The sequence below is a fragment of the Colletes gigas genome, unplaced genomic scaffold (assembly GCF_013123115.1).
Source record: "Colletes gigas isolate AHSC1104 unplaced genomic scaffold, ASM1312311v1 Colletes_gigas_Sc00011, whole genome shotgun sequence".
Classification (NCBI taxonomy): domain Eukaryota; kingdom Metazoa; phylum Arthropoda; class Insecta; order Hymenoptera; family Colletidae; genus Colletes; species Colletes gigas.
Window position 1 is genome coordinate 5,527,463 of NW_025106640.1, and position 814,570 is coordinate 6,342,032.

The window sequence follows — 814,570 nt, forward strand, 5'->3', positions numbered from 1 at the left end:
TCGAATCACAAAGGAAAAGTTTACTGAAGAGTTGTCTGATGAACAGACCAATAAAAACTAACAAAATCGCGATACATGTGAGACAGTCCACCACATGTTTTCTGGAAACGAAATACGAATGAATGTGCAACACCACGTACGAAACCGGGCTATTAAAATAGCAATATGCATCTTGATATTAATTGTTCCAAATCAAATGGATGCATTGTATGTCGATAGTGCCTCACAAGACACTGAGGAACGAAGTAGGAAAGTGCAACTGCACGTATGAACCTTGCTTAGTAGAATACCAATGTGCACCTTAATAGTAATTGTTCCTACTTAAACGTACGTTTCGATTTCTGTAGTACTTATTACGACACCGGAATAGTCGCATATTTATCTTACAATCTATATACATTTGTACTTAATTCTAACGCAACGCAATCTGCAAAAAACATAAAGTACGAGAAGATATTTTCTTCATGGCATCTTCGTTAATCCCACGATGTTTTGCTAAAACAAACTCATATACAATAGATAGAAATCACATAAAATAAAGAAATACGAGATGATATTTTCTGTTTCCTGTTTTTGTTAATCCCACGTTGTTTTCCTGAAGCATAAAACCAGATAATAAATAACTATACTAAATAGTTGCTTCCCTAAGAACGATCAAGCTTGAATCCCATATCTTGTAGTAACTTTGACCATTATTTCAAATTCCATTCATCTATACTTCAATACTCTGAAACAGAACTTACTCAAAGCATTAGTAAGCTGAAATAAAAATGTATTAGTGGATAAAAAAAAAATAATTATGTACTAGTACAATTGATATTATAAAATTAATATTTGAATAAGATTTTCCACGAACATAAATTGATGTTACAAAATTTGGAAATATAAATATTACGTAATCGAAATTTAATGAAAAGTTAAGTTTATCTCAGTGTTAAGATAAATACCGAATAAATTTCATTCCTGATATAATAAAACGTATGTATTGCAATAATTATATTTCACTGTATCGAAACCTAAATTAGATTCATAAAAAAGAATCAACAACAAACACAGATGTCGATTCTACGCGAAAATTATCTCTCAATATGAAATATCGAATTGCAATTTGCATGCTCTTTTGATGCAAGCATTTTATTTTACATCGATTGAAACAATGATCGCGGACAAACTTTAATTCATGCAAAGAATTCCGAATATTTATAAAAAAATCCACTATTTATAAATAAATATTACGATGAATTAAATTAAATCTACGATCAATTTAATCATAATATATCATTTTTACATGCATCACAAATCTGTGACAAAAATGTATTCGTAAAAATTACAGATTTTACGCGTTATCAAAAATGAAACATTTCGTCTATATACAACAATCCTATCAAGCAGTATTTCCATTGTCAAATATAAAAAAAAAAGATATATTCTACATAATTAGAGTAAACGTCCACTGATAAATGTAAAAAACAACCCGTAAGTGGACCATTGTTTCTTTCGCAACTCTAATTTATAAAATAAAAAAGTATACGCGAGTGGTGCTTATTGTTCGAAAAATGAACCACGCGGGGTTGCATTATTAATTATATCGCGTGCACCCATGTTCAATAATACGCAACACTAATTTAGATAATAACGTTGAGCCTTCTGAGGCTTTGTAGAATAGCAGCTTCTTCGTGATGATCTTGAGGCAGTGGCCAGCATCAAATTTTGGGCAATGAATCGCAACTCTAATTAATAAAAACGCGATAAATCAAGATCGCAACGCTAATTTATAATAGAAAAATTCCAAACGCGATTTATAAGAGTAAAAGCAACCGCGAATGGAGATTATTCGCAACACTACCCTGAAAAGCAAGCGCGAAAAATAGTAATTCGCGACGCTAAGAGCAAACCGATCAGTGCATTCGCAACACTATTCTTAAATAACAATAAAAGCAATCGCGTATTGTATTCGCGACACTACCCTGAAAAGGAAACGCGAAAAATAAGAATTCGCAACTCTACGAACAAACGCGATTATTGTGTATTCGCAACTCTAATAAAAATCGCGTTTTGCCCAAAACTGCTGGGCCTAGTGCTGGTGTCTTCCGTGTAGATGCAAATACATATGCATAAAATAGACTAACTACTGCAAACTACTATTAACTACAGTGGCATGTGCTGGGATGAAGTTAGATGTTTTAAATATCGCAACACTACGGGGAAAGCAACGCGATAAATCGACAATCACAACGCTAATTTATAATAGAAAAATTCCAAACGCGATTTGCAACAATAAAAACAATCGCGAATCGTAATTATTCGCAACACTACCCTGAAAAGCAAACGCGAAAAATAGTAATACGCAACTCTAATAGCAATCGCGTTTACTAACAATTCGCAACGCTATTTTAAAGCAAACTCCCGATTCCTAAGTTTGCATAAAAGAAACGCGAATCGTGTTTATAAGCAACACTAACATATCAACGCGATAAATATTTATTCGCGACTCTACGAGCAAACGCGAGCATTGTACGTTACTCGCAACTCTAACTTTAATCAGGGGTTAATGGTACATGTGAATTCACATGTACTGGCCACAAAATATACTAACTACTTTTAGTACTACAATTGGGGATGAATTTTGGCATTGAAAGAATCGCAACGCTAAGTAAAATATCGCACGGTGAATCAGTATCGCAACGCTAATATATAATATGAAAATTGCAAACGCGGTTGATGTCCATTATATATGCAAAAGAGTAAAAAAGCAACGCGAATGGTGGATTTTCGCAACGCTACCCTGAAAAGCAAACGCGAAAAACAGTAATTCGCAACTCTACGAGCATTCGCGTTTATTAATAATTCGCAACACTATTTTTAAAGCAAACATTCAGTAAATTTGCATAAAACCAATCGCGTATCGTGTCAAGTCGCAACACTACCCTGAAAATGAAACGCGAAAAAGAGTAATTCGCAACTCTACAAGCAAACGCGATTATTGGATATTCGCAACTCTATATACATCATAACAGCGAGTTGCCCTGATGGCTGGCATGTATGGTGCAATCATGTACCATCAGATACATGCATACGTGAGCCAGCCAACAGAATACAGGGGAGGGATGGCTGGCATGTATGGTGCAATCATGTACCAAGTACATGCATACGTGAGCCAGCCAAAAATACAAACTAACTACAAAACTACTGACGAGTTAAAGTGACAAAGTAGTAACAATAATGACTTTCCATTCTCATCAGAAGATGAAAATGAAAAGCCATTCGTTGTAGCCCACTCTTGAAACAGTTTGTCAGGGCCTCTTCAACTCACATAGAGTCTTTTCTTTCTTCGGCGGTCCTGCCGATGCCTGAAACTTACTTAAGACTTGGCTCGAGATTTTGTGCAATACGTAGTCTTCCAACAATATACGAATTGTTGAAAGAGCATACGTGGTGAATCTCGAGGGGGGCGAGCGTTTCGTAAGGGACCTAATCACGACCGCGAACCCGAGAGAGCGACTTTAAGAGTCGCGCGATTCGAGAAGTCGAAAATAAAGCTAAAACAAACAGCATACACCGTTTGAATCAGCAAGATTTCTACTCTCGAAATCGTAACTACAGGAACAGAACTGCCACGCGAAAACGCGCCTACCCGAATTACTAATGTGGACAGTCCTGCCCTGACCCTACCTACTTAGATTAAGCACACACACACCAGACAGAAAGTTACCTACCTACCTAACCCTATATTTAAAAAATTGCAAAACTCAATCAAACAAACAAACACTCCACGGTTCTCATTCTCAATGTCCGGGCGCGACCTAAACTAGAGAGGACTCCCCGGGGTTCCTCCGACACCCGGACATAACACTTCAATCACTCTCTAAGGTTACATACCAGTTCCTGAAATCGACTGACAAAGACTAGTGACCATTGCGTATTTCTATTATATGTATACTTAAACATTTGTATAGAACGTCTCAATCTGTGTAATATAGTCTTCAATAAAATATATTGTATACACGTATGATTATATAAAATTGTAAAGCTAATTTATTAAGCACTTTATAATATTTCTGTCGTGAGTGCAACATCAACAATTGTCGAATAAATAGTAAATGGCGATTTAATATTATTATTATAACTAATAAAAATTGAATGTTATAAAATTCTGTATGTAAATTGTAATTCTAAAAACTTCTGAAACGGCGCACTTCCCACAGCCTAACCACACACACATATGTGGAAAGTACACCGTGCACGATACACCAGCCAATGTCAGTCGCCAATACATTATTAGAAATGGTTATAAACTAAGTCATCGTGTCCGTTGCCTTCGCTCATGCAAATAGCACCTGGGCATGTGCATGAACTTGGACAACGAACACGGAAAGATTAATCTGAAAATCCTAACTAGAAAAAGTGGTTAATTAAATGTGGCTAAACGGTATTTATTATTTAATTTTTAACTAAAGTGACTCGACTTGTTATATAAAATATATCAAGAATAAAATATTTTAATATTGAAAAAAATTATTATATTTGTACTTTAATTATGTTAAACAAAAGACTTTATTCAAGATTTTATGATAATTTACTTTAAAGATTGAATTAATTTATTTGAAAATTGAAATATATTATTGAAAAAAATTTAATAAATCATTCTATAAAAAATTCAACAATCCATAATCGATTCTGTCGTCAAAGTAAATTTTTAAAAAGTTGAAACTAGTATACAATAGATGTTACTTTGACTCGAAAATCGATCAGTCGCGAAATGTCTTCTTGCACATAAAATACATTAAATACGATCAATATTTAAGAATTATATTAATTTTATCAAAATTACTATATAATGCTATAGTAATTAATATTTATATTCTACTCTATCATATGATCAATATAATATTTTCATATTATATAAATTTATATTCTATTCAATCTATAATTCATGTAAAGTTAATAAAAATATTTCATATATTTAATAAAAATTGTTCTAAATATTTGTATAAAAATTTTATAATCAAATTATGTAATATTTATTTGTAACATTAAAAAACGCGAGTGCAAGAAGATCCTAGCCTGCGCTAAAAAAATATAACAATTTGTGTTACTACTCACGGGTATTGAAAATACCCGTGGTCACTTGACTCGTCAAAAATAGCAAGTATACAACTGGTCACCCGTGTTGATTCGGATCTTTCATCCTACAACATGGTTGGGGACCAGAGGAACATAAATGACATGCGACTCACTCAATCGTAGAATGTAAATGCTCGGATGACGATGTTGACCAGTTGAAGTCATCGACGAAGTCAGCATGGTCCAGCAGGTTTCCAGGATGAGACTGTAAGAAAAATGCAAGAAAACAATTAGAATCTGTTGTTAAAATTATAGAGATTTTTAATTAAAAATTTAGAAGTATAAATTTATACTTACGTTGTTCGTTCGTGGTCCATCGCCCGATACCCCCCCGGGTACTGCAGCTGGATACCAGAATCAGGTTCAGAGACTGTAAAAAAACTGTAAGAAAACAATTAGAATCTATTGTTAAAACTACAGAGATTTTTAATTAAAAATTGCAAAGTATAAATTTATCCTTACATTGTTTGCTCGTGGAGCACCGCCTAATATGTACTCCTCTTCAGTGTTTGACTCTAATACCGCAAACGAATTTTAATTTCAAATGAAAAAAATTATCATGTTTATTGCAAGGTATTAAATTAATTTACCGCGACCGAAGATTGAAAACGGCGAACAAATGAATCTATTCTCGCGATTCAGAAAACAAAGAGAGCCACGATGCTCTGGAAATACTTAGAAATTGTCGTAAGAAACACTGCTTCTACTATCGCGTTTGCCTAACACGTAAACGACCAGGGTCACTTTGCCCTGGAAAACAAACTGTTGCTACGCAGTAAACACTGATTCTACCAGCCGCCTTGCGCGCGGCCAACTTTGCTGAAAGAAAATGCTGAAAAGAAAGGTAGGATAGGATACAAGAAATACAATAAGCACACGTGTGCCTTTCCTATGAGTTTTTTTTTCTTCTTCCTTATTCGATGTCTATCAACAGAAATACTGCTTTATTTGGAATTGCGTATACAGTTTGTCGTATTAACATATAAAATATTATTCAAGAAAATAATCACTTTCAAGTAATTATTCAATTTATAAATGTAATGTCACTAACTTTCACAGTTAGAATTGTAAGAATGATTATATTTGTTTCATCGAATGTTTGAATACCTCGTAATTTTTATATGTATATTCCGAAATTTGCAAAAATTAAAGTTTGATGGCTATTTATGCTTAAATAGCATATTCGAAGTACGTAATTTTTACATTTTCGTAAAACCTGCATCGAAATATGTATGTAAATTGCAATTAACAACAATTCATAAAGACAGAATTGTATACAATCAATTAAATAAATAATACTCGCGATCAGAATACAGTTAAATATAAACCATTCCAATTTACCGTCAATATAAAAAATAGATAAAAATATATAAATATTAATTCCCGTTTAATTTGCTACTTAATCGAAATCGATTATAGAGCAAATTAAAAATGATTTTATTGTTTAATCTGAACACTGATATATCATTCTTCCAAAAAATAATTACTCGATAAAATGTTAAAAATGTGTAAAGAATGTGTAAATGTATATTAAATTTTACCAATCCTTAAACCATTTGAAATTGTAATGTTGTCGATTGTGTGCCGGTAACTTGCCTTCCATTGGAATTCGAATCAGAGTCTACAACAGAAATAAAATACAAATGAAAACCAAATGAATTACAGGAAACATATCTAATCATAATTAAACAACAATTGAACTCGAAATAATATGTACAAGATACGTAATTTAGTTGAGAGAGATATAATAAATCGACGCCGGTTTGATATCGAAGAAAACGTATGAAATACGATTCAGGTTTTGTCACAATTCAGACTCAATTTAGTAGAAACGTATTAATTCTAAACGAAAGCACCGTAAATATGATTAGTAATAATGATGAAGTATCTACAAGCTTAAAATCGGTACCCCGTTAGTCGAGACAAGCAGAGACAGGTTCGAACAGGTTCCGACACGTCTTGCTGGGTCGAGTTCGCAATGCAAATGGCGGCCCCTCGCTGTGATCGGTAACGCTCGTGAATTGGATGGCGGGGTGGGGAGCCTCCGATGTTTCGCGAAGCGCTCGCGCTCGTTTACGAAACTTTGTTAACTCTCGAAGCTAAGGCTACCTCATATAGAAACCGCGGATACGAAAAAAAGAGTGAAGATACCAGGCCTATGTACTCAACAACGTACATATCTTGACTTTTACAAAGAAAATTGATGGCTAACGTTATAACATATAAATGAAATATAACTCACATTTTCACAGTCGATTCTTGAATTTGTTAACGCTATTCACTTCGAAACTTGTATAACTATTAGACTACAGATATTAAGCAAATGTAGATAACTAAAAATATTCACAAATTCAAGCAAGAACAAGGGACTACGACGCTGCACTTTTCTGCAGAAATCCCGCCAGTACTACTGACCGCTCCACTTTCCCACGCGAATAGTTCCATATTTCGCCACTCGACCAATGTAATTCGTTTATTTTTAAAAGAACCAATTAGAAATTAGAAATAACATATAACCAATGAGAATTTTAGCTTTTCTTTGGCAAATTTATCCCTCCAATTCATTAAAACATAAAGAAAATCCCGCCAAAAGTCAACTAATTAATTAATTATACGTTAATTATGACACGAAGTGAATTATCTCACAATAAGCATTAAGCGAGGCGACAATATGAATTTCAAAGAGAGTGTAACATTTGTAACTCACATTTTTGTCGATTCTTGAATTTGTTAACGCTATTCACTTCAAATCTTACGTAATTATTGGCCTACAGATATTAAGCAAATGTAGATAATTAAAATATTCACAAATTCTAGCAAGAACAAGGAATCACGATACTGCACTATCCCGCGCGAATTCCTGCATATTTCGTCACTCGGCCAATGTAATTCGGATATTTCTAAAAGAGCCAATTAGAAATTAGTAATAATACATAACCAATGAGAATTTTAGCTTTTCTTTCGCAAATTTATCCCGCCATTTCATTAAAACATAAAGAAAATCCCGCCAAAAGTCAACTAATCAATTAATTATACGTTAATTATGACACGAAGTGTATTATCTCGCAATGAGTGTTACGCGACGCGACAATGTGAATTTCAAATCGAGTGTAAGATTTCTGATTGCGATACAGAATTTCGAAATACGGCGCATATGACGAAACAGGGGCAGCACGATCTTGTACAGCTGCGTCTACCTGTTTTCCTAACCTCAGAATAACGCATGAACGGTGTGCGCACGATAAAAATTCGACTAACAAAATTTCACGTTGATAAAAGGAAATGAGCGATGCCGAACTTCAGGAAGAGGAAAGAGAAGTACTTCTTTCAATATACGATGGAGATCCAGCTTTTAAACAGCTGACACCCACTACCTTCCAATATAAGGTCTGTCCATTAAAACGATACCAAAAACTTTACCGAAACGTTTCGATTAAATATTGAATTTATTATTAATTGACTCGTATACGACTATGATTCGAGTTCGCCCAAATCGTAAAATATAACGATGAATACTTTCAACGTGATTTGATCGTGTTTAAATCTTATATTTCTTCGGATTCTATGACATTTAGATTGGAATTTATGCATATGTGTATAACACTTATTTTACGTACAGTTTGGAGAAGATAATGATATAAAATCGTTTCTGTTGGAAATATCATGGGGTGCGACATATCCATCCGAGAGGCCTATTATTAATATGAACACATTTTACAACAAGGATATGTAAGTCCAGCTATGCTGTCCTTTGACTATTCTTGCATTCTGTTGCTTTCATTAAAGGTGAATGATTGGAATACAGTGTGCAAGAAGTAAAAGAAAATGTGGTCAAACTTGTGGAAGCAGAGGCAGATCAATGGCTAGGAAGTGCTATGACTTACACGTTATTTCAGTGTGTCCAAGAACATTATGTAGAACTAACTTCTACACAACCAGATTCTGTTGTTGAAATGAATTCCCAAACTAGCCAGCTTAAACTAACCGAAGAGAAGCAACAGGTAAGAAGTAACTGTACGAGACATTAAGTTTATTCAAAGTACATGAAACTGATCTATTTTGTTATGTACAGTTGGAGGAAACGGTAAAGAAACCCAAGAAAGAACAACTGAGCAAAGCCCAGAAGCGTAAACAATGGAACAAAGCAGATGGAAAAGGTGAAAGACCACGAGGATGGGACTGGGTGGATATAGTAAAACATTTATCACAGACTGGCCCTAAACAAGAACAAGAGTCTTAGTTCAACTTCTCTGAAAAATTTTGTACAGGTTAAAGGCGTGTTATATTTTTATAAATTATTGGAAATAAACTGGTTTCCATATAAGTTTCACTATGCTATAATTACCTGTGATAAAAATTTGTAAAAAAATATTTATAGATAATTTTCTCATTGCCAACAAATAGTTCGAAGATACAGAGATAGAATTACTTAAATGATCAATAATTATAAAATTTTATCGAGGTAAATAATATCAAGAAAAAAAGCAAGAATATTTTACTGTTTAATCTTCGTGCTTTGTTTTTACCATTTTATGATTTTTATAAAAATCTCCAAGCTGCTACTGGCAACAGATTAATTTCTGTAATCCATCCTAGAAAAAATATCTGTACAAATAAAAAAAAAACAAAATTATTATCTTGTAAAAGTAAAATTACTTACCTTTACTTTCAAGGCCACTAATAAATGCTTTGTATTCGTTAGAAATCAATAAATTAGTAGCATAAATGCTTTCTACGGCTTTTGACGACTGCACGCCATTATTCGAAGTGGAGTACTTCTTATTAAGTACGTAAAGACGCATTAACGGGTACGATAAATCGTTTACTTCGGGTTTTAAAAAAAGATCCTGGAAAAAATACAATGTCCTTAGAATAAACACAAATACAAATCGATTTATTTTACTTACAAGTGGCACTTTCAAAGACATACAAATAAACAATCCACAAAGACAAGCATGAAAATATGCTTCTAAGACGTCGTATGGCTGTGCATCTTTTTTGAGGCATACAAAAATAGTTCTATTCTGTACATCGATAGAAATCAAATACTTTCTATCTAAAAAAAGTTTTAACGATAATTCCGTGTAACTTGTTGGTATTATATCTTTTTGTATAAGATTAGCCAAGGAGACTCCCATTTTTACATTAAACCCACATATACTCCTTGCTAAAAGAGAGAAATGATTTGTATGACCGCGATTTATATTTATCTACTTAAAACGAAATTGAAATCAATGATCTTACTAGGTTTTGTGAACAACAACACCGATTCATTTCTGTTAACCTCCGCGGGTTCGGGAATGATTTCGTTCGTAAAGTAACTTTTTACTATTAAAGCGAAACGATCTTCGTTTAATGAATTTAAACATAATGCTTTCACAGCCGAATAATTTGCGTATAGATGTATTACCACCAGAAAGAGATAGAGTTCCATTACGTATCTACATACAGATTATATATACTATTGGAACATCGATATTATTACCACATTTAGTGCATAATTATGTGCTGATATTATACTGATGGTAACAAATATACGTAATTGAATATCTACCTGCCACTATGAACAGTAGAAAGTATTAAAATTCCTACAAAAGATGCTATTAAATTTATACATGTCTCTTGACTTCCATCTTTGACTGAAACGTCTGCTAAATTATTCTGTAATGCCTATAGTGAAAATAAATATTCTGTATAATAAAAAAGTATTTCATTAGTAAAAAATAAATTTATTTTCAGGCTTCTGTGTACCAGATGCTGTACAAGTGCCGCCCTTGTTGCTCCACCAGCAACACCAACAATTGATTTCATTGCTGTCGAAATGCACAATATTACAAGCGAATAGGAGGAAAAATAAGGTAAGAGCAATTCTACTCCCATTGCTAAATCGTTAAGAATGTCAGCAAAAAATCTCCATTTTTTACACTGTCCATCTAAATCTGTCCTAATAAATTGAAAAGAACCTTTGTGTTTATATAAAATTATATCAAACTATGGGAGTCTGACATGACTTCATTTACCCATTCCACCATGCAAATACAATGCGACCGATCATTCCAGTCCCATCTTTCAGTATCCATGTTACAGCTGCTGCTAATGGTGTTGCCTCAGCCTCGCCAACACCTACCCCTTGCATAATGGAATGTGTTGTTAGAGTTCCCATTATGGTACTTGCAAATGCCTTAAACACAAAACAAGATAATGCAATGATGGCTCCACGTGTAAACAATAATTTCATTCATCATATTGCAACCAGCTTCATCCAAAGCCTATGTAAACTAACCTGAACTGTATCCCATACTTGATAGAGAGTATAATCGGGATGAACACTGTCGGGATATCCTTGAGGTAAAAATACCTCTTTCACAATCGATACGAAACCAGAATAAAAAGACTTGGTCCTTGTCGTGTCTGACAATACTTCGGTTATCGATTGCTCGTCTACAGAACAAAATAAACAATAGGTTAGATGCACCAGTGACGTTTAATACGTCAGATTGCTGTTACCTTTTGATTTGACAAAAAATCTGTCTTTCTCGCTCCCATAAGTCTCGGTGAACATTAATCGCTCATGCATCTTGAGAGTACACTTCGATTATTTTTATTTAATTCGATTGCAACGTGAGTGCACATACATGCACTATTATTAACGACCATAGTCTCTGTTACATTCACGCGAGATTACACCTACACTATTCATGTAACGAAATTCCCTACTATATTTTAGTCAATATTATAGTCCCACAAATCGATTTTATTAACAAAAAAATTAAAGAATTTCATAAAAGTTGTAGAAAATATTAAGAACAATTCAGTTCTTTTTTCAGTCAATGAATCGTGTATGTTAATTCAATCGTGTTATTAAAATCACAAAATTTTGTTTTTTAATCATTATAGTGCATGTCGTAAAAATGTTTTTATTCTATTCTTTTGAGATGTTGGGTTAGGTCTGGATTGGTTTGGGTTCTGTATCCGGGAATATTAAGGAAACATCTTCGATTATCCCATTTAATTCAGATATACAAGCATCCAATCTTTTTTTTACATTCTTCGCGTCGAATTTTACGTTCTTATATAAATTAATTTTACACATTTTATTATTAAAGTCCGAAATTAAGCGATTCCCGCGCAATTCTGCGCCACCGCCCATACGTCGTGCTTCCAAACTCTCAAAAGTTTCATGTTCGTTTTCTGTATCTTTTTCCAGAATTGCTTTATTCTTAACCAACTCTGCTTTAAAAATATTATTTCCTTGCAACTTCTTAAACTGGTTTAACGTTTCTTTCCTCGTTTTGGGTTCGATTTTAACCGACTGAAACGTCCAATCAAGTGTTTTATTTAACTTATCTTCGCCGTTTTCATAATTTTCTCGTTTTATATTTTTAAACATATTTTCGTCATTTATTCTATTACTTGATGATTCATTTTCTTCTGTCCGAAGATCGAAGGTTACGTGAATGTTGTTTTTCGGTGAGCTTTTAACTTTCTTATTTTGTTGAAATAACTTATATTCCCTAATCTGCGACTCTGTCTTAAAACAATTAAAAAAATTTCGTTTTCGTTTACGTTCCATCGCTGAATAACATTGAGTGCCTCTAGAAACTTTCTTTTTTCTTATTTTTGGCGGGATTTCGTAAACACGATTACAGTATGTATTATTTTTCACTCGATTTTGGCATATTTCGTTTGTGGTCAAATTGTTTGTTTCTACTATATTGTTCAAGGTTTCTTTATTGATTAGATCGCGTTCGATTCTTCGAAAAGATTTAGATTCTTCCGGAATCGTAAGTTGATCAAGTTTTACATTACGTCTAAAGATGTCAGATTGTCTTTCACGATTGCTTGCAGACAATCGTTCACGTGTGCTCTTCAATTTTTCAGAGAATTTATTCTCACCATTAGCGTCGACATTTTTAAACGCATTAACCTCGTTTCGCAATAGCAGAGTTTTATGATTTAAAGTGGTTATAATTTTCGCGATGTCATTTAGATTCACTCCTTCATCATGGACTCGACAATAACAACGGTTTGGTTTTGCCTGTTTCGCAGATGTTAACATTTTTATCGGTACTTTTATTCAACAACATTGTATATACTCAAAACAAATGTTTACGGTAATGGAGTATTAAGATTTACGGATTTCAATGAATAATTTTGTTTACGTTACATTGAACGTCCCCATTATTTCTTCCGCTGAAATGTAGGTTATGTCGTAAGCCCGGTTACGAAGTAACTTCAATTTCATACGTGGCTCATCTGTTCTTAAATTATTCAATGGGTATAAATCGCTCAAAACACTGCAGTGTACAAATTTTTTGATCCAAATAAGCATGCGACGTGTTTTGTGAAACATAACATGTCTGAAAAATACGTGAAAGACATTCTGCAGAAGCTCGAGGAAATCGAGAATTTACACGCGAAGCTTCGCAGTTTGGTGCCCCGGGTGAAAAATCAAGAATCAGAAAATACTTGGAACATTGCTGACAGATATTCGGAAAATTTGGAGAATAAAGAGTCCATCGCGATAGAAACGAAAGAAAACCAAAGAAATTCTTCAGAAACATTAAAAAACAGTAGTGCTTCGAACATGTGGTTCACGAAACGTTTAAGAAAACTTAAGAATCCATTGATCATCGACAAATATCGAAAATTAAGAAACAATTCTGTAAATTTCGTTACTGAACAGTGGCACGACAAGAAGGATAAACTAACAAATTTGCTGTCGACCATAAACGAACGCAACATTATATTGGGTAAAAATGGTTAAGACATTCAAAATCGACGAAATAGTCGATCGAACATGGTTATGAGTGCTATGACAATTTTTAGTGAACAGAGGTGCACAAACGTCGGATCGCGAAGAATCGGAAGGAACTTCAAGAAAACGATCCGTAACAGGAAGTGAGGAAATACAGTTTTCGTCGAGAGAGAATCCCGTAAAAAGGAAACGCGCGATGCAAGAGTTGTTAGAACGATTATTAGAGCATTTTAATTACTCTCGTGATTCTGGCATCGGAATTGAGAGCAGAGTATCGATACACGATCACGCTTTAGGTAATAACGAACCACACCGAGTGCAGAAAGCGTTTTTATTACTGGACGGTGAAGCCGAGACATCGAGAATCATTTCGTCCGCCGAAAGAGTTTCAGTCGATGCCAATGGGCGAAAGTTCTTCGAACGGTAAGCATTTTTCAATGATTTTCAGAATTATGTTAATTTATAAATCTGTCATATACGTTCGAGACTTATTCGTAAAAACTAGGAGTGTATAAAATATAAAAGAAGGGACGTGAGGAAACACGCGTAAGATTGTACGTGATGATTATTTTGTCAGTACGAATATGATATTTAGCTGGCGCTGCATTGTACTGCCATCTGAACCAAGTTTTAGAAAGATAATGCTGCACTCGACGAGATGCCCCCAACGGGAAGGAACTGTTTTAAAGAAACCTTAGAGCGCATGGCGCGTGGGTCGCTCGATGGGGGCACAGGAAAGGCAGGTTCTACCGGAAGTCACGCAGCTCAAACGTAACATTACGATCACGAGTAAATCCATCGATCGTGCATCGTTTAATATCTGATTTCCCGACGAATGTATCTCGTTTATAACAAGAACAAAAACACGTAGTCTCTGATCCTGCCTGTTTGCTTGGATTTTTTTTAGGTTAGGATTTTCTTCCTCGTTTAATGGACCGTTCTCGTTCTTGGCTATTCTTAACGTAATCTCAACTTTTTATCGGTCTTCCCCGCTCTCTATCGCTCTCGCGGAATCAAACTGAAAGACACGCGAACAACTGTTTCCTACTTTGAAGAAGAAAGCTCCCGTTGTTTCGAATACAAACGGACACGATGCAATTTTTCCTGCTATTTCCTTTTCACCTGATCGAGGTAAGAAAGACCGTGACTAATCTATTCGAATGATATTCAGTATTTTATCGTGTTACTCGAGAATGCGCGCGTATTGACGGCTGTTAAAGACCGATAGAAAAAAAACAAAGCCCGTAACGCGATTTTCTACGGTGCAAAAAGTGGAACTCCGTACTTGCACGTATCGTATCTTTATCCATGGCGATGGCCATAGAGTACAGGCAACGCGTTTAACGGTCCGGCGATTTTTCTGGGAAAAGAGGCGCGTTTAAAGCAAACGCGCATGCATTGTGATCGATTAACATCGTTCTAGAAAAGAAGTTACACGCCATGCAGAGGTTTCAAGAACCGCTCTTCCGTGCTCTTTGTTACGCGACATCCAAGTAAGACCAAGGTTACGACCGTACCAAACTCTTTCTGATATTTGAAGTCTAGTTACAGTGGATAAGTAACTGGTAGATATGTTGCAATATAAAATATAATTATCGTTTAGATTGCTGTTCGCCGTGAGAGCGGCCCGGAATCGAAACTTCCGGTAGTGCAAAGTATAACAAACAGAGGGTGTCGAAGATTCGTTCCTCGAAACAAGAAGTGGCCGATAAACAAACTGGCCGCACTTAAGAGCGGAACCGGGTAAAAGTGCGAATAAACGAGCGTACCCTGCCGCCATCCCCCCTACTCTGCCTAGCCCTCCTGCTCGTTTTCCAGTCAACGACTTCGTCGGATGGTGTTGCACTCTTGCGCATGGGAAATATGGCGTACGGCATACACGCACGTGGGACGCAGAGGTGGGGCTGCGCTGCACAAGCTATTCCTGTACACCGTCGAGTCGCAAGTAGCATAACAACGCGGCCCTATTCGATGGTGTGCGTCTCCCGTGAGCAGCGAAGTCCAGAGATAGGGTGGCGGGTTGATAACGCCATGGCGACGTCGTTGAATTCCATGCTCGCCTATCTGCTCCGCCTCGCTCGATTCCTTAGACCGCAAGATCTTCTGCGACGAGCTATAAAGAAAGGCACCGAGCGACGCGAGGGAAATCCATCTTTCCGCCCGTAAAATGCTATTTCGCGATAGTAATAGTATTAGTCGTTAATTTATGCGATACCAAATGCTGACTAATGGTGATGTAATGCATGCATTTACGCGTATCTATGCCCGATATTCCCTGCAAATATTTGCAGGTCCCGTCTCCCTTTGTACACGCAAATATCCAATCGCCTAAAAACGCGACATCATTCAGGCTCGACGAATCCTTAGTCACTCCAAGTTCCGCATTTTGCGCCTAATGCAAACTAACGTTAGTCTTTACGATCGAATCCAGTCGAGGGCCATTTTCTCAAGCTCTCCGGGCACACATTCCCGAGTGGCCGTCTCGAAGCCACTGTCACAGTTTTTCGCTGCTCGTTGAAGGCTCTTAACGGTGGGAGACGGATTCGTCGAGTAGCTTAACTTAGTTAACCTCGAGTTGCTCGTTTCGACGCTAATCAAGTGTCTTGCCTACCTGAAGCGGCGATTCTACGAATTACCGTCGCTGTTTCGTTGACCGTTTATGGCGTGAACGGGAGGTAGAACGAGGAGTTTATTTGGCCGTTATTTGGTTATTTCGAGGGTGTACTCGCCGTTATAGGTCGGCACATTCCTGGATTAGATTGACCCCTTGTACGTGTACTATTTTCCCTAGTAAATTTGGGGCCCATTCTCTTGTATGACCCGACTATTCGTACAAAGGTTCTCAGAGTTGTTATAAAATTCCATAGAGGAGCAAATCTCGAGGTTAGAGCGAAACAGTGTCGATTGAAGACCGTGTTGCAAAGGGGATACTTGTATTGGCTCAGAGAATACCAAAACAGACCTTGTCCAAATAGGGACGGTGGTATCTAGGGGGCCAAGGTGTGGCGAATTTATCGTGGAATATTAATTTAGTTAGGACGGGGCACGCGACTGCTCGAGTCGCACGGCATTCTTTCTTCCTGGGCCTCTTCCCTTCATTCCCATTGCCTTCCGTGGCTCCCCACCGTTCCACGGTTTTGTAATGCCTCTCTGTCTCTGGCACTTCCTGTGTTCCGCCACGTTCACCTGTCTACCGGCACCTGCCTTCATAACTATCTAGGTGTACACAGTGTATAGAGCCAACCGTGTATCCTATGGGACTTCAGTTTCCCCGCTCGTTTCGCCAGCCACGGTGTGTTGCGCCTACTGCACCTTCCACCTGGAAACACGTCGAGTGCGCTACGCAGTCGATGTTACGCTGTCGCTCACCACGGCTGGACTATCGAGGTGTTTCCCTCCCGCTGATAACGACCTGACTTTGCACAAGCGATTCCCGTGCCAGATTAGTGTATCCTCCGACCGCCTCGTGGCCAGTACCGCTCGACATTCTCGCCCTTCGTTGGATCCAAAGGTTTCGAGGCTCGTGCCGATCCTTGAAGTCACTTTTACCCCGTTCTATTCGCGTCGGGGACTCTTCCAACGGGAGAGACACGCGGTATTAAAGCTACTACGATCCAACGAAAGCCATTGTCCACGCTTCCGTGGAAGGGATTGTCGTTGGAGGGTCTCCGTCGCGGGCAGCTTTCGTATAAATATTGTTTCCGTCGCGGGTACGCGTTGACGATGTCGTCTAACGGGTGACGTATTTATTTTTCATGCAGAACGTGAAACGTTCCGACGAGGATGGACGTAGAGGGACGAAATTCCTGGCTCCACGCGGGATAGAGCGCGGCCGGGACGGATCGTTTTCTTCCGTTTTGCGATCCCGGGACTCTCGGCTCGCGAGTTCTGCACAGTGCTCGAAGGACTATTTAGTGTAACGTCGCATCGCCGGAGTGAATCTCGCGCGAAGTGGCGTTCGTGTTTCATCCTGGGCACCCGTACCCAAGGAATTCAGTGCCTTTAGAATGACATTTGGATTTCGTGGCCGGTGAGTAAACGATTTTAATTGCAAATAGAACGCTCTACGGATCCTCGTAGTAAAATGGCGATTCAGGTGCACTAGCCTCGTTGTTTTCTTTTCCCAGTCAGCGAACAGGGAAACCAAAAACGCGTCGGAGCCTCGAGGTATCGTTAGAAAACGACATTAAATATTCACGATCGACGGTGGCGGCTGTCCACGGAAATACCAGGGTCGCGATTTGAAATACAAATCTCGGACATTGCTAGTCGCGGCAGGTAGGAAAGTCCATTCAGACAATGGCTCGCTTCTCCTCGCGGGTGACCGTAATGGCGTCCCTTTGGCATCAATTCACACGTGTTCCAGGCTCCAGTAAATTCGATATCTTTTCGAGTAATAAAAATATTCCACGAACTCGTAGCCCTAGCTTTTGGTGTGCATTCTAGCCAAACTATTGCACTATGATTCGTAGGTGTCGATACTCTTTAACAACACATTGCTTTACATTATGAATAGTCAGATATGGGAAGATGACGATACCGTAAACTTAATATTGTAATTGTTTAGAATACGTATAGGGTGTGCATCCTCGACTATAGAGGCTTTTTCTTTCCAATACTGCTTACGTTAGCGATCGTTTGGAAGCCAGAGAGTGCTGTTAGGATAGTTTATTAGTACAACAACGATCTTTTCGAAAAAGTATGGTAGATACCGGTGGATTCACGGGGTCACATCAAGATGAACTCGTCGAGATGTGCACCAGCGATCGCAGCCGCGTTTCCTTCACGCTCGGAATACCTCATTTATAAATTCCTCGCTATTCGCAAGGACTTCCAGCGATGTTTCGCCACTATCCTCTTACGATAATCCTGCGATATCTCGTCTCGTTTTATACTATACGTTCTCGGAAATCTGAACAAATTCTTTCTATACGCGCATCATCCTCAATCTCAATGTTGTGCAATGAACGCGTTAACAGAAAGTTTTTACGCTGGCAGAATTATTTGTTACCAAAAAAGAAAATACGAGTACCGTGCGACCATCATTTTCGATTCTTTTGGAACGATCGTATCAATTTGTGGAACCGCGTGTCAGCTGTTCCTTTATCGCCCCGCGATGCTAAAATTTGCCAGATGCGCGACGCGTAATTACGTCGAATTGTTTGCAAAAACCTTGAAATGTAATTGACATCGACACAAAAGATTCTAAAAACGAAGGAATATATTTTTAATTAGGTATTTCTAAAAAATGTTTCGTCAATGTAATTTGTACGATTCTCCCCGTCGAGTGTGAACCGCGCGAAAGGACGAACGAACGATTGTAAACGCGAAAAGATGATTTATTCTATCCGCGACGAAGATTTATTACGATTGTAACTCATTCTCGTCGAAAAGTTCCGTTTCCCCTTCGAGTTGCAGCTGGAATTCGATCCTACGAGGTTCCACGTCCCCAATTAAAACTCGTCGAATCGCGCTTGGGCTCATATTCGATTACGTTAATTACGGACTAACGAATATTAAATTACGTCGGTCGTTGATGTTGCTCGGTGCAGTCGTGTGAATTATTAACTCGAAACAATCCGATTGACAAGGGAGAATAATGGGGTCACATGCATCGGCCATTCTCCAGACTATTTACCTATTATCGCATGCAGCTGCGACCACGTGCACCCGTGAGCTTCTACCTTCGTTTCTCGCCTACTCCCCTGTCTAACGTTTCGTTTCGTTGGAAAATATGCAAATAAGAAACGGCTAACCCAATCGTTGCAAACGAGACTCTGAGTCACCGCGACTCTTCCTTCCAGCTTTTCCGTCGTTCCACTAAATCGGGGAATATTTCATTTGATCCAGAAAAATGGATACATTTGGGAATCACGGAAGAGATCGACGAGTCTATCATTTCGTAAACCCGAAGCTTCGTTTTCGAAATACGAGAAGTCGAAGCTCGCTAATGAGACACCCAACACGTGCTGTGTATGTTACGATCAGCTGATCGCGCTACACGTGCACGCGTAAGACATTCGTATATTTATAAACTTGGACTTGTCGTGTATCTCGAACACGAAGCTGAAAATTATAAAATTGAAAAAACTACGACGGAGAAGCAAAGAAATTGAGAAAATAATTCTTTCTTAACCCTTAAGTGGACTAGTGGGGCCGCAAGTTTAAACTATTAATTGTTTAGCTTTTAAATGCTTTGAAGGAAAGTGGATTTCCATTTAGCAATGAATGATTCAGTTGAGATTGAGAGCTCACTTAAGGGTTAAAGTGGTGGACATAATTTATTTTGCATATCGAACGTTGTAAACTAAAGACTGTGGGCCAAAGTATTGTCCACAGATAAAAAATGGTAGCAACATTGACTGAGGAGATGGCAAGACATTCGTTGACATTATCCCCGCGGTACGATCACGCCTACTTTATCGCTTGTGTGGATACGTGCCACGAACACTTGGTTATTTTCTCGAAGTCAACCTCGAGGCCAGGATCCCCGACTTTCTCTCATCTCCGCGCATCCATCTTGGGTGTGCAGTTGCATATGCACGGAATGCTGCCGCTGACCGATAAACAACCGTAACGCTCAAACGATCGAGACCGAACGATTAGCGATGCCCGTTTTTACGGGACACCTTGTATATACCTCTCTAGACATCCTCTCGAAATTTTAGAATTTTTATCCAAGTACAAATTTAATTTTTTAACTCGTTCCCAATAATTTCCAATACGTGGATACGGTTCCCTCAAACCAGAGTTATCTAATAAAAGAAATCACTGTTTCTTAAAAAGCGAGGAATTTACGAATGTCGTATTCCCAAATTGTAAAAGACTCCTGTTTAATGCTTAGCTTGTTTGGTACTTCCGTTTTACTGTTCGCACGAAACGAGAAATTGGGTTAATTTTTCGTGGCCTTTGGAGAAGTTCAAACTTTCAAGCGAATTTACGGGAAATTGGAAATCACCGTGAATGACTTAGAATCGCGTTATTCCCATCGCTAGCCTCGATGCACCGACGTTGCAGCTGCCGTGCAGTGACAGCTGCAGCTTTTTACTCGCTGCACTGGTTACTCTGGTTTCCATGTGCGGAAGACGTCGAGACGCGTTATGATCGTGCTGGTCGCACGCCATGGGCCGATAAGAAGCTCCTGGAAAAAAGGACAGGGATCGACGCAAGCTCGGTTAAATATCCTATTATGCTGATAAACAACGGTGAAATTAATTGAGACGATTCCACGATCTCGCGATACTGAATTACCTGATTCGTATGCAAGGAAATTGGTCCAGAAAATTTACAAATTTAATAACGCGACAATTCGATCAGAAATGATCCTTTCATAATTGGTATTTCACAATCCACCATTTTACGAACAGACATTAAATCCGTAATTCGTACAACTTTCTATTTCTCAATGCAATTTTACTCATTCGTTTCTTCTCTGTTTCTCCTTAGATTCGAATCATAAATAAATCCTATTTGCGAGCTTCTTTCGGGGATAAATCGTTGGAGAATTGGTTCTAAATGGAGGTTTACCGTATCCGTTTGGAGCAGCCAGAAATATTCGCCGGAGTTTTAAGGCTGGTGTGGGGCACATCTGGCCGGTGATCGGCGAGGATGCAGCCACGATGCAGGTGCATCTTTCGCGCGTCTGCCAAACGCATCGTGATTTTGGCACGTCGCTATTTCGAACTCCACGACTCAGTCACAGTTCCAAACGTTCCTTTTTTTTCTTTTTCGAAACGATTCGACTTCGAGGCAAACAGATGTTCCACACTCCGTCAAGATGTTCGCCACGCGTTCTGTGCTAATTATTATTCCGCGTGACGTTGCATAATGCTCTTCTTTTCCTTATGGAAAATTGCGTTATTTACATTTGCAAATATCTGGAGTCTCGCGGAGAAAGTAAATACTGAAAATTGATATGCTACTAGTCTTCTGTGAATATTCTCGACGTTTCGAAAATTCGGTGCATCCAGTCTGCATAGATTTACGGGCGTGGATTTTATTATAAAACGCGACTGCATCGTTTGTCAGCGAAACGAACGCGCGTTGAATTAACTGTTGTTTTATGCGAATAGCTGACGCACTTGCAGCACGAAAGGATATATTCGAGAAGGCTGCTCGGAGGTTGAGACACAAGATGAACTCGTGCCTATCCTTTCACTTGGCCGTTTTGTGATACGAACCTCCCTGCTTGCGAATGTACTTACACAAATGTGTGTATCCGTTTATCCGTAAGGCCGATTACACAACCACGCGAATACAGGGTGTCCCATTTACGCGGAATTCTAACGACTACGAAACGAGTGTCGCGTACTCTGAGCTTGGAACGAATAAGGCAGTCAATTTCAACCGAAAACGGAACGCTTAATTATCTTTCCCTTACCACGATTTAATGCGGTATTTAATCGTAGGTCACTGGAAGATCTATCGAGACAAAATTAAAATTTTATAGATTCATTAACAGGTTCACTGGACTGGTTCATAGAACTGGACAGTGAACGCGTTAACTTTGATCATCGAAATTCGATTTGTACGATTGGAATCATGTTTCATTCCAAGCAACGATAAAATAAGTTCGAACGACGGTTGGAAAACAATTTGTTGAGAATCCAACCGCGAACGGTCCCCGGTTTCGTGTTAATCGCGCGGCTCGAGCGGAATGCATAGATTCCACGACAAACTTGAACCTTCCCCGTAGAGGCGGTCGTCGAGGAGATTTATCGGCGGGACGAACGTGGGAGAGAGAGATCGAAGAATTTCGCGAACGGGTCTCTTGTAAAACGCGCGACGGAAAAGGTCGAGTTTCGTAACGATGGCTCCGCGATGCAATTGCGCCCGGATAGCTGCGCCGTCTCTGCGAACCGGTCGTAATAGTTCCGACTTCCGGTACCCCGGCGCGTTCTTTTGTCGCGGACGATCGAAACGACGGGTTAATTGAAAACGTGCGCCGTGACGTCGCCTTAATAATCTTAACATCCTCTCCGGGGCCGGTGCATCGCTAACGATATAACGAGCACATTAACGTAATCGGGATTTAGTTTTTCTGTGCCCGTACAAATCGAGTCGAGAATCAATATTATCAATTATATTGGCTTTTGGAGAAACGTAAAACGATGATCGAGGTTCGCGTTCTTTCGAAAATTAACTCTTACCCGGTGCTCGTTACCGTTATCTTTGATTTTAGATTGCATACAGTTAGTTTAACACTCTAATTGTGTACGCGCGAAGGGAGATCTCTCCGATCGCTTGGCAATGCGTCAGAATTAAAGAGCCCGTTCTACAAAACATGCAACGTCTGTCCGCTTTCTTGGTACTTTCCCCGAGTATCTACTAACGAGACAAAGAGTATCAACAACCGCGACTTTCATTTTTTCGATCTGTCGTCTACGAAAATTAAATTAGATAACATTGTTCGATCGTTTAAGGAGGCGAGAGGAATGTTGCTCTTTTGCCTTTGTACAGTGATTCGATAAGAAGCAAAAGAAATGTAGTTTTTCTGGCGAAGGAAGCCTTAAAGACGTCCCTGGCTACTCGTCTCGTTTTCAACGAGGAAAACTAGTCGACGTCGACTTCTAATGCATGGATTGCAAATTAGGGTTATCTGTTAACGCTCGTTACATTCTGCTTGGTAATTGTTCAGCACGCGCGGACACTTTTACGACAGGAATAATAATTTCATTAGCGTCGATGTCAAAATTGTGATAATGGGACGTAATACTTTCCGAAGGTGTCAAGCATCTTATTCGTCGCTGAAGATTTATCGAAACACAGTTTCACGGAACGTATCGAACAGTGCAATTTAATCGCGTTGGAATCATTGGGCCATTGTTGCTTGCCCTCCTGACCGCGCGATTAACCTTTGCCACCGCTAAACAAAGTACTTAAGTTCATTAAGGCCGCTTGATGGGAAAATTCAATCGAGTTAATTGACGTAGAACGAAGACGGTTCCGGGCTGGTATTGGTAAATTCGTGTATGAAAAGGACCGAATTGACTCTAAACGAGCTCGTCGTTCGAGGGAAACGCAAACACAGGAAACACGATCTAAATACGTCGCGGTTACGGGGAATTGAAATTCCTGTACGAGGGGGGAAACATTGAGAGCCACGATTAACCTTTCCAGTATTGTAGTACGAGTTCTCGAAGACTATTCTATTCTCGAGTATTGATTTGCAATAATCGAGAATCTACATACTCATTTTTATTAAAACTTTCCTTAATCATGTATGTACTAAAAATGTGATAAGTGCTTCCGTAATTGATATATTTTATTGAAATTTTCAGGAGTTATATGTGGATAATATTGGAGTAAAACGAGAATATATGGAATTGATATTGGAATGATACCACGTACCTTAGGGAGCTTCTACAAAATTTGAGAACCACTGTTCGATGCAATACTTTCGCGCCACCGAAGAATGCGTTTCCATTTACTTTTTGGTATCGAAATCCCGTCAGACTTTCTGGATACGAACGATACGTGGTCACGCGTATCCAGGACCACGAGATTACCCCCACCCGTGAGAGGAGCAGATGTGCACGTGGCACAGGAAGTTTAGTTTTACACGAGGAGCAGCTGACCGACGTGAGCATTCCACCTTGAGGAGAGGATGGTCTCGGTGGTTGGCTTCGAAAGGGGGATGATTGCTTGGCTCCGAGCTAGCTCGGTTCAGCCTAGATACACCCACATGTTCCTCGGCCTACGGAAACGATGGGGCCCCCCTTTGAAGAACAGACCATTAACGTGCTGAGGGCACATTCATTTCCTCCCTCCACCGTTTCATTTCACGTTTCGAAGGATATTTATCAAGCAACGCTCGGTGTTCTATCCCCGCGAATAATGCTACGCTCGAACGTATCATTTTTAATAATCGCGCTCGGGCGATCGTTGCATTACAGATTTCCGCTGCTCGAGTTTTTCTTATCGCGCTGAATCGTACGTGTCGGTTCACCGTGGAAACTCCATTTCTCTTCTAGCCTCTAGCCTAGCGACGCTTCGTTGATTTTTCTCATTTTCTCGTCTCGTCTCGGGACCAAGAGAACTTTGATTTTAAATGATCGTAATCACGAACGTTTCAGCTCGAGAATCGATTGTTTTGCATAGTGAAAAATGCTATTGTCCCTGCGTGGGTGACGCAGTAGTCACACCGTGGAATCGTGAAAGGGGTTGGAGAGGGGCCAGTGAATTCGTGCAGATTGTTGCGAACATTTTCGAGCCGGTGGAACGTGAAACAGAAGTTGGCCCATGAGAACGAGGTGATGGCGTACGAGGAGAAGGTGGCAGAGGAGGAGAGGGAGGAGGCAGAAAAGCTGCCGGTCAGATTGTGAGCCAAGGGAGGAGGGTTGCAGCTGCTGTGACAGCTGCAGGCTTCCCAATATTATTCCCCGGCCGCTCCTATCCTCCGAATGGTGGTCCCTCCCGTCGTCTTTCCAGGTGCTCCTCGCACCGGCGCCTCGAAAATCCTTCTTTGTTCCCTCTGGAGCTCGCCGAACTGCCCGAGTATCGATCCAGGGTTCAACTTTGTCGATTTCGTCGAGCGTTTGTTTAGAAATCGACAAAATTTGTGCTCAGGAACGAGGAGCTAAACTATACTCCCCCCCAAAAATTTGGATTCTCCTCGACTTTGGTCCAGTCGCGCCACACTAGCCTATTCTCGTTCTCGGTGCACAGTCTTGCACCGTAAAAAGCGCAATTATTGCGTAACCGTCAACTTATTTAGGTCAGTCGCTCGACCTTTCCCCAGTATCTACCTGTGCCGGATGCAAAACTGGACTGAACGTCAGGAGAGCCGCGTGCCAGGCTTACGCCAGGAGAACGTAATTGCGATTGCATGACGGAAAACACGGTGGATTTCGGGGAACTCGATGGAGGAGCCGGAAATCCTCGGTGGAAATCTCGAAATCCCGTCGACTGATCATGGAATCTTTAATATTTCAGTGAATTTATCTTTTGGCCACTGCACGATCCTCATTAATATCGCTGACGCTGATACCAACGATGACACCGACGAGGGGGCGGTTTCCAGGCGGCTCCGTTTCCATCTGACAAGTTTCGTGACGATGGGGCATACGGTAGAGACCAGCCGTGACTAAGGGACGTGTTTGGAAATCGGAGAGACTGGTTATTACGGATATCGGATCCCTTGACACGAGAATCGAGAAACGTTACGCACCAATTACAGTAGCGTGTGCGATACTCTATCGCAAAAGTGGCCTGAATCGTGCCCGTAGAAAACGAGTACGCGACGAGTAAGACAAACAAGCCCGAAGAGATGAATTTCTTATTTTTTTCGATACTTATTTGCTTTCGTGCCTCGCGTGTCGGAAAGTAAAAATGGAGAGGCGCCCCGAAATCCGTGAAGGGGGATTTCGAAGCAAAGAGATGCACGCTGCAACCAGCCTGGCCCCTGAGGGGAGAAGATTTTGATCTAGAGTGCGAGGAGGGGAGAGACACCTGCCTGTCGTATAAAAAGATTCGAAAAGGTGTGCGATCGTGAATAACAGGCCTGCAAAATTGCAGTACGTCTTCGGAGAAATTAATACGACCTGACCTGGCGCACCTGTTGCTATGTTTGAATAAAAAAAGGCACCGGAACGCGTTCGCCAATTTCGATCGATCTGTCGTTGCAGATGCGTCCACGGGCGTTGTCTCCGTCGACGAAACTTGAACGTTAACGAACCGTAGCGTTTCGCGATAATTGTGTATTATTAACCGTCCTGGGACGAACAATGCGATTTATAGCGCTAAACGGTCGACGGTTTTAAGTGGGAATCGCTGGCACTGCAGCGGGACTTAGGTAGCCCCGACATAACGCATAATAACACCAATCATCCTAACAACCGTTACGGTCATTCGGCAGATTTCATTGTGCCTCGAGTGCACAGCAATTTCTCCGTGTCGGGGGCTCGACGTGACACGAACCCCGAATATTCGCGGAACATATGTCAATCCAATTAGCGCTCGAGGGGGAACTGTGGCACGAATTCGACACGATCCGCCCCGAAACAGCAACGAAATTTAGAACACACCCTCTGGAGAAACATGACGAACAATGATCGGCTTATCTGACGGCGAAGAAACGTTTCCAGAGTCGGCGGATGAAAGAGACGAACCCGGGAAACGGGAGCAGATGGTGTAAACTTGGAACCATGCGGGCACGGCGAATTAAAAATTCAAATTGTCCCATGGAGGCCGTGGAACAGCAAACGCTGGAATAGAAATAGAAACGGGAACAGAAAACAGTACATTTTAAAACTTCATCGCTATCAGAGACTGGTCTCTCGACCGGTAGGGTGGATCGTTGCGTAATTAACGAAGATTTATTGAACCCTCTGTGATAAAAAAAACTAGCTGAAATATCAACGCGAACAAGTTCAACATCAGATTACGGATACCGGTCCACAAAGTTGCAGGTGAGCGCCTACAAACAATCAGACCCGGCACGTTCAAAGACCGGTGCCTTTCATTTTACCCCCACTCGTCCAAAATGAGCTTAAAATAGCCCTAGAAACTTCTAGAAATTCTTTTTCGTATAACGACCTCAAGGTCAGGTTCGCAACATAACTGTACCCCGCCTTCGCACGCCACTTGCAATTAGGCTACAGTTATCCTGTCTTGCACCTACTTAATCGACAACAGTTATCCTGTATTTTCGTTTAGAGGAAGGCGTGACTGCCATTATCGTTTTTGCCGAACGATAAGCTATCGGGACGGCCAATTTTCGACCGTTCTGTATCTCGTGGAGATCGAAGGCGGAGGTTTCGCGGATGTTCCTTGGTAGAACGCCGATACCGGTTGGTATAGCTGGTCAGAAGGCTCGATTCTGGGCTGGTGGGGGGAAGGTCGAAGAAGGCCGCAGCTGGCTAGATCCTGTCCGCGTACATACAACTGAACGCGGCTGAATGTAAGGAACATGCCTTGCCAGTCGGGCCTTACAATGTCGTTTTCCTCCCCTCCATCGTCACGGACCTGCAGTTGGCAACACGAGTGTCTTTGCCGATCGGTCGTCGTAGCGAGCGGTCAAATTCTTTGTCTTCGAAAGGGTGCCAGTAAAAGTACTGCTTTGACACACACACCCGCTTCGACTACCTACATCGAACAGTCCGCAAATAATTCCGATTAGTCGTTAGACTGCCTATTGTACTGCTAGCGCAGGTACATTTCGATCCACGTTTACTTGACATTCTTCTACGTGCCCTAGACATTCCTAATGACAAGAAAGTCACTTAATAAACTACATTTAGGAAGGAATCTGTAATGCAACCCGTAGAATATTTATAGCTGATCGAATCATTCGTGATGTATACTTTCAAGAACTGTAATTTTCATTACTCTATACCGTTATAAAATTTGATGCATCGTAATTTCTAACTCGTCCAATATTCTAACGTAAAAGTGATTTTTTATCGGCCGTTTCGTCAAATCGATTCGACCGTTATTAATGGAACTCGAAGCAATTTCTAAACCGCGATCCACGAAGTCAGGAGTCGACCGTACTTGTGCCACATATCCGATAATCTCTTTCACACGTTCCTTCATTCACTGTCTCTCCCTAGTCGCTGTCCTCGTCTCTCCGATGCCTTGCAAGTTTTCATTCTGTTCCTTCTCTTCGTTCACTCGAAGGCAGAGAGTCAAGGAGCAACAAGGCGATTCTTTTGCAAAGAGGAGATCTTTCTGAAAATTATATCGCCGTCGCGGTTCATCGCACGGTACCCTCGCTCGCTCCGTCTCGTTCCCTCCCGTTACGCGAACCACCCTGTTGGCCATTTTCCGTGCGTCTGTCCTTGTCGGGTGCACGTAGCCTGTCGCTTTCTATCGGATCCGCCAATCAGCGCGCTTGGTCCAGCGGGCATGACGCGACCGCTCCGCAGAGAGAACGACCGAGTGGACTGCGAACAGTCTGTCAGTAAACTTCGTAGCGTGCGTTTGGCTGGCGCGCGTACAGTCCGAGTGTTTCCATGCGTGTCGCGATACGAATACATGCCAGCCGATCTCTCAAACGCTTATTAATATTTATAAGCGACCGGTTAACGTTCTAAAGTGAATTCGAATTCGAGAACGGAAGATTTGGCAGAGGATTCGCGCGAAACAAATGCTGACGTTGTTCTGTATCGGTCTCGTTAAATAACCGCGAGTGTTGAGCACCGATTGCAGAGCATCCCTCCCCGTTGACAAGCGGGTACAAATATATTACGTATTGTCGATGCGATTTTATGAAGAAAAGATGGTGCGTGGTCTGTCGCAGTGGACGAAAACGTTGAGCTTTCCTGCGAGGGTGTCCCCCCAGAGGCCTGCCAAGGAGTCAAAGGGGTTTCATGTGAGTCCCAGTGCTAGCCCCACGTCGCCACCCAGCCCGATCAACGACAACATGGACAAGTCGCCGATTATTACCGACGAGGTTAGACAATCTTTTTTTTCTGTTTCCACTTTGTGGACTTTGTTTACTCGCTTCGAATCGAATCGAATGGAATTGGTTTTTCGCGATGCATCGTAGTTGATCGTACTACGTGACTCAGCGGCGTCTAAATTTTACTTTTAATTCGCGAAAAATAATTATCCACGTGTCCCGTTTAATTCGCAAACAATTCTCATTCAGCGTGCTAACATGCAGAGGCAGGTCATTCCTCGAATATATTGGAGTAGAGTTTCGAGTTTATCGTCGTACGTGTTTCAGATAACGGTCTGTTGCTATACGCTTCAAGCAGCTACGGTTAATCGCTGGTTATGCATTTCGGGTTCTTCGCATCTGTGTACCGTACGCGTCCCCACATGATTGTTTACTTTCACATCGTCGATTGTTGTGCATCGGTATAGACAAGCATGTGGGAACGGAACGTGTACAATGAATCTTAATTAATTGGAAACAGATGAACGCTTGCTTTCGACTGGAAAATGAAACAATCCTTGGTTTTAAACATTACCACATTTGTCCGTTTATTATGTGCAACTTCATAACCGCTTCTCACACGCGCGTAACATAATCTTTATGCGAATAAAGAGAAACCACAAATGGGGGAAATCTATTATTGGACAAAACGGAAACGGAGGGTTACGTTTCGATATCGTTTACAACAAGACCATTCATGATTCTACCGTACCGTACCGTTGTTGGCACGGATTTTATCCTACGAGAGCGCCCCTCTCGAGTACCCGTTGCATATTGGCTCTTATCGATATAAATACGTGCGTGTGCGGCTATCGAACCGTGAATGCTCCTGTGACTGACAGCACAAAACATTCTATAAATCTTGAACGCCGAAAGAGGGTTTCTCTGTCGCTTCTCAGAAACGTTCGTACAATGTATTCCATACCTAAACGATTTCTTTGTTTGCCTTGTCTGTCGCCCATCTTTTGTTCCATTACGTTGCATACAGTTTCTAAATATCTGTTCGCCAAGCTCTTGGCTCTTAATTACCATTCGATCATGATTTGCTACATAAACAAAAATTAATCCCAGCGTTGACTAACTTTTTATTCATTTCGGTCTTGCAAATCATAGACATTAACTTGATTTATGTGTTTGTATTAAAAAATTGATTATGCGACTACAGTGTTTATGCAAATACCGGCTTTTTGCCGTGTCGTTCTTGCGTGAAAAGAGTAACGCGACAGAAAAAGTCCCACGTCGTCGCGGTTACGTGACACGATACGACACGCAGATGTTCCTAAAAGCCCATGGACAAAACCAAACCGTTCTCTTGTTTGCCCGCCGCGTGTTTTCCAAAGAAAGAGTTTCTAATCGCGGCGACGGTATGCGTGATTTATGCCACGACAGCCCCATTGCGGCTCTTTAGAACTCTGCTTTACTCGCAGGGTTATCCATCCCTTTATTATCGATCGTGTACCGTGACGATTACCAACCGACACGTGCAACGATCGACCATTGTCTCTCGTGTTTCATATAATCGTACTCGAGTGTTTTTCGATCGAATTCACAGTTTTCCAGAATCAACCATATGGTCATCGCGTTTATTTGTACATACATTCTCCATTAACGATATTTGTACATCGTTTTAGTCGCGTGCTGTTGCATTATCGAAAGTAAATCGAATATATTCATGGGTTAATGGAGGGGTTGGAAGTCTCTCAATACTGTCACCGCAGTCCCCCTGTGGTATCAGCCGTGTATGTACTCGGGGAATCGAGTTCATCTGTTTTTGCGGTCGATTTCGTTCGTTGCGGGTCCCCTTGACGTCGCGTTGCCAACACACGTGTGCCGCGTTTACGATTCCCTTTGTGCGGAACACGCTTAAAAACGGGGAGCAGACAGCGACTGGTGGTCAGGAGTGCCAAGTTTCTGCGGGGTCGTCCGGGGGGGTGGTTCGTTTGTGTAAACACAGCCTCTGGAAAGATGACAATGGCGCGACTGCAGACGGTCGGCGGCACGTGCCCAGACATGAAAGCAACATCTCCCACTGCAAACGAATTCGAGCTACCGGCGTGTTGCACCGTGTCGAACGACTGGTTTTTGAAACAGTAATTAAAGCCCGCGTCAGTGATCTTCACGGAGCTTTAGTCGTAGCAGGAAGTCCATAACTAGGGGTCATATTTCGAGCGAAATGCTTATGGTGTTAAATTAGAAAGAAGATCGTATCTGTATAGTTGACGAAGGGATACAGGGAACTCCACGAGATATACCTAAATGGGATGATGAAATTTGAAACTCTTGTTTCGGTTCTCGAACACGGTAGTCGATGCCGACTGACATAGAAAAAAAGGAAGACATAACCTCGTTCCTTTCAACGTTCTGTTCGCTCATATTTTGTCTGCCTACTATGCGTGATTTTTTTACCGACATAAAAACGCATATGGACCAATTTCGAACGTTAGGAACGGTTGACGAGCAAACCGGAGAAAGCGAGGTTAAGTTTACCGACCGTTCGTATCGGTAAACTTGCATTTCGATATAAATTATATAGTTTATTCGAATTCTTCGGAAACATGTAGAGCATTAAAGTAGTACACAAGGTAACAGCGGCAGTCGCGAGACACTTGTTCTCGTTACGGCGTCGTGAACGAAGCGGGACCGAAAGATGACTACTTTGGCCGGCCCGATTTTCACGAGACGACGAGCCGTAACTTTTACTTAACACGTCGGGGTCCCTGGCTGGTCGAAATAGCCGGGGCGCAGAGAATCCTGTCGGTGATCGGCAAAAGTTTAACCCTCCCGTAACAGAAACGCCGGTCTCGCGGTTAAAGATGTCGAGGTGTTCTCCGGGTATATAAAATAAACCGTCGACGAGAGCCGGCGATGTCGGACGGCGAAGGTGGGGGCAAGAAAAGGACGCGACGAGGACTGGTCCAAAGGCGGGGAAAGGCGACGGCGGAAGCGTGGGAACCGAGCGTAACAGATGGCCTCGGCTGCTTCCGAACACGCTCGGCCTCCTTCGTGCACCGCCGTGGCACCGACTCCGCTTTCCGTTCTCGCGACCTATGTGTCGATGCAACTCGATTCTCGCGAAAAATAGATTCGTTAACCCTTGCTGTCCTGCGTTCGATCGCTCCTCGCAACTCTAACCTATCAAATTTCAACCGCTATTTAAAAACGAAATTTTTCGACCTGCATTCGTACCAGTCGTTTTTCTACCGAAAGTATTTTAAAGCGAACGAAACGAAAGTGTGCAGTAATATCCTGTAATGGTGAAAATGACGCGAAAATTTAATGACGATTACTCGTGCATTTTGCAATCGTAGAAACTGGTCTGAACGGAAGAGGCGAATAGACCAAGTTATAACGTTTTTACTATCTCGTGTACAAGAAATGGAAGCGTTAAGTGATACAGATACATAGAGTTGTGTAATTGACTTACAGAGCATACCGTTCGATCGAGACCGGGGAATAGGTTAAGAGGGTAACGATGCAATACAAAAAGTGCAATAGGAAATGCACGCGTGTCGATGCACACGTGCTCTAGCCAGCAACCTCAGCACTTAACCCGGCGGTGCACCGATAAGGTCTCAGGAATCGTTCAAGCACACTTCACCACATTTTAGGGGCACTCGTAAAACTGTGTTAGTAGTTACATCGAACGAATATATGTATGTTCCAATAGATGAAACGTTGTTTCGTTTGCAATATTATTTATGGATAGGGCAATGCTTAGGGTATGTAGTGGGTTCAAAATAGACAATTCAAGCTTCAGAGATTCTCTCAATTTAAATAACAATGTGTTAAACGCTGAAAGATTCTATTTAAAATGTTACAGTACTGTAAAAATATTTCTTCGATGTGCATGCGGTCGCCGGCATCCCAGAAAATTTAAGCAGACAATCGCAAATGTTCCGCGAAATGGAAGATGACAATGTAACAGGAAATCGTCGCCAGGAAGTGTCGCGGCGTCTCGCGGACGCATATGTATAATCTTCAGGAAATGGCACGCATACTCGGGAACCGTTGTCATTGGTTCAGTTATCTGCTCTCGACGCAGAGGTTCTCTCTCTCTCCACACGAATTCGATTATCCTAAAATTTGTTTATTAATTATAATAATTGCCTTACAATAAACACAGACAAATAATATTTTATATGTGTCGTAGGTCCTAATTGCCAACGTAGCAATGTCGTATTTGTCTGGTTCACGTTACTTGGAATTGATACCAGATTTGTTTTTTGTCGAAGTGCACGCAAAACGTGATTATAACACAACGTACAATCTCGCGAAATTATTGATTTATGAAATCGTTCTGTGTTCGTTCGACGGTTCCGACGCTCGGTTTAACGGAAAAGCAAACATTATTTTTGTTCTTTGACTTGCACATCAAACTGTAAATGTCGGGAACGAGAGGATTTTCTTATCGAAGGATGCTTGGCCTGTTTGCTCCGTTTACGAATAAATAAATAAATTACCATCCATTGCTTCGAGGCACAACACACAAACGCGTATCGCAATTTGTGAGTGCGGGCTCCCACTCTGCACTTTCTGGTTATGTTTGGTCATGTGCTGCGCGTTACGGTTGCGTGGAGACTGCAGTCCGCTGCAGTCGGTCGGACTTAACCGCGATTAATAATTCCATAATTATTTGCATTGTGCGATGCGTTTATGGAATTAAAGATTTGATTTATTACACGTACATCAATTACGCGCATCCGTTTCGCGTAGCACGTATCGAATAGTCGGATAACGTAGGAGGGAAAGCTTGAATCCACGAATTTTTTTCATGTTTATCGTATGTACGTGCCTTAACAGCGATCGACAGCAATTTAATTATACTTATCTTAATGACATCCTTAATCGCATAAGAATTACAAGGTATTATAACAATTGTGTCAATAATTTTATAACGTATCATCTGTCACGTACGGTTTTACAAAAATGAAAGTCTGACTAACAAGTCTTTGAAGTATTTTCGATCGTGTAACGTGTTAAATAATCCAGATATTTTAATCTTCCTCGGAAGTGTCCCACGACTTATTGACCTCGGTGGTTTCCTCAAACCATCTTCAAATTAGTTGCTGATGAGTTAAGAGCCGCTACGTTTTGGTCGGTTCTTATTAAGCTAGGCGCGTTAGTCACTTCTGACCCCGGTTAAGGAATGCAAGATAACGCGGATGGCTGCGAGCCGTTGGTAATTACGGCGTGTTAATTTAAAAGCGGGACCCGCCCCTTCCCATGGCGGCCACCGCCTTCGCCGCGGACCGGAAGTCCTGCGGTGTTTGTTATTCCTACGTGCATTGTTCCGAGCGCATTCCGTCGTAATGAACTTCTCGTTCTGCCTGCCTTCGGAAATAGGTGGCGCGACAGTAATCGCGATAGAAATTTACGTTCAACAGGGCTCGGCAAATACGAGTCTCGAGCGCAGTTGAGCGTTCGTTTCCGGGTAGTTCGAGGATACTCGACGATTCAAATAACTCGATACCACAGAAGATTTCCGCGATGTTACGCTCGTAACTCTTTCAATTGGCAAAAGTACACTCTTCCTCTGAGAACCGTGACTAGCCAGGCCAGAGATGGGCAAAATTCTTTAACTGTTTATTAATCTGATATTTCGCTAATGTCCATTTCTCTTACTCTCCACTGTACTTCCCTAGAATTAAGATAACATTGTTTATTTGCTTGGAGGACTCGGGAACAGTCAGGTTTTTGAAACTATGTAGAATGTTTACATTGTCCAGAGGTTCGAATCAGCTGGTAAACATTGGTAATGGAAAATCTAAGTTTAGATAAACGACGGTAGTCGGTATGTTACTAACTGGTATCTCGTTTGCTTATTTACGTAACGATTGGAAGAGTCTTTGATATCTGTAACTTGGCCGCATTACCGCGAGGAATATATCATTTGTTTTCGTGTCCGAGATTACGCATAAGACAATAGTTACGAATGTCCTCGGGGTGAAATTACAGATGAGATGACCGAGATACGGAAGATCTGAATTTTGAAGTTCGTAGATTTCTTCTTGCGCGATAAGATAGGACGAAAAGGCGCGGGCGAGATAAAAGGCTATCGGAACTGTTTTTACTTGGAAATCTATCCTGTGAAGTTTCTTTTTAAACAGTCGAGACACGTTGCACTCTGTGAATAAAATAAGTTTGTTATTGCATTTAATTGTTTATCAAAATAATATTTCTTCCTGAGGATCGAACGTACCGCTCGAAATTAAAAAACGACGAGTGACATTCTAGTTCCTTCGTCGTGAACTCTGAAACCTTCGAGTCCCACGCCTGTAACCTTTACCTTCGGTGGAATGAAAAAGAATGTCCCTAAGTTTCCCAACAACGTCCTCTGAAAAGGTAAAAAATGATTCCTTTCAACCTTCTACCGCCATTGTTACCCAGCGCTATTTTTGAACGATTAATAATAAAAAATGTTTCCACGTTAAGGGGGGACAAGTTGTCGCTGTAATGCCACCGTTTTTACATAATTTTATTTCGATTTTACGCGAATTACGATCGACGAAAAGAATGTGGTTTCGTGTGAAATTCACGGGTCACGGGTGGATTACCTGGAAATCGCTCAATGGCGTCCCACGACGAGTAATTTATGGGATTCGAAGTCTTCCCGTTCTCCGAGCGAACCCCGTCCGCAAGGACTATGCGCGCGTGTAACCGACAGGAAGAGTTTTCCTTTCGCACGCGATCATCCTGCCTTTCTCGACGCGGATCGCGATCAACCTCTGAACAACGTAACTGCAACGGAAAAACTTGGAGATCGACGAAAGAAACCGTAATTTCTGATCGTTCTTGTACGTTCCGCAGTCACGAAGGAGATAATACCTCGTAATCAAAAGGTGTGCATATATTTAAAGTTGCAACGAACGTCGACGAAAAAAGAAAATGGACGATTTAGTTTCTTCCTCCCGCCATTTTCTTTTGTTTCCCTGAAGTTAAATTTAGCGCGCAAGTTCGGCCTCCCGCTTGAGAAATTTCTTTGCGAGAACGTTTGGAGGTACGATGTATGGTAATTGTTGACCATCGACTGGTCAAGGTTGCGCGGTTCTAATTTGAACGACAAAAATTCGTCCGTTGGAGATTCGAGCGTGTAACCGTCACGTTCGTGCATCGCTAATGTCGGCGGAGAATTTTTCGAATATTTGATTCGCCCGTCAAACTGCTTTCCGTTTCATTAAAATACTGTGAATTCCCGGCTGATCGTTCCCTCGACATTTTTTCGAACGAACAATGTGCCTCCACAACGGGTGGTCGAATACGTTGGAAAAGATGGTCTCAAATAACGAAATAAAAAAGACGAACGGGATGTGTATTATTTAAATATTTCATGCGACGAATTCCTATATCGCAGGAGGTATAGAAGTTCGAGTTAAGCCACGTTGTTGCACGCAGCTTACGAAAAATGTGATGTTAATAAAGCATCAAAATGCTAATCGACGTCATGTTTGTTACAAACGTCCGTAACCTCGAAAGTCTCGGGTCGAAGTTATTTTGTTTCATTGTTTCTGGTCGAGCACTCGCTCGGACTGGTTTAGAATCACTGTTCCCATTTCCTTTCGAGTTTTCGTGCGACAGCCTAGGTTTCGAGATTTCAAGTGACACCGCATAGCGCGGAGATCATCATCGTCCTCGAGCATAAGTGGAACGTACGCAAAGATCGTGTCCGTTATTTTGCCGTGACGTCACGGCGACTTGTAACCGCTGTAACAGCACCGGAGAGCCAACGTGTGTGATGTCAGCCTCTTCGCGATGCTCGATGTCGGTATTCTAATTCGGCGAACCCAGCCAAGTACTTACACACAGCTGCCTCAGAAAAAGGATACCGTGAAATATGATCGCTCGTGTCACGCTCGTTCGCGAACCTACGTTATTTCGTATTGCCCGAAACGCTATGGGAATAATAATAATAAAACGTTTACAATTAATGTGTTTCGTTTCCCTTATGAAAATTCAAGTTTCGAATCGCATAACGGAGAGAATGTAGAGTTCGTTTCATACGTTTCCACGATAAAAGGTAACCAGTAGTTCGTAAACGCGAAATCGAACTATTGCACCGATCTTTGATCTCTCGACGAGCATCGTCGAACTTTCGAACTTACGTAACCATGCTTTCGGTAATATGATTTTCCGTTGGTTATAGCAGTTCTAGCCTCCAGAGAGAGAAAGCACAGTCTCGTTTCGACGGTATTACGGAACTTGCGCAAGACGGGATCGTTGCCCCGACCGGCTTAATTGGACGCTCTTTGTTTTAATTAATTCGTGGCCCGTGTGTTTCTTTCAATTGTCCCGGGCGTCCGTTTGAACTCACGGCACATGCTTCGCGGATTCATGGATGCGCGCAACGCTATCGTTATTACGCTAATTATACGTTATCCGCGAAGTTCATTGCTAAGTAATTAAGAGAGCGAACAATTTATATCATCTTTCATCTCGCAACGACGAATAGAAGAATGGCGTCGGACTGTTCCTCCGCCTTGAAAGTAAGATTTTCTCTCACGAAACGACAAGGGTGCGACAACGCTTGCAACTTTGTTTTTAAGAGGTTAGAACAGTGGTGCTCAACGGTTTAGAAGGTGTCGTTTTCCTCTTGGTAGATTTAGCGTGGACTTATGAAATCCGTGCAACGCCTCGATATCGAAACACGATGTAAGTGTCACGCTTCCGCGCGCGTCTTCATTTTCGCAGAAAAAGTCGATGAAACGAGGAACTCGGGAGAGTCAAGTGGGATCGTGGCTCGATTGCGGCCAGTGCAAGTGTATTTTTTATTCCCGTGCGTCGTGGCGCGGCCGGTGTTCTTATTTTTCTCTTGTTTTTTTGTCCTCCTCTTCTTCTTCGCAATCTCGAAACTGAAGAGGTAGGTCTGTCTCTTCCATTCCCGGCGGTGTTTATATCTCGCCGGCAGCGGCTGGTTGCGTTAGGTTCCTCGACCTTGCCGGTCGTGCAGGTTTCAACTCGCACCACCAGACGTCTCCGTGTATACCGGGTGAACCTGCGCGAAAGGAACAATCGACACAAAGTGGAGACTCGTTTGCACGCCTCGCGACCGCGCGGCGCTTTGAACTTTTTTTTTTCAACGTTCCACGACTATTTATATTTATTTTTAGGCGAAGTTGGTCGGATTACATACGACAGTTTATTATTTTTATTATCATGTAACTGTCTTGCTTCCATTTTTTGTAGTAAATTCAACTTCGTCGCGACTATCTTAACGATTGAATGTTGTTAAAAAGCGTAGAGAAAGAATCAATATTTTTATCTGATATTACCTACTGTCTCTTTTCCTCGTCCTCGATCCTACGAGCACGCTAAGAACTTGCTCTTCTCGGACCAATTATTCGACCTAACTAGAAATCGTTGCAGACATTCCAGCAGAGAAAATGACGAAAGATCTATCAGAATTTGGTGGACAATCGTCATTGTTGGTCTGATAACTAGAATTTCTCAGCCAGTTTGGCCGAATGTGCAGTTCCGCGCAGTTACCATAATCAATCAGTTAGGGGGGTTTGAAGTGGTCGTTTGACCACGCCCTATCATTCGAGGGTTAATGGAGCGATATTTCTACCGAGTATTTAGTTGTACACGCTGTTCACAATAGAGGCTCGCCTACTCGAATGACTCTATCGCCAGAAGCGAAAATAATTCCACGGATAATACCTTAACCCTATCCACTACGATTTATTTACAAAAGATTGTGCCCATTCGTAGCGTTTAACTTCGCTTCGGTTGCATATCACGCCACTGTAACGTTATTTACACTTTCATTTTTTGTAATTGAAACGCCCCAGTGCCTTGCACTTCCTGACACAGTACTTTGAGGATTTCTCATTTTTAGAGGAGCAATTTATTTATCATTCGGAGGCAATTTATTGTTATTATTCCGCCCGAGTAGCAATATACTGATCTGTCACAGGCGCATTAATAGCAGCAATAATGATTTCCAAGCACGACGTGACGCGTTAAATTTATTCCCGTTTTCGCCTCCCGCATGGTTTCTCAGTACGGGGCACCTCCTGCATCGGGGTTATTATTGAACTCGCTATTTCCGAAAACCGTCACGACTCCGTGGCCGTCACGCGTTCTTCCTGGAAACAGCAACGCGGCATGAAAATTCTAAAAGGATCGGAATGTCCGACGAGGTCTTCATGCAAGCCTCCCCCTCCCCTCCTCGGGAAAAGTCTTCCACAAGACAGATTTAGATTTATTAGAGAACACTCACCCACCGCGCCTTTCATCGTTCAGTTCTATATTTGTTTTTCAGCCATTTTATTACCCCGTTGCATTCGTCATCGTTCGTGTTATCGTTTGGACCGTACGATTACCTTAAATTCAATTAGCAATTGAACATTAACGCGGTACAAACTATGGGAACGCTTATCAGATTCTATCTTCCATTCAATTTAAATAAGCGTTGAAAGCATATTACTGTGCGAATTGCTGCAGGAAAAATGAATCTTCAGCCGGCAACGAACGATTACGCAACCGATTGCATTGTTCCAAAATCATTTCGAATTCTCGATCCGTTTGTATGCAGGCACCGTATCCGGAGAAAGTTCGATTCGTGCGAACTAGACCTAGTGAACTTTATCCGTCGACCAGTTTATAATTACTGTCGCGTTGTACTGTAAAATTAAAAACTAACATTAGTATAGCTGATCTCGTTGAATTTAAAAAGAAGCAACGATGTTTCTTTTCGCGAGGAACCACCCGGTATACGTTCGTGCCATACTCGCCAGATATACGGGCATTACAGAAAATTAATTATCATATATTACATCGCGATGCCTTGGAATGCCAAACGAATTGTTTGTTGGACCGTCCCGGAGTTCTGTCGCGGGCGTACCTCCGTAATAACGACTACCTGTTACCCAATTAATCGCTGCCCACGTTCTAAGAGGTCCAGTTCTAGCCGGTTGGCGGGTAAACGATTCGTTTGTGCGCGAGAAACCTGGCGACAATCGTTCGTCGACTCCTCGTTAGCCGCGAAATTTTGTTGGCTCTCTGTTGATCGCCGTCTTTCCGATCGATTACTATAGTGGTATAATACCGGTATTTAAGTCCTTGCACGATACACGATATAAATCATCGACGTCTCTTCGATGAGTCTATCGCGTTAGGAATGCGTGCTTTGCGCCTTTTGTCTGGGAAAAGACAGTCGATAAGATCTTCGTCTTCTTTGTGTGTTCCAGAATTTCCAGGACTTTGAAGCAGAAAAGGCAATAATGGGTTCCATTGTGTATTGCATACATCAAAAGGACGGCTGCAAGTGGTCGGACGAACTTAGAAAGCTGAAGGTGAATATCGTGATTCCAGCCCGTAAACATTAAATAATTTTTACCGTAAATGATGCCTACGATAATTAATTAATCCGCTGAACGTAGTCGAAGAAATTATCGCTAACATTCTGTGGAGAATGTTCTATTTAAATCCATAAAGAAGGCTAGAAAGTGCGCTAAATTTATACATTTTTTTTTTTTATAAGATAATAATCTTTTGGACTTAATTAAAGAGCCTTGGTTGTCCATCGATCCACGTATTTACTGGAAATAGGGAAACACGTGTACTCTGTTGCATTGCGATAATTGCACCGTTCTGTTTAGGCTCACCTGAATACCTGCAAGCACGATGCAGTGCCCTGCAGCAATAAATGCGGTGCAATGATTCCGCGCGTACTCATGGAGGACCATTTGAAGTACACTTGCGGTCAGCGACGAGCTCGCTGCGACTTCTGTGCCAAAGAATTCACCGGTCACACGCTCGAGGTAACTGCTCTTGCATTAATTAGAGAACCACGATCGAGTGCCAGCTATTAACTGTACAACTGGGAACGGAACGAGGCAGAACTGTGTAGATGAAAGGAAATTTCTGTCATTTTTTAAATGCCGAATTGTTGCAATCGTTTCTTGTGGATTTTCCCATCAAACACAGGCACACTTCGAGTAGTCACATTATCAGTATATTGAAACATGTGATTAGCATAATTCTGTGTAAAAGTTGCCTTGAAACCTGTGGTCTAAAAGCAATTTTTAATATTTCTGTTTATTTCCTTGCAGAAACACACAGGTACATGTGGTTACGAGCCACTCTATTGCGAGAACAAATGCGGCATGAAGGTGCAGAGAAGGCACCTTAGCCAGCACAAGTTGGGCGAGTGCGCGAAAAGATTGGTGGCCTGCCGTTACTGCAACAAAGAGTTCGTTTTCGATACACTGGGTGCCCATCACGCCAAGTGTGGTCGTTATCCAGTCGCTTGTCCTCATCGCTGTGAAACTGCCGTCTTACCGCGAGAAGATCTGGAGGTACACTTGAAGGATCACTGCACGACACACCTTTTGTCCTGTTCTTTTAAGGACGCTGGCTGTCGTTTCAAGGTGCGTTGAGAAATGATCTTTAACTCTGTTGTACCGGTTCATTTCTCTGTGTGTCGGTATACTCTTCATTCCACATTGCTACAACGCAATATTGTTTCCTGTTACAGGGTAACAGATTCTCTTTGGACAAACACCTAGAGGAATCTGCAAAGATGCACTTGAGTCTAATGTGCAGTGTGGTAACGAAACAGCAGCATCAGATAACCAGTCTAAAATCCGCCATCAGTAAACTGTCCTTAAATTATACGGGCACGCTAATATGGAAGATCACGGACTACAGTGCCAAAATGTCCGAGGCGAAAGCCAAGGAAGGCATGGAGTTGGTGAGCCCCCCCTTCTACACTAGTCAATATGGTTACAAGCTACAGGTATGCTGTCATTTATATTTTATACACATGAAAGTTCTTTTTAAGTATATTTAATTTAATTTTATTGGTAATTTTAGGCATCGGTTTTCTTAAATGGAAATGGCACCGGCGAAGGAAGTCACATTTCGATATATATAAAAATTCTTCCCGGGGAATACGATGCTCTGTTGCGATGGCCATTCTCTCATAGCGTATCCTTTACCATATTCGATCAAACAGTGGTCGCAGAGAAGGCGTGCAATATCGTCGAAAGCTTTATACCGGATCCAACATGGAAGAACTTCCAAAGACCCAGTCGCGAGCCTGATTCCCTTGGCTTCGGCTTTCCCAGATTCGTTTCCCACGAAATGGTGAAAAAACGGCATTTCGTCAAAGACAATACCATGTTTATCCGGGTAAAAGTCGATCCTAGTAAAATTGTGGCCGTTTGAACAATCGATCGTTAACCGTTCTACAACTTTGTACCATATTCGACTCGACTATTATCGTTCCACGTAATACAGTTAATATCGTTACGTCATACGTAAACTTTGATGTGGTTGTTACGCATTTCTTATGTTACACGTAATGTCAGTCCAGTAAATAATTAACGATAACCGTATTTATTAACGTCGGCCGTGTACTTGGTGTGATAGTGCAAAGTATCTACTCTACATACAGGACAACATTGTACTTACGTCGTTGCACTGGCAGTATACCATAGTAAAATTGATTCAGGGTATCTCTGAAAATTCTAGAAGGTAATAGTCATTTCCTAGGAGGCGATCCTTGAACGGAAACTGTATAAAAATGTTTGCATCGTGCCTCGGAATTTGTATAAATTTGTCAAACTGATATTTTTATTACGGTTTCCAACGTTTCTCACCTATTTGCTTCGCAATATACAGTTTTCCATTCCTTACAGCGTACAGTGAACGTTTCGATGCGCAGACTTAACGATATGTTCAAATCGTTTGAAATTCATAAACGAACGATCGATTCTGTGTTCAATATTGCGATATTAAAATTTCACGAGCTCATCGATCGAACAACGTTAAGTTTGTCGAAGCGATATACCTTTAAGGATTCAAATCAAAGATTATTAAAGGACTGTGTATTATAAGCTTAGGAAATGTAAATATTGCGAAAAAAAGGAGCGAGTAATTAGTCCAAGAGACAATCTACCAATGTAAATACGCATTTACTATTTGTTAGTGATAATGAGAAATTGTGATTGAGATGCTAGTGACTGTATGTAATGATTTAGGAATAAGAAATAATAAAACTATTATATCATGTTCGTATATTGCATACTGTTGTTGTTGCAGGAATTTTTTTTTTTATCCATCACCTTTATTTCTATTTACAAGATTGTTCTATAATTTATATACATATATATTTACACTGTAAAAAAAAGATAACAATTTATCTAAAAACAATGTTGGAATATATCAGTTTTGAGTGCCCTCCAGACTTTGAGACTGTACCATCCTTCCTGCCTATAAAGATCAAATTTATGCAATAAATGAAAAGAAAAATTTCCCTTATTTTATATAAATTACACATACAGTTTGAAGCCTATACATTTGATCCAAGGCATGTGGCAGTAATGGCCGTACACTGTTTATTTCCATGGCAGTTAAATGGTCCAATTTTGCATGCAAACCTTCACTTTTTAAAAACGCATTTATCGATGTACGAAGCTTAGACATCCTTATGTCCCATATATCCTGCAGTTTAAAACAAAGGGTACTTCAGTATTAACAAAATATAACACTGGAGATCTGTTATACCTTCACTGCTGTTCTTATTCTATCTGCATCGGGTATATCATCACTCGCAACTGTCAGTAAAAGTTGTGCTTCGTCCATAAAATGATTGCTCGGCATCTTTGTGAACAATCTAAAAAAAAAGAAATATACATTTCACGTCGCACCGAGAAACTTCCGACGAGAACGAACACGAGGAAGATTCCACGTACTTTGACAATTTTTCTTCCTCTTTCGCTTCGTTCAAATCATCGGTGTTCATCCATTCTTGATTAATAATTCGGCATTTCTGTTGCTGTTTCAGATTCACTGCCAACCAAATCGGAACTTTGACAGGTAGACCGGCACGAAAAGGGCCTATCGATCCCGATATCAAATGAATCGTATCGAAGCTGAAATTTGGTACAATGGTGACCGATTCCTTTTCACCAAAAAACTCCACTTCGCTCGGATCCATCGTCTAATAGTCAATTTTTATTTCAGATTACTTTCACACGAAGAAATTGAACATCTTCGGAACGATCACTTTCTGATTCCACCTTCATCGCCACTGATCACTTCACACACTACTTTTGGCGGGAAGTCTACCAGGCAGCCATATTTGGCGGGAAACGCTACCTGTTGCTGAATATGCCAACTTCAAGTAAGTTCAAATCAGTTTGTGTCGATATTTCAATGAAAGAACGTATATTAGGTAATTATTTAAGAGAAAAATAACATTGCACGCGAGGAAACAGTGTTCACGTTTAGGAAGACGAAGAAAATACTGTTTTCGTTCTGCCTCCAATTTCATCATCACCAACAGTCAAGTGTAGTAATTTAGGGTCAGATTTCATCAAATTGGTATTGTATTTGTTAAACTAATTACAAGTAACCTAATTCGTGTGGTGTTTGAACTCGTTTTAATCGCAAGAATCCCAGTAATGCGTCGGTGTCATTTTCAGAAAGGTAAGATGATCTCTGTGTTTATTTCGTGTGTTTCTTTTCTTTTTGTTTAATTGATTCTCTTTTGTTCGCTGCTCTGGGTCACACTACTATATGTCTAATTCGATGTTAATTATGTATGTACTTGTTTCGAGATGTAATTTGTTTCCTAAATAATTTCAGGTTAGGGATAATAATATCTCAGCCAAATGATGAGTAACCATTTTTATGACATTTATTTCATTTGATGTTTAATATACAGATTACGGAATGAACGCTAACATACAAACAACCTTTTAGCAATTTTTCAGTAATTTTTGCTTATTTTGAATATCGATCCACCTATTTACATCAATTTTTAAAATAGACAATTAGCAAAAGGGTCTGTAACTTAATTCGAGAATCGTTTCGTCCATTAATGAATACGACGTTAAGAATCAGTTTTTAATAATAGAAATTAATCGTAATACACATTTGTAGTCTACGTGCGATATGTGTAACTCCGAAATCATATTATTCATTGTTGGTAAAAAAGAACATTAACTTTTCTGATAACTCTAACAGGATTAATGTAACATTTTTATTTAACGTTGTACATGTGATATGTAACTCTGAACATTAGCAACAAAGAGTAATATGTAATCTCAAACTACGTATGTTCAGTCAGGTATTTGCAGTCTCAATAATAGGACCAAGTCGTCCAATTTGTTAGTACAGTAATTACTGAAACTAAATTTATTCATCGTCGCGTGGTTAAGAATTCTACACATCGGTACTTCTAAAACAAGACGCTACGAGGTGTAATAAAATTACATACAATAATTCATTCGCTCGCAATGTGTGAGTATTAACAGTAGGATTCGAATTATACATCGAATTACGATACTAACATCAATAATACATCCGCTTTTTTGAAAATTTATTAGCGTCTGTTTCGTTCATGCATAATTTATCATCGGCTATGAAAGCAACATCGATCGACTGTTCTGTTAAATCAGATCGAAGTGTGATCGAATTCAGGTTCGTTAGAATCTAAAAAAGTCATCAACCCTTGTCCTTGCTTTCTACCGATTCCTCGTTCACTTTTTCCCGAACAGAATCGACATGATTTACGTCCACCTCGATCACGAATATCGACGCCGGTGGCGTCTCTTCGACGTGATCAATTTCGGCGGGAAGAAGTGGCGCCAATGGCTTATAAGTCTGAAGTTCCATCAAGGACACGCGAGAGGGTGCTCTCGACAGACACGAATCGATTCTGTTGTTCGAGCAGTTATCGCTTTCGTAGTCACGATTTTCGTTGCTGTTTTGGCTCGCGTTCTCATTGGGAAGACCATCGACGTCCTGCTTGTCGCTATGCGATGAGTTCGATTCGTGAATGTTATCCATTTCTTTTTCACGAATCGAAACGTTACGGGGCGCGAAGGAACATCTTTTCATTCTGACGTCCGTTACCTGCTTGTAAAATGTACATTATTATTTCATTGAAGTATCCCGTCGATAAAACAAGACATATTTCCAATAAGTAGTGGGAACTTTGCGATAAAATCCCGATCTTGTTTATCAGGACTATGGCATATGAACGGCCAAAGTCAATAAGAGTACCGATAAGAACTGGATTGTCAGGGATGGATTACTCGAAGTTAATGTCTATGTATTTAACCTCAAAATACCAACAATACTCTTGCGTTATGAGTTTTATAACGAAACCGTGCCGCTGTTTTTTTATTTTGCAGTTGGCAACAATTATTTACCGATACAATTTTACCCATATCTGTGTCGAGTATTACCTGACGCAATAAACTCGATCGTTGGTCCTGTGCCGAAGCAAGACCAGCCAATTGTCTCTGAAATTGTCTCTGAGACCCGACCAGCGAGCCTCGATCGTGTATTACACTGACCGCACTCGATTTTACGTCACTGTGCGGAAAAAGGAGCCTCCACATGAAGCTCTTCAGGGCAGCGCGAAAGTCCTTCAGATGATAAGCGTAGAGCAACGGATTGCCAACCGAGTTCAGATGCGAGAGGATGATGCAGAAGTTCATGAGGAACTCGTTCACTTTGCATCGCGGGCAGAACGCCATCACGCAATTAATGGTGTACAGGGGAAACCAACAGATGATGAAGAAGATCACGATGCGCGAAAGATTTTGCGTGGCCTTCACTTCGCGTTTTCTGGCCGCCCCGAGTAAACGCAGCATCGTCCCCGTCGTTTGATTCCCAGAAAGACGTCCAGGATACATCGTCACGATTTGCTGTAACTGCCATTATGTTGCGATTATTAATTCTTCGAGAAATCACTAATCAATACAATTTTTGTTGCGCGGTGTGTCACAACCGAAATCGTGCATCGCACAAAACATATTTTACTTAATCTTGCGAGGAAGTTTTGGAACGATTCGCAGGGATGGTAAGTGGCAACGTGTTTATGCAAAATATTAATTAGTGCGATGCGACGTCAGGAGTTATACGATCGATTAAAGAAGGTAAATTTCGAGGGGCGCAAACACGAGGCGATCTTCATTAATTCGTTGTCATGTTTACAGATCGCACACGTATACGCCCGTTACCGTTACATTTACGGCGAAAGTATCTGACCTGTTTTACGACCACTCGGTATATATGGGCGTAGAAGGCTGCAATTAATAGCGCGGGGAAGATAATTGTGGCGAAGTACAGGAACACCAAGTAATCGTAATCCATCACCTCGGTGAAGATGCATTTCTCGTTGGACTTCTTGCCCGCGTGCCACCCCAAAAGTGGCAGGAAACCGACGAGGGTTCCGGCGATCCAGCACACGCAAATTATACCTGGAATAAATTATAATCGCCATTGCTCTTCGACTGTTCAAGAACGGTTCAAGGTCAATTTTATGTTTCAGTTATAATTTGAATATATTTGTTTTTTTCATTTGCATAATAAGACCAGTCTTTATGTATAGGGTGTAAGGAAATTATAATTAACGATCGTTATAATGGGATTGTACACCTTTGGATGGGGATCTTTTGGAAATAGCTGACCTTGATTTTTTTTTTTTAGGTCAAGGTCAATTCTGCTGTAACTTTTGTTAACAGATCTCCACCGTTCCGAGGGTGTAGAATCCCGTTGTAGTGGGTGGTACCTATCTCCCCAGAGAACATATTTCAAGTCCTGTTCCTGAAGCCTATGTCCTAGCGCAGGGATCAATAAAATTGATCTCTATACCAAATACGGTAGATTTAGATAGAAGTAGTGCAAACGTAACTATTTCGATTAAATGCTAGTAGTTGACAGAGGTGTATCTACCCTATCAGTTGGCAATGTATTAAGAGTTAGTATCGATCAGCTGTTTTTTTCCCCCAGGAGAAAGAATATTGCTAGAAACATATACTATTTTTAGTTTATTCGAGGAATTAATTTGCATAATTAAGTGGTTGAAAGTGGTTTATGTCATAGTTTTATCCGTCGTAGCTTACACAAATTTTATGTTTAACTACCAAGGAGGGGCAAAACCAATTGGTCGAAACACTCTAAAGGCAAAAACAAAATGCTTGGTGGGGCATTGGTAACTAAGAGAGTTTTCTTGTCGGACTGTCGACTAGCGTGCGCGTGTTTTGGAGGAAAGACCGGAAAGTCGGTCAAAGGTGTCGATGATAGAGGTACACGTGAACATTATCGATTGCCGAGCAGGATAATAAACGTGCCTTTTTCGCTCGCCGGAGAGACGGTATCACTCAACGGGGTTGTAATTAAAATCAGTCGTGCCATAAACAGGCGAAATGCTTGAATTAATCATGGCTAGCTAGCCTGCGAAACGAGGAACGTCTCGCTTGGCCATCAATTTTTTGCCAGCTGCTTTCGACTCGTGATGGGGGATTCACGCTCGATGATGTAAATTGCGCGCCATTTCTCAATTTCTGCGCGAAAAAGAACAAACATTTAATAACGCCGCGCTTGCAGCATCGTCGTAAATCTTTTATGCCCGATCGTCGAAGTTTACAATGTTTGCGTAAAATTTCCTACTGTTTGCGTTAAATTTCTTTCGTGAAAAATTTAACGCATGGCAGGCATCCTTTTCGGGAACTCGCGAATCCTGGATCGACTCGGGACAGGATTTTTTCATTTTACGTTCTCCAGTTCTGAGATACGTAACAGGATGGCACAAAGCTACGATTTCCATCAATTTCGCGGGACGTAGTAACGTAAGAAAGTCCTTTGGGAAATCGAACGGATGGGAATAGTTCGATGTGGCTAGCCTCGCGCGAGGTTGATATCATCTCGATCTTTGCAACGCGGGAGGGTGAAATTTTTTAAATTCTATTGTTAATTACTCAGACTGCCCTGTAGCAATTCATTAGACCGAATCGATACTGCTACCTGCACGAATAACGTACTGTAAAATTTACTTTTACCTTTTTAAAAATGACTAATGTTACTTTCGGACAAACCTCTCAGCATCGTTTCTAACGAGAAGAATACTTATGAGAAAATACTTATTCCGACAGAAGCTCGATAATTAATTAACGATTGCGTAAGAATATTGTGTAACCGAGTATTTCAGAAAAAGGAGACGTAAGAAATCTAGTTCCCCGAGAGAATTAGCGTCCCCTGATTCATAATTAATTTTACTTTACGCGTCTTTTGCACCGGGAGCACAAACACCTGTTGCCACGCGAAAGTGCATTCTGCACCTCTGCCACGACTCGGTCTTATGGGAAATTATAATCTCGTTGGGTGGAATTAAAAAGTAGGAGAACCGACGCGAACATCCCTCTTCGGAATGTTATCCAAACTGTTTTGAAAATTGCGAATCGAAGAGCGATCCACGACTAGAAAAGTTTGGGACTCTTTCAGAATGTTAAATGATCGCGTATGCGCATTCTCTATAACGTTGCCATTGAATAGCGACTAGCATCCGCAACAATGCCACTTAGGAGTATTATATCTGCACAATGTTGACTAATCAGTTCTGACACGGCTCGATGTCCTGTATTCTAATTCATACGTGGAACGCGATCGCACTTAGGCGAGAGTTTACGTTCCTCGACGATCTCGAGTACAGTTTTATTACGTTCGAAACATAGCAGGGATCTATACGCGTGCCCTAAAATTTTACAGACACGATCGTCCTGCATATTTCAATATTTGTTCTGCGCGTTTCAATATTTGCGATCGAGTTGTTATTTCTACGTCTTTCTCATGTTCTGCGCTCGTTATTTGCATGCAACGGGACGCATAACACTCGATTTCGATGGGGAAACACCGGCGGAAGTTTAGTCGCGTATGTAACAGGTGCCCCGCGTGCAAACAATTCCGTAAATTATAATCGAGCGGCTTCGCGTCGATATTGTTTTACGGCTGCTTAATTAAACGGTCCCGTGGCGTAGTGCAAAACATTTCTGGGAAGAAGCAATTTTAATTGGACATTTCGATCGCGTAACGCGCGATACGACGATTAACCAATTTCCCAAGTTCGATTCCTCGAACCTTTCAGTCGAGGTCCGCTCGATCATTGACTTCTACTACTTGCGATTTCGCGTGGTCGTCGCACGGTTATTCGATCTCCGTTAGAATGCAAACTTGGTTCGCAATTCTTGGAAATTATCGCGGGGGATATAATATTAGATATGCTAAGATAATTACCATGGAGCAAAATTTTAATGGGAGATTCTGGAGGCCAAAACAAGACGAAAATGAAGAATACCAATTTGTCGATCGAGGCTTCGTTAAAAAGTTATTAACGTTTAAAGTTTCGCCTGTGGAACGGCGCGTATGGATTGCCATTTTACAGGCGAAACTTTAAACGTTAATAACTTTTTAACGAAGCCTCGATCGACAAATTGGTATTCTTCATTTTCGTCTTACTTTGGTCTCCAGAATCTCCCATTAAAATTTTTCCCTACGATTCCGAACACCCTGCATATCTATAATTCGATTAAATACGATACTAGTTGCAGAGGATAAATCTAACGTCTGGTTACTCGATTTTCAGTCTCTCCGCCGTCAGCAGTCGTTCCTTACCTATGGCAGTCTTAGTGCGTACGGTGCGCGAGTATCCCAGGGGATGTAGTATCGCCCAGTAACGATCCACGGACACCGCCACCAGGCAGAAGATGCTGATCGTGCAGAGGACGATCAGGACGGAGACGGTGAAGAGGCAGGCGTGCAGGTTCGTCGGGAGACCGATGCTGGCCAGGATCGCGAACGGTATGGCGAACAGGCCTACCAGCAGATCGGCCGTGGCCAACGATATGATATAATAGTTGGTGCGTCGACGTAGCTTCTTCTCTTTGCTGAAGACGGTGATCACCAAACCGTTGCCAAACACAGCGCACACCGCCACCAGGATCTCGCACACCGTGTACGGTAGATTAAGTTCCGATCGCGTCGACGCGTTCACCGCTGTTACGGTTAAGTTATCGGCCAGCTCGGTGGCATTTGACAGAAATTCCATCGCCATGGACGCTCTGATACCCTGAACGCTTTCCAACCGCCTCGTTAATTTCGATAGCATCGAGATTCCTTGGGACCGATCGGTCTATCAACGGGTTCGCGTCGGTGTCTCTGTGCACCATTCGACAGAGACGCGTCAGAAGCTTGCAACACGGCGATCGCCATTGTCAGGCACGCACGATCAGTCTTTGGTAATCGACGTTCATTAATCTCGGTGCCGGCTGATCGGAAAACACCGTTGATCGCGTGACCAGCGCTTTCCTCGTCGTTTTTTTAAATACGAAACGTCCAGATGGATCGTCACGCGAGCTCGACGCCGCGTCTTTAAATAGAGCCTCGACAGACTTCCTCTCCAGACGACGAAGAACCGAATCGCGTGTCAACGCGACAGGAGGAAACGGTCGTTTGACTCATCGCGTCTGTCCCTGTCCTATCCTTAAAACCTGGGATGGCGACCTCTGTGCGACGTCTAATGATCATGTCACGCTCGAAGGACGATCGATTTCGATTTAACGTCGGCGATGGTGTTACGGGACAGGACCGGAAGAAGGATGAGTCGGTTATTTGCATGTACGATCCGGTGGCGAGTTCATCACCGATATTTGTTCCAGTTTCAGCGCGACAGGGCTTGTCCCGACGCCGTTCGACGCTACGCATTGATCCACCGCTATGGCAACGTTAGATACCACTTCAGGTACGCGTCAAATCGTTCCAAGTATCTTCAAAAGTAAGATGTTGCGTGCAACTCCAGGCAACTCAAAGTTTCTATACTCTCATGACGTTTGTACATTGTATTTCATGGACAGGGTCGACGTCTGGCAACACCTGCGGCCCACATAAATTCTCAGCCCGCGGTCAACGATCTCTCAAAGTCTCTATCGTCGCCCAAAGGAATGGAACTCGTGCCAACTATCGTTCGTACCATTAATCTACGTCCCACGATTTTTTTTCTCTCAAAAACAACATCAAGGACAAATTTTGTTAACCCTCTGACAGACACCGGCCAAACAGTCTTCAGCTACTAAGGGACCTCTCGTGGACTCCGTTCTACGGCGGAGAAACGGATCGTCCATCGCGAAACGTTGTGACTGAAAATGAGACACGAGTCGCGGCGTTCATTCTGTCGGCGTTTCGAGTCCGGCCGCGTTTTGGCCGCGCAGTTGCGAGCCTTATTACGAGCTTCCTCGACCTTCCAGCGCATGTTCATCGGAGGGTGCTTCCACGTAACCGACACGCGTGCCGCAGGCCACGTTTGAAAGGTATTAGGGTCACGGCGCGGTCCTCTGTCATAACCAGAAAAATGGTGTTAACGCTTGCGTACTCGGAAGACCAAAATAAATAAGAAGTTGCTGGGTCCAAGCATGTTATTACCAGGGATTCTAACCGCACCCTAATCCTAATCGTAACCTGGTGAACGCGTTCAGCACCCCGTTGTTTCACTTGAAATTTTCATTGTGAAACAAATTTTTATAAGTAGTAAAGCCATGTAACCGCGTCGAATCAAAAATAGCAATCTTCCATTTAAGAAGATCTAGAAGAGAAAAGCTCTGAAGCATTTAATCAACTCTGGCGGCAATGTTTATTATAAATAATACGCTTGTACTAACCAACTTCTTATTCATTTTCTTCTACCATAAGTTTCAGAGGCGTTATTCTTCCCCGCTTCGAGATCGAAGAACTCAAATCGCTCTGCTTATCGAATATTCAATTATCCCCATTCTTTTAAAGTCCACGGATCTTCTTATTTTCACTCGCGGCGGAAATCACGCGGAAATAATGGATACGATAGTTAGAGTAATTTAATCGACGAGTTTCGTCGCCTGCACGTAGAAACTTCTTCGAAACTTTGCGTTACTTTATCCGTACGGAGTTAAATTCCTTTTCACCTTTTTTTTTCAGATCCGATTTCCGTCGAACTCTGAAACAATTAATATTGCGAAGTGTAAAGATAATTTGCAATGTCTTTATTTGTTTTGTTGTTTCAGAGCGGAAGATCCCCTCAAGGATGATACACTGTCGCTGGAGGTGAGATTGCTGTTATGGTGAGCTCTGTGATCTTTTCGATTCGCCATGATTTAATTCGCTGCGCATTGAAATTCATGAGTTTTCGCGATAAATCGTAGAAAGCAATCTTCAGTTTTTTCGTGTCTGTTCGGAGCTCGTCCGCGGAATATTATTACGCGGCTCGTCACACAATCGCGCGATAACAAAAAAGTTGCACCAACTCCGGCGAAAGAAACAGATTAAAGTTTTAATTTCACGAGGGACGCGTCGCGAACCGGCAAAGTTCCGTACTCGAACGCTAACGAAGGGAGGATCAACGTCGATCGTCTCGATCGCGGTTACGTCGCAACGCAATTTCAAAGTTGTGGTCGTCTCGCGACAGAATACGAAGCAGCTGACAGGAAGATTAGCGAAGCAGCTCGCGATGTCGCAAGCTGTTGAAGTTTCGATCGCAAACTTTTCTCCGTTAACCATTCCCAACGACCGAAAGTTCGGTTTCCATTGTCCTACATTAAATGAAATTTTATTTCCGCCAGCCTGTTTCGCCTCTAAACAAACTTTTAAATGAGAAAAAGATCGAAGATTAAAACGTTAGATACGAGCTTGCAATACGAAGCAAATGGGCATTAAAGTCGTCGTAAATAATAGTGTTTTAACATCATCAGACACTCATGATACTCTATTCTAAGCTTTTACGTCCATCTTTATTTATAGAGGCTTAGTATAACACAACTTCGAAACATGATTCCAACATTCGCGATGGCTCTACTCAGACTTTACTCGTTACAGACTTTTTAAACCTCGATTTACAAAAATTATGTTTTTTTTACTAACGTTCAAATAAATTCGAAATAAAGGATCGATAAACATCGCGATATTCGCTAATTCCCTTGTCGAGGAAATTGACTCGACTTTTTTCGATAACCAATCAGCGTGTCGCGAGTCCGAACCAATCAACGTCAATCAGCAACGACCGCGCGCCAGTTTACGGTACAGTTGCAGATCGATCGGGGATCGACGTTGATCGTCTGTCACTTTAATGTCCGAAAGTCTGTGAATTATTAAAGAAATGTTCGTCACTCGTGGACAAAACGCGTCCGACTTCTCAACCCCGTGGCGCGTAACTGAGTTCCTCCTCGTGACACACGGGGACACCGCGACGGTGGAGGTGGAACGAAGGCGGTTATAGGTTATGGCGGTAGTGGTAGACGCAGGAAGAAAATCGACGGTGCTGTATAGCGGTGACGCGATCCTGTTTCAGTGGATTTGCACAGAAGATGAACGGAAGGCTTCGGTGAATAAAGTAATTTCATTTTACGCTTTATCTAAACGCAATTATGCAGCGTACTATTTATCTCAATCGATACTACGAAGGGATCTCCTAACATGCCATTTGAATTTTACCCAATCGTCGACGATACGTTAATTTAGGTACTTGCGTAATTCACACCTACCCTAACCATGGAAACTTGATTTTTGTCCCAATTAAAAAATATTTCGTGACACGGATACGATCGAGGAATCGTTGTTAATATTACGCATTATTTCGAAGAAGAATAAACTGCATAAGTGCCCAAATTCATATCGTGGATAAAGGAATTGGTAGTTGGACAGTGAAATAATGTATTTCATATACGCGACTGATACGATACAATGATATACTCGTCGGTTATTAGGCTCATTCTTTCGAAACAGCGAGGGAACACAATGCGCGATTAAACGTATGCATCCGACAAGTAGCGCCATTATCCGAGTCTGCAACGATTCCTATAACACTCTACCAGATTCGTAATTGGATAAACGTACTGCGAGCAAGGATTCAATACCACGGCTAGTTGACAGAAATTCTCCGCGTACAAGACGCGGCACGTGCACGTGCATGAAATAGTTGACCACGAAATATGTCTTGAACTATTCGAAAAGTTTAACCCTTTAGATTCCAATGGCGCCATTGTGACAACGTACGTAACATACACTACGCTCGGTTAAAGTTTTGTTTAAGCTAAAGTAAACTGAGTCAACGAAAGAAAATACAATTTAAGCAAGTTATAAATTTTTGTAGAGAAAAGAATACTTTTAATTTTTGGTATATAAAAGTATTTAAACTCTGTTCCAATACGGAACGATTTCACAAAAAGATTCCGGCCCTAGTACATACGAAGTTCGCTCTTTACGGTAGTAAGTAGTTCAAATTAGGTTAGAATCCTCCTGTCATAGCGGAATTAATTCTTTTCTGAAGATACAACTTTTTCTGACGTTTGAAACACCAAGTTTATTCGTCGATCTCTAGACCGTGACAAAACTTTATCAACTTCTTTTCCCTTTTACTAGCTCGATCAACTTCGAGTTTTACGAACGGTCAGTCTAATAAATGTCTCTTTCATATAGGCACCTCTGTATTTATTTTAATGGAAAGTACACGTTAAAAAGTCGTTTTTTATGGAAACGTTTTATCTGCGTCAAGTGGAGGGAATCCCTGGACTTCACCTACGTTGTCTATAATAATAATTATCTTTGAAAAACGACATTTAATTATCTTTGTAAAACAAGCGTTTTATCAGTAATTGTATTTCCGTGCACTATGAAAGATATAATATTAACAAAAACGACATACCGTATAATAGACTTTTCTGGTTAACGAATGGGAGGAGCTCGAGCCCCTTTAGCCCCCCCCTCCTAGTATCCGCAACTACTTGTATATGCATATGTGCATCATGTTTATCGTGACTTACATCTTTTTCAACTTACGCTGAAACCAATTAATACATAAGTCCGGTGTGTGACTGTACTATTCCAACTAAAATGAGTCTCGCATTCTTGCTTTTTGTAGTCAGCATAGAATAGAAACTTAAATACATTAAAGTAGAACTTATGATGTAGCTACGAAAATCAATACAAAGAACACGTGTAGAAGGTAGTGACTCTTATTTCACGAGGAACGGATATACGGGTAGATAACAGTAGCTTTTATTTCGCGTGTTATAATCGGACAGAAACGAATCGTTTTCTTTCTTTTAACGTTGTCGTAATTCTCTGTTATCTTTTTAAATTAAAACGCGACCAGCATTGTGACAGTGACAGCTCCCGATCAAGGAAATCATAGAAATAGACTGTCTATTTATACAGTGGTCTACCAATCAAGTTAGATCGTCTCGCAAACAAGCAGGTACATATTTGTTATTCCGTTCTACATTAGACAGGATCGGATTACTGCCAAGGTTAACCAGACAAATGGGTCTGCGCATTTTTTTGTTCTCTCTTTCACGGAAGGTGGTGATATTCAATGTGGGCGTTCAGCTTAGATATATTCCGTGTGAAAAATCGGATTTCCCGGGGACGCTATTTTTCTCGATGCTCGTTTCTCACGGAAATCGTTACATTTTAGTATCTTCTCATTTTTCTGCGTTACTCCTTACTAGTTCAAATAACAGAAAACAAATTTATTAAATAAAAACTTTCTTGCATATCTGGTTTCAAGTATCCCTCGTACGTATCAGACATTGAATAAACGCCGCGAAAATTACACGATGCAATAAACTTAACACTATACTTTAATTGCTGGTGCGGCCTTAAGCGTGTCTTCGACCTTTGCCTGTTATTACATTGTTCTAATAGCTGGCAATTACGGAATTAGTCCGATACGCAGTGAGAGCCGCCGGCTTCCATGAATTTCACGGCTGCACCGTTAAGAAAGCTAAAAGAAGAACCTTTAATAGAATCGTACAATTCGATCGACGGTTACGAAATTTATCTGGCTACTTAAAAAAATATCCGCGCAAAATGTAATCCCTGAGAGAAATTTTAATGGGAGATTCTAGAGAGAAAGAGAATTAAATTAAAAAATTTCAAATTATCCTCCATCAACAAAATTCGTATTCTTAAAATTTTTCCCAGAGGTGGCCGAACACCCTGAATAGAGAACATTTCAATGTCATTCGCATTATTTTTTTTAATCTGATTTTTAAGCACGAGACGATATCTGCGTTTCCGGTTTCATGGTGATAATCAAACACTGTTGTTTCGCACGGGATTCGTCTCAAGATTCTCTTGCCAAGAAATACAACCCACAGACGACGCGGAAAAAAAAAAACGATCCTATAACCGTATTAAGTTACCGCGAAAGTTTTGTCCCCATAGTAAACATAAGGCGTTCAGCGTTTAACCTTTGGAGGTCCGTTGTAAATACGTTATAACGCGCGCGTACTTCAAAATTATCTTTTAATCTAAAATAACAGACGTCGTATAATTATACATTGTCTATAAATATCATTGTAATTTTTTAGTTGTATTTATCGAAGGCCAAAGCAACTTCGAAGAATCGAAGAATATGTTTTTTATGTCAAGGAAAACATCGAGGATCGCGAAGGTCAAATGCATTTTCGTGCAATTACGATACGCGTGCGGTACCATGTCGATGGACAAAATTTATGCAACGGCTAAATACGTGTGCACGTAAACACACTTGAGGCTGTGTCTCGTACTTCAGTTTCGTAGCTATTTGATACTTAGTCACTTGTGGTTACCTCGTTAGACAAATGATTTATGGAGCTGAGCATCTTGCACAAATTGATAATAACGCGTACCCGTACAGTTTATTTTCGAAATTCGAGGCAAGGAAGAAGTTTTCACTCGATGAAAATAACGTTATTCGGTTATGGGAAACAAAAAGTTTGCCACAGTGACATAGAATTCGAATCGTTTTACAAGGAATGTGCTTCGCGGCAATAGAGGCACGCCTAATAGCCATTGATTTTAACAGACACGTGTTCTTTGACTTAAAGACGCCTCCTTACAGAGGCGGTCTTAACGAATAGAGAACGAGTCCATTCGAGGTAATTCGAACGTGCTTATTGTTCGTAACAGGCGCATAACAGGTCGTTTGACGATGGATAAAAGGATGCATAATCGCGTCGCGAAGCTGAATGACTCGTAAAGTCGAGCCTCTCGTCCAGAATATCGGTTGCATGAATCTAAACCGAAAACGGGTCATGTTCGAGCTGCATAGGATGAGTAAACACACCCATCGTACTAAATATCTGATGGCTTAATACGACTAATGCGATTGGGAGCTAGTGGCGGGCTCGAAAGTAATGGCGCGATCACGAATTGTCTTGTTGTTGGTACAGGTAAAAAGTTAGCTAACGTTAACATTAAAGGAGTGCAATAATTTAAATTCTGTTGGGGAATTGCATATTGCACTTTACTCGTTCAATGAGAGAAAATTGTAATCTATACCTTGCCATTTCTTTTGCCAATTCCTTCCACATGGAATGTCGCCACTGCAGGCTAATATCATTTTCCTGTCTCTCAATGCCGACCTTAACGAACCACCATACTTACGCGACACCGGTATACGTATGCACAGTACGAAATTCACAGAAATGATCGGTTACTCGTATGTAATACGCATTGATTAAATAATTACTACTCTAGCGATATTCATAGCGTGGATTTCAAAAGCGTATTACATCTTTTGCGATACAGGTTAAAGTAGCTTTCCATCAATGAAATCGAACTTTATTTTAACATTTTCTTTATTAAATAATGTTTTCCCATATTTTCAATGGATTGTTACATTTTTTTTTTTTTAATTATTTCATACATAATCATATTCGCTTGAAAAATTACAATATTTATACAAATTCTGTACACTAGTACGCGTAAGTCCTTAAATAGTACCGCATCGTCCTTTAATTCACAGAAAATGTTGCGTTGGTCCTAAATCGGCTGATGGTCCATCTGGTCTAGTGTTCGAATATCGCGCGTATTATTATGTATAGGAACCATATGCAAAAAATGAGTCCGAGAAACGCAAAGGCACCGTAACTGTAAAGAGAGATCGACATTAGCTCCGTAATGAAAATTTCTGTTGCCAATATAAGGGTCGAGATCGAGACGTACTTCATAAACCAGGCGATGAACATTCCTAAACACACAGTCAGAAGTAAACTATGATTAGCCAACGGTCGTAAACTCAGTCGAGGCGGGATACGTTCTTCGTACCCGCTGGAGAACCCATCCTGTGTTCGTTTTGGTAGCTTCACAACTTTGGTGGGTGGTTGTAAGATCTGTCGGCAAACGCTGCCGAGGAAACCACGCTGATGGTACATGTTAGCTATCTTGTGTTGGTACTGTTCACAGAATACAAATTTAGAACATCTTTATCCCACTTTTCATTACTAAAAATATTCAAAACGAATGTTAACCTTTGCGTTTACATAGGCGCAGAGTTTATAGAAATGTCTAACGAGGAAAGCGCACTCGTTGCTTCTCACTGGCTGTAATTCTGGATCTCCCATATATTCGATGTATTGGCACGATTGTCTGTCTTTCTGTATCGGTACAAAGACACCTGGCTTACTTGTATCCAAGCTTGAATCTATCTAGAAAACTAATATGTTTAATACTATTCGAACAAAATCAAATTATTAGAGAACCGATGAATTTATTACTTGCGATTGATGGCAAAAGGATGTTGATAGGATACTCTCGTGATACTCTTGGTCGGCTTCGATAGCTAACTGAGGAATGTCTTCGACACTGATCTGTAGATATCATATTTAAGAAATAAAACTACTTCGTTATTATATTAATATTTACCCCGAAAATTTCGATTAGTTGTTGTTGCGCGTTTGCCAGATATAGAGGAACTCGACGTCGTTCTTCTATGCTAATGTCATCCGAGAAATAGTCTTCGCCGTTGAAGAATTCCCATATTGCTATCAAATATCGTCTATTTTTTCGCTTATTTTCCAATGCATCGATCAAACTAGTCGCGGTTAAATGTCCTTGCTTGATCGTGCTCAATAAACATACGACCTAACATAAAAATTCCAAGATAGTTAAATAATAAAAATGGAGCTATAGATTTTACATTACCTGAGAAGCGGTAGACGTTGCAAACATTGGAATATATTGGTACGTCGGTCCCTCGAGTTCTAGAATTTGTTGTCGTACAATCGAGGCCCATTGATTTGAAGATACTCGACTCCTACTTAATCCTACATCGTCCATGTGGCGCTCTACTTCGCATATCATTCTCGATAAATAAGGCTGCGAGAATACCTATAAAATTTACTATTCAAATCAGACTGTACTTTGATCATTTCAATAACGTAATACACGTACTTTGGTAACCCTGAACAACATCAATGCATTTTTGGGAGCCACGAGATCCGTTCTCATAAAACGCGGGAGCAATTGTTGAAATATTGCTGTATAAGCTAACAAATTATTCACAACAAAAGGCATCCATCTGCATATGTCGTATATCTTTCCCCGTTCTTCTTCCTCTGATTTTCCTTCCTTAGTATACGATATACCAGGGAAATATCTCCACGGTTGAATAAAGCTTAACCATGCTTCAAGTATTAATCTAAATGAACTGTCTAGAGGCCAATGATATATAGCTTTCCGAAGGAATGTGTAAATTTTGCCTTGGACAGAAGGCAGAATTATTCTGCGAATTAGATATATTTAGAAAATTTCGATAATTTTTATGCGTTTGTCTTAATATTTGTAACTACCGTTTTAGTTCGTCCATTGCACTTTTATCACCTAGTGCGCTATTTGCAAATTCGTGTAAAGTCTTTATGAATGCTCGTACGAGACGTATGTGTTCTCCGGAATGAATACTATGCTGTAATTAAAATCATACGTGAATTTATGAACAGTATAAAAACAAAATTTCACGAAAAACTTACTCGACGAGGAACCGACGCAACGTACGTTGAACCTAATCGTGAATTTAACTGATCCTCTTCTATATACTCTAGCCAGAAGTCGAGAAAAACTTGAACCACGGTCTCGCTTCTCCAGACTTGCGGTAAACATTGCTGTTGCGGTACAGTAGACGGAGAATTTGGTGATCCTGGCGATAATATCGATGTTCTCAACAATCGCGGAGTTTGCAATCTGTAATAATCTCTGATTAAAATTTATAACTTATTATTGAGCCTCCAAATGGTGCAATCTTGTTGATGTTAGTATACCTTTTAGATTCAGGTGATTGTACTAATTTTCGTTGAGGGGTTTTCCAAATATATGGACCAATAATTGGCAAAACAGGGGAATTATCTCTAGGTAAAAAATGATATAAATAACAATGTGCTAATTGTACATAAACTGTTTCCCAGTTGACCCAGACATTATCCTGTTGCTGAACTTGCAACCATGGGTTTGTTAAATGATAAGCAAAGTGAAAGATATAATATTCAAAGGGATCTGTGTTGATGTTAAGGATGTAGTCTACACAAATTTTCGTTAAGTTCTCTATTAGACTTTTAAAACTGGAATAACAAAAAAGGATACTCATATTTAAACCCGACACAACACGTGTATTCTGATCATCTCTAATTTTATCAAGATAGAACGGTGGTATTACATCTTCCTCCAGCATCGAACGTATTTTGACCTGCATTGGGGGGAAAAAATCAACATGAAAATTAATGTGTTTTGCCACTATATTTACAGCAACATAAAGTTCTGACATACCGGCAAATATGGCACTGGGAAATTATATTTCAAATAACAATCTGGTAGTAACTTATAACATAGAGAGAAAACTGGACCCTGAGGGTTAAGGAAATTACACAGTGTTTCATGTTCCTGTGGATTTTTCTTAAAAGTGATACTGTGTAAACCCCAACCAATATTATCTGTTGTTCCAAAAAGTGAATCTATTAATATTGGAAATACATGTTGTAACTCTGTTGTGCTGGATTCCTCTATTAACGTTGCTATTTCCTTGCACCTTTGTACCAATGGCATGTTCAAGTACCTCTGTACTCTGATCTGCATATGCAATACACAAAAACAATTTGTAAGTACACGATAACAAACGATCTTACACAAAATTCACAAACAGCTTGTTGATAATATACATACAACAAGAATTAAAATACATTCTACAGAAAACAAATGACATATCAAGTATACTTCAACACAAGAAAGTATAATACATTCAATAAAATAATAAGTATTACGAACAGTAGATCATATAATTCTAATAAAAAGGTTACTTTCCTGTCGCATTTTAAATAAGCCGGTTAGTATGTTTTAGGTTAAGTATATTTTAGGTTATGTTTTCATAACAATTCGTAAGTCGATCGTGTTAATAAACAGAAACAGTATACGTATGCAGTACCGTAGCAATATCTGTGGATGTAGCCATAATTGTATTTATTCGTGTGTACGCAATTTGTTAGAAATAATATTTATACGTTTGCTCGTCAACAACGGTTATTTCGCGCCACATGACAATTCAATCAAGTATCGAACACGGTACTGTCCTCTACGTAAGAAGATATTTTTAAATCTACGTCACAAAGTACTTTGTTGCTATAGCTTTTTAGAACGATATCATTAATTTTGAGCTACGTGCGTGCAGATGATACGAAATAAATCCAATTGGTCTTTATATAAAAACTGTTTTATTCTCATTTTCGATCAAATTAAATACATATCCACTTGTCGCTCGCACGCTGGTTCATCAAACGTTCATACCATCACAAGTTTCTTAACAGTATCGATAAGTATAAAACTAAAATTGTATTTATCGTTTCTTCTGGCCGCAGGAATAGATTCCTGGCTTGTAAGTGGGTAAAAATGGCACGTAATACGTCCACTTCCATCTGTAAAAAAGATAATCGGTAGAATGTTCGAAATACATATACCAAATGTAAACAAACAAGACCTCGGTGACCTTGAGTGACCGGTTGAGTTTGATTCTACTATAGAGGGCTAATTCACGATGTAGATTCGTTTACCTTCTCAAGGCGTCCATTCCAAATGGAAAATCGAATGTGTTGGGCACGTATTCTTCTTGGTCTTCTTTATCGTCTGTTACGGTATTCAATTCCATCTCTTTCGACCAAGCTATGAGTCCACGTTCCTCGGCGGTGCCTTGATTTCCAGAAAAAGATTAAATATATTATCATTGAAAATATACAAATAACTATTGAAATATATCGAAGAAGATTGTACCTGGTATGATGTTATCCAACAAACATCCCAACACACCACCAACCAAGATGGTTGTGCTAAGTAATACGGTGAGCACACCATCGGCTATATCATTTCCGGTCTGTATCACGCCCGAGTTTTTGATCATCCACTTCGACAAAACCTGAAGGAATTTATAAAGGAATTTATACAGAATCGAGATTCGAACATTGCAGTTACGTTGTAGTATCGTAATGATCTTACCAACGGAAAGAAAATGGAGAATCCGAGGATGTAAAGGTTCCTCGCTGAATTTAGATTTACGTATTGCAACGCCGAGAGACCTGGAAAACGGTGGTATTGTCAAAGATGCCATTTAGAGTAATTGTTTAAAAATTAGAGCGTCTCGTTATCGCACCGAATGCACAGATCATTCCGAACATCACACAGAATATTCCACCGACTATGGGCTCTGGAATGATGATGAAAATGGCGCCGAATTTGCTGATTAGTCCTTGCAGTATCATAAGCGCGCACGCCCACTGAATAACTCTACGACTACCAACTTTCGTAACACCTGCAACGTCAAAAGCCATGAGTACGATGTTATATTTTTTATAAAAATCTATTATTTACCTATGGTTCCAACATTTTCTCCAAACGTATTTGTACCGTTCCCACTGCCCCAGAGGCCGGCCAACATGGTGCCCAAACCCTCCATACCGATACCTCGGTTAATGGCGTGAACCGGTGGTGGAGGAGCGCCTGAAAATTATATTACGTATATACATAGTCAGGGTTAGTCTTCTGAGTAATTTTCAATAGGTTTTTAATTAATCAGCAATTGCTGGTATTACGTACCGCACATTCTAGACGTAGTCGGATAGTAGCTGATGGATTCTACTGTACATGCCAATACCCCAGCCAGCATACCCAATACACCGGAGAGGGTTACGGTCGGCGTGCCCCACTGGCCAGGATAGGGCACACGGAACCACGGAGATTGGCTGATAATTTTTATCTTACTGTCCGACCTTGCTGGATGACCGACTGGCAGAACATCGGTCACGGTTAGGATCGTACAGATTATCCACATGACTACTATTGTTAGTAGCACCTGTAGTTAATCAGCCAGTCACGAATTACTATTAATATCACAGTTCCCTGTTTTTTTAGCTTGATGGTTAACAGTGCTTAGAAATATAATAAAAATATAGTATCTGGTTTAAGCGGGGGCTGCATCCTTTAAAATGGGACCAAGTTACAGTAAGTTATAGACGAGCGTAGATTTGTGGATTTGTTAATATCTTTACCGGGAATAGTTTGAACAGCTCGAACCACACGACTCGTATCCCTTCGCCTTTGCGGTACATGAGGATCGGGAACGGCACGTTGACGAGTATCTGGGAGTACAGCGTTAACATCAGTATCGTTCTGGAAAGTCGATAGATATAGAATTACATTTTTTTTTCGAGTATGTCGGATAATCGGAATTTTATTGTTTCAGAATCCTACCCAGCTGCGATGCCCCAATGTTGCGACGCCGCGTCAGCTGCATTTTCGAAAAGGGATAATCCGACCAGCGATACTGTCGGTACGATCGTGAGTGGAGTTATGAATTTCAATAAGTAGCCGATAATACCTGTGCAAAAAAAGATACGCGACGCAGGTGTGAAAGTTTAGCAAGGATTCTAACGAATTACAAAATTTTTGGACCGATTCGAATGAGTTTCTCGTACCTCCGAAACCGAGGACCACTTGAAACAAAGCGGACACTGCGATCGCCCCCGAGAGTTCTCTCATTCGGACTTGCCATAATTCGGTACGATCCTCGGGGGACATTTCGTTCAAAATTTTTGGCGCTGGACACTTCCATTGTGGTAGATTCAATAGAGCCAGAGTTGGGACCAGAAACGATATGGTCCCTCCTTGTACCAGTGGCAATCTGAAATGGAAAGCATTAATTACCATTGGGGGACCTTCCTTTGTCAGTGTTTCTTATTAAACACTACATAATTCTTTTGCAAATATTCATCATCTCGAACGACAATCATCCCGTAATTTGTGAAATTGCAAAAATTCTGCTCGCTTCGTATCGTAAAATGTAAAATAAAGATCGACAACTCATTCCCGGAACTTGTCAGGGATCGCTAACAAGCCATAAATCTTGCCAAACGAGAGTACAATGCTATTTTCGCGCAATAAACTTGCAATACCGTCGACATAAGTTGTAGATGCGACTTATGAGTATCCGGCAAACTGTTTGTAATGTATCTATTGTTCGCCATGAATATCAAATTCATGTAAATTCGAATAACACGTCGACTCGTTACTTTGTTAGAAAAATCACTTATCGCGAGTGTAAATATAATTATTCGGAATTACTTGTACGCTGCAGCCCGTAAGCCGACGTGTAATTTGCTCGTCTGGGTTGTAAAATGCAAATTAAGGTACAGATATAATTATCTGAGACGATACCATCTTCCATTGGCACATTTTATACGTTTTAAGTTACTGTTAATTTTATTAACGCACGTATAAAAATAAACCGATTTGCGAGTGCACGCTGTTTTCATACTTTTGTCGCAGACATGAGCAAAGGGAATGAAGTTAGATAATTGATTAAGTACTTCATCGTACCGAGTAATTAATACGTAGTAATTGATTGATTGGAATCTTATTTTCAATGATCGTTGAATTAAACAATCGTAATTAAATTCGATGAGCGCCAGCGAGATAAGTGACATGTGCTTTTTCATCATATTTGCGCTAACAGATTGCGAGCCATAATCGTCACGCAACCATAAAGACGGCGCACGGACAAACAGCTTCAATTAAGCGTCGATTGCCGAGTTGATGGATTAAAACGATTCGTTCTCTCTTTCGCAGCGAATCAAAATTGGTACAGAGGAAAACCAACTGGCCCCATAAATCAAGGAAAATACATAATGATATTGACGATGTCTACAGCGTGAATGATTTTATCGGACTCGTTACCTGCATCCTACGACGGTCTGGCAAAATGTCACCAATCCTGTAACGAAGATCATCGTGGAGATAATGTAACTTCTGGATGGATCATCCTCGGCCATGCACAAAGCTGGCGTCAAGATGAAAGGAATGGAGACGATCGCTCCTATCATGGTCAAATAGTGCTGAAAAAATATGTAGATTTTACATGTACATTTTAATTAGAAGATAAAAAGCAAACGATTAAAATCGCGGAGAAAGGAAGTGGAATTTGAACGCTAGGTACATAGAATGATTATGATAATCTCGACCGCTGAAACTGTAACAAACATAGTTGAATATCTTATCAATATAAACAGTGAAATCTTTCGGATTACGAGTCTGCCAGATTTTAACAGAGATTTGCAATTCGTTTGAAGAGCTTTCGAAGCGTAATACCTGGAGAGCCATAAACAGGCACAGGTACCATGGTGGAACGTCGTCGATCCCGTACGTAAGATTCGTGCTTCTGTTACCGCTACTGGCGATCTTTACATCTTGTTGCTCGAGCGATGAACTGAGGGATGAATTTATATTCTGAAACAACCGTAAAGCATACGCTAAGTGATTCCAGGCGCAAGCAGTGGACCAGAATCGTTTCGAATCCGTAGAGTGGCGACAAATTCGAAGCAAACTGGGTCTTTTACCCTATCTAAGGCCGCCACGTTGCTCCCGGGAAATGTTTAAATTTTTCTCCTACGGTGTTGGCGATTTTTTAATGACGTCGTAATTTTTAGACGCTGTTTGCAAGGTCTCGAATTCGAGCCGTGGCAACGAGAACGCGCACCGACGTGGTAACCACCCAGGAAAACAAGAATAGATGCCAAGCTAGACAGCATCTCACGCGGCGTGCAGAAAATATTTGTTATTATAATAAGAAACCGGGTTACGTAATTACGTAGGAGAACGAAATTGCCGGGAATAATTGTATCGCCATGCTCGTTATCACGGTAAAACTGCGCCGCGGCATTAACATTCAGTAAAAAGACATAATTAAAGGAAGCCGTATTAGGTAACCGACAATCGCATTTTTATGTAAATCATTTTATCAGCCTGATAGATTTACAAATCGCAACGCTTTTCTTCGTTTCGTGATTATCGACGAATATCGTGTAACTTTATGTCGATCGCGGCACCGATTGTTATCGTTTCTCATTAAGGATTCGTAATTAATGATCTTAATTTTTCAATGTACGGAAACAAGTAAAGATCACACGAGGCAAGGTCTGGCGAATACAATAGTAAAATACTCGAACCGAGCTTTTAGTTTATCCGCTTACGAACAGTGTGTTTCGCTATTAATCGTCTGGTTTACAATAAAACGTTAAACTGTCGCAGTTGACGCGAACGCACTTACTGCACAAGGTAATAAAAATTGTTTGATCTACGAAGCACGTGTTAATGGCGCGCGATCGATATTTCCACGGCGTCGAAGACGAATTGTATCTCTTAATCTTGAATGTTTAAATGTGCTTGGTTAATTGTATACGCGTCACCGGCGATACTCGTGCTCTTAATGTTCTTGTTTCGATCTAAATATACTGTTGTCCTTCTCAAGATCACGATCGTTCAAGTTCACGATCGAGTTTGCGTCGCAAGTCACTGTGCTTCGAGCTCCTCTGGTTAGAAGATCAGTTACACGGAATAAACGATCCAGATACGCCTAGATCGTTACTTATAAAGACACAATGAAATTTGAATATTCGTATCGTTTCTAGTAACGAGTTTTGATCGTTCGATTCGCGATTCAGGACGTCGGTGACTGCGATGCTATTGATCCTATGATATAAATATTGCTTCGAATATAGAAATTGTACTCTCGAGTTTGTTTTTACGATCGTATCGTGACTCAAATTAATATTCGTACGTTGTTGCTTTGTTTAGTATAAACAAAATGTTAATTTAGCCTTCTTTTCCAATACTTAAAATGAGCCATGATACTTATAATCATTTAAATAATGTTAATGGTATTAGGAACGCTATAGATTGAAAAGTATACCACCATGAATTGGAGTAATTGCCGAGGACGATTCTAAACGCTTGGAAAACAGGCGTGGCTGTCAACGTGTTGATAAATTATTTACTGTTTAATAAGTTAAAGCACTTACTCCGAGCGGCAGAAACAAAGTGGTAATCGTTAATCATTTTCTGCGGTCTCTTTTGTTTTCATGTAACTTTTTACGGAGCTACTATACCCTTGCATACCTTTTTTTCAACGCTCAGAAAATCGTGACTGAAAGTGAAATTTTTTTGTTCTTGTAAGGAAATATTCTAAGCAACTTTACAACGCATACAGTTGTATCGCTATTAAAATGCTAAGCTCACCAATTGCTCTTAATAGTCTAGCGCATTGCTCTGTAGCGTAAAGAAAAATCTTACCGAAATAGACGCTTCTGGCGAACGAATACAAAAACTTTCCGTCGCGTCGACGCTCGAGTTTTCTGAATCACTTACCACCTCGGTCATCTCGGTCATCCCGTTCTCGTACATTTTGTAATTCACGTTTTCCGCACCCTCGCGATTAGAACTGTTCAAAATGCCGATCGAATCTGACGGTTCACTGGCACGAAAAGTGTCCACGATCCACGGGGACCCGTCGAAAATTTCGCGGGAGTTTTCTGCGGTGGAGACCTGACGGACATCGATCGACGATCCACGTTAAAACGATGTTGGCGACGAACTGTGTCAATAGACGCGATCGCTCCTTAATTTATCACTAACTGCCCGTTCGAAGACGTAGACGCGTTCGCTCGATAAAATTCACGTCGACTTTAGTAACGTCCAGTAAACGGAAAGATCGAGCCTCGAAGTTGAAGCACCTACATCTAACTGATGATAATAGATATTGATAATACGATGCTTCCGCGCTCTGTTGATCTTCGGGGCGACATTCCATTAACTCTTTGTAGCCCTGTGTCGAGTAGTACTCGACATCGAATTTTGTTTCCACGTTCCAACGTTCAGATCGAAAATTGAGGGACTTTTCATACTGAAAGCCAATATCATTTGAGTCAACCTGTGCGTTTGTATCAAGATAGATTTCAAACTGGTATTTGCCCCTTATTACGTAACTTCTACGTGAATTAACTTAGCGTCCAACTACATAATAATAAACAAACCACAGAGTGGCCTTCTACTAACAACAATACTACAACATAGGGAAATAAAAATGATTCTGTCCGAATAAATTCCATTTGTACGATGCAAGACAATTTGAAGAGAGATTTAAATTATTTAAAAACTAAAAATTACAATTAACCTTCTAACTATGTTATCTTCTTTTACGAAATCATTCTAATCGACCACAATCTATGTATACTGTGAGTCATTATATCGAAACTTACGAAAGAATTTTGTAAACTTGACCAGTATACTAATGTACGGGTATGTAGATTGTATTCGATTAGGATAGTGTTGTCTATATAGATAAAACAGTTAGCTCGCAAAATGAATTCAATAAAAATAAGATATTTTCATGGGCTAATTGATTATCTCTGTTATTATGTCTACACTTCATGGAACACCTTATACTATAATTGTTTAGAGTTTTTGTTCGATGAATCATAGATACTGTACAAGTAATTGCAATACACATAAAATCTAATGGTAGGAAATAATGCGATCCTTCGAGGAAACGATACGGTTGTTAATTTCAGAATACTGAAAAATGTAATTTATGTCATCCTAGTCGTTATTTAAATCTTTTAGTTTATGAATTACGTCTGATTAGATTTAAATCTGTTCGAAGTATGTCAGTTGCCAAAAATCTCAACTGTATACACGCTTCATTGATAAAAATAATATTATCTATATGTAATTCGTTGTGGGATCTCGTTGAAAGATAATGATAGGGCTTCAGTTACAGTTAACCCTATTTTATAAGGGAAAGAAGAGAACCAGTATGGTCGTATTTATGCAAATTAAAATGGAATTTATGCCAATATACATCGTTTTGTAAACCACTATGGATGTGTGTCGATACCAAAATAAAAGCATTTGCAGAAAAATTTGATAAAAAATATCAAACAACTTGAATTTCCCGCATAACGCGGTGAAGGCGATCGTGCATTGGTAAATAATACGTAGAGCTAGATTCAGAATACGTAACTTTGGTATTTATATAGTCAAAGCTATACTCCATAACCTATCGTGTTGTTTCTTCTGCATTTTGTTGCATAAATAGTAATCCCACAACCGGTATTTCATGTTTTCATCATTGTATTTTATAACATTGTGAGAAAGCAAAAGTTGAGGTTTGGAAAAAATGGAAGACTTAGTCGAAAGTATGGACGTGGAAATGATTCCCGTGGCGGATGACAGCAAAGCTGTTGATTCGGACCAAGCGAGCGTGAAAACGTTTAATTTGAACAATGTGCACATACCAGAGGTAAAGAAACATTATCGTTGATCGCTATTTGCAATCGATTTTCAAATTTGATCGAGTTTACTTCTTAACCTTTGATTCCTAACTTTTGCTACATTGTGTTATAAATATCCTAATTATTTTATCACCCTTTAACCGTATAAACAGTTACATGTACGTAGAGTTATGGCAGCAACGATTAATGCTGTGTATTTATTTTCTGCAAATAGAAAGAATCTGATAGTCGGTATGAAAATCGTGGTGGTACATTTATGACAGGCATAGACATATTTAGTAGAGAGGAGAAACTGAAAATGGAAGAGAGAGCCAAACGTTTTGGGTTAACAGACAAGATAAAAAGCAATGTGTCAAACCAGGAACAAGATTTATATTCCAGGTGAACATTTTGATAAATGGAGGATTATGGCACGGCAATTGGATAACCGTGGTATAGTGTATTATCTTGATTTTTAGTATGGGCATTATGGAAGACAATGAAAATACAAAAAATATCAGATTAAATGTGATACATATGAGAGGTACGGAAGAAATGAGCACCAAAGATGTCTTTAAATATTTTGAGGACTATGCTCCAGCATCTATCGAATGGATCAATGATGTGTCATGTAAGAATAGTTTATAAATTTGAAACTGTCAGAGCCATAATCTGGATTCAGGATTAATGCTTACCGTGAACCAGACCTTTAAGGAATTCTAATTCTCAACTTATAATACACTAAATATTCAACCAAGAATATGTTGCTAATATTTAATGTATTATAGGTAATGTGGTATGGTTAGAAAATTTATCTGCAGCCAGAGCAATGTTAGGACTATCGAAAAAAATTATTGGCTTGGAGAAGTCGGCTCAAAAAAGCATAAAGATGCGCGACAGTAGTCCCGACGAAGAAAATAATGTAGCCGTCGAAGACGGTGCTATAGAAATGGAGGACGACAATGAAAGTACAAACACGACAAAAGATACATCACAAGGCAACTATATAAGTATCAAGGATATTGATTGTCCATTGCCTCCTGGCTTATGGAGAAAAGGTATAGATAATCCAAAATCTAAAGCAATATTTCTTAGGTTTGCTACCAGAGCTGATAAGAAACAACCAAATGCGGAAAAAATGAGCGACTATTATAAGAAATATGGAAACCCTAATTTTGGAGGTAAATGTCGCACGTTTTGAAGATCATTTATCGATAAATCTCTCGTTGAACTTTAGTAGTTTACATGGATCATCTTTTTGTAGGAATTAAGGGAATTTTGACCGAATCTCGTAAACGAGTATACAAACAAATTAGGCAAACTAAAAGACGGATTAAAGAAGAGACGGGAGACGATATTACCACAAAGGATAAAAAACGTGTAAAAAATCCGTGGGGTGAATTGTCGGAAAGCTGGGGTCTCGATGATTTCGTAGAAGATGGTTTCGGCACGAGAACCGAACACAAAGATCAAGGGCGTAGCGTAAAAGAAAGACTGGGTGCTAAGTATCCTCCGAAAGAACCGGCGCTCGTGGAAGAACAAGAAAGTAGTTCGAGCAGCAGCGACAGCGAGGACGAATGGCGTAAACGGAGTAAAGTGTTACGAATGCGAATGCATGCAGACGATGAGGAAGAAAAAATTCATAAACGTCGGGCGAAACTTCGGCAACAAGTTGGTAAATTGTTGATCGAAAATTCTACGTATAGGGAGGATTTATCTAAACATTATCATTCATCCGTAGACGATGTTATGCAACGTAAGCGGTGGCAATGATTTACGAGCAAGGCTTGGGAGATCAAGACCAGGAACACAGTTCCGCGATGCTATCCAAGTAGTCGTAACAAATACTAACGCAACGAAGTTGAATTCGTTAAAACATAATGATTCGGAGGTAACCGTTATTGTCTCAAAAATTATCTTTTGAATTAGAAATAGCGGAATTGGAATACGAATCGTATTTTTTCATTATGAAGGAGGAAGATGGGGAGATCGTAGAAGATGATGAGAGCCAAGAAAAAGAAGAGGGCGAATGGCAAGGAACCGATGAGGATGAACAAGAAGAAAAAGATGAAGACGAAGACTATAGCGACGAGGATAGTGACAAACCGGCGAAAGAAGTTCAAGGGCCTAAAGGCAGCGTAATTAAAGTAGTTCAGCACAAACCTCGCGTAGCCTCTACAGTGTGGGCAAGACTGAACCACGTAAAAAGCGAAGTTATCGACAACTCTGTCAAAGATAGGTAAGAATTGTGAGCAATTGATATACCGTTTATACGAATGTAATTTTGACTCGTGTAACACCGTTTTAAAGGCAATCGAAGGTACGAGATCTAAGGAGTACTTTGAAGAGCGGTGATCTTCGATCTCGCATCGGTGCTCACACGAGAGGGCGCTCTCCATTAAGGATAGAAGTGAAAAATGACAAATACACGGAAGAAGGAAGTGAAACGGAATAATTGTTGACTAGATGAACGAATTTGTTAGATGTATAAGATAAGGTCGGTGACGTTATGTTTCAGTGAAGAGTACAGCGTTGTGCAAATCTTTATAATTGGTGTATAGAAACATAGAAACTGCACTCATTACTCCGAATCTGTTACGTTTATGTTACCGTTATTTTTATCGAAGTATATTAATCTTCGCTCAAAATATATACAATTTTTAACTATAAGTTTCAGTTTCGTTTGACCACCTGAGAAGCCCAATAATCTTACACTGTCTGTAGAATACTATCAGAAATAGATAAAAATTTTATGTAGCAGGCTTCAGCTACAAATTTTTCCGAAGAATTAAAATATATATATATATGTTTATATATATAGAATATTTTCGCGTTTCTTATTCTTACGGTGCAATTCGCACATCACCGTCAATGTTAATAATTTTTATATATTGATGCTTTATACTAAACATCATCTTCCCACTTTTAAACAGTATAAAATATTAACAAACGGGTAATGAGTGCTTCCTAAAATGTATGTAAATACTATCTAATATAGATACTAAAAAAAAACAGACTTTCGTTCACGCATTGGGTACAGGGAAATATAATATATTTTTAAATATTCGTTTGCATTATTGAACATCGAGCATTTTCAGTAATAATATTATATTAACATTCGTTGTTTGAGAAAATACATATATCGTCCATATTTTCGAATATATCATAATTGATGGAAAAAATTTATTCTCGTAGGAAGAAAGTATGCAAACGAATATTTAATTCATGGTGCATCGAAGTGACGTAGTGATTTTAGATGTTATTTTTCTTTCGAAAAATTTCAGTGGTAAAACCGGTAGAAAAAAGTGAAAGAGAAAACTTCAAAATACTCAATACAGCTGTAAATAAAAATAAACTTGTACGCGATTAATACGAAACATGCAGAGCATTTAGAGTATATTTTCTTTATGTATTTTGCAAATAATGAAATACTTCGAGGTCTGTGATTTCTTAGAATTGTACTTTAAAAAAAAATGAAAAAAAAGAGAAGATACAATTTGATAACGCTAGTTCACCGGTCCTCTAACGTTAATCGCGAAACGAACTTTTTATTACACGACAAACGAAGGGTCATGTGTAATTGTGTTACACATCCTGTATGGTATGAAATGAACAAAGAACATAATTAAATCGTCGATCCATCGAAATCGAGAAAATAGGGAGAAGAATAATTGTGACATCAATTCCGAATAATTGACCAATAAAGCCGCTTTTATATTAGCACAATAATACTTTGAATAGTCATTTAAAATACAATAATTGATAATTACGATTTCAATACATATATATGTATAATATGTATCTTCATCATTTACACGAATAACAATTATTCGGAGAAATGGCTGAAGTTAATTTAAAAAAAGAAAGATTTCCCATCGAAGAACACAGTGGATTATCGGAATATTATTCTTTAGCCGCATTCATAGAATTCTACATTGTTACTATGAGTCTTCATTTTATTAGTAATTAACCTCATCTTTGCAATGTTCGTAATCCTGAACAAAAATGCTTTGCAATGTCTCTTTGCTTCAAAATGCATAAAAATGCTTACTGGCTACAATTATTTCAATTCAAAGATCAGTATTAAGTTTTATGAATGCAGCTGGAGGCACGAGGTAATTCAATGCATTAACAAACGAGATGCGATATTTTTGATACTATTAAGCGTTCGAACATTCCTATTATATTATGTGCTTTATTAAAAACCATCTAACTACGTTCGCTAACTGTGAGTCAACTTTCTAACGTGTGTATATTTTCGTATAGTTTATTATTTGCAACAGTCTACCCGATCGTGAATTAGTCTTAATTATTCACCGACTACTTATTTATTTTTGTCGCAGAATCAAAAATATCAATCTCGTTTGCTAAAAGGCAATCGTGCAAGATATCAAGGATCTCTTTCTTCTATCTTACATAAAAACTGTTAATATGTTTTTTAATTACTGTTTTCGTTTTCCTTTGTCGAAGTGACACGTTTCACTGTTGGTTTTCTCACTCTCTCTTCTATTTCATTTTTGTGTTTTCTTTTTTTTGTTCTTTCTGTTTTATCATAAATGACGTATAACATTGAAAATCCATAGACGAAATATTTTTCAATATTCGAATATATAAGATATGAAACGGCAACAACAACAAATACACGCAACGTTAAGTATATTAGGCCTGATGATATTGATAAGATTTCTATCAATGTATATTAAACACTACGATCTATCGTTGCTCGCATTCGACTTGCATCCTGTGCCTCTTTCTTCGCGATAATGGTGTTCCAATGTTACTAGTTTCCCTCCCTTTTTTTCTTTTTCTTCATAATTAAATTAGCGACACCATCAATGGTTTCACAATCATTTGAAAAATTCAGAATTTTAGCTGGACAATTCTTAATAATAGAAATAATACTTCCATGTGATTTGTACAATTCACACATGGTGTGGTGTTTGATATATCATGATCACAGTGGTTTTACAATATTTCTTGGGTTCAATGTTCACACTTTGCTTCAAGTTATGGTTCAGGAACACAAAAATCTATATTAAATATCGTGTCTGTAGAAGTTTGTATTTGATATCCAGAAGAGAAGACAATTTTATGGAATTTAAACAGCATTACGACATTGCAACAAATTCATAATAAAAATAGAGATTTAGAGTTATCGATTCGTCAATTACTAGATTGATCGGTTACGCGATGTATTTGAAGAAAGAAAAACCAATAAGTCAATATACGATTTATGAATTTACATTGTAGGACTTGTAAATTTATTAATTATTCAAGTATACTTGTTCCAACGTGAAAGGCGATTTGGAACACCGATATCGTGAGTCAGTCGACCGGTCCAATAATTTTTCCTCGGTTTCTCGAGGCAGCTCGTGAAAATTATTCGGCAAACATGTCGCAGTGCTAATTGTTCGACGGTCTTGTTTTTAATACTACGAGACTTTGCATTAACTTTAGATGCATGTGTATACATATACATATATACACACATGTATCTAAATATATTATATACGTATATGTATATTTACGAAAGTCTGACACATAGTCACTGTACACGCAGAAAGATTTGGATATTTGAACGTCTGATACGACAAAAATCAGTCAAGTTCACTTAACATTCAAGATTATTTAAACTTTGAAGACAACATTTTGGAAGGATACGAGGAAGAAAGAATTGTCATTTATCATGATTTTTCTGTAGACTTTCCTTGAGGGTATAAATTATTGCTTTTACATAAAAATGAAAATTCTGGTAAATCATATTATTTTATTACACCTACACTGATCAAAGAATTGATTGTAATTTTAACTTCGTAAGCATTTTACGTTTACCCGTATAATTGAAAATATTTGGTAGAAGAATCTCTTGGTGTGAAAGTTTATTGCACAGTTATATTTCATTGAAGGAAAATATTGGGTAAAGATGTTAACAACAATTATAGCTAATATTTTCCTCTCGGTTGCACGTCGAGTTTGTGGAACTTTCTTCCTGTATTCTTTCTTAAATGTAATTCGTGCTCGAGATGCGCGGATGTACTGAAAATTTTGCCAATCGTTTCTATCTCTAACTATCGTCTAAAAATTTCAGACTAGATCACGATCAAGATCTAGAATAAATACCTGAGTTTCGATTCATTTTACAGTTTTAACGACGCGAACAAAAGATCGGAAATTATTAAGAGAAAAATGAAATGGTTTCGAAGCTTTGTACCGTGGCACAAATTTTCAGTATCATCAAGCGTATGGCAAATACGAATCAAAACATTTCACACATCAAGAATTCATTTAGATGGCACATATGTTTCAAAGAGTAAGTGTCCTCTTCGATTACTCGCATAAAGTGCGAGTTTACAGGGAGTTTTTTTTAATGGAAATTAATGCCTCGTTCCACGTAATCGGTTGATTACTAATTTCCATGGGTGAAATCACCGTTTAAAAATCCGGTCGACGTCACAACGGTACAGTTATAGTTACAAGGACACGAAGTATAAAAAGACACGAGTTTGATCCTTGCCGCTGCTGGGACGCATACAGTGTGTATCTGTGCTTTTCTGAAAAGTAAACTCCAATGAATTCTTCTAAATGACTATTCCTACGAAAACTATACAAGGGAAAAGTAGAAATAGAAAAACATTAAAAACTCCCTGTTACATCTCCCGATCGTTACTCTTGATTATTAAACAAAAACTGTGTTTTATAGAAATGACAAATATTGATTTCTCATAGAATTTCAAGATTCAGACATTTGTTTAACTTTCTTGAATTCGTCGAATGACCGAAACTTTTTTTTCGGATATCCGCGTGCAATTTCAAAATTTTATACATAGAAATGAATACACCAATCACAGGATGACATTAAATTTCGTCTCAATGTTTCGTAGATTCATTAAATTTCTGAAACTTCTCTTGATTACTTTAATGAATTATTAACATCGTTCGCGGAGTTCCAGATACAAAGCAGTAACAAGGCTGAATCAATAATCCAATACCCTCCAAGGCTCTGTAAAACAAAATACGCTGAGATTGAAGAGGACACCGGCGTGGAAAATACAATATTCTCTGGAATATTTCCGTTAAATCGCAAAAAGGATGCCATTCGAATCGGAGGCAACGAAGCGCTGTATGTGAGTTGCACAAATAACTGATTATCGACGTCTCGAGTAAAATACGAATACACACCATCGACGTGTTATTAAGAACATTTTATTAGATGCATCGAAGAACGTGAGATCTGATAGTTGAAGGAGGCAAAGTGTTTGACACTGTATCTTTCATATTTCATTTTTCTCTGCGCTCCTGTTACTCTATCACTTTACATCATTCTCGCTTGCATTCTCTCTTTCTCTCTATCTCTCTGCTCTCACTATTAACAAGATTCTACTTCAGCCCTGACCCTTTCATCAATCTACAATCGTTTACCTTCGCGCGATACATCGAGACTTTGATTTCGGAGACAAGAATAATTTCTCTTTCCTTTTTTTCGTTCCAAGCGTGTCCTCGTCATCCGATTGTCATTGATATTTCAAGATTTCACGATGAAACTACACTATAATCTTGTCGGAATTAAAGTTTTTTTTTTTTTATTATTATTATTATTATTCTTTTCAATTAGTTTTGCGCAGTATTTAAACTCTATTCAAGGCAAATGGAAATTAAATTAATCGCCCGTTTAGATACAATTCCACGATTCACTCGTGCCTTGATATCACCAGAAATTCGTATATTTGTTATCACAATCGGACAAGGTTGTCTTTTCATCGTCGACGACACGTTCGTGTACATAAAGTGTAATTTGTCTTTCTCCCTACGTCGCATTTCTTCGCGATGCCGCCATTAATTAGGAGCGTATCGAACATTAAACAAGAATCGTTCGAATATACACGTACACTTAGAGCGAAAAAACACGAATCGGAACAAGAACGTTTACGTACATCTAACTCACATGGTGAGTGTTTGAATCCCGAAAACCGCATTCATTAGAGGTAAATGTGGCTCTAAAATGATGCTGTTTTTTGTTTTTTAAATAAACGTAGAAAAGAATATACTACAACGTTTGCTAATTGTTCAAACAATGACATAGAAGTTCCCTGAAATCATTAATAAAATAGAAACAGAAAGTGATACGTATTCTACGTACAAAAAGATCGGAAATGTAAAAGTATAGAAAAATACACAAATACATTCAAACAAACACCATGCGCTTCGCACAAGAATGGCAGTATCAGTGTAATAATACCAGTAGATTGTGAAACAAGACGCAATTAAATAGTTCAGAAGAACTGGAAGCTGCATCGAATGCAATTAACTACGGATAAACGTTTCTTGTTGCGTCTCTCACTCGCTCTTTCTCACGCGCACGCGCTCTCATTCTCTCTTTCCTTCTTCCATTTCCTCTCCTCTACAAGCTAAGTCCGATAAAAGGCAGAAAAGAATTTCTGCAAGGTACGCGCTACCATAATAAGAATGATGACACTGAGTTACATAACACAAGGAAACTATCTGCAAATACTTCGGTGTGACTTCTTCAATGGCTGTTGTTTCGCAGTACCCAGGGATGGGCACGTTCGAATGATTTTCATAATTGAAATACATCTAAAATACTGAATTTTATTCAGTGCTTAAAACAAATAATCTGGCATCTTGTATTTTCTACCGATCAAACATCGACGTTCGCTTGTATTTTCTATTCATTCGTGTCGTCGAACAATACTTCAATAACGCATTCGACGATGCTTGGTATACCGAATACACTATTTTATTTATTTGGTATCCGATTAGTAAAAAATACTAATATTCAATTTCATTTACGAATGTTCGTGTGTACATGGCATTAGTGTCGTGATGCTCTCCACATTTATTATAAATAAATTTAAAATAATATAAATTTATATATAAGTTTTTATTCAATTCTATTTTCAAACATGTCCAGTGCATTCTAAAAGCTCGTTAATCTTTTTAGATAACTAAATCGATACACGTATAAGAGTAAACAAATTTTCAATAATTTCCTACAAATAAATTATAAATAAGTAAATTTGTAAAATATTTATATTATTTGAAAGTTATTTATTTATATAACATTTTCAGGGCAAACATTACACTAATACTATATACACACACGACCACGACACACATTAAATTGTTCCAATAAAAATTTATTCGTGGCCCACATATTCGTTACCTAGATTAAAATCTACCGAATATCGAAACCGAATAGAAGTACTCTTTAGTTGCATAGCTACCGAATACGAGGTATGAATACTTTCAAGTATTCGATCACAAACCGAATACAAAATTAATAAGATATTCGACATTCGATTATTTGTTGAATACATTTTGCCCATCCCTGACACAGAGACATTGTATACTCGGTTTACGGATAAGCATACTTTTTTTATGAGTACTACTCTTCGCGCGCATTCATTTTCTCATCGGTCGCCGTGCTAAGTGGCTCAGAATTATCTCGTACATGAACACCGACCGCGTTCACTCACTCAGCAATTAAATCACAGACAATGTATGACGGTGATTAACAATATAATCGTCAACTAGCGTTACCTATATAATTCGGGATAAATAAAAGTTATTGTACAAATTAATATTATGCATTCAATGTAACAAAAAAACACTGTATTTTGTTTTTCAGTAGAGACATGCGAATGTACAAGTGTGTATGCACAGACACTGCGGTTACTTGGCTACCTCCTTCACCGCTTCTTTCGCCCGTTAATCGCTGAACCGATTTCGATCCTTTTCGATCCAATGTCTTCGTAAAACTTTTTCGATTTTTCTCCTATTTTCGTAGACAGTAGACAACTTTAAAGGAAATACAGTTGTGTTACTCTGACGTCACATGTTCGCCTCCTTTTTAGTCGTCCTGTACACTCGTCACAGCTGAAAATATTACGAATTACTTTGAGTGCTAATTATCAAAGGATAGTTAAGTTAACGTAGATAAACGGAGACGATACCAGTAGACTACATAGCGTTTTCCTGATTATTCTTCTGGAACAGCAGAGTTTCTTCGAAGATGTATTGCTTTAAAACTTCTTTTGGAAGATCATCTAACTCCATATCAAACTTGAATGGTTCTTCCGCGACCGGCTGAAATAGTTTCGATTTTTACATATTAGGAACTTGCATCCGCGTTTGTTTATTGCTGTCTGATGTTGAAATTTATTAAGAAGATGCGTACTTCGTCGGCGGGATCGTAATATTGTTCTAAGTAAGGATGCGCGAGCGCATCTTCCACGACGATTCGTTTGTTAGGATTAAACGTCAACATTTTATCTAACAGATCCAAAGCTCGTGGATCGGCGTTTGGAAAGAGACTCGTCCATGGGACCTTCGGTTTGTACGGTAATGATTGAAGATAATTTCGTGCCTGAAATAAACAATATTTTTAAATGAAAAAAAAAGCAAATTTACAAACGCAACGATAAATGCAGGCGGATAATTTATACTTTTTCGTTTATAATGCACTCAAGATCCTCGGAAGACGGCGATCCAAGGACTCCCAATATATGGTTCAGTTGGTCTAAGTAATGTTTGCCAGGGAATATTGCTCGTCTTGAAAGCATTTCTGCAAGAATGCAACCAACTGACCAGATGTCTATAGATTTCGTATAGCCCTGTGAAAAGGGACAATGAGATATAATACTTTGTTGCGTACTTTTCAAGCTGAAATTCAACGTTTAACTTATTATTTACCTTTGAGTTGAGCATTATCTCTGGTGCTCTGTACCATCTGGTTGCTACATATTCAGTAAGGAAGCCAGCATGATTATGCTCTGGATCAGCAACTCTGGCTAAACCAAAATCACAGATTTTAAGGTCACATGTGGTATTCAAGAGCAAGTTGCTTGGTTTCAAATCTCTGTGCAATACATTTGCTGAATGAATGTACTTTAATCCTCGTAGTATTTGGTAAAGAAAATAGCATATATGATCATTACTAATAGCCTGGAATTCAAAGAGGAGGATTTAAATCTATTGTAATCTCCTGATTATTTTAATCTACCACATTATAATGCCAACCTGTGTTTTAAGAAGTTTATAGAGATCAGTTTCCATCAGACATTGAACAATATATACATCTTTCATTTGTTCTATAGTAGGTGCCCTTAATATATCCCTTATATCTATTATCTGGAACAGAAACACAATGTCAATACGACTTGATACCTTATCAGTCACAAGCTGATAAGAGAGCACTCACATTTTCGTGCTTAAACCTGGTCAGTATTTTTATTTCCCTTAAAGTTCTCTGACTGTAAGTCTGATGTTCAAAAGGTGAAATTTTTTTAATAGCTACCTTTGTTTTTGTTACATTATCATATGCAGATCTGTAAAAAGAAAATTCTAAAATATCTAAAACAAAAGTATTTAACTCTATAGAACATAAAAATTATATACAGTTTCCTGGTTTAAATCTAATGTTGCAGATTCTTCTAAAGTTATATATGAGTAAACAAAAATAAACCACAGATAAGCTTCTATCAATTAAACCAATTTGTTTTACAAACAAGGAAATCTTGTGAAATTTTAGAACTCAAGGGAATGACATCAATAGAGAATGATATGATACTATAAAATATGTGTGTGATATTTGTGTCCCTTAATCTGTAACCACAATACAGGAAGTGGTGTTTGAATATTATAGAATATGCCCAGTAAATTAAATATAAAGTACTTTTAAAAGTGATTCCGAATTTTACATAAACTCTACGTATTCGCGAGAAATGCGTTGTAAAATTAAAGAATCATGCAGTTCCGATGACGTATTAAAAAGGAGGAAGGCCTACAATGTTATACTGTCAAAAAAAAAAAAAAAAAAACAATCTACTTCTCGTCGAACAATTTGAGTTCGCATATTTCGTGGAAGGTTCGTAAATTCAACGCAAAGAAATTCATCACCTCGGCAAAGTATTTGTGGAAGTAATCGCGATCTCGTTAACGGTACGATGATAAGGCTGATAAGCGAGAGATAAGCGACAAGGAACGAGGAACGAGGAAGTCGTGACGCTGCACGCAAGTGGATAGGGGGTTCGAAAGGGTGTGACAATCGCGTTTAAAACTGGCGCCAAAAGGCGACAATACATAACGATGAGTAGCGCTTAATAGCGGCTGCACACGATGTCAAGTCACGAGCAAAATCTTAGATACGCGCTTAGGAACGATAATCTGACCGTAGAACGGGCAATTGGTTTGACAACTGCATTTCTGATTGTTTATCTTTCGGCCTGTCAGCCAGTCGATATATAGTCGAAAATTCTTGGTAGTAACGGGGTGAATTGACTCGAAGACACTTACACGACCATCCCGTAGGCACCCTCACCCATGTACGACAAATTCGTGTACCGCGGGCCGACCTCGAACGTTTGTCCACGAACGACCTCGCAATTCGGATTCACACTTGCAGAACCTTCGCCCGCCATTTTGACAACTATTTTGCGGCTCCGGCGAAGTCGGAGCGAACCTTACTTCTTTGCCGACTCGCCACGAACAACGCTTTAATTAGATGGACTTACGATTACTTGTTACGTTGCTTGTCAATTACGAAGTATCAAACGCGACGATAATTTCCTGGTCTCGCCGCTAGATAGCAACAGACAGCAGCCAATTCTCACAAGTATGTGTACAATGTTATACAGTACTCCCACCATAAATGTGCGAAAGTATACTGTGTCAAACCTGAAAAAATTATCCCCACTACTAGAGGTATCTATAATAATCTGTATATACTGCAAAATATGACACATTTAAATCGATTCACTCGAATATTTTCGAAACTGTTGACGATGTAAAGTGATTTCAAGTATTCATGTCATTGTATTTGAAAAATAAAGTAACTAAGTTATGTTGGTACATGGGGAGAGAATAATGAAATCCCCCATTAGTCTCTCAATCCAACCGTTGCAGGAATCGGAATACCGGATATGCTTTGCGCGGTTCTCTGCTACGCATAGTAAAGTGTTGCAAACTGATCGCGACAGTGATACTTAATTACAGGCAAACTTTTATTGTACAAATCGAATAAAATATCACCAGTAATTACAAACTGGACGAAGAAACTAAATTCATACGCGTACACTTATTCAATAGCGCAGTTATTCATTGCAAATACAGGTTTTCAAGCATGGACAAAGAATCAAGAAACAAAGACCGACGCAACACTGACGAGTACTGGTGGCTAGAGTTAATCCTGGTTTGTAATTATTTGATGAGACTCTATTATACAGTATAAATATAATAATATTTATAATAAATATTATAAATAATCTAAATGTATAAATATTTATGATAACTTGTGTAACGATTATTTAAAAACTATCGACAAGAACTTCTCAATAGTATAGTGGTCAGTATCTCAAATTACACATACAAACACCACTGTTTAAATTTAAGTAGCTCTAAATCGACCTTAACTATTCCATAGTTACAACCAAACTATATAACAACTATACTGACACAGACAGTATCTACTGTCCCATTTATTTATTTATTTATAATAACCATGGCTTTCTCTGTAGTAGAGTGGTCAGTATACCAGAACGTGACAATGGCAACTGGAGCACAGTCCCAGCAAAGAGGAAGACCGTACAAACCAGCGCTTTGGGAAACAAAGGGAAGAGGATCGCCACCCCTTCGACCAGCCAGCAGGGACAACCCGTTGCAAATACCCAGCCGACATTACCAAAGAAGAAGTCAAGGTTCACGGATGAGGTAACGGTACCCTTGACTTCAAATATCAAAATATAATAGATAATATCAAGAGATAATAGCAACCGTTACAAAAGATTTCTATATAAAAAAAATCAACAATTCAAAACATACAGTACACATAAACGTAATAGAAAACTTCAAAACCGAAACAGGAAAGATATCTAACCATTCTATTAAAAAACCTGGAAGGAGACTACGACCCAGAAGTAGTACTCGCCGAATTAAAAAAGCACAATATTAATAACGTAAACTTCGCGGCCGTAAATAAATTCAAAACGCAGGAATCAATTAGGGAAGGCAAAAATCTTCCAATTTATATTGTCCAATTAGCACCGAACAGCAAATTCGAAAACCTTCAACAAATTAAAGTTTTACTTCACTCATTCATTTCATGGGAAAAATTAATTAAAAAAGACCGCATCCAATGCAAGAGATGCCAGCGCATAAAACACGTTCGCTTAACTGCAATCTGAACTACAGATGCGTTAAGTGCAACATTAGTGTGCTCTTTTCCGATAGCATGCAGTAACGCAGAAGATGACGCGGAAACGCGTCCCTTCTGCGTGAACTGCAAAAATTTCGGCGTCCCAGTATCCCACTGACACAGTCAGTATCAACTATCCCATTTATTTATTTATAACAATCGTAGCGTCCTCGGTAGTATAGTGGTCAGTATCCCCGCCTGTCACGCGGGAGACCGGGGTTCGATTCCCCGCCGGGGAGTGTATTATTTTTGATTTTTTATTGTTTGTACTTAGTTAAAGTTCTATTTTATTATAATAACATGTAACTAACATCATCCCCATTATTTTTCATTCACCACATATGTATAGTTTTTCCCTCGTGCCGCTTTCTATACATACTCTGTGCCCTTAACCTGTACCTTGACCCTCAGAAGTTGTCGCTTCTGATACGCAGAACTGAATTCTGCGGAGACTAACTATTGACGAGGTTTCTCTGTTCAAATTAATCCCCCTTTCCCATAGGGAAACCTCAGTTTCCCCCACCAAGGTGACAACGACGAACATTGCCTACCGGAGGGAGGATTGGTCAAGCCAATCCTCATCATCATCGCCTTGGCAGGGCGGTTCCTAACAATTTGCAACATTCCCGCCCTCCCTGCCGTCCAGTGTCCAGGTAGACCATGCAGGAGTGAGCGAGAACGCTGCATTATTGTTAACTTTTGGAAAATGCCCAACGACCGCGAGACCCCGGTGGTTCGCAGCTGTGCGCCAACGCGAGTTTACGATACGTCAATCGCTTTTGAGGCAAGGAAGAGCTCCAAGGATTCCAAGTCCCGTGTGGAGTTTGGAGGTGTAGCATTAAGTGCAGTAATTATAGTTTTAGTGTTAAGACTACGCGTGCTCTGCGCTGAGCCATTAGAATAAGTATATATTGTTTTAATGTAACCATTTGTACGTTTAGGTTTTTTTGTACCATTGTATATATATTTATAATTGTTCTGGCACAATAAACGTATGTTTAAAAAAAAAAAAAGAAAAAAAAAAGTGGTCAGTATCCCCGCCTGTCACGCGGGAGACCGAGGTTTGATTGTATTTTGTATTTTATTATTATATTTTGCCCTATTACTAATATTTGTATAATTTTTTCATTGTACTGAGGGGGCTGGGGGTTCAAATGACAAACACACGATCTACTCCAACAATTATTTAATCGTTTATTTATGCGGGTGTGGGGGTGCAGCCACACGTAGGTTAATATTGCTAACGAACTGTCTTTACAAACGCGACGACGTCTTTACTGACTGGGGCCTTTCTTTTAACGTCCCTTGAATACACTTGCTTACCCTAATAGCAAAGGTAGAGAAAAAGAGATAGGACAGAAAGACGGAAAAACGAAACTGGAGAATACATAGCGTAGGAAAAGCTTAGCTACAGTGAAAGCGAGTAATAAAAGTCAAGAGGCTCGCCGGGCCCGGATGGGGGTGGTCCGAGGCCCAGGCGAAACCTTGAAGGAAAACAGACGCCTCGCACGTGACCCTGGGAAAATGGAAAAATAGAAAGCTTAAAACTATCCTTACATTCCATTCCCATTCATACTCTGGCAAGGGCGTAGTGGCTATACAATGGCCGCTACAGTACCATTTTTCTACACAAACATGTAATTTATTTCATAATGTAAGGAATGCACGCTAATCATGTACTTGATATTTTGTATATTTTATTATGAACGCTTTGTATAAACGTAGATATAACATAAGAGACAGGATTATATAGCTTTCAAATTTGAATATCATTCGGCATATGAATTAATTTAGTACGCGTGGTAATTCATGCTCTGACGAAGAGTCATACAGTCAACCTCGTCGATCTTCAGCGTATTCATTTTAATATTGATATCTTCTTCGATTTGAATTTGCGTTTTCAGTAGATAACGGAACGACGCTTGTGCCTATACAATTTATTCAGATATTAATAACATTAAAGAAAAAATAAATCGATTAATGATTTCATAATGCAAACCTCGAACATAGCTGCTTGCAAATTGGACACGACTTCTCGTAGTTCATATACCTCTTTGACCAGTTGTATCTCCACCAAATCTCGTGTGAGTTCTAGACCAGGTCGTTGGCAACGATTACCGAGCCTGGTGTGCGCCAAAGCTAAATAGCATTCCTTTTCCGCGATTGATTTCTCTATACGCGTGATGTTGTCTTTCATTTCATTTGCCTGTCGCATTATCTGCAAATAAGACATCTCATATTAACAGTAATTTTTTTAATCGAGCTGCAAAGAATCGCGCACCTCGGAGTGCTGTAATTCTAATTTCATTTTGACTTCTTTCGTTTCTTCGATGCGTCGTCTGAAAGCTTCGTCGGTGGCATTCTTCTGATCTCTCAAATCGTCGATCGCTTGTTGTATTATCTTGTCGATGTAACAACGCAACGGTCTCGCGCTGTTTACTTCTTTCGATGCTGCAACGATGTTGTTGTTCGTTTGCATTTCCCATTCGTTCAGTTCTATGGATCTTAAGGCATAAAAATAATTATTAACCGTACGGTTCTTTTTATAACTATGATAATAAGTGTGGTGCGTACGAAGGATCGAGCCGCGAAGTGCCATGGTAAATGCTCAAGTTCATGCTGGTCTCTTTCAGAGTCAAATTATGTCTGTCTATACGCAAGTTGTTCTCTTTAGCTTCCAGGTCGTTATCCATGTAATAGAGCGTCGATTTTAGTCGGCGTATTTGTTCCTGAGTTTGTTCAAGAGTTCGCGTTAATAGATTTTCGGCGCCCTTGATCACCTCGCATTCTTGTAACAATTCTCTGTCGACATTGTCGCGAACTAGATCGATCCCCAGTCTATGCTCTCTATAATGCAATATCAATAACAATTAATATTATCTACCGCATCGATCCTTCGTGTCAGTTATTAAATTCCTAATTAAATACTGAATTTCCAATTAAATTAAGATCGTCAAAGTACATAATAGAAACTAGTCAATTCTGACCTAAGTATTAGACATTTCTCGCAAATAACTAGAGCATTCCTCCTCACGGATGACAAAGCATCCATAATGCGTTCTTTATATGTTAATAAGGCATCTTTTTCGAGAAGTACTTCTTTCCTTATGCGTAATAATTCTTTTTTACAGAACTCGATATCCTCCAATTTTTCGTTAAGTCTGTAATCTGTCTCTTCCTTGTTGCCTCGTGCTTCCTCGGTGCTCAATTCGCATACTCGCCGCGTTTCGGCTAGTAGCCGATCTGCTAACTCTTGCTGTGCTTTGGAACATCGATACCTGATTTAATCGATATTGATTTATTATCAATATATCTCATAAAACAAAAGAAAACTACCAAAATGATCCAGCATTGTTTAAAAATTTATAAACAATGGGGTACATTCGTTTCATATATGTGAAAGGAAAGTTGTAAGTTCGAAGCAAGTTCGAAGCAACGTGTTAATTTATTCTACGGTATACGTACCTATAACGATTATTAAGATGCCAGTCGTTTAAGGTGAATTTCAAAGGTGGCGGTGGAACCAAAACAAGAGCGTGATTGTTTATCATTTTAATTTTGTTTCAAACTGAAAAAATGCTCTGATCAGTGCGGAGAAATAGTGTTCTTTCGAACCACCGGGTTTACAGGTTTGATCTATATGTGCGGTTGACTTTACACGAAATAGGTTCCTATGGAAACGCGAGCATTAATTTCGAATTTAACCTATTACAAGTCACTTCCTCTTGAAATGTTCACGATGAATTAACGCGCCAAATATTGTGTAGATATATCACATACCAAAAAACGCAATTATTTAAATGATTTTCATGTTACGAGAAATCTTTTACAAATGAAAAGAAGTGATTTAAGTCTAAACTCTGCGCTATATACATATTAACTTGTAGGGTGCCCATATGCCCATATATAATTGAATTATATTGTTTCGCCAATCGATATCGTAACGAATTACGATATCCAATCTGCGATAGATGAACTTCCAATTTACTAAAAAGTTTTGACGCTGTCGACAAACTTGCGAGAATCGGTTTCCATTGGAGCCGTCTAGTGGCGAATACGAGATGCATCGCCACCATTAGTGATTCCAAGAGAACGAGACCTACGTTTCACATCTATGTCGATTCTGCATCCATGGTGAACGTCGATGTTTTCACCTTATTTTTTGATTTGCCGCGTATGCAACGCCGTGACACAATGGCGGCTTCCGCTGTGGGCACGTACTTTTTGTCGATCGTCTTTATTAAAATGTAAAGATCTGTCGAAAGTGAGTTCTTTTCGACAGGTTTTTGGCATTTAAAAATGACATAGCAATATAGAAACTCCAAGATATTTGCGGGAGAGGAACGCTGGAGGTATTAACACACGGTACGAGGTACGAACTTCTTTTTGATCAATAACAAAATTTTCTGGACACTTACGAAGTACAATTTATCATGTTCTTTTCATTTCGTTGGTTTCAGAAAGGATTACGCTTACCACAAAATGTCAAAGCGACCTGCAGATAGCGGGGATTCGGGATCCCAGCCCCCCATTAAAAAAGTTCAATTCGAACCTACTTTAATCGGGCCTATATCGACCCTCGAAGAAATGGACATGAAAGTTCTACAATTTCAAAATAAAAAGTTGGCCCAGGTAATGCTTTTTATTTAGCACAAGATAGAGTAATGTTGGAAATCGAAAGTTATGTACAACATTTTTGGTATCTACATATCATTTTGTTTACATTCATCGCAATATTTATTGTTTATTTTTTTCATAATTATAAATAATAGGAGTTCATTTGCAATTGTTATCGTTTAACAATTTAAAGTTAATAATTATGTATCACAAAAAATCTTTCTTAATCAATTGAAAAACTAAGAATTTGTTATGTAAGAATAATTAATTAATATTAACTCAGATCAAAATCTTATTGTAAACATACATTGTATGTTATAAGCACAGATGATTATACCATAGAAGAGTTAAATTAAAACAAAAATAATATATAATTTCTCTTAATGTTTGACATTATTTTTTAGTAATTCTACCAAATATGATAAATACTCAGAGAATTCAGTATTTTTTTAAAATTATTTTGTTTGCTTGGTTACTTAGTTCTTTTGTTAATCTTTTTAGCGATTAGAACAGCGTCATAGAATAGAGGCAGAGTTAAGGCAAAGAATAGAACAATTAGAAAAACGACAAATGCAGGATGATGCAGTGCTCAATGTTGTTAATCGTTATTGGAATCAGTTAAATGAAGATATACGTGTATTACTTCAGAGATTTGATGCAGAAACAGCCGATGAATCAGAAAATAAAAGTAAGAAGTACTTGTTAAATCACTTGCTATACCAATAAGTGCATATAGTTTACATATTTTTGTTACTAATTGACAGATGAAAGTGAAGCTACAACATCATTTCTCATGCAACTTTCATCTTGGGATAAAGAGGAATTAGATGATAAACTGGCAAATCGCGTCCAAGTATCCAAACGCGCAGTTTCTAAAGTTGTGCAAGCGTTTGATCGTCTTTCTCAAAGAAACGAGAAAATTACCCTCGCGCTTAAAGGAGAGTTTGATGGAGGTAATTTAATCTCATGTGTTCATAAATGTAACAAGTTGAATTGCACGTTAACGGTATTACTATTTTTCAGAAGATGCACCCAATATCGATGAAGTCGTACGTAGAGCAAATTCTGAAATACAAATGGAAAATAGAAATCTTCAAGCAATAAACATACAGCTTCATGAGAAATATCATACCATCTCATTGAAGGTAACTTCGATTTATTTATTGTAATACGTTATGTTTTTATAATTATGTATTTTTCAACAAATATGTTACTCTGCAGATGTCAGAATTGCAAGATACTATAACAGGGAAAGATACTCTTGCTGCAGAACTTCGTAATCAAGTGGATGATCTTCAGTACGAATTGAATAAAGTGCGCGCGCGTAATGATAAATTGGAGCATCATCTTGGAGAAGCTATCGAAAAGCTAAAGGCGTTTCAACAAATACATGGTACAGATGAAAAGGGTAGCAATAAACCAAATACCCTAGTTGCATCTAGTGTTTCACAAACGAAGGTATGTCACAACTTTCTCATTAGTTTCTTAATTATTATTAATACGTTTAATTTTTGTCTTGCGCGCAGGTCGAAGATTTGCAGAGAGAATTAGAAGAGACGAGGGAGCTAGCCAATAACAGACTGCAAGAATTGGATAAACTGCATCAACAACATCGCGACGCATTGAAAGAAGTAGAAAAATTAAAAATGGATGTGAGTTCTCTGGTTTTTGTACATATAATCTTCACGATGCACGGTACAGAATGTAAATTGATATCATGTGCAATAAATACTCATGTTTAACTTGCTTTTGCTTGTTTCTTGTGTTCACTTCTTTACATTTAAATAAAGTAGACAAAGTACACGTAAAAATTGGGTCAATGGCCGTCTTAACATCGTATTAAATATTTCATTCAATTTTATTTTCAAATATATTTTGTATTTACAGATACGGCAACTTCCGGAATCAGTTATTGTTGAGACAACGGAATACAAATGTTTACAGTCACAATTTTCTGTATTGTACAATGAATCGATGCAACTGAAAACTCAATTAGACGATGCCCGCCAACAGTTACAATCCAGTAAAAACGCCCATTTACGACATATCGAAATGATGGAGGTGAGTGTATTCTTTTGATACAAATTTTATAAGGATTTATCTAAACTTATTGTTGACGTCTTAGAGCGAAGAGTTAATGGCCCAAAAGAAATTGCGCGGGGAATGTATACAACTGGAAGATGTGTTAGCGCAATTACGAAAGGAATACGAAATGTTAAGAATCGAATTTGAACAAAATTTAGCGGCGAACGAGCAAACAGGACCAATTAATAGAGAAATGAGGCACTTGATAACGTCCCTTCAAAATCATAATCAGCAACTTAAAGGCGAAGTTCATCGTTACAAACGGAAATACAAAGAAGCTTCTTCAGAAATACCAAGGGTATGTGTTACTAAAACATTTAAAGGAAATATTGAAATTAACAAAATAAAAGTATTTTTATAGCCAACACCTATGATTTATTATAGCTAAAGAAAGAAATCGAGGAATTAACAACTAAATTAGGTCAACAAACATCTCAGGAAAATAAGGAGGGTAATAACTCAGATGGTAGTGGAAAGGAGGAAGACGCTTCTAATTCTCTTCCAGGTTCTACGCAGGTATAAAATAATATACCGTTTAAATTAATCTGTGCTTTCGAATAATTTTATAAAAACAGTTTCTAGAATAATGGATTTATATGTTTCTACTGACGTAGATTAAAGAAGAAAGCGGTGTTTCTATAAAACGAGAATGTGGAGAGGAAGACGTTGAAACTATTGAAGTTGGGGAAGGGGAAGGAAACAAAGGTACTCCAGACTCTCTGACTTTAACTTCTCCAACTCTAAAGAAAGAAAAAGATATTAAACGCGAGAAGGACATTAAGAAAGAAACTGTTAAAACCGAACACCGTGATCCCGCCCATCGCGCTAAAGAATCGAAAGTTGCGGAATCAGAACTTGTCAGAGATCTGAAAGCACAACTGAAGTACGTTCACGTATTGTATTTTTTGTGAGAAATTTTTGTTCTTGCACGTTTCGTATTCATTTATCGTTCTGTTTCGTTATAATTACAGAAAGGCTGTGAACGAAATGAAAGAAATGAAGCTACTGTTAGACATGTACAAAGGTGTTGGAAAAGAGCAAAGAGATAAAGTGCAACTGATGGCTGCTGAACGAAAAACAAGAGCGGAATTAGAGGAATTACGCCAACAAATAAAGAAAATCCAAGTACGTGTTTGTTCCGTAACGCCTTGCTTTACAATTTTCTTTATTATTTTCTGACATAAAAAATGTTCAATGTGTCTTTAGGAAAGTAAACGCGAAGAGCGAAAAAAGTTAGCGGACGAGGATGCACAGATAAAAATTAAAAAGCTAGAGGAGCAAGCGTACACGCTACAGCGCCAAGTTGCTTCACAGAAACAGGTAAGTTCCCGTATCGACGATTCGCAATCAGCTAACATAAGAAACAGTATATTCGCCAATTGGAGAAACTGTTTGAATTACAAATCTTGCTTAAAACCATGAACTGAGAATAATGCTGAACAGAGTTGTGTGTGGCTGCAGGAAGAAGAGGCTCTTTTAAACGAAATGGAAGTAACTGGGCAAGCGTTTGAGGACATGCAGGAGCAGAACTCCAGATTGATACAACAGCTACGCGAAAAAGATGACGCGAACTTCAAACTCATGACAGAGAGAATTAAGAGCAATCAGCTGCACAAATTGGCAAGAGAAGAGAAAGATGTTTTAAAGGAGCAAGTGTCTACATTAACAACGCAAGTCGAAGCTGCTAATGTGGTTGTTCGGAAATTAGAAGAAAAAGAGCGCCTTTTGCAGAACTCCCTTGCTACTGTCGAGAAAGAATTGGCCTTGAGGCAGCAAGCGATGGAGATGCATAAACGGAAAGCTATCGAAAGCGCTCAATCCGCAGCTGATTTAAAACTTCATCTTGGTAAGGGACTCATTTATAAATACTTAATTTAGTTTAACGTATACGTATTATATTTTCTTTTCTTTTTTTTCTTTTTAGAAAAATATCATTCTCAGATGAAAGAGGCGCAACAAGTTGTGGCTGAAAAAACCAGTTCCTTAGAAGCAGAAGCGTATAAAACAAAAAGACTACAGGTGAGTTTAAAAAAAGATAGTCGATCCTATTCTTCTAATCCGTGATGTGATAAAAATATAAATTATTTTTATTGCGTTTATTTGCAGGAGGAGATAGCTCAATTGAGACGTAAAGTCGAAAGGATGAAAAAGATTGAGCTTGCTGAAACATTGGACGAAGTGATGGCGGAGGAATTGAGAGAATATAAAGAGACTCTTACGTGCCCTTCCTGCAAAGTAAAGCGCAAAGATGCAGTTTTAACAAAGTGTTTTCACGTATTCTGTTGGGATTGTTTGCGTACGAGATACGAAACGCGGCAACGAAAGTGTCCAAAATGTAATTGTGCTTTTGGAGCTAACGATTATCATCGTCTGTACCTTTCCACCTGAAGGAGAAAACTCTAAATTATTGAAATTCGTGTGATGTCTTTTAATTCGACTGCGTGAATCTTTTTTTTAAGATTACGATGTGCATTTTTCTTATATTCCCTATTTATTGTCCTGATCATTGGTAAAGGTGAGTAATGCAGTTACATATGTTTTACGAAAAGAAAAGAAAAAAAGAAAATGTACAAATAAAGATTGTAAAATGTTGCTATTATTTCGTCAAATGTAATACAGAAAAATACTGCATTTTTAAAACATTTTGTAATCAGTTCGCCATATGGGCGTTGCGTGAATGCTACACCACCGTTTTCGTACGTTTTGATCTCGCGAGAAGACAGAAGTTGAGTCTTATCAAAGGAGCGACTAACGATAGCACGGAATAATGAAACGATCGGTTGTATAATAATTTTATTTAGGCTTAAAATTCGGCTCGAACGTAACTTGGATCATGAAAGTCAGTGGAATCTGAACTTTAAAGTAGCTCGAATTTTAAGAATGATTCACAGTAGATATATTGTAATATATTATAAATATGAATTTAAAAAAAAAAAACTACTACCTATCTATACAATTAGGACCTCTTGCAAAAATATTATTTGATGATTATTAAATTGCATTATAAAATGTCTTCATCCGGAGGTCCTGGAAAAGTTTTAGTTTTATAAGCGTCGTTTCGCATTTCCCCGAGTGACTGAAATGTTAAGAAACATATTAGGAACAAAGTTACAACTAGAGATGTAATTAATTTATTGTATCGAAATTGTACGGAACACATAAGGTAGGAAAACAATTGATTTAGAAATCTTTACTTCTCTGATTGAAATGTTCTTTTTATATTTTGTTTAGTGTAATTTCAACCCTTTTCTACTTTTGTTAATAAACATTTCAGTTCTTTTATCAAATAAAGATACGTGGAAATGTTTCTAGTGTATACTACTCAATATAATAGAGATTAATATCGATTTGAAGCAAGATTAGATGTAAAAAATTAGAATGATAATTCAAGGATGTAATTTTCGATATTTTGTAACGGAGGTCGAGAGGTGTATAAATAGTTACAACCATAAATAGAGGAGGATTTTTAAATCACATTTTTTTATGATTTATAATTATTGATTGTACCATATTTAAAAAAAAAAAAGAAATTAACTAATGTATGTCAAAGATATAATAGTAAAGGGAGCTTCCCAACTTCACAGGTCTGTTGTCTTGATTTCCTACGCATAAGTTTAACAAAATATTAATAGAAATAAATAATGAAATCTTGTTAATATCCATTTTCTGTAATATATATCTTAGATGTAAAATTTTTAAAATATTTGATATTGTGTAGTTTCGTAATTTTAGATCGAACAAGATTTTATTATATTATATGTAAAAGAAATAAAATTATACTGCAATATATATTTCTGTATATTATTGTAATAAACAGAAGTTATATATGTAATATGTATATAGCACTATGCTTATAAAGAAATGTCATAAATAAATTTTATATAAAAAATACAAATGTATTTTCAGAAAATTTAAAATGCTTTGAACGGCATGTTTCATTGTAGGAATAGTAAAATAAATTTCTTTTTCTTCGATAATTAATTAATACATGATCAATATGTATGCTGTAAAGCATGTCTGTTCTTTCTCCTGAATGTTTCGCAATGGAAATGGCTGTTAATTATGCTTATCTGGACCACACCAAGTCTTACTCAATATGCACAGTGTCACTCAGCTTATAAAAATTCCGAAAATTAATAAAAAATCATAGTACACATTTTCCTTCTTTTTTATTTAAACTGTCCTCTACCTTTCCCATTAATTCCTTAATTTGTATAAATTCTAAAGTTTTATAATCCCTTAAAACTGCTCTAAATATTATTCGAATTAAGTTCAACAACCATTTCTCTATACATTAATTAATTTAATTAATAATACGTTATAAACGAATACTGGAAGCGATCCTTATTCCAATATAGCGCTAAAAAGTGCCGTAAAACAGTGTCGCCATCTAATATCAGGGTTTCGAAGTCAAAAAATCGTCCCAGGATCACAGAATGTTAGTGGAGGTATCCGGAGTACAGGTTCCCCCACCCCTGCTACTCCTGATACGCAGTACCTTGATTATTCATTAATAACTCCTTTTCTGGGATTAAAATATGAACTTTTAGAATTGAAGAATGTAGTATACAGTATTGTCTCTATAGAAGCGACGCTCTCGGGGCTCAACGCTCGGCTATATCGTGGACGAGAAACGATTCTTGATACTTTGTTGACGCCTACTGGAGGCGGCGAGTATAGAAAAGAACAGCGAGCATATGACAAAGAGGGACTGAGCGGCCGAGCATCGCCGAATTTGCTATCGCTTCCTTCGCTTCGGGTCGGCTGTAACGAAACACAGGCGATGTTTATGCGAGCCTATACGAAATCGGTGTTCTAATTCTGACTTCTACCTCTCTTGGTAGAGGTCGCAGAATGAAATACTGATTCTGTATAGGCTCGCGTAAACATCGCCTGTGTTTCGATACAGCCGACGTGGAGTCACTTGAGCCGATGCATGCCTTTGATTTCTTATTGCGTTAGTAAATAGGACCTAAATTGTATATCGTATTTGGTGTCATTTTAATCAGAAAAGTGTCACGAATATGTTGATGAAGTTTGAAAAAAGGAAGAACAAAAATAAAGATGAATTTCGTTGTTGATTTAATATTGTATATGTACTAGTTAAATCGTGTCATAACTTCAGTACATATATGTATGTATCGATCGTTTACTGCAATAGTGATATAACCCGAAAAGATATACATAACTTGCGAATTTAAACTGTTTAACCAACTTATTTTACTCTGAGTTGTCTCACGATTTCGGCAAATAAATGATAGGTCAATTAAATTACAATTCCTTTTTTCAGATGAGGATACACTTTAAAGAAAGGTCAAATGTATATTATAATTTATGAAAAACAATAATAAAAATTATGTTGTACTTGATCTTAGTTAAATCAGAAAACTGTCACAGACATGTTAAAAGTTTCAAAACAAGAAAAGGAAAAATAAAAAATTTGTATTATTGCACTAGTGTTGCCTTAGTAATTTGAGCCCGTATCGTATGACAATGTTCGACGACCGACTGTCAAACGCGCCGCTATCTTGGGGAACCGCCCATAGGAAGGCATACTCGCCGATACAGCGAGTGCTTAGTTCTAACGGTACGCAGTGGGGATAAGTAGAGGGGATATGATATTTGCCTATATCGTGGACGAGTTCCGAGCTTATATAGAGAAAATACTGTAGACCCTTGGCTACATTCAAGGATACTTTTTAGAACCATTCCGCCAGTAATTAACAAGTTATTAACGAATATCGGAAGTCGGAACATCTACGGCTGTATCACTGCCTGCTTTAATCGATTAATTATCCATTTTTCAACAATAACAGACATATTTTGGCTATTACAGGACAAAGTAGACATCCCTGGCAACATTCAAGGACCAATTTTGCAAGGCTCCATGCTCTAATTAATCAGTTATTAGCGATTGTTCCCTAAGGTGTCGCGTTAAAAGGTTAGAAACAGTGTGCCGACTTCCGATAATCGTTAATAACTGTTTTATGAGGCATGGCATGGTTATAAAAAGTATCCCTGAATCTTGCCAAGGGTTTATACTATATTCTTAAACTCTAAAAGTTCACAATTTATTCCCAGGAAAGGCGTAATTAGTAAATTAAGGAGCACTAGTTCATTAAAACCGTTGAATTATTGATTTTTGACATGTGGCGCCAACTAGTGGCGGAAATGGTGTACTATGTATTTCTTCGTATTTAATGAATTACTGCTCCTTAATTTACTAATTACGCCTTTCCTGGGAATAAATTGTGAACTTTTAGAGTTTAAGAATATAGTATGAACCCTTGGCAAGAGTCAAGGATACTTTTTATAACCACGCCATGAGTTATTAAATAGTTATTAACGAATATCGGAAGTCGGCACACTCTTCCTAACCTTTTAACACGACATCTTGGGGATCAATCGCTAATAACTAATTAATTAGAGCATGGAGCCTTACAAAATCGGTCCTTGAGTGTTACCAGGGATGTCTCCTTTGTTCTCTAATAGCCAAAATATGTCTGCTATTGTTGAAAAATGGATAATTAATCGATTAAAGCAGACAGTGATACAGCCGTACATGTTCCGACTTCCGATATTCGTTAATATCTTGTTAATTACTGGCGGAATGGTTCTAAAAAGCATCCTTGAATGTAGTCAAGGGTCTATACTATATTCTTAAATTCTAAAAGTTCATATTTTAATCCCAGAAAAGGAGTTATTAATGATTAATCAAGGTACTGCGTATCAGGAGTAGCAGGGGTGGGGGAACCTGTGCTCCGGATACCTCCACTAACATTCTGTGATCCTGGGACGATTTTTGCAGTACGAATCCCTGATATTAGATGGCGATACTGTTTTACTGCACGTTTTTGCCGGATTGCGTATGATATAGCGTAATATGATTGCGTGTGTAGATTGTCTTGTATGTGTAGGTAGTCTTGAACACCCACACCTTCAGCAGCAATAAACAATCCCTGAATTCTGTCCCCTTAATTTTTAATGCAATAAATAAAATCGTTATCGCTTTCAGTAATCATTTATAACTTATTAATTACATGAAAAAATGTATAGAGAACTGGTTGAAGAACTTAATTAGATATTAATTAGATTCGAGTAATATTTGAAGCAGGTACAAAGGATTATAAGACTTTAAAATTTATAAAAATTGGGGAATTAATTGGGAAGAGGTAGGGGGGTAAATAAGAAGCATAGAAAATATTTATATACTGTAATTTTGATGTTTTATTAATATAAACATAAAAACGTCTGTACAGTCGAGATTCGAAGAGGTTTAATTTGTATCTAGAGCCAAGAGGCAAGGCTCAGATTTCTCTATCTCAAAGAAAAGGACGAGTGTTAGTCTTTCTCGATACTTCGAATTCTACAAGCTCGCATACTTGTTTACGATACTCGAGTGAACGCAGTTCCCGGTCTAGTACAATACTCTAACCTCAATTTATGATACGCCACGGAAAGAATTGTTTAACAAATGATGCCTGATATATATAATCAAAAGTTATTTTACAACACTGTGTTATCGCAGACATTCTCCCCGGATGGAAATTATTTAGTGGCTGGAAATATTTATGGGGATGTCTCAGTTTTTGAGTAAGTAAAAACATTTCGTTCATGATAGTAAACAAGCTGTAAAGGTGGATTGTATAATTAAACAAAATCAGTCTTATGTAATTAGTATCGAGTAGAGGTTGAAAACAGTTATAATAACGCATTAATAAAGGATCTACAATATATTTCGTTTATTTCTATAGATTATCAAAGGCTTTAGGGCCGCACAAAGTGGAAGAGAATGAGTTACAAGGCCCCAATTATCATTTCACTGCCCACCAGAATCAGCAGGTGGAGAGTATGGCATCCACGGATAGTTTTCTAATAACAGGAACGTCTGGTGAAATATCTGGATGGTCTTGGAAAACAGTTACCTCCAGCAAAGCTCAAAAGAATAAAGCTTCTTGGACCGTACAAATCCCAGTTAACAAGTATGGCTATATACTTACTACGATTGTAAACAGATAATATTAACACAGACAGTATTAACATCGCTCAATTTCTAGGGACAACTATGAAAAGCCAGATATAAATTATCTGATATATTCTAAATCAAGTCATGTTTTGTATGCTGGCTGTGGCGATAATAACATTTATGTAATTAGTCTAGAAGATGGTAAAATTCTCAGACATTTGCAAGGACATACGGATTATATTCATGGGCTCTCCCTAATGTATGTATCATGTAACAATTACCGAATATTTTAATAAGTTTTGCGTAACAAATGTCACCGTGCTTTTCAGGGGCAACCAGCTAGCTTCTTGCAGCGAAGATGGAACAGTAAGGTTATGGGATTTACGAAAGAAAGAAAATACCAATATATTAACGCCTCATTTAATAGACAAGGTTGCACGACCATGGCTAGGAAAATGGATCGGTGCTATAGATTTCACGGACGATTGGTTGGTGCGTATACTATATTGCTTTTCATTTGATCTGGTTTTCGAGCACCTTCTTTCGTGCCCCAACAATATGTAGTTACTTACCTTTATAGCTGGTGGCATTTTCGAATCATAGCTAATCAGACGTCAATATTTAATAAAGAACAATAATAATTTAGCGATACGATAATTTTTTTAGTTATGCGGCGGTGGTCCAAGTTTGTCCTTATGGCACATGCGCACGATGGAAGCAGCTACCGTGTTCGATCTTCCCGACGAGGGGATCCACGTTGCAAATATTTTCGAGGAACGCGTGATAGCCGCCGGAACAGCTCCCCACGTCTATCATTTGACGTATCAAGGAGAAACGTTGGCCAAAGTGCCCACATCCAGTAACACAGTGTACAGTATTGTTTATCAAGTGACTCCGCAAAAGGTGCTCAGTGTAGCCGGTTCCTCGAACAATCTCGACGTGTGTACGAACTTCAATTACCGCGAATTAATGTTAAAGTTTGCGTAGCGCGAACAACCAAAGTGTCAAACGAATGATCTTACGGAATAGAACGGACTCGTTACATATATTCTTTAATAAATATATTAATACAATGTGCATTTTATAAAACATGACATAAAAACTTTTTACAAAATATACATGTTGTTCGTCGATTACGCGCAACGACAATCTCCGTTTCTAGCGGAAACGCTTACTCGCGAGAGTCTGTAAGATATAGCGGTGTACAATAGGTGACGTAACCGTCATAGGAAACCGTGACCCGCGATCACGGCAGGTATGAAGCCCTCTCTGCCGTCCCGCGAACGAACCCAGAACCAATCACTGACGTGATCGCTGAGGAGAGCGACAACGTCACCTTTGGAGACGCTCAGGGCGTTCCCGCCTCGAGCCTCGTAATCACTGCGTATGACGAGCAAGGTGTGACGCGATCCTTTGGTTCTAGCATTCGCTGCAGCCCTGAGATACAGCCTGTCCACGCTGCGTTCACCGCAGGCGGAAACCGCGTCTCTGGAACCTCGCCTTACCCTCGTGTTTCTGCCACGCGCTCCACACTCCGATCGAGTATCCCTCAGCTTCTCCGTGTCCGTCATATTCCCTGGAAGAAGAACTTTAATCAGTGGAGCTACTCTTGCAATCAAGATCTTCTCGACCCGAGTATTTATAAAACTATTTCTACCTAGGGGACGAGGAAACACGTCCGTGGAATCCTCCCAGCAAGGACCTCTCGTTGGTTGAGGCAATATTCCTAACGGTAGACACGCTGCGTACCCGACATATCCTTCTTGGCCGTGTGGAGTCTGAACGTACAACCAGCTTTGGTTCTTGAAGACTGCGTTCACGACTGTCCCAAGCGGAAGAGCCATCTCGTCCTGAGTTCCTCCCTGAGTCTGGTACAAAACCGATGGAAAGGATAGGACCACTGGGATGTTTGCTGGCTTCTCGATGGAGGCCTGAAAGTTTTCCATATTTCAACAATATTTCCCGACAGTTTGACAAACGCTTCGAGTACCTTCGTGAGAAACGCGTCGAGGTCGGCGATTTCGTAGCCAAATCTGCTGGGGGGTCTGGGCTTGTGGGACCGTTTGGTTCTTCTGTGTCTGTGTTTCTCCCGACCACTCGGCGTGGACGTCGACTCGCGAGACACGAGAGATGGTTCGGACACGGCCCTTTTAACTTTATCCTTCTCCTTGGTATCCTTCAGCCCCGAAAATTCCTTCTCAGAGTGTTTATCCAGGGGACTGTCCAGCGGCCTTTCGTTGACGAGTACCTCTTTGTTGATACCCTGCAAGAAATAACAGTTAAGTATAAATATAAATATCTTCATATTTTAGTTTGTAAAACGAACCTTTTCTTGAACTTCCAGCTTCTCCGTCCTCTCGATTTTCTCGATTCTGTGCAGCATCTTCTTTTCACGTTTCTCAGTGTCGAGGTTCTCCTTGCGGCCATCCTTCTCCTTCACGCTTTTCACGCTCCTCCTCGAAGACCTTTCCTTGCTGTCTCGCGACAAGCTTTCTCGATCGCCGTTCGTGCCTTTGCAAAGGGAACACCGGTGTTCTTACATTCGAATTGCAATGCAAATATACTTCATGGTGTATCAAGATTGTTATTTTACTCGGTTTTAGTCGGACCTGTGTTCCCAGTAGCAGCCGAATGATGGTTATTGGAGGCAGCTTGTTGCTGCCCGCGTAGGACCCAGGTCAAAGAGATCTTGGGGCGCAAGAGGGTGCTTGGACGTTGCCCCATGCTCCTCGGCGGTGCGAGGGGCGTCGGGGGCGTCGCGGTTCTGGGCGGTGACGGCGACCTCGAGGACGGTGTCACCACCTGCAACGGACAGTCCGCCACCAGGTCCACCGTCTGCACCGAACAGCCATGTTCCTGCAAACCAGAAATAAGAAACCTTTAATTACTATTTCTGAAGTCTTGAACAAAGTTTTTTAAGTTCATCCTTTCCTATTGTCTTACAAATACACATTAAACTGACAAAGTTTTCTATTCCAGGTGCTGATGGACTGTACAACTTCTTTTAGCCATGGATAACTTGACTCTGAAGCTCCAGGTTGAAGCTCATAGTTTAATGTGATAACATTGATGAATGGTATTCATATAATAAGATAGATAGCAAGAAATTACTCTTATATAAAGTTTTTTAAGTTCATCTTTTCCTATTGTCTCACAAATACACTGGAGGACTGTCCAACTTCTTTTTGCCATTGATAACTTGACTCTGAAGCTCCAGGTTGAAGCTCATAGTTTATATAAAGCTCTTATATGAAGTTTTTTAAGTTCATCTTTTCCTATCGTCTCACAAATACACTGGTGGACTGTCCAACGTCTTTTTGCCATTGATAACTTGACTCTGAAGTTCCAGGTTGAAGCTCATAGTTTATATAAAGCTCTTATATAAAGTTTTTTAAGTTCATCTTTCCCTATCATCTCATAAATACACGTTAAACTAACAAAGTTTTCTATTTCAGGTGCTGGTGGACTATCCAACTTCTTTTTGTCATTGATAACTTGATTCTGAAGCTCCAGGTTGAAGCTCATAGTTTAATGTGATAACATTGATGAATGGTATTCATATAATAAGATAGATAGCAAAAAATTACTCTTATATAAAGTTTGTTAAGTCCATCTTTTCTTATCGTCTCACAAATACACGTTAATCTAACAAAGTTTTCTATTTCAGGTGCTGGTGGACTGTCCAACTTCGTCTTGCCATGAATAACTTGACTTTAAAGCTCCAGGTTGAAGCTCATAGTTCAATACAATAACGTTAATGAATGATATTCATATAATAAAATAGATAGCAAAAAATAACTCTTATATAAAGCTTTTTAAGTTCATCTTTTCCTATCCTCTCACAAATACACGTTAAACTAACAAAGTTTTCTATTTCAGGTGCTGATGGACTGTCCACCTTTTTTTTGGATAACTTGATGGATATCTTGACTTTGATAACATTAAGATGTATTCATATAATAAGGTGGAAAAAAATTACTCTTATGTAAAACCATTCCCTGCTGAATCTACGATGGGGATACCCTTGTACCACAGAGGCCCCCTACTTCCGGAGTTGATTGTTTCCAATGAAAATGGAAGAGCAAGACGCCGAGGGAGAGGTGGACACGGGTGGCAGGCTGGCCGGAAATTTTACGAGGCGGTCGGCGATCATTCGTAAATTTCACGGTGGCCAGGGCCTCCGCTATTTATGCGAGGCGACATCCGTAAATTTCCGCGGCGCGGTAAAGCACCGGGGCACGACCGACGCGCAGACGAATAATTCATTTCCACGACTCGACTCTGGGTTAATTGAACGCCTATGAAACGAATTAATAATCCACTTTGTAGAAAGAGAGGGAGATTTACCGCGATAGGCTACCACGAGACCATGCACGGTCACGGAAGCGGTATATACTGGGTGACACCAGAGACTGGGACGTTGTTAATTTCAAAATTAACCCTTTGCACTCGGCTGTCTCCTCTGAAGGGTCATCCAGCAAAGAATTTGAATGTACACTCCAAGGAAACACAACAATATAAATTGTTTTAAAGTGATTATATAAAAAGAAATGTGTTTACTTGGATATTTACTGTATATTTCGTAAGAAAGTGTGCGTTGAGTTAGTAGTAGGTGGTCGAAGAAAAATCTCCGAGTGCAAAGGGTTAATCCCTTGCGTAAAAATAAAAAAAGATAATTGCATCGTCGAAAGATGGTTTCCAAAAAGATTCAACCTTTTCTAGAGTGTGTCTTGGTTTGAGTTAGGCCTGGGTTAGGTTCTGGTTTCTAGAATCACCCCGTAGAAGGATTTTTCTCGACGGGCGGAAGTATTCCATTTCGAGACGTTACTAACGCGTTCGTCGTTTCATAAATTCGCGAGGGAGATGCGGGCGAAGCGGAAAGAATCCCGGGACGCTTAACGCGTTAAATGCGCCGCGGCGTCTAGGCGATAAGAGCGGAACGAATGCGAAGCGAGATTTCATGAATATACAGTCGCGTATGCACTCCTTCGTGCTTGGGCGTGTCACGCGATAGCATTAAACATATCCTCTAACATTTTTTTTTCTTTTCCCACGTATTTTCAATTAAACGGCAGATATTATTATGTTCACGGGGGGACCAAGAGGGGGCGGGAGAACGTTGGCTGGCGTCGGTTCCTGAGTCGGGTTACAGCGTTAATGTAAACACAGCCGAACGATGGCTCCCTATGGCGATGTCTGTGCACCGCCTGATTTAGTAGTTGTGCATTAAAAATGAGCAAACGTCCGCGAAACAACACGCGTTCACCGATATATGACGTTTTCTCTTCGCCACGCTCGCTCGCAGGCGTCACGAAGGCGTCCCCAGCGTTTCGTCCCGCATTCCTCTCAGAGTTTTTCACTTGTAAACCTTACAATACCTCCTACGAGCACGATGCAAAGATAAAATCCTAAATTTATCATTAGATCGTACGCTATTTTTTGTAAACCGTTTTCGATTATTCCAATAGTAGAGGAATTTATTTTGCATCGCGTACATTATGTTCAGAAGTGGTAACACCTCTTTAATAACGTTTTTATTTTGAAGCAGAGTGTTTCCTTCTCCCACGGGTACGGTTTGTATTTTCACTCGTTACTCGACGCCCGGACCATCCGCAAGAATCTCTCAACCGGCGTTTCGTCTTCCCCCCCCGGTGGACGGATCTCCCGAAGACATTACGCGTGGTCCGGGGCGCAAACGCGTCCCTATGAATTATTGCACCATTAACGTGAGTAATCGCGCCGGCGGGAAAATTATACAGTAATTTGTTCGCGGCTGATCGAATACGTCGAGGAATTTTATTCTTCTTTTGCGCGGGTAACGAGGCGGGCTAGCCCGAAGGAAAACGCCGCGACCTCGGGACTCTAGCGGCCGTGAAAAATGAAGACGTTTCACCCGACCGCTTTCGATTTTACGCGCTGAATGGCTGGTTAAGTAACCACTCTCCAACGAGCTCGGTGTTATAATTTACACTGTCTCTTTTGTTATATGGGGTAATTCTTCCCAAGTGACTGATACGACTCGTTTCAACTCCGAAGGCGTACTAATAGAGTTCAGGTCAAAGAGAACACGGAATAGATCGGTGGTTCTTAACCTCCCTCCTTCGCGGACCTTTTTTGGTAGCCTAATGGACCTAGTTTCTTACGTTACATTTCTAAATACTAGTTAAATTTTCTGGAAGATGAGGATTCGGATCTAGCGATAATTCGTCCAGAAAAAATCGTACGTCAATTTTCGAGAGGTCGTTGCAAAGAGGAGGCTTTGTTCTCTAAACTCTTTGCTTGAACGAGCCACGAATAAAATTTATTAATCTCTATACAATCGTTTGAATTTGGACAATTTTTGATCGAGTGTAAACGCGTCGGTGTACAACTATCAGTGTCGAGATTAGCGATTAAGTTTGCGTGGCGTGTAAATTTGAATAAGGGAGGGCGAACAACGTTTCCCGGGGGGGTAGAGTGAAATAATTAGGAATCTAAGAGCGAGCGACTAATCGAGTCGGTGGGGCCTTTGGAAAAGAAATGATCGTCCAGGGTCCAGGGAGGGAGGAGGGGCCCGGCTTAAGTGACAGAAAGGCTGGTCCGTGGCGCGAAGGAACACGCGAGGTAGCCCCAGGTGACAAGTTAAAGAGGGGAGGGAAAGAGGTGGCGGCGCGAGCCGAGCCTCCCGGATCATGCTAATGAAATTCTCAAGATATCTATCTCGCGCGCCACTGTGCACGAGGCATTAGTTTAGCTTCTCGCTCGCGGCCAGCTCGATCTTATCTGTCCGGCGCTTCGGACGCGTAGTATCAATTTCCGTGGAACGTGAAACGTAGGGTTAAGGGTCCATCGGGTTCGTCACCGATTTCAGCTAACGATCCCGCTACCGGTTGCTCCCCACCCCGAACGGTTATCGTGGGATCCTCCTCCTCCAGGAATTCTGATAATTGGAAAGCGCCGGGCATTCGACTTTTCTGGCGGTAGAGACAACTGCTTTGACTTCGGGTCGCGGTGTTGGATGTTCCACGTAAAAATAAATCGAGAAGAACGAGTGGGATTCTTTCGTTTCCGAGATAATTGAATTTGAAAATTTCTCGGATACGCGCGCGATTGAATGCGACGTGGCTGGCGCGTCTGACCATTAATCACTTCTTCTATTTGTGCTGATGTCCAAGCCCTCGTACTCCTCGGCGAATAAACGTTATTCTTTCGTTGTAGAATCACTCTGTACATATGCAATATTAGACTTCCGACGTAGTATCTATTTTTCCGGGGGTTATAAGAATTTTGGAATCACAACGATCTATAAATCACGAAATCCAAAGTTGCAAGATGCGTCGTTCTGGATTTTATTCCGATTATCAGGCGTTCGTCATCTTTTCTCGGCTAATGGTCTTCGAAGCAACGCGTGTCGCACATGTTCTCACAATAATGATCCTGAAAATACGCAAAATGGTAATCGACGAGTCACGGGGTCTGGAGAATCGTATGAAGACGTCGCCACTGACTCATGAACTTCCTAGGCCATTGTGGTATCCTTTGATGCCGCCGAAGGGATCCGAGGAATCCCGGCAGAAAGGTCATTAACGAGCTTTTAATTACCGCGGCGTTTCCTCTGCTAACCATCTTGCCCGTACGCACGCTGGAAAGTGGTTTCTCCGCGCTCATCTCGTAAGCACCTTCGCGACTATTGTTCCGCCGCGTTGTTCGCGAGAATAATATGGTACTGTTACTCCGGCCATTACGATCCATTAGGTGAAAAGTATCCTGTTAGAATTCATGGGAACGAGTCGCGAGCGACTGACTTTTAATTCAACGTATCGGGTCGATTCGTAGGAATTTGTGAAATTTTAATCACCCGTCTGTCCATTGCTCGACGTTTCTACTTGCGTCGGGGTTCTCAACGTTGATCGAGGAATGCCATTACCCGTTTTCCGTCGATGTTATCGTCTTCTAATTGGCTGGAACCGTGCCAACATCGATGCTCGCACAAGTAGAATCAACGAGTAATGGGCAGACGCATTAGACCAGTATTTCTCATGCTTCATATTTCCGCGGACTTAATAAAGGAAAATTGTCGGTCGTCTAAAGTAGAATTAAATTATTACTCTCTTGGTATATTTGACTTCCTTCGAACAATTTCCACTTTTTCGTCGTTTCTACTCGTCTTACTAGCGTCGGTGCATCGAGGGAAGATCGAGGTCGAAATCTTCGGTCGAGCCTCGATCGACTTAAAGGTCAGAAGAGGGAGTTCGATCGAGCAAATTACCAGTTACTGGACGGTGGAATAAAGAAATAGGACGATTCGTACGAGAGTTCGTATCGTGAACTTCGTCCGTGGACGTTGAGGCGGCGTGAGAATGAACTCTCTCGCGCGGCCAAACCGGTGATTGATTTAAAGGTCACGCGTTTTCGCGTTTTTACTCGCGTGTTCGCGGGTCGTCGGTTCCCTTCCCGGAATATTTAACCCCGGCTGACCCCTTCCGGGAGTTTCTCCCGTACCCTCGTTCTCTCCCCGTGGCCGAAACGTCCGAGAGACCCTCGTACGTCCTTCTCCGCTCCCCTTTCCATCGTCCCGTTCCCTTTCGGTGCGTCCGCCTTTCTCTCCCGGCTCTGGCGAAGTTAATTACAACCTCTTAGCTTGAATTACCGTGCACGCCACCACTTTTGCCATTTGCGGCTCTGGTCTTCCCGCGTTTTCGCGATCCTGCGAGTCGTTTGAAGGATCAGTGTCCGTCATCTTGGATAAAAAATTACCGAACTAATTTGTCCAAGATTTGTAAATTAAGAAAATTGTAGCCATTTCGGTGGTCGCCGAACGCAAGCGTTTCGAGGAGAAACGAAACGACGTTAAGAGAGTTCTTTCATCGATGTCCCCTTATAAATAATTGTATCCTTTTGCTGCCTTCCATTAAAACCATTGCTCTCTTTTCGATCCTTCGGACGTAACGGTGTAATGACCGGTGCCGGCATGGCTGGAAAATGGTCTTTAAAATACTTTTTATCGCGGCGGAATAATTGTACGTCCGTCGACCGTGACATGGTAGCGAAGTGTAAATTGATCACCGAGCAAAAATGAGCTTGACATGCTTTAACAGTTCCCCGGCCATCTTCCGCGACATCGAAACCGTTCGCGGGAACGTTCAGAACGCCGCGGTTGACCATCATTTCTAGAACTTTCTTGTCCTGTTCGGTATCGGGGGTCCCCCGCGTTAACGGTACCCAATAACGTCCCGATAAGAGCGACGTTATCTCTTTTTGTTGCTCGACATACCAAAGTTGTTTGTTCGATACGTAGCCGATGCACGCCCGGAAATCGCTCGTTCGCATCCTCGTAAAGCGTAATTACGACGTCTAGTTTGCTCCGCGGACGGCCGCTCGCTGATCAGGCCTGTCCCCTGGGTGGTTATTAGCCGTTTATACCTTCGTTTATTTACAGAATGCCACAATCTACGACATCGCCTAAGGATTTCTTTTCCACGGCACGATCGCGTGAGATTCGCGAATCGTACAATTTCGACGTCAATAAAACGCGTGGCTTTAATGCAACGGACCCTGTAATTTGTGCTCGCGATCGCACGATGCCATTAACTGTAATAATATTGTAATCCGTTTTATGGTAACCGCGATCACTGTGCTCGAAGAAGGAGACGGTAATTAATGTGCCACGGCTCGATGCGAGCTGTAACGATATCAATTGCGTTTCGTCTCGAGAGCTTGTTATTTCGATGAGACGAGGGATTATTTTTTTTAAAATATATTTACCGTTTAAGCGGACGGTTTGTACGGTTTCATCCCCCGACAGAAACGGCGAGGTTTTATTTACCTTCGACGCGAGGGGAAGCTAGGAGGCTCGTAAAGCTCGTGGGCAAAGAACGCGCTTTATTCCCTTCAGAATCCCTCCGTCGGGATTATTATCAGCCATTTACACGTTTATGCTCTTTGCCGTGCCACGCAGATGGCCTGCCCTCCCGTACGCGAGTAACGGTACCGTGTCTGATTTTCCGGTGCAATAAAATCCCTTTAGAGGACGGCGCGTAGTCTAGCAATTAACGATCACGAGGACCTCCTCTCGGTTTGATTTAACGCCCGACGCGCGATCCGTCCTGTAATTCCCGAGTCCATACTGCTGGAAAGGACTCGTAGGTATCGCGAAATCGCGACCCAGTATATCCGTTTCTTGCGTCGTATTTCTGTCGGAGCAGTCGTTCGTTTCTCACGACGTTCGCCTTTTGGCAAACACGGTAATAACGCTCGAGCCGGCTCGTTTCGTTTCTATCCTGCATATTCGCGAGACGTTCGCGGGAGAACCGTCTGTGTTCCCAAGCACACGTCCGCCTGTAAATCACGCGTGCCTCGAAATTAGTCTTCGAACAACTCTCGTTGAGTCGAGCACGGAATTCGAAGCGCTTAATTGAGAATGGTTCGACGTTTCTGTCGCAATCCTTTCCAACGACCCTCGCATTCTCGTGTAAGGCAAAACTTACGCAAATTACCGTCACTTCTTTCCACATATTCTGCAACAATCGCTACTGCGCGACCGTCGATCTTGCATAGAAAGCATTACGTTTGGCCTTTCGAGTCGTAAAAAAATGGGTTCAGAAACGTGTCTGGTGAACCAATTCCGTCGACCACGGTCGTGAAACGAGGGTGACGGTCGTCTTTGTTCCCACGACCCCGTCAGCATTAATTCGATCCTTTTTAAAAAGCGCACCCTTACATCTCCGAGCCTCGTTACCGAACCATAGAAGCTATCGAAGCTTCCAGACGCTTAAGCGTCCCGGGCGGCAAAAAAGCATCGCCAATAACGCGACCGCGTCTCACGCGAACCTTCCGCGCCGCAAGAAGCATCGCAACGCCTGAAATATACGATTTCCTGCCGCGGTGCAAAAAAGCAGCATAGGCGACCGGTAAGCAGCGCGCGCGACCATCCGAGGCCTGAAAACCGCAGTCCACAAGGCAATCGGTCAATCGGCAATCAATCCTCCCACAGGAGCGTGCAGGGTTCCGAGAAACTGGCGGGCCGCCGACAAACAAACCATCAGGACGTCCCATAAGTAATGCGCGTATTCCGAGAAATCCATAATAAAGATAGGCATATACAATCTGGGATTCTGAGTGTATCGAGATACGTAGCTTATCGCGAAAGCAAGGAATAACCCCCTGCACCACGGCCATTTTATAAAATGATAGCTTGAGAAGCTCTTGACCCTCGCCCTACGGATTCTTGGTCCGTTCGGTACCGTGGAAATTATTTATTTCGGAGTCGTACAGAAAATAAGTCGGGGAAAAGGAATGATATTTTTCCGTTTGTAGTTTCGTTTACGGGAAAATCGATTACTAAGTTTCAAACGTGCTAGCTGTGGGCATTATGGATTTTTAAGAGAAAAAAGAGTCGAATAATAGCAACGATTACCGGCGGAATACTTTTTCAAGCGTATTTTTCCGTGCATTCCGATGCATAAATCGTTTCGTGCGAGATATCCGTCGGTTTTCTCGGAAGCCATCGCGGCGGTCTCCGGGTGAGCGCAACCCCTGCCGAAAAAAGGAAGAAGAAGAGGAACGGAGCCACCGCGGCGTAGAAAATCGCGTCGAGGAACGCGAGGATGCCCCGGCGTCGATATTTTCAGACGGCGTAACGAGCGAGAAACGGTCGCCGTTTATGTCGGTCGTTCCTCTTCTCGGTTTCTTGGTCGCGCGCCTAACCGCCCCGGTCTTTCCGCCAGAAGCCGTGGAAGCGCGCGACGCCTTCGTTGTTCCTCCCTGGAAAGCGTCGTAAAGGATCCTGGATGCGAGGCGTACGGGCAAAAACCGTACCGACTCTGGCTCCGCCACCCCGTGCCGTCTGTGTCTTTATTTGGATCGGAATTTTTCGGCGTGTCGGGGTGGCTTCTTCGCGCGCCTCGCGAGAATTCCAACGCCGCCGCGTTACGCTTTTTTTCCAGGTCGCCGCGACGGCGGATCGTACGTCTTTTTCACGGCACGATCCCCATGCTGGTCGCGTGTGACGGCCATTAAATATTCCGATGCCCTGGCACGGGAATGGAATTAAAGAAAAAGTACAACGACCTCTCTAAACTACAATTTTCTCTTTTTTAAATTCGTATAATAACTTTATAGTTAAGTTAAGTTGATCTCGCAGTATTTTACGAACGAAAGATACCGAAAGTCTATTGTTCCTGCGCGGAAGGTTTGAAACAGTCCCCGGGTCGGTATGCGCGAGGATTTCAGTGGGGTTTCGACGAAGTTAAAGAAAAGAAATCGTAAGGGTTTCGAGCAAAAACCGGCCTCGAGTCGCGGTGCATGCACTTTTCCCATGAAAATTGTGGGAACGAAAGCGGCCCACGGAGCGAGCCCAGGGCGTTTAACCAAAATTACGTTTTATATGCGCGAGGGGATCATTGCACGAGACGGCCCATGCGTAACGGCCGTGGTGCAACGGTGTATTTCCTTTTACTACTGCAGCCAGACAACGGAGACCGTAAAACCCGAGCGCCGTGCTTTAACGACAACTGCAACTGCAGAAATCGTGGCGTTGCAACGCGAGGAGCACCAGAGACAATGCATCATCCCTCCTGCATCGACGGATCTTCCCGAACGGTGGTGTTACGATGCCTCTTTCCTTCTCGTGACGACAACCACCCAACTATATTTCTTATGCCCGCGATAAACTATGAAACGGTTTTTACGATTATAGTGCGTTTCTCGGAAGCTACTTTGTTTCGAGAGAACCACTCTCTGTTAAAGAAACGTTCGCTCAGTTTGTCCTTCGAGCAACCCTCGATCGATGCATTCGAATACGATTTTCCCAATACCGAGTTAATTTATTATTCCCCGTGCAGGCAGTATCGATTACGCGCGGCCCCCCGTGTGCGGGTTTGCAATAATTAAATCCGGGTACCGAATGATCGCTAATTCGATCCACGTTTCGATCCATATAAATGCAAATAACCGGTGTTCCCGTTTCAATCGACCGATTTCCGTGTATCGTGTACGAACGCCGCGAGTAAGTTTACGGGGGTAATTCCATTTGAAGCGAGTACAGGCCTCCGGGGCATTTAATTACTCGTGGAAACGGGACCCGCGGAGTCGTGATTTCGTCGAACAAAGGAGACATTGTTTTCCCTAGCCGGTCGCGGAATTAAGGCGTCCGGAACGGAACGGAGCGCGCACGTGTACGGTTTTCATGGATTTCGTTCGCGGAAAGATCGCTCGGTACCTTATACGAGATTCTGTCCTCTTCGTCCGAGGACGGGGCGGCGGGATCTTCACCCGAGGTCGCTACAGCTTCCGTTTCCGCTGGCTGGTAGTCGATCTCGCTGCTCCAAGAGTGCCGCCTCTTCAGGTCCCCTGAAACCAAACAGTTTCGTGCAACAGCTGCTCGATGCGGAACTGCGCCACTCTAATCTCGGAATCCCAAGACCTCCCCGAGTCGTACCATCCAAGGAATTCTGAGATCCTCCGAAGTTACGGGGTTCTCAGAACTCGATACTTTGAAGTTTCAGAAATTGTAAGTACCGGAACCCTGAGATCAAAGTTTTTACGGGTACTTTGATAGTAATAGAATATCAATTACAGTTCAAAAGCCTGAAATGGGGAACTGGATTCGTCCAGATATTAAAATAAAAAGAAAATGCCATTCAAAAAAATTGGGAGACACTGGTTGTCGTAGATCCGATTTACATAGAAATCGGTGACCCCGAAGGCGTTGCGTTCCGCTCGTGCGACTTCCGGCGAGGAAGTAGATCGTTGGTCAAAATACCGCGAAAGGATAAGTGAAAAGGGACATCGAGCGGCGCGTGCCAGGAGGCCGCCGGGTAATTAATACGAACCGACTCAATCGGGGCCCGCTTAATTAGAATTGTCACTATCGTTCATCTCGGCGGCAGCTGTTTAACGTCAACTCGCCAATCGAAGCGTGGCTGACAAAACTTGCCGCTACCACTTTTTGCCCTTGGTTCGCCGGGACACGGCGTATAATCCGTACACCGTGTTCACGACGATACGTCTCCTGTTACGGACTTTGGATTTCCCGTCCGGGTACCGAGATCGCGATGGAATCTCGCTCGATCGGGGACGGTTATTAATTTCCAGCCGGCTCTGGAACGAACGAAATCGTATCGCGGCACGGTCGGTTATGGCCAGCCAGTTTCAAGTTCGACGCCGTTTTTTCGAACCGCTCGAGTTCCCCATTCAAAGCCGCTCCGGATCGGTCGTTGAGCTAGAAAATCGTTTACCGTATCACGGACTGAAATCCGGTAACGTTTTTTATTTTTTTTAACGTTCCCCGCGCACTTTTGAAACGACCGCCGTTTAACCATCGACGGGTTACCGGTTTCGTACGGGAACTCTTTATGTTTTAATCGTTTCGTCGCTGCGGGAGCCAGATCCCCAGCGCTTTCGAGTAACGTTATTTGAAATATTACATCGAGCAACGTGTCATCCTACTTCACGGTTATTTTATTACCGTGATACAGTTACGTTATCTCAATCGATGGACTGCCTTTGGAAATAATCATTCTCGGGCTCGATATACTTTGGAAAATGTGTTTCACCCCCATCCCCCAAATTCCCCCGATTTGTCTGATTACAAAAATTATTTCCAACGAAAGTATTCAACTTCGAGGATGGTCGAAATGGTTTTGCGGATTATCAGCGGCGCCCCGCGAAACATTTAAGGTCGACGCACACCGGTTGAAACGAGGATAATGATCGAAGATAAGCTCGCGGGTTAAACACTGTGTTCGAGACGTGACTTATGGGATTCGAACGGGTATGAGAGGCGCGGATTCTACCTACAAATTTACTCGTTTACTCGCTTCGTGGAATGCCACGGGGTCCCACGGGATGAGCGAACACGGAGCGCGGAAAGAGGAGTGCGTTACCGACGATCACGAAGAGGAAATTTATCGGTTCGACGGTCGAAGTGTGAATTACGTCGATTCTCGCGTGAGCAGCAATAAAATATTCCCCAAAGCTTCGTTGCATTGTGCCGCGTACCTGCTTATTTGCATCGGCCGTATCTCACGCGTTTCACGCGCGATTTTATTTTAAACGCAACCTCGACGCGACTCGGTTTATTGACGATAACCCTTCGCGTCTTCGAACTTGGGAGTTGGCAACTTGATAGATGAAAAACGAAATTTATCCGGTCGGAGAATGTCCGATACTTTTAAAATAACCAATATCAACGATTACGGAGCTTTTACTTTTCGAACTTTCCGATATCAAGTAACTTAATACCGCGGTAATTTATAGTTTTGTATAACCGGTCCTTCTTCTTGTTCCACTCTCACCGTATTGTTTTTTCGACTATAAATTTTACCGAAGGGGGTCCAAATTGGGACTGAAACGTTTAAATATGTCATTATTTATACCATGCTCTGGTGTAGCTACCCCGTCGACCATTGTACTCCTATCGACTCTCAGTATGGCAACCAGCTTCTCTATGAATGATTCAAATGTACTGTGTTCTAAGCAACGCAACCTACCGTATTGTGGTCTCACGACAACGTTTATATGTTTGCTTTTTCACTTCGAGCTTCTCTGTGCGTGCCTGCAGTTACTTTAAACAACCTATAGCGCGTATAAACGATTTCACACTTTCCCATATACACCCAGTTTAACGAATATGGTCTCCATATCGAAATAAACGTATCTAAATCGTAAATGTCGTTGAAGTTAACGAATGTAGACGTATCTAAGAAACACGACGGGGTCTTAAGTGCTCGAAAAATCCTAGAAAAAGGTACACCGAACAATGTCTCGTTTTACGGGTTATTATCTCGCGTACAGCGTCGATCTTGTCCCCCCCCGTGAACAATGCAAATTTTCCATAGCAGCTCTTAACGCGACGCAACGCTTCGGACGCCTCCGCGTTTCGCGCCACCATAAAACATAATGGACGCCAATTTGACACGGATTCCGCGAGAGTTACGAGCGCGAACTCCTCAAACTTCCTGTCGTTTCGTTGGGTGGCGGTCCGCCATGCTCAGCATACGCACGTGCATTACGGGGGTACACGCTGACGGCCGTGAATTTACAAGCACGTGCACGTGGCTTCCGGGCCCTCTTCCACGAGACGCGAGCAATCTTTATCTTTTTCCGTTGTTCCCTACAATCTATGGTCGTCAACCTAGCCCCTCCCGGTGGAATTCTCGCGAACTGGAAAAAATGGAACTCGAAACAGTTTCTTAATTGTCGTGTCGTAATTACCAAACTTCTAAGTAGCTAGAAAATTTTGGGAAAGAATAGGTGTCTAATTTCAATAGTTTTAATCGTCGTTAAATACGTATGCTTTTATTTTTGTCGAAAGCTCGAGAAGACAATTTTTAAAAATTGTTTTTCTGTTCTAAGAACGCGGTTAAACAACAAGGTGTTTACGAGGAGTTCTTTCCGCGTACGATGATTGATACTTCCTGGAATTTGCGTACCGAGACATAGAATTCTAATTGCAAAGAAGCGGGTCGGGAGAGAGAGCCGGTCGGATGATAAATATCCCGACGCGGACAGCAGCGGATGGAAAATCGTTTCTTGTTGGTGCTCGCCGAGGGAATCCCATCGGGCATCGTCCCGAGCGAAATAGTTAATGCGACTGTAACTCATCTCCCACGACTTCTTACGCGTCTGACGGACGACGTCTCAATCGACATAGGAGACGAAAAGAACGTTACCTGTTCTAGTTCTTTCGATCGATGATCGACGATCCGTACGCGCCGGTGACGAACTCGCGGAAACTCATTAACATTTAACCGGTAATCAGCGTGTGATTAACGAGGCGGTGCCCTGGGGCCGGGTCGGGCTGGCCCGCGGCTCGATAACAGCTCTAAATCGGATCTTATCATCGGGATCTCAGGATCGTACGTCGTTAACAGTCGCCGGGGATCCGTGAACGCGGATCGTCACGATCCGGTGACGGTGATCCATGCCGCGGTCCGTGTCATCGTTTCTTGTACCGTCCAGCCAAGCATCCGTGCTCCTTTACATTTCCAACTTTATTTATGGTTATCGGGCATAACTAGCGTGCCGTCTGGCAGTCATCGATGATTTTCTCTATCGTGCCCAGCCCCGGTTCACTGTCCCTTGTTCCCCGTCCGATGTGATCGCGTCTCGCCGGTCACCGAGCGACGTTCTCCACCCATGAACATGGTATCACGAGGCACACAGTCACGGTCGTAGATACTTTTCCTCGATCGTTATTAAAACCTTGAACCCCCGATACGTAGACGGTCCGACGACTACCACGACGCGATCGACGAGCCTGTTATTGTTCATCGGACGTTCGTATCGCGCACTCGATCACCCCCGAGGTTCCTTGACGTTGTCTCGAGCACCGCGCTCCTCATGTTCACTGACACGTGCGATCACGGATACGTTCGACGAGATATTACCGCGGGATTTCCTCCCTCGCGAGGAGCCTCGCCGATACGGACGCTGGTCGCGGAACGATCGTCGGCAATTTGCACGGAGGATAGCCTCGCGGATCGCTCGGTCGTTCCCCGTCGACGAGCATCGGATAGATTTCGGGTCGCAGGTGCGCCTACAGGTTCACTCACAGGTGCAGCTCCGAGACTAGACTAAAGGCGGGAGCGTGCTCGTTGCCGGCAAGTACTCTAGGAGAAGAGAGAAAGAGGAGGCATACCGGTGCTTCGATTGGTCCATGCTTCCCGCGAAAACGACCCAGCCAATCACCGTGACTGCGCCACGTAATTGCCGGGTATCACGATTCACAAAAACGGGGGAGGGATACCCTTTCGAAATTCCCCGAGGTGAGGTTCCTCCCCCCCTTTCTTTTTTATTACGCCGAGCCCCGGTCACTTTCTGCCCCGACGGATTTTTGAAGTCTATATCGATCCCCGCATTCTACGCCGCAACCTCCGAGAAGCCCTTGTCTCTAACCCCCTACGATACGAATATTCTCGAGACAAATTACCTTCATTAGAACACGCTTTAATTAGCCGTATTCTACCCTAAACACAATCTTTTTCCCCCATCTAAAAATATTTAAAATCAACCAGAAACCATTCCGTTCGGTATGAACGTGTCTACGACCTGGGTACTAAGATCAGAATGATCGAAAAATAGAATTTTCACATCGATTTGAAAATTTTTGCACGAAAGACGCGAAAGGTACAGATATCAGGATAAAGAGACGTCGATTTTGAAGCGTCGTCGATCGGGGATGTTTTAATTTCCGCGAGTGCAGAACGTTCTCGCCCAAAATCTTGTTAAGTCGAAACGCGCGAACAAATAAATAACATTTCGAGAGAAAGGCAAGAGACTCGCACGATTGGGCGGACGTTCGTGAGTAGTGGTGGCGAGTCGAAGCACGGGAGGGGGTTCGGGGAGCAAAGGAATAAGGCAGAGGAGGGCCCCGCGACCTCTGACCCTCCTGGGAACCACGAGGGGCTCGAGGGCCTCTTCGAGAAAGAAGCTCGGGAATCCGGCGGACCCACCCGGGCCGAAATACTTCCACGAGAGTGCCTGCTGCCCCGACCGGCGACCTCGATCGCCACGAATCGCATGCCGGGTAATACGGTATCGATTGCGAATTAATTTGTCCTCGAATTCGCTCCGGTTAATATTCCACGCGGAGCCGAGCACGCTCGGATGATACAAATTACTCGATAAGGAAACGGCGCTCCGATCGCTTTCGTTAAATGCTTCGTGACTCTACGGGATAACTTTTCCCGCGCCGATCGCGTGTCTTGCTCGTTTTTACCAAGAATTCCATAATAAATGCCGTGCAAAGCATAAAATTAAATTAAGGAATAATTTAGCGCGACGCGGCTGCTCGCCGAAAGTAACGTTCGCTCGAGAACCATGATTGTACGATGAAACTCGTGCGATGTGTCTCGTGGTTAAACCAGAGTCGTATAAAAAGTACAAATTACGTACGATCGATAGATTACCGGTAAAGAAAGAATGGCCGAGTCTCCCGTCGACTTGTCAGTTGCACACGCGATGCTCGCGGTCTTCGAGTGTCGAGGACGGGTACGTTAACCGGCGTAGGAGAAGAATAAATGGTCGGCGAGCGACCATTGCTTCTCACGATCGCGAAGGGAGCAAATTAGCCGTCGTATCTCGATAGTACGAATAAGAAAAAAAAATATGAAAAGCTCCAATTAACCGATGTCGGTCTGTTATTTTCAACCCTCCCTTTGTTTCTAGCGGCGGCGATCAGGCTCCCAGGACGAAAACATTGTCGTTAACGACCGTGGGCTGTATCGGAGCCTCCCTCCTTCGCCAGCCACCCTTTCTGCTTTGCATCATTACGGAAGATTGATGTAGTAACGGTATACGGTTGTTCATCTCGCGGTTAAAGTGTCTCGTCTTTTTTCGCGGCCGATATTCCTCGAAAGCCAGCCGGTCGAGCGGGGCCTAATGGCCAGCAGACGACTACAAAGAGAAATTTTTCGATAACGCCGTCGGCCGTGCCTGGGCTGGCTGAAATTTGTATCGTCGCCGGCCAATCTGCCACGGCGAGGTTCGAAGGACCGCGTCGCTATTTCCACGCCGATGTATGGGGCTTCTTAACACCGGTCGGCGACAACGCGTAAACCTCCCGGCCGCAGGATAAATCCTCCTTACCGTGAAACTTTCCACCCAGCCATCATTTAGGCGGGATCACGCGGCCCTTCTTCCGCGTCGTAATTTCGTTGCGCCGAACCACGCGTGCAAATGCGCCGTTGGATTCCGTCCGTGGTTCGCCATCCTCCTTCCAAACCCACCGACCGCGTCCATAGACATTTTTTCGCGATCCTTCTTCGCCTGGGAACCGGCGTCGATCTCGCAAACCAACGGGAAAACTTTATATCTGTCAATTGAATTCGGTGACTTCGACGCGTGGTAAGTAGTATCGTCGTCCCAAACGAACCGAAAACGTCTTCCGCGGAACGCTGGGTCGCGTCCATTCTTCGGCGTTTCCGTTTCGAGAAAGTCGTGAAAAGCCGAGCGGATGAAAAACACCGGATCTGACGACTCACGGCGTTTGATTCTCACGCACAAAGGGCAGCCACGTGGTTGGCTAAGCGTCGCCTCCATCGTCGCCGTCGATATTTTTGTCGGCGCAGGCCAGGATTTAAGGAGCAAGCAGGCGCAGAAAGCGCGCGAGCGTGTAATGGTGATTGAATGCGGCTAATGGTCGTCCCGTACGGGACTCACGGCCCTCCGAGATATACGTTATGACTCGGGCATAACATTTACCGGGTGGTAAACAGCCGTGCATAAACTCCAATGGTCCGGGAACGAGCCCTTCGCTAAAGAAAACTGCGCGAATCCTACGGTTGCTGATCCGATTCTCCTTTTGCCTGCACTTTTACGCTCGCGACCGTCAATGCCGGACGAATCCGGCACGTCGGAGCGATTTTTGCCCCCGTCGAAACACGACTTCCCTTCGCTGCCAACGAGACTACCACGAGTTTTACGTGTCACGATTCGCTGAACAACGATCTCAAATTGTTGGATTTCTTTGATGCATTTTTATACCTTCGCTCTGCCGTGTGTATCCGATTGGACACGCGTCTACGTGACTTCGGAGTGCCCCGCGTATGTATATCAATCGAACCAAAGTACGCGTTTCTTGTTTGGTTTTTGCGCGTGTCGAAGACCAACGAATAGTTCTCTGAAGAAAAGTTTATACCAGTTTTCAAACGAAAAGGAAGACGTTAAAGTCCTGCAATTTGCCTCCGGTGGTCTTTTCGAGGTCTCTGGTTGCAGCAGGCGCGTGTTCGGTACGCTTTTAAATCGTCGAAGAGTGTCGCGGGGCCCAGAACGACAAACTTCTCCGGACAACGCCGCCATGACAAATCGTTCTAAGCAGCGTGACGCAGTAAATCAAAGGCCCGTCATCTCGAAACGGTTCTGCGGTCCCGTGAGGAAAGATTCGGAATGAGAGCGAGATACTGCGCAAGCCAGAAGGGAAAAAGATGGACAGAGAGGACGAAGGGATGGCCCTTCAACCCCGAGGCACAACTAAACCACGATTAAATCGTAGTCGATAAAGCGTTGGTCGGGCATTAATAATAATTAGGCACGGCGCGGTTCGAAATTAGCGGTCAGCGCCGGGTACCTAGATAATAAACTTGCCAATGAGCTTGAGATTGCCAACTCCAATAAATTAAAGAATAGAGTAAGCACACGAGAATCCAGGAATTATCGCCGGATTAATTGGGGAGCGTCGTAAACTCGGTTACAACGGAAAGAATGGTAATTGAATGCGGCTCGTTCCGGAAAAGAACGTTTTACGAGGCGGTTAAGTGCTTCGAGGATGTTCCAAGCCTTGGTTTGCAGGTTCGTCTCATCGTATTCCGTGCGATTAGCTGACGAAGGCAGAAAATAGAATCCGAGGAGAACCAGGGATGATTGAACCGAGCCAACGATAACCAGCGTCCAATTTAAATACGATATATTAAGCATTAGCTAATTATTGGCGAAATTAATTTATAGGCCGTTCGTCCGGTCGTATCGACGTTATTACAATATAAGCAAAAAGGTATGAGTTATTCATAAAGAGGCGTGGTTACCAAATGTTTTTTCTCGAACTTGTTGAAACCACGTCCCACCGTGACGACTCGTAAGGAAGTTCTATCGTTCCAAGCGGAAAACTAAAAAGTTTGGTCCGTAAAACGATCCGGGAATCGTTTTCGGTGAGCGTAAAATAATTATGCCGCTCGTGGATCGCATAATCGTATGCGCGCGCGGCTCGCGTGGGTGGATTCGGTAAATTTCAATCTGCGTGGTTGCCGGAACGCGCGTCATTCGAATCGTCATGGCGTGACGGGCCCGTGACGTCGCGACGCGTGTGGTCCCTTTCGGTTTATTAAGTCCACCCTCCTCCGTGGGGGCCCCCGGGCGCCAGGATCGCCGGTATAAAGAACGTTGAGAGGCTCGGTGAAACGGGATTAATATATTTAAAAAATTACCGTGCCGCATCCCCGATGTTCCGCCGCGCGCGGTTTCGTATCGCCCGCCATCCCCGGCGTCGCCGTAAATCATCGCGCGGCGTTTTGTTGTTCCTCGCGAGTCGTTGTTGTTAATTCGGAACGGGGCCCACGAATCCGCGGGACGCGCGTTCCCTCGTAACTCCGACGAACCGTTAACGCTAATGCGCGAATTTATCGTTTATTTCGCCGTTGGGAGGAACCGTGGTCGGAGGCCGACGAGATTTTTGTTTGGACAATGGTAAAAATCGACTGGCACTGGACCCGGCTGGCAAAAGTCATCGCTAAAGTGTAAATTTTCTGAACGATAACCAAAGTTTAGCCGATCACGGCTATTACCTCCGTCACGGTTGCTAGATACGCGTTACAAGAGGTTGTATTTCATTATCAGGATAATAATAACGGATAGCGGTCCGATGGTAACGACAAATTTCCGTGTAAAGACGAACACCGCAGGAGATTTTCCAGCGTTGAAGGAGCCTTTAACGCGGCAGCAAGAACGATGACAGGTGCACGGCGATCGATTAAGTACGGTGCAAAAGAAGCTCCAACGGAACTGAGGCAGTCGCTATGATCGTTAAGCTAACCGGCGGGACTAAACACGCAAATCCTGCTAACTCATGCTATCGTATCGCTGTCTCCCGCCCGTACGCCTTAATGAAAACGACGTTGACGCGTTTGTATCGCAACGGGAAAACAGACGTCGAACGGAGCGTGCCCCAAAATTAGTCATTTTTAAATAACCTCAAAAACATCGACAAAAATTTAATCACCTTGACGAATTCTGAATGGTGTTCCGGTTCGAGGGAAGAAAATCCCGAAATTACAAGTTCCGTTCGGTTGGAGGAGTTTGTCCGGGGCCAAAAGGACCAAGGGAAACGAATCACCGGGGGATCGATTCGTCGGTAGATTTTCGAAGATAGCGCGCGATGGGGGCGCGTATAAGAGGGTCAAGGGAGCGAAGATTGACCCGTGACCCGAGAGTTATGACGCGAGTCTGATTCCTGAAATGCTTGCGCACACCCTGTAATCACGTGGCTGAGTCCGGGGCCCCCGCCCGTGCACGCCACGCTGGATATCTATAATTTAAATCTCGCTCGGCCGTAAGTGGCAGGAAATCATTGTAATTAATATGGCGTACATCCACGTGCGACCGTGTAGGTGAGCGAGAGCCGTGCAACGGGGCCCCGCGACCCCGTCGTCTCGCCCGGGTGTCTCGATCCTCGGACAGTTGCTCGTTGTTGCGTTAAGAGGATGTAAGCCGAGCGGCCGCGGATACGGAAGCTTAGCGGTTTTGCCACGGGGAATCGGTTTACCGCCGTCTGGTGGTTACAGTTACCGGCGACGATCGGCTGATTTTCTGCCATTCGCGGCCGGGATGTTTAAGAAGAATGTCCGGCGATCGCGAAACCGGTCGGGGGAATCCAGATTAATGCTCCACCGGTCGCGAGACAGAATTTTACGCGTTCGTATCCATGTCTCCGACCGTGGTCCTGGTCTACCCGCGCGATACTCCAATATTCCTGCGACTCGAATGTCTAGACGCTGTCTTGGTCGACCGATGACTAAGAAGGGAAGAATCGAGCGATCGGGTGCACGATTAAGGCAAGAATCAGATATTTTCTTCGTAGCGGGGTTCTATCAGCGATTCTTTGTTCTCAAACTCCGCGCCATAGTACCACCTGTGCCCAGGGCGTTTTTAGACCGACATGTCGACGAGTCCCCGGCTCGCATGGTCCGTGTAACGGCAACATGACTCGAAGAAATGTTTCAATCATCCGGACAAATGTCACTCGAGGCTGCCGATCTTGATAAGCGATCCCGTCCGGCGGCGATATTTTGCTCGGGACAAGAAATTGTTACTAGGTTGCGCGAACCAACCACGTGGCAGCGGCTCGCGTCAACGGGCGACAGCTCCCCATGAATTATTCACGAGGAATTTGCAGCGCGCCGTCAATGTGGCTGTCATTTCTCCGTTCGTATCAATTTCTGGCCGTCTCGGCGCCGCGGCGTCGTTACACCGTACACGCGTCGTCCCGTTGCGTGGCATCGGAATAACTTCGCCGATAAGAAGACACTGTTTGAAAGCAGCCTCGTTGCGCGCGACTTGTCGTATCCGGTTGGCGATCGTACGTCGCGTGTGACGGCGCCGTGTCAAAACGATCCTATCGGTAAAGAGGTCGCAGGATCAGCTGGACGGACATTACGGAAGCGATCGACTTCGCGTTGACCTTGTGGGTGGTCGTATTCCGATATTCGACTCGAGAAGACGGAACGTATCGATCCTCTGAACATCTGGAAGGATCTGTACATGTCATGGATCTTCAAACGTTGTGTCTTATGAGGGATTTTAGAACTAACAGGGGTCACGTAGCAACCTCGATCTTTCGCGAATAAAGACGTTGACGCCCAATTTAATGCAGCTTGAAGGACAGAGGCTCGCGAAGCCTCGTAAAATTAGTCAGCGCGAAAGAACGCCTCGAATTCGTGCCGTTTCCTTCGCGCATAAAGTGCACGATAACGCTTCTCTTAAACGACGATTTACCTCTCGCGTCGTTGGTTCTTTCCGCCAACGAATTCCCTCGCGCCTATTCCCGGACTATAAATAAACGATAGGTTTGTTCCCCTACAGTATTCATTAAATAATATCTTTATTTCGTAACAAAACAATAAATAAATGTTATCTAACAGGCGCGTAATAGCCTTTCCGCCATTTGTAATTGGAAGGTTAATAACTGTTGCTGGTCTTCGTCCATTTTTAATCACGCGCGCAGAAACGTTTCTGATTGAGAAATTAAACAACCTTACGGAGGCCTCGGATGTCTTGAATAATAATTCGTACAAATATCCTTGACGCGACTGCTTGAGCGATAACTGTAGAGTGCCACAATGTTGCACAACCTGTCGTACGACGTGTTGAATGGCTGTACGGCACTTCCACGGGACTATCATTGCGATTCGAAGTACAGTGAGAGTAAAAAGTATCCGTACAGCGAGTAATTTCAGGAAAAAAAACTCTATATTATTCGGTTTTTCAATAAACTTTTTTTCTTGAACGTCTAAAATAAATTTGACGGTGGAAAGGCTTGAAACATTTTGCGTCAAACGATTCTGTATCGATTTCGACGTGTTCCCGTTAGCATCGAAGCGATTTCTCGCGCTTCAATTTACTTTTGGTCCAGCACTTTCGTCGAGCTTTCAACGCTTGGCCATTTTAGCCCACGCGGTTCGAAACGACTCTTGACCCGTTTGCAACATTGTCGTTGGGATCACTGTTGCGGCGGACGTTAGACGAAAATGCAAGACGAAACAACAAACGATAAAACCTCGAGGCCCGTTATTATCGTTCGTTACCGTGACGTTTATTATTTGCATTTCGGTTTGGCGCGATACGGGGCCAGGCGCGAGCAGAAACGAACGATCTCTCGTTCCGAGCACACGTTTTGCCTCCGCGAGGCGACCCAAAAATATCTCGCGGCTTTTCGACCGCTCGTCGGGCTCGTTTGCCCTTTCGATGCCGCGTACGACCGTGCACTTCCCGCCAAATTACAAGAATATCGTAAAATGTCACGGGTAGTCTCCGAGCGAGCAATTACAATTTCTCTCCGGACGAGCGTGCGCTGTTGCGTAAAACTCGTTTTTCTTTCGTCGACCACGGGGCCCCGAACATCGCGTCGGCCGAGAGTCCGTGTACTTCGAAATTCTTGGTAAATTGTGACCCTCTGTTCCAACGTTTAATCGTTTTAATACGCGCGGTACGTGAGCCGCATTTTCGACGTTTAAATTAGTCGCAGGATTACTGGAATGAACGACCGTCCCACGAAACTTTAAAGCCGCCGGATGGAGCTGTATTCGCGACGCGGGGCAATAAAAAGAAACGCGAAGCGTCCGAGACTTTCTACTTCGTAACGGATAATAATAACAATAATGATACGTCTTTATTGTGCCGAGCTTGCATACATTAAGAAATCAGAATCCGGCGGAAAGAGGATAAAAAAAAAAAAACAAAGAAATGAAAACGAACGTGTAGAATTAAAAATAAGTATACGGTAGGTGCACTTATATTCTGTTATTAACCGAGCCTTAAGAGCCGGCGAAAAGAAAGCAACAACGAATATAAAAAAAAACTGATCGTAGCGCGGCTTACATTTTCATTCGACGAATGGGAATGGGAATGGAAAATTTGTTGATACGAGAAAAATGGCGGAACGGAGGGTACCAGGACTGGTAAACAAATTAGGTGGATCGTGGCTAGAGACGATGGTAAATCATGCTTCGACGTTAAGAGGCTGGTTCGTCGTTATTGGACGGCGCATCGGTTGCGTGAGAGAATTGCCTCGGGCTGCATTCTCGAAACGAAAATGCGTTTCGCCATGGGAGCTCGCGGAGTTCCCATAACGAACCTTCGGGGCTTTCGTGGGCCAATCTGGACCGCCGTGGATCCACGATCATTTGGGAATTACACGCAAAGAGTGTCGGGTATTGCGAAATGTGCTTTGGGAGTTAAACGATCCCGCGAAATCGTGTCTCACCGCTCGTTCTTCGACTTTAGAAACATCACGAAGGTATTGCACCGATCGGAACTCGAACAACGAATGATGTAATGGAAGTTCGCCATGGAATTAGAATACAGTACAGTACAGAAAAAAAAAATTTCGAACGGTTCTAAAAAAATTATTTTTAGTTGCAGGGGTCAATTACAATCATTTTTGGTGAATAGACATAACCCCGAAATCCTACTCACTTTCGAGAAAAAAAATTCCTCACCGAAAATCTAATGTGAGGTCAGAAATGTGTTCCCGCGTATCTTTAAAACGTCATAACTTTTAAACGGATTGGAGGATTTTAATGTTTCAAACGGCAAACAACGCGTATTTCAGTGCAGAATATGTAGAAATTCTAACAATATACGAAAAGTTGTTCCTTGACCCCGTAAAGTGAGAAGAAACCCCATAAATCGAACTGCACCTTTTTCTCGCCAAACTAATTGATTTATTCGAAATTTGTGCCGTGAAACATCAACAATTGATGTTAAGATAAATTACTACTTCTCTTCTTTGTAAGCTAACACGTGTAATTGTCAGATTGTTCGCGTTTGGAACTTCAGCTCGCGCGACTGGATTCCGAGGTGTTAACAGGTCAGGAAACAGGCGAAAAGAATTAGGTCGTCGGATGATCGTGTAACCGGGACAAGACGCGCAGGACCCGATGCGTGCGGTGCACCGCGAGGTGCATTTCGCGTCGTGGAAATACGAAACAATTTTTCTGCGGGGCTCGGTGCCTCGAGAGGCTGCTTTACGAGCGACATAAATCACAGGCTGTGCACGTGAGTGTGAGTGGGCGGAACCGCACGGTACCCACAACCGTACACCATAAATTTGATACATGTTCATTGTGGTGGCTGGGTCGCTGAACAGCCCGGGTATTCCTTGCGATCGGTGGCCCGCGAGAAGACTTTCTACCTACCGATGAAAGTCGCGAAAATTCCAGATCGCCTGGAAACGCTGTGCCCAATTATTTTTTAATCGATCCCCGCTTGGAATCTCGTCGTTCACCTCCGAGAGGAACGTCTTTATCTCCGTGAAAGCTGTTTCCCGGTAACTGAATCCCCTACTAACGAACCAAGATTTAGAGACTTTCTAGATGCTGTGCTTGTAATCTGAACTTTCATCGTGATCCGTACGTACCGATTGTAAAGAATTCTAAGTCGAGTGTTTCTTTCTTTATGGAACTCTCGGGAATTCATATGTATTTGAAATGTGGGGAGGAATGACCTAGGATAGAATCCAGATTTTATAAGGTATTTCAATGAACGAAAATAGGAATCATTTCAGTAGCCAGAAGGCGATTATTCCTAAAAAAAAGTCGATAGAAAATGTTTGTTTACGAGGTTTCGTTTCCCGAGGAAACGAGTTTGGGAATTAGTCGGAAACGCGCCCGATTAAATATGACACGGCTGACGCGTCTGTCCATTACTCATTACTTCTACTTGTTCGTGTATCTCTAACCATCGATGGTGGTACAGCGTTATCTGTTTTACATCGATTTTACCATCTTCTAACTAATTAAAACCAGTTCAACCAGATAACAGCGTACCACCTACTGAGCCTGCACACGCATGTCGAACACGCGGCCCGCGTGATCGGTTTATCATTTTTTTGCCGACGTACAATGTATACTTTACAGTCTAGAAAATAACATATAAGTCTTTTTGTCTTCTTTTTGATCCTAAAAACCTTTTCATTCAAGCTCAGTTTGGAAGCACCGAAATAAGTAGAAACAGCCAGCGATGGACAGACTCCGTACATCGTAGACCCCAACACAAGTAGAACTAGTGAATAATGGACGGACAGGTCAGACCGATCGCACGCGTACCTCGAGAATTGTTAATATCAATTTTCCTGGACACGAAGAGTCCCACAGAATAAATCGTATTGCACGCTTTTCATTTTTTAATAGTAAAACATTTCCCAGGGCATTTTGTATACGTACACCATAAATCTCGACACAAGTAGCAACGGTGATTAATGGACAGACGCGTCCACCGTGTCGCGCTCGACTGCAGGCGTATCCCAACAATGTTGAAAATTGATTTCCTCGAAAACGAAGCTTCGTACGGAGAAATTTTACGAAAGTATCCGCTATACTTCGTAGTCGAGAGTTTGCAACTTGTTTATGGAGGACTTCTCTTTGAGGTAGAGTGGCCAGGAACGAATGCAACAAGGGTCCGAAAAACTCTACGCTGTATCGCATATTTTCGAGAGAACGGGTCAGATTGGCTTCGTGCCTGAAAAGTAATTGCGAGATCCGAGATAGCAGCGTCCGCTACGCAATTTGGCCCTACACCTGGCCTCGTTGCTTCGTGGCTCGAGTCACAGCCTCCGTGATCCATTTCGCGAGCGAACGCGGCGTCCGCCGTGCCGGGGGGGAAAAAAATTAAATTGTTTACATCGTTGTCAAGATTACACGTGCACTGTAAATTACAGACGAGAGAGGGACCACGGGGTCCCGGCGGCGTTCGCATGCCAATTAAATCGTATAAACAAAATTACTCGCGAATAATTGGGCCGCGTTGCATTAAATGGAAATCGAAAACGTAAGCCGGAAATTATGTAGAAAAATACGCTTGTTAGCCTGATTCGTATTGCTACGATTACGAGGAGGGTTGTTCCAGCGAGCTGCTATTACTGTGAAATATATCTTCGGTGGAAACGACGCTCGCACGGTCACGGTACGTAAGTCCGTCGGACCATTTGCTAACCATTGGATATTTAGATTCGCGTACGAATGACCCCGGAAGCACGGAAACATTTCTCCGCCTTTGGACGATTTAATCATCGGCGCCCTTGCGAGTTACGAGCTTCCAGTTGGGGATTCATTGCCTCGATCGTTTCGCGACAAAATCCAATTAACGAAGTTAGTGTTCCACTTGTTAATAATAGTGCGAAGGAAACCGACGGGCACGATAGAAGCGGAACGGAAATTAACAGTATTATTGCTTCGGTGCATTCCTAACATAATGGAGAATTCTTCGACAACAGATTAGTCTCTAACGGATCGACGATACGGTAAATTCTTCCGGGACGCTAATAACGCGTATCATCTGCGAATCTGAAACCCGTGAAATCTAGTTTTATTTTCCCCCCGTGTCCATCCACCGATGCTCTTCCTGGAAGTTAATTTGTCAGGGGGTAAACGCACGCGCGGAAGATCGCGAAGAGGAATGCGTCAACGTCGACGTACTCGTAAAACCCGGTATTAGCGGAATGGGACCAGCGATTAAAATTTATGTGGCCGTGCAGAGGGGCCCCCGAGTGCGTCTTGCAAGACCCGTCGATAGAGTTTGTTTGTTTGTTACGTGATCGTTGGATCGCGCGGTGGCCTGCGCGCCCGGCCATGGACTTTCCCCGTAATCTTGGGCTCGCACACAGCCAACGGGGATCCGCAAGAGGTGTCCAATTATGCAATAGATCACGCAGGGGCGTTCTCCGGGTTGCAAATCGTTCTTGCCACGATCGACGACCCGTTCCTCCGCCGGAATTCGCGAATAAATCCTTACCGCTGACCTTGGATCGCGAGCCGCTCGTAAATTTCACGGCGAGGGAATGTCTCGGAGGGGCCCCTGCGTAGCGTAAATTAATCGATCGCAGATAAACCGGGACAGTGCCTGGTTGCTCTACATTCAGAAATTTTCGACGCGCCGCTAATTTATCAATCGCCGCCGCGGCGTGCACGCGAAAGATATACCAGAAGGCGGGGGAGTAGAGGGGGGGTTAGGGGATAGGGGGGAAAAAAGAAGGGAGAAGGAAACTGTAATCCATGCTTCACTCGCGCGCACGATATTTCTCCGTCAGGGTACAAGGTAACACGGTTCCTTTGATCGCAACACAAATACGCGCGCTGTAGTTATTACGATACAAATCGAACGTTGTTATACAAACGAGGGACCGACCGATTTATTTATCATGCTTTACGCGTTCGTTTCTCTCGCGGGGGATGGCTTGCGTTTGCGAGCGCGCGTCGAAAACGGACGCACGTCAAATTACGAGTTTAATGGCCGGGCCCACGGTTATCGTTCGTCTTGGTGGGTGGCGAAGACAGAGAGGGAGTCGTGGCGGGGGCCCCCATATACAGAAACGGTCCGGTTCGCGAGCACCGACGCCGCGATACGATCCCGTTCGCGTTACGACGATCGTCTGTGTGCGATCGCTAATCACCCGGTCGTGGGGCTCGTTACAGAAACACAGATCCCCAACGACCGGGGGTCGACGCGATCCTTAATGATCATAATTTCGCGCGAGTCGCTAATGCCCGTGCCTCGTGAACAGGGTCAATCAGCAGCCGAACAACGGAAACGTAACGACAACCTCCTTTTGATACACCGTCCATAAATTCGATCGTGCCCCGTGGATCAGTAGACCGCGCGTACACCGAACCCGACCCGTAAACTTTACTTTCTATCCGTGTTCACGGACGTTCGTTAGATAAAAGAAAGTCGTGAATTTCTAGGGCCCTGTCGAACGTTCGTGCTACGCTACAGGATGTGGACCCAGGACACGTACGTTTATTTAGACCAGCGTGTCTGGAACTTTTCCGAGCGTTGCACGCGCGGACAAAGCGTGTAACTCACCGGGTCCACTTAAGTCTCTCCCATAAACCCCCTTCGCCGATAGGTTATACTTTATCGCCCGGAGGCGAGTCGCGCGTTTTACACCGGGAGATTTCCAAACGTTGGTCCCCCTGGTATTCGAGTAACAAACGTAAAGCAGGAACGGACTACTGTCGATTGTTATTTACGACGAAACGTGGCTACGAGTCGAGGATTATCGGAGGTTTTCTAGCCTGGCGATCCATTAAACCCAAATGCAGCGGACGGAGGTTCTTACGCGCGCCTTGACCATGTTCAGTAAAACGCGAGTTCCGAGACCGCGGTTCGAGCAGGGCAGGTCTACGCACTTGTCGCGATTCGAGATAAAATATACGCTAGGAAGCGTTGCACGTCGACTCTCATTGAACGGCAATCGTCCAACAAGGCGGTTCAATTATAGCGGATAAGGCGTACAGATTATGGCGCGGCGCGTACACGGTACGCACCCGTGCTCGCGTACCGACATGAGAAATTGTTTCATCGGTCATTGTTTATGTACCCAATTATTGTACCATTCGTTCACCGAGGGTGGCGTATCACTTACAACAAATCAATTTGAAGCACACCTTACCCCGGGCTTCCCATCTCCTTAAACATCGTGTCCCGCTGGGCGGACAATGTTTTGTCTCGCCCGGTGCAAGGCGACCCGCGGAGCCCGAACCCGACGTCCACCGGGGATTTCCTTTTCCACGCCGGTGTAACCGGGGGTTCGTGACCCCGGGCTTTGTCGCCAGGACACGCGACAACGCCGCGACACGATAGGACAAACGCCATTGTCGTTTATTTTCGCGACGGTCACGCGCCTCGTCGGAAAATATCAACGATCTCGCTATGCAAAGACGCGCGGCGGATCCTCGATTCGATAGACGCTCGAACTCTAGGAACACCGAAGACACGAACAGGCGAGTCAAAGATCAAGGTGAAGCGATCCTCCTCGAGCCCACCCACATTTTCCACATTTCTTTCTCCGCGATTCGAGCACAAGCACACGAGGAACAATGGTAGTTTCGTGCGTCAGGAAACGAACAGTACAAATATGACTTCATTCAACATTTTTTTTTTTATAAAAAAAAAGCGACGAAAGGAATATACGTAAAAAGCAGAAGGGTACAATGTAGCAACACGACGGTCGAGACACCAAGCAGGATCAATAGCGAAGATTCTCGTTAAAAGATTGCATTGTAAGAAGAGTTGAATCAAGCGAGATACTAAGGGAAGATAAATTACGTTGAGGGGAGGAAGACAACCAACACGGTGGATTTGGAAGGATATAATTGCAACTCGCGTGAGTTGCGCCAACGAGAAACCATGCGAAGGTTATCTTCTATCTCGCGTTTAACAGACTCAGCGCAATGAGGATACCGAATCTAGAAGAACGAGGAAGGTGAGTTACGTTGAAGGGAGGAAGACAACCAACACGGAGGATTTTCAAAAATATAATAGCAACCCCTGTGAGTTGCACCGTCGTAAAAGCATCGAGCGTTATCAACGTGCACGTACACCTGCAAGTTACCAACGTGAATTGTTCGCGTAAATGCTAAGTAGAAGAGGGCCAAGAAGATTGCGTAGAAATCGATCGAATGGTTGAAAGGCATGATCGAGCACGGCTTGTTGAGATCGTTGGGAAAAATATGATCGAAGAAAAGTCGAAGAGATACCAACGTTGAACAACTTGGCAATCAACAGATTGCGATCGATTGGGTGAAAGGCTTTTGTCGATCGCAGCTAACTAACGCGTGCAACATCGTGCGAGTCAAAAGCTCGAGAACGATTGGAAATATTTCTCTACGGCGTAAAAAGTGTCCCCTAGACCATAAAGCGTTAATTATTCACAGCCGGGTAATTCGAATTCTACGCTTGCTGTTACACCGTCGAATGCTAGTTACTTTTACTGCGGAGAGCTCGAGCCTCTAATACGTGGCTCGTTAAGCGAGATATACTGGATACATTAAACGCACAAAATACTTAGATCCTGTTGGACGTCTTAACCCGCATAATGGCGACGTAGGCTCGCGGGACAATAATTAATAGCGCGGGACGATTCAATCTAGCAGTGCTCGCTAGTATAGTTCTTCTTTGCTCGAACTTTTAAATATCAATGAAACGAGTGAAAATTAATACTTTCCACTATTTAATTTTATTCCTGATTACGTTTGATTCTTGAGAAAAGAGAGATAATTATCCCTTTTTTATCCCAAATAACGTGAAACTAGACGTTTCCACGATCGTCCGGGGAGCCAAACAGGAAACGCTCAGCCCCGATCGACGAAGAACGAAGTCAACCGGGCACTCGAGAAGATACAGACGTCGCTTTTCATTACGATAACATCGCCGGTAATCGACCATACGTACATCTGAAAGTAATTAAACCGTCCTACGGAATCCAATCGACACGAAAGTTTTTGGGCCCGGCTAGTAGGAGAGGAGAGATATGGCGCGCCGCTTAATCGTCGGCAATTAAATTTCATTAGTCGGGTACATTCCACGGGCCAATCAACGCCACTTTCCACGCTGGAATAATCACGAAGCAGATAGGGACCGTGAAATGGACGAGACGCTATTCCCGCGTCGATCGTAAAGCAACCCTTATCCGAGGCGACCGTTCGTAGACCGAACGTACTGCATCACCGTCTTCTTGCGCGTAAGGATTCTAGCTGATCGGGACAACGGTATTCGGTAAACGACTTAAGGCCCATTAACGAGCTGCGAGCAGGGCCCGATAATGAGCCAACGCCTGCATGAGAACCACCGATTGACTCGGTGATCGATGGTTTGGTTCCAAGCAATAATTTCTATTTAAAATTAATAGAAGACTGGGCAGAGTGAGTGAAAGCAGAAAAATATTCTTAAAAAATGTCGAAACTCTTGGCGTCGCGGGTTTTTGGGGAGGGCTGTAGCGAAGAGGAAAGAAGATCCTGCAGGAGCGTCGACAACCCTCGTAAAGATGGAAAGTCACGACGTGTCCTTGTGCACGCACGATCATTAAGGCCATTAAGCCTTATCTCGGCGAGGGAGACGCCATTTAAATACAGGCTTTAACGCCGCGTGGCGCGAAGCAAACGGAAACGCGTCCCCGTGGTACACGTGGCTTCGTCGAGCGGCCAAGAACTATAACGTCACCGCGAAACGGGACGTGTCCAGCAGGGAAAAAAGTCCGCTCGATCGGAGATACTAAATTCCTATTAACGGTCCTGTTAATTGCGGCCGCCGCGCTTGCAAACGACGCGATACAAACGACAAAAATTCTGGCGCATTTCCGCGAAGCACGCCTGTACGCGTTTACAGAGAATTAGGGGACGAGGGGACGCTTAATAGGGAGATCGTACGCCGTTAGACGGCTACGGAAATGCGTCGAACAGCTAACGGACTACCGATATGGTCGTGGATCTCGTGTCAAGGGGGTACGTACGAGCAGAATAACGTAATTAGAATTTTCAATACGTACGATCTTTGAAAGAAACTGATCGAAGGACGTTCGATCGAGGGAACCCCGCTCGCGCCACGGGGTAAACGCCCCGGAATATAAATCGTCTACCGGTTCACGGACGAAGACTGTTTATTATGTCTCAGCCCGGGGCACCGACAATAAAATAATTAACGAGGATCACGCTGTGAGGTTTCGCGAATCGATCACGAAACGCACGCTCGAAGGTGACCCGTGTTTTTCGTCGTTCACGCCGAGGGGTTCGCTACGACTAATTAGCATGATAATTAAGCGGCGCCGACGTCTTTAAGGGTCGACAGAGTCCCTCGCTCGCCTCTCTCGGTGAGGTCAACCTCTCTTGTTGCCTTCTTAGGGTACTACACGATCCCCGTACGGTTTAAAACGCACGATCGATGTCGAGCCATTTTCCAGTACCCCCACGACCAAAATATTCAAAGATTTAATATAGAAATTCTGTCGCGTCTATCGAAGATTTATATTATGACCCTCCCCGTTTATAGAAAATTTCTCGATCACCGTTAAAAGTGGTAAACGTAGGTTGCCTGGTACGTTCGAACGCGGTTCGTAAAAGGTTAATGGCGTCGCTGTCGCGAACGAGCGTTTTACGGTCGAAAAGACGGATTTCTCTCGGCGCAACATCAGTCACGCCGGGCACTGGTTATAGTTCCGCGTGTAGTATTTGCGTAAAATACGGGATACGGTGAGAAAAAATTTGTTCGCTCGTTGCGCAGCACACGCGCGAAAGGAGAAGAAATGGTACTGCTGTGCATAATTATGGTAAGAACCGTAGGAAAGATATTTATTAAAGGTCTATTCTGCCTTTATCTCGTGGCTGGAATCCGAGGCACTCCGCATTTATCGCGTCGCGTTCTGCAAAAACGAAGTGTCCGCGATACATTTCACGGCATTAAACGGATAAGCGATTCCGCGAAAGCTAAAACGTGGGTTTATCCCGCGAACGGGGCACAACGCGCGGCCATATATTAAGCGATTAATTTATTTTCACCGCGGTTGCTCGGCTGCTCCCGCGGACAGGCTCAATTGTGTTTCTTTGTCCATAAACGTCCAACCAGCCACTTCCACCTTTATAATGCCGTGGCAGAAACCGTGGAACAACGTCATAATTTCCGGTTGCCGGGGCTGCCTACACGATGAAGCCATTAATTGGTACATTAATTCCGAATTGCGGAACGCGGGGTTACCTCTCTCTCTCTTCCTCTTATTCTCTTGGACGTTCAAATTAAGTGTCAGCCGGTCGCGAGTTCCTATCCGCGCGATTAAAGGGACAATGTCTCTCTTAACGAACCTCGTTAATTAAAAATATCCGCTGTCGTCTCCTTCGGTAACCGTGTTTTTGCGATTTGTCGCCATCAACTTCCTCTACCCTCCGTTTAGCGGCCCGCACACGGATCGAGCCGATCTCGCAATAATATTCCTTTCAGGAATTCTGCTTAAATTATAGTAAATTAAAGTAGACGTTAGAAAAATTAATCGAGTTGCGTAACGACCCCCTCGTGGAACGAGCCATTAAAGCTACACGAATGATTACAGAGGCACCGGAGCCTCTACAATACCATTATAGCCAGTTGAAACGGAGGAAACAACTTCCAATCACTATGTCTGTAGAAAATTCCTGCTAAAGAATCTTCCACCACCGGGGATCCTTAACCATCAACGTCCTCGTTCCTCGACAAACAAGGGTCATCGAAGCAGATGATCCCTCCAGCGATTAGAATGGAACAAGATATATTCAAATAATAACGATACGTTCGACAGCAGTAGACAAGCTCGCGGATACTTTCGCCAGCAATTCGAGAGAGACTGTAAAAGATTGGGGGCCCGAAACCGCACGTAACGGGTGACCGAAAAAGTCTCGTTACGGGAAACTGTAACCGGAGGAGAGCTCTCAGAATTCGAAACCCCGCCAATTTGCGCGTCGAAGCTCTTTCCGCGGCGAGAAACAAAAAGGAGTTAATTCGAGGCTTTAAAATCTCAGGGACGTTCTCGTTCCCACGCCTCCTGGCTGGACCACGACCTCGGCACGCGACCCCCCGAAACCCATAAAATCGTAATTGCTTCCTCATATCGGTAGGCCCCGTCGAAGCTCGAAAGACGGCCATCCATCATCAATTTTAATTTGCGTATTAGACGAATAGGCAAACGAGCGAATCGCGAGATGCTGAAAAATTAGCGGCGAAAGTGATTTAAATCGGTGATTTTGCAACCGCAAGGAACACAGACTTTATCGAGAAAATAAAAAAACGTATGGGCATACGCGGCGTTATTATGCGAGTTCGTCAAATGAAAATGCAATAGGAAGCGAAAGTTGGGTGCAGGTGGCATTAAGCAGAGGCTGCAGACACATTGATGTATTTTACACGTAATAAATCGTCTCTATACGGTGAAGTCTTGTTAATAATAAAGCCGATTTATGAGGATCCGACCTCATGATTTATTAGAGATGTTTGGGACCCAACGCGCGGAATAATAACGAGTATTTACCATTCTCTAACGCGTACTTTTACCTCGAAACATTTGTACCACGGGCGATAATTCAAATTGCAACATTTCTGATTCTTTGTACGTTCGTTAAAGGATTTAAAAATTAAAAACAGACGCGAGATACTTAAATCTTGGTACTTGATAATAAAGACTCCAACGAGACGAGTTTGCCCTTTGCGTTGGAGTACCATTACTCCCGAAGTAGTTAAAAATTTGGTGCTCCCTTTCGATTTGCATGCTGTGGGAATCGAAGATCCGCTGTCAAGGTCCTTTTCGATGCTCGGGTAGGCGCGCGTAGACCGGTTTAACCGATCTGACGTATAAATTAGCACGATCGACGCGAAGACAATCGCCAAGCACGGGTAGACGTCGTGAAAATGATGAAGAACCGGTGGGAAATCGCCGCGGCAAGAAGTGAATGTCTTTCCTTTCACTTCTTTATATTCCGGCGCGATCTTTGGTAGAGCGTCTAGTTATGAAATAAAACACCGCGGTGTTACACGCGGGGTACCCGTATACATCGGTACGAGCTGGCGCAATATAACTCGAGGGGAGGGGGACTTTTACGCCGGGGCCCTTGATTTACAGCGCCTCCGCGACCTGCCTTAATAGAAGAACTGCCAACCTACAAGAACGCGCGACCACCTTCTTAACAGCCCGTGAATCTCTTCTTGCGACGACAGGATTCTCGGCGATTGCTTTCCGCGAATATTCCCGATTCGTGTTCAAGCGGCACCGCGTGTCGATGATCCCGCGCTTCCGACGGAATCCGGGCAAGAAACCGAACCGTTGCTTTATTAACAGACCAAGCGATCTGCTTTTCAGTTTTGAGATACACTTTCGAACTTAATAGAAAAGAATCTTGGTCCCGCGGAGGAGACGCTTTAGACAATACTCATCAGGAGCGTTCCTCGTAAAACTTAATTCCCCGATGCTCGGGTTTAATGAATCTCGATGGATCAAGAACGGGATATGTGTAGAATTACGATCGACGGTACCGTTTCGAGTACTCAACAGGAGCAACGTCTTGGAGTGTTGCCGTCGGAATGGAAAACTGGCCCCCGTTATCCTTCGCCGTTTGTACTAATAGCCGAGGCAACGACCGAGGCAATTCCTAGCCGATCCTGGTTCCATTAACAAAGTCATTTCACTCGGGGGATACGCCGTGGCTATTTAATGCTCACGGTCCCGGACTATCGAGGCTTCGGCGTTTCGTAGGAATGCCACTTTTCTCTTGCTTCCTGTCTTCGTTCGTCCCGGCCCCTTGGTCTTTCTCTGCTTCATCTATCGGCGTAATAACTCCATTACGGCCCGTCAAGGCCCGAGGTTTTAATGTCTCATTTCCATCCACGCACCGGCCGCTCGCGGGGGCTACCGTTTCTGCCTCCTGGACACGATGGCGCCCACGAAAGTGTCCCCGCTTATCGCCACTTTGCGTGATCGCTTCGAGGAACCCCCGCACGAGAGAGTCGCCGAACCGTTCGTTCGATAATCCCGAGTGTCCCGGAGCGACTTCGATAAAAATTAATACGGAAAGGTGTAATCGAGGAGTCCCCGGAAGAAGGAGGAAGAACGGTCGAGCGCGGAGTTTCACGAGGATGGCGCGTCTTTGGATACCTTATGCAGATTCCTCCTTCGTTCGTATTAATAACCGGCGAGAGTCTGGCCAGACCGCAAAGCCAAGGTCGCCGGGGTTAAGGCGTGTTCAACAAGCTGTTCGTGGCTACTACCCAAAGGGCCTTTCCGCGCAACCCGGAAGCACGAAGCCTTGTAACTCAAGATCGTCCGCGCTAACCGGTGGACGGTCTGTCTCCGGAATTCCTGATCCATCGTCGTCGACCTTCGAGCGAAAAACTCTGGGGTACGATCCGCGGACGCGAAACGAGGACGCGATTCGGAAAAAGCGGACACCGTCCGCGGATGGCGATGAACCGGGCTGGCCATTTAGGGAAGTCGTCATTTCAACGGAGGGAATCGTCATCGTACGACCACCGCCGTAAACGGACACCACGTACACGTTTCTATTTATTATAAGTCGGGAAAGTCAACAATCGGGAGCCGGAGTCCGGCCGTAAATCACGACGGATCGTCTCCCGGCGCGCCTTAACGTTAAGGACCGGTATATGTAACCTATAAGAGGGATGCGCAGGCGGCAGTGATATATCGTACAAGTCCCCCATTGTCTCTGACTAAGTTCACAGCGACGGGCCACCGAGCAACGAGTCTCTTCCTCGTATTAATTACAACGTCCCCGGCGGTTGGGTTGGGTTTGGACACATCTTGCATTTATTTTCGTTTACATACAGAGTGCAAACCGGTAATTTCGTTGTTCTATTTTGACGCGCCATTAAACGACAGCCGAACCCTATCTGTACAGAGTTCAAGGTAAGGTAAAAAACTCACCGTTCGGAGCCTGTCTGCAGAGTCTGGCGAACATCTTCTAATTCGTCGATGAACGTCTACCTGCAACCGATAGTTCCGGTAAAATCAATTGATCGAACGTTAACGTGGAAAGAGGAACAAACACAGAACTCGTTAGTACGACGTGATACGGCTAAGTATCTCGCTGATATTCCCTATAAATTACAATTACCCGCTCCGCGGTTAATTACGAGGTGGATATCAAAATTTACAACGACCGACGAGTGATTGAACTTCTCGAAGCGTAACCCATAACGCTCGAGGCGTAACGCGGCGAGTGTCAGATGGGATATTTCCGTAACACTAATGGCTACCAGTCGCCTGCTAATAATTACGCGCTCTTCTTGACTAATAGGTAACGACAGGTGATTTTCCTACCGGAGCGACCGTGTCCCAACCTACTGCCACCCAGCAGTGACTTTATACCAGCCACCCTCGGGGCTTGTCAGCGATATGATCGTCAATTCTAAATTGCACGGCAAACAACGTCAAATCATAAACCTTAAATTCTAAGTGACTCGCTTTACGACCGTTTTATAGCACAATAAGAAACGCGACCGTGGAAAATAGATTCCAACGGATCGTAAATCGAACCACGATACCAACGACAAGCCAGTTTAATGTACTAATAATTTCACACGTAACTGTTTCTAATTCTGTTTATCCCAAAAAAAATCTCTTAAATCTTGTCCTACCCTAACTTTATCGGTGTGGTACATTTAGGCGCGGAGAGGATTATAAAACAGCAAACAGCCTGATAAGAGTCGTTAGCGTTTCAATAATGCGGTTTGTAACTAACAAGTGCGTAAACTTGTACAAGAGACTTTTGCCACTCGTCGTGTTTGTTCGAAACACTCGATGCAACATCTCGGATAAGATAGTGTTCGATCTTCGTATCGTTGCCAGCCCGTATCGTTGCCAGTATATCTTACCATCAACATTCTAAATCACTCAGTCACTGAATCACTGTCTGCGCGTTGCGCCACAATCTCTGTACACCGAGTTATCGCGTACCGCGAAAATAAAAATCAACCGAGATTCCGATCCGTTACGACGACCGAGAAACGAAAAGTTTAGGCCGGAATAAATTTTCGTTCGACCTCGTCATCTGAAATTCTGATGGGACGGAGTCCCTCTGGACGCGTCCGTTCGACTCGGAGGGAGTCTTCCGTGCCTCCCAGCGCGTTTCCCGGGATGAAAATCGCGCGAGGAATGCTTTCGCTTCGACGTTCTAAGGCGCGTGTCCGGTACGCGTTGCCATAAGGAGATAAGAATCTCGCGGAATACTCACTCGCCTCGGCTGTTTGAAATTTCAGACGCATCGAAAACGTTTAGTTTCGATTCAATTTGAAATCCTCCGCGCATTCAGTCGCGGTTTCCGCGTTCGAATCATTCCGCGCCAAATCGATCTCCTCCGGGGTCAGGAATCTTTGCGACATCGAAACATCTACGCGTGGAATTAGAAATTATGTGAATATCGTTTGATATAATTGCTCTGTGTCGCCGAGACCGTTGTCCCCGAGGAGGAAGAATGATCGATACGACGTGGGATGTCCCGTTAGGGTCGCGGGCGTCTCGGAGGTCCGGTCATTGACGAGGACGATCACGGATTCTACTCCGAAGAAGATACGACGCGTACGGTAGGGGGAAAAAAGTCTGGTAATTTCGTGTCAGTAGACACTACGGTATTACCATTTACAATGACCATTACCATACGACAAGGCACGGGATAGAGAGCGAGAGAGGGATGAGAAAGTTGTCGGGACTGTACATAATTGCACAACGCACCGGAGTACGCGCATGTACGGACGAAAGGAAAACACAGGCTGTACTGTGTACCATTTGTTCCACGTGCTGTTGCGCATAAATGCACAAAAATGATTTACATCGTTCCCGATACACGCTTGTAATGGTGTTTCTATGGTTCGAGCTGTAAAGAGAGCGTGGAAAAGACCGCTATCGCGGTCGACTATTCGGTAGGCTGGTAGATTCTTGTAAATTTCTTGCCGCAGGAGATAAAATGTTGTGTTTAATTAAGCTCCGTGACCAAGAATTCGCGAGAATCCACCGCGGCGGGGAGTTCGTTGGGAATTCCATCCCCATTTTACACGGCGAACGAAAAGGAAAAACGAACTAGATTCGTCCAAGATTGTTTATTTTTCGCGCGGAGAAAGAAGTTCGCGCCCGCGTGATTCAAAACGCTAAGGATGCGAGGGTTGTATCGGTATTCAACCCACGCGCAACGGATCCGAGACCACTGGGCCAGCCGTGTTTTGTTCAGCATAATTACCTCCGATACAGCCATTAATTAGTATCGCTAATTATGTGGAACAGCGGCAGCAAATACGGCAACGGTTCGAGAACTCCGTAGCCACTCGGTTTATCCTATTTGTCGCGCATAAATAACAGATTAATGCCGCGATATGGTAGCTTATGCAAATGCGGGTTCAAAGTTTATAGCATCTAATTAACAATATTACCGGGAGGAGGGTGGGCTAGAACTTAATAAGCCCGGATCGACCGGTTACCCGCGATTTAATCGAGCCCTGGATCGCCGAAAAAGTTGCTCGAATTCCATAGAATTCCAAGCTCGATCGGACTTTCTTTATTCCCCGCCAGTCCGCGGCAATTATGCCTTTTCTTAGCCACGCCGTAATAACGTATCGTAACGTATTACCAGCACGACGGTCAAGGTGTAATAAATTATTCAGCACGCTCGAGCAATAAGCACGTTGGTCGTTTCGCCATTCATCGGCTCGCTATCGAACCGAGGCGCTCGAATCCTATAGAACGGTCGACTTTGCCTCTATCTCTCTACAGCCATTATAGAGCACGATCACGCCTCTCAAAGTACTAGAAACAACGTCGAAAATTTCATTCTGATAGGCGTATCCAAAAGCATGGTGCTGTGACCCTTAACCGGTTCGTGGACAGTGAACGCGTTGACCTCATTATTAGACTCTTGGAAAGAATGCAATAAATGGAAAATTTCTGATTTGGCATACGCAAATCCGCGATCGAGGGATCGACGTCGAGGAAAAAAGGAGGGGGGGGTGGAGGGTCTGGACGGTGGGACACCGGAGACGTAATGCGACGCCTTGATGGACGGCTCGATCGCGAAGCCGGAAGTGGCCAGTGAAAAAACTGGCATTTAGAGGCGAGCAGGGCACCCTGCCAAGTCCGAACGTCCATCGTGGATGGGAGGGCTGAAAGCAGGTTAGGCCAACACACCGGTCGGCTGTTTGACATAACCAGTTCGGAGCTGCGGGCAAGGACGCCGCCGCCGCCGCCTCTTTCCCGTCCTCCTGCGCTCTCCTTTTCTCCTGGCTCTCTCTCCTGGGACACAATCGCCCGTTCCTGACCACCGCAATGTATCACGATCGATCGCTGCCACTCAGAAATCGACGCTCGACTCGGGGGCCCCCGTGTGAACCGCCCCGGATACCCCTTACGTCGCTTCGATTTCGTGGTCGGTTAGGCGAATCCGAGGAAACGCGCAATATAACAATTCGATATTTCCCGATGAAAACCTAGAATGGGTAATAATGGCACGCGACATCGAGCGAAGGATTCATTCACAAACGCGAGATCTCTGTTATTACATTTTGATGTCCCCGCGTACCAATAAGGAAGGCTTCCTGGAACACTCGCTCGTTTATCTTCATTTTAACTGAAAAGGATACCGCTGTGTCTTTATAATAAATCTCTCAGGATAGTTTCAGGGGGCGCCGACTCGACGAATATTTCTAGCTTGGGAACAAAAATTACTTACGCCCTGCCTTAATAACGTTGCTAGTAAAGTTAATTCCACGCGACGAGGATAACAATTAAAGATCATTTCATTACGCGTCAACGTCAGAACCTGTGATTCTTAGCAAGACTAATGGCAACGACTTAATAACCTGCCGCTCACGCGCCGACTTCAAAGGATTCCAGGATCATTCTCAACAAGCAAAATTGAAGCTTTCTCTTCCGTGTCCAACGATGCACTCCCTAGGCACACCCATCATAACACTTAGATTCTAATGAGCCATAAAACACTCGTCTCTGCTTTACGCGTAATAACCAATAACAAGATAGTGTACAGTTATAGTTCGGGAGGAAACTCGAGCGTAAATCGGTACACGTTTAACGCCAACGAGAACATGGTTGAACGTTAACAAAATAAATTAATCTCCTATCGATCGAGGATTACATGCACCGCGTCGTACTTAGTAGTTAAATCGATCGCGGGATAGCGATGGTTTCTCGAATGTAAACGAACTCTAAACGATTTAAAACTTTAATGCAACTTTTCGATTTACTTCGTCCACTTTGTACGAGTAACGAGGGGTCTACGATTTTCCAGAAAGAAAAACGTGAATGGTCGCGCAATTTTTCCAGACGTCGATCCGGGGTCGCCACCAATTATTCCGAACAAAATTAAAATAAAGCTAATAAGATAGGCTGGAAACCATTTACAGACAAGCGTTTTTGCCGGCTGTCAGATCTACCTGAGCGATCGGCCTGCTGGGCCGGTGGTTGCGAGCGGAAAGGAAAACGCATCGCCGGGGTACCGCGTTTTTCCTTTCGCATGTATACGCGCGGAAGATCGACTCGCGTGTACGCGGAGATACCATGCTCGATCGTTAAACCGTGATGGAGGTAAGTTCCACGAAAAACTGGATCCGTAACGTAACAGGGTCCCTGCGGTTGATTGTTGTTCGCGAGGCGAGTCGAACGCTCAATGAGAAAACAACCGTTTACGATACGCGCGTGTAAGTTCTTCGTCGGCCAGCTTTTTGCGACCAAATCGTTCGACGAACTTTCCCGGGTCTCGCTGGAAAAATTACAACCCTTTTGGCACGGAGGCGTTCGACAACGTCTTGGCCTCGAAATAGAATCCGAAAGAACCGCTTTCAACAATGGGCTACGCAAACTAATTGGCTATTCCTTGAGAATCCGAACTGTTTTATTTTGTACTACCAAAGATCGAACCTGTATAATGATATATAAGGGTTCGTATACGCGTACACGATTCTCCGTTTCTTTTTTACGTGGAATTTTTGCTCTTCCCGAGCCGAAAGGTTTGCCGACACCTGATCTATGGTCTCCTGCCATCGTTCTGAAAGCAATGGTATTCCTCCGCAGTACCATGCTGATTCTTTGGATGCAAGAAACTTCGCTCATCCAACGTTTGACGTCGTCATTATTTTGTTAAATTACCTCCTGCTGAAAAACTGCGCCATCGACTTACAACGCTAATATTATATACATTGCTGCGAGACACCGACGTGTAAACTGTATTTCGATAAACGATTTAAAAAGGTAACAGCCCAAATAACAAACACGGACGAGTGGAAAACGTGCAACGCGGTTTCGATCGGATACTTCCGTGCACTAATTATCGTGCGTTCTGCCATTTACATGCAATCACTGTTCGGCAAAACAGATTAACAGCGATAATTAAATTATACGATCTAGCGATCGATAATTTCAGCCGTAATACGCGTACACGAAATGCCCGCCGTAAACCTGTTATCTGCATTTAAAGAGCTTCCGCGATGTGTTCTAAGTACCAACACCAATCCCATTGTCGAATAAACGGTGTTTGAAACCGGTACAGGGTTTAATATTACCGCGGTACACAGAGTATCGCGATGTAAATAGATTCGAGTTTGATCCTATCGATCATCGCGGCGTGAATTCCAATTGCCGCGTTTAATTCGCGTGAACCAACATGGCGGACTAGTGGGACCAACAAGATGCGCTCGATGTTCTTCATCACACCCACTGGTAATAATAATATTTTTTTTAAATTGCAAACGATCTTTCTTTTAGCAGAACCGCGCACTTTTGAGCTTCGAGGTAAGAAACGAAACTGTACTCGCGAAATACAGTATCGGGAAGAATAAGCACGATTATCGGTCAGAGACTGCTGGACCGTGGAATAATGGCAGTCATAATGCGGTCGGGCGGTATCGTTTCTGATTGTTTCGCGTTAAATCGTCCTCCTCTCTTGCCAGTCGAGGGGCAGTGCGGTCGCAACAACGGGGCCTCCGGTTGTGCGTCTATCTTTTGCTCTTGCAATCTTGGCCGCAGCATCGCGAATCCGTCGGTCATGCATCTCAACGCCCGGTGTCCGTCCGATGCGCCAGAAACAATTTTAACGCGGGTAAATCGTTTTAATTAAGCAACATCGAGGCCCCACGCCCGTCCCGAGGCATTAGCTGCAATGGAGTTTTTGCGTGTCGGCGAAAAAGACCGTTAAACGCGTAGTTGCGACGTGTAGTTTTAATCTATTAATCGAAGAATCGCTGGAAAATCTGTCTGAAATGTATTTGGAATTATTAACAAAGAACGTCTCGACAGCCTTGTTCTCAGCCTTGGGCTTTCTATCTCGTAAAATGGCAGACGATCTTTAGACCTAGTACGAACTTAAGGAACGTTGGATGCCGTGACCTCGAAGTCGAAGGTCGGTCGGAGCACCCGCCGCGAAGAAGCACGACGCGATGTCTACTTTTGGGATGGTCTTCTTGAGCGTCGATGACCTTGAAGAACCTTGGTTAATGACTCGCTGAACTAGTCTTAGGGGAAAAAGTTGCTCAGGTTGACCTTGGCAACACCCCTGTGTGTTCGATCTATCGATGCAGCGTCCTGGCGTTCAGTTTTTCGAAACTTTGATTCGTCATTACGTAGTCTCGCGGTGACTCACGAACGGGAATATAGATCGAAGAAAGGGCGGGGTCAAGTTTCAAGAGTTAATCCCCGCGATTACCACTGTCATCGTTATAAATGGAACGATGCAAGTACATTCTCCGAGAAGCTTAAAATCCGCGAGTAACATTTGTGCAAGGAATTGGACAATAAGTTCGTGTCGTTTGAAACGCAATAAATTTCAGTAACGGACAGCTTCAATTGTTCACCGCGGGATGAGGCTAGAAGGCGACTATAATGAGGCGAGCAAGGATTTATTACGAAACATTAAAACTGTTCTTCTAACGGTACACCCGGACGAATGAGAACTGGCCAAGGGTAGTCGAAACGTCCCGCGACGTTCTTGATGGCGCGAGATTGAAATCTAAATACTTCTCGCGGAAGGTGAAAAAGAAAAAAAAAAACCACGGTTACGTGAAAATCAACGATCCGAAACGCGGACGAGGTCCCGTCAGGACGGAGAGTTTCGTTGACCTTCGAACAGCGACTGGAATGCTCGTGGCTTCGTACCCGATGAGGGAACAAACGCGTTGCGTGACGAGAAGAAACACGGACACGACCGTGCCGTGTAACTAAATCGTTTTAATTGAGTAATATTAGCGATACCGATGCGCGAGGTTATTCAATTAAATTGGTTCGCCGGTAAAAATGGAATCGCGCCCGGTCGCGTGATACTTCCGCATTGGTAATGATAATTAATAGGTCGACGTTATAATTTATTGGGCAACGTCATCTTCGCTCATTATGCCACGGTACTTACGCCGGACTCGCGTATAACTCAATGGCAGAATTTATTGCGTCGTTAAGGTAATGCATGCGATACACCGCGATGTAGATAACATAATCATTTTATGCGTAGACTACGTTTTATCGAATGATGCGCGCCGTGCATACGCGTACCGGACCGATGATACTTGGAGAAAGGACCGTGTTCTGATAAGATCTACATGGAAATGTAAACTTTGAAATCGGTCCAGAGAAACTGTCCACGATTTTTCAATCTAATATCCCGTAACGCTGAAGCCCGTCGCTTCGAAGCGTGTTCCTTTAAATACAGGGTGGGACAATATTGCTCTCATCCACCCCAATCGTTACGTTGACTGTCAGGATGATAAGAGTCCTCAAAGAAGCGTCGAGCTTTCAGCGCGATCGTTTCCTGAACCGTCTCCCGCCAGAAAACGATACCTCGGTACACGCAAGATCGGGGCACCGAGCATGTTACACGACAAAGAAGAGGCGCAACAGCTGACCACCCTCCGTGTTCGGACGGTAAACGGATACGGGCATGTCTGGACACCGGATATCGCGGTTCGTTAGCCGCGCATCTCGCGGACCGGAAATCATTCTTTGCTCCCCGGGTAAACGTGCTCCGCGAACTTTCTACCGGCTGACACCGTTAATGATCCACGGGACCAACTTAGAAGGCCATCCCTTGGCTATTTCTCTTCCCATCGACCGTCCCCCAGGGACAGAAATCCCCTTATTTATGCGACGCTCGGTGAAAAACTAGCCGGGAGGTTCAGTGGTCCATTTCCTATTCGCTGCTCGTACGTTCTCGGAAGCTTTCGAGATTTCACTGTCCCTGTCCAAGTGCCTGAAATCCCGCTACTTTTGAGATATGTCTCACGGCCGGGTGCATCCAAATAAGGCCTCGTGGTTTTAGGCTGTTGCAGCGTGAGTCACGGTCCAGTGTTTGGTCTTCTCAAACTGAACGGTTGCTTTTACGGTAAAAGAGCGTCGCGAAGACTGATTGCATTTGAAAATGATTGACGCGTTGTTGCTCACGATGATTTCTTGCTTAACGTTAACCTGAATATTTTTCCATGAACCGGAGGTGAAGGTATGTCTCGAGGAAAGAAAAGTTTCTACTTCTGTCTACTATGTACATTGGGATTCTTAGAACTCGATCTGCGACGACTAATTACTCTGAGAATCCCGAGTTGTGACTGGTGCAGGTTCTCTGACACTAATTATCTACATAAATGTACTATTATCCGAATGCTATCACACTTAACTGGTATACCCTTTAATTAAACTAGTAATATCTTTCTTTAACTTCGCTTCACGATTCAGAACTTGCCAATGAGCCTAATGAACTCACAACTCTTGAAACCAGGATAAAAAGAGTATCCAGGTTGCAAGAGTGAAACAAGAACGAAGTTCACGTTGAAGGGGAAGCCAGCAAAGTGGAGAGGCGAGCACCCACTCGTAAAGAACAAAAATCCTCGAAATCCGGCGAAGGTTCAACGTCAACTCGGCGTCCCGTAGCAATAAGGAATCGCTCCTAACACTGGCGCCGCCTTATTAAATTAAGAAAGGAACAGACGTATTCAGGGGGCATTATTTTGCGACGAGAACCAGAAAGGGACGTTTAAAAGTGCACGGGTGTCCGGGAGCAGCGTTAATTAAGCCCGATAGCTCCGATCGCTATCGCGGCTATATTAGACGTCCTAATTAAGGAGGCGAGTGCGATATGCGAGGAACACCGTAACCGCCTCGTCGGGACTTTTTCCCTCTCGCGGGGCGTCGCGCGACCACCGGCCAAAAGAAACGCAAAAAACGGCGTCGGGACTGTCGCGCTAAAATCTGAACGCTCGGCAGGTGTCGTAAATCTCACGGTTGACGCCTTTCGGGAGGGAAACGACGCCGGCCAATTTACGATCGCTCGAACGGGACGTGGGAAGAGCGGAGGTGTTCCAAGAGGAAACGTCCTCGGCCCTGACAAACGGTATCGGAGCCATTCGAGGCAGGCAAGAAGTTTAGAACTTCTAAAAATCAATTTTTTTACTCCCCCTTCGTTTCGAATGTCTATAAACGGTTGACGTTGGCGCGTTTACGATTTCGTTCTCTTCCCACCGAACTACGAATTTTATCTTCAACAAGTGGAAAAAGTGGAAAGGAAGGTTGGTTCCTCCACTTTGTAGCTCGTTTGGCACAGAGAATAGCCGACCGCGACGCGTACTTAGAACTGTCGACGGTATCGGATACGGAGCCTCGATAGTCGACGTCCACCGCGTCCTTGTTAACCGCCGGTTGACCGTTTTCAATCTGCTGCACGTCAACGAGTGTCGCGAAAGGTGCGAAGACACGTCCTCGAAAAAGATCCGAGGTCCTGATCGGCCTACGAGACTCTTCTCCGGCAGTCCCTTTGATTGCCAACCGCCTTCGGCGGCGACCGATTCTCGATAAATGCTCGTCGCGGCTAAACGAAGGAACGCATAACCCGTGCCCGTGGCGTACGCTATTACGAGAATTCTCAATCAACTTCGATAAGTTTCATTGCCCCTGCTGAAACTCTCTTTTTTTAACGAGCCTCTTTAGAGGCTGTTAGAGGCTGATCGTAGGCGCCACGTACCATTATTTTCCTTCGTTTGTCCGCGGTTTCAATTCGCGATCGAGGGAGACGGATATGGCATTACTGACACGGTCGTAAAAGCACGCATAACCCGGTGATCATGCATCGTTCCGCGATAATAATAGAACGCGTGTCTACAATGTCGTGGACGGTTCGAATTGGTCTACGGTTTCTCATCGATCGTCGCGGTTCTACGTTATCGTCAGCGTTTAACTGTACAGCTACTCGAGAATTCCGCGTAGTTCACCTCGCGTTACGTATCGAGCGAACGGATTTGTGCGTCGGGACGCTTGTACGCGGGCGGCAGAATTCGTACGTTCGCGGAAGAAACGTGAACGAGTCGACGGTGTACGTATAATTGTGACGTCGTAATGATCGCGCGTCGATAGGTAAGAAAACAAGTACGACAAACCCGTGAATGTTCCTCGATAAATCACCATTAGTCTCTTAAGAACACGTAGCATCTAGTCATTCGCGTCAGAGCCACCTTCCACTCCGTGTTCGTAGTCCTGGCTGACAGGCACTTAACTACGACGGGTCTACGATGATCTGTAATTCCCCTGCGAGCCATTGAGATATTTCTAATCAAACACGAATAACCGACCGTCCCGACAACGGAGATATCGTTATCGCCGGCGTCGCGGACATCGAATAAATTTCCGGCCGCGTCGCCGCGCTCCCGACGCCAACGTCCCTTCATTAATAACCGCCTAACGGCCCGACGTCCCCGCACTTTTACGTTGGAATCATGACGGATTGCTCGCGCTGCTCCGCGGTCAGCGTCGTTCCCTTCGACCATCGTCGACGATCGCGCGAGATCTCGAAAAAAATCGAGTCGAGATAATCTCGCTTTTCGAACCTGGACGAGGTATCGATTTATATTCGAGATTCCGATCGACCAGCCTCGCCTCGATTATCGAAATTTCGATTCGAATCGAGGCTCCCCTCGAGGCGACGATCCTCTTCCGTGAGCGCTAACTTATACCGCGCTTACGTGGCCCGATTTACGAGCATGCGAACGTATTCACGCGACGCGAAAACCTGGGTGCCTCACGTAGGCTCGAGACACGCGTTGCTCGGTTTAACGATTGACCTTTATGTTCAACGTGACGCGGTGCCATACGCGCGTAAATCGCGACCTGGAGACACCGTGTCACAGGTTGCACTCACAGGTTCCTCGCGATTGCACTTGTCACGCCTTCCGAAAATCGAAGAGACGGACCTCTTGTCCAAGGGAGAAACGATGGAAAATATTTATTAGGTCGTTTCGAAGAAGGTGGAACGTTTATTTTATTGCAAGCACGTAGGATGATTCCCTGTACATTGATCGATGCACCTAATGTACGAAGACGCATCGCCCTAGGATGGAAATGCATAGTCAACCCGTAAGTGGTCGCACACGGAGTTTTCCTCTAGGCGCCGCACATATCATTAACTAATAAGAGAATGGCGTCATTGGAGCGATCTCTACCTTCTATCTATTTACGCGCGATTAAACATTAAAATGGCAATCAACGAGTGTATTTCGCAAGACCTTCGTGATCGTGACGCTTTGTAATACTTGGAAACGTCCATTCTAATATCCAGAAACGTCTAGAAGTATAGATAAATTATTCAGGAGAAAACATATAAGACGTTTCGACGCGTGTCTGGCTTCCAACCGAGACTCTACTTCGAACGTCCACCGCGAAATCGTACGATAACTCGAAGCGACTGTATCTTCGAAACAAAAGGTTTCTAATTTTCTAAACAACTTCGTAGTCCATCTAGGTGCAAGTTCAATGCACTACGAATCGAGAACGTCGAAGGTCAGACGACCAAATTCGAGCTTGCGCTAATAGCCTCCGTGCATGTTCGAATGCATCGGACATATTGCATTCGGGATCGTACTTGTCGTGTTTACTACCTAATCTGCGTAGGCTCGTAAATGCTATCACGCGTATCCTCTGCAACCATGTGTGTTTCTCTGAATGGTGGGCAAACAATTTGGTAGCCAAGTACGAGGGCCACTAAATTGAGTTTCGACACAAATTTTACCGAGAAGATCGAGCATTGTTGGGGTCGGTTTTGGGTCTCGAATCTCAAAGTTTTCCCACGGAACCTCGCCTGTTCGAGGAGGGTATCGTAGAGTCGAGTCATAGGAGCGTTTAATCCGCGAGAACAATCACGGATGGCTCATTAACGCCCTTGACGAAGGCCAGGTGGAATCCCTCGCGTGCGTGTCCATTGAATATCTCGCAATAGCGATATTGCGGCGGGTCAGTACACCTTGTAAACACGGAACGCGCTCACCGAGGCCCCCTCTAAGCTCGCAAGAAGTGAGTGGCAGGATGAATGCGGCTGATTACATTCAAGAGGCTTTTTCAACCGGGCGTGCAGCACGCCGGTATAATAACGCGGCGAGTCTCGGCCATGGTCCAGCGGACGTTGCGTATCCTTGCCATTGTGCGGCCTTTATTCCTTCGCGTTTTCATGCGGCTCGCGACGCGTGGACGGGATCTAAGTACCGGTGTTATATGATCGGTCCTTTGCCTCGAGATATGGCGGCCGTAAAGCGCAGTACCGAGACCACGTTGCGTTCCACTGCCGCATTATAAATCGCGTCCAGGCACTAATTGCAGCTCCTATCCGCGGTACCTGTCTTCCCATTGTCCTTAATTCCAAATTGATCACCTTGAATTTCGACGATACCGCGATCCAACGTTCGGTGACACCGCCATCCACGCGCAAACTTGGTTCGCGAACTCTTAAAATTAACCCGGATTTGGATTTCTCCACCCTCTCGATCGCGCGACCAAGAGAAGATATTGCAACTTCTAGTGCCCTCGGTGCGTCGAAGCGCAGCTTTGTTCAGTGAAACGTTAAATAAAAATCGTCATGACAAGTATGTGGGTCGGCTAACAGTACGCGATAAGGATAATACGTGACGAGGATCTGAAAAAAGTCTGATCGATAAACTAAGTGGACAGTCGCGACATTCACCTCAGGGAGACAAATTGTACAGGTTATTGCGGAAGCTCGTCTAAGCGTTATCCAGTAGTGAATTATTAATACCCGATCGGAGCTTCTCAAGGCATGTGTATAGAATCGTTAGGAAACTCTGATGAAGAACGATACCGCGAAGTCGTCGTTGAATGGACGGAATAACGTATCATTGGGTGAATGGGATAGATTATAATTGCAAATCACTTTCTACAATAATGTTTGACACTTTTACTCTCCTGGAACAGTCTCGCGATTATTCAAATACGTTCTCGTATTATTATCGCCGCGCGAGGTAGCGGTCGTCGTTCATTATTCAACGCCTAAGTCCGACGGGGGCATTGTCGACGGCGTCGATCAGAGTCGCCATCAATCATCGCATCAGCGATCGGAAGATCGTCATTACAGATTAACGACGTCGATGAGTGTACAGGTGAACAGATTGTAATATTGTCCGGGGATGCCCTTTTTCCCCGGTTAATTGGCTTTTAGTTGTGGCGAAATTTTCAAGCGCCGCCTTGTATGCGTCTTATTAAGCGTTCGAATCGTTAAAAATGAAATAGCGTCCCTCCCGATATTTCTGCCCGGTCATCCTGACATTAGGTGTCGAGGGGTGCCTTTTATTCCGTTTGCCACGTCGGGAACGAAGGAGTCTTGTCATCGCGCCTAATGGCAACTTTGTAACGCCGGTACGATCGCCAGGGACAACGGCGTTATACCGATTATTTGCGTAACGCCGTGGCTCGGGGACGCGAATCGGAATCGGTGACCATTAATCCCGGCCATTGTACCGAACACGCTATTACCGGAGTCGCGTACGAAGAGGACTTTGCCACGAACGGGGAAGTTTCACTGACGACTACGACGTTGACACGCTCGCTCGTAGCTTTATCTTCGCGACAAACAGGTTTCGTACGAACATCCCGATATTATCCATCGACGTCAGTAACGAGTTATTGCTCGTAAAAACCAGATAAAATGTTAATTTCGTTAAGATCTAATAGCCGCGAAAGTTTTAAAACACTTACCGGAGAACGATCCCGAGGATACCGATACTACCGTTTAACGTTTAACACTCTTGGACGTAACAGAAGCTTCTGACAAGTCATCGCACGCAGATTAGCAGAGACGGAATTAAAACTTCTCTTACATTTTGTAAGAAATATTTAATCGACCTCGCCCGAGTATTTATGGGCTCTTAAACCGGGTAAAAAGAAACCCTCGTCGATGGAGACCTGAACTTCTTTCTTGACATATTTCTTACGGGACTGGATTTACCAGACGACGAGATTACAAATTTTTGGAATGCTAATCCTCGTGTAATTAGCGAACCGGGGCATTAAGATAGATTTTCTTCGAATGTGCGTATAGGAATGTTATGCGATCGATTTCTAAGACCGGTCTTTCAACCGATGGGGTACACGATCGGCGCGAGTTATAGTACTTTTTAATGAGTAATTTACTCGTGGTCTCGGATGATGTACCGTATCGAGAGAGAGAAGAGAGATTATGCATGTGATTTCAGCGTGATGAGGTTTCGCCACATTTTTCAATTAATACGAGGCAACATTCAAATCGATCCATCGACGAGAGATGGATCGAGCGGGACGATCCGACGGAATGGCTTTCTCTCGATCGCCCGACTCGAATCCCTCGGATTTCTTTTTGCGGTGGGACACTTGGACTCCCCTCATCAACGATAACTAATGCGACGGGCTTACGACATCGAACAGAAAATGCATATTCTATAAAACAGGACACGGAAGGTTCTAGCTATTTGAAAAATATAAGTACATTATTATTTATGCTGCAATGGAAAATGAAAAGAAAATTAAGGAACGTCTCGAGACCGCTGGTAGCCTCGTCGGCAAGGAATTCTAATAGATCCTGTTTTAAACGTCGAGTTGTCAGGCAACATCCGATAATGACTAGTAGATGCCTCGCGAGCCTTTTGCCAATCTCGATGTCTATTAGAAATCGTGAAAAAAATAAAACTCTTGACATCGCCGGGATTAATTTCATTAGTACCAATACCGATTAAAAGTTTATTACTTCTCTCGATGAGGTTCCATAATATTTCCAAGCCTTATCTTTTATTGCCACATCGATCTTAACATTATCTGCACGAAAACAAGCGACGCGAATATATCGGGGATTCGACGTTCGATCGGGTTGTTGTTATTACATCAAAATTCAACGTAGCATGTGCCAATCGATGGCGATAGAACGTCTAATAACAGGGATGCGAGATATGCCGTGAACTTTCAGCGTTGCACGGAGGTCCGCAATTATATCGCGATTGCTCGCGGCGGATATCATCGTTATCCGACCGAACAAAATAAACACTGAATGGGTCGTAAGAAAAAGTGTTTATTCGTCGACGGTGTACCGTTAGAAAACCGTAATTTTATTCAGTTTGCAAAACGTATCGCGAGCCAAGGAACGGCATCAGTAGCAGACGTGTGATTACGAGTTGGCCGCGCATTGTAGAAAGATACCTGGCGGAAAAGCTGGGGAACCGTAATCAAGCTAGTCCGGCTTATCACTGGCCAACGGTACATCGTTATCTCATCAACGAACGATATTGCAGGAAATCGTTACGATTCTTTCGAACGCGCTCGTCCACAGTCCCTGCACGACTACTTAAGGGTTATTATTAAGATAGCAGAAAACATATCCGCGATGTAATTAACCCTCGACCGGTATCGACCAAGAGCAATTATCTTTACCCGCGTCTACTTCTATCCTCGACAGGTTTTCTCAACGTCGCGTCGTTCAAAGCAAATATACCCACGGAACAATCGGACGAGTTCCCGTGTCGCGTGTCGTTAATTATTTTAATCGAAATAAATTAACGTCAGGAATCTTTTCGCGACTTGCACGTACACCAAGTGGATACTTTAATGCAACGAGCAGTAATTCGCCGAACGCTACCCTTTCACCTTACTTTCTCCACTTATGTACGTAAATTTGTATAGTTTCTCCGGCGTTCCAGCGAATTAAATAAATAAAAATACGTATCGATCGCCGGTTCGTTTCACTCGGTCAACATACGATGCCGTTCGAAAATAGTTTGAAAGTTTAGTGTACGGTAATTTTCGTCGTGAAATATACATGGATTCTATAGCCTCCGTATGGATTTCTTTGTCCAGGCCGTACCAACGGACCGAAAATGGCGATTAGCGTTAAAAATGGCTCGGCGGATCGACCGTTAGCGATCTAGGAAGATGACTCTCGCGTTACCGCGGGTAAATATTAACTTAACGACACGATAGAATTGAGTTAAGAAATTTCTTGCGTCCTCGAGACGTACGTAATCCGTGTCAGAAGAGAAGATGAGTTTTCTAATGTGCAAATGTGCCCTTAATGGCGGTTATTAAGGCGAATGCGTGTCATAATGAACGGAGCGTCCGGCGAAGTTAAATGGTACCTAGGTAGGCCGGTGTGGATTAGCGTTCGATACGTTCCGTCAGGGACACCCGGTAAGCGTGCCGCGACGCTGTCAGTGTCGGCCTTCATTTTTCAGGACGTTAATTCGCCGGTGATTATACAGGCTGAACCACTTCGGAATGGCCCACATCAGCCTGGCCACGCGAGCCGCGTGCTGAGTAAAGCGTATGCATAAAAAGAACGGTCTTTTACGTACGGTACGGCAATCTACGATCGTGTTATTTCCATAAAAATGCGACTGACCGGAGAGAGAACGAGAGAGGAAGCTTAGCCGAAGAGAAAACTCGCTACGATAATCAACCCGTGGAATCTTTGAGATTACCCGCCGGTGGCTCGTTTCTCGATCCATCGCGATCTCGCGTTCGGTCGGAACGAGCCGATTTCAAATCGTCTACGAAAGTTCGCCGAGATCTACGCCAATCGATACCGTCTTAAATTCCAACATTCATTTGGTTATTTAACCGGAACACGCCCCGCGATGCAATTACCTACCGTTTCAGAAAATTAGCCGCTCAAATTTTACTTTTACAAATAAAATACAAGTTACCTGAAGCAGACCAACTTAAAATATGGACCGTTTATTTTGAAAGTGGTGCAAGTCCATTTCCTTTTGATTCGAGAAACTTAAAGGTTAGCATATCTCTCAATTAAAAAATGTATTAAAAGCTGCAAATGGACTTGCACCACTTTCAAAATAAACGGTTCACATATAATTTAATCGAAATGCCGCTTCGATAAGAACAGGAAATCGTTCCCCGACGCTATCGCGGCTGTTTCACGGTAAAAACATGGACTCGTCCGTAATTGTTGCAACGTTGTCCTCGGTTTTCTATCAGCTGACAGCGAATGGGGCAGCGCGACAACCGTTACGGCGCTCATACGTGACCGATTTGTACGACGCGTTTTCTATTTCCAGCGTCGCACTTAATCACGATTGTCGATGCCCGACAAACTTTTTGCTGGACACCAGGAAACGATACCGCGTCCCGAAAGAAACCTGTACAAGGCGTCTCGATTTAACGGATCCGCGATACTCGAAACATCGAGGATAGATATGTTCAGGGAGACGTCGTTAACTTTTACGAAGATCGGATGATTTATTCGTCGGGAGACTTTTTCCAGCCCGGTATTCGATACGTCTCAGTGGTGTTATTCTTGAATAAATCGCTGATTAACGAGCTGGAAACGTTCGGATACGTCCGCGCCTCGAGTCACGGGTGCATTCGACGCAGATAAATTGATCGAACCGCGCACTCGTGCCCCGGGAGTCGATAAAAACGAGACGCAGAAGTCCTAGAAGAAGTTTCGACCTGCTGGTTCTTGCGCTTCCATTGCACCGTGCCCCGGCGCGACAATTAGCGTCGACTCCGAACCCGATCTTTTCTCTCTGCAAATATATTCGAAACCGTTAACGCGCGAAGCAGCGCTTCGAGCGCTAACGACGCGCAAAAACTAGTTGAAAAGCGAGAGTTAGACCCGGGGACTCCACCTGGATCGGTTACTCGTCGTTTAGCGTCAATTAATATCAATCTTGAGAGCCTCTCACGCCTCTTTGGACACCGATGTCCAAATATATCATAGAGCACAATAAACGGTACACTGACTTTCTCGGCCGGATTCCAGCCGAGATACACAGCCGATACGCGGTGTCGACGTGTGGCCCACGGACACGGATCGACGAGGAGGAAACGAAGTCGAAACTCGGGAGAGTCTGGCAACGGTGAAGATTCTATCGGGCGTTCCTCCGGCCCCGTGATACGTGCCTTCTCCGAGACACGTCCCGAGGGCCGTGGAGTGGGCCCAGGCGGCATTATATTCTAGAATCGGTGAGCGTTTCGGAGTCAACGCACGGTCGCGTGGCACGTGTGTGCATATGGTATTAAGGGGAATACGTAGTTCGGTCGGTCGTGTGCAAGGACCCCGGGACAGCATCCGGTCGCCAGGGGACAACAATCCCGCTAATTGTCGGCCAAGATTTTCAGCATCGAGCCTCGCATCTCATTAGGACCACCAACCTGGGAGAGGTAACAGGGTGGGGAGGGGGAGAGAGGGGGGCATTGAGTCAATCAATCCAAGCCCTCGGCCTCATCGCGTAACAAAGAACCGGATTCACGCGCCGAAGAAAAGGAGGAGTTTCTCCTCCCTCGCGGTCGGGCCCACATTTGCATGCGAAAAAGCGTCGCTTCGAAGGACTGATTCGTCCCTCGGCGACTCCCTGGATCGTCGATACCTCGCTCAACCAGCGAGCATTCTCAACGTTCGAACCTCTTCCACTTTACGGAACTTTTCTCGTAATAACTTCGAAATCGGAAGAGGAAGAATTGAAATTCGAAGTCAATTTAAACGATATTAGATGTCTCATCTTTCGGAAGTAGTACAATGAAACGTGCTATCGATAATCGCAGGAAATTGGGACTGAATATTCCCACGCCTCCGAGCTGCGATTTCGTGCAATAAACGAGGTTGTACTGTGCAAGACTTTTATCAACCAGTATTTTAAATCTTATTTGGATTAGAACAGTCTGAGATTCGATTCGGTGGATTTAGTCAGGCTAAACGGTGAGCAAAGGTGAAGGATCCCGAAGCTGAGGATCGCGGGACGTGACAATGGACCGAGCGCGACGCGGTGCGTGCATTCGAGCTTTCTCGTTTCGAAAAGAACGGAGAAAGAGAGAAGGAGGAAGCGAGTCACGCTCACGTCATCACGAATGCTGCCTGCATTCACGACCCCCGTCACCTCGCCCTTCGTCCACCCCGCGTTTAACCACGACGTTGTTGCTTCCAGTCACCTTCCTCCTTTTCACTGACCGTCGAACTCCACGGCTACGGCCGGTACACGTGCTAAACGCGGACCAACCACGAAGCAGCGACACAGAATGCTGACTACGATCGAGTTCCATCAACACCTCGAAGAAAGCCCCGGAAATTAGGGGTGTTGTCGATTTCAGAAACAATCTCAGAAACTTGTTATAAACATATCAGTTAGTGAAAATTTAATAACAATAATTTTTAACGTACGATATGATACGTTCTTTAATTTTGATGTAGAGATATTAATAATAGAGCGTAAGGTGGACTCCATTATGGTCGTGCCAGTTACATACGTTAGCACGCATAAATATTATAGAAGTTCTATGCCACTTGATGGTTTCAAGAGTTTGTTCAAGTACGAAAGTAAGAACAAAACCGAGGCAAAAGAACTGCATAAATATCGCTACTGTGTTATACTTCTCAACGAATTTCAATATCAATGTAATAACAAATCGATCATCGTAAACTCGATTCTGACTGGTTGACAACTGTAACACCGGAGGATGAATATTCCATCAGATAGAAGAGGGTAAAAACGACCAAAGGAAATATCACTGAACGTACAGTGTCATCCGAACGTCTTGAAGCATCTATCTGGCCAGAAGTCAAAGATAAGCAGCAAAGTAAGTTCCTGATGATAATGGTAGCTACTTAAGCGTTGGCACATCGGATATATCCTATTAAATGCTGGAGTCAGATGAAGAAGAAGAGTCGGTTCCCATCAGCCCAGGGAAAACGAATGCACGTGCAAATATCACTGAACAGTCTTCCAAACGACTTCGAGTACCTGCCTATCCAGGAGTCAATTACAACCAGCAAAGTCGTTTCGTGTTTCTGCATAATTGTAACGCTACTCGATCATTAGCAGGCAAGTAATAGTAAGAAGAACCGACAGAAAATGACAAATCGCGTATGCAAATACGCTCGAAGAGTTTTTCAACGTGTATTCAGTCATTTGACAATTGTAATATCAATCACGTTCGTTCGCGTATCAATGATAACTACTAGAACCGGGTCTCCCAAGAAACTTTCATTATCCAAAGTCAGTGTGAGCCCCCAAGTCGCTTCCTGGCCCGGTAATCGTAAAACATCAGCGGTACCAAGGACGAGACTTCCTCCCCGGAGGATGGGGCTAGGAACAAAGAGCCAGGGGCACGCGTGAGTCAGGCAATGGGATCACGTTCTGAAAGGAACGATACGGAAGAAGAGGCGCCAGTCAAGATCTGGCAACGTCCGGGGCACAGAGCTCGCGACGAAACGAAGCGGATCCCCGCGGATGATTCCTCGTAGGTTAGCCGGACCGCAGCTCCGGTCGATCTCCCTCATTAACATTCGACTCTTTGTCTCTGTCGTTGTCGCGGTCGTCCTACTCCGTAAGGTCGTCCCGGTCGTACTCGAGATCCCCGAGTTCTTCTCCTCGCTTCCTCCATCGTGTTCTTCTTATTTCCCCAACCGGTCGACTTTTAGTAGCCCTCTGCTCCTCCTCCTCCTCCTCCTCCTCCATCCTTCTGCCCCGTTTCGCCGTCCCCCTTTCTCCGTATCTCTCCTCTTCGCCGCGAGTTCGGGCCGACTTTTTTCCACGCGCGATGGGAAGAGAAGAAACCGAGGATGGCGCGAGCAAAGAGGTACGAGCATTCCTCGCCAATTTCGATGTAACGCGTACTCCGCGATCCACGAACGCATCCCCCTTTTCCTCTAAGCTGACGAGGACCGCGAGGGAACGATCGCTAGGCGATCTTCGTATTCTTTCCCCCGTCTTTACGATTCGATTTTTATGGTTTCATTCAACCGGCCCGGCGATTCTCCCCCGTCGGTTGTTTCGCAGTTTCTTTGAAGGTCGATTTACATATATAGTTGCTTTTACCGCGCGGCGAGATGGCATCGTGGAAGGATTCAAAAGGTAGCGTCGAACGGGAGCAAAAAGAGCAAACGGCGGGAGGCATCGCGGCGGAGTGCGAGCTTTTTGATTTTACGAGGGACGTTTATCTTATGATTATGTTGATAACTTCTCGGTAAGAGCTCGTAACGTAAATTGAACCTACCGACAAGTATTTCGTGAGTGACTCAAACCCCGTGGATCGGCGGAGAAACCGTCCAAAAAGACTGCCGGCGACTGCGAACGCTCGAAAATCGACGGTATCAAAGCCCAGTCGATGGGTGGGCCATGGGTCGAAGCTTTCGTCTATCCGTATGCCAGGCTAAAAACGAAAGAGAAACGCGCATCACGGAATTGTCTTTCTCTCATCCTACACCGGTCGTCCGCGAGATTCTCCTTCGCTCGCCGCGGTTGTGTATAACTTGATAAACAAGTTTACTTGGAGAAGCCAGTACCTTATATATATAAATATATACATATACATATATATATATGTATATAAACGTATGTACACCGGCTTACACTGGGTGTCTCGAGCGGACTGAATACTAATTGCTGAACGTGCCGTGCGAAACAAAGCGTCTAAACCGTCGCCCATTGCGATCGTGCTGATCCTCTCCTGGTGAAACGAACGACACTCTGTTCGAGCATAATTTAAACCCTTCCACGGCGCTCGCGTACTCGCGTTCCTCCGCGCTGGATCCGCTTACCGACCTTTCAGGAGCTGGCTATTTACGGGTGTATAAATTCACCGATTGCCACGTGTTATAATACTATTAAATCCGAGGGGTGGGGTTCTTCTCCGCTCTTGGCCTTCGGGGATGCACACGGAGGTCAAGGTGGACTGCTTCCCGGATCACCCGGTACATTTTCTGACGTAGATTCTTCTTCGTCGCCGTCCCGGTGCACTCCTTAAACGCTTTCCAAATATTTGCACGCTGCGTTGTCCGATTGGCTGTTCCTCTTTTCCTCTTCGAATGTTTTACATGGTTTTTTGAATGGCAATTTTTACGTTCCCAACGAGCTTTCGAAAAGTAAACTAAAAATTTGTCCTAACAGGACTCGAACCTTGGGCAAAACCGGGTACCATTCGATTTGGTAGTTTAATATCTATCATCGAGCGAAACCTCGTCAAAAAGTCAGGCCTAGGGACCTTCCATTTGACTATGGCGAACTTTTGCGTGGACGAGTCGACTGTCCTTGGCTTTCGAAATCTGAAGTCGTGGCGAGAGACCCAGGCAAGAGAATAACGCCGAGTATGCAGGCACGAGGGAAGGCAGATGAGATAGCTGAACGAGTAGCTCGGACGTGCGGACTGGTCGACTCGCCCAAGTAGTTCTATATCGAGAATTAGGCTCCTTTCAAACTCGTGCTTCCGTGCCTGGAGGATCTACCTAATACCCCGGTCACGAAACCTTTGGTTCTCTGCTGCTACGTCTCACTTCCAGGATCCCCTTTTACCGCAACTTCTTTGCATACAGTGTCTTCCGTACACGTTACTCGATCGAAACAACCGTCGATATGTGCCTATCATCGTGTTTTATCTTCACTCGTTTGAAAAATCAGGGAACGTAATTTATTTTTGATGCCTCGATCTCTTCTTTTTGCCGTTCCGCGTAGCTAAAAGCGGCATCCCTTGACGCGACCCCCTTATAAACCTTAATGTCCCAATGGGGTCCGTGTTTCTAAAAAGTTGCCCCGACTCCCGCCGACCTTGCGGCATTTACGAGTGACGAGGCAACTTCCAGCGCGAAAGCTCATCCTCGCGTCTCCCCGCGAAAGAACTGTTGACTCTTGAGAGCAACAGTCCCCCCCCAGTGGATACCAGGCCTGGGGATTAAACGGTACCAAATTACATCAAGCTATTGTCCTCGTCGTCCAGACTGATCCTTGCAGCTGGATCAGTGATCTTACTGATTCATAGCGATTGCAAAGAGTTTTGTCTCCTTGGACGTTGTACAGTCTATCACAGAGAGGGGCCTTGATCTCACACGCATTGTCGTTATTGGCTGAGTCGTTCACAACTACAATTCCATCGCGTGACAAAGGACAAGACCAAGAGACATTGGCGTAACCGTGAATAGAACAAAAATGTATCTCTTTTTGGCCTTGCTCCGTTTGGATGCTTAGCCAACAAGTCATCAACGACACCTGGAATTAGCGATGCGACATCGATCCTAAAAATTTCACCGGTGATGGTTCCTTGCGATGACACTTTCGCCGTTCCGTGTTATGGGGGGCCAGGACACGGCCGGGTCGGGTCTTCATTCATGGGTTTTTACCGGCGTGGACGGTCGGTCCCGGGGACTAGTAAATAAAGCGACGGACGCGGGAATTAAGTAGCGAGATAGCGCGACGTTTCCCTCGCCAGGAAATAGTATCTAGATAGGAGTAGAATCGAACCGTAGAGCCGGGGAGTAATTTCGCTAATGTCTTGGTCACGACTCGCTTCTGAATCCTTAAAACGGGTTTCCAATCTGATCCCCTGGATCCTGCTACGGCCGTCCCAGATTCGCCCCGAACGAAACGGCCGCTATTACATTAACAACGTCTTACTCGGTCGCGATGAAAAACCAGATATGATCTTGTCGCGCTACGGTGAAGTTTCGTTTGGACGAGCACGCGATCGCGACCGTTCCGTGAACCCGTGAACCTGAAATCCTCTACCGTGGGTCCACGGCAACCGGTGAAAGTTCGTGCCCCGTATCGCGGCGATCAGCGAAACACCGGTAATACCTCGCCCATAAATCCTGTTTCAGCTGATGACTTACTGCCTTTATCTGGCAAACCATCCGCCCACGCCGGCAACCGAGTTTTAAACAATATCTCACTCCGCGCACCTTGTACGACTAGCCCGCGTAAATGTCCGGTTGTAAGTACACGCGACGGGGGGAATTTAAGGGTATGTAAAGCGACCGGTGGCCGCTTCTTGAAAATGTTTCGCCCCGTGCACGGCTCCGACCACCGGCCTGATGAATTCCCCTCGATTTCAAGGATACCGTACCCGCCAGCTTGCGATCCGCTTAACCTTTTCGCCGTTGAATTAATCGCCCGGGCTCTGAATAACTTTAACAGTTTGCTTTTTAACTAGCTCGCCGAGATCTCGAGTCTTGACAACATTTGTATCGGTAAGAAAGATAGAATAATTCAAAGATCGCTGTCGTTGCCAGGTAGGTTCCCAAATTTCTGCCATTGTCCTTTCCCAGGATCACAGAGATGAGATCATGAAGATCCATCGGTTCTTTCGATGGTGAATTTTTCGTGAAAACATTATGCGTTCGCGCAAGGAGATTTACGTAATTCGATGCTCAAACGAGCAATCGAATAAGTGGCAATGGCGTCGTGTTCACCTATCTTTAATCGTGCACTTCATCTCGTCCTGACACGACGCAGAGATGTATGCAGCGTTATCGCATGACTCCTTCCTTGCGGTGGCCGACTTCTTGCCGCTCCTCGGGCTCTTCTCGCGTTTTCTCGTGTTGTTGCTCCCGTCGAGCCACCTACGTTGCTCTCGGGTACATCCCAAACGTCCTGACATTATTTTATGAAACGAAACTGTTCGCCAATTCTATCCAAAGTCCAATGCTCGAGAGTGATCGACGCAAACGCGACGAACTCTGTGCCTGGGAAAGATCTATCGATCCAATTACCAATCCCTGGGTCTTTGTACATAATAGCACCCAACGTTGGAACTTGGAAAACCTCTTCTCTTCGCTAGAAAAGGAAGAACAGGCTGAACTTCGATGCGACCAGGCACTAAAGAACACCCGTTGGAAACAATAGCTAAAACCCTGGCAACGCTATCAAGCTCGTTACAACGCCTACGTTGTTCGCGGATCGTCGATCTAGTACATCTTTAGCGCTTGCAGAGCTGACGGGGTCTTATCGTCTTATTTATACCCGGTGCTGCGGCTTTCTCGTAACGCGTGCACCGGCTATCCTCCTTTTTTTTTTACCTTCCTTTTCCCGCCTTAATCTCGTCTATTACGGTATACGCAGGCTTAAACAAGCACCTTTATTATCGGTCGTGTTTAACAGACTCCCCTCGACTTCGCGCGCTGATTTCAATATCAGCGTGTAACCCAGACGGAAAAAGATCTCACCGAGTTTGTTGCTATCTGGACCGTGTATCACCGTGTCCGCGAGATCTCGTGGCCCGTTCGCTTCGTAACGAACGAGACAACGGGGCCCCGCGTGGAATTAGTTCTCTTTCCCGTGCCGGTCGATCCACGCCCAAATCGATCATTTTCCCACCCAGTGTCAGGAACTTTGTTCGAGCTGAAATACGTTGTAGTTCGCCTGGGCGATAGCCGGAGTTTATTTACGAAAAAAAAATTTGCCAGACGAACTGCATATATTTCAATTAAAATCCCTGACACCCGGACCGATCTATCATTACTTCCAGATAAGATCCGTGGTATAAAGGTTATCGAGGGTTTCTACTTAATGGACCACCAGTATGTATCTCAAGGCGGTGGTTTCGCGAAGGGCGTAAGCCTGTCGGCAATTTTCTGCGCATTATACCTCTCGTTACACCTACGTAGTTCACAGATCACCGATTCCACTCGCGCCTCTCTAGCTCGCGACGTGACTCCGCATTATCGCTTCTGTTACGTTCAGCCTGGTATCTTTTCGCGAGGGCTGAATCGCCTTCCGCTCCCTTTTGTCTCGGTCCCTGTCCTGCACGTGCGGGTACGAATTGTGTGTAAATGATTAGCTCTCGATCGCATTCAATTTCATCAATTACGAACGCCTCGAACCACTGCAGAAGTCGAGGAGAGGCGAGCCAACCGATAGGAAACGAGAACAAGTTGCCTTATACCAAGAACAATGAGCCGAATCGGTTTTCAGGCGCGAAAAGCAAAGTTTCGAGAACGACGGAAAGAGAGATAATAACGCTAGCTATTTTTCCAAGAGAGAATCAACAAATTGGGGGAATATCCTCGAAAGAGAACACGGAACAATAATCACCGGGACGACAAGGAACACGCAAGATTTATGCGTGTCTCTCCGTTGATGGAGCAATCATTTATTCCGCGTATTAATTGATTATTCAGTCCCGATCGCGTACGCGATGATATATGACTCTATAGAGTACTCCGTTACGAACAGGAATCTACTAGTGGCGCGTGCATAAATTACCACGTTGATAACGAAACCCACGCATTTTCTCCGCGATCGTGTTTTCTTTTTCTGCTCAATGTCATGTATCCCTGCCGATGTTCGAACGGCTAAATAAATCTAGCGGGGAAACGTTCTTTCACACTTAGCCCGGTTAAAAGATGTCGCATCGTGATAAATCTAATAACCAGTTAAAATTATATTCATGAATAATTCGACGTATTTCCGTTCCATGGGATCGTGTGGATCGTTGCAAATTGCTATCGGGGTTAAATATCTGTATTTAACGAGCAAAGACAGCGAATAATTCTCAAACATCGGTCTTTACCGAACGTGCTGTTTAGTCAGCATCTACCAATGATTTATTACGATTATAAGAAAAAGTTGTTGGAGCCTCGTCTAAAAATCGTATTCGATTTAACACGTTCACTGTCCATGACCCGTATGTGGGTCATAGCGCCACGCTTTTGGATACGCCGCTGAGGAACCGGACAGTGAACGCGTTGAAAAATTTTATTAAGATTTCTTCCCCTCCCAAAAAAGGTAAAAAATTTCTGTTCCGGAGAGGGGAGGGGGATAACTTCGAAAGACCACGTGGTGAGGAATATCCAGAAACGACGGTGAAAGAATGCGGCTGCACCGCGTGCAGATCGCACCGTTGCATCCAACGACGTGGAATTAGATGAAGATAGAGAAGCATGATGCATGATCGCGATTAGACCAATAGGCGGAGGCCATTACAGATAAAGCTTTATGAGGACGAGGAGGAGTGGGAACTGCCGACGCAGATAACAAGTGCATTATGTGCATTCGGCGGTCGATTCGCGGGGCCCTATTTCAGATTGATCTCCGATCGCAATTAAGCGCACGAAAGCGTTTCACGCCGAACAGGCCGGCTCGAATATCGGGCGAAACAGGCTTCGTTACACTTCCAGGCTCGTTAATCTTCCCCTAAAACGTATAATTGGAAACGTTAATTGGGTTACACGGACGCGGCGCGCGGCCGCTCAAGATAAGCACTTTGTTACGTGCATCGAAGCGACAATGACCCGTTAGTTGGGGAGAAAAATGTTAATTAGACGCCTGACATCGAGGGTCGAAGAACAGCGTCCGTCTATGGACCAACAACGAGTACGTAGAAGAGGCGGGATTTTCGAACCTCCATTTTTTTCGTTACGACGCTTCCTAACCTCAACTGGGAGCACTTTATCGAAGAACACAAGTTTGAATTCGTTTGTTAACTAACTTCTCGTCGTGTTTCGTTCGATCGATTTTAAACCGACATCGAAACAGCAGGCGAAAGTTGGTTTACGAATAAATCTGAAATCCTTATTCGTCATTCATGAATAAAACTCGTTGCCAAACTCGTCGGTTCTGTATGAAAAACCTTCGGTCTACCGTGAGATCAGTTCTTTGATTCTTCGTTATCATAATAACGATCGCAGAATCTATCTAGATCCGATATATTATAAGCTGTAAAGTGATTATAATCACTGTTGTGTAGAAGTTGCTTAATTATTACAACAGTGCAACGAACGTAATGTCTGTATACGGTTAGTGTCGCGACAAGTTGCGTGTACGTGGTTACATAACCTCCTACCACGATTGCCACTGTTTGTTTACTTTTTGTCGAACGCGTCGTCGGAATGGTCGAAAAGGTTAATTCGATTTAACGAATGTGGCGCTAGATTCAAAAGTTTATATTTAGAGGATTCTACACCATTCAGAACATCACATTAGTGTACATCTTTATCTTGTCTACTACAAGCAGTTGAACGCTGGCTGCATCTACGTTCGAAAAGTAGCAGCGCAGATGTCGCGTTTTCGTTTCTTTTTAATCATGCATAAATACAAAGGAAACGATGTTTCTCGATCGGGAAAAGATCGTTGCAAAAAAATTTAAAGCGTAATAGAGAATATGAACACTTACTTGCGAACCACCCGTTACATCCGAGAACGTTGATGTTCATAGCGTACCGAATGTACGTGGAAACGTGTAATTTCGCGAACACACCGCTCCTCAAAGACTCTCGGTCTATACACCGTACGCGATAACTCGAAACAACACTTTTACCGATCTAACCGTACCGCGTGTCCCGCGATAAACCGTGCACGATTTTCGGAAGAACGTGTTCACCGCGTCGCGTTTCTGGTTTCGTCCCGGTGTCGGCGGTCAGCTGGAGCGAGACGAACGTGGAATCGGTCAGGGTTCGTCGAGAACAGAGTGGTCACAGTGTAGCTCGTGCCCCGGCAACATCGGCTTCGCCACTATTCCCTGGTTGCACATGTTCCTCGCTATTAAGCAGTCTTCACACTGACTGCGTCCCCGTTCACGTTGGAGATTGGGACTGGATCCAAATATAATACGGTCGATTCGATGCAGCGACCTTCGACAAACAGTTGACAGGAATCAAGTACACGATGTATAGAGGAGCAATTAACGCCGATTGGCTGGCGGTGACCTCTACTGATTTTTAACGAAAGTGGCCATCAAGCTTGTTTGCATGGAGATACCAAAGCGACACGATTTTTTTCCCCCCCCCAACCGAATCTGTCACGATACGACGTTTTTATACTCGTCGGTGTTCGAATCTTATTAAAGTTCGTGACAAGAATTGAGTTTATACCAACGTCTTTCGATAGTTTTGACGAATAATTTTTTTCCCGCGTAAATGTTCGAGAAAAATCGCATCGACTATCCCGCCCTCTTCCTATTTCCGACTATCCGTCGTCCACCATTTTGGAGGGAAAAAATTAGACGCCTCGTGCTGGCGTTAGAATTTTCTGAACTTTAAAACGATGAAATACTTGCATTGTAACCTACATTCTCGTTTAAATTCGATCGTAAAATCTTGTGTCTGAACCTTAAACAATTCGAGCTATGAATTTTTGAAGTTGTGGAACCGTTCGTAAGATACTTAAAGTCGTCCTACTCTTTACGATGTGGTACAGCCGATTGTCCGACGTAGAATTAGTTGAAGCCAAGCACGCCTGTTCCGGGCGATCAAAATATACGATGAATTCGTGACACGCGGTAATCGTGACAGCTCGGTATGCGTGGACGCGAATTCTTGGCGCGCGACAAACAACGTAATGACCGTCGATGTTAACGCCAACGTGATTCTACTACCAAGAAAACGAAACTAATCGTCAACGTGGACGATAGGGACGTCCGTTCTTCTACATTTATCACACCGAATTCACGCACCCGCGTTCCGTCTCGCACCTCCTAAGTGAAGTTAGGCATTCCAGGTCAAGTGAATTTCTCGAATTTTGATTCGTCAAATTAACGCCCGAGGGAGCAACGTCACTGTTTTGACTGGTGCGTCACGGCGAAACGTTTTCGCCCAATCCAGGAACGTTAACGATTTCATTCTTTCTAGATCCATTGAAACGTTACATGCAGCAAAATTTTCAGACGAGAACAAACGAATGCATCGACGTTAACGTTCGCGGGACGAGCAAGACAAAACGGGGAAATTAGATCCTTGCGCGAACGTACGTGCACGCAACGAGAAACGAATATCGAAGAAATGTATCTCCGTGCAAGCACACGCTTTATCGACCCGACAAATCGAATAAAGAAACGTTCTAAAGTTACCTCTGACCGAGCAGCAGATCCTCGCCGGCCAATCGAACTGGAGGGATCCTCGCCGCCTCCCCGCTCGATTCGCTAATTTATTCCGAGATCGATTTCGTCGCTTCGAAAAGAACGAGCCGCCGCGGGATGCAGCGAGCACGCGTGACCAATACAGAGACGCGTAACCCTTCGCGAGACGTACGAGACTCGTGGCGTAGAACGTGCACCGGTTCGAGGTGCGTCCGATTCGCGTAGGCCAACACGCGATTGTTATTCGCGACGTTTGCCCGGCCTAAGAAGAGTACTTAGTTCGCGTAGTTGAGTGCGGGCGTAATAAGACTGCCTGCTGACGGCGGTAGCGCGGTTCGTGCCCGCGAGCGGCAGCAGCCATGGAAGCCCCTCTACCATGGCACTCTCCTGCAACTCCTCCGAGCAACCCAGCCAGCCATCCGTGCCGACTCGCCTGCCTACCAGGCCTCAGAGTGGGCCCCGGCACCGGAGTTCCATCCTGAATCGAAATGGTCGCTTTGCTTTCCGTCCTTTGCGCGAATCACGCGAGGCCTCGGGCCACGCTTCGCTTCGGGGGACCGAAAGGGGTCCCCACGTGCTGGATTTTGCCCGCGGCTCCACGGTCGATAAAGAAGTTTAAAATCCCATATCTGTTCCGCGTAACGACGTGACTGACTCGAGGCCCCCGGGACGAGCACGGGGCTACGGTGTCGCGCGGCCGGCCGTTTATTGAAACTCGAACGAAGATAATCTCGACGCTCGCTTTACGATGGAAATTACGCGACGATGTAGGCGCGATGGTTCCTCGCGTGGCGTGATTACGAGTAGCATAAAGTAATATGATTTAACCGTTGTTCGCTTTTCTTCCCGCGTTCGAACTCTCGCCTCCCTATTAGCCAGAGTTGGGCAAACTTTCGACAATAATTTTCGATCCGTAAACTAGCCTTTGCTCGCGACCTCGCTCGCCTGGACGACTGTTAATGGATTTCGATAAACGGAAATTAATTTACGAACGATATAAATTTTCAAACCTAACCTAACCCCGTGGATAAAATTTTCTCAACTCTGTTAATAGCTTTCACAATTTGCATTCTATCCTTTCATTGTATCACGAGCTCGGGATCGAATGGATAATTAAGCGTAATTATACATATACAAAGAATTCGAGGGGGAGATATTATTAAAATTTGAAGGTCACTTACTTTGAAAATATGGGCTGAAATGGGTTGTGTTTTATTGGGAAAATGGCGGGCCAAGTTTCTTCAGGTTTTTCAGAATAGCCGGTTTCGTGACTAAGGCTTTCACGATGGACTCGATCAACACCTGTTTCTGATTGTACGGCGGAAACGGCATTCCCTCCAAGTTGTGAACATACACGTCACCTTCTATGTTTCCCGTCACTACCTGGTTACCATCTGAAGTGAAGTCGAGCGTGACCAGTCTTGCGTTGGTGGGTGATGTAGTCACGGATGACGGGATGTAGGTCTTTCTTTTAATGTCCCAAATGCAAATCTCGTTGTTGACGATATTCGCGATGATCGTGGAATGCGTGGGCGACCATACCGCGTACCGAACACAGGCCATAGTCGTGGACAGGGTGATCAACGGTTCCGTGAGCCCTTCGGCCCAGATTCGCGTGCACCAATCGGCGCCGCAGGTCAAAAAGATTTTCGGACAGAACGGAGAGAATAGCATCGAGTAGATCGGCCCATCGTGCGCTAGAAAGCTCTCTATATGCTGGTACAGATAATTCGTCGAGCATTTGTAGATGCAACCCTCGTCAGAGCCGACGAAATAGATGGTACTCAAAGTGGGATGTCTACGGAGCACCAACGTACCAGGACTTCGGTTGATCGACGTGTCGTAAACGTTACAATGGGAAGTTCTGCTAACTCCCGGTAACGTACCCTCTATCCTGAACACCCTCATCATCGTCGTCGACATAAAATCCTCGACGTATCGATAGCAGAATATGTGACCGTCCTGGTCGCAGGTGTAAATCTGTTCCTGGTAGGCGAACTGCTCGTCACCGGCCCACCATTGAACCTGCCACTGTGGCGAACTGGAGGGAGACGTGGTCCTCTCGCTCTGTCGTATCACGTTTACGTAATTAATGCTCACGTCGATCACCTTGATCTGACCATCGTAGAAGCCAATAGCGAGCAAATTTGGTCGATCGCGGCTCCAATCAAGGTCCGACACCGGAACGTCGAAGGGGTACGCACGACCCGGTACATCAGGATTCTTTGCGTTCCATATCAACACCAGTCCGTCTTTCGTTTCTGAATTCGCCCGTGCCCCGTATCCCACAGCCAGAATATTCTTATTGATGTAACTCCAACGAAAGGAGGACACTGGTCTGCCGCTGCACGTTTCGAAGGTATAGGTCCAGAGTAGATCCAAACTGTACGTGAACTCTAAATCGAGGCTGCAGGGGTCCTGCTTGATCAGGCCGATGAAACGTTTTTGCGCGTGAATGAAAATATTGTTCGATATTATACGCTCCATTATGTGCACGGCATTCAGGAAATTCACATGGTTGAATATGTACGCTAACTCTTCTTCCGGAGTTATGGGTTTCTTCTGCGTATCCACCTGTGGCAGTTTGGATTTTACTTCCTACGAGTTAAAAATTATATCAGTATGAGACCACGTATGCCTGTAAAAGAATAGAAAGAATTGTAATAGTGTAACAGTGCAAACCTCTGCCTGCCACATTTGCTCCATAGATTCCTTCGTGTGTACAATAAGCAGACCACCCCTTTCGGTCATCATTTCAGGTGCAGCGAAAGTGTCGTGGAAGACCCAATTATTCATGAGCATACCCCGATTTCTACGCATTCTTCTGCCGAGATACGTGCCCCGCGATTTTGTGAGAACTTGTATGCACTGGGTTTCGGCATCTACTAATTTTCTGTTCGATCCGGGCCCGACCGTTTTGTATTCGTAATTCTCGTTTTCTTCCTTAATCGCCGTACCCTCTGGCGTCCGTAAGTCGCCCGTGCGTGGCTGCATCTCGAAAATGAAAAACGTTTCCGTCTCCTTCAGGATCAATGTCACGGTTTCCGGTCGAGTGAGAAAAATGTTTGGATCTATACTGAATAGATAGAATAACAAAAATATGTATGATTAATATACAGAGTGTTCAGTCACCCCTGGGAAAAATTTTAATGAAAGATTCTAGAGGCCAGAATAAGACGAAAATCAAGAATACCAATTTGTTGATGGAGGCTTCGTTAAAAAGTTATTAACGTTCAAAGATCCGCACGTATTGAATTTTTTTTCTCGAAAATGGGCAGGATTTCGGGTGTATGTGTATTCACCAAAAATGATTCTAATTGACTCCTGCAACTAAAAATAATTTTTTTAGAACAATTTGAAATTTTTTAATTTTGTCGAAAAATTTCACACCTTCTCGAATTTTTTTCTAGAAAATGGGTAGGATTTCGGGGGTATATCTATTCACCAAAAATGATTGTAATTGACTCCTGCAACTAAAAATAATTTTTTTAGAACGATTTGAAATTTTTTAATTTTGTCGAAAAATTTCACACCTTCTCGAATTTTTTTCTAGAAAATGGGTAGGATTTCGGGGGTATATGTATTCACCAAAAATGATTGTAATTGACTCCTACAACTAAAAATAATTTTTTTAGAACAATTTGAAATTTTTTAATTTCTTAATTTTTGGCCTCTAGAATCTTCCATTAAAATTTTTCCCAAGGTTGGGTTAGGTTAGGTTATATACGAATTAATAACGTTTATTTGTATTATTAATTATTTCGATACTATGGTCTCGTTGTTACGCTCGAGGTAGCATAAATTAGCCTATCAAGGTTACTTCCCCCACTTTCACATCTCTTTGTCAGATGCATATCACAGCTGATGGATAATTATTTAGATTTTCAAATTACCTAGGCAAATAAAATTGGGGGGGAGCTTTGTCTACGTCGTCATCGGGTAAATCTTCCACTTGAGTGGCCCAGAAACTTTCAAATTGCGAGTCATCCGCTATTATCACGCTAAGAGGCATCGATGACGTTCTGATAACCATGGATGAGCTTCTTTTCAGACTGCCCAAAGCGGACATGGAAGACATTAATTGCCCCACGCTGCCTGTTTGAGACAAACCGATCGCCTCGAATGCAGTCACCTGATGTTCGTCGATCGAACTGAACATAGGGTGGGTCAGTAATTTTGGCGTGACGTCAACGTCATTGTCCGTTACACGGATTTCTTGGCGTTGCTGCAGAAGAATTGAGGTTACGTTCTTGCCAGCAGTCTTGCGCGATCGTCCTATCGAACTGAGCTTTAATTTCGAGGAGCTAGGACTTTCGAACTTATTCGAGGGAGTCAATTCAAGGAGACCTATTTCGTCCGCTTTCATGCTGAAAAGAAATTCTTACATGTCGTGTGCTTTTCTTTATAAAATAGATTGAGGTTTAAGATAGATAGATAGTGTTATTAATACCTGGGATTAAGTGTTTCTGACGATAAATTACTATCGACGTATCAAATCGATATAAATAATACTGTATATAACGTGTGTGATACGCAATTTCACTTATCCATTTTACTTTCCATATATTCTGAACATTTTTACTTTATCTCAAACGTTTCAGCCCGTGTCAAAAACGAACGTATCAAACAGTACTGTTGTCTTTAACTCCATGGTGATGTAGCAATCAATTTTAGTATAACCGCAATTTCGTCGACATCTCGCAGTACTTTCGATGGATATACAATGAAATTGACTGTTTATGCTCAATACGGATACAATCGAATGATTACTATGGACAGAATGAATCAAAATTATGTTACCCGACTAAATTTACAGAATTCAAACGCATACAAAATGCATTGCACTGCACCGATAGTGTACTCTGTCGAAACGACGGAGAAGTTGCTCGAATCGTGTCCCGCGACCAGTCGATAAAAGACAAAACCGTCTACAGCTACGGTACAGCGTTAATCAAGTGATGGTTTTAAGTAATTGTGTTAAAATCGCGACTCGGCAACTGTAACGGTAGTCGAGGACACGTCTGATAAAAAAATAAAACGTGCAAGCATGTAAAGTTCGTACAAACGATTGTTAACGATAACATTACGGTAGATAAGCTCTGACACTTCGTCGTCGAATCTCTTACGTGTTATTCCGAACATCCGTTTCGCAAAAAATCATGAAAATCGTTTGACGGCACTTACGCAATTGCGATAGTGGTGTGCGTGATACGTCCGATCACTTTTGAAACGAATACCGAGTTTGTGGAAGGATTGCACCGATAAGGGGGGCCCCGCAGTCAAAAGACTAAAGTAAGTGACACGAATTATGTCAGCAATGGCAGACACTGCTCGATTCGTATTTTGATGGGGGCTCGCGATCTTTGCCTGCCGAACATTACTCGATGAACTTCGATCGTTGCTCAATTTTTGGCTAATATTTTGATAAAGTGGCTGCCCCGTACGTGACAGATCGTCAGTTGCATCGATACCTTCGAAGGAAATGTACGAAACATATCGATATTACTTTTACTTCTACTACCTACCTAGTTGTTACTTCTACGCTTTTTGTCGTGAACATACGACTTCCGATATTGCTTGTAGACACATAATGCGTCAGAAAATGGAAATGAATTCGAACTATACGATATCAAATGATCGTGAACAGAAATTGTATATTTTCCTTTGAATATATACAATCTTAACCTTTAGCGGGATTTGACATTTACGTTTACGACTGTCGTTCGCACAGATTGTCATATTGTTTTCCGAAAGTTGTTTTTTCAATCGCGATAATGTCGTCACTGTCAAGTGATAAAAAACCAATTTATCGTACAAACTTTTATCCCGTTATCATTACTCTATGCAATAATAAAAATTAAGTAATACTTTTACTTTTATATTCGGAAATTTCTGTATTCTTTTTTTTTCATGATTAATATACCGTACGTTCTTTGAATAGTGCTTTTACATACAGAAATTTCTTTATTTCATTTTATAATTTATATTGCATATGTTTGCATCGGAGAATCACAATATTTGATCTATTTTATCGAAAAGTTTTTCATCATGAGCACTATGAAGGAAGAGGCAGGTCCTTCAAAACCATTGGATTCTGCGACAGAGGATAATGAAAAGGATAATCGAATATTTGAGTGCAACATTTGTCTTGATACCGCAAAAGATGCGGTTATCAGCATGTGTGGGCACTTATATTGGTAAGACACTATTTGGTATAAGATGAGTTTGTATCATTATTCAAATTAATATAATGTTAATCAAAAATTATACATGCAGTTGGCCTTGCTTGTACCAGTGGCTACAGACCCGTCCAATAAGACAAAAGTGTCCTGTATGTAAAGCTGCAATCAGTAAAAGTAAGGTCATTCCCTTGTATGGACGTGGAGCTACAAAGCATGAAGATCCGAGGTACATTTTGTTATATAAATATATTACATTTCAGGAATATAGGTATCCCTCGAGTTACGCGGAAAAAAATTGCGGCAATGCTCGAGTTACGCGAGTACTTATGTTACGCGGTTTTGCAGCAATTTTATTTAAACACAGAGTATATATGTAATTATAGATGAATGTTTTTAAATAAAAAAGATAATAGGTATTTCACAATAGTTTGTATATATTTCAGAGACTAATTCTGAGTCTCGATTTACGCGGAACCAATTGACCGCGTGACTCGAGGGATACCTGTATAATAATACACCATAGATTATGTTATATGTTATTTTAGGAATAATGTTCCACCGCGTCCTGCTGGGCAAAGGACAGAATCTGAAAACAATATTGGATTTTTTAATTTAGGGTTTGGAGATGGTTCTTATATGTCATTTGGTATTGGAACATTTCCATTTGCATTTTTCACATCAACTTTCAATTTTGGGGAAACACGACCTGGTGCAGGTAAAACACCCTACATGGCCGGATATTTATTTAAAATTGCTTGAGAACTGCTAGAATTTAATTATTCTTCTTTGTATAGCTCCTAGGGGAACACCTCAGTATGTGGAAGAGCAATTCCTTTCAAAGGTGTTTCTGTTGGTGGCATTCGTATTCATGTGTTGGCTTCTGATGGCATAATATTTTTGTTCGACCATTCTTCTTGCTCCATATTTTGTAATCCTATCTATTTGTTAGATCGACTCATTACATTTTTATTAATACATCAATCTTTCCCCGTTTGTGCAATCGTTGTTACTCGATGTAGTAACTACACCTGCTTGAATAAACAAACGGGATTTAATTGTTGTAGCTATAACATCTTTACATGTACATACATTTTATTTTTAATCTTTTGTGATCATAAGAAGAGAAGAATAAATTTTATATCTAAACACAACACTATTAATGTCCTTATTGGCAATGTAAAACAGACGTAGGTTGTCTCCTTATTATTATACTTTTGCTAAACATACGTATTCAAGCAGGTCGTTTTTATGATTTCTGAAAATCTGAAACCTACTCTTATATTTATGTATATACATATATGTATAAATATATCATGTTTAGATATGTAAGATATTACCTATACAACAAAGAACATACATAACAGGTTTTTTGCAAAAACCTAACAAACATAGTTTTATTATATTAACATGGACCTATGCAGGTTTAACAAACTGCTAATATAAACAGTGTATATAATCTGCATATATAAGTCAAATTGATACTAGATGCAAATGAAAGAAAGGTTAATAACATAAACATAGTTTTTAATTTTTTTCGTTTTTATTTACATTATGGTTCTGAAAATAAAAAAAAAAGGTAATTACAAAATAATAAATTATGTTCTATAATTGAAAAAGGTAACTACAATAATTTACATTTTAATCCGATATTAAATAAGTTATTAAAATGGAGGTAAATTGACATTCCACGTATAGTTCTTACAAGTATATGAACGTTATTAAATCTTGTAAAGAAATATTTCGTATTAAAACTATATTGCTAATGTTATTTAATAAATACGATTTGTAATTCCTTTGAAAGTCAGACATTGTAAATTGCCTTACAAGTTTATTTAATATATAATTGCTAGAATAAACTTCAAATAAAATTATGAATATTGTTTATTTCATACAATTTTTTACCCCTCTATATCTATATTCGTAAAAACCTGTTTAATCTTACAAAGAAAAATAACATCAATGTCAAAGAAATAAAATTGTGCAAATATTAAATCAAATTATTTATTAAAGATCATAAGCACATATATTAAATAACACAATTTGATCGAAGTATTTTGTAACAATATTTAAACATAGACAAATATATTACAGAAATTTAAATCATAGGTGTTTCAGAAATCTGTTCTTGATCGTTACTATTCTTATTACATAACCTTCTCCGTTTTTTCTATTTTTCGCGTAATGTTTACAAAAATAAATGTTTGTTACAATAAAAGAGAATAATACTGTGCAGATCACAAACAATATGCATAAGTAAATGATACTTTTCTACATAAGTTTCAATTGTATTAGAAGCTACCGTAAGATTAAATTATTTTACTTTTATTTACAGTAAGCTAAAAGTTACACCACATCAATGATTATATCTATATTTTTTATTAAAATGTTGGAACATCTAAAATCAGTGAAATTTTAAAGCAAAATAGCACTTGCTTAATTTGTTAATAGATGAAATTTATTTTGCAGCTAGATCTGATCAAAATCTAAACTTGGTACTTTGATCTATTCTACTATTTCCATTATATTATTTACTAAAATTTGAAATTGCTGTAACTCAGAAATACACTATTTATCCGATTAATATTAATTAATTTATTAGGATAAAATGTAATTTCAAAAATAAAATCTGTACATCCAAAAGCAGACAGATCAAAAAATATTATGCATTACAGTAAAATATGATTTTATATGTAAACCTTTAAAATTTGGAGACAGTTGATTTGCCAATTCCAGTTTCATTAACAAAACAGAATAAATCAGTTTATAATGGAGACATAATTAGCAACATACCTCATCCTTTAATAAACATTGTAAAGTGATTTCCCAAAATTACAAATATTTATTTGCTCTGACACCGAATGTATCTATGATAGATTTTATTTTTTACATCTCATCCTTTATTGCCTTTTTTGTAAAACCCTTAGTTATTAATAAATTATTGCACTCCTCTCTAGTTAATCTTGATAAGGGTAATCTTTCCACTTCCTGAAAAATATGAGATTATTTTGTAATATGTAATGCATGTTGAACAATTATACCATACCTCATTATGTCTATCAAAGAGAACAAGTTCTGGCTCTGCTCCTCGAATATGTTTAAATTCAACTTTATTGCTACAATATACTGTAAGGATTTATGTCAATAAAATTTTATATTATGGTATATTCAATGTTAGTCACTTGAGTAACATGTGTTTCTTATGGGACTCTCATTATTTTGTTATTATGGAACATCTTATTATAGCCTGCATATATGGATTTTCAGGTATAATTACAGAATGAAGGTTTCAGAAATCAAGTACACGTATAGTGTATGATTATGAATCTTATATAAGAATAATTGACTTGTCCTGTATGGCAAATAAACAAATCATATAAATTTGAAATAAAAGAGTAAATATTTCACCAACAATATGCATTTGCTAAACAATTATATGAATTACGAGAATATGTATGATATTTAAATAATTTCTAATTAAGGATACTAATTAGGCAAGTCCTCGAAGATGAAGTTTTTCACGTCTGGAAGCCAATTCAGTCTACATCCACTGCAGCTCTGGAAATATTTTTTAATACTTTGAACTACTGTAATTTAACATAAAAGTATGACGTATCGATGTATTAAAGTTTACGATAATAAAAACATATAAATTAAGTACCTCGACTATCGCAGATGTATAATAATCATTCGACGAGTTGACGTTTGAAATTGCAAAAATAAGCACAAGAAAATAGATGCAACCAACTGAAGGAGCCATGTTTACTTCACTAAAACGGAAGTCGCACATGTATCATCATTTTTTCGATAATGCTGTTTTTTTTGTGAAAAATTACTAGGAATTTTTAATACTTTCGATACAAGTACATTGAAAGTATGGTTCCCTTAAAGGAATATATAAAAGGATATTTTTCATAAATATTTATTTCTTATTAAAATAATTTTATGGATATTACACCCATTTTATAAATTATGTTTATAAAATGTATCATTTAAACACTTTTCAATATTTACAATCTAACTTATAGGTTTAAATTTTCAATTGTTCGAAACGTACTATGCGTACTTATTTAAATTTATACTGAAATTTATAGTAGTTAATCGACTCAAACAGACTCAAACACCATGCGCAGTGATCACGTATCCTATGTCTGAAAATGGCGCTTTCTTGTGCGAGTAAGTTTTTCGTTTTTCTATCAGTGGTTCTTAATTAAAAGTATAGATATTTGTACGAAATCTCTATCAGTAATCTTAGATAATAAGATGCAATTTAAACTATTAGTTTTCGTGACAAAAGTTATGATTCGTACCGGCACTTACTAAACATAACCCAACATGTTTCGCATTGCCGCCAATCTCTTAGACAAATAAATATATTTTCAGTTTCTAATGAAGTTCCGGAACACCCGGTCGTATCTCCTGTATCAGGCTCTATATTTGAAAGACGTTTAATTGAAAAGTATGTAACAGAGAATGGGGTGGATCCTATTACTGGAAAGGAGTTGGCTATTGATCAACTTATCGACATTAAAAGTATGTTACTCTATGGTTTTTTTTTAGTTCAGCATTACTCAACTTTGTGTAACATTTGTTTTCATTTCTTTACAGCCACTCCAATAGTTAAGCCTAAACCACCAAGTGCCACATCCATTCCAGCTATTTTAAAGATTCTACAAGACGAATGGGATGCTGTAATGTTACACTCATTTACCCTTAGGCAACAACTTCAGACAGCCCGACAAGAATTATCTCATGCTCTATACCAACATGATGCAGCATGCCGTGTAATTGCTAGATTGACAAAAGAAGTAACAGCTGCCAGAGAAGCTTTGGCTACTTTGAAACCACAGGCTGGAATTGTCCAAGCTACTACTATTCCACAACCTGTATGAAAAATATATACTAATCTTATAAATGTGTTATTTCCAGTGCATAAAATAACAAATTATTTTACTGCAGGCTGTTGCTGTTGAAGCTGGTGGCACTGCTGCTCAGCCCATGGAACAAGCTGGTATTACCGATGATGTGATACAAAAGCTTCAAGAAAGAGCTACAGTGCTCACTCAGGAACGAAAACGTCGCGGACGTTCAGTTCCTGAAGATTTGCTTCCACAAGATAGTATTCGCGCGTTTCAGACGCTTGCATCTCATCCTGTAATATTGCTTTTCATAGTCCTTAACCCTCCAGCCGCGGGCGATTCTCTTCTAAGACTGTGGCTCTGACAATGTCTTCGACGTCAGTTGAGACTCGACGATCGCGGCGAAAGTATCGGAAGAATTTAAAATAAATTCAACGTAGAAATAGAGAAACGTTCCCCTCGGTTGGAGAGTTAATAGTTGCCTAACAAAATGTTGAGCACATTGTTTCAATCGTTAATTGTTCAAGGGTCTCCATTCTGCTAGTGTGCCTGGAATACTTGCACTAGATATACACAGTGCAGATACTAGCAAGATTTTAACAGGTGGTGCTGATAAAAGTGCTACAGTATTTAACAAAGATACAGAACAAGTTGTTGCAATACTGAAAGGACACACCAAAAAAGTATAAATTGTTTATATTATTTTGCATATGTGCGAACTCCTTTCATCTCTATAAATTCCGTTTTAATCTTATTCAGGTTACTCGTGTAATTTATCATCCAGAAGAAGATATAGTAATGACCGCATCGCCTGATACCACAATACGAGTATGGAATGTCGGAACTAGTCAGACAACATTGTTGTTGAAAGCTCACGATGCTCCTGTAACTGGACTATCTTTACATCCAACAGGCGATTATTTATTAAGCTCGTCGTTAGATCAGCATTGGGCGTTTTCGGACATACGTACTGGCAGATTATTAACTAAGGTGTCTACAATTTACCATAGATGTATCTCGTGTTAAATAGTCAGCGAGCATGTTTTACACTTTATCCCTGTAATAGGTTGCTGGCCAAGTTAGCCAACCCCTTACTACAGCGCAGTTCCATCCTGACGGATTGATTTTCGGTACTGGTACTGCAGATTCTCAAGTGAAGATTTGGGATTTGAAAGAGCAGTCGAATGTAGCTAATTTCCCGGGTCATTCGGGACCAATTACGGCGATTAGTTTCTCCGAGAATGGTTATTACTTAGCTACAGCCGCTGAGGATTCGTGCGTAAAACTTTGGGATTTGCGTAAATTGAAGAATTTTAAAACACTTCAATTAGAAGAATCGTATGAAGTCAAAGATATTTGCTTTGATCAAAGTGGAACATATCTAGCAGTAGCTGGCACAGACGTGAGGTAAGAATCGTACTTAAAAACGCGTAGTAATTTTTTTATTTATTTATTTTCATTTAATTCGTTTTCAGGGTATACTTGTGCAAACAGTGGCAAGAACTGAAAGTTCTTAATGATCACACAGCCGCTGCAACCGGTGTTCGTTTTGGAAAACATGCACAGTACATAGCTTCTACTAGTATGGACAGAACATTAAAACTTTATGGACTACCTTGAATGCATAGTAACAAAAGCACAATAATTTAAGAACAATTTAAATTAGAACCTGTACTATAAGTTTATTACAAGTGACTATGACAAATGCTTTTATCAAGAAAATTATTTGATTCAGATTTAATATTTTCACTCGCGAATTCTTTAAAAGAATTCTAGACAAAAATGATGATGAGCAAGTAACATTGCAGCGAATGAATTTGTGCGTGTCTTTTGTAGATATTTGTTAAGATTGTCATAAGTCTTAGAAATTAAAATATCCTCGCGGATACTAATACTGTTTTTAGGCTATCTATTTTGGTCGAAGAATTAAATTTAATCGCTTGTTAATATCTTACACCAAAATGAGTGGCTGAAAGATATTGATAACCAAAGTGTTACACTCATTTTCGAGATTTCTTAGTCCGATCTTAAGATTAGACTTCAAATTCCTAGCACAACGATAATGTTTTATAAATTTTTTTTTAACCTTAAACGTCTTGAAATCCTACAGAAAGCAACCAAATAGACATTACATTTATTCCGTGCATGAAAAGATTTAAGAAGTCTAAGCGTATGGATGTCGTTAATCGTTAATGATTTCGTTCCCGATATCTTGTAAAACAAAGTACAAATGTCAAATAGCAGTACATGGTATTATAAAATTAACACTATATAAGCAATTATTTTTATGAAAAAAAAAAAAAAAAAAAAAATGTATAACAAAGTTTCTTGAGCGTCGTATAACTCTACTTAGACTACATACCTTTCAAAACTGAAATACAATTTGTTCCGAGTAGAAAAATGAAGCTGATTTTATTCCACTGTCTCATAATCTACGTACGTTTGATGAAATTCTAAATTCGTTGATATCGAACAGAAAAAGTAAAGCACACCATAAGAATCGAATTCGATAATTTACTTCGTTGATCTTATGGCGCCACTAGTCACGTGCTTTTTAACCTAACCTAATATCCTTTGTCCTCAATATCCAGCCTCGAATCAAATTAATAACAATGGCCGTCGTAGTTGGCTGTCATTCGGTGGTATACGCGGATTATGTGACAGTGAGAAACGCGTGGCGAGTGGCAATCGCTGCCGATCGGTTAGAGTGATTATTCCTCGAATGAAATCAACGTGACATACACCACTGTAAAGGATGATTTTCTAGTGGGTGGTTGTATCACGGTATCAACTAGTAACCACGGATGACCAGCTGACAATGTTTTGCCATTAGCATAATTTAGTGCTTAGCGGGCACTCGCGGTAAATCCAGGATGTTTAAAGCCGAGGAGTCGTCAAAAGACAGCTTCCTTCAACAAACGAAGGCCGCTAGAGAGGAAAGAGCTCATGAGAAAGATAGAGAAGCTGCTGTCACCTTAATTCAAGCTTATGTTAGAGGATGGTTGACCCGTAAAAGAATATTGTGAGTTTTCCTGTTATTGAATCACGTTTATGACCCTGTTCCTCTCTTACGATACTTACATATACATATATAACGCATCAATTATTTATTGTTTATTGTAAACAGAGCAGTTTTATCGTTAATCGATTGCCGATAATTATTTATTTACACGCTCGTCAATTTTGTATCGGACTGCCGAAATACTTGGAACTTGTGTTGTTTTGTTGCAAAGTGTTTTAGTTACTATAAATTTAATATACTTAAACGAGGTATATTATTTTCAGAGAAGAATTTGATACAAATTTTCTCAATGATGGCGGTACAGAAATTAATATAGAACTGAAACCTGCTTTGCACATGTACAAGATTATTTCTAAATTTTTGTATGTATATAAAAAAGAAAGGGATCAAGAAAGAATAGAAAAATTATGTAGGTATGTACATACAAGAGTGCATAGTGGAGTTTCTTACGTATACGAACAAAATAATCATAAAGCATAAAAAGCAACGAAAACATTTACAGAAAATAATGTTTTAGATATTTAGTATGGACTCTTGATTCAGAGTCCCCAGAGACATCGTATGTGGGACTTGTACTGAACAAAGATCACTACAAATCATGGATAATGCAAATGAAAACATTATTACTTTATTGTCTAACTGGTTTAGAGAATCTTAAGCCGGAAAGAGTATGCGATCATATATCCATCCATTTGAGGTTGCACATGTTAGTTAGTTTTACATCATCAAGAACATGGGCGATTTTGAAAGTGGGGGGTATGGAGAAACTAAGGGTTGGCATGAATCGGCTCTGTGCAAATATAATGGGCCACCTAGTCAATAATGGGTTCTATCCCATTATGCAGGTGATTATATTTTTAATAACGGTTCTTCCAAGAGAATGCTGCTCTTTTCATCAAGAAATAAGTTGCATTTTTTTTTAATAGAAGAAATATAGTTGATGTTTTATTTCCTAATTTATCCTTTTTGTTTTAGGCTTTTTTATTGAAGGGATTGGGTAGGGTGGAAATTGCTTTGAAACCAATCGCACTTTCAGCAGTAGTTACATTGGCATTGGGGCCCCTAATTTCTTCTCAAATGTCAGACAAATTGGTATCTCTATTTTTAATTAACATTTTTAGTGTACCTGCTTTGGTCTATCATCTAAATAGTATATCATCTGTGGTACGTTGAAAGGAACATTTTAATTAAAATTTCATCTTACATTGCATATTGATTTTTATAATATATTTCTAGTGTAGTTCATCCTTTATTACTTGCAATTTGTTCGCGCGAAGTTTGGAGTTGTTAAATTTGGAGCAAAATTTGAGAATAGTTTTTAACGCTTTAGAAGGTAGCTATGCATTGTGTTTACTAGCCAATTTAATACAATTGGCCAATATTGAAAGAGAGGAAGTACTGAGAGAGCTATATTTTCCTTCTTTTACGGTACAGATTTATTATCGAGAACGTAATTTTTATGTAGTTTATAAAATCAATTGTAACTTTTTATAAAATGTTGTAGTTTGTTGTAACAAAAATGTTGGAGGCGTGTCAACAATACGTAGTCGCAAAACAAAGTAATTTAACACATTGGCACCCTATCTTGGGGTGGCTTGCCCTAAAGGTTGACACAACTTTGCAAGAACCTATTCCATATGTAAAAACACAATTAGCATGTTTATGGACGGGAAGAATAGTTGCACAATTAATTGGTAAAATTAAATACTTTGATCTTCTAAAGATGTCTGTTTTGGTGTTAAAATAAATCGGTAATTTTTTATCAGGTCAACCGTTAACAGAACTTATAGAGAAAGAGATACCTCCGTCGTTAGAGCAACAGGGCACATCTGTTGGTACTAACATTTTTCGAAGGGCGTTTCTGGAAGCACGTACAAATAGAAATAATAATACTAAAAATTACAGGAAATTGGGAAGCCCAGAAACTACTAGAATATCCTTAATTTGTTCTCTTTATCAAATTGCTTTGCATACACTTACACAGATGAAGATGGAGATACTAACTGGTATGTACATACTACATACGTATATAAATAATTTTTAGAACATATTGGTATCTACGTATATTTGGTTGTAACAGGTTTATGCTATCAAGATAAAATTTTATACCACATGTATTTATTCTTGGGAACATTGGGTCCACATTGTGGTTTGAAGGCATTTTTAGACCATTTAGCTGCAAATACAAAATGTACAGCACCTGAATTTCAAATGTTGATATTATTTTCCGATTGTATGACGCACTACGTTACGTGAGTTCATAAAACCATATTTGAACAAGTATCCAGCCAGTGTCAGTCATATTATTACCATCGTTTATTTTTTAGAATTTTAGATGATATGGAAATGTACGAACAGCAAGAACCGTTCAAGCTTAGCGATTTTGTAACGATATCGTATTTTTTAAATCAGTTTTTGTACAAGGCAGTTTTGAATAACTTGTTTGGTGCGTATTTCAACCTTTCCGTTATATTTATTTGCATCGCATTTAAAATTGTTTCTTGTTTCTGCATACATTTACGAATGATAAACGGTTTAGCTATGTACTGAAGTTTTAGATGTTCCAGACCTGAAATCGGTTCCTAATAATCCTTTGTTCACCTCTCTTCACACACTTTTAATGGCAATCTATCGACGGGATTGTAGACGGATGTTTTGTCCGGACGGACATTGGTTGGCGAAGTTAAGTACTTTGACCTAAATACTTTACAGTCTGTGCGACACGATTTTAAAATTGAAACGCTCGCACAACAGGAAGTTCGAGTGTCGGGTTTTCTTGCAGACTTGGAGAAGGGTAGACGCGGTGCGGCTCTTCTTCTTTCCAAAATGCCACATGTTATCCCTCACTCGGAACGCGTGGTACTGTTTCGTAAGCACGTGGCTAACGAGAAAGCAGTACTGGGTTTGACCGAAAGTGCTTGCAATAGTACACCGACAACGCTTATCGTTGTTCATAGGTACTTTCACTAATTTTTACTTTCGTTGGAAACGTTATGTAAAAATCAGGATGTAAATATTTTGTAGGACACGCATAGTAGAGGACGGATATCGTCAACTTGCCATGTTACCTTCCCAAGCGCTTAAAGGTGTGATCAGAGTTCGTTTCGTGAACGAGCAAGGTCTAGCCGAAGCTGGTATCGATCAAGATGGAGTATTTAAAGAATTCTTAGAGGAGACAATAAAGAAAGTTTTCGATCCATCTTTAAATTTATTTAAAGCTACTAGTGAAAATCGACTTTATCCATCTCCCACATCCTCTATGCAAGATAATCACTTGCAGCTATTTGAGTTTGTTGGTCGTATGTTGGGTAAAGCGGTATACGAAGTGAGTGATCAAAATATCGATTGTTCGATGATTCGATCACTCGATATTACACGTTACATGTGTTTTAGGGTATCGTTGTAGATGTACCTTTCGCATCCTTCTTTGTTTCCCAATTTTCTGGGCAAACCGGAGGAGCATTGTACAGCTGGCTGGACGAATTGGCGTCTTTAGATCGGGACTTATACCGAAGTCTCACTCTTGTAAAGCATTATAAGGGCGATGTCAGACAGTTAGAATTAACTTTCTCCCTTGACGAAGACGTTTTAGGTAAATTAGTCACACACGAGTTGGTTCCTGGAGGACGAGCGGTGCCGGTCACCAACGAGAATAAAATTAATTATATACACCTAATGGCCCACTTCAGAATGCATATGCAAATAAAAGATCAGACGACTGCTTTCATTAGGGGGTTCCGTTCTATCATTAATCTTGAGTGGTTGGCGTTGTTTTCAACCCCAGAAGTAAGACGAGAGTTCGTTTGAACTATAATGTTACGTAAAAGAATATTGTCTAAAATATTTTTTCTTTTCAGTTGCAAAGATTAATTTCGGGCGATAACGTTCCGTTGGATTTACGGGATTTACGGAAACACACGCAATATTACGGTGGTTTCCACGACAGTCATCGTGTTGTATGCTGGTTGTGGGATATTTTGGAGAAAGATTTTTCAGAAGAGGAAAGGGGCTTATTCCTAAAGGTATGCTATTCCTAAAGCAATATTACCATCGAATAATCATCAGTATTGCCTTTATGCTTTATATTCCTCCATAGTTTGTTACAAGCTGCTCAAAATCACCACTGTTGGGTTTTGCACACTTAGAGCCACCGTTCTCGATTCGTTGCGTAGAGGTCGGCGACGACGAAGACACGGGCGATACAATCGGTATGAAAGTGTACATGTTATTTAAATAATCACATATTCTCTGTCTATTATATTGATTTATATGTGCGCGAATTGTTTTCTTTTTATATCAGGTAGTGTTATAAGGGGGTTCTTTACGATTCGTAAAAAGGATCCGCAGAATCGTTTGCCCACATCGTCCACGTGTTTCAATCTCCTTAAATTACCAAATTACCAAAAGAAAAGTACATTGCGTGAGAAGCTGCGTTACGCTGTCACTAGTAACACAGGCTTCGAGCTTTCTTAATTTATAACCGATTTAACGGTACGCCGGAATGGTGTCGTCGCTCAATAATACCTAACGAAAATTTATACAAAGTGATTCAGTGGTGTCCGGCAAAGGTGTTTTCAGTGATACCGCAGACTTTGAACTGAACGAATTGATAATTCGTATATATTATCTGTACAAAAATTTAAAAAAAAGAACTGCTGCGAATCAAGTCGAAGATTCGCACAAGTTTTATCAGATATTATACGTACGAAGTGGCAAAGTTATCGCTTTCGTTGCCTTCTCTAGAGATTGTTGATATACTCACGAATAAGTTTGGTTCAACTAAATTTTAATTTACGGTTATCGCAAAAGACGAACCAACATTTTGTACTTGTTGATATTTTGATAAGATTTCGTTTTTCCCATGCACAATTACGGGTGTACGTGTCCGTTAATTCAAACCTATTCGTCTCGCTCCGTTTTCAATTTTGATTTTAATACACTCTCTCGCCAAATGGATAGATTACTTATGGTGTAAAGCACACTATACCTCATGAGCTTAATATTACTAATACTTGCGCGCTTGTTAGTTCATAGTACCATGGGTTAATGTTAGACAATTAAAAACAACAGTAAACAGAAGAAGTGAACGTTAAATGACCGTGCTCATTGGTGCCCAGTGAACAATCAAAAAAAAAAACAAGATTCACAAATTTCTAAAGATGTTCGAATTACTGGAAAGTCGAGGCTCCATTTTAAGGAGAGCTATTTTCTCAAAATTTTGTACAAATTTATGAAAGGATGTGTAAAAGAGAACTATGATCTGTGTGGAAATATATGCGTATATAGTGTATCATTGGACGCTCGTATGTTTAAGCCCCCCCTGTCGTGAAAACTTTAATGTCAGTTTATTCGGATCGAACGAGTTGTGATGATTGTTCTCCTACATGAGTGTTTCAAGCTGAATTTCTTGTAATTTTATCGTGTCTGTGGTCTTTATATGAATCCAGTGGATACGAACGACAAAAGGGAGCACAAGGACTGTGTTATCTGCAATAGAGCGAGGAATAACGAATACTAGAGTGGAATTTATTTTTCACGCAGTCCACGCGTAATTTCGGCAGACGGCTGGAGAATATTGTCGAAGGGAATTCGGTCAGACCAAAGATAGAAGCCTATTTAATCTGAGAAGAGATGATTTGAGATGTAAACCTTTTCATATTTTCCTACACGATCGTATTGTAAGTTTTCAGGCCTGTATTCACAGATTGTATCTATATCGAATAAGAGTAATAAACGGGCGTTTCTAGACGGATAGAAATAAATTGTAAGAAAGAAATAGGTTTAATCGCGTACCAACTAGTTCGTTAACGTGCACAATGTGATTGTTAGAAAGAAAGAAAAATTATTTTTCATTATGTACAGAAAACAAAAGGTACGAACACAATAATTTTGGCCTTTGTTGCTTTCGATCGGAAGTTTATCGGATTTACTACACTCGTAATGTTAATTGTGAATACATGCCTCGCAAATATGTGTACGATTGAACGAGAAAAAAAAAAAAACAGATAATACTCTCCTTTATGGGTATACTTATCACCGAAACGATACATGTATATGATAAATGTGGATATTGATACAAACATGGATATATGCAATAAAATGTCAAATAAAACTGTTACGGTTGTAAGATAAGACCGACGAGTTTTCTTCCGAGACCTGTTTTTATTAGCGTATCCCACTATTTTCATTTGGTACATAAATTCAATCGTACGTAAATATAACAAACGCAATCGATTTTTTCTTACAATCGTACCAACGATAAAAGCCACGTATATGGCTAATTTGTATTATTCGTAGCATTTTTTATGAGTGTGTATGTGTCGCGATGCAATAGAGAAGAGCGATGAATTTTTTAATTTAATACGTTCGATGACGATCTACAATAATCATGTAAATATACACGTTCGACTGTACGAAGCTCTTCTAAACGTTTACTTTATTACCCTCAACGAATCAGCTGATTTCACGATCAAAGGAGACCAAGTTAAAAAACTCAAATAAGTTCTGATCTCAGAAATTGCTGAGAATGGCTTGGTAAGTTTTTAAATCTTTTCATGGTATGTTATCGATGCAACACTTACAGTTATAATAGTTGCTTTTACCTCGTTCGTTCACAGAATCTACTCTTTATTGAAACTAAATAAGAAATTAATAAACACAAAAGAATAATCGTTGGATAGCATTTCTACTCATATTTGCGAAGAGGACGCATGAATCGCTGGTTTGGCTGCGCATTGAGTCACCACGCAGGTCACGTGACCCTCTTTGTGAGCAGCTGGCGCTGTCGACGGCGTTCACCTTCCCCCTCGGCTAGTGGCCAGCAAGCCTTGGCTGCGATAAGACGTGTGTTTGGTTCGTACCGCGACGATCCCTCCATCGCGGCTACGCGAGAGACTCCTTTTTTCTCTTTCCCTCCCTCTCTCGCTTGTGTGTGCGCGCGCGCGTGTTTTCGTGTTTGTGTGTGCGTGCTTGATCTGTACGAAGTGGCAGTGACTGGCTCGGCCGCAGGACCCGGACAGTGAGAGAAATTTATCGGTCGTTTGCGAACCGTCGAATAATTTGGTTCCTAAGCCGGAATCGCTGTGGCCATCGAGGACTCGACCGAGCCTTTCAGTGTTCTCTCGTTCCTTTCTCTGTTTCGTGCTACTGTGTTTCTTATGGACAAGCACCGCCCCCTTTCCACCTCCGTCCCTCCGAACGCAACGTTATGAGGCCAGCTGAGCGTAACTGACGGGAAGAGGGAGAACGGATAGCGTGCGTGTGTCAAACATAACCTAAGCGTCGTCACCCGTGGATCCAGTGACTACGCGAAAAAAAACGTGGCGCGTATTTTCAACGCACCTGCGCCCGTGGCTCGTGACACTCGCGCATCGAGGACACCTTTTGTCTCGATAAGAGTATCGAGCACTAAACGATTCAAGGAACCGACGACCGTGCTCGTCCCTTTCTCGACGCTTCCGAAGAGAAACGTCTGACACGCAACGTCCAGTCTACCATCAACGGTACCGAGAAAACGTGCACGAGGACATCGACTCTTTCTCGAGTGTTAACCTCCGTGCATTATCGCTTTCGTCGTAGTCGCGATAAAGGACGCGACCGCAGTCGCTGCTGTGTTCGAGCGTGGTGTCACGAAACCCCCTCGTCCCACTATTTCCCGCCGTTCTCGAAAAGCGCGCGTCATTCGAAACGCAAAGTTCGCGTCGAACGAGTAACCACGAAACGCGATTAATTATTCCCACGGAACTCGGTCGCTCCGAATTTTAATCGACACTCTACGCTCCAATCGCTCCAAGACGCAACGGATACACCTTGTGCTCTCGAACCTCACCATGGAATCAACTACGACATTCGCATCATTCGACCTGTGAACGACCACACTTTCCGTATAATACGGTGCGACGAATTTACAAGGCCTGTTAGCAGCGATTGCGGGGAAAGCCACGGTACGACGATCATCGATAAACGTCGATGATCATAAAGCTCGCTCGTCCTGGACAAATGTTCTCGTCGATCGAGCGGTGAAGAAGAAAGGAGGGAACGACCTCGGCGAAGTTTTGTGTCAGTGTCACGTGCGTGTACCGCCACGGGTGACGATAACGAGATCGAAGTGAAGCCCGCGAAAGGTGAAAGAGTGATCGAAAAAAATAGAAACGGAAAGCAGCAGCGGGAAGAGGAGGCGTGTCCCGGGTTCCCTGAAGCAGCGGGGGCCTTGGCGGTGGCGGTGGCGGTGAACCGGGAAAGGGTTGAGGAGGGTGGCCCGTAGGGAGAGAGGAGAGCTTTGATGGCAGTAGTTGGGCCCAGCCGGCACTCGCGGGTGTCCATGAGCGTGTCTATGTCCCTGATGCAGGGGGGTGGGGCGGGGGCGACAGGCGGCGGCGGGACAACGGGGGCCCACCCGGGGCAAGCGGTCCTCGCTGCGGCGGCCGCGGCTGCGGCTGCGGCCCAGGCACCCCCCACCTACTACCATCCCGCCGCTCCTGCGCCCCCGCCACCGCCGCCAGCCCAGGATCCCGTTCAGCCCGACAGACCCATCGGATACGGTGCCTTCGGCGTCGTCTGGTGAGTAATTGCATGCTCGACGGTATCGTTTGTTTACCCCCAGTCACATCTACGACCGGACAACTCCGGGAAAAAATTGGCGCAATAAAAAGCGACGTGTCAGGTGTCACCTACGGATGCCACCAACAATTATCTATCATCCATCGATACATCGATAATGCCGTCAAGATACGAGAAATCACTCGGATCTATTCTTCATTGTAGAAAGTACGTAATCAGCTCTCTCTTGGAAAATAATTTTTCGATACATCAAATCACTGATAATCTTTGCGGGAAGCACATGTTTATCCGTCGAATAACCTTGTAGTTCGAAACACGCGAGCCCGAGAAATTTTCTAAACAATTTTATCCCTGGAAAGGACGCCCGACCAATTAACGAAACTTTCCACGTTCGCTGCGCGTTAAACGAGAGCTCGTACGGATTCGCTAGAGAGTAAACGCACTTTCCTTCTTGGCGTGAGCATAAATCGTTGCCTTTTTCTCGGACCGAGTAATTTGTGAGTTCGATAAGCAGTGGTATAAATCTTTGTCCCCCACCTCCACACCCTTAGCTACACCACCCTAACTCTTTTTGCCGTGTGCATACACGCTATAGTTTCTTGCACAGTGCTGCGAATAGGATGACGTATTGTCGCGCGAAGTTGTTTCCTTGATTTATGTACCATTAAGTAGCACGCTGTGCACCATTAAGTTTTATTTCTAGATACGTTTAATTCCCGTTTGAAACAGGCAGGTCCCTATTTACACAAAAGTTTCGAGAAATTAATAAGTATATCAATTGTAGAATGTTATAGAGTAAATGTTAGTTTTAGTGCTTTTTCGTGTTTCGCGGTTCGAGATGATTTCGGAACGGTATCGATAATTCCGACTCTCGGTATTCGACAAATTACCTTCGTATTCGATTCCGAAGAATTCCGCAGCGTCACCGCAGAATTATGGGCACTCGTTCCGCCTCATTAGTTCCCGACTGGTTTGCGATACGCGAAAAATTCCATTTACGTACACTGCAATTATAGAAACATGAGATTTTTCATCGTCCGTTACGTCGATATTTTACGGTATATAAGCTGTAATAATTTGGCAATTACCACACCGAGCACGTTGAAACAAGATTTAATCTATTTTTAAGTAGCTAAAATCCATCCAAGTACCTGCGAAAAAACATTGTTTCGTTACGACCACATCCAGAGTCATTAAAAGGAAATAATTCGTTACATTAACGGGTTAACGCGTACCCGCTTCATATCGAGCACTACTTTTCCTTATTTTATTTAAATCTCTGCACGGTCAGCCCGCGTTTGGGTAAACACGGTCTCGCGTTTTGCCGAGGTTAATTCTTTCGCAAATACCGCTGGCACTGGAGTTTCTGTTTACGCGCGAAGAGTTTGCTTCCCGTTGTCAAGGGCACCCACCACTAATACAGTGTTTTAAACGCTGGTCCGCCTCGTTTTTTTTTTTTCCCGACCACGGAAGAGTCCGGTGGTTCTCGGCCCAACGAATGGATACTAAAATTACACGTCCCCCTATTGCCGTTAATCAAACGAGCTCCTTAAACCAATTCAATTGCCACATCTTTCCGAGCACAGCTTGCTCGTAACTCGCCTCGAGTCTCGCAAATGGTTATATTTCTAAATAAGCGAGCTTGGAATCAGCGTACGCTTCTGACAAAAATGTTCCCTCGGGACCGCTGCAAGGAAAGGTTCAAGATTTACGTTAGATAGAAAAATACCGTCGCGAAGAGCTCAAATTCTTAAGTACAAAGTTCAGACTGAAATGTCCTTTTACGTTTCCAGCGAATAAGACATACGATCGAAATTCATAACCTCAAAAAATTGTATCAGTAATGAACGTGCTGATATTCATTGCTTTCGACAATTTGTTCTCGGTTCCGTTCAAAAAGAATTTATCCAGCGTTCGTAGACTTTCCTTGTTGGAACGAAAACAGTCGATTCTGTCGTCAAGGACATGGTCCGATGGTTGGGAAAAAAATATCTACGTTCGCGTCGAGACGCGTTCGTTACTTACCTCGATAGGTCATCGCGTCCTCTTTCGAATTCAGCGGGAAAGAAATAAAGCTTGTCGGGGATACGACGGTCGGTAGGGGGAATTTCTTTGTTTACCGGATAAGGTCAAACGAGAAACACGCTATGTGTCAGAGGTTCGTGGGTCTTGCGTGTCACACGGTGTACTGTTTAATCTCCGACTGATTCTCGCAATCGCAGTAACGCAGCACCGAAAGCCGACCGCTAAAATAGAGAAGTCGAGGAAAATTACGAGTCGACCGGAACACGCTATAAATTGCCCGCGCACGTAAACAGAATAAAGTTAACTAGAATCGTAAGATAACCCCGGATTACGCGAGTGAAATATATCGCCGAGAGTCGAAAACGTCACCGGGTCAATTTACATACGCGGATTTCAGCGTGACACCACTGATTTTCCCGAATCGTTGCGACCGTTGGTTCGTTCGAACGTAGATCGGTTCGGAAATTCCCTAGATCCGAGCGTGTTTTTAAAGCGTCGCGTTCGCAAGATATTTTCCGCGTCGCCTTTGTCGAGCGGGAAAAATGCACCAGAGGATTAGACACAATGGAAACTGTCCGGTTCCTTTTGTTTTCGCTTCCACGGATCTACCTGACCTGCGGAGGGACAAGGTTTCACTGGATTTTTGTAGAATATGGGGCACGATATAAAATGACGGTGATTTAAGGACGAGGCGATAATTCCGGCCTGACCCACGGTTGGTATAATTACCGTTAGCTTGCCTGAACTGGACGAACGTCGGATTCCGTTCCTACGTTCAGTTCATTGTCAATTTGGGGACATTTGCGTTCGCCTTTATGGAATAGTAATATTTTTCGTTTTATGGTTGTGTGTTTAACGATGCCACCAATGGTTATAAGCCGCGTTTAATGGCTGTGTCAGTGTGATTGTTGCTCGACGAAATAATGATTTGTGCTTAAACAAACGACGAAAGTACTTTCTATCGCGATAACTCTCGATGACACTGCGATAACTACGAAGTTCTGCTCGGCGTACACGAATACGGATCGAAGGAACAAGTTGGACGTTTCCTGAGTCTCGCTAGCTTTCCGAGGACCGTGTGGAAATGAATACTTCCTCGTGTTACGTTGATTCTCGGACGGTGTATAGGTTATGTACGTATCTATCATTTTTATGTATTCATTCTCTGAATTTACTTCGTTACTCTTAACTTATTATTCAAATCTATTATCATAATGAAATATGTTCTTCGAATAAATACTGAATACAAAATATTTTTGTATTTATCGATCAAGGTTCGCCGACCGATCGTTTCTTTTTCAGCAGTTCGAACGAATTTTAAACGCGTAGTGTAAAGCATTGTTCGTCAAATTTGCTCGCTTTTTTTTTTTATCGTATAAATGCCACTCGGCGGTGAATTCGATTTTTAAGACCAATAATGTTCTATTTACTCGTTCGTCTGCGTCGTACGACGCGATAAAAACATAGATTCGTATCCGCTGATATTGATTTGTTTTCTCAGCAAACAAAGCGTTTAATTCCTCGTTAAACGCAGCACGTGTCGATTCCATGCTCAAACATTGTTCAACAATTTCACGTTCGACGAGTGCCTCAAAATACTCGAAATCGTCTGACACGCTCTCAGTGTCACTATCCATCTACGCGTTTGCCAAATTTTTCATCCAATTCTCGCCTCTTTTCCTAAATCCTCGCGGTACGTAGTACACGCTCTATAATCCCCTAACCTCAAACCGTCGGTCGGGACCGTTCGATCGAATTTCACGAAAATGTTCAGTGTCCCCGTCTGATTTTCGCGATTGTTTCGGAGGAGTCGTTCCATAATTGTCAGAAGCCATAGAAATTACGTATAGAAAAGCGCGGGAAATGTATACGACTCGTCAGCGGTTTTCAGAGGGTTGGAAGTATAGGGATGCAATGGCGTCGGAGTAGGAGGGTTGCCACGACGACCGTGGCATTTCGAGATAAAGAGGAATCGTGACCAGATTGCAGATAGCTCGTTCCGCGTCGGATGGAAGAAAATTTCGAATTTTTCTCAAACTCGAATATATTAAAGACTTTAGCGGTATTTAAACGTACACGAAGTTTTTAAAACTCCCAACTACAATTCGATCGCTCTTATTCTTCCACGAGTTTCGTTTACATCGCGGTAAAACGATAGTCCGAGTTCCGAGTATTAAAAATGCTCACGCGTGTTTGTGTACGTAGGAGCTTCCGCGTTTAAACGAAGGATGCGTAAGTAGTACCTGTCCCACGGTGCTTGCATAATATATTTGGCTTCAAATGACGCGTGTACGTCATTTATGACGTATCAAGTATCGAAATCGGCGTCTCGTTTCGACGAGGCTTTAACGACTCAACCCAGATTTATAAACGCGCGGCGTAGTATCGTTGCAATAATGTACGTGTACTTGTACCAAGAATATCTCGATTTGTTATAAGCTCCAGCCCCGATTATACTCTACTCTCTGTTACATAGACGCTGATATACTGACTCTCAATTATCCATACATGTAATTGGAGATTACCGTGCTTGAGATATGGAAATAGTTCTGTTCAAATAATATCCAAGTGGATGCACTGTTTCCGATTTAGCCTCCTCGAGCTTCCTCGTCATTTAATAATTTCTACATAACTTGGTACAATCGCGAATATTTTACTCCTCCATAGTAAATAATATTTGTCTTACTGCAAGTATTTTGTGCTCAGTTTTCTATTCATTATTGTCCAATTTGAAGAAACAGATTTCTTATTGCACGAGGGTTGAAAGTGTACGCAAAATCAATTTTAGAAACAAAGCTTTCAGACTCGTGTAAGAAAAAAGCTACCAGAGAACGAACGGAAGAGTAACAGAAGCTCGAACGAGAATTTATGGATTCGGGATTAATTCGGAAAACGATGTCAAAACAAAAATTTATTATCCGGTAGGATCTTTGTTTCATTTGTTTCCGTTTGCAGCTCGCATAGATCGTTGTTTTAGCGAAACAGTATCTTCTGTTTTCATTTACGAGCGCGTTTCGGAGAAAATTGCCAGCTTTTTGCACTTTTTCGATTCCGCTCCTCGTCGATTGAAGTTTCTCCCGCGATAGATAACAAAAAACAGAGGAACGTGTTCGTTTTGCGTGTCTTTGAATTTTGGGCGATCGACGGGACGATTCTGGACGCGTAAGCGGCGACAATAACGCGGGAACGGAAACCCCGACATCGAGTAACCGCATTTAAATGACAAAAAGGCGGTGTTTATTCGGAAAGGGGGCATTAATAACGAACGAGAGGGGGCGTAGAAACGCGAGGGGACCACCCACGAGCGCTCGGGGACACGAGGAAAAATGTGAAAGCCACATTTTCACCTATTGTTACGCGACCGCCTTTTAGTCTCGCGCGTGCACCCGTGAAGACACTCCATATACAGGGTGGGACCGTGTAAATTGTTACAAACTGGTTTTTCAGGGACCATTAGTAACATAGACACAGTGTTTTTACTATTAGAGTCGACGGACCGTTCCTAAAAATTTTACTTTAATTCATAAATAAAACCTTGTTAATCATAACATACAATGTTTAGAATTTTAAACAACGCTTTTAATACCGAATAATATTTACCCGAATATTTTGTTCACGTTCTTGTGAATGCAAAAGCTGTACGTAGCATATAAAAATGTAAATTTCACGTGCAAAATGTATTTTGTAAGTGGTCGTTATCGCGTAAAAATGATCCATCGTTATCGAGGGACCGGCTTGCGGTATTTTACGCGGTTCACCCTGTACGTATCGTTGCTCTGGGATTTTATACGCGTACGTATTGTTTGTTGCAAGTTTGTGGTCGTCGATTGAAAACGGTGTAGATTTTTCAGGGTCGCGCGCGAACGATTATTTCTGAACGTTTTGTCATCGGGAGAATGAAACGTGCAACAGAATTCAGCCACGGAACGTTTGACGGGGAGAAAAAGCCCTGCCCGCTTTGTACACCCCCGGAGGTCGATTGTACTGAAATATTCATTTATGAAAAGCAATATTAATATTTTTCTGGAATTATTGCTCCTTCGCTACGGATTAACCCTTTGCAGTCGAGTGCCACTCTGGCATGCAGCGAAGCTTTTCAGATAAAGTGGTATTGGTAGCTTTGAATAAACAAATAGAGATAATAATGGGCAGACAAATGCTGAGAAATGCTTCCCTCTTAGGTTGTTGCAAATTGGTACATAACATTTTTATATAGTATATAATTAAACTCGGGGAAACGGAGGGCAAAAGTTGAAATTGAACAAACGAATAGAAAAGTATTTGTTTCGCTGATGATGGGAACAAAGCAGAAGGGTATTGGTTGCCAGTCTTTTTCTCTCGTGTCAAAGAACCCGTTTCGTTCGTTTCAACGCGTGTAGTCGTCTCTGCTGGATTGTTACGCCAGTGGAAATCAGTTTAAGCGGATTATATCGCGAAGCAGGCATTCGCGTTAGTTTAACACCGACCAGAGACTACGAATCCAAAGAATAACATATAATGTATTTTTTAAAGGAAGGAAAGCAATTTTGACTCGCAACTAAAACAATCACGTACAGACATTTTCATTTATTTGTAAAATATCGTAATAAGCTCGACACTTTTGACGCGCCATTGATACGGAATCAGCAGTTTTCGTTTATTAAAATTGGATCACAATGAGTGCTCTCATTATCCATCGAAGTGTGTCAAGAGTAATAAAATCAATAAATAGAATCAACTGATAACACACATGCTTGACGCATGAAAATATTCGTAGTACGATTCGCAAGTCCTCCATAATATAATTGTAAAAATATATATTTTACATAAATTTCACCGTGTCGAGTTCGTTTCGAGGAGAGACAAAATCTGCTGTCGAGTAAACCTTGTAGAAGGTAATCGAGGGGGGAGACGGCCGAGCTCGATAAATATTGGACGCGTCGTGTTAATTTCATTTGAATTTGTAATCGAGACAAGACGTTTGAAGCAGAATCTGAATAATCTGCTTTCACCGGGTGTCCATTTCCTCGTCTCAGCTCGTCGTCGGTTCGTCCAGCCGGGAACAGAGACTAATTGTAAAGAAAATTCATTCGATTCACGGCGAAAAGTGTTAAGTAGAGTTGCATTCGTAGACAATTCGTCGGATCGTCGGGGACAGCTGTCTCTGGCCGTAAGGGGATGAAAAGCGTCGACGTTTGAAGAAAGAACGCCTTATCGGGAGACTTTTGTCGCCGTGTCGTAACGCGCATTGTTGCTGTCTCTTGTTTTTCGTCCGACGATTCCATTGTCCTCGAACTCTGAAGCGAGGCGTCGGAGATTTTCTTCCTCCTTTGATGGAAGTTAATTTCAAGGTTTTCAACGTCCTGTTACCTTCGACGATAATTTAGCTTCGATTAAAAACACAAAATAAAACCAACCAAAGCAGTACGTAGACTGTTCTCCCTGTTCGGTATATTTTTAGAAAAGCTTTGGGTTAGATCACTCGTATTCGCTATAAATTAAATAGATATGAGTTCGTTCTTTCATACATCGATGTATTTAACGATATTGATTAGAAAAAAAATTTGTCAAGGGTCGTGTCACGTTGGAAACATTGTTCCTCGTCCGGTCATTTGAGGCAGCATCATTGGGTCGCGTGCAGTACAGGATGGGTGACCGCTTGGGGAAATAAACACGTATTAATGGCAATTATAGTCGGGTTTTATAATTAGGCATTACTTGATCGATTAATATTAGGAGAAAAAAAACTGCTAAATATAAGTAACGCAGTTTTAATAAACAAGATTTGGTAATTCTTCTCGAAATAGAAGATAGGGAAAAATACATAAGCACACCTGTTCTCTTTATGTCTTTAGGGTCTGTATTACTATAATGTACGTTGAAAAACATAGTCGATACTCGTTCATAATAGTAGTCTCCGCGATAGATCGATGGGGGACCGCAGAATTCGAGTACCATCGTCGGTTCTGCGTTTCGTGCGATACGCCCCTGAACAAAAAGCGTCCCGGCGCTTGGTCGTCTGCTCTTATCCCGGCGTTGACGACTCCCTCCGCGTTTCGCGTGGGGAAAAGGCATCTGCGTCGCTGACATCAAGGGGATAACTTATGTTCGTGAAACCAGCGGGGGGGTTAGACGGGGGCCGCCTGTGCAACCACCCCCCAAAGGCCTCCCCTGGTGCTCTGAATCGCTAATAGAAACGAGATCTTCGCGGAGAAGCGACGCGGGCTTCCAGTCGTTCAATTTTCACGATGGACTTTCTCGGGAGAGCGATTCGAAGAAACGAAATAGGGGTTGGGGAGCGGAGGGGTGTGTTTTGCTTTCCGCGATCGTTTCTCCGAGAATTGGGAAATCCTTGGGAACGATGCTCGTGGGCGGCCTTGTATCGTTTCTAGTTTCGATGTTCGTGGAGAACAATTTTTCCAAAATTTCCAAACTATTTTTAGAAACATTTCTCCAGCGTTGTTTTCGATTCCAACGATTCTTTCCATCTCCCTCGACGGAAGAACGATCTAGCGTGCCAAAACGAGTCGTTTCCCAACCGATGACGCACGCATATTTCTTTGCACGTGCGCTCGATGCGTCGTTTCCGCGTATTACAGCGAAACGTGCCACGTGTACTTGCTCCGCAATTTATCGCGTACGGTTTTGCGCGATCGAACGTTTCGAGTAAATTGCAGTCGTGAGAGCCTCGCTATATATACGGTGACGCTTAGTACGCCGGCTGGACAGTCGGTGACGCAATGTTCGTGAATAATAGAACCAAGAACGATTTGATTTATTATTTTCGTGGATCTGTTTCATCGAAAAATTCGAAACGAAGAAGTTTCCTGTTAAAAAAAAAAATGTAAAAGACGGCCGTGTGCGAGTTATTTAGGATCAAAAGGAGCGAAAAACACAAGCTAGGTGAAAAGCAGCATGCGATTTCGCGTTTCGTACGGATCGTTTGCATGCAACAACCAAATCCAGGTCTCCGCGTGCACAGTTTGCAGGCTTTCCAATATAAATTACATACCCAGAATACTTTTATGTCATACTTTGCAGCCTCTGACGCTACGTATTGAGTAAATCTTGCGTGACCTCGATGGGAGGAAAGCTGTATACGGTTAGGTCGACGAGGATGCCAGAAGAAATTATTTCTCGGTTATTTATACGGTGGTAAAGCAAATCTCGTACGACCTCTTACCGTTTAGGTGATTCATAGGAATTAATAACGCGTTTCGAGCAGCTCGAGTCCAGATGTCCGTATCGATAAAAACATCTTTAACATCCCCATGAGCGGTTCGAAGTGGAAAGAGGCAGAAACGCGACGCTACATTAGTATCGATATCGTTGGTACAAATAAAGCAGCTCGTATGCATAGAATATTGGTCCGTAACCACGACGGCTGCACTTTCGCGACATCGACGAGTTTAATAAATTGTTAATGGTACTCCGGACTACCGCGTTTAACGCACGGAGTACCCTTTGATGTTCCCGAGAAGCTCTCCGGAGACACGATCGAAGCAATCGGTGTTTCCATTTGATTCGAACGGGCGGTTAGGGTATCCAACGGGCCATTAGTCCGCGCAACTAACATTCTAACGTGGACTTACAACGGTTTAACGATCGCTGTTTCGAGAAAAGGAATGATCAGAAGGGAAGCACGCGATTACGGGACAGCCGCAGCTGACGTTATGGGACTTACGATGCCCATCGACTCGTTCGATCTGGACATCTTGATCCATTCGATGCAAAGCCACGCAGGATACTTGCTGGCAAAAATATTCTATTAGGTCTTCAAATTTAAATTTGGACTCGTTCGAAGCTTTCCCGTTTAAGACTAATTTTAGTTCTCTTCTGGTGCTTTACTCTCCCCTTTTTATCGATCTCATATTCTCTTGAATTCCTGGGTTCTGTCTTTTGGTATCTCAAATTTAAATTTGAACTCGTTTGAATCTAATTTCTGTCTCCGATCGAGTCCCCCTATTTAAGACCAATTTCAGTTCTCTATTTTCTCGTTCTTTACTTTCTTTTCTATCTGTCCTCTCGAGTTCCTAGATTGGCAGTGCACTCGTCTTGTGTCTCCCTTCTCCGCACACGCGTCCGTCAGCTCATAATATGTACGTACATGCATGCACGGCGCAGAGTGCAAGGTCCTAGCATTGACTCCGGACACGCTATTGGAGTAAATTGCACAAGCGACTCTCGTTCACCGACTCCGCTTCTGGCGCGCTAACACGCGCGGATCCGTTCTCGTTTCGATCTGTGCCCACGCGTATCGCGCCGTATTCTGCGGACGATTAATCGCGCTCGCGACATTGAAGTTTCGGACGTGCATCGAGCGACAAAACTCTGGGGGATTCGACGCGATCGTCTCTGACAATCCGGAACGCGTTTGCGTTCCATGGTTACGCCTCGAACATTGTGGTATCAATATCTGCAAAATCCCATTGCTCGATGCGGTTAGAAAATGTTTCAGTATAGAGTATATATGTAGCAACCCTTAAAGATCCAGATAACAAGGTCTACTTTTCGTACGAAGAGACATTTTACGCATAGAAAGTGGACAAATTTTTCGGCGAAATTAAAAAATTTTAAATCACTCTGAAAAAATTATTTTTAGTTGCGAGGGTCGATTACAATCATTTTGGGTCAATAGACATACCCCCGAATTCCTACGCACTTTCCAGAAAAAAATTCCTTACTGAGAAGATAATGTCTGATCATGAATGAACGATTTCCCTGAAATTTCATGTGTTTCAAATCGTTTTGAAAAAATTACTTTCAGTTGCGGGGGTCAATTACAATCATTTTTTGTGAATACACATACCCTCGAAATCCTACGCACTTTCGAGAAAAAAATTCCTTACCGAAAATCTAATGTGTGGCCAGAGATCTGTGATTATATTCCTCGTCTTTATCACTTCGTATGTAGATACAGTCCAATTATCCGGCATATCAATTTTAATAGGAGATTTTACTGGTCAAAATATGACGAAAATCAAAAATGTTGATTTTCATCTTATTTTGGTCTATATCATAAACAAGTGAGTCGTCTTTCGGCCTAATTCGCATTTGATCTTAGCCTAAACACTTCCATCATCGACACCAACGATAACATTAATATGCATTTCTTCCACTAAATAAATGTGCCCCGTTGAGGAGTAATATTTTCTGTCCTATGAGTTTCCAATAAAAATGCATCTTTCTAAAGTAAGGAAGGATAGTTTGGCCCGTGTCTGGCGGGACACCGAGTGTGTGGCAGGAAGTGCACGTTGCGTGTCGATGCACCGATGGCGCGCTCGCGTTCTACGTCGAAGAATGGTCCCCGCGCGATCGAGCATCGCCGGGAATGATTTACGAGAATGCTCCTCTCCGCGATCTTGCAATTTATTCGCGTCGGAATATCGTCGGTGTCAAGTGGGTAAACCGTATCTCTGGATTCCGTTTGAATCGAGGTTGTCGCGCATCGACCGACGAGGCGTTGGCAAACGACGTAGAAGCATCTTCATCGAGCGCCTTCCTTTGAGAGGCCCGTAACAGCCAGAAACCCGCCGAGAAACGCGCGCTTTCCGCGTTCGGATGGCGCGAGTTAATTCACCGGCTCGCGTTGTTAACCCCTTCCCTCCCCCACCGATAACGAGCCGAAGAAACAATGGTTCTCGCTTGTTGCGCCAGCCGGGGCAAGCATTCACGACCGCGTCGATTGGCTGCATTAATTACCTCGTTCCACGTTTCCCGTACGTGGAATTCAACGGATGTGGCTGAAACCGCCTTGTGTATCGCGAAAGATCGCTCCTGGAACGAGTTGCCAGTTGCCAACGTACGCTTTGTAGTTAGCCTTTGCGAAACTCGCGACCGAGAAGACCATCGTTGGCGTTGATCTACGTTCGAGATACTCGAGAAAGAATAAGTCGAAAACGCGGAACGAAGTTTGTCTGCCCGATGCTCGCTGTTTCTACTTACGAATCTCTGTTATAACCCATGTAAAGCATCGTTTATCTCAACGAAATTTCCAAGGAACGTCGAGTTTGTATAATAAAGAAATAAACACTCGTAGAGACCGAATATGTGGATCGTAACCTTGGTAAAAGCATAGCCACTCGAAGCTTTGGAGTATCCTTTTCGCGTACGCAAACGTATCGTGTCTGAAACGGATAGAACCGTTTTCGAGCAGGTAATCCGACGAGACGAGGCAATCGGAAATCCACAGGTTAATTAATAAACCAGACGCAACGAGGGGCCGTGTACTCGAGACGGGGTCGTCTCTTTCTATCGCGCGACTCGTTAAACGACGATACTCTCGATTCGATCGCGATAGTCCGGCGATACCAGCGAGCCGAGGACGCGTCGGTCGATCGAACGAAGAACCGAATCGATTCTCGTCGCGTACAGGCGCGACGCGCGTAAACGTTTTCGCCCGGCTCCGAAGCACGGAATGGTAAGCGATATTTGGATTCTCCGGGCAAAATCAACGATCGTCCGTGTCCCTTTTGTTACTCGGGCTCGGAGGGGTTGAAAATTCACCGTTCGACCTCGCGATCTCGCCGCCAGATACGCAAAATTTCTCCGTCTCTCGGCCTTTTCAGCCGAGGTAACCATTCCCGCGAACGGTTGAATATTAGTAGTTCTTTCAGGGAGTTGAATGGCCATGGAAATGTGCTCATTGTCAGTCGCGGGGGAAAATCGCAACCCCTAATATTTCACCGTCTTTTCCGGCTTGTAAATTCAACGCCGCCCTCCCGTTATCTCGCGAATTTCTCGATCTTCGATGCGCTTTACCGATCTCGTATCGCGAAAAATATTTTCATCGAATCTCGTCGCGTTTCGATTAGAATATATCTTAATAAAATTGAGTAAACTGTGATTTCAGACGATCGTAAACTACCGTTATTCAGAATTTATTTTATCCTCCGCTCGTTAAACACAAATAAAAACCGTTCGCGAGTGGTATTCGTTGTAAGGAAATTCAGCTAGTCCCTGAATTAGAGGCATTTGTCAGACACCTGCCAGCCGTATTTCCATTTTGAAGAGAGAAGCTGTGGTTCCTGGAACCCTAATGGCTACTGTCCACGCGGTGTCAGTGGGAGACCGAATGAAATCGGACGAGTGGAATCGAAACAGCCGTGTTCGACTGCACACGCGAACCGATCTCCCGACCGCCTCCGGCGACATATGCGTTCAAGTTTGCGCTATTCGTGCTCTCGCGAGAACGGTTCCCCCGACACGACGATTTCGTGGACCGGCTGTCTCCCGAGCATAAATAAACCAGCTGTTCAGGGACGAAGACACGCGCCTACGCGGCCTGTGGTCGTTCGCTCGAGCGAAACCAGCAGCTGAATTTTTCTCGTGGAATAACAGTCATTAGGACCATCGGTGGAAACGATATCGAAACGAATCCCAAGTGTCTTCCTTTATTATTGTTCTCAAGAAAGACTAAATTCACTTTGTTCGCCCTGTAGAAATTTCTAACAAACTATGTCGCGAATTTGCTTCGATAGCTAGTTAATCGTGTCTCAATTAGAATTCTCCATCGTTAAAGATAAAGTTACTCTCAATTTTCTCTCGAAGATCGGTAAAATAAAGTCTTGGGGCAATTTCTACATTTTCGTCGGAACGAAATGGAAAATCTGCGACCATCTGCGCGGTTTGTCGCGCGCTGGTGAACGCCAGGCAGGGTCGAGTCTCCTGACTCTTCGATTTCGCGACTGCCGAGTCGTCGAAACGCGCCGTCTGGCTGAATTCGGCTGTAAGGTTGAACGGGTAGAAGCCGCGGGCGAACCAGCTGCCAGGCAGGTGATGGTGCAGCTGCCTGCGAGAGCACGTCCTCCTCTTCGGTAGCCATCCCTCATCGGCGATCCCCTCTCGTTTCTGGACCAGCCGGGCTGGGATCGATGCTCCGGTCCTCTCGAAAATCGACTCGCGGCGCGAACCGTGGCTGGTCGATGCTCGACAGGTTCCCAGGGACTTCCAATCGTCAGAATAAACCGAGATACTTTGCGGTTGCGGCCACGATCCATGGGAAGAAAGCTTTCCCGGTACGGTTCTTCCGTCAGCCTAAAAGGATATACTCCGAGCTGGAAGGATACGGTCTAAAGTAGACCATCTCGGTACTGCATCCGCTAATAATGTCTGGGATACGTACGTGTTTCGGCTAAGAGGATATAGTTTAAATTAGGCTGTACTCCAGGTCACGAGGATGGAGTTTAGAGTAGGATGCAATTCGAAGCAGTTGTACTCTGTGCTGGAGACGTTTAGGCTGACGGTGTACTTGAGGCTAAGTTGTTTATTAGTATGGGTTCAGTTTACTAGAAGAATGTATTTTGGAGTCTCAGTAAATGTAGTCTGAATTGGGAGGATATAGTTGAAACTGGGAGGGTGTACTTGAGGGCTACTGTACTATGAGTAGATGTAGTCTGCACAGAGAGGATATGGTCCATATCAGGTGGTCGTATTTCAGACTAGTAATACACAGTCTAAACTAGGAGAACGTAGGATGATCATCCATGTTAGATGATTATGCTCTAAGCCAAGAAGATGCAGTCTGGATTAAGAGGATATAGTCTCAAATGGGCGGTTGTGCTATAGAGAGGATGTAGATCAGGCCAGATGCCCCTGGGCCTGGGAGATTCAAAGCTCTGTTACAGTTTTGGTCGACCTCTTTCTTTTCGATGAACTAGGGTGTCTCTGGTCAAAGGGAATATAGCAGCGTGCAGGAATATTGTGGCGAATAATGGTACAACCGGAGGGGTCAAAGTTTAAGAACAGAGTCGTAACCGAACGCCGTGTTTCGGAATTCACGAGACCTCGCGTGTTATTTAAAGAGCATCTCCGTTGTGTTCCTATAGTTTTTAATTTAAATGCCACTCGAAAATGGTACCAAATTTCCACGATTAGTTTACTATTCACGGAACGATTCGGTTTAATCGGGACATTTGTTGGATCGGTACTTGACGATCCCACGACGAGATTCCGTAATTAATTCGAGGAATTTCAGGGCTCGTTGTTGACAAATAGAACGTCGCGAATCACGCAGCCGGGGGATCGAATATCGGTAATCGATAACCCGGACGATCCACGGCGGAACGGAATACCTAGAGGTAGAAAGGTGTATCAGGAAGCGAATCCTCGCTCGTTGCGCCGTTCTCCAAGTTTCTATATTTGCCGGAAAATGCGCCGTGGAAATGGCTTTTAATTCGCGAGAAAGTTTGCCAGATGGCCAGGTGATATCGCAGCTGCCGTCACCGGTGCACGCGACCGCTTATCTCGATGCAATAACTTCTGAAAAATGGTTTTCAGATCGAGGAGGGATGCCTCTTCTTGGCTCCAACGCCGTTCGATCGTAGGTGATATCGTTTAGCGTTAATTTAAATTCCTTCGTCTACAATCTGGGGTTTCGTATTTGGTTAATCGACTCGAATCATTATTATTTGGTGAAACTAAAAAGGTTCGTTCCGATAGGCAAACGCGTAGAAAACCGGGCGTCTTTTGCATACGCAATCTGGAAACTTGTCACGCTCCAGATACGCGTGCGCCTTCATCCTACTAAACTGGATATTCCAACTGGATGAAAGCAATATTGTGGGTCGTCTGCTCGACCGAAACTGGAAACTGGTTCGCATGACCAGTTGGATTCGACTGAAACTGCAGTCGATCGTTGGTTTCGCGCTCGCGGAGGCCCCAATAATCTCAAATTCGACCGTAAGTTCCGTACGTACAAAGCAGGGTTTCACACATTGTATATTCTATTTACACACACCAGCCAATCGAAAATTAGCCTCTTCTTTGTCTCACTTTTGGACAAGTGTCTTACACATTCATTTTTCGATGACAGGGGATGAAAATCGGGTAAATTTTCAAGATTCGCCCCGTCTGCGGAATTATTGAAACGCGAGGAACCCGAGTATCTTTGAGAGTGGTTTATTGGACGGGGCCGTCTCGAGAGGAGAGATCGATACAGTAAAGACGGCTCTCGATACCGCGACGGAATTAATCCCCTGGGCGTGTTTTTTTCTTTTTTCTTTTTTTGTTGCCCCGTTCGGGGTCGTGTTTGCGCGAAACGAATCGAGCCACGAGTTTCCTGCGGCAACTTGGCCGCGCTCAGGCTGGAAATTATATTTTATCGTCACCCCGGGTCCGGAGTTAAACCACCTACATGACAGGAAGCTGGCGGAGCATGTGTTGCGGGTATTTCCGGTGCGACGTCTCTCCCCCTGCTTGCGCCCCGCCGCCAACCCTCGTGACTTTTGACTCGGCGTGTTCGCTCGCAGCTGCAGCTGCTCCGAGAAAAATGTTGCCAGACTGTGTGTGCTTCCCTCCCCCTCTCCCCCTCTCTCTCTTTTTCTCTCTTTCAGTCTCTCCGTCGAACCGTCTGCTAAATAATAATTGGTCCGATCGCACGCGCTGGCACTAAAACGAGACGAGACGCGTCCGACGCCGACTAATTATCCCTCGCGCGATTAACAGGGTAATGATTTTTCTCTCTCCCCACCCAAAAGTAAGCTCCTTTTTTGAGGGAATTTATTTCCAGAAAATTATACGCCAGATTAACTCGTCTTTAGGAGGATAATTTCTCTATAAAAGAAATTGAAGGGAAATTGAATATTTTTATTTCGACACTGTCAGTGCATTTCCATATTTTGGGCTCTCGACGCGTTACAGATAGTTTGCAATGTTTAATTCCGTTCGAGGCCCCGTTTTCCTTCCTTTTTCTGCGTCGAAAATTTTATTCCCACCGTTCGCGCATTTTTAATATAATGTTCGTCGAATATTTCGCCCCATAGCCGAAGCGTTCGCGGGATTCTCAGAGTTGGCCGCGATTTTCGTTAAATTTATACGCGAGGCATAAAACATAATATCGCAGGAAACACTGCGGCAACAAACGGAAACGACGACCTAATCGCTTCGAAATAAAAATAGACGTTCCAAGCGCGCGCTTTATGCCGCAGCGGCGGGTTTAATTTTATTCGGTGCTCGAGGACTTCGAACGTGTTTGCAAAACCTTTTGATAATGTATTCGATTATAGAACGCGTTTAAAAAGTTTCTATACCATCGAGCCTGCGAGTTGATCGAAATGTTAAAGACTAAAATAATAGCGTGTAATGATTTAAACGGCAAACGTTGGAAGGATCATCGGAATTAAATATCGCGTGTCGCGGTTATCGATGTAAAAGACAAATATTGCCCTTTGCACACTTTCATTCCGACCGAGGGAAGCGACGGGAACGAAGCTACCTTCGTTTTACACGGAAATACAATTTCGACAAATTCCCCTCGCTCCCACCGTTCCGCGCCTTCGTCCCTCTGTCGTCCATTGTGCACACAACTCGTTGAAAAAACTGAAAAACTGTCGCTTGGGTCCCGCGCGAGTACCTCTATTAAACCAACGATTTAACCGTGTTCGATGAGAAGAAAAAAGGCGGTTGTGAAATTGCGTTTTCCCGATCATGAGAGATTAAAACACCGCCGTTCCGCCACCATGTTGTTCGCCCATCGAGAAGCAAAGTGAATCCTGTGCGCGATACGAAACCACTCTTTGACGCTTTGCTTCGTTTCGACCCCTTTGTGCACGCACTGCATGTTATAAATATATTTTTAAATATTCATGAATCTGTTTTGTGGCATAACGCGTGCATCCAGCGCAGAGGTGACAGGCAAAACGGTCTAAGAAAGCAGATGGCGTTCAACAATTTGTTGCGCAAAGAAAAAGCGAGAGTAATGCTACAAGTTGTATGATTAATGTCGACAGAGAGTGTTTACGTGTTTACATATAAAAATACAATACTGGATGAAAGAGGAAAGAGCAGTCGAAGGCATCGTTGCGCTTAGACGTAAATCTTTCCCGCGAGAACAGACAGCGTTTGAGATTCGAGTTTAAATTAACGCGAGCCTGCGAGTGGGGGTGAATGCAGTTGTTTGTATTATCATACTTGAGAAGAACTTACGGATGGTAACCGATTGTTAAGCACAGTCGTTCCTGTGTTCGTTCTCCAAACCGTGAAAAAAAAAACAATTTACTCTTTTGGACTGTTGTAAGACACATGGATTCTTCGATTCTTTACAAAACTCTGCACGTTGTTAAAATTCGTTTTAATTTGTAGCAATATATAGAACTTCGTGAATCCTAAATCGAGAGTAAATTTGCCTGGTAGTAATGGTGTGGAATTGAGGGTTGGTGCTTTTTCGTTTCCTAAAATGGAGCCCAATTACTCTGGGTTAACAACTGCTCGTCTGTTTGCCTCTATTTCGGAGCGAAATAAGCTAGTCGAAGGTTAAACGCGTTGTGTACGCGATTATTGACGCTGGCGTCCAAAACAGTAGGCACAGACGGAAATACACCCCCGCCCCGGTTCAGGATATCGTGGGTTTCGCGGAACGTGGGGCGGGTCGATGCATTCGGAGGTTTGGTCGAAGGGGGCTGAAATCGGCTTTAGAGACGGTGTGTAGTGTTTGCACGGGTTACCGACTGCATCCCTCTGCATACAACTCCCACCCCCCCGCCCAGTCGGCTCGGCGCACCGAAAGGTGAGGGTCGTGAGAGTGCTTCGGCGTGTGTCTCGTTCGAATAAATTTCCACGCTGGTCGATATCGCTCAGATCGCTGGCCGAAACACATGCACGCTAATTTTCATCCTTCTCACGGACTCGAAGGAACGAACGTTCCTCCGATCGAATTTAGGCGCGAGACATCGCGTTTAACCTTCTTTAGAAAAACATTAGAGAAACCATGAGACCCAATACGGTTATCAAAATATATTTCTGGTCGTCGGAATTCGTCAAATTAGTAATTAACTCGTTGCCAGTTTCGTGCGTCATATGGGTGACGCACGGATGTCAAGCGTGACAGTTTTGACGCACGTTTCTTCATCCGGACAGCTGTACAGCCAGAAACGTTCAGCAATTAAAGATACATATTAAATCGATATCCGTTGTGATCGGAGTAATTTTCTGGTCCACGGATCGAACGGTGCAAAGATCGCGAATAATTGGCCCGTTATTTATCGGGCAAAGAGTGTGTCTAGTTATCGCGATGCCCTTGGCGCCGATTTTTCGGAGCCGCTTTCTATTTTAAGCCGCGACTCGGGGAGGCGGGTTCCGTGCCACCGAAATTTGCATCTTTTTTGCGGCTGCTTCTTAAATCACCTCTTATCCCTCGGATCTGCCGGCCGACGGAGCCTTGACCGGCTCGGGATTCCAAGAAAATCGAGCCAACCTGAGTGAAAATACCCCACGGTTCACTTTTACCGCGCCGCCCGTTGTTCCATTATCGTTTCCGCGATAGCGAACCTGTCCTGGCCGATGAAAATCTCCGTTCAACGGTAGAAAGTGAAAGAGACGAGTCGATAACTGATGCAGAATTCAGACTCGATGTAAACCAAAGCTACCTTTGTTTATGATCGTCGTAACGTCAGAACCTTTGCATAGAAATCTGAAACAGTTCTTCGTCTGTAATTATACTGTGAAACGTATCCTCCTGTAATCTACCCCGAAAGCCCGATTAAATCAACACGTCCAGTCGAAACGCGAGGTTTAAAGCTTGAAGAGAGAAAAGGTAGAAAAAAATCGGTAGGCAGAGAGAAGGATTGCGCTCGTCGAGGTTGAAATCGACGGAAAGAAGGCGAAACGGTCGCGGTGGCAGCCTTCTAACGCCTAGTCCCGACGTTCAATTGACTCTTACCCGGCGACCTACCTGTCGGGACAACCTTGACGCATTTCAATGGGCAAGCCGCGGCAACCAGTTTCTGCGATAATGCTCGACGGACTCCATAATCTTGCCGTAAAAGGAACAAAGCAATGGTGTCAAGTCTGTCGGCGACACATCGCGCGTCTGGCAGGTGCACATCGCGACGCTTGTGCCAGGAGACGCCAGTTGGCACGAGTGTCCTTTTCGTTCGTGAGCCCGCGACCGGGTTGCGTGCGGCTGCAGGTGCAACGCAGATGCACCGCACGACGGGTCGCCGGTGCAATTTTCTCCCCCTGAAATCCCCATCTTTCGACGAAGCTGCGAAAAGACCGGAATAGTCCTTTTCTTTGCGCTCTCGAAAATAGAGAGCTGCTCCGACCCTTTAAATATTTTCAATTCACCTGCCGCGTATCCTACAGAGACGCATTTTAAATTACTAATACTACTGTACTCTACGCTGAGTAAGGTGCAGAATATAGTGTTTTATACAGGATGTTCTGAATAATTATAATAGAAGGTGCCTGAATTTTTCGGAGAAATTAAAAAATTTCAAATCGTTATATAAAAATTATTTTCAGCTAGGGGGGTCAATTACGATCATTTTTGGTGAACAGACATACCCTCGAAATCCTAACCAGTTTCGAGGAAAAAATTCTTTACTGGAAATATAATGTGTGGACAGAGATCTCTGATTATGTTCCTCGTTTTTATTACTTATGTAGATATAGTCCAATTATCCGGCATATAAAATGTACCAGATGTTGCTAAATACACTGTATTATATTTTTTTTCTTAATGATGTACTGTACTTTCTCACTAACTCGAATTTTTCATTTCTGTTTCAGGTAAGTCACGAACAATATAGACGAAACCAATGCTAATCCACAAGTCTCTTATCAAAGGTATTTAACACACTGTATATGAACGTGTTTGATAGAGGAAGAAATCAAACAAGAATACCATATAATATACATCAATTTATTCAAGATATAATTTTATAATCGACTGGTGATTTTTGCTTAACCAAACAGTTGACGGTCGTGTAGTTTTTGTTGGGCTAAGAACGTGCCCCGTTTCTGCGTGTTCCCGCGCTTTCGCGATTGTCGCCGAAATTACCGCATCGGTTTTCGCGCGAGTTTGGAAACTAAGGAAACTCGCGAACCCGCCGCGCACCGAGCTGAATATTTATTTCGTGGGATTCGAAGGTAACTTTCGGGAGCTGGAGTTGGTAGTTACCGGTGCACGCGAGTGTTCAGCAATCTCCGGAGGCCGCAGTCCGGCGCAGACGGTTCGCGAAAGTAATTAAAATCGCATAGGGACACCGGGGTTTACTTCTCGCGGCAAACAACGTTAAATGGTCGAAGTCTGGCTCGGTAAATCACCGTCCCGAGAGAAATCCCTCCTCGATTCCAGTCAAAACCTTCGACTTTCTTCCGTAAAGTTTCGCAAGGTATGCTGATTTTGGGACAATATTGTCGTAATACCGGGCGGCTCGGTAACTCCGTGCACCTCAAACATCTTAACCGTTTTAAATAATGGAAAGGGGTCGACGGTGTTTAATAGTCACTCGACCTTTTCTGTACTTTTCTTCGGGAAACAAATACATCGATCGTCGCTCACGCTGTCTTCGTTTTATTCGTTTCGTGGAATTTTTCTTGAGATTTCAAATCTTTGGAGACGGTCACGACCCTCCGTTTCGACACTGTTTTATCAGACCACCGTGTACGGTAAATTTTAATACGACGAGATTCAGCGTCTCCGAGCACGGTCGAACAAATGTAAACAAACGCGACGGGCTGGACAAACCAGCGGAGCTTCTTAAATTTTTGAAAGTCTCTCGAGAGACCTGTCTCTGAGCGTAATTTCTGTCCACTGTGATTCTCGTTTCATGCAAACGCAAGCGGTCTCGCGCGGTTGATCGAATCTTTTAACGTAATCTAAAATTAACCAAGGCTGAGAGCACTTTCGTTTAAAGGACACCAAAGGAGATGCTCGCGACTAGCTTTGGTTGCTTCTTGCTGCAAATATCTCGTGAATATTATAATAAGTGATCATCGTCGCCAGTGACCACCCTGACAAAGTCAAGATTGATCGTTTATATTAATCTCCGCAAGCTTTATTAAAATTCCTTCGACCGTGTAATTTCGATCCTTTTTGGCAATTTTCGTAATAAGCATCAACGTGAAACGTGTTTTCCGCCACGGAAGTTCAATTATAATTTAATCTGTAATGTTTGAATTAAAAAAAGCAAAAAAAAAAATACGCCGTATTTCTGTTTTATGTTTCTCTTATAATTTGTACACAATTACGTTGTACATTATTATTCGAATTACCGAGGAGGACCGAAATTATATGGTCGACGGCGTTTTAATAAAGCTATAATAAGGTTTGCAGGAATTATTATAAAGAATTTTAACGTTCATCAAGCGAGGCGATTGCGATTTTAGTTTCGACGTTGCGTTCGTTAAGAAGAATTTCCATCGCGTTGTTTCTTTCTAGTATAATTATCGACGATGATTATTTACAGTCATGCGAGCTTCCTCGAAAGAGAACGAGACGAGTACGGCTCAATTACGTTCTAAATTTTCTATAAGTCTATGTTTACATTTTCTCTTGTTCGTGTTTCTTTATTTTACGGTAGCTTTTCCTCCAAGGTTTGGACTCATAGGGGTCATCGGTGACCCCCACAAAATTTCTTGTCGTCGACGTGTTAATTGGTTGCAATCGTTCGTACGATACGGTTATTTGGCCATAAAGATTTCTACGCCCGGAGGGAAGGGGGGAATAGCGTAACGGGTCGAACGGGTGAAATAAGAGGGTAGTTGGGGGATAAAAGGGCAGGGTGAAAAATTGTAGACCCTCTGAAAGTTCGTTGGCTCGTATCGCGGAACGACTTACGGTCTCGAACGAGGCTGGGTCGGATTCAGCCTCCTCGCCGGGGCGCAATAAAGGCGAACAGCTTCCAGGCTCGCGATCGCGGAGGTTATTTGCGGACAGCGAGAGCACAACAGAGCCGACAAGCGAGCGGGAGACTGCATCCGAGCGCATCGTTGCACACAGGGTGCGACGAAAATCGAGCCTCGGCCCAGGTCGCCGCGCCGACTGGTTCCCCCGTGGCAAAAATAAGTCGAAATTACAGACCAGTCGAGAGGCGACCGGTTGCAGACTGGTTCCTCCATGGACGAAATTCGCCCGTGTTAATGTATCATTTCGTATCACGCAGGCGTCTCTAAATTACCGAGCTTTTCAATTACCGGCAATTCGGTGAAACTTTCAATTCGATACCGGTTCGTCGAGTCGGTCGAAATTCACCCGGGGAGAAATTTTTTTTTCGACATCGAGAATCACATTTTCTCCAAAAATTTCATCGTACGCAATGCGGTTATTTTCGCGCGAACGTTGAAGGTTTTCGTTCTCGCGTTTAAACAAATGAATACATCGAGTACCTGTGTTTACGTTCGCGAAACGGTCAAACGTCAAACATTGTTTCTCCGGTGAGCAAAAAAATCTCAGTCTCGTCGGGGATCGAGGATCGAAAAACATGCGAATTCAATTAACTGATTTTACGACCTACGCTTATCGCGCGGCTTAAATATCCGTGTACGCGTGTACGCTTTTATTAAGAACAGGGATTTTTAATTCCTCGATTCTCGTTACAGGAGTACCGTAACACGACCCCATTATTTCGTTAATAATTTGTTTACTCAACTCCTTGGTCCTAAGTTTCTAGTTTTCCACCTATAAATTGGGGGAAGAATTCTTCGGTACAAACAATACTAACTACACGACGTCACGGAGAGAGTAAAATTAATATTTTTAAGTCTCTAGCTTCCGTGAGATCTAGACCGATTTGGTGATATTTTAAAATCATTTTTTACCGCGGTATGGGAAAAGGGACCTCTTGGGTTATCGAGACGCTTAGGCTAGGATATTTCTTTTTTTTCCGTGGGACTCGGTCCCTTTTCCGTATTTTCACCTACCCTGTATGCACACGGGCTATGCACGGAGAGAAAACCTGCGTTGGAAGCAGAACCGTGACGGCCAGTGGCCTTCTCCGCCGTTCTTTATTCTTCCTCAACAACTTGCGTCTTCCCGATCTCTTTTACCCTTCTTGTCCCTCCTCTTGCCTCTTCTCTTTTTTTTTTCTGCCTCTCTTTTTCTCTCTGTTTCTCGCTCCTCTCGTTCAATCGCCTCTTTTTCTTGGTGCCTTTGCTCCCTTCTGTTATAAACATCCGAGGGTTCTATGGGTCAGTTACTCCTCGTGGCTGTTCATCGCGCGGCTATCGCCCGGGATCTCGCGTCCACGGGCTTGTATTTTATTTCCTCGTGGCGGAAAAGGGAGGATTAGCTTCCACGAGTCTATTCGAGAGAGCTTTATCAAGGGTACACGCTGTATCGAACGCCTAAAAATCGCTCGAACCACTTATTTTTTTATCGTCGCAAAGATTACAAGCAAATTCCCCGATTAAATATCTTTCATCCGTGATTGGAAGGCGTGGGAAGGCTGCTCGTTCTAAGGCTGTACTCCTGATCTTGCCAGAAATCTTCTTGTACGAATAAAAATTCGAATGTCGTAATAGTAACTGAAAAAAATTCCTAATGCGATTCGTGGTTGATTATATGTGTTAATATTAAAAGAAAATAGCTCGATAATCGATTTCGTTAGGTAGGAAAAACTGTTCGAATAATTATCGAGTCTAAAGAATTAATTAATCGCGATCTTTGACACGTCGTTATAAATAATTGCTTTCGATCTTTGTATTTTCCAAACCGATTCAAGATTGTGCATAATAACACGAGTAATATCATTGTTGTTCCAAGATACGAATTGTTACATCATTTCGTTTCGCGTTGAAATTATGAACGACCTGGCGCAATTGATATAGCTATAATTTTGACCAGCTCGCAAAGAGAAACTATAAATTTCGAGCGACATTGAACACATTATTGTTCTTGTCTCTCGCACACGTTCCGATTCCGGTTGTTCTATGCGTGGCGGTTAAATTTTTTGCGAGTTAGCGCGTATCGGATTCTCGGTTAAAAATATTGTAACCTCGACACGATTCAATTGTATGCAATTCGGTGCAAATTATAACTGTTTCGTAATTTTCACACGCGCGTTAAAAATACCGCGCGCGACGTTTCGCGGTATTTATTTTTGTAGAACGAATATACAAAAGTTTGCTTTGAATTATAGACACGATGAATTTGTTTTCTAAGGAAAAAAGGCTTTCAACTATTTCTTGGTAAATTATATTTTGTTTTTTAATATACTGTACCGTCGAATGGTAGTTATCGTACATCGATTTAAAGCTTGAAACTTGAAGCTGCGAACGACACAATGGATGTTTCGTCAATCGTTTTAACAGAAAGTGACGGATTGCGAAACAAAGCGAACAATAGATCAAAGCCAGATTCGTGCACGTTTTTACCGCGAATTAAATCGGTTTGCAACATACGGGGCGTCTGTTCCGTAATATTAATACAACAAAATGTGGATAGGACGAAAATAGTAGGATCTATAGAGAAATCACACACAGATTTTGAACTTCAGGCTTTGAAACATCTTAATATCGACTTTTTAGGAAGTGAAAAAATGGCCAACCGAGTCAAAGAGCTCGAGGTTTAATTTTCATATTTTTTTTTTTATTTCGACGCCGCGAATATCTACGCCATGGCGTCCCGACGAATGGAAAAGAAGGTCGACGCGATTGCGAGCCACCGGTGGCTTTCTCTTTCTCTCCTCACCTGCTTGCCCGTCCTCTTCCGTCGCATTTTCTCTCCGCGATTTTCTCCATTCCTCCAAGGATCCTCTATTTTGCACGCGCCTCGACTCTAACCTCCGATCCGTGAGAAACGACGGCGAGAGTATCGCGGTATCGAACGTTTTCGCGTCCTTCTCGCTCCCGAGGATTTCCATCTCGCTGGGGATCATCGAGGATGGTTCATTTGGGTCCATCGATAGAACAGATACTATATTTTAACGCAATAATGAGTAGAAGTTCATCGCCACAGTGTCCGCGTATAAGACAAGAAGTTTGTCCGCTTTTGTGATCGCGATCTTATCCCCACCCTGATCTATGGATCGAGCCAGGTTTCGACAAGTAGAAATAAATTAATAAACTTGTGGTGACCAACAATCCCTTTTGCAGGGCTGCAAGAAACAAATGACAAAGGCGTATTGCAAAACGAATTCTTCAGTGTCGTTAACGTTTTTCGAGCTATTCGGTTTTTTCGCGAGTCAAAGTCTCGACGATAATGGTGGTGTATACATTGTCAGGGACCTTATCTCTTGATAAAAATAGATCCGTGCCGATTACTCGTCAGACGACTGATTGAATTGTCGTTGGTATTCGCCGCTCAAAGGCAGATAAGGCGACGCCACTTTCAACGGATTGAAAATCGCTTCGAATCGAAGCGTCGTTTCTCTGCTCTGTCTCTCGCGGCGGGGAAAAAGTAGGACGATATCGTTCGATTACGCTAATTACGGGAACTCCGCGTCGACGATCGAAACGCACGAGCCTGGATCGCAGTTTTCTTTTTTGGTTTTTTTTTTTTTTTTTTTTTTGAAATACCGCTGCATTCAGTGGAATTGGTCCGTGTTTGCGCAGATGTATCCTTTGTTCGACAGTTTGCAAGTTCCATTCGACTTTTGGCATTTTTGAGGGATCGATTGGATCGTCGCGCGATCGTTGGGAAATAGAATATTCCGACAGTTTTGTATTTTAAATTAAAAACAAAAGGAATACCTTATAATTAAAGTTTAGCGAAAATAGGGAATTACAAAGGTACGAAGGCGAGGCACATCTACTGTTATTAACCTAATCCCGAGTAGAGTATCAAGAAGAGTGAAACGGCAGAGGCGAACAAAGCTATTTTACCACCTAACCCAAATTCCCGAGATTCTAAATGTCTACCTAACATCAGGAAGAACATACGTGCATGCCCTCTACGTTATATCAGAACTATAAAAACAATTCATAGCCATTGTTCTTTCCTTCGATATTAATAATCGTTTAATCGCGATTTATCATGTCTGGTGACTATCGTCGTCTTTGCGCAGGACAAACGTTCGAAGAATTTTAATTTAAAAGTTCGAACTCCCGGGATGTTTTCCAATTTCGACGAGTTTAAGAACCCCCAGACCAGTTGTCGATCGTAATAATCGCGTACAGAGTCCATCGATCGCGGAGAATTTCATCGGTCGGGACGTTACTCGCGAAATTCCTGTTCGATTCGCCGGTTCAAGGACCGCGAGCGATGCTCACCACCAAAATACTCCGACCGAGACGCCCACCTTTCAACGTGACTGGCTGCTCGGTCGCATTTTATCTAACGCCAATAAAAACATTCGAACTTGACGATTCAATACCGCGGTATCTACGTGTCGCCAGCCAACATCTATCAGCCGTTCGACGCGACGCGATTTTTCTCCTGATCGCGGAATTGATTTCCACCGCTCGACGTCGAGTGTCATTGCCTCGGAACATTAACTTCGAGAGCGATCGATTCCCACGAACGTAATCGCGAGACCGCGAACCGGACAAAGATAATTCCTCGACGGTTGTTACTTCGAGGTTTTTATTGAAAAACAATCGCTTGGAACTCAAAGTTCCAGGGGACTGGTACGACTCAATTTTCATATTTAATAATTCGAGACTAAGATTCTACTAGGTTCGTCAGTCGAGAATAGTTTTGTGGATCATTTAGTGTTTGGATATTGGTTTTCACAATTTCACAACAGTTTATTACTCTCATTTCTGAAGATCTCTCATCTGCAATTATTAGAATTCGAGACTAAGATTCTACTAGGTTCGTCAGTCGAGAATAGTTTTGTGGATCATTTAGTGTTTGGATATTGGTTTTCACAATTTCACAACAGTTTATTACTGTCATTTCTGAAGATCTCTCATCTGCAATTATTAGAATTCGAGACTAAGATTCTGCTAGGTTCGTGGCTCGAGAATAGTTTTGTGGATCATTTAGTGTTTGGATATTGGTTTTCACAATTTCACAACAGTTTATTACTGTCATTTCTGAAGATCTCTCATCTGCAATTATTAGAACGATTTATCGTTGGTCACCACGGGAGTGGAGGGATCGAATGATCGTCGAGGACGATTTTCCAAGCGATGGTCGTCCGTGTGGCACGACGAGGGGTCTAGAGGGGATCAAGATGGAGAGGAAGAGAAGAGACGAACGAGTAGCGGGGAACTCGTGACGAGAGAAGCGTGCACCGCGTACTTTTGAGAAGTCAATGGCCCTGATTACGAAGTACCCGCGCAGGTACTTAGGTCGCTTACAGTCGTTGTTACTCGCAACAGTGAATTCTCGAGGTTGTTTCGTTTGGTTACCGGGGAATCCGTCGTTTCCTCGGTTTTCGTGTCGCGGCGGGGCGTGTTTCCCCCCCGAGTTCGGAGCGTGTCGAGAATAGTAGAGGTTTTCGTTTATGCTGCGAGCGTATTTCCTTATTTTTAATTTCATCAGCCCCGGGGAGGTTCGTGACTCTACGCGAGAAACGCTCTCGCCAAAGCACCCGGAGAGTTCTGCTCGGAATTATTGTTGGGCTTTGCAGCGTGCAAAGTTCGACGGTGTCGGATAAAAAAATCTCAACGAGAAGATGCTGACTGAAAAATGTTGATGACTCGAAAGATGATTTTCTCTTATCGATCGTTACGGGACCGTCGAATTAGGATCGTATCTGGAAAATCAGCAATCTCGCGAACGCGGGTCCGCGGTATCATCTTCGATAGCGGATATTCAAAACGAACGGAGGCACGCCTCGCTGCAAATAGCGCGCAATTAACTTCCCATTAACATAAACTGAATTATGGCGGTCGATAACGGGCCGCGGATACCTTTCGCCGTAAACCGATTAAATCGTGTTTGCATTCATCGGCAGCCTTCTTGGTACCGTGAATTGATTAGGGTTTAAATACGATCGCGATTGTATTAATTACAATTATAACGCGTCGTTCTAAGCTTAAAATCGTAAATCGACCGGGCTGGATTTCATCCGGATCCCGCTATGAATTAAGCTCGTGTTTACATACCATTCAACTCTGTCTATCGCGCTCTTATCGAATTGCATTAACAGCTACGAGTTTCAACAAACGGGGAACTGTAGAATTTTCTATAATTCATGAATCTTCACGGAATAATATGTTAGCTCGAATATAAAACTCTTGGGCGCCTTGCTGAATGCAAAATGGCCACCACAGATATTATCGATGCTCGATTGGAAGAGCAAAAAAGAAGGACGTTGATAAACGCGCGCGTCGTAAGATAACTGGCAGGACTGACGGATAGCGGTCACTTAATTCGACAGTCGTGCCCGAAACGTCAACATGACAACTTGCCAGTGGCCGCAATAAGGTGTATCCGCGGGCGCATTAATTAACCCCCGGGTTCCTCCGTCGATATTACGAATTTCGGTTGGTCCGCCGGGGTCTCGACGCCGCGAAGTCGACGATCGATAGGAAACCCTCGACGGAGAAAACGAAAGCGACCCGGGGCCAGCATTCTCTGGGCCCCTCGATGGACCACTCGCCTGGCGACCAAATGTTCCAGACACGTTTGCCAGACGGATCCCTTTCGAATAATCACCCTCGAACGTAGCCAAAGGTTCGTTAACACGCTTCGTAACTCTTACGCATTTATTCGATGCTTGTTACCCTTGTACGAGTCATATTAAAAGTTGAAACAGTATACAGACGCATACAGTTGCTCGTATTCGTGCACTGTAATAGGGATGATTCGCTGTAAATGAAAAAAGGGTTGTTCCTTGTGAATTGAGACTTGTTTTTTCAACTGGTACCATTATTTTAAGGGTTTAAACTTGTGGGAGGTTGGAAGCATCCTGTTCGAAATTGTAGGGTAACAAAGTTTCGACTACGCCCTTGCACGGAGGGCTCGCGTGCCGCGGCGGAAACGTCATCGCTCGAGATCTAATTTCGGGTTTCCTCGTGGATCCCCACGGCGCGTATTCGCGATTTTTCGGCCGAGTTATTAGCGGGCGTGGAGCGGCCGTTAACGAGCCGATAAAATATCGCGGCCGGACCGTTAACAATGACGTTTATCGCGGCGACGATTATCGGGCGATAATTTATTGCGGGTCGATACGGTGCAACCGCGCCTCGTCGTCGTCGCGTTTTATTTTTCCTTAGCCGGAGATTGCGATCGAGTTGAAAAACGCTGCTGGTCGAAGCGGAGAACAGATGTGGGTGAGGTGGTAGACAACGGAGAAAGATGGAGCGAAAAACAGCGGAGTGAAAAAGGAGGGGGTGGGTCCCCCCTAACGCGATGAATTCCAATCGTCGAGGGTTGCGCTCGATGGTCAGGGGAGGGGGTAGGAAACGAGTTAAATCAACCGGAGCCCGAACCGGTAGAGGATGCACCGATTGTTACGGTAATCCAGCTTCTGGTGTACGCATTATGCGGGTAACAGTGTAACGCAATACTGTTACAGCGACGTTTCCAATTTGCAATTCATCGCCGGACCGCTCGGCGCGCAACAATGCGAGCGCGAGCGCGTAAGCATCGGCGACGCCTTTTCAGCCGATCGTCCAGCCTCTTATTCGTGCTCGTTCTGTTGTCCGATCGGCTATCATCCCCCTCCCTCCCTTCGGAGAGAATTCTCCCCCCTTTTTCCTAACCGTCGGTTTTCGTACAACCTCGGCTCGTGGGAATCTGGCTCTCGACTCAAGGGGCCAGTCTCGCGCGAGACCTCGATGAAATCAATTTTAAGTATATATATTTAAGAGTGTGCTGGTCAATTTTGAGAGATAAATGTCCAATATCGTGGACCGTACAGCTCAGATATTACTGTCTCGAGAGGACATCTGCTATTTTTAAAAGTCGAAATTCTTATGCAATTTTCTGATATTAATATTAAATTTGGAAAGATTGTTGATCGTTAACGCGACACTACGTTACGGTACGAGATTTCATCCGATCGTCGGGTATTTTGGCCATCGAATAGCTCCCTCCTTTGCAGCGACTATGTTTCTCGTCTCTCGCAGACCTGTGGGCACACACGTCCGTCTCTGAAAGACGAAGGCGATACCGTAGAGAGTATGATGGAAACTGGAACCACCGTGTGGGAATACCGTAAGGCTGCCGTGTTCCACTTACTGTAAGGCGCGACGCAAAAACCCATTAATCCTTTCCACTCGGAATGCCAATGCTGCCGACGCTGGTGTAGAAATCTATAAAACGTGAAATTTTTAAAGCGATCGAGTCGATGTCGTAAATCGAAACTTGTTCGATCGTCGAGGCGTCCAAAATCGGAATTAGAAAAACGTAGACATTTCTCAGCGAGATTTTCATCGCGTACAGTCCTCGTATCAAAGACCAGCGTTCAGAGATGCTTGGAATCGAGACATTTCTGTATGATAAACATCGAAACCCGAGCATCGAGCGTTCCATTATAGAAATTACGAGTTCCTTTCGACGTAACAACGCCTTGGTCGTCATTGTGGACCGCGAAAAGTGTTAATTAGAAATAATACGGCACTCTTGGAGTTTCTGGAAATGAATGAACGTTGTTAGGAATGTTTGCGTAGGCAGCTCGGGCAGGATGAACGCAACTTTGAATGGGAGGGCGTACTCGAGCGTCTTAGAAAATAAATAAGGTTGGCTCGCGTTCCTAGAGGATCCCGTTGAATGTTAAATGTTTTTGAGAACAGAACCTATTATGCCAGTCTGCTGATTTCCGCGGCAAAGAGATTTTTGGAGGTGTCCCGAAGAACCTCCAAAGAAGCATATTTTAAGTTTTACTATCAACATTCACGAATTCTTTAATCTTTAATCTTCCTGAAATATCTAGACGGGTATACTAATACTTGTCAATAATCTTTAACAACGATTAGGATCGAACGAACGTCTAATCCTCTAAGAAATACCCTTACAACCTTTCGTCGAAGAGTCGAGTATAAGTAGCGGTAGTTTGGAATATTAAACATAGAAGGAAGAAATCTGCCGACAAGCTGAATAGCCTTGGTCGAGATTAGGCCAGTCTATCCTGGCAGGCGAAGGGCTCAGCTTTCTGCTTCAACCTCCACTTTGTGCGGTTGATCCCCTTATTATCTGCAATGCTCACAAGCGGTATTCGTTTCATGTCTTTAAATTTCTTCTACCTCCTTTGGTATGTATTTCTCTCTGGGCATAATTCCGGCTCCGATTTTACTTTCCATATTTTCACTTTTATTTTTCTTTCTCCTGCGAATGTGGCAGACCTCATTTATCCCTACAAAATTTTCTAAACGAACCAAGGGGACTCAGGAAGTTCTCGATTGTATGAATTTTACAATTAAATTTCGAAGTGCCCACATTTTTCGACGAAAATAAAAAATTTCAAATCATCCTGAAAAAATTATTTTTAGCTGCGGGAGTCAATTACAGTCATTTTTAGTGAATAGACATACCCCCAAAATCCTATCCAGTTTCGAGAAAAAAATTCTGGAAGGTGGACTTTCTGGGCGAAATTAAAAAATTTGAAATCGTTCTAAAAAAAATATTTCTTGTTGCGGGAGTGGGTTACAATCATTTTCGGTGAATAGACATACCCCCGAATTCCTATGCATTTTCGAGAAAAAAATTCGAGAAGGTGTGAAATTTTCCGACCAAATTACAAAATTTCAAATCGTTCTAAAAAAAATATTTCTTGTTGCGGGAGCGGGTTACAATCACTTTCGGTGAATAGACATACCCCCGAATTCCTACGCACTTTCGAGAAAAAAATTCGAGAAGGTGTGAAATTTTCGACGAAATTACAAAATTTCAAATCGTTCTAAAAAAAATATTTCTTGTTGTGGGAGTCGATTACAATCATTTTCGGTGAACAGACATATCCCCGAATTCCTACGCACTTTCGAGAAAAAAATTCGAGAAGGTGTGAAATTTTCGACGAAATTACAAAATTTCAAATCGTTCTAAAAAAAATATTTCTTGTTGCGGGAGAGGGTTACAATCATTTTTGGTGAACAGACATACCCCCGAAATCCTACGCACTTTGGAGAAAAAAATTCCTTCACCGAAAATACAATGTCTGACCAGAACTGAAATGATTCCCCTGAAATTTCATGCGTTTGTTTAGAACATCATAACTCATGAACGCATTGGAGGATTTTAATGTTTCAAAATGCAATACGTATTAAAAGAAACAACAGAATTTTGATGTAACCGTCAAGAAAACGGGTTTCAATAAAAAATAGTAGAAACGATGGTCGTAAATCTAGGATTAATATCGTCGATAATGTTAGCGACTAGGAGTGGTGGGATCTTCGATCTCGGTATTACCGTACCGAGTCCATTACGACGGGAACAGATGCTGCAATAACAGGCAAGTTCCCGAGGAAATAGCCCGGGCATATAGGTTGTGGAAGTTAGCGTCTGGTCGTAGCACGAGGCGAGTCGCGTCGGGGTGCCGCGGCTCCAGTGACGTCACTGGAACGTTCGCGGAAGGGGCGGGGCCCCTCGAATCGATGAGCGTCGCGACGCCGGGGGCGGCGACGTCGACGAGGAGTGTAACGAGCCGCCGCTCCCGACGCCGACGTCGACGTCGAGGGACGGGGATTTCAGGCCCGGATCCGCGTCGTCGTCGTCGCGGCGGAAGCGGAGCTCCGCGGAACCCCGGAGGCTCTAAATGCGAAATTCGATTTACGTTTCGTCGACGAGGCGCATTCACCGGGCTCTCCTCTCGTTGCCTACGAAATTCTCTCTCTCTCCCTCGCTCACTCTCTCTCTCTCTTGCTCGTATTATTATTAGCGCAGGCAGCGAGTTTCGTTTCGTCGTGATTCCGCTGTTACGTTCGAATATTTTTTTCCTTTTGTCGTCAGTTTGTACCGGGATTGGAAAAATTTTTATTCGAGCAAACCAATAAAGTCAACGGCAATTTATTCGATCGAAATTTTTTTATCCGTTCGCAAAAACGAATTTTTAATCTGTTCTTTTTATGGCGAGAGTGTCTTTCTCGAATTATCGACGAATATATTTAATTCAGTTTCCCTCGCCATGGGAATAACGATCGTCCCCTGAAACGTGTCGTTGTTAACAGACAAAAATATTTTGCCACTCGAGAGTTTCGTGTTGTTGTCGAGGGAAAACGAAAGGGGGGGTTGAAGAAGGGTCGGCTCTCGATTTATTAACAAACGTGTTGTTACGCGTCGGTCATTAGAGGCGGACGACTAGCCCGGAACGCGTTTCCGCGACGAGATGACGTTAAAACGCGATAAAACGAAATTAAAGGTTCCCCCTTGAAAGGCCGGTTAATTGAACGATGGATATAATTGATCGCGATTACTCGATATTTAATGACAGACATCGGTGTTTTCGAACCGGACAAATTACTGGACGAACGTTTACGGTTCGAACCTAGACGAGAGAGGCCAGTCTCGTCCGACAGTCTCGTTAACCTATCCAATCAGACGATAACCTATCGCGCTTGCAGCAAGAAATACCGCAGAAATAAACAATAATTGCAATAACATCAACGATTCTTTTTTGCTCTGTCTGGTATCGCGGATAACGCCGAAGAGATTATTATTATTGGACTTCCAGAGCATCCGAAACGTCGTAAATCGAACCAGATAAAGTGCTCTGCCGCGTTATAAATTTCCTCTTACGTTACAACTTGTACGTGCTTCGAATCTCGTGCTCTTAATGCCTCGGAAAATTTAATAATAATTTGTTTGAGTCACAGCATGGATATTATATGTTTCCTCTATCGTCGTCCCGTTTCTTCGACTCCATAATTAATTTTCGTCCGTTCGAAATCACTCTGCGAACGAAACCAGGCGTCTAAAGTACAACTTCGTGTAACTAAACATTTACCAGGCTCGTTAATTATCGCGGGACGACGATCAGCGAACGTTACTACGAACGACACTCTATTCGATGTTTGTTACCGTGTTACAAGACTATTTCCTTCCATCGAGCGTGCACAGAGCCACCGGATCTGGTAGTCCGATAATCGCAGGTGCATAATACACCTAATTGGTAATTAAAGGTCTCGTCAATAGCATATACGCCACGCTGGTGCACGCTACTCTGGGTGAATCGTGAACCACCGTGCCGAGCAAACCTAATATCGACGATATTACGCGTTGTTCTGTGTGTCGGACAACCCCAAAAACAATTAATTCTCCACGCGATAAAGCGTAGTTGATTTTTATTAAATCGTTTGGTACACGTGTAAGTTGATCGATCGATTGCAAATTGATAACGATATAGTTGCTCTGGCGACAAAGGGTTCGCCGATTATGGTCGGTACGATTCTAAAGTGCAACGAGCGTCGGGGATCGTACGCGTTGTTCTCGCCGTTCAATGCCAATCGTGCAGCGATTTCGAGTCGATCTAATCGCGGAACATGGGCGAGTCTTGTCGACGAACCGATGTGACTGGCGACGGTCCAAAAATCGCCGATACACGCGTGGTAAGCAAGTTGGGGTCGTGGTACAGGGGTGTCGTTGGCTCGTTTGCGACGAGCATAAATTTCCAGCGGCGTTCGCTCGATGCAGCTTCGCTGTTCGCACGGCCTCCGGATTAATTTCAAACATCGACAGCATCGAATATTGTCCGAGCTGTTATTGTAACGAATGGCACGAAACCATGGACCATTCTAATACGCGTGATTCGTCATAATTCCGCTTTACAATTATCATTAACGGGAATGATAATCGCGTAAACGAATCTCTATCGAACGGTCACTGGTGCTCGCAATTTTCCCTTCTAAATTATTCGATATTTCCGTTTCACGACAGCAACGGTAAATCCTCGATTTTGAATTTTTTTGTCCTTAAAATCCACGGTCCACGGTCGATAAATTTTAGTAATTCCATCGATGCACCATAATATAAACAGCAGTCGTGCATTCTCTATCATTAATGTTTTAAACGCGACTTGAAAACAACGGATCGAATATGCTAATAAAGCACGAACGGTAGGAGAATAAATATATTATTTTAAACGCTCTTATCTGCAACGCCTCTTCGACGATCTGTCGCGTAGCATTAATGTCAAACTAATTCCGTGATGTTTTTTTCAACGTACGCCGCTAATTGCCACGAGGAACGTTTAAATAGATATCAACCCGCGACGTTTAATATTAAAAACAATGTATCGCTCGGCATTGAAAAATAAGTTTAAAGTCAGCGTTGGGGCCTTCGAACGTGTGCAACTAATCTTAATATACCCAGATCTGTTTAATATCGGGCAACAGTTGCTCGTGCATTTATTTTTTTCTCGCGACCCGTTCGGATTTCTCGCGAATTTAACAGTCGGACGCGTTAATCGCTGTTTCCAAGCGCAAACGGGATTTTATGCTTTCGGCGCTCATTGGAATGACGCGAGCTACGTCGACGCGCGTTTTTCCGCTTGTTTTCGAGAAAAAGCGGAACCTAATTAAGACCGTTTTACTAGCTTTTACACGGACCCGGTCGGTATAATGGTTTTTCCGCCTCGTCACGGAAGGGTTGATCTTTTATTATCCGGGGAAAACAACTCCTTCTACCCTCGGGACCAGTTTCCACTCGTCTTCGACCGATTAGACCTTTTCTTCTAAAACTAGATCTTAAATATGAGATTTCTATTTTTTATGCTTGCTATAAAACCCTGTTTTTGGGGATCAATCTCATCCCTTTTCACACTCATGGCTCCAGCTCTCGATAAAAACGAAACATGCGTTCAGTACGAATCTCTATTAATTTTCCAACCAAGAAACTCTTTGTCCCGGACGTTCGAGCGAGTTTCGGCCATTTTTGTTCACCCCCTCGAAACTCGACGCCACGCAATGGCCCCTCGAGGAGGCCAAATAAAAAGAAACCCGATAGGTCAAGATGCGAAACATAAGGCGAACGTGACAGGAACACCCCAGCGAAATTTTTACGTGGGCGATCGTTGTCCTCAAAAAGAAACAAAGCGAAAAAGTTGGAAACAGCCCCGATCAACGAAACTGTCCGTCTCGATGGCCGACACCGTTCGATCGGTGGCTTCCCTTTTGCCCTTTTCCGCGTTTTCGGTTCCCCCAAAATTCGCTGGCCTCGCCTCGTTTGCCCGCGATTCGCTATTAACAGGCGAGCGGTCGTTAATTTCGGTCCCCGGGGAATGTTTAATATCGTGTCCGAAGGTAATCCGGCGAGGTTATTAAAATAAAAAGCAACAGCCGGGCAGAGCCGGGGCAGCAAAAATTCTGGCGTTAAAGAGGCGCGCGCGTGGGCGGCGTCCTGCCCCTTTGAAATAAAAGCCCGACGGAGTAAGCGTTCATTTGCATGTACGTGCGGGCGAATAAACACGCGAGTACCGACGTTCTCGCGTATTTCGAGACGTCGTCGGGGCGCACGTGGATCAGCCACTGGGAGAAAACCTCTCCCGGGTACGAGGCCGCCCCCTTTTCCTAGGCCAAGCCAAAGTCGAAATCAATTTCGTCGACGGCGTCTCTCCTTCTGGAGTCGTATTTCGTTTCTAAAGCGGTGGGTGGGCCGAGGGGACAAAATATCGATCGCCACCCCTCGCTAAATTTCATCCCCGATGCTCGGGACCAGCTGTCCGAGGGACTTTGCGATGGGCGAATTCACGAAATCATCCACGCTACGTTCGTAGTCGCTTATATCGAGCGTAAATTGATCGAACTCGTAACAATTAGATGATTCTTGGCTGGATATTGTTGCTGAAACCACAGGTTCCCTCAAAACTGCCGTATCGAATTTACAGGCTCGTTGGAAGTTCTTCCATTATGACTCGTATAGCTACGAGAGGTGGTTATAAATCCACCCTGTAATCTTCGGATCAAGGGGGTTGTAAGCTAAGAAGCAAACGCTAAATTTAACTTTTGCTGGTATCTCTTAGAACGTTGGGGAACAATTGCTTTGAGACTATAGGCGACAAGAATGCATGTATAGAGACTCTATTAAGTTGTCGTTGGGAGACTAAGGACCGGGAAAGAATTATTGTGACGCTATGGTCGCATAGAAAGTGTCGTTCTATTAAGGATGCTACGAAAGTTTCATAGATACGCTAAGAATGCCGTGAAAGTATTGTGACACTATGGTCGTACTGAAACTATTATTGCGATACTACCCCGTGCGAAGGTATCGTTTAAATACCAAGGACACCATTTAAAATTGTCGTGATTCTATGGTTACACTATGGTTCCCGTGGAAATGTTATCGAGCGAGGGTACCCAATATCCCCGATGAAACCCACCCTTATCGAAACGGTGATCCGTTTTCGGTACGGTTCCTTGGTCTACGGGTCGCGGAGTTTACCGAAGTTGTATGTTTTCGGAGCGCCCTGTACGCGATTGCACACGAGGTTTGCAATAACAACGCGGGTCACGATGCGGCAGTCCAGTCTGGATGGTAATGCGTGTATAAATCAGAGCGATATCAGAGCGCCGGCTTGTTTCACGTGCTCCAAGCGAGATGCATTGCACCCATGGCGGGCAGCGGAGGGATGCCGGGGGTTGCGGCTGCGGCTGTTTATGGTCGCTGAAGCGAGGAAACCGTGGGCCTGGTCAAGCCTCGGCCCTGACATCGACCACCGAGCAGCGTTCAGGCTTAATTGAAACCTACGTTCAATTAGAGCCGTCTTAACGACCGTGGCCGCGCGCACTCGTCGACACCCTGCTCGATTTTAACCCCTTTGGCAAACCCCTCTAACGCCCCACGACCACTCGATGCGTTAAAAAGTCTGCTTTCTTACTTCGTGCAATAGCAGTTTTTAAACACCCACTCCCGAGAATATACTATCGAACCTCTGAAGAGACCTGGAGGCCTTTGGTGTCTTCTCAAGGTTTTCGAACTTTAACATTTTCGTTAATATATCTTATTACTGGGACAATTAGTTTACTTCGTTTCGAGACTTTCAATCTTGGTCAGGTTTTCCAGAACCTTGCACAGAAACGTTGAAAAATTGTTTCTGGGACCATTAACTTAAAGCTTTGGAACTCTAACATTTTCGATTCGTAATCTCGATCTCATAACTGGGAAAATTTGTTGACTCTCAATCTTGGTCTCCCAGCTCCCCCAGAGCAGCCTAAAATCTTGCATAGAATCGTCCAAGAATTGTTTCTGGGACCATTAGATTTTTCTGCAATTTAAATAATTCAAGACACGATAGTCCGAGGCACAGAAAAGACTTTAAAATCGCTCCCTGATCCACCCTAACGAGAGACACCGAATCGCCGCGCGTAGCATCTTGTCAGCCCTGATACGTTGACCAATGTTGAACGTCTGCGACCACTGTCGAGCCCTAATTGAAGCGTGCATTCAATTAGACGCGCCTTAACGATCGCCGACACACCTGTGGAGCATGGCATTCCCCGGCGCGGTCGTTATCAATCATGATAGCGATCGGGGATCGTTTTTGCAATTCCTAGAACACACACGGATGACCATGATTATCGCGCATCATACTCTTCTCGCGATTTTTCCTGCCTCCTTAATGGGAATTCCGGATCCCCGAGCTCCTACGGTGTCGGTCGATGGAACCCGATGATGTGCATTATTCTAATGTGCATCCACTGTTTCGTTCAACTTTTACGCCGGGCTTCCCACCTCGCGCCACGATCGTTGGAAAAGTTTCGTTGGCCCACTTCTCGGCCCCGACGACTACTTGAAGCGGATAGTTGCGAAACAGTTAGGCTACCAGGCTTCAAACCATCGGAAATCACAATTAGAACGCCCCGGAATCCGTTCCTAACCCAATACCAGAACACAACAGTTACCCATAAAATACACTTTCCTAACAATACTTCCGAAAAGGGACTCTTATTACTAGCCCGTTAATATTAAAAAAGAAACCAAAAAAATTCATAAGAAATAAATTTCTTTTCATGTGTAGTGAATCACCGAAATACGAGGGGGAGTAACTATACATACATGGTAAGCAAACTTGTTTCAAGGCAATAGATGGCAATTATTAATTTCAAGATCCATTACTCTACCACTCTGACGGACAGAATTGCATTCGACAATTACCTGTAACTTTGGCTAAAAGAAGCTTCTCGGCAACTTTTCTATCAGTGCTCGTTTATTGATATCGACACGCACGCCACCCGGTAATTGCACGTTTCCTCGCGTTCGCGATTAAAGGACACTCCCCCCGCGGGGGGTGGCGTGAAATTTGTATAATTATTTCGAGCGGAACGGATCGGTACGTACCGGCGGGCTGCAGATGCCCAACCGCAATAACCAACAGTGAAGGTAATAATCACCGTCATAAAATTTCCATCGAGAAGCAACGGATCACGCGGCACGACAATGCCGATGGCGGAACAATGATGATCGCGTGTGTGGCGCCGCGCATGAAAGAACGAGCCGGGACGTGTGTCGCGTTATTAGTGCTTCTTCGCATTTGCATAAACGCACGTTACCGCGGAACAGGTTTTACACTAATTCGCGCTAAGGATACGTTATTGGGATCGATACGATTGGCGGTCGCCGCGTGCAACCAAAGCCGAGGAGATCTCCGCAGTTTACGGCAAACAAATCTGTCCGGTTCAATTAATTTAATCGACCACGCGAAACGCCCAGACGGAACGCGATCGTTGGAACAGAATTCCGTTTCACGCTCGAGGGTAGGCTGCTCTTTTATTTGATAAAACTTCGCTAGAAAATACGGGGGGAATATGTTTGTTTGACTCTTGGAGTACGCGAAAGTGTCTCGAGACCCAATTTCGCGTACGAAAATAAGCTCGGTGTCTTTCGTTTATTCGGAGTTTCCTGTTGGGGAAAGTTCGAGTTTCGAAAGAAAGAATAATATTGCTTTTAATGGGTTACGGGAGTGTTGCAGCCACGTGGGGAGTTTCTCGTGAAGTTTCACGTTCCGCGAGTCCATCCGTGTTTGAACGATTGTTACTCGCCGTACCGAAGTTACGCAGAGTCTTCAGGGTCCTCGAATTTAACGAGAAGCGACGAAAATGTCGAAGATCAAACATCTCGATGTTTCTTTTATTTGGAAGCGATAGATTAGAAAAGAATTTCTTTGAGACGAACGCCGTTCCCACGCGACATTCTGTCTTTGAGTCGCGATAACGTCATCGCGATTCAAAGAGGATTCCTAACGGAGCGGAGCTGAAAATCTGGCTCGTACCGTGTCCCGTTTTTACGCTACTCTAATGCCGTTCCACAAAAACGGGACCCGGAAAGCCGTGGGGCAGATACACACTGCTAGGAACTATAAAGAATTCCCCTGAGTGATGTTCGCGACGCGAGAGAAATTCTTTTGGATCGTAAATTGCTATTTTTACGACGCCGGGTGCCGTTGGTCGTCGGGAAACTGCTTTCTACGATAGAAAAAAAAAAAACGGTTTTCGTAATAATCTCTTCGCGAGATCGTCAAGAAACTTTGAATTCTTCGAAGAACTTGCTCGATGCCATTTTGTTCCGTGCAGCTCGTCCGCGCCAAGACCGCGCGTGCATCGGGACAAAACGAGCAGAAGGGAGGGTGAACAGGAAGAGGTGGGAGACGCTTTCTTCGAGAGACGCTCGTCGCGGTTGTACTTCCGGCTGTTGACCCGGTTCTCGGGGTTTCAGGATCGGCCAGTTCTTTCAGGGCCCCTTATCTCTCGCCTTATTATTATTTGCATCCTGTCGTGGCTCGCGAAACGCGGGCATCCTCGTTCGGTTCACCGAAAGACTCGTTTACAACGGAAACGTAAAATGGCCAGTCTCGGGAACCCTCTTCCCTCCGAATCTTTTACGCTAAACCGACTTCCGTAGTCAATTCCGGAGACAACAGTTATTTACAAAAAAATGCTGGCTAGTAATCGTGCGGACATTCTGTATACAAATTTTAATTTACTTTCAATCGAATGAACAATTTATAATCCATAGGAATTACTAAAACTTCTTTGGGTATATAGCGTCGAAGTAAATTTTAAAATAAACATAGAAGATAGCAAAAATTATAGTAGATGATATGATCATTAGGTAGAGGATGAAATGCCCTTTAAAATGAGCGTTTGTACGAGTCGATGGCTTTATTAGTTCCGGAGATATAGCGATTTTAATTTCAAGTCGACGCGGTGGCTAGTTTCGGAGATACGAGGGTCCGAAGCGTTTGTTTACGTTTCATTGGGATCAATGAACTCGCGCGCGCGAACGTAGTAAGCAGTGCGTAGTAAATTCTTGGAAATACTACGCTTCCTGGTCACGTGACTGTCGCGACTCACGTGCGAGTGCGAGGCCCGGCGCGACGCGTCAGACGGAGACAGCGATAGTCAAATTAAGAAAAATACCCTTTTACATAAATTGCGATATCTCCGAAACGGAAAGTCGGATCGACAAAAACCAAAAGCCATTTTAAAGAGGAAGGTTTACCGCTGCTAACAGTGCCTTAATAATTAATAAAACACTAGTAGTTTCGGAACTGCAAGCAATTAAAGTTTTACTAATTTCAATACGCGTTAGTAGTCCGTTTTAACGCGGTAAAGGCCATAGCGGAGTTTGAATAAAATTACCCATTTACATAAATTACGATATCTCCGAAACGGAAAGTCGGATCGACAAAAACCAAAAATCATTTTAAAGGGGAAGGTTTACCGCTAAAAACAGTTCCTTAATAATTAATAAAACACGGGTAGTTTCGGAACTGCACGCGTCTAAAGTTTTACTATTTTTAATACGCGTTCGTAGACTGTTCTAGGACAGTGGAGGGCTAGTTTCGAGGATCATTGTCAAGTAGATTTGTTTAAATGTTTAATGGAAGTTTAACGATGTCCAGATTTTGTCAATAAGATTTTAGTGAATTAGGAATTTAACAAACGCGTGATTTATACAATCTTTTAGCTGTAATTTAATATTGATTTTTCATCTCTGTTGCAAGTACGTATATTCTAATTCATTTATCTGTTACACATAATCGATAACAATTTGATTCAATTCAACGATACCAGTGGATGGAAAGGCAGTATTTAAATATTTATAGGATATTAAATTTGAACTATATCGGGTGAAATTTTATTTTAGAACTTTCCCCTGCCATCAAAGTGTTTGAGATCGCGTCGATTCTTGGAATCAGAACGGATCCCATGCAAACCACAATTCATGGGGCTAAATTATGCTTCTCCCTCTCTCTGTTGTGAGATCATTCGTGTATTAGATGCAATCGCTTACAGATTATTCGTCCCTTTATCGCCTTCGACATCAAGGATCCGTCGAAAAGCCCCCGCTCGAGGTTCAAATCCTCTCTCTCTCTCTCTTTCTGTCAGACGTAGGAAAGTTCGACGCACAAAAGTCTGAACTATTCAAAACGTCGGCTTATCTTCCACCCCCCTCGGTGACCTCGGGAGCATTTTATTAAAGTCACCGAATAAATTTTCGGAGGGCAAACGCGGATCAAACTGGGGCGAGCCAGCACCCGGAATCGGTTACGAGTTTCTTCCATTTCGAGAACGTTTCGTCGAGATCTTAAGTAACAAATTTGCCAAGCGTTTCCACGCGCGGGAAAACGAATTTTATTTAACAGTCGCGAGCGAGTAAATCTTGCGTAGACCGGTTACGATCCTCGACGTTGCCGTTCGATCCTGTCTTGGAAGACTGCTTAGAAAGTTCCCTTCATAATATTCATCTTCAATTGACCGTGGTCGCGGAAGCTGCGTTAATTTCGTTCCAATCGTCTCGAGCGCCGGAGAGGTCGGATCGTTTGGCATTGAAAATTGATCGTAAGTCACGAGGCAGCTACTTTAGTTTTTAACCCCTTGATCTACGATTTAATCATTCTTCAAACGTATTTTGTTTAAATTTGCTCGCACTGAAAAAGAATAAATTTGTTTTACCAATACCTCGTGAATGTACAAATGCGTTGATTTTAAAAAACTTGACATTGTACGACAAGAGGTTAACTACGATATACTTGACACTAAATATAATTTTAGAAGAAACGCGTTCAAAGTTTCGTGCAAAAATTAACAACTAAATTCTCGAGGGCTCCAAAAATTTACCAGTGCACTTTCAAATATACGCAACTTTGGAAAAGTGAAAAGAATCTTTTTTGAAGGTGTCGTGTAGGGAACGAGTGAACTATGAAGCTTAAAAGCAAAGCGCGAATGGCGTTCGGCGGCGGTGGTCTCGTCGCAGAGGGCAGGGCTGGGTTTTTCGTCGTCGGTCGGCTCTCGAAAATTACCCCCTCGGATCTGGTCCGCACAAAAGCCACGCATGGACCAGACTGCGCCGTCGAATATCCCGATCTCCGCCAACGGGAAGCTCTTTTGTGTACACGGGTCGGGCTCTGGCTGCACACAGGCGCGTATTTACGCGCGAGAATAAGGGAGAGAAGCAGACACGGTTCTCTCTTAGGAGGTGAATTATGGCGGCAGAGCCGCGGGAGCTCGATTCAGGGGTGTGCAACCTCCACGAGAGAGGCCGACCGTGCTCCCGTTGTCTGTTTCGCGATGGTTCCGCGACTGTTGCCACGAAAGCACTTAATTCGGCCATTCTCTAAGAATCCCCATTGCGGGGAACACCAGCCATACGAAATTTAAACTCCACTCCGTAGAATCTTCTCCTATATCCCCTAAACTGCAATCTTTATTTTCAACCTCGATCAACGTAACAAATTCTGCTCATCCTCGGAGCAGCTATTTATGTCTGTGAATAATAATTGACATCGTTTTGATACACAATCAGTTCTATAAGTATTCGTACCCTCGTTGCTTGCAAGAGAAGTTGAAATCGAAGTAAAGTTTATTTATATCAAATTACAACAAAAATATTATTTTAAATAACACGTTATTTTATAATATTATTTGAAATTGCTTTATCTCAAATACCTCGACATTATTCCTACCTTTAAATAAAGATACTGAAAATAGAGATCTAAAATAAATTATTTTAAATAGTTATTTCTTATTTTTATTTCAAATGAAATTTGCCCAGGTCTGGGTACAAATACATATGGGGATTAATTGTAGATGCTTATTGAAAAAATGCTACGAAACTGCATCTATATTGTTGCTGTCCAATTCGGAATAAGAAAGTATTTTATCGCGCCCGAGTGGTTCGATCGATATCCGTCAGTCACTGTTACTGTCGTTGTCGATGGAAATCGACGATCAAATCTGGCGTCGACGTCGGTGAAAACAGCGTCGGAGGAAATCCGTGTCGGTTTTATCAATGGGACGGTCGCACGAATCGTCATTACTGGCCAAGTAGATCGAGTCCACGGGCGCGCGACGAAGGCTGCGAATGAAAAAAACGAGGATCGAAAGGTCCGTGGATTTTCGAATTAACTTGGCGTTCCTGCGGGTGTCGTTTCCCGCAGGTAAAACCGCGATCGACGAAAACGATAGTCGGGCGTACAATGTCGGGAGGTCCCTCGATTATCGAGGAAACGGTGAAAGCTGTTTATCGCTGTCAACGCGAATACTGGAAAGCGTTTCTCGGGGCCGGTTCATCGAACGAAAACATTTTCGCGCGACACCGAATCGACAACGTCCCCCGTTCCTCCGTTCCCCGTTTTATCCTCCCTCCCCTCGAAACGATAAATCTAACCGCCCGTGGGAAAATCCCTCGTCTCTCCTCGATAGTTATCTCGCGGCGGAACACCTTTCGCGACGCTGGAAATCTATCGGGACGACGAAAGTGTCCCCGCCGGTTCATCGACGAGAGTAAAACCACCCGGAGCCACTAAAATTCTCATCGAGACTCTCTTTCGTTTCCTATCGTCATAAAAATATTCGTATTATTTACTAAAAGAATCACGACGGTATCTAATTCCGTTGTACCTCTCGCGAACGATTCGAAAACTAATTGCGCTAGCTTCAGGCATAATTAGGTCGCTTTGCTTTCGCTCGGTGCACACTCTGGCTTCGAATAGCAGAGTTTTAGTCTCTCGCGGACGACTCGATGGAGACGCAGAAAATACGACGCGAATCTTCCTTCTCGAAACGCTGGACTAAATCTTGCTCGATGATCTGGGTCAGAGTTTGTTGCAAGAATCTCTGCATTGTTTACTCCAGCGACAGGGCCTGGAAAAGTTCAAGAATTTCCAGCGCGAATCGTGAAACCACGAATAAAACTATTATTCGGAGACACTCCTGAGAAAAATAGAAGCTTTGAAAAAATTTGAAAACAAACACACGACATTTGCATATTTAAAATAGAGTGGACTGATTTTATTTGATTTCTTTTGCGTTTTTCGGGAGATAAAAACGATGGCGCGTGGTATAAAAGGGGAAGATTTTCCCTTTCGTCGCCCTTGTTCCCTCTCTTTTCTTTTCTCTCCCAGCGACAGCCACTCGAGTCGTACTAATAGGAGCCCTCTTAATAAGCGAGGGCACTTGCTCGCGATTCGATGTAATTTCTTGCAAAGTCCGCGGCGAGAAATTGACGGAAAGGGCCGACAAACGAGAGAGGGCCCCCGCCAAGAAAGCGGAGAGGGTGCGAATTCCGGTAAATAATAATCCCGACGGCACTCTAATTGCCACTCGAATCGTTGCGTCCGAATTTTCTCTCTTGGCGTTTCTCCTCGGCCGGAGGAGAGTCTCATTAAGATTCGTTCCGGATTTCGCGAAAAATTGCCAAGACTCCTTTCTGATGTTTCGCATCGATAACTAATTTTCTTGCAATTATCTTTGGTTAGTCGACCAGGCTGCAAACTCCCCTTGGATTCCAAATAAAATAGTAAAAATTATCGGTAGTTTTTCACATTTTCTCACCGCCTGGGGGAAAATAAATATTAGAATCAATCTGTGTCTTGGATGGTTCGTTTTTTAAATATTCCCCAATTCGAAAAATACGACTGAAATATGTGCACGCGTGTGTCCCGTTGCAAGAATAAATAGATCTCCGTCTCGGTGGCCCAGGAAAGTCAACTGTAAAACGCAGTTTGCACACGCGGCGGTTGCGTGACTCTGCACATGTTGGGCCACGGTTCATTAACACTGTGACGAAATCTGAAGAGTCGCTTCGTTAGAGCAACGATCGCCTCTCTTCCTCGTGCAGCGCTTAACGCACCGATTCCATGCAAATTCTGCTGACGAAACCTGCCCCCCCTCGAATCAACATTATTTAACACCGTCACGAATAACATCCCTAATTGCCATATTTATCAACGTGGCTCTTTGGTTAGTTTCCAAATAAAGCGAAGATCAACCAGGATAAAATCTAAATCTTCCTACGATCTAATAAATGAATAACGAGCAATTACTGTTGATAGATATCGAGACTCGCGAATATTTTATCGCATTTTTTTCTCCTCGCGTCACGGCGACGAGCAGACGTAGCAGCTTTTTTTTTGCGGGAGAACGAGCGGCTTATTATTACCGCGTAAGAAGCAATTGTTCTCACGTAATAAGAGAGCCGCTGTTTCTTGCGCCATCCAGCTCTTTGTTACGTGTTATAAAATGCTGTAAACGGCGTTACGGATCGGCCGGCGACGCCGACGCTTTTCCACCAGGCGAACTCCGTGTTCATCGATCCCCCCCCCCAAACAAAGCCTCTCGACGATCCGAGGCGCGCCCGGATCGCTCCCATTTACGAATCTTGACGCGAGAACTACCCGGAAGTGGTCAGAAAATCCGTAAAAAATTCGATTGGATCTCTGTCCTATCGTTTTAATTGTGATACAAACAAATACACCGTAAACCACCACCACAATACGTGGATCTCGATCTTTAACTAAAACCACCCGTGTAAATTAATTTACCAACTTTCACGAGCGATAATATTTTCCCTTTGGATAAATATTCCAAGTTCCAGCGGGCCTGGCAAAGCTATCTTTCCCAGCCTGATTCTGGCCACTTTTCTACTTCCGGTAAGTTGATAAGACACCCGAGAGAGATACCGGGGCCCGAAAAAACAAACAAGGCCTCCGTGGAGCTAACGGTAGCTAGTTCGAGGCCGTGTTGCTCGAGAATCCGAGATCGGGCGTTCTCTTCTCCATCGTAAAAATTCGCTGCTCGGAACCCGGCGCGCCGCAACCTTGGCACGTTTACGCAAGCCGTGGCTCTCGTTGGCAGATCCGTTAATTGTCAATCGCGGGGCACTGGCAGCTCGAGCTGCTAACGGCTCGTCGAGCCCACGGCGTCGAATTAGCGCCGCGTTACCTGCCTTTCCAGTCGTTATCCTCGCGGGATCTACGTCGACCTGCTTCCTCCGCGGCGTTCTCCAGATGCTACGACCGCGACGATCCCCCCGCTTCAGAATTCCTCCCTTTGTGCCTTTCAAAGGACTAGCAGTCCTCTCTTACTCAAGGGGCCAAACCACAATAACGTTTGAAAACAAAGTCAATTTTCGAGAATTTTTTTACCGTAACCATGGAACTTTTTCTCGTAAATGTTCAATGCTTTCGAAAGTACGTTTCTCGAACTACTTCTTGTAAAAATTTTGTATAAAAATATTAGTTATTATAGCCGTAACAGGCACCAGCGTGTTGGGAGGCCTCCAAAAATTTGTTGGGCAAAAAACAGGAAACCATGCAATTTTGTTGAACTATAAGACAGTAGACGGATTTTTAAAAATAATTATTTGTTATAAAATGGCGGAAGTTTGAAGATAAAATCTCAAAGAACTGTGGGAAAATCAATATTTCTTTTAACACCTCGTCGAAACTAATTATTCGAAGGGAATTGTATTAGGAACCACATTACAATTGAACCTAATAGTCGCTCTGAATCTTTTAAAGTACCAAACGTTGAGTTTTGAAATTTAAATACCGTTTCAAGCAAATAATTTTTACGAAGATTTGCCCACGGGAAAGAGCGGCGTACAAGTGGACGTGCACGTACGATAAATCGACCGTGGCTTCCGCGAAACAATGTTACAATATTTTCCGTCGAGGCAACGAGAGTTGCTCGCGCGAGCTCCGGGCGGTTTTATTACGCGTAAGCTCGCCCGTAATTGCGGAACAGGTGGATTCAAAGACGGAGCCTCCTTTCGGCTTAATTAAGGCTGCCGGGACGTTGATGTTGTCCCTGATGGTCTCGCGAACGACGCGTGAAAATCGCGCGCGGTTTCTTCCTGAAAAGACGCGGCGACGTTTCAGCTGGAAATTTAAAGGTCGTTATTCGAAGAGGGGACGGTGATTTAACTGGAATTAGACGTCGTTGATCTATGGAAGTGCCCTGGGCGATCATGGATCGATCATGGATCGAGTTCCAAACGTTTTGGGATCGATGCATCCCCAATTTTCACTCGTAAAATTAAATTTTTGTGTTTCGTTTGGACCGTAGCAACTCCACCATCGTCGAGATAAAAATCATGTTAAATGCTCGAGAGATCATTTATACTTTATACGCGCATCACGAGGTATTAATTTTAAGGAAATTGTACTCCCGAAGGAGATCGAGATCGCGCACGGGCAACGGCGTTGCTTCTGCTCTAATTGGCAGAAAAATAAAGAACATTCCTGTCGGTATCGAAGAGCCAGGCGAGTGTATATAATTATTTTTTATTATTTTTAATCTACGAGTCGGCGAAAAGTTCGACTTGTGGGGCCTCTCGCTAATCGCCTTGTTCGTGATTACTCTTCGATAGCACTCGGCGAAAGTAGCGAGGGACTCGAGCACGTCGCGTGCACCTCGTTTGTACAATTTCTACCAAAGCTAAAAGGCATAATCTCTTCCATAAACTCACAATTATTCTCTCTGCGACTTCATATATTAATTACCAAGACGAAACATTAAAATCTAGGCCTCCTGAATTGGATTATAAAAATAATTACTGTGACTTGGATCAACCCTTTAACTACTAAATGTCTCAACTTGTGATTGCATCAAAATTAAGTAGATTCCGATGATCTAAAATGAAACGACGAGCTCGTGGATACGTTTTGGTCCTCCTGGTCTCGCGTTTCAGACTCGAACACCGGATGCCAAGGAATTATTTTCGCCGTATGGTTTCTTTATTTTCGAAAACTTGAGCCACCGTTCTGCCCCGGCTAACAGCTTCCACGTTCGTTTGATCTTCCGCGTACGACGCGATGCTCAGGAGAAAGGGAACCAGGTCGACTCGATTTCGATTCCTGTGTCCTCGCCATTCCCAGCGAGCCCCGTTCATCTTGGAGTCTTTGTGGATTCATTCCAACCGCGTTTCCCTCCCTCGCTGTACATCGTCGGCGGTCCGCCACTACGTCGACCAGAAACGGAAACTGGAATTGCCCTGTCACGTCGTCCGTGAGCCCCTCAAACGCGGAAACCCCGTGGACCATGGTCGTTCCTTTCAACCGCGATCATAACTCGATTCTTACGAAATCCCTCGATCGAAAAGGAAACGTCTCAAGCTGGCCAGTTTGACCATTTAAGACCGTGTGTTTTTTTTTAAATTATATAATTGTCTTTCCACGCCCGTAAATTATTCTTCACGACGATATTTAATTGTTCTCGACGGGAGTTTACTCCAAAGAAAATTATTAACAACCGTAGGAATCCATATCGTCTGACGCAACGATTTCCATTTCTAACAAGTTTGCCAGTAGTTTACGAGACCATTATCGATTTATATATCTGGTGTAATCCCTGTGATTACATCAAATTCCAACAACCGCGTATTTCTTTATCGTTTTACGGAGCCGTAGATTAGAAATCTGAAATCTATAGAAATAACCAACCAAGTATTTCTGTCTGTTCCTCGTATTTCTGGAGCCAATTCGTTTGGAGAATCGGGTTTTTCCGATCACTTGTTCGACGCGAGGATGGATTTCCTTTGGAGGATGGTTCGTTGGACAATGAAGGCGCAAGGTAGGCCCCGGGGGCTCGAATCCACGAAGTGACGGGGGCACCAGCTGGCCGTCGTCGGCTGTAAGGTTCTGTTTTCACCAGCTGTTCATCCTCGGTGGACGGCACAAAGGGTACGCGATCGAAAGGAAGAAGTTTCCGTGGACGGTCGAACGTGGGAGGGCTCCGAGGACGACAAAAGGCCAGGTTGCTACCTGTGCACGTATGCCAGGTGCTCCTCTCTCCCTCCCCCCCCCTTCCGTTTGCCCCCCTTTTTCTCCTCTTACCCAGGACCAGTTTCGTGGTAACGTTCAGGTAAAACGCAGACGCGTCCTCGTGTAACCTGCGCCTCTCGGAGCCCGCAGCCTCGTCGAACAGTATGCCTCGTAATTCGACCCTACGCGATTCGTGTTTCGCTCGATTCGAGTTCCGTTTAAACCGCTCGCAGCCCTCGTTTCGACCTCCATGCCTTATCGGTCATTTTCCGAAACAGACGTCCGCTGTTCTCGAGCCTCGAACCTCCACAAATTAACAGACTCGCGCGCGTCATCGAGCTTCGACCCTTTGCACTCCGAATTGTATTTCAATTTTATTACCAGCAGCTTCCAAGTGTTTTATTTGAAATTTACGGTAACTAAAAGATGGGGCGATTTAACCCTCAAATGCATGATTCTTTAATTTTTATCGAAAAGAGTCTATTATATAGATTTATACAAAAATATTCATTCGGAATATAATAGATTTTTTAAACAGATGAATCAAGTTAAAAATCAGTACAACGTATTTTACTCAAATAATTAAAAATTAATTTTAAACACATTTACTATTCTCGAACTGCGGACGGGCTTTGGCGAGTTTTTCATGGGATTTGCCAATAAATGAAAATCGCTATATACTGGTTGGGAAACAAGTAAAAAAAAAATACATAGATGGCATGCATTTCGAGTGGATAAAAGAGAAAACACGATGTTGCCAAGTGGTTTTCACAGTTCGTGCGATATTTCATCCGACTCGTTTCGTAGAAAAGCTGTAACGGTTGTATCGAATCAGGTTTCTTTATTCGATGCATCGATCGAACGTTGCGTAATTAATTGTGTTTGAGTTGCGAGCAGTTTGGGAAAATTTGTGTCGAGATCCGAGGCTGGTCGATGAGTTTTTTTTTTTTAAATAGAGCAACGATAAGATACGAGCCTGAAACGAGTCCCGGAGGGCTTCGTTCAAGGTTGATTGATAATCGATCGAATTTTAGAAGGTCGGCCAAGACGCGATCGTAACAAACTGTACGTAATCCGCCTCGTGATTTCGAGCACGTTCCGTAAATATGTCGAAACACAATTTCAATGTAGCCCGGGGAACAAATTGCGCCGGGGGGATGAAAATCAGGTTTTCGGGTTTGATCGATGACTCCCGAACGGGTGAATAAATTTTAATGTCTGGAGGAAAAAGGCAGCGCGAAGTATGTTCCGTGGAAATTTGAATAATTCAGGGCGAACAGGACACGGGGATAATAAATCGATCAATTTTCGAATACACGATATTTCCAGCGCGGGAACGGTTTTTTTCACCGCGTTATCAATTTCGTTGATTCCGATGGCAAAAGAAATTAGTCGAGTAGATCGATTAATGTTATTTTTTACGCGAATAAACTTGTGAAAGTTTTATTTTATTCACGGGATTAAATACCCATTAATACAGAAAAAGGCACAAGTTTGCATTTAACAAGATTAAGGTATAATTTATTAGATTTTCACCACCCTTTTGATCTTGTAGGATGATTAACAAAATTTACAGAAATGAAAGGCTTCAGATATGTCGTTAACGAAACTCAAAAGCCAAGCAAGTTCGAAATATTATCGTCGTGTTAAACAGTCGTTTTGGCGTTGAAATAACATCGACGATTATTGAACTGGCTTGGAAAGGGGGATGATTTTTCGAAAGTCTACAGAATTTGCAATTCGACGAATGGCCTGCGCCCAGAAACGCGTCCAGATAGGATTAATTTGACTCGTTAGCGCGGCAAGAAGTACAGAGCCTTGAGGATCTTGGGGCGGCCCTGTGCCCACCCTTAGGGCGCATAAACGTACATTGAAACCCTCGGTCCACCCCTTTCTATGGTCCACGACGCGCTGTACATTACAGTATGGAAATGAACCTCGTCGCGCGCCGCGGCAACCCCTGGAAAATGGCGATGCCAGACCCTCCTTTTGCGTCGCGACGCCTCCTGCGGCATCGACCCCGGCCAGACTTCCTTCAAATTAGTTATCGACGTGGTTCCTTCGCGTTAACATTTTTACTTGCCGCTTGCAGATCGAGAACGAGCCTGAAACGATCGAAGATTTATCTTCCTACAAAATTACAATTCGAATCTTTCAAAATGCGAAGAGCAAAAACAATTAAAATTTAAAAATTAGAAATTCGTGTCGAGAGACGCGTAGATCGTAATATTTTGGATTTTGTACCCAGCTTAAATGAAACGTATCGTTTTGGGTGGACAGCGCTACAACTATGCGCATAATTCTATATTCCTGGATGAGATTTCCAAGTCCGCGAGGCTAAAATCGCCCTGGTTTACGGAGGCGGGCTTAAGACACGTCGGAGTTCCTATCGCGCACGAGTTATGGCAGATTTCGGGTATTTCGTAGGTATCCTAAACTCGGCTTACCAATTCGGTTGTTAAATTCGGCTTAAAGCGACGGAGGAATTATTTTAAGTGAATTTTAGTTACCTCGTAGGTTACACCAACAGTCGGTTACACACTTTGACTAGGATTTTCTAGTCGTAGATCATGGTAGACGAGCGTCTCGTGCTAAATATAGGTGAGCTAGGAACGGGTTATGTTAAACGTAGATGTCGGTAAATTGCAATGGATCTAGAATATATACTAGACCCTAGAGTATATTGGTTTCGAGACTGCGCGTAGATCCATACTCCGCTTAATCCTAATTTACGCGAAGATTCTCTCAAAGGGGTCGATCGAAGTTATTACCGCGCATTGAGGGTAATTGCACCCTCATCAACCCCCTCCATTTCCATAACAAACCACAAACAAAACATTACTTGTTTACAAATATTTCAGAGCACAACAAACCCCATGTTTTCTAATCTAAACATTTCCAGGAGTCATTTTCCATATCCCATCGAGGGAAAATAACCCTCGAAACGAATGTACGAAATAAAATTCGGTCCAAGTCTCGGATTTATGGCGTCTCGATCCAATTCCCCAGTTAGTCGAGCTCCCTCAGTGCTATCTCCGCGACTTTTCGGCCATCTTGCCAGACAGATTTCGGTTTCGGTCGCCTTTACACGGATTTCCAAAGGAATTCCGGGGGCCCTTATCTCTCCGTCTCAGGACAACGCATCGAAAGGCCGTTTATCTTCCCCGGTCGTGTTCGAGCCTTATCAGTGATACGGTTAAGCCTCTCGCCACGTGTGTCCTCGCGTCGATGACTCAGATCGCTTCCACCCTTACGAACGACAGTCGCCTTTCGTCGACCCCGTTTAAGATCTTTTTTTTCGTCGCGAACTGGTATGAGCTTCGATCGATGTCACGTCGCGAGCAGCGAACGCGCACCCTTTCGCGAAACGCATTTTCATTTAGAGAGCGTTGGAAGCACGCCGCGGTAAGCCAAGATAATTATACGGCCCTGGGATCCGCTGTGCGTAGACGGTGTTACACGTAGATTACACTGGATTTCCACGTAGAATTTGCAAACGTGCACCGAGTTGCGCCGGGTACAGGATTACGTAAATATTGGTTACATTAAACACAGGTTACACTGGATAATAGATAGCAGATTACACTAAGAATATCCTGTTTCGCGCGTAAGATTCGCCAAACTCGCGTTAAACCCCCAAAGACGAGCCCTGATCTAAGCACGTTGTTACATATCAGAATTTATTAATTCTTCGATGTTCGACCATATTTCACAGGCTATTTCAGGCGTAGGGTTTTCTAAGCACACGTTACACTAAATATAGGATTCGACGTGCATTGATTACACGAGCCACAAAGTATTCTGTACGGTGGATCTTCTATTAATATGTCGAGCCACGTGTAGAAGCTGTTAAACGTAGACCACGCGAGGTGTAAATCGTCCTAAGTACACTTGCACACAAACTTCGGATCCCAGATTATACCGTACTAACAAAATACTTGCGTCGATGGACTCTTGGTCCGGTTTAACTATAATTACGAAACTGAATACTATTGAATCAGCTAGTTAAAGATCCAGTATCATTCTTTGCGTGCTTCTTCGGCTTCAAACACTTCTTGTGAACGACATTTTGCTCGTAATAGTACTGTGCGTCGCGGTGAACTAAAATCCTCCTTAAAAAATGCAAAATTGGAATCTGAACACAAAAAAATTAATTTAATTATGAAATAAACATAGTTTAAATAATTATTATTACGAAGTATGGTACTGTTATGCACAAAATATCGTTCGATTTTTTTCGTTCGACTACCGTCATTGATATATGGAATAACATTTATTATTTCATCGAAAGTGGATAAAACGTAACGAAAAAACAGAGATTAGTATCTTGAAATGTTAAAGAATGTACGTGAAAAGTTTTATGGAACCCTTACGGTGTAAAAAATTGTTAAATATCGCTTCTCGTTTTACCATTTTACACGAGTCTCCCTGCTTAGAGGCGCGATTAATTCGCGCGAGAACTCGTCGGTTCGATTTGAATCGCGGCAGTCGCAACTAATCACGGACGTAGCAGGTGTGTAGTTAGCAAGATTGTAACGGTACGAGGTTCAGGGTCAATTACTGGACAATGTTCGCGTGAGCTACACTTACCGGGACGCGGAATCACGGTGTGGATAACGTCCGCCAGGACGAACCTCATTCACCGTGCCGATATTAGTCCTGGGTGGAGCGTAGGAGTAATCCTCCTTGATATCCCTGTCTCGCCAAGACGGTCTTCTCCTTAATGATCGCGCTAATCACTGCGCCTAATGATACCGTAGCTGAAATCACGGTCGCGAGCTGCGTCCAAACGTTTATTCAACTTGATCCTGTTGACCGGAACCTCCTCGACTTTGATCTCTCTTTCCAAATCATTGGTTATGTTTCCACATACACACACAGAAGTTTTAACATTTGTTTTTTTCATTAGAAACACAAACGTAGGTGAGAATCGAATTTTAGAAAATTCAATCCTAGGATAATTCAAAGTTGAGATACAAAATTTTAATGGGAGATTCCAGAGGTCAAAATAAGACGAAAGTCAAGGATACTAATGTGTTGATTGAGGCTTCGTTAAAAAGTTATTAAAAAATTAAATTAAAAAATTTCAAATCATTCACGGAAAAAATTATTTTCGGTTGCGGGGGGCAATTACTATTATTTTTCGTGAATAGACATACCCTCGAAATCCTACGCATTTTCGAGAAAAAAATTCCTAATCGAATATAATGTCTGATCATGAATGAATGATTCCCCTGAAATTTCATGTGTTTCAAATCGTTCTAAAAAAATTATTTTCGGTTACGGGGGTCAATTATAATCATTTTTGGTGGATAGATACACACCCGCAATCCTACGCACTTTCGAGAAAAAAATTCGAGTAGAGCAAATTTATCGTCAAAATTAAAAAATTTCAAATCGTTCTAAAAAAATTATTTTCGGTTACGGGGGTCAATTACAATCATTTTTGGTGGATAGACACACACCCAAAATCCTACGCACTTTCGAGAAAAAAATTCTTTACCGAAAATATACTATGTGGCCTGAAATGTTTCTATAACTTTTTAACGAAGCCTCAATCAACAAATTAGTATCCTTGATTTTCGTCTTAGAATTCGATACTATTTCCACACATTCACAGAAGATTGTGATATTTGTTTTTTTGTTAGAAACATAAACACAGTGGACGCTCGAATTTAAAAAATCAAAGATCAGATGCAGTTCTTGCAATATCGTCATTATTATCAAACGTCCTGGTGCTTGGAGAATGTTTTTCCCCAATTTTGCAGAGGCGTTTTCTGAGAGAACCGATAACTGCGGTGTATCATATTAACAAATGTATTTTTCGCGTACCACGGACCTCACGCCGTGCGATTTCTAGCCGCGGGGAATGGGCAAAAGAACGTGTTTATGCTACGAAGTCACGCGATGCGCAAGATCCCCGACAGAAAATTGCAAATGTGATTGCAACAATACCGGAAGAAATGCGCCTCGGGCCGCTGGGGAATCGCGTCGAGCAAATTCCAAGAACGCGTTCGCAACGATGGCGAACCGGTGGAGATTCTCTGAAAACGAAACACCCCTTTCAACACAACATGTTTTCAATGGTTTCAAAGTTTTTTTTTTATAGATTTTCATTAGCTTTCACTGGAACCACCCTCCAACCAAGTAACTGAGTCAATTTTTTAAACAAATACTAGTTTAAACTCTAATTTCCCCTCTAACTTAACTTTCCAACACTTTATTATTCCCATTCGATTGTGATCTTCATTGCAATCGATCGATTTCGCAACGAACAAGATAAGGAAAACGGAAAGGTTGTTAAAAGTTAATTAAAAGTCGAGGAATGCGCGCACTGTGGCGTCCTGCGTGCGCTTCCTCGTGTTTTCCACGGTTTCGATATCTTCCACGATCCGTAACCGATCGACACGGTATCTAATCGCGAGGTTAAATCCTTATAGATCGCGGGGCAAAAATCGCATACTCGAGCCCGCGGGAACGCGGCTGATCTGGTCTATCGGTGAATAGCATCGACCTGGCGAGATTGAAACGCGAAAGGATTCAGTATCCTACGAAGAGACGTCGAAGATACGGGGAATTTCGAACGGTTCGCTTAATCCGCGACGAGCTGACTTTTCCGCGCCTCGAATCGAATTTGATGGAACGGTTCTCCCCCCAGTAATATCATCGTTAATTTCTTCGCTAGGGATTGAATTTTTGGAACGGAATTGCAGTGCCTTCGATCGATAATTACAAACCTAAAGGTTGCTTGCAAATTGTTTAAAAATTCATAAATGCTTGGTTCCTCCACGGTCGAATCGTCGAAGCGTTAAATTATCTAATTTACTCCGCGTTAATTTTGAGAAAAGTTCACCGAACCTTGGCCACGTGTTCTATTGTCTCAATTTCTTCGAGCACGAACACGAAAAGAGAAATTGCAACATCGTTCTCAGAAATTTCTCCGTGAATCTTTCGCAACGCCGTCTCTAATTACCGGCTGGCAGCTCGGCGATCGCCTTCGTCGGCGATTTCACTGCGACATTTTTCAACCATGACGAGATAACGACGAATCGACGGGGGATCGTCGTCGATATTACAGGCCAGCTTTGTTTAAGCGCGGTCGGAGTAATTCGGAAAAATGACAGACAGAATTTTCGTTCGTAATCCGCGCGGACGGTCGCTTCTAATCCGTGCGTTGAACGCGGCGATTCCCATTTTTGGTTCGTCTGGTTTTCCGGATTCTTTGCTACCGTGGAAAAAAATTTGAATATAACGGCCTATCGACAAAAAATCCGACGATAGTCGGGAATATTCATGGACGTTCTTTCACTCGCGGTGCTTCCGTGCTAAAATTTTGGAGCGTTTCGATGGTTCACGGTAAGCCAGAATTTAACGCGTGTTTTAGCTATTATCGGGGGAAAAAATAATTTGTCAGAAATTGAAGCTTCAGATATTGGCTTGAATATAAGTACGGTACGATTTTTATACAAAATAGAATTTTTAATTAATTTTGTCTCATCAGAATAAGTGTTCTGACTTTCCTCTATTATTTGAAGTAATGGAGTAGTAAACACCACTGAGTTGTTGCAAAAGGTGTTTGGAATGTTAAACAGTGTGGTTTTGTTCTTTTAGTTTTCACTCGACGAAAGCCTAGCATGGAGAATTATTTTTTTAAAGTGTGTCGAGATCTAAAATTTTAACGTTGCATTTTCGAACCAGTCACTGGAAGAAATTCCAGAGGAACTATCGGTACGATAAACTGAAATTGTTATTCGATCGAAGGATATACGTGGCCGGGAGTCGTGCGACGAAAATTCAAGGAAGAACGTGGACGTTCGATCGGAAAACAGGTCCTGGAAGGCGTGACACCCTCGCAACAATGGCTCGTCTACCCCGGTGTTCTCTTTCCTAGGTAACGACGAACGTTCCTGAAACCCTGGCGAGTCCAGACGGGTCGATGAGGCGGCGTCCTCTCGAAATGAAACCGAAACTCGTCAGCTTCTCGAGCGTTTTGCCGGGAAAAGGGGCCCGTTCTCCCGTTTACTTTCTCGATTCCGTCTTCTCCTCGATCGTGCGCGACCCTCTCCACGAATCGACCGAATCCACACCCCCGACGAGACCACCTTTCTTATCCCCATCGATCCACACTGTCACGTACGCAACGTAACCACCTCCCAATTCCAACGAAATTCCCAATACACAAAACAGCCCTCTCAAAAAAGAATCCCTCAATTTATACGGTAAATTCCATATATAAAAACCACAGGGGGTGGAAAAACAACAACCACAAGTCGATTAATATTAAATTTGTATTCTAGACACGCGATTTTTTGTTATTTCTTCAAAAAGTACACAGTATTTTTTGCATCTAAATATGTTAAAAATTCTACGAGTTCCCGATTCTAAAAACATATAAATTACAAGCTCGTTTCTCTTCATCGATCGAATTAAATTAAGGAAAAAGACTTTATTGTCTTTGTCCCCGGTGGAATTTGGACCAAACAAAGGGATCGTAAAGTTTGACGCTTCTTTCAAACGTAATGAAACAACGTCGAAAAAGCCCCCCGTACGAGAATGTTATTGTTTCGAGCGACGCTCGGGCGCAGTTTCATTAAGAGCGGCAGCGAACAAAGTTTGTCGAAGTGGCCCCGACACGCGAAAGTACGCGCGTCACCGCGATTCGAGACAATCGATCCCACCTGTATCGCGGGCGTCCACGCGGCGTCGAAACGCGCCGCGTCCATTCCGCCGGCTCGAATTTTCGAAGTTTGTTCGCGGCAATTGGGGCGGAAATTCCGATAGGAACGGGAAACTCTCGTCGTAATGCGTTCGCAATTTTTGTTCGAGGTCTTCTGTACTTTTTTTCTCTCTCTTTTTTTTTTTTTGCGTTTTTACGAGGGGTCGCGTGCTCGAACTTCAACGCGCCTCTGATCGATCGATCGCGTGTTGTTCGCGCGTTTCGTTTGCTCTCGCGTCGGACGAATTTACCGGATTAATGTCTTCTCTAACACTAAAACGAAAAGTAGCCGGTAATAAAACGGCTCGCGCGGCCGTTCAACTCCCACGTGCAAATTTCAACGGGGGAAAGAGACGGATAAAAATGATGCAACGTGTTCTTAGAGGCCAACGATCGCGCGTGGAATCGTTTCATTAACGTGAAATTAGTATCGAATGAACAGTTCCCTGCCTTTATAGTTGAATGAAAGACGCATGCTGTATGGGAATTGCAAATAAATCGGTAACAACGTCCAAGCCAAGTGTTTTATTTAACGTGCACCATTAATTTTAGTTTTAAACCTTTTAAATAACCCCGGAGAGGATTATTGGATTTCTTTTCCGGTGGTTGCCTCTTGAAATAGGTTTCCTCGGTTTAGTATGGCAAAGTACGGCGCTTAATTTGTCCAGCGACGACTCGAGTCACGTTCCTGGTCGAATGGAAGTTTTCCTCGAACTAATAACACCCGTTGCGGTATCGGAGCCCATCTTTCTTCGCGCGAGCTCCCTTTTTCACCGCGAACAGCATCAGTCTCTTTCGTCGGGGGCGAACAACCATAAATATTCAGCCGGCCTTGGACGAACTTTAGTCGAGATGCTGCTCTCTGCCAGTCTCTCCGCGTGCATATAAATCGATGTCGACGTATACGTCGACCTTCTTCCCGAACACCACCGGTTCTCCTGTCTTTCAACGACGGAAATGGGTTATCAATTCCACGAACGGGAACCAACTGCTTCGTTTCCCGCCTCTCTGCATTCGTGGCTTCTTTTCCGGACGGTCTGGAATCAGAAATTTTACGCAATTAGGGCTGGACCTCGTTAAAACGTCGCTGTTGTCTTCTTTGCCTTCCACCATCGATTAACACGTATATTCGTTCAGTTTGAATCACCTGACCACTTGTGGATCTGGTTGAACCTCGTTAAAACGTCGTGATCGTCCCTCGATGTAACATATTCGTCGAAAATAGAATCGACGACGATTTTTTAATTACACGTGAAATATTTAATAATTTAAAATTGGAATTAAAACGTGAAACGTATCCCACGTTTTACAATCTCTAAACGTTTGAATCCGTTCGAGTAATATTACGGGGCATTAGCGCTGCATCCAATCACGAGGCAAAAGCAGAACCTCTGACGTTTCCCGTGCAACTTTTTGCAATTCAAGCCCGAAGTTGAACCGCAGTAATCCGCCCCGGTACATTTTATAATTTCCCCACTCGTTCGAAAACGCACCGCGGCGATATTACGATGCACTAATACCGTGTATTTTCGTACTGCAAAAGTGAAATCATTATTGACATGCCCGGCGGTCTTTCATAATTCAGGATCGCGCGCCGTGTAACGTTCGGTCGGTTTTCAGAATTTTTTAAAATGTTTTAAAACCTATGGCAGCTCCGGCGCTCTCTCCTTTCGTCGAATAAAAGTGAAACCTTTGACGGGGAATTCCATAATTCCGAAAGATTTCGCAGAAACGAACGTTGAATCGATTCTTCTGTGATCGTTGTACTTCCTGAAAATCTATCTCGTCTGCCCGGATTATTAATTTCCTCCGTATTTACAGGTTTAATTTTACAACCGGTTCAACGTAAATGAATCACGGGTGTCCAGTTTCGGACAGTTCGCGGAATCGTTTCTAATTTCCGTGATGCTGGCGCGGGGGACAAATTTTACAGAAATCGCGGTACAATTTAATACCTTCTAATTTTTCAAACGACGAAAAATTCGGTCGCGTTACGGCCCCGAAGGAATGCAACTTTAATAGCGCGAGCCGGTGACGTTGCAGCGATAAAGGTTAATGGACAGCGAAATATTTCAACTCGGTTGCATAACGATCGCACGTTGCGTGATTTCCTACGAAGGTCGCGTTTCCTTCGACTGTAGTTTTTTTCTTCTTATTTATCAACGCGTTAAAGTTGAATAATCGTTGAGCTTACGTAACGTTCCGAGCGAACGTCTGGCTCGAAACCTCGGTAACATCAATATCCTGGTAAACTCGAGAAAAATGAACAGTACTCGTAACAATTTCCCCCCAAAAATCTTTCAAAACAGTTTCACGCAACAGTTTCAAAGGCATATGTTCCGGGAACTTTCGGTGTCATTAGGAAAATTGATTTCTTTCACTAGATAATCCCGAGCCAGGATGTTCGAGTGATGTTCGCGGCATAGAAACGCGCGCTTCGTCGGAAATTAATAGAGCGAACGTTTCAGACCCGGGGTAAAAATCTATCCTGCTTCGCGATTTTCCCGTACGCTTTTAAAGGCCGGGAAAATTCGCGAGAAAGCGGTCGAGGCGCGCAAATGCGCTCGAAGAAAATACAGTGGGAGCAGACGTGCGGTGAAGTTGCTTCTGTTCGCGGAGTTTTTAAGTTTTTCCCGTGGAAAGAGTCCCGGGGAAATTGCTTTTCCTCGTTGCTGGCATTAAATCTTGCGCGGCATTGCATTTTTCCCCCGGGAAAAACATTCCGCGTCTAAACGCGGGATAATAATATTGTATCGCGACTTTACGACGCGAATATTTAATTCCAACGAGAAGGGGATTACGAATTAAACATTTCTCAGGATCCTACGACGCGTCGACATCGTCGTCGAAACAATATCGAGATCCTTTACGTAATAGAGACAATGAGAAATCGGCGGGGGGGAAAAAATAGAAAACAGAGTTCGACGCTGATAAATCGTGCGAAACGGAATCTCTCGAAACGCCTTTCCTCGATGCTCGTCTCGTAAACGTGCCTCAAAAATAATTATGCAAGCTCCTCCACCAATTGTTTACATCCATAGAACGCGCAAACATTTCGTCGAGACAACGACTGCCGCGTTCTTTTACCGCATTCCATTACGATGGCATTAATTTCGCGATCGTAAAGTTGCGATAATATTCAAGAAATGATACACTTTCCACGGAATGGAAAGCGAAAGGACAATAGATCGATTCGTCTTCGAGGCGCTTTTTACCCATCTGGCCATCCATCTTCCACCTTTCAAACGCGAATATTTTCTGGATCCATTGTCTCTGCTTCGATGGGATATCTACATTACGATTGGGGGAAAATTACTCGTTACATATTTGATAGTAAATCCACCCATTTGGCTCTCGTATCATTTCTGGGTTTCGTTTCAAAATCGATACAAAATTTTGTACTGTGTACGATTAAAATTCATTCATGTGTACCATCAAGATATTTAAGAAATCATTTTCTATATTTTTAAAGAATTTCAGAATTGTGTAAATAGAATTAGTCATGAAAATTTTGTACATGCTAAAACTGATGTAATTGAACGATCATTAGAAAGTTTAAAATTATCCTTAATTTATTTTGTTAAAATTTTATAAGCGATAATGTTCGACTATGTAAAATGTATTACATCTTTTGCACTAAAGGGTTTATTCCCGTTAATAAATGAATAATAATAATACCATAAGCTGTGAAAGACGAACGTATTAAAGAAACACGAGAAAAAAATCCCCAATCGAGGCACACGCGTCTAATTGTCGATCGTCAATAGATCCAACTGATTACGAGTCGCGTTGCGTTCGATTCAGATCGGGAAACGCGTTCGATAATCGACCATGGAGCTATGTAATTGCGAGAACTCCAAGGGGTCGTAAGCGCGTTTCTCGAGCTGGCCGCGTTTTAATGCCCGGTTTACGTTCACCCAGTCTCTGCGGATGTTTTACGATCTCTGGTTTTCTTTGTTTCAGGTAAGCATCGCGTTCTGAGTGAACAACCTCTGATTCACGGGGGCTCTCCTCGAGGTAACGTAGACCCCGACCATGATGCTCGTCGCCTGTAAAAACGCTTCACGTTAATTGGAAACGCTAACGTTGCACCGGCGATCGGGGCTAAAAACTCGATGTTTCTCGCCGATCCGGGAATATCTGGCAAACAATCGAGCAACCGGTGAAAATAAGTACTCGAATACGGGCAATAATGCGCGAACAAACACCGGGAACTCGTTTCGAAACGATGGAATCGACGATTCTCGAAACGCGCATTTTATTTGGATTTAATTAAAGAAGCTTGAAAATATTTTAAAAATATTGTTTCTGTTTGGGGGCCAAAAATGGCGATTGTGGGCGTAGTATCGTAATTTTTTTCGCGAGACTTTCCACCCGCGGTGCTTCCGCTTTATCAACTACCGAATCGATCTCCACTTCTGCGAGTATTTCTTTTTTTCCGGGGTTGCAGGCGCAGAAGTGCGCCCCCGGTATCTATACACCGATCGATCACTCGATACACGGCTCTTTACGCGATAGAATCGGTCGGACGTTATATTTTTATCGAGCCCGAAGATCTCTCGTCGGCAATCTCCGCGCCGAGCATCGTCGAGGGATCGATTTTCCGACACCTCGAAATGTTTTCCGCGTCCGGACCGAGGAAATTCCGGCGCGACCATCCTCGATTTTATTAAGGGGTTATCCCCGCTACGACGATAAAAGAAATCGATTTTCCTCTCTCGACCCTTTGGACAGATTAAAAATATATATCCCAAAGAAATATTTTTCAACTTTTTCATCGATCTTCCCTTGCCATTTATACGAAAACAACAATAAGCCTCCACTTCCAATTTTTCTGTTTTTAATTCATCCCTTTCAGGCGCCACAGCCTGTTAGAATTTTTCTCGTGTCCTTCTAACCCTCAAGTGGATTATTGGGGCAAGTTTAAATTAATTATTTAATACATATCAATTGTAATTATTTGAATATCTTTGTGATCCTCCATTAGTTCATTATTTAAAAAATTTTTCAAAGTTAAAATCAACATTAAGTAAAGTAATTCAGTTGAGATTGAGAGTCCACACGAGGGTTGAATTACACCGCTAATTTCGAGTGCAGAGATCTTCTGTTCCCTTGAATAGTTGTACAGCCTCTCTGCCCCCGTAAACAATAAACCGCCAAGAAGAAAAGTTGATTTTTCGGGCGGAGACACGAAACCTCCCTTAATTCTCCGGCGGGCAATTTCCTCGAGTCGATCGCGGGAAAAGAATCGAGATATCGAGGGGTTGACGCGATCGAACCGAGGGGTTCTTTCAGGCGCGCATGTCGTCTCTGCCTAAACGGGGTGTCCTTGTCGTCATGGCAACCTTTATGCAGAGGGAGAGGGTGCGATGACTGGGGCTAAAAGAGCAAGAAACCGAGGGAGAGAGAGAATAGAATGGCAGAGCCCGCGTATGGATGGACCATCCCGGGTTGTGTCGTCATCATCATTTGTCATCGGTCGGGAAACGACGAAATTCGGCTCCGAGCGACCGCGCGGCGTGTCTGGCATTTTGCACGCGACATTTTTCATTACACACCGCCATTCTTTTCGCGTTTGTTTTTCCCCATGGCAATTCTTCGCGACGAACGGTTCTTTTATCTTGCGGGCGATTCGTTTTGCTCGAAACGGGGAATTTCAGGCTCGAGGTTTTACCCCCCCACTTTGGTAAGTCCGAGAACTCCTGTACCTTTGACGACACTCGTTAAAAGGGCCACCCTTGCGCTACAGCTTCGTTTGAATTCTCCCTTTGTCGCGGTTCTGCTCGCTATTAGTATTTCCCGGCGTTTAATTTCTTGGACCGTCGGGCTAAAACACCCGGACTTGAAACTAGCCAAGAACCACCCCTTTCTGGGGGAGAAAATATAATTGTAGGATCGTTAACAATATTTTAAGGGCCCTATCCAACCAACCTACGATCCGCAAGGGCAACAGTAATCATTTACGAGAAGGCCATTTTTTTTTAAAGGTATTATTAGTACAGTCGATGGACTGGAGTTATTTCCTTAATAGTAAAGTATGAACGATGATCCAGTATCTTTTGCTTCCTAATAAAATCGCCGTTCAACGGGTAAATTGCTTTAACTCGCGTTTCGATAACCCGACTGTTTATTTTACGGAAACCCAAAACATCGACGTTTCAAATTAAACTTTCGACTCCCCCTTTTGTTGTTTCTTCCCGCGTGGCTCGACGGATCCGGGAACAAATATCAGCGAGTAATTAGCGTCCACGTTGTAAACAAAGTTTTCATTTCCGGTCGGTGGCAGTCGAGGCCCCGGAATTTGGTCGAAACGCGTGCTCGTTTTTCCTCGATCCCTCTTCCAGGTCCGTTTCTTTGTCTCCCCTTCGTCCTTTCGTCTCTATCGATCGCGCGAAAATATCCTTGCATTTTGTCGCGCAACAGGTGCAAAAATTCGGGGAAGCCAGGTATTCGATCGACTCTTTGATCGAAATTTTCGAGAGATTTCAATTTTTGCAAACGTTCATTCCACCGTAGTCTTTTGATTTTTATTCTATCGTTGTATCGCCAAAGTTAGAACATTGCTAATTATTTGAATAATAATCAATATTTACATATTATAGTGTGTCTGTCGCCCAAAATACTCTTAAATTATTTCTGATAAATTTCTTGAACCGTATCCGTGCGCGATATCTGTAGGATATCGACCTACGGGCAACGTCGAGATATCTCGAGCCCGTCTGGCGTTCGCTCCGCACTCTGGACAATCGATAACCGAAGCCAGCGTTAATCTTGCTCGATAATTAGGTGCCGCGACGTTTCTCGGATATTGACTCGCAGACGCCTCGGTAGCAACGGCATTTAAATGAACCGCAGTTTCGATAAATTTTGTATCAAGGATACTGGCGCGTACGTGTTAATTGAGCGCGCAAATAACCCGATAAATAATTCCTTTCTCGAGAAGTAAAACGTAATTCCGATACTCCACTGTTTTCCCAGCTAAACGAGCAAAGTTACTAAATATTTCGAACATTTCCTCCGATCGTAATGTTTCGTAAAATAATAAAATGGTCATTCGAGGGCTGACCAAGGAATCCAAACGGCCCATTTGCTCTCTCGCCCCCGCAATATCGATTCCCAGCCAACGATACACACCTGCACAGCTCTCTCAACGTCGAAGGAGCAGCCAGGGCGCGTTTTCCGGAAGAAAATAGTAAAAGTCGAGGGAACGGCCTCGTCTACGATTCGTTCGTGCTCGCCTCCGCCATCTTCCACCGCCTCATCGTCCCTTCGTGCCCTCGCTGGACCGACAAAGGCACACTTCGATCCTCACCTGGTAATTAGTCGACCCACTTTACAACACGGAATCGCCTCTCTCTTTTCCTTGGAGCCCCTTCGTCCTACGGGTTTGCTCCCCCCCTCCCGATTTATCGACTTGGAACCGTCGACTTCGCGCCCTTTTGCTCGCCTAGCCTCGTTCTCTCGACGCGCCGGCTAATGGAATTACACTCGAGCTCTCCTATCCGTGGCCGCGAAAGGTAAATCCTCCTCGACGAGGACATGGGACCATATTTCGAACGATGGGACCGATCAACGTCCTGTAAATAAATCGTGGATGATTTTTGGTGTTAATCGGAGTCGTCTGTAGTGGAAAATCGAACGAAAATCCTCCCCTTTGATTTTAATCCTTCGTAAAATATTGCCATTCGACGATTTAAGTAATACGAATAATCAAAGTTACGTGTGTACTATCTGATACTATATAGATCAACCCCCTATCATAGACGAAGCTGTAAACGCGCCCTTCGACGTTAAGAGAGCTGTGCAGGGTGTGTATCGTTACTTGGGAATCGATATCGCACAAGAGAGCCCTTGAACGACAATTTTTTTATTTCACGAAACATTAAAATTGCAGAGAATTCTCGAAATAACTTGCAACTGTTCCGACTGCTCTTTTCGCTGGAAATGTCAGATGAGAGAGATTTCTTAAACTGATTTTGTAAGAAAATACTCGTTGTAAAGTTTTGCCCATCTCTGGACAGGGGGGACGCGTCATCGCGCCCACGTGCGTATCAGTCGTCTTGTAATTAGCATATTCTGCGTCGCGTGCGCTACATAATGTACGAGTCGCGAGGAAGGACGAGGGGAACGGAAAATTCACGCAGGAAAACGACTGCGCCAGATGCACCGTTTTTGTTTCGATTCCCGTGCGAGGAGGAAAGGGTGTTGGACGTGCCCCCTAATGAAAATCGAAGGAAAAGTACCGGCGAAGTTGAAAAACACAATGAACCAAGGGGTTGCTAATTATTGGGTGAAGCGAAGAAATTGCCGGGCGAAACGTTCGGTTGGAAATTTCCAGTGTTCGTTGCGAGGTTGGATGGGACGTAAAATAAAAAATTAAGGGCGCGGTGGCAACGGAAAATGAATTATTCGCGAGGTACGTCTGGGGGGGTTCTCGATCGAAACACGGAGACGGCCGATGTCACGCGTGCGTGATCTCGCGAGTCCAGTCGACGCGTCACCGGTGACGCATACACAGGGCGAGGCACTCGAATATCTGGAAAACAAAGCATTCAAAGAGAAACGAACTTTTTTAATTTTATGAACGATATTAAAGATATTTCAACGATCAACTTCGTTAATGCGTTAAATATCAGTTCCAAGAATGATTTCTGCTCCGAAATTTGTTCAAACGTTGTTCGCTTCGATCGACTACGTAGCTCGAATTAATTAGAAATACTTCCGGCAGGAATGAGTTAAGGAGAAACTTCTTTTTTTTTTTAATTTTTCCACCGCGTCCGCGACGTTTTCCATCGAAAGTATTTCTCGTTTCGTACGCGTTTTCGTGACTTTTGCCGGCGTCGGCGTACCGTAACTGATTTATACGCTGTAACACAATTTCCCCGGGCGTATCGCGGTTTTTATTCACTTTTAGCGGCGCTGAAACGGAACACCGAACGATCTTGTTGGTTTACCCGCCGTTGTTGCTGCATAGTCGGCCGCTTCGTTAACAATATTCGCTCCTCCGTTCCCATACGTTCGACCGTGAACGAGCTTTCGACGTGGATCGCGCTACGCGTTCATCGTTCTCCAATGTTTCGAACGCGAATCGATAGAAACGGGACATTCGTATTCTAGTCGAGCGTAAAACTTAATATCGATTTGCAAAAAAAGTAACACAATAAATAAACGAAGTCAGCCACGCTGTAATGGATTCGTGCATTCTTGGGCTCCGCTTACAGAGTATCTTCTTCGATTATCATTCCTCGGGTTACTTAGTATGCCGAACAGCCACGTGCTCGCTCGTACGCTTCGATTATGCACACGTAGAAGCCAAGTTGCTTCGAGTATCGCACTTCGATCGGACAATATGGGCCGTTCAAGGTCGATTCACGCCTACCCCCACTTCTAGATTTTATATACAGTCGTGCATATTAAAATTAAACTCGAATTCTCTTTAAAAAAAAATACACTTCGATACGTGGAAACCAGTTGCTTTCGATCAGACAAAATTTTATAAGTGATAATGTTTGACTATGTAAAATCTACATTAGTAGTTCCTTAGATATTACATCTTTTCTATTAAAGGGTTTATTCCCGTTAATAAATGAAAAATAATAATTATATGTTTTTAGCGCGAAAGTTCAAATACAAATTTGGGAAAAAATTGTTTCCCTTTGAAATTTGAAAAATTATGTTGTCGTCGAGTAGTCGAGAGCTTCGAAGTCGAAGAAGCGTAACGATTTCATCGACGAGACGAGTCCTCGGGCGAATCGAGGCGCAAGGATTCGAAGGAAATGGAGAAAAAGCCGACGGGGCCCCGTTGCATGCCGAGGGAATCGCATAACCGCATTAATCTCCGTTCCCAGAGGGCTTCGGATTTGCGTCCACGTCACCGTCGATGCTCCGGTTACGTCCAGTCGCCGTGACAAACGCGACTTTAAGGGGCTGTTCTCGTTCCGCGAATCAAACAATCTGCCCGCGGTAAAAAAATATTTCCATCGAAATTTATGCAAACAGAGATCGATAACGCGACCCTGGGCGAGCTGAAACGTTTCCCGCCGATCCCAAGTTCCGCTTGAAAATTCCGCTCGGTCGTTCGCCGCGTCGCTGGACAAATGTTCCCGCGAGCTTATTAGTTTATGATTCCATCCGCAGCAAAGTGGAAAGGAGCCGCGCGTTGCATGCAGCAATTTCGTGCCAGGCGAATTTACGAACATAGTGGACGTGTTAATTGTTTTTGTCGCGGTCTATTAACTTACTATACTCGGCTGAAAGTGGCTTCCAACCACGGCACCGCGATTCGGGAGACCAGTGTTTTTATCCTTATTTTTTTTACTTTCTCTGAAATCGATTTAGGATATTTTGAGTACGATCGGGAAGTTGTTTCGCAGCCAGCCGTATTTTTGCGATCGAGGTCGCTCGAGTGCCAGACAAGAATATAATCACCCGTGACGGCAGATTATGGCTCGTTAAAATGGAATGGACTAATTAAGAGAGATACGAGATGCGGGCGGGACGCAACAATGTTGTACTAATTATTTATAACGGCCTAGATATCGTCGGCCGTTTCTGGAACAGTTTCCATACCGTTTGTCCAGTCTACCCTTAATTGCACGCGTTTCCAATGGCTCGTGTCGCGTATTTTTGCGTCGAGGATCCAACAAAATTAGGGAACAAATCGCGAACTCCGGGCGAAGGGTTTCCGTTTTTTAAATTTCGTTTTGTTCTCAACGAACGAAAGCTCCTTGCGCCGTAAAGCATTTTCCAGATTGCGAATTTCTCCGCGATTTCGAAACCGTCTGGGCGACGGTTTGCCAAGAGGCCCGATAAAAGTGGAGCGAACGAAACCATTCGAGTTTCCAGCGCGATAAAACGCATCTACTTTCCTTTGTTCACGTGCCACGAGCGAGCCGCGATTAACTTAAGAATTTAGTCCGTTCCCTGACGCTGATAGCGTATTAACCTATTTGATTTAAACCCTTATTTAATTCGATTCACGCGCCGGACCTTTGTTTATCAGCCAACGCTCAATTCCAATTTAAAAACTCGATATTAAATTCTCTCGGCCACCTTGCGATTGAAATACAATATCATTGACGATTCTTTTTTATTTTATTTTTATTTTACTGTTTTACGAAAATTATATTTTCCACTAAAATTACCAAATTATTAAAACAGTCAAAATGACCCATTCGTAATTTCTAATAAAACTTGTAAAAAATTTACTCGACCGAATTTTTGAAAATTTATCGTAATTTTCTATAAGAGAATATGTAAACGCTTATTTCACAACACTTTGGTACAAATAAACACACTATAATTGTCGGTAAATAATTAATAATTCAAGATAAATTTATAAAATTTCGCCTAGAATTTTACGGTAGAATTGCGACCAGTTTGAATTTTCGTGAAGATCGTCGCGAAGGTTCGTCGTCGTTCGATTTTCCGCGGAAGAAGCCTGGAAAAGTCGATCGTTCCGACAGGGTACGAAATTTTCCGGTATGTGGGTTAATTGGTTTTTGCGTCGTCCGTGCGTCTGCTGCAATTTACGTCGCTTGGGCCCGATCGATCGAAATTCTATTCGACTCTGTCGCCCAGCGTTCAATCAGCGAGCTGATTCGACGTTTCTTCGGCCCTTCGATCCTCCCCCCGCGACGATACTCGAAGAATTTCTAATTGGGAGCGTCTTTCGAGAAGATATACACGGGAGGAAACTGACTTCGCTGTAAGGGTTCGATCAAATCAACCCGAGAAATGATCTTCACGAATTTTTCAAAAGGTAAACATTTCCTCATTTTACGATACTACGAATGGAAAATATAAATAACTCATAGCATTTAGTTTCTAGTAATTATTATCGACGATGGTGCAGCTGTTTTTATTAAATAAAATGCTAGAAATCGCTGCAAAAGGGGGAAAAAAATCAATGTCCATGCACAAATTAGCAAAGGCAGTGATACGATTAAGAGGATCACGTGTGCCGTAATTCAATTTACGAGCTACGAGAGCGAAATATCGGTCTTTATTTTTATACTACGGCTGGAAATAATTAGAACCCGATGGGACGATTGTTTCGCTTAATAGGGTATCCAGATACTGTGTTGACCGTAATTTCCTTAAATACATAGCGCTATTCGGAGCACGCGTATCCACGCGACTCTGAAATCACAAAAATTAATTCCCAAGTAGGCGTGAGCTTAAATTTCGTTTGGAAACAGCGTTCGATGGGATACGGGTTTCCGGTTATTTGTGGGGAAATTTTTTTCCGCGCAGCAGATGGTCGAACGGGCGAAAAAAAGTCCGGAGGGAGGGTTTCGTGGCATCGATTCCGGCGCGAAACGGATAAAACGATCGTCCCGATGATCTCGTAAATCAGACAGGGTCGAATCGAGATTGGTAATAATGTCGGTCCTAACCGAATTACCAGCACCAACACTGCTCGCGTCGATATCGTAATTAATGCTGGACCCACGGAGAAAGGAATTACTTTCGATAAAACAAAACACCGCTCTGAACAATAATTCTCCGTCAATAAATGAGTGGAATTTTTCAATCTCTGCCTACCTTCGGTAGACGAGATAATTATAATTTCCAGTCGACATCTTCTCAGCTTTGCACAGTAGAATCAACTCGATATTAGGCAAACGCGTTTATCGAAAATTAATTATTCTCGAGAATAAAGCTGAAAAAAAATTTCATTTTCCCATTTATCGTGCAGTCGTTCCACGAGCTACCGGACGTCCGGTGTACGCGACGCAACGTGCAACAGCGAATCACTGTACGCGATAACCACGAGAAACGTTAAAAGTTAAGGTCAAAGTAATCGCAACGAAATTCGTTTTATTATAGAATTAAACACAGAAAAATGCTTTTCGACAGTTTCGCTTTCCTTTCGCAATTTTTCCAGTCTAATGATCGCGGCCGGGAAAGCGTGCAAAAGGGAATCGATAACGGAATTAAAAGGTTTTCCCGAAACGAGCCGCGCGATTTATTTTCGATTCAGCGAATCGTTTTCCGCGGTTTTTCGGAAAATCGACGCGCGGCCCGATAGCGTCGGGGGTTATTAATAGGAACATGGTTCCCGAACGGCCATCCATCGACGTTACGACCATACGCGGTCGTACGTCAAACGATAATGGCCAGGAAGCGTGCGATTCGCGGGTCAAAGTCTCGCATCGTCGTCGTTCCTATCGAAATTTTCCCCCACCACCTCCAGAGACTAGAGACTTTTTTTTTTTTTTTTTTGGCAAATTGTTATCGCGACGCGGCGAACACGGGAATCTCCCTTTTTTTATTTTTCGATCGTCGATGAACTTCGAAATTGCCGCTTTGCGGACGGGCCGGGAAATTGTTGGGAAATTTTTGGCTCGAGCCGGGGATCGAAATTTAATCGGGATTTGCTGAAAATCGAATTTGAAATACTGTCCGTTCCCCGACGAGGCGCGATGTAGTTTTTTTTCCTGGTATTTCCAACAGCGTGGACATGTTTTTCATGGCTAATCACTTTCGCTTTCCAATACATATTACCGATTTTTTCCCCTATTTTTATCGGTTACCTACATTCGAGTACTACTTTGGTTACACTTCGATTTATCATTCACACTATAATCATTGCAGTACGATATATCGCGTTACAGAATTTCTTGTATTCATTTATTGTACGATTAAGAATAAAAGCAAAGAATTGCGACATGATTGGTTCACCTTTCCTTTGCCTAGAGTGTTTCGATGTAACTTATCGCAATATGCATAGATAATACTTTTATTTTTGTATGTTTTATACGTCATTAATTTCTTCAAACCATTACAATAACAATCAATGGTATTATTAAAAAACCTATCAATATCGATATTTACTCTAATTATGTATTTTTATTATTTCTCGTGTCGTCGTTACGTGTTACTATTATCACTAGGAACAAAAATAAATCAAAAACGCAAGAATTCACCCCAAAGGGACCCACCCCCGGCAGCCTGGATCGATCGTTCCGTGAACTTATTACGAATTGGCAAAGTTTCAGCCCTGGACGGCCCTTTGTTCGGCCACCCTTAGCCCAATATCGAGCGTGTCCCTTTTCCCAGGGATTCGCTTGACCACATAAACACCCACGGTGTAATCGGGACTCTCGAGTGTCGTGGAGAGCACGCGTTTACGAGCCCTTCTGCCAAGACCCTTCGCCAGCTTTTCTCCGGGAACCCTACCAAGACTGCCCTATCCCTCGATTAAATATACTTAACGCGTTGCCCTCGCTGAAACGTGTACCACGCCATGAATTTCGCGCCCAATATTCTTTCTAGACGCAGACGGGATGGATTATTTCACCATCCTAAATTGATTCTATCACGATGATAGATCAATATTCTACAGCATCCCTTATGGTCTACACAGTGGATTTTCATGCAGATTCATGTTTCTATTGATAGAACTCATCAGTAAGACATTAGTACATTGTCGATGTCAGTGAGCACTTGCGAGAGAGTCTAGAGCGTAGTAGCCCTCTGGTGACGACACAATAGAATTAACGAAATGTGAGCTTAGTAGAGTGTTGTCTCAACCCCTAAATAAAATGATAATCAAGTGCATTCTGTAGCTTGTTGAGAAATCAAATTTTCCACAAATGCAACAGTTATTTAACCCCTTAACGTTCATATTTTTCGGGCTAACCAACAATGATCAGTTTTATTTATTGGATTTGTTTCTAAAAATACGGTTTTTGTTAATTACAATGTTGTATCTAACGTATAATTTGAATGAAAACAAATATTATCATCCCTTAAACCGTTGGATTAAACAAATATTGTTTTCAAAGCAGGCAGACTCGGGCATGAACGTTTAGGGGGTTAAGTTCGAAGACCACCAATGATAGTCAAAGTGTTTAATTTAATTGGGGAATAGTAATAGCAGAATTCGCCACGGAGTGAAATTAATTTTAGTTTCACGGGTCGCGTCCTTGGCCGAGGCCGTAAATTTATAATTTGCAAATGGCGGTTTCGCGCGTTGGAGGTCGCGAAACGTGGAAGTCGTTGAAGAGGATCGATGGCGTCCCTGGTGCAGCCGTAATAGGATTTTAGCGATCAAACGCATCGAGACGCGTCCAGTCTGGCTCGAGCATCTTGTCACGACTGTCCACCCCCGAACGATCCGTAGTCGAATGTTATCGACAGCTCCAAGGGACCGGCATACTTGACTGTTAGATGGCTCCCAGTCTCCGACCTGTCGGATTCCTCCTAACTACGATCCTCGATAAGATATCCCTTGATCCTGCGCCGATCTCCCATACGATCGTTCGAAACGTATCTATTCTCATTCGCTTTCAGTGAATTACATTTCATCACATATTCACAATTTCTATCAAAGCCTAAATTCTTTTCAAAAGGAATTCATTCGCTCCAAAACTGCTTATAATGCATTTCAAACGATCGAAATAACATAGGTATATAGCACGATATAATTTCGAAGGTTGAGACAACATATTCACCAAACTATCGAAACTTCCTGCAAATAGAAATCGATCATCCTGTCGATACTATCGTCGATAGAATAAATCATATTCCACGGTGATTACGATTACGATTACGATCGAGCAAGAGTCTTAGTATGAGTTTCGAACAAAAAATTTGATATTAGCGAGGTACCGGTCGACTTGACCGAAACGGAAGGGTCGATTCGATCGAGCGCAAATACCCGCGATATATTTGTGCGTGCACAGAGGGGGGTTGGGATTGATCGTCGGGGCAGATGCTGGCGGCGCAACGAAACCGTTTCGCAGCCATCGATCCCGACGTATCCGTGACTCCGATCGACGCGCGCAAACACGCGGTGCGCGCATATTCTATGCCCGCCGCGCGCGTGCATAACGTCGTGTCACGTTTTTGTTCCGCCGCATCGTTGCATATTCGACGAATCGAGTCCTCGTAAATTTACTCCCCCCGATTCACCCCCTCAGAGAAAATTCGGTTTTTCGAAAACGCGCGTTTACGAGCCACCGATAGGCGCTTCCGGATCAATCCTCGTCGATCGACGATTTAACGAGAGAATTACTTTTTTCTTTTTCTTCTGAAGCTTTAAAGCTGCTTCTTAGTTGTCGTGAACCGTTTGGAGATTGAAAAGGCGGCCCCAATTAGGCGGGATTTAATTGCTGGAAACGATGAAGGACCAGGGGCGAACGATTGGACCTGGACGAAGTTTCAAGCCTCGATCGGTGTAAACAATTGTTCCGTTTTTCCTCCCCGTCTTGATAATTGCAAATCGATTCGGCGAGCGATTCCACTCTATCGGATACGGTTACGTAACGATTATTTTACACGAGTCGTTCGACAGCAAGTGCACAAATCTCCGATGAGATCGTATCACCTGTGACGGTATCGCGATATGGATCCGTTGATCAGCTCGTGGTTTATGTTGAAAGAGAAACATGCACGGAGCGGCTCGAAAAATGGTCAGACTTTGGTGTCCTGTTCTACTTTCCCCGTGGACGAAGAAAAAGAAACGGTAAAGAATTATTCAGTATTTCGCCTAATAAGATTTTTGATCCGTTCGGTTGACGGATTATTTATAGTCGATGCTTGAATCGGTGGCCCATTGATTGCTTACTGGTATATACGGCGGGTGGCAGAAGCATAAATTTAATTAATTAACTCGGGCCAAAATAGCAATATAAATGCTAATACTAATGCCAATAATGATAGCGAAGCGCGCTGATATTAATAGTATTCGTAATAATAGCTGCGATAACATAAGAATAACAAGAATAGAGTGGAAACGAGCTTGCACGATATGTATCCACCGCGTTATACGAGTGTCGCATAATGCTGTGCGTCTGCCGTACGCGTCGTTGTTCTGTTTCCAAATCCGTTTATCGGGCAACGTAAACGAATGCATTGATTCTCACGCTAGACAGCGCAACGACAAGTATTCGTTTGTGGTTTTGTGTTAAACATTTGCACGATTCTGTTACGAATAATCCCCACACTTGGGAAGAACAGGAACGTTCAACTTACGAGTCGGTACAAATTTTTAAGAAAAATCGACAGAATTTTTTTTGGTGAAATTGAAAAATTTCAAATCGTTCTGGAAAAAATATTATCAGTTGCGGGGGTCAATTACAATCATTTTTGGTGGTTACACATACCCCCGAAATCCTACGCACTTTCGTGAAAAAAATTCATTAACGAAAATTACAGGTCTGACCATACCGTTGATATGTTTCACTGAATTTTCATGCGAATCTTTAAAACGTCATAACTTCTGAACGGATTGAACGATTTTGATTTTTAAAAATGCAAACAACGCGTATTTTAGTGGAGAATATGTAGAAATTGTAACAATATTGGAAAAGTTGTTCCTTGACCCCGTAAAGTGAGGAAAACCCCCATAAACCTAGTCTAATTTTCAAACAGCCATAACTCCTACAATAGTGAATATATTTCAATGAAATTTTTTTCCTAAGTAGAGCCCATGGATACCTACAAAAAAGTACTAGATAACTTTTCTGTGAAGTGTCAAACAAATTAATTAAAAATAAAAAACGGAATTTTAAGTAATATCGACAGGGGGTAGGTGACTGAATTTTTCGGCGAAAATAAAAAATTTCAAATCATCCTGAAAAAATTATTTTTAGCTGCGGGAGTCAATTACAGTCATTTTTAGTGAATAGACATACCCCCGAAATCTTATGCACTTTTGAGAAAAAAATTCTGGAAGGTGGACTTTCTGGGCGAAATTAAAAAATTTCAAATCGTTCTGAAAAAATTATTTCTAGTTGCAGGGGTCGATTACAATCATTTTTGGTGAATACACATACCCTCGAAATCCTATCCAGTTCCGAGAAAAAAATTCAATAAGTGGACAAATTTTTCGACAAAATTAAAGAATTTCTAATCGTTTTGAAAAAATTATTTCTAGTTGCAAGGGTCGATTACAATCATTTTTGGTGAATACACATACCCTCGAAATCCTATCCAGTTTCGAGAAAAAAATTCACCAGGTAGATACATTTTTCGTCAAAATTAAAAAATTTCGAATCGTTCTGAAAAAATTATTTTTAGTTTCAAGGGTCGATTGCAATCAGTTTTGGTGAATACATATACCCTCGAAATCCTATCCAGTTTCGAGAAAAAAATTCACCAGGTAGATACATTTTTCGTCAAAATTAAAAAATTTCGAATCGTTCTGAAAAAATTATTTTTAGTTTCAAGGGTCGATTGCAATCAGTTTTGGTGAATACATATACCCTCGAAATCCTATCCAGTTTCGAGAAAAAAATTCACCAGGTAGATACATTTTTCGTCAAAATTAAAAAATTTCGAATCGTTCTGAAAAAATTATTTTTAGTTTCAAGGGTCGATTGCAATTAGTTTTGGTGAATACATATACCTTCGAAATCCTAACCAGTTTCGAGAAAAAAATTCAACAAGTAGATACATTTTTCGTCAAAATTAAAAAATTTCGAATCGTTCTGAAAAAATTATTTTTAGTTTCAAGGGTCGATTGCAATCAGTTTTGGTGAATACATATACCTTCGAAATCCTAACCAGTTTCGAGAAAAAAATTCAACAAGTAGATACATTTTTCGTCAAAATTAAAAAATTTCGAATCGTTCTGAAAAAATTATTTTTAGTTTCAAGGGTCGATTGCAATTAGTTTTGGTGAATACATATACCTTCGAAATCCTAACCAGTTTCGAGAAAAAAATTCAACAAGTAGATACATTTTTCGTCAAAATTAAAAAATTTCGAATCGTTCTGAAAAAATTATTTTTAGTTTCAAGGGTCGATTACAATCATTTTTGGTGAATACTCATACCCCCAAATTCCTATGCATTTTCGAGAAAAAAATTCTTGACCAAAAATACAATGTCTGACCAGAAGAGATGGATCCCCTGAAATGCCATGTTTAAAAAATTATAACTAATGAACGGATTGGTGGATTTTAATGTTCCAAATTGCAAACAACGCGTATTTCAGTGGAGAATATGTAGAATTTCCAAGAGTATTCGGAAAGTTGTTTCTTAACCCCGTAAAGTTAGATTAGATTTTAATATTTTGGCACTGTGCCCCAGTTCATTAATTAATTCACACAGTGTGTAATATGTACGGGGGGGGGGCGGAATCCGTGGGCAGTTTCGTACTTCCCGCGGAGATTTGGTCGTTCGTCGGGAAAGCTGAAGGATCCATTCACGTGGAAGCCTCGGTCATAAATCATCGTCAGATTTGTCGAGCCGACAGGTTTGTACAGACCTTATACCATACGCCGCGACCGTTGTTTATCGTCTGTGTATGCCCAGCGCAAACTCGCCCCCTTTGGACGCTCGCAACCCCCCTTTCGTCGTACATATTCACCGGGAACCGACGACCCTCTGGCCGTCGTTACGCCGCCTAATGGCGACGCCGATGTTCTCGTTGTTGTAATGTCGGCGTATCGCGTGTGTGACCGTTAATTGGAACCTTTGCAGGCACTGATACGCGATCCTGTCTCCTCTCTGTGGACGACCGTCGTTTATGATCCACCGATTATTGCCGCGTTTGGGCCGAGTTAATTGGGAGGGTGGCGCGAACACGAAAGGGTGCATCGTTCGATCGGTGATTCGACCTTTGTGCGAACCTACAGGATTTTTTCACGCTGCCACAGACGCGCGTAATTTCGAAGATTCAAACGGGAAATTAATTTCTCGTCAAAGGACTCGCGATCAGGGTTCACCATGATTTTCAACATTCTCGATGCTTTTAATCGGATCAATTACATCCCCCTTTCGTGTACTTAAATTCACAGGTAAAACGTCAACCTTACGAATTAAACACAGTTGTAGTCAAATGCCTCAGAGATACTTGAAACAAGGAGAATAAATTTTGAATAAAAAAGAAATTGAACACAAAACGGTTGCAAGTTAATTAAAAAAAAAGACAGTTTTAGAAGACAATAAGGGGGACAGTTACGTTCCAGACGGTTGCGTTCTCTTGCACGGAGAGAACGTGCTCCAGTTTTCAGCGAGCGGTGTTTCTCGTCGCCATCGCGCTGGAATAACGTTTCCTCTGGATGAGCCTTGGCTGTTCGTCCTCACGGAGGATCATTGTGCGGAGATATCTCGTCGTCGGAACACACGGAGACCTGTTCCACCGGGGAACCGGGAGACCTTCGTTCCTCTCGACTGGTGCCAGTTTCTGCTCGAAACGAGGCAGTCCGGTGGTCGCGAGGATCGAGCAGAAATTCCTCTCGAAGGGACGGGCCTCTCCGGTGCGATACCAGTATTCCTTTTTTTTCCACCGTTCCAGCTGATCCCCGGCGACGTTTCTCTCCGATTATAGAATGTTGCTCGCATACGTGGGACGCGGACAGAAAAGTTTCGTACTCCAGGCACACGCTTTGTCACGGAACCAAAACTTGGACGATAAAACGTTTTAATTTTCCCAGAATTTATTTGATAGTTTCCAAGAATTCTGGAATTAATTCGCGTATCTGACACCTGGTTTGTTTATTCCACGATTTTGATATCGTCGAAACAACGGTGCAGCCATGCACGGAATAAAGGTCTGCTCAAGCTAATCCAGTCTGGCTAGTTCGAGGTCGAGATTCCCCTTTGGAAGCTTACAGTTTCGAGTCTTAGAAAATGGTAGGCGAGTCGAGACAAAGGTCGCCGGAACGGAGACTGTGCGGACCTGTTCCGCCAGCTAACCGGGAGGCCTTCGTTCTTCCAGACCGCTGCCAGTTCTGGTCCAGGACGGGTATTATGCGGCTGGGTCGCCTCGAGACGAAAGGAGCCGTGAAGACACCGGTGAAACGACGTGTAAAGGGAAGGCCTGGAGGTGGTAGCCGGGTTATTTAACACCCGAGGTAACCAGGACCCCGGTATCTCGGGGCTGAGACCTCTGCGCCAATGCTGGGACGATAAACACGTACCCTACTTCTCTCAAGATTGCTTTGCAACGCCAAATAGAAGCGTAACTTGGTCACAAGTAATACTTGGTTAACCCTTAACTGGCTTATTGGAGCCCTTCGCAAGTTTAAACTAATATTGTAATCTTCCATTATTTTTTAAATGCTTTAAGGGAAAGTTGATTTCCATTTAGCAATTTGGTAACAATAATTAAAATAATTTTAACTAAAAATAAAATCATTCAGTTGAAATTCAGAGTTCGCTTAAGGATTAATAGCTGTGAATTGGTACGAGAGACATTGAACATGAATTAGTATTTATTAGCAGACAATCTTGGGTAATCCTTGCTCTGTAAAATAAAGGTAAACAACTGAAAGAAGACACAGGGGTAGTTGTGTCAGAAATATTTTGTAAAATGGTGCATCCACTATTGGTGATGTAGAATTAATAAAATGGGAGCTTCGTAGAGCTTTCAACCCCTAAATATGATAACTCGTATCTTACTTTAAGTATTTTTTATATCTCTGCATATTAAGTGCACTCTGTAGTGTTTCGAGAATCAAAATTTCGCATAAATCTTGTCATGGTCGACGAATTTAAAGCTTCCTTGCAAATCTAGAATAGCTACCCCTATTGAGTCGGTCTTTGAAAGGAGAGAAAAGTGTTTTCCGGGTAAAAAAAGGATCGGGACACGCTGTTTCTGGCGCGTGGGTGGGGGAACACATGCGTGGAGAAGACACAGACGCGTCGTCGCGGTTCTCCGCTAAACAGAACGACCTGTTGCGTGGATTTTTAGTGCCCTCGAACGAGCCTCTGGAGTTCCCCGTGGCTCCAGGCCACGGTTTTTCTATCCGCCGCGAGGATCATCGGTTTCCTCGTCCTCGCGAAAAACTGCTCGACGGAACAACTTGGCGAAACGAAATTCCTGTGTGAAATTTTTTATATCGATCGTCGTGAAATTCTTCTTTAAAGAGCAACCGATATGTTTTAGCTGCGACGGAAGGGACGTTGAACGAAGATCGAGCTTGCCAGAAAGTTTTGGGCGTTTGAACTTACGAGTCTTTGTCGTTTCCAGGGAACGTCCCTTTCCCCCTGTTCGACGAACGTAAAATTGTAAAACAACCCGGCGCTATCTCCGTGAATATAAGATGAAAGTTGTACGGTTCGTTGCTCCAGTTTCCAGTAGTCCTGAGATACCGGGGACATCGTCCTTTCGCGAAAAGGAATAAAGAAAACGAAAATCCGCGAGAGTACAATGGGAAAAATTGTGCTTTATCCCGGGGTTCTTCGTTATCTTCCAAGCGTATTATGCGATTTCTGTATTTGGTACACTTTCATCCCTCTAACGAGCAATTAATTCTATGCAAAGCGTTCCTTAAACATTCAGGCTAGATTTATCAACAGCGATTTTCAATAAAATATTTGGCTCGTTAATGGAAACGTTAGACATCTCTTTACCAGGGTTTATCGTGAAATCACGAGCTTCTGGGGTTAGAGTTCAATTAGTGTAAAAAAAAACCAGGGATTTCCACGGTATTCCTTTGATCGTTGATACATCCGACGAGAAGCTACTCGATGTTCCTTGTACTTCGGGACAAGTTTCGGGGTCCACTTTGATCGTTCGAGGGCTGCGATGCACTCGAAAACTTCCCTCTCACCCTCTCGTTATTTCTGCATCGTTTCAACGACTTCCTGCGCCGCGTGCCCTCATCCAGTTGAAAAAGAACGCCGCTCGAGCAAAGACGGCCGTAGTCGCGATCTAATTAAGACAACCCTCGCGATTTCGAGATCGCTCGTTAATTCTCGCTTTTTTCAGACTCCCTGCGCGGGGTACGAGACGCTTTGACACACCCGTAAACGTCGCTGTTTTTAAAAATTAGCTATGTTTAACGCTCGCGAGCATTTTGAGAAATATTCTGATCTTCGAGTTTGAATTTCTGAATTCCATCCAGGGGGTAATTTAATATTGTGTACACGGCGATTGTAGTTGGAGAAACCCTGGACGGTAGAAACAGGCGTTATAATCCTGACAGTAGTCGCGAGAAAAAAAAAAAGATATACGAAGGGCGAGTATCCGGCACGGTCGATACGCGCGCAAAGAGGATTTTCCGCGGCGCGCGAGCGGATAATTGCGAAAATATAATGAAAGTGGATTAACGATGGGGGCCGGGACGATGCACCCCGCTGCATACGACAATTGCAGCTGTTCCAGCGCAGATGGCCCGTGTGGTCTCTCTGTGTTGTCCCCCCGTTGCATCGCGTGCACGTTACAACCGGCCAGAGATGGTCAGAAATTTATTCAAATAATACAAGGGATCGGCGAACTATTATTCCGCAATACCCGCGATAACAACGATTTTTAAATATTCAAGTGGTCCGTTCTACCCCGGAGGGTGGCGAGGAAATTTTTAAGGGGGGCACGAATCAACCCTTTGTACTCTGGAGACTTTTTAAATGTCTCTAACTCTATTCTTCGTTTCTGTTTCAGGTAAGTCGCAGAGATTTAACGTGGCTGAATTCGCGGCTGGGTTCGAAAGAAATTCCTGGCCACAGGTACTTATCATAATTATTCATCGTTAGGGTCACGCATTTTTCTCTTCGTAGACCTTCGAATAATTATAGAATTTAAATACACTTCGTCGAAATATAATTTCGATTAAAATTACTGAGTGAACGTGGTGATAGTCTCGGTTTAACGTCGAGAAATAAGAACGAAGACACCCGCGCGTCGTTTAAAAATAAAACTATCGTCAGCGGGAACCGCGTCGCGTAAATCCCAGGCGCGTAAGGGTGAAAAATCGCGGTTATTTATCGCGGTGTCTCCGGTCGGGCGTAAAACCGACGAACGAAAATTTTAATTTATAGGTAATTTCTATTTACATCGCGCGAATTTCCATTCTGTCGCGGCTCCGGTCACCCCTTCTGCCCCCCCGGCGTTGTTTATCGTACCCCGGGGCTCGCGTGTCCGTCGTGCCGGTTATAAAATATATAAAGCTGGACACGTCCGGTACTAGGGCCACGAGCCACAACGGTTGGGAACTTAGCACGCAATATGGTACGCGTACGCACAATGACTGCGGGGTAACACGCACGCTGCGTATCGTACGATATTATGGCTCTACCGAACCACGGGAACCCATAATAAAACCCACTCAGAAGACGGACATGGACGTTCTGCAATTTTTACAAACCCTACAAACGACTGCATACGAGTGTTATTCGCGTTGGAAGGGTTGGAGACTACCCCCTCAAAGTCGCACGTCTCGATCACAATTTTCTTAATTCGATCCTCCATTCTAAGCCTCGAAAATTGATTAAACAATGAACAATCAGGTACTCGATAAAGAGGTGAACAGTGATTATTGTGATTGCTAATAACGATAGAACGAAATATGATTAGGGAGTGAACGGTGTTGGACACCGTTCGAAACGGTTTGGTAGCCATTGTGCGGGGAGAAAAACGCGGATAAGTGTATTATAACGGGGACACGGGCCTGTCCACGGCCTTATGTACGTCGCGTATATCGTGCATGTGGATCGACAAAAGGGAAGACGCGGTTCTTGGCCAGACAAAAGCGTCTAGACGACCGGCGGAATTAAAGCTGCGGAGTCTCGTCGCTCTCCGCGCGGAGAAAAAGGTACAGCGAACTCAAACAATTCTTCCACGCAACGAACCTTTCCCCACCCCAACCGCCCGGTTTGGTCACGTGCTGCGCGGCGTGGATGCGCGACGGAATCCGATGCGTCGGATCGAACCGCGGCTTCGAGTCGCCCACGGTCGCGAACTATCCGTACTTTTCTATCGAAACGAAATTTTCCAAAGGTCTCTAGGAATCCAAGTTCTATCGAGGAATATATACGTTCGAGTGTTCTTGTTCTGTAAAATAATTTCTAACGAGATTCCCCTGTAATACTGGGTACACAATACTTGTTACCAAGGGATGCTCCAACTTATTCAGAGTAATCGAAACGTATTAAATATAATGCAGAGTAATTCCGGTAACTGGGTCAGATCTCAGTGCCAGGATACAGAAGATGGAAATAAATCGTAGAGAGTTTTGTGTGGTTAATGGCCATTATTATCACGACTTGTTCCCTCAAACGGTCGCTCAGGTCGCCAACCAACCCCCAACGCTGAACAGGGTGAACGCTGAAACGCAGACTGCGTATCAAAGACAGGGTAAACAATGCCTCCGTCGTCTGCAGGGCAAAGGTTAACGAATGAACGAAATCGATACTATTCTTTCGCGATTTTCAATCGAATCGAGTATCATCGAGTCACCTAATCGTACCAGACTCGACACCAAGTAACAATGTTCGATTGTTCCCCGTGAAATATGGATTTGGTCGATAGGAGAGCTCCGGAAGTTCGTTGACCCTGAGCCACACGTGTAGCACGATCGCGATCGACGTTCCTACGCCTCGGCGACGCTCGAGAGGAGGGTGTGGGAGGGGAAGGGGCTCGATTAGCAAAGGTTATCAGGTCGACCTCGAATCGTATCGATTGGCTCGCTTTAAAACGTCCTCCGCCCTAGCCTCAGCAACAGGCGTCCTTCTTTTTCGGCGACGCTGCCGCGTCACGCATCCTCCCTTCCACCCATCCAGGGGGTGGAGGATCGCGACGGACGTTCGAGGGCGAGGAGATGTTGACCCTTCGACGAGAGGACCCCCGTAGACGCTCTTATTACTCGGTGTAACGGGTATTCATCCCTCACAGGGGGTGGCGAACGAACCCAAACGGAGCAAAAAGTGTCCTGGGGACTCTAAAAATGGCCGATCCGCCTCCGTTTCGCCGGCAATAACGCTAGATTGTGTTTGGGCCATGCTGATACCGTGTCAGAAAGTGTGCAATGAAATCAGAAATTGTTGAGAAAATTTTGGTATCAGAATTATTATTTAAACTTCTCGTTTGTTCCCTTCGAGCAGCCTGCATTGCGATTATTAAGATATATTATATAATGTTATTGTATCGAGGAAGTCTTCGATGTATTAAAAATTAGAAAAAGGGGAAGTTTAAAGGTGGCTAACGCGGAAACACCGATTTCCTAGTTCTACAATCCCTTTATCAATTTTATTGCAGCACTTCGAGTTTCGCTTATCTGATTGGGAACAAGGTTTGTTATCGACATTGCTGCTAACGCTTTCGCGCCTCGCCATTTACGCTTGCAATCCAGAACAAGACTGCTTTCAATTTACAAAAGCCTGGGCAACATTGCTGAACTTTCCCGGTATTAGTTCGGAATCGAATTTTCAGTGATGGGAACTTCTAATTGGAAATTTTAAGATCCCGGAAACAACGATGAAAAGTTCCCTTTCTATTTATCAAAATCTGTATTCTGAAAGTAACTTTTCGATATTTGAATACGCCTTGACAGATTTTTCGAAATTTTAAAAGACATTAGGGTCCCTCCTGCGACTCAGATCTCGTTAAGAGCTCCGATATGTCGAAATTTGGCGCGACACCTTAATTTTTCGTCGAATGAGCATTCTGGCAATTAAAAGTTCCGGCAGATACCGTGCTGCCACGGAACCTGAAATTCCCATCAAATTCAAGCACCTAGCAGTCCTCGTCGAATCTCTTGGTCTCAAGGCAAAGTTCGCCTCGAGGGACTGAAAATTCTTGGAAAGAAGACAGAGATGAAAAGAAAAAAGGGCGGAAAAACGATACCGCGAATATTCGTCACGGCGTTTCCGTGCCAGAGTTTCCCTCCTCCGCTCGTTCCCCTCCCTCCCCCTTCGCCTCCTTTCGCGTCGAGTTCTCCTCTACTTGTTAGGTTGACGACGCTGCACCGGAGTTTATTTAAGATCTCGTCGGGGTTTCTGCGCGCGCGGTCCAACGGTTCGCGGAGTCGCGAAAGCGGATTTTCGCGGGCGAGTTTGCGGAGGCAGCGAACCGGAACCCGGTTAAAAGTCACGGCAGCGCCGCGACGCCTTATTAAAAAGTTTACCTCGGATCGCTGCCGCCTCGATTCGCTGGAAACTTTAACGAAGGTCCGAGCGAAGAAAAGGGGCAGGCGACCCACGGGTGCTCCGAAAATAAATAAAAATGGTCAAATCGAAAGAAATCGCGAAAGTACGCAAATATTTTTAGTATAATTAATCACTGAAATCGTTTTAAAACGCGAGCTAATAACGGAACAGAGGTTCGTATCGTGGCCAACAGAGGGCCACGCTCTCATCTCTCTCACAAGTGTTCGATCCACCATCGAATGGCGGTCCAAAGCGCCACAGACTCACACCAAGTTTTCTATAATACCACTCTGGGACTATTTATGATACTTAGCTCTCTCTAGTAGTGTGAACCGCCTAGGGTTGATCAGTATTCAATTAAATAATCCCAATCGACCAAAAAGGGAACCGAGTCTAGCTCAGATCTATTGCAAAATGTACTTAAAATAATCTAGCCATAATTTACTGGCCCAGACCTTTGGCAGAGTCTACTTTCAGGAAGTTCTACATTTAAAACACACTTGTACCAGTCTATATTCGGGTGCAATACTGTATAAGCCAGACCATCATAGTCCAGACTCCACGTTTTAGATTCGATATGATCCCGAGTGTAACAGAGTCCAGGTTCAGCACCGATTGTATCTAGCAATCTACAGTCTGGAATCATTCTAAGTTTAGGATGCCTCGAGGTTCAGAATTGTCTAGATCTAAATTAAACTCAGTCAAGGTGCAACCCAAATCTAGCATACACCGTCCACTACAGGATTGATTTACGATGGATTCTACTATAATCTATTCCTAGCCATATCTAGACACAACATAATTCACGTCCAACAGAGTATAGAACTTCGTTGTAATCCACGTTCTACAGTTTTGGTTCAACGTGCCTGGAACAATCTGGAATACCTATCATACCGGTATAATGGCGTCGAACATAATTAGTGCTCAGAACTTTGCCGGTGTTCGACATTCGCGAAGTTCTTCCTTTATGGGTTCGGAATAGCTCCGTGGCCCACGTGATCTACGAGAAATATTTACTTCGTGGGTAGACGCTGTTCAGTCTTTTGGATTCGGAATAGTTTACGATCTCGTGCAGTTTTTGGCCCGCCGCGGACGAGTCTAACATAAAGAGGGGTTAACGGGGCTTTGGGAAATGTAGAACTCGCGGGGGTTGCGACTTGTTTGCACGATCGATCGAACGCTGGAGTCTGGGTCTGGGTCGTGTGGGTGTTCCTTCTGCGTTGTTGCTCGCGGACCACCACGTTTGGCTTTTATTTTCCGGACTTTTCTCACCACGCTCTGTTTACGTTTAAGGGCGTGTACGCGTACAAAATACGCCATCGCAATTTTTACTGTTAACAAACCGAGCATTTCGTTAACCCCGTTCATCCTCGAAGATGTAAACATTTTCATCCGAGACATTATTCGCGAAGTTTACCTGTGCAACGAGGTTAAAACCGATTTTATTTAAATCTAGATCCTTTCTGTCGGTTTTAGTCTCTCGTGGACGTCTCGTTGAAATCTCCTTTATCTTAATACCACTGTATCTTGCTCAGCGCGGCAGAGGGTTGATTGTGATGTTCATCTCCTTTGCAGTATTAATCTCGATTACGAGTTACTCGGTAGGTTGTAATATAGTCAAGAGCCGGGAACGTGTTTTAGAATACCAAGTCGGATCAAACTTAGTTGGCTGCTTCAGGTCACGTCTCCCGCCGTGAACCCCACCCTCCACTTTTACTATCGCGCTGGATTCTCACGCCATCTTGTGTCTTCGTCCGGGAGACTGAAACTTCCCGGCACTGCCATAAATAGCAAATCTCACGATTGATACCTTTCGTAACGTTCACCCTGTAGCCACCGTGTTTGCAAACATTCTCGCGAGCTTTTATACATCCGTCAATATTTTATCAAAACCATCTCTCAGTTTTTTACAACGCTTTTCGAAGGTTTCACTGTTACACGTAAACGATCGATATCAATTTAAACGGTCGTTTCTAGATAACTAAAACTAATTTTAATCGCCAGTTTTTCTGGTTAATATCATTGTTCGCTTTTCTGTCCACGTTTTTCCCCTTAATTTCTACGCCGCGCCGCGGTTCGAGTCAATTTAATAATTGTCGCCGAGATACATGGTCGCGCGGAAATTTATTTACTAGGGGGATGAAAAAGAGGGACGACAATCGCGTTGCCGCCCACGCACGGCCAAATTTTTCGAGTCTAGACGGACGCGGACGTTACGAAACGCGTGTTTATGAAAGTTTAAAATTTATTGCGTTTTTTGGATGCTAGAAAAATAGAAATGCCCAGGTATATGTGATTATAACTGCACGCTGGTGTATAATTTTGACGTTATATTTTGTGTTTACTTTTTTTGGTGCTTCAACCCCCTTGTTTGTTCTGTTAATAATTCCTGTTTATATTCTCCCAATTACTAGGGGTTGAAACACTTGTGCACTATTTTGATAAATATCGAGAAAGAAATATGAAACTTTGAAATTGTTTGCGTTTTCTGGGACCAAGAAAAATAGAAATACCCAAGTATATGTGGTTAGAAGTGAATAATTTCAATGTTTATGTTTTGTGTTTCCTTTTTTTGGTGCTTCAACCCCCCTGTTTGTTCTGTTAATAATTCCTGTTTATATTCTCCCAATTACTAGGGGTTGAAACACTTGTGCACTATTTTGATAAATATCGAGAAAGAAATATGAAACTTTGAAATTGTTTGCGTTTTCTGGGACCAAGAAAAATAGAAATACCCAAGTATATGTGGTTAGAAGTGAATAATTTCAATGTTTATGTTTTGTGTTTCCTTTTTTTGGTGCTTCAACCCCCCTGTTTGTTCTGTTAATAATTCCTGTTTATATTCTCCCAATTACTAGGGGTTGAAACACTTGTGCACTATTTTGATAAATATCGAGAAAGAAATATGAAAGTTTAAAATTGTTTGCGTTTTCTGGGACAAAAAAAAATAGAAATACCCAAGTATATGTGGTTATAAGTGAATAATTTCAATGTTTATGTTTTGTGTTTCCTTTTTTTGGTGCTTCAACCCCCTTGTTTGTTCTGTTAATAATTCCTGTTTATATTCTTCTAATTACTGGGGGTTGAAACACTTGTGCACTATTTTGATAAATATCGAGATAGAAATATGAAACTTTAAAATTGTTTGCGTTTTCTGGGACAAAAAAAAATAGAAATACCCAAGTATATGTGGTTATAAGTGAATAATTTCAATGTTTATGTTTTGTGTTTCCTTTTTTTGGTGCTTCAACCCCCCTGTTTGTTCTGTTAATAATTCCTGTTTATATTCTCCTAATTACTGGGGGTTGAAACACTTGTGCACTATTTTGATAAATATCGAGAAAGAAATATGAAACTTTAAAATTGTTTGCGTTTTCTGGGACAAAAAAAAATAGAAATACCCAAGTATATGTGGTTATAAGTGAATAATTTCAATGTTTATGTTTTGTGTTTCCTTTTTTTGGTGCTTCAACCCCCTTGTTTGTTCTGTTAATAATTCCTGTTTATATTCTTCTAATTACTGGGGGTTGAAACACTTGTGCACTATTTTGATAAATATCGAGAAAGAAATATGAAAGTTTAAAATTGTTTGCGTTTTCTGGGACCAAGAAAAATAGAAATACCCAAGTATATGTGGTTATAAGTGAATAATTTCAATGTTTATGTTTTGTGTTTCCTTTTTTTGGTGCTTCAACCCCCTTGTTTGTTCTGTTAATAATTCCTGTTTATATTCTTCTAATTACTGGGGGTTGAAACACTTGTGCACTATTTTGATAAATATCGAGATAGAAATATGAAACTTTAAAATTGTTTGCGTTTTCTGGGACAAAAAAAAATAGAAATACCCAAGTATATGTGGTTATAAGTGAATAATTTCAATGTTTATGTTTTGTGTTTCCTTTTTTTGGTGCTTCAACCCCCCTGTTTGTTCTGTTAATAATTCCTGTTTATATTCTCCTAATTACTGGGGGTTGAAACACTTGTGCACTATTTTGATAAATATCGAGATAGAAATATGAAACTTTAAAATTGTTTGCGTTTTCTGGGACAAAAAAAAATAGAAATACCCAAGTATATGTGGTTATAAGTGAATAATTTCAATGTTTATGTTTTGTGTTTCCTTTTTTTGGTGCTTCAACCCCCCTGTTTGTTCTGTTAATAATTCCTGTTTATATTCTCCTAATTACTGGGGGTTGAAACACTTGTGCACTATTTTGATAAATATCGAGAAAGAAATATGAAAGTTTAAAATTGTTTGCGTTTTCTGGGACCAAGAAAAATAGAAACACCCAGGTATATGTGATCATAACTGTACAGTAGTGTATAATTTCTGGTGTTTCCTTTTTCTGGTTTTTTCTGTCAATCAAAGAGTCATAACCAGTGCTTCTAGTTCCCAATTTATATTTTTCTAATTACTAGGGGTTGAAACACACGGAACGAATGAATTAAACGCTTCTAAGCTTGGAACGAACCTCTCGAAAGCGATATTTTGTTAATTATCGTGAAAGAAGCACGACTGACCGAAGTTTGTATGAATTATCGTCGAACGTCGGTGCACGCGGTGTGTCCGCTTTGAAACGCGCGCTATTTCCTGGCGGACGCGCGTCGTCGTGGCATCGATCGCCGGAATTAGCATCGGTGTAAGTGCCTGGCGTATTTACACGAATAAGCTCGGGCTTAACTTTCGTCTAACTAGTTTAAACTTAACGCGGAGAAACTGCGGTTTGAGCAGAACTGGCTGGGCATACACTCCGTCGCGTCTAACGCGGACGAGGAGGGGGAGTTCTCGAACAGTTACGCGATAATAGAGCGGTAAGCGAGCCGAAGAAGAGAAAGTAAGATTATATGAATGTCTTCCAACGGGGGAAGAGAAAAACCACTGATGGTTAATAATACACAGACCGTGATAGTTCGCATCATGACCATCCATCGAATAGAAACTCTCCTGGTCGAATAATCAATTTTTTCGTCCGTGAAACCAAACAGTTTTGGGGGAACGGTTTCACGGGGTTAAAAATATTTTTTTTTTTGCCGTATCCATTACTAATTTCAAGAGGAAGGTAGTTACCATGAATAGAGAATTTTTGAAAAATTAATATACATTTGTTTCTGTTTTTAATCTTGAGGAAGGTGTGGCTTGTCCAGCTCGCGTGTAACGTTCTGTATATCGTAAAATTTCGCGTTATTAATACCCGTAACGCGAGAGTTATAGAAGTTTAAGTTCAGCTCGGGGTGCCACCTTAAATCAGCATGATAGAACGTGCAAAGTCCTTGATTGATGAGCCAACGTGCTTACGGGCATAATTCGTGCTTTGGTGAGCGGCTCGTGTGCTCTTGTGTGCTCGTTGCGTCCGCCATCGACAAACTAATGGCGTTCAGAAATAATTGAACTCGAATTCGGTGGTCAGAATTTTCGGTAACAGCCATTTCACTGCTTGCTCGATGCTCCTTATAACGTAATCTAGCGATTGGGTAGCATTACTACGAAGAGATCAATCTTCATAGAAATATAAATTTCGAATAATAACGTTCTTGGATCGTTTAAAAATTACAGTTTCTATTAACGATAAATTCCAATAGACTGTTTACACTGGTCGATTAAATGCAATTTAGACTCTATTTCACAGCGATCTACAGCCCCGCAAATGTAATAAGATGTAAAAGGGGAGGGTCAGACTCGCTACTTGTATCAATTCGAGGCAATCAGAAGTTGACAGGGATCGACAAACTCGTAACTGTTCGTCCCCTCGAGATCGTCTCGCGAATCGCTACTTTTTAACCTCCCGATCCTACAAAGTATCACATTTTGCACGGACCTATCCCGAGCAAATTGAAAAGGACAAAGCTTGATCGTCTTTAAATTAATTCACCGTGACTTGGTACGAGACTTGTGTACTCCCGATCGTTCGTCTCTCGCGTGGAAATGATTCTTCCGGTTCGCGGGGCATAAATTTACGAACCAGAAGAATCGTACGTCCACGAAAGGGTTTTATAGTTCGTGACAAATTTACGTCCTTGGTCGTAAGGATTCGCGATAGAAAGTTGTTGAACCCTACAAAATTCCAAACCACAGGTTTCTAGATAAATATAATAAAGATAGAACCATGTTTTATTTACGAGAATTGTTAAACCTTAAAAAATTCCGAATGCATATACGCCATGTTTCTGAATAAATATAATAGACATAGAACAATGTTTTAATGGGAGATTCTGGAAGCCAAAATAAAACGAAAATCAAGAATATCAATTTTTTGACCGAGGTTTCGTTAAAATGTTATTAAAAAATTTCAAATCATTCTGAAAAAATTATTTTTAGCTGCGGGGGTCAATTACAATTATTTTTAGTGAATAGACATACCCCCAAAATCCTATGCATTTTTGAGAAAAAAATTCTGGATGGTTGACTTTCTGGGCGAAATTAAAAAATTTCAAATCGTTCTGAAGAAATTATTTCTAGTTGCAAGGGTCGATTAGAATCATTTTTGGTGAATACACATACCATCGAAATCCTATCCAGTTTCGAGAAAAAAATTCAATAAGTGGACAAATTTTTCGACAAAATTGAAAAATTTCAAATCGTTCTGAAAAAATTAATTTAATGGCAAGGGTCGATTCCAATCATTTTTGGTGAATACACATACCATCGAAATCCTATCCAGTTTCGAGAAAAAAATTCAATAAGTGGACAAATTTTTCGACAAAATTAAAAAATTTCAAATCATCCTGAAAAAATTATTTTTAGCTGCGGGGGTCGATTACAATCATTTTTGGTGAATACACATACCATCGAAATCCTATCCAGTTTCGAGAAAAAAAAAAAACAAAGCCCTGTTGTATCTTCGACAATTTTGCATTTTATAAGGAGGACTTTGATTACCAAAAATTTATTTTAGTAAGATAAATTGTCCAGTATCACTTCTCTGGTTTGTTGATAATTAAAATTTCCCATAAATGCGTAAACATTCGCGATCCAACGATGACCCACGACCCCAGGAGAGACGTTTCGTTCCTTTTTCGTAAGAGACTGCGTCCAGTTTAGGCGAACGCACGTCTCCAGGAGTGGAGTTCCGGTTCGGGATGTTTCGGGAATAATTCCAAGGATGGAGGTTCCAGGAAGCAGCGATTCCTCGTCCTCTCGAGCGGCCCGTTAAGTTCGCCATAAGAGCTCGCGGTATTCCGCGAAACGAGCGAGTCCTTGTTGCGTAGCCAGGAACGGGAGTCGTTAAGGGAAAGAGCAGCTGACAGGAGGGCCTCCCGATGCCTGTAAATCAAACTAACGAGCCGTAATCGATCGCGTGTTCCTCGGCGGCGCGGGCTCGGAGCGCGCGTGTCCGTCCAGTCAATTATAAATTATCGCCTACTACGCATAATCGACGGTATTAATTACGCGGGCCCCGGTTTGTCCTCAGTCGCTCGTTCGACCGAGATTTATCGGCGATCGGCCGGAGCCAGATCGTCTTCCTTCGAGATACGTCCAGTTTACGAGAACCCATCGAGATCCAAAGCCACGTTCGCACCTGGGGATCATCCGAACCGCCGAATGCCTTCCATGGAGATCGTGATACGATCAAGAGAGATACCAAACACCGTAAAATGTGTGGGGATGATCTTACAAGTATTTAATAGAGAGTATACAGCTTATAGAAGCTAGTGTACTGGCCATAGTTACGTACAAATGTGGTACACCTTGTGAAACCTCGTATAAAGCCACAAAAATACCCGATAAAAGTGTACAACTCCATATATACACCTGACAGAGAATATAAAGTGTCACAAGAACCTAATAGAGAGTGTAAAACTGTACAAAGCCATTATACCATAGTCATACGAACCTAACGAACTAAAGCATTTCTAAAACTTTAAAGAGCCTCGAAACAAGCCTTATACACCTGGTGACAACTTCGTCGAGGTATCCGTATCTTTGAAACACGTTCTACATACGTCAGCTTCCTCCTAATCGTAACTCGAGTAAGACATTCCCGGTAATATCGCGTTTAGCCTTTAATCGCGATCACGTTCGGTCCTCGTCCGCGTCCAGTTGGCTCGTTTAGGGTGATTTAACAATTTCACGGGGCAGTCTACGCGTGTAGCTTTCCCTGTGTTTCCATGTTCGCGACCGGACTCGCCTTTCCCGGCGATTCTCCGAGCGAGAACTCAATCGCGTCGCGGCCGTCGATCGACTTTCGAACGGTTCCCGCGAAAATTCGCGCAATTCCACCGACGAAGGACCCTCGAAAACGCGACGCACGAGCGTCCACGATGTTCCCTCGCGGTGTAAATATTTAGCCGCAACGGCCATCAACGTGACACATTTATTTTCATACTTTAAACGCGAAATACGGCCGACATGCTCCCCCCGGTGGCTTTTTGCGCGATGCGGTTGATTAATTCGCGTTGGAGTTTCCGCCGTACCCCCGGATATAAATTCGATGGTCGGTGACTCGGTTCGATTATAAATTATATCGGCGATACGTTATTAATCACGCGATCCCTCCCCCCGTTTTCTAATCGTGGAAACGCGGTTGATTAATGCGGCCATTGTGCGGGAAAAAGGGTCAAATTTGGACGTTGGAAGCGATGGAAAATTTATATGTGTACTGTGCACGGATCGAAAGTTGTCAAGTGTCGTTAACCTCGCCTGACACTATTTAGAAACCCCTACCATTGATTCTCAATCGTCTTCTACTGGCGGATCGACAACTTACGGACCTCTGCACAGTACATTCGATGGAAATTCCCTTGACCCAAGCAACAAAGCGAATATTTTCTATCAGAAGGTGAAACAGAAAAGCAGAGTTGCATTTCGTTGCACGAAATATTTATTATTTCGCGCTCGAAGTACAATTTACTATCGTCTCCGGGTGTCGTTGCAACGTTTCAAGAGTCTTTCCTACGCGGTTACCCGTCATGAATGGAACACGGATGTGTAATTAATCGTCCATTAGAGGAATTATGGTAATAGAAAGCTTCAATTACCGTAATTGCTGTAATGGCAAATTAAATACGCATCCACGTTCCAATTACTTATAATAGAGCAAAAAGCCATTAACAGTTTGCATTATGAATTTGCTTGGGTGTAACGCGCGACCTCGGACTATAACTCGATATCTCGGAGACCGAGACACCCGGGATTCTCGCGCGAAAAGAAACCGAATCTACCCGGATAATTGCAACTCTTAATCGTTCCTTTTCGTTCCGCGTAACAATGGGAGGGCTGCCGAAGATGGCGATGCACCGTCACGCTCGGTAACAGACAACAAGTTCCTTGAACTTTCCACCGCCTGACGCTGTCCTCTCGAGATACCGGTTATTGCTATTCAATTTCCGGTTCCTTGCAGGGTCCTTGACGTATCTACGATAGACTGCGCCCCGCACAATAACGCATCTATGTCAGTTCTCCGCACACAGGGCGAACCACGTAACCTATCCACCCCCTTGCTACCCTCCACGCGGATCGATCAAAATTTGCTTATCACGGTGGCAGGGTTCAACGTTATCTTCGACCCACCTACCTACGCCCCTGCAGTTGTTTCCAACAATATACACCACCGTCTCTCCATTAATAAATTGGTAAACGATTGTCGAAACGCTAGGATTTAACAAGAAAAAGATTGGAGACTTCGAGAGCCTTTGATCACAGTTTGACTGTTAAAGAAGATATTATTTATTATATTTTACGTCGTTGGAGTTGCTTCTTGCTGACTCGAACGTGTTACACCCTTTGTTGCACAATAACGAGTTTCATCATAAGTTCTTGACGTGAAGTTTCACAATCGTGAGTCCACTCGCTGATTATCAAGTCTCTTATACAGGGTGTTCGGCCACCCTTGGTAAAAATTTTAATGGCGGATTCTAGAAGCCAAAATAAGACAAAAATCAAGAATACCAATTTGTTGATGGAAGCTTCGTTAAAAAGTTATTAACAATTAAATTAAAAATTTCAAATCGTTCTGGAAAAATTATTTTCGGTTGCGGGGGTCAACTACAATCATTTTTGGTGAGTACACATACCTCCGAAATTCTATCTACTTTCGAGAAAAAAAATCGAGTAGGTGCTGAAATTTTTCGGCGAAAAAAAATTTTTCAAATCGTTCTAAAAAAATTATTTTCGGTTGCGGGAATCAATTACAATCATTTTTTATCATTACACATACCTCCGAAATCGTACGCACTTTCGAGAAAAAAATTCCTTACTGAAAATCCAATTAGGTGTCTTTTTTCAACGGAGAAAAAAAATTGCAAATCGTTGTGGAAAAATTATTTTTGGTTGCGGGGGTCAATTACAATCAGTTTTTGTCATTAGACATACCCACGAAATCCTGCCCACTTTCGAGAAAAAAAATAGAGAAGGTGTGAAATTATTCGAGAAAATTAAAAAATTGCAAATCGTTGTGGAAAAATTATTTTCGGTTGTAGGGTTCAATTACAGTCATTTTTGGTGAATAGACATACCCCCGAAATCTTGCGCATTTTCGAGAAAAAAATTCAGTAAGGGCGGCACTTTAAACGTTAATAACTTTTTAACGAAGCTTCCATCAACAAATTGGTATTCTTGATTTTCGTCTTATTTTGGCCTCTACTATCGCTCATTAAAATTGTTGCTAGAGGTGGCCGAACACCCTGTATATTAAAATCAACATATTTTTCCATTCACGAGGCATTCGTAAAACAAATCTATCCTTTTTCGTGACCATTTCGTACACGAACAAATTGAAACAAAATTAAATAATACACGTTTAAAATATTATTTGAAACATTAAATTTGACCAGAAAAAGATTACCACAAAACCCCTGATCACAAATTAAATTTCACGTCACCGAGAGACGTAAAAATCAAACGTGCAAATGAAAAATAATTTCAAGTTTTACTCCGAGCATCGAAGGGGTAGTTCCCACCCCCTGACATCGACTGAATTAGTGTCCCTTGCCGGAGAACCGGATCGATTTCAGGACTTTGTTACGCTGGCCGTTATCGCCGCCTCTAATTGCGGTCATAATTAATCCGTGGCATTTTTCTGGCCGGACCCGTCGGAGGATCGGTAATTAAATTGAGAGCTCGTCGTCGATCCTATCTGCCGTGCGTATAATGTCGCGGAACACACATCCTACTTGGTCGACTCGAGGCGGGGGGGAAGCGTTTGTTTAACGAGAAAGAAAGGGGTTTTTTTCTTTTTGGTCCGCGGGACACGGTCTCCCTTTGCCTCCGTCGCTTCGTTCGCTCGGGATCGGGCCCGATTAATTATGGATTTCATCGATCGATTCGCGCGATCGTTCTTCCACGCCCGTAATTGGAAGCTCGACGGATTTTGAGACGGATGAGTTCGTCGACCGTTATTCGCTTGACGCCGTGATTAGTGGTAATTTATATCCATAACGTCGGTAAAGTTATTACAGCAACTGAGCGGGGAATTGGCGAAGTTAATCGAATATGTGACGGGAATACAGTTAATAGAGGTAGCAGACTGAGCGGGACAAGTTAATAGAGCAGAGAATAGACTTCGTCAACGTTCGGGTTAGAGGATCCTTGTATCTTGGAACAATAACCGCGTCTACTCTTTACGTGTATTTCATTTACTATGTGGATCTTGCTCTTTGAGTCTAATCGTGTTCTACGACGAAGAATCGAATTGATTCTGGTCGATGATTCTCTCGACGAGTTTGTCTGGCAGAACGAAACTATGGAAGAGACCTGTGTTCGTAGAGCAGAGTGAATGAGTAGAATCAATAGAGTTGTGGAACGTTAATAGAGCACATGAATAGAATGAGTAGATCAGACACAGTGAGGAAAGATTAATCTAGTACGTAGATCCAGTAGAATTAATAGATCTGCACTGTAGGGGAAGTTGGAGCAAACAGAATTAATCGAGATAGTTAGAGTAAGTGTCTATACAGCTGACAGAGTGAGGAAGAAGGTTAATAGAGTACACAAGTAGAATGAGTAGATCAGACACAGTGAGGAAAGTTCATTTAGTATCTAGAGCAAGTAGAGTTAGTAAACTAGCCAGCACAGTAAGGGAAACTGCTAGAATCAGTAGTCTGTAGAGCCAGCATAGTAAGAAAAGTGAATAGAGCGTGTGAAGTTAACATCGTAGATCGACTAGAACGACCAGAACCAGCAAAGCAAAGAAAGCTAATAGAGTAGGCCCAAGTAGAACGTGAAAAATGAAATTGACAGTGTCTATGGTGTAAGTAGAATCGTCAGAGCGAAGAAAGTTGACGAAACTTGGCGGTCCAACGCGAGCAAAGGGGACGAAATTGACAACATCGCGTGTAAGCTCCCCGAGTTAATATTGTTATAGCCTGTTTGCCTTCCGGTTAATAAAACATTCCGTAAGTGCGTTCGCGTACCCGCGTCCTCGATTTCCACTTCGCTTTGAGGAAAAAGGCCAAACACACGAGGCGAGCGAAGTGTTCGGTAAACAGCTCCGCAAAAATCGTGTTATCGATGATTCAGTCGGCGGTTCTACTCCGCGCTCCTGATTACGTAAACTGCTCAAGGCTCCCAGACGGACAAAAGTAGTAAAAATACACGCGAGAACAGCGGGGATAACGGTTGCTTAAATGCAGACTGATTGCAAGATAACGTCAGCGAAACTCGTAGAACCGTTCTACCATTCGCGAACAAAAAAAGCTGTTACGCGAGCGTTGGATCTCATTTTTCTACCGAAATTCGAACGTTAAGCTGAATTAGAACAGCTCCCCGTGGACGTCGTATGTTCCTGGAATTATTGAGAATTTCTCCGTATTATTTTGCAATTAAAATTAAATTAATAATCAATTTGGCAACGATCGATCGGTAAATTTTTGAAAAGTCGATCGTTTTCGATTCCTGGTGCTCGATTCGCGAGGCAGGCTGGCCAGGATTGGCCGAACCGGTCGAAACCCCTGCGACGAACGGCCTCCCACCATTCCGCGGCAATGCGGAAGTCGTATCCTCGCCGTCAAGGTCACTGGTGCACCTCAAGGTCAGGGAGGTTTTTGCTCGCGCGCCAATCCGTCCCCGATCCTTGCCAATTTCCGCGCTGCGACACCCGATTGCGTCAGCCTATCATTTTTTTTTCTTCTCCCGATCTTTAAATAATCGTCAGCAAAACGTGTACCTGATCTCGATGCAAAGATCGAGCTCGAATCGCGGAAAGAGTTCAGGGTCGGTGGTTTCGAAATACGGCGTACGCGTGGCAAGGCTGTTCGAACGCTGATGTCACCCGTTTCCGTGTAATTAGTTCTTGCCTGGTTCTTGTAATTGCATTTGCCGCGGCGTTATCGGCCGACGCAGCTGAATGATAGCCGCGGTCGCAGCTGGCAGCTTGCAGGTGATCTTGTCGCAGCTGTCACCGGAGCAACGGAGAAATACTGCTACAAGTATCGTCACGGATACGATCAGTTTTTGGGGGGGGGCAGAACGACCGGGGAGATATAAATTTCGAAACGCTCGGGGATCCTTTGGATTCGACTTTCGCCATTTTTCCACCTGGAAATCGTGTTCTTAGTTGGCTTTGCTTTCGTACTAAACAGATTTACGTTACGATTATTGCTCGTGATTTGGAGAGAAGCTTTAGAAACGATTGGGTTACAGATATAAAATGTTGGTACGAACCATCCGATTTAAGTTCGTTTCGACGATTGAATATGTATAAAGCACCGGTCGACATACGGTTAAGACCGATAGAACTATGTTTATGCATGTCCTATGGGTCAAAAGTTCGCACAGTTGATACGAAGTCTTGCGAAAATTAATTAAACGTCGACGTTAATACGCGTTTCTACATGGAAATTGTTTAGGTACTGAAATTCACGAGTCCAGACGAAAAGTGTGTAAAATTAATAATTACCAGTAACAATAGATAGAATCAACGGAGGAACACCTCTCTAGAAACTTAGTCCTTAAATCACTAACCATGCATACACTTTAGTCTTTTTAATAAATTTCAACAGTCCAGTTTACGGTGAAATACGAACAAAATCGACGTCTGAGGGTTCTAACCAACGAACGTACTATGTTACAATATTTTTTTTCTCGGTTTCCAACACAGTGGAACGCCCCTGGTGTACAACCAGGTCTTCTTGCCTTCTTTCTGGACGTCTGGTCAGAGACCTGGTCGCGTGTAGACAGTGACTGGCATGCGTGCGAGAGATCGATAACTTTTTCCCTCCCCCTCCCTCGTTCCATTCTGGCCAGCTAAACACGCGCCAGTTTTCCGAGTTTCCGCGCCTTCCTCGAATAATAATCTTCGACGGTTAGTGGGCGGCTTAAAGAGCAAATCTCGCGAAAAAACGCGTTTCAAACGTGCGTCTGCATTACTCCTCAAGCTTAACATGAAACAAATATGGCAGAAATAACAAAAAAAACGCTCGAGATCGACTCACTGGTTGCTAATTACTCGAAACACGATTTATTCGAGCGGACAACGCCTGTTTGTAGATCTCCTGCGTGACGAAAGCGATTCTGGGCGGGGCTACGAGACGAGTAGAGTGGGGGTGGTCAAGTCGGTGACCTTGAGCGGCCAGAACTTTCTTCCCAGACGCCCCCAATTGTGTTTCTCGATATTAATTGCGTGTATTCAAACTATCGTCGTCCAAAGAAAGGTTATGAATTAATTCCCCAGCGTCAAATTGTCTCCATAAATTGAAAATTGGCGCTGAAAAACACGACTCGACGGGGTAGGTAGTAGATCATTGCCATTGGCGTTAACGATTCATCGTGTCTAGACAAGGGAGGAGACAATGCCCACGTGGCTAGAAATTCGATAATATCTCCCCCTTCTCTCTCAGCGACATCGTACGATCGTCTTGCTCCATTGTCCGATACAAAGACACGAATTTCTCGCCTCTCGTGCGTCGGAAAATTATAATTTATCAAATAGAAATCTACGTTTCGATCGACCTTATAATGAAATATCGTGAAAAGTGTACGGAGGCCGGATTCGACGTGGATTTAACGCTTTATCGGGCCAAATCGGGTCCATTATTGATGGAATTTGTTTAAACCTGTAGCAGGACGTCGGTCGTTTAAAAATGCACGAGGTTTCCCCGAGCGAAACCGACGCTTTTCATTTTCGATGATATCGCTTATTCATTGGCGTCGATCCCATTGAATACAATACCGGTTTTAGTTATTCACGAGCGTGTCGATTGCGCGTGCATCATTTATTTAACGGGCAGCGCCTTTTGGTACGCGAAGGAAGCAAGAAGACAGGGGACACGACGATTAGAAATAATTGGTTCGACGGAATATCAAGTTAGGTCTTTCGGTACGTCAGATTCTGACGATCGTTACGCTGCATTTGCGTACGCGTTGGTAAACAGATAAGGCGTACCGACGTTGGCTGCGACGCGAGCAAGTCGTCGCGTGCAAATTAATATCGCGCGAACCGTTTAATTAAACGCTGATTAAGCCGAACGTGTCGCGATAACGCCGCACGATCCACCCTCGCGTCGCGAATGGAGCTCGTTCGGGCAGCCATTTTCTCGCGGAAGGATGGCGGTGATTTTTATGCCATGGGAGTCGAATCAGGGTCGCCCGGATTATTTAATTGAATGCTGATTAAGGTTAATAAGGTAATGGTATTTGCCGTTTGAACGCCGTATGAGAACGTTTGCTGATTCATTCTCGTACCGAGCGTTGCAAACGAGCCTTGTTCTCTCTCTCTTGACAGTCTTTTTTATTTTTCCGCGCGATAGGAGACAGAATCCAAGACCACGTGATTGTGATATGATTTCAGAAAATTCTCTTTTTGGAAAACTGCTCCGATGGAATTTTAATATATCCGTCTCCTGTGGGTCAGAATCGATTTTTTTTTTACCTCACTGCCATTAGAAAAGGACAATGTGATGACATCTTGACGCAGTCGATGAAACCTTTGTTCGATACATTTTTCAAGAGTCTTTGGAATTTATTTATTTATGCATTCAGAATTAATTTTAACCGTTATAAAAGAGCATTTCAATAGGAGGAAGCATACTTTATAAGGCCACGCTATATTCGGATAGTAGAACGTTCCAATAATAGAGTGATCCAATCTAACGGAGCTTTCTACAAACAAGGTTCTACTATACCACGTTGATACTATACCAAACCGTGAAACCCAGAACCAGACTTCTCATGGTTGAAAATATAATTTAATCATCATCAACTATCGGTAGCATAAAAGAAGAAAAATAATTCTAGAGTCAACAATCTAACCACAAGTTGAATAAACTCTCGAACAACAGCGATAGTTTAATCGTTCGTTTAATTGTAATCAAGGAATAATCTGAAAATGATATTTTGGAGACCGCGAAACGTCTCAGATTAAAATATCTTGCTCTTGCCAAGAAAAGAAAAAGATTAAACATTGAACAATCTTTCGTTCGAGTGTTTATACAAACCGAACTCGTTTATTAATATCGAAATATTACAGCGAGCGTGTTCTCCACTTTATTTCCGAGAGAATTGTACTTTGACAGATACACAATGGCGTGCGAAAGTTTCTGGACTTTGTTTCCCGTTGCACCCTTTACAACTTCACTTTAAAGAGGGGAAATAAAAATGAGTTTCGAATGGCATGGAATTAAAGTATAATGAGACGAAAGAGGTATGTAGCTGAAACATTATTTTATTTAGAGGGGATGCCTCTTTCTTTGCGGAATGACTAGCAAAACAATTCTTTCGCGTGTCGCCGGAATTGTATCGTTACTGCTACTTTTCAACTTTGAGGAAACCTTCGTGTCAGAGCCAACTGTATAATTCTGAAACTTTAAACAGTATTAAGAAGCATTTAAATTTTCAATTTGAAACAATGCAAACCTCGATACCAATATTCTTAAACGTAAATGTTATTAAATGTTAAATCTAATAAAGTTAGAAGCAAGAAACGAAAGTTCGTTCAATCGTTCGTTTCTATCAGGTTTTTCGAGTAGCTCGTATTAACGAGAAGTTTCGACGCCGGCGTGCAATAACGCGTTATTTTCTGGTATTGTTTGGGTAACCATGTTCGATTTAATTTTACATCCGAGTGGCTCGGAATTAAAGTGAGCGCCGCGCAAACCGGGATTCTACTTTGAACGAGCGATAAACAAGCTGTGCAGAAAGCGATCATTGTCCGTCGCAGTAACGGGTAATGGGCATTGTTAGGCATTAAACGCGGAATTGAACGATCTTTATAAATAGCCTCGATTCAATTTTCAACTTTATATCGATGGACAATCGACAAGCTTTGCCAGAAACTGTTGAGATTCTTCCTCGAAACAAACATGCATTCATCGTTACTTAAAAATTAATTTCCACGAATATTGGTCTTCACAGTCGTTAGAAAACACTCGTAGCCTTTTGAGGGGGGCAGTGATACCCCATTGAGCTAATTTCAAAGGTGTAAGAATATTTTTCAAATTAGAAATTCACTCCCACTGGGGGCTCAGAAATTTAATTAAAATCGAATCGTATGCTTAAAAATTAATATCCAAGGATATTGGTCTTCAGAGTCGTTAGAAAACACTCGTAGCCTTTTGAGGGGGGCAGTGGTACCCCATTGAGCTAATTTCAAAGGTGCAAAAATATTTTTCAAATTAGAAAATCACTCCCACTGGGGGCTCAGAGATTTAATTAAAATCGAATCGTATACTTAAAAATTAATATCCATGGATATTGGTCTTCACAATCGCCATTAGAAAACACTTATAGCCTTTTGGGGGGCAGTGGTACCCCATTGAACCAAAATTTCAAAGGTGCAAAAATACTTTTCAAACCTGAGAATCACTCTCACGAGAGCTCAGAAATTTAATTAAAATCGAATCGTAAAAATCGAGAAAATAAAGATAAGTAACCTCTGTTAATTTTTTTTCACACACGGGGGGAACCGCAGTGGGCGGAGTGGGAGGTCGCGTAATTTTCCAGAAAATTGTGGCCGCGTAGGTAAATCTCGCGTCCTTTATTTGCTCGGTACTGCAACGAGGGGTTTTTTTCCCCCCTCCCCTTGGCGTCGCGGTGGAATTTATGCGCGCCAGCGTCGTTGATAACAATGTTGCAGTATAATACGCGAGTCGTCCTCTCGCGTGGCGTGGGAAAACCAGTTCGAGTCGATTCCACGGACACCGGCACGCACATCCCCGTCGATCTAAGACGAATTTAACTCGATCAAATTACCCCCTCCACTCGTCGAGCAGTCGAAATTGCTAATTACCGATCGAATTACACAGAGAGAAAAGGAATTCCGGAGGCGTCCGGTACTTGTTGCTTCGATTTGCTTTTTCGTCGAACCGGAGTTTCCAGGCTCCGTTGGAACACGTCTGTAAAGCTTGTTTCGGCGGAGAGAGACTCTCCAGGCTGCTTTTTCTCTTTTCGAGAACTTAGTTCGCCTCTCACCGACGAAGACTCTTCGACGATTCGAGTTTGGGGGTGTTATCGGGATCGAAGATCCTTTTTTCACTTAAATTTCAAGCTCAACTTCCCTCGCGCGATGCAGATTACGAAAAGAAAAATTCTACCAGCGATCGTTCGCCCAGAGTCTCTGGCAAACTCGTTCCGCGAAGCGAAACTCTCCCCAAGGTTGTTTTCTCCTATTTTGGAGAACTCTTTGCGCTCTTCCAGAAGTCAGGGTACGGTTGTTTTCTTCAAAATCTGCGCGAATTACGTAGTTCTAACGGGAAAACTGTCCGCAGCGTTGCATAAGGATAAATTCTCACGTTGATTCCATAAGTTTTACGGGGATCGAGGATTGATCGCGTGATGGCGTGTCTCGTCGATCGTGGTTGCTTCTTTGCGTAAATGATAGTTTTAACTTAATACGAGCTGGTCTGCTGGCTGTTGGTGATTTCAAATTAGGTAGAGTGAAGTTTCATCCCGATGTTAGTTTCATTTGGATTCCCCTTTAATGGCACAGGATGCTTCCCAGATTTTTACCCCTGTTCCAAGGCAATGTTTAGACTTTTATCCAGATTGAAAATCCATCCGTTCCCCCATAGCGTTTTCCCAACAATTAATACCATAGTCAGAGTTTGAAACGAGAGTTCTCATATTTTAGAAACGATTCCAAAGTTTACAATTAATAACGATCGAAAAATGACGATATTCTGCTAATCAGGTCGATGTCGTTAGCTTCGTTATCGGACACTAAACCGATTCATTTGCAGGCGTGTACGGTGATCCTGTTGGCGCAGCTGCCGCTGTTTGCTCGTCCCTGTGAAATTAAAAGCAGACAATCCCACGATAAAGCGACGGAAATAAATTTTAAACATCCCTGTACCAAAGAATGGTCCGGTGGATATTCAATTAATAGGATTTCGCGTTGCTTTATTAGCGGATTTCGGTCTTTTCAACGACGTTATCGGAGATCGATAGCACTCCAGTACTTTGGGATCAATATAATTATATTAATCGATGTTTATAACATTTTCTTCACGCTCTACAAAAGGCTACCCCTCGAAATTCATTATATTTAACCTTTTGCACTATTTTGTCGAGTTCGAAATTTTTCCAAGCCCAAACCAAAGAGATACAACAACACTGTAAATAAAACAGATATTTAATTGAATCTGCTCGTTTAAATTGCCCAATATTTTAGTCAACATAATTTTCCTGCTGGTAACAAAATTTAAATATAATTCGGAGTGCAAGGGGTTAAAATCTTTTCCCTCGTAGCGTGCAATATTTATTCTTAAGATCTCCGGAGCGAGCCTTTGACTTTAAAATTATTTGAAAGTTACGAGACGAATAATTTCGGGGAATATTGTGACTCGAATGGAAACGAGGGGGGAACGGGCTGTCGAAGTTTCGTTTATCGCGTCGAAATTCGGAGGCGTTAATTATCTTATCGGCGACCCCGGGGTTCCAGGAGGGTCCATCGCGGCTGGAGATTAAGCTCGGTTCACGGAGGCGAGCCACGGCCGAGGAAAGGTACGACGACCTTCGAAAAAGGTTCAACGGACTCCCCGGCTGGCGAGCATAACGGAAGCCAGGCCACGGATTTCGAGTAGAACGACCCTGAACGCGCGCATGCGACATGCACCGCGGACTTGCTTCGACTAATTTCTGTTTTTGACGATTCCCCTCCAGACTATTAACCAACTTATTGCTTCCTGTTCGCCGCGCCATTTCCTCCCCGCAGAGTTCTCCTAAAGAAATAAAACCTCTTTCGTATCCTGTTTCCACAGACCATCGTTCGTTTTTAACCCTGAATTTTTTATGCAACGTTCGGTGTACCACTCTCAGATTAAACGCGAATTTTCAGTGTGAAATACATTACGTAATATACTTTTGTTAGTGTCAGTACTGTAATTGGGTTGAATTTTTCAAATAGTAAACCTAAGTCTGTTAGAAAAAATTTAGTCCTCCAATCGAGAGCTCTGAATATTCTTCTGAAAGATTGCAAACTGATAGTAAGTGTGTTTTTATTATACGAACTGTTTCACCCCCGTTGAGTTGGCGAGAAAATGCATCGTGGAATGATCTCTACCAGTGTGGGGGAGGGGGGTAAAAAATGTCGAAATTGTCAACTATCACGGACGCAGAATTTATTAAACTGAGTCCTCCAATCGAGATCTCCGATTATTCTTCTAAAAGATTGCAAACTGATAGTAAGTGTGTTTTTTATTATACGAACTGTGCCCCCCCCCCATTTCACTGGCGTTGAGTTGGCGAGAAAATACAACGTGGAATGATCTCTACCAGTGGGGGAGAGGGGGGTAAAAAATGTCGAAATTACTTTATCGCCCTGTCGAACGTCGTCGATCGTCGAGCGAGGGTGGTCTGTGGGGGGTGGAACGGACGTAGACGAGATTGACTGGCGAATGAAAACGTGGGATTGGAATCGTCGGTTTGCGGTATAACCGGTTGACAATGAAATCGAACCACCGTAAACGGACTAATTGCAGGCACAATAATTATTCCGCGTACGAGGGCCTCGCGAGGGAGGGGGGTTGGCGTGGCCGTATCGTCTGTCCGCGTTCACGGATTACGAATCGATCGGCTCCTGGTTCCGTTATTAACCCCCGCGACTGCAGGAGACCCCGACGTGTTTACGGATCGACAGATAACGTCGAAAATTTATAGTCGCGCGTGCAACGCACCGCAGACTCTTCGGGGACCGTCGCGGCGGGGGCGGATCGAAATTTTCGAACGTTTCGGGCGCGATGGATTTCGCGGAATTGGAGTTTCGATCGCCGTGAGAGTTCGTTGAACCTGATGGAAACGATGAAATTATGGGCGCTCGACACCAGTCGCGAATAAAATGTTGTAACGAGAGTTGTAATTTTTATTTCGTTATATCTTTTAGAGAGTATTATCGATGAATTGCTGGGGTTCCCCCGGTGAAAATGAGTCCAAACACGACCCCCTTCAGAACACTTTTAAATATTGTATAGTTTGTACATTTAAAAAATGACCCGAATTTTGGGTGACCAGGATGTGTCGGAATTAGGTCGTGTTTGGACTCATTTTCATCGGGGAAATCTCGCCGTTCCATTTATGATACTCGAAATCAAGATAATTTGTCTCTCGATCATAAGTACTGTTCGATCGACGAATGACGATGTTTTTCTGATTTATAGGGCGGTCACGGATCCAAGGGACGGTAGGAGAGTGGCTTTGAAGAAACTGCCAAACGTCTTTCAGAGTCTCGTGAGCAGCAAACGAGTCTTCAGGGAGCTGAAGATGCTCTGCTTCTTCAAACACGAAAACGTGAGTGCACATCCGCCTGAGAACAATTTCTAACAGTATTTGCTGGCGTTGTACGTACTAATTAACGAAACAGATCCGCTTTAAATATTCGATATTACGTTTTGGCCAGCTTAATATACGAGAGGAGGCGAATATAAAGATGTCTGGAGGAATTTCGTCGCGTCCCCCGATTTTCCATAACTCGCTTATCTACGCCAAAAGGAAAATATAGCGTTTTGTTTTACGAGTGGCTGTTCCATTCGTACATTATAACGCCATCGAATTTTTCGCTCGACTGTAAATTTCGTTACGTACGCGATAATACGCGCGAAACTGGTCCAACAACGAATATTAAAACGCATCGATTAACGGGCACAAAAATATAATTTTTCCGATAATTAGATATTTTACCCGTAAAATGAAAATTCACGGTTGTTTGGCAACTATCGGAGACCGTTGGACAACTCGGAAACAAAGGGAAACGATATCGAAAGGATTGTTTCTTCGAAATTATTGCTCAAAATACACCGAGTTTATACCAGACGAAGAAAAATGAAAATGATCTTTCTAACAGCGATGATCCCTGTTTCTCAGGTCCTCTCGGCCTTGGACATCCTGCAGCCACCGCACCTGGACTTCTTCCAAGAAATGTATCCTTTTCTAACACGCACCAGCGACGAACTCCGAAAAGGTTTGTCGTTAAAGGAGAAAATCTGAAAACGCTGATTCTTTTACGGCTCGAATTTCCAGGGCGCAAGGGGGCGTAAAACCGCCGGGGTAAAGAGTTTTACTTCGTTTCGGTGGAAAAGAGGGAACGAATTTGGGGAACCATCGTTCCTCAGCATGGACGCTTCGAAAAAATAATTTTTCACCAGATTAACAGCGTTGGAAATGATAAAATAGCTCGAACAACGAAATTAACTAACACGTGTTCTTAGAAGAATTATTCTCCGTTTGTCAAAGTCAACGATCTTGGCGCGTTCACGTGGTCGTTGGTTGTTTCCGGCGCGCCCCCACTTCCTCTTTTATTTCCCCATTCACGCGGAAGCCGGCTCACGCAATGCTCGTTGGCCATCTCAAACGACGCGGAAACTTTTAATCGGGCCAGCTTCGTTGCAGCCAGCAATTAAACCGTGGAAGGGAGGAGACGCGATCGAGAACCGACCCAGGACTCCATTGAACCTCCGCCCTCGGCGTAAAAAAAAAAAACCCATCCCCGGTGAACGATTGCCATTCGGTAAACCGACGTTTTCCGTTTTCTCCTCCGACCCTGTTGTTCCCTTTCTATTTTTTCTCTCTTCCGGAGGAAGACGTCTCCTTCCTTCCGCCTTTTACACCAGATAGGAACGATAATAATCGCGGTCTTTATCGGGGAAAGAATGATTCTGGTCGGTTCGAGGACCGCGAAGACTATTACGGGGTGTCTGGTTACGATTTTGTTCAAACAACGATGAGAAGAGCACTAAGTTTCTTTAAATATCCATCTATTCGTCACCGATCTTTTAATCCTTAACTGGACTCTCGTTCTCTACTGAATTATATTACTTAACACTAGATTTACGGAAGCCGTCAATTTGACGGATGTCTGATTCAAATATTATTTTTTAACAATTTATGTTGAATTTGATTGATGCACTGTCATGAATACATATTCTAATTAAAAGAAAAATCGTATTGTAAGGTAATCGTCAACATGAAAGGTATCAATAAATATACGTGTGATCAATGCCCGTAAATCTAGTGTTAATGTTGATTTTTACCAAATTGGTAAATGGAAATCAATTTTAAAGCATTTAACAAATAATGAGCTAATGATTACATTGACATATATCAAGCTGTTATTAGTTTAAACTTGCCCCAATAATCTACTTAAGCTTCAAGAGAGACTAAGGCTAGTTTCTAGTGTCTGGGGCTAACGAAATTGCTCTCGAACAAATACCGAATCGACGATAAATCCGTCCCCGGAAAAGTTGGAAAATTTCTGACAGGGCCAGTCCAGGCTGCCAGTGGCCGGGAAGGTCCCGTCGTCCCTTCTCGAAATGAAATTAAAGCCTGAAGTTCGGTCTGGACACGTGTGCTAGAAGCTAACCTAATAAATCTCGAGGCACCGTTCTCGCGTTACGAACGCCGGAAGATCAATAACGCCCGAGTGAAACCTCCATCGTGTTCCGCGTTGGGGAAAAACCGCCGTGGAAAATCGGGCCTTAATTTAGAGCCAAACTACCCTCGGTGTCCACCATTCTCTGAACGAACTCTCGCGGGAATCGATCCACAGAAATATACCGTCCTATCCAAGTACAGTTTTCTCCAGAAAGTAATAAAAAAAAAAATTCTTTTCGGGAAGATCGTCGAGGCCACACGTTGGACTTTTTAAATACCAGGTGGTGTCTCTGATAGTTCTTATCAGAGTCGATTATTTTTGGCGTTCACAAATCGAGTTCACGCTCGTGACCTCCGCGATTTCGTAACGATCGCGTAACGAAAACACACCAGTGGCATCGTCGGGAACAAACAGCGGTTCCACGTAACCGGCTCGACTCGGGTTTACGTAAGACCCCCGGCTCGCGAGAGGAAGTCTCTCCTTTCTCAGCTTCACGGGACTTAAGGGAGACACGGACGAGATTTTGGAACCGTTCCTGTATCTCCATCCTACGGATCTCGTCCAAAGAGGATCTGCAGACCGTGCAACGAAACGCGTACGACTACTTTTTAGCCATCGAGCGCGGAGTCAACGTTCCCGGAATCTTTTGGGAGCTTGGAAAAATTTCAGAAAATATTTCGAAATCCCCCCCCCCCATCAAAAAGGAAGCGTTAAAACAGACTGGAACATTACAAAAACTGTTTTTATTCGTGTATTTTTTATTCAGATCTTTGGTGACCCGTGTTGCCCATTTATTTGTCCCAACTTTTCACGGGTGTTCCTCGACATCTTTGATTTCTTCTTAATCTGTGGGATTCTGGACGCCACGGAGGAAGAACAGTGGCCGCGCGTCGCGTAGGTAGGCGCCGTCCAAAGTGGCCGAATGATCGATCGATCGATCAACGAGAAACCGATGGTCGATCCTCCTTGAGCGAACGGGATCCAGTGGACCAGCAACGAGAGTTAATCTCGATGAAGGCAGCTCGATAAATCAGCTCTCTCTCCATTCTCTTCCCCTTGTCCTCTACCGTTTCTTACCTTCTTGCCAATGTTTTCCGAACAAATAGAAATTATCCTGCTCTTTTCTTCCGTTACGCTTAATTCATCTACAAGGATAACCTTTTAACTTCCTCTTCCTTTCTAGGCCATCGTTTCTTCTATTCTCTCATTTTTTATTCCGGGTCGAACCTCGCGTGGAAAATGTAGAATATTTCTCATTTCGAAAACTTTTAAGATACTCTTGGAATAGACGTCCGCCCAATACTCGTTACTTCTACTTGCAAGCATTTAAATAATTATAATATCACATTTAATCTAATTAGAAGACACTAGAATACAAAACTAAATTCAAAGTTCTAGTTCTAAAATTCTAGTTCAATTCACTCGTCTGTCCATAACTCACCAAATCCCCTTCTTTCCAATATTCGTTGTTTCTACTTGCAAGCCCTAAAAACAATTGTAATATCCTCTGTTTTAATCGTTTACCTCTAATTAGAAGACACTAAAATACAATCCTAAATCGAAAGGGTACAAATTTCCTTGAAAGAAGTTTTATTCTCTTCCAATTTAATTCACTCGTCTGTCCATAACACACCGATTCTACTTACCATTTCCAGCTACCCACAAGCCTTACAGTCTCTTTCAACTATTTTTAATCAAACAATAGATAATGAACCGCACAGAGAATACATATTGCCGTCAGTATTTAAAAAGCAAGTAGAAACAGTCGATATTGGTCAGACTCGTGCCCCAAGAGTTTTCCAGGCCGATTTCCTCGGGAACGAGGACCGTTGTCGGGGAATGTTACAGCACGTTTTCGATTCCCTTTTGCCCAAGGTGCACGATCGCGCCACCAATCTTCGTCCAGCCCTGTACAGAGCTCGCAACTATGTAAATCATTGTCAGCGGCGGCGACTATCACGGGGCTCGCGGGTGTCTGCGTTCGTTTTCTTCTTTCCTCTCTGTCCCATGGCGCCTGTTCGTCCTCGTCCTCGTCCTCGTCCCTTTACCAGTTTCCCCGTCCCCCGTGGACGTCTCGTCATCGTTCTCGTCGACGTCCCTGAGATTATGTCGTGTACACGAGCCGTCCAGTGGCGCATGCACCGCCGCGACGCTGATGAGACACGACGCGATAGCTCGATTTACGGTTACCAGTTTCTTCTTAGTCTGGACCACCTGTTTCACGGTACGCGCACCTGATCGATTCGGGAGCTACGTTTACCTCGTCCACGTCCATCGTGCTGCACCGACGACTGCAATCGTTTCTTTTTATTAATCCCACCTGCGAGTCTTATATCACAGTCGAGACATTTTATTCTCCACGAGTATCGTACACGCGTGAAACTTTAAACAAAATTGAATCGTTTGTTCGAAAGAGGTTCCATATTTTTGGCGATTCATTTCCAAACGCTGGAACACGCTTTTTCTCGTCAAAATGTTCGTCGAATCCCTCGGTGATCTTCCGGTTCACCTTCGAACCGCGAGTAAACAAAGAATCCGGCAGCATCGTCGAAAGCTTCGACGCAATTAATTCTATTACCCGTCCGAGGGGCTCTGTTTGCGTACGGATCGATTCTAATTTCATCTCCATGGAAAATTCACCGTCCTTCGTCATTCAAGAAACTTCAGACGGGGAAGTTGAACTTCGCTGAAAGCGACTACCTAATTTCTAATTAAAGAGCTCGACTAACCACCGTCTCGTAGACGATACGTTAACGAGATTACCCGTTGATATAGTGGCGTTAAATCTTTCATTATTCGAAGCATGAAAGAGAGACCCCTTACCCGTGATTTTTTCCTGTTAATGTATGTATCAATTTTAGGAATCGAGCTTAGCGTAAAATTGACAAAAATACGAACGATCGAATAAAGTTTATAAAGTTCATCGAACTTCCGCACACGGTTGATCGTTCGAGATGCTTAGCAAAAGATTGAAACGGGTCGAAACTTAGTTTCTGGATCGCAGAACCGATTTACTTGCAGGGTAGTGGAGTTCGATCGGGTCCTATCGGATCCTCGCCACGGGGCTCTCGATCTCATCTGCATAAATGGAAAATCCGATGGCGCGTCTGGCTCCCTCGCCGGGAATCCCCGAGCTGCGGGTCCTCCGCGAAGACGGCTCCGAATTTCTGATTAAGGGCTGGCTTGATTGGATGAATACATATCGAGGGGAACCGTCGTTTGCGGAAGACAAATATGAATTAGTGATTTCACGCTCGCGGGGCTGCAGCTGATTTAACCGGAGGTAACGATGTTTATGTTAAGCTACTCTGCGCGTCCTGATGGATAGTTACCAGGGATATTCGATACCAATTCCTCCCACCGCCGAGCTAAGAATTCTCTTCGGGGAGTATTTCATTTTTTACGAAATTACGCGTGATTTTGCATCCTTTTTCCAATATAGGCTAGCTCAAACAGTGTGGTAATTAAATAAACTTAATATTATATAATATTTTACTTCATTTATACGTTCCTAGTCAATAGGAATTGCTAAAATTTCTTTAGGAATACAGTGTCAAAGTAAATGTGAAAAGAAACATGGAAGACAGCATAAATTGTAATAACGAGTATAGTTGTTGGATAGAGGATGAAATGCCCTTTAAAATGAGAGTTCGAACAAGTCGATAGCTCAATTAGTTCCGGAGATATAAGGGTTCGAAGCTTTTGTTTACGTTACATCGGTTGCATCCGAGAGGTCAATGAACTTTCACTACGGCCTTGCCAAGGCCGTTGACCGCACGTGCTCGTAGTAACTAGGTCACGACTCACGTGCGAGCGAGAGGTCCAACGCGAACGCGTCAGACGGGGACAGAGATAGTCGAATTAAAAAAAATTAGCTTTCACATAAATTGCGATATCTCGAAAACGAAAAGTCCGATCGACAAAAACCCAAAAGCCACTTTAAAGGGGAAGGTTCACCGCTGCCAACAGTGGCGTAATAATTAATAAAACACCAGTACTTTCGGAACTGCACGCGTCTAAACTTTAACTACTTTTAATACGTATTTAATAGACTGAAAAAAATTAGCTTTTACATAAATTGCGATATCTCGAAAACGGAAAGTCGGATCAACAAAAACCCAAAAGCCACTTTACAGAGGAAGGTTTACCGCTTCCAACGGTTCCTCGATTATTAATAAAACCCTAGTAGTTTCGAAACTACACGCTTCTAAAGTTTAAGTATTTTTAATACGAGTTTTTAGACTTCTGAGGCAGTAAAGATTTTTCTTTCGTAACATACAGGGCCTCCCTTCGTTTTTTACGATTCTCGAGTCTTTGTTCTAAAAAGACCCTTCAATTTCTCCCTTTTTCTCGAAGGGCCACGATTAGCAAAGCTATACGATTCGAAAGATGGAACGAAACGCCAGTTTTGCGGGAGACTGTAATACCCAGAGAAGTGGAATTCCTAACTACGTACGTAATTATTAACCGTTCCGATCGCGGTTAATGTTGAAGAGTTTATTTTTAATTCGTCGAATATATTTCGAGGCGACGTTATTCCAAGCATTTCATCCGGTGCTAAAATAATTGACCGCTGTTACGAATAGCGACCGAGAATTAAATTCGAGTAACCGGTTCGACCGCTGAAACAAACCTCGTCAGCAATAAATAATTAATGTATATCCATTGTTAAAAGATAAATGGCTGTAAGGGTATTTAAACTGGAAATGTAACGTTAATCCGCGATTCTTTTCGAAGCAGATAATGCCTTTTGGTTCGCGAGTCGATCGGTAAATAACAAACTGTCATTTATACATTATGAGAAACATCTAAAATAGTTTCTCTTCGTGACCTAAATGAGATCGATCCGCAAAAATACTTGGAAATAAAATCTAAACGAAATTCACAGCTAATATAGGCCGAATTAACGAAATGAATTCCTAATCGTTGCAAAGTTTTCACCAAGAATCCAAATTCCGAACGATTCCCAGATTGTCTCCGGAGAGATCAGCTCGAAATTGGAGTTTCCCTTGTTAACGGGAGCGATCCTCGTTCGCGACGATCTCTTTTCGTATCACCCTGACCGCCCATTCTACGTCTCCAATCCACTTTCCGGTTAGCCTGGGCTATAACGACGTCTTAGTCCGGCGGTATCGTCCCCAGGAACGGACAGTCGTCGCGCCGGCAATCGTGGCGTTTCCATTCCGCTATAAACCGCCGTCTAATTCCTAATTAAGGATCCTCCTCGATTAGCTCCCTTTCATCGGATGGGGATGACGCTCCGGCCCAGCCAGACGTTCCGGGGTCCCTCGGCCAGCATGAATACACCATGGCGGTCGGGACACACGGAGTTGCTCGATGGCAATCATGGATTATTAATGCGCACGCCACAGCGCTATTGATAGGTCGATAGCGTGCCATTACCACCCTTTGCCCACCCTACGCGACCACCCTACTGTCCAGCAGGGTGGCAGGTTTGCTCGAGTCCGTTTACACTGTTGCGCCGCTGATAATATATAACTTCCTCCTGAGCTACGATCGATCCCTCGATCGATAGCCGGAGAATTCAATGGGGTGCATCGCGGAATCGGAGGGTGAAGTTGACGTATGCGCTCAGAATTCAGGGTCGATTCCACCAAGACTGTCCTAGGTCCACTTCTGCGTTCTCTCCAGTCTCAGGCGGCAAAGAAAACGCTATTATTTGTATCGTGTCTATTATTGACCGCTGAAGGGTCCAACCATGTTAAATGATGAGAGTTTTATATCGTTTACGGATGGTCGAGGAGAAGATTTTTAATTTCTCATTGAATCTATCGTCGTTATTTTTACGAATCGTAACCAATTCCTTGACAGTGCTCAATCTTGCAGAGATGATGCAATTGTTCGTATCGTGTCTATTATAGGGCGTTGGGAGGGGCCAATCGAATTAAATAAAGGGAGCTTTAGATGTGTAATCTATTTGAGATACTGTTTAGAGATGGTCGAGAAGACATTTAACCATTGCCATCTCCAATCTATCGTCTATTGCTTTACAGTGAAAACTACTCGATTTTAATTAACAAAGTTCATCACTGTCCCCTGGACTTAATCTAGAATTTTTATACTTACTTAGCGTCGTATTAACTTCAACCGGTGGCGTATAGAGCGAGGCGTGTGGACAGAATCTAGCGAAACACAGTCGACGAGCGCGGTTAATCCTGAGTGAGTATTTTAGTCCCAATCCCGATAAACAACCCTCCTCGAGCATAAGTTCGGAGCACCGGAGATCTCGAAACCGCCACCCCCCGCGGGTCGTTTCGATGACAGGGATCCTCGAGGCGGGCAACGCTTGGGAATCCTCGTCGTCGGCTCAACCCCGAATTCCCCGCGAAATAATAACGGATTTCGACCGCCATTGGTCGCGCTGTGGGTGGCTTGTGTCGCGAAAGTAGTTTTCGCGCGGAGGTGGTTCGAGGGGCAGGAATTCAGAGCGCACCGGAAACTTTGAGAGCGCGTCGACGCTGCGAGCGAAAGAAACGCTATAAATAAGCCCGGGATCGATGATGATAGAGGCAGGGGGGTGCGGAGGCAAGGACCGAGAGGGTGACATCGAGAACGGAGAAACACGAGCCTGAGATTTTCACTTTACAGCTTCGTTTAGAACTCTCGCGAGAACGGATATTAGAATTTCAACACGGAGAAGTGCTACGTGTCTGCTTAGAAATTACTGTTGAACGTCGTTGGTACACCACTGCGCTGTGTATGGGCACTTTTGAGCAACGTAAACGTAGTAATACGGTCCTTTTGTTAGTCACGGATGAATTTAGTAGATATGGTAGAAAGGTTGCTTAAAAGTTGATGTTGAGTGCTACGTCTTTCTTGTGAGCTCTAGTCAAACATCATTAATATACTCCTTTCGTAACTAACATTAGAGCATCGAAGGCTAAAATGAGGGTCTATATCAACGATCAAAGTTGACAATGTTGAAGAACGTAGTACTACGACTTTCTCATAAGCCAGAGTCGAGAATCATAGACGTGATCATTCTAGACACAGCACGAAGCCCTTTGTGCAAGTTATTAATCGAGTCTCGTTGACGTAAAACTACGTACAATTTTTTAAATCACAGTCGAGCATCCGTCACGTGGTACTACGCCTTTTTCATAAGTAACAGTTGAATATCTCGTTAATTCTGAACATCGTTGATATTTTTCACGAGGACATAGCAGACGTAGTATTGCGGTCCTTTTAAAAAGTTTCACTCGATTAGAGGAAAGTCTATGTTTTGGTGGTTCTTTAAATGTCCCCATGGCCGGTGTCCGCGAGGTATTTTGGCGCTTTGAGGGCAAAGGGGCGCCGCCGGGCAGCGTTCGAGCGGAATTCGTCGGATTCGATGGAAACGCGCCCGTGGACGGTTTCCCGCGTGTTCCGCGCCACGGAATTCTGTTCGACGCGGCGGATTTTCCGGAGATCGAGCGTGAATCGCGTCGCCGCTCTGTAATTTTAGGCGCGTCTGCTGCCATTTTATCGCCGCCCCATTGCGCCCTGCTCTTGTAAATAGGGATTTAGGTTGCCACGAACCGTTTTTCCTTTCAGATCTCACGATCGTAGACTAATTTTTTGATAACACTACTGTTGCAATTGGTTTCCTAAAAAGATACTTAGTCTACAGTTACGCAACTTAAATATACAAAACTATTCGAAATTTTACGGACACTGTAATACTGTAAAAAGTCAACGTTCCATAATGTCTAAAAATTCCTCCTCCTATCTGTCAACTGTGAATCATCAACGAACGTAGTATTTTTCCAAAAAGATTTAAAATAACGCTAATAGGCGTAGTCGTCGACTTTAAAAGTATTCTACGTTATATTGACCCTTTCTATCAGTTTCTAAAAGTACGTAGTACTACGTGATCCTCGATTTCCATGTCGCGTTACGTGCTGGCGAACGATTAGGCTCGAGAGAGGTCTGTTGCCTCCTTTCCTCCGGTTGTTCTTAGCCTTTGTCCACGGTTTCTTTCCCATATTCCACGGTCCCTGTCGACTTCCCAGGATTGCGTTACGTCGCGTTGCATCACGTCGCGTCATCGGCTACCTCCCACACGCCCGATGGATCGAGCATATCCGCGGAGAAAAATCCCGACGAGTACGAGCGGCCCGTTGTGGGCAGAAGGAAGATAAAAACGCGGTTTCGACCTAGAAACGTTCCTGGCGTGGAAAAGGAGTTCCCCGGCTCACCGCCTACCCGCGTCGTCGTTTCCGTTTCCTTTCGTTCGTCGCGTCGAATACGTCATCGATGGTATTTCGTTCGTCTCCATTTTCTATTACGAGCAATGGAATACTTTTATCCAGCAAGGAATCCTCCAGAAAATTCGGTAAATAAATATTATAATTAGACTGCGGATCTTTGTGCAAATTCATATTTTTATCAATAGAATCAATGAAATGGGAGCTTCGTATATGATTGTCTCAACCCTTAAATATAATAATTCGTATCTTTAAGTATTTTTTATATTTTTGCATATTAAGTGCATTCTGTAGTTTCTTGAGAATTAAAATTCCCCATAAATGCATAAACGTGTCCGCAGTCTAATTATAGTAATATGTTAACATTCGAACCGATAGTTTCAAATTAAACAGAACCTCCGAATTACTAAAATCGAGCAAAATTACTTGATATATATTACGAAAACTGTAATAAGCCAGCGTATAAATATTTCTGCATTCAGTTATCGATACTGAAATAATAATTCGCGGTGTTTCGTCTCCTTTGTATGAAATTTAAATAGAATCGATACACATAACGCTGCAGTAGGTTTTGTGTCGTTAATTAATGTCAATAATTAATATTACCGTTAATTATTGATATTGCGTCTGAGGTGTTGCTTTAAACACATCGAACTCTCCTGACCGTATTCAATTTTAATTGATATCAGTTCTCGCGCGATCGCGCCGCGACCGTTCATCCGTTTACCTCGAAATAAAATATTTGGATTACTCGACCAATTAATATTTAATTGGAGCACCCAGATCGATCTGTATGGGAACCGCGATTATCCGGAATTAGATTTCGGATCTTACGTAAGCGTTTAGAATTAAATTTGATCGATTATAAACAGGAAAAGCGTCGCAAGACTCGAATGAAGAATTACCCAGCGAATAAACGAGCCCATAAATTAAACGAAACATTTAAATCGTCAAAAGATCGCGGTCAATTGGGAATAATCAGAATGATGGATAACGCGATCAAGATCGACTATTATCTTTATCGAATAATTCTACGCGTATGCAGGAAGCGATTCGCTCGTAATAACGCCGGGACGGAGGATTTTTTGCACCCGAAAGAATTAACATGCCGTTTCGAACGAATGTAATTGCCGACCATAGATCAACGCGATGGAAATTACGTCGTGATTATAGTTGTAATTTAATAAATTAGAATTTGAAATGATCAGGTTGGTGAAATTACCGACCATTAAATCGCGTGTTCGTGCAAAAAGTGAAGAAAATTTTCAGTGTCTCGTTTGACTTAAAAACTGGAACGATTCCTTGTTTTAAATATCGATTTCAAAGTGGACAAATGTGTTTGCAAGTAGCATGAGAATTTATTTGTCTCTTCGGAGAAAAATCGAATGGGGGTGGGTACGGGCTGAAAATCGAAACGAGTACGTGACAGAGGGAGGAAAAAAGATGGCTGCGGGTTACGTAGGTGGGCATTCGCGTTCCCACGCGTCGGTTAAAACCGGTACTTAGGAAAGACGAGACGACCGAGCATGGCGATCGACGGGTCTCGCGTAAGTGCACGCGCAGGTGGCCGCGTTAAATGCATCGTCGGGCCGTTTCCGTCCAGAACCGTGGCCAAGCTGGGTTTCACGGTTGCCTGCGCTTCGATTTCGCAGGGAACACCTCGAACCACCCCGGTCGACCACCCTCCGTTATTTTCCCCGCGATATCTTCTTTTGTTTCGACGACGATCGAACCCCCGGTTTCCATTTCCACGCGGAAATTTATCCCCCTTTGTTACGAACAACTGTGGGTCTCCTTGGACCCACATTTCTCTCAATCTTCTTTCATTCTTGTTCTCAACACACGATGTTGGAGATAAATCAGAAACAAACGTGACAGTTAAATTAGATCGATCCAATTTGAACGAACCGATTCGAGCGACCGTCACGGAGTTTTTGTCACGTCGAATGGGCGAGCAAAAGGTCTGCCAACTGTGTCGTTTCGCCACTCGAAAGACTCAATCCTCCGCTTTTTGCTCCCGAGGCGTTGAGATAAACCTAGCGGGGCTCTGCTAGACTGAAAATTCGAACTATCGGGAGTCATCGTGATCCCTTTTTCAGCGGAACGCCTGGAAGGTTTTAAATTGAACGGCGAGGAGCGGTCAGGTCCTACGAGACCCGAAGATTCCCAAATTTGTCTCGCTCCCGCGAACCACCGGGACGCGAGAACAGGTTCTTCCCCGTCAGAGGCGAGGAACGCGACCTCCGATGACGCAACCCGTCCCCCGTGGTATTTGAAGAATCGCGCTCGCGCCTGATTTTCGAAGCCGCGTTTCGCGTCACGGGGAATATTCCTCGTCGACGCACCGTCTGGGTCCTTGAGACTAACCCCCACGGGCTGTCTCTTAATCAACACCTCGTCAAGACACTTTGCTACCATCGAGCAGCTCGGCGAGCTCATTCCCGCAGATTTGTTCCGTCGTAAACCGGATTGAGTGTCAAATCATCGCCCATCGCGCTCAATCACCATCGCGTTCGCAGCCGAGCGTTCCGGCCGCTGCATCTTTCACTGTCAAGGGGGGGCTTCGTGAGATAAAACCCGCCGGCACTAGAAGCGTAACCAGACTGCGTTGACCCTTACTCGTTAAGGGAGGGGGGGAATTCCCATCGGGACCGTTACAAAAATCGATGCCTTTTTTATCGGTTACACCGAAAGTGTCCTGGGGAGACGGACAGATTGCTCATGGACGCAGCTCTGATTCAACGATCGCGAGTTTCGGAAAGGATTGTTATTCTGGGCGAGGTTTCGTATCTTATGGACAGTACTATTTTAAAAAGGGAATTTTATGGACACGAACAACTGTTATCGTGAGCATTAGTTTGGATGTTGTTCATAGATCCCGTAAAGTAAGTGTCCAATGGGGAACAAAGTGTAGAAATTTTCGGCGAAATTGAGACATTTCAAATCGTTTAAAAAAAATCATTTTTAGTTGCAGGGGTGATTTAGAAGCATTTTTGGTGAATAGACGTACCCTCGAAATCCTATCCACTTTCGAGAAAAAAATTCAGCAGGTCAACAAATTTTTCGACAAAATTAAAAAATTTCAAATCCTTCTGAAAAAATTATTATCAGTTCCGGGAGTCAATTACGATCATTTTTGGTGAATAGACGTATCCTCGAATTCCTATCCACTTTCGAGAAAAAAATTCAGGAAGGTGGATAAATTTTTCGACGAAATTGAAAAATTTCAAATCATTCCGAAAAAATTATTTTTGGTTCCGGGGGTCGATTACAATCATTTTTGGTGAATACACATATTCTCGAATTCCTATCCACTTTCGAGAAAAAAATTCAAGAAGGTGCAGACATTTTTCGACGAAATTGAAAAATTTCAAATCCTTCTGAAAAAATTATTATCGATTCCGGGGGTCAATTACGATCATTTTCGGTGAATACACATATCCTCGAAATCCTATCCACTTTCGAGAAAAAAATTCAAGAAGGTGCAGACATTTTTCGACGAAATTGAAAAATTTCAAATCATTCCGAAAAAATTATTTTTGGTTCCGGGGGTCGATTACAATCATTTTTGGTGAATACACATATTCTCGAAATCCTGCGCACTTTCGAGAAAAAAATTCCTAACCGAAAGCATATTGTCTGACCATGAATGAACGATTCCCCTAAAATTTCGGTGAAATTGAAGAGTTTCAAATCGTTCTGAAAAAATTATTTCCAGTTGCAGGGGGCAATTACAATCATTCTTGGTCAATACACATACCTTTAAAATCCTATGTTTTGAGAAAAAAATTCAAGAATGTTGACAAATTTTTCGACAAAATTAAAAAATTTCAAATCCTTCTGAAAAAATTATTCTCGGTTCCAGGGATCAATTACAATCATTTTTGGTGAATACACATACCCCCGAAATCCCACGCACTTTCCAGAAAAAAATTCCTAACTAAAAATATTTGTAAAATTGAATTGTATCGGTAATCTCTGGCGTTCCTTGCTTTTTTGTGCAACCAATCGCACGAAAGACAACTATATACATTGCATTTTATTCTCAGACAATATATTTCAAAATTCCTCCCCTCGATGCTAGCCGCCAGTTTGGAGAACGTTCGAAGCAACTTTGAGAAAACTCCGAGTTAGCGAACGTTCCCGTAAATAATTCTGGTAATGGTCGTGGTGGACCCATAAAATTGATCGAACCGTGTCCGGGAACATCCGCCCGTGGGTGGATAAAACGAAACCCGAGACTGGCGACGGTCGTCGATCGTAAATCGGTTCGTCCAGCATCCTTTGGTCCCCGAGTAAGGTATTCAAATTCGCGCGAGTACGGTCGCGTGAGCTCGCGCGATTACACGGAAGAGAGTTCGCCAGGGCGCCGCGTAAACGATCCACGGGGAGGTACGGTAATATCCGGGATCCGTCGGTAAATTCGCGATAACCGTAACCGGTCTATTAATTGATCGGCCGACATCGTCAATACGTACCAGACGCGTTCATTAGAGCACTCATTAAGCGGAGGAGCATCGTGTCCGTTCTCCCTGGACCGTACTCTCCGCGGCTTATTATGGGATTATCGATAGGCGTGCATACGCAGTGATACGCATACTCGCGTGTTGCGGCCTCCTAACGAGCACAACCCCCTCGCGTTTCACCTTCGCGTTTCGTTACGGCGACGATCTTGATGCCACCGCCGCGGAAACCGTGTTACAACAGATCGCCAGCCACGATTCTGTTCTATGACCGCGTCGTTTTCGGGATCTATCGCCAACGGGTTAACGATCTCGTAGCCCCCAACCAGCTACCATGGTTTAGACTCTCCAAGTTTGGATCTGATAAGCTTCGTGTCAAAGATAAATATATCCAACATCGGAAATTATGATTATTCCCCTTTAAAATGAGCGCAACTTTGTTTAAAAAGCTCGTTTTTTATGAAATTACAGGTATTTTAAGGGAGGTCTGGGCTAGGTCGAAAATGTAGAATAAAATTTTTCTCTATGTCTGCCATTTCTGCTTACGATTCTCTCGAAAACGAAACCGCCTACAAATTTTCAAAAATCTTGAAACATTGAAATTTGTAAATTCCAAATTGGGTCGTTTAATCGGGAAGCAGCCTGATGCGTCTTTGCGAGTTGCATGCACTACATATTTCTCGTAAATTACATCTAATCGTTGTTGTAATACCGTGAGCTGCTTCTGCTCGAAGCTCGTAAAGTTTGAACGCCGTCGTTACGTGTTTCGGGTTTACCGAAAGTTGAATTTGTTGACACACCCGATACCGCCGTCTTCTCGCGGTTTAAATCCAGCAGCTGTTGTACACGTTGTATCTTCCAAAGCCGAAACCGAAAGTTTTCGACGTATCGCGGCTCTGTTATTCTCTCGCTTTTTACGAATTCTTCGACTCGAAGCGTACGGAGCTTCCAAGACCCGCTATTTTCGACTCGTTTCACTCTCGGTTGTAAATCTCTGGCATTATGGAAACGGTATGTTTCGCTAGGAAATTTCGTACGACGATGTTTGAAATCGATAGATCGGATAGATTTCTTTTAAATTGATAAAGGAAGCTTAAATTTGTGGTTCTAGCGCAGACTTAGACCCTTAAACGCGAGTCTTCGGGCAGCTTACATGGTAGTTTTGATCCAATTACTTCCAGACTGCGCATGGAAACTTGTAATCTGTTCTCCGGAGACATTCAGTGCCGCTGCTTTCACGAGTATCGCTGCAAACCGCATTACACTCGATTCAACGGGGCTGGGAATAATATAAGCTTGCACGAATCTTTGGCGCTGTTTAGAAAAAGCCTGTCGAAACAACACGAATTTGTTTCAAGTTGATACAGATTTCAATTAATTTTCAATTAAATAAACAATTTATAATCTAGTTTTATCGCATATCAATTGAGTAATCAATAGGGATTACTAAAACTTCTTTGGATATGTAATGTCAAAGTAAATGTCAAAATAAACATAGAAGACAACATAAATAATAATAGTTGATATGGTCATAGGATAGGGGATGAAATGCCCTTTAAAATGAGCGTTTGTGGGAGTCGATAGCTTTATTAGTTCCGGAGATATGAGGATTTTAATTTCAAGTTGATGCGGTGGCTAGTTACGGAGATAGAGTTTGTTTACATTTCATTCTTTACGCGCGCGAGGTGAATGAACTCTCGCTACGGCCTTGCCAAGGTCGTTGACCGCACGTGCTCGTAGTAACTAGGTCACGATGCACGTGCGAGCGAGAGGTCCAACGCGACGCGTCAGACGGAGACAGCAATAGTCGAATTAAGAAAAATTAGCTTTCACATAAATTGCGATATCTCGAAAACGGAAAGTCCGATCGTCAAAAACCAAAAACCATTTTAAAGAGGAAGCTTTGCCACCGCTAACAGTGGTTCAATAATTAATAAAACACTAGTACTTTCGGAACTACACGCGTCTAAAGTTTTGGTACAGAAATTGCCGAATTAAAAAAAATTACCTTTTACATAAATTGCGATATCTCGAAAACGGAAAGTCCGATCGTCAAAAACCAAAAACCATTTTAAAGAGGAAGCTTTGCCACCGCTAACAGTGGTTCAATAATTAATAAAACACTAGTACTTTCGGAACTACACGCGTCTAAAGTTTTGGTACAGAAATTGCCGAATTAAAAAAAATTACCTTTTACATAAATTGCGATATCTCGAAAACGGAAAGTCCGATCGTCAAAAACCAAAAACCATTTTAAAGAGGAAGCTTTGCCACCGCTAACAGTGGTTCAATAATTAATAAAACACTAGTACTTTCGGAACTACATGCATCTAAAGTTTAACTACTTTTAATACGTATTTAATAGACTGTTCTAAGTAAGACTCTGTGGGATATGTCGATAATGTAAAATCGTGCGTGTGTCGTTTCCCCAAAGATTCGTGCAACGATCCCCACGAGCCCTCCACCCCTCGATGAAGTCGAAACAATCGAATGATCAGAACGAATCGCGTTTCGAATCAACGCGGGCCGTATCGATGGTCGAGCCGACCCAACGGACGGAAGTTTCGCTCGGAAAATTAATTTATAGCCGCTGATGAATTTCTATTACGCCGTTAGTGCCCTGATTTCACCGGAGAAATTCGATTTTGTGACGCAGGATCGACGCGCGACCCACGCCCGCGGGAATGCGTGCGACTAATTCGGGGAAATTCTCGCGGAATTGGCTCCGGGCGAAGAAAATTCCGTGAAAATTCGTGACAGGAAAAGGAATTCTTTTCTTGATGAATTTAAGGTTCATTTTTCAAGCATTTTTATTTCACAACTTACAGAGATTTAAATATATTTAATATAATTTTTGTTTATTTAATACACATAGATCGTATGATACAATAATATTATTATTCTATAGTAACTGGTAAATGAGTTCTCGGTGCAGGCGCTAATCGTGTTACAATTAACGATATTACAACCGAGTGTTTCTTGTACACGCGGAAAGTTTGTATTTCAATTTGCGACTCGTGACACAGATAATGTCCAACGCGTGAATTTTAATCGTAATCTTCGACGTATGAAGCTGAAAAGTGTACGATCGTTTCACGCCCCTGTTATAATTTGTATGCAATTATGCGAATTATCGAAGTGAATTGAAATTATACGGTCGAGAGCGTTTTAATAAAGGTACATTAAAGCTTGCAGACGTTAATATAATAATAAATGGTAATGGTATTACGATACATTTGATCATGCTGTCTGCTGATAACAAAAATATTATTCTCGACAACAGTCGTCGGCGATACGTTCAGTGCCACTCGAAGTGCGTTAATTATCTCAGAAAAGAAATTCGATAACAATATTCGTACGGAAAAAGCCAGTCTGTCGGTTGTGTTCTTTTTATCGAGCTCTTCTGTAATTCGAAGAACACGATAAGAAGCTCGAGAAAAACCCGGGGTACGTCGATTATTGTTTGAAATTAAATTTGGTTCACGTTTGGGTGAACAAAGCGGGGGTTGCTCATTTTTCGTAGCGCGCGGAGGTCCCCAGGTACGAAACGTTCTATCGTCGAGCGGAGGAGGCCCCTGGTCTCCGAAAGAAACTTCAAACAGACCGTGGTAAAAAGGTAGACACGGTCCGGAGGGGGATCGATTGGGTTTTTATTAGCCGTATGCGTGCTGGAACGAATATTTGATCGTCGAACGAGGTGTTTTGTCGCGTGTGCATCGACGGTTCGTCGATCGCGCTCGGAACCGCGGAACCTTTATTCGGCGAAATTTCAATTCGCCCGATGGAGGTCATTTTTCGCGGAACGTTGATTTTTCGTCGCGCTACGCGTCCTACCAAATTGCTCGAACGATCTCTTTTTTTCTCTCTGTTACCTATTTTTTTTTCCGCGTCGCTGTTCTCACAAAAGGAGAAATAAAACTCGCGTAAATAAACTTGGCCGCCATCCGTGTTTCTTTCCCCGGGTGGCCGTAATCTATGATAAACCCCGGCGTTGTTTGGACGTTTTCGCCGATGTTTCGCACGTCGAGCGAAATTCACGACCGGCCAAACGATTCGCGAACGTGTCCTGTTTGCGGTCTCGAAATATACACTGTCGCGGTCGAGCGGAAGGAAATCGATGTCTCTGCATCGAACTCGTGTTTATCGAGCTAAATGACGTACAGGCCTGTACAGAAATAGCGGCACGGATCGTCCAGAAACGATTTATACGCGATTCGTTGTTTCGATTCTCGATCGACGCTCACCAACGACAATAACAATTTTTCCTATTACATACGAGTATTTTATCTTTGCGCTCCGCGTTCCAGAAATACCTACGACGACTGTAAACATGTTTTCGAAAATAATCTCTGGCCTCTCGCGCGATGTTTATGCATTCTTTTGCCCTCAGCCTCCAGATAAACAATGCGAGTCGTTACACTGTCCTCTCGCGATTCTGATTCTCTCGCCTTTGGCTAGTGTGTTCATTTTGCGCGCGCGTTACGTTCCCGAAAATATTGTTTTAATCATAAAATGGACGCCGGGGGCATTAAACTCCGCCGTTCATCGATTAAAATCCTCGTTAAACTCCGCGCTTCGCCGAAATTTTGCAACAATCGTCGGTTCAAAATTGACAGAGCACCGGCGTTGCACGAGTGCAGAAAAAAGTGTGATACTTGCGATGAATTTTACAACCGCTAACGACGTTGTTGCACGCTCGTAACAGAAAGAAACGTTCGTCGAAAAAGTCCAAATTCGACACATAAAAATGAACGACGTGGTTTTTAAATTATCAAGCCTTTTCTTCTTTTACCAGAGAAAATCATTGTTTATAAAATCATTCGAAATACTAACAGTTGGATGTTTAAATTTTAGAGCAATAATAGCGATTATATTCTTTCTACTTGAACCTTTCCACGGTTGGAAAATAAAATATCGCGACGAGACATTATTTCCACCGGAGCGTTTCGTAATTTCTCACGTTTCCCGTTTTAAAGTGGCTGCTTAAAAAATTGTGTTCCACTAATGACAGCCCCGCGAGGTCCTTCCATTATATTTAGCCCTGTGATCGACGTCCTTCAGCTCGTACGGAAACGGGAAGTTTAACGACGCGTGCCTTAAATTATTTTTAATTTTATTTCCATCGAACGGAATTACGTATCTCGGAGTTTCTTATTTGATTTTCAGTTTGTACGATTAACTTTTGTCGGGCATCGTATTAATTACGATCCACCCCTTTATTCCGATCGGGGGGAAAAACGGTCCTCTGGACGGTGTACGTGCCTCGAACCGGAAGCATTGATTGCAACTTCCTCTCCCGGCAGCTTCTCCGCAATGTATCGAGTATCGTGACCGTGTATCGATCGCTCGAACAGTTTTTGAGCCGAGGAGAATCCTTTGTTTCTCCCCTGCCCCCTCCTTCGTACCTCCGCCACTCGTTCTACTTGATTCCTGCCTCGATTTGTCTAGAGTTGTTTAAAAAGAGATTGCACACGTGCAACGGGAACGACATTTTGCTTTAACGCTAGATTTACGGAACCCATCAATTAGACGGATGTCTGGTTCCATACTTAAAATTGCGGAACTTGTAAATATTATTTTTTAACAACTTATGATAAATTTGATCGATGCAATGACATGAGTACATATTCTAATTAAAAGAAAAATCGTCAATGTGAAAGGTATCAATAAATACACAATCTAGTGTTAATTTTACTCCTTGCTTCATTGTATCGTCGAAGGAAAAGAAGCATTATTATCATTATTGTAGAAGAGTTGAAACTATTAAATTTACACGAGTTTCGTTGCAATAGCTGGAATATCGAACGATTCATCTTCTGCTGCTTCTAGTTACGGTTTTCTTGGGGGTCGATTCAGCTCGAGAAGGGTCGTCCGGGGACAAATTTCGAAAATTTCAGACGACGGGGAATCGGGCAACGAAGAATTCTAAGACTTGGTGGGTTCTCGAAGTTGTTTGCGAGCCGCGTTCGAACTCGGTTGACCGGTCGGACGAGCCGGATTGGCCTTGCCCGAACACCTCGGGACTCTAAGCCTTCATCATCGTCCTTAACTTCTTTGTTATGCTGCAACGGGCAACAAAGAAATCCTCCGAATCGAACGTATCGACGAAATAATTTAACCCTTCGCTTATTTTGGCCTGAGACCCTTAGAGACTTATTAATATCTTTTGCTCGAATCTGCGACTCTGTACCTTGGAGCAAACGTTGCAAGCTCCGTTGGAAAATGTTCCAGGAGAATTTGAAACTTGCAATTCAGTTTCCTCGGGGATGGTCCGAAATTCTTTTCGGGAGGGAAAAAGGAAAAGAAATTCCACGAGAGTCCTGCGGAAGAGGCAGAGTCGAAGAGGCTCGGACCGGTATCAAGCCAGCCGTGGAAGAGGACGGAGGAGCGAGAGGGAGAGGACAGGAGAAACGGCAGGATACTCGATTCCCTTCGCGCTGGAAGACGCTAGGGGCAAGTCGCTTTGTCCAGGAACCGGTCGACGTGCCTACCAGGAGGCAGAGACGAGCATCGATCCGCCAATCGTGGCGTCCCGTGCACGCGGGCCACCGTCTCCCATTCGACGAAAGATTTCCTTCGTCCGCGAGTGGGAAACCGAGGAACATCCAAATGGAAATCGGTGATCGAGGACCATCGTCTACGCGGGTCTCGCGAAGTCGTCGAACTTCGAGATACCAATCGAGCGCAGACTTTCGAGCTTCAACCACCCCTCAACGACCCACGTTATATTTCTACGGAGACGTAAAAACCACGTCTCTTATTTAAGTTTAAATTCTAGCAGTTTTGAAATTTTATCATTTTCTTAAATCACCAAGTTTCCAACCGATTCGATGAGTGGTTTAGGAGACTGTTTAGGGGTAGATCAGCGTAGACTTTCGAGTGTCAACCCCTCAGGATCCACGTTATATTTCTACAGAGACGTAAAAATCTCTTATTTAAGTATAAATTCTAGCAGTTTTGAAATTTTATCATTTTCTTAAATCACTAAGTTTCCAACCGATTCGATGAGTGGTTTAGGAGACTGTTTAGGGGTAGATCAGCGTAGACTTTCGAGTGTCAACCCCTCAGGATCCACGTTATATTTCTACAAAGACGTAAAAACCACATCTCTTATTTAAGTATAAATTCTAGCAGTTTTGAAATTTTATCATTTTCTTAAATCACTTCCAAGTTTCCAACCGATTCGATGAGTGGTTTAGGAGACTGTTTAGGGGTAGATCAGCGTAGAGTTTCGAGTGTCAACCCCTCAGGATCCACGTTATATTTCTACAAAGACATAAAAACCACATCTCTTATTTAAGTATAAATTCTAGCAGTTTTGAAATTTTATCATTTTCTTAAATCACTAATTTCCAACCGATTCGATGAGTGTTTAGGGGTAGACGATCGCAGACATTCGAGCTTCAACTACCCCTCAATGACCCACATTACATTTCTACAGAGACGTAAAAAGCACGTCTCTAATTTAAGTATAAATTCTAGCAGTTTTGAAATTTTATCATTTTCTTAAATCACTAAGTTTCCAACCGATTCGAAGAGTGGTTTGTGAGTCTCTCTAGGGGTAGATCGCGTTTTACGTAATTATCGTGATTTTCATTTCGATTTTGGTTGCCCGAGAGAGAAAATTCTGGTTAGAGAGGAAGTAAATCGCGCGAAACGGTTCCGATTCGAGTGCATTTCCGAGTCGAGGGATCTTGGCCCCGCGTCGGGTTTGAAAAGGTCAGCTCGTCAAAGGGGTTACGTTGGGACCTTAAACCGGTGGTCTCAAAGCGGTCCGTCTCCTCGTTAAACGTCTCGTTAAACCCGTGGACTTTGAGAACCTTTGAAAACATTCTTCCACCCTCTGTTCCCGATTAATATTCCGAGCACCCTGCGCCGCGTGAATCGATTCTATCATCGAAATTTGTAAAAGTTTCGGGCACGAGCAAATTCGAATTTCGTTTGTAAATAAACTGCTGAGAAAATGGTGATTCTGAACAGAGAAATTGCTGTTAGATATAGAAAATAGTTGAATTAGCGACGGATAGATATTAATAAATATTCGGTTTTAGACGACGGCCGGGTAAAAAATTGATGAAACGAAATGGGATCGCGAACGTTTGCCCGTTGAACCTTTCCATCGGGAAATGGAGAAATATTACGGTTTCGATAAGGGAGCCTTTATTTGTTCGAGGGGTTAAAAATTAAAGCGCGGCTGCAGGTATTGGGCAAAGTGGGGAGGGGGGGCGAATCGATCGTGGAGGTTACAGGTTCGAAAAAGAATCGGGACACCCAGGAATACGTGGCCATTCCTGCAAAGTCATCGAATGACGATGAAATTCGAACAGAAAGAGAATATTGTTATATTATTGCAACAAATTTCAACGATAATTAAAAAGCTAAAATTAAGCGTAAGTACGACGCGATAAATAGCGGGTTGCTTTATTTGGCCCGCGGTTTCCATTGGACCACGTTGATAAATAGTTGAAATTAATACATTAACGTCATTACGCGTGGTTCACTTTCATGTTCGCCGGCGAAACAGTTAATTTACTATGGAATAAAATCTAATTTGGAGGAGTTTCATGTCACCGTTAAACCCGTGCAGCTGGTACGTCCAAAAGATAATTTTATAATATTACACATAAAAACTTAACCCTTAATCCTTCGAGGGTCGATCCATTTTTTATAAAATTACTTCTACATTAAAGACCACGTCCAAAACAACTGATATCGATAAAAATCGAAACTCCAGTGGTATTCTAAGTACGATAGAAAAATTTTCGATCGAACCTCCTGCTTTTCCCCTGGCTAAATTCTCTGGTTTTCCTGAGGGAGGGGCGTTCGATCGTAAAACGCTGTTAAATCACGGCGCGTGTTCCCGCGTGGCGGTCCGCGTTATTGTGTTAGATAATTGTGCATATCTTGCGGCTGGATCTCCAGATAACGCAAATATTTGTCCTGGCGGGTAATATTGATAATTTACGCTAATTGGACGGGCCAGGTAGCCGCGTTAGGTTCGCGCGCCGCGGTCGTCCAAGTAAATCGATCAACTGGGCGTACCTTGTTATTAGAATAACATGGATGACCGTCCTTAAGCGACTATTGATATTCAGTCGGCGGTGGCTACGCCTTCCCGCTCGCGACGCTGACGCTGACGTTCCATTGAAACGTAATCGCGCGTATCGTGTACACCCCGGTCATACGACGCTGGCACTCCGAGAATTTCGCCAACAATTCGCGTTCGCAGCGAACGAACTTGGTGTCGGGCTCTCTCGGTTCAGTCAGCTCGGATACTTGTCAACGAATACTCCGCCACCGGAGGAATTACTTGTTTCTTGAGGGACAGAACGGTCCAAACGAAAGTCCAGTTGTATCAAGGTAATGGAGAACGTTTCATTCGTATAAATATTATTGGATATTATGGAATATACGACATTCGTATAACGATAAACATTTATTAATAATCATGCCTCGCTGTAGCTGTTATTAGGACGCTGTCTTTGGTTTTTAAACATATACGTATACATCCACAGGTACAATAGCACCTATGTAACATCATTTTTGTATTCATTCATTCATTTTATTCAATTTCATTCAGTTTTGTATTGTATTTATAGGATTTCCAACAAATATCGAACGAGTTTAATTCCTGTGATGAAGATTTTGGCCCAAGCATGAATAACACGAACCAGACTCGCGAACAGAAAGTCGTCCCAAACGTAAACATCGCGAGCCAGGCTAGCGGACAGTAAATAACGATCGTGATTCTTATAACCTCTGTTGCAAAGCAGTTTCGTATCAGTCTGCTCTGTTTACCACGCGTTGACGCCTATAGTTTGGGCCCGGATTTCGTCTAATAAAATATCCACTTCGCGTTGTCTGGATAGAAATTCTGACGTAGCAGAAAACGGTAATATACATCGCAAGCGTTCGTTATTTTCTGCTCAAGATCCTTATCCGGAGCATAGCGAAAGTCACCGTCCATTATCTCGAATGAAATCGTGGAATTTTTCTGTTACGAGAAACGAGCGTGTGTGTGTGTGTGTGTTTTTTGAAACGAAACTCGCAAACACGAGTCAGTCCTTTCGACGAGAGGATCCCCCTACTCGGAGAGCATTGTAATCGAGCGATCGAGGCGATCGATCATTGTTAGACCTTCCCGTTATTGCAATTTATCGCGGCGATTCGCGTAGGCGCTTCTCCCGGCGGTGATTACGCGGCGATCGCTTTATTAAGTCGCGTTAAGCGAATTCGATCCAAGAACGCGATAAGCGAGTCGCCTCGTCGATGATGACACGTTAATTTCCCGTCGCGATTAGCCGCGATAATCACCGACACTCGACTTTGGATCTTAGAAATTCAATGACTGCGATCCCAGACAGTTTTTTCATACTCTTGCTACATAAATTTTCTAAATAAAACGAATGTTTCCCGAGTTATTCTATCCTCCAAATTAAAACAGATTATTAGAAGAGCTCAGTGGTCTCGGTTTGTATGTTTTTCCAGTCTCCCCCCGTGACCGTTTTCACGCGTTTTTCGCGTTTATTGAGAGGCTGGCGGAGTATCGGGGCTCGACGAGCCGCCGGGAAGAAAAACGACAGGTGTTTTTCCGGGGATGATTCGCGGGAGGATTGATGGCGTCGCGTTTAAAAGTGTACCGACGGCACTCGATCGACGCGACGCGGTGAAAAGCGAGCGGGGGAATCGCGGCGGAGCCGCAAACGCGATTAAAGCACCGTTCCGCGCGCGGCGGATTCTAAATAACGCGGTGAAAGCTTCGAACGGTCCTTCGAACGATCGATGAACGCTGTGGTCGGCCAGGATTCGGTTGCCCGCGATACTTTTTATCCACCCGTTCGACCAGTCGTCGCAAAATCTCGCGAAAAGTCGCCAATGTCCTGCCTCCGGCCACAAAACGTTCGTTTCGAACTATCGTTGCTCCAAGTATCATTTTTTCGCGACGTAAAAGAATTTTTATCCGTACAGAAAATATAAGAATCGCTTTTAGCGTTGCAAGGATTATAACCTGTTTGTAAAAATCCGAAAAAAATTCTTTTGGGTGGAAAATTAGGTTATTCGGGGGATGGGCGTTTCGTGACTGGCATCGTAATGAGCTGTTAAGAACTTTCAACGTTTGGTGTGCCGTGCACGTCATTAACGCGTGGACAACTGTAGTTTAAATACAGAGATATGGAGGTAAAAAAAATAATTACATCGTCATAGAAAAGGGAAGAGTATTGCACGAATTTTTAAATACGTACGAGAGTTGCTTTGGAACAGTACTAATGAGTATCGCGTGTGTAGCTTTTGAAGGAAATTAATGAACCTCCGCAGCAAGTTGTCGCCATTCAGGTCCCTTATTACGTCGAACATTTTATTTACGACTACGAGGCGACCGTTAATTGTTCACGCTTTTGTGGAACATTGAATCGCGAAAAGAAATTTACTCTCATCGAATTCCTGAACCCGGAAAAATTAGGGTGGAAATCTCTGTTCTTCGCCTGTCCTCGCGTCTATCTCGGTTCCGTTTAATCCGTCTCTATCCGTCCCTGTCGTCCTGAGTGATTCTCTCTTTGGGGTTGGAGTATTTCCGTACGTCCATAAATCCATAGACGACAATAATATTTAAGTAGGTGCCCCCCCGTTTGAATCTCTCACCTCGAGCGTGTACAGTAATTTATGTCTTTTCGTAATCGTATATTCCTATTCTTCCTATTATTCCGCGTCAACGTCTCCATAAAGTGTCGCACGGTAGCCTAATGAAACCGGAAGGCAATATCGAGTTCGTGCATGCTCGAACGTACGTGGATAGAAACGAGCACGGATAATCGTCTTCGTATTGTCTCTTCGCTAATTCCCATTAAACTTCACTCCGATGAGACCTTGTATAATCGTTTCTTAGATCAAGGAATATTTGCGCTTAAACCACCCCTTTTATCAACCCCTTGCCACACAATCACGTGTTTGATTCGTTATCAAGCCTTAGAAATTAAAATCAACACATATTTACATTCATTAGATGTTCGTAAAATCTATTCTTTTTCGTTTGAAAAATTATTTGGTATTAAATCGTAAGTCAAGGGGTTAATGTAGTACTCGTAGGTCGTAAGTTGCGTGCTAAATGTGGAGGAGAATTTTTTCTGTGAAAGTTATTAATATTAGAGCTACCAAAGCAGTCAAAATGACCCATTCGTAATTTCTAATGAAACTTGTAAAAAATTTACTCGACTGAATTTTCGAAAATTTGTCGTAATTTTCTATAAGAGAATATATAACACTTATTTCCATTGCATTATATATTTCTTCAAGTATCTATCGTTGCAATTTCTTTGGTACAAATAAACACACTGTAATTATCGTTAGTTCTAGTGTTAAGTCTGCAATTTTCCAAGGTTGGTCCAGTAAAGGATTCTGTAAAATTTCTAAATCACCTAAATCGATGAATCTCACCCCCTGTCGACAATCAGACGGTGAACTCTGGTTACTTGACCACGAAAAAAAAATAATAAATGATCTATTACACGAGTTCTGGCAAACTCTGCTCTAAATCCTCGTCGCGGTGAAATCTCCAATATGATTCGTGTCTGTTCGGAGTGTTTGGTTCGAATCGAGGGGGGAGGAAGATTTCCACCGGGAAGCCAAGGAGGTCCTCCGCCTCACGTGAGATTTCACCGCGCGATTCGGCGTCCCGTCGACGCGAGGTCGTCCTTCGAATTTCATTTTTCCACGAACGTGAACGAGAGAGAAGCGAGGAGAGGCAAAAGGTTCGAGGAGAATGAAATAGTATAATGGCGGAATGAGGTCGACTGGTAGGTTGGAATGCAGGTAGAGGCTGCCTGCGAACCTGGCGTGGTATGCAAGTCGACTGGTCCGGCTGGCTACGGCGCTGAAACGCCTAAGCGCAGCCTTTACCGTCGTTGCTTTCGAACTATCTCTTTTGAAATACGATCGATGAGGGCTATTCGCTCGCCCGGGTAGGGACCCGGGAACCGACGATATTTCCAACTACGAAACGCGTCCCGGAGGCTGCTTTGGCCCACGAACCGGAGGGTGGGCCAACCGGATATTTTCGCCGAGATTCGAGGCTCCTCGCGGACGACGCGATCGATCGACTCCTCGACTCGACTCTCGAACGATATCTCGAACCTGGGAGACGTTTCGCGAATAGTTGGCCACCAATTCGCGACTGACTTAGTCCAAGTCTCGCTAAACTGCGCCTTGTTTGGCTAAATTATTTATTTATTACACCCTTTGATACAACACGGTTGCATAATATGCGTGAAAGTCTCGTTAAATGCGTATCTTGTGAAATACAGTGCATGTACACAACACTAGTTACATGCTTTTTAACGCATTTAATATGTGTTTCACTAAGGAGCTAAAGAAAATAATATTTTTAATGTGTTAGAATTCTTGAAATGTGTTGAGATTCTTTTAATCAACTATTCTGCACTCTTATATGCATCAGATAGAATTTATATTAGAATCGCGGATAGAAGGAGTCCGCTCTTCTTTGCACCCACTCACAGGATCGCGAATGGGAAGATTTATTTTGTATCGATATTTTTATTCCACGCTGCACGATCGCTGGGTAAGACCCAAAGCTTGTTAAGGGAGAACGAGAATCAGGTCCGTGGCCAATAGCTCGAAAGAAATAAACTGCCCACGAAAACCCTCCCCTTTATTCCCGTCCCGAACGTTCTATCGGTCGAAACCGCGTAAAAACTTTTCGAGTGGTTTTTTATCGCGAAACTTCCGGCCCCCCCCCTCCGCCATCCATCGTTTCTTCGCGAAGCTCTCGTCGATCGCGCGGTTCCCTCGAAATTACCGCGAGCCGATAACTTTCTCGACCGAGGGGGTGGCGATTATCGTGACTTCCGTAATTGCCAAACTTCGCTGAGCAACGCTCGCGTTTGTTTTGTCCAGATTCCCTGGCTGTGACTTCTCCCTCGATATTAATTGACGCTTCTCCTTCCAAGAAATATTTTCTAATTTTTCAGAAATCACCATGGTATCGAAAAGGGTTAATTTGATTACGTTTCGTCCACGAGTGGGACGGTGATCGATCTAACAAGCGATTCGCGGGACATTTTTCGTCCCTCGCCCCTCCTAAATCGTCGAAAACCGGGCTCCATTCTCGACGGAAGCGAACAAAACGCCATTGTTCGTCCCCGTCTCGACTTAACTTCCGAAGAAGTTTCGCTGTAAATTACCCTCCTCGGTTTATTAAGGCCAGCTACTTTCGTCGCGGTACGACATCGGCCGATCCGTCTTCCGCGTCCCTTTTGCTTCCTCCCTTCATTTCGACGGATTAACTCGTTCGAGGGCCGACCAGGGGAACCCATTAGACCGACAAAACGGCGACCAGTGCACCCTGATTGCCAAGGTTCCCGCTGGACGCCTCGATCGATCGCCAGAAACGAACGACCATTTCGATTGACATTATCGCGATTTTATTTCGCCGCGATTACCTCCTCGTCCGTAAATGCGCCATTACAGTCCTCGCGGGGGGATAGCTTCGCGGGTTTTACGAGTTTCGACACACTTTTTCTCCCCCCAACCTTTCCACGTTGCGTAGACGCGCGATTTCACGATCCTTCTTCGATTCTTCCAAGGATCCTCTGTAGAAATTTCAACTTTCGTGGGTGTTTTTATATCTATTTTCTAACGAACACCGTCAGAAAAAATTTCAAAGCGCAAAGAAAAGGAAAAGAGCTCTCTGGATCATCCATAAGTGAAAATGTCCCCGTGCATCGATAATTCGTTCGTGTAAATCGAAACTGATTCAAGATCATTGTACGCTGATCGTATAAAATATCGAAGAGGCGATCAATGTAATCGACTATCGGTAAGAGTAAATCGAGGTAATGGTGTTCTAAGCCGACGATCGTTTCCTCGATCGCGATCGACGAGCGTTCTCTTAATTGCTTTCAAAGAAGGATGTAAAAACGAAGGGACACTCCCCAGGAACCAGTAATTCTGGTTCGAATTGATACGTCTATTTCCCGCGCACGTGTACCCGGGGAGGGTACAATTAACTCGAGTGACTCGGTCCATTTCGCCGGTTAATGGACGTTAATATTCGTTAGTTCCGTTTATCGCGGGGCTATCGACACGCGTGTAAACGCCGGCCGTAAGAGAATCAGCCACCCGGTAATTGCGAGTCTCGGAGAAACGCTTCTCGATCCGTCTATCGCGTTTAATAACAATCCATAAATTCCTTAACGAGCCGTTCCATAGATACGTGATCACCGAGCTGCTACAGAGCGATCTACACAAGATCATCGTCAGTCCACAGCATCTCAGCCCTGACCACATCAAGGTCTTCCTGTACCAGATACTTCGAGGTGAGTGAAAACAGTCTTTGTATTTTATCGAGGCTCAACGTTCGACGAGAAACGTTCAGCCACCAAGAATGATGCGCGTTTTTCATCGTGTTACGCCCATTGTTTGCACGCACAGTGTCACATTGTTTCACACAGGAACTCTCGTTTATCCAGACATTCACTACAGGTAGTTTTTTAATCATTCACGGAGAAGATTATTGCTAGTTTCTCAAAATTCACCATTGAAATCTTTGGTACAGAATTAAAGTATCATTCTGTGATTTTGTTGAATATGTGTGATAGAAAATATATTTACATAATCTTTTGTTCCGTTTCGAATACGATAGAATTTCGATCGTATATTAAAAAAGGAGATTCGGCAACCTGTTGTCGAGTAATCCCCGCTAAACCGTAGAAATTTGTGTCGGGGCGGAAAAAAAAATGTTGAAAAGGCGAGTGAAACGATAAGCTCCGGTTATAGGGGGATCGAACGAAAGTGAATTTTCGGGGATTCGTTTTCCGTAACAATTGCGCCTTTGAAACGCGATAGGCGATCGTTTAACGCGGCGATCCGTCTGTCGGGAGAAAAATCGACTCGAATCAATCAGCGATCCTGCTATCGGGAGCGAAATGACCCGTGTCGAACGTATTAATTTGCTCCGCAGCACCGGGTTTTTGTTTTTCAATTTTTTCCTTTTTTTTATCCTACCCCTACCCATTCGCGTTCGGAACTACCGTTATAGAAGCGTCGATTCGATCGGCGGAACGAAACGAGATCGGAGAATAGAGACTGCGGGAACAAATCGCGGAACAGATTGCTTCCTCGGGCGTCGAAGAAACGGAAATTTTGTAACAAACGTTTCTCAGACTTGTTGCGTAACGCGACCGATTGGAAACCGCGAAAAGATCCCTGCAAACGGAGGAAATTTTTACTTATATTCGAATTAAAAGCAACACTCAGATATTAAAACGTTTACAACTATCAGAATATGCAAGTAATTTTTTACCCCTTGTAATTAAAGAAGTGGAATAATTTGTCTCGAGTAATTCCTCGAGACCCCTTAAAGTAAATTCTTCGACGAAGACAAGGGAAGAGGGTGAGTATTGTGGAGATTCAGAGAATTGGGAACCGAAAGAAAAACTCGACTGTTACAAAAATCCACCGAGGTAGCATATTGCCAGGGGCGTCGAAGCAGGGTTGGGGTAGGGTAAACAATTTCTATTCACCCCACGGGATCATCCTCGTATCTCGACAGTGGCTCCACTGTTCTTGCTCTGTCTGGCTTGTCGAATTACCTGAGCTGTCGTTCGTTGGCCCTGAACAAACCCCTTTCTTCGCCCCGGCTCGATCTCGCCGTCTTTCGCTAATAAGACGTTGATTTTTCAGCCGTTCTCCGCGAACCGCTTTCGAGCCACTCCAGCTAATTCGACGTCCCGACCGACAAATTGATGCTCTTTTTCTACCGGCGACCACTTCGTTAAGACAGTCGTTTGGCTCGTTCCTCGCCCTTTCACCGCGAATTTACTCTCTCGGGGTCGCCATTGTGTCGAGGACGGTGTTATTCCGCGACGCGTCTGAATTCGATGCTTTGTTTCTCATCAAAATAAATGCATCGTTTGAAATCGAAAGCTACACTTTTTATTAACGAAGAAATACGAGCAACGTTGCTGTTAGAAAATAGCAATAATAGTTTAATCGTTCAGGAAGCACGATCGGGGCCCGTAAAAAGTTGGCGTTTCGTGAAACGATGGGGAAAGTTTCCCGAGCGTGGTTGGAATTTTATAGTTGACTCGTCCTCGTCTGTTATTGGCAATAAAGAAGCCCCTGTCGAGTTAGCGGGAACATAGTTCCCCTCTGTGTGGATCACGCTGTCTATAATCGCGATTTTCCGCTCGATCGTGGAACGCGTTTTCCTATTATACGATCGCGTCGATTATTCGATGACTCAGGATCGATCGAGGCGGAAAATCGCCCGTGCGATCCGCAAGTCGAGTGTAAACTTCATTTCCGCTCGAAGATCGACGATCGACGAACGCGACACGAGAGAGAAACGATTCGAATTTGTCCTGTTTCGTTCCTTTTTAATTCCGCGCCAACTTGTACCCTTTCGCTTCGATGGATATCTTCCACCCGGTAGTTTCACGGGCGAGAAACTTCCGTCGTCGGAAGTATTTTTAAAAACTTGCACAACGGATACTTCAGAACTTGGATTACGAAAAGTTTCGAAGGCTGCCGCTGTGATTTTCTACCAACGTTCGTCCGGGACTGTTTTGAATCCGTTGTCGAATACCAAACGATCCTTCTCGAGCATCTCCGACGCGATCGAACTAAATTTTCGGCATAATACGAGCCCGGGCCATTGTCTAAGAACTATAGCGTTCGTTTTCTGCTCGCGAGAAATTGCCTTTCGAGGCTCCGTTTAGCCGATGGAGAAGTAATTAAACACGGATTCGCGAATACGTTTCCGTCGGGGAACTTCCACTCGCAGATATTTCGAGAAACCGAAGCCACCCCCATCCGGGGCGTCCCTTTGAAATTAAATTCCACGAGGGGCGGGGGAAAGACTCCCGCGGAAAGCGAGTAACGACACTCGTGTCGGTCCTCCAACGGCAACCCTTTTCATCCTGGAAATCAAAGTCGCGTCCCGGCGAGATCAAAACCAGAAAATCCCTGCCCTTCGATACGTTTTGCATCCCGTCTTTTTCGCCCCTTAAGCACTCGGCGTCGCCCCCTCGCTTCTTTTACCGCGGTGAAATTCACGAGCACCGTCGATTCTCCGCCGTCATCGACTTTCTTCCTCGTCGATGTTCCGTCGCGTCTTCTGTGCTTATAAATTTCAGACGTAACAAGAGGGAACAAGAGCATAACCGATATTATGGTAATAACACGGATACCACCTCGCGTTCCATCAACGTTAACGTCTCTGACATCGATTTAACAAATTAGGTCTCTCGCGAACGTTTCATTGCGAGTTTAACAAAATGGACTTCACGTACCATAATTAATCCAACGCGTAACATCTTAATTTTCTATTTGAGAATACAGAAACAACTGTCTTGTATCCTACTAAGACCGTTCAAATGACTAGTAATTATACGAACACCCTGTATACAAATTTCAACTTATTTTCAATTGAATGAACAATTTATAATCCAGTACTATCGCACACCTGTCGTATAATGTTTGATTATGTAAATCCACATCTGTAGTTCCTTATATATTACTACATATTGTACTAAAGGGTTTAATACCCGTTAATAAATGAATGAATAATCCATAGGAATTGCTAAAACATCTTTGGGTATGTAGCGTGAAAGTAAATGTGAAAATAAACATAGAAGACAGCATAAATTATAGTAGTGAGTATGGTCATAGTATAGAGGATGAAATGCCCTTTAAAATGAGCGTTTGTACGAGTGGATAGCTTTATTAGTTCCGGAGATACGAGGATTTTAATTTCAAGTCGATGCGGTGGCTAGTTTCGGAGATACGACAGTCCGAAGCGTTTGTTTACGTTTCATTGAGATGAATGAACTCGCGCGCGCGTAAGTAGTAGCGCGTAGTAAATTCTTGGAAACACTACGCGGAACTAGGTCACGAGAGTCACGTACGTAGGGTAGGTCAGCGCCACGCACGTGCGAGCGAGAGGTCCGACGCGCTAGACGAAGACAGAGATAGCCGAATTCGAAAAAATTACCTATTACATAAATTGCGATATCTCGAAAACCGGAAGTCCGATCGTTAAAAACCAAAAACCACTTTAAAGGGGAAGGTTCACCGCTGCCAAAAGTGATTCAATAATTAATAAAACACTAGTACTTTCGGAACTACACGCGTCTAAAGTTTTGGTAAAAAGATAGCCGAATTAAAAAATATTACCTTTTACATAAATTGCGATATCTCGAAAACCGGAAGTCCGATCGACAAAAACGAAAAGCCACTTTAAAGGGGAAGCATTGCCGCCGCTAACAATACCTTAATAATTAATAAAACACTAGTACTTTCGGAACTACACGCGTCTAAAGTTTTGCTTCAGAAATTGCCGAATTAAAAAAAATTACCTTTCACAGAAATTGCGATATCTCGAAAACCGGAAGTCCGATCGACAAAAACGAAAAGCCACTTTAAAGGGGAAGCCTTACCGCTTCTAACGGCGGTTCGATTATTGATATAGCACTAGTAGTTTCGGAACTACACGGGTCTAAATTTTAACTGTTTTTAATACGCGTTGTTAGACTGTTGTAAGACAGTGAGAGCTGAAGATTCTCACTCACAGTTTCAGTTCTATTTCGTAGAATATAAAATAAATGTAATACAGTAATTATTATTACTATTATTAATTTATTAACGGGTATTAAACATTATAGTCAAACATTATCGCTTAGTGAATGTAACAAAATAAATTTTAGACTTTCTAATGATTGTTCAATGAAATCTGTTTTAGTGTGTACAAAAATTGCATTACTAATCATTCTATTTACACAGTTATATGTATGATTCAAAGAAGCCACGGTACTGTTAAAAGAAAACTGAAGATGGGGCTTGAAAATTTAGGAAATATTGCATATAAAAAATGATATTTAGATTCTAAACTACCAACAATAATACAGGTGGAGTTTCTCTACGATAAAGCGTTGCATACACGGTTTACAATAATAAGACAGTGCATACTTTGCTCTTCGATGAAAAGAGACGCTAAAATTGTATCCCCGAATCGTTAATACACCCCTTTGGCAGGCACCGCGGCGTCTCGAATCGAAGGAGGATTCTCTCGAGCAGACTGTCGCATAATTATTTCGAAAAACTCCCCCGCAGTCTGGCGGTCTCGCGAGTCCCTCGACCCCGCGGTTGCTCGAAGAGTCCCGGAGTTAATTAAACCACCGTCCGCCCTTTTTCCAAAGCGCTCGAAAGCATTACTCGAAAATCTTACTTTAAAGCGGTCGCGACTCTTTGTCCCCCTCGCCCCTCGTTACCCTTTTCTCCGTCCGTTTTCGCCACGGCGCTGTATATGCAAATAACGGCGAACACGCGTCGCGACGCCGGAATCCCGCCGTTGTTCGCCGAAGGAACGCAGCCGCGGTATAATAATTATCGACCCCGAGCCTCCGGGACGACCTGGGCTCGGTCGCGACAAATATTTACGTCGCTCAGAAGGGGACGCTGGATTCGCGCGTGGTTCCCATTAGAATATTTAACTCGAATTACTCGAATACTCTGTTTCACATTTAAGGCAATCTGGTCAGGCTGGATCGCTGTTACGATTCCACGTTCTCTCGTTGCAAGCACTTTCGACAAACAAGACTCTTAGAAAACATATTACATGAATGTTGCTGTATGATATTCTCATACTCACATTATAAAACAAGTAAAAATAAATTCATGTATCGCTCTTGGTTACATTCGTAACGAAAGAATTTTAAGAAAGTTATCTTTCGAGTCCTTTTACGGAATATTGAATAATTAACTTATTTATGCCAAAGAATATTATTTGCACGTGATCATAGCGTCAATTCGTCAAGGGAAACGGGGAAACAGCGGCGGCGGAAAAGTATGGAAGTCGACGCGTTAATACATCATCCAGTGTCTGTAGTTTTGCTCGTGTTTCCGGGGGCGGTGGTTTTCGAGGGTAATTTGTCACGGCTGCATCCGTCGTGTCCGAGGACGCAGACAGGATGCTCGAGGAATCAGGATACAAACGCACCCGGAAGAAGGCTGCGGCTCGACGAGCTCGCGGAATCGTTATGCACGCTCCGGCGAAGATGCTCCTCCGAATAATAATCTCTTCATTTTTTCGCCCTCTGTCTCCGCGTGTTTCCTTTTTTCCAGCTCTCTTCCCCTCCCGGAAATGAAAGAACCCGGAGACCGCGCGACTTTCGACCGTTTTTCCGCGGTTTCAATTCCGCGGGAGAATCGCCGCGTCGTTCGGTTCGCTGAGCGCGAAACGACTCTTGTTTTTTCCCCGTCCGCGACTGGAGAAGGGATGTATTGCACGTGGAAGAAAAAAAATCTCGAAATTTTATTCGACGAGCACCAGATTCCATAATCAAAGCCTCTAGAACTCGTAAATATTATGTTACGCAATAACATATAACGGAGGACTTGGTTAAAAAAGATATATCGATAGAAATCAGGAGTCAGATTAATTCTCAAGGCGTTTCTCAGCCCGATCATCGGGAAGAGATTAAATCCACGTCGTCCAATTGTACGCTGCGGTCTTATCGGTATTGTTTACACGGACGCTTCTTTATCTTGGATTTTCTTGCAAACGCAGGTGCGCTGGATGCTGGTGTCGCATACGAATGGATACCCCGGGGCTCTGAGGATCGCCGGGTCCGCGCGTACAGCTTAATGCCGAGCACGGGGAAAAAGGAAAAGAATAAACGTCGACTTGGGGGGATGAAACGGGGCAGAAGTAGATCGCGACGATAATAAAGGTGAAATACCGGAGAACTGTGAACAGGACGCCTCTCGCGTACTAACTACGCTCTTAGAAGATTTGCATTAATTTTCACTTATAATGCGATCCTGTCGCTGCGCCGTGCTGCGGATATCCGAGGCTTCGCGGGAGCTGTTTACTCGCGGAAAAGAACGGTTCGAGTTACTAATTCTTGGGTAAAGAGAAAGGGGGAGGGGACGGGGGAGGAGGATGGATCGAGTCGCTGGTGATTTGTTGCGTTCTCGGCTTCTCGATCATCCGTCGATCGCGACCCCATTATTCTCGCTATTTTTATCCGCGTCGCGAAGCAACGCTCGCGAACAGTTCACCGCCTCTTTTCGAACGTCGTTATATTCTGGCGAATTGTTATTAAAATAGTAAGTTACTTTTCAGTCTTCTTCTACAGCTTTAACGCGTGTTTGTCAACGATCTTTCGTAGTTTCATCGAAAATGCAGACTCGCGAGCGTCGTAATCCGCCCCCAATGGGCGTCTTTAACTACCCCCCTATACTCGAGCGATAGCTTCACGATCAAATGGCTGTCGAAGCAAAGGAAACACCCGATGCTCCATTCTTTCTGCGTCGAAGATTCGGGAAAGTTTCGTCTCGTTCGAGTTTCGTGAGGCGAAAGATTGGGTAAAGAATTAACATTTTCCTGCGCTTTATGTTATCTAAATGGGAAGAAGAAAATGTGAGTTTTTCGATTGAAAAGGAGCTTTCGAAGGAATCCTTGGAAAACGACACCCGAAGGTTCCAACAGCGACAACAGGTAGAATCCCGTGAGTAGAAAGGACGATGATCCCTCTCGAGAGGATTCCTCTCTGCGATATCCAATCTTCTCACGGGCCGTGTTTCGGGCCGTTCGAACTTTCCCACCCGGTATAACGTGGCACGTAAAGCCCGGACAGATAGAGCAGAGCTCCTCTTCTTCTCTTGACTGGTCCGAAACCAGTCCTGCCACCGCCCATCCGTGACCCCAGACCCCGTCATCCGGTCGGCTGTTCGACGCCGTAGCTACTCCTCTCCTCTGACTCGCTTAACCTCGCTCTTCCTCCACGCCTGCTTCCACGTTTCTTTCCTATCCTCCTCCGTGATGTTTTAATTAACCTGATCCCCATTCGATACAACGCCTATCGCTGCTCGCCTCTACGCGCTCCTCTTCCTTCTTTTGCAGGAACCACTTCCGCCCTATTCCCAACACGCTTCTCTATCGCGTACAAACACTCCACCAGCGTTCGTACGATTGCAAATAATCAAACGTTAACTCGATACATTGCTTACTCAAGACTCTTACACATGGATATTTATCACGATTTTTTTACAGCATCAATAAAATGTTTGAAATATTTCATCCAAAGTCGATAAAACCGTAACGAAAGAAATATATTTGTATCTCGAAATGTTGAAGAATATATATGGAAAAGGGTAAAAAGTTTCATGGACCCCTTATGCAGTAAAAAAATTGTCAAATATCGCTTCTCATTTTTTGCAATAAAATATTCCAAGATCTCTTCGAACCTCCTTTTCTCGTTAGCCTTTAATCTTCCGCGCTGTTTCGTGTTTTCATTAAGTTCGTTCCCCGGAGTTCGATGGGATTCCTATCCCCCCCCCCGTTACTATTTAATCGTCGTTTTTTTTATCAAGAGGAAATGACTCGAACAACGAAACTTTTATTTGCTTGCTCGAGCCGGTTTCCCCGGGCCTCCGTTTGATTCCGTTCGGGCGAAAGGAGCACTCGAGGATTTCCTTTTGCGTGGACGTAATTTGGCGTTGAAGGACTTGCGAAAGTTCCGTTCGTTTCGAGGATATTCCAAGTTTTTGAAGTTTTCGACGGGCGAAACCCCTCCCCACTTTTGCATCCTCGCTGATACTCCGACGTCTATCTCAGGGACCGTGTTTAATCAAGACAATCCCGATTATATACGTCAGTCGTTAGCAGCTTAGCCCTCTTTGTTCTGTTTATTGGCGGGAAGTGATCTCGACAAACTTTTCAGTTACCTCGAAGTCGTTTCGAGACTAAAGTATACCCAGTTTTTTACAGTTTTCAATTCTTATATAATCGTTGATTTATCGATCATTTAAAAGCACAAAGTGGACTGAAAATCGAGACCGATTCGTTCGTTCGATCAAACGCAACAAGTGAAGAATACATCTGTGATCGTGTAAGATCCCCAGACTTTTGATCGTTCCCGCGCCTAACAGCTCAATTTTTTCCAAACTTTCAGCTTCCAAGCGACACGGAAGGGCGAGCATCTCCCTCTCCTCTCACACTCTCGTCCGTGTTTTCGTCCCTTTTCTGGTCGTTTCAATTAAGCCAGGCTTAATTTTTTTTTTTTTTTTTTTTTAACCGAGATCACGATATTCTCCCTTGAGCAAGAAGCTGGAAACGGGATTAACGCTTCGTGCGTTTACCTTTGAGGGTTCCCGGAGCTTTTAGTTTTCTGGGCTACGGCAAAAGAACTCCGCTCGTCCCGCGCTAACGAAATTTGTAACAGCAACGTAACTTGCTTTACAACGCGCGATACATCGCGTAACAACTTGTTGATTATAAGAACAGGATAATTTGTTTACTGCAAATTAAAAGAGAACGGCAGTAAATTACTTCCTCTTTGGCGACCGAGCGAATCGAACTAAAACGAGCTTTTATTTTTAATAATCTCAAAGTTTCGTTGCTAGAAATGTTACGGTTTATGGATTCTCCGAGCGAAGTTTTTTTAAATATTTTCAAGCCCTTCGATGTTTTAATTGAAGCAGAGTCACGAAGAAAATCGAGTTTCTCTGCCAGGAGCAATTTTCACGCCGGTGGAAATCGACACGTTCGTCTGTCTGATTAGCGCTGCTCGTACTACTTGCAAGTGGTTCGACCGGACGAAGCACCAACGAAATCGAGGCACATCGAATTTCCTCCATCTCGCCTCGAACGATTCGAGTGTTTCAAACTGCTACGCGAAAAATAGATTCCCGGAACCGATTTAGAAATTTAGTAATTTCATTTCAGAGAGAAAACCTTTACTTTTCAATAAACTACCTTTCAGAAGACTGAGAGTTCTTTATACGAAATTACAATACCGTAAATATTGAAAACGTTCCGTCCAAGAGCCTCCAGTACTCATGTAATTACAGCCAAGGTTAATTACCTGGGAAATTATTTGCAACGAAATATCGAGCCGCCATGAACGACGGTAACTTGGTAAGTTGCGTTAATTTTCATCGGTGCTCGAGTTTTTCATTAAACTGCGCGATACCCGCGATTCTATCTGTTCGTTAATGTTTCGAATAACGATTCCCCCGGTTAAACGTAGCAAAACAAGCGTTCCAAAGTTTTCTGTATCGCTCTCGACGGAACATCGTTTCGCAATAAAATTCCGGATGCGCCGCGGTATCAGCTCGATGAGAATGGGCAGAATGTCAAAGGATTAATTAAAACCGCGTGCACCATTTCCCCCGTGGATTCGCTTGCAAGGCTCGATCGGCGTTTTCGGTTTTAAAAACACCCGATCTTTCGCACGATCGCCGATTAAAATGTTCTCTGTTCCTGAAACGATGGCTCCCAATCGGGGGAAAAGGTTAAACGAACTCTTACATTCGGTGATGTTATTAAAAAATATTAACACGTTCACTGCCACCACTAGCTTTCTATATATATATAGGAATATTTGATCATTTATTAGCGTACTTGTGTTTTATTTACCACCAGATATTAAATGAATAATTCGATCTTAATAGACACGAATATTAAAGATGTAAATACAATCTCCACTTTCCATAGACAATTGATAGAAATTGACGGTTCTAAAAGGTATGAGAAATAATCGCAAATAAGATTGTAATGTTTATATAAGAGGTGAGCGCAATTTAGTGAACAATGTTGCACACGTGTCGCGAGCAAGCACTAGGGATGCTCTAAAATTGAATTATTCCGAACCCGGTTCACGTGTCGCGATCGACTTTTATAGATCGACCCAATTCCGCTCGTCTGTTTTCAATATTTTTTCCTCCCCTCTGTCCGTGTTTCGTCGATGTACGTTTGCTGCTCTTTATTGGACTCTGGCTTCGCTACGCAAGCAAAGCAATATTTTGCCCGCGCGAAACGCGTTAGAATCAGCTGTCGTCCATTCCTGTGCCTTTTGAACCCGCGATTATTTTCCCACGATTGCAAAAAAAAGTATTAACGACCGTCGGCTGGGCGAGAAACAAACGGCGAAAATGGCCGGACCAAGGCAACGCGTTCCCAAGATAAGCGCCGGATGAAATATCGCTGTTGGTACGGGGAAATTTTATTCTGTCTTTTTTAACCCCAAAGCGTAGAATTCGATGAGATAAAAGGCAATATTTTTTACTGTTTATGGAAGACCTGTGTCAAGGTCCGCGTAACTTTCCAGAAAATGGAAAGAATCTGACGGAATTCTCAGTTATGGAATAATCAGTGCCTAAACGAGTTATTTTTGTGGTTTGGATAATTTTTAAAAAATTCTTCGAAAAGTATAGAATCGAATTTCTAAGAAAATATCAAATGCAACGTATTTGGAACACTGGGTTTGAGACAACAAAGAAATGTTTCTATCATCTGTATGATTACTATGAGTTTAATAACAATTTTCTGTGGACCGTACGATCGCTATCCCCGACTCGAGCAACGATCTTTTTCACGGGCCATATTCATAGGCGAGTTTACTTATGGTCCCTGCTTCGAACTAGGTCTCTTAAAACATCTTTCTCGGCCGTAGAAACGTGTCCCGACGTGTGCTTTTGTATTCGAAATATCATGCTCGGCGGTGCATCGACAGTTCTGGGATGGGAGTCTATTTACGGTTGTGGCCTACATCCAGCGTCCCTTAATGTCCTAATAATGATCCGCGTTACGTCAAAGCGAATCTCGCGCGCGTCGCGTTCGATTAAATATCGTCCAGCTCCCGGGGGCTGTCCAACAGGAGCACAATTAGCTCGCTGGAAAGGAAACCGAAGCGTGTCCCGTTCGTCGGGGGAAGCCTTTTAAACGGCCACGTCCAGCTAACGAGCTTACGAGCCCAAGACAATCGTCATTTTCCACCAGCGACTCCTTCGAGCGACGATCTTTCGTTTAAAAAAACTGATTCGCAAATTAACGGAATGTTTTTATGAAGATTGCATATAATACTTTCAAAGGAAACCTTCTCTCGTACGCCTAAAATGTCGAATAATAGTCTAGGAGTGAATGATGTCCAGTTTAGTTTGAATCGCGTGTGAGTGTGGGGGGTTGCAAGCGGGACACGAGTTACGTGGTTATAAGACGAAGGAACGATCAGTGTTTTTGTTATTAATCATGTTTGTGACGTGTTCATTTTCCTCCAATCCATTGCAATCCTTTACAAACGCGAGAATTCGATCGAGAAACCTAGTATTGCAAAATAATGGAATTAACCCTTTGCACTCTACTGGCGTCGCTATGGCGACAAACATAATACGTACGATGGAAGTTTCATTTACGACGACACAAATTGAATTTAGAAAATGTATGAATAAAATTTAAATTATAGGTGTACATGTTTGTGGAAAGAATATTTTTTTATTTTTAGAAATCAAACAATTTAATTTATTAGAGAGTATTACTAAACGCTCTCGGAGTGCAAAGGGTTAAAATTGGAATAAAAATGGATCCACAGGGTTAGCATTTGTTACGCAACGCGACGGTTCCAAGTGTCTGGGATGGACGTCGATAGCAGGTGGGATATTCGCTGAATCGAGGCGCGAGTAGGTGGAACGATCGAAGGTCGACCTTGGAAGCGAGTATCCGAGGCGATCGGTCCTTCGTCCTTGACTTTCGTTCCCCCGTGGAAGTCCCAGGCGCCCGTCGACCCGATCGACCGTCCCTGGAGAGAAGAAATGAGGAATCGAGTGGCTGGAGTGGCACGCATACCCGGGTTCGGGTGCGATGAACCCGATAAACGCCGGGCCCAGTCCACGTAAAATCGCCCTTCCGTGACGTACGAGTTTCTCCTACGAACCTTGCCTCCATTCCAACCATAGAACATCCTTTGAAGGGACACACGATGTCAGCTTGAAAAACTGTGCAATTTCTCATAAGTAGAAAACATTTCAGGCAATTGGTAAACTATACAAATTAAAATTTCTCTTAGTTATTATTCTCGTAACCGCGTTAAAATTCGTGAATCCTATTCAGCTTGAGATTCAATCGTTTTAGTTGCAATGTAAAGTCTCATCACTAGACTGCGGATCTTTACGCAAATTCACATTTTTATTAATAGAATTAATGAAACGGAAGCTTCGCAGAGGGCTGTCTCAACCCCTAAATATAATAATTCGTATCTTACTTTAAGTATTTCTTATATTTTTGCATATTAAATGCATTCTGTAAACATCCGCAGTCTACTCATCACCCATCATCATATACAGGGTGTTCGGCCACCCCTGGGAAAAATTTTAATGGGGGATTCTAGAGGCCAAAATACGACGAAAATCAAGAATACATATTTTGTTGATGGAGGCTTCGTTAAAAAGTTATTAACATTTGAAGTACCGTCTGTACTGAATTTTTTTCTCGAAAATGCGCAGGTTTTCGGGGGTATGTGTAATGACAAAAAATGATTGTAATTGACCCCCACAACCGAACATAATTTTTCCAGAATGATTTGATATTTTTCTTTTTCGTCGAAAAATTTAGGCATCTTCTCGAATTTTTTTCTTGAAAATGTCTAGGATTTTCGGGGCAAGTGTAATAGCCAAAAATGATTGCAATCATGCCCTGCAACCGAAAATAATTTTTTTAGAATGATTTGAAAAATTTCGTTTTCGCCAAAAAATTTCAGCACCTACCTGAATTTTTTTCTCGAAAGCGGGTAGGAATTCGAGGGTATGTGTAATGACCAAAAATGATTGTAATTGACCCCCACAATCGAAAATAATTTTTTCAGAACGATTTGAAATTTTTTAACTCAATTTTTTAATAACTTACTAACTTATTAACGAAGCCTCAGTCAAGAAATTGATATTCTTGATTTTCGTCTTATTTTGGTCTCCAGAATCTCCCATTACAATTTTTCCCAGGGGTGGCCGAACACCCTGTATAACAATCGAAGATCAAAAGGAAAACTTCTGATCTACAAAAACTGAGAGAAACAATGAAACTGAGGGGAAAAATGTATAAATATTCCAGGATCACATCGATAAGAATCGCCGCGAATCCTCAGCAACCGGTCCAGCTGCTTCGCGACGAAGATTAAATGAGACGATGTGTCGAAATTGATAAATGAAAGTAGTCGTCGACCTTCCCCCGTGGAATCGAGCGACTCTCTCTTCTCGAAACTTGCGCTTGGAAAGCTTCCATGTTTTCCCCACCGACGACCCGCGTAAATCACATTTTCAATCTCTTGATCGTCCACCAGATTTTCCTAGACGAACTAATTCTAATAGATCGTTCGAACGTGTTTGATCGAAACTATTTCTAGCTACGAAAAGAATAACTCTGTTTAAAAATACCATCCTGATTTTACTCTTGGCACACTTCTCCTTTGTGTACCCTGTTCTTGTTCTGTTTATCAAACAAAGTAAATAACTTGAAAGCTCTGTTTGACAAGCCTCTACCTACGCGGACGGGAAACAAAGCAAAAACTGGTTGGGAATTTCGCGCCAACGCCTTTCAGGATTTTCGCGTTCGCCAAAGACAAATAATTAAGAAAAATAACGCGAAATATTCGATCGAACGTAGTGGGTGAATATTACAACAGCTGTGTAATAAGTAGAATGATTCTCGTCTAAAATCAACGTTCGTAGGAGCTTACAGCGGCGTGGTTTGATCGGATAGTTCGGAAATTTTCTCGCGCCCATTAGAACTGGCTCGATACTCAGTCCGTCCAACCAGTTTTCGAAGTTCTCCCCGGTAAAACGCTTTAATCCAGCGGCCAGCACGTGCTCGCGCCCGATCGTCATTCGCGCGATTAATCACTCTATTACATTAATCCGTTGGCGCAATTTATCTCGCGGGACGTGGCGGCCACACGCATTATGGCTGAAATCCTGCGGCTCCTGGTAGCCTTCCTATCGCCACCAGGACGATGCCCACGCTCGAATGTGACCGTCGTCGAACATTCTGCCGGCGATAATTAAACCTAACCGATTCCCCGCGACCAGCCATTACGAGCACCTGCTTGAAACACAGAGGGAAAAATTTTATTCGTACGCAAACTAAATTTGACCACCGGTTTCTGCAGGGGGGCAGAATAAAAATTGTTCCGTGATAGCTGGAGGTCTTCGACGACGTTGAGAGGCTCGTAAATATCGTTTTGTCCTCGACACCCACGCTCGATGATCCGTCTGACCGTGGCCCGTACGATTATAGTTCTCGAAATTTCAAGATCATCGATGTTTTTTTTTAACGGAGCCACCACAGCTATATCGAACGGCGAGACGAGTTCAGCGGGTTCAATGATATCGCCGATCGCGTGCAGGGGATATTTTTAGGCGACCATGTCAGATTCCTCGTTCTATATTACAGTGACACGTTTTTCTCGGAAGCTAAACGCGTACTCGAAGTCAGAACACTTGATTTAAAAAAAAATAACAGAGACGTGCATTATGGAATTCATTGTTGTACGGATCCCGGATGCGTTGAAAATCAATTAATCTATGTATAGGCCAGTTCTGTTTTATGAATAGTTTTCAACTGTACACAGATTCCTACGCAAGATCTCTTGCTCCAATTTATTTATACAGATTCTGTTGTAATTTTTTAAAACTCCAGCGTTTCGAGAGTGGTGTTTCGTTCGATATAAATTCATAGAATTTTTGACGCGAAAAAATGGAATTGGAAATCCAAGACCGGAAAGAATAATGACGTGCAGAACGGTGGAGGAACCCTACGTAGATGCCGTGACCCGATAGAAGGAAATTGGTCACGATGACGTGTATGACGCCGGAGGTCACGACCTTGAATAACCTTCTACCCATAGGTCTTCGAACTCACCCCCAAAAACGAGTTCATCTGACTCACGGTGTACAAAAATTCTTCCTGTAAAAATAAACGTTAATCTCGAGGTTTCTACCAGAAATGTCCTCGGAGACTTTGGTGATAATAATACGACCACGTAACGAGTAATCGCCGTGTGTGTATTTATAGAAACAGTCACGTTTTATTTTTGTATCCCTTCGAAAAGGGTAAGGAATGTGGTCGTGGACGAAGATAGCGAACGTTACATAATGCAGAAAACAATTTGTATTATATACGAGGATTTGCGCGCGACGTTGACGAATGTTTCTTCGTTCCTCGCGGCGTGGGTTAATTTCAGAATTTTAATTTATCATGATATTGTGCTCGTGTCTCCGTTCCTCTGGCAAAGAAATTCTGTACTTCGAGACGCTCCACGATGCATCAATTTATACAAACAATTTTAATGGGAGATACAAACAATATAATCACAGATCTCTGGCCACACATTATATTTGCGGTAAAGAATTTTTTTCTCAAAAGTGCGTAGGATTTTGGGGGTATGTGTATTCACCAAGAATGATTGTAATTGACCCCCGCAAACGAGAATAATTTTTTCAGAATGATTCGAAAGGCATGAAAATTCAGGAGAATCATTCCATTCCTGGTCAGACGTATTCTCGATAAAGAATTTTTTTTCTCGAAAATGCGTAAGATGTCGGGGGCATGTCTGTTCACCAAAAATGATTGTAATCGACCCCTGCAACCGATAGTAATTTTTTCAGAGTGATTTGAAATTTTTTAATTTCGTCGAAAAACTTGCCCACCTTTCTGAATTTTTTCCTCGAAACTGCGTAGGATTTCGGGGGTATGTCTATTCACCAAAAATGATTGTAATTGGCCCCTGCAACCGACAATAATTTTTTCAATACAATTTGAAATTTTTTTTTTTGGACGAAAAATTTAGGCACATTCCTGAATTTTTTTCTCGAAACTGCGTAGGATTTCGTGGGTATGTCTATTCACCAAAAATGATTGTAATTGGCCCCTGCAACCGATAGTATTTTTTTCAATACGATATGAAATTTTTTAATTTCGTCGAAAAACTTGCCCACCTTTCTGAATTTTTTCCTCGAAACAGCGTAGGATTTCGGGGGCATGTCTGTTCACCAAAAATTATTGTAATCAACCCCTGCAACCGATAGTAATTTTTTCAATACGATTTGAAAATTTTTTTTTTTGACGAAAAATTTAGGCACCTATCCCTGTCGATTTTTCTTAAGAATTCGTTTCTCATTTCTAATAATTTTGTTTGACGCCCTACAGAAAAGTTGTCTAATACTTTTTTGTAGGTACCCACGAGCTCTACTTCAGAAAAAAGTTTCATTGAAATATATTCACTATTGTAGGAGTTCTGGACGTTTGAAAATTGGACCATTTTTATGGGGGTTTTTCTTATTTTACGAAGTCAAGGAACAACTTTTTGAATAGTTTTGCAACTTCTACATATTCTCCACTAAAATACGCGTAGTTAGCACTTTGAAACATTAAAATCGTCCAATCCGTTCAGGAGTTATGACGTTTTAAAGATTCGCATGACATTTCGGGGTAACATTTCTGGCCAGAAATTATATTTTCGTTAAGGAATTTTTTTCTCGAAACTGCGTAGGATTTCGGGGGTATGTCTGTTCACCAAAAATGATTGTAATCGACCCGTGCAACCGATAATAATTTTTTCAGAATGATTGGAAATTTTTTAATTTCGTCGAAATTTGTCCACCTTCCTGAATTTTTTTCTCGAAAGTGGATAGGAATTCGAGAATAGGTCTATTCACCAAAAATGATTGTAATCGATCCCTGCAGCCGATAATAATTTTTTCAATACGATTTAAAATTTTTTAATTTCGTCGAAAAACTTGCCCACCTTCCTGAATTTTTTTCTCGAAACTGCGTAGGATTTCGGGGGTATGTCTATCCACCAAAAATGATTGTAATCAACCCCTGCAACCGATAGTAATTTTTTCAATACGATTTGAAATTTTTTAATTTCGTCGAAAAACTTGCCCACCTCCTATTATAGTTATTCACATTTCTAAACGTGAAAATGTAAAATTTCTTTGGCCTAGCTTGTTATCAAATCACGAGACGATCGCGATCCCTAAGAAATTGTCTCGAGGTCGATTTCTGGATTTGAAAAACATTCGGAAAGTCGATTTCCGTGGAGAAGCGCGATCAAGGATCCTCCGGTCGAAGCTGCGGTCGTTGGAGCGATCGATCGATGACCGATCGACCTCGTTTCGACGCCTCGTGGCGAGCCTCGATTGATTTTTCCTGGTGTTCGGCTGCTATCGCGTTCGAGTATCGGAATTCCACCTTTCCCCCCACTTCTGTTCGTCGCTGGCTCTTTAATTGCAACACCTTGCGCCGGACGATTAATTAATGCGACTCGAATCGACCTCGATCGACCGTAACGGTGGACGATTCCCCGCGAGTAATCTTAACGACGCGATAGCGGCCACGCGAAGAAGCTTATCTGAATAAGCGATAATTGAGCGTCCATTTTTCCTCGTTTTTTTTCTCGCCGCGTCGACGAAGGAAACGCCGTGGCGGTGGCAGAAGGAAATTCGACGCGTTGCAATTAATTTTCGCGCGTCCGCGTCCGGTTATGCGCGCTTTATCCGCTTTGTTGGCACTCCTGCCGCGGCTTATCGACGAGAAATGCACCGTGCGAGCTTAATTACCATGAGAAATTAGACCGGTAACCCGTTGGACAGCTGGCGTAGTCGGTTTCTTCGAACGTTTCGGTGCCTCTTCGTTTGTTCGGCTTTAACAGTATCCATTACCGACGTTGGAAACTTGTATATTTTTACGGCACGCGAAAGAAAACTCCCCGAGTCGAAACGCGTAATGTCGAACATTACGCTCGTCCAAGACTGTGAATCAAGTCGTCCGCGATACCGAGGATCGTTTTAGCGTATCGTACAAACGTACAATCTTTTCCTCGTTATTCACGAATTCCGTTATACAAAGTATAAGCTCGCGGCCAGCGTACGATCGGTCTTCCATCAGCTTCCGGATAATTACAGTAAGCGTGTAATAATGAAGTTCCATCATATACTGGAATTACGTCATACGGCGAACCGGAGTTGCGAGATTCCGTAAGTAATGAGTTTGATGCGGTATGGTACGGAAGAAGGTGATTACAGCCAACCGGGCAAGAATCTCGAGGAACGAGACAAAGGGGAAACGATCAAACTTCCAGCCACTTTTAATCAATTTAAAAACAAATTCGAAGCTTGTCCTTCCCGAGAATCTGCATCGAAATCGAGACTCGGCTTGTCCGTCTTTCACTGACCGTTTCTACTCGCGTCCGTGCTTCTAATTCTCGATCGTATTTGCCTCTCGTCCATTCGTATTATTCCCCGAGCGATTCTATCCCACCAAAACAGTTAACAAACAACGCGTAATGCCTGCTGAGATTGAAGATTAAATCAAAACAAGCGTGGCGATTACAAACGCGATTTAACTTCATCGTCCATTGAACGTTTCGACTCCTCGGTACGCGAGTTTGGCTCAATTAACGAAATAATTACCAAACCGGATGCTGTATTTAACGCGAGCATTAATTACTCGCGACTAGGTGGGCTCGTACTAACGCGGAGCATTTTTACTTCTTTGCGTGTAACGTGAAATGATAAATTACAGACTACTTGGAGATATCACTGTGCCTCCGCTGAAAACTACCCCGAAAAAAAAAAAATCATTACACGTTCTCTGTTCCCTCCGCCGCGATTCTCGATCGAAGTGTCGCTCGGTTTTAGAAAACTGAATAAATGGCGAAGAAATATTTATTTTCGCGTCGCGAGGGTAGTTTCGAGAGACGCTGCGAGCCCCCGTATAGGGCGAGACGGAGAGACTTTAATTACCGGCGGGTGAATTCGCAACCGGACGCACCCACGGGGCAGATTACCCCGGTAATATTACCGAGTTTTATTGCGGGGAGAGAAAAGTCGAGGTCTGAATGCGGCATGACTCACGGCATACTCATCTGGCACCGATGTTTCTGCTCTTATTGCAGCCGCTGATACCCCCGTCCCTCCGCCACCCTCCTGTCATTCCTGTTTCTCTTCCAGCGACTACCCCCGACCCTTCAACGTCCATCCCTCTCTGTCCCGAGCCACCCTCGATCCTCCTCCGCGTTCCTTTCCACCCCTCGCTCGGTTTCCCCTTGGTCCTTCTGTTCTCCACCCCTCCCAGCATATCTCCTCTCGCGTCTCCTTCGTCACCGTTCGCGTCTCCGCCCTTGGACCGCTCTTTTTCATCCCGCAGCCCTCATCAGCCGCGAAAACGTAAGGAAAGTAACGTGAAAAGCCGCGCGACGCTCGATCGCTCGAAGGGCGCTCTGTTTTTGGAAATTAAAAGCGTCCGTAATCTCTATTTTATTCGCTGTAATAAATTCTCCGATGCAGCGTTTTGGATCCAGCTTGACAGGGTCAGCAGTGATCCAGGGATCGAACGGGGGATTAATATCATAAATAAACTTGATCGTCGAAGCAATATCGAGGCACCGTGCGAAAAAGGGGGTCGTAGTTATCAGAAATAAAATCACCGGAGCCCCGCGTGTCCGTCCAGAGGGGATTATGCGAGCGTTTAGCACCGCCATCCCTTTCGTTGGCACCGAATTGCACTTAGACGAGAAGGGGTGGCCCTACCCCTCGTAATCTGTCCTCTATTCAACTTGCACCCCCTCTTCGAGCTCCCTCCTCGACGTTGCATTCAACGGTTCATTCGAGGAAGCCTCCGCAAATAAAAATTACTCGCCAACTTCGGAATTTTTTTTATCGTTCGAAAACAATTTTTTCAACCCAGATCGAACTGTATACGTCTCTGTATATGTCTGAGTAATTTTTTGTTACGAAACAGAGTGTTCACCGTCGACTCTTCTTGAATATACTCGTTGCCAATTTGTTCCAGAATTTATCTAAACGAACAAAAATTTCCGGGACGCGTCGAATGGAACGACAGCTGTGACTTTTTTCCCCCCGGGTTTCAAATAAGGAGAGGTTCGTTGGGCCGTCGCAGGTTCCATTTAAAACAGGTTTCGTCGTAAGCGTGGCCTTATTATTGCCATCAGCGAGTAGCGTTCGCGATTCGATGCAATTTGTCGCCGATGACGAACACCGCGTCCAGGCGCGGTTTAACGTCCCGGCTCGTTCCCTTTAATAAAATGTTAATGGCGCACCAGTCACCGTCCCCTCGGAAGTATACCCGGCGTCGCGTCGTTGCATTACCGCTGCTTAATTGACGAATTAAAACGATCTGGCCGAGGCGAACCGTTGCGTCGCTGCGCGCAAAGTTACGCGAACATCAACGGAACATCCTCTTACGAAGTTTAGAACGTAAAGAATATTCTTCCGATATTAGAGAAATATTTCAATTTGTTTATCGAGGCTCCGCGAGAACCGCGAGTCGTTTTGTTGGACAAGCATTGTTCCAATATTTACGAGGGCTGTCGAAACGGGGCGAGCTTACTCTAAATAATGTCACGTTCGAATCGATGCGGCCCCGAAATTGACGCGTCGGTGCCGGCGTCGCGACGCCCGGTGACGTTCTGGCGCGAACTAAACGCCGGATAATCTCTCGTGAATGCGCGTGAATCCGTCGAGCGGAGCGAAGGGGCTCTAACGACGCGGGAATTTCGTCGAAATTCAGGTCGCGTAGTTCGCGATGAAAACGCGTCATTCGGGTCTTGCTACGTTTCTTCGCCGTTAATGGTTCTTCGCCAAAGTCTAACCCGTGGCGCCAGAACCACCTGATACGCGCACACTTTCACGGAACTCTGACCCAAATGTTCGTTGGGCCCAGGATGTTAATTTGGCGTCACTTTTTATATTTGTTCTACTGATAGTGAATTCGAGTGATTCATAAGGGATTTCTGTTTTGTTTTCCAGGTCTCAAGTACCTTCACTCGGCCAGAATCCTACACAGGGACATCAAGCCGGGTAATTTACTCGTGAATAGCAACTGCGTGCTGAAGGTGAGTACGAGGACCCTTCGAAGCAGAGATTAGGCAAGATTTTTAAATATTCCAAGGTATGGAAGGTGTTCTCGACTTCCTAAATTTGTATCTAGCTCAGAATTTTTGCCATCTCTGCTTTGGGGCAGCGATTAATTATGGAAAGAGTTGTGCTCGATCTCAAAGCACATCACAGGATGAATAGAGAAAAATTAGACACCAGAAATGCATCATTCTGTAGTTTGCCTCTGTGGTACAGTGGCCTAGTAATTCTCCGTGTAGTTATCAGGGGTGGGGGGATAAATAGAGATTAGGAAAGGAATTGATAAGTCTGAGGAGGCGAGCATCTCGAGAAGAGGATTGTACGTTTTCTCTGCGAACAGATCTGCGACTTCGGACTGGCCCGAGTGGAGGAGCCCGACCAGAACAAGCACATGACCCAGGAAGTGGTGACGCAGTATTATCGTGCACCGGAAATCCTGATGGGAGCGCGGCACTACACGGCCGCGGTGGACGTCTGGAGCGTCGGATGCATTTTCGGCGAACTTCTGCGTCGGCGGATCCTCTTCCAGGCGCAGAGTCCTGTGCAACAGGTCAGCCCCTCCGCCATTAAATCATTAACACCCCCCTGCGATCCCATTGCCCCCGGAAACCACCCCAAAACCATCGTCGAACCGTCGAGCAAGTGACAAAAATTCAAACGCAAATGAAACATTCGATCTCCAGAGTATCTCTCTTGTCTCTGGAACGAGGCATTGGCAAACATTGGAAACGATGCATTAATATGCAAATTATAAAAATGTTCTACCGGGGGAAAGGAAAAGGCTCGAAACTTTCGCGCATATACATTGTTATGAATATGCATCCTGAATTTATTTGTGGTATACGATATCAAAGTGTCCTGCAATTTCGCTAGTTTATGTTTCCTTCTTGTTCTGGCACGTTGAAATCCTTCATATTTGAGTTGACACTGGATTTAAAACCTTCAAGCTGTCTCGCTAATAAAAAAAATATATGTAAGAAGGGTCGACGAGGCAAACTCGTAAGGAGAAATGAAAAATTCTGGCGTCTCGGTTGACCACGAATCTCGTATGGAAAGTGGTCCCGTGCAGAGGGGTTTCCGGGCGGGCGATTTATTTCCCGGCGGCGTCCGTCGCCGGGTTCCTTTGGCGGACGTCTCCTTTGTCGAAAAAGGGCAGCGTTGTAAAATCGAGCACGTACTTGCAGCTGGAGCTGATCACGGAATTGCTGGGCACACCGACCCTCGAGGACATGAAGTACGCGTGCGAGGGTGCGAGATCCCACATGCTGAGGCGCGCACTGAAGCCACCCTCGCTGACGGCCCTCTACACCCTCAGCAGCCAGGCGACGCACGAGGCCGTCCATTTGCTCTGCCAGATGCTAGTCTTCGATCCCGTAAGTTTTTCAACGCCCCCCCCTAACCGAAGGGAGATCTGCCCTACGTTCGCGGTACAATGAACCGGTGTTCCGTTCGAATTCAACGGGCCAGTCATTTTCCCCCCATAAATCGATACCTCGACGAATCCTATCCAACGTTTTCGGCGAAACGACTGGATCTTTCAGCGTGGAGCACGCTTCTCTAATCATTCAGACGTCTTCCAACCCTTTAACAGTGGAATTTATTTCGCACGATTTCTCAATTTTACTTTGTTTACATTGTTTAGATAGTTGCTATGTTATGAATTATAATCAGAGTGACATAAATTGATTAGAGTTCGATGGGTGCGATATAAAGTTTTCTTCGTGCTAGAGTTTAGTTTATCTAACGCGTCTGACCATTGTTCGGTTTTTCTACTTGCATTTGGGCCACTTGCAAGGATCGAACTGTATTATTTGGTCCGACTGGTTCCAGCTAATTACGAAACGGTGAGATCGATGGAAAACCGATATTCCGGAACACCAACGCAAGTAGAAATAACTAGTAATGGACAGACACGTGTGGAAATTACGCGCGCAAAAATTTTCAAAATCAATTTACTCGGAAACCGAGCGTCGTACGAGCAATTGTTATTCTTCGTTTTCGAGTCGCTTTTTCGCGTAGAATCATCATTTACCGGACATCCTGTATATATATGAATATATATGAGTCAAACGATGAGTTACGATGCAACGAAGATTAATTAACGCAGAACTCGGTCTAGAATAGTATTCCGGAGCTTTCTTAATTGAAAAAAATTTCGTACAAATTGAATTTAATTTTTTAAGGGTAAAATCTGATAAATTTTCCCATTAGTCGTTCTGTATGGGGCGAAGAGAACTTTCCCCTGATAATTTCAAAAGTACAGTTCGAAACCGGATGAAAAATAATGACTGAAAAAAGCACGATGGAAGAGAAGGGAAATGTTTTATGCAGTGATAAAGTTGAAACTGTTGATACACAATGGCTCGTAGCTCTCGGACTCCACTGTTAAAGGGTTAATACCCTCCGTGATCCTCTGGATCCGCCTTCAAACATTCCATGAACCGTGCAAAGTGCTACTGATTTTCGTAACCATTTATACTTTAACTTTTCCCAACCTCACGATAGTACACTTGATATATTTATTAAACTAAATATTTTGCATAAAACAAGAGGTGTTCCTACAATAATTCCACGTTAATGTTCTGATAAATTTAAAGTCAGGTCAACGAAGAAAGTAAATAAAAAAGGTAAAGATTTCACTCGAAAATGAATCTCCGAGAGTTCAGTCGTGCTGGTACCTAAAGGGTTAATATCGAAACGACCGAAAAGAGGACCACTAGGGTCGGTACACGGTGTTTAAAGTTTCATAAAAAGAAAAAAACTATATTCGTGGATGGGGCCATAAGCATTCCATGGGGCCTTCGGCACTTCGTAAAGAATATTTCGAACGGGGGTTCGCGACGTCGTAAAGTCCACGCGAGAGGTATTCGTAACAAAAGTTGCAATAAAATCTTTACTGCCCAAGTTAAAACGACAAGTACAGAGGGGAAAAAACTTGTCGAAGACGCACGAAATAAATGCAGGGCAAAAGAGTCGTTGTTTCTCGCCTCAAAACAAATTGTTTAATAACGAAATAGAAGTTACAGCTGATAGTTTTGCATAGTCGGTGGATATTTGAATTTAAAAATAATTCGAGTGAATTATACGGATCCGTACAGAAGCAGCTTTGAATTTTTTTGGGAACGAGTATGAATGCTTGTTCGAATAAGATTTTGCCCATCTCTGGCGGTATCTTTGTAGGTTACTAAGCACTCATTATAGTGCAGGGACACGCCAACGCTTTACAACCTACTTTCCTAAATCTCGCGCTCGAATGTTTCGATGTTTAAACGACAGAGCCGGACCATGTAAAACTTCCACGATCGTTTAACGGGAGGACGTTAAACGGGACCTTCGAGCCATATACAGAGTGTCCCGCGACGAGAGGCTCGACCTAGAAACATCTGCGTTCAAAAATAAATCGAAAAAAATTGAATTCTGAAAAGATTAATTTAAGAAAAAAAAGAGGTCTCAACTTCGAGGAACTCTCGATTCTATTCTACCGAGTTTATACTATATTATCTAATTTTTATATTTTCCCACGAGCATCAAACTCAGCGAACCGAATTTCGCTAAAGCAGGCGTGCCGCGACCGTTCCAAAATTAATTTTCTCGCGAATAAAACCCCGTATGGGATAAAATTATTCTACATTTTCGATTTATTCATGCATACAGTCGCGTTTTTGATCGCCGGCCACTCGTTACAGGACACCCTGTACGTTCGAACAAAAGCCACCGAAGTAACTGTTTCGAATATTAAACATGGCCGACTAGCTAATTTAATTAAACTTTCGGTGCGTCGAAAGATCGTCGGTTATTTATTCTGAGCCTCCAATTTCGATTCTAACGCTGACCGAAAGGGATAAAAAATAATTAAATATTCCTCGATCGGTGGAAAATTAATTTATTACAGTCTTGATCGTTACTAGACTCTTCGACGAGGGGTTCTTGATGCTCTGATAAATTTCGAAAAATTCAAGATTAGAAAATTAGAAATCCCTAAAATTGGATAAAATTCGACACGCCCAGTCGAATGAATTCGTCCGTGCCCTCCGCGGATAAATAACGATCGTTGAGCAGCCTGGTGGATAGCGCAAAGGGCAAAGGGCACGGGTCGGTTTTCGACCGGGGTTTTTTTTATCGTTCGTTGACCTCGATTCACGAACTTCCCACAGGACAAGAGGATCACCGTGGTAGATGCTCTGGCGCATCCTTATCTCGACGAGGGAAGACTCAGATATCACTCGTGCATGTGCACGTGCTGCTACACGACCAGCGCGGGCTTGAGACAGTACACAGGGGACTTCGAGCCAGCCACGTCTCATCCTTTCGACGATCTCTGGGAGCGGAAACTCACCACCGTGCAGCAGGTGAAAGGTAAGGAACCTTCGACGGGACGGGTATCCCGGAAAACGAGCATCCCGGATGCGTTTTCGTGCGGGTAATTGCGACGTTCGGTCCGAGAAATCGACGATACGATCGGGAAGGACTTCCTTCCTTCCCGGGGCAGACTTTTGTTCACCGACTTCGAGCACGAGTCGTTGATTGTCGGTGAGGAAGATAATTCTTAGGTTAACACATACGTTAAGTTTTAGTCTGGATCGGGAATCGAGTGCATCGAGATATTTTTAAGAGCTGTTAAAGTGGGAGTGCAAATATGCTTCGTTCAAGTTCTTGATAGTCTAAATTGAACAGTACATAAAGTTTCTAACGAATCATCTCTCGCAGAGTTACGACGTATTAAAGGAAAGACCACATTTCCATTTCACTGTGCCAGTCGGGGGTTGATAGCGTTGGGAATGTTAAAGGGACTAGGAGCTGGTGAAATGGTGTAAAGTTTGATCGAGGCATACGGTGCCCTAGCCAAGTATTTGATAGTTTACGTTAAGTCTGACTCGTCGCAAGTTCTTGATATCAAGTTGTATAATCATGAGACTGCTCTCATTTGTCATCGAGTCTTATCAACACATATTTGCACTCACGAGACATTCGTAAATCTATTCTTACTTGTAGCGATTCCTTGTACGAACAAACTTAAACAGAATTAAATAGTATACGTGTTTAACACTAAAACTACCGACAATTATAGTGTGTTTATTTGTATCAAGGAAATTGAAGAAATGTATAATGCAATAGAAATAAGTGTTTATTAATTCTCTTATAGAAAATTACGATAAATTTCCAAAAATTCAGTCGAGTAAATTTTTTACAGGTTTATTAGAAATTACGAATGGGTCATTTTGACTGGTTTGGTAGTTCTAGTGTTAGTATATAGTTCAATTTTTGATTAAACGTTTAAAAAGCCTGATACAGGTAATTTTCGTTCCATTCTACCAGTTTTGAGTTAGTATTCCGTGCCCGTGAACGAATCACGGAGCGGCTAATAGTTTCGCCCCTTCGACTTTCGAAGTTATAATTCGATTCGCAGACTCCATTCGAGTTTCTCGCCTCGAATTACTTCTGAAACCACCCCGTCGATCGAAGGGGTGCCCCGACACCGAGAAATTCAGCGGCACCGATTGATCGACGCCGTACGAAGATCGCTAATAAAGCGTTACGACGCGAGCTCGTGAATTTTCCACGGTGCGGCGATTTTAGGGCAGTAGATAATCCCCTCCTGGAGGGCCCGAGTCGGTCGAGTTAGCTTCGTTGCCGCCTCGTAAATCGAACCGTATTCGTGGTCCAATAAAATTGTCGCGATCCAAATACACCGTAGATCCTAGATAATTTTTATGTTATAGCAACGAGTATGGAATTCTTCTACCGCAATAATTTCATTTAATTAAATATTCTTTTTCGGAGCTACTCCTATACTGGAGAATATTCGCGTTATCGAGTATCATAATTGCATTTTTAATTAAAATTTCTATCACGGTTAAAAGGCTTCCAATCTATTTTCTATTTTCGAATATCATATTTCCCTTAGATAAATAATTACGTTTGATAATTACAAGCAAATTGCATTATGCAACCCCCTTATTTTCCAGGTGGTCACCGTGCAATTTTTATTAAATTTTCCAATCTGTTCTATTTTAAACGTTTTTAATTTACACTCGTTCGAATGGAGTCACGAAGATTTTGCTTTGGAGTGGTTCGAGGGGGCAAAAGTCCCCCGAACGAGAGCGAGGAGAATTATAGGCGAACGGGCGGCGTTTACCAACGGGGAGATTAACTAGCGCGGGTTTCCGCGGTGAGAAAAATCGCGTCTCTCGTCGTGAGTCACGCGCATTATTAATAGTTTAAACGTCTTAGGCACGTGGCTGACCGCAGCGAGAACAATGATGCGATAGACTCTCGCGTGTGCTCGGAACAGAGGCGAACGCTCGGTCGCGATAAATCATAGTTTATCACCACCGTGGCCAGGGGACCGTGAAGTTATCGCGTATGACTTTCTTCCTCGTAATCGCCTCGAAACTGGGTCTAATATCGCGTTTGATAATTGCACGACACGCGGGACTCGTTGCGCCGAGGGTTAAGAATCGAAAGAAATATTTGTCCGTTCACAGTCTAACAAATACGCATAGAAATCATTAGAAACAACGATGATAAACAGTAAATTATTTTTATATCAAAGTCACTCACTGATCTATAAAACAATCAAAGAGTAAAAGATAAAATGGGGCTGAAATTTGCAAGGGTGGATTTTCCATTAAAAAACAAACCAAAATTATTTAATAAAATTTATTTGTACCGGGTAACGTTCCCTGGAAAAACGATTTCGAAGACTGTGCATAGCACTCGGTAAAACTTGGCATTTCGGACCATTACCGGGGTATTTCTACTCGCGTTTGTATTTGTAAACATTGATAGCGATATGGTACCATCAATTTTCCACCGAGCTCCCTATCTTTTAACCAAATGAAACCAGTTTAAACAGATAATACCGCGCCATCAATGTTTCTAACCGCCCGGCGCAAGTAGAAGCAACGACCGATGGTCAGACGCGAGCCAAATCGTTCTAGATCTCGATTTCCTCGTAAACGAATCGTCGTTGAAAAAATTTCGTTTCGCAACTTTCGTTCATTTTTACATTCTCCTTCGTTCACCCTACGAATTAAAAAAAAAACTTTACGTTTTATTAAATTGCTTTATTTAGAGATATCGATGTAAATCTCCAGATCAGATTCCAACCATGAATATTCGTGTTCCCCTTCTATTTTAGTTCTGTACTTCTCCCGCTTGTAAATACACGATCGCGCGAAGAATTTTCAAAGGCAATTAACCGCGAACGCGCGGCCGTCGCTCGAGCCCGTGTTTTTTCGAATAATTTCCGCGGGATATTTGCGGGAGCAATTAAAGCTCGCAATCTTCCCCTTCTCGCGCGGCTATTTGTCCGTTTAACGAACGTTATTCGGTCGGTTCTTGCGCGTTGAACAAACGCATCAAAAAATAAAATGTAAAACTTTAAACGAACCGCGCGTTTAATTCATTCGCGGGACGAAACATTCGACCTGACAATTTCTAACTGTTCCGGTAATTACTGTGCCACGAAATTAATTTTATTTCATTGTGACGCGATTTGGAGCAAATTCGCGAGCTTCAGGCCATTTTCTGCATCCCCGATTCAGCAAAGTTTTGAGCAAATGCTCGGCTATATATAGATCAGTTTCTTTTCGCGGAAGCGTGCGTTGTCTGAACATGTAAATGGAACAGCTCGGGTGCACCGCGGAGCGAATGATTCACGTTGAATCACGAGTACGGGGAATATCGAAGAAGCAAATACGCGCTTTTGGGCTCGAAAATGTGCAGAGACTTTCGAATAAAGAGAACAACGGGCATTTGAAGTTTCGACGAAGACTCGAAAGTAGGCTCTTGGATCTATTAACTCTGTCATCCAAACTTTAGAACAGATTTTTATTTATTTATTTATTTATTCATTTGTTAACGGGTATTAAACCCTTTAGTACAAAGATGTAATATGCAAGGAACTACAGATGTGGATTTACGTAGTCAAACATTCTCGCTTAGTGAATGTAACAGAATAAATTAATTTACAATATGTTGCAAGGATAATCTTAGACTTTCTAATGATTGTTTTAGTGTGTACAAAATTTGCATTACTAATCATTCTATTTACACAATTCTGAGATCCAAAACGTAGTGCGGTAACTTTCAGAGTAAAATAAAAAGTGATTTCGAAATATGACCTTTGATTAGCTTACTTACAAACATGATATCTGCAATTCTTCTTGAGCAATGTTTGAAGATGCAGTGTTTGGAGGTTAGTACTAATAAGTAAGTTATCATAATTATGAGACTCGAGAGGCATGGGTCTCCCACTATGTCTAGCAACGATACGAAGATATTTATGTACATTTTGTGATAAGGAGACCAAATTATACAGCCATATTCTAGAATAGGTCTCGTAAAAGCACAATATAATTTTTATCGAGCTCTCGAAAATAGTCTGTGAGCCTAATTTAAGAAATTTAGAAGTTTACCAAATGATTTGTATCGTTTTGTTCTGCGTAAAGGCGCGTCTAACCCGACGATTCCGCTTGTCTGTTTCAGAGGAAATGCACAAATTTATAGCAGAACAGCTGAACACGTCGCGCGTGCCGCTCTGCATAAATCCGCAGTCCGCGGCGTTCAAGAGCTTCGCAAGGTAAGCCGCAGGTGGCGGATCGTCCAGGTTATAAACGATCGATGATTACTCGAGGCAAATAAAACAAAACAAAAAAAAGAAAGAAAGAAAGAACGTCGGCTAGGATAAAGTGAGAAGCGGCCAGCGAGGGCTGCTAGGGGCGAATCTGTGATCGGGGAAACCGGTGCCGCGGGATCGAAGCCCTCCCTTCACGGATCTAGCCCCTTCAATACCCCCCCAATCACCCTCCCTCGAAGACCAACCCCGTCGAATTTTCGCGCGTAAAATCGAAACGATCGAACGCGATGGGGGATGAAATGGTTCGCAAGACACAGCAGATACTTGTCTTTGCGTGTGTGTAATTTTTTTTTTTTTCTTTTTGTTTTCGTATTCGTCGGAAGTAGAGTCGAAGAAATCCACGGACTCAACCGTTCCGTAGAAACGATTAATTTTTTTTATCGCGGATGAGAGTTTCGTTCGAAATTTTTATTTTATCTCTCGACTCGCGGAGCGAACCGTTCGGTCCGTGGCTTCTGTAAGGACGAGTCGGATTAAAGAGACGCGGGGAAAGATGAGAGAGAGAGAGAGAGAGAGAGAGAGAGAGAGAGAGAGAGAGAGAGAAAGAGTGTCCGTGGTACGGAAATTAAAGAACCGTGGAGGTCGAGAGGGGAGAAAGAGTGCGAATGGGAGGAGTGACGGAGGGCCAGAACGATCGAAAACGAGCCAGAAGAAGCGATCTTTTGTCCCCCCCCACGAGCCTCTCTCGACTAACATCCTTTGGCCGTTCGGATCGAGAACCCGAGCCGAGGCTCCGGGTTGCTTCCGGACCGTTCCATGGGAAACGATTAAGTATTAACCGTGTCTACGAGCCGCGTGCGTGACGTAAGTATACGTGTATGTGTCTGTAAAAATATCGATGGAACGATTCGAGCACGAGATTCGCACCCTTTCACCCGATATACTTGCGCGAAGAGATCCGTAATCGTGGAATCGTGTAATTTTAAACGGGGTGAAATTGGAATCGAAACGAGGACACGCGTGTTTTGGGTATTCGTGATCGCGCTGGGTATTTTGAAAGACACGTTTTCGAGAAAGGGAGCTTCGATTGCTTCGAGCAAGCCACACTGTGGACGTGTGTGTTCAATGTAGTCGAGACGAAATTGGTTCAAGGCCGCTTGCTCTATCGCGAATCACGCTAGATTTCTATTTTTACGCCATTTTAGATTGCATCTCCGTTTAACACTTTCACTGTCCGTGATGGAAGGATAGATGCTACTCGGACGATAAATATTGCACGCGTTCTTTGTACATACGAGCGTAGAATAGACTTTTTTAGACGAGTCGAAACCGTGAATCGATAGACAGTGAACGTATATAGTAATTGTGATTATATCAATAGGTATCACACAGTGGGTGGGAGTAACTCCTCCCAGCGGGGCGGAGATAGCTTCTTTCAGTGGAGGAGGGACAGTCCTCCCAGTGGCCTTGGCTATCAATTCATTTTGCACCCGAGCATAGATCACCAAGTGGATAGCGTATATCCAGTCTTTCTCATTTTAAATCTACTTCGTATGCGTACGATAGCTTTGCAAAAACACTTACATTTGCCTTGTTCTTCCCAGAGACTCGATTTGCATTAACTCAGTATAATATAGCGACTCTAACGTTACTTGGCACAAGAAAATTCCTAACATACGATACTATGTTATTTAATCTATCATATTATCATCGATAACGTCGTCTTTCTGTACACCCTGCACGATCACAAATCTTCGAACGAACGCCCCTATAATCTTCCAAATTACCCAGAAAATAGTTCACCGACATTTACTCCAATAGTCACCCCGTAACCGGTTTAACAGCCCCAAATAATCGAAAGAGATCCCAATTTAAGGAAACTAAGCAAAGATAGTGCCAGTAGGAAGCGACAGTTGACGATCCAAAGTGATCGGAAGCGAATAGAAACAGTTCGATTCCCCTGGCCCCGTGAAATATAAATCTATATATTGAAAAATAAAGGAAAAAAAAAAAACAACTCATTCTGTTTCATATGATTTTCAAAATATGTAACATTTCTCGTGTTGCTTATTGCCGTCAAGTTAGAGCAAGCCGATCGCCGACCCAGCGCCCTGCGCCGCGTATACGTACACGTTACTACTACTACCAGTACCGAATCAACTATCTACCACTGTCAGCTACTATCGACTACTACCGCTATCGTCTACCACTACTACTACTACTACCGCTACTACCGCTACTACTACTACCAATCGTGTTACGTCTCCTCCTGAACGAACCGAACGAACCGAGAGTCAGCTCTAGTCGGCGCGACCTCGCTCGCAGAGGTACTTGAACAAACCATTTTACCACCTTACGTTTTGTGTTTACATTCTTTTTGTACTTATTTTCTATATACATACATATATATATATATATATATATTAAGTACATATATGTATATACCACAAATATACATAACTCTAGTTTCGTTGCCATCTCTTTATCATATGTCTCGTCGTGTATAGTTGCCACCTTGCTTCTTACATTCTGTTTAGAGATACTCTTGTATGGCTGATACTGTATATAATCAAACACACACATACATGTACACGTTCCATGCAATTGTCCCGATGAGTTTGTAGATCGTGTGTATATGTGTGTGCGTGTACGTGTATACTAGATTATTCGTGACACGCACGCCAAGCGGGGATGACACGATTCAAGGGCGAGGGAAATTTGTCGATCTGCTCCTCGAAGGTCCCGTGATTTTTTAAATTTTTCGAATAAACCTAGATGGTAGCTCCGGTGCAATTTTTCAGCGTAAATTTCGACGCTTTGCTTCGCGTTCCTCGACGCCAAACGCTTCCAGATGGTTTTCGGGGCGTCCGTGGCCATGGTTTTTTCGGAAGGTTGAACGCACTCGTGGCAGCTGGGTGCACAGCAAGCGATAAAGATAAAGAGGCGTGGACGACTCCCCCAGGGAGTCGAACCCACCGGGCTCTCGTCGAGTCTCATCGACGCTCGCGCCGTGAAAGACAACCGCCGGCGCTAATTAGCGCCCGTTTCGCGTACACGTAATTAACAGAATCTTCGACCGGCCTCGAACTCCGCGAAACGCGGAATAATCGTCCTGTAATTTTCGTAAACAATTCATTGCGAACGAGACCGATTCTGGAAGCGTGGACCGCGAAACTGGAGCAAAGATTAAATCTAATAAGTCTTGCAATTTCTTACGAGGACTCAGAATGATAAATGGAAAAATATTGACGATCGAAAAGAAATTTAGTCTGCGTTAAAGAAGCTATTAATACTGCTTGGATTTCGTTCCGGTCACCAACAGTTTCATTTAGTTTTCTGTTATTCGGCGCACACAACGCATCCCTGTCCCGTGAAGTCTGAATTTGGCTCGGAACCATCTGGAGTCCAGATATTAGATTGTGTCTTTCTACGGCAGAATACTGATAGGAGGAACTGGTGCAGAAAATTCGAGGAATCGTCCCTCGTTAAAGTAACTTCTCGATTTTTTATTTACAAGAATATCACTCGAACAGAAAACAGTTCTCCATTAGATCCTAAATTATTTATTTGCTTGCCATTGTTTTTAGATAAACATTCTCTACCGTTTTCCAGTCATCCACGTACGCAGAGAGAAAAATATATATTTTCTTATTGCTTTTCACAATTTGCGGATGACCAAGCGGTGGAGAACGTTTGCGAAACAGGGATCTGGGGGCCCTCGAGGAGCCTCAAAAAAATATGTCGCGGAAGAAATCGAGGAACGTTGAAAAGAGCTGTGTCATCCCTGTTAATACTTGGGTCTCGTCGCCGGTGTGCGTGCGTCGATCACGAGCCCCTGTGAAAGTGGTACCTTGTAAATAACGCTGAAAGAACGCTTGAAAAGAGCGCTTTGGTCGACACGACGAGTGTAAGAAGGCCTGATCAACCATGCAGCCTTCAGTTCAAAGAAACGTGTTCGAGAGCAAAAGAGAACAAACAGACGACCGCGTCGCGATTAATTGAAAGACAACGATCACGAAACGAGATAGACAAAAGGAAGGGGGTCAGAAAAAAATGTGTGCACTCTCTTTTAACGTCCACCCTTCGATCATGGTCGAACGAACGTCACGCGTTCGGACTCCCCTATCCATCGACGAATCCATCCTCTACGGTTTCCCGTATCGTTTTCTTCGATTGTTTTATTTTTAATCGCCGTCCACCGGAACTCCCGACGCGATCTGGCTGTTGGCACAATGACCGTAATCTCGAGAAATCGGCCATCGAGGAGATTGTAACCAAGAACATTGAATTTTCCATTACTTTCAACGCGTTGACTGACACGACTTTGAATTTGCAACATTTGAATATTAAAATTCGGTGAAAATAGCTGACCTTAGTAGACGGATTCTAGCGCTTCCGAGCTTTCAAATATCATCACTGCCATTATTACGTAATTATCGAATCGATGCGTGGCAGTCAACGCGTTGAGGAACCAACAGGTCTCTTCGAGAGAATCGTTTTTGTCAATTTTCTTTTGCAAAGGTCGATATTACGACGAGATTGTTGCTTCCTCCGGAGCGAGGCGCGAAAAGTGGAAGTCATTACTGTCATTTCGCCAAGTCCGGGACGCGACACGAGTTTCGGTGGGGATTCCCCGCGATTTGCTTTGCCAAGCGCGAACAGTTCGCAGCCGCTACGCGCGAAAACTCCGAATCCGCTCGAAACTTTGATCGTTTGGGCAGGAGGGGGTAGAATATAAATGTCAGGCAAGTTTCACTTCCGGGCTCGTTCCTGGTTCTCAAACGTTTAATATTTTTAGCATTTCAATGATAATCTCTTGTTATAATTACTTGTCACTTGTAACTGGATTAAATTTTGTTCGACCTCCGAAAGAATCGTTAGAAACGAAAGAGCAGGCGTTCTGATAAATCGTTCCGCTCTTAGGACCTGGAAACGGGGTTAAAATATCATACTCAAGATAGAAATTGCATCTGGGCCACTCGGCGAATCGAACGTAAAGAATGAGAAGATGCATCGATAGAACTTGAGAAATATTTAAAATTTCACGATGCATTAAGTATCAGTGAACAAGCAACGTTTCGATCATCGATTCTCCGTTTAATTTCGTGGCTGTGTCGAAACTGCTTTATGGAACAGGCTCGAGCAGTGGAATAAGACTCGCCTGACGTTTGTACAGACCCAGGGAAATTTCGAGTCTTTTTGGCCGCGTTATTTTTTGACGTCGACGCGTGTCCTTTCGCCGGGAAGCAAGAGAATCTCTCGAAGAAATATTCGCGTTGGAATTAACCAGGGGTAACGACACGTTCCGGCGCGGCGCTTTTGTCTCGCGTTCCTCGGGGCGAAGGAGCGGAAAAGAGCGGTTTCTCGCGACGGGGCCGCTTTTTCAAAGTCCAGAAATAATTTCGACGGTTCGCGGATGGGAGGGGGAGGGAGGGTTGACGTCGAGACACCCGAGGACAGAGGGTTCGAGGACGAGACGCTCTTTTTTCAGTCGGTTTGTCGCTGACGCGCTGTTCTCGCGGCTGACTTTTCCCGCGAACTTGGCAAAGCAAACGCGAAGGCCGCGGAAAATACACAGGGTGCATCGTAACGCGCGAAAAGACAATTTGAAAAGTTTCTCATTGGCTGTCCTTGCTTGACTGATTACGATGCAGCCTGTGCACCGTCGAGGGGGAGGATAGAAACGAGGGAAGCGAGAGAGTGAGACGTCGCAAGGATGTGACGAGAGAAAGCAGGGAAAAAGAGAGATATCGTGCCGAAAACACCTCCGAAAGATCGAACTACAGAATCGAGGGAATAGAAAAAAAAGAGACACGCGGGCGAACGACAATCAAGACGAACGGCCGGCTGTCACGCATGCTGACAGCTGCATGGAAATCAGATGAAGCGTTTTTGTTGTTTTGTTAACATCCAGACCTGTCGGTCAAAAAACCCTTCCGTTGTCGTTTTTCCCGGCAACGTGGAATTTGAAGAGTCGAGTTCGACGTCACCGCGAACCCGTTCCGAGCTGAATGTTTATAGTCGCCGCGAAGAAAGAATCGACTTATGGGACCACCCACCACTCCTTCCCGATAGAGAAGCATACCCCCTACTCCGTTGGGGAAAACTAGCAACGGGTTCGAGCGTCTCGCGAGCAGCGAAATTCGAACAATATTTATTCGATTTTTATTTCGTGGATGGTGTTCCAAAGTAGGAGGGTGGGATCTGCCGGTGAAGCTCCTCCCACTCGAGTCGATTTTCTTCTGACCGGACTATATAGCTCGAGCCACGTAGTCGAGGGTTGTTCGCGCGACTCTTCGAATCGCTCGTCACGAGAACGCAGAGCGTTTCCTTCGTCGAGAATCGAGACGGTTCGTGTAAACGCTAGTAGCTTGGTGATAGCCAAATAGTGAACTCATCCATCTGTTTGCAGTCGTTTCATCGCGCAATTATAGTCGCTTCGGGATCGGTTGGCCGCTCAAAGCGTTTATCGAACCTTTGTCGTAGAAATTTAAAAACATTCCATTGTGTTATATCTTAAGAAACCTATGAATTTCTGTACGATACGATTCAAATGCACTTAGGTATTTTTAATAGAGAAGTGGGCGTGGCCTTGAGCGACCATTCGATTTGCTTCCGACTGTAGTAAAACGTCAGTGAAACACGCAGTAGACTAGGCAACGATCGACGCACGACAATCGATCGTTGCCACAGCTTTGTCAACCCCGTAGAACTTTCCTTGCCGATCTCACGAACAGCCATTAAAAAAACAATTCGCCTGGTCCCAGTTTGTTTGGGCAATACGTGGGAATGTATTTTGCGTTCGATTTAAGGTTGAAACCAGGGACTTGCACCGAACAAAATACAAATTAATAGAATATTACAGTATTTAACATACCGATATTTTTAGTTTGCACCTGGAAAACCATTACAGAAACGGAGGTACGATATTACTTGTAAATATTCTCATCGCAAAGTTTCTTACACCTAGCAAGCAATTATAACGTAACATGTATATCGCGTGTACAACACAACGTAACCTTTTGCACTGTGACCGTGACTCCAACTTATTTTTGCTCTCTGCAGCGCGTGTTAATCGAAGAATTTTAAATATGTGATCATAGAGACCTTCCCCGCGAGGCAGAGGAAAATCAATAGCAGTGATAGATCGATGGCTGTATCGCGAACGTTGTATGCCCACATTTAGTGTTCCTATTCAAATAATAATTGTAATCTTCAGAAATGATTCCTAGAAAGTATACGATACAAAAATATTTGTCAGAATAAACGCGTACGGTAAATTGAACAAAAGTCGAGGATCTACGCAAAGATCGAATCGGTCGAAGGGGAGCCCGAAAGATACCGGTATTCCACAGATTCCTCGTTTAATCGAAGAGAAAATGACCGACATCGGGATAATTTCGGTTTCAAGTCCCTGGTTACCATCGATCTCCAGATTTTTGTTCGTTGCCTTCCTCCCATCGATTGTACTCGACACTCTCGAGACGCACTGCTGCCACTCGTTGACGATGCTACCACCACCCTTCCTCTACCCAGATCGTTAGCCGACGAAACTCCAAGTGCGAGACGGAAACGCTTATCACGACGATTGCCCGCGTGAACAGAAAAAAAAACCTTAACCGATAGCGAGGAGCACTTTGCACTTTCGTCGTGTACAGTTCTTAGAGTTCGAATCTCTGAATAACACCCCAGGTGTCGTCGAGCCAGCATAATCGACTCGACACGTTGACTGCCCGCTCTTGAAGATCATTTGAATTAATTCTCTCCAACGAGTCGCCTCGGGAATTCGGTTTTTTTTAGGTCCCCAGGCAGCCAACGTGTCGGAGAAGCAATTCGAGTCCTCGTCGATCTTGGCTCGAGGACGCCGGGACCGAGGGGCTCGCCGAGCCCCGGCCGGAAGTCGCGATTAACGAGGCGAAACGCGTTCCCCGGAAGCTTCGCCGTGCCCCTCGGTTCCCTCCCCCTCCGTCAGCGTGTGTTCGTCAGGAACACGGCCAAGCACCGGAGATTCGAACAGTAACTCACGCCTCTGTTTCTCCCCGCAAGTCACACACTGAAAACTACACCCCCGAGTTAAGACCAAAAAAAAAAAAATTAAAAAAAAAACTGAAAAGAAAAGAAAAAAAAAAAAAAAAATACCAGATCTTTTCTCTGTGAATGACAAGCCTCTAATGATCTCTTCGTACGACTTGCAGCTCCACGGTGGCTCATCCCTCGGAATTGCCACCCTCTCCTCACCAATGGGAATAAAAATCCTTCTCTCGACAAATCGCGAACTCGATGGATTATGCGACACACACACACACACACTCGCCCGGGCCCGATGGGAATGATCGAACCGGGCGGTAGAGCAATGGAGACGGGAGAAAGAGAGAGAAGTGAGAGAGAAGTGAAAGATAAAAAAAGAAAACAGAGAGATTTTTTTAAGAGGTGGCGAGATAACGCGAGAGCCCCGGAAGTACAGGACGACGACGCCTGGAAAAGAAAGGATCCACGAGGAAACCGGGGGAATGAGGGGTGGGCAAGGACGAGAAGAAAGGAATCACGGAGAAGAGCCAAGAGAGACAATAGACTGCCGAGCACTGTAGCCTCAAATTTTTTCGACTAGCCGATATATATATATATACATAGACGTGTATGTATATAGAGTATCTCTATACATATATATATATTATTATACATACGAGGGAGAGAGAGAGAGACAGAGGGAGCCTAGGAGGAAAAGGACACACGAGTAGCCAATTATCGGACGGGGAGCGACCGATCGCAAGGAGGGATGCAGGCGATCGGTTTCGTGGGGGTTCGAGTTCACGGCTGAACACGAGACGGTTGCTCGAACGAACCAGAAACCGGGGAGACGAAAGCGAGAAGAGCGTGTTTAGTCTGTAAGGGAGCACCGAGCAGACGGGCCAGTCTTACTTTTTTTTTTTTCTTTCTTCATTTTTCTTTTTAGATTTTTCACGCGCGGGAGGAAGGCGGCCGCCGAAGCGTTCCTCTTTAGGCCACACGCTAGGACCATACGACTTTCCGTCGCACGAATCACGCTAGAAACAAACGCTATCGAGCTACGGACCACGCTAAATTTTATTCGAGCTTGGTTCGATGTTGTTAAATTAATTACTACGGCGGGAGCTTCTGTCGCAGCACAGTTTCGTTTTATAGACTCGATTTATTCCAGCGATTTTACATTTCTTTGGATAATATTTGTCGACAACGGAATTCGCCGAACTATAATTTGACTGACGTCTCGGTTTTAGCCTTGTAGTACTCTGTGTAAATACAGAAGGTCGCGCCTCCAGGCACTGGTAGCTGTAAGCCGTCTTTCGTGCAAACGCCCCTAAGCGTTGCTGATTTCTGGAATTGTTCTAACGATAATCCAGTTAGTCCTGTTTTTCGAATTCTAACAAATTTCAGGGACCAACCCGGCCCCGATAGAGATACATTTTCTGACTTGCTTTCGCTACGAGTTTGGTAGATTGAATTCGACTCAGCCTCGCTGAAATGGTAGTTTCAACAATTTCGAAGCAATAGTCGGTAATTAATCCAGAAACGATAATATGTATTCTCCGGATCCATCGAATCGTTGCTCGACATTCCAAAGTACATACGTTATTTGATGTATGCATTTCACCGAGTACACTCTGCTCCTTGAGCATTGATCTTACTATTCAGATTGTAATTGTTATCGAACACACAACGAGTCGAAAGTTACTTATCTGATCGTGAATTTTTCCTATACGTGCCCAAAATAAACTGAACGAAAATTATTAAAGTATTCCACCATGGACAACCGACAAATGCTCGAATAAAGGTCACGAATTGTTTGAATAAAATTTCGCCCGTCTCTGTAAAATGGAACTCTTTGCAAGGAAACGTCGATAGTCTGAGTTTAGCTTTATGCGTCGTTCCTACCAGCGCTCGAAAGACGTTAAATTCTTTTCAGATCGCGAACAAACATGTATTCGTCTTATTCCCGAATGAATCGTGCAACGGAAGGATCACGCGAGGAAGCGAACGAAAAATGGCGGTCGAGATCGCGGGTACGCCTTTCTTCCCGCGACAGGTAGATTTTATTATCGGGTCGCGAGCGTTCAGCAATCCCCAGCGCTTCGTCGGAGAGCTCCGGAGGTGGAGGAGAGAACACGGACAAGCGAGGAGAGCTCCCAAGCCTCGAAGACGCGAGTCCTGCCGCCAGGATCCCGAAGCAGACCGTGAATTCTCGATCGAATCTTCGTCTCGACGATCGAGGGTAGTTGCAAGGACGTCGGACCTGGAGGAAGGCTAAACGAATCCCATCGATCCGGGGCTGAACCCCCACCTTCGCGGACGTAGCGATTTCTACCGCTGTAATCGCTGCAACCGTCGTTCGAACGACGATCGTTGCGTCCGTGGATCGATCAACGAACGTCTCGTTACGTTTCTGAACGACTTCTGCCCGGAGTTACGAGCAACGGAGAACGTTCGCGACTCCGTAGGATAAAAAGGACTCGATCCACGTTGTAGACAGAGGGATTCGACCGCGAGTCGTCTTTGCGTAGATAGCCGCTGTACATTTTAGTTCCGCGCGTGCGCATGCGATTCCGTGCGAGATCTCGCCTTGGTTTCGCGGTTCCCAGGCCCGCGAAATATCGAATTCGCGCCGTGACAGAACCGATTCTTTTTAAAAACTCGATCGTTTCCAGCAGCGTCGAAGACAATTGTAATTTCGTGTCCGGGCCCCGAGGCCAGACGAAGGACGCACAGTACCCAATTAGTTACGTTCTTGAGTGTGATTTTAATTTAAGGAACTTAGGTAGCCAGTAGCGAAGCGAGAATCACCAATGTAGGTCTCTTAGGTAGCGATTTAGCTGTAGCGAAACACGGACATTCGGTTTTCGTTTGTTTCCGATTGGGACGAGAAAGCAACGTGCACACACACCCACATACACATACATACATACATACACCCCCACACACACACACACACACATGTGTTCTCTTTTTTACGCAGACTCAACTGATTTCTACTAAGTGATCCTGTGCGCGAGGATCGTAATGTAACGATGTATCGTTTAAGTACTATTTAGCGTACCCGTGTCGAGACGGAGGGGAAAAGACAGGAGAATCGATCGGCTCAGGTGGCAGAGGAGAGTGATTCGCGAGTAATCGAAAATACGCCGCGACTTTTTGCAATTGAAACGCGGTTCGATTCGGGGACCTCGAACGTAGACGCCGCTGACAACATTAAAATATTTACGAAAGTCTCATCGAGGACAGACGAGTATTTTTTAATTAAGTAGCCACTTCGTTGATCTTTTCATGCTCGGTGTATGAATTATCTTATCAAATTCAAACAGTGGAACTTTTCGCACATTTATCTTTAGATTGTTGGATTGTCTCGGACTCGTCAAGTTATTCGAAGAAAGTACTTCGGCCAAATAGCTAATATCGAGCGTGTACCTATCGAGATTAGGTAACAAAAGTCCACGCTGAATATTAGTCTCGCGACGGTGGAAAAATGTCAGCGGCGGGTTTCTTCGTCCCGGGGTCTTCATTTTGTAATTAACGACGCACCGGTCGGTCTCGAGCGAACGAGCGCTTCTCTCAATCATTTGTAAATAGGTCATCGCGCGTTCACCGTGTACATAAACTTTTAGTAGCTCATGAATCGAATCACCGTAACCGCGAGAGCGCGATAATTCTCGTCGCGTCCGATCGCGACCAATTCCGAGCACGATATTTAATAGAGAGTATACTTTTTCGTACCACGGGGGATTCCATTTGTTCATTTTCCGTGATTTGTCGAGCACGAATCGAACAAGGTCGCCCGGCGTCGGACGCGACGATAGTTTAACACTAAACCTACCGACGCTTCGTGTATACCCATTCCTACCATGACCGGTCAAACGACCAGTCTTTCTTTTTCTGTTTCACGAGGCAACGTACTTCTAATTTTTCCATTACGTATATAGAAAGTTGTGTTATATATCCTACTCTTTTAAGTCGCATATTTTTTCTTCAAGCATTGAATTCTAAGAACCTGTACATTTACTCTAAATTAGTACTTTAATAGTATTAGTAAATTAGTCATTTTCATCGGATAGAAGATAAAACGTTCTTGAAAACAAATTTTCTTTCAAGTGGATACCATAGTTAATTTCAGAGAAAACAATTATTTACGAAAAAATGGCACAGTAATTACGCAAACACCCTGTCTACAGATTTCAATTCATTTTCAATTAAATAAACAATTTATAGTCCAGTTTTATCCCACATCAGTCGTCACGGCTTAATTTTCTATTTGAGAATACAGAAACAATTGTCTTGTATCCTACTAAGATCAGTCGAATGACCAGTAATTATACGAACACCCTGTATACAAATTTCAATTCATTTTCAATGAAATGAACAATTTATAATCCATAGGAATTGCTAAAACATCTTTGGGTATGTAGCGTCAAAGTAAATGTGAAAATAAACATAGAAGACAGCATAAATTATAGTAGTGAGTATGGGCATAGGATAGAGGATGAAATGCCCTTTAAAATGAGCGTTCGTGCGAGTCGATAGCTTTATTAGTTTCGGAGATATAGCGATTTTAATTTCAAGTCGATCGGGCGAGTCCGAAGGGTCCGTTCGCGTTTGTTTACATCGCGCTATCAATGAAGTCACGTGACCGTAGTAAATAGTAAACATTACGTCACTCGGTCACTCGATCAGTGGGTCAACGTGCGACAAAGAGGTCCGGCGCGACGCGTCAGACGGAGACAGCGATAGTCGAATTAAGAAAAATTACCTTTTACATAAATTGCGATATCTCCGAAACGGTACGTCCGATCGACAAAATTCAAAAAGCGTTTTAAAGGGGAAGGTTCACCGCCGCCTACAATGCCTCAATAATTAATAAAACACTAGTAGTTTCGGAACTGCACGCGTCTAAACTTTTAGTATTTTTAACACGCGTGAATAGGCTTTCGTACGATAGCGGAAATTTAAAAATTACGATATCTCGAAAACGAGAAGTCGGATCGACAAAAACCCAAAAGCCATTTTAAAGAGGAAGGTTTACCGTTTCCAACGGTGCCTCAATTATTAACAAAACCCTAGTAGTTTCGGAACTACACGCATCTAAAGTTTTAGTCTTTTTAATACACGTTGTTAGACTGTTCTAAGACAGTGGAAACTGTGTATTCTCTTCTTTAAATTTTGTCCAGTTTTATACAATAAAATAAAAATCATTCAACCGGTCAGATGACCGGTCGTGGTAGGCAAGACAGACTACATATTTTCTGAGAAAACAAACAAGAATAGAAGTGAATATTATAGAAATCATTGCACGTATACTGTAAGAAAAGTCGTCGAGTTAAATGACGCTAAAATAAGTGTGTTAGAAATTCTAAACATGATTTAAAAAACGGTTATTTGACGCGGTAGGTTTAGTGTTAACGAAGGTATTCCACTGCGGACCGCCCCGGAAACTTCGCCGGATGGAAACGCGCCTTCGGGACTCTTTTTCTCGTAGCTTCGCCATAGAGCGTACGAAATTAGTTTGGCGGAAGGAAAACATTCGGGAGGAGTATAGCAAATTCTGTTTTTTTGTAAAGCGTTTCGTATCCGATCGGTCCATAAGTTCGCGAAACGAGGAAACGAAAGGACGTTGAACAGTTTTATTGGTTAGCGATAAAATACTGCAAAGGTTTCGTACAATGTAGAAACCTTTAACCGATCGTACCGATACGTAGGGTACTTGCAACCATAGCCACGTAATGGATAGTGAAATTAATAAAAAGAAACGTAAAGGTCTCTAGCTTCTAACCCATTAAGTACCAAATTAATTCTGTTTAAAAATTCGTAGTTATTTTCTAAATATCGTATTCGAAAATATATCGTTGAACAGGATGCTTGTCTGTATTTTTGTGACGTTTCATGTAAATATTAACACCTAAAAGTACTCTTAGTGTCTACAAGAGATAGAATTAGTTTTATTGACTAGGAATATCTCAGATTTATTCATAATATATTGCAAGAACAATTACACTCGACTTCGTGTCCCGATGATCACTGGTATTTAAAGGGTTAATCTAAAATTTATCTAGAACTTTATTCGTTAAAATGGTTCTCAAACAACTTTAAGAGCACACTGGCTAATATAAACAGTAGCACAAACGAGTACAAACTTATGGACCCGACGTTTAGCCCCGTTTTAAACAATCCCCTTTCGCGTCGAGACTCGTCGCGTCTTATCGTGGACTCCGTTTTTACGTCTCGATCTCGACGTTTTTAATCGTTCACCAGCCTTTCGCGAGCCCCCCGAATTTATAGGAAAATGCCCCTTCGGAAGTCGACGAGTCCTCGGAAGGGGCGATTCCGCGGAAGTTTCGCGACGGTCCGATTCGCAGTTTAATTAATCCCCGGAGGAAGCGTGGAGATGAAAAGAAAGAAGGGAGAGATCGTGGAGATCGAGAGTGAATGCGTGAGAATGAAAGGAAGAATACGAGTGCGTGAGATTAATGTTTCCTATTAAACTAAAAAAAAATAAAATAAAATAACACGTAGATAATTACTTAACGGCAAGATTTGTAAATACGTAGCTCACTGTAGCTGGTCAGTTGGGCATTTAACGAAACGCGCCTCGTGTGAGAGAAAGACAGACGGAGAGAAAGAGGCAAAAGAAAAAAAGTGGTAAAAAGAAAAAAAACGAAAAGTCAAACAAGGCTTACACGATATACACACACACACACGCGCGCGTACACGTAAATATATACACCCACACACGCGGTGTACACGCGTTTTGTTCGTAACATTACTTGGGCACCTCGCGTGTGTCTTCGGTTCTCTCGCATCGAGAACCCTCCCCCGAACAAACGAAATAATACCGGAGGCTAGGTGATAATGCATAAGTTGTAAGGTACCTACGTTATAGATAATGACTAATTAAGCGACAAGATACAAAAAAAAAAAATAATAAAAAAATCTCCACGTATACTCCACACTAGCGAATATGCCTTCATTATGGAAAGTGGCTGGCACGAGATGCACCAAACAATAAAGTTGCTACGGATCAAAAAAAAAAAAAATATGACAAAAACCAAAAAACAAAAAAATAAACAAAAAAAAAAAATGAGAAGAAACACGAAAACGACTGCAAACGGTGGTTCTCTTGTCTCCAGATTTGGCACATCGTTTACCGTCAACCCTCGTTCTTTCCCCTCGATTTTTTTTTTTTTTAACTTTTCTTCAATTTTCCTTTGTTTTCCGTTCCTGCGAACTTCTTTCAGGTTTGATTTTTGTTTCGTTCGATTAAACGCGTACGCCTCTCCAAATTTCTCGTTCTGCCAGGTGAGTCTGAAAAGGGGTCACGATCGTCATCTCGAAACCAAGAGAAATGTCCCAATAAATATGATCGAACGATTTAGTTTTGATACAGAGCGGTTTCCAGTTCGAGCACAAGAGTATACATAAGTCTTTCATAATATTTCTGTGTAACTTTCAGGGTGCATTTGATACATAAAAACAAATATTTCTAACTATTATTTGACCTGAAATTAAATCTATAATAGAGTTTCTAACATGGTTTACTTCGATTCCCATATTTTCCATTCGCACAAAATATTGTACATAACGCTTCGACGTAAACTGGCTGTATTTAAAAAACAAACGATCTACGATCACACGTTTATTAGGATTTTCTCTCAGTTTTGAGTGAAGGAACGTGGCCCTGAATTTTGGCGACCCTTCGGTTTTGATTCTGCATGATTTCTCGATCGGCCAAGCGACGAGGCAAGAGGAGCGCGAGTTGTTCTCGCCATTCGTCGACTTTTAATCCGGCTGAGCTGCTCCAGGAGCCAATCTTTCGACTATCGCGTATACAGTTGGGACCGATACGATCGTGGAATAGCCGCAGCGGACGACAGAGACGAACCGCGACAGTTAGGTTCGGGCGGCGCGTTTGTGGCGGTCGAAAATTGACGAGAAAAGAGAATCAGAAAACGGTGACGACCTGTCGTTAGTAACTAAGAGGCCTTAATATATATTGCGTTTACGATACACACGTCGGTTCAACTTAAGCATAACACTTAGCATAGAAACTATACACAGGATGTAACCGGTTAAGTGCAAGTAATCGATAGCACGGGCACGATTCATGAGATCAGATCTATTTATCGGCTCCGGGACCCCACGACTCGACGACTACCGAGATTCAAACGCTTCGTCGATGAAAGTCGACTTATCTAGAAATATTACAACATTTGAAACGCTTCGACGATCGACGTATGTAGGTTCTGCTAACCGATAATGTTTTCTTTTAAGTAATTTCTCGCGTGACGCGTTATTGTCCCATTGGGAAACGTCGCTATTCTCTAACGACAACTTGAGCAATTCCTGAGCAAATATCATAAGTGAAACGCGTATCTGCATGCATACTTCGTTCGTAAACTATTTTTAACATCTCGAGAAACGTAAACTGTCACGTACGATATGCAATTTCTATTTTATATCGTATTTTACGAGCCAGAACGCGTCTGAAAGTAAGTTGCCACTAAAGTGTATGCAATTTGCAGTCGCGTAAAGTGTAATGTAAAAAAAGTAAAGCGTGTAAATATCATTTTATGGAGATGTCTGCTTTTAGTGTGATTTAATTTTCATTTCGACGATCGAGGAGTCTCGGATCGATACTTAAACGCAGCGCTTCGTTACGATTACGCGTCGATCCCAATCTAGGATAAAACATAAATAAAGGAGTTGTTCGTTCGACAAAACTAAAAATTTCTGTTCTACCAAAAAAAAAATTTTTTTTAAATTATTTAAGATACGAGTTTGAAACTTTGCACCACTATTCGTGCGTATCTTGCCTAGCTGCGTGAATTTTTTCAAACAAATTGACACGATAGTTTCGAAGATATAGCGTGCAGGACGATTGTAAACAAACTACCCCTAATTTCACCGTTCCGTTTGTTGTATTTGTTATTTGTACCGGTAAAATTCTGGTTTCTGGGCTTAAAGGAGTCCACCGGTTGCGCAAATGTCGCGAAGTCGTCGCGTTTATGGGCGTGAACGCGAATGAAAACGAAATACGCGGGGCGCGTGGGTGTCGCAATCGTTTCGTAATCGCGGGAAAGGTCGCGATTTGTTCGCGACTTTGACGAGCGTAAAAAGAAACGAAGCTGCAGGCAATAAAAACCGCGGTGCTTCTGCGCCGATCCAAGGCCTGAACGCCGCGAACGACTCCGTGCCATTTTCCCTGGGAAAACATCGTCGTCGCGATCGGCGAGCAATAACGTCGGTAGCCTTTGACGAGGCAGCTTTAGGAACCATTCAAATTTCCAATTCAAAATCGATCGACCGGCGCGCAATCGCACCGAGGCGCCGTTTCTTTTCGTTTCTGTAGAGAAACATCAATTTTTCAGACGCGTAGGTCCCGGCGATTTCGTGTAGTAGCGTAAGTGGGGATAAAGAAGGTTAATGTCATTCGCACATGCCACGATATACAGCGTATCTCATTCTAAAGAAGACTCTACCGATCGTAGTTCTTCCCTGGGCAAACGGTTTGCATCAGCACTGCCAGTTTATCATTGTTGACGAAGAGATCGCCATTCGACCACCATCGCTTTTTTCGCGTTCTATTCAGGTCCCGGTTAGATCCCCGACGACGAAACGGACGTTCCCCGAAAGGTGATCTTTACTCTTGCCCCCCTGATTCTAGTTTCTGGAACGTCACGGTTCGAGAAATGTCGATTCCTTGGACCACGCTTTTCGGGTACCCCGTTTCGCGTCTTTAGTTTTCGAGTATAGTCGGATCGAACGCGATCGGTCGCTCGTGGGTGGAGTTTGCCCCCTCCACCTCGTACGGAGAGCATAGACCTATAGGGTTTCGAGAGGCGGGACGATGGCTCCTCCCCGTTGACCTCGAGCGACCGATCGAGCTCGTTCCTGTCGTGTAAAAATCTGACAGGGAATGAAACTTACGATTAAAGAGAGCGAACGATTCGAATAATACACTAGTTCGTCGCGTGCGTGTAAAATTCTGTATAAAGGGAGACCGTTGGAGCGGAGTGGGTCATGCGGAGGCATGCTCGGCGGCAAGCACATTGTAAAGACTCGCGAGCGTGTAAATATTAGCGTGTAACCTCGAGAATTCGCGTACCTTGAAAGTAGCCCGAAGCCTTTTCACAATTAGCGGATAAAGTTAAACGGAGAAGATGGAACGGCGAGTGGAGAACGGAGAGATTAGTCGAGCTGTCGACGGGACGGTGGCGTGCAAAGATCGAGAGACGATGGTAGACTAACCCCAGGCACAAAGAAAAAAGAGACATAGATCCTCGACGACCGTTGTTGTACATAGTTAGACTAGGTTACCTCGATTATGGCGATTAAGGTTCTAAGGTTTTAGTCGCGTAGGTATCGTACTTAAGCTCGAACTCGAAGTTCCGAGGAGGGCGCGTATTTTTTAGGGTAGAAAATCGCGAGACGAAGCCTCGAGCTGGGAAGTTTTACCCGTTCTGTGAGCATTATGTGGGATCTAGGTTTCCCCCTCGCTGATCTTCCATTCTCGAGCTACGTTTTAAGCAAAAACTTACACGTACACAGACACACACACGCCCCCCCACGTACACACTGTGACGAACCCTTGCGCGTAAGAGCTCGCCCGCCACGATGTTTCCTTTTCGTCGGTCGTTCTCCTCGCGTCGGGCGAGGCTCGTTTTTACCGTCGTATGGAATAAACAAACGTAAAAAAAAAAGTACATTGAATTAGGTGGTAACTCTTAGGAACTTAGGCTCGACGATCCGGCACTTTTCGACGCGGAGGACCGATTAGCCTCTTCGGTCGCGAGGATATATTTTTTTTAACGTATCGATGGCATGGATTTACTCGCAGAACTCGCTGTTGAGAAACTCGCGTTCGTCGATTGACGAGCCACCCGGTATAATCTCTCTTATCCCCCGGTTCGGCAGATATAAAATAAAAAAGAATACAACCCTTTTCGGATCTCACTGAACATTTCCCGAAACACCGACCGACGATCTGTTTCGATAGGGCCCGCGGTCGTATCGACGACGAATTCACGAAAAGTGCGAGTGCTCGATCGTTGATCAAAATCTTGATCGTCTATTTAATATTCTGCGTGCCCCTTGTTCTTGGTGTCTTGTAATTTGTAAATATGCTCGTAGCGATCTAGCCTGGCGGAGTCCCCCCCCCCCCCCCGCGCGTTCCACGCGACAACAGCCACGAAATTCCTCTGTGATAATATTTTCCATTGAAAGAATTCAGACTTGGAACTTTGAACAAAAAACGAACCACGAAATCTGACGCTCAACCACGCGAATGGGTAACAAAAGATTAACGATCAACTGGTGCATCAAGGAGGGGCTTGAACGGTGGGCGTGGCCAGACCGGTACGGTGGGGATAGCCCCGCCCAATGGCCTCGAGCGACCAGTTGGTTCCAACGCGAACAGTATCAGAGAAAACGGCACAGGGACTCCGACAAGCCCGGTTCGGAACCACCGTTTCCGAGAACCGTGCTTAAAAAGGCGGAATCTTTACCTCTTCGTGGACTCGTGCGTTTAATTAACCGATCAACGCCGACGATTAGCGCGGCGTCTGTACATAAAGCGAACTTTTCGTCTGGCGATACATGTACGTAAAGCGATAATCGTGTGGGCTCTTTTAGAACTTTACATATTATACGTATAAACATATTCTACGAACACGGTACGGTGTGAAACGAGTATCGTTTCTATTAGTGGACGTACGTAAATTTCGTAGACGTACGGTCGTCGAGATCGTCCGTACGTGCTCGAACCACTCTAAATTCACGGCCAAAATAACGTTTAGGGATGCTCGTATGCCTTCTACGCACGAACACACACACACACACACACACACGCATATAAGTAACCGTACGTTACGCACGCGGTGTGAAGATAATGGGAATTCGCGGTCACGGACGTAAATTCTTTATGAAATTCTCACGGAAGACATTCCTGATATATTCGTGTCCTTTTGTAGCCGGAGATCGACGATCGGATCAACGAAACCCCACCCCGTGCGTGACGCGTTAATGTTTCTCTTCCTCTTCCTAGCAACTTCGACTTTGTAACCGATCGCGCGTGGAGATCGTTCCACGATCCACAGAGGATGCCTGTCGCGAGATCGCCGCTGCTTCCGGTTGTGTGTATTTATTAAACCACCGAGACGTGGCAGAAGGGTGGATCCGTGTAATATACTAACGTGTCGCGACCATAGGTGGCGAGAGTTAATACTTGTAGATGAAATAGGGAAACGAAGTAGAGAGGCTGATCTCCGCCGTGTAATTTTTATAAATAACTTAAATGATTAATTGTAAACAGTACAAGTTCGTCGTAACACAGCGTTATTATTAAAAAAAAAAAAAAAAATGGTAGTGGACAGCGATACGTGAACGCTCCTTTGTAATATAAATAAGAGTGGGCCACCGACGAGAAGTAACCCGAACGGCAACGACGATCTAGCGGCCGGGCTTCGATCCGAACGGAAGACAAAGAAGCGCGATATTTTTAAAAATTTTTCTCCGTGAATATTTTACACGAGGTTTCCACGTACGGGATTAACGCTCGAACCGATGGAACAAACGAACCGGGAGGATCGATTCCACGCGCGTCGTCGACAAACCTCCGAGAGTTGCATCTTTTTATTTCGATACGGTTCTAGAAAACACGTGATAAGATATTGCAGGAGGCGGTGTACTCGATGTAAATAGGAGAGCTGTAAAGGGGACAAGATGAAGAAAAAAAAAAAAAATTATTACGTGTCGATGCCTATATCTGTTTAATCTACGTAACGAGAAGGAAGCAATTATTGCTGATCACTATTAACTAATAACTAAACGCAGTTTATTCTATCTGTGTGTGTCGGTTTCGATTGGACATAGATTTTGTATCACCCTTTTTCTCTGTGTATGGTGTGTAGCCGGGGGCTCGATTTCGGGAGGCAATGGAACGAACGAAACATTCAAAAATTTTCATCGTTAACTCTTTGCTTCAGACTCGACCGTAGAATCAGTTCTTTGAGAGTCTCTCGATGCTGTATCAAGTTTTACGGTTTTTCAGCCGTATTTTCGAGACCAATCGAATATATTTCAATCATAGAAATCTACAAAAATGATTTATTAAGATAGTCACGTAGGATGGACGTTAACGCGAATTTTATTTATTAATTTTGTTCGCTACGCGTACATTTTTTAAAGTAGATTTTAAAATATAAATCTCGTTCTCCCGTTCCCATCGAAATCGATCCCTTAATATGTAGATTCAATCGTGTCTTTCACAACTAAGTACGTAGTCCTTGTAAATCGATTTGCGATAGACGGAATTCGCGTTTTCTCGAAACTTAGCCACGTAACTTTTAACGTACAAGCACAGGAGCGATCGTGTTCCTTGCGAGAGAATGAGGAATTTAAAAAAACAGACTATTCGATGTACGCTTTCGATCAACGCGCGGATCTTGATCGCAGTCGATATTTAAAGATTATATCGTGCACATGTCGTAGATGTGTCTACGCACCGGGTGCTGGAGACCAGTTTTGAAACCAATTGGAAAATTACGCGGTAACGAAAAAATATATATACAAACACACACGCGCGCGCGTGTTTTCAATAAAGAGAGAATCAATTCTGTCTCAAGCTTAGATCGTGTCATCATGTTTTTGATACTTATCCGAGATGTCATTAAGCGCGTCACGAATTTACCACTCTCGAACACGCGATTGACCCTCGGTTGTCGTTCGTCTTGTTCCGGATTGGGGCCCATTTTGCACCGAAAATAGCAAACTAGTACAAAAAAAAAAATCGTAACATTTCGAAAGAATAATTCTGCAGTGAAACTTTCGCGATTGGTTTTGAATTTATCCCAGGAATATGTCGACAACCGAGAGTCAACGACAGTCGAAAGATCGTTTTGGTAATCGTGGTAATCGAGAACGAGTAGAACATTGAAACGCGGACGAAATTGGTCTTAAGCCCTTTACATTCTCTGGTACTAGCTGTATAAAAATAAAAAAAAAAAAACACTTCGTGGATTTATAATTAAGACCGCGTCGACGATCTACGGCGAGGAATCGCGCGGGAGGGGGGAGGGAACACGTTCGTCCCGGCCACGCGGATTCCTCGTCGCGGGCCAAACGATCGACGCTTCATCGATATAATGCACACTTGTCGTCGTAGAGTCGAACTTCACGGAAAATCGTAGTCGATTCCAGCCTAATCTCAAGCGGCGCGATGATCGTGCCACCCGACAACCTTATTCTCGAATAATAATCAAATCGAACTTCGAATCAAAAAAAAAAAAAAAACAAAGATACTAGCACGAAAAAACACGGGTGAGAGAAACGAGTATTAAAATACATACGCGCATGTATGCTTTAAACATAACAAAAAGAAAAAAATGAAAAAAAAGTATATAAAACGAATAACGAGACAAAAGTAAGGCATGACGATTAAACTTTCCCGACGAGGATCGGTCTCGATCGCTGATTTTGCAACGGTTCTTCGCGATAAAAGAAAATAAAAATTGAAAAAAAAAACAGGAATCGGTTATGTAAATTAAGTTTGTAAGATTCTCCGACCGTAGCCACGTAAGAAACGATCGCTGGCAACGAAGAGTACGCGGGGTCCAGAGATCTATGGGGGAACTCCTTCTTCCTGGTTTCGTTCGTCGATCACCGAAATTTCATTCCCGAGACTCGTCGTTTCTTCGTTGCACGCGGCTCGAAACGATTCCGGTTTTGTACGCGTGACGATTTGGCGATCATTTTTGCATCGTGTCCGGAAAGTTTAATCGGCCCGGGCTTCGGTCGACGGACAGAGCGTGCGCGAATGGGCGACGAGAGAAGCGAACGACGAAATAATAAGGACAAAACCAGAACATTGAAGACTGGCAATCAAAACTAACGTAGGCAGATTATAAACGCAGATTTATTCCGACGTCTAGGACGATCGTGCGCGCCGGTTAGAACAGTATTTTCGAAACGAGGGGGAGTTTGTTTAAAAAGAAAACTATCGAGGAATAAAAAGGGAAATTAAATATCAAGGCGATCGAGGTCGGGAGTCGACGGAATTTTGTAGGATTTTAAAGGTCGAGTGGGTCCCTGGCGACGATCGTGCTAGACAGGCATAACATCGACGGCGAAACTAACGCAATTCTACGCAACTCTCCTTCGAAAGAAATAGATCGTACAGTTTTGCGAGTAAAATGCACGTCTAATGTAACGCTAGTGAGTAGATAGGTAGGTACCTGCATTTTATGAAATTTAACATGCTTGAATAGCTCCTCAATAAATCGTTATACATGTTTTGATAAACCTGTGTTTGTTTATTGACCCTGACACGAACTCGATGGACCTCGTGAACGAATATCCTCCGGGCTTAAATAACGAACGATCGTTGTCGATCCCTGCGTTTCTAACGTTTCGTAAAGAAAAAAAAAAAATAATAAAGCACGAGCGTGGGTCGATCGAGGCTCCACCGTGATTCCTCAAACCCGAATGGATTAAGGGCATTGCTTCGTCGGAAGATTGTCGATCCTTCGATCGTCGAAAATCTGTGTTATTTTTCCAGGCACGTGCAAAATACTCTGGTGATTTTCTGTTTCGTAGAGCCACGTTTCAGAGCCAGGAAAACCACGCGATCGACGATGGAACGCTAGTCTCGGGTTCGAGGGGGGTTGAGGAGCAATCGGGCAGCACGTCTCCGATTGGCAGCCGGGACATTGACGATAAATGGCAGCCGCCGCGCGGAGAAATTGCAGCCGGGGCGATTCTAATCAGCCTGTCGGACGCCATAAGTTACGCTGTTAAGGAGTCACAGATAACGCCCGAGAAAATAATCAGGCCTAATGAAACTGTTTGCAATGCTGATTAATGATAAAGGGAAGCGAGTCTTAGATTACACGTGGGCCGGCCTTTTCGTCCCTCTCCTTTCTCTCTTTGCAGCTAATGTTATTAATAAGGACACGGCAACGTGTTTCCTCTCGATTCCTATTACCGGACGATTTCACAACCGATCCTTCAGATTTATCGACGACGTCGTATCTTACGCGACTCCACCCCGATCTTTCATCGTCGTCGCCGCGAGGATCCACTGGTCACGAACTTCCGGTGAGTAAAGTAATACGTCCCAGGAATACGCTCGCGGCAATCTTTATCACGGTCTTTAGAATTCAAATTCATGGTTATTAATTGGATTAATTTATAGAGTACAAAGTTAATTTTCATATAGATTAGAGTTAATAGTAATCATATTTTCTTGCATCAGTCTGCACTTATGCATTTTCCTGTCGTCTGACGTAATTGTTATTATTATTATTATCTTATCTGCTCGTGCCTGTGCTACCTTGACGCTAAACTTTTTTGAGTTATTTTCCAGGAATGTTCTCAACCTCGGTTTTCAAACACTGCCTGACGGGATTCGAGCACCAAGGCCCTCCCCCCGGAACACACGAGAAATCGTTTAAGGGTGGACTCGTGTTCACTGCCAAGCGACAGTCCTTCGAAAATATCTTGGCTTTAGCTTCTTAAAACGTTTATTCTTAGTTACGAAAATATTTTCCGTTACTCTACGATCAACGAGTAGTGCATTATAATACTGTATCATTGTCTATGTGGAACGTATTATTCCAGACCAAGTGCCAACGATGAAAGTACGATCGGTCGTAGGGAAATGTTTTTATATTAATTTACTCGATTTTACTTTTCCGATATATGTATACTTGTAAAAAATTTTTTTAAATACTTCGTATAAATCTTGGAGAAAATCAAACACTAGATAGGAAAGTTAGATAAACGTTTTCTCTATCTACTCTGATAAAGGAGACATTAGAGTCTTGTATACTTAAGGCACATTAATAACGTACGCTATAAATGTTTGGATAATTATATTTATGAAGATATAATTTCGTTTAAATGATCATTATCTTCGGTAGAATAGCGAAGTGATTTGAAAGTACGGCGACGTATTTTATTAATTTTAAGGTGGCCTGAAATCGAGGGTCGATAATGTTAAGAAATAGTAATAAAAATCTTGTCTGTACCGAATGCTGATATTATCTGTACGCAGCTATTTTAATAGTTCCCTATTAACACAACTGATACTAATATTTTAAACATTGCACTTAAATAAGCTTTTCTATTTATTTTACGTATCAACTTGCGAGTCGTTGGATCGCCACACGATATTATACATATTTACTAAATAAGACAAAATAGAGAGCATGGGCAATAATAACATACACGTTAATTTATACGATATAGAATAGAGAAAAATGAAAAAAGTGAAATTAACTAAGATACTGTACAAATAAAGCAATAGGTGTGCGATAATATGTAAAATGTGAGTCGAGGAACATTACGATCGAACCCAAAACAATGTTCCCCTTTTTCATAAATTTATTCTCGGATTCTAAATCGCTAAGGACAGCTACATTACACTTCATTCTGTTGATTGATCGTTCCTCCGTTAGAATGTAAGATATCGTAGTGTGGCCCGAGAATAGATAGGACAATTTACAGTTAAGTGCTGGAGTAGCCATAACTGGGATATTCTTAATTTTATGTCGACGCGTTGATTCGATAATGATCTCAGAGCTACGGTTCCGGATAGTCCAACGAATCATTGTTTCTCGTTCGCGTTCGGTGCAAAGTATTCGTGAAATAATAAGAAACGAGCATAAGCAGGGATCCTGAAAATTCGTCGGTTTCCCAAAGTCTCGTCGTTTCGAAATCGCCGGGCAATTTTCCGCGAGTAATCGACGCTGCTCGCGTGCCTACGGCAACGATGACGTAAGCAATGTTTACAGGCGACTGGCGATAAGAAACGACGCGACGATCGCGAAAAACAAGGCCCTCGGAGCCTGCTTTCTTCAGTCTTCCGCCGGCTCTCTTTCGATTAGGTGCGCGGTGATTCTTAATCTCGCGCTTCCACGATCCTTGGGATATTAAACGCCGGACAGTTCACAGTGGAAAAACGATTCCGTACTTCTGGACGCGTGTTTGGACGAAAAATCGACGATCAGAGTTCCAGAAAAAGTGTCTTTCCCCAAACTACAGTATATTTTACGAGTACCAAGTGCTTCTTCGAGTCCTCTGTTTCTCGAACGTGGTGGACAGCATTTTTAAGAAACGATACTGATCGATCCGTGGCAAAAACTGTGTACCTTTGCTCGGTAAGTGGAGCTGAAGTGGAACGGTTTAACGATAAAGATGTGGAGCGTGCAGAGTCGCATTATCGCGGTGTGTTCGACGAGGTGTCGTTGAAAACGATGAGCATCGAAAGAAAGAAAAACTTGTCACTGCAGTCGGGAATGCTTCGGAGAAGTCGTCATCGGCTCGCGAATTCAAATGCACTCCGCCAAAGAGAAGTCGGAACGTGTGTGCACATTTATTATAACGCGGACGACCTCGAAGCCATCGATAAAATAGGAGCTTCAATATTAGTTAAAACGTAGGAAAAACTTGCAGAAGATTTGCTACAAGATTTGTCTAATTTCTATCAAATTTTCGGTTCCAAGATCAACACCCCAACTAGACATCATCGAATTTATATTAGACAACATATTTATTCTTGCGTATTTTACTGTTCAACTGATTGTGAGCAATTGAGTGCTAATATGTGAGAACAGCATATTGTAACCATTTGAAGCTGTAGATGCAAACATATTGCTAAAACATACCATGTAAACATTGTTTTCACAAGCTGGTGCAAAGCCTAGTCAATTCTTTTTTTCATTGCCAAACGAGAAGACAGGTAACTCGAACTGCGACAAAGATTCTAGAGGTAAAAATAAGACGAAAATCAAGAATATCAATTTGTTGATTGAGGCTTCGTTAAAAAATTAAATTAAAAAATTTCAAATCATTCTGGAAAAATTATTTCTGGTTGCAGGGGTCCATTGCAATCATTTTTGGTGAATAGACATATCCTCGAAATCTTACGCAGTTTCAAGAAAAAAATTCCTTACCGAAAATATTATGTCTGACCATGAATGAATGATTCCCCTGAAATTTCATGTGTTTCAAATCGTTCTGAAAAAATTATTGTCGTTTCCGGGGGTCAATTAGAATCATTTTTGGTGAATACACATACCCCCGAAATCCTACGTACTTTCGAGAAAAAAATTCTTTACCGAAAATATACTGTGTAGCTGGAAAAGTTTCTATAACTTTTTAACGAAGCCTCAATCAACAAATTAGTATCCTTGATTTTCGTCGTATTTTGGCCTCTAGAGGTAGCCAAACACACTGTATATTAGACCTGACTCGTAGATACAATTTTAATGTCGTCGAGATCGAAAGAGACGGACTTATGGGAATGTTTACAAACAGTCGAACCACCTCAACACACCTCGTTGCCAAGCTAGTCGTGGGAGAAGGATAGTGGAGATTTGGTTGTTCTATTTCGGGACAGTTTCGAAAATACGCTCGCAACTCGTGGCGGGTTTCAGCTGCGTTTTATCGTTTCATTGACAAAACGAGTTACCGCGCGACGAAAGCTGACGCAAGCGAGTGTTTACGATCAACACGTGCCGCGCGAGAATGAACTGCACCCGGCCTCTCTCAGTAACGTTTCGAGCGCTTCGCGATTCCGGTCGTCCTCGCGTTCTCCGCGGCTCTGGCCGCCGAACGGCGCCGAATCGCGATTTTTTGGACCAGTTTTCCAACGGTACACACAGTGAACGAAATCCACCAATCGTCCAAAGGGGTCAGCGCGTGTCCACGACGTCGAAAACGCGGTAGAAAAACGATTGGAACTCGTACGCGGTTTATCAGGCTACCTGTCGTCATTGCAGAATGTCTTCGATGCTATTCTCGCTGTATGAATCGATCCTGCGATTCGAACGTCGCGAGCGTGAGATTCAGCCATGGAAAACTTCGTTCGTAAGAAGAATTAAGTTTCTTTCCAATGTTGAAAGTACGATTATCAGTGAATCGATCGTGAGTTTTTAATCACGAGGGTCGAAGAAGAAGTGCAAAGTGTCGATTTTTAGAACGAGGAAAAAGTTCGTTTCTTTTTTTATCGCTGCACGAATCTGTGTTACAAGCGTGGCAGAAGAGCAAAGTCCCATTGCATTTTTACGATGATGCAACGCGACGTTATCTTCTTTAAATATGTAATTCTTTCGTTGCCTCCGGTGTATCCTTGATTCTCAAAGTCGCGTGTCATGCCTAGTCTGAATAATAAAGGAATAAAATATAATTTCTGATTAATATTCGAGGTCGAGAGAAATAGCAAACGTCCAACTTTGGAAAATTCATCGATCGTACACGCGACGATGAAAAACGACGTTCCCGTCCGTCGCGATAGACAGAGAAATACTTGTGATTTCTACATCGACACGGTTCCCTATTCTCGCTGCATGAATCAATTCTGTGTTCCAAATTTTGCGACAACGGGGTCGAATCGGTGACTTTTGCCATCCTCGTGAATAAAATTAGTAGCAAATTGCGGCAGAGACGAAGACTATTGTTATTTTTATAATCAAGGAACAATCGTCTCATGACCTTCCAATGAAATAACTCCTACGATCTTCTCGTTCTCGTCATGATTCTATTCAAATCTATGTGCAACAAATTACGCTGGAATATTTATAATCTGCTCGTGCACGTAGCCTCTCGATGACCAAACTCGCGCGAGGTGGATCTCGTTAGAGGATTAGCGGTCAATTATCGCGAAGGGGGACGATAATCAAAGGAATTTGCCGCTCGATGGCGAAAGAAACGGTCGATGAAATAGGAGGTGGGCCAGGTTGGAGCAGTCGCGTGCCGCCGCGAAGCTCGATTGCCGTTTTAATCGTTGTTTTGATGCGGCTCGATAAACTACGCGCGCTATCGCGGCGGGAGGCGGCGAAACGCTGACGACAATGATGTAACGGTGGAAAATAAAGCGGTGACTCGTATGGATATTGGTACCGTGTGCTGGCGCACGCGTAAACACGTGCTAGCCACCGTGCTGTCCGACCAGGAAATTTTCCTCGAATTTTCGGAGCCAGTTTTTCGAAAACTGCCGACCCAATCGCCTCCGCGCGCCGATTCCAATAATTCTCGAACGCGAGTTTGGATCTCCACGAAAAATCTCCAGGAAAATCTCTACGAACGTTCGATAGAACCGTTTTCCGGTCGGTTGCGAATTCGTTTTAGCTCCAGTGAGATTTTCCAGCCGTTTCCAAGGCTTTCCTATTATTCGAGCCCCGCGTATCAACGAGGGAAAAGGAGATCCGCTCCGTTTCGCGCGGCACGTCAGATTCTATTTTCAACTCGACGACCTCTTGACACTCATTAGCGTTTTCAAGTTCCCGCGTCGGGAGGTCGAAACCGGGGCCTTATCACGCGCGCGGTGGACGCTAACGATCGTTTCTTGCTCTCCGTGCGCGCCGATGACGTACGAAGTAACGCCGGTAAAGAGGAAACGAAAAAAGAAATAAAGGGGCTGAAACTGCACAGGCCACGATCAACGATTCGGAACGATTTCCAGCGGAATTCCTCGAGGATCGTCGCTCGCGGAGGAGAAATCATCGCGCGGGTGAACGAACTCCGACGCCATCGATCGAAGACTTCGGGACGTGATCCCCGGGATGTTGGACGACGAAACTTTATATTTCCACGCGATGCTGAGGGACGGTAATCCATATTATCGGGGCATTACTGTCAACTCGTCCGTTCCTCTCAGCTGCTAGGGCTTCTTCGGTTTCCTACGGTTATCTCCATCCCTTGTACACTTTCCGTCCCAGTTATCGAGTCGTTCATCCGTACACGCGATCGGAAAAATCGGTAACCAGCAACACCCCGGAGGAATACTTAGAAAACTCTGTCAGTGTCAAATCGTAGCGGAATATTTCTGAATTCTCAAAACTGTCGATTCCGTGCTCCATGTATCGCGAGGAAGTTTCAGGAGATACGAAATAATTAGAATAGATCCGTTTCCATAACACCGATCTTCGAGTGAAAATTCTTTCGAATGTGGGATTTCTTTTCTCTGAGCGAGATCGAATGATTTTGATCTCTTTTCGGTGGTTTTCGCGCGATCGGAGGTGACTGAACTCTCGGTGGACCGAGTGGCTTAAGTACCGCGATAATAAACGGCAACTTTCTCGGAGCAGGTTTCGGCGCGACGATGACGAACGGAAGAGTCGATCGCGCGGCGAAAATTCAGAAAGCCAGCGTCGGGGTGTTGCCAGCGCGCGGACGTGGTGCACGTGTTTGAGGACGCGATCGAGGACTTCCGGTAATCATGGGGAACGCATCGTCCTGCTGTCCGCATCGCAAGAAGGTAAGCCGCCTCTTACAATCGTAGAATCAAAGTACCAACGGGGCCAAATAGCGAATAAGAATTTTTTAATTCCTTGAAAATCAAAATAATTGCTACTCGAACCAGAGAATCATTCGTATCGATCAGAGCAATAGTGTGGATCACAATTTCTCTTCTGGAGATTAACCCCTTGACGTACGATTTAATAATTTCTCAAATATATATTATTTAATTTTATTTAAATTTGTTCGTAAAAAAATGTGTCGATTTTAATATGTAAGACTTAATGAGTGAGTAGCCTCATGATTATGAAACTTGACATCAAGAAATTGTATGGCAAGGGGTTAATGAGACCATGCACAGAAATTAACAAGTTAGCATTCATTGAATATTCTACAATTATTGACCCAGATTTGCCAAATCTTGGAACTTGGCAACTTCCACTCTACGAATCGTTGTATTCGGTTGTTTGTACGCTGTTTGGAATTCCACGTATTTACGAATACCGCGAGTCGTTCTATGCAATGACGCGAGAAGCTATTAAAAAACGAGTGGTGTAAAAATTATGTCAATGATACGCGTTGATAAGAAAGCGAGAGATCCAGGCTCGTGGTGAGAGATCACCCTGCGAGATGGCAGCACGCTTCGATTATCATTGTCCCGCGCTATTGTGTCACGTGATGGAGGTAATAGATCAATGACCTCAAATATAAACATTCCTTCGTTCGATAAAAATCAATACATCTATAACAATATTTCTATTAGAATTAGACTAGCTTATTTTCTATTAATTCTGACGACTGACAATACGATCCAATACTCTGGTTAAAGTTACTTCTTATATAGATTATTTTTTTGGTCGTTGGCAGAAGAGTATAGACATAATTATTAAATTGTTTTTGACGACTAGTGCCCACCGTGCGCCGCGACTCGATCGATTAATAATTTTAGAGAGGGTTAAGAAGATAAGACGCGGTAAGAAAGAACGGTTTATCGCGCGTTGATCGCGATCGATCGGTTCGCGCGAGCAACGAGCGCGTTATTTACAGCCACGTGTGCACCCGTAGTTTTTTGCCCGTACCTTGTACGGTCACGGCGATTTGTACGTATCCTTTCCTCGTTTTTAATAACAGACCGGCCGGGAGGAATCTGCCGGCGTAGAAACCTGTTACCGATCGATTGCGCAAGCGCTATCGGCATCGTTAGATCTAACGAAGCGCGATTGCGAAAAAAAAAAGAAAAAATATCCAAGCGGCGGGCACGCCGGGCTGCAAAGCAACGATATCCATGGGAAAATGGACGTAGCAGGGGGTGGACGAGGAACAAACGAGCGGCTACCCCGACCCGATGGATATCGTACGGATTCGCAATTGTGCAATTGTGCCACCGCGGAACGGGCACGCGGCCTTCGAGTCGAGAATAACTCGGCTCCGGAGTTATTTTCTGTAACCAATCCCGGCGTTGATATACGAGTGAAAAAAAGATTACGATCTTAGTGGATGCCTTCTGCTAGAACCGTCGCTATCCGTAAGTTTCGGTCGGTGGTCTGCAAGGAACATCGCAGCCGACAGCATCGACGTCCACCGTCCAACGCGCGAGCCAATAAAGATCGTACCTGAGCGGGAGAGATCCGTCTTATACGCGCGATACGAAATATCGACAAATTGTCTTTCTTAAAATCCCCAAATTTCCATCCAAATAATACGTAGAACTGGAATATTATTCATCGATACAAGACAAAAACGAATGTGATATTGGTTAGACAATGGTCCCCTTTCGCTTGGTCTGGAAATTAATATTTATCGCGTTCGACGAAACAGCCTTGACATTATGCAAGTCGCGTGATAAGCCACCCCATTATCGCAGAAATCCAAGAAAAACGCGAGCTCGTAACACGAACGTGCGAATTGCGAAATTTTCTCCGATCCCCCCCGCGTTTCGATCGAAATGTTTTTTTTTCTTTCGCGTCTAATATCTTCCACCTTTGTTATTCGAATGTCGCGGCGAGCTTCGGGCCTGTTTCTAGAATTTTTCTGAAAAAAATGCGACCAAGGCTGACGTATCGGGCAATCTCTCGAAGATAGAATTCGCTTCGCAATTACGCCGCGGATTCCTGGCGCAAACGACCGTCCCTACCGGCGTACCTAATAATCGCTAGGCTTTTACGAGCGAGACGCGCACTTTCATAGTTCACGCGACGGAAACCGAGAAAAAGATCGTTTTATCGTGCATGATATATCAATGTTTCCGCGCTTATCCCCGCAATTAACCCGACCTGTTGTTTCGTCGATTCCTCTGGCGTCCCGGACTGAGAACTTTACGCGCTTAATAAATTTAGCGTCGCCTATCCGATAAAAGGACGTCTTTACGACCGCCGGAGTATCGTAAATCGCGAATCTCCACCTAGTTGCCTGGACTTTCCATGATAATTACGTCCTTGGCTTCGTTTTTCGACGTTTCTCGTTACCAACTAACTCAAATCCTACGACTATGATTATTTTTTAAAAAATCCTCTTTGTGTTAAAGGAAATATTGATTTTGTAACAGTCTTTCGAGATTTTCCCTTCAAAGTTCCACCATTTTGTAATAAATAACACTGTCTCATACTTTAAGAAAATTGCACAATTTTCTAACAAATTTTTTGGAGGTCTCTCACGCTGGCTCCTATCATGGCTCTAATAATTAATATTTTTATACGAAATTTTGACAGAAAGTAGTCCAAGAAACATACTTTCGAATATATTAAACATTTATCAGAAAAGTTTCATAGCTACACTCGAAAAAATTCTCGAAAATTGCGTTTATTCTCACAGTGATTTCACAGTGGTTTCCCCCCTTAATTCGGTTCTTGACGGATAAAACTCGGTAGATACGCGATCTGAGAAAGGAATTCGATTCGAAGAAGGTTGCAAACCAGGCCGGAATAATGGAAATCTCCGCGGCGATGATAATCGAGCGGTTCGTTAGTTCGGTAACGCGAGAACAGATGAAAAAGGCCGCCCGGGTATGAGAAACAGTGGCGCGTTGTAGTAACCCAATTAGGGATGGCGGCAATTATGGCGTATCAGGTGTTACAGAAACGTCACGTTGCAACGTAACCGTTCCGGTCCCGGCCTTATCTGCCGTCAGAAGTTTGCTTTCTCGGTTCCTTTGTTGACCTCCGGTCGCTGAACCCTGATCGACTTTCGTTTCGCAACGTCGATAATTTCTCGTCTTAATCGAAGGGTGGCCGAAAAAGGAAGCGGCGCCGTTCCTGGGCTAAACTTGGATCGGGAACCGCGGACAAACGAAAGCTGCTTTTTCAAGAAATCGAAACGACGCGAATGGAATTTTAATTACACGATCGAACAAGCACTCGAGCTATTAATACATTACCCGGATTCCGTTAACGTCCATCGGTCGTGCAAAATTGATTTCGATGATGGACATTGGTAATAGGGTGATTAGCATCTTAAGATCGTTACGATCTTCGACGTACACATAGATTGTAATGTTTTGTAAGTGTCAACGCTTAGTACTGACGCAAATACTTTTTCTACCCGTTCAACGTTAAGTAACGATAACTCGTCGTCTCGTGAATCTCGTAAAAATTATCTGCTCGTCCGGAAAATAGATTTCAGTGGATTTTCCTAGAATAGTATTTCGCGACTGAGAATGAAAAACGGTACGCGGTTTTTCTTTGCTCGAAGGAACGAAACGATCGACGACAATGTAACGTGTGGGTAACGAACGTGACGAGCAGCAAGGTCGACGATGGCAGAAACAATCCTCGAACGCGATTGTTTTCTCACGACGTCGTAAAAACGGATAATCTATATTATTCACCTTCGCCTCCTGACACGCGGTATTTGCGTTTACTCTTGCTTAACGGCTCGCATTAGCGCGTGGAAACGAGAATCCTCTAACCGTGACACCGGTGTACAGGCGTCGCGGGAATTACGAGCTCGTAAAAGGATATCTCTGGCGCCGGTTTCGTCGTGTCGCGCTTCAAACGTCCGATTCGACGACTATAATCGCGTAACTTCCGGGTGCGGTCGTCGTTGGAATAATAGATAATAAACAAAACAGACGCGTAGTAATTTGTCCGCGACTCGAATATTAATCCGTTCGCCTTCGTATCTCGAGACTTCGGAGAAGCGGAAAAATCGAGCATCGATTTGCCAAAGTTAGAAAATTCTCAGTTCCGTCCGCGTGAAAGGAAAACATTTTATCGGGATAGATTTCTCTCGGTGAGTATTTTAAAGCGAGACATCAGGTGCGAAGGACGAGCTTGATCGAGTTAACCGCGATAATTAAGTAGCTTCGCCAGAGGCGATGGGTTCGTGGAACGGTACGTTTCTTTTATTCGTTTTTTTAATCCGCAAAGGTCTTCGCTGTCGGTGACCAGCAGGATTCAGGGTTGGCTAATCAAAGGACTGTTTCGATAAGTGGGACGCCTCGAAGTGACCCGCGGATCTGCTACGCAGGATGTAATTATCATATATTGCGAGATTCGAGAAAAAATCCCCGGCGAGATAGCGGCTGTTAATTCCTCCGACTCGTTGTCAAAATTGACAACTCCATTAATCAAACGCGCCACTACGCCGATAAATAGCTTTCTGATAACGCGCTCGTTGCATTTATTACGCCGTAATTGCCGCTTGATTTTAGGAAGATATTCCCGTACGATCGAATTTTAGAATTGAATCGGACATTCTCCAGATCCTTGTTAATTTATTTCTATTATGGAAGTTCACCAAAGCGATCCAACATTCTCCAGTTCTTTCACCCGCGTTCAGCGAATTCTTGACCGATTGCTATAATTAACGTTCAAAGTACGAGTAACAGTTAACTCTAATATATCACTCGAACATCTTCATTACGCGCGTTTAACGGTGTATAATCTCCTAGCGAACCTACTCTATGCAATCACGATCCTTTTTTTTTTTTACTCCCTCTCCGTTCTTTCGCCTCTTCAATGCCAGAGTGAAAGAAGCCCAAGAAAGGACACAGAACAGGTTCGGAGGCAGATGTAAATGGAAACTGCCAGCCGCTTCTAAACAATTTTTCCCCACGTAAAGACGATCATTAATCGACCGGGTGAACATTCGACGATCGATACAAACGACTGGACGAACCGATAAGCGAGTATGTAGATTGCGAACTGGCCGGTTACCCAATAATCGACGACGAAATTACGTGGCGCGCGTTATCGCGGGTTACTATTATTATTTCTCCAGGAACGCGTGTTACGAAAGCTTATCGTTCCTGGAGATTTATTTTTAGCCTATCTTTTCCCCGATCGACGCGACCAGTTGCATAAACGCAAAGATGACGATCGACGATTGGAAAAAATTTTTCAATTTCTCGGTGAATTTAAATATTCGATCGAAGTTTATAAAATCCTTGTTAATTTCCCGAAGGAACTCGATCAGCGAATTTTCGTTTCGATCAGAAACGCTGAGCGAGTCGCGTCGCGTCGATCACGATCGAGATAGCCGTGGTGATTTACAACGCGCGTTTCGGTGGGTTACGCACACGCTCGCGCGCACGGAATCGCGTCGCGAGGTAGCGTCGGTGTCGCGATCTCGGGTTTCGATTGCGATCGAGACGCCTGGATCGTGATTAACGAGACCACGTGCGCCTGTATCGCGATAACTTTGTCGACCGTGATCTCGGGAGTCAATACAATGTTTTACGAGGGTACCGGACGGCTGCCAGTACATTTCCCAAATGGACGTCAGGCGGGTAAGTAAGCCGTGGCTCGATGTTAATTAGCAGCGACCAGCTCGTTGTCGTTGTTAATTTATCTTGTATCTTCGCGGAAACGTTCTGCACGCGAGCGTACCGCGATCGGATAAATGTAACGCGACTCGTGTATCGACGGCTTTTTTTTCTCGTTCCACTGTTTCGCGATTTATTAACGGACGAGACAGTTGAAGAGATTCGCGGATTTGTTAATTAATTTACCAATTTAAACCCTGGGCCTTCTAAATTAATATTATTACCCGTGGGAAAAATTTTAACGAGAGATTCTCGACACCAAAATAAGACGAAAATGAAGAATACCAATTTGTTCATTGAGGCTTTGTTAAGAAGTTATTAACGTTTAAAGTTCCGCCCTTACTGAATTTTTTTCTCGAAAATGCGCAGGATTTCAGGGGTATGTGTATTGACCAAAAATGATTGTAATTGACCCCCGCAACTAAAAATAATTTTTCCAGAACGATTCAAAATTGTTTTTTTTCGCGATAAATTGATATATAATATGTAACATAATATAATTTTTAACTCCCAAGACTTTCGAAACTCGTAATTTAAGGTATAAACCAGAATTTCAGTCGATTAAACGTGACTTTCTTGCGCAGTTAACGGATCGGTATTAAAGCATCGTTGAACAGAAGCGCGAGTGGAAGACTAATTAACAGCGGAGTCGCCATAAACATGGAACGGACGTTCGAGCGCGAGAGCACCTCTCCCGACTTCCATTTACATATATATTACGGCCGCCGTTTATGCTATTTTATTACACCCGCAAGCATTGCCCTTCGATGCTTCGTCGCCTTCGTATCGCGAACGTTCGACCGCGAGCGCCGATACATTTCAGTCCCGATTTAACCGGCAATCTGGGAGAAGCATCGACGTCTGTAGCTAATTTATAGTCGCTGGAACATGTTCCTCGATCGACATTTTCTCGGTAGGCCGGCAACACATCAGCGCGAGAGGCGGTTTAGGTCAAGGTATTCGTCGAGCCACATTGTTCTTCACCGCGGCGAAAGTACGCATACGATTAACGTTTATTTATCCCCGGTGCTCTCTCGCTTCTTACACTGACAATCCTTTCTCGGTAAAACCCTCGTCAAACGTCTTTTCGTACCCAACATTTTTGTTTAAACCCATCCATGGATGCCTCGCTTTATTCAAACGAATCAAATTCCACTCAGACCAATCAATATACAGTCTGTTTCACGTAAGATAAGTCCTATAAGGAATGTAGTGCAAGGTTCACGGAAGAAAAGCTCGCTCTTAGTGGGACTATTTTTTCCCAAAAGTCTCTGCTCGCGAAGGAATCGAATCTACAGGGATCCGAGCTCCCGCGTCGCGTGAGGCCCCGAAAGGTCCCGATAAAACGCATTAAAACGGACAGATCATTTTCGAGGTCGATGCACGTTTAGCGTGCACGGCGGAATGCACCCGGGAATGCATCGCATCAAACGCACCGGAGAATTTAAAGTTGAACGACTTCCTTAGTGTTCGAATTGCTGGTGGAATCGCCGGGTATAGCATCGCCGTGGAAAGCAACTCGGTAACAATGACTATCTTAATGTTTGCGTTCCGTGATCGTAACCGCCGGAGGCTTGCCGCTCGCTGGCTTTACGATTATGTACTAGGAACGGTCGCTTTACTTCTACGCAAAGCTGTAAATGCTGCGTGATAAAGTTGCAACCGGCGAGGCCATTATCGAGCCCCCCCGTGCGTTTAAATAGCAATCGAACGAGAGATACAACGTGGGAGTGAATTTTGGAGAGGCGGTTCTTATGAATTTTAGAAACGGTGAACGATCCGTGCAGAAAAAGAACACGCTGACTTTAATCCTAACGGAATCTGACTGTGGATCGCATACCAAGATTGAGTTACCGTTGGAACTGTTTAGCAAATGTATACGTTGACGACATCTTATCTGCTGTTAAACTATAAAATACACTTGTTGTTAGGATTAAAAATACGCGAATAAAATGTTATTACTGCGTAAATTCACAGAGATCATCTTGGATTCTACGCGCTATAATCGAAGACACGGTAACCAGATTTACCGATTATTAAACCTCTGCCTGGAATTTAATCGTTTAAAAATCGACGCATCCATCAAACGGGGCAACTCCGACGCGACAGAGAAACTTCAGAACCGGTTGGGGAACCGAAGGAAATGACACTGAAAATTACGTTTGGACCAAGAGGCGCAACAAATCACGAAGGATGATTGAATCGATTACGCGTCTATAGGTATACAGGGGGAGGCGATAGCGGCGTAACAAGGCAAGGAGAACAACGATATAAATCGTCGTACGTCAGGCACGGTGCGCGGGAACGCGTTCACAAATCAAATTGAGAGATCTAATTTGTTAGGAAATAAGTGCACGGATACGCGGCATGGGAACGCACAGGGGGGAATAAAGTTCTTACGCGGTTTAGCCTCCGTTATCGCATCCAGTGAACCTGAGAACCCGACGATCTCTCCGCGAGGACGGTTAATCCTCAACTTAAGTGCATACCTTTCGCTGTCCGTTAAGTAACAGCAGTTAAAGTTGCATTAAACCGAGACAAAGCGACGCGTAGCTTCGGGTAAATATGGAATTCAAGGATCGCGAAGCGTATAATTGCCTCGCGGATGACTTTGTTGCGAATCGGGCATAGGATATTACCGTGTACGTGGACCACACGCGACGCATAGCCATCTGGGAAAATATCCGATGAGAGAATTATTTCGCCCGGGGGGGCCACGGATACGCGTAACGTCTTTTAACTCTGTCATTACGCCCGCGGAGGGAATTGTTTACACATCCAACACCGCGATCGAACGTGAAATTACGCGGCCGATCTATTCGTAACCGGTGATTTCAAAGAAATATGCATAATATTCTCCTTAAAATGTGAATGTTTTATTCCGATCGTAATGTATCTATTAACGTGTGGCAACTTCCCTCGATCGATCGCGATCGAAGTTTTCAGCGGGAACATTTTACGTTTCGTAGTTTTGTAAACGACACGTCGGTTTATTAACATGTTACGAGCAATAAATTGATATATTGATGTGACAAAACATTGACAAATGTCATCGGTAAGCAACGCTATGCGACTATCGTTCTAGTCGTGAGAGAACTGTTATACGGGGTGCGGCTGCTAACAGCGTCGCTTACAAAGTGTCGAGGGAATACATATTGCATATGACATTTCCAAGGTCACGCGTTGGACATCTGACCGTCGATGTTCGACCATTTTATATTTATGAAACCTCCCGGTTAAAGTTACAACCGAGAAATTGGATCGTAATGGTAGTCGCCTGGTGACGAATATCGAGCCATTATGCTAACTTACGCAAATAAGATACAGAGATCTACATTTGTATGCCCATCATGAATAATGCAAAGTAAATCGCGATAAAATTCTGATCTGCTTAATCCCTAACTGCTGCGCCTAAAGAAATCTATACTTTAAGGTGTCTTTCCGCTTCAGGGGTTCAAGAAATGCATCATCTTTGAGAATTTTTGCTTAAAAAAGTACAGAACCGTTCCTCCCTCACATTCTCATACTCAAGGTTTCAGAATTTGTATAGCTAGAAAACGAATGTATAGTGTAGTTAGTAATCAAAGAATATAAATTCTCTATTCAGCTTAATATTATTATTAATAAATATTAAGCAGTCAGCAAGAGCTGTTTTATCTTAACACTTGATCCATTATGGCAGCATCAAGTTTGGTTATAAAGTTGATTTGTAGCTAACAATGTAGCAACCCAATTTCAACAGATACAATATTGCAATATTTACCTTAGGATTCAAATAACATAGAAAATTAATAGAATTTCAATGCTGCCATACCATTTGGAACCTTTTAGTTAATCAGCCATTACATAGTTTCACTTTACCAGCAACTAACAGTTTTACTGTTGTTGCCATAGAGGTTAGGCCCATGCTCTGACATAACCACAAAAATTGATCTGAATACCATATTAGAGCACTCTGCACTTCACACTCTGTACAGAACTCATGATAATTACAGTGAATCGATTCCAATTACCTTATGGAGAGTTGTAGCTCGTTGGCAGGGATGCGTTGGCAGCGGTCAAGCGTTTCTTGAAAAATAGTCACTGCCCGCCATTAAACACGCGGTAGCTCTGCAAATGCACTGAACGACCGCAGGGTGCCGCGTTTACCGTTTCCGATCCTGGTGCGATCGGTCGCATTGAATTTCTGCGCGGCTTCTACGAGAGCTGGAAAAAAATGCTGTATGAAGCATCGGCATTTCCTGTACACTCCTTGGAGTATGCTAATGTCGGGGTTCCAAATACACGCTTCCCGCGTCCACACACGACCGTACACCCGTGTTAAGTACGCGATCGCGTAGGCGTGCTCGATGTAACAGAATACAACGTCGATCACCGTCTAACGAAAATAAAGCCATTCGCGTGCCGGTTGCGAACGTAAAATCTAGCGGCGTCTCTTGTGGATATTAATGATCCGTTTCTCAGAAAGGTTCGCTAACGACCGAATTGGCCGTGTAATTGTGATTCGACGTGAATCAATGCTACAGAAATACGATAATGTTGAACTCGATATAGCACGCTTAGACGGTCAAATTATTCACGTTCTACCTATGGCGCCATTACTACTACGATTTGGCGGGAAACGATGAAGAGAGGGGTTAACCAGACAATCGATTTCGCAAAGCTGGGTAGGAAAGTCGATGTATCTAACATAATTTCGCACTTTACCTGGATAGATCCTGCAAATTCCGCGTAGAAACGTATTGCCATGGTTATCGTTCGTTTCGTAATTCACTCGTGGCACGTTCGTTCGAAAGTTTCGTAACGAGATGGCGCCATCGTAGCCTGCGCCAACGTTCCTGCAACGCATACGCGAATTCTCTCGCTCCTCGTCGTTCAAATCAACGTCGTAAGGTTATCGTACGTGCGTCGTATCGCTGTAATTCGAATCTGACTAGAGATCTAATTCGGATGGATGGCTCCTTCTCGTCTACGTGGACGTCGAAAGATCTTTGTCCATCGCGTGGATCCTGTCGCGACACGTTCGTGGCTTTTTGTACATCGTCGGACGCCATGCCAGATTTCGCGAACGTTCGTGCGACATTTTCCCGCGACATTAACAGCGACTCCATTGGCCACAAGATTACAAGAAAGTAAGAGTACAACCGTGGGCGCGTGTATTTGAAAACGCTCGAGACGCTTGAAGAGATCGAAGAGTCCGGGAACGGACAGTACGACAACTTGTGACGCAGCTACGGCACGTTCGTCGACAGTCTCTCGTGCCTCGAGTGTCTGTCGTCAGTTATCGTAGTACATTTTCCCGGATGGTGTGCGGTAACAATGGTTTTTCTATCTCCCGAAAAGGACGTCGATAATAGTGAAACGCACAGCAAACTTGCTAAACCTTTTTATCCGGCGTCGGAAGACTACGTTAACAATTGCTCGTGCCCCGGGACGGTATGCATTCCTTGCCCACGTTTGTACGCTTCTTTCGAAGAGCTTCCAAAATATTCGATATCGCGACGATTATCGCACGCGGGTGAATTACGGTGAACGTCTCGATTCGACCAGTGACCTTTTAATCATGGTGAAAGACTCGATCTCGTAATCTGTAACGATCGTGCGCGCGCATTTCTTCTTGAGGATTTTTGGCGGGACGAGTCTGCCGGAACCGTAACGCGTGAAGTACGGTCATTCTCCCGAAGTATGGTCAGTTGAGAATCCGATATCGTCGCTACGTATGCACGCGATGACCTTGCCGCGATGGGAGCGTCCGTAAAAAGAAACGTTTATCGCGAAAGATTGTGTACGAACAGTGCCGCGTCCACCGTGAATTTCGCGATGAGTTAACGACGAGGGAAGCAAAGTGAGGTTAAGTGGGAAATGTGGACGACGGCGCCGCCGCGAGGTGTCAAGCATCTTCGTCGAAACGCGGGGCACGCAACTTCCTCGGATTACGGGAATCGTCTGGTATGTTAGCTTTATCGAATTATTTATTGACGCATGATTCAAGTTGATTTATTGCCACGTATGCCGTTGGTATTCAAATCCCGTGAAAGGAGAATTGATTCTCCGCGATACACGCGGAATGTATCGTTTTCGATAGTACGTGCGACAGATCATGAGAGTAATCTGCCTTTGTCGATCGCAAGGCTTGGCTAACAATTAGCTTTCATGACGCCATTAACGCGCAATGTCTTCGTCTATCAGCTTGCCTGTGGTTTTTGACGAATGGCGGTGATTAATATCGAGAAAAGCCGAAGACAGTCGGAGACAATCGAACACGTCGGTTATTGCAGAAAAACGATTAATTCTGCAGACATATTTACACCTCGCTTAGTTGAAATTGCTGAAAACGTCACGGAGTAGTTAGCTCGCGGTAACAAGCCAGTAAAAGTGGAATTCAAGCATACTAGAAAATAACATTTGCCTGCCATGTTTCGATTTCTCCATTGGCTAGGTATTCCGTTGATCCTCGTTGCTAATTTTTACCGCTGGGCAATTACGTTATCGCGAATGGATTGGACGTTGGCATCGCGCGGATACCTTTTGCAACGAACGAGCGTTTTTCCTCTACGAAGCAGGAAAACGCTTCCTTCGCGGTTCAAAACGAATTCAAACCGGTTTCATTCCATATAAGCTTAAATCCAGTTTCCTTTCACCTTTGCACGAGAACTGTCGGTGTCATTCGCGTCGCAAGTCGTATCGTGTCGCGGCTTATCGGGGCGTTTCGCATTTGTGACCAGGGTATAATGCCCACGAGAGGTCTCCCGTTGTATTTCAGCCGCGTAATCGAACTTTCGTGTGGTCTTTATCGAGATCGAGATTCCATTAACGAAACGATCCCGACGACAGCTTGGGAGCGTCGATTCTCTGGCGCGATCGATAAAACCAATACGTAACGACAAAAGATTTCGTTTCTATAATTGAAATTTTTATTTAGATAAGAAATTCGTCCACCTCGGTATATCGTGGGGTATACTAATATTTATCTCGTATACGTTTCCAGACCGTAATCTCGACAGTTTATTTGTATGCATCGGCACAATGCTTTAAGATCGTCCCGGAGATAACGTCGAGGCTCGAACATATCGAGTTACGTTCACGCTTCGACTCTAGATCTCAATGTCCGACGTTTCTTCGCTGGTCGTGGACACCCGTAATTCGATGTTATTTCTTGTTGTTTTTGTTAATACGCTTTTTCTTTTTATGAGACGATCGTCTCGTCAACGCGTTCTCGATAAGTGGCTGAGTAGTTGCATTAAAAGTAATTGCATCGAGTCTGCTTTCTGGTTGCTAAAGTTCTTGAAATTATCAATATTGTAATGGACACAAACATTACGGTACAGTGTTTTCCAAAACAGAGGGCAGCTTTAATATACTTATACGTATACGCTAGAATCTCTGTTTTTAAATTGTAGTCCATTTTTGTTTAATTGCACGTCACATTCGTAGAAACTCGTTAGGTGTAAGTTAGGTGATTTCATTTAATGAAACGCACGAGTCCTTGAAACGTTCTTGGAATATCCTTGACGCCTTCGCTTAACCCTCGTTTATTCAAGTTTTCCAAATCGACTTGCGTCAGAATAATTCATGGACGTTCCATAATCGTTTCTGTTATTGTTTGGTGTTAGATACACCAACCTTGTAGTAATTTTTACGACCAGGTTCTGAATAGAGGTTTCGAGACTCGCGGGATCCTTCTCAAGGAGTCGGTTGTCCCGCGATCGTTTGAATTAATTACGCCACCGTTTCTGCGGGGGAATAATAAAAATTCTGTCGCCGTTTGCGTGCATGGGAGACACATTTCAGTCGGTCGACGAGCATTCGAAGTTTATCTACGCGCATTGGTGTTGAGGAGCGCGGCAAGTGGAGAATGCCTGACTATAATCAGACGAAGCGTCGAGCGGAGGATGTGTGCGCGTATCGTCGTAATTACGCCTCGATGAAACCGCGATCTGTTGACTCGGAATCGTCGGTATTATGCAAATAGAATTAGCCAACGGTCTGCGTGTCATTAAAATGATCGACTTTGCGCTTTTTCCATCCACGCAGCCATGTGGTTCGCCCACACCTGAGAACCACAGCCCTGACCTACCGGCATGAAAATCAGTTCGAGTCGCGTAATATCCTCTCTGAATCCATTTTCAACGCGCAGTTGGTATTTTATTTCAGTTGATGGACTTGGAGAAAAAACAAATAGATTAACCGTTCCATCGTCTCATCGCGCGGAGAAAATATAAGTAGCAAAACTTCCGTGAGGTTTTCAACTTATGGAATATTTATTTATTTATTTGTTAGACGGGTAAACACTAATAGCGCTAATAACTAAGCAGTCAAAGACCCTGACAATGATAAATTAAATATAAATCACAAATCTTGCTAATCGGTAGGATCGAAATTTCAAGTGTAATGTAATACACAAAACAAAGGAAAGTGGGGTACAGCGGTTCTCGAGCGGGAGAACAAAGGGACCGCGAGAAAAAATCGACGATTCCCGGGCACGACAATAGCGCCCATTAGTTACGATCAGCCCATTTGACGAGGTTCAGCCATTTGGCGTCGCAATTTTCCACGCTGCATTGTTGAGTAACAGTCTCCGTTGCTATCACGACGACGATGCACGCTGAATCGAACCACACGTGCATTTCGTACGTGCACCGAGACGAATCGGGTAGAGTGATCGACGGGGCACGAATATCTAGTCTCGGTCGGAACGTTCGTCATTAGTTATGGAACTTTCTCTTCCGTTATCATAAAAATATCGAGCAAGAGACCCGCGCCGTACAAAGGGCAGTTGTCCCTGCAGATTTACGCCTGGGACTGGTTGTAAATACCGTCGGAGCTTCTTTTACACGCGGCAATTTGCATGTTTGGCTACCTTTATGCATGCTTAGCGCACCTGTGCAATATTTTCTACGCGTTTTCAAGCACCGTACCCCGTTCTGATCAGCTGAGAGATATCGACGAAATAAAATTCGGAGAAATTCCGTAGCAGCGATTCGAAAATCACAACAGTCGGGCGTAGAGAGATCGGGTGCTGGTTCCGTGCATCCGCCCACGCGTGCACACGAGCCGCAGCCTTGGCCGACTGACGACTGGACTGTTTTTATTTTCCACGACGCGGCACGTCTTCTTTTTCACCTTAAACTATAAAAGATCCGCTCGCGCGCGACGTCGGCGTTGAATTATTTATAAGGATCGAGGCTGGGCTCGCTACCTCCGACAGGGTTATCGCATAATATCCGCGCGCATTAAACGCTAATAATAGCGTCTCCTATTTCCATCGTGACGTGCCTTCCGATCGCTACCAAGCGCGATCCCGGGTGCCGCGTAATAACCCCTCGATGCACCCACATTCCGCTGCTTTTCATCGCGAAGTCCCCCCCTCCTCGTATGGCCTGTCGATTTCACGTCGATGGCATCTTTTTCTCGACGATACGATCTTTAGGCAATAATTCACGCGATTTTCGTGCGATGCAATCCCGTTAAAAGCACAGTCTTCGATGCATTACGGCGTTTGCATCGTTGGATACTTATTACGTATGGTCTGTAACGCAAGACCTCGGATTGCTTACGAAAACGATTTCATCAATTTGATTATTTGATGAAAATTAATTTTTTTTCTGGCTTAAAATCATAAACACGTGTGATGACATTTTTTTCAAATCTCAGGGGGATCGAACTCGAGACCTCGGGAGTCGAAGACAGGCGTTCAAGCCACGGAGCCACGGAGGGCTCGATTAAAGAACATAGTGAACTTAGTTATAGTTTTTTATTTATGCTCAGTCACTTTGCATTGAGTACATTCAGACCACTTATTCGGTTTTACATTCATCTTACATTACATTACATAATATAACATAACATATATCTTTAATATTTTCTATTTTTACGGGTCTTGTACCCTTTATGTTTAGAGGCCGCTGTCCCGGACGATCAGCAACAAAGTTCGCGCCTCTGCCCCTCTTCTCGAGGTGTTTCGTTTCATTTGTTATCGTAGCGAGCCGTAACGAGAAGCAAGGAGCAAGCGAGTCGTGGCGATACGAGGCCCAGAGTCTAATTACGGTCGCGCATTGTTATTCCACGGGGCACGGATCTCGCATTCCTCGGTGATCAGTGCACATATCGGTGCCCAATGAACCGCTCGTGGCGCACTTTGTACCGATCGTATCGAAATTTATTGCGAACGGTATCGCCGCGGCATTAATCGTAAGCAGCTTAGGCGTTTCATTGATGGCCGAGCCCGATCGAAAGAAAGCCGATTACCGGGCTCCGTCCAACCTACGACCTCCTCCACGGATTACTCGCGATCCACACTCGTCGAACTATAACCGATCTGCAGATTTTAATCTGCTGTTGCAAGACGGCGGATTAAACGTTCTCGTTGTTGCCTGTCCAGCATCGGGTTTGATAACTTGATAATTGTCGAGATACAAGCAATTAAAATTACACACCTGAACACTATTTTCCGAGCTGTGATATATATCACAGGGACTTGGGAATTGGAACGGTCCCAACGATTCTTGTTGGTAGCACTTAACGATTATTATTGTTCCAATTTCCTTGTGCAACGTCGGGACAAAATATAATCTGATTAATGATTTACGATCGTATTAGTGTAATTATCATGCAATCGTAATCATAAATCATCGAGTCGTGTTATTGCCGTGTAATACTATGTAATTTCCTTGTACTTGCCCCGTAATAATAATCGTGAATCATCGAACGGATTACGTTTCATCGAACCGCCATACGTACAGAAAATATGGACCACAACGCGACTCGTCTTTCTCGAGTCTCGAGATTTTTGATAAATCTCAGATCGAGAGTTTGCGCGCGTTCGCGAATAAAATTTGCAAAACACGCAAAACGCGGGCTGGGAGCGACCGGAAAAAAGAGAGAACGAGTTTCTTTGGAGGATGTTATGCAACGTAGCTGCTCGATCGTCGAACAAACAGGGAAAAACTCATCAAAGGCGAGCCGCCGCCTCTCGCACACATCGAGCCGTGATAATATCTATCACGGTTGATAAGGAGCAATGTACGAGCATCGTAAACAGACCTCCGAAAGACTTTATCGGGTGACCTTTCCTGTCTCGTTCGCGACAACGTTTGCCCGTCGTTGTAATTGCTGGCTTACGCTGGTTTTCTGTAACCGCGGTATTTCGCGCATCTCTTTGAACGAGTCGCGGAACACAACGATAAGAATAATTGCAACAGTGTTGCGCGAGTATCACCGACCGTCCGGTTCTACCGAACTTATCGTTAATTAATCTCAGGAAGACGGAAATATTTGTCGTCAACCAGCGATTGCGTTCGCCAATTCTCGTCTTTCCTTTTCTGTCTTTTTTTTAACGATTTTCGGGACTCGTCTCGCGAGAAAACAATTTGCAGTTATCGAGGCTCGAACAAACATTTGTTTACTTTGATTTATTTATAAACGGCGCTATCTAGCGTCGAGAACGAGACCCATTTGAGATTATTTATAAACAAAAGAAATCACTATTGGTATCGTCCACGTATCGATTGGAAGCACAAACGAGGTAGACCTTACACCTTATGGACTTTCATGGCTCTAGAGCCCCATAAGAATGGGTCGAAAAAATCCATTGGATGTAAGGTCTACTTGTGTACCTTGTCTGTGATAGAAGATTAGATTTGAGTCTACAAATATTATTGCACCTAGTAGTGGTCAAAATAATTAGACCTCGGGGAGATCATGCAATCGGAGTTTGATGAGCAAATCGAACCGTAGTAAATAAAATAAATATTGTGGATTCAGATCTGGACGTTTCTCGGGAATTATTTTTCCCCCCCAATTCGTGTTTTCGAATGTATTTTTATAAAACTATCACCCCTAATATCGTAATATTCTTCGTTGAATATTAAATTCTTTGTCTCCGGAAGAGCGTTCAAGAATTCACTCCTGCATAAATGCTCGATCGCGTACGCGATTCTTTAATTAGTTCGAGGAGTATATTAGAGGCGACGTGTTCCATCCATCTTATCCTTAACGACACCTTGGCAGACGTAATTGCCCGTCGAACGCGTAGAAATTACCGCCGATAGACAAAAGGACATCGTTTTTAAACTGTTAACGACATTCTCCGTGGCACCGCGATCAAAGTTAATTGCGTATCGATGGATTCTTTACGACCTTTCGCTCGAACGTAACTCGAGTGCATCAATTTCATTCCGGATTCCGTGTCGCAATAGAGCGTTTTCATCGTTGGTTCCATCGTCCTCGGTTAGAAAACCATTAGTCGCATTAGCAATGCAAATCGCGGATCGTCTGTCAGGAAATTAATTGGAGAGAAATTGGACATCTGTTTGAAGTGCACGATCGAAGGTAATAAGAGTCGTTTAATAAATGTCTCCGAGATAAAGGACGATAGGCAAACGATTGCGAAACCAGCCGGCGAAGACCAATCCGTTCCTAAACATTTTTCCTTGTCGAATAACCGAGTCGTGAGTCACGCAAATTGCTGTTTCACGGAATCTTGGAAATCTTTTTCGAATCTTCGCGATCGTAAAGTGTTATAAAATAGTATGGAAGCGTAGTCTTTTGACAAACGCTCGGCGTATCTGTTAAGAATAATAACAATCGACTCGATAATGGGAAGATTCGTTTCTCGGTAACGTTTTGCACGGGGAAAATCAGGAGAAACTGTAATGCAACAGAAATTATAAAATCCCGCGTAAAGATCGCCGACTATGACGCAAACGAGACGAAAGAAGGATCTCGTAGCCGCGTTACGAACAGTCGTTTCGTTGTTTCTGCGATTCCACTCGAGGCGTAATCGCGATCGATGGAAAAACATACCTTCCGCGAAGTGTTCCACCGAGTGTTACGACTTCATTTCCCGCCATAACAATCGCGTAACACCGGCTACTACGATCTTCGCGTCGTCGAGAAGCTTTGCCAGTTGTTACATCACTGTAATCTGGCCAGCTGTCGATACAGTCTGATTTATCGTTCGCTAAATAACTCTCTTCTTTTAACGAACTCGGGGAAACACGTTCGCGTATCTTCCACGGGCTGGTTTCACAATCAGGAAATACCTAACATTCCACGGTTCGATCGTATCGTGTCGGATGCAGTGGCGTAGAAACCGCACCGCCACGCTCCGCGGAACGTGTTCGACCAGCTGTTATTCAGCCTCGATAAAAATTAATTCGTTTGTTTACCTTTGGTCGTGACGGTCCCAAAATTCTGGAAGCTAAAAATGCAAATGTTATCAACCCCCCAATTTCTCCAATTTTCAATATCCCTGTTGATAGAAACAAATTCTTCCAAGAGTTCATCACGATAGACAGCTTTGGTATTTTGGAGAAAAATGAACGACACACGCAGGTTATTTTCAGTTACGTAACATTCTTTCAAAGCATTAGTTTTCACACCTGAGACGGTTACGCAACCCGTGTTATTTCAGGAAAGAGGAACTACGCGTTTAGCAAACCAAAGCCACCGTACAGAAAATCACTCTGTTTGTTGTATTTTCGATTAAAGCTACCGTACGCCAGGCGTGTTTCGATAATTATAAGTTAAATTAACAATTTCATGCGTCCGTGTGTTGGTCTGAAAATTATCAAGATCCTCGAGCGTATAATTTCCTTAGGTAATTCCACCTCTGCGGATAATTATCTGTACCATCCTATAGGAGTGTTGCAGCCTTAATTCGCTAACAGGTAAACCGATAAAAGAAAAAATTCAATAAAATTTCCTCTGCTGAAACGACAGAATGTTTCCTTCGCACGTGTGGACTGACGAAATTGCTTCGAGTTTTACGCAACCCGTCGAAAGTCATCCGAGTTCAACAACACTCCCCACACGCTTTGCACCGACTTTTGGGTCGCGATCCATCGACGAAAAGTATCGATGCTTATCGCGTCGATTCGAGATCGACCGGTTGCTTTTGGCGCGTCGTAAAAATTAATCGTACGTCGTTTCGAGCGCTCCGAACGGCCAGCGATTTTAAAATCGTCGCGTGAAACGCTCTTTGCACGGGGGTTTATGGGTGAAAAGTTTTGAAACCCGTTCGCGACAGGTTCCCGAGGGCAACTCGAGGAGAGAAAGGCGGACCGGTATTATTGAAGGTTCGTGGCTGAGTCGATCGTTGAATGAAATTTAAGTGGGTCGCGCATGAATGAAATTGTGCGCCGTTCTCTTGCTTGTCTCTTTCTCTCTCTGGTTTCCAGTCGGTCGTGCAATCGCCTCGGTCGCGCGCTTGCTTCGCGAGCGCGAGTCGCGTGGGCGACCGGACGCGATTTAAACGATCGCGCGAATCTCTCGTCTCGATCTCTCGGATTTCCCGCTCGACCACGCGACTCCTCTTTCTCGACCGTGTTAAAAGTACGCGAAGCAAAAAGGAAAACGAAAAGTGAAATTTCAAAATATCAAAATATATTATTGTTGTAACGGAGCGTAACAATTTTCGAGGCGTGTTTTATTCCCCCGGACGCTAGAGATTCGAGAATGCTTGGACGATAAATCGGCTAATAGCGGCCGATTCCTCGCCCGGGGAGCTCGGTTCGCCTCGGCTTACGTGCCAGCGCGGAGATAAGCAAGCAGAAATGGCTTAATATCGTGCAACGTGCGCCGCGTCTTGTTACCAAACAACCGGTTGCTGATAGTGCAACAATATTCTAGAATAGAGAGCAAGCAGATAGCCAGTGTAGTTTATCGTCGGAGCGGCAACGCGACCGATACGTTCCGAGTAACTCTCGAGTTCTCGTTTCGAGGAGGAAAAGTTCACGATATTATTTTTTTTTAAAGGTACAGTTCTAAATTCTGTCGAAGAGTAATCGATCGTTTCTGCAACGAGTCAAAGTTTGACCATTATTCACCGTAGCATAAATTGCAATTATCGTTGTTTCGATTAAAATCCCCTGCGCCACGGGTAGAGGTATGCGACCGTTTCAGAAAGTAGGCTGCATTCTGCGGCCGCGATAACCGCGCATAAATGCAGATTAGGGGCGAGACCGATCTCCGTGTCCTGTCCCGATACAATCTGCATTGTAATTAAATGCCAGCCGTGTCGTTCGTCTATCATTTTTCGAACATTCTAACCGGTTTCGTCGCGTTTTCCTTCTTTCAAACGCGAGGGGGAGAGGTTCACTGCGCCTTTGTACCGACGCGTATGGTAATAACCAGCGCTAGTTTACTCGAATCGCGCGTGTTCAGCAACCCGAGCGGAGTTTAATAACTTACCACGTGTAAGTCTCGCGTTTCCACTCGAGCCACAATGTTCGAACGGTGTCGTATGAGTTTGATATCAGTCGACGCGAGACAGTGTTCAGCAGACAAGAGCGTTCTCGAAAATATCTCCATCGAGATCTGTATGGTTCGAGTTAATTTCCTCTTGTAATATAATCAGGATCGTCGCTTCGTATTCGTCTTCGTACCGCGAGATGAAAGATGATCTCGCGAACGGAAGCCGTCGTCGATGTTTCGATCGCGCGGTGACGCTAATTAACGCCAGATATTCCCGCGAGAGGAAGACTGAAGAGAAGCTGCAACATCCTTGAAAACCCGACCGCGATCGGGTTTATTATGTCGGACGAGACTGGAGGATGGAGTCGGGTAAAGCGGTACGTTGTCACGCACACGCACGCGATGTTTACGGGCACCTGCACGCGCCTTTGAACCGGACATAAAGTCGATTTGAATAATTGTTATCGGCCGCGGCGCTACGTGGGCGAATCCGGCCGATTTATTCGACCGGGCGATTAAAAATCGCGCGATCGTTCGAGATTAAAAAGGAGCGTGTTTCAGGGGGAAACCGCGGATACGATATTAACAGGTTTCGCTATCGTGACTCGCGTCTCATTCTAATTTATGTTACGAGCACATTCAGAATGGAGGACCAAATTAGATTTGGTCTGTTTTGGAAGCAAGTCTGACATTTCTTATAGATCTCGTAGGATGTTAATGCATTTATGGGAAATCTTAATTCTCAAGAAACTGCAGAATGTACTTGATGTGCAAATATATAAGAATTATTGTATTTTGGGGTAGAAACAACCGTCTATGAAGCTTTTATTTCATTCATTCTATGGCGTCGCCTCCCGTGGGCGATTTTTCGACAAAAAAAATTTCAAATCATTCTGGAAAAATTATTTCTGATTGCAGGGGTTGATTACAATTATTTTTGGTGGATAGAGATACCCCCGAAATCCTACGCATTTTCGAGAAAAAAATTCAGGAAGGTGGACAAATTTTTCGACAAAATTGAAAAATTTCAGATCGTTCTAAAAAAATTATTTTTAGTTGCAGTGGTCGATTGCAATCATTTTTGGTCAATACACATACCCCTCAAATCCCACGCATTTTCGAGAAAAAAATTCAGGAAGTTAGGCAAATTTTTCTGCAAAACTGAAAAATTTCAGATCGTTCTAAAAAAATTATTTTTAGTCGTGGCGGTTAATTACAATCATTTTTGGTGAATAGACATACCTCCGAAATCCTACGCATTTTCGAGAAAAAAATTCAGGAAGGTGGGCAGATTTTTCGTAAAAAAAAGAATTTCAAATCCTATTGAAAAAATTATTGTCGGTTGCAGGGGTCGATTACAATCATTTTTGGTGAATAGACTTATCTACGAAATCCTACGCAGTTTCGAGAAAAAAATTAGGAAGCTAGGCAAATTTTTCTGCAAAATTGAAAAATGTCAGATCGTTCTAAAAAAATTATTTTTGATTACAGGGGTCAATTACAGTCATTTTTGGTGAATAGACATACCTCCGAAATCCTACGCATTTTCGAGAAAAAAATTCAGGAAGGTGGGCAAATTTTCGACAAAATTAAAAAATTTCAAATCATTCTGGAAAAATTATTTTTAGTCGCAAGGATCGATTGCAATCATTTTTGGTGAATAGACTTACCTACGAAATTCTACGCATTTTCGAGAAAAAAATTCAGGAAGATGAACAAAATTCGACAAAATTTAAAAATTTCAAATCATTCTGGAAAAATTATATTTAGTTGCAGGGGTCGATTGCAATCATTTTTGGTGAATCGACATACCTCCGAAATTCTACGCACTTTCGAGAAAAAAATTCATTACCGAAAATATAACGTCTGACCATGAACGATGATTCCCCTGAAATTTCATGCGTTTGTTTAAAACATCATAACTTCCGAACGGATTGGACGATTTTAATGTTTCAAAATGCGAACAACGCGTATTTTTTACAGTACATCTCTACATCATCCTAGGTTTTCTCACGTATAGAAATGGAAATATGAAACTTAGTGAAACACGAATTTCTGAAAGATCGCACTCGTCCAGCGAGAAAACCTGAAACGACGCGGAAATCCACAACGTCCGGCTCTATCAATTCCACTTTGCAGCGGAGTATGGGCATCTGCGGGGTCCCTGGTCAGACGTACCTTCCTCCTTTCGCAATAACCGTCCGTCTGGCATTGTCCGTGCACGGGATTCTTCATTGTCTGGCGTTCGGTAGACGCCGTTCCACGTGACCACGACTGCGTAACCAGGCCGCGACAGAGGGAGTCGAGTTTGTTACCGGCCACCTACACCAAACAAAGGGACATGAGTCACGGATTTTATTTCGAGACTCGGGGTTGTCCTGAAATAGACGTCGTCCCACGACGGGGAAAAGGCGGCCTGTCTATTTAAAGGACGTCTTAGCGACCGGCCTCTCTTTCGACTCGCAATTGCGACACGCGCCGGGTACATTTCGCACGTGGGCCGCGCGACGGGACTTCCGGTTCGATTCGTCCCTTCCTGAGCCCTACAAGGCCCGAGCCACGAAATAGAAAGAATAACAAGCTCCTTCTTTCGCCCGGGAAGATACTCAAATAGAACCCAAAGGAAGATGGATCGTTGGTCGGTAACTTTGTTTACGCGAAAAGTAAAACAAAACGAACGCACACTTTGAAGATTCGAGTGCCAAGCTTCGCGAAGAAGATAAAACAAATCCGTTTCTGGGTTAGTGGGTCCAGGAGTCTCCGATTTGATCGCGATCGTTGAAGTTTCTCGGAGATCTCTCGAGCAACGATTCCCGGTAATTCGAGGGTTCGAGAGGGTTTCACGGACGATTTTATCTGAACGACGGCCCCTTTGAACCAGCGCCGGTCGCGGAATGTTAAAAGATTTTCCGCCGGCGCGCCGCTACTTCCGGTATGTTTTTGCCGCCGGGAGAGGCATGTTTACCGACCGCTTCGGAGAGGAAGTACCGTTCAACCCGCTGCCAGAGTCCAAATAATCAAGGAATGCTTCTGGCGCGGTTACAAATGTGTTTCGCTCGCGATGGCGGGAATCGAGGCCACGCGTTGACGAACCCCGGGACCAGAGAAAAACAATTTCGATCGGCCAAGAATCGTCCCGAAAATGGACAAAAAGTCCCCCGAAGATCGTCTCGAAAAGATAAGGAACGATTTCGTACGGCCTCGCGAACGACGTCCGTAAAAGCGATCGAGTGAAAAACGATCGTCGGTTCGCGACTGTTCCCACGATCTACGAAGCACCGAAGACGGACGTTCCATTGAAATTTCATTAACCTCGCGCGGCTAACAACCGTATAATTAAATACCGCCGCGGATAACATCGCTGAATAGCGAAAAGCTGCGCGCATAAGCGCCCCGCGGACGCGGATTATAAATTGCTGACCGATTTTTCCACCGATCGGGCTACCGCGGCGTCGATCGGGCGCCTCCTCGCCGCGGAAACTTTCCGCGTGAGAAAACCCCAGCTGCGGAAACCAGTCGATGGCATTTGAACGGTCGCACGTGCAAGAATGCGCAACCGCGAGCCACTTACGATCGAGGAATCGATACTTTCTACGACTCGCGAGAACAATCGGCTACCGAGCGGGTCTCTCTCGTTTGTCGCGCCAACCGGTTTCGCTTTTTCAAACCTTCGTTCGACACGGACAGAGAAAGAAGCCGTTTCGTCCCAATAAAATTCCGTTTTATTAGTTTACGAGCGCAGGAGTAACCTTTCGCGGCTGACGTAATATCGGATGGAATTAGAGAATTATTTCGTCCTCTTTCTCGCTCGAGTGTATCGCATATGTTGGGGGAAAAATAACAGGAGAGGATAACGGTTTAATTTAAACCTGAATGTTTATTGTAAACACGGGAAATTACACGTGGACTGTTGATCAAAAGCATGTGGACACCACCTCCGAATCTCTTGCTATCTAAAAGAAATTATGCTGATTCGAACAGTATTAAAGAACGCATTTAAACAAAAATTCATCAAATAACTCACCAAAACAATAATAAAAAATAATTACATCTTCTCATCAATATATCCGCTGTTGTAATTGCACTTACAAGTCGTGGCATTCTGATTGTTAGTTTTTTCATTATTCCACTTCGATTGTAAAATTTTCCATAAATGTTTTTTCTGATTTTCGACTGACCTTTAGTCTTAATCTACACTGGCATTCCAACGGTATATTTTTGTCGATAACGATCCCAAAATATTTATATCGTCGAAAATATTTATTCCCCCACCGTCTTCCATCGTTGAAAACGCGCGCGAAATTTATTGCTCGTTGCATAGATACCGGGATCACAGGTCGACGGGGTTTAACGTTCGGGATCGTCTCTAACGAAGACCGCAGTAGAGAAGGCTCGTGTGTTATCAGACGTAATCTCGACAACATTACGAGCGAGGGATAGGTGTTCGCAACAATGCAGGTAATCGCGTTTCCACGGTGAGAACGCGCGCCGGAGACGCGAATTATAGTCGCGCGAGGAACGTCTGTCAGATATCCATCTACCCCGAAATTATCCCGCTGTAAAATCCGCTGCGTACGGTCTCGAGGGACCTTGAAGCTTACACGGACCCGAGAAACTGCGATCTTCTAACCGGCGAGCGGCCAGAGGATCGCCGCGGTGCAGGCGATCGCGCGAACTTGCGCTTTTCGAACTTTCTGGAAGCCGTCCAACTAAAAAAAGACGAAGTTCGAGGCACGCGGAAGGTTCTGAACCGAAAATATTGGTGCAAAGCTAGCGGGGATTATTTGTTCAGCGGAGTTTCGCGATGATCTCGTGCGGCGACTTGGACAGATTTGTAATTCTAGATTTCGGGAATAACAAGATGGGAGCAGGTGTTTGCAATCTCTGAAGCATCTCGTAGTCAACACCTCAGTTTGTTATATTAAATAGTTACTGCAAAAAGTGTAGTTTACAATGTTGACAATACTAGTTACGAACCAAACGATGCAAGGGGAATCATCCACCCAATAGTAGCCAAGAATCTAACAAGTGTAGAGGATTAGGTACCACTATCTCGCGTCTCCCAACAGTACGATCGATCATGAAGGTGTAAGTGGAATTGCAAATATGTTTATTTCGAGTCTAAGAGGCAAACGGTATTCATCCCTGGAGCGAAACCCCCCGAGCATCGTCGAGCAAGAAACTTTGGACACTGGCTCTACTTTGGAAGTTGGGTACATTTGGTCGTCCGGGTATCTTGGACGTGATCGTTAAAACGCGAGTCGATGCAAATAAAGCGAGGGAATTTTTCGCGATGCCAGAGGGCGGCAGAGTCTCGATTCTAAAATCTGACTTGCTAATCCCCCGGGCCCTGCTGCACACGCACCACTTCCACTGACGTTACGACTGCTCGCGGACATGCTGGTACTTTGCAAGTCTAATTCGGAAGCGTGCACCACCTTCGTTTCCAGCTATTAATTGCGATCCTGTCGTTGCTCCCTCGATCCTCCCTCTCCGTTCTTTCTTAGCTTCGAACGAAAATAAAAATCTACCGTATCGTTTCTTGCACGGTTTGATTTCAATTTTAACTTGTCGAAGTATCGTGCACGTTTCTAACAAATCGTTCCGGAAACCTTGTACGTGACCGTGATCGCCGGTTACCCTTGGCCCTGAGCCTCCCCCCCCCCGACACCCTTCGATGTTCGTTTTGGCGCCTCGAGCACGACTTCTCTCTTCCCTGTATTTTGTCCTCCGCGCGTCGACAGGCAGCGATCGTAAAAATGGTTTATTCGTGCAACGACCACGTGTCGCTTTTACGTGGCTCTTTGTAGTCGTGAAATTCGAGCCACGGCTACCGTTGGTTGCCCAACCGGGCTCGATCCAGCCATAAATTCCGCGTTTCGATACGCCGCTGCATTAACTGCCGCGTTATTTGTCGTTCCGTCGACCCGAGAAAGCGCCTGTCTACGTCGCGTGGAATTTTTTTTCGAAATCGCACGGTTTTATCGTCGATCGATTTGCTTGAAACTCGACGTTCATTTTCAGTCAGAGAACACCGCTTGACTATTCAATTATTAAAGGGTCAACGTATTGAGACGATTGGAAATTATATAATCTGTTGTGATTTTGGGAATCAATTAATTAATTTGAACTAAAAACGTAGTTTCCGGGGGGAGAAAGGCTGACAGCCATCGGTCAGTCGGCGGTTCAATTGGTTCGGGTCGATTTGGAGTTAATAAGGCGTCGCTGCATCGGGGACGCGAAAGCAGACCGACGTTCGAGTCAATTACGCGGGAATACGCGACAAAAATGTTCAATTCGGGGCCTCGAAAATTGCTCAAAGGCCGCGAAGATCACACGCGCCGCCGGGAAAAAAATGTTAATTCGCGACGATGAAGATGGACACTAGCCGCGATCGCGGTGGAGCTACGCCCGCGATTATTTTGGCCTCTTTCTTCGTCCCGTTGAAATTACGCAACGAGCCTGAACGACGATCGAGTTACGCGCAATTGTACGGATATAGAAACGAAAATACATTTTACGATCTTTTTACGTACCCTTTTTTCTCTCCGCAGTCGCGTTCGATGCGTTTCGTCACGCGGCGGGATCCACGACAATTACGCAGAAATTATCGCGTTCGAGCATCATCGCGTAAATTACGTAAACACGTCGCTCGTTTAAGATATGGAAATAGACGCGACATCGAGGGCCTCGTCGTGGCTTCGATATATTCTCGCGGGCAGCTATCGCGGATAATTATCGCGTCGCGATAATTGCTTGCTACCGTGAAGGTATGCGCTTTGTTTACCACTTCTGGATATACATCCTCCACTCGATTACGCCTTTTTCGCGCGATAACTCCGCGAACGAGCCAAGAAAGTTGAATCGCGTGCCGGAGTACGGTTTTAAGCTTTCCTCCCGATGTATCGGGTAATCGCGTGCAGCGTCTCCGGTGTGGTTTAACAACGATTACAGTCGAATCTGTTAGCGGCCACGGAGCCATTCTTCCTGCTGTAAAGTTCATCGGACGAGATTTCTACTTCGCGACAACGTTGCTCGTTTGATGGACAGAGGGGGCGGGCGCTTGCATATTGACGAGAAGGGAGGGGCGACAGAGGCGTGGGCGTATCTGGACGATACGGAGGTAGTCGAAGTGGTGGGGATAGGTACTCGGTGGCCTTGAACGGTTGATGGATTTTAATCGCTCGTTAACCCGCTCAAGACGGACGTCGTACGCTTGACACGGGGGTGAAAAATGGCGCCATTCCTAAATTATTCAAACCTCGGGAAGTGATTCTGTTACCTGAGAACTTCCGACGAACCTCTCGAACTGGAATTGCATTTGATATTTTGGACTTTAACGAGCACAGCGACTGGGATACTCCAAACGCACTGTTACGATCGTTATCGTCAAAAGTATCGTGTCTGGATCGATTTCGTGGATGTTTCGAATCGCGAGACGATCCGCACCTGCGCGAAGATCGATTCGATCGGCTCGCCAGGATCGTCGCCGTGCAATATCTGGAATTTTCGTTCGATCGACGGCGAAACGGTCGTAGTAGCATCGTTTCGTAGACAATGCAGAGAGGCACGTCGGCGCATTCTCTCTGCCCACGTCCTCGGATACCGTATTACGTGCGTAATATCTAATGGACGTTCACGACGTTCAAAGGTGGCGCAAAGTGGGCTAATACGAGGTGCCATTTAGTCAGTTAAAGGTCTTTGAAGCCACGTCGTATCGGTGCTCCCGCTTATGCAATAAATACACAATTTTATAGTTATATTAAGTGGTTGTGACTTGGACATCGGTATTTCTCGACGGTGTTTGTCGTTAGTTTGCATCTCCACTCGCCGTCGTCGCAGGAAAGTATCGTTTTAAAGACTCATAGTTGATCCCAGAACGCTTACGAAATTATACTTTGCCATATAATAAATTTCGTATGGGTCCAGAACAGTTGTGCAGTATAATAGTGTTATTTACAAGAACGAACGATAGAAAGTAAACGTCGAGGAGAAAGATGAGAGTACGCAGGGCGATAGTCGTTATCAAAATCGCGTAGATACGTGGAACGTTTCGCGGAGAGGCTAATAACGAGTTGCAACCAAAGCTACAGCGACTAATTACCTCCAGCGTGGCTGATTGACAGAGGAGGACGTGACGAGATTTTCTTGTTCGCGCGTCGGTGCATAAAAGCGACGATTTTTCTCGTTTCCTGACCCCATTCCAGAGACGCTCTCGCCACGGTGGAAGAATCGCACGTGCAGATCCGACGACGGAATGCGCCGAAGAACAAAGGGCGCAGCTGCCGCGAACTGGTGCTAACTCGATTGCCAGCGAATCAAATAGATTAATAGAATCACCGGGAGGGTACATCGGCACGCGCTGCCACGCTTTTATCGCGGCTACGTCTCCTCGATACCGATCCTTCCGCTCCAAAACTTTCACCGATCGCTTCGAGCTCTCCATCTGGATACTCGTTAATTTTTATATCATCATCAAAATTCCTGGAACATCTTCGTCTTTCTATTTTTAATCTGCTATATTCTGTGATCTATACAGATAGATTTTTGGTCCTTTTTGGCGACGACACAAGACCACTCCAAATCAACAAGATCGAAAACAATGAAAAATTATAGAGTATCCATCAAAGACGACGAAGTGATCTCGAATAGCCAATATAGCGCCATGTCCACCAGTCTTTTTACATTACGCCGTTCCTGTGATTCCATTCATTACGATCGCGATTCAGAGAATAAATAATTTATTAGCGCGTCGGACCCGTGACAGAAACTTTGAAAAAAAAAACATAAACCAGACGCATAAGTCGCGCGAACATCGAGCATAAAATCTTCTCGCCGAGGCCTGTTCAGCATTACAATGCGGGATCGTTTCATTCGTCCGATCGGTGGAACACGGCGAACAATGCCGTGCAAATTAGTTATAAATTACGCGTCCCGTGCGCGAATCGGACAAAAGAGCCGGGGCAGGGTCCGCGGGACAGACCGGAAACGGTCGTCTGAACTTCGCTGTCCGCCTTTTGTTCTGCTGGCGCGCTAATGAGCGTCGGTGCAAAGCGTAACATCGGCGCTTCGAGGCTCGACCTTGACGCGCCGACGTTATGCAATCCGCGAGCGCATAAAACGCAGAAGATCGACCGGGGATCTAAATCGGAACGGCCCCCCCTCGGTATTCTTGGATCGAAGCTACGAACCCCATGGCTAAGGATAATAACGCGGAACACTCGCGATTATTTACATTCCGCGATCGAGGCCTCGCGGAGAAACGAACCGCAGCGTTTGACCCTCGGTTACCGTGACAAAAAACAGTCGTCGCGATTGCTCGATTATTCTTATAGAATGGACCAGTGAGTCTTTAGTCAACTCTGAATCGCCTTTCGAGTCTTTGACGGTGAACAAAAGCGAAAGATCTACGCAAGACTGTCTTTTGATTTTGCCGTGTGAATTAGTGTTGTGTCACTTTGTGAGATTAATGTTACTAATAAACACCGTACGCGTAGGACGTGGCTATTTCAGGCAATTTGCTCGTAGACGCGTCAACCTTGAAACGACGATCGTCAGAAAATTGAAAGCGGACGATCGACGTGTCTTTGACAGTTCGAAGATTGATGCGAGTACAGTAATAACAAAGGTCTCGTATCAGCGACTGATATAATTAGGTCGTCGATGGTGGGTGTATGAAAGCTCGTGATTGAGGTTAATACCGTTAAATCCCGCTTGTTTACTTTTATCTCTTTTTGGCACATCTTCGCTGATTCACGCCCACAAGGTCGCCGTACAATTAACGAAATATGTCGACCGTGAGTCGAGTCGCGGGGGTAGGTCGAACATACTAGGTCGTCGTCGACTCGCGTGATTCCAAAGTTCTCTTTATGGATCTCTGCCCCGTTAAATCCCGTGTCTCGCGTCCACGGTTTACATAATGATATATTATTTGCAATATCGCGATAACGTCGTCGCCGAGAGTCGTTGACAATAACGCCTCGTTACGATTCTACGTTGCAGGCTTGAGAATCTTTTTCATTTGCTTTGACTTAGATAAACAGAACGGCTGGGATCATGAAAGCCATTAGAACACTTTACTGCCACTAATTTTGACTATTTCTCGTTGTAAAAATTTGTCAGTATTACTGAAAGAATAATAACGTCGATGCAAGAACTTGCATGGTTTCTTAGAACATAAACAACCGCGTTTTACAGTAGAAGAACCCTTTAAGTACAGAAAGTTGCCAGTCGAAAGCCAGTGAAGATGAGAGTTTTATTTTATTATTTTTTTAATCGAATGTCGATGAAAGGGAACGTGGACTGTTTGGTTGTGGATCCGTTGTCAGTGGCTCGTCCCCGTAATTAGGCGAGTCGGTGGGTGGCTGAAAGCTCGTGATTAAGGTTAGCGAATCCCGGTATGCTACTTTCTTCTTTGGCACGGGTCGCGTGGTGCAAGGACACGCGCCGACTGGCCATTGTTGCTGCAACAATGAACCGCTCGTTGCGGTTTACCGTTGCTGGTGCCTGCACACCTACGAACCAGCATCTGCCAGCAAGGTCATAAATAATGTTTCGCAATCCTGAGAGGAGCGAACGTAGCCGTGGAACTTTGTCATCCACGGTCGCACGCTTTTCCAGGAATCCAACGCTCCTTCGTCCTCCCGTTAACCCAAATCTTTTGTTTCCCCCCCGAGAAATCAATGATGCAATAATGCACCTTCAACGCGATGCTCCGTTCGGTTTATTCTACAAGAAGGGTCAGACGATTTTTTATTTTGAAAATGGAGGATCTCAGAACTCGTTTTCGGTGTTCAATTAGATCGCGTTTAGAAGATATCAATGAACAGAGACTCAAGGATATTTTCCTCGCGCAGTCGTCTCGTGTGTTTGTCTTGCAATTAGAACGCGTTCTGCGAACACGAAATTGATGGCTGGCCTCGATCTGGACGAACGTAAACTTGCTGAAATTGGCCGCAACGCTGCCATAATTTATGATCTCGCTCAATTGTTGCGTATTGCGCAACGCCGTTGTCGATAAAAAGCTTCTGCGGCGCGAAAATCACGCGATTCGTCTCCCCCGGAAACTCTGAGAGACGAAAGGAGTTCCCGTCGCCTCCAGCGATCGTCGCGTTGGACGATTGCGCCCTTTTCATTTCTGCTGTTTAAATAAAAATGATCTTTGATCTTCGCTGAACCACAGCGCGGAAAAAGTTGGGAAACGCTGGCCTGGCCGGTTGTTTTATGGCGTTTACACCATAAATAAGGCGCGTCGCACGGTCGTCGAAGTAACAAGACGTGCCGCTATTAATAATAGTCCGATTTCCCGGCCACGGTTAGATTTACGAAGCCGACATGATTTATTTTCTGAATATCTCGCTGCCACTTACCGAGTCCCGTGGCCTGTGTTTTCTTTCCGTACATTTGTCGGTGGTCTTCCCCGGGCGTAGGAGTAGTTAGCTACTTTGTCGATGGCGCGCCAGCCCTCCGAGCGTATAGGAAGACATAAATATCTTCCTTCCAGGAAAAATACGCGGATTTTATTCCAACTTCGCGTGTTCGATTTGCTTCTTCGAAGGGACAACGCGACCTTCTGGAACTTGTAAATCGTTCCAGACACTTTGCAGAGGTTAAAAGATAGAGAAAACCGAGGGTTGTTTGGACGGTGGCCTCCTTTGCGAGAAAATAAATGAACCACTCGCGTGTCTGTCCATCGATCGCAATTTCTACTCGTATAAACCTACGTTTGGAAATACCGACGTAAGTAGAAACAGCGAGCAATGAGCGGACGCGTTCGACGGTGCCCCGCGAGTTTTCGAAATCGTTTCTCTCGAGAACAGAGCCCCGTATGGAAAAAATTCATTCCGTATTTTCGATCCATTTTTTCACGTAGATTAACAGTATTGCCCCTTTTCCCGAAAAAAGATCGTAGTCAGGCAGCGGCGATTGAAAACAAAGTCGACGCCGTGGACGGTTCGAGCGCTCATTAAAAGTCCAACCTTCGTCGCGCTTACGGCTTGTTTGTAACAATTAAGACGCGTTCGCGCATAAATATCAGCCGCTTCCGTCAGCCGAAACACCGACGTTTACGACAGGAATGTTTATGCGGGATATAAAGCCTGTACCGTTGCGCGTTTCTCTCTCCTCCTTGGACGTTAACGATCGTCGAAACCCTCGCTTTCCAGAAAAATTACCGTCCCCGTGAGTTACGATTATCCGTAAAAAAGCTCGATTCCACCGTGCTCGAGATTTCGGCGGACGAAACTCGGAAGAAACGAGGTCGCGTTCGGGTTAATCTGATCGTGACTCCGCTTTCTCGCGACGACGAAAAGTATCCTGGGAGTTTAAATCTCGACTAATTAAGCACCGAATTATTTTATCCGCGTCGGGTCAGAGGTCCCCATACGGTTAACGAACAGGATCTCGTGATTTATCTTTTTGTAGAATTATACGTAACCATGAAAATTTTAAAATGTTATGGCGAGAATCTTACGTTCAGTCGAGAGATCATCAGCGAGGATCTTTTTAATTTTCATTTTTTTCAAGACGTGGCATAAGTGTCTTATTATATGGTGATCGGTAAATCATTTATTAACGGGTTGGACTTGCTAGCGCATCTCGAGCGTATTACCATTGAAATGCTAATAAATTCACCGTGCCACGCCTCTGTACGTATCATCTTGCGAAAACGTCCAACGGTGTTCCGACTCGTGGGAACCAGGAAAGTCCTCCCCGTGACCCAGAAAGTCCAAGAAACTTACTTTTCTTCACGATCGTTCCGAGATCGTGCGAATTTTAATCTCGTTGCAAAATTAATAACAGAACTATTCCCAAAATAGAGTCATCGTAACAAATTAATTCTCAAGATTGGATGTTAAAGAGGTTATAGAAATAAGTTCTGTGGCAAATTGTGGGTATGATAGTTTCCAAAACAAAGTTCGATCTGGCAAACAAAGCGTTAAGATGACAGAGAGACGACTATGCTGCACCCTGACCTTACGAACACATCTTGCTTGGCCGATCGCGATCGGTATCCATTCGTACAACGTTCGAACTGTCGCATGCCACGTTGAAACAGCAGTAGGTGCTTGGTATGCGTCTCCTACGCGTCAATGAAAATTGATATATCCGACGATTACGCTCAAATACCCTTCTTCCTCCCTGGAAGACGGAAATCACCTCGGATGACCGCCTAATTCGGTTCCCTCGATACTTGAAAGACCTTGCAATTCTTCATATTAACATCCATAAGATAAATACCGTTAAAAGAGCTAGGTAGAGGCAAATTTTGTTTAATTTTTTATAAAATTCAACGCTACCCACGCGTCTACTGTATTTATAAACCCTGCGAGATTACGATTGGCAGAGTCTCGGGTTCGTGGCTGGACCGTCCGTCTCGATCGAATATTCATGAGCGCGAAATACAGCGCGAGGATGACAAATAGGCGACTAATTTCGAGACGCATACCGAAAACCCACACGGGGCACTTGCATTACTCTTTTCACGGTTTATCGACGCCCGGAGAAGAATCGATAGCCTTAAGTATCGTCGCGCCGTAGGTGTTGCGTCGATCGTTTATTTTCGTCCAGGCGCGTGCTGGCGTTTCCACGGCGCGACGTTTAACGATCGTTACGAATAAAAGGGTGGACGACCACGGGTAGATCATCATGATTCATAACTAATATTTAAGCCTGTCTTTGCCAAGTGTTCGGGATCGGCGTCGGCTGTTTGACCAGCCGCGCTCGGCGTCGCGTCTACCGAGCCACGATCCACCGTCTTTCCTACGATCTCTTTTCTCTTTCACTAAAAGTGAAATGAAATTATTGGAGGAGGAATCAAAGTTACTTCGCGATGCAAATCGTGCAGTTTTCTTCTCTAAATCTCAACACAGTACAATTAAAAATATCGTATAGATTATAAAAAATGACCTCTCTAACGAAGATCGACTGAAACCGCGAAACGATCCTCGCTGAAGATGTATTTTAAGACGCGAGGATCGTTGTCGGTAATCAATTTGCGCGCGATCGAAGACGAAGCGAGATAATTATTCGAGCGTCTCGCACGAGGATCGCTATTAATTAAGCTTGCCCCCCTCCTCCGTTCGATTTCGTAAGTGATTTACATGATTCGAACATTAGCGAGCCGTAGTCGCGAATCGTTGGCGACAAACGACTCGATGAAGACGCGAGCGTTAGGGACAATTAATTTCAGTCGCCGTGAACGGTACGTCTACCTGGAAGACAAATTACTTCCGGACACCATTACTGCCTCGTACGTTGTGGATGCAGGCAAGAATAAACCGCATGATCTCGAGTAAGATTGATCGCGACGAGGACGACGGGGACCGGCAACAATAGGAGACGAGAGAATTAACGTTTACACGATACGTCTAAAAATAGAATTTGGAGTGACGCTCGCGGAGACGCTTCGTTGGTCGCGAACAATATTTTTTAAACGGGATTTCAAATACATTTGTCCATGATGGTATCTCGAAATGTAAATCGATGTATCAGACTTTGGCTCGAGCGTCGGTTTAGTAAATTCTTAGGTAATCGAGCACGGTGGCAACGAGGATGATTAATCACGTGCGACAGGGTAGAAAAACTCGTCCGTGGAACAAAGTTTGAACGTTCGGTTTCGTACCGGCCGCTCGTGGCGCGAAGGACTTAAAACTGTAGTTTATCACTGACCGTAACAGCGGACTGTAGGCACCACTTCCGAACACCTGATCCGTATTCATCATCCTTTTGTTTAGGGGCGGTCGATCCCCCCACGTGGATTTAACTCACGAATTAATCAAGCCGCGAAGCGACGTTCCGGTTTCCCAGCGTCACTCGTAATTCTTCTTACGGGCCCAGATAAATTACAACGGTTAATTACAGGGGGGAAGGGACACCGTGGCAAAGGCACGATTCGAGGACAACGAAACGCTCGTGTAATTTCATTTTACGAACCTGAACGTTGCTCGTATCGTTTGTCTTCGATTCTTTAACAAACGCGAGTGAAAATGGGATCTTGCATTATTATTCGTTATATATAACAGTAACTATTGGGATTGCAGGGCTGTGTGAATGTTTAGTCTTTATTGCAAACTCGAAGATACATCTTGGAGATCTTGTATTTGTATAATAAACACCATGAGTTTGCAGAACCCAAAACAGGAAAGAAACTCTAGCCATGTACACGTTGCTGGAGATGATTTTGTTGAACAGTTGTTTCTGCACAGAGATACGATAGATTGAACGTTAACTATGAGTCTTAGTTCCGAAGTTGGCTGAAATACAGAGTCGTTACTAAAAGTTCTAGAAGAGATACAGTGCACTTAGAGGCAGAGATAAGTATACAGCTACAAAGTTGCTATTACCGTGTAGACACTGACAGGACCAAACTGACGGGCTGTAATCACTTTATCCCCGACGGGGAACAAACTGGATCTCTCTCTGGTATTTAATAAAACGTGTCACAGCGCGCGTATTAATCTCCTCGGCTTAACTCGTCGCGAACCTGCAGCCAACCCCGATCAAAAACCACCGTTAAATAAAAAATTCCATCATTTAGCAATTTATTCAAAGTCACATGATTCAGAATGCTTCTAAAGGTTTAGAATGTATCCTTTCCCAGTTTCGTTCGCCCTCTGCTTAGTTTAACGCTGGTCACGGTAAAGCAGACGACGCGATTCTGACCCCAGCCAATCCAGACAAGGGTCAATCGACGAAATCAATTTGTATCTGTTGGGAACCGTCGAACGGTGTCGCGAATTTTCTGGAGATCGCGGACAGACGGTGAAAAGTGGGTCGACGATGAGACGGGCCGCGTCGCGCGAGTCGCGATTCCTCGAAATCCGTCGGCGTATCTGCGACGAAGCGCCCTAGAAAACACAACGACGATGCCCGCGAGCCGTGTCTCGCAGCTTCTTGCTAATAATTACCGGCCTCCGTAACACGCCGCGATTAAAAACACGATCCAGCGTGGCTCGCTTATCTTCCCTTTTGTAACGAGCCACCGGCGTCGCTCGGTCGCCGCGCGTGGGCTGCGATCCCGAGGTGATTCAAACGTAATTACGATCGCGCGATGAAAACGGACCAGCAAAAAGAAAACTCTCGATCGTCCCGCGTTACGCGAGGAACGGCCATTTCCCGACGATATTCCCTCGATCGTTCGAAAAAAAAGAAGCGCGAGCACCATAATTCGTCGCGATAAACGTTTCGATTCATTCGATAAAATTGTAGGATCTAGGTGGGGAGAAAAAAATAGAGAATGAGTTTGATTAATTTGTATTTATTTACATATACATTTACATATTTTGTTACGTGGATTTTCTTAATTCTTCCTGTTTTGTTTTTCGAGCGATTATTGCGAGGTTGTTCGGTGTGCTGTTTGAGCGACGTAAGAATAGGTTAATGGCGGTTCTTGAGCAGCAAGTTGTCCTGCCACGAACGAAACGCATTAATAATCGTGGTACGACGCTCGTCCGCAGGGAGGGCCTAATCGAAAGCGCGTATGACTCACTCGTCGCGATTATCGTGCGATGCACGCGTGACACGATTTGCTGTACTTACTCGGAGAAACGAGGAAAGTCCCAGCTTCGGTTACTTGGAATCCCCCGGCTGGTTCTGGCGGAAAGAAAATGGCCTCCTCGGTCCGGAGGTGCGGTTCGAAAGATAAAAATGCGTTCAGCGTTTTTCATAACACATCGAGCGCCATCTCTGATCTCGCGTGCGGTCTCACAGCGCTAGAAATCCAAAACAGAGTCCAACAAACGCGTAACGAGCTAATTAAAAAATTAAATGATCCATCGGGGGTTCAGAATTCCTGTAAAATTCACGCAGGACGTTGCTTACTGTTTAACACTAGATTTACGGAAGCCGTCAATTTTACGGGTGTCTGATTCCATATTTAAAATTGCAGAACGCGTAAATATTATTTTGTAACAACTTATGTTGAATTTGATTGATGCACTGGCGTGAATACATATTCTAATTAAAAGAAAAATTGTATCGTAAGGTAATCGTCAACATGAAAGGTATCGATTAACGTATGAAACTATTAAGAGACTAACAACGAATTTCAATCGCATAAACGTTTTTAGAGCCTTGTTTAGTCAGTTTGTTTAGTTAGAATATACAATTGTCAGTGAAATCTTTCAAGGATCTTGAAAGTTCGAGAGGCTGGCCAAGACGCGACGTTCTCACAGGTGTTTTAACAGGTCCGCTTTCGTAGTTCTCGGAACCGAGCTTGTTCCACTTACGATCCTTGCTCCGTTGCCAGGAAAACCTGGTAAATCGTCGACGCTTAAGCGTTTAAATATTTTACAACAGTGTTAATGGGGTCGTTTCCCGCATAGTCGTCGCGAGACGCCGGAGATCGACAGAATTGGGTGGACCAGCCGGTCGGAATTCGAGAATCGGATCAAAAGGTATCGTGCCAGTCGGTTCTCAGTGATTTGACAACTGCTCGTCGCTCCGTGCCGCGTTACGTCTCGCCAGCGCTTGTTTTTCTCCCTTTCGTCGCGTCGACGAGGGAAAATAGATCGAAGATCGAAAACCGAAAGCTCGAAATAACGCTCGTCCCGGTTTCCCTGAAGCGCGAAATTGTCGTTAAATTCCTCGAACGTTCATTGAGACAGAATAACACGAAAATGAAAATGGTATGGTTGCATTAACGGCGAAATAAAAATAACGTCGCGATAGCGTGGCGGTTTCTATTCTCGCGCGAATTATTCGAAGAAACGATATCCAAAGCGAGCGACGTTTTCCAGAAACTCGTAGCGAAGATATACGCGCATACTCCTTCCAGCGCTATGAAATAACAGCGTTAATAATGAATCACGCCACGATTCCGCTAAGTTTTACGATCCCGTATAGCCGGTGGGCGGTCGGCGAAGGTCCGCCAGTGCCGGCTCGGTGTCGCGAAATCGATTCGCGGCGATTTTTTCCGTCGCGAATAGAATTAATGCCCTCGTCGGTTCCAGGAACGTGACATTAATTGCAACTGGCCGACCAAGTGACACCGCGACGCGCCTGGAATCGGTGCAAAATCGTGATCGACGTTCCCCTCGTCGACTCGCTCGTTCGATTAAACACGCTTTTCGAACGATTTAAATTCCACTTCTGATCGGCTCAAACTAAACGCCGTTCAGGTTATCGAATAGACGCTTCTATCCTTCTTGGAATTTCGTCTTCATAACTTCCTAAGTTCAATATCTAGTTCGGGAAGCCTGTATTATCTCTAAACTAGGAAGATTCCGGTCCAGAGCGTGTCGATCCTCCGGCATCGTGAGATGCAATTAACGAACATCCACGAGCGTGGATTGCAAAAAGGCACTCTGGATCAGCGGTGCCATCAGGGTGCCCGGCGGTGGCTGGAAACGGGGTTGGCCACGGTGGGAAGAAAGAGAAAAAAAAAAGCGAAACCAGAAGTGGCGAACGCGTTACGCAAGAAAACGTGCTTTCACGAGCCGCGATAAGCGTCACTTTAGCGGCCTGTGTCCTTTTGTCCAGCCGACGGCGGAATTGCTGGCCGTCCTGCGACCGTAGTTTCTCGGCCGTCTTAATGACCGATGCAAATACGCGTCATTAGGCCTCGTTGGGCTCGTTTCGCCACTATTTGTCTTTATAGCTCCGGCATCGGCGCGGCTCGCGTCCTCTTTGCGACCAGCCGACGCGTATCCGGGCCTGGTACCGTTTCTCTTTTTATTTATTTACTTCTTAAACACCCTTTACGAAAAAGCGAAGAAACGAAGCACAATTGCATGTAACTTACTACGAAGTTACAGTTAAAATTATCAGAGGATAAATTTAAAAAATTAAAGTCGCCAAGTGGGTTGAGTAAATTACATATTCTGCTAAACGTCATGGACGGTGAACGTGTTAATATTCGCTAACGAAGATCGACACTGATCAGCCACCCCCGCTCGCGATCGTTGAAACAAAATGGAAGGCCGGTTCAGGGGTCAACGTCGGGGTTAACGATGGTTCTTGGCGCGGGATAATTAGGGTGTCGCCTAGACCGTTTGTTTTCGAGCGCGTTTGACGTTCGAGGTGACTGGCGGAATCGTGGAAAACGATAGACATAATCTGACGAGTCGCTGATTGCTGTTTATGGGCGCGGGCGAATTCAACGGTGTCTCGCGTGAGAGGGAAATTCCGCGAAGTAATTAAGGTCGATGCGCGTAACCGCGTCTTTTCGCGATGAGATAATTACCTTGTCGCGACAACGATCTTGTTTTCGACGCGACGACAGGGATGAGGGAGAGAGAGAGGAATTCCTTTGTGGAACGGCCGTAAACTGATTGGCGAGCGTGATTATTTCGTTGAACCTTCGCCGACGGTGAGTCGAGTGGAGATTGAAACTGTTAACCCCTTTGTGCTACCCGGTGTTTCGCACGCCTCGTTCCAGTAGTAAATTTTATTACGAAACAACGGACACGAATTTCAGCGCTCGACGTTTCGCTCGGAGTCAAAATGGAACAGCAGGTGGATGGCCACGTGTACAAACACCGATTTTGTAATCGAAATGCTGACTAATACGAACTCGGAATTTGCAAGAACGCGAAACATACGTACTTCTGGGTTCAAACGAGTTCGTACCAATTGCTTATCGCGACGAAATTCGACGTTACAACATCGAAAATTCGCTTCCTACTTTCGTAAGCGAGTCGAACCCCTTTTTACGAGCTTGTTGGAATGAGAACATTACTAGCCATTGATGGTTCGGCTAGAAATTCGAAATTTTACACGTTACGCTTCTTAACTATTTTTAATTTTATTTATTTATCATATTAAGGCGTATTTGAATATTTAGTTGTAACTTCGTAGTCCCCTTTGCGTATTTAGATGACAAATGTACGTTATAAATAACGTTGCATCGAGCGTAAAAATATTTGCGGTTAATTTCTAGGCTCGATCTCGTTATCCGCTACGCGGGATAAAATTACGAAACCGTCAGTCGCGATACGTCCCATCCGGTCTAACGTTCGTTCCCTTCCGCGAACAACGCCGCCCAAACAGGATTTCGTACTTGCTGGGAAACCCGGTTTATTTCTGAACGAGAAATGAATAACTCTTCCCGTCGATCGACCCACTTGAATCATCGCGTCGCGATTCACACGATCGACGCCTGCATATCGCTCGATCCTCGATCCTCCGTCTACGTGGGAAGCGTTCGCGGTGACTTCTAGGCAAAGTTACAGAGGGGGGAAAAAAATATGCTCGACATCGTCAACGCTCTGTGAGTGATTCACACGATTCGCGAACAACTTTTCGGGGGTTGTTTTGTTTTTTCGCTGTTCTGGAAACATCACAGAGCCCTCCGCGGTCGTTTTGGAAACGTTTTCGAGCTATTCTCGGATTTTTCCGCGCGGTTTCGAACCGCTTTATCCCGGTGAAATCGCTCGGGCGAATGGGGAAATAGTTTCGTCACAGTTTTGGATTTGGATCGACTATAAAACTATGCTTTATTAATAAAGAATACACTTGTCTTGGATCCTCTGGATCTATTTCAAGACTACTTGGGATATCGACTAGAAAATGCATTTATTAGAATAGGAGAAACCCGGATCTTCCGTTCAGCACTCGACTGCTCTAGCCATTGAGCTATCCGGGCCCACACGACTCTTTATCCCCATACGCCCCATGGCAGACAATATGACAGCCGCAGGATATGTCTGCCTACATAAGGAATACTTAAAAACGTATATCGAACAACAATCGATATATGCACCGTACGCCTCTCACAACTATCGAAAAGAAACTTCCGTTTTGCATCAACGGAGTTCCTTTCGATACTATGAAATACAATCTACACGCACCAAGAACATTTCACGTCTTACTAGTCCTGAATTTGCGGTTTCCCCTCGCGAGTTTAGGCTGGCTAGACTCTTGTAACATGATGTTTGCCCGACGATCTCGAACGGACCAATTATCGCGGCTAGACACGAATTAGGGTCGTAAGGCTAAACGGGGGAGGATCGTCTAAGCGACGACAAACTGGAATCGTCGGCGACGCTATCGTCGGCCTCGATCTCTCCGCGTTTCGCTCCTCAGGTTCGCAGGATATGAGAAACACACGACCTCTCCTTTACGCGCGCTGGACCGCGAGACCCGGAGATATATCTCGCGCCATTAAGCTCTGCCGCCGTCGTTTGCATTCGTCGTCGGCGATGGAAATACGCCCGGAGGACCATCTCTCGCGACGAAGGCGAACGACGACCCACATTCCTGAAATTCGTCCAAATTGAAGACCCAATGCATTTACGTGACGTAAATATTTAAAATCGATATGGAAACTCTGTTATTTTAACAATAACCAAACGAACGAGACTTCACAACGATCCTGAAACTAGCACCGAACGATGTTCACGATAACGTGCGTCTCGAAGAGGTTACGATTTCCAAAATGGCGAGATCGCGAAAGAAGGAGCAACAGAGGGCCCTCCAGATCCCGGTGGAGACAGACGAAGAGTGGACGGAGCTGTTGGAACGAAAGGGTTTGATCCTGGCGGACGTGTACTCCGAGTGGTGCGGTCCCTGCATCGCCATGGTGAGCACCCTGAGGAAAATCAAGATGGAGATCGGCGGCGAGGCGATCGACTACGCGATCGTCAAGAACGACCGTATTGCCGATCTCGAGAGGTTTCGAGGGAGCAGTGAGCCCGTGTGGATGTTCATCCAGGACGGGAAAATGGTGAACCTGATGTTCGGGGCGAACTATCCCAATTTGAGGAAGCTGCTGTTGAAGGAGATCCGAAGAGTGCAGCAGGATGGGGAGCCAGAAATGAGCCTGAGCCCGAGCACTCGTACCCCGGAAGAGGAAGTTCTGTGGCAGCAGGAGGAGGCCATCAGGTACATTCTGTCGTAATCGTGGACTTCGAGAGGAGTTCGATTATATACAGGATGTTCGACCACCCTTGGGAACAATTATGTAGGAATTATTTGCAGTAAATCCCTCGTGGATGTCGAAACACGAATGAATTTCTCTCACCAAAAAAAATCGACAGGTGCCTAAATTTTTTGCCCTATGATGTCGAACACCCAGTATATAGAAGAATGATACTCTCGACGCTGATTGCAAAATTGCGAAACAAGGAAAGCGATCGAGGAGAGGAAGCTGGCCCAGGAGGAGGCAGAGAAGAAAGAGAAGTACGAGAGATTCCTGGCGCAGATGATGTTCGAGCTCTCCGAGGAGACTGCCCTCGTTTTCTATCCCTGGATCTTCACGGACGAGGAGGGCAGATACAGGGACAAGTACCAGAGCCCTCCGTACATCGACCTGACGACCGTCCTCTTCAAACAGAACTTCGACGTCCTCGAGGAGCAGCGGCTCTACTTGACGGAAGAGATAATCCAAGATATGTTCGTCGAGAGCAACGTCGACATCACGAAAGAACTGCTCGCAGGTCCGTTCGATCTTTCAACCCCCTTGCCCTTTTCTGTCGATTGTCACCCTGTTTAACCCTTAAGTGGATTATTGGCTCCCTCCACAAGTTTAATTATTTATGTAATCCTCCATTAGTTCACTAATTTTTAAATGCTTTAAAGTTGATCTCCATTTACCAATTTGGTAGAAATCAACATCAAGTAAAATAATTTAGAGTCCACCGAAGGATTAAACCTCGGTTGTCCTCTCTTAGGATTAACTGCTGGTAGAACGTTAGCGATGAGGTTGAAGGGCAGACGACCTCACCCTGATTGGCCGGTGCCCTACCCGGTGGAGTGCCCTAAAGGGGCCAAGTGTCCCACCAGGTCGATCAACGACGTCGAGAACTATCTGATACATCTGATTACCAGCAGGAGCCCGTTGCTCCACGAGACTCCCATCACCTATGGCAACGAGGAGTCGTACATGGAGAAACACGTGCGCGTTTACGAACCAGATCCCGAGGACGAGGAAGACTTTCCCCGCGTCGATCCCGCCATTTGGGTTCCTCCTCAGGTATTGCATCGACGGTGCGGAATATTGCAACGCTGGAATATCTTTCCAGGAGTCGCAATGCCAGCGTTTCAAGCATTGCGAAACAACGTGATGCAACGCTTCCGACGCAGGCTTTTCGCGATGGCACGCTGATTATTGGGGGAGAAATATCGATCGGGAACGTTCAATTTTTTAAACTCAATTTTCCGGAATTTATTAAGCCTCGAAATACTTTTCGTTAGAAGCATAGATTGTTGGATCGTTGCATGGAAAATTTGTGTTATTTTTGGAGCTCAGGCGAGAAGCAAGGTGCACGTGTACCAGACCCTTTTCTTCCACTATATGGAAATGGTGCACCCTTACGAGGAGCCTGTCCCACCCCCGCCATACTGCGCCTTCAAATTCTATTACTCGAGATTCGCCGACGTCCGCGACGCCTGCGCCCAGTTCCCCGACGCCATCGAGTATTTTGGAGCGTTCGAGTTCGACAAACCACCCTTCGCCAGACGAATCGTCTCCAGTCCGGAGGATTTCGAGAAAAAGGTCCTTCACCCTCTATCGTATCAATTTTATTACAAAAATTTGACGTTCAAAGATCGCAAAGATTCCTACAGAGAGATATACTTTCTGTGGAATAATTAAAAGCTTGTATAAAATGTTATCGATCAAAATTTGCCCCTTCATCCAACATTTTTGTTGCTACCAAGGAAAGTACACCTTCTCGTAGAACGTTTTCTCTTGTCCTTGCAATGAATTATTCCGTGGATATCGGAGGATAAATGGTAACTGTTGGCGAAGGTTCGGTATAAAACTGGCGGCGAGATATTCGTGGTGATCCTTCGAAGGATCAGCGAGGAAGTTTTCCTGACGTTCGCGAGCATCCAGCCCTATTTTGTCACCGAGGTCGACGAAGAGGCTCAAGCGATGATCGAGGAGTACTTCCCCGAGGACGCGGAGGACACGTTCCTGGAGCTTTTGGACGACGACAGGGATTACCAAGTGGAGGCTGAGGAGGAAGAGGAAGGCGAGGAGGAGGAGGAAGAGGAAGTGGACGTGGACGTGGACGTGGACATGGCGGACACGTTCGCAGGGATGTATAGCTTGGCGTGAAAGGATTTCTAGGACCAACTCTAGGAATTACAAATTAATTATTTGTTACTCTTCTCGTTGTACAGAATGAGTTAATCGTTTCCTGTTGTATTCGCGTTTTCCGCTCGTCGAGATTCCATTTTTCGCGCGGTTTGGCAGTGCCCGATCATACTTGAATATTCGCCGACGCGTTTGCGTAACTTTGGCGACACTCCAGCCGGCGGGTTCTAGAGGTTGTATCACGCACCTGCCCGGTTGCCAATTATTTTATCGCGATCGGCCAGTTCGGGAACACGCTTGCCAAAAGCTCGAAACACAAAGCGTGCTCGTCGATCGGTGTGCACGATTCCGCTGTCCTCGGCGGGAGACGAGGCTTCTCGAGGCGCTTCCGGTCTCACGGGCACATCAATCTTGCTGCCCGCGGATCGTTGGTCGAGATTCAAACGTTTCTCGGGACGCGTACCAATGGCGAAGACGTCGCGCCATATTGGCTCGAAGGTGAACGATTTGTTCGTATGGCAGCCGCGATTGCGGGGAGTCGGTGTGCCGAGATTAGGAGAAAACCAGCCGCGACCGAAGCAAACCAATTGAATCGTTCATCGAATTAACGAGGTAATTTGTCACGCGACCGACGCGAGAAGTTCGCGCCTGGAAACGGCACGCGATCTCTCCTTCGAGAGGAACGGAGAGAACCGATCCTCCGTCGTCGCGGTGACTAAATTTCGCCAAGTGGTCCGAACAATTGAATCATTAACGGGGGACGTTAGTCACCCGACCGGGCTAAATCTTCCCTCCGGATCGGCCATTTCGATTTATATTTCGGGTGCGACCCGGACACCGTGGAGCTTGGAAAAGAAACTTGGAGAAACAGGACCGGCTGAGCGCGTAATTAATACCCAACACATGCTTATTATCTCAGAATGATTTTTCCAAACACGCTTCGCATCCAGAGACAATTACAAATAATTTAACGGCGACCAACGAAGCGGTTGCTAAATATTTATTGTTTATCTACGCATCTCGGAGTCCAATTAAAGTCGCTTAAGTGGTCGAAACGTTCCTTCTTTTTTTTTTTTTCAGTAGCGCCGGAGGCGGTCAATTGCTTAAACATCGGTAATTATTGCACAAGCATTATGAAAGTAAACAGTCGATAGAGGCGAGGAGGGACAGGGGGAGTAGAAAAAAGGCGCAAATTACAGTTACGCCGGGGCAATTCACGTCCGTCGCCATTACGAGCCATTAACGATCGTTTCGTCTTCTTTCCGCTTTGTTCCCGCCATTTCCGTCGACGCAACGATCAAGATCGTTTTTCTCCGACGCGCGAAAATGATCGATAATCGAGGATCGCTCTGCAGCGCGCAATTTTCCGGCGGCGTTGAAAAATCGAGTAAATAATTGTCGCGAATTTCTGAACGTTCGTCGAACAACGTTGGAGTCGGAAAGTTCGTTTACCGAAGAAAGGCGCGTGCAGTTCGTAGAGATAAATTTACACGCGACTCCGCGTCGCCGATGCCTGTTCGCGTACCCTCGTTTCTTTTCCTTTCTACGATTCCGCCTCTCCTAAGCGGTCGTTTTCTTTTCGCGTAGTCGCAAATAGGAACCCGAGGCTCCATCATCGTGCTCCCGGCGAAATTAATGGCGTCGGGACGCGGCTGAACGCGATGCTGCCCCTGACGCCGCGACGCCTGCCGCTGATTTACAGAGTCAAAGTTCGCCCTCGTTTGCGAGGGTGATCGTAAACAAAATAAATGAAAACAACTTTTCTAATTCGTCGCTAACCTATTCGATCCTTCGCGAACGTTCGAAATAGAAATCAAAAAAATATTTTGGTTATCGTGGGTGTATTCTAATTCCGTTTTAATGATATTTCCCATAACGGCTCGAAAGCGCCGTTTCGAAGGTGCGACAAACGCCCGCGAGCAATAGAATTTTTCTTTGCAAATAGAAAACGGTTCCCATAATAGGGCCGTTTTAGGTCTCGGAGACGTTCGTTTGCATACCGTTGCCACGGAAAATTACACGCCTGGTCGTGGAAGTTGCGGTTAATCATCGAGAACCAACGGCCAGAATCGCTGTTGGCAAGGTGACGGATCTACTCCGCGACTCGCTGTTTCCATTACGCGATTCGTAACGAGATGGAAATATTCATGGGCGAAACCGTCGTTTTCATGTAAATTTTTCTAATTGCACCCTGAAGCTTTCGAGCGACAAACCGTGCGTTTTTTCCTGCGCACGATCGCAGCTTCCTGGATTTGGACCGCACCGGAATATCGTCGTTGATTCGTCGCGTAGCCATCGACGGTCCTTTTGATAGAAACTGAATAGCAAATCAGGTTTATTTTAGCTCTGTTCAAAAAGAAGCACCTTACAATTAAATGGTAGATCGTTTCAAAAGTTGCTTTTCGTTTAGTTCCACGCACGAGACGCTGCATCTCTTAAATAGACGTGTTCCAGATCGTGCTACTTCTATGAACTATTATCTTTCACGCGAAATTTGGCGATTGTGGAATTAGACCGACGAAGACTTCCCGAGAACGAACGTTACTTTTTGCTCGTACATTTCAGACTGACGTAACGCGATTAAATAATTACAGAGAGGCGAATAAAATGTAATACAAATGTTGATGCTGACACGTACGGCATATTTATACGCCGCTCGGTAACGCGGCGGAATTTACGCGTCCGGCTCTTAAAATGTGCCAAAAAGACCCACGCTTATGCTACTTGCAAGGTGTTAAAAATCAACTATTGAAACGTTTTAGGATTCGGTTTACATGGATTTTTCCAACGAGCGACGGGAGACGCGGTTTCAGGCAAATTAGCACGTCTTTTAAAAGGAAGAGAAACCAAGGACGAACAAAATCTTTTAGACAAACAATAGATGGAATCGTTTTTATTCGTTACTCGTACAAATACAAATTAGAATTTCCATGGCCTGTCAGCATCGTAGGTCAGGAATGGTAACGCCAAGAAGAATCACTGACAATTTGAAATGTTTGGTATAGGGGGAGTCGTCCATGGCGCCCAGTGGTCGATCGAACTTGTCGTTCGCGTACATCCAGCCTCCGGTGCCCTACCACCGTGCATTTCGCTTCGTTTCGATTCGACAATCTCCAATGATCGACACTCTATCCCTTCTCGCGATCGCGCTAGACACAGCCCTCCAAGTTCGAAGGTCACGGCGACACTGACGTGCCAGCGGCCGCGCCACCACTTTTCGTATCTACGCGCCGAGCCGCCGCGCGAACTGCCCGCTCGCTGATTGGTCACCGCGCCTCGTGGTGGGGAGGGTATATATCTGGACGCGCCGCGCGCCGCCGTCAGTGTTCGCGCGTACCTTCGATCGGTTGTTGTGTTCTCGTTTGTAGTTTATTGGTCGCAAAACGAGCCTCTCTATTATCATACGTTTTTTTAAAGTGGATTCCCCCTCGAGTCCAGTAGCTGTGCACGTAATCGATCAGTGTCGAGCAAAGGATTTCGTCCGGACGATTCGATACGAAGTACAGTGACACTCTCGTTTCTTTTCCCCCCCTCCCCGAGAAATGTGAAAGCGTGAACAGTCGCGGGTTGGGAGTCGCGCGTGCACGCCAGGGAAGAAAACAGTGGAGCTAAAGTTGTCGAGTTACGCGGACTGTTCGAATGTGCGAGGCACCGTCGACGCTGGCACGGAGCGAAGGGTTGCGTGCCGATTGAACAGAGAGATTAACAGAGAAACCGATCGAACGGGGGAGTGAGCTTCGGTGCTGCCATGACAATGGTCGTCAACAAAATCAACATGTCGTCGTACTCTGCGCCCCGGCGTACTTTCTTCTCGGGCCTTCACAATAAGGTAAACAATCGAGCCAAAAATTACGAAACACGTTTTCTTTACCGACAAAACCACTGCTATGAATTCAAACTATAAATACATCTAATTTTCATAGGTAGCATCGATACTGAAGATCCCATATTCTTTATATACCGAGTAACGAATATTTCACTTGTATGAAATCTCGATTTAATTTAAGACTGCTAGAATGCAGGTGTCCAAGCAATTGCATAACACGAAGTGTTAGCTGGCGGTGCACAGTGTTGCTAGATTTAGCGTACTGTGATTCAATAGAGTATCAACAAAGTGTCAGCATACGAAGAAACGTGCACCATTGTATTGTAGTCCACTTTTGAGAAATTTGTTTGAATATTGCAATTCACTGTCTGGTCTCATTCAAAAACATGGTGCTATGACCCGTATACGGATCATGGACAGTGAATGTGTTAAACTTTCAAGCAAGTTAAGGGTTGAAAGGACAAAGATGAAGGCTTCTGTGAAATGTAGTAGTTGATTTCGCGTTGAAATAGATTGTAGGGCGCGAACGAAGATGGATTGCCTCGTGGCGCGCGTAAATGATCCAGAAATGGCGATCGAGCATGACCAGTCGTTTCTACGGTATTTTCCCGATTCAGCAATAAGCACGCCGTATCCCTGATCCTCGTTCTGGCTCGGAGGCATTTCTGTCCGTCGAATTAACGGTTCTCCGTCGTCCTTCGTCGCAAAGAATGCCATCGGGGCCTCCGCGTATCTGCTCAGCTCGTGGCTCCTATCGAAATTTATTCACCCTCCGCCGCGACGTTTCGACTTTGTTGGTCAGCAAGTCCACGCACGTTTTCCCGCGAACCGCCAACGACCTGCACAGTGTAAAAGTCTCGCTTATGCAACGGTACGTTTTCGAAACGACGGAGCCTCGCCCGCCGCGACGCGCCATTTTATTTATACGGCTCTTAAAAATGCCTTAGGTCCACGATTTTATAGAAAATATTGAAATTTGCAAATTTTCTCTTCGTCGTGTTTACATTAAGAGTCTTCCGGATTCGGTTTCTGGAAAATATCGAAAACTCTCAGCCTCGAATTTCGAACAGAACCGCGTCTCAAGACTGTCGAACTTAGCTTTCACGTGCACGTAGTACTACGTCAATGGCCTCCCCGATTTAGTTCAGAAAATCACGTCAGACTACGTCAGAGCCGCTGCTACGTCAGAGATCCCCTAATTTTACTTTGTAAAAAGACACTATATCGGTAGACCGCAACTTGCGAAATGCATACTGTATAATATAACAGACCTAGTAGTATCCATTCCGTTTGACCGTAGTTTAATAAATAAATTTCAGGAATACGTGTATATTCTGGTTGGGAAAAAATGTCGAGCAAAAACGAAGCCCACGAAAGAGCTGCATCTCGCTCGAAATCCGTGGCGAGCTTTCCTGGCCTCGTGACAATTTATGAATCCCACATGTCCGGTTTCGTGCGCACGGCCGTGAACGTGACCGTCCTGCGAACGTCGACGGATCGTCGAAACGACGGAACGCGTCGACGACGGCGAAAACAATCGGTACTTTGACTTCGATATATTCTTTTACCCCCGGTTCGCTGGCGCGTCGCCAAGTTATTTCGACTCGCCGCGTCTGGTAATCTTCTACGGGCGATGCGCGGACCCCCGATGATGGCTTACGTAACTCGAAACCAGCTCAAGTTTGTTAAACTCGTTCCCAATCTCTTTGTCTAAAAAAAGGTTTCTCCCCCTCGTATCAAAACCCCGCGCGAGCAACGCACGATCTTTCCAATAAAATCCCATCTTTCTCGAATTTATCGCGATCGTGGTCGAAGGGACCATCAAAAGTGTTTTCGAGTCGGTGACGATTCGTCTTATCGAGGCTTACACTGTTAGAAGTCCGTATAAATTCCAGACGACGGAGACGAGCCGTGTTTCTGCGCAGTTTCGTGTTATCTTCTGTTTATTTTTTAAGTTATCGAGGTTTCACGACCGAAAATGGATAAAGTGTGTAAAAATGAAATTTTAGTGGCTTGTTTCGTCAGCGATTTCGTATCTTAAATAATACGTGTAGTGTCGTTTTTCCTCGTACAATAACATCTCAATACCTATCGAATCGTTGAAAGAAGAAATGCACGTACACCGATCGTCTGTAAAAGTTACGTAACCCCTTCAAATTGTCCACGCAAAACGAGTCTTTGTTTTCAGACAACTGGAAACTATACATAATTTCTAATTGAACTTATTATTAGGGGCTCGTTAAAATTAAAGAGTTCAATCTAGATTTGTTTTTTCTGATCTTGAGAATTGTTTTAGCTGCTTGGTAAAAAGAGTTGTGTCACCCATGTATGAGTGAGGTGGCAGTCAATGTGTTAAAGGGAATAAACGGTGGAAAATAGACGAAGAAAAAACAAACACGCGTCGCGGTACAGTCGCGGGGAACGCCGCAGCTCCGTCCAATTTTTCTGACGTCGGTCAGAAAACCTGGCCCGTTGCATTCGTCGCTGTCTCGTTTCGAACGAGTCGAATTTAGGTCTGGTTAAATTTAGAACGCGCGACGGGGAATCGCGTGTACGTCCCAGCCCGCGAAATTCTCCGCGACCCCTCATTAGTCTCTCCTTTGCGATTCATTATTTTTCCCCTAGGCTTTTTATCGCGATCGTCGAACAGATCGTTCTCAGCTTCGCGCGCGATAACTCGTCTTCGCCAAGATGGCCGACGACTGGCTAATTGAACCCCTTAATTCGGTGGTCCTCCCATCGTATCGTTCGATAATCGTTCTTTAAAACGGTCGGAAAATGGCAGAAAAGATCCTCGTTTTATACTACAATTTTTATAATACAACGCCTTTGTCGCGTTCTCGAATGCTTTTCAGGTCCAGTAATTTTAGCTCGAGACCCTTTTTTATTCCCGACGAGACGTGGATCGAGTACAGGGTTCGTGAGCGACACGATCGAAAACCGACGCATTAAATTGAATAACAGGGTGACTCCGTGGCACGCGACGATCGCTTTCGTTAAACGGATGTTTCGTGATCGTTAAAGCAGCATTAATATCAATGTTCCCTCCCGAGGAGGATGACCGCTTCGTCCACAACGTCTCTCGTGTTTTGCTCGCCGAGACAAGCCCCCAGGAATTTTGGTTCGATCGAACCCACGTGTTCGAGTTTTCTCAAATTTAATATAGCAAATACACTCATGGTATTTTAATCCTCGAGTGGACTCTCAATCTCGACCCAATAGTCCACTTAAATAATTTGACAATGGCAAAGTAGAGCTTGTCGCTGAAATTTAACCGATTTTTCTGTCGAAATTAAATGGACATCCAATCGAAGGGTGGACCAAGGATCATCCCTCGGCTGGCACACGCTGGTCGATCGTTCCAGCTTGAAAAAGAAGCGGAGAGGCCCCGAGTTGCTTTGGACGCAGTAAAAGCGAGCACGCCGGGCATAAAAGATTCATTTTGCCAGAGAGGTGACCCTGTCGACCCAGCATCCGCTCTCTGTGGGCGGGTCTCCTCCTCTCCCGCGCGGCGTTCCGCGCAAAGCGTCTCTTTCTTTCGCGCGACTCCCCCGGCCCGTTTTCTTTTTCCATTCCGCTTGGCCCTCTTTTCGAGGTGAGCGCGGAAAAAGGGCGACGGGGGGGACCCCGGGCGCCTCGTTGAGACAATCAAGCGACAGCGTTGCTCGTTAAATGTAACTGGTACTAAATTGCCGAGAGTTGGGAGACGGGCGCCCCCCCGACGAACACACTCGGTGTCCTCCTCCTCCCGGAGCCGCTGGATTTTTCGGTAGATCGATCGAATTACGCGCATTACTTCCCTCGTTTGCCGCGTTGAAGTCTCCCTTCGTCTCGTCGATGCAATCCAGGCTTTAATGCATTGCAAAGACTTTACAGCTTCCAATTTTTATAAGAAATTGGGAGAATATTGTAATTTCTTAAAGTATCACCATTTTATAGAATTCTATTTTATTTGCTCTGGTACATCATTTGTGTGGCTAGTAAAAGCACCTGTGGAACACCTGATATCTATTGCAGGGCGTCACAAAAATTCAAGTACTCTTGGAAAACAATGTATCTACAAAAAAAACCCACAATAATTAAAATAGAATTGTAGTAATCAGCTTCCTCCCTCTCGTGAGGTCACATTCGGTACCAACGCGTCGGAGAGGATTCTTCCAGTTTCCGGAATAATTCGACTAGACCGGAGACAATTCCTAGAAAGGGAGCGTGTACGAAAACCGTGTACGCGCGACACTTTTACAAAAGCCGCGCGTCAACGTCGAACCGGATGCGTTTAATCTGCCGCTGTAAATGCACCACGCTGAGACGCTTCTCGAGAGAAAGAGACGTAAGCACAATAGTAATTACCGTCGAGATGAGGAACTCGTACAGCTTGCGGATGAATGAACCAGCGAGAACGAAAGAATTATTTACGCGGCTGGTGATCCCATTAATCGGTGCTCTCCCCCGTGGCGTGGAACCAACATGGCCGCCACGCGGTTACTCTCGATCCTCCGACGTGGCTGGACCACCGTTTTCCAAAATAAACAACTCTCTTTCTTTTAGTATACTTCCTCGTCGAGCGTTACGATATTTTCTTAGACAAATTTTTTATAGATTAACTCTTTCATAGCTGAATTTCACACACGTTATTTAGCTTTTAACCCTTCGAAGGGACATCCAGCAAAGAATTTGGATGAAAACACAATGATATTATTGTTTTAAAATGATTATATAGGGCATCTTTTCAAATTAGCCATAGCTCGATACTCGTTACATTTATAGTACTTCTAACGGAATCACTCGATTCCGATTTATGCTCGAACGTCGTCGAGGAACGATTACGCAAACACCTGGCGAGGAGCGTCATTGTTTCGCGAGGGTAAAAAGAGTTCTCGAATCTTTATCGCGGTTGGCTTTTGTCGGGACCTATTGCGTATTCCAAACAGCGTTCAGAGCCAAGCTGCTCCGAAGAATACGGTGTTTTCTCGCGATAGAGCTCCCCCCGGTGCGTTATTAACCTCTCGCGACGAGCGCGGATTTTTGCGTGGAAAATCGTTTGGTCGGTCGGGAGTAATCGGTACCCCGTCTCTCTTGGACTGGTCTCGTGTTCCCCTCGAATCGCGTTTCTGTTGCCGGAGAAACGTCACGCGTGGTCGAGTAAGCAGAAGCGAAAATGTCACGGCGTCGAGGCATCATCAGCGATCAGACGATGGAAATCGCGGTAAGATTACACGCTCGCGGGACAATGGTTGCACGCGCGCTAGATTACGGTATTCGAGACGTGCACGTGCGCCGCTCGCGAGATGATACGTTTGGTAGGCGGTAATGCGCGAGATACGATTTGCTTTAGGTGCAGGGTGAAAAGGTCGCCGTTTTTGCTCGGAACGGACGCGATTGCGGACGATCTTTTCAGCTTCGACGTTGACCAAAGCGCTCGACAACTTTCCTTCGAACTTCGTCGAGCTCCTGAAACGATCTTCGACCCCTCGAAGGGCGGCCATTTTGGAGAACAAACTCGAACTCGTGTGATAGATATTAAAAAGAAAGAATCACGAGTAAAGTATCTACATTGCTAAAAATAATGGCAATTTTGAAGAATTTTTTGAACGTACTTCTTGCAAAAGATTCCGTACAAAAATATCAATTATTATAGCTATAATAGGAACCAGAGGCCTCCAAAAATTAGTTGTAAACTGACGGATATGTTTCACTGGAAGTTGCAAAACAAGAAATCATTTCCCCCCTCGAGTAAACAGATGGTAATCGCCCCGACGCACTTAACCGACAAAAAACACGAATCGAGCGTTCTTTTATCGTCTACCGGGCATTACCAAGTTTGATTTGTTATTTGCGACAGAGTTGCCGGCTTGGACCAATAGCTTTCATACGCGTTTCAGCGATAAAAAGGCACGATAAACGAGTGCAGCGAGAATTATAAATGTCTAAAGAATTTCTTTGCCGGCTAATGGTCGCTAAATATTCATGCGTACCGATCGTTTACGCCAGCGCGTTCCGCGAAATTGTCCTAGATGAGTGTAATTAATACGGAAAGGTATCTAATAGCTTCGTCCTTGGCAGACGGAAAAATCGTTTATCAAAGCAGTTACATCTTGGTTTAGTAACGACTGGAACGGTCCCGTATCCGCTCGTTAGGCGTTTAATTAATATCTCGCCGTGGCTCATCCGACTAATTGTGTTTCGCCGTTTGAACCTCGATCTGTCCGCGTTTCACTGTTCGCGATACTATCTTCGTATTTATGACATTTCTTGGCCGGAAGTCGCGCGATTCGCGCTTTATGTAACACTCTCCGGGCTCGTTGCGTTCGATCTTCGTTTTAGAATTCGTTATTCCGCCTTTTTCTTTCCTTTTTGTATACTCTATCGCAATTATACATCAGGAACTCGTTAACAGCGTGTCTTTGACCCTCGGTTACGTATCATTTATCTTCTAAATTTAAACCCCGGTACCAATGAAAAAGCATCGCGTATTTACAGCTTTGGAAATTACTTTTCCCCGGCAAAGAAATCTCTCGCGAGAACAGGAAGCCGTGTTTAAACGGTCAGCAACAATAACGTTATTTACTTAGGAGTAAAACGAGCGTTTTTCTGCGGTCCGCGAGCCGGAACAATCGGGCGCGCGGTTTCGTAACGGTTTTACGAGCCCGTTCAATTAGAGATTTCCTCTATAAATTCCCACCACAACGGCGGAGAAACGTTTGCTCGAAAAGGCGCCGACGGGACGCGTTTAAAAAAAGACTCCGCGTGTCCTTTCCCGCCGATCGATCCCAGCTTTGTTGGATTCTATTTCTGCGCGCAATTACGCGCCGTCGAGTACGTAACTTGCGTTAATTGAGTTCTCTCGGTGCTTTCTTGCCGCGGTTTTTGCCATCGTTACGCGTTTTCAGGATACCGTCCCCGAGGCGCGTCGATCCACATCGCAACGGAAACGCGAGAACCGTAAAACCATCTGCATCTTCCATAACGGTAATCGTCAATTGCAAGTTCCAAAAAAACTTCAACTACCGTCATCCGTTTATTTTATAATCGGTAACTCGTTTGATAGAGCCGTAGTTCGCCAAATGAATGTTGGAAGAAAGTTTCTTCGAGTTCCAACCGGAAGTCCTCCAGTCTTGGGGACTTATTTTTAACAGACAAGAGTAAATTTATTTTCTAAAATCGGGGGAAGGTTGTACGGAGCTGAGAAAAGAAAAAAATTTCAACTACGTCGTCTATATATTTTATAATCGGTTCACTGTGGCTCGTTTTGCTCTTGTTTCTTCGAGCCTCGCCGGAAGTCCTCCAGTTTTGGGGGTTTATTTTTACCAGACAAGAGTAAATTTATTTTCTAAAATCGGGGGAAGGTTGTACGGAGCTGAGAAAAGAAAAAAATTTCAACTACGTCTGTATATTTTATAATCGGTTCACTGTGGCTCGTTTTGCTCTCGTTTCTTCGAGCCTCGCCGGAAGTGCTCCAGTTTTGGGGGCTTATTTTTAACAAATACGAGTGAATGTATTTTCTAAAATCGGTGGAGGGCTCGCAGAGGAGTTTTCTGACACCAGACAGAGCAAATTGGCCGAGCAATTTTCCAGCCGCTCGTATCGCGTTACAGGCGTCTCTTCCGCGCGAGTAAAGGCACTCTCACACCGACTTCTGACGTAATCGAGCACGACCGCGGTCATTTACATCGTAGTTTACAGATCTCGTTCCTTCGTCTCGTCTTCGTACGGTCCCCCTTCCCTCCCCTTCCGCGAACGTACACGTCGACTGGCCTCGAGACTCGCAGGTTGATAATCCACTCGAATGGCGCCGTTGCTGATTAGCGACACCCACGCGCACCCTTTTTTGTCCTCTCCTCTTTATCCCCCTACCCCTCCCCTCGTCTTCCACCGTAACGTCACGACGTTTCATCCTTCGATTCGCGTCGACGCTTCGAGGAAACCCGGAATTGTGTTAGACATCTCGAGGGACGCGTCGCGAGCTGTTTATTCGACGATCCTCCGCGATTATTTGGTCGATTTGTTGCTTCAGCGCTTCGATTCGCGAAACCCGTGCACAGTTTCGACAACTTTTCCACGAAGTTTGACGACCCTCTTTCTTCCTCGGTATTTTGGCCCCGCGCCACGTTTCAACGAGAAGCCTTCGAATCTTCGACGAAATTTCGCTTTCCGCGTTTTCCTCGGAAAGTTAGTCTCTCGACTTAAATTTTCCAGTGAAAATCGTTGCTCCAAGGATGGTGTGATTTGGATCGAAAGGAGCTTCGAAAATCGCGATCGCTGAATCTAAATTCCCAGGGGGAGAGGCGGGGCTCTCTAGCTCGCATGTATATTTGTAACGATCGACCAGAGGGCCGTGTTTCGTCTATTCTCGTCTACGAAGGTCGATGGGAAACGCGAAAAGGAAAACGCGGATTCTCGATCGGGTTCGGAGCGCGACATATGAGTCACTAAGAGGATCGCGAGCTTCGTGAAAGTTGAATGCTCGTCCCGTGGCGATCGCAGGTACAACGTGATCGATGTACCGTTACAACGGATAGACAACGCGTGGTATGTTATGCTCTAATGATCTTGGGCTACCGAAAAATTCACTGTAAACTCAGATTTTATTAAAAATATGGCGCGGTAGAGACTTGGTAGTCAGAAACAGTCCTTAGTTTGTTGAAGCTTCACTATTTTGTATATTCTTTGGCCTATCGTTATGCAAATTTATCCATGATCCATATCATGGACAGTGGATGTGTTAATAGAACAAATAAAACGAGAGCTTTGTAGAGGGTGATTTCAACCCCTAAATATATTTCTCATATTTTTGCACATCGAGTGCAGATTCGATAGCTTTTCGAGAATTAAAATTTCTCATGAATGCATGAACCTTGGTCAGTCTAGTATTAAATTGAGATTTGAGTTTTCTATTTTTCGTGGTATGAAACATTCGAGATCGACTTGTTTTGGCGGGTAAATGTAGCCGTAACGTTTCCCGTGCAACGTCTACTGACCCAGAGGTGAGAAAAAGGGGGGGCTGGTGACCGTGTGCACGTCTGGAATTCCTCCGTGACTCATCAGGCATTCGCCAAGGGGCCGGTCCCCAGGTATGGGAACTCTCCCGGTATCCCGTCCCCGTCTTTGCGTTTCCATGCACGACGCGGCGTGACTCAACCGAATTTCTTGCTGCTCTCGGTGCCCTCACGAATTCCCGATTCAGATCGACCCGGGGGACACGCGAGTCACAAACTCCGTTTCCACGATGGAATGCAGGTGATTTTTTTTTCTTTTTATCGAGAAAGTACCACGAGGCTCGCGAGAATAGAATTTAACATTCTCGTTTTCTGTTAAAACATTAGTGATCTTGCGGTGGACAAGTAATAGTTTAGCTTTTTATTTTGCTATGTAAGAAGTGTGTGTGTGTGTTTGGACTGTGGGACCGTTGACGTCGACCATGTTTAGTCTAAGGTGGAGTAGGTATCGAGTGAGGTGTTTAGGTTTAAGCTGAAATACGTTCGGGGGAACGTGCGTTTTGTTTAGATCATTGTGAAGATAGGGATAAGGAAGGTTCGACTTTGACTGCACTTTGTATCGAACGTTAGTCGAGAGTAGTCACAGTTTTACGTTTACTCTTTATGTTAAATAGTTTTAGCAAATATTAAATAATATAGTTTATATAGTATACGCCTCTGACCATCCTCGACAATCCTTACAGCTACGAAAATTAAAATTGAACGAACAAGAAGAACCCCGTTCCTTGAATTGCATCGTCGAGTACGAAAATAAAAACACAGACTCGTTGTTCCTTTGATTTCTGTTCGCGCTACGTGCAAGTAGGTGAACGGAAGACACGAAGCGCATTCCGGACTCCCGATTGGTAGAATGTGCGTCACCAAGCTTATTCTCCAAGTAGGAAGCTTCGTACCTTCTTGTACATCCCTGATAATACGAATATAATTATTTTAAATAAACCATCGCTACGCGTAGATAACCTACCATAGAAATCCTAAATTTATTTATTCAAAAGAGATTCTTCTTTTAGTTAACACCTTGTTGTACTTAATTCTCGATAAATGCTGCGAGGAATTGAAAATTCCCGGGTTCGAGGATCGTGTGCACCAAAATGGCGTCGCGGGGGGAGCTCCACAGCATAGGAAATGTCGAGCAACGCGTAATGCGTCGACGATAACGTACAATGCGATATAGGAGCACGTGGCTCGGTATCGTAACGTACGACCTTGAACTTCCTCCTCGAATGATTCACGGCTCGTCCATTCATCCGGCGGTTCGTTCATCCACGGAGCGCGCGTGCACGCTTATGCGGAAATGTTGTCAGAAAATGTGCAAAAACATTCGGTTCGTTTGCAGAACGCTCAGACTTTTTCCAACGATTTTGTACAAATTTAACTTCGGCATTTTCCCTTGCAATTCTATCGATTAAAATTCATCGCGTTTAAATTCGAACGTTGATATTATTCTTTCGACCGCACCTCGTTTTCCTCTATCCTCTCGTAATATTTATTTTAATACTGCAAACTTCATACAGTGGGGAACGTTAAATAAAAACGCAAGAATTATTATTAACAAACGAAGACTGAATTTTTTTTTTAAATATATAATTTCAAGCCTGCTGTAAAAGTTTGGGGCAAGGTAAATATATCAAGATTTATTAGTTTCTTTGCATAAAAGAAAGATGATCGAGGGGTCTATTTTTAAATGTCTGTCGTTCAAAAACAAGCAGATTTATTGGCTAAGAGCTCGCGATCCTTTCGTTCGAGCGTTGCTGTAAGCAATCGCTGGTGACTAACAGTCGTTAATTTCTTCTGCCTATGTAATCGTCGTTTCGTGTCGTTCGTGGTGCGCGACCAGGCACGGCGCGATCTGAAATGAATTTCCATAGTCGAAGATAAGCGACAGCGTGCCAGGAGAAGATGAATCACCGATCTTCCACGGAGCTGTCCCTTCCTTTTGCTTTTCCCTCCGCTCGAAACGCGTCTCGCGTGCCACGTGACTCATCGATCCGGACTCTCGATCCCGATGATGATCACCTGCGTGCTCGATTCGAGAGGCCTCGCGATCCGATAGTACTCTTCGTCGATCGCAATCGTCCATATGGTCTACCTTTCAGTTAATTCAAGAGAGAAATTTTCTATAAAAACCTGTCAACCGTGTTCCAAATCGTATAATTAGTTAAATATTCAAAGTGTACAAATTATAAATTATTCTTCTTGTCAAAAGAATGACAAATCATTTCGTTTTTCAATCTTAATCCTGTGCTTCCGAGAACCGAGTGTAAAAAATAGAAGCCGATGAAACGTCGAACGATAAACTCGTGACGAAAGCGTCGAGATTGAATGAACGAGGGAACCCGTCCCGGCATTATTTCTGGCAGTTGCGTCACTTCGTTACGTTCCGACGATCATTGAGGAAGTCCAGTGGAAGACGAACAATATCTTCCCGCGTAAGATGCCATAAATACTCGGACGATAAAAGGCTCTGGCTCGTTTTCGTGCACGGTTTCGCGACGGTTCTTATCGTGCTCCGGAGAAAACCACGTGCCTTGGAGTGGCTCGATAACGCGGCGTGAATCATCCTCGAGATCCGTTCGCCTCCGTGAGAAAAAGTTTCTGGGGGACACGTATGTGCCCCGGGGACTGGGTTTCACCAAAACGAAGCGTGTCGCGAATAGCAACGCGTCTAAACAACGTTACTGTCGATCGAAGTGGCGCTTGAAGCGAATATTTGTCACGAATCGTCAACGAAATAAAAATAAATTTACTCAGAATTGGAACTCTTTTTTCAATAACTTCTACAACTTTTAAAAAGTCTAATGTTCCACGAATCGAGATTAGTCGAGAAAGTTTCAATCGAGATTCCAGTTCCCAGATCGCGGATCGATTCGACGATATCAGGATCGAACTATGTGTCGTCGATAGTTCCGTTAGGCTCGTCACGCGTCTCGTAAAAGTGCGTTATCGTTCTTCCTGTTTCGTGAAACCGCGATGCGTCACGGCTTTCTAATTCCCTGCAACTTCCTCGCGCCTTGTCGTCGATCTTTATTCGGGCGTAGCTTTCTAAACACGTTTTCGGGGGGGCAAGAAATTCGTTTCGTGATATTTTTCCAGAGCGACTCGTCACATTACAGCTCGATGATTTCGTCTTAATGTCTATCGAACGGTAAACAAAGCGATCAGAGGGTCCTGCATAAAATAATGCAGTCTTTCCCAGATAGAATTCAAAAACAAAAGAAAGGAAGCAAACATCTCGTTGCACGGATTCCCGTTTCCGGGGTAGATCGAAGCGTAAAAAGAGAACGTCGAACGGGGAAGAAAGGATCCCGCCAGGAAAATAATTTCCTCGTCGGTTTCCGTAATTAAGTGGAACTCAATTAGCTCTCGAGATAAATAGCCCCGTCGCGGTGTTGGCTCCGTTAAGTTCGTTAATTCGTGTTCGAGCGCGGTTGCATGGGGCTTCATCGACCGTTCGATTGAAGTGCATCTCGATTTAGATGCGGCCGAGGGCAACGTGCACCTAGGAAGTAGATTTTCGAGCCGACGATGACGCGCGATGGTTAATTTGATCTTTTGAGAGCCGTTCGATCGCGCGCCCGTGTTTACTGCGTTTTATTGGCCCACCCGTTGCGTTCCCCGAATCATTTTCGAGGGGGGCTGAAACTCCTCTCTTTCAAAATATTAGTAAAATTATACGTCGATCAAGAAATCGTTGTAAATATTCTGAAATTTGATCTTTTGCTCTGTTTTTTAAATTGCTTTCTCCCCGATCGGTGGGTGGCTGTTTTTGAGTGTATCGTATCCTACGCGGAATTTTAAAGGAACGAATGTATAGTTCCCCGGAGCACGAAGCTAGATAAGCAGGTAAAGAGACGGCGTATCCTCTTATAGAGCGTTCCCAAGTTATGCCTGGCATCCTAATAGAGGAACCGCGCGATCTTTGGATCGGCTCGCAAGGTTCGACGCACCAGCCGCTATGCGAAACATTCGACCCAATCGAACCCGAGCATATTCTAATCTTAAGCCTTTTAATCTTCACTCACTCTCGTGCGTTATTTACGACGCCATTAGGCCCCGTCGAGATTGACCGAGGCATCGATTTAACGCCGAGAATTTCATTATCGTAATATTTCGAGAGGGGAATGATCTCTATGCAGATCCGTTGGCAAGGGAAATCGTCCCAACGACAGGTGAATCTATCGTTCGTGACGCAATCGGACGTTCCAGGTTGGAAAAAATACGCCAAAGTTAGGGGACTGTTTCTCTGTACGCCAAAGTGAGCAAACTATAAGTTTAGAGCCACTATAGTGGCGCATAGAGGTTAATAAGTGATGTTACGTCTCTTCGAATCCTCCAGTTATTTTGCAAATAGAACTAATGGTCCCATCTTGCACCTTTCTTTCCAAAATTGTTTCAGACGTTATTCTGTGAAACCTGAGGAATCTCAATGGTAGTTAAATTAATTCTGCGGTCTCCGAGCGATAAAATTCTGCGAATTAATTCGGTTCTGGTAAGCAACGGGTCGGTCGATGACGAAACTCGTTCGATGGACCACGATCCAGCATCCGCGAATACAGGCGGAGTTCCGGTGCGAGTCGCGACATCCTTGACTCGAAAGTGAGTCACTCGAGCGTGTTGCGTCACTGGTGACACCTAATCGTCCTTCTCGAGTCCAAGTTCAGGGTTCCTTCGATCCCCTCGAAAGATCGATCCAAGTGGGCCAGACTCGTACACCTGTGCAGTCTCCTCTCGCGGGATTAACCTATCCAAACAATCCAACGTGAGACATCTTTTCACAGCTCTTGATCTCATCTTTAACATCGTTATTTAAAATAAAAACGAAAACGTGAGGAGTGAATGTAAAATTATTTTTATATTGTACGAGTCAAGCTGTGTCTCTCCAGAATAGGTACTTACAGTAACCAGAGCGTATAAAAATTGAAAATGAAGGTTTCTTTATAGCGTATGTATGATTATGGTAGACGTGGAAGAGGAAAAACTTTAGTTCGTTATTGTTGACCGTCTTCTGGATGACGACAGTGTTGCAAAAATACGCAAACGAGTTCCCAGCAAAGTGAGCAACGGCTCAATTCGCGAAACTCGTTTAGGTCTCGCGACGATTGAATAAAAGGGAGAGTCGAGTGCTCCCGAGGTGGCTCTTATAAATAAATTTGACCCTCGTGGTCCGCGGTAAGGATGTCAATTAGATTCCTCGACGCGTACGTTGCACATTGTGCATCCCTCGGTGCACTCGACCCGCACGATTCATGCTCATAGTACGCTCCGCGATTACGTCACTGCCCAATGAATGGGGGACTCGTCCCCCCCGGATCGGACCAGTTAGCCTGTGAATGGCGCTCAACGGGCCTTTAAACGGTAACGATCGATGGCTGACGATATCTCGATCGATCGAGGCTCCTCTTCCACCGCGTATAGAATCACAGTCGAGCCATAGTCGTCACTGCATCCTCGAAGATCGATGCAAACAGAATAATAATGAAAAGTAAATAGAAGCCTGAAACTTTGGTCCAACAGAATTCTATAATTTTGTTTAGAATTTGGTCGGTAACCCAAGAAAGTAGTACCAAGAAACGTACGTTGGTTTATTTCGAGCAAACAAACGATTAATGTATGTACATACCAAAAGCCTTTCTTTCCTCAACTTCTTAGTCATACGGTTTACACTCGACAAGTGTATTTCACAAACGCATAGTTATTCATTCCTGTCAAATACGTAAATATTCTTACGACACTGGAAACGTGTAAAACTATGCTATGGACGTTGCTCTAAAGTTTAGATCGTGCTATTAATACCGATGGTATCTTCTACTCCTTTAAAACGAAACTCTAGGCGTTACTAACGTATTTCGCGAACGTTTTTTCTTGTCGCGCGACGCTATCGTTCAAAAAAACAAGGCTAAAGATAACCGTAGATGCTAATTCGAGTGCAACGCACGTTTAGAAATGTTCGTGCTGTATCGTAACGTGGTCTTCGACGCGAATTTCGTGCGTCGTAATAAAATGTTTACTATTTCTAAACACGCTCGCGATTAAAACGTTACGCAACGCGATAGAATTCGTCTATTCCTCGTAAACGATTTATCTCCGCGAGGGTCATCGATAACTCCGTGGCATAGAAACGCCTCGAGCTAACTGGGACGGAGAAAATTTACAACAAGAAAGGGCAAACGGTTTATTGTTATCTCGAACAGGATAAGACGCTTTGATCCAGCCCCGATGATTGCTCCCGATAAACAAATGCGCTGTCGTGTTGATTCAAACCGATCGCAATGCTGGAAAATCAACCTTTGGTTTCATAGATTAGGAATTCTTTGTCGACACTTACGTCGTGAGATCTATGATAACGCATCCGACAATGACACGTTTAATAAAAATCGTAGTACATTTTCCCAGTGTGTTCATCTCTCGATATTGTACAAAATATTTTCATTATTATACGTAATTAATTTATATTACAACGTGAATTATAATTATTATGCGAATTGGAGGATATTTTGCCTGATATTTCTATTTAAAAAAAATCTTAAAAATTCTAAGTTTCAATACCGTAGATCTTCAATGTTCCATCCACCGTTTTAATTTGGTATTTTGGACTCTGGAATCGTAAATGGCGGGCCTGGAAATCCCCAAAGTGACGAGAATCGAAAGGTAAACAACGGTGAGCGGGGAAAAGATCGTCGATCGGCGCTCGTGGACGCCCACGCGTCGGATCGGTCAGGGCGCGGTTAGGTTCGGGAAGCTTCTCGGAAGAAGCATCCTCCTCCGTTGTTGACACTGTGTACACCTTTCCAGAGAACAGAGTCGGTGTTCCCTCCACTCGATCGATCCCCCACCATCGACGGAATGATTCATCGGTTCCTCGGAAGTCGCTGCCTCTGTTACCTGGTCGCGCCGACGATTAGGCGACCCCCCTCCACCTGTTTAACCTCCTCCCGCCCCCGGTCGAGTCGCCAGCTGATCAACAGCCATCTCCTACGCTCGGTGCACGCGCCGGTTCCCCCTGATAGCGCGAACAGTCGTGATAACGGGTATTTGTACCGAGCTGGGATCGAACGTGTCGGTAGTCTTCCGTCGGTGCTCGCGGCGCGCGATCCAAGTTATTCTCGAACCGTCTCTTGTGATCTTTACGCAGTGGGTAGATCTCTGATCCCGGTGAACGCTCCCCAGTCCGATTTATCTCACGCGGTGAACGGTGTCTAACCGGTCGATCAACCGCGATAATAGAATTTTGTACGAATAATTGGAATTCAAATTCTTATCTCGCCGTAGCGAACAGAAATTTCGATGCGGATAAGGAATTTCGTCTCCGATCGGTGAATGATCGAGGCGTTACGTGACTCGTGGTTGCACGATCGACGTCGATCGCCGTGTGACTCAGTCGATCTACTCGCGCGGAGCGATTAGATGAAATTCCCCCGGGTGAGGATATCTGCGATCGAGAGGCGATATTGACCTCGACGAATGCGTTGCACCTTGCTCTCGTTTGTTTTCGTTGGACGTGGTTTTGGAGGGATCGTTCTTTCGCTGCCACGATTGGAATTTTTGGCGAAATTTAAACGGGTACCAAGGTTCACTTCTGACAGATTTTTTAAAAGGAATACTCTGTATATAGATAAGGGAATCACGTCTAATCGTGTAAATCATCGTGAATACAGAAGACGATGACTTTTGGCATTCGTTTGAAGAATCGAAAGGTGAACATTCACTTTCTGTTAAATATCGAGTAACAGTATCGACGAGCCCTCGAGTATCTGGGGATTTTCCATTCGGAGGAGAAAGTCTTGTTTGATATTTTATTGATATTGACATCGTTGGGAGAGCGTGAGATTTAAATGGCAGATATATCACTGGTCTCGAGCGATTATTTTTATTATATAATTGAATCGATCTCTGCATTGATACCATCTAGAAAAACTGAGATCTCAGTAACATCATCGAGTTCTATTTTTGTTTCGATACTAGCAAAATTGAGCACCTTGAAACAAATGAAATTTCTATGTGGTACTCGACCAAGAATCAAGAATCAAAGTGGCTTTAAGTGAATTAAAAGTCGTAATAAAAACATGCATTATACGAGTGAAATGTTGGCGGGCTCCTTGAACTCGATCGTGATCGTCGGACGTTCGAAAGTGGGATCACGCAGGCGCATCGTAAACATTCGTTGCATTAGGTTTTCGGTCTCGGTGGTTGTGTAACAGGCACGCGTTCGAAATTAACAGGCGTCTGGCACTTCCGCGTGGCCGACTGCATAGAAATGCAACGCGTGAGACGCGCGTCTCGAAGCCGGCTAGATCGACGCGCGCATTCCACGCCGCGCGTGTTCCGCGCGTGACTTCCCGCCGGAAACGGACGTTTCGATCCCCTCGGCGGACGTCGATGCACGTCGCCCGCTGCCAAAATCGGACGCTCCTATCGGCAATAACCCGACAACCTTATCTACGGGTGTCTCTTTCGACGAATATTATCGGCTGATAACGTCCTCGGAGATAAAACATTTCGAAGCGTCTCCCGTCTCACGCGATCCGCGCAATTTACATTTTTCACGGAATTTTCGCAGAAAATTTATCTTCGATATTCAAGACACTCCATTCGTTTTTAAATATCGTCTTTTTTAAGGAAATCACTGTTAAAATAAAGGCTATTTTCCAGAATTTTTTTAAAGTACATTTCTTGAACTACTTTGTGTAAAAATATTAATTATAGTTGTAATAGGAACCAGCCTGAGGGGCCTCCAAAAATTGTGTAATTTTTCACTGCAAGTTATGAAACAAGAAATCATGCAATTATCTTAGACTATATAGCTTAGATTGCACGTACGGATATTTTTAAAAATATTTATTATAAGATGATGGAACTTTGAGAAACCTGTGACAAAATCAATATTTCTTTTAACACTACGTTTTAAAATTATTGTTAAGGGTTCGTAACGAGCCCAGACTCCTCAAGAAATTCGTACGGTTTCTCTTTCGAAAATAAACTTCGTTTCACGTTGCTTAAAAAATTGTTTACGTTGGGAGATTATTCTCGTGCATCGTAGGAATTTCATCCCCTTGTGTTTGAACAGCTGTCGCGCGCGAGGGGTAGTTTCGTCGCTGGGAAGCGCAGATATCGGTTCGACGAATGCAGTCTGTCGATCGGTATCGACGGAGGCCCGTGAAATTCTTATCTTTGCGTAATTTCCACTCGTCGAGTCTATATCCACTTCTGATCCACTCTTTCGATACGAGACCCCTCGACCGTATTTTTCCTCCATTCGCAAAAAAACTCTCGCGATCCACCGATAACGAAGTTTATTTTAAACTCTGGAACGTTTCCAGTCCCGTGCAGCGAAAGAACGATCGATCCAAATGTAAACAAAATTAATTTCGATCTACATCGATCGCGTCAGAGTTCTAATATCATTTTTTATCGCGCTTTTAGAGAGTGATCGGAGAAAGACACGATTAAACGATCTTAAAATCGTGGAAGAAGCGTTAAAATTGTCTCGTCGCGGTGTTCGAGCTATAGTAGCTTTTATGAATGAGTGTCGATCGGGGATTGAACATGCTGCACAAGCATGGAAGCAGATCGCAGAAAAGCTTGCTATACAAGGGCAGAGGAGGAGCCTTCCTGAAGTCTGTAAGTAATTTTCTCGAACCAGAGACTCATCCATAAATAAACAATTATAAAATAATGATAGAAACGAAAGTTGTGCCAATTTTCCGGCAAGCAGCATTTAAAAACTATTCGTTTCGTATTCGTACGTGTGTTCGCGTTAACGAAGTTCTGACAGAATGATTGGTAACTTCCGTGCCGGAAGTTGGAGGTTCCTGGAAACCCCCGAAAGGACGCAACTTCGTGCAAAGACCTTTCGAACGATACCTAATTTGTCCACTTTGAGGCACGTGCCTGAGGCAATAGATGTCACCATGTTTTCCATTTTTCTTTCTAAACAAACAAGCAAATGATTCTTGATTTATATTACTTCAGACTACGATCCCGCCGTAAGAGAAATTAAATTAAATCCTTGACTCGTCTCGCTCGAAAGTTGCTACGCGATTTCACCTTGATGGAAATGCATTATTAAATCAGGAACTCGATAAAACTAATTCGTATTTGTTTGATAGACGGTTAAGTAATAGTTGTAACATTGCTACGACGCAGTTAGGGGACTCGTAAACACACTCCGCGAGACTCGTTCGTTCGGGCGAGAATTATTCGCGAACAATCAGACAAGATCGGAACATCTTGTTATCAGGATCATAAAATGCGACGCGTTTGCACGTTCGCGTAATTACGCATATTTTCGCGATGACTGTTCCAACCGAACACACAAAGTGACATCATAGCACGTTCGAGTGGGTGTGTTCGAGGAAATTTGAAATTTTATGCGTTAACCTGCCGAGGGGTTAATTTTGTAAATTAATCGTCCACCGTGTTTAGCGATTAAAAGTTCCCCCCCGAGAAGTATTTCCATTTTTTATATTCGAAACTCAGAATATCCAGAAGTTAAAATTTAGGCGCCAGTCGTGCATGAATAATGTATGTGGCCGTAAAAATCAGAATGTAAATTAGCAAATGAAACAACGTGTGGCAACCGGTCGTGTTAAATTATCGATGTCAGGCTTGACAACAGCATTCCAGCTGCTTCTGCTCTTTGTACCTAAACTCTCGCAACAAACAAGCATAATTTCGTTGGAAATCCCACCCACATTCTTGAACCGCCATTACGATCCTCGAGGCAGAAGGTCTCGATACAAACCATTGAGCATATAACTTTCGAGAAAAAACATTCCTTATCGGGAATACAATGTCTGGCCAAATTTCATGTGTTTCACATTCGTCTGAAAAGAATCTTCTCGGTTGCAGGGGTCAATTATAATCATTTTTGGTGGATACATATAACCCTGAAATCCTACGCATTTTCGAGATAAAAATTCAAGATAAAGGACAAATTTTTCGGCAAAATTAAGACTTCAAACCGTTCCAAAAAAATTATATTTAGTTGCGGGGGTCAATTACAATAATTTTTAGTCATTAGTCATAACCTCGAATTCCTGCCTACTTTCGAGAAAAAAATTCGAGTAGGATTAATTTTTCGACAAAATTAAAAAATTTCAAATCGTTCTAGAAAAATTATTTTTAGTTGCAGGGGTCAATTGCAATCATTTTTGGTGAATAGACATACCCCCGAAATCCTACGCATTTTCGAGAAAAAAATTCAAGAAAAAGGACAAATTTTCAGCAAAATTAAAAAATTTCAAATCGTTCCAAAAAAATTATTGTTAGTTACGGAGGTTAATTACAATTATTTTTGGTCATTAGTCATACCCTCGAAATCCTGCCCACTTTCCAGAAAAAAATTCGAGTAGGATTAATTTTTCGACAAAATTAAAAAATTTCAAATCGTTCTAGAAAAATTATTTTTAGTTGCAGGGGTCAATTGCAATCATTTTTGGTGAATAGACATACCCCCGAAATTTTACGCATTTTCGAGAAAAAAATTCAAGAAAAAGGACAAATTTTCAGCAAAATTAAAAAATTTCAAATCGTTCCAAAAAAATTATTGTTAGTTGCGGGGGTTAATTACAATTATTTTTGGTGAATACACATACCCCCGAAATCCTACGCATTTTCAAGAAAAAAATTCTTTACTGCAAATATAATGTCTGACCAGAGATCTGTAATTTTATCCTCGTTTTTATCACTTCGTATGTAGATATAGTCCAATTATCCAGCATATAAAATTGTAATGGGATATTTTAGAGTCCAAAACAAGACAAAAATCAAGAATACTTAAAACACCATAAGCGTCGATAGTTTCAGCTAATTAAAGCCACCATGCCCCGTTTCTAATCGTGCAACCGTAGTTTGCGGGCTCGTTTCGCGTCGTACGTCGCTTATCGGGGCGGGTTATCGTCGAGATTCCAGCGAAATTGAAATAATGGAAAGAATTACACGGAGAAAAGAGTGTTAACAATAGGTATTTTATCGAACGAGATCGCGGTTATGATAAGATAAAGGTACTACTCGTAAGCGATGCTGGTATGAGAACCGCTGCGGGAGGCCAAGAGCGCGGCTCGCGGTCTAATCACAACGTCACGTGCGCGTTTTATGCGTCACCGTTTCGGTCACAAACGAGATTCCCCCGGTTTACAAGTGTCCTATCGGACAATCAAAGCGTCGCGCGCGTCACTATCCGTTACAACGACGGTGACATCATCGCGCTAAAACTACGCGCGATGTCACACACGTGAGAGCGCGAGCGCGAGCCACGCGACGTATCCGTCGTTGGCTCCCTGGGAATCAATGTCACACGTGAGACCGTGTGTGTGTGTGTGTGCGTGCATCCGTGCACATATGCAACCCGGAGAGGTCAGGTTTTCCAACTTCGTCGTATGACTAATCGTTTGTGTGTTTACTGTTGTGATGACTGCTGGTTTGCTCGGGCATGCGCCCCCGATTTGTGATCGGAATAGCGAAATTCGCCTGTGGGAGGGGGGTTTCGCGTTATTCGGATTACGGGGACTCGCGAGAGCCATTCGAACGCTCGGTGTTGAAACCTTAACCCCTTAACGCCTCGCGTACAAACGATCGACGAGAGATCCATGGAATTTACAGCTTCCAGGAGTTTGACACAACGCGTTCTTTGGGAATGTTTTCCAGCGACTGTTGCAATCGCGTTCCCAACGTTCCATCGGTGATGTCGCAAATGTAATTGCATATCGTTAGAGGCGGAAAGATGAATGAAATCGCGTTCGTCATCCCGTTGAATTAAACGCACCGATTGTAGTCAGGAGTTACGAGGGTTACGTAATTTGGTGTCGCGGATATAGCGTTGTAGTGTTTGCACGAGTGGTGATTCAGTGTTTAGAGATCTACGAATTGATTTAAACGAGGATTTGTTGATGGGTTTCATTTGGCCGGTGCTCTGCTGTCCAGCGGTGCTATTTACTCCGCGGTTTGTCCTGAAAAATTAAGAAATCGCTGTCGCGGGACCTGGTCCTTGAAAATAACATCTGAGGACGGAATAGTAATCGCGTTCTCCGGGTGCTCGATGAGTCAACGGCACCGCCCGCCATCTTTCGTAACCTTGAATGACCTTGTAAAGTACAGCTCGTTGAAATCGTGGCCACTGTCATAGCAAAGACGAAAAAAGTAGAAAAGAAAACAAAGCTGTCCTCGAGATCTCCTCCTTGGCATAAGGTGCGTTTATCTTGCCAGTCGTCCGAGCTGTCTTGTTATTCGACAGATTAGGATAAGTGGAATTCCACCGTGCTGCGCTCGAGACGTTCACATACGCTGTCAGTCACGCGGATGTTGATCTAATGGACGATCAAAAGACCACCGTTCGAAGACACTCGTCGCTCAGGACAAAGTCCAGGTGCTATTTTCTCGTCCCTGTCGCCTCTCTCGAAAAGTACGCTGAACCTCGGTGACCTGCTTTCACCGTCCATAGTAATAGAATTATTAACGATTAGAAAAAAACCTTACTTCCGTCTTGAAATGGCGCAGAGATTGATGGACTTCGAGCACGGTCGACGACTAGAAAAATAAAAAACTTGAAGCGTTGCTGTTTACCGAATCACCTATGCTCGGACAAAGTATTTCGCGCCTCTATTCCGACACTGTTAACGAACGGTTAACAAACCGTTTCTCGGTAACGATTCGTCTCGTGCCGCTTCTTTGGCTACCGTGTCGGTCCTTCTCGGAATCGTCGATTCGCCTCGCGTGTGCTCGACATACCATCGAATTCGTGATCGTACGAACGAACACACTTCGACTCGTCCTCTCTGGCGCTCTTACGCAACCTAGACTCTTGATTGGACGGTGTAGCGACGATCGAGGGAACCCACAAGCCTGGTCCACCTGGGGGAAAAAGTGCTCCTGCGCTCGCGTTTTGAAAAACAACTCGATCCAATTGACCACGCGAAGTATAATTAGCTGCTCGACAACAGGTGCCAGGTTTCAGTCGATTTTCTCGAGTACTTGGATTTAATTTGAACGAAATTTAATTCCCTCCGATATGGTTTGGTATTCACGAGGTAGCCAACATCAATATGCATTTAAATATCCAGGTCATCGGAGATGAAGTCGAAGATACTTCGCGCGACTTTATAGCAGTGTTCAATCCCGTATCTATCGGCTTAGAAAATTAAGTACGTAGTATAAAATTATGATAATAATAACCTGGCCTTATCGCGCACAGAAGAGAGTACAATGGAATATACTGCGTCCGTCCGTTTAGAAAATTAAACACGTAACCTGGAATTATAATTTATCGCGTGAAAATTTACATCGATCGTACGATGCGTCTAGAAACAGATCGGACGCTTTTAAGTCCGGATCGATATCGAGTCTTTTTAATCTTTTCTTTCTCCTCGTTTTTGTCCGAGTAAAAGAGTACCTGTGCCAATCACCTGCGATCCAAAAATAAATGATCGCGCGTCACGATCGAAGGCCGCGATCGATTAAAATTCATTAGCCGGCGACGACCTTGCAGCAGCAATTCATTCGGCTAATTAATTTAGGTAGCCCCCCCCCCGATCCCCTTCGATCGGCACCGGGTTGCCAAACAACCGGCGTCGATTTGCAACGCGTCGCCTAATGAGACTTAATCGCTGCATTCCTCTTACCGTTCCCTTACATAAGCCGTGAACGTATCAACGGACCGAATTGCACTGGCCGTACGCCATAAACTCGATATAAACGAGCACCGAGTACGACCAGCCCGACTATTTTTTCTCTTTTTTTTTTTTATTTTTACGCAACGTTTCGATGTCTCAATCGAGCCGCTTTTTTCACGATTCGAAGCAGAAGCTTTCGAAAAAGTCCATTCGATGCGTGGAACGTAATAATTCGATCTATCAACCTCTTTGTTTACTAATATATCCCGGTTACATCACACGCGTATTTTTATTCCTTCGCGGCTCCGGCAAACGTTATCGGGCGCGATAACCGTTCCGACTTTCGAGATTAGGCGCGGCGCGGATTATCGATTGTTCCGCGAAAGCGATCTCATCGCGTCGTTATCGATCCTTCCGTAAATCGACGATCGGGATCGGAACGAACGTTCCACGAAACCGAATCGTTTCGAGAAAGTTACGACTTTCTCCTACTCTTGCTTCTCCTTGTAAATCATTACGTTCGCGGGCGTTTAATTGTAAATTTTTCAGCCGGAACTCGTTCCGGGAAGCCGCGTAAAAGTTCGTTTTCCAAGGCGGACTCGGCAACCAATCCGCAGGGGAGTTCCGTTATCGGTGGACGTTCGGTTCGCGGAGCGTGTGCTCTCTCGGCGATTCGCTTTTCGCGCCGTGTGGAATTCCTCCGTTCGCTTATCTCGCGTTTCAATGCCACGACGAGTCGTCAAGGAATTCTCCTCGCGGTGTCTCGACCTAGGCAAGAAAGAGATAGAGATAGACAGATATAGAGAGAGAGAGAGAGAGAACGAGTGAGAGGGAGGGGCAAAACTCCTTTATGCGTGCGTAGAACCGGAGGAACGTGTTTCGTTCGGGGCTCGCGAGAGAGGAGTCCTTTGTTCGAGCGGATACGAGCGTGTCGCGGCGCGCACACCTACTTGCAGCTAATTGCAAATAGCCACTAAAACTCCAATTCGCGAATTTCCACCAAAAATATTCGCTACATCCTTCATCGAATCAAAACACTGGGTCCCGTAATTAATTTATCCATCTAAAAAGGAAATGCATCCAGAGATAAACAAAGCATTGTACTTGTACAACGAACGAGAGATGCATGCTTAACCCCTTAACGTTCATGCACGGGCCTGACTGCTTTGAAAAACAATATTTGTTTAATCCAACGGTTTAAGGGACGATAATATTTGTTTTCCTTCAAATTATACGTTAGATACAACATTGTAATTAAAAAAAAACCATATTGTGGCGGCCAAGGCGCCACATACGCCTTAGCCGTTCGAAGCCGCTACAATGTATGGTTGCACACGAGACGATGGTTGCACACGAGACGATGGTTGCACACGAGACGATGGTTGCACACGAGACGACCAGAGCCGCGTGAGCCGAAAAGCCGTTGTCGTCGTCTCTGACCGTCTTTTGTTTTTGAAGGCCTCTTGGTACGGTGGCGATGATCGTACCAGAGAGTCGAGCGTAACCCGCACCACGAGTCACGTCGTTGTACGACAGCAACAATAAAATTGTGCGGAACGGAACAGAGCGGAGTCATTATCTTCCCGATCCCACATTGGTGACCCCGACGTGATCTCGCCGCGCAAGTAAAGTTTTTTTTAAGAAAATTTGGACATTTTTTGTATACGGACAATATTAGTTAGTGTAGAGAAATAAGTGTATAGTGTTAAGGACATAAGAAAAGGACACGGTCTGACAAATAGTAAGCGCGGTGTGTGTGTGCGGTGAAACTATTTTTTTTTGTGACTAAGACTGGTAAAATGACTGACCCTAACGTTAACGCAGGGACATCCGCGGGTGTGCCGTTGGCAGTTGATCGCGTCGCTGTACGAATACCCGAGTTTTGTCCGGGAGACCCGGAGATGTGGTTTTCGATGGTAGAGAGAAGTTTTGAGGTATCCAATGTAACGTCGGAGACCACGAAATTCGGGTACATTCTCGGCGCGTTAAGTGCGCGACACGCCGCGGAAGTAAGAGACATTACCATGAATCCTCCGGCCACGGATCCGTACACGACGCTCAAAAATGAGTTTATTCGCCGGCTTAGTGCTTCGCAGGAACAGAAAACGCGACGGTTATTGGAACACGAGGAAATCGGGGACAGAAAACCGTCCCAATTTCTTCGTCACCTGCGCGGATTGGCCGGTACGGCTTTTTCGGACGGTGTATTGCGGACGCTTTGGATGGGCCGACTACCTGCTAATATGCAGGTGATTTTAGCCACGCAGCGGGACACCCCGCTGGATAAGGTGGCAGAGTTGGCAGACGCTGTTGCGGATACGATGACACCGCGGGTACACGTCACGGAGGCCGCGATTACGGGCGTATCTACATCCTGCCAAATACCCCCGCCGGGCCCGAGCATCGAGGCCATGTTAAACATTAAGATGTCACAATTGGCTCTTTCCTTGAGGCAGGAAATTTCTGCCATCCGTGAATCCTTGGTGGACCAGGGGCAATCTTCCCGTCGCAGGTGGACCCACCGAAATCATCCAAACTCGCGCTACCGCAGACGATCTCTATCGCGATCGCGAGAGCGGCCCGCGGGAGGACAAATGGACCATCAAGGGAAATGCTGGTACCATTGGCGGTTCGGTCCGGCCGCGCAGAGGTGCGTTGCACCGTGCAATTGGAACGCCACGGATCAGGGAAACGACCTGGGGAGTCGTTGATGGCGGCCAGCGACACAAATCCAGCATCACGCCGCCTCTTCATCTTAGACAACAGCTCGAAGACGGAATTTTTAGTGGATACCGGGGCCGATTTGTGCGTTTTTCCGCGCCGCCTGCTAGGCGGATTGCGAGAAAGATCGGAGTACCAGCTGGCGGCGGCGAATGGGAGTGTAATTAACACCTACGGGACAGTGTCGTTAAACCTGCACCTCGGCCTACGACGGGATTTCGTGTGGCGATTCGTGGTTGCGGATGTTACAAAACCCATAATCGGGGTAGACTTTCTCGATCACTTCGATCTTATGGTGGACATCCGCAATCGTCGCCTCGTCGATCGGACCACGTCGTTAACGGTCCGCGGAACACGAGCCGAGGATGAAACGCCGTCGGTGAAGACAGTAGCAGGGACTACCGTTTACCACCAGCTCCTGATGCAGATGCCGGAACTTACACGGCCTAGCGGCACCCCGATGAGGACTACGCACCAAACGGTGCATTACATCGAGACAACCCCTGGACCACCCGTTTCCAGCAAGCCGCGGCGGCTTGCACCGGACCGGCTCAGGGCTGCCCAGAAGGAGTTCGACGCGATGGTGAAGATGGGCATCGCTTGTCCTTCGAAGAGCGCGTGGTCAGCACCCCTTCATATGGTTCCGAAGAAGGGCGAAGAAGCTTGGAGGCCTTGCGGTGACTATAGAGCGTTAAACGCACGGACAATTCCCGACCGATACCCCGTGCGTCACATTGAGGATTTTGCGCAACAACTGAGTGGCAAAAAGGTATTTTCCACAATAGATCTCGTCCGAGCTTATAATCAGATTCCGGTTGCGTCGGAAGACGTCGGAAAAACGGCCATTACAACGCCGTTCGGGCTTTTTGAATTCCCGTACATGTCGTTCGGGTTACGAAATGCCGCGCAAACATTTCAGCGCTTTATCGACGAAATTTTACGCGGTTTCGATTTTTGTTACGCGTATATAGACGACATTTTGGTCGCCTCAGAATCCCAAGCCGATCACCTGCGCCATTTAGAATTATTATTTAAACGATTAAAAGATTATGGCATTGTTGTTAATCCGAATAAATGCACGTTCGGACAGGAAGAAGTTAAATTTCTAGGCTATCGGGTAAATGAAAGCGGCACTCAACCTTTGCCCGGCAAGGTACAAGCCATAAAGTCATTTCCCCTTCCGAAAAACGCGAAGGATTTGAGGCAGTACTTGGGAATGCTTAATTTTTACCGCCGTTTTATCCCAGATGCCGCTCGCTTTCAAGCACCCTTGAACGACCTTCTAGCCGGCAATTTAAAGGGCAAGACCCTGATAGCCTGGACTTCGGAAGCGCGTCAGGCTTTCGAAAATACCAAAAATAGTTTAGCAAACGCAACCCTGCTTTCTCATCCTGCGGTCAACGCTCCATTGTCGGTTACCTGCGATGCTTCTGATTACACCGTAGGAGCTGTTTTACATCAGTGCGTCGGCAACGAACGACAACCATTAGCATTCTTTTCTAAGAAATTAGGATCTGCCGAAAAGAAGTATTCAGCTTACGACCGGGAACTACTTTCTATCTATTTAGCAATAAAACATTTCAAACATATGCTCGAAGGCAGACATTTCACGATTTTTACAGACCATAAACCCATAACTTTCGCTTTCAAACAGAAATTAGATAAATGCTCTCCTCGACAATTCCGATACCTAGATTACATTGCGCAATTCTCTACAGATATTCAACATATTTCCGGTAAAGACAACGTCGTTGCCGATGCACTGTCCAGAGTGGAAACGGTTAACCACTCGATTAATTTCGAAGAATTGGCAAAATCGCAAGCCCAGGATGAGGAGTTGCAGCGGTTGTTGAATAGCGAATCTAGCCTGCAATTACGCAAAGTCTCGTTGCCTGGCACGTCTTCCGAAATTTTTTGCGATATTTCGACTAAGAATGTAAGACCTTATGTCACCCCTCCTTTCCGACGTGCAGTTTTTAATATGTTACATGTATTATCACATCCAGGTATTAACGCGACGATCAAGCTCATAACGCAACGTTATGTTTGGCCGTCGATTAAAAGAGATGTTCGCACGTGGACACGTTGCTGTATACCGTGCCAAAGATCAAAAATTTCCCGTCATGTGACTGCACCATTGGCTACATTTGTTAAACCTTCTGCGCGATTCGAACACATTCATTTAGACATAGTAATTTTACCGGTGTCCGAAGGTTTCAGGTATTGTCTGACCTGTGTAGACAGATATACGCGGTGGCCGGAAGCCTTCCCCATGGTCGATCAGGAGGCCCAAACCGTAGCTCGAACCTTTTATGACGGTTGGGTAGCGCGGTTTGGTGCTCCCGTACGGATTACCACCGATCAGGGTAGGCAGTTCGAATCCAAATTATTTTTTGCGCTGAACAATTTAATTGGATCCACACGCCTTCGCACAACGGCGTATCACCCAGCGGCCAATGGGATGGTAGAGCGTTTTCACCGACAGCTCAAGTCGGCTATAAGGTGCCACGGATCCGACAGGTGGACAGAAATACTTCCGACGGTTCTACTCGGTATTCGTTCCGCCTGGAAAGAAGACCTCGGCGCTACCTCAGCGGAATTAGTTTATGGCGAGCCATTAAGATTACCGGGAGAGTTCTTGTCTTCGCATTCAGCGGAAGGCACAGAAAATGCTTCCGATTTTACTAATAGACTACGCAACCATTTTTCTAAATTGAGTCCCTCTAATGCTTCACGCCATTCCGTTAATCGTACATTCGTTTTCAAAGATCTTAGCAGTTCAACACATGTTTTCATCCGAACAGATTCAGCCAAAACTATTTTACAACCCGCTTATGAAGGTCCATACGCCGTAGTGCGCCGAGGCGAAAAAACATTTACAATAAACATTAGAGGTAAGGAAATAAATATATCAATTGAAAGGCTAAAGCCTGCTTATATGCTAGCAGAAAACAGACCGGATCCCGTGAGCATAGAAAATCAGCCGGTCACACAAACAAACGTACCTGACAATGCGCCGGTTATACAGCAACGTGTTACGCGTTCAGGTAGACGCGTACGTTTTCCCGATCGATTTCAAATTACGCGGTAGTACTTAAGGCTTGCGCATTATTATAATAAGTATCATATACCATTTATTTTTATCCATCACTTTTATGTACTTTCATGTATTTTTAGGTATTACGTATTATATATTAAACTCCATGTAAATTCCTTTTTTTTTCAACTCTGTTCAAATACTGTAATGTAAATCTTAGTTAGGATAACGTATTTTATATAATAGAGTAAATGGTAGTGGTAATGTAGTCGGTCAATTTTTCGTAATTGTGCCAATTACTGGCAGGGGGGGTAGTGTGGCGGCCAAGGCGCCACATACGCCTTAGCCGTTCGAAGCCGCTACAATGTATGGTTGCACACGAGACGATGGTTGCACACGAGACGATGGTTGCACACGAGACGATGGTTGCACACGAGACGACCAGAGCCGCGTGAGCCGAAAAGCCGTTGTCGTCGTCTCTGACCGTCTTTTGTTTTTGAAGGCCTCTTGGTACGGTGGCGATGATCGTACCAGAGAGTCGAGCGTAACCCGCACCACGAGTCACGTCGTTGTACGACAGCAACAATAAAATTGTGCGGAACGGAACAGAGCGGAGTCATTATCTTCCCGATCCCACAATATTTTTAGAAACAAATCCAATAAAGAAAACTGATCATTGTTGGTTAACCCAAAAAAATATGAGCGTTAAGGGGTTAAATGCAGCGTGTAACGGGGCTGCAAAAGATGAATAGAGAAGCTCGGTGTTTGGTTCGTAGGTTACCGGAAGTAATTGGTTCAGTGAATTATTCGCTTCAGTGAGTGATTACCGTCCGTATAATTCGGGCCGGGCAACCCTAATCGATTCTTTGTGCCGTCCGAAATCCTGCTTTAGCGCCGAGCGTCTTCGTCAAGGCTTACGAGCACGGTTTCGTACGCACGTATACAGGGGGGACTTTATACAACGACAGTGTCACGAGGAGACGTCTCCGAATCGCCTCTTTGTGTCTGGCGAGAGCCAAGACGCCTACAGCTGTCTGCCAATGCTCTCCGCGATAGAGTCTCTTGCTCGCTCGAAGACAAACGGAAGGATAAGGAAATTATTTCCAGAGACGGAACCCACTCCCGGGTGCTGCTCCTTCGCAGAAAGCATCCTTTATCGTTCAACTTAACGTTCTGTACGTTATTTGGTCCACGGCGAATTTATCGACTAGCACGTTGAACCGATTCTGAAATAGGAAAAGGTTCTTTGTATGCACCCATTCATTGGACGTTTGAAATAGAATTATTCGTCTAAATTTAGACGCTTTAAAATCTACGGTTTGTTTATTCCCACCATGGCAGTCATGGGAGTCGATACACAGTTTATCGATATATATCGAGTTATCTGTAAGATGTCGATATTATCGATACGTCGAATGATCGATAAAATATCGATAAGCTTATCGATAGCGGCGCTGCTGGGCTCTAGCGAAGCAAGGCCTACGTGATCGATAGTCGATAGGTAAACGATGTTTTCCCATCGATATATCGATCGTTTCGCGATATATAATTCGAGGGAAAATCAATCCACGGTATATCGTAGGCATTAAGGAAACTGTAACGGCGCGTTTACGGCGCCGTTTACGACACGATAAATCAAGTGGCGCCAAAGAGCGTCGGTCGCTGCACGACCCACCAACGAACGCAACCATGCTGGAAAGAAGGCACGATAGGGATATTATTTGGTCGCTGACCTATCAAGGCGGCCAGCCGCACCTACTTTATCTATTGCTCTTTTTCGAACGCCCCTCTTTATCGAGTCGAAGTCCTTCCTTCCCTCGCTCTCAGTTTCCTTTTCTTTTTGCTTCGCTCCTCCGTTTTATACCTCTCCGTCTGTTCGCGTTTCAACGTCTGGAAACTTCTCATTTTTCCGCTCGTCGGCCAGCACGTGCACCAAAGGCGTCGAGGACACCCGGTACACTTTCGCCAAAATTCCTGCCCGACGTTTCGACGCGCTTCTCGAATTTTCTTCGACCGCCTCTTTAGACCGCATTCCAGCCTTTGTGTCCCTCTTTTCCGTCCACCAGATGCTCGCTTCCGTAGTGATCGAGGATGATTTAACGGGTCCAAGGGTCTCCACTCTTACAGAAGCAATATTATTTGGATCGAGGAAAAAAAAATCTATTTCAAAATCCATATTAAATTTTCTTTGAACGATTATGTGTTATACAAATCGAATCACCCTAAATTGTTACAAACTGTTTTCTTGGGATACTGACATCGCCTCATTTTTAGTATCGTAAAGGTCGATGGACCCTTTTATGTTGTATATGGAACTGGGGCCCACCATGGGGCACGCCCACATTCCATTTTTTAATAGAACTACACATAAATTTCTCCAATTTTTTATAGGGTTTTCAATAACAATTTTCTCAAAAAATTAACCATATTCCGTATAAACTTCAGTACTGGAAAAAAATAATTTTGTTCCTCGAGAGGGTTTTCCACTGCTTCAAGTCTATGGTGATAATGGCTGACGTTCGTTCAGTACCGCATATAACATGGCGATAGCCAAAAGTCCTGGCCTGAATTCTTGGACGTGCTTCACGTTACGCCCTCGACCATAGATAAAGAAGAACCTGCATTCTTTCGAAGCATAAATCAGTCAAGGACTGCCATGTGTTGCCTGTAGTCACAAACCTTCTATAGAGTTTTACTGTTATAGCGGCTGTAAAATCGTCGTCCAATATTTACAAGGGACATTTTTACGTATTCCTAAAAACTCCCAGGGCTTCGCGTTCGAATACGATCGAAAACTTCTCCATTCGTTTCATAAAGAAAAGATGTCTTCCCTTATTTCGTGTATACGATAAATTTTATTTTTAATACGTACTCCGTAGTTAATATTTACTACGGTCGTAAAATCATTTTTACCGGCATCGACGACCTTAACCTATTAACGTGAAACACGAGTTAAATGAAATTATATTTGGGCAGTTACATGACTTTTGAGTTCCGCTTGGTAACTATAGAGTGATTAACAAATCACGAGGTTTATAATTACAAATGTACCACGGGTAACTATATCATGTGCTTTTTATTTCCAACTAATGATTATATCTTTCGATGTTTCTTCACTTCGTTTGTTTATTTGAAGATCTCTGTCTTCAATTGCATCATTGCATACGTATGTATCAGAAATATATTACGTAGACTTTGCATACGAGTGGGCAAGCAACCTAACCTAACCCGGACAAGTTACCTTGTCTTTCCTGATTGCACATAGGGGGCGTTTCTAATCGAGAGAGACCCAGTTATCATGTTTATAAACGCGTAATACTTCACGTTTTGCTAATCTTGCACAATGATGAGTTTGTCCCGTTTAAGACGTAAATTGATTATTGTTAGAAAGCAAAGCGATCGCGCGACGGTTTATCGATAAGTTCTTGTTTCAATTAACATCGCGATTCTGAGAAGTCGGCCCGTAAAATCGATCAATTTTTCGATCCCATTAAGTGCCCGCAGTCCTCCCCCGCACTCTTCAAGGGGAACGTACATAAACTGGGACAACGATAACTCGATTCTCGGAACGACAGCGGTAAAAACGCGGTATTTTTTGTCTTCCAATAGTCGAGCCGCGAGTAAAAACACTTTCCTTCGTTGGAGCCTCGCAGACATCTTTTTTTCGCGCGCAAAAGTTGACAGACGGGGCCATTACAATCCACGATTCGCTCTCGTTTTTCCCACGTAACGTTTCATTCATGAAACGGAGCTACGATTTAGCATGAAAATGAAATCTGAATAAATGTAAATTAGTTCATTATGTTTTCGTGCGTAGTTCGTGGCAAGAAATAGCACCGAGAGTTTTTCGCGAGTTTTTGAGGTTATCGAGGAGTCCGTCCAGATGGCTCCTGTCACGAGGCGCGATAGAAGCGAGAGTTCCTTCTTCCCTTTCTATCTGTTCGTTAAAGAGACAATCGCAGTGGCCAGAGGTCTGCATGGTGAGTTACCTTCGCAAAAAAAGAAGCAACCTACGGAGATAAATGTCAAAGGTCATCGCGTTCATCCGATCGGGCCGCGTGCCGCGGCACGATTAAGCGACTTCGTTAATCGGCCGGTTTCGTGTTGGTCTTTTCCTAGAATCCCGTCGAACGACCTGGTTTTCGTTCTTAATTCGAGGCTTCTCTCACGTGCGCGCGAGCTATGCGGAATGCGTTAGTTGGCGGGGTCGCCGCGCGGAGTCGGAGGCGCTGGGGTCGCGGCACTCGTGCCACCTCCGCGCCGCAGCCGGTTAGTTCGACTCCGACCGTCACGCGATGTTTATCGTTTGACCAGTTGGTCAGTACGCACGCGTTCTGCGTTCTTTGTGCCAGCCGGTAGAGGTTAATCGTACTAACCGTTCGCCGAACGTCGACCGTCTCCGTTAATTTTCGAAACCGCGGTCAGCTGTCCTTGCATTTCTCTCGTCGTGAAAAAAAACACAGCGGCCGATTACGCCGTTTGACGGCTCGCGGATATCGGGATGGACGCGCGCTCGCGTGCGCGACTCAAGCCAACGACTAACGATGACACGTGAAAATCGACTGTGTTTTGCTCGACCAGTGTCCGGCCAGATACGGGAATCGCAACGCGATGCTTCGAGAGGGCGACGGTGCAAGAGTTCGGTCGAGGTTCTTGAGAAGATAAGGACTATGGTGGGGTGTTGTAGAACGTCAGATAAAGAGTAGGCTGGAAGAGGAAGTGTGCCCTCGGTGAACTGTCAAATGGTCAGTGTCTCGGCTCGCTTCACGGTACCTCTTTCGAACGCCGTGCTCCCAGCATCGGTAAGAAACGAGCGTGTTTTTGTATACGTTCGCGCGGGGTGCAAAGGTTGAAACAGGGACGAACAGAAAACGTGCACTTTCGACGCGTGCATTCTGTGTTTACATTTCCAGAACAGTTCTTTTTCCACTCCTCTGTCGAGCGCACGAGGAACGCTCGTGTTGACACACAATAAGCGTACGTGGAAGTGTTTCCCTTCGTACCGTTGACCACATTTACGTAACAGACGTGTGGCGAGACCGTCGCGTATCGTGCACATCTTTTTTTTTCTTCCCAGAACTTACTGGCGCGCGTGCAATACGTACGTGGAACGAAGAGCCTCGCGAAGCCTCCGGATGACATTTTGATTATTTATCTTTCTTTCTCGGCCGCGACGGTCCGTGGTTCAATCGTTCGCGTTTAAACGGGCACGCGTACGTTGCCATACTTTTCGTTCCCTGCCCACGATAGTTTTTTCCTCCCGTTCGGAACGCGAGCCAATTAACCGTGAAGCACGAAAGGTCGACTGCTTTCGAACGAATTTTCAAGATCCGGGATCAGCTGGTAGGATCGACTTCGGGCAATTATTAACACCGCACGTGGGTGTAGCGGTTTTGCGTACACGCCTGATTTCGTGCACCAACGAGTTTCGCTGGTTCGATTCGTTTGCTCTCGGTTTACCGTATGGCGAACGGCAGTGCCAATATGTGACGACAAATTACTGTTACGTACATCAAATGTTTTACAAAGTGGAGAACTCGAACGTTTCTTTATATTGGTACGTTGTCCATTAAAATTGTGTCAGTATAAATCTACCACTATATAGGGTGCAACAAATATTTTTTTTGGTGGGAGGTGTGGGGGGCATTAAAGTTTCGAAATTTGACCAGCGAATTTCATTCTGGGATTAGACGGCAAATAAAAATTCCGTGTAGCGATTCATTTGCAATGTTTATTTCATTTGAACAATTAAATCTGAATTTTTTCATAGTTCTCGACAATCTTTAATATCTTGGCATTCAACGAAACAATGGGAACAATATATCTCTATAAATGAAAATAACACATATCCTCATAAATATTTTCTTTTATTGCTCTGTTGTTTTGCTGAATCTTAAGATACTAAAGATTGCATATCAGGCAAGGAATGCACAAAAAATCGAAGTTTTACTCCAACATGGGAATTGATTTTTAATTGTTTTTAATCGGCTATATCCTTTTCGCCGTTTCTATCTGGCACTGTTTTTGAAGCACTCGGAATAAATTATTGGTATTACTAAGCAGACATGACTAGGTGTAGATTTAAATGATTTACGATCTGACATGTTATAGTCTGTGGTTATCAAACACCACCATTCACTTGTACCTTATATTCATTCACGCAGCGTGTTCGAAAGATTCTAAATTTCAATATAGAAATTCACAAATTTAAAAAAAACTGATGGAAATTAAATAGTAAAGTTTGTAAGTCCGTAATAATGTTATAAAATTTATTCGTTGGTCCTCGTGTCGTTACCTGCGTGAAAATATACTGAATAATTAAATCGAAGCATTCTGTACTTATGCAACTATCGAATATGAAATGCTAATATATTCGACATTCACTGACCAGGTATTTACAAATCACGTATCTGTGTATACTGTATTCGGCGATAAGGCCGAATCAAAATATTACATGGTTGCACAACTACCAAATATAATATACGAATACCATTAAGGATTTAAATACGAACGAAACATAAATTATTCTTATCTTGTTAATTGTAGAGTTATCTCATTAATCAGTACATATAATACAAGATTACATGTAACCGTGATAATACAAGTTATAATGCCTGGAATATTAGAGACCAGTTTTGAAAATTAATGTACTCAGTTTCGTTAAGAATTTCGTCGGTTTTGTTATTGCAGATGTCGGAGTTCCCAGCGGAGGGAGGGGAAAACGGTGACATGCACACTGTCATGGAGAATTTTCAAAAGAAGAACAATTTGGCGACTGGCAGAAGCCACGTCAGCCATCATCCGCAGGTCACCACGTCGTCGCAGGTGAATTTAACGATAATCTTTATCTCGGATGAGAAACAACGATCGTTTGCTAACAATTTCATTGATACATCAACGCCGACCAAAACAAAGTAAGACGATATATTTACACTCATCTAAAAGCCAAATGGAGTTACGGCAAATTGAATCAGCAAACACCAAAGCGTTAAACACACTTTCTTACTTCTCCGTTTCATCGATATTATCTTTTCTCCGTGTACAGGGTGTGTCGTTATGACCACGATAATCGTATAATTTGTAAACAAGATATTACTTTCAAGGTCATATTTTCGATGCTTGTTTCCCCAAGTTGCATCGTATCAAGTTCGAGAATATTTAATGATCATTTTTGAAAATTATTTTTCCTCGACAGAGGTTGACAAAATTCTCCTCGAGCAGACATTGTGCGGTTGTATTCGAATTTTCTATTTAAAGATCCCGCGAAATGATCTTTATTCCGCGGTAAGTAATGCGTCACGTTACTAGAACCGGAGCGTCGCGACGTCTCGCCCACACCGTGTTCGAATCTCCTGATCACGGGAACTTGGAAATTATTCACCCCCTTCGCGATTCCGCAACCGTACTGAGAGAATGTCCAAAATTAATTCGCGATCATCGTCACTCGTGTCTCCACGTGGCGCGGTCATCGTCGAAATTATTTGGACGATGACTTGGACGTCAATTGGAACAATTTTCTCCCAACCAGGCCTACAAAACACCAAGTAACGACGTAATTTATATTTTAATTTGTTAATTAAATTCTCAACGCACATGATATCGTCAAAATTTGCGTACAAAATTATTATTTTTTATCGTTATTTAAATCAGCTTTGTTTAATTAATAGAATCATAGCGTACGAAGTTCATCGTCGAAATTATTTGCTTGGACGTCAATTGGAACAATTTTCTTCCAACCAGGCCTACAAAAAGCCAAACAATCACGTAATTTATATTTCAATTTGTTAATTAAATTCTCAACGCACATGATATCGTCAAAATTTGCGTACAAAATTATTTTTTTTTATCGTTATTTAAATCAGCTTTGTTTAGTTAATAGAACCATAGCGTACGAACTTATTAAATATTGTGGAGTCGCGGAGGATTTTAACTGGTGGAATTTGGGCTGAAAATTGAGGAAATCCCACTTTAGGCCGATCTCTTTCGGCCGGAGGAGCTTGGATCGCGATCTATCGCCGGAGCCAACCTATTATGCAATGATATAGAGTCCACGTGTTTCAGTGCCGCCCACTGATACCCTTATCATTGTAACATTCTCTGTTAATTACGCCTCGGGTCGTCTTCCATGGATTTGCAAGTCACTCGATTCCCGGTCTCGTGAAAGCGTAGATTCATTCAGCTCCGGCTCTTTCACTCGTCGTTTCCTACTTTGCAGAGCCGCGAGAGAACAATGCCAGTGATTTATGACATTCTTCGGACTGGTGAACGTTCTTGTATTTGACGCCAAATCTCAGGTGTCCCGCGTATCTTCCTCCCATTTTGTTTCACATTTCGCCACGTGTCCTCTTTGAGGCTTGAGGCCATTCAAGAATTGAGAATTCATCAAAATAAGGAAACATAAATAGTTTCCATTCGACGCGTATTACAAGATGTTTCTAGTGTCCTCTTTGGATGTCGGTTTCTCTTGTCGAGAAATAAGGGAAAACCTGACATTCTCGAGCGTGCGTTAACCTCAATGACGAACCGTGGCATGCATCGAAACAGGCGGAAGACTCTCTGGGAACACCTGTCGAACGAATTCAATTTTTTAATTATTAAAACTCTCATCACAAAGGAATCCTGGTACTTGGAAATTTTCGTATCTCTGCACATTACTCGCGTAATGATTTAAAGAAACGTTGACTCGACGCGTTAAAGTAGGAACCGTGAATTAATTTGTAGACTCGATCTTCTCGAAGCAACCAGCCACTTCGTCAACGCGTCGATGGTTGCTGTCTCGTCTGAAATAATTGAATAATCAAAGACCGGCGTACCCGGGCGTTTTACGTAACGAAACGCCCACGTGAATAGTTTTTTCCGCTCGGTTGGCCGGATCGAACTTCCAGGTCCGGGAACCTTGAGGCCAGATTTCTTAAGGCTCTCCGTCGTCGAGACCATCGCCACTCTTCGATTTCGTACGGTGTTTGGCGCTATCGGTCGCCTCCTCCTCGGATATTTACCAGACAACCGCCCCGTTATCCGCGTTCCTTCACGGTTAATCGAACGGGCCGGGCCAGATGGTGAGTAAACGATTCTTTCCGCGGATATTTTTGGAAAATCGTGTTTGCCTTTCCACGGGTTTCCCCCTCCTCCCCACGCGAAAGCCTTTCCGATCGACGAACCTCGCCAAGAAACATTGTTGCTTTCCCCGACGTCCAGTTGGACCCCTGTCAACGAGTTTATTTTCGCACGATCCCCAACGGAGTCGTCGCAATTTTCTTGCTGATCGTAAGAAACTTCGTAATAACACATTCATTATCCTTTGGACTTTTATGGTCGGTCAGCTCGAGAAACTAGAATGTATTGCTCTGGAAATTCCGGAGAACAATAAATCTTAACGCGTTCGCTGTCCGGTTTCTCAGAGGCGTATACAATAGCGCGACGATATGACCCATATACGGATCATGGACAGCGAACACGGTTGACTGGTTGGTGGAGTCGGGGTCCATTTTAACCCATGCAAAGTTTATTTCGATCGACACCGAATTAATAAAGAAAAGACGTAGAAGGTCGATTACGAGATCAAAGTCCCCCGAAAGCGTGGAAAGATCGCGGAAAAAGGATTATTCGCGGTAAAATGGCGGGCAGGGTTGGGAGGGAATAGTATAGAGCGCGAAGACAGAGTATAGGCGAGATGGTGAGTCATGCCACGTGGATTTTAAATAGAACGTAAACGGCTTTTGACTCTGCAGATGCTGACGACGAACCAGAGCCAGAGCAGCAGCAGCTCGAGCAGGGTGGCCAAATCCTCGCAGAGGATTCTTACCTCGTCCTCGTCGAGTGAGATGAAAGCCAGCTCTATGAAAAGCGACTTGAGGGAACTTCAGCGCGGCATCTCTGAGATGAAGAACAACATATCGACCAATTTCTCGCAACGATTGCGCAGCAGCATGGAGAATCTCGTGGACAGGTGGGTAGAAAAGTGTCGAGGATCGCGAACGGGTAAGGTGAAACGGTGCGCCGCGGTTATTATTTTCGTGGGTGGAATTTAATGCAAAATAGATATTTCTAAAGTCTGAACTTCGTGCTCGCGGATTATTCGAAGAAAATGTAGCCAACCGTGGTAGTCGGAGTGGCTCAGTGACGAGTTATCGTCCGAGTCACGTCCAAGATTTATTTATAAACGCGTATTCCAATCTTAGCAGCATCAACCGTGATTATTTTCGAAGCTCTTCGCGCGTCGCGTAAACGCCGGTAGCGAGAATCGAGCTTCACTTTGTGGTTTCATTGAATCGAACCCGGTGTTTTACTTAGGGATGGAAACGGAACCGAGGAGGGCGACCTGACGGAGCCGTTGGTGACGTTCCCCGATCCCGACACGCCGCCCCCCGTAACGGGGACGGCCACGTTGACCGGTGGATCCCCCTCGCAGCTGAGTTCCTTGAACTCGTTGAACAATCTTCACAGCATGAGCCCGCCGATCAATATGTCGAACATTTCGAACATGACGAACTTGCCTGCTGGCCAGGAGACGATGAAGTTCGAGCAGAAGAAGATGACCAGCGCCTCGAAGACCAAGGTGACCTTTACCTTTGACCTTCGCTTTAATCACCCCCAATTTTCCACGGTTTTTTATTCATGAAACAATATTCTTTCCTTACACACAAATTGCAAAGACCGCACAAAAGTTGACCATTTATCGAGTGCAATTTTAGATATGCCATACTCGCCAAAGAACGATATCTATAATTGTTCGTGTTCGTCTACTGTTACTTCACGTGTGTCATCGAGTATTATTTCATCCACTTGGCCGAGCAGTAAAGAAATACTTGCAGTACCTGAAGATCAGAATCTAGCAAAGTATCAGAAATCGTGGCACCAAGGAATTTCTATTTCGTATTTTCTGTTTCGAAGAATCGTACACAAGAAGCTTCACACTTTTACCCAAATTTAGAACTTTATTTAAACACAAATTTCGTGCAAGACATCCCCTGTGGATATAATTCTTTGGAAAGGGGCTAGAATCTAAGTATCGGTGATTTATGGGTCCGAATTTGATCTTGGACCCGAAACGTTGAAATCTCTTGATTCACGATACGAATTACGGCATCCTCTTCCCAGAGAGGGACAGTTTTAGACCGAAACTGGCTTCCTGCTCGATATTGCGTGCAGAATAATCGATGTCGCGTGGACTTTGCGAGGCTGCGCAATGTTTGGCCGGAGGTGCGGTTTCCTCTGGCCAGTCTAGGTCAAGGACTCCGAACTCTCTAGACGACTCTGGCCAAACTGACAGCGACTCGTCCACGAAGCTCCTTTGTGGAGCTCCTCCCTTATCTCAAACATCATCTTCTTGCTCCATAGTCCTCGTCGTTTCGCGTAAACACCGAGACGATCGTTCGTCTTCTTTGTTTTACGTAATCGGGCCCGCGAATCATTCAAACAAACGATTCTCACGCGTCCAGAAAACTTCAATCCCGATGGTTATTTTTGCCGTTTGAATGTCACACGGCCTGCTGTCGACAGCTGATCTCTTTCCGCTCGGTTTCTATCTTTAACTTCACTTCCGTCGCGGCCAACGTTCAAACTTTTCACCGCGTCATCCTTCGTCGACGGCCAAGGCCGTCGTTTCCATTACCTCGTGAATTTTAAACATTCGACGCGTTCCGATGGGTCGACTTATGGCCCAAGAAACCAGGAGAAGCTTGGTCGCCTCCCAGCGCTGCTCTCTGCAGCCGCCATATTGGTCTCACAGTCTCTGGTTACCGTTTTAACATTCTTGTATCTCGAGTTTGATTAGAGATAGAGTAAAACTATAGAGGGAATAATTGAACGATATGGTAAGGTCTATTTTTCTACGCCTTCACTTTTTTTTAATGATAAAATTTCTTGTGCAAAAATAATTCCATCTGCCGCCATATTGGTTCACAGTCTCTGATCATCGTTTTAACATTCTTGTATCTCGAATTTGATTAGAGATAGACTAAAAATGTAGAGGGAATAATTGAACGATATCGTAAGGTCTATTTTTCTACGCCTTCACTTTTTTTTAATGATAAAATTTCTTGGGCAAAAATAATTCCATCTGCCGCCATATTGGTTCACAGTCTCTGATTACCGTTTTAACATTCTTGTATCTCGAATTTGATTAGAGATAGAGTAAAAATATAGAGGGAATAATCGAACGATATGGTAAGGTCTACTTTTCTACGCCTTCACTTTTTTTTTTAATGATAAAATTTCTTGAGCAAAAATATTCCGAAAGAACACCTACCAGAGCATTTTATAAACAAAACAATATTGTCTGCTTTATCGTACGTCGATCGATAAAGTGTTCCTCCATAATCTAATAAAATATTGTACAGAGAATAATGGAGCATTGTTTGCTCTATTGTATATCTATTGTTAATGTAAAAAAAATATTTCACAAAAAGATAAGCATTGTTTGCTCTTATATATATAGATCGATAAGGTGTTCCTTCGTCATTTCGTTAGACCTTCCCAGAGCCTTTGCAAATAAATAATTTAAGTTTTAAGTAATTTAAGTTTCTTTCAGTGTTGCTTCGCAAGCTGGACGTTTTGTGTCAGCCTTTATCGTTTGTGTAACATTTCAGGTGGTCACGGATGGCTTCAGCGCCGAGAAGGCGATCGCGAACAGCGCCGAGATGAGAGCGTTGCAAGCTGGCGACGTTTCTTACAAGGAACAGAGCGCCGCGACGGCGGCCAGGGCGCGCGTCGAGCTCGATGGCGTGTCCGCGGAGAAAAGGGTCGCTGCGGCAAGGGTGAGTCCGCCACGAGCGCTTTTCTCGACACTTTATCGACCCTTTGCACCAGGGAACTTATGTTTTAGACCCACCACACCGTTGTACCCACGAGCTATAAAATGTGACGCTCACGATACAAGAAAAATCTATCTTTTTCCCCCGTAAAATACATTTTAAGAGCTTGTGGGTGCCAGTGGAGTCGAAAGAAACGATTTCTTTTACATAGATCGATGGTCGACTTTCCTTACGGATCATACGAAAGATAATATTTCCACGTTTTAAAATTCCATAGCGATCGTCTGAGTGCAAAGGGTGCAAGAAACAGTCCTGAAAATTGCGATATCAGAATCCCCCATGCGCGTCGAGTATCGATACATGTTAGGAAAAGGGGATGACTCGTCCAACCCCCTTTCTTGTTTATGCGACAAAAGGATCTAAAGGAACACTCGACTCGCGTGGAATAGTTTGGCACGGAGCTCCGCTAGCGTAGTATCCTCCGAGGTCGTTGACGCCATGGCTTCTCGCTGGTGACGAACTTTCGCGGTCGAAAGTTTGGGGCTGACGTCCTCGATCTGGGATAAACGTTTGAACCTCTAGTTCAAGGAGACGCCTGGCCGCGCGACGATTTTCGCGTCTGTTGGAATAGGATCAAGCGGCCAATGCTGAGGACGCTGCGTGTTTGCATTGGCCCAGGTTAGGGCCAATACTTGAGAACAGATGTATTCCATACAAATTTCACTGTCCAACCCAACCACGTTTGCTCAACAAAATTTCATACAGATTAGAGACAATTAATGAGATAGGGGAATCACAAACACAGATTTGGATCTGATATTAATGATTTGAGTCTGTTCTGATCGTAGAGATTTAGATTCCAGGAAGGATCGGAATAGATAAATCCCCGGGTGTCCTTCCGGATAATCTGTTAAACCTTCCGGGCTGATTCGCGAGAAACATTCGTAGGTGGCTCGTCGACGATAACTTCGCCTCGCTTTGACGTTTAGATCCGAGCCGTAAATTCGTCGTTCGGGAAGTGGGTTCCAAGAATCATCGCGAAACCGGGTTATTCGCCCTGTGGAAATCATCGAACTCGCGAAACACGATTACAGGGATCCCCGTTGTTGATTACGCGGACAACGGTTCACTTTTCGAAGGCCTACGCGCCTATTTACGCGACGCGCGCTCGCTAAACTTAGACCTTTTTAACCGCGCTACGTAGCTTTTGAGTCACCGGGTGGAATTTTTGAACCGGAGCCAATGACTCTACGTCGCATGTTGTTCTCTGTTCCTCGACCTGCCAATGATCAGAGCAGCCTCTTTTGTAACTTCAAACCAGGGATTGGCAGAATTCTTCGACGGGTAAAAGCTTCGAACAAAGGACTCGTTAAACAAAAAGTCCAATTAGGTTCTTCGATGAAAGTTTAGAATATCTAGTTTCTCAATTGATTTCCCATTTTTGTCTTTTTTGTCAGCTACTAAGATAGTTAAATACGTGAAAGGTTTATACTTTCAAGCAGCTGTTCAATTCTCCAGTAGTGTAACGACAGACGAGTGGAATAGATTAAGATCATTTTTCCTTTAATCCCCTAATTGATCAGCTCGGTTTTGCCCACAGCGATGCGTTTTACGGTTCGACACGATGATCGTGACCGCTGGGAATTTCTCGCGAACGGAGTACTGGCGAAACGTTCGCGCAGGCAACGAATTTCTAACGCGCAGAAGGCTCTCGTCTAATGGATAATTCGCGTGCATGCCCTTCGTTTCTAAAGCCACGCGAAAGGCCAATGGGTTTCCCTGGTTTCCGTGAAACGTTCTCGCGCGAAATCGCGTGTTATAATCGCCCGGAAACCCTGACCCGTGCGAAGGCTTGGTTGTTTTTTCTCTCTCTATATCGCGAATCCGTTCTCACGACATCTATTTCTGCCATCGTTTACCTGCCACCTTTCTAAACACTATTCATATTCGGCTTTCTCCGCGGAGGAAATCACGGTTTACGCGAACATTTTTACACCTTCGAAGAGAGGTTCCTCGAAGTTTCGAATTTCGCGTAGCCTCGTTCCTTTGTTACGAAGACGCTGTGTCGAAACGCTTCTTGGTACTTTGTTTACCAAAGAATCTAGATCCTCGAAGTGAGTTACGCAACTTCTTGCAATTGGATTATTCGGGCTATTCGATCTAGGAAGGCTTAATCATCGATCAGACGGCGAACGCTGCCAAAAATCATGCTCACGGTTATCGCGGGCATTGGCAAGCTCGTTCGAGAATCGTTTTATACTGTGATTTCGATGACTCAGAACGTTACACGTGCCTGTACGTCCAACACAGTTTTTATGGAACTGTAATTATACCAATCGTTTTCCTCGTATTCCTGAGGTTTCTTAGCGTAGAAAAATAACGAGAAGAAAGATCGAAAAGCATAAGAATTTTATCGCAAAAAGGCAACTCAAATTGTTATTGAGTTATGAACAAAATTATATCACATCGATGTATAGATCGTTCGAATATTGGGAAATATCTGATCGCATAGAGTTCTTCAAATTTGAAAAGTCAAAGAACGCACTCGACAATTTCGCGAAACATGCTTTCAATGTCCATTACGTAGAATCAATAAAAGATAAGAGCAAAGATACCGAGAAATTATCGCTCACGGTCGCTATCGATCTCGAAAGCCCCAACGTGACCTTCTATAATACTTCCTCGAAGTTCTGGAACAGTTTCGATAAATGCACTTTTAATATTTCACGCAACCAACAGTTCCACTTCGCGAAAGAAAGTAACCAAACTTGAGAAATTATTCTTATTCATTTTTCAGTTTTCATTCGTTAAAAAAACGTGTATACAATTTTTAATCGATGAATTATTTTACGGAGTTACCAATGGCGGTCATTCGAAAATGGAGTCGTGTTTTAAATATTTTGGACACTCTGTACGAAACGAAAATCTAGATCAGAGGAGCGTGGAGCGTCCAGAGTCCACCCACGCGAAATACGGTCTGCACTCGTGGGGTGGTAGAATCACGGGGGTGGAAAGCTCGGTAACCACCGGCAACCAATCGATATCACTCGGAGGACAAAGCAGTTTGTTCCTGGCGCCGACAGACGACGGTTCGCGTGCGTCGATGGGCCAGCAACTGTCGAGCCTCGCTCGGGGTCTCTTTCCGGTCCTGAGGCCCAAAAGCGGCGGCAGCCTCGGCGGCCAAGCCTCGAAAATGGTACGATCCAACCCCACCTGGTCGTGTGAATATGTGCTTACAGTGTCGGTGCGATCGATCGTTTCTAACCTACCCAAACAAAACAATAAATCATCACTCTTGCTCCAGAAAAGGTTTGTCCTGGATCACTTGCATTGTGATTTGCAATTCCACGTACGTTTTAAGGGTGGATCTAGCAAACCATGACGAGTTAGAGTCTTGAAAGCCAAGCTTGGGAATATGAAGTTACATTACAGGGTTGGTGCAATCGATCGTTTCTAATTTACCTAAACAAAACAATAAATCATCACTCTTGCTCCAGAAAAGGTTTGTCCTGGATCACTTGCATTGTGATTTGCAATTCCACGTACGTTTGGTATTCTGATTCGAAGTTCTGCAGATATATAGAATTTTCGATGGGTTTAAGGGTGGTTCTAGCAAACCATGGCGAAAGTTAGAGTCTCGAGAGCCAAGCTTGGGAATATGAAGTTGCATTACAGTGTTGGTGCAATCGATCGGTTCTCACCAGCTCGAAGACAGTAGAAATCGTAGGGAAACGTGTACAACCCCCTGTTTTATACATACGAGTCGCATTTGTGATTCAGAGAAGGGTGACGAGACCTTTGAGATCGTTCTGTGTCAAAAGTTAAGGTGAAAGTTTGAATGTTTGCAGGGTGGTTCTTCGTCGATGGGGCTGGTTTAAGAGTTTGATTTAGCGAAGAGCGATAAAGATGGTTTGCGTAAACACCTATGACCCATTTAATCTCACTGAGTTACGGCCATTTCCGTCGAGTTATGTATGCTTGTTTTTACATCGCACACGACTTCCGTTTCAATACAAACCTGCTGGTTTATCGATCCTCACCGCGCTTTCGAAAATTACGATAGCGTCACGAGTGTGTTTGCAATCCCGCCAGACGCGTTGACAGAGCGTTCGAGCTTAGTTTGTCAAACATTGGAACCGGAAGTTATCGAACCAAGTACCGTTGGCGCTTCGAGATTTATAAATAACCGCGATGAAAAATATCTTTTTGAAACTCGGGAAGGTCCTCGCCAGAAATGAAATTTTCCAGCGTGTTATGTGTTCGATCGATCGATTCCGTTGGTGATGAGCGAAGCTGTAAATATTTTTTAACGTACGATCGTCGCGATTGGGAATAGATCTGCTTCTTGTGGCATTCGCGAGGAAGACGCTCGAGAACGGAGACTCTCGAGCCGATGGACGCTGACGATAATTGGCTCTTTAACCTCGAGGAGGACGATAAGTGTCGTGAACGGGTTCGTTCAGTCGCGTGTTTTCCTCGCCGCGGACAAGCGGGGAAAACGCGCGCGTAATTGCAGGGCGCGCGTAACGGCGAAGGTTAAATTACAGGGAAGCCAAACGCCCGCCAATGATTACAGCGATCGCGTTAATTGAAAAATAGCCGTGCGCCTAGTTATCTTTTAATTTCGTCGTCGTCCGTGGAACGCAGCATATTCCAGGTATCGCGTAACGTGTAACGCGTGTTCAATTCGTTTTATCGGAGAAGATCTACCATTGATCATAGAAAACATAAGCAGAGAATTTTTTTCTATAAATTTAGAAATTACAAATTAAAATGGAATAGTTTGCAATAGTCCTCCACGAAAGAATCCGCGATTTTCATTCGTTAGATTTCTTTAATTTCCCAACCGTTGGACTGTGGTTGTATCGTTAGAGATTTTGCAATTGTTCTCGTAACGTTTCGCAACGATTCTGCTTCTTTGTTGCCTGAAACGTGAATCGTGGCGAGTGGTGGTCGTACAATCACGACCAGTGAGATCATCCTCCAAATTTCGGTCGGATTTTCGAGAATCTTTGCCAACGGGGAATAGATGTCACCGATATCATCTCCCGGAACCGAAATAGCGCTCGACCGCGAAAGATGCGCTTGGGTGGATTGCCAGCTACCTCTGCCTCTGCACTCCGAGATTTTCAAGGACTTGTTCAAGGCCCTCGAGGTTCCCATGGAGCCCTCGGAAAACTGGAGAACTCTTCGGGACCCTCGAAAAACCCTCTTGATTCTAATAATATAGACTGTCTTGAATCGAATGAAAAATAGTGGAAACAAAATGCATCTTAGAGACCCTGTTAACCGTACCAGCATCGAATGAAAAATAGAATTTTGGGTTCTTTATTTTGGTTTCGAATGTTGGAGCAATTATAGCCAGGTTATCGTAGTTTTTCCAAATCAAAACAGCTTTATTTTTAGAAACGCTAAAAGAATTGATAACCTTATCGCGAAGATAACGAATCAGATAAACAACGCTCGTTGAATATGATTTCCTCGTAATTTTGCTCTCGTTTCGTGGTCCACCGATGCAGACCGGTGACCTCGTTTGCACTGTTATGAAAAAAAGTGATAAACGTTATCGGTCAGTTAAACAACATTTGGAAGAATCGTTGCTCCCAGAATTTCCTTATCGACTTTAAATTTCATTTTTGTGGTTTAATCTCGAAAATGGTAGTGCCCTCCTCTATTTTCATCGAGATTTTAATTACTTGCCCTAAAGAAAACCGCAGGATCTGTGATGTCTTTATAATTAACTAATAAACTCTCGCGAACAAAGGAAGTTGTTGATATTGGCACTGAAAATCGCTAACGACAGCGTTCTGTTTACGATGGCGAAATTGTTGGGCCGGTGCAGACTGCATTCCATCGCCTGCCGGGTCGTCTGGTGAAATTTCGTCACACTGCAGCCACAGAATAACAACGAGTGCCATTTTCCAGTAATTCACAGTACAAATAGTATGTTAGGTGTCTAGGAACATAACATTGTCATTGAAGGAGTATAAAAAACATTAACTGTTCGTGGACTTGACACCGCTTTCATAATGATCGCTCGTCTCGTTCCGTTTAGCATCCCAACTTAAATCAACAACGATCACGAGGAAATTTTACCTCGTTGACACCTGTAACTTAATCCTTTATTTCAAAACAACTCCCACCAGTTCGTGCAAATTAAGAATCTCCAGGCCTCTTTTATTTTAGAGGAAACTGCCCATTTCATTTAAATTGTGATGTCAACTTCGAAGTTGGCGTGATAATTCCCTTCCAAAACATGCGTTCCCGAAAATGACTCACTTTGTCAACCAGCAGAGCAGAATCGCGATAAGCTTATTTCATTTTATTTTCTACGAAATAACAAAATACAGAAATCGTTAAAAACGCTTACGAGTTGTTTGTAAATTGAAACCGTTGAATCGATAGAAATTCTTATTGGTACGCCCCCGCTGGTTCTTCGTTGCTTCCGGTGGCATCGAAAAGACACGTGCAAACATTTGGAGCAACGAAACAATCCGTGCAGACGTTTGAATACTGCCATGAATGATGCGAACACCGCTATTTTTGGTCGCGGATAAATAGAAACATCGTCTGCCGCGGAATCCCGCCTAAAAATCCATCACGTGGCACCTCGTTGCACCTAAACGTGGGCCAGCGCGAAATTAACCTATGCGCCACTCGCCTAATCGACTCCGAACGAAGCACCTGGGCTCCTAGTACCGCGACGCGACGCCCCGAATCGCGATCTATCGATCTCGTCTCTGGAGTGCACGTTCCCTTACCGGAGAACACACTTTCGATTGTCTCGTCCGGATCGAGTCCGTTGAGACGGTTTTCGATTGATTTTATTTTATTTTGTTCGTTGCACGTGTCAGTGTTATGCACTTTCGGCGAGATGAGTGCACCGTGGCCAGTGCATCGCGGCGTGATTCAACGGAAGGTGTTCGATCGCGAACAGGGGGTGAGTTCACATGTTTTGGAGAACAATCTCACGCGAAATAAGGCGAGGGTTGATCGTTACAGGCTCGAACAATATTTACAATTGCTAGTTCAACTCTCAGAACACTTTCTTAAACCTAATCACCATCTGTGTCACAATGATTGTGTCACAAATGCTTTTGAGGGATCATACATTGTACAGTTGGCAAGAGCCGGACAATGATTCAACTTATCCGCGACAGATTATGTCATAAATGCTCTCGCTGTGACAGCAAGTATAAACGATGTATCACACAGTTGTGCGGATGACAAGAATAAGATAATAATAATCGTCGAGTTTTCTTTCGAAAATGAAGCTTCGTCCGAAAGATGGTCTCTCGAAATATTGGACGATTCCGTGAAAAGTAAAAAGAATTTTTTCGGTTTAATAAATAAATTAAGAGAGAAAGGATTGTTTTTGAACTCTTCCGAGAACACGACGACGAAAGAACTCTGCGATTTTCGACGGAGATTTGGAAAACTTCTGTTTCTGTATGTTGATTCTGCAGCGTGCTTTGTTCGAGACGAGTGCATAGGATCTGTGAACCCTCCAATGACGTTGGAAAACACTTAAGCTAATTTGGACGGTTCAGTGTGTGCGTTAAACGCCCATAGGCGTTTGACGAGTACGCATAAGCAGATGCAACTTCGGAATTCCGCACGAACCTCAACATCGAGCATATAAATTTAGCGAAACGCACCTGCCCGCTACTGTGATTTAAACGTAACCCACGCTAGTAAATAATTGTTATCGACGCGATACGCTAACGATGCTTTCGTGTAATTTCATTGGAACGGTCGCTGACGCAAACGATCGTAGGAATATCTGGAAGTCGTCGTGCACGAGTACATTTAAATTTGTCGAATCTGTTTGCAACACGCGCGCGGCCGGCATTCCAAAAATAAAGCAAAAATTCGCGACCCAACGTTTCTGGAAGCTGAGTGACGCGTCTCGTGACTTTAATCGACGCGCAGAAGGTTGCTGTCGACGAATCGTTTCAGGAAACTCCGTATTTCGGGCGTTCGAAAACATTTTTCGGATATTTTAGCATCCCCAGCGATCGTTCGCGGGAAAATGATTCCTCCACTAAAACATTTTTCCCTCGGGTAGAATATTAAAATAAAGGAGCCTCTGGGAATCGTGACAAACATCCTCCCGTCGCCTTATTCGAATAAAAGAGGTATACGGGTCTCGCGAAGGTAGTCGAAGGCACATAAGTTTCCAGTCCACGGGTCTAAACGTCTCACCCACGCTCCCAAAAATAAATAACATGCATGTTCTGTCCGTTTGCGACCGTCTCCATATTTAGCTTGTATCTATAGGAGAACCTGATTTAGAACCTAAGCTGTACACGACGTCCCAAATTTCTCGCGAGGTCGACGACAACCATAAAAGATATACTTTTTATCTTCTCGAAAGACCTATCTGTATCTCCAAAAAAAATTAAGATACGTTCATACATGAGATCTGTCCGAAATTCTGCAAACTCGATACGTTTTACTCGCTATATACGATCAAATTGCGTACGAGATGAAATAAAAATATTTGGACCCGTCTCGTACGCGTTGAAAATGCTCGTTGACTTTGGATATTTCTGCCTCCATTTGTCAAATGGGTTTGTTTGAAGTTTTTTTTAAAGATAGGTTCGCGGTTTGTTTTTGTTCGCTCCGATCCATCGATTCCTCCTCCGTCGCGTTCGAACGCAGTTCCCCCCGATCGAATCGCGCTCTAAAGTCCGTTCGCCGATAACACGCAGATCTACGACGCCACGTGGAGGCCAGGAAACGCGAGGGAGACGCGCAAGGTGGCTGGGACGAAGCCATCCCGCGGCTCGCGACGACAGGGAACCGCGTCTCGTGACGACACGCTCGGATTATATTTAGAGAAATACGTCAGAAGCCGACCGGAGAGGTCGTGCCGCGGCCGATGAGCTTTCGACAGGCCAGACTGTTATGGAACTCTGTCGCGGAAAGTCGCACGCGAAGCTTTTCCCGCCGATTCGCGTTACGAACCATCCACCTGCGCTTCTTCAACGTCCATTCTCTTTCACGCTCTTCGTGTCTTCGCGTCGTAGTTTTCCCACAGTGATGAACGATAAACATTAATTTCCCACCTACAACGCACAATTTTCTCTCATTAAAGTGAACGAATCGATCGGAACAAGGATGTCGAGTGCCTCGAAGGATTTCAAACGGTAAAAGGAATTTTATATCAAAAGCGTATCGTCGTAGACAATTTTCACAATTTTTCTTCGAGCTCTCTACGGTCCCCGTTGAATTTTTTATGCAAAACGTATTTATCGATCGCTCCTCCTTACACGCTTCTGTATTTTTATACGTCGCGTATACTTCTTCGCCATCGATTTTTCTCGCGCCACTTTTTAAATTAAAGCGAAAGGAATATTTTTATTAAAGAACGCAAAAGTGTTTGTAAAAGAAAGCTTCTTTTCCAGTTCTCCATGCAAGATGAAACTGCGCAACGCGTTCCTATCTTTTCGTACGATCTTTAAATTTTTCCATCGATCTTTCCCCCCAGTCGGTATTTGCACAGTAAAGAGAGGGTGTCGAGCGTTCAGGATCCCGTTCAACGGGGGTAATTGAGATTAAGAGTTTAGTAATTTTTTCGCGTCGATTACCGCGCGGAACGAGATTCGACGAGATCGCAGAAACGTTTTGATTAATATTCGCACGTGCTCGAACGATAAAACTGCGCGTGTTGCACAGTGCGACGATTGTGTGCCGCATTGCGATCGTATCGGTGCTTCTACTACCAAGAATTAGCGTCGTTAGCTAACACGCCATAAGTGGACCTTCGATGGCTTGCTAATTCCCTGCAACGGGTGCTGAATATTAAACATTCCTCCCCGTGGAATGTTTCCCGCCTCTTACCGGAACAATTTCCCCAATATTTCTCAACCAAAAAGCGTTTAAACACCGTAAAGATCTATTTACGGAATATAAATGTTAATAAATCGTTCCCTTTTGACGTTGCAGGAGCAGAGAAGCTTGAAAGCTGGCGATCTGTCGCATCAAGAAAGTAACAACATGGCGGCGTCCACGATGAAGCTGCAGAGCGATTCCTTCAGCTCAGAGAAGGTGAAAACAACAATTTATCAATTACTACGTTCGTCTCGATTTTTTTATAAGCTCCTTGAAGAAAATTCCAGCTATCAAGATGGCGCCGGGAGTTCTGATCGCTGAGTTTGAATTTCTCGCTCGTGGAAAGTTTCTCTCTTTCGGAGCACGGTTTCCGCGTGTATCTTTGGCGGAAGAGAAACGACGCTCGGTGTGGTGGCCAGTTGTCAATTAAAATCTGTTTGGCCAGGTACCAAAGAATCCGTTTCCCCGGTGGCTGGCCACGAATGTTCGCCGTTTGATCTAGTCTGTGGCCGTTTGGCGCGTGACGTAGGCCACCACCACGGTCAAGCAATTTATACGCAGCGTGTAACAACCGCTCTCGATCGTTCCGCGCCGGATGAAAAGTGGGATCCACGGATTTAAACGGTGGCCAGTCGTCTTTCAGCGTTTCACCGAGTCAGGCGGCTCGTCGTTCCGGAAAATCGAAGAACACTATGGCCAGGAGGAAGTGGAGCCTCGACTCTAAAATAGTACGCCCAAGGAACTAAAATTCACCCTGGATGAAATTCAAACCCAGTGATCAGAATTTTTTAAATCGCCCTGTTCCGCCCTATTATCGTGAAAACTTCGATAGTGTTTAAAAACGTTTCGATCATCTCTTGTGTGGATTTTCTTTAACGTTAAACATATAGTATACACAGTGAATCTGTTATCTTTCTTAACATTGGTTCTAATGGTCCCTCTTCTTGCACTTGTACCTGTTGGTTTCCGACGCCATGTTTGAAAGATGCAGTTTCTCGCTATACTTTTAACGTTGCGTGGCGATACAGAAATAATGTTTACATTAACCACGGACAACCGGACGTGACACAGGCTCGTGATAATTCTCTCCCGAGGCGATCCTAGCTCGAACGTTTGTTCAGTGCCAAGCTAACTGCTTACTTCCGAGTTACGGTTGTTATTCCCAAGATTTATAGCTCTGTTAGCTTCCCAAGTATAGACTAGCAAGTATAATAAAATTGCTAAAGACGATCCCAGAAAAGTGAGTCTCAGGCACGAGACCATGGATCGACCAACGTTTCTCTCGATATTCACGATCTCAAGACAGAGTTAATAAACCTAGCCCTAAATTCTCTCTTTCCAGAAAGCCATGGCGGCGCAACAGCAGCGGCAAACGGTCACCTCGACCGGCATCTTCAACCACGAGAAGCACATGGCGTCCAGCTCTCAATCGAGCATCACGATAGCCTCGAAGGGGGTGACGTCGAAGTCGTCGATGATCACGGCGGCGAACGCGGTGAATCAATTGATGAACGGCATGAGGCCAGCGGAGGACGAGCTGCTATCTTTGCCTCTGGACGATCTGGATCTCCTCTGCTCGAAGTCGAATCCGCAGGACGTGGATCGAGCCATCACCAAGTACTGCAACTTCCTGGACAGCTTCGTGCAACGGCTGAAGGTGAACGAGAGCAAAAACGGCAAGGCGCCGTTGCTCCTGAACAGAGTGAACGAGATCATCAGGAAGGCGTGGGCGGTGCCGACGCACGGGCACGAGCTGGGATACACGTTGTGCAACACTCTGAGAACGAGGGGCGGGCTGGATCTGCTGATGACGAACTGCGTGGCCAGCGACCACGAGTTGCAGTTCTCGTCGGCCAGGTTGCTGGAGCAATGCCTGACCACGGAGAACAGAGCGCACGTGGTGGAGAACGGGCTGGAGAAGGTGGTGAACGTGGCGTGCGTGTGCACGAAGAACGCAAACTCGGTGGACCATTCCAGGGTGGGCACCGGTATTCTGGAACACCTGTTCAAGCACAGCGAGGGCACCTGCAGCGACGTGATCAGGCTAGGCGGGCTGGACGCGGTTCTGTTCGAGTGCAGGAAGAACGACGTGGAGACGTTGAGACACTGCGCCGGTGCTCTGGCCAATCTGTCTTTGTACGGCGGGGCGGAGAACCAGGAGGCGATGATCAACAGGAAGGTGCCCATGTGGTTGTTCCCTCTGGCCTTCCACAACGACGACAACATCAAGTACTACGCGTGCCTGGCCATCGCCGTGCTGGTGGCGAACAAGGAGATCGAGGCGGCGGTGTTGAAGTCGGGCACCCTCGACCTGGTCGAGCCATTCGTCACCTCTCACAATCCCTACGAGTTCGCCAAGTCGAATCTGGCCCATGCTCACGGTCAGAGCAAGAACTGGTTGGAGAGGCTGGTGCCGGTGTTGAGCTCGAAGAGGGAGGAGGCCAGGAATCTGGCGGCGTTTCACTTTTGCATGGAAGCAGGCATCAAGAAGCAGCAGGGCAACACAGAGATCTTCCGTGAGATAGGCGCCATCGAACCGTTGAAGAAGGTAGCCAGTTGTCCCAACGCGATTGCCTCCAAGTACGCGGCGCAGGCGCTGCGTTTGATCGGCGAGGAGATCCCGCACAAGCTCAGCCAACAGGTGCCCCTGTGGTCCACGGAGGACGTCAGGGAGTGGGTGAAGCAGATAGGGTTCGCGGAGTGCGCGCAGAACTTCGTCGAGAGCAGGGTGGACGGCGACCTGCTGCTACAGTTGACGGAAGAGAATCTCAAAGAGGACATCGGGCTGACGAATGGCATCAGGAGGAGACGGTTCACGAGGGAGCTACAGAATCTGAAGAAGATGGCGGACTACAGCAGCAGGGACACGGGCAACCTGAACAGTTTCCTTCAGTCGATCGGGCAGGAGTTCTCCACGTACACGTACAGCATGCTCAACGCTGGCGTTGACAAGGACTCGATCAGAAATCTGTCCGAGGATCAGCTTCTGACCGAGTGCGGGATCGCGAACAGCATCCACCGATTGAGGATACTGGACGCCATCAAGAACATGCAGCACAATCAGCTGTTGGGCTCGTGCGAGGACGAGTCGCCCGACAAGTCGTTGGACGTGTTCGTTAGTTACAGAAGATCCAACGGATCTCAGTTGGCAAGCTTGCTGAAGGTACACTTGCAGCTGCGGGGATTCTCGGTGTTCATCGACGTCGAGAGGCTGGAAGCTGGCAAGTTCGACAATAACCTGCTGCAGAGCATCAGGCAAGCTAAACACTTCCTCCTTGTGTTGACGCCCAAGGCTTTGGAAAGGTGTATACAGGACAGCGAGTGCAAGGACTGGGTTCACAGGGTAAGTTGATGTCAATGATTGGGTACTGCGTGGCAATAATTCCTGTCGCGATAATCTACTTGTTCTACTTGCACTGAAATCTAAAAAATGGTAAAAAATGAAGCACGACAAGGATCAGTGTCACAGGATTTATACCTCTCTTCGCTGATTGAACAGAATCTGTACGATAATGATATTTACAGGAAATTGTGGCAGCTCTACAGTCACAGTGTAATATAATTCCCATCATAGACAATTTCCAATGGCCAGAACCTGAGGAGCTTCCTGAAGACATGCGAGCAGTTTGCCATTTTAACGGTGTACGGTGGATTCACGACTACCAAGATGCCTGCGTAGACAAGCTTGAAAGGTGAGCTACTTGACTTCAACTATAGAAATATAGATAAAATTAATTGTAAAATAATAACATTGAACTCTTCGATTTGCAAGGTTTATGCGAGGCGAAATACCAGTCAGATCAGAAATGTCTGGTGGTATTCCAAGAAGTATCGCTACCAAGGACGTGACACAACCAAATACACCGGGTACCACGAATATCCGACAACTGCCAAACTACCAACGTATGCACAGCAATGAAAGCAGGGGCAGCGATAAAGATTCGACCGGTGGACGAGATTGACTAGAGGGCCCGCCCACAGCCATACCGAGCAGGTAATTATTATTTCCAGCTCGTCAACGCGTTTATGATTAATCTGATTACTAAACTTCGGGGTATAACAATTTAACGCAATATTTTTATTTCCATGTAGCCAGGATTAACAATTGCGATAAGACAATCACGACTAGGTCAGTCCGTGAAATCAGTTTTATATGTTTAAATGGTGTCAGTTCTTTTATCATCGGATCTGAATCAACTGGCCGTTCGAGGCCATTCCCCCTACTATACGTTGATGAGAAATAGGGGGCGCGTAATTACAGAAAGATCGATAGGTTTAAACGGCCAGTTGATTCAGTACCGCCTACAGATAGTGTCTACTCAAATTGTCTTCTATTCTGCTTATTCGTTGTTACTATTGTATGGTACAATTTCAGATGTAAGAAAGTTTAACTGAAAAATAATAGAAACAATATTGTTTCGGTATCGTAATATACAGAAATCTTACCATACATGATCAATCTATGTTACAATATTGGCTTAAAAATGTAAGCATGAGTGGTCCAGTCGTGTCTATCCCTTGTTTTGAAGTTGTAAAATTGGGTACAAGGACTGCATGGTTGGTGAATGTAACCTTCTCGCGTTTATCGGTGAACGTAGAACAAATTGATTTGTTTTACTTGAATTACAGACTTAGAAAATCATCGAGTCCGTCCCGTTGGTTAATGGGTCTGCCACCCACGTCTCCGCGATTGAAGTTCACCCACACACACCCTGGAGGAAGTCCAGTGCCGCGAAGACCACCGCGCCATCCTCCCTCGCCATCCACCAGATCTCGTTCGTTGGAACTGTTAGACCAAGACGAAAAGAAATCGATCTCCCCGATCAGAGAGTCGGAACCACAGCCGAGGCCAAGGTCCAGAAGCTTGGACGGCTTACTAGACGAAGATGGTATAGTACCACCGGACATGAAGACTGAAGAGTCGCCTAAGCAAAACTGTGAAAGCGAGATCAATGCAAAAGAGCCTATCGACTTGGACAAACTTCCTGACTCGAAAGCGAACGATGATCTTGCGCAGAATGAGTCGGAAGGGACAGGGAATGAAGCGAACGAAGGGTTAGGTTATGTTCAATCCGAGAGCTCAAACCGGGAAGGCAGTAACCTAGTAAAATCGAACGACGATGAAAATCCAACGCCAGTTCCTAGACAACGAACGAAGACACCTGTCGCGGATGCAAAATCGGAAGCGGTCGTTGATATTGTACAGGGAGATGAAGCGCGAAAATCCTTGATCTTCGTGGAGTCGAACGATAAAGACGAAAGTAACCTATTCGCGCGACCACCGAAACCTGTTCGATTAGTCAGCGTGGATGGACACCTGTCGATCGCGAACCCGAACGTACAGGATGAGAGGGAGGAGTCTCAGACGAGCTCGGTGAAGATCGATCCTTGCGACGACAACGCACAGTTGAAGGAACGACTGGTGGCTACGGGGAACGACAAATCGACGCTGCTTAAGGCGAAGAGCTGTGGTGCGGGGCTAGATTCCGACGAAAGCATTTCGTCCAACGAGTACAAGCCCAAGCTGAAAGAGCAGGGCTCGCTGCTCTCGTTGCCCACGGGGGCAGAACCGAAACGAAAGAAAAACTTTATGGACAAATGCGTGAACAAGGTGCGGTCTTTCATGAGGAAGTGACGATAAAGACTTTGTTATTTAATTTTACAACGCTAACTATAGTATGTCGATATTAATTATTGGGACATCGTGATTCCAGCAAGCGCGCGCGCGAACATTGCAACCCGAGTGTCGTATATATTCGCTTTGTCGGTCAACTTTTCTATTTGTATTAGGATAATTGTTTTCGAGATGTACAGACAGTATTTTATTTTTTCTTTTTTTTTTTTCTCTACGCGCGAACAATTCTTTTTTTTTCTTCGGTAAGTACGGTTTAACGAATGTATATATATATTTGAGATGCGCGAAAAGAATGCAATTGCGAAGTTTCGGGAGAGTCAGTTTACGCGCGAGTATACACGATATTTGTATAAAGATTAAAGCATCGCCATGGTAGAGTTACGAGCGATCGTAAGTTTTCTTCTGTACAATGACAGGCAGCATGAAAGTATAACTGATGTTGTGCCTAATTACAAAAGTGTCTTCTTAGAAATTGAGGTTAGGAAATAAACGAGATTCTCCTCCGCGTATGTGAGAGAGAAAGAGAGGTAGCCTGCTTTTTCAGGTGGCTTTTATATATTTCCTTATCGAATTGTATTATAGGTATGTAAACGCGTAGGTAAATAGCATTGTTATTTGTAATACAATTTTTTTAGTCGGTTTTTTTTTAGGATATCGAGTATAAATGTTCTGCTTGCGATGTACGTCGTGAGTGAAGGCAGCTAACATAATATGAAATAACAGCAATTATAACGTAACCGTCGGTTACGTTACCTTATTATTTAATAAGCGTTTTTACTATATCACTTTTAACTGATGTTATCTTACGTACGTAGCAAGTTCGAACAAATCCGTACGAGGTGATTCCTACGAAGCTTCGATATTATACTATTTTAAGATCCTGCCTAAGAATCAAGAAATGTATATTTTACCAAAGTTTCGCAAAGTAAAATTTAAGAATTTTATCAAAAGTTTGAATGTTTCTCACGAAATAAATTTTATTTAGCAAAGTATTACAGGCCCAGTCTGTCATTGACAAACGACACATCAAACATTTTCGATAAATTTTTATTTAATCATTAACACGTACACAGACATAACGTTCGTACGATGACCATATTTTATTAACATCAAACCAGAATCAGATTTTGCTGTGACTTAGAAATTAATTTACTTCATGCATTTATAACGTCGCTTCTTCCTCTAAGTCGACGTGCTAATTGTAGATCGCGGACCTGAAGGGTTACACGCTTTGCGTGCATAGATAATAAATAACAATCTTCAAAGAACTGAACTATGTAAGCTTCCACTGCCTCTTGCAATGCTTCTATCGCGATTGCCTTTATTCTGCATAGAATTCGAAAGAAAGATCATCATATTTTTAAGGTATACATATCAGGTTATCTTTCAAAATTCATATGTTCGAGCACTCACCTAGTGATATATTTATCCAGACCGAACTCGAAAATAATTTGCCTAACTAAACGAATAAAAGGGAGTTTTGGTATAATTAGGTTCACAGAGTTTCTTAAATGGCGAATTTCTTGTAAGTAACGTACATGTATACGTCTTCTTTGTCTACGTCTGTCTACCAAAAAGTGAGTCTAAAAAAAAAAATCATACAAACTAGTACTAATAATAATATACGATAAACTGATATCAATTTATTCAAGTATGTTTTAACCTTGGATACGCTGCTATCTGATGTAGATATATTTGATCTAAAACATTAAAATCGTTAGCTGATAGGTTATTATTCAAACGAATAACACACTATCAGAAACCATTAAGTTCTTAAAGAATCCCAACGATTTCATACATTTTCGTTAAATATAATATCAACTAACCTTGGATTAGATTTTCGACGTACCATTTTTATTACCATTAAAGTATATCACAACTTGCATCTTATTCGCAAATTTCTCGGTAGTATTATTAACAAAAGAATAAGTGTTAAAACAAAAAAGACGCGATCAATGTCAATGGCGCCATAATACGAATTCAAAATCGATTATTTAGGAAATGAAACTACTTTTACATATCAAGAATAGTTTATTGATCATTTTATATTTATACATATTCTTATATTCTACATCGAGAGTTTGTCCTTTAATATAAACGACTGTTACGACTTCACGGGTATCTTTTTTAATTGCACTTTTCGTACATATTTATTTATAAATTTTGTTTTCTGCTTCTTTTCCATAGAGGCAGAAGTACTCAACGTATCCAAACCTTCAAGCGATGGTAAACTCACTGTTCCAGTAAGCGGTACATACACTTTCTTATCATTTTCCGTTTTACGAGTCCACCTCTTCATTGTTCGTTGCAAAAAGTTGTTTGACTTTCTGTCATTGTCTTTTGGACTGTGTGTATTGCCCAACTCTAGATTGCATACAGTTTCTTCTGTTTTCAAGTTTTTCTCGCCGTCTTTCGTTTGTATCCTTTGCAGTCTTGAAGATGTTAAATATCTTCCCTCTTCTCTGTCTAGTTTACTTTCATCGTTTTTTTCTATATTGTCGAGATCGCTTTCTTTCTTAAGTGGTAGTGCACATTGTTCCGGTATTGTGTATCCGCCTTTATGCGGTGTTTGGACAGAATCGCACAACTTTCCCCAGAAATTGTATAAGCCTGCTCTGTTGTAATCTAACACAAACATGTAGCTCAATTGTGGTGGTAATTGGCATTTTTCATACAGACACGGTATGACTTTCCTTTGACGTTTGTCTGCAAGTAATGCAAATATTATAATGCAACGTTAAGAATTTACGAACGAAATTAATAAACAATCATTAAATCTTACCAATACCCAATGCCTGGGCATAGTTCAAAAAGAATTTGTTTGCTGGACTTTTAAGAAAGTTAGGTGATACTATGACAATTAATCTGTTACATCTCTCTGATATCAGCGTCATTACAGCTTCGTGTTCGAACGTAATTCCGCCGATTAAATCTCGATCTTTCAAACAAAGCTGGAAGACAAATAACATACTTATTTAATAACATACTTATTTAATAACATATTTAATTTTATAATGTACTGCTTCCTTCCTCTTACCTTCAAGTCATATTGGTTTTCCAGTTTATCCACCATTTCATTGGCAAAATTAATATCTTCGTCGGCATATAATAAAAATGCATCATAATATTGATTCTCCAGTCCTTGCCTTAATCTATGAAGATCATCTATTACAGAAATAAAATAAAGTACAATCTTTACCCGCATTATTTCATAATGTAATAATACATTTTATGTACTGCTTACCTACGGTAAGAACTTTTTCATCTATCTCATTAGCAATTGCTTCAGCCGATATTTTAGATTTTTCTAGCCCCTTCAAATACTTTTCAGCATCTCTTTCTGTAAGTATTAAATAATAAAATGAGTAGATATAAAACATTTTTTGAAGGAAAATTGAATACTCAAATTACAAACCAAAAAGCTCTAATGTGTCATCTAAAATGTCCCATCTGTCGAGCTCCTCCAATGCTGCTTGGAAGTCTTTGACTGTAACATTTTTTTGCCCCTGCTCCCAAACATTTAGAATATATGTTGATGGATCTGAACACGATGTTAATAATGGCATTACTTCTCCGCTTAAATTGGATAAATGCGCCAAACCTCGCCAATCTCTATACATACGAAAATCAGTAAAAGAAGTTCATAAGCATCGACACACATGAAGTGTAAGTGAAAGTGGAATAGTACATTGCTTTCAATTACCTCGGTAAACCATTTTCGGACGGAATAACCTTCTGAGGATTTAACAACGTTGAGACAATTTGTTTAGATTCGTCGGACAAGGCAACAAGTGGTACTACTGACAGGTCAACTGTCATTTTCTTTTATTCAATCTAACCTCAAATTATTGGTACCCATAAAATTGTTTTAATAATCCATAATACGCGTGATTGTTACAATACACATTAAATTTTGATAATCGGATGCCTTTGGAAAAACATGAGAAGATACACGATCCCCGTTAATGTTAAATTAATATTGTTCATTTTATTGCTGATACGTTGAAAAAAATCTCTAAAGTACTCGAACTACGTGATTTCACTATCGATTAATGTTGCTTAATTTGCATCGTAATAATTTTTTTCAATTTTACTTTTAATGACTATCGTCGTTTGACTTTTATTGAATAACAGTATTGCTCACACTTATATTTAAAAATGATTTCTGTAAGTCCAGAAAACATGATACTCGATGACTCTATAATGACCAATCAAAGTATCGTTTTCAAAGAATTGGGAAGAGTTTATCGAGTGCTATGCACTTGGTTATTTAAAAATAAGAATAAAACGATTGTATGGCAAAAATAATATGTTACCCAATATTACAGTATGATTCTATTCGAGGATTAGAGCGAATAATAGAAATATAAAAAGGAAAGTTGTTTCTAAACATTTTTCTAATAAATACTGGAATTAGTAACATGAACGTATGTACATGGTAATTACGGGTTGTATTAGTAATTGTTTAAAGTATTGGAAATAATCTAAAGAAAATCGCATAAATAGTTGTGTCGAAGCATGGAGAAACCAGGGTAAAATCGAAAGAAAATTATGAATTAATTCGCAAGTAGACCGTGACGGCGCTGCCGACACCAGGAGTTGTCACTTTTCCGTTAACCGCCGTGCGACGTTGTGCGAACATTTCGCGGAGTTGATTCGCGAAAATACCGATGTTCTAATAAAATATGTTAATTGTTTGCACGCGAGAACATTACGCCACGTTTAAATAAGGTAAAGATAATCAAATATTCTTATAAGTCTGCAAGCATTGGTCTCGAAGAGGTTAATGTTCGTTCCATTTGACATTTTTTTTTAACGTCATACTATCCGTTTTCAACGGAAATTCGTATTTTAAAAAAAGACACCTCTTTACGTACAAAAGTAACAAAACTCATTTATGCGAATATTATCGTATATCATGGGATAATTGTACTTTTTGCGCAATTCGCGTAAGCGTGCGTACAATTTGAGGTTCGGTTTTGAATTAACACTAACATTTCAATAACCATTTTTAGCGTTTAAATTTCGAACATGATGATATTATTACAATAAGGATTTTATATAAAGACGGGCAATTTAGTGGGAAATAATCATTATTAGAATGATTTTAATCAAATTATTTTTACACCATTGACTAAGATCATCATTGCATGCAGTAGTAATACCTTTAGTGTGTAAATCAGTTTTTCCTATTAACATATTGATCATCATAGTATTTTTTATTTCATTTCATTATGTTTTTCAATGGTATTAGTAGATGTGTTTAGTTAATAACCATTGAACATTATGTTTTCTGACTCTTTCCCCCAATTGTACTAAACCAGTAATAATTTTATGTTCCAGTTACATAACAATAAGTGTGTATATAAAAGATGGCAGATCAAAAGCCATCAGGATTAAGACCACCATCAAAAATTGGTCGACCATGCAGCAACCTACCACCAAGACCGGCAGTTCCACCATCACCACCAAGACCATCAATGAGTGAGTATTCAATAAATGCCTCTGGCAATTTTGTGTGCATGATTTGAATATGTTTTATTGTCCACTGTTTCTATAGTTTACTAGTTTGATGTGTTCCGTGTTGTACAAGTAAAAGAATGTACAAACCATATAAAAACTTTGATACTTTTCAAGACAGTATCAATAAGATGATGTATATATTTACAGTGTGCAATGATATTGGTATTTAAAAAATATCAAACATTCCTTAAGCCGATATATTTCATTTTTCTCGTACCGAATTATGGATTTTATCCTCGAAGGATAAACGTCGCGAGTTTATGGGATGACTTAATATTTTGATAGAGTATTTTTAAAATTCGCTTCTAAAAATCGGAGAGGCAGTGTTCCCCCTTAAATTCGATCGAAACTCAATGCAGCATGATCGTTCCCCACGCCGACGGGCGAGTACGCCCACGAGACCCTGAGACGAGCATGAACGAATGCTTTTACAATCGCGAGCCCGCGAACTTCTCGCGAGTCGTTCTTCCACCTCTCACTGCAACGCATCTCGTCCGATCAATCTGGTAAATACATCGATTTCTCGCTAACAAACATCGAAACGATCTCGTCGATCACCGCGAACGCTTCGTTCCTACGAAAAATCGTCGATATTGGTGCTCGTGTAACATCTTACTAAAACCAATAATTCATTCAATAACAATATCATTTCATTCTTTAATAGGCGTTTTTTTAGACCAGTGTTTAGACTGATATCTTAGATTTTTTGATTTCTTGTTTTGTGTCCCATTTCATTATTTGGAATATGTATCGTCGTTAATATTATTTATTTATTAGTCTAACAAAGGTTTATTGATAATTTGGTGGATGAAGAATTTTTTGGAGTTTTCATAGTTATGTGTCAAAAGTCATCATAATTAGCTGTAAGTAATCGTATCATTGTTGTATATTATACTTCAAGGATTTATTGTGATCTAATAATACTTGAGTCCAGAGTATATATAAACAAATATTTTTAAACATATCTTACACTGGTCTCTACTCCCTGGTGCTTTGGATCTTCTTCTGGATACTGTTTCTATTTTGTATAGACTCATAAATTTGATAAAAATAACCTTCTAAATTCCCAAGGCTAGTATTCATGTTCTTTTTAAATCTCCTCTAAAGAGAAGATCTTTTTATCTTGTCAAATGTTACAAACTACCATTATTCAGCTATTCAAATACCATTGCTCCTATCTACATATGCATAAATCCTAAAAACTTCTTTGAAAATTCTACCAGGAGTGTGTATCATCATCTTTAAATACTCATTCTCAGAGAAGCTCCTAATAACGTGAATGAATTATCGAGTCTAGAGTATTCTTTATTTTAACTTGGCTCTGGAGTCCTCGTTTTTTCTGTATTCCGAATTAAAATCTTCGATATAATTTTGTAGATCACTTCCCAGATATCATTACTACTTCCTGCAAGCACCCAAATAATTCTATCCTTATTCTTAACGTTGTTTCCTATTTTTACACATTCCAGGTGCCTAATATTCATTATTCGTCTACTTCAAATACCTCACTGGACTCAATTAACTTAATTGACTCTAAATCCCTCATCCAAACTACAGCCAGGTATCATAATTATTTCCTATAAAATATTCATTTAATTTTATTTCCTATTATCTTAAAATCCAGGTGCTAATATTTATCATCATCTGTTCCAAAGACATTCCGAGTGGATCGAATTATCTTTAGAATCCTCAGTTTCCCGGATCACAATGTTCAGTTTGGTAACCCCCGATACATCGTCACTATTTCCTATAAATACCTAACCCATTACTTTTATTAATTCTGTTTCCTTTCCTCCAGAATTTTACCACATTCATCGTTCATCCGCCTCGAAAGACCTCCAGATCGTTGGATTTAATTGGCTCTAGAATCATCGTTGCTTCTCCTGTACGGGCCGCCTAATCTAGAAGATCATCCTCCGCCTCTCGATCGCGATCGATCGCGCGCGAATGGAAACAAACGCGGTGCGTCGCTGACAAAGCTCCGTCTCTCGGAATCGAGGGCACCTATCTTGCCTTATTGGTTCATCCGTAGCGCCTTCCTCGCTGCAGAACGACTGCGATGCTAGGAAGGGACCTGTGCAGTCGGTGCAGTCATCGCATGACGCACACGGTTATGCAATCGGGCTGTGTTTATTGTGCGCTCGATTTCCAGCCGTTTCGTCTTTCCTCCCACGTGTCCACGTCTTCCCTTTTCGGTTGGGGTTTTTTTTTTCGCGCCACGATCCACCTTGCCCGTGATTTCTGCACGTTCCCCGTTCCCAGCCGCGCTCACACGTATCCGGGGGAGGGGAGGCTCGAATATCGCAACCGGATAGACGGGCTCAAGGTAGCCAATTTTCGTCTTGACGTGGAAACGGATACGTGTGCACCTGATATTCGATATCCGCGATCGCCAGGAAGCGAACTCGCGTGTCCTTACAGCTGGCATGTAAAACTCATTTTGGCTCGAGTACCGGTTCGCGCTTTGGTACCGTACCGTGGGGGCTGTAATTATCCTACAATCAAAAATATTCCGAAGGCTGTTCTCCCAGTCGTTGTCCTATAGAAAAATATCGAAAATGAGCGATAGAATTTATAGAAAAGTGTATTTGCTAAATTAATGGAAATTAATGGAAAACCGAATGAATCAACGCGCGACAATCTCGGAATTCCTCGTTCATGTTGTCGTCGCTTGTACGTCTGATGTTTCAACCGGATCATTCAGATGTTTACAAGTTTTTTTCGCGGTCTTCATTAGCATTCCTACGTGGATCGTGCTCGCCTAAGGTGACGATCTTTCGTTCTGACGTAATCTGGCCTCATGGTGTTCAATAACACTGACACCATCGGCCAAATATGGAGAGATAAGCGGTTTATGAGATTGGGGCCGTGTTCTTTGATATGTAGAAGCCGGTTCTCATAGATAAATTTCGTGTAAAGGAGACGCCGCTGATGTAACCCGTTGGATCGCGTTCTTAAAGCCCATTTTAGGCTCGCAGATCGTCTTTGGTTCGAGGAATGTTGGCGTGACTTCATCAATTATTTTCTCAGATCGATCCTTCTCTCCAAAAATTGGAAATCTCGTTTCATTCTTCGACGATCGTTTTCTACTTATGTATGTAGATATCTGACCTTGCCTAAACTTACACAGTCCTCCAGGAAAAGATCTCTTTCTTTCGTCCGTTTTTAAATAACTTTGTTGTTAAGTACAGCGTAACTTTATATCCTCGATAGTGGAATTATCAATGTTGCAAATCCTTTGGTAGATCGTCGAGTTACCATTGAGCGCGATTGAATATCGATTCCGGTGCAGGGATTTGCGCGTATCGCGTTACAACGCGATCATTAGATTAGATTCCAGGAACAAATCGCTACTTGACGACCATAGGAGTAATCGTATAGCTTACGCCATTAACCTTGTTTACGTATGGCGAGTCCACATTCGCGACACACCAGGTATCTGGATTGTGTGACTATGTACCTCTACGGATCGCGTTACCGGTGGTCAAGGTGCTTGACACCGTGCAAAGTTTATTTTGGTGCGATTCTACGCGGCAAACATCAGACGGTCGGGTTCAAGTTTAGTCATCGATCGTATCTGGAGCTCATTTAAATTCAATTGGAAGTCACTCCGTCAGCGTCCGTCTTCCCAACGTGACTCGACAGCCTCTAGAACTCTAGATCTTTGATCGTACACCGCAAATATTTTTTTAAATATAATCATTATTCCAACGAGACTGTCTCGAAGCCTCTTGATCGTCTTTATTAATTCAAGTCGTGTTCTTCGTTCGAACCCATTTCTAACAGTCTGTTACGAGCTGAATGGTGCCAGACAATATTGACCGCCGAAGGTCACTGCACCGATATCCCCACCGCTCCATTTTTGGCACGACTTTAGTCAGAGGGGTAACGACCAGGAAGCGGGGCGTATCTTATCTAGCTGGGAAGCTTATGCCTCGAGAATCACAATGGCGGTGATTCGAACCGCTGAAACCACCCCATTCACGAAATACTAGGGGTGCAATACCGTATCTCTGCAGGGGTATCCATTGCAATCATATTTGAGCTTAAATGGAGATTCGATACGTTCGATAATCTCGTCAGAGGGACCCCGAATCTGTTCGTTTCGCTTCTTTGCGTCAGAGATACCGCATCGTCGGATAAACCAATTGGCAGTCGCATACAAGGGTCGAAAACTTGAACGAGTTCTCCAAGGGTGGGGATTGGAATCGAGCCCGATACACTTCGATCTGATTAATAAATCTTCGTGCACGCGATTTCAATGAAATTCTCAACGATCGTCGTGCGCAATCTCCAACGATCGTTGCGTTCTAATCGCGTATCGATCTCGTCGAACAGAGATCGCTGCCCACGCGAACGACCTACTACCACCGGCGCGCCTACACCTTCCCATGAATAATTAATTAAATCGCAAATGACATTTTTCTGGATTTTTCGAACGAGATAATACGGTCGACTTGCGTTCTAATTGATTTCAAATCAAAACAGCCGCGATACCGTTCGTAATATACGCGCGTGACCGTAGTTTCGATATTCGACGAAATGTCTTACGTAATTTCTTGGTCCACGCGTCTGTGCGTCGCTAATCGTTACAGCCAAATGAATTCATACACGAACACACCCTGTTAATCGTTCGTTTACATAACTGTCCATTTAAGAACATCGAACGAAATTAACTTCCTGTGGCACGGACGTGCCGGCGATAATCAGTAAACCAAGCCCCGTTTCGAAAATACACGCCACGATTGTCTTTATGATGCGTGACATCGTTCTGGCAACCTGAATATTAATGTTGACAATGCGACTCGTTTATTCGTCGCGTCGATCGCGGCACGCAACGATCCACCCTGTCGCGGTGGAGATCGCTCGTTCCCGGAAGCATGTTTTGTTTCGTACGATTTGCATTGTTTATTGCGTTGTTTTGCATGACCGCAGACCAGATGGATCATCTCTGGGAAACGCACGGCCGTCGATTAAGCGAGGCTGGCCTGCGCAGAGGATCAGGTAGGTGGCTTTGTTGAATAATTTTTTACTTCGACAGAAAGTTTTCATACGCCAGATTGGAGTTTCATAACTAGACTGCGGATGTTTATGCATTTATGGGAAATTTTAATCCTCAAAAAACTACGAAATATAAGAAATACTTAAAGTAAGATGCGAATTATTATATTTAGGGGTTGAGACAGCCCTCTGTGAAGCTTCCGTTTCATTAATTCTAAATATGTGAATTTGCATAAAGATCCGCAGTCTATTCATAACTCTCTGTTATCTTGTATCATGACCGCTGGATGTACGAAAACTTTCTTCATATTTCATTGTATTTTGTAGCATTGGTAGAACAAAGATTGCGAGCATGCTCGTTCGTGACAATTGCATGTCTGATAATTCTAAGAAAGTATAAGCTTAGATAAGAATTTGATATCGCAGCATGATTACAATAAGAGTTTCACACAGTTCCTGTTTAACTCCTCTGCGACGAATAAATAAAATATTTGCATATTCCGCCATTATTGATGCTTCGATCGCGGGGAATGCATTTTCTTATCACGCGTTGAAGTCACCAGATATCACTATTCGGTGTTCGCTCTCCTGCAAGCGTAGAATTTCAAATTTGAAGGTTTCGATTATCGTCGAGGGGTTAGAGAGAAACCAATGGGTCGTACACCCCCGAGAAATGAATTTTCGCGATCCCAGTAAACGGAAACACTCTTGAGGGTAGTTAAAGATGTTTGTGCTGTCGGATAGATACTAGCGTCGTCCTGACGGAGGACACCGACAGCTTTATAATAGGAGACCGAGTATGGGTGGGTGGTACCAAGCCAGGTTCGATCGCCTACATCGGGGAGACTCAGTTCGCCCCAGGGGACTGGGCTGGTGTCGTCCTGGACGAACCAATCGGTAAGGACGATCTCTAAGGACATCGCGAAACTCATCGAAGGGGTCGAAAGATTGTGACGATATTGAACTTCAGGAAAGAACGATGGATCGGTGGCTGGTTGCCGGTACTTCCAGTGCGAGCCCAAACGAGGAATATTCTCTCGTTTGACCAGGCTGACCAGACAACCACTGGCTGATTTTGGCATGATGTCACCGACCCAGAAGACCCCGACAACACCGCCGGACAGCATGAGAGGAAGCCTCGCCAAATCCATGTCTCCCTCACTGAGTAAGGATCGGTGCAAGAGATACTCTCCTCGTCCGTAGTGTGCTTTTATGTTTTCTAAGAACGTTGGAATCGAAAAAAGAAGAAGTTCTTACCTCCGTGGCCCTCGAAACTCCAAGCATTCTTTAACTCTTCGATGTAACTCGATTCGAAAACAATTGTCGTACAATTCTATGGACTTCGAGGGTCAGAATGTTTCCAACGTTGATCGTCTAATTGCACGCCACGTAGAAGTAGTAAAAATGTCCCCCCTCCCCCCGTTCGTGGGATTTCTCTGTCTAACACGTAGCACGCTGTATTTTATTTATTAGCGCCAGGGAGACATTGTAGTGTTCTCCCACGCACCCCGTGTCTTACTATTCCCCGTATCCTTGAACGTTTGTTATTTATGCAGTCGAACCTCCTCGTTCAATTGTGTGTCCTCTCAGTAAATAAATCGGATGTGCACCGATTACCCCTCGCACGACTTCTTCTCACCGTCAATAAAATCGTAAAAATCCTGCGTTACGCGAGATGTATCACTGCATGGTATCACTTTTGTGCACAGAATATGTTGGTCGCTGAAGGTCGTTGGATGGCTCGTCCCTATCACTCTGCCTCTCGTTTTTCCCCCATTCCTTCGCTCCTCATCGAGCTCGAAAGACGATTGGACGTAATTTAAAATTTTTTGTAACTTGCTCGTACGAAGATTCATTTTTCTTAACGCCTCGCTGCGATGGCCGATCGTTTTCGCGACCGTGAGCGTAACCAATGTCTTCTGTCTCGCATTAGCGGACTTTACACACCTGTAAAGCATGTAACTCGTCACACAGACGCATCCACGACGAGTCTGTCGTCCACGGTGTCGCAGAGGGATCTCAGGATAGGCGAAAGGGTAATAGTATCGTCCACCCAAGGAAGCAAAGCCGGTGTCCTCAGGTACTTGGGGGTCACAGAGTTCGCCCCGGGCGAATGGTGCGGCGTGGAGCTCGACGAGCCAGTCGGAAAGAACGACGGCTCCGTTGGCGACATGAGGTCTGCATCGATGTTCCTAAATCTAACAGAATGCACCAAACTTTCGAAAATATCACGCGACCTAGAATCATCGATCTTACTCCCCCCTGAATCCTGTAACGTCGAATCGATCGACTGGTAGACGTAGCTGTAACTTCAATCGTGCGTAGAACAGGTGTGAACAGGTACTCGACAGCCTAACACCTTTCGTAGAGTTTATAAGCAACTTCCAGAGTAGATTAGAGATCATGGTAGCAATGTTCTGTTGGTAAATCCTTGTATAGAGAGTTTCTTTGCTCGCGAGATTGTTGAATGATCGAAGCTCGAAGCAGCGCTGGTAAAGAAAGATCGTGCCCCTACGGAGTCAGTTTGCTAACGATTCGAAAGTCGACGTAAAAAGATTTCGTTATTGACGCAGTTAGTGCTCTTTCTTCGCGTCGTTCGCTAATTGACTTAGCATTGCTTCAGGTACTTCGAGTGTCGACCTAAATACGGTCTGTTCGCACCCGCGCACAAGGTCATACGGTCGCCGTCCAGCAGAAGGTCAATGTGCATGGTGCACAAGCCGACCGGCGCCGCCCTGAATTCGTCCCTGAAGAAGACTGGTTCCAGAGAATCGCTCGTTTCGCTGTCGAGTATCGCCAGCACGGCGAGCACGGCTGCCAGGACTGGTATCAGTACAGCGAGGGTAAGATTCACGGTGCCGGAATGAGGAGGACGGCCTGTACTGCAGCTTGCATCTTCGATCCTGACTGCAGATCTACCGTTTCGTACGTTCCGCTCAGAGCAATTCGAGGATCACGGTTCCCGGACTGTCGAACAGGACAAATTTACCCTTACGAGTCCTGATAGCCAAGAAGAGATCATCAAATATTATGTACACTTTCGACAGAAGAACTCTAAGCCAAAAAGAGCGTAGCTCGAGCATTTGTTCCTCTAGATCCTGCGTTTAAATCACCTATTTCTATGCACTTTGTTCAATTTAGGACGCTGATGTTTCTTTCAACGGAACACCAAGATCGTCCAAGTCAGTGATCCTCGAATTGCTCCGAGTAGAATGGTTTTTCACTACGCAAACGCGTTCCTGTTCTAACTTGCGCGAACGAGTACAGTGAACCGTTCATGAGCGTCGCAGATATCTGTTTCATAACTGTTGTACAATTATAATAGCGTCGAGTAAGTTCGAACAATGTAGATACCAATATATACCCTAACAAAGTCAAATGCCAATCTAGTCGTTTACCATTACTGGCAAATAAGCGTAATCTGCGTGATACTTATGAAGGATTCACTGTTTGCGTTGGAACGCGTTTGTGAATGGGAAACACGCGTTGTTATTAGCTTGCTAGATCCATAGTGATTGTTGTTAGTTTTACATAGATTCACATGTTACTGTTGTTTTAGTAGCCATTGTTTTTGTCGATTAACATTAACGAGTGATGGATAGTCAAGCCTAGAATCGTGTTTAATCCAAGATCCAAAGACCTGTTCAGTATTCTTAATCTTTGGAAATCATTATCCAGTCTCCTGGTTGTAACATTGTTGTTGAATACTCGAGGAACCGTATCGTTGTACTTTGTTATTAATGGTCGGATATCGTAGAGTCAGTATACTATTTTATTTTACTAGTGTCTGTTCGTTAGCGACAGAAATAAGTAAGTAAAGGTAAATGGAGTTGCAGCTTGTACGTATGGCCGTTCGCATGATACACTTGTTTGTTTTCTTTTGTTGCATCAAAAATTCCAGAGGCCTGGTTTGCGCACGTCGACACTTGCACGAAATACCCTGCAGGTGAGATAACGATCTAACATATATATTTGATATCGTCACTTTTAGTTAGAAGCGTGACAAAAGTGCTGTTTACGTATAGCGTACCGTAGATTTAGATTAACAAACGCGTTGTGATTATTTATTGCCTAATATTAAGCACGGCTAAACAGTTCATCGGACGGTGTTTAGTTTGTGTGGTTGACGAGTGCGATTGTAATTTACATTCCATTACTATTTAGCCATCTTAGATACCACAACTTTATTTATTAGTGTGTAATCCTTAGCTGTACCATAGATGATAAGTAGTATAGAAATGTGCTCTAATATTTGTACAAGATGTTAATAAAATCCTCCGTCCTGATAATCCTGATAATCTCCTTGAAATCCAAGACCCCACCTACGTGGGTATTTGCTTCATAACTGTATCCAGACAAGCAATTATAACTTAACAACGTCGTAGATTTTCTTGTTTCGATAGTTCATTTCCCTAGTCGCTTGGAATGGAAAATTCTTTGCGTTTGTCTCGACCAGGAAGCCATTTTATTTAATTAAATGTCGTCAAATCTGTGATAAGCGTTACAATGAATGAATACGTAATTTTATTTCGAATCGATCAACAATAAAATGTTGACCTTGCTGCTAATTTTAATGCACGTTCAAGTTGAACATTTTTATGTTGAAGCTTCGTTTACGCGCTTTCTATCTGTTTATTAAAAACCGGTTTACCGGTAACAGGATAGTTCGACAACAGGAAACTGGTAAGATAAAGGCACAGAGTGTAAACGATAAATATACACATTTTGATGACAGTGATTAAATATTAGCTTCTGTTAATGGTTATCCGACCACGATAATTCTAAATGTACAAGTAGAAAATATAAAGATGTAATGCAAGAAATAACGTAATTGAAATTAATTCTAGTAAACATACATCCTACTTATCCAATTCCTAATGTAGATTAATTCCTGAGACATCTCTATAGTGATTAGGGTATGCAAGATCTACCAGTCTAGTGTAGTAATATATATTTAGATCCTGTAAGGGTAGAATTACATAATAGTATGGTTACTATTTGTTTTACACCCGTCTCCATTATTTTAGGAAACTTTGAAGGAGAGGCAGCAAGAGATAGAGTTTCTTCGAAGAGAAAGAGATTTAGAACGCGATCGTTTTACGAAAGCAGCGAGTCAGGCGGACCAGGCAGAGCAGTCTATCATTTCAATAAAGCAAGAATATGAACAGGTACCAGTTGTTCGTGCAGTGTATGCCCACTGTAAATGAGAAAAAGAAGGAGTCGTTATACGTAGTACGAAATTTTAATTTTAGTATCGCGAGAAAATGCAAAAGACAGTCACGGAAGCGGAGACGGCTCTCACAAAGTTAATTGAAGAAAAGAACGCGCTGGCTCTCCAATTAGAAGAAGAGAAGAGGAAATGCGAGGACCTATTGTTCCGTTTTGAAGAAGAGTCCGTCAATAAGGATGATATTCAGGTATACACTTTAACCATTCGATTGTTATTCCAGATGTAAAGAATATACACTATGGCAATAGATTACACTTAAGTGAAATGTACAATAAACGAGGTAAGTGTGAAAATACGCGAAAAGAATCTTAAATAAGCGTACAACGATTCTCACATTTTTCGAGCGTTAGCGTAAAAAGAAAAAAGAACAGACATACATGATTTTAATTATGTTGTTTCTCGTTTTACTTTCTTTGGTCGGATTTCCGTTCTCCCTTTGCGTTCAAAAATATTCTCGTACATCGAATGCTTACTGGAACTGTAAAGAATTTGCAAGTATTGAAATTAGGGAATAGATTAATACGCTTTCATTAGAATTAGGAGCTTCCCTGTTTACAAATGGTGTTGGGTAGAAGTAGCTTTAATGCATATTCGAGATAAGATTGAGAGTATAAAATAATACCCGAGAACATTGCATAAAGCTACGCTTTTAAGTATACAAATGAAAAAATAAAATTACTCGACATTTCATAAGGTAACGCAAAGTAATTGTATCTAGGCTGTGGGTTAACGCAAGAAACTTATCGTTTATTTTCAGAAAGAGAGAACTGATCAATGTGTGAGTATCCCATGGCAGCCGTTTGGGCCAGAGGAAGGGTTGATGGCGCTGTTTTTCTGCACCGCTTCTCTTATCGTCACTGTAGTCATGTCGTTTAGCATATCGTCACAGTTTTGCCAAAAAGCTATGTGACGTCGCAATACCTCAATGCTTTCGCGACTAATTCTTTCGATCTTCGTTGTAACATTAAGTATCAGGGTTTAAGCGACGGTAGTACCGTTCAATGTTCGTTTAAATAATCAGAATACACTAAGAGACGAACGAATATAGTAAATTGAAGGAATACGTAATTGTATTATACAATGGTCAGGTTTAGTTTCCTTATTATTTAAAAGGTGCGGGATTAACACGCTTTTGCGGTGCACTGCAAAATAATTAATTAAGTTTCCAGTAATTCAATTGCTTCTTTCACGCTGAATCTGTGCTTCGCGTATCGAGTTATTGTTAATACGTAATGATTATCACACCAGCATATGAGAGATTTAATGAACAATGTAATTTATTTATTTGTTAATACCTCATCTATTTATTTATTTATATATTTATTTATTTATTGTAAAATTTGTTTCGGACGCTATATGTTAAATTTTGTATTTTTTTTTTTTTATTTTTTGTATTAATTCATATCGCACATGGTTGTATATTGTTACATATTAGTATCGAATAATACGTTCTACGTTTGTTGAAGCATATATGATATAATCATATTTTTTTATTTCATTACATTTACGCCTTTCTCGTAATCTGATCGGGTATCACGCATATTAATCGACACGGTAAACAGTAAACAGTGCCCTTTGTATATCTCAGTACGCTTCGTATTAGTTAATGTTTACGTGGATTGGTCCATCCGGGTACTAAAGGTAGTAATTTGTCATTAGGTGATAAATACTGTAAATGAAAACAGGATCAGAGATCTCGAGAAGCAATTGTTGGAAGAAAGGGAGCGCGTTGCTCAGCTGGAACGCGACAGTATAAAATTGTTCGAGACCGAAGAGGAATTGTCACGTCTTCGCAACGAAGTGTCCAATGCCACTTCTCAAGAGAGACATCGCTTGGAAGGTGCTTCAAATAACAATAATTCATTGGACGTTGTTCTCCGCGCGCTCTTTACTAACGTTAAACCGATATAGATTTGCAGAACCGGAATCGAAGCCTGGAAGAAGCAAAAGCTAGTCTTGAAAGGGAGGTGCACGAAAAATCAGCTCTCGTGGAACAGTGCGTCGTGCAAATAAAAGAGTTGGAGACGAAATTGAACGAGAATCAAAAGGAAACATCGACGCATAAGGAATCCGAGTCAAATTTGCGAACAGAATTGGACCGTGCAACGAAAGCTTTAGAGGAGAGAAGCATTTTGATAGAAAACATGAAAAAGGAATTTGAAAGCACTACAGACACCTTAAAAGAAGAGTTGCAACGCGCTAAAGAGACAATAGAGAATACAAAGCTAGAGAATACAAATGAAAAGGAATCGTTGGTATCTAAATACGAAAAGATCGTTGAAGAGAAAGTGAAAGCATTAGAGCTGGCGACTGAATCGAAGAAGCAATTGGAAGTACAGAGCACAGCTTTGGAGGATCTTAAGACAGAGAACGTCAAGGAAATCAAAAAACTATCAGAGTCCTTCAATGATCAGCTAAATATGAGAGATTTGAGGATCAAAGAAATAACCGTGCAGCTCGATCAGAAAACATCCGAAACTGAAAAACTGATGAATGAACTGTCCGCGCAAATTGACTTCGGTAAAATTAAAGACGAAGAGTTAAACGTTGCTCTGCAGAGACTAGAAGGTATGCTACAGAGTATGGTATGATAGAATTTTTAATCGAAGAGTTTTGTTTCTTTCTTTTATGAGAATCCATTTTACAGAACTGAATGAAAAGCTTAAGTTAGTGGAAGAGAAGAACGCTACGCTTTCTAAACAAATGCAAGAGTATCAATCAAAGGCTGATGATAGTATTAAGATAGTTCAAGAAAAGCAAAAATTAGTAAGCATCGGTTATATTCTTTTTAAAAGCCAATCGTATGGATACTAAATGTTTTATTGGTTTAGGAGCAAGATGTAGCGTCTTTGATAGCTACCGAGGCAAATTCTTCCGCACAGTTGAAAAAATTGAGCGAGGAATTAAAAGTAAAAGAGAAGGAATTGTCGGAGCTTCGTTCTACCACTGCGGCTGAAATAGAGGAATTGATTAAGCGTTATCAGGGCCAAATTGAAGAGAAATCGAAATATATCGAGGAAGTGACAGCAGACGTGTCTCAAAAATCCGAACTGCTTAGTAAATTGGAAAAGGATATAATTGTATTGAAATCAATCCTTGCGACCAAAGACGAAGAAATAAAAAATCTTACAGAGAAAACTTCAGGTAAAAAGCGTAGATATTAAATTTGATTTTATATTTCGTGTACGTGAGTTGAAATCTTTGTCTCTTATGTTTCAGAATTGCAGGATGCTCTTACATTATCGGCGCAAACTAAGACAAACTTGGAGAGCGAACTTAGAGCTGTTGGAAACAACGTGGAAAAATTAAATCAACAGGTAGCCAGCGCGGAAAATAAAATATCACAGATAACTACTCAAAAAGAGAAACTGGTAAGTAACAGTTCTCAGAGCAAACTATGCCAAAATAGGACACTTTATATAATGTTCAAATCTCTTATATTATTTAGGAATCTGATATTGCAAATCTGGTAAGTAGTTCTGCTAATTCGTCGGAACAGCTGGTAAGATACAATGAAGATTTGCGATTGAAAGAGAAAGAGCTTGACGAATTAAAAGACAAAGCTTTTACGAGTGAGAGTACGATAAAATCATTGGAAGGAAAGTTAAGTAACACGGAAATGGAATTAAGTAAAGTTGGTACGTTGATTCAGGATCAACGTGCCGCACTAGAAGATAGTAAATCTCAATTGGAAAAAGAAAGAAAATTGAATATTGAACTGTGCGACAAAGTGAAACAATTTGAGATAGAAAACGGTGAACTTAAAAAAATAATAAATGAAAATGAACGCGTCAAGGAGAATCTTGTGGAGAAATCCGAGGAAACGTTGAATCTTGCGAACGAGTTAAAAAATAGTCAAGAGAAAATCATTAATCTTGAGAAACAATGTAACGCGTTACAAAATTCTCATAATGAAGAAATGTCCTCCCTTCAAATACGAATCGATGGAATTCAAGCGGAATTGGCTGCCTCTCAGGAGGAAACCAAGTCTTTGCAAAAGATGAAATCTAAGTTAGAGGCAGACCAAAGTGCCCATCGTTGGTCTATCGAGGAATTGACCGAGAAACTGACGGCTGAAGTGGAGAATCGTTCCAAGTTGGAGTCCTTGATATTAGAAAGGGATTCTAATTTCCAAGAAATTCAAAGTAAATATTTAGAGTTACAAAAAACAAATGAAGCTTTAATAGTTAATAAGGAAACCGCCGACAAAAGTCTCGCAACATCATTGGATGCAATGTCCAATGAAGTGAAACAGCTGAAGGACAAATTAGCTGATGCAACAGAAACGATTAAAATAAAAGAAGACGCTCTTATTCAAATAACAAAGTCTACTGAACAAACTGAAGCAGAGATTTCAAAATTGAACAATACTATCGCTTCTATGAAGGAACAACAAGCACATAGTACAGAAGAAATACAAAAGATACAAGAAGCTCTTTCAAGGAAGGAGAAGGAAGTCAGTGACTTCACAGAGACAAAGAATTCTTTAGAAAATAATGTAAAGACGCTAGAAGCGCAGTTGAAACATGTAACAGAAGAATCGATCGAGAAAAACAATTCTCTTCAAGAAATGGAACACACGATCAAAGAATTGCAAAACTCCAAAAATGAATCTCTGACGAAGTTACAAAACATGTTGGAGTCTGAAATTAAATCCAAGCAAATCAAATACGAGAATGCAGTCCTGGAGAATGATGAATTAGAGAAGAAGCTGCAATCGCTTCAGGGTCTGATTGATAAACAAATCCATGATTTGAGTAACAAGGAAACAGTGATCAATAAGCTAACAGCACAACTTAAAACTGCACAATTAAAAGAAGCACAAAGTAATTTGTAAGTGCATAGAAAATTGCAGGCTTTCGATCTTCTTTAAAAATATGCTTCTAGCATAAATTTGTACTTTTTGTAGGGAAAAGGAAACCAAGTGGACAGAGAGAACAAATGAATTGAATCTGACTCGAGAAAATATGAAGAACAATTATGATGTAAGTTCTTAATCCTTAGACGACCGCACGGGATCTGTCGAATACATTAATCTCACTATTTCTTTTTAAAAAACACATTGACTTAATTGAATTAATACTTGCATTTTAGGTAATCCTCTCGTTTAATCTCTTTAATACTGTGTTGTAGTTACATGTTTCTAAGATATCTCGAATTGACTGAAATTAAATAATTAAGGCTCGGAGTTGATTGGTCTTGGGGTCCCACATAGTTCTTCACGTATTTAACAAAATTGCATGCTGACTCGAATAAGCAAAAATTATTAACCAAATTTTTAGAGGATAGATCAAGTAGATATGTATGTTTTTAGTAACATATTTATGAAGCACATATTTTTCGCTTTCATGAGCATTTTTATTTCGTTGTAGTGTTTGTAATATTCTTTTTTTTCATAATAATAATATTGATTAATCCGTCGTGTAATTAATAAACACATTGATATTAATATTTGCCAATAAGATTCTTGGTACATAACATCGTCGCGTATTTTACGTAGAAAAAATTACGTCGTCGTCTAAGGGCTAAGTATGCTTTCAAAATATAAGAATAGAGGACAAACAATAAATCGTTCATTCCATATTTTAGGCAGCCGGTGATGTCATTGAACAACATAGGGGTAAATTTTCTAATAATATTCATAAATCGACTTTCGCTTTGGAACTTCTTATCAGCTATATCGCAAGATGTAATTGTTTCTTTCAGTTGACAAAGATATCGATGTGTTAAAATTGAAAGAGGAAAACGAAACGGCTAAAGGTCAAATAGATTTCTTGAATTCCGTGATAGTAGATATGCAGCGTAAAAATCAAGCTTTATTGTGTAAAGTCGAAGTCCTCGAAATGGGAGTACCAGCCAACGAAGCTGACGATTATACTCAGTTTGTAGCATTTTAATTTTCAGATTGTATAATCCGGATAGTAGTGAAATAGCATTTGCATGTTAATTTCAGAAACACATTGGATAAACGTATGCATACGCAACGTATGTTCTGTGATATTTGCGATCAGTTCGATTTACACGAAACAGAGGATTGTCCACGTCAAGCTCAGGACTTCCTGGAGACAGAAAAGGTTGCGAAATCACCGAAAAAGGTATCGGTGGAAAGGCCGTACTGCGAACACTGTGAAAGTAAGAATTCATTATTCAAAGTTATACGGATTGGATTTCTCGTTGCATCTATATACACTGTTCTTTCTCCTAAACGGAAAAATAAGTGTCTAAAATTTGTCACGAAAAAATTTTTCCACGATCGCTAAAATACTTTTATATCGACTAACACCTTTCGTAACTATACAATTATTTTTTAATCGATTAAACGATAGAAATATTTGTGCTGTACATGTTTTCTCTCGAACCAACTATTCTAACAGCCTCTGTCTACTTCTATCCAGTCCCACTCATGATACTGTTTGATTGTTTTAGTGTTCGGACACGATACTCGTGATTGCGACGACGCCGAGACGTTTTAACAGCGTGTTATTATTCGTAGTCCTGTTTCACTGTTCGTAAAAGATCCTATACACGAGAAAAGACCTGTTAAGATTTTGCAAAGTATATTTTTATATAAAAGAATCAAACGCAACCGTTGTATGTATGTCTTCCCGCATAGGATGCGCGTGTCCATCCAGAAAGTCCGGTGATTTGGCAAAGAACATGTTCTCCCCGTGTTAAACCCATAGCTTTAAAGTCTATACGTATACGTTCACGGAGATCGATGATCGGCAAAATTTCAATTTTTATTTGTTATCAGAAATTTTAATCCAGACAAGAATTTTGCCCGTCATCGATGAAAATGTTTTTGTAATTACATTCATTCTACTTCCATCTAATTATCGAAGTACAAAGCAATAGAGTTCAATTGTAGGTCAGAATTACGGCTAAGTTAATTACGGTAAATTATTAAATCGTATAATAATTTATAAGAAGGGAGCATGCATTATCAAAGTGTGCACAGTGAAATGTTAACACACGTACCGTGCGAGACTCGTGGAAGTCAAGTGTAATTATGTACATAACAGTTATTTATATCAATCTATACATGTATTTAATATTTATTTAGCGTTCGGGAACGCAACACGTTCAGTGATAGTTCCTTTACTTCAAGAACTAAGTGCTCGAGCCATAAGCATTAGAAGCAAGGCGTTTCTTAAGCCGTTTTTGAAACCGATGATAGAAAATTTATTACCAATTAACAGAGATGGGCAACATTTCGTTCGAGTAATGATCGATAAAACAATTGAACTTTTTTTTGAGAATCAAACAAGCTTGCCCGCCTCTGACCGATTGGTGATTTATAGGTGATACATTTCTCCTGAAAGAATGTTTGTACGTCCAGTATAATGTAAGCAAATGCTTCCTGTACGCGTTATGCTGTGCTTCTTTCGCCATCATCTGTACAAAAATCGTTACGGTAGAATCGTACTGTTGAGACCTGTTACTCTCTTGCCTTTCAACTTTGAGCCTTAATACAGGGTTGATAATGATCACTGAATTAGTCTTGTCTTCAAATGTGTACATTCGATAAATTAGAACCATGCTTTGTAGTTAAGAAAATAAAATTCTAATAGACTGATTAAATTGTTTAAAGATAGAAAATATATACAACAGTATATTAGTTCCTTCCTTGTCCTGCTTCTAGTTTAAAGTTTAAATTGGGTACTCTAGCATGTAAGATTTTAAAACACAATTTCTCTAAAATGTTTATTTACTTATTCATATATACAAATATTGGTCATTCTTGCTTTAAGATAAATCAGGTCTCCCGTGTAATACAAAAATTCTATAGATAATAATTTATTTACAATAGTTGTTTATAAGCTACAGGCGATTTAAGTAACTGTGATTTAATCCAAGCCTTCCTTTTTCTCCTTGATAGCCTCCTGAAAAATATTTAAAATATAAAAGATTCCAATGCAATGAAGTGCACCTAAAACAATATTTATATTTTACCTTGAAACGTTCTTCAAATAACGAGAGTTCAGCTATAAGATCGGTAATTGCATGCATAAAGGCCTCGTGTGGTGTGTAGTCCGATGTTGTTTGGATTCTAATCACAAATTTATGTTCCAATGGATGTGGAACTTTATATCCAGCAAACAGAACTTGTGGATCCTTTAATAGTTGGCTGTTGAAATGCATTTATATGTTACATTCACCGACTATGCAGAAACTTTTGTAATACTTGTACAAAATATAAGAAATATTGAACTTACTTACGAATCATATTTCCAAGAGTATGATCTTCCTTGTTAACCGTGAAGATCGCGGCATTGGGGACCTTCGTGTCCTGTTCTTTAATTATCCTAACAAACGCATGAAAATAATAAACGTACTAATGGTAACAACCATCGAAATTGTAGGTTAACTGATTTACAATACGTACTTTTTCTCTCCCTCGTACAGAAGAAATGATTCGAAGGTTGGGGGTGCATTCATTTTGTTGTTGGTATAGAACTTGCGTTTTAACGAAAAATCACAACACCTTCTTATGACAGTCGATCAGGGTTACTAGCCAAAGAACTCGTCGCCAATGATGCCAGATCACGCGTACGTGAGCTCGTACAGTTCCGGTGAGCCGACGAAGGCAAACTGACACATGCTATCTTTCTCGATTCTCGTGAGAGTCGAGAGAGAAAGGCTCACAATTGCCTTCTCGTTCTTGCACAACTGAAATCCGACCTTACGACAACGGCATACGACTTGGAATCTCGAGACGAGATTCTCGATTGCCCAGGCATTTTCACTTTCCGACCTATGTATGTAGACGCACATAAGCAAAGTACCCATGATGAAAACAAAATTCTGTGACATCATTTTTACGGACATACACGTTTTAAATCCCCCTGATCATATTTTAATTATTGGAGAAAAGAAGTTCTTTTCTATTATTCCTATGTATGAGCGTACATACGTATACTGAGACAATCCATCGCTAGTCGATACCGGAATCGCGAGCCACGAACGGTAATAGGTACGAATCCATGAACAACGCGAAATTCGGCAGTCGCGATCAGGAAAACGAGGTCACGAGCGACACGAAAGAGAGAGGGACGAGTGTGGTTTCAATTAATTATTATTTTATATTCCTTCAACTTGTAATAAACTAACATCTAATCTAGTAACAATACTATTTCAGACATTACTTCTGATATACATATCAGGCAACGCATAACGATTACTACTGGCAACTGCCAGCCTCTCCCAGCCTCTGCTGGCTTCTGCTGCACTCCGCTGACCACCGCTTATATTTCTGACAACGTATAACGATTACTACGTGTTACTACTTGCTCCTGCTGGTCTCTACATGCCTCAACATACTTCTACATGTCTTTACATGCCCCTGCTGGTCTCTGCTGGCCTCTGCCTGCCTCCAGTCGCCTCTGCTGACCGCTGCTGACCACTCCTAATACTTCTGACAAGGTATAACAATTACTACTTGTTACTGCTTGCTCTTACTGGTCTCTACATGCCTCTACATACTTCTACATGTCTTTACATGCCCTGCTGGTGTCTGCTGGCCTCTGCCTACCTCCGCTCGCCTTTGATGACCGCTGCTGACCACTCCTGATACTTCTGACAACGTATAACGATTACTATGTGTTACTGCTTGCTCCTGCTGGTCTCTACATGCCCCTATATGACCCTACATGCCTCTACATGCCTCTGCATTCCTTTGCTGGCCTCTGCTGGCCCCTACTGACCGCTGCTGACCACTCCTCATACTTCCGACAACGTATAACGATTACTACGTGTTACTGCTTGCTCCTGCTGGTCTCTACATGCCTCTACATGCCTCTGCTGTCCCCTGCTGGCCCCTACTGACCCCTGCTGACCCTTGCTGACCACTGCTGACCCTTGTTAACAACTTCTCCCATGATATATATGTATTAAAACATTGTATAATGTAAATCTATGACAATAAATGATATAATTACAAAGAATTCTATGTGTTCTCATCGTTTTTTACCTTTCTTTCCCTCTCCAAATCATTACCTTAGTTATAAGACTCCCTGCACCTCCTTGGTTTCCCTGAACCTACTAGGAAGTCGTGAAACTCAGAACTTTGCTAAAAATTCAGGGTTTCCAAGAATTTTCGGCGTTTCCAAGAAATTCCAGGATTTCCCAACTGTTTCAGGACTTTCCAGCTGTTTCAGGACCTTCCAAAAGTTGTTTCAGGGCTTTCCAGCTGTTTCAGGGCCTTCCAAAGTTGTTTCAGGACTTCCCAAAAGTTGTTTCAGGACTTTCCAGCTGTTTCAGGGCCTTCCAAAAGTTGTTTCAGGACTTTCCAGCTGTTTCAGGGCCTTCCAAAGTTGTTTCAGGGCTTCCCAAAAGTTGTTTCAGGACTTCCAGCTGTTTCAGGACTTTCCAAAGTTGTTTCAGGACTTCCCAAAAGCTGTTTCAGGCATTTCCAGCTGTTTCAGGACTTTCGAGCTGTTCCAGGACTCCCCAAAGTTGTTTCAGGACTTCCCAAAAGTTGTTTCAGGCTTTTCCGGCTGTTTCAGGACTTTCCAAAGTTGTTCCAGGGCTTCCAAAAAGTTGTTTCAGGCTTTTCCAGCTGTTCCAGGATTTTCCAATTGTTTCAGGACTATTTGACGAAAAATTTTAACGGGGCCCCCCTCAAATCTTTTCGAGGAACTTAGAAATTTTTCGAGCGAATAAATGAATAAGTATCGTTTTATATGAGAAGAGGTGGCAGGTATCTTAATAACTATGGGAATGCTTTGGAGAGGTAAAGAAAGGTAAGAATGACGAGAAGACATAGAATTCTTTGAAATTATAACATTTATTGCCATAGATTTACATTATACAAGGCATTATACATATACATCATATCAGAAGTTATTAACAAAGGTCAGCGTTGGTCAGCAGTGGTCAGCAGGGGGCAGCAGGGGTCAGCAAGGGACAGCAGGGGCATGTAGATGCATGTAGAGGTATGTAGAGACCAGCAGGAGCAAGCAGTAACACATAGTAATCGTTATACGTTGTCGGAAGTATGAGGAGTGGTCAGCAGCGGTCAGTAGGAGCCAGCAGAGGCCAGCAGAGGCATGTAGAGGCATGTAGAGGCATGTAGGGGCATGTAGGGGCATGTAGAGGCATGTAGAGACCAGCAGGAGAAAGCAGTAACACGTAGTAATTGTTTTACGTTGTCGGAAGTATGAGGAGTGGTCATCAGCGGTCAGTAGGGGCCAGCAGAGGCCAGCAGAGGCATGTAGAGGCATGTAGGGGCATGTAGGGGCATGTAGAGGCATGTAGAGACCAGCAGGAGCAAGCAGTAACACATAGTAATCGTTATACGTTGTCGGAAGTATCAGGAGTGGTCAGCAGCGGTCATCAAAGGCGAGCGGAGGCAGGCAGAGGCCAGCAGACATCAGCAGGGGCATGTAAAGACATGTAGAAGTATGTAGAGGCATGTAGAGACCAGCAGGAGCAAGCAGTAACACATAGTAATCGTTATACGTTGTCAGAAGTATTTGGAGTGGTCAGCAGAGGTCAGTAGAGGCGACTGGAAGCAGGCAGAGGCCAGCAGAGGCCAGCAGAGGCTAGCAGAGGCATGTATAGGCATGTAGAAGTATGTAGAGGCATGTAGAGACCAGCAGGAGAAAGCAGTAACACATAGTAATCGTTATACGTTGTCGGAAGTATGAGGAGTGGTCAGCAGCGGTCATCAAAGGCGAGCGGAGGCAGGCAGAGGCATGTAGAGGCATGTAGGGGCATGTAGGGGCATGTAGAGGCATGTAGAGACCAGCAGAAGCAAGCAGTAACACATAGTAATCGTTATACGTTGTCGGAAGTATCAGGAGTGGTCAACAGAGGTCATCAAAGGCGAGCGGAGGCAGGCGGAGGCATGTAGAGGCATGTAGGGGCATGTAGGGGCATGTAGAGGCATGTAGAGGCATGTAGAGGCATGTAGAGACCAGCAGAAGCAAGAAGTAACACATAGTAATCGTTATACGTTGTCGGAAGTATCAGGAGTGGTCAGCAGCGGTCATCAAAGGCGAGCGGAGGCAGGCAGAGGCCAGCAGACACCAGCAGGGGCATGTAAAGACATGTAGAAGTATGTAGAGGCATGTAGAGACCAGCAGGAGCAAGCAGTAACACATAGTAATCGTTATACGTTGTCAGAAGTATTTGGAGTGGTCAGCAGAGGTCAGTAGAGGCGACTGGAAGCAGGCAGAGGCCAGCAGAGGCCAGCAGAGGCTAGCAGAGGCATGTAGAGGCATGTAGAAGTATGTAGAGGCATGTAGAGACCAGCAGGAGAAAGCAGTAACACATAGTAATCGTTATACGTTGTCGGAAGTATGAGGAGTGGTCAGCAGCGGTCATCAAAGGCGAGCGGAGGCAGGCAGAGGCATGTAGAGGCATGTAGAGGCATGTAGGGGCATGTAGGGACATGTAGAGGCATGTAGAGACCAGCAGAAGCAAGCAGTAACACATAGTAATCGTTATACGTTGTCGGAAGTATCAGGAGTGGTCAACAGAGGTCATCAAAGGCGAGCGGTGGCAGGCGGAGGCATGTAGTGGCATGTAGGGGCATGTAGGGGCATGTAGAGGCATGTAGAGGCATGTAGAGACCAGCAGGAGAAAGCAGTAACACATAGTAATCGTTATACGTTGTCGGAAGTATGAGGAGTGGTCAGCAGCGGTCAGTAGGCGCCAGCAGAGGCCAGCAGAGGCATGTAGAGGCATGTAGGGGCATGTAGGGGCATGTAGAGGCATGTAGAGACCAGCAGGAGAAAGCAGAAACACGTAGTAATTGTTATACCTTGTCAGAAGTATTAGGAGTGGTCAGCAGCGGTCATTAAAGGCGAGCGGAGGCAGGCAGAGGCCAGCAGACACCAGCAGGGGCATGTAAAGACATGTAGAAGTATGTAGAGGCATGTAGAGACCAGCAGGAGCAAGCAATAACACATAGTAATCGTTATACGTTGTCGGAAGTATGAGGAGTGGTCAGCAGCGGTCATTAAAGGCGAGCGGAGGCAGGCAGAGGCCAGCAGACACCAGCAGGGGCATGTAAAGACATGTAGAAGTATGTAGAGGCATGTAGAGACCAGCAGGAGCAAGCAATAACACATAGTAATCGTTATACGTTGTCGGAAGTATGAGGAGTGGTCTGCAGGGGCCATCAATGGCCAGCAGAGGCCAGCAAAGGAAAGCAGAGGCATGTAGAGGCATGTAGATGCATGTAGAGACCAGCAGGAGCAAGCAGTAACACATAGTAATCGTTATACGTTGTCAGTTTGCCTTTGTCGACTCTCTGAAACTCTACGAGCTCACGTACGCTTGATCTGGCATAGTGTGAGAAAGTGGAATGTGAAAATTAATTTATATTAATAAAAAATCATAGTACATGTATTCAATGCCTTGTTATTTGCATCCTCCTCTACCTTTCCCATTAATTCCCTAATTTTTATACATTCTAAAGGTTTACAATCCCTTATGACTACTTTAAATATTATTCGAATCAATTCATGCACTCTTATTACGCTATATCATACGCAATCCGGCAAAAACGTGCAGTAAAACAGTATCGCCATCTAATATCAGGGATTCGTACTGCAAAAATCGTCCCAGGATCACAGAATGTTAGTGGAGGTATCCGGAGTACAGGTTCCCCCACTCCTCCTACTCCCGATACGCAGTACCTTGATTATTCATTAATAACTCCTTTTCTGGGATTAAAATATGAACTTTTAGAATTGAAGAATGTAGTATAGACCCTTGGCTACATTCGAGGATACTTTTTAGAACCATTCCGCTTTTAATTAACAAGTTATTAACGAATATCGGAAGTCGGAACATCTATGGCTGTGTCACTGTCTGCTTTAATCGACTAATTATCCATTTTTTAACAATAGCAGACATATTTTGGCTATTAGAGAACAAAGGAGACATCCCTGGTAACACTCAAGGACCGATTTTGCAAGGCTCCATGCTCTAATTAATTAGTTATTAGCGATAGTTCCCTAAGGTGTCGCGTTAAAAGGTTAAAAACAGTGTGGCGACTTCCGATATTCGTTAATAACTATTTAATAACTCATGGCATGGTTATAAAGAGTATCCTTGAATCTTGCCAAGGGTTCATACTATATTCTTAAACTCTAAAAGTTCACAATTTATTCCCAGGAAAGGCGTAATTAGTATATTAAGGAGCAGTAATTCATTAAATACGAAGAAATACATAGTACGCCGTTTCCGCCACTAGTCGGCGCCACATGTAAAAAATCAATAATTCACCGGTTTTAATGAACTAGTGCTCCTCAATTTACTAATTACGCCTTTCCTGGGAATAAATTGTGAACTTTTAGAGTTTAAGAATATAGTACGAACCCTTGGCAAGATTCTAGGATACTTTTTATGACCATGCCATGCCTCATTAAATAGTTATTAACGAATATCGGAAGTCGGCACACTGTTTCTAACCTTTTAACGCGACACCTTAGGGAACTATCGCTAATAACTAATTAATTAGAGCATGGAGCCTTGCAAAATCGGTCCTTGAGTGTTGTCAGGGATGTCTACTTTGTCCTGTAATAGCCAAAATATGTCTGTTATTGTTGAAAAATGGATAATTAATCGATTAAAGCAGACAGTGAAACAGCCGTAGATGTTCCGACTTCCGATATTCGTTAATAACTTGTTAATTAAAAGCGGAATGGTTCTAAAAAGTATCCTTGAATGTAGCCAGGGGTCTATACTACATTCTTCAATTCTAAAAGTTCATATTTTAATCCCAGAAAAGGAGTTATTAATGATTAATCAAGGTACTGCGTATCAGGAGTAGGAGGAGTGGGGGAACCTGTACTCCGGATACCTCCACTAACATTCTGTGATCCTGGGACGATTTTTTGACTTCGAAACCCTGATATTAGATGGCGACACTGTTTTAATGGACTTTTTAGCGCAATATTGAAATAAGAATCGCTTCCAATAATCATTTATAAGTAATTAGAAACGTATAGTAGACCGGTTGAAGAACTCAATCAGATATCAATAATTTATTTATTTTATTCTCGTTATGTATTTACTCTTAGTATATACATATATCGTATTATATATTAAATTTGTACATCGATTAGGAATTAGACTTGCATTTTACTTAGGAAAAATTTTATAATTATTTGTAACATACATACATATTAACATATTAACAATTTAAAAAAATATTGTGCGTTGACGAATACAAATTCCAAAACAGTCATGAATAAAAATCATCGGAAGCATCGTATATACTCTCGCTGTTCATTTAAACAATTTCAACAACTTGTTCTTTTCTATTTGATCCTTTTCCTTGATAGCGGCGGAAAATGCTTGCAACTCTTTTTCGATCGTATTCTGTAATAAAGGATCCAATTTGGCAGCTCTTTTTAAATCTTTAATGGCGTTCTCTTCGTCCCAGGCGCCTATGTATGCTTTGCCTCTCCTGTATAAAGCTTTCACGTTGTCTAAGTATAATATATTTATTAGCGATTAATACTTTTAAGGACAGATCAAACGAAACAGACACATGGAATAACAAACCTGTGTCATGTTTGAGAACCGAAGTGCAGTGTTCTATGACCGCATAGTATTCTCTTTGAATCAGTTTACATTGCGCGTAATTCAGTAACAGCGGAGTTTTCAATCGATTCAATACCAGCCACTCTTCCTCGTTTGGTTTCTCCCTGGAAATTACATAGAATAATTGACAATATACACTGGAACAGCGTATAAACATACGAAATACTAACGCGAGCATCAGTTGTTCTAACATTCCAATGCCCTTTGCATATATGTCACAAGCACCTTCATAATTTTTCTCTTTGAACAGTGCATTCCCTTTCTCTCTTATATCCGGGATACTTTTTAGTTTCTCATCTTCAGTCATTTGCCAAGATTCCTTATCATATTCTTCTGGTAAAATGACTTGGACAAGTTCTACAAACCAGAATAATATATAAAGAATAAAACCTTGTTATTCCTCTAACTTGTGCCTATTTCAGACTGCTTACCAATTGTAAATTCTAAATCTTGAGGACACTTAATGAGCTCGTTCAAATCATCGTATCCAATTCCTTCGTTCTGTAAAGTTACACCGCAACAGTGGTGAGCCTTTTTCTCCGACTGTGGCTTCCCAACTTCCCTTAGTGTTTTAGACACAAAGGGATATGCCGTGACTAGCTAAAACGTTAAGTACAATTAAAGTACGTGTTAAGATTCCCATTGTATTTTCATACTACTGCAAACATACACTCTTGTCAACTTTGAAGCATGCCACTTCATTCAACGCCATCTTTTGTACGATAACTTCCCACACTTCCAGCTTGAACTGTTTGCCTAAAACAAGCTCCATCGGCTTCCCCATAACCCTGCTATCGTCTAGTAATGTCCTCTCTGAATTGCATTTCGTTGTTTTAAAATGAAAAACAACCTACAAGTTCAAACATGCTTAAATATAGTTTTACCATAATACAGAAAGGTAGAAATAAAATAAAACTTCCAGAAATTCAATCAGGATCTATAATACATACTTTGGTGCCAGGTACAAAATTGGTTGGCTTTGTTCCTGCATGGATCACAGTTTTTACTATAAGTTCCTTATCCTCCATCTTAACAATGTAAATATCAACCTAAAACAATTTTAAATCGGAGTTAATAAATTACAGATCCTTAGCATCTATTTATAATTGAAAGTAGCAAAAAACTTACAACTTAAATTATACAGTTGAGTGACCTGTAAACTTTAATCAGTGTAAAGCATCTTTTATATTACTTTCGGTACACACTTATCTCGAGGTTATCATTCTCGATGGACAATTTACTTTTTGAGAAACCATCGTTCAAACTACTCAATATATTAACTTTATCCTGTTTACCGATAATTTTTCACGCAATCATCAATGCAAATTATATGTATCTAACATCGTAACCCGATGACGACGCGTGACACCTACGACTCGTGACAGCGAAATCAAAGATAACCAAAATTTGACAACGCGATCATTATAGTACCGTAATCCAAAAAAACGGTACATAGAGAACAGGTATGTAGGTACGTGCGCCTTAAAGTGTGTCGTTTAGTCACGGCTCTCGGAGTTGAAAAGTAACAAATCATTTTACGAATTTATCTTTTGGGCAAGGTTATCTAATCAATCCGCTATCGATAAGTAATGACAAATTCTCTCATAAAAAGGGAGCTAATAGCGACTAAGTAATTTCCTTATGCGTGTTCGTAGATATGAATGAACTCTCTTGATACTCACGGGGAATGGTTCGAATGTACATTACGGTAAAAGAAATTCGCGAAATATACGTATGTTCGATTTAACAGTAAATGTACGCGATAGAAAAGTATTAGACGCACGTGGTGCTGTAACAATTTAATTCTTTGGAAAAAGGAAGGAACCAGTGATAAAAGGAAGAACCAGTTATTGTCACTTTTGTGCAAGGTACGATGATTATACAATAAATTTCATAAATATACAGTTATGTAAACTCCAATTGGCCTAATAACTGGTAATTTATCTATGCGCTTCGTTTGAAGGTAATAGCAACTCTGTATCAATATACTTAACGAAATTTCCGACAGAGTGAGAAAAATAGCGGAGTTAATTGTTAAGTAAAAAAAGAATATATACTAATTTATAACCATTGTCAGTATTCCTGCTTCGGCAAGATGAGTATTAATAACCAGAACAAGACACATAGTAAGTTAGCAACATTTTTATGATTAATTATTAATGCAATGATTAATAATAATGTATTTGGTTTTTAGGCGTCGAAGAGATTCAAATACCTGTACCATGGGGTCACCTAAGTGGTCAGTAAATGTTTCATTGATTCGTTCTTTTTTTTTGTTTCCAAAAAACCTAATGAAACGTTGGTTCAAATTGTGTCTTAAGAAAGTAGTAAAGTAAATACAGTAGTACAATAATAATAAATTTAGGCAAATGGTGGGGACCAAAGGATCAACAACCCATATTGGCGCTACATGGCTGGCAAGATAATTGCGGAACTTTTGATACAATGATCGCGTTATTGCCATCAGATGTAGCTGTTTTAGCCTTAGATCTACCTGGCCACGGTCACTCTTCCCACTTTCCTATTGGGCAATTCTATCATGTATTGTGGGACGGGCTTCTCTCGCTACGTAGAATTGTTAAATATTACAAGTGGACGAAGGTTAGCCAGCAAACAAAAGTTATACAACGATTATTTTATCCGTTTAATTTGTTTAACTGGTCCGAAAAGATATATTTCTTAAGTTCACAGTGAAATTTGTATTATAATTTGTACTATATCGTCGAACCGATTTTTTTTGTTATTCAAACATTTCCTTACTATTGTAACATATAATTTCGAATTTTAATAACTTACTAATTACATTTTGCTGCTTACAAATTTCATAGTTATGCTTTATTATAACTTTTTACAGTTTTGAGATACTTTTAAATAATTGTCCTAAGCAAGGTTGACTGTTACAGGCTTATATTATATTTTTAAATCATTAATCGTCGTTGGTACACATGATGCGACTTAAAAGTATATACATCATTCTTTTAATATCGTTGTATAACTGTAGATTACAGATAAGCCTCGAAAGAGATAAAAAAATTTTGATATTTGGCTGCAACTTCGTTTCGCTCCGAAGATCTCTTTCGAAGACATTTACTTTGGGGAATTATAAATATTAATGTTGACACGTACAATGATGAAATCCTTGCCTTAAAATAATAATTTCATCGTGATGTAATTGAAACTTACCTGCAGGCAAATGGTGGGGTCCCAAGGGGATCCAACCAATAATGGCATTGCACGGACGTCAAGATAATGCTGGCAGTTTTGACACTTTGATTCCTTTATTACCCGATGACATTTCTGTACTTTGCGTGGATATGCCTGGACACGGTTTATCTTCTCATTATCCAAAGGGCCATTACTATTATGTTTACTGGGATGGTATTACTCTACTGCGTAGAATTATCAAACATTTCAGTTGGAGCAAGGTTAGCGAGTGGATTAATTCTACCACTCCACAACTACATAAGTGTAACAGTCATCCTTAAAAATTTTCATGTTCTGTTTGCGCTGTGTCATCGCACAACACAAAAAGAAGCGTTTTGATGTGACTAAACATATAACACGCATCTCTATAACTGCATGTACTCATTGATTCACATTTATTTCTATTAGAAAAATTAACATATAACAATGTTGAAATTAATGGTGTTCACTTCCTTAATCGCTTTTAAATTTTTCTACACGTTGCTACATAATTGTTTATTGTTGATACAGGCGAAACTACTTGGACATTCCTTAGGAGGAGCAATATCATTTTTATACGCCGCATCGTATCCCGACGAAGTAGAGTTCCTGATTAGTATAGATATTGCAGGCCCCAGTGTAAAGAATATAACTGAAAGCGCCGGTATAACTGGCGTTACGGTTGATAGGTTTTTGAAATACGAAAGACTAGAATTTGATAGCGTCCCATCGTACACGTACGATGAAGCGCTTCAAATAGTGGAAGATGCTTATCAAGGCTCTATAACTAAAGAGAGTGCAGCGATACTAATGAAACGTGGTACGCGGCCCAGCAGCGAGCCTAAGCGATACTGTTTTTCGCGCGATGCACGATTAAAGGTAAAAATCCTATCATCGCTTCACAACTGATTTCTTAAAATCTACTATAACATATTTAATATATATAATATTCAATTTCTTTAGGTTTCTTTATTAAGTATGCCTTCCATGGATCTGTTGCTTGCCTATGCTGCCAAAATAACATGCGCTTATCTTAACATTCGTGCCAGCAACGGATTGAAGTACGATCGACCCGAGAATTACAATGAAATTCTAGATCATATAAAAATAGGCGCAAAGAGATTTGAATATCACGAAGTGGAGGGAACTCATCACGTACACTTGAATAACCCTGAAAGGGTAGCACCCTTAATTGCCAAATTTATAAGTACCGAGCATTGAAGCATTGCGGGATGTAAACCATAAAACTAGATAGCAATTGTGAAATTAAAAATAATTTATGTGCAGGTTACATTATGTATGGAATTTAATGTATGCGTCAAGTACATGATTTTACATTCATAAAGATACCTTATGGTTTACATCGATGGTATTTAATTTAGCGAAAAGAACAACGAATTTCAATGAGATATTTAATACGCGAATTGAACGCACAGCATTATTTATTTAAAGTACACAACTTTCTGCAAGTATTAATAACGTAACGAAATGTTTCTATATTTTAAAAAATAATGAGTCTTTACTCGCGCAGCTAATTAATAATTCGTGTCAAAGAGTAAAATAATATTGAATTATCTTTCCCCGTTTGCTTGAACGTGCGTCATACGTTAAAAATAAAAAGTATTGTTTAGAAGGACAATTAATGTTGCTGTTGTTACATCAAATAGTTCAGTATTTTTTTTTTTTTAATGTATTACGTTTAGTCGACGACTTATTATACCAGTTTGTGCTTCCACGCGCGAGTCGACGATAAATTACTTCCGAGGCGATACAACGTTATCGTCTCGTTTCATTCCTTAGTTTATAACTTCTCTTCCTTAAAAATATTTTTAAATATTCTATCCCGCGGTAGTTGCCACGCGTCGATGTAACGTATTTAAAGAAAACTATTCTTTGTAATTTATTACAATAAATTATTGGTAGCGAAACGATCATTTCATTGCCTCCCTTTTAAAAAAATCTACTCTTTAATTACCGATTGTAACGTTCACGAGAATTACGATGAACTGCGTTCGCTCCTAGGACGATGATACAAAGGAAACGTCGTGCGGGAAATAATGAAGTTATTGATACAGATGTTTCCGAGCCGCGTACAATGGCGAAACTATGAAGTTCCCGGTGTCAATTAATTTGCTCAGCTGACGGGAACGATGCCACGTAGAAACGAAATAAAATTCTGTAACGAGGCCTTATCCGCCGTGGCTATTACGTGTCAGTTCTTCTTAAATTTTTAATCGGTATAGAACGATCGGGGGAGATAGATTTATACCGTATGTTTACGCCTTATCGAGAACCAGGTGAGCGAAAGTTCAAGTAGCAACGTATATTTCAAGCACTCGATACGCGATTTGGCGATGTTAATGTATTGTAATAATAATTGCTGCCGATATCTCGATTTTCTTTATTGCAACGGTTACGCGTCTAACAATTTATTGCAATGCATTTGCGAAGGTTGAAACCTAAATTCCAGCTCGCGGATGGAATTTAACGCGGCGGCGTTATACCGAGCTTTTTGTCGAATTATTGGTTTACGTCGTTATCAGGTAACTTCTGAAACGAACTTATCCTATCGTACATACACATTCTCTGTGTCAGTAATTACGAGCGACGATAATGCCGTCACACGTAGGAACGAACGTGAATATTCCATTACGACAGGTGAATACTGACTGCAGTTGCCTACACGTTCTCCTTTGGTATTCCTGTACAAACTATTGGTTCTGTATAATATCGAACTGGTCATCGATACATCGTAAGTATACATATAATTTCTCTTTATTGTATTAAATTACGTAATTATCAAGATGAAATATTTTATTTTTATTTCGTCCGACTTATGTGTTTAAAAGATTTTATTTATGGATGTTGTTCGCTTTGCGACCAGTTCAATTTCACCGTTTGAATTATCCAGTCTGATCCATCGATCCTAACGATCAACAAACTTTTCAATTGAAAGTTTGTTCGTTCGGCTCGAGTTATCAGATTGAGAAAGAATGTACTTCGGCCCCTGGGACGAAATCGGCTCGATGTCACGAAGAAACGGACTTTCGATTATATTTTTGAAGATGTTTACGATATACAGCTGCGCGCTGTTGTAATTCCCGATCCGTAGGCGTGTACGCTGCGTAAGTCCTTAAACGAGCTTTGGCAAGCTCCAGGTCCTGTTCTCAGAATATGGATTTCAATGTGACGTGTTTGGTTATAACAATGTTTCGTAATAAAACAGTTCGTAATACTGTAACAACGAAAACAAGTTTCCTTCGAAGAATTTAAAACCGGGTCTCTAATCATGCGCGATATACGTAGACGTTTGGTACTTCGAATTTTTTGTCCAGTTTTTACTACGTGTCGAATTAATATCTTCGATGATACCATACCTTTATGAATTTTCGATTACGGGCCAGAGACTCCTGTGAGTTTATGCGAAAAATAGGCGTCAAATATTGTTCCAAATGTGTCTCACGTTGCAGGTGTTCTGAAGAAACCTTGCGTGCTCCATTATCATTGGCCTGTATCGTTGTCGTCATTATCTATGACCTTTAACGTTCACGAGTAAACTACTTTGTCAGATCTTTGCATAATGTTAAATTTCAACAGGTTAAAAATTATGTGGCGAACGTGTACGTACTATATGTCCGTTGCGTATTGAGACTGGTTTCTATAGAAATATGGTACATGTGACGACGTATGTAATCGATAACGACGCCCGCATCGAGTAATACGTACACGAGCATACGGAGACGAAAATACTTCGAAGGATGTAAAGGAATCTTGTTTTTTTTTTTTTATTATGCCTTACAAGTAACTTAAATAAATTATATTCAACGGACTGACATTCATAATCCTAAGTATGAAATGTTTTTGTATTTACGATTTATGTGCAATATGTATCTACGTTTCGATAATACATTAGAAGTCATTAAACATTTCAATATTTTCTTCTTGCTTCGTTCATTCTTCTAAGGTTTGCGATGTTGGCTACGAAAAAATTGTAACATATTAATTGTAATACCTCTGTACCCGATGTATAATAAAATCATATTATTTACCAGAATGTATATGTGACTCGGTATCGATCGCTCTATCACTTCCGAAAGCCGTGCTTTGCTTAATTTACGTTCTTCGTCTGCACGCGGTATAAAAATTAAATTAAAATCGAAAATATAAATATCAAAAATACATAACAAGTGAGAAAATTATTACCAGCAGGAACCGCTAAAGATAAACTGGGAAGTTGCACGAAACCAGCCACCAATGGACGCAATATCCATTCGACTTTTTTTTCGTTTTTCGGAAGTATGTAAATATCGACCTATAGATCGAATGGCAAACGATTAAATTAATTATCGTATTGTAGGTTTCTATACATAATTCTAAAATTACTATTTACTTGTTTATGTCCAGCAAACATAAACGCATCGCTGGCCTCCATGGTCAATCGCAATGTAATCATGTAATCGGAATGATTTTTTATTAAGTACGATACAAGCAGCGGTGTACGAACCCAACCATGAGCAGGCAATTTAGCTTCCAATCCGATCATTGCATCTTCGACCCATAAAGGAGCTAATGTTACGCTGCTGCTAGTTTCTAACGCGTTATCATCGTTTGCACTAAAATGACATATCACGTTGTTAAAACACCTCACGATATTATAGCTTCGCGTAATTTGTTATTCACCGTTTCCATTTAATCGTGTACACTCCCGTACTGATAGGTTGCTCGCCACCACCTTTGGGTATCAAACAGTACGAATCTGTACCTGTTTCACCCTCAGAAAGTGTAATACCAGCTAAAGTGGAAACTGACTGATCTTTATTCTCTCTTTCTATTGAGTCACCCTGTGCAATTACGAATATAATGTTATTACGATGAAATAAAGTATAATAATAAAAAATGATAGTATTATTTACCAACTCTACAGAAGTGCTAATAATATTTATAGGCCATGGAGAGACGCAACAAATGTGAGGCATTATTATAAACGGTTCGTTGATGAAACCTTTTGTCAGTGGTTCGAAAAGTGCAGTGTAAAATAACGTTGACACTTCAAATGGTTTTGTAACTGACAATGAATATGTCAATTCTTTAATTCCTTTTATTTGTTCGGACTTCGGGTATTCCACCTATAATTTCGAAATTACATATACCGTGTTTTCTATTTAGATATTTAAAATATAAAGTTATAATTACCTTCATGTGAATATTTCTGTCGCCAACTTTATGGGCCCTTAAGTATATAGTTTGATCGATACTGCAATCCTTTGCTAAATGATCGATCGGTATCGATATTAACGACTGTTTGTTAAGCATGGTCAAACTTAATTCCGCTAAAAGTTAGTAAAGTTAATTTTAATCAATTTTATAATAATTATCTTTCAATACCATGAACGTACTTGATTGTTCATTTGCCCCATCAGACACAAGTGACACGGTTAAGAATGCTGATGATATATTTTCGTTTGCAGTGACGGATATTTTAATTGGAAGCCACTCTCCTAAAAGTGCTGGGCTGTTGGATACCGCACTTATATTCAGACTAGATTCTTCTTGTTTTATTTTCGCGTTTACTAACGGTTGTATCGTTTCAAATTCTCCTCTACTATTATAAATATAAGATGCATCATTTTTTTAATAGAGACATTTATAAATATTTCGTTTTAAACGTACCGAAGTTGCTGTATCTCGGGATACAATCGACTCAGAAAATTTGTTTCCCGCCCTATAGCATAGAATCTCAAAACAATGCTACAAACGGTATCGTTACCCATGTATAACGAAATAGTGGTAATGCGTATCTCGCTACCATCGTTTTGTTGTGCTTGAAATTGGTAAAGAAATTTTTTTGTTTCTTTTGCATTAAAAATAAGATTACTACTTTCAGCATCGGTGACAGTAAATTCTGAACTGTAGCCAGGGCTGCCAATTGTTATTGACACTTTAGAAAATTCTATAGTATTACTGTACGAATTTCTGTAAGTGGAATATTAAATCGTATTAAAAATCGTGTTTCCTTCTACTTATTTAAACGTGATATAAAAAAAAAAAAATTAAATTACCTGACAATGACTTCCACGCTTACTGTAGAATCAACAGCGTACTTTGCTTGCAAAAATCGTGCTTTAACTTCTACGAATGAACTCATATTATTATCATCAATTGTAAATACAATTGGTTCTGTCTGATTAAGGTTGATTACCCACTGATCTATTGCAGAGTGTTTCACATCGTCCGGTAAATCGGGCTCCGGATTTGGTGGTTTCTTCTATTATTTTATATAAATATTTTAATCAATCATCGATCACTGATACATACAACGTTTTAAAACACGTAAAACTTACTTGAAGAATATTAATAATGTTGTCATAAATAGCAACTTTGTAATCTTCTGAAAATGTGATGGTGGGCCCCAGTGCTTCAAACGCTAATGTGATGTAGTCTTCGATACTTGTGGATAGGTAAGCCGCACGCAAAGCATTCTTTAAGATATTTGTGATTAAGACGGGCCATCGTTCGTCGTGATATTCCCACAACATGTGTATTAATAATCTGGTCAATCAAATTTTATGATTTTGATGTTAAGTTATGAAAATAGTCTAGAGGGAATAATGTTAGGATCAATTTTTTGACTAACAAGTACTTTTCAAATATTTTTGTTACTATGTAATAATAATTAAATTCTAACTTACGTGAGAGCTTTCCCATAATCCTTCGAATTATAATATTCCTCGGCCATTTGTACCACTGAAACCACGACTTATTTAATTACACATGATTTATAAAAAAAAAATTGCAAATAAATGTATTATACCTAATACTCTTCTCATTCTTGGACATCTGTACACTTTGAATTGCGAAATTGCATTTCCTAACAGGCCAATGATTATTTTCTGAAAGTACGTTATTAATTATGTATACATATATAATACTCAATTGAAAATTGAATATAAAACGAATACAAGTACATCTTACGGAATGATTAACTGTATATTTTTCTTTGTATTGTAAAGCCTGTACAGCAATGGTTTCTTTCACCGGATCTGTCGGTTCCGCGCTTAATTTTCCCGGACGCCATGGTCGTTGCCCATAAAACTCAAGCTTGTCCTCTCCAGCTAATGGGTCTGGTTCTGGATAACTATTAATATTCTAAAATAACAAATAATACATACGCCATTATGTCTAAAAGTTATATATAAAATTCTGTTCACTGAATATCTTAACTCTTATACCTGGCAAAGTTCCTTGCAAGCTGTTTGTCTCAAGCCTGCATGATGAGCTGCTGATTGAAAGTAATATCCAGGGTGCTGAGTTTGAACAGCAGGAAGTCCCTGTCGAATAGCATAATCAAATAATTCTGCGAAAGTAGAAAATTGACTGCACATCCATGCATGATGTTCAAATATAAGTTCCTTTAGACCGGTTCTCATTTTGAATCTACACAACCAATTTCATGTTATTACTATAATAATTATTTATTAACATATTTTATAATTTAATCCTCTGACCTGTCTGTATAAAGCCTGAACTGTGATATAGCTCCTTTTGGAATATTTAAATTGAACATTATTTTACATAATTTATAATTTATAAAGCTAGCAATTGTCTTAACTTCCATTGCATTTGTATCCGTCATTTTTATTTCCAACAAATTACTGTATGCTTGCTCGTAGTGTCTGCAAAATGATTTAATTTTAGTCAAGGTTATTAAATTTAACTGTAACTTATACAAAACCTTTTAGCCATAGGTTGATCTTGTTTAAGTTCATTTAAGAATGCCATCTTGAACTGATGGCGTACAAATAGATGTTGGTGTACAGTTTTGTTAAGTTGATCTCTGTGTCCTTTGACAATATGATACTCGTGATAATAAAAGCTCTGTGCTAAATCATATAATGCATTTTCTAGTCTGCAATATGATATAAATAAATGGGGTATACGATCAAATAATATAATTACAATTAATTTGCGAATTACCTAGATGTGTACCCTAATAAATGATTTCCATGTGGTAAAACATATAATAATTTTGGAGGTAGTTCACACGCTCCACAAACAGCTGTACCACGTTCAGTTGCTAAAGCATCTTCAGAACCTGGTGGCGGTTGTGTACCATGCTGTATCAGTACAACAGCTATTTTTGTACTTCTGCCTTCCAAAGCATTTCTAAGGCAACAAGCAATTAAAAATAGCTATTGCGATAACATTTAATAAAATACTATTCTATGCAATTTTTACCTAAGTGTTTGTACTCTAGAAGCACATTCTAATTTCTTTTCATTCCATTGCGGATCATTCCAATCTAAATCATAGAATACAACAACAACTGCTGGAATTTCGTTGAGGTATTTATTCATCCAATTTCGTTTTAATATTCCTTTGGGTATATACCATTCATATGAGTTACGCTAAAATACAATAAAATTGATATTAAAGAAATATTCAGTTAATATTCCAATAATTTACAATTGATTAATATTGTGTACTTTTGGTTTTACTGTAGGAAATTCGTGTGCAAGATTGAGTAACTTAAACTGAATAGCAGAGGCTTCCACCCTACGATTATTACTGAATGCATCCCAAATTGAACGATGGACAGAATTTGTAATATCTAAGCCGGTCATGCCAATAAGAGCCAAAGGCTTAGTTGTTAATTCTGCTGGTAACTCAAACATTATTGCGGATTGTCTGTAAAGCTGTAATAATTCGCTTAACAATTATAAACATTAGATACAAAATACAAATCCATGAATAATTGTATGCTCGAATAACTCTAACATTAATTCCGAATTTCTTCTCCCGATATCTATTTAAATCTTTTTAAACATACCGAATTACTTCACCAATGAACTACATGCATTGATAAAAAGGCTATTAACTTAAAACTTTATACATAATTGAAGAAAGTTCACGTTCAATGTATTCTAGATACTTGCAGTTTGACAGTTTAGGTTATACGTTGCCTCTAATGATGTGTGCCCGTGACTAGTAGTGCCACCTATGTAGAATCGTTATTATAGTAACGATAGATAGATACGAAAATAGGTATTGCATCGAAATTCATGGACACTAATTATTAGTTTAAAAACTATCCTATTTAAACAATTATAACTTAAACTTCGTACAAATATAATAAACCATAAGAAGAGATATTGAAAAACGATATAATTATGTACCTTACGTCATAAGTAACAAAGTTTTATTACAGAGCTTTCATTCCATATAGAGGGCAATTTAATTTAGTGTATACTATGTATTGTAGTACATAATTGCATTTGAGAGTATTTAAATAATATACATCTCGTGATTGGACAGTTTTATTCGAAATTTAATCGTACAATAGTTAAATGATATCGGAGGCATTTAATAATTCCGATTCTTTGTCCTCTTCCATGGGATTCAGTTTACTGGCAGAGCCAGGTGAATTTAATTTTGTTTGTTCAGGTGTTAATCGCACCGTTGTACCGTGTCGACTATAGTCTTCGATTTCCCCAATCGGTCGCTCGATATCTTCCTCCACGTCTTTCTCGCATTTGTTCTATACATTAAAATCGAATAAATTAGAAAATGTCCCCCATTTTGTTTCAGCTATTTAAATTCGCGTTACCTGAAGAATCTTGACAAATTCTTCCCGAAATTCTCTGCTGCAGGAGAAATACACGACAACGTGAATGGCGAAGTTGCACAGCTCAATGACGGCCGCGAATGCTTGAAACAAATAATAACCAACATCCGTGCTCTCGCAGTTGTGATATAATAATGGAACAAGTGTCGATGGTATCATCGACACGATAAAGCACACCGCCATGACCGACATCAGCGTGGCCAGGTGTTGTTCTTCTCTGAAAAAATGATTTACAAGCGATAAGAGTGATTACCCAAGTACATGCAACGGCTATTAACATCCAACGGGGTTGCGCGTTATTCGGATAATTATTTTCCAGCCTATAATTCGAAGAAAATTTTGCTCGTTACTCATACCGTTCGTACTACTCTTACAAGGTTGTTTCCTTTTTTTTATTTTCGTAGTACGAAGGTTGACTGTACATTACGTTTGCTTCCGCGAAGTATACCTGTATCCCCGATTACGCGCGAGCAGAGACGTTTCAGGAACGTTCGCTGTACGATACTTCTCCGAGACCAATTGAAACTCCCTTTTCTTAGCGTTCAGGTGCAGAAACCTTCTGACAACGACCGTGTTCAAGAAAAGAAGGATCATCGTCGGGCAGAGGCGCACCACGATCTCCATGATCCAGATGTACGCGTTCCAGAGCGCGTTCCGCGTGACCGAAGTATTTTCGCGCAACGCGAAGAGAACAGACGTGCTCCCTTGCTGTTCGTAGACCATTCTCATTCCAGTCAGCGGGGCGCTCACCTAGGGGTCGAATCACGATCGTAATTAAGGTGTTACTTCACGCGAGGAGGGTCAAGATCGTTTGGGAAAATATGTACCGCGAAACCGAGAATGAACGAGCACAGGATGGAGGAGCGGACGTTCTTGCGCGCGTTTCTGCCGCGTATACGAGCCGGGAAAAAAATGAAAATGTATCGATCCACGATTAAACAGGTCATTATTAAAATGCTCGCGATGGAGAAGGTGTTAACGGCGACTAGTTCCAAATGGGCGTGATAGAACACGGACGGATAATTATTTTTCATCCCGTGTCCCAGTCTGACAACTGAAACAAGATAGATTCGATTATTATCTGTATGGTTAATATTTTTTTATTTATAAATCTGTTACGGGTACGCACATATCGGTATCCAAGACACCAGTACGCCGATGTGCGCCATTGCAACCCCTCTGAGATATAAATACGCGATCCCGCGAAACATTGGCGTGGACAGCACAGCGAGTATCAAAATGTTGCCGACCATACCGCTGGCCACGATGGTCGGCATTATTATTCTGTAAATAACTCTCAGCAAAGGCGTGGCCTCCTGGAGAACGTTTTTGTTCGCGTCGGCCACGCTGTTCCACGTAGAGTTCCCATTCTCGCAGGACAGAAGTGTTCTAAAAAAAAAAAATTACAATTTTCACTGCAACGCGAAGATTACGAGCGTAGGTCCACGATAGAAACTGTTGAAACTTATGTATGTTCGTTTTAAAAACGTACCCTTTCAGAACTCCCGTCAACATAGCGATTATCGAACTATTTGTTACAGAGAATCGTAACGCGATTTAAAACGTCACATAGAGGATGTACCGCGATCGAAGACCCGTTTTGTTACCGTGAATATTTTTATCTCGCGCGTACTAACGCGTTCATTGATAGCCACTTGAGCTGAAAACGTCGCGTCAAGGTGCACAACAAGTTCTGCGGGATCCATCCCCCCGATGAACTCACCGGCGGGTTTCACGTGAAAAGCCGATATTCGCGCATGCTCCCGCGACGGTTCGCTTATTGTTACACCCAAAGTATATTTACTTGTACATTATAATTATATTCCGGCGCCCTTCGTTCCGGCTAACTCGGTTAAAGGATGCAATAAAACCGCGCGCCAGGGTAAACTAATGGCGTGCCCGTGGCCACGGGACCTTCGTCATGCAACGCGACTGATAATTGAAACGATCGACAAGAATGTTCGAAAGTTCGTCACCGCGCGATAAAACGTGAACGTTTAAGAAAGAAAGCTTTAAATCGCCGTCGAGTCGTCGCTTTCTCCGTGTCTACGAAGAAAAGGACACCTGGTTAATAGACGGGCTACGGATTGCCAAATATCAAATTTTAAGTGGGGTCGACTGGTATATATTCAAAGTGGACCTCTTAATTTGATCCCAGTAAATGAGTGATCATGAAACCGAACACGATAGGACGCATCTTCTGGTAATAGTCGAGGTTTAATATTCCTAACAGTGACATCGAAAGTTTGTTTTTAATTAACCCTTTATTTTAACATTGTTCAGGATCGTGCAATTCATCGACATCTGCATCTCGTCGAGGATCCTGACTACGGTGGATTCTTGTCCTTGTCATCCTCCCAGCGAGTGTCTAAACACGTCTGAAATCAGTTACAACATCAGACAGGTGTTAATATTGCCTTGTGAAAGCGAAGATGTAGTAAGATGTTGCTCGATAGTGTCGAAACCGATAGAATCCGCAGATACGAGTGGATCCTTGCAAGATCAAGAGAACAAACTGGAGGGAAACGATGGAGCAGATGTACTATCGTTGAACCACGGTAGTTTTCCATATCCGCTGCGGTATGGTCACCAGGAGCAAAAAAGTGTGGAACACGAAGAGCCTGTTACGAGACAAAGAGACCAATTTGCAACACCGGAAGTGTCCACGCAAGATGACCGAGAAGAATCGTACAACCAAGTTCTGATCGATCGAGCAACAAGCTTTGAAAGTCGCAGAACATCTCCGCGGCAACCAGTTTCGTTTTAAATTCGAGATTCGAAGAAACAGGGGAAGGAAAGCCCTTCGATCGCTGAAAGAGTGGTCTTGAACAAAGGTTGTCATTCTAACGTGAATTACGGGTTTCCATCGATGGCCGAAAGCTCGTCTGAAAAAATAAGCGATCTCTTCGAGCGGAAAACATCATTAGAGACGCCTCTTACGCTCGATGAAGTATCCACTCGAGCGATCATCGAAAATGCAAGCTCAGTGAGCAAACTTGATGCGTTACAGCGAGACGATACGTCGATCAGAATTTTATCATACCCGGAAGACGCTGAGGATGTGGGACGCGTTGTTCGAAGCCATGCTTCGAAGCCTCGGGCCCAACGAGCCTAAGGGCCCGTTTGTCACCGAAGGACAGAGTATTGAACACGGTGCAGGCATAGAGTTTCTTTTTCAAGCGGGCGACACATTTTATTTACGTACGATTTTCATAGCGATAGGACATCCTTGATAAACTTTCTCAAAAATATTTTTTCTCGCCGTTTTATGCGTGTTATAGCAAAGTATGTGACAAACTTTTGTATATTTTTTAGCAAATAAATATATCTTACGATGTGCGAGCTAACATTCGAGTTACAATAATGAAATAAATCAGAATGATTAAGTTTATGAGACGGGTAATATACTATCAGAGACGAGGTATAAAAGATCTTTCACCCAATGTATTTTTTCGGCCCATTATTATGGGGTCTCGAAACCCCGTTACCATTTCGTGTCGTTCGCAACGTTACCAACATATTCAGAAATGAATTTTAACCCCTTCTGTGGATAGTTTCCCAACTGACCGCCATCCATGAGAAGAGGGCGCTAAAATCACCTTCGAGTTTTCAGGTCGGTATGGTGAAAGCACAGACGAGGTATACGTCGTCTGTGGTGAAAGGTCTACTCGTATACCTCGTTTGTGATAAAACCTTGTCCCGTAAACCCCTATTTCGGACCAGATTGTGTCGGTATACAGCTCGCTGCATTACCCATGTCTACCCCCTTTGGAATCAATTCAACGCGTACACTTTGAATCGACGCGGTCGTGCTCGTTTTAACACATTACCGACCGGTAGCGGTTGATTAATCGGCTATCGGTCGGTAAACGTCGACCGATAAAACAGTTGATTAATAGGCTATCGGTCGGTAAGCGTTGGCCGGTAAAACAGTCGATTAATAGGCTATCGGTCGGTAAAGTGTTAAAAAGCGATTTGTTTCATTACAAAAACATTTTCAAAGTTACAGATGCTATTTTACCTCTACTAACCAATTATATTTTAGTGATTACAATTATTCTTTGTTACCTAGACATCGACTCAACAGTTACAACAGGAAGAATAATCGAAATTCCATCGGTTTATGCAGTTTAATTGCGAATGCTGTAAGAGCCTTTTCCAACCAGTAATTACCCTCCTTAATTGCAAGGAAATACTCGCGATGTAGAGTACCTTGCGTCGCCATAGCGAAACTGATGACATGCCTGAGATTTTATAAATATTTATCGAACAAAGACGTGACTCGCGAATCGTACAACTTCTCGGTGCGAAAATATAGCAAATAAAGCGATATTTTTCAAATACCTTTTATTAAACAATTTAACGTTCGTGCAACGAACAATAGACAGCTTGTATGCTTGTTCCCCAGATTCCAAAACATGCAACAAGAGTATCGATAGAGCTGCTGTTTACTAAAGAAGACGGGGTTAAAGGCCACACTTTGTCGCGACAAAAGAAGTCGAAACTCTTCTGAAACTATCGCGCTCGTATTTTTATCGTATAAAAAAATAGTACATTTAACCCCTTCGAGAAAGAATCGAGTGCCTGGCAATGACCGTGTAGGAGAATCGGGTGGTCCAGTTTATTCGTCGTATTCGTCGAGCGCATGCGCCGTACCGATAGATCGAGGACAGACAATAGCGGAAGAATTTAAAATTCGCGCATTGTCACGTAAACAAACTCTTAAAAAACTTCCCGGATCGCACGAATCTTTCCACGATCGATAAATCAGCCCGTCGTAGCAAATAACGTCGCAAATTTGTAGAATTTACGCAACCGGTCGGGTCAAAATACAAAATGCTTCCCACCTCCCTCCCAGCACAATGTGAGTCACTTAACCACAATCATCGGATCGATAGGAAACTCTCTGTTAGATAAGAGCGTTTCATGGTCGCAGAGATTCACCTAGAACTTTGTATCCAACATTCGATCTATTTGATCTTTACGCAATGCGTGAGGTATAAACAAACTCTTATTAAAAAATGGCCCTGTGAGAAAGAACCGAAACATCGTAAATAAACATATCGAAAAGTGTTTATTCGACAGCTTTTCTAAAATATCGAAAATTACAAAAGAGGAAAATACCTCTTGACCTTAAGATATAATTACGACATTTTTGCTCGTTATTGCCATGATCTTGCTACATCCGTGGTCGTTGCAACCAGTTTCCTAAACTTTGTATTGTATATCTGTAGATTAAAATCATTACGTTTTGCTCGTTAGATCCACATTTTTCACGACCAAGTTTAACTCTAATTAACATTGACAATTTATATTCTTCCTGCACGCGTCCTATGGAAATCCAACGATCCCAATTATTACTGTCTATTTCACCCATACTATACAAAGGGCTGGAAGGGGAAGAAACCTTGATAACTTATTTAGTTTTCATCGTACGAACGCAGTGGCAAAGGTTCGCGTGGCAAAGTAGCGAAACGTTATTAGCGAGATGGAAATAATTTTGCCTTGTGAAATCGGTGTTGACATATACACAGACCGCGATCGTGCCTACCATATTATGCAATCAATAATGATAACCGTATCGTGGGCCACATAGCCGAGCCTCCAGATACGTCAAGCCACGCGCGACTTTCTTTTCTACTGTGTGCACCATGTATGCTGCACATAAGCGCGTGCCCCCGCGTTTAAATATGTGTTTACGCGAAATATATTGACAACTTGGCAGACATCGACTCGATACTGTCTGTAACGCGAGGAATATATTATAGATTTCGAGCAACCACCTTCAACCGGAAATTGATGAGACTCGAGATCGGATCGACAGCAAATATTGATAATATTTCCCTTTTAGAAACCGACGCGTACATTTTGCTGTAAGCTCGCACATTGTTTCTGCGCGCAATATTCTACTCGAGTTTGTACTCCAATGACTTGGAACACTGCATTCCGAGTCACTTGTCTCTTAGGACACGTACAGTCCATAATTATTAGCATACTTGTGATAAGACAGAGGCAAAAGGGACCTTAAAGTAAAAGAAATTAAAGAAACGTGGCTCTGAGAGAAAAAATTTTAATGGGGGATTCTAGAGGCCAAAATAAGGCGAAAATCAAGAATACCAATTTGTTGATGGAGGCTTTGTTAAAAAGTTATTAACGTTCAAAGTTCCGCTCGTACTGAATTTTTTTCTCGAAAATGCGCAAGATTTCGGGGATATGTCTATTCACCGAAAATTATTGTAATCGACCCCCGCAACCGAAAATAATTTTTCCAAAACAATTTGGAATTTTTTTTTCCGTCGAAAAATTTCATATCTTCTCGAATTTTTTTCTCGAAAATGGATAGGATTTCGGAGGTATGTGTATTGACCAAAAATGATTGTAATTGACCCCCGCAACCGAAACTAATTTTTTCAGAACAATTAGAAATTTTTCTTTTCGCCAAAAAATTTCACATCTTCTCGAATTTTTATCTGAAAAGTGGGTAGAAATTCGGGGGTATGTCTATTCACCAAAAATGTTTGTAATTGACCCCCGCAGCCGAAACTAATTTTTTTAGAACGATTTGAAAAATTTTTTTTTGCCAAAAAATTTCAAATCTCGATTTTTTTTCTCGAAAGTGGGTAGGAATTCGGGGGTATGTCTATTCACCAACAATGTTTGTAATTGATCCCCGCAACTGAAAATAATTTTTTCAGAACAATTAGAAATTTTTCTTTTCGCCGAAAAATTTCACATCTTCTCGAATTTTTATCTCAAAAGTGGGTAGAAATTCGGGGGTATGTCTATTCACCAAAAATGATTGTAATTGACCCCCGCAACCGAAAATAATTTTTCCAGAACGATTTGAAATTTTTGAATTTAATTGTTAATAACTTTTCAACGAAGCCTCCATCAACAAATTGGTATTCTTGATTTTCGTCTTATTTTGGCCTCCGGAATCCCTCATTAAAATTTTTCCCAGGGGTCGTCGAACACCCTGTGTAGAATGAAATCATGCTACACAGTCCGAATTTCCGATCGATGCTACTTTTCTGAGAAGCTCGATATCACGATAACATTTGACACAGGATCCTCCTCGACAAATGTTCTCGAAATTAATCTATGGGACCGTGAACGCAAGATTGCTAGAGTACAAAGAATAAACGATAACGATTGAAACTTCGCAGTCTCCGTACTGAAGCATCGATACAGCGTGAAGAAAACGACAAATAATTGTTTTTAAATTTCCAACTATACCGGGTTACTTTACTAACGACGAGAAGTATTTAGACACTGATAAACTCTTTGAAAAAATGTCACCTCGAGACGAGACACGATTAAATCGCAACAATTAAGATACTAAGTAATGAATTGTCATTTTCCATCCGCGAAACGATCGAGGAGCAACTAAAAAACTACGATTCGTATGTCAGTTCTGGAAAATTAATCGCCACGATTAAAGAAATCTCTGGGAACAATAAAATTGCACGCCTTGCGCTCCGACCAGCTTAGAGCAAAGTACAACCAACGAACACATTTCCTTTCTCTGAATAATCTCGCCTCAACCTCCGACATTTTTATGCTCTCTAATTCACTTCGTAATAATGTTTAATCGAACAGTTTCGAAACATATTCTCGAAAACTTCGAATCGAATATCTAATATGGAACGCAAGCGTTTATGTAAAAGGCAATTCATCGGCGTATCTTTTTGCTCGTGTAACGAAAAATATAAATACTAAAACAATTGTGATCTTCGTTATTGGTACGTTTTAATTTTTATTTGCTCTTCGATCTCATTACGTTGCAACGATACAAATGCATCGGGTCGATAAAATCCGCCAGTCTTGGTTCGTAGTTCACTGTCTGGCTGCGATAATTTATGAATCCAACATTTCAAGCGATAACGCGTCCAGCCGACCGAATCTATAGTCGCAAAAACCGAACAATGCGTTTCGATTTGTTGCTTTTCAAAAACTCGTTTCTTCCCCAATAATTTCTATTTTAAAATATCGATCTAGCGTCACTATCAACTGACAGACATTTAATTACTATTTACAGATAACGATCGAAGGACGCTAATAGACAAAGCAACGCATTAGCATTTATCAAGGCGATTGTTCGCTGCGAGCATAGATCCTACTAATCGATCGATACGGAACAGTAAAAGCGTGACTAATACGATGAAAACTTAGAAATTAGAAATGTTTCTAATTGTACAATTTTTATGCAATTATCTCGAAAGAATTGATTCAATTTTCATGACGATCTCGAGTACACTTCGATACTTATACTTTGGACCACCGGTCTCGTCGATTAGATACGTCCGGTATTAATTTGCGAATTAACAATAATCTTTTCGAACGATATTTTATTTCAAAACGTTCGTGATTGGTTTCGAACCACGTCATTTTTTATTCGCCATCCGTAAATATAATGGTTCGCATAATACACAACAAATAGAGTTATATTTATTTTGTTTACAGTTTGATGACCGTAAACACTCGTTTTATCGATCAATACGTTTGAGTGGAGTATGACCCGTCGAACGGATCGCGCGTTTTTTCCAAGAATTTCGCGACACTGTATCAATGATTTCTCGATAGACATATTTAAAAAATATTAACAAAATTTAAATACTATTACCGAAACCTAACTTCGATATTTGAATTGTAAATAATATAATTGTTCGGATGTAGATGGAAATTATCTAACGAAATGTTACAATGGGTACAAACGTATCTATGATAAAATTAATCTATGTCAATTGGACCGCGGTAATCGAAGCAAGGTACCAATTCATAAATTAGAAAGTATTAACGCCATGCAGTCGGAAAAGTGCAAGGTACTTGCAACCTGCGGTAATCAGGCAACTTCTTGCGTTAGAAACTTCTCATTATTTCTTCGAACCTTCTACCTCTCTAACGGAGACTTTCGATCCTCCTGACATAAATCTCATTCGCTCGATTATCCAATCTAACCCACCAGTTACGCTATTTGCGAAACGTATGGTCTTTAAACTTTGAGTTCATCGAATGTCCATTTGTCATCGATCATCGTACGTAAGTTAGTTTACGGGAGGAATTAAAAATGTTTGCTCGTTACTGAAATTAGCTTGTCTCTGGTTCTACAGATAACAGGGATCCGATCGATGACATCGATCACACGTAGTCTCGAGACCAAAGAATGCATATCTGTCTGCACTCTCGGTTCTTACTTTCTCACAAAAATAACTGTATATCTCTAACGACGATTGCTACCGTGCAAGGCCTCTCAGAGATCGAGAGAGGGTAGGATCATTTGCATTCTTCTTTCGAACACCCACACCCGTTTGGAAGTCTACAATATGATAAAACAATCACTCCTTTTGGTGTAATATTCTCGATACAAGGGGCAATAATGCTACGGTTCGACCTAGATCATCGGTAAGGCTTATCTATACTGTAGAACGAAACGAATAAAACACGCGAGCCATATAAGTCAAGAACAAGTGAAACAATTGAACCGAATGAAACAGATAAAATAATTCAATTACCACGGTGGACGCGTTTAGTATAAAGTGGTTAAAATTACGCAACGCTCGTTCGTGTCTCGATATGTAGATCAACTGTGGGTTCGGTGAGGATTATACGGGGGGGCTAGTGGAACGTGATTGGCCTCATAATTCCCTGAAGGAGAAACACCAACGTCTACTTCGGCACAAAACGCGTGTGGATCACTTTCGTTGATTAAAATGACCGATCCCTAAAACTGAGCGTACAGGTAGAAGTTTCTACAATTTATTTTATATTAATACACCTTTAGGGACTGGATTGATTCGACTAAGAAACGTTCGGTTCAGATCCACGATGTTGATCTACTCTACTAGCCGGCTCCACGCCAAGAAGCAAAGATCCAGAATTACTGGTACGGTAATGCAAGGTTTACTTTCGCAGGATTTCAAAACTAACAGTATTCCAGTAGTCTAATGTTCCATGGACTAGGCTGAGTAAAAGTCACCGACTTTTACGCGTTTCACGGGCCCATCTCCAGCCCGGTTTGAGAGACGCTGGTTCAAATAATCGCGCGACACGCGATCTAGCATCGTCGATCTCGTCACGCGAACGAGCATCGAGAGAGCTAGATAAGCGGTGCCAGGGAAAGTGTTCGCGCGAAAATAGAAGAGCAAGGCGTCGCTTTCGGTATAAAACCCGACCGGCAACGATATTCGTTTCGATGGCTAAGCGTGGGCCGATTAATTGCGACGCAATCGCTTTTACTTCTCGCGGCCCGGTGGACTGCCAGTAGTCTACTGGCGGCCGTGTGATCGACCGTGCGCGTTCGCCTAACCACGTACCCGCTTCTTTCTCGAGTTCGCCGCCTCCGCTGACCGCTGCCACCGTTCAGGTCGACGACGTAGCTTCTGCTATTCGACCACCGTCTCATCAAGGTAGGGACCTGGACAGATTGGTCCCAGATCACAGAGACACCATGGTACCCTGGTATGGTATTCGCCATCAGGCTACCACGGTTTCTCCCCCTCGAAGTGTCCCCCATTTTTGTATCGCTCCCGATCGACCTTCGTTCACCTTCCAGAACGTGATGGCTCAAGGTTTTATATATTTTTCGACCAAAGTAATCGTTAAGCTGAGAAAAAGTTATGTACCTCGATCGCACCTGTGGTATCTTAACTTTACCTCAAACGCATAGGAAGTGTTGACAACTATACTCTTACTTAAGTTTTATAGTAAAGTACGAAGTAAATTTTAATAGAAATGTATACTAAAAAATTGTAACAAATAAGTTTTTGTTAAAATATTTTGGAAGAGCTAAATATATTGCGTATGAATATTCTGTTCTGTGGTTGTGTATCTCTTGACCTCCGATTATATTAAATCCAATAGCGAAATCTTTTAATTTTACACGGAGCTATCGGTGGTGTTTCATTGATAACGGATCGGAAAAAGCAAGTCATATTTTTATATAATTAGTTTTATATTTTTAATTTTGGTATGCGAATTTATTTGAATAAAATGTTGGTTCATGTTTGTTGAAATTTGATCGTGACTATATCAATGGTACAACGATTTATATACACATGAGTATAGTGTTCATTGCAGGGACACGGGAAAAGTCAGTTCTGGAAGGAACGAGTCGTATCAGGTCAGACACCATCCTCATTCTACTTATCAATAAGACTCCCAAGGTATATGGTGTCTGCCATAATCGTGCGATATTTCTGTGACGAGTGTTACATAGTACCGGACTTGTGTCGTGAATTTTACATTATTTTTAGTATGCACGATAAAGAAAAACGCGTCGAATCAGAAACGTTTCCATTATCTTTCTTATCTTCCACTTCCTAGGGGACAATTTTTGACTCCAAAACATTCCTCCTAATGATTACAAATCACGGCTGCTCTTTAATCTGCGGACTATTCACACTGTTTTGCATTATATTTATACGCTCGATGTACTTACGTAAGTAAGTGAAAAAATAAATAAAAAATGTAAATTGAAATTTTTCAATACAATATTCCTATATCAAGATGATTGAATTTGAGAATTTACCGTATACGCTTGTGACTGAATACGATCTGCCTGCCGCGTCTGTCCATTACTCGGTATTTCTACTTATGCTAATCTCCCGGGTCGTGCATACTCTCGCACGCTCATTCCCTACATTTTTAACTTGTTTCTTTTCACATTGAATCACCCTTTACCTCACCATAATTACCGGAATCCTCTCTAAAAACTAAAATATGAAATAAAGATAATTAAATTTCCATTTCCTCTTCTATCATCTTCGATGGATTCAAAAGATCGCAAACTATTGCTTGGAACACCTACCTCCCTTTCAACCTGTCCCACCTCGGTCTCTAGCTCGTGACAACCTGAAAAATAATACCATACACCATTAGTAATTAAATTCCAAACAACATTAACTCATTCTTACTTGGTGTTTCGTCCTGACTGAATTTGATCTAATTGTAATTATAATTTCTTCCAGGTTCTATCTGACCTCTCGAGCTTCCGTTTGTACGAGGGGACCGCTATTGGCCATCATCGAGCTCGATCGGTGATCTACTTTTTACCCGTCTACCAGTCGTCGGTCCAATCAAATCCCTGACACCCACTTCGGTCAGAACCATAATCTCGTCGTCGCAGTGTCTTCCAGCAAGCGTCATACTGCTTTGCATCATCCCCCGTGGTCGGGAAAGGACTCTCAGAACACGCAAGGCCGACCACCAGCTTGGAACCACGATCGCCGATCCGCGCGAACGACTGATCCATAGCCAGCGTCCGATTCCGCCTCCGTTCCGTACCTCCCCACTATCCACCGGAAGTGCAGTCGACCAATCCGCGAATCGAACAGCCGCGGCTCGTCCGTGCACCTTTGGCGATCGTATAAAAGCCTCCTGCGACAGACATGACGGCAAGATTCGTTCCGTTTCGTTGGCCAAGTCTGGCCAACGCTGTGCATCGACACCAGAGGCGATTCTCTTTGCTGGTCGGGCCGAACGGGGGACCAAACGCGACCATCAAGTTCCCACGTACTGTTAATTCGGCGGATGTATTCCAAGTTGGTCGACGAAAGGCAGGGATCGCGATTCTGAGCCATCAAACGACGTTCGAGATGCCTCACGCAATAGACGTTCATTATCCGCGGTACGTATTGTCTTCACGAGTTTGAAATCGACTCTGAATTTGATGGAAATTTACTCTTGCGTCAAAGCGTTCCGAGGAATGTCCTCGAGCGATCCGCTGAAAGGAAAGTAATCCGGTAAGAGGCGTCGATTGCATAAATAATAAAATTGCTACGGGATGATAGGTTTGTATCTATGGAAATCATGAATATTCACCACTTAAGGGTAAAATAAGTATCGAGTCATCTCGTAACCTGGTGCCTTTGAGCAGAATTGCGTCGAAGATTATTTTGCCTGAAAAGACCAGTTGATCTTTTAAGATTGTTAGAAATAGAACGTCGATCAATGGGGTTAAAGTCACAGATGTTAGTATAAGTTAAAAGATTAAGTGACTCTTGTTCCTCTTCGTCGCGCGATTACGCTGTCTGGGAAGCTTCTGTGAAAAATTCTCTGATGTATGTCAGCGCAGACTGGAAAATTCGGACAAGGATCCAAGCAGATACGCAGGGATGTTTACGCCACCCGGAATCTAGAAAATAAACCACAGATATTAGTAAATTGTTTTTTTTTTAATTATCAGACATGTTGAAGATCAGTCATTTTTACTAATCCTCCGGTTCTGATCTGATCGATGTAATCAATGCATGAGAAATTCTAATTGATAAATAATATGCACTTTATCTATCGAAAACAATGAATATCTCGCGGCACTGTGATTCCGAAATTATCGATTTAGAATTATTACGTGGATCGTAATTTCTTCAGGATTGTTCTAATTATTTTGCAACGAAGCATCGATAAATCAGAGAGCCTATAGAAGTTACACGCGAGTAACGCGAAAATTAACAAGGTCGTTATAGTGATGAAGTGAGAGTAGATTGATCGAGTACTGTTGGACAAGCACTCTATGCAACTACCTGTTACTATTGGCCAGTAGTGAATTCACTGCTCGAGCTGGTGCACGTTTACGCAGGAATTCTTCGCGATTTGAAATCAAAAAAAAAAAAAAAATACTCCGATGGAATAATTTATTTAAACTTTGAATGATTTCTCGCGTTTTCAGAATGTCCAGGTTACTGACGACTCATACAGCAAAGAGTCCATCCATCGGTAATCAGTATGATTATATAGGCAAAACACCTTTACTGAACACGATCACGGAACCATTGGCCCCGAAACTTCGATCGTACATCGAGGAATGCGCGTCTCTTTGCTGCCCTAAGGACATCTACATCTGCGATGGAAGCGAAGTCGAGTACAATTATCTGCTGAAACTCCTTGAAAAGAGCGGCACCATCTTGCCCTTGCCAAAATTCGAGAATTGGTGAGTGCATCACTGTAATCAACGCCTACACTCTTGAATCAATATTTCAAAATTATATAATAGGCACAACATTGAATTTTATTATTAGTTTGTATTGAAAAAGTAACATCTTGAAATTCCCAATCATCATCATTGTATCTCTTTTAGCCGGTTTCCTCTTGAGGAAACTTCCTCGTAAACAGGAAAACATTGAACAGTATAATGTATTTCATTATATGAACAACACATGGTTTATTCTTCTTTTTAGTGTTCTTCGAACTTGGTCACGTTGACTCGTTTTAACTCGACGGGCAGGTCTTCTTCAATTTCCATCAATCTAAATAAGAATAGATTTTTTAATGATCCAAGAGAATGATTGTAATGAATATTCAACTTGCATAGCATGTAGAAAGTTTATTAAAATCATTTGCGTAGTCGACCTTAATTATTTTTGAAGGATGCATTTGGTTGGCTTTTTCCCAACTTTTCTTTAAATAACACTTATAAGAATTCTATACTATAGGCAGAACATTATGTGCTAGGCAAAATATAAACAGGGTAAATGACCTTTTAATTATCTAATAGTTCCTGTTGATGAATCATATTTTGGAGACTTCTGATCAAACATTTATATAGTCTGTCCATTATTCGCTATTTCTACTTGCGTTGAACTTGTACTTTATCAGATGCATTCCTCCACATTATGCATACCTCATTGAATTCCAGTTGGCTGGCTAGAACAAATCCAGCGGACGTAGCCCGCGTGGAGAAGCGTACGTTCATCAGCACAGACATCAAACACGACACGATCTCCACGCCTCGCGATGGCGTCACTGGAGAACTGGGTAACTGGATCTCTCCACCGGAGATGGACAAAGCCATCCTAGAACGTTTCCCAGGATGCATGAAAAGTCAGTACCAATTTCTCTGTAGCCTCACTCTAATCTCTCATTGATCGATGATCTTAAATCGGTACCATTTTCGTGTACAGATCGCACGATGTACGTGATACCGTTCAGCATGGGTCCGGTGGGCTCTCCGCTCTCGAAGATCGGAATAGAGATCACGGACTCCGCGTACGTCGTCTGTTCCATGAAAATAATGACCAGAATGGGGAAGAAGGTCCTCGAGACTCTTGGGAACGACGACTTCGTCAAGTGTCTGCACGCTCTTGGCGCTCCAAAGTTGGACTCGAAGATCGAGGCGATCTCTTCGTGGCCCTGTGACCCGGAGAGAACGATCATACTTCACAGACCGGCCAAAAATGAAATAGTCTCTTACGGGAGCGGTTATGGCGGGAACTCTCTGCTGGGTAAAAAATGCTTCGCTCTGAGGATCGGCTCGACGATCGCTAGACAGGAGGGTTGGCTCGCCGAGCACATGCTCGTATGTACCACTGTCCAACAAAACTGAATCTTATCTTTTAACACTGCTCCACGCTATTCTGCGTTTCTTACTACCTTTCTCTTTTTATTTATTCTTTCAATCGTTACTCCTTGCGTCCATGTTTGTCATCCGTCTAAGAGATTCTGTATCAGTTGCGTTTTCTAGATACTGGGTATCACGAATCAGAAAGGTAAAAAGCGTTACATCGCCGCCGCGTTCCCGAGTGCCTGCGGGAAGACGAACCTGGCCATGATGCAGCCTACGTTGCCCGGTTACAAGATCGAGTGCGTGGGCGACGACATCGCTTGGATGAGGTTCGACCAGGAGGGCAGGCTTCGCGCCATCAACCCTGAGAACGGATTCTTCGGTGTTGCCCCGGGTACCAGCAACGCCACGAACCCGAACGCCATGAGGACCATCTTCAAGAACACGATTTTCACCAACGTCGCGGCCACCAGCGACGGCGGGGTCTTCTGGGAGGGAATGGAGAAAGAAATCAGCGAGGACGTAGAGGTGAAAACTTATTCTGTTCTGCTAGGTGTCCACGAAATAGCGACGTAGTCTAAAGTGTTACCTGACACGTGTGCAGGTCACCGATTGGCGAAGCAACAAGTGGACCAGGGGATCCAAGACGCCTGCCGCGCATCCGAATTCTAGATTCTGTACACCTGCTAAGCAGTGTCCTATCATCGATCCTGCTTGGGAGGATCCAGTCGGTGTTCCTATTGACGCTATCCTTTTCGGTGGACGAAGACCAGAGGGTGTTCCTTTGATCTACGAAGCACGAAACTGGCAGCATGGTGTCTTCATCGGGGCTTCGATGAGGTCTGAGGCAACTGCTGCTGCCGAGCATCAGGTACGCAAACCTTAAGCTACTTTATTCTTGATTCTGATACGCGCAAGTTGGAGCAAATTGATCTTTCTCTGTGTAAATATAAAGCTACACTCGATAGAAAGAGTATAGTGATAGTTGACTTGAAACTATCATCTGTCTGCTTAACGTAGAGATACTGTTGTCCCTCGCTGTCCACATTTCAAAGATTCCCCCCTCAGATTAGTCTCGAGATCCTGAAACTGAGAAACAGAATGTTATATGCTGTTCCAAGTAATACGAGTGTCTTTAACGACCAGGGCAAAGTGATCATGAACGATCCATTCGCAATGAGGCCTTTCTTCGGCTACAACTTCGGCCACTATCTCGACCATTGGCTGAGCATGGCCAAAGTGGAGAACGCCAAGCTTCCAGCGATATTCCACGTGAACTGGTTCAGGAAAGACACGGACGGGAAGTTCCTCTGGCCAGGATTCGGTGAGAACTCACGCGTCTTGGACTGGATCCTCCGCAGGATCGACGGCGAGGACATCGCCGTGGACTCTCCCATCGGTTTTCTGCCGAAATTAAATTCGTTTAACTTGAGCGGTATGAAGGACGTGGACATGGAAGAATTGTTTAGATTACCTAGAGACTTCTGGCAGAAGGAAGTGAAGGACCTCAGGGAATACTTCGACGCGCAAGTCGGCGATGATTTACCGCAAGCTGTACGTTCCGAGATCGATCTTCTTGCTACTAAGATCGAACGTCTTTAAACACGAGCGAAACGCTATCGTTTTAATTGCGTTAAAATTATCCTTGAACGCATACATAATGTATATTGTATTTATAATGCTTGAAGAGATCGGTCCAAATGGGTCCAAAGGATTGAAGGTTGATGCTTCAAAGCGATACAATAATTTGAGTCTATTTAAAATTACATGTACACTAGGATAATTAATTCAATTGTCAATTATCGTCCATCTTGCTATTGAAATGTAAATGTAGTATTACGACGCTTTTCGCTCGAGCATCAAACACCGTCTTTGTTCATTGAAACATGGATTTGTTAACATCGACGTTATCGTTATGAAATTGTAATTTTCCTTCAAATTACCTGTTTTATCGTTTTCATCGTCGGGACGAATGTTCATGGCTGTCTGGGACAGACTCTTGTAAAAAGATAAAAGGAAACAGTATGCAAGCGTGACAGTGTGCAAATGAATGTTAAATAAAACGGTTCACCGATTGCGACGGAGAGACATTATTTTGGATAATATTTTTCTGAATAAAATATTGTATAATACGGAGGACTTACGTTTCTAGCAACTATTTATTACCCAACAAACAAATAAAGAAACTGACAATACAGCAACAAGTTTAAACGAATTACATTTAAAATAAAACGCTGTTACATCGTTCTGCTAACCATGTTTCTCGGCCAATACTTTACAAGTCTAAGTATTATCTGTAAAAGACTACATATACGTGGATATTCAAAACTGTACATTTCTCTGTATATTACAAGATTATTGCGGTTCGTATACGTGTACAATTAAACGTATACAGTTCTATGTTGGACTTAAAACCAATCTTAAAAACTCTCCATGATTTCCATAACAAAAGTGCCGAGACTGTTTATTAAAATTTAAATCATTTTGTTTCTGGTCTTAATCGATGTATTTATGTATTATGCAATTAATACTTACAAAAATAACGCAAGGTATTTCTTAAAGTAGATAATACACATTACGAAGAGTAGATTATCATTTTAACAAAATCCCTTAAATTTATTTACAATAAATCAAAACAAGAAATCGAATTCAAGGAGACTATATTATGCACTAAAAAAGATGATACAATATCTTGGAAAAAATTTTAGTGAGAGATTCTAGAGACCAAAATAAGACGAAAATCAAGGATACTAATTTGTTGATTGAGGCTTCGTTAAAAAGTTATAGAAACATTTCTGGCCACACAGTATATTTTTGATAAAGAATTTTTTTCTCGAAAGTGGGTAGGAATTCGGGGGTATGTGTATTGACCAAAAGTGATTGTAATTGACCCCCGCAACCGAAAATAATTTTTTTTAAACGATTTGGAATTTTTTAATTTTGTCGAAGAATTTCATACCTTCTCGAATTTTTTTCTCAAAAGTGCGTAGAATTTCGGGGGTATGTCTGTCCACCAAAAGTGATTGTAATTGACCCCCACAACCGAAAATAATTTTTTTTAAACGATTTGGAATTTTTTAATTTTGTCGAAGAATTTCATACCTTCTCGAATTTTTTTCTCGAAAGTGCGTAGAATTTCGGGGGTATGTGTATTGACCAAAAGTGATTGTAATTGACCCCCGTAAACGAAAATAATTTTTTTAAAACGATTTGAAATTTTTTATTTTTGTCGAAGAATTTCATACCTTCTCGAATTTTTTTCTCAGAAGTGCGTAGAATTTCGGGGGTATGTGTATTGACCAAAAGTGATTGTAATTGACACCCGTAAACGAAAATAATTTTTTTAAAACGATTTGAAATTTTTGAATTTAATTGTTAATAACTTTTTAACGAAGCCTCCATCAACAAATTGGTATTCTTGATTTTCGTCTTATTTTGGGCTCTAGAGTCTCCCATTAAAATTTTTCCCAGGGTTGGCCGAACACGCTGTATATTATACAATTTAAAAAGAGTAAATAATAAAAGTGATTTTTACAACAAGAACTGGATCCTAGTCGACGTGATTTCTATCTAAAATATTGCACAAGTGGTTGTTCCCTTCTTCAGAATTGTTCAATTGTCGTAAAGAAAACATGCATATCGTACTGATAATTTTGTTTAAAATAAATAACATAAATTTTAATCGTTTCTGTCTATAATGTAAACTACTTCGTGCAAAAAGTAAATACTTCTTCATTTCATTTGTCCCACCTTCGTTTAGTTCGTAACAATCATACAGTTTCGCTAACGGCAATTACATATATTTTGTACAATTTAATTCCATTACTTGCGTCGATTAATTTCAAAAAACCTACTGACGTTCGTTAATTCCTCGGATCAGACTAATGAAGTTCTGTGATGTAGACTATAGACTTCTACTCCTATTTCCGGTGTTTCATTTTCATACGGTTTTCCTATTAAAAAACAACGAGTATGCCTACGATTCTATATGTAAATTCGACTCTATTTACCTACTGTATCGACACACCAATGTTCTAATTAAAATTAAACGCAAGTCCACGAATAATCACAATAATACGTATGTATTTATATAATCGAGACATTTCGTTCCGATCCTCGACGAGATCGTCTACTAATATAGTATGTATAATTCTGGCATATACTTTGAAGACTAGATCAATATATTTGTCGTCAGTCGTTAGTAATTTGCACCAATTTTGTATAATTGCAATTACAGACAATAATTACATTCATTCCCTATTTTACAATATCGGTATAACAACTACTGTACAATTGTATACTGTATCTTTAGAGTAATTAATATGTTTGGTTAACAAATACATTCATAAATTCCATACACGGATAACGTATTTATTTTTTATAGCCGTTTTTATATATTACGATTCGATACCTTGATCTTTTATTTAAAATTTTTTATACGTCGTAAAACAATACGATTTATAAAACTATTACAAGCTACAAGCAAAATGTAAAGCAATCGATTGACATTATTAAAGCACAAATATCGCTCATTGTGCTGTTAGATTATTCGAGATAATTGACAACAAAGTTTAAAAACAGTAAAAAATTTCTTATGGCAAACATATTTTTGTTCCAGTCACACCGGTGTTAATGCATTATTTTAAACTTGTTTCCATAATGCAGAATCAATGATTTCTGATAAAAAAAACTATAAAAGAAAGGGATCGTTATTTTGTAATTTTTCAATTTTTATCGTTGTATTTGAATCATGAACATTTATTACTTTTAAAATATAGTACTTCCTGCCGCTAACTTAGCTACGTTTTTTTACACACTAACTAGTATTGTTACCCGCTTTAGCCCAAGTAATAAATGCCTAATCTGCTGGCGAAAACTGCATTGAAATTAGTTCACTAGTTCTTGAGCTTATAAAGTTCAGACAGACGAGTATGCTACTTCATATATAAAGAGAAGAGAAAGAAAGAGATAAAAATGACATTAAATTTCAATGTGCGTAACGAAGTAATTCTTCAAATATTTAATAAGACACGACGAATCGCAAGTAATAACAAAATTAATACAGTATACAGTTCTTCCCGTTTAATAACGCAGTCGATAAATTTATTTCGCCTATGAAAAGTTCTCTATAAATATAGATAACTTAAAAAAGTATTGTTTAAACGATACAGAGAGCTTTAATATCGTACGTCATTTTGAAATGCTTTTCGGGGACAAATTACATTGATCAATTGATGCTAAATTTCTGTGTTTTTAGTAGTCCCTTACAATCAATTTAAAAGTTCCTTTCGCGTATATAAGTTGAGTCAATCGAGGTTTTTGTGAAAAGGCTATATATCAATTATTTTTTTTTAAATAAAATCTCAGGTACATACTTATCACCCATTGCTCTTCTTCACCAACATTCCCAGTGCTCGTGGTATGCACGAGGGGCACAGTATTTCTGGTTTAGTCGTTTCAGCTAACATTTTCTCTAAGTACTGAGCTGTACATGGAAGAACCAATGAGTCGGATGTTAATAATTCCGTTTGCATTGTTGGAATCACTTCTGTTTTATACATGGTCAATGGATAATGGTGTCCACACGTAAATACTACCGTATCTTCTTCAGCCGCGAGGAATCGATAGACCGAATCCGGATCCTAATTTCAGAACCATATCTCTTTAAAAACTGAACTAAGAAGTACTTGACTTTATAATTTATACGTGTATGATGTACCTTGATGTGTACAAATGACCTGGAATCCGGAGTCTCGAACGACACTGTGCTCATAATGCCATCTATCATTTGTTTTGAGGTATTATTTTCACTTGTGCCTGGGTAGCCAGTGAGTGGTGGCCCATAATATTCGGCCGTCAAAAAAGACAGTAGTTTAACAAATTCAGGTGTAGGTTGGCCTGGTAATATGCGAATATTTAATAAGTAACATAAGACATATAAATAATGGATTATATAAAAAACAAGATCATTTACCTTGGCCGATATGCTGCAGTAACATAGAACAGACTTGAAGAGAAAATTTAGTAGAGAAAAAGTTAATTACAGCGAAACTCTTCACTTCCGTATCATTCTTGTTTGTATCCAAGTACTTTTCCATTATTTCTTGGCTGCAGAAACATTTCAACATTGTAACCATGATAATTGTAACATTAAGAAATACTTTACAGTTTATTAAACACTCACCAGAACAGCAACAATCCAAGCGGATAAAAAATTAATTGGATATGTTCTAAAAACAGATTCTCTATACTCTGTATTGGGAAATTGTGTTCGATCCAGAAGTCCAGAGCATCCTGTAATATTTTACACTTGACCATATCCGTTTCGTTTTCCATTTCACTTAAGAAAAACTTGATCACTTTTATAACTTCGCTGATTACGTTATCTTGCCGGGAATGCGACACTTTCTTTTCGTAAAATGTTGCATTACGATCCTGATCCGCTACTTCCTTCTTCGCGGCAGTTACCGAATGGGCCTCGCCAGATCCAGCTGCTTTCTCTTGCTTTTGAAGCTGGTTATCTTTGAATATAATGTTTTCCATCCATTCCTCCAAATCGGAGCTAATATCAGAATCGAAAGTGTCCTCGAAAGCATCCAAAGGCGCATTCTCGCATTTCATATCTTTGCACAATTCCTCCGAGCCGCCCTGACAGTCAAACGTGTACAGCTCTTCTTGCAATAATTGCAGACTGTTCAACGATCTGCTTGCCGGAATTTTCATCTTATTTTTAACGGCACAATCCTCCACGGAATCGATCAGATTCTTCTCTACTTGTTTGTTGAACAGCTCGGTATTGTTCTTCACGTGTCGTGTTGACCAGGTCATCTTTTTTACATCCGAATTCTCTGCGATCTTTTTGTCCAACTTTTTGCACAAACTTTCAGACGATTTTATTTTCGCGCGAAACCGAAGGCTCAGCGTGTGCAATATTTTCAACTGATAGGCGAAAGCGTCAGAAATATTATGCTGCACCATAGCTATTTTTGAGCAAGCTTGATAATTTTCCAACTCGATACACTGAAAATATACGAATTTCATAATTTTTTTAATTCGATACCGTCAAGAGTTACGTAAAACGGTGCACCAACCTTCTTCATAATTCTTGAAGTATCGTACAAGCCGTAGAAATATTCGAGCGCATAATTTAAAGTCAATTCACCGGGTGTTTTCTCAATAACGCTTAATGGACAAATGGCGCCCGCTAGCGGCGGCACGTCGTAACTCAGATAAGAAATAACAGGAGCAGGAAGGTTGGGGACTTGACTAGGCACGTCCAAAGCTACGTGATTCATTAAATTTGGAATACGCGCTACTCTCTTTTTAAATAACACAAACTTGTCCTCGGAGTCGCGTGCATCTTTCGGAGGAAGGCGGCCCAGCTGTGCTCTTTTATTGTTGCCCCAAGCTAAAACCGTACCTCCTAAAATAGCAAAAAGTTATAGAATGTTCAAAGAAAACGAATACACGAATCGTATGATCTCCGTACCTGAATGGATGGCAACCGTGTAATCATATCCGCAAGAAACATAGACGATTTTAATTACTGAATTTATTTTATCCTTAGACTCGTTGCTTTCCGTCTGCCATGATTTTGACTCGCCGTTTAAGTTCCCGTTTCTATTGTTCGCGGCAGAGTGAATTCCTTCGGCATCTAATTCTTGTTCATCGTCCCCTCGATAGGCGTTGTGCCGTGGGGGTACTTGTGCGAAGATAGAAGTAGGATTGTAACACAATGGCGTGGGAATTCGTACCTCGTGTTTGCTACCATTGCCTATCTGACCATGCAAATTCCGTCCCCATGTATAAAGCGACCCGTGATTCGTCACAAGTGCATTGTGATGGCAGCCAGTCGATATCTAAATGTACTCGTGTTAATATAAAAATTATTTTCTATATCAAAATATACAGTATCCTTCACTGACCTGCACTATATTTCCTTCCACCAAACTCGTATCCACCAGGGACGGTTTCAAATGTGCTTGATTCTCCTCGAGCGGTATGATATCGACGTTCTTCAAACACATATGTAATTGTTTTCTTCTCGTGTCCTCGTTGGCTACCGACTTCGGTTGTGCATTTGTATTTTGTGCATTATTTTCTATCGCCTCTTCGCCCATTTCGTTCGTGCCCGCTTGGTCCATAACCTTCTCAAACTCGTCGATAGTTTCGAACTGCTTCGCAATGGCGGCTCGCTGTTCCCATATTCGATTCCTCTTTTGCGCTTGTGCTTGCCATCGAAGAACCTGTGGGCTAGCTCCCCACGTATATAATTTGTTAGTGTAACTAACGGCAAGCTGGAACAAACGCAGAGTATTAACAAACATGGTTATCCAGTAGTTTAGTCAAACTCGGTTACATGTTAATCTTAAACCACGCAGCAGACGATTCTCGCTTACATTGTGGAAGTATCCAGTTGCGATGAGAGATATTTTCTCCGGTAACAATACTTTCATTGGCACAGAACTCTTAACGTTGCTCCCTATACCCAATTGCCCGAAAACGTTGCAACCAAACGCATACACGATACCCTCCGTAGAAAGAGCTAAAGTGTGTGCATGGCCGGCGCTGATGGAACGTATAAATGTACCGAGTAACGACGTAACTAGCGTGGGAGTGTTCTTTTTGTCAGTATTACCATGGCCCAATTGACCATGGACGCCCCAACCCCATGTAAAGACTCTCCCATCGGAAGTCAATGCGACAGAATGATATTGTCCGGCTACCACGTCTACAATAATTTCTTGAGCCAAAGATATGATTAATTCGGGGCTCGAACATTGTAAAATCTTGCCCAGACCTAACTGGCCGAACTGATTCGACCCCCAGACATAAACGCCATTACTGGTCACTGCCAAAGCGTGACAATGTCCGCACGATACGCTGACGACTTCGAGCTCCATCATCCAAAAGAACGATATCGATTGAGCCGTGTCATACCACAATAGAGATGGACCAGTTCCTAATAACAATTGTAAACAAAAATATAACGCATATAAATTGCAATACATATTAAATCCCGTGGAAGACATTTACCTAGACATCCTTGCACAGAACTCCCCCATGTATAAACGTTTCCGTTTCTGATAAGAACAACATGATAAAATCCGGCACATAATGGCCTTCTTTTGAAATGGACAATAGAACTGGTATTGTTATGACTCTGTTTTAAAAAAGATATAAATGTACAATTTCCTGTTAAAACAAAATTCGTAATTATATTAATACCTACCTTCTTAAATCCTAATAATTCAACGTTACATGTAGTAGAAGGTTCTTGCTCTAAAATAGATTTCTTATAAATCAAAGTCAGTAAAATTAATAAAAAAGTTTCTATAATTTCTTCCACTAATGCGTCACCATCCTCCTGCGTAAAAAATAAAAATACACGTACGATAATACAATTCGTATTAGAGAACAGATTATACTTACATTTTCTAAGAGATCTAAAGAATCACATTGACTAGATTGAGAACTATGTGAAGTAGATCTATGGCGCAGTCTGCATTGTACTATCCTAGGTCTTATCACTGGATTTGTTGGATCATACAGTGTTACTAATCTCTAAACAAAATATAACAAAATATGAAATTAAATACGATTGTAATTGGCAAATTAGAGCAACGAGAACTTTACCTGAAGTACAAAAATTTGAGAGTCTTGAAGATTATCGAGAATAAATGATATATGTCTTCTAGCTAACTCAGGATTTACTAACATTGCTTGTATCAAACTTGGTTCGCTTATACATATTAACAAACCGTCTAAAATAAAATAAATCGCATTTTTTCAGCAACGTCTATATATAATATATAATCACTTAAATCGTTTAAAAAATAAATTATCGTATTATACGTTACATGATGTTGGATGGAAATTGTTTGTGCTGAAAGAATGTATTGTCTTCATGAGCACATCCAACATTTGTCCATAAAGACATTTTTGTGTAGCTAAATGATGTAAAACTTCCCATAGACACGTTTGCCCAGCAATATTAATTGCTAATAATTCGTCGTAAAAAGAATTTGTAGATAGGAAATATCTGTAATCCAAATATCCCGTTAGAATCTATCAGATGGAATTCATATGATAATATAATATAAAATTTCCGAATGCTTACAAAAACTCTTTATAAGTAATCCTAGATTTTTGAGGCGGTACTCTAAGCGTTATTTCAATAAACGCGAGTACACATAAATTAGAAAGATGAATTCTTGTTGTGACAGGCAGCTTACCAATTTCTGGAAATACTAAAAATTGCGTGAGGCATCTCAACACGTTCGCTGTATACCCAGCAGATGCATATTTTAACACGCTCTTCAATACTCTACACTAAAAAAAAAGAATAATTGCACAATTGTGTAAAAATATAAACGACAGCTGTTACGCTTATTTCTTATTTTTTTTAATACTGTGTTTAATTACTTCGGATAGTTTATAACAAGTCACCGCGCGTGAAAATTGTTTATTTGACAAAAGTATGTCGCTGGCTTGTTCTAGCAACTGCTGTGCATTTATGCCAAATACTATAGCCAATTTTATCGCTTTTTCGGGTTCGTTATCTTTTAGTACTAATTCCATAAAAATTGATAACACCGACTTTCTGTAAAAACAAAATCATTTATAATTTCTGATTTAAATTATAGAATATGCATAAAATGTAGACACCTACCTCAGAACAACTTTATACACTGAATGATTTGTAACAATTATACAAGTATCCACAGGTGGCAATTCAACTTCGATATCTTTTATTCCCTTTGGTAATGTGTATTTCTTTTTAATATCTTGAGAAAGTACCGTTGGTGCATTATTTGTAAAATCAATAGCTCTGTACACAGCGCGTATCACTTCTTTACTATTCGCTAGAGAAAAGTGTCCGACGACACTCTCTGGATTAAATTTACAATTATCATTTGTACGAGTTTCGGATAATCTGTCTGATATTATATATATTACACGCTGACTAGCGTCGGTGATAAAAAAAAAACGTTCGGTTAATAAAACATTTCTACAAGATTCGAACAATTTATGCACCGATAAAGGTATAGTAGAAAAATCAGGTCCATGTACCTGCAATTACGCAGCTGTTTAAAAAACGATATGCGTTATTTTATATGGTAAAAAGAATGAAGAAATGTTTTCTCACTGTTATATGACTTGTAATAGAATGGTAACACGTATACAATTGTTGACCTTTTCTATCAGACTGTGAAACGAGAAAAGTGTCTTTTGATATTGGTTCGGGTGTTACTTGATTCTGATTCACTTCCATGGACAAGTCTAAATTAACTGTTGCTATGCGAGTATTTCGATTACCCGTGATATCTGTAAAAACGAAATTTGATCCGCTTAGGTTTTATAGCAGAATCTACTTGTAATATTATTTTGCGTTATATGCATACAAACCATTACATTTCAAATTTTCACTTAAAGTCTGACTTTTTGTTTCGATTAACTTTTGTCTAAGTATAGCAAGTTTCTCCTCAGACAGCTGTTTGAGCCCTTGCAATCTGGATCTAGTAGAAGCAAATGTTTTTGTATTATCGTAGATGTTATCGCTCGTATGCAACGAATTGTTATAGGCTTCTCCATTTTCCAAATGATGCAAACAACTGTAGGTGTGCTGCACTAAAAGCATTCTCCACTGCTGCTTTGATTGACTTGTTATTAACAAAGAGATACTGTTATTACTCTCGTTGCAACAAATATGCAAACTGGCAATATTTCCATTGATACGTGCCACGATTGTTTGATGACCACTCTCAAGATTTATAAATATGATCTCCCCATATTCAGTTCCAATAATACCAACTTCAGACGACGTTGTTGTATTTTGCCACCATATTATGGCAGTGGGTCTGAAAATGTTAAATACCTGTTATAACTGCAGAGTATGTCTACCTTATACCTGGTTAAATATTCAAATAAAATATGTACTTTGAATGAGAGGACTGCAAATTACTAGAAGGGAAACATGTTATATCGTTGCAGGTCCATCTTTGGTCTACCTCCCAATTTTCATCTACCAAGCACAAAGCAGGAATAATGTATACCGATCCATCTATGCTTGTAGCGAGTAACCATGATCCGGTCGAATGAAAGCATAAAGCTGAGATTTGTTTATGATTTCCTTGGAACCAAGGGATTCTTTTAATGATCGGTGCACACGTAGAGTCTTTTATGTAGTAAAAAAAAATTTCTGCATTCCCGGTCGTAAATGCCAAAAACAATTTGTTTCCATGTTCGCATTGAGCGCTATGTCGTATTTCTGTAGCCTTGATCAAACATTGCAGCTTAAACAAATTCTCTCCAGTGAAACTTGTCATTGGCTGATAGCCTTCTGTGCCTATTTCTGCGAGCATTATATTTAAGGCTACCGATTGATCTTAATACTACCTGAAAAAACAGAATATCATATTAACTTTACACATAATAATAAAGTAATATTACAGTAAACAGTCATAATATTAAATTTTAAGTTTATGGACATTCTTACAAAACGTCTGTTATATTAATCCGAACCCGACGCTAAACTATTGTAAAAGTGCATTAGAAATTGCCACGAAATATAAATATTCGGATCGATAAAATTATTAGAGCTTTAAATACGGTTCGTGAATTATTTGCACGCATTCGCAGAGAAATTGTGAGAAATTTACGTACAAGTCGACACACGTTGTTCACTACTTGCTCTTATAATCGCGTAACATAGCGATTAAAATATTTAGCAGGATATTGCGTGCTGCTACACCTGTGTTTATATGCTTGAAAAATAATATAACCGACGAGAAGAGCGGAGCTTCTAGTCTCGAGAAATTCTTGTTGTGCTAAAAATAAATTATTGCTAAAGAAACCTAGACCAAATGTCGCATCGCACATTCCGCCTGTACGTGATATTCTTTTGTGCAGAATAAACGAAGCGAATAAATTATTCACTGTGCATTACATTTTTGCAATAACACCGCCGTCAAATTTCCAAACGTCAGACATCAAAGATTAGATTACATATCGGTGTCAGTGTTACCATAACAAGGAGGATAAGGTTACCAGCTTACAAATTGGTTTTTAGAACTATACTAGTAAATATTCGTTATTTTCCCCATAGATTTAGTTGGTATTATATGCGATGCACTTCAGAATGCATTATTGTTTGAAGGTAGGCGTCACAGTACGCGTCGAAAAGATGGTGGATTGCGGAAAGGCACGTCTTTTGGGTATCGCCGTTGAATATTCCGCAGTTTAGAAAAGCTTTGACGAGACGGGGTATCGTAGTTGGTCGATTTTTAAGTCCGAAAAGGTAAAAAATGGGTTCGAACAAACGTCATAAAACCGAGAAGAACCGGGACGCAAAGAAGAAGCGTCACCGTAGCCGATCACGAAGTTATACGCCTGAACGCGAGAAAACGGAAAAGCACAGGCACCATAAAAAGCATAGAAGAAAAGAGCGCAAGGATTATGACAGCGATGGTTATTATCTGATTCATTCTATTTAAAGTATTAGAGATATATTGTACGGTGGCATACTCGGTGTTGCGCGGTTTCTTGCAAATTGTTCGCTCTCTTAGGATTAGGCTACCGTAATCGTTCACGAACGGTTCGTTGAGCCGCCCTTTCGATTTCGCTTCGTTGTTACGTCTCTGGTTTCGGAAATACGTATATTGTATCACATCTACGGAAACGCGGTCTTGCAGTCTCAAGTACAAGATTAAATAATTACGGAGGGAATCGAAGCAAATAATATTTATATCTTGCATAGGTACATAAGCATTTCCTATGATGAACATACTGTACTTAGTATCAGTTAATGCTGTTTTTGTTTCATTTCAGTCGAAATAGTTAATGCTCCTCCTCCGCCAAAAATCTCTAAGTCTTCGCATCCATCTACACCTCCACCTCCTGAAATTTCCAAGCAACGTAGCCCATCGCCAGCCAAAGGTGGCGCCGCACAGACCTCTCTATCCATCGAAGAGACAAATAAGTTACGAGCAAAATTAGGTTTAAAGCCATTGGAAGTTGACAGTACTTCTAAAGACGATCCTAATAAGATCAAAGATGATTTGGGAGAGTTCTATCACAAGCCTGCTCCCGATGTTAATGAGAAACTGAGGACACAAAAGTTGAAGGAAAAAATTGGCACTCAGAAACAGAAAAGGCAAATTGAAGCCAATCTGTCCAAAGTAAAAAGTTTGGCTGAATGCGACTCTGATGATGATACTAAAGCTTGGATCGAGAAAAACAGACGTTTGGATGAGGAAAAGAAAAAGGCGGAAGAAAGGGTAACTGCATTCCTAAGGATTGTATTAAATAATAGGAAGTTCGAATGTTCTAATGTTATGTATCTTTGTTAGGCAAAGATGTTGGATCAGCTGGATGAGGAATTTGGAATTGGAAATCTGGTTAAGGAAGAAATACATACTGCTCGAAATACAGCTTATACAGAGAAGAACTTAAAGGGTCTGAAAGTAGAGCATAATATTGTAAGTAAATGTTGCTAACGTTTTTTTAACATTATACATGATATTCGGATTGTACACGAGTTTATTTAATTATTTATAGGACAAGTTTGAAGAAGGAAAAATAGTTATTTTAACTCTAAAAGACCAGCAAGTATTGGACGAGAGCGGCGATGTACTCGTAAATGTAAACATAACAGACGAGGAACGTTACCAACGCAATATATTAAATAAAGCTAAAAAGCCTGGTTACGATGCGTACGATGACGATAATTTTGACGAGTTTGGTTTTTCGAAAAACACTATCTTGGAGAAGTACGACGAAGAAATTGAGGGCCAGAAAAGAGATAATTTCGTATTAGGAATCAATATGAAAGATGCCAGACAGTCTAAACTTGATCACGTTAAACAACGTTTGGCAAATAAGCGATTAGAATCGTTACAGTTAGCGGAGCCAAAATTAGCTAGCGAATATTTCAACGAGGAGGAACTTGCAACGTTCAAGAAACCAAAGAAGAAGGTAAATTTCTTTAAAACGTAACTGTAACGTTTCAACAACTTTCATAAACGATCTATGTTCGTATTTTTTGTTACAGGTTCGAAAGATCAGGAAGAAACTAAAGGCAGACGATCTGATTCCCGAAGGTAACGATTATCTTCGAGATCTAGGAAGTAGGAGAAGCAAACGACCTGAAGACGTGAAAGAAAATGATAATTTGGACGTAGATGACTTGGGAGGTATTTTGTATATTTTTAATAATTCATTTCTCGAAGCTTTAACATTTTATAAACAAACTATTTGCTGTCCTCTAATCAAGCTCCCGCCGAGGACCTCAGCGGAATAAAATTAGAAGAAGACGATAAGGAACTAGAATTGCAACTAGCATTGAAGAAAGCTCAACGTTTGAAAGAATCGCAATTGTCGACTATAGAACAAGTTGTTGAAACTATAAAACACGAGCCGTCAGGTTCGGAGGATAGTCAGTCTGGGAATATCGTCCTTAATGCTACTGCAGAATTTTGCAGAACTTTGGGAGACATTCCTACCTATGGTCTTGCTGGAAATAGAGAGGAAAATGGCCAGGAACTTATGGTATCGAACGTTCTCTTATTATTGTTTCTCTTTCTCAAATAGAATTCTCTACGTTATTTCTCGATTAAAATTATAGGACTTCGAGATCGATGGAGTGAAGGAGGAACCACCGGTAAATGAGGAAGAAGACGATGGTCGCGGCGCGTGGAATACAGTGCAATTAGGTATCTTATACTCGTGTACCGAAATTATGGTTCTAATTGAATATTTTAATTCGTAACCCGTGGTACTTTTTGGACAGACGAGAGCACATCGGAGCCAGTAGCATTGGAAGCCGCAATTCTAGACGCGGAGCCTTCCCTTGGTCATGGCGTTAGCGGAGCATTAAAGCTCGCTATGAGCAAAGGTTATTTACAAAAGGAAGACAGTAGTCGACCGTCTGCATCGCGTTTTGCTCACTTACAGGCTCAAAACTACTCGATAGAGGATAAAACTTACGGGTATGTATCGAGCATAACTACCATTCGATACAAGAAACTTTCTTACACGCGTTCGCGAGAAACTTACTCTGATCGCGAACGTGCATAGGAAATATTCTTGTACCGAATGCATTCCATGCGAATTTTGTTAGAACAGTCACTAGTGAATTTCAAACTGTTAGTTAACAGTCTTAAATAGAGCCCGTGTTTCGGTGCTTGGAAATGGACGATCCGCTACCGCTACAAGAGTTAACTACTTTGTCGGAGATGATCAAAGGCCTGAGAAAGAGGATTTATTGAGGTATGTTTATGTTATGCGATTCTACTGTTGCCAAGCGAGATACCTACAAACGTTCTAGACAAGTCCAGTGTGGATCGAAATCACATTTCATTTAATCAGTAAGAAACTTTTCTATGCGCTACGTATCTTTAATATAATTTCTGTGTCTCCAAGAGTGGTCTAAAAATAATCGAACGCTTTAAAATACGTATTACTCGGTAATGTATGAAACATGTACATGAACTTAATCTGGAGGTCAACAATAGAGCCAGGGGCATTATCTTGCATGTTTCAATGTATGGAATATGGTATAAGACTCTTAGGATAAGAATCCTCCATATTAATTTTAGTTGAAACTTGTTTTTTTAATATTTACGGATATATACCGTGTTAGATATCTTTCTTTCTCATCTTTCTCAGGGGAAATAATAACATATGTAACGGTGATAGTTATATTGGCTTGTTTAGATTCGTGTTGATCTAATCGCATAATGTAATGTATCTTGAAAACGCAATCGTCTGCTGTCGAATATTACATAGTTACGGATATTAAATATTCACGGTAACGTAAATTTCGAAACACCGAATTCCATGGGCTGCTATAAATTTCTATAGCTAAAGACAGTGTCTATTTTATCCGACCCGTGTACCGAATCGATGATTTCATCCACGTTTTTTTTTTTCGTTTTCAGAGACGACGATAAATTCGGCAGAAGAGATCGTTTCAATGGTCCAACCTCTGAATTTAAAGAGAAAGATGGCTTTAAACCGAACGTAAAGTTAGAGTACATCGATGACGATGGACACGTTCTGAGCGCGAAGGAAGCGTTCCGGTATCTTTCGCACAAATTCCATGGGAAAGGTCCGGGAAAGAACAAGGTATCTTTTGTTTGGACTTTGTATGCACCAATTCAACTGCCTTCGTAAGTTCCATTTAAATAAATTTCGTGAACTTTTCCAGGTCGAAAAGCGAATGAAGAAAGCTGAACAGGAAGTTTTAATGAAACGTATGTCCTCCACGGACACTCCCCTAGGTACGCTTAATTTATTGCAGGCGAAGCAAAAAGAAACTCAGTCTCCGTACATAGTGCTCAGTGGTAGCAAGCAAATGCAAACGTAAGCAATATTTTTATTATCGCAACAAATGGTAGTTGAAGTTATTGTCACGTAAAAGTCAATGTTATTCTTTTTTTTTTCCAGGACTAGTATATCGAAGTCAAAGCATTAAAGATTTTAAAGCTGACTTTAATGAAAGTTGTATATAATATACAGACAGAAGAAAACCTCTTATCAGCACTTTGTCAAACGGAACAGTGAGTTACTCGTACGAGAAATAAAACAATTGCACATGTTCTGATTTGTTAATACCCATACAGAATAATAAAATAACATTTGTGAATTTATGAAAGAGGTTGGTCATTTTCACGCATCTCCGTTTCTTGTTCAACTCAACCTCCAAAAATGCTATACTACCGATAGAAATTTCAGTTTAATTTTTATGCTCGATATGGCCCGAATATTACTCATACTATGCGTAAGTTAGATATAAAATTTTCAGTACGGTTGTCTGAGAAAATTGTTTAAATTTCCTCGATATATATATATATATATATATACAAAGTAGTACAAATTCATATTTTGTCATTTTTTTTTTTTCTTTCTTTTATGATTGTATACTTATTCAAAATATTTTCTTACTTTAAGGAAGTACATTTACTGCTATTACGATAAAATTAAAAAGAACAAACGACGTCCATGACTACATCTATGCTAAGAGATGTAACATGTTCGTAAAAGGCTACAAATATTTTAACACGACAGTTACACCTTTACTTCCATATTCTCGATCGTAATTAACTTTTAAAATCTATCCATACGAATCACGACTCGAAATATACAAATTTAAATACTACAAAATATTTTATTGTTTCTAACGATCACTATATAAACATCTGCTGAACATTCATTTTCGTATCATTAATTAGCATGAAGCGGGTAATGTGAATTGAAAATATTTTTTTTTTGTCTCGTCAAATGAAACATTTTGCGATCAGTTGTCAATGAAATGTTTCATAACATTCGTTACCAACATTGTTGAGTATTTTTACAATTTATCGGTATCGCGATCACGCGTAGGGAAAAATGGTAACGTTTTCGTTACTGTTAGAATGCTGAATGGCATTAAATATGTCCCTGATATCACAAGGCTTTACTTTGTGCAAAAATAGTAATACTTGATTCCACGAATCTTATACAGTGCACAAGAGCCTATAAATTATATTTTATAAATACGCGTTTCCCCAATTATACGCGATATAGTTACACATTTTATGACAATCATTTAGAAGACTTACTTTTCTCTACTTGCTATTCACAATTCTTTATTTTTGGAAAGTTTGGCACTTCTCTCGACGGTTCGGGCAAAAGTAATAGAAACTTCTTCTCTAGTTAGTTTCCAAATATTTTAGTTTAGAAACAATCTGGACGAAGCGGTAATATATTTTCTTTTGTTAGGTTCGAAGTACGTTACGTTCTAGAATAACATTTTTCGAACAATTTTTTAAGGCCGTCAAAAAAGTAAAATTGACTTGTTAATCTCTAAAATTGCCCGTTTTGTCAACGAATAAAAACGTCAGATAATTGTACGATAACAACAGAAAATATATCTAACAAACAGCATTTATTCTTCACTTAATGTTTATTTCTTAAACAAATTCCTATTATTTTTGCACACAACCTACTATACATTCTGATACTTATTTTAACTTACGGATATGACTGTGTTTGTTAGACTCTAAGAAATTTCGTTTGCGCCGGTAACACGTTAATGAATAATCTTCGATAAATTGTATACACACTTTACAATTATTTATAAAAATTCTATTATCTCACAACTTAAACGGAATCCAATATTTTCACGCGTTACTGCCGGTTCAAACAAATTTCTCACAGTTAACAAGTATATATGTATATATTATATTCGTGTAAATGTTCCCTATTCTCTCCTACAAGTCAAAATTAACATAAACTATGCGAAATAGATAAATATTTTTTAGTAGGTACTAACTTATCTCACGGCTTCATCCCTAATTATTTCTCCTAATCTCTGTCACATATATGCATACACTAAAGGTATTCAACTGATCCGACGATTCATCAGTTTTCTCTATTAGGTTGTTGCATATGAAATGTCAGGTATTTCGATTTCATAAAGTTATTACATCACCACTGAATAATTGTGCTAACAATTAGTACTTGTTACGTACCAATTTAAAGCGCAATACTTACTCGCTCGAGTACTATTTGTTTTGTTGATAAAGTCATTGTTACACGTGGATTATTTATCGATCGAAGTGAAATTGTTCTAATCTTGGACACGATGCATTCGAGGCAACAGAAAATTCAATTCAGCATTTGTTGAAGGCACAATTAACGATCAGAAACCGCCATCCAGGACGATTGGTTTAATCGAATTTGATACGCGTCAGATTACACATACGGAGTATAATTTATAATAAAAATTTTTGCGATTAAAATCTGGAATTACCCTGTACCATTATCTTACACAAATTTCGAAGTTAAAAATGCATTCATAATAAATCATATTATTCCAATTCACCACAAGTGTTTTTATAACGTATGTATTTGACCATTCTTTCAGTAAGGTATAATTGTAAGATTATCCTTACAGTCAGTTATGGTTGGTAACTCAATGCTACGTCGATTCAGTACATAAATATAAAAATAGCCTTGTGGAGAAACGATTAGGGTGATATGTTGTATTATAAATGTATTTTGAACCTTAAAATTCGTGTAAGGTAATAGTAAGTACGTTTCCATAGTAAAGGTTAATAATACAAAATTTTATACACTTTTTGATTTCGACCTGGTTCAACAACGTTGTAAGCAGGTACTCTACGACCATACCCATGCGATCTATATAGATCTAGGATTTACATATGTAACGAGAGTGTCGTTTGAGAAGAAATTCCCGCCTCAAGTCTTCCCCTTCGCAACACGTTGGCTACCATGATGTACCAAACGAATCCTAGTACTTGTAAACTTTTAAATAACATTACTGATATTTTCAAATAACGAAATCATCCCTAACCAAGAAAATATTCAAGAATGAAACTTGTTCAACCAAAAACGAGTTCGAGGAATTCGACGCATCTAGAAAGTCAGATTGTTTAAACGATGTAGTAAATGCGCTTGCATCTCGTTGGGAAAAGTACGTAAAATCTGTTGGCGCTTGGTTCTAGTAAAAGTGTTAACGTATAACAAAGTTACAGAAGTATAAAGTCTTCCCTCACGCGGCTCGACATTCTATATGCAACAATCTAAGAAATATATATACGTATATGTTATAAATTGACTCTGTTTTCTCATTCTCTCTAATCCTCCACTCGTATTAAGGTATTAAAATCATTGGTATAAGTATCGTAAAAGGGAAGTGCGGGTCCCGGGGGCGTTTCGATCGACAATCCGCTAGGCAAACAGACGTTCGTTAAAAAATGAAAATCGATCATCGTATCAAAAGTGTGTACAAGAGTGTAACGCAGTATGAAACACGCGGAAGGTGAACCGATCGAATGTACGGTAACAAGTTCACTGCTAGTTTTTCGGGTATACTTTCCTAAGGGTGGTCTTTCTCCAAGGTATCCTCCTTGAACGCAACATCATAAGCAATTGTTATCTGTTCAATGTTTCTACGTTTTGGCTTTGAGCATTCTTGTTCGCGACATCCTCTTGGCCATTCGGGCTTGGAAGCCTCGCCGGTTTTATCGACTTCAACTTCGTCGTTCCACCGTATCGGAAGTTCACGTCGCTACAAGTGTCCAATGGGTGCATGGTGCCCAATAGATTCGTACCGTCGTCGTCGTTCGTGGCTTCCAGCTTGGTGGTCGGTACCTTTTTTACCGATCCCAGCTCGTACGCCGATTTCGACGACTTCAATTTCATTCGATTGTTCAACGGTAACGAGATCGACTTCTCCAAGTTGACCGCTTGGATCTTTAAGTTATTATCGTTTTGCACGGCTTGCTCGTCGATCGAGTTCATCGTGTCGGTGATCTGAATGTCTATGTTCACCGTTTTCGGATCGTTCTCGTCGTTCCTGACGATTTGCTCGGTCGAATACTCGTTCCTAAGCGCGGCCAATTGTGCCCGTTGTTTCTGTATATGATTGTGCGAATTCGAGAAGAACGACGAGACCCTTTCGAGCTTGGTAGCCAAATTCGGTTGACTCAACGTCGATTTCAAAGGATACGGCGTATCCACCGCGATATTGTTGTTCTTCATGAAATTATGAGAATCTCTACCCGTGGAGTTGCTCTTTATCATCGCGAACTTGTTGTTGTCCTCGATTACTTTTAGAGGATAAGATCTACCGGTCACGCTTCTCCGTTTCTCGGCGAGGCTCAATTGCGCGATTATTCGACGAATGTCGCCCGGAAACTCGATGTCCGGACGCGTGTCGGACAATTGTTGAACAAACGCGCCCAACGTCGAAACGGTTACCTCTAGGCTGCGATTTTGAGATTCGAGCTTAAGGAGAGTCGACTGCTGCACCGATCGCGCCGTTTCCAGACGATGCAAGTTGCTCATGGTGATCTGCAAACGCGTCAGATTGTTCGTTTAATTTTACAAGTGACTGACAAGAACTAGAGAAACGAAACTTATTTGTTGGCATCTTACTTCGAGTTGCTCGCTAAGTTGCGCGACTTCTTGCGTCAGCTGTTTATTGATCACCTTCAGCTTCTCCATATTTTCTATTTGCGGCTTTACAGACATCATCTCTTCCTGCAATACTTGGTACTCCACTCTGTACTCATTTAATTGTTTAGTAATTTCTTGATCCGGATAAAACACGCGTTTCATGACACGGTCCAGAATCTCTCTGTCCACGGCTGGTACACGCGTCTAAAATTATGCAACAAGTACGATCAATTTTGAGAACAAAATTTTACAACAATATGTAATTACGAAGGCTTCATAGTTCTCTCCTTACTTTGAGGTATTCCATGATCTCTTCGAAACTGTCGCAGGACAATAACTGATCTTGATGATCCTCTAGTAACGCCATCGATACGCGGAAAAGTACCTCTGTGCTTTCCAGGAAAAGTAAATCTGTAACAATGGATATTATACGTATTTCATAAATATATGTGAATATTTCAGGAACTGAATGTACACACTAAAAGAATGTGAATTTACCAAAAACTCTGGTTACAAAACCCAGTGGAAATTGACTCGCAAATAAAGTCAACAGCCATGGGGCGGCGTACAGCGTGGGAGACACATCGTGTTTGTCAAAATGATTATAAATCGCTGGTAACCTATCGTGCAGCAATCTAGACAATTGATACAAGTACAACTGTAACGCCGCCATGTCGGGAAGATACAGTTTCCTTAGGCCTCTTCGAAACATTAGGTGCCGCAGGAGGAAGAACGCCAAATCTTCGGACATCTGATTAAAAACAGTACGAAATTGTATTTTGCTTTTAAAAACAGTCAACGCTGATACTTACATGCAATAAAAGAACTCCAGCAACGAAACTGAGTCCTTGACAATAACCGACTTCGTGATCCAAAAGCGAGTAAGCTTTTAGTAAATTGAATAATGCTAATTGTCCAGGCCCTAATGCTGAACTGAAATACGGATGATTTGGAAACGTTCGTCCCAGATCGATCAGTATCGCGTGTTGTTGGGACGTAAGTTGCTTTAAGAGCAAGTCGTACGGTGTATTGTAGTTAGGGAAATCGCGTGTGTCTATGGGCGGTTGCTTCAAGCAAAACTGTTCGGCTAAGAATTGCCATACTTCTCCTCTTTTCCCTTTAGGTACACCTGTGTCAAATTACAATGTGTCAGAAAGTATTCTAACGTATTTATCTCTGTTAATTTTAACTCATCCATAATAGCTTGAGTGAAAACTATTTACCTTGCTTAATAGCATGTAAAAGCATTTGATTATCACATTTTGTGGAGACCCTCGACTCTTTACTGACCAAAAGATCCCATACTTCCACTAATTCGCGAGCACAACTGCTAAGTTCGTCATATTCCAATTTTATTCTCTTAACAGTCGCTTCTTCTTGGCGCACTGAGGTAGAATATTTTTTTATTATATCAATCGAGGTATTCGCTTTTCTTTTAACTTAGAAAATATTGAAAAATATATTACCCCTGAGCCTTGCATTTTCCTTCTCCATTCTTATCAGTATTACTTGTTGATTGATCGCTTTCTTCCAAAGATCCCTTAACTCCTGTCTCGTCCTGCGCTTCGGTGTCGTCTGAGGAGTCTTCATGTTTCCTGACTTATCGTTCTCTTTGTCGTGATCTTTGTTAGGAGTCACGACTCGATTCAATATAGCTTGCCTCCATGAACTGTTGGACTGCATCGAATTGTTTCCATCCGCTTCGGTCGGCGACATTTTTGGTGAATTCCCTACCTTCAAGAAACTGCAAGAAGAAAAAAGGTTTTCTGAATGATGCGCGTGAAATTTCTTTACATTTGTCAACACTAGTTACTTTGGATGTGAAATCTATTTCTCTAATCTTCTGCGCTACGTTACAAAAAAAAATTTACATACATGTCCATCATAGAACTCTTTGGTCCAGTGTTCACAGTCAATTGTTGCTCGGGTGAAACTCTCAATGACCTCGGTCTACTAGATTCCGAAGAAATATCCGCCATAGACGGTTGCCGCGAAATATCAGGGCTTTGGCTAGCACTTTTTATCACAGTATTTAGGTGGCTCGAGTCTCTTAAATGCGAGACAAGACCAAGGTCGTCCCGCGAACCCTTTCTCTTCATCAGATTATCAAAACTATTTGTAAGCGAGCGTTTCGCTTTCATGAATATTGTGCTACCGACGCCCACGCTTAAGTACTGGTTGAGAAATTCACTCCTGCAACACACCACGTTTCGCAGTGAATTTAAAACGCCTACAGAGAAATCGTAAAATCCAAAACTGTTTTCTTTCCTCCCATAAAATACAAGTGGTTGTCATTAATACTATTCTACCAAAGGCGTTGAAAGGTACAGTTTAACATTTTAACTTGATATTATTTCCCAAGTTGAATAATTAAAGATAATGATCAATTTATTCACAGCACTGGTGCATAAAGTTTCGCGTACTGTAACTTTTTATTGGTCATTTTTCACGCATTACTGCATAAAGATGTCAAGAGTATTGTTTCTTCGCGAGAAATAATCATACCTATTCTCAGCCGTATCGTGAACATGCCTGGCTTGCTTCGCCTCGCAATGAACGCGCAGCAGCCTCATTAAAAACTGATTCTGTTCGCGTAAAGTCGTCCCAGTGCCGCCAGCGGACTCGGCGCTTTTGTACTTGCTAACGACAATCTCCTGCTCGTCCTCCGGCAACAGTTCCATTCGTGAGAAAATTATGTTCTGCGTCCTTCTGTCGTTCTGTCCTACAATCCGAACGTGACACGCGAACTCATTATATTCGCCGACTCGCAATTTCCTTACAAATAAAAATTGCTCACGGCGGAGGGGTAAATTTACCTTCGATCTCCTGACACAATTTGTTGTACCAATACATAGGGCAGTGCTCGCACGAAAACACGGAATACCTTTCCTTCCTTATTACGTCGCCGGTCCCGACGAACGCTTGCGAAATAGCTGAAACAGATCAATTCATATTGTTTCCCAATTAAATACTTTATCGATAACTGTTTTCGTCTCTTGTATTTATCGTGCGGCGTAAACCCAACTCATCAACGTTCGCGATACAGAATCTCAATTGTATTTTACCCTTATAATTCAGAAGAGTATAATCCACGCTGTGTTAATTTTTATTACTTTACATTCCAGTTGATGACACCGGTATTAATTTTATTGTTCCTTATCTCTTCTACATCTTATACCTGACATATTCTACATTTTCTCTATAGCGTTGCGATTTTCGAGCAAGTACAATAATATCGGTGTCTCACCAGTGACAAGGTCATCCGCCACGGATCCCGATTGACACTTGAACACATAGCCGATGAACCCCTCTATATTAATCTCCCTGCAAATAAAGCCAAAGTGCTCCGGGTTCTTGATGCCGTGGACGCAACTGGCCACGTCTCTCAGTTGCTTGTGAAGAAGCACCTGCTTCCTATCCGGACTGATCAATCTCAAATCATGACGGCCTACCTGAAATTCGACGTTAGATCAGGATACGTTTTAGGAATGCTTTTCGCGAGGAAAATCGAATAATTCCCCCACCTGGAAGAGCATCGTGCGATTGTGTTCGTCGCCGGTTTTCATGGAATCCCTTCTAGCGCTCAGGACGCTGCCCGTGGACGATGCCCGGTTTCTCATAACTTCTGGCACTTGCATAGCGTTGTTGTTCCTCGTGTCTCGATTCTCCTCCTCGTCCTTTTCCGCGAAACTGACACTCTTTGGAAAGGTTTCGACGGAGCCCATGAGCGTGGGCGGCACACCCAACGAATTAATCGGCGATATGATCCCGCTTCCCGACACATTTTCTATGCTTCCTGTCTCGCTCGCGCTGCCCGTTGATTCCTGGAAGGAATTTCGATTATGAAATTCCACGAAAACTGGACATCGTAACAAAAAATAAAAGAGGATCCAAGTAACTTACCGCGCTGTTTCTTCTGTTATTGGAAGACGTTAAAAGCGATTGGCGCTGATACTCGGCGAGATTGCTCGACGACGATCTCGATTTCTCGAGACCGTGAACGCGAAACCTGATGAGCGCATCGTCGATAAAGGACTCTGATACTTTTGGATGCGACACTCTGATTTTTCCTACGTAAAGCACCTGAAAATAAAAAGTGGAGGGATCAGTACCCCCGATGGCCTTGATCTACGTTTCGAATATCGGAATAAAGAACCACCTCGAAGAAATGGGAAGAACTTGGAGAGATGTCAGCACCTAAGGACATCAAGCTGGCTGCGCTGCTTTGCGATCTTTGAGGTACATCCCTGCCTTCGAATCGGGACGAGGCTGAATGTTCCTTCATGTCTCTTAGGTATTGCTGAACCTGCGGACAAAGAAAAAAAGCATTAAATTACCATCTCGTGCGCAACGTGTCGTTGTATCGAAACAACCGCAAATTAATCTTCGTCACGCGACTAGAAATTCTAATCATACATTCGAAATTCACCCGTTCGCGATCGAAGTCGTTGCACTCGATGATAAAGTACAACTCATTTAATTGTACAGCGAGTTATCCAAGTTACGTGGTTATGCCATCACTTATAACCAGGTGCTGCGAGTCCACAGGCACCAATAATTCAATATTTATTTCCATTGCATAAATTATACCCGAAAATATCAATTCCGGAAGTGGAGTATTTACCGTACTCTCAATTATTTATTTTCGTCGCGTGTTAAGTATACATTATTCATATTTATTTATTACTATTACTTTTTATTTCTATTTTTATTTTTATTTCGTTTGAAAAATAATATTTCACTTTAAACAAATTATTGGTCGCTTGAACCAATGCGCGGGCTTTTTCTGAACTTCCGGAAAAATGTCTATCACGTGACCAAAAATCCCGCCAATTTACATGGTAATGTTCCGATTTGTACAATTCACGTTGTTGTTATACAGTGCGTGGATATTTTTACGATGGAGATTTGCCCTAAAAATAATCCAGGATGTAGCATCTTTACTTGTGGTAATCGCCATTAATATGCAAAACCGATTTCGCAAGGAAACGTGAACCAAACGTGGCCGATGGCCGTGGACCAAAATAAATTCATTTCAGGAACACTCGACGATCGCATGATTCCCTCATTTTTCCTTCCTTCCGATTTCCCTTCCCCGTACCGTTTTGTCAATCAAACAATTTTAGGTTTAACATCCCTAACTTTTCTCCCGCCAAATATCATTCCTTCAGTGGCACTTCCGACAAGTGCCGCCATCTGCTTTGTTACTAACTAGTTCGTGAATCTTTTGCGTGTTCCGTATTATTAACTCTGTCAAATATGGTAGTTTTTCACAACAGTTCTCGGAACTGCTTTGTGTTGATGAAAACAAAATTCTAGACCCACGATCGTTAGGTTGTTCCGTGCCGTATGAATTACTAATTAACAAATTATTCTTAGCTGTTGGAAAAAGACTACATACAAAAACATTGGCAATCATTGAAAGCGAATATGAATTGAAAATTAAAGGTCAATGAAAACAACCTTCCAACTGCATCTAATTTGGTTGGAAAAAAATTTGAACTAATATCTGTTTGTAATAATCATGAATGATCATATAAGTTTTTCTTCTTCGTTCGATAAAAACTTGATGAATAAAACGTTAAATTATTCATGAAGTTAATTATCTATTTTAAATAGATTTCTCGGTGGTCATGCTTGTTGCTTCAAAGTCGCAATGGCGTAGGTTAATAAAAATATGAAATCACGCTTTAAAAATATGGATTCATGTGATCCCAAAATCACACGAGGTTATGTAGAATTAAATAATAATGAATCGTAGTTAAGCCGAAGGCAAAGTTTCTGTGGGAAATTCTTGGCAACAAATGAGATACGGTAACTACGTGGGTGTTTTATTGTAATACGATATCGTTATAAATTCGTAACTGTAAAACATAGCTCGTGAACTTTTCTCGCCGGTAACGGTTCATAGAAAGTTATAAATTCTGTAGGAACTGTGAACTATCGTTAACGACGGCGAATAGAAACTGGACGAGAATCTTTCCATCGTTTATTTCAATGTTTTAACACGTGCAACATCTTGCGACTCGTTATAACCTCACGAATTCTCCGTGGCTCGAGTTCGGTCGAGCGTAATTCGGAAGGACAGCGAGGGTATTATGTTACACCGATTTTCGTGCAAACAATCTTGCGTGAGACACGCGAGTTTTTTACCGTCTGTGTGCGACGGTCCACGCATAACGATGGCGAAGTCGACACGCGTGGAAGACGTCACAAGAAACAAAAACCTAAAAACAAAAACCGTCGTGAAATAGTTAGAGGACAAATACTGAGATCCGCTGACTTGAAGTCCCGAGGGAGGAAACAGGAGCAAAAGGAGTAGGACCGCCCATCTATCTATCTTGCTCCCTTGCTCTCAAGCAGTCGAGATGTGTGTGTAACTGCCGCGACGAATAGCGAACCAGAGTTCAATGTGTACGTGGGAATAGGTGTATCACTTCTACTTTTCTCGCATTCCTGCCACGGGACTTCAAGACAGCGGAGGACAGCACGTAGTAGACGGAGCTTTTACGATAGCCGTATTCGAAGAACAGGGGGGAAAAAACTGGGCGATCGATCTTCGCGTAAACTGACGTTGTAACACCGATAAGAGTAAACAATTTATTATGCAAACCCCGGTTGGATTTCGAACAATCGACGCGGGTGTGGTGATACCTCGCGTCCGATATATGGGTTGACGCGATCGATCAGAAAACAATTTGTATCGATGAAAAAAAGATTATCTTGACGAGTGATTATCTTTACGACCGTGAGAGGTCTCCGGCTGCGACAGAAAATCTCCGCCGGTAGCTGCTGACACAGAAAGCAGATCGGCACAAAGCGGCGCGGGGCTTCCTTTATCCAATTACCAGACGAGCTTTTCTTTTTATTATCTAGCCGACCCTTCTCTGAAAAATATGTACAACTAACACGTGATACGCGAACCGAATATACAGTGGCTCGCAAAGGCCACGGAATAAACGAATCTTGCTTCAATTGGCATATGTTGCAAGCAGAATAATTAGTTATTTCTTGCCCGGTTCACTGTTACCTTTTTATACCGACTGTACTTTTGAACTCGATCGCAAACAGATTCTTAAAACTAGTATAAATGACAAACTATTTTCTTTTTTTCTTGGATTTCTCTATGCATAACCGGTCTATCAATTCCCTGTCACCGCATGCAGAGGAAAAACAGCAATACCAGAAAGAGTATCCTGGAAGATTGTGGTTGCCTTTCACCGAATCAAACACTTAATGTTTTTCCTTGGAAACCTCAAATACCATTGCTACGGGATTCCACAAAGATTTCAATTTATACAAAAGTCTATTATTACTATGTAACCAATCATACGTTAATTTACAGAATGGAAATATCTTGGATCAGTGTTTCTCAAACTTCACCATCGTGTGGATCTAGTAAATTACTTGTTTAACACATCTGTCGCCCATTACGTACATATATTTACGTAATTGACGTTCAGCTGTTAAGTGCCATCATGTTTATATACGTGCTTTTCGCGACACGAAATTTCACGTGCCAATGCTGAAAGTTCAAGAGAAACCACATACCTACAATAATTTTTTTTTATAAAATTTTTATACATAAAAATAGAAATTGATTATTATAGAATGCATTTATTTCTAAACGAAGAAATAGATCTGGTGGATCTTTTGGGGCCCACGGATCGCAGGTTGAGAAACACTGTCTCAGTTAATTACCAACTCCAAAGATCATTTCTTCAATAACCACTGAAACGATTACTGAATTAATCGACTTCGCCTGAAGTCACAATTATTAAGTTGTTAAGCCTTTTTTCTGCACACTGTGCAATTTTAAAGTAGATCTCGTGTTGTCTTATTTTTTTGCCCCCGCTTACTTCTTCACGAATTATGAATACATTTTGCTACTTTATTCGAGGTTAAAAAGTAACTATTATATCGTCTCTTACATTCGACGCGACTTTTACAACCGACAATCACGACGACAATTCCCCGTCTCGATTCTCAATTCTTGCGTGTAATTGTATTTGTTCTCGGACTATAAATACTGCTTGGAAGAATCGCGAAATCCGCGCAAGGTCTTCCAAGTAGCTCCGCGCCACAACACGCTCGCGTGTTACATCCGTTCGCGTCTCTGTTTTATTGACACTTGCGTCCACTCCCAATTGATCAGCGACAATTCAAGGTACGCGTGATCGTCAGATGCCACGGTTCCGCGTCGTGACGCGAGCCGATTGAATTCACGTGGAAAATTAGATTGAACGTCTTCGAGATCGACCCCGCGATCCGTTTCATCGGGTTGCAGTTAAATGGAAGAAGCTGTTTCGCAAGCCGCGCTCTCGAATCAAGGACGCTCGCGTGATCGACGATCGTGAGAAAAGCCATGCAGAGAAATCGTTTCCGCCCGCTTTTCCATCTTGCTTTACAGCCAACAATTTACGAGGCGCGTCAGGGCGTACGAAGCCGTATCTTTCGCGAATAAAATCCCAACAGGAAAACTAGATAAACGTTGACATTTATTTTCCATAATTTCACACCCGTCGATCGAGTCAAATCTTTGTCCATAGGTGTAGCCTCTTACGACTTACGTTTTCGTAAACTTCTTTACCAAATAATCGGATCGGGGTTATGAACGAATTTTCTACTAGTCGTGTTATTAAAATAAGTTTTCCATAACATACGGAATATCTTGTAACGCGTAAATCGACCCAAGGAGAACAACAATATTTCAAGGAATATCCACCTATCGGCCGACAGTGTTCTTATCGCTTATGAATATTTCTTTCGCGTGCGACCGCTCTTAAAACCGTATATCGTAAATTATTTTTAGAAACGAAACAAAAGGTACGTACAACGTGTTTCGTGACTGAATTTCAAATGGCGCAGTTGTATTTAAGAAGGGATAATTATTTCCATTTCTCTTGCTCTCCTTAATTACAATGTTCCATTGGCAAGCACACTGGACATATAATTACGCAAATTTACCATGAGACAGACAACGGCGTATCAATTATTAATGAACGAAGATTTAATGGAAACTGTGTCAATCGCGATCAAAGACCTTTCATGGAAGACTCCATTCTTATTTCGCGAATGCAAACTACCTTCGAGTGGGACTCAACTGGCACAAATTGCAAAATAAGTTAAGAGACGACGCTGTACATTGTGTACTTTACATTTTACGCTATGTCGTGGACGATTTACGTTGCATAACACTACGTGTAGTGTACACTAAGCATTATGCAGGGTGTTCGGCCACCCCTGGGAAAAATTAAAGATTCTAAAAGCCAAAATAAGATGAAAATCAAGGATACTAATTAGTCGATCGAGGCTTCGTTAAAAAGTTATATAAACATTTCCCGCCACACAGTATATTTTCGGTAAAGAATTTTTTTCTCGAAAGTACGTAGGATTTCGGGGTATGTCTATTCACAAAAAATGATTGTACTTGACCCCCGCAACCGAAAATAATTTTTTTATAATGATTTGAAATTTTTTATTTTGTCGAAAAATTTCATATCTTTTCGAATTTTTTTCTCGAAAGTGGGTAGGATTTCGAGGGTACGTCTATTCACCAAAAATGATTGTAATTGACCCCCGTAACTGAAAATAATTTTTTTATAATGATTTGAAATTTTTTATTTTGTCAAAGAATTTCATATCTTCTCTAATTTTTTTCTCGAAAGTGGGTAGGATTTCGAGGGTATGTGTATTCACCAAAAATGATTGTAATTGACCCCTGCATCGATAATAATTTTTTTAGAACGATTTGAAATTTTTTAATTTTGTCGAAAAATTTCATAACTTCTCGAATTTTTTTCTCGAAAGTGGGTAGGATTTCGTGAGTATGTCTATTCACCAAAAATTATTGTTATCGACCCCTGCAACCAAAAATATTTTTTTTAGGACGATGTGAAATTTTGTAATTTTGTCGAAAAATTTCACACATTCTCGAATTTTTTTCTCGAAAGTGAGTAGGATTTCGGGGGTATATGTATTTACAAAAAATGATTGTAATTTACCCCCGCAACTGAAAATAATTTTTCCGTGAATGATTTGAAATTTTATTAATTTAATTTTTTAATAACTTTTTGACGAAGCCTCAACAATTAATTTTTTTATTTATTTAAAGGATCTACAGGAATACGAAGCTTGAGAAATACTGCTGTAACATAAATAACGGAACGCCGTTTGTTCATAGTCGACGTTAGAAAATTATTTGTGCCAATAGAGCGACGAAACGCATTTTATGTAAGAAAACTGACGTCTGTATTTGTCCCACGTTCGTTTCTGGGGCTTCTGTGTGGAGGAAAAAAAGAAGGAACGAGAACCACGTTGCCATGCGAGCCAAGTGTCGAGCATAATTAAACCCTAATTGCTCAGCCATGCTGTGGGCTTTCCGTACTTCGTTTGATTTGATTTCACACTAAAAAAAGAAAACTTGAATGCCGATTTGCCATGTGCATGTAAGGTCTTTGATCCTGGTTGACACAGTTTCCATTGAAATCGCCAGGAATGCGTCTAGCGATGTGTTTACGAACACGTTCGTGAATTAATGTAATTAATTTACGACGACAAACAGCAAACGGATGAGCGTAACTTTCAATTTACTTAATAGCGACAGAAGACAAAGTGATAATAAAAAAAAAAATAAAATAATTCAAACCGAACCTGTGCATTTTTATTTTTACCCGTCATTTGTTGTACGTAATCCATGTTCGATATTTAAATAATACTAGGTCAGAGTACAAACGCTCTAGATAAATTCGTCTAGAGACGTACACAGCAGCCAACACGTCTAATTATATGCAGACGGCTTGTCGCTCCTAATCCTTCTACGAATACCCGAGGCTTTCACTCGTGTTATTTAAATATCACGATCTCTCGAACTACATTTTTCATGTACGGCACAAAAAAGAAAAAGTCTCGCGTCAACTTTCCTGAATTAATTACTTGAAAATTGACACGTATCTCGTCGAGCAACAACTGCTTAACTTTTTATCTACGCTACCTAGATCCAACCCTAAAGTATCGTTATAATAAGATCTATTAATAATTTTTTTAATAAACTAAGATTGTCTCCGTATTTCCGAGAATATGAAACACAGTAGTGCTTGTATACACGCTAACGTGTATGAACAGTGATAAGGAAGCAATAAAGGAAAAACGACGAATAACCGAAGCGTATCTCTACGTGACTAAATTAAAATTAAGCACGAAACGAAAAGGAATTCGACGTAGGGAATATGATCCACCGCGTAAGAAACTGTTACACCTTAATATCGATACTTTATTGCAGAAACTGTAATCTCGGTAATGTGATTACGCGTTAACGACCACCTTCTTTTTGCGGCGATCGTCGTGTACCGGATTTGTCTTGTGGTAAACGCTCGACTAAGGACGTGCATCGTGTATCGTTTCTCGTGTAACAAACGCGTAGAATTTTCGCTATCGCTAACACGATACTCTCCGACAATTCGAAGAAACACTGCGGATCGTGAAAGCAGCTGCCACGGTACGTGATCGAAATGTTATAACTCTGCCACACGAGTACTAGAATTCCGGTAAAATTCGTGATGGAACTCGAGTGCGACGATCGAGCCTTTATTTATCGACCGGTAGTAAATCATCATTTTTACCGACATCAATAATATTAACAGAACGTGATAACAATAAAGGATCGCTAACCCTACTGTATCACATAAATTTCAGAATTGTTAAGCAAAATAATAGCGCTGGAATATTTTAATAAGAAACTGTTATGAATCGCGGGTACCGTGGGGCGAGGAATGCAGAATACAGAGTGTGAAATGGAAAATGTGGAATGCAAAATGCAGACGCGAAATAGGGAATGTGAAGCGTAGAAATGCAAATGTGAAACGAGGAATGTGGCGTTCAGGACGTGGAATATAAATATGGGATGTAAACTAGCGAGTACTAAGCAACATAAAGAACATTTTTTTTGTAACTTTTCCATCGTTTCCGGTTCAAGGAAACACACTGTATATGTAAATCACGAACATCGTAGATATTTTAACCGGCCAATGGTCTTGTACCATAAGGACCGAATAAATGGGAGTTATAAACACGCAGGTAATAACTCGCTGGAAATAGAAACAACCTAAGTTACTAACTATCGCGATTTAGTGTTCGGTGGAATCATTGGAAAGTTAGTGATAGTACATAAAATCATTGAAACGGAACAGGTTAATTATATCGGCAACAAATGTAGAACATTTAAAGAAGCTATAAAATGTAACTATTTGAAACGATGAGGTTCCCATAATATTAACCAATTACTCTCGTAGTACTTTCTAAATCGAAGAAGAGCTCGGATGAATCTGTCGTTAGTTTCGTCAAATATCCGCTAGGGGTACTTAATGATGAGGCGTGATAGTACATAAAATCATTGAAACGTAACAGGTTAATTATATCAGCAACAAATGTAGAACATTTAAAGAAGCCATAAAATGTAACTATTTGAAACGATGAGGTTCCCATAATATTAACCAATTACTCTCGTAGTACTTTCTAAACCGAAGAAGAGCTGGGATGAATCTGTCGTTAGTTTCGTCAAATATCCGCTAGGGGTACTTAATCCTGCAGCATCGCTACACGACGCCAGTGAGTGGTTCGTGTAGAAATAATCACGTCGAAACTCGAATTAGACGCGTTTCATATTTTACGTAACTTTCACCGCGTGCAAGGTAGAGGTGAGAATGCAACGGTATTCTTAGACAGTCAGAAACCAACCAGTCTACCCCGCGTCCAAGAAATGCCGCGATCGAGAGTCGTCCCGCGCGTTTTTTTCACGAAATAATCGGAACACGGTCAGTCAACGGGCGCTGGCAGAGAGCTGGGATTCCTCGTTCGCTCGTTCGCCGCTGTAAATTTAGCTCCCGGTTCCACGAAACTATGCCTCCCAACCGAATGGACGGAAGCGAAAAGAAAGTGAAAAACAGCCTCCGGGGGGCTAGCGAACTTCCTCTCTCGACACGCCGACCAGTCGCGAAAAGAAAATAATCCGTGATAAGTCGATAAGAATGAATAATGAGCCTTGGTGGCTGCGAACGACAATGGTACGAAGTATCCGAGTCGAAATGTCGATGATCATCGATTATTTTTGTCATTTTATCGTCGTCCAATAATGTTCCATCGGACGACAATAAAATATTCATAATATTGTCTATCTATTACATAACGCGTACGGGCATAAACAGTGATTTATCACAGTGACCAAAAAATCACGATCACGCCCGTGATCCGAAAGATGGCGTTTTAATAGCGGTTCACGTTAACTGTGATCGTTAGTGTTCCGCTAACTACCCTCAGTGGAAATTTAAAGAATTACAAATGCGCCAAATTGAAATTGTATAGTAATGTAGTCTAAGCAATGAAAAAGGCTGGGTTATTATTTAAAAATACCAACATAGATAATTTTGATGGTTTTAAATTAGTCCAGCTTTTGAAAATATCCTTTCAAAGTAAAGTTATAACTAGACTGCGGATTATTATGCAAATTCATATATTTATTAATGAAATTAATAAAATAAGAGCTTCGTAGAGGGTTCATTCAACCCCTAAATACAATAATTCTTATCTTACTTAAGTTTTTGTTATATTTTTGCATATTAAATGCATTCTATAGTTTTTTGACAATCTAAATTTCCCATAAATGCATAAATATCCGCAGTCTAGTTATAACATAAACGACAAGTATATAAATTGTATATTGTTCGTGCTGACGCGGCACCAGAAACAATTTCCTACGGTTCTTTACGATGTGCCAAACAGAATGTATCGTTCGATGAAAACTATTGCATCTGTTGCACTGCGTCGCTATAGGAGAAAAGGACGAATGCAGCGAACAGAAGAATGATCACTCACGTTGGCGCAACTGTTTGGGAAATAGAGCGAACGATGGGCTAAATGTCACGCGAAGAATTACGGAGATTGTTTAGAATGTGAAAAGAAACAATAGAAAGGTGAAATGGAAGGGGGCAAGGGGGAATTAACCGCATTCTCCACCTTGTTTTATCTTCGTTCTCATACTTCCGTTTAAATGCGCGATCGATCCGTGACATTTGACACGAACCAATTTTGTTCCTCCACTCAACCTTTAGGTTTGTTCCTTTTTTATGTACCTCCCTTGACACTTGGATGAAATTCATGGGACACCGTTCTCAAAATGTTTCAACGCGTTAACCAACCCCCGTCGCCCTCATTTCGGTATTTTATTTATAAATAAAAAAATAAACGATAGAAAAAGGTAGGTTCTAACGACCTCGAAACGAAATAATCCAGAATGCCAACGACTTCTCGATCTACTTACTGTAGGCTTTTTGCCAATAGCGCTTGCATCGCTGTAGGACGTAACCTTCACGTAAGGACTGGAAGCGGATATCGGCACGGTGATCATTTTTCCGCCTTTTGGTTTTGTCCGTCTCTCCCATCGGCGGCTGGAAAGATCGAACGCGACCTCTAGGTGCCGCGATCTCGCGCGGTGCTTCCCCTCGAACAATTGGAATCTGGCACGTTTTCACGGACACTTCCGGCGACGCGACTTTTCTGGGAAACCGGTGGACCTTCTCTAGCAGGACATTGAGAAAACGGTGCACCTCAATGCCGAGTTTAATATACTCTCCACGTTTTGCATCAATTTGCCAACCGACGGACGCATTCAACGAGCGCCTGACCGTGCAAATGTATCGTTCGAAGTTTCGCTCGTTTCGTTCACGGCGAACTTCCCCGAGTTTCTCGAGGCAGCCTCCTTGGGACAACTTTCCTAGACAACGCTGGGCAAAATCGTTTCCAACGCGCGGCGAACGTAATCGTTTTAAGAGTTTCGCGCGAAGTCACGACACGGTTGATAGCGAGTCAGAAATAATTTATTTTCTACCGAACTTGGGACTACCTTCAAGGCTGCCCACAATAGTTGACCCGATTCTTGTACAACACGCGACAAAGGCGAGCCACTTCGGAACGAAAAGAAAAAATAAAAAAGAAACAGCACGACCATTCACATGCACCGTGTATCGATGATCCAATTACAAACCATATCCTGTTGCGATCGGTTGGTTGTCGAAACTTCCGCGATTTAACTGTTCAACAATTCGATGCTGTTTTTACCGTTGATCGTTCGGTTTAAAAACTTTCACGTTGCATCCAACGACGCGCGAATGCGGTATTCTCTCGAAATTTACGATTCCAATAAAATTCCATCGACAAGATTGCCTTCGTGTACGATCGACGGAATTTCGAGTCGTTCGCCAACGAAACAATTCGAAAATATTTTATGTTCCGGTTCGATGTCACTTGATCCGAATTAGCAATTGTAATTCCCGACTCGGGAAGAAAACGTTACGTTTGATCGTCGAGTCTTACGTATTACGCGTTTTAATAACTGGGAAGTTGTTTTTGATACGACGGAACCGCGCGACACCTTCACCGACGAGCGGACAAACGTCGACTGACGCGTGGAGCGCTCGTCGCCTGAGGAAACGAATGGATCTCTCACGATTGGCTGTCGCGCACTTCCAGGTAACGCTAGTCTCTGTTCAGATTATTCGCATACAGAATGCAGTCGGAAAGGCTCGCGAAGTGTTATCGAACTGCGACTGCTGTCGCCAGACATTCTGCATTATTATCAATCTATCAACCGAACCACAATTTATATTACTCGTTGTTTATAAAAATAACTAAGTTACAGAGGTTTCGTATGTTCGCTAAATTTCTTTGTATGACTTTCGTTTGGGTATCGTTCCACGAAAGCGATTTCTAGCGAGTTTACATAAAAGGGGACGTGCAATATACATATAGGATGCTAATTGATCCTGTGTTTGACCGTGATACATGGCGAATAAATTATAAATGTACATCGTTAAGGAATTTTATAGTATCGATATTTATCTCGAAACCGGAGTTTTTAAGATAATAGAAGTTACGTAACAATAAATTGACGATGGTAGCTGAAGGTTGTTCTTGCATCTTTATTATCTCTGCGCAGTCACGTGTGAAAGGCACATTTAATAATTCATGTTTACCGATCCACGCAACAACATCGCGAGTTCGTTAAACAGAAAAAAAAAGCATTCGTTAATTGTTGGTGAAACTTTCACGTATTCATTGAGGAAATAACAACGATGTAATTGCAGCTTGAGGCCCAGCGATAAATATGTATGGATAAACATCATTTTCACACAATGAACGTTACGGTGAAACTTTTCGTTTCTAATTTCACTGTGGAAAATGTATGCGGCTCTTTCTTCTTCATTTTTCATTCGTACGGCAATACCGGAACTTAATCGCCCCCCAAAAAATGTGAAGTTCATTATTCTTGCGAGCGTCGATCTCGAGCAATGATTAAAAAATGTTATATCAACAATTGCAAATTCCTAAACTCCTGTTACTTTTGGTTGGTGTTCGGTAAATTACAAATTCATATAATAAACTGTTACGTACGCCGTATGAATATAACATGGATCTCAATCTTGAGACGTCAAATAATAAATATTAGACGCCTCACGACTAAAATCCATGTTATATTCATGAACTAACGGTGAAATAAACACTTCATCGCGCTTGGGTAAAATGTAATGTGATCAACGATCAATAATTGCGGTAAAGATTATTAATTCTAATTGTAAATATTAACTGGTACCGACCACAAGTTACGATTGTAATTATCATTGTACGGGGGTCAACTGTAATCAGTAGTCCCAAAAACGAATTTATCGAACTCTGATAAAAATAAAATAAACATCGAACAGAAAGGAACATGGTCATCCAAATGTTTCGATATCCTGACTGTTTCTTATCTGGCATTTAGGCGCCCCGATAAACGCTCGAATATCTCGGTCACGTAGTGCAATAAACAATTACCGCGTGCCAATGATTACAAACATACCAGCAAGGCAATTCCGTGCGAATCGATCGCAGCTTTTCGCTTCGCGATAACGCAGTCTGACACGTACCACACGTTATATACGTGACTCCGTCGGCTTTTCGTTTCGATTTTCTGACGGACAACGCGCGTGCTTGCGCACTCACAACATTTTACAACGTTACTGCCCACCAGCCAACAATCTGCAAGTCAAATGAACCGTTCGATCGGAAGCTTTTAGCGATCTATACGGGGTGTTCGTCCACCCCTGGGAAAAATTTTAATGGCAGATTCTAGAGATCAAAATAAGACAAAAATCAATAATATCAATTTGTTAATGGAGGCTTCGTTAAAAAGTTATTAAAAAATTAAATTAAAAAATTTCAAATCGTTCTGGAAAAATTATTTTCGGTTGCAGGGGTAAATTATAATCATTTTTGGTGAATAGACATACCCTCGAAATCCTACCCAGTTTTGAGAAAAAAATTCGAGAAGATATGAAATTCTTCGACAAAATTAAAAAGTTTCAAATTGTGTTAAAAAAATTATTTTCGGTTGCGAGGGTCAATTACAATAATTTTTGATGAATAGATATACCCCCGAATTCCTACCTACTTTCGAGAAAAAAATTCGAAAAGATGAAATTCTTCGACAAAATTAAAAAATTTCAAATCGTTCTAAAAAAATTATTTTCGGTTGCAAGGGTTGATTACAATTAGTTTTTGTCATTACACATACCCACGAATTCCTGTCCACTTCATAGGAAAAAATTCGAGAAGGTGTGAAATTTTTAGACGAAATTAAAAAATTTTAAATCATTCTAAAAAAATTATTTTCGGTTGCAGGGGTAAATTATAATCATTTTTGGTGAATAGACATACCCCCAAATTCCTACCAACTTCCGAGAAAAAAATTCGAAAAGATGAAATTCTTCGACAAAATTAAAAAATTTCAAATCGTTTTAAAAAAATTATTTTCGGTTGCAAGGGTTGATTACAATTAGTTTTTGTCATTACACATACCCACGAATTCCTGTCCACTTCATAGGAAAAAATTCGAGAAGGTGTGAAATTTTTAGACGAAATTAAAAAATTTTAAATCATTCTAAAAAAATTATTTTCGGTTGCAGGGGTAAATTATAATCATTTTTGGTGAATAGACATACCCCCAAATTCCTACCCATTTTCGAGAAAAAAATTCGAGAAGATATGAAATTCTTCGACAAAATTAAAAAATTTCAAATCGTTTTAAAAAAATTATTTTCGGTTGCAGGGGTCGATTACAATCAGTTTTTGTCATTACACATACCCGCGAATTCCTGTCCACTTCATAGGAAAAAATTTGAGAAGGTGTGAAATTCTTCATCAAAATTAAAAATTTCAAATCGTTTTAAAAAAATTATCTCCGGTTGCGGGGGTCAATTACAATAATTTTTGGTGAATAGACCTACCCCCGAAAACCTACCCATTTTCTAGAAAAAAATTCAAAACTGGCGAAACTTTAAATGTTAATAACTTTTTAACGAAGCCTCCATCAACGAATTAGTATTCTTGATTTTCGTCTTATTTTGGCCTCTAGAATCTCCCATTACAATTTTTTCCAGGGGTGGTTGAATACTCTATTCGCTTAAACAGACACCTCGGAAAATTCGATTCTCTCTCGTTAGGATCGCTTTAAATAATGGTTACGTAACTTGGTACACCAGGGAACAACAAGAAGCGCCTTTTCAGACCAGGATTTATTACACTCTGTTCTCATAAACAACAAAATTCGCGTCCCGTGAAATTGTTAATGTTGGCACGTGCCAAGACGATGGAAAATTTTCGTAAACTAGGAGCGGCGAAATTGATACAGGATTCACCGTCCTATTGTTTGGACTGATTAAAAAGAATGGCGAAGTATACGCGTCGCGTGGCCGAGTAGGCGGCTACTTAAGTTAATGACGGATTAATTTCGTACGAAACGGTACCGTGCAAACAATTTACATTCCGTCAGAAAATGACAGAGCACGACAGTAATTTAATGAGCTAATATTTTTAAATTATGGATGGCAAACGATTATCTTCTCGCGGAACATTTTTTAAAGCCGACACGGTGCTCGTAATCACGTTCAGCGCACGATTTTTTAATACAATGGCAAAACAATCGTAAAACCTGTCTGCATTACATATTTTTTTCCTTAGACTTCGGATCGGGCTCACGGCCGACCGGCTCGTTTCATGTTTTGTACAGACAGCGCTAAAGTTTTTCGAACAAGTGTAACGTTCTCTTTTCCCCGGCATTGTTTACACAAATTTTCTCGTTCGGTTTCGCCAGCGTTCGACCAAGTAAACACGAATTATTTACTTATTATTTGGATTCGTCGCAATCCAAATTGTTGATGATATATGCTTGTGCTCGAAGGCCAAAAAAAAAGGCTCGTCAGACGTTTGGATTTGCTCACACCTCTGGCGAAACAGATCGTTGCGTATGAACGGAATGAAATATTTACAACCGGTACGCGCCGGTACGAAAGGGTTAACAACTCGAACACCATCGATTCGCGGACTGTGACAATTGTTTCCTCGATTCTATACACGAATTCTACCCGAGATCATTTACAAGTCAAATGCGCCATCCGTTCGAAGAGATGTCGAGCGTCGATTAGATCGAGAATGTGGTCCCAATAGAAGACCAATAGTTTCGTAGAATCGTTTTAACCGTTCCATTGTCCGGTCGACCCGAGACGGGGGAAAAACGGTTTTGCAGAAACGCTGTAATTTACATCCGATGACACGTCATAGGCGGCTGCAAATTGCTTCCGTTCGCGCCGCGTCTAGGCGTCGAAGATCGCGAAATTGGCAAAAACACGCACCCGGCCGTCCGTAAACAATTATTTTATATTTTTAGATGGCTGTTTATCCGATGGAGTTTGCCCCTCGCGCTATTTCGGTGACTTACATTGATGCATCGATGTAAGAGACACGCGCCGACGTTCCGAGCTTCCTTTTTTCAAGGTCGATTCGAGCTCGATTCTCGCAGAAAGCAATCGATACGTTCGCACGCGCAAACTTTCGATTCGTTTCTAACCTTTCGACCCTTCAAAATTCTATCGCCCGAGGATACCTATTCTTTAAATAATGTTTCAGTGACGTAACTCCACGGGGCCAAGGAGGGTGACTAACTTCTAAAACAAAGAAACCTTCGACAACGAGAATCAAATGTCTCGCAATCGTTCGCGCGATCTCGCCGCGAAAAGGAAGCAATTAACGCGATCGCCGACGGTTCCATCGTTAAAAAAAGGCTCTGCTCGTGGAAGGAAACATGCTTAATCTTTTCATTTTTTTTTTTACGTAACAGACATTCGTCTAGAAATGGCGCGTTTTCCGTCATCCTCGATTTAAAACCCATCGCGGACACACCGTTAACCGATTCCTCGTCCAGTCGCTCGAGGCTGGTTCCACAGAGACTCTAATACAAAACTAAAAAAAACGTTTAACGACATTTCTCAATAAAAAATCGATGTATATGCAAATTTAGGTTGGCTGCGTAGAATGTCTCGGAGTTCCTCCGACAATACCGATTGCTATATCGTAAAATTAATATACAGGGTGCTCGGCCACCCTGGGAAAAATAATGGGAGATTCTAGAGGCCAAAATAAGACGAAAATCAAGAATACGAATTTGTTGATGGAGGCATTATTAAAAAGTTATTAACGTTCAAAGTTCCGCCCGTATTGAATTTTTTTCTCGAAAATGGGTAGGATTTCGAGGGTATGGCTATTCACCAAAAATTATTGTTATCGACCCCTGCAACTAAAAATAATTTTTTTAGGACGATTAGAAATTTTTTAATTTTGTCAAAATTTTGTACACATTCTCGAATTTTTTCCCAGAAAATGGATAGGGATTCGTGGTTATATGTAATGATAAAAAATGATTGTAATCGACCCCTGCAACAGAAAATAATTTTTCCAGAACGATTTGAAATTTTTTAATTTTCTCGTAAAACTTCACACTTTCTCGAATTTTTTTCTCGAAAGTGCGTAGGATTTCGAGGGTAGGTCTATTCACCAAAATTGATTGTAATTGACCCCTGTAACCGAAAATAATTTTTTCAGAACGATTTGAAATTTTTTAATTTTCTCGTAAAACTTCACACCTTCTCGAATTTTTTTCTCGAAACTGGATAGGAATTCAAGGGTATGTCTATTCACCAAAAATTATTGTAATCGACCCCAGCAACCAAAAATATTTTTTTTAGGGCGATTTAAAAATTTTTAATTTTGTCGAAAAACTTCATACCTTCTCGAATTTTTTTCTCGAAAGTGGGTAGGATTTCGAGGGTATGGCTATTCACCAAAAATGATTGTAATCGACCCCTGCAACCAAAAATATTTTTTTTAGTATGATTTGAAATTTTTTAATTCTGTCAAAAAATTTCACACGTTCTCGAATTTTTGCCTAGAAACTGGATAGGAATTCGGGGGTATGTGTAATGACCAAAAATGATTGTAATCTACCCCTGCACCAATAGTAATTTTTTTAGAACGATTTGAAAAATTTTTTTTCACCGAAAAATTTCAGCACCTACACAAATTTTTTTATTGAAAATGCGTAGGATTTCGGGGGTATGTGTAATGACCAAAAATTATTGTAATCGACCCTCGCAACCAAAAATAATTTTTTCAGAATGATTTGAAAGAAATTAATATTCTTGATTTTCGTCTCATTTTGGTCTCTATAATCTCCAATTAAAATTTTTCTCAGGGTTGGTTAAACACCCTGTATAAGCCAATTCCCAGTACCTGGGATTACAAACTCTGTTTTAAGATACTAAAAAGTAATCGCGTAGAAAAATTCTCCATGGTTTAACGACTTCTATTATCTTATAATAACACTTTCCTTTCAAAGTGCTCGTTACTTATAAATATTAACTTGTAAATGTTGAACGATCGATCTTACGATATAAAAAAATTTTCAATTCTTTTCACTTGCAACGATTTCACAAGCTCCTTAGTGACCCGTGGCGAAACGTTCGCGATGCGCCCGCTTTCGAACCTCGTTGCACAATGCAGTTGCGTCGGCGCAATTCGAGACTCGGTTCGTCCGACTCGAAATTCGTAGCAACTGGGATCGCGGGGAAAAAAACAGTCTTTTCTCTCCCGCCTCTCTGTAACAGTTTCGTTGTCGATGCACGGCGGAAAAGAAATAAAAAAAGAAAAACGATAACGCGTTGCGCAACGAGAAAGAAAAAAAAAAAAAGGATTCGAACGCGACAGAAAACTTTCGAAAAACGCGAACGACACGCCGTTAGCGACCTGTTTACACGGAGCCTCGTTTTTAATTATAGGCGCGCGGTCGACGAATATCATAAATTACGGCTGAGAAATCGGTTCGCGTGCGAGAAGCTGAGTTTCACGGAATGTTTTTATATTTTTTTTTTGTATTTTGCACGCGAGCCACGTCGTTAACATGTTAAAAAGGCTAAGAATACCGCGGGAAAACGTTGGGAGCCTCTTATCGATCAAATTCTAAAATTACCAAAAATTATTTCAGTTTCAGGGGTAAACAAAAGGATCTACGATCGAACCATGGGACGATCAACAGCTACCAAGCAGTTCTTACGTGATCCGTTTAATTGGTGTTTAACAAGTCGGCCGTGAAAAACTTCTCCGGTGCATCGATGGAGGGAGAATTCGATGGCCTTGGGATCGTAACAGTGCAAGTGCATCGGTAGCGATAATTACAGTTGCGATTATCCGGAATGAAAATCGCACATACACGGAACGGACTCGAATATCCGACGTGGAAACAGTGACGCAACGTTACGAACCGGTTTTTCGAACCGATCTGATATTTTTCATTAACACGGTGGCCCGTTCCGATCGAGCAACGACAAACTAGAACGCCTCGAACCGGACTTTACCAAACCGTCCAAACGTTTATAATCATTACCAGATCGAGACTTAATTATTTTAGTACTTAATCGATCGCGTTCGATATCGATACGATTAAGGCCGAGCAAACATCCGTAAAACATGTTTTATTCATTGGCGAAAAGGAGAATCATAAAAACCTTGTGTCAGCAGAAGATTGTTAATAGTCTGCAAGAACGATACAAAAATAATTCTTTCTTAACACTAGGTCTAATTTATCAATAGGTCTGGATTAGGTCTGGGTTAGGTCTGGATTAGATCTGAGTTAGGTCTGGGTTAGGTCTGGATTAGATCTGAGTTAGGTCTGGATTAGATCTGAGTTAGGTCTGGATTAGATCTGGATTAGATCTGGGTTAGGTCTGGATTAGATCTGGGTTAGGTCTGGGTTAGGTCTCATTTACACTGTTGTTGTATTTTGTAATTTCCAAGTGTATGATTTGGTTTGGACTCGAAAAAATGTCGAATGGGACTTGACAAACAATGCTTTTAAGTGTTTTATTTGAAATTTACCTGTTGAAATAAGTGTTTTATTTACACTGTTGTTGTATTTTGTAATTTCCTCGACATAGGAGTGGAAAGGGTTAAGATAATTTGGATTATTAACTAATCCAGACCTAACCCAGACCTAACCCAGATCTAATTCAGATCTAATCCAGACCTAACCCAGAGCTAACTCAGATCTAATCCAGACCTAACCCAGACCTAACCTAGATCTAGGGTCTGGGTTAGGTCTGGATTAGATCTGGTTTAGGTCTGGGTTAGGTCTGGGTTAGGTAAGCCCAAATCGACAATTTATCATGTACTTGTATGTTATCATGTGTTGGTAATCGAAAAAAAATGAAAACTGTTATTTCAATACAGAGTCGAACTGGTCATATAAGAAATTTACTTAATTCAATAATAAGAGTCATTTGATTATTTAAAATTTCCCAAGCAGTCAAAATGACTGCTTTTTTGGGCAATATAGGTATAACACATATATATATATATATACCGGAAATGAAGGAGGGGAGAGGTAACTACAATTATTAATAAACGCATTTATATGTTGTACAAAAAGTCACAAAATTCTAAGAAATTGTGTCATTATATACATAATTGTTTTTCTAATTGAAATTAAAAAGCAGTCAAAATTACTTCCTTGGGCAATCTAGTGTTAAATAAACAAATTCAGTTGATTTTCCTACTCCAAGCGTGCCAGTATCAAAATTCTATACGATTCCTGACATTTTCGTGACGATTGCATGGAAGAAAGCGATGCACGTGAAGGCGGATGATTTGCATAGGTCACCAGAAATACCGATCTCGATCCTCTTACGCCGCTGAAAGCAATTACAGTAATACTTCGACCCAATCTCTAACTTGCACAGCATTCTACAGCTTACGAGTTTAGACGAATACGTTAAATTCAAGAAACTCGGGATTGAAATACTGCATAGAGCCTCGAATTTCATACGAGCGGGGCATTAAAGGTTGATTTGAAATTACAAACCGGTAAGGATTCTTAATTGCAACGTAAAGTTGCGTATTTAAGATACAGAAAATTAGTGGAAACGAAAGGTTTAATACAGCAAGAGTTTAATGGTTGAATAATCGAAATCCAGAAATCAAGAAAACTCTAATTTTTCTTAAGGGGTAAGACCACTGTAAAAACCTGAAATAAAGCATTTTTTTTTTATGAATGTGGAAAATAGTGGAAAATGACGACAGATCAAATTCAAAATACGCCTCGCGAGAATGGGTCCAGCGTCGTGATTTTGCGCTATTTTTGAATAAATATTTCTTTTTTTAACCCTGAACGACATGGTTAATAACATTCTTGAATATTATTATCCTCTTACTTTTCCATTTATTCATAAAAAAATTGCAAAAAAATGCTTTATTTCAGGTTTTTACAGTGGTCTTACACCCTTAAACTTTCGACGAATTAATGTGAACTATGCGAGGGAATTATTCGAGGAATCTGTTCTCCGTAGAATTAAGCACGCTCGATGGGTAACGAGTGAAACGAGAAAAATGTAATTGTAGCGGATACCGGATTGTGCAAGGTTCACCAACATGGCGTTGAACAGTTTAGTGTGCACAGCCGCAGTAACAGTATCCGGGGCGACTATGCCCACGGAATGCAATAAGAATACCAGCGCGTGCCAATGAACCATGAAAGGTCCTTTCGTTCCGTTTTCCTATTGTGATTGCATAATAACGATTATTGCGTAAAGCAGAATTTCGTTTTGGCGGCCAATGACACCCGGAGCCGCGTTTCCGTCGATTTCCACGCAACGCGCGATCTCTTGCAACGTTCCAACGACGTTTCGCGCAATTAACGGCGATTTATGGAACGTTATTGGCCAACGTTTGTACGCGACAAAATATCTGCGATGTCGAGAAATTAAATTAGGTCGCGTTTAATAACGGGATATTGCTCGTACAATATTCTATTACGACATTTATTCGGGCGCGATAATATGTCTGAAAGCGTGCCCGCTGTGTACTTGCAATTTTCACCAGCGATGCGTGCAACGTAATAATGATTTCTGTGTCAGAAATAACTTTCAAGGAAAGAGGGTGAGACCAGACACTGATAACGCGGTTTATTACAATACTTCATTTTCCGACGATTAATCAAAGAGAAGAGAACGTTTTCAAGGAAGTCTTCGATCACGCGCATCGATTCGGAATCTGTTTCAGATGTTCCAGCGCGAAATAAACGTCGCATCGCGTACCGCGTAATTAGCGAATTCGTTTAATGAAAGAACAACCCGCTGAAAAGCTTGCACCGATCGTTGATCGTCGATCGATTATAATAGTCCCGCGAGTCCCGGCGGAGCGTTTAATGAGGAGGCTCGATTAACCCTGGCGGCTGCACGATTTCTATTGTGCAAATAGAACGCTCAACAAGTAAAAGGAAAGCCGGGGTGGATGGCGGCTGTTATCGGGCTCGCGTAACACAAAATCGATGAAGGGAACGTGATTAAACTGTTAGCGACGTATCTTTGGTATTAAAATTCTGCGCTCCCGAGAATGCATCAGTCAAGGACGCTACTTGAAGTGCTTGATAATCTCGACAATCCCTTCTGCTTTAACGAGGCACAATGTCTTAAATAATGCAATAACCTCGGTCGATTGATAAGGGCTCGTGATACGGGACAAGAATAGAAGTAAGAAAAGCTTCGCGATCGTTGTATACTTTAAATTCTTACGAGTTCAACGCGTTTATTCGAATGATAATTATTATTATTTATTGCGAAATTATTGTTGAATAATAGTCGTCGAACTTTTATGAAATTTATCTTGATTCGCGAGATTAATTGTAAATGCGACCAGTTTACTGGTAAGTCGTTTCCATATGGACATTACGACTGCAGACACCAAGTAAAGAGGTCGACGTCGTGTCTTCTTATTTCGTGTAACCGCGCCGGCCCTGGTACGTTAATTAACCCCCTTCCGCAAAGTTTGCTGTACGCGCGCATCGTGTGGTGTTTCCTTGCACCGAAGCGTAGCGAGGAATCCACGATTCTCACAGTACGACTCGTAATTCTTCGTTTAGCATATTAGATACCATTGTACAAGTTCGTATTTCAAGGGTCGAAGAACTGGTACAAGTTCACGCGTCTCGTGAATAACATTACCAACAACGTATGTAAAAAGTATTCGCAGAACGAACAACGCGTTGCCAACCGATCGGGGAAATATTCCCGTTCGCGTTTCAAGCTTACAAGAGAGATTCTAGAAGCCAAAATAAGACGAAAATCAAGGATACTAATTTGTTGATTGAAGCTTCGTTAAAAAGTTATAGAAACATTTCCGGCCACACAGTATATTTTCCGTAAAGAATTTTTTTCTCGAAAATGGGTAGGATATCGGGGGTATGTGTATTCACAAAAAATGATTGTAATTGACCTCCGCAACCGAAGATCATTTTTTTAAAACGATTTGAAATTTTTTAATTTTGATGAAGAATTTCATATATTCCCGAATTTTTTTCTCGAAAGTGGGTAGGATTTCGAGGATATGGCTATTCACCAAAAATGATTGTAATTGACCCCCGCAACCGAAGATAATTTTTTTAAAACGATTTGAAATTTTTTAATTTTGTCGAAGAATTTCATATATTCCCGAATTTTTTTCTCGAAAATGGGTAGGATTTCGAGGGTATGGCTACTCACGAAAAATGATTGTAATTGACCCCTGCAACTAAAAATATTTTTTTTAAAACGATTTGAAATTTTTTAATTTTGTCGAAAAACTTCATACCTTCTCGAATTTTTTTCTCGAAAGTGGGTAGGATTTCGAGGGTATGTCTACTCACGACAAATGATTGTAATTGACCCCTGCAACTAAAAATATTTTTTTTACAACAATTTGAAATTTTTTAATTTTGTCGAAGAATTTCATATATTCCCGAATTTTTTTCTCGAAAATGGGTAGGATTTCGAGGGTATGGCTACTCACGAAAAATGATTGTAATTGACCCCTGCAACTAAAAATATTTTTTTTAAAACGATTTGAAATTTTTAAATTTTGTCGAAAAACTTCACATCTTCTCGAATTTTTTCCTAGGAAGTGGATAGGAATTCGTGGGTATGTGTAATGACCAAAAATGATTGTAATCTACCCCTGCACCGATAATAATTTTTTCAGAACGATTTGAAATTTTTTAATTTTGTCGAAGAATTTCATATCTTCTCGAAGTTTTTTCTCGAAAATGGGTAGGAATTCGAGGGTATGGCTATTCACAAAATATGATTGTAATCGACCCCTGCACCGATAATAATTTTTCCGTGAATGATTAGAAATTTTGTAATTTAATTTTGTTAATAACTTATTTTCGTCTTATTTTGGCCTCTAAAGCTCTCCCATTAAAGTATCATGCACCGAGTCAAGGATTCGTTCTTCATTCTCGGCGATAAAAGTCAAGATTCAGTTATAAAAAAAATTCTAATTGAAACTCATGGGAAAATAGCTAGGCGAAACGGTACATATGCAAATTCATAACGGAAGTACCGTTCCCACGTTCTTTTTTTGCTCGTACGTAAAGGTGATAGATTTGAATAAAAATTAATTGAACGATAATTATCGTGCGATTACATATAACCGTATCATGGGAAACGTTATCGAATTGCACGCGGATCGAAGCTCTGGATCGGAAGCTAAGATTTTTGATCCGAGTTCCAATACACGCGACACATTGTGTCCCGATAAGAAGCCCTGACGCATGGTAAACACGGTTGAACACGACACTGTGGCGACCGAACGTATTTTTTTCTTTTTCCCTTCCAGGGCTCGTCCCCGCGTGTTATGATGCGTCGGTTCTCTCGTGTGCACGCCATTAGAGGACGGCACTCGACGGTACTTGGTCGGCTTCAAACGAGGACGCGGCTAAAGAAGAGGGTTAATAACGCAGAGAAAACAGAACCGTACACGTTGAAAAGAAGAACCGCAGTAATCAAACGAAAAGAAGAAAAAAAACACATGCACAGGGACAATTCGAAGAACTACCGTACGGGCTGCTAGTAATTCGATTCGCTATCGCTGGATTATCGCATGCCAGTGTCGCGTTCTGACTCGTAATTACACAATGGTGCTCGAAATATATGATACACGCCGAAAGCGATCCGATTCGCAGAAATAACAATGCTAATATTACAAATTATGCGAGTCGATACGATAAAAAAGGAATGCCTAATTGCCAGTCTTAAACAGGCTGTTTATTATTCGACGTTTCAACTCGTCTTCGGGATAATCAAATATCGCGAGCCTATAAATAAGAGTTGCATAATAATAACGGAAATGTTATGCCACGGATAACGTGTAAGATATATTTGTTCAAGCCCACGTACCATTTTACTTCTTTTCTTAACCTTTCGCATTTAAACTTGCGAGGAATACCGTGGCCCGTACACGAACGTTAACCTAACCTCGAATTTAGTCCATCTTTACGAATATGAATCGGACATCTCACGAAAACAGAATATAAATGTCTCCCCCCATGGCTTTAAAGAGAATTGAAACCCTTCCCGAAACGTTCGAACGAAGTCGAATGCAAAACGCAACGATCTTGAGAATACAACGGGGACACGTAATCGGTAATTCCGACTGCCTCCTCCTCTTATTAACGGAGGTATCGTGGCGTACGTCGCTCAGAATGCGACAAGAGCCAAGAGTCAACTGTGCAATTGACCATGTGGACGTACGTTTCCGAGAAATGTCCTTCGAGTTATGGAACAAATGTCAAGCCGTCGTTTCAGGTTAAAACAAAGAGCCTCGCGTAGATGCGTTTGTTTACCGAATCCCTGCCAACGACTCAGTTTATTAACATTGAAACGAATTTAATCCCCTGCACCTGTTACATTTAGACGACCGTTATTTTTGAATCGTTACTTCGCATTTACCCTTTCTGCAAAATCTAACCTATAAACCGGTGCTTGAAAACAGTTGTAACGTCTTTTTTGGGCGAGCGTGTGCAGTTGGAATTGTAATTCTCGTTTATCGACGTTTCCAAGTTGGTTTCACGCGAGAGTTCAACGGCAAAGCACACGAGAGAGCCTATTTGTCATTTGATACGTCGGCCAGGGTTAAAAACGTTAAACATATACCTACATGAATCGGTTAGCTACGTTTCAGACGGGAATAAATATTGTTACCACGGTTTACGTTGCCCGTCGATCGGTCTTTCGTTCGCGAAACGTATCCCCGCGGACCCGCCGAAAATAGAAACAGATACTTACGTGCATAAGCGAGTGCATCGTGCGTATTACATAACCGGTGCACGTGTACAACGAATGCCGATACCGGGGAAACTTCATCGCTCGAAGAAGCAATCGGGCGCTGGATGCATCGCGCGTGGAACAATTTGGCACGCTCGAATTCGTCGGGAAGAAGCGTTTCTCGGAATATCGAAAACGCCGACATTGAAGGGGCTCGAGAAGTCATCGTCGCAACTAACCGACACATTCTTTATTTTCTTACGAGAAAAGCAACGTCGACGAAAAATAAGAGAATCTTCGTTCCGAGCTCCCCGCGGGAAGGTAACGAAAATGCAATTCCGCCCTCTCGAGCCTAAAAAGTGTACTGCACTCGTAATTACTACTGTTGGTAACATACCACTCAACAAACTCACGGGGTAATTATCAAAATATGTCGTGTGCGATTCTAAAAAAACAAAGGCAATTTAATCCGCCACGGACCAGATCCGTTAAATATTTTTAAACGCTTCTAAAGTGTTTTTTAAAAATGTAATTTCGGCCGCTGCGCGTCGCGAACAATTTCGCGCGTTCTCGCCCGTTCTGGGAAACGAATACCGGCATACTTTCGTGCCTGCCTTTATTAAATAATTTTTTACGAGGTACACAAACACGTTGGGCCGCGTTATTTATCGCCGGTGTGTACATTACCACCCGACACGTAATTTATTGTGATTAAAATATGTCACGCGAGATTACATGGGTTCCCACGTACTCGTCTACCCTCCTTTGCTCGTGCGACCCACCACCTGAAAGTATTCTCATCCTATCGCGTTTATCACGATCCATCTTTCGCGATAAAGAAGCACCGTCGTCCATTTCGTTCCAATGGTCCAGCCATACTTTTCTTTTTCCTTAACTTCGAAAGTACAGGCTTGGTAGGGGGCGCTATCATTATGCTTATACGAATATGTATATTGTTGACTGAAAAATGATACTGTGGTGGACCTGCCTTAGAAGACTGGGATATTGGGATATCAGTCGAGGATTGTACATATAGCGATCGAGGGGTCGGTCGAGCGCTTGTGAGAGCACGACCCCTCTGGTGGCGAGCATGGGAGGCGACGCCACAATACTTTGTACAAGAACTATTACTATTTAATTACGCAAATTAAAAAGATTACTTAACGCGCTATCACTCTGTAGTTCACTTTGCTAGATATGCACAAGTACTCAAGTTTATCAGTTACCGAAATATACGTGGAAATATGTTTGAGGAATTTCTATGTCAAGTAACTACAAAGACGTTATAGTATTATTACCCATCGGCAGGAATCACGCGTTAAATGCAATGTACGCGCAAAGTCCCGATAACTTTGCACAATGAACAATCAACAATCAGTATGACGTTCCAATTTCATCACGGAATTGAGTTTCACCTCTGTATCGATGGGTATCGATCTGTGTCGAGCAATTGGACAGTGTCCATCAAACTTCAGATTTACTTGCTACAGCGGTTCTCAATCGACGTCCATTTGTGTTCTGCACCTTCAAAATAAGAATCGACGATCAACAATATTTATATAAATCTCTTTGGTGTCGAGTAATGCGCGATTAATTTTTAGAAGATTTGGATCAAATTCTATCGTTAACCGCGTCGTCGATGATAGTAACGAGTTGGTTAAAAAATTACGGTTAAATGTCGTTGGAAGGCGTCGGGCTCGAATTAATCCCCGAATTAATTCCGTCTAGATTCCATGGAACACGATACACGACGGTTAAAGCGTAAATCCGTGAAGCTTAGCAAGAAATTCATGGTCAACCAGGAGTGTCCCACTTTCCGGCAATGTTCCAGCGCACATGTCGACGTCTTATCTGGCCGGCATGTAGGCGTGCAGGCATAACAACGTGCATTCCTGGTAAATGCACCGACGAGCTACTTCTCTCGCTGAACAAAGATGCAAATTCGAGTACGTCTGCGCATAATGTCGAAAAAGAATCCTGAAGGGGGAACGTAAAACGAGACGAAGGATGCGAGTAACGAGCCTATTCTCGGATGGTTGCTTCAAACTGCAACACGCCGAGGTAGGATTTTGCAATTGTAATTTTTATATGTGTGGCGTTGCTGCTCTGTTGCGGGTAGGAATTCGTGAGAATCGTAAGACAGAAAAGGAAAGGAGGAGGAGGTGGCGGCGTTTCGCCGGGCCTGGCTAGTAGGACTCATCAAATAAGGCTTCCTAACAGGCCCTGCCTTAAACGAGTGGGGTATTAGGAAGTCGGTCGAGGATCGTATATATAGCAACCGAGGAGTCGGTCGAGCGCTTGTGAGAGCGCGACCCCTCTGGTGGCGAGCATGGGAGGCGGCGCCACATATGCAACAATTTTGACACCGTTACTTTGATTCGACAACAAAAGCAATCCTAAGTATTATTTTAATCGTTATTTTATATACGCGGAAACTAGAGCTCTTTAACTTTTTGTTTCCTCGAATATTACGAAAGCCGGCGTCCCTCGATCATTCGGCTAGCACAACGTCACCACCGTTTGTCGAAGTAAGCAAACACGTTTGGACTTAATTGCCGTGGTGCGTTCCACTTTTAAAATCGTACAGATATATCGATCTCTTATCTAGCTCGGCGTAGGCGTACGAACCCGATACTAGAAATTCTCGCTGTAAGTCGTTGTGTGTATAACGTGTTATTTGAATAAACAGCGGTATGGTAATACGCGAGTACGTTCGCTTTAACGCGTATTAAGTACCCCTCGGGGCAGTACTTCGTTATCTGTCGATACAATGAGCCAGTCGCATTTACGTAAAAAGTGTAATTAACAATAATTTGAAACATTTACGAACGATTCGTAACGGCAAATACGCACACAGGACTTTCTGTGCCCCGCGACCGCACGCACGCAGGGCCGCGCCTAGACGTTTTGGCGCCTCTTCCACGTTATCTAAACTGAAATGAAAAAAAGAGTTTTAATTATAGCAATCAGCGTCTTCGTAACGCAGTGGCCAGGAGCACGTGCCCTTTTTGCTCCTGTCTTGTCACGATCCTGAATACACGTTTCGAAAATACAAGATACATGTCGCGTTAAGATGATTCATCAGGAAGAATATCCAGAAACGCGAACTTCACGCCAAGTCGTTCTAAATATAATGTTTCCGATATAAGTTCACTCGAAGCTCGTATCAGCTTACTAAAAAGCAATAGAATTCGTTCATAACCCTTGTATTAATGTTTGAATCGCGTCAAGGTATTTTTTCAGGAACCGTGTACCAAGTTTATATAACATTCTACTTGACAGAAGGCGGAATCGTGCCCTCTAACACGCTAGAGTATCACCCCCCCCCCCCTCCCTTCAGTACCCCGTATGTGATATAAAAGGGTCCCATCCACTGTTACGATGTTCAAACGAAATTTTGTCAATATTACTAATGGCTTCGAGAAAGCAGCTTGTAACATAGCACGCAATTCGTCCTGTATATTTATATTGTTACGTGCACTGTCATTATAACTATTCTACGACACTGGTTTTGCAACTCGTTGAAGCTTACCTAGCGATACTTCGCGACAACGATGTTTCCTCAGGATCGTCGCGATGGCTATATTCCCGGCAGACTTTCGCACGAATCCTAAAGGCACTTAACACGAATGACGTAAACACACCGCCGTCATAAGATCCCGAACCGATAACTTCGCGAGGTTCGCGAACCGCTCCGGTGCCATTCGTACAACGGGAGCTAATGGTTGCGAGACGATACTCGTAACGATCGTTAAGGACAAACTTAATAATAGTAGCCGGATATTTACTATAGATCGCGAGTCGTCCAATTGGCTGGTCGGAGACGAATTCATGACTCGCGGCCACTTTGCGAATATATCGTGAGCATCGAGCCAAAACTATCGCGAAACACAACGTGTTTTTCGTGGACCACGATAGACACACGCGATACACATTATCGGAGAATGCAACACGTAGGCACGATACAATGAACGCCCGTAACGTGTTCACGCGCGAAAGAATTATCGTTCGACCAGAACTTATCATGGATTTCGATCGGTAATTAGAATGATGTAACTCGACGATAACATTGTTACTTTAACACTAGAAAGACTGAAACTTAGTATATACCAATATTGCCCAAAAGCAGTCAAAGTGCATTGTGAAAGACTAACTGATGTGTAAAGAAATTTGTTTAAAATTAATTTTTAATATTATGAATTTAGGGCGCAGAAATAAAATAAACAACTTGTTAGAACAAGTATCACTGCATAAAGATTCGAATAACAAGTACTACTTTAGCTTATTGAGAAACTGAAATTTATCAATAGGTCTGAGTTATGTCTGGGTTATGTCTGGGTTATGTCTGGGTTAGGTCTGGGTTAGGTACGCCCAAATCGACAATTTATCATGTACTTGTATGTTATCATGTGTTGGTAATCGAAAAAAAATGAAAACTGTTATTTCAATACAGAGTCGAACTGGTCATATAAGAAATTTACACAATTCAATAATAAGAGTCATTTGATTATTTAAAATTTCCCAAGCAGTCAAAATGATATCGTCCTGCTTTTGGGCGATATAGGTATAACACATATACCGGGAATGAAGGAGGGGGGAGGTAACTACAATTATTAATAAACGCATTTATATGTTGTGCAAAAAGTCACAAAATTCTAAGAAATTGTGTCATTATATACATAATTGTTTTTCTAATTGAAATTAAAAAGCAGTCAAAATTACTTCCTCGGGCAATCTAGTGTTAAGTTTGTCTAATTAAATAACGAGAACTGTTACATTAATTCTGTTCGTAACTAACGAACATTGGCGAAGAAAAGCTCGTAATTTGCTCCGAAATCATCGGAAAATGTTCGAATGAAATCGTTGATCCTACAGGTGCGACCTCTCCTTGTTCGACCTCTGTTATTGCAAATAACAGACTAACGCGCTAACCATTCCGCCATCTATCTCCTTACAAGTATACTGATCCTTTCAGGAATTTCCCCCTTCGTGAATCTATGGTTTTCCTGTACGAAATATTTTCGAACGCTACTACGATGTAAATAATAATTATGTAACCGTGAATGTTATTAAGATTGCTTTTCATCCGTGTGTCGCCTAACCTGACTTTTGAATTTTTTAATATCAGACAAAAACATTTTGCAAAGTCTAATATAAAGATTCCGATGTCAATAAATTTCTGTGTGCTTGTATGTATGCTGCATTAGCTGTCGATTTATCTTTCGCGATTGAAAGATATCATCTTTCTACCTGACTAAGTGCAACAAAACAAAGGCAATCTTTTCGAGTTGCGAATTTCAATGACTCAATGAAATATAATCAGATTCGCGGACTGATAGAAAACATCGTGCAAATAACTTCAACTGTTAAAGCCAATGTTTCTAAAAGACCTTTAACTGCATTCCTTTTTATCGTTAACAATTATTACGTTTCTCCATGTTTGTAAACTTGGCCTTCCAATAAATTACTTGCAAACGTTTAAAGGATGTGAGTTTTAGAAACGTGTGCAAGATCTAAACAATCCATTATCAAGTATGTACCGAACACCAATGAAATAAATAAAATTTTGTCCATCCCTGACGAAGACCATAGCAGAACAGGATTACGTACATATGTATATCGTAATCGCGAATGTCGGAGGAGTTTCCCTTTTTGTTTACATAACACTGTAACGTTATGCACAGCGTAACTTCGCTAACGATGCAATGTGCAACTATCCAAAACACTGAATCTTTCAACAGAACGTCAAATCGCGTACACGCTGCTACAATATGTTACATTTACAGTGCGAAACAGAAACACGAACGAAATTTCAAAACCACCGAGAAAGCAGTGGTCTTTGTCGGGCAATGAAACGACCGGGTAAAAACACGAGAAATAAATTTTAACCTAGAACCTAACCTAAATATCAATCAATGTTCGTAATTTCGTGTAATTCCCTTACCTTTTCACGATTTGGCGCCAGGATACTTCGTCCGCTTCCCTTCGGAAACCGCCTGACAAGATTTCTCCAAAATGTCCTCGCATCTAGCGTTCACCGATCCACTCTTTGCTCGACATCCTCGTTCTCGTTGTACGGATGCTAAAACGTTGAACAAACACGCCGTAATTCGTTATTGCCGAATTGCGCGTTCGCGGTAGAGTCGAATTTGAACAAACACACATCACAACGCGAACCGCTTCAACGAGATCACGATGTTCACCGATCGACAGCGGTGTCACGAATGCGAGTCGCTTTTGTTTACTCTCTCTCCGACTCGTGACTGCAGGTGGCGCGTAAAGAGGAGGGGATCCCATAGTGATAATCAGGATCGGGTCGTTCGAATTTCAGCTTTCAAATGATTCAAAGTTTTTAAGACAATGAAAACTCGAAACTTAAAACACTTGATAAGCGTATGTGTGTGTGTGTTCAAGTACATGCACGCGATTACGTTACACGATTGATAAAACGATCGATAACGGATACGTTATCATTTTATATTATAGCACAATTTACATCAAAGTATCGGTTTCTCTTTATTGATAGAAAGACTGTTACGGTTGTTCGTAACAAAGGATAAGAAAAATAATTACATGTTTCTTATTCTATGCACGTGATCGAAGTTTATTTGCAATCTACCAACATTTTAGACATGTATGGACCGTCGAGTTCGTAACCCATCTTTCTGTAATAGTTCCGTGTCCCAACGCCTAGAAAATAGTTGTTACAATGGTTCTTGCAAACGTAAAATAATGAAAAATAGCTATTTCATTTCTACTTGTACCTGATATAACGGAAATCTTATGAGATTGATGCTCCTCTCTTGCTATCCTTTCAGCTTCTTCCATTAATAGCATTCCGAAACCTTGGTGCTGAAATTTTGTAGGATCACGAGCATTTACAGGTACTACACTGCCATACACATGAAGTTCTCTGACTATAGAACATTTATCTTTAAGTTCTGGCCTGCAAAAATCAATTGATTAGCAATACAGTTATTCCGTTTTAAAGATTTTCAAATAAATGATACTTTACCTAAAAGTCTCACTGGAGCATTTTCTCAATCTCAGTAAACCAACCAAAATATCCTGTGTAGGATCTTCGTACGACAAAAATGTTTCCCACCCACCATTTGCAACATAATCGCGTCGTATAAGTTCTACTTCATAAGGCTGTACTTTATGATGTATTTCTTGAATTCCCACTTCTCGAGTTCTTACATCACGGCAATCGACTCCCAAATCCTTCATTTTCGCTAATGCTAATTCACGTAAATTCCCGTGCTCTACGCCTGAACTATATATATATATAAAGTACAAGTATAAGGAAATATTAACAGAATCATAATTAAAATTACCTAACTAAAGGCATAGGTATGTCTCGCTGTACACGATATACGCGTGTCCAAGGTGGTATCAGTGCCAAAATACGGGCTATAAGATCAATTAAAACACTTGGAGGATAACTTTTATACCTTCCAGTTTTCCATAATTCGTACAAACCAGTACCACGTATAACTAATGTCGGATAAATCTTTAGACCATCTGCTCTAAAAGCCGGGTTTTCAAAAAATTCCTAAAAATTTTAAAAATTTGAAACTGCGCAAAATAGTGGAGAGACAATAACTAATAACAAAATTACGACTCACAATGAATTGATTAATGTCTCTTTCAATGTCCACATTTGGTAAATCCGGCATCATGTGTGCTATTACTTTAAAGCCAGCATCTTTTGATAACTGAAAACTCTCGGATACTGCACGTACAGTGTGCCCTCTATTAGTATCTCGAGCTATGTCTTCGTACACAGATTGTACGCCAATTTCTAAACGAGTACACCTATATGAAATATTTTCTCAAACTTAAAATTAAAGGAATTAAAACTTGTTATCATAAATGATTCTGTATTACACGTACCCGTAACGCAACATATCAGAGAGATGTTTTTTAAGGCAATAATCGGGTCGTGTTTCTATAGTGATTCCAATACACTTCGTTTTGCTTCTTTCGGAGTATTTTACTGCTTCGTCGACGTTGCTACTGACGTGTCCGGACAATGCATCGTGTAAATTTCGAATAAAAAAATCTCTGTAGTCTTCTGGCAAAGACATGAAAGTACCTCCCATAACAATGAATTCGATTTTATCTACGCTGTGCCCTAGTTGTTTTAGCTGTAACAATATTTAACATCATTGTGTAGCGAAATTCTATTTATATACAAATGTTTCACTAGTTTTTGGTTTCACCTGTTCGACGCGATGCCGTGTCTGTAAAAATGGATTATATCTTGCGCGAATCGCCCTCATAGATGTGGGCTCGTATCCAGTGTACGATTGAGTAGAATACTCAAAATCTGAATCAGGTCCACCGGGGCAATAGACGCAAATGTTTCCTGTCATGTTAATATGAGGACACCTGTGTGGCTTGCACATAACAGCTACAACCGCTATCTGTTAAGTTTAGTAACAGCTTTGTTAATTACTATTTCCTTTGCAAATTACAATACGTTAAGATACTAACGCCGCTAGCAGTCCTAATCGGCTTTGCCTTCAACTTTGGTACTAATATGCTTCTAGCGTCGATAGGTACAGCTGCTATAATATCGACCAATCTGGGTGAATTTTCTAACCCATATTTAGAAGCGATTCGAGTTTTTAGTTTATTTAAATCAATGTCTCGATTTTCTGCGTGCGCTTTCAGTAGTTCCTGTATAATTTCTCCGATTGTCATAACCATACGTTCCTCTTTACTCTCTTTGAATTCTAAAAAGAAATAAAGTGTCACCATAAAATAATAAATATGAATTTATTTTTTAAATAAATGAATGGACCAGTATATAGTTAACGAAACATAACAACGTAAATTTTCATATCGTAATACTACCTACCTCTTCTTTTTTTAACCATGATGGTATTTTTAAAAACTACTTCACGCAAACGATGATAGTTTATTCAACTGTCTGTCTTTAAAATGCCTTATTGTTGTTACGAAAAGAAGATTCAATTTTAGGTTAACCTACTGAAATGACACATGTACCATGTACCTTCGCACTCGCAACTACTTGACTCATCTAGCAGCGACACCTATGATTTTTAAAATTCGATAAGTATGAAAATGATATAAGTCCATTTGCGATTACCAAAAACATTATTCTCTAGCAATCTATATTTGTGTATTTTGTTAATAACATACTCGCCTTTGCAGAGACGTTTATAAAAATGTTAAATAGCATATAAATATATATCACTACATATTTACACAATATTCGTTATAAATAGCATGATATCGTAAATGTTATTTCTTCTCGGATACATTCATATGATATTTACGGTATTACAATTAAAACCTAACTACGAAATAGTAGGACTATAAAAGAATAAATAATCTCACATTACAAGACACAATTATTAAAATAATTCAGCGAAGAAATGGACCCTGCATTTTCGAAATGCTTCTGGCAGTACATTATTTCAACTGCATCTGGTATACATCACATAAATTGTTAGAAAAAGTTAACATTTCTTTGTATAATTCAGCTGCATATACCCTTTTTTCTTGTATAGATTAGTATTTTTAAGGCTACTCTGTTGTACTTTACAAAAAATTCCTTGTGCCTAAGATATGAAATTCTTTTTTAATTAGACTAGTTTTGTGCGGTTAACAGCATTAGAAATTGCAACGCTCCTATTATTTTATTGTAGGCTACGATACGAAATTAATATGATTCCCACACGATTCTTCCTGATTATTACAATCATCATTAATCAGACATGTTTCTAAATTATCTTTCGGTATTTTACATTCACTCGACACTGACATATTGTCCCGTAACAGTAGCTGTTTGATGGTATCTTCGCCTACCAGCAAAATCTTCATTTTCCTCGTTCAATTGGGCCGAACATGTTTCGACACCCGGGTGAGCAGGTGTAACAACAATTTGTTCATAGTCATACACTTTTCTCCTAAAATTAAGAAACAAGTGTTTCACATTTCCTAAAGATATTTCACCAGAAAATTATTGTAATGATGCCAATAATAAATACCCCATAAGCCTTAATAATGACGTCTTCAGCCAATTACAGAATTTAAATTCGGATGAAACACCTGGCTTAACAGCAGGATTCGCATGGCCCACGTAACTCCAAACGAGAAAAACGACGACAATATTTGCAATAGCGTATCCCCAATGAACAAGAAACATAATAAGCAATTTTACGAGGCACTGTAAGATAAATACTTGTTAAAACTGAATTTGTGAAAAGGGTTCAGGACTTTCAGGACAGAAACTTACTCCTAACAGCGAAAGCCATCTATTACACAAAGGACTGTACCAATTTCCTAACTTATTATGAATGTGAACTTTTCGTTCAGAGTTTTCCACAACACTACCGTTTTCATCGACACTTGGCGAAGAATCTATGTAGACATTACTTTCAGTGCTGGGATTTCTCTGCGAATAATCGAAGAATATTTTTTCATTTTATCATAATACAATAATCATTCAAATATACGCATATACTTACGATAAGATTTTTATGCCTTATTCTTTCGGGAAACAAATTATCCAAATCGTTATTCGTATCTGTTAACGAATTATTTCTACTCGTATAGCCATAATTACGATCAAACGTCGGAGATTGTGTGCGAAATCTCTGTTCTCGAGTCAGTTGTATATCGAATGTTTGCGCGAGAGCGAAATACGCGTAATCTAAGCATGCATACGTCAAGAGAAAAGGCATTGTAACAATTGGAGCGAGTGTGTTAATCTGACCAGTAATAATGAATGTCAATGTAACAACGGCGACCACTAACATTGCGTATATAGGTACCTTGTTCGGTCCTCTCTGAAATATTTGTACAATTTTAATACAGTTATTTAGTTCTTGTAATAAATTACAGAAATATGCTCACCCCTCTTTGCAAACAACTCATTCCCGGTATAACATTTTGACTAGCAATAGACTGAAGAACACGAGGCGTGCCGTACATAGCACCTAAACAACTGCTAAACGACGACACGTAAAGACCTGCCAACAGCAATACTGAAATCGCTGATACCGTTGACGCGATCATAAAGTTCGTAAGAAGAGTGTTACGGGTACAAGTTGCCGCAAGAAACATTATAAAGCATAGATACAAAACCGTTCTGAAATTAAATTGACGATTTGTAATTAATATTATAACGATGTACGATTAATTATGATTTTTACCCGGTTCCTACTGCAGCTAAGGTGCCATTGGGAATATCAGTGGATGGATGCCTCAGATCTCCACTCATATTAATACCAGCTAAAACGCCAGTTACTGTGGGAAAGAATACTCCAAAAACTGTAAACCAGCTGTATCCATTTTGGTAGTAAGGGAACGTATTGTTTCTTAAATTTCCTGACAACCAACCCTCGAAACCAGCCTCTATGATATTCAGAAAATCACGTGTTATAAGTTAGCACTAAATACAGGGTGTTTCGCAAATAATAGTATGTCATCTTACCAACATCCACGTGTGTAAAGCTTCCAACTATAAAATCTACCCCGGCCAGAAGTAAAATTAACAACAAAATGAATTGGAGTTTTATAACCCACTTGACGCCGGCAACATTGATAATAGACAACAAGATAACAGCCGCACAAGCAAAACCACGTTCTGCCCAAGCAGATTCTAAGCCTACCAGACCAGCCATAGATTCTCCAAAACCTAGAACGTTCAGTGCACAACCCACTGCCTAAAAGAAAGTTTCAAAGTACACCTTTGAATAATGTTATCGCGGTATAAATTATCTTACCTGTCCGAAACAGTACAGTAATCCTATAGATCCACCAGATCTTGATCCCAACACGTGTGACAATAAAAAGTACACTCCTCCACTTTCTACTCTACATCGTTCGCATATTCCCACAGCAGACAGCACAGTCACTAATGCTATACACACTGAAACAATTATAAAATATATCATTGTATAATTATCAATATTTAAAAGTACTATTGTTATTACCTGTAGACAAGATTATTAGTATAGCATTAAGAACACCAGCTTGTCCTACAATCCATCCTGATCTTAAAAATACAATAACTCCGAAGATGTTGATAAGACAAGATGTAAATACACCATCCCATGTTCCAAATAGTACAGGTTGAGAAATGAAAAAGTTTGATTTCCACCAAGGATCAGAACTCTGAAAAGATACATATTTCAAGAGGGAAACAAGAGCATTAGTGTAATTACATTCTCATATACTTGCTTACATATTCTTGCGCAAACAATTCATTTGCTCCAGTTTGATACATTTCAGGTCCAAGTTCTTCATACTCTCCATTATTCCTCCGTGTTTCATTGTTTCTTTGCATTTCTGTATTGTGTAAACCATATCTGGACCAATCTATGTCCCTATTGTTCGTGGTATTTCCATTTGGTAATTCTTTTCTTTCATTTGACTCCATAGTTTCTTTCATACGAACGCAGTATTTTTTATAATATAATACTTCTTGTTAACAATTATATCCAGTCTCCTATTTTCAATTCCAGCTTTATAGAAGCAGCAAACTTGGCAGATAATGACAAAGGTTTATTCCAAGTATCTTCATCTCTGAATTGGTTACAGAAGTACAAAGTGTTTTTCCAATACTTCTAAAGAAAAGTTTTATGCGACCATGATCAAATCAGCGAGTTATTTTACAGTAATAGCAAGTGAAAATATATTAGATATACTTAGTGTTTGTTGATAATATTTATTGGGACAGGTTAGAATACAATTCCTGCATTTAAACGAAGCGATAAATATTGTAGGCCTTCACATTGATATCGTAATTTGGAAAATGCATCTTCTTCGGTTTATTTCCCACCTTATATCACCCTTATCGCTTTAAATGTATCACCTACTGGTGACGTGTTCCAGGATAGATCGACCATTTTTTATTTTTCTAACGGGTATTCGCTAACATGCCTCCGTTAGACGCTAAGGAAGTTCGTCGTTACTGGTGTCGCCGTCGATGCACTCAATTATGCCAAATCTGGGCACACTGACTGTACTAGTTACCTACTACAACTAGAGTAGGAGTTGATTACTTCATCTCTGTATTTCTAACCAAGTGTTATGATTATAAAGTAAATTTTTTTGAAAGAAAATATTTTATTCAAAAACTTTCCTGTTATTCCGTAAAAATATTTAATCAAATCCGAAGATTATTTGGATTTAAAATATACATTTATTCATGTCAATTATAGATTACAAACAAATCATACCCACATAAATGTATTAATCTAGAAATACATCCATTCGTGACAATCATACATTTCAAGAAGGTAAAAAATCCAGATAACTTCAGGATTTATCGAGGTCATCGTTCCTTCGTAACATAATATCTATGCACAATTTGAAAATACAGCTACACACTCTTCGGCCATGTGCTCTGTTGAAACATTCTCTCAACACAAAACATACTTTTTCCTTCAGTTCTTTTCAAAACTGAAATCGGTGTAATATAACAATAATTGATAGTTCTATTTCACGAAATATTAATTTGTGTATTTACAATAGTATTCATGCTCCTCTCCTCCATTTTTCGCCATTGCTGAATTTAGTCATTTCCCGACCGCTTACACCGCACGTGCCGATTCCGACACGACCATTTACATTTTCTGGCGTTGCAAATATACTCTTCTTAATTACACCTTTCTTCGAAGACTGTTCGTACAGCACAAGGAAATAAAACATTAATAAAAGTACAATTTATTCATAGCGGTTTAAAATCACCAGTACCTTATTTGTAAATGCTAGCCATTTGTTTTTCTCCATTTCCCGTTCCTCTTCAAGTTCTTTAAATCGTTGGAGCTTTCTTTGTTTCTTTTTCTTAAGGTATTCTCTTTGCTTGTTAGGATCTGAACCTGCTACCGCAGCGGCTTGCATTTTTCTGCAAAATTTAATAAATTTCTCACACGCAGAATTACCAAGAGTATATTTCTGTTTGGAGAACGTACTGGCATATGAACATTTTTAAATATGAGAAATGACAGTGATTCTGTAATTAAAAATAATTAGTAGTTCCAACTATTCTGTAAAATGCCTATTACCTTTTTCTGGGTTCCGGTGATGTACATGAACAGTGCGACATCAAGATATAAATGAACAATAATGGAATTTCAGATCAGGGCACATCATACAGTGGAGTGATTATCATGGCCAATTGGGAATAAAGGAATGAGGAAAGAAATGAACGATTAGTAATCATTGTTTTTTTGTCAAATTTGTCCCACAATGTTCCTCAAAATCTGATACATGCTCAAAATTGCAAGGGAGATTGTGTCAATTATAAGCTACTAATGTATAAAATAAATATATACTACTACAAACAACTTACTTCGACTTCTGATCTGCCCAATCTGATGCTGGCCTTTTGGCTACTGATTTTAGCTGACTAAGCATTGTGACATCCGTGTTTTTGTATTCATTAAAAGTTACATTAACAACACCATCCTCACTGATCGCATCTATGGTTGCTTCATAATATCTGAGAAAAATAGATAACAACTATAAAACGTTATTAATTCATCCAAGACTTTATCGATCGCTTAATGTTAAAGGTATACAGTTCTTTCCTTGTTAGATAAATAAGTATTGACACAGAGCAATTCTCAGAATAAAACTAGTTAGAAACGCGAAGGAAATCGTTTGCAAATATTTCATTTTCCCCGTAATATTACTTTGTTAGTTCCTGTTCATAGCATTATCTCAATGTTAATTGATTCTGATTAAATATGCTCGCTGAAATTTATACTAAAAAATTACAACAAGGTTCGCAGTATGCTAAACCGTTCTGTGTCGATACTTATTTTTGTCACTGTACGCGATAACTACTTACTTGCCATCCTCGCTCCAGGGTGCCATGCACTGATCACCAACTTTCCATTTATTGGCCAGAACTGCAAGTAAAATAGGATCTTTAGCATCCATGCCATTGGCTTGCCTTTTTTCCTGTTGTTGTGATTTAATTAAATCATGTGTCAGCTCTATTACTTCCTCGAGATCAATTTTCAATTTCAGGAGCTCCTCATTAGTAGGATCCGTAGTGAGAGCCGCTTCCACCTAAATCGGTAAAACGTAAAAGCCATTTACGATTGTAAACTTCATAAACAACGAATGGATCGCCAAAAATGGACTCGCCATTCCCACCATTTAGGTAAGGTTAAACGAAAAACTATATTTTTACCTGCTGTAGCTGCAGTTTGTAGTTTTGTAAATCGTCCATGATGAGGGCTGGATCAACAGCCTGTTAACGAATGCAAAAATAACGTCTACAAGCCGTTCTTTCCTCTCCTAACACTACTGTCAGAAAAGCAAGTAAAAGTGAATACTGGTGAACACCCTCCCCTCAACATACACAAATCTGATAAACTTATAACAATTCGTAAGATGGCGCTCCGATACCGCCAAATTAGAAAATGGTAAAGGTTCGCAAATTTTACTGATACTAACATGTTAAAACAAACCGTATTAAAGTACGTCGCTTTTTTACCCGTGAAACATAATTATTTTTCGAGAGATCCGTTCGATCGCTAGACACAGAATTCGAATGAGCGGGCAAGACGTTGTCTGCTTGAAATTTTCGAGGGAAAAAATATTACGATTCTCAAAATCTCTATTTTCATTTATAAATTCGATAATATGAGAAAAACTTTTAAACGATTTTCTGCAGACGCATGATTTTAGCTGCGAGATGTTTTCCAGACTGAATCGCAGCAACATAATCTTTTTTACGTTTGAGAAATTTCGTTTCTTTTGATATTACTAAACAATAGATAAAAATACATTTTTTTTTCCAAATCATTCTTAAACTTCGTTATCGAATCAAATATCTTTTTATTATTTAGTGTACAATTCTGGCTGCGACTGACTTGTACATGTATAACAGAAAAGAATAAAGAATAACTGTGTGAGTTGATAAATTTAGAGAAGTGTACAATAGTTCGAAAATTACATTATAACATGTGTTAAATTAATGTTAAATACATTCGTTATATCGCCTGAAAGATTTCCTCGCATTTGACCTGCCACTTACTCCAACAATAATGGCGTCAAAACGGAAACGTGTAGTGTTGAGTATAAAAACAAAACACGAGATAATTCAAAAGTTGGAAAATGGCGAGAGTGCCGCAAAATTAGCCAAAATCTATGGCATCGGGAAAGCCACGATCACTGGCATCAAAAATCAAAAATGTGCCATTGAGAATTATTTACTTCAGGCAGATTCTTTAGATGTTTCTACCACTAGAAAAAGTTTAATGGTGCCAAAGAATAAAAATGTAGACGACGCCGTGTTTCAATGGTTTCTACAAAACAGAGACAAAGGTGTGCCAATATCTGGACCGATTCTGTGTGAAAAGGCATTAGAATTTAATGAAAAACTAAAGGGAAACCCGAACTTTAAAGCAAGCAGTGGTTGGTTAGAAAAATTTAAATCGCGGCACGGTATCAGAGAATTAAATGTCTCGGGGGAGAAACTTTCAACAAGCAACATTGCTACAGAAAGCTTGACCACGGACCTTCATAAGTTTTTAATCGAGAAGGGCTGTGCGTTACAAAATGCATGTAACATTGATGAAACAAGTATATCGTGTAAAGCATTGTCGCAGAAAACTTCAGCTTCCCGGCACGAAAGAACAGTACCAAGTTGCAAAATTAGTAAAGATCATGTTGCAACTCTCCTCTGTGGAAATGCTACCGGATGCCACCAACTTCCAGTTTTGATAATTGGAAAAAGTAAAAAAGTGTTTTAAAACCTAATAACACAAATGCAATACCAATCATGTATTGAAATTAGTTAGATAATTTGAACGGACAGTGAAATATTTTCTGAATGGTTTTAGACATTTTTTACATCCGTGGTTACAGTTATTATTTATATATTACATTATTATTTATTTATAGTTAAAAGATTTATACGAATCGTCTGTAAAAAAAATTATATACATATATATTTACATCGATATATTACGCTATGGCTTTATTAATCCATATACGTTTTTTAAATGTTCGCATTATTTTGGACAATTGTTTACACTGAGATTGACAGTTATTGTGATTAATAGATAATATTATGATAAATAAATTACATTTAAAAACAACTTCAGTCTTCTCTTTTATAATTTCTTTGCCCAGAGTTTCATTTCCCTTTAAATATTTTATGCATAACCGATGTAAGCTTTTGATAAGTTATATAATGATGGATCGTTACATTAACAACTCTTTATTTTTACAACCATACAAAAATATAATAACACATTGTAAAAATAGGTAAATTAAAGCCCGATATAAATTATTAAACAATGTAAAGTATCTAATAATGTATCTATGGTATACATACGATACTTTACTGGAATGATTCATGTGTTTCATTTTTTTTTAAATTCAATCTGTTTTCTTGATATTATTTACAATTTTGCTGAAAAAGGAGAAAATGCAGGGTTTTATTAAAAAGGATTAATTATGTAAATAAATTGTTACATAAATTGTAAATGAAATGTAATTCATAAATTATATATAACCAAATCTGTTACTATTTTTTTTTTTTTTTAAATAAACAAATAATTACAACATATATTTGTAGAAAACATGCAACAAAAAATTAATATTCGAACTATATAAACATGACTAGACTGTTATATTTTCTATCGTAGTGTAAAGTTACTAAAAGATTTAAAATGCAATACATGTATTACTTGCTCTAGAATAATCACTAGACTCCTGTTTATTTAAAAGTACTTTGTCCCTTTCGTCCCATAGGGTAACTCCGTCGCAAGCGCAAATTTTTTTTGTATTTTGAAACAAACTAGACGAACGAGCAATAATACCACAAGCCACTCTAAAATATTTTAAATAAATTTAAAATACCGTAAGCTAGGCATAATTACTACATTATTCCTATGAATGTAATGGAAATTTTTACCTATTCCCACTATTTCCATGTATTTTAGATTCCGGACAATTTCCTTTCCCCAAATCATCCGGATTCTCTGTTATAACTAAAGATCTTCCAATTATATCAGGTACTTCTACGAGTTTGTCAGTTCTTCTAAAAGTAGCTCTACCAAAGTTATTTACTGTTATATTCCCAAGATCTCCCACATGCTATAAATAACGAATATTAATATAATAATCAATGATATGTTTTATATTTATATTAACAATAAGAGCTTTAATTTTTACCCGTTTATTTACATCATCATCAGGTCCACCATGTACTGTATTATTTGGATTGAAATGTTCTCCAACGCTAAAAGTAAAATGTAAAAGTGGTTAAGAGTAAAAAATTGTAGGAAATAAGAGTAGATGCTCGTCCGTATTTACCTATCACAGCCTTTGGAAATATCGCCGCATTCGTGTATGTGTATACCATGTTCTCCTGGACTTAAACCATCGACTGTACCATCTATAACACAGCCATTGGGAGTTTGTGCAAATCTTATTACCCCCATTATATTATTACTTATACTATAGCCCGAATTTCCACCTAACATTGCTACAGCACTAGAATGATCTACAACACAAACAATCATAAAACTTTACATCGTGTAAAACATTATTACATTGATATTTTATGTTCCATTAAACGTTGTTGTTTTTTACCTCCATATCCTTTCAAAACAGCTTTCCTTCCAGATTGTTCGATTTTTTCTTGGAGTATAGAATATGGTAAATTAGTTTCAATCACAACATTTCCCTTTTCCAACGATATATCAATATTTTCAATTCCATTTACACCGGCCAAACTATTACGCACTGCATCAACGCATTTTTGACAAGTCATGTTCACTGCAAACTCGATCTAAAATTATAAAATACATATAAATTATTATTTATCGACGCATTATTCTATTCACTTTCCTAAATTACCTTTGCTGTAGTCATTTTTATGCCCGCTTATATTACTTTTTTAAACGTAAGATAATAAATTAACTTTTCTGCGTTGCGAAATGAATTCAAATCGAACTTTCAATTTGCCGAATTGCCGTTACTGGTTTCAGGTTATGTTCTATCATACGATAAGATTGTAGAAAGTCAATGATAATATATCTGTTATAAATGTATATACGTTAATTTGTACATTTGTTCAAATGTTTAACTCAATTTTCAAGTAAAATATTAAAAGAGAATGGCTGACATTGAAGGATACGCGATTAAAATTATTTTAAATCGAATTCAATAGCAGTAATCAACATTTGAATACAGTGTACAGTGTACAGAAAATAAAGATGCTATAAGAATTAATTACAGTTTTATTTTCATAAAGAATGAAAATAAAATTGCAAACGATGTTGCGGTTTCACACTTTTTTCAGCTAAAAAGTAAATGACTGCAAAGTGCAAATAAAACATCGTAATTTTCTAACAGACGTTCATTACTCCGCTGTATCTCTTATTTGATATTTTTACATATTTTCTCATATCGATTCTTCCCCTATAACATCGTAATTATAATATGTAATCAGTAACGTGCATCACTTTTATCGAATCTGTATTTATTCGGGGCTTAGTATCCCGCCATTTCGATCCTGCCGTACAGTCACGAGTAGTTTCACTTTACAGACGTTTATTTTCCACCAAATAAAGTGTAATTAACTTTAAGATAGTTTCTGTTAGTTGTTCCTTGAATTTATTTAAAAATAAATCATTTCTGTAAGAAGTTTTGTACATCGAAACATTCGTATGATAACGATCGATAAAACTCGAGCAAAACAATATTTAAACAAACGAATTTTTTTATGAAATTATAGATTTGTTATGATTGAAAAGATTCTATGCAACAGGGACACTTCGTGTATCGATTTGCATTGTACTCGATTGCGAACGACAAAAATGATACTTACATTGTTCTTGTTACTGATTGTCTGTCAAGAAGGCAAAAATGTTGAAATAAATCCGTCAAAGACAATAATTTGGGGCCCGGGATTGAAACCAGATAAAATAACGATGCGAGCAAGATATATTTTTTTACAATTTATCGATTTACAAGGGAAAAAGTATGTTTTAAAAAACGTTTGTTTTCTTTTCTTTAAATAATACATTGAATTTAAATTACATTGTACTTTTGCTGAACAGTTGCTTGAAATATTTTTAAGTTTAACAGAATCACCTGGAAAAGATGTATTTACTGTTCACATACATGGTCAAACTTCACTGGGGCACATATGCCCTGTATGGACCCAAATTTTAGACTGCAAGGATGGAAGTTTTATTGTTAGATACAAATTGCATACTACTTGTTTCAATTTAAAATTGGAAATTAAGATGAAGCAACATGATTCACCAATCTTGTCCATGGTGTCAAAAGGTATTAAATTTAATAAATCTATAACAGTCTATAAATCTATAGTGTTATATATTTTTTATTTAATAACTTAGGTCCAGTTTATGAAGAAGAATGTTATTGTCCAAACTCTTCTATCAATGACTGGTTAGAAAGTTTAGAATGCTCCAAAAATTATTCTCAAATACATCAGGATCTTGCTCCTTTTGTAAATGTAGACTTCAACAAAATACGTCAGAGCATCGTACAAACGTACGATCGACCAGGGAGTGTCAGTCTTTGTCATTATGTAATCAAATCCAATAAAGTAAGTATCATAGCACCCTGCTATATTGTATTGCTTAAAACTGTATTTGAATTAAACTAGGTGAAACAAGATTTTTAGGATATGCTATGGCCAGCATGTGGGCTTCAAAATATTTATGGATGCCACTCTCTTGTCTATTGTTCGAAAAGTCATTTTGCCAGATATTGAATTTTTTGTGAATCTGGGTGATTGGCCACTTGTTCCAAAAGGGGGCAATAATTATCCCATCTTTTCTTGGTGTGGCTCTTCCGATACAAAGGATATTGTTATGCCCACCTATGACATCACTGAATCATGTTTAAGGGCAATGGAAAAGTATTAATTTGATCACGTTTATTACTATCAGGTCACAATGTTCTAAGGATTTATGTATTGAATGATATTATATATTAAACAGGGTAACGTTAGACATGCTATCTGTGCAAGGTAATACAGACACTCCATGGGAAGAAAAGATAGAAAAAGTATTTTGGCGTGGTCGCGATTCTTGTAGAGAACGACTAGATCTAATCGATATTTCTCGAAAACATCCCGATTTATTTAACGTGTCGATCACTAATTTCTTCTTCTTTAAAGACGAAATGGATAAGTATGGTCCTGGGCAAAGCCATATATCTTTCTTTAATTTTTTTAAGGTAAAGATAGATATATATATCGCGTAATTTTAATAAATTGAATTACAAGTACATTGTTAACATTTGTGCAGTACAAATATCAGTTGAATATCGATGGTACGGTAGCTGCATATCGATTTCCGTATCTGCTCGCTGGGGATTCCTTAGTACTGAAACAGAACTCGAAGTATTATGAATTCTTTTACAATGATCTTGTACCTGGGAAACACTATGTGCCTGTAAAAAAAGATTTGTCCGATCTTGTTGAAAAGATCGTGTGGGCAAAAGGGCACGATAAAGAAGCGTCGCAAATTGCGAAGCATGCTAGACAATTTGCAAGGGACAACTTGCTAGCACGCGATGTGTTGTGTTATCACGTAGCTTTATTCGACGTAAGAGTTTTTATTAAAAATTAGAGAGATTCAACTTCATTTATTCTTTTTAAATACATATCATAGAGTAACATGATTTTTTACATTTTAGGAATGGAGTAAACGCTTAAAGAGTAAAGTTAAGGTACTGGATAACATGGAAGAAGTGCTGCAATCTAAACATTCTTGTAAATGTTACAACGATAATGCAAAATTCAAAGAAGAGCTCTAGTTTTTGCAGTATTTTTTAAAGATTCTAATAATACAATTTGATTTTTTATAAGCTGTATATGCAAAAATAATGTTTGTCGGTTTTTTACCTTTATATACTTTTTGTACATAATGCTGTTATGCAGTGAATAATAAACGAAAAACGAAGATTGGATTTAAAGCATTTGAACGTTATTCGACTATTAACAAACGCTACTTTGAGTTTTACCGTTTGAAAGTATAAATTTATAAGATACTTTTCTATTTATGTTTCGTAATTTATAGCAAATACAGTTATAAGTTGTAAGTAATAACCATTTGGAATAAAGCAATTTTAAAATGAATTATGAATTGAAAAATTTATTTACATGTGCGCGAACCAAAAGAATTTTCGAAGGAAAAGATAATAATCAATTTGTAAATTCATGAATCTTTTAATGACAATCAAGAAAATATAAAATTAGATAAGTAAATATAAAATTAATTCTAAGGCAAACGTGTATATTGGAAGCTGTAAATAGTTGGTACATTATGTACCTTGTTTCATACATTCTATCTCAGTATGATAAATACATTTATGCTGAATTATATACAACCAATATCCAAGCAGTTAATGCACGTTGTTAAGTGCTTTATAAACCAGTGTCTGTCAAATTTAAATAATAAAGATTCAGTTTCCTTAACGTACGAAGTATGATTACATAAAAATGACTGTATACGTATACGAATATGGAATACAAATATACTAGATATACGAAACTGAAACTTCGATAATCTAATCGAATAGTTCTAAAATGTTATTAAAAACACAGAAATTGCTTTAGAATGTCGTTACATTTAATAAAATAAAATTTTCAAAGATTGAACTTTGAAGTCTTTAAACCGATTAAAATACGTATACCATGTGGTTAAACCAATGAAGATATCAACTTCATTTTTTTAATTGAATGGTCCAGGGGAACAAATCCTTTTGAGATGATTATGACAACAAATTAAAATCGATTCGACGAATACGTTTAAGGGCAAGTATTCTAAGCTATTTCGATTCTATTTAGAAACTTTTGTGCTTGGAAGAATTACATTTTTCATTCGATTATTCCCTCCCGCTCCTTCGAACCATTTAAATAAAAAAGAAAAATTATCTATGGTTTCTTCGTTGGTTTCTGAAAAAACATCTTATAATATTTTATTTGGACCACGTGGTATATGATATACATTTGATAGAAATTATTATTTAGTAAGAAAAGTGTTTTCGATAACATTAATCTGTGTATCATATTCGAGAAGAACAAGCATTATTGGGAAAAAAAAATTCTAAACGATTTTTATAAATCTGACGACATTTTAGCAATACCTTTCCTTATTTATATATAATTCTCTATTATTTACCACGTTACATAACACTGGACGATACGCTAATAAGAATTAAATTAAAATTTGATATACCATTTGTTCCAAACTTGCAATTAAACCATCTATATTAGAGTGAATACTATATGAATTTACATTAATATACTCTATTGTGGAGGTGGTTGATATCCGTAGCCTCCGTATTGATTTGGTGGAGGAGGTCCTTGAGATCCAGGCGGGGGAGGCATGTGACCACCGCCAGGTGGTCGTGGCGGGTATTGAGGATATCCCTGTCCTGGCTGTGGCGGTTGATAACCCTGAGGAGGATATTGCGGATGTCCGTAATGTCCACCTTGTGGTGGATGAGGGCTATACACCTGGAAAATATATAGAATTTAAAACGCATCATTCAGCGAATAATGGACTTCCACTAATCTATATATTTTGATTAGTTTTTAATTACAGGTATGAATGGGTAAATAAGTGTATTTATTTTTAAACTAATAATACCTGTGGCTGTCCACTACCCGGCATTGGAGGCACATATGTCTGCGTAGTAGCTGGTCCGTATCCAGGTTGCGGTTGTGGACCTGGAGGTGGAGCAGGGCCCTGCGGAGGTGCGGATGGTGGTTGAAATCCACTGGGGGTAGGGCTTTGAGATTGTTGTTGTTGCGACTGCAGTGGTGTTTGAGATTGCTGTTGAGACTGTTGCGGTTGATGTGGCGACTGATGCGAAGGAGGTTGATGCGAGGGCGGTTGATGGGTGGGAGGTTGATGAGACGACGGATGAGATGGTTGATGAGGCGATTGATGGGGAGCATGTGGTGGTTGATGAGGAGACTGATGCGGCGGTTGGTGTGGTGGATGCGATGTTGGATGAGGCGTCTGATGCACAGGATATCCGGAAGGATTGGGAACAGACGGGGCATAGTTTCCACCTTGTGAAGTCGGTGGCGGACCAGTGCTCGGTGGATAAGTTTGAGTCGAAGCAGATGGTGTACTCGTAGGTTGGCTGCTTTGAGCATAAGTATTGACTCCACTGGCAGAGGCAGTACTGAACGGAGGAGATGTAGAAGCTGGTCCGTATTGTGTTGCACTAGGACCAGGACTTGGCTGATTACCATAATTAGGCTGGGGGCCAGTATTCTGTTGAGATCCAGGTTGCGGAGGCTGAGCAGTGCTAGATGAAGGGGGAGCTGGATAGTTCTGAGGTGGAACGTTATTTGCATATGCTTGAGAAGAAGGAGGAGGATAACTTCCAGGCTGACCGCCTCCGTATGCGTTTTGAGGCGGAGCCTGGGATGGAGGCTGTTGGTAATTTGGTTGTGGGCTAGGACTACCATATTGCCCTGGTTGTTGTTGCTGACCACTTGATGGAAAGTTCTGCTGGGAAGGATTAGTAGGCGGATAGCCTTGTTGGTTAGGTGGAGGCGGACCATATCCGGTGGGAGGCTGAGTCGCTCCTGGTGGTGGATATCCACCCGGTTGAGGACCATAGCTATTTACAGTATTTGGAGGACCATAATTCGGTTGTGCCGATGCGTTGTATCCTTGTTGTTGAGAAGCATTTGGTGGTCCATATTGATTGGGTTGTCCTGGAGTATATGCTGATCCTTGTGGTCCTGGATAGTTGGAGCCAGGACTTTGATTAGCGTATTGAGCAGGATAACCTTGTTGGGGAGGTTGTTGAGGATAACCTTGAGGTCCTCTGAATTGTTGTGGTCCAGGTGCAGTAGGTGGTCCTACAAAAAAACAAAAAATGTATTACTAAGATATAATACAATTCGCTTAAAACATTAATATTAAAACTTATATTTAACTTAGGGATATTCAATTTAAATATAACATACTATTTATAGCAGGCCCTTGCCCAGGCATAACAGGCCCACGATATCCACCCTGTGACATTGGCTGTCCTTGATTAAAACTTGACATTGGTATAGTTGGCTGACTGTTTGGAGGCATCTCTCCTACAGGTCCAGCTGATCCTGTAGAAGGAGTTGGAAGGCCTTGCGGATTCATCATACCATGTTGAGGACCATTAGGTATTACTTGTGGTGGCTTATCATAAACACAAAAATATGGATACCTTATTTCAAATTCATAATAATAAATAATGTATGTTTTAAATTATATATGAGAATATTTCTTACTGGTAATAATGTTTGCAAATTTTGATTCGCATCAGCGATGGATGCTAAGTATACTAAGTTACGGTGTAATATCTGTTGATACCTATAAAGAAATTGCACAATAAATAGACCTGCAGCATAACAATGAATGTTTCTGAACATTTTTTTAAACAAATTTGACTTACTGTACGCATTCTTGCGCTTTCCCTTTATTCTGATATTCTTGTATCGTTTGTATAAGCTGGCTATTTTCATCAAGCACCTATGCAAATACATTTCTTTATATAAATCTCATGTTTATCCGAATCGAACACTAATCTTTCTCTTTATACACCCAGTGAAAGAATGGATGTATAAGTTGTTTTTAGCTAACAATCTACTAACAGTAATGTTATGATTTTTTTTTATATGACATCATTTCACTAAATATCAATAAAATGTACAATGAGAATATATGCAGAGACAAAGAATATATTACAGTATGAATAATGATACACAATATTACCTTCTGTATTTGGGCAGGATTTGGTGATGGCCTACCACGTTGAGCAAAGGTCACGGACATATTTTTATATTTCTCGTTAAATATCTGCAGCAGGTGTAGTTTATTTTCATTTATGAAGTCGCTATACGCATTTGAAACTTTTTGAAGTAATTTTCCCATTCGAAAAGGTATCAAATAAACGCGTCTTTCGATGCCATAAAAACTTACAGGTTTCTCCGATCCAATAGTCTTTCTTCGATATTCTAAATATAGCGAATCGTAACTAGCGATTGCTTCGCAAAATTTCTAACTTTACAAATAAAAGATGGTGGCTGTCCACTTCTAAAATAGAAAGCTTGGGAAAAGAGCGTATCGTGTGGCAAATGTGCGAACTATTATGGCAAAACGCATATATACGACGACACGGTAATAAAAACTCAAAACCCCTTATTAATTTATTTATGAGAGTCGATTAGAGACGTTATGGGAATGTTAAAAATAATGAAATAAAATTAAAAAATTTCAGACTATTTTAACTAATGATACCAATTCTGGTTTCGAAAGTATAAGATTCAATTGGCATTCGCTTTATGAAAAAATTTGATAATTAGAAGTTTCCGTTGTTTTATTAAACAATGTAACTTCTTATTTTCATTGCTATTAATAAAAAAATGAACGTTCTGTATTTTACTTTTTATTATGCACGGTCATTAATTCTTGCTGTTTAAGGGGAATTCAGGGTCGTGTTCCTAAATGTGACGATTACACGAGATGGTGAAATAATTGATTTAGCAAATGACCGATTTGCCATAGCATAAAATATAAAAGTTTGCACACACCACAGTGAATCGGTTAATTTGCATTGGATAGACAAATGAAATCTTTCTATCAGATGCAAAATGAGACTCTCATGGTTTTATTGTTTCTCGTTCAGCATGACTAATACTGGAGTTAGCCGTGCTATAAGTCTTTGGCCTAATTGTTTCATCCCAATTCGGCATTGATCGATTCTTTCGTATTTCGAATAATTTCCAACTTTCATTCAAGTTCTAAGGAATGGAAACTGATGATCTTGTTAGAATTACGAACTCACAAAACTGTCCCTTAAAAACAGAAAATACCAAAGAATGTACGTTTTTAGACAAAGAGTTGATAATTGGTTATGGAATGAAATATTTTTAGTTTAATGGCCCTTTCATTTTTTATCAAAAATCTCCAAAAATCTCTACCTACCAAATTACCCGCGTTATATGCCTCGAATAATAATATCAATTTCCGGTTGCCTGTATAAGTGTTGATCACTTTGAATTTTGCTCTTATTAAAACATCGTTTGACCGGTATCACGTGATAGGGTGAACTACGCTCTACATCATATAATACATCTCTAGTGTTGATTCGCAGCCTGGAGAGGTTTTCGGTAATAGGTTATATAAATAACCTATCTACAATAAATATAAGTACCTGTTATGTGATGGAGAAACGTAAAATTCGTTTCGCGCAAACATCGAAGGTTTCTCGAATTGTCAGAACAGTTAGAAAGTGATGTTGATGAAACATGACTTTCGATCGCCTAAGATAATAAAATCGCTTTGGCTTGACAATTAAAAGATTGAAGGTAGTGTAGTTATTTAATAGTATAACGCATTTAGTACAGATATTTAATGTAAAATGGAGTGTAAGATCGATGACTTGCCAGACGTGCTATTGGAATATATTTTAAGTTTGATTCCGCCTTATAAAGATCTTCAAGAATGTAAGCTTGTGTCTAAAAGATGGTTCCATGCTACCAAAAGTATGTTAAATTTTTTAGTATACTTTTCTACTTTCTATGCCTCTACAAGAAGCAGTGAAATTTTTATTTTCTATGATAGATGTATTACAACGTAACAGAGCGCATTTCCATAAATCTGTTGCTTATGGATCATTGCTTTGGTGTTCCTGGCCATCTAAACATTGGATGCCTACTATAGGAAAGAGACACTCGCATTCTGCTTGCACGTATGAAAATTTCATGTATGTCTTTGGAGGATGTACAGCCACATGTACAACATTTAATGACTTATGGCGATTAGATTTGGCCACAAGAACATGGGTGAGATTAATCACTATGGGAAGTTACCCATCGCCCAAGGCTTGTGCCACTATGCTATATTACAAAAAAGGCTTTATTTTATTTGGCGGGTGGTCTCTTCCATCGCCATATTCCTTACACCAGGTACATACATTTAAAGTGATCAATAATAAGAATACAGTAGAACATTGATTATCCAAATGCTTTGCTATACATCGTTTGTTTCCAGCAATCAAAACTATTCAATGAATTACATGTATACTCTGTAGAATCTAATAAATGGATTGCTGTAGATACATTGGAAAAGCCTCCACCTACAGCAGCACATTCAGCGTCGATTCACAAAAATTATATGATTGTTTTTGGTGGTATAATGGGTAGCATATTTTTTGATAGGTAATATATTATAAAATACTGAATTTGTCTTGGCATTTTAATTTGATTTTGTAACAAAAACATCATGTTACTTTGAGGTAGATCCAATGACGTGTGGTGTTTGAATTTGGATTCGTATAGTTGGCACAAGCAAGCTACATCAAACTTAAAACCAGAACCACGTTATGGTCAATCTCAAATTGAGCTTGGCGACAACCATCTTCTCGTGCTAGGTGAGAATTTTGCAAATGTTCTATTACAATATAATATTTTTAAACGAATTTAAATATTTGGAAAATTAGGAGGTTGTGCTGGTCCTAATGTTGCTATGAACGACGCTTGGTTACTAAAAATGGAAGGCACATCTTGGACATGGAAAAAAGTAAATATGCACAATACAAAATGGGCACCGGCACGTATTTGGTATCATCAGGCATGTAAGGTAAAAACTTAAAATTTTGTTAATTATACCATGCAATCAAAATATAAAATAACAAGGGATTTGTAATATGCTGCTATTTGCTATTTATGATTTTCTAATTTAATAGGTGGGAAATTACGTTATCGTTCTTAGTATAAACAAATGCCAGAAAAAACCGAATGATGTGAATATATCACTAAGAAATGTTACTGGTCAAAGGACAACATCATTGCAAACCGATCCAGCCCCTTTACAAGAAAGGTTTGTACAATTCAATTGATTATCGACGTCAAGCAAAAATTATAGAAATGTATAATCGTACGTTTTCAGACAAGGGAACGTATCTTATACTGACAGAGAGGTAAACGTTAATGGTCGGCATGGATCATTTTCAAGAGCTTCTATGCAAAATGCACATTCTTCGTCTCACGCTCCTAGTTTTACAAAAAGTTTAACATTATGCAATGATAATGTATTAAGCATGGCTGCTTTTCGCGATGAACCGGTTCGTAGCGGTTCGAACAGTAACCGACAACGTCAATTAGAATCGCTTCGGAGAATGGAGGAAAGAATTAGAAATCGAAGAACACAATCGAAAACTGTGAAGAAAACGGGAAACACACTATCTATATTTGTATTAGATATTACTAACGTTCTACACGATGAGTGTACAGCTTCGTGGATTCCTTTGAAGCATAATAATCAATCTGGTCCCGATGAAAGAATACTTTATTCGCTTGTACCGGGTCGCGGTGAATTGATAGTGTTTGGGGGCATACGTAAGGAACAGACATTTTTACAAAGTCACCCTGTTATGGATGAATCTGAAGTCTATAATGATCTCCATTTTATAAATCCGCCGAGATATGTTATTTAATATATCGTAATAGCAATTAATGCATTTTCATATTCGATGGAAAATGTTTTCATTTTGTTAGTGTTGCATTGAATTTAGTTGTGTCACGGAACAGTATTTACTAAAAAAAATTATTTTAACCTGAACGTAAAAACAGTGCAGCAAATAAGAAAATGTTATAAATATCTTGTGATATTCAACACTTAAAAATGTTAGTTTATTTTAAGAAAAAAAAAGAAAAAAAAAAAAACGTCCAGCGTAAAATTTAATTCCTCGGAACGTTGAGAATTTACAAATGTTAGCTTTACGAACAATTACACGTCATTATAAATCTCCAGATTTCATTATGAAACCGTTTATTTACATATTTTCTACGCATCATAATTTATACACGGCTTAATCGTCTTCGCCCTCAGTTGCTTTTAAACTACCGAATACTTGCGATGGAATAGTTTGTTTTTCAATGGGTATATCTAAAAGTAAATATTTAAATTAGAAGACAACATAAAATGTGTACGTTGCTATGGAAACTGTCCAAATCAATTTATAAACGCATTTACATGTGATAAAGTGTAATAAAAATCTAAGTGTGTTAATGGACTTTATACTACCTTCCTCCACGTCCGCTTCGTTGTCATTAACATCATCTATGTCAATATCTATCTCATCCGGATTATTCACTTGTGATTCCGATTTTCCATCTCCTTCTGTCACGCCGCGAACAAATTTTATACTATCCTTGTACGCGGCAACGTTGTCTATAAAATTGCATTATCGTATTAGAAAAGTTTTAAGCATGCATCTAAATTAAAGAAAACCCCGTGAGAATTACGATCGATTACCTGTACTTGGTGTTTTACTATCCAAAAGATGCATTGCATCCACTGGTACGTCTGACGGTGGGTTTGATGCATTGTTTAACATTTGAGCAGACATCATATTTACTTGAGTATTGTACATAGCTTGAACGCTGCGTTTTATTCGAAGCATTTCACGCATTGTATCCTCGTTGCCGTGTCTCACTTCAAATTCTTTCCATATTTGCCAGAAATTCGATGTTACCTACGTAAGGACACGAATATTTATAACAGTGTCCCGTGGTTTTCCACTAAACTGCGAGAACTTAATTCAAAGGTTAAAATTAATCTAAACGATTCGATTATCCGATATCTTACTCTTGGGTCGCAAATTTGACTGCAATGTGCATATATCGCCCGCGCTCTGTCAACTTCTCCTAATTTCGTTTCCATCTCAGCAAATCGCAAACACATTTCTCTTGTATTTTCTTCGTTTAGAACTTCTATAGCCTTTTCATATATTTGTCGCGTTTTCGGAACACCGTATATGTCTGCTGCTTTCTTTATGTATATGTTGAACATCTGTAACATTATCTCGATATTTTAGAAAATTGTTAAAATATATCTGTGTGTATAAAACTGTATATCGTACCTCAAATCTTTCTTCGGGAAGAACGGCGCTTGTTGCTCGCTCGTACACAGACATTGCATGTCTAGCCAAGCCATGTTCTTCTTCTAATTTTGCATACAATAAATACAAAGCTGCAACAAAATATGACAATACATTAGCAAGAACAAAATATTCTTTATAATATCCTGTTTACATTCGATTCTAATGATAAGTGACAATACCTTTAGCGTATTTAGGTGGGCAATGTTCTAAGCACTGTTCAAACAAATCTCGCGTTCGTTCCAATTTTGTACCACCGTAACGTTTTAAGAATTTCGTAAGATACGTGTTCCATATATCGTAAACATTAGGCCATTTAAATAATGCAATTCCTTTCTCATACGCCTATTAAAAATATTGAAAAATTATTTAACAGTCCATTCAATTTTGTCAGAATCATAAAGTAATGCTTTTACATACTCTGAAGGCTTCTTCAAAATATTTATTTTCTTCTAAAAAGAGACCGTAATTAATAATGATTTGCGGTGTTGCGATTTTTAAATCTATAATTTTATCATATACTGCTTTGCATGTCTGTATAAAAAAAAAAATACGAAAAAATTATAAATTGCAAAAAATAAAAAGTATAAAAGTGACATTGTGTCTTCATGCACATATTTTACCTTAAATGTACCAAAACTTTCTTCCAAATCCGCATACATAGACCAGACTTTCAATGATTTATATAATCTCATTTGAACAGTTTCTGTTTCATCGTGATAAGCTACTTTGCGGAATGGCATAGCCGTAGCGCGATGCATAAGTTTCAAAGCATCTTTATAATTTCTGTACGAATTAAATTATATTAATAAAAAAAAGTTCTTAAACGATATCGTGTTTTCTTTCACAAAAGAATACGTTGAAAGATGCAGTACCCGTGTCTAATTTCCATTTCAGCCCATTCGCACCATACAGAAGCGAGATCGTCTACTTTGGTATATGGAACATGAGTTGCTTTTTCAAAAACCACTCTAGCATCTGTTATTTGACCATTCTCTTCATAAAATTTGCCAAACGCAACCCATAAAGTGTGCAATTTGCCTACTGCTAAATGTGGTTGCACAGTTTGTACAGCTTCTGTATATGTATTAATAATCTAAAAATAGTTAATAAATAAAGCAATACAACATAACTTCTATCGAATGGTAAAAAAAATTTTGTATACTTCGTGAGGTTGTCCTTCATAAAGCATAACTCTTTTATGCCACTCTTGTACATTGTGTGGGTTTTGTCTAAGTAATACAGAATTAAGTAATAATAATCGTCTTTCCATCAGATGTTCAAATCGTGCTAATCTCAATTCTAAATCTATGTCATCTGTAAAAACATTGTTACAATTGTTATGGTAATATTAGGCTAGGAAGTCCCCTTTCTTAGTAGCAGGTCATATACGTTTATATTCGTACCATCTTCGGTAGGATTTTTCGCAGCATCCTCCATGCGTTTACTAAGACTAAGTTCCTCAAACTGTGCATAAGCATCAAAAACTTGAGTAAAATCCCTAACTGTTGTCACTGTTTGTATTGCTTCTTCGTAAATATCTCTTGCCTACCAAAAGTTAGGAACGTACGAATTATTTCGTTTGAAAGTAAAATTACGCGTATTTCAAAGGCAAAAATATTTCGGTACCCTTTCAAATAAACCGCTGCGAACATAGTAATCTGCCAAAGAATTCCAAAGTGGACCTAACTGATCAGTGTAACGTCTTAAACCGCCTCTGATAATAGCATCTACATTAAGAGATTTTATTTTGGAAGGATTTTTTGATATCAAATCGCATAATTCATTCCACAATTGATGATTTGATTTCCCGTGTTTTGATACAAAGTCATCTTGATTAACAATTTGCGCGAGTTTCATGGCTGCTTCGTCGAGTCTCTCGATCGATATGAGGTATTCTATGTATTCTTCTGTATCTTCTGGAGCTAACTGGAAATAAAATATGAATTATCTAAATACAAATCAATGACATAGTAAGTTTCGTTACCACAAAACACTCGCACCTTGAGATATCTCCTGAAAACTCTGACAGCAGTTTCATATACATTGTTTTGCTTTAAAAATTCAATGTATAATGGCCATACACGATGATGCTGTGTAATCGGAAGGGCTCTAAGTGCCCGATCAAAAATTTGTCGAGTACGAGTTATGTAACATTGTTCTGTCATTAATGTGCAGTAATCCATCCAAATCCGAGGCATTTTATGCATAAAAACTAGGGCACGTTCAAATGCATTATTTACATCTTCGTAAAGGGGATCTGTTATACATCGTCCTTTTAACTGATTTACACGTTGACGTAAATAATTGTACCATAATTTGTAACTAGCAAAAACAAAAGCTTTAATATTATGTAAAAATCTACTTAAAATAAAAAAATACAAATCTTACCTGCCAGGAAGTTCCTTTAAAGCTCGTTCATACACAATGTTTAAGTTACTACTCTTTGTGCTTTTTAAATGATCTATATAACGTTGCCAATGTTTTACAGAATACGGATTTCTCAAGATTTCTTCTTCATATGGTAAATCTTCCTCATTCTGTACAATATAATAGACTATTATTAAAGAAAAGAACTGTTTTACACAGGACGAAACGAGGTTAGCTTGAATAATGTACTTACGAAAACGTATAAATTCCCTTCCTGATCTTTGCGTTCCAGCATCATCGATAACGTTATTTAATTCTACACAACTTATTAAACTTAATGACAATGGTAAATTAACTGTATTCCGTATTTACAATAAAGTCTTTGCGTGATAGGTTATTTCGTGGTGTTTTGATACTGTTTGATACAATTTGTTGAAGGCGCGCTACGTCAAGGCGGTATTTCATTGATTGCGTCTAACCTAGAATATTAGTTAGTTAATAGAGTCTCTTAAAAATACACTAATAAAATTATAATATAAGTAAAAATATAATGAATATATTTAGAATATTTTTATTTAAAAAGTCTCAGAATAATTACCATTTTTAATGTGCCCTACGATGAAAATAATAAAAATTGCAGAAGGATCATTTGATTTAGAAAAATTTGTGCTAAAGATGTATACACCTAAAAATCAAGTTGCACAACCTGTTTACCTCGTTTTCGAGGAGACATTGGATTGTGACAGCTGTCATATCAAGAATATGGTCGTGATTCATATGTATTAATGTAAACAATTTGACCAATGTCTGTATCAGCTATTCGAAAAATTAATTAACCGTGTTTAATACTTAAAATAACACAGGAATCAATTACGTTTGAACCGTTCTTATCAATAAAAGCTATAAAGGATGACAATGGGCGATGAGACTCCAGTTACATCACTGGTTCTTCCTGTAATCTTAAGACCAATATTAATGAAGGTATTGAAAGTCTCGCTCCGTTCCTTCGTCATAATTATCGGTTAAAACAGATTTTCTATAGAAAAAATAAATTGATTATCGGATGAACAGTTTTTATCACAAGAAAAACAAAATTTCCAGTTTGCATTTATTCATGTACATTATTATTTACGCAGCTAGAGAGACAAAATGTATTGGTTGCTCAAACTTTACGCACAACTCTTTTGAAAGCTGAAAATTCTCATCCAGGAATTACACATGATTTAATTCTTGGTATAATACAAAGGGCAGAACTTAACGTTGACATGAACGAAAGTGTTCTGAGATTACAAGGAGCGGCTTGTGATTATGATGGTATTATATTAATGTTACAATTGGCTAAAATACTAATAACTAATAGTTACTTTGATATATATTTAATTCTTTCTAATTATTTTATGTAGTTGTGGAATATAGATCAGCTCGATCGGAAGATGCTTTTCAAGAACTGAATCGTAAATCGACTTCATTAAAAAGAATACTTAGCAGAATTCCTGATGAAATAACAGATCGTAAAACTTTCCTTGAAACAATCAAGTATGTGTATGCAATGATATATTAACTTTGCATTAATGTTCTATGTTGTTTTATTCATTATAATGCATTTACTTCAGAGAAATAGCAAGTGCAATAAAGAAGCTTTTAGATGCAGTGAATGAAGTTACTGCATTTATACGTGGCTCTGCAGGAAAGCAAGCACTCGATCAAAGAAAAAGGGAATTTGTCAAATATAGTAAAAGATTTAGCAACACGTTAAAGGAGTACTTCAAAGAAGGACAGTAAGTATTTATTATTAATATTTGCTGTTGTTAATCTCTTGTATGGGTGAAAAAAATTTTTGCAAATTTTTGCAGAGCTAATGCAGTATTCGTGAGTGCCCTATATTTAATACAACAAACAAATATGATAATGCTCACAGTAAAAGATAAATGTGAGTAGTAAACAATAAGTTAAAAGTTGAGGAGTACACGCGATACTTTTTCAATAACCGAAGTTACTTGCTATTATTGTGAAGCATATAACATTCTAATTTTATCGATTTTGTTACATATTTAATAATAGAATTTAAATGTCATTTAATATAAAGTATATAGTATCATTATGTTATATATATTAAATTGTTATAAAATCCTAGATACACAAAATGCATATTCTAATAAATAATAGAAATGTTATCTTCGATGCATCGTATGTATTTCGTATGTAAAATAAAAATTCTTATTTGAAGATATAACAAAAGTTTGAAATGAGTCACTTCTCCAAATGTACAAGAAATAAAAATTACTTTATTGATAACAAATGTACACAAATGTGTTGTTATTTCCCACTTGGAAAATTTAATGGTTTGGCTATCTACATCCTCATTGTATCAACAATGACAATGAGTAACAGTAAGGATTAATGGTAATTATTGTAATGAACATTACTGGAAAATGTACAAGTCTTCAAGCACGCTTGCTATCTGAAAATGCTCGTACAATACTGCCAATGCCACTGATATTGTATACCTTTTCATGCCAGATTAATAAATGACTACTGCTACCTTCCGTTGGAATTTCAAATCCTCGATAAATATATTTCATTAATACATCCACTAAGTCTCGATCTAATTGTGCTAGGCAGTCATCCATTTGATTAGATTTTATACTTAGAAGAACTTTCATAGTTAAATTCCGAGCATTATCCTGTAAGATTTAAAGGTTTTCGTTTTTATAAATTCACGTACTTACAATAGATAAAATATTGTTTGAATTATTAAATTGTCGAAGTAACGTGATAATTCTCGTAAAGTGATAATTAAAAGTGTGATATTGAGGTTACCTTTACTTGTTGATTTTTACATTCAAGTGGTGCAGATTTTAATACTGATATCAAAGCTTCGCAATTCTTACCCTTACAGAAAATTTAAGGAAAATACAATGGTGTATGAAAGAAATTAATATAACGTAATGTAAGAGTAATGGAAAGGATATTGGCTAAGAAGTGTCAAAACTTCGTTCTCGTCTGGACCAGTAGGTCCTCCTAATCCGCCGTCAGCATCTTCCTCTTTGAAATTATTGTCACTGTATTGATCAACGTCAATTTTTCGAAACGCGGACGCTGACGAGTCATTTTTGCCGTCGTATCTTGACATTTTCACAACGCGCTGGACGTTTCACCGTGATCACGCCCGGCTTATAATCTAACGCTTTGGAATGAATCTTCATTGGTCTTCAAATACGTCTATATAAGATGCTTTTCATTTATACAGATAACAGGAAGCAAACAACGTTATCATGTAAAAAGATTATCGTTAATTATTGCATTTGTTTGTTTCCATAATAATAGTATTTCGCTGTTTCTGGGTAATAAAAAATTACGTTCAAAGAAATACGTGCTAAACAAGTGCTGAAAATTCCAGCAGACGTATCAAAAAATTCCACCAATCAAAAGCATGAAATTAATCACTCCTTTCTTTTTCATTTCGATAAATAACTGGGCGAATTTATATTTTATTTATATTGCAAAGGAATATGGAACATTCGACAATTATATTTCCTTCGGCGTATAATTAAGGCATAAGTGGTGTCGAATTACGAAGACACTATTTGTGAATTTAATCAATTAAAATTATTATTATGTCCAACGTAAAGAAATATCAAAAATGAAAATTGTTCGAGAGATGTATTTTTATGATTTTATCAAATACTCGGAGTAATTGTTTGAATAAGTTTGTATAGTAATATTAAAATAAAAGATATAATTACTGTTCGTACGAATAATATTGTAATATAATTGCTTTAACATTCCAATCTCTTTCTGTTTTACTTCCTGCCCTTTCCTATGTTTGAACAACTGCCATTAAAACTCGTAAATTCGTAATGCTACCAAATCTATCAAGACAATTGAACCAAAAAGATTTTAATACTAGCATAGAATTTGATCGAATATTTGATACCTTTCGTATAGGTGCTGTAGTATTACTTAGGCGTTGAATACAGTTTTAGAATTAAAAACCTTTCTTTTCATATTTTATAAATGTGTTTTGTTTCATTTGGTGATTTTATGAAAGGTTATGCTAACACTGTGTATCGTGATTCTCTGTACACGACAAATGCGTTTATTACATTAAAAATTTGAATTAAACGATGAATTATCCAAAACTCATTAGTAAATATTACACACCAAAAATAATATGGTATCAGACGGATGTTACGGTAGTTATACGTATTTTATTGCAGGACGTTGATAATTATTTCCTTCGAGTTAAATGCGACTATTTAGTATTTAGGTATTTCTTATATCATATGAACTAATAAAGAATATGTTTCGAAACGTGTATAATTAATGGATAAACTATTTTTAGTACCACGTCGAGCGAAAGAGATTATTGTGTTTGTTTGAATCTTTTTGGAACAGTGGTGGCAGAAAAAACAACTCACACAAACATAGAAAGGGAGATCAAAATCACGCTTATAAAAGCACATAAATGTAATTATAATTATTCATTGTTTATCCGTTTACTTCCTTTTTCTCGTTTATTTACACAGTTTTCATGAAACACAACAGGCACAGAATGGTTAAGATTGCATGTTGAAAGGCAAAAAAATCCACTAATAGTTGCGGATCTGGACCATTTATATAAAAATGAGTGGTACAATGTTCCTTTTAGAATAGGTAATTATTTTGTAATATCAATTAATCGATTAGAATTGCGCATAACTATTCACCAGCAATCGAGAGTTATATTTGGACAATTTGTAATTTCACAAAAATTATGTTTTATTACAGAGAGGGAAAGTTTCGAAGAATATAAACGAAAAAATAATATATCTAATATAATGCCAGTCGTGCCCTCCTCCGACGAAGAAGACTCTGACGACGATGCAATGGACATGTTATTTCTCTAATTTATATAGATTTAGTATTTCTAATGCCTAGAAAATGTTTTTAAAGAGACTGTTTTTTTCTGAATTGAATATTTTTATTATTAAATCATTTATAAATCAGTTTCATATACATACATATCGTTTGTAAATGACTCTTCATTTAATTTTTGCATAATTAAATGTTTGAAAACATAATTGGAATGTTATTATGCTTTTGTCATAATATACAATATAAGGTATAATAACATAGTTGTGATGACATGGAACCGAGGACAATACATAATACATATACGGTAACTACAAATGTTTACTAGTAATAATATTGCTATATCTTTAGCAATCTGTGTTATACGTTTTAATCAATATTAATATGTAGTATTTTCATAGGAGTATTGTCTAAATATTTCAATAATACATGCGATTTAAATTGTATAGATAATCGAATAAAAAGTATAATACACTATCAAATAAAATTACGAAATATTTTAAATTGCCAGAAGTTTCTGCAATGAAATTCATGTATATGTATGCGTCAGTTAAAGAATATATTATTAGTGCCTTGACATTAATGCACAGTACTGTCTTACAAAGTACACAAGGAACTAGAACGGTTTTATTACTTGCTACCGTTAAATGCTGTGAATCACAATTTCATATTATATATATATATATATATATATATCTAACATAAAATCATTTTGTTCTAACATTAAAATAATAATTCACTTTTGCTACAAAACAATTATATTTAGACATTTCGCACGAGTCTTTGTACTAAGAACGTAGATCTCACTGTAAAGTACAGATGAAATGCAATGAACAATGAATATTTACATATATAATAATATTTCTGGCTCAACGATCTATAAAAAATGTGAGTTTGTAAAGGAATTAAATTACACTAATTGCTTTGCCTTTCCGAGAAGTTAACGAAATTTATATATACAACGAACAATAATATTGCCTAAATAATGGTCCTATTTACATTACAAACAGAGATAAGTTCGTAAATATGGTAAAAAAAAAAATAGTTCAAAATTTGTACATAACATTTTAAATATACATTTTTATCATGACTGCAAAAAATTGTTCTCTCCTTTAAAAGAATTGTACATACATAGAAAGATTATTCGCGACTGAATTACGTAAGTAGATATATTTTTAAATGCCGTAGGACGGCATTTGATCTTCAAAAGTCAATTTCGGGCAGCGCTTATTTAATCGTATCAGTACTCTGCATACATTTAATGTTTCAATGTTATGACTATTTGTTTATATTCAATTAGCAGCCTTCTAAAGAAAGCCTTTGATTTATATTTTCAACCCTTACCATCATCTCTTTGAGTACATCTTCAGCCAGGCTGTCGACACTGGTGTATCTTACTTTAAAAAAATTAAATATATCTACAAGGAATTCGATAACTTGATCTCTAAAATAATGACAAGTGGAACGTAGACTGCCTTCTGGACCTAGAAATCCCCATACGAGTACCGGCGAAATTTGTTCAGAAATCGAGTAAAAGTGCGACAAAAATCCTTTGTCGTATTTCAACATTTGTCTTTTACCAACAAGAACTGACCAGACCGCAGTACCGATTGCCTTAAACGTAACGTAAAAAGTAATAAACAGAACCATGATAAGTATTATTATATTTGGAATACTCACTGTTTCACGGAAACTGGCGGAGATCCATCTGTTTTGTAAAATTGCTTTAATGGACGACGGTGGCTTTTCAACTTCCTCAAACGCGTCTAAAAGTATAAAATCGATCAGCACGTCGTAGAAGTTTATGCACTTCACGCCTCTCCCTGATAATTCTTCTTCCATCATGCTATGATTCTTTGGATCGATCAAGAACTCTAACATCCGTTCGTAATGCATCAAATAATCCTTCGGATCCTGGCGTTAAATACATTTATTAATCATTGAATTTAGATTAACACGTTGACCGCCACATTTAAAAAATATATTCGATCCGTTCTGGGCGGCCAATGTGTTAAGTATTATCTATGTTTTCTCAGAGGAAGTAAACGATATATGTATGTATATATATATATGTATGTGTTGTGTATACCCTGTCTGCATACATGATCAAATCGCTAATAACTTGTCGGCCTATGTCTCTGATCCACAAGTTCACAGACGGAATAGTAAACAATTTTGTATATGCTTGCCGCAAACATTGCACTTTCGCTAAATACTCAACGTCCGAGCCGCATTTCACCAGTTCCGTATGAAGCCGTCTATAAAAATCACAATCGATTACATGACCGAATAAATGTTACCGTAACTGTTAGAATTGATAGGAAAGATAACTTTTTACCTGCAAGAAATACCAGTGTCCTCGTGTTCTTTGAGGGCAGTGTGATAGAGTTCTTGCTTCTCGAAATGTGGGAACAACTCGGAAAATTCTTCGAATTCGCGCAGATCTGCTACCTGAATTACAACGAGCACGGAGTTTAGCATCGATCAAAACGAAGTTTTAATCTTTATTTAAAATTCTACACCGAACACGTAGAAACTTACTCCGTCACGCGCCGACTCGAAGGACTCTGGAGAAGATGCAGCGTCCGCTTTGTCTTTCGTGGATAACCGTGTCCCTATTTTCGAAGGTTTGTCCAAGCTCTCCTCGCTTTCGTTGCGAAACAATACAGAGTGCTACGAGAAAACGAAATTAATTGTTTCTTCTTGCTTATAATTTACCTCGCGATCGCAAAGATCTACGATTACGAGGCTCGAACGAAGGAACAGGTTTTCTGTATATTTATTTCGTTGTGACAAACTTGTGTATTTTAATTTGCACGATCGTTTGAACAGTGTCCGTTCTTGAACTGCACTTTGCACGTTTAGATTCGAACGACAGCGGTCGCGGTGCCATGAACTTCCTATGTAGTAATTCTTCCTTGCGTTAGGTCAAGTGACTCATTCCGCTAATTACTCCGGTCAGTTATCATTTAAATTGGATTAATTCCCGTATTTTTTTTTCTTATAGCTCGCAAAACGTAATTGATGAGTCCAGCGGAATGGAATGGCAGTGAACGTGAAGCGGACAAGATTTAGAAGATAAAAGGAAAATTACAAAAAATAAACAGAGTACAAAAGGAACTTTTTAATGAGTAATTTAGTTTAATTTCGCCAAGACTAAAACCGTTAACGATCAACCTACTTTCTATACATCTGGCGGCTAGTTTTAAATAATCGTTGATAACGTACCCGTAAAAAAAAAAAAGAAAAAGAATCATATAGCGGTTGGGAGCTTCTAAAAAATGTTCACCGCAATAAACACGCCCCGTGACTAACGATATAATAATTCAAGGAGTAACGGAGATTCGCTTCAGCAAACGAAAAAGGGAAGAAAAAAAAAAACGCAAGGTAAACCGATATGCCTACCTGGTCGATAAAGAGGAGTTCCGCCTGGCTCTGGATTTGATAACCCATGTCAAGGAGCTCTTGGACGTCGTGCGTAAAAGCTGCATCCGCCTTAGACGGTAATGCGAGCGTGTCATTGCTGAACGAAGAGCTAAACGCAGCGAGAGCATCCTCCCAGCAATAGAGAGCCTTTTCCAGCGCCTCCAGTCCTGCATCGTTAAGTTACACATCGTTTTACATTTGTCAATTTTCATTCCACCCCGGCGCGTGCGTGGTATCGCAAACAATGAATTCGAATCCGTTTAATTCGTTCTGAGAAACGGTTCCACGCGACCGTGGATCCAGTGGCTACCAATTTGTGACGAAGAAAGATATTTTACATTGCGGAGGATTCCCCATATGTGCCCCCCATAGATCGAAACGTCTATCCGTCTATTCCGTTCCATTGCGGCCAGGGAAAAGAAAAATGTAAGAAATGTACAGGAATTAGTCGATTACTTCTACCATTGCGCAGTTACAATTTTAAGAGTTTACCTCCGACGCGACGAGGACAGTTTTCTCGGTTTACTACCGTCGTCAACGTAATATCTGTGTTCTCAATCTCGAACGAGTACACAGATTCAATGTGTCTTTAGATCTTTATTACGTCTCGTTCCTTTTTTCATTTTATCAGTATCAATCGCTGATACGGTTGCATCAAGAATTAGCCTGCTTGTAAAACTTTAATCGACAGTGACAAATGAACCGGTTGTGTCACTCAACAGATTAATTAAATTATCTTTGCAACAACCTCATAAATCACTCGTGAATCAAAACATCCAGAAGATTAGAAGTCCTCGATGCGTTATTATTGCCAAGAGAATATTAACTGAATATTATTGTTATTTAAAAAAAGAGACTTCGTGTACTTAGTGTAATCTTCAAATTACAATTCATAACTCCTGCATGTTGTATGGACCGAATACTAACGTCGAACGACATACAAAAGGAATACACAGATTTATACGTAATACTTTCTCTTCTTAGTTTAGGCATCGCCGAAGCGTATCTCGAGGTCTCCATTTTATTTACACTGGAGCCAAGTTCCGACAGAGAACTTTCTATGAAATGACTGTTTTTCGTAGTTGGTTTTTTCCCCCCTATACGATTTCCACACTCGTACGGTCAAGCACGAGCGATATTGATTTAGTAACGATTCGACATCTCAGAACCGGAATTTTGGTCCTCTTGTTGCGTAGCTGACAAACAGCATGTGTGTTTATAAAAGAACGCGCAATGTGTGCTGTCAGCCATCGATATACAAAGTAAACATGACGCATTTATCTCGTATTATATCGTTTCATACGTGTGTTGTATTTAGCAGCGATACCAAGACGAGTAGTCGATTGTTCGAATAATAATTTTGGTAATTGAACGAAATTCGAGTGGTTTGAAATACGTATTCGAGTAGTCGGCTAGGCTCGTTTTTTTCCCCAACTACTCGGACAGCTCTAGCCCAGACGGGAAGAGGAAGCTTCAGTCAGCCAACGTCGCGACTCGGTACTTGGCACTCGCACAAGTGGCAAAGGTAAGTTCAACGACTGATTTTGCAACGGCAGAAGATTTACAAATGAGAGACCCTGTTGGCCGGCGTGTCAACCAGTCAGCAGAGAGTAAGGGGTTGAGAGCACCTACTTAACGTTGTCACTGTCGCAGGATTTAAATTCCGAGTCGGTGACGACATTCACCGTATTCAACGTTTTGTCACTCGTAACCCGCGCAGACGGAACCGCCAGAACGGAAGTCGAGCGCGCCGTATCAATTACGAAGGATAACACCCTAAAGGTGAGCTCATTAGTCACAATCTACGATAAAAACAATACTACGCATCTACGTCAATGGTTGCCCATAGAGTCTATTACGGACCACACGGGCAAACATCTACGTAGGTAGGTTTGTATCTACGGAATACGTGAACCGATGTGACAGTGGTTGTTATCGATGCACATCGGGCAAAGTTCAGATACACGTTCTTTCGAAAGATGCAACCGAATGCATACAGGTACGGATAACATACTGCACGAAGGGTGAGAATGAATGAACCCGCTTCCCTCCGGAATTTTTGATTTTTATTTAAGGGTATTTTAACTGCCATGGTCCTAGGAAGGGGGATGCACAGAGGAAAAAAAAAAATATGCGCCACAGAGGGAGTAAAGTTGTGTGTTTCCCAGTGGCGTACCAATGGAAACGCGAATCGAACGAAAACGACATATACAGAATGCACGCAACAGTTAACGTTTCGTTGTCACGATAAAATTGACAAACGATATAAACGATTTCGTTAACCGTGCGTAAATTGAACACGAAATTGTATCGAGTAACGTTAAAGAGTAAATGCAAATTAATTTCATCCACAAAGGAAAGTAATTTAATCGAGTCGTTGAACGCGATACTCGTTATTTCTGTAACGATCGAAAGACTAAGGATTCGATTCTTTGCGACGAAACGTTTTTTAATTGGTCGTTCAAAGTAAAGAACGAACAAAATCGTTTACAATTGTTTGCCAGATCCGCCCGTCTCCGAGCGATTACTCGTTTTCAGAGCGTTCGATAGAAATTAGAATATCGAAAAGAGGATAACCTAAAAGGTGCTCGCGAGCCGTGCCACTCGAGTTCACGGCGTGCAAGTGTCCTTTTATTTAACGAAGAGATTCCGGTACGAGTCTTACGAGAAGAGCTTTCGTGGCGGCTAACCCTCGACGATTCCTCGCCATCCCCCTATTACAGAAAAGATACCCGAAAGAGTCCACCACTGCGATGCTGCCGCGCCGGATGGTTGGCGTCAATAATACCAAAGTGACGTAATCCTTTTCGAGGTTCGTTATTGGAGGATGTGTCATCCAATGGGGAGGGGTCGATACGGCAGCTGGGAGGCGCGCGCGGTCTCAAAGTGTGCTCCGGGCACGCGTTGCGGCATCGCGCGTTCGCCGCGCTAGTAGTGCGCTGCTGGAACCCCGACTAGGCAGGTCCGAGAGCGATACGAAGAGAGAGCGAGACATACGAAACTACCGACCGAGAAACGAAGATCGACTGGAGTGACCGAGCGCGCAGAAGAAGGGAGGGTGTGAGACACACTGGGTCCTTGCGCTGGCGTCAGTTATTCGGCTTGCCGCTTGCTTGCCGGGCGTAGTGCGATCTTGCTTCCGAGGACTACGGGCCGTTGACACGCGAAATATACAAACGAACACGGAAAAAACGTATCGTGTTAACGTTCGTTTAGAATAAAAGACCGGACCGACACACACCTAGTGCCAGACCGCGTAATCCTGTCCCCATTGATGCCAGTATTTGGACACTCGCATTATTTGGATTAAGATAATGCAATAGTAAGTACGATTGTTTCCTTCTCTATGGTTATTGAACGTTCAGCGACCGCGGGCGGGCACATCGGGAACGCGTCGCTGTATTATCGACACGGTTTTCGAATTTATTTCGTACTGCGTATCGAATCCGATCGTACGCGATACATTTTATGGGGGGAATTCGTTTCGACGCGAACGAACGGAAAAGTCGATTCAACGCGTGTACGTCGAACGGCGAAGGAACACCTTACACGCCTAGGATGGCCGAGAAATTCACCATTTTTGCAAATAGTTTGCAACTTTTTTTTTTTTTATAGTGATGTCTGGCTAGCAGATCGAACGACAAATTCAGACGGTAGAGGGAGAAATGTAGAAGTGCAGCGAAAATATTGCGTAATTCGCGAGAGGGTTAACGAGACGCAAGGATATCGAAGAGTAAAAAACGCGTTTCTGATTTTCCAAAATATTCGTTTGATTGTTCCTGTGATCGTTCTGGATCCAGGTATACTTCCCCGTATAGGTCAAGTTCAGGGGTCAATACCTCGTTCCCGTTGAATCTCGAATAAAAGTAAATGTAGCAATAGCACCGCACCGACAGATCGATGGAGGTGCCTGCTGCGCTGGTGAACTTGGAAATTTCCCTAGCACACGCGCACTTCCTCCAGTTGTGATATTTGCGTATCCGTTATACCTTGCCCTTAGAAAAGGTGCATTTTTATTAAATCATCTCTGCACTAAGTAACCACGAAATTTAGAATCTATCGAATATATTTACGAAGACTATTTGGAAACAAGATGTCCTATACTTACGAGGTACATTCCGTGCCAAAAATGTGCCCGACATCGGGCGTACAACTTGCGCGACGATATCGAAACAATTTCCTCATTAAAGAAACGAATCTCTTTAAAGGTGTAAACACGCAATCGATTATTATTTATCGCTTGACATTTAATCCTGACGAAATCCTAGATTCAAATAGTTTGAAAGTCGAAGGTGAACAAGCCTCGAGGTTAAAATGACCTTTTTTTTTATATAATGTTTAACGAACCGAAAAGTTGATCGAGCATTAGATGCTTAAAGGTTAATGGTTAATTTTAAAGACGAAAGTAGTTTGTTTGTTCATAAGGTCGAAGCTGTTGATTTATCATTTGTTGCATAGCTCGATACAAGGAATATTCGTACAGAGATTCAATATTCAGCGTTTACGTTTTGCCTTATATCGCGAAAAATAAATAGGAATCCGGGACGAACAACATGGCTCCGTAAACAATAACAGTATATGTATATAATTGAACTGTATTTACGTTCGATTAAGTTAATGAAATGCATAGCGTCGGATGAAAATAAAAGATAATTGAGTTCGACACATTAGGCACGCCTAATGAATAATATCCTAATTGCACGCGTAAAGTAACAAAGTATTCCCATTTGAATAACGAATCGTGCTATTAACTGAAGTGTAAACACGCAAGTTCCAAGTAAAAATTGAATCAATTATGCATAATTGATTAAATTCACTTATGCAGGAATTAAAATGAGCTAGCAGATACTGCTGAAATTAAACGAAGGACTCTGTTATGGAAAAAATTTCGATTTCAAGGAAAAACAATCGTTCGATGAACATTACTTCGTACTTAGTTTGCGAATAATAAAAAAAAATAAAAATAAGGAGCAGAACAAAATTAATAAACCGGTCGTGGGGGGCAGAGGGGGAGCCTTTTGAATCGATCACGCGAGTCGTGCAACTTGCACGGAGACGACCTGTCGATAGATGCAAATTCCATGGGTAACAAGATACACTACACGATCGCGTCAGTTATTAGGTAATAGTGGATCCCCTGTCGAGGATGCTTCGACCCTGATGAGGCTAATAAAAGTGACATCATTATCGCTCGCGCCGCAACGAGCTTTTAACCTACGTGGTTCGCTCTGATTTTCATAATCTGGTTCACATCATCGTACTCTCCCCCATTAGTTGTTAGCTCGCCACTCTATCTCTACGCGCCGACAAAGTGCGAAGGACGCGGTCATCGGGATCGCTTTTCTTTTCCTGCCTCGTTTTCATTTTTCTTCCTCTCATATTCTTACTCCGTTAACGCAGAAAGAGAATCTAGCTCTTTACTTGGAAGCGTATTAATGTTCTTACTATCCTTGGATGAGGTAAGCATTTAGAGATCATATACCGTGGAATAGCAAGAGGGTAAAAGGTGTATGTACCCCCCACTCAGAGGCTGCCTTCGTAAAGTAGACCGACGGAGGTCATACTATACGGCCACGAGCCACGTCAGCTGGAAAGATCTTCTGTATCTCGATAAACCCGAGGCTAGTCGCCTAACACTCTGCTTCTCTTCCCGTTGCAGCCGGAAATAATCATTCCGGTTGCAAGGGATTCCCACCAAATATTTATTCTTCGGTATCGAACAGTTTCTTTGACTTCAAATTGCTCATCTTGGTCGTCAATTGACTCTTGGTAACTTCAGATCTCGAAATTTTTAATCTCGTCTTCTCGACTCTTTTAAACCGGAAACCTCTAATTGCTTTTAAGAAAATCAGACTCCTCGAAACATTCTATCGTATTCCCTTTCCTCTTGACCGTAGTTTACTTGGATCTTAACTTTCGAACGGTACGAAAAGACGAGGTAAAGTCTAGAACGAGCTCTTCCTCTTGGTTCAGTCACCCGGAGCGCCGGATCACTGACACAAGCTCCCTTTTGGTCGACAAACCCGGCAGAGGACATTTGAATTCATTGAACGTCATCAGGGTATTAGAACTATTTTGATGGCATCGCTCGTAGGCGTTCGACTCTCGAGGGCTTTCGTAACTTGAAACAATTCCGACCCGACGCGATCACGGAATGAATTGAATTCGAGTACCTGGAAATGACTCGGTGAAAAGTGGCGTAAGGTCGGCGTTGTAAGTACCTACGATGCAGCAACGACGCTGTAATTATTCATAGAGCCACGGACGCCTCGCGTTTGGACTCGTTAATCTCTTCCTCTACCTCAACCCCCGTTAATTCCGCGGCCGGATAAAACATTACGATCGTACTCGATTTAATCCTCGTCCTGGTGGAACCCAACGAGATCGTAAATTTTTTAAGACGTCAAAACATTGATTTCATGTATCGGTAATAAATAGATCGCATTAACGGGTTGGTGGTCTATATCTTCGTCTGTTCATGTCGCTTAGTTAGTTTCGGTAGTGAAAACGTGCTTGCGTTGATGTCTCCAAGAAATTTACGACCTCGTTGTATCTCGAAGGCTACGATACAGGGATTTGTAGCAGTTTGGAATCGGTACGGTAACAGACACGCTAGCCCGAACGACGCGACGTAGCGGTTCTGTTTTTATTGTGGATACGGATGCGCTTTTTATCTTCGGATGAATCATCACCCCGGGAATCGTGAGATGATTCGCGAAGGAATGTTCCCGGATAAGCGACAGAGAAAGGGAAACAAGATCCGTTAGCGAAATGGTCGGTTTAAAACCGTCGGTTCGCCAACAATCGTTGCATCCGTCGGCGTACGATATAGACGATGTGCATGTTAGACACGTAACGATTTACGGGCTTAACGAGAAGGTTACTAAAGCGATCTTGGCAAGTTTATGGAGCTAGGAAACGCCGGTTTGGCGTTGCTTCGAATTTAGATCGAAGAAGTTCAAGGGCCCCTCGTACCGAAAGTTCGCTTGAAAAAAAATTGTTTCCGATCTCTCTTTGTAAAACTCGAATGCATTGCGTTTTGCACGAATGCAAGGAGACGACGTTACTTATCGGTACCCCCCTAATGGCCCTCTTCTGGGTGCAATATCATCAGGGGCCACGTCGATGGCAAGGGGGTCTTGCAGACTGCTGGTTAAATTTTCGCTGCACTCACGGGCAATCGAGCGACGGAAATGAGTTTAACAATGACTGCGGAGACGATCCGGTTGCATAGGTGGCCTTGACAGTGATAAATAGAATACCGTCGTTTGGTCAGGAAACGCGAGCTTTCATGCATTTTTCGTTTTGAAACGCTTCCAAAATGCTAATGGATTTTTCTTTTTCATTCTCGATCTATCGTTTCCTTCATCGAGCAATTAGGGTCGCGTCGTCGACGACGAATTGACCAGTCTCGTCATACGTTTCGTTTGAACTTGAACCACTCGTTTCGCTGATCCAGCAATCGCGTTTGGAGGACAACGATGATGGGAATAGAAGTCGCGAGTGTTTAATTGCCTTCGACCAAGGACTATTTTTGGGGTCAAGGAAGTAGCGATCCACGGGATTGGTATATCAACGATCGTGCCAAGCTGGTGACATTAGGTTGTCTAGCTCTCCTCGCGACTCGTTACGCGGTGATAAAACATACAGAGCCACGCGAAAGTATCTATTACTTACAATTTTCGTATCCTAGTTGAAAAGAGTCCTAGATCTAGCAACCGATCCGTAGATCATAGAAGCATTCGATCTGTTCCTGGAATCTTAGTACCGATTACGTTTCTTAGAATCGTAGATAGAGGTTGCTCTGTTCGTACGCGGCTAGTTTGAAGAAAGGAAAGAACTAATAATAATTATAAATATGTCGTCGTTCGAATACTTTCGTGCGTCTGTGTACGAGTAGAACGTGACGTAACACTATAAAAAAGTCGGAAATCGACTTTGCTTCGCGAGAATGTTCATAAAAAAAAAAAAAAAAAAAAAACCGGTGTCGCTAGACATTGTACAAATCCTATTTTTATTTATGAACTTTGCGTTCGCTCAATTTATTCGCGTACGTCAGCGTCGAGCGACGGCCTTCGGAGGCGAATCTTCCATTATCCTCCGCAACATTTACGCGTTCTCGGTGTCGAAATAAACCACCCTTAATTTCCAACGAAGGCCCGACGCACTGCACCACGCGCATTGAATCACGTTTCCTGGGAGCACGTTATTGATTGCGAGACGAATATTTCCGCTATGGCCAATTCGGTGGCATACGTTCCGACGTTCTCGACATCAACGGATCTCGTCTATCCCTCCAAATTTGGGAAACTGTCGAACATGATGGATAACGTTGCAGTCAGCGACGAACCCGAGACACGTAGACTCCACTTCGTATTCAGGCGAACTTTATAACTGTGCATCGTATACAAAGTTGCATACAAAACTTGCATTCTGGAGTACAGTAAGAAACAACTGTACACTCAGACATAGATGTTTTTAATATAAATAATATTTTATATCGGGAATAAATATTAAATTTATATTACGTAAGTCTCTGTTACTCGAAACCAGGGTCTTGAATGTTTCGATGGTCTCGGGGAGGTCGACTACTGTTACAACAATATAACCCCCATGCATCTGTGTATAACATTACGCGTTACGTACCGTGTTGCGGCTAAATATAGCCCCGTGCGGAAACGCCATGGTCGCGTTCCTTAAACCCGTTCTCGGAACGCGCATGGGCGTTCGCCGCACGCGACGATCGGTTCTCGATATAACAAAATCTAAATACGTTCTCACGTTCCCCGAGTCGTGTCGTTCGATTACAAAATATCAAATCGATCGATGGGATTTATTTCCGCGGCCTCTCTTGTCTCGTGCCAAATACGATTCGCGATATCGTCGGCGCGTTTACGTGGATTGTTCATTGCGCCGTCCGTGCAAAGGTAAAGAAATAAAAACCTACGAGCACCGGACGAGAGCGAGGTCTCTTTGTTCCATTGTTCGAGCGACACGCGCGCGAGTCGACAACGCGACGCAGGCGGGTTGTCTAAGGTGTTCCACCGTGACGTGGTTTGCTTTGTGCCCGGGTCAGAATTTTACTTCTTCCTCGTCATTACCGCAGTCTGAGGGGGTCTCGTCGCACCTCCGCGCTGGTTTTTCCTTTTCTCCTTCTTCGTTTCGGCCCGCGGCTGAGGGCGACGTGTGTGCCCCGTGCACGTGGCTAAGAAGCTCGACCGTAAAGAAGTGCTCTCCACTGGTTGGATTGCCGACGCACGACCATAAGGGAGGGAGCCGTTATCATGGTAACGCTGATAGCATGACCGTGGAAAGTCGATACCTTACTCGTTTCGTATTCAGCGGCAAGGGCATGCCCTATCTAGGTGCATACCGAGCCCTGACCCGTGTTTACTCTCGTTTCGATACCGTTAGCCTCAAAAACCCGTCGTTTCGTCGCTGATTCGTGCAGGAAGCGCGTTATCAAACAACTGCAATTTGCGATAAGTAGCCCGGGCGGCGGGAGCGTTTTGTGCCCGGAAAACTCCGGCAATTTTTCCATCAGACCCCGTCGAACGATTTTCTCACGGGTGAGGCCGAATTGTTTAATCCGACCCGGCGCGGATTATTGTATAAATTCGAGAGAGATCGTCCGCGCGCGACTTCCTGACCGAGATATTTTCGTTCTGGTAAACGAGGCCTAAATTGATACAGAACGCACGCATACGCTCGTCTAATCGAATAAAATTACTCTAATCATAAATTTAACTTTACTTGATGCCGTAATTGATAAAAAAAACCAACCGGACGAGACTTCGTTTCGGAGAAACTGGACGCGGAAAACTTGCGTCGCTTGCACGCGCGAAAAAAATTTCGCCAGCGCGTTTTCCCGTTTATTTTTCTTTCCGTGTTTTCCACGCCAGGCTCGCGTCGTTTTTTAAAATATCTTTCACGCGTCGCTGGCCGCGGGAATAAAAATGTTCGACTCACGAATCACGCGTGGGGCTCGGTCTTAATAATCGTTACTGTATTTCGGTCGTTTATCGGGAGGAGGGGGACTTAATCTGTTTATCGGTGCATACGCGTACCCTCGTGAGTGGTCCCTTTCACGCGCGATCGACTCAACGCTCGTTTCTTTCGCGTTACACGACCGAAGGTTTCAAATATCCACGCGGTTGCAGCTTTTACCGGCGTCTAAAACCTTCGACCTTCGGTGCACGAATCGTGTTCTTGCACGATTATGGATTCGCTTCTCGGCCCAATACGTGCACCCGTTCGACGAACGGTATCGCGGACTAGACGCGTTCCATGCGTCAAAATCAAGGATAACGACGAGAAAACATTAGTAATTCTAATAAAACGGGTTTCTCTTGCTGATGTTCCCACACCTCTAGCGAGATATTGTCGCGATAACGACTAACCTACGGCGATGCCACAATTGGAGGCGTATTGCCAACTGTAAACGAACGTTTCATTTTCTGAGAGAACATAACGCGCTAAAGTTCGACGAGATACAGAATTTTTAAGAAAGTATGATTCCAAACTTCCGAACTGTAGTGAAAAATAAGACGAAAATCAAGGATACTAATTTGTTGATTGAGGCTTCGTTAAAAAGTTATAGAAACATTTCTGACCAAACAGAAGAACCTTAACTGACAGAATAGAAGTTCTTCATAGCAGAACTATCGGTTATTTTCGGAAGAATCCGCATAAGTTTATCAAAACAAGCGATCTCTCACGTATCTTCTGAAAACACTTGTCCAGCGTTTGTAATAAAAACTGATCGTGTATTTTTAAAACGCCGGAAAGAAGATCTCGTGGGTCGAGGCGTTGAAACAGGAGCACCGTTGTCGTAGGTTAGGCGCCGTGAATCAAGAGAAGGCCGAAACTATAACGTAACGTCATAATCTCGGTCGTTATTCGTCCCGAGCGAGACGATATTTAGAAAGGTTGTACGTTACAATCGATCGTGGTGCTTTCGCCGAAACGCGATTCGTTTCAGAAACCGACCTGCACTTTCTCTTAAATTGCTAGCCGCCCCAAAGATCGTCTAGCATACCAGAGCTAATTCCCGTCCGTGAAAGTCAATTATCTAATTTCATCGGGCAACGTTTCACCGACGCATCGGATGCAACGGTGTGTTTCACATAATTTTCTTCTCGGTCTGTTATTTTACTAGATACTCGGAGGGGGGAGAAAGGTTCCTACAGCTCGTGGAACGCGTATCGCCGACCAATTAGACGCGAATGCGGGTCGTAAGCTTTTGAAATTATAGATAATCGAAGTATCGGTTCGTTCTTATTTCCTGCCGGGCACCAAAAAGGTTGAAGACCTTTTTCTGTGTACCTTTCGACGGAAGATTGTAGATCACGGGCGTTAGAAAGTGGCGTCAGCTAAATGAAAGGCTCCGGCGCCCGTCGAGTTGGGCATTATTTAATTGATCCTGTTATTTATTTCCGTTAAAGTTACTTTTCTCTACGCCTTGGTTCGTATTAAAATATCAAGATCATCGTTCCGTTTGCGCCGAAGGGTCCTCGAGTTTATTATTTCGAGCGATGATAAGTTTGGCTGTGACGTCAGCCATCGGTGGCCATGATGGAACACGACAAACGAGTAGAATTTCACGGCCCACAGAGATGATAATCGTCACCGGTCCTCCCGCGTCTCTGTTTCGTACCTTGCGACACGCACAAGGCGATCTCAATTAAATAAACTCCCTGGTATGCTCCCGGTCGGAATAAAAGTTCTGTTCAGTTAAGGTCAGTGGGTCGGCTACGTATCAAATGAAATATACGAATCCAAGTCTGACCGAATTGCACGAAGGACGAGGCGCGTTAATAATGCATGCGGCATACATAGTCCACCTCGTACCCTGTAAATCTTGTCAATGGCGCCTGACGCGTCCGTGACTGGGGTGCGCGCGATTTCCCTCCTTCTTCTTCGACATTTTTTCATTATTTTTCATTCTCTTCCTTTTCAATTACACTGCTCGCGGGCTCCGACTATCGCGGCATTCGATTCCTTTGACGAGCCGCGCGACTGGTATTGAATCCCGCGACCGCGACCAATCCATCCCGTGGAAAACCACAACGGGGCAATACTCTTTTCGGGACGATCGACGTCGATTGCGTCCCGTTACGCGCGCCTCGACGACCATCCTCTGTTGTTTTTGACGGGCTTTCATGGAAATTAAACGCTACGGGAATCGATGTCGCGCACGCCAAACTTCCACCCACTCGAGCGAACCTTTTGATCGTGATCGATGAATTATTCCGTCTCTGGCAGAAATTAACGGGAACGAACGTATCGCTTTAACGACGAGGGCAGTAATTATTCCAACAAAACGATACTTCGTCGATATATGAATTATTCCTATAATTTTTCAACGGAACGTAAACGTTCGCGAAGTCGGTCCAACAAAGCCGGTTTAGCGAAGTTGCATCGCACGTATTTTTAAATTACACGTCAAACTCACCAGCCGGTATTACTAGAAGCATTTTTCAAACTGGTATTCACGATATCTCAACGCTCATTTAATTGATTGACTCGAAACCACGTATGTGCTAAGTTACACGCCTAGTTGTCGTGTAAATCGGGATTAAGCGTTCGGCGTTGTAAACTCGTGTCATTATTACGTAACGTATTCTCGAATATCTGTAAAAAAAACAAATTGTATCGCCTTCTGGTAAACGTTTTAGACGTTTCACGAGTACGCGATGCGCTCGATGACCAAGAAAGGTGATTGCACCGTCGACACGATTGGCACGGTTCCACGGATCGCAATAAGCGAAACAAACAAGTCATCGAAGGGTGTAGCCCCTATCAAAATAAAAGGACGGACGCTTCAATCGTCGAAAAGATGGCGGAAGATCGTAATTGTATTATTGCGCGAATAAATCGTTGTCAATCGCCTGCACACGAGCGCGATTTACGTCGCAGGTATACGCGGAAGCCTGGGAAATGACGCAACACAGATTCCGCGCGATCGTTGCGATCCGCTCGAGGGGGTGGAAAAAAAGGTATCGAGAACGCGATGAGAGGCCTCGACCTCGTGGAAACCGTGGCAAAGGGGGGAATATATTCTTTTTCCCGCGTAGCGAAACGAAAACAACCGGACTCCCGGGGTCCCGCGAATGCAAATTTCGCGTCGTTTCCGACGATAAAAACGAGGCGCAAAAACTGACGGGGCGCCTCTTCAACTCGTGCCCGGGACATTATCGCCTGGCGCTTGGCGTATCGAGAACCGGTTGCAGTCTTAACGTTCTGTAACATGTCGACAGGCCACCTACTACGAGTGCCTCTCTTCATTACGTACGCTCGACTGATAACAAACTTGGCCCGCGATGCGTTAAATACCTTCCAGGGTCAAACGGTCGGAACCCATTCGAGGAAAGTGCTTTGCTTTTGCCCCGAATTGATACGCCCCCGAGGCTCGTCGGACGTTGGATAGTTTAGGATAGTTGATTCCCCAGCCCTTTGACACCAAAATATGAAACTGCTCTCTGATTTCTACGACGCGAAAATTAGAGAAGCTAATTACTCAAAGTGGGCCTAAAATTTAGATCCCCCCCCCCGTAATCAATGATAATGATAAGCTCCTTTGTCACGCGCAACGTATCCACCTCTGCGTCGTTGGTAATTTTTCAATGATACGATATTTGATAGTTTAAAGATCGTTGCGTGCCAGACGCGAATTTAGATATCTTAAAATACCGTACGGATATTATGTAAAATCGAGAGGAATTCATGCGTAATCTCTGTTATTCGAATAATAAAATAACGTGGCTGTAGTAACAAGAGTGAGAGGTATGCTTGGTATCGAGAATTTTAATTAAAAAACGCGTCTTCTGGCATAAACTCCCGGGCATTTCGTTCGTTTCGTTTGCTACTCCCTTTCGATGTTGAATTCTTCCAGTTTCGATTTAGACGCGGCCGGAGCGGTAGATTTTATTGCTGGTCGTTCAACGTGCTCGACCAACCGTCACCGGTTCTAGCATTTCGCGTAGAAACGCACAATGAGATATCTCCCCGGCATCGAATTCTTTTTTTCGATCGTTTGATCGCCGCTCGAACAATACTAGGCTTCCGTGGAAACTGCGCGCGAGAACGGAAACGGTTTCGTCGGCTGCATAAAGTGTATCTGTGTGCGAAACGTACTGTTCGAAACCATTAGAGCAGCGTTTTCCGAGTTAGGCGTGTAACATGCTCGAAAAAGGACGCGAAATGATACTTTTTTTTTATCAAGGATGGCGGCTTTCAAGCAGTTTAGAAATCACCGCGTTAGAAGATCCGAACAATTCGGGGGAATCGTGTCTCGGGAATGAAAGAAACGCTGCGTACTAAATCCTCGACATATTTGCATGTTTCAGCGTGGGGATATTAAAAGTCGTCTCTTCGAGTCTTTATCTCCTTCGTGTATCGTAAAAATTTTAATTCCAACTTCTCGCGAGCCGTAAATCGCATAAATTGTCCATTCGGGGCTTCGATCAACCATCGAGATATCAGATACTTTATCGTCGAAACTAGCAACGACTCGCGAATTATATTTTTTTAAAATACTTTAAAACGGGAAAAGAAACACAGATGCTCTTTTGTCCCTTCGAGCACAACGCGTCACCGTTTTTGTTCAGGTTTTTTTTACGCAACGGGACAAAAGGGAGTCTAGTTCTTTGTGACCTCTGATCTCTTTCAACCGGCAAAGTGGATTACGTACGGGGCTTTTGTAATTCGGGACACGCCCGAAAATTTTATCCACCTTCTGTACACGCACGGCAACCTCGCGGAAACTCGTTAAAAAAAGCCCAAACAGTGTTATTAAAAGTAAACATTTCGTACCAAAAATCATGGAAAACAGCTCTTAATTCTTGGTTACTGTTACTTCATAAGCGCTGTTGGTTGTAACTTTGTTTTCTCTTTTATCGTAGATTACTGTAAAATTTATCGCACCTGGGCAACGCAAACCGGTTGTAAGATACGGCGAGCAGATTGAATAATTATGAGTCTCTCGAGGGGAGTTTGTCAAATTTTACACGTTCTTTTCGAGGCAATTTTAATTCATTAAATGCTAATTGAAATTTCGAAACCTGCTCGAATCGAAATATCGTCTCCGGTTTACCAATAAACTTACTTACTCACGAGCGTAGCGATCCTATATTTTATTAAATTTGCATACACTAGCCGCTTGAATCGTTTGTGATTCGCAAAGAATGCGGCGTATTCGGATGTTTCGGGCGTTTAATGAAATTCTCGTGCGCATTCGGAGCATCGGGTTCGAGAGTTATCCGGGAACGCGGTCGAGCGAAATTCTCAAATCAAAAGGAAAGATACTAGAGCGCAGTGGGCCACGAACGATATAAAATAAGCGTATTATCACGTAAACGGATACGCCACGGAACCGTTATAGCAACTTGTATCGAAGATATACCGGGTACACCTTGCGCTAACCGATGTGCCCGCGTTTCCACGAGACCATTAACTTCTCGCGATCGGACGCGTACAATACGCGCGTTCTAAATCCTATCGATAAATCCCGATGGATCCAGCGATCCACTGGATCGTTAAAACCGTTCAAATAAAAATCGCTGTCGATAACGTGGAATAAAAACGATCACGGTAGAAAGAAAAAACGTCCGTTCGCGAGAAAAAAAAAAAAGAACTATTCGAAAAGTTAGTCGGCATTAACTGAAGCGAAAACACGCGGCGGGTGCAAGGCGGTGTGCGAGCGAGATCCAGTTATACTCGGGCTGTGTTAAAGATACGCTCTGTAAGCAAGAAACATAATCACAAAGAGCCGGGGGTATTACTGTTACAAAAGTTAAGGTCGCCATAACACGGCACGGACTGAAATATTATGCAACTCCCGTAGTATTATCCGAGAGGTCGGGAGAGGATCACAGGAAAGCAACTCTTTTCTCGGGATAAAATTGAATTCTTTACGCGAGCGAGATACCAATCGACACACACGGGCGTTAAAGCAAGTCGATATTATTCCGCCAGCGGCCGGAAGCTGGAGTGTCTCGTGTTACCTCTGTATTAGCTGGCCAGTATTGTAGCAACAATCACGTTACAAGCTCGTCTTCTCCGTTCACCGCGCTCGATCCCTCCAACGGTTGGTGTTCGAACGCGGTTCGCGGATCCGCCGAACGAATTATCGTAAACACTCTCAAAAAAACAATCGTGTGTTCTATTCTCGTTTTTTTTTGCAGATGTTTTGGCAAAGAATGTACCTTGCACTGGGACTGTTCGGTGTCCTGTTGCTCCTGACGAACGCTGACAACAGCGTCCACATTTTGTCAAAGTACCATCAACTGATCACCTCGACTACCCTCAACTGGCTGCCGCGCGCACACTATGATCCGTCGAGGGAAATAGTCGTCGGCGGCTTCGAGTTCGAAGACTCGGAGGGTGCGTACAAACTAAAGGAAAACGAAAAAAAAAACAAGAGATAAAACCGTAGACTGTTCGAAAACTGTTACGGGGCATCCGGGCGTTATCCGTGTCCTTTTGGACGATCGCCTCTCGATGCAGCCTAGGCTTCTCGACACGCGACGTCAGCGATGACATGGGTTACCACTTACACCACGGGCTCGAGCAACTTCCTTTCATTTTCTTTTTCGATACGATTAAAATCTCAACGGTCAGCATAAATATGTGAAACACGATCACCGAAAACCCAGTAGTCAGCTTTAGACCCCAGTCGACATCGAATTTTTTTTTATAAAGGACACGGTTTACGCTTGGTAGCCTCTAACAGTTTTACCATGCTCTGGTCCCGGACTGACGAAAGTTAATCGCGTATTGTTATGGAGAGATCAAATTTCTTTCGTCGACTCCGCGTTTCCTGGCTCGACGAAATGCGCGGGAACGCGGTTGTTCCCCTGATAATTGTCGACGACGCATCTTTTTCAGACGAGTCGTACAATCAGGCAGAAAAGTCGGAGAGAAAGAAGCCCCTGTACGTGTGCCGCGTACTGCACACCACCGTCTGGGTGGCTGGTAGCCAGAAAGGCGACGAGAAACGATGCACCGTCACGATTCACGGCAGCGTGCAGTCGTACGACAAATACGAATTGTTGGAGAACGTCGACAATGCCGCCCGCGTCAACTGGGAACACTGGGATAAATACAAACCGACTCCCATAGGAGCGGTGGCTACGGAAAAGATGTTCGTGGCGCGCCACGCGGTTCACAACAACAAAGAGGGCTCAGACGCCTCGCCGAGGTACACCCATTATATCGGAACCTTGAATTCAAACGACAATCTTGGAACTATCAGCTACGTGACAGACGTAAGTAATTGCTGCCCATGATTCCGTCTCTGGCCGGGTTGGGGCACGACGTTTAACGCGTTTGCTAAGAGATTAATGGTTACAAGCTTTTAACGTGTTCCGTGGTATAGTAATCAACCCCCAACCCGGCAGACGGGGATCTCAAGTAACCGAAACCGTTCTTTCAAACCGTATCTGATTAGCGAAAGTACTCGTACGCTTAAAGCTTCGAGTAAGTCCTATGTTTTACAAGACAATATTTACTGTAGAAACACGTGGACACGCAGGTGTACGGTTTGTCTTGTATCGTTTTCAACGTATCGTTTAGCCAACCCTGCTGGTTTCCCCGAATCACAGTACATGCTACAAAATATACAATGGGAGATTTTAATGAGAGATTCTAGAGGGCAAACTAAGACGAAAATCAATTATTGGAAAAATCTTGTTCTACTAGGATGGCACGGAAGTGACTGCAAAGTCGGGCGACGTTCTCGTCGAGACCGAACCGATATACTACGATTTGACTAGAGTTAAATTAACCTGGTCTAAAAAGCGTGTGATCAAGGCCACGCCGCTACAACTGGGTAATGCAACGATTTCCAATACCGGGCCGGAAGCTGCAAACATGGCGCAAGCTTTTGGATACACGTACAAGTATTCAGTGTACTGGGGGCAAGGGCACGCTATCTTGAAAGGCCTAAATACATCGATCACGTTGACGAACGGGACAGTTTTGCCAAAAATAGTTTGGGGTATAATGGAGACAACCGAACGTTCGGACGTACACACGTGAGTACACCTTCGGATTTAATAAATATTAAACTCGGTTTGTTATTGCATTCGGTTTTATTGTCTGTACAGGTTGGAGATATTCCTGGAGCCTGGCACAGGTGTGAACGTTACATTGAACGCCAATTATACCGACATGGAAGTACCCTACTCCGGAACATTAATCTCTCTCTATGAGGACGGTGAGACGAAATCACGCGTGATCAACGGTATTCGCAGGGAAGAGACTATGTTCGACATAAAACCAGAATTCGGACCTATTTACTTCTTAAGCAATAATAGTTTAGTTCCTACCACCACTGTACCGCCCACTACAGAAGCAAGCACTACCGCGATGCCTCGGGACACGAGTAAGGACGCGCGTAAACAAGATACGGATAACGAAGACCACGATGAGAACATGATTGTACCACCGAAGAAGTCAGACATGTCTAATATGCAAAGCGACGACGGCGGACCGCTGTCCCTTAAGAACAAGGTAGAAGTTTCACATTCTGGAACGTGTTTACACAGATTAAACATGATACTTATACCGTTCTTAACGATCATCGTCCATAGAAATACGTGAAAATACGACTCGAAAAATTCTAAATCCTAAGTTGCAATAGTAATATATTCGTAGAACAATATTGAAGAAAGATAACAAAAAAGAAAAAAAAAACAAACGAAAAGAAAAATGTTGCTGTAATTTCGTACATAGCAATTATGGCACGAAATAAAGCTCCTTGGTTAAATCGCTGATTGTCAGGCTGTGGTATCAGCACTGACATATGCTTGCCTTTCGAGAAAACTTGATATTTAATATATAATATATATATATATATATATACATAAAAATATATATATACACGTTTAGGATAGCAAAGAAATACCTTAATAATGAGCTAGTCTCATGACAATGTTAAGTACAAGCGATTGCAGCCAATGTAAATGTTAACACAAGAATTGTTAACATTACCTCTATTGTTGAATAACTGAATGTAACTATGACATTCCGTCTTTACTAATTCTGCTGTGAATCGATTTTCCAGCTAACTATTTTATGCCTTCGCAAAGTGTAATTCTAGATCTTCTAGAAGACTTTAAAAGCTTGAAAATGATGATATCTTCTTTGAGAAACGTGTTCAAAGAGAGTTATAATTACTGCAGGTATTATCTCGGGCAAAATAGCTTATAATGAAAACGAGTAAAATGAAAATGAAGGATAAAGATGCGCGAGTTAATGTAGCTATGATATATTTTTGAGATTGCAGTATAATTTTAGAAAATTGTAAGATTTATAAAGGTGTAGCAAGTAAGAATATGTAGAGTATAGGTGGATGGGTACAAGTATTTTTCAAAACTATTTTAATATCATTTCCATGACCGATGTAAATTTTTTATAGGATTTGCCATGTAGCGGTAATAGTAAAAATGAATGAACAATCTCGAGGATAAGCAACGATTTAACCGTGTACAGATTCTGCATAATTCCGAACAAAAATTTACATTCCTAAACTGTTAATATATTTAACCACCGAATGTAATTTCTGTTTTAAATTTATTCCAGTATTTTGTGTACCCATCTGTCTCACATGTAAAGTGATAGGGCTTGCAGATTCCTAGACGATTATTATTAATGGAAATTGTAATGGCAGAGGAACGCAGTATTTTAATTTGTATAGATATGTTAATAATTTATAAGGTACATTTCTTTGATAAGTGAAAGAGAAATATGGACTTATTTAATTCTGTGTCTAATTTAAACGTTTTTTAGTTAAAAGCATAACAAAGAAAATATTTTCATATATTCGCGTATTTCTGATCATTTTTACTTGAAATTATTGGTATGTATATAACATGTTTCTACATTCTGACTAGGTGTAATTGTTGTAAACTTATTTAACCGTTTATAGTTTGTCCTAACAATGGTAACAACATTGTATAATTATCATATTTTATTATATTGTAATATCGATAGAAGTAATATAAAATATTCATTTTGAACACGAACAGATGTCCATGGCTTTCTAACAGCATTTATCAAAGTAAGCCTAATCACAACATTGTGATATTCAGTAAAATTTTATGTAGACATAAAAGAATATAACATATTCTGTTAAATAATTTGTTAATTATCATAGAAAGCAATAATTTGTTGCGAGATTGGGACATGTGAGTTTTAGAATGATGTGTGATTAAATGAAACAGAAGAAAAATTAGGTAGAAGATGCAAGATATTATGATGTTTAATATTGTGAGCAATATTTTCTCATTGTGAATAAAGTGACGTAACGGACATGGCCCAAAACAATCGAATAGTAAGTTTACAGGATAAAGTTATGAAAGGAAAAAAGATAACCATAGAAAATTGATAGAAAATGAATACTGCTTATTTTTTAGTTGCTTCTTCATTCTCCTGTATACATTTGAGAAGATATTAAAAACTACAATGCAAGCAAATGAATTTAGTAATGCCAAGGACTGTCCTTAGCTTCTACGACCATCTGCATTAAACAAGTATGTTATTTGTGAATAATCTATTATGCTGTACATTATCATGTAAATATAAATGCTACATGTACATGTAAAAATGTATTCAACCTTCAATAATTTATGAATGCATGATACAAATTTTTTTTTATGTTAAACAATGCATACAACATTGTTAATTTTTCTTAAATAAAATTATTTGATCACATCCCCCACATACGTGTAATAAATAAACATTCAATTTTGTAACAGTAGAAGAATTTTTTTTTTTGAAGTAGGAGTTAAAAAAATCAACAAGCTACCAGTCATTACTTTTCATATTAATCTTATCTTTGCATTTTAAAATGCAACATAGTACTGTAAACACGATGGATTGAAATAGTTTTAAATCTATTAAGTGTACAGATAATTGTAACAAAGTCGACTTACCAAGGACACCATACTGCTGTGGACCAAGCCTCCCATCGCCATCTGGACCTCCTGGAACAGAGGATATAAGCGATACATGTTCGCTTATGTGACTCCTACTGCTAGCTTCACTTCTTCTGGCCCATGACACTTGTGATAATGCATCTGCGCAAAAAGAAAGAAACATATTACATCGCATCCTAATCGTCTTATCTTATATTAACATCTCACTGAAATTTCAGTGACTGTAATTTTGTTAACATTTTGATTCTAGTAACTACTTACTCTACTTACATCTACACCTACATATAACTTCATATTTTATGTTGATAAATTACCAAAAGTAGAATTCTTTGCACTTGCAAATCTTTGTTTTGCATCTCTTAAAGGTCTCCTTAAGGGGGGCAGAGGGTGTCTTCTTCGTCTTTTTAAAAACTGAGCCAAACCTCCTAATAGTAACGATCCTCCAGTGAGACAAATAATAACAATCTACAAAGAAAAAGTTCATATCATTAAGAAACGCTTGGGTACCGTATTTGAACGAGTGTCATACTAAATTCGTACTTGAATGTTTCTCGGTCTATCGACAATAATAATGGAATTACGAAAACACTAGGTACTCGTTTTTAAATATTATGTAATATTGGAATTATAAAATGTAAATACATTTACTCTAACCTCAAAAGAGAATACGAATACTTGCTTTTTGTGTTCTAGATAAGTGTATCGATGGCAGTGAAATTATGTAACGATTATACAATGCACCTAAAAACTGCCGCGCGTTAAATACGGACATTGTCAGTGTCTTTGCAATAAACTTTATAAATGGAGGTCCACGCACTGTTTGAACCAATGAAAAAACATTAATTTTTAACAAAGTACTGCATACTGCTACGAATAGGATTCGTTTTTGCGGCAAGATTCAAAGCATACAGTACTACAGTCAGTGTTGCCAGACGACAGACCGGTGCCCAAAGGAAACTACGCCACCACTTACGTATCCTAGTACACAGGCTCGTGCACGTACGTGAACTAAGCCCTTCAGCCCAGGCACATAGGTTGAAACTCGAAATCGTATGCTGGTTGACGCAAGTCGGATTTCAACCGTTTCGTGAACGACAAGGAAAGGTTCACGGTTCGCAATCACATTTTTTCTCGAATTTCCGAAGCTATTCGAAATGCAGCTCACATACACGTGGCTGTGCGTTAGTGTGTGAAAGTGGAGGGGCAATTTTCACGGAGCACCGGGTTACCGTCTGTTAGCACTGGCCTAACCTTACATTCATTGGTTGATTCGTTCATACGATGTAAACATTAAATAAAAAAACAGTGAAACTAATTGTAAGAATATTATACAAAATCATCATTTCACAGATGTAAGTGAAATTTATTCTTTAATTAGAAAAATGTCATTCTTTATTATTACTAATAGTTGAGATGCTTACAATAATCTTTTACGAATTTCAAAAATAAATCCTTTCATTCTTATCGAGTATTCCATTTGTACATTTCGTACAACATTAACAACGTTATATAGATACATATTACAAACGTAAATATTTTATTCAATGTCATCCCAATCACAGAAATTTAAGTCACTTTCGGAAAGTTCAAGTAACTGTTTAGCTTCGTCCGGCGTTGCAGGAAAATCGTTTTCTAGCAAGACATTCTGTGTTGCATTTTCATTACTTTGTACAATTGTTTCATCAGTCGTGCGTTGATGTTGTTCGCTACTTTTACAGAAATCTAATACTGTTTGTTTCGTATTTAATGTATGTTTTGTAATACTTATATCATTCAGAGAAAGATTCTGATCGAGCCCAGCTTCGTTTAACACGTTTATCTTCTTTTGGAGTAATGGCCATAAATAATCGTCTGCCGTTTGTTTTGCAACTAAATACCGAATAACAACAGTTTTATTTTGACCAATTCTGTGTACTCTGTCCTCTGCCTGGCACAATATCTGTAAAAATATTTGTTTAATAGAATTGAATCGTTCAAACGATTATTTTTTTAAAATAATAGAAATAATAGTACCCCAGGATTCCAAAACAGTTCTGCAAAAACTACAAGTTGCGCAGCTGTTAATGTAATTCCGGAATTTGCTGCTGTAATTGACAGAATCGCTACCAAGTAATCATCGCTACTTTGAAATTGATCAATTTGTTCCTTTCTATATTCAGAATTTGTTCTACCATCGATTCTGATGTATCTGAAATATGTAAACATTTTTTAAGCGAATAAGCTTGGTAGTTGCAGTTACTATATGAAGAGATAATATAATTACTTTATATTCATAGATTGTACACATTCAGAAATGGCATCTAGGATATTTTTGTGGTGAGCGAAGATTAGAAACTTTTGTTTGTCTTTTAAAAGTTTTAAAACGTAGTCGCTGGAACATCGTTAAAATAAACGTTAAAAAAGATAATAAGCATTTGCAGTAGAATTTTATAAACAAAAATGGAACATACCATATAGCTTTTTGTTTGGCGAAACTGGATTCATTATAGTACTGTATAAGAGCATTATGCCTTTCCCTACCATTTAAAACTTTTTTTTCCATCTGCTTTGAAGCCTCTACCATTTCCTTAGCACTAGCTTTTATTAAATCTGGATCTAGTACAATGATTTCCCTAATATTTAAAGAAGCAATAAATATAAACGCGAATTCATGTTTGCACGCGCTAAAATAAATCGATGTAAATAGATTTATTCTTAACCTGGTTTTTGCTGGTAATTCATGCAATACATCAGTTTTCAGTCTTCGAAGTACACAGGTGTGTTTTAACAACAATTGCAATTCTTGCATATTTGATGATCCTGTAAAATCCCATCCAAATGAATTCTTTTCGCCCGCACAGTACCGAATTCCGTATTCTTGATATCTGTATACAAATAACTTATAATCCTTTTGTACTTATATATATGTTTATCTTGTGTAATACATATTTTACATTACCCCATGAAATTTGGTATTATAAAGTTTATTTGTGTATACAGTTCTATAGGCCTTGATAAAGCAGGTGTTCCAGTAAGTAAAATAACATGGCATGCTTCCGAAACTATACATTGTACAGCCTTGTATCTGCTAGTTTTAAAACTCTTTAAGACATGCGACTCATCCTACGAACATATTTTATTATCTACATGAAATGTGCAATTTAAAGGAACCGACATATTTATTTAAAAATAATTTATACTACGATATTTACCAGAATAACAAAGCCAAACATTCGAGATTCAAATGCATCTACGTGTCGCGCTAGAAGGTCGTAAGACGTGATAATAATCTTACTATCGTTGCAAAAGTCTTTTATATTTGTAAAATGATGGATATATTGTGCAGGAACAGATGGCAAAAATGTATATATTGCTTCTGCCCATTGATACCTAAATATAAAAAATCAAATTTAGTAAATGATTCACCCCGTATATTTACAAATAATTGTACGCTTTTTTTAAAGAACCTGACTGAAGATGGTACAACAATGAGAAGAGGCCAATCTTTTCTAAAATAATGTGCAATGCCTAATGCTTGAATAGTTTTCCCTAGACCCATATCATCAGCAAACATACAGCGACCGCCTTTAGATATTCCATAACTAACAAAAGGAAGGACATACATATTCTAAACTATAAAAAAATGATGCAAGAATATTGACGAATATTAGTAAATAATTAAATTTACCAAATTCCTTCGCGTTGAAAGGGCATTAATTGATTCAATAAATGAGGATCAATATCTGACAAATCAATGTTTGCAGCTGTTTTATCCAAAGTGTTGATTTTCCTAAATACCTAGAAGAAACCAATTTTAAGACATCCAAATTGCTTAATAAATAATCATATTTAAATGTAATACTTGAAGAATTTTGTTCGGCAGTCCTATTATTTGTATATCAGACTTGAATTGAACAACTTTTTCCATTAAACTTTCATAATCTCTTAAATGAAAACTCCATGTTTTAGATTTTGAATCTGAAATAAGAAAACGATATAGATGTTATTAATTTTATACAGTGTGTTTCAATTTTATGTATGAAAGTAAGGATATACCATATGATTTGCTTGGAATTGTCTTAAATGCTTCGATAAGTGGAGGAAAATACGACGACGTTTCAAGCACAAGTCTTTCTTCGCTTATCATGTAACATTTTCCTGTTACGCGTGATTTTTGCCCAAAAAAAGTTTTCGAGTCAATTGGGTTAAACCGATCCTTTTGTTTATTGAATTTTGTGTTGCTTTTAAAGGAATTGTTTTTAAAATTTTTTCCGAAACTACTATTATTTCCTTTATGTTGAAAACGCTCAGCAGCATTAGCTGGTTTGTTTCCATTATTTAAAATAGTAGCAGACGTAATACTGCTTTCTATTTTTGTTATGTTAGGAGATGAACAGGTTTTTATTTGAGTTTGTTTCTTACGCTGCAAAGCTAGTAAACGCTTTTGTTCTATTTCTGCCTGAGAATAACTCATGCCTATACCTGTTGTATAGCAAACACTACGTTTCTTTTTCATGAAATACTATGCAACCAATACTGTAAATACAGATTAAAACTAACAATTTTTCCATTGCCCAACAACCTTCTTTGGTTGTTTATTTTGTTTTACGCGAAACAATATTTCTCCAATAATATACACATCCATCTACATTTTATAATTTTGTTGGGCACTGAACCACATTGCATCGTCCTTCCACGAGAAGGCACAGCGTATTTACATCCCCCGCCCCTGTTGCAGTCCGCTGACTCACAGGTATTGGTCGAAAACGATGACGAAGTCGATGACAGCCAATCAGCGGATTGCAGCAAGAGTGGGGATGTAAACACGTTGTATCTTCTTCTCGTGGAAGCACGGTACACAATACAATTAACATCTAGAGCCATAAATAATTACTAAATTTTAGCCAATCTATATGAATCATATATTGGTGCATTTTCAATGTTATGCGATTGATTTTACTATGCATACCGGCTCATCTAGTAACACAATTCTACGTGACATTGACGACAGTGTGTTAAACCAGATTTGGTACAATTGAGCGCATCGACGGTGACACTAGTAACGACGAACTTCCTTAGCGGTTAACGAAGGACTGTTAAACTGTTATGTGCCTGTGAATTTTGTCGTGTATTTTTATAATAGATTATAATACTACGTGAAGTTCAAATGTTTGCATGATTTAATTAAGGCTTCTTCTGTTTTTAATAGTAATTTGAATGTCTGATTTTTAATAAATCGATGTCGAATACCGAATTATCTACCATGTCAACTTCAAACGAACCTACGAAAGAAACACAACTACTGCGTACGTGTTCTATGTACATACAAAGTAATCGAGTACTAGAAATGATATAAAGTAATTAATTTGTAATATTTTAGCGGACGATCATGAATTCATTGTTCCGAAGAAAGCGATCAAAGTGCCAGCTGATATGGCAATTTGGGAAAAATCCGAAGCGTATTTTGTAAGAATTTTTATAATATATTTTTGTTATGCATTAACTATTGTCATATTATGTATACAAAGAAACACCAAAGCTTTGATGTACAAAATTCCTGTAGAAATGGTTTTGTAGGAGTATCTGGGATTTATATTGGCCTTGAATCAGTCGGTTCAAGGGAAAGCTTTGAGTGTCGAATGTTCTCAAAGCCCTATAATAGAGAATGTTATTGGACTGCTTAATGAATTGGATGAATGGATAACACAAATACCTCCGACAGAACAGCCTCAACGTTTTGGTAATAAGTCGTTTAGAATATGGCACGAAAGACTCCAACAGGTAAATATAATTGGCTTTTGTGTAGATGTTTTAAAAATTCAACGATTTGCTATATTTCAGAAAGGAGTGGAAGAACTACAAAAGATATTACCGTCAGAATTACATAGAGCAGTTCCTGAAATAGTTCATTATTTGTACGAAGGTTTTGGTAATGCTACGCGCATAGATTATGGTACAGGCCACGAAATGGCATTTCTAATGTTTTTATGCTGTATGTTTAAAATTGGTGCTTTTAAACAAGATGACAAAGTTGCTGTAGTTGTAAAGATATTTAACAGGTAATATGCTTTTCATATCACACAGGACATCTAATAATTTATATATTAAAGTAATTTTCATTTTTGGAAGATATCTTGATTTAGTACGAAGATTACAATTGACGTACAGAATGGAACCAGCAGGTAGTCATGGTGTTTGGAGCTTAGATGATTACCAATTTGTACCATTTATATGGGGAAGTGCTCAATTAATTGGTATTACTTTTTTTTTATTGTGTCGATAATTCTTATAGAAGCACAGTTGCACAAAAGAAATATTTCAGGTCACAGTCGTTTGGAACCTCGTCATTTTGTTGATCCAGGAATTATTGAATTATATAGTAAGCAATACATGTTCTTTGGCTGTATTGAGTTCATTTCAAAGGTTCGTGTACGCGTATAAGACATAGCTATGAATACAGATGATGCAATTACATTTTTTTTATTAAGTATGACAATAATCACTTTAGGTGAAGATTGGTCCATTTGCTGAACATTCAAATCAGTTGTGGAATGTCAGTGCAGTTTCGTCATGGGCAAAAGTGTGCAATGGTCTCACAAAAATGTACAAAGCTGAGGTAACGATCAGCCACTTGTAATTAATACAAGTATAGTAGCAAAATAATGTCATTTATATATGTTTAATCGTCAGGTTCTAGCAAAGTTTCCTGTTATTCAACATGTTTTGTTTGGCTCCTTATTACCGATCAAACCGGCATCCATAGCTCCTGTTGAAAGAAGACCTAATCAAGGTCAACCTACACGACCACCACCGCCGCCGCCGCCATCCAAATAACAAGATCCTACAAACGTACTTCATATTTGTTAATGTAGATTCTAACAAGCATTCGATATTTATAATAAAGTTGTACATTATGATTATGTATTATTTGTAGCACCATTAGGTTTTAAAGTGTAATTTTTACAACAGTTTGTGTTTACATGCATTATTTTAATACAACAAATTTAACCGAGATACTCGTGATTTATAACTTGTACAATAAAACATTGAAAAATTCAGAAGATACCTATCATATACCGTGATAATATAGAATTCGTTCAACGTTACTACTTTTTATACTATCTCAATGGTAACGCAACAAAAAAACTATGAAACCCACTTATTAGCGTTTGTATACAAATATATTCCTGCCAATGAAGATCTTACATTCGTGTAAACATTGTCCCACTAAGAAAGATTTATTACAAATGTATAGAAAGTATGTTACAGTAATGTTATTTTTTTTAATACTAATATATGTTATAAATTCGGAAAGATCAAGTGGTTTATACATAGACAATGGACTTAATCAAACAATGTTACATCAAGTGGCCAATTGGAGACAGAGACGAGATATCGAGCATAAATTGTTAAATATTTTTGAATTACCTACGAGACCGAAGAGAATTACACGAAGAGCTTTATTAATAAAAAGATCGGCGCCTAAATTTTTATTGAATATTTATAGAAACGTTTTTCCCAATGAAAACGAATCGATTCGGGACCAAAATGAAAACACGGAAGAATTCAATTTAAGTGATTATGATATCAATATTATCGATCAAAGCGATTTAATTATGACTTTTGGTGCCCACAATCCACATTCAGGCAATGCATCGAAAACTAATCGTGGAAAAAGAATCTGGTTCGACGTGTCGGAAATTCCGCGAGGGAAACATATCATTGCAGCTGAACTACGTTTGTATCAAAGTTTGAATAAAAATGTTGAATCCAATAAAACTTACACAGTAGCATTATACAGAGTAGCACGAATACAAAATGGTAGGCGAATTAAACATTACATAAATTCAGCTAATACTACGATAGATAAGGAAGGCTGGATAACATTAAATGTTAGTACAGCCCTAAATTTTTGGGTCAAGTACCCGAAAGAGAATCGTGGTTTATTTTTAGTAATACATCATGCTGATTATACAGGACACATTATGAGACCAGATGATATAGGCATTGTAGGTGTTTTGGGAATTCCAGACAAACAACCATTCATGGTTAGCTTTTTTAAAAATTCTGGCAAACGTAAGAAACGTGAAATAACTTCCAGACAAAGAAACCATGATTTTAGTAGTATAAACGTCCAGAACAATCCTTATATTGATCTTATTGGTCAAAAGAAAAGAAATGCATGTACCATTAAAACTTTGTATGTAAATTTTAAAGATCTTCAATGGCAAGATTGGATCATAGTACCAGAAGGGTACAATGCTTATTACTGCAGTGGAGAATGCAATTTTCCACTAAACATTCACATGAATGCAACTAATCATGCTATTGTACAAACTTTAGTACATCTCAAAAAACCAAATGAAATACCAAAACCTTGTTGTGCACCTACAAAACTATCACCAATATCTGTACTTTATTTTCTTGATGACAGTAATGTAGTATTAAAAAAATACAAGAATATGGTTATCAATAGTTGTGGTTGCCATTAGATTGTATTTAGGAAATTGACAATTTTAAACTTTTTAAAAAACAGACAAGAATCATTTTACCAAATTTACTTGGAGACTGATACCCGTATTAACATATATAGTATTGTTTTAATAAAGAAAAAGATCGATATTGTTTTTAAAAACATGTATTTACGTAATAAATTTGTAATAAAATATCATAACAATAATAACGTATGTATAAAAATATTTAAAAACGCCAGCGCACGTTGTATTCTCAGTTATCATGCTGTCAAATGCTATAATTCCTTAATAAAATTTCAAAATTATTACAACTATAATTGATCATTTAGTGCTTAAAGCATAGAACGCTTTGTTCCTTGATGAACAATTCCAGTTGATATCAAGTTAGCAATTTCCTTGGATTTAAAATTTAATTCCGCGAGAATTTCTGTTGTGTGCTCGCCAGGCTCAGGAATTCTTTGATGCCCCTTTGTTTTTCCAGAACAACGTGATAATTGAGGAGCAGGTTTTGGGATTACTAAATCATTCTCTATGGTTGTAAATGTATCTCGTTCTTTGTTATGCGCATGAACAGCAGCATCCTTTAAATTTAAAAGAGGTGTTACACAAGCATCCGTGCCATCAAATATAGCGCACCACTCATCCTGGGTTTTCTGTTTGAATATAGTTTCTAATTTCGCGCGGTTTTCCTCAAATTTATCAAATTGCGGCATGTCGTTTGTTGAAAGGCCAAGTTTTTCCAAAAATATTTCGTAAAATTGTGGCTCCAGTGCTCCAACGCACATGTACTGTTTATCTTTAGTTTCATAAGTATCATAAAAATGTGATCCTGTATCCAATCTTGAAAAAATTTAGAATAAAATAGCTTTTGGTCATTTGGATTTTAAAAATGGTAAAACTTCAATGTAAAAATGCTTACATATTTTTACCACGTGGGTTTCCCCACAATCCAAGTAAATTTTGAGATCTAAAGAACCAACTGCCTAAATATGCAGATCCATCAACCATTGATGTATCCACCACTTGGCCAATATTGCTTCTGCTACGTTCGAATAATGCTAACATTATTCCAAAGGCACACATTAATCCACCACCGCCAAAATCAGCAGCCAAATTAGCCGGTGGTATTGGCTTTTGATCGTAACGTCCACATAAAGATAATAAACCTACGTATTATAAGAAGTATTACAAATGATACAGAATAAAACATAAAACATAATAGCCTTAATCATCATCAAAGTTATAGATTTGTATTACCAGATAAACCTAAATAATTAATATCATGCCCAGCCATATTTGCATAAGGTCCCTTCTGACCATATCCTGTTAATCTAGCATATATAAGCCTCTTGTTTCTTTTCATGAGATCATCTGGTCCCAAATTCATTCTTTCCATCACACCTGTTGGATTCATATTATTTTCTCAATTTAAAATAATTTTAGAATACAAACCAGTCATTATAGAATACAAACCAGCTCTGTATGGATCTATAAGTACATCGCTTTGATCGCTTAATTTTTTAAATATTTCAGCGCCATCCAGACTTTTTAAATTCAACGCTATCGATCTTTTTCCGTGACCAAGAGAGTCCGGGAGAACATGAGACCCATTAACCTGATGGTCAATCAAGATTAACATTAATTAAAAATGATTTTTTTTATAAGAAAAGAAAGAATAGCATAGAAATAATTACAATTTAATTATTAACAATAATCACAGAATATACGGTAAATTAAACAAACGAATAACATTGGTTTAACTATACCTTATCTACTTTGGTAACTGTTGCACCAAATTCTGCTAATATCATACCACAAAAAGGACCTGGTGCAAGACCAGCCAATTCTAACACTTTTATATGTTTTAGTGGCATATTTTCGATAGACAAAACTGTACTGAACCAACAAAGGATGAGATCACATTATTTAAATCGATAATTAAGTATTCACGTATCAATTAAAGAAATAAATTGTAAACAAGTTACGTGTACGGATTATCAAACATAAACATATCCAGATACACGTATTAGTTACAGTATACGCAAATAAATAATAGTCAGTTCTATAGCCCATTCATTTTTTATAAGATTGTTATTGTTACAGTTCTATATGAATACTCGCCATCGATACAATAAAATTGATATTTGTTTGTTTGTTTAATGATAAAATTATGTAGAGGTAATATTTGAACATTTATAAAATGTTTATTTTAATACTGTACGAATGTACGTAAAATTTTAATTCAGTATTCATGAGTAAATTAAAGATAAATTAAGAAAAGTTTCTGCCATTTTTAAGCAAAACTTTTGATTATTACAATCAATTTATCTTTATCATCTCTAATTTTTGTTTTTGGTTTTGAAACAAATGCCAGTGACCAATGGAAAACGTCTACTGCTATGCTATTCATTTTCTTTTTGTTATAAAGAGATTATCAATACCGAGAATTAAGCTATTTATTAAATAGATATCATTGCATTTTAAGAATATATTTTATTGTTTCTAAAGTTTTTGCTAATTATAGTTATTTTGAGTCCGACATTAGAGTCTCTAGGATAAGAATTTGCGGAATGTTGGTAAAGCTGGCATTTGTAGTATGCGAAAGATAAATATTGTTATCGTAACCTATAACATAATAAATTAAATTTTTTATAGAGAAAATCGATCACATATTCGCTAAAATGAATCCAACGGAGCCTACCAGTACCGAAGCTTTAAGGTAATTTATAGTTTTAGGGATAAAGAAATGGTATTAGAAAAGTTCTTTTGTGCTTAAATTAAGCGATTTGTACACATGTTGCAAACGTAATTTTATTGCAATATTTATTTGCTGGCCATCGATAAATTATATGCAATAATTGCTGTATGAAGATGATAATATATTGTATATTTACAGCTCAAAAATGAAAGATGTTATTGATGTCTTGGCTATGCAACGGGAAAAACGTAATACTTTGCAAAAAAGTATTACAATAAATTATACCAAGAGTACAGATAGTTTTACAGTTTCGCGATTTATTTTCGAGTGTGGTAAGTTCTCAGTATATTGTGTTTTCTGCCATAATGAGATTGCATCATAAAAAACTTGTGTTTATGGTTTTAATAATTGTAGGCTTGAAGCTCGAAGCTCATCCGTTAACTATTGCCACAGCTGCAACTTTATATCACAGGTTTATAAAAGAGGCTGCTCCAGGAGGTTACGACAATTATGTAAATAAATTGTTAATATTATTCATTGAAATTATATAGTTTTTATCGTTAATATTTATGTAAATCTATGTTTTAGCTAATTGCTGCCACATGCCTTTATTTAGCAGGGAAAGTAAAGGATGACAATCTGAAAATAAGGGATGTAATGAATGTGTCTTATAGTACTCTACACAGAGGATCACAACCATTAGAATTAGGTGATCAGTATTGGAGTATGAGGGATGCAATTGTTCAAGCAGAACTCTTAATTATGCGAATGCTAAAGTTTCAAGTAACTCCTGTGCATCCGCACAAAGTAATTATTAATATATAATGTTTTGTATGATTTTAAACAACAATCGTATTTGTATAAGATACTGAAACTTTATATTTTCAGTACATGTTGCACTATTTACGGTCTTTGCAAGCATGGTTTGGAGAAGAGGAATGGTCTAAATATCCTGTTGCAAAGACTAGTATGGCGCTGTTGCAAGATTTTCATCATTCCCCGGCTATACTCGATTACCCGCCAAATTTAGTAGCGATTGCTTGTATTAATTTGTCTTTACAGATTTATGGTGTAGTAGTGCCATTAATGGATGAATGCGATCAACAGCCTTGGTTTAATGTAAGAGTTTAAAATCTTAACAAAATTCCCAATTCTTATGAATTTTCCGTAAATCTAACTTGCAATATCTTGGTTGCTTTCAGGTTTTTTGCAAGGAATTAACGAGAGATAAGCTTTGGGAAATAATGGAGAAGGTTATGGCCGCGTACGACGAAGAACCCGAAACTAGGGACAACTGATGCATTTTAATCCATTCTTAATGTATAAAACATTCAGATCCATTGTATATTGGCACAGTTCTGGCATTCCTCTCATTAAAACTGATAACAGCAGAGTACAAAAATAAATCAAGATTACCATTGAAATACAATATTCTTGATTCTATGTTTTGTATTCCCTTCGTGTCGCCGGCGCGTTTTTTAAAGTAACGAATGTATTACTAAGAATATAAACAATTTATAGCTTTATTAACAGGCTTTTCAACATTCATACTACCTATTGGTATCCCTTACACAGTTCTGTATCTCAATTTCATGTTTTAAAAAATATATCACCCTCTATGTCGATATTCTCCTATTCTTTAATCGAGTTTGATGATTAAAGCAAAATGGAGGCCAACAGACAAACATAGTACAGGATGTTTTGAAGTGTTATGAGTTTATCAAGACGACATTCAATTATATTGTAATTTTATTAAAATAAAGTGTTTAATTCTAATAACGCGAATACCCCGTATACAATATTTCGATCGATTTTTAATACACGTTAGACAATAACCATCTTTAAGTTTATAGAAATATTATTCATACCATTTGTTATTTAAAACAAATATCAACTATAGAAGTAACGGATTAAATGCGCTAATAATATCTATGAACGTATTTAATTGATTATGCGAAAGGTGTTCTTGTGCCCTAATAAAGTTCAAGTTTCGACACGCGTGAAGTTAGTCATTAGAAGTTCACTATTGTTACAGTCAAATGTGTATATATGTATGATAAACATTATTTTCGTTTGATTATAAAAAACGGTATTAATTTTTTATAATTTAATGTCAACAAAGATCCTGCTACACGTTGTGTTTATTTCGTGTCGTCGTAAATACACGTTTGATTCATAAGAACGCAGAACATGCCATTATTACGCGGTGAATATTTACTAGGTGCGTGCGTGAAAAATTTGAAATAATTCTATAAAGCTTTAATGACAGTTTATAAAATTACCACGATGGAGCAAATGGAGATACCTTTGCTGTTGAAAAAAGAACGAGACGAATTCGACGTCGAAGACACCGACGATGACACTAGTCTCGAAGATATTAATAATCTTTTGTCAATATCGTTACCTTCCCTTTCAGCGAACAAATTACATTTACCCACCGATCCGAACGATGAATTTCTTCGACTGACTACCACGGCATGTTTTCTATTTCGTATAAATGAATAATCACTTAAAAGTATTGAACTTTAAACAGAAACGTTTGGTTGTTCGTAAATGTTGACATTTAAAAATTGTTTACAGTTTGTTATCGATGAATTGATCGTTGTTATATATTCAAGTAGCTAGGATTTGTTTAATTTTACGTATATAATTTCAACGAATTGTTTGTGTTGCAGGTTCGTGCAGTGTATTTTTCATATCTTCACAAATGTTTGCTCACCAATTACATTCTTTGCTACAAAGAGAAGAATAAAGATATACCATGCGATCATTTAAAGAAATGCGCGGATCAAATGGAATTGTATGCAGTTCGATCGTCTTTGGAAGCCACTTTGTATAGACAGAATATGTTAAAATTGGTAAGTATTTGTCGGTATTGTCTTAGGTTTAATAAACTGATTAGTGATTGAAATTGTTGAAATAGTTAAAGATGCTTGCAGATTTCAGATGTAAAGTCTCATACCATAGAGAAGAAAGCCTTTAAGAAATTAGTAATATTTTTAGAAGCCCCGCCGACTAAAGTAGATGTTGGTGTTCAGACAATTAATTCGTGGGCGGAATTAGAGAGAGCTGATAATATTCAAAGTATTTGTATTACATCTAATTGCGAGGAATTGTCTTCGGAGATACAGGCATCTCCTATAAAAAAAGAAGAGGATGCAACAGATATCACTCAAACACAAAATGCGACTCCTGAAATTTCTGGTTACAGCGATACAGCTTCGCCAACTGTGAATTCCACATGCTTTGAAGACATAGAGCACAGTAAATTAAAGAATGAATCGGAAGAGGTCACTAATAAAATGGAAATCGACGAAGAAATGACAAACGAAGATTGCAATATTTTCAGTTGTTCGCAGAACGATTCTGATACTCAGATTGTACAGAACCAATCAAATATTCAAAACGACGATGAAAATTCTCAAGACTCGCTTTTACAACACATGGAAGATATGTTTTGCGATAGCGACGACAGTAGCGATCTCATGACGTTAATAGAAAAACATTCGGGCGTTAGTAAAGCTAATGTGGATAAAGAGATTAATAAAATATGTTTAGAATCAGATTCTCTTCTTCCACATAATTCCAATGGCAGTATTAACATATCTGAAAGCAATAACAGTACAAAGCTCAATCCTGTTAAAAACAATACTGTGAAACCGTCGCTGAACATTAGTACAGGGAAGTATAGTTTTAGTTACTATAAAGAGATGAAAAACAGAGAAGCTAATAAATTGGTGGCAGAAGTCGAAACGCCCGAGACTAAACAGAAACGCAGAGCAAATAGTATTTGGTTCGTTGAACGCGTATATCAGGTATCGAAATTGAAGGCAAAGATGACAGAATTATCTTTGAACAATTATAGAAGACACGGGCGAATAAAAAAAAGATTTATCGAATTATTCGGGGAATCTGACGACGAGGAAATGATGCCAGATTCACCGATTTGTATCGAAGAACACTTAACCGCATGCAAGGAGAGGATAGCACCATGGATCGTAAAACATCTGATGCCATTCTATAAGAAGCGTAGAATCAAAGACAGGCAACTGTTTAAAGTAGTTGCAAAACACATAGCCGATATGCTCATTATCGAGAACACATTTCCCGGTGGGTGTCTAATAAAATGTCGTACTAATGCTTACAATTAACATAGATATCTCTCCATCCAATAATACTCTTTATTTTTATTTTCCAGAGCAAGACTGCGTGAGTAAATATATAGAAACATACTTTAAAAATAAAAAATTCATTAGAACTAAACAGGACGTATACTTATAAATTACATAGTTATTTTGATCGATCAAAGAGCGATAAGTATTTCTATCGCCGTACTTATTTAGACTTTTAAAAATTTCGAATACTGAATTACACGAAGAGCGAAACTGTACATATTATTTTAAAGAGAGGAGAACGCAATAAAGAAGTACGTTAAATGTTGATTATCCAAAGTATGTATACAAAAGGAATGCAGTATGAATGGGAAAGCACGGTGAAGTATCTTCCATTATAGCAATTTTTTTCCGAAGAACGATATAAAATTTGTTTGCATAAAAATCACATAAAAACAATATATTCTGAACGGTCGGTGCTGCTTCTTCGTTCAATAAGTTCCTTATATATTCCTTTTAAACGAAGTAGAAATTCTTATTATGATTTTTCTATCAAACATCGAAGCTTTAAAGTAGTATGTAAGTCACAGTCTCAATTTTGTTATGCTTATTATTTATATTGATATATAATACTCCTATCTATATGTGGGTGTATATGCATGCGCATAAACGCACACGTAAATGTATGTACACTAGTGTAACGAAATATACTTAATGAAAGTTATACAAACTATAACTTAAAGAAAAAACGGTAAAATAGTTTAATCTATGCCCTGTACATAGTCCCTTTGATAATTACGAACTTTTAAAGTGTTGCTTATGATATAAATTTAAAGAACATAAAAACACAATATACAAGTTATTAATTTTACTGTTGATTTCGGTACAATAGCAATCTTATTCCTGTATCCTATTCTCACAATAAAATAAGAAGTATATAACAAGAAGATTTAAAATGCCTTAGTTTTATATACTTTATGATTAACAAAGAATGAATTATCTTCGGTAGATTTTAGACTTTTTAACATTTTCTTTTTTTTCGTGTAGAGAATATCAAATTATGAACAGTTTTTAAGAGATTTACCTCCGTTTTAAACTCAATTCACCTTATTTACCTAGTTGCAATAGCATTTGTTTACAAATAAATTTATATATGATACTTACAAGTTATCCAGTAAAAAACTTTAATAGTAAACGATGAATTTTTTACTTTATTTTATGTTTTAGATGTCAAAATATATTTCTGTGACGATAACTACAAATATATAAAGAATCTTACCCCAGCTACTTTAAAAAAGCAGAAGAGCTAATTATTATATTTTTTCTACCGAACAACTTGTAGGTAAATTAGCTTTTGTCTTGATATTTCATTTTTAAGCCATATTTTTGAAATTCACGAATTTCGTATATTTATATATTAATTGAACCGTTGTATACAATTGTTATTCTGCGATCTCTGAAAGTGATAAACATCAAATTATAAATTTTTCATAGAAAGCCAATATTAATAAAATATTATCGAACGAAACTAAAAAAAACGAAACACGAAAAAGAAATTTTTCTATTACTCTGCAGCGACTGATAATAACATTTAAGTAAGATCCTTCCGAATGTCTAATACACATATTCAAAACCCAAGTACTTTCACAAACAATTATTTTAATTAGACATCACAGCATTAAAAGCTCGATTAAATATTTGTATAAATATAGAAGGATCTTATAAAAATTTTCGAATAAATTGTTAACATGACTTTAAATATCGAAGGTGGGGAGGAAAATATACTTGCGACAAGTCTTATTGTAACTTATGTATTACGTATTTTTCCAGGTACGTAGTTCTTGTCTATTACAGGTTCTTGCAAAAACATGTGCAAACATCGTTCGTTCTGTGCTAATGGATGTCCTGCTATTCTGAAATATCAATGGAATATTTTTCTACCTCTAACACACTTCTATACAATTTCGTATAATGAGAAAATCATTTGATCGAACGTACTTTATATTACACCAATGATTATTTTATTATACGTACTTATTAACAAATTCTTCTAAGCCTTTCCTTCGATCTTCGATAAAATCTTCTTCAAAAATACCATCATCCCCTCGAAAAGGCATCTGACGTTTCCAAGCCTTTCCTGGTAACGGAGGCACTACAATCTGAACGTAAAAAAAATAATATTAATATGTTAATTATCATGAGCTTAAAATAATGATAAACTTGTAACGCATATAATTTATTAACTGACCTTGCTATCTCTTTCTAGTTCATTCCTTAGCCATTCGAAGTCACTATATCTTCTTCTTACTGTGGAATCTTTCACTTTGAAGACTGGAAGATTTGTCTGGAAAGAAATATGATCTAGTATAATCATTCATTTTGGAACTTGTTACTTTTTGGTTTACTTTTCATTCGTTACAGATATATGTTCCATTTATTTTAAGATCAATGATTCATCTATACAGTAATGCATGTAAGCTCTTATACAGAATTCTTAATACCAAAATTCATATCTTAAAACATTTAAACTGCAACACATCAGATGCAAAGTTGATCAAATGTATCATCCGTTTTTTTTTTTTCAAGTTTTAAATAATATTTCACGCGCGTTAATCTAAGTTCAATAAGTGGACCCAGCAGCACATGCATTTTTGTATCTGTTTGTTTTTTATCACTAAAAGTAAGATAGCAGACACAGCCCATGATACACATGATTGGCGTGCATAACGAAATTATTGCTACAGTCATCATCATTGTCGTAACTATTATTATTTTCTTATTGCAGGGGAAAATACATTTAGCACGAAAAATATGCCGCTTTTACGAGTTACCATAAATTCGAAATTAACAATGCTGCGATCGAGCACTAGCATCGGCTGCAATGCAGGATTTTTTCCCATAAAGAAGACAATCGCAAATTACAAGAAGGTTAAACAAACAAGGCAGAGATTCGTGTGAATTCGTTAAATCGTGGACAACGAAAGTCTACGAGAGTTTACGTTGGATTACAAGCGGCAAAAGGAGATGATCGTGAAACGAAAATAATTTGAGAAGATACGGCGTGTTCGACGAGGAGGAATATCCTATGAAGATGGCTTTTAACTCACCCTCATGCGAACCTCGTAATCGGTATACCGTTTCTTGCCGACGCCGTGTGTGATTGGATTAATCACGTCAATCTCGAGGAAATTTGCAGGCGCTGCATAAGCGTCGTCCAGGGTCTGTTTTTTAACATTTAAACGGCGTGTCGCGTCTACCGTTGTATCCGCCATACTTTACGATTACAAACCGAATAAATCACTTAAAAGCCAGTTGGAAACTAAATCCAACACGATAGATAACGAAAGTTCGTCAAATGACAGCGGTGAGAAACTTGACACAATTCGTTCTCATGTGTTACGTCCGTGGTCATGGTGCAAGCAAGCGGAGATAGAAAGGAAACTTACAACCGTCCCACTGCGTACACGCATTGTCCAAGAGGCAGTCGTCGGCGGTTAATTTATTGCATTTCATCAATATTTTCAGAAATTTAATCAAACTCTTTTATTTATTTCTCGACAACGTCAAATCACTACAAAGAATGTACGCACACGCAGTTAGAACGGGCTTGAAACGAGCAGTGTAGATAAAGTGCAAACGTATTAAATGGCTATTCAACGTCGACTCTAGTCATTGTACATTTTATGAAAGGAACGGTGCTATTTAAAATATTTAAAAATTGATTATATATCAGTCCTGGAGTTAGTGGTGATATATGCCTGTAACGGGACAAATAATGATACACTGGGACGGTACAAGCTTCTGTGGAAATAATGATCGATTCGTAACAACGTATCTTTAAAAATATAATTCCGAAAGTAACAAGTAACGAATCGTAGTATGTATCATAAAAGATCACGTGCCCGAATATGTGTAACAGAAATCCATACATTGAATTGCATAACTACACGTACTCGATTATGATTAATCGCCACGTGAGTTTTTTGATAGATACTCTTGCACTTGAGGATTTTTAAAGAAACCATATTGATATTTTCGTAACAATCGTCGTGTATACAAGATATTAATCCAGATATGGTAAAATAGCAAAGATAGAGAGCTTATAATGGGGTAAGTGACCTTGACCGGTCAATGTTTCTTTTATTTTGACCCACTGCGTTACCATATGATAATTGCAATCAGGGTGTTTTTACCGACCGAACGAAAATATCGATGCGTGTGCATACAGTAGCACAGACGAGGTGTACGTGTAGATCTCACACCTTATGAACTTTCGTGGCCCACTGTCACACCGACCTAAATATTGAGAGGTGATTTTAACGCCCTCTTCTCATGGATGGCGGTCAGTTGAGAAACTATTCATTGATGGGCAGACAGCTGTAGTGTATACGTAAGTACGTGTGAATTGACTATGGAAGGGATTAAAATTCATTTCTGAATCTATTGGTAACCCATTTCGGGACCCCATAAAAATGGTGCCAAAAAATCAATTGGGTGAAAGATCTACCTCTATACTTCGTCTGTAACGATACTCTTGAATCTTTGATGAATCAATGAGAATTAAAACTAACCTAGCGAAGAAGTTCTATATTTATGATGATCTATGCAAAGCGGATCGCAGCCAATTTGCTAATATTATTCAGTTTTTAATTAATAATTGCATTACCCAGCTAAGAGTGATACGATTATTAATTAAACGGTAATTAATATTACCCAGGTCTCACCACGTGGAGGTTGCTGCGAATGGAGACCCGCTCTAACCGATTCCCAACCACCCTCCATTAATAAAGATCTTTTGTGACCAGTGATCGATGATACAAGAAGCAATAAACGAAAGTGCAACCAATGAAAGATGCATAACCAACAGAGAGAGAGTTAAAAGAATTTTCAAAAGAATTTGTCTTCAAATAAAAATAACCTGCCTAACATAATGGTTAACCAAACACCTGCCTAAGTATAAATCTAAATTCGTTTATTATATCAAGAAACAATTCTAAATTCGCAGCCATTAGCTCTGTGTCACCCATGAAGAATAACTTTTCTATCGTGGGTGACACCGATTACCAGGTCTCACCACGAGGAGGTTGCTGCGAATGGAGACCCGAAGGGAGATAAATGGAATCAAAGTTCCATCGATCTCCCTTTTAGCTAAGCTTAGCTGGATCACTAAACTAGAGAGATAGAAGTAAGCAATGTTCCTTCGATCTTCTAGTTTAGTTGTACCAAGTAATTATTTTGTTTGAAAAGGGGTGAAGCTATATCGTGGGATACGCGACGCGACGCGACGCTGAACCGTGCCGCAGATCTTCGGATCGAATCAACACTGCCCTTGGTAGATTGATTCCTATTTCTAGCAATCGATCCATCATGGGTAGGCGACTAGATCTTTCGGACAAACCGGACGGCCGATCACATGTTTCGATCGATGAAACAGCGGTGATCGAAGCTAGGAACCAGAGAACGAGTCGAGAGAAGCTACTTGTTAAATAATTACTTGGCAATATTGGGAGACGCGTACAATAGGGACTTAAAATTAACGTCGAAGCTCGAGTCTGGTCAAGTTAAAACGAAAATTCGGACGATAGAAGGAAACAAAGTTCCTTGGATGTTATGATTTGGTTGTACCAAGCAATTATTTGGTTAAAAAGTGGGACGAAGTTAAATTCGAGGGACACGCGACGCGTCGCGACGCTGAACCGTGCAGCGGATCCGAGGATCGAACCTACTGCCCTTGCTAACTAGATCTCTATGGGATAATGGACGGCTGCGACTCCGAATCTAAGGTCTCCATTGCTCCAACGCAACCCGCCGGGAGCCCGAAGGACCCGACTCAAGTTGTCTGACATAGAGAGAGTACCTCTGTTTCAGTGTCGACTTCCGCTGGAAGGTATGCGATTCCGCAGGATACGGAATCTCCACACCTTCCAGCAGAGTACCATTTTCCCTGGTTCTAGCTACCTAAGGGAAGGCGATTTGATCTTTCGGACCAGATACACAGCCGATCACACGTTTCAATCGATGAAACAGCGGTGATCGAAGCTAGGAACGAGGGAACGAGCGAGAGAGAAGCTACTTATTGAATAATTGCTTGGTAGAGCGCGGATACACGTATAATAAAGAAGGCTTCGGCGTTCATTTTAATACTTGCGACGAAGCTTAAGACTAATCAACTTGGAATTAAAAATCCCACCGACGATTGTGGGCGTTCTCCCTCGATTAATCTAAATGTTGAACTGAAATCAGAACTAATGTTTGTATTAGTGAAATATGGTAATAAATTTAATATACACTTAAAAATGATCTATCACCTAGCTAAAGGAAATTGAACAAAGTATATTGACAATGTGTTACAAGAATTTAAGCTGAAACGTAAAACTGAAAATCTTCTATCGATCGGAGTCATCGAAACGAATATGGTATGCCCATCGTGTTATAAATATCGAAACGAACATTCTCATATTGATCAGAGTCGTCGATACGAATATGGATATGTGCATCGACACAATGTTATAGATATCGAAACAACCATTCGTTGATGAAAGAAACTTGGATCGAGGCACCGATTTCAATCAACCCCAAACAATCAAACGAAATGGAAGAATCGAACAAAGTACCTCCGCAGAATATTACGCGAATTCGAGCAAGATCGTAAGAATAACAATTCACGAAATTGTATAGAAACAAATGTAGTATACGATGGAAGACAATATTACATTATTATATCCTGAAATATTACACATATCAAAGCAATAACATAAATTCGACGAACAATGTACAAGTAGAAACAGAGAAAAATGACATACATAATAACCAAATACAAATCAGATAGATAAATACAGTTGAATTCACATCGAACAAACAAATAAAAATAATAAAATATAGATGAGTGGAGTGGACTTACTACTTGTTGTCAGAACACGGGATAGTTACCACTGGAACAGCTGTAAAGTAAGAAAATATTCATATTATAGCAACAGCAGTTAGACAAGCAGGGCAAAATCAGTTCATTTAAGCGAAATTGGTATCAAACGATAGAATAGAAGAGGGGAGAGAAGTTTTAAACAGTTCTTACCGTTGGTCATCACGGTCCGGCACTGGTCAGTAGTGGTCAGCTCTGGTCAGTAGTGGTCAGTAGTGGCAGGAACGCTAGCCGTGACTGGTCAGTAGTGGTCAGTGGTGGTCAGCCATGGTCAGCGCTGGCCAGTAGTGGTCAGCAGCGGCCATCAGAGGTCAGCAGTGGTCCCCGGTTCGCTTTTGGCTATTTGCCCACTCCCGAATTCGCGACGCGACTGAACAATTCTTCGCAGTGACTCTGCTTATATGCCCAAGATAAGATAAGGAAAGGGTGGGGAGACCAGTCAGAGCCAATGCTGAAGTTACCAGTTAAGACTATCCCGTGTACAAAGAAACTATTTCGGTCGGTTCCACCTCTTGACCATTTCTGGATCTTCACTGGACCGCTGACCTTGATGTCCACCTCACTGTTGACCACCAGTGACCATAAGCTAGTCATTGTTGATCATCGACCCATTAAAACCATTACGAAGATTAAAGCCTCCTTACGAGGATTCCCTTACAATTTGATGCATGATCTATTTAACATTTTGTTCCACTTTGGAAGAGCGTATCTCGTTAATTTTTGCCTTTTTGTACGACAGTTCGAACAATTGCCATACCGAGCGAAAAATTCGGAGGTGATTTCAGCGTCCACTTCTCATGGATGGCGGTCAGTTGAGAAATTATTCACTGAATTAGTATCGATAGGCAAACAGCTGTAGTTTTGCGTAAATCCATGTGAGTTGACTATGAAAGGGATTAAAATTCATTTCTGAATCTGTTGGTAACGTTGCGAGTGACACAAAAATGGTAATGGGGTCCCGGGACCCCAGAAACTCGGGCCGTAAAATTACATTAGGTGAAAGGTCTATTCGTATACCTTGTCTGTGGTCGTATATACAAGATATTAATCCAGATATGGTAAAATAGCAAAGATAGAGAGCTTATAATGGGGGAAGTGACCTTGACCGGTCAATGTTTCTTTTATTTTGACCCACTGCGTTACCATATGATAATTGCAATCAGGGTGTTTTTACCGACCGAACGAAAATATCGATGCGTGTGCATACAGTAGCACAGACGAGGTGTACGTGTAGATCTCACACCTTATGAACTTTCGTGGCCCACTGTCATACCGACCTAAAAATTGAGAGGTGATTTTAAGGTCCTCTTCTCATGGATGGCGGTCAGTTGAGAAACTCACTGAATCAGTGTGATAAACAAACAGACTAGTTGCGTGTGAATGCATATAAGTTGAGACGTACGAATTATTCGCGATTCTTTGACTAGTTAAAGTCGAATAAGTAAAATATTTTGATACTTCCAAAGTAAATCGTATTCGTTTTTCTTTCAGCTTTTAATCAAATTACAAGATCCAGTTAACCGAAGAATCGATACCTGTTGACCAATCTTCGGTCAACAGTTGAACGACCTTGGCTGGCGATGATTGCGATTGTTATTGGTGAGTTATTATTTTTTGGCGTGAATTGCACGGATTTGATTTGTACGAGATGCGATTTCAACATGGCGGCGTCCCATCTCACTCTTCTATCGAAACTATCGTTTTATCGAGATCGAAATTGACCCCCCAAGATCTTGCGTCTCGACGCCATTAGATTTTTTCCTCTTTGTTTATTCCGACAAACCACAAACAGTTGACGATCTCAAAACAAATTATGAGGGGGTTACGTGGGAAAGTAATGTTTAACACCGTGTTAAAGCAACAATATCTATTGTATAAAACAAACGTATCTTGAGTACAGTTACACTCAACGTGTAGTTCTATCGTAGTTCATTTCGGCAATAATAACATTTCGATTTTTACGACATAGGTACATGCAGTCGATGACGGCCGATTGGCTCACACTATGAGGTGCGAGACGTCTGCCGTGTAAGCGGCAGGTGATAATCTGATATCATCGGAGCGAGGGATTGGTCGTTGACGGATATCGCTGTCTCCTGGCCATGCACGGCCAGGACTTCGTGGCGCTACGTTAGACCTAGTCACTATGTCCACCGCTAAACTGACAGTCGTGGGATCGTTTAGGCCGTTACTTTGAATTCTTCGTTGGGCGGCTATCGATGCACGTAGGGTCTTCCGTTTCTGTGTTAAGAAAAAAAAAAAAGGAAACGAAAAGGCACGATTAGAGAAGCTTACTGATGCTCGAAAGAAGGCTGCACTCGCCTCTTTGCTTGGACTAACGCTATTGGACTTACATGGTACAATGCACTGTATCAAAGTACAACTATAATCATACTTTGCGTTTCTAATAGTAGCATAGTAGGGTAGACCCGGGGCCCGAGACGGTCGTAACACATTCCCCGCCTCCCGTTTCTTATCAATAACTTAGATATCCAATAACATCAAATAAGTATATAACGTGTTCGTATAAAAAATTGTTACCGCGAATGCTATAATGTTTCTGTAAGTGTTGCTACCGTCCTCGATCTCCCCTATTATCTGAAGCTTAATATTAAATCAGGACTCGAAAACTGTTATAAATCTAATCTTTTGAAAACAGTTAGGTTCTGTATCTTTTTCGAGTCCTGTTTTAAACATGACGTAAGCCGACTTCAAAAATACTTGATGCTATATAATTGAAGCGATTCTGGTGCAAGATACGACGGTATAGTTTCCCCGTTTCCCCGATGGTCGTCGTGTCTTGCACCGTTTTAATGGAAGCCTGACTACTTGTCTCATCCCTAAAGCTTGTGTAGCGAAAGTTGTGCTCAGATCTATGATGTGTTCATTGGACGATCGTGTTTTATATTGTTACTAGGTTCTCTTAGTATTCCCCGCGTCGCTCCTACTTCATCCTGGCTGCCTGCGGCTTACTGATAAACACACAATTCTGAGGAAAGGACAGCGAAAGATATCGGAAAAGAAGATGTACGATCACGCCTATGGATCTGCGATTAGTTCTCTTTACCTCGATCGCCCCTCTCCATTTGTCCGCGGCGTGTCTCGCCAGCTCCATCTTCTTCTGTTTACGTATCTGGTGCTTCTTGTACGCCACCTCGATGATTATGAGACCGATACCGCCGATTATCCCGACTCCCACCACTATGAACACACCGGCCATGTTCTTCAGGCCCAAGGTATTAGGCATTTTCTCAAATTGCTCGCATTGCTGTATGTTTCCCTGGAGGATCCAGTGTTTGTCGAGATCCTCCATGAAACCGCCTGAAAGATATATGACACGGTATAGAAGACCAACCTTTTGTCTATATACAGGGTGTTCGGTCACACCTAGGAAAAATTTTAATAGGACATTCTGGAGGCCAAAATAAGACGAAAATTGAGGATACTAATTTGTTGATTGAGCCCTCGTTAAAAAGTTATAGAAACATTTCTGGCCACACGGTATATTTTCGGTGAAGAATTTTTGTCTCAAAAATACGTAGGATTTCGGGGGTATGTGTATTCACCTAAAATGATTGTAATTGACCCCTGCAACCAAAAATAATTTTTTTAGAACGATTCGACATTTTTTAATTTTGTCGAAGAATTTCATATCTTCGCGAATTTTTTTCTCGAAAGTGGGTAGGAATTCGGGGGTGTGTCTATTCACCTAAAATTATTGTAATTGACCCCTGCAACCAAAAATAATTTTTTTAGAATGTTTTGAAATTTTTTAATTTCGACGAAAGATTTGTCCAGCTTCCTGAATTTTTTTCTCGAAAGTGGGTAGGATTTCGTGGGTATGTCTATTCACCAAAAATGATTGTAATTGACCCTCGCAGTCGAAAATAATTTTTTCAGAACGATTTGAAATTTTTCTTTTTCCCCGAAAAATTAGGCACCTACCCCCTGTCGATTTTCCTTAAAAATTCATTTTTAATAAATTTGGTTGACGCTCTACGGAAAAGCTGTCTAATACTTTTTTGCAGCTACCAATAAGTTCTATTTTAGAAAAAAATTTCAATCCAATCTGTTCACTATTGCAGAAGTTATGGCCGTTTGAAAATTGGACCGCTTTTATGGGGGTTTTTTTTAACTTTACGGGGTTAAGGACCAACTTTTCGAATATTTTTGGAATTTTTACATATTCTTCACTAAAATACGCGTTGTTTGCCGGTTGAAACATTAAAATAGTCCAATCCGTTCAGGAGTTATGATATTTTAAAGATTCACCTGAAATTTCAGTGAAACATATCGATGTATGGTCAGACATTCGGTAAGGAATTTTTTTTCTCGAAACTGCGTAGGATTTCTGGAGTATGTCTATTGACCAATAATAATTGTAATCGACCCCCGCAACCAAAAATAATTTTTTTATAATGATTTGAAATTTTTTAATTTCGACGTAAAATTGGTCCACTTACAGAATTTTTTTCTCGAAAATGGATAGGATTTCGGGAGTATGTCTAATCACCAAAAATGATTATCATTGACCCCCGCAACCAAAAATAATTTTTTTACAATGATTTGAAATTTTTTAATTTCGACGAATTTGTCCACTTAATGAATTTTTTTCTCGAAAGTGGATAGGATTTTTGGGGTATGTCTAATCACCAAAAATGATTGTAATTGACCCCCGCAACCAAAAATAATTTTTTTACAATGATTTGAAATTTTTTTATTTTGATGAATTTTGTCCACTTACTGAATTTTTTTCTCGAAAATGAATAGGATTTTTGGGGTATGTCTAATCACCAAAAATGATTGCAATTGACCCCCGCAATCGAAAATAATTTTTTCAGAATGATTTAAAATTTTTTAATAACTTTTTAACGAAGCCTCAATTGATATTCTTGATTTTCGTCTTATTTTGGTCTCTAGAATCTCCCATTAAAATGTTTTCGACCGACTACTCAATATCTAGAATGCTTTACTGACAAGTCCGCTAACAGACCCGGGAGCCCACAGTTAGCCAATTTTACTAATCGACTCTTACTTTCATGAAAGTCTAGGATGGCCAGGGTCACGGCGTCCGCCCACAAAGACCCTTTCTGCAAGCCAATGCCATAACCAGACCGACCAAACAGTTCACCGGCTGTTACCAATTCGCAGTCCTGCGCTGCTTCGAATTCCAGCCGTGAACTGTCCCAAATGAAGGCCATGAGTTTCCTGCGAGTGAATCGTTATCAAAGCAACTGGATCTCCAATCGCGAGCCTCTAACACGTAAGGTCTCGAGAGGGGTCCCGTACCCAATTTTAATATCTCTGATGGCTTCTTCGGCGGTGTCGTAATTGTTGGCTTCCATGGTACGATACATGTTCGACAGCTCCACCTGCCTACGGAAGTACATGTCCACCGCTGATCCCTTCACCGTGGCGCACGTGAGGTTCTCCATGGTGTTCCTGAGCTACGAGCCAATGCATTAAGCCCTGTCAGTCGCGCAACAATGCTGCTACCTTGACTAAAATCAATACTAACGGCGGAAATGGTAGGCGATTAGCGTAGCGCGATATATGCATAAAATGCAGAGATCTGTCCTCGATGGAACGTGGTAACCGATCGTGTCAAGGGACTATTTATAATTTCTAGATTCTTACTCGTGCATCGTTGATCCCAGTTAATTTCGTTTTCGGTCTTTCCAGCACCAAGAACGCAGCCAAGTTTGCGGTGTAAGAGGCCACAATAATCATCGCGAATCCTGCCCAAACCATGCCCAACACACGGGCGGAGAAGCTTCGCGGAGTACCTGTAGTCAGTATTTATAAAACTTTTCAAAAATGTCTGTTTACACATTCGGTGGAGGGACACGAGGATGGTCCTGTATAGATTCACGCAACTACGTTTCTGTCCCTTGTTTGATCGATTTAATTACGCCTCGGTTGGCAAAAGAAGATAATAGCACTTGCTATAAATACATTCTTCGAAGGTTCGACGGAGGATCGTGCCAGTAACGCGGAACCAACGTAGCATTAATTTTTCGAAAGCGTTTTCCCCAACGCGTTGCATCGTTCGACTCGATCCTTCACCATTGTTTCCCGATTCTCGATATACGACCGCGCCTAATTGCGTTACACGCCTTGTATACAGCGTGTGGAATGTTAGTAATTCGATCCCGGTAATTCAATTAACTGGGAAACCAAAACAAACCTTCTCCTATGCCGCTGTTGAGCAGGACTCCCCAGGCGAACCAAACGGCGCTGGACAAGTTGAGGGCGTCCTCTTCGGTACCGTCAGTGTTTGCTAGCTTGAACCTCCCGAAAGGCGAGAACCGGTCGAGGAGGTACAGAACTAGAGCCACTACGTGCACCGACACCATCACAAGTATCCAAAGGGTGTTGCTGAATGGTTGCAGAAACGACACCAGGGTCGACGATCTTGATGGCTGGAGATCGAGATGTTCAACACCAGGACACTCAGATACCTCCAACGATAGCTTACGTACTATTCATTTGCTCGTTTTACCTTCTTTTCGAGAATAGTGATGCCCTGGTACTTGAAGGGTTTGCTAAATTCGATGAACTCAGCGCGTTCAGGATTGATCGTCAAGGGTGCAACGATCATGTCCGCTCTCTCGTTCACCAGCTCTCCGATCAATCCTGTCCACTCTTTCTTCCCTCCGGCTGTAACGATTCGTTCATTAAATCCGTGTTAAAATTCGGAGAACGTGCTTCCCGTACCGAAACTGTGTTTTATCACGTAGCTGCCGAACTGCCCATCCGGCGAAAGGGCCAAACTGTAGGTGAAATTTATAGTCCTCGACAGTTCCTTCAACAGGTCCATGCAGTACCCTTTGCAGCAGAACGTTCTCGTTGCTGGAAACATTTAGACGCGTTGTAGATCGTCGTACGGCGCGAAGTCTTTTAAAGCCTTACTATCGTGTTCGGTGGCGTTGAAATGGGGGCACAGAATCTCTTCTGGAAGGCAGGGCTCGCCGTAGGCGATCTCACGAACGTAGACGAACGGCTTCTCTTCAATCGTGAGCACTTTTAAGTGCGTGGGAATCATGAAACCCTCCGGCTTGGTGCTCAACCGTCCAGGCCACGTTATATTCGACTCGTTCACGCTCAGCTTCATCTTGGTGCCGTTCTAAGACGTAACGCGATTCTCAGTACGCGTATATCGGAGCTGGTTAACGATGCTTACGGTCGGATAGAAATATTGTCCAACGGAGACTCGTTCGCCGTACTCCTTGATGTTGATGATATCGTACTCGGCGAATATACGGTCCCCGTTATCGTCAAACGTTACTCTACCGGTTTCACCGGCCGGCAACACTTCCTTGCGGATGTATCTAAATTAAAGAAACATGTTACAAATAAACTAACAAATTTCTGTTTACAGAACGAAGGTGAACCGTACTGAAATAGCTTCTTCCCGGTCTCCCAAATGGCGCCAGAGTCCCCGCAATCCTGAGGCGCCGCTGTGATCTCTTCAGAGTCGTTCATCGCCTTCAACGCGGACATGAGGACCATCCTGAAACACACGTCCAACTGAACAACAGGTACACAGAGGAACAACTGTTCTCGTCCGAGCTCCTCCGGACATAATCTCTCTGATTTCCAATCGTTAAATGTAATTTTTTAACGTTCACGTCGCGACTCTCGTCCGAAGGAGCCGGCTCGAATTGCTTCTCACGCAACATCGCTTGCACACATAGACAGTCCTAACGTTTAAAGTACAGCGTTTTTGGCGAACAATTGTCGGAATGTCCACTTGGAGAGATTTTGGAAGGTGTACTAGGAGGGTATGTAGATGTGATCCAGTGATCTGAAATCAGTTGTACATTGCTTGTGAAATACAATGTGCGTGTACGTAGGTAGCGCATGCAAAACATTTGTTTGTAATTATTCTTTTGTTTTCATGAGATAAACGGCCCCGGAATAAGTCATCGCATGCACGTGTACCGAGCACGACAGCAAAGAGTAGAGTGGGTGGTAAAACGTTTGTCTATACGCGAAGCTACACGTGACACGGATGCGTGGACGTCAATGGATGATTAAAAAAGAACTGACAGGCTATCCTGGATGTGAGCCTTCTCTTTCTCCGCGTTAATTAATTTCAAGCCGAGAAGACCTTCCGGCGCGTTTGGCGCATCTAAGGCTTGCTCCGTGACGATCCAGACGTATCCTGCGCCGGTCATGTTCAGAGCGGCGGCGTTTTGGAAGATCACGCTGGCGTCGGTCTTTCTGTTGCAAATTGAAAAGGAGAAACCCTCGAGATTCGTGCAATTCAAGATGTAACGAGAATATACGTATACTCACGAGGCGTACAGAAGGCAGACTCTAGCTTGAGCGTTCTTCATCTCCATCAGCTGATGCATGAAGCTCTCCAGACCGGGTTCGAACTCGATAACGGATTCCACCTATCGCATTTGTCGACTGTTATAGATCGTAAACGCGAAGATTTTGATCTCGAACCCACCTGCACTTTGATCTCAACGTCATCCTCCAAGTTCTGAGAAGTGGTTTGAAACCGTCCAAGCAACGCTCGTCCATCTGTATCGGAGCTATGGATGAAGATCACTTTCATGTAGTTAAAGTTTTTCAACAAATCCACCCATACGTCTGCTTGATGCGAGTATGGTGGTACAGTTCGCAGGAAGGAGACGTGAATGTTCTGCAAGAATACATCGCATCTCGATACATCGTCCACGGGCGTACAACGAATAACGTCCGTTACGTAATAATACCGGTAACGTGATCTTGACGCAATGGAGGTATTACCGGGAATCTTATTTGCGCAAAACCTTTGAACGAACTGCAATTTACCGGATTATAACACGGAACACGGGAAAGGCTACGTCTCTAAAACTGTTAGAGATATACGAAACAACAGATCGTTAATTGGTAGAATAAGAAACGACGAATGGAATGGGAAACTTGAGTCGTCGCGAGGTTCCCGCCTCTTTCGGTATGAATTCTCTTTTAATGGATTGACGACTCACTTTGTCCGAGAACGCCGAGTCTCTCGACGATATTCCTATAACGGGTATGTGGTAAAATCCACTCGTGTAAGAAACAGCGGCTGGCGACAGGTCTCCCGTAAGAGGATGAGACACCACCACCGCGTAGACTTGCTCGGCGATCAAAGACTTGCACACGCTCAGTGCCATTTTAATTGGATTGGAGTCCATTTGAATTACCGTGTGTTTATAGGTCACTCCCTTCCTCACGTATTTCGAATCGAAGTTCAGATGCTGGAAAACCGACATAACGTGACTAACGCTTCCTTGGAACAGAGCGTGTCCTTTTACGAACAAAGGTACACTGTCGTTGGTAATTTCGATTCGATTAGGCGCGCACTTCCGCTCAAAAGTCTTCGGTAAAACGCTACCATTTACGATGAATAGTGAAGCTTGACCTACTTAGGTATTACTCGTTTGATCGGAGAGTAATTAACCGAGCTTGAATATTAAATTTTTGGAATAATAACCCAAGACTTTTGAGACCGTTCAATCAGCCGAGTGTAAGGTCAAGGAAATTTATTCGATCGTTTAACCCGACCAGCAAAGCTGTATGTAATGATAAAAAAAAAAACAGAAAAATTTGTAAGACAAAGCCGACGTTGAGGGTCTTTAAGCTGCTCGGTATTAATGAATCTACTTTGGGAAACGCTCGGTCGCGTGTTACTTACGTCGATTGTTTTCCTGAAATGATCTTTGCTCTCGTCGTTGGACAATACACCGCCGATCTTAAAGAGGGTGGGATTGTTGGCCTGGCGTGCGGCGAGTCCATTGTAGGCCACGTCGTTTAGGACAATCAGGAGCAGGAATAATAATACCCCTTCGTATTTCGCCATCGCGGGATTCGACCTATGGCGGAAAATAGACTCGTGGAACGTTTATCGAACAGCTGGGAATTAGAAAGCAAAGGACAACTTGGATCCGAGTATTTTTATTAATGAACACAGATGAAACCAAACTATACTCATATTTTATACCAAATTATCTTGCATACTAATAAGAGCAAAAAAAAAGGAACTTTTAAGTTAATCAGAGCGACGGAAGGTTTCATTTGTGATAGACGGGGCTACATCACAGCGGGGAACATTGCTTTTACGATTTTTCAACAAGGTTCAACTACTATCTGTGCCCTAGTCTCTAAATGAATACAAATAACGAACTTGGCAAATACAGAGTCACGAAACACGCTTGCAACGGTCAGTCTACGGTCTCTCGAAAATGAAATCTGAACGTACCGACTGGAGGCCACTCGCTGGTCGTGTTCACGCGATTGTCAGGAATTTTACTGTCCTCGGATACATTTGGAACTGTTCACGCCCTTAACCGTTGTCCCCTAACGAACGGAACCAGCGTTAACGTCGAGCGCGAAGGTGGATCTGAGACCGAACACGGAGACTCATTGATCCGTTCGGATGCTGCGCACAGACTCCGTCCCCACTATCACAATTTTAGGGTGTTTTTGTATTTTTTCAGGGGATCCACATCGTCCGTTAACAACGATTTCACGTTCGTTTCCGTTCCGCGGTCGGGGCGATCGATTCAACAGGAATTGCGTTTCAGGAATTCTCCGATAATGGTACCGGACAAACTGGGTAATTATTTCATTCGACGTTCGATCGTTTCTCTTTAACAAGCCCCATCGATATCGACGATGATTAACGGCGATGAATAATTCATCGACGAACGAGCCCAGAAGCGCAGTCGATGACGAGGACGACGTCCACGGAGACCTCTAAAATTTTTAGCGATCCGTGACGTCTTCCCCGAACTCGTTCTTCATTTATGAATAATTTCCCCCCCACCCTCCCCTCTCCATTCGAACACTAACTGCAGCAGTCGTCATCGACGATCAGAGACTTTGGTCCGTCGAGCGACACGCGATCCGCGCAACGGCAGATCGAAGCCGCCGCGCGGAAGATCGATTAGATTTACCGATTAGATCCCCTCAGGTACCACGCGACTTTCGATTTCAAACGATATAACTCGTCGTTTAAGTTTCAGTGCTTTTGGCGTAGTTACAGCTAACGAGGATCTCCGCATCGGTATTTAAAGGGTTGACTGCAAGACCTAATTACGGGATCAGCATTTTATTATTTGTACCAGTTTGTGTAACCTCGGACCTAAAACGACCTGTTTTATCTATGTGTACATGGGTGGCGTGTTAACTTCCTGTTAAGTCAGTTAACCCTTTATCGGTCGGTAACAATCGGTGTTCTGTCGGCAACGCTTACCGACCGATAGCTTGGCAATCGGTTGAGAATCGAAAATGTTGGTAGATTTAGAACGATAGAACGATTTAACGTTTGTATAGGTGCAAGAAGAAGCATATATTCTGGGCTGGGATCGACAGTAGAAAGTAAATCGTGAACGAATGCATTTAGGGTGCATTCTTGATCGCGCAGCTCGTCGAGAGAAAAAGTGAACGTTAAGCGGTTAAAGTCGCAGTCTCGGGGCGGAAAGTGGGTCGGGGCGCAGGACAATAAACCAACATCCCCCCCCCCTGTATTGTTTCCAGCCCCACGTGGTGGCGACTGGCCGCGAGATGCCAACGCGTCGGCGGACGGCTGCTTATCGATCCCGTAAGTTTCCACTCGGTGGCGACCTCATCTGCGTGCGCAGCCGTTTCATCTCGGTTATTTACCAAGCACCCTTAGACCTAGTCAGGAGAATCCTGGAGAACGTGTAAATGGTGAGAGGGACGTAGTCGAAAGGACAGGTAACCGTGAACAAGAAAGACCAGAAAGGGGAGGACCGCGAAGAGGGTGCAAGTCCACGGAGGCAACGGAAGCTGTCCAAATAGATACCGAACCGTGGTGCTGTCGCGTAACCAGCCGACGTGGAGACGAGAGGACGTGCCCCGGGGGTGTTACGTGGCGGAGAGGACGAACCAACAGACGTTTGACTATCCTCGTCGGGGGCGTAACGGGACCGGAGGGTGACCAGCACCAGGTGAGCGGACAATTTGCCGTGTGAAGAACAAACCGAGAGCGGAAAAGCAACGGTAACTCCAATGTATTACGGTCCCCCTCGTGCGAACGAAGCCGTTGAAATATGTCGCTACCACGAGAATGGAGCCTGCAGGATTCGGTCGAACGTGACACTGTCGCCTGTGCGACAGCGTCGCAGGAGATGGTCGGGGCTACCATCATCGACGAGAACATGAATCAACAGAATCAGCTGGGCTCGCTGTTGTCGATCCACTCGGCGCCCATATTCGACCTGAGCAGCGGCGTGCCGTCGCCGAAGAGGCCAGCCTCGTTGGCCGTGCAGGCGACGGCCACGTCCACGCCGATCGTGCCGCCCCATCTTCAGAGCCCGGAGACCATCGAGGACGAGGACAACGACAACCTCCTCACGATATCGAGCCTCACCGCCAGGCCGTTGATCGCCAAGTCGAGGGAGCTCAGATCGACCAAGTGCACCACCGCGAAAAAGAAAAAACCGAGAAGATGCGAGACCAAGAAACCTAGGAACATCACCTACGTGCCGTTGGACGGCGGTTACGGATGGGTGATCGTATTCGGGGCGTTTTTCGTTCAGTTCTGGGTGGCGGGGCTGGTGAAGTCCTACGGGGTGTTGTACGTCGAGGTAATGGAAACGTTCAAGGACGCGACGGCGTCGGTCGCTTCCTGGATACCAGCTATTCTGTCCTGTCTCTGCCTCGCCCTGGGTGAGTAACGGCCGTCGAGGTTGCCTAGAATCGATCACGGATGCATCCGTGATCCCCTTATCCTTGAACGTGTCGTTAACGGTTTGTTTGTATGTATTCGACTCCCGTACGCAGCGCCTGTGACGAGCATGCTGTGCCAGAAATACAGCTGCAGGACGGTCGTGTTCATCGGGGGACTGTTCTGTGCTTTAGGACTAACGATAAGCTACTTTGCCACGAGCTTGGTACATCTCTTTTTTACATTTGGAGTGTTGACAGGTTCGTGAATAGATCGCATGTGCGTTGATTTACCTAGCCCTACTATAGCCCGTCTGACGGACAATCGCACGTTCCAAGGCCAGTCTGAATGGGCATCGCGGAAATCTCGCTTCTGCATTTTTTCGTTCGTGAACCCACTGGCGTTGCAATCTTTGTTACGATCATACCTGTTTATACTAAAAATCCAATCTTATCCAGTGGGCTCTTCTTGTAAGAATACTCTTACGTTTATATTTTTGTGACATCTATTTCAACTCACCCTCCGCACATGTACGATATACGTATACGTTACGTTATCGTCGTTACGTAAGGAAACGCAGACACTGCGCTAAAGTAAAATTGCAAACAGGAGTAGGCTACCTATACAATATTGCTGAAACACGTTGGGAATATTACCTTGCAATTTTTCGGGTGACCCAATTAAATACCACAGACTTCCATCATCAGAATTTGAATAAAATATATTGTACAGTTTACATAAAATAATTACAAGAGTTTCAAATGTTACAGTATAAAAGTTTGATGTTATCAATAACGCACAGGATGATTCCAGAAACTGGGACAAGCCGTAACACCTTCCTGAACGAAGACACGAATTATTGATACAGGAAAAAGTCAAATCCCACAATGGGGACTACCCCTTTGGTTATATAATTACTGTCGGTGCAACGGTGCACGTGCGATATAGACACGTACTTGTCCTTTAAACGGGACAATGCAGTTTTTACACAAATCAATACTCATGCTACGCAACGAAAGTATCAAGATCCTTATCATTGACAATAGTTTACGATTCCAGTTCTAATATTCCCGCAACGTTTCTGCAATATGACTTTGATTTTCAGACAATTGTAAAACTATACACCAACGTTTGTCTTGGTACTTATTCTTGTAACCTAGTGTCCTATCCAAATTCATTCGCTTCCATAGCAAAAAGCAAAATTTGTCGGTCCGTTCTTGCGTTGATTGGGGATGCGACGATTTCAGGTATCGGCGGCGGTTTGTCCACGACGCCTGGCATCATCATCGTCTCCCAGTATTTCGATAAGCATCGCGCCCTGGCGAACGGTATATGCGTGTCGGGCACAGCGGCGGGCAGCTTCGTGTTTCCGCTTCTGATCGAGGTACTGGTGGAGAAGTTCGGTTTCCACGGGACGATCCTACTGCTGGGCGGTTGCATGCTTCACGTGTGCGTCAGCGCCACCCTTTACCGGCCGTTGGAGAACAACTACGCGCCCGAGAACGTGGTCGTGGCGTCTGCGAGAAACGAAAAGGTCGAGATCGCGACGACGAAGGAGTCAGCGACGGCGAAGCAGCAGAAGCTGGACTTATTGTTCGCCAACGACACGACCACAAAGCATAATCTGTTGAACGAATTATTCCACCAGAACGGCGTGGTGGCTGTCGAGATGACCGACAGCGACGAGGAGAAGGACGTGATAGGGGAGTGTCTGAGGATGAAACCGATCTCGAAGATACGTAGCTCCAGTTTGTTGCACAGCGTCGAGGACTTGTCGACGGACTCCACGTGCGTGTACAAAGCCAGGTCGTCGTTGAGGTCGTTGAGGTCGTCGGTGACGGCGGTGTGCCCGGCACCGCAGGCGCCCGAGCCGCAACCGAAGGTCCCGAAGACCATCGTCCAGAGAATAATGCAGTACATCGATCTTTCTCTGTTGAAGAATCCACAGTTCATCATGATGTGTTTCTCGGTCAGTCTCATGTCGACCGGGAGCCCGTATATGCTCTATTATCTGCCGGCGTACGTCCACGCGGCCGGTTACACGAAATCGGAAGCGGGATACTTGGTCGCCATTTCCGCCGCGCTCGACTTGTGCGGAAGACTGGGACTCGGATGGCTCTCGGACCTGCAGCTGTTCGATCGACGGAAAGGATACATTGGAAGGTATATCTGACGAGAAATAAGGTCCACCCGATTAAATAAACACTAGGAGGGAGTTAAAAACGTAAAGGAATTGATTTAAAAGTTTACCGTTTCGCTCGACCCATGGGAATCACATAATATTTCGGATGTTCGTTTACTAATTTCTTTCCCTTTTTTCCGTGACCTGTCCAACAGTGTCGTTGGCGCTGGCGTAGCAGTATTGGCGATCCCAATGGCCCACTCTTTCTACGTACTAGCATGTTCCGTTGGCATGTACGGATTATGCTTGGGCTGTTGGTTTCTTTTAGTTCCCGTCCTTCTCGCTGACCAATACGGAACTGACAAAATATCCTCCACCTATGGTCTCGTTAGGATGTTCCAAAGTGTCGGAGCTATTTCTATCCCGCCTTTAGCAGGTATTTAACGCGTCCATGATTAGAGTATTAGAACGCTTTAGAGGATTAATTACGTTTGGATCGATGAATTCAAAGGTACTAAATTCTGTACGGTAGTGGCAAAGGTGTTTGTTCGGTGTCTGTAGACCAGGTATTAATGCCGGCGGTATTGTCGTTGTTAAATTAATTTCAGGATACCTACGCGATGTAACTGGAAGTTACACCGTATGTTTTCTCTGCATGGGAACGTGCATGGTGATGGGAGGTCTACCTCTGCTCCTGGTTTTTAACGAAGTATCGAAATCATCGAAGATTACCGTTAATGCCGAGAACGGTAATACGCAAGGAGAGGCGACTGTGAAAGAATAAAGATATTTTGCGAATGTGATTAACGAAACGAACGAATGTGTAATAGAAAACTAATAAATCGCAACATTTGTCGCTACAATTATTCCACTATGATGTATTGCTTGGTTCAGTTGTATCCGACAAACAGATAATTACGATAAATACCTCGGTCGCGGCAGGTAAGGGTGATTTTAATAAATTTTTATAAATGCACGCCTATAGTTTATTGGTAAATGAACAATTCATTTACACTGTTCACGTTTAAGTAAAAAATCTTAACGTAGGACGAATATTGTTGTATGTACAATGTAAAGAACTGCTTCTAAAAAAAAACTGATTTACAATTGTAATTTGCCTTATATTATATTATATACATATACATAAACAGTATGTACATCGTATTTACATGTTACGTTATGATTATTTGTAGAAAACGAAGAATTGCGGCAGGTTCTGCGATGAAAACGATCTTAGTAAGAAATACATATTTTTCATACAAACAGATGTAATTAAACACAGTGATCTTTAATAAAAGTTATATTCTTTTCACTTATATCGCCTTAATATTTATATTTGGAAGATTAAATTATTATAAAACGAAAACAACATCCAAGAGACTTGGTAAGCTTTTTACACGATATTCAAAAATAAAGTATAAAGAATTTATCACAGTGTATATATAGTTATTACAAGTAAAAAGCAGTCTATTGTAATCTATCTTTCTGTTAAAGAAAACTATGCATAATTCATACAATTCGATACTATTAATTTATACATAAAATTACACAATTCCGCGTTAATGCTGCACAGTGTAATTAGTTAATTATATTTTAAACTTGCTTTGATATCAGAAGAAAATGATTTTATCAGAGTATACCAATAATAGATGCTAGTAATCCTGATTAGAGACACATTAGTAATAGAAAAAAAAATCAGGTTGGTTTCCAGGCAACAATACTCATTTTGTTATTTAATTCTTGCAATATCAGAGAGCATGTGAGTTGTTTCTCTGGCGACAAACTATTAATTCCTTCCATTTCGTCATCATCATCTAATCCATTACTACTCCCAGTTTTTCCTTTGCCTTTACCTTTTCTTTTCTTTTTTTTATTTAATTGTCTGCAGTCTATATCACTAGCAACATCTGTGGCTTTCCTTATCTAGGGTGATTCCAGTTGTACATATTTTTTATTTTAAATCTTATCCTAATATATATTTAGAACATTAACCGGATAACATCTTACTTTAGCGCTTTTCTTTGATTGTTTGTCATATTCCAGAGCGTCGTAATAATTTGGTTTCTCTCGTTTAATTCGATTGGTACGCCTAGTTTTCATTACACCGCTATCAGGACTAGGAGGACTCTTAACAGAATTGCGTCTTGCATTAAAAAATGAATGGCCGCATGGACATGCTTTACAGGCCACAGGTACCTTGATACACAAATTCATTAAATTAATACATTTAAAAATTATATTTTAACCATATAGAACAATAATAATAAAATATGTTAAACTTTATATTAAACTATCTTTACATTTCACTCTGTTACAGCTATTAACACATTCTGTTGGAAATCCATCCAACCTTATTAAACATAATGCATGCTTTCAAATATACAATAATAAAATATATTTAATAGGTCAACGAAATATTTTTAATGTAATATTTTACATAATGCGTAAACAACAGATATAATGTGAAACTGTACGATATTATTAATATTCGATCATTAACCATTTTCGTACGGACACAAGATTATTACGAGTCATGCAAAATTACCTGCTGTTCACATTTTGGGCAGCCTTTACTGATTGTTTTCGTCTTTGCCATATTACAGAAATATATTTCATGAAGATAAGGTTATTTACAATTTAAAAATTTGACTAGGAAAATATATCGTTAAACCATATAAAAAAATAATGATATCAGCGCACAAAAATAGCTTTTGTATCGTTGAAGACACATTTTAAGAGCTCTCACTGTAACGTTAAATACTTCCCCCCTCGCTCGGCATCACGCTAATAGGTAATGACAGCCCGTAATGAACAAAAGGAACACAATAAAAATTAATTCATACTTCGATTGGCAGATGGCGGTAAAAGTCAATTAGAAGAATGCACCAATCACAAAATTTTGTTGTTTCAATTACAAAGGTTGTTTCGTTTGCGTTCGTACTGCTACGCCCGACCATTCTTGATCACCAGAAATTAATATTTGTGTTTTATTGCAGCGGAAGTGTAAAATAGATCTAAAATAGAGCATTTTATGGAGAATGATGTCGCACGAACCGAAGTACCGGCATTATGAAAAATCAGTGGTTATGCAGCGCACCCCATTGTAAGGACGGTGACTCCGAAAACCAAATTTCGTTCGTACGATTCCATATTTCTACCGAAAATTTAATTTTCTACCCGCCACAATGAATCCCCGATTGTCGTTTAAGGTAGTATAAAAAAATAATTCAACTAATTTGCATTTCAAGTTTATTCAATTCATGTACGCATACATTATTATTACAAATATCTTTTGAAGGTATTCACTATTTCTAGCAACGTGTGTCGTTCTTAAAAAACATCTCAATGTGCTTGAAACACTTATTTAATCTTTCATACTCTAATCTGGCACTTGTTATAGTGAGACATTGAACTTTAATATTGAATCAAGATATGTTGATAACGACTTAAGATCTTATATCCTTCTACTAGTGTGCCCAAAACTAGAATTTGATTTATCAAAACAATTACGATATTTTAACACTTGTTGAGTAATATTTGAATTTAGTAGTTTTATAGTTAAAACAACTTTGCGTATATTTTTTCTATTTTATCTAATGATATCGAGAAATTCAAGAGCAAAGAAGCCCCTAGTATTTATAAAATAATCGGCGCCAACAAATAACTTTATTACAGGTATTATCCCCGTGTCTGCTGATTGTGTAATTATTATTCGACTGTTTTCACGACTGCGCTAATTCGTATAGATACTACGCGATAAGCTTTAACGAGTTTTGAACAATTTTCTTATAATATTATAAATTATTTCTAAAACTGAACTACATAGTTCGTGGATGTACTCGCGATCTAAAACTAAGAAGCATGAATTCCTATTGTTCAATTAACGTTAATGGAGTTTATTGTGCATTAACGTATCGATTTTGTAATCTTCTCATCCGTATTTTTCCATGCCGTTCAATGTAATTTCTGCTTCAGTGTCATCCTCCTCCTCGATTTCCTCGCGTTATGGTTCTTAATCGGGTTCATTAACTGTACAGCCTGTCTCGTCGCTCTAACGTTATTTCTGAAGCACGTCGGAAAACTTTCGTCACGATTGTTGTTCGCGACAGCCGTGGCTGCCCTGTCGAGCATCGTTCTATTTTCGATGTCTAACGCCCGTTCCGGATCCATCGGTTTATTCAAAACGCGACGATTTTTCTTCAATTTTTTCTTCCGATACAGTTTCGTTGACGGAACTGCATTATTCAGCCGCCGTATGAAAGTCATCGAAGTCACATCGAAATTCTCTTTGGACGCGATATTAATAGCAACATTTGCAATGTTATCGGATATGTCTGCATTCTCGTCGCTATCTGATACGCTGGTGGTCGAACCGTCGATACGTTTGTCCTTTACTCTGTTCTTTCCTTTTCTAAGTTTGTATCTCGTTCGGCCAGAGAAATAGTCATGCCTCGTTGATTCCCCCCCCCAATATTTCGCTGGTTCGTCACCAGTCGCGATATACGACCATCTACGGCGGACAGGATTTTTCGGTAATCTCCTCGCAACACGAGAAGCGATTAGTTTATCGTTTCCTGCGTCATCGTGGAAACCCATTCGAACGGCGTTTCTCCTCGTTTCGTCGTTAAACATCGTTTCTGGTAACGCGTATATCGCCGCGTTATCGCCGCCACGGCTATTCCCCTTCGGGATTTCATTAACATTTACTATCGCCGCGTCGTTTGGCTGTTCAACAGCCGTTGAATGTGACGCTTGCTCAAGGTCACGTTTGGAAACGACTGTTTTATTTTCCACGCGCGTGCAACAGCAATTCTCGGAATCGTGAACGACGTTGCTCCTTTGTTTCCACGCCGTGGGACACTTTGAAACGCGATCCCTTCTGCGTTCGCGACTCTTTGTATTTTGTTCGTTCGGGGATTTCTTACGAGTACAGGGACGTGTATTTCGATCGATAGCATTTGCATAGATCGATGCTACCTTCAAATAAGGACAATCGCATTGGCAGCACACGAGCTCCATGTCTTTCTTCTCGGCGCAATTTTGCCCGCTTAACTGCTCGATACGATGTCTCGATTTTTCAAAACAAACGCACAGTTTATGCCTCGCGCGTTTTCTCGCAACATTCGATGGATCGGGTACGCAAAAGTCTACGGTTCTCTTAGCAAAATCTAACCTCTGCGAGCAACCTTGTCGATAAACGTTCTCGCAGTTCTGGCACAATACGCACGCCGATACGTTTATTCCTTTACATGGAACGTTCGAGTCAACGTAATTCTGTAACTTACAATTGCAACAAGCTTTTTTAGGGGTATTCAAATTGATTTTTTCCTTTCTCGTTTCTGGAACGTTGGGCGCAATTTTCTTCCGTTCTTTCGACCGTTTCAAATTATTTCTGTCAACAATTTTCCCTTTGTTTTTCTTAATCTCCTTCAAAGTGTCCTCGAACTTCCGTTCCATTCGTTGCTTGGCCAGCGACAAGTTTAGCCCGTTCGTGCCGTCTTGCGACAGATCTTTCTCACCGTCAACATGTTGTTCGTTAAATTGACGGCGACTCTTTACAGAGTGTTCTATTTCAGCCTCGTCGTCCCCGTCGTAATTGCTGGCAATTCGCGTGCAAGTTTTTTTGTTGCGAGTGTTTAGCCGTCGCGATCGCCCGACGCAACGTCTCCGAGGGTAAGACCTACATTTCCATGGATCAGGAATTCCTTGCGCGAAGGGCAAACCTAATTCGTTCCATAGTCGGTCAGTGGCGAGGCAGCTGACGTAACGAGGTATCAAATTTTTTTGCTGAACACGTGCCTCCGTTGCACCACAGTATCCTCTCGAGGCTAAATTTTCCCTCCAAGTGTCGGGAATGCCGCGTCGTACGCAGCCAAGATCGTCTCGCGCAGAGCAAGACGTAACCGCGAGAAACGGATGGGTTTTCAATAATTTTGGCGACACGAACGGACCGCGTACTACCTCGCGAACGTTCAGACCTTTGTTCTTTCGAAGTCGATTCGGGGATGTCCATTCGAGCGTCCAACCGGTACAAATTTTAAACTCGTTCGATTCCTTCGTTCGTATTCTCTTTTTACCCTCGTACTGAGTCCTTTTTACAGGGCAGCCTTGTCGGTTCTTGATATATCTCGCCACTGACGATAAAAGAATTACTTTATATTTGCATGTTAAGGAACCGTACGAGCTTCTTGGTTGACTTAACGCATGTATTTATATTTTTATGCAACCATTATATTAGAAAGTGAAAAGCCAAGTCGATTGTAGAAAATGTTTATCAAGGTTTCTTACTAGCTAGATACGTTGTGTAATTCAAGTATTTTGTATTGCAGTGACAAAACCAGTGAGGTTATGAAATTATAGTATTTTTTACATTGTTTTTATGTTGTAATTACAATTAAGCAATTATATTTCGAGGACGTTTTGTTCCTTTCTAAGACTATTATGTTTATCCGAGACAATATTCCGAGCGCTTTTTAATTATCCACGCGATTAATATTCTGTGAACAATTTTTTTGTTTTGGAACATCGTTTCTAATGTTTTATTTGAAGTAGGCTAACATCCATCTGATACATAATATTGTTTTGCATTAAATTGAAATTGAATCGCGAAATTCTTTCTTAATCTTCCTTGTCCCCCAGACTTATACAGGGCTACCAGTTACGCATATTGCCAACATAAATAATCATATACTTCAAGATAAAATCAATTGCGTCGGTGCAGTGAAGTCAAGTGGAGTATTGTGCAAAGTGACGAAGGAGCGTTTCTGGTGATCGATGTCAATGCGCACATAAGCACCATGTCTTTATTACGTTCGTTGCCTGTTCTTAACAAAACCACCAAATTAATATCGCGCAGCGTTCCAGCTGTGTCTTATCATCCAAACGTAAGTGCATATAATATTGGTTTGCGGTGTCGTTCATAACCTCTCAAAACGTACGTCCTACGTCTTAGCGATCAATATCGTATAGTTGCGTCTATTATTGGAGTATGTATATAGAAAATTTGACCTTGATATTTGACTTTTTAAACTTGCGTTCTTAAATGCGACATTCCAAATCTGTACCATAATTGTTTCGTATTGATTTTCAAAGAATATTAGGTTATGTTTATATACTCTCTTGAATTTTGTATGTAAATTACCTTCTCGAAAGTTTATTGATGCTAGACATTTACGCGAAAGATGCACAAGCAAGCGTTGATTTCTAAATTATAAAAAATATTAACGTGTCTTTACTATTCATCGTCATAATTTTCTAGGTATTGGATCACTATGAGAATCCAAGAAATGTAGGCTCTTTGGATAAGGATGATACCCGAGTTGGCACTGGGCTTGTAGGTGCCCCAGCATGCGGAGATGTAATGAAGCTGCAGATCAAAGTTGATGAGAATGGAAAGATCGTTGATGCTAAGTTCAAAACATTCGGTTGTGGATCTGCTATTGCCTCGAGCTCATTAGCCACAGAATGGGTTAAAGGAAAGACGGTAAGTAATGCCATACTTTTGTAAATACTCTAAATAATATATGAATAATCGAGTGATTTATATTATAGGTTGACGAAGCATTGAAGCTAAAAAATACTGACATTGCTAAGGAATTGTGCTTACCACCTGTCAAGCTACACTGTTCAAGTAAGTAACATTTATCGTTAAATATATAATTTTATTATTTTTGAGGTACAAAAGCTACTGTGTATGTTTGTAAAGAATATTTAAGAATTAATAGTTTACTATACTGATATTGGCTGCATTAAATTCCATAAAATTTAATATATATTTCAATTAAAAATTTGACAACCGATTAATTGTGTAAATGCAATTAAAATAAGTTACAAATTTAACTCTTTTTTTGTATTATAGTGCTTGCAGAAGATGCAATTAAGGCTGCTTTGTCAGATTATCGTATAAAGCAGCAGGCAAAATCAAAAGATAATGCTTCGGCTTAAACTTGAATATCCGATATATTCTAAATAGTAGTAAGAAACATACAATTATGTAACATATTAGTTGTGGTTACTATAGCTAGTGTATGTTAGCTGTCACTATACGTTTAGAGACTCTAAAGTATTGATAAATTATGAACTGTGATCACAAAGTAAAAAAAACTATTATATTTCATTATATATTTAAAGTTCCGTGTAGAACCAATTAGCTGTGCTATATTTTCTTTTATGACGGTAAATAAATATATTTAATTTAAAAAAATTACTTAATATAAAACACTTATTTACATATTAACGCGTTTATTAATTGAACTATTAGCTTAGCGACGTGCACATTTATTGGTGCAACTTATTTTTACGGGAACTTATTATGCTACTAACGATGGCGGGGTGAGGGAAGTGGGGAGCTGTACTGCTTATCGATATTTTTTATTTTTTTAAAGATTGCCAGAAAAACTCGATATTAACAATAACTTCGTCCACAGTAGGGACAAAAGAAATCGGGAATAATCGCTTTTTTCGTAAATGAACTCCGTGGTGAAAATTCGTTCACGATTCGGTGGATTCTCACGGCTTTTTCAATGTTTGTGCAATAATAACTCTCTGCGTGTTCTGCAATCGGCGCGCAATAAAACGTGTAATAGCACAAATTCATTGCTATTTCCTCGTAGCCGCGATACTCGATCAAATATTTACTCGGTTTCCTGTATCTTTATCCGTATAGTAGAATTACATTCCCGGAGAGAGGTTTCCAAGAATAAGACATCGATTCGAGCGATTAAAATGGACGCGTTGGACGCGTGAGTTCGAAAGTGAGTCGGATCAGCGACACGAACATCCCCTTTTGTAACTGCCATCGCTACACCAATTGATGCTTAATAAGAACGAATATAAACTGAGTCATATGCAGTTACTACTGTCAATTGCGCGTTTCAAGATAATTTGCGAAGAGGAACAATTAGCTCGTTAATTCGTAATTCGCATTGACTATGAATTTTCACATTGTCAACAATATATCGTCGTCGATTAAAACTACTCTTATCGATGCGAGATAGACGCGTATTGATCTATCGGTTTCGTCAACTGTTTTTTATTAACTGTCGGGTCGTACCGTTGAGCAAAAGCCTTTTAACCGCTAACGAGATAATTTTGCCGCCTTTAGGCGTATTATAAAATATGAAATTACATAATCAGAAAAATGTACCGTGTTTTCAACCATTGGAAATATTTCAAACGCGCTTATCGCAATTCTGTAGATTCAACGAAGATATCTGTTACGTATATAATGGATACATCAATATAAAATCACGTTATACGTTTCATATAAACAAAGCGATAAAAAGTGAAGTGTGACACTTCGAAGGCACTCGAAAGAAGTGGATCATTTAGCTTGATCGAATAAAATTTCTTCGACTTCGAGAAACGTAAACTTTTCGATATTAGACGTTCGAATCAATAGTACACAAGTACCTTCTCTTATTTCTTTAAATGAATTTAATTTATTCTCCTTTTTTTACAACTAAGAAATTATTAGGAAATAAGTATGTAACGTTATAATAACACGATATCGTTTTAAATATTACAATTTGTGAAACTAATCCGGTATTGTCCGGCTGAACACGTGTTGCACACGCGCCATTACAAATATTTCGTTCTAATTCCCTGAACAGTCATCATCAAATGTGTGTACACGCAATAGCTTCTCTGACAAACACGGTGTCAGCAACGCGCGATATGATTGAAATGATGGAATCTTGCCTGGCTACGTAACAAAGCAGTGACTGCGTAGAAATTGTTTACATAGGTCTGTATTGATAATCATTCGCCTCGCAGTTTACGTAAATCATCTTGCAGTTCAAACAATTGTACATTATTCGTAAAACATACGCGACACGTGCATTTTTCCATCAAAATTTGGGTCAACGTACGAACGAAAATTCACGCGTCGATATACTCGTTGAATATGTAACGAATAATTAAAATAATCCATAAATCCATCTGTTGTCGAGGCGCGTTAAACAGAAGCGATCCCTCAAAGTTGGTTCGTCGAAACCTCCGGAAAGGGACCGATAGATAGTGATTTTTCAAGGAGGTTAGTAAACCCACCGATGGGTCGTTTAGAATTTACCTTTTCGCGATAAGCCGGAACGCGAATCGCTCGTGACGATAAACAGGCGTCTTTTTTCACGATTGGTATTCAATATCGGGCACGAGGAGGGCTTATCTGCGCTCGATGCTTGTTTTCCCTACCTCGATTTCTCTATTCCCGAAGTGGGACGCATTCGCGCGCAACGAACATTAAATTCATATGGGGCGTTCCGGTGAGAGGACAAACTCCTACATTGGCCCCGGTTCGTTCTCTGGTGTCCGTCGTAATTTTCCGTTCCCTTGTTCCTCGGTTTATTCTGTTCTCCTCTATGGAGGCTCGACGTACAGAAGTTAATAGAGAAAGAGAGCTAGAAACAGGAAAGGAGAAGCACAAAGAGAGTATACCATTCGAAGGGGGGGGGATCGTGAAACGGCTGGAGGGAAGAGCGAATCGGGGAAAACGCGGAGGGGAATGTGGTGGGAGGCAGGATGAAGTAGTGGCAAACGGCCCTGCGTGATACACAGCTGATCGGTCGTTCCGTGACGAAGGAGCTGTTTTGGTTGCGCGTGTTGCATCGCGGGTGGCGATATCGTTTATTCTACACGGGGATGACAGTGAACCGCGATTGAGAATCCCGTATACATGCGATTGTTTGTGTGCTCTATGCAATTTGACAAAGTATCGGGAGCAAGAGATACGGGCGGCGGTGTAAAACCAGTTGTTATATTGCTCGCAACATCGGCGCATTGCGGATCGTTGTCAGTGGCGTCGGGTCAATTGCATCGCGGATATTTTCCTTTATTTCGAAGGAGATCGTTAACGGAGAGAAGGTCTATGACCGGATCACGAAGAGGTTCACCTTATCAGGGGAACAAAACGAGCCACGACCTAGGTGTGACCAGCATCAGATTGAAATTGATGAAGTCCGAGGTAATCGGGGAGGAGGACACAACTGCTGATCCTGCAGTTTGTGAACATTGATATCGGTGCGCTTGCAGGTCCTTGCAATAATCAGTTTCAGTGTTGTAATTCACCGTGTTCCGTCTATCTGCTAGCTGTCGTTTTTCTTTTTCGTTTTTCCGTGTTCTTTTCATTACGTTTATCCGTATGCACGACCGTACACCGTAATCGTGCGTTAGATTTTCTTTATTCGCGGTATCAGCGATCGGTTTCGCTTTTCCTTTGTACAAATATATTCGTACGCGGATACATGCGTATATGCGCGCGCGCGCGAGTGTGAACGTAAAAGAAAAGGTCGATGACAATGCAACGAGTCCAAGATCAAGACAATGGAATCAACATCAAATTCGGGGCGAGCAAAGGCAAGGGAAATTACAAGCTTGTGGCGCAGAGCGCGGAAAACGAGAAGGAAACTAATCTCAACGGGACCAACAAGCAAGGTATATTGTCCATTTAAATTTATTTATCTTTTTTCGAATGGATCCGATGGGCATTTATTTTTTTACATTCGTGGCTCGAGTTTCGACTGACGAAACGGAAATGGGGGTAACAACGTTTCGTGTTATTAATTTCTGCGTCGATGCCTAAAAATATGTTACGCTTCGGCTGTTGATACTTAAACTTTCCTGGATAAATTCTATTAATAGATTTTATCAGAGTCATTGATTTTCAACTTGTTCCTCTGTTTTTTCGTCTTTGTTTTTGTTTTTACTTGTTGAACGGAACAAAGTTTGCAAAATATTTAGGGCCAAGAAAAGTTTCAGACACGACGTCCGATTTCATTTGAATAAAAACAATGTGTAACGATTTATTCGCGATGTTTATTCGATTTAACAGTCGTTTATGATATTCTATAATTAGATTTCTTATTTTTATTTATGATATTTTATAATGAATAAAAAGTCGTTTATCTTTTATTCATTATTCGAAGATTCTTATCTACATGAAGATTTTACCCATCTGTTTTACATACTCTGAGATTAGAAAGCATTACAACATTTATCATTGTCTTTTAACTGTATACAAAAATAGTATTAGATGTATAATGTATAATTTTCATACATTTCAAATCATTGTTTTATTATGAATAAAACAAGAAATTTTTAAACAATAAAATGAGCAATATGATCCTCTAGTAGTCTTTCCAACAGAGATGTATTATTTTGTTCTTCAGTTAAAAATGTAACAGCCGAAGAAGAATTAGTTCCACCAGATGGAGGATGGGGTTGGCTTGTTCTTTTAGCATCTGTCATGGTCAATCTTCTTATCCCAGGAACAGTAAAATCATTTGGTGTTCTGTTTGTTGAATTTCTTGAAGTTTTTGATACATCACCCTCTACAGCTGCTTGGATACCAGCTTTGTGCTATTTTCTATATAGTTCGCTTGGTAAGATTTCCATCAAACATCTAAGATCACAAATTAAAAAATTAACTTGTATTATTCCTTTTCTATAGGACCTCTTTCCAGTGTATTGTCAGTTAAATACTCCTATCGAACGGTAACTCTCCTAGGGGGAACGTTTGCTGCTGCAGGAATGATGCTGAGTTATTTTGCAAACTCTGTGGCCTTTTTATGTGTTAGGTAATTGTATTGCCATTGATGAAAATGCATATCTTCTATATATATTGCTTTAAATGTAACTATTGTTTGCTTTGTTTTTAGTTACGGTGTCCTGGTAGGAATCGGGGCAGGACTGGCTTTCCCACCGACAGTGTACATTGTAACTTCTTACTTTGTACGGTTACGTGGGCTTGCAAACGGGCTCTGCATATCCGGTAGTGCATTGGGTTCGATATTCCTTCCTCCCATTCTTGGAGTTCTTCTACGAGAATATGGATACAGGTATGTCTTTTGTTACATGTATGAGTAAACAGGTACGACTCTATTTTTCTGCTAAACATTAAACTTGTAATTTTAAAAACAGGAAATCATTATGAATTATTGAAAATGAAAGTTGAGATTTTTTATCATTATTTCAATATGCATTTATTTAACAGTATTTCATTGGGTTGAATCGATATAACAACGATATGTTATGTATTTAAATTGTTTCGAATATGTTTTTATTTGAATTTAATAACTAATTTTTTCTCAATCGCCCTAAACGAAATAACAAAATTAAAATACGCTCTCGTACATTAATTTTTAATTAATTTTGACAAAATTTAATATATCTGTGATTTTGTGGCCTTAATTGTCCCATTTTGATGTAATTTGTAACATTGGAAAAAAGTGTGTTACAAAAGTACAAGACATTTGTGTATTATTTACGTGCATCTTCTCGTTCTCGTGAAGATCTGTAAATAAAGTGTTATTGTCGTAATATTTTGTGAAGATTATATTTGGTGAGTATTTTTACATCATTATTACAATTTATTAAATAAATGTGAAGTTGACTGATGTGCATGTTCAGAAAGTTCCTCCCGCGGGTATGTTCAGATAAACCACGCGTGAATTTTGTGCAAACAATACTGTTATACATCTCTGTAAATTTACAGCTATTCTAGCTGTTTTACAGCTTTTCTGTCAAACGTGTTATCGCTAAAAATAACGAACATTAACCGTTCGACGTTTGTACGGTAAAGTGTACACACGTGTAAAGAAACGTCATCGATCGTAGAAGAATTGCTAGTTAGAATTACTCATTTTCCTGTTGTAATCGAGAAAATTAATATACTAACCCGGGTGTCTGCAACTGAAACGGCACTTGAGGTCATAAATAATGAGCCGCTCCTGGCGTGTTTAGGTAAGAAACCTATTCAGTTACATGCGTTTATTTTTTTTTTATTTTTTTTTTTATGTTTATTTGTATCAAAATCGTTTTTCCCATCATCGAACATTTACATTTTGAGTAATATGTTTTTCCACTATTTTAAATTAGAACCAACCGCAATGTGACCACGATAAAAAAAAAAAAAAAGGACGCAAGTACACCTAGACCATAAGTAGCTTCCCGTGGTGACCTTCATCTTAATAATGACGACTTTAAAGGCTTCGTACGCGATCCTTGCAATCATCAATCCGCGATTTGCTAAATTCGCCTGATTTTGTCCCCCTCGCCCCCCTGTCGTTTATTGTCACGTTTAAAAATATCCTCTACTTTGTCGAATAGCCCACGTACTTGTATCTTTTACCCCGATACCCCTGACGATACGCTTAATATTTGACGTTCCATTGCCAAAAAGTTTCCCCCTCGTATAAACACATTTTAATCAAAAATAAAATACGGATGTGTGCATAGAAGATAACACTTCTTTTTTTTTTTTTGTTCGTTATTTTCAAAACGAATTTGCTTCTCGTGCTCGTCGAAACAGGAAGCGAGAAAAAAAATCGACGGAATAATCAGCCGGCGAGGCGAGTAATTGTGTACATGCAAATATCTTTTGTTGTGTGCATACGTAATAATCACGTTCGCAAGAGACCGCGGAAACGTACGGTTTGACGTTGAAAGTACTTGCACATTTTTACGTGCACACGCATTATGGAGCAAACGCGTGATGCTCACGTGTTTGGTGTTGGAACGTGTCGCGACTTAAAAAAAAATACACACGATAAAATTGAATTTGCTCGTTTAATTTTATTGTTTCGAAATTGCGATAACCGAACAAAAGACGATTTTTTAATCGAAAAGAAAAAAAAAAAGAAAAATTTATATTTTATCTTTTTGGTCGAGACAGATGCTCGTTGCTTGTTTCCTTGTTTATTTATCGGGAAGGTGAACGTGTGGGTAGACGTTATCAATTGATCAACAAATATGAGTGTATGTTAGTTGATAGTTCAATGTAAGTCAAAGTCAAAAATTGCACTTCGTCTGTTGTCATCATTTATTTTCCAGTTTTCTTTCCAGCAACAGAGGCACACTGTGCTGCCGCGTCGAATGACTTTTCGACGAGAGAATTTATGGTCGTTAAATAACGAATATCTCGCGTATCGAATAAATTCTAATCGCCGCTAATTTGTGGAACGCGTTACCGCGTGACAAATTGAACGTAAACCATTTTATTTATACATATATACATATATATATACAGTTCACTTGAACAATACGTTGAATAGATACGTAAGATCGAAATCTCTGTTCTGTCTAAGCGTTCCCTTTATTTTTCTTTTGTTCCAGAAAAAATGTGTTCCGTGGAAGAGGATAGGGACAAAATGCGAATTTCGAAGAAGATGAACTTCTCATTACGCAAAGAATATTGTACGCGATCTGAAACACGTTAAAAACATAACTTCTTATTATTATTTTTATATTTTTTTTTAAATTTTTTTCACGAAATTTCAAACATTTTTGCATCACTCTAATCTCTCGAGCTGTTCTCCATGTTCTGCACGAACGCATCTGAGTCACTAGTTTCCTACATGTTGTTTGTGTTTTATGTATATTAACTGTTTCAGATTGACGCGCAACATCGGGTATGTCATTGTCTATCTGTGTTCTAATTGAAGAATAATTACGGCGCACTAGACTCTGAGATACTTGTACCAGTACCTTGTAAATTGCTTAAATCAGTTATGTAACAATAGTGTTAAACTAAGTCTCGTATATTATGGAATATATAAGACTTTATGTTAATGTGATAATTTTATCTGTGATAGTTTACAAAAGTATATGGAATTAATCTACTTATAATATTTAGCGAAATTGTCGACGACAATGTCTCGTATGTTATATGGATTAATTACTACAGACTGTATTAGCGGAACTGTATCTGTGGAGTACCTGTAATTCATGGTATTAACTTTTATATAATTTTTTTTTTTTTATAAATAACGATAAGAAATGGAATGTTATATGTTCTGATTATGTAATCGAGACGTATGCAAAGGAATATAAATAATAAAGCGTTTCTATAAACGCTTGTATTTGTTATCTTCTTAATTATTTTCGTTTTATTACATCATAGTCATTTACATTAAGATCCTCATAAGATCATCAAATATTTGAAAAAATATTTCCTATTCCATTCCATACTTATACAATTGTCGAACGAATGTATTTGTATAGTAATTCCATTGACTTGTAACTTGGATGTAACATTCACTATTTACGAGTGTGATAGAATTGTCCGAAATACGTCTAGAGAACTTAACGCGCCTACGTCCTCTGTGCCCGTCAGGCTTTTGTAACACGAGTTCGATTGCAGCGTCGATTCACTAATGTTCGTACCGATTCTTTTCTTTAACCCCGACAGCCATGGAATATCCTGATGACGATATTGTAAGCTATTGCATTCCCGATAATAGACGGAAACGTTTTTGCTAAAGTTTATTTTGCTTTTTTACAGAGGTGCGGTATTAATAATGGGTGCTGTCACTTTGAATGTATGGGCGAGTGCTCTGTTATACGAACCGGTGGAAAGACACATGGTGCCCGCTTCGACGTCGAATAAGTCGAACGACGATGACTTGGAAGCCGCATCGATAATCGTAACTAGTCCCGAGGACGAGAAGAAATTAAGTTGTATGATTTCTTACGCGGACTCGAACGAGAAGGCTGCCCCGATCGTACCAAAGAGCGCGTCTAGCGTCGCATTAGAATATTATAAGAACACGCCGGTCCAGACGAGGACGAGAAAGATAAGCATGCCGACCGGACGCGAGATAACGGGTCAGATGCACAGCACGCCAGCGCTGCACGCGGTCCCGGAACGCGGCGGTGACTTTGGGAAGCTGTCAAGACGGAAGTCGCCCTTCCAGTCGCCGAGCACCTCGTCGTTCAATTACGTTAGCACCCCGTATCACGGGAGCACTCTGTCCGCATTGCACCCGGAGAGGGCATCCACGCTGACGTTGAACGCTATATCGAACACGTTCACGAGAAAGACCGCCGACGAGACGAGCAAAGTCGAAGAGAAACCGCAGAACAAGTTCTTCGATTTCAGTTTACTCAGGGACCCGATATATCTCGTGATCCTGATCTCGAACTCGACGAACGCCGTCAGCTACACGAATTTCGTAATACTGCTTCCCGCGTACGCGAACTCGTTGAAGTTCGACAAGAACAGGTCTTCCCTTCTTCTCTCGATAGTATCGATTTTAGATTTAATTGGACGCATCGGCGGCTCCGCTCTTTCCGACGTCTCTATAATGCCGAAGCATTGGTACTTCGTTGGTGGTCTGTTCATCTCTGGTATCTCGTTGGCCGTTTTGCCAATAGCCACCGACTACGTGATGCTGTCGGTCTATTGCGGTATATTCGGTTTGGCGTCCGGCATCTACGTCGGTATCACCGCGGTTATCATGGCCGACATGTTGGGCACGGAGAAGCTTACGTCCTCGTACGGTATCTCGTTATTCGTGAACGGTATCATACAGCTGATCGGCCCGCCGATCTGCGGCCTTATATACGAACAAATCGGTAGCTACGGTCCGATATTTAGCATATTAGGTATCATTTTAGTCGTAGGCGCATCATTGTGGGGTTTCGTGCCGTTCATTAGAAAGAGACAAGACGCGATGGAGAAATCCAGCCGGGTCGAGAAATTATAGTTCGTTCGTGTACAAAAGGGGTTCGCTGTCCCGCGGTTTGAGAAGATGTTTCAATTGTACGATTATTGTAGAAGTTCATATAGCGTGTCTCGGTATAATAATAAGTATATAATTATGAAATACTGTGATGTTAGAATGAATGTTATTGTATATTCTACTGGCACTGTGATGACGTACGATCCACGCGCACATTTTCAGGTGGATTGTCGGGAAACAATTTTCAAAAAGATATATTTTTATGAAACACGAGAGTTTCTCTTTTCTCCAAATTGGAAAGTATCTTGCCTTACGAGTGCGAAAAGAAAACAATTACTCTTTCGAAGTAAGTTCTTATTAAATACTAAAAGAAAACACACATAGGAGTAACTAAGTACTTAGATCAAAGCGCACTGGCTGCTGGTGCTATTGTAACTTAAAGAACAGAATGCAATAATATAATTTAGTGCGCGTTAATTATCTTAGCATGTACGTAATTATGAAGAAAAAAAGAAAAGTTAATTACTTGTTTTTACACTTCTCTTGAGAAAGGGATAAGCATGTATATAATTCCTTAACTGTTAAAAAAACACTTGGACATTTGAAATAGGGTCAGTAAATTTTGTTATCGATTAGATTTGTTTACAATTCACCGAAAAATATGCCTTAAAAGTAAGAAATAAGCACTTTGTAATTAATAAATTACATTTATAATACTATACAATATGTAAAATAAATGACACCAAGTACGCATATATGATTTTGTAGCAATCCTGTGAAAATGGGCAACTACTTATATTCCCGAGGTTAATAAAAAAAAAAAAAATTAATAGTTTGTACCTGCTTTATTCAAGGGTATACTAATAATAATAGCGACAATCAGTTTTGATATTACCAAACGAATGGTAAAATGAATGTTAAAAAGGTGGCCCTTTCTCTATGATTTTTATATATACTTCCTATGTGGAAAATTTCGACAATGTGAAATTTTTTTTTTCTTCCAAGCTATCAGAAAACATCAACTATATCGTATGACTTATTTTTTTTTCGGTTCATCTTCGGAAGATGTTGGAAGTGAACGGAAATTGGGGAACTGTTCCCAAGGTGCAGACAATTCGAATCTACGAAATTCTTGCGCCAATTCTAGCGGTTCGCATACCACCCTCTTCTTCTCGTCGTCGTAGCGTACCTAACATAGGAACACGTGTTTTATATCGCTTATTATACATTAAATATATCTACGAAAGTACGTTAAATTATATTATTAAACTACCTCTACGTAACCGGTCAGTGGAAAATCTTTCCTCATCGGATGTCCTTCGAAACCATAATCTGTAAGGATTCTACGTAGATCCGAATGACCGGTGAAGAATACACCAAACATATCCCACACCTCCCTTTCGTACCAATTGGCAGCATCGTATATCTTTTCTACGGATTCCACGGCAGTCAATTCATCCGTATAAGTCTTTACTCTAACGCGTGAGTTGTATCTCAGCGACAGTAGATTGTAGACAAGCTAGAAGTCGCAAGATTAGGAAACGATATTTATTACAGAAGATATTAATATATAAATTAATAATTTAACAGAGCCGTACCTCGAATCTATATAAACGTGTAGGAACATCTACCGCAGTTATATCTGCCAAACAAGTAAATTGAGCGGTATGATGATTTTTCAAGAATAACAATGTCGGAGTAAGGCCATCCGGGGCAATTAATATTTCAAGCTCGTCGCCGGCAGCTATCTGCACCATTTGCACATACTTTGGTAAACATTCGGCAACGTACTGACCAAATTTCTTTAAATTCTCCAACTCCACCTGAGTACGTTTACGTATCGTTGCTATTAGAAAAATAGAATATTTTCGTAAATTATAAATACATAAAAGACCATATATTCGTGGCATTAAACGATGATCAAATATACAGTGAATAATAATGTTACGTACGTTGTGTTTCTGTTTTTTCAGTCACCGTAGTGGACGTTCTTATCGAAGGAAGAAGATTCGGGTAACCTGCCAGTTCAGTTAATAATTTATTACATAATACGTGTAAGAGAAATTGATGGATTATCGAAATAAATTTATTTACATTTCGGAGCTGTGACGGGAAAACTGCGTGAAATCTTCAAACAGTTTCTTAACAAAGACGTCATTTTTACTTTAAAATCCCAGAACACTGACTTGGAACACCTACACAAATATAGGCGACATTCGTTTACCACGCACTCTAGAGAATAAAATTGACACACACGTACAGGGGCGGTTCTCTGCGAATAATAATTAATAATCAAATTGAAAATTTCTATTCTTCGTTGCCTGATTATTTCTTTACGATAAAACCAATTTCTTTATTGATCAACAAAATCTAGATTTTTTTTTTTGGTTTTTTGAACGATTTTTCATCGAGAAAATTTTTCAATAAGTAAAATTAGACGAGGCAAGGTCCGGTGAATAATATAATCGTTGTATTAAAATTCATACAGATTAGAACGAAAGTCTATGGGGAGTGTACTTTGTTTTATTTCATTATTTACATTATTACATATAGCAGTATCCTTGCAATATAAAACTTAATTCTAAATTGTCTTGTTTACATATTACATGCAGTTAAAACGTAAAAAGAGATATGATTATCAGCTACACAGAATGTTCTTTGAAGCACACTGTTGTTCAACCTTTTGCATTTCCACAAGTATGGTTGCTACAGCATGCCTCAGTTGATGGAGTTTGGGCAAAGATAATTCGAATATCTGATGTTCACCATTGTTGAATGTCCATTCCATTATAATATGTGGCTCCAGAACCCTATTTATAGTGCTACAAATAGAAAATTTGATAAGTTATGCTGATATTAAAAATATACCTCAATAAAAAAAATTGACATTGATTAGACTAGATGTAAAATTACCTAGAAGAGATGGTGATGTCTACACGCCACTTGCATGATATCAAGTGTGCATAAAATTTTGATCTATTTATCAAACCTGCTACTAGTTCTGGTCGTTTTTGACCGTACACAATGGTAGACAAGTCATCGATACAGTCTGAAGGCAATCTAGAAAATAATGTTGGTTAATAAATTATACAGGGTGTCTCAGATTTCAATGGTCAAACTTTGTTAGTATATGTTATAGGATTAGATGAAAATTTTGTATATAAACATTGGTTGTTTAAAGTTTCATTTAGACCCATAGAATATGTTTATAAAATTTGGCCATTAAGTAAACAGTGGGGTATGTACTTTAATTCATCTAATATTTGTTTGAACTCAGCAGGCTTAACATTTTGAGAGAGTGTGCCTAAATGGACTTTTAGTATTGTATGAATGACCGAATAATATTCATCCACAGATTCTTCTGGCACATTATACTTCTGACTTATCCTGTCCAATATTCCTCCCTCTATGTGCTCTTGATTTATTGCTTTTACAGCAACTATGAAAGATAAATTTCGTAATTATTGATATTATGATTATGGTGCATAAGTACAAATAAACTTACTTTGTATCAAAGGACGAACAAACACCTTTCTTAGCTCGGGGAAAACCTTCGTTCTGTTTCCCAACGCGTGCAAAAGTTGAGTTTGAAAAGTTGACATTTTAATCGCGAATTCGTTGTTTATTGTTGCTCCACGGATTACAGAATGGAAATACGAATTACATACATTGGGTACTGTAATTGGTCATGAGTTAATTTCTTTAGTCGACGAGTTTATGTGATAAGTAGGTTAGGTACATTAAATTATTAATTTCATAAATAATATTTTAACTGTTGGATTGATCATTTCTTTGTAGACAAAATGTACAGTAGAATGGTACAATCGGAGAGATTATACGCCAACAAAATATTCAAGATTTTAGCAGAGTAGTTTCTCTTTCTAGGCACAGATGCCACCACCTACCACATATGCTGTTTGTTTTGCATGAATTGTTATTGTTTAGACGTAAATTACAGGAATTTTATTGTTTTTTAACGGAATGAAAGCTGTACGGTCCAGAATTGGTCGTCAATCGATTGATTGCTGAAATCAATCGATTGAGATAATTTCAAGCTTAAAAAATTATTAAAATACTACTATTTTTTATTTTAAATTATAACGAAGAGCTGCCAATTGTTGAAAAATTTAGATATTCAATTTTGTTTAGTTCGAATAAAATAAATAGATACTCTAATCAATTCTATGAAATATATAGGTTAACTTTAATAACAAGGAGGGTAATAATTATTTGTAGGGTATATATTAACGTAACATTTTAATTTTAATCATTGGTTATATTTTCCATACATAATCTCGTGTTTTTCAAAGGAATCTTTCGACACTTGCATGCTGGGAATATCTGGCCAAAAGCTTGAAATGTAAAATCATTAAACATGGCTTTTATTTATTTCTCTTTGGGTCTCCAGTCGCAACAACCTCCTCGTGGTGAGGACCTGGTAATCGGTGTTAACCACGATAAAGAGTTAATTTTCATTGGATAACTAAAAATTAATTAAAATTTTGATTTCATCGTGATTAACACCGAGCCAATGGTTGCGAATTAAAAATAACTTCTTTAAATATCGGATAATACTGTTAATACTACTGTAAGACTTGCTCTACGCTTGCTAACTTTGTCGATTTTAGTAGTTCAATTGACCACTCGTTTTTTTTTTTACAAAATCGTACGAAAGGAACAACTTAATTTGACATTAATAAAGAAAATAAAAAATGATATTATACTCCTTTGCTCATCATTCAGACGGTGAAAATGGTTTATTTAAAACTTACAATTTACTTTAGAATTGGATTACAGATTAAGATCTATTTTTCCAATAGAATCGGACTAGACTATCTCTTCAACACGTCGACAGCCACGCTGGTTTTCAACGTCAGGATTATCAAAAATTTTATAATTATCAGAGTTCTCTCATTGTGCCAGTAACCATCATGGCAGCCAACGCGTTAAGCTGTAAATAAGGGGACAAGGTAATCAACGATACAATTGTTCAAATTCTTTGTTTTATTAATTTAACACAAGCAATGGTACTCTCGTAGCTTTCTACTCGAAAGAGTAATATCAGAAGCGTAGAATATTTGTTCCGTTCATTTCAATATCCCTCGTTTGACCAAGTGATCTTGTAATCGGTGAATTTCTTCTTCAGAATGTCCGCGGACATCTCGTGATCCGCCTTCCCGAATCCCTGAAAGCACAAGCAAATTACAATCCTAAAAGCACAAGTATATTACAATCTTCCAATCGCATATATGTATCGTGCAACATTTGTATTCATGAAACGCTTCGGAGAATGATTGGCTTTTAAATTACTCTTGATCCCTGGCCGAAAAAACAATACCCCAGGCGATGTTAAAATTGCTTCCTCTCGATGCTAGTTTGGACCCTCGACAATCACACTTTTTTCCTAACATTTAAATTCGCGTTAGGTTCGATTCAGACTCCACTGTACATTTTTTAAAAACATTTCGAATTTCGACACTCACGCTTGATTTTTATTAATTAACACGCACTCTTTAAATTCACAGTTTAATCGTCGAACAGCCCGAAAGTTTCCATTTATCCCGATTGCCTCGAGTCGTGTTACTTTGCCCAACTAATTTCTTCCCTTAACACTTTACCGACCGATAGCGTATTAATCAACTTCTTTACCGACCAACACTTACCGACCGATAGCGTATTAATCAACTTCTTTACCGACCAACGCTTACCGACCGATAGCCGATTAATCAACCGCTACCGGTCGGTAAAGTGTTAATTAATAATATTGCAACGTCATTACGCGGAACGATCAAGGCAATAATAACAACAGGCTTCGCACAGCGTATTTGGAAGACGTAATCGCGTTTTTCTCCCACCACTCTGACAAAGTTTCGATCCCTGTTTTTTGTTTCCCCCGCGGGAAAGCTCGTTTCAATTTATTACCCTTATCCCGAATCTCCTTTCTAATCGACTCCGGTATCTTCGTGGAAACACTTTTTTCTTCTTTTTACCCGAAGACCACTCGATTTTCCTTCGAAGTAACGAGATGTTTCGAAGGAAGTTAGGTTACGTTTTCCCTCCAAATTGATTCGCACCATCTGGCTCGTAAACGCGGTAACTACTTCCGGCGGAACGCGGCGCGGATGCGCGTCAAAACGAGATCGATTTCCCGCCATTTCGATCGCGAAAGATTAAGGGAATTGATTGGGGGGGGAAAATAAAACAGCTGTTGCTGGAGAATTTTTCACTTCTTTCTGTAAACGTAATATCGATATCGCCACGATTAGAATTGTGTCCTGTGAACGATTCGTCGACGAGTATTTTTAATCCTGGAGGGTGGGAAGGTACTTGCACCTAACCTAGAGGTTAGGTATTCACCAGATACGTCCTTTGATCGATTAGATCGACGGAGGCGACGAGGCTCGTTAGGACGTATTAATTCCGCAACTCACCTGCGAGTCTCCGTAGACGTGTATGGTCTTTTTGTGGCAGTCGTGGATGATTCTTCCGCCACCCACGCACTTCGCGTACAGGCTACGGCTCCCCGCCCACTCGTCGGAAAACATGTCGTAAATGTCGGCTGGAACAAAGAAGCGAACGACTCCGTTTATACAGGGGATCGCTGGAATCGTAGGCGTGCTGTGAAATTATATCGTAATACGAAAGCTGTATAACAAAGTTAGGCTGTAATTGGCTGAGTTAATCCGGCGGCGATAAAAATCTTTACGAGGGACATTGAAGAGGGAAAATCGCAGCCAGGAAACAAAGACGCGTCGATTAAATCTTTATTGCCCGGTGGGACGACTTCGATAGAAATGGCGTCGCTAGTGTCGATGTATCGCGATTATTTACGAATTTCCATCTTCGAAGTATTGAAGGTTAGGTTTCCATATGATGGGGAGTGAATTGTTTCACTGTTTTAGATACAAAAATAACGTGATTCCTTTGCTACTATCGAACAGAATAATACTTTTTTAGGGTTTTATTATTTATTCTCTCGCAAGCAGAAGGCTCACACGCGCCATTCGTTTTGTCTGTTCATATACCAACGTTGCCAGCTTTCGCCTAATGCGTTGTTGCCATGGCTACCAGTCACTCGCACCAACCGATTAAAATAATTGTTACCAACCCTTTTTTTATTAATACATTTCTATCTCGAAAACGAAGCCAAATCGACGTGCATATAATATTTTTTGCTCCTGAAATCCGTTAAAGCTGTATTTTATAAACGAAGCAGACTATGGGGCACGCGACGACTAGAACTTTTTTTTCTTTATATAATCGAGTAAACCCCCGCAACAATGCGCCGCATTAAGAGTGACGCGAGTTCCGTTTCGTTTCGTATTTCATTCGAATTGTACGTCGCGGACCGAACGCGAAATAAATGCAACGAAACAAGCATTATTTATTGCGATAAATCGTTCTTTGATGATCGTTTGTTTCCCCCATGACTTTAGTATTGGCACTGTCGATTCACGATCAAATATACAGGGTGTTCGGCCAAAATAAGACGAAATATCAAGAATACCAATTTGTTGATGGAGGCTTCGTTAAAAAGTTATTAACGTTTAAAGTTCCGACGGTAATGAATTTTTTTCCCGAAAATGAGCAGGATTTCGGGGGTATGTCTATTCATCAAAAATAATTGTAATCAACCCCCGCAAGCAAAAATAATTTTTTTAGAACGATTTGAAATTTTTTTTTCCGTCAAAAAATTTCGCATCTTCTCGAATTTTTTTCTGGAAAATGAGCAGGATTTCAGGGGTATGAGTAATGACAAAAAAGGATTGTAATCAACCCCCGCAACCGAAAATAATTTTTTCAAAACGAATTGAAATTTTTTTTTCCTTCGAAAAATTTCACACCTTCTCGAATTTTTTTCTGGAAAATGAGCAGGATTTCAGGGGTATGAGTAATGACAAAAAAGGATTGTAATTGACCCTCGCAACTGAAAATAATTTTTTTAGAACGTTTTGAAAAATTTTTTTCCTTCGAAAAATTTCACACCTTCTGGAATTTTTTTCTCGAAAATAAGCAGGAATTCAGGGGTATGTCTATTCATAAAAAATGATTGTAATCGACCCCTGCAACCGAAAATAATTTTTTTAAGACGATTTGAAAAATTTTTTTCCTTCAAAAAATTTCACACCTCGAATTTTTTTCTATGAAGTGGATAGGAATTCGTGGGTATGTGTAATGACAAAAAATGATTGTAATCAACCCCCGCTACCGAAAATAATTTTTTCAAAACGAATTGAAATTTTTTTTTCCTTCGAAAAATTTCACACCTTCTCGAATTTTTTTCTCGAAAATGAGCAGGATTTCGGGGGTATGTCTATTCACCAAAAATGATTGTAATTGATCTCTGCAACCGAAAATAATTTTTCCAGAACGATTTGAAATTTTTGAATTTTATTGTTAATAACTTTTTAACTTTTTGAACACCCTGTATACGGGCAATTGTAATTGAAATTTTTAATTTAACTAAGAATAAGTAGAACGTGGACAGCGTAAATGTTGCTTTTCGAAGGCTGATTATAACATCCGACCTAGTACGAGTGCCATCTTCTTTTCTCTGTACAGTACATCGCGTCGTTTCAAATATAAACGAGTCGTGCGGAGTATCAAAGCTTACTTTGGGCGGTGAATATTCCGTGAGATATGACCGAACACCAAAAGCTTAAGACTCGAAACCAACTGAGAAGCTTTGCTCTTAACCAACCATGCAAAGGTCGTGAACGTATAGAATTAAGCGTATACGCGTGCCAGCTAATTCACTATGGCCGTGACATCCTTTGAGGTGGTTTCGAACACGGTGTATCGCGTGTTAACGCAGAGAACGTTGCTTGGAACAGCGATTCCGACTCGAGAAATTTTTCAGACATTCCGCCCATTTCCATTCCCCCAGAAACAATTTTCCAACGAAGCTTGGGGCTCGAAAAATTGGTCGAAATTTTTATCAGAAACGAGAAATCGACCGGGGTATCTACGTAACGAAAAAAATACAAAATTTTAAAAAGTTTCGGGGAGGGGGAACCAACTCTCTATTTCGTAATCTTCACGGGAGAATTTGGCGGAAGTTTCTCCCCCCTATCGTCCCCTCTCAAGGAGGAATTCTGCGACGCTACGAGACTCGGTGTAATTTCGCGTTATCGCGCGCGAGAGGTTCTTATTTTGTTTGTTCGTACAGAGAATACGTTATCGTCCCGAGAGAGAACTGATCAGATAAAAACCAGAACGAAGCATCTTCTTCTACCTTCCCCCGAAAAAAGATTCCATCGTTTCTTGGTCATCTTCAGGAAATGCCTCTTTTTTCAACCCTTTCAGAAATTCTTACGCGTATCGATGAAAAACAATCGAACGCAGAGTTCGTGAAAATATTTTCGAGGCAGCTCGGGGCTGTACAGGGGAGGACGCCGTAGTAAATCGAGAAAAAAGGATTTCCAATTCGTATCGGGTCCGTGAAACGGCGGAGGGACGAGGCAAATCGGACGCAAGTTCGTTTTCCTCGACGGTAAAGGGAACCCATGCATATTAAATACGATTTTATTGTTCGGGCGTACGGGCGACCAGCTAATATGAATTCCGTCGAATAAAACCGCAGAGACAGAAGCTACGCTCGCAAAAAACTTCTCTCGCCGCTGAACGGACGAGATTGAAAAGGGGAGGCAGCATTTGCTTGTCAGGAGATCGATGCCCGCGTAAAGAAATAAATTAATACTCGTATTTTCGAAACGATGGAAAATTAATTCCCTTTTTTACCTCCCGTGCTCGCCGCCAGAGGGCTACGCTCTTGCCTCTCTCGCAAGCGCTCCACCAAAACTGTGATCTATCTCGTTTTCTCGCGTCCATAGGGTCCGCTCTCTATATTGCCAAAAGTTTCTCATAGCAACGCAGAATTAATGGGCCACGCACCGACGTGACGTACCAAGATAAATGCTGTCCCGTCAAAGTTTCACGAGGCAAGGAGGCAGAACCGGGGCGAGACTGAACGCCTCGTTTGTCACGTGTCCTTTTTCCCCCGCGCGGACATTCTTCTCACGAGAACCGGTCGCGTTTATATAGGCCACCGGGAACCCCGTACGCGCGGTTGTGTACCGTTGGCAATATGGTCGGAGGCAGGGTTGTTACACTGTGGGAAATTACCAGAAATCGATTACGAAGGGGCATCTATCGGTCTCACGGTGGGTACTAAAAGCACGACCGGGTAAATCGCTAAGTGCAAAACACGGTAAAGGCAGAGGGACCCGGAGTGGCTTCCGGGGGTTGCTAGGCGAGGCGTAGAGCCCGGTTTCCGGGGCGTTGAAAATTCGGGCTACCTTTGTCGGGGGTAGCGTCCCCCCGGCCGTCTTGAGGTCTTAAAACGTTTGAAGGAGTTCCCCAAGAAGCGTAATACCCTCGATGAAATATTGATAATCGCGTTCAGGGTGGATTCAGCGAGGATGACCGGGGATCGTGTGATTTATACGCACGAGACGGGGTCGATTTTATTGGCGCGGTTTTCCATTCCCCGCCGGGCGAGATTTACGACATCGTTTAACGTCCGTGCCCCGTCTAGTAGAGACACATTGCACCCCTCGCAGATTATGAGATCGTTCGTGGCGTTGGAGGAAGATCGTAGGAAGGATTAGACGACGAGACACTGGGTAGTCGATAGTGGAGGATGGTCGAGCGCTTGCGAGAGAGCGTGGCCCTCTAGCGGCGACGTCACGTGCTTGAAGCGACACAGCACTCTGTTCGTGCACCAGGAAGTCGAATCCAGGCGCGGTAACAACGCTGGTTTTAGCGAAACAAGCAAAGGCGATCGCTGCACGCTGCGAATCGACCGACAAACTCGCTGGACCGACGGAACGGCGGAAAGTTCGTCGCGCGAAAAAGGTCGGGGGAAGTTAATTAGAGCGGAATTAATCACCGTCCCCAAGTTCACACGAAGGCGATGGGCGGAAGAACAAGTTAGAATCCTAAATATTGTGACGATAACTCGGTGCAAATTCTTGGAAAATGGACAGGCAATAAATAATAATTTTATAAGAAAATCTTTCAAGGGCCGAAATTTGAAGTAAACTATACGGTTCAAATCGCCATTGGAAGATAGTTCGAGCTACGATCAGGCCTCATAGGAGCCTAACTGGGAAGAAGGAATGATAACGAGGGGTTCCAGGGAGTCAGAATATCAAATTTAAATTAAATTCTGTAAGATTGTTGAACGTCAAAATGACCATTCTGAGCAGAGAAATCAGGAGAAGAAGCATCGTCGCGATAGTTATATCCTCGTCTCGGTTAATGTAGATTTATGGTCGAAGTCTGCAGGCAATTTAAAGCGTGCAGTATGCTCGAAACGCCCACGCTGGTTTAGATAAATCGCGAGTGGGAAACGAAACCTTTTGATACAGTAACACGTCGGTTCCTCCACCGTTGACCTTTCATGATCTCGCGTGTAATCTCCATGTGGACTCAAAGAACGACGATAAGTCGGAACGAGAGGGCGTCGAGGACCAAGTTTCCCCTCGATCATAGTTTACGAAAAGCGTTATTATAACGCGACCTGAAAATCAATACCGTGGGTGTTCGACGGGGAAATTTATTCGCTGAAATTCCGCGTATTACCGTCCGCCATTGGGATCTTCGATCGGTGGAAGGGCGATTAACGACGCAATTTGTCGGCAACACGCCGGTTTTCGTGCTCATCGATCGCGATGCGCCACGTTTGATCGTCACGCGATCATCTCGGGGATGTTTGTTTAACTTTCTCAAGGTTCCACCAACAAATTTATCTACGAAATATAGCTTCGTCGATAGATCCAAATAACCGTCAAGTTTGATACGATTTTCATAGAATAAAGAACCGCTGGAAAGTTGATCATTCCCAAATTCTTAATAAGAGAGCCACTTTAAAGGAGCTCACCTTGGTTGACTTAAAGCAAAACTTACGGAATCGTAAGGCTAGCCAGAGACCTTCCTCGCTGCAGAGATTTGATATAAGGCAGCTTTTATAGGAGACAGTTTTCCTCTGGGAGGATCGTCCAAAGGTAAGATCTACTGGAAAACCTTGCTTCAGAGTCCACTGCCAGAGACAAAACGTCAAGTAAGTTTTGTTCCAGGTCAAACGAACTACCTAACATCGATCGTGATCTCTCAGAGCAAACAGATCGAGTTAATTTTTGTTCGAATACGACTTGTTCAATAGACGCAAGAGCAGATACTCTGTTGCGCTAATTTGAACGGTTCACCGGGTGTACAGATATTCTCAGAAACTGCATCGATCTTGGCTTTCCCAGTTTATAATTAGACCGTGAAACGATCCTGCTCGTAATCACTGATGAATATTGCCTGAATTAACTCCTATATTGGTGGAGGTAATTCGGGAAATTAATGGTAATTGGTTCGAAAACGCGTTGTCCGGAGTCGCGTGTGCTGGACGTATCTCCTCGCGATGGAAGACGTTCGAAAACGGCTCAAGGTATCCTGGACGATTCTCCCCGCAGACGAGATTACTTTTTACGGCGACCGCTATCAAGAACGCCTTTACGCGAGCTGAAACTGCCATCCCGTCCGCCATCGAACTCGATCGAGAGGCAATGTGGAGGAAAAACAGTGGTTCGAGAAAGCTTCGAAGCGTTCGCTACACCCCAAAACGGGAAACAATCGCGTTTTGAAAAGAATTCCTTATATCGCTAAATGTTTCCTTTTTGTACGAAATAACTTTTGGGATCATCGTTCAAAGATTATAGGTTTAGAAACTCTTGATATTCCATTGTGTGTTAGAACGTAACAATTCCCTCCATATCGGTTTACATTCTTAGGAGCTATCGACGTTACGCCATTGTGTGACAGATTATGTAGTAGCGTTGCCCTGTAAACCGACACTATACAGTCTATTTCCTATCTGATTCTTATGTATTACATGATTGATCGCCCCGGTACCGCAATGCCAGCTTCCGCCCAAGTTATTTTCTCGAGAGTAGTTTACGTAAACTTTTTAATCTCGTCCATTCCGGCGATCTGGTACTGCACTTACGAACCCCTATATCTTCGACATAAATACCGGGCTGAAACGGAAGCTGGACTTCAAATAGAATTTTTTCAATTTGGGGGATACATTTCTGACCAAACGTTATATTTTCGGTTAGGAATTTTTTTCTCGAAAGTGCGCAGGATTTCAAGGGTATGTCTGTTCACCAGAAACGATTGTAATTGACCCCTGTAGCCGATAATAATTTTTTTAGAGTGATTTGAAATTTTTTAATTTCGTCGAAAAATTTGTCCAGCTTCATGAATTTTTTTCTCGGAAATGCGTAGAATTTCGGAGGTATGTCTATTCACCAGAAACGATTGTAATTGACCCCTGTAGTTGATAATAATTTTTTTAGAGTGATTTGAAATTTTTTAATTTCGTCGAAAAATTTGTCCAGCTTCCTGAATTTTTTTCTCGGAAATGCGTAGAATTTCGGAGGTATGTCTGTTCACCAAAAACGATTGTAATTGATCCTCGTAGCCGAAAATAATTTTTTCAGAATGATTTGAAATTTTTTTTTTCCCCGAAAAATTTCACACATTCTCGAATTTTTTTCTAGAAATCGGGTAGGATTTCGAGGGTATGTCTCTTCACCAAAAACGATTGTAATTGACCCCTGTAGCCGATAATAATTTTTTTAGAGTGATTTGAAATTTTTTTTTTCCCCGAAAAATTTCACACATTCTCGAATTTTTTTCTAGAAAATGCGTAGGATTTCGGAGGTATGTCTGTTCACCAAAAACGATTGTAATTGACCCCTGTAGCCGATAATAATTTTTTTAGAGTGATTCGAAATTTTTTAATTTCGTCGAAAAATTTGTTCAGCTTCATGAATTTTTTTCTCGGAAATGCGTAGAATTTCGGAGGTATGTCTGTTCACCAGAAACGATTGTAATTGCTCCCTGTAGCCGAAAATAATTTTTTCAGAACGATTTGAAATTTTTTTTTTCCCCGTAAAATTCCACACATTCTCCAATTTTTTTCTCGAAAATGCGTAGGATTTCGGGGGTATGTCTATTCATCAAAAACGATTGTAATTGATCCCTGTAGCCGAAAATAATTTTTGCAGAACGATTTGAAATTTTTCATTTTCCCCGAAAAATTAGGCACCTACCCCCTGTCGATTCTCCTTAAAAATTCGTTTTCCATTTTTAATACATTTGGTTGATGCCCTACAGAAAAGTTGTCTAATACTTTTTTGTAGCTACCCATGGGTTCTATTTTACAAAAAAATTTCATTAAAATATATTCATTATTGTAAGAATTATGGACGTTTTGAAAGCTTGACCACTTTTATGGGGTTTTTCTAACTTTACGGAGTTAAGGACCAACTTTTCGAATATTTTTGAAATCTCTACATATTCATCACCAAAATACGCGTTGTTTGCCGTTTGAAACATTAAAATCGTCCAATCCGTTCAGGAGTTATGATGTTTTAAAGATTCGCTTGAAATTTCAGTGAAACATATCAACGCATAGTCAGACATTGTATTTTCGGTAAAGAATTTTTTTCTCGAGAATGCGTAGAATTTCGTGGGTATGTCTATTCACCAAAAACTATTGTAATTGACCCCCGCAGCCGAAAATAATTTTTCCAGAACAATTTGAAATTTTTTTTTCTGTCTAAAAATTTCACATCTTCTCGAATTTTTTTCTAGAAAATGGGTAGGATTTCGGGGGTATATCTATTCACCAAAAACTATTGTAATTGACCCCCGCAGCCGAAAATAATTTTTCCAGAACAATTTGAAATTTTTTTTTCCTTCGAAAAATTTCACACCTTCTCGAATTTTTTTCTCGAAAATGAGCAGGATTTCAGGGGTATGCCTGTTGATCAAAAATAATTGTAATTAACCCCTACAACCGAAAATAATTTTTTTAGGACGATTCTTAATTTTTTTTTTTTTCGTCGAATTTAGGGACTTCCAAAATTTTCAGATGACTATAGCAATCAGATTGGGCCTCGAAAAAGTCCATGAGGCGTAAGGTCTACTCGTATACCTCATCTCTGATACATAAATATAGCAATGGTGGGGTTGGTCGAGGGACCACACACCTATCTCCTCGTAATATTACGATTTTCTTTTGTTTCTCTTAGATATTTGTTCGTCGAATTTACTGTTCCATTCTCGTTTCTATCTTAATATCCCGCTGTGCTCGTAAAACAGCGAAAACGTGAAGAATATTCACGATACGTAGAGATCCTCCGTAGTAATACGGGGGGCCGGTGACGTCGAGCAACGCCGGAGATCAAGAGGTCTTACTACGTCGAGATTTTCTTACCGGTACGTGGATAACAGGTGTGACGTAACCGTGGCGGAGTGTGCGTCATTGTTCAACGAGGTCCCACGAGCGCCTGGATATCGAAGGAAATACATTTTCAACGAAGACAGGAACGAAAATGGAATAAGAATCGTAACCGACGACGTCGAGTTATGAACACCCGGGGACAATATTGTCGGAAGGGCGGGAAATCCTCCTCAATTTTCTCGCGAGCCCGGAACATCGTCGCGCTAATAACGCTCGGGGAACTCGGTTCGCAGGGGATCAATTTTCGTTGCACCGTCATATCCGGTTCCAGCCGTATCGCGGGGAACGCCGCCAACCGAGACGGATCGCGTTTTAAGAATAAAAAATTTTTAACGAGACGCTCGAAAACTTCTTCTCGCGAATACGTTTGACGCAGTCCGCGCGGCTACGTTCGAACAATGGCGGCGAAACGAACTTTCCAAAACTGTTTTCTACCCTCCCGAGGCCGTCACCGTGCCGATTTTAATATCGAAGAGTATAATACGCGTCACGATTGCAATTTGTTCTCGCGCAGTTCGCGCAGACCCCCGACGTCTTTGTCGTCGAAGTTCCATCCACGGGACTCTTTTATCGTTCCGTTCCATTGTCCCCGGCGCGATTCGTCGCGCGAGCAAGTTTCCAGTTAAATTAATCTCGGGACCCCGGGGCCGCGTGTGCACCGGCTTCCGGTGAAGTTTGACAATCGTGGTGTCGGGGGCGAGCCATTCAGCCGCGATGTTGCATCGAGTTTCGAGGTTTACGATCCCGCGGCTCGCGAGGACCCGATAATGAAATATCCGCGACTCGAGGCGTCGAAATGGATCCGAACTTTCTGCGAGAACTGTCGAAAAACGATTGTTCGCGGTCCCTTTGGCATTTTGTATCACTTTATAGCCTCTTGAACGGCGTTTCGATTACCAATGTTTATCGACCGATAGTCTATTAACCCTTTGCACTCCTATGTCGAATGTGACGAATCAGTTTTTGTCTCAGGAGCTCTTTTGTCAAAGTTACAAAATACAACAATAATGCAAATGAGACAGATATTTAATTGAATTTCTTTAAATTGCCCTATTGTTTAGTTGACGTAAATTTCAAATGAAACGCTTAAAAGTGTTGGTAGCTGCTAGCAACAAAATTGAAGTATAATTCGGAGTACAAAGGGTTAATAGGTTTTTACTGTTAAGTTTGTTAGTTATACAACTAAACCGGTCCTTACTGAGTGACAACCTCAACCACTATCGGTAGATAAAGTGGTATCAATAAACGTTTCAAGTACCAAGGGAAAGAATTTCTGAAGATCCTCAAATTCAAGGATCACACGGATCATCGAATCCTGGGCGCACGTGGAAATATACTGTCGCGAAATCGATGCTGGTCGATCGCCAGGAGATCGTAACATCGAACGTTTCCGCAGTTCGAAGGCAACGACACCCCGCCACGCAGCTTGCAAACAATTTCGGTATTAACGTGCCACGCCGAATGGCCAAATTTAATTCGTACCGGGTTCCGGGATCGTCGTCTTCGTTTTAGCAGAAACTACTAATTGGCCATTCGTATTCCCGCTCGATGCGCAACCTTGTTAATACTGTTAAGTCCAAGACGAACAGGTTCGAAACTATCCGAGGGAATTCTACGTAGTCGAAACCCGTTGCATTTAGTCCGTGCCTGATTAAAATTTACTTGCTTGTTCGCCTCGGCTAACAACGATACATACAAATAGAAATGCGTCTTGCTTCGATTGGATTTAAAAGTTGTGCGTTTGGACCATCGATCTCTCTATCGATCGCTCCTTTCTCCTCTCTTCGTTCATCGTCGAATCTATTAATAGCGTCTCGACGATTAAGTCGGAATTAACGCGCTTCCTTCGAAATCCAACCTAAGGATCTTATCGCGTCTCTCTCGATAAGCGCGCGTCAATCAAAACGCGGCTGCTTATCACGCTCGAGCCAGCACCGACGTCTGTTTCAAAATCCTCGATCCGCGTCCATCATCGTCTACGGCGCCGTTGTCATAATTCGGGATATCGCGGCGGAGCTCCTCCGCGTGTTTCGAGTCGAGTTTCAGACGAGACATATACGAGCAGACCTTGCAATGCATTTTTTCCGCCCATTTTTATGGGATCTTCTATGGTAAACACAAAGTATAACGAAGACATTGATATTTAAGGGCCTGCTAGTGGACTCATCAGTAAGGCCCAGCCTTAGACGACAGGGACAGCGATGGACATTCGTGGGAATATATACACTTAACTAAAATTTAGGGTACCGTTGGATTCCAGTAAGGAACAAAATTTAAGGAAGTTACAGAAAAGGAGACAAAAACAAAAAATTTCCTCTTAATTTACATGAGTATAGCTAGAGATATACGTAGGGGATCTTCGATAAGTTAATTTTTCTGTGATTGGCGAGCATTTGAAGTAGAAAGTTCAATTTTGTAAAAAAAAAAGAATTCCCAACATGCACCTCTTTTTGCGCTAAAGATACATCTATGGCAGAATTCTAGTGCACATGTCTAAAATTACCACGAATGTCCATCACTGTTCGAGGAATGTATATATAGCAATCGAGGAATCGGTCGAGCGCTTGTGAGAGCGCGATCCCTCTAGTGGCGAGTATGAGAGGCGACGCTCTATCCAACCCAGCACCGTTCTATTCACTGTTTCTATGCCATCTTCCGTGTCCATTACGCGACCTTTGATCACGCTTTCGTTCACTTACGCCCTCCAGGTTGATGAATTATGCATATCGCGGCACGATCAAGCTTCCCACTGTCCCCCCATCCGCCGTAAAATCGAAAACAATTCGCGAGCAGCGTTTCCACGTTGTTCAGAAACTTCCTAAGTTGATTCGATTACGGTGCAACGAGACACTCGCCATCGAGCCAAACTGTCACGCAGTTTCTGCTTTGCAAGTAGCTTTTTACGCGTCTAGACTCCGTGTATCCAACGAACGCCCCTTGTCGAACAGCGGAAGGCAAAAAGGGGATGTAAAAACGTCGCGTTTGCTGATTGAAATAGTATTTTAATCGTTACGACGAAGCGCAAACACGTCGCTTGATTCGATTGTTTGGCGATGGTACGGGTCAAGGAACTATTTACTCTTCACGAAGCCACAAAGACGTGCTCGCTGGAGAATGAAAAATTTGAAAGATTTGCATTTCAATTCGAACGTTTAAAAATACACGCGTCCACGCGAGGAAACGTTTCCCGCGTATTATAATCATTGGAGAGCTAAGTTTCCGAGGGTAGCGGCTCGCGGAGTAGGTCAACCAGCCTGTCCTTGACCATAATTATATACCCACAGCTGTACGACTATTTTCCATACGCAGATACAAGGCGTGTAAACCGTAGATAAAAATCAATAAATAAATATCGAGCATTCGTAAGTCTCCGGGCTCTTTTTACGCGGTTAAAGACGCTCGAACAGCAGACGTTGGGAGACGCGTATCTCCTCGAAAGAGATTTCCAATAATTGGAAGTTACCGTTATTATTCGACGAAAGTTTTAATTCGGTTTCATCGAACGCGTCGAGAGAAAGAATTCGTTGGTTCTTTCGAGGATGGCTCCCGGGGCAACCGGGACGATAGATTACCGCTGATAAAAAGTTGAGGCCGAGCCGAACGTTGGTCCTCGGTATTTCGGTTTATCAGGGGAATCGATAATTATCCAACGGTGGCATTGGCGAGGGTGAAAAGAGCGGGCGAGGGTCTCTGGCGACCTGGGGAAAAGAGCTAATCGACTTCGAGCGATATTCTCGGTTCGTTGAGACGGCGTCGTTTGCCACGTACGCGACCTCGAACTTTCAGAGCGTCACGCCACACGGGAATCTCCAGAGAACAATGCTGAGACTTCGACGGGCATCGAAATCACGAACTCTGCTCTCGTTTTCGGGCTACGAATATCCCAAATCCTCTGTTACGATTCAGAATCACGGAAACGAAGGTTTGATTGAAACATCAAACCTTTTAGTATTTCAATTTAACATAGCTTCCATTTGTACTTTGGCGAAAAGTTTGCTTCCACCAAAATTATCAAATCTCTGCGATTGTTTTAGCGATGACGGAAACCTGACGACCTCGATCGATAAAGAGATTTTTCAGCGTTGCATCAACGTCTTCCGGTTTACGGGTACCCCGGATGCACGTTACGAGAAAGTTTTCCCCGCAAGCGATAAATTCGCGCCTCCGGACGTCGAGAAGCCCCGGAACGGCACGTCTAGCGAGCGGGAGGCGTCGCGACGCCTGCGTTGGACGGCTCAGTAGTCGGCGAGCCGTGTTGAACGACGGACGTCGGGCTCAACGCCGGGACCTACCACTTGTTCGCGACCTCAACCACGCTTCGAGCAGAGGAAACTTTTTTCCGAGACCGATCGAGGACAACTTTTCGAAACGATTCCGCGGCGCGCGTCGTTCGCGGGTTACCTTGAACTCCAGGACACGAGGGACGAGGGACGAGTCGAGTCAAGGTCGAGGTCAAGGAAATTCTACTTTGGAACCCCAGGAAAGTTTGAAAACTGTGCGTCTGTGGGGGGAGAACAGTGATTCGAAACGCTCTTTTTCCTCGAGGATTCGTTTGTTTACGCGAGCGTGAGGAGTCAGTGATCCGACGACTCCGCGGCGGTGGTGCTCGTAAGTAAAACAAGCGAACGAGCGCTTGGTTAATCCGGGGACTGGCGTCGGGACGCCGGAGCGTCGATCCCTGCCGATCCTGGCTAAATTCGGGGGCAAGCTTCGGGGAAAACGGTGCATTTGCTTGCAGATTTTGTATTCCGCACCCCTTTGCAAATTTCTTTGCCTGAACTATATATATATATATATATTTATTGCACGCGTAAATTTAATATTTAAGGTTCAGAACATGGGGGATGATTTAACACTAGATTTACGGGCATTGGTCGCATATTCGCGTATATTTATTGATACCTTAACCCTTTGCACTCCTGTGTCGAGTGTGATTCGACATCAATTTTTATCTCAGGGATCTCCTTCGTCAACTACCATTCGACATTTGTTCAAGTCCAAATCAAAGAGATATCGTACACTTGAAAATTACAAAATACAACAGATATTCTAACAGGTAAATTTCAAATAAAACACTTGAAAGCGTTTGGAGCTGCTGGTAACAAAATTGAAATATAATTGCAAATTTTGTAACGAAGTAACAAGCAAAATTGATCATTGAACTGGTATAAAGTTTCTCGAGGAAGGTAGTAAAAATATCAGTTGCATTAAGCGTAGGTTATATTATCTACTATTTCTTCCAAAACGAGGTTGAATCGACTATTTTCGGGTTTTCTTTTAATTAGAATATGTATTCGTGCCATTGCATCAAATTCAACATAAGTTTTGAAAAAATAATATTTACGGCGTTCTGCAATTTTAAATATGGAACCAGACTTCCATAAATCTAGTGTTAAAGCAGAGACGACACGAAGGAAGAAGAGATTTCCAACGCTAATAGTACTAATTGGCTCCCTTCGTTCCGTGATTTAAATTCGACTTGCAAACATCGAGAATATTATCCTGATATTTACAATCGAGAAAGTATCGTGAGCTAATGGTTCGCGTTAGGAAATCGAGTGGTGGAATCAGCCGCAGACTCGTCGAATAAATCGCGGACGGGCATATGAATCCTATTAGGCGTGTTTCGAGACACCTGTACAGCGAACGGGAGAGGAAGGATAATGAAAAACCGCGTCGAGAGATACTCGAGTGCTACCTGCCAGGAAGTTTATCACCGATGGGGGTTGGTCGCGTGTCTCTCCCAGTACTTGTCCCGCGGTTCCGGGGGACGGAAATTCAGGAAACAGATAACTCCTTGTACCGTTCCCGCGGCGTTTCCATTATCGTTATTTCGTTGTTTCCGGGGAAGCTATCCAGTTTCTCGCAAACCACGTAATTTCAAATTCTCGGACCGTGGTCGAGGGTTGCTCTCTCCAACTTATAAATATTAACCCCATAACACTCATGTCCGAGTCTGCTTTGAAAAACGATATTTCTTCTTAAGGGATGACAATATTTGTTTTTTTTTTAAATTGTACGTCGGACATTGCAATGAACGAAAACCGCATTTTTATACAACTTGGAAACAAATCCAATGAAGAAAACTGATCATTCTTGGTTAACTCGGCCAAAACATTCATCTTTGGGATCGTTGGTCCAAGGGAACGCCTTCTCGACGCGATTTTTTATTTATTTATTTATTCGATAACCGAGAAGGTACATTAGTGTAGAAAAATAGTAAAACGCGACAGTCGAGAAGGTTATGAAGGTAATTTGGAAAGGGCAAACGAATAAAAGCTTGCTGAACATCAAATGTTGATACTTCCATTGAATTAGAAGCACACGAATAGTGAGGAGAAAATGTTAAAAATGTTAAAATAAAGTAATGCAAAGTGTTGGAATAAGAATTCGTGATCAGACAGAGACGATCGAGGGGATGTATTGCTCCAAAGCCTGGATCTATTCGCGTCAGGGATAAATGTGAGAATCTAAATATCCTCGTGGGAGCATAAAAATGTATCAACCCTAACAATTGGAGAAAAATTGTTAATCGAGACAGCCTATTTCCAGGAGTCTATAAACTCTGAAACAGTAACAGTACTAAAGAGTTGCAACACGTTGAAAGAATAGGATTCTTGGGGATAAATGAGAGAATCTGCATGTCCTAAAAATGTATCAGCCTATGACAGCCTATTTCCAGGTGTCTATAAACTCTGAAACAGTAACGGGAGTTGAAAAAATAGGACTCTTGGAGGCTTTCGCGAGGACTGCAATGGTCGCGGAAGAACTGAAATTCCATTGAATTTCCCGACACCCAGGCGCGTTCAACGGATCGAAAACGGAATCATTCTCACCGATAGAACAACCGTGAGACGTCCGTTTATCGACAAGCAGTTTGACGTACCCGCGGCAGGATCGCTTGACCCGAGCAAAACAGAGAAGACGCGTATGCAAAGTGGACGGGGGCGTACACGTTGTGCATCGATAACCCCAGTGTTCCAGCGACGTCGATGTCGCTGCAGGAAGCGTCTCGTTGTTCCTGCCAGAAGACGCTCATGAAACATGGATGAGGTCGGGGGGAGACGGCTTATGGAATTCGAAAACGAAAACTACGAACGCCGGGGGCCCCAGAAATTTATTTCGTTCTCGCTGGGAATAATTTATCATCCTGTAGACACGAAGGGTTTCTAGTAGCCCCTCCTACAAGGGGAAACTACCCTTAAAAAAATAATGGTACACGAAAATCGGAACCATTACGAATCTCAGGGATACGTGCTATCGTCCATTTTAAAATTATTGTTAAAATCAATATTTTTTTCATTAGATGTCCGATCATTCTTCAACGTTAGTCACTGCAGGAGTTTATTCATTAATTCGTTGTAATAAATTATTTATATTAACATTTTTTTTTACTATTAATCGCTGGAAAACTTACTTGTGTGGCTTTGTTTGTGACACCAAAGTTTCCATGACTCGAGTTTATCCATCAGTAGACTGCGGATGTTTATGCATTTATGGGAAATTTTAATCTAATACTTAAAGTAAGATACGAATTATTATATTTAGCTCTGATTTCATTAATTCTATTAATAAAAATGTGAATTTGCATAAAGATCCGCGGTCTAATCATCAGCTTTCTGATTAGTACAATATTCCGGAGGCTCGTAATACGACACGTGTACAAAAATTACAGTTGAAATTTTCGTTATTAACGCGAAACGGTATCGGGAAAGTCTACAGCTCGACGCGACGTCCGGTTGAAATTCTATAATCCGTTCGTTCTAATTCGCACGGCGAAACAAGTCGCCGGAAACACGCGAAAATTATGAAATCCTGGCTCCGGGACGGATTACCCGTTGAAAATTTCGCGACAGCTGGAATTTATTTTCATACGTCAGCCCCCCCTCCGTGTACAGGATGGAATTCGTCGTGTTCCGTGATAAATCCCCCGCGTTTCGAGCGGCTCTGCGTAAATTAGATTGTTGCCTCGCTTCTTGCATCGATCCGCGTTAGGGATACACGCGACAGACCCTCGTTTATGTTTCTCTGTCCCGGGCTGAATCAATTTTTCGACAATAAGCCCCGCCTAGGGTCGATTGGGCCACCTTCTCTTCAGTCTTTCGCCAATTCTTTCCTCTGGAGGTAGCAATCCGACGAAATGCTCTCTGCTTTCGTCGAAAAGACGACAAGCAAATAAATTGAGAATTCTGTATATTTTGTCGTACGATTACGAGGAACGGGATCGTTGCGCAAGCCCATCGGCAAACTACGCTATTTATAAGCCATTACTACATTGTCCTTTGCGCAAGTACACGTAATACCATCGGCTGTAATCCGATACAAAGCGTATCTTGATTAACCGATTGTCAGGTAAACACGTCCCCGTGTATACGGTCGGTTAATCATTCGCGTCCCTCGAAACCACTAGACGAGTCGGGTAATTAAGTTACAATTACCGGGTAGCAGATTTTTCGACCCGATCCGACGCATGATTACAGTTTTGCTTTGTAACTTCGATGCCTGGAGCTGGATAACCGAACCTCCAAGGCACCGTAGTCTCCTATAATTGGATAGTTATCAGCGTGTTCTTGTTTAATCGCGTTTGTTTCTTGGTCCTATTCCCCCTTCGAGATCTTCGAGTTACTCTTTGGAAAATAGACGTGGGACTCCTGTTCTTTCGTCGAGAACGATTCCGATCAACCCTGCCCATTAATTCTCGTTGGAAACAAATTTCTCGACCTTGGGCCAATTTCCCCGACATCCACCGTTTTCTTTTCCCTCTCCGATTGTTCTTCGTTTCGCGATAACGCGCGAACCAATCTCGCAACCGTTCGAGCTGCTGTTTCTCTTTTTGCAATCAAACAGAGAGGTTTCAAGGGGGAGGGAAGTTTGTTCTCGGAACAGGTCGAACTCAAACGAGCCGCCCAAATGGGTTTTTAATTACACGGCTGCCATCGGTGTTCCTGGTTACTCGAAAATACTCTACAGAATCGCGCCGCTCGCTACCGCCATATCTAAACAAACGGTTTCGCCAATGGCCACCGTAAAAACCCTCGAACGTCCTTTATTCCTTTCATCCCCTCGTCTTTATCCAGAGATTTCGTCGTTTCGACGAAATTTAATTTCATGGCCACGATATATACCTTGACATTTTTCAGACAGTATCTCGAGTCCGATCGATGGGTTAGCCTTACCCTTAGATCATCGTTTGTTCTCCCCCTGGGGAGGCAAAAAGCTAGCAGTTCAGGTTCGAGGATTGATACTCGAGGATTTGGTAGAAGTATACCTTTTCTTCTGTTCCCTTCACTTTATATTATTTTACGCTAGAACTATTTCCACTGCACTATACGTCTTAATTTCTCTGTTACAAATAAATACACTACAGTTATCGGTAATTTTAGAGTGAACTTTGAAGTTCTAGATAATAAATTTAAATATAAACGATAGTATCTAAAATCTGTATTATTTTCTCGCTCTTCGTGTTATGTGTTTAATTAAAAAATTAACCTTCCCTGCTACGTTCGATAGAGTTCCCGATATTTAAAAGATTTCCAGCGCTGAAGCTTCGTGATCTACCTGTTGATCTACCCCGTTTCTGTCGTTTCGATCCTCCCCATTAAGGGGCCTTTCTACTTTGTGGGATTTAAAAAAAATGAATTCTCTTTTGCATTAACTTTTAGTATGTAGTCTCGAAAATATGTCTACCAAACATTAAATTGAAATTCTGAAAACTAACGAAATTATAGCTTGCTGAAATGTACCACGCGCAGGTATAACTGAACGTAAAACTTTAAGTTGTCTTTCTACTTTGTGGGATTTAAAAAAATTGAATTCTTTTTTGCATTAACTTTTAGTATGTAGTCTCGAAAATATGTCTACCAAACATTAAATTGAAATTCTGAAAACTAACGAAATTATAGCTTGCTGAAATGTACCACGCGCAGGTATAACTGAACGTAAAACTTTAAGTTGTCTTTCTACTTTGTGGGATTTAAAAAAATTGAATTCTTTTTTGCATTAACTTTTAGTATGTAGTCTCGAAAATATGTCTACCAAATATTAAAGTGAAATTCTGAAAAACTAACGAAGTTATAGCCTGCTGAAATGTACCATATTTTTCGGCGCTGCGTATGTGATAACAAAAAAAAACTATTCGAGATATCAACATGAAATTTATACAGTATCTTTAGAACTGGTCTCCCTATAGCACGAACTAGGATAATCGCGATATATGCAATATTTTTCCTTTTATTAACAAAAAAACAGCCGAATATATGAAAATATTCAGTATTTTTTGGTAAAATTGGCTACCATTTTGCCATTTTTTGTTTTTTTGAAAAGATTTTAATTCAAGCTATAACCACACTCATCTATATTAAGAATATCGTTGGTTTTTGGATTTCGAATAACATACGCAGTCGGGCGCCGTTCGTAAAAACTGTTGTTCGTTGATCGACAAAAACAGCGTAATTAATAGATATTATGCGTTGCAAAAATTCGTAAATATAGCTAAATATATACTAAGTGTATCTACAAAACCCGGAATTAATGGCTCTTTGATAGCTCGCAAAAAAAAATCACAAGTATTTTTCGTGCCTACAAGGTAAAATGGGTTATTATTTAATTAATTTAATTATTTCGAAGGATAAAGAATTAATAAATATTTGCAAGGTTTCGAGGACTATTTAGAATATACTTCAATTTCATTTTGCAATTTTTTTTGTTCAAATAAAATGCAAAATGGCGGTGATACAGGATGATTTGCTAGAAGCGTCGCAAGACGTCTTCTAAAACGGTGTACACGTCGGTTTTTATTATCCGAATCTGCCAATCAACGAAATATGATTAGTATATAACAATAGTAAATGGATGAATCGAAGATATTGAAAGAAAATTAAAAATTGGAAAGATGGCAGACCTCGGAGCAAAAAGCTTAATATTCTAGCAAATCGTGCTGTATCTCCGCCATTTTGCATGTTATTTGAACAAAAAAAATTACAAAATGAAATTGAAGTATATTCTAAATAGTCCTCAAAACCTTAGAAATATTTATTAATTCTTTATCCTTCGAAATAATTCTTGAAAATCGGCTTAATTTCGGATTTCTACATAGAGGTCCCCCCTTAAGGGGCCATTCTACCTTGTAGGCATGAAAAATACGTGTTTCTTTGTGATTTTTTTTTTGCGGGTTATTAAAGAGCGATTAATTCCGGATTTTGTAGATACATTTATTATATATTTAGCTATATTTACGAATTTTTGCAACGCGTAATATCTATTGATTACGCTGTTCTTGTTGATCATCAAACAACAGTTTTTACGAACGGCACCCGACTGCGTACGTGATATCTTGCGAACAAGTTATTCGAAATCCTAAAACCAACGATATTCTTAATATAGATGAGTGTGGTTATAGCATGAACTAGGATCTTTTCAAAAAAACAAAAAATGGCAAAATGGCAGCTATTTTACGAAAAAATACTGAATATTTTCATATATTCGGCTGTTTTTTTGTTAATAAAAGAAAAAGTGTTGCATATATCGCGATTATCCTAGTTCATGCTGTAGGGAGACCAGTTCTGAAGATACTGTATAAATTTGATGTTGATATCTTGAATAGTTTTTTAGTTATCACGCACGCAGTGCCGAAAAATGTAGTTTCGAGAAAAACAGCTTTAAAGTTTCACGTCCAGTTGTTATACCTGCACGCGGTACATTTCAACAGGCTATAACTTCGTTAGTTTTTCAAATTTCAATTTAATATTTGGTAGACATATTTTCGAGACTACATACTAAAGGAAAATGCAAAAAAAAAAATATCGATTTTTTTTAATCCCACAAGGTAGAAAGGCCCCTTAAGGGGGCTAGTTTCTGGGAACGACACTTGCATCATCGTACACTCTGGTCCCTCGAGTTTCTTGGGCTCTCTGTGTCCATCGTTTATCGAACTGTTGGACGTACGTTCGAGGGGGTGGCTTATCGTCCGGCGCTATTCGATCGAAGGGAGGCAAATAGGCGTCGACGATAATTAAATCGGCGAAACCGCGACCGTCGATTTCCGCGGCCGACGTGCAGATTGCTCGCGACCATCCCGCGGGGGAACGAGAAAATCCGATGTCGCAGCTCCGACGCGATAGCTTGTTTCCACAACTCGTTGTTTTCCCCGCGATTGAAACCAATGTTTTGAACTCGGTTTCCTTCATCCCCCTACGCCCCCCTCTACCGATTCTCTAGCGCCAAATTGTTCTCTCCGGAAGGTACAGCGAATATTCGTTGCCCTTTTGTCTCTCGCAACATTCCATCATCGTGTGCGGAATATTCGACGGAACGGAAAATTAGAGAATCCACCCGTTTGATATCGCGCGTCGTTCCAGTAAAATTAATACACTGGAATCGGAAATTTCATTCGGGAATAACGAATAAATATTTTGTATTAGGCTTCTCTGGCCTGGCTATCGATTTAAAAAAAATGCGTCAGAGGGTTTCCTCTTTCTTAGGTAAATTATGTTTCCGCCCCAGTTGTCCGGGGGGGGATACCCTGTATATAAAATCGATCAACGAATTGGAAACGTCGAACGGGGCAGCGGGCGACGATATCGAGTCCGAAAGATTCTAAAGAACTGTTCCTTTTTTATTTAATTGTAACATGGCGGATATTAAATGCTCGACGATTCTTCGGGGATTATATTTGAGAAACGAGACTTAATAAAAAAAGTTTATACGAAACTTACGAGACTGAAAAGTTCGCCCAAAGTTTACGGGAGACGTTCCACGATTCTGACGCGTTGAAACAGAGAAATTGTCAGAATTTCGTAGCTTTGCTCGAAGCTTGCCCTCCGAATAATCGGTTCGTTTCACCCGTACTCGCAACGTTATCTCGTATTTAAATCGAATAGTTGAAACGATCGATCCGTTTACTGTCCACGATACGCAGGTCGCGTGTCCTCGACGCTTGGTAAACGTTGTTCGAGGTTAATCGAGATCCAGCGATCGCGTTTCGAGCCGACTAGGGCAACAGGTTGGAAAGATCGCGATGGGACAAACGAGTCGCCTAAAAATGCGCGAACGCGATTAGGCGAACGTGTCAGCCGAACATCGAGTGCACAGAGATTCGTATTCGTGGCCATTTTGTTGTTTCGTGTTGTTCGCTGGGCCACTGCGGCCGAAGAGAAGATGGCGGAGGAAGAGAGACACGCGGAACCGGAAGCCACGGAATCCAAGGAATCCAAGGAACGACAGGCCCCCCTCTACCCTATCACGGTACGAAAACAGTGAAAACAAACTGATCTCTTAGAAAATTTTAGTAATTAGGTCTGCAATTATAGTGTATTTGTACCAAAGGAACTAAAACGATAGAAGTTTATTCATTCTCTTATCAGAAGATTATCATTTCGACTAGTTTGATTGTTCCAGCGTTGAAAGTATAGTCCAATAGTTGTTAAAAATTTGACGGTGAATTTTTCGCGCTTAGATCGCGTTCTCGAGGAATTGCAGCATCCATCTTGGAAAACACCGCTCATAAATCATAACTTGTTGCTGACTGGGTAGCTCGGGTATAAATAACACTGCTTTAAACTAGTTCCTCGCCGTAGCTTACGACTCTGTCGCAACAAGTTACTAGAGTTTCTCGACGATAAAGCTTTTTAATAATCGTTTGCTTTTCATAAGATGTCGACTCGATACATTCGACCACGGATATCTGTTAGAAAGTGCATTATTGTTATAAAATATCCGGTATATTCGAATCTCCAAGTGTCTCGTCGTAGGTGGAGAAGAAGAAGTGCGGCAACGAGACGGCCTCCAGCGAGAAAATGGACGACAAGGACGCGGGGATCGGTACCGGCGAGAAAAGAGCGCCGGGAACGGGCGGCCAAGCCCAGAGAATACAGCAGAGCCTCCAATCGGTGCCGCAGCTGCAACCTGCAGACACGCAAGCCGACAGGTGAGCACGCGATACTCTCTCTAATCCATGGATGTCGGCTAATATTATCGACGACGGCCCGGAAGGGACCATCGCACGGAATCCCCGACGATTTACGATCGCGACCGCGCCTATTCCACCCTCCACAGTGTCATCGTCCTCGAGAACTCCCCAAATTACCATCCTTGGATCCCCAAACCTTAAAATAACTCTTATTTACACTCTAGGATGCGTGGCAAGACTCTACAGAAGATTGCACGATCACCCATATTTATTTAATAATAGTAAATTGTGAATTTCCTTTGTATCCAATTGCAATAACTCGTCGATTGATTATAAGATAGAATTATCAACGCCAGTAAATCTCGAGGACCCCTCTGATCCAATCTCAAATCTGAAAACTCTTATTTACCCTCTAAGATCATAATATCACCCATATTTATCTTATAACAGTGAATTGTGAATTTTCTTTGAATCCAAATTGCAATAACTCGTCGATTAATTATACGATTATTCCGTGACCCGGGGTTTTTCGTCCAAGGGCAGGAAAGGAGGATTTCATTCCACCTCCCGGAGACCCTTTCGGGCGTCCTTGGCGGCCTCCGCGGGATTTTCGCGCGGAAATTGTGTGTTAATGGAATTGTGAGCCCCCGACGTTATTCAATTTGCGTATTCGCTCGAGGATTTCCCGGCCCCCGCGTCGATGTCCACGACTTCGATTTCGTTAAGACGCGTCGATCGGTAATTTCTCCCGTGATTTCTGATCTCTTGTCCTCCTTGCGCGAGGATGATGGATCGCGTCGCTTAACCCGTTAATCTTTTGGGGACCGTACAGCATTTCTTCCCCCAACGTCGCCATTTTTACTTCCGCTGGAGAACGCGTTTATTTTGCTAATTTTCTGACAATGTGACTCCCCAGTGGTCACTATTCTTACATAACATTCAAAATAACTTAAATACCAAACATACACGTACGAGTTAATATCGTCGAAGACCTTAACCTAGAAAAAAAACGTGATTCCCTTGATAAAGACGCGTGTCCGGCTTGTACATCGTCGTCGAAGCGTATATATCCGTCACGAGCACCCTGTTGTGCACATGACACGATTATATACGTCGTGAACGCGCGAGAGGTAAACGCGAACAGCTGCTACAGGTGCTTCGATTCTCGAGTTCGCAGCATCCGGTCCCGGAGCCACCTCGCCAATGGTAATCGCGCTAAATAAAACAGCGTTTAATTCCATTGAGAGCGTGGAACCGTTCGAGCAACGTATCCCGGGGCCATTAGTCTGATAAAAGACCGCAGTTTTTGTCTCGAATACCGTCCCCCGATTTCCTGGACGAGATCGCTACCAGAGAGGATCAAAGAGCTCCTCCGATGGAATTTACTGGGCGTTAATAGTTCTATCGTATAATTAATCAACGAATAATTCCGGCGGATGTAAAGGAAATTCACAATTCGCTACTTGTAAAATAAATATGTTCTTTTAAGATTCGGGGGGTTGGATCGAAGGGGATTCACTGGCGTGAAGAGTAGAATATTCTCAGACGATTGGAGAAGATTTTGGAAGCAATTTATTGTAAATAGAGACGGATTTGGCGCGCTAAGCCGCGAGACGAGGGTGAGATCGACCCTTCCGGTGGGTGGAACTCGATACCGAAAGAATCCAGTGGATCTACGATGAAATAACACGACCACGCAAATGGACGAGAATAGTCATGGCTTTGGGACAGTGAATTAGACAGAGTTTTAATCGTGAGAACTATTTCGGTCTACCCTGGATACTTAGCGTTCCTTAGGGGATGAAGCAATCCTATTTCCGTCTGAAACTCTGCCGGAGACCAGCTCCGCAGACTCGAATTACGCGTGGCGATATTTACCCAACGATAATAGGCACTAGGACCTGTACAGCGGTGACATTACCGCGAGAAATTAAGGTCTATGAGCGCGGGAGAATGGATAGCTCGGTTAATGTTAGAGGTTATCGATGAAATTTCGATGGTCGACGGGGAGAAAATTACTGGAACCCTTATTTACCCGCCGCAGATTCGATCGCGGACGAATCTTAGCCTTCCCGACTGTCTAATTACCCGAGTTAATTGACTCGCGGTTTACCCTCGACGCACGAAACCACCGTTCTGGTGGACACCAATACGAGAATCGAACACTGTTTCGAGGATCAACGGACAGTGGAATACGCGTAAACGTAGCACGGTGGAGGGCTGTTTGCACCGTGTTGTGTTCGATGTACCAAATTTTCGAACTCGTTAATTGCAATAACTAGTTTTCGTGGATGGGAAACTAGACACGCTTAGACCTGGATGTCCGTGCAATGGACGAACGAACTTTTCGTGTTGGATGTGATCGATGAAACGAGAAAAACGAACTCCCGATCGGATGGAAGGGCACGGGATCACGCGACACCGGTTTTCTGCGCGAATCACTTCGATATCGACTGGCCCGTTTGAAATTCGACCGCCTTTGCGCGCGAACAGCGACATTTAAAACCTCTCGAGCCCTTGGACGTCACGGTTCATTATCGAAAATCTATGAAAGAGCGGGGAATTAAATTCTGTCGCGATGGAATCGATCCGTCACGTGTCAATAGTTCTAATCGAGAACGGGTAACGAGAAGATCTGAGATCTGAAACAACCCTCGATCTGTATTATTTGTTATCGATTGTACAGTGCAAAAAACGTATCAGAACGATGTTGAAAGGGAAAAGATGAACTCACGTACGCGCGACAGCGACCTGTTAATCGAATGGGGAAAACAAACACCGCGAGGGTTGAACGATTCCCATCTCGAAACAGAGGTTTGCAGTTCCGACGTTAACTGCGACCATCGAAGGATACGCGGCTGATTAATTACGACGAGCTAATTAATTCACACCCAACACGACGGATGGCTGGGCCCCTGGTAGGTGGCGAGAGTAAATTGAAACCCGGGTGAACGCTGGAGGAAATTGAACCTGTGCACGGTCGATCGACAGGTAGAAAGATCGACCGTGTCGTTCTGACGAACCAGCGTCGGGGGCTACGAGCGACGGGAGAGAGCCTACTTGATAAATATGGATGATGGGCTTGTCTCCGATGTTACGAACCGCACCGACGGCCGGAAATTGTCGGTGTCCCGGCCACGAAACCGTCCAAGTTGTTTTCCAGTAGTTGGACGAGACAATTATTCGACGCTGATCCCGTCGATTGCGGTCGTTTCCTCGTTATCCAGCTACGAAACCCATTAACGGAAGCATCCACGAGAGCAATCGTGACCTCGATTCATGAATTTTGCGAATAAATTGAAAAGAACGAGTGACACTTTGTCGGTTCGAGTCGACTCGTCTGACCATTCATCGAGTTTTCTACTTATCCTCGAGTCCAGGTACTCTGTTGCACGCCTATTTGTGGTATCCTATTGTAGATTAGAATCATTATACTATATAGTACGAACAAATCACTATTTAGCCCCCCTATTTGACGTGAAAAAAAAATAAATTGAAAGGAACAAGTAACATTTTTTCGATTCGAGTCGACGCGTCTGACCATTCATCGAGTTTTCTACTTAAGCTCGAATTTACGTACTCTATTACACGGCCATTTTGGTATTCTATTGTAGATTAGAATCATTATACTATATAGTACAAGCAGACCACTATGTGGCCTCCATTTGACGTGAAAAAAATAAATTATAATTGAAAAAAAAATAAAGTAACATTTTCTGAGTTCGAGTTGACGCGTCTGACTATTCATCGAGTTTTCTACTTAAGCTCGAATTTACTTACTCTATTACACGGCCATTTTGGTATTCTATTGTAGATTAGAATCATTATACTATACAGTACAAACAGACCACTATTTAACCCCCTTACTTGACATGAAAAAAAAATAAATTGAAAAGAACAAGTAACATTTTTTTCGGTTCAAGTCGACGTGTCTGACCATTTATCGAGTTTTCTACTTATCAACGAGTCTACATACTCTATTGCCAATTTTGTTATCCCATTATACACAAAAATCATTATCGAATACAAGATAAGTTACAACGTGATCGCAATTTGACCTGAAACAAATTAATTAACAAAATTTCACCCGAACAACGTCCAACGAAGTTGATTAGCGACCCCGACGAAAATCGAGGGGCAAAATTCAGAAAATTAATGTTCCTCTGGAAACGCGGAATTTCGAGAAAAACAAGATAACAAAAGCACCCGTCGGGTTGAATTTCGAAATTTTAGTTACGTTGGTTCGCGGTTACGACGAGCGCGGACAAACAGTCGGCTCGCGAGAGATTTCAGTTAATAATTTGTCGGTGGAAAAAGGATTTCACGCGCTGTTTTACGATCGATCCCGATCCGTCGCCGGTGTATTTGTTTGCGTCGATTACGAACGCGTCGAGAGGTGTTGATTTTCATTTGTTTGCCCCTGGGGGGAAAAAATTCATTTCTGGTTAATTAATATAAATTTCAGGTTGTAATTGTTACAACCTGAATGCATAAATTTCGATAAAATAAAAGTGTTAAGAGGTAAAACTGATGAGGCAGGATTATCTCTGGATTTATAGTGTAAGAGCTTGTGACTCGATCGAATGATTGGAAAATTAGGTGCAAAATGGGGGTTGCAAGGAGTTAACACTAGAACTACAATTATAGTGTGTTTATTTCTACCAAAGAAATTGAAACGATAGATACGCGAGGAAATATATAATGCAATGGAAATAAGTGCTTATATATTCTCTTATAGAAATATCGATAAATTCTAAAAAATTGAGTTGAGTAAATTTTTTACAAGTTTTATTAGAAATTGCGAATGGGTAATTTTGACTGGTTTGGTAGTTCTAGTGTTAATCGTCCCTTCTGGTGAATCTCGTCTTTAAAGAGTGTTGACTCTTCATTTATAAATCGAATTTGATCGAGGGTTTTGGCACTCCCGATCAAAATCTGAAATCACGCTGTTTAGTATCCAATTTAGCGTGGAACGGTTACGAGGTCTAGTAATGAATATGAATAGACCACGACTAACATTAATTTCCAACTGATATACTGTCCCTCCGTGTCGTGCACGCGACAGTCATAACTCCCGATTAATTAAAACTTCGTGCTAATTGCGTTATGTATATTTAGTTCTGGTCTACCGACCTACGCACGATCCTCGTACAGGTAATTATTAACGACAGCGAACTCTCGTGTTCCTTCGCGCTGCTTACATAATAACTATAAGAGGAAATCGAACGAAATAAAAGGGCGAAACCGTGTTCGCGCGAGAGTTCGCGAAAATTTCGAAAACACCGGATTAGCGGACCACCGCCGCGTCACAGCGACGAAGAACGGGGAAATCCGATTTCCGTTAAAAAAAACAAGCGCGGGGAACGAAAATAAATTCATGGATTCGAAATCATTTTTTTGGGGGGACGCGAAGTCAAAGGCGATTTGTAGCGACCACCGAACAGAAAGTAAACATTGGTCTTTTGGACGCTGCAAATATATCATCGACAGTGGGAAATAAAGTCCACGATGAAAATTTGAAAATTGTCTATCGTCTCGATTAGCAAATGGTGAAATATTTTCCAAAGGTCCCGGTTCGCGTAAAAAAAGATTTCTCTCGCGGGCCGTGTTCCTTTGAGAGCCGGCCTAGCGTGATTCTTTGAAAGCGCGCCACCGTGGAACCTGATAAAAACTCCTCGACGATGATACCCCGCGGGCAAAAGGTCAAGCTGTTCCCGTGAAATTGCAAAAACTCGAAAGGCGAAGCGGAGAAGAGAGAGAGAATTGATTCTCTGGTTGGGCAAAAAAATACACTCGATCGATTCCGTGCTCGTTACACCCTTCTTTCTCGCTGTCGAGATAGAGTCAACCAGAAACGTTGCTCGATCATTGTCCCGTAGATACGATTTCTTTGCTGCACTGACATTCGAAACGTAAAACGATCAATAAAATTGTTATTTAACTATCCAAAAAACGTTAATAATATCGATGATAGAAGAAAATCCAGTATCCAGAATATGCTTCGAGTGAAACAAAGACGGACGATAGATTCGACGGAGAACGGTGGATTAGTTATTTGCACGGCTAATAGAATTTCTTACAGTTGTCGTTATGGAAGGAATGAAATTTCCACGTTGCGTCGAAGACCGTGTCGGGGAAGAACCGAGATTGCAGTTCTGCTCGTGAATGATGCAGGCTTATATCGCAATAGAGCGACGCGCGTAACGAGAAAGTAGCTTCGTTCCCCTCTGTAAACGTCCACGCTTTGTCGGAGAATCAGACTACCGGCAAACAAACCACGACCGCTTACGTCAAACTCAATTAGAACTTCGACGCGAATAAATCGCGCACCGCGGCTCTCGAAAGGATTTTCACGGGAAATTATCCGCGAACAAGTTCATTGTTCCAGCTAAATATTTGGGGAACAATTATGTCGTAACGGGTCGGCTCGAGCAACGTTATAATTAATTTCCTCGTTATTTTCTACGGCATATAAATAAAAGTGGAAGCGTATCGACACGCTTCGATCAATAGTATTTTTCTGCGTTTCGTATCGCTTCGAACGACGTTACTTTGGAAACTGATGAAAATCACGTGGATTTCTAGTAAAATTTGTAAACAAATTTACCGTAATCAATTCAATTTGGTACAAATAAATCCACCCTAATTGTGGGTGGTTCTAGCGTTAATAATGTAACGAACAGCAGGATTTGAAGACAGTTTCCAACGCGATAGGGGTGCAGAGATAATGTAAACGATGTTACTTTGGAAACTGATGAAAACCTCGTGGATTTCTATAGTAAAACTTGCAAAAAATTTATAGTAATTCTTATTTCGCGTATCCATCGTTTCAATTTGGTACGAATAAATCCACCCTAATTGAGGGTAGTTCTAGCGTTAATGATGTAACGAACAGCAGGATTAGAAGACAGTTTTAAACGCGATAGGGGTGCAGAGATAATGTAAACGATGTTAGTTTGGAAACTGATGAAAATCTCGTGGATTTCTATAGTAAAATTTGTAAAAAATTTACAATAATTCTTATTTCGCGTATCCATCGTTTCAATTTGGTACGAATAAATCCACCCTAATTGAGGGTAGTTCTAGCGTTAATAATGTAACGAACAGCAGGATTTGAAGACAGTTTTAAACGCGATAGGGGTGCAGAGATAATGTGAACGATGTTAGTTTGGAAACTGATGAAAACCACTTGGATTTCTAGTAAAATTTGTACAAAATTTATTGTAATCCTTATTTCGCGTATCTATCGTTTCAATATGGTACGAATAAATCCACCCTAATTGAGGGTAGTTCTAGCGTTAATGATGTAACGAACAGCAGGATTTGAAGAGAGTTCTCGACGCGATACGGGTGCAGAGATAACGTGTCGGTTTAGCTGAAGCCGTACTCGGGCAAAAGTGTCTGTAAAGAGCACTTGCCCGCTCGAGAAGTTCCTCCCCTCTTTTACATTTTCGCTTCAAGCGTCGACTACCTTAGCCACGCGTTTAAAGTTATGACAATGAGCTGCCGATCCCCCGACAGCCTTCTCGCCGCCAGTGAAACGTATTTGCCTTTCACCGGTCCCGTTCTTAAATTTATTTTCTTATTCCCGGGAGCCCCGAGCGACCCTTTGTCCGCGTGTTCTTTGCCTTTGAGCAAACAAGAAACGAACACGCGCGGAGGCACAGTGGATTCACCCCTTTCATGCACAGACCAGATCCCGGTACAACTAAATGAAATTCGTTACACCGTGGATACTGTTTCTATCAAAGCAGTTACAAATAGGATGTTTCATAATTTTAACTTGAAAATTATATTGTCATTCGATAAAAAACTATTGTTAAACTCTCAGAGCGTTGGTAATCCGTTCAACCCCTCGACAATTTAATTCCAAATAATTTTTCAAACTTATACTAGATTTAATTTTGTTTAAATTAGCTCGTACAAGGAAAAATAGTTGATTTTAATATAGAGGGTGTTCGGACAACCCTGGGAAAAATTTTAATGGGGGATTCTAGAGGCCAAAATAAGACGAAAATCAAGAATAGCAATTTGTTGGTGGAGGCTTCGTTAAAAAGTTATTAACGTTTAAAGTTCCATTCGTACTGAATTTTTTTCTAGAAAGTGGGTAGGATTTCGGGGGTATGTCTATTCACCAAAAATGACTATAATTGACCCCTGAAACTGAAAATAATTTTTCCAGAACGATTTGAAAATTTTTTTTTCCCCCGAAAAATTTCACATCTTCTCGAATTTTTTTCTCGAAAATGGGTAGGATTTCGGGGGTATGTCTATTCACCAAAAATGACTATAATTGACCCCTGCAACTGAAAATAATTTTTCCAGAGTGATTTGAAATTTTTCTTTTTCACCGAAAAAATTAGGCACCTACCCCCTGTCGATTTTTCTTAAAAATTTGTATGATGCCATACGGAAATGTTGCCTAATACTTTTTTGTAGCTACCCATGGGTTCTATTTTAGAAAAAAATTTCAATCCAATCTATTCACTATTGTAGAAGTTATGGCCGTTTGAAGATTGGTCGATTTTTATGGGGTTTTTTCTCTCTTTACGGGGTCAAGGAGCAACGTTTCGAATATTTTTGGAATTTCTACATATTCTTCACTAAAATACGCGTTGTTTGTCGTTTGAAACATTAAAATCCTCCAATCCGTTCAGAAGTTATGATGTTTCAAAGATTCGCATGAAATTTCAGTGAAACATATCGACGGTATGGTCAGACATTACATTTTCTGTAAGGAATTTTTTTCTCTAAAGTGCGTAGAAATTCCGGCCTATGTCTAATGACAAAAAGTGATTGTAATTGACCCCCGCAGCCGAAAATAATTTTTTTACAACGATTTGAAATTTTTCAATTTTGCCCCAAAATTTGCCCACATACTGAATTTTTTTCTCGAAAATGGATAGGATTTTAGGGGTATGTCTAATCACCAAAAATGATTGTAATTGATCCCCACAACCGAAAATAATTTTTTCAGAATAATTAAAAATTTTTTAATAACTTTTTAACGAAGCCTCGATCAACAAATCGATATTCTTAACTTTTGTCTTATTTTGGCCTCCAGAATCCTCCATTAAAATTTTTCCCAGGTGTGATCGAACATATAACACTCTATAAGACTCGATGACGAGCGAGAACAAGTCTAAATAATTCTCCCTCATATCTTCCAGGAAGATTTTATTAAAATTGGAGTTTTCCAAAACACTCGCCAAGAATTGAAGGGATCTCGAGGGGGCGGATAATTTAACAAAAAGTTGTTTCCCTTGCCAGTTACAGCCAGCAAGTTTATTTAAAGAGACCGGTTCGCCAAGGTTTATATTCTCGACCCCGCGTTTTGTCTATAATTCCTCGGCTTTTTACCGGCCCCGTTGCCTGCGTTTGAAAGCTTTTCACGGTTAAGCTCGCCCCCCCCTCCCCCCAGGTGCGGGGGGAAACTATATACACGCGCGCGCGGAAAGAAAGAAGTCGAGAGAGAAGTTTTATGCATAAATTAATTCGGGAAACAATACCGGCGGTCAATTACAAATTGAACGGACGTTTCAGGGCGCTTTCGCTCAACCGGGAAAACGGGAAAAAATTTCCTTCCGCCCGCACAAAGAAAATTACGGGCTAAACCCTCGAGTAAATCGGAACGAGACTTTTACTACTCTTTTCGGTCGTTATTCTTTCTTCCGAACGCCTCCGTAGACGTTGCGGCGAATAAAAGGCTGAACAATATTATTTTATCCCAAGTTACCGGTTCTGGAAAATTGCTATCAATTAAGTTTCATTTGAGATCGATCGCTGTCGCGAATTCTTTTGAACTGCCCGGAATTTTCGCTTCGTCGAACCTCGTGGAAGAATATTATTTCGTCCCTGATTACCGTTTCTGGAAAATTGCAATTAATTAAGTTTCACTTGAGATCGATAGCTGTCGCGAATTCTTTTAATTCGTCTGGAATTTTTTCGTGGAAAATCGTAATAAATTAAGTTCGACGACGTTTCCCCTCGAAACCGATCGAATGTTTTTAATCCGTAATTCTCGCGCCGTCGAGCATCGGTTGCAGGGTGAAAAAGCAACAGAAGGGGTGTCAAGAGTGGAAACCCTTTAAGCATCGTAAATACCCTAAACGGTGCGTTAAACGGTCGTCTGCTTGGTGTGTTTCAGAAGAGTCGAGGCCAGCGCGGACACCGCCTCCGACTCGTTCAGCAATCAAAGGTAACGGAATTTCAGTGGAAAGTAAAGGGAAACCGAGAACGGAGCACCGAGACGCGCGCGCGTTTCCTCTTAATTTTCACACAAAAACGAACAGGCGGACGGGGTTGGCTCGTTTGAAATCGGAACTTTTATTTTGCCTCGCCCGGAGAAAAGTTTCGCGTTGACAAACTTCGTCGCCCGGCCATTCGCGTTAAACAAACAGGAGGGAATCCTCCTCGCGAAATTATACGGTTCGTCGAGTCGCGAGACCCCGCTGTTTTCCTCGACTCGAGGAACCGTGGAAAAGCAATTTTCTAACGCGAGTCCAACCCGCTGATACTAATTACGAGCCGCGGGAAACGGACAGCCCCGATATTCGAGGCGACGGATAATTTATAGCAAACAGGAGACCCCCGGGCCGGTAAACGTCGTCTCGAAACCGGGTACGCGAGCGGAAGGATTTATGCCCCGAATGTTTAACCAAACCAGAATGCCCCGTCACGTACACTCTAATTTATAGTTATTCAAACAATAACAAAGTTTAACGTTAATCCCGGGAAAATTGTCGATTCGTCGCTGAATGCTGGAGTATCTTTCGGCCGTTATGGCGATTCCGTGTTCGCGGGAACCGCGGTCGATTCGTGAACTTATAATTGGGAGGGCACAGAACGCTGACGAAACTTTCGGTTTAATTAGAGGCATAAAAATATTGCAAAAAGTATCCTATAATAAGGAATTGTCAACGTTTAACATTGTTATCACGGAGGACTCTGTCGAGCGAAATGCAATAATAGATAACCTTCGTTTATCGCGTCGTCTCATTATAGACCGATAACGAACAATAAAAAATATTCCGCGCCCGTTCAACGTAATATTCACATTTCCCAACGAGAGGAATTATCTATAATGACGTAGTTTTTCATACGTAATTACTGTAATACTGTTAAACATTCAGTGGATACTGTATCCACGAAGAACACGCTAAACGCATCCAGAACCTTTGGACAGCAATGGATTGTGTTCGGGAGTAGAAGAGAGCAAAAGTTTAACCCTTTGCGAAGAGTGTATTTCACGGAAATATGCGTAACATTCGAAAACGAATATCCGTGCAACGAAAAGAATGTAACGCAGTTTCGATCGATCGACGATAATAAAACGCTGCGTCTAAACGGAATTATTTACCTCGCGTAACCGGGCACCGGCGGTGAAAATTGCGAGCAAATAAAAGCCGATCGACAAAAATTAACGTCGAATGTTGGCACCGTCGTTTTCCATCCCGTCGAAGCGAATCGTGAACGCGACAAAGGCGATAATTGATCAGACTCTGTTTCGCAATTTCGCTTCGATCTTCGTTTTCATTTTAATTCATCTGTTCGCCAGGGTTTACAAAAAGTCGTCGCCGAACAACAAGCTCACCCTGTATCTGGCGAGCAGAGACCTGATCGTCAGCGAGTCGAAGATCGACAAACTTCAAGGCGTGCTGTTGGTCGACCCGGACTACTTGCAAGACAAACGGGTGAGTTCACGGCCAAACTTTCGTTTTTCTTTCGCATAAGCGAGCTGAAACTCGTTCGTGGAACATCAGAAACTTCTCGATGGATTTTGCCCCGATATTTCGAATCGACAAAACTAAATTAAAGTCGGTTCCAAAGTTCCGGAGGAGCCCCCGTGGCTCGTGGCGCGCGCTCGTTATGCAAACGATCGCGTTTGACCGGGAAACTTCAACGCCATTTACATCTGATTTGTCCCGAACGGGTATCATCGTCGAGGCATCGGATAATTGCCGGCAAGATTTAATGGAGAATCTATGGGGAAACGGGTCGAAACGCTAACGAACGCGCGCCGCAATTATTCCGTCCCCGTGTTTACTAATTAACGGTGGGGCGTGTGTTGCAGGTGTACGGGCAAATTACGTTGACTTTTCGCTACGGGAGGGAGGACGAGGAAGTAATGGGTTTGAAATTCTGTAACGAGGCGGTCATGTGTCTGGCGCAATTGTATCCGCCGTACTCCGGGACCGATCACCAGGAAACTACGCTCCTGCAGGTCTGTAACCCCCCCCAATTAAACGTTTCGCGCCTAAAAATCGATCGCGAAACGGGTTATCTTTCGCTCCAAGACGAATCCAACCGAAATGGAACTGGATTTCTCTGACAAAGATGGAAATTGCGGTGTAAAGTTTCCTTGTATGGTGTTGATCGGTTACATGGAACATATTGGCGGAATAACGAGAAAGGACTTCATGCTTCGTTTAATTTTCACGCAGTAGCGGAACGTATACTATTTGATTAGCCAACTTTAATTGTTTCTCGCGAAGCTTTGCGTAACTCCTGACAGCATATTCGACTCCTCTGGGGTTTAAAAATGAATACTAAACCAGGCACTGTCTACCATACGCAATCCAACCGTCGAGATCTTCGTGGATCGCGCGAACAGTTGTTCGTTCTTTTTGATTTGTTTTTACACATAGAGTCCTCACCTGTATTATTTTGATTAATTTTTGTTGCGCTTCGACCCAGTTTCGATTCGCGAACAAACGGTGGTCGAAAAAACACTGTGCAAACAAAATATACCAAACTAGCGAAAATATTTTTTTCTCTAGGAAACCGGACTCTGTGGTATACATTTTGCATCAATTTCTATACGATAGTTGTAACACCATATAAGAAATTATATCTCGTGTACAGCCTATTCTAAGTTAATAGAGAAACTAGTCTCTGTGCAATATCAAGCGAAGGGTGTCGATCGCAAACATGGTCAGGATCCTCGACTCGTACTCGACGAAACGCTTCGCTCGAGGAGAAATCATGAACCAGTTTAGTCGACGCAAAGTCAACAGTACGCGTCCAACACTTAATTCGCGCGGCAACAGTTTACACGGAAGATCGACGCGCTCGATCAACGTTCGCGTCGAGGTTGCTGTATTAAATCGTGCACAGTGACGATTGTAAAATACGTTGGAATCTTGCTGGACGACGCGACAAGATCGATGAAAATTTAATAAAGACATCGATGGTCCACGGGACGCTGGTACGTCCGATAACAGGCGGAATTGTTTTCCCAACGCGTCGTTAAATTCCGGAAAATCGAAACAGCGTCCCGCATTACGACCGTGAAACGTGAATTTCCCATCGCCGTGGAACAAAGCGAGCACGGATTTCGCCGATTGTTCGATAAAAGTCGCGTTACACGGGCAATCGAACGCGAAAAGCTCGAAATCGAACGGAGGGATCGAACGGTGAGGAAAGTCGACCCCGGGAATCGAGACGAGAGTGTCCGGGGGTATTTTTCGATGAATTAATTAAGCTGTTCGGGGCCCGGGTATTATTCCAAGTAACGGCGCGGAAGAGCAAGTTCGTAATCAATGGTATAAGCCACTCGGGCTTAGCAATCAATTTCGTGCTCCGGTAATTAGAAACTTACGGCGCTCGGCGCCGATTGCAAATTGCGTCAGATACCGTTTGCATTGAAAAACCCCCCCATTGGCGGTGTCGAACAGTGAGATATGAATCGAACCAACGCTTAATCGCTGCTTTCGTTTCTGAGCGTTGTGGCGCCGCTTCAGAAGGCGATCCCTAGCAGGTGCTTGCGAGAAAGTCGAAAGCGTAGCCCTCTGGCGGCGAGTACGGGAAGCGTCGTCAGAGCGTCGACAATAGAATCATTATTCTACTATACGAGTAATTGAAAGAGTGTAGAGTAGAAGTTGTGGCCGTTTGAAAATTGGACCACTTTTATGGGGTTTTTCTAACTTTACGGAATTAAGGACCAAGTTTTCAAATATTTTTGGAATTTCTACATATTCTTCACTAAAATACGCGTTGTTTGCCGTTCGAAACATTAAAATCGTCCAATCCGTTCAGAAGTTATGACATTTTAAAGATACGCATCAGATTTCAAGGAAGAATTTCTGGCCTCACATTAGATTTTCGGTAAGGAATTTTTTTCTCGAAAATGCGTAGGATTTCTGGGGTATGTGTAATGACAAAAAATGACTATAATTGACCCCTGCAACTAAAAATAATTTTTCCAGTATGATTTGAAATTTTTTTTTTTCGTCGAAAACTTTCACATCTTTCCGAATTTTTTTCTCGAAAGTGCGTAGGTTTTCTGGGGTATGTGTAATGACAAAAAATGATTGTAATTAACCCCTGCAACAGAAAATAATTTTTTTAAAACGATTTGAAATTTTTCTTTTTCCCCGAAAAAATCAGGCACCTACCCCCTGTCGATTTTTCTTAAAAATTTGTTTGATACCATACGGAAATGTTGTCTAATACTTTTTTATAGGTATCCATGAGGTCTACTACCAGAATAAATTTCAATCAGATCCATTGACTATTGTAGGAGTTATGGCCGTTTGAAAAATGGGCCATTTATATGGGGGTTTTCTAACTTTACGGGGTCAAGGAACAACTTTCCGAATATTCTTGGAACTCCTACATATTCTCCACTGAAATACGCGTTGTTTGACATTTGAAACATTAAAATCCTCCAATCCGTTCAGAAGTTATGACGTTTTAAAGATTCGCATGAAATTTCAGTGAAAGATATCGACGCATAGTCAGACATTACATTTTCGTTAAGGAATTTTTTTCTCGAAAGTGCGTGAAAATTTCGACCTATCTCTAATGACAAAAAATGATTGTAATTGACCCCCACAGCTGAAAATAATTTTTTTACAATGATTTGAAATTTTTTAATTTCGACAAAAGATTTCTCACTTACTAAATTGTTTTCTCGAAAATGGATAGGATTTCGGAGCTATGTCTAATCATAAAAAATGATTGCAATTGACTCCCGCAACCGAAAATAATTTTTTCAGAATGATTTAAAATTTTTCAATAACTTTTTAACGAAGCCTCATACCTTCACGATTTTTTTTCTCGAAAACAGATAGGAATTCGGGGCTATGTCTATTGATTGCAAATTGCATCAGCTACCGTGTCGAACCGTGAGATACGAATGGAACAAACGCGTAATCGCTGCTTTCGTTTCTGAGCGTTGTAGCTGGCGCTTGCGAGAAAGACAAGAGCGTAGCCATCTAGCGACGAGTACAGAAAGTGTCGTCACAACGTCTACAGTAGAATCTCCATTATTCTACTGTAGGAATAATTGAAAGAGTGCGCTGCTGAGCACAGTCGCGTACTCAAAACGAAATAAAGCCAACGTCGAATAGAAAATCCCCAAGTACTCGGGGATTCCGTCAACGAACGCTCACCGAATAAAGGCTACAGTTCGTAGGGACTTTTTCGCGATACGTAAATAACACCCGGATCTCGCTTTGTGCGTAGCGCGAATAATAGGGGAGAAATACGAGATCCATTTTTCTTCGCGCGCCTCATTAGGTTGCATCCGTATCGAATGCAAGCTCGTTTTCGCAACACCCAGGGCTTCGAATGTCAAGATCTGCTCGCGACGGTCCCTTTCACAGTTCGCTCTGTTGAATATTTTCAAATCATCCGTAAATAACAGAGCTCCGCCGTTTCAATGGAATTAGAATATCCGGATGCACGGAACATAATGGCCCGCGTAGATCGATTACGTTCTATATCAAATTCACAGCCCGAATTAACACCTTCGACGGTTTCGCGTTTAACACCGAGCGACTAACGACAAAGACTGCCTCGAAGTCGATGGGAACAATATGCACCTTGGCTCCTTGTCTCCGATGAATTCTCGCTACCAAGTTTCCGAACGAGGTCAGCTTGTTTCGGACAGAACTATGCTGCTATTCGTGTATCGCGTTATTGAAAGTCCCTGGTCGAGATATCTGGGTGCATTGATTAGTAAAATTGGTCTGTAGTTTATTTACAACGCTCGAGGTCCACTTGAAGCTACCGAAAGTGGTCAAAATGATTGGTAATTTGGATTTTTGTTTGCGTTTATTCAAGTATCGTTTTGATTCTTTCGGTGCAAATAAATACACCATAATCGTCGATAGTTCTAGGGTTAATTTACCGTGGATACGCCTCGTGGTAAAGGGAATTGGTTCGAAGGTTGCAAGTACTCCAAGTTTACGAGGATCGCCGAGAAACATAGGCTACAGTTTTCACCGAGTCGTAACTAAAATTCACCGTCATAAACCCGGATGTCCGGTTTCCCAACGTTCGATCGACAGCAGAACCGACGCTTCAGGCCGTTGCTTTATCACGAGTCGTAAAAGGAGATGCAAATCGTAGAACGCGGCGCCTCTGCCAATTTATTGCGCGGAGCAGATAACTTTCTCCTTATCAACCTGGAGCCTGCGTCATCGCGGAAGATCTATCGACAACCGGGACCGAGGGGGCAAAGTTTCGACGACGATTGACAGAAGGCGGGCCAACCGAAGGTTGAAAGGGCGACATAACGTTCGCGTAGGCGCGAGACAATGGCTCCTCTCGAAGCTCTCGATCGCCAGAACGGTGGCTAGAAATACACTTTGAGCTAAAAAAAAATTAAATGAACCTTGTAACGACGATACGGGAAGACGATCGTCCAACGAGGGAATAAAATTGGCGGTAATGGGCGAAACGGATCATCGAAAAGGCTAATGTCGACAGCGACGAGCGGGATTAGGATTATGTGGCGCGTATCAATTTCGTTTCCGTGCCGGGGTAATAACACGCTCGGCTCGTTAGACTGGTCAGATAACCGTGGAAGGTTTAAACGAACAAGGCGTTAAGGGATCTGATAGATCGTTGATCCGCTCGGAAATGAACCGTTAAGCTTATGGAGCACGAGGCTCGCGTTATATGGGTCGTAAGCCTTGTAACTGATACGCGCGACGTCACCGAACAACGTGCAACCGACCGTTCGCGAGCACCACCCCTCCATCGTCGCCCCCAAGAATCCATACGACGGGGGAGAGCGTTTCCGAGAGGTTAACTTCACGAAACTCTCGCCATGAATTTCGAGTACCAAAAGGACGGGGAACAGAAGCTACTCTTTCACGATGCGATTTAGCTTATGGCAGACACCGCGAGGGGAGGGACCTTTTTAACGACTCGAATCCGTAGTCAACCCCGGTGAATAAAACGGTCCCGCGGGGGCGATGGAAAGTGAAACGGGAGGAGAGATAGGCCTCTGAAATTACGTGTCTCGACAAGTTGTTTAACCCTTTGCGCTAGACTCGAACACACTTGTTTAAGGAATGGTCGAAACTTAAGAAAATATACCTTTATTTTCCCTTGACGACAAAGAGAATACATAAAAATAACCACTACACCATCAGCATCTGCTTAAAGTTTTCATAAATAAAGATCAGGAAGATGATAAAATGGTGTTGGACCAAAATGGCCTCGTCGCCGCCAGAATTTCATTAACCGCGGGGGACAAAGGGTGTAGGCGTTTCGAGAGAGGGAAGATCAAGTAGCTCGTCCTTCGAATCTCGAAACAAAACGACCTTCGGTATCGTACATGCTTAATTCATTCCGTCGAATAAATAATGCAACGCGCGGGAGTATAGGCCACCGTGAAATATCAGGAAAAGGGAGCCAGGGAGGCTGATAAATAATTTCCACGCGGTGCCGGTCGACCTGGCTTTGGGTCAAGGTCAATGTCAAGGCCGTGCCGCGTCCTCTCGTAACCGCACAAGGGCTGACGTTCCCGTTCGACGCGCGTAAAACACGCTTCCGCGCGAAGAATCTACCTCCGGAACGACCTCGCCGCGGCTTTACGATCCTCGACGCGAGAACGTCGCTGAAAGAGCATCCGCGACGCGGAAACAACCCCGCAATTATGCAGCGTACCTCGCGAACGCAATAACCGAGGGACGACTCTTCGCGGAATATTCTAAACGCAATATGGAGAGACTGTTTTTTTTACGATGCTGGTAAACTTTTTAAGTAAACACGCGAACGGCGTGTTATAAATCGATCAGAATTTAAAATTTCATAGGTGCATTTCGATCGAAGCTCGACGGGAAACGATCGCGTATGGAATTACCGCGAAATCCCTTCTGTCTCGTTCCGGGTTTCTTTCAGCGTCGTCTCGCCCGGAAAGACCAACGTTTTCCCACGCGAGATCCCATTTATATTTCCCGTGTCGCAAAGAAGAGGACGCGAGAGTTTTACGGTGTGTTTGCCTTCGGAAACTCGTTCCTTTTTCGTCCTGTTGTTTATGTTGGCCGTTCTATCGCGGCTCGCGACGCCTCTCGTGCTTCTTTTCCCTCCGACCAAAGAAAGATCCAAGAAAAATACACTCCGGACGACCACACACCCCCCCACCCCCGTCGTCCATTTCAATTATCCGCCCGTCCTTTACGCGCGGCCTTTGCACGATAGCGTCTATTAAATTCACGTTCCGTTGCATCGAATTTACCCGGGGACCTCTGTGCCCCTTAACTGCGGTTCTTCGCGCAATTAACCCCGTGCACCGTGGATGGTCGTTCGAATTCCACGAAGTCCTCCAAACAAACGAACCGACAGAATTCGCGGTCCATTTTCCCCGTTTGTATCGAACGTTAATTAAAACCGAGCCGGATCGACGATCGTTCGCGTTCTAATCTCGTTTTCTCTCTCGATAAAGGAAACCTTGCCGAGAAAATGCAGGGTAATAATGTTCATCGGTTCGCGATCACCGGCGAACCGGGTCGAGGCCACGTTTTACGAACTTTTTGCGTCGTTTTGTTTATCGCCGATTTCTAAACGAATCCTTTTCAAGAGCGCCTCGATCGAGGCTCGATCGACGCGTTACGGGAGGGCTCTAAGAGGGTTGATTGTCATACCAAACCTCTCGAATTGTCCGCGAAAACGAAACTTTGCTTTTAGACGATTGGAGATACTGGTAGAGCTTGTTTGTACAGCCTCCTTGAAATTCGAGAGCTTAGCTAGTGTCGAAAGGATTTCTAGCAGGTTCTGCCTTAGACGACGTAATATTGGGTAGTCGGTCCAGAAGTGTATAGAAAAATACGCGTTATTTGCATTTTGAAACTTTAAAATCCTTCGATCCGTTCAGGAGTTATGATATTTTAAAGATTCGCCTGAAATTTCAGTGAAACATATCGACGGTATGGTCAGACATTACATTTTCGGTAAGGAATTTTTTTCTCAAAAGTGCGTAGAATTTCGAGGGTATGCCTAGTCATCAAAAGTGACTATAATTGACCCCTGCAACTGAAAATAATTTTTCCAGAATGATTCGAAAATTTTCATTTCCCCGAGAAATTTTCCCAATTACTGAATTTTTTTCTCGGAAATGCGTAAGATTTCGGGGATACGTGTATCGACCAAAAATGATTGTAACCGACCCTCGCAAACGAAAATAATTTTTTTAGAACGATTCGAAATTTTTTTTTTCATCGAAATTTTAAGCACTTTCTGAATTTTTATCTCGAATGTGGATAGGATTTCGAAGGTGTCTCTATTCACCAAAAATGATTGTAATTAACCCCTGCAACCGAAAATAATTTTTTTAGAACGATTCGAAACTTTTCATTTTCGCCGAGAAAATTGCCCACTTACTGAATTTTTATCTCGAATGTGAATAGGATTTCGGGGGTGTGTCTATTCACCAAAAATGATTGTAATTGACCCCTGGAACCGAAAATAATTTTTACAGAACGATTTGAAATTTTTCTTTTTCCGCGAAAAATTAGGCACCTACCCCCTGTCGATTTTCCTTAAAAATTCGTTTTTCATTTTCAATAAATTTGGTTGACTCCCTGCAGAAATGTTGTCTAATACTTTTTTATAGCTACCCATGTGTTCTATTTTAGAAAAAAATTTAAATCCAATCTGTTCACTATTGTAGAAGTTATGGCCGTTTGAAAATTGGACCGCTTTTATGGGTTTTTTTTTAACTTTACGGAGTTAAGGACCAACTTTTCGAATATTTTTGGAATTTTTACATATTCTTCACTAAAATACGCATTGTTTGCCGTTTGAAACATTAAAATCCTTCGATCCGTTCAGGAGTTATGATATTTTAAAGATTCGCCTGAAATTTCAGTGAAACATATCGACGGTATGGTCAGACATTACATTTTCGGTAAGGAATTTTTTTCTCGAAAGTGCGTAGAATTTCGGTGGTGTGTTTATTCACCAAAAATGACTATAATTGACCCCTGCAACAGAAAATAATTTTTCCAGAATGATTCGAAACTTTTCATTTTCACCGAGAAAATTGCCCACTTACTGAATTTTTATCTCGAATGTGGCTAGGATTTCGGGGGTGTGTCTATTCACCAAAAATGATTGTAATCAACCCCCGCAATCAAAAATAATTTTTTCATAATGATTTGAAATTTTTTTTTCGCCGAAAAATTTTGTCCACGTACCTCCTATCGATTTTTCTTTATAATTTCATTTTCATCAAAAAACGAGATAGTCACTGTTCTGAATAGAAGAGAATCGTTCGCTAAATGCATGAATCGCAAGCCACTTTACGTGTATCCCATTCGAGACGAATACCCATCGAGTACGAACAGTCGGGAAGTTTTCCCCGCTACACAAAAGCGATGGAACTCGAATTGAAATGGTAGAAACTCGGTCCGCGGAGACGCCCGTTACGCAAGGAACGTTTTTCCACAGCGGGGGGGGGACGATCGCGTTCGAATCGTCGGGGCTTGAGCCCTTCGTTTCCACGACGCCGGAGGGCGGTCGGAAAGTGCGTATTTACGCGGATACCGAGCGTGCTCGTCGCCGATATCCGATATCCACGGTTGATACACAATTCCGCGAACGACGGAGACGATCCATCGGGCGCGAAACGCGATCTCTCACGGAGGAAAAGCAATTTCGTCGCGACGCGTACCGCCCGATTCCTCGCGACGTCGCCTCGCCGGAAATACGCGGTGATCGATACGGGCGAGATCGACAGGGAGCGGAAGGGTTCTACGGCTTTTTTACTCGCCGCGGGACCGTTTCGCCCGGAACGAAACGACGCTGGTTGGAAAACGGTTTGCCGGATAACGCGCGCCGTGACGCAGCCCGGTTCGATCCTGTGCCAGGAGCTGACCCTGACCTGCAACGTCAGCGCAGAATCCTCAGGTCGAACCCTGAAATGAATTATTTCAAAAGTGCGGGGAAATCGCCACGGGAAATGCTTGGAGAGAATAAAGATCCATCCATGTGCTCGTGTAAAATTTATGGAAATAAATGTTTACACGAAGAAGATTTCGTATCCCATATGGATTCCATAACAGTTACCTTTTAGGTTCTGAACGTAATATTTGTCGTCCCGTTTTTTAACATGCAATATGGGGTCTGAATAATTCAGTATAAACACATATTTATCGATCCAGTTAATTTCAGTACATTTTACTTGCGAGCTATCGATACTTGGCGAAGTACAACGCAAGGTGAAGTTCAAGTTCTGATATCGATCAATCAGAGAACGAAGCTCCGTACGAAAAAGTGTCACGAGTTTTTATTTGTTTTTTTCCAAGTAATTAAAAATTAAAGAAACACGAGTCGAACGAGGCTTTCATGTTCGAGATCCTCCTTTGGGAATGCTGGCTTTGGTATGTGCAACGCGTGACACGGTTCCCCATTAAGGGACCTTTCTACTTTGTGGGATTTAAAAAATCGATTTTTTTTTTCCGTGCCTACAAGGTAGAATGGTCCCTTAAGGTTCTTGTATCCCATATGGAGTCCATAACAGTTATCTTTTGGGTTCTGACCACGGTTTCGAATTTGTGATGTAAATATTTGTCGTCCAAACCGTTTTTTAACATCCAATATGGGGTCTGAATAATTCAGTATAAACACATATTTATCGATCCAGTTAATTTCAGTACATTTTACTTTCGAGCTATCGATACTTGGCGAAGTACACCACAAAGTGAAGTTCAAGACCTAGTCCGATATCGATCGATCAGAGAACGAAGCTCCGTACGAAAAAGTGTCACGAGTTTTTATTTGTTTTTTTCCAAGTAATTAAAAATGTAGAGGAAACACGAGTCGAACGAGTCGAGATCCTCCTTTGGGAAAGCTGGCATTGGTATGTGCAACGCGCGACACACGGTTCCCCGTTAAAGGAAAACATCGTCCCGGAAGTTTTCGATTTCGATTACTGTCGGGTAACTTCGCGACGCTTGAAATATTAATTATGTATCGAACGAAGAGCGCCGTAGCATTCCAACTTCGCGACGGAACTTTCCTCGATGCTACTCGTCGTCGTTTGCTTTCGACGTCGATCGCGTTTTTCTTTAAACCGCCGTGAATGCTCCTCGTGCACAAGCTCCCGTAAGTTTCCGTTAACGATTAGTCACTGTGTTTCCAGCGCCTTTTTGCGAAACGACTTTCCATCGAACGGAAATTCATCGGGGAAAGTTCATTCTTGGTACGTTTAGGACTTCGTTTTTTTAAACTCTGGAAGAAATGGAAGACGATTAGATTTTGCGTCCAATACGTTCTAATGAAAATACTGGAGCAATGTGACGTTAAATTATATTTTATTGCAACAGATTGTTCTTGGAGAAAATCTGAGACGATCGAGGGGGTTAAATCGTTCTTTGTCTTTATTGGAAACGCTCGAAATAAAGAAGAACTGCGCCACGTAATTGTCGTCGCGTTTTAAGTTCGATTCCCGGGCGAAGCGGGGCGAAGCGGGGCGAAGCAAATTGGTATAATACGACGAAACTCGAATGAAATTTCAATTATGTCGAGAAGAAGCTCGCTGTTGCCGCGACTCTCGATCGCTAATTCCCTCGAGGGCGTCCTCATTGAGCAGTTACAAGCTAGAAAGCACACAGAGTCGTTCATGGGACTATCGAATCCATCGAGTATCCGATTGCACGAAAGAAACGTTCAATTTGTGATACAATTTTTCGAAAAACGTTCCCAAAATCAGATGTTACGATCGACGATACGTCCAGTTCAAATATGCTTTCGTAATACGATTCTTAACTTACTTGTTTCGTCGAGTATCGCGTTTTCGAGGGGTAAGTTCGCGGAATAAATCGGCTGGAAGAGCGATGGATGTTTTTTCAAGGATATCGAGGACATCCACGCACAATTATTACATTCGACCAGGAGGGTTTCGTCGAGGACGCGCATAAATGGAAAGTTATTACGGCCAGTCGCAGTTTCATGGTCGGTAATCTATCATCATTCGGGTTTCGGTCAAGAACTTTTCGAATCACCTCCTCGAAAGTCGAACAGACCTTTCCACCTCGACTCGATAAAAAGTCATAAATTTATAATCCGACAGAGACCACCCCCGGAACGTCCTCGATTCGGAACAACCGATCGATCGAACGCGACAATATTTCCAATTAATTTCGAATCGTTCAGCATAAAATCGAGATTACTCGGTTACGCGAATCATGGACGAGTCCCTGTGTAAACGGGACGTTGTTATAACATTGCGGATTTTATGCATTTATGACGTACGCCAATATGGTAAACGTGTATAAACAGTACGATGGATACGTTGCATAAATTAATATAACAATATCAATATTTCACTTTACTCAAGTGCACGTATTCGCTCAGCGCCCTAAACGCATTAAATTTCCAGCCTAGTCGGACGTGTACCGTGGCGGGAGGCATTTTATTTACACCTTTTTGCCGATGCTATTAGTCTTCCATTTTTGTCGATCCCTATGGCCGCGTAATTAATTAACGTGATCATTGATATTTTCCAGCGATTCCCTACAGGCGTGTAATTACTCAACGTCGTGCCTAAAATTATTCAAAACGTGACGGTTTTTGAAAAAAAAAACGTGTTTAAAAAGCTGTTGCAATTTTAATGTTCCCCCGCGTTTATGAATTTTTAATGGATCCGATTTGCATTTTGCGAATTTTCAACCGGCGATTAACACGTAACGTTTGACATTCATGGAATGATCCACGTAGATGATTTAATTGATATCGTAATTCGCGAAACGAATCGACGCGGAATAAGTTACGAGCTTCGTTAAAAAGTTAATAACAATAAAATTCAAAAATTTTTCAAATCGTTTTGGAAAAATTATTTTCGGTCGCAAGGGTCAATTACAATCATTTTTGGTCATTACACATACCCCTGAAAACCTACAAATTTTCGAGAAAAAAATTCGAGAAGATGTGAAATTTTTCGACGGGAAAAAAAATTTCAAATCGTTTTGGAAAAATTATTTTCGGTTGCGGGGATCAACTACAATCATTTTTGGTCATTACACATACCCCCGAAAACCTACGCACTTTCGAGAAAAAAATTCGAGAAGATGTGAAATTTTTCGACGGTAAAAAAAATTTTCAAATCGTTCTAAAAAAATTATTTTCGGTTGCAGGCATCAATTACAATCATTTTTGGTGAATACACATACCCCCGAAAACCTACGCACTTTCGAGTAAAAAATTCGAGAAGATGTGAAATTTTTCGACGGTAAAAAAATTTGTCAAATCATACTAAAAAAATTATTTTCGGTTGCGGGGGTCAATTATAACCATTTTTGGTCATTACACATACCCCCGAAAACCAACGCACTTTCGAGTAAAAAATTCGAGAAGATGTGAAATTTTTCGACGGTAAAGAAATTTTTCAAATCGTTCTAAAAAAATTACTGTCGGTTTCAGGCATCAATTACAATCATTTTTGGTGAATACACATACCCCCGAAAACCTACGCACTTTCGAGAAAAAAATTCGAGAAGATGTGAAATTTTTCGACGGTAAAAAAATTTTTCAAATCGTTCTAAAAAAATTACTTTCGGTTGAAGGCATCAATTACAATCATTTTTGGTGAATACACATACCCCCGAAAACCTACGCACTTTCGAGAAAAAAATTCGAGAAGATGTGAAATTTTTCGACGGTAAAGAAATTTTTCAAATCGTTCTAAAAAAATTACTTTCGGTTGAAGGCATCAATTACAATCATTTTTGGTGAATACACATACCACCGAAATCCTACCCACTTTCGAGAAAAAAATTCTTTACCGAAAATACAATGTCTGACCATGCGTTGATATGTTTCACTGAAATTTCATGCGAATGTTTAAAACATCATAACTCCTGAACGGTTTGGACGATTTTAATGTTTCAAGCGGCAAACAACGCGTATTTTAACGAAGAATATGTAGAAATTCCAAAAATATTTAAAATTTTGCTCCATAACCCTGTAAAGTGAGCGTAACTATGAAACTTTTTATGAAACTGACAAATGTTTAACGTTTTCCGAAAATGCGGTTCTTGAACTAATTCTGGTACAAATATCGCGTGAAAATAATTCTTAGCTTCACGTATGGATTTAGAAAAATAATTATTTGTTACAAAATGGTGGAACTTTGCAGGGAAAATCTCAAGAAACAAAATCAATGTTTCTTTTAGCACCAGGACGAAACTAATTACTCGATCGAAAAATCCTTAAATGCAATTGAAGGGAATGGTATTAGGAACCCGTAACTAAAATTAGAAACGATTGTACCGGGCGATCGGATCGAAGTTCGTTCGGTGAAAGTCTTTACGCGTTGTTCCCCGACCGGGCGATATAATCGCGACAAGATTACTCTCGGTGGACGAAGCACAACGAAGCTGCTGCACTCAAACGGCGGGATAATGTCGTTTCACGGTGGACTACGAATGTTACGATTCCACGGCTGGCGCATTTCAAAGGGAAGCAATACGATGGAGCTGAAAGGCGTGTTAAGTAGCTCATCAATCATGCATACAGCGAGGCCGCTTTAAGGCGAGCAACGGAAGAGGAGGCAAAAGGAATCGTCGACTAGGCTAGGCCAGCAAGCTAGGCGCTAATTGCTTCCTAGGGGAAAAAGGAGCGACTCGAGCGGGCAGAAATCTGATCTAAAAATGGCTGGATTCGTTCCTTGCTCGCGTTCCGAAACATTCGTTTCTCGTTGTTATTTAAAATCCAGCACCGGACGGATCGAGCTCGCGCTAAATATAAATATAGCGACGCGAACGAGTCGATTGCATTTGAGGAAAGTTTTTTCGAACTCTGTTTATTGTCTACTTTAAATATATATTGGTATACGAATATACACCCGTAATCACCCCTTTATTCGGAATATCATCGAATCGATGCGTCGTTACCTCTGTTTTAACGAGGAAACGAACGACGGATCATGTAAAATTTCGGATCCACAGGTCGGAGAAAAGCGCAAAAAAACGGCTAGCGATCGAATCGGATTCAATTGGCCGGTTAAGAGGAGTCGTGTAAACCGTTCAAGTTGTTCCCCGTGTTATATTGATTTCACCAGTACTTCTCGCGACGGATCCGTTAATTGCAAACTCTTGTCGGCGTCCTGACGCTTTGCATAAACGAACGTATCGTTGGAAAACGTCCGAGGCGGGATCGCGGAACACGGGGATGAATAGAGCTTTTCACGCGGTCGGCGGCGGGTGGGTGGGGATCCATTGAAAGTTTTTCGCCGTGTTACGATTTTGCTTATTGAAACGACAACACGCGGATAGAACAATGTAGTGTCTCGACAATGTTTCGCGTTTGTACAGCGACGGTGCGGAATTATTCAGAACGCGCGCGAGTACCGTTCGATATCGTCTTGGTGGATTTACACCGGCTACGAAGCGAAAAATAATGCATCAAAGGGACTGCTCGAGTCGAGGGAATTCTTTTCCTCGTACGCTTTTTAAAGTAAGTACTGCGCGTGCGCGAGAAGTTGGCTATGGGGCGTGTAAGCTGGCTCCACCAATAGAAACCGTGCGGTGGGTCAGAGTGGGGACGTGAGCGCCAATCAGACCCTCGTTCCTCTCGCTTGGCAACTTCTCGCGTAAGCACAGTACGATAACTCGACAACTTTTGAGGATACAACAGGTGTCTGAGGTATACGAGTAAATGGTTCGTGAAATAGTAGAGTTCTTGATACTAGAACTACCAAACCAGTCGAAATGATCCATAATTTCTAATAAAACTTGTAAAAAATTTACTCGACTGAATTTTCGAAAATTATAAGAGAATATATAAACACTTATTTCCATTAAATAATATATTTCTTCGCGCATCTATCGTTTCAATTTCTTTGGTAGAAATAAACACACTGTAATTGTCTGTAGTTCTAGTGTTAAAGAACCGAATGTTTCGACGTTACGTTTCAGGACGCGCTGGTGAAGAGGCTAGGCCCCAACGCCCACGCATTTACTATGGAAATCACACCGTTGGCACCCCCCTCGGTGCAGTTGGTGCCTGCGAAGGAGTACAACGGAGCACCGATAGGAACGAGCTACGACGTCAGAGCTTACGTCGGTGAGTGAAACGAATCGTGATGTTATTTTTAATATTTTTATTCGCTATAACACGGTTAAACAAACCTCCGAATCTCAGGGACGCGTTTCATTACGATTTATATAGAGTCTCTTGAACGAAACGGTCGCGCGTCGAGGTCCCCAACTTTAGCAGTTTTTCTCGAAACTACTAACGAACCAATTTACGCTCAATTTTTGTGTACAAACTATATATCCGCCTTCACCGCCAGAACTCCAACATAATAACGAGTAATCCGATTTTTAACCGGGTAAAAAATTCTTTCGCTTTTTTCCTCCCCCTCCCGTAAAATTTCGTCACTATTGTTTCCGTGCGTCGTTCGATATTTATGTTTTCGTTGTAACCCTGGCCATACTACGGCGCGAAACAATGCGACTCTTTCGCCAGCGGATGAATACAATTTAAAAGTTTCAAAACACGTGCAGTTTTCCATCGTGGTCCCTCGTTATTAAAAAAAAAAACTGTACAAGGTTCTGAAACGAAGCGCTATCGACGATGTTTGAGCGGAAACTAGATGGGGGAAAAAACACTGTTTTTCAGCGTATCGGGTTACAACACCCCCGTTTAGCGCGCCTTGACGCCGGGAAAACCAATTTAATCCCTTGCGTCGGAATGACGTGTGTGGCTTTGTTGTTCGAAACCAATACGTCGTGCACCGACTTTGTTGTTTGAAAGCAACGCGTCGCGTCGCGAACGAGCTACGTGTCCCAACCTTGCACCGGAGATACGACGCCAGCCTGTTGGTACACGTGGCTAAAAAGATCTTCGAACTATCGTAACATCTTCGTTTTCCCCTGACAAAGAAATTCCAGCGAAAATTCGACCGATAAAATCGCGACGAAATTACGGGAAGAACGGATCCGTTCTTTCGACGTCGATTTCCGGGACTTGGAGAGCTGGAAGGACGAAAGCAACGGAGGGAGGCGGGGCTGTTGATTGCGTATTTTATTTCGCTTCTACGGCTCCGCTTACCGTGCACCGTGTTTCGCCTCGATTTCACTTCGCAGTTTCGGTTTAAAATTCCCAGCTCGTCCGGTTGCTCGACCGTGTAATATTATTGCGTTCGCGTTGTAAATTAAATTCTGTTCCTCCAAGCGCACGTTAGGAAAAAGATAAAAAAAAGATCCGTCACGAATCTCTGGCGCGGAGAAAGAGTCTCGTTGGACATTTTTCCGACGATGGTAATTTCCGTAAACCATGGGCGAGTTATAGGGCTTGTTAAACAGAGAAATATCGATAGTCGTCCTAATCGTAGTTTTCGACGGGTTGAAACGCAGCTGAACGAGCTGATGAGAAACTCCATCGGAAAACGACGGTCAGGATGGGCATTAGGGTGATACAACGGACCACGAGGCCACCTCTGCCAGCCACCACTGTGTACAGCGTGCCCGTGACCACGACTTCCTCCGCGGGGTCCAGGACCCAACCGTGTCAAGCCAGGGTCACGTTCGCGGAGAACGAGATCGCGGAAGACGAGGGTGAGTTCGAGGTTCCTTAACTACTAGTCGATTAATCGATATCTGGGAGTCGAACGATCATCGACTGGTAATCGATTAATCGACTTTCGGGTGACCAACGATTATCGACTGGTTCTCTTGATCTGAAATGGCAAGTTAAGGGATGCAAATTCTTGAAGCCTCGCGCTATCGATAGATTCGAATCCTAGGATTCTGACTTCAGAAAACATGGGACCACACGCTGCAGTGGAGAAACCGTTTCTATTGAGCGACGGTCGCGTGGGGTTGGAAGGAAGGCTGGATCGGGCAGTTTACGGCCACGGTGACTCCATTACGGTTCACGTCGGTGTCAACAACAATAGCAGTAAATCTGTTAGGAGAATCAAGGTGAGACCTTTCGCCAAGCTATATGCATCGTCGATCGAACGACAGCCAATACAATAACAAATTTCTTTAGAATTTGAAAGTGCACGGTAACCCTTGACTTTAATCTACTCCGGTGATAGGAACACCTTTTAAATTTCGCCATTTCGACCATGCAAACGAACCATCTCCGGAAGCAAAACAGTTTAAGGAACAGGGGAAGTATTTCGCAATCGACGGGGCGGAATCCATTTGTATCCATTCTGCTCGCAGAGCCGTTGACCTTTTCTAGCCACAATTTCAAACGGCTCGATCTAGTTTCATATTTAACGGATTAATCGGCGGCATCCCGCGAGTGTCGTTCGTTTCCACCGTGAGCACACGAACGCCCTAATAAGGTCACGGTAACGAACCCACTCCCGGACGAGAACCTAATCGAAAGAAAGAGTTGCCCCGTTGACGATTATAAATTCGCCCAGCTATTTCCAGATACGAACGCGAACGTATTATTATTGCGGAAATCAGTGCTCTCGTTAAGCAAACGCTCACGAGAGAAGAACGTTACGCGTTTTCTCCTCGACCTTTCCATCGTCTCGAGTTTCCCCCACGATACGAGCCATTATCGCGGCGGGAACAATCGTTTCCAGGGAATTAAACGTCATAGCGATAATGTGGATCATCGAAGCAGCGTTAAAAACTTCGTCACGAGAGTTTTAAAACCTTCTGCTACGAATTAACACGTCACCTAACGTGCTCGCCACCAGAGGGCTACGCTCTAGTCTTTCTCGCTAGCGCTCGACCTATCCTTTAATGCGTTATCTTTATAAAATTATTCCATTACACAGTTGCAATTGTGATTTAAAGGGGGAGTCTCATACGAGACCTCAAAAATATCAATTTTTCTTTTTACTTTATTTTTTGAAAGTATATATATTTAAGAATGTACTGTTAAATTTTGAAAGATAAATGTCAAGTATTATGGATTGTAGAACATTTTTTGTATAGCCCAGACATTACTGTTTCGAAAAATTTACGACAGGATCAAGAGACATTTGCTGTTATGAAAATTGAAATTTGAGTGTTTTCGTCATCTTCTGCTACGAATTAATACGTCACTTCCCGTGCTCGCCACCAGAGGGCTACGCTCTCGTCTCTCTCGCTAGCGCTCGACCTTCCATACATTATCTTTATAAAATCGCTTCATCACACAGTTGCAATTGTGATTTAAACTCCAAAGGATCCCGGATTACGTTTTCAACTCGAAAGCTCGGGTAGCTCGTTGAACAGGATCGCGGGAGATATTAATGGTCTTAGCATTAAGCCGGACACAATTTCATTCGCGAAACACGGGAGCAGAAACTCGGCGTAATCTGGCTGCGAATCACGGATGAGAGGGAGCCCGGAAATGTTCTGGTTCGCGGTTTAATAAGGGAGCACGCGTTACTACATTTCGCGTATCCGCCGGAAGTTCCGCAAATGTACGCGTAACTTCCTCGATTGGATGTGGAACGAGTCCCAGAAGAAAAATTCGGAACGTTCCGAGCCGGACAAGATTCCATGCTCCCCTGATTTCGGTCCCTGACTGTAAATTTCGCAGATAGAAATCTTAATTGCCCGGGAGACGAACTTCGCTTCTTCGGTACCGGGTCGTTTGAACGAAACGATCGTTTGCATCCATGAAAACGCGGCCTGAATTCAAATAGTGGATTGGGAATTACGGTGGACTTTGAATTTATTATGATCGCCGTTGAGATTAGGGACCGAAAAAAAGATATCGAAAATGGAGGGAAATAAAAGTATCTCTGTTCGATAACTGTGCCTCCCGTGGACCTTAAAATTCGAAAAAGAAATACCTTTTAACGTGAACGTGATAGAAGCATTGCAACGACGCGCTCGGGATAAATAGGAACTATCCAGGAATTTCGTTCCCCCTTCGAACGGATCGCCAAGGGCACCGTACGTTAAACCAATTAACTTTTTTCGCGACACCGATATCTCGAATACTCCGTTAACCAAGTTCCAACGAGTATATTCTATTTTGATAATAACAAAAGTGCTGGAACATGTTTGGAAACGATGACAAAAAAAGGCAGAGTTTGAAATCCCGTTCTACCGTAGTTTGTCCAACTTGATAAAGTATACAGAGTAATTTTAGAAACTGGGACAAACTGTAGTTCGTTTCTAAGCGTAGATATAAAAAATTGATACGGGGGAAAAAATGTACCGGGAGATATAACACTGAGAACGTATAATATTATATTTCATATTTTATTCGCGACGCAACCGCCTCTTGCGGGCTGATAAATGCACTAAAGGTATTTCCTCGCGGATAGTAGAGCAAATACGCGGGAATTGCCAAAGAGAAAAGTACAGTCGTGGGAGAGGCGCGCGAGAGTGACATAATTTCGGTCGAGGAACAGGCTCAAGAGGGTGGAACGAATGGAAGGGGATGAAAGGTGGCGGGGCGTGTATTTCCTCGGGCGACAGAAAGGTATTCGACGTACGTATAAAGCGATCGCGTTCGCGTCGATTGCCTTTGCATCGTGGTTCGTTAGCGACCGTGGAGAACATTGTTCAGAAACGGGAACAGACAGGCCTGATACGAGTTCGGGAACATGTTTGCGTTAACTTTGCCCCCGACAGTTCGGTAAACAGATCGACAAACCGATACCACGGCAACCCACGTCGCGCATAAAACGAACTAATCGCGTTTGCCGCCCAAACCCAATAAATACTCGACAAACGCGAACGGTACGCGGCGAGAACATATTTCTACAAGCTATAAAACAGTGTATGTTCGGTACCTTCTTTGGGACGCAGGCCACGCTGGGTTGGGAACACTAGATTTACGATCTTACGGGTTTTAGGTGTTGGGTTAATAACCACACAACCACTGAGTAATAATTAATCACGTTGTATTTTCTCTGCTTGCGTTTACAATATGCACATGGCTGGGAACTGTCTCTCTGCGCCGCCAGACGGCGCTGCACTCGCGGTCTCTTGCAGAGTTATCGCTACATAGATATTATACTTATACGAAACGACGTCCGTTTTTATACCCTTCCTTGTCTTATAATTGAAAAGACGTAGGAACGCAGGTCCTGTCTGTCTTCGTTTTCAATTGCAAGACAAAGAAGAATGAGTAAATGTTGTTAGCAAATTTATGTTAATTAAAAGAAACATCGCGTTTTAATCTAACCATCAACGTGACGTGCAGTTAATGTCTGTAAATCTAGCACTCTGTGACGATAGTTCTGGCATTCGTCGACAGAGGGCTACACTCACCCTGTACTCTATATACTGTCTAGGGTATTTTTTAATGATGAGCCCACTAGCAGGCCCCAAGGACCAAGACTGCTGGTCTCTCTAAACCGATTAATCTCTTTCTGTTGTTACGCTGACAGGTGTTCATCGTGCAACACGTGGACGTCTGCATGTTCAGCAACGGGAAATTCAAAAACGTCGTGGCTCTGCTGTCTTCGCAGGAGGGCTGCCCGGTGGGGCCCGGGGCATCGATGAGAAGAAGCTACACCCTCCGACCCGTGAAGGGTTCGACCAAAAATTGGATCGCTTTAGAGGACAGTTATGCGAAAGCAGGTGCCACTCTGGCCTCGACGGTGATCTGTCCTGGAAACGGGCCAGAGGACAGAAACGTTTTCGCGATATACGTCTCGTACTACGTGAAGGTAACGCGTTTTCAAAGTGCACGGGGAAAACTATTACACGAGCACCGTTTAACCAAACGTTCGATAATCCAAACATTGTCGTGCGCGAAAACGAAAATAAACATAGACGAGGCCGGTTTTCATAAGCGCGATTAGGTGTATAATTATGGTTCTTAAAATAACATCGTTCAGAGGCATTATTCGTTGCTTCGAAAGCAGACCTTGGGTATACGAATGCATAAGAAAGAAAACAACTATTGAAATAACTATATTAGAAATTTGTACAGATAGGTTAGAAAGGATCGAGAAAATAGAATGACCAAGTTTTCGTTTCCCCAGGTGAAGTTGTTAATCTCGGCGATGGGAGGGGAAGTGTCCCTGAAATTGCCGTTCACGTTGATGCATAGTAATACGGACCCAGATCTCGTTGGCTTTCCGTCCCCGATCAGAGAGACGGCGAAACTGTCGGGGAAAATGGCCGACGAGATCACGGACACCTTGGAGAGAGCAGACGACAACGGGCACAGATACAAGACCAGCAAACTGGAACCCATTAAAGAGAAATCGAAGGAGTCGAGGGACATCGACGTGGATCTGATAGAGCACTGCGAGGAGGTCGACAGTACCTGAGGGCAGGTGCAAACAACGGAAGTGACGCGATCGTCAACGAGAAACAACAGTGGCGCGAGAAACGTGAAGAACTCGCACCACAAGAATTGCAAACTGGGCTTTAATATTCAGAGAGCTTGGTGCTGTTTCAGAAGGGCATCTTAGTAAAGGAAAAGAAATATTCCCGACGAGCTTTCTATGCAGACTGGAAAGAAGACGAGGAGGATCTTTGACCGAGAAGCTACACGGAAGCGTTTAAGAGGATTCGGTTAGATAGCGTCGCCTTTGCTATTGACGAGAACGACGAATGGCAACGTTTCGTTCGTGAGCCTTTTGAACGTGAAAACTTTTTATCAATAAATTTTAAAAGTCAAGATCTACGTATCGTTTTCTCCTCTTCTATCGATAAAATGTATTCCTGCGTCGCAAGAGAACAGGAAGCAGGATACTTCGAGCGTATATTCTTTATAAATTGAATATTTATAAGCACGACGCCGACAAACGATTCCATTTTTGCCGATAAAAGTGCACTATAGACTTCGTGCGGTTCCTACACACGATATTTCTAAGATGAAAGTCATACTGCCCTCCTAACTATTCGCGTAACCCGAAATCATGTCGCTGTAAAATGTACTCATCCAAACACACGCATTTACGAGTCAATTGTAAACCCCCGATCGACGAAAGAAATGATCTCAAATCTATTTTTTTAGGCAACAAAACGCGTTATGTTACCGGGGCTTAATATTTATTTGCTTTGAAAATGAATGTTCGGTGTAATTGAAATAAATAATACTTAAGTCACTGTTCCTCCTAAGATAAGATAGTCCAGCCTAAACAATGTACTTCCGTTGTACATGGCAAGCACATTGATATGTAAAGCTGTACAGACTGTATCTTTATCATTGTAAATAGTAAATTACTCGCATACGGCTGTGTAAGAGTATGCATGGAACTATTGCCTAATGTTATTATACAGCTTTTAAATAATTTATGATTAAACAACATTTTTGTGTAAAATACGCGTGTAATTGTGATTTTCATTATTCGACTAGAGGGAACATGCAAACAAATATGTAATTTATATCGGACTAATTTGTATTAAACTGAGGCATCCTTGAATATGTGGGCCAAACAAATACAATGCTGTGTATAGAAAATAAATGATCAATGGTACTTTTATGATTTTAACATGAAGTTCAACTTCAAAACCTGATGAATTAAATGAATTTAAGAAGATACAAATAATATGTATACTAAATATACATGTTTAAAAATTAAAAAAAAAAAAAGTTTCTCTAATACAGTGTTTGAACAAAACAGTAAGAGCATTTTATGTAGATCACTCACCATGCCATCTTGCCCCGATATATCCCCGGACGATAAATTTGCTTACATTCTTGTCTTTGTCCTCTACTTTTGCCAAAATATACTTGAATTTCCCATGAATGTCGATATCCACATCATCCAACGCATCTAACGACTGAGACATTATGCCAAATCGTCTATTATTCGTAAGCACTGCAGAAAAACACGACATCGTAAAATTAGCAACATTCTTCCTTCAACATAACCTATCGTTATGGAAGAAGTTTTTATCGACTATATTCTATCGACGAAAGTTTGCCAACGAAACGTTTAAAAGGGAAAAATTAGATGATATTCGAACATCACTGTAAAATATACAAGAAAGGATATTATAACGTAATTTTCGACAAATACCTTTGAAAAACAAATGGCGGATATTTGATGCTCCGTTTCCAAAACTATTGAACGTCGCAGTCATATTATAGCTACATTTACCAAGCAATAATGCATTCGCTGACACGGATTCGTACCGCGTGAGGAGAAAATCACCAAACTAGCTTCCCCTCCATGAAATGTTAGATGATTCATTGTCACCAGAAGATAAAATTTAACACTATTACGATTTAGACTCATTTAGACGATTTAGTTTTGGTTATTTTCAATTGCGAGACAAGGAAAGGACTTACCTGTCAGTCCTTAAAAGGATTTACCCGCCATTACCAGATTTACCCGCCAAAACTAGATTTTCCCGCCAATTTAAGCCAAGTCCATACGAGCGTCGAAACGACGAGTGTTTCTATGTTTTTACTTGTCTTGCAATTGAAAATAACCAAGATAGGCTTAATAACCAAGCAACCTTGTCGTGCAATTGAAAATAACCAAGCACAAAAAATTCGATTTCGAAACTAGATTAGAAACTAGTTTGTTAGTTTGTTAGTTTGTTAGTTTGTTAGTTTGTTAGTTTGTTAGTTTGTTAGTTTGTTAGTTTGTTAGTTTGTTAGTTTGTTAGTTTGTTAGTTTGTTAGTTTGTTAGTTTGTTAGTTTGTTAGTTTGTTAGTTTGTTAGTTTGTTAGTTTGTTAGTTTGTTAGTTTCGTTGCTCATATGGACCCGGCCTAAATTGGCGGGTAAATCTAGAAATGGCGGATAAATCTAGTTTTGGCGGGTAAATCCTTTTAAGGACTGACAGGTAAGTCCTTTCCTTGTCTTGCAATTGAAAATAACCAAGCAGACTTTGTCGTTTCGTTGCTCATATGGACGCGGCCTAAATTGGCGGGAAAATCTAGTTTTGGTGGGTAAATCTTGTATTGGCGAGTAAATCCTTTTAAGGACTGACAGGTAGGTCCTTTCCTTGTCTTGCAATTGAAAATAACCAAGATTAAATTGTCCAAATAAGTCGAAATTGTAATAGTATTAAATTTTGTCTTCTGGTGACATGAGTCATCTAGTTTTGGCGGGTAAATCTAGTAGTAACTTTTGTCTCGTGTGGCTCCAGCCTTAAAGGCTTCAGATTATATCCTTAAAATTGCAAAACTCGATAAATATTATTTGTTATCAATTTATGTCGAATTTGATGCAACAAACACTTTCATCATATCAGAGGAGGGTCAGATGCAACAACTTTTTAATGCAGATAAAAAATAAAATGAAATTTTCCCCTCATGCTTCACACATGTTTGATAGATAATAATTCCTTTAAATCTTATAAAGTGTTAACGCTAGACGAAAGTAATTTGTTATAATAAATGGAGTTCAGTTTTGTCGTGTAGCCACAGAATCTGTGGTGTAGCTATCTATATTTGTATGATTGCTGCTTAGGTATAACGATGTTCCAGTGAGGTTAATCGAGAGTTACTTTGCAAGTAGTAAATGCGAATTTTAAAAATGGCATTTCAAACAAAAACAGTGATAGCAGACGTAAACGATGCAAGAGTCTTGTATAAAGCGTTATGCGGCGTATTTACGATTTATAAACCCACGTACATGTGTTTCGAAAAAATGAAATACACACTGATCTCCAATTTATGCAGAGGTTATATCATGATCCGTATTTAACCGAAATCGTTAGCACTTGAATGCATAATCCGTTCTTTCTAGATCTTAACAATAAAAATGTACGACCGCCAGTTAAATATGTGAGCATAGACGGTCCCACTAACAGCCATATGAGAGTTCAGACACGCTATAGCTATTCGGACAATACGTTGGTTGTAGGACCTCGTTATCAAAAACAAGATTTTATATTAGGAGCTTCGAGAATCGTTCTAGCGGAAAGCAGTGGTGTTGTAGTCTGCGGTATCAACGAAGGTACTTCGTTTATAAAATCGATGAGATACTCGAATTTTACGAAGTTTTACAAGGTAAAGGGTTTATTGGGCCAAGCAACAGATACTTATTTTCATACTGGAAAAATAAAAGAAAGATCTACGTACAATCACGTGAAAAGAGGTCACATTGACAGAATATGCAATTCGATGCAATCTTCTCATCAAAGAAAGATGTTCGAGTATGTTGGAAATTTGTTGTCTCTCAAAAATTAACAGATCTAATTATAATATAACAGCTGTACTTTTAAACGATTTTAGACATTGTGGAGTTGATATACAGAGTCAAGCAGCATATGATTTAGCAGTGAAAGGTCTGCTTAGGCCGGCAGATCGTAAAATTCCTATGATATACACAATCAGATGCATAGACTTTTCACCTCCTGAGTTCACTCTGGGTAAAAAACATTCTGTTAAATGGAAACTTAAATTGGTAGAAAGTTTCGCTTAATTACTTCTTTTTATAATTTTTACAGAGATTGTCTGTATAAATGAAGATGAAATGTATTTGAAAACTATAGTTCATGATGTGGGAATAAGACTTCATAGCACTGCTACTTGTACCCAAATAAACTGTCTTCAAGATGGATTATTTAATGCCGACATTGCGTTATTAAAAAAACACTGGACCTTGTATGATATTTTATCGAATATGCAAATGTGTCATAGAATCATTCAAAAGAATAAAAGTGTACTGTATAAAGGTAGTCCCACATTAATGGAGTACGATACTGATAATGTAGCCAAATCTCAAAAAGAATTGGAACCGTGAATATATGTATTTTAATATGATTGTTAAAAATTTATTGTACCCATTATATTATACATTCGATTAAAAATTAATTTGTACCATTAGCTATGCCTCGCTTCGACTTCTTTTAGAACGTTGACTGCAATCGGAATCGTCGTGTCTATCCGTAGGTTTCATAGACTTTCCCCGCGTCTTGTGTTTGTTCGGCCATTGTTGCATTTTCATGCTCTTCGCTATTACGCGTTTTTGATGGTCTAATTGCGGAAACAAATCTGCAAAATAAATTAGTAGAATATAAATTGCATTCTCGAATTTCAATTGAAATTATTTGATCTGTACCTTGAGATTTTTCTAAAGCTTCTTTAGCCGAGTTCATTTCTGCTTCTTGAATACTATGACCCGAAGCTTTTGCTAATCTTTTCCCTTGGAAATACACAGCAACGGTGTACACTCTTGTATTCGTTGGCCCTTTACACTCGATCACTCTGAGAGAAGGTGTAAGTTCACTATTAGCTCATGATGATATATTTGAACGTCGTCTAATTTTGTTACAACTTACTTGTACACAGGAATATCAGGCTCTCCGCCATCCATTGTTCTTAACGTCAGACAACACTGTTGTAATTTACTTTTTGGATCGTTCCAGTCTTGATTCATAATGAAGTCTTGTAAACGCGGGAAGAAACATACGTCGCAGAAAACGTGACAATATTCCAAGCCCTTGTCGACGTAAAGAGCTCCTAAAAATGCTTCCAGCAAATCTGCTCTGTCTTTTGTTTTCAGTTCAGCCTTTGGATTACCGTAGAGCGCATACTGAGTCATCCCTAAATCATCGCACACGACTGCTTGTGTTTTATTATTTACAAGAGAACTTCGTAAAAGCTATAAAATAAAGATGTTACTCCTTGTAATTTATGAGAAAAAAATTTCAGCAACACTTACAGATAAATGCCCCTCGTGATGTTCTGGAAAATATTTGTACAAATATTCGGAAACTATGAGTTGTAATACGGTGTCTCCTAAAAATTCTAATCGTTGATTAGAACCCAACGTTAGGTTCGTGTATCCTATACTGCGATCGGTAAATGCTCTTGCTAGAAGACGTATGTGGGTGAATTCTATACCAATGGATTCTTCGAACTTTGTTAATTTCTGTGTAAAGAAAATGGAAACGATATTAAATGATACTCTAGAGATAGTGTATTTTTAAATATTGACAGTGTTTACTTACTTGCAAGAGTTCAAAGCTTGGTATCCATTGCCTGTCGCCTGTTGGTTCCTGCTCTTGCAGAGGATGTTTAGGATAATTTACCCAAACTTTTGAAAGATCTTCCTCGTCCTTAAAAAGCGTTTCTCCGAACACTCTATCGGCGACTTCTATACCTCCGTCAAGAAACAGGGACCCCATCAACGCTTCGAAACAATTCGCCATCGCGTGTCTCAATTCCAAATCATGACATAGATCGCTACCATGCGCATACAGCATGTACTCTTCCAAGTTTAATTTTTTCGCTAATACGGCAAGATGCTGGTTTTGAACAATCGCTGCTCTGTAAGTAGCCAAACCACCTTCCTCCAAATCGGGGAACATATGGAACAGATGGATCGATGTGAGAAACTCGACCACCGCGTCCCCCAAGAACTCCAATCTTTCATTGTGCGCTATCGAAGACTCAGTTTCCGTTCTCGCCCCGAATCTTGACATTATATTGATCAACGTATTGATACCACGTTTCCGTGTATTCATATAATGAATTCGTCGGTCCCCGTACTCGGGTTGCCTTATCCCGCAATTGGTCAAAGAATTCCGCGCGTGGTCCGGATTTGTGCCAAAATTTTCACGGTAACTGGGATGCGTTAACGCTAATTGAAGGAGGTATCTGTTCTTAAATCGGTATCCCAATGTACGTTCTAAATTGTCCAAGGACTTATGAAATCTAAGGTGGCAAACAAGTACAGGGATTAACATGGCATGCTGCACTATATCGCACATTATTCCGGTTCTATAAAATCCTTCGGAACTAACATCCACGGTAACGTCACGCTTCATTTTACTCTGAGTTCTTAATTCTTGGAGCTTGTTCTCTTTCGCTTCTAGCCTTCTCTTATCTTCAAACGAAGGTTTCGGCATGTTTGCTAATAGATGACGAAATTTCACATAGTCCCTCCATGCTTTCTGATAGCTGTAATAAGCAATAAAAATGTGGATGTTGCGTATTTCATTAAACGAATTAGAAGGTTTTTGAGGGGTCCTATGGATTAGATGGTAAGGAAAGGATAGGGAGAGGTTTGGTTGTCCAGGTGGCAGGGGAGGTGAACCCCTACGTGGCGGATAGGGGCAGCCACTGGGATGGGATGCGGGGATAAGCTCATCAGCCTGAGAAGGCATTCCTCGCATCCTCGCATGGCATTCTGGAGGTTGGAGTGAAAGCTCCCGCGGACCAAACACCAGTATGAATGTGTTCTGTGTGTGTGAGTGGGTTGGGGGATGGGATATTTGCCATGGGTTGGCCAGTTAGCCGTGGGTGACTAGGGCGTTGATGACCAGGCGCCTGAGGATGGTCACCATAAGGTTTTAGCCAGTAAGAACTCGGCACTACTCCCTTCAGACAGCCCCACGAGTGTCCATGAGGATTTCTGCTAGCGGACTCATCGGTAAGGCATCCTAGCAGACCGTGCCTCAGACGTCAGAGTATTGGGAATCGGTCGAGGATCATATGGAAGGTTGGGTCGAGTGCCTGCGAGAGGAACAGTCCCTCTGGCGGCGAGTACAGGAAGCGACGTGGACCCCACGAAAGGGATAACTCACTTACTCTGCGTTTCCTGCATAACTAAGCTGCGGCGGTCTAATTCCAAAATGTACAATCTCGGGATGAGCAATTGCACCGGACGGTTGATCGGTTTGGCTTCTATCCAATTGATCGACACGAACGCTACACGGCTTTTTCCCCGGATATGTAACGATCATGCCCTTCACCTCATCGGCGAAATTTTGCCACTTATATTGCGGCATTTCTACTAACCTAGGTAGATCATCTGGATCTATTAACAGTTTACTACTTTTTATTAAATAATTTAAAACCTCGTTCATCGATAAGATTTCTTGTCCATTGTCGGCTAAGTCGCGTACGAATCTTGGCATAAAATGGAACTGTCCGCAGCCGGATTTATCTTGCGCCGCTTGTAAATCGAAATCTACGAGTTCCAATATTTCCTTGAACAAGTATGTTTCTGAAAGGGAAGTGTATGGTAATATATGGCGAATAACGTCCAAACTAATTCACGAAACATAACGATGAAATGATACTTACGAAAACAATCCAGTTCCTGGATGGTGAAATTTTCTGGCAGTTTTTCGTCTATATAAAGAATTGTATACTCTATATTAAATCTAATCACTTTGCAAGTCGGCAATTTTACTAGAGGAAAATGGGAGAGCATAGAGAATCCCTCAAATATAAATTCGTGTTCGTCGTGCTTGATAATTGTCGGTGTTTTGGTAAGAAAATTCGTTGGTGGACTAATGGTAATCCGATAATGACATAATTTATCAGCGTTATTCGAATTTAAATTGCATTTATTTATTGCACCTTCTCCGGCATAAATTCCGTGTCTAATTCCAGATCTTCTTGATTTCGCGCTACACCTGCATAACGGTCCATCGTTCATCTATAACATTCATAATTTATGAAATATGAAAAATGATTTACCATTGTCCAAGGCATAGAAAAGAATACACACTTCTCCAGGATCATTGAACCACATTTCAGGATGCAATCTTTGCGGATGCTGCTTCTTTGCCATTAATTCTTCCATTGTTCTGTCGTCCTCGTCCATCGAGCTATCGCTGTCGGAAGAAGAGCTGCTACACACTTCCGATTTGTGTCTGCATAGACGAGCTCTAGTCTTCCGCGGAGGTGGCTCGTAAGGAGGCTACAAAACAAGGAATTAAATATATTTTCAGATGTACAAGAACTCCTAACTGTACCGCAATAAATGTACCTGCAAAGCTCTTGCAGCCGTGGCTCTATCAATTAATACTTTCTTAAATAATTCGCACAATTCGTACAATTTAAGCGTGCCTCTCATTACTTTCGAATTACTTTCATCTCTACTATAATACAAATCTGCCGGCGCTGTACGCGTCCAGACTTTCCTTGCATTTTCCATAATACCTTCAGGCCCCATAGCAGATAACTCATCCATTTTCCTTTCCATATCTTTGCTAGTCGCGCAATAATCTTGCCTAAACAGAGTTACAAGATATAAAAAGTTACTTTTGCACATTTAATTTTGAAAATATTACCTATATTTTTCTAGAAGTAATTCCCTCTCCGTTAAATCCCTCTTACTAGAGGAACTATTACTCGGGCTACTGGCTTTAGTAGAGTAAGATTCTTGAGATCTTGACCTTTTCCTACTTCTGTGACTCGTAAATGATCTTTGAGAACGTGGTACGTAGGAATTGTTTCTCCTGTAAGACGATCTTCTATCCGAACTTTCTTCATTGTGCGAACGTTCTCTAGAGCTTGAACTATTTTTGTGGTATTTAGAAGGTCTGTCTCTTTGAGAGTCATATCTGGACCGATGAGGCGATCTACTAGATCTGGATCTACATTCAGGACTCCTAGATCGTTTGCTACTAACTGTACGACTACTGGAAGATTCTTTGTCCCTGTATCTCCATTCGGATTTTCTACTACTCGTAAATTCATTGTATTTATTGCATATAGACTTCCCGCCATCTTCTTGTACTTTGTTCGATTCGTTCCAAGAATTTTTATCACTTTGATATTTGTTCCAATCGGAGGAGTAATTGTTGGAAATCCATTCGGGGCTAGTACTATTTTGATAGGTGTTCCTGCTGTCCCAATTTGAATTAAAATTTCCAGCCACCGGTTGAGAATAACCGGAGAGTCCAAAATTTTGATTACCGTACTGCGTGTCTATTTGATTCTGATAAGAAACATCGGAATAAGAATTTGGAACTCCACTTTGGTAACAAGTTGCCACCGAATGATAGGATGAACCGAAATTGGTGGCTTTATTTTCTGGAATAGTGGACACTGGCACATTGTAGGACGGCGGTGGTTGTCTAAAATTTGGTGGCGGAAAACTTGGCGGTGGCACGGAATAATATCCCATGTTTTGTGGCTGAGAAACTTCCGAACTCCAGAAATAAGATTGGCCAGCATTTGGAGGATTTGCCATTTTCTATAAAATATACGTATTTTTCTATTATTTACTGTAATGAATACAGTGTTACGAAGGCTTACGAAGCTTTGCAAAGATGTATACGTGCCCCAACGATATTCGATCTTTTTTAATGCACTAATTCTAAATTTCAATGCTAAAAGAAAAGTGTAAAAGTAAATCGTTTATAGCACAATTTCTCTCAATCTTTTTTAATATTCGTTCAAATTGATAATTCTGTTAAATTCCATTCTGTTAAAATATTACTCTACATCGTCGAACGAATACGACACCTAACGGTACGCGAATAATTTTCCAAGTAACACCACCTTCTGGTTGCATTGCAAATGCAATTCAAATTCTTTGGAAACAATCAAACAATCGCAAATGACTATAATTAATATCCATGTAAAATTCTTTTATTGAAATAATAAACGTAAACGTTATTTCTATTATTTCAGATAACACATGCATAAATTAATATATTAATTACGTCGTGACAACAACGAAAGTTTTGAATTCCTTTTCCGAACAATATAATCTTTTATATTTATTACTATTCAAAGATATTCCATTCGTGAAACGTGTAAAACTTTCTAAAAGTTTTTTTAAACATTTTTTCGAATTATATTTTAAGATAATTTAAATAGCCAGTATCCAGGATATTTAGAATGATTAAAAATTTGTCGTCGCGTGGAGCAATGCTATAGTACACATGTTATTATTAGTTGGTCCCTGTATATTGTTTCTTAGAGAATTGATATTATTTATAATTTCAGGTAGCCATGTTGTAGCCGTCTTGTGCGTTCAACATCCAACATGGGCGTTTCTTTCGTCGTCTGCAAAGTGTCAAATACTTTGCGAGCAACGAAAATGCCCAGAGGCAGTGATAGATTTTAGCCGTGCAAAAACATCGGAAGATCGTTCGTGTTACCGCAGTCAAATGTATTCGAGTGAACGCTGGACACACGTCCGATCGAGAAAATTGGAATTTTACTCGGCGATAGCTATGACTCAGTACCAAACGGCATCCTCTTTAGGTATCCGACTTTGCTAGAAATAAAATCGAATAAAACAAATTACACGGCTTCCAACAAAATCAGAAATTACTGTCTCGTTCGTCGAAATCGTTTTGCGCTTTATTTAAATCGATATTCAAATAAGAGTATAAAATGAGAAGGTTATGCATCACCGTGAAACGAATATCACGATATTAAAATGTTTTAAACGGTGCGTAACTTTGACGTGAACGAAGAACACAAAGTTTAAGAATTTTTAGCGCAAGTACATCGTTTACATAAAGTGTGTATAATAGAAAAAGAGCGAATCGTCTTATACGGTGTTCGAATCAGCTGATTCCGCATTGACAGGAAATCATTGAATGCACACGGCATTCGACGAGCGAAGTATTTAATTGCACGGCGCAAAGAGTATTGATATGTAGAAAACATAAGTATATATCGTATTTTTGAACGTACAGTTTCTTAGTTATTTTTAAAAGTGAAAAATAAAAAGATGTCAGGATACAATTCAAGCACAGTAAGTACACCAAGAGGTGGCAATCTACAAAATCGTAATTCTCAAAGATCGACGCTTCTAAAAGTAGTGATATTGGGTGATGGTGGTGTTGGCAAGTCTTGCCTTATGAACAGATTTGTTTCCAATCATTTCGACGAGCATAGTTTTCACACTATCGGAGTAGAGTTTTTAAACAAAGACATTGAAATCAATGGAGAGGCATATACGCTTCAAATATGGGACACAGCTGGACAAGAAAGATTCAAGACTCTTAGAACTCCATTTTATAGAGGCTCCGATATTTGCCTTTTGACGTATGCTGTCGACGACAGAACAAGCTTTAAAAATTTAGCACTCTGGAGATCTGAATTTCTTTATTATGCCGACGTTCAAGAGGGATCTACATTTCCATTTATAGTTGTTGGAAACAAAGTAAGGAAAAAGGCATAGAAGAAAAAGGAAACTAATATGCAACAATACTCATGGAAACGACTGTTGTAGGTGGATGTTCCAGAACCTAAGAAACAGGTTTCTACGGAGGAAGCCCAAGCTTGGTGCGCGGAAAATGGAGATCCTCCATTGGTGGAAACGTCCGCAAAAGATGCAACCAATGTCGAAGCAGCCTTTGGTGCAGCTGTTGCTGCTTGGGCACAACTTGAAGCTAGATTAGAGCGTCCATTAGTAGAAGATACGGTTGATCTTTCGAAACAGCAATCTCCTCATCGTACAAGTTGTTGTATGCCAGTATCTGGTGCTGAGTAGGTTACAGATGGCAAGATTTTAAATATTTTTTATGTTTTCACAACGTAATGCATGAAACTTATTTCTCAAGATCCACAAGTACAATAAGGTAATGAAACAAGTGGTAACGAGATAAACACAACAAATAATCCTTGAGGTGCAAACTGACATACTTGGAATGGACCTATCAAATTTGTTTACACTTGAAATGAGTACATATGTTGCAAATTGAACCAACTCTTACAAGTGATGAATATTGTATTTAGGGCATATAAGGACATTATATTATATAAGTATAAGAATTTTATTCTTTTTTTCATTGACCTACACTACATTCTTCTTTTTTTTTTTTTTTACATTTTATCTGATTCCTCAAACATAATTCGTAACCATTGGCAACACCAATTACAAAATGTTTAAAAATTTTCATATCCGTGAAAAATATATTAATTTCGTACAAAAGTAGTAACAATTTAGTCCCGCCACTGCAACGACAATTTTGCACGTAACATGATTTTTCTTCTAGGTCTAACAAAATAATTTGAAGAGATACCTTGCCTGTCTAGGATACTTTCTTCACGATAAGGTGAATTTCAATGTTACAACCAGTTTTCTGTTGGTACCATTTATACATTTTCGTCTATTGCGTTTTAAATTTCAATAGCGATAAATATTATTTACGTTGCCAATGAATAACGTCCGTATAATAGCTTTACAAATTTTACTCGTTTATTTTCAACAGTTCGAGGTTTTCTTTCAGTCTTTCGGTAATATTTTACGGTTGATCTTTCCAGAATACAACTGTAAAGTGTAAGGTCAAATTGAACGTCCTACTCGTATCACGCTTTGTGCAACTTGTGAGCTACAGACAGTATTTTAAGTATTTCGTACATCATTGGCTTGTGATAAAATAATAATAATAATAATCATTATCATCAACAGCTTTATAAATAAGAGTTAGTATAAATTGTAATTTAGCATTGTAATCTAAATTTGCCTTATCCTTGCAGTACGAACTAAGGGCAGTGATGTAGTATATATTTATCAGAAAATGCTCTTGACCCCCCAGCCGCGGGAAACGCTCGTAGCGCGTTTCGCTTATTCTACCTTAAAATTTTTATGATATTTAAGAATCGGGAGTCGCTATTTCTACGTTGAATCTATTTTAAATTCTTCCGATACTTTCGCCGCGATCGTCGAATCTCAACTGATGTCGTAGACATTGTCAAAGCCACCTTAGAAGAAAATCGCCCGCGACTGGGGGGTTAATTATCACGTTTATATATACATGCATATGTATATGTATGATTTTTAAATATATATATACATACGACGAAATATAAAATACTCTGCTGCTCTTGGAATGGTCTGCAGTTGGTGTTTAAAGAGTTTCCTACAAAATTAATAATGTTATAAATATAACAAACGGAGCTTTTTGTACAATCTTGTACGCGTGGTACGCATTTCTAAAGCAATGTAACTTGTCCAAAAGCTAAGTTAATGCTTTAATAATGCTGTACATACTAAGCATAAAGAGTATGTAATGTCATTGTAATTTAAAAAAAATTTTTTCCAACGACAAGGCTCGTATTAATTATATGTGTGACATGCATGCTGGTGCTTTTTGTATAGCTACATGTGGGATATACATATAAATTTCTAGCATCGTATTGAATGTGTTGGTTCAGGTGTGAACTGCATATAAAATTTAATCATATCAAGGTGAAAATGTTTTCGCCGATTGCAACATGTAGGATCTGTTCTGCATTAATTGAGTATGTTTTGTATCGTTCGTCCTACATGAGTGTTATTAATAATTTTATAAAAATTACCTTTGTACAGTATACATTGCATTTATTGTAGTATATTTTACTTATTATTATTTGATATCTATCAAAATAGGAACCAAGATTTTTCATACTGTGTCGTAAATATTAATGTGTATTATCCCCTTTATGAATTTTATAATGCTAAAGATCGATTTTCCAAGAAAAAAAAATAAAGGTATTCTGTGCTTGTTTAAAATTGATAAAATATATTAGTGAAGTATCTTTGATACCTCGCTTAAATTTTTAACTACATATATTGATTTTTTGTATTCATATTATCTTATATTTTACAAATAACAGTAATTTCTAGATTACTTTCTAGTAATACAATTGTCAGTAACGTTACATTGTAACAGTACATCATGATGTAAGCAATATTCGAGACACCACTGCATACTTTTTTTTTTTTTAAACATTAAACTCGATCGAATAATAAAAGTGTGTAAAGTATGTTACAATACAAAATTAAGGGTAAATGTGTAAAGGTTTGGAGAAAAGTATGCGCGCATTTCACTTTTCTCATTTAAATTTCTTAACGATATTTACAAAGTAAATGTGATACAGTTTGTCCGTGTCAAAGATCAATCTTCCAATATTTTTGTATACAAGTTCGCCTTTTATAGACATTTATCCATCCAGTAATAATCAAACCATGCTCTTCTCTTTCAGCGAGTAACTGAAAAATGGTATTCTGTATGCATAAAATATCTATGCATAAGAATAAATTCAAACTAAAAAACTTTTCCTTCGTATATTTCCGTGGATACCATGAACTCGAGAAAATTATGTTTCCTGCACGTATCTATCGCATACAATCGATCGTTTTAGAATTTCTCTAATTTGTTATGAACCTTTGCGGTAATGTACACGTTATGTTCATTTTCATCATGATAACAGAATCTAATGTAAATACATTAACAGCTAGTGACAATGCTCGGTGACATCTACGATAACAGATTTTTTCCATCCGAATAAGAAGTAACCAATTGCTGCACCGAACACTACAGCTATCCCCAACCATACATTGTACGTCATGAAGATCAGCATGAGGAAATACGACAGCACGATTTGGACAATGTGTAAGAACGTTTGAAATGTATGCATCCATGACAACATTGTTGGCCTGCACAAATACATTACGGAAACGGATTAAAATCCTGATGAAATTTTTATTCGCTGAAATATGCAATATGTACAGTAATAAATCATCATGCCAAGCAATGGTATATAAAAGGAGAAGAAGAGTTGTAAAAAAAAATATAAAGCCTATAAAACACGAGTGTAGGAAAGAAGAGCAAGTGTGGTACCTAGAAATTGGAAGAAAGTGATTAATACATGCAAATAAAATAAGCTTTCACTACCAAGATGAACATCCCACTATAAGGGTTCACTGATACATAGAAAATAGAAGATTGGAAAGTGCAGCAGAAACATGTTATCAAAACGGGAAAAAAATCATTTAAAAAACAATTCGTTTCTCGATTACTTACGGCTGCTTGTGAATTACTTCGCCGACCATACTATAAAGACAAAATCAAATTTGACATTGTACATCAAACGCCTTATGTTGTGAAGCGAAAGTTTCGAAATTATGATATCCGTGTGAAATAGTAAAACTTACTGTATCACTCGATTATCCTCAGCCACGACGTTCTTTTCCGGCATCTTGACGCTTCTATACTGAAGAGCATTATACGTCTTCCAAAACAGGTATTCCCGATAATATTTCAAACCTTCGTAAAGCGCGGCCATGATCATAATACCGATCATCGATCCGATCAAGCCGCCGACCGACGAAATTTTCCAGGACTCGAACAACACATTTTCACAGTATCCGCCGTGGAATGCCATCTGCAAATACGATAATTGTTTATTAACATTGAAATTAATTTTTACAAGTAAGTTATACGTACCGACATACTATGCCCCATATTGGCACACGCATCCGTAGAGGCAGAGACATGATCCATACTACCATGATCCATACTGCCGTGATCCATAGAACCGTGCAACATATCTTGGTGCATTTTCGAATGATCCATGTCCGAATGGGACATAGAATCATGGGCAGTGAGGCTCCCCGATGCGTTCATCATGTGCGCCATGTGATCATGAGACATCTATATAAAGAAAGAAGATTCATTTTTTTCAAACATTTTCGAGACTACAATCTTATAATTTATTCGATAAACAAATACAATTTTATTCGTTATTCGATCAGCCCCCGAATGAGAATGGTCCATTAAGTTCGAAAGAATTCAAAGATGGCGGGTCGTTTACTCGTATACATATACGACGCTACTATTATAAACGTATATCTATATTGGGGCGGTAATAAGCCAAGCGAAGAGAATGGAATAAATCATGAGCCTCGTGCACGATGAAAAGTAGACGTGTTGAATTTCCAACCGCGAATAAAGTTTTTCCGTAACGTCGGCTGCGAATCACATCGACGACAGAAGGGAATTGTAGATAAGGCTGACACCTGTTGCTCGAGCGCTCGCCACGCTTCCAAAGAAAATAAACGAACGATTTAATGGGTATACACGGTGTAATCGACACCGCGCGAAACGGTCGATCCAATATTAACGAGGATCGTAATATAATTTTGCAACGAATCGCGGTTTCTTTTTATCAAATCATAGCAGAACACCGTTGAGTAATTAAAATTCGATCGCGATACATTCCGCAAACATTTTTGAAAAACCCTCGCCACGTTCGTTTTTTCCACGAACCGTTAAAGTCTCGATAAGTTATTAATTAACACGGTGGTTTTCGTAAAATCGTTCGTTCTCGATTAGGCAGCTTGCCAGGCTAACCGTGAACGAGTTTGGAACAGATGTATTAGAAGAAACGAGTTCATGACTCGTGGTCGCGTAGTTCGAGAGAACAAAGAGACAAGGTAAAAAAAACGCGAGCTCTCGGTACTTTCTAAAACGGATTTCTTCCGAGATAAATTCAATGGTCCGACATGGCGTGACCAACATTCCATTCTATACCCTAAACGTTATTGTTCACGGAATTTACAACGATTGTTTCACTTTAACAGTACCGTTCGAGGAAAAATTTTAATGGGGGATTCTAGAGGCCAAAATAAGACGAAAATCAAGAATAGCAATTTGTTAATAGAGGCTTCGTTAAAAAGTTATTAACGTTTAAAGTTCCGCCTGTGGAACGGCAATCTGCGAACTGCGTGCCTTAAACTTTAAACGTTAATAACTTTTTAACGAAGCCTCGATCAACAAATTGCTATTCTTGATTTTCGTCTTATTTTGGTCCCTAGAATCTACCATTAAAATTTTTCCCAGGGGTGTAGCTATGGTTTCAAAACTTATTGGAAGGCGTGTTAAAAAAGATATATATATATTTTTCTACATTAATGCTCGCCCATTGATAATACTAGTGTAATTTACGTGTTGATTGCCACGGCAATTTTCCCTATCTAAATTTTTCCTCGAACATGTTTCAAATTATAACGTGACAAATAGAAGTATTCAATAGTTCAATGACGTTTATGTATTTATATTTAAATAAATGGATAGCTTGTAAACGCAATGGGCACGTGGCCATCGAGGCCGATATAATATTTTATTTAAATTATTTAGTCGTACTTTCATTTTCATTCTTCCAAATATAATCTGATGAGATACGTTTGGTAAAACAAATCGTGAGAACGTTCAATCCATTTTACATCTATTTTATTTTTGATAATTTGAAAAAAGAAACAAAATAAATGGTTCAAAATATAATAGAAATTTCATGTTGTTGGTGCTTAGCAACTACGTTTAGCAATTATCGGTTAATTGCACCTTGTTCTTAGTCAACCTTGAGGACGTTTAATGAGCACAATTGTCGATCCCTCGATCGGTTACGAGTCAAAAACGCGATAAATTTTACGCAACAGAGGACAACGGTATCGATCAAATTGACCGTCAACAAATTTCGAAAAAAAAACAAAATTCGATTAGCGTCGATGTAGCAGAATTTGAACGTGTGTTCGAAAAATATATTGCAGCGAGATTAATTTAGCGACGAGTTGAAAACAACTGGGAATCTTTGCGATAAGGCACCGCGCTATTATGAATTAATTGCGGCTAACATATTTTTTCCGCATAAATCGTGACCGATTAAATCGAAAATGGTATTAACTAATGTCATTAAAAAATAAAAAAATAAAAATTATTTTTATTAAAAAAGTAGTCGACGGATCGAGTAAGAAAAATGGCCCGGGGAGTCCCGTGTCGGTGCATTGTCGACAGTTCCTCGCTCGGCTGGAATCTTGATATTGAAATACCAAGATTCCGCGCGATGAATACGTATTATAATTTTCCTGGAAGAGTACGTACGAATTATTGATTAATTCCGGTAAAGTGCAAGAATGCATCGACACGTTAAAAGCGCGAAACGAAAGAGACTACCAACGGCATTACGGACCGCTTTCGTCGCATTAATCACGGTGAATATATCGTTGCATTAAACATCCTGTAGATGCTGATTTAACGCGTCGACATTATGGTAACGTTAGGTAATGTAAAAACAGAGTGACCGGGAGTAGACGATATTGGTTTCAATTGAATCGATGAGGGTTAATCGCGATTAATTAACGCGCGACACGTCGATGCAGAGATTTTCACATGAAAAGTAGTTCGAGCGATAAGCGTCAGAAACGTGAATCACGTTTCACTCGACGAAAAGAAATATTTACAAACGGATTATAACGTAACTGAAAGGGCATGTCACGTGAATCTGTTCCGACGCGTTCTCATGGAGACTGGAGAATTTCGCGATACATTCACTTATTATCAGTTCGAGCTATCTCTGTACCGAGTATCTGTAACATATGTCATTCGCGTACACTTCTAAATGACAGTAATCAAAGTACGTTCGTTTTTGAAGAACAAAGGTGCTTCTTATTCTCACCGAAGAATACGCGAACGAGTTGACGCGTCAGCGATACTCTAAACAGAGTTAAGATTACAATCATGTTAAAGAATGCGAAAGTTCTGTTACGTATACACCACTTTCTTACTGCACTCTAGTAGCATGAATGTAGTTGTCGATGTAGGTCGATCGTTTAATTCGCGTTTAATTTATACGATGAAAGAAGAGTAATGGTACGCGGGAATGAAAACGTTTTGTTAGAATTTTAAGAACAATTATGTCGCTCTGCGATAAGTACACGTTAGATTGTTTTTATTTGATTATTGTACGGTGATTGCGTCTGTTACTCACCTTCGATGAAAAATTGGGGTTATGTCACGCACGAGATGCACCTTATCTCGGAACAACGTTTGGACGCGAGTTTGTCAAGTTAAACAGACACGTTTATAAATTTGCCTCCATGGACGGTCGAACAACCTCTTAGAGATACATTAATAAACTGCACGCAACTTTCTCGGTTTCCTCCATCGCCGTGGATGTAAAATAACGAAGACTCGGCCGAATACTTTTCCGCAGGTAAAAACGTGACACAGGAATAGTAGTGTTTTACGACAATAGATGGCGCTCTTAATATGCGCAATGCATTTACTGTTGTTTTAAATGCAGCGACGTAAAGACTGCGATATAATTAATAAAACTATACGAGTGTTGAAAATTGATAAAAGGGATTCATGTTTTGATTCCACGGAATTGTTTACGATCGTGGTATGACATAAAATACACGTATGGTTTCTTTGAACGTAAAATGGCGCCAAAAATAAGCGTACAGTCCCGCTGAAATATGGGCACAGACAAGATATACGATAGACCATGCTTCTTATGGGAGTTCGTATCTCACGAACTGAATTACCGACCTAGTTGTTTAACCCTTTATGGGCAAAATATTGTTTTGTTACTTTCTAAGTGCGTGATGTATTTTCCAGAGGATTTTCAACATTTCGATGGTACTTACCAAAGTGATCTTCAAACAGATAAAGTTTTCGAACATGGAAAGCAATAATTGCTTGTTAGATACATTTTGTTACATCTGATCTTTCTCGCTCAAATGTTTTGTCGTATGGAATGCTTTATTTCTGTTACATAAATAGAAAACATTGTGTTTAAATACATTTTTGCTGGAAATCGTGTGTAACAGTATAAAGAGAGTGTTATAATGGTAAATCGTGAAATATCTACGTTTCCGAAATAAATTTCCTTATTTGTGACTCTGTCTGTGTTTTATCTAAACCGCAATGACCGCATACAAAAATATGTTTTTACCAAGAAACAATTTTCATGGTGTATTACTTTATTCTTACATTATGTCGCAAACAGACACGATATGTAATTAGTATATGATAACAGTATCTGCTGTTAATGTATATATTCTTCTCTCTTTTGATAAGATTTCATGCGTGAGTCAATATTGAGCCAACATCAACCTATTAAATAGGTTAACATTATTTTAATTCATAATGAAAGTTTCAAATAAGAAATATCGAAAACATTTTAATCAAAGAGAATCTATATACTTTGTGCCCCTAATTAGTATGTTCTGAAAAAGAAACATAAAACATCTCTCTCTCTCTCTCTCTCTCTTTCATTTGCTTCGGAAGCCGCGAGAGGGACCCATCCCCCCGCCCCCTCAGTTGCCTACGTGACGTTGGCGTCGTCATATGTTCGGTGAAAGTAAACGTATTCGTGTTTGTACCTGTCTGGAATCTGGCGTATAATAAGTAACGTTACTTTTCACCTAACAATATCTAGACACTTCTAATCTCTATTAGGAATAGAAATCGTGAAAACAGCTGAATCGGTTTCGCGCCTTTTTCTTGATATCTTGCCGGTGTTAACTGTCATTATATCTCTCTAAATTACAATTTCTTAGAGTATATTTCGAGTTTAATGGTTGTTTAATTGTGGTACGAGTGTATTTATCGAATGCATTGGATCGTAATTCGTATTTTATTTCTGCTGCAAACTCGAATTCAAAGAAAGACGCCATGATTGCTAACGTAGAATTTGGCGCGAAATATTGTACGAATCTCGATGGCGGGAAGAATCGTCATTTGTACGGTAGGAATATAGGTCGTTAGGAATTGTGAGGGTGGTTGGGATTCGGTTAGGGCGGGTCTCCATTCGCAGCAACCTCCTTGTGGTGAGACCTGGGCAATCAATATTAATTTGTGCGTAATTAATAATCGTATCACTCAAGTGGGTAATACAATTACTAATTACATAGAAAATAATTTGAGCTAATGGCTGCGATCCGCCTCGCATAGGTTAGCATAAACATATAGCTCCTTGTCAGGTTTAGTTTTAATTCTCGTAGCTGGTAGCGCTGCAGTCTTACTTCGTTCTTTATCGATAACGGTGGTTTTGACACCGAAATGGTAAAAAGATTCTAGATGAGCATCCTTATTTTTTCTCTGAGTCTTTATAATTGTTGATGTTGGCATTTTAGAAATATCAGATATTCCTTAGACTTTCCTGGCCCAATCTGCCATACCGACCTGAAAATTCGGAGGTGATTTTAGCGGCCTCTTCTCATGGATAGCGGTCAGTTGAGAAACTCACTGAATTAGTGTGTTAGGCAGCAGCTAGCGCGTGTAAATGCATACGAGTTGAATAGTTCAAATTATTCGCGATTCCTTGACTAGTTAAAGTTGTAAATAATTTGCTAAAATCAGTCTATCCGCGGTTTCTAGATGAGGCATGCCCGAGGCACGGGTTCGTAATACAAGCTTCGGGCGACATCGGAGCTTCCCCACCCCGCCGCCTAGTTCGCGAGCATTGCCGAACACAGCGGACGGCCATCATTCATTGCTTCGACGTCGAGACGTATCGGTGTTCCGCGAGCGAGGTGCGTATTTCTAACCTGTTGATCTTTCCACTATTATTACTCGCGTTTTAATTACAATCTCTTGCAATACGGTTCCGATTTAATCATACTACTTAATTATAAAAATTCTTTCGTGTACTTTAATGCATCGTTATTTCGTTTCTGTTACAGTGTCTTATTGGAACTCGAAGTTAAGAAATAATAAGAGTTGTTGAAACCTGTCGAGACGTGTCGGTGTATTGCAACCAACGAAGTACGTATTCCTAACCTTTTGCTATTTCCTCGTTATAATCAATCATTGTTTAATTATGATTTAATTTGTATATTATTTCTGTTGCAGTCTCTGATTGAAATTCGACGCCATGGGAAGTTTCATTGGCGCGTAAAGGACACCATAACAGATGGCAGACGAGTCGACAAATTGTGGAGGGAATATTGGTAACATTTAAACAATTGTAACAATAATTAACATTCATATTAATATTTATACATTTTTATTGTAACTTTATTACATTATTCGTTGCAAGCGTGATTTTAATTTTATAATCGGTCATTGTTAAGATGAAATATTAAAATCGTTAACAAAATTTTTACCTACTTCGATACATATCGAAGTATACAGAAATGTCGGTAGATATTAACGATACATTGGAATAGTTCATATTAGACTGAATTCTGATCGCGATTGAATATTTCCGGCTGTTATTTATTTAATTGATCGTTTATATTTCTTTATGAATTGTTGTAATTGCAATTTGCATACATATTTCGATACAAGTTTCAGAAAACGTAGTAACTGCGAAATTGAAATATGCTATTCGAGCATAAATAACTAGCGAACTTTAATTCTTGCAAATTTCGGAATATTTATAAAAATTACGGGATATTCTAACGTTCGATACAGTATACTTAATCTTGCTTACAACTCTAATGATGAAATTTGGTGATATATTTATAAATTGAATAATTATTTCCGTAGATAATATTTTGTCGTTGAAATTCTCATTGATTGAGAATATTTCGCCTTCGTGGCAATGATCTTGTACGGGACAAACTATGTATACATCAGTACTAAGTTAAGCAGTGTTTTCGTTGTCGAACTCTAGCAAGAAGAAAAACAAAAATCGATAGGCAAAGCACAGACGTGCTTGTTGTATTTCTTGTCTCCTGTCCCTTTTCTTTCAGCTCTTTTCTTTCCAGGAAATTTGTTGGCCGAGCGCAATGCGGCCGGTAGACTCTGTGATTGTGCGTAGCAACAAGTTTGTTTTTCGGGGCAAAGTGACCCCAAGCACGTTATCGTTCGCGGTGTTAGACAAACGCGAGAATAGAAGCAGTGTTTCTTACGCGGTATTAAATTATTTCCAGAGCATCGTGGCTCTTCTAGTTTTCTGAATCGCGATAGTAGAATCATTTGTTCGCCGATTTCAATCTTCGGTCGCGGTATTCTAATTTATTACTTTCTAATTAAATTAATTATTTTTTCAATTTGAAATTTAAACTCCTCGTTACCGGAATTAGAGTCAGTGCATCACTGAAGAGGACTATTTGGCGATGCTCCACGAGCAAACGATGTAAGTATAAATTTATACTTTGAAATTTTTAATTAAAAATCTCTACAGTTTTAACGATAGATTCTAATTGTTTTCTTACAGTTTTCTTACAGTTTCTGAACCTGATCTTGGTATCCAGCAGCAGTACCCGGGGCGGTATCGGGCGGTGGACCACGAGCGAACAACGTAAGTATAAATTTATACTTTGAAATTTGTTAATTAAAAATCTCTATAATTTTAACAATAGATTATAATTGCTTTCTTATTCTTTATAGCAGGACCATGCAGGGGGCTCTGATGACTTCCACTGGGCAGCAGCAGCATCATTATGCAGTCATCCCAGAGGTACAAGTTCATCACTCGTGAGTCGCATGCTATTTATGTTCCTCTGGTCCCCAACCATGTTGTAGGATGAAAGATCCGAATCAACACGGGTGACCAGTTGTATACTTAGTATTTTTGACGAGTTAAGTGACCGCGGGTATGAAAAATACCCATGAATTATATATTTTTAGTGCAGGCTAGGGTCTTCTTGCACTCGCGTTTTTTAATGTTATCAATAAATATTACACAATTTTATTGAGTAGAATATGAATTAATATAATGTGAAAACATTATATTAATCGTACAATTGAGGAAAATATCTTACATTATCAATATAGTTATTAAATATTCGTTTTATTAATTAATACATCATATGATGTATTTTATGTGCAAGAAGGCGTTTCGCGACTGGTCGATTTTGAACTCAAAGGAACATGCATGTTAATTTTATTTTTTAAAATTTACTTTGACGACAGAATCGACCAGGGTTAATTGAATATTTTGAATAATAATTTAATAAATTTATTTCAATTTGCAAAGTAGATTATTTTATCATGATATCTTTATTAGAGTCTTACATTTTGAACAATTCAATTTCAGTCACAAATTTTTCTTGAATAGTAATATCTTTCAATATTAACGTATTTTGTTGTTGATATATCACATATAACGAGTCGAGTCATTTTAATTGAGAATAGATACCGTTTAGTTAATTACTAATAACCAGCTTTTCTAGTCAGGATTTTCAGGATACTTTTCCGTGTTCGTTGCCTAAGTTCGTGCACATGCCCAAGTGTTATTTGCACGAGCGAAGGCAACGGGGCACGATGACTTAGTTTGTAACATTTATAATAATAATTCATCCGTGCGACTGACAATGCTAGTGTTCCGTGCACGATGTACTGTCCACATATGTGTGTTTGTGGTTAGGATGTGGAAGTGCATCGTTTCAAAAGTTTGTTACAATTCAGATACAGAATTTTTTGACATGAGATTCATACCAGTCACAATAGTAATATTAAATTTTAGTTATTATTTACTTGACAATTGTTCGTATTGCATATTAGTCAATAATATTGCACAATGCATAATGAATTAGCTTTTCAATCTTATATAGAGTATATTATAGAGTATATTTTACTAAAGACTATATTAGATATATCAAAATGTTTTACATAAATAATAAAAGTACGCAATGGTCACTAGCTTTGTCAGTCCACTTCAAAACTGGTACGTACACAATTAGAGTATGAATGAGGTTGTGTCCGGGTGTCGGAGGAACCCCGGGGAGTCCTCTCTAGTTTAGGTCGCGCCCGGACATAGAGAATGAGAACCGTGGAGTGTTTGTTTGAGAGACTGAGTTTTGCAAATTTTTTAAATATAGGGTTAGGTAGGTAGGTAACTTTCTGGTGTGTGTGTGTGCTTAATCTAAGTAGGTAGGGTCAGGGCAGGACTGTCCACATTAGTAATTCGGGTAGGCGCGTTTTCGCGTGGCAGTTCTGTTCCTGTAGTTACGATTTCGAGAGTAGAAATTTTGCTGATTCAAACGGTGCACTTGTGCTGTTTGTCTCGGCTTTATTTTCGACTCCTCGAATCGCGCGACTCTTAAAGTCGCTCTCTCGCGCTCGCGGTCGTGATCAGGCCCCTTTCGAAACGCTCGTCCCCCTCGAGATTCACCACGTACGCTCGACCAACAATTCGTACATTGTTGGAAGACTACGTATTGCACAAAATCTCGAGCCCGGTCTTTCGTAAGTTTCAGGCATCGGCAGGACCGCCGAAGAAAGAAAAGGCTCTCGATGAGCTGAAGAGGCCCTGACAAACTGTCTCAAGAGCGGGCTACAACAAATGGCTTTTCATCTTCATCCTCGGATGAGGATGGAAAGTCATTCCTCTTACTATTTTGTCACTTAACTCGTCCGTAGTTGTAGTTAGTTTATTTTTCTGGCTGGCTCACGTATGCATGTACCTGATGGTACATGATTGCACCATACGTGCCAGCCCATCCCTCCCCATAACTCGCGGTTATGATATACATAGAGTTGCGAATATCCAATAATCGCGTTTGCTTTTAGAGTTGCGAATTGTTATTTTTCGCGTTTCCTTTTCAGGGTAGCGTTGCGAATAATTACCATTCGCGATTGTTTTCATGCAAACTTAGGCACCGGGAGTTTGCTTTAAAAGTAGCGTTTCGAATTATCGACAAACGCGATTGCTCGTAGAGTCGCGAATTACCATTTTTCGCGTTTCCTTTTTCAGGGTAGTGTTGCGAACAATCACGATTCGCGTTGCTTTTTTACTCTGTTATACATGTAATGGACATCAACCGCGTTTGCAATTTTCATACTATAAATTAGCGTTGCGATCTTGATCAATCGTGCGATTTTTTCTTTAGAGTTGCGATATTTTCAATGCCCAAATTCTACCCCAATTGTAGTAATAGAAGTAGTTAGTTCATTTAGTGGCCAGTACATGTGAATTCACATGTACCATTAACCCCTGATTAAAGTTAGAGTTGCGAATAATATGCAATGTTCGCGTTTGCTCGTAGAGTTGCGAAAAAATATTTATCGCGTTGATATATCAGTGTTGCGAATAAATACGATTCGCGATTGTCTTTGTGCAAACCTAGGAACCGGGCGTTTGCTTTAAAAATAGCGTTTCGAATTATTGATAAACGCGATTGCTGTTAGAGTAGCGAATTACTATTTTTTGCGTTTGCTTTTCAGGGTAGCGTTGCGAATAATTACCATTCGCGGTTGCTTTTATTGTTACAAGTCGCGTTTGGAATTTTTCTATTATAAATTAGCGTTGCGATTGTTGATTTATCGCGTTGTTGCCCCGTAGTGTTGCGATACTTAAAACGTCTAAATTCATCCCCACACGAGCCACTCTACAGTAGTTAACAGTAATTAGAAGTAGTTAGCCTATTTTCTGCATGTATGTTTGTATCACGGATGGACGTTGCCAGCACCAAGATCCAGCATTTTTGGGCAAAACGCGATTTGCATTAGCGTTGCGAAACAAGTATATTTCCATTAAAGATAGAGTCGCGAATATACAATAATCGCGTTTGATTGTAGAGTTGCGAATTCCTATTTTTCGCGTTTACTTTTCAGGTTAGCGTTGCGAATTCCATACGCGATTGCTTTTATCGTTATTTAAGAATAGCGTTGCGAATGAACCGATCGGTTTGCTCCTAGCGTTGCGAATTACTATTTTTCGCGTTTACTTTTCAGGGTAGCGTTGCGAATAATCACCATTCGCGGTTGCATTTATTGTTACAAATCGCGTTTGGAATTTTTATATTATAAATTAGCGTTGCGATATTGACTTGTTGCGTTTTTTATGAATTAGAGTTGCGATCCAATGCCCAAAAGCTGGCCATAACGCTGGCCACTGTTTCAAGATCATCAAGAAGCAAGATGGGATTCTACAGAGCCTCGAATGGCTCAACATGATTATTAAAATTAGTGTTGCGTATGATTGAATATGGGTGCACGCGTTTTAATTAATAAAGGAACCCTGCGTGGTTCATTTTGCGAATAATATGCACCACTCGCGTATACTTTTATATTTTATAAATTAGCGTTGCGAAAGATATCCACTCACGGGTTGTTTTTTGAATTTATGAGTGGAAAATATATCTTTGTCAATGAAAACACTGCTTGAAAGTACTGATGTAAATAGATCAATTATTTTCTTTTTCAAAACGCGTTAAAACCTGTAATTTCTATGAATATATTTTGATCACAGCTTTGTGATGCATTTAAACATGCTGTATTGTAATTAATTGTGTCATAGATTAAATTCATGATTCATATAATATATCACCAATTATTCATTATTAGAGTTGATAAATTTTACGGGATATAATAACCTTTTCAACCTAATTGTTATTTATAAATAGTGGATTTTTTTATAAATATTCTGTATTCTTTGCATAAATCAAAGTTTGCTAGCGATCGTTGTTTTAATTGATGGAAAATAGAATGCTTGTATCAAAAGAGTATGCAAATTGCAATTCGACATTTCATATTGAGAGTTAATTGCCGCGTAGAATCGATATTTTCGTTCGCTATTGCTTTTTCTCTATGAGCATAATTTAGCTTTGAATACAGTAAAATATAGTTATTGCAATGTATACGTCTCGAAAAATTTTTTATTTGATAAATGAATATTTCGTATTTATCTTAACAATGAGACGAATTTAATTTTTCATTCAATTTCACGGGATATTTATGTTTTTAAATTTTTTAATATCAATTTTTACTCGTGGAAGCTTCAGTTCAAATATTAATTTTTTTTCTGTGTTCATTAATACACTTTCATTTCAGCTATTAATCCTTTGAACAAGTTCTTGTTACAGAAAATATAATCATCGAAGAATGGAATTGGAAATGGTACCTGGATTCCATCTTGATCGTTCTTAGAGTAATATTTCATACAATTTTATTTATTGTCTGATTTATGTTTCAGGGAAACATCGTGGGATTAATCAAGACACCAAGAAGAAATATTTTTTCATATTTATTTGTTTTATATGAAATATATTTTATTGGATATGAGTTTTTGTTTCAGGAAAACATCGTGGGATTGTCAAGACACCAAGAAGAAAATATCTTGTCATATTTCTTTGTTTCATATCGGTTATATTTATTGTATATGAGTGTATGTTTTAGAAAAACATCGTGGGATTGACGAAGACACCAAGAAGAAAATATTTCCTCATATTTCTTCATGTTTCTACAGATTGCGTTAGAATATAAGTACAAATGTATATAGATTATAAGATAAAAAAGCGTTCTCCTGCCGTTTATTAAGTATTACGGAAACGTGTGCGTAAATTTAAGTGGGAATGATTAATATTAAGATACATATTAGTATTCTAATATGCGAGGTCCATACGTGCAGTTGCACATTTCTGGTTGGATCTTCAAGATCCTTTCTTCGTTTTGTACAAGTGTCTTGTCATAATTTAGGTATTTATTTAAGTAGGAACAATTAGGAATAAAGTACACATTGATACTTTAGTAATCAGGATTCGTACGTGCAGTTGCACATTCCAATTTCGTTTCTAGAAAACATGTGCTGGTTTATCTCACATGTATCATTTCGTTAGGTTTTTTATCTCTTCGTCAGAGTTCGTACGTGCAGTTGCACATTCCAATTTCGTTTCTAGAAAACATGTGTATCATCTCACAT

At 41.7% G+C, this 814,570-nt stretch overlaps 67 protein-coding genes, 1 long non-coding RNA gene and 1 other non-coding gene across 111 annotated transcripts; 33 read left to right on the forward strand and 36 right to left on the reverse strand.

Moving 5' to 3' along the window:
• The first annotated feature begins 8,226 nt into the window (after positions 1-8,226).
• On the forward strand, positions 8,227-9,497 carry LOC122398158 (RWD domain-containing protein 4). Its single transcript, XM_043397822.1, has 4 exons — positions 8,227-8,511; positions 8,744-8,853; positions 8,930-9,125; positions 9,197-9,497. Exons 1-4 carry the CDS (start codon positions 8,407-8,409, stop codon positions 9,362-9,364), a joined length of 579 nt encoding a protein of 192 aa, XP_043253757.1. The 5' UTR covers positions 8,227-8,406; the 3' UTR covers positions 9,365-9,497.
• A 69-nt stretch (positions 9,498-9,566) lies between these two features.
• On the reverse strand, positions 9,567-11,879 carry LOC122398157 (RUS family member 1). The gene is made up of 9 exons (XM_043397821.1): positions 11,632-11,879; positions 11,408-11,565; positions 11,145-11,305; positions 10,876-11,068; positions 10,679-10,794; positions 10,369-10,565; positions 10,032-10,291; positions 9,785-9,971; positions 9,567-9,716 (listed from the first exon to the last, which is right to left on the reverse strand). The coding sequence occupies exons 1-9, from the start codon at positions 11,699-11,701 to the stop codon at positions 9,664-9,666; spliced, it is 1,395 nt and encodes a 464-aa protein (XP_043253756.1). The 5' UTR covers positions 11,702-11,879; the 3' UTR covers positions 9,567-9,663.
• Positions 11,880-13,408: 1,529 nt separating this feature from the next.
• On the forward strand, positions 13,409-16,873 carry LOC122398444 (the record flags this gene model as incomplete). The annotated part of the gene is made up of 3 exons (XM_043398288.1): positions 13,409-13,877; positions 13,954-14,305; positions 16,750-16,873. Coding segments are annotated over 3 exons (945 nt in total), but the record flags the coding sequence as incomplete, so codon positions are not given.
• A 316-nt stretch (positions 16,874-17,189) lies between these two features.
• Positions 17,190-43,215, forward strand: LOC122398131 (TNF receptor-associated factor 4). 2 transcript variants are annotated; one of them, XM_043397765.1, is made up of 8 exons: positions 17,190-17,393; positions 17,644-17,912; positions 29,124-29,276; positions 40,451-40,555; positions 40,862-41,023; positions 41,315-41,632; positions 41,740-42,000; positions 42,078-43,215. In XM_043397765.1, exons 3-8 carry the CDS (start codon positions 29,247-29,249, stop codon positions 42,429-42,431), a joined length of 1,230 nt encoding a protein of 409 aa, XP_043253700.1. In that variant the 5' UTR covers positions 17,190-17,393; positions 17,644-17,912; positions 29,124-29,246; the 3' UTR covers positions 42,432-43,215. The 2 variants fall into 2 exon arrangements, with proteins under 2 accessions (XP_043253700.1, XP_043253699.1); XM_043397764.1 differs by lacking the exons at positions 17,190-17,393; positions 17,644-17,912 and having other exon boundaries at positions 28,791-29,276.
• Positions 43,216-43,352: 137 nt separating this feature from the next.
• Positions 43,353-44,297, reverse strand: LOC122398306 (probable DNA replication complex GINS protein PSF2). Its single transcript, XM_043398032.1, has 4 exons — positions 43,961-44,297; positions 43,773-43,881; positions 43,548-43,709; positions 43,353-43,478 (listed from the first exon to the last, which is right to left on the reverse strand). Exons 1-4 carry the CDS (start codon positions 44,203-44,205, stop codon positions 43,431-43,433), a joined length of 564 nt encoding a protein of 187 aa, XP_043253967.1. The 5' UTR covers positions 44,206-44,297; the 3' UTR covers positions 43,353-43,430.
• Positions 44,298-45,017: 720 nt separating this feature from the next.
• Positions 45,018-54,247, reverse strand: LOC122398135 (adenosine receptor A2b-like). 7 transcript variants are annotated; one of them, XM_043397776.1, is made up of 6 exons: positions 53,943-54,247; positions 52,712-53,022; positions 50,673-52,387; positions 47,271-47,482; positions 46,463-46,933; positions 45,018-46,127 (listed from the first exon to the last, which is right to left on the reverse strand). In XM_043397776.1, the coding sequence occupies exons 3-6, from the start codon at positions 51,163-51,165 to the stop codon at positions 45,717-45,719; spliced, it is 1,587 nt and encodes a 528-aa protein (XP_043253711.1). In that variant the 5' UTR covers positions 51,166-52,387; positions 52,712-53,022; positions 53,943-54,247; the 3' UTR covers positions 45,018-45,716. The 7 variants fall into 7 exon arrangements, with proteins under 7 accessions (XP_043253711.1, XP_043253710.1, XP_043253708.1 ...); XM_043397775.1 differs by having other exon boundaries at positions 52,712-53,187; XM_043397773.1 differs by having other exon boundaries at positions 52,712-53,614.
• Positions 54,248-58,793: 4,546 nt separating this feature from the next.
• LOC122398137 (sphingomyelin phosphodiesterase 4) lies at positions 58,794-62,412 on the reverse strand. 2 transcript variants are annotated; one of them, XM_043397778.1, is made up of 13 exons: positions 62,254-62,412; positions 61,602-61,901; positions 61,419-61,521; positions 61,100-61,331; positions 60,812-61,022; positions 60,635-60,747; positions 60,237-60,567; positions 59,988-60,173; positions 59,709-59,927; positions 59,561-59,653; positions 59,315-59,491; positions 59,010-59,239; positions 58,794-58,934 (listed from the first exon to the last, which is right to left on the reverse strand). In XM_043397778.1, the coding sequence occupies exons 1-13, from the start codon at positions 62,278-62,280 to the stop codon at positions 58,853-58,855; spliced, it is 2,304 nt and encodes a 767-aa protein (XP_043253713.1). In that variant the 5' UTR covers positions 62,281-62,412; the 3' UTR covers positions 58,794-58,852. The 2 variants fall into 2 exon arrangements, with proteins under 2 accessions (XP_043253713.1, XP_043253714.1); XM_043397779.1 differs by having other exon boundaries at positions 60,812-61,034.
• A 113-nt stretch (positions 62,413-62,525) lies between these two features.
• On the reverse strand, positions 62,526-69,132 carry LOC122398139 (solute carrier family 23 member 1). 3 transcript variants are annotated; one of them, XM_043397783.1, is made up of 13 exons: positions 68,514-69,132; positions 66,459-66,596; positions 66,048-66,205; positions 64,790-64,995; positions 64,566-64,692; positions 64,364-64,484; positions 63,912-64,167; positions 63,687-63,815; positions 63,469-63,627; positions 63,315-63,394; positions 63,093-63,234; positions 62,876-63,011; positions 62,526-62,740 (listed from the first exon to the last, which is right to left on the reverse strand). In XM_043397783.1, exons 1-13 carry the CDS (start codon positions 68,547-68,549, stop codon positions 62,662-62,664), a joined length of 1,767 nt encoding a protein of 588 aa, XP_043253718.1. In that variant the 5' UTR covers positions 68,550-69,132; the 3' UTR covers positions 62,526-62,661. The 3 variants fall into 3 exon arrangements, with proteins under 3 accessions (XP_043253718.1, XP_043253720.1, XP_043253719.1); XM_043397785.1 differs by lacking the exon at positions 68,514-69,132 and adding an exon at positions 67,417-67,489; XM_043397784.1 differs by lacking the exon at positions 68,514-69,132 and adding an exon at positions 66,707-67,332.
• On the forward strand, positions 68,065-73,230 carry LOC122398138 (nuclear cap-binding protein subunit 3-like). Of its 2 annotated transcripts, none has more exons than XM_043397782.1 (8): positions 68,065-68,189; positions 70,653-70,819; positions 70,897-71,048; positions 71,206-71,598; positions 71,682-72,088; positions 72,159-72,308; positions 72,391-72,656; positions 72,728-73,230. In XM_043397782.1, the coding sequence occupies exons 2-8, from the start codon at positions 70,695-70,697 to the stop codon at positions 72,870-72,872; spliced, it is 1,638 nt and encodes a 545-aa protein (XP_043253717.1). In that variant the 5' UTR covers positions 68,065-68,189; positions 70,653-70,694; the 3' UTR covers positions 72,873-73,230. The 2 variants fall into 2 exon arrangements, with proteins under 2 accessions (XP_043253717.1, XP_043253715.1); XM_043397780.1 differs by lacking the exon at positions 68,065-68,189 and adding an exon at positions 70,116-70,446.
• Positions 73,231-80,116: 6,886 nt separating this feature from the next.
• On the reverse strand, positions 80,117-82,897 carry LOC122398575 (mitogen-activated protein kinase 1). The gene is made up of 8 exons (XM_043398591.1): positions 82,730-82,897; positions 81,636-81,762; positions 81,455-81,565; positions 81,128-81,379; positions 80,881-81,048; positions 80,613-80,801; positions 80,389-80,521; positions 80,117-80,311 (listed from the first exon to the last, which is right to left on the reverse strand). Exons 1-7 carry the CDS (start codon positions 82,852-82,854, stop codon positions 80,396-80,398), a joined length of 1,098 nt encoding a protein of 365 aa, XP_043254526.1. The 5' UTR covers positions 82,855-82,897; the 3' UTR covers positions 80,117-80,311; positions 80,389-80,395.
• A 1,896-nt stretch (positions 82,898-84,793) lies between these two features.
• Trnad-guc lies at positions 84,794-84,865 on the forward strand. Its single transcript has one exon. It is a non-coding gene; the product is annotated as a tRNA-Asp (tRNA).
• A 1,461-nt stretch (positions 84,866-86,326) lies between these two features.
• LOC122398424 (tektin-1) lies at positions 86,327-88,180 on the reverse strand. The gene is made up of 6 exons (XM_043398257.1): positions 88,092-88,180; positions 87,614-87,904; positions 87,201-87,473; positions 86,908-87,130; positions 86,626-86,844; positions 86,327-86,554 (listed from the first exon to the last, which is right to left on the reverse strand). The coding sequence occupies exons 1-6, from the start codon at positions 88,175-88,177 to the stop codon at positions 86,417-86,419; spliced, it is 1,230 nt and encodes a 409-aa protein (XP_043254192.1). The 5' UTR covers positions 88,178-88,180; the 3' UTR covers positions 86,327-86,416.
• Positions 88,181-88,811: 631 nt separating this feature from the next.
• LOC122398108 (E3 ubiquitin-protein ligase Bre1) lies at positions 88,812-94,905 on the forward strand. 2 transcript variants are annotated; one of them, XM_043397706.1, is made up of 16 exons: positions 88,812-88,998; positions 89,087-89,258; positions 89,745-89,931; positions 90,008-90,196; positions 90,267-90,388; positions 90,465-90,701; positions 90,770-90,895; positions 91,131-91,304; positions 91,369-91,626; positions 91,713-91,844; positions 91,943-92,211; positions 92,300-92,453; positions 92,535-92,648; positions 92,772-93,174; positions 93,253-93,347; positions 93,435-94,905. In XM_043397706.1, the coding sequence occupies exons 2-16, from the start codon at positions 89,109-89,111 to the stop codon at positions 93,714-93,716; spliced, it is 2,892 nt and encodes a 963-aa protein (XP_043253641.1). In that variant the 5' UTR covers positions 88,812-88,998; positions 89,087-89,108; the 3' UTR covers positions 93,717-94,905. The 2 variants fall into 2 exon arrangements, with proteins under 2 accessions (XP_043253641.1, XP_043253642.1); XM_043397707.1 differs by having other exon boundaries at positions 92,790-93,174.
• A 3,707-nt stretch (positions 94,906-98,612) lies between these two features.
• LOC122398185 (THO complex subunit 6 homolog) lies at positions 98,613-100,383 on the forward strand. Its single transcript, XM_043397853.1, has 5 exons — positions 98,613-98,921; positions 99,083-99,310; positions 99,386-99,553; positions 99,624-99,786; positions 99,961-100,383. The coding sequence occupies exons 1-5, from the start codon at positions 98,803-98,805 to the stop codon at positions 100,279-100,281; spliced, it is 999 nt and encodes a 332-aa protein (XP_043253788.1). The 5' UTR covers positions 98,613-98,802; the 3' UTR covers positions 100,282-100,383.
• Positions 100,384-100,512: 129 nt separating this feature from the next.
• On the reverse strand, positions 100,513-168,753 carry LOC122398184. Of its 2 annotated transcripts, XM_043397852.1 has the most exons (9): positions 168,623-168,753; positions 166,952-167,408; positions 138,713-138,772; positions 112,493-112,623; positions 101,904-102,150; positions 101,621-101,805; positions 101,285-101,557; positions 100,952-101,225; positions 100,513-100,870 (listed from the first exon to the last, which is right to left on the reverse strand). In XM_043397852.1, the coding sequence occupies exons 3-9, from the start codon at positions 138,744-138,746 to the stop codon at positions 100,518-100,520; spliced, it is 1,497 nt and encodes a 498-aa protein (XP_043253787.1). In that variant the 5' UTR covers positions 138,747-138,772; positions 166,952-167,408; positions 168,623-168,753; the 3' UTR covers positions 100,513-100,517. The 2 variants fall into 2 exon arrangements, with proteins under 2 accessions (XP_043253787.1, XP_043253786.1); XM_043397851.1 differs by lacking the exon at positions 168,623-168,753 and having other exon boundaries at positions 166,952-167,551.
• Positions 168,754-169,839: 1,086 nt separating this feature from the next.
• LOC122398308 (dynein axonemal intermediate chain 4) lies at positions 169,840-172,997 on the reverse strand. Its single transcript, XM_043398036.1, has 3 exons — positions 172,525-172,997; positions 171,314-171,707; positions 169,840-171,229 (listed from the first exon to the last, which is right to left on the reverse strand). The coding sequence occupies exons 1-3, from the start codon at positions 172,995-172,997 to the stop codon at positions 169,844-169,846; spliced, it is 2,253 nt and encodes a 750-aa protein (XP_043253971.1). The 3' UTR covers positions 169,840-169,843.
• Positions 172,998-173,554: 557 nt separating this feature from the next.
• LOC122398182 (E3 ubiquitin-protein ligase RNF185-like) lies at positions 173,555-176,516 on the forward strand. Of its 2 annotated transcripts, none has more exons than XM_043397848.1 (5): positions 173,555-173,923; positions 174,671-174,828; positions 174,908-175,039; positions 175,359-175,528; positions 175,608-176,516. In XM_043397848.1, exons 2-5 carry the CDS (start codon positions 174,680-174,682, stop codon positions 175,703-175,705), a joined length of 549 nt encoding a protein of 182 aa, XP_043253783.1. In that variant the 5' UTR covers positions 173,555-173,923; positions 174,671-174,679; the 3' UTR covers positions 175,706-176,516. The 2 variants fall into 2 exon arrangements, with proteins under 2 accessions (XP_043253783.1, XP_043253784.1); XM_043397849.1 differs by lacking the exon at positions 173,555-173,923 and adding an exon at positions 173,930-174,115.
• Positions 176,517-176,925: 409 nt separating this feature from the next.
• On the reverse strand, positions 176,926-182,101 carry LOC122398290 (selenoprotein M-like). Of its 2 annotated transcripts, XM_043398010.1 has the most exons (5): positions 182,032-182,101; positions 178,472-178,580; positions 178,298-178,368; positions 177,857-177,926; positions 176,926-177,798 (listed from the first exon to the last, which is right to left on the reverse strand). In XM_043398010.1, exons 2-5 carry the CDS (start codon positions 178,568-178,570, stop codon positions 177,697-177,699), a joined length of 342 nt encoding a protein of 113 aa, XP_043253945.1. In that variant the 5' UTR covers positions 178,571-178,580; positions 182,032-182,101; the 3' UTR covers positions 176,926-177,696. The 2 variants fall into 2 exon arrangements, with proteins under 2 accessions (XP_043253945.1, XP_043253943.1); XM_043398008.1 differs by lacking the exon at positions 182,032-182,101 and having other exon boundaries at positions 178,472-178,602.
• Positions 178,954-181,301, forward strand: LOC122398289 (pre-mRNA-processing factor 19). Its single transcript, XM_043398007.1, has 8 exons — positions 178,954-178,986; positions 179,194-179,343; positions 179,419-179,696; positions 179,770-179,964; positions 180,197-180,352; positions 180,429-180,659; positions 180,736-181,076; positions 181,145-181,301. The coding sequence occupies exons 1-8, from the start codon at positions 178,968-178,970 to the stop codon at positions 181,287-181,289; spliced, it is 1,515 nt and encodes a 504-aa protein (XP_043253942.1). The 5' UTR covers positions 178,954-178,967; the 3' UTR covers positions 181,290-181,301.
• A 156-nt stretch (positions 182,102-182,257) lies between the features above and the next one.
• Positions 182,258-189,009, forward strand: LOC122398292 (ubiquitin-protein ligase E3B). The gene is made up of 16 exons (XM_043398011.1): positions 182,258-182,691; positions 182,955-183,104; positions 183,209-183,536; positions 183,667-183,855; positions 183,928-184,119; positions 184,196-184,385; positions 184,458-184,697; positions 184,772-184,943; positions 185,019-185,137; positions 185,259-185,378; positions 185,450-185,648; positions 185,716-186,016; positions 186,085-186,477; positions 186,549-186,713; positions 186,788-186,899; positions 186,992-189,009. Exons 1-16 carry the CDS (start codon positions 182,543-182,545, stop codon positions 187,162-187,164), a joined length of 3,192 nt encoding a protein of 1,063 aa, XP_043253946.1. The 5' UTR covers positions 182,258-182,542; the 3' UTR covers positions 187,165-189,009.
• Positions 189,010-189,518: 509 nt separating this feature from the next.
• On the forward strand, positions 189,519-383,665 carry LOC122398494 (serine/threonine-protein kinase NLK). 3 transcript variants are annotated; one of them, XM_043398399.1, is made up of 11 exons: positions 189,519-191,250; positions 298,848-298,977; positions 299,551-299,606; positions 328,950-329,056; positions 350,343-350,428; positions 350,791-351,000; positions 351,635-351,823; positions 354,605-354,806; positions 358,941-359,034; positions 382,642-383,142; positions 383,411-383,665. In XM_043398399.1, the coding sequence occupies exons 1-10, from the start codon at positions 190,973-190,975 to the stop codon at positions 382,904-382,906; spliced, it is 1,617 nt and encodes a 538-aa protein (XP_043254334.1). In that variant the 5' UTR covers positions 189,519-190,972; the 3' UTR covers positions 382,907-383,142; positions 383,411-383,665. The 3 variants fall into 3 exon arrangements, with proteins under 3 accessions (XP_043254334.1, XP_043254337.1, XP_043254336.1); XM_043398402.1 differs by lacking the exons at positions 382,642-383,142; positions 383,411-383,665 and adding exons at positions 361,113-361,358; positions 367,227-367,498; XM_043398401.1 differs by lacking the exons at positions 382,642-383,142; positions 383,411-383,665 and adding an exon at positions 367,227-367,498.
• Positions 383,666-386,751: 3,086 nt separating this feature from the next.
• Positions 386,752-496,660, forward strand: LOC122398633 (NAD(+) hydrolase sarm1). Of its 7 annotated transcripts, none has more exons than XM_043398719.1 (11): positions 386,752-386,916; positions 389,136-389,305; positions 474,099-474,233; positions 477,140-477,357; positions 477,702-477,966; positions 479,999-480,166; positions 490,115-490,216; positions 491,343-493,343; positions 493,526-493,692; positions 493,773-493,994; positions 494,630-496,657. In XM_043398719.1, exons 2-10 carry the CDS (start codon positions 389,267-389,269, stop codon positions 493,960-493,962), a joined length of 3,285 nt encoding a protein of 1,094 aa, XP_043254654.1. In that variant the 5' UTR covers positions 386,752-386,916; positions 389,136-389,266; the 3' UTR covers positions 493,963-493,994; positions 494,630-496,657. The 7 variants fall into 7 exon arrangements, 6 of the variants coding, with proteins under 6 accessions (XP_043254654.1, XP_043254655.1, XP_043254652.1 ...); XR_006259205.1 differs by lacking the exons at positions 386,752-386,916; positions 389,136-389,305 and adding exons at positions 456,509-456,662; positions 494,093-494,129 and having other exon boundaries at positions 494,630-496,660; XM_043398720.1 differs by lacking the exon at positions 386,752-386,916 and having other exon boundaries at positions 387,273-389,305.
• A 1,055-nt stretch (positions 496,661-497,715) lies between these two features.
• On the reverse strand, positions 497,716-499,831 carry LOC122398262 (myeloid differentiation primary response protein MyD88). Its single transcript, XM_043397973.1, has 6 exons — positions 499,339-499,831; positions 499,051-499,247; positions 498,880-498,975; positions 498,673-498,800; positions 498,418-498,586; positions 497,716-498,341 (listed from the first exon to the last, which is right to left on the reverse strand). The coding sequence occupies exons 1-6, from the start codon at positions 499,452-499,454 to the stop codon at positions 497,740-497,742; spliced, it is 1,308 nt and encodes a 435-aa protein (XP_043253908.1). The 5' UTR covers positions 499,455-499,831; the 3' UTR covers positions 497,716-497,739.
• A 396-nt stretch (positions 499,832-500,227) lies between these two features.
• On the forward strand, positions 500,228-518,962 carry LOC122398599 (restin homolog). Of its 2 annotated transcripts, XM_043398642.1 has the most exons (22): positions 500,228-500,366; positions 500,979-501,119; positions 506,094-506,162; positions 506,904-507,056; positions 507,130-507,324; positions 508,134-508,335; positions 508,783-509,002; positions 510,061-510,105; positions 511,187-511,327; positions 511,412-511,576; positions 512,147-512,167; positions 513,049-513,229; positions 513,301-513,957; positions 514,037-514,155; positions 514,221-514,533; positions 514,609-514,760; positions 514,838-516,222; positions 516,299-516,374; positions 516,979-517,009; positions 517,096-517,270; positions 517,343-517,521; positions 517,816-518,962. In XM_043398642.1, exons 2-22 carry the CDS (start codon positions 501,008-501,010, stop codon positions 517,860-517,862), a joined length of 4,638 nt encoding a protein of 1,545 aa, XP_043254577.1. In that variant the 5' UTR covers positions 500,228-500,366; positions 500,979-501,007; the 3' UTR covers positions 517,863-518,962. The 2 variants fall into 2 exon arrangements, with proteins under 2 accessions (XP_043254577.1, XP_043254578.1); XM_043398643.1 differs by lacking the exon at positions 506,094-506,162.
• A 144-nt stretch (positions 518,963-519,106) lies between these two features.
• LOC122398269 (DNA-directed RNA polymerase II subunit RPB11) lies at positions 519,107-520,217 on the reverse strand. Its single transcript, XM_043397983.1, has 4 exons — positions 519,776-520,217; positions 519,606-519,695; positions 519,343-519,517; positions 519,107-519,272 (listed from the first exon to the last, which is right to left on the reverse strand). Exons 1-4 carry the CDS (start codon positions 519,826-519,828, stop codon positions 519,237-519,239), a joined length of 354 nt encoding a protein of 117 aa, XP_043253918.1. The 5' UTR covers positions 519,829-520,217; the 3' UTR covers positions 519,107-519,236.
• Positions 520,218-526,553: 6,336 nt separating this feature from the next.
• Positions 526,554-528,218, reverse strand: LOC122398146 (AH receptor-interacting protein). The gene is made up of 7 exons (XM_043397801.1): positions 528,079-528,218; positions 527,901-527,999; positions 527,621-527,800; positions 527,382-527,550; positions 527,121-527,307; positions 526,912-527,054; positions 526,554-526,835 (listed from the first exon to the last, which is right to left on the reverse strand). Exons 2-7 carry the CDS (start codon positions 527,976-527,978, stop codon positions 526,633-526,635), a joined length of 960 nt encoding a protein of 319 aa, XP_043253736.1. The 5' UTR covers positions 527,979-527,999; positions 528,079-528,218; the 3' UTR covers positions 526,554-526,632.
• Positions 528,219-528,279: 61 nt separating this feature from the next.
• On the forward strand, positions 528,280-531,710 carry LOC122398147 (probable serine hydrolase). 5 transcript variants are annotated; one of them, XM_043397803.1, is made up of 7 exons: positions 528,280-528,413; positions 528,606-528,818; positions 528,914-529,076; positions 529,145-529,189; positions 530,140-530,375; positions 530,665-531,012; positions 531,097-531,710. In XM_043397803.1, exons 3-7 carry the CDS (start codon positions 529,046-529,048, stop codon positions 531,352-531,354), a joined length of 918 nt encoding a protein of 305 aa, XP_043253738.1. In that variant the 5' UTR covers positions 528,280-528,413; positions 528,606-528,818; positions 528,914-529,045; the 3' UTR covers positions 531,355-531,710. The 5 variants fall into 5 exon arrangements, with proteins under 5 accessions (XP_043253738.1, XP_043253740.1, XP_043253737.1 ...); XM_043397805.1 differs by having other exon boundaries at positions 528,288-528,421; XM_043397804.1 differs by lacking the exon at positions 528,280-528,413 and adding an exon at positions 528,426-528,536.
• Positions 531,711-533,655: 1,945 nt separating this feature from the next.
• On the reverse strand, positions 533,656-539,092 carry LOC122398144 (trafficking protein particle complex subunit 11). Of its 3 annotated transcripts, none has more exons than XM_043397798.1 (21): positions 538,961-539,092; positions 538,617-538,826; positions 538,369-538,538; positions 538,108-538,296; positions 537,866-538,039; positions 537,639-537,806; positions 537,363-537,567; positions 537,106-537,279; positions 536,945-537,023; positions 536,823-536,877; positions 536,475-536,682; positions 536,193-536,398; positions 535,804-536,106; positions 535,530-535,732; positions 535,327-535,463; positions 535,047-535,259; positions 534,814-534,974; positions 534,524-534,746; positions 534,337-534,445; positions 534,183-534,259; positions 533,656-534,111 (listed from the first exon to the last, which is right to left on the reverse strand). In XM_043397798.1, the coding sequence occupies exons 2-21, from the start codon at positions 538,803-538,805 to the stop codon at positions 534,085-534,087; spliced, it is 3,270 nt and encodes a 1,089-aa protein (XP_043253733.1). In that variant the 5' UTR covers positions 538,806-538,826; positions 538,961-539,092; the 3' UTR covers positions 533,656-534,084. The 3 variants fall into 3 exon arrangements, with proteins under 3 accessions (XP_043253733.1, XP_043253731.1, XP_043253732.1); XM_043397796.1 differs by having other exon boundaries at positions 535,530-535,735; XM_043397797.1 differs by having other exon boundaries at positions 535,530-535,735; positions 538,617-538,818; positions 538,961-539,016.
• Positions 539,093-539,448: 356 nt separating this feature from the next.
• On the reverse strand, positions 539,449-541,270 carry LOC122398145 (probable G-protein coupled receptor B0563.6). The gene is made up of 6 exons (XM_043397800.1): positions 541,248-541,270; positions 540,885-541,144; positions 540,583-540,809; positions 540,204-540,505; positions 539,738-539,972; positions 539,449-539,668 (listed from the first exon to the last, which is right to left on the reverse strand). Exons 1-6 carry the CDS (start codon positions 541,268-541,270, stop codon positions 539,474-539,476), a joined length of 1,242 nt encoding a protein of 413 aa, XP_043253735.1. The 3' UTR covers positions 539,449-539,473.
• A 607-nt stretch (positions 541,271-541,877) lies between these two features.
• LOC122398148 lies at positions 541,878-542,795 on the forward strand. Its single transcript, XM_043397807.1, has 2 exons — positions 541,878-541,958; positions 542,039-542,795. The coding sequence occupies exons 1-2, from the start codon at positions 541,927-541,929 to the stop codon at positions 542,520-542,522; spliced, it is 516 nt and encodes a 171-aa protein (XP_043253742.1). The 5' UTR covers positions 541,878-541,926; the 3' UTR covers positions 542,523-542,795.
• Positions 542,796-549,948: 7,153 nt separating this feature from the next.
• On the forward strand, positions 549,949-557,164 carry LOC122398501 (phosphoenolpyruvate carboxykinase [GTP]-like). The gene is made up of 8 exons (XM_043398415.1): positions 549,949-550,161; positions 551,722-552,380; positions 553,422-553,682; positions 554,388-554,572; positions 554,653-555,047; positions 555,213-555,560; positions 555,637-555,903; positions 556,179-557,164. The coding sequence occupies exons 2-8, from the start codon at positions 552,142-552,144 to the stop codon at positions 556,632-556,634; spliced, it is 2,151 nt and encodes a 716-aa protein (XP_043254350.1). The 5' UTR covers positions 549,949-550,161; positions 551,722-552,141; the 3' UTR covers positions 556,635-557,164.
• LOC122398502 lies at positions 551,092-551,782 on the reverse strand. The gene is made up of 3 exons (XR_006259191.1): positions 551,668-551,782; positions 551,562-551,605; positions 551,092-551,466 (listed from the first exon to the last, which is right to left on the reverse strand). It is a non-coding gene; the product is annotated as an uncharacterized LOC122398502 (long non-coding RNA).
• Positions 557,165-558,433: 1,269 nt separating the features above from the next.
• LOC122398503 lies at positions 558,434-568,029 on the reverse strand. Of its 2 annotated transcripts, none has more exons than XM_043398418.1 (20): positions 567,699-568,029; positions 566,973-567,431; positions 566,448-566,893; positions 566,182-566,360; positions 565,705-566,105; positions 565,458-565,635; positions 565,153-565,364; positions 564,893-565,074; positions 564,669-564,796; positions 564,465-564,596; positions 564,265-564,399; positions 564,069-564,195; positions 563,432-563,994; positions 562,958-563,329; positions 562,522-562,891; positions 562,124-562,455; positions 561,217-562,052; positions 561,007-561,140; positions 560,752-560,930; positions 558,434-560,674 (listed from the first exon to the last, which is right to left on the reverse strand). In XM_043398418.1, the coding sequence occupies exons 2-20, from the start codon at positions 567,395-567,397 to the stop codon at positions 560,411-560,413; spliced, it is 5,595 nt and encodes a 1,864-aa protein (XP_043254353.1). In that variant the 5' UTR covers positions 567,398-567,431; positions 567,699-568,029; the 3' UTR covers positions 558,434-560,410. The 2 variants fall into 2 exon arrangements, with proteins under 2 accessions (XP_043254353.1, XP_043254352.1); XM_043398417.1 differs by having other exon boundaries at positions 566,442-566,893.
• A 166-nt stretch (positions 568,030-568,195) lies between these two features.
• Positions 568,196-573,696, forward strand: LOC122398349 (U4/U6.U5 tri-snRNP-associated protein 1). 2 transcript variants are annotated; one of them, XM_043398112.1, is made up of 11 exons: positions 568,196-568,502; positions 568,863-569,311; positions 569,384-569,512; positions 569,592-570,008; positions 570,085-570,226; positions 570,307-570,581; positions 570,658-570,745; positions 570,823-571,021; positions 571,973-572,159; positions 572,242-572,396; positions 572,481-573,696. In XM_043398112.1, exons 1-11 carry the CDS (start codon positions 568,340-568,342, stop codon positions 572,506-572,508), a joined length of 2,232 nt encoding a protein of 743 aa, XP_043254047.1. In that variant the 5' UTR covers positions 568,196-568,339; the 3' UTR covers positions 572,509-573,696. The 2 variants fall into 2 exon arrangements, 1 of the variants encoding a protein (XP_043254047.1); XR_006259181.1 differs by lacking the exons at positions 572,242-572,396; positions 572,481-573,696 and adding an exon at positions 571,183-571,301 and having other exon boundaries at positions 571,973-572,101.
• A 195-nt stretch (positions 573,697-573,891) lies between these two features.
• On the reverse strand, positions 573,892-612,564 carry LOC122398334 (TBC1 domain family member 1). 3 transcript variants are annotated; one of them, XM_043398084.1, is made up of 15 exons: positions 612,432-612,564; positions 581,158-581,304; positions 580,902-581,081; positions 580,523-580,822; positions 580,246-580,450; positions 579,815-579,931; positions 579,504-579,720; positions 578,874-579,191; positions 578,465-578,742; positions 578,222-578,383; positions 577,811-578,127; positions 577,497-577,749; positions 577,291-577,409; positions 576,978-577,202; positions 573,892-576,893 (listed from the first exon to the last, which is right to left on the reverse strand). In XM_043398084.1, exons 2-15 carry the CDS (start codon positions 581,281-581,283, stop codon positions 575,973-575,975), a joined length of 3,738 nt encoding a protein of 1,245 aa, XP_043254019.1. In that variant the 5' UTR covers positions 581,284-581,304; positions 612,432-612,564; the 3' UTR covers positions 573,892-575,972. The 3 variants fall into 3 exon arrangements, with proteins under 3 accessions (XP_043254019.1, XP_043254020.1, XP_043254018.1); XM_043398085.1 differs by lacking the exon at positions 612,432-612,564 and adding an exon at positions 610,020-610,195; XM_043398083.1 differs by lacking the exon at positions 612,432-612,564 and adding an exon at positions 591,313-592,438.
• LOC122398363 (elongator complex protein 3) lies at positions 612,506-615,564 on the reverse strand. The gene is made up of 10 exons (XM_043398145.1): positions 615,354-615,564; positions 614,987-615,228; positions 614,713-614,916; positions 614,384-614,637; positions 614,116-614,305; positions 613,825-614,042; positions 613,503-613,763; positions 613,252-613,433; positions 613,061-613,177; positions 612,506-612,569 (listed from the first exon to the last, which is right to left on the reverse strand). Exons 1-9 carry the CDS (start codon positions 615,370-615,372, stop codon positions 613,092-613,094), a joined length of 1,656 nt encoding a protein of 551 aa, XP_043254080.1. The 5' UTR covers positions 615,373-615,564; the 3' UTR covers positions 612,506-612,569; positions 613,061-613,091.
• Positions 615,565-615,775: 211 nt separating this feature from the next.
• LOC122398352 (solute carrier family 12 member 8) lies at positions 615,776-619,416 on the reverse strand. 2 transcript variants are annotated; one of them, XM_043398116.1, is made up of 11 exons: positions 619,174-619,416; positions 618,711-619,092; positions 618,460-618,640; positions 618,250-618,395; positions 617,958-618,189; positions 617,677-617,878; positions 617,378-617,612; positions 616,990-617,310; positions 616,758-616,916; positions 616,510-616,688; positions 615,776-616,428 (listed from the first exon to the last, which is right to left on the reverse strand). In XM_043398116.1, the coding sequence occupies exons 2-11, from the start codon at positions 618,915-618,917 to the stop codon at positions 616,269-616,271; spliced, it is 2,022 nt and encodes a 673-aa protein (XP_043254051.1). In that variant the 5' UTR covers positions 618,918-619,092; positions 619,174-619,416; the 3' UTR covers positions 615,776-616,268. The 2 variants fall into 2 exon arrangements, with proteins under 2 accessions (XP_043254051.1, XP_043254052.1); XM_043398117.1 differs by having other exon boundaries at positions 618,711-619,416.
• A 291-nt stretch (positions 619,417-619,707) lies between these two features.
• On the reverse strand, positions 619,708-621,843 carry LOC122398394 (survival of motor neuron-related-splicing factor 30). The gene is made up of 5 exons (XM_043398199.1): positions 621,672-621,843; positions 621,324-621,547; positions 620,823-620,972; positions 620,225-620,375; positions 619,708-620,149 (listed from the first exon to the last, which is right to left on the reverse strand). Exons 1-5 carry the CDS (start codon positions 621,708-621,710, stop codon positions 620,006-620,008), a joined length of 708 nt encoding a protein of 235 aa, XP_043254134.1. The 5' UTR covers positions 621,711-621,843; the 3' UTR covers positions 619,708-620,005.
• On the forward strand, positions 621,617-628,787 carry LOC122398368 (protein O-glucosyltransferase 2-like). The gene is made up of 8 exons (XM_043398154.1): positions 621,617-621,641; positions 626,235-626,480; positions 626,580-626,791; positions 626,863-627,074; positions 627,145-627,389; positions 627,472-627,709; positions 627,781-628,080; positions 628,172-628,787. Exons 2-8 carry the CDS (start codon positions 626,242-626,244, stop codon positions 628,289-628,291), a joined length of 1,566 nt encoding a protein of 521 aa, XP_043254089.1. The 5' UTR covers positions 621,617-621,641; positions 626,235-626,241; the 3' UTR covers positions 628,292-628,787.
• LOC122398395 (jerky protein homolog-like) lies at positions 622,280-623,297 on the forward strand. Its single transcript, XM_043398200.1, has one exon. It carries the CDS (start codon positions 622,531-622,533, stop codon positions 623,236-623,238), a length of 708 nt encoding a protein of 235 aa, XP_043254135.1. The 5' UTR covers positions 622,280-622,530; the 3' UTR covers positions 623,239-623,297.
• Positions 623,747-625,600, reverse strand: LOC122398390 (copper chaperone for superoxide dismutase). The gene is made up of 7 exons (XM_043398193.1): positions 625,355-625,600; positions 625,088-625,286; positions 624,809-624,998; positions 624,668-624,734; positions 624,408-624,589; positions 624,181-624,323; positions 623,747-623,903 (listed from the first exon to the last, which is right to left on the reverse strand). Exons 1-7 carry the CDS (start codon positions 625,367-625,369, stop codon positions 623,893-623,895), a joined length of 807 nt encoding a protein of 268 aa, XP_043254128.1. The 5' UTR covers positions 625,370-625,600; the 3' UTR covers positions 623,747-623,892.
• Positions 628,788-628,793: 6 nt separating the features above from the next.
• On the reverse strand, positions 628,794-632,580 carry LOC122398353 (basic salivary proline-rich protein 1-like). 4 transcript variants are annotated; one of them, XM_043398120.1, is made up of 7 exons: positions 632,464-632,577; positions 632,257-632,340; positions 631,937-632,013; positions 631,773-631,854; positions 631,470-631,680; positions 630,130-631,361; positions 628,794-629,996 (listed from the first exon to the last, which is right to left on the reverse strand). In XM_043398120.1, the coding sequence occupies exons 2-7, from the start codon at positions 632,314-632,316 to the stop codon at positions 629,787-629,789; spliced, it is 1,872 nt and encodes a 623-aa protein (XP_043254055.1). In that variant the 5' UTR covers positions 632,317-632,340; positions 632,464-632,577; the 3' UTR covers positions 628,794-629,786. The 4 variants fall into 4 exon arrangements, with proteins under 4 accessions (XP_043254055.1, XP_043254054.1, XP_043254053.1 ...); XM_043398119.1 differs by having other exon boundaries at positions 632,257-632,377; positions 632,464-632,567; XM_043398118.1 differs by having other exon boundaries at positions 632,257-632,580.
• A 1,061-nt stretch (positions 632,581-633,641) lies between these two features.
• Positions 633,642-636,001, forward strand: LOC122398365 (F-box only protein 42). Its single transcript, XM_043398148.1, has 7 exons — positions 633,642-634,028; positions 634,108-634,451; positions 634,537-634,703; positions 634,785-634,915; positions 634,985-635,124; positions 635,231-635,364; positions 635,434-636,001. Exons 1-7 carry the CDS (start codon positions 633,905-633,907, stop codon positions 635,978-635,980), a joined length of 1,587 nt encoding a protein of 528 aa, XP_043254083.1. The 5' UTR covers positions 633,642-633,904; the 3' UTR covers positions 635,981-636,001.
• Positions 636,002-636,299: 298 nt separating this feature from the next.
• On the reverse strand, positions 636,300-640,208 carry LOC122398345 (pre-mRNA-splicing factor syf1 homolog). 2 transcript variants are annotated; one of them, XM_043398109.1, is made up of 15 exons: positions 640,050-640,208; positions 639,818-639,966; positions 639,430-639,751; positions 639,056-639,355; positions 638,833-638,974; positions 638,592-638,743; positions 638,302-638,522; positions 638,050-638,212; positions 637,847-637,960; positions 637,609-637,771; positions 637,409-637,518; positions 637,135-637,338; positions 636,808-637,021; positions 636,571-636,717; positions 636,300-636,432 (listed from the first exon to the last, which is right to left on the reverse strand). In XM_043398109.1, the coding sequence occupies exons 1-15, from the start codon at positions 640,092-640,094 to the stop codon at positions 636,356-636,358; spliced, it is 2,523 nt and encodes an 840-aa protein (XP_043254044.1). In that variant the 5' UTR covers positions 640,095-640,208; the 3' UTR covers positions 636,300-636,355. The 2 variants fall into 2 exon arrangements, with proteins under 2 accessions (XP_043254044.1, XP_043254043.1); XM_043398108.1 differs by having other exon boundaries at positions 636,802-637,021.
• Positions 640,209-640,518: 310 nt separating this feature from the next.
• LOC122398399 (programmed cell death protein 10) lies at positions 640,519-641,815 on the forward strand. Its single transcript, XM_043398205.1, has 5 exons — positions 640,519-640,777; positions 640,933-641,110; positions 641,200-641,332; positions 641,410-641,574; positions 641,650-641,815. Exons 1-5 carry the CDS (start codon positions 640,706-640,708, stop codon positions 641,732-641,734), a joined length of 633 nt encoding a protein of 210 aa, XP_043254140.1. The 5' UTR covers positions 640,519-640,705; the 3' UTR covers positions 641,735-641,815.
• Positions 641,816-642,061: 246 nt separating this feature from the next.
• Positions 642,062-643,125, reverse strand: LOC122398409 (actin-related protein 2/3 complex subunit 5). The gene is made up of 3 exons (XM_043398217.1): positions 642,770-643,125; positions 642,617-642,690; positions 642,062-642,480 (listed from the first exon to the last, which is right to left on the reverse strand). Exons 1-3 carry the CDS (start codon positions 642,927-642,929, stop codon positions 642,241-642,243), a joined length of 474 nt encoding a protein of 157 aa, XP_043254152.1. The 5' UTR covers positions 642,930-643,125; the 3' UTR covers positions 642,062-642,240.
• Positions 643,126-643,700: 575 nt separating this feature from the next.
• LOC122398404 lies at positions 643,701-644,727 on the forward strand. The gene is made up of 4 exons (XM_043398211.1): positions 643,701-644,066; positions 644,142-644,266; positions 644,345-644,452; positions 644,567-644,727. The coding sequence occupies exons 1-4, from the start codon at positions 643,924-643,926 to the stop codon at positions 644,683-644,685; spliced, it is 495 nt and encodes a 164-aa protein (XP_043254146.1). The 5' UTR covers positions 643,701-643,923; the 3' UTR covers positions 644,686-644,727.
• Positions 644,728-645,650: 923 nt separating this feature from the next.
• LOC122398369 (mitoguardin) lies at positions 645,651-670,342 on the reverse strand. Its single transcript, XM_043398156.1, has 9 exons — positions 669,695-670,342; positions 669,330-669,480; positions 669,013-669,156; positions 648,056-648,243; positions 647,192-647,323; positions 646,989-647,101; positions 646,740-646,908; positions 646,331-646,564; positions 645,651-646,264 (listed from the first exon to the last, which is right to left on the reverse strand). Exons 1-9 carry the CDS (start codon positions 669,785-669,787, stop codon positions 645,947-645,949), a joined length of 1,542 nt encoding a protein of 513 aa, XP_043254091.1. The 5' UTR covers positions 669,788-670,342; the 3' UTR covers positions 645,651-645,946.
• On the forward strand, positions 650,983-668,726 carry LOC122398371 (protein unzipped). Its single transcript, XM_043398158.1, has 5 exons — positions 650,983-651,398; positions 664,261-664,459; positions 664,964-665,343; positions 665,777-666,111; positions 666,184-668,726. Exons 2-5 carry the CDS (start codon positions 664,261-664,263, stop codon positions 666,677-666,679), a joined length of 1,410 nt encoding a protein of 469 aa, XP_043254093.1. The 5' UTR covers positions 650,983-651,398; the 3' UTR covers positions 666,680-668,726.
• A 163-nt stretch (positions 670,343-670,505) lies between the features above and the next one.
• LOC122398350 (SWI/SNF-related matrix-associated actin-dependent regulator of chromatin subfamily A-like protein 1) lies at positions 670,506-673,679 on the reverse strand. The gene is made up of 11 exons (XM_043398113.1): positions 673,051-673,679; positions 672,857-672,972; positions 672,683-672,792; positions 672,462-672,596; positions 672,207-672,384; positions 671,954-672,117; positions 671,715-671,879; positions 671,466-671,627; positions 671,279-671,386; positions 671,029-671,203; positions 670,506-670,954 (listed from the first exon to the last, which is right to left on the reverse strand). The coding sequence occupies exons 1-11, from the start codon at positions 673,508-673,510 to the stop codon at positions 670,553-670,555; spliced, it is 2,175 nt and encodes a 724-aa protein (XP_043254048.1). The 5' UTR covers positions 673,511-673,679; the 3' UTR covers positions 670,506-670,552.
• Positions 673,680-673,822: 143 nt separating this feature from the next.
• On the forward strand, positions 673,823-676,115 carry LOC122398378 (serine/threonine-protein phosphatase 2A activator-like). The gene is made up of 8 exons (XM_043398171.1): positions 673,823-674,300; positions 674,375-674,460; positions 674,572-674,775; positions 674,836-675,053; positions 675,124-675,248; positions 675,317-675,417; positions 675,503-675,610; positions 675,685-676,115. The coding sequence occupies exons 1-8, from the start codon at positions 674,234-674,236 to the stop codon at positions 675,826-675,828; spliced, it is 1,053 nt and encodes a 350-aa protein (XP_043254106.1). The 5' UTR covers positions 673,823-674,233; the 3' UTR covers positions 675,829-676,115.
• A 150-nt stretch (positions 676,116-676,265) lies between these two features.
• On the forward strand, positions 676,266-677,486 carry LOC122398445 (protein 60A-like). Its single transcript, XM_043398289.1, has one exon. It carries the CDS (start codon positions 676,266-676,268, stop codon positions 677,484-677,486), a length of 1,221 nt encoding a protein of 406 aa, XP_043254224.1.
• A 210-nt stretch (positions 677,487-677,696) lies between these two features.
• LOC122398377 (alpha-methylacyl-CoA racemase) lies at positions 677,697-679,537 on the reverse strand. The gene is made up of 5 exons (XM_043398170.1): positions 679,235-679,537; positions 678,942-679,083; positions 678,726-678,869; positions 678,388-678,634; positions 677,697-678,308 (listed from the first exon to the last, which is right to left on the reverse strand). Exons 1-5 carry the CDS (start codon positions 679,340-679,342, stop codon positions 677,801-677,803), a joined length of 1,149 nt encoding a protein of 382 aa, XP_043254105.1. The 5' UTR covers positions 679,343-679,537; the 3' UTR covers positions 677,697-677,800.
• Positions 679,538-679,612: 75 nt separating this feature from the next.
• Positions 679,613-681,879, forward strand: LOC122398388 (cyclin-Q). The gene is made up of 7 exons (XM_043398188.1): positions 679,613-679,646; positions 680,124-680,187; positions 680,365-680,498; positions 680,581-680,678; positions 680,755-680,973; positions 681,055-681,285; positions 681,369-681,879. Exons 1-7 carry the CDS (start codon positions 679,628-679,630, stop codon positions 681,462-681,464), a joined length of 861 nt encoding a protein of 286 aa, XP_043254123.1. The 5' UTR covers positions 679,613-679,627; the 3' UTR covers positions 681,465-681,879.
• A 306-nt stretch (positions 681,880-682,185) lies between these two features.
• LOC122398364 lies at positions 682,186-684,842 on the forward strand. The gene is made up of 4 exons (XM_043398146.1): positions 682,186-682,641; positions 682,842-683,024; positions 683,106-684,276; positions 684,365-684,842. The coding sequence occupies exons 1-4, from the start codon at positions 682,429-682,431 to the stop codon at positions 684,445-684,447; spliced, it is 1,650 nt and encodes a 549-aa protein (XP_043254081.1). The 5' UTR covers positions 682,186-682,428; the 3' UTR covers positions 684,448-684,842.
• A 792-nt stretch (positions 684,843-685,634) lies between these two features.
• Positions 685,635-687,799, reverse strand: LOC122398405 (sorting nexin-12). Of its 2 annotated transcripts, XM_043398213.1 has the most exons (5): positions 687,386-687,799; positions 686,527-686,622; positions 686,313-686,437; positions 686,068-686,191; positions 685,635-685,734 (listed from the first exon to the last, which is right to left on the reverse strand). In XM_043398213.1, the coding sequence occupies exons 1-4, from the start codon at positions 687,548-687,550 to the stop codon at positions 686,086-686,088; spliced, it is 492 nt and encodes a 163-aa protein (XP_043254148.1). In that variant the 5' UTR covers positions 687,551-687,799; the 3' UTR covers positions 685,635-685,734; positions 686,068-686,085. The 2 variants fall into 2 exon arrangements, with proteins under 2 accessions (XP_043254148.1, XP_043254147.1); XM_043398212.1 differs by having other exon boundaries at positions 685,711-686,191; positions 687,386-687,794.
• A 5,325-nt stretch (positions 687,800-693,124) lies between these two features.
• LOC122398341 (glutamate [NMDA] receptor subunit 1) lies at positions 693,125-701,947 on the reverse strand. The gene is made up of 17 exons (XM_043398097.1): positions 701,435-701,947; positions 700,871-701,048; positions 700,182-700,433; positions 699,659-699,853; positions 699,499-699,599; positions 699,250-699,423; positions 698,597-698,710; positions 698,381-698,528; positions 698,110-698,323; positions 697,915-698,049; positions 697,700-697,857; positions 697,385-697,619; positions 696,835-696,983; positions 696,487-696,644; positions 696,233-696,405; positions 694,265-694,518; positions 693,125-693,438 (listed from the first exon to the last, which is right to left on the reverse strand). The coding sequence occupies exons 2-17, from the start codon at positions 701,033-701,035 to the stop codon at positions 693,196-693,198; spliced, it is 2,868 nt and encodes a 955-aa protein (XP_043254032.1). The 5' UTR covers positions 701,036-701,048; positions 701,435-701,947; the 3' UTR covers positions 693,125-693,195.
• On the forward strand, positions 694,338-706,844 carry LOC122398351 (monocarboxylate transporter 12). The gene is made up of 11 exons (XM_043398115.1): positions 694,338-694,433; positions 696,244-696,460; positions 696,564-696,725; positions 696,880-696,988; positions 698,579-698,738; positions 701,673-701,791; positions 702,715-703,869; positions 703,984-704,127; positions 705,115-706,030; positions 706,205-706,425; positions 706,598-706,844. The coding sequence occupies exons 7-11, from the start codon at positions 703,251-703,253 to the stop codon at positions 706,771-706,773; spliced, it is 2,076 nt and encodes a 691-aa protein (XP_043254050.1). The 5' UTR covers positions 694,338-694,433; positions 696,244-696,460; positions 696,564-696,725; positions 696,880-696,988; positions 698,579-698,738; positions 701,673-701,791; positions 702,715-703,250; the 3' UTR covers positions 706,774-706,844.
• A 575-nt stretch (positions 706,845-707,419) lies between these two features.
• On the reverse strand, positions 707,420-708,786 carry LOC122398407 (UPF0547 protein C16orf87-like). The gene is made up of 3 exons (XM_043398215.1): positions 708,535-708,786; positions 707,997-708,185; positions 707,420-707,912 (listed from the first exon to the last, which is right to left on the reverse strand). Exons 1-3 carry the CDS (start codon positions 708,583-708,585, stop codon positions 707,685-707,687), a joined length of 468 nt encoding a protein of 155 aa, XP_043254150.1. The 5' UTR covers positions 708,586-708,786; the 3' UTR covers positions 707,420-707,684.
• Positions 708,787-711,647: 2,861 nt separating this feature from the next.
• On the forward strand, positions 711,648-714,184 carry LOC122398406 (iron-sulfur cluster assembly scaffold protein IscU). The gene is made up of 5 exons (XM_043398214.1): positions 711,648-711,662; positions 712,687-712,873; positions 713,248-713,472; positions 713,541-713,619; positions 713,848-714,184. Exons 2-5 carry the CDS (start codon positions 712,787-712,789, stop codon positions 713,931-713,933), a joined length of 477 nt encoding a protein of 158 aa, XP_043254149.1. The 5' UTR covers positions 711,648-711,662; positions 712,687-712,786; the 3' UTR covers positions 713,934-714,184.
• A 2,323-nt stretch (positions 714,185-716,507) lies between these two features.
• LOC122398355 (monocarboxylate transporter 9) lies at positions 716,508-723,778 on the forward strand. Its single transcript, XM_043398124.1, has 5 exons — positions 716,508-717,419; positions 718,154-718,366; positions 718,435-718,561; positions 718,643-718,822; positions 722,266-723,778. Exons 1-5 carry the CDS (start codon positions 717,278-717,280, stop codon positions 723,467-723,469), a joined length of 1,866 nt encoding a protein of 621 aa, XP_043254059.1. The 5' UTR covers positions 716,508-717,277; the 3' UTR covers positions 723,470-723,778.
• Positions 723,779-724,475: 697 nt separating this feature from the next.
• Positions 724,476-725,687, reverse strand: LOC122398392 (NADH dehydrogenase [ubiquinone] iron-sulfur protein 3, mitochondrial). The gene is made up of 5 exons (XM_043398196.1): positions 725,540-725,687; positions 725,398-725,463; positions 725,044-725,291; positions 724,719-724,964; positions 724,476-724,634 (listed from the first exon to the last, which is right to left on the reverse strand). The coding sequence occupies exons 1-5, from the start codon at positions 725,601-725,603 to the stop codon at positions 724,482-724,484; spliced, it is 777 nt and encodes a 258-aa protein (XP_043254131.1). The 5' UTR covers positions 725,604-725,687; the 3' UTR covers positions 724,476-724,481.
• Positions 725,688-725,962: 275 nt separating this feature from the next.
• On the reverse strand, positions 725,963-727,293 carry LOC122398401 (COMM domain-containing protein 5-like). The gene is made up of 4 exons (XM_043398206.1): positions 726,951-727,293; positions 726,692-726,884; positions 726,359-726,505; positions 725,963-726,267 (listed from the first exon to the last, which is right to left on the reverse strand). Exons 1-4 carry the CDS (start codon positions 727,045-727,047, stop codon positions 726,084-726,086), a joined length of 621 nt encoding a protein of 206 aa, XP_043254141.1. The 5' UTR covers positions 727,048-727,293; the 3' UTR covers positions 725,963-726,083.
• A 1,187-nt stretch (positions 727,294-728,480) lies between these two features.
• LOC122398408 (14 kDa phosphohistidine phosphatase-like) lies at positions 728,481-787,917 on the reverse strand. Its single transcript, XM_043398216.1, has 4 exons — positions 787,790-787,917; positions 787,418-787,588; positions 729,877-730,004; positions 728,481-728,630 (listed from the first exon to the last, which is right to left on the reverse strand). Exons 1-4 carry the CDS (start codon positions 787,851-787,853, stop codon positions 728,538-728,540), a joined length of 456 nt encoding a protein of 151 aa, XP_043254151.1. The 5' UTR covers positions 787,854-787,917; the 3' UTR covers positions 728,481-728,537.
• On the forward strand, positions 750,556-787,231 carry LOC122398361 (arrestin homolog). Its single transcript, XM_043398134.1, has 10 exons — positions 750,556-751,991; positions 752,498-752,673; positions 762,803-762,853; positions 764,213-764,348; positions 764,729-764,878; positions 779,808-779,955; positions 781,251-781,451; positions 781,654-781,817; positions 785,198-785,479; positions 785,798-787,231. Exons 1-10 carry the CDS (start codon positions 751,905-751,907, stop codon positions 786,086-786,088), a joined length of 1,686 nt encoding a protein of 561 aa, XP_043254069.1. The 5' UTR covers positions 750,556-751,904; the 3' UTR covers positions 786,089-787,231.
• Positions 787,918-789,046: 1,129 nt separating the features above from the next.
• Positions 789,047-790,503, forward strand: LOC122398384 (mitochondrial mRNA pseudouridine synthase Trub2). Its single transcript, XM_043398179.1, has 4 exons — positions 789,047-789,405; positions 789,471-789,879; positions 789,959-790,095; positions 790,174-790,503. The coding sequence occupies exons 1-4, from the start codon at positions 789,243-789,245 to the stop codon at positions 790,467-790,469; spliced, it is 1,005 nt and encodes a 334-aa protein (XP_043254114.1). The 5' UTR covers positions 789,047-789,242; the 3' UTR covers positions 790,470-790,503.
• Positions 790,322-795,921, reverse strand: LOC122398333 (ribonuclease 3). Of its 2 annotated transcripts, XM_043398081.1 has the most exons (12): positions 795,725-795,921; positions 794,755-795,662; positions 794,451-794,694; positions 794,190-794,381; positions 793,760-794,117; positions 793,262-793,679; positions 791,680-792,631; positions 791,391-791,600; positions 791,008-791,330; positions 790,788-790,933; positions 790,548-790,720; positions 790,322-790,446 (listed from the first exon to the last, which is right to left on the reverse strand). In XM_043398081.1, exons 2-11 carry the CDS (start codon positions 795,657-795,659, stop codon positions 790,554-790,556), a joined length of 3,915 nt encoding a protein of 1,304 aa, XP_043254016.1. In that variant the 5' UTR covers positions 795,660-795,662; positions 795,725-795,921; the 3' UTR covers positions 790,322-790,446; positions 790,548-790,553. The 2 variants fall into 2 exon arrangements, with proteins under 2 accessions (XP_043254016.1, XP_043254017.1); XM_043398082.1 differs by lacking the exons at positions 790,322-790,446; positions 790,548-790,720; positions 790,788-790,933 and having other exon boundaries at positions 791,228-791,272; positions 795,751-795,921.
• A 521-nt stretch (positions 795,922-796,442) lies between these two features.
• Positions 796,443-798,196, forward strand: LOC122398393 (ras-related protein Rab-9A). The gene is made up of 3 exons (XM_043398197.1): positions 796,443-797,591; positions 797,661-797,917; positions 797,992-798,196. Exons 1-3 carry the CDS (start codon positions 797,157-797,159, stop codon positions 798,011-798,013), a joined length of 714 nt encoding a protein of 237 aa, XP_043254132.1. The 5' UTR covers positions 796,443-797,156; the 3' UTR covers positions 798,014-798,196.
• Positions 798,197-800,055: 1,859 nt separating this feature from the next.
• LOC122398397 (high affinity copper uptake protein 1) lies at positions 800,056-805,175 on the reverse strand. Of its 2 annotated transcripts, XM_043398202.1 has the most exons (5): positions 804,962-805,175; positions 801,643-801,849; positions 801,351-801,580; positions 801,220-801,249; positions 800,056-800,852 (listed from the first exon to the last, which is right to left on the reverse strand). In XM_043398202.1, exons 2-5 carry the CDS (start codon positions 801,847-801,849, stop codon positions 800,651-800,653), a joined length of 669 nt encoding a protein of 222 aa, XP_043254137.1. In that variant the 5' UTR covers positions 804,962-805,175; the 3' UTR covers positions 800,056-800,650. The 2 variants fall into 2 exon arrangements, with proteins under 2 accessions (XP_043254137.1, XP_043254138.1); XM_043398203.1 differs by lacking the exon at positions 801,220-801,249.
• Positions 805,176-814,570: the final 9,395 nt, after the last annotated feature.

What these genes read in the sequence shown, in the direction of transcription:
- LOC122398108 (XM_043397706.1), top strand. Translation starts at nt 89,109, where the DNA reads ATGTCAAAGCGACCTGCAGATAGCGGGGATTCGGGATCCCAGCCCCCC. An exon ending in CTTCTTCAGAAATACCAAGG is followed by an intron (nt 91,627 to 91,712) that starts GTATGTGTTACT and finishes GATTTATTATAG; the next exon opens with CTAAAGAAAGAAATCGAGGA. An exon ending in AAGTTGCTTCACAGAAACAG is followed by an intron (nt 92,649 to 92,771) that starts GTAAGTTCCCGT and finishes AATGCTGAACAG; the next exon opens with AGTTGTGTGTGGCTGCAGGA.
- LOC122398352 (XM_043398116.1), bottom strand. Translation starts at nt 618,917, where the DNA reads ATGAAAGAAACTATGGAGTCAAATGAAAGAAAAGAATTACCAAATGGA. An exon ending in ACTAATAATCTTGTCTACAG is followed by an intron (nt 618,396 to 618,459) that starts GTAATAACAATA and finishes TAATTGTTTCAG; the next exon opens with TGTGTATAGCATTAGTGACT. An exon ending in TCATTATTAAGGCTTATGGG is followed by an intron (nt 616,429 to 616,509) that starts GTATTTATTATT and finishes TCTTAATTTTAG; the next exon opens with GAGAAAAGTGTATGACTATG.
- LOC122398147 (XM_043397803.1), top strand. Translation starts at nt 529,046, where the DNA reads ATGAGTATTAATAACCAGAACAAGACACATA. An exon ending in TAACCAGAACAAGACACATA is followed by an intron (nt 529,077 to 529,144) that starts GTAAGTTAGCAA and finishes TTTGGTTTTTAG; the next exon opens with GCGTCGAAGAGATTCAAATA. An exon ending in CGCGCGATGCACGATTAAAG is followed by an intron (nt 531,013 to 531,096) that starts GTAAAAATCCTA and finishes CAATTTCTTTAG; the next exon opens with GTTTCTTTATTAAGTATGCC.
- LOC122398405 (XM_043398213.1), bottom strand. Translation starts at nt 687,550, where the DNA reads ATGGCGGATACAACGGTAGACGCGACACGCCGTTTAAATGTTAAAAAA. An exon ending in AACTAGAAAGAGATAGCAAG is followed by an intron (nt 686,438 to 686,526) that starts GTCAGTTAATAA and finishes TTTTACGTTCAG; the next exon opens with ATTGTAGTGCCTCCGTTACC. An exon ending in TTAGAAGAATTTGTTAATAA is followed by an intron (nt 686,192 to 686,312) that starts GTACGTATAATA and finishes TTGATATTTCAG; the next exon opens with AATAGCAGGACATCCATTAG.
- LOC122398503 (XM_043398417.1), bottom strand. Translation starts at nt 567,397, where the DNA reads ATGCTCGCAGAAATAGGCACAGAAGGCTATCAGCCAATGACAAGTTTC. An exon ending in AATTATTAGGATTTAAGAAG is followed by an intron (nt 564,196 to 564,264) that starts GTAGGTATTAAT and finishes TTTTTAAAACAG; the next exon opens with AGTCATAACAATACCAGTTC. An exon ending in CAACTGGATACTTCCACAAT is followed by an intron (nt 563,330 to 563,431) that starts GTAAGCGAGAAT and finishes CGTTTGTTCCAG; the next exon opens with CTTGCCGTTAGTTACACTAA.
- LOC122398146 (XM_043397801.1), bottom strand. Translation starts at nt 527,978, where the DNA reads ATGGAGGATAAGGAACTTATAGTAAAAACTGTGATCCATGCAGGAACA. An exon ending in AGATTTAGAATTTACAATTG is followed by an intron (nt 527,308 to 527,381) that starts GTAAGCAGTCTG and finishes TCTGGTTTGTAG; the next exon opens with AACTTGTCCAAGTCATTTTA. An exon ending in GGTTCTCAAACATGACACAG is followed by an intron (nt 526,836 to 526,911) that starts GTTTGTTATTCC and finishes TATTATACTTAG; the next exon opens with ACAACGTGAAAGCTTTATAC.
- LOC122398131 (XM_043397764.1), top strand. Translation starts at nt 29,082, where the DNA reads ATGCGATTTTATGAAGAAAAGATGGTGCGTGGTCTGTCGCAGTGGACG. An exon ending in TCACCGGTCACACGCTCGAG is followed by an intron (nt 41,024 to 41,314) that starts GTAACTGCTCTT and finishes ATTTCCTTGCAG; the next exon opens with AAACACACAGGTACATGTGG. An exon ending in AATATGGTTACAAGCTACAG is followed by an intron (nt 42,001 to 42,077) that starts GTATGCTGTCAT and finishes TGGTAATTTTAG; the next exon opens with GCATCGGTTTTCTTAAATGG.
- LOC122398401 (XM_043398206.1), bottom strand. Translation starts at nt 727,047, where the DNA reads ATGTCAACTTTTCAAACTCAACTTTTGCACGCGTTGGGAAACAGAACG. An exon ending in TGTTCGTCCTTTGATACAAA is followed by an intron (nt 726,885 to 726,950) that starts GTAAGTTTATTT and finishes TATCTTTCATAG; the next exon opens with TTGCTGTAAAAGCAATAAAT. An exon ending in GACATCACCATCTCTTCTAG is followed by an intron (nt 726,268 to 726,358) that starts GTAATTTTACAT and finishes TTCTATTTGTAG; the next exon opens with CACTATAAATAGGGTTCTGG.
- LOC122398404 (XM_043398211.1), top strand. Translation starts at nt 643,924, where the DNA reads ATGAATTATCCAAAACTCATTAGTAAATATTACACACCAAAAATAATA. An exon ending in TGCGACTATTTAGTATTTAG is followed by an intron (nt 644,067 to 644,141) that starts GTATTTCTTATA and finishes AACTATTTTTAG; the next exon opens with TACCACGTCGAGCGAAAGAG. An exon ending in CAATGTTCCTTTTAGAATAG is followed by an intron (nt 644,453 to 644,566) that starts GTAATTATTTTG and finishes GTTTTATTACAG; the next exon opens with AGAGGGAAAGTTTCGAAGAA.
- LOC122398378 (XM_043398171.1), top strand. Translation starts at nt 674,234, where the DNA reads ATGTCGAATACCGAATTATCTACCATGTCAACTTCAAACGAACCTACG. An exon ending in GAAAGAAACACAACTACTGC is followed by an intron (nt 674,301 to 674,374) that starts GTACGTGTTCTA and finishes GTAATATTTTAG; the next exon opens with CGGACGATCATGAATTCATT. An exon ending in GTATTGAGTTCATTTCAAAG is followed by an intron (nt 675,418 to 675,502) that starts GTTCGTGTACGC and finishes TAATCACTTTAG; the next exon opens with GTGAAGATTGGTCCATTTGC.
- LOC122398494 (XM_043398399.1), top strand. Translation starts at nt 190,973, where the DNA reads ATGGCAGTAGTTGGGCCCAGCCGGCACTCGCGGGTGTCCATGAGCGTG. An exon ending in GCTTCTTCAAACACGAAAAC is followed by an intron (nt 298,978 to 299,550) that starts GTGAGTGCACAT and finishes CCTGTTTCTCAG; the next exon opens with GTCCTCTCGGCCTTGGACAT. An exon ending in AGATGCTAGTCTTCGATCCC is followed by an intron (nt 351,824 to 354,604) that starts GTAAGTTTTTCA and finishes AACTTCCCACAG; the next exon opens with GACAAGAGGATCACCGTGGT.
- LOC122398353 (XM_043398118.1), bottom strand. Translation starts at nt 632,415, where the DNA reads ATGGGAAAATTACTTCAAAAAGTTTCAAATGCGTATAGCGACTTCATA. An exon ending in AAAGCGCAAGAATGCGTACA is followed by an intron (nt 631,855 to 631,936) that starts GTAAGTCAAATT and finishes ATTTCTTTATAG; the next exon opens with GTATCAACAGATATTACACC. An exon ending in CGGGTAGTGGACAGCCACAG is followed by an intron (nt 629,997 to 630,129) that starts GTATTATTAGTT and finishes TATATTTTCCAG; the next exon opens with GTGTATAGCCCTCATCCACC.
- LOC122398306 (XM_043398032.1), bottom strand. Translation starts at nt 44,205, where the DNA reads ATGGATCCGAGCGAAGTGGAGTTTTTTGGTGAAAAGGAATCGGTCACC. An exon ending in GAGGAAGAAAAATTGTCAAA is followed by an intron (nt 43,882 to 43,960) that starts GTACGTGGAATC and finishes CTTTTTTTTTAG; the next exon opens with ATTGTTCACAAAGATGCCGA. An exon ending in GAATAAGAACAGCAGTGAAG is followed by an intron (nt 43,710 to 43,772) that starts GTATAACAGATC and finishes TTTAAACTGCAG; the next exon opens with GATATATGGGACATAAGGAT.
- LOC122398341 (XM_043398097.1), bottom strand. Translation starts at nt 701,035, where the DNA reads ATGGCGAAATACGAAGGGGTATTATTATTCCTGCTCCTGATTGTCCTA. An exon ending in GCTCACATCCAGGATAGCCT is followed by an intron (nt 698,711 to 699,249) that starts GTCAGTTCTTTT and finishes CGTGTGTTTCAG; the next exon opens with GATGGTCCTCATGTCCGCGT. An exon ending in TCACTATTCTCGAAAAGAAG is followed by an intron (nt 697,620 to 697,699) that starts GTAAAACGAGCA and finishes CTCGATCTCCAG; the next exon opens with CCATCAAGATCGTCGACCCT.
- LOC122398633 (XM_043398715.1), top strand. Translation starts at nt 456,564, where the DNA reads ATGAGTGTCGATCGGGGATTGAACATGCTGCACAAGCATGGAAGCAGA. An exon ending in CCAGCGCCTCGAAGACCAAG is followed by an intron (nt 477,967 to 479,998) that starts GTGACCTTTACC and finishes GTAACATTTCAG; the next exon opens with GTGGTCACGGATGGCTTCAG. An exon ending in TGCGTAGACAAGCTTGAAAG is followed by an intron (nt 493,693 to 493,772) that starts GTGAGCTACTTG and finishes TCGATTTGCAAG; the next exon opens with GTTTATGCGAGGCGAAATAC.
- LOC122398333 (XM_043398081.1), bottom strand. Translation starts at nt 795,659, where the DNA reads ATGGCAAATCCTCCAAATGCTGGCCAATCTTATTTCTGGAGTTCGGAA. An exon ending in AGTTATGCAGGAAACGCAGA is followed by an intron (nt 792,632 to 793,261) that starts GTAAGTGAGTTA and finishes TGCTTATTACAG; the next exon opens with CTATCAGAAAGCATGGAGGG. An exon ending in ATCACGAGGGGCATTTATCT is followed by an intron (nt 791,331 to 791,390) that starts GTAAGTGTTGCT and finishes TTTATTTTATAG; the next exon opens with CTTTTACGAAGTTCTCTTGT.
- LOC122398371 (XM_043398158.1), top strand. Translation starts at nt 664,261, where the DNA reads ATGTTTTGGCAAAGAATGTACCTTGCACTGGGACTGTTCGGTGTCCTG. An exon ending in CGAGTTCGAAGACTCGGAGG is followed by an intron (nt 664,460 to 664,963) that starts GTGCGTACAAAC and finishes CATCTTTTTCAG; the next exon opens with ACGAGTCGTACAATCAGGCA. An exon ending in CTATCAGCTACGTGACAGAC is followed by an intron (nt 665,344 to 665,776) that starts GTAAGTAATTGC and finishes TTGTTCTACTAG; the next exon opens with GATGGCACGGAAGTGACTGC.
- LOC122398364 (XM_043398146.1), top strand. Translation starts at nt 682,429, where the DNA reads ATGACAGTTTATAAAATTACCACGATGGAGCAAATGGAGATACCTTTG. An exon ending in TTCTTCGACTGACTACCACG is followed by an intron (nt 682,642 to 682,841) that starts GCATGTTTTCTA and finishes TTTGTGTTGCAG; the next exon opens with GTTCGTGCAGTGTATTTTTC. An exon ending in GACAGAATATGTTAAAATTG is followed by an intron (nt 683,025 to 683,105) that starts GTAAGTATTTGT and finishes AGATGCTTGCAG; the next exon opens with ATTTCAGATGTAAAGTCTCA.
- LOC122398185 (XM_043397853.1), top strand. Translation starts at nt 98,803, where the DNA reads ATGATGCCTGATATATATAATCAAAAGTTATTTTACAACACTGTGTTA. An exon ending in GGGGATGTCTCAGTTTTTGA is followed by an intron (nt 98,922 to 99,082) that starts GTAAGTAAAAAC and finishes TTATTTCTATAG; the next exon opens with ATTATCAAAGGCTTTAGGGC. An exon ending in ATTCATGGGCTCTCCCTAAT is followed by an intron (nt 99,554 to 99,623) that starts GTATGTATCATG and finishes CGTGCTTTTCAG; the next exon opens with GGGCAACCAGCTAGCTTCTT.
- LOC122398368 (XM_043398154.1), top strand. Translation starts at nt 626,242, where the DNA reads ATGATTGAAAAGATTCTATGCAACAGGGACACTTCGTGTATCGATTTG. An exon ending in ATCGATTTACAAGGGAAAAA is followed by an intron (nt 626,481 to 626,579) that starts GTATGTTTTAAA and finishes AATATTTTTAAG; the next exon opens with TTTAACAGAATCACCTGGAA. An exon ending in TGTTTAAGGGCAATGGAAAA is followed by an intron (nt 627,390 to 627,471) that starts GTATTAATTTGA and finishes TATATTAAACAG; the next exon opens with GGTAACGTTAGACATGCTAT.
- LOC122398363 (XM_043398145.1), bottom strand. An exon ending in GAGACATTAATCAATTCATT is followed by an intron (nt 614,043 to 614,115) that starts GTGAGTCGTAAT and finishes TAAAATTTTTAG; the next exon opens with GAATTTTTTGAAAACCCGGC. An exon ending in ATACCTATGCCTTTAGTTAG is followed by an intron (nt 613,764 to 613,824) that starts GTAATTTTAATT and finishes ATATATATATAG; the next exon opens with TTCAGGCGTAGAGCACGGGA.
- LOC122398365 (XM_043398148.1), top strand. Translation starts at nt 633,905, where the DNA reads ATGGAGTGTAAGATCGATGACTTGCCAGACGTGCTATTGGAATATATT. An exon ending in GGTAGCATATTTTTTGATAG is followed by an intron (nt 634,704 to 634,784) that starts GTAATATATTAT and finishes ACTTTGAGGTAG; the next exon opens with ATCCAATGACGTGTGGTGTT. An exon ending in GGTATCATCAGGCATGTAAG is followed by an intron (nt 635,125 to 635,230) that starts GTAAAAACTTAA and finishes CTAATTTAATAG; the next exon opens with GTGGGAAATTACGTTATCGT.
- LOC122398369 (XM_043398156.1), bottom strand. Translation starts at nt 669,787, where the DNA reads ATGTCCGTATTTAACGCGCGGCAGTTTTTAGGTGCATTGTATAATCGT. An exon ending in TCGAGTCGGCGCGTGACGGA is followed by an intron (nt 647,102 to 647,191) that starts GTAAGTTTCTAC and finishes GTTGTAATTCAG; the next exon opens with GTAGCAGATCTGCGCGAATT. An exon ending in GACACTGGTATTTCTTGCAG is followed by an intron (nt 646,909 to 646,988) that starts GTAAAAAGTTAT and finishes TGATTTTTATAG; the next exon opens with ACGGCTTCATACGGAACTGG.
- LOC122398350 (XM_043398113.1), bottom strand. Translation starts at nt 673,510, where the DNA reads ATGAAAAAGAAACGTAGTGTTTGCTATACAACAGGTATAGGCATGAGT. An exon ending in AATTCCAAGCAAATCATATG is followed by an intron (nt 672,973 to 673,050) that starts GTATATCCTTAC and finishes TTCTTATTTCAG; the next exon opens with ATTCAAAATCTAAAACATGG. An exon ending in AACTGTTTTGGAATCCTGGG is followed by an intron (nt 670,955 to 671,028) that starts GTACTATTATTT and finishes ATATTTTTACAG; the next exon opens with ATATTGTGCCAGGCAGAGGA.
- LOC122398501 (XM_043398415.1), top strand. Translation starts at nt 552,142, where the DNA reads ATGACGGCAAGATTCGTTCCGTTTCGTTGGCCAAGTCTGGCCAACGCT. An exon ending in ATAGACGTTCATTATCCGCG is followed by an intron (nt 552,381 to 553,421) that starts GTACGTATTGTC and finishes TCGCGTTTTCAG; the next exon opens with AATGTCCAGGTTACTGACGA. An exon ending in CTGCTGCTGCCGAGCATCAG is followed by an intron (nt 555,904 to 556,178) that starts GTACGCAAACCT and finishes TTTAACGACCAG; the next exon opens with GGCAAAGTGATCATGAACGA.
- LOC122398157 (XM_043397821.1), bottom strand. Translation starts at nt 11,701, where the DNA reads ATGCATGAGCGATTAATGTTCACCGAGACTTATGGGAGCGAGAAAGAC. An exon ending in ATTTTTTGTCAAATCAAAAG is followed by an intron (nt 11,566 to 11,631) that starts GTAACAGCAATC and finishes TTTGTTCTGTAG; the next exon opens with ACGAGCAATCGATAACCGAA. An exon ending in GTTGTTGTTCACAAAACCTA is followed by an intron (nt 10,292 to 10,368) that starts GTAAGATCATTG and finishes TCTCTCTTTTAG; the next exon opens with CAAGGAGTATATGTGGGTTT.
- LOC122398349 (XM_043398112.1), top strand. Translation starts at nt 568,340, where the DNA reads ATGGGTTCGAACAAACGTCATAAAACCGAGAAGAACCGGGACGCAAAG. An exon ending in GGACGTAGATGACTTGGGAG is followed by an intron (nt 570,227 to 570,306) that starts GTATTTTGTATA and finishes CCTCTAATCAAG; the next exon opens with CTCCCGCCGAGGACCTCAGC. An exon ending in GTGGAATACAGTGCAATTAG is followed by an intron (nt 570,746 to 570,822) that starts GTATCTTATACT and finishes CTTTTTGGACAG; the next exon opens with ACGAGAGCACATCGGAGCCA.
- LOC122398424 (XM_043398257.1), bottom strand. Translation starts at nt 88,177, where the DNA reads ATGATAAACAATCACGCTCTTGTTTTGGTTCCACCGCCACCTTTGAAA. An exon ending in TAGAATTACAGCACTCCGAG is followed by an intron (nt 86,845 to 86,907) that starts GTGCGCGATTCT and finishes TCTTATTTGCAG; the next exon opens with ATAATGCGACAGGCAAATGA. An exon ending in TGCAAGCAGCTATGTTCGAG is followed by an intron (nt 86,555 to 86,625) that starts GTTTGCATTATG and finishes TAAATTGTATAG; the next exon opens with GCACAAGCGTCGTTCCGTTA.
- LOC122398308 (XM_043398036.1), bottom strand. Translation starts at nt 172,997, where the DNA reads ATGAAAGCGGACGAAATAGGTCTCCTTGAATTGACTCCCTCGAATAAG. An exon ending in CCCCAATTTTATTTGCCTAG is followed by an intron (nt 171,708 to 172,524) that starts GTAATTTGAAAA and finishes CTATCTATTCAG; the next exon opens with TATAGATCCAAACATTTTTC. An exon ending in AGCAAATGTGGCAGGCAGAG is followed by an intron (nt 171,230 to 171,313) that starts GTTTGCACTGTT and finishes TTTAACTCGTAG; the next exon opens with GAAGTAAAATCCAAACTGCC.
- LOC122398388 (XM_043398188.1), top strand. An exon ending in ACCAGTACCGAAGCTTTAAG is followed by an intron (nt 680,188 to 680,364) that starts GTAATTTATAGT and finishes GTATATTTACAG; the next exon opens with CTCAAAAATGAAAGATGTTA. An exon ending in GCGATTTATTTTCGAGTGTG is followed by an intron (nt 680,499 to 680,580) that starts GTAAGTTCTCAG and finishes TAATAATTGTAG; the next exon opens with GCTTGAAGCTCGAAGCTCAT.
- LOC122398407 (XM_043398215.1), bottom strand. Translation starts at nt 708,585, where the DNA reads ATGGCAAAGACGAAAACAATCAGTAAAGGCTGCCCAAAATGTGAACAG. An exon ending in GCCCAAAATGTGAACAGCAG is followed by an intron (nt 708,186 to 708,534) that starts GTAATTTTGCAT and finishes TTGTGTATCAAG; the next exon opens with GTACCTGTGGCCTGTAAAGC. An exon ending in AATCAAAGAAAAGCGCTAAA is followed by an intron (nt 707,913 to 707,996) that starts GTAAGATGTTAT and finishes GAATCACCCTAG; the next exon opens with ATAAGGAAAGCCACAGATGT.
- LOC122398292 (XM_043398011.1), top strand. Translation starts at nt 182,543, where the DNA reads ATGTTTAAAGCCGAGGAGTCGTCAAAAGACAGCTTCCTTCAACAAACG. An exon ending in GGTTCTATCCCATTATGCAG is followed by an intron (nt 183,537 to 183,666) that starts GTGATTATATTT and finishes TTTTTGTTTTAG; the next exon opens with GCTTTTTTATTGAAGGGATT. An exon ending in AATAGTTGCACAATTAATTG is followed by an intron (nt 184,386 to 184,457) that starts GTAAAATTAAAT and finishes ATTTTTTATCAG; the next exon opens with GTCAACCGTTAACAGAACTT.
- LOC122398144 (XM_043397796.1), bottom strand. Translation starts at nt 538,805, where the DNA reads ATGTTTGAGTTACCAGCAGAATTAACAACTAAGCCTTTGGCTCTTATT. An exon ending in AAGAATGAGAAGAGTATTAG is followed by an intron (nt 536,878 to 536,944) that starts GTATAATACATT and finishes TCGTGGTTTCAG; the next exon opens with TGGTACAAATGGCCGAGGAA. An exon ending in ATCTTTAGCGGTTCCTGCTG is followed by an intron (nt 534,260 to 534,336) that starts GTAATAATTTTC and finishes TACCGCGTGCAG; the next exon opens with ACGAAGAACGTAAATTAAGC.
- LOC122398262 (XM_043397973.1), bottom strand. Translation starts at nt 499,454, where the DNA reads ATGACAGTTGACCTGTCAGTAGTACCACTTGTTGCCTTGTCCGACGAA. An exon ending in TGACACATTAGAGCTTTTTG is followed by an intron (nt 498,976 to 499,050) that starts GTTTGTAATTTG and finishes TAATACTTACAG; the next exon opens with AAAGAGATGCTGAAAAGTAT. An exon ending in TGCCCAGGCATTGGGTATTG is followed by an intron (nt 498,342 to 498,417) that starts GTAAGATTTAAT and finishes CATTACTTGCAG; the next exon opens with ACAAACGTCAAAGGAAAGTC.
- LOC122398269 (XM_043397983.1), bottom strand. Translation starts at nt 519,828, where the DNA reads ATGAATGCACCCCCAACCTTCGAATCATTTCTTCTGTACGAGGGAGAG. An exon ending in CTTGGAAATATGATTCGTAA is followed by an intron (nt 519,518 to 519,605) that starts GTAAGTTCAATA and finishes GCATTTCAACAG; the next exon opens with CCAACTATTAAAGGATCCAC. An exon ending in TATTTGAAGAACGTTTCAAG is followed by an intron (nt 519,273 to 519,342) that starts GTAAAATATAAA and finishes AATATTTTTCAG; the next exon opens with GAGGCTATCAAGGAGAAAAA.
- LOC122398135 (XM_043397776.1), bottom strand. Translation starts at nt 51,165, where the DNA reads ATGCTATCGAAATTAACGAGGCGGTTGGAAAGCGTTCAGGGTATCAGA. An exon ending in ACGCACTAAGACTGCCATAG is followed by an intron (nt 47,483 to 50,672) that starts GTAAGGAACGAC and finishes AATTTATTCCAG; the next exon opens with GTATAATTTGCGTGTGCTGG. An exon ending in ACCGAGTGGTCGTAAAACAG is followed by an intron (nt 46,934 to 47,270) that starts GTCAGATACTTT and finishes ACATAATGGCAG; the next exon opens with TTACAGCAAATCGTGACGAT.
- LOC122398394 (XM_043398199.1), bottom strand. Translation starts at nt 621,710, where the DNA reads ATGGACGATTTACAAAACTACAAACTGCAGCTACAGCAG. An exon ending in ACAAACTGCAGCTACAGCAG is followed by an intron (nt 621,548 to 621,671) that starts GTAAAAATATAG and finishes TTACCGATTTAG; the next exon opens with GTGGAAGCGGCTCTCACTAC. An exon ending in CCCTGGAGCGAGGATGGCAA is followed by an intron (nt 620,973 to 621,323) that starts GTAAGTAGTTAT and finishes TATTTTTCTCAG; the next exon opens with ATATTATGAAGCAACCATAG.
- LOC122398599 (XM_043398642.1), top strand. Translation starts at nt 501,008, where the DNA reads ATGGCAGATCAAAAGCCATCAGGATTAAGACCACCATCAAAAATTGGT. An exon ending in AAGAGAGAACTGATCAATGT is followed by an intron (nt 512,168 to 513,048) that starts GTGAGTATCCCA and finishes ATTTGTCATTAG; the next exon opens with GTGATAAATACTGTAAATGA. An exon ending in TGCTCTGCAGAGACTAGAAG is followed by an intron (nt 513,958 to 514,036) that starts GTATGCTACAGA and finishes TCCATTTTACAG; the next exon opens with AACTGAATGAAAAGCTTAAG.
- LOC122398575 (XM_043398591.1), bottom strand. Translation starts at nt 82,854, where the DNA reads ATGGCGGGCGAAGGTTCTGCAAGTGTGAATCCGAATTGCGAGGTCGTT. An exon ending in AGATAATGCTCAACTCAAAG is followed by an intron (nt 81,049 to 81,127) that starts GTAAATAATAAG and finishes CCCTTTTCACAG; the next exon opens with GGCTATACGAAATCTATAGA. An exon ending in AGTGCATTATAAACGAAAAA is followed by an intron (nt 80,802 to 80,880) that starts GTATAAATTATC and finishes TGTTTATTTCAG; the next exon opens with GCACGAAATTATCTTCAATC.
- LOC122398409 (XM_043398217.1), bottom strand. Translation starts at nt 642,929, where the DNA reads ATGTCAAGATACGACGGCAAAAATGACTCGTCAGCGTCCGCGTTTCGA. An exon ending in AGTTTTGACACTTCTTAGCC is followed by an intron (nt 642,691 to 642,769) that starts AATATCCTTTCC and finishes AAATTTTCTGTA; the next exon opens with AGGGTAAGAATTGCGAAGCT. An exon ending in GTAAAAATCAACAAGTAAAG is followed by an intron (nt 642,481 to 642,616) that starts GTAACCTCAATA and finishes TAAATCTTACAG; the next exon opens with GATAATGCTCGGAATTTAAC.
- LOC122398355 (XM_043398124.1), top strand. Translation starts at nt 717,278, where the DNA reads ATGACAATGCAACGAGTCCAAGATCAAGACAATGGAATCAACATCAAA. An exon ending in GTGGCCTTTTTATGTGTTAG is followed by an intron (nt 718,562 to 718,642) that starts GTAATTGTATTG and finishes CTTTGTTTTTAG; the next exon opens with TTACGGTGTCCTGGTAGGAA. An exon ending in CTACGAGAATATGGATACAG is followed by an intron (nt 718,823 to 722,265) that starts GTATGTCTTTTG and finishes GCTTTTTTACAG; the next exon opens with AGGTGCGGTATTAATAATGG.
- LOC122398399 (XM_043398205.1), top strand. Translation starts at nt 640,706, where the DNA reads ATGACAATGGGCGATGAGACTCCAGTTACATCACTGGTTCTTCCTGTA. An exon ending in ACTTTCCTTGAAACAATCAA is followed by an intron (nt 641,333 to 641,409) that starts GTATGTGTATGC and finishes CATTTACTTCAG; the next exon opens with AGAAATAGCAAGTGCAATAA. An exon ending in GAGTACTTCAAAGAAGGACA is followed by an intron (nt 641,575 to 641,649) that starts GTAAGTATTTAT and finishes AAATTTTTGCAG; the next exon opens with AGCTAATGCAGTATTCGTGA.
- LOC122398397 (XM_043398202.1), bottom strand. Translation starts at nt 801,849, where the DNA reads ATGTCTCATGATCACATGGCGCACATGATGAACGCATCGGGGAGCCTC. An exon ending in ATATGGGGCATAGTATGTCG is followed by an intron (nt 801,581 to 801,642) that starts GTACGTATAACT and finishes TCGTATTTGCAG; the next exon opens with ATGGCATTCCACGGCGGATA. An exon ending in GAAGTAATTCACAAGCAGCC is followed by an intron (nt 800,853 to 801,219) that starts GTAAGTAATCGA and finishes GTATTTGTGCAG; the next exon opens with GCCAACAATGTTGTCATGGA.
- LOC122398351 (XM_043398115.1), top strand. Translation starts at nt 703,251, where the DNA reads ATGTCGCTACCACGAGAATGGAGCCTGCAGGATTCGGTCGAACGTGAC. An exon ending in CGGAAAGGATACATTGGAAG is followed by an intron (nt 706,031 to 706,204) that starts GTATATCTGACG and finishes CCTGTCCAACAG; the next exon opens with TGTCGTTGGCGCTGGCGTAG. An exon ending in TTCTATCCCGCCTTTAGCAG is followed by an intron (nt 706,426 to 706,597) that starts GTATTTAACGCG and finishes AATTAATTTCAG; the next exon opens with GATACCTACGCGATGTAACT.
- LOC122398289 (XM_043398007.1), top strand. An exon ending in TCAACTTATCGACATTAAAA is followed by an intron (nt 179,344 to 179,418) that starts GTATGTTACTCT and finishes ATTTCTTTACAG; the next exon opens with CCACTCCAATAGTTAAGCCT. An exon ending in AGACGCTTGCATCTCATCCT is followed by an intron (nt 179,965 to 180,196) that starts GTAATATTGCTT and finishes TAATTGTTCAAG; the next exon opens with GGTCTCCATTCTGCTAGTGT.
- LOC122398145 (XM_043397800.1), bottom strand. Translation starts at nt 541,270, where the DNA reads ATGTTGACGGGAGTTCTGAAAGG. An exon ending in TTGACGGGAGTTCTGAAAGG is followed by an intron (nt 541,145 to 541,247) that starts GTACGTTTTTAA and finishes TTTTTTTTTTAG; the next exon opens with AACACTTCTGTCCTGCGAGA. An exon ending in AATTTGTCAAGATTCTTCAG is followed by an intron (nt 539,669 to 539,737) that starts GTAACGCGAATT and finishes TTTAATGTATAG; the next exon opens with AACAAATGCGAGAAAGACGT.
- LOC122398184 (XM_043397852.1), bottom strand. Translation starts at nt 138,746, where the DNA reads ATGTTCGCCAGACTCTGCAGACAGGCTCCGAACG. An exon ending in TCGACGCGTTTCTCACGAAG is followed by an intron (nt 101,226 to 101,284) that starts GTACTCGAAGCG and finishes GAAAACTTTCAG; the next exon opens with GCCTCCATCGAGAAGCCAGC. An exon ending in CGTGTTTCCTCGTCCCCTAG is followed by an intron (nt 100,871 to 100,951) that starts GTAGAAATAGTT and finishes TTCTTCTTCCAG; the next exon opens with GGAATATGACGGACACGGAG.
- LOC122398361 (XM_043398134.1), top strand. Translation starts at nt 751,905, where the DNA reads ATGGCGGAGGAAGAGAGACACGCGGAACCGGAAGCCACGGAATCCAAG. An exon ending in CCCCCCTCTACCCTATCACG is followed by an intron (nt 751,992 to 752,497) that starts GTACGAAAACAG and finishes GTCTCGTCGTAG; the next exon opens with GTGGAGAAGAAGAAGTGCGG. An exon ending in CGAGATCGCGGAAGACGAGG is followed by an intron (nt 781,452 to 781,653) that starts GTGAGTTCGAGG and finishes TTCTGACTTCAG; the next exon opens with AAAACATGGGACCACACGCT.
- LOC122398392 (XM_043398196.1), bottom strand. Translation starts at nt 725,603, where the DNA reads ATGACGTCTTTGTTAAGAAACTGTTTGAAGATTTCACGCAGTTTTCCC. An exon ending in TGAAAAAACAGAAACACAAC is followed by an intron (nt 725,292 to 725,397) that starts GTACGTAACATT and finishes TTTTTCTAATAG; the next exon opens with CAACGATACGTAAACGTACT. An exon ending in CACTGACCGGTTACGTAGAG is followed by an intron (nt 724,635 to 724,718) that starts GTAGTTTAATAA and finishes TTCCTATGTTAG; the next exon opens with GTACGCTACGACGACGAGAA.
- LOC122398139 (XM_043397783.1), bottom strand. Translation starts at nt 68,549, where the DNA reads ATGTACGAGAACGGGATGACCGAGATGACCGAGGTG. An exon ending in GACTACGTCTAGAATGTGCG is followed by an intron (nt 63,816 to 63,911) that starts GTACGTAATACC and finishes TATAATTTTCAG; the next exon opens with GCGCTCCTCCACCACCGGTT. An exon ending in GGAATGGACGCCTTGAGAAG is followed by an intron (nt 62,741 to 62,875) that starts GTAAACGAATCT and finishes TCTTTTTTACAG; the next exon opens with ATGGAAGTGGACGTATTACG.
- LOC122398377 (XM_043398170.1), bottom strand. Translation starts at nt 679,342, where the DNA reads ATGCCACTAAAACATATAAAAGTGTTAGAATTGGCTGGTCTTGCACCA. An exon ending in TATAGATCCATACAGAGCTG is followed by an intron (nt 678,870 to 678,941) that starts GTTTGTATTCTA and finishes TGAATCCAACAG; the next exon opens with GTGTGATGGAAAGAATGAAT. An exon ending in TAATTATTTAGGTTTATCTG is followed by an intron (nt 678,635 to 678,725) that starts GTAATACAAATC and finishes TATAATACGTAG; the next exon opens with GTTTATTATCTTTATGTGGA.
- LOC122398148 (XM_043397807.1), top strand. Translation starts at nt 541,927, where the DNA reads ATGAAACCGAACACGATAGGACGCATCTTCTG. An exon ending in ACGATAGGACGCATCTTCTG is followed by an intron (nt 541,959 to 542,038) that starts GTAATAGTCGAG and finishes AACATTGTTCAG; the next exon opens with GATCGTGCAATTCATCGACA.
- LOC122398445 (XM_043398289.1), top strand. Translation starts at nt 676,266, where the DNA reads ATGTTATTTTTTTTAATACTAATATATGTTATAAATTCGGAAAGATCA.
- LOC122398138 (XM_043397780.1), top strand. Translation starts at nt 70,324, where the DNA reads ATGGAAGACTTAGTCGAAAGTATGGACGTGGAAATGATTCCCGTGGCG. An exon ending in ACAATGTGCACATACCAGAG is followed by an intron (nt 70,447 to 70,652) that starts GTAAAGAAACAT and finishes TTCTGCAAATAG; the next exon opens with AAAGAATCTGATAGTCGGTA. An exon ending in TAAAACATAATGATTCGGAG is followed by an intron (nt 72,309 to 72,390) that starts GTAACCGTTATT and finishes TTCATTATGAAG; the next exon opens with GAGGAAGATGGGGAGATCGT.
- LOC122398345 (XM_043398108.1), bottom strand. Translation starts at nt 640,094, where the DNA reads ATGATGCTGGAACGCAAAGATCAGGAAGGGAATTTATACGTTTTC. An exon ending in AAGGGAATTTATACGTTTTC is followed by an intron (nt 639,967 to 640,049) that starts GTAAGTACATTA and finishes TATATTGTACAG; the next exon opens with AATGAGGAAGATTTACCATA. An exon ending in CCCACCTAAATACGCTAAAG is followed by an intron (nt 637,519 to 637,608) that starts GTATTGTCACTT and finishes ATTTTGTTGCAG; the next exon opens with CTTTGTATTTATTGTATGCA.
- LOC122398384 (XM_043398179.1), top strand. Translation starts at nt 789,243, where the DNA reads ATGCGAATTTTAAAAATGGCATTTCAAACAAAAACAGTGATAGCAGAC. An exon ending in GATCTCCAATTTATGCAGAG is followed by an intron (nt 789,406 to 789,470) that starts GTTATATCATGA and finishes CGTTCTTTCTAG; the next exon opens with ATCTTAACAATAAAAATGTA. An exon ending in CATCAAAGAAAGATGTTCGA is followed by an intron (nt 789,880 to 789,958) that starts GTATGTTGGAAA and finishes AAACGATTTTAG; the next exon opens with ACATTGTGGAGTTGATATAC.
- LOC122398290 (XM_043398008.1), bottom strand. Translation starts at nt 178,600, where the DNA reads ATGTGCGACTTCCGTTTTAGTGAAGTAAACATGGCTCCTTCAGTTGGT. An exon ending in TTCGAGGACTTGCCTAATTA is followed by an intron (nt 177,927 to 178,297) that starts GTATCCTTAATT and finishes AGTATATTGTAG; the next exon opens with CAATAAAGTTGAATTTAAAC. An exon ending in TCTTTGATAGACATAATGAG is followed by an intron (nt 177,799 to 177,856) that starts GTATGGTATAAT and finishes CATATTTTTCAG; the next exon opens with GAAGTGGAAAGATTACCCTT.
- LOC122398158 (XM_043397822.1), top strand. Translation starts at nt 8,407, where the DNA reads ATGAGCGATGCCGAACTTCAGGAAGAGGAAAGAGAAGTACTTCTTTCA. An exon ending in CCACTACCTTCCAATATAAG is followed by an intron (nt 8,512 to 8,743) that starts GTCTGTCCATTA and finishes TTTTACGTACAG; the next exon opens with TTTGGAGAAGATAATGATAT. An exon ending in ACATTTTACAACAAGGATAT is followed by an intron (nt 8,854 to 8,929) that starts GTAAGTCCAGCT and finishes ATTGGAATACAG; the next exon opens with TGTGCAAGAAGTAAAAGAAA.
- LOC122398393 (XM_043398197.1), top strand. Translation starts at nt 797,157, where the DNA reads ATGTCAGGATACAATTCAAGCACAGTAAGTACACCAAGAGGTGGCAAT. An exon ending in TTATAGTTGTTGGAAACAAA is followed by an intron (nt 797,592 to 797,660) that starts GTAAGGAAAAAG and finishes CGACTGTTGTAG; the next exon opens with GTGGATGTTCCAGAACCTAA. An exon ending in ATGCCAGTATCTGGTGCTGA is followed by an intron (nt 797,918 to 797,991) that starts GTAGGTTACAGA and finishes TTATTTCTCAAG; the next exon opens with ATCCACAAGTACAATAAGGT.
- LOC122398395 (XM_043398200.1), top strand. Translation starts at nt 622,531, where the DNA reads ATGGCGTCAAAACGGAAACGTGTAGTGTTGAGTATAAAAACAAAACAC.
- LOC122398390 (XM_043398193.1), bottom strand. An exon ending in ATTTCCAAAGGCTGTGATAG is followed by an intron (nt 624,735 to 624,808) that starts GTAAATACGGAC and finishes TTTTACTTTTAG; the next exon opens with CGTTGGAGAACATTTCAATC. An exon ending in ATGATGATGTAAATAAACGG is followed by an intron (nt 624,590 to 624,667) that starts GTAAAAATTAAA and finishes CGTTATTTATAG; the next exon opens with CATGTGGGAGATCTTGGGAA.
- LOC122398334 (XM_043398083.1), bottom strand. Translation starts at nt 591,399, where the DNA reads ATGATCACCGTGCCGATATCCGCTTCCAGTCCTTACGTGAAGGTTACG. An exon ending in ATAACAGAAGAAACAGCGCG is followed by an intron (nt 580,823 to 580,901) that starts GTAAGTTACTTG and finishes AATTCCTTCCAG; the next exon opens with GAATCAACGGGCAGCGCGAG. An exon ending in TTTTGTAACCAGAGTTTTTG is followed by an intron (nt 577,410 to 577,496) that starts GTAAATTCACAT and finishes CCATTGTTACAG; the next exon opens with ATTTACTTTTCCTGGAAAGC.
- LOC122398182 (XM_043397848.1), top strand. Translation starts at nt 174,680, where the DNA reads ATGAGCACTATGAAGGAAGAGGCAGGTCCTTCAAAACCATTGGATTCT. An exon ending in ATGTGTGGGCACTTATATTG is followed by an intron (nt 174,829 to 174,907) that starts GTAAGACACTAT and finishes TTATACATGCAG; the next exon opens with TTGGCCTTGCTTGTACCAGT. An exon ending in ACAAAGCATGAAGATCCGAG is followed by an intron (nt 175,040 to 175,358) that starts GTACATTTTGTT and finishes ATGTTATTTTAG; the next exon opens with GAATAATGTTCCACCGCGTC.
- LOC122398137 (XM_043397779.1), bottom strand. Translation starts at nt 62,280, where the DNA reads ATGGCTACATCCACAGATATTGCTACG. An exon ending in AACTAATCGAAATTTTCGGG is followed by an intron (nt 59,654 to 59,708) that starts GTAAATATTAAT and finishes TGATATCTACAG; the next exon opens with ATCAGTGTCGAAGACATTCC. An exon ending in CCTTTTGCCATCAATCGCAA is followed by an intron (nt 59,492 to 59,560) that starts GTAATAAATTCA and finishes TTAGTTTTCTAG; the next exon opens with ATAGATTCAAGCTTGGATAC.
- LOC122398408 (XM_043398216.1), bottom strand. Translation starts at nt 787,853, where the DNA reads ATGACTGCGACGTTCAATAGTTTTGGAAACGGAGCATCAAATATCCGC. An exon ending in TATCGGGGCAAGATGGCATG is followed by an intron (nt 730,005 to 787,417) that starts GTGAGTGATCTA and finishes TCTTTGTTCCAG; the next exon opens with CCGACATTTACGACATGTTT. An exon ending in ACGTCTACGGAGACTCGCAG is followed by an intron (nt 728,631 to 729,876) that starts GTGAGTTGCGGA and finishes TTGTGCTTTCAG; the next exon opens with GGATTCGGGAAGGCGGATCA.
- LOC122398406 (XM_043398214.1), top strand. Translation starts at nt 712,787, where the DNA reads ATGTCTTTATTACGTTCGTTGCCTGTTCTTAACAAAACCACCAAATTA. An exon ending in AATGGGTTAAAGGAAAGACG is followed by an intron (nt 713,473 to 713,540) that starts GTAAGTAATGCC and finishes TTTATATTATAG; the next exon opens with GTTGACGAAGCATTGAAGCT. An exon ending in TGTCAAGCTACACTGTTCAA is followed by an intron (nt 713,620 to 713,847) that starts GTAAGTAACATT and finishes TTTGTATTATAG; the next exon opens with TGCTTGCAGAAGATGCAATT.